Source organism: Opisthocomus hoazin, chromosome 9, assembly GCF_030867145.1.
Source record: "Opisthocomus hoazin isolate bOpiHoa1 chromosome 9, bOpiHoa1.hap1, whole genome shotgun sequence".
Lineage (NCBI taxonomy): Eukaryota > Metazoa > Chordata > Aves > Opisthocomiformes > Opisthocomidae > Opisthocomus > Opisthocomus hoazin.
This window is the reverse complement of record NC_134422.1, coordinates 8,132,531-9,098,750: the sequence shown is the minus strand read 5'-3', so window position 1 is coordinate 9,098,750 and position 966,220 is coordinate 8,132,531. Positions and strand designations below refer to the sequence as shown.

Genomic DNA, 966,220 nt, shown 5'->3' with positions numbered 1-966,220 from the left:
TCTAGGTTTTTGAAAATTGAACAAAGTTCTTGGTTTTGAATACAAATCCTGCCTTACAGTGTTGCCTTTTGCACAAATCACAGAATTCTTGAGCTATTTAATCCTCATTAGTGAAGCATTATTAATCCACAACACTGAAGGGCAGGAGGTATAATTTAGAGAAATCCTTACGGGAAGGATCTCGTAGGAGATAAAAAGGAATTACAGTGTTTCCATAGTCTGGTAACACAAATCATGGCATTCTAATGCAGTTATTTTTTAATGCTGCAAATTTAAAATTCTGTGGAAGAGTTTTGGTTTCCTATGGGTGCTATAGGGTTAGTGAGTAATCTTCGTTTTTAACCTCTGTTATGTCTAAGCTTGGTCTATGGGATTCCCATCTTTTGTGCTGCATTAGGATTTCCAGTACTGTAATGTGTTAGAGAATCACCGAACTGCTCAGCTTATGATCTTTGGATTATTTTCTTTTATGCTCACTAGCAGTTTAACCTGTCAAAAACAATTTTTAAGCAATTTGTAACATAGCAGAGACATAAATGGTCTCAAAAAGCTTATGACTTTTGAAAAAAAGAGCAATGACTTGCTAGACCTCCGATATTTGTAGACATCCAAAATAACTTGTTCCCAAAGGTTAGAATACTTTAAAATAATTTGGAAGGTTAGAATATTTGGAAGTTATCCATCTGGATTTTTGATAACCTCCCTCCTGAGATAAACACTGCCGTCTTGTGCAATGGCCACCTCTTGGCTGTGGAGCAGGTGCAGCCTTCGTCAGACAGAAGGCCTTGCACAGACAGATGTGCCTTCAGCTGCTTGAACTGGTACCAAATGGATCTGTCACTCCTGGTCAGCTCATGGCCCTGTTAGTGCTCTTAACATAAACCCTTAACTTTGCACTAAATGAGCCAGATCCACCATGAAAAATAATGCAGCCATGTCAGTACGGCACTCCAGGGGCAAGGCTTTTTTCCCTCACTTCCTCCCAGCATTTAAAACTAGAGCTGACCCCTCCATACACCCCATAACATGTCTCAGGAGAAAGGGGGAAGAGCTTTACGGCCACCTACTCAGGGAAGACATAAATCCCTCTGTGCCTGGGAGTCATGTCCTACGTTTCTGGTGGGCAGCGTGGAGAGGAGCATTTCTCAGGGACACATCCCAAGTCCCCTGGGAAGGAAATGCCTCCCCTCAGTTTGAGAAGCTGGAGCTGTCATTTCTCACAGCTTGAAAGTAAGAGATGCAATGCCTTGGAAACGGCAGTCTCCATGAGCGATGCTGCAATCAAAGTGGAAATGAAACAATGGTGCTTTACACAGCACATTCACAGAAAGGGTACAAGCGTGATACTATATTCCAAAATGTTTCAGTGTGGGAGGCAAATTATCTCAGTCAATAACAGCAAAGTGAGCAAATAAAAGAGCTTGTATTTTCACTTAACAAAAGGAAATGGCTGTTTTGACCACATTTAGTGCTTCCTCAGCTCCTTCTCACTGGATTCATCCCATAGTGGCGTTAAAGACACAAAGTACTTACATTTAACACTGACATTTATTTTTACTGTAGCACTACATAACTTCTAGAGCAGCAGCTTCCAGTCTGGGGCTTTCTACAACTCCTGCAGTCAGGCTTGACCTCAGTGTTGGTAATATGAGACTTTGCCATTTCAGGACACAAATACCAGGCAGAGCCCAAAACAGGAGAGAAACCTCAGCATGTAGGAGTCTCTTACTGGAAGTCTGTTGAGCGTGGTCTAAAATGGAAGATAGCAATTATTCTCCAGCACTCACTGAGCTTCTTGATTTGCTCACTGGTTATTTCCTTTCCTTTACAAACTTGTGTGTACATATACCTCAGCTAGGAGAGGAGGGTGTTCACGAAACTGCACTATCCTAGTCACTTCAGGGTTTCTGTGTGAGAAAGTGGTCTTAGGCTCTGTCTCTCCAAGCATAGGCTTCGGTACAGATTCTCTACCAAGCATTTCTTTTGAGATGGGTGCCAAAAATTGGAGTGCGGTTTGTTTGAAGTCCTGACTGTAGCTGCAAAGTCCCTGAGTCAATCATTGATTTGGAGACCTATGTGCAAGTCTCACACAGATTTTTCAAATGTGTTTTAAAATTTAGTTTACATGTAGTCAAAACCCAAGACTGACTCTAAAACTTGTAACAACCTACACACAAAACACTTCCCAGGAGACCTTCCTGCCTTAGCACCCTTTTAGGATTTTTACTGATATTTTGCAGTTCCAGGTTTCTCTCTTCATTGACAGTTTTTTTTTTCCTCTAGATCGTATACAAATCTGAGTTAAAACTTTGTATTTTTACAAATTCCAGTTCCTTCTTTTCGGGTAGCATCTGGAGATAATATCTGGAGAGACTATCTTTCTAGGATAGTGTCTTCAGATACTCCTTATCAAATGTTTAGGAGCAAACGAGGCAAAGTCCATCCTGGAAGAATTATTTCCTTCGGCCTAGAGCCAAGTCTTTTATCTATTTGAATGGATGTCCTGTAAAACTAATGACTCTTGAGCAGTCTGTATCGCTAGCTTTTTTCTGCATGCAATGATTCTTCCTGATAGCTCTTAAGTCAAAGCGAAGTTAAGACTGGAAGCTACAATAACAAAGAAAAGTCACCCAACAGTTGGGCAATCAAAGTAACATTCACAAAACATGTGGGATATATCAGCTAATATATATACAAAGATTGGATTTGTCTCACTACCCTTTACATGCTGTCTCTACAGTGTAGATATTACAGCTGTTATTTGCGCTAGGAGCCCTTTTTGTCAACAGAAAGAAATAGGTACTCCTGGGGCTGCAGGCATATTTTACACATCTTCTTTAGGATGGCATCAATCAGGTCTTGGTTCCACCAAGGAAGATCTTCACCGATATCAGGCAATCCTGGGGTGACAGTGTCAGATGTCAGAGCGGGCCTTGTGGCAGCAGGTTGGCATTTACAGCTGTTTAAAGCACGTATTTTCTTAGTAGGAATAGTATGCCAAGGAACAAAGATAGAAACTATTGTCAAGAGGGGAGGGAATGAGGGGGAGAGAATTAGAGATTCAGAGAGTGAAGAGAAAAAAGTGATAACTAAAATATTTTCACATGAATTTTATATAATTCATGCTTCAAAAATTATATAATAGCAGTTGGTTTGCTCCACACGAAGGAGTTCTGTATTTTTCCAAAACAGAAGAGCTCTACTTACCTGGTATGGGAAGTCACAACAATTTATTGATCATATATGTGTACTAATGAGTGGTCCTGTTTGTACATTAACAACCACTTGGACAGAATATGGTACCACATAAACACAGGTGAAAACACCATTGAAAAAGTCGTTTGGGATCCCATTTCCTATTTATTTCCATGTTCAGTTTCAGGATTTGGATCTGTAGGACAGTAACCAGCCACTTCCTATGTCAATATCTAGTAGAAGAATTTCAGAAGTAAAGGAAGTTGCACAGATAAAGCAAGCCTAACTGCATGCCCAAAGCAAATGAGGAACCCTCACACACGCACTGTCCAGGGACATCAGAGATCAGCTTTGCAAGCAACACAGACGTGAACTCCTAGGTAAAGTGTGTGCTTTAAATTTACATCAGCTCACTTTCACATTTGTTTGTTCTATATTTTCTTTGCTTGACTTACATTTACCAGTATAGTACTAAATTGCCAAATAGTCCCATTATACTGTTAATATTTGCTTCTGCATTTCAATGACACATAAATGCAGTGAAGGAAAAATGCAGCCCTCCGCCACGGCCACAGAGTTAATTCATTGCGCAGTGTAAGTGGAGGGTAGGAGGCACACAGAGCTGCTGGGGACTGGTGGGGAGCAGTTCTGCTGTGCCCACAATGTCTTGACATGGGGCAGTGAGCCTTGCTGAGCCTTCACTGCTTGTCACTCCCCAGCCAGGGTCTCCTTCCAGGGCTGCTCTGGATCTCCATGCCATCTCCCCTGTCCTCAGGCTGTGATTCAAGGCTCTCCAGGCTCACTTCCCCAGTCACATGCATGGCAATGCTTTTGCTGTGACTGGTGTGCATGGGACATTGCATCAGACCCAGTGTGCTGCTGCTAGCTCAAGATGGCAGGCTGCCGACCTGGAGCAAGACTGCAGCCTAAATCATTCAAGCGCAGCTTGTCCTCCAAAGCTTTCTCAGATTTCCCTGGCCACTGTGTGACGGGGTGGAGGAACAGCCCAGCATGCAGCCACACAGAACACTTGCCCCAGGCAGCACAAAACACCTGCCCCAAGAAGCCCTGGTGATACGCACCAGCATGAGAACATCCTGGGTCAGTAACTGGAGTCTGGTGGTTCAGCTGGGCAGTGACTGAAGGTTCAATGTGCACAGAGTCTGTGGTGATGGCATATCCTGGAGCCAAAACTCCTGAAATTCAACTCGTGTTTTCCCTGACAACAAGAACTGAAGCCCTGCATTCTGGCCAAATTTCAGCTCTGACAGATTTTACATGTTTTACTTAGAACCCCAGATGTGGCATCCCCTACACCCACAAACTGCTATGTAATGTTAACTGTCCTGCTCCACCCAGAGGTAGCTGTACCATTGCAGCAACAGGTGAAGCACTCTGCCTTTTTTTACAAGCTATTTAAAATTGAATTTGTTGAAGTTCCTTCAAGGGAAGGAACTATATGATGGTAAAAGACAAGTTCCTTCAAGTAAGAAGTTGGACATTTTGAGCCTTGGTATCACGTATGTGTTCTAAATGAGAAAGAACAGGGCGACAGAAGTGCCCTTGCTGTGGTGACATGCTGTTAGGACTCCTTAGAAGCAGGTCAAAAAGCTGTCATTAGCTTGCTTCAGGCTAAACCTCATCAGCTGAGTTTTGAAGAGAGGCAAAATGATTCTGTAATAGCTCAGCTGGGCACATGAGCGCAAGTCCTGATGGTGATGAGATGGCAAGCACAAGAAGGAAGCCAGGAGGTATTTTTTTGCTTCTCCTTGCAGTAGTAAAGCTTAATATTGCTATAAAGAGATTTTTCAGGAGACCAAGAGTGTATCATCAACAGTTTTTAGAAGATTCTCAGTTGCTTTGTTAGCAAAAAAAGAGAAGAGTGTGTACTCTGAACTGCAGTGTTTTGGTACCTGCATGTGACAGCAATTTCCATAGATTATTGACCTTGCAGATTCGTAACAAAAATTATGGAGAATTCAGGCTGTGAGAAGATGCATTTTTATGGACATTCTTTCTATCTTGTAACTTTAAGCAACTAGCTACACTGAGAGAAAGGAATCTGAAGTTTTTTCTAGGGCAATAGCATAACAACATCCAAAAGTATGAACCTCTGTGAAAAGATGGGTTGGAGAAGTACACTGCATGGGAGTGTTTACTTGACAGCTTAAAAATATGGCACAAGGAACTAAGTATGCTCTTAAACAGGAGCTTCGAATTGTATTTTGAAGCCATAAACATCTATTCGGACAAGGCAGTATAGAAGTTATACAGAGAAAAATGAGATTTGATTCAGTGTGCTGGAGATTGTGCCCCAAGGCTCACAGCGGTGATTTCTTGGACCAGATGTGCTTTGGTGCCATGGTGCTTCAGACAAAGGGGAGTCTGAATGGATATTTCAGGAAATGCATTCAATATGGTCGACTCAAGATTATTGAGACCCGGGCTTAGCATGTGCGTTCATTTTGTTTTTAAGTTACAGCTCCTTTGTCAGGCCAGGGATATAAATAAACTCATTTCCTTTGGTGCCTCATTCCAAAAGGATGCAAAAAGGACCATCTCGTTTCAGGAGGAGACCTGCTACTTGTTTTTCCCAGCCTGTCTACTCAGTGTCTCTCCATTTGGGGCCACAGCTGCCGGCCTTTTTCTGGCCTCCTCACAGCTCCTGCAGTGTCAAGGGACAGCGAGAAGTGCATCTCTTTCCTCACTGGAAGAGTGGAAAATTAACGCTTTCACTTCCTTGCCAGGCAAAGTGCACTCCCGCCTAAGCACAGCAGTCCACAGACCTTCCAGTGCATTTGGTTATCTTCAGACAACGCTGCAATTGAGCGGAGGCTTTGAACAGCTTTGGTGTCTTTAGCTTACCAAGGTGATCAGAAAGCAGGTGGTGTATTGTTCATCAATTCCAGATATGACGAAATGTAATAATTATGTTTTGGTGCTGTAAATGTGTTTTAATTATTACAAATTAACATCAGTTAAAACCACCAGAGCAACTAGTGAAGAGCTGTGTAAGTGCATTTCTTGCTCTGTAGTCTGTATGCTGCAGGTCAGGTGAGGAAGTAAGCTGAAATCCAGTGTAACGGTGAGGAGGCTCAGGTGTTGCCCAGATTTTCTGTATCTTGGATAAACCGTTTAGTCTCATTGTCCCCAGTTTCTTCTCATGTTGCTTGACAATTTGTAAAATACACTGGAAGTTGTGAAGTGCTTTCATCTATTTATTTAGACAGAATGATTTGGAGCAGAGATCGCTTTTTACTGTGTATCCTGGAAGCACATTTGAAATCCCCCTCTATATCCTCCAGATAAGCAAACACTCACAACATGATATTCCAAGAACATGGCATTACAGCAGGTAATACTGCACATTGTTAAATAAAAGATGGCAGCTTTCCATATGTCACCTTTCTAGAGGTAATTTAATTAGATTAGAATGCATTATGGATATGCATGTTACACAGCACATCCATTGCCCAGATTGCATAACCCAGTCTTTCATGTTCCCAGAAGAAAAGGAGCCAAGCAGTTAACAGCAGCATGGTTGTTAGACTATGTTGCCCAAAACCAAACTGTAGGGGAAATTAAGAAGAAATAAATTTCACAAATTACTTGTACTTATTTATATTATTAACTATCATCGTAATCTTCCAAAGAAGAAAAATATAATTCAAGAATAACTCACCAGAAGAATGCAAAGGGATCTTAACAGTAAAGAAGAGGCTTGTTAGATTTCAGAAAACAGAAAGAAACTTTGTTATCTGAATGCAGGCTTTAATTATTTAAATTTTTAATGCAAAATAATTTTAAAAGCCCACATGACCCATCTCACGCAAATTGATTTCTTAAAACATTTAAAATCATTTGGACAATTCACTTTTGTCCGTGTTGTTTCTTCCTTTTATTCCCACAGCACTTTCCCCTCTGCCTGTGCAGATCAGAGTAGCTGCCTTCTGCAGAACAGCAATCTCATGTTGTTTACCTTGTGTTTCAAAGAGAATTGAACAAGCCCGGGATTCACTTTCTCTAAACAAATATTGGCAAGACAAAGGTATCACAGCTATTCTAGGGACAAGAGGTTTGCTGAGATGGGGAACGGTAAAGACTGGCAAGAAAAAAAAGTCAATGTGTTTTTATCTGAAAAAAAAGTTAATCCTTTTCACAGCCTCATTTTCTTTGCTTTTGAGATAGCTCTCCTTTTTCATTTAAGTTTTAGAGTTTTTCAGCTAAAGGAAGCAAGAAACCGAGGTATTTTCTTTGTTCCTGTCAAGTAGCTTGAACAGTTTGAGAACAGAAACCAGTCAGAGCAGTGTGATTAGTGTAGCCAATTAGAGTGGATTTGCATATTCTCAACACAGCTATCGAGAAATAATTCTGTGGAGATAACGCAAGTGTGGCAATGACTGTCTGCCAGTCAGAGCACCCTGGCTCCCGAGCTATACGGTGATTGAGAAATAACCACAGAGTGATTCTGCAGATTTGGTACCCTGAGCCAATCCATCTGCTGGCACAACGCAGCTGGGGAAGAAAGTGCTTTTGTAAGGCGGCAGCAACACGATACCTCTGCACACAGGAAAAGGTTAATCTACAATCCATCTACCTAAAATGCAACAGCATCTGTCAAATGAGTTTGTTCTTCCAAGATTCATTCCAGCTACAACTTGCGCTAACTGCCACTTTCGGGAGCCCAACCTCATCAGGAGTTTGGGGGCCTTAGCTGTAATGAGATGGCTGCTGGCCAAGGACTGAGTGCCCTGCAGCCCTCCTGCCCTTCAGCTCAGCCAGTGGTCCATGGGCATGGCAGGGTGCTAGATGGTCCACTACACAAGGTGCAGAAGGTGATCTTTGTGCAATGACCTAAAGGATGGGTGACAAAGCTCTGCCTACTTCTGCCCCAAAACGCCTTTCACCAGGGTGTTATCCAAGCACCAGGCAAGAAAGCAAACAGCCCTTCAGGGAACCTTGTATGCTTTGTGGGATAACAAACTGGGGCGGATGATCACAGCAGTTTTCTTATCCCTGAAAGTGAAAAATCACCCTATATACTACAGTGCAACCATCCGTGCTCCATCTCAGTGTTTCTCTGGCTCCCACTACCTGTCTCTTACCAACAACTGCATTGCTGCAAGCTTTCAGGTGAGGATGACTGTGGCCGAGCAAGTCACACGCAGAGCCAGATGCTACCCTGTGCCCATGTAATCTGCATCTTCAGGATGCTCTGTTTTCTTACCTAGGGGCTGACGAGTGATTGGCTGCAGCGTGCGGCATCCATGTGTGCTGATTTTAGAAAGAAATATGGTGATCTCTATCCTTAATGCTCTCAACTTCTGTTCAGTGCTGGGGGCTGAAGTCATGGTGTGCAATTGCAACAAATAAGGTCAGGAGGGACTCCCTGGAGCGTTGTCCCAGGTACAACTACACAGGCCACATTCACTTTCAAAACTGCTAAGGGAAAGGCAACAACAAAAAAATTAACTTGTGGTACTCACTGCTACAAGATACTGAGGAAAATTTAACAAAATCCCTAAAATTAGACCGTTAGACAAATCATAAGTTTATAAACTGGTATCATATCCACCAGGGTAAAGACTACGAGCTCTCAGCCTCCATGCCACAAAGAGGCAGTAAACACAAATAGTTGGGGAGAAATGTCTCCCTCCAGGAAGATATATTTTTTATAATCATCCATGATAGGGATTTTATACCTATCTCTGGAACACTCACCGCTGATTTATCTAGTCCAGTAACCTATGTAAGATTTTTTTTTAATGGTCTCAGTCTATGAGTATCCACAATTGTCTCTTTCCTTTCTATCCCCTTTGTGGCACCAGCTCTTTATTAGAAAGTTAATAAAGTTTGTGTATGTTCTAAAGATAATATTGAAAACTGCAAAATTGTGTTCTGCATTGCATAATTGGTGTGGAAAAAAGGAGGAGATCTAATCCTATTGGGCCTTCTCTCTCTTCTGCTCTCTCTCTCCCTTTTTCCCTTTTGATGGTAAGCAGCAAATTTTAATTAGCTTCATTTCCACAATTCAGTCATGCATATGTAATCTTTGTTCACACTTTTATAAAGTAAAATTAAGTGAAAGAAATTGGGTAATAATAGAAAGCTTGTCTGAGCAGAACAAATGTGAGTTATCAAACATAAGGAAAGATGACTGGGACTACAGGGCTTGAAGTTGCGCAAGGTTTGAGGTGATTTTTCTGAAACAGGAGTGCATAAATAATGCATAGAAACAGGTGCTGATTATCCTGGTTTGGGCATCTTTTGTTCATTATATACTTGGGCTGCTGAGGTACAGTGATAACCACTGAATGTGAGGAGACTGCTTAATAACAGCTTTCTAATGTTTCTCTTTTATCGTGAGCTGGAAGTGTCACATGAGCGTGTCTAGTTAATAAAAATCACTTTGTGAACCCACTGTTCTTAGATTTGGTATTGGAACGGATCACTGTACTGGGCCTCTCTCTTGATTATAGCTGCAAAAACTGTTCTGGCGTTTTGCATTGTAATTTAAAGGTTTCCTAATCCATATACACACCATCTAATTAAATGTTTCCAGGGGTTACCTTGGGAGCCTTCAGTGCTATGGTTTGAAACTAAAACGAAAGAGTGCATTAAACGCATTCCCCCTAGGGTGAGACACAGGAGGGGGGAAGTACATTTTCATCCCCTGCTACTCTGGATTATTTGAAAGCATGAGCATGGGATTACTAACTTTGTTATTTTTGTTATCTGACCTCAGAAGATGGAAATTCAAATGGAGACAATTGATGTGTCTAAAACTAAAGTTCAGCTCATTTTATAACTTCTGAGAAGACTCTTTACTGTCTGAACAGTTATTTTAAGAAGCTACCAGTTCACCAGCGGCAACTGAAAACCAGAACCTCCTGTTGATGTAAATCAGTTCGTGGCTACACAAGCTGTGTAACAAGCACTGCTGCAGCAGATGCAAGGTCTTCATTCAAGCAAATGTAAAGTAGTGAAGCGTGTTGGCATTAGTGCATATAGAAGTCTGAAGCCCAGTGATGTTAAACTCATGAGCAGACACTTTCTCTTCAGTACTTGTTCACTCAATTCAGCCTGACACCACCAATGGAACACCTTGAGGAGAACCACCTCATTTTGCCCTGGAGAAGGAGCTCCTATTACAGGAAGTGAATGTGAATGTCAGAGATGGGTGGCTTGCCTTTTTTTTTTTTTTTTTTTTCCCCTAAACCTGCTTTGCTGCACTGACTAGGGATAGCCAAGATTTAGGTTAATGGTTAACGCAGCAGCTATTACCACAAAGAAACACTGACTTCCTCCTGCTGGGGCCGGGGGCAAAAGCTGTCTTTGCTTGTAGAGGAAGAGGCAAGCTTTGAAAGGAGAGCAGTTCACACCACAAAGTGCTGAAGAACGGCAGCTTTACTCAGTAGAGGAAAGAGGAGGAAAATCCAAAAGGAGCAAGAGGTGTTTGCCGTAAAGATAGGTAAGAGCTGAAACACTTCCCTGCTTGGCTTATTGACTCAGTGGCTATTGCTAACAAAATCCACGAGTGTGGCTAGTTGAGACGTGATCGTTGTACCTGACTGCTCTGACCTGTGCGTCTCGGTGAGAAGGGCAAAGCGAGAAAGGATCTATTTGCTGTAAATTTAAACATCGGAGAGGGCAGGAAGGCTCTTCCTCCCTCCTCCTCCTTCCCTCAGGGGCGACTCATGGCAGGACAGACATCGCGTTCAGACTGTTCTAATCTCATTGACCACAGCCACATCCCCGAGTTTGAGGTATCTCCTTGGATCAAGATCACTTTGGCCTCAGCGTATGTCTGTATCTTTATTGCGGGCATCTTGGGCAACAGCATCACCATCAAGGCCACCAGGATCCTGCAGAAGAAAGGCTACCTGCAGAAGGAGGTCACGGACCACATGGTAAGCCTGGCCTGCTCGGACCTTCTGGTCATCCTGCTAGGCATGCCCATGGAGTTCTTCAGTGCCATCTGGACCCCCTTTGCCACACCCAATGGCAATGTGGCTTGCAAAGTCTACTACTTCCTCTTTGAAGCCTGCAGTTACGCCACTGTGCTGCATGTAGCCACCCTCAGCTTTGAGAGGTATGTGGCTATCTGCCATCCCTTCAAGTTCAAGGCAGTCTCTGGACCCCGCAAGGTGAAGCTGCTCATCGCCTTTGTCTGGGGGACATCTGTCATAGTGGCTCTGCCCCTGCTCTTTGCCATGGGCACAGAATATCCCCTGGAAACCATCGAGGGCTACCAAGGTATGACTGCCTGCGTCAAGCCTACACCCAGGCACCACCTCCCAGAGCTGAAGCAAAATATGACCATCTGTACCAGCCTCTCCTCCAAGTGGCCTGTCTTTCAGGCCAGTATCTTCAGCGCCTTCGCTGTGTACATTATAGTGCTGGGAGCTGTCACCTTCATGTGCCGCAGCATGATGAAAACCCTGACGATCCACAAGGAAGGAACTGTGGCAGTGAAGGGTGGACTACGACATCAGGAGCTGTACCTAAGAAAAAGTGAGAGCTCGGAGGGGAAGAGCTCCAGGAGACAGATCATTTTATTCCTGGGTAAGAACCCCGTCCTACTCTGCCTCCCCTCCCCTGCCCCCTTTCCACATGGGAAGGAAACCCAGAAACCTCCATTTTATCTCGCCGAGTTCCCTCAAATGGGGGATGTATGGTTTGAAACTGGTGCAAAATGAGGGAGAGGGATATATTTAAGAAACTTGATTTCCCTGTATGTTTTTGACTCACTCTTTTTGTTGTTAGAACTAATGGGAGGGAAGAAGAAGGAAAAATCCATTTACTGTCTGCTGTTTACATTGTTTGATTGTACTGCATGCCCACATGCAGCAATATGGGTAACTGTGTTGCTGCTTGACCTTTGGTGTAGCAATAGGCAATGGTTGCCTAGATATAAAGTAGTTTTACTTGCATGTTTTCCCATTAAATTACAAATACGTTCATATTCAGTAAGGCTCTTGATGGGAAGGAAGACTGTCTTGCAAGATGTGAAGCTTGTCCTGCTCTGAAGGCATGTTCCTGTCAATTCAGGATGCTCCCTGGAGGGTACTCATTTAGCCTTGGCAGTTGTGGCTGTGTTGCATCTGAGCATTAAGAAAGCTGGGCTGGAGAGCTGATTTGGTCTTGCAAATTGCTGTTGCCCTCTTTAAATTTTTTTTCCTGGTTTTACTTGAAGGCCTATAACCTTGGAATTATGTTTGATTCTGATCTCTCTCACCACATTTGTCAGACAAAAACTAATCAAGCTGTCATTTCACCAGCTTGGAATCTTTCCGGGCTGTGATCCATGTAGTCTCCACATTTGTTGATGCTGTTAGAGGCACCCTTAATCATGCCCTGGCTGAATTACTGCTAGTTCTTGTTTTGTTGGGTTGCTTAATATGATACTGGATATAATAAATGAACAATCTAGAACAGTAGACCTAGTATTCTGTGTTGCCTTTTGGTGCTCTGCTTGATATTGTAGAGGGGGAATTGAAACTCAAGGGTCTGTCCACTTCTACAGGTTTAAGTAATTTTTTAAAAAAATTTATTTTGTTTTTAAGCATTCTCTGCTTCCTCATCTAGTCCTGCTTTTGCTGTGGTCTGTGATTGGGACGTGAAGCTGCAGGGTAAGGAAACCAGGGTGCACCCAGCTCCTTCTCTGATTCACCTGTATTAGAGTTGAGAAGATGGTGAAAACCGGTCATACAGGCAAGGCATATGACTCAAATGTTTGGAGAAAGGGTGGAGCTGCACACTGTACCAGCAGAGAGGGTGACAAAGACTTCAAATGGGAGATGTGACGCTCCAGGCGGTACAGAGCTCTTCCTCGTGCTCAGGGTGTACATCTAACAAAGAAATCATCTCCTCGTGCAAGGCTTCTGTTAGTCTGGGACGAGAGGCCCCATATCTGGGTGACCGAAAGGGCTCTCGGTATCCTTACTCCACCAAAAGTACTGACTCCTGGGGCAGAAGCTTAGCAGCTAATGCTAAACACAGCATGTTGCACAAAGCAGAAAAACGAAATAAGGCTCTGCTCTTGAAGTTAAGTGCTACTGTGGGATCCTTTAAAGTCTGTGGATCATTCTCCCCTTGCAAATTCTCATCCACAGCTACGTTAAAGGCCAGTCTAAGATCCAAATCCTGTAGTAAGTTCTAGCTAGGCTGAGAGATGAAGGTAAATTACTGTGGCTTTTCTTCCCCTGCTCGATTGTTGTTCTTGCTTGCTGATGGTCTAGCATGGTATAGGCAGACCTAGTGCTGCTTGCAGAAGTGTTAAAAAGCTGAATTAAAGTGATTGGCTTGTCCTTTATTTTAAGAGAATTTGCCGCAAATATCTGATGCTGTCTCTGTGCTCTCAGCTTTCTGGAGCCAGTAAATACTTCCATGAATTCCCCAAAATTATTTCAGTGGCAAGACTCTTAATACAAGTCTTGCTAATTTACTTGGGTTGGGAAATAAATTAATAAACTGAGGAGGAAGAAACTGTGGCCTGCATCCTTGAGAACAATGCAAAGCAATTTAATTTGGAGATTTCATAAGAGTGATGCTTTAGGGCAGTTTTAACCCAGGAGAAATGAACATGTAAATAGTTTACAAATCGCTGAATTTAAATATAGCGATTTAGAAGTCCTCTTTATTTTTCATTTAACAGATGGCTCAAATTAAAACAAATACTTGCACATTCCCAACATATTTTACTTTTAATGTGAAATGTAAATGACAGTGTATAGCATGATGTCTTTGAACATCTAACAGCAATAAAAACAATTTAACATTTTCTTCTTCTAGTTGCTAAAAGTGGTAAATTCTATAGAACAGAGATTAAATTCATAAATCTCCTGACGATGAGAAAAAGCTAAGTAGAAGGAGACACAAGAAGGAATCGATTTTTTTTAGGGTCACGTTATTGTATGGCACTTGAGAAAATTCATGAAAATGAATTGTAAATGTTGAAAGTGAAAGACTGCTTGCCGTAGGTAGTATTGACGTTTGCAGGATGGGCTCCAGATGGGGTGACACCACTGCTGTGATGGAGGATGAAGGTGACAAGGAGCCAAGCGAGGAGAGCACCACCATACTGGGCAGGCTGATCTCGCGTGGGGAAGAACTTTTGTCCAAGGAAGGTGGCTGCAAGGTTCAAGCCTTTTGGCTTAAAGCCCAGGTGGTCTGGATGGGGATTTGAAGTTCTTGATGTAGAGATGTCAGTTCCTTCTGTTTCTGGCTAACTCCACTCATGGTGGAGAGGAAGGACTCCCCCAATGGCTGCAATAACAACTCTATGCCTGGTGTTGGGGAGGGGGTACGCCCAGGGGCTGATCACCTCAAATTTTGGTGGCTTTTCCCCAGTGGAGGAATACAAATTTGTCCCATTATTTTGGAGAAAATCAACTCTGTTTTTATAAAGCAGGCTGTGCAGTGCTATTCCTTCCAACTTCCTTCCCACTATTGCCGTTGGCTTCAAAAAAAACATGATAGCAGATGTAAGTCTCTACTTAATGCTCCTGCTTCTGACATCAGGCTTTTTGTGCTTTTGGATAGACTGGGGCATACTTCCTGCAATCTCTGTGTGTGTGATTTATTTAATCGCCTTCTGAGCCACGTGGTAAAACCCCACTGCCTCCAGTGGGTCAGCTCATCCTTATGAGCAGCATAAATCAGACTGGTTGACACTGTGTGGGTTACCTATGTTTGTTGTTGTTAAAGCAGCTTTGTTCATGTCAGGACAGCAGATCTTTCTTCTAGTGAAGGGCTACATGGATCTGGATGAGCGTGGCCAGTCATGAATAGCAGGGAAAATATAGCTAAACTTAATTTTTGTGTGGTTCATGGCAGCATTTGTTAATAAAAGTTTCTCCACTCCCAGCAGCAGAAACTGGATAGCTACAGTGATTATGAAAATACTTGGCTGATGGCACTTTGATGAAATGCAAGCTTTTAACAGTATTTAAAACCCCTTAATGGTTGGCCCACCCCCACAGGGACTGATTCAGTGTTTGTGGCAACTCGATCTCGTCTTTCTCCTGTGGCTGTAAAGGGCAAGGCAGTGATCAGAGGGCTACCTAAATGGTCACGAGGTGCTGCTGGGGACCTCTTGCTGCTCCAACACCTGAGCTCAGGCCCCTGCCACTGTAGCAGTGAGCTCTTAGGAAAGGGTGAGTTTGGAGACTTATATGTACTATTATATATATTATAACAGGGTTATAGCAAACAAAGAAGGAGAATGTAATGGAAGGATCCTGTAAAGAGAAATCCAGCTAGTTCAATAATTATAAATGAGAAAAAAAAGAAGTCACTTTTATAGCTGAAACTAGGTAAGTTAAAATCTTTAGGAAATGTTAACAGGTGGCCTGCTCACTGGGAAAGGGGAGAGGTATGGGACCAGTGTCCACACATGCTGCTGGTGAGGTGGGCTTTGGCACCAGCAGCTCCATGCCAGCAGTGCCTGCTCGCGGGCCATGGCTACATCCTTCTTAATCCAGTCAATAATACAAAGCCACATTTATACAAAAGCAGCTGCATAGTTTGTCATCAGACTAGATCTGACTGACCTGAACTTGTACTCTACAATGAAGTGAGTTTTGACTATTCCAGATTAAAAATCTATTGCTTCTAAAGCTTCTATGATATTTCCCTTGGCAGCTTCAGTTTTGTACTTCTGCTAAAAGCCTTAATTATTTTGTATAAAGCAGCCGCAAGCCTACCACAGTAAATACATTGAAATAAAAAAGTCCTTCAGTGTTGCTACGTCCTCTGCTTTTTACTGTATAGATTTCCAATTTTCCCTTTGGAGCAACACTCTTCCGTTTGCACAGCAGAGGGGTCTCCCTGCATGGGGCTCCTAGGCACTGTGGGTGCTTTGCTGTTTGCCAGCCAGCATCTGGGCTTTTTTGTCTCCTGACCATGATGAAACACCCCTCCATCTCTAGCTCTTCCTTCCAGAAAAGAGAAATACCAAAGTAATCTGGCTGCTATGAAAGTGTTGAGGTAGATACATTAAAGCACTGCTGTAGCTGCAGCCGTTGGCAAGAGCCATAGCTGCAGCTGGACCTACCTAACTGGAGACCCTGCTGCTACCAGCCTGGCTCCACCAGCTCCCCCATGCTAACTGGGGCGGATAATTCTCTCTGCTATCTCTTTCCCATCACTACAGAACTGTAGGTTTTCTGCTGTGGGACCTTCTGATGTAAGATAAATTTTACCTACGTGCCTGGACAGCAAATATCCTACAGCTTCTTGAATGAGCAAAGAAGGCAGTTGCTTATCACGATTTATGGCAGTGCCTCCATCTGACAAAGGCAGCATGGTGGTGGGTTTTTTAAGTGTTTTTCTTCGGTCTAACGCGTAAGTATGTCCAACACACCGAGTGTCAACCTGAACACAGTAGCAGTGGTGGTTTTGTGTGATGTGATGTGATGTGATGTGATGTGGTATAGTACAGATAGCTTCAGGTCTGATCTGCTTTATGGAGCAATAGCAGCTAAAGCCTTTACTGAGACTCTGGTAAGTGTCACTGCAGGAAAGAGAGTCTCTGTCTCTAAACTGAAATAAAACGGGCAAAAGGGAAAGGCTGGAAAAGCTAGATAGAAAGAAGTCAGTGACCTGACCAAGGCCACAAATGCTATGGAGAGTCACGAATGCATCTGCTGGAGCTTGTGCTAGTGCCCTATCTGTTGGGCTGCCTGGCCCATCTCCTGCCATTTTTTTTGGTGGTGACTGTTAAAATGATGCCAGGCTATTCTATCACAATACCAAATGCCACTCTACATGCCATGGACACAGCTGTACCTGGCCATAAGCTAAATCTAGATAAAACTTTAAGTCAGAAATTAAAAAGATCTCTTAGAACTTCAGCTGGAGCACCATTTCTTTCCCATATACTAGTGCTGGCAGATTAATGTTTTGCTCAGAATAAAGGTATTGTGTGTAGAAATAGCCTTTCCAAAGATCACTAAGGAAATGTATTTCGTAAGGCACTTGGCAAATGGGTTCTCAGGAGGCAGATTACTTCAAGTAGTTGTGGAAAATATGTGGTTGTCATCTAGAGATGACTCAGGCACAGTATAACTTGACAATGGTAGGACTTCTGTTACAGGAAAATTAGATGCTTCTTCACAGGTTGGAAATGGCTGGGCTTTTTCCTTACTGAAAAAGGTAAAGCTTGGGGATAGAACAAAAGTTGAAAGAATAACCTAACTGATTAGATTCCAGAACACAGGTCCAGCCCATGTTCTTTAAACTCGGCTTCATTGACTCCTCTTGGTTAATTTCTTTAATCATTCCGCTCAGCTGCCCTTCTTCAGAGACTTTGTTGGTGAGGTGCCTGAAGATAAATACGTTGTAGGCTGGGTGGGATTTTCATCTCTGTGTTTTATATGGTGCCTCCATCCATATATTTATCTGAGCAGGGCTTCGAGTTACACAAGACAAGTAGGAGACTGAATGCACTCAAATGGGTACCAGGGGCTGAGCAGGGAATGTGAAACACTTAGACCAACAGACCAGGGTCTGGCCATTCAACTGAACAGGACACCCACCCTCTGTCAATAGTAAGGTTTTTCTTTTAGGTGCTGCTTTCTGAAAGAGAGATAAAAGCAAAGGATTTACCTACTGGTGTTCAGTAAAATTTGCTTTCCTCTTCTCTGCAAAAGTATTAACCTGGTGTCAATGGCAAAACAGATCAATGCTACTGAATGCTGGTAGCACAAAACTGAAGATCAGCTATTCAACAGATGACAATGGAAAGGCTGCATTCAGGGATTATGGCTTCTCGGGGCAATTGTGTACAAACAACCTCCTCTGAAGAGATGTGGGGCTTCTGTTGGTTTTAAAAAAAAATACACAGCCACAGTAAAATAGATTCAAGGCAAACTTCCAAAATCCAGATATTTGTACGTTCAGTTTTCCTCACACTGTAATTTAAAAATGAGCATAAGCAGAAACCAGCATAATTTTCCTGCCTATTGTACAGAAAGCAATTTATCTACTGCTGCTTTTAACTGGACTCATGTAACAGAAGATTGTGCTTTTGGCTTAAGCAGACAGTCTTCCTTTCCTCCTACGCCGAGGGATGGCAAAATGGTACAGAGAGAAAAGAAATGGAAGAATTGGGACTAATTGAGGCCAGCACCCCCAGGGTATTTAAGACTTCTGTAGTTTTAATGGAAAAAATCAATGTGTGATTACACTTTGCATTAGAGTACTTAAAAATTGCTTCAACATGAAAAGTCTGCAGCTTTAAAAACAAACTAACCCTGCAAATACTATAGTCAGAGAACCAAATTCACACTAGTGTAATCTGCATAATTCTCCATAGGTGATATCCTGGCAGATATGGTCTCTGAGGACACGTGGCTACTGTCTTTGCACACGAAAAGCCCACGAGGACAATGAGTGCTTTACTGGTGCTTAGTGAAAATCACGGCCATGCTTCTGTCTTTCAGTGGATGCCTACAAGGAAACTGGTATTTCACCTGGTCTGATAGTGAGCTGTAGGTGCTGGCGCGCTGCTTCAGCCTAGCTCATCCTGTGGCACAGGAAGCACAAGCATCTTTCCACTTCTTTATGCTCTACCATCTGTGTTGTCCAGGGACTACACGGACAGCTGAGATTTCTTCAGTACTTCTGCCCTATACTTGCTGCTGCCCAGAATCTCTAAGCCTCATTAAAGACTGTTACCAGTGTTAGCCTTAAACTTAGTATTATTAATATCTATCTGTCTCTCACAAGCTGTGGATAATAAACCTATTGGCCCTTGGTTCTTCTGGCATCCCCAGGTACATGCTAAGAGCAGGAAGGAGGGAAGTGCAGGCAACATCCCTTGCTGTGGCAGCATGAGCCAAGAAACAGGCAGGAGGCTGCTGCCTTTGGGGAGCTGAGGGCTGGCTGTCACATCTCAGCTTCTGAAAAACACAATCTATATCATGGCAGATCCTCTCTAGGGCATATGTTCTTACAAATAGAAGCCTTGGAAGCTGTCTCTTTCTTCAAAGAATGGATAAGAAAGCAGGAAGATTTATTTGCATCAAAGTGGAGAAATACAGATGTTGCTCCAGGTATGAAACGAGTTGAAGGGGATAGCCCTCAGACAGAATACAACAGCCCTACACTAAGTAACATGCCACCATCCTTTGGTCAAGAGACTGTTGTCTTAAGCATTAATTTTCCAATTGCTCTCTTTTCTTGCTATCTCGTCAGAGCCAGACACCATCTCAAATGCAGGTTGCTCTTGCAAGTCCCCAGTTTCAGTAGATAGGACTCATTTGTGGCAAGTTCACAGATGATTTATTGAAATCTTCACCTGTGAAAATGAAATGCTTTATCTATTCCTCTATTGTTTCATATTCCAATTATACTGCATTTCACAAAATTAAATCTTTTGTTTTCCTAGCTGATGTTAACGCCATTATCTTTAAACAATGATTGCTAGCCTTGAATTTTAATGGAAGAGAGCTTTAATATCTGAGCATTTATTAGTAACATGAAGTTTTCCATTTTATCCTACGTAACTTATTTGTTTCGTAAAGGCAACATCTGTGTTAGAAACTGAAAACTAACCAACTGCCAACCATCAGGTTAAAAATTATTTTTTCCCCTTTTATTGTTGTGAGTTCCTAAACTTATAATTTTGCTGGATAGGTAGTACATTTGAAAAACTAGTAAGAAGGAATTTTAAAATTATGTTTTCCACTGAAGATAAACAGTTAAGAGTTCAGCTTACATTTGGCACAATGTGCATGGTGCTTTTTTAGCCTTTTTTGAGGGCATCGTAAGCATGGTTATGCTGCTAGATGCCAGCCCTATATTTAAGTGAGAAAGCAGTTATCCTTCTAATCTCTGTTCTAGATGCATAAGTAATATCAAGGTCAAAATATTATGGATTAAATGAGTCTGCCAAGAACCTCTTAATCATATAAATAGTGACTTACAAGGAAAGGTGAAACTGAGAAAGAGGTCTGGTATTGTTTTGAGCTAACTTTTCCTTGTTTCCCTTTAAGCTGTTTTTAGGTCTGTGGTTGTTGCTTTTACTTCTCTCTTAAAAGCACTTACTATGTTTAGGTTTTTCAATTTTTAAAAAAAGGTATTTAAGTTGAAAGTGGAGCTTATGGGGTTAGAGTTGGGGATCTCTCTGACAGCAAGTATATGCTTGTTAACATGTAGAGAGAGTTCTGTGAGCACTCAAAAGGCACTTGACATCTACCTGCTAACAGGTGCACATAAGTAGTAATTACCAGGAAACTAAACTTTACCCATGAGCGTAAAGAAACCCAGACACAGAGGTGCATTAGAGCAGATAACATTGCTTAGCTATCTGTCCTTGTCCTCACTCAGCATAAATGGCTTTCTCTTGTCTTTTTTTATTAGGGAGCATCTGCACAGGTGTTCAGGAAGCCACTCTGCTCCAATCTCTAGCTGAACCCTGCAAAAGAGCTCAGATACAGCCCCTTTCAGAGGGGCTGTCACTGTTCATATAGCATTTCTGCAAATCCACCTTGCTTTGCTCCTCCATATAATATCCCAGCTTACTTTTTATTGAATGTAATGATTGTCCTACATAGCTAAAGGAGGAACTGCCTCATGCAGTCTTTTGCTTTAGTGGTTTATCTAACATCGTGCTGCTGAAGGTGATTTTGATTTGAAGAAATATTAGAAGACTGTCCTGATTGTGCCTTCCTAGAAAAATCCCAGGAGTTCAATATATGTGTACCCCTCCTATTAAATTGCAATAACTACAATTATTCTAGTACTTTTTCCATAAAGCATAAAATTTAAATTGTGGAACTTATTGTTGTGGAGGCCAAATGTAAAAGCGGGCTCCAAAAGAGATTAAATGTAACCTTGAAGGATAGTACTGTCAAGAAGAAGATCTAATCTCCACTTTAGAAAGTCCTGATACTGCTGAGTGCCAGAAACTTCATGTGAATAGTACAAGAAAATCCCTCTATGCTTCTTCCTTCTCCTGCTGATGTCTATGTGGGATCATCACAGAGAGAAATTAATGGACAGATGAGTCCTAGATCTGTCCCAGTATGTCTGCTCTTAATCTGAAACTTTCTGTATATGTCAAAATAGGCAAGTGATCAGAGTCTGCCTTCAGCCAGGTACAGGAACATGAGCTTTTTAAGTCAGTAGAACAAATAGTTTGATTGGACAAGAAAAAAATTGATTAAAATGCTCTTCGTCAAATTTTAGGGGTTTTTTTCCTGCACCTCTCTGCCCCCCAAACACAAACTTTTCAAGAAAAAAATGTATGCATTACTGGGCATGACTTTTCTCTGTGTGTGTGTGTCAAAATGTGTCTTGTTTCATCAGCTCCAGTCCTGTGCCTCACGTTGTGTCTCTCCAATAAAGACAGCTTTTGAGCTTCCTGATTTTGAAAGTAAAAGTGAACTTAAATTTGTCCCTTAAAGGCATTAAGAACGAAGGTCCTCACCAACTGATTCTCTTAGTAATGCTTAAGGATATCTATAGAAGAGAGGTTCTTGAAACTGTTATGACTGAACCAACAATCTTTACTTTTAACGTAACTAAAGATTGCAGTACTTCAGTGATAAGGTACACAGAGATTCTTTATTGTGGACACAACTTTAACATGCCAGGTTTTTAACCATTAGATAAGAACTAACGTGGTATAGTGAAGGACAAATAGAAGTCAAAATCAAGCACGCTGGTCCAGTTTGCCCTTGCCCTTCAGACAGTGAAACTGCTAAAAGCCTTCTGACTGTCTGTCATGAGTTTATTCAACAGGTCTTTCTGATCAGTTGAAAGAAATGCAGGTGTACAATGGATGCAATGGGTGGTGTCACAGGTGTTCAAAAGATGGTATTTAAGTGATCATTTTGTCTTGAAAGGTGAAATACCAAAATTCTAGTGGTAGCAATGATGACATGAACTCCTGCCAAAATGTGTAAAAGCATCTACTGGTATCTGCAGATGCACACATACTTTTGAAAATCTTGGACAATGATTCTAGGGGTGTAACTTAGCTACTGAAGTACAATGTGTTAAAACAAATATTTTTTTAAAGTTGAACTTTTGAAAAAATGCAATGTCTAACTACCCAGGTTGAGGTTGGAGAAAAGGGCTACTAAGGTGACTGGAGACTGGGGAGACAAATCTTTCACAGAAGCTAAAATGAGATTGTATTGTTTAATGTAGCAAAATGAAGACTACGGCTGGCTTTGAGCTGTCTGTAGGTACGTTGGGGCAGTAAATACCAAGGAAAGAGGAAGATGTGGTTTGTAACCTGATTTGAAAATCTTGCAAAACTGATTCAGTGACAGCCATATGCAGAGTGACTCTGGGCACAGTCGATCTGATCTCACTGTGCAATAAGCTTAGCAGCCTTGCTGTGCATCTTTAGAAACTGCCCAGGGAGCCCAGCCCGTTGAAGTCAGGCCTTACGGCAAGGAGTCTGCAACTACCTTTGCTTCAGTTGTGGGGCCAAGGACCTTCCCTCCAGCATGCACAAATGTTCCTCTTCAGCTTAGAGACTTGAGTCTGAAAGCTGTAGTCCCCTTCATTAACTCTGAATTTACAGAGCTTTAAATCCATGATGCGTATGGATTCGCTAATTTGGTCTATTAAAAAATAAATCCAAACAGCAATAGAAGGGCAAAACGAGAGAGTTCTGAAACTGCTATCTGCTGGTCTGGTGGGTATGACGGACCATCACCCCTCAGCTGGAGCAGTCTCTGAGCAAAGCCAGAGCAGATTTATCTCTGTATCTGTGGAGAGTTGTGAATGTATGCCTCTTCTCTCCTTCTGTGCTTCTCTTATGCCCTTTCTTAAAAGATTTTCCCCACCTGGTGTACTTGGAGGTAGCCTTGGGAGTTCGTTGTTAGAAGTTAATGTCTGGAGATTGAAACTTTCCGTTGTCTTGATTCCTTCCCTTCTCCTATCCCTGCTTATATATACATCTTATGAATTCTAAAAAGCTCTTTGATAGTAACTTGAAATTCAGATGTCCCCTTTCTATTTCTCTTCTGGTCCAAGCCAACATTTAAATGCATTCTTTTCTATTATAAAGAGCATACTGACAATTTAGGAAACATTGTCCTGCCGTGCAGACTCCCTGATATTACACAATATTGCCATGTTCTCTGCATTGATCTAAATGATGGCGTTGGCACAAGAACTAATAGGTCTATAGGGGCCAGGAATGAGTACAGACAGAAATGAGAAAATTTGTAATCATAAGAAGGACATGTTCAGGGACAGACTTTCAAATGGAGAGCTGGACCAAACTAGTTCAGTTTCTGGGGTAGCAAAAATGATAATTTCTGCAAGTCCATGCTGGGAGTGCAGGTGTGTCTCTGGTCCTAAAGCCCACATCTCCACTGTGTTGGAAAGAAGAGGTTATGTTTATTGTTCCTTGGTGTGGCACTGCATGACTCTGTATCCTTCATTGAGAGGATGTTGAACTTGCAAAGAACGCCCAGCAAGCTTATCCAAGCTCAACATTTTCTTGGCAAATACCTGTTGCCAAAAGGAGACTTTCAGAAAGCTGGCCTAGGACCACACAGCTTGGTGCACATATGGGTCTCTGCCTGCAAATGAAGGATCCATTTCCTATGTGTTTTGGTCTCTGAATCAAGGGCAAGATATCACCTGTGCTGCTCCTCCTCTTGCTGCTGCAGATCCACTTGGCCAGCCTACCTTGCTACCCTCCTTCACAACCTATGCGGCCGTCAGTCTCACTGTGCCTGATGACTAGCATTCAAAAGCTTGCTTCTGAGTCCCTATCTCCAAAAGAGAATTGCTTTAGCCTTATCAAATGGAAGTGAAATTTAAAATGACTTAATGTTTATTTGCTGACAGGCAGGAATGTTGTCTAAATCAACTGTCACAGCTTGAACGCGGTGCTGTAGGCCCAAATCATAACCTCTTGTTGGCCTTTAATGAAACAATGTTAAGTTTGGGGAGTGGAAATATTATTTTTGCCTCCCTGGATGTATGGATAGCATTCTCATTTTGAAGTTTTATACAATGGACTTATATTTGATATTTGCATAATTCAAATAGATGAAATCCTCAAACAGGCACAGAAGACTTGATTTCATTAACTTGGTATGCAGCCATTCCCATCTCTCATGCAAATGGAAAATACCTTTCCTGTAAGTAGACTTTAAAGATTCATTTCTTTCTCTAATCAAGTGGTGAAATCCTACCCACGGGAACCAGAATTGATTTCTTTTCCCTTCAGACTGAATAGCATAGACCTTATTTGGGTTAATTTCTGTTGTGAAATGCAAGGTTAACCCTTCTGTGTGCTGCGAATCAGCTAAATGTGTTCCTGTTTGCTGCTCTAACACACTGAAAATGCACATGGTGCAGTCGTCCTGCAAATGTAGCCGTCAGCTCTGCTAAGCTCAAGGAAGTTCTGCCAATTGTCAACAAAGATCTATTTCCACTGAAACCTTGACCTTGAAAGTTGGTTTTTAAATTTCCTCCTGGGCCTTGAACGCCGTAATTGATTATGGTTGTTTTGGTTTTAGTCTTTAACAATCAAGGTGAAGAATTGCTCCCAAATTTGTTAAGATGTCAGGAGGAAGGCAGCTTCCCTACATCGCGTGGATGGTGTCAGGGAGCTACAATGGACTCTTGCAAGCCTTCCACAAAGCACTGACGTTTCTGGTTGGGAATGAAAATTGGACAGAAGTGCTTCTCTCTCAGAGTTGGCACCCGCACCTTGCCCTCTTGGGGCATGAGACAGCTCCACTGCATTAATGCAATTTAATAGGCATCAGGGGAGAATTAAAAGTATCTGAAGTTGGTCCAAGTAGTCTTAGTGAATAGCTCCTCACACTGTGCAGTCTGAGCCCATGGCTGGGATTCCTGTCCCTAGCAGGGCTTAGGTGAATTTCTCCCTCTCCTTACTACCGAATTGTCCACATATCTTTATATGCTATATTTGTTAAAACTGATAGCCGGACCCCTTGGCCACTATGCTTCTTTGAAACATTTCCCAGTGCTTTCACCGAAAGCAGGATGCTCTGCTACATTCTAATGAAGAGCTGCTTTAAAAACAAAACAAAACAAATAACCAAAAAAAAAGAGGAAAAAGTGTATTTTTCTTGGTAATTTGGGATGCTTAGTTTTCTGGGTTTCTTTGTCTTAGAGCACAAAGTAGTCACTTGGGAGAGTTTTTTTCTCTGCACAGAAAGTGAATTTATGGTGTGCTCTCTGCTTCTCCTGTTCACTAGCCTGCCCTGTAGAAGAAAGCAGTAGGAGGTCACCTGCATTGAATGGCTCAAGAAAAGCCAAGATGTCCTGGGTTTTCCTCTTGTATTAAAGGAAGATTTTACTCTGTAATTGGAACTAATTAGTAAACCCTCCCTTAAGTGTATACACATTGTGGTATTTGACATTTACAATTCCTAGTGCGGGGATGCACACTGGGTAGCAAGCACTGAGCTTACTCTGGTGTTTTGGTCCCTACATCAGATGCCTTTCATAAATGTGTTTAAAAGTTCAGCACTATGGTTCTCGAGAACTTTTGATCAGTCTGGCTTTACTGCTTCATTTAGTTAAACCTTGCACTGCCCCTTCAAACCTCTGAGTTGCCTGCACCGCTGGGACATGCAGGGCCCAATACCTGATAACAGCTCAAACAAATGAAGCAGTAGACTGAGATATAGTTTGTCTCTGCATTCCTGGGGGCTCATGACACCAAAAAATGTGGCTTTTTGACACCAGGGAATGCTGAAACAGTCTGTATCTATATACACCCACAAACATGTGCGTATGCATGCACATGCATACTATGTAGGACTATTGAGTAATTAGGAGTAGCCATTCTCACGAAACCATTTGTTGTATCTCAAGGCATGTTCCTCAAACTTCAGAGTTACAGCAGCCCAGAGCCCTCTGTTGCCAACGTGTTGCATCTTACAAGAAAAGCAGCCCAAAATAATAGGGCCCGAAACAATTGCTTCATCTTTGTGTATCTGGCAATTTTGGAGGTTTCTTTTCAGTTTTGGGGTGGGTTTTCACTTGGTTGGTTGGTTTGGTTTAGTCTTTAAGCAGACTCAGCTCAGGAGGCCCTAGCTCCCATCCCAGGCAGCCACATTTTGGAAAAAGCCTCATTCAGCAATAGCCCCAAGTGCCTAGAGAGTGAGGCAAACGCCATGTTTGTCGGGGTGCACTGGTCATCAATGCACTGAATTCAGGAGGAGGCAGAAGGATTTCAGACTTCTGGTGACAAATATCTTGTTGACTGAACTCTACTGAACTCTACTTTCAAGTCATTTCAGGTCAGGAATAATTGCCATCTTTACATCACCATTTTCAAATTCTTTTTCCGTGCAGCAACACTGAGAAAGTCAGTGTCCCTAACGTTCAAATCATCTTTAATTTTCCTACTATTGTAATATATGAATGTTTCTGATCATTTTTGCTCAGTATGGTTCTGAGGGAAAAATATGGTTCTGAGGCACGAAAAAATCTGTTTCAAGTGAAACGTCATGCTTTTGATCCAAGGACTGATGTTCTATAGGAGGAACAGAAACAAAAAACTCATGATAACCCCTCTGCTTTCCTAAAATAGAAAACCTGTCTAGTTAATGAATATAAATGAATGTACATTCACTTCCTTTTTGTGAGGTTACTAAAGCTGATTAACATTAGGTACCACAATTTATTTAAAGCAGTTGAGTAATTATTGTGCTTCCTATCCCATGAACATGCAACTTATTTATTACTGAAGGTTTGGGTTTTCTTTTAAAGTGTATCCTTGGAATCACATTGGGGACATACCTTTGTCTTTATCAGAGTTTTAAAATAAGTATTTTACAATAAGTAATTCTGGTGTACCAGCAAAGAAGAAAAATTGGGCAATGCTATAGAAATTCAATAAACTTGTGATGCATCGTCTTACAGGAAAGGACCTGAAATCCTTAGGAGTGAAATAATGTATTGACAATTTGGGGTTACACACGTAGAATTCGATATTCAGCATAATTAAATTAGAAATTGATAGCTTCAGCAAAACAAAACAGTTTTTCATATAAAATTTAAAATGAGTGAATCTACTTTGCTTTATTGTGACACTGGGTGGATCAAGGTGTTTTGGCTGAGAGTTATTTTCCTGCAGATCATCATAAAGTGACTCGTATGTGCTGGCCTTTCCTGTTATGTTAGTCTAATGAGGATTTATTCTCTGCTTGCAACTAGAGGCTGCTACAGCTTCTGCCATGTTGTTAGTTATGCCAAGCAGGTTAAGTTATTCTGTCTAGGTCTGTCTTTGCTAAAATTGCGTCTTCCCTTCTCTCCAACCATCCACCCTCGGGACTGAGAAAGACAGAGAGAGAAGTCAGCAGATACAGGCTCAGTCAGAGGTGGCCAGGAGCTGTGCAGCTGTGGAGATTTTGCAGGCTTGTTCCTTGTTGTCCCTTTTGTTAACTTTTATAAGCTCACTGTTCCAACAGAAATCCCTTTAACCTAGTTAAAATTTGTTCTCTAAGTTTGCATAGTTTGAGATATTATCAGAGTCTTCTTTGGGCTGAGAGCATTTTAATTCCTCATGCTTGGCAATCTGTAAGGGCATCTAAAACTGTGTGTGAAGGAAAAGAAACACTGAGATTCTTAAACACAATATTATTATTTTAGATCTAGTAACACCATTTTATATTAACTGTCACTTCAGTATGAAAATTCTATTCCAGGATTAATGACCAAATCATAGGCACCTCTAGCCAAAATAAGTGAAACTGTTGGCATGAGCACTGTAACAGAGCAGGGAGTTTCAGTATTAGGTCTGCCTTCCCACAGGAACACGTGCATGGCTCTCATTAATATTTGCAAGTTCTGTGCATGTACCTGTAGAGAAACATACACCACTTAAAAGCTGGTGGAAAATAAAACAGAATCTGCTCTGGAAGCTTCCCTGCCGAAGCACTTGAACCTCATCTAAGGACTATTATGGGACAGAAAAAGGTTCTGCAGCTGGTGAACTTTATGGCAAAGTTGCATTTAATTCTCAGACCAGTTGTAAAAAGACAAGTTAAAATAAGTCTTCTACATTCTGCAGATGTGTAGACAATTCATGAATAAAATGTAATTCTTACAAGCAACCTATTATGGCTATGATAACAAGTTAAAAAAATTCAAAGCAGCTGGATGCTGCTCATTCAGAATCACCAACTTGTGAAAACAATGATATCCAGAAGCTTGTCCTGACTTAGCAGAAGCAGTACAGATTTATACAAATGTAGATACTTCAGTGACGCTATCTTGTAATTTGTCTGTTACATGGTAGTATTTTTGAGCCCAATCTGAGACCAGAGGCCCATCGTATTATGCACTGTACATACAAGAAGAAAGAATGTCTATGTCAAAACATATACAGTCTACACAGCTAGAACCAGACAGAATGATAAAAAGGAAATTTGACATACACAGTAGATCTTCTCTAGCTTTTATTAACACAGCTGTTGCATATCAAGTGCATATGTTAAATATTTTGAAAATTATTTACTGAAGAAAAGTGGCCCAGCTACTTCTGAGAACTACAGGCTACATGAGAACTGTAGTGTGTTTTAGGTAATTCAGTTTTGCATTTCCTGAAAATGCACATGCAAGAATCTTCATTGTAAACACCATTGGTTTTCTTTGAAGAGTTCACTATTACCAGGAGCTCCAACGTGTTGCATTTTTTAAGGTATTCATCATGGGTTAGTAGATGAAAATGAGCTGCAGTCATCTGTCAAGGAGAGATGGATTTTGAGTAGCAAGAAATGCTGCTAGTAGACTGTCATTGTCAGCCACCTCTGATGCTGGTGTTGGAAGATGAAGAGGATTATTTGCACCAGGCTGTAGCTGCTCAGAGGCAAAATAACTTCTGTGTATTTGCAGATTAGGCTAGGCATAGGCTTTGCTTCTCTGAAGAGAACTCCTTAATATAACTTGCATTGAGGCTCTGAAATGCAGCCTGTTTGTATTTCTCCCTTGACAGTGTTAGAAAACCTCATCTCTCCCTGATCTGCATTTGAACAGTCTTAATTTTTATCTCTTTTAGGTAAGGGACTTCTCTGCTCTGAACACTTCTTCCCTTTCTCTCTCATTTGAGCTTGCAGATGTTGCGAGTTACTTTCTTTTTTTCATCTTGAGCCTGTGCAATAGTCCAACTATTTGTTTTACAGTGTCTCTTGTTTGTCCCTGATGGGCAGACATATTTCCAAATGGACTGATTACATCTCTCTTGAGTGTGCCTGTTTTGTCTGATTGTGTCTTGGAGTAACACAGGGACAGCCCGCAGGCTTGTTTATTCATAGTCCTGCACGCTCAGACACATTGGTGCCTTAGATGTCTGTGCTTTATGCATTTTGGATGTCAGGCTTCCCATGACACGTAGGGTGTAGGCTTATAATTTCTAATAAATCTGCAGTTTCAGGTTGAAAAGAATTATATGGAGTGTAAAAAAATTGAGAGCAATGAAACTGTACAGTTTAATTCCAGCACACATCACTCCACAGGAACAGCCACGTGTCTGAGTGATGTGGGTGTCACTTTAATGCTTGCTGCACAACCAAGTATTTTGGACTTTTGAAAAAAACAGTATCTGATGCTAATAGTCCAGGCTTTCTGAGACCATGATAGCAACATGTGAAGAAATGAAGCTGAAACCTCTCCTTCCTTTCTCCTTCTTCTTTTACATCTCCCACCCATATGCCAGTTCTAGGTCAATCGGCAATGAACAAACGTGAAGGATCTCTAAATGGGATGAATGCATACAGTTTACTACTGGCACTTGATTTGAGACCAAACATGAGTAATTAATCAGTTTTTGGAGACTGATCTTCCTTTTTGCCCTACGTGCAATCCCTTTCTCCTCAGCTGGCTGAACAGCAGTCTGTGAGTATGTACCTGCAGATAATACAAGAAATTACTTTGAAGCCTTCTCTCCCTGAGTATTTTTCCCACCTTTAATTTGGTAGTTTATATGTGGAAAATATGATTATATAGACTATGATTTGACAGAGGGTGTTTTCCCCTTGAATGCCCGTACGACCAAAAGTGATTGCAAAGTGTCCACCACTTTGTGCTTCAAAGACAACTTCCTCTTTGTAGCTTATAAAATCCTATAAGCCAGTAATGTCTCGTGTTCATAAAATCTACGGCTCCCTCTTGCATCCTAGCCATAATAGTTTTTTCATGGCTCTTGCCCTCTTCCTCAAGCAGGCAGGACAGTCGCCTGAAAACAAGCACCAAATCTGTTGACCAGAGGTCTATGTGTAGTCTGATTGAAGAAGAGGTAATATTGTCTGCTCTCTTGTTTTGAAGCCAGGCCTAAAAGGACTTTTTAATTCTCTGGCTGGAGAAAGAGGTGGCAGCATCATAAAGACATATTACTGGTTAACTGTTACAGATGAAGATAATCTGAAACACAAGAACTATTAATAACAGAAAGCACTGGACAGAAGATGATTTTCTATATGGGAAATTGCCCATCCACCACATACTAAAGATTTTATTCCTTTCATAAGTCAGGATTCTGACTTCACCCAAAGCTTTTACGACTTCAAATTTTTATCCTACTGTCCAGCTGCCTGTTCGTTTCTTTTGGAGAACCAGTTAAGGATTTTCTTTTTAAAACACCTTTTCCAGGCCCCAGCATCGTAAACAAAAGTATGTGCATGTACTTTGCTTACAGTCTGGGCAGGGTTAATTATTTAACTTACTTGCAATTAGGGTTTGAGGTGGATTGAGAACTGGGTGAATGGCAGAACTCAGAGGGTTGTCATCAGCGTCACTGAGTCTAGTTGGAGGCCGGTAACTAGTGGTGTCCCCCAGGGGTCAGTACTGGGCCCAGTCTTGTTCAACCTCTTCATCAATGACCTGGATGAAGAGTTAGAGTGCACCTTCAGCAAGTTTGCTGATGACACCAAACTGGGAGGAGTGGTGGATACACCAGAAGGCTGTGCTGCCATTCAGAGAGACCTGGACAGGCTGGAAAGTTGGGCAGAGAGGAATCTGATGAGGTTCAACAAGGGCAAGTGCAGGGTCCTGCACCTGGGGAGGAATAACTCCATGCATCTGTACAGGCTTGGGGCAGACCTGCTGGAGAGCAGCTCTGTGGAGAGCGACCTGGGTGTCCTGGTGGACGACAGGTTGACCATGAGCCAGCAGTGTGCCCTGGCTGCCAAGAAAGCCAAAGGGATCCTGGCGTGCATCAAGAAGAGTGTGGCCAGCAGGTCGAGGGAGGTTCTTCTTCCCGTCTACACTGCCCTAGTGAGGCCTCATCTGGAGTACTGTGTCCAGTTCTGGGCTCCCCAGTTCAAGAAAGATGAAGATGAAGAGAGTCCAGCAGAGGGCTATGAGGATGGTGAGGGGACTGGAGCATCTCCCCTACGAGGAGAGGCTGAGGGAACTGGGCTTGTTTAGCCTGAAGGAGAGAAGGCTGCGAGGGGACCTTATAAATGCCTACAAATATCTGCAGGGTGGGTGTCAGGAGGATGGGGCCAGACTCATTTCAGTGGTGCCCAACGACAGGACAAGGGGCAATGGGCACAAAGTGAAGCAGAGGAAGTTCTGTCTGAACATGAGGAAGAACTTCTTCCCTCTGAGGGTGACGGAGCACTGGCACAGGCTGCCCAGGGGGGTTGTGGAGTCTCCTTCTCTGGAGATATTCAAAACCCACCTGGATGCAGTCCTGTGCAGCCTGCTGTAGGTGACCCTGCTTCGGCAGGGGGTTTGGATTAGATGATCCCCAGAGGTCCCTTCCAACCCCGAACATTGTGTGATTCTAAAACTGAAACTAGTTTTACCCTTCACAGTTATAGAACAAAGAGTAATTGTCTCATTGATCAGTAGTAGCAAACTCTGTCCTTCATTATCCCCTTCTTCCCCCAAATTGAAATTAAATCCTATTTACTTTTGTTCTCCCAGCCTCTACCTTAACTTGTTCTGTCTCAATGGCACCATCACTGCGATTTTTTTAACAAACTCAGGGCCGATGATATCAGATCATCTTGGTTTTGCTATAGAAGGATTGGACAGAATTTGAAATGGTGTAGCTGGAAGAACAACCTTCTGAGTATCTTTTTATGTTCTTTTAAAAAGCAGAAGAAATTATTTCAATGACACACACAAAGATTTGTGTGGTAGAATACGTGGAAAGAGGGTTTTTCTCCATTTGTATTCGTGACAGCTTCTGCATATCCAACTATCAAAACCTATTATGAAGAGCTGCATTGTATTGTAGATAGATTTTTATGCTTGTCATAATACAGATCTATAGGTAAATTTGTCAATGATACATCCACTGTCATATTGCCACCTTTCTTATAGAAAATATTCTTAATGAGAACTACCAAGTTAGATATCCTCACTGTGTAAGTCTGAGTTTATTTAGTTGCTCTGTTTTAAGAATGTTTTAAATTATCAGTGTTTTTTTCAGTGTGGAACAAATTTAGATACACAACATTGAAACCAAAAGTAATTTATTGGACTAGTTACTGTCTACATCCTGTTTTTTAATAAGGTATGCACAGTCCAAAAAGCTACTTTCTGTGATTTCCAGTGCTAGATTTTTCCTTCTTCCCATTTATATGTGACCTCTCCAGCCCATGTTAGCAGCTTATTCTGGAATGCATTTTGACAGGTTGATGAAAAATCAACTCTCCTTGATTCCCATTTTGAAGCTAGGGTTTGTCTGAGCTCCATGGCTGTCTTTAAAACGTAAAAAAGAAATATCCTTTGTGTCCTGTTGTTAGAAAAATCTCACATTGAAAGAAGTACCTTGCTCCATTTCTTTGGTGTTAGTTCTCATCCTGTCCTCCCTCCCGTGTTTCTCCATGCCCTGTGATCAGCTGAAATGGGGCTGAGGGTGGGGTGACCATGCAGTTACAGGGAGGAAGCGTGAGGGAAAGGGAGGGGGAGGAAATGGGGAAAAAAAGGGTCACCCATTTGTTTCAGAACTGAAGCTCAGGGGTTTTTTTTCTTATAAAATTGGAGGTATTTAGAACAACAATTTTTTTGTTTAAGAATCTTTTTTTTTTCTCCAATATTAAAAGTTCCTGGTCTCTTTAGCTCACCATTTAAGAATACAAAGCCCCTAATATATCAAGAAGTTAAAGCCAAATGGCATTGTCATGACGATTTGGTCTGATGTGCAAAATCAACAGCTGAGGTGTCCCCTGTTCCTCCCACCCCATAAACAGCAAACCTTTCTGGGGCAGAGGAGGAGGAAACACTGAGGGTGCAGCCTGGGTTTGGGGCTCTCCAGGTTGTATCACATCGGTGGTGACGCTCCCCAACGCCCACTAATGCACACTAACCCCTCACTGCTTGTGTGCACAAGCCCGGAGGCGTACGCTTGGAGCAGTACCAGAAATTACTGCTGTTATCCTTGAACTCTGACTAATTTCCTTTCCAAACAAAAATTACATGAACCATGGAAAGATAAACTAGGTGATGCCAAGAGGATAAAGCAATCAGAGTTAAAAAATGTCCCCCCCCAGGAAAAGTCCAGGAGAGTGCCAGGAGTGCCCCATTACATGTGCCCTGGAGAGGTGACAGGGCCCAGCCACACCAGGAAAACTCGGTACACGCGAAAGCGACAGCTCAGCCAGCACAAGTTGGTTACCGCATGTTGCCTTGTCTTGTGGGTGGTTGGGAAGCCAACCAAAAATTGCCTCTGTGCGAGGTGTGAGACAAAGGACAACTACTATTCCCCTCACAGGGTGCTTTCCCAGAGTCAGGAGCTGAACGGCGTGACCTTTCTCTGCAGTGATTTGCAAGGCGTGGTTTTCGAATCGACAGGTATTTGTCTGCTAGAAACCAAAGCTTCTGTGTGGGCACTGTACGTTCACACACAAACAGCCAGTGAGGTACCTACAGCAGCTATCTGCCCACTGATAAGCCTGCTGCATGTGAGATTTCTGTTAGATCATCTCTTCTGTGTTCATTCGCCTCCCCCAGCCACTCCCTGTCTTTGCAGGCTCCATCATAGCTTCTGCTTTGGGTTGTGAACACAAGCAAAAATATGCAAATTAGCTGATTTCTGGGACACAATGCATAGTTACCCTGCTGACGGACTTGTGCTCCAAAGAAAAAGGTATAAATCTAATGAGAGGAGCCTTTCTGACTCCATTTTACCAGGCTTCTTATGTGTTTCTTTTCCCAAATTGCCCTGCAGGTTAAACTGCTACTCCACGTTCCCTGTCGTTCAACCCCCAGTACAGTACGTACTATGGTAACAGCGCTCAAGATGAACCCAAATTAGGTCTGTGTCTGTGAGGGAGACAAAATAAAAAGAGCAAACACATTTAATTACTCCCCATTCAGATGTAATTCAGTTGCATTGCACTAAGAAAAATAAATGCTGGTGGGATGTTACGAGACAATTAGTAAGATAATGGAAAATAGTTAATACCCCTCATGTCTGTGAAAGAATGCTCTCCCCTCTGCTTCAGGGTAGTCTTGAAGGTTTTTCTGGATTGTATTTTCAAGTAAGAATATCTTTTCCCTTTGGAAATAAAACAAAACCCTGTCACAGTCAAAAATGGTTATTCACAGTTTGGCAATCATACAGTTCGAAGAAACCACCTTGGTCCTGAGTCAGCCATGGGGTGCAGATCCAGGCACTCTGAGAATGCTCCTCCTTTGGGAACAAGGAGCGATAGGCACACCTTCTCACCTGGCAGTTTTGAGTGTGCCCTGTGTTTCCTATCAGGCACATTCAAATGCATCCTTGGGCCTTTCACAGTAGCCATTCAAAACTTCTCACAAATATCTCAGGCTCTTGAATGTGCCACAAATATCTTCCTTTATTATGTTCAAGATGGAGGACTTTTTCCTCTTTCACTGTGACACCAAAGTTAGAACAGCAAGCTTGCCAATCACTTGTCAGCTCATCTTCCCAGCACCTGCCAGCTGTAAATGCACTTGCCCCTTGGCTACAGGTCTGAGACTCAGGCTCTGATCCCAGCTCCTCTATGGTCCCGCTGAGTGACCTTGTTCAAGCTGTACAGTCTCCCTGTGCCTCGGATACTTCTGCACTGCAGAGAATGATTTCTGACTCCTTTGTAAGTCTGTTTTATTTGCTACAGTAGAGTCCAATTAGCCTGGCTTTTGCCACTGCATGAATTACCAGCACCCATGGGCACAGCAGGGTGAGCTTGAGCACATGTGTGGGCATTAACGCAGACCTCCTCACTTCTCTTGTTTTGAAGTTCTTCCCTTGGGGTGAGGAGTTTGGGGATTTTTCCCTGTGCATTAGTCTCTCAGCTGCGCAACTACCATTAAAAGTCAACCTCCTTGTGCAACTTGATCGAAAAAAATCCTGTTTAGTGTGAGATTAGTTTAGGCTTTTGTACTTGGTTTCCTTGGGACTCTAATGGCAGTCTGAAAAAGAAAATCACCCCTGAGAATGTCTAGCACTTTGAGTTTCACATAAATGTAATCCAATTACCCCAGCCTAGGCCATGCAGAACTATTTGGTCTGAGGTATACATCAATCTAGGAGAAGTACAATATACTGAACTGAAAAGAAGGCAGATTGGGCATATTTCTTAATACTATAACACAATGCAATTGCCAAAGGAAAGGCATATGCTTCTGTCCTGCATTACTCAGTGCCTGAACTGAGTAATTTGGGGGGGGAGAGGGAGTGAAGTCCTTGCAGGGAGGGATTTTAGAGGTATCTTCCCTGGAGGCCAGTTTTGTAAAGGCATACCATCTGGTGCATTCAAAATGCAAAAAGATTTGTTCTTCAGAAGTCTGAGCCAGGGATAAAAGTCTGTCCCTGCCAGGGATGGCTTAGCAGTATCCAGAGAGAGGGATGAGTTTTATCACAAACAGCGAAATTCTCCTTTCCTCCGCCCTTAACCTCCAATTCAAACATCAAATAGACTGATCTTACTGCAGCTGCTAGTTTCTGTAATGAAAGTTTCTGATGTCCTTGCTTACTGTGAACTGAGCAATGAACTGTTTCATTACTATTTCTGCTTGGCTTCCAGGCACCTTCATTTTACACAGAGGTCAGAGAGGGGTTAAACACAAATGCTGACTTTATCCCAGCAAGGCCTGTACTGGGACTCTATCTGCTCTTCCCTCGCATGCCTTGAGCGACAGTCGGACGACTACTGTGGTGCAGAAGCTCATGGCTGCTCTCAGCATCAGCCTCAATAGTGGCATCTCTCAAGCTCGAGCTGTTATGATTGAGTTTCTTTGCAGAATTAAGCATTTTTTGCCCCATGCCTTGCAGGGTAGACTTCAGATTGCCTTTTAGAGGAACAGTTGGACATTTAGCTGTCCTTGGAGAACCGCTGGCTCTGGTGATGGAAGCCTTCAGTGCATCGCTGTCACACCTGAAGCTCTCTGCAGAAGCTGGAGGCCTGCAGGAGGCAGCTGCTGGCTCATGCTTTCTCCAAGCACAAGTTATTTGGGGCTAACAGTGTGCTTAACACTCCCACTGGGTGGACTCAGGCTATGCACAAGCTGACCAACAGAATATGCTGTCTAAGTAGAAGTGTTTACAACAAAAGATGCTGAGTAACCTGAGCTAATTGAAGATGGCCCTGCTCATTGCAGGGGATTACAGAATCACAGAATGTTCCTCTCTTCCTTGAGATATTTATAAGCATTTATTAGGTCCCCTCGCAGCCTTCTCTCCTTCAGGCTAAACAAGCCCAGCTCCCTCAGCCTCTCCTCATAGGAGAGATGCTCCAGCCCCCTCATCATCCTCATAGCCCTCTGCTGGACTCTCTCCAGTAGCTCCTCATCTTTCTGCAACTGGGGAGCCCAGGACTGGACACACTACTCCAGATGAGGCCTCACTAGGGCAGAGTAGAAGGGGAGAAGAACCTCCCTCGACTTGCTGGCCACACTCCTCTTGATGCACCCCAGGATCCCTTTGGCCTTCTTTGCAACAAGGGCACACTGCTGGCTCATGGTCAACCTGTCATCCACCAGCACTCCCAGGTCCCTCTCCACAGAGCTGCTCTGCAGCAGGTCCACCCTGAGCCTGTACTGCTGCATGGGGTTGTTCCTCCCCAGGTGCAGGACCCTGCACTTGCCCTTGTTGAACTTCATCATGTTCCTCTCTGCCCAACTTTCCAGCCTGTCCAGGTCTCTCTGAATGGCAGCACAGCCTTCTGGTGTATCCACCACTCCTCCCAGTTTTGTCATCAGCAGACTTGCTGAGGGTACACTCTAACTCTTCATCCAGGTCATTGATGAAGAAGTTGAACAAGACTGGGCCCAGTATCTTTAGAGGTCTCTACCAACTCAAAGTGTTCTATGATTCTATGGTGTAACCACTGGATAGGAAGACTTTATTGCATTGTGCTTAAATAGTGAATAATGTGATCGCAGCCCCACAGCTCCTGGCATAGCTCAAGGCTGCAGGGTGAGTTTCCCTCTGGAAACTGTGTCTGGTAGTCATAAGACAGGAATCTTGAAATACAGAGAATTTATGCTAATCTCTAGCTATTAGTGCCATGTATATCTGCACCTGCACAAAACCAGCAAGACAAGCACTGTGGGCTGCACCTGCTTTAGCTCAGCAGACCGTAACGCTCCTGGGGCTCCCCAGGTCTCTGGTATGCTGCATGCACAGTGATGTGGTCCCCATGGACTACTGCCCTGTAGTTGGTGTCCTGGAAGCCCTGCTCCTTGCTGTTCATGTCCACAGAGCTTCATTCTTGTTTTTACTTTGTTAACTGTAACTTCTCCTTAGCATGCAGCAAATCAACATGCTAGCAAGATCTGAGTGCTGTCAAACCCCTGTCAGATGTGGCTTTTTGGTTGAAGCAGATATAAAAGAAAAGCTAACCTTAACCAATGCTGTGGTTTGGCTTCAATTGGCAGCAAAGAACCACAGAGTTGCTCTCTCACTCCTTCCCCCTGCCCCAGTGGGACAGGTAGGAGAATCAGAAGGAAAAAAGGCAAAACTCATGGGTTGAGACGAGAACAGTTTAAACAGAATGGCAAAGGGAAAAGAAAATAACAATCAAAAATACTGATAAAAAGAATATGCAACATTCTCACCACCTGATACTCAGCTGCTCCTGAGTAGCAAAAGCCTCTCCTTCAGCTAGCTCCCACTTAAATACTGAGCATGATGTCACATGGTATAGAATATCCCATCTGATGGGCTGTTTGGGTCAGCCCAACCAGCTTTTGTGAGAATTAACCCTATCCCAGCTGAACCCAGGACAAGCAATTACTTTATTTAAACATCTCTTATACTGGCTCTTCTCATACTAGGAGAAAAATCCCATCTGCCAAGTAGAAGAAGCCTGTGCAACCTCACCTTCCCCAGGTACTTCTGCAAGTGAGAAACTCGTAGAAAATAACTTCTGGTCTATTCCTTTTCATTTCTTTTGCTCTTCCTCCGGATTTATGGATAGAATTTGCTGTGTCTTCAAAGCTTGATAGCTTTAATCTCATTCCAGAATTCCTTCAATCTGGGCATCTAACGTATATTATCATGGACCTCAAAGGGTAGTAACTCACTGAAAAGTTATTTGGCATCTTCCTGATGCCCTGTGACTAATGGATGCTTCAGCCTTGAGAAAGTGAGCTGGGTCCTAGTGGTGATGCTTTGCTCTGTGTTCCCTTTATTTGTTCCTCGCTGACCTCTGAAATCCGTTTGATGCAATATTATTGAATTCTAACAAATCCCACATGAAATCTGTTTTTTGTCACTAATTTTGTGATGTTTGCTTGAGTAAGTGCTTACCTGGACAAAACTACACCTTCTAACATTGGCCACAGCTTCTTCTGCCCTGCCCATGTTATTCCTGCCAATTGGAGAAGACACAGCACGAGCAAAAGCTGTTTTCTTATTATGATAACTTACATGATCAGGAAAATTAATGCAAAATAAATGTGCTATGGAGGAGCAGTGATAAAAGAGCCCTTGCACTGTCCTTTGTGTGGCCATGGTAGGGCTGGCTGTCATGAATAAATCAAGTTATTTAAGCTGGGGCATTTTCTTGGTAAGTCATCCTTTCCTACCTTCTCTGTCTGTCTTTTCTCTTGCTTGGAGGATCTTTGTGGACTTGACAGAGATCAAGAGCTGAGGAAAATTTATTCAAATGTAACTCATATTGTAGGGTTAAACACCGCTCTTTGATTTCCCCATGTATATGTTCCCCTTCACAACTACCTCAACTGATAGAGCACCGAGGCAGTGAGGCCAGACGAGTGTAGTCACGATCAAACTCAGGAGAATGTATTAAAGCCCACTGAAAACCTATTAAAGGTCAAGTTAGAAGCAGTGTTATTCTTCACCTGCCTGTTCCTTTTAAGCTCTTTTCTAACCATCCATGTCGTAAATATCTCTGACTTAGAAGAGTGTTTCAGGAGCCAAAGCAAAATAAAAATTGTGGCTTAATTTTAAAGTCTTCCTGGGAAAAAATGTGTTGACTATTACAGCAAAATACCAATGCATCATTAAGGGCTATAAAGATCCTATTAATAAACCACAGTTATTTAGAATGGTTAGCCCTCATTTGCCATGCTGTGCAATGGACGTGTGGTTTCAAACTTTTTTCCCTCCCCTGTCATCTTGAGTACAAAGGACCTTGTGGATTAATGGTGAGATGGTGAAGGGGAGAACTGGCGAGAGAGACTGTTGCTAGAATAAATTACCCTGAACTTCCCACTTTAAAAGTCAGTACTGCTGCTCTTCACCTTCCTTTTGTGGCACCCTTTCCTCCTTAGCACTAAGAAACTCTCCAGAGGCACGTTGAGGGCTCAGCCAGAAGGGTAAGCTGCTTTTTGCTCCTTATGTGCCTGGGCTCCTTTTGTGCAATACGGGGCCTTGAGTCATTTCAGCTGTGAGGGTCAAATTTCCCTTCTGTCTCTGGGGGTATAACACTTCTAGAAGCCACTGAACTGTTGTTGGTGATGAGCAGGAAGTGTTGACGTGAGTAAATGCCACGGCTGTAATGATACAGCTTTCCCTCTGTCTCGTTCCTCCCTGGAAATGCTAGAGACGGGCAGGACATTTCAAGTGTCTGTAATTGAAGGCATTAAGGTTTTACTCGGCTCTGCTTAAATCGGTGGTCTCAAGCATATAGTCCACTGCAATTATATATTGCTGCATGCTTGATTTTATGCTTCTGCTCACATAAACTTCTGCTGGAGCTTTTTCAGGCATAAGTAAATCTGAAATGTACAGATCATTAGAGGAGGTATTGAACCATTTACGTTTAGAATAGGCATAGATTAACAGGGAATGGATCAGTGCGCTTTTATCACATAGCATCAATAGTAAGACTGAAAATTTCTTTCGGATAAAAAAAAAGAAATTGTTTGCAGTTACAAGGAGATGAGGGACAGCTTGAGAGAGCATGGTGTGAGATACACGGCAGCCTGCATCTTTTAAATGGAAGTAAATACTTGTAAGCAGACTTCAGTCCTAGTTTAAGTGAAATTTCAGAAGTAAAAAAAACAGTGAGGGGGTACACAGGGACAAGAGCCTGGCACTGAGCCACGTGTTCTCCCCTCGCCTGCCCCGGTGTTGGAAACTTGCTCTCCATCACTGAGTCCCTACCCGCCAGTGTGGGGTGGGGAAGTGTCACTCTGCCCTCCTTCCCCCATGCTGCAGTGGCAGCAGGGATCGATTCAGAGGGAGAGTCCTATGGCCCGTGTTTATTGAGCAGGTCAGACTAGGAGATCATAGTGGTTCATTCGGCCTTTCTAATCTAATAACCTGCTTTTATCCAGTTACCCTCTGGACTTTAATTTGAGTTGGTATTCGATAAGAGCACAAACAAATGATAGAAACCCTCAATGACAGCATGCCAGAGGAAATGCTACAAAACCAGAATTAATTGAAATTATGTATTCCAAGGGTGAGATATGGACCCTTTCTCTAATAGACTTAGACTTGGATATTATTACTGAAATACTGGCAAATTCACACATCAATGTAAATTGTCTTGCTGCATCTGTCAACAGACACCTAAAGCAGTAATAAAGGCAGAATAGCTCCTCATAAATATCCAATATCCTAATTATCAGAGCTTGACTTAACCAATGGCAGGATAATAAAAAATGAGATTTTTTTGATCTTTTGCCATGAAAGATGCATACTTTATTCTTTGAAGACTGACTGCAGTGTCACAACTTTTGTGGCAAATAGAGCATGAAGCATATTGTCAAAAATATGGTTAGGGAATATGAAGCCACTAAATATTTTATCTTCCTGGCAATGTACTAGGAGAAAAGTATAAACCTTAAATCTATCAGGTTCCTCCTCCCACCTCCCAAACTGTTTTAATAATATAGAAATTCAAGTTCCTGAGAGAAAAGCAACACATCCATTTTCCAGTGTGCTTTGATATAGTGAGTATCATGAATTATGTAGTGTTTGCACTGGGGTTTAGAATGTCATCAGCGTATATCTCTAAGAATTGTTTAGCAGTCGCGTGTTATGAGCGTCCATTTTTTTCCTTTTTACTGATCAATCAAGACGTGCTGGTTGGATGCAAACCTCTTCTGACTGGGTGTCCCAGAGGCGGTGGGAGATGGGGGGACAGGAGGGACCCCAGAGAGGGGCAGGCGGTCACATCTGCTGTCAGAAGGCGTCATCCCTCCTGGCAGGGCGAGGCCCCTGCATGCCGCCCTTCCCACACAGCTGCTGCCAGCCACTTTGCCACTGAAACTCCCTCCTGAAAACCTGGCAGGACGCCCTGCCTGCCTGGTGCGGCACAGCCAGCGCTGGCCCAGCGGGACGGATGCCCCAGCCCCGCCGCACACTGGCCGGTGGGTCAGGCAGCCCTACGGTATGACATTGGCTTGCGATGCTCCTCCTGGGTTTTTCACGTGGTGCTTGCCTATGCCCCAAGTTGAATTTCAGCCACGAAATTAACTCTGCAGCAAGCAACAACCCACGTCCTTCTCTGTCACTTGCATCTCTCAAAGAGTAAGTATGGCTAAATGAGCCTGCCCCCTTCCTCATCACTGTTATGAAAATCAAAGCTCTAAGATGCATTACTCCTGTTGGCTTTGTGGCATGGTGTGAGACTTCACTCTCAAGAGACACTATCTTTGCTTGCCACTATGGCCTTTGACTTTGCATGAGCAAGGAGATGATCTGCTCTGCATCATTCCTCATTAGTAACCCTGTCTTAACTTGTGCTGATGCCTGATTTTGTTTCCAGGTGCTGTTAGGGAAAGGGTAAGAACCGTGACACTGGTGGAAGCCTTTATCCCCTGGATGTCTGCTCAAAGATCCTTCCAGCAAAACAGCTGGATCAATAGAGTTATACTTGAAGGGAGCTGGATGGAGAGGCTCCAGGAGTAACAGGATCCATCCCATTTTTTTCCTCCTGTGGCCATTGCTGTGACTGGGAACACAGGACTTAGTGAATTGGTGAAAATCAAATCTAAAACCATGAATCTATACTGAGCACCTGGATATATCCTCTGGTTCACATTTTAATTTATTAAAACAGAGTACATTTTTACAGTGTAATCAGGATTTATTATTTACATGGCAAGGACACGCAGGGCCCTTGACTGACTGCCGATGTTCATCTGACTCTTGTGAAACAAGATGTGCTGCTGAGGAAGTGTCTGGGTCATAAAATATTTTCCTGCTGCTCCTTACTGTGTAAAGGGAAAAGGGCATTTGTACGTGGAGCTGGGTGATGCGAGGGCTCCAGTTTTACACAGCAAAATAACCCAGCATTCTGCTCTCCAAGAGACTGGGTCTTCTGTTATACTGGTGATTGTGGGGACAAAGGATTTCAGGGTGAGAAGTCAATTCCTGCTTTCTAAGAAGGAATCTTTAGATTTAAATGCTGCCTTTTCTCTCCTTGGATTCCCTGAAAGAGCCACATGGAGGTTTCCCAGACTTGCCCCACACGTGGCTGTGGTCACAGCCTGTATCAGCGGGATGAGGAGGAGAGCTGACCTTCCTTCTGAGGAGGACATGTGGGGCTCACATCCCCCTTGCAGTCTCAGTGGAAACTCTGGTGTTCACTCGAAGTGTCAAAATTCTGTGCATCAAATTATTTCTTGAGGAGACCTGGAAACAGGAATACGTTCTATACAGGTCTTATTGGTAAACTCTGCTCTTCTGGTGTAGGAATTGAAGTGCTTTGTACGATGGTGCTGGCATAAAAATACGGCATTCACTCCACTCCACATAGTTTGAAATAAAAAGGACTTTGAGCACGTAGTAATGTTTTGACAACAGTGCTTTTGTGGAGACTTTATAACAGGTACTGTTGCTTTTTTGATGACAAAAGCTTACAGATGAATGTGTGTAAAGCAGAGGAGTCCAATTTTTCACAACCTGGGGGGAAAAAAGCTCCTCCTCGTAACACATCGCTCATGCTCCAAGTGTGTTCACCTCTCTGTTTTGAAGCATGAGAGTGCGTAACAGCCAGGACAGCGCTGACAGTACATCCTTTAGAAAGGACAGTCTATCATCTTGTCTCTGGCTTTATACTCCCTGTTGAACAAATCTGCCAACATGACACTGGATACTGATGAGCAATTTGTATGGTTATAAAAATATTGGCAGAAGTCCATTGTTTTGCTATTTAATTCTTAATTTACATTTTTAATGTGCTGTGTCCTCATTCCTATTACAGGTTTTACTCTTCTGTGTACATCTATAATAGAATGATTTTTTTTTTTCTAAAAAATAATTATGAATACTAAAGAGCTGTTACAATTGCACTGTATTTGCATTAAGCACTGTGCCTGTCTTTTAAGATATGGTTCCTTAGGAAAGGAGTACATCTGCAAGGGACAGTGGAAAATAGAGTAGGTATATGGTATACAGTAGGTAGCTTTTTAAGTGTTCTGCCAGAGCTACAGATTGCCTGCTGGTAATCAAACTGGCAAGAAAATGTAATAAATGATGGAGCCTGGAGTCCCAACCTCCGAATGGCCTGTCTCAATGTATTTGTTAGTCTTTCTCTCTCCCTCCTCTTCAACCCCCATTTTTTGATTAAGAAGATGGCATGTTTTTTGCCAACCCAAGGAAATAAGGGCTTAGCCACAGTACCTGCACTCTCTGTATCCAGACTGTGTCCAGTAACACTTTTTTACTGGACTATGATTTCCACTAGAACTAAACTGCTGGTAATTGGTTTGGTTTTTACCTCCAGAACAACTCACCCACAGAAAGCATCCTAATATGAGTATATTTTTCTGCTGTATTCACACAACACTTGAGCAGTTAGGGGAGGCAGAGAAATACCACGTCCACTGGCTGAAAGAGGGGCTGAGCCGCGGGAGCGACCTGCAGCCGCCCGCCTCCCGCTCTGCCCTGGGAGTGAGCAGCCCTGCCGCGGGCTCCCTGCTGCCACGAGCAGCAACAGGTACCACCTCCAGCACGGAGAAACCAGCGGCGTAAGCTGCCGTAGAGAGAACTATCTGCGAGCATTTTTTCCCATTAAACAGACCATTATTGCCAGTGATTAATGACTTACGGAACAGCAGTATAGTGAAAACATTGACTGTAGGTTTAAAGTGTAGTTTAAGGACTCTGAACCCAGGGAAATAACAGGAAACAACTTTACATGACACAGGCTTATAAACTTGCTGCTGTGAGAAACTAGGGTAAAACACAGGGAGAGAAAATGGCGGTGTTCCCAAGAGCGGTGTACGCGCGGGACAAGGACACCTCAGTGCTCCCGCGCCAGTGCTGTGGTTCCTGTGTCCTGCAAATGCACTGGGGAAGACTTCTTATTTACAAGGCTTTGCTCCAACAGAAAGCTTTAAAGTTGCCATGAAACCTGGCAACTTTCGGGCCCCTTTCATTAGTGCACGCTTTACCCCCATGGGGACCCTGCATGTGCCTGTGCCGGGAGTGGGCGGCACCCCATGAGGGTGCAGCAGAAGCAATTTTTGCTGTGTAGCCACAGAGGGACCTGCAGGAACACTTGGAGCAATTCACTGAGAGTAGGAATTAGGCTGGAAACAAGTTTTTTACATACATGTGCAGACCCATGTGTTTTTATGAGGACTCATTACGTCATGGTCGAGATAAAAGGGCTACGGGAAATGGGAACCAAGTTGTTCAATGGACGAAATAGGATATTGATTTGATTTGGTGCATATAATGAGCAGTGTTGGACCAACCAACTCCTGGTTGGGAGGTGCTCCTGGGAGAGCTTTCTGCAAGTTTAAAGCAAGTATTTGGTTCAAGGATCCTGGAAAATACAGAAACACTGTTAGTGAGGCTCCTCAGTTGCTGCTGAGGGGCTGGAGACCCACTGGGCACAAGCGGAGGCAGGTTGAGGGTTAGCAGAGGGGGATCATTAGAAGAGAGAAGCCCACAGCCCTGCAGTTCGGCTCAGCTCTCACTGAATCCCGGGGTTACCTGTTCCTTTCACAGAATCACAGAATGTTCGGGGTTGGAAGGGACCTCTGTGGGTCATCTAGTCCAACCCCCCTGCCGAAGCAGAGTATTTGTCTCCCTCTCCTCCCTTTAAAATCTCTTTATATCTCTGTGAGCAGATCACAGGGTCTGTGGGCCTGTGAGAGGGGTGGGAGCTGGGAGCAGATGGCCCCCCAGGTGTGGGGGGAGCAGAGGCGAACGGGCCCTGGGGTGGGTGTCCCCACCTCGCCCATGCCCCAGTGGGAGAAGGATGACACGAAGGGGTGCTCTGCGGCAGGATCGAAAGGGGACACAGGTGCCCAACCAGACCCCACGGCTTTGGTTCTTGTTGCTGTCAACGTGCAACTCCCAGGGCACACTGAGCACTTGCGAGTACTGGAGGCAGAAATGCTCAGTGGAGCTTGGACATCTTGGGAACTGAGACAAATCTGGTCGACGCAGTCCACTCACTCAGCACGCTCCAAAGTTAGATTAAGCCTTGCAGTGTAGGGGAGATGTGCAGGTGAGTGTTTAAAAAGAAATAAAGGCACTCAGGAGAGCTTTATTGTGAGCTTTGTGACTAATTTGCACAGTTGACAAAGCACACCTGCACCCTGTACGTTAACGTATCTCTCACGGAGCTTTCAAGACAGAAAAATGTCTGCAGAAACGTGTTTGACCCCTGGTGTATTCTGTATTTGAACGTAATATTTTATAGTCACAGCAATCTGTGATGAGCCAGCGTACTCTGTAGGCCTTTTTCTCAAACATGCAAAAGTTTGGAAAGAAGTATTATTGTGTCATTTGGGGGCATTTTGCTGCTAAATGTTGTGTATGTGAGAATTGTAAAGCAAAGCTCTTGATGTGTCTCTTGTTCTGAACAAATATTAAAAGCTGAGGTATGATTTAGGAGCCCAGGCAACTGGTTTGTTTTACTGAAAGATATTGATGCCGGGTGTTTGCAAACTGAAATAGTGCTTGCTCTTGCGAGTAGTCTTGCTGGTTGCTTAGTAGGAAGCTCTTAGTGGGGCACTAAACGTTTTCTAGAATGCGGAGCTTGCCAAGCAGCTATTTGAGATGAGGCTGCTGTCTTTAGGTCTGTCTGTAAGATACCTGCCCTGTTTCTAAGCTGATTCATTTACCTAAAAGACACGTAAAAAAATTGATTAATCTACTCTGTTTTGAATTTGTAGGACTTTGTGCATCCTGGACAACTTTGCTTGGATCACTGGAGATCTGTGCTGTGTATCTTGGACCCTAAATGCTTATTGTGTGGTTTTATACTGGTAACTTACCATTTGATGCTTTGTTTTCTTTATCAGTGAGTAGCCACAATAATGCTAAAAATAAATGTAGGTGGTTTTTTATGTCTGGATTTGGATTTCTCTGGCATCTACCAGTCTTTCAAAGGCATTGGTGGGGAAAGAATTGGGGCATCCTCTAACTCACAAGTAAGAGGAGTTTGCTGTCTTGGTGGCACTTTATTTTTTTGTTCTACACATACGAGAGGTTTATGAAAAGAAAAACCATTATCCAAAGAAACTACATAAGGCTCAGTGAAAAGTCTCTTCTCTCTCCTATGTGATTTCATATAGTCATGCTTTCTTCAGAAGCACTGATAGTGTTTCCAAAAACACTTCCTCGGCAGCGCTCAGCAGGGCCCAGAGAGACTCGGTGCTCGCCCGGCGGCCGCCTGGCAGCCATGCAAGGCGGGAGGGGGAGGCACTGGGAAGGGTTTGTACCTGCTGCTTGTGCCTTCTCAAGGAAATATATTGGAAATGCCACCCTCAGCTCCCTGGACAAATGTTCTTTTGCTTCCTCAGAGCTGCATAGGGTGTAATAAACTCTTACTGCAGGGAGTCTACCGAGCGCTTTAGTTTTAATTCAAAAGATGTCTTTAATCTTCCTGTTGCTTTGTGTAAGTTGTAAATTACACAACCCTGCAGAAAATTATATGTAAAGTAGGATTATGATTCTCATTTTTATTATGAAACTGGCTCTGCGTGGTAAAAAACGATTCTCATGATCACTTAATTTTTCATTTACGCTCCAATTTGCATTTCATGTATTAAATTCCTTAAAATCTGGGTGGATTATTGTAATTTGGATATTCCAAATTTATTTATAAACAAACCAGCTAAAGACATGCTGTAGACATCAGCTATAAATGACCATGATATTTGGGGCTGCCATGTACATGCAGCAGCTTCAGTGTGCTGGAGGCTGTTCCGTGCATGTGGCTGTACAGAGCGAGAGCTGCTGGGGCCGGGGCTGCAGGCGGAGACGGGCGCGCAGGTCCGGGCAGCAGGGTGGCATCCCCACGGCAGCCTGTGGGAGCCGGGACTGGGCTCAGGGAAGGTCGGAAATCAGATTTTCAAGCAGTGCTGCGGACTTGTATGGGAAGGCTGTATCGGGAGTGATGAGGGCACAGTAACAGAGGGAGCACCTCAGAAACTTGAAATTGGCTGTAGCACTGGCTGGTGGTGGCAGTGCAGCGGTAGGGCAGTGGCTTGATAACATTTAGACTTTTATTGAGTTCTTACCAAGTTCTGCATTTCTCAGCTTTTACTGCTTTGGGGTTTGCAGTGGCTCTGACGGGAAGGAGGGTGTGATGGGTGAGCTGAGGGGCAGAGGGCTTTCCTGAGGGATGAACTTGAGGTGGGAGTGGGAACGGAGCATCAAAGGGAGGGGAAGGAGAATTAAAAATCCTGTCAGGACTTTGTCTCTGATGCACCAGATCCCTGTGGCGGGTGGTTTGGGTGGCTCAGATGCTGCAGTGGCCAGTAGATACTTTTCTCTGGGAAGTTCAGCCTCTCCCGGCTGTTGCTTTCCAGCTAGCATTGGAGTTATGGCACTAATTGGATCTTTGATTTAAAACGAGAGTAAAAAAAAAACACCTTGGGGCGCAGTGGCCTTCACTTGCCAGCTTTGTGGGACTGCAAACTGGGTGCCATGGTGCTGCAAGGGAAGAGGAAGGGGGAAGAGGCCCAGCGAGGGCACAGGGAGAACTCCCAGCAGCACAGCGGAGGGCGAGGGATGCCCTTCCCTGTGGACGTCCTGGGTGAGACGCAGTGAGTGCCCACATGCTGCGCCCACGGCACTGCCCTGTACCCAGCTTGTGCTGCGGCCGGGCGGCACAGGATCCCCATCATTTCTCCCTTGCGCAGCATGATTTCCCCTACTCCTTGCTGTTCCCTATCCTATGTTGTATCACCCTCCCCAGTGCCCTGCGGCTTACAGCTCCTGCCTCCAAAAAGCACAGAAAGGATGATCGGGTTTAGGCAATGGAAGAAGTGTAGCTGCGAATCATGAGCGATGGTGAAGTCCTTGGTGGTCTCCGAGTCAGAGGGTCCCAAATGGCACCTGCAAAATCTGCCAGAGACCTTTGCTGTGGTGGGGTGGATGAGGCTGGATCTGCCTCAAGTGACGGGAGGAGAGCCGACTCTGTGTCCTGGGAATACCTAGCCCTATGAATGGCAAGGAGGAATGGAGGAACTAGAGAGAAGTAAGGAGGCTCAGCAGGACAGGAGAAGTGGGTGAAAAGAAGAGGACATAACTAAATGCAAGAATAGGAGAAGATTTAGTATAGCACATTAGGCACTAGCTCAAGTAATGTGAAGATCCTCAATGTCTTTCTGAGATTTTAATCCCAAAATAAAATAATATAAAGGAGTATTATTTCACTGCTAGTGTTGAGTGCACCTTAAATGTTTCCTGACTGTTAGGGATTTCTCCCCCTTCCCCCCACCCCCACTGATTTTTTTGTATTTAGCCTTTCCCTTCTTTCCTCTCCCTGTCTTCCTTCCTCACCCCTCCTTCCTTCCTCTCTCTCTCTTTCTAATTTGAGCAAAATTGGTTCAGCTGTTTTTGATTTATGCGAGCATGGGGAAAATATGTTTTTCCCATATCTTCAGAATAAAATATGTGCACACTCATAAGTCTAAGCTGGCTGGAACTAGCGATGTCAAATTAGCTTGTTTATAGCCCTCACTGGGGAGTTCCAAGTTTTGGAGAAAATTGGTTCCATGTTTTTAAGTTCTGAATGCGCTGGAACTTGGCGTTTTCATGTACACACATTAGGTGGGGTTTGTTTGGATTTTTCCTCCTTCCCCTAATGCTTTTAACCTGAATCAGCTTTGAGCATTTCAGGAATCATTGCTAGGAGACTCTTACACTCTGTTCAAGCCGTCTTGCTAAAGCACTTTGGTCACACATGGGTGCAGAAAGTAGCACACTTTCCTTCCTTCTAAATAAACATATATGAGAAGCAAGATGCAGTGGGCAATCTTGAATAATGCAAGCCTAGTGTTTCTAATGCAATGTTAACCATGGGAAATACTTAGTTTTCAGAAAGATTGGATTTGTTTCAAAGACCTCTACCACAGCGCTAACAGCAGCTGCTGAATGATATGCTCTGTAGCACACGGTATCAAACAGGTGTACAGTAATCTGTAAGTGCTTTAAATGATGCATATCACCCCGTTGTGCCTGCATGCTCTCGTGGAAGTCCCTTGGGTGTCAGCCTCGTACCTCTCTCTCGGGTTGACTTTGTCCCTGCGGTCCCAGCCGTGGCCTCAGCAGCCCAGCCAGAGTTCAGACTCTGCTGCTTACTCTGCTTCTAGACTTGGGCTCACTGTTAATACAGATCACGCTTTAGACAAGTATTGGCTGATGTTAACTCTGGGAATAGAGTGCTAAGAGCCGAGGGCTAAAAATAACAAGCAAATTAACCTAACCATCAAGTCCTTACCCAGCCTTTTAGCAGTTCCTGGCCTACTTGCTTAGAAAAAGCTTTGCTGTGTGGAGACCTGGCTTCCTCCCGTGGCCTGGCTGCCAGCGTGCAAATGCTGCTGCCCCCTCCCAGCCAGCCCTGCCGCTCTCCAGCCAGGTGCCTGAGCTTCAGGACCACAGCCTTCTCAATGTCAGCATTTCCTGAGTTGTGTCTGTACACGTTATTTCTTTCCTCTCCTGTTTAAGCTGATCCCTGTCTGCCTTCAAGTGCAAGCAGGTGGTAGTACAAAATTTAACACGAACCCCTACTTGCACAAAATAATTCACGCCTCAGAGCTGTTTTTACTGGAGAAGAGGAAAGAAAAGGAGTTGGAGGCTCTCTCATCCTCAACTCACTACTCTTCTCTAGCCACTGAGCAGAGCTGCTGATGCCTGCCTGTGACCCTTCCCTCCCTGCAGTGACCCAGGACAGGTGAGGACAGTGAGGAGGATCACTGCTGGCACGGGAAAGGAGATGTCAGGCATGAGGCACCTAGCGAAACCCCCTGTAAAAGCAAAGACCAGTCCCAAGAAGGCAGGGGATCAGAATCTGAGGGGCACAGAGGGCTTGCAGTGGATGCTGGGCAGTACAGCATGTCCCCGACCATGCACACTTCGGCGCCTGCTCCTAATCCCTGGGGAAACAACTTTGTGATGCAGTGTCTGACCCAAGCTGCATTTGCATGTGCAGGAAAGTGACCCAATTTTGTGCTGTATTAATGTACTGCATCTCTAATGTAAAATCTGGTAGTTGAACTGTGGCTTGGAAAGGTGGTTCTTTAAGTCCTGGTGGATGTATTTGACTCTTACACATAACAGTGGTTATTGGTAGCCCTTCAGCATAACCTACTTCTGTGTAAATGTATCCAAAATCCCTCTCTATCATGGTTAACATTTATCATTGTTAATAAAATTACTTACTTAATCATCTTAACCTTGATGCTACCCTGGGTAAAAGACCTATGATATATCTGTACAGGAATAACTACACATTTGATACAGTTGAAAAGGTAGCACTAATTTATTTTAGTGTGATTTATGATTAGTACTGCACAGCATGAAGCACTCTGTGCTGCTCTGTACATCCCTTAGGGTCCACAGGGTAAATAATTGCTGTACTCGCCATCCCAGAAGCTGCGTGTGTGGCACTGTGTGTGGCACTGTGTGTTCTTTAGTTTCCAAAAAATATGGGTGTGTTTGAGCAATAAAAAGGCAGCTACGCCTGCAGCAACAGGTGTTTGCTGGATGGCCCCTGCGGTCTGTGTGTGCACAATACCTGCCGTGGGTATTCCCACTGTGGGGAGACGCTGAGCCGAGATCGGTCTGAGAGGGTGTGCAGCAGGGTGGGAGAAGAGACCAAGGGGCTTCTGGAGTGCCAGGTATCGACACCATCAGAACGACAGAAAAGGCTTAATCAGGCTTTTACACCCTGCTTTTCTTTTAGGAGAAGTCACCTCCTCAATCTTTCCCCTTTGGCCAACAGAATGATGGTTCAGGGCCCAGATTTCCCCAGTAAAGATGCCCAGATTTAAAAGCTGCCTTTGTAATTTTGCCGGGCAGTCTGACAGTGAAGCAAGTTCTTATTTTTGGTTCTTAATTATAATTTAAGATGACTTTTTCAGCCATACCTTAATCACGTAGTGCATCTCCAATCTACAGAGAGGACTGGATCATTAGGATAATTAGAAGCCATTAAGAGTATAGGATAATACCACCATAAAGCTGTACAGATGTTCTGTGTTCTTCAGGTCTCTGTCAAAGGAGGAAATTTAACATATGTCAAGTCCTATCCGTGATGTCTGCTTTATTCCTGTAGCGTATAGGAAGCTTGGAGGGTTTTGTCATGCTAGACTCAGACTATTTTTTCCTTCCCTGTTTTCCAGTAAAAAAGTGTTTTCTTCTTAAAATCAGTAAAGATATTTTTCTCTCGCTCCATTACCCCCTCCCAGTATTTGAACTCAGAGGTATAAAACCAGGAGCTCTTTCTGGTTGTTATTTCTCTCTGAATTCCAGCTTGCCTATTTGTCTCTTGCATTTATTCAGCCTGTGATCGTCACTTCTGCATTACATGAACCTGTCTAACCTGTCACGTTTTACTCCAGTAAATGGAAGGGACGGCTCAGGGTCACCATTCCCATCTGTGATAGCTATGGCCCTGGGACTGAACCTCGTACACCCACACGTCCGGGCTGGGACAACTGTCCCCACACTGTGGGCACACTTTGAATGAGACTTACACCTGGGTGACCCCTGATAATTCTGTGGATAAATCCAGGTCTTGATGATTTTATACACCATTTTCTATGAAATTTTTATTGTTATGTTTTTAGAGAAACGTGGTTGCTTTGTCATGTCGCAATACATAATTTTAGACTGTACTGGTTAGATTTTGCCTCCTTCTATCAAACGTATATTTTAAGGTGGTTGTAATTTTAGATGGCATCTCTGAAATAGATTTCCAGATGATTTGAATGGATATCAAAAGGTATTTTAAGTCTTAATGTTAGATTTGGTTCCTATCTTTCACTCACTCTCTCTTGCTTGAAAGATGCTTTCAAAATGCAGAGCTCTGGTCCTATATCTGAATGATTGGCACGAAGATTTAATAATCTCTTTTGTCTTTATGGCAGTTCCATTTGTAGCAATTTAAGCATCAGTCTCCAGTGAGCCTGAGTCAAAAACTTTATTTAATACGAGCTAGCTAAATATAATTTCCCATTTCTTTGATCTCCCCTATTTTAATTTGCTTCTTATCAGGTACCTGTAGGGCTAATAGATACAGCTGATGGTTTGCTGCTTATGGAAAGATCTCGTTTAAGCTGCATGGATTCTTGTTGGTGAGATATTGTGGTATTCTCATTATGGATGTGTTAGTATAGGTTAGAGATGTTGTTGCTAACAAACACCCTGCAGCTGTTGTGGGTAAGGGTTTTGATTCTGCACCTCCTTCTAGAAACTTCAGTAAAATATAGGGAAGGGATCTGAAGAGCAACATCTGAAGTAAGTGCATGTTAGTTAACACAGGGGTTCCTACCTCAGTCACTTTAATGTGGCCATGGATGGGTGCTGAGTAACCAGAGGCGTGCCATGCTGTCCCAGCGATCGGGAAGATGTGGACACAAGCACAGCATCTCCCTTTTGCCCTGCAGCAGCAGTTGGGATCGCTGGGGCAGGATCAGACCTCCCAGGCTCCCATGCCCTCTGCCCGGCCCGAGGTCTTGGTGTGCCGCTCCGCCGCGCAGGCTGGTGCCCCCGATGTTATGCTCTGGGGACATCCACAGTCCCTAGTTTTAGCTGTGAAGTTGCAGAGAGAGCACCCCTGCCTGAAGAGTGTCAAACTCGGGTGTAAGCAAGGCAAGGATGAAAGAAATGCAAAGACAGTGTGGCCATCGGGTGTCCCAGCTGCCTGGGCTCACCTGCGTGTCTCCGCAGCCAGGACCGCCTTTTGCAAGCAAACTGCATCCTGAAGTGCCATCTGTGGAGGCAGCTGGGCAAGAGACGAATATCCAAGCCCCGGATTTTTCTTTTGCTGCATCACTTGTTAGTCGGAGCAGCAAGAAGCAAATAGTGCTTCAAAATCCCTGGAGGAAAGCATCTCGGGAACAAGTGTGAAATGCAGGAAGGGCGAGCCAGGCTCGATTGATGTGTTGTGCTAGTGCCTGCGCCCACTGGAGATTTAACCTGCTGTTTGCCTTTCCCTTGGCCTGAAGATGAGTGTTGAGTATTGGCGAGGGGAGCTCAGTTCCTGTGGCCTCCTCACCTGTGGAGACCACCTGAGCATGTATTTCTAGAAGAAAAAAGGAGCCAGCCTTTCATGTTGTGGATTTTGGTGCTTCTGTTCAGTAGTCTGATAAGGACCTTGGTGCTCGTGAAGTAGAGATCAGGTGTGCGCATGCACGCACAAGTACATTATACTAATTAGAGGCAATTTTAAAACCAAACTCTTCTGCACTATTTAAAACACAATAAACAGCTTTGCTCCCTAAGTGTTAATCATCTCCTGCTGTTCAGTCTCTGAAGCTAAAACCCTCTACTCACTTCAAAACACTCTCTCAGTAACCAAGTGTGACATCGCAAAAAGGATTTTGAGGACTTCAGTCTGGGAAAACGCAGATGTGTTTAGGAGAATAAAATCACCAAGGTCTTTGGAACTACAAAGAAACTCCAGGCAAGAGAAGGAGAAGAAATGAAAAAAACCCCTAGTCAGCACAAGTGGAAGCACTCTAAAATCAGGTTTCTCAAGTCTCCCTGGAAGATGGCGCAGGCACCGTGTGGGTGCCAGCACGGCGGGAGGATGGCAGCAGAGAAGGTGTTTGTCTGTGTGTGCTTCCAGGAGCCCTGACCCTGTGCCGTGTGTGCTTGAGGAGGGGCTCGCGGAGGTGATGGCTGTCGCTTTTCCTCAAAGTCCCAACGTGAGAGCCGGCACACCATGCTCCAGGTAAACTATGTGAAAGCTGTACGCTCCCAACACGTTTCGTCACTGGGAGGCAATGAATGATCTGCCGTACAGCTGCCCGTCCCCATCTCCCTGCAGAGAGGAGTCCTGTGGCTGGGGGTGCGGGGCACTGCCGCGGGCCTTGGACCCACCGTGGGATGAGGCTGGCAGGTGGGCTCCTGCTAGGCAGAGGGAGCCGGCCCCTCCAAGCCTGGCCCCATCACCTCCTGCTTTCTCAGCCACTCTGGAGATCAGATCCTGCCACACCATCGCCACAGTGAGATGTAGTGTGTTAGTAAGCTGAACCTAGAAATACAGAAGGGGTTGAGAAATTGCTACAATCACTGACCCATGCATTTATTATAATTGAGTCCATTAGCCTTAATTTTATAATTTCTAAATTAACTTTGCACATTTACAAATGGCCTTAATTGCTTGATGGAGGGAGTTAGGCTTTAACAAATCTAAATGCATAAAAACTGTATCAGTTACATCAGTATCCGTGGGTTTGTTTGTAATATAATGCTGCCAATTTAGATCAAGCAAATCGTTTAGAAAATGCATTGTTGAAGCATCAAAGTTACTTTAAGTCATTCTAGCTAGTAAGAAAAAACCCCCAAACCTCAACTGGATGTTTCTACATGCACATTCCTCCCTATGCTGAAGCCTTAGTGCATGTTAGCATCTATTTTAAGCACTATTTTAGAGCTTACAAAAGGTGTTAGCATGCAAACATTGAACCTGAAATTACATCTCTTTACTAACAGTAGCCTCTCTGTATCAAAGTCCTCATCCAGAATGTGGGATCATTCTCTGGCATTTTGATGCTGATCTGTGAAGAAAATTCAATTTTTGTGTTATAATCTTCAGTGTGGCTTTCTTTTGGACCTGCTGGAAGGACATTCCACTTTCTAGTCCACAGGGGAGTAGTTCCCTTGCTTCCTACTGGTGAGGGAAGGACATCTAGACAGGAGCTATTTAATCTACAGATGCATATTAGAGGTTTTGGAAACCATGTTCTTAGAGAACAGTGCTGGAGAGCAACCAAATCCCTAATCTTTGTTTATTTGTAGCCAATCTAGTGAATAAAACAAGATTCCTCCAGTCCATTAAGAGATGTGAAGTGACAAGTAGTTTCGGAGGGCTCATGGGCTCTGCCTACTGGAGATAGTGGTAAGGAAGTAGACCATAAAAAAATCAGTTGCCTTTCAACTTGTGGTGTTTGTTTTGTTTTTGTTTTTTATTCACATAAACTCAAAAACCTCCACCCCTCTTACAAACCTTACTTTCCTTTTATGTATGATGCTGAGACTTGAATTCAGTCCAACTGGCACATTACCCCAAATGGCTGTTGCTGGTGTCCATCTCCTGACATGAATCTTTTCAGATTGCTTTCCTCATTATTGAGAAATGCCAAACTCTAACACTGAAATGTCTTTGTTGCCACTGACTGTAAGGTGAATATTTTAATGTTTTCCCTGAGACTTTGATGTTTGGCCTTCTTCACAGGTAGCATTTCCTGCAGGCACTGTGAAGTGTAACCAACTGTATGGGGGATCAGCTCCTAGGGCCACAAAATTGCTGCTGTACTAAACTTCTTAGAGCAAGATGTTAAGGCTGAAGTTTTAGTTTTGAATACTTTTATTCAAAGTAAGAAGAGATGTGAATTAGAAGTTGTAGTTCTCTCATCTTTATCTACAGGAAGTAAATTGTGAGGAGCAGAAAAACAAAGTAATTTATTCAAAAGAAAACAGAATTTTATATATTTGGGGTTATTAATATGCAGCAGTGGCATCTGCGCTTGAGAAGAAAGTGAACAGAGAGGCTTCAGCAGACAGCTCTGGTACAACGTGTGACGTTATGGTATGTTTGATTGTCAGTAGTACTCCACAACTGACATCGAATTGGGACAGGCGAGACCAATTTACACATGTTTTTATTTGAAGATGGCAAATGTTTCTTTGCAGATGTGGATGCTTTGATTGAAGCTTAGAAACCGAAGACTCTTAATAAAGTAGGCAGGAACAAGAGGTGTAGCTAGATTAAATGCTTTTTTCCCTTTCATCTTCCATTTCTAAATATCAGTGCTTTTCTCCTCTTCTGCACTAGGATGAACTCCCTCCACCTTTCCTCCCCTGACTCCCTCAAAAGAAAACCGTCTCTACCAGTGATTTGATGGTAGGGGTGGTGTTGAAGGTAAACAGCAGAGCCAAGTCTATGACCTAGTCTGAACTTCCAGATTATTGGCTATTTTGAGGTTGAGTCTATGTGGTTTTGTCAGAAATTTCCGCTGTGACTGGATGATCTTTTCCTGGGGAAAGTTTTGTTTAAAGCTATACATATATTTCTATAAAAACTTAGCTTTAATATATACTTTTTCCAAGGTTGGGAGTGGAGAAAATAAACCCCAGATAATCCTCTGGAGTTCTGGTTCCACTGGGACCAAGGTTATTTTAAGAAAATATGGGCCTATTTCATGCTCTTTTTATTATTATATTTTAAACAAATTATTTTGTTGCCTACTCTGTTGGTTATGAATCTGAAATACCCCTGAGAAAAGGGGGAAAATTAAAAAAACAACCTCAATGAACCAGTGTATGGGGAACAGATAGTATTTCAGACAGAGGTGGTTTTAAAGATGTCACCCATGAATTGTAGCATTCAGGTGCAGGTGAGCTCTGGTGCCCTTCACATTTATGGTGCTGCATTACTAATAACAGGAGTCGGAGAGGGAGTTGAGAAAATCTTTACAGAAGTAGCTCGCTGTGCTCTCACGGCACCAATTTCCACTGCCTCATCTTTCACCCCCACGGCCTCCGCTAGATGCTATAGTCCTCCTAAGTGCAGAATAGCAAATATTTCCCCGCGTGCAAGGATGTATCCCAAACCCATTAAATCTTTCAGCTCCGATTTTTTGTTGGAGTACCTGGCCCAGAGGTTACAGCATTAATTTTTTCTAAGGCCACTGAAGGCCTCTTCAGTTACAAGTACTGGAAGGAGTCTAAGAGTACATTTAAACTGTGCATGACCCTTTTGTCTTGATCACTGTCTGATTGCATTTGACTTGGGCTTTCCTTTATTTTTGTTAAAAAATTGCGATGTTAAAGGCTACAAAAGTTAAAAGTTTAGAGAAAAGGGAAAGTGACAGGATGCAAAGGGTCTTGTTGAGGATCTGTAAAATCCAGAAAGGCAGCTTCTTCCTTTTTGGTTATTTTTTTGCTTAGAGGTAAATGAGCAATAAGAGTTAAATTAGATGGACTTCTTGAAGTTTTATCATAGTCCTCCATTGAGTAAAAAGCATGTGCAGAGTTACAGGAATCTGGGCTCTCTGAACGAGACCTATGGAGAGCTGTCACATGAAGACGGTGTAGAAATGAATATAGGTGGCAGTCATGACCTAAGTGAAAACTACCTTTTTGATTTGCAAGAGGTTGCAGTACAGATAATAATCTTCAGATTGGAGGCTTTAATGGGATGATTTGTACTGCATCCTTTGATGTTTGATAACAATCAACATGCTTTTATGTTTAATAATATAGAAACAGCAGCCACAAGCTGTGATTGAATCTTGGTGAGGCCTGAGCCATAGGGCTAAGCCCATCCTCCTCCTCCCTGTAGCTGTCCTGCCCTACTGAATCTCGTGGGCCTGATGCCTGGTTCGTGCAGAGGCTTGTTAGCTCAGAACAGCCCATGGGTGTGTAAAGTTGGTTTCCCCATGGCAGTGATGTGAGCTGGAAACCCCACGACTGAATGACGGACTTTTGTAACCCAGCCAGTCCTAGAACCACTGCACTACCATGCAGAGAAGAAACACATTTTTCTTCAGTGAGGCTTGGAAAAAGCTGACACTATGTTTTGTGAGCTGCTCTCTGGAAGTCACCTCCTTAGAGGATTTTAGGGGAAAGGAAAAGCCCCTTCCTGGATCCCCAAGGGACTGAGTCCATGGATAAGACCGTGGTTCATTTCGGACTGGGGAGTCAAAGTAATCCCATGGTGCCCTGCATGCTCCATGCCCATGACGTCGCACAGTGGCCCACCATGCCAAGGCTGGGCACCTGAGCTTGGAGTGCCTTTGTAGCTCCTGTGTGACATCAGCATTGAGTGTTCCAGGCTTGAGAGGCCTTCATAACTTTCACCTATCCTGGGTCTTTTCGGGTAAGAATCTGCCAACCATAATTTTTGAGATTTAAAATTTTGGAGTTGAATAGAGCACTTGGTTCTCACACTGTGAAAACAGAGGGATCCATGACAAGTATGTTCGCTGTAAGCTCATGACTTGTAGAGGGCAAAACTGCAGATGAGCTACCTACAGCTACAGGGGTTTCCTTCAGGCTCCTTAACAATGAGGCAAATGTGACCCAAGAAGCTGGGAGAATGGACACTTTTTGCGGCAGTGAGGCCTCTTCCAGAATATGGTGGGGACTTTGCGGGTATTCAAGAAAGGGACTCCAATGGCAATGATGTCTGGACGAGCACAGGAATGGTGCAGTTTGGTTGTATGAGGGTATCAGAATAGCCTCCTTACTTATCCCAGCATAATGAAAGTGGAGAGGGGATGTGAATAGCTGTCTATAAATACACAGGACAAGTAAACACCAGGGAGAGAAAGGAGCTAGTTCAGCTAGAGGACAGTGCTGGCACAAGAACAAGTTGGTAATAAACTGGCTGTGAATAAATTTCAGATGGAAATTAGAAGCAGCTTTTTAATCAGTAAAAAGGTGAGGTTCTGGAAAAGCCTTTCACTGGGATTTTGGGGGCAACAATGTAACTAGTTTCCAGATGGATCTTAATCAGTTTATTAAAGGGATTGTGTGATGTGGTTGTCTCCAGTATCAAGGGACTGGGCTCCTTGACCTATACATCCCCTTAGCGCTATGTTCCTACATCTTATATTTAGTAATTCTTTCTGAATTGCCGAAGTGCACTGAGGACAGAGAAATGCTGTATTCTTCTGATAATGTTATTTTTCAAAAAGCATATCAAGCTGTAAATGCACAGGGATAAGGATAGTGCCTGGCACCTTTTTATTTAACCTACTTTGAAATGAAACCTGGGGACTAAATGGCTTTAGTCACTCAGAGGACATTGGCCATATCTCTCCATACTCTATAACTAATTTCATTTCTGAAACTTGCGCTTCCAAAAAATATTGGCTGCTTAGAATTGGAAGTGTTAGAGGATATATAATACTCAAGGTTACTGTATGATTAAGGACAGCAAGCTGCCATCGCATACACTAGGTGTTAGCACAGCCTTGTCCACAAAAAGACCAGAAACTAATCATTGCTGCTTGCTACTTCCCATAGTGGTAGACACTTCAAGCAATAGAGAAAGCAATTTCTTACCTAGAAATTGTTTTACCCTTTTTCCTTTGAACATCTAGAACCATCACTCTCGGGTCCCTCCCTTCTGATCGACTGATTGACAGTTGCAATGAAAAAAGCAGTTGGCTGCTAAAAAAAGCCCAAACACCTCTCTCTAGTTTTGTACTTGGGAGTGTGAGTTTTAAAACGAATTCTGTGAGACTAATTGAATGTGATTGGCATCTGCCACCGGTACAGTGAGGAGAGGAAAGACCTCCTTTCCTGACTGGGAGAAGACTGACGCTTTGCAAAAAGCTGTTCTTCTTCCTTCATTCATCAGCTCTCGGAGTTCACAACAATAGCTAAGTAATAGAAAACAAATTCTAGATTCTGAGTCTGCTTTTTGAAATGCTAAAAAGCAAATCAACAGCCTGGTTCTTCCGAGGCTAAGAGGTCTCAGAAATTAAGTAAACTATGATGAATATACCATAATGCTGAAATTCCAGCAATGATTACTGTGTAAACATTATAAACAACCAGTCTGAGGGAATAATTTGTTTTGCATTGTCAGAGTCCTCTAGTTGTGACTGTCAGCAGAATCTAATACTGGTCCCAAAACTCATTTTTATTTTTAACAAGGTGTAATAAGCAGATCAAAGAATGTGAGAGAAGAAATCTAAATACTACCACATATAAGCTCAGAAAATATCCTCTGCACGAAGGATGTGCAATCATAGAATGCAATTTGTTTACATAGGCTTTAAAAGATTTTGTGCACCTTATGGACTGTTGTGTGTAATAAAGATTTTTGCATTTGAGCACTGAATTCTGCTTTGCACCCCAGTGCGGGGGGAAGCACGGTGTGGCGCAGAGCTGCTCGTGTTGGCAGGTGTAAAAGCAGAGGGTCTCATTCATGTGAGTCAGATCTACTTTGTGGCTCCCATCAATAACTGCCTCAAATTTTGACAGAGCTCTGATACTTGAGATTTGTGACGTGAGTGCCAATTGCTCTGCACCAGCTACAGTGCAACAGCTCTGCACATGCTGGAAGGTTGCTGGTTTGGGGCGGTATCTGCAGGAGGTGCTTGCTCAGAGCACTGTGAATCAGCAGTTCCATTACTAGGAAGAAGATGGTCATCTACTATCAAAGTGCCTTGAATCCGTGGGTCTGCTGCAACGACTGGAGATTAGCCCCATATTTCCCAAATGTTCTAGTCCCTTTAACCAAGTTGTTATTTACTGATGCTGGAGTCTGTTTTCCTTCTGACCAAGGGGGAAGTGTTAGGAGGGAAAACCCCAGTTAAATGGTGTTTTGCAGGACTTGACATTCAGAGTGCTTTTACATCTGATGCGCTTATTCTCTGAACTGGATGACCATCTTCTTCCTATTTAGTTTGTTGAGCATGATATGCAAATAAGGAATGAAATACTTATTTTTTTAAATCTTCATTTTTCCAGGGGAAGAAAGGAAATATGGCACAATGTATGCTTAGGATTCAAACTGGAAAGTAATGTCTCAAACCTTAAACAATTTTTTTAGTGTGGTTACAACTCATTTCATTACCTACTAGACCAAATTAATGCATTTTGCGCATTTCTGCTTGGTGATGCTGGTAACACCCTTGGGTTCTGTAGCATCTACTCTGTGTCCTTTGCAGCCTGACCATGCAGCAGCAGTAAACTGAGCTTGTGCAAGAGCTCAGCTGAGGGATTTTGACACTAGAAGTTATTTCTGAAAAACATGATGTTGGACTAATCTACCATGGAGCAATCTCCTGCTGTGATGGATTTTTCCTGTCCACTGGCAGAGGCTTGTTAGGAAAAGGCAGTGAGTGGCTTCTGAAGCGTTGCTTTGAAGGCACTGTGGGAGAGGTGCTGCTGCAGGAGGGGATGGGGAGAGGGGACCACAGGGACCACAGCTCCTATCACGTGAGCTGCTCTGCCCCACATGTGTAAATTCCCAAGTCAGGAGTTCATCCTGGAAAATTGTGAATAATGGTTCAGACTTTATTGGCCTTTTGCTCTTCAGAGTGAGAAGGAGCAGAGAGGAGCTGAGATTTCACCTGGGCACAGGCCGCTGGAAAGGAATGCTCGAGGATGGTCAGCAAATGCTGTGAAGCTCACTGCCCTCGGAGGCACTGTCTTTTGGGTTGCTGTTGCTCCAGTTAAACCCCACTTCCCTGAAGTATATTTATTCTGTTTTCATTTCAGTGGTAAAGAGTAAAGGCAGTATCACAAACATACAGCACTGAAGCTCAGAGCAGCCCTGCTTATGTAACCAGGTGCCACGGTATAGGTACAGCGATTAATTTTGAAAAGGAATGTAAGCAACAAACTACTGCAAAAATTTCTGTAGGGAATTGAAACGTTTCTGGAGTAAGCTGAGTTCAGTTTTGCAGATGTTCACAGTGTGAGGAGACGCCTGGGGCAGAGCATGAATTGCTAATTAAAGCCAAGAAGAGCAGAAGAAAGCCTGATGCTATAGGCAGAGGAGATGTGGACACCAATGCCTCATCTGCTAATGAGGAGTCAATGTTGAGTGGCAGCAGACTGCAAATTATGTCCCAACTTGGCATCTCTTATTTGGTGTAAGGGAGAAGCAGGAGGGAGAGGGGTGAGGTATTCATCTCAGCAGTTTGGGAGGAAGGTCTGTTGAGCACTTTGAATGGATGCAAGCAAAGCAGAGCAACATTTGCTAAGGCTGAAGAAGAAATGAGCACAGTGCATGCTGTGTCCTGAGAGCTTAGGTCAACGAGGATGAAGCCCAGGTTGGGCAGCCCCGCTGGAGACAGGACAGGAGGCTGAGCTGCGGGCCATGGAGATGTGCAGTGAGACCACAGGGTCTGGAGAAGATCAGGAAAAGAGGTGGTGGTGAGAGGGGGTGTTCAATTTTGTCTCTAGACAAAGTGCTCGCAAGCTGACAGCTGGACATCAAGGGTTATGTCAGAGAGACAGGCTGAGCCTCCCGCTGGGACACATCGAGACAGGTCTCTAATGGAGAGGCAGATCTGAGTTGTCAGCATGGAAATGGCAGCTGAACTGGTGCTGGCAGCAGAGGGGGAACCCAGCACTGATCTGTGCAGTCCTACAGGAAGGAGAGTGAGGAATTAATTATTCCAGTGGTTAAATAAAACAGGAAAAAAAATCAACAAGACTGAACTGCTTGGGGGTGTGGAATATTTTCCATTTATCAAAACTCTATGAGATTGAAAATATTAATTTTGCATTTTAAAAGTTTTTTTGTGAAATGTGTGATCTAGATAACCAACAGCCTCACACGTGCTAGAAGGATACAGCATCCAAAAGGAGTGTCCTAACCTGAAAATCCATCCCGCGACCAAAGAGCTCCTTCCCATCAGCAGCAAAACCCGCTAGAAGTGCTGCGGGCAAAAATTCAAAACAGAGCTGCAGAACAAATGTTTTCAACGCACTGATTTATTGAGACCAGCTCGGACGACTGTTTGTCTTCAGCTTACTTGTGCAGGGGTGCCTGCAGCAAGCTTGGTGGGCTGTTTATGCCCTTGCAAAAGCGGAGATCTTATTTTCATACAGCGGGAACTAGAAAAGCAGAGAAGAGAAAAATAGCGTGGTTGGTAAAACCCCCAGCAATCGCTCTACTGCGAGCACTGTAGTCAAACATCAAAGCCTACGGATGTATTAATGGGGAGGCAAAGATCAAGGAGTACTGGCAGAGCAAATAGAATGGCGGCAGATGTACGCAAGCAGGCTGGCTGCTCCTCTCCAAGCTGTAATCTGAAAACGAGAGCAATGCCCCTGCATGGAGAGGAGGTACATTTGTACCATTCAGTAGCAGGACGTGGCTTTTAGCAGTGGCGCGTTGTGCTTGCAGCTCTTCAAAATCCCATCCCTTGTCCTGCCAGTGCACCAAAATTCCCAAATAAACAGGGCAAACGGGTGGCCAGACACCCCAGGCCGAGCAGGGCTGTGGGCAGGTTTCCTTGCTGAGCTGTAGTTTCCCGATGCTGGGGGGAAAGTCTGGCTAATGTGCATCTTCTTGTGCCACTTTGCTTTGGACTTCTTTTTAACTTTTTGAGTAGCCCATAGTAGCTGTGTGTTATTAAAGCCAATTAATGCAGTGGGCTTGCTGATGAGAAGGCAGCATGGTGCTTGGCTTTGGAAGGTGCACGGGTCTGGTGTTAGCCTTGGTGAGTTCACGATCCACGGCCAGCAGGAGGGGTGTGGTGGCAGTGACATAGCCAGGGATGAAATGGGTGCTGCTGCCGCCTCCTTTTTGGCATTAAGGGCTGCCTTTGGCTTCAGTAACTCGGTGCAAAACAAACCGCAGAGGAAGAGACGCCGAGCTGAGTGCAGTCTGTCCCCAAACCTGCTGGGTGGGAAACTCCATCAAAGGTGGAGCAGTGGAGACCAAGAGCAGCCAGAGACTACAAATGAGTTTTAAGGTGAAATCCTATGACTTTGGGAGCATCATTATCTTTTCAAAGCTATTTCTTAGAAGAAGGAATTCACAGAGACCCCGATGTTTGCATGCAAATCAGTCTGTCAGAGGAAATCAACAGGAAATAGAAGACTTGTTCAGCGTTTTCCCCTCTGACCCTATTCTTCCATCCTGGCACGATTGCTTGGAAAGGCTGCAGAGCGCTTAGGTCTCCCTTGCCACAAAACCCTGCATGGCTGCCATATAATCAAACAGAAGTGCAGCAAAAATGTTTCCAAACTACCCTGCGATCACCGGGTTTGCTGGGGAGGGAGCAAAGCAAAACCTGTGCCAAGCGGCCGCTTCAGCAGTGGCAAGAGCTGTGCGTACAGAAAAGGGACGAACCTGTCATTATTAACCTAATGGTTGCATTGCTGGAAGATCGCAGGGTTTTTTCTACATGCCAGCTGCTGGTTTTATTTATACTATCTTAATTTTTTTATACCTCTTGTTATGTTCTCTTTTATGAAGATGCATATGAGGCTCCCAGCAGCATTAGCTCAGGGACTATCTTTCTATATTTCCCATGTGCAGTTGCAGACTGCCATGGAAACAATTCCTGGTCCAACTGGAAGACCTTTTTTTTATAAAAATATCTTTCTCCTGGGTCCTCAGGAATATTTTGATGTGTGGGAGAAATTTTTATAAAAAGTAGCAGCAATTGACTTATGGAATGTAGTTTAATTAAATTGCAGAAACAATATCTGCTACAGGACTAACAAACTATGTTATTAAAGTAATAAAAGTGAAAGAAACAATTTATGGAGGACAAAATAGAGGAAAGCGCGCGCAGAAGGATAGCTAATGAAAGGCAAGTAAGGCTTTGGCAGCCCTCTACAGGGCAGAGTGGAGCTGGGAAAAGTCCAGCTGGAATATGTTTCCTAATTAACTTTAATTCTCCGCTTTTAAATTCAGACCGGATTGCAATATTGTCATTTCTCTGTCATGTGCGTTGCTCTTGCCGAATTCTTCTCCTGAGCAGAAATTGTAACACTGAATGGCGAGCGAGTAAATAAATAAATAAAATCAATTGCCATGAACCATTTCAGTTTTCAAGACTACAGGATATGCTTTTAATGCCCCTCTCGGAGCTCCGCGTTCAACTGCGGGAACTTCATTAACACGCTCATTAGCGCTATCTGATTCACTGCTGCAGCCTCGCACTGGGAGCTGCGAGCGGCAGCTGGGAGAGCGGATCAGCTTGAGCTAATGCATATGTTAATAACACTAATGTTGTAGCATTTGGTGTTGCTGAAAGAGAGAGGCAGTAAAATATCTGCGCTGTCTCCTGCAACACTTAAAAAGAAAAAAAGACCAATGCAACATAAAATAAAGCTATCTGCTAGGAATGTTTATAGTCAGTATTTATAGATTAGTGCAGTATGTTGGAAAATCAAACACTACAATGCACACTTGAAGACCCATTCCATGAATTATTCAGCAAGATCTATTGTAAAGTGCTCCACTGACAAGGAAAGCAAACTAATGTTTCAGCAAGTTGAACTGAATTCGCCACCTCTGACCCGCCAGCCTCGCACCGTCAGTAGACCTCCGCCAGCGTCAGCTCGCTTTTCCATCTGCTCCCTGCGCGTTGCTGGTGGTGGCACGAAGGAGGTGCTGCTGCCGCACCTTGGGGTCACGCCGGGGGTCCTGCGAGGAGTCAGACAAATTTGCGTGGCTCCGTATTTGTAGATTTGAAAAGTATTTGGTCTCGCACCGTGCGTTTGCTGTGCTATGTGAAAAGACCAAAGTAGGCAGAAAAAACAACCAGTTCATGTGTCAGCGGCACTGTAGGCTTTTCAGACTGTGGATGTGCGTCAGCCCGTTTGCTGTGAGTCTCTGCGTCTCCACCATGAAAGGTGAAAGTGAGATCCAAGGTGATGGGTGTTTTTGATTTGCATCTGCTCGGCTTCTCAGCTTGTGTCCTTTTCCTGTGGCCTTAGAAGTTCGACACGTGGGTCAATGACCAATGTCTGGTGTTGGGAGAGTTCCTCTGCTCCTGTTTCCCACTCACTAAAATCACGACAATGTCGCATTAGCAAATTGTGCCTCTGGACAGCGTGGGAGAGCTCTGTCGATAGTAAATGCTGATGCAGGGGACAGGATTAACCGTGATGAATAGTTTAAATAGGTGGGTTGACTTTTTAATAAAAAGATCTTGTACATGCTGCCTTACAAATGTAACTTAATTCTGGTGTGAAAGGTGGTCTCAGTGCCTCTGGACACTCAGCAGAGCTGAGATACAGTGTAATGCGCACCTCTCAACTCATAAATAAGTGAAACATTAATTTTGCATGAACTGCTTAAAGCTGAAATAGGTTTTCACCCCCCTTCCCCGATTGCAGTATTGCCACCTCTTATTCACGTGGGATAAATCTTCACTTCAGGCCTTCAGTGTGTGCTTGAACTTGTGCATTTGTCACACTGTTTACTGTGGTTTTGTTTTCCTGCACATAGTCTCTGTTAAATACTGATACATTTTCAATTATTTTTTAATCTGATAAAGCTTTCAGCTAATTTTATTTGAGCTAATAAGCAATTCACTCTTCCAAACTGAGTTTTCAGATCTTTTATCTGGAATCACGTTCTCTGTTGCAAGTGCTGCTTTCTGCTCACCCGCTGAGGCTTTGCACACCAAGATGATGTACAGCACACTCGAGTGACTCCGTGATTGTAGACTTCAAAAGTGTTTGGTCCAGCACTGGGCGTTTTTTTTCCCCCCTCCATATCTTTATATTCCACATTTCAATGTATCACAGAGCTGTATTGATATTACAGAGATACTGCCTTTGTACCCACAAAGTCTTTTATTGCTGTAAACAAAAGATGCCCTTCAATTTGTGATGTGGTGACAGAATCCCAGATGCCCTGTAGAGCTGCAGTTTGTGAGAAGGACTGGAGTGAGGGGGATGTAGAAAGCCTCAGCTCCTTCTTTCTAATAAATTCATGCCTGGTCTGAGCATCGTTGTGGTTAAAACCTGTCAGGAGAAGGCTTAGCCAGTGGCAACTCTGAGTCAACAGCAAATCCCCCAGTGACCGGGATATGCTTTTATTAGTATAGGACGAACGAGTTGTTTAATGGAAATTATGGGGCCTTTCCTATTTATTTCACAAAGTGCTCTGATCTTCCTCATCAGTCTTATGTGGACAGCTTGCCCCCTGCCCTAACTGCAAGCCCCGTTCATGTGCCGCGCAGGTGGGTTCTCTCTCTTACGAACTGTTGATATTTTCCATTTTCTTTTCTGTGCTCTGTAATTATGAAGTTAAAATAAGGGCCAGGACCTCCCCCTCTGCCCCTGGAGCAGTGAGAATATTTACGGCACGAGGGTGTATGCTGTGTGCGCTGACCTTTGCCGTCGAGGGGACGTGCAGGGGAGGTCAGGGCTGCAAAGCCGCGCGGCCGCTCGCATCCATCGGAGCGTCGCTGCAGCGCCCGCTGCGAGCCGTGCGGCTGCTCCGCCGGGCTGGGGCTGCTTCCCTGGGGTTTTGCCGTGCCCCATCCTACACACACAGCGCTGCTATTAAAGCCAGCAGGATCGTAGCATGTTATGAATTGCCTACTGATTCTGACAGGTATGGGGACCTTGCATGCAAAGTATCATCACGGAGCCAATTTTTACTGTTGAATCAAATCCCTTAGAAACTACTTTCTAATGGAAATGATAATGAAACTTTAATTATAACTGTGCTACTTGGTTCCCTGAGCGTACACATCCCATTAGATGGTTTCTGCTAAGATAGTGACATCTTTCAAGCTCAATTCCAAGCATATTAAAAAAAAAGTATGATATTTTACCTGTGACATGTTACAACTGTTGGTATTTTTTCTGGCTTCATCAAAATCTCATTAGCATTAATCAGAGATGTGACCGGAGAATAATATAGTTCCTTGGGTTATAGACTCGACAGCAATATTTGCATGCATCAGAAACATATTTTTTGATGAAGTTTTATGTTTTTAATTTTTAAAGAAATTTTCTGTACAGCAGAAGGGCTCATACAGATAGTTGTTTGGGCAGTGTGCAATACAGGTTTTATTCAGGTGATTAGGCATATTGTTCCTATGTGACTAGTAAAGGAAAAACATGTGCAGTCTTTCCTTTCCTCACTTATGTTTGTATCATCATCCAGGCAATAATTTTGCAAAATGGGATGTTTAACTTCTTTTTAACAAATGAGCCATTCCAGTAGCTTCAGTTGCAGGATCTGCAGGTAGGACCAGCCATTATCGCAATTCGGAAGCGTGCAGCCGGAACTAGACTGCACTCACCTGTTTATTGATGAGATTATTTGTAGACAAAACCCCAGATCTTTTCTGCATGAGAAGCACTGGGCAGTCTAATGATTTGTGGATTAAATGCTGATTGCTGTGTGTCTCTGGTAAGAAACAATCTAGGATTACTCCAGATGAGCGTGTCGGAATCTGATCTCCCTGGCATGAACAGTTCATGCTCGGCTGGGTTGTCCCCTCATGCCACCCTCTCCTTGGTGACTTCGTGTGTTGAAGGGCTGTGTGTGTGGAGGCAAGAGCTGGCAGAGACATAAAGAGGTCTTGAAAGGGATTCGTCTCTTCGGCCTCAGCACTTGGGGGGGTAACCAACTGACATAACATTGTCAGCAACCGTCAGCAGCTTTTAAGCAAGCAGCTCTGCGTGCTGGTGCTGGGCTGCAGACAGGCAGGTTAGCCCAAGGCACCGTCTTTCAGGAGCTGCGTGACTTTGTCTGTCTGTCTGGGGTGGCGGGTGGCGGAGGCTGGGGTTTAGAACCCAAGTGTTTGTCATTTTCTATGTGGACTTGAAGAAGAAAAAAAAGCGGTACAATCTTTCTGATACTGCTGGCTAACAGGGACGGGAGAGACCTCTGCAGCATTACAACACTGGAAAGTTAGGAGAGATTTTTCACTGTTGATTTTTGAAAAGGGGAAGAAAACAAGCTCCGGTGCAGAAAAGTGTATGAAAGGCCAATGTTCTTCGTTTAAAATAGCCCTAGAAAGCAATTACTCTTCTTATGGCAAGTGCAGGATTCCTGGGTGCTTCTTAAGCCTGTCCTGCAGGTACAAATGTGCCTTTTAAAGTTTAACCTGCTCGGTGAATCCCGCTGGGAACTCTGTTTTCTCTCCTTGGCTTTGTTGCTGTATCTCCAGCTTGTCTGTGTAAGCAATGCCAGATTGCAGTAAAGAAAAGTTGACATTACAAGTTGGAATAAAGCCTTCTTCCCTTTGCGACGCAAGGGGCTTGCTTTTTAGAGATAAGGTTAGCACCTTCAGCTCCAGCAGTAGCCTCGAGTTCATGATTATCACATCCCAAATGCAGAACTCGGGGAACGAGGTTGGTGCCAGTAAAGGGAAAGATCCTGGAGGGATGCACTGCCTTTGACGTGACAGCATATATCAGCTGCGAGCTGAGGGCCTGATCTGTTGTTTAGCGCCTGCAGTAACCTCGGCGTTACTTTGAGTGCTTTCCCTCTGCTTCCATTTCAGCTTTGTATTCCAGCTATTAATTTATGTAAGACGGCGGGATCAGGAGCAGCAAGGGAAGACAATTCAGCCCAAATACCTCACTACGGGGTCAGGCCTTTACTCCTTGCTGCTAAGCAAAGTGACAGAGGAGTTAACGCGTGAGCTGCGGGACAAGGTAGATGCAGTGTTTCCAGGTGTTGATTACTGCGCTGTGTGCACCGAACCCAGCCAGTGAACAGTCCAATCTTCCTGTATTTGAAAAAAAGAAAAGAACAAAAAAAGAGAAAGAAAACCTCCCTACGTGTGCTGCTCAGGAGAGTATTTTAACATCTGGAATAGCCAACCTGTGTAGATCTGGTTCATCATCTTCCTAATAGGCACTTTCCTTAATGAGCTAATTGGTTGCAGCACAGAGTGGCTCTATGAAATGGGTATAGCAGGTTGCTGCGCAGTGGCTGCACAAACAACATGGCTGTAACTGCTTAAATCATCTCACTTCACAGTGGTGCATCTGCTCGGCGTCTCAGAGCCCCTGGTCTGCTCCTTGTCCATCACTGTGCCCCCCTCCCAGCTCTGGGAAGGCTTCTCTCCCCCGAGAGCGTGCGGGGCAGCAGCGTGGCCTCTCTCCTCGCTGCCCCAGGCCCAGAAACAGGCAGCTGTCTCCCCTCCGTGCCCCGCGTTTGCACAGGCAAGATACGAGTCTGTGTACCGGCCTTTCAGCGAGGATAAAAATCTGTCTGCGCCTGGCAGCCCACGCGCAATGGGTTTGATGTCTGCACCATCTCAGGGGTATGGGGGTAGCCATCTCCGTCGTGCCTCTGCGCGCAGGGAGATCGGCGGGCAAAGGCCGGGAGTTCAGGGAGAAGGGGCGGCTGCGGGCGCCGACTGCGGTGCAGGGAAAGGCGGGGAGGTGCAGAGCAGCTTTTCACACGCCACGTTCCTTCTTTCATCGCTTGTGCAGAGCCAGACCAGGAGAGGAATGATGTCTCAGTGATGCCAGGTGGGTCTGGAAGGGAGAGACACAAAATCAGAGCCGGGGGGTCAGAAGCGAAGAGGTGCAAATCCCCCCTCCCTGGGTGCCGGGGAGTCGGGCGCAGCATGAGCCCGGCGCGGCGTGCACCCGGGGCAGCAGCACCCCGCACCCCGTGCCCGCTGGGCCGGGCGGGGAGGGGGAGAAGCGGGAGCACTCCCAGAAGAGCCGGTGACCAGCTCTGGGAGCTTTCAGGCCCCTCGGTCCTCCCCTGCCCCACGCTACGGGGTCAGCCCTTCACCCACGGAGTGGGGACGCGTTGCGGTGGGGATGTCCCTGGGCAATGCAGGACTTGGTACGGAGCCTGTCCTGCGCTCTGCCGCCGCAGAGACTGTCCTCTGGGAACACAGACTGATCCTGAGTGGACGTGCTTGGTTGTTCTATATATATTGGAGGAGTTCTCATTTAGTAATTTTGTCCTTAACGCGGTACTGTTCATCTCTTCTTCGTGATCTCCCGATTTCACATGAACACGCCCTACGGAGCATCAGTTTGCATGGAAATCCTTGCAGTCTGGGGGGAAGCGCTGTTTGTGGCTGCAATTTGACCTTCTACTCCAGAAACTTCCTTCAAACATAAATCTGTACGGTTCCAGTAAAAAAATAATACTGTGACACTTTTTTTTTTGTAATTAGACTCTCAGGCCCAAGCTTTAGAATTGAGTCAGGCCAAGATCTTTAAGGTCGCAGTACCTGACGTTATGAGCCTAAATCCACGTTTACAGATTTACCCCTCCAAACTTGCCCCCCATGGCCCTCCCTGCCCCGCATGCGGGCACCAGCAGCTGAAGAGCCCCGGCACCAGCAGCCTCCCTCCTCTTCAGGGAACAGCCTGGAACACAGAAAATCTCTGCAAAACAAGTGTGCATTTTGTTATACAACCTCTAAATTGCAATTTAGAAAACAAAGTGAAGGCCAGACTCTTTTCTGGCTTCCTAAATCTACTGTGAAAAAAGATACACTTTGTCTTAAAAAAATCCCTAATCTTACCTACAATGTCCCTTTTTTTAATTGCTATGATAGTATGGGAATAGTAGAGAAGAATACTGACCTTTAGGTTAGGGAAGAATCGAGGCAAACGCACCCAGCTTTCCAGAGAGGCTCTACCGAAGCTGCAGGAGCTGATTTCAGGAGTAGTGTGGACAGTGAAACCCAGTGAACTGGAAGGACAACCTGATCACAACGGAAGCAGGACTGAGATTTTGAGTTAAAAGAGAAGTGTGTGTTGGTGCACAAGCAGATACAAATAACCAAAGCCTCTTCACTGGAGGGCTTGCAAAGGAGTATCTTTCTAAGGTACACTTTTATAAGCATTAAACAGTTTTTGGCACCCGTGATAAACACAAGGTCCAAAAAACTGAAGGTAGAAAATTGCTTTTTTCTGGGAAAGAGCACTGTTAATATTGAAATCATTAAAGCAGCCAAACTGTGTGAAGGGCATCTTTATTCCCCTTTGGCACATCATGACTACACTTCGATCAATGCAAGCTACGTCTCCACGGTTTTCTTTGTCTAAACCAGCTTTGATCAACTCAATTGCACAAATTTCTTCAGGCTGCCTCCGTAGTAAGGATGTGTGTGTGCTAGGCTGGTCGCTGGCGACCTGTTCTTCTCCATATGACCCTTATGATGAAGAAATAAGATTTAGAAATGAGATTTTTAGATGAAGAAATAACATTTAGATCTCAGTGGATTCAGCGAAAGGACATGATTGTGAATTGCTGCCTGTCACTGCAGCCGCTGGGGTTTATTCCAGCCAGCGGCACGGGGTACCCTCTCCTTTGCATGGCCACTGGCAAAATGTGGAAACTTCATCCCTTTTCAAGAGGGGAGCCATAAACAAAAGACCGATGGATAAATGGAAATGCCACCTGCAGACGTGGGCTGAGCAGGCTGGGTCCAGCCGGGCTGGGCAGCCCAGGGCAGGAGCGGAGCCTTCAGGGGCTGCCGGCTTGGCCGAAGCAGCGAGTCCAGGTGAGGGAGAGAGGGGTCTGCAGCTGCGGGGAGAAGAGGAGGATTCAAGGGGCAGGAAAACCACCTGCTTTTAAGGGGTGGTTAGAGAGGAGGTTCAGCTGATAAAATGCTTTTGGTTTTCATCTCCGGCTTGTGCTGGTGACACTGCTTTTCTCTCCCTCGTTGCTCTCCCAGCGGGAGCAGGGTGCCTTACGGCCAGGCGGCTGAGCCTTCCCCTCTCACCTGCCCTGGGCAAAGCGGAGAAGAAGCGGGGAAGGACACAGGAGACATACAAAACTCTGGCATGCACAGAGAGTAAATCAGAGCGTTAAACAAAACCTGTGCTCTCAGCTGGCTAATGTTTCAAAGGAAAACATTTCAAAAGCTGAGAGAGATTGTGCAGTTCTCCGGTGATGCAATTACATGGCTGTAAGCTGTAGAAACTCTTTCAATGTGGCACATATTAAACCTTTCAGAGGTAGTGCTTTGATTTTTAATTTTACGCTGTTGGCAGGCAATCAGGGTCTTTAATAGTATGGGGGCCAGAGGGAAAATGTTTCAAAACAGCAAGGATCTTATCATAGTGTGCAATTAATGAATAATTATTAAAAACCAGAAATAGCTGGAAGAGCAGGCAAGAGCTGGCAATGCAATTCTCTGGTTTCAGGCCTATAATGAAATCTCGAGAGAGGGAAGTATGATACGCAGCTTCATGCAATTAATGCTGGGATTTTTCCCCCTAGTTGAAAGATCAGTGATCTTGAAAAAATATACCTGTCACTTGGTTTTGTTTTCAAGTCATTTAATTGTTGTGGTAAAGCATTTAACATCTATGGAGACTTTCTTCAGTAAATTATGGAATTTGGGTGTTCTTTTTTTTTAAACAGTAAAATTTTTATTTTGTGGGGTTTGAATTTTTTTTTTAGATGGCTGAAAAGAAGTCTGCCAGCATAGTTTGAGCGTGTTAAACATGGGAAAGGGCTGCAGCAATGCTTTCCCATTGCTCTGGCTGGTAAATTTGACCGGGAAGACATCAGAGCTGAGAAGGAAAGGCTTCATGTGGACATCCAGGTCTGCTTGATGCTCTGCCACAGGATAGTGCTTTCTCTATGATGCCAGGGAAATTTAACACCTGTGGTGTCTTTCTGTTTCCAATCTATCTAAAAAAACTCACCCCTTTTGCATTCTCTAGTGAAGGCCTGTACAGTTTAGCTGTGTGTTTACCTGTTTCACCCTTTTTCCTGTGTTCAGGCAGGAATTGCCTTTCTGCTTGGTCTGTTCTGTACCCAGCACCATACAGCTGTGATCTCACTGAAATAAAATAAAGCAGCTTGATGTCCTTGCTGCTAGGGAGCCCTAATTGTATGTGTTTGGATGTGAGACACTTGTTCAGCTGGGGACAGGCGCAGTCCTCAGCCTGGTGCAATGTCCTGGTCCCGACAACTCAAATTGTGTGAATTAGGAGCCGAGAACTGGTATCCAAAGGGCCGTGGTGCTCTACCAAGCCAGGGAGTGCTGACATGCATTGTGCTCAGCTCTGGCGTGATGTAAGAACCCTTTAAACCAAAACTACCTTGTGGCCTAACCAAAATAACAAGAAATGTTGTATGCTTCTCCACCAAGAAGGCTTTTGGAAGGAGCAACCATGACCTTCAGGTTCAAGGCTTTATGTTTTCTTTTTTTCTAAAGTGTAACTATGGGTGTGTGTTACCACCGGTCTTGTTTTCCAAATCAAAAGTGAACTTATGGTTTGCATTTTCACTTGGAAATAATAGGACCTTCCCACTTGGAAGTGGGAATGACTGTTTTGCTTTTAAAGCTGCGTAACGAATCTAATAGTTAAAGGTATAACACTTGTGGCTTGTCACTGAAATCCGTTAGTCTGTGGCACAGTGAGAGTGGCTCTGACACGCAGGCTTGAAGACGCATTGGCTTGAGCAGCCTCTTCTTTTGAGTACTGAACCACATTTACTCACTGCTCTTTCATTATTTATGAACCCACCACAGAAAAACGTTATTTACAACTATCAGGCATTTCTACATGCAATATTAACAGAGGTTTTCCATTAGCTTTGAGATAGAACAGCTTAAATTGTGTGTGTGTTTGTGTGAGTGTGCGTTTCTTGGCTGCTAGTATCTTGCATTCACGTCCGTGGTGTTAATCCTGTTGTACTGGCACGCTGTAGGAGTGTAAGGTGTTGCACCCTTCTGTACCAGTATGCTCTAGTGCATGGCTGGTGTTGACAAAAACAACCTGTGAGCTACTTGGAGCGGCACTGAATGGGGAAAAAGCTCGCTTGGTTCCTTGGAAGGCTTTCTGGCCTGAGCACACTTTTGCATATTTATTTAGACACTGATTGCCATGGATCATGGCAGTGCTAAAGAACTTCACGAGCTGGAAAGGGATTTGAGAAACAATTAGATTTCCCAGGCATGTCACACTGAAAACCAGTGGCACACTGTTGGGGAGAATGCCAAACTGGCTGGTGGGGGGGCGAGCAAAACCCAGAGTGGATCAGCACAAACGAGCTGTGCCGCTTTCTTGAAACTGTTTCTAGGAGACAGAAGCCAATCTTCACCACTGGGCCTGGTTTCTCTGTGCCGGTGTTTTGGTTTGCGGCCTCGGGGTTTGTTCTGTTCTTCTTGTCTCCCAGCTCCGATGCCCCTCTTTGCTCCAGGCGCTGGTGATACGGTGTAGAAGTTGGCTGGCTTGTGAGAGAGGCTCCCCAGAGCCCCGTCCTGGCTGGGCACAGGGGCTTCCCAAGGAGACACGCGGTGGGGAGCCTCGCTGCGCTTTGCCAGCCTGTCCTCCGAACGGACAGCTGCGGGCATTAGAAAAAGGACCTGTTCTGGCAGAGATTTTGCTGTCCCTGACCCTATTCGCAGGCAGGGCAGGGGGTGCAGCAGTGTCCCAGCCAGCGGTGCGTGCCCGTGAGTGCGGTGGTACCAGCCGGGAGCCCTGTGTGCCCCTCTCCGCACAGCACACCAGTTCTGGGGACGCTGCCCAGTGTTTGGCTGCTGCTTTGGCCCAGCGGCCCGTCAGCCTGGGGACACGCTTTGAGCCTGGCTTCCAGTTCTCACCAGGCCGTGGGAGTGGAGGCCATCGCCCTTCTCCGGGTATTTGTCTCAGGTCTGAGAGGTACCTGCAGCTCTTGGGCTCACAGGACATTTTCTTTACCGCAGGTTGTGCCTAGTGCTCATGAAAAGCAGGTTGCTAATGTTCATTTGTTCGTGGAGCACCTTCTGAAGGCAGTAGCTTTGTTCTTTCTTCTCCCTTAAAAATATCAAGACAGAGTGTGCAGAAATGGAATTTGTTACAGTGTCGTAACTGGCTTCAGCTCCTGTCATTAATTGATAATCTTGCCGAATCTGCTATAATGCAGTGCCAGCTCAGCAAGCTCCAAGGAACTCTTGGGTAAAGTGCTCTCCATTTTGAGACCATCGTTGGCGGCTTATCACTTGATTTATCCCCTATTTCCAGGTGTGCAACTAAAAGTAAACTGTCGCTGTAAATCACTAATTCAAGCAGAGTGAGCGAACAGCACACAGTTGGCATATTTCAATACCACTTAATTAGAGAAAAAAAAAATTCCCTTGTTCCATACAAATGTACAATGCAAATCCTTTCTCTTAATGCTTCAGAGGGGTAAAATGTCCTTTGGAGTCCCACATATCTAATGCTGCTGCTCATCTTGTTACAACAGGCTTTTTAATTTTGCCCCTGAGACCAGCCTGGGAAGTAGCTTTCTTCAGAGCCCAGCCCAGTATGTGTCTCAATCTGGGGAAGAGTCCCGCCTGCTGCTGGCACATACACCAGCACCAACACCTCTTAACTCAGCCCTGAGCCCCCTGACCTTATTTATTGATTTTTCAATTCAAAAAGCCTTTTGTGCTTGCTGATTGTGTAACTGCCATTTTACCTCCTCCCAGACCTAGATGGTTGAGCTATGTGCTTTTCCTAAAGGTGTTCTCTTCTGACTCTTGCTCAAAATCAGCTTCCAACTGCAAATTGTGCTTTTTGCATGACTAGACCTTCTTCTCTACCAGCCCCTCGTTTCCTTGAAGCCACCCTCATGGAAAACAGAATCATTTGCTGGATCAGTGGGAATAACAATTTCTTGTGGTGTGTTGCTTCAGAAAAAGAAGTGACTCTTGATACAATCACTGCCGCCAACCCTCCTCTCTTACCGTGCCCCCCTCCCCTTCTTCCATTACCCTTTACGCTCCTGCTGCGCTGCTGGGTGACTGCACCTCCAGCATTTTCAGCTTGTCCCTCCCTCTGCTCTTCGTCTCTTCGTCTTGGCAGTATAAATTGCTCCAGCAACCTCATAATTTTGATCTGCAATCGTTTTTCTCCACTAGCTTACGGCAGCGCACAAACCAAGCGCTCGCTTTCTTTTTAGACCGGGCTGACTACTGCTGTACTGATCTCAGAGTAACTTTGGAGCTGAGAGGTTTGTGAGGGGCCAGGTGCACCGAAACAGGGATTAAAAATTAAAGCCAGAAGAGAGAACATCCCTTTTAAGAAAACAGCCAACATTTCCATTTCTGTTTTTTTTCCTTTCAGCGCTTGCCAGTTGCTATTTAAACACAAACTTATCAACCCAATACCCCGTTACAAAATGAAACATCCTGCTTTAGAAAAAGGAGCAAGCAAACAATAACACCATCTTTTGATTTATTGGTATGAATTTTTTTTTTCAGGGGTGATCTCTAACAGGCTTTTCTATTGTGGCTAAAAACATTGCATTGTACATAAGATGTTCTTGTTCGGATCAATTTGCTAAATTTTCATTTAGTTTCAAAGTGGTTCATTTTATTGAGGCTTCATTTTCTTCAGACTAGCAACTCAAGAGGTTTCCTGTAGCTTAGAGAGATTGCTTTTGAATCGGTACGTTACTCAGTCATGAATTGTTTCTTTAGTATATGAGCAGCTGAGTGGGGTTTTTATTATAAATATGAGTTTGAGTGCAGAACAACTACTATTTTGGCCAAATAAAGAATGTGAAATTAAGCACAAGTCTTCATATTACGCTGTGATGCTTTTCTACACTGTGTGCATTGGGGGTTTTTTTTAGTACTTAGCAAAAACCTCCTGTAGGGCATAGTAACGTGATTGACTGCACACAGAATTTAAAAAATAATTCAGTATATTGTGGAAATATGGCTACACTAGTAAGAACTGAAACCGTTTTCTTATTATCAGAAGATACAAGTGAGTATATTTTGGTCTTTCAGATCAGCTACTAATTAAATAGGTCTGCAGCTGCATTCAGCATCTGATTCAACTGCGATGTTCCCAGTGAGTGTAACAAGATTTCTGCAATCACTGAGGTGATGAGGTGGCGTAGGGTAGCAGAGCAAGTGCAATCCCAGTGTTATGCACCAGCCTTTAAAATATGGTTTTCCTCCACGTTGTTTCTTGTTGTTTACCAGTATACACGATTGCTTTTACCTACCTTGAGTTAGTTTCCACCTCTGCAGGATTTTTTTGTCCAATAAAGTTAACTTGGGTAAAGGGAAAGCAGTAGGAGAGAAATGTCTGGTTTTTGAAGACGCTGTCTTTGGATTTAGGGAGATTCTGTAGATGGATGATTCTTGTAGCACAGCAGGTAACGTTATTTGCTCAGTGCGTGGCAGCAAAGTAAAGGACCTTACGTGTTCCAGCTGCCGTACTAAAGAGACTGAGGATCCCGTCAGTGCCCCGAAGCAGATCTCCTGCCGTGTTTTGATGTAACAGGCTTTACTGGTGCAGTCACCAGAAATCATTGTCCCTGACCATAGAGGTGGGACGCAGGGTCTGTAAGGGCAGCCGACTGCCTGCAGCACAGCTGCCCAGGGTTCACTGCAGCACCAAGTCTCTGACATCAAGGAGAGGAGAGTCCCTTTAAAGGTCCCTTCCAACCCAAACTATTCTATGGTTCTATGATTTTTGCACGGGTGTCTTAGGAGAGAGCTGCATGGCTTTTGCTGCATGACTTACTGGTTAAAGAAGTGTATTGCCACATGAGAAGACAATGTAGACTTTTTGTTTTTTATCTCTTAAACTTGACTATTTTAAGAAAAATTAGTTCTGTTAGGTCTTGGAAGTTAGAGTTTCACTCATCAGTAGGTGAAAACCTTACAAAGCTCAGGAAGAAGATATCTAAAAATCTCTCTTCCCAAGATGTCTTAGTCGATAGGTCTGACTAGAAGAACTTATTTCAGTAAGAGACCATTCTGGAAAGAGGATGAGAAATGAAAGTCTAGTGGCTATAGCTATGTTAACGGGGGTAGAGCTGCTATTTAATTAAGTAGCAATGTCAGAAGCAATAGGATTATCTATTTCTGTCATGGTATGGGTCAAACTGAAGACAAGCTGTTGAACTTAAGGTGCTATATAAATGCATAGGAAACTTCCCAAATGCTTATAATTGCCCTCTCGGTTGCTGTGAATACTGATTTTTAGTGATCTTTTTTTCTCTCTTTCATAGTCATATATTTATTATCTTTGAAAGGTTTGTTATAAAAGTCTTCTCTCCATCACTGCGGTCCTGTGTGCCCAAAGCTGGAGCCAGCTGCGTGAGGCTGGAAGAAGAAATGTGTTTTGCAATTTACAGTAGGGTAGATTTAGTCCTTGCTAAAATCCCGTACATCTTCACTGTGTTCCAGAAAACATCATATTTATCACCAGATTCCAGAATTTACAGTAAAAATGGCATAACTGAATCGAATGCATTGCCACATCTTGATTCCTCTTCTTTGTTTATAGGATTTCCTCTAAAAAGCACTGTCTTGCTCCTGTAGTTTCTAGGAGAGAGCAAGCTGTCGGGTAGTTGGAGCTCTGGCTTAATTAGTTTTCTCAGGTCTGCAGTAATATCTTATAGTTCTTAGTGTTTCTTGGAAAGGTGCTACAAAAGATAGAGAGCTCTGCATGCTCCAATTCCACCTGGAATACTCTAGTTAGCTGTGGATTCACCTCAAGGAAATAAAAGAGAGTTAAAAGGCCAGCAAAAATGTACCCTGTACGTCTTGGATAAAGAAAGGACCATGCACTGTTTTTTCTGAAGTTAAAAATCATTATAAGGGGGTTTACTTCAACTAAATTATATATAACAAAATGAGCTGACATCTTTTACTAATACTGAGATACCAGACTGAGACTGCACTTGTGGAGGAGAGGAAGCAATGCTGTCTGAGGTTTGCTGCGTGCTGGCTGGCGGAGACATTTTGGAAGTCCCCAGCAGCTACCTGACAGCGAAGTGCAAATATCACAGCACACACACAGGGCTCCCAAGCCAAACGGTGCCCGTGTGCTCGGTGAACCCGTGTTCAGGTGTTTATTTGAATGCCATTTCGCAGGGCGAGTTCGCCTTTTCACCTGATACGGGGAGACTTTGAGTCTCACGGGCTTTGAATTAGGCTGCTGCCAAGGTTGTGGCGAGGGGGAGGAATACTCTTTATCTTGTACATATTTTCCTTGAAAAGGTTTGAGAAAGGAGGTTTTGACATGTTTGCACTCATTATGATTCTCTGGACAGCTCTGAGATGTAAATAAAAGGAGATTCGGGTGCTAGCAGAGAAGAGGCTTTGCTGAAGTGGAAACACTGCTGCTCGCTGAAGAGCCTGCTTGGAGGGAGGCTGCGAACCAGCAGTGCTCGGCCAGGACGTTCTTAGTGCGATTCCAAGTAGCTTCACCACTACCCAGTGCTTTGATCCAAATTATCAAAGGTTAGGCCTGATGCAAAGAAGAAAACTGCCTTGTTGTGTAATAGTTACTGTATGTTTCCCCCATTAATGTGATGGCCAGGACACGCTTCAAGGAGTCAGCCCGGAATTTGGTCTTCATTCACCTGCGGTGCTGGAATTGCCGCTGTGGCTGTACTGGGGTGGCTGAATCAGAGATTCCCCCTCTCCCCACCCTTTCTAAAAGATAGTCGTCTGCCGCCCCAGAATGCCTCATTTCATCGCTCACAGTGCTGTTTCCAGGCAAGAAAGACTTCCCCGCTCTCCTGCAGATTATGATCTTCCCTAAACCTGAAAACAAATTGGTTCTGAAGATGTGTCAAACTTCAGCTTTCATTTTAACCGCATTTGTTTGTTGTTTTCCCTCCGAAAAGAAGAGGAATCTGTTCAGAGCAGAAAAAGGCGCGCTGTTGTCAGCAAGAGCAGGCTGTCGGCGTGTTCAGGAGAACGTGAGAGTCCTTCAGGCGGCCTTTCATCTGCCCATGCCAGATTTGTAGCGGGTAAAAAGAAGTATTTGTACTGAGCAGGTGCTTTCCTGGGTGATTTTACCTGAGGATTAGCTGCCGGGGTCTTGTGGCTCCCATGCGCTGGTTTGGGGTGGGATCTGTTTGAACCCACAGTTTGCTGCAGTGGCCCCCACTGCCCTCTCACAGCCCCCCGTGCCCTGCTCTGCAGCGTCCACCCGCCTTGCCTTCGGCAGAGACACGCCTGCTGATCGAGCCAGACAGCCTCACCCATGTCAATAAATGTATAAAATATATGATATTATGATAGAAGAGTTGTGCGTGGGGTTTAGCTCCAGAAACAGTTTGGGTGGCCCATGAAACTGTTGTGGGGAGGTTGTAGATAAGGGTGGAGGAAGAAATGGGAGGTTTGATCCGGTGCATCATTCTGACTCTTTGTTGTGGGTTTGCATGGCAGGGTTTTGGTAGCAGGGGGGCTATAGGGGTGGCTTCTGTGAGAGGCTGCCAGAAGCCTCCCCCATGTCTGACAGAGCCAGGGCCAGCTGGCTCTAAGACAGACCCACTGTTGGCCAAGGCCAAGCCCATCAGCGACGGTGGTAGAGCCTCTGTGATATGTTTAAGAAGGGGAAAAAAAACAAACAACAAACTGCAGTGAAATGGCAGTGAAGAGAGAGGAGTGAGACGATGTGAGAGAAACAACTCTGCAGACACCAAGGTCAGTGAAGAAGGAGGGGGAGGAGGTGCTCAAGATGCTAGAGCAGAGACTCTTTCCTTGCAGCTCATGATGAAGACTATGGTGAGGCAGGCAGTCCCCCTGCAGCCCATGGAGGTCCACGGTGGAGCAGATCTCCACCTGCAGCCCATGGAAGGGACCCCATGCCGGAGCAGGTGGATGCCTGAAGGAGGCTTTGACCCTGAGGGGAGCCTGTGCTGGAGCAGGCTCCTGGCAGGACCTGCGGACCCATGGAGAGAGAAGCCCACACCAGAGCAGGATTGCTGGCAGGGCTTGTGACCCTGTGGAGGACCCATGCTGGAGCAGCCTGTTCCTGAAGGACGGCACTCGTGGGAAGGACCCACGCTGGAGCAGTTCATGAAGAGCTGCAGCCCGTGGGAAGGACTCACGTTGGGGCAGGTTGTGGAGAACTGTCTCCCATGAGAGGGACCTCACGCTAGAGCAGGGGCAGAGTGTGAGGAGTCCTCCCCCTGAGGAGGAAGGAGCAGCAGAGACAACGTGTGATGAACTGACCGCAGCCCCCATTCCCCGTCCCCCTGCGCCATGCAGGGGGAGGAGGGAGAGAAACGGGAGTGAGAGGGGTGGGGGAAAGGTGTTTTAAGATCTGGTTTTATTTCTCACTATCCTACTCTGATTTGATTGGTGATGAATTAAACTCCCTTTGCTCCCCAAGTTCAGTCGGTTTTGTCTGTGACAGTAACTGCTGAGTGATCTCTCCCTGTCCTTGTCTCGACCCTCGAGCCCTTCATCCTATTCCCTGTCCAGCTGAGGAGGGGGAGTGACAGAGCGGTTTTGGTGGGCACCTGGCATTTATCCAGGCCAAACCAAAACACTCTTTTTCCTCCCCTCAGGAAAAATGGAGGTACCGGTACCTAACTGGACTGACAGTCACCTTCCTCAGGGACAGAGGGGAGCAATAAATTGGCTTTCGGTCCCAAAACTCAGCCACCGAGCTGTCAGCCACTGGTGACACATCTGCATTGGTGCGTTTCTGCTCTTCCACTCCCTGGATCCTGCTTCCTGTTGCGTGTTTTGTTGTAGAATTTGGGCAAATGCACGTAATTTTTACGGCAATTTGCTTCGGTTTCTCTTCTCACTTAGGCTGCTGAACGTAAACTCCGATTGCATTTGTTTTTCAAAGCAGCTGGCAAGCATAATCTTGCTACCATTTGTGCATCAATAATTCCATTTTCATCTCACTTGCTACAAAACAGCACGTTTTCTTCTTTTGAGGGTTTTTGGTACAGAAATCCAGCTTGGAGATTGATAATACCTCTCTTTAGGAAGAGCTTTGCTGATTCCCCAATGATGATCAGTTCCGTGTAACGTATGGCTCAAGCTCGTCTTTCTGGCGGAGCTCACGAGTATCTTATGTATCCACCGAGCTAATATATTGTCTTTTTGTATTTGTATTCTGCAGTTGATCGTTCAATGATTTCTCCTGCTGAATTGCAGTAGATGAGCTGTTTAATGTTGCAATGGCTGATTTTGTAATGTAAAAACAAAAAACCTCTCAATTTCAAATTGTGTTTGCTAGTTAGAACACAGAATTTAAATGAGATTTATATGGAAGATGTATTTTTCCCATTGTTTTGCCAATGCAGAAAGAAAACAAGTCTTCACTCTTTCTGAAAGAAAATCAAAGCAACCATGGCAAGAATTTGTTTTGCAAGGAAGCATCAATGAAAACTCAGCCTGTTCCCTGCTACACATTTGTGTCCATATTAGTGTTTGTTAAAAATACGTTCTCGATGCAGAAATAACAATTTCCAATAAGCATGTCTTTTCTGGCAGCTGGAATGTTAAAATTTCTTAAAATGAGCAGTTTAAAATGTATTTATTTTACCATGGTGTGTCTTCTGGTGCTGAGTCTACGTATATTTCCACAATATTCTTGATCTTCTTTTCACCAAAGTAGCCCTGATTTAAAATTTCTTTTATGTTTTCACTGGTGAATTGTTGTAGTGGATGGCAATGAATGACTCAGAATTGTGTGCTGGATTTTATAGCTTTTACTGACAAACTGCAGGAGATGGGCACCTGAATGAAACAGTCGGCCCTTCCCTCAGATGCCAAGTTGGCATTTACTGGGAAGTGTAACGATTTCGTGACTGTTTACCCACCTACGTGCAGGAAAGCACCAGAGAGGCCAAGGGGGAGTATGAAATTCTCCTCTTTTAGCTTTGACGTTTCGCGGCAGCCCTGGCTGCGCAGTGCCCAGCTTGCCGTGCCCACAGAGCCGGGGTCCCCCTCGGCGCGGTGACCCCCAAGGCTGACCCGCACACGGGGCTCACCCCGCCGCAGGGCTGCGGCCCCCGCGCGCCATGCTTACGGCGTCGTGGGCTAAACCGTCACTTCTGCGTGAAGTGGTACACGTCTACGACTGAACTGTAGGAGTGCCAAGATGAAGTCTGCGATTGGAAGATTAAAGCTGAGCGGCAAGATAAACCCGTATTTGAAGCACAAATTTTAACATAGTGAACAGAAGTAATAAATGACCATTAAAGGTGGGAACTTGTGTGGGGCTATGAAAGCGTTACCGTCTCCATAACAATTTTTAAGTATTAAAATTAATATGATTTCCTCTGGTAGTGTATGAGCATGTATGGCTTTTAAAAGCATGTCATGGCTTTAATCACTGTTTTGCAAAAAGGCCACTCATGTTCAGTAACGATACTTCTGTCATGGAACTTCCTTGAGTATTTTTAGCTTTTTACTGGTGTTTGCACTGTGAACTGACAGTATTTAAAAACGTTTGAGAAGCAAAACTTGATCCTGCTAAGAACTGAAGACAATTGTCAGATATTTCAAACTGCTAAGAAGTAAAACTGTGAACACTTGTGTCCTGACTAATTCTGTTCTGCATATCTACATTCCCCTGGCAGCTTCTGATGCGTCCGGTATCACTCTGCCCAACGGCCGAGGGCTGTTCAGTGACAGCGCAAAGCAAAAGCAGCTTCTTCCTCCGCAGAGCTGTGTTTGCCGTTGCTGGTGGAGGTGTGTGCGACAGGACGCCCGGGCGCTGCTCTGTTGTAGCGCTGCGGAGTCACGGGAGGTTGTACTGTAGTGCCCTGTAGGTCCCAGCTGGATGGATCAACAGTACACAGCCTTGAAACTTGGGTTCAGCTCCACGTAAGCCTCTCGTAAGCTTCTCCTTGTTGAACGGGGATGTTCGTGTTTCTCAGCCCAATACACTGTTGATCAGCTGTGGAGGACTGAAGCACAACGGAGGGTGCAGCTTCATGACTCTGCCAGAGAGCGCAGGTATTCTGGGCAGGTCCCTGCAGCGTTAGCTTCGGTGAGAGGTCGGGTTGCCGCAGACACAGAATTCTCCTCGCCCTTCGCCACGGAGTAGCTGACGTGACACTGCTGTGCCGCCTCCAGCCTCAAGCAGCTCTGTTGCCGGTCAAGGAGAAGGAGCGCGTGCAGCTGGGTAGGGAGGACCGGAACCGAGTGGGGATTTCAACTGGAGAGAGGGGCTGTGGGCACGCTGATGTTTTGTTGTGTCGTTGATTTGACCCAGTGACACAACACTGGGCCAAAACCTCTGACAAGCCCGTTTGGTCCCAGTGCCCTCACAGCACCCTTACGGGTATCGGGGAGGGGAGACTGTAGTACAGCTCACGTAAAAAGATGCACACTTCAGATCCTGCTAACACCTCCTGGGCCTTAGTGACGATTGGCGTGTGGTCACTTGTGAAATCAAGCATCAAAAGCAGCTGCAGGTGGTTTTCTGATGCTGAGGGGTGGCAAATACTTCTGTGCAATTCTTCTCAATACTCCTGACAACTCCAGTTATCTATGGAAGCTTTTAATAAGGATAAAAATAAATTCCCCATGTTGTCACTGCCCCACGCTTCACCACATTGCTGTTTGGAGGAAAGAATGGCTGTTTGTGAGAAGAACGCCTGCATTGCTTTACCATTTGTGATTTCGCGAGACCATTAATGATGTCTTCAGCTGGAAGAAAGATGGCTGTGTGTGCCACAGAACAGCAACGTATTCGTTAAAACGTTGCAGGTTTGGTTGATTTATTGCACCAAGAGGCAGCTTGGTTCTTCTCGGTGCCCTTCACGTATTGCACTGCTTCGTAGGGCAGCGCTGCCCCGTCACCCAGCTGCGCTCGCACAAGACACAGCTCCTGGGGCTGGGAGAAGCCCAGGAACACGGCACGGACCCAGGTCCCTCTGAAGGCCACAGGAATTGGTGGTCCATTGGTTTTTTGCTGGAAGCGGTTGACAGGACCAGAAGCACACGGCGCTAGTTTTCAGCTGTTTATCTCAGACCATATGTGTAGTCCTTCCAGTGGTATTTATAAAGATAGCCCGTTCGTTACTGGCTTCTGTTCAGTTTAAACCCATTCTGAGAAGGGCTGTGGGGTGGTTGCCAGAGCGTCTCTGTGAGTGCTTGGAGATATGCCTGCTTGCGCCGGTGATGAGAGGGTTGTCTCGCTGCCTCCTTTGTCCTCGTCACCCCTGCAGAAGCAGCGCCGGCAGGAGCAGGGGCTGGATTCCACCCCGGTGTCACCCTGCCCGTGGAAGCCCTGTGTCTGTGGGCTGCACGCGAGGTGGCTCCACAGCAAAGGCAGCGAGTCGCTGGCGGGCAGCGATGAGGAAAGGCCTGTTCTCCGAGGGGCCTGCACGCGTAGCAGCCAGCCCAGGGCCAGCGTCAGATCCCAACGTGAGCCTGCAGATCTTGCTGGGGGTTAGCAAACCTCTGATGGGGAGGTCACCGGGAGACACACGCTGGCCAGATCTTCCCTCCCTGTAGTTACTGCCTGGGTAGGGATGGCTTACTTATCGCCTCCTTTGCTTCCACAGAAGCATTTTTGGAAGGCAAAGCTCTAATTCTGAAAATTGAGGATAAATAAAACAGAGTTGCTGAATAATTTGAGGAGCTTATATAAAATGTATGTAGCAATGCACGCATTGACTTCCTTCAGTGAGTATAGAAATTTATTGTCCCTTGAACTAAATATTGACACAGACAAAGCAGTACCAATATTTATCTCTTAGGTTAATACATTTTTATATTCACCTCAACATACATCAATATGTGCTTATTATTATGATGATGTTTGTCCTTCAGCAGAAGAAACTTGCGTGCAGGTGCGAGGGAAGAGGGAGGTTTGCGTTAGTATTCTTTTCCCATTTTAGACTTCATCAGATGCTTTGTCCTGCACATGGAGCAGGCTGCAGCCCTCATTCGAGCAGAAGCCTCGCTGATGGTTCTGACACTCGATGCACTGAATACAGGATCGAGCGATTGCTTTTTGGGAGACGTGACGGTCGCTGCCACTAGCGGAAGGGGCGGCAGACCCACCACCGCTGTCTGACAGCCCCGTTGTCGGGTGGTGCTCCCTGCAGTGCCTCTGTCGCTCGGAGCGAGCGGCCCAACGGCTCAACGGAGGCGTAGCGCCGAGCGCAGGACGCAGATTGACAAGGCTTTGATTCTGAGAGCCAGCTGTGAGTCGCTGCCCACGAACTGGTGCTGCTACGGCTGCACAGGGGCCGCCTGCAGATGTGTCAGGGACCTTGCGGTAAGCTGACCTCGTGCCTGTGCTGCGTCGGCACGCCAGCTGGAGCTGTGCTCATGGGCAGTCTTTCGTACCGTGGAGAACACAGTGGCCTGGCTGGGCCTCTTGAGTTTGTTCCAAGAAGCGGGGGGGGGGGGGGGGGGTGTGTGTGTTTGTGTGAGAAAAGCGTGGCCACTTCACTGTGTCTGAGGGATGGATTATCCTTTTGATCTGTCCCATCGCCTTTTTATCCTGATTCCAGATCTTAGAGAACAAGAAGGCAGAGGTTTCCTAGCTAGACAATGAGAGCAGGCTGCATGAAAAGCATGCAGGCATTGATGGCGTTGAATGTAAGATGACTTGTTTGGGTTCTAGAAAGCTCTTTTAGCACATGATTTATGCTATAGGGCCCCACTCACGTGGAGATACCAGCTCTAGCAGTTAGACAGAAACATTTGAAGTTCCTCAGCAGCACTGAAGGAGTGCTGCTGCTCCTTTCTGGATCTTGCTTTTAAACCTGCTGACCTTGAACAGCAGGGAGATGAACGGATGGGCGATAACCAGAGCCGGAGCTGTAGTAAAAGGGGTGTTCCTCTCTCCCACCCTCCCACACCCTCTGCTCATCAACAGCTGGTTGCTGTTGGTCAGAGATGGAGGGGGGCTGAGTCAGGTGTTGCTCTGGGTGGTGGCTGAGCACCAGCTGTTCACCAGAAGTTGTTAAAAGCTGGAAGTTTGGACCTGAAACTACCTGGCTGCTGGTAGACCAGAGAAACTTCTCCAAACTCTTACCTGCCAGAAGAAGCACTGGTGGCAGATGCTTGAGGCTGGAGAGCAGAGCAGACGGTCCCCTCCTTGAGGCGCTCCAGCCTCCCTCAGTTTAGCACGGCTGAGGAGGTGCAGCCTGCGTGGCTCCTGCTGCCGGCGGCACTGCCGAGCAGGGCCAGCAGCCGTTCGGTGTCGCGCTGCTGGGTTTCTTTGCTGCGCTTACAAGTCAGACTGGCAGCAATGAAAGGAACAGCTGTTTGCAAACTGACATTTAAATGACAATTGTCAGCAGACAATAAGCATATGGTAGCTGACTCCTCACATGCAGACAAGTGCAGCAGCGGAGGCACGGAGCAGCTGCAGATGCTGGAAGACAGCGCTGCATTGATCTGCGGTTGGGAAGGTCGTCTCAGGGACTGAAGACTGCATTTTGTGCCTTGACTTTTTTCCTAAAAGCTAGAAAGACACTAAACTAATGCCTTATGTCCCTATTTCTAATGGAAAGTAAGAAAATTTTAGTCCTGGTTAAAATAATAAACACAATATGAACACATGCCAAAACCCCACCTCTTGAAAGTAAAATTGTTAATTAGTGCTGGAGTCTTTGCTTTTCTCCTTCTCCCGAATTAGTAGTGACCGATACTGTGACTGTCAAGAGCCTGACTGGCGAGAAGGTGTATTTGCTTGTGCTTTCAAAGCTTTTCGTAGCAGAATCAAATAGGAACCAAGTGCTGTCCTCATGATTCGTATTGCTTTATGAGGGTAAACTTAATAAAGAGGGATGGCCACAGTATTTTCCTCTTTTGGCAGCCAATACCTCTGATGCATGGTTGGAAGACTTTGTGACTAAGGCTCGGGCGTTAATGTCACGTTACACCTTCGAGTATCGTGGGGCCGAGTACGCAAATGTGAAGTGAGTGCTAAAAGGTCTCCCTCCGAACCGACCGCATCGCTGCCCGCACTTGACTCATAACTCAGTAACCATATGCTTGTATTCCACTGACGATTGCCATTTAAATGTCAGTTTACAAGCAGATGTTGAGAACCCGCCTTTGTGCCATTAATTAAATCACAGAGAAGCAGAGCCTGAGGTTTAAGGCTGCTGAGGCTAACGATGATGAGTAGCAGCAGAGCCCGGCAGACCTTGCTGCAGCCGGGCGGCCAGGGTTACATGGCACGGGCGAAGGTGCGTGTACCTGCGGTCACCGCAACGTCCCCGGTTAACGGGCTATGGCAGCCAAACAACGCGTGGTGCTGGCATAACACTGTAGACAATTCCGAGTGTTGTGGGATGGCTGGCAGCGGCCAGGATAGATGGGAACTGGACTACAAAAGGAGGCAGATTTAAGTGCTCAGGTGCAGGAAAAAAAAGAAAAATCTATTCAAGAGAAGAACAAGCAAAATCTGGCAGGGTGGAGAAGGAAGCCCTTCTCTAGTCTACGAGACATTTGCATTTATTTAAAATCCTTCCCAATAAAGTTCATAATGAATTTAATTCAGTCCCCTATGGCCCAGAGGAATGTTCTGAGCAATAAAAAAGCATTGCTAAGGGACAGATGACTGCCAAACTCCTATTCTGTGCCAGTGATGCATATTTATGTTACTGGCACTTAAATGCTAGGTTTATTTTACTACATAAATGATCCTTTGTCACATATTAAGAATTAATTCTGTAAGATCCACTTTTGGGAAGTTATGATAACAATTTCCGAATTTAAATAATTGTTAAATTTCTATAATTTATTTTTAAAGAGCTTTGGAGTGGGGTTCTTTTCAGATTAAAATAGTAGTTGAATATGGCAATTCCTGTTTTGAGTAAACTATTTTGCGGCTGATTTATGGCTTTGGTTTTTAAAAAGGTTTTAGTCGAGGATCGTTTCATGTTGTCTTTTCTTTGGCATACCTACATCAATGTTAAATGAACTGTAAGCTCAAGCACTTACTTAAAGGTTGAGATGTAGTCACTTACACGTCGTCAGCGAGATAACACAAGGTCTCCTGGCTTCTGTTGGCACGGTCTTACGCACTTTTGATGATTAAACTGAGGGACTCAAACATGTATTGGAAATTTCAGGCACCAGTGGTGGAAAGCACTGGACCACAGCATTACTTTGTTTGTAAACATCATGATTCCATGGAAGATAAATCTCTGCTCTCATCTAGTGTGTCACTTCAGCGCAGTCTTCAGGAAAATGGAAACAAAATGAAGCTGCTAATATTTTCACTTTAATAAGAAGGAGTGGAAGGGAAAGTTCGATATGAGATGAAGTGTGAAGGGAGTTTAATTCCTAGCAGGCAGCAAGCTCAAGGGAGAAATGCATCAGTACTGGTGTAAGATGCACTTTGGTTTACATTCGAGCTGACACAATGTTGTTTAAGCTCCTTCTGCACACTGCAGCACAACGCAAACTCTGCAGCCCCGGTGCAAGTTCAAACTGACGGCAGCAGTGGCTCAGTCGGAACATTCCACACGCGAAGGTCTGAGCACAACGCTTTTCTCCTGGTGCACTGCCGTTTGCTTCGTACCTGCACGTCAAGTGTGACAGTTGGAAAAATGAGTAGGAATTTGTCAGCACGTTTATTTACATGGTGCATCTCCTTTGAATCAACAAGCATTTTTTCCAAGTTTAAAAATGAACAAATAATTACTCATCCCTGGGAAACAACCAAGTTTTACCGTCATCTCCTCCCACCCCCCAAAAGCCAAACCTCACCGCACTGCGCGAGGGCACAGGCAGCTCACTTGCCCCTTGCTGTACACACAACCAAATACTCAGCTCCCCAGAACAGAAGTGTCTGAAGAACGTAAGGGGGAATCTTGAGCATTTGGCAGTTTGAACTAAAACAAAAGGTCAATGGCAAAGAATTCAGATAGGAGTGAAAAATCAGACCTCTCTGAGCACTGCATTTGAGCTTTAAAACGGAATGCACGCATTGTTTGCTCAGTTTTTCACAGCAGCATTCATCATTTAGGAAACTATTAATCAGCATGATGAAGTATCCTGTTTCTAACTACAAACAAAAAACGACACTATGGAGCTTACTTTCTCTTCCCCTGAAAGAGATCATCTGCAGACCCAGGTTTGTGGGTTTGCATTTAAGTTGCAGAGGAGAAAAAGCCGCAACGGAGAACCAGCATCCCTTTGCTGCCTTTTCGCACGGCCTGCCACAAGTCACTGCTCAGGGTCCTTCCTTCCTGCTGGTCCGCGCCAGGACCGCTGTCCCTGGATTTGTGATGCTGGCAGCAGAGAAAGCCCTCAGGGCTAGAAAATTTGCAGGACTAATACTGAGTTCAGATCAGCTTACAACAGAGACACAACAGTTCTAAAATATGAGGCAAGGCGGCAGGGGAAGAGCAGGGCAGCCAAGCAAAGGGGCATGGGATCATGTAGGGATGGGAATGAGGATGAAGGGGCTGGGGCTGAGGAGAGCTGTGGCGGTTAAAGAACAGCAAACGGCAAAGGTCACCACATTTATCACCCGCCTACTACGAACAGCCTTCCAGGGCTCTTAGTACAGTGCTTTAAGATATGCTACTTCTCCATCCTACCAAAATTACTGTGATATTGAGTGATTACAGAAGCAAATAATCAAAAAGACAACTTTTATTCGGTATCTCATTCAGTGAGATAACAAATTTGTTAAAGTAATTGTAGCTTTCATTAAGAAATTAACTTTTTTTTAAAAAAAAAGACATTTCATACCTTTCCTTTTCTTGGGGGGGGAGAACTTGGACATACCCCGTCAAGTCCTGGCAGTTTCAAAGTTATGAAAAGTCTTTCTTCTCTTTCCCGCCCTCCTGCCCCGTTACATTTGTGTCTCCCCACCAGTGAAGTATCACTTTCCTACCTTGAAAACTCAGCGTGCACCCTTTCAGAACTGTGTCCCTATGGTTATCTGTTCCATGGGGGCAATCTGACTTACTCCAGCCAGGTGAGGACTAAAACGCTCCCATGCTTTTGCTGAGCAAGGGGGCTGGACGCTGGGGGGGATTAACGATAACACGACAAGAGTCTACTGGAAGGGAAGGCTGCGCACCACCAGGACACTCTCTGCTCTGTTGTGCCTCTGCAGCCTGCGGCTTCTGCTCCCTCCAAGCGTTCATGTAAGGCACGTTTCCTGCAGAGAGAAAACCACAGTGGAAACAGCAAACTGGCGGCTGCACGGTGTGCCAGAGGCAGAGCCTGCTGGGGGGAGCGCCGAGAGGCATTACGCTCTGTACCTGGTGTCTCACGCACGGCGTCAGGACTTGCAGCGCTCGGTGCCCCAGCAGCAGTGGATGCCGGCGAGGACTGGGGTGCCTTTCCCCCGCCCTGCCTCCTGCCCCGGGCACAGCCTGCTCGCCTTCACCCGGGCGCTCCTCCGGGGCTGCCGCTCGGCATCGCCGCTGCGACCCTACTGAACACCGGTCCAGAGGCAGAGTCTTCAGACATCCAACGCTTAGGTCACCCCCTTTTTAATGCCATTAGTGATGCAGCAACATGTATTTATATTTACATATAAATACAAAATGTCAGATACCACGTTTTAAAGCATAATTTATAATCTGAAACTGCTTACACTGTCATGACTAGGCTTGGGTTTTTCTCATTTACATTCATAATTTAATTCCACTGGAATTTGATTTTTAAGAAAGTCCAACATATCTTAATTACCATAAAAAGATTCATACATATTTTACTTAAAAATATCTTCTGTAAGAGGAAAGTTACCAAAAATAACATGAAATATATTATTACACATACAATTTTTTTTTTTTTTTGTGAAGTACAAACAACGATCTGATCTCTTCTGGGTATTGCCTGATCTAATATGGCTATAGGTTCTATTTATTTTGTTTGTTTTTCAAAGTAAAGGGAAAGACATAAGAAGCGCAGGAACACAAACCAAAATAAAAATGCATCCTTTCCAAAGATACAGATACCAAGGAAAGAACACTTTGAGAACGAATAGATGACCATAGATACAAAGAAACACCATCCAAGCGCTGCGCAGTCTTCTGTCAGAGCATGTGCTGCAATGACCTTGTAACAGTTATTAAAAACAAGAAACAAAAAAAAATGCTACTGGCAGAAAAAGCTGTCAAGCAAAACACTGAAAAATTGGTACTATTTCCTAACAAGTAAGTGCAGAACTGGTACTAAGTATTTCATGTTTTTTCCCCCATGTATTCACACTTCTTTCTCGCTCTCTCTGTTCGCAGGACTGATTGTTGCAACTCTGGCGATCTGCTGGATGCCAAACCAGGTGAGAAGGATCATGGCTGCTGCCAAACCAAAGCAGGAGTGGACTGTCCCCTACTTCAGAGCGTACATCACTCTTCTTCCCATTGCCGACACCTTCTTCTACCTCAGCTCGGTGGTGAACCCCCTCCTGTACAACGTCTCTTCTCAGCAGTTCCGCAGCGTGTTCCTGCAGGTCCTCCGCTGCCGCCTGACCATACAGCATGCCAACAAGGAGAAGTTTCTCAGAGCCAACCAGAGCTCCAGAGCAAGGAGCAGCCGGTCCCTACGCCCGCTGCTCTTCATTTCGTCTAGGCGCGGTTCTTCTGCAAGGAGCAGTAAAAAAGTTTTCCTAAGTACTTTCCAGAATGAGACCAAGCCTGACTGCAGTCCACAGAAACCAGGTCTTGAACCGCCGGAGCCCAGCTTGGAAGTGGTGCCACTAGAGACCAGCTCAGAGCCCGGTCCAGACACACAGAACGGCCTTTGTGAACATCAAGTATGACTTCATAAGGCAAAGTTAATAATTAGCAACGAACTTAAAAACATGGAAATTAAAATGACTGAGGAATTGACTACATCTTGAAAGGAATAACACAGATGGGTTTGTTTCCAATTATGCAAAAAGAGCAGGAGTTCTGTATCCTGCTGCTGGGATTTTTAAGTGCACACTGGAAATTCAATCTGCTAACTGAATTCATTAGCTGCCAAAAATATCAGCCCCTCTCTTCCCACAGCCACTGAACTTCCCTCGCTGTTGACAGGGATTTGGAAACAAACAGAAAATAATCGCAGTGTCTTTGAAGAAAGGAGGAGACAGAACAAACTGTGTCAGGGCAAAAAACTTCTTGAAGTTTAGCAAAACAAAACCAAAAGAGCCACTTTCAGGAGCAGAACGGTGGTTATCAGGTCTGCCCTCGGCACCACGCCAGCGTTCCCTCTCTTCTTCGGCCGGGGCCCGTTGCAGAGGGGGGTGTTGCAGCAGCTGATACAGACAGAGTTCACCTTCCCTGGAGAGCAAAAGGACTGGTACCCAGCAGAGGCGATCAGACACGCTGCTGAAGACGCGCAGGATTTGCGGTACATGATCCCTGCGACACAGAGCAAAGGTTACTCAGCTGGGTACGAACACGGTGTTGCTTTACAACAAGATTCACGCGTGAAAACTGTTTCAAAACCCGTTTACATCTGCAAAGCGATGCTGGCGATGACGCCAGGCACCTCAGCTGTGACACGGCTACAGCTCTGCACTGCAGGAGGATCAGCCACTCTGGTTTGGGTTTTTCTTTGATTCCGGCTGGAACCAAAAACATTACAAACTCGGTTTATATAATGTAGAGCAAATGATGCATTTTATAACCAGAATTCTTCATCTTTTGGAAGAAGCTGTTTGAATAGCTATAACTGAAATGCAGTTAGTTTGAAAACGACTTTTGTTTCTGTTGCTGAACGTGTCCGAGTTATTTACGATGTGTAAGTAATTAGGTTTCTATGCTGTTAATTTGTCTTTTGAGCATTTTTTTTCCTTTTCTTGTTCATTTGCCACACAAAGACAAGTAACCAAGAGCAAAAGGAGAACGACTATCAGCAAAACTTTCATCTCCTCTCCTCCCCTTTTTATTTTTTTGAAGAAAAACTAGAAGTACTTCTCCAGGTAATCTCAGTTCTTGCTGTCTTTGAAGCTTAATACCCTCAACAACAAAAATTTCCATTTGTACAGAAATGGTTTTTCTGAGTTGAAAGTCTTCCCTTTTAATGTAGTTTAATTTAATCTAATTTTAATTAAGTTTATAATTTCTCAAATTTTTTTTACCTGAAAAAAGTACATTCTGATGCACATAGCTGTTACTTTAAAACAGTTTATAAAGGCTTTAAAACACATAGCTGCACTTTCCCCCATCACAGTGGAAAATGGTAGTGGCAGTTCTACCTCTCATTACTCTCAAATTTTCCTGCAAGTGATACAGTAGAAATTATGTGTTGGAAAAACATAGACATAACACAAAAATAGATAATGGAGTTTTGCTCATATTGCTTGGCGGTTACAAAAAGAAGTAAATATTTCTATGAATAATAAAATCATTATTCCTTTTGAATATGGGATTCTCCAGTTTGTTTTCTTCTGAAGGGCATGGGAGCAGGAGTCCCTTGGAGAGCGGTGCCTCTGCAACCTGTAGCACAGTCCCAGAATGTTTTTAAATACACAGCGACTGAGACTTTTTTTGGAGGGAGTGAAGCAGGAATATGACCTGCAGGTACTGAGCTTTCAGTCCCTGCAGACACTTGGTCAGTCCCTGGGGACTTGGGAAATCAGCACCACAGCACCTACACAGCCTGGCAGACAGCTCTGCAGCAGCGACTGCCACAGCGTTACTCAGTGCTGTGTGCAGCAGCAAAACACTGTTTGTTTGGGTTCTGCTTAGAAAGAAGGATTTCCTGTCTTCGGAGAATTTCAATTAAAGCAATTCTTTTATACTGTCACAACACTGCTGCCATCCCAACAATGCAGGTGTTTCCCTGTTTCGTGTTCTGCCTCTGCCAATCTGAACTCTGAGATGTGTTTTAAGGCTATCTGTCTAGTTAAACTTATGAAGAGAAGCCCTCAAGTCAGTGTTAAATCTTCCTCCGTCTCCAGTGAGCTTCAATCAATCAACACAGCAGGCAGAGCCTTTCCTCAAGAAGGAAGAGGAGCTACAGGCTGTTCCAGCCGTAACAGCAAAGGCACACAGATCAAGAGGCACAATCTTTATTACGATAGTTTGCAAAAAGCAGGGAGCTCTGTCTCTGTTGACAAACCACTGCTGTCAAGGAGCCTCAGCTGTGCTGCAGCTGATCAGCTTTTACAAAACTGAAATCTCAGCTGATGTCTCCCACAAAGACCTGGTGCTTTGTCCATGTTCCTCCTGCAGTCAGTATTCCAGGAGCCGAGGCAGATGTGACTCTTCCTGTGGCTACAATTAACTCTTTTCCTTCCACTTCCCTCTTGAGAAAGGAATCCTGTATTCCATGGAGCAAAGCACAGTGATTCTTCTCCCGTCTCTAATCCCGCATCCCCTCATCACAGTTTTCTTCCCTGCAGCTACAGCCATCCACCAAACTCAGCCGTTCCTCAGTCTTCCCTAGGAACAGCAGTGAATCTTGACTTCCTCCTCAAAGACCAAGCCTCTCAAGATCTTTTGACATTGGCAGCTTTCCTATTCCTGCTGTTTTACAGATCAGTTCTCTTCCTGCCATTTCCTTTTCACAGGATTCCTGCACAGCCCTGATCACAATTTGAACTAGTAAGTGATTTACTAGTGTATGTCCCTGAAATATCACATATTTTGCAATTTTTCCATGGACTAGGAGACTAGAATTGCTCAGTGCTGTGAACAATTAGCTAATGCCCTCTAAGGCATGGTTTGCACCAGGCAGCTCTAGGAGTCCTGCAGCTTAACTCTATGTGTTTACAACAGCCCTGTTCCTCATGATAAATTCCACAGAATAATCCTGAGCTCCTTCTGAAGTCGAAACACAGTATTCCTGCACAGACCGAAATTTTATAACTCAAAGTTTCAAGCGCAGATGGACCATGTTCATGCCTAAATAGAGAGAATAATCTAACTAGCAGTAAAATCCCATTGTAACGCTTCTCCTGTGGCTTTTCTGTAAATATGTCTTACAAGAGGAAATCCTGCTCCCAAATTATTGTTTATTCCCATTCCCAGCTCCAGTAATCTGAACTGTAACAAGATTCTTTACACAATTGAAGTCAGCACTTTTATCAGGTTTTCAATAGCTACTTGGCTAAAGGCGTGCCCTTCACATCCAAGGTTTTTTTCTTTAAATGCCGACAGATTCTTTTGAGCTCACAAATCAGCTGCTCTCACACACTAACTGTGCCTCATCAGGTGTGAACGAAACTTGATCAGCACAGGAAGGCTGTGCTTTTTCTCTAATTCTGCAGTATCCTTAGAGCAAGATACAATGAGAACAGGCATAGAAGACTGACGGAAAAAAGCGAGAATGTCAGTACTACAGGAGTGACACTTCTACAACACTGCAGCCGTGACCGCATTTTTTTTTACCATGAGTGTGAAAACGCAGTGACATTTTAAAGAGTATGAATTACAGAAAGCTAGGAAAAATACTCCTAAGCCTTCTTCCTATCATACAGTAACTCCAGTTTAATTGTGGTAGGAAATAAATCAGTACAACTGACTTCCGTGGTTTGATGCCAAGGACACTGCTGGCTCCAGCAAAGGGGTTAATGGACCCAGTTACTGCAGCTCACCCCCGAGTTCAGACGGGACACCAGCATCCGCTCTGGGTTACCTCTAGAGATTAATCGCTTTTCTATCTCAAGGATGTCTTTCCTCAGACTCCTCTCTTGCAGTGGTTTATGGTACTGTTGAGCCAGGTCTGAAACTGTTTCTGCGATCTTCCCGAATCATTCGCCACCAGCAGGCTGAACTGCAGACAGTTCTGCACAGTGGTTATCCACCTCGTAAGACTCGTACCACAGACATAACTGCTAATTACCGGATATTCTTGCTTGAGCAATCAGCTTGATACATTCATTAACACATCACCTAGAAATATAATTGCAAAACTATCTGGGAGCTTTTCTTCTACCTCAGATTGCTCTGAGTTGCTAGCTACGCAAGGAGACTACGTGTTTTACACTCTGCTTTTACTGCGATGGGGCCATGCCCAGCTACCTACCCTCAACAGTTTACACTAGTGCTCAATTAGTATATTTACTAATAGACAACTAGTATATTTACTGTCCAGTCTCTTAATGGATGACTACCGAATAATTCATCCTTTTTCACAGATTCAGCAGCCTCCTGACAGCAGTATGTGTAGATACTACAATGTTGTTTAACTAGGAGGTACCTACTACTGACCAACTGATTTTCCTTCATTTTGGCTTCAAGGTTTGTGGGGTTGGCTGAGGAGGTACTTGAAGTACAAGTATTTGTAAGAAGAGAGGGAAGTACACAAGGCTAGAACATCAGTGTCATAACACAGAAGTATTGCACACCTCTCCTTTTTTAAAAAAAAAAAACAAAAACACTTTGGCCTTAAATTGGGCATTGAAAATTTACTTCTAGACTGAGCAACTTGCCCATTGTTACACCTCTTTCTGCCCCACACATGGTTGTACATTCAGAGAGACCTGGACAAGCCTGAGAAGCGGGCCTGTGTGAACCTCATGAGGTTCAACAAGGCCAAGGGCAGGGTCCTGCACCTGGGTCAGGGCAACTCCCCGTATCAGTACAGGCTGGGGGATGAAGGGATGGAGAGCAGCCCTGCAGAGAAGGACTTGGGGATACTGGGGAATGAAAAGCTGGACAGGAACCAACAATGTACACTCGTAGCCCAGCAAACCAACCATATCCTGGGCTGCATCCCCAGCAGCGTGGGCAGCAGGTTGAGGGAGGGGATTCAGCCCCTCTGCCCCGCTCTGGTGAGACCCCACCTGGATTCCTGCATCCAGCTCTGGAGCCCTCAGCACAGGGCAGACATGGACCTGTTGGAGCGGGGCCAGAGGAGGCCACAAAAATCATCCGAGGGCTGGAACCCCTCTGGTGTGAGGAAAGGCTGAGAGAGTTGGGGCTGTTCAGCCTGGAGAAGAGAAGGCTGCGGGGAGACCTTAGAGCAGCCTTCCAGTACCTGAAGGGGCCTATAGGAAAGATGGGGAAAATATTTTCAGCAGGGCTTGTTGCGATAGCACAAGGAGTAATGGCTTTAAACTAAGGGAGGGTAGATTTAGACTGGCTATAAGGAAGAAATTTTTTACAATGAGAGTGTTGAAACACTGGCACAGGTTGCCCAGAGAGGCAGTGGAGGCCCCATCCCCAGAAACATTCAAGGCCAGGTTGAACGGGGCTCTGAGCAACCTGGTCTAGCTGAAGATGTCCTTGCTCATTGCAGGGGGCTTGGACTAGACGACCTCTAAAGGTCCCTTCCAACCCAAAGCATTCTATGATTCTATGATTGTGTCAAGGACCAAACCACTATTTCTGCAGGACTTCTGCCTTATTCCCTGCAATGAAGTGATGGTGTAAATCTCCAGGCTTTGCTATAGTTCCTGCTTGTCATACTGGTTTTCTCACCTAGATCCATTCTATACACATGACCCCCACAACTACCAATCTCAACCCCCCTGCTTAGCTGCAGTCGAGGCCTGCGCATCCACACCCTGGCACTCCGTTTTGGCCACATGCAGATGCATTCAATCTTGATGGCAACAAAAAATTCATGCTACAATTTATTCAAATCCCAAAGTGACAGCTCTTCCACCTACCTTGTCTGCAGAGCCAAGTATATGTTCTCTTGAATAACAGCTTAACTTGTTACTAGGACAACCAAAAAAAGGTGACATCACACACACCTGCTTCTTACACTGTGTGTATGCAGAAGGCACCAGAAGATCCAAGCTTTTTCTCTTACTGCTTTAAAAGGATCTTATTAGGCACCTCCGATTCTTCTGTTATAGCAGGTACAGACAGAAAAGAGCAAGTGCAAGCATGACTCTTCATCTTCAGAGCCAACCATAATCCTAGCCGTGTGTAACTTTACCTTGCACCTGTACTCTCAAGACTGTCCTTCAGCAGAATACATACGGAGTCTCTGAAGCCAAACGAGGCAACTAGGGTACCACCTCCGAGATCGGTGACCTAATTTCCAAAAAAGACAGTCCCCTTCCCACTCTGTGGCCCAACTACTCTGAAACTGCTTTCAGCAATGGCACACCTCAGCAGGAAATTCCAGCCCTCTGTTTCACCCCAGAACAGTCCGTGGCCTCATGGCCACAAAACTCTTAGCCGTAAGTTTGACTCCCACCAAGCAGATGATGCTGCTTCGCCCAGTGCTAACTTTTCCAATCCAAATGCTCTGTCTCATGGGCTATGACTGACACTCCTCATTTTTAAAGAAAACTTTTGCAGCACTGTTCAGTAACATATCTGAGTTCGCAGGCATGCGTGAAGTCAGATTTGTCTTCTGCAACTCATTCCACAAATACTGCTTTAGCAAAATCGTCTGCACGCACTCTGGGCATGCCTGCTGCATCAAATCTTGTGGAGCATTAGAGAGCAGTCTATGCCAGGAACAAGGCGTCCTCAAGCAGTCACAAACCCCCCTTTTCGAGAGTGGACCAAGAGCTGGAGGCGTATACAAGGCCATAGCTTCAAGCATGCAGAAAAGTTTTGTATCGTAAGATAAGTAACTCAAAGTTAGCAGGCAGATCAAGACAAGTTTTGAGGTGCGCCATTATGACTTTGGCAGAATTTCTCCACTCAACTCTTTCAGATGTGGTGCTTAATCTTGCCCATCTCCTTCAATCAAAAACCAGAAAACTAGCTACCAGCGGACAATTCCTGCTGTGGCAGACACAACCTATGAGAAGTCCCAAACAGGTGCCCCAGCTCTAGCCTTAGCATGCTTTCATGATTTGGATGTGATTTGTTTTGGGTGTTCTCTTAACATTGCTGATCATAACGACAAGCCCAAGGACCATGTGTGCAAACTGACACTCCCCCCCTTTTTTAGTATCCTGAGTAATTCCAATTACCCTATTTCACTGAAACTTTCAATTTTCTGGTCCTGGTCAATCTGCAAGTTTTCCTTTTTGTGCTTTGATTTGATGTCTTGTCTGCCTACCCATGCTTGCTTTGCGATTTCCATTATGTATTTAAGTCTTTATTTCTTGCCCTAAACTGTCACTTGCTTACCCTCCACTTGAGTGACATTCAGTACCCAGTAGGAGTTATCAAAGATTTTTTTTGTGATGTCTGCTGAAATCCAAAATGAGAACTTATACTAGTGCAAGAACAACATGTAAACATTTAATGCCTCTTTCTGAGGTACATAAAATACACGTGACCATCTCTGGATTTTTTAATGTTCAAAACTGAGTTCAGACTACACACAAATAGGCTTCTAAATTATGTTTCTTAGTTTCCATATTAGGTTTTATGCCTTTGGTGGTTTTGCTATGGTAGTTGTCTATTCCTGAGCCAGTACCTGTTCATGTACATCATCCAGCGACAGACTGCAAAAGGTCCTATTGTGATTTGCTCTGTTTTCTAGAGAAAGTGATTACAAATATTTTATCTAATAAGGTCATAAATATCTTAGGTGGTGACTGAATGTTGAAAAGCAATCATTCTTCTGACATTGTGCTTCCCCAAACAGTCATGGTCCTAGTCAGATCATGTTTTTATTGGTTTAAGCTATGAATTAAGCTTCCCCAACACAAAGCCTTTCATTTATGATTGTAAACACACTGTTTAAAAAACAGTTTAAGCCAGTGTCAAGTATAACCATATCCAACCATGTCCTCTTGTGTTTCATTTTACACTAACTCTTCCTATCCTCATCTTTGCAACTTTCTCTCTGGAGCTCATGAGTGGTTTAAATAATTTGCACCTTGCCAGAAATTTTATTATGAAATTTACTAATTGCCTTATAAACAGCTAATTAAATACTGTAAGCAACCATGATCAGTGTTTTCTAGATTAAAAAACAGAGGCACTGAAATTAAGTGACCTGAAATCTGCTGCAAAGCTACGTCACACACTTCCTGCTTTTTAATCCTATGTTTTAGGAGTGCAGCTATTTCATCTGGATCCACCCCCTTTGATGCATTCAGTAGACAAGATAAAAGCATATTCATGCTATTAGGCTCTTACAGGGTATACAGTTCTGTAAAAAAAAAACAAAACAACAAAAAAAACCCCACACCACCAAAACAAACCCACAAAACCAAAATACTCGCCCCCAAATCCTACCTAGTTAAATATGCATATTTTCATCATAATTTTCTATGAAAACTTACTCAATATGATCACAACTCCTCCATATATTTGGCACTTCACAGAAGTTGCACTTTTTTGCAGAAACTAATAGGAGGCTTTTGACCACAAAAGACTGGCCTCCTCACTCTCCTTCTGACCCTAACTGACATGCCATCTTCCAGAAATTAAATCATCTCAGAAGAAAACTGGACAATTGTTGACCGACAGAGGACAAGGGTCTGGATTACCATGGTATCGCTTTCTAACGCCTTCTAATTCTGGTACTGGAAAGATGACTCAAACCTGCATTGTCGATAATGTAAATAACAGCACAAAGTAGTCTTTGTCACTGCTGCAGCCACCACAAAGCAGAAGCAAGGCATTAAACTTGCTTAAACTTGCTTAAAAATTCATAGGCTGAGAAAGTTAAGCACAGCTGCTAATGGTGGTATTATTAAATTTTTTTAAAGCCACAGGAGGCTACAAACCAGAAGCTCAGCTTCTACCTGCATATCTAATTCTTTTGTTTTCTACTGTCCTTATTAATTTCTCTGCTCACTAATGTGGACTTACAGTCAGGCACTAAAACATGCACTCTTTCAAACAAAGCTAGCTCACAGCCTTCCATCATCTCTGCTTGCCCGATACAAAGGTATCAAGATCTAAATGACCTTGGATATCAAGACCTAAAAAACACTGGATCTTCTAGCAAGAGAGGTGAACTTGGACTTAATTTTCAGAATCCTGTACGAGCATTTGTCTTGACAATCCTTACCTGCTGAAGTGAACTGGGAAGCCACAGTCCCCAGGCCTTTACAAATGGTACAGTGCTGTACTCTCGTAACAAGTCCCATAACTAATTTTACACGTGAACAGTCTTGTTGCATCTGACTAATCAATGTCCTTACCAATTTCAGGGGAATGGCTCACGAGTTTACACGTGCATGCCAGTACCTTTGAAATCCATTCGGCTTTTACATCTTCAGCTATTTTCATGCTTACAGTTTTACAGCCTGTTCAACTTCAGAGCAGTATTTGCCTGGGTTTTGTATTACTTTTTCCACATTCAAAGACTCATTGGTGATTTGGCAAAATAGGCTATACCAAGTTTTCAAAAAAAATATCCAGACTACAAAGGAAAAATGGAAATGAAACCAGTTTGGATTAATTAAAACACACTTGCCAATGTTTTGATAAGGTCACTGGGAGGTAGGGGACAAGTGATAGGGTCGGGTCACACATAGTTTTTGGAAAACACAGGCTCACTTGTGTGTGAAATGCAATAGGAAACTTTTAAAGGAGGTTTAAGAGCCACCAGGCTGTGGGCACTGTATCCTCACAAAATTCATTTATATACCTTTCATAAGTCTGAGAAATAAAATAACATAAAAAGCTATTGTCCATGCCCTATGAAAAACGAAATTCACTGGACCAGATACCATAACTTTCTTAAAATAACACAGCCCTTCATCACTTCTGCACTTGAATATTTGTCATGATTTTCAAGTCATAAACTGCTTGAACTGTTAACTCCACTGTTGCTTTTCTATAGCTAAAGGCAGTCACAACAGCAATCTGCTGCATGCTGTAACTCCTCCTGAGTTCGGTTCATCCCGTATGGGGCTGGAAGTTGTCTGAGCAGCCCAAAGACTGGAAGGAGTTTGCTAGTAAGAAAATAGCTTTGGCATCTGCAAAAGCGTCTCTGATGGTAATATATCCACAGCTCCAAGTTTCCAGCACACAATACCAATTAACAACATATAGTGTAAGTCTTTTATTCAGCATCAAAAGTGAACTGCATGTTTCCAATATTGGCTACTGTGTCTTCATTTCACTGGGCACCTGGTAGCACAAGATACCATGATACAGGTAACAACTGTCACATGCCAAGTTTTTCTTTTTTCCTTTTTTTTTTTTTTTTTAAATTGTCAGTAAAGATTTATTATATTATATTTTGATTAAAAAAAATCTCAAAACATCTTTTGAGTTACGTTGATATGACAATAACAAAAAAAAGACAAAAGAGACAACGTAGAAGAAAAATGTAAAAAAAACCAAATCCACTGCCAGCTCAATGGATGTTTCTTTCTGTTTCTAAATGGATACTGGGGATGCAGCTATTACCTATAAAACTTTAATGCCTACAGCGATTCTGAAGACATTAAACTTTGTTTGCTGTTTTAATCATTTTGTCAATAAGTGTACACCAGAGTATAATTTCCCCTTGATACCAGTATGCAATTAGTATTAGTACTAATGGATGCTACACATGAAGAAAAAAAAAAAAGAAGTATGTGCTTCTGTAACCCTTAACAGCCATTCACAAAGCAACTCAATCATGGCAGCAACACAGTAAGACAAAAACAAAAAGTAATAATCACAGGTAAAGAATTTAACGTAGGCCGCCTCATCGCACATCTTGGACACTGCTTTCCCCTGCCTGATAAAACAAACGACTGGGAAACCAATATGGAGAACAGTTAAATAAATAAATAAATAAAATCACAGTTCAACAGTGAGATGATGATCTTGTTCATGATGTTCCCATGCGCTACTTTTAAGCACACAATTACAGCAACTGCTTTAATTACAGTGCAGGATTATATACTACGTAAATACATTAAAAGGACCACTGTAAACCAAATAAATAAGACAAGTTTCTTACTGCAGATTAATAGAAACAATGAGGTTGTTTCCCAATTCACTTGCAAAGAAAAATTCATAAACAATCTTAGTTTTATATAGACAGACATTTTAAAATATCAGTCTTGCTACTGTGGATCTTTTTTTTTTTTATCTCCTTGCAAAAGCAGAACTTTGTAAAAGTACATTCACAACCACGTTAGAGCCCAGGGTACATTGTTCAGAACACACATGGGCAGGTTTACTTACAGCGAGTTCTGAGAGATTTACACTGGCTGCCTTTGCGGGCTGATTGTCTCGTCCCTCATGCTTTATTCCTTTCTGATCTATTCACATTGCAGGTTTCATTTTGTCTTAAGCAGGTTTTAGATCAGCCTTAACGCTCAGATAGCTCTTGCTTTCAGTAAAAGGCAAGCTTCATTGTCCGTATGTTTTTCATGAGACACGTATAAAAGCATATATACATTATCTACTCATCTACACATCATCAGGACTTTTCATCTGACCCCAAAATACTGTGGGATTTCTTTGTTCCTACATAGATTCTAAAAACGAAGGAGCACTGACATTTCTAAGTTAAAAGTTCCTAGATGGGAAGGAGAGAGGCAAGTGGGAGAGGGGAATCTGCCACGGGTACAGTTCAACAAAGTGTCTGCAAGGGGAATTATTATAAGTAAGAACTTTGTGTAAATGAAAGGTTTGACAAAGGATCAGTTTTTAGACACCTGCCAATCCAGCTGAAGAATGCACTAGAAATGTATCCCTTCTGTTAATTTCTGTGAGACAAAAATTACTTGGTGTGGTCTTCAGTGCCACTTCCCATGCTCGCCATTCTTCCCTCTAAAGGGCGAAAGGACTGATTTTTTTTTTTTCTTAAGATTAAATTAACAAATTAGTTTGTAAGATTTTGCATCACAGGCAAAATATTGTCCTGTCCTCCTGTGTCTCCCATTGGAATGGAATGTTAACACAACTGCATAAAACTTGTTCTAGCAAAATTTTTAAATACAGCTCGGCTTAAAGTGAGAAAAATATCTTGTCATGTACTTGACAAAGTCTCCCATTCTGTGCACTGACAGACCCACAAAGTGCAACTGAAATACCAGCTGCCATGGCAAAGTGCCTGCTTGCAGGGGAGGCAGAATTGTACTGGCTCCACGTAATCACTTAGTCAGATACCTGCTGACGTACTGCTCAATTCATTTTCAGTTGTGAAATGGGGCAAATTTCTACCTGATATTACGAATGGCTGGGACAACGTGCCTGCCAATCTAATTCAAAGTATCAGTGACTAATACCTGCATTCTTAGGTACTCGCATCAGAGACTGTCACAGCAACAGCTGCTTCTTAAACTCTGGGTTAGGACCATGCCCGTGCTGCTGTTATTTCTCACCTAAAGCTGAAAAGCACTTCCTAAGATTGGTTGTCCAGAAATTGAGATAATGTTCTGAGAGAACACAGTGACATCTGAAGTACTAACCCTAGTTTTACAGCAACTGAAGAGGAATGGTTTAACTACAATCAGCTGTAAGGAACTATTTACAACATAAATGAAAAAAAACCTGCACAGAGTTGGAGATCTCCACTGCGTTGTTCATAGCAAGCTTAATACAGAAAAGAAGCTGAACCACAGAGCTGCCACTGCACAACTCGGTGCGCAGTAACATACACATAAGGGAAAAAGTCACTGGCCACAGGCTGGGCACATCACAAAGTCAGCAACCCCCTGATAGCAGAACTCACACACAGATTAATGCATGCTGCAAAGGAAGGGCGGCTACATCAATAGGTTACTGAGTCAGACCATGAACTTTATCTCATAATATTGCATTTAACTTTTAAATAAGGCTTAGGAGAACTTGTAACATTTTGCTCACTGACACAGCTATATTTTATTAAGGACAAAAATGGGTTAGTCTATAAAAATTGAATTATACTCCTTTGACTGCATCTAGTCAAGAGGAAAAACTCTAATTATGAGATTGTGCTGTCAAATAAATGCAAATTCACATCTTTCATATTCTGGGTTAAAACTTCCAACTCAAGTCTATTATAAATTAAAATCAATATTTGAAACATTTCAGCTTTCAGTGATAAGCAACAACCAAAATAATCAAGTTATGAAATATACTGGTAGAAGCAGAATGAATTATTAAATAAAACTTGGGATTTATATTACACACATTTAAATATCAATTAGGAAAAAAAACAATAAAGGATGAAGAACTGAATCATCTCTGTTTTACAACCAATCCTCTCTAGAATTGACTGAGGATAACAGAGAAACTAAGCTTGCAATGTAAATTTCACTCAATTTGAAATAGTTAGGTTAAACATTTAAATTTATTCACCAGCTGAAATTTACAATCCCTAAGCTTAAAATGAGTAAGAACTGCATTTACAGAAGTAAATTAAATAAAATAGAACAGTGGTGCCTGCTATGCACAGCACGCTAGTTACCTCCTAAAGGGAAAATCCAAGGATCTGCTCAGAGACAAATAAAAAATTCCACAGAAAAAACAAATCCGCCCAGAAGTTTCCTTTAAGAGCTCCTTATTTACTATATTGCAAGCCAATTTCTTCACGGGAGTAAGGACGAGTTATGCATCACTGTATGTCTAAAATCCAGCTTGCATTTTCCGGGTGCCACAGTGGCACTTGCCAGGCCGCAGTCCCGCCTGCTAGCGGGAGCAGGGGCGCGGGACGGCCTCTCCCACCCGGCGGGCGCAGCAGGCGGGCGGCTGTCTCGGGCACACGCGCGCGCCCTCTGATCCACGGGGCTGGCACCGTGATCTGCGAGGGGCTTACTTGGCTGGGAACACTTCTCCAACATTCACCCAAAGGGAAGATTACGCATGTGTGTCTGGAGGGCTGACACAGTCTGAGGCTGTACTGAAACAAAAACATGAAGGAACCAGGGAAGATACTTTAAGAAACCCCCAAACAACAAACAAGCAACACCAAACAGCTGCTGAGAATTACATGAGACTTGACTTTCTTGTCTAGGTCTCTACGCCATGTTGGTAGCCCTTCGCACTGCCACAGCACCCATTCTCGCCTATTACAAGTACTGCAGCAGCTGTGGTCTGCAGAGCGCAAAGCCTTCAAACGTTCATTTGGAGACCCCTGGACTTCGGAAGTACCTTGCAAGCCATGACCATCTCCCATTCCCACCACCTTTTCCAAGTAAGCTTGACATATAATACTGCAATAATATATAGCTTGAAAGAGACTAATCTTCCTTTAAACACATAGCTTTTCTCTCTACATTGGAGAGCTTCTAAATCTTTTACAGAAATACAGTCACTGCGGATGGCACTACGCAGGAAGAAACAAAAGTGCCAGCAGTTCAGCTACTGTTGATTGTTAACAATAATTGTTTTAATTTTTCTGTGATTCCTAATGTAACGATCCGAAACTACCAGGACAAGTGGCACTAGCTGACTGATACGCATTTTGAAAATACTAACAAATAGTTTCCTAACTCAAAGATCCAATGTACTGTTCAGGACGGAGGCTGCAGACGTACCCGCTAGGCAGAGAGGGATTCTGTGGTTACTGGAGGACTCCCCGCGAAAGGACAAGACCACAGCTTGGTTTATACTGACAGCACGACAGCCCTTTCGACCAGCGAAGCCCACGCCCTGAAGCCCTGCCCTCAGCTGCAAGCTGTTCGATCCCAGAGAGCAGCCTGCCCTTACCTCAGGGCTCCGGAGTCCCAACCTGCCCTCTGCTCGTCCGCCTGCCGCCCGGTGCGGAGGGCAGTCACTGCTCGCTCGCCCTTCCCAACGCCTCGCGTCTCAACGGCCGGCTGCAGCCAGGGCACGTCGCTGCGGAACCCCAGCTCCCAGACACGCTGCCTTGCCACCCGCCCAGCAGTCCCTAATAGATCTGTAGCCTTCCACTCGCCCAGATGGCTGCAGGGCAGCGTGGTGGTCTACAGCCCGAGACAGCTCTAAGTCTCAAATGCCTTCCGTGATGCTGAATCAAAAAAAAGCAGCAATTTATAGCACAGCTCACAAAACAATAGAGGCGAGATGCAGAATCACAGCTAGCTTCCTCCTGAACACGTTTATCTCCACATATGCTAACTTAATATTAATGACAGTGCAGGAAAAGCACCCTTAGACTTAGAAATGAGTACGGCAAATATATCCATTTGTGCCCTGCTCTCCTCCCAAACTCCCCCAAATGTTCTTTCTATCCCCCTCTCACTTTTGCTTGACGTTTTCTTTTATGGACGAAAGCAAAGATGCCTACGCTTTCCCTCCCTTCAGATGAACCTTCAGAGTATATGAATTGCTAGAGTAAATAGAAGAAAGGAGGGAATTACTAATTTAATGCTCTTCCATCTCTTGGGGAAAAAGCCCATGTAATTAACTGTAATGAGATTAAACTAACTTGTTGTTATTAATTTCCCAGTGCAGGGAAACTAAATCTGAGACCCATAAGACTGCGTATTAACAGCTTTATCAACATTCGGCTTGCATCCGTCGGTTTTTACACCAGTTTTAAAGGAAAATGATTAACTTTATTGAGTTGCAAAGTCCCTCAGAAGTATGAGGAATTGAATCTAGTGCCTTTCGGCAGGAATGCCAGACTCAGCTGTAGCTGCAGACTGCGAATGGGTGGAGCCACACGCAACAAATGCCACCCGGCACAAATAAACAGAAGCGTCGTTATTGAATCCTTACCGAAACTTTTCTCCATCACTTCTTTCTGACACATGTCTTGAACGTTCACCGTACAATTGACGATGAACTCGGGAGCGGAGCAGTCATTATTCAGCTGGAACTCCTCACACTGGTAGCACTGTATTTGCAAACCCGAACCTGGAAGGGACAGAATTCTGCTCAGAATGATCACGGTGCTGAGATTTAAGAAAAAAACAAACAGCCCAACATGCGCCAGGAATCTCCCTTCTCCTTCCCGCCTGGCGTCTTGCTGTTCCCGCGCCCCGGCAGCTCGCCCACAGCACGGCTCCGGCAGCAGCAGCGCCAGGCAAACGCTGCGGGGCCCCGCCGCCGAGGCTCTGCCCGCCGAGCCCGCTCCTCGCCGCGGGGCACGCTCCCGCCAGCAGGCGGCACCGCACCCGCACCGCACCGCCACGGCGGGACACGCGCCGGCACCCGCGCCGGCACCCGCACCCGGGGACCCGCACCGCCACCGGGGCTGCCCTCCGCCCGGCGGGCGAAAAACTCCCCGCGCTCCGCAGCGAGCAAACCGGCTGGCAGACGCGCTCCGGCTCCTCTCCGCGCCGGCGGCTTTACTTTAGCTACTGATTAATTACAAACGATTTAATTACTGTTTTGCCACGCGCAGTTACAGCTGCGGGGCATCCCTCGCCTCCCTCCTTCATCAGCCCAACGAGGCGCTCCGCCGGGCTCCCCCCGGACCCCGTCCCGCAGCGCGGACCCCCGTCCCGCCTCCCTGGGGCTGCGCGGGGACGGAGCCGGCGGCGCCCGCCGGGGGAGCGGCGCGGAGCCCCCTTACCTGGAGCCAGGCAGAATCCCCAGAAAGTTGCGGCGAGGAGGAAGAGCCGCATCCTCCCGCAGCCGCGGCCGCCGGGCCGGCGTGCGGTGGCCGAGGGGCATCAGCAGGAGGGAGGCAGCGGAGAAGCCGCGCTCCTCTGCCGCTCCCCCGCCGCCCGCAGCAGCGAGGAGCCCCGGGAGGAGGCGGCGGAGCCCGCCCGGCCCCCGCCCCGCGCAGCCCCGCGCCGCGCTCCAGCCTCGCCAGAGTTGGGCGCCGAGACTGGAAGGAACCGCGTGAGGCGGGAGAGCTGGGGGGGGGGGGCGGCTCCCCTCTCCCTCCCCCCGCACCATGTGATGCCGGCGGAGCGGAGCGGGGCGGGGCGGGGATCCCCGCCAGCCGGGCGCGCTGCGGGGACGGGGAAAGTTGCGCGGGTGAGCAGACCCACGGCCCAGCCGGTCCCGCCTCCCCCCGCCCGACGGCGCTGCGGAGCCCACAGGTGGCGGCCGCCTCCCTCACGCCCCGCCGCCCCCGGGAGAGGCCGAGGGGGGCGCGGCCCCGCGCCCCGGCAGGCGCCGTCCTCTCCCCTCGGTCCCCCGAGAGGGGATTCGAGCGGGCGCGGCAGCCGCCGCCTCCTCCGCGGAGCCTCCGCCGGGCGGTCCGGAGCGGCCGCTGCTGCCCTCGCCCCGGGCGGGCTGAGGCGGCGGCGGGGCTGAGCGGGCTGGCGCGGCGCGGAGCCGTTGGCGGGCTGAGGCTGAGGCGGCGGCCGTTGGCGGGGCGGGGCGGGCGGCGCGCTGAGGCGGCGGGAGCCGTTGGCGGGTCGGGGCTGAGAGGGGCGGCGGCAGCGCCCGCCCGGGTGAGGGGACAGGCGGGCGGGTGGCTGCGGCCGGGCCGTCGGTGCGGAGCGCTCCCTCCTGCCCTGCTCTGAGCCGGCCTGAGGGGCGGCTCGTCTGCCCTGTGACCCGCGTAACCCCCGTGTTCCTCTCCGATTGCTTCACCGCCTCGCCTGCAAGGGAAGAGTCCGAATTAAGCTTAAATTAAGCTTCTTCCCGTCTACACTGCCCTAGTGAGGCCTCATCTGGAGTATTCTGTCCAGTTCTGGGCTCCCCAGTTCAAGAAAGATGAGGAGCTACTGGAGATCTCGAGTTCAGCGGAGGGCTACAAGGATGGTGAGGGGACTGGAACATCTCTCCTACAAGGAGAGGCTGAGGGAGCTGGGCTTGTTCAGCCTGAAGAAGAGAAGGCTGCGAGGGGACCTAATAAATGCTTATAAATATCTGCAGGGTGGGTGTCAGGAGGATGGGGCCAAGCTCTTTTCAGTGGTGCCCAGTGACAGGACAAGGGGCAATGGGCACAAACTGAAGCACAGGAAGTTCCATCTGAACATGAGGAAGAACTTCTTCCCTCTGAGGGTGACAGAGCCCTGGAACAGGCTGCCCAGGGAGGTTGTGGATTCTCCTTCTCTGGAGATATTCAAGACCTGCCTGGACAAGGTCCTCTACAGCCTGCTGTAGGTGACCCTGCTTCAGCAGGGGGGTTGGACTAGATGACCCACAGAGGTCCCTTCCAACCCCGAACATTCTGTGATGCTGTGAACCGTGTCGCCAATTCACCGCAGCGGCTGAATCCTACCCACATGTGCCTGGTTACCAGAGCGCAGGAGGCCACGGGCCGTGCCGGCAGGGAAGGTGTTGGCAGAGCCCCGTTGGCGTCAGCTGCAGGGCACTGTCCCCATCGCGTGCAGCTCGCTCGGCTCGGCCGTGCCAACAGCGCCGTCACGCCCTGCCCTCCTGCAAACCCTCTTCAAGCACGCGTATGCAAGAGAAGTTTTATTTACAAAAGGTGTTTCAAGGAAAATTTCTTAACAGCTGAAAAAGACGATGCAAGTTTATGGCGGAAACGACTTAAAATGTAACAAATTGCACAAAATCGTAACACTGCTCATACGATATTTCAAAGATTAACAGGCATGTGCTAAAGAAACTGCAGGGTCTAGAAATATCCCAAATATATCTGGTTTACATATTGCTGTACAAAAAGCAGTTATAAATACTTCACATCTAGAAAAAATACACAGAACCTTTGAAATAGACTTTCCCTTACATACAAACAACCTTTTGTAGAAAAACCAAGACCAGCCAACACAGGCCGATCCCCTGCTCCCAGCCGCGTTTGAACTGGTGCCAGTTAGCACCAACATCCTTAGCCATGACACGAACAGGAGTTGGGCTTCGATTTTTAGAAGCTACTTCAGCGTTTACAGTGTAATTCGGACCCAACGGGGACTGCAGAAGGGGATGCACCACGGTACATTCAGAAATCGATGGGAAGTGAGCGCCAAGGAGGTGTCAGCGGAGAAACGGCGGAGCCACCAGCGGGGCGGTGCGTGTAGTGCTCGCTCCTACAAGGCTCCCGCTCGCGCCAGCCGCGAACTGCTCTGGCCCTGACCCCTCCAGCAGGCACGTGTGTGACGACGCAGTCAGCGCCGGCACCACCAGGCCGTTCACTCTGCTCATCTTCTCGCCACCTCAGAAGTCAGAACCCTTCCGAAGTAACAGGCCGGCTGGGCAGCTGCAGTAGCTGGAATGCACGTTTCCCTCGAACGCCTCTAAGAGTGAACAATAAAATATGTGTCGTAGAAGGGAGTCCGCGGAAGTTTATTACAGACAATTTGGCAGGCTCAGGTTTATGGTAACGCAGTGTCTCTACGTACAGTTTTAAGACTAGAACAATTATAAATCTTTTTAAAAAAATCTACCAACTTTTCTTGTTAATATTAACATCAATTTCTTTAAGTTAGTAATCTGCCATTACAGGAGCATAGCACCAATTTAGTATTTATTGCTGTCATTTATCCCTACAAATATATTTTCCCAAGATATTTACAACTGTACAAATATTCACAAAAGTGCAAAAATTAAGACTTTTTTTTTTCCTGTGTCGCCGTTCGTTGTGTTCGGCGTCGACTCTCACGCACCACGACAACCGCTGTCCTGCCTTCCTTATTGCTGCGTGGCGAAGAGCCGGAGCCCCCCGCCGCCAGGAGAGCGATCCCGAGCCAGAGCGCTCAGCAGCTGCCTCGTCCCCCTCGCTCCCCGCTCGCCTCCGGCCCCGCTGCGTGCCGCGGCCCCAGCCCACTGGGACGTGTCCTTACACGTCGTTCGAGCCTTGGCTGGCGCAGGAGGAGAAGCTGTCGTACAGAGAATCGCTCAGGGATTCTAAATTGTCCACGTCGTGCCCACCTGAGCTATTTAAGGAAGCTGCTTCTCTCCTTCCATTTCCTTCCTTTTGTCCTTCAACCTTGTTCAGACAGTTCTTCTCTTTTTCTAATAACAGTACGTTATTGCTGTTGAATTTATTGAGAGACTCCAGGGAAATTTTAGATAATCTATTCTGGGAATCTTCTTTTGTTTCTTCAGTTTGCTTCCATTTCTGTAATAAGTGAGGGAAATATTAGAAACATATTTCTTACAAAAATAAAGTTATCCTACTGTACACCATTAATTACCGTCCCTCCAAAGTTCACAGGGTTAAAGGAAATAGATTGCTAGATGCTTAAGTATCTGTTAAAATGAAATACAACATTAATGTCCATTTGAGGACAAACCATGATCTAATGATTCTGCTCAGACAAACAGGATTCCATTTACGAAACAGCGAAGTGCCATCCAACAGCAGGTCCTGGGCGCGCGTGTGCTAAGCATCTCCGCACCTTCACAGCAATTTGCATCTTCTCCTTCACGAATACTCTGGGGGGGATGTTTAAACGGCGATTTGTTTAAGCAGAGCTTGGAGTCTGCTAAAAAAGAAAGGGGGCACAGACACGTTCTGAGGAGAAAATAGCGTTTTCCATAAATTACAGATGCCAGCCGATGGATTTCCACAACCCCAAACCCTCTCTAATAGACGAGGAAGCAACAAGACAGGAAATTGTACTGAACCGGGCCAGTCCCCGCAGAGCAGAATCAACCCGGTACTGGCCAGGCCTGCTCGGAGAAGGGTGCAATTCTGCAGGAACACCGGACGACGTATGAGCACGTTATATTAAAAGCACGCCATAGGATTACGCAAGAGTAATTTTATTCCTCTGTTAGCTGCTGGTATTTTCAGAGACCTGACCAAGGAATAGTCAGGGAACTGCGCAGGGAGCAGTTCGATAAAAATGACCTGCCGTTCACACCCAGGGCGTTCCGAAACCTGCGTCACTAACCCCTCCTGCAGGTAATATGGTCACAGAAATGGGAGACAACGTTCCACCTTTCACAGGACTCTCGGAGAGGCAGGATGCAAGCATTCTGAGATACACTGTCAGGGTCCAAGCCACTTCTCATTTTTGGTATCACCATCCGATAGCAAAGACTGAATCAGCAAATTGCTGTCAATCCAAGACATTAATAGGTAGGTTTAGACAGAAAATGAAATGGTATTTTAAGCCCACTGAAAACCCAGCACGGCCAGACGCATGGATGATGTGGGACATCACACACGCAGTTGTAAAGGGTCATTAAAATTTTTTTTTAAAAAGTCAAGTGTTGTGCATGCTGTGCTGCTTATCCTTGGAAATCTTGGGCAAGAGGAAAACATATGGTTACATCATTTGATTGCTTGCTTTTATGGCTAGTTAGATAAAAATCGAAATGCCAGTCCAATGACTGTTTATGCTGCAATCCTGTCATATTTCATAAGCTAACAATGCCTGGATTAGGTTAGTATTTTTATCAAACATTTCAAACGAACTTAGGCAAAGCATCAGGAGATGCTCAGGTCTTTGTAAATGAAAATTTTCTGTTTGGTTCATTAATTAATCTTCAGTTTAAAAGGTTTTCGGAGATGTTATGTTAGATTCTGACTTTAGATGACAGCTAAAACTAAGGTCTTCAATATCTATAATTACAATGTTTTCTGAAACAAAGGAAGATAACCCTTGGTACAGGAACAAACACAATTTTATGACTCCTGAATAGAAATTATCCACAATTTCAGCTTGAAATGCTCTTCCCTTTGCCCTCATTTAAAATATTACACAGTATTATTGAAACAGTTGTTTCACGTCTCTGTAGACCAGATGAGAAAAGTCTCAGACATGGCATCAACAACATTCGTATTAGCACTTTTTGCTCTTCAGAGTACTACACCTAAAATACTTCATTGTATGACAGACTAAACGATTTTTCTTTGCGCATAGTTTTCCCAGTTCATAGCTTTTCCTTAGATAAATTGAATGTGGCTGCTCAGCAGAGACTCAGGGCTCCCAGAAGTCAATCCTGGTGCCAGTAAGGTCTAGGACAAAACTTGCCTTGACTCAGCGGGAGCCGGTCTCAGCTCCTGGGTAGGAGGGGCACAGGCACCTGGAGCATCGGCTGCCCAGAGCAGGCCAGAGGAGGCATCAAAGCAAGAGCAGGGCCTTCGGCTGGCTGAAGGATAGACTTCAACCACAGGACAGACTGGGGGGAATTCACTGGTATGTTCTGCATATATGTGGCATCAATAATTTATTACAGCCTACAAGCACAACCTAGACTACAATCCCACTTTAATCACACCCTAGTTTGCCATTTAATATAAGGCTAACAGTTTATACAACGTATTTGAGAAGCTGCAGGGAACAGAAGTATTCTCTACAAATTTTAAGTAAAATCTTTGAATCGAAATTGAAATGAATCGAAGTGAAGCCTGTCAGTGAAACCACATGGCAAAAGATACGTGGAGTAGTGAATAGGACATCTACGACACATCAAGAATTAAAGGAAAAACTAATTCTGAACGTTGTTGTACCAAAATTTGTTACTAAAATAGCGACAGAATTCAGAAATGTTATGGATATTTTTTTGACACACAATTGTCCCTTTGAGATGTCCTAATGCCCAGTCACATCCTTTTGGAAAAAAAAACCAAACAGTATATATATATATATATATATATATCTTTTCCTTTCTTTAACAAATTACTGCAATAGTTTGCAAGTATGTAAAGGTAATGCTCATGTGCTGTGGAAAGAAATACTTTGAGTTTTTTCATTTGATTTAGATGGCTACAATACACTGTTGCAGGCCACCTATTGCTAATTTTATAATCGGTTAAGAATGTGGGGTCATCTGGATGAGAATTTTGGTAGGGAACTGATATTCTAGAAATGTCAGATATCAGATGTACAGTCTGTACAACATGATCTTATCTCATGATTTTATTAGTACGACTGCACTTAAATCTGTTCAATTTTCTGTTAAATCATATATGGAATAAAAATATATTTGTAGTTAGAAATTTAAAATATGATATTCTAGTCTTGGCACACAGAAGAAGACTCATTCACAGCCTGAGCTCCATACACAAAAATAAAGGAAACTTTAAGCAGAGATATTAATATAAGAATATGCATAATCAACAAATCCTTCTCCCACAGTAACTAAATCATGTACGTTCCTAGAGTTGAAAAGTCACTGACCATTTCTTTAAACTTGGTGTGTCAGGACAAATGTTACCCCAAGTTCTTTAAGAATTTTTTCTGTAGTTACTAGAGACACAATTTGGAAAAAATTACCGAAGAGTATTTATTTAGATTCACCCTTAATTAAGTTTCTTATTTTTTCATGGCAGTCACAACAGCTGCTAGATTAATCAAAAGGCAAAACCAAAGCCACTATTATTAGAATTTGTTTGATAAATCGTGCATGTAGTTAAGCAGTGTCTTCAGTTTTGTTCATGTAGATTTGTTACCGACTTCAGTAGTCACAGATACAACAAAGAACAAGGGTTAGCCCAAAGACGCCAGTATTGTGCATTTTAAAGCAATTAGTTCATTAACACATTCGAGAGACACACTAATATGAATCAGTAGCTTTTCCTGCAGATAAGAACGTTTGGCAGCAGATCAGAAGCGTTTTGTACCCACGAGAACTGGGTGAGATTTGGTAATGGCACAGAGCACCTAACCTCTAGGTCACAGGCTCCGGTCAAGCCTTTCCTACATTAGGAGCGACTTTCTGCATAATGAGCAGGTGCTTTTATCACCACAGGGGAAAAAAGGACTTGGTGGTTTTGTTCCGCGTTGCTAGCAGAGCTAAGATGGGACCAACACTACGCGCTTGCTCTCAGGCAGGATTCTTCTCAGGAGTAACGCTTAAAGCCATTTCAGCCTGAAGGTGTTGACTTTGCTGCTGACTGTTCTGCATCTGTTCTATGAATAAAGAAGGCGCCTGCTGCATTTGGTGTGGTCGCTTGTATGTTTTCCTAAGTGTTAGCTTAAGGGAAAAGACAAAAAGATGTAGTCACAGATTTTGGTCGAAGCAAAAATTAAAAAAAAGGACTGTGAAAATCACAATGCCTCTGTAAAAGCATTCGCCCATCATCCTTAAGCAGATCAATGTACAGCTTGTTTTACTTCTACTAACTATATTTTTGTATAGAAAAATCCGTCTCGTTACAGCCTGAGGGTATGGAGAGCATTCATTGTTCTACCCTTCGTAAGTGGGTAGCTTCCCACCGCAGAGTTCCTTAGCTAGTCCGTACGGGGTGCTCTATACCACCTGAGCGCAGTGACGAGTTGTCAGAAGAGCAGAAACTCTACCTGACATAATACAGACATTCATCACGAGTCACACCGCTTTGAAATAACTCATGAGTCATGAATCAGAATAATGTTTCCTTGTTGGCAGCATCCTAAAGGGAATAACTACAGCCCATTAGTGATATAATAAAATCTGGCATGTCACTTCAAGCACAGCAAATTAGGAAAACAAAACTAGCCTGCAGTTACACTGATACATTATAAATAGGTGTTATTTCTACACGAATACATCACACTAGATTTTTTAAAAAAATTAAAAAATGAGAGGTTACGTGTGGCTGGAATGCATTTTCAGTGCTGTGTGACCGAGCACCAGCCACAGCTGCAGCTGTTCCGCAGGGCACAGAGAGCCTGCGGGCCCAGCGGGAAGGAGCAGGGCGGGACGGGCTGGCTCACAGGCTGGAGGGACCCACCGCTGGCACGCAGCAAGGAAGGCAAAGCCAGCCCGCTTCTCCTGCACGGTAACACGCAGAAGCTCCGACTGCCTGGAGGTCAGGCTATGCTTATAAGGCATGTCAGAGCCCAGAATCAGCAATGAACCATTCTGCAGGATAAATGTATTTTCCAGCTGTCTAAGTTTAGTTAACCAGCACTTTAAAGGGCTCAGAGTCAGTTACACACAAGAATGAAATGAACTTTATTTAATGTCTCTCATGCACTGGGCAATTTAGGTTTTAGATTAACGAAAAAGCAAGAAGGGCATTGCTTCAAGTGAAGTATATCTGCAAAACACTATTGGGTAAAACCAACTAAATTGCTGTGAGAATTAAATATAGATCAACAAAATCAATACTTAATTGTATAACTCAAGGCCTTTCACTTCAGATCTGATCTCTAACAGGAGATACAAAGTATGTTCACTTTTTTTTTGGTTTTGTTATTATTTAAAACTTTATTGTGAGGGAAGACAATTCTCTAGATTTTCACCTTGTTAAAAACTATTGGTTACTTTGTCTGCGTATGTTCAAGGTCAACTTGATCCTAGAATGCCGCTGCTTCTCATTTTAAATTCAGAGTTTTACCAATTTAGACATTCTCTAGTCCTGTAATTGCTTTGTATTTATGACACAATGGGTCTAAGCGGGATACGCAGTCGCAGCATTACACAGGTTGCTCACATATAACCTGTTCAGTAGGACATTTTTAATATGTTCACAGCTTCTTGTAAAATAGCTGTACTGAGATACAGAGCGGTGTTCTGATCAGAGACGTACTGGTGTAATCAGAAGTAACTTCCCACTGAATTCAGTGGCGTTACATGACCAGCTTGCAGTAGAAAGGTGTAACGCGAAAAGGGCTGATGTTGAGCTGCCAGGTAGCAGCTTTCTATCAGCTAGCCAGGACAGAACGCAGTGGCAGGCTCTCTGCGGAAAGCGAACCATCGCCGGAGCTCATTTAACATCAGGTGGACAGGTAATGCTCTGCCGTGAAAATAGCTGTACAGTCACATCCAGGAAACTACAAAGGTGAAAGCTGTAACTGCACGACCCCTGCTGTATTACAGCTGAGCTGAAAAGGTGATATTTGAACTTCTTTCTCTTTAAAGCATAACCTTAAATAATAAGATAAGCCTTGCTCTCCCATGTATATTGTCAGAAGCTTTCATCTATTTTCTGGACTGACAGTAAAATAATTTTTGAAAGCACGAATCACTTTTCTTTTTTCTACTTGAGCAGAAATCCCACGATTATATTGCTGTAGCAGACAATGACATTCTCACAGACACAGCATCAGATTTTCAAGATCAACAGTAAGTGCCAGTTTCTTTTCTTGGGAAAAAATGCATTGATATGAAGCATTTTTACGTTCATTGGTCTGTTCAGCAGTTCATAGGGAAGCCAGATATACAGAGGTACGTACCATCCACTTCTGGCCTTATGGGTAATGACCACAGAGCCAAAGCTTGCCTACTGTATCTGAGAGTGTAACAATCTACAAATGTATTTGAGTATCACAAGGACAGCATTTCTGATGATCCTGAATTGTAACTAAATTACCTTAGAGGAAATAAAGCTGATTGGCATGAACTGTGTATGATTTGTAACTGCAGATCTGGACAAACCAGCTACCGCTTAATGAACAGGCGACCGAGGAACTCAGACTTACATTGTCTATAGCTTGAATTCTTGCGTGGTTTAGGAGATAAAAGATCGTTTAGTGAACTGAGCCTTCTGCTTTCAAAAGCATAATTTTCATAAAATGATGAGATGACTAGGTACATTCAGCATTCTAATGCCAAGAATACCATCCTCATAATTTACAAAGTGTATGATTATTGTGTTCATATGACAAGACTGTTTGACCTGATTAGGTATATACTGACCTGATTAGGTATATACCAACCCTCTTTGAGCTTCTGCATAATTTAATAAACGAGATTTTTCAGGTCCCAGTTTCCAGGTCAGGTAAATCTAGCTTTTTACCTTCTGCTCAGTTATGAAGTGAAAGCCACAAATCTGGTTGTTTTATCGTACTGCCTCAGAACGGCCACTGGATGCCTTGACTACGCGTCAACAAAGTTTATGTAAAACTGAATAAGAAACTCTAATTCTAAGTGGCAATACCTTGGAAAATGGTCACAACGCAGGCGCTCAGTCAAGTGTGTTGAGGGGAGTTATTAAAAAAAAAGCAATCAAACAGCAGTGCTTTCTCCAGAAGGTAACACAGAGCCTCACTCCGTTCATACCGGCGGAATCACCAATTTTGCTTCTCCCAGAGGGAATCTACCCACTAAAAGCAACGCTTGCAGTAATCAGCGCTCATCACAAGGCATTAAGGAAGAAATATCCATGGTGAGAAAGGAAGTTGATACTCAGTTTTTAGAACCCGACAGACTGAAAATGAACAAGACACACACTGGATACACTTTACTTCTCAGAGATCCTTTCAGCTTTACTTGTAGCGGGAGCTGAAAGTGTTCTCACTTTCTAGTGATGGGAAAAAAAAGCACAGTGAAAAAAATCATACTGAAAGATAAGATTTCTGACAAAGTTACTGAACACAACTTAACCACTTGAAGCTAAATACCATTCCTTGACAGAATAATGTTGAGGGTTATGTTGCCAGTGATAACCTACCAAACGGTGCTGGAACTAAGTCCTAAGTAACTTCACCGTTTCAGTCTTCATCAGACTGTATTTCACCACACAGCATTTAAGTATACAGAGGTTTGTCCTATGGAATGGAAGCAGTTGTCCTTACCTTGATGAAAGTATGGCTGATTGTTTCAGTAAAGAAGGGGCTTTTTGAAAAAAGGGCTACAATTTTATCCTAGATTGGAGGTTTGGAGGATTTCTTTTTGTTTTTTGTTTAAATTGAGATACTTACTCAGAATTGAATCAAGAAGCAGAAAGAAGTACTGTTCAAGACAGATTTTTTAAATCTAACACAAAATGTGTTTTTAAAAAGACACATTCGATCCCATATCAGACCACAGCAAAAAATTCCTCTCAAACTCAGTAAATGCAGGATCGTACTCATACAACATATAATCTCACATTTTCAGTAATCAGGGTCATTTTTCCGTATGGCTGAACTATTCTCAGACTACTGTTCCTAAGTATTAGCTGTGTTCTTACCTGTCTTCATCTTCCACCTTTGGCCTTTTTGAACAAGACTATTTATTTTGGTAATTACAAAGACACTTATCCTCTCACTCTCCAGTGATGTCTGAGTTCCTGGCCTGTAATGTCTTGTGTGTCAGTCACCCAGCATACTGATGGAAAACGGAATTGCACTTCAAGACTGTACTGCAAATGGTAATTGGCAGTGGGTAATGATTTTCCACACTAGTAATCCTCTCTTTTGAGTACTGGACTAGATTCACTTCAGGTTAGCCTGTGACTGTCCGAGGTATATCAGCTGAGGCAAAAGGTATACCAGTTAAGGGCAAAAAGACAGAAGCAGTGGACAGAGAAGGAGCAATGCTACGTGGCAGCATCCAGAGCAAATCAGCAGTATGAAGAAACCACGTACAAATAATTCTCCCAGCTATGAAAATGGGCTTGTTGTATGCACTAAGAGGGCTGCACTGGCTGCAGGGGAGTTCAAAGAGGATGAACCTCTGCTGGAAGACCTGCAGAGGAAAGAAAGGGAAAGTCCCTTACAAGTTTCAAAGATAATTCACAGCGGTCATTTAAACAAAGGAGTGAGCTCCACAGCAAAGTTTTCTCATTTTCAGCCTCTGCGGAGGACAGCTGGGAAGAGACAAACAATCTTTCCAGACCCATCAGTCCACCCGTGCGTGACTGCACATTTAGACACCACAGAGGGAGCCTCCGTGTTGGCGTATATGGCGCACACACATCAGACGACACTTCTTTCCAAGCTTTCACCACGCAGAAATACAGAGGCAGTAATTTTCACATTCGGAAGCAAGATTTGAAGATGTCCCTGCTCGTTGCAGGGGTGGTTGGACCAGATGACCTTCAAAGCTCCCTTCCAACCCGGACTACGGTACGATGCTATGATTCTGTGATTTTCTTTGTTCTTAAAAAAAAATAAATCAGAATTAGCATGCTTAAACCCCACCCCAACAAAACAGATTATTTTAGGAGCCTGAAACTGTAACTTTCCTTCACACTCCAGATTTTAATGAACTCTCTACATATCAGAGATTTTTCACCTCTAATGAATCTAACCAAAACCCACTGCCCTTTCTTTCCCGTTCTGCGACACCTGGCCTGTGGAAGGCACTAATGAAGCCCACCCGGTGTGCCCTCCTCTCTAGGGCTGCGGATGCCGCCTTGCCCAAGCGCGGCTTAGGGGATGCAGCTGGGCGATGGTGCCACGCGTTGCACTGGCAAGCGCTCCCAGAGGCGCAGGGGCCTTCCCAGTAACCCTGCTGCAGCCTCAACTACATGCACACGATTTCCTGACCCTGTGCAATGAGACTCCAAAAGTTCCTTTGCAATCTGAGAAGCTGGGACAGGACAGATGCAAATAATGATGCTGGTCACATTACTGCAGTTGCCACCTCTTCAGCTGACACTACGATCTGCACAATTTTCAGTACTGATTCAAGCAAAGCAAAAACTGCAGAATGCAAACCTATGTTGAAGTTCATCTGCCATCAAATCCTACATAACAGTACAGTTATTTACATGCACTTTCTGAATTTATGCAAACAATCCATCTTTGCTGTAGAGCAGAGGATTTTGAGGGACAGAGACATGACACGCACAGAAATCTGAGCAAGTGTTTCAGATATGGGCTGCAGAACCAAATTAAAGTAGAAACAGAAATCCTCTCTTGCAATTTTTAGTTCATTTCAGTACACCAAGCTGCATCAATAAAGAGCCTATAGTATAAGTCAGCTAGAAAATAAATGCTATGAAGGATGTTCCATTTTATGTCGTTTGAATTTGATTAGTGATTAGTCTTGGCGGTTAAACCACATGGGAACAGTAATCAAGGTTTCTCTACTGCGGTTCTGTAACAACTGGAAAACACTGCTGGCTCATGTCCTATACCATGATGGGATATTAACCTAAAATCTAATTAATCTGTGAATGAATTACGGTTCTAGAAACATACTATATTATAATCAATTTTAAGTGAGTTCCTAACAGAAGATAAGATGAAGTAAAAGCTGTAAAATTACCAGAGGTTGATAAATTCTGTTTACTATGACTGATGATTTTTATGAAGGATAATTTTACAATCCATCAAACTTTTGTCAGTTCAAGAATCATGCTGCCAAATGTATGCAGTAAATTAATTTTTAAATTTACATATTTATTAAAAATCTTATTGAAAACAGCAGGACGTAAGGCTTGTTTGAATAATAAAATAACTCGTTATTCTACTGGAAAGAAAACAAAAAAAACCCCAACAAACCTTCTATTAAGATGATTTTATAGTAAGACAGCAATTATAAACAGCTACATGAATTAGCTAACCAAACAACGTATTAAATAGCCAACCAAAAATTAATCAAGAATTAAAAAAACTGTTGGAAGATAATCAAGTGAAAAAAAGTAATTTAAACGCTGAGAAATTCATGGCTGAGTTTCAGCTGTGCTTGAGGACATGTCCGTTAACTCAGGGCCACTGGCAGGAGCTCCCAGATTCCCTGCGGAAGCATGGGGAGCTGCTGCAGGTGCCTGCCTGCCTGGCTTCCCCACGCCAGGTGCCGAAGAGGAGAGGAGCGTTACCAATCTTCTCGTGCACGTGGCCACAGGAACGCGCCCAGCGTGAGGGGCTGCTGGCTCAGGAACTCGTTCTGTGACCCAAGCCTATGTTTATCCTCATGGAACAGAAGTCCACTGCAAGAAGGTGCTACAGCCGTCACCTGGGTGCCTCCCGCTAAAAGCTGAAGAGGAACCATAGAAACATCTGCTGAGCAAGCGAAGAAACTGAGACAGCAAAGGAGCAAAGACCACGGCACGCAGTAGGATGTGGCACAACCCATGAGGAGAGCAAGAACTACTTCCCTGCCATTTATACAAGGAAGGATAAAGGAGTGTGCCAAAAATGGCAGAACCGGGAAGCACGGTCTGAGGCAAGCAAGGCACCTCAGAGACCAGTCAAGCTGAGTTCTCGGCTGCGTCTATTTGCAAGGCCTCATTTCAGTGTTACCCATCAGTTACGCTACAAAGATTTTCTGCTTCATCTTTCAAGTATTACTCCACCGCTGTGACTCCTGTGCTGTCCATACCGCACTGACATGCTCCTGGTACTGAAAGAGCACCAGAGAAAGGTGTCATGTCCTCTTTGTTTCCTCCCCTGATCCCACCTCCGCAACTGCTGCAGTTTTGCGTGACCACTGCCACCGCAAGGGCCACCCATTCACACTCTCCAAACACCCACTGTGTGTTTACAGAACACATAAGCCATCCTGCCTGCACCCATCAGAAACAAGACTTGCACAATGATAACAACTGTGCTTCCTCGCTCGGCAATCTCACTTGTCTCATGAGAGACCGGGGTCAAGGAACAGGCTTTGGTTTATGGATTATGGAGTACCTGGTGCTCAAGCACTGCAGTATGCCTGGTACCCGAGAGAGCCCATGTCATGTGGGGTGCCCACCATGGTTACCAGGAGAAAGCACTGTGCCTGTGCTTGTGGTGACAATACCATGAACAGAAACAGGCTAAGATTACATTTAATAATTTAGCCAGTCGACTAAAATATATCTTGATGGAACAATACAGATTGTAACCATTCTCACGTTTACTAGACAACTCCAGGATGCAGTTCTGGGCTGCGACGCAGTAACTGTGTGGCTTAATCCAAAAGGAAATGAGAGAGACAGGGCTACATGCAGGGAATAGGCAATCCATGTCATAAATGCAGATTGCAGATGATATTCCTTTGCCCAGCTCTAAAGGATGATCAGAAAGAATCACTGTGAATTAACTAGCGTAATGCCAGGCACCAAGCTGACCACTGCTGGAGATGCAGATGGAAGTTTCTACAGCCAGGAGATTTCTGAAGTATTCAGCTTGCCTCTTCACAAAATTAAAGCAGTGATATACATTTTGATTAATACACATATCATTTGACTGTGACCCAAGGGGAATTTTAGTTAATTTATGGGTTTAGATTTGTTTGCTTCATCTTATAGACACGGGTACCTCTGTTTTTGGTCATGAGAACCTCTGTCCTACTTTGTGGTTCAGCCAGGCACACAGATTGTCTCTCACGTGGATCTGGTAGGAGGCATTAGTGGTTGCAAACTCACTGTGAGGGGCACAGCCTAAAACAGAAAGGTGTCAAGCACAAGTGTCCTGGACAGACCTTTGCCTTCCCACCTTGGCCTTCCCTGGACACCAGCAAGGTTCAGGTTAAGCAGCTAACAGGATCTCCAAGGCCAGTCAACATTTGTGCTGAGTCTGTCTGGGCTGTGAAAGTCCCCTCTTTGAATGTGAGGTGTTCTTTGGACAAGGCTTTGGAGGCTTCTTCAGAGAAAGGAAGCACAGTGGAAACATTTATTGGGAACCCCAGTTCTGTGGGGTCTGACCTCCCAGTTTGGCTGCGAGAAAACCTTTGTTGGGAATGATCAAAGAAACAGGCCCCTGTTCCCACAGTGGGCTTCCCGCAGTGACAGGATTATGTAGTATTTTTTGTATTGCTTTGCTACGATTTGTCTATAAATAAAGAAATGTGTACATGAAGTGATAGCCAGCCACAGGAATGGATATGCTGGGCAAATGCTTTAGAAGATTTATTGACCTTAGCAATACAGAAGTGTTACTGCAGTATTAACACTGCAAACTGTTGTGAGATACCGGTAATATAGAACATGTGCTTATGCCTAAAATACAGATTACGGTATTGTTAATATAATAGGCCACTAGGAGGACTAAAATACAACTGGAATTCATGCAGACACACTGTAGAGGTAACATGCAGTCATTTTTTGAATGACCAAAGCTGATACAAACAGGAAGTTTGGATAAAAATACAGAATAAAGCAGCTCCCAGGCCCTACTAGCGAACGAATAATTTGCAAAGTGTTGCTGAAAATGAAAAGGCATTTGATATTTATTGGAATACCAAAAAAATCTTTAAAGTGTTGATTTCTTCTTTAAACTGTGACACTATTTTAGATTATTCACGATTCAAATACTTCTAAGAATGGAATAAAGGTTTCCTCCATGCGCAGATGCTGTTGGGAGCCCTGTATGGACAGCAGGACTGCCGAAGGCAGTATGGTTCTGCTCATGCAAAGCTCTTTGCAGAATCAGGGTGTGAATTCGCTTCTGACATTCTGAAAATTCCTCAGCAGAGGGGTGGTGTGCTTGCGGTTAGCCCTTGTAATGCAAGATCCTATCATGAGTAAGAATGCTTGATGAGAATATTAATGATAATGATTATTTGCTTAGCACTGCTACGGGGCCTTCGCAGCCCTCAAAGCAGCCTGCTAACGGTTCCAGATTAAATTCCAAATGCAGCTGGAAGGTATTATTTATATTCTTTGTTTAAAAATGGGGAATTTAATAGCAAGAGAGCTTTAGCATTTGGTCAGCGAGAATATCACCCTGATCTCCACAGTCCTGCACTCTTAACTGCTAAGCTTTTTGTCACTATTTTAATTTTTTTTTCTTTGCAGGCAAAAACTTCTCCATGGAAAGACAGAGACCTGTGTCGTCGTCACTAGAGAGCATCTGAAATGCTCTTCAGCATACAGGACCTGGCATTCTGTCTAGTGTATGTGGTAGTTAATCAAATGTTTTGCACTGACTTCAGTAGACTTTGGATCAGACTCTTGATGCATTAGAGAGATAAATTATTTAACTTACTGAGTTCCCCTAGAAACAAAATATTGAGCTGCAAACAAAGCTAACAAACACCAAATGGGATACCATCTGCTGCAGTGAACAGAACATGACCAGTTTCCCCCATGCTTGAGATTCTTCCAAAATACAATCTGAAATAGGTTTGCTAAACTCCCAACTGTCTCACAAAATTGGCTTAGCACAGGTTAGCAAATGCTAATGCCACTAGCAACAGCAAGCCAGACTCTGATATATCAATTGGAGCTGTCTATGATTTTATTTCTGTTGGACTGCCCTGTGTAAAAGCTCAGGGAGTTTCTGCTATCCAGAGCCTATGGAGCCTTTGGAGCCTGTGGAGATGTTTCTGTTCCTGCCCTGGGTCCTAGGGCCTACGCACACCGAGTAGTTTTGCCTTCCGGAGGAACAGGATACAGAGGCAAAAGAAGCTCTGTCTCCCACAGGAATGGCAGGAGACACCTGAAATCCCAAGTCTTGGTACCTGGTATCGAAGCTTTTGGATGTGGTGGAGAATGTGTGGGTTCCCAAACACTTTCAGAGGGACAAATGGACTCTGCTGAGCTAAATGCAGTGCATGTGACACTAGCGGGTGCCATCAACATTAGCACCCTTTCCACTTAGAAAGCATACTAAACTACCAAGTAGTTTTTATGTAAAGTGAGGAAAAAACCCAACAGTATTTGCCTTGCAGAACAAGACAAGGAGATAAATGTCTTCATACCTAAACTCCCTACGTAGCCAGACACTTCACCTTCTAGTATCACTGTACAAGTGATGAAACTACCAGGAGCAAACAGAACCTCCACAGACTATTCAGTCTTTAGCAATTAACCAGAAAGGCTACAGCTCTCCACATTATTCAGCTCTTTTAGATGGTGACTGCCGTTCTTTGGCTTGCTCTGCTGCCGCCGTTTTCATCACTGTGCTACCAATGGTGTCATAATACAGATTCCATGTATTTACAATGGATTTTATTTATAGAAATGCTGTGTTATAAATGTTGAACTCTCTGGTACCCTGGCTTGTTACAGTGGTTCTCAGAAACATGAAAAGAAAGGATGATGTTCCAATAATAACAATAATAATAAAAATATTCTGTAAAATGATACAGATGAAAATTTTAGCATTTTCCAGTTGCTCATGCTCTAATGTTATGGAAAATGCAATAAATAAATGGGTTTAAAAATATGAAGACTCTCCTTATGATATGATCATAACTGTAACATTGCAGGGCCAGATTAAAAAATACACAATATTTGGCCTTCCTTTCAACTCAGAGGAAAACGTCTCCTAGTGTTCCATGACATTGCCCACAGAGCCCATGTACAGAAGTAGGATGCTACAGATCAAAATTCTGCCAGATAGAGGAAGAATATCTAAACCAATTTTCGAGCACCTATATAAACACCACGATTTTCACAGGATCAAAATACGTCAATCTGTCAGAGACATCAGCAAAAGCTGCAGATTTCTAGCACCTTTGAAAACTGGGCAGCTGAAGTGTCTAAATATGAATTTAGGCACAGCCATTAGCAAACAATGCTGGAAAAAACTGGCCTATAATTTTACTGGTTAGGGGTCACAAACAAGACTTTAGTTAGGCTATACAGGGCAAAATAATTCTTGCAACAGCGATCAGGAAGAGTGTGCTGGCTGCTTCGCTACTTCTGTTCCCCGGTTTCAGCCGTTGTCTGAAAAGCTCTTACATTTCAAATCTGCTTTGCATCTTACTACCTGTGTTACCAAAAGGTTTGCCAATCTGGTAACTTTTCTGCAGCTACAGTGTCTTGGTGAAGTACAGACACTCCTGTTATAAGAAATATCACAGACTATTACTGCATGATTAACATTTTATTTTTATGATGCTTAGCAATATAATTTATTCATATTTCATTTCTTTATTCCCATCCACTTTTCCTTTTCTCTTCATCCACCCAAGACCATCTGAGGCCTTGTTTTACAGAATGCCTTACAGAGCATTCAGTAACCCACAGGATACATGCATATGTAACAAGATGTCAGAAAAATCACTTTAAAATGTTTGACTGGCAATTATTCAGCTAATTCTTCAAATAATCACTTGGTGTTTTATTTGATCAGAATAACACTAGAGCAGTTAAGTGAAGTTCTTAAGGCTACAGCTTTTTATAGCATGTAAAAGTTTTAGTGACCTCTATTAATGATCAGGCAAAGAATGGAGTCATCCAGAGAAGGCGGCACTAATGGGAGCGGAGCTATCAGGATGTGTCTCCGTCACTGACGGATTGATGGGCGGTTCAGGCTGGGAGGACTCTGACACGTGCTATGAAAAGTTGCATCACCCTTCTTAGCCTTTGTGAAAGATGATTAGACATTTAAATTACAAAGCTATATCTTCCAAACTTCCTAGACTTCCCTGTCTCACTTATTGTTCATAAGTCAGCTAAATCCTGTGTTTGTTTCTCCTAACAAATACAAATATTACTTTCCATTAAAATAATATGGATGCTGCAGAAGGCCTGGAATTTATGTACTGGGGCCTAAAAATACAGTAAGAAATAAAATGTTTCACTTTGGGACTTGCTGTAGAGTGTTTGAGCTTGCAAAAAAAATAATTAACCAATATTTTTCTTAAGGGTTTAGACAATCTGTGTGTCATACTGCACAAAATCCAGTATAACTTCTCATTTAAATAAAAGGTGACTCACTTTTGGGAAAGGAAAACAGCTTGTGGAACAAACTATAAGCACCTGCAAATTATTTCAGTACGATTTTTGCCGATATTTGACACAAAATTTGCCTTCATTACAAAGACTAGGATTAGGATACTATTGTCTGTGTATACATGAAAAAAAAAAGCATCCTCTTAAAAAAAGCAATAATTTGCTACATATTTTCGGTGTACTGCCACAGTTCCTGCTACCATCAGCTGTGCAACTTACTCCTCATGTATTCTGCTCAGAACAGAACTTCCATACTAAAAGATCAGTCATTTCCTACCCTTCCCTGCACGACGTTTGAGTGCTTTATGCAAAACACACCACTGCTATAGATGGGGAAGGCAAGTTTCAACTGGAAAAACAATTCACAAAAATATTACAGCATTATTCATCTCATTTAACTCTGCTAATCAGATGCTCCTCTTGGAGTCAAAATATTTTCCAGCTTCAGAAAATAAACAGCTCACTGAATACGTCTCTGCCCTACTGCTCTTATCTGATTGAGTCAATCCAATGGTTATTGTATCCAATTTATTTTTTAGCTTTTTCTTTTATTACTAATATCATTTCTATCATTACAACAATTACCCTATTTCACAAGCTTACTAATATTTATCATTTGTTGCTCTTAATGTGCCCTGAATTCCATTTTGGCCTACGGTATTATAATATTCTGATTCAACACAGAGAGAAATGAAACCTGAAGTTTTATTTCCAAAGATGGAGGACGGAAGAGTGTCTGGTTACAAATGGCAGAAACATTAGTGCACTCTGGGCCATGCTGCAAATCACAGCAGCTCCATCTGCCAAACCTCTGAAAAACAGCTCTGTACATTTTCCACTCAGGGAAATCACTAGCAAATGATACTTTTATTCATTATGTACTTTTAGGTTCTTATTAGGCTAAAGGATCTACCCACTTATCGCCTAAGAGCCCCAGTGTCTATTAAGTCCTTATGTAATCTTCAGTCAAACAGGCAAATAGACACTACGGTGCCCAGGGTGTTTCTGCAAGGCACGGTGCAGTGTGATGCAAAGATATCAGTGAGCAACTGGGTGGGCTGGCACAAATGTGGTGGGGAGTCTTATCAACACCCCGCTTCTTCCAGCTACTCAGCCCTGCTGAGAAATGGCCTGGAGTAACCAGGCCACAAGGAGCTGTGCCGACACTGTGCCCAAGCAGGCTCACTGTAAATTAGCTCTGCACAGCTCTGCCTTGCTCTGGGCATTCGTACATGAGAGGCTCTGGACCATTCCTCCGGGGACTCCAGCAAATGAGCTGCAGGACTCTGTGACATCTGGGCCAGTGTGTAATGCATGCAGCTCCTCCATGCTGAAAATACAAGGTTCTCTCTGTAATCTGAAATTACTTGCTGAGATGGTGGGATACGGAGTTTCTGCTCCAGTGATCAAGTTTTTCCACTCAAAAAGGGCACAGTTCTTCCCCTCCTTGCAGCACCAAAGGGGTTATATCCAGTGAGCACAAGACTCCAGCTGTGGCCACAAGACAGCTCAGCGTGTTCCTTAAATCAGACCAGCCCACACATCCGCATCTGGCACTCAACAAACCCCACAGGCACGCTTCCCTTGGTGCTCCGAGTTCTTTGGGGATTTAGCGTGACGTGACACTGTGCCATAGGCACTAGAACTGCACCACATGCCAGTGCTGCTTCAAGTCCTTAACTTTCCTCCCGTCGCTGCAGCTTTTCACTTCCTCCGCGTCTTCTCTCAGACTCACATCCAAGCTATTCTCCTGCTAGCCTTGCACACCATGTGTTTCAAATACCACACAGCCTGCTGTACTACGCCAAAGACTTTCTGTCCCTCACCAATATCCAAATACTCTTTTTAAAACACTGCGCTAAAAGATATTTGAGTTAAAATGTCGCCACCTACCCGTCCCCATAAATACACTAACCACACATCAAGCAGAGAGAACTGTTACACCAGCTGGAAGGCTAGTCAGAATGGGATCTGGTGGCTCAGTACTAAAGCTCCTGAGTCCATTAGTGCTAGAAGCAGAACTGTATCAGCAGATAACAGCTTCCAGTTTTTTTAGGGTATGTTTTTCCTAAAAATATCCCTTGCATACCATTAAAGAAGTTATTTTCTCTGGCGGACTCTGCCTTCCAAATGTCGTTTTGCCTTGCTAAAGCCTTTTAAAAACTTAAAAAAGTTATGGAGAACGTTATCATCCTCCTTGCTGAGCCACTCTTCATTGCATTATTTTTTACTAAAGCTCTCAGCAGTGTAAGAAGCCTCAATTGTTTCACCTAGAAGGCACAGGGAGAGAAACGAGTCTCTGTATAACTGCAGCTTTTTATTGTTGCCAAGCTAGTTCCTCAGGCTAACTGTAAGAATGTTCTTCCACACTACACAACATTTCTTTTAAGTGATACACGTCAAATGAGACTTTGGTCCCAGGAGACTGCCTAGCAGCCTTCAAATTGCTTGTTTTGCTGTCTCTTCACTTTACTTTTTGGAGGCAACTTTGATGGTAAGATACTGGAAACAGTAAGACCTGATTAGGAATATAAGGCTTGGTAGCAGATCTCAGAATGTGAACTTGCCCTGTGGAGGCGAAAAAAACATGCAGAGACGTGGGATTTGTTGATGTCTGGAGACATCCTAGCCTATTTCTAATTTCACATTTCCCCATGAGTTGAATCAGACTTGAGCCTAGAAAAAATATTTTCAATTCTGTACTACTCCCATGGGTGGTATGGTAAAATCTGTTACCTTATCAGATCATGCTGCTGTGGTTTTTGTCACTTACATTGTCAAATACTTCTATAAAATTCCCCTGACAATAGGTCTTACATCAACTTGGGTAATTACTCAGTCTTTGCTTTGACGGAACAAGTATTGCATCATTCATCCGAGAATCAAATCCCTTTGATTAAACTGAAAGGCAGTCTCTCAGCCCCAAGCCTGTCGGTGGGTGAACTCTACTGAGACAAGTTTGACAAATGTAAACATGTGTAGCTTACGGACCCCCATACGTACCAGCCGAGGGAGCGTGGGGGGCCGTGGCACCGAGAGCAGCGACCTCAGCGGCGCAGTCCGTGCCCAGCCAGGCCTCGTGCGAGCACTCCGTGACCTCCCTGTGGCAGTGGCAGCATCCAGACAGGACCGTGCCCAGGGCAAACGAGCTCGGGGGCAGCCCTGCTCCCTGCTCCAGCTGGGCCACTCCAGGGTTGCTGTGACCAGGCTGCACCCCGACCCAAGTGGGGCCAAGCTCTTTTCAGTAGTGCCCAGCGACAGGACAAGGGGCAACGGGCACAAACTGAGGCACAGGAAGTTCCGTCTGAACATGAGGAAGAACTTCTTCACTCTGAGGGTGATGGAGCACTGGCACAGGCTGCCCAGGGAGGTTGTGGAGTCTCCTTCTCTGGAGATATTCAAGACCCGCCTGGACAAGGTCCTCTACAGCCTACTGTAGGTGACCCTACTTTGGCAGGGGAGGTGGACTAGATGACCCACAGAGGTCCCTTCCAACCCCTACCATTCTGTGATTCTGTGATTCTGTCTGCCAGGCTTCACACCACTGTGAGACTGCCGGCTTGGTCCTCACCAATCTGAGCACGGTGCTCGGAACGCGCTCCCCTGCTTGAGTGAGGAAGTTTGCTCTGCTTTCAAAACAGAGATTGCTGAGTCCTAGATGGACATACGAGCCTGCTGGGTGGTTTACCTTCCCTTTGCAACACAACACTGCCCTTCGTGAAACTGTGGATGGATCTTCTCTAATACACCCTGTGCTAACATGATGTGAGTTTTGAAGATCTAATACAAAAGCATCAATGCAGTAAACATTATTTTCAGGTTTTGTGACAGGGAGGATGAAAGGGTATCTGATCCTGATGGAACTAGAACGTTTGGTTCTAGGCTGCCATCACCTAATGTTTACATTAATAGACCACCTCCCTAAAATATGCAATGATTTGATATACTAATTCCTTACATGAAAGAAAAGCATTGATCTTAAAACACCAAAGATGGGTGAATGAGTCTGCAGACTTATTTCCCACCTACAACTTGTACAATGGCAGTATCTTCCGTAACATTTTAGGTTCATCAGGGCTAGGAAAGGAAATATAATCGATTTCCTCCTCACCTCATCATCTTCCTCTCTGTTAAGCCTGGCAAGGAAAATAGCACAGAGGAGGTCAGTTCTCTGTGCCTGATACACAGTAAACTGAATTATACAATCAGTACACAGAAATCCATAAGCAACTAATTCCAGGATTTGATTCAGCCCATCTAGATACTTTCTCTTATTGACAAGGGACCCCTTCCATCTTCTGTTATTTTCTAGTATAATAATTTGTAAGAGTTGCTTCAAATTCTGTATCTGCAGTAACAAACGCATTATACAAAACAAGCTAAGACCTCGGTCATCAAGCATTTGCTGTTTTCTTTCTGGTTGTAACACGACATCGGTCTTGCTGTCCCCAATTCACAGACAGTGAGACTGAGATCCTGAGACCAAGCAACTAGCCAAACATCCCCCAGTGGTGCCCCAGCTGCAGGAACTCTTGTTATTACGAAAGTATAAGCAAGGTAATTATTTAGCACTCACTCGAGGGTGCACCAAGATACCGTTTCACTCTCTAAAATACAAATGGTAGCTACAATAGCTCCTTTTTACTAGTCCCCCACAGAGGAAAGCTTGGGGCAATGTTCATCTTGCTAACTTTGGGCTGAAAGTTTGGTACTTAGTATAAGCTAGCTGCGTAGACTCCCTTTCTCTGGTCAAGGTAAGAAAACAAGTAGCTCCACAGGTCAATACCCCCTTCCCACTTTAACTCTTAGAATGCAGCTCTTCCAACTGCTAATTGGACTCAAATCGTTGTGTTAGGCTTTTCCACATGTGGTAAGCAGAATCCCTCCTTAAGCATATCTGATAACGTGAAAAAATCAGTTCTCTGTGAAAGCAGCATGCACACAGTCTCCCTGGAACTACTTCAGACATTTAAATATGGAAAGTCTCTCTTAAGAGAGGCTCCATTTAAGAGCTTAAGAGCTTCTCTCTTTCAGAGAGAATAAGGCACCTTCAGAAAGTGACACAGAGAACCCAAATCAGGCACATAAACTTTGCTGGCATGCCTTCCAAGAGCTACCTAAATAGGTGAGTGGTGCACAGCGCCCAGTGTGCTGCCAGCTCATTCTCCAGCTCAGCACTTACTGATCTCTGTAGGAGACGAGACACAAGCAGAAGCAGCTCATGCCTTTGTTTGTTTTCCCCTTACTCTTGTTCAGTGTAGCCTGCAGAGCTGTCTGGGCTGCTTTAACTCTTGCTGTAACTCAGGAATGCTGGAACATCCTCTAGTATCAGCTTAATGCTCTGGGAGCCTTGAGGATGGCAAGAGGTGTGCGATTACCAAACTTTCTTATTCTTGTTTCCAGTCCTTTTGTGGATAGTCCCCTCTGTTAATACGATGCATTGGCAGGCTTGTGAGCGCGATGAGTCAATCACACAGCATTAACTCCCCATCAGCTTATTCAGCTGTAAAAAACCTTGAGTTTATCTGGGAATGCCGCCACATCAGTCCCATTTGTAAGTGCAGCCAAAACAGCAGCAACTTCTCTAATTTTTCCTTTTCCTCTATCTGCCAGCAAGCTCTAATGTCTACTTGCATTGCAAGACACGGTGATTTGAGCATTTGATCTCCTTCATGAATCATCTGTACAACACATACAAACTCTGCCGTGTTTAGTAAGACCGTAACGTCACATTGCACACACAGGCCTCTGCCGTGACACGAGCCCCCGAGTTAAACTGCTGATGTCGTTAACATTGTAATTGTGACAGGAATGTCAGATTTCTCACATATGTCATCACAACGGAGGGAAAATAAGAGGATTTAGAAACCCGTTCTTTTCTTTAAAGTGCTCACAAGTGCCTTGAAATACAAGCATGAAGTGACTCAAACTGAGAAATTCATAGGGACAAAAGCAAGCAAGAAGGGCTGTATTACAGAAAAAACCTGCGTGATGGTTGGTTAAGGACAGAGAAGAAAACACATTTTTCATGATGCTTTGGGATCATAAGGATGATTAAGTAATAAAATCTTTGACCAACTCAGTTACTACTTCAAAGGAACAAAGAGGACAATAAAAAGTCTTGTGTCAGTTCTCGTTTCATCATAAAATAAGCTAATAAACAATGGGCCTGAGTAAGGGAAATTTATCTTGTTTTCTGAAGCCGTACAAGAAAAAAGAAATCACTGAGTTTTTAAAGTCTAAACAGTAAATTAACTGAAATGTGAAATATTTTTTCCATCATTGCACAAACACAGTGGCAATCCTGAAGTCAGCAAGCTGCTGAGGGCACTGCCAGTGACGGCTGCCCAGGAGGGGAACAGCTGCCTCGTGCAGGCCACGCGGACGTTCCACTGCCGAGGCGTCTCCCATGGGCTGACTGCAGTGGGCTTTGGATCAGGTGCCGCATGTTTTATTAAATCAGAGAAACTCTGTCTAATTAATACTCATTCAATCGATACACATAAAAATATTGTTTCTAGTTTTCAAAATCCTACATGAGAAAAATACACTATGGATGTTAATTTAAGTGAAAGTTTTATGTCTATGAGTCAATGCATTTTCTTGCTTTCTTTGAAATTGTGATTTGTTTTTCTTGTCCAAAATTCTGCAGTGCACAAAAGGATGACATTATTTCAGAGTATGCTTCCCAGGTCACAATAAATGTAACATCAAATTGGTCTTGGTGCCAAGAGAATTTAACCAGGATGCTGCTTAAGACTTGGCAGAGCAGAAACTGGAACAATAAATATTTCTCCTTTCGATGTGTAAAAGCCTTTTTCGGTTCCTCAAACTGTCCGTGCCGTGTCCCTTTATCATAGTAATTGCCCACTGGCTGTTTCCCTTCTGAAGCTCCTTCTGTGCAATACATTTTTGCTGGTAAAACTTGCTGTGTACATGCTCCGGAGGTAATGTTGGTGACTATGTTTGGTGAGAAGGGGACAATTCAAATGACAGTCAGCCTGGGTTATCGGAGCTTCCTGCCAGAATGGCTCATTAGAGCACCCAGTCTGAAGCCACTATCGTACTGGTGCTGTACAGTCCAATTTAATTGGGCTGAGGGACTGATACAGCACACTGCTCTTTCGACAAGCAGCGTAAACTCATTCTGTCCATCATGACACTTGGCTGTTTTGTTTCTTTTAAAGCTTCACACTTACCATTTGGGAATGAAATTCAAAGCACGTAGCATTTCCTTTTTCAAAATGCCAAATATTCTGCATGAAAGCCGCATATTTCCTTCCTCAAAATTCATCTGTTTTTTTTCAGAGTTGTTGGTCACAAGTGCCTCAGTTTCTGGTGTCCCCCTTTTTTCGTAGGTAATGTTCCAGACCACACAGTTCTAATTTAAATAAACTGTGGATCTTCTTGGGTTGGACAAATTACAGCTCAGAAAGATTTTCCGTGCCGCTTCAAACAGGGAGTTCAGGGCAACCTGCTTTTCATGGTTACTGCTTCTCATTTGTCATTCTGAAAAGTTTAATACTAATAGGCAAATCTCTAGTGCTTTATTGAGCTTCCACTGTTCACCAAGAGGCAATGCTGTTTTGAGAGCTATTTCAGATCCTCAAAAAGTAATCTCAAAAGCTCCCCAACATAATGCAAGAAAAATGCTAGTGCTGAGTTATACCTGTTGTCTTCCAGTTCAATGATGGATTTTCACAAGGATCCTAAGGCTGTTTCAATGAGTTTTGTTTAAGTTTTGATGCTGATTGGGCACATTGCAGAGATCTTATATACAAGAAATGCATGAGAAGAATGAATTAAAAGTAAACGCAACTCTGAGCCACTTTTCCATGGTGGAACCAAATCTAATTTCTCTGCTAATAGCAAAAGTCCTTGGCCTTCAGAAGGCAGAACTGATTTTTATAAATTTATATATATACACATACACACATATATAATTCATCTCATCTGAATAATTAAGCTATGAACTTGAGATGTTCAAGATGAGGAATTAAGTGGATGCTCGAATTATTTTCCTTCATTTATCCTTTTTAATACTCTTCTGCTACTTTTATTTTTTCTTTTCTTCTTCCCAACTATGAAGTCAGATTCTTTAAAATTGTTCTTTCTAACGTGACCCAAATATATTCAAATTGGATCACATTTTGGGTACTAGTGCAATTTGGTTGATTGGGAAATGAGGCAGATATATTTCGGGATTTTACTTTTGAAGTTTGTGAGTCAATTTAATATTCAGTTAAGCGGGGCTTTCATGCCAGCAGAGTTGGAATAAACGGAGGCACTGCCAGTTTGTTCCACACATTCCTTCTGCACATTTGGCCCAGATTCCTGCAAGCTGTAAGACTCTAACTTTGGTTGGAGTTAATCACCTCTGAAGTTACAATGCACAGTAATTTTCCGACGCTGAAAACTGGGGTCCGGGAAGAAATAAAAATTCTTTTTCACTTATGAACTACACCAGTAGGCTACAAAAGAGCAGCTCATTCATTATTTTCTGCTTCCACCTTTGTTTATACTGTAACATACTCAAAATGTGCTGAGTGCTACATACTGAAACAAAAGAGCTTGTATTTAAAAAGAAGAAGAGCTGGGGAAAGAGACTGGACATAGAGGCAAAATTATTACAGTGGATCATGGCTGGGTTGGCTCTATTTTCAAACAAATAGAATTGTTAGAGCAAAAGAGAGGAAAAGTGAGAAAGAAGTGTGAGGATGAGAGGCAAAGGCATGAGAAAAGAGGAGGAAAAGAGCGGGTTGCAAAGTTGTCAGGATTGTTGAGACTGCATGATGTCAGGTTCAACGTTTTGAGAGACGGCAAGTGGATTCACATGAAGTAAGCAGAGAAATTTGTTTCAATTTAGCATCAAGATCCAACAATCAGATTAGGACTGATCTCATCAAAATAATGTTTAAATCCCTCAAATCAGGAATTGCAGAGCTAACACCAAGAGTTATTTCAAAAGAGACCAGAAGATAGCCGACTTCCATAGGATAGTTTCATTTGAATTTTCCAGAATGCTACTTCAGATGTTTAAGGCATTTACTACATGTTGTGCTATACATATTACCTAACTATATGTGAAGGAGCAGCCTTAAAAGATAAATTCTGCGTTTTCTTGCAAGCATTAAATTTCAGCTCCTCTCTAATGGTAGAGTGCTAGCACTAGCCTGTCTCTACTTGTCAATTTTGGAAGTCTGGTTCTATGACAGGTGAGCATCAGAATGTAACATTCTGTTCTAAAAATATTTAGATCTTTAGTCTTCTGCAGGTCATGCTGGGATTTTTCAAGTCTGCCTGTTTTTTGTAACCAATCAACACACTGAGAAAAAATCAAGAGGCAAATAAAAGTAATCATGAAGAAAATGAGAAGCAATATAAAAATCTGAATAACTCACACTTGGGCTCTCCTTGCTGTCTTTACTGGAAGCTCCACTGAGCTCCTCAATCAAACTGTAATGTGTTAATTGTTCAGGTCCATCCTCTCCAAAATGGCCATAGAAACTGTGCTGGTATAAATCCAAGATTGACATCGGGTTCCCCAGAAATGACTTTCTCTTATTTTGTTTCTCCTGCTCAGCTGTAAGAGATGTTAAAAATAATATCATGGCACATTTAATTGATAAAATGCATTCTACATACATTATAATGTAATAACTAGCTCCCAGCTCTTCAATCAATGCATATACAGGGGACTGTTGATACTTAATATTCAAGAAGGAGATGGTATGAGACAGCCAGAATTAATTTCCTTTCTTTTTTAGTTATAGACGAGATGGTTAATTTGGGCAAATCATTCTACTGATTTACTTGCCGTAAGTTTTCGTTCTCTCTCAATAGCCTTACAGGCAGATGCCCTAAGTTACTTTAGCATATCTTTCAGTTTGACTATATTTGGTAAGTCTTTCCTTTTCACTACATTTTTAGCTAATGAATACAACCATATAAAAAAAAGACTAATAAAGAAACAGGTCCTACCCATTTATTATAGATCCTACTGTCATACAAGAATATTAGGAATAAAACCCCAGTTTCCAAAGTCCAGGGCTGAAAACTCATTCAGAAGATCAGAACAAAACTGAAGAAATTTTCTGCAGCTTCAGGAAAACGCACCAGAGACAGAGGCTTACTCCATCATTAGCTTCTCTCCTCACACTTCTTGTTACACAAACCTCAACTCTACCTTATAACCTGCGGCATTAGAAGACCCTCTACCTCCAGTGCCTCCACCAGGACCACCTCAGGGTAACACCTTCACGAGATTGGAATCAAAACATTTGCATGGCTGAAACAGAAGAACCTGGAATATTTGGCTTATTCCCTGCTCTTCTACCGACTTCTCCGTAACACTGGGCAATGTACTGGGAGTCTCACCCAAAGTCCAAAAAATCAATGAGGGTCTTATCATTGACTTTTAATGGTCTTTGCACTGGCACTCAGTCTCTCCGTCTTTCTGTTTCTTGCTCATAAACGGAAAATGAAAATGTATCCAACTTTATAATTGTGCAACCAGTGAAAGTTCCTTAATGTTTTGGGGACTCCTCTAACAAATATAATCATCTACACCTATAAAAATATTCTCTACGAATTGGTTTGCCGCAGCCCCTGCCTCAGCTTCACATGGATGTTTTGAGGTTATACCACTTGTGTTCATGAAGAAGCTAAGACCTCTGAACACAGAATGGAATAAAGTATTGTTATTAATATGATGTTAGAACTGCATTTACAGAGCGCAGAACAGAATCCTGACCATAAGGAATGACCATAACAGAAATACTTTTGCAATAATGCTTTATAATCTCCTTTTCTATTTGTCTCAGTCACAATTATAAATTTTAGTTCTGTTGCTAGCCCCAAAGTTAGGCATATACACAAAATTAATGATTTGCTATGTAAAATGGTGACTTCAAGTCATGCTTAGGTATCATTAAACTTGGAATCTGCTGCCATTTAATGGAACTGCTTCCACACGATAAAATCCTTTTATTGCAAATTGTGATCAATACAGAAAAAAAGTCTGTCTACCTCTTTAACAAAACATATCTTTCTAGTACTAGAACATGATTTGTAAACAGCAAAATCTGTAAAAAGAAGTTTTTATGGGCTGAGTTAAATGACTCGCAACATTTCATAGAGATTAAAAATACAAAGCTACAAGAGTAATGTAAACAAACAGTCCTAGCTTCCTACTCTGCTCTCTCTCTGGTGGAATCACAAAAAATGGATTAGCTCTGAAAATGCCAAATGTTTAAGTCCAGCTCCCAGCAGACACTAAAGAGCACAGTATGTCTGTTGACAGTGTCTAGCCGTCCACGGAATCTTTAATGCATTCATCACTGCGGTATCTACTGTAGGTGCTAATCTCTGCTAGGTCAAGCTCACTGCTGTGCAGAGGGTCAGCACAAATCCTTCGAATCACTGAAGTACTGCTTAAGCTCTCAGGGCTTCAGTGGTGCTGAGACCTTGCACTGGCCTTTGCACTCGCCAGGATTTATCTCCTGCAGGGAAGCCATCGGCTGCGCAGGCAAGGATATGAGCCACGCTCTCCTCCCGCTCCCGGAGGGCACACGTCTGCACTGAAAGGTGGCTCGCAGCACGGCAAGCTGGTGGTCAAGACGAGACAGCAATTTCTTGGGTTGTTAAACACACAGAAAAGTGTTATCTCAAGAACTTTACTTCATGTGTTTTTATCTACTGGAATTCAGTAAATTCCGAATTGCCATCAATTCTAGCCAAAAGGTTTGACGCTTGAAAATGGCAGTATACACAGGGAGGACAACGAGAGAGACTTCACTACAGCATCATAACCAACATCAGTTTGATACACAGGTTGGAAAACTGTGGCCTTGATCATTGGGTTATTTCAACCGGCTAATATCATTAAAAAGAAAAAAAGGAATGTAACGGAAGACTTCTTTTTCCTTATATTGCAGGGATCTATGCATAAAAACCTGCAAGTTAAGCCCCTGCTAGCATAAACTGTGGCAGAGAGGAAAAAAAAGATACAAACACAGAATAAAAAGCAAAAAGTAATAAAAAGCTAGCAGAAAACTAGACTGAAGTAAGATCTGGGGTTAGAACATGAAAACTAGACAGAGAGTTTAATGAAGGACACTATCTGCTGCTGAGTCTGAGTGGAGATGAGGGATATACATCTTTATGCACAAATTTTCAATTACCTTGTTTGTTGTTCTTTGTTAACTCTACGAAAGTCTCCTCTGCAGTTCTAAAATAATTTGTTTTGTACTCTGGCTCCGGCTCAGTGTCACTGCTGCTCGCAGAATAAGTACACACTCTCAGAGCTCTGTCCTGTACAAATAAGGGTATTGCAATCATTCATATGATGCATATATATCAAAATAATGCTGAATTGTATTAGGAGTGGAACATTTTATATTCACCATGCGGTATAAAAGGATAGTTCAACTGGAAAAAAGTCTGCATTACCAGTTTAACTAACCACTTCTCCTTCAAGTAAGTAATCATCAGGCTGACACGGAGGAGAAAACACATTCTTGTCTTGCTAAGTCCCCTGAGGTAGTCTGGCAGACACAGCACAGATTTTACGATTTTTTTCACTGTAACATTGTTTTCAAATCTACCAACATTTTCAGATAATTTTATCCACCAAGCTCAATTTCAAAACTTCTAAAGTATGTTTAATACAGTGTATTTATAACATGCAAAATTTAACCAAACAAATGGTTTGCTGCAAGCTATTCTAGAGATAATTCGGATGGACAGTAGGCAATACTCATGCTTTCTATACCAATATATCCTAAATTCTTCCTAAATTCATGTTCCTTGTCCTGACATTTACATTACAGTACTGGAGAGCCCTTAATTCCCAACTGATTCCTATCCCATTTCTCTTCAGGAAGCAACACCAAGGATTTTCTCCTGGGAGTGAAGAGGAATGCTTCCAATCATGGAAGGCCTGCTGCTTCAGGAGCAGCAGCTCAGTGTAATAAAACCCACAAAATGGGTATGGGGAAATTAAGGCTGATACTACTCTGTTAATGGCATCTACAGGTACAAATACCACCTACTATCCTAACCCTAATTGCATATCAGTGGCTCAAAAGAGTTTTTAATTCTGTTTTTCAAAGTGTGATATTAATTTCCCCGTCTTCCCATTCAATTTGCAGTTTTTAACTGATGCAGAAGGACATCCATTTGATAGGAAGCACAAACCTGTGATGAGGGGACCAGAGCTGAGGATACCTGCATGTAGCCAGGTATGCCCAACATTACTCGTAAAACTGGGAGAGTGGAAGTCAGCTGTAGTCCTGAAGCTGCTTGGACACATGCACACGCCAGCTACACCCACACCGACCTGCTGACTCTTAGGCAGACTAATCAGCACTAACACATGTATCATGTTAAGGCGGTTTTGGGAGAGGAGGTGGTCAGTCACAAGTGGCTCAGGGTGAAGATCACACTGATGGGGTTGTTACCTGGAAGCCAATACTACTGCACTACAGAGGATTCACCACCAGTTTGTCAGGGATATAGAAGACAAGTATTTTTATCTCTCTGTTCTAAATATCCAGAGCATGGGACATACAAAAATGTGAGATACCCCAGTTGGTAAATACATGGATAAAGCAGACACGCAAAATAGTTATGCAACAAAATGTTTTTAGCCTCTTGTAACATAAGGCTTATTAGCTAGCAGTTCTGACAATTTCCTTGCTTAACGCCCACTTTCTCAATAAAGTTTTTTTCTCTCTTTGCTAACCTGCTGACCCTGTATTTCTCGTGGCACTTGACAGCCTGGCATTCCTGAAGATGAATAACTTGACAACCATATGCAGTAGCTTTTACACAGGTATGCGTATTTGCCTGTTGTTTCCTTTTGCAGTTTTCATGAAAAAATTGAAGGACAGACAGATCATTGCGGGGATTAACCAAAACCACGTAGAAACATGTAAGAAGAGTATTTTCCTGTTTACAATACTTTCCTAGCACATCTGCCAAACGCTCATACTACACAGCCATACAAAGAAATCTAGCCCTGGGGAAAAAAGAGATCTGAATCTCATGGAAAGCAAACAACCAACATCAAGTATCCCAGAGAGAAAAACAGGGTAAAAGGTCTCCATTTCCTTGTCTATAAAATGCCGGTGAGGTTTTTAATTAAAATATATTTATAAACCATGAAGACAAAGTACTTTGGGTGCTGTATTATTATTAGTAATAAATTGTGAGATTGCAAATGAAGGGCAAGAAAGTACATGTAGCTGTTAGACGGCCAGTTACTCTTCTCAATATACTAAAACCATTTGCCATTGTTGATTCTTTACGCCGCAATACATATCTCATTTAATAGATAATACTTCTTCATTTCTACCTTTGTTTTAGTCGTTTTCTTGGTGGTCCACTCTGGAAGAACTTTTCTATTTTCCACGGTTTCTTCGGTATGCTCTAATGAGGCAGAGGTCACAGAACTTGGTTCTTTGTCACTTTGCTTTGCAAGGTTAATTATTCCTGAATTAAGAGAGACATTATTTAAATTGTAGGTCTCATCAGCATCTTCATGACAATGTTTCAGTTATAATTCAGTAAAAAATGGGGGCAAGTCATGATATTTTCATTATGTCAAATAATATCTTACTACACAAAGGAACAACTTATTAGCTTACCGGAATAATTCTAACAACTACAGAGTCAGAACTTGATCCAAAGCCTTTTTCAGTTACCAAGAGAAGAGGAAGACGTGGACTTACATCCCTCTATTAGTTTTAAAATATATACTCTCTCACATACGAAACAACATTCAATAACTACTTCTAGTCATTGTAGGATCTGCTTTGCCATTTTGTGTTCTCAAAAAGAGATCAGTTTGTTGACGTCAATATAATTAGAAGTACCTTTCTAGCAGAAATTTTCAATCAGTTAGCCTTTTTATTTCCTATATTTGTACTACGCAAAATCAGAACATCAGAGAAGATAGGCGGTGCATATGAAACAAACTGATAATTGTAATTTGGAAGAGAAAGTGAGGGAGAGAATAATCGAATGAAAATATTCCAGTAAAGAACGAGCTGACCCCACCATCTGATGTATACTACTTTTTTTTAACTTCTCTTCACAACAAGTTAATTAAGATACAAACCTTACAAGGTTGGTGCAGTGAATATTAGCATTAAGATCAGAACAATCTTACTGCTACTGACTTCCTATGAAGCAATTCAATGCTTGCAGTTTCTGTTCAATTTGTTATAATGACAGTGTTTAATCATGGACTCGACTCTATGGCACACTGCTGAATTGAGGTCACACATGTGGCTATTCAAGCATGCAGCATATAATCTATAACTAAGATTTCTCTTCTGAATCCTTCTTAGCTGTACCATTAATTAACAGTACATTTCTTTAAAAAATACTAAGTATTAAAGTATCTTTTATTTAGGTTTGATCTGAAACAAGTAGGGGAGTCTGCAACAAAGCACACAACGTGTGTTTGCAGTCTATTATACCATTACAATACTGTAATACTGGGTAATATTGCTAAATCAACTAAGTTCCAAGATGTTTAATTAGAATTCTTCTGTTATGCATCTTGTGAACATATAAAAGAGGCTTCTTTCCTCCTAGGCTCAATATACATCAGCTCATTAGCAGAACACATATTTAATGGCCTCAGACTAAGCTTAATCTCAGTATTTAACCTTACACGCTAATTACATGGAATCTCTCTTATAGATAGAGTGATACAGACTTATGCAAGTTAAACACAACTTTTATAGGAGCAATAAATACCTATGCTGACAAAGTGCTAACAACCGTAACCCCAATAAATATATGACATTGCATTTGGTCAAGATAAAACATTAAACCAATTAATTTTACTGCATTTTGTACCGTATCTATCATGCTATGAAAAACTCCCTGTTATAAATGCTATACCTAATGATATCTAATGTTATTGATATATATATATTAGTAACTCAAAAACCTTCAAAAATGTATAGAAATGGTTAGTGTGCATTTCTAAAAAATTGCACAGAGTTCAATGGAACTGTTTACTAATACAGTTATTTGTTGGTGCTTTGCTGGATTGTTAGTCTTTTTATTCCTTTGTCAGCTTTTGTTTTATAGTTTAAATACACATGTATCTGATAAGCGAAAGTAAAATACTTTATGTTCTTATACAGAAATGTATTTGTATAATGTAGCAATGTAATCAGAGTCTTGTTTGAGGTCAAGGCCATATATTCATTGGGACAGAATTTCTGCATTGAGGCCAAATGAGTCTTTAGTGCAAATCTGGTTTCAAAAGCAAGTCTTTATAAATATATTTTTTCTATGTTACAACATGGCTATGCTTTGTACTTTGCCACAAAGTCTGATCCTGAATATTGCTGAACATCTGCATTCTTATTCAAGTCCAATTCCAAGGCTGGCATATGTTTTTTCTTCAAGTACTGTTTCTCGAGAAAAGGATTTAAGTACTTAACACATTTTTCTTCCTCAGATAAGCATTATGTGTAACAAAATTTCCATATGGCTCAGGTCACAAACTTGTTAACCTTATGCATTCATGAAAAGAATATCTTCTGCTCTGCCTTTAACATTTCTGTTATCAATTGTCATTATTACAGGACTTCTGCTAATCAAAACAGATGTCAGGGCAGAAATAATGTGATTTTCAGTATAATTGACATTTTACCTGAGGAAGCTGGTTTTGGAAGGCGACTTTGAAAAGGTCGTATACCTTTGGCAGTCATGGCTGGATCAGATGTTGAGTGACTAATTATGCTTTCCACAGACTCCTGGCTCTTAGCTGTTGAAGGCACTTCTCGCTCAAGAGTTTTGGCTTTTACTGAAGGAGCTGAAAGAAGAACTTGCTCAGACGGTGCAAGGACTTCTGTTTCCAAGGTTGATTCTTGCTTAGAAACATGTCGCCCTGTAGATCGGCTCCCTGAGTCGGGGAGGGGGAAGGTTCCAATCCCGCTGTCCAGTGTCCTCATCTGGCAGCAAGACTCTAATAAGATACAGGAAAATTGTGTGACGGGGTGGAGCTAACGGCATCGCTGGTATTTAAAGACACTGAAAGGGTCTACGGGAAAAAAAGGCATCTCCAAGGGAAGGTTTCGAGGAAAGAAAAACATTTTTCACTTTGTGAGTATGCCTGTCATTTGTATGCTTTTGACACAATACATCTATCTAACTGCATACAGTGAAACACCATTTTGAGGTGCAATTAAACTAACTAACAGATGCCACAACATGGAAATTGGCCTGCTTCATAGTTGCGATGCGATAATGCGTAAGAAGGGCATGTCCTAGAAAGTGATTACAGATGGAAGTTTTAAATTATTTAGTTTGAAGGCCCACAGAAAATCTGGGGAGTACCACTGTGAGGGATTGAGTAGCATAACATATTTCTTCCTGCATAAACCCACACTCCGCAAAAGCTTGGCCTCTACTTTCTTCATTGTTTCTTTTGCAAGAAGGTGTTAATCAAAATGTACCATTTATTCTGCACATCCCGTTTTGGGTAAGCTTACGCTTTGCACCACAATGCCAGACAGCGACACCTTAAGTACTCGGTTTGGAAGCAGTATGGTCGCACACAGCCCTCCAGCTAATTCACCCTGCTGGAAAGGTGCTCTGCTAACCGTGGAACGGAGAAAGATGCAAGTGGTGATATGTGCATGTTGCTGTTTTAGCAGCTAGGATGTAACAGCACCAGCCTGCCCTGGCATTTTCTATCGATTCCCAGAGACTTGCCTTTTGCTTGTATAATGAACAATGTCGAAGGCACTATGGTGGCAAGGTCCTTCTGAGAGTTATAAACACCACGGAGGGAACGGCAGCGCTAATGGTTGGAAAATGAGCATAATTTAGGTTAAACGTCTGGAAACATCCCTTGACAGTGAGATCTTCAGCCTGTGGCAGACACTCCCAAAGGAAGCAGAGGAATTTCCTTTGCTTTGAACAATTTAAGGCTGCACTGGATAAAAGATATACTGCAGTGAACAACTGCACTCTACCAGAAGATGCAGAATATGACCCAATATATCTTTTCCATCTCTATTTTCTGTGTTCCTGAGTATTGATTTTTTTTTATGATATGCCCATTTGTTATGTAAGTCTGTTGCAGTTAGCAGTTCTCTGTCAAGTCATTTTCATTATTTTTTCCTCTGCAGTGTTTCTAATACTCTCAGAAATTCAGGAATACTTCTATTCTATGGGCTTTGCCCATTTTTTTTTCAAATAAGAACATTAACATGGTCATTTTCTGTTAATATATTAATCTCAATGGGCCTTATTTGATTGAAAGCAAGAAATTACATACAAATAAATTAAATATCTATTTATGTTTCCTGGTGCTTGTCAAAAGAGGAGCAGTCCATACTTGTATGGTCCTTGTTACCTTATCCTTGTCACTCAGGATCAAAGGAAGACTGAAAGCCATATCGAGCACATTAACCTCACAGAGCCCAGCTGAGCTGCAACAGCAAAACGAACTATGCACTATCTTTTAAAAGGGCAACAAGTGACTCTGATTTCTCTCTTGCTTACTGCATCCCCATTAACTCTTTCTATAGATAAAAGCAGATAAGGTGTGGAAGACACAGCTAGCTGGCGACTATGTTTTCCATCCCATTTTCGAGCTAATGTGCCACAATGATTTTAGAAGTTGCTGAAGGTTATCCAGGAAATGTGAAAAAGAAGAGAATTATATTTGGTTCTGCTGCATCAAAGGGAAGCATCCCAGCCACTGAACCCTCTTGCTCTAGTTACCTTTCTCCTGAGATATTTTTTGTTTTATTTTCGGTAGAAGTGGGTGAACTGTTCCTCTCAGGACACAACAGCATGCAGAAAAGTCAGTTAAATTGCTAGGTATCTGCCCTTGCCCATTTGCTTAGTAGATAATCAAGCTTAAACAGTGTGTTACTTCATGGACAGGCAATACTTCAACTACTGACTATCAGTGACAGAGTTAGGAAATAAAGGAAAATACAGAGCAAAGAAAGGACTTCCATTAGTTTCCTCTTGACCAGAAGAAAGACATTTGTGCAACACTGGTTATGCTGGAGTGGCAGAGCTCTTCAGCAGAGACACAGAGCAAGCTGGAAGCACCACAAAGAACATCCTGAAAACACAAATTTGAAGTCTCCCCTCTACTGTCTGCACAGTTAATGTTGAACCTTATTTTGTAACCCACTTCCACAGGGACTTTGAATGATTTTGCAGCATAGTTTCCTTTTTGAGGACTCTGTAAGAAACTAAAGTCAGTCCCTCCTAATTATTACAGAAAAATTAAATAGACTCAAAACATACACCAAACAGCAAAGCTAAGTCCTTTGCTCAAGGCAAACTGGAAGATGAACACTATTTTAGATTCTAAGGTCATGTTTCTTAAACTGACAGAAGGACTTGTCTTGCTCACTGTTACCCTGTGTATGTCTAGGAATGGACCACGAACGCAACGGCTTAAAATCAAGAGAAATGAATACCGAGGGCCATACTTCCAAGAAAATACCATTTCCTGCTATTCCCAAAATAATTGGGAGAGTGATGGAGGAGCAAACCAGAAGTGTCACAGTTAATTAAAAGGAAAAGTAATTTTAATCTCTTATAGTCTTTCTTCATAGAGACTTTATCCATGATAAAGGAAATACACAATGCGGAAAACTTTTTTAAAGCAGCTCACTAATTTTTAATTCTGAACCACCATAAAAAGGTCTGGTTTTCAAAGTGCTCAAAGCTCAGCAGCTCCCATTGTAACACTTATAGACAGATTTTTGAGAAATCCTGTGACTCAACTATGTTGAGCAATCCTCAGAAACCTAGACCTAAATCCACAAGAGTACACCACAAAATTCTTCATGGATGTTAATTTTTCACTAATAGAAGTAACTAATTCACCCCTAAAGCTATATTATACAAAGTATCTCTGAAAAATTTGTATTACTGAATGAATATACATTATTTTGCACTGCTTTTAAACTTTTATGAAGCAACTGCAAAATCAAAACATACGTTATACATCTCAGTGACAGCTTTCAGACTGAACCGTTCATGGCCCATCTGATTTCATCAGTTGCACTGACACTTCAAACGACTGTTATCAGCAAGAGCTGCACAAGACTACATAATGAAAATATGTAAAAGTTAAATCTCTGATGCTGTGACAGTACTACTCAATAGATGAAAAATGATTCTGCAAAACATTAAAGTCTGACAAGAGTTCTATAGGAGCTTAATTGCTTTTGCCTGTGAATTTTTCCTGACATACAAGCCACATTCCTTGCCTGATTCTGTTTTGTTTTGCCTCTTGCCCTGCTAGGGAAGAAAGAAGCTCACACAATGATGTCAGTTTTCACAGTGGACACAGATAGATTCACCATCTGCCATTTCACCAAACAATCAGAATAGAATTAAAAGCCTGAAATATTGAAATTGCCCCTTCCCTCTGTCCCATCATGTGAACTTGAGTCTGGGCAGAAAACAAAGACCCTGCAATTCCTACTGTAGTGGAACATTTCTCAAAACTGAAAACGTAAGTAAGGAAGGATTTAGAGAAATTTCTTGGAAGTCAAGTAGCTCCTGACTGCATGGGAATCTTTTGATGACAGGGTGTTGTAAAAGCTTTGTGGCCAATCTGAGGAGGATCTTTAATGTTGAGAAGCTTCTCAGCTACCAAGCAAAAGGAGCTTATACTGAACAGAAAGTTTGCTGAAAGTTTGCTGAATACCCTACTCCTAAATAATTTTCAGGTTTAGTATTTTCACAGGCAAGATGATCATGCAGTTCATTTCCTACATCAGCTGGACACTATGGTAATTCGTACAGCTGGACAGGCTTTGGCATATTCCAACGTCACTGCTGTTTTGCCAGAGTCTTCTGGTATCAGTAGGCCATCAAGACCTCTTCAACATGGAGTCTGCACCCAAATTAGATGGAATAAAAATTATCTTTGAAAATTGTACACCATTTTGAGGGCATGGACTGGAGGAGAACAGTAAAGGGACATACACTCAGGCTGGTAGGTATCAGGAATTCTAAAAAAAAATCACAGAGGAAAATTCCAATAGCAGCTCCTTCTGTGGGATTTTTACCTCTTTCCCTGAAATGCAAAAATTACAGAATTAGAAGTTAACATAGCCCACTGACAAGATCTGACAACCTAGAATTCATTAAAGTCTTTTAGGGCTTTCTCCTGAGCATAGATCATTGGAAAATCGATCTTAAATACCAGCAATAGATCATTAAACCTAATTATTTTTCAAGTTTTTATTTCTTCTGAAACATTTGCCACAAAGATACCAGAAACACATGACCTCTAACTCAGAAACCACCCTTGGTACAAATCATTGGAGACTGGGAGAGAATACCCAGGGGAGCTGACTGCTGACCTTGCTGTTGCTGTTCCTTCAGCAGCTCTGCTATCGGTCACTCTGAGAGCGAGACGAGCTCTCAGTCTCAGCTGGTACCACACTGTTTTATGTTGTTACATGGCACCCTTCTCTGTTCCTCTTTTCCTACAGCGCATCTTTTTGGGGGAAAAAATAAAACAAAACATAGAACAGCTACTATGAAGGGAATTCCTTCCAGCACAACAGAAGAAACGTGGGTCCAGCCTCCCTCAGGCTAAGTTCTACACCGAAGGCTGCAAAATAGGGTATTACTCAAAACCAGCAACAGAGCAGAATCTGTCCCACTTTTAGATTAGGTACATGTTAGTCATTCTAATGTTGAACTTCTGTAAAGCGATGTTGAGTCCTAGCATATATCCAAGAGATTTCATGAATTTCATACAACGTAAGACATAAGGTGATGACATAGCTTTTGAACACAGCTTCTGATACACGTTTCTTCAATAATGTGAAAAGATACTTTTACTAAGGGGGATATAATGCCACATCTTATTGTAAAAAACCTTTAGCTGAGTAACTGGAGAGTGTTTCAAAATATTCCTCAACTAAAGTAAAGATTCACATTCTACTAAAGTCTTTTTATGCTGTATCTTAAAAAGAGTTTCACAGATGCTTACTCTATCCTTGAATCACATACCAGTCTTCCTCTACATAGCGACTGTTACACTTTTAAGAAGTCTATTCACCCACGATTATTTTGATCATCTAGTTAAAACAATATGTGAGTTTTATTATGATGCTTAAATCGTGCATAAAAATCTGTATGGAAACCACAAGATCCAAAGTTTCACCCACAGAGCTAAAATAATGAAGTGTCAATCAGTAAATCTATTAAGCAGATATATTGTCTTATGTGCATACATAATATCATTGAAAACCGTCAGGCAATCCACTCACTTTAACAGTAAGAGGAGACATTGCCAGATGTGGGCATACAGGGAAGGTCTCACAGGTCCTGAGAGGAAATAATTACACGCCCCAACGTGCTATCAGTACAATTTTGCCTCTCTACCAAGTTGTGCCACGACTGCCAGAAGGCAGCTGCCCCTCAGTGCTGCTTGAGGGGGTCGTGATTTCCAGAAGCTGTTCAATAACCTCAGCCATTCCCCAACAGGTAGAGCCATGATGCTACTAATGAAACATAGCGATGGATACCAGACGAAATTACTGTAAACAGACATTATCTCTACTTCAGATGACTGACACCACCTAACAGTTTCTATTTGGAGGTGACAAAGCTACAGAAATGTGTATGCTACTTAACTTTGATGGCCAATCTATATTAACATTAAAAATAAACAGCAACAAAGAGGACAACTGTTTTTTAGGTCAAAAAGACCACAGGTAGTTCTAGTTGCATCAGGCTTTCTATGTATAATGCTAGTAGCACAGAGACATATTTTCTTTTGCATCCATCTTCATGAAAAATGTGGAATTCTCCCCTGCGCTCACCACTACAGCTGGTTTGAGATCTTCCTCACATAAATTATCAAGTTTCGGCCTACAAAACTGCACATGATTGACACAAATTTCAGCTAAAACCTTTGAGTAACCACCAGAATTTTCCACAGAAAGCAGACATTTGCAGGAAAAAAATAGTCAAAAATAGCTCTGTATCAAGAACAGTTTCACTGGGAAATTTCCAGCAAGCTGTTTTCAGAAGTACAGACTCACTTAAGCCTTGAAAGAAGGTTTTGAGAGCTATGTAACACTGAATGGGCTTTCTTCAAGGAGTATCTTGGACACTAAAAATGAAAGGGCATAATTCCCATCAGTTACAGAACACAAAACTTTTAGCAAATTACCTGTCTTGGCACTATGAAGTTCAAGACTTCCTATTAAGCTGACACAAGGAACCAGAGAACATGTAAATGTTTTTTTCTGACACACAAAGGGAGTATAATTTTTCTAGTATTTTGAAACATGCCAAATTATTAATTAATACTTTTTCAATTTTTTTCAGAATAATATTCCAAATGTAAAGAGGTGTCTGCAAAATTGCTTTATCAGTTAATAAACATCTTTAAGCTACATGTGGCATTGGCAGGAAGAACTTAAACTACAGATGGCAAAACAGATCTCTATTTGCACATCCTTCTCTTCATCTGCAATGCTAAAGCAACCACAAAAAAAGAGAAAGTATTTCTGCCAAATCAATGTCAATTTTAAGTAGATATTCCTTCTGGGTTTATACCATAATTTGATCCAATTAGTCAAAGATGAACGCATTATTGTTTTCTATCTAGATCTGAACTATAACAAGTATGCAAAACTAAAAAACCCTGAAGGCTACCCTAGGTAAAACTAGAAATGACACAAGTTTTCACAGCCCTGATACTCCCATGGGTACTGCACTGGTGAAGTGGCATTCCTCCTAATGTATACCAAGGAAGGGTAAGTAGGAGGACTGCGCAGTGTATTTTCAAATGATGAATCTACAAGTGAACTTCATTCACGGTTGCTTGAATCTGGAATTACAATTTATGCTTATTTATGATAACAATAACAAACACAATAAATGCACGTTACTGACTTATTTCTATTGCTTCTTCCCAGTCAAGATTTTTCTTGCAAAACCCACCAACTTCAATATGTCATTTGTACAATAGTTTGACAGTTGTCTTCACAGTTTTTCATGACCACAATCCCATCTTTGAAATGTATGTTCTGAGTTGAAACAGATAATTGCTGTCTCCAATCCCACCTCAAAATACAATTATATTGGTAAGTCAAAAGATTAGTTTTAATTATTAGTTAGTACTAATAATCTTGTGCTCCAATTTGGCAGTTATCTATAGTGGGGTTTTTTTGTTTTTTGTTTTTTTTTTTTAACAAGTGCTTCCCATCCCCCTCCAGGCATTTAGAATCCTTCCTTGAATGCTTGGAAAGAAGGATGGCAAGCTACTCGGAACAGGGTTGTTACAGAGAACAAAACTTAAAATGAGTTTGAAAAAGAACTTGGGTAATTCTTGGAATTTTCCACTCCACATCTCTCAGTGTCTATTAAATACAAAAGTCTATGTGCAGCTTCCAGTTGGGGAAGTCCCACAACTAATGGTGTCTGGAATGATCTTCCTCTATCATGCTGTTACACTTTCTTTCTAAAAACTCTACTCACTGTTGTCAGGAGATAAAATATTAGAAATAGATACAATTTTAGTCCTACTAGAGAAGAAATATTGAGATTTATAATTCATGTGAAGAACAACTTCAAGCTCTGTGTCAGAAGTAATTAAATGCAGTCCGGCTGCAGCCTGGCTGTCAATGAGGCCAGCTTAGACATACTTTGGAGAGCTATTCCTCTTTTTTTTTGGCTATGTGTCCCTCTTTGGTTTTACCTCTGCATCTGCCAATCACTCTTACAGATTTGAAACTATCTTCAAGAAATCCTCACAGATGAGCAATAGCTGAGAAGAAAGAGAAGTCCTCATATCTGATGCAAGGTGTGAATCCAAGGTAAATAACAGGTCTGCTGCAATGCAGAAATGTGGCTTTTCCCAGGCTTTTTCAGTGAGCATAGCCTCTGTTTCCCTTAGAATCCTGAAATGTAAAGGTTGGGAGCCAACAACTGCACACCGTCTAAGGCACATCTTACTGGGGATTGCTCATTCAAGGCATGGACGGATGCTTCCCTTCATTTGTTGTTCTCTAACCAAAAAGACATACTCCAGCTCTCTGAGATTGTACCTATAAGTAGCAAAGCCCGAGAAAGGAGGGTTTATTATTTAGCCAGGTGCTAGCTAAGGGCTACCTCAGCTATGCCTTCTCCATGCAACCACAGGCCTATCTCCTCCTCTCTTTATGACTCAGTTCTTCATATTGAAACACAGAGCTAATCACATCTCCCCATTACACACTGATATCGTGAGGATAAAGAACCTAGAAGTTCGGCAATCAGTATCTAACCTACCTGCGATCACCTGAATGCACATCATAATGCTTGTGTAGAAATACCCTTACTCTAGCTTTTTTGGAGGCTGTTTAGGAATTAATAGCAAGCTGCAAAATACCTGCAAGAAGCATTAAGGTTGCTATTTTTGCTAATATTATTAGAGGTAGATAGTTTAACTTTAGTTTGGGAACAACTGCATTAGACCGCAGTTACAAAAGAGAAGAGGTCACGCTTAGCATCCCAGATACATGGGCTGCACACAGTGCCCAAGGGAGCATTTGCTGCTAGTATTTGGCGGTTCCACTGAGGGTTTCTCTTCACTGACTGGTGCGTTTGAAGCATTTAAGGATAACGGGATGGAACCATTGATTTACCCGCTCTTCAGCAACTCTCTTATAAATTGGAGCTTGGTTTCACACACATCGAGACACTTTCTTTGATTTTCTATTCCCAACAGATAGGACTAGTGACAGTGCTTTAAGCATAAACACTGTCTCCGGTAAACACAGACCAATTCATAAGTACATAGGAAGCTCTGGGTTTTGCAAATGCACAGGAGAACATAGTACATTTATTTTAGTAACAGCACTGCTTTTTGTTTATTAGTACAAAAAAAAGATTGAAATTAAAGCCACATGAATATTAATTGCAGCTTTAAATAATTTATTTTTAGTCCTGCCCTGCAGATGGCTTTACTTAAGGGTACTACTAATAAACACTTACAAATATACATGCACACCTGAAACAGACTGAATCTTTTTCTTAATTAATGAAGTGAAAAGTCATTAACAGAGTGAGCAGAGAGAGCTTTGAGTAACTTTCAGGTGAACTACAATCTTTCCATTTCAGTACTCAAGTTCAGCTCTTCCAAAACAGCTGAATCACTGTGAAACAAACTGCATGGAAGCAGGAGTTGGTAAGAAACCATCATGATTTAAAGCCAGAAGAATGAACAGAGATTTTTTCAGGAAGTCTTTTTTATGCAAAAAAAAAGTATGCAATGTTACATGGGGTTTCAAAAACACCATTAGAATGACCATTTTGAAACAACATACTGGGCATCTTTGCATGTTAAAGATAGTAGGTAGGGGAATTATTCATTATAAATGTATTTGTTGATTTCTTTGTCTTTTCCTCACAGTGAATTGTCCAAACATTGAGAAATTCTCAAGTTCACCTAGTATTAAAAACAATGCACTGGTTGTACAGGTATTATTTCTCTATTATAATGGGGGTTTTTTGAAGAGGCCGTTTTTCTATGATATGCTGTGATGGCAAATTGCATAATCAAATCTCAACAATTTAGGTCTCTGACTGAAGAAATGAATCAAACTTCCTCAAACTCAACTAAAAATGGCAAAGACAACAAAAAAATTAGGAGTAGGCATCCTATCCTCAGAGTGAGAATTTGGCAAGGCATATGCCGATATAGCTCAAATGTAATTGATAATGCAGGTGAAAACGTATTTTTCGTAAGAATTCTACTAGATGTCATTGTAGAAAAAGAGGACAAAGTCCATATGAGCACAGTTGAAACAAATGTTTAAAATAACATGTACTTATTTAAAATGCTTTTCAGTTTCCTCAGTTGTACTTCAGGTATATGACTTAGAGTTAATAGGAAATGCATGACTGAAGCTCCATACGCACATCTACAGATGCTCCTAGCCAGAAGCAAAAAAACATGTAAAGTAGGAAAGTTTCAAACAGAAGGACTCATACTGTTATAGAGAATACGGGCATGTACTCTCCTGTAGTAAGTATGATAATCAGGCATAGTCCTGATCTGAGTGATAAAAACGAATATAGCTTGGGCCAGAATGTAAAGCAGCGTAAATCAACGTAGCAGCATGAACTTCAGAGTGGAAGAACCTGACCATCCTGTTTAATTGACATTTTAAGCCTGAATGAGACCAGCAGATTCTCAGTATCTTGAATAATAATTAAACTGTATCCTATATATAACATATAAAGAGCCACGCTGCTTCTTGTTCTAGTGATAAAATTTGGTATTTCTGGGTGAATAAATGTAATGGCAAAGAAGGAAGTTAACAGCAAATCACTGTGGCTAATAAGGAAATGTTGATCCAAAATATTAATTCTCTCCACAGAAGGAAGACAAGCTAGACACAAGGCTGCAGCTCTGCTGCAGAATTGGCAACTAGACAAGTGCTATATGTACTATCTTTTAAAGTACAAAGAAAGATTTGTCTTTGCCAGACTGTGAAGAAGGTAAGCTGACATAAATTAGAAGACACTAATGGATGTTAGTTTCTTATTATTCACATCGGTGTGGTTCTCCATCATCTTCAAGGAACATAAGTAACAACTAGAAAAATACACAGAAAGTTTCACTCTGTTATCATAGGCTCCTTCAGACCACGATTTCAAAATTAATCCCTGCAGAAATACCCAAATGCCAAACAAGAGTCAAGAAGGCAGTACAGCAGACACTATTCATCCCACTTCTTGTGGCCCAAACCCACATAATGCTGCTCCTCTCACAGCTCTCTCCACTCTGCAGAGTAGCCTGTGCACCTCACCCATACAAAAAACAAGCGCTAATAAAATTCCACTGAAAAGATGCAGAGCAACTCAGTAGAAAGAGAGGATGTTTAATCAGCTTTATGCACCAGTGTGAACTGTTTCTGATGAGCAAGTCCTGGGATGGTAAATGAGGCATTGCAGAATGCTGCTCCACATCGCCCTGGAAGGCCACTCAACAGCATGATCACACCAAATCTTCAGTAACATGAATATTGCAGCTTAAGAACACAGGACTGCTAAATGTTGTGTAAAGTCTCTCAAAGAAAAGGCGCATTGATCATGCACAGATTTAGAACAACATCCTTGAAGATATTTGAAACTCAGCTGATGAAGTCCCCATACCCCTCCGTGCTTCTAGGGGTATGTTTCTGCACACATGACCATCAGTTGTTCTTGCAATGCCTCCTGGTTATTAAACAAGATTTCCCCTCAGTGATGCCTCATTTTAGCAACTTTGGTTCAGAAAAGTAAGTAAACCATAGACATACGTCATTTCAATGGTGTGGAAGGATCAGCAAATGAAGATTTTGAAGTACAAAAGGGGAAGAACAGTGCTTGGTAATTGCACTAAAATGTAAATGCTTTGGGGATAACAAATCATTTAACATAACATTTTTGAGCATGCAGATTCGAAATAGGAACAAGACTCAGGTTGGAAACGGATTCAGTGATAACCGGTTTTGTTTAAGTGGTTTTGTTTGACGGCTTTTAGAGACAGCAACATCACATGCAGGGACTTCTAGGTATTCCACAGCTTTTCTGGGTGGTGATGGGGAAGATAAAACAAACATTTTTCCTTTGTCTGATCATGTGTAAATGAATGATTCAACTGCTATATCAGTGATAAGATGATTGCTAAATGGTTCCTCTCAACTTCTGTCAATGGCCTGATGAAAGGAATTAACACTGACAGTGATAAGTTGTTTTCTCAGGCATTGAGACTTCATGACAAGAGAGGATTTCTTTTGCGGTCAAAAGACGTTTAATCAGTTGAATATTGTTCTTCATTAAATGCATTAGAGGCAGCCAAGGATTTGCCTGACATTTAAGCAACTTCTGGATTATCCTTTTGCCTCTCCACAGTGATGCAGATCACCTCTCTTCACTGAATGCACAGGCTGTAATGCAGATCAATTTGTTCACCATCTTTCCTGTCACTTATTTGTTGCATTTATCTCAGTAATTCATTACAGACCTCAACTAATCTGTCTCCAGGTTTTGAGGGTTCTTTAATGTAAATGTGTTTGCTCAAATATGTCAGGCTTAATGGACATGTTTTAGGATGATGCATGTCAGACTTAATGTATTTACCACATTAATCAGGCTTGTTTCCTTCACATCTATTTCTATTCCCCGAGAATGAGGAAACATGAATTCAACAGCTGTTTACTTAGTACTCCAGTAAAAATCCCCAAATTTTTAGTAGTTTACATACTGGTGGATAAAACCAAGTCTTTTGTCTGGCAGAGGGAAGTGTCCAGTATTTTTTCTTCTCTTACTGGAAGCTTGGTGCAAGCTTATTAAACAAGCAGATAAACGGCTATTGCCTTCATCAAGCTTTGGAATATGCAACTGGATAACTTATAATTAAGCACTATGAGTATGTACATTGAATGGCACACTCAGAAATTTAATTTGAAACATACTTTTTCAGTCCCAGTGTTCATCATATCTAGATTTCAGAAAGAAACCAAGAGAAAAAAGGCAGATGACGCTGGAGTTTAAGCTGGGCAGAGAGGAACCTGATGAGGTTCAACAAAGGCAAATGCAGGGTCTTGCACCTGGGGAGGAACAACCCCATGCAGCAGTACAGGCTTGGGGTGGACCTGCTGGAGAGCAGCTCTGCGGAGAGGGACCTGGGTGTCCTGGTGGACGACAGGTTGACCATGAGCCAGCAGTGTGCCCTGGCTGCCAAGAAAGCCAATGGGATCCTGGGGTGCATCAAGAAGAGTGTGGCCAGCAGGTCGAGGGAGGTTCTCCTTCCCCTCTACTCTGCCCTAGTGAGGCCTCATCTGGAGTACGCTGTCCAGTTCTGGGCTCCCCAGTTCAAGAAAGATGAAGAGCTACTGGAGAGAGTCCAGCAGAAGGCTACAAGGATGGTGAGGGGACTGGAACATCTCTGCTACGAGGAGAGGCTGAGGGAGCTGGGTTTGTTCAGCCTGAAGAAGAGAAGGCTGAGAGGGGACCTAATATATACTTACAAATATCTGAAGGGTGGGTGTCAGGAGGATGGGGCCAAGCTCTTTATCAGTAGTGCCCAGCGACAGGACAAGGGGCAATGGGCACAAACTGAAGCCCAGGAAGTTCCGTCTGAACATGAGGAAGAGCTTCTTCCCTCTGAGGATGATGGAGCACTGGAACAGGCTGCCCAGGGAGGTTGTGGATTCTCCTTCTCTGGAGATATTCAAGACCTGCCTGGACAAGGTCCTGTGCAGCCTGCTGTAGGTGACCCTGCTTTGGCAGGAGGGTTTGACTAGATGACTCACAGAGGTCCCTTCCAACCCTTACCATTCTGTGATTCTGTGATTCTGGAGCAAGGATCTGTTGATTAGAAGTGGTATCAGTACAGAAACAAAAAGGCAGGCTCTGTATTGTGGTCTAGGTTTGTGGGGAGTCAGATAATAAGAAATACTGGGGCACCACACAAGCAGTAAAGAGCGACCACCAGTTTTAAATGATGCAGGTGAACAAATGTGAGGGGGAAGGTGAGAAAAGAGTATATGGGCAGTAAATGGGTACATTTGTGAGAAAATCATACAGAGGAACCAGAAAGTCAGAGACAAACAAATTTATCTGGGATACTAGAAAGAATGCAGGTCCTCCTTCTCACAGAAAAGTCTGCGTATGAAGTGTGTTTTTCTATTATCATATAGATAGTTCCATAGTATGGATACTGGGTGTCAAATACCACAATATCAGAATATATAGATAAGGCTATCATCTTTAGAATTTGATACATCAATACAAATAATTACAATGCTGACATTTCATTTTAAGTCAAACGCACTTACATCTACAACATGTCATATGTCCTATGTTTGCTATCAGTCTACCTGTAAAATTGCTATCAAGTTGCTAGCCACTTGTCTATAAAACTTGCTGTGAAGGACAGTCCTGCTTTCTACTGAAAATGTAGTTTGATCACTTTTGTTTGCTGCATATAAGGCTTAAAGGGGTGGACTTTAAAACACAATGCAACACATGAAATACCAATGGCACTTGCTTTCTGGAACATCAGGCATCTAAGGGATTCAATCGAATGTTCTCTAAAGAAGACAAATCTCCAAAAAAGTTGCTTAAAAGACAGACCATCCTTTTTCTGACCTGATTGCCTTTAAATTAAACTGCAAAACCCTTCTGCAAAGTTGTTCTTAGAAAGCAGAAAAAACGATGATAAAGCCTGCTATAAGGCAGATGATTATCAAGAACTTTAATGGAATTGAGCGCTGGGCTACAGCAGAGCTACAAAAGAATCCCTTGACCTCAGTGTGTGTTTTTGTTCCAGCACAAAGCAGCAAAGTCTACAATGCACTTTTAATGTTGCTTTGATAGTGTGGAAGCCCAACCCTCTATCTAGCTAGAGACTTTTCAAAACCCTTTTAAACATCTGCAAGCATTTTCTCTGTATTATAGAAATGCCAGTATATACAAGGTTCCCATTTAATGTTGGATGGATCAATTTTGAGCAGCTGACCTGGACTTCTACTGAAAATTTGACAAAAATTAGACCCAACTCTCTCTTCAAAGTTTCAAAAATTCTGACTACATTTATCTTCGTAATCTTTGCCTGGCTCTGAATTTCACCTGAAATACTCCAAACAAACAATAGAGGTCAATGCCACAGTTAGATAATTTCTTTCCAAGAACTGTGAATCTTTCTACTGTGAATCCTAACCCCAGACTGCCTCAGGGAATTAACTCCCCACACAATTTCAGTAGGTAGCATCTTGTGCTTCCAGCGGAGCAGACAGTACCAACGACACCCAGATATATTTTGGATTGCTACTACCAATTCTTGCGTTATCAAGTATTTGCTCTCTAGAGTCCCCACAATGCTCAAGTGAACTGCAGGTCTAGTCAGATTTTTTAAATTTATTTTATTTTTATCAGTGATGATGTTCTGAGGACAAAATCCACCTGCAGTGATGTCCCTGAAGTCAAAGCTCAACAAGCTGTTATTGAAAACTGAATTTGGCCTTTAAGTTAGAATCATAGAAAGTTTTGGGTCAGAAGGGACCCCTAGAGGTCATCTAGTCCAACCCCCCTGCAGCGAGCAGGGACACTGCTAACTAGATCAGGTTGCTCAGAGCCCTGTCCAACCTGGTCTTGAATGTTTCCAGGGATGGGGCCTCCACTACCTCTCTGGGCAACCCGTTCCAGTGTTTCACCACCCTCATTGTAAAGAATTTCTTCCTTATATCCAGCCTAAACCTACCCTGTTTTAGTTTAAAACCATTACCCCTCGTCCTGTCACTGTTGTCTCTACTAAAAAGATTGTCCCCATCTTTCCTATAGGCTCCCTTTAAGTACTGAAATGCTGCAATCAGGTCTCCCCGCAGCCTTCTCTTCTCCAGGCTGAACAAGCCCAACTCTCTCAGCCTGTCCTCATAGGAGAGGTGCTCCAGCCCTCGGATCATATGAAGGATAATACCTGAAAGCAACAACTTTCCAGTTCAAGAAAATAATTCCTTTAGATGAACTGTCCATGCTTCCACATACTCTCTGAACTTCCGTGCTTTAGACCAGAAGTGCTTGTTTCACTCATTTAGGAATTGCTAAGGATAGAATGACCATTGGAAATCCACTATGGCGAACAAAGGTATTTACACATAGAAATATCTGTGACCAAAAAAAAAAAAAAAATAATCCTCTTTCTTTGCATTGAAACCTGAGCATAAATTTAAGAATAGACTTGAAACCTTCTCAGACACCTCTCATCAGCCTATTTAGGCTGGTGAATATATGCTGAGATTGTGTTTTGTGTGAAGTGTGAGTACATCTTTAGCAAAAAGTCTGCTCAATGTTGACTCGCTTCTCTAGCAAATGTGTCACCCATTTTTGGGTGACAAAGAGAAAAGGAAACTGGATGCAGAGAAATGATTACGATCCAGCTTTCAAACACAAGGTTTGGTAAATCACCACAGTGTTGATGTCTGAGAAAATGGCACAATCAGTCTTTCCTCCTTCAGCCTCAGCACAGGGTTATAACAACACTGAAGAATGATATGATTAGTTGTGATTAACTTTCCTCTTCATTACAGATGTATATTCCTAAAAAGAAAACAAGGTCAGGAACCTTTTAATTTGTGTAGGGACCTGTACAGCCAAAATACTTTTGCTCCTTCAAGGTGCCTGTATTTTAGCCGTAACAGATTAATATTATAGTCAGAGAAACTGTCTTTGGTATGACTGTTACTGTATACCATAGTGTTCACATGTGAAGTTGCCTGCAGGAATGAATTCTTCAGTAATTAGCACTTGTTTGCTTGTGCCATGGATTTTTGGCTTTTCCCTTGAAGCTGTTTATCAATGAAAACTCTTAGTATATTATAATTGATACAGTCACACTTTTCCAGGAGTGGCTGCTAATTTGAAACAGTACTTGAAATATGAAACATTAAACTTTCTCACAAATGCTTTTTTCTTCTCAAGATGTCCAATTATTAATGTCTCTATGTAGAAGTGTCATTTGTAACTGCTTTGTAATATTTTGGCCATTGTGACAACAGGGAAATTCAAGACAAACACTGACACTTCTACTCCCTTGGGGGAAACAGAAATCTTATCCTTTGTAAAATGAAGGCTTTTGTATGTTTACATGGGAGCAATACTCTCAGGAGCTTGACACATTGTCTACGCATTCAGTAGAAGAATTTTATTTATAGGAATATCTGGGAGACCCTGCTGTACCTGTCTGAGCTGGGGAGTCTCTCATGACATGAAGGGAGAGTCAATCTTTTGATCATGTCCTTCCTTTTGTTAGGTACTTCAGCACTTCCCACTTCATCACTCTTTCAAAACCCAACTACCTTCTTGCAAAGGGCTTGAGGAAGGAGCTCTGAAGACGACTGGACCTGGAAGTGATACTTGTGGATTCTTAGGCCTCCTGTCTGTGGGAAGCAGGAGCACAGGTAGCATCTGTTCTGTCAGGGCCACATGTGGCATCCTCCCTGACTGTATAGCAAAAGCATCCAGGGTATAACATATTTTTGTCTTAAAATTTTTTTTAGATGTTTAAAATATATATTCAAGTACTATATAGCACAATATAAATGACTGCTTCATATGGAGATGATCGTGTGTTCCTGAGATACAGGTATACTAGAAGGGAAATTTTATATTACTGTGCATTCTTGTATTCTTTCATTTTAGCAAATCCAAAGAGTCAGCAAAATACTTAAATTTGTTTAGATCAACAACTGACAATAAAATAAAAACGTAGCAACTGGCGTTTAACGTGTTTTTTGTTTAACACACCCAGGAGTCTCTCATTATTAGAATGCGATGAACCAGCATTGTCTTACATGATACCAACCTTGAAGACCCTTCAGTTATAGGTATCTTGTTTATTAGCTAGCTGGGCAGAACTGATGTCAGTTTAGGTATCCTACAGTGACAACTACACCAACATGTGTATTTCCTATTGTGTAAAGAACATCTTCCATGTTTAATCACCTACATCATCTATACATTCAGCTCTAGTTTGCTAAGAGTTTAGATAAAACCCCGTAGAATAAACCCATTAAAGTACAGCTACAAAATCACAGTGAACTTTGTTTTCTTAAAACAGTTACTTATGATGGTGAAGAATGCAGTAAGAAATGAATTTACTGCCCACAGAAATTTTCAAGATTTCAGAGATGTCCCTGTTCTGGAAGACCATCCAACACTGTGAAATTGTTCCATGAAAACAAGAGACCAAAAGCCTCTACCAGGACATGAACTGCCCTCTTTGATCAGATGAAGGACCTGGCTCACTATCTTGTGCTTGCAGCTAGGCATAGCATTTACAGAGCAATCCTTCCCATATTATTCCCTTCTGCTTCTGACCACCAGAAGCTTAGGAGTTGGTAACAAAGAAAGCGGAATTTGGCCCTCTCACACCTCAGGTAATTCTCCATACAAACAAGTTCTTTATAACCTCCAAAAGGAGCACAGCAGCAAAAATTCCAGTGTAAGATAAAATATAGCCAGATGACAGTGTTACAGAACACGGCACGATAATGATTTAGGAGTAGTCAGGAAGTGCACTTAGATCCATGCTTCTAATTTCCCAGGCTTGGGCTTGTCCTGCTGAAATAAGTAATGCCTGGTACGTTCTTCATTAGGAATCACTGTGCTAACATTCACAAATTTGCCTAGACCTCTATTATTAGGCTGCCCAGGGAGTTTGTGGAGTCTCCTTCTCTGGAGATACTCAAGACCCGCCTGGACGTGGTCCTCTGCGGCCTGCTGTAGGTGACCCTGCTTCGGTGGGAGGTTTGGACTAGATGACCCACAGAGGTCCCTTCCAACCCCTATCATTCTGTGATTCTGTGATTGTTTTTTCTGTGCCAATACTACCTGTTGCACATAACCTCTCCCATCATCAGAGTTTCCTGACATCAACAACTAGATCCTCAGAGCAAACTCCTTGAATTATACCACATAGTTTGACAAGGCAGAATAGGGATAGCTGGCATCCTGTATTAAGCCTTTAAGAGATGGCACTGTCTGGTGAAAAGAAGATGTTTCTGCAATTGGTATAATTCAGAAGATGTAAAAGTCTTTGTACGAGCTACAGCTGTTTTCCAAGGGCAGCACTGTCTGGCATCTCCGTAGCCCTACATACTGTGGACTTGTATAGACCTGGGCCACAGATCTACGTGTCACTTTATCCATGCCATCAGCCTTGGCAAAGGTGAAGAAAAAGGTCTTTTCTTTGCAAAAAAAAAGACTTTGGTGCACAGGAGGCCTAGATCCACAGTGATGACCTCTCCCAACTGAAAGCCAAGGCAGAACTGGAGTCTGACTTTAGGGAATGCCAACCAACCTGCTCCATAACGACTATGCCCTGACAGAGACTCAGATTTGGTGCCTATGGAGGAGCAAAATATTAAGGGTTACACCCTCAAAAGCCACCTGCATGACATATTACAGGACCCAGTAACAAAGTAATACATCAAAATATATAGCAATTAGGTCCCAGCCACCTCCATCAATTACACTGATGAACACCAAGGAAGCACTGGAGTCTTTTCAGAAAAAAGCTCTGCAAATAGCTGGTTTTTCTTGCTCAGTATCTGGATTAAAAAACTAAACCGAAACACTCCACATCAACTCAAAGCAAAAGTTTTGAGAATTTTGGGGCGGAGGCAAAATAATTATTTCAGTCTGAGGAAAAATAATTCTGAACAATCATAAGTGAGTTACTCTCTTTAGGATAATTTCTAGTAACAGAAAGTAAGTCCTCTATTCACAGAGTGAGAAGCACGTATTTCTCTTTTCAGGGCTAGTACCTACCCACTCACAGAATCCCCTCAGAGTCTCACACTGCGCTGTTCAAAGTTCTTGTTCTTTAGCTGCTGTAACAGAGTGTCCTGGGTTCAGCTGGGATAGGGTTAATTTTCACAACAAGCTGGTTGGGCTGACCCAAACAGCCAATCAGACGGGATATTCTATACCATGTGGTGTCAGGCTCAGTATTTAAGTGGGAGCTGGCTGAAGAAAGGGCTTTTGCTACTCAGGAGCAGCTGAGTATTGGGTGGTGAGAACACTACATGTTGTATATGCTTTTTATTAGTGTTATTGACTGCTGTTTTCTTCTCCCTGTGCCATTCTGTTAAACTGTTCTCATTCCAACCCACGAATTTTTGCCTTTTTCCTTCTGATTCTCCTCCACATCCCACTGGGGAGGGGGAAGGAGTGAGAGAGTAACTGCGTGGTTCTTTTGTTGCAAATTGAGGCAAAACCAAAACATGGAGCCAGGTTATGGCTGGGTTCTTAGACAGGAAATAGTTTAGGGATCTCTTCTGCAAGTAAGACAGCCAGAGTTTATTTGGCTGAATTTAGGACTGAAAAGGATGTGCAAGTTGATAAAGCATGCAAACATTCTCCTACTACCCCAAAGAGAAATGTGTTTTGACACGATATGTCTGTTCAGCCCCACTTGCTGGGTTGACAGTATTAGTGAAATGAAAGGGCTTCTAGCTAGCAGAATCACTTAGCGTCCTGAAAACACTGAATCAGATTTTAACTATTACTGTAGTCTCCACCTGCAAAGGGAACTTGCTAAAGGAGAATCTTTTTCATTCAGAATCAGTTCCTTATATTGGTGACATACTACTCTAATACAGATCCCAAACAGACTTCTGTATTGTCCTTCATTGCCTATTAGATGTTTTAACATGTACTGAGGTTAAAAATTAGTGTATGACAATCAAGAAGCAGGGCGGATGGTGCTACCCTCCTGAAAAGCATAGAGCAAAGGCAATTTTATTTTCAACAACAGCTTTAAGGTCTTCTCAACAGACACCTGGTTTGCTACTCCTTCTGGTTTAGTTTATCATAGTAATTATTCTGCTATTCAGAATTTTATTCTGAATTTTACTAATTCAAGGCCAGATGACAGAGTTACAGTGTATCAGTGTTATTCCCACTGAAAGCATCATGCACAACAACCCTCAAGTTAAACCACCATATGTAAACCGCTAATTTTGGAAGCCGAAATAATCTTTCATAGCCAAATAGCAAAGCCCTTCTGTCAAGCATTGCATTGATCCACAATTGGTAATGGTATGTACTCATCTTCTATATAGTTGGTGAAATCTGGCTATCAGGAACAGAGCTAAATGAATCATAAAGCTGACATTAGGAGGGCAAACAAATAAAGTAATGGGAATTAAACATGTTTTCTTCCAAGAACTGAGACAGCAATAAAATCCAGTGTAAAATATAATTTTGTACCTATCACATGACTCTGACATGTAGTCCTTGTCATGGTGTCCTCCTCTTCTTCTTGCAGGTTTTCTGTGACTACTTTAGCCTGTGCATAGTACAACAAAAGCGAAGAACATCTGTGACTCTGTTTATGTTGCTTCATGATAATGACAGAATATCTTTTCAGAAATAAACCAGAGTAAAGTTACAGGGCAGCTAAGAGTGGAAGTATGTAGTCTGTCTCATTCTATGAAAGATACCTGAGGATAACAACTTTCAACTTCATTCAAAGTCACAATATGCAGCAAAAAATACCCTTGGAAAATGCAACTTGGAAAATGCAAGTCTTTTTCTGCATTGAAAAAAAAAGAATTATGCTCAGTTCTCCTGACCTATTATTTGTTTCTTTCTAGAAATATTATGTTTCAGATTCTGTGCTAAAAAAAAGTGAACTTAATGTGTGATGTGGTATCTCTATAGTTCAGTTTGCAAACAATGAGCTTCAGCATTTTTGTTTCCACCTCTGTTTAAAGGCATTTATAAGCTAAACAGAGAGAAAAACTTCATTTAAGAATGCAGTGCAGACTAAGAGCCTGTATGTGTTACTCAAACCCGCTAGATACTCTGTTTTTCAGAAGGCATATTTTTGTTCTGTTCTTCTGCACTCCTATTTCCCAAATGTATATATAATCTGAGTATTTTACTAGCACACAGTGAAAACTCCCTCCATTACATGCCATCAGCGGCCATAATTCAGATCCAGGGACATAATTTTCTGCCACGTTATATAAATTAAACAGGAATGAAGATACTTTCAGGGTGATGAGAGAAGGAAAGCCAGCACTGCAGAAAAAAATACTTTCAGTATCTCAGAGATCTTAAATTATTTGTTAATCACTCTATTGTTTTAAACTACTCACAACACGTTCACAATAACATTAAATACCTTCTGTAATCTAAACCAGTAGAATTTATCATCATTTGCGTAACCTATTTTTGGTCATAGTATATATTCTGCTTTTTCTGGCTTACACAAGTAAACTTGTGACTAGCCTCAGTAAGACATGAAAGACTTGCACTCTGTATTTATAAAAGTGCATTTATAATCTCTTAATCCCAGAGATTTGATTACATCTTTTTTTCTGAAATGAGGCTCTTCAGGCTATGGAAAATGGAGAGGAGAGTATGTGCTCATTTGGCATCGAATTACGGGTAAAACAATTTCTCACATGTGCAGACTGCATGGCGGTCTGTGGCTTGCTGCTGATGTGACATTTCACAATATTAGGACAGATCTCCGGGTATTCCCCAAACACACAGACTGCAGACAGGCAGTGCTATACTAAACTCCTGGTGTCTTGATTTTGGTGCCGCACTTCCACCTCACAAAGTAAAGCCCATGGCTTTTCTAAATTACACTAGGCTGTAATAAAACCACAAAGATGAAATGAAGCAGTGCAGCACAAAAATGATTGTATCTCACCTTAAGCTCCAGCCAAGGACATGAAAAAGTACTGGAGAATGTAGAATATCCTTGGTGTGGGCTAAAGGATTATGTATTTCTGTTGGCTGGCCTTTAGAGCAAAGTGCTTTTTTGATGAACACTAACGGGAAGCATTTCCCTCTGAAGGTGAATGCACAAGGCCGCCATTGGTGGAACATTGCTTTTTCCATAAATTCAGGGGCAGGCAAGCAATAACATTCTTTGCATGAACAGAAATCAGAAGTAATTGGTGCATATGTTATGGTGTAATAGTGCCTGAAGTCTTTACCTGGCAAATCATAACAGAAGAGATTTAATCATCAAAAATCGAACAGGCTTTAAAGGAAAAACTTGCTAGAAAATTGATGTAAAAAAATGTTACGGCCAGGATTTAAAGAAGCGGTATATAATGATAAGCAGTTTTGAAATACAGCAGCTTCCACACTGAACCTATACAACTGAATGCACTTTGCATTGTTCAAGAAAGAAAAGAAATCTCCTTAGTTTAGAGCTTTTCAAAAGATTGATGCTGTTTTGTCCAAAAGCATTCATTTTGTCTTTTTACAAGCAAAAAAATGCACAACAGGCCATTCTACCGCATGCGACTCTCTTCAGTCACAGCTATCTCCTGCTTCTTTGCAACCTGCTTCAAAGTAAGCAGACACCAAAGAATAACTGGAAATGATAGTAATAAGATGCATGGACTTTGAATTTAAAGACTTTCCATTATTTTTCTTGTAGAAGTTTGGAGGACGAGATGAAATATCACATACTGTGGAATCTGAAGGTATGTCTCCTTCATAAATTAGCATTAAGAACTGTAAGCATGTTTTTAACCTCGTTACTCTAGATGTCCTCAGTCTTTTTGCACTAGATATTTCTTTCAGGAATGAAGTGTCATAAAAAAACACAATATCAAACTCAAAAAGATGAAGCATATAATGTAACTTAATCTTCAAAAACAACACAAAAAATACTTTGCTTCCGAGTGAACAAGGGAGTGGTATAGGACAGGTAATGCCTTTTCCCCATGACTAACACATCCTTGAAAACTAGATTAGTATAATTAGCACACCTCCATTATTTACATTTATTAAGCACAATCTTTGTAGTTGCCTGATAAAGTGCGTTTCTTGAAGATACACTATACAGTCCTGAATGAATATTATTGCTGCATTTAGAAAGACTTCACAAAATGACAGACAAAAAGCACAGCAAATTATTGCGGCATTAGAAAACAGTAAGTTAGAAAGAAATTGTAGAAGCAATGTGTAGAGTTTTTTGTACTTCTGTACAGTGCAGATATACCGTAAGCTGTCAGGACCATATTAAATGGGGCATAGTTAAACTGAGTGGCTCTGATAAGGGGCTCTGCTTTGCTATCAAAGTTCTAGATCAGCTGGATTGAATTTCCTGCATATTGCACATTTCCAGACTTTCATTCTCTCCCTTTCCTTTCAGTGACACTACAAGGACAGCCTTAGATATGCTTATAATTTGTGGTTATATAATGCAGGAGACATCTACATTTTAAAAGAAGAGATGATACCAGAGGAGTCAGGAGGAAAAAGTTGTCAAACACATTCGTTCTGCCTATGTTCCCTGTAAGTTTTAAAAAATAACCTTGCAGATGTTTTTAGGAAAGACATCTGCATTAAAGTAAAAAAACCACATTTGCCTGAAACTGAAACCATGTGTGCGATACTTTATAATCTTAAGCCTCCTAAACACCAGTATGAAGCTAGGAGTTCTTCCAGTTCCCATTATGAAGCTTTTTGAAATTCTTTTTACCCTTGAAACACATCCTAAAATACTTGTATTTCACATTCTCTCAGATGAAATAGTTGCATGTGCTGTACTTCAATAACTCAGTTTTATCATAACAACAAAATTAATATCCTCAACTTCATGCTCAGTGTTATATTTGGCACAAGTTTTCAGACCATTTTGTGAAAATTGTGATTACTGTTAATAATCTTCATAATAATATGGTCAAGACAGCTATCAGAAACGAGAAAAGAATGCTCATTGAGTTAAAGCATCTCCGTTTTCCTGGTGCTTGGACTTTAAAACGTCATGTAAAAGGCCCTTGCTAGGCGAGAAATTGTTCACTAAATTCTAAGGTTAATTATTTGAAGCTTCACAAGGGCGCCCATTCACTCTGACTTCAGGCTACTGTCCTGGACTCTCTCTGCGCACTTCTCAATGCACAAAAGTCAGCCACTCACGTAACCTTTCATGAAGGAGAATCCAGCAGCTACCAGAAAATAAAAAGAATTTTCTTCTAAATTGTAACATTCCTACTCCCTGGGCAAATTAAAGTATCAGGTAGAGTTAGTACCTTATTGAAGCATAAAACTACAGGGCATTAACAGAGATTTTCCACGGTACAGAGAGACATGGGTCAAATGTATGTTTTTGCTTTTGAAAGACTCCCTCTTAATTGACAAATATTCCCAAATGTGGTCAAATACTTTGCCTTTTCGCCATCAGCACTGCACTTTTCAGGCTTAATGATTTCTGTAATGTTCAGAGGAATGTTCAACACTGGCATGCAATTTTTAAGGAAATCGGAAAAAACGAAAATAAAGAAAACGGTCCTATTATTTCACTCCACTACAGTATGATTATAGCATCGTTGTGCATGTATCTCCCCTGGAATCGAATTGCCAGCAGAAGCAGTAGGATCTTCATGACTAGCTGTATAATCTGGTCTGTAGTCAAGCTGCCAACTTTTGTATTAATCCACAATTCTCTAGCTACACAAAATCTTTCTATCATATATAAACAGTTATTATCCTGTTTGCCTGTACTGGTAATAAAGAACACATCCTGAAGTTAAAAAGAAGGTAATAATGTTTCATGTGCTAAAGCACTTACCAGGGTCTGATTCTGCATTTCCGTATCAGCTTTTGTGTTGCTGTTTTTCTTGTGGTTTCCTTGAGAGCTGATAGAGTTGCCATGAAGAGAGGAGCCCTGGGAGCTGCCCTTCGACACACTCCTGTAGGAAACATTATTTGATCCACTTTCTGTCTGCTGAGCTGCTTTCTTATCAACTCTGCAGGTAGAGACGATTCCTCTGATAAATTACATTGCCCTTCTTCAATCACTCTACTTTTCCGTTCCTTTAATGTTTAAAGTAACCTCTCTGTATCTTTCTGTCTCTAGACCTTTGAGTGATAAATGTTTCTAACTAGCCTTGATCAAATCTGTCACTTGCAATTTCAGGTAGTATATCAATTTAGTCTTTCATGTATAATGATTTACATCATATTTGGGACTGCTGTGGGGCAAACATGAACATACAGTATAGCAATTGCTAAGTTCTTCTGTGACCGTAGGTTGCAGTAGCTAGAAACATAATTAATTCTGACTAGCTACCAAATATATGTTTGCTGGTTGCAACACATGAAGATGGAATATATTAAAACATGTACCTAATTATCCTGTCTTCACACACAATCTGCCTAGATTCTTGATTTCTGGAAGCATTTGCGTTTCTGTCAACTTGGATGTGACTTGCCATTCTTTAATTTCAAAGGCCATTGGTTTGGTTAACAAAGTAACATGAACAAAATTATCATCTCATTATTAATGTTTTTTCCTATAGAGATTAAAGTCCTGATAGTGTACTGACTGATCACTGTGACATATTCTCAGTCTAACATACATTGAAATTAGCGTCTGAGCATCTGTAAAGCTACAGTGCACAACACCACATCCCGAGCTGCGTTCCAGCATTTTACCTGCTTAAAAGCTCTTTCATAAAACTGTCTTTTGGTGAGTATGTAGCTGCGGTGGAACCTTTGACTTGTTCACACTCAATCTCACCAGGCGTGCCTTGTGAAGGTTCCATAATTTTGCTCTCCATGACATCCGCTAAAAGGTCACCGTTGTCTGTTTTCCTGTTAATTTCATTTTCTGTTTCACAGTGCTGTTCAGTTTTCTTTTTTTCTCTTCTTCTCTCTAACTTTGCCTGCTTAATTCCAAATCCTGAAACTTTTGCATCTTTTCTTTCTACCTTTGTTTTAGGAACGTCAGTCTTCCTGCTACTCAGTGCTGGAAGCTTACTCTTTCGAAAGCCAAACCAACTAGCTATAGAAGGCCCAGTCCTTTGTTTAGTCTCCGCAGTGGGGGATTTGGTCTTTTGCACATTTTCTTGGATGCATAACATGACTTTCTCCTCTATTGTAGGTTGTAGAGCCGGTGAACTCAAAACACCAGTAACCTTCTCAGAGGCTTCTGCTAACTTTAAAGACATTTGCTGTCTTCGCGACTTTGTTGCTTCCAGTTTATGAGGACACTTTATTCCATCTGAGCTTCGAAATGATGAAATTTGTTTGGAAGCTCCAGTAGCTGGTGCTTCCATCCCCAATTCTGCTGGCAGACCACTTTTTTTACTTAGAGCTTCGTGTTTAAAACTTTCAGTGCTTTTCTCACTGTGGACAGATAGACTGCGTCCATCTTTCTGAGAAAATGGTTTGTTTCCATCACATTTTGAAGTATTATGAAACATATCTACCTTTGCAGATGATCTGAAGGGCAGTTTGCTTGGGCTTCCATGCTGGCTATTGCAACTACTCATATTTCCAAGAGAACCTTGTCTAGAATAAGAATTTTCTGTGGTTTTAGGAGTATACGAAAGAGTCTCTGGTGTCACTGCTGACCCAGGAATAGCCTTGATTTGAAGTCCTTCCGTGGCTGAGTTCTGCCTTGTTAGAGAATTTCCTCTATCAGAAGTGTTTGTAATAATCTGAGTCCGTACTTTTCCGAGACCTTCTGTCATAGGGGCAGATGGCTTGTCCCCTGTATGAATGCTAAAACTCTGACTCCGAGCTTTCGCTCCATTCATGCCCAGAGCTGGCTTCAAGTGTGACTTGTTGCTAGAAGAAACAGACCTCTTAACTAATTTGTTTTCTAATCCATCTACTCTGTCTACCACAGAGTTGCAGTTTTCATGTGAATGAGGTGATGCTGTATCCATACTAAGTCCCACAGTAAAATTATTTTTTACTTTGGTATCAGATGTAAAGTCTTTTAACTCAGCATCCATTGCACCTCTAGTGGTTACACTTATGGATTCATTATGCTTGTACTTACTTGAACTCACGCTACTTTTGGAAGCTGCATTTATACTGTCTTTTTCCTGCTTCCCTGGTACAGTGGAGCTCTTTCGGAGAAGCTGGGGAGATTTGACAAATAATTTCAGTCCTACAGGGAGACGGGTTTTCATTCCTTTCTCATTAGAGTTTTGGGCAGCATGTGCAGTGTCACTACCATGAAACAGTGTTGACAACGGGGAATTGTTTACCTGAGATAGTAAAGGCTCACTTGTGCTTGTTGTATGACATGGAGGAGTTGCATGGAGACCGTTTGGCATCTTCTGTGGTTGATCCACCCCACTGTCACTGGAAGTATCTTTTTTACTGGAACATGCATGTTGTGAAGAAGTTGTTTCCAATGATGGACAACCTAGAGAAAAGGATCTGGCTGTCTGAAAATCTGTGTTGGAAAAATCACAATTCCTGTGGAGACTCAGCTCATTAGGCTTTTTTGGGCAGACTTGCTTTGTGGAAGCTTTGGAAAGCCCTTGGCATGCACTATGGGGTTGCTGGGATATGCATTTATTTTTCGTAATTGCTTCTCCATTTTCTTGAAGGCAAGATAATTCAGTTGTGGCCCCAGAATGACTAGATTGATTATGAAAGCCAGAGTTCACAGTTCCTTTTAACGGTGATGATCTCAGTATATTTTCTGCTGTTTCACTAGGACCAGCTCCTCCTAACTTTACTGCTAGAGGTGGTGAATGAGCATAATTAGGCCGAATCAACAGGGATGTTGACCTGCCTGGAGGGAGGGGTGGGGACGGTGATCGGGCTTCTACGGCTGCTAAATCACAATGAAAGTCTCTGGTTGGAGGTTCTCCATAGTCACTGGGCTCTATGTGGTGCTGAGGCAACAGTGGTGATGCTGGACTCTGACTCTTTGGATACTTTGACCCGTCGCCTCTGCCTGGACGTTTCAAGCTGGGCAGGGGGTGGGCAGGGGGCTTTGGAACCTGGAAGTCGACTTTTGAGTCAAAATTACGAGGTGGACTTTGTGCCTTTTTGAATCTTGAAAGCTTTACAGGTGGCAGAGCAGGTGAGTTTTCAAGGGTTGCAGGGTCCACTGACTGAGCTACAGGTGTCTCCTCACTCTCCTTCACTGCAGTCTTCTGTGGAGAAAATTTACCTCTGCTGGGTATTTTAGTCAAGTTTGGCTTTTGATTGATTCCTGCCTGCACAGTGGAGCTTGAATTGGCGTTGTATGATACATCATACATGGACTTCAGTAGTTTTTGTTGTGGAGTATTTTGCAGTGTCACTCTTCCACAGTGTGAAGATTCACTGCAGGTCATGGGGACAACTGTATTTTTATTTCCTGTATTATGATCAAGAGTCTTTCTCTCGGTTTCATCTTCAGGTCTTTCCAAAGCAGTATAGTTTCTAGCATTGGTTCCTGTCTGCAAATCAGTTATTCCCTGAGGTATAAGTTCAGTGTATTCTGCACTGGACCTAGTTTGAGGCTGGCTGATTGAAATCTCATTTCTTGTTACAGTGACAACTCCAGTTTGATGTGAGCTGAATTCAATAGGCTCACCATCCTCAGCATCAAATATTATGCTAATGCACTCTTCAGAAGAGGTCTTTTTTATAACCTTTTGTTGTTTAATGAAATTACATGTCTTTGGCCTAATGTCTGAGTGAGCAGATATCTGCTTTTCCTCTTTGTCAGTAGATAAAAACTGAGAATTCTCCCTGCCTTTGAGTATGTCAGAGGTCTTTGTGTACTTCTCAGTAAAAGGAGTTGCTACTAAATCTGACGGACTTTTCTCATCACTGCTTTCTATATGCAATTCATCCAACACTTCGTTGTCGTCAGTATCTGAAAGCTGAAAATTAAGGTCCTTCCAGCCTATATTAGCGTGGCTTTGATTTAACTGTAACTTGGGCAGCTTTGCTCTGGTACACAATTTTACTTCTGCCTGAAATCCACTGACAAAACTAGTCAATTTTTCAGGTCTTTCCTTTGAATTAAAATATGAACTTTCTGGCAAATGTTTCCTATTAGGATCCCAGTCAAAGAGACTATCAGAAACGCTGTGAGTTAATTTGTTGCAATAGGTCCTGCAGTCTTTGCTTGGTACCTCCTGCAGCAACAGTAAGGAGGAAGAGTCGTCATCTGCATCATCATGCGAATCTGAATCGTAAGAGAAGGTTTTGCTATGTTCAACGCAAAGACCTCCTATTTCCATTGGCTTACAATGTGTCTGTTCGTTATGGCTGCCACATTTAACTCCAGGGGAATATATTCCTTCATTAGAGTTCATGCAATCTTTGTAACCCCATTTTGATATTACTGCAGGTGTTTCAAGTAATATTTTTTGCTTCTGTAATTTCTTCAGCCCTTCTAAGATATGGTTTTCCTTGATACGAGTTGGAGGTAGATCATCTGCAGGACTTGAGAGGTTGCTTGGGAGCGAAGAACCAATGCTCATTCTTTTATCCCAGCTCACGGACGACTGGTAAAACAAAATAAAACTCGCATATTACTCACAAGTGCTGTTAATAAAAAGTGTTACCATTTAAGTAAAGAGATTTAGGAGTTGCACAGGGCATTACATTTCATCCATTGCTATTAATAGCAATGTTCTTTTTAATAAAGGATTTCAAAATGGTGTGAAGGCTGCAGTGCATTTAAAACCTGTAGGAAGAACAATACACATAGAAGGATTAAGATAAAGAAGAACAATCTGGATTGTGAAAGACAGAATAAATGAGGAAACTATAAGCAAATTGGAATGATAAAGGAATTGTTAAAAAAATTAAAAGGGAGTGAGACGGAGGGAGACATTGAGGAAAACTTAGTGAGTTTAGTGACAACTGTTTTAAATATAAAAGAGAGAAGAAAGAGAAAAAATCTGACATAGGCAGCTTTTCAATTAGTCTTGTTTCAGGTGAACTTAAGCTAATAAATTTAGAGAATTAACTTGATTTACCCTTTTGCTGCAAGTCTTCCCATCATTCCAAGTGTAGGAGGAACCACTGGAATATTCGCTGCAAGCGCTTGAGAGGGAGAGTTCACTGCTACTGCAGCTGCTCCGAGGATATAGGCGGCTAGGACCTGTCATATTTGATTGACTCTGGCATTTCAAGACAGGTATACTGGATTTCACATTCTGCTGGCATTCCTAAAATACGAGAAGAAAAGATACATATTATGGCTGGAAAAAGATCATTTAAGTTCCCTGTGATTAACAAGGACAAAGAAAAAGCACATAAGCTACTTACATCTCCCTGTTATGCCATTAGCATCTAGTGAATTTAATACAGAGAACTAAATTAAAAATCGCTAACATTTTCATTTGTTGGGGGAAAAATCCACAGTCCTCCATGTTTTCTTCTTTATTCTCGAACCACTATTCTGCTCTTCTTTTGCTAAAGATTATTCTTAGTCTATTTGAATTATGCTTCGTACATAAGCAGGTTGCTTCAGTAAGATACGGAAAACAAAGTTGTAAGAATACAAGCACATCTTGACAACTGCATTATAGCCCTACAATGTAACAGATGAGGCTGTGCACCCTGGACAAGGTAAATTAATTTAGTATCCCAACCAGAATGTCCACTGAGAATGGAATCTCTCCATTACAGTCTAATTTTGGTTTCCTATCTAGTTCAAAGCTTTGTCTAAGAAACTCTCTGACGTAGGGCAATCCATCTTTGTGTCGCTCGCAGACAGCTGAAGCCTCTTGCTTATGCAATTTATTGACACTTTATGGCTGCCTTTAGTACTTGTGTAGTTATCACCCCTCTCCAAATGCAATTTCAGCTGACTGTGACTAAGTGCCAGCTTTGAGGAACAGAGTAATGAAGAGCAGATAGCACTTTAGGTAAAATATTAAACCTCCGTAGGAGTTTCTAGGATGCCTTTAATTTGTTTTCAAACTAATACTCTTGTGCCTAACAGTGTTAGAGCTTCTTTAATGTTAAGTGCCTGCACCATTCTGTTCTGCTATTCTCCCGTTTCACTACAGAATCAGACACCTTTTTAATTACCAGGAACACCAGACAGAGTGACATGACTCTGTTTCATAAAACTTTGCTTTGGATTTCATTATGGCGGAATATAATTGTGCAAGCTCAAACAATATTTATTGATTTTTGTCTGTAGATACAGCCCAAATTAATTTTGCTTAGATGAAAATTTTACCTTTATATTCAGGAAGACACAAGAAATCTGAAGTTATGGGATCAACAAAACAATCCTCAAAATTGTATATGCAGTAGACAGAGCTTCTTCATGCAATTTTCTGGAAAAATGCTCAGTTTGTAGGCTCTTCTCATACACTAACATGTTTGTTGGACTTCTGCTCCTTTCTTCCACTCATTCCCCCATGTCCTCCCATTTATTACTATGAGGGTTGAACCTTTTTTCAGTTAAATGGGAGAGAGCAGAATTTCTGCTGCTGAGCAGTTCATCAGTACAGCTGTTCCCTGCTCAACTGATATAATAAGTTTTGTTTTTGACAAACGTAAGTACAGGGCAAATCATTATTCTCTGTCACAGGCAAAACCTATGAATGGGAAAATCATTTAGAGGTAGCAAGAGCACATTTCACCTCTGGGAGTTCTTGGTACATGTTTTCCCAGGAAGTCAAATGGATGCAGGAGTAGCTTTTAAATCCACTGGCTCTGGGACGCATCAGAGGCAGGCCAATGCCTGTGTTTTTGGCTCTGAAACAGACTTTCTTGCTTTGTTGAGACAAATTACTCTTTATTCCTGACATCATGGTTCCCATGGGAGACCTTCTCTCATCAGCTTCCTCAGCTTTGACGGCGTCACTCCCTGTAAGGTTGGCTGTATAGAGGCCAATGGCAGCATCTGTTTGTTCTGGCTATTTCGTTGCCTTTCAGCTGTGGCATTGGGAAAACATGTCATGTCAAATTTCTGCCCTTTATACTGGGCCCTGTCCCAGTCAACAGTATTTAAGGGAAGGATGCCTGTAAAATCCTTTCCTGTAAGAATCTACTGTAGGAGGAAAGAGGAGATCACAGCATACTGACAAGCACTGCCGTCCCTTCCTGCCGTCTTCAGCTAGCCTGAGAGCCTTCCCATCCCCTCACTTGGTTTCCTTTGCACCCAAAGAGAGGAGGAAGGCATTTGGCCCTACGGTTTTAGCAAGTGGAAGAAGGGAGATATCTAAGCAAAGCAAAAGAACAGTATATTACTGTAATCATCTTTATTGTTTAAGAGATGAGAAAATGTGCAAAAAATATCATGCCATTACAGATTCTGAAGCAGGATATCTACCCAATTTCTTGACTGAATTCAAATCACTAAAGAGAGAGTGGAATTTTCTCCTGCAATTTACCTTTATTCTCTAAATTGTCTGAGAAAGTACTTTGAATAATATGTTTATGATGCATTAATTAAATATATTTAACTTGCATACGGCTTTATTAACTGACATGGTGAAATTTTACTTTTCCGTAATCATGACTCTTAATTTATCACCTTTAACAAAATTAGAGTAAAAAGGCCTGAATGTAGTATTACAATTCAAACACATAATTTTTGCTAGAAACCACAGAAAATTGAAAGAATCAGACTACTAAGACACAAAACTGTATTTGAAAAACCTAACCGGAAGGCTTAATTACATATAACGGAAAGGGTCGTTAGCATTTTTGTGAACCTTTGAAACAATGCTTTTTCATTAAAGTATATATTACAAAGGAGATTACATTTTTGTTGACACTACTATGCTTCATGATCAAAGGCACCCACAGGTTCAATGTCCTGTTCTTGTCCTCTTTGCTTCCCTCTATCTTTCTGTGAGTTTTGTTTTTTAAGCTACTTTTCTCTTTGACAATGAAACATGAAAGCCATGCTGGCTAATGTTTTGCCAAATAAGCACACTGGCTAACCCCTTCTGAAAAAAAAACTGCAGAGCACATGAATTTTTAAAAGTTCATACATAATATATCATAAAAGTAGGATGAATAATACGGTGTACGGGCTTTAATAAAAAGCTCCTTGACCATTTCTCAGAGATTCTGAGATGTAATCAATACCCAAAAAGGCATCTTAGGGACACTGCTAAGATTTACACTTTTTTGCGCAAAGTGACACTATCTGCTTACTATATCAACTGAGGACACAATATTGAATTTCAGAGAACAGAAGGAAAGAAGTATTGTTACCTGCCTCAACAGTGTTTCAATTCAGAGATCAGCTTTATGGCTCATCCCTGACATCAGACTTCAGAGGCGAAAAGTAGGATGCCAAACGAGGGGTACAAGGATAGCACAAAAACTCACATGAATCTGAGCATCAGCATTTCGAGATTGCATCAGGCTTCTGTTTCGTTCTACTTCTGAAAGCAAATCCCCAGATGAGAGGTCTAAGATGCGTGAATGGAGTTTCTGGGGGGGAGAAGAGAATGAGCATAGCATAAGCATTTGTCAAATATGCAGCAAATCAGCATTTTTAAAATTCCAAACTCTGCTGTTAAATTTCAAGGGAAGTGAAGACCCCCAAGGTGAAAGAGAATTTGTTCTAATTTGAAATGTGCTGTTTGTGCTGCTTACTTTGTCCATGATGTCCTGTCTGCAGAACCGATCATTCTTCAGCAAAACAAACTCTACTTTTTCTTCTAGTCACTGTTTTGCAACTTATCATTATTTCACATGCCACAATGACAAATGAATACGAGTCCCACTATTATCCACAGAGTCTGACAGCTTTCAGGAAAAAAGCATAAAAATGAACTCCAAAATTAACATTTATAAATCAATCAACACGTTAAATGTTGTTTTATTTACGAGCTGTTACACCTTGAGTGAATGATTGCAAAAGTGACCCTATTTTTAAACAGCATTGATCTGCTGAAGACCTCCCTTGCACACATTTTAACTCAAAGTCATTAATGTCATCTGTTAGGAACAATTAATGTGAATAGAAAATAATTACATCAGGGAACTAGGGACTCAGAGGATTTTGTGCATTAATATTCACATGCTGTTCGATTATATACACAGTTCTTTTTTTCAGTTTTGCTTGGAAGGATGGCTAAGCTTGTGCCTCTTCCTCCATATTCAATTGTATACTAATTACTAAGGCTTTCAGTGTGTATTAAGCCTGATTTGTTTTAACTCTGCTGTTTCAGTAAAACCCATGATTTATGTGAATGCCTTGGCCGATGACTTCAAAAGAAGAAATATCTGCAGTCTGGTCAGTCATTGGACCAACATATCGTGTAACAGGCAGTATGGATCTGACTCACAGTTCACCGAAATCAATGAAAAAGAACTTGAAAAAAAAACCCAAACAAAAGGACTTTGGATCAGGCTTTTTTCATTTTCCCATTAATTCTCTAGGCTCGCAACCTGACAGACCACATCTACCCCCTCCTCTGCACCGCAGCGCTCAGCTTGGAGGCACCAAGGTGCAGACCCTGCCAGGGCGCTTTGCCAGGGGGACCGTGTGAAGGATGCGAACCATGGAGACTTGTGGAGGCTGCATGAGCGGCCCACCATCCTGTCCATCCACAAAGCTTGGTCAAAGGGAATCTGTAACCACACTGCACAGCAGTAGTGATGGCAAGACAGTTCTTTGCAGGGCTCTGAAACATGAGGCACGCAGTATCTTACGCCCAGCTACTCCCCAGCCCGCCCTCCTGGTACCCACTGCAGAAATTCATCTGCTAGGGAACAAAGCAGGTGGCCATTCCTACAGCCTCTGTTAACTGCATGCTGTGCTTTAGGCCTCTATTCCAGACAATCTAGCATTTTTTTTTTTAAACTACTACTTATAAATTTGGGAGCAATTTCTCAAGAGTTACATATACACCCAGGTTTCTTCAGGAGGTACTATATGTCGCAGACAGATTATGGAAAATCTCAGTGATGTTCTGTATAAACATATTTTGTCCAATATATTGCTGAACAGATTTAAATGTTACAAGCATTCAGTATCCAATATACTTTTCATTATAAATATTAAATACATCCTGGCTATGTGTTTTTTAACATCAGTGATGCCTATCGCCTAGTTATTCAGTGCACACCTTTTAAAGTGTTATTGCTAGAACTAATGTCAGGTGCTTGTTCAAGATTTAAGCTCCAGGTAAAATGCCTTCCCAAACTCACAGTTTTACTGACTTAGTACACGTGTTATTCTTGACAATAACTCCAGCTGTATCACTGAACCACCAGAAAAATCCACTGTTTTGAGAAGCAGGAGTCACCAGTGTTCTGAATGAGTGGTGTACTTGCTCTTTGCAGAGGAATTACTTTCTCCAGTGAAACCAGTCTCCTGAGTTTTGCTTCCGTAGGTGCTATAGCCAGATCTGTGCATCAGAGAGGATGACTGGGGACACCTGAGATGGATGAGCATTTATAGTTGAACATTTATTTTCCCAGAAAAAAGTGTCCTAGAAATAGTGCTGCTGAAGTTTTACAGTTGTAAAACTGTCTTCCCATTTTTCCAGCAAGGCATTTTAAATACTTCATTACTGAAATGGGAACATATATGCGTTTCAATAAGGGAAACTAAATATACCCCCATAATGTCATCCAACAGAATTTAGTGCGCTGCTGTTACTGTCTGTATCAGACATTAGAGCAGAGATCAGCCCAATTGGATCTAACACTTTTGAACAGGCAGAAAACAGAAACAATTTTTGGCCAGTGACAAGACATAGCCCAGTGGAGCACGCTGTAAACAGCTCGGAGGTACGGAGGTCCCTCCACACCAGCTCAGTGACCAGAAGGGCTGGGCTGCACACCTGGCACAGTATATTCGAATCATCTTCACCAGCATTAAACTCTACGACTCTATAAAACTATGATAACAAAGACGAATCAGCAGACTAAAATGATTAACAAAGAAGAAAAGTGTGTTCTCAAGACGTATAATGTGATTAAATTCCTGTATCAAACAAAAGATCACCACGTTGGGAATATTCCCACACACACATATGCAAATAAACAGACACACAGCCTGCATAATGACTAGCATTAACAAACAGCCTAACAAAGTTTGAGTTCATTAATTAAATATAGTCACACAGCACTGAAGCAAGTCATCCAATTACAAAAGAAAAATGATAAGAAAATTGTTTTTCGTTCATTTATTTTTTCTTTTTCCTGCTCTATTTTCTAATTAAAAAATGTGAAAAACTCTACTAGTTGTTAAAAAACCTCATTAATGATCCATTCAAAATCAAGTAACAGATTGTGCTAACTATGTATCTTGAATCTCATTTCTTCTCAGATAAGTAAAATGTACTGTGTCCTTTACAGGTATTTTCAGATGATGGTCACATAACCGGACCAAGGAGTGCCTTGAAAACTGTACAATATTAACATCACTGTTGATGCTATCATGATGCAGGGCAACAAAAGGTGGACCACAGCACCGAATGATTTCCACAGAAAAGATCACATCATTTTAAACGAATACTTAAATATAAAACTGAGGAGTTACAACTACAAATACAAGTCACCTGCCCCATTTGTTGGTGCCCTATATAATGATAAGGGAAAACTAGGCAATATTTGTACATGGTGGGGAACGTCTGGGCTCCTCTGAACACAGGGATCCATCAGGAGCACTGGATTGCAGAACAGAAAACCCTTATGGAAGTGAATACAGCGTGGGCTGGGCCAACTGGCTTGGAAATTACCCTGTCCTGAGTACTGCCGGGGAAGGTGCAGACTAAAAAGTTGCTGGCATCTTAGCTAGACTGGACCCATGCCTCTGCAGAAAGTGGGTGTTGAGAGGCACAGAGGCCAGGGCAGAGCAGAAAGGGCCTCTCTGGGGCTGCCTGTAACCAGTAGCAGGAAAGCTCCTCCTTCATCTGTGAGATTGATGCAGAAAAGGCCGTGCCCTTTGTGGCTCAATGTCAAGATTAACTCCCGTAACCCACACAAAAAATAAAAACAAAGCAATTGATAATTTAGGTGGAAACCTATTATATCAAGTGCAGTAGGAAATACAATTATCTGGCAGGCAGATAACCAATCCATCAAACAGCAGCCCGGCTCCCCTTCCCCCAGCAGTATCCTTATTAAGGCTTTCTAGGAAGATGAAAGCAGGCTACTACCTGCTGGCATGAGGCAATATTACAGAGAGACTCCCCTAACTATTGTGCCTCCTGACTGAATCTGTGCAGAATATCTATCAGTTCCCATCTCCTTGCTGAAACGTCTAATGGCCTGCAGCATTGCCAGAACAATTTTCAATGAATTATGCCAAACCGTACACAGCTCTCCAAGACTGGATGAGTTAATTGCTATTAAATCAATTGGCTTTGCTTTTCTCACAGCAGCCAAAGTCCATCATTCACAAGAAAGAAATTCTCTCTCTAGGTTCTAAGGAGACATTTTCATCCTGGTGCTCCGTGCCAAAGCTGTCAATGTTTGTTTGGTACATGTGGCCTCGTCCCACCTCTGCCGTTACCTGGACCATCACAGACCCGAACAGGCGTACTCGGGACTGCTCTCCTGTATAACCCGACCATTGCAATTCCATTGGCAGTGAATACCTCTTCTGCAGCCTTCACACCACTCATTTTCAATAATACTTTGCACAAAAAAGATTCCCCTCAAGTCCACAGGCAGCAACACCACCGCTCTGATTCTATCCCCTGTTGTACTAAATGAGTTAAGTCTTAGTAAAACTCTATCAAAAGCGTGCAAACAAATGTGCAACACAAGAAGAGGGCTGATATGGTGAGCTCTTTATAGTTGTGACAGAGGCTCATGAAAGACACGAGCTCTTTCCAGCTGACTTTGTTTCACAGTCATCTGACCTGCTTCACTCTTCATTCCCTTCTTCATCTTCAGCTGTTATTTCCACCAGAAGTAGAGTGCAGCTATGAATTAATCACATCTAGGATGAGCTTTAGTTTCAAAGGTCTTACAGAAATAGTACTCTACACTACATTTCCATTATACCATAGAAGACAGCAGATGAACGGAAGAAAAAAAATATGAGTATGCAATTTACATGGTATTAGTTTATGCAGAAATATAATCTGTCATGAAACTAAATCTTGATTTTTTCAGTCCTTAGATACATTGCAGAGGGGATGTTCAGCTGGAGATGAGAACATCCTTCATCTATTCCATCAGAAGTTATCTAGATTAAGAATGCGCACTTTCAAAGTATGAACCTCTCATACACTAAATACTCTGGAATACAGGAGAAAGTTAAGTATAAGGAAAAAATAATAAAACCTCTGAAAGCAGAAGCAGATTTTGCCTTTAGACAAATCAGAGTTTGTAAAACATATGCTTTTGACATATGGTAATTCTGCTTTCTAAAGAGAGCAGAACAAGTGGTTGGCAACAGAAAACAGCCAAATAGTGAAAAAAACAAAAGTGAGAGCTGTAAAAAGATGCTTCCATTATATTTATTTTTATTAAAAGATGCTTTATTATATTTAATTCTAATAATCACTAACATAGGAACTGTAATTGCAGTTGTACACTGTGCACATACAGCAATGCCTGATGGTTTATTGCATATAATCGATGTCATGAAAGTAAAATTATCATAATTTTTCAGCTCTTGGAAGTTATATATTTAATAGAAAATTCAGAATTATGTCCTACTTCCCTACTATATTCACTTCCTATAAACAGAACGTCATGGCCATCACTGTTTAACTTTGTAGTAAAAGAAAATTATTCTCTCCATTTTCACAGTTTATAATGGGAACAGCAACTGTCACGCTGAGCACTTCCCAGTAGTTAACCAGCTTGGTTAGGAACTTGCCTTCATCTTTCCAGCTGCTCACTGCATATGAAGAAAGGCAAGTTCCCAGCAGAGCTCTTGTGCACAGTATATGCCGTCCCAGATTCCTTTTTATACCTATACCTATATCCTTCAGGGTAATTTCAAGGACATTTCACTGCGGATATAGCCACGCTAATTTGCTTTGCAGTCATCACTTATCCTAACAGTGTGAAGTTACTTTTGATTGTGATTCTTATAAATATTTTAGACTAACATGAAGTCCGGCATTATGGTCGTTCAGCTGCAGAATACAGTGTGTCTTTTAAGAAGCATTCCTGTCCTTTTTACCACTTTCCAGCACTGCCTTTACATGAAATAAAGTCCTCCATGCACAGTCATATTCTTGTATTTCTACCCAGAAGTAAACAGTTCATAATGTGATTTTTTTGGTGCCATTTCTGGGAATAAAACATGGCCATTATCTTATAAGCTACACAGGAACATCCATACAGGTGTATGTCTCTCTAGATTTTCACAAGTGCATTAAAAAGAGACAAAGCTTTAAAGGGGGGGTGGGGGGGAAGTAGTTCAGCATTTTAAAAGGAAGCAGCACGGTTCAGATCTTAACTTTCCCTGCTCTCCGCATTAGGGTAGCATTCTGCGTCCATGTTCACTTTGACTGGTAGTAACATGACAGCTCAACAACTCTTCTGCATTTACATCTTTTGTATGTAAAATTTGTTACATGTTTACAGGTAAACCACACAGGTTTGACTATATGCAATTATTTTGTGACAAATATTTATAGTCATATTTTCACTTGTACATATAGTAACCATGACCAGTCAGTCTGTACCTGTGCCTTTCCTTAAGCACCAAAAGTCTGCATCAAGCAGCCATGGGAAAAAAAATGGCAATGGATCAGTGAAGCATAGGAGCAAATAGAAGTTCACCACAGCTCTCTTTGGCCCCACTCTTTTGCTGCAGAACATCCCCTAGAGAACATGAAGAAAGCTCTGCAATATGGGTAACAGGAGTCAGTCACAGGAGACATCCAGGAGAACATGCAATATGCAGTCATCTTGCCAAGTGACTCTGTTCTCCTCCTGCTGGGTCATGTTTAACCATGTACAGGATTGGGGCTAAAAGTGGAGTGAGAAACAGCCTTTGACCATTTAACATACTCCTCCTTTACCCAAAACAATGATATGTTCATCACTTCTTAGACCTCTAGAAGCTACTAATACACCTCTGCGCAGGCAAGAACATACAACTTCTGATTGTAAAACCTATTTATCACATTAAGCTACTTTTCCTGTTTCTGTTGCTACACGCACCACTTCTAACAGACCAAGCTGTTAATGAAGACACTTGATATTTGGCAAAAGTGTGTAACACAAAACGTTATACAGCTCAGTCTGGAGCAGGCAAAGTGACTCAGAAGTCTTACACCCCATTGTATTTAGTATGAACATGTATGTTGTCTTTCATATTTAATACTCTGTTCTTTCTTAAGGTCTGTCTGACAGGTTAATAAAACTAGTTTGCCCTATATGTTGCTGCTAGGGTTCTCAACAGCTGTATGGCAGGAGACTTACCACTATAGCTGGTTGGATTTATTTTTGGTGGGAAGAGGGCATTAATACCCAGTAAGTGAACTCTTAGAGTGGTATGAGCAGGCAGCTGGAGACTGTTATTTATTGGTCTTACCTAGAGCTGTGTAAAATACAGGAAACCATCAGAAAAGTGCAGTGTTGCTCAGTGGTAACAGAAGGAAGAGTTATACATAAAACAAATATTAAAGGACTAACTGCGAAACATTTGAGGAAGCTAAATCAGTTCTTAGTGCAAAAAAAAAGGAAGTTTTCAGCTATTCCAGAAATTCCAAGTCAAGTGGATTTGAATTTTCCATAAATCTAACTTTCATGAAAGTTCTAATTTGATATTTTCCACTTGATTTTGTTGTTTTTACCCCTCCCACTAGGCTAACTTCACTAAAAAACCTAGAAGATACTGGTGATACAAAAGATACCAGACTTTAAATTCAAACCTAAGAAGTGGTTTGTCAGTTTTGCTAGCAAGTCCTCTAGGCAAGTTTACTGAGACTTAACTGACAATATCCAAGATAAAGTAGAAGGGTACGATATTACAAACATTTGTATAGAAGATTAGGGTGCCAAAACTACATCCGAAAATCCTGTTAACAAGGCAAATCCAGCACAAAAAGTAAAACAAAGGTTTCACTTGCGTCTGCTTCAGATTTTCCAGACTTGCTCCTCTCCATTATTATCGAGCCATCCAGAGATGGCAAAAACCAGTAAATTAGATTCCAAAGTAACTCTGAAGGTTGGAAACCTACATCCTAGGGTATAAATTGGGGGGTATTAAGCAGATATTTGATGCACAAACATAAATAACATAATCTCCTTGTATTCTTCAGAGAGCTGACAACACTAATGTAAGTCTAAAATTACTCCTGCTCCAAATCCCTTAGTTTTATTAATTTTTCTAAACTCCTTTAAATAAAAGTTACATTGAAAGACAAAAAGTAATCCTCTCTGATCCTAGTTTTCATTTTATAAATCTTATCAGTGTTTTCAAGCTCTGAGACTCCAAAGTGTTAGTTCCCATCTTAATAGCACTATGGTAGGAGTCTGTAAATATTGCAGTAGTAATAAAATGAGCTAATTTAATTTCCTAGGAAAATGTATGTATAAAGTTCCCTGTGGTTTGTAATTACTGTAAAGTCAACAGTTTACATCAATGACCTGGTAATCAGTTAGTCAGAATGTAAATAATTAATGAAATAAATATTTTCAACGAGCTTGCTCATGGAAGACTCCTTAGAGTACGGTAAAACAGCAGTTTTGTGAGAACAGTATTATAAAAGAGTCGAGCCTCTTATTGGTACATATTTGTACTTTGTTTCTTACTAATTTGGTACAAAACAGAAAATTTTTTTGTAAACACCTTTCTACTGATCTAAGACTAATTAATGTTAATTCCACTTTGCTAAATGAGTGCCAACATCACAGAGGTGCTATGAATTATGGGAACATCAAAGAGTGAAAGGCAGAATCCTGCGCACCCTGACACCTCCTCTTGTTACATGGCTCACAAACAAAACCATTTTTTCTTAACATTTCAGCATGGTCAGAATCAGCCTAGGAAACAACTTTATGCTGAACTCCGGTGACAAGGAAGAACTATGCCATCAATCTTTTATGGCGTGCCCTACTCATGCTATCTATACTTCAGCAGTAAAAAGATGGGCTGTTTTTTTCTTATTTCTCTGTATTTAAGAAATGCTTTAACATGAAAACACAGATGAAAAGTACTGATGCTTCAGTCTCCCTTATACAACAGGTCTCGCATTATCAATCACTATCTGATTAAAGGTTACTCACTTATTTCCACACGCTGCTAAATTGCTGACACTATGACAATCGGTGATAGTCCTGGTAGCACAACATAATTTTGGTCTTTGTCTTTGTGATTCCTACAGTGTAAAATTCATTTTCACATTCACTTTCCGACTGTGCCCCAAAATCATCTAAAGGAATTAGGCAGACCTCAGTACGATCTTGTTATTGACATTTATGTTGATCGATGTTGGCTCTTACAGAATTGGAATCTACAGATCAATTCCCTTATTAGATTCGTTCTCAGTGCTGCCATGATCATTTTATCACAGAAGCTGCTGCCATCAAATACTGCTTTATCACTTTATAATGGGATAAGCTGCAGCTTTCCTCTAGCATACAGTTGGAAATGAAAACTGTCTGAGCTCTAAATGTTTCTTTCACAGGTTTTCAGAAATGTCCTTATTAACTGCATATGTCTTTTTTAAAAGCTATTTTAAACTCAGTTTACCTAACCAGTAATAATTTTTGCCTGTAAGAAAATTCCAGTTCTCAGGGTGGTAAAAAAAAAAAAAAAAAGGCTAACACTGGAGACTGCCCTGGATCTATTAATCACCTTCTTCCTGCTGAGTCTATGAGTCAGATGACAGAAAAAAATGAGGCTAAGAATGGAGATACGACAAAAAAACCAAAATGGTCTCAGGAATGGTAAGCAGTATTATGGGAACACGCAAACACACATACAAACGCTCAGAAAGCACACAGAACAAATACATACGCAAGGTTTGTTGGAAGTGTTTTCTCTGGTTTTGAAAATATGCAGGGCTATGGTATTTTTGTAAGAGTGGTATTACAGCTCCTGTTGAGAGAGGAGTTCATCACATTAATTTAAATCTCCGATAAAATAAATTAGCTTTTTTATTGCCAGGTTGAACTACGGGGCTATGATTGTTATGTATTGCTACAATCTAAGTCTTAATGGCATTTTAGCCCTGTGGTGGTCAAACAGAAACCATTTCAAACCTTCTAAAGGCTATTAAAACATGTGCAGATGTCTGGAAAATTAATACTATTATCTAACTCTAACCTTTTGCCTGTAGGAGGAAAAGGAGAGAGAAGGCTCAGGGAAGATGTTTTAGATCAATACATGGCAACAGGGGAGGGCAAGCACTGTTTCACATGGAAGCTCATTGGCTGTGAACAGGTGATTCAACTCAGCAGATTCATCCTTCTTTGGATTTCACTGAAATCATTCATTTACTGAGAAAAATAATTTGAGAGAGATGAGCATCATTTTTACAGTCCTTCCTCACTGCTGTTTCCAAGGTCCAGCAAGCTAGACACTGGAAAGGTGCATTCATTTAAACGACAAGAGCACGAATTTGTCCAGGTTAACGTTGAACAAGCCATACTTTCCTTGCCTCAGTATTATGCATTTAACAGATTTCTCCATCCCGCCACCCGCTTTTTTTTTTTCGTGTAATACTATAGAAATGTCAGATGGACTGAAAAGAGTTTAAAAGTAGAAGGAGGATTTCAAGAAAGGCTTTCATCATTCGTTGAAGGCTTTTACATACATATTTTCTCCAACTCTAATGCATTGTTTTTGGCTGAAAGAATAATTTCAAATAAGGAGAGACTTTTTAATAAGGTTTTCTTGAATAACTGGAAACAAGGTACTTCATTCTATCCTTTTTCCTCAAAGCACTTACTTGAGGCATGGTTTAGAAAGAGTAAGTGGGCAGATTTCCAGCTGGTAAGAATTATTGGCTCTACTTATTGTACTGAAATTAAAGGAACTTCTGCTAGGTCAGAAATCATCCCGTAGACTTCCAAAACTTTTGCTGCTTTTGAGAAATAATGCTTCTAGATGGTCACAGTGTGCATGTGTTGTGGTCTTTCATTCCTGAGAGCCTGAAATCTGACCACAAGATTTCCAAATGGCAACATTTATTCTGATATACAAAAATCACAGGGCTTCTGTGAAGGACAGAGTGCAACTCTGCAGTCCTGATGATCTGAAACAAGCATCTCAAATCCTGGCTTCAGACCTCTGTAGTGCCAGCAACCTACTCCAGAGTGGTGAGAAACTGCAAAAGGATCTCGCAGTCAGCCTGGCCATGCAAGCTGAGAAATCTCTGTAAAGCTGTAACAGAGGGGAGATGGGAGAGCCAGTGCTGGTACCAATGAGGAGGGGGCACCATACTGGACAACACAAGGACACAGACCTTCACTGGCCACCTTCATCTGCACCTCACTCATGCTGCTGTAGCCAGGAGGAAACGGAAAATGAGAAATGTCCATCACTCCTCCTGGGCCAAACGGTGCTCCTGTGAGGGAAGGCACAGTGCCCTCTCAGCGCTCTTCGGCACCTGGAGCAGCCTGGGGAGTGCCAGGCCCTGGCACACGATGCCACAAGAGAGAGTCCCCTCCCGCACCCCGCAGCTTGCCCCCAGGCCCGAGGCAGCGGCCAGCTCTGCTTCCGGCATCGGTGGCCGAGAGCGGCAGAGCCTTTCGGCAGCTCTCTGTGCTCACAAGAAGTGGTGCCAACATTTGATTAGCAATCCGTGCCCTTGTGAATTGATCGTTTTTTCACGGTAGATAAAAGCAGGGCTTAGGAGGTATTATATAAGAATTTCAAAAGGGGTCAGCTCCCAGTTCAGACCAAGTAAGTAGCCAGATTTTCAAAAGAGCTCAGCACAAGGCCTGAACACCTGAAAGTCTGGTCCTGTGTGAAGGACCTAAAGACCTAAATTAAAGGTTATTTCCATTTGTTATTCCCCCATGAACTGGTGAAGACTGGTAACAGAGCCGAGAGTATCCATATTTCTAATAATTGTCAAGATCTCCTAAGGGCCATTTAGTGGAATAAATTTAAGTGAGCCTTTAAAACAGAGTTTTAATCTCTGATTCATGTTCACACTTGCAGTATCTATGACCCATAATAACTGTGCCTAGACTTGTGCCTGTGCCTGTATCTACTGTACAGGAAAAGTACACAAGGCTTGTTTAGAGAAAAAAATGGAACTAAGAGTAAGTAATAGGAAACAAAAAAAACCCTAGATAGAGTATTTCTGCTTTTAAAATATGACTGAATATAAAAATTTAGGATGAAAACACTACAAAATTGAGTAGTTCATTTCTGAAACTGTATACCGGAAAGATGAACTGAAGAGTGGGCGTATATTTGAGATTTTTAAAGCACTGATATTAATTCAAGATGGCATTACTTTGGCAGTCTGGATTCCATACTCGTAATGAGGTAAGATGGAGTTTAATTCATAATGTTGAAGATGCCCTTGCAATGCACCCAGGACACAGACAAATCACTGCTCCTCCCTGTACCCAGACGTCAGATAGTGACTAATGAAACATGGCTTGCTCACATCCAGAGGAAGAAATGAGCCCGAATGCAATCTAAAAATGCCAAAAATACAGAAAGACTCAAGTCTGTCAATATCACATTGTTAAAGATTTAATGACAAAGGTAACTTGTCCTTTTAGCTTGTCCTTATCAAAAGAGATACCCAGATGGTAATTTAAGAGTTAAGGCACTAATGGACTCTTCAGTTTCACTGAGCATCCATGTGCTGATTTTATCTTGAAATACAGTATTTCACATTCTCAGCGAAGTCAACAGAGATTTAGTCAATAGTGTCACGGCCTTTGGACGGGGATTTGAATCTTACCAGTATCCAAACCATCATTAAAGAAGATAGGTCATTTGGGAAACAAAGGAGAGCATTAGTAAAATTCAATACTAAAAGATGGGTTTGGCTCAGTAGGTGTTTTATGATTCATTATGAATAGCATTTTACTCTAATTACCACTCCTTTCTTCTATGTGCAGTATCCATAAGAGTATACAAAACATACATAGTATATCACAGGTAAATGAATTTTTTCATAACAGATGGCAACAGAAAATACCTTTTGAACAATCTTACGTGCTAAAACCCACTTAGCATGTTACTTTGATTCATTTGATGGCACAGGAAGTTCCGTCTGAACATGAGGAAGAACTTCTTCCCTCTGAGGGTGACGGAGCACTGGAACAGGCTGCCCAGGGAGGTTGTGGAGTCTCCTTCTCTGGAGATATTCAAGACCCACCTGGACAAGGTCCTGTGCAGCCTGCTGTAGGTGACCCTGCTTCGGCAGGGGGGTTGGACTAGATGACCCACAGAGGTCCCTTCCAACCCCTACTATTCTGTGATTCTGTGATATGTATAATTTAAAATTACTAGCAAATGACACTGACTTAATATAATCTGAACAGTTTAAATGTTACCAAGTAAAGTACTTACTGGCACACCTATTTTTAAGTAAAAGAGCCACAGTTCCATATTGCTTCATGCAAAGTGCCACTACACTTAAATAACAGAAACAAAAGCACAGTTCTAAAGTAAAATATAAATGAAGTTTTATATGTATTGACGGCAATAACAGATGAAATTAATCCTTTATGTATTGTTATCTGTTTCATAAACACATTTTTGCAGTTATCCTTCATTTCAGTTTCAAAGTCTTAAGAAAACAAAAATCAAACTACATACTTAGCTCTATTAGTGCAGTAAGAAGAAAATGACACATCTGTAATAATAATGGTGTGCTTTAGAATTTCAATAGATTCCTACTTTACCACAACAAGAGAAAGCTCTCTAAATCTTTGAATAATTTAATTTTATGCATTCTTTTGGTATTTCATTTGGGAGTTATGGAGTGTGAAATACACACCATGATGAGAAAACAATTATCTAGCTCACATGTTACTTCTCCATATTGTATTTAGGCAAGGCTTGCAGTGGCTACTATTTTATTCCACTGTGAAATCCAAAATGGGGAGGCTGTAAAAGTTGACCTGATGACATGAACTTATACTTTTATATGTAACACATGGCTTGTCCTTACCACATCATATACTGTGATAACATTAGAACAAATTCATGCCGATTTTTGCTATCAGAATGTCAGTGAGAAAGATTTTTCCATTTAGAAAGGAAACCTGAATGAATGACTCGACTTAAATACACCAAATACATACATAAAAAAATTCATTGCAAACTTCAAAACCAGAAACACATCAGGCAAAAAATGGATCTGTTGGTCACACAAAACATAAACATGAGTGTTATGAGTGTTCATAGAGTTTTCACAAAATTCACAGTCTAGAATAAAGGCTGCCTCTAACCAGTCTCTATATTTACATTTGACCTTTTATGCAGGGATTTACATGATAAGTTGCTAATACATCTTTCTAATACATTCAGCAAACAGAGCAGGCTGAAATTCATCCAACAGGTTAAGCATTGCTATAGGTTAAATATAACTGCATGGAATAAAAAAACCTATCTTTTTAATGCTTATTAGAGGTTTGAAGCACACAGTAAGTTAGAAAGGAATACAGTAATACTATTTTGTATTGTGGAATTCCTTCCCTTTTTCTTACATTTATTCCCATACTGAATGTACACAATAGTAGGAAAAAACATGAAAAACATTCTTGTACTTAATGAGTCTGCCCACATACTTGCTTACAGTTTCAAATGCCATATTTGATTCCTGCCATCATGTGTATCATCACTGATAATAAAAATCTATGCATAAAATACAGAGAAATCTATGGTTCACTTAGTTGCATATTCCTCTTTATCTAAAAAACAGGCAGTAAAATCCTCCTTTTGTTGCTAAGGCCTGTCACATCAGTACAGCCCCACGGTTTTCTTGACACATGCTTACTCTGGAAGACTGTCTTTGCTCTTCAGAACAATGCCTGAACATTTCTTCAAAACTTAAAAATACTGCTCTCCTCAGTCAAAACCATTCATAAACATTTCAAAAAAGATCACTTGTGGCTTTCCTAAAGATTATTTGCTCATTTGAATTACTGGTCTTGGTATCTCTGTAGCCATTTATTATCACTAGGATAATGGAAAAAGCTCATTTTTGTATCTGGTATCTGAAGATACATTTAAAATTGTATCACAAAACGTCATGTTTATGTAGATATGGAAAGCCTTTCAGTGCTTTTCTTTGGGACCTCTCAAGGCTAGTAAAAGTACTTGGACATATGAAATTCTAGCAATTGGGAGTAATTTTCTCTTAACAGCATTATCATTCTCATCAGAACTACATGCTTAGTGAGCTTTAGTTCCTATTTCGTTTTGTTTGAGAGCAAATTGGTACGAATTTAGGTGCTGAAATAAGGGACTACAGTCTGACAAGAAGGGAGATCACCAACACACAAATTACATATGGAGCAGACCTATCAGGTCAGTTGATCTAACTCCCTCATAATAAAATACCGTTCTCCACCGAACATCTTGCTGTGCTTTGTTTGCTTTAGTTTTAAGTGTTGTAAGGGATAATGCCCTCCCTCACTTCTCATACATCATGACATGGTCTGTAACAAAAATTTTTGTGATGTTCCTTTATCAGCCTGAATTAGACTTAGATCCAGCAAAGCATTTTATTTTAAGAATGAAAGATTTATACTTTCCCCAGTCAGAAAAGAGCACGTAAGGATTCCCCCGTGTTACGGACTGGTGTTCTTGAGGGACAAGAAAAGCTGCCTCAGCCATTTCGCCCGAGGGATCTCACAAAGCTTCCCGGAGGTCTACACACCGCGGCTGTGATTTCCATACTTACAAGTGTAAGTCCCTGTAACTAGAGATGGTCTGCAGAGAGCCACTGCTGCGGATGACACCCAGCGATTATCAGTGCTCTCCCAAAAATCTGCTTATCGCAGAGCCTCCTTCCAGAGCTGGCTGGATATCAGATATCCAGCCTAATTCTTTCAGGTATTATGCTGCTGCTGTATTCAAAACTATAAGTCATACGGCTCAGCTTAGGGAGGTTAGACAGAGTTTATTCAGAGGAGGTTACTTCTTTTCCTTCTCTCATCACTGATTTTAGTCACCCACTCATCTAACCAGCAGACTCTCATGAACACTTTATTTCTGTGATGTTTCTTCAATATCTATTTGGAGCTGGAAACAGGAAAGTAAGAAATACGGTTTATAATGCATTATTACACGTTGATGATTTAAGCTGAGATGAAATAAGAGACTAGAAGCTTTGTATTTCTGTCTTCTCAGATGCTACTGGTGAGTAAGGACATGACAGAAATAGAAAGTAGGTACCAGTTTACTGAGATAATCGAAGATCGGAAATAATGACATCAGCATCTTCACATCAAGAAATGTTCCTTTAATCTGTTCTTGAAAGCCTCAAAAATCTTTGAGTGTTCCTCACTAGATGACGATCTTGATTCCTGATACAGAGAGGCATTCTTCTCATTTCTCACTGCTACAAGACTGGATGCTCTTTCCTGGGACAAGCTCTTCAGGACAGTAATTGTGCACCTTCGGTAGCCTTGATTTGGAGAAAGCACTCCAGCAGGACTACGGCCTGAAATCTTTTGAGAACGGTAAATGGTGTAAAAACCACCACCTCGTTTCTTTGTAGGTGCTCTACTGGCAACATAATTCTTGGATAAAGTTTAGTGTGTTAAACTTAAAATATCTCAAACACGATTTAAATTTATGTGATTGTTTATACAGCTCTTGAGATTGTTCTAACTTTTAAGCAGTTTTCCACTACTGTTGAAACAATTGGCAGATTTGAAATTAATTTCTCCTCAAGCCACCAGTCCTGATTCCTGAGTAAGTAAATATCACTACAGACACCTGGTTTATATTTATATGTTTACCGAGAAAAAAAGGACAGAGTTTGTTCTGGAGCTGGAAATTTTCAGAAGATTTGCAGATAAGAGTACCCCAACAACCTGATGGACACAAAGGAACAAATGTGACGTAACAGAATAAGCAGGTCAACTGCAGGAGTTTCAAAACTTCAAATACAATTTGCTGATCTTGGTCTCCAGCCCGCCTGCTCTCTGCAGAGCCCAGAGGCACAAGGCAGGACTAGTAGCTGGCTTCTGTCAGATGGGAATTCTGCTGCTGCTCAGCATATAACAATCCAGTTATTTACACTTTGGACTGCTGACAAACTGTTTTCTAACAGTGTGTGATGATCTTTAGTTCTAATTTCAAGCCCTCAGATGTTTACTTTCTGAAATACTTAAATATTTGGTATATCTGATCACTGTAAAGCAACACAACTACACTTTTAACCTTCTGCATTCAGACCTCATCATGTCTAACGATGTCTGAATCAGAGGTCAGACTCTGAGGCCAGATACTCCATCTCCTTTTGTCAGGTGCTGGGGCAACTAATTGCCCTCTTTTTCGTCCCATATATAATAATGTCATCGGTTCATTTTCCCCCTTCCTGCTAGGTTGTACAACTGTTTCCATCGAAGTATGTACAGCTATACTCTATCTCATACGTCAGGGCATAGCTGTCAGTTTATTAAAAGAGCTAATATCAATGCAGTTATAAGAAAGCAGTTATTATTTAAATTGACTTTCTGAGAATTCAGCAGACTGTGCTGTAGCATTCTAGACAAAATTTCAGACATAAAATTAAAACAATGTGGATGGTCCATGAGTAATAAATGAAACTAATCTGGGCAGAGAAACACAAGGAGAAAATAGATGCTTCAAGAGTCCTCCCTGCTTTGTTCTGGAGTTGATAAAGTAGAATTTTTATGATGGAAATAAAATGGCAATGAAAATATAGTTTAGGATGAGAGATACTGTAAATCTTATGATTAGAAATATTATTTTATACTTTCTGAACTATGAGAATTTTATTACTTATTTAATCAAATAAATCAACTCAATAAATGTTGCCACTTGCCACTTTTTAACACATTTCACTGAAATTTCCCTGCATGCTTTGTAAAAAAACTGTGACAGCAAACTTCTGGGTGAAAAGTGAAAGCCAGTCTTCACCCGCAGGAACAATTCATCTAACAAACATGTTGAATTTATATAAACAGAGATACATAATATAAACAAATAACTGCGATATCTATCAGAAGGCAAACCCTGACCCCTGTTATCCCCAGTAACTTTATACAAGTCATCATTCTTGTAAAAGGAAGGTATGTAATATCAGAATAAGGTTCAATGTCATGAGTTACATTTTCAGGTAGGAGTGGAAAAAAGAGGGCTAACTAGAAGAAAAGATCTGTGAAAAGATCTGTGTCTCAAGACTGAGCAGCCTACACCTGATAAAGTCAAAACAAGTCTGGGAGACAACACAGCCAACAAGTGGAATAACTCTATAATTTGGTGATTTTAGTAGTTTAAAGTTTCTTTGAAGAAAACACTGCATCATTTAGAAAAAAATAAGGCAAAGACAGAAATATAGTGATATTGACATTTACATTTAAAAATATTTCATAGATGCTATACATGGCCATGGGCAAAGCAGAAGCGTTAAATTTCACCTAAGGCTTCTTCTTCCTACTCTTATATCTTTGGATTTATCTTCTCCTTTCAGCAACCTTTTGTATACCACCTACACAAATTTCCCTCTTCACTTCCAACCAGTTTCTCTCTACCCAATTTTAAATCTTAAGTCTATTATTCCCAACTATTTCTCCCACTGCCAGATGAAATACAAGGTGGCTCGCTAAAATGCAGTTCCTGGTTTTCTTTTCCCAAACCTCTCCTGCTATGACAGGCAGAATTTTATCTCTTTTTAGCAGCCGTGTTAACTGAGGAAAATGAAGGCTGCCTGGACAGAAGCTACTCCTCTGTGCTAGTTTTTGTGTAAAACTGTTGTTGCTCTTCAAATGGTGCTGAGACAGAGACACTTTTCCAAGGCTTCTTCATCTTAAGAAGAGAGATTGGCTAAATAAAACAAAATTTTAAAAAATATAGGTGATCAGGCTCCCCTTTATTTATCTACCCTAACACCAACTCTGTAAATCACACTCTTCAGCTAGAAAGAATATCCCCAGAAAAACAGGGTAGCTCTTAAAATCATCTACAATATGAAAGAGGTGACAAAAAAAACCAAAAAAGCTTGAGTTATCTCTTCTTCCTCCTTACATTTTGCATCAGCATTACTTGATCTTCTCATGACAGGAGTGACATAGCCTCTGTGTCATTCTCCCTACAAGCAGTAAGCACACCAAAATTTCCAGTAGCAAAGAAGCTATATGGCAACATGTATAATCACACACCTCAAGAAATCACACATATTTCTTTTAAAATACTATTAGACCCTTCAAGTACCCTTAGACACTTACACTTCTTGTAAATGCGTGAAAGCATAATACTTTTAATAATAGTTTTACAGTGAAGGATTCCTGAAGCAGTTATGAAAACCTTACTGCATGATCTTCTTTTAAACTGGTAGCAATCAGTTTTTCTTTTTTTTTTCCCCAGAAATCTGTGTTGAAATCTAAGATGTCAAGACTGCTTATGGTTAAAAATAAGCTTACTCTTTAATACAAGAGTCTTCTAATGTCAATTACAGAATAACATGATGGTAATATACAATCAAATCACAGAAGTCGATATGCAGAAAAAGTAACCAATACTAGTTATTTTTAATTTATAACCTCTTCTGTAGCATTCTTCAAGATTTTTGATTGTATTGAGTGTGAATAACTCCTAGGATGAGATCAACATGTAAATAAAATCAAACTGTACTGTATCAGACAGTACACAAAAGGTGAAATCAACCCCACATACAGCCCGCCCCCCCCCCCTCAGCAGTATTTGCCCATTTGCTTTGATTAGGGTCATGATTTAACAGGAATGTCCCTACCCACCTATTTAGTACTCTTCTGTAGAGTTTAGCTATTGCTCTAAATCTGGGAGGTATGCGTTTCCAAGAAGACACAATCCAAACTGTGCTTCAATTCTGTGCAGCCACACAACTATTTTTGCTTAATTTCTGTCCTAAGGAAACACCCTTATTCAGATTTTACACCTCAGACTGCAAGATCATAGATTACGCACCACTCATTCAAGTCTGGAGTAAAGTTAGAGGACAAATAAATTTCTGGAAACGCACAAATTTACTGTTTCCTTTTTTGGTAAAAATTACATATGAAGTGCTTAAACAGAAACTTAATTTTCTGATGTACATTGCAACTTGTTCTCTGCTCTTTTTTCCCCAAGGGTGTTCAAATCTGTTGACAGCAAGCGTAGGGACATAAAGGTAAATTTTGCTGTTGTCTTGGAGACCTGGACTTTGCGAATGATCTTAATTCTCTTTTTTCTTCAGCCAATAAAGACAAAGCCAGTGAAAAGCGGGGGGAAAAAAATCTATACACATTAGTTCCTGCCAAACTGTGCAGGAACAATGATGTAAAATAGTTTGAATCCCTCAGGAAAACCTGCTAGATCATTTGGTTCTTTCTTCCACTTGACGCAGGTTCATCTCTTTCAACTTCTTTCACAGCAGTGACACAATGCAGTTTCAAGAAACTCAAGTCAAAGCATTGATCCCACTTTTCAGATGCTATCTAACACTTCTATAACATTCCTGGAATAACCTGGCTTTATTATTTCCACACAAGATATTGGGAAGAAGAGCCGTATCTGCAATAAAAAATGTGCAATCTATGACTTCTGTGCAATCTAACCCAATACTAACAGAGACTAGAGTCAGACTCTTTAGAAACAAAAAAAAAAACAAAAAGAAAGAGGAAAAAAAACAAATGCAGGAAAAAGGATCAGGTGATGCGACTGTCAAAAGCAGAAGGCTCAGCAATAAAGGTTGATGCTGTGGTGGATGTGTCTGAAACTCTGAACGTATGAAGAGTCCTACACAGGAGTCTATGAAGGATGAACAAACAGGAAAGAAAGCAGGGGGAAAGGGAGAAGAAACCAGAAGAGAGAAGGTCCTGACCAGGCAATACCTAAATCAACAGAAAATCAAGAGACAGAACAAGAACCTGAGGATAATGCAAGAACCCAGACCTGTGATGGTGATCTGGCATCTCTCTGCTTGTGCTTTACATTTTCACAGTAAATCAGTATTTGCCCTCACCATGGGGATTCCCTTGCCTTTAAGCACCACCTGGTGAGCAGACCATGTTTCCTCAAGAAACAGCCCAAGCTGATGAGAGTTATAGCAGCCCTCAGCTGGCAAGAAAACAGTGCAAAGGCCAAATTTTACCTTGAGATGCAGATGGACAGCATCAGAAGATTTAAATAAGATACACATTTAATATCACTTACCTAGAAGACATGACCCAAATTTCTCTCAAAAATGAATTAACTTCTCTCTAATTAGAAATAATGCATACTGCTAAAACCAGAATTTTCCCTATTGTTAGAAATGTGCCACGTTTTAATTATTCCTCATTTACTGTTCTGCTAGCTCATGGTCAGATTTGTTGGAACTTCTGCAAAGCAATCCTACCTCTACAAAAGGATGACAAAGCAATGGATTAATTCACAACAATGGACTTTGCCAAATGAAAAGGAACACTGAAACATCTCTTATTATTCCAGGACGGCAAAGGAGTGGGAGATGGGTCAATTGGTTTCTCAGCTATATCCTCCCATAAAATGCTGGAGAAAAAAAAAATCACTCTAAGCCTGTGAAGATGTACTTAAGTCCTTGTAACACATATGGCACAAGTTAAATAAATGGGCTGTCTTCTCACAGGAAATTACACTGTTCACCATCAAGCAGACTGTTAAAGAATCCGAGCTTCTCCCCTGCAGAGGGATAATGAACCCATATCATTCGATTTATCATAGCAAAGAAGCACCTAAAAACGTAAGTTACTCTGCAGGTGTGCTCCTTTCTCCACATTTGCCCATAATATGTAGTCATAGCTCACTGGCGTACACTTTCATTTTCAATGGTATCAGATTATAGATAGCGGATATTCTTCTAAAATATTAAATCTACCCAACTGTCATTTCCTACTTATTGACATAACCTTAAATAGAAGAAAAATATTTTATAATTGTAAGAAATATAAAGCTTACTGCTTTCCTCCTGCAAAGGCCACTTCCTACCTGAAGAAGGAGGTCAGAAGCTGGTTTGACTCTTTGCTGGAAAAGCACACTTAATGTTCGATTCTGTTGTTCCAAATCAAAAACTCTCGTTTTCAGCTTTATACATTCCTCCCTCAGATCCTGCAGCACAAGGGAGAATTAGGACGATTAGAAAGCAGGTAACAGAAGCATTTTAAAAGCTCTAAGTAATGTCAGATACTAAGAAGGAATACAGGTACAACTTTTAAAACAGTACAAATCAGCAAAATGCGCTATTTCATTTCTTCTGATTGATCATGACAGGAAAAATCTTGTAATGAGAAACACTAGTTACCTGACTCGTCCTCTCGGAGTTATCTGTTACTATAAAAAGTGACTTTGCTAGCGATGTGTTTCATTTTGTAGCTGCCATGAAGCAGAAAGCAGTAATTACGATATCAATATTGTAATAAGCATAATCTAAGGAAAAAGCATAAGCCATACCAAACCAGGAAGAAGTTCAAAGTGGTCCTGTGCCTTCAAGGTATTCTTCTGAAGTCTGATCCCCTCCTTGCTTTTTCTGGAATAGCCAAGTCAGCCTTGCTGGCTGGCATATTGTGAGTGGTCTGTATCTTCCCCACTGTAACAAGCCACCGTAAAGCTGGCTAGGCCACAGTAAGGTGTTGGTGCACCAGACACCCGCAGTAGTATGATCCTGCCTGACATTTCCAGCACGAGGTAGCAAAAAGCCTTAAAACAGGGCATTAGCAGCAGAGGTGGAGTACAAAACCTCTGCATCTTAAGGCACAGGACATTTCTGTTGAAACTAAAAGATGCAGGTCTTTCAGCCAAGGCTGAGTCAGGTTCATCACAAACAAGACATTCATGGCTTTCCGATACAGCAAATATCTATCTATCTGTCGTCTGTCTGTCTTTAATGTAAGACCTACTTTTCCTGGCCACTTGAAGGAATACAGGATTCCATCAAAAAGAGGATTCTGGAGAGAGAGTGGAATCTGACCCTCAGCCTTTCAGCATAATTTGTGCAGTTATCGATTTTGAGGTTTGAGAGCTTCGTAAATCAGGAATAGCAGTCTCCTAATAAAGATTACATATAAAAATAATAAGTTGCAGCTACATCTAGCTTTACTTTTTTAAAAAAATTTATGTCTCCAGATACTTTCCAATATTCCTTTACATTTAGGACAGTTGCTGCCCTGTGGTATTGCCTAGCTGATACTACTGTCCACCATATGAAGGTGGAGAAACAGGCCTCTGGATCCCCATATGCTGTCCTGACAATACCATTATTAACATGATGACCTAGCCTTACGAGAAAACAACTCTGAGGAGGAGACTGTAGTCAGATGTAGTTCAAATTCTTGCCTACAGTTGCTCTAGTCTCCATTGTAACCAGCACTGAGGTTGTAAGGGGTGAGCACACAATAAAATAAGCTCATATTGAGACTTTCAGAAAACATCTTGCTATGCATACAGTATGTATCAGATTTTATGATACTGCTGGATGAATGCAGTTATTTTCTCTTGACAGTTTTTTAATATTACTTTTAGGTGGCTGTCAAGTGGCTGTTCAAGTAAAATTGCTAGAGTTTTCCAACATGACCCCCCAAAAATCTTGAGTTTGATGTTTTGTAAAGCCCTAAAGTTTTGATTTCTGTCAGTGAGACCTCTTATCTCTGGTCTTACACAAGGCAATCTATATTAGGAAACTGCAAGCATCAAGACCCATCATTACATGCTTTTCACAAATAATCAGAGAATTTAAAACAGAGCCTTAGCTGTTACAACAGTGTTTAACATCTCAACACTACCAAGTGCACTGCAAGGGAAAAATGATTCACACAAACTGACAATGTAGAAAAAATTTAAATCTTAGCAACGCCTCTGCTCAAAACCTTCCTGTCTTACAGTTTTAAAACCATAAGATTTATGTTTCAAACTACATTTTCTGTAAAAAGTGAAATATGAGATAGTGCATTATCCGCCCAGATGCTGTAAACCATGCCAATGGTAAGGCCACACGTAGTCAAGGGGAGGAATGAGGCACATTAAGGTAGCAGTATTCTGGTAAAATAAAACCTGAGTTTAGAAAGTTGAAGGACTAAAATTACCAATTAATACAACCATCAAATGTCTCAAGCATATAATTCCTCTCCTGTGGGTAAAACAACCAGCTATTAAGCTAGTAATCTCCCAGATATATTAGGTATTCCTATGGTCTCGCTACAGTAATATCCAAGCATCTCTCTATTCTTACTTTTTCTCCTCAGTATGAGACTCGCTTTTCTCCGAAATGGGATTCACTGCCCTCATTAGAGGTTCCAGAAATACGCTGCTCTTCCTCTGGAGAGGTTTCTTCTGTTTTAACAGTTAATTCACTTCTTTTTTATTTCATTGATGAAAATTAAGAAAAACTTTCATACAGAACCCAGAGTAAAAAAGTATTCTCCTGAATACACTCCTGTGGAGGAGGGTAATATGCAAAGAGCAGATACACAGATCAGAAAACAATTTTATTAAGTGGTGTAACTCAAATTTGAAACTGCTGATCCAGGTCTTACATGGGGGGGGGGGGGGGAATCCAGTTTCCAGCACTCTTATCATCTCATGTGATATGAGAAGCCTCTGGGCGGAAGGAGAAAGAATGGATGCTTCCAGTAAGAATCAGAGCATACAGGCTTGTCTCAAATCAGTTTGTTGTTTTTCTGATGTCTTAAATTTCCCAGAGGTAAAATTTTCTATTAGTGAGTGGTAGAAAATCCACATAATTTTGCTACATAGAATTGTGAAAGTTTGCTGTGTGGATAATTCAGCACAAATCTCAGTTTAATGTAGTTTCTCCATAGTCACAGTGAAAAAAACCCTCTCACATTAGAGAAATTCTATATGTATTGTAACAAATTACATACTTGAAAGTGCACATTTAAGACTGTAATTCCATTTCAAGGTTCCAGTGACATTGATAAATCACTCAAGCTTTGCTCACTCAATTTGTGTCACCAGACTCTCTCAGTGGAATCATAGTCTTTCCACATACCGGCGAGTACACAGTGCTTTATTCGTTACATTACAGCATGTATTTAATTTAAACAAAAATTAGTCCTTGAGGGACAATTTCGAATTCACAGCAAAGCCTACGCAGTGTGCGTTACTGTACAAAATCACTCTTCTCCATTTTCTGAAAGCTCTCAGCTTTCCTGCACGTCTCACTATGCCCCAGAGGTGTGTTATCTCACTGTGGCATGACTGGCTCTGTCTTACTGCTCAGCTGCACGATGCTAGATTTATCTGTTTACTAGTTACTATTTGGATTCTGATATCTACCTATTTGGGACTGGTGTGAGGAGTCCAATTTCCTCTTTATTGTATGCTATTGTGTTCCTGTCTTTTCTTACAAAAGGACTTGTATGAATGGTGTCAGGAGCACTGTAACAGTTAATATTCATTAGCATTTAGAAGAGGACCCTCTTTCCTCTTTCTATGGATATTAAATTAGCTGTTATTACTCAGTAATAGGTAAGCAGCTGTTAAATCCCATCAATACTAAGTAAATCACTTACTAAATGTATTCAAATCTGGTTTTATTGTATCCATATGAACTCCTTGGTTCCTATGGGTTTGGGAGGATTCATTACTGAGAAAGTCCGTAGTCATCAAAATGTCTGACGCCTTTGCAAAGGGACTCAGGAAGCCCCTCTCTTCATCTGGGAAATAACCATAATATTCCCAAACTACAGATTAATATATTGAGATTAACCCTCTGGTAAATATTCAATCACATATGGTTTAAATGTGGATGAGGTTTTTGTGTGTATTAATATGAGAATATGCCTCCATTTCCATTTAAACTGTATTGAAATGCAGATTTGGGATTCTTTTTAAAGATAGCTGAAGTTACGCTTCTAGAACAATAGCTCTGCAGACTGCAGTCCTCTGACGATGCACAGACCATGCAGCATACATGTATACAGAGTACAGGAAGAGTAATACAGCACAGATAGCAACAGCACAAGCTACCTCTATGTTGTGGTTTGCCCAAATCATCTCCGAGCTACAATACTTCCAGTTGTTGTACGGCAATATCCCTCTTCTAGAGTAAAAGGCTTTGTTGTGCATCAGAAACCCATGGGATTGAAAATACTTTCAACTCTAACCTGTGGTAACAGTTGCATGGCTGTTTTGTGGCCACAGCTGTCGGGTGAAGAGATTTAGGGAACGCTATTACTTCTGGATTCCTGATGCTAGCTTGGGCCACAGGAATGTGTTATCTGTGTAATGGGCAATGCACCCTCCAGAGTCTTGCATCGCTCACCTACAGGTCACCTGGACATCTCTGTCTTCAGGGCAGGATACTCAAGAGCAGACTTAATGGGGCCAGAACATCTCCCTGAACACCTTTTAATATATCCAGAATGTCGTAAAACTGATTCACAAAAGATCTGTCCAGTAAGGAGCCGAGAAGGGTATCCAGCCTTCTCCCTGATGTGCAGACCGCCAAATGCAACCTTCTGCACCTACTTACCATTCACTTGGGTGCAGAAGGTCATGGGTGCAGACGTTTTTCCAATGTGCTGTCAGGGCACACTCCCCACTTTTAGGTGTTTAGCTGGCAGAGTCCAAGGTCACCTTGTTCACACCTGAGCCGCACAGCAGCCACCTTGCAGCTATGCCTGCACCCAGCCTGCTGCCTCCTTGACCCGGAGCTGCATCCTGACCCGCTGGTGTGGCTTCACTCGGACCTGCCTCCTCCCCATGGACTTGCCCAGCACAGTACAGGGCTGGCCCTGATCACTGCCTCCAGGCCTGACACTGACACTGGTGCTCTGCCTGCCTGCCCTGCTGCCACCCTCGGTCCCTGCTCCACCCCTTCGCAAGGGTGTTCTGCTGTTCTGAAGGATGTCCGTAACCGAGGCTTTGGAGCCCGTCCTCAAAATCTATTCCAGTACTTTGGGCTATTTGCATCTAGAAAGCTTTTGGGCGTGTGGCAGAGGTTTTTGATTATCTTAACTTGGTGTTTCTCACTGCATTTTAAGAACGTTATTTCTTGTCCTGTCATTCAGTGTAGACAAAACACTTTATATTCTTCTTTGCACTATCTGCACTAAAAGATTGTATTTATGTCTTTTTCAGACTCATCTTTTTGAAGCTAAATGATCCAAAGCATTTTAATAATGCCACATTCATCAAGTGGTCTACATCTCACAAAGGATCATTTCATGAATATTGAAGGGTTCATAGCTTATTATTATAGAACTTTATATTTTGTTTGTCTTTTTTTTTCCCTCCTCAACAAAATGACATCATTGAATCCCATTCAGCTCAAAGACCACTTTTTTGTAGCATTGTCCTACCAGTTATTCCCTTCCCTCTCTAGGTTGCTGATTGTTTCTGCTTACATGTATTACCCTGCTTTTCTCTCTGTTTAATTTCATCATAGTTTTCTTCCTGATCACTTCTTCATTTTAGCAAGCTCATTTTTAATCTTACTCCTCCCATAAGGTTCTATCTGAAACAACCATACTTCATATCCAACCGTTCGGCATGTGGACGGAAACTTCAGACATGACCTGATCCAGAACAGACCGTTACAGAAGCTGTACTGAATCTTTTCATTCTGACGGGTTTGCAGTCACTCTACGGGAATTTTGCCTGTGCAATACTTCCCTTGCTTATCCAGGAGAATGAAGCAGGAGGACATCAAAAGGTTTTTAAAGACAAAATACACATTCTCTATCTCTGGTCCCCATCCTACAAGTAGAGTACCCGAATCGCCACTCCATACACGGAGCCTTCTTTATTAGCCAGGGAAGCACAGGCCCACACCAGGAGCCTTTTCTTCCACTGAATGTGAAGTGAGCGTGCCAGCTACTGACATGCACTGTAACTTACCTGGTTTAGGCTCCACAGCAATGGACTGTGGGAGCAACATAACTCGTTATGGATAGGGAATGGAAAAATCACCATCCGGAGTTAGGATCTGCAGATGCTGTTGTCTCAATATAGGTAAACAATAAAATTTGGATATGAGTCCTAAATGATCAAGCCTTAAAGATGTACAGGCTCACAGATTTTTATTCACTTGCATCACAAAAAACTTGACTTTGGGCCTGAACCATGGCAACCTTGGTAATTAAATGTATGAACATCGTTTAAAAAATGTATACTATATAAGAATACGTATCTTTCAAATGAAAAATGAACATTTGCAAGCTTTAAGTTATACCACAATACTCAAACCACAACTTACCTTTTGAGTAAGTAGAGCCTGAACAACCTGATTAGCTACCTGAAATAAAAAAATACAAAAGTATGTTATCATGTGTGTTTATGGATAACAAGATCTTCTTTTGTGGCTTTACACTTCACTTTCCATCCAAAACCACCACCAATTCTAGTATTTTCATTATTTGCTAGTATTTTCACCAGATAATGCTAGTAAGAATACACGAAATGCATGTTAACTACTTCTCTCCTAGTCCTCATTATAAGCAAATGTGTATTGTACCAACTGCACTATGATATGATGGACATTTGGTTAACTTTTGTCATCTCTTCTTTGGACTAGATTAAAACTTCAGTGTCTTATAGACAGCTGGTGTGCATCAGCATGGATTGACTGCATTCACTAGAGCTGATTTCTGCCAACCAAGGATGGAGTCCTGAATGTTTTCATGAAGTTTAATTGTTTCTTGATTCAATATTGACAAAATGGTACATCTATCATGACAAGCAGAAACCATAAAGTGCCACAGAAAATTAAAGTATCTACTGTCATCAAAACGTGGCTGGAAGGCATTCACACCACATAGCATAATTGACTTGAATGAGATTACACACCATTGATTAGTGGAACTATACATTCAACAGGGAATTTTTGAAGTTATTTATTTTATACATCCTTTCTAATTTATACTGACCAGCGGGCATAGGGGCAGAAAGAGGGACTGAGATAAGATTTTCTGTTGATGATGTCTAACTTCTATGTTACATTTCTGATGAAATTTAAAACTATATATGCATATGCTGTCACGCAGTGTGTTTGCCTGTATTTTTGCTCTTGCATTTAGGCAGAGCAACTAGAGATCTCACTCTGTGCAATACGAAACAGTAGTTATGATTTCTGGCTCGGTTTTGGCTTTCACAAATTACAGTAAAACATATGCATCTATCACCAAATCTGCATTGATTCTTCTTACTCATGGCAAATGAAAGAAAAAACCCAAGCCATAGATGTGAACTGAGTTGTGAGGAAAGAGCTGAAGCTAACTCATTTCTGTAAATAATCCAGTTCTGCTGGATTATTTGATTCATACTCTCATAAAATTGTCTAGTATCAATTTTTTTCTCCTAACTGGTCCCTAACTTAAGGCAGCCTGTGGAACAACGGTCACATAAAACAGCTCTAGACATGATTTAACAGAAGATACAGACTAATATTAGAACAGTTATAACACACAGAAGTAAATATGTTACAGTTTTGAAAAACCATGTGCCTTGCCCTATAGGCTTTCAGGATCTACATCCGACAGTGTTCCTTCTGGCGTGCACTTTTAACGTCTGTTTGCTCTACCTGAAAATTGAACAAACCATACTGAATACATTATTTCTTTACTTTCTGACATGGAGTCACTTTACCAAGGAAGAACAAAAAGGTTCTTTGAAGTGTGTACAAGTCACTCACAATGGAATAGCCTACAAAATTACCACTACAGCTTTATATGTCGCACAGAGGAGTGTAAATGGCATAATCTTCCAAATGGGAAAAAACTGAACTTGACGATGCGTATGTGACAAATTTTCCAACTTCGAGCTTGTGAAGTTAGGTATCTAAATGAAAGTACCTGCCAGTGATCCATAGCTCCCATAGATCTCAGTAAGAGAGACATGTAACTAGTTTCTTTACAAAATGAGGTTATTTTATTCTAGTATCTAGCAACTTGGCAAACTGTGTTGTTATTACCATTCAAAGATTTTCAGGTCTGTATTCTTGGTTTTCAGCAAGGAACAGAGGTGGGAAGCCTTCAGTAAAATGTTCTGCAGTTACTAAAATTAATTTAGCAGTCAGTAAGTGGAATCATTTCCAAACTTTTGCATTTCAAATGAGGTTGCCATTCCACTCCTACAGCAGCGCTAGTGTCCAGATGGGATGGAAATAAACTACTAAGCTAGCAGATCTGCTTCATGTTTACTTATAAGTGTCAAGAGACAACACAGATATGAACAACATAAGCCAGCACTACAAGACTGACAGTCACCACTACCAAAACCAGAGGACACCAAGACCACTGAAGGCAGAGGGACTGCCTTCTGAGATGCAGAATATGTGAAATTCCCACCAACATGAGGCAGAACTTCAGCTCGATCCCAGTAAAAAGCAGGCTGTAAAATGACTTGACCTGTGATTCATGCAGTTAATCAAGGTGAAACAAGGAATAGAATGGAGATGGCCAGTTCCTTAGTCGGCTATTATGTAGCAGATGACACCGCTTGCCTTCACACTGCCTGCTTTTCCTTTGAACTTAATAGCCAAGATCTTGAGGTGAGGTTTCCTTTTGTGGATTGCAAGAAAAGAGATAAAAGATCCAGCTTCTCTTTTACCTTATACAATTATGTTTACATTTAGATCTTATAAAGTGGTCTTAACAGAAAAGCTATATAAGAATGAATCAGAGAAAAGAGACCCTAGTGTAACATTTACTAGACCTTTAACAAGTACTGAGATTTTACACAGCTGCCTTTAAAGTATGGTTTCATATGCACTGAGACATTTCAAGTGTACTAAAATGAAAGGTCTTCTGTTTTATTCAAATTTTAAAAATAGAATGCCTTTTAAAGACAATTTCGTATTTTTGATTAGCCAATTGTTAAAACACCAGCAAAAATATCATCTGCCTGAAGTTGCACCATTTCCCGCATGTAAATATGGTGAAGCTTGACAGAAATCTCAGCTGGCACAGTGATGTGAATAAACATGACATTACCACTTACCAACAAACCGACAGCTGAATTCCTGGATAGGAAACTAGGATTGAGCATGTTAACCCCAAACCCCAAAGGTGCAAGAAGATAATCCTGGGTTTTGCATTAAATTTCAGATAGTAAGATACATTTATGGAGTATTTCTGGAATTAAATGATCTCTTTTCTTATTTATCAAGTACTGGAACGTTTCAATGACACCTTCTTCCAAATACTGTGCTAATGTTTTTTACATGTACATTTCAGAGATAAACAATTACTTTAAAAATCCAGTGAATATTTCTTAAAATTCATAAAGGACTCCATTCAGCTTGACCTGTATTCCTTTCAGATTTCATCTCTATGAACATTTGAGTTTCACTGAATTATACCATAAAAATGATCACAGAGCATGCTTTTTTTAAGTCCGAGGTGCAAACATTCATACCATATTAAATACGGGACTTTTCATGAATGAAAAAAACTATGTAAAATAGTTGATAAAAAAAGAAAAATGAAAGAAAATACTGGCAGGCATAGCTTTAAAAACTCAGCTCTTCTATCTTTTCTCACACATAGAAAAATCATGGGGGTTATTTTTACTACCTTCAAACGCAGCTTAATGGCCACCAAGACCTCAGCAGAAAGCACACTATGCATAGCAAGTGTCCTTAGCACACTGCTGTAGAGGCTTGAGGGACCAAGCAGGGACACTATTGGCAGGGTGGTCAGATTAAATGATGCTTGAGTGCCCTGAGCAGAGTTTGCCTGTGCCCAGGGGAGAGAAGCTGTAATTTAAGGATGCTCAATGATCAGTGAGAGATGGCAGCATATCAAATGATGTTCCCAACTTTCATTACCTCAAGGGACTGTCAAGCATCCTAAACATGTAACCAGCCAGAATGGCTACGTATTAGCTTTGGAGGTAAGCACTCCTTGTGAATCAGCCCAGGAGAAGTTCAATACACTCATAACTAATTGGACTTCAGAGGCAAAATTAAAACAATGGTTGTAGCACTCAAATATTTTGGTGGCAGGCTTAACTGTCTCAGGTTTGGGTGTGTGATGACTGCCTCATGTTCTGATGAACATTTCTGTTCCTCCCTTTAAATCCAACAGATCTCCCTGGGACAAAATGGATACATAGCTGTAGAAGATACATCTGCTCCTAAAAACTGCTGAAGACGTCCTGAAGCCCAAACTAGGGAAGGTCTGAAGGGGTTTTCACCTTCAGGCAGTGGGATTGGTGTAAGGTGAGTTACGAACAGAGGAAATATCAGACTTAAAAGTCTTAAAGGAAAGAAATTTTCAAGTGGAAGATTTTTTTTTTATCTTCTTAAAAATATTTATGGAAAGCATTTTATTTTCTTAAGATCTCCAGTAAGAATCCCTGTTTGGAAAGGACTTTGCCACATACAACACATCCTCAGAAGACCCTGGTTGGAAGTGAAGGTTCTCGCAATCATTGATTCGGTTATTCACTAATTACATTTATGTCTTATCTCCTATTCTCTTTATTGTTACTATAGTGAAGTAGGGTGAGAATGTGTGACTTCTTGTGAAGCTCCACCAAGGGAATGTGCTCAGATGGGTGCTAGCCTGGGACTCCTGCCAATTATTAACTATGGTTTTGTTGCCTGAGTCAAAGGCAACAACTTCTTCACCTCAGTGATCAGAAAGGATTAGGTCCAAGTTCGTGTCAGCTAAAACAATGCTGGTTACAGTGCCACTGCCAAAGCACTGTGGGGGCTGAAAGGCACAGGAGAAGAAAAAAGCGATACCAAGCCATGGGGAAGGACAAGAGAGGTCACTGCACACAAAACAGAAGATAAAAAAATGAAGAAGATGAGCAAACAAAAAATAAAGCAGGGAAGCACAAAAACACAGGTGATGAGAAGCATTTTCTCCTGAACAAGTTGCCACAGTGGGAGAAGACTGATACAGCTGTGATAATATGGAAGAACTGGAAACAGCCAATGTAATGTCGAAGATCATAAAGTTTAGAGCATAGTTCAATCTAGTTATTTGCTCGCTAAACTGCAACAGCGTGTAAAACACACAACCCTGGATCAGAAAACCATCATGGTACTGCAAAAACAATAAAAACGTATCTTCTGTCCTTATAATCTGAAGGCAATGTTGTGCTGGAGTGGAAAATAATGCTTCTTTCCTCATTTCCAAAATCAATTATGTAGGCAGATTTTGTCCTAGACAACTGGAAAATAATGTGAAGTTAAGCTCAGTAATTTAAACTAAAGTTAGTAATTACATGGTAATTTCATTCTTATCACCAAGATATCCAAATACCCTTCAAGTGTGCACTGAATGGAGTGACTCAGGCCAGTGCAGACCAAGGCTCTGCCTGCATCCCAGTGCCACAGAAAAGACAGAGCGTAACCTAGCGGGAAAGTGTATCTGCAAGCCTTTTACTCCAGCTCCCTGATAAAATGTGCTATAGTGGCAAAAGCGTGGATTTGCTGATGAAAATCTGCACTAAGCAGGAGGCTTCTTGTACCAGAGCTGTGTCACTCATGCCAGTAATACTTCAGCAAATGCCGATTAAAAATTTAAAAAGCTGGTATGAAGACATGAACTGTCATCTGCTATATACAGTTTGCACACTCATGCACTCTTTTCTCAAAGGTACAGCTGAGATGCTGGCGTAGTTTTTGTTTTGTTTTGTTTGCATGTTGCTTAACTACTTACGTTACTACACATTCTTATTATGGAACAGGTAAATGATTTCTACTAAGTAACTCCTGAAGCTACTAAAAGTCTTCAAAGTATTTTAAGCTCTTGTGTGTGCTGAAGAGTCTTACTTCAGGATAAATGGGAGGAACAAGTAAGCACCGGTATATATATGGAGAAAGCTGCACACAATAGGAGATACTCGACATCTCTGGACCGGTACGCGTTGCTGGAGTGCTCAGACGGTAACTGATGGGTGAATTATATTGTAGCTGTAACTGAAAGGTCTAATCAGAAGCTGAGCTATGTAGCAGAAGTGAGAGAACAGCTAGAAAAAACCCAGCATAACAAGCTGCGCATGTAACCCTAAGAGGGAACTGAGAGACTAGATTCCCTGGTTACAGAATATATTACACAGGAATGCTGGGGGATTTTTGACGGAAGAAGCCACTGCCACCTCTGTTTCACTCCACAGAGGAGTACACAGAACCTAACAGGCAAAGTATTATTTTCTCCTCCTAATGAAATCAAACCAGTTCCAAATACTGGTCACAGGGATATCAACTTTTCACTGAAGAGATGTGGTCAAAACAGGATTTACAGCAGAGGTCATGAAGAACAGTATCTATGACTGCCAGACACATGTTCTTGGAATTAATTAGAATGAGGTAATACTAGAAAATTGCAGAACAATGTCAACCTTTAAAAAAGAGGGAGAGATTCATTTCTATTCATTTAATTATAGTACCAGGTAAGAACAACCTTTTTATCTACATTACCTCATCAAGACATCTTTCATATTGTTCTCTCTGACTTTCATTTTCCAGGGCCAGCGCTGAATTCTCTGCCTACAGTAAAACAGAATAAATAAATATGTAAATTAATCAAAGGGTATCTTGTACTACATGACAATTCATAAAAATTCTCAGGGTGCTTACTTTGTGTACTTCTTCAAGATCCAGAATAAAAAGCACAATTTATTTTGCTGTAAGTTGCTATTTTGAGCAAAAACAGAAATGACAGTCGTTTACAAGATTATTCACACCATGCATTACAATTTAGAACAATATCAAAGCAGGTATTCCAAGTATGCCCACGGCCTCATCTTGTCAGCTGCCACAGAGGTGGCAATGAAACACTATAGAAGATGTTGGTGTATCTTTTCTTCCTCCCTCTTTTCTGTTCAGAGTGAACGTGCTATCTGTGAAAACCACTTGGAAGCAAACAGAGGCAGCTACTGTCGAAAGGAAACAAACAGCAATCTTCCATAAGCTTTTAACTGTGGCAGCTCTTCATAAGCCTGGTTTCTGCAATGGGTACCTTCAGATGCACTGGTCATACTATAGCTAACTGGTGAATTACACCCCATAACTGAACCAGATAAATTTATTAGTCTTTACTTAAAAAACAATTCCTATCATTTCAAGAGTGAGGGAGGTATTTTACTACATCTAAACACATTCTTACAGTCAGAAAATTTTTCCCTCACATGCACCGGCTTAAATATGATAAAGTTTCCTGTATAGTACTGCCTTTCATCTATCTTTAAATTCCATTACAGTCATATTCTTGCATAGTGCAAACTTCAAACTGGCACAATCTGGTACGTAAATTACAGTGAATCAATGTATCTTTCTCTACATTATGACTTTAGGAATTCTTTCAGTACTGGAAAAGGAAAATCTCTAGTGTGCTGTATACAGTTGCATTAGAGCAAATTTCAACTAGTTTTCTCTTAAAGACTAAGAAAATAAAACAATATATAAAAATCTATGAGTTAAAACTGGCTCTAGAAACCTCTCTGCCTCTCATGCGTAACTTCACATCACATAACCATAACACCAAAATCAATGCATTCACATATTTACAACTGTTATACAATTTACATTACTTTCTTTACTTTAACCTTCTGTCAACCTATAAATGTTAAACAAATGCTGTTTCAGAAGAATTGTGGTTATACAAAACAACAATCATAAATATAGTTAACATCTGTAATTTTAGAGAAAAAATTAATGTAATGTACTGTATAGAAAGATCCTATGGAAAGATGCACAGTTCTCTCTTCCTTGCGAAGAAAAGTCAATGATTCATTAAAATGAAAATCCCAAAGTCCAATAAATGGATACATTAACAACAATTTCAAATTCAGCTAAATCCTAAAAATAAGATTAGGAAGAAAAAGTAAACATACATAATTATCCAACATACTGAAAGAGAGTAAAGAATAAAAGGGAGGTAAGAAACAAGGGCATATAGAGTTTACTTATTTACAAGTCTAAATAATTGTATCGAATCCGTGCTTTATCTTGAGGGTACAATCAAAGCCAGCAAAGGTGGTAAAACGCTCTGCATCATATTTTCCCAATGTCACCTACCAACGGATTCAACATATGGCTATAAAAAGTCTATGGGTGATCCTGCAGAGAGCACTGAGAGATGAGGCAGCAAAAAGTACAGATGCAGAAGAAAGCAGCAAAGCAGAAGGAGAAGCCACAAAAGCAAAAGCAGCAGTAAGAAATCAGAAGCTGGAGGGTAAATAGTCCTCCATACCGAAGAGGCTATCATATACAGTTACCAGTTTGCTTTTATAGACACATTCTTTCAGATTGATTGATAAAAATAAAGAGATGACTGATACATAAAAATGTATTTCTATGAGTTAAAGATTTTCAGATGTTTTCTCAATGAGTATCACCATAAAATGCGATCCTAAATAAATTCTTATCATAGAATACTTTGGGTTGGAAGGGACCTTTAAAGGCCATCTAGTCCAACCTCCCTGCAATGAGCAGGGACATCTTCAACTCAATCAGGTTGCCCAGAGCTCCGTCCAACCTCACCTTGAACGCTCCCAGGAATGGGGCATCGACCACCTCTCTGGGCAACCTGTGCCAGGGTTTCAGCACCCTCATTGTAAAAAATATCTTCCTTACATCCAGTCTAAATCTTCCCTCTATTAGTTTAAAGCCATTACCCCCTGTCCTGTCCCAACAGGCCCTGCTAAAAAGCCTGTCCCCATCTTTCTTACAAGCCCCCTTTGAGCACTGAAAGGCTGCAAGAAGGTCTCCCCAGAGCCAAAGCCTTCTCTTCTTACTGTTTTGAAGCAATCATTAATGCATTAGCCTGCACAACCTTTAACTCATGCATGTTGGTATACCTATGGGTTTAATTTTTTGAGTTTTTATTTACCATGTTCACTACAATAAAAATATATTGTATGAAGTTATCCTAAAATAGCTAAGGCCGACTGCTTCCATATAGAGATGCCGAAAAGATTTCCAGCACATAGTTGTACTATACAAAATACCCGGCATGCTCTCCTTATTTCTCTTACTCCATTGTTTTTGAATGCTTTGAGGCTGTAAAATGGAAGCTAAGTCTTCTTGGATCTGTTAGCTGAATCTCTGATTTCAGTGAGCTATTCCTTTACAAACAGGCTACCAAAATTAGGAAATCTGAACTTGACAGTATTATAAATAAATGCTACATTTCCCCTCTTATCAAGCCACAGTGGAAACATCTGTATAATAACCCCCTTTTTCACACCACTGGGTTCAAAAGTGTAGTGAAAGGATGTAATGCAGTCAACATTAGCTTGACTTCTGTGCTTCTTGATTGCTGAGCAGAACATGCCTATTCATTTTGGCATTTTTGTAATGAGGACTGGACTAGAAGGGAACACTTGACTGACTTTTCCTAAGATCCTGTGCCATTTCCCACAACATGGGAAAACCAGCACTTGATATACTAAATCACTTGGTATTGCAACTGAATACTTGGTAATAATCCTCATTCCCCGAAAAGTATTCATTTGGAAAATTTGTAATTGCACTTGTGGTCTCAGAACCATGCCTCCTAATACAAACCTTCATTTATTTAACAGAAACCACTGGGTTTTGATGTTCTTATAAATCTGCTCAATTTTTGCTCAGAGGGATCTGCCTGCCTCCAGTATTGCATATTCTATGCATCTTTTGCCAGTTAAGCAAAGTAGGTCTCCTTGGAGGACACCACTATTACATTTTATTTTCATTTTTATTTTCAGGCCATACTTACACTAGGCTAAGCCGCAATAAGAAGCCTTACAATTCTCACAGCATGAAAGCTATTGAGCACTTGCAAGCACCCAGAGGCAGTGGTAGAGAAGTACTGACCCCTAATGCAGCCACTTCTCCCGCACATAACCTAGCAGGGGACTAGGGAAGAGGACAGCCAGATTACTGAGAACAGTGCGCTCTTTGATACCAACTGATTTCTATAGTGATTTCTAGTTTTAGGTATAGCTGTCCTGTAGGAATTTATGCGTATTTTATGTTACCCGTAGAAATAAACCATCTCTGCCCCTCAGCCTCACGAACACTAAAAGTCAGGCAGCCCAGCAAACTGCTGCAGACAAGCGACACTCGGCGCCTGCCACCAGCGCTTCCAGGCAAGCGTGGGTTCTCTTGGGGGGGTCAGCTCTCAAAGACCAGCATCATTCAGCCAGCCAAAAGTAACTGTGGCATAACTTACCATCAAATGAAACACTACGTGTTGCTTTTGGATCATCACAGATTCAAGGATCCCAAAATGTCCGAACAGAGGTACTTCCTCGTTCTGAACTGGAAGGAAGCATCTTGCACAAGAGTATTTCCAAACATTGGAAAAATAAAAAGATTTCAGTCATGACTTGGATAACGCTAAGCAGCCTTCAACTGCCTTAATTAGAGACAACTTTGTTCTGAATTGTGAGACTGAGTCTATGGAAAATCAATTTGAAAGTGAAAACTTCAGACTGCTCTTTATAAAACAGAGGTTGCTCTGTATTGATACCCTTGCTAAGATACAGCCATTGTGAGAGACTTCGTCAACTCTGATTTTAATCCCTGTCTCAGGGTGGAAAACACAGCCCTAGTCATAATGATGAAGATTATCTTTAGGTCAGCTAAGGGCTTTCTCTCTGCCCTCCACAGATGTTGACGAACACTCTGTATTTTCTCCTGCGGGGCAGCAGTTTGCACTGTTCCGTCCAAGGCCAGTAACAGACAGGCGACACACCTGATGCACTGAGGCCCTGTCCTGCTCCTGCTGAAATCAGTAAGAACCTGCCATTTATTTCCCATGAATGTAGACGCAAGTCAGGTGCAAAGAAATAAATCATATTTGTTTCCACATTACACAATGTTTAATTAAAATTCCTTTGGGTTAAGAGGAAGTTCCTTGGTTCACAATGACTTGCTATTCATTATGCCACAAAAGAAACAAGGAGACAGACGGCAGCCTTAGCCTTTTTCATATGTCTATAAAAGTGTTATATACTGGATCAGGAAAGTCAGGACAATTAATTACAACTCTTCAAAAATTTCTGTAATGGTCATGATAATTAGCTTTAGGATACCCTTAACACCAAACAAAAGAAGCACCTATGCAGGCAGCACAGCCACCTAAATTTTAAACTCTTGTGAAAATGCATCTTCACCTGCAGTCTAAAAAGCATCTCAAATACATCCTTCACGTGGTCACATTTACTTTTTTGTTCATGAACAACAAAAGACACTACAGGAAAAAAATGAATATAAGCCCCTCACCTCCCTGCCCCAAAACAGAGGGAATTGTTGTCTCCCAAGAAGTATTCACTATCAGTAGGCTCTGAGCCAAAACCTGCTCTGCTCCTTCCCAGCTCACACAGTCTTTTTTTCTGGGTTAACATGGTCAAAGCACAAGTTCTCCCACCAGTCTCACTGTGTCAAATCTGAGACATTTTTGGGGGTTCAGTCCTCACCTACACTGACAGAACATGGTACCTTTCAGCTAAATAACAGCCCCAGACTCCAAACAGATGAAATAAATACACACTTGATAAATATACTCTTACACTGATACAGACATTTAGGTTGATTTCATTCTCTCCTCTTCCTTTAAACAATTTTAGAGAGGATTATTATAACAGGTTAAGGATTGTCTACTAACTACACTTTTTTCAACATTTACCTGTGTTTGGTAGAAGTGGTGGACACATTCTCATGTCTGAGAATGTCATGATACGTCCACGTCTCCTCCAGACTTGCCTCTCTAAGCAGCACTTGAGAGGGCAACTTTCACTTCACATCCTGCAAAAGCCATTTCTGTGTGCTTCTTGAAAGAGCAAACTGAAGTGCTTAAATCATGTTTGGAAATAAGATTTGGATTTAAGTCCCTAAAGTGTTTTTCAAGAAGTTTAAACTTTACCTTTTCTTTGCCTTGATTTATTAAGTTAAGAGAACAGGAACAACATTTTGTTATCTAGCTAGCAGGTTCCAATGCATTATGAATTAGGATGTATTTGGTCTACTGAGGTCTTTAAGTGAAGAATTATTTCATGTACATATTAGGAAGTCTTCAACAGAAGATCCTCTACATTTTTATAACCACAATGACATGAATTAAACCACTGAATTTTCTTCTAGAAGGCACGAATAAACGAGAAGCACATACAAAACTTTTTCCTTACTCAACCACTGTAGAGTTGAGACAAAACAAAAGGATGAGGAGAGAAAGAAAGAAGAAAGAGAAGAGTAGTGTTTATTTTGCACTAAAGGAAAGGGAGCTTGTAGAATCATAGAATGGTTTGGGTCGGATGGGACCTTTAAAGCTCATGTAGTCCAACCCCCCTGCCATGGGCAGGAGATGAAGGTCTAAAGGTTGTATGTCAAGTTAGCAGCTCAACACACTTGAAGGTATCATCAATAAAGGTCAAGAAGAACAAAATTATGACAGTGAACTTTAAAATCCCTGACAGAATGCTACAATACCGGTTACCATGTGCACTTCTTTGTTATTCATGCTAAACCATTTGTCCGTTTATAGAAAGCTTTATTGATTTACACAGACACTCATTTGTCATGCCCTGTGCAGTGTATTAATAGCCGTCCAAGCACTTCAAACGTGCTCAGCAATTTTCTTCCTATCTGCAGCCTTTGATTTTGTATAATTTTGTGGTCACAGCTTCATACAGTGCACGTGAGAGGTTAAAACCTAGGTCAAAGCCTGTTGTTGGTAAGGTAAGAAGTAAGGTTGTTGTAATCTTTCCTTAGATCCTTATGGCATTTTTCTAGTAAGCTGCCATTCTAGGAAGAACCATCTCCATACCTGTGGTCGCAGGAAACGCTTTGTATTATTTTGTCCCCATTACACAGAAAATTTGTCCTTTGAAAGACTAACCCAAGAAATTGTCCAAGTTTAACAGTATAGTTATGCTGATTAGAAGTACTGACAATTACATTTCTAGTTTTAAATCAACATAATTATATCAACAAAAGGCTTAAATTAACTCTAGCACTACAAAAGCTTTGCCACTGTCCACTTTCAAGTGTCTTTCATATTGCTCTACACAGCTCTTTGCTAGGAGTAAAATGGGAACTGCACCTCATGACCTGCCTGCCAACATTCGGATGTTTCCATCTCCTGGTTTACGCTTTCCACAACAGAGCAACACTGGAGCAACCACGGAGCATCTCCCTGCTGAACTGCAGCCCACGTGCTACGGCTCTGCTCCCTCGTCTCCCACCCGCAGGACGTAACTGGGACTGGAGGATGCTAGGTACTGATGAAGTAAGCAGTGAATTCAGCGGACCAACACTCAACAAAGTATCACTGAATGCTTTTCCAAATGTCTCCTAGTCTTCATTATTTCTTCTGCCTCATGGAGATGGGAGAAAATCCCCCAAAAGGAAAAATTAGTGATATGATGACAGCCAGGCTTCTCATCCTTGCCTCAAAACACATGGGCCCTTAGCCTTCTCAGTTGCACCATTTTCCGATTTTTTTTTTAGCATGATAAAATGGCCTGTTCTCTTTAACCACACTTAAAACATTTGACACACTTTATCTGAAATACTCAGCCCCTGTTCGATTCACGTTCAGGTAAAACATGGCATGCAAGCAACACATATGTGATGTTAAATAAAATACAGAACCATACAAGTGTTAGTTATAATTCTGTCTATATAAAGGCCACATTAAACCTTACTGGGCAGTACCGGTAGGGATCATTCTTGCAATTCAAAATTTCAAGAATGCATTTTTAAGCTCTTTACTGACACAAAACCATAGTGACATTAGAACAAGCCACCAACAGATCTCAAAAGCAGTCTATCTCACAGGCCGTGCTATGCTATAGCTGTGCTACTAATAAAATGGAGTTTTAGCCTCACAGAGAGCAGTATAACCTTCTTCGTCTAATGTATGTCAGAAATCAGAGGATACTTATCCAACATCAGAAAGTAATCACTTAAGATTACATAAAAATTTGGGTTTAAATGTTCCTAACAAAAAGCAGCCCCAGGTCAGTGCAGCTGTATATGATGTTTTACCAATTATCAATGAGCTGACTCATGTATTTAAACATGAATTTACACCAGAAATTATGTAACAGCTTTAAAAATGGTATCGATTTCATGCTGCCAGAGATCAGAAAACAGAATTTGCTTGCTCATCTGCAGATTTGCAAAAGATCGCAGGGAGAGACTCCCACCCAGGGTCCCGGACAGGGCTCATAACCACAGAGCTCTTTGCCTGTCTGTCGAGTGTTTCCCAGTTCCCACCAGCAGAAACAACGGGTGTTCGACCTAAATGATGAAGCCTCCTTTTTGAAAGAAGGGGATAACTAGAATTTAATCCTTCAAATCTACTTATATTGGATAAACATATGAACTTCAGGAGTTGAACCAAACAGACCAAAACCAAATGAAATAAATTCATATACAACTGATGAGACTGTCTCTAAAAACGACTAAAAGTAAACCTCATATTCCTGGAAACTCCTCTGTGGACTACCTTTACTTTTTTTTTGTTTCAGAAGTAGAGGCTGGAAATTTTTAGCTGGTTCAAGAACGGTAATATTTGTCTTTTTTATTTTGGTTAACTCTAAAGCAGTTAAGAATGACGAGCCTTTAAAACCTTCAACGTTTTCCCCTCTGACACCACAGAAATGCCTGGAGTTGACATTATAGAGAGAAGGCTAGGAACAGATCTAGCAAAACAGACTGCATTATAAGCCCAGGCTTGTGTTCCAGTAAATAAATTACTAGGCTACTAAGAGATGTATCAGTAACAGCTTTGTACCTTTACCTGCATGCAAATTGCAGAAAACAGCAAATTGTACCATTATTTACAGAGAATATAATAGACTTACAATATATCCACAGGTAAAGCACTATCGATACAGGCCTTTGAACAAATAGGTTAAAATTATGAAGGACTGCACTTTTTTCCCCAAAAAATTCCTCCAAATGATCACACATAAAACATTTTTTGAGGATGAGGATTAAAAGAGATCTAAACAAGCAGAGACACGCAGCATAAAGCTATGCCTGTTTCCTGAAGCTGAAGACATACATACTACACATCCTGGTCTACACCATGCACATACACTTGATACAGCAGAGCAGTACGAGCCTGGCAAACCAGAAGACCCAGCAGGACTCCTGTTATTTACCATTCATCCTCGGCAGAACGGGCTGAGCCACGTGCCTCAGTGCGAGGCACCACTCTGCACAGGGACCAAGGCGCTCACCTTCCATCAACAACACGCCTAGGGTGCCAAACCAGAAGCGGCTGCTATTAACGAGGGGTAAAACGACAGACAAGCGAAAGCCCTCTCGCTCACAGTCCGGCCAACCCACGAAGCTACGTGCCGCCAGTCCCATCACACAGCAACGCCGGCTTGGGCAGCCTCAGGAGGAGGAACGCTGAGCCCCATGGCCCTTTCCCCAAAGTGCTGCCACTCTGACAGCGCAGGGCATCTCCCTGGAAGTGCGCACCCGGACACGATGCCACCACACAAATGTAAGACATACGACTGAACGTTTGTGCAAGGAACACTGTGTGAAATTTGTTTATTTTCTCCTTTTCCAGTATTTACACTCAGCGCTCCTTCCCCCTGCAAACTGTGAACCAGAGGCAGCTGCTCCTTCTTCTTCTTTTTTTTTTCCTCTTGTTTTAAGTGATTTGTTCCCTTATGGAACTGTTCTCCCTTAAGAACCTAGAGTATCTGACTCTGACAGACTTACTGTGCTTCCCCATGTAATAGTAACAGGCAGTTATTTCCTCTATCAAAGAACTAAAAATAAAATCCCCGGTCCATGAAAGAAGTATGAGATCCTGGCATTGTAAGTGAAACTAAGATTCTTACAATTAACGCAAGCAGATAAAGGCAAGCAGCGTGGACCTGATTAATCTTATAGGGCATTCTGTGTTTAGTATCAACTTGTATTTAACACATATGTAAATATCTTTGCTTTGAAAACTCGTAAGAATTATGTCACATTTTGTCAGCTGCATTTGTTTTAATTTTTCTAGCAAAAAGGCCAAATTCTTCAGGGAAAGTTCTAATTCTTTGAAATAGTAATTCTTTGAAATTAGTGAAGATTAGTTGAAAACTATTGATTCTCTATACATTCGATGCTAAAGCTTGATAAAAAAACTTCCAGTGCAGCCATTTTCAAAGAAAATATTTGCTTTGATTTGAAAGGAAACATTTTGCAGAAGATTTCGATCAAATTTAAAAGTGACACTGAAACCAGTACAAACACTCCCTGGCTTTGGGCCCTTCTGAAAGGATACATATGGCAACTACTTTTTAAAAAAATCACTTGCTTAGTCACAAAAAAGGTGGGTTTTTTTTGTTTTTTGGTTTTTTTTTAATTCAGATTTTAGATTTCAGGACACTTTTTCAAGCAATAAGAAAGGAACCTTAGAATTTCCTTCAAATGAGCTGACCTTCAAATCTTTGCAATTTTGACCATGAGGTTACTGACACAGTGACAGCTTTCTACTTTCTGTGATTCCGTTCCCCACACCTTCCCGAGTAGTGTACTCGACTTCAAGGATAATCTAATACAGAGTTTGAAAACCATACAGCATTTCAGGTCTATGTATAAAAATTAATCTTTCGGCAACTTTATTCTAACAGAACCCATTTCTTATTTTTCCCCACTTGTCTAGCTGAGATGTTGATAGTAATAACAGGCAATACTGCTGTTGATTCACGGTGTTGGGAAGTGGGGATGGAAAAAGCAGCCCAAGAGACAAACAGTTTGTCTTTACAGGACACATCTGAACATCTAAGTACAGGAATAAACCACAAAGGCCTTAAGCTCATTTTCTTCAGAAGCTGGCATTCAAGAATTTAGCTATTCCTTTTAGCAAATTTAATTTACCTTTTCAAATTCTGGCAGGTCACACTAAAATATTCAAGTCAGGAATAGAATGTAATTTTAGAATCTAATTAATTTAAAAAATTGTGACTTATTTTTGTTTAAAAACTAAGATAAATTAAAAATTACAGTCAATGGAATTAAGTAGAAAACCTTGACATTCAGTACCAGGAAGCCAAGGATTACATATATGTCTATACAGGAAAATTTTTTTGACTTTTAAGAAATTGCATCGAGCTGTCAGGACCAGCTCTTCTCCTTTAAAGTGGTTTTTATATATTTTTTCCAATATCATTGGAATGAACATGAAATATAATTTCATAGGTCAATGCAAAAAATGGCCCTAATCCCATAAGGGGTACTTCTAGGCTGCTCCATGCACCTGAACTGAAGGGCTGTTATTAAATGATAGTAAACAGCTCAAATTTGGAGCTAAATTTGGCACTACCTTCAAGGAACACCCACACCAAACTCCTCCCCACTCACCCACTCCCCTCCCCTGGGAAACTGAGCAATTGAGTGTGCTTGGGCTTGAGGACAGAAAGAGAAGATTCAAAACTTTAAAGCATTCCTGCTTTTGTCCCTGTGCGTCTTGTCATGTTTAATGAACGACACTGTGAATTGTCTCCCATAACCAGTTGTTTTGGCCCTCACTGGAAGATGAGACAATAGATGTTTTGCTCTGTCTTCAGAGAGAGCGGATGCTGGATTTTTATCAAGAAATATTTTTTTCTCAATTATTTATCCTAAGTTTCTTCATTTAGTTCAAACAAAAATAATTATGAAATAAAGTGATTTAAACTGACAGCCTGGTAAACACTGATCCCATACGCTTAAATGTCACATTCACTGGCTGTGTAATGGGAAAGTCATATCAGTTCCCTGTTATCCAATGATTCTTTAAGTGGGAAAATGTAATTTTTTTTTCCTCCAACGAAACGTATGACTTTTATGAAATGGATAAAAATACACAACTGCTTCTGCTTTTTAAAAATCTCCCTTGAGCATATTTTTATTTGAATTCTGAGAAAAAGAATGACTTTTCATTGCTATACTATGCCATATATTTAAAGTATTACATGATGTTATAATTGATAATGTCACTAAATATTTTTAAACATAATAAAATATAAAATACATTATTTTCCTTCTCCTGTGATGAACCATTTTACTCTGTTCCTTTAAAGACATGAAGTTTAAAGGTTTACACTGCAATAAGCTATTAACGTCAACTGTTTCACAATTCATAACATAAATTTATAACAAGTTTCTCCGTTTTTAACTACATGGAAGCATGGGGCTATTTCTGAAGGCAATGTTTCCTGCAATTTCACTTTCTTCATCAGAAGTCACCCATAAGTCAACTGCCCCAGGTATTTCAGAATGAATTTCTTTTGATGGCTTCAGTGATTTCTCTCCCTTCCAGCTCAGGAGTTGCGAGGCAAAGCGAAGCAGAACAGGTGCTGGTGCACTGCACTACGAACAGGATCAAACGCCAGGTAATGTGCAGCAATTGTTCTGTAGCTGACAGCTAACTTCTAATAACTGAATCACAATATTACTGTTCATTTCTTGCTAACTGAAATACAACTCGCAAACTTCACCTTCCTTCTCCTGAACTCTTTGAACATTTTTCCCTTTTGTCTTTACAGGCACAGTAAGTAGCAAACAACCCCCCTCACTCCACACTGCAATGCACAGTGGGTTGAATTCTGCACTGTTTTGATTCGTTTTATTTTTAATCTTTTTAGAGTAGAATAGTGAGTTTGGAAAGTTATTGTATTTTGCACAGAAAAAACAACCCAGACTCCAAATTCTGTCCTTTAAAAAGCTTCAACAGTTTGGAGTTGGGTCTGGTTTTTTCTGCCCTGCAGACTGTGTTCACTTCAGAGAGGATGGATGGAGAGGGATGAGGATCCCTCAGAAACTGTCTGATGTGGCAGTACCTGAATGTTATCCCAACTAATCATAGGGAATGTCTCCTACTCTGCTTGCTGACACCAGGTGCATCCACATCGGCTTTTTGCCTTGGATGAGCAGTGAGTGTCCTTCTCAAGTGATTTTTCCGCTCATTGCACTGACCAGGCTACAATTCACACCCCAATGTGGCCTTGGAGCCAAGACACTGGGTTTCTTTTACATGAAATTGGAAGAGAACTAACTCCAACTGCTGCTGGGCTTAACCAGACCTCAGCCAAAAGAAACCCCCCACAATGTACACAGAGTGGATGCCAGGTCCTTAGCACCAACAGCTTGGCTCTGAGGACCTGCTCCTGTGGCGCTGCACTGCTTGCTAAGGTAGACATGTAACAGGCTATCTTCAGATCCTAAATTAATAGTGATAGACCTAAAGAAGTCAACTGCCAAGACAAGAACATATCCCATAACACCAAAGTAAAAGGTAGGCCTGTTGGGAAGGCTTTTTCCTACATAAAACAGAGATATGCCACAGGCAGTTTTTTACTTGGATAATTTTACAGCTTTGTACTTTATGAAAATAGAAAATATGAAACTACAGAAACATGTACATTAAAACCCACTACCTGGAAATTAAATTCTGTTTTAGTTATATATTATTAAATGTTACAATGCAATACTAAATACTTTCCAACTATTTACTTAACCTTGCTCTTCAGCATATAAAATTTATCTCAGATTTTGTTCTTTGTACTTCAATTTGTTGGTAAACTACATCCCCAGGAGGTCCAAGCAAAGCGTTAGACTACATGCTTTGGGAGAATGCAGCAAACTGTAGAGGTTCTTAAAAAAAAAAGCTTTGGAAGACAGTAACAGTCTCATACAGAACACACATTAAGCCAAAGCTGATGGGATTCAGTGGTGTTCCAGTAAGAAGCTCAGGCATGAAAAGCGCCGCAGCAGCAGCCCAAGAGCCCAGCTCTGATCTACAGAATGAGCCAAATTCGCATCACACATAAATAAGCACAACTGAAGTGCAGCCACAGGAACTGCACCCACCTTCACGCGTCCAAATTTGATAGCCAGATACACTAACGCTCCTATCAAGCATGAGGAAATGTGGCTGTTATCTTATTCCGAGCTGCTCTTCAAGAGCAGTATCAGGGACTAATCGATTGGCTTAAAGGGAAAATGTGGAGAAAAGAACAAAAATAGATCAATGTATGAAATACTATGCAATGTAATACAGACCTACGATTGATCACATTACTGCTTTGCCAGATTGGCCTGCAGTTGGGAAATATTCCTGCCTGGAAGAGGTCACTAACAGGGCAAATCAGTTGCTTAAAAACATGAGCAGTTCTCATCTCTCACCTCGATTCAATTTCTCTGTGAAAAATACAGGTTTTGCCTAACACTAGCAAGTTCTTTTTTACAATGAACTAAGAATACTTGTTTTTACCTGTCTAATTGGGTAAAATTCTGAAAAGTTACCCTGGGGTCACTGTGAAGGCCAAAATATTTAATAAAAAGACTACAAAGACCACCACCACTGGAATGGAAAAAAAAGTATTCTGCCGCACCAAGAGGAAGACACAAGCTGTTTCCTTAGCAGTGAAGTTACGTCAACAGCGCACCAAGCAGTTCCCTAAAGCTGGCTCAGGTTGCTAACGCACTGTTCTACTGAGGCGAATAGGTTTTCAAGAAAAGTTAATTAGTGCAAATGAAAACTATGCCATGCAGCTACACTTCTTCTGCTACCTGAACAATCTTGCATGGCAGGACACTATATAAACAGAATATATTTTTATATAGCTTGTAACATGGTCTCTTTCTCTGTTTCACTCATCCTACCTTAATTTAATCAAATTAATGTATGTATGTATGGAACTGCTATCTCTGCAGGGCACTGGGGAGACACTATAACGTCTGGCAAAATTGGTTTTGTGATGATGCAGATCAGATTTAAGGTTAGAAAGAATGCCCATTGCTTATTTAAGTAAAAGAATATTACAGATGTCATTACTGGTAACAGCAGTTAAAATACAATGACATCAAATGCAATACAGGGCTGAAGGAAATTATCAAAAAAGAGGCAACAGGCTTTTCTCTGGCACATGTCTGAAAGGTCTCAAGAAGCAAACTTGTATGAGTACACATTAACCAGGGGAGGGACAGGAAAATGCATGAAACACAAAGACGAACAAGCGCTGTCACGACATGTGATGGAAGGCCAGCAGATACCACAGGTATTCCTGCGGGAAGGGAAGACCCTCTGCCCTCTAGACGGCATTCCGCGCCGTACAGCCCAGATGCCCCTGCAGAGCCCTGCCAGGCAATCCAATCATTTCTCCACCTGCACAGGAAACGTGGGCTCACACGTCAAAAAGATCAGATGGCAGTTCTTGGTCTCCACGGGAAGGTGACAACCGCACACTGCTGAAGGGCAGCACGGGCTGTCCTAGGGCAGAGCCCCTGGTTTAGCTGTTTGGTGGGGGAAGCAGAGGAAAGGTGCTCAGTCCGAGAAGAAACACAGCGGAGGATCTCCCTGACCCTGCATGGGGAAATGCAACTTGCAAGTAGAAGGGATGGGCAATTTGTGAAAACATATAGCTCACACACTTCAGGGGAAGAAAAAGATTGTCCTCATGAAAAAACAAACCTCTCTTTCTACCTGTTATTTAAAAGTACTGCAGATCTTAACCAGGCACATGCACATTAAAGCATGTACGTATGCATGTATACATGTCCATGCATATAACGTAATACTGTACTCACATATAGCTGTTTTGATGATACACTGAAATTAAATAAATAGTTAGTGAGTAATCAGGTATCTACGGAACCATCAGTGAAAATCAGTCATGTATAATGGACTGAAGCCAGACTATTCCACATTTGATTTATCTACTCTCTTTATATATTTATAACTAATCTTAAAATCTGTGCTTGTCACCATGACAGATTAAGCAGACTTAAAAATAATCGTTTGAGTATTTTCTGCTGTGGACTATTAAAGCGGCTGCATAATAAAGGCAGTGAATATTGAATTTCATGTGTATATTAAGTACATAGATTTCACACGTGTACTTAAACACATGGCCAACACAAGAGCCAAGACCCTTACATGCTAAGAGTTAGCACAGGTCCAGTAATTCTAGCAACATGAGCATAACTGTACCTGCCCAGAATCCCAGCTCTCATCTCCAATTCTGTAGTTCTACCTGACAAACAAAAAGGAAATCACTATCGAATTATGAAAAAGTGCATCACCATGCAGACCTCATTACCATTTCATCCTTTTCCAAGGCCAGTAAAGAGAAATGAAAAGAGAGAAATTATTTTGCTATGTAATAGTTGTAAGGGATTCAGCTCTAACAGCTGAGGTAAACTAATTGGGATTTCCTATGCAGCCAGTGGAGAACGTCCACAGAACACCGGGATTTTCTTAATAATATTAGCTTGACGTGAACTGCAGCTATTTGTTTAGTTTATGAACTACACAACTGTCATCACTGTCAGCCAAACTGCATGCATTAGTATGCAAATTAAAAATGTAAGGCGTGATTCTAAAATCTCTGTCACACAGAATCTTTCCTCTGAAGGAAGTGCCACTGTGAGCAATGAGACGGCTCACGGAAAGTGCTTGTGTAGAAGCCTGGAGCACATACCTGATAGAAACTATTTAAAAAAACTACTGAGTCTTGCTCTCTGAAATGATAGATGTGTTGGGATAAACACAGTCACCTAGATCTATAACATCGTGTTGGAAAATCTCATTTCATTCAGCGTGGAGAGTGAATTTTCAATTGTACCACATGCCTGATTGCTAAAAAAGGTAGGTTACATTATCTGCTGATTATGTGCAAGAAGGCGCTATACCTGGAGAGAAGGGCACTGAAAAGCTATCATTATTTAAATTATAAAAGTCAAACTGAAATCTCAGATTCCTTCACTGCAACCTAGCAAGGACTCTTTGCAGAACACGGTTAACATTTATTTCAGTAGAGAAAATCTGACAGGTTTAATAAAACCAAGACGATTTTCCTTGACTTCTGTGACTTACCTTTTCTTCACTGACCACACCTCTTTCTCAGACCTTCTGGCACCAAATCACTATTCTTGTAGCCATATTCAATACTTTGAACTATTTAAAGAGCGTCTGTTATGTCAGCCAAGCAAGTACCAAAGAGCCATTGTACTGGAATTTGGAATAGCATACAAAGAACTAAATTTGTAATCTGCTTTTACAATAAATACATGCTAGTTACATTTGGTTGTGCTACAATGGGCATTAAATGCTTATCTATGTTCTCCTTCTTTTTTTGTAAAAATTCCAGAGCTCAATGTATTATCATCAGGATCCTACAGTTTACCTACAATTTTCACAACTGCATGCATCACAATTTAGGCAAAAAATCAACACTATAGGCAAACTAAAGGATCTTTTAAACAGTATCCTGACTGAAATATTAATGTAAATTAAAAACTGCACATAAGAAATGTTTCTTCCACCAAGATGTTTGATTCACTGCCCTGGAAAAAGATATTTTCTGTCATTCTAACTTGAGAAGGTACAAACCAGGAACAGCATTACTCACTCCGCCTTTCCAATGTGCCTTGTAGCTCACTTGGATAGACTGATGTGTGTGGTAAGAATCACAGAATCACAGAATAGTAGGGGTTGGAAGGGACCTCTGGGGATCATCTAGTCCAACCCTCCTGCCCAAGCAGGGTCACCTACAGCAGGCTGCACAGGACCTCGTCCAGGCGGGTCTTGAATATCTCCAGAGAAGGAGACTCCACAACCTCCCTGGGCAGCCTGTTCCAGTGCTCCGTCACCCTCAGAGGGAAGAAGTTCTTCCTCATGTTCAGACGGAACTTCCTGTGCCTCAGTTTGTGCCCATTGCCCCTTGCCTGTCACTGGGCACCACTGAAAAGAGCTTGGCCCCATCCTCCTGACCCCCACCCTGCAGATATTTGTAAGCATATATTAGGTCCCCTCTCAGCCTTCTCTTCTTCAGGCTGAACAAGCCCAGTTCCCTCAACCTCTCCTCGTAGGGGAGATGTTCCAGTCCCCTCACCATCCTCATAGCCCTCCAATGGACTCTCTCCAGTAGCTCCTCATCTTTCTTGAACTGGGGAGCCCAGAACTGGGCACAGTACTCTAGATGAGGCCTCACCAGGGCAGTGTAGAGGGGAAGGAGAACCTCCCTCGTCCTGCTGGCCACACTCTTCTTGATGCACCCGAGGATCCCATTGGCTTTCTTGGCATCCAGGGCACACTGCTGGCTCATGGTTAACCTGTCGTCCACCAGGATGCCCAGGTCCCTCTCTGCAGAGCTGCTCTCCAGCAGGTCCACCCCAAGCCTGTACTGGTGCATGAGGTATCTGATGGTAGAAAGCTAGTAACTTTTAGTAAAACTTAAATTGATTGTATGAGTAGGCTAAAGGAGAAACAGGCAGATAGGCAGCAAAAACTCCCATTAGACAAGTAGTTGATGGGGTATTACGTGATGGTTTAGTAGGCATGGTGTTGTTGGGTGGATGGTTGGACTTGATGATCTTAGAGGTCTTTTCCATCCTATGATTCTATGACTCTATGATGTCACATTTACAACAATTAAATGCAATTTTAAAATGGAACAGCATAGGAACACTAGTCGGAGCATATTCTGTTGTGCAGTTCGCTGAATTAGCAAATTTCAACAGATTACTGCTTTGTGGGTATCTCATAGTAGAAAGCAGAGAGTCAGTCTGAAAGTTTTTACCTTTTCAATGTCTGCCAGAAACTCAGAAGCTTTGTATGTTGTGACTCAAAACATTTAACTTCTGAACCACTGCTGTGCTTCATAGGAGATGCAAGTCAACACCCTTTTTTCCCCCTTAAACTTAGATAGAAAATAAAACAATACTATCTGTTATTCAGACTAAAATTCCCAGGAGGCACCACGGTTGATTTTAGAAACTAAGTATTTTAAGCTTTCATTGAACTGAATAGTCACAAAAATGCAGATATGAATGGCCTCCTCCACGCCTCTTCCACCAGTCACAGAGGCAATGACTTCATGTACAGACTTACTGATATCAAGGCACTCTCCCACTTCAGATGGAACTGTTTGATGGAACAGTCAATCAGCGGTCTCTCTCTAAAAACAGCAGCAAGTGGTTAGAGGAATGAAAACCAGCGCAAACTTGAACAGCTCTTCCTACATCTAGTGGGCAGAGCTATTTTCAACAGCCCTGAGTAAATTCATATCTGTATTAGATCATGTTGATTTTTGCACGCCAAAAAAAGAATTTGCTATGAATTTTGTCTGGCTTACAAAGAAAAGTGTAAAAGGAGAGAGAAAAAAAGAAAATCCTTTTAGATCCTCAACATTTTACGTGTCCGCAAGAAGTACATCACCTTCTCTTCAATACTCATCATATACTAACTGAATTTAACTCTGCCCAGAAGAGTTTTCTATTAGTCTTCATCTTCTATAAGAAGATATTATTTTTATCAACATCACAACTAATAAGGTGCATCGACCACCAAAAGCTATTCAGTGTCTGTGCCAGCTACAGAGAATGTAGCTTCATGCACTTGTGGGCAACATGTAGGATGGATGGAAAAGCCACAGTGAAAGCTCTGAACAGCAGGAGGGAATGAGGACACCAAGTTGAGTGGCACGATTGACACGCCTGAGGGATGGAATGCCATCCAGAGGGACCTGGACAAACTCCAGAAGTGGGCCCACATGAACCTCATGAGGTTCAACAAGGCCAAGTGCAAGGTCCTGCACCTGGGTCAGGGCAACACCCGCTATCAATACAGGCTGGAGGATGAAGAGGTGGAGAGCAGCCCTGCAAAGAAGGACTTGGGGGTACTGGGGGATGAAAAGCTGGACAGGAATCAACAACATACACTCGTAGCCCAGCAAGCCAACCATATCCTGGGCTGCATCCAAAGCAGCATGGCCAGCAGGGCGAGGGGGGGATTCTGGCCCTCTGCTCTGCTCTGGTGAGACCCCACCGGGAGTCCTCCATCCAGCTCTGGAGCCCTTAGCACAGGACAGACATGGACCTGTTGGAGCAGGGCCAGAGGAGGCCACAAAAATGATCCGAGGGCTGGAACCCCTCTGCTGTGAGGAAAGGCTCAGAGAGTTGGGGCTGTTCAGCCCGGAGAAGGGAAGGCTGTGGGGAGACCTTCTTGAGGCCTTTCAGTACTTAATGGGTGCCTGTAAGAAAAAAGGGGACAAACTTTTTAGCAGGGCCTGTTGCGACAGGACAAGATGGTAGATTTAGACTGGATATAAGGAAGAAATTTTTTACAGTGAGGGTGGTGAAACACTGGCACAGGTTGCCCAGAGAGGCTGTAGATGCCCCATCCCTGGAAAGATTCAAGGTCAGATTGGATGGGACTCTGAGGAACCTGATCAAGTTGAAGATGTCCCTGCTCATTGCCAGGGGGTTGAACTAGACAGCCTTCAAAGGTCCCTCTCAATCCAATAGCATTCTATGATTCTATGACCTGGCAGGATGGAGGGTACAAACATCTGGGAAGGAGGTGCATCTCAAGACTGCAGCAGGAGTGGGTGAGGACAGATGGCAAAGAGGAAAGCACCCCAGAGCACAAAGGCAAGGAGAAACAGATAGCAGCCATAAGACACGCATCTCAAAGACTAGGACCAACTGAGCCACTGAAGACCTACAGTAGAACAGTTCAAGTATCAACAGATTACAGAATACATTCAGCTTGAGAGTACTTGTTTGGTTTTAATTTAAAATTCACTTGATTATTGGGAAGCTAAAACAGTTTGCCAATACTATCACCAGCAAAGAGCTGGAACAAACTGGGCTGTTTTTGAAGCCACTGATGCAAGTCAATGCTGATTCATTATCAGCCACGGGAGAAGTTTGGAAATCAGACTTTCCCTGCCTCACTGTCTCATCCCTGGCTATAAAGAAAGGAGTTCTTAGGCACAGTTCAGAAAAATAATTATAAAAGTCTCCTACTGAAAAGATTTAGAAGTAAAATAATCCAATAATTGGGATTAAGTAGGTTGGCCTTTGGTGACTGATCAGCATAATGAATCTAGTTATGTGGATGGCCAAGGCATTGGGCTAAGAAGAGGCTTCTGGCTGAATCAGTTTAAATGCATTGGCTAGAACAAGACTGGTTGCTACAAAATATTTAGAACATTGCTAAAAAATATTTCAAAGTGTCATGATTTTTCTATGCATGTAAGTAAAGTGATTCAAATTTCCTATAAACCAAAGTGAAGCAGCTAACTTTCAGGAAACAAAAAGTTTTTTCTCACAGTTATTTTCAGAAACTCAGGCTCTTTGCCCCTGCATACTGTATGTTTCTTTCCATGGAAAATAATATAATTATTAAATTTCTTAACACTTTAGATTGTAGTACATGGAAAATGGCGGGGAGGGGAAGAAGAGAAAATAATGTAAGAGCAAAACAAAAGCCACCAGCACCCCACTCAAAGTTATCTTCTCAATCCACTCAAAGGAAATATGCACCCTTCTCATATTTCTTTTTTATCTTTTTTATAGTTCATTGATATCATGTCTTTCTTCCTCTGCAGGGTAGTAAAAACATAATATGGGAAATACTTGACATACTTCCTCATTTGTTTAATGGTGATGATACAAGGGAAATTACCCCTCTAATATATTTGAACATTTAGCTTATTATCCTGAGTGAGTTTTCTCCCAAAGCTCAATTTGTTAAAACAAAACACATCTTTCTATGATGAACTGCAAAGGGCAAGAGGGCAACATTCTATAATTAAAATTAGAGCAGTTTCATGACTCTTCCCTAGCAGATACTGCTTCTACCGCAGCTTAGTTTACTGAAACTTACATTGAGTCTCACTCACCCGCAAGCAATGAGATTTTCACACATGAATTAGGCTTTTCATTTGATAACTTCAAGGTTACAATTTAATGCTACCCTAGTGGCTTCCTATTTGCTGAAAAATGCAAGGTTGTGAGCAGCCTTCAATCATTGTATTTTGAGGCCAGTGGAACTCGTGCCCATTGCAGAACTTCTGGGAGGGAAGGGGGACACTCAGCAAACCAGGGGAACCACTTCCTTGTTGACAACGTTTATTTTAATTTGAATGTAAACACTGTGTTTTTAGCAAGGAGCTAGTTGTGTGCCATCATACGCTAATGTGGATAAATCATCTCTTCTGAAGAGTGGACACTGCCCCCACATAACCAAAACTCATGAACTCCCCATAACAAGGTGATGGTACACTGCTCATCTAACAGAGGGGAGTGGAATGGGACCGTGTGTGGTCAAATGAGACACGCACAGCCAGCCACGAAACAGAACAGGTGCTAGCAAAAATCATAGAATTATACAATAGAATCATAGAATGGTAAGGGTTGGAAGGGACCTTAAAGATCATCTGGTTCCAAGCCCCCTACCATGAGCCCGGACATCTTCCACTTCCAAAATATGATGTCCTATCTCAAATGCAGGCACTACTCATCCCATAACAGATGGACATCTTGTCGTAAGGCAAACATGGTGCACCATATGATGCAACGTACGTGCCGACTCCTGCCATAGGGGAAGCAGCAAAAAGAGAGGGTTGGAGTGAGTAGGGGCAATTGATTTTTTTTTCCTGCAGACTAGATCTAGGATCTGTAGTTTAGATGTTCTTTATATGTGGTAACTCAGTGTCTAGGAGCTGGATAGACACGTAGACTCGAAACCTTAATTCCGCCTCTTCTGTATCTGTTTTGCTCTTTGTTTCCTGTGTAAAACGTGTTACCCTACCAGACTAAACCAGGGCATTACGGCCCTCTCCCTTGAGTTGTTTCCAGTTCCATGTCTTTGAGTCCAAGTGTAAGAATACATTCAGACAGAAGTAGCCAGAGGACTGCATGTCTCATTCTAGCTCTTCACCTGTCTACAGATGGGGTACCAAGGCTCAAATAGAGCAAACAGACCATACAGGATGCAAGACATCTGCAGCCGAGATGGGAACTGAATCCAGTCTTCTTGAGTCTTCATCCAGTATCTACTCACACTCCTCTTTCTTTTTGAGGAATTGAGAGGACATGCAGCGTGTGAAAGAACAAAATCTGTGTATCTTACAGAACTCCTTTTTATTGGCTAAGCAGAGCATCATCCAAAACAACCTCCAGTAACTACTCTTTGGTCATTTAGTTCGGAGCAAGCCCAGTCAATTTACTTTCTTCATAACCAACCAAAAGCAAATACTCTCTAAGAAAGGTGCCCTACTGCAGCTGCAAAGGAAGTCCAGAAGAGCTGGAGCATTTCATACAGCTAGACATAGTTAATTCATACTGAACTATCCTCACTGCATAATTGTCTGTGCAAATGACAGACTTTAATAAGCCTTCAAAACTGACATAGTATTTATCACTGATTAAATTTTTTAAATCAAAGTAACTACGGCTTTTACAGACATGTTTAGATTAAGACTGACACTAACTCAGTATATCAATTTAATTCACTTGCAATTATGCAGGTGCTCGGGCAGCCTGTATTTCAGTCATTTAAGGCTAAATTGGGGCAGAGAGCCCATAGCTCCATATTGTATAACAAAGCTCTGGGACAGTCTTAAGGCCTTTACAGACACTGTTTTTCAAATACAGAATATTCTCAGAGTTTTCCTCTGTGCACTGTGACTGTGTAAACTGTTTGCTGGAAACAAGAAATAGTATACAATCTTGCAATAAGAGTCCATCTAATATCTAACATACCCACCAGGAGGGCAAATTAAGGTTTTGTGAAAAATTTCCAACTTACATGCATATGACTTTGGAAATAAAACATTATTGTTTTACTGTAATTGCGTATATACCTACATATACCCGGAATTGTTGTACAGGGGTTGATGCATGTCCAGAATAAATTATATTTTTTGTACATTTCTGGCTACCATTTAAAAAAACTTGCAATTCTTCTGGTGACAAAAGCAGACTTAAAACATGAAGGAGCTGATATGTTATTCAGCGTACTTCATTAATATTTCATTTTTTGCAGCACTCCAAATACACAGAGAAGTTATCAGAAAATTTTTTTTGGTGCTTTGTAAGAGTTAGAAGGCATTTGATCATAACTGCTGAAGTAAATTAAGTGGCATTTCAAGAGCAGCCAACTAAAAATGCTGAAGGCACAAAGGAATTTTGATATCCAGGAAATCACAATTAATTTCAACTACATAAAATGGGATACAAGATGGTATGAACCATTTGTTATTTGTCATCTGTTTCATTTGATTAGAAACGTATGGCATTTATCAGTCAGCAGAGCACAAATAGAATTTGCTGTAAATGATACAGGATGTAAAAACATTATAGGTAAAAGGAGCAATGGGAGAATATGTATATATATTTCTTACCTAAGTATATGATAACTTTCACCTGGGCTGACAACAAAGACACTTTATTATACTGATTTGTATTGTTCAGTGAGAAACTCTCTAGGTTAAACACAAGTTAATAAAATCTAAAAGGTATTACAGAAAATTATTTGGCAATACATTTGACAGCACCCAAGTATAGGAAAAAAAAAATGTTAACTACAACTCTACTGATATGGAAGCTATTTAAAGAAATTCTTCTGTGAAAATGAAGCCTCAGCCCTTTTTTAACACTTCAGATTTGATAATTTCCTGGTCCATATCCAACAGTCTAAGATGACTACAGTTTTCCTCACATTGCCAGAAATTCCTGAAGAAAGCCATCACGTACCTCCTATCTACCATGCCAGTACTCCAGAAAGGGCAGAAACAATTTATTTCATGTATGGAACAGGAACTTTTCCCATAGAGATATTCTACATAAAAGAAGCTAAATAATCTATTGTATTGTATTTGTATTGGCTAAACTACTTGTTTATCCCCGTGCTGGTGGAAAGGTTTTCTCTTCTGGTACCTCATTCATTTGAAACTTAGCTCAGACATACACAACATTTTTCGTTTTAATGTGATCAGTCAAGAGAAGGTATTAACCAGAAAAAAACCTGCCGAATCTAAACTCCTGTATAATGAAAATGTTACACCGCTTGCTCAAAGTTTTCCCTAGATGTACACTGTCATATACATTATATACATATACACATATATACATACAAACCTACAGTCCCTCTTTTCAAGAGAAGCTCATTCTAGCAACAGGACAATGAAAATAGGTAAGGAGGAGGATAGAGTAATTTTACAATGCTCTAACACATTGGGTTACATCTTTTCATGAGCTACACCTGAGTAACAAAAAGCAAATACGAAGAGATACGAAAAGATTTCTTAAAAGTTCTGATATTCATGAAATTATATTAATAGGCATTAATGGAGCAGGTCCCACATTTTAACTATAACTTTTACTAGGTTCTGTTTATTGGCAGTCTTCAGATTCTACAGTGCACAGATGGAGGACCAACTTTAGAAAGTACTTTATTAGCCTTGCTGATGTTATTAATTGAGTATGACATAGTAACATTTCATCACGTAAAGTAAGATTAAAGATTCTGACACTCACAGCAACGGAACTAACAAACAGTAATTTTTTATTCGTTTCTATATAGACTAAAATAGAATGATTACTCTGTAAATAGTAAAGGATTAGAACTGCTAATTGCATACAACTTAAAAAAGTATGTCTCTCAACTAATAGACCACAGTGTCTTTGACACTAGAATTTATATTCTTCAAGGGAAAAATTAAGTGCAAGAATATATAACACTAACCAACACAATTAACAACACTTTGCTTTAATTATCTTGAGCCACAATTAATGTTGGCCCTGCAGTTCATCTTTCCACTTTGACAGCTCCTTAGACTATTTATGTAGATTAATTCCTGAAGCATTGGCATTCACTAATATGTGTTTTTGAACAAGCTACTGCACAACACTGACATCAGTGAGGAGACCTATTCACTGACCTTCCAGAACTAGATTCTGTCTGTCCATAACATTACGTTATGTATCTGGGCAATTTGCCACAACTGATAAAGGCTGTGACATTATTGAACAACTTACTATCAACTGAAGGCATAAAGAACTGCAACTGTCACGCAGAGTGATTAAGAAGAAGGCGAAGCAAACACAAATCATGCATATTAGGAACTAAAAGACTGTAAGGAACCTACAGTCATTCTCCATCGACAAAGCAAGACTATAGTAAACTGCACATTTATCAGTTTCATGGGCCTTAAAAATTTAGTACCTTGTGTTTTTTTTCCCAACGCAAAATTAGAGTTAATTAATATTAAATGTGTTTATTTTACAAACAGCCTAAGATTTTAAAGGAAAGAAAAATTGCAGAGACTGCCTATATCTTTCAGATTTCAGATTCTGTATTTAGATCCAAACATGATTATAACTGTTCATGTCACATTTTTAACAAAGCCCTCAAGAACAAAAATCCAGAGTTTTCATTTGATCAGAGCACAACTCAAAAGAAAAGTTACGATGCAAAAGAGCCTTCACACTTAACAAAAAATGTACAGGCCCAGTGATGAAGTCTTTGTTTACTGAGACTCTGCATATGCAAAATGCCACTAAGCTCGTTCTAAGGCATTCATTTATCCATACATAAACACTACATAGATACTTGAACAGAATAGAATGGGGGAAACACTTGAAAAGTTAAAAATATGCTTTTGTACTAGTTCAAAATGATATTAAAATACGCACAGTCTTATTTTTGCATAGACATCGAAACCCATCCTTGTATCAAGGAGCACAAAATAAGTTCATATACATAGCAGTTAGAGTCTAACCTGCATCTTTTCCATGGTTGCCTAAAAAACACTTTAAAAGTTTTCTTCTAGTTAGGAATTACCACAAGGTGCATTATTTTATCCATTTTAATTTTCCAGAAATGCACTCAAAGTGTAGAGTGTGCAGTTCTCCAAGGAAACAGATTTTCCACAATCTAGCAGTAAACAGACCCGAGCTCTCCCAAGCAAGCAGTCCAGCAGTTAGAAGTTCAGCAATAAACCACAATGAAGCAACACTGGTTTTATGACAGTTGTTACACCACATGTATTATTCTTATAATATTAATAATTGAAGCAAAACCAGTAAAAAACATTGAGAGCCGCCTTAAGAAGAAGGACTTGGGGGTGCTGGTTGACGAGAAGTTCAACATGACCCACCAATGTGTGCTCACAGCCCAGAAAGCCAACTGTACCCTGGGCTGCATCCAAAGCAGCGTGGCCAGCAGGGTGAGGGACGGGATTCTGGCCCTCTGCTCTGCTCTGGTGAGACCCCACCTGCAGTCCTGCATCCAGCTCTGGAGCCCTCAGCACAGGACAGACATGGACTTGTTGGAGCGGGGCCAGAGGAGGCCACAAAAATGATCCGAAAACTGGAGCACATCTCCCAGGAGGAAAGGCTGAGAGAGTTGGGGCTGTTCAGCCTGGAGAACAGACCCCTGGAGAGGGATTTTTTACAAGAGCATGTAGGGACAGGACAAGGGGTCACAGATATGAAATGAAACAGGGTGGATTTAGATCAGATGTAAGGAAGAAATTCTTTACTCTGATGGTGGTGATGCCCTGGCTCAGGTTGCCCAGAGAAGCTGTGGCTGCCCCCTCCCTGGCAGGGTTCAAGGCCACGTTGGACGGGGCTTTGAGCAACCTGGTCTGGTGGAAGGTGTCCCTGCCCATGGCAGGGGGGTTGGAACTGGGTGATCTTTAAGTTCCCTTCCAACGCAAACCATTCTATGATTCTAAGAAAAACAGTACTTCTTATTAAATAGTCTCAATTGAATTAAAATAATGTATGAAGTTCTTTTTAAAGATATCTAATGCTCAGCATTAGACAGGGTTCTTTCAATGGTTCTAAGACTAAGCTTCCTGTCCACCCTTGGTAAATGAATCGTAAAAAAAATACCCCGTAACACAACCACAGGTGAACTGCGAAAGATTAGATTTATACTACAGGGTGATTTAGTGACCATACAGGAATGAGGAGGGGGCAGGGTGGTCTTTTATGTGTGAAACCTTTGTACTTCTTACCTCTAGAGCTTTCAAACGCTCCAACAGCAATTTTGTCTTTTCTTTTTCCTCTTCAGTGCTGCTGCTTTCACTTCTTGAATCTTCATCTGCTGGCTTGTGAATTTTTTCCATGCCTTCTTTACATTTCCTACCGTCTTCTGACAGCTTTTCCTGAAATGATTTTTTAAAACGTCATTACTCACAGGTGGAAATGAAGTTAGCTATGCAAATATCTTAAAATCTCCCTTGTATACAACTGAAAAAAAAGACAGAGCAGGTTGCTAGTTACATGATTACAGTACTAAATAAGCGGAGTCATGAAGGGTCTGTGAAACATGCTGCTATGCCAGTTCTGCAAAAGTGTATGCACAACTTAACCACTACATCTACTTAAGATCTTTAAAAAGTTGAACTCATCATATTTTTAATAAAATAACAGGCATTTTCTTTTTTAAAAGTTGCAACGAAAATTGAGCATACCAGGTTTCAATGGAAGCATTTTGCCACTGAGATATAAAGTGGTTTATTGAGGAAAAGCCAACATACGTTTGTGCCTAATGTATATCACCTTTCTTCATCTAGAGCTAATGTTTGAATTACTAAATAATGGGCTGAGAACCAAGCTATCACCTGAACACTGATTTAAGATCCACTCTAATATATAACTGGAGAGAATCAAACTGACAGCCAACTTTCTGGAAGTGCCCCGGTCTATTACTAGTCAGTCAGATTGGGTTATTATTAGCTGCTGCTGCTGAGTGGACTAGGGCTGCTGAGTTTTACAAGAGGTCTATAAAAATCATAGGATTGAACAGTGAATCCTACTAACTCCATTAATTATGTGTCCAAGTTCTGTGTTGAGAGAGAGAATGAGATAGAACAGGCAAAACTTTGAGACCACAAGCAGGCAATGTAAAATATTGCCCAAAACGACAAGGCAGGCACAACGGGAAAGAAGAGAACGACATGGATGTATGGAGTGAATTATCATCTGAGTGCAACACAAAGCGGACAGTCTCTACCTTGTAAACCACTTTAACTATGTAAGCAGATGCAGCACAACAACTAATGAGAAGATTAAGAATGGAAAATGTGAGGTAAATCACTATTAAATAATGGGTGTCAACACAAACCTAGAGAAGTCCTTTAATGAGCACTTAGTTTTCTTTGTGTGCCTTTTTGGTAATTCTTGTATACAAAGGCACACACTTTCACCATCTCTGGGTTAGTCTGTAAGTGAGATGTATTTCCCATAACTACTACAGAACACAAGCTCTGTCTAAGCATAAAAATATGTATTTTCATGAAGAACTGATCCAGCTTAAATAACTGCAAATATAACTCTTCAAGAGTTAACAGCAAGACATTATCTTAATTAAACCCCATAAACACAACTGAATTAAAAATCAGCACTGTGAACCACATTTCTAACAATGTCTTTTTTAAATATTAACTAGCTCAGAAATTGACTATTACTATGTTAAAAATTTAATCAAGAATAAATTTCACAAACTAAGGGCTTAATCACTGAATACTCTTACACAAACCATGAGGCACAGATCTCATCTGGAGCCTCAAAACAGACGTCAAAGAGCCATTCCATCAGGATTCCAGCATTAGCGCTATCCTGATCACAAAGGAACCATAAACATAGTAGTTGGGGCTTTTTTTTTTTTGTGCTTGCTACTCACTGGTGCAGTGATCAAATATCTGTAAAAGAGCCGTTCAACCATTTTCCCTCCAAGTTGCCCTGATGAGTGCATTGACATAAACCACTTTGATGGGGAAAAAAAAACCCAACGGTATCTCTTTGATGTAATTCAAACACAAACAATCATTTTATGAGGGAACATGACATGAATCAGATGTGACTAACAACAGAAGAAAATATCAACATCTGCACAGGGACACCTTCCCTGCTCAAACCAGAGGCAGCAATTTCAAACGATGGGCAGAAGAAAGCCAAAGTTATGAAATCTCTTCACATAAAGGGGAGCAGTGCAACTTCTCTCAGAGTAAATCCTAGTCCCTTAAAGAAGTAACCCATTCATCTTTTAATTACGAATTGATGAACTTTGCACACTAGTGGCATAACCAAGAACACACATCCTGTTTTACTATGATGTGCACTGGAATACCTCAAGATACTTACTATTGTTACTCTGCTCGAGCGTTTAAGTAAGCTCACATATTTTCAAAACTAGTTCATTACTGAATAATTACAAATGAGTTTCAGTGTTTCAGGCATGGGCTAAAAAGGTCCCTGATATGTCACCTACCCTACCTGAAAAAGCCGCAGAATGGAGGAAAACATTACCAACCTCAGAAACGATGCTTCGGCATGCAGTTTGCTGAGGGCACTGTCCTCTCACTTCAACCAGTTCTACCTGGGTGATCTACAGGAAGGGCAGAGTGGAAAATCCACACTCCAGACAGCAAACAAAAATGGTGCTTCTTAAAACACCCTGTGTGCTTAAAGTCAAGCCACGTAAGAGGGAGGATGCCAAAGGCTTTCGAAACAACAGAATCCTCTTAAGAGTGAAAAATCTGCCAATATCAAAGGCAGCTGCCTGGTGGGGGGAGGCAGGCAGGGGCAGAGAGAGATATGCAAGAGGAAATGTGTATCTGTCTCCTGCATGATGATGATTAAATCCTATAGAAAGCTCTGGAGTGAGCATGCTGAAGGCAGCAAACAATGGCGTGGAGGAAGCTTATTCTCTTTTTTCCCCCTAGATTTCTACACTTCTTGTGTTACCTCATACAAAGACCATCTTTTGAATCTAAACGGTCTCTGTTGTATGCCTCACGTACTGCACAATTAAAGGCAGGCTGGGTTTTCAAGCCGAATAGCAAAGTACTCTCCAGGTCAGAAGTCCAGCAAAGGCAGAGTAAGTGCTACCCTGCTGATCAATGCAGTCTCACTTCTGTGAAAAGGCAACAGATGGAAATGGTGCTCTGGAAGTAAGCTGGACAGGCTGAAAAAAAAAAAAGGGGTGAAAAAAGGCAAAAAAAGCAACAACTGAGCTCTTGGTCTCCCCAGACCAACAAGAGTTTAAGACGTGCCTGTACCACGAGAGGATGCAAACACAGCAACCTGATGAGAATTCTACAGTAGATGTTCATCTACATCTCTAATGCTCTGCGTCAACCAAGAGACAATAAAAACATGAAATATTCAAATTTTACTAAAAGGAAGCTACGATTATGCTCCTCACTGTAGACCTGCTCCCACAGAAATTAATGAGACCCTCGCAATCAAATCCCACACTGAGCAAGCTTCTCAAGCTGGCTGACACTGTCATTCCTTTTCTGAAACCAAAAGTATTTTGCAAATCTAAAATGACATCCTGCCCTGCCCATTCTTTCTAAGTGTTCAGTTTGTTCTATCAATCAAACAAATAGCACACTGATGATGAACCCTTTGATCACACACCATAGGCCCTAGAGCCAACAGAAAACAACAGATGAAAACAGGCCCTGCATTCTGGAAATGGCAAGCTTTCTAGAATCAATGAGAAGATATAAATCACTGAAGACATTGATCTATGAAGCTGTACAATGCAGTGACCTGACTGAGACTTATCAGAAAGCTCGTTTTCAGTTGGATGAAGTACAAAGGAGCAGTATAATACTCCGTCTTTCCATTAATCAATAAAAGTAAGAATAATAAATTAAGAGAGCAGGAAATCCACCTGAAATTCCAAATGATAATTTATTGGAATTTCTAGAATATAAAGCAAATCTTCTCCCTTCCACTCACCTTTGAGAATGCTAAACAAAAAAGTACTTTCACTGTTTATAAACAAAAGGAGTAACTATAGTGATAGAAAAGATGACATGGAAGCTTTCAAAATATAAGAGACCAAACTATTTCAGAAATTACCTCTTCCTTCATCCCCAGAAAGGGAAAAGGCTGACCCTCTGGACAGCGGGTTAGTCACTGGGATGAATTTCCTCTAAGACTTGACACAGTTTCAAGGACCAGACAAGTGTCAAAGGGACACTTAGCCAGCCATTTCTTAACCATTATTATTTCAGAAAGTATTGTACTTTTGAAGGTTTATTGGTAGTACCATCAGTTGTCTGTTCTTTGCCCTTTCTTCTTTCTTAAGATGCTTTCTAGGAATTACATTATATGCACACAGAAAAAAAAAATGGAAAAATATGACCTTACTTTAAAATATTTCAATTTGTAACTATGAAATTTCAAACGAAGAGGAGTAAATGTCAGCTAACACAAAACAAAAAGGTAGCTAGCAAAAATCTATTTTAGATTTTCTTTTTTACAGTGAAATCCATGATCAGGCACTAATAGGAATAAGGGCTCTTCTCTCATAGTAATGACAAATACATAATATGAAATGATCATATAGTTCCCCAGGTAACTCCTGTTCCAATTTTTCCTAATTTGAGATTTTACAGTGGAGGAAATATCCACCTAAGGAAGAAGCATTTACGAAAGCAGAAATCATTAACATCGCCAACCCGCGACAGGCTTCCATGGGAGGAGGCCAAACAGAGCCAGCAGCAGCACAGCACCACCACAGCTCTCAGCAACTGGAAGTGTAAAGTCCTGCACCGGGGGAGCAAGAACCCCGTGCACCCATAGAGGCTGACAGTCAACTCCATAGGAAGGGATGTGTTGCAGGGAAGAGAGAAGATGGAGCCAGGCTCTTCTTGGAAGTGGCACGATGAAAAGACAATGGACACAGCTTTGAACATTAATCACATATTAGGAAAACCTAGGAGATCTGGACTCTACAGTACCGATTATAAACAGCAATCTTTGAAAAGGACACGTGACAAAATTCTGCTTGAACCAAACAAGAATTCAAACAAGATCAAGACCTTCGAAATGCTGATTTTCCCAATAAGCGTTCAATGACATGAATTGCTTGTCTGGAAACTGATAGTAGTAATTAGAGATGACATCTTTGCTTACAGAAGCTAAAGATCATTTTCATGTCATAAACACAGGTCCTCCAGAGAAGTGAAGTGTTTCAGATGCAATGCGGTAAAGATCCCTCAGATACAAACAATTTTTATTTCAATTTTGGGTGTCAAACTGTGATGCCTGAGTGGGTTTTTTTTTTCTCAATTTCTTTAAATTCTTCAGCTTCTGAAATTTGTTAGAGACAATGGGTTTATAATGGTTACAAATTCAAATGCTTCTAGGAATCACGCCTGCAATTTTCCAAAACCACCCTTTAATCACACGTTTAACCCAAGAATCAAATATATATAGGATATATAATTAAATAGTGCTTATGATTGCTCATAACCACTTATGTGAGAAAAAAACTCGAAATGATTCACAGTGTAATTATGAACAGGTCATACACAGAGGCAATGGCAACAGGGATCCAAGAATCCAATCAATATGGAACTCAAGCTAAGTGGCTAACTCGGCATCTCAAAACATTTAGCACTTTCCACGGTGTCTCAGGAGCTTCCACAGGACTTTCTAAATGAGGTATTAACTAAAAAGCTACCTTGGATTTCACTGACTGAATGTGGTGATCCAGGTACATGACACTACACTTCTAACACTCTTTCCTGCCATAACAAAGGCAGATTCTTAACCTCCAAACCCAAACAGCCATTTATAAATCCACATAAAGAATTTTTAAGTAATAACAAATTGTGAGTTTCTTTTCTTGCAAGGCCATTCTATAGTCTTGATGTATTCTTAGACAATGTACTTTCAGTGCCATTTCCACCGCAGACCTCCTAGTGTTCAGCACTACTCTTTGCTGCAACTGAGAGATATGAAATGAGAATTTTCAGACTGTTGATGTAGATAAAAACTGTAGATAAGGGTTTCTTTGTACTTTTGTGGAAAAAAACAGCCCCAAGCTATGCACAAGTAGCTCAGTCTGACTGCACAAGCTGAAAAAAGGCAGCAATTGCTCCAAGGACTACCGACTTAAAATTCCAACAAGGTTAAAACTGTTTTCCAGTGGCACCTCGCTCCCCTTTCTCCCCCCACCACAAACTTTTTTCCCTTAGTTAATCATAACTAACATTTGTTTGCTGTGGCTCAGTGCCTCTTAAATATACCCTTTGAAATTTTGCAGTATCTTCTGATATGCTTTATAGCCTATTTCATTTGGCGAAACCTGAGATGTATAAAAGACACTTCTATGTTAAGTCAGATCAATGCGAAGTCAGACTGATGAATCCACAAAGTGTTTCCTGCAAGATGCTTGGCACGAGCAGTCACTGGTATCACTGCATACATGTCAGATAGACACTAAATATGTCTGTTCCACCTGGCACTTTGTTTTCTTACATTTTCTTTATTTGCTAATGGGAATCCCATTAAACACTATGACCCAGGTCTGAAAAAAACCCGTAACTGAGCAAGCAAGTTAGAATGCAAAAAAAACCCCAACTACGTGCAATTACACAGTGCAATCTAAATGATCTCTGAGTATAAGGCTACAAATAGGACTTACGGTTTTACCTTGATGACTTCTGTCTATGTATTCAGCTGTTTTCTCTCGCTTTATTTCTTCCCAGTGGAAGGATAGACTAAAATACTGCTTTGCTTTAGATAGCACATCAGCAAGTGTAACAATAATATATTTTTATTTAGCTAACAGCTTTTGTTCAGAACAAGCTGACCAAAATTGAAGGAAAAGAAAGGAATGCACATATATCACAATATTTTACAGAAATATCCCAAACTGATCACAGTTTAACATTACCGTTGTCAGGAAAAACATATAAAATTCTTCTTTTTCATCTCTGGATTTCACTTACAAAGTGAACAGAGTGAGCAGTAACATTCCCTAGATTAAATACATATGATGGATAAGAGAACAAAGTACTTTCTTTATGTTTCTGATATCAGCCTCCTACCACTCACATATCAATCTAAATGTGCTACGGATTATTCTTCACTCCAAACACTCCTCACTAGTACAAGCTATCACCCCTATTGAACAGTTCTGCAGTAACTTTAATAAATTTCCTGATGATGCTTTTATTGGCTGTTCCACGCATCAGAAACATCTATTTCTCTTGAAAACGTTCAGATCAAAAAGAACTATAAAAGAAGAAAACCTTCGCAATGAAGTCCACTAGTAAATGTACTGATCAGATCAGTCAGAGTAGATGGAGTCTCCCTTCTCCAGGTCCCCAGCTGAATGTCAGTCCTGGGTGTCAAAGTGAACTACGCTAACTAAAGTGACCAAACACTGCTGTTGCCACCATCCTGTCTTTAGTGAATGGATATTCACATTATCAACAGCACCCCCACCTCTGGCACTGCATCTGTCAGAGGCAAAATGAAAGCCTGACCATTCAGCAGTTGACTCTTCCAGGCCAGGTTTCAGGCACGGTGGTGGGAGGGCGGTGTGGCAGTAGCTCATCGTGGTTGCTGTTCTATTGCCTTTTCTAAAGGGAAGACCTCAGCTACAGTCAACCGCAAAGATGTCAGCAGAAAAAAAAAAAAAAAGTTCTAGGAGCTAAGCTATTCCTTCGTACGTGTATATATGACATTATAAGAAGAACACGCAGTGTGATTTCTCATGCAGATATTCTTATAAATTGGTTCATTACAGTAACACACTTAAAGTAATCATCTTTCCTCCCAGAAAACCTATATGCAGCATTTAAACTCCCCTGAAGGAGGCTGTAAGTATTAAAGTAACTACACTTGACTAAAGTGACAGTATTAAAACATCTACCTTTGACTGAAGTACAAATAAGCCAAACTATTCTGAAAATTAAATTCAGTAAATTTTATGTAACAGCAATTAAGGCAATAGAACTACTCTGGATTTAAATTACTTGAATGAAGCCAATTTTCCTTCCCTTTGCAGTCCTTCACTTTTTTTTTTAAATAATGTCTTTTCATTAGTTGGATGAAGGCCAAATTACTCTTTTTAATGAAATGAAAAACTTTGAGTGTAATTTTTTTTTTTTTTTTGCCATGAGAAAGTCTCCTACGTACTTATACTTGTTGATCCAGCTTTCTATAGATGGTTTCTTCAAGGAATACCACAAAGAAGCTCTAAAGGACATACCTGAAGACAAGTGTTAACGAGCATTTTGGAATGACAGCAATGTATTAGCTGACCAGTTCTTAGTATAAGCACAATTGCAGAAGCTGCCATAAGAAGTCACCTGTGGGATTTGGACAAAAAAAATCACAAATCACAGAACGGTAGGGGTTGGAAGGGACCTCTGGGGATCATCTAGTCCAACCCCCCTGCCAAAGCAGGGTCACCCAGAGCAGGCTGCACAGGACCACGTCCAGGGGGGGTTTGAGTATCTCCAGAGAAGGAGAATCCACAACCTAATAAATAAGTATATTATTACATAACCAGGTAACTTTTTGCAAATGCCAAGGAATAGTTGGATTCTCTCACAAGCTTATCAGGAAAACTTCTGAAAGAAGCTCAGAATGCATCTTCACAAAAAAATATAATGCAGGAACAACTGTTCTGGATCAGATCAAAACTTCAACTTCTCAAATATCTTATTATGGTTTATTTTCAATACATTGCACTGCAATAAAAAATACTTTTCTTGATTCGTAGAGCAAATTCTTTCCAGAATAAACATATTGGTATACTGGTAAGTGTGGTCTTCTGTTAAAGTAATTTTCAAAGAGACAATGTTTGTGAATACAGCACAATCTCTTTTTTTTCCCTCAGAAAATGAGCAAAATTTTAATTTTTTTTTCAACTTATTAGAATTTAAAAATTAGCATTTTTTCCTGCTGGTTTGAAAACACAAATGAATTACAGTTCTAAATGCAGAGTAAATGCTATCTTTTATGGAGATGTGGAAATAAGGAGAAAGCAAATGACTTGGCCATATGTAAGACCCAGCCTTGGAATCCCAAGGAATACAAACTGTTTTTTCAACTCTTCTGCCCAAACACTTCTGTCACTAGACAGCTGATTGCAGTAAATAGTCTCTATTTATTATGTCTTATTGATTATCCTTACTCAAAAAATGCAAAGGATTAGACAGATAAAGATGCTTGTCATTTACTTGCCAGACCATCCTGCCCAACCAGAACCTCTTCAATACCAGCCCAGGATGGGCAACGCTGTGTCAGGTCAACACAGCATGTCTGGATCCCAACAAGGAACTGGATAGGCTACAGATAGGTAAGACTCCCTTATTAAAACCTTCATTTGGTCAAGAGCCAGGAGACACAATACAGACCTGGGAGCTCTATAAGCAGTTGCCAGATGGCAGAAGACAACAGCTCCCTAGGGATCTCATTGGTCTGCTGAGAAACAGAGCGGAGCTGGAAGCGGTGCCGGGTCCCACGGCCAGCCTGATGCAGCAGCCCCGCAGGCTTGCTTTCTCACACAGCCCAAGCATGGGCTGCCCTCCGCCTGCGAGCCAGCACAGCCCTGCTGCTGGCAGCCCTCATCTGACCTGCATGAGGAACACAGGCAGATAACGAGCAACAAGTTGGACTTCACATACAAAGATACCGGCATCTCTCCAAGCAGCAGACAGATTATTGTAAAACTGATATTCGCTATGAACTCCAGGAGGTTATTCCAGTCTCTTAGGACAACCAAGCAGACACATGTTAGAGCCATACTCTTTTCTCCCAAATGCATCCCCTGAATTAGAAAAAAGGCAACCAGAAGAACACCTCTAAGGGCAAGATTCAGGCTGGAGACAACCTCCTGTGCATAAATGGGAAGTCCCTGCCTGCATTAGGATGACCTGTGTCAGTCTGGCTGAGAACCACATCATCGTCTTGCTTTCCAAAGAGTGTCTCTGAAATTCTCTTATGCCTGTTTCATATGTATTGGCTTCAGGCAATGTATATAGGCTGATTTTTGTGGATTCACCCAAAAGTAAGAATTAGAAGAAACATATAGCAAAAGATAAAACACTATGTTGTAGAGGAAAACCTAAATGTAGAATTCCCATGAGTTCTAACACATAGTAGTATCATCAAATCAGCCAGTCTTCACCTCTTGTTACTGTAGACATATAGAGGATTCTGGGAAGGGAAGAACAGCTCGTTTTCCAAGAAACAGGTACACAAATGACACATTTCAGTTATGAGACTTCACTGTGTTAAACATAACTCCACTGCTTTGTTACTGTATTATAAACAACCAAAAAGGGAAAACTATTTCCACTTATGTTCCTTGCATCAAAAATGTAATTTCAAACATTGTCTGTGGAGCACCATCACTTTCCTTTGGGGGCAAGAATCCAAACTCAATTTAGTTAAATATGGGAACACATATTCATCAGAATGTTTCCATAGTTGTGGAAATCTATGAGAAGAAAAGCCGTAAGGAATTAGTTACTACCGAGCTAGCCCTGGTTTACTCTGTATGGAAAAACAAATGCTTGTGTCCTTGACAGTCCGGGATTTCCAGCGAAGCTCCCACGAGTGCAGGTGGCTCTTCTTCTGCTTTTCTCTGGGAGACACAAAACTGCTAAGCTTTGCCTAGTAATATTCACCTCAGTAGCTTAGGAGGCCTGTTTGATGAGGTCTCCTGTGTGCACTTCCAGTCCAGAGATATAAGTTTAATTTTAAGGATGCATTTCCTCTTTCTGCAATAGAAGTTAGCGTGAAAAATCTTATGTGGATTTCAGCAAGGGAATTCAGCTAGTGCCTTTTTTTCAATTCATGGCCATGCTCCATCTATAAAACGTTACATATCAATGGCCTGAACATTAAGCTTGTATAATTTTGTGTTACGATAAAATTATATTGCCAATAGATACAGTTTTTCTCCTCAGGAAAGAGCTGTTAACCCCAACGGCTGTGCAAATTAGAAGTGACAGTCACAACAACTGTTGCACATTTGAGTCTCACAAAGCATGCAGACAAAAAATTGGGTTGATCTGGCCAACAATACCACCTGAAATGTGCCCGCATCACATATATAGTCACACCTCTTCGACACCTGCTTCGGAAACTGGCAAAACGCACCAGACTTCCTGACTGAGAGCTAGAAGTCTTGTAGGACTGGAATTATTTTATCTTTGTAGTGAAGTTATCAGTATAGAGTCCTTACAGATAAATCTTCTCTCTTAGCTTTGGATAAGGCAGACACATGTACACGTACTTATATCCAGCCAGGGGGCAGGATATGGAACTGCAGTTTCTTACATTCAAAGCCACTCCTCTCATGGAGCTGCCGTGTGAGTTCATGATTGCACTGGTGGTGATGCCCTGCAAGAGGGACAGATGTCCCCCATGGAGCTGTGTGCCATTCTTCTCATGGTGCACATGAAAGCCTGAGAAATCTCTTCTGAAGTCATTACTTCTCAAAATCTTGTCATCCCTCCAGAGTGAGAAAAAGAACAGAGCTGAACCACAGTCACCCAGCCATCTTTGACTTGGCGAGAAGAGGCCATCAAAATTCTTAGGCTGCAATTGTTCAAACTGCCTGCCACCACTTGGATGGCAGTGTAGTCAGATGGGTGCTGAAATGGAGCTAAAATGAGACAGGACACATACCACTTTCAGAAAGAAATGGAAGGAATCAAGCTGCTCTTCTCCATTGCACCCAGGGCCAAAGACATCTGGAAAAATGCCCTACTATTAAGGCTACCCGTAATCCCCACTGAGTCTTTGAGCCAGACTTCTCTTGGTGTAGACTCAACAGCACTGACCTCAGCATAGGGATCATTCTCCTTGACAAACTCTCCATCCCATGATGCATATCTTTCGCCTCTTGAATGTGTATAGTTGACCCTTGAAGACCTGCCTGTCCAGCACGATGAAAAGCTCTTCTGCTAAAAAGTAGTCTAGATCATATCAGCTGGTGAACAAGAATAGTCAGCAACACTCTGCACTAACACAGAAGTTGAGGAATGACTGGGCCCATGACATTAGATGGGGTGTTCAGGCTGTCTAAAACCCAGGATTTCAGTTCCTGCTGATCAAAAGAACATGCCTGGTCCACACAGGAGCATTTGTTAGGAGTGTAAATCTCAAAGAAGCACAGTGGGGTTCTGAAAAGGTTACAACCCCTGCATTCATGTGTTTTTATTTCCCTAAGTTTTTCATATTAATCTATATGTCAAAATCTCCAAATTCTCAACAGCAAAACATCACTTCCAGATTTTTTAATACAAGACAGGATAGCCCCGCCTGAAGACCATACCTGCTCCACTTTGAAATTGATTTCTTTTCTATTAAAAGTATTTGTATGTTAAGCGAACTCCTTAGGGAAAGTAAGCTCTTACCCAAGTTTACTAGGAAAAATGAAAAGTCTTTTTTTTTTTTTTTAATTTCTTCATTACCTGGCTCTGTACTTACAACTGTTCCTGTTACCACGTAAGAAGCAGTTCATATATATTGATGATACTTTAAATACACCTGAGATTAAATAACGTTGTCACTCACTTTTCACAAACGTTAAAGATGGATAGATAAAGTGAATTTGTCCAAGGAAACAGAGAAATTTGTAGCAAATTAAAGAATCAAAATCTAGTCTCCCAAACACAGTGGTTTAAACAGTAGATCATCCTTCCTCTCCGATAGGACTGCACCATGTCTATCCTCAGCTTTAGTGCACATATTGACAATTCCAGAGTTATAACAAATTGTGAACTTACAACAAACGCTGCTCCTCATCTATTTTGATCACTTTACAGACATAAAGTCAAAAGGAGTTACAAAAAACCTTGAAAGACATTGAGTGATCTGTAATCAGGTAAGAATCTGCCTAGATGTCCAGTATTGTGATCAAACAGGAAAGAGACTCAAGTTTTTGATATCCAAATCACAAGGACAAACTTAAGAGTCATAGAACAGAATCACAGAATCCTTTAGGTTGGAAAAGACCATTAAGATGATCGAGTCCAACCATAAACTTAGGAAGGAAAGTCTGCAAGGTACTTGTTTTAGTGTCTTGTGTTCAAGTACTGCACACAATTATTTCTGGGAATCACTCTCCCTCTTAGATAAAGTACTTGTGTCTTGAATGGGAATAGTATCAATATATGAGGTATTGACCTGGCCTTTCATAGTCTTAGTTTTAGGTGGACAATGCCTCTTGGAAACACCATAAAAGCTCTTACATACTAGAGTCTTTTAGTCAAGCAAACTTTTTAAGCAAGAAATACAATGGTCCACGGCCATTCAAATTACACATATTCTTGTCCACATTTACATAAGCGTTCATTATAAATCTTCCCTCGGTTATTATTATGTAAAATGATAACAGAGGAGAATCATATTTACCATCCTGTTTCTAAATTCATTTTCCCTAAAGAAATCACATCATCCATCTGTAAATCCAGCAAATTACATTCCCATAGGGAAGCCAGCTTTATGGAAAGGGTTAGAATATTTTGCTTCAAATGAGAATCCTGGCAAGACCTAACACAATATCGCAATAATACTGCACGCTCTGGGTTCCATCTTATTATTATTCTTCTAACATGATCACTATGCAACATTTAATGTTCATTAGCAAGAATATTTATTCTGGAGTCAGGCATATTGATATTATAATAAGAATTCAATTTCATACATCCAAGAACAATAATTAGATTTGTGAAAAACAAATATGTAGACAATGGTCAATAGATCAAAAAGCGTTTATTGCACAGAGGTATCTTTTATGACTATTCAGATATTAATTAGAAAAGGCTTCACACACTAAAACTAACTTACCATGGTGTCAGAGAATATGGGATATGTTGATAAGTCACACTGGAGATCGCCTAGGTCATGTCCTAATTTGTTATGAAATATATGGTCGTGCAACTGCAGAAAAATCTGATATCCTATTGCAGTGAGTACTGATCATATTGTTCTGATCATATCACAGTAATCACAAAGAAATGATTCAGATTATGTTCTATAAGGTAAGTGACTGTAAAGGATGGCTTTCAAAACAATGGTAGTGTTTATACATTCAACACATTATGTGTATGTATGTGAAGCTATATATGTATCACTTGGAATTCAGATCATAAAAACCTTTTTTTCATGTGTCAGCTCACATCTATACTTCACTTACAAACAGAAAATGATAATATGTTTATCGTGTTCCCCAAAACCTGAATACATCAGTGTCTTTAAGAAACGTTACCTAGGTTGTATATTCAAGTTCTAATCCCATTTGTGAATTACCCACATACATATATCAAAAAACTGTCTGAATGCATTTGGAAAGATACAAATGAAATGTTTCTATTGCAATACTGATGTCTCTTACTAAACCTGGGCACAGTATTTGTAAAAAAAATCATATTTAGATGGTGTTTGTCCATGATTTCCCCACAGCTGATTTCAATAACATATGAATGATTCATATAATGCTTAAGTTTTTCAGTGTTAAAGTACTTTGGAAATATTACATATCACAGATGCTTTGCCAACTATTTGTTCTGAAGAGCTTTCAGGTATTAGCTCATATTATTCTATTCAGTTGTTGCCCAAGTCCCAATGCATAGTTTTTACTATGTGACTGAATAACAAGCACACATCAAGCGAACCCATTTCTGACCTACATAGCAGGCAGCCATACGAGGGCAGGAATGTGCTGTTTTGCATGTGGATAGAGCCATTCCTTGAAATTCCCAGAAAGCAAACTATTTGTTCAGAAGTTTGTCATAAAAGTGAACAAAAGGGATGTGAGGATGAATAAGTCAAAGAGTCATTCAGAAAAAACACAATATTCATGGAAAGGTTCCCTATTTTTGACCTGTTTTACCAATCACAGACTGGTATATGATGCAATAGCCTATCTATTCGTCCAGGAAAGAGAAAAACATTGCTTTTGAGCCATGAATTAGTAAAAGAAATTCATAAGCAAAGAAAAATGCGTATTTGCAACATGGAAGAAATGAAAATTGCTGAAAAACAAGCTGACTTTGATATCATGAGTGAAAATGTTCCCAAGAACAAGAAGAGAACAGAAAGAGAAGGAAGCTGTTATACAATATGGAGTATGACATTAAAAATAATCCTAGAGTAGCAGGTATGTGGGTGGTTAAATGGCTTCACTCTGTAAGAGAGCCAGGCTCACGTTTGGGGAATCCGTCCTGACTAACAGCTAGCAGATTCAAACAAAACCCCACGTCCAGAAAAAAGGGGAAAAAAGGGTTAGGCAGCAGTTTGCTAAGTGGAGGGGGCTGTTTGCTGGAACAGAAGGGAAACAAAGAATTGTTGTTCTTGTTATTAACTGGGCTGAATTGCCTTGTTCTTTTGTTGGTCAGAAAATAAACCCAAGAGATTTTACAGTAGACACACCACGGTACTCATTCTCCTGGCTGGCAGGAGACAACAAACACCTCTGTTGGCCCCACAGGAAAAAAAAAAAACAAAACAACCAAACAAAACCAAATTCTCTTCTTATTTCAAAAATTAAGAAACCAATAAAACATGGAGGAAAAACCACACAGAAATACACAAGCACTGAAATTGGAATGACTAATTTATCTTCCCTCTAGGACAGCAGCACACAAAATTTCAAATTTAAAAAAGACTCGATAGGTAATTTTTCTGGCTCAAAAGAAAAATAAGGAACACCCAAACCCTCAGTTCAACTGAAACCAAAATATTTTATTGCTTTTCTTGTTGCAAGTGCAAAAATAAAACCCAAACAAGCTAAAACTTATTGTGGTACCACCTCACTGTGGTTTCCAAGGTAAGACAGCATACAGAAAAGCAGATAATAAGCTCATTCCCGCTGTCTGTTATAAACAGACAGACAAGTAATCCACCCGAAGCAGAGACTGACCCCGAGCCCACTTCAGAACACCCACCGTGTGGTGGCAGGAATGAGCGGGAAGTATTGATTTAAATACTGAACCAAAAGGAGCAAAGCGAGTTTCATTTTTGCATCCCAAAAGGGTAGTGAGTAAAATACAGACGCTTTTATCACCAGTTTCTAAAAGCACAATGTTCTATTATAACCTCAACAAAAAGTTTAATTTGTCCTGAAATTAAATTTTACAGACTATCATCTTAACAAGAAAAATTGATTATTTTGTAAGGTTAATCTAAAAGATTATTTTCCCTTCAATCCAAGTTTAAAATGAAAATTTAATTACAGTGATAAATACTATTTAATGTACATTTTTGTTTAGCTATACGGCTGTATTTTTGATCCATCAGTTTTAAGAACAGTCTAGTATAACTAGAATTTTTGAAAAGTGTTTTATCTGAAGGATCACTACCTAGTATAGACTTTAATATAGTATTTCAGCATTTTGCATCTTTTTAAGGAATGCTCTTTCTTAAAAAAGATACAGGATAGGACTGACTTCATTAAATGTTTTTTTTTAAGAATTCATAAGCAGAATATCTGATTAACTGGGATGTACCTCATTCCTGTTTGCAGACAGAAAGGCTTTTCAGCACCTCAGGTTCACTGCTTCCGGAATACAGCAGTACACTAGGAAAATGTAAAACTCTCTTTTCTTATAAACAGCATAAACAGACCTGGTTCCCTCTAAAAAACCTTGAAAAACTTTGCTCTCCTGAATTCTGTCCTGAGACTCTCTCTACCTCAGCTGAGGCTGATAAAATGCACCTGCTACAAGCTGCAGCAAGAAAATACGGAGCTTGATAAGGAAACCTCACACCTAATAAGAATATGAGTGGATAAACATATCCATCACAGTCTGAAAGTCAAGTTGTCAAAAGCATCTATGTTTTCTAGAGATGCTGGACTACATTACTTAAAATATTGAGTGCTTTAATAAAGTCTTCAAAACTAGTTTCTCTGGCCCTGTTAACTGTGAGGAGAAACAACTGCAGAGAACACAAGGACAATAAAAATGAAAAACCTTAAACTGTGGTGAGAGAAAGCCTGCAAAAATGTAAGTGGCACCAACCACCACCTACCAGTACTCATAACTAATAAACAAATAGAGGAAACAATGCCAGACATGTTTACCTCAGTAATGCAATTTTTGTTTTAAAGAACTTGTCTATCACAAGAAAACAGGTAATAAGTCACTAATACCTGATATACCTTCATGATATTGACAGTTCCTTCTCCATTCTGGCCTGGGGATCCTTGGCTCTGTAGCAGATTTCTCACTGTCTCCTCCATTCTAGAGAATGAAAATATGTATAAAAGTCAACTGTATGGAAAAAAAATTAACAGTTACATTCACTGTTTTTGTTCTTTACAAGAGCCTAACGCATCCATGGCTACCATGAAATTAATATTTAAAGACAATCCTGGCCTTATAATGTTCTCATACTCCATGTTATGAATAACACATTAAGGGCACTCTTTTATCTTTTGAATATGCACAGTAATTAGTTGTATTGTTAAAATCCTACTGGAGCTCAGTTACAAAAACTACAAACAAATGTGTGCAAAAGACATCACCTTGTCAACAGTAACCAAACACCATGACAAAATTACTGTCATTTAGGAACAAAATCAGTCAGAAAACAAAAAAACACAACCTGCTGAATTTCTAGCCAATTGTCAGCTTTGTGCAATTTAGACAGACTGTCAAATACATTACTAGTATTTACTCTCGATGTTATAGGTGCAGCAGTGTGTGCCAGTACATTTGTTTATAGAGGCACAGCTGCCGAAGGCATTCACCCTTCTCTGCTGTTTCAAAGGGATGTAAAAATCAAGTGTAGGCTACAATCTGCTACTACCGCCTCCTGAAAACGTAATCAACTTCAGTTCCCGCAGTGAAAGAAAGAAAGTTCGCATTTTCATTTTAGAAGGTGTTAATAGACACCAACAAAAGTTGTCTTTGATCTACACTCATTCATCAAGCATGATAAAACTGATAATAACGCTAACTCTCCTGAATGGAGGCTGGACAGAATAAAGAGTTCTGCTCCTTCGCACAATAAGGCCGCTGGGAATAAGGGAAGCCCCTGATGAAACACTGGTCCCATTCCATGTAGATCAGAAATTAAAACCCAGGGGTGTAGGAGATGTCACCAAGGCTGACCCCAAATAAAGGGTCCGGGTTCTACAGCTGGTTTCAGCTCTGTGAGTATGGGTAAGAAGAGGAAAGGGAGCAAAAGCCAGAGAAGCAGTGATGGACACAACAACAGATGCTGGGTTTCACAACAAAAAATGCTGAATGCCAATTCCAGCCAAAGGTCCTCCCGCTTCTCCCCATTCCCCATCTCCTCACCCAAATTCTCACCCCTGTATAGCTTCTTCAGCTGTGTGGATGCAACAGTTTTTCTCACCTTCCCTTTCATGTTTTCTGCCCTTTTCCTTTTAAGCTGCCTCAATCCCTTGACACAGTCGGACAAACAGCCCAGCTGGAAGAGGGGCTGGAGAAGGGAAAACTGCTGTGGCACAGGTGTGTGGGTGACGCGAAGGCAGGCGAGAGGGAGGAACACCTTAAGCCCTATTGCCAGATACGCTGTATATTAAAAACCGTGACCTTGAAAAAAGAGCCAGTATTCCTAGGCACATCAGACCAGAAACTGCCTGCTGTTGTTTATTTCTACTGTGTTTAGGGAAACGTGACTTCTGTGTACTATTCTTTGCAAATGCAATTGAGCAGAATAATTATTCACAGCATATCAAATTTTTTTATTATTTCTAAGGTAGCAATCCATCGAGACAGCAAATATTAGCTAACTGCTCTGGCCAAAGGCCAATAACATTATCTTTTATATAAGCCTCATAGCCTTTCTGTTCTTTCAGTCTTATCAGAATGAATGGTATTGGCTAATTTAGCAACAGTATCATGTTTTGCAAGGTTTTCTCCTTTCAAGTCAGCCAGCTATGCTACTTTTAGAGAAGCCGACACTGGGTATTCATTCTACTCAGATCAACACTGACATTTTACTTATTCGTATGATGGTTTTTTGTCATTGATGTGCAGACTTCTACATTGCCAGAATGCCCACAGAATAGTTGGACCATCTGTTGACCAAATGTGAATACAAACAAGCCAGCTCTAATCTCTAGTGCAGACAGTGGTGCAGTTTTTCAGTTGCAGATTGGAACCATTTCTGCTCTTAGGCTGACCTTAATCAGATGCCTTTTACACAAAAGAACAAATCATTTTGGTTCATAATACAAATTCCTGTGCAGTCCTCAAGGAAACATTTCATTTCTTAACATGCTCACCATTTCATTCTTAAATTAATGATGTAATAGGATTCTTAATTATTGTGTTTATATATGCATACACAGTTCAACTTTAGCCCTCCATACGGTTCTTACAAATTAATAAACAAACAAAAATGGGAGAAAGAATAGATCCAACCATCACTAAAATCAAGAGGTTTTGAATTTAGGCCTAATGGTATTAATGAAAATACAGTCCAGTTGCATATTAGTATTGTCAGTTAAATTGGCTCAGAAAAATTATGAAGAATTCTTAAATTCAACAGGTCATTTCACCTTCAGTGAAATTCATATGGTCTATTCTGGACAACAGGCCCATCTTGTCGAACAGCCTTAGAGGGACTGGACAGCACACATTTTGATGTGGCAATTAGAAACACCTCCCATCAGTACTCAGATTTCTGTGCAACAGAATAATCTTTGCAACATGATGAAGAGCTCAGTTAAACACAGTTGAGACTTGTTGTTTTGTTGTTCGCAGCTATTATAAAAGTTTGTAAGAGTTGACAGCCATAAAGCTAAACCAGAAGCATGAGAGACACTGTCTGTGTGGTCACGTCACTATCAAACCAGCACTGAGAGCATCTTACAAGCTTTAGGTGCCCACGAAGTATCTGAAAAAGGAAAGAGAAAACTAGTTTCTGTCAAACAAGGCGGTGAAATACGCTTACAGTTAAATTTACTGCAAAGCTCAGATGCCCACTGCTCTTGCAGTTTATAAGCTGCTGCTTCTTCACTAGCATCCCCATTGTCCATTTTTAGGAAGTACTGCTTAACCACACATGGCACAGGATAATAATCGAGACCTGTTTCTTGTAAATTAGAATCTTTGAAGCTTGAATTAATGGCACCTTAACTGAAAAGTGATATTGTTATATTATGATCTATAACACTCTCCAGAGTGACAGTACATGCCAGGAAGATTTAGTACAAATTCTTCTAAAGAATCCAAGAATGGCTGAACCTCTATAAATTTAACTTGAAATCCCATGTTTTGTTCCCTCAACCAGGCTTGCAAAGGACATGTAAATTTTGGAAGTGAAGCAGGAAAAGTAGGAGCTTTATGAAAGACTATTTCTACACATCGACCTATCTTTTTCCCTATTCTGGTAACCACAAAAGGTTGTCTTCTCTTGGTCATGATTTTAATATCCTGGATGGACCCACTCCAACATCAAGCACTTGCCGATTACATTTAGAATAGCTATTCCCCACGCGTGTATTCTGCCTGCTGCCTGGCCTATGCTAAAAAAAATGTTTTGCCAAGGATTCTGTGCATCTTATGTAACTATCAAGCTGTCACAATCTGCAAAAACAGTCTCTAAAGCTCACCACTCCCCAGTCTACATTCTTCAACCACTATTCAAGAACATTTATTTTCCCCTTTCTTCAGTGTTCTATTTACTGTCTATTCATCTGAAGCATTGCAGCTAGTACCATTACATTTTTTGTTACATCTATTATTTGAGTAGAAAATTGAAGTTTTCTTAAAACTGAAATGTTCCTTTCAAATTTTCTTTCTTTTAAAAAAAGCTATTTTCTTTAGGGGAAAAATAAATGCAACCCGTATTTGATAGAATCTTTTTAAGTTTCTTGAAAAATGTCAGTTTAGAGTAGGAAACAGCCCTCCACCAGTCCTAACCTAAGGATAAATTTCTCAAAATATTAAACAGAAGAAGAAATGAGGCACTCTGAGACTAGAATCTGTTCTCGGAATATAAGAGTTTAAGGAACATAAAATATTAATGCTACTGCGGAAAGCACTGTCAAGATTTCATCTGGAATATTATCTGCAGTTACAATCACCAGCATTCAGAAGCAGCTCACTCAGAGAGGCTTTGGCAAAGAGACAGCTCTGAGGTTGTTTAAAGGAATCAAGAGTCTGTGTCACAAGAAGAGACTAAACAACACCTCTTGCTACACTTAGGAGACCAAGGGCTTACACAGGTATAACTTCGATAAAAAAATCAGTGAGAAAAAGTAAAACGGGAAAGAAAACTGCATCAACCTAAAGCCTGTCAAAACCAGACGGGAATATAGCGGTTAGAAATACATTTAGGCTGGAATTAGGATGTTTTTCATCACTGAACATGTGAGACTCTCAACCAGCCTGCCAGCTAGAGTAACGGGATGAGAAACCTAAACAGTTTTAAGCCAGAGTTGAGCAGTTTATGAAACTAATTACACAGCAGGGTCAAAAGCTGAGGAGTTGAATTTATGACCCACAGGTCCTCGCTGCTATTTCTCCTGAAACAAAATCAGTCATTCCTCCATCTAAAAAATGTAATTTGTCCTGTGCTGTTGAGAGAATATCAGGAAATCAATCCAACTGCAATGTGCAGTTCTTTATTTTGGCTCTGTGTCTGTGTGTGTTTCTGGGCCACGAGGCCAGAGGAATCTGGAAAGGAGGAAACACCATTCCCTGCCCAGGGAGCAGCACATGGGGCACAAATGCCCAGGCGTCCAAGATGGCAGAAGCAAGCTTCCTCTGTATTTTTGCTGCAACTCCAATCTCGTCTGGAAGCCAGGACTTGCCTGCAAGGAACCACTGAGTTGCAGGAGCCTTGATTTCGAAGCTTCTTGATGTGGTGTTCCTGACAGCTCTGCTGCCTCCACCTCCTGCCCGTCCCCGCTGCTGCAACTCCCAGCATGGGCCAGAGCACAGTTCCACCCCAGCCAGGCGAGACAGACCCTGCCGGGGCTGACACACCCCTGACAGGCAGTCAAGTGCCTGACTTTCCTCCCAATTTTCTCAGAACCATCACCTTCATAAGTGGGCATCTCCTTTGTGCTGTCCCCCAGCAATGCTGGGACATGGTCAGAACACCTGTCTGCTTTGTGCCTCTCCCAGTACTGTCATTTCAAGTGGACCAAAGTCATAGGCTATTTTGTTGGGATCCTCCCCAAGAACAGATTTTGAGACTATACAAGAATTAATCTTTCCTCATATACACTAACGCAAGGACACAGTGCCTCCTCTCAGCCCTCCAACTCTGCAGAACCTTCCCCATGTATTTCCCATTTCCCAAATAGGTCTTTCAGATCCCTTTTAGTTAGGTTTATTGATTTCCTTCCTTGAGAGAGATGTCTCTCACAGTCTGCCACAGTAATTTCACACATGAAGAGGATTTCCTCTGACCAACCTCTCAGGTGTGTAGGACACACCTTAATGTCCTGTCTCACTGCAGAGGAAGCCTGTTTTCTTCTCCAGTCCTCTGCAGCATATCCCTTAGAGAGGTTTGATCTCCCCAGACCTAAAACCTTTCCTTCACAGAGCAAGCTTTCCTTGAAAAATATCCTTCCCATATATCCCGATCTCTGATTCCCCTTCTAGCACAGAGAATAAATCCTCTCTATAACCCGTGCTCTGTTCAGCCGCACCCCACGCAGCCCTTTTTACGATTCTCCCTCCAAGGGACAGGCAGCACACGGCTGTTCCAGCTCTACAAGGTGCATGCCAGTTTCAACCCCTTCTCCACTGACCTAATTCCTTCAAGATTTCCACAGGCTGGCAGCTACCTTTTGCTAGGTGCTAGCACCTTCCCTTTTCATCACGCTCAAGCTGAGGTGACAGTATTCGGTGGTTGTTTCAAATGCACGTCGCAAGAATTCCTTCAACTTGACACAGTCTCACAGAGACGTGTCCAAAGGTTTCTAAAGAATCTTAATGCAGCCGCTGAGGTTTGTATTTCAGCTCTTCCCATCTCCTCACACCGTGCAGCAGGCACAGGACTGTTTTTAAAGTCTTAAAGAAAAACAACAACAGACCTTTCTCCATCTTTAGCTTAACTTACTTCTGTGTAACCAAAATTCTCAGGTGAGTATTTTCTTACAGCTCCTGTCTGTGAGACAGTGAAGCTCCCTGCCTCTCTTCTGGGCAGTCTCCGGCTCAAGTCTCTTGACTTGCATTTTTAGTCATAGCTTCCCTGGTGATGTGGCCTGGGCTTCAGCTCCTTGAGCTGTCTGACCCCTCCCTACCGCCTTGATCATGGACCAAGGAACAGGTTCCCACGCGGTTTCTCAGCTCTTCAGCTCTTGGTTCAGCTGTGAACTAGTCAGCATTTTTGCCAGCTGGACTTTGGTTGTCTCTTTGGAGACTGGAATCTGCCTGGCAGGTGGGAGACTTCTGTGCCTCTGCCCAAGCCTTGCAGCTCTCTCTTCAAACCCACAGTCCAACAAAACAAAAAGCTTCTGTCTGACTCAGCTCCCAGATAAATTTGCTTGCTTACTCATATGTAGTTTCAAACTTCAGGTTTGGGGTTACCTGCATTTCACTTCCCTCACCACTCTCCAAAGCTCTGCAACAGATAAGGTCACACTTTATCCCTCCAGTGAGTTCCTCAAACTACCAAATGGCTTCAAAGTAAACAAACACACCCAACCTCCCCTCCTGAACAAATAAAAAATCCAGATTTTAGATTAAGCACCAGATATTTTTAAACAGGAAAAATATCAAAGTGGCTTTACAAGACACAACAGAAACAAAAAAAGCTCATCAAACAGCAGTTCGTGTTCACTGCATCCTTGCAGGAGTGTCTTTCCTTCTGTCTTGGTTTCAGTTACATTAGTGGGTCTCTGAACTGCAGACTCCGCTAACTCCCCTCTGGCCCCAAGGATTTCCATTCGCTCTAGCCATGGCTGCCTGCCCTCCTCAGCTCTCCCCCTGATCTGCAGGCTCATCTCCAGACCGTGCGGTGGCCTGCCAGCCACAGTGACAGCCTCGAGACCCTCTGCTCTGCTCCACGAGCCGTGGTGATCCCCAGGACGAAGCGGCCCCTCCTTCCCAGGGCTGTGTCCACGCCTGCTGTTGTCAGCGCACCTACTGCTGAGAGCCCGCAGCACGCTGCTAGGCCATCGCTTCCAACGGGCAGGGAGCCAGGAGACAGACACAAGCTTCTCTGAAGAATTTAGATACTGAAAATGGATTTAAAAAAGCAAAGAGAGAAGTGAAAACAGACACATGATAAACTTAAAAGAGAACTGACAGATGGGAAATGCAGAGGCTTCAAACCCCAAAGGGTTTTCTCCACATTTTCAGTTCTGCTTAGGATACGACACCAGTACATGCCTTATAGCAGTCTGCTGGGCAAAGCCTACAGAATGCACAATATCCATCCTTCATATTTCAGCTGGAAAATAAAGTAATAATAGCCTTTATAACAGCAACAGGGAGACACACATATAAGATACAATTTATGTTTGTTCTTTCTGTTCGCCAGTGCAAGTGCTTATCAATCCAGAAACACCAAGGCAAACTCTCCTCCCGCGGCAGCGTCACGACCCTTTCCCCACCACGGGCTCTGAGCAGCGAGTTCAACCCCGTGGCATTCGCTAGTGGAAAACCCAAACTGCACAGGCCATGCTCTTTTCACATACTCACGTTAAACTCTCCGTCTAAAAACACACTCAAAGCGTACCCAAACATTTGCCTGAAGGGCAAGCTATCTAAAGAGCAGCACATAAAATAAAGTATCTCGTTGCATGATGAGGGCAACTATCGCAAGGCCGTGCTGGAATGAAACAGTTCTCAAACTCTGTTTACACGAGTGGAGGATTCTTCCTTTGAGCAGACAACAATCAGGTGCTCAGTCTGCTAGACCATACCACCACTTCAAAACTGCACAAAATTGAAAGACTGAGCACAAAAATTACTTAGTTGAACCACTGCCCATTGAACCCACTGCAAATATTCAAGGTATCCTTAAAATAGTGGGAGTATGTGCTTGAGCCTCAGGTAAGTAGGGTAGGATTTTGAAAGACCTCAGCATTGGCTCGTCACTGCTCCCACACAAGTCTGAATTCTGTTGTCACGCAATGGCAGACCTGGAATTTCTCTGAAACTGCTCTACCTGCCATCTGAGCCAGGAAAAGCTGGAAATGTTGCTATTGTCTCTTTCAGCCATACAGATTTCAGTTGTCAAACTTCTACCTACAGCAGAAAGTTTTCTGAACTGCAACAGAAACCAGGGGTAATGTTTATATCTGTGTTGACAGACAGACAAACGCCATATATGGACTGTACGGATGTCTTCCATCACCAGCCCTGTGTACGATTTTGTAAGTTGCAGGCATGGAGGATTAAACAGAAATCAGTCCAAGACTAAGCCGCACAGAAAATCTTCTCACAGGGATTTTTCAAATGGAAAGACTGTCCCTCCTACAATTCCCTAGTAACATATTTGGGACCTTAGGACAGGAGATATTTTCATTAACTATAAGTGGATAGAACCAGACATGTACAGAAAGCTAATTCTCATGTCAGCGGAAACATATGCTCATAAACTCAAATTCTATTCATGCTGGAGGCACCAGAAACCGTCACAGCGTTTCAGCATAACTAAAAGCATCAGAAAAATTACAGACAACTATAGAATCAGACTGCAAATAATTCCAATTTCAAATAATGGGTTTTTTACTTTTTTCTTGTTTTCTACATTTTAAACAAATATTTGTTTGCAAATACCCAGAGAGACGGATGGGTATATCTAACAGCTCCTCCAAATACACATATTTAATTTATCATATAAGCACCCTGATACAGACAAACCACTACTGCTTTAAGTTACAGCAATGTAAAGCTCCTCAAAATTAAAAAGTTCTTGTTCCATTCTGAGTTACAGTTTCAAGATGGTACCAAGACCACCCGGACACAGCTAGATGACTTTCTATGTGCTTTCCATGAATAGCAAAGATGCTATGTGGAGGGAGGCAACTTTCGTGGGCTTGAAGTAGGTACAAGAGAAATGCAAAATGAAAATGAGATCTGCCATCAACGAGCATTTTCAGAACCCGTTATGCATTTTCACACTACACAGCCCATCATGAAGCTTTCTGGCTCACACTGCGCAATGCCATGGTAGACACCAACCTCTGCTGTCCAGAGTACAGAAAGCAGCTGGACAAAAGCTAGAAAGAGGGGTCTTCTTAGGCCACTGGATTCCGGACTCCTGTCTGCAGCTCTACATAATATAGAGTTATTTCACTCTCCTCATAGCTCTCCACTTCTTTGCAAATCTTACAGGAGTTTTGAGATGGTTCCACTGTTGTGAGCAATACCCTGTGAAGACAGGTGGATGTGTTTTTCTATATGTAAAGTCAAAACTTCATGGAACCAATAAATAATAGTATTTTCTTTACTATAACATGTTCCACTTTTTTAATTTACACAATGACTGCGAAATCCATTGCAAAGCACTGACATATTCCAACTAGTGAACAACTGCACTAAAAATCAAAGGATGACCCATCACAAAGTTGAGTTTGTTCTAACTGACAGATCACCCTAACTTTAATTATCATAACTCACCATGTGCTAGTAAACACAGTTATTCTATTAGAAAGATCAGCTATGTGAGGCCTTACCCCAGGATATACTAAGTCCATGATCATAAGACGTCTGAGGTCCCCACGTTCTGTGCTGTGAATATAAAGGTTAACATAATATATTGTGTTTTCATCTTACAGGTGAACAAACTGAGGCACTGCAAGGTTAACCAACACGGCCAGTATCAGTGATTGTTCGAACGCAGGATGCCAGCCATTCACCCTGATGGGTCTAAGCAGCAGATGACATGTCCTCTGTATCATTTTGTTGGTATGACTGAACAAATCTTCAGCTCTTTCCACCAGTGATCTGAGCACTGTATCTTAAAATTATTTCATTTACTTCAAATAAATCAGCAGTTTTGCTGTCTCTTTACTGATATGTTAATGTTTCACACATTCCATATGAATAGCTTATGTTAGTGCTCGCACAGCCTTAACCAAGCCATTCGATCCGGAATGAAGCATAGTACCAAAAGCCTTGTTCTGTCTTATTATGATTCCGACATTTCTACTCTTCTGTACTAAAATGAAACCTGGAGGATTTGCAGGAGGATATAGAGAGACATTTCTACTATATCATTCTACAATTGTTTAGCATTAAAAAACTGCAAAACACTTAAAATCTGTAATTCTTCTGATTGAGTGGTTAGTGAGCACGCATACTGTTGCTGTACAGCAGGACATAATTCTTTTTATTAAGTGACTACTAAGCATGCATACCATTAATGTTGTTCAGAAAATTTCATTATATTGAACACCATGCAACATGCCCTGATGCCTTCAGAGGCAAAGATTGTAAAGTTTACTAAAATCTTGCATTCTTTTTCCCTTAAAATGCTATTTCTGAATTTAATGCCTTGAAAAAACTAACTACTAATGGAGCTAATGGGACTCTAAATAAATAAACATGCAAGAAACCACTCCTGGTTTGGTTCAATAACCTAAATTTTACATCAAAAATCAAATTCACAAGACAGCATCAGCCCTTTCCTGACTCTGGACAGCTAACTGCAAAGGCCCAAAGGCTAAACTCCTGCAAATATACACAGAACTCCAGTATGACAGGAAATTTTCCCACTTTGAACTTGGATCCCCCCAAAATGGGTCACCTCAGATGTTCACAAATACAAAAAACAGCAAGAATCAGCAGAACAGCAAGAAACAATGACTCTGGTTTATAAGTACTTTTAAAGACAACAGGTACTCTTAATAAATATAATTTCTTTTAACTTTCTGGACTTCAGCTTTTCAAATTTCCACTCATAAAGACTACAATTAGAAACAAAAAAATGGAGATTTTCCATTCAGCTGTGAATTCCTGAAAGCAAGATCAGCAAAGATGGTTGAAATATGTAGGAATATTCCAAGTGATGCCCGTAGTACAAATAATGATACGATAATATTTTCTTTCCTAAGGGGGATAAAGTGCTGCTGTAGGTGTATCTAGAATTTGTCTTTTCTTTCTTCTCCTCAGCTGAGTTTGCTTTGGATGTTCAGACATTTACAAACAGACAGTATGAGACAGCTCTTGGCTGGTCAGCTACGATCAAGTGTTTTCTCTGTGCCCTTCATGAACAGGTGATCCCCTGATGCCCTCTCTGTGTGACTAGGACCTTCTCACAGGACAAACCCTCCACTTTACCCTCCAAATTAACAACTTACAGAATGAAAAATATATAAATAAAATGACTCCATGTGTTTTTCCCCAAAGTAGATCGGGAATGACTGGCAGGAAGTATCTTCTCTGGAGTCTGAAGGATGCCTCCTTCCGTGCAGGTTTACCACAGCACTGCCCTGGAACAACGCAGTTTTCTATTCTAGTGATGCCCAACTCAAAAGGAGTTTACCCTTCTGGAGGACAGATTCAGTAAACAGCAATACATATCTACTACCAAAGAAACCTAAGATGTAGAAGCAATTACTCTTCCAGTCTGAAATTTCAGGTGGTTAGAAAACAACCACAAAAACAAGTAATGTCAGAGACAGTAAGAATGAAAGCTTACTGGTTGTAGATTTCCAAACCATAGCAGCATAGCAAAATGGCCTAAACAAAGTAATATATGGTTAGAATAATGGTTTCCAAGGGCTTAATTACCTGTATCATTAGGTAGTGGTAGTCTCTCTAAAATTATATTGACAGCTCTTCTACAACCAAGCAGTTGTTAATGAGGCAATAAAAATACATGACAATGCATACAGAAGAGGACTGGAGTAGCGTCATATACAGCATCATCAGCTTTGATGCCAACAAACAAGAAGAGCTGAATTAAACTGTTTGTGAACCGGTCTCAAAGAAATCAAGAAGGACCTAGATGTATTTTGTCCTTAATAACTATTAATGTTCTCCCTTTCTGTATGTGTGCAAGCCTAACAAAAGCAAAAGATAAGAAAAAGAAGGGAAGAAAAAGAATACCAAGGTGCAAATGAGATGCAAAGAAATCAATAACAGCTGCATTTAAAAAAAAAAGAAAAAGGCAGAGACACTTTCATGCTTCTACTTTAAGCGTCATAAAGCACTTCCCATGTCTTTCCAAACACATTACTCTGTCACAGCCATTATCCTCTGTACGAAGTAACAACAGGAAGAAACCACACCAGAAAACATAGGCTCAAAATGCCAAATTCGTCACTACTGAAGTCCAGCTCTTTCAATCGCATTATCCTGGAGACAAACTGAATAAAAGCAGGGGTCAGTTTCTGTACGTAGGATCTGCACTGAAATACACAGAAGAACACTGGCTCTTTGCTGCACCTATGTGCTTCCTCTGCTGCCGGCTCCCGTCTTCCCCTTGCTGAAGTCAGGCAGAAGTTGCCCCTGTATCAAATGCAGTGTTTCAGACCTCGCTCACTCCATAGGTTCAGGAGGTAAGTTGTATGAAGCCAGAAATCCAGTGAGAAGAGTAAAGGACACTTTGGAGGGATGACTGGCTGTCAAAATGGAAAACAAAAGGAACAGAGGGGAGAGTAAAGGGCTCTGAAAAGGCATATCCCATTACTTTAGCCCATAAAGCAGAGCAGCTGGACAAACTAAGAGATGGATTAGGAGAAAAGATAAGAAGGCAATACTTACAGACAGAGAAGCAAAGCAGAGGAAAAAATTTTGAGAAAGCATCTTAAGGAGAGAATGGAGAGGAAGAGAACAACACAAGACACGAGGACCAGAAATAAAAGCAACAGTAGCATATACGATGTAAGAGAACTTTGAGAGAAGAAAAAAGGTCGTGAAAATGTAAGCAAAATGTAAGAAAACAGAAAAAGAATAAAGTGGAACAGCAACGAGAAAGGTACGCATAAAGAGAAGTGAAAGGATATCTAGACATCTCTAAGGTGCAAATGTTTATTGTAACTATTTGTAATGTATTGGTAGTTCTTTTGCAGAAACAGGAGATCTATTAGCAAGGGCTTCCAACAGAAGATCATTTAAGAAGGGTTTAGAGAAGACTTTTTAGTTCAACTACAGCCCTAAATGGAGAATTCCAACATCACTCCCTCCTCCCTGTTCAAGCACTCATTCTTTAATCCTCTATCTTCAGCACAGCACGGGATACGTTCTCAGACTGCTCTGCAAGATTTTAGCCATGCGACTCCCATTGTGTTTAGTGCAAATCCTGTGGACAGAGCTCTGTGTGAGGCTTTCAAAATGTACTTCAAAAATCTCTAAATAATGCACTAGTTGAACACTGCCCTATTTACTTCTCATAGGACATCACTAAAATGAAACAAAGGTTAGGCCATTTATAGAAGTAATATTTATTGGGAAGCTCATCAGTGTTTCCTGTAGGGATATTTTTCCTCTATAAAAACATTTAACATGACTATTTAGGATTTATTTTTTCCATAACATCTAAAACAGAGAACAAAATCAACTCCAGCTACATTTGCTTCAGAAAGGAAGATCCAACAGTTAACACAGCAGCCTAAGATTTGAGAATCCCCTCTTCAAGACTTTGCACTGTCATAAGATACCTTTGAGGCTTTGTTTCAGATTTTCCTCTGAAAATTGATTTAACAATTTCTATTTCATAACAGCTTTATGATGATAATAAATACCAGCGAAGTATTAATCAAAGATTCATCAGACACAGAAAAAATGCTCCAGTATTAACTCCCTCTCTCCCTTCAAGAAGAGGGCTGTCTCCATGATCAGGTCTGAGATAACATGAAAATTTTGAGAAATGTAAATCCTTGCCATCTGTGTTCTATGAAGGAAACACCTTCGTTTCTGTGCTTCCACCTTTCAGAAGCAGCATTCAGAATAAATACGCGAGGATGCAATTTTAATCAGCTTTCTTGCACCCAAACAGTAGATCATATTCCATTATCCTTTGGAATATGAAGCAAATAGGCTCAGCTACATAAAAAGCTCCAGGGATTTCAATTTCAGGGGACAGATCCTCAACCTCTGCAAAGCAGAACAGCATTACTGCAGAGAAAACACAGCTGGTGCATTCACTAGGCAAAAGTTAACATTTATGTTAGGATACCTCGGAGAATTGGGCTCAGCAAACAAAATTCTTCAGTCATGAACTAGTTAAGCACCTTTTTCCTGGACTTCCAGAACAGATACTGGACATCAAGATCTACTACAAAAACTTGGGAAATACCTGAAACACAAGAAGTTCAGCATTTTGCAAGATTCTGAGTTCATGTCAGTGGAATGCTGAAAAATTAGATGACTCTAGAAACTATGTCTACTAGCTTCAAAGTGTACTGGCATGAATTATCGCAAAATTGAATAACTTTGGGCAGAAGTCATGCCATTGCACTTAACAGTTCATTTCACAGAATCAGGGCCTTTGTGACTCAAGTGAACAGACAGCGTGTATTTTAGCTAATCTGGTGGAAACAAAGCCTCGCAAGCCTGCCTTAGTAAGAAATAATTTAGTAGTTCTCCTGAGGGACTTTTTTCCCCTCTAAGCAAGAATCAACACAAAGAAAAAGATCCCTTTGAATCCATAATTAAATATTATAAAAAGTTGAAAGAAAACAATCATTATCTTATAATATACCATTACAATGCAGGAGACTGAACTCTGAAAAACCAATTTAGATATCTATGTCCAGGAGGGGAAAAGGGCAACAACAACAAAAAAAATCCACCACGATACATGAAAGAGAGGCTGGGTTGGACAAGCTGGGAATGCCGGGTAAGTGCTGAACAGCAGCATCTCACAGTACTAAAGCTTTAAAAATTCCATTTGTTCTTCAGAAAGGAAGGACACTTTACCTTCATCATGAGCAAAAACGCTACATAGGGCAGGAAATCCTGTGCATGACAGGGGATTCTACTAATGTGAGAAGAAGCTATGTCAGGTGCTTTTATATCCGTAGCCGGGCAGCGGGAAAGGCAGGACTCTCAGCCAGTTATACAACTGCAATATAACCCCGGGGTACAGGAGACATCCAAGCCTCCTGCTCGCTCAGTTACAAAGTTAAGCTAAGTTTTATGGTGCAATTCTAATAATTCACTCATGTTTTAATGTTGTGTAGCTATAAGGAAAAAAGTTCATGTTTATTACAGATGTGACCCAGTGAGGCCAAGCCAGGCTGTGCCCACCCGCTGCCACCGAGGAGCTGGGCAGAGGCGCCGCCGGCACGCTCGGGCTAGCAGAGACCAGCATGGGCCAACCCTCCCACCATGGGGTCAGACGATGGGCAATAGGAGGCAGAAGGAAGAAGAAAGCAAGAGGCCAAAAGTCACATCCCTCTTAAAAAATCGCATCCGGACCAGACACTGTTCTTGCACACCAGTGCAGCGCTCAGAGTGCAGATCCATCTGCTGGTGACCTTCACAGCAGGCAATGCTATTTGACACAGGTGCAAGGAACGTCGTCTTGCAGAAAATCTAATGCTGGCACTGACTGTAAAATGAAACTAAAACAAAACTGAATTATTTCACATCATCCATGGTCCTTTTTAAAATAACTGCTATAACAGTAATTTGTAAATTATCCGTATTTGCCTCTTTTATTAGTGTCTTCTAAACAGCATTTTTATTTCAAGATTATTATAAAATAAAGATGCTGACAGTCTTTTTATTAGCACTGTGCTAGCACAGTATCTTTATACCTTTCTTAAGCTCATTGCTAATGATTCATTTTCAGTAATTTCAGATTACTGAAAGGAAGTGTAATAGATTTACTTAATCTTCATCATCTTAAACCCTCCTGCACTGTTCATGCCGCTAAGCACATTGTATGTTTCAAGAAATCACTTGGCCAGCAAATGGCATAAACTAAACCCACTAAAAAAATAAACGTATTGTTTGGAAATGTAAAAATTGTAAATCCAACAATATTTGGCATTGCTGAACGAATATGGTAGCTCATTTTGCAATAAAGGCCACATTCTTCTGTAAAACACAGGCTTTTTTGTTTTGATATTTAGACTGATGCACCTCCAAATGGAAAATAGTGTAGTGAGAGGAAGAGAGACAAATCTATACCTGGTGGGGTGATCACTTCCAGGGTTTGACTCCTAACACTGTTTGCTAAAGACAAGTCTTTCAAAATTTGAACGAATACATCTTGGTTTTATAGATTATATCCACACCTCTTTGAGTAAGTGGAAAGCTTCTGGATTTTGAACTTATTTGGGAGCAAATCTTTCAATCACTGATGAAAGAGAGAGAGAGAAGAAAGCTATGGTTAAATTAAAATGTAAGCAATCATCCACTCATTTTATTATTGAGTACTATTTATCAGAGGCTGCTGTTGTTAAGACAGTTGTTTTAAGCACCTGCTAACAAACAATATAAAGACAAAAACAGACTGGAGGAACCCACGTGTTAGCAAGCATTAAGTGCTAAAAAATGGTAAATACACCTAAAAGATTGTATATTATCAGTAGATCTAAAGGAATAACATATCTCTAGTACAAACATGCCTTGTAATAAACAACAGTTTTCAGCTGTGAATATAAAACCCACATATTCCTATATTCTGTAGAACACCTGATGGCATAAAGATATCCAATACTCCTTTACTCTTATAACTTAATTCACTATTATAATTGCATAGTTAAAAAGTCAAACATAATTTTGAGTTGTTCTAAGTGCTGAGAACCAACGATGAGAATCTGCGGTTGAACAGTATCTTACACGAACATCCCACTACAAAAGTTTTTCAAAACTAGCAAGAGGACTCTACATGCTGTCTTTTCTGAGTCTGCTTCAACCAGGCATAGGTTTCACAGCGATAAATTTCCACCTTGGGAACCCATGGACATTTTAGCAAGCCTTATGTTGGGCAACCAAGAAATAAGACATCCAAAATCATTCAGCACTTCTGACACTCTGTGTTTTGTCCTAAAAGCTTTCACATTTTTTGTAAAAATAAAAGGCACAGGAAAAGTTAGGTAACTTGCCTAGAGTCAGTCAGTCACAAGGGTTCATACTTTCTTTCAGATTCCAATGACAGCAATATCTGGCTGGGCTAATAATTTAGTCAAAAACAAAACCCAGCAGCGCAGCTTAGTCCTGTATTACGAAACCACACCAACCATACTTTGCCTCTTACTTTCTTTAATAATGTAAAGGCATTCTTTTACATCTTAGTCCTTTATGTGGATGCAATACAAACTATAGTTTGGTTTAATCTTTGCTCTGTAATCCCAATGTTTAGAGAGTCATGCAAAGGTGAATTATAAAGTATTTTTGTCTAAGAATTGATTTTTTTCTATGACTTTCCCTAGCATAACAGCACATGCAGAACAGAAACAGAAATAACAAAGAAATAAGAGTTAATCATTTGTACTGTCTTAGTACGGCTACAGATACAATCACAGTATGAGAAATGTACATTCAAAATTACAGGGACGTTGATCGACAAACAAGCAGGTTATCTTCTAAAGTTTGGAGAATTTTTTTTTTCCAATTTATTTTGCAAGTAAGTGTGACAATCATAATAAAGTCAGATGCACGCATGACTGGCTGTTTACCAACCTGACTAAAATTTACCTTAGTCAGAGCAACAAGCCAGTCATTACACTGAGGGAGGAAAAACTATGGATAAATATAGATATGGAGCTGCACCAATGGATTTAACTGCTAGAATACTCACAGACCTATTATACTTGTCACACTCAGCGTTTAACATGTATGCCTGAATATTACTCCTGAGCGTTTGTCTTCAGTTGAGAAACCACTCAGATTCCATGAAGGACAGCAATATAAAGCCAGGGCAAGCAGGTAACATCTACCTAAATATCCTGTAAGGGTGCCTGGTCTTTAAGTCAAACAGACAGTGTCATTACTCACATTGAGCTACTCATGGTGTCTAACAGACACGAATTCAGAGCACTTCAAACTTGTGTATATCTCTACATTGCTGCTAGACTACTGCAAACCACAGCCCAAGCATCAGCACGGGATGTGCAATGCCAGCGGTGTAATCACCTTCCCTCTCCATTCCTCAGCAACACCAGGTACCGTCAGCACCAGTGTGATTGGCTTTACATGATTTAGATATAGCTGGTGCCATCCCTACAACACACAACTGGATGAAGACAGCAGTTGGCATCATGAGTTCAGGCTCTTCATCAAACAGATTTTTCAAAGGCAGCGTTATTTACAGCAGGTCAAAACCGTAAGGCAGTCTCATGGATTATGGTTAGTGAAGAAAAAGATGCCCCACTCTGCCCAGTGAGGTATGAGACAGCTTGTTTCAGAGCTTTAAAAAAATAATCAAAAACTCAAGCTCGTGAGGATATAAGGTGATAGATGGTGTAGATGGTGTAGACGGCAGCTGGTAGGAAAAAAAGTTTGAACTGAGGAAAAAAAAGAGCTTACACATCCCTCGCCAACAGGTACTTAAGGAAGAATAAGGAGAAATCCTGACCTCCACTTTGCTTTCATACTAGCAGCCTGCTTGGATTGGATTTTCAAATAAATTCCAGCAGAATGCAAGTTTCCTGACCAGAAACAGTTTAGAGAAGTGATGCAAACTTACTGTGATTAATCACGCTTAAATAGGATTTTGGGGAAACTTCAGAAGTTGAAGAAAAACTGAAACAGCTCCCCTAACATAAATCAGTGTGTGTGAGTCCCTTTTCTAGTAATGCTCAAGAGCAAAGTATCATCTACAGTATGCATGTACGCTGATATAGAACCACCAACTGTAATTGTTTGGGTGGGGAAAAAAAAGTACAACATCCTTTCGAACTCGGCTTTGAAAACTTGTATTCGATCTAGATCTAGTATAATAAATATTTTATGACATAATACTGTATTGTGCTAAAAACATTTTCTTTTTATATATATGGAAAAAAATAAGTCATTTTTCAACAATTAAAAAGATATTTCATTTGCCAGTAGAAATGAACAGGTTACCCTCAGAGTCTAAAGGTACAAAAACAATGGGAATACAGATATAAAATTAGCTTTTTAAAAATTATTATTATCCATGATATATGAATGTGTAGCAATATATAAGTGTGAGAGTACTGTAAATGTGAAAGGCTGAAGAAAAATATTTTTTGAATTGCTGTCTATTCAAGTTACGGAAGTTGAACTTAAACTTTGCTAAAGAACAGCCAGTTCCAACTGTCAACTATTTTTAAAATAGCATGGGAAAAAAAATTATCAATATTTATTTTTTCCACTCATGTTTACCTTGGGATCCAAAACTTTGCTTGAGGTTTTCAAGCCATTTAGACTGCACTGAAAGCACTAAATTACAACACTCATGCTTTATTAAAAATCACACTTATATATGCTAATGAATGGTCACTGCATATAAAATTTATATATTTCTGCCCACACACTGCATAAAATTAAGATAAAATACCACATATATAAATGAATGATAGCTAAAATTTTATGAACTATAAACACAAGGTCAGTAGCGCTTCACTTCTGCAAGATAAATCTGACATTTAGACAGGGCTGTGAATCACAACCAGAAATGCAGTGACCAGGGAATATAAGCTGCCTATTAAACAATAAACAAAAAATACAGCAAATCACTCTCACATGGACTTCTCAAAACGCTGTATCCCCAACAACTAATGCTTCTTTCAGGTACTGGTGAAACTGTACCAGCCTCCAAAGAATGATGAAATAATCTTCCGAGCCAAGGTCTTTTAACACGATTTTCAATACGATGCGTATATAGCCTTTTTATATGATCTAGTCATACAAACAAAGAAGACTTTGCTTTAACCTAGTGATGCTCACTTTTGTCACTTTTCTTTTTTTCAGGAGGTATCTGTGCTCAGCACCATAAGAAGGCATGCCTTCCTGTGGCAGTATGTAACAATGCTGCAATATACTGTATGTATAAATATTGACAGGAAAATACATTCAGAAAATTGCTTATTTAAAGTATTGTTGTATTTTAAATAGAAAGACACGCACATTAGAAGTATATTTTATTACACTAGATACATTTAATTTTTTGTTTGAGTTTTTTTGGTGAGTGTGCCTGAAAGGAGGTTATAGTGAGGTGGGTGTTGGTCTCTTCTCCCAACTAACTAGTGATGAGAGGAAATGGCCTCAAGTTGCGTCATGGGAGGTTTAGCTTGGATATTAGCAAAAATTTGTTGACTGAAAGAGTGGTCAAGGATTGCAAAAGGCTGCCCAGGGAGGTGGTGGAGTTATCGTCCCTGGAGGTGTTCAAAAAACGTGTAGACGTGGCACTTTGGGACATGGTTTAGCAGACATCGCGGTGTTGGTTTGACGGTTGGACTTGATGATCTTACGGGTCTTTTACAACCTTAATGATTCTGTGATTCTATGATTCTATGCATTGAGGTCTTCATATTTCATGACACCACAGGAATGACAGACAGAAACCACTCACGTATGTTTTTTAAATAATTGCTTAATTCAGGCCATCTCCTAGAACACAAGTCTTAGTAGAATTCAAAACAGGTCCTCAACTCTGTTCAGTGAGAAAAACTTCAAAGCTTGAGTTGGACGACTGGATAGCTCAATTCATACAGTCACTACTGGAAAAAAGACAACATTCACCAATTCACAACACCTGCAATGTTAAAAGATCTGCCTTACTCTATACTTGTGAAAGACACAGAGGTGAGGCAAGATACTAAAGGGCTCAAGTTTTGTGGCATTTGAACAGTGTTTGGAAATGCTGGGTCTTTTTTAATTATTCACTTATTTAAAGAACCATTTTTTAACTCTACCTTTGTTATTTTAGAGTTTCATTGTCATTTTGATTGAATGTTATTTACACCATTACATGTGCACATTACCAATCTGGCTCCAGGGCTTCCTTCTTGGTGCCCAGTTTCTAAATCTCTATAGAAGCGCAGTCCCTGTGCTAGATTACTGTATCTAGTGCTGATACTGCTACAGACAGGACAGGCAGATTTAATTTACTCAGATCCTGAGCTACTCTAAATTTTCAGATGAACTTAATGTTTAATTAAAGGAAAAAATAGCAAACACGAAAGAATTCCTGTGAATATAATTTTAAAAATTCTGCTGGACAGTTTTTCTCAAATATTTTGACTGCTTGTATTTCTACAGTTAAGAAAATGGTATCTCAGTGGTTTTACAAGAACTTTCTTCTTGTACTTTCTTTTTGTCTAAGAGTTACTGACTGAGTATATCCACCAGTACAAAAAGCAAACTTGGAGATCTTAATGCAAGATTTTTCTAACTTCTGAACTAGATAATACATGCACACCTTACTTAAGAACACTTAATAAAAATCTATTCATAAACTCCAATAACACATTCTCCAGGAGATGCTCTGACAGCCTACTCTGCATTATCCTAAAGAATGACTTTGATTATCACTTTGGTGAAGAATGTATTATTATGGGTCCAGTCCGACGAAAAGTGGAGTACAAATTTTCAAAGTTTACACATTCACACCAATTTAACCAACAATTCACACCAGTTCAACTGCAATTTACAACATTTTCTTTTTATACACAGAACCTTCTTTTATTGCCGACTTGTTTTGTTCTATGCATTCCATTATGAACAGAATCACTCAGATATTACCCATACGGAGCACAGCAGAAGTGATCACCAACACATAAACACTCCAGGAGGCTGCTACCTTTTCTTCTACGTTCAGCTTTCACTTCTATAAGCAAATATTGATTTACTGAATGTTAAGAAAAAAATTTACTAAAAGTGTTTTAAGAGCTTGAATGTTACAGGAAAAAACTGCCCCACTTTTGGTCCAGCCCCAGTCTGCGGTCACAGGCTGTTATCCAACCTCCCCCAAGCCCACTGCACACAACCGGCCTTAGAAAAGGGTAAATGGCAGCTGGAATCTAGCGGATGTCGCTGAGAAGTATGATAAAAGATGATATAAGCACTCCAGAAACACTTCCAATACCATTAACTCTTCACAACTGGCAATTAACAGAAATGTAACATCTACGAATTGCAAGAAGATTTAAAATTACTGAAACCTTTTGTATCCACCCTCCTTGTGGGGAATATAACCAAATAAATTCAGTTGTAATTACATGGGACTCAGATTCAATTTAATTTTAATTATTTGAAATGTGTACACACTCCAGGAAAACCTCATTAAGTTGGCTCAGACAGTTTGTTTTCAAATGGGACTGGTAAGTCAACATTCACGATTATCCATCACAACAGCCATCCTTTCACCCTAATGGTTCAGATCAATCAGTTATTGCAGTCAATTCAAATCAGTAAGTAATAGTGAATAAAATTGTTCTCCAGTTGTGTAAGGAAGATCTTATCTTCCAAACAAGAGAAAGACACTGCTGGAAATTTTTGTTTTCCTTGCTGCCTCCTAGTTCTTATTTCACATTACGTTGTGGGGATGCTACCCTCATTGTTTTCCTCAAACAAAATGGACTTTTAAAGTTCTTTGGATTCCTACTAGAAGCAGAGTATTGCAATAAAGCAGAAAAAGACATTTTGACCTCAGCTTCAATGGCACTAGGTTGATGTTAGTATACTGCCTATCCGCAACACATTAAACAGCAATGTTTTTCTATTTTGCCCTAAGCAAGAGTACCATCAAATGTTCAGAAAAAAAAAATCCTTCATGCATGGCTGTTAGTTTTTCCTTTTCTCCCTCTCCACGTCTTCCTCTCCCCATCTTAAACATTTTTTTTCTCTCTTTCTGAGTAATTCTTGGAACACAAGACTAAACTCCTGTGGAATAAACAGCAAGCGTTTGTGACACATTACTGTGATTAAGGAAAATTTTTGAGCAATGAAATGGATCTTTCTTTTAGTCTTGGCATCTGAAGAGGCAAAATGTGCTTCTTTTCCCACTACCTGGGATATTTTTGCAACATCAAAATCATTAGCATATTAAATCTTCTGGTTAGATGACAACAAATGTAACAAGACCTCAGGCATGAAGAGGAGCCCATTGTACAAAAGCACTTCTGTGAAGTCAGCCACAGCTAAATCCTGGGGTTCAGCGGTAGGTCAGTGCACAGCTCTTTCCAGTCCAAGTAAACAATTGAAAAAGAAATCAGAAATATCTGAAAACCTTGTTTGAAATCCTTTTATTTAAAACACACTGTTAGTAAACCCAACCGTTTTTTTCATGGAGTCCCCCTCTCAGAAGTATCACCAATCATATGTCCATGTATTATGCTTTTCTGTATTAGTTGTAACAGACACTTCCAAAAAATTATTCATAAATTCACTTCCCCAATTATAATGAAATTTCATTCTAAAAAACAGTAGTTATTTTATTCTCAGACTAAAATTCACATAGCATTAAGATGAAACAATAACCAAACATTTCACTCTTATTAGTTGGTCATTAGCTTCTCCCAATCATCAATGTCCAAATGCTGTATAACCCTCTTCCTAGATCTCATTTTGGCCAGTTCTTGTCTGGAAGCTCTCAGCTAGTTTTTCTCTCCTCAGTTTTCCCTTTTTATTACTAGAGTCATTGGCTGGGAACCATTACAAAAGCTTTTTTTTTGCCATTCCCTGCGCAGTGTCAGGGAGGTCATGTAGTTTCTGCAAGAGCAGCTGCCCTGAACGGAACTGATGCTGATAACAGGTGAAGCAGCTCTAGAGGGTCTGACTGAGTTCAGTGGAACGAAACCAGACTCAGGCTGATGTTTGGGGTGATGTAACTTTACTACCAAGGCAAGTACCTTGCAATAGCAGTAACTTTCATTTAAAAGAAGAGATAAAGAATACAAGTTTATGTCTTTCAACTTACAAGAATCAAAAAAAGTATTTCAGAAATGCAAAACAGTTACAGCAATTTTTCTTCTGCTTATACATATGAAATCAAACACTGCATCTTCCCCAATGACATGGAGAGTTATGACAATCACAGACCATAAGCTCAATAAACATTCACACATCTGCATTGCTCCTACACATGAAAAATATTACGTAATACTTTTAGAAAGCAGCGTACTGTAAAGTAGGAACACAATAGCTTTAATTTTGCTCCATGACTAAGTGTGCCTAGGTAACGTTTTTGTGAAGCACTAACATTACCCCACAGTAACGAACTGTCAGAAAACAAATAGATGTTAACTGAGTACTTGAACTAGATATACTAACACATATAGTTAATAAGGTTCAGTGGTTAAGTAAGAATATTTATCTCTTCACTGCACCTATCATCTCTTGTTACTTTTCATGTCATTACTTAGCTGTAGGTCACTCAAATTCATTTTCCCAGGGTAATATTATAACCTTGCAGGTACTTGAAACAGGCATAATAAAACAAAAAGGTTAATTGTGCACTCTGTCAGGACCATGTGGCATCAGGCCATGCCCATCATTTGCCTGGTAAATCTTCTCTCAGGTTTCTTTACTATATAACCTCTCCCCGGCTGGATGATAATTTTGCATTGTCTAAGCTGTCTAAAGGGTAGGATTCAAAACAAAGTTTCAGGTTCTTTCGCTTATACCCTGGTTTAACTTTCTAAAATCCCTAATTTTGGCAATGCTTAGTACACTTTTACAGCTCTCTCACCTCCTAATTATTTAACATTATTTGCTTTTGTAGTTTAAATGTATTATGAGACTAGTTGCCTTAGGACCTGGCTACAAGTGAATGCATAAACCAACTCAGTGACATATACTCAACAAATTCTATTCCTTGCTATCAGCACTCAAGACACAATGAAGTTTGTGCACAATACAAAGATGGTTGAAACATTAAGCACTGCGGCAAATTTTGATTCTTTTGGACAAATTCAACTCATACAGGAGAAAGACCAGCCATGCCAAGGACAGTATGGGACTTCATCACTAAGATCACTGTGAGTTGGATCCATACGTGAGCGTGTGCATCTGAGACAGTTGAGTCTTGAGGAATCAGAATGGAGAAGAGCAACACTAGATGTGGTGTGTGCACTTGGAGCACAGCTTGCACGCTTGCCAAGGACTGAAACTCTCTCAAAACAGAGTCACAATAACTGTATTTTGTGGGGAGAGAAAGGTGATGCCGACCTTTTATGTCACAGCTCTGGAGTTAGAACACACATTCACAACAGGCCACCATCAGTGTGAAGAATGGCATGAAGGGTCTCTATATTAACGGTTGGGATGCTCACCTAGGAGATGCGGGCAATTTTTATCAAGTGACTGCACAGTTCTATGGATCCATGTAAAATGAACTAATGCCAAAAGAAGCCCAGCTTTAGGTAAAAGGGGAGAATATTTCCATGAGGAGGTTATCCACGTGCCAGTTAGAAGACACTCTCCTGAAAGAGAGGATAAAGCAGCTAGAGTCCCTCAGTCTAAGCAGCGCGTCGATACTTCCTACGTCTTCCAGCTTGGGACAACTGCTGCCTTCATTAAGCGGTCAGAAGCAAGGACCCCCTTCACCATCATTTCTTCTTCCAATCAGTTTAAAGACAAATTCTGAGCAGTTTGCCTGTAGCACTGGTTCACGTGCATGAGCTCTATGCAGGGATACAGTCTTTCCCTCAGCTCTAGCTGGTTTCTCACTCGGCATGAAGGCTTTACAAATCACCCTTCAGAAGCACCTTTCTCTGTGTAATATGAAGGGAACCTGAGCACCTAATTTTGGCTTTTTTATTCCCTCTGCAGGTATGTTTTCACTTCACTTGTAAGTCCTTTACTTTTTCATATTATATTCCAACTATACAACAAACAGACAAAGCCCAGAGAAAGTGGAACTAACTTGTGCCTGTGTTCCTTAAAGACAGGGAATACTTTCTTAACTCCATTTAATATGACACTGTGCATACAGGAGCAGCCAGGCAAGGATATTAATATTATCAGTCTGTTCCAGTAATTAATAGCAACTCCCCTCATAGCTCTGATAAGCTAGGAAACACATTTCTTGTCCTTTCCTGCTTGTGAAATACTAATGGAAGAGAAATATGTACAAGACTCTTGCAGTGACCTTGTACGGGGGCTGCAACTTCGTTAAACTAACCCAGAACCAGTACAGAGCCATTACGAGTCTCCAGCAGTAAATGGTATGGGACACCCACTAAAAATTTAGAGAGCATGCAGCTCAATGAGGCATTTCAGTTCTATCACAACACATTATTGATGCCAATTACAGCATGAAAGATGCTAACGCAAGGTCCTTCGGAGACTAAGCAAAATACCGATTGATTTTGAAGGTAAGGTTCGTCTTACTTACCTGTGTCCCCTCCCAAGCGCAGATTTACCTGTTGAAATTTTGCAGCTGGCTTCTTTCCCTGTCACTTTCAGAGGTACCTAGAGCTGTAGAAATGGAAAGCTAGGTACAAGCTTCTCTCTCCAGAAGAAAGAAGTAATAGACAGGATAAAGACTTAACTCTATGCCCAGAGCCCGGAGAAGGATCACAGGTCAGTAGGAGAGCACCTGAAGGGCAGCACACAGGAACTCCAGCCAGTAAGTCAGCTTCATTGGGTGTCCAACCTAAATGCCTCTGTGTGAACGCACGCAGCATGGGAAATAAACAAGAGGAGCTGGAGATGTGCGCACACCTGCAGGGTTATGATCTTACTGGCATCACAGAGATGTGGTGGGATGGCTCCTATGACTGGAGTGTTGGAATGGAAGGATACAGGCTCTTTAGGAAGGGCAGGCACGGGAGATGAGGAGGGGGTGTCGCCTTCTATGTCAACGACCAGTTGGGAGTGCATGGAGCTCTGCCTGGGAATGGATGAAGAGCCAACTGAGAGCTTACAGTGGGTCAGGATTAAAAGCAGGATAGGGACAAGGGGCAATGGGCACAAACTGAGGCACAGGAAGTTCCGTCTGAACATGAGGAAGAACTTCTTCCCTCTGAGGGTGACGGAGCACTGGAACAGGCTGCCCAGGGAGGTTGTGGAGTCTCCTTCTCTGGCGATATTCAAGACCCGCCTGGACAAGGTCCTGTGCAGCCTGCTGTAGGTGACCCTGCTTCTGCAGGAGGGTTGGACTAGATGACCCACAGAGGTCCCTTCCAACCCCTACTATTCTGTGATTCTGTGATTCTGTGATTCTGTGATTCTGTGATTCTGTGATTCTGTGACTGGTGACACTGTAGTCGAGGTCTGCTCCAGGCCACCCGATCAGGAAGACCAAACAGATGAAGCCCTCTACAGACAGACAGGAGAAGCCTCACATTCACAAGTCCTGAACTTAGGGGGTACTTCAACCACCGCGATATCTGTTGGTGTGACAACACAGCAGGACATAAGCAATCCAGGAGGTTCCTGGCGTGCATTGAAGGTAACTCACTTCTCCAAATGACACAGGAGCCCACGAGGAGAGGTGCTATGCTGCACTTTGTTCTCACCGACAAGGAGGGGCTGGTGGGGAATGTGAAGCTCAAGGGCAGCCTTGGATACAGTGACCATGAAATGGTGGAGTTCAGGATCCTTAGGGCAGCGAGGAGGAAGCAGAGCAAGCTCACTACCCCAGACTTCAGCAAAACAGACTGACCTCTTCAGGGACCTACTTGGTAGAGTACCATGGGACAAAGCCCTGGAGGGAAGAGCAGCCCAAGAAAGCTGGTTAATATTCATGGATCACCTCCTCCAAGCTCAGGAGCGATGCATCCCAACAAAGAGGAAGTCAGGCAGAAACACCAGGAGGCCTGGATGAACAAGGAGCTCCTGGACAAACTCATACACAAAAAGGAAGCCTACAGAGGGTGGAAGCAAGGACAGGTAGCCTGGGCGGAATATAGAGAAATTGTCCAAGCAGCCAGGGATCAGGTTAGGAAGCTAAAGCCCTGATAGAATTACATCTGGCCAGGGACATCACCAGCAACAAGAAAAGCTTCTATAGGTGTGTCAGTGATAAAAGGAAGAGTAGGGAAAACTTAGGCCCTCTCTGTAAGGAAATGGGAGACTTGGTTACCCAGGATATGGAGAAGGCAGAGGTACTCAACGACTTTTTGCCTCAGTCTTCACCAGCAACTGACTGCTCCAGCCACATCACCCAAGTTGCAGACGAGAAAGGTAAGGACTGAGAGAATGAGTAACTGCCCACTGTAAGAGAAGATCGGGTTTGAGACCATCTAAGGAACCTGAAGGTGCACAAGTCCATAGGATCTAATGAGATGCATCCGCGGGTCCTGAAGAAATTGGCAGATGAAGTTGCTAAGCCACTATCCATCATAACTGAGAAGTCGTGGCAGTCGGGTGAAGTTCCCAGTGATTGGAAAAGGGGAAACATAACCCCCATTTTCAAAAAGAGTGAAAAAGGAAGATCCGGGGAACTACAGGCCAGTCACTCTCACCTCTGTGCCCGGCAAGATCATGGAGTAGATCCTATTGGAAACTATGGAAATATAAAACATGGAAAATAAGGAGGTGATTGGTGACAGCCAACACGGCATCATCAAGAGCAAATGGTGCCTGACAAATCTGGTGGCCTGCTATGATGGGGTTACAGTGTTGGTGCATAAGGCAAGAGCAACTGACATCACCTACCCGGAATTGTGCAAAGCATCTGACACTGTCCCACACAACACGCTTGTCTCTAAATTGCAGAGACATGGATTTGATGGATGGACCGCTTGGTGGATAAGGAACTAGCTGGATGGTCGCACCCAAAGAGTTGTGGTCAACAGCTTGATGTCCACGTGAAGACCAGTGATGAGTGGCATTCCTCAAGGGTCGATATTGGGACCAGTGCTGTTTAACATCTTTGTCGGCGACACAGACAGTGGGATCAAGTGCAGCCTTTGAAAGTTTGCTCACAACACCAAGCTGTGTGGTGCGGTCAACACACTCGAGGGAAGGGATGCCACCCAGAGGGACCTGGGCAGTGGGCCCATGCAAACTTCATGAAGTTCAACAAGGCCAAGTGAGGGGTCCTGCACATGGGTGGGGCACTCTTAAGGACAAATACAGGGTGGGCAGAGAACGGATTGAGAGCAGCCCTGAGGAGAAGGACTTGGGGGTCCTGGTTGACGAGAAGCTCAACATGACCCACCAATGTGTGCTTGCAGACCAGAAAGCCAACCGTATCCCGGGCTGCGTCAAAAGAAGCATGGCCAGCAGGGCGAGGGAGGGGATTCTGCCCCTCCGCTCTGCTCTGCTCTGATGAGACCCCACCTGGAGTGCTGCATCCAGCTCTGGAGACATGGACCTGTTGGACTCGGTCCAGAGGAGGGCCACAACAGTGGACAGAAGGCTGGAACACTTGTTCTGTGAGGAAAGACTGACAGAGCTGAGGCTGTTCAGCCTGCAGAAGAGCAGGCTGTGGGGAGACCTTATAGTGGCCTTCCAGTACTTGAAGGGGCCTACAAGGAAGCTGGAGAGGGACTTCTAACAAGGGCACGTAGGGACAGGAAAAGGGGTACTGGCTTTAAACTGAAAGAGGGTAGATTTAGATTAGACAGGAGAAAGAAATTCTTTACTCTGCCAGTGAGGCACTGGCACAGGTTGCCCAGAGAAGCTGTGGCTGCCCCCTCCCTGGCAGGGTTCAAGGCCAGGCTGGACGGGGCTTTGAGCAACCTGGTCTGGTTGGAAGCTTACCTCCATGGCAGGATTGGATTTGGAACTGGGTGATCTTTAAGGTCCCTTCCAACCCAAACCATTCTACGATTCTGTGATTCTATGAACGTTACTATTGGGGATTACGTATTTTTTGAGGTGAGTTTCCCCTTCTCCTTTTACTGTCTACGGAGGAGTGACACACACATCCACGGGTAGCCTGGGGAGGGGCGTGGAACAGACAGGACAGACATTGCCTCAGTTACATTCCTTCAGTGAGTCATGCTTAGACGATGCTGGCTGGAGGGATACTAACGCAGTTTCTTAAACCAGAAAGACACTGTATGTTTAAAGCAAGGTATATCTATGAGAGCAAAAGGCATAAGACTCTCTTTAGACTCCAACAAAGCTTACAGAAAGAAACATACCTGTCAAATGCTAGACCCTAAGATCCTGAGAAGATAATACATGAAATTTTGGGTTATTTTAAGAAAACTGTCATTGGCCAAACAGACACGAGAATCGTATAATAAAGTAACAAGCATGTTCAGTAGTAAAAACAAGATAATAAAGAAGAATAATTTTGTTTTATGCTTCCAGTAGGCTATTACTAAACAATATCATATGAAACTATGAGTTTAAAATGAAAGTTCTACCAGGAGTGTATTTTTAAGCTTGTTTGTTTTTATTTTATTTAGAAATAAATGCATGTAGATACTTATCACCAGCATGCAACTTAACGGAGATGAATTATAAGTCCTTGGAAAAACCTGAGGATTTTAAAAGAAAAAGCCAAATGTACCTTTTAAGAAACACATTAGGATATTACCAAAGAACATGCTGAGTAAAAACACATTTGATTGCCACATGTTCTCTCGGTACTTATTTTGCTTGTGATTTCTGCTGCATGAGAGCCATCACTAGCAAATCAATCAGATTGCTAATGAGAATAAAGTGCCCTCTTCCAATAAAAGCAGAGAGAAATTCTCATTAAAAAGCAAACCAAGACAATAGGGTTTGACTTTCTCACTCTGTGTAACTCCCCTACCCAGTGCCTACCATCTCACGAAACAAGTTTAACGGCACAGGCATCGGGCTGGGGCTATGCTAAGCAAATCCAGGTAACCGGAAGAGATTTTACTTGTCATCAATATCTTGGCAATAATAAGGAACATGATATCAACAAGCTGCTGAAAACCATTTAAATGGCCAATAAGGTCTGAGCAAAATAATTTTAAGTCATTTTAACAGCATTTGTGTTAAAATGGTAACTAGCCATGGGGAAGAACTTGCATCACAGAAGTATGAAGCTCTGCTGAAACTGGTAGGAGGTTTTCCTCAGCAGAATAAAAATGTAGTAAGAAAATCAGAAATTTAGTAAGGATATCAGGCTCACATGCAAAATCACATGAAGTATTTGAGATACGATTTTCTTGTACATGGCAAAGCTTTTGCTTAAGGACTTCTAACGCAGATGACAGTGGGCAGCAAATTAAATGCTAACAATGTATTAACATAACTTACTCCAACATCAGCCACCACATTCATCCTCAGCTGGAAGACATTTACTTTCCTCACTTGCAACTTCCTCTCTTTAGCAATAGCCACAGGGATTGTTACAATCTATATTCACATATATCTTTGAGTACAAAGACAGGATTCTGAAGTATTACAAAAGGCTGGTTTATGTGGATGTTAATGTAAGCCTATGAATTATGTAAGTGCAAAGTGAGCCAAAAAATATATCATAGATTATCTACTTACCTCTATTCACATAATGTCTAACAGTATGGCTTCACAGTAGAAAGGTGACAGCCACAATTCACACATTTTAGGTTTTGACTGCTGTTAAGGAGCTTCACACCTTTTCGCTTCTACATGCCTGTTGGCAGAAGAGGTCTGTACTCCACCATAGGGGGATTTTCAATCTAAATTAATTACATATCAGATCTATAAGAGCAAAACACCAAAAAGCAAGCTCCTATGTGAAATGTGAGATAGCAGTATTTGTTCCTTCTGGTTAAGTATCTTGATCTACTTTTCTCCAGATGGCCACACTGCTAATCGACTTCTTTGTCAACTAATACCTTCCCTATGTGTTTCTTCTGCAACCGCTGAGATAATTTCTCGAAGCTATAAATGAAACAAAATCCATTTTTACCCTCACGCAGTTTTAGTAACAGATGCAGGCATGTATCCGTCTTTGGACAAGTTGATAATCCTCCGGAAAACCTGAATATGTTAGGACTTTGCTCATCTATACCACATTAAGCTTCCACTTCACTGTTTCGAATCACCGCTAGAATATTTAACTGCAGAATTTTGCAAGCAAAGGCTTTTTACTATATTTGTAAGATGTTTGATAAAATCAACAAACTTTATAGCAGTTACATATTTTTTTTTCACTTGCAAGTGGAAGTTGGGAATTGTATGAACAAAAGATATTGTCACGCTTATTCATTTTTTCTCATGCACATTTCAGCAATTACAAGTTATAGGTGTCGTATACCCAGTTATAGACAAAATAAGTTAAATTTTCCTTTGGTTTGTGGGTTTTACCCTTTCAATTAAAATAGTTCTCTAAAAATGTCTCAACTTACTATGCCTTTTACAGACATAGGAGCAGATTTCCTGATTAGCTGGAAAAGATTTTGTATGACTAATAGGATAAATTTGGATTTCCCCTATATAGTCTCTTCATTTTTGGAGACAAACACCACCAATTATGTTTTGACAGAGGCTTATGGTCAATGAAATATCTCCTGAGCACAGTACTGCAGTATGGAATGCTCAGACATCAGACTTTACACCAATTAACTTCCCTGCAAGAGCAAAAGATGTTCAAGATATTTTACGCATATGTGAATTCATCATTGATAGTATTTGGTTTAGCAAATTACTTTAAAATCAGGTTTAAATTATGATTCAGAAGACAGATGAAAACTGAAATCCAAACTTAAACCACCAAAGAACAGAAAATTCATAAATAGTCTTAGAATGGCAATATCAAAAACTGTCCTATTTGTAATTCTTCGAGATGTAAATACAGCTAAATTCTTGTAAGTCCGATGTGAAAGCTTAACACATGAGAGCTCAAACTGAGGAAAACAAGCCTACATAGTGATTCCTGTCAGAAACCATTAACTTCACCTGCCAAAAAGAGCCACTGTTGTAGCTGAAACAATCTCCCAGAACGCAGTTCACCAGTTTGAAAGAAAGGCTGCACACTTATCACAGAATTCCTCTGCTAGGATTTTATGCATTGCTGAGACATATAGAAATGCCTGTGGATGAATTTTGCCATTTTACTGCTGCATTACACTAAGTGGGTGGAACACACCCATGTAAGCAGCACTATCAGAGCTGCTGTAGGACCAAAACTGCCTTTTTTATTAATGTAACTGCAGAAGTTAAACTTAAAGGTATTGATGGGGAAGAATATAATTCCTGGAATTAGAATACTTTATTCTGTACTTGTACATCAAAAACTGCCTAGTGAAAGGAAAGAGAATCCCAGCTGTAAAGAGCCTGTAGTCTAAAAAAGCCTCTCACCATCTCACCTCAATTATTTTTACATAGAATAACACTGTAGATAAAAGACCTAGACTATTTTCGATATCCCTAGACATTACATATGGCCAAGATTTTTAAAAATTTTTGTTATTTTATAGAATCTTCTCAGAAGGGTGCCTATCCTAACTAGACAAAGAAAGGAAATACCCCAAACCTCTACATCAGTCTTGTCCTCCCAGAGTACTGGCAGTAGATGGAAAGGAGGATAAAGAGACTATGTTTTCCCACAAACATACGGAAAACAGACTCCTGATGCCATCACCAGGTAACACACACATCTACTGAAAGATAAATAGGTGTCTTCAGCTGGCTGATCTATGCCAAACAAGCAGTCTACAAAATATTAGACTGACCTAAAAATTAATTACACTCCACAGGAAGAATTTGATTTGTCCAGATTAGTTACTAAAATGCCTGCAGGGGGTAGACAGAATTTTTCCTTAGAAATGTAATAAAGATATGATTCCATGTCATGCTTTGAACACATAAACAATGTTCCCATTATCAAAATTTCCATAGTAAACTTCATTAAAATAATAGCCAGTATAATATTGTGAGGTATCTGAAAGAAGAGTTGCCAAGAGGAAAACCTACTTTTATACGTGACAAAGGTATTTAGTTAACCTGGATAGGTACAACTAATTTCATTACTGTATGCACACATTTTCCAGTGACTTATTAGGAGTCATACGCTATGAAAATACACTAAAACATCAACAGACTTAGCAAGGTTTATCATCTTCCAATGAGAACACTGATACTTGATGGATACAATATTCTACAATAAAAAATGCACACAAGAAGTCTTCCAAGGTGTTTAAGCTACTGCTTTTACAACAACAATATCAATGCACAACTAATTTGATTAGCAAACTGACAAAACACAATCCACCACTTTCAATTCTTACTTGTTTTTGAAATTCAGCCACTCTTGTCTTTTTCCTCAGGCATCCATCCAAAAGACACTAGAGAACCCTTATAAGGAAAATGTTAATGATGATTTCATTATCTGATCTTGACTATGGTTTCAATTCATCATGAAATTTCAGACTTCCCATATATATGGGCTGGAAAATTCAGTTGCTGATATTTTAAAAATAAAAAAGTTACAAACTGACAAATTTTCTGCTGCTCATAAAGACTGCATAGCACTGTATCAAGATCTTTTCACTTTCTAGCAACCCTTCCATACAATTTACAAACCTGTGCACTGTCCTGTTCCTAGACCCCAAGTGTGTTTTTTTGATATCAAAGCCTAAAACGTCAGCAACTTAACAGAAGAGAAACAATCCTCCATTTTTATTCTACACCTTTGATGACTAAACTGAGCAACTTCTGAAAGTGGAAGCAGTCAATTAAAAAAAATATGCCTAGTATTGGGTTAATTAGTGTGGGGTTTTTTTAAGCTGTTTACAACTGCATTCTGTCTTTGACCATATTTCTAACTACTAGCCCTTAAAAGAGAACATGTAATTGAGCAGCAAAAATCTAAAAAATGTAAATGTTAACTGTAAGAGTGAAAACATCTGAAAAATTATAAATAGGATGGACGCTTAACAACAACTGTAAATTTGTCTATAAAGAAGGCCATACTTCTAAAGATCCACAGTCATAGACGCAAATGAGACTAAGCTGGTCTATGAGCAGTCAGTTCTCAGAAGTCATTGTCACAACAGGTTTTTAAATAATAGGAAATTTAAAATTCAAACTAAGAGAGGACGGAGAAGACAGAAGACAACTAAAATTTGGATATTCATTTCTATGTCAACAATATAGCATTATCACAACTTGCAAATGAGATTAAGAAAGCCTTATGAACATTTTTGCTACAATGGAACTAGTCCATCATAAATCTATGAAACTATTATAATAAAAGTATCTAAACCATGAGTAAATGACACTTAAATTTGTGGCTTGCACAAATCACACATTGCTACACACCAGAGTTATATGCTTTCCATGGCATGAAAAATGATGAGATTTCACATAAAACACTGAAAGACAAAACAGTTCTTCAGACCAACATTTAAAGTGCTGTAAAAGAGGTCTTAAGACCTCTTCAAATTGATTGCACACAACTGTGAACTCTAACTATTAGTAAATAATCAGCTTTATGAATTTCACTACATCACTCATCTTAAATTTTCTCGGACTTAACACAATCAATAAGAAAAGTTTCTCCAGAAAGATGTGGTACCTGCAAACAGCCTCTCTTAGCATGAAATTAAAGTCAGGCTCCCGTGAATAGGTTCCCCCGGGGAAACTCCTCTCGCGCAGGTTCTGGGACATTGCCGGTTCCTTTTTCTGACTTGGACAAATGACTTCTCACAAAAGGCTACTCAGGAACTGAGCTGCTTTTTAAAAAAGCATTAACATGGCCCCACACTGTGCAGTTACAGACTCTTCTGCATGAAGTCTTCATTACTCATACATTTCAAATCTGTTGCACAGCACACAGGACATCAAAACTAATCATTCTGTCTGGTCTTCTGTTTCAAAGTCTGCAGAGCTACTGTTTCCACTTGCTACGGGGGAAAATAGGCTTTTTCTTTACCACATGCTTGCTAGTGTCTGACCTACATCATGAAGAAGAATGAATCTTCCACTAATCCACATCCTAATAGCCAGACTTTCTTAAAGCCCGAACAGGAAAGCCAGGCATGTGACAAGAAGCATTATTTCTGCTCCCACCTTTTATTTAATATTCTTGCTCCTCAACTTCTTCTTCATATCCTTTTGTTCTCTTTGCAAAAATGTATCACAGTGAATTAATGACATTTATAATAATCTGCTGTGTTCCTAAATTACAAAGATACGATCTGCCAGTACTCCGCTTATCAGAAAGCCAGGCATCTCTGTTATAGTTTTTAATACAATAAACCTTTTAAATCAGCTTTAACAGAACTCAATCAGAATGTGCTTACAGTAAGTAATATTATGTACTGGACCTGCAACTTGTTTATTGAAACACTGTCATCTATGCCACATTGAATTTTGAAACCCAAAATTATACCGTGGATTTTTTTTTCTTTCCAAAGATTCTCTTCTTAAGCTGATTTGGCAGCCTACAGACTTAAGAGCACCCGGTAACTGGAGCTTTCACCTTCTCAATTAGTGAGAAGACTGGTGCTGACTGAAAATTCTATTACACTGGACAGGCATCTTAGGAAATGTGTATTAGGTATTTTTGAATTTAGGGCTCCCCTCCCACCCTTTAGAAAAAAGAACTATTTGTAGCAAGTCTTGTATCGTCAGTAGCATACTGGCAGTTACACCATGCAGCTTGGAAATTCAGATAGGAAAACAGTTTCCTGACAGGCAACAACACTGTTCTCTGCCACCTACCCCCTTTTTCATGAGTAATTTAAATCTTTTTAGTATTTTTTTTATTAATTCAATGATGCTTAATAGGCTTGATTAACTATTACATCACTGTGCTTTTCAGGCAAGCATTCACTGCCTGATGAAGAACTCAGTCCTATTACGTACCTTACGAAGCTCATCACAAAGTCAAGAATGGGATTTTTAGTTTCAGGTATGACGTTTTGCTGAATAAACACAGATTTACTTTGTAAAACACTATTAATTCTACAGATGAAGAGTCCCATGTATAAAAATTTACATATATGTATGACCAACAAATTTGGGTTTTTTTTCTTCTGCTGTCTCCACAGGACACATGAAGATAGGGACTGAAATCCTCATCCCGGAGATCTGCTGGGTGATTTGGCTCTCACCTCCCACAGCTTCACTACCCAGAACATCTCCTGATGATGCCCCAGGTACTCCTGCTGCATCAGAAACCCATACAAGTGAGGCCCATGGTGAACACTGTAATGAAATCAAGACTTTTCCCTCTCAACCCTTCACTCCACTCCTAAAAAAAGGGTGACAAAATAAAGCCATCTTCCCCCCCACCCCCACACCTCCCCCAAAAAAACCACACAGACATTTATCAGGTGGCAAGTGTAGCCTGTTCATGAGGTTTTATTAAAGGAGAGGAGACTTAGCTGTAAGACCCTTTTCTACCTACATCCCACTGGGGAATTCAATTTCGTTGTTGTAAAGCTCCTGGGGAAGCTCTTCTGTCCCTGTTCTGAACACCCTAAGTCTTAAAGAACCATCATCAAACCTAAATTTTTGTTAGAAATGTTTGGCCTTGTTTGTTTTCGAATATGCTTTTTCAAAATTTTATTTAAAAGTCTTGACAAGAAGCATTTCAGTATTTGCTTCCTCACCAAGCACGTTACATGAATTTACCATTCTTGATTCTGGAAGGGGAGACAAGACACAGAAAGCATCCTCCCTTTTCCCGCTCGGTTCCCTCAGCATTGGCAGCTCTGAATCCTTTTAGAAGGGAGTTAGTTGGCTGGGTCTGAGCAAAGGCATACATGGTCCATGGTATAATAACTGTCTCTGCCCATAGATCCCATTCCATAATATAACTGTGTGATTTTGATTAATCACACCTGATTTGAGTGGACTGTGGTCTTTGCTTCTGATTCATCACGAACACAATACCAAACAACATACTGGGTTACGTATAGACAGGGCTCTTCACAGAGGTCCACAGGGCAGATTTTTTATGACGGTACATGTACTCTTCCTGTGAAAGACATCAGGTCTGATGTCCTGCCACTGAGTATGGGGTTAGAAACAATGCAGTCAGTAGCCACTTGAAACATTTCTATGGCTTCCATCAAATGCAATCTGCCTGTGAAAAACTTGACATTTAGTTAGAGTTCATTTGTGTCTTTTCATTTGCACGCATACCTTTTCCACCAGGTAGCTGTATCAGGTTTGCAGTTACCAAGGTATTCTTCCAGTGTTTAAATTCCCATCCTATTTCTTAATGCTATGTGTAATTTCACAGCAATATTAGTTAGTAAACTGCTCAGAATTTCTCTGCTTCCTTAACTGTAAAACATCATCATGTTCATTCAGCAGCCAACAGAGGAAACAAATTCTAAGAGAGAGATTTTGAATCAATTTCATAATCCTTTTTTAAAGCCAAGTGATTTAGATATGGAAAAACAAAGAGTGAAACATATTCACAGCAGTGTTTCTTCAGGCCAGAAACAGAAAATTCTGAGCTAAGTACAAACTGAATTATTAAGAAAAGACCATATTGTTTATTAGACTTGTACTGGTTTCTGTAACAAAAGACAATACCACTCTTAATAAATCTTCCTTATTTTCATGGACCACAAAGGCAATGACAGTATTACTACCATGACATAATCCTTCTTCCATTTTTAAATTAATGTATTTTTCAAATGTAGATTTTAAATTTCTGAAAGTGTGGTTATTTCTCCTCTAAAGCACTGCTTATCTTTCTAACACAATTTGCTGAATGTTATTTCTGCAAGAGATGCATGCTCTTCACCAAAACCAATCCTGCAGCTCAAATAACCAAGCTAACTTTGAATGAGCTGGCTTAGATCCTGACCAACAGCACTGCATCAAGGAGCTCAGTGCAGGGCAGGCAACAGAATATTCATCTGGGGAACAGGTAGGCTTAGAGAATACACTGATAAACACACTACTTCTGGTGCTGTGCTACTCACTGAATACTAGTTCAGATACTTGCATCTTAGCTACCATCACAATTTGGACTTCTCTCTAAATATTCTGGTGGGAGGAGGAGTGCTATTTTCCTTTTTAATTTATCTCTGCAGCTTTACAGGTTATTAGTTAACTGTAAAACCAACACCTGTCTTGGAAAATCATAAAAGAGCAGGTAAATCAAGTATGCTTTCAAAACACCTAAAATATGCTCTTGTGCCTTCTTGCTAGCTTGAACAATAATATGTACACACAACACATAACAGCAGATGCATTTAGAGGTTTTACTGAAAAGTGTCAATACAAAACATTAAGAAATAAAATACAGAGAATATGATACTCATCTTTTTTATTTAACCCCAATGTAGTTATGAAATTGACAGCAATATCACTTATAGAAAAATTAGCAATGTTTTGGTTTTGTCTATATAGCAAAAAGAAACACAATTAGCACAAGAACTGGCTAGCACTTTTTAAATATTAAACTAATCTCAATACTGCAGACAAGTATCTGTTAGAATTACATAAGAATATATGGAGACTAAACAGGATGCTAAAAATAAAATATATTCTCATCTACTGCATTTATGGGATTACAAAATCACTGGCCCACTTCCATTTAAGCATGACAGAATGAAATCACATCCTCAAAAGAATTAGTTAAACAGTCCTAATCCTTCATCTTCCAAATCCAGCCCTACCTCTCAGCCTTCATATTGTTTAATCTGAAGAGGGAAGACAACTGTCATCTAGTTCTCTGAATTCCATGCTGATTAACCCTTCAAAATGAAAACCTAAGGCACAGACTGAAGATTCAAAGTGATTAAGATTCCACATTCGACTAGGCAGTATTTTTAACTACAAATGTACCTAACCATGTAAGCTTTGCTAATCAACAGCAAATACACAGCAAATATCCGTCTCTCCTGGAGGCAAGAATTAAAATAAGGGCCTTTCAGCAGCTCAGCTGGGTGTTTTCAGAGAAGGAGAATCCAGACAGAGACTGAAGGAAGAACAGGTAAGAAAAGATAGACAGGAAAGGGTTCAGCACAGCAGCAAGAGAAGGCATAGATCAGGAGGAAAGATGTGGGGGCAGTGAGAACACCAAGAGAGTTGGGAACTTACCCTGTGCTTCCACTGCCTGTAAGCTAACGAGAGTGCAGGCGTTTGCTCTCAAACAAGGCACCTACAGATGCCCATAGGCATCTTACTGGGTGCCGGCTGTATTTCCTGGCAATACTCTCCTCCTGTCAATAGCGAGCAACTAAGTTCAATGTGAGGAAAAGCACCTGCTCCAGGACGATGGCACTAAAAAACACAAAATACCTGTGAAATTGCTAAGACCCATCTAAAATATCTGTTCAGACCACCTATCCTCAAGAAAAATTTACTTATATTGCAACAGGCACAGAAAAGGGCCAGGCTAAAAAAGCTGGGCAAGTTTAGTCTGGTAAAGCAAAGGTTCAGTGGGGATAGGATTAGTCAGTATGTATTTACAAAACGAACCTGATGTAAGAGAAAACATGCACAAACTGAGCAGTACTGTGCGAACTACAAATAATAGCAGTTTGGTACAGAACAGGCATGCAATAGCAACAGTTGGACAGAACAACCACTCTACTGTGGGCGTGATCAGATTATTTCAGGATTACGTGCCACGATTGCTTCTGGCAAGGTGGGGGATGAAGTCTCTTGGCCTCATTTTAGACACTAAAATTTATGGGCAATAAATACCTGCCAAAAAAGTAGAGCAAGTCTAGAAGACTGAAAGAGTGAGCTAAATTACCTCATTATAGTATGAATTACAAAATATTCTCCATCACATGCATGTTGTTTTGTATTCATAACTAGATTAATATCCATATTAAAATGCCAGATTATTTTCAATAAAGACTCTGTGTCTTTCAGATTTAAAACATTATTAAATACTCAATAACCTTCACAAATTGGAGGGGAGGGTTCTGAAGAACCTAGGCAAAATACTGAAGCAGTGAGTTTTTCTCAGTGCATAGTATTTCATTTCATTAGAACTTCATCAACGCCAATACTGCTCCAGTAGCATGTGCCAACCTAATGATAAAAGGTTATTTCACATTTTCATATACTCCAGATGGCAATGATTCAGAAAAACTCTCACTCTGTAGTTCAGCAGGATTAGGAAACCCTCTTACAACAACCTCAACTGACATTTCTCATCCTGCCAGCACTACAATGGATCATGACGCATGTGTTTCACATTGCACTTGCCAGTATAATTGTCCTATTACAAACACACTGATTGAGAAAATACGTATAGCACTGCAATAAACACAAAATATGTCACAAAATATGCAACAGAGGGCTCACAATGAAATGCAAGCAAGTCTGGAATGGGATAATATTGCTCATTATTTTGCAGTGCTATAAATTTCAGCAATTCAGTACATAACTACAAGAGCTGAATGAAACCCAGAATGCTTAAAGTATTTTTACAACAATACTCACTGACATATGAAACCAGTGAAACCAGTAACCCGTTATTCTTCCCTGTATACACCAGAATTCTCTTCAACAAATATTTCAGAAACAGATCCAAATGGCCTTCGCGACACTCAAATATTTTCTAAAAAATGTGAGCTTCCCCCATTCTTTCTTTAACAGGTTCTACAATAAATTCGTATCAACATCACATAGTCTCCCACTATTCATTACTGCATAGTCTTAGGCAAACCAAGCTCTTCTCTGTGAAGGGTTGAGACTAAGATATAAGAACTGAAATTGATAGACATTTGCCTTTTAAGGAAGCCGTTGACAGCTGGACTGGATTTTTTTTCTCTCCAATTTAAGAATACAAGCATAGTAGCAGCAGACATTCACAGTACTTGAACAGATTAAGAAATACTTTGTCTTAAACAGAATTCCTGTTCTGAGATACACTTGCATTCAACAAGCCAAGGGGAGGGATCTCCACTGCAGACCACTTTTAACACAGAACCACTTCGATATACCATAACTGTAAATGTAATTTTGAAGTCGGGCAACTCCCTGGCTTTTTAATGTACTGATTACCTTGCTCTGCCTTACCTGCCTTTCAGAAAATAGTACAGGTGGTCAGAATTTTCTGGTTTCTAACTTATTTTTCCAGTAAAAAGGAATATACACAAAGGCTTACTGTTGCTTATCATCCGTACACGATCTACACATGATTAGCATCCTTACGGTTAGTAGATACAGGCTGGAAGGAATCTGCCAACCAAAGACAAATGGAACACGGCAATAAAACCACAATCAACTCAGTGCCTCTAAAAAGGCTTTAGGATGAAGGATGAGAACTACAGCTAAAGACAGAAAAAGGTTACCTTCTGATCAGGTGAGACAGTATATCAACCCATGCCACATTCATTCAATTAACAGACTCTGCAGCTTGCAAACACCGATAAGGGCACTACAACTTAATGATCTAATCTGTATTCCTAGAGAACAAAAACTTTGTTCAAAACACACAGTTTACTTGGATTTCCAGTGCAGGCACAATGTATGGCAAGATGAGCCTTCTCTGCTGTGTACCGGCAGGAAAAACTGGACAATTAAATCCCATAAATATAGAGGAACAAAAAGGAGGATTAAAAACACTTGCAGAAAAAGGTATGTCAAGTTCTAAAATGCAGCACAATCTCCTGTGCCAAAACAAGAGACTACAGAAATCTCTGTTCCCTTGCAGCGCTAAGCCTCGTCGTCACACGTCTCCTCCTAACCACTTTGCTCGTGACAAACGCAACTATTTCTCGGCATGTCACTTCTTCCTTCCTATCCGTAATGCTGGTGAAGACCAAGAAGAGTAAAATCCCTTATCTTCAAGCAAGCAATTGAACTGGGATTCAGTTATCATGAAACAAAATGATGCAAAAGAAAAATCTTCTCCAAAGTGTATTTAAACTAAGAGCGCGTATCAACAGCCTAAAACACTCAATGTTCTCTAGGATGTGACTTGTTCTGAACAGGATTTGTAGTTTCTCTGCATCCTTTTGCAGCATATCCTTAGTTATCTGATTGTCACAAGAAGAGCTCATTGTTTTATGCAACACAATATTCTATTGACACCCTTCAGACAATGTTTTCAGAATAACCCATCCGTAGTTATCATACTGCTCTCTTGGAAGATAACAGATACTTTCTGAAATACATATTTAATTAATGCTATTTAATATACAATTCAACTGAAAGGCAGCAATAATGAATTCATAAAATCTGAGATTATGAGGCAAACACTACACATGGAATTAAAGCCATCTTACACTGAAACAATCATCTGAATCAATCTACAATTTCTTACAGTATCTGCAAAGTAAAGGACACATTATGGCCAAAGATAATCACATTAAGATTTTTGGCAATGCTTTACAATAAAAGCTATCTGCAATAGTAGACAGTAATTGTTACTAAATTGTAACAGAATCCCAATGGAGTTAGGAAATATAACCATATTAGTCATATAAGTTCAGCATGATTAATGACACTGCAAAAAAATCAAGATTTTAAGCAATAAACCCCTTACGGGCAAAGCCCATAATTACTTAGGTCCATTTCCGCCAGAAGCCAGATATAGTCAACTCTCATTGTTGCCTTTTCAGTGTAGTCATCTAGCATCTTTCAGGAGCTGGTGGGGATCTGGCCCAACAATTTTCCTTATTTATTTGAATAGTTTGAATCATGTCAGATGACTTAAAACTGTAGAGTTTGTCCTTCAATGCTTTCTTCAACCTTAAGAATGGAAATGTCCATTCCTTTCCAGGGGACATTCCCTCTGCTAGGTCTAGATTCAAACTCAGTGAGAATCCTAAGCCTTCTCTTCAAACACGAGTGAAGAAAGACCTCACAGCTGCCCTTACTGATACTGATGGACTAAAACCAAGCACCTTTTCTTTTTTAAATCCCAATTTTCCTCTAAGCAAGTTCCATTACCTGTATCAAGAAAATGCACAAGCAACATCCATGCAGCTGAAGCAAACTTCTTGTGCCTTCAGGGCATAAATCCCTGAGGATATACCTGTAGAGTATCTTGCAAAATGCAGTATCAGAGTAAGGGATAAGTAATTAGAACAACTAGGTCTATAAGCCTATACAAGAAAAGTAAATCCCATCCTGTTCTCTTAATGTTCATTATATACTCTGAGAAGCAAAACTCCAGAACAATTTGCACTTAGTATAATAATTTTTCAGCTTTAAATATACTCAGTACAACTTTTAATAATCATATTTGAAATGTGCTCATACAGGAAAGCACACATCCAAAACATTCTGGTAAAATAAAAAGATTTAAAAGTAAATTTTTAAGTTGCCCTATCCAATTTCGAGTGCTGACAAACAAATGAACTGCTGCATGGCCTGTTACATTAGAACAATACTGTGGAATAATTACAAGTTCTAGGATAAAATTAAAATTACCATAATAATTCTCCTGCGAAACAATCCAATCTATGCAGACTACAAATTGCTACTAGGTTGAAAAAATATATTACCACCTCAAGTCAAGCAGATAAATTATTCTATTTCCATTAGTTAGTGTAGGTACTTAAGAGGTTATGCAGAGCAGGATGACAAACTGATTATTACAACAACTTACGTATTGGTCATATTTAAAGACCAGCTCTTTACTTGCACACCAGCATTAGAAAGGCAGCTATGCAAACTTTGAGTTAAGACATGATTCTACAACGGTTTCTCACTGACGAGAGCCAAAGTCCCAATCTATAGGGCCCACCTTTGGATACAACAGGCGATATCAAGTCAGGAACGTCTTTGTGCCTGTTTTCCTCTTCTGTTGCCTGTACTGTTTCCTTCAGAGTACTTTAGAGAAAGCCATTTTCTCCTCCTTACTTTATACACACATGACAAACAGAAAACTTTGCTTTGAAATCTAGACAAGACAAAGGGTTCCCTTATTACTCTACTCAGAGAGGTAACATTCAGGATTTCATGTTCTTACCCCCTGTACCACAAAACTACACATCCATGCTATTATAGACATCAAACTCCTCAAAGGTACCTGAAGCACTCCTTTCATTCTGCCTTTCATGAGAGCAGAAGGCACACCAGTATCTATAAAACGCTGAGCACTTTTCTGGATCTGATTTCGTCTGCTTGCAATTAGAACGGGAGTGTAGGCTTTTAGTCTGTTGTAAAACTGCAAAGGGAAAATTTAGACCCAGTCAACCAATGACCCTTTGAAGATTCCAATCATGCTCATAAAAGAGAAGTACCACTATCAAAATCACTTGGTTTTATGTCAGCTTTTTAATCATAATATTCCCTTATGGTTTAATTTGAGCTGTACCTACCACCATCAATCTGAATATACACCACTGCCCATTCATGATACATTTACAGTTTATAACACAAGTTTTATAGTACAGGAAAGCTATTAATACAAGCCACCTGAAGCATCTAACAGAAAAACCACCACAAAAATCATGATCATAAACTCACGTTTCTCTCTGACCCATTAGTAAAGAGAAACAGTCTATAATCTGAAAATCGTGTATCAGATATGGCTTTTAAGTATAGCTTTACAATCATATGAGAAGTGGAACCACAAGCGTGATGGGATCAGTAAATTAAAATGGGGTAAATCCATGTTATCTCGGTAGTGACTTAAATCTAACCATGGAATCAGAGGATCAGTCTTAACTAACACTATACATCTTGGTTTTAAAAATGTGTGTCTTTTTTGACTCTCCAAGAGAACTGCTCACTTATAAGCAACAAAACTCAAAGCGTGGAGAGCACAGGTATGCCTGGCATGAGCATACGTAAGACCTCCAGCTGTGAAAGGCACATGCAAACGAGGTTTCAAAACATTCCTGCGATTTCCATTTCATATCCTCTCCCTTCTCAGGAAGGGGTAATAAATACAAGGTGCCATTGTACAACACTACAGGGAAGCAGAAGACTTTAAAGAGAGACTGAGGCATTGTGTTGGTGTAGAAAACAACTTTGGTAGACAATCCTGCAGCTCAAACCAGACTGATGTTTTTAAAAACAGTCTTCACATTTACCACAATCATCCAGGACAGACCCTAAGGGAACATCTGTTCTTTGCCAGCTTTCTTTCTGCCCTTTCTCCTTGCCTAGTTTAACTTCTCTAATCATTTTACTGGGGCATAATTTCCATTTACACAGATATGAATTCCTGGATTCAAAAACATAAATTACAAGGCTGTTTCAAAGGTGACTCTCTGTAGTACATTCTACTACAAAGATTCAAGATCTTTATCACCGCACTGTCCTTCTCTCACAGGTATTCCCTCCATTTCCTTTTTAACATTCTTTCGTTATACAGATACTATGAAATGAAGATAACATTTTTAAAAGACAAAGGTACACATACAACTTGAAATAGAGAATTTTTCCATGTTCAGGTTCAGAAGGATGGATCTGGCTTTTACATGAATAAACTAAACTGCTGAAGACTTCTATCCTATTTACAGTTTTGTGATTCCTATCTAGACAGAAGCCTGTCACCTTTAAATACTTGCCTATTATCATCTTTTCTGCCAAACATTGCAAAATTATTCCAATATCTTTGGTTGGAAGAAGTTACTAATGGGTCAGGTAAGGGATTAACTTCCCATCTCAGGAAATGGGAATATCACAATTTTTTTCTATCAGGAAATGCTTTCCCAAAGCAGATCATCTGTAGCTGCTACTAAGGATATAGAATCTTATTCTAGCCATGTTCTAACTTCAAAAGAGATACTACAGAGCACCGTTAACCACAGAGCATTGTTAACCACAGCAGTTCTTCTCTGAGTACATTAAATGTAATAAAAAAACTCTTCCTGGAAGAGTTTCTCAGAAGCCACTATTAGAGCACAGGCAACTGAACTGAGCACTGGGACCACAATTGTTTAGTCTTCTTCATGAAGACCATATCTGAATTTTATTAACAACACATCGGTCTAATCTTCTGTACACAATTTCTTAATTATATATAAGTAAATAGCACTCTTTAGGACTTCACTCCTTCAACTGCCTACACATATAATTGTCAGTGGTTGGTTGACTACAGTTGGTGCCTGTGAGTATGATCAAGAAATCATGACTGAATCTACTTAGATTAATTCTTCAACTGGTTACCTTTCACACTGTATCTTGTGATCTCAGATCATCCTGTCAATCTTTATTAGTATATGTATGCTATTATTTTTCTTCAGGGAAGACTAAGCAGAACAGCTGTTAAGCATTCCTGCTTTCACATCTATTATATGTCCTTCTGTTCTCCTATCTTCCACATTATTTTCTGTTTAAAATTACTTTTCATCCTTTATAATCTTGTAAAAATGCCTTAGTCATACATAAATGTATATATATATGTATATCATACCTCCAAATAAAAAGGTGACCTAAGTATGAAGGAGTTTGGTGTTTCACATAGAGGGGGTAATCATGCATGGGAGCATCTAGGCAAGCTATGAAGTGGTGACAATCTTCTAGTGTAATCAGGGCGGGTTCTTTCCTGAAAATTGGCTCAGAATTAAGAATATAACATTAAAAGAAAGAATATTAAAAAATGTTCTTTTAGACCAGAGCTAATTAATATCAAACGGCTTGACTTAAGGGAAAAAAAAAAAACCAAAGAAAACCAAATGATATCCTGTTGATCTTTGCAGACATTTTTCTCGCAGATCTGCTGATCCTTCTACTGGTCCTTGGAATTAAGGTATCTATCATGTCTAGCAAAGGATTTTTTTATTAAATATGTAAAGGAATGTGTTGGTCTTGAATAGTCTTTTTATCTTCTATAGCATCAAGGAATTGCAGAATAGCACGTGACACATCTGTGACCTTCCTGATTTCCCAAGTTTGAAAGAAATGAAACTATGGCAAGCTCCTCAGGAAAGAAACAGTGAGTACGTCAGCTTTGCATGTTCCAATGCAATTTAAAAAAAAACACCTACAAGAACGGTAAACCAGCAGTAAGTAACAGAAGTCCTCCTGACAACCACAGGTCTTATCTACCTTGAAAGCATCTTACCACACATGATTACACAGCTCTTAGGCAGCAACATTACTCAGTAACAGAACTCAGCTCCTCTATCGGCACTGTCCTTTCATAAATCTAAACATGTTTTAAGATGGAGAACTATCTGCAGCTAGAAATACCTGCAAAAATATGCCTATTATTGTGCAAAATAAAATGCACAGAGCTGTGAACTTTGGCAGGTACAAGATTTCACAGTACATGAACACCAAACATGAACCTCAGCCTCTTAAAAAAGCAGTAGCAAGGGAGTCTGCAATTTCACCAAACTGAGGTTTTCACTGTCCTCTGACATCAAAGGGTCCGTACACTCCATCGCTACATCTGCACAGGAATTCCCACTCTTACTCTTGAGCACAATACTATCTGGTACTGGCTTCCAGAAGCTTCCTTCAACATCGGTGGAGATCTCCCATGCTGGGAATGAAACAGCCCTATAACAAGAGAGATTACGGATACACACCGCAAACTATCTAATACAAATACACTCTGCTTGGTCAGGACCGTGGTATGGGAGTGCAGAGGATATTAAAACCATCTTTCTATTACAAAAATTAATGCATGGAGGGGATTAACTGTTGTGCATGAACCTGTATATGGGCATTGGTAAACTACTGTTAAACTTGGTGAAAATGCTGATCTCTTGTTTTTATGTTTGGCTTTGTCTTGTATGTTTTAAAAGAGAGGGTAAGCCAAAGGACTACACTGCAACCTAGTACTAATCTGGTGCTAATCTATTAAATTATGCAAAGGAAAAAAGCCACTGTATCCTATTAAATCGTAGTGCTAGCTAGAAAAGAGGAAGCAGACTACACTTTCATGCTCTGATAAATCAATAAAAGACAATAGGTGCAACCTTCCAGAAATACAAGTATAACGCATACTGTCAGCATACAAATAAATATAAACCAAACCCAGGATTTTCTGAGCACGCAGATTGCCATGTTTTCGCCTGTGGAAGACAAAAATTACCTGTTTCCCTGGACCCCTTGAAAGAAGTTTTCAGCAACTACGAGCTGCCATGAAACACCACCACATGATTTACTAGTGCATCGAGGCGCTGAAATAGGGCTGCCTCTTAGCGTAGCTTCAGCACCCAAAGAGTCCACAGAAGCTCGAGAACTGCATGTGCCTCTACGTGCATCTTTAACAATGCCTGAAGCAAAGAGTCCATCGCTCTCTAAAGGTGTTATGTAAGCCAATTCATGTCAGGCAATACAGTCTGCCTGCCATAACTTCTGGTCCTTGTGTGACTTCCGTGTTTTGAGTTTACACTGGCTCTTCAGCCCTCTCACCTCACTGCTTCTGTTCTTTCTCAACTTCCGTATGAAAATATTTATTTCAACCTGATGGCTTCTAACATCAGAATGAGAACTGTAGTTAAGAAAACTGAGACAACACATTCTTTGAAGATATTTCTTATGTGTATGTACCTTCAAAACCACCATATTCATACACCAAAGAGTGGAAAAAACAAGGCCTGCTATGAAAAATCATAAAATTCCTTTTTTCTTCTTGTTGGTCAAACAACAGGAAACCAGCAAGTTTAGTCCAAACTAGCCTGTGGATTGAGTGGGATCAAACTCCATATACAACTTGGGGCAATCTCCTATTCAGGCTTAAGGTCACGGGTCTAGTAAAACTCTTCCTCTGTTTTCTGCCAGGTGAAAACTCCTCACAAAAGCTCCTTGATCTTACTTAAAATAGTGTTTGACACTTCTGAGCAAGGATTAGCGATGAAATATGTACCTAAGTGTCGTACATGCACATAAATAAAATTACTAATATACTCACCCCGTCAGTGTTAATCTAAAAGAAACTTCATCCTTTCACTCTGTCAGTTCTAATCAACAGACAAGATCGATACCCTAAGCATTAGGTCGAAGCCCTAGTAAAACAGTATTCACACCACGTCCTGAGGCTCAACAAGTCCAGCCAAGAGCCTAGCAGTCCTCCAGTGAAACCACTCCGTCCAGCACACCGAGAGCGGCAGCTCCGGAAGTGGTGCCTGTGAATCAGACACCAGTCCCACCTTCCTTACACCATATGGGAGAGACCCCCAGCACTCTCAGACCCCAGTGGGAGGGGACCCAGACTGCAGCAGGGAAAAAGCATGCGGAGGAAGGAGCAGCAGAGACGAAGTGTTTTGAGTTGATCACAGCAGCCCTCTCCCCCCCAACCCTGGTGCCCACCATGCTGCTCAGGGGAGGAGGTAGAAGACTCGGGAATGAAAGAATGAAGTTGAGTGTGGCAAGAAGGGAGGGCTGTGAGCAGGTGTTATTAGTTTTGTCTTTGTTTATCACTATCCTACACTATTTTTAATTGGCAATAAACTAAATTAATCCTCCCCAAGTCGAGTCTGCCTTCCCCTTGATGGTAACTGGTGAGTGATCTCTCTGTCCTTATTTCAACCCATGAGGTTTCTTTTCTTATTGTTTTCTCTCCCAGTCCTGTTGAGAAAGGTGAGTGAGAGCCGCCAGCCAAGGTCAACCGACCACAACACGTTTGAAGATTGACATCTTACAGTCAGCAGCAAAGCAGGAAGTAAGTGTACGAGTGAGATACTCACCAGACACAGAGCACCTTCAAGTCAGCAAGTTGTGTTTTATACTTATTCACTAGTTATCTTTGCAACATTTCACACAGTCACATCTAATCAGATCTGGCGGCATCTAAAAACATAGGGCAGAGTGACAAGGCCAGCCTTTGATATAAACTTTATCTTTGTGACAATCCGCCTCCTGCAATAACCCTACATGCAGGCCATGCAGGGAGGACGACAAGAGATTATTGCAGAACTACAGAAAAGAGGAGACCTGTAGACAGCCCCTTCTGTAATCTTCCTCTGAGACAAGAAGTGAATTCCCACATAGTATTTTACTTATCCCTGCTATGACAGAATCAAAGGAATACCATCAATGGCTGCCAGGAGAGCATTTTTATCTCCCCAGAAACTAGGTTAAAATGCTACTGATGGTTTAAATTGGCATTCGGTGGACATTTGACAAACTGACCAACCCCAGGGGCTACTGAGGTGTCCTGCCGGTTTATACTTTCCAGACACGGTCTCTGTTGCGTATGGCTTACCACTCATGGCAGGGAGGCCACTGAAGTGCAAGCAGGTGGTGATCTCTACATCAAGCAGATGTGATAGCGTTAGAAATTACGAGATGATGCTGCAACACCAACACTCTGATGCAATGCAAAAAAATCTCTATCACAGCTGCCAGGAAAACAGTTATCATTTCCACTCCCCCGCTGACAAGCCAGAATGGAGTTAAGGGGAATTAACTACAATTGGAGAAAACCACGTAGGATGTGCTTAAACCAACAACCACACAGTCCTTTTACGTGAAGTGTTATCAGATTTGTAGCAGCCATTTTTCCCCTTGTCAGAAGTGACAGGCTTAATCTTACAGTCAATATTAATGCGAGGGGAACGCTGAAATACAATCTAATGAGAATTGCACTCATCCCATTCACAGGACCCTGGCAGATCAAACAAGGACCATTTCCTACTTTTCCAATAACATCCATCCTTAAAAGCCTGAGGCAGTTCTCCAGTCATAGGCATTGATACCTATAAACAACATCATCTTAACTGAAAGAATTTTTGAAATTTACCCAAAGGGGATTTTAAGATTTGATGCTAGCCTCTTCAATTACTGTTTACAGATACACTTTACAATAGTGTGTTTATTGAACTTGTTTCATTTAGACCAAAATAGTAATCAAAATAACTTCAGCAAAGCTACCTCTTTTACTGCTTTAACATTTAATCCCAGTTTAGAGTCACATGTACTGTATGCACTCAACAGACAACAATTTCTATTGCTTACTGATGTACAGCAGAGAAATGTAATCAATTTATATTGTGTGTATTAGTGTGCTTTTTAGAACGATACTATAAATCACACCTACTGCTTAAGGCAGGGTCGTTGTATTTCTGTTCCTACTGTTGTAGGAAGATGCTGAAAGTAGGAAAAGCACAGCTGAAACCAAGAACAAGGAGGTACAGGAGACACAGTGTATTTTCTTCTCTAACATCCAAGATATAAGATCAAGGAGAAGCTAATGTTAAACTGTGAGCAAGCAAAAAAACCCCAAAAAACAAATAAACAAAAAACAAACCAGAAAGAATTAACCTAATGTCTCCAGGGCTGAATGAACAGGCAGCAGGCATAACACTAACCTAAATGGTGACCCACCATGACAGTTGCCAGCAATCAAAATGGGAGAGTCTGACTGCATGACACTGTCTTGGAAGAAACTGGGTATCTGCAGGGTAAGTCTTCGTGCATTTGAGATACATTCATCTATACGCTGTCATGCCAAAAAGGGCCTTACAGAACTTAACAGAACGGCTGTAGCAAAGCAACAGGTCTCAGTGGTTTTGACAAAGAAAACATCAAGGGCTTCACCTTAAGGTGAGATTATACTAAAGCAATGCAAAAATAACTGCGTCCAACTACAGTGTAAAATCCTGGCTTTAGCATTAAATGGTTTTCCTGCATGATCTTTCCGTAGCTTAAATATATTCACCTCCAACGAAATTAGAAAACAGATCTAAAACTACATGGATACACCAACACACAATTCTGGAAAAGAAATTTGGTTTTAAAAGCTCTTTCTCCTTCTACAGCAACTGTCACATATTTATCAAACTAATCACTGTGTCACTTTAAGGCTCTGGCAGATTTATACAGATGTTAAGAAAGAGAACTTCGATTTATTTCAGACTCCTAGCCTGGAATATTGCTTACTTGGTAAGAACAGAAACGTCAATCAATAAAAAAACCCATTGCCTTCTGAAGTCCTCAATCTCAATCTATATGTTTATATGACAGATTAAAGTTTTCATACAATTTCAGATAGGAACAGCCATCTTTCCTCCCCTGATTATAAAGGTCAGCTTACAGCTTTCCACAAACTATTACATTTCGTTCTTTCAAAGATGCAGAGAAAATATTTTGATATGCAAAGAAACACCCTCCAAATCACAGTTTAACCTACTACTCTGCATGTATATGTGGGAGATCTACGTAAATCCACTCAGTTCAGGACTTGCACTTATTTAAAAACTTTATGCTATAACACATGTTCACACTTTAGTCTATCTGCATCTGAAAGACAGAATGTTTGGCCCAAACTATTACTCTCTAGCCATCGTCACACAATGACAGAATCACTCAGCATCACAGAATGTTCGGGGTTGGAAGGGACCTCTGGGGATCATCTAGTCCAACTCCCGTGCCGAAGCAGGGTCACCTACAGCAGGCTGCACAGGACCTTGTCCAGGCAGGTCTTGAATATCTCCAGAGAAGGAGACTCCACAGCCTCCCTGGGCAGCCTGTTCCAGGGCTCCATCACCCTCAGAGTGAAGTTCTTCCTCATGCTCAGACGGAACTTCCTATGCTTCAGTTTGTGCCCGTTGCCCCTTGTCCTGTCACTGGGCACCACTAAAAAGAGCTTGGCCCCATCCTCCTGACACCCACCCTTCAGATATTTATAAGCATTTATAAGGTCCCCTCTCAGCCTTCTCTTCTTCAGGCTAAACAAGCCCAGCTCCCTCAGCCTCTCCTCACAGGACAGATGCTCCAGCCCCCTCATCATCTTCATAGCCCTCCGCTGGACTCTCTCCAGTAGCTCCTCATCTTCCTTGAACTGGGGAGCCCAGAACTGGACACAGTACTCCAGATGCGGCCTCACTAGGGCAGAGTAGAGGGGGAGGAGAACCTCCCTCGACCTGCTGGCCACACTCCTCAACGCACCCCAGGAGACCATTGGCCTTCTCGGTAACCAGGACACACTGCTGGCTCATGGTCAATTTGTTGTCCACAAAGTACTCCATCTTCTTTCAAAGTACTTCCAATTTGCCTGATTTTAACATCTCCTCCCATCACCACCTGTATCGTCCCATTTAACTGTTCTCAAATTGAGAAAAATGTCTCAAATCCTTCAAACAATACAGGATCTTTAAGCAGGACAACATTATCCAGTTGCCAGTCTCATTATTTGCTCAAGTAGGGTAAGAAAAAATACACTCATTTATGGAGAAAGTCTGTTTGTGTAAGCAAATATCTTCATATTCTACTAAACGTTTAAAAAAATAACCTCTAATATTCATCATAACAAACATAAAGCAAATGAAGTATTTAAGTGATGCAGTCTCTTCCTAGCATCTGGTCTACAGGTCAACACTAAAATAAAATCATAGCCGGATGAAGCCAACAGCAGTTTTCATCATTAGTAACAACAGGGCCAACCAAGGTGCCATTAATGAAAAGTGATATTTAAGTTTGCCTTCAAACAGTAGAGCTAACATGCAGCCAGCCTTAAAAAGAACATAATACTGCTTTAGACAGCGTTCACCTTTATCTAAATCAGTGGTACAAAAGTACAGAGATAAACAACTTTAATCCAGAGAACTTGCATCCCTCTGCTTCTTAGATCAGAGCAAGCTAGGCTGCAAACAGTAATGGAAGAAAAAGAACGGATTAATTTGAAGACAGTGGACTTCAGGGATCCTAACCAATAAAATAGTTATTATTTTCAGTAACACTGTAGAAGTGAGTCAGACTACTGCAGTTTCACAGGAATAATGAAGGGTTATGCTGAAAAGATCTGAATACGCAACAGTTAAAATTTTACCAAGTTACTGGGCGCCTTAGTCTGGACACTGGCTTCCCTTTATCCCTTCTCTTCTTAATCATGGCTCCATCATCTTAAAAGTTTATTTCAAAAGCTTCTAGTTATTGTAACTGTAATACTGTTCTAAAATCAATACCTCAGGAAATTCTTCCATAAACAAAGATTAATATATGATAGAGTAAAATATTCTAACCAAGAATACTCATAAAGTGTATTTTTTTGTGTATATTACTCAGAGAGTCTCATCAGAACAAGTAAAAAATTAAATCAAAGATCACAGAACGAGAACAACAACAACAAACTAAAAAAGAAATATCCTTAGCACTTTCAGTGGAAGAATTTCAGACTTAGGTGAACGCTTCGATAGCTTTTTAAAATCTGAAGAGCATTAATGGAAATTTTCCAAAAACAAAATAACAGATCAGAACAAATATTATTATTGCTATTAACTGCTTTTTAAGTGTTGCCTAGAAACCCAACTTAAGATCAGAGGAGCAGCATGGCAGACACGGAGAAAAAAAAAACCACAAAAAATGCCCAACGCAGAAAACCCTAAAAACCTCAACAAAAATAACCAAGGAAAAAACCCTCTCCACAGCTTGTTTTCACCATAGTAAACTGAACTTGAACTTTTCAACGATTGAAGGGCCTGATGGAATGAGTTAATATTCAGTCTTGATGGAAAATATACGACATAAAATTCCATTGTCTTTTTTGATTTTGTTGTGATTGTTTTGTTTCTATTCATGTGACAAAAACAATTAAAAATTCTATTTAATGTACAAGATTGCATCATGTATCACAAATACAATAAATAAATCCTTACTGTGGTCATATGAATGCTGTATGTTGAATCCCAGTTCTAAGATTGTTCCCTTGTAAGTGGAGCCCTGTTCTAGCACAAAGCTCTGGCCCAGTCAATGCAGGAAGATTATCCAGTTGGTAAAAGGCATCACTTTTTTTTTCCTTTATTGAGATTGATCAAACCCATCCTTGTTGCTTACCAGAAACAAAAAAACAAATATTGACTTATCAATTATACGTACTTTTTGAGAAAACCTGTACTTAGAAAATTGTTTGGTATTCTAACAAACGCAAAATCTCTAGAAATCAAAATTTTCACCATTACACAGAAGGATGGTATAAGCCCTTGCAGTTTTACAGGATGCTAAAAATCATTGAGCCAAAAGCCTGTTATGTTTACAGAATTTCAGAGGGAGAGCAGTTTTTGCCTTAGATTCCATCCATTCAGGCCATCAACAGGTCTGATCAATTTTTGATTTTTGCACCTAAGTTATGTTCTTCCTGCATTCTGAACATAGCTTACTTCTGCAACATACCTGGAAAACTGTTCTTGCAGCCCACGCATCTGAGCTCTGCTACGCTCCGACTCCAGTGTCACTTCCCGTAATCTTTTTTCACTCTCAAGTCTTAAATGTCTTTCTTCCTCCAACTCATGTATCAGCTTGTCACGCTGAAAGAACATAAAAAGTTATTTATTAATTGTACACACATAAAACATACTTTTAGAACAAATTTAAGATTTAATTTTGGAGAAATCATCAAACAATCAAAATAGTTACCCTAACTATCCAGTCCCATCATTTTTTATATGGCAATGTTACGCAGCATGACAAACTAGAGATGGAAAGCCTTTCAGAATACCCCAGTCAGGTCGAGCTACTCTTACTCGGCTCAGACTCACTGAAGTCAGCATATTTAAAACCAAACATCCACCCTATCCTTCAAAGCTCTTTTTCTTCACCTCCACTCAAAATAAATGCAAAAAACAGTATCTGAGATCTGTGATCTGTCTTGCTTGAATGCAGACACAGGAAGCATGAAACAAGTCAAGAGGACAACTTCATGTTTCAGCCTCACGAACAGAGAAGGTCCTGCTTCTGCACCACTGCTTTTCTTGGTTTGGCTGAGAGGAGGATCCCTATCAGCAAGACAGAGTCTATTTGAATCTGTTGACTGAAATACTATCACATATAACATGTTTTTAAAAACTGAGTACCAATCAAACAAATATGAGAGAAATAAAAAAGTCATTAATTTTACTAATAGTTCTCAAAGGCAAATAGCATATGGTTGTTGCTATACAGACCTATACAGAGGACCAAAAAACCCAACCCACAGCATACTGCGCTACCTGGATAAATCTACATACGTCATGGCGTAATTTTTTTTTCAAAAAGAAAGAACATCACGTAAAAGGATACCTAATGATTTCAAAACCCTTTTTTTAAAGTAGTAGCTAAATGCAATTTAGGAAGAGAAGAGAAATGAACTGAAAAGTTATAAGAAATTCTACTGGAATTAAAAAAATTTATATACAAGCCTTTTCCATGTGACCGTTTTACACAGAAATAAAATTAATTTTTTCCTTGTGCATTTAAATGAGATAATGAATCAATAAAAAAACCCCATGCAATTTACTTGGTACTACATTATACTCCATCAGCACAGGGGTTCCAATGTCAGTTGTCTAAGAAAAGGTTAAGTCATTTTAAAGCTACAGTGAGTTCACCACCCATATGCTTTGAAAAATCTCTGTGCCCATGGAGCAGTGTAATTTGTAGCCTGTCAGACAGTCTGACGTAGTTCCGTTGCTGACCTAAATTTTCATGACATACCTGCAAAAATGTATCTAGAAATTATACATACAGTTTCATTAGAAAATAACAAAGGTATCTTAGTGTTAAGCCATTAAATGGGGAAGACAGATTATTTGTACGAGTCTCACAGCTATAAATCTTACTGGATAATAATTTACCATAGCAGTAACCAAGGGACAAAAAATATGAACATTACCAAGTAGAAAAGGGATCTTAAAGACAGTGATAAATAAGTGCATGCCACAAAGGGAGGCGCAAAGGATTAAATTAAATATCTATATGCTTGTGAAAAAATACAGGGAATTACTCAGACAACAGAGGGCTTTTGTCTAGTTGGTCATTTATAATATCTGGAAAATGGAAAACTGCAAAACAAGAAACAAATTACTGGAAAATAAATACATTGTTCTAACTAAATTATCGAATTACTGTCCTTAGTGTTACATAACCATGTTCTGGCGGGTGCTGAGTAATCCTCGCTTTCTGCCAAGCTAAGAAGAGCAGAGAATGCTCAGCACCAGGCTGAAGATACGCAGCAGCTTCAATACAGAGAGTACGGCTCATGAAGGATAACTCAGCCTAATGATACGGGAAGAATATTCAAAGCAGTTAGTATTTCTCCAGCTTCGATCCCATCAACGCCAGCTTTGAAATCGTACTGTTCCAGAGGCCCTTGCTGAATACTGTTAGCATCTTCTCTTACAGAAGCATTTCACTGCTGCTAAAGAGACATCTAGGTCTTCTGGCGAGCAGCAAGGAACATGACAAAGGAACAAATATATAGTTACCACCCAGGGCTTAAGACAAGCTTTCAGAAGACACTGGTATCTACAGAAATTAGGCTTAAAACCAAACATGTAACTCTCCCTACGGTAACTGACAGGCCACCCTGGGGGAAAATCAGGTGCTGCTCTGAACCCCTGAGCACCCGACTTGGCTCAAAGCACCAGGCTGTGCCTGAGCTACCTGATGCAGTAACAGCTTACGACAATGGACTGAAGACCAGAGATTCAGCCGCATCTTCGAACGCTCATTCAGCGTCATTACTGCCACCAAGATCTGATGCTGATACAGCAACTACCTCCGTACGTCTGCTACGCTGACCATGCTCCGGTCCTCAAATAAACCTTCCTTCTACATTAGGTACAAAGCCAGATCTCAACAGATGAGAGAGACAAAACGTGACACTTCAGAAAGCAGACAATTATCCTGTCCTCCATCTCACTGCCAGGATGCTTTGCAGTTGCACACAGCTCCACTGACCGTCCTGCAGAAAGAGTATGCTCTATCTACGTGCGTGGCCCTGCTCATGGTAATGACAAAACCACATTTTCTAGCAGAACACTGAATACTCAGCAGAGATTCACAAATCCAGACTTTCCCCTAGAGGTCAGAGATGTATAAGCCACTTTCAGGTTTCATTTACCTCTTGCTGATAGGTCAGAGGATGCTGTTGCTACCATTTACTCCTTCTGTTTATGTATGGAAATCTGTATTATCATCCTATGCAAAAAGATCAGCACATCCACGTTTTTACCTTCTTTTTTCCTTTAGGAAGAAAGGATCTAGGAATTACTATGAGTACCCATAAAACAACAACAAATTCACCTTACAAGAACAGTAACATTACAGGAATAAAATGTCTAAACATTAGGAAATTCTGGAATGAGTTAAATGTCCAGTTTCAATTCAATTAGGAAATTTTGGAACGAGTTAAATGTCCAGTTTCAATTCAGCCACCTCATAGGCAAGCACTGCGACACGGTATTAGTTATACGGGCGCACAATATTGCTTTACAAAACTTATGCTCCTTTCAGGGTAAGGGATGAACAACAAACAAGTCACAAGGCTACAAGGCCAGAAACAAAAGCACCAACCTACGGCCATGAAATTCTGGGTTCCTTTCCCAGCTACCACAAATTTCCTGTACGAATGGGGAGGAGGCTGCCCACGGGATAGCTGTACAGCAGTAACACCATCAGCCTTTATTTTCGTGCTTCTTCATAAGACTTTATTGGCAACCTCGAGGCACTTCTGCCATTTCTTGCAGGCAGAAAGCAGATCTGCTTTCAGTCAGATCACAGACATTAAATACAGTGAGGGGGGGAAGGAGTAAGAGACCACCCACACTCGGAAAGTTTTCAGTCTCCAGAACACAAAACACTCACGTATACTACACTCCGAAAGTAGCTCCCAGCAGTCGTGATCTTATCTATAAGAAAAGAGAACTACATTTTTATTCAAACCCAGAAAAGCCATAATGAAGCGTCAGAAGAGCGAAGTGAGCTTCATGTACAGAAAGGCCAGTACTAAACAGAGATTTTTTTTTTTTGGTCTCCTGGAAACAGATAACTTATTCCTGAATTCTCCAGAAATTTTGTATTGTAATAATCCCCTTCATAAGCTCCTCTGTGCTAACTCCACTTTATTCCTGTGCAAAATAAAGGTGTGTGAAAGGAAGTGAACTAGCGAGAAACAGTTCAAGGTTTTATAATGAATATAAGGTTACTGAAAAGGGATACAATTAGCATGTCATGTGAAGAAAAGGTTACATAAAAACAGAAAGCATCAGCAAAATGCATCAGTACGTTTTTAACACCAGGAAAATCACTGCCATCTTCCAGTGAAGCCTTATGTGTTCCCACTTGCCAATTCATCTGTAATTGCAACTTCTTCTCTTCATAAGCTCTGCTCAAACTATTTTTCCTTGCTTCCTCTCCTTGCCTTCTGCAGCACAGCTATAACCTTCTCCTCGTAGAAGTATAACCCTTACACTTCACTCTTGCTTCCCTTTTTCAGCCTCTCCAGATAGCCTGACTTTCATCACATCACCCTGTCAAATTCTTGACAACTTCCCAAACATGCACAAATTTTATGCGAACAAACTAGAGTGAAAGACAGGGTCAGCAAACTCCACCAACACTTCCGTGCAGTCCTGGAATATTTTAGCACTTGAACAAATACTGTTTGCAATTACTTTTTCATGAACGTTTCAGCAATCAAGTTTCACTAGCTGCTCATTATGCTCGTGAGCCAGCGTTTGCACTTCAACGAGTTCCTTTTTGTGTAGCTGTAGAAATGCTCGTGTCAAAATGTTTCATTTCTCATCCAGTCAGGGACATGTCCCACACATTAACTCGTCTTCTCAAAGTTAAGGAAGGAATCCAATCTGAGATACTCATGATCAAAACAAAATGCACGATAACTATTTATGGCTAGGCTGAAAATAGCGCATGTATTTGACAAAAAAATCCAAACTGCTCCTCTGCACTCCATGAAGAGACCAGGAAACCCACACTTATTTTCAGAGCTACCGGTTAATGGCCGTGCTCTCAGTCTAAGGACTGACCCAGCGCAGCCACGTCACAAGTGTCTCCTAACGGGTGCTCAGCTTTAATTCACCTGGGATGTGTCGCAAACATCAGCACCTGCTTCTTTCATGTTCTACCAAACTGCAAACGTCTCCTCTCTCGAGTGACCCCTGACGCCGTGACAGCCAGCAGAAAACGCAGAAGTGACACAACCTGAAAGCGGTCGTGGCGGACGGCAGCGCCTGGTGCCGCGGGGCCAGGAGCCGCACCGTGGGCCCTTCACTCCTGGCCTGAGACCGACAGCCGGCCTGCAGAGTGAACACGCAGCACCGTACGGCTCTGCACGGAAGGGCTGCCTTCTCACCTCTGCTGCCCTTCTGGGCTATTTCACCGTCACCTTTCAGTTCAGACATGGACGACACTCAAGCCTGCCAAGTCAGGGACTCGCAGTTTAACTCCTTTACCTGTCATTGCACATAAAATCAGCAGATGTCTCGTTTGAATGACAGGACCGACTCCATGAAAATACCTTCTCAGAGAGGTACTCGGGGACTTCTCTCCACCGGGGTCACGCATTTGACTCACTCCAGCAGATCTCTCATTCCTAAACCCTCTGGTCTCATCCCGCCCTTTTGGCTGGACCTGCCGCTCTCCCCTCCTCAGCGCTGATGATCTTGTGCCCCCCCGTGTTAGAACTGCTTTATTGACAGCTCATTCCTCCTCGCCTCACCACCTAGAAACATCTTCCCATGCCCCTCCATAATGTGCCACCCTAATGATCTGACGTGTTCTTGCTGTCCATGGACCAGGCGCTGTGTCTGGGGCCGGGTGTCGGCAGCGGAGGGCTGCAGGGGCTCCTCTTGTGAGGAGAGGCCAATTGGTTCCAGCCGCTTCCAGCCGGGTCTGCAGGGCACAGCTGAGCCCGTCAGCAACCCCAGCGGCACCTCTGGGAAAATGTATTTAAGAAAGGGCAAAATGCCGCAGAGGCGGTGAGGAGACAGGAAAATACTGTAAGAAACAGCCCGGTGAGTGCCCGGGTCTGGGGAGGAGGCGCGGGTGGAGGCGCGCCCAGCCTGGGGCGGGGGTTCCCTGCAGCCCACGGAGGGACCACGTCAGACGTCCCCTGAAGGGCTGCAGCCTGTGGAGAGCCCAGCCTGGCTGGGGAAGCGCTGAGGAGGCAGGGGGTTTCCCTGCAGCCCATGGAAGGACCATGGCGGACGTGCCCTGCAGGGCTGCAGCCTGGCCAGGGAAGCGCGTGAGGAGGCAGGTCCGGCAGAGAGGGGCTGTCATGGACCGACCTCAACCTGCAGCCCCATCCCCCTGCGCCACTCAGCAGAGGAAGCCGGGGAATCAAACTCTCCAAACTGCCCTTTGGAAAGGGCTTTGGAAATTTGTCTTTGTTTTACGTTATCCAAATCTATTTCAATTGGCAATAAATTCAATTAATCTTCCCCAAGCCAACTCTGTTTTGCCTGCAAGGGTAAATGGCAAGCAATCCCCCTGTCTTTATCCCGACCCACGAGCTTTTTCATCTTATTTTCTCCTCCGGCCCTGCTGAGGAGGGTGAGTGAGAGAGCGGCTGGGTGGGCACCTGGCAGTCAGCCACGGTCAACCCACCACACCAGAGTATTTTATTTTTAACTTCTAAATTTACCTTTCACATAAAAATCATACCACTCCTTTGATCAATGATGTTATCTATATGTTAAACAAAAATGCAGCTGTGCATCAAGATTTAAAACTATACATAATTGCAAGTGAAAAATTAAAAGGATTCAGTATCCACAGGCCATGCACACTACACAGGGTGCTGCGATTCGTAAGGGAGCCAGCGTGACTTCTACATAGGAACTGGTCCCTCCTTTTTCTGTTCAGCTTATGTTGGAGTCTCATGAAAAGCAACTCTTCAGAACAGCTAGGTAAAACTGGACTGATTAATTCAAGAATGTCTTAAAATTGACACGAATACTATCTCTTCTCATCTGTAAGGTTACCTTGTAAGTAGTGAAAAGGGCTACTGTTTAAACAGAAATAAGATTCTTCTGTATTCTTGAATTTGTTCTTTGCTTCCCCAGTGCATCGTAAGAAGGGTTTTACTATGGTACTATTAATTATGCTAACATGGGAGTACTATTTTGTCAAAAAAGGTCTACGTGAGAATACTTAACGCAGGCTTAATGTTGCTCAAAATCAGGCTAATAACCTTTGCATTAATTTTTTAACAACTATTTTAAAGCATTTGCTAAAGAGGGTTACAATTTCTGTGTAATTAATATTGATTTCAAACAGATCACAGAATCACAGAATCACAGAATAGTAGGGGTTGGAAGGGACCTCTGTGGGTCATCTAGTCCAACCCCCCCGCCGAAGCAGGGTCACCTACAGCAGGCTGCACAGGACCTTGTCCAGGCGGGTCTTGAATATCTCCAGAGAAGGAGACTCCACAACCTCCCTGGGCAGCCTGTTCCAGTGCTCCGTCACCCTCAGAGGGAAGAAGTTCCTCCTCATGTTCAGATGGAACTTCCTGTGCTTCAGTTTGTGCCCATTGCCCCTTGTCCTGTCACTGGGCACCACTGAAAAGAGCTTGGCCCCATCCTCCTGACACCCACCCTTCAGATATTTGTAGGCATTTATAAGGTCCCCTCGCAGCCTTCTCTTCTTCAGGCTGAACAAGCCCAGTTCCCTCAACCTCTCCTCGTAGGGGAGATGCTCCAGTCCCCTCACCATCCTTGTAGCCCTCCGCTGGACTCTCTCCAGTAGCTCTTCATCCTTCTTGAACTGGGGAGCCCAGAACTGGACACAGTACTCCAGATGAGGCCTCACCAGGGCAGTGTAGAGGGGAAGGAGAACCTCCCTTGTCCTGCTGGCCACACTCTTCTTGATGCACCCCAGGATCCCATTGGCCTTCTTGGCAGCCAGGGCACACTGCTGGCTCATAGTTAACCTGTCGTCCACCAGGACACCCAGGTCCCTCTCCGCAGAGCTGCTCTCCAGCAGGTCCACCCCAAGCCTGTACTGGTGCATGAGGTTGTTCCTCCCCAGGTGCAGGACCCTGCACTTGCCCTTGTTGAACCTCATCAGGTTCCTCTCTGCCCAGCTCTCCAGCCTATCCAGGTCACGCTGAATGGCAGCACAGCCTTCCGGTGTGTCTACCACACCTCCCAGTTTGGTGTCGTCAGCAAACTTGCTGAGGGTACATTCTAACTCTTCATCCAGGTCGTTGATGAAGAAGTTAAACAAGACTGGGCCCAGTACTGACCCCTGAGGGACACCACTTGTCACCAGCCTCCAACTAGACTCAGCTCCGCTGATGACAACCCTCTGAGTTCTGCCATTCAGCCAGTTCTCTATCCACTTCACCGACCACTCATCCAGCCCACACTTCCTCAGCTTCCCCAGGAGGATATCATGGGAGACTGTGTCGAAAGCCTTGCTGAAGTCAAGGTAGATAACATCCACAGCTCTCCCTTCGTCTACCCAGCCAGTCATGTCATCGTAGAAAGCTATCAGATTGGTCAGGCATGATTTCCCCTTGGTGAATCCATGCTGACTACTCCTGATAACCTTCTTTTCTTCCACTTGCTTCATGATGGCCTCCAGGATAAGCTGCTCCATCACCTTTCCCGGGATGGAGGTGAGGCTGACCGGCCTGTAGTTCCCTGGGTCCTCCTTTTTGCCCTTTTTGAAGATTGGAGTGACATTGGCCTTTCTCCAGTCCTCGGGCACCTCTCCTGTCCTCCAGGACCTCTCAAAGATGATGGAGAGTGGCTCAGCAATGACATCCGCCAGCTCCCTCAGCACTCGTGGGTGCATTCCATCGGGGCCCATGGATTTGTGGACATCCAGATCGCTTAAGCGATCCCTCACACAGTCCTCCTCGACCAAGGGAAAGTCGTCCTCTCTGTAGGCTTCCTCTCTTACCTCCGGGGCCTGGGATTCCTGAGGGCCAGTCTTAGCACTGAAGACTGAAGCAAAGAAGGCATTCATTAGTTCTGCCTTCTCCGCATCCTCCGTCACCAGGACACCCGCCTCATTCAGCAGCGGCCCCACATTGTCCCTAGCCTTCCTTTTGCTGCTGATGTAGTTGAAGAAGCCCTTCTTGTTGTTTTTGACATCCCTTGCCAGCTTCAATTCCAGGTGAGCCTTGGCCTTCCTCGTCGCATCCCTGCATGCTCTCACTACGTTTCTGTACTCTTCCCAAGTGGCCTGTCCCTCTTTCCACATGCCATGCACCTTTCTCTTCTGCCTGATCTCCGCTAGAAGCTCCTTGTTTAACCATGCAGGTCTCCTTCCTCCTTTGCTAAATTTCTTTCTCAGGGGGATGCATTGCTCCTGTGCATGGAAGAAGTGTTGTTTAAAAAGCGACCAGCACTCATGGACCCCCCTGCCTTCGAGAGCCCTGGCCCACGGGATTCCTCCCAGTAGCTCCTTGAAGAGGCCAAAGTCAGCCCTCCTGAGGTCCAGGGTTTTGATCCTGCTTATCGCCCTGCTTCCTCCACGCAGGATCCTGAACTCGACCATTTCATGGTCACTGCAGCCGAGTCTACCTCCAACCTTCACGTCCTCCACCAGTCCCTCCTTGTTTGTTAACACAAGGTCCAGCAGCGCGCCTTTCCTTGTTGGTTCCTCCACCACTTGCATCAGAAAGTTATCATCGATGCTCTGTAGGAACCTCCTGGATTGCACCTGCCTAGCTGTATGGTCTTCCCAGCTGATGTCAGGGTGGTTGAAGTCCCCCATGAGAACCAGAGCCTGTGACTGTGAGGCTGCTTGCAGCTGCCTGTAGAAGGCTTCATCAACCTCCTCCTCCTGGTCGGGTGGCCTGTAGTATACACCCACCGTAATGTCACCCGTGTGAGCCTGTCCCTTAATTCTAACCCACAAGCTTTCAACTCCTTCTTCACTTGCCCCCAGGCCAAGCTCAATGCATTCCAGTTGCTGCCTCACATATAGAGCAACTCCCCCACCTCTCCTTGTTGGTCTGTCAGATACTTTGCAATGAATTTAAATGAGGGGAAGAAAATAATACAAAATTTTCTGTTTACAGTCTGAAGTTCCATTAAGTCATTGCTAACCTAAACAGAGTATTTATGTATTTATTTTTAATGCATTTTCTGATGCTATGCATCTGATACCTTCCCATAAAAGTCATAATTTAATAGGATCATAGCCTGGTCTGTAACACAACATCCTACGAGCCAGAGAGAATCAACTGGCCACAAAAGTAGACAACAACAACATCACAACAGAAGTAGACAACCATGACAACACAATTAAGCAAACATATAGGAACCACTAGAAGCACATTAATTTCTTTCTAGCAAGTCAATGCCCAATACTGTTACGAATAAATATGCATATTCTAAGTACTCAAAACCACTATTTCATCACCCTTGCATGCCACTGTTGACAGACCTGCTGCAGGCATGAGCCACAAACAGCCTGGGATAAGGGATGAGAGAGGGATGGCGAAACAGTTCCATTTTTCAAGAATTAATTATGAAATATTAATTGAAACAGAGACTGGAATTTGCAACTTGGTCTCCCAGTTGGCTACTTCAACAAAGTAACTATTTTTTTCCGATGCAATGAATATTTAATTCCCCCAACATAATGCATGGTGATCAAACGGTGTTTGTTCAAGTGCCACAGAATATACCTGAGCCCCAGCTGCCCACGGCCCAGGCTGCTGGTTAAAGGCAAGTACAAGTGTTCTCTATGGTACAGGTATGTTGTCAGAGCTTCTGTTTGGGTCCTGCAGAAAAAAAACAGGTCAAGGAATCCAAGGTGGTTGGCCCCCATCTGCCTTACATGGAAAGTGGGTGACAACTCTTTGGTGTGGCCACCTCCAGAGGCAGATGGACCTTCTCGTCACCCTCCTGAAAAGCCCAGGCTCCCACGCGAGGCGAGAGCTCTCCTCCAAACGCCCCTCGTGCAACCTGGTCCCAAACCCAGCACCCAGGAGCCTATGGCTGTCTGCAGAAACTTATTTCACTCACAGATGACAGGAACGGAATGTGATTACAAGAACAGAGAGCATTTTATTTCATCATAAATTGTACCACGCACTGTATTTTTGTTCAAATTCAAATGAGTCAAAGTTCAGAGTGTCCTTTGTTTGCTCCCCATCGATTGCTGTTAAACCAAATGTTTCTCATTCTGTAATCAATACTTCTCTGCAAAAATAAACTGAGGCACTGACAAACAACTTTGCAGCACATTGCAGCGTTCCTTGTAGTGGACTTTGACAGCATGAAAAAACACAACCCCCAAGAGTGAAAAAAAGAAGTGCATTGCTTATTGTGCTTATTACAATTTTTACAGGCTGCTTATGGCTGAATCATTTTACTGTAACAAGATGTTATTAAATTAGCCAGCTATTGAAACCAGAGCGTTCCAACAGTAGCAGTTAATACGCCTTTGTCTCTTGTTACTGTTTCCAGCTATACTGGGAATACTGACAAATACCCTCGAACACTCCAAGCTTTCCCAGGGATGAAGGTACAGGTGTTTTTAAAGCACAGCGAAGCATTAAGGTATAAACAGTAATAACTTAAGCACTTGGAGGGTTCATCGAGGGAGAGCTAGCTTTAGTTCCACACCTCTTCAAAATAAGAAAGTCAAAGGTGAAGTTGTGTGGCTGCTTTGTAATCAAAATGAATTACCCTTTCACCTGTTAGAGATTTGTACTACAGAGGCTAAAGAAGATATTCCCTTGATTTATATTAGGCCTCTACTTTTTTCCCCAATTATTTTACGATGTAATCATTTTTCCTAAACTTATTCTCGCTAAAGCTCTGCAACACTAAGATATAAATAGTATTAAAAGCAGTATCCTAATTTTAGGCTGGTAGCTTATTGCTTTTTCATTCCAGTACGAAAAAATGATGGTCCCTTAGAATAGGATTGTGCTCCTAAAATGACAGGCTGCCCAAATAAACCACAAAAATCTAACTGACACTCAATAATGTGTATTAGTATTTTTTCTAAAACTGCCTTGAAAACAGTTAAAGTAAATAATAGGAAGCAAATAATTTATTTTCCACTATGAAATTTCCATATGCTAATACATCTCTCTCTTCGTCCTCGTATCAGCACATGTATCCCGTGACTATCAGATGTAAGCTTCAGGCTTTGCTTGGCTCTAAGATGAATAGCAGATAGGAAACATTTCCTATTATTAGTGATATTGTAGCGACAGTAGTTTACACACTTTATATTCTTGGGTGATAACACTGCTCCAAAGTAATTCAAGTAAATTAGAAACTCTTTCTCGGTGTAGTTACCCCTTCTAAATAAAATAACATGCTAGCTTTCGTTGTGCACTAGCTCAAAATTGCCACCATGTGGCAGGACAGCAACTTAATTTAGCATTATTTATACTGCACTGATATGGTTTTAATTGCATCTGTACGACAGAGTAACTGCTGTGCTGAAGCTCCTTTATCATTGCAAGCCTACAATTAATCTGAATTAGGCAGGCTATTACACGAGCAGTACTGTATATATAGTTGGAGTTATGACAACATTTATTTTACAGAAAAAAAAAATAGTTAAAGAATTCACAAAACCTTTCCACACAGAGCTAGATGGCTAGCACCGCTGTCTGCCCATCGCCTTCACCAGCCGTGGCGCATGGCCAGCCCTCTGAGCGGGACCTCTTACTGCCCAACAGCTATTTCAGGCTGTGCAACAACCAGCCACGCAGAACTGCAGTTGTCTTTAAAAAAATATTAAATACCGAAAAAAACCACTCAGAAACAAATAAACTGAAGTCAACTCTGTGGGCCTCTTTTAGCACCTTTCCTGGAGCCACACCTACAGACACAGCGGTTATACACGCCATGGCAGCAACAGAGGCGCAGGCACGCGTTCTGCAGGTGGAACACCTCCATCCTCGGCAGCCGGCACTCCCTCAGCTTCCTAAAGGTCATCTCTCATTGTATTTTCAATGTTGAATGAAGGTGAGCAATACCTACTTTGATAATCCTGTCTCCCTAATTAAACAATTGTTGTCCATTCAAGTGCACAACTGATAGCCCAATTTCAAAGACTTGTATTGATCTTCAGTTTTTGGCATAATTAATTTTTCCATTTTAGACATTATTTCCTTAGAGGGGGAGGGGTGGAGAGTGAATAGTCTTCATGAACTTGAAAATCCCACATAGTCAGATCATGGACTTTTTTTAAATTATTAATCTTAAAATTATAAAGCTTTTAAAAAATGAACTTGCAAATGTAATTGAGCTTCTAACAGCTTCTACAGGCAGTAATTAAAGAAATCTCATTTCTCTAAATTAAACATAATTAAATGTTTTTCAAGATCAAATAAAAACTTGGAAACAGTATCACGACAGACATAATTCGTCTGAACACCTAGTATTCAGAAGTCTGAGGAAAAAACCCTTGTCAATACCAAAATGAGGAACAGCGGAATTAATAAATAGTATGATGTAAATTTTTTTTTTCCCTGAAACTTCTTAGATTATAATGGCTAATTACAATTCCAAGCACTTTGCTACACGTGGTTTTTTTTGTAAGGTGACTTGCATTATGTTAAGATGTCTAACCAATCATAAAGGTGTCTGGTTTTTTACACCAGGTATATACAATCTTTTCTTATTAGAAACAAAGTTTTATAACCAATGTAACTTGTTTACAATGACCCTTTATTATTTCAGTTGCAAACAAGCAAAAATCCCCAGTCTGCTCCAGTCTTCCCCACTTGTTTGAAGAAAATTTATAATAATGGCATTTGAACCATAAAACAGCACAAAAGAGTGTGTGTAGACAACACCTTGCAAGAGCCAGCCCCCCTCAGGCCAGCAAAGTGTCCATGGTTTGACTGACCTGCAACCTTCTGCCAGCTCTGCAGTCCCTGACCACCCCCGGCAGGGCTGTCCCGGGGAGACGCAGGGAGCGCGGGCGGCAGGGTGGTTTGGCAGGACAAAAGCTCCCAGTAATAGAAATACAACTGAGGTTTCGCAATTTTTTTTTTTTTTCCCTCAGAACAAAACTAAATCTTTGAATAAATAAAAGTCACAGCAAAACATTCAGTAGTAACATGGTTATAGCCTGCATTTAAACATCTAAAGACTTCACAGACTTGAAGAGCTACACCCAAAGAGCTGAACGCTTTCCTGATGACTGACTGCGAGTCTCCTGGTCATTTTCTAGTAGATTTATTTAAATAAATGGGCCAGGGGACTCAACTCCCCACTCATAGCACAAAGATCAGAACCCAGGTGATTTAGAAAAAGATCCAGGCTCAAACGCTTTACCCCACGGGATGTTTCCTGTATTTAGTAACCAGAAATTCCACCTTGGATCAGAAGAGAAGTCTCAAGAATTTTTATTTCTAATAATAGGGTTGATCTGCAGCAAATCAACTATTCCAAAGAAAAAAAAACATTAAAAAAAAATCCTAACTCAGGAACACAAACTCATACTACGTGCCCAGAAGAAGTGCACATTAACACGATGGCATTCCACTTCAGACACCTGCTCTAGGCACACTTTCACCCTTCTTGGTGGTAACACTGCAAATGATTAGGACACGTTTCACTATCTTCCCTGCCTAAACATCTCTCTGCTGTTTAACAGCATGCCTGAGGCTTTGGAACTTACTTTGACTTGCAGTGAGAGCCAGCAGATTGGAGCGAAGTTCTCTCACGTGCATTCCATGTTCTTTGGACTTTTTGTGACCTACAGCAACGCTTTCAAAACAACTGTAAGTTGTACAGGTCCATGAGATGAGCTCTAGGCCATATGATGGTTTCCATATTTCCACTTTTTATAGGTAAGTAATAGATATTTGCCGTCAGTTTGGATGAAATTCCAGCCTAGGCATAGACTTCGAGAGGAAGGAGATTCCTTGAGCTCTTTAAACCAGTGTAGTCCAACAGCTGATACTCTTTCAAAATTTAAGAAAGATTTTCAAAGGGGGCTTTAGAAGGCAAATAGTTTCCAGATCTTGTGTGCATTGTTTGGAGTGCTTGTAAAAGACAATCAGCCAGTGGTCGGCTCAGACTCGGAGATTTACTGAAGTTCTTTTAAAGAGGTAACAATATTTTGACAACCCACTATGTAAACAGTACTGTAAAACAGTATCACTGGCACACTTGCAAATGGTTATGAAGTCTAGACAGAGCAGGGAGAAAGCAGCCATGAGTTTGTACTCATGCTGGACTTTTGATTTCCGAAAGATTGATGTCTATCCATTTAAGGGACTTGCTGCAAGGGAATAGTGCTCCACCAGAAATAAAGCACAGCCTGTAGAAAGGATACAAGACAAGGAACAGGTAAAAAGACAACGAAAGGTGACATGTCACTCAAGCTACACTGCTTACACCTGGTAGTAATGTTAACCGATGGAATTCACATGAAGCAATACAGTATCTGCAGTATTTAATCTTACACTTTCCAAAGTACGCAGCGAAGGGACACAGTCCCAGAGTACCAGTGACAAGGAGGGCCCAGCCACATGGCTTCTTCTGGACCTGGCTGTAATGGCAGAAGAGGTCACTGCCCCATTCTGATCCCTCCTGGTCACCAGCTGGAGACTCACCAGCCTTCCCAGTCAGCAGAGAACTGCTGGAGGCTCAGGATGGGGTACCAGGCAGCCAGTCTAACTGAACCCACCGCCAGACGAGCTTTGCAGTAACGTGGTGGGCTGTGCAACCAAGCAGAGGATGGAGCGCTAGCATCATGCCCACCCACCCTGCTGTGGCGACAGTAACCCCAGGCAGTGACATCCCAAACAACTCTTCCTTATCCGCAATGCGCGTGCGCCTGCACCCAAAGCAAACAGGTTTTCTCCTCTGTAACGGACCAACGTGTTCTTTGAACGATACAAACAGTTTCTTTTCTAAAGGACTGGATGCTCACTGAACAAACGGGCACGTGGCTGAGCGAAGCGTTTCCCACTTGGGTCTGTATTAGTGAGATAGGACTGAGGCAGCAGGACACACATAGAATAAGCATTAGCAAAAAAACACACTTCTAAGAGTTTTATTTGGCTTTAAAGGATCAGCCAGTGGAATTTCGCTTCATTGCTCTAGGGACCTCTGGGATTTACTCACAAGCTAGGAATACCACGTGTTCCTTGCTCTGATGCTGCAGAGAGTTAGGGCTTCTTCACTTCTGGGCTTCTCATGAGCATATCTGTATTTTCTGCTAATAAATAGGGTATCAAGAAGTTAACTGAAATACATGTAAGGCTAAAAAATTAGGAGGATGGGAGAAGTAGAACTTAACTATGCCCGCTGTGAGAACGGTCTGCAGTGCCACCAGCCCCCTGCAGACCTGGGATACGCCAACAGTTGGGTTTTCACACACACACACTTCTGCTGGCCTTCCTCGGCTGACACGCTCAGCACCTCCGGCATCGCTGCTTTGCTGCTAGCTACCTTTCCATACAACAGTCCGTCTTCCCAGGCTCTTTACAGCACTGCTCATGAACATGTCAGATCTTGTTACAATTTTTCTGTCTTTGCTTGTAGAGTCCATTTATGGTCGGTAAGTAACTGCAGAAAAAGACAGCTGATTTACTCCGCTGTTCCTTGCATGTATTCCAGCGTCCCGTCGCTTCAGTCTTCTGACAAATCCACCTGTTTACCACATTCACTCCTTTAGCACTGCAGGCACTGCTACAGCCAACAGGGAAATGCGGTGGGTTTTCTCGTGGGCTGGCACATCTTCACCAGTATTTTTAACAGAGCTGCCACTGCAAAATCTTTATTAGTGCTGCCGACACACAAATGCAGAAGAACCGACTCGACTTTCAGAGGCCAGACTGAGTTTGCAAGCCTGGTACACGGGAGAACTTGAAAAAATAAAATAACAAGCTTGCATGCTGTTTTTAACTTGCTCATTGGTCAAACTGGAGTAACTGAAAGACTGCGTCTCCACCTGACCTCATTTTGTGGTATCACTTTTCCAAAAGAGGTTCACTTCAATGTCTGTTCTTGTTTCCAGAGGTCAAATGCAGCTCAAGTCTCTGTGCCAGCCAGACTCTACTGCTTTAGCCCCCCTTCCTTACCAGAACAGACAGGTTAGATATGCTTCTACAGTAGAAGATCAAAACCAGCTATAAAAACTCTGACGCTTAGTCCTCTGGTCTTCATTTCCATGTTTATCTTTTTACACAGGATGTAACTAGTTTATTGTATCTAACCACAGTTTATTTTAATCTATTAACTGCACGTAGTCATGTACACGTCTTGTTTAAGACAACTAAAAAAATTCACTTTTTTTTTCAACTTAACATCAAGTGTTGACAACTACAAGTGTTAGTTTGATTTTCTTGAGAGAAAAAAGACATTTCCTTCTCTACAGAAAATACCAATTACTAAAATAAAAAAGCGCAGCTCTCCTCTCTTCTGCCTCCTCCACCTTCAGCACTAGTTGAAAAAAAATTTGACAGAAGTAGTTGCAGTTATTAGGGTGAGCAGAAGTTCTGTTCTGGGACAATAAAATACGTAATCACATAATTAACATGCCGGACTTCCCATCTGCATTCTCTACTGTGCAGAGCACTAGAACAGGAGTCAGAGGAGTAGTTTGAAATTTTCAGTACTCTTTGGCCAGCCCACCAAGGTTTCACATCGCTTCCGCACACGGCTCCCTCATCTCTCACAGTGGCAGATGCTCTGCAAAAGCAAGAGAGTGACCCCCACCTCGAACCAGGAGAGCCCAGCAATGCTTCAGAGGCTTTCTGAATCACAGCCATATCGGTCTGTCTGTCCACTGGGCACAAGGAGTACGAGAAATGGGTTAGCAAACTCTTTGTAATTATACAGTTTTTAAGATTTGGCAAGAAAGAAATTTTGCTGTGCATCTGCAGAACAGGAAATTTGCTCTTCACCAGTGCTTCTGTGGACTACTCTAATATATTACTACAACAAACAACTTCCTATCGCTCGCTCAAGACATCAAGTTTGACATCAAATTCAACACAGGAAAAATATGAACAATCTTCATCTAAACGGGGCTGAATGCAAACACCCCAGCTGCACTGACAAGCAGAGCTGGGTTCGCGGAAATCAGGGTGCACAAGTGTTTAGTTCAACTCTTCAGCTGCTGTGGGGTTAGGGGGACGAACGCCATCGAGTACCGCTGGTCCTGCTCCTGCCCCGGCATCTAGACATAAGCCTGGCTACACGGAAATTACAAAGCTAAGAAAAGTTCCTCTGTCCCGTCTCTGTTAGATTAAACACATTTCCAGAAGCTGATACTCCTGTTTCCTGGGGGCTCACAAGGATATTTCTGCTAACCTGTTCATGTTCCTGCCAAACCTCTTTCCTTTGAAATGTGTTAGATTGCATGTGTTCTTCACACCTTGACTTCCACTCACCTCCTCCTACGTATTTCAGTTTGTGAACAGGTTTCCGTTATCGACTGATGGAAGACACAACCACCTCAAACCTGCCTGTAGACTGCCACAGCCGACAACTCTCAAAGTCTAGTTTTAGGATGAAATTTTCTCAGCTTCTTATTCAAAGCATATATTTTCCTATGATATCTCCTATATTACCAGTTTTCCCTTCTGAGGTGGTTTATTATCAGTGACCTAGGGAGACTGTACCTAACGCGAGATTTCTGACAGCCACCTGGGAATCCCGACCCACTCCTCTAGTGACGGCCATGGAAAAAGCTTCCTAAACGGAAAACTCTGCCAGTCACTGCCGCAGGCCACTTGCTAATAGACACTACCAGGAACAGGATGCTCCCAAGAGGTAATAATTTTTCTCCGACACTCAGAAATCATTTCTAAACAAGCAGTGTCACCATGGATGCCGATCACAAATGTGCAGCGTAAAGATGTAATTGCAAAATGACAGTTGTATGGACTGTGCACACTGAGCCAAATCCCCTCTCAGCACTCGTCCCAAGTCACCAGGCTGTGATAATCCGTGGCACACCAGCAGCCCCGGCTCCAAACGGCGCTCGGCTCTATTTAGATGCCCAGTAAGACCCTGCCTCTTCCCCACAGAGTTCACCACCTACGTAGGCAAGCAGACAAACAGCAGCGGAGTCAGAGTAAAGCCTGGTTTGCACATGAGCAATTTAGATCAGAAATTAAATATTTTCCAAGATTATAAAGGAATTAGGTGGCAAAAGTTGTAACAGGCCTTGCAGGACACCAAAGTTAAAGCCTATAACCTTTAATGAGTACAGCGAAGAGGAGTTTTAAGGACCTGGCTGTTTCACACCAGCGTACTGAGCCGAAAGCACTGCTTATCAGCACAGTTTGGAGAATGAGCAAAAGCCAGTTCACCACCAGGTAAGGCCCTGTATCAGGCCTGGTACTTTTATTATCTTCCAGAATAACTAGAGAGTGCGCCATGCCAAGCGGTATGGAACTAACACAATCCAAACACCACAGTCATTCCCACAGTCTAGACAGTCTCCTCTCGCAGGACATGCAAGTCTGATCACCAGTTCCAGACTTGGAAAACGATGCCATGAGATCTTCATTATGAAAGATCCCGTAGAGTATCAAAAGATGCCTTATCACAATGCAACGGACACGGAGCCAAAACAAACAGAAAGTATGTAAAAGCAAATTCCTGACAAAGCAAACTGAATTAAAGTTTATGAGACTGGAGTAGGGAGGGAAAAGAAAGGAAGAATCACAGTTGCTAGCTAGCTCAAGCTATATGAAATCTATGCAAAGTTATGTAAGTTTAGTATAGAAAGACACTATTTCCTTACTACGTTCTAATATTTCTTTTAAATCTTGACCAGAAGTTGCAGAGAGGGGAGTGGTTATGCTGTGCCAAGAGGAAAAAAAACCAAAGCTAAGGGAGCTTAATGGCACAAAAATATTGACAAGTTCAAACCTTGCTGGTACAAGCTGTGACTAGTTTTCACACCTACCTGCAAAGTGTTCAGTGGTTGGAAATGGGCCAACAGTTTTCCTCAGTTTCTGCTGTCTCTCTTTCTTCACCTTCAACAGACTATTTTCTGTATATATACATATATTTATATACATATACATACATTTCTCTCTATATATATACACACATACACATTTTGTCTCTACCCAGAGGGAACTGGACAAGACAGCAGTGCCTTACCATGCCATCTTTGTGCCGTGGAGCGATTACGGATCGGGGCTCCCTTGCACTGGATGCTGGACAAAGACTCGGTCCGGAGTTTCTACTCTAACACGAGGCAATCTAACGCACTGCTTGAGCTGACTCATTCCAAGGAGCAGCACCGACTTCACGGTACAAGCTCCAAGAGGACTGCATTCATTTCAGTAAATGGGCATTTAATGGAAGCAGCACAAATGAGCAATACTCTTGGTAGATAAATTTTGTCCTTCCCTATACAGAAACTTCCTCTCCCTCTCGATAACCTTTGCTGTCCCACTTAGGGAAAAAAGGTCGTTCTTCTGGACCCAGACAAAAAAACCTTTGGTTTGTGCAGGGACTCGTGCCACTTACCACAAAAAATAAAAAACACTAGAGCAATATTTAAATTCACCTTTAGATGACAACAATAATGAAGGAATTAAAGACCAGACTGTCCAGCCGTGAGACTGCTCACCTACGCTGACCGGCCTGACTAGCCGGAGGCGAACCTAGGGAGCCGGTGTCTCTGCACCACCTCGGCCGCTCTGCCTTGCTGTTGCTACACTTCACGAGGGAATCAGTAACGAGCCCACACCACCACGAGGGCGGCTGTAACGCACCCCGCAGAACCCCTGGAAGAGCTGGTCCGAATATGGAAACAGCAGGAAAAGGCTGGAATTGTTGCAATGGATACTGTGACCAGATGTGAATCAATTGGCTCAACCCAGTACGATTTTTTATTTGGTCTCACACATGGGCCTACAAGATTTAAGAACAAAACCTGAAAATACTAGAGAAGAGGTTTATTTTTAAAAAATAGGTATGAACAAAGTCTTAAGAGGATAAATTAATGGATTTTTCTCTGTTCCCAGAACTAACACAGCAAACAGACCTTTTAGATGGAAGTTACAGTGCTTCTAACTATTACAAATTCTACACTAACAGTTTAACTACTGGCCACAACTCCCTCCCCCCCCCCCCAAAAAAAAAAAAATCCAGTGATTTCTTTTACTTGCAATATGCTATTTTTCCCAGCTACTTCAAGAAAAAAGTTGCAATGCCAAGCATATCACAGCAGTTTCAGTACTACTAATCTGTCTAAATTTACCTTCCTCGTTTGCACAGAATTCAAATTACTGGCCCAGTGCACACGTTTACCTTTCCTCTTCAGAGCCTCAGACGCTGTGACTAATTCTGTCCTAGCCCAGACCCCTTTCTTGCATTAGATAAAACCTGACCGTAAATGTTCTGCCTCTTCAGCCTGCGGATCGGTGGCTCTATTCAGGTCATCCTTGCAAAAATATTAATCCAGTGAGCGTGTGGCTTCCTCGAGTCAACTCCTGCCATTGCCTGGAGGAGCTGAGGATTGCAGAGCTTAACCTTTGATATGAAAATGGCTGGGATTCACTGTTATTAGTGCACGGGCACATCACTCCTATTAGGCAGTGAGGGATTGCCTGGAGCAGCATACATCTGTTTCTAGTCACAAAGCGGGATTTGCTTCACGCTGAAGCCAACTGCCACGCCGATCTTACATACACCCCTAGATGCTATGAGACTGCACACGCCCCTTCTGCACTTCAGCATCCCCTGCCTTTGTTATCTAATGCATAAACGGCAATTTCTACTTAAGGGCAATTTCGTTGATATGACATAGTTTCTAGAGATTGCCCCTGGTTTACTTTCAGACCTTCCATAAACGCATTTTTATGTATGTTTTTTCTGTGTGCGGTGATTCTTACATAATTCTACTTGACTCCTTTTTATGTTGACTAAATACTTGCAGAAACTTATTGAAGAGACAGACCACTTTGGTGAGTTCCAGCTGAGGGGCAAAACTTACTTCTGCTCCTTTGGATATAGTAACGGTCTTCCTTACAGCGCCGGTGCCTGCGACAACCTCCCTGGCAAGCAGAGCAAGGAAACACCAAAAGCGAGGACGGAGCATCGCTGCCTTTGCGACGGCAAGGACCAGGACCTCCTGCCAGGCCCTGTGCCACTTAAAACGCTGCGGCTCGCAGCTGCCAGCTCCCCAGCACCCAAAGCCCAGCGAAGGCGGAGAGGGTGGGGAGGTGGGTGCCAGTTCCAATGGCTGCAGCTCCCTCTCCCGGCGCGAAGCCGGAGGCCGGCGGGGCGGCCGCAGCTCCCCAGGCTCACGCCATCTCTGCCGCGCTTTGAACAGCGGTGGGATGACAGCAGATTGATTTTAACGGTTTGTTGGGGAATGTGGAGAATAAACCGGACCGAAATTAATTAACCAGGAAAGAGTAACGCAGCCGCTGAAAGGCAGGCGATTCTGAGCAGAGGCAATCAGGCTCTCAGTACTGCTGTTTCGGGAAGAGGGAGCAACCAGGCTGATTTTTTTCATTGGAAAAGGACAGTTAAAATTGCTGAGACCTTTCGAGTCAGAAAGAATCCTCAGATTCCTCTTAAAATACAAAACCTGATAATATCTACCTATTTGCAAATATGAAGCAAACAACAAAAAGTACTCAGGACACAAGAACTAAAAAATGTTTTGTTTTAAAACGACTGAAGATAAAACTATAACGTTGTGAATGAGGACATTTGGCCTAAGGAAGTATGAACAATTAATGAGGTCCAGGAGCATTAAACTAGGCTTGTAAAGAATTTCAGTAATCATTACTGATGCTAACTGCTACTGAGTGTCTGTGAGGGCCGTATGACGAAGGTTGTAAGAAAAAGGAGCTAGACAGCACGGCTAGCTGTGTATAAATACACAGCTTCACAGAGAAGACAGCACAAGGGTCAGACCGCTTCTTTCCAGTTTAGGATATTTAATATTCAAAGAGACATTTTAAAAAAGTGACTTTGCCCCTCTCTCCCTCTGCTATTTTCTAATTAAAGCACAGATAGATGTTTTCACAGACGTAAGGACCCAGAAGCTGGGAAGGACAATTTAGCCTTTTGTATCTCATCTTTAACACTTCATTTATTACTAAATACCATCTATTTTTGAACCACCGGGTGCTTTTGCTCCAACAGGCTCCCCAGCTGCTGGCAGCAACCGCAGAGATCCATCACGCCGGTGACAGAACGCCCGTCGGTGCTAGCAGCAGTACTTTGCGTTGCCATCTGCAAGGCCCCCGCTCGGGAGCCACCGCAGGCTTCCCCCTCGTCTGTGACACCGAGGTAGGGAGAGCAGATGTGAGGAGCCCGGCCTCCAAACCTGCTGACCACGCGCCTTTTCAGAGGGCTCCCTGCCTGCTGATGGACAGGGCAGCGTCGGCTGCGGCGCCCAGCACAGAGGCAGGACAGTGGCCCGAGACCAAGCACCCTGCCAGTGCTGAGGGCCAAGGGAAGCAAATGCAGCTCCCGGGAGAGGTGCGGGAAAGGCACAGTTTCCTACAAGCATGGGCTGCTGCTGTAAGTGTCCATTTTCAGCTTCCTCCAAAAAAAAGATGGGAGACTTGGCTTTCTATTTTCAACTTCCTTTCACTCAGCTGAACAAAGCATCATCAAGCTGGGTCTGATCTCCCCTTTCTTCTCAACCAAAATCTAGCACCCACTTTAAAAGTCTAAATTTGAGGGAAAGAGCAAACAACTAAAATTACATACAAACCACCCTGGAGTTTGGAAAAGCAGAGAATATGGGCAGACTTTCTATTGATTTTAATACGACTTCAATCAAGACCTTTTCTGCCCTTCAACACATCCGCCTCCATGTGAACGCTCCAGTTCAGCAGCGCATGATGAGCAGAAGAGCAGAGATCTTTTCAAAGCTGATAACTTTAGAAGTTCGGTTTCAATCTGGGAAAAAAACAGGTTTGCACTTCCTCTGGTTTTGTAAGAGGCTCTTACGTGTATCTAAACACACTGCATCTAAGAAAGTTGTAAGAAGCAGAAGTGACTCGGTTCCTACTAATAACGGGGCATCTGACTGACGGTGCGATTTTTTTCTGCCTTTCCTTTTTACTTCTTCCACTCTTTATTTAAAAACTTGCAGTCTCTACCGTTTCATAGCAAAAACTGTTTGTAAAGCAAGAATTGTGCTGATCCCATCAAAACTCATTAATGTAACTTGTTTTTCCATTATTAGCACCATCTGAGCCTGTTGAAAGCCTTAACCAGGGCTTTAATTTTTCCACAGAGAGCTTTAAATTAATTAGTGGTTTACATGCTAACAAAGAATCTGATACATTCATAAATCAATCTAATGCAGAAGGATTACCAGAGGGTGGAAACCTATTCAGTGGGGACCTCACATTCACTTAACATGGTGGGCTTTTAACAAAAGGGTGCAGGTGTGGAATAGACGGGTACCGGGAAGAGCCCATGATAATCACTTTGCATCACTTAAAGACGCAGCAGGACACATGGTAAATCAGAGCCTAGGGCCCACCCTACGTGAATCCCATGTAGATGTAAAAGGCAGCAGCATCCCACATTAACCTTCACAGCCAAATTGCCAGAGTTGTACAGTTTCTTTTGTGTAGGTTACAGGCCACTGAACTAATGGCAAACAGAGCAGAATTAAAGGACTTGGGTGCAGAAGTACAAACTAACAAAACTGTGTAACATATATGTAAGAAAGGTATTGAATAAATTAAAAAGTAACATTTTTCTGAGTAATTATTAAATGAGTCCAAGTTATTATAACATGACATAATTGCATGTACTTTTGGTTCATTCTAGGTTTTTAAATCCAGGTTTTTGCTCACACAACACTAACTCTGCTATGTAACTGTGGCAGCAACTTTCTCATATTTTTCTTAACCTGGCACTGTTCACCGTTAAGAAAATTTTGCAAAAATCAACATTTTTGCTAGTCTTGTTCCGTGTCCGAAAGGTCCAAAGTTATGGACTTAAAGTTTAAAACAAACAAACAAACAAAAAAATCTAAAGCAGTTTCTGTTCTTTATTATGCTTTGAAGTAAACTTGTGACCTATTTTGAAAGCTGCCCATTTTAACAACGGAACCTCTTTCACCACAGACTCCTGCACAGTCCCCATCAAGCGCAGTAAGAACTGCATACATATGAAGTGATCATCTTCTTCTGCTGTACAACAAGGTAAAATGCCCTTGATGAGCCAGCAGAAACACGACTATGAAAATGGCGAACATGCACAGGAAGAAATAAAAAGCCATAAGTGACAGAAGAGCCACCGGGCAATCTCGGCTTGGGGCTGCTGCAGCTTTCAGCAGGTGGATTGGCAGCAGCGGAATGGTGCATTTTGATAATGAATGATCAATAGTTACCGATGGCAGTTCATAAAGAGCAAGTGTCAGCTATTCACAGTCTGAATATATTCAGTTCTCCTAATTCAAGTAATTTAAAAATACACACTCACTCAGTCCTATAGAGGAGGTATCAGATACTCCATACAACCATATGGAAGAAACGTATTACAGGTTACAAACGTATTTTTGGTGATAAACGCTTATCATTAATGAAATATCTTAATTTAAACTTTTATAGTACCTTCTGCTACATATCTACTTCCAATAGTAAATCAGTCATGAAAAATGTAACTCTGGGACATATAAAAACCACATTTCTCCCAGGGAACGCTGTGGGGCAGACACACTGGTGTTGTGTACAGTACACACTGCCGAATCCTCAACCTCAGCTTAAGTCTCCTCAGAAAAAGGTCTCCTCATAAAAACGCACTGCATCGTCACTCACCATGTTATCTGTCCAGATGTGCAAACCCTTTTTTAAGCAAAGATACCACAGTACAAGCAGTTTCTGCTGCACATGCTCTGTATCTATTTACTCATTTTACGGGTGCGTCCGCCTCGCTGCAGCGGTGCCTGTGATGCTGGGTGACCCCGGGCACCGGGAGCCTTTCCCACCCATCGCTTCCAGGGAGCCCATGCAAAAAGGCAACAGCTGGTTGAGGTTACAGCAAGCGCTAACTGGCAACCCCCCTGGCACGGAAGCAAACCCTGAACAGCGTGTTCTCCCCTTAATTTGTGCTGGGAAGGCAAGAGGGGAGAGTCCCCGCAGCTTTCTCACACTGTGAGCTGGCAGGCAGGGACAGGGCAAACCCGCCGTGTCCCTCCTGCACGCACAGGGGCTGGGCACACACCCCCTGCTCGCCCTGAAAATGGGTGTGGGTTGACATAACACAGTCACCCCTTACTTTCATGACCCATCTGTGACTGCAAACCCCAAATAAAATGTAAATTTTTAAAAGGAGCTAGAAATGCTAGCGCAGTGTTAGACGAAGTGCCACCCTGCAAAAGGCGTGCGTGATGTTTTGCACAGCGACCCATGAGGGACCTTATAAATGCTTATAAATATCTGAAGGATGGGTGTCAGGAGGATGGGGCCAAGCTCTTTTCAGTGGTGCCCAGCAACAGGACAAGGGGCAATGGGCGCAAACTGAAGCATGGGAAGTTCCAGCTGAACATGAGGAAGAACTTCTTGCCTCTGAGGGTGATGGAGCCCTGGAACAGGCTGCCCAGGGAGGTTGTGGAGTCTCCTTCTCTGGAGATATTCAAGACCCGCCTGGACAAGGTCCTGTGCAGCCTGCTCTGGGTGACCCTGCTTCAGCAGGGGGTTGGACTAGATGACCCACAGAGGTCCCTTCCAACCCCTACCATTCTGTGATTCTGTGATGAGTTAGTCCACTGAAACCCTCTGTGCCAATCTAAATGGCACAACAAACAGGCAAGAAAACGGGAGTAAGCAAAGGCGATCAGTTAATTAGTGATTAAATCAAGCTGTGGCCTGCCACCGACTGCACTGGCAAGGAGCTGCAGGGGCCGTCGCTCTTCCCCAGGGCCGCAGCTGGTGACAGCAGAGCAGAGCCCCTCGGGCTGGTGCCCGGCGTCCTCGCCACCAGCCCCAGTGGTCTCCGTGCCGTCCCCGGGGGATGCCCATCACACCAAGCAGAGCAGCGCACGTGATTCGGCACCCGGCGGGCACGCTGCTGGCTGCCAGCGCCTCTCCGGAGGAAGCCAAAGGCTCGCTTGCTCAGAAGCCCTCATCGAAATTTCGCTGTGAATCTGTCTAAAGTGTTTGCCCCCAGACTGGTACGTGTTGCAGGCTCCTTGCTGCACGCCCCGAGAATGCAGCCTGCACAAGTTACCTCATCCCCGGCCTCCCCTGTGTTCAAACACTCCATCTCCTGGACCCTCACTGCTCCTGTACCGCTCGCAGCCAAGCAAGTTCATTAATGTTAATTAATGACTGCTGCGTTTCATATTAAAATCACCGGTTCGGAGCTCTGAGACACAAAGAAGTTTCCACACATCAACAGCTTCAAAGCAATTGTCTCTACGGGTGCACTCGTCCTCGGCCGTCGTTGCAGGATAATCACGGAAATTACCCCTCGGGAAGAGCTACCTAGTATTTACCTTGGGGGAAGACAGCACCCCCGGAGAGCTACCGGTCGGTCAGCCCTAATGGGTTACAACACTCGGCCTCTCAACAAATTACACAAAATTACCCTCCGGTTAGCAGGGCTGTGTGAGTAATCCCACGAGCCCATAGCAAAAGGTAGAAGAAACGTCTGACTCCCACGGGATGAAGCTACAAGGTGGGTGTCTATTCCAAAAGCCTTACCAGGTCTAGAAGGTCAATCAGTATTGCTCATTTCGTAAAGTCTTGAATTATTCCACTAAGTCTATTTTACACTCAATATGCTACTTCTGTGCCTCCACGGGAAAGACAGTTTAAAAATAAATACAGGAAACATTTCAAATAGAGTAAACATCTCTTCCCAGATTTTGAAAATTATTTACACTGAAAACTAAAATGCAGTTGCAAAACCAATGCCTGATCTTTGCCATTCCTCCTCAGGCAAAATTCCTCCTGGAAGCAGCATGAGTTTTCTCTCAGTCCCTGACTCTTGGATTACGGTTTAACTCAGTCATGTTTGTTTCTAAGCTCCTCCAGGACTTCTGCCCCAACAGGCCCAACACCACCCCGTGGCCAGCACTCCCAGCTGCTCAAAGCCTTCTGGTGGGCAACCCAGCCCCGCTGCAGACCCACAGGCAGGGGCAGCCTGGGCATGGGAGAGGGCAGCAGCTCCCACGGCCAAGCCAGGCACGTGGCGGGGCTGATCAGCGGTATCTGCCCAAGCAAAGCCCACTCGGCTCCATCCCTCCCCTCTGAGGCATTCGGAGCCCCGGAGCCCCTATCCCAGCAGAGCCCCCCGGGAGGCACCCCCAGCTCTGCCGGAGCCACGTGTGGCCATGCCGAGAGCAACGGATTCATGGCAGGTTTCTCCTACCTGTCATTTGGCTCCCTCCAAATCTCATTTCACTGTGTTAATCACTAACAATGATTCATAAAAGGCAGGCAGTGGAGGCACACGGGATTTAAAGGATCCTGCATCTCACAGCTAATGGAGCATCTCTTCCTGGAAACCCTCTACAGTTTCTCTCCACTAAGTTGAACAAACTCTGGACCAAATTTTCTCACAGCCAACTACGCGACTCCCGCAGTGCTCATTCCTCACAGTCGTGGCTTCACAAGTACGTTCCAGGGGACTGGTTGGGTTCTAAGGCTTTTGAACGGGTCTGCCTTACCCTAAGGAAGCCCAAGACATTTTCTCTGAAGATAGGGACAAACAAACTCCTTAACAGATGGGAAGAATTCCTTAGATATTCAGTAATTAAGCACACTCAGCACATGTCGGTCCTAAAGAAAATTGTTTTGAAGAGATAAGGCACTCTACAAACCAAGATTTGCAGTTAACCAAAAAACTGCCATTTCAACTTTTGCTCACAAACCTAATCTCATAAATTGCTACATGAAAAATGGAGATATAAGGAGCATTACATGATTTATAAAATTATCAGATTGAGGTTTTTTTAAGCTTCTGTGCTTGTATTCTTCCATTTTTCTGCAGCTGGCTAAGATTTAAGAGGCAAGTAAATCAAGGCATTTTGATCTGAAATTGCCTTGCTGTGCTGGCCTTGCTTCCAGTTCCAGTAAGCACCATCAGCAGGGACAAGGAAACAGCTTTTCTCCACCGCAGCTCTTCCAGGGAAGCCAAGATAGAGCCTCGAGGTTCCTCAGATTTATGAATACATCTCTGGCAACCCATCACTATGTCCAAGACAGCCTTAATGCTCCGGTGACCATCTTCAGCAAGACAAAACGCACCTTGGTCCTGCATCAGTGAGACACGAATCGCAAGGCAGCGAGCCGCCGCAGCTTACCATCGCTCCTTCGCTCTTGCTCTGCGCAACTTCTCGCTGCAGCCGAGCCACGGACAGCTTCTCCCTACGGAAAGAAAAGCGTGTGAGTAGCAGCTCGTGTTCCACCGGCGGAGAGCACGCAGGGCTGCCCCGTCGGGGTGGCATTCCTGCGCGGCGCTCGGGCAACCCTCCCGGCAGGCCCTGCCCTCCCCGCCACGCTTCTCCGCAATATTTAGCGGCTCCGTTATTGTTTCATTTTGCAGCAGTTTGACAGAACTGTCAATAAATCAGCTGAACCCAAACATCATTTGCTCCACTCAAAGAGCAAAGTAGCTCATCACGCTGGCGATATGGAAACAGACTGGGTAAATCAGATCGTGTTATTGGTTTTCCTACCGCCTCGCACATCAGCTTTATTCTGCACTATATTAACACCTGTCAGAAGGCTGTTAGATCATCAATAAATGTATGCATAGAAACAAAATTTGAAATTATCTGTTCTGTTCCTAAAGATACTGTGCTGCATTTTGTAACTACTAATTATTAGATTTTTCTTTTTCAATTAGCCATTTTTCATACAAGATCCTTACTCAAATGTTTGGCTTGACTCAAGTAGCAATTAATTTGCTTAATTAAGGATTTGGTGATCAAAACACACTGTCATCTGGAAAGCTGTAAGAAAGGAATGAAAGTAGGGTTTCAGTATAGGTAGAAAGAGATTTTCACAGTGTATGGACTGGGAAAGTGTAGCACGTACCCAGTACGTGCACTGCAAAACCCAGAGAGTGGAAGGTGGTGCAGGAACCGACCACTGCAGGAGGGGTAGGGCAAGAGAACAATTTGCTCTGGAAGCTCAGCAAAGCAGAAAATACTTTACAGAACAAGTGGGACTTCAACAACCTACTGTGATTTTAATAGGATTTAAAAAAAACAAAGACACTTGTTCTAGTAGGCTATTTTTAAAGAATATCTGTTTTTGAAAGAAAATCACCGTGCAGAAACATCAGAGGAATTTATCAGCACGTGAAGAATTTATCTGTACACAACGAGACATAAAATTTGCAGACGAATAAATTATTCACAAAAGATGATCAGCTTTGAAAACTTCCAGCAAAGAGATTTTAAATTCAGACTATACCCATTATCCAGTTTGAAATCTTCCATTTACTTGTGCTTTGCGTGGAAACTTCACAGGATCTAACTGGGAAGCAAGACCTGAGCCATCCCAGTGAAGCACCCTGGCACTTACCCTGGGACATTTAAAATCTCTGACCCAGTGAGCACAAGGTAAATGCCGTCGGGCCAACGGCTCGGGCAGTGTCGGTCAGCCTCCGCCCCAGCCCAGCGATGCTGCTCAGGGCCAGCAGCACCGGCCTCGTGACGCTGGCGAAGGGCTCCAGCCACGCACCCGCCGGCCACGCTGCCCCCGAGGCTTTCCGAGCTGGGGAAAGAAAACCTTCCTGCTGTGCACTGCAGCAAAGGGTACAGAGCCTTGAAAGCGCAGAGACGCGTCTCCCAGCTCTCACGGCGGTGAAGAGCAGGGGCTGCAAACTCCTGTCCCCCAAAAACCTGCAAGGGTGCCCAGCTGGCGCCGAGGGAGGGCCGGCGGCGGATGATCTCATCTCCCCAGGCTCTGTAGCCACTCCTGTCACTGACCGGGCCACTCTCAGCCAGCACAAAAAGCTAAACGCTCTATGATATTTAGTTCCTGATGTTCCAATAAAAGTAGCCTTTAAACCCCTTCCGCGAGCCGATTCTCAGGAAGCGTTTCTGCTGAGGCAGGAATGAAGGCAGGAAGGAAGATCTGCGCGTGCCTTCCCAGCTCCTGCAAGAAAGACAGCACTCGTGTCGCTCGGCCATCGCCCCGCACACGCTTGGGTCGCTAAACCAGTCCTCCCCCTCCATATCGGTACCACAGCCCTGCAGAAGTTGCATTTGTGTTACTCCAGCACGACACCAAGATCCTCTTCTGCGCGTGTGAAAAATCACTGACCGCTGAGAAGCGGCGTGAGTACAGCATCGACAGCCCTAACGCAAGGGTCCCAAAACCAGCTTCCAAAAGACACATCCCGCCCTCCCTCTTCCTTGCTCGGATACTGTCACAGGCAGATTACAAAACTGGTTAATCCTATTTTAAGGATTTCGCTCATCTGCTGGAAATAGCCCGTTGCATTTTTGCACCGCTTCAGTGCCCTAATACGTTTCAGTGGAAAAAGCGAGTATACCCTTTGAGGGGGTTTTGACTTTTTAATTGCAAAACAAGTGCCTAAAGATATTTTATGAGAAAAGATGTGGGGGGAGGGGAAATAAACAAACAAAAAACCTCACAAACCACTCCTCCATACACTTCCTGCCAGTGGTCTGCAGAGATTTATATAGTTACTCCTCCTACATGAGGAATACTCCTACTTTCCGTGTTACCTCCAACACAGAATCAGTTCCACATTTCTGGAATTCTGGAATTTTATCAGAGTAAATTCCATTCGAGCTCCAACTGCAAAGAGGGCTGGCTCCTCCTAAAGAGGCCAGGTCTTTCCTCTCTGGGTGAGAGGGGTTCAGAACGGCTTCCTGCCAATTTTCCTAGCGAAGAAGGGCATAGACTGGCATTCCTGCACTGTGTTTATAATATTCCTGCCACTTTACAATAGCAGAAAACAAAAATGAAACCCATTATCATGTATGAGAAAAAAAAAACCTGCAACAGGGGATACAGAAGACCCATCCATTCCAACGGTGTCTACAAATAAGTCAACTTCGAGCCAAGCAAACTCTGTGCTCCCACTTCAGACAGGGCCCAGAGCATCTTCTCCCTCCCGCCTGCACTCCCCGGGCGAAGGAGCCGTGCACTCGGAGCCAGCCCTCCGCAGATGGTTCCCCGCCTCCGGGCAGGATGCCTCCGGACCACAGTCATCCTGAGACCATTCCAGGGAGCCTCATGTGTGAAGCACTCAGCCCATCGCCCGCAGCGAGCCATTTCCCACCACCTCTGTACAAACGTATGCCAGTCGAACGGGTGAGAAACGTCGTCAAAATCCCGTTACGAGCCAACAGCATTTAACACCAGCTCGCAGGGTTGGAAGTTTTCATGTAAGATACACGACAAGAGAGAACAGGGACCTCCGTGTCCAAGCACAACCAAAAAAACCCGTCGCTTACTACCCACCATCTCCAGCAGTCTTGATTAAGACAGCACTTCCAGCGCCTATATTCAGCCCCCATTTTTTAACATGGTGTTACAATTGGATAGGCATTTTACTACAACTGAGCTGCAAATATAAGCTTTCAGCTGCTTTAGCCTTTCACATGTTTCAAATGCAAAGAACATTTGACATGCAGCTTCAAAGTTAATCTCGTTTTTTCAGTCCTTGCTTTTAAACAGGAAAAATCAGTAGCATTACTTTGTTGCTATACGGTTTTATTTATTTATAATCAAGCATGTTTCATCCCTATACCATGATTAATTAATAAAGTTAATTAGCAACTACAGCCAACCTGCAAGAAAACAAAATCTTCTCTGAGGATTTAAAAAATTAAAACATGTTCATTGAGAGGTTCTCATGTTCGCTTTTGAGCAACTGCCGAATGATAAAAGGTTTACAAAAACGGTCTTTGAAAGCACAGTTTATGCTCTTAAATTTGAATATTTGCATTGTAAGTGGCAAAATTCCCAGCCAAGGATTTTGCAAAGAGATAATTAAAGGAGCCAAACAAGGATTTAATTATATCCTTTCCAGATGGAACCAAGCACACAAGTATTCACTGTGTGGATGGAAGAAAGATACATTTCAAGTCTCAATATTGCTAGTAGGTTTTGCAGTAGCTTGTTCTAAAAAACAACAGTTTGAGGAAAGCCCATTTAGTCCAAGAAAAACATAAATGTGCTAAATAATCCGGCAAATTCTGAACTCTCCTTAAATGAAAATTTCTCCTCCAACCTCTCTTCCCACCAGCTCAACTCATTCAACCACCAGACAAAAACCCCTGTATCATACGACCAGCGACAGCTAACACACACGGCTCAGGGCTTCACTACAGACCTCTGCTACTGGGACGTCTCCCAGACCACGGCGACAAAGGTAGGTCAGTCGACGTATCACAAACCCCCACCTATCACAGAATGTTCAACAAACGCTGACACTATTCCTGATCTGGTAACAGATCTCCTCAGATCAAACACCACAATAAAACCTACACTGGATGGGTGAAAGACTCCCTTTCCCTTAGTTCTCCTTCTTCATATTGCTATTTTACATTGACACGACAAAACAAAACAAACTCTCGCGGTGAACTTCAGCTTCCCAAACTTTGAAAGAAGACTTTCATTTTTACTTTGAAACCTCAGATTCAGAAGCTCTTGGGTTCAGGGTTTTGTTCAACCATCTGACACAGAAAGGTATTACTTAAAACAGGTTCTGGATAAAGTTGTGAAATAAAGATTTCCTTACAATGTGTTGAATTACATTTATTTGCTGACATCTCAGCCATACTGAATCAGGATATATTTTCAGTTGTAAATAATAATTACAATTTTAATCAAGAAAAATAATTTTAAATAGTTTTAATGAAGAACATGATCAAAACTCAAAAAGAACAGAAAATGTCTTAGTAACATCACCTGAAACATAAGTTAGTGCCTCAGTGAACCTGAATCCCCGCGATTCACTGGGAAGACAATGGTGGTATCAAACCCTGGCACTGTCCTTTCCCGGATCCCTCCCACACCAGCAGCCCCATGACCGGCCAGCACCCATTGACAGGTCTTCCATTTTCAGCATCGGCACATGAGGATTATAAACTTTTCGTATTTCCTTCTTCCTAAGCAAATTATTACTTTCCTACAAAGCAAATTAATGAGGATAAAGTTTAACAGGTATGACAGCTCCCAAGTTACTTCTTCAATTGTTTCTCTACTTGCCCTTTTTTTCATGAACAGGAAAGTGTTTTCTTCACGTTTCACCCTTCCTTGAAATTTTCACTCTGAAATGATTTCGTTTAGAAGTGGTCAGTTCTGCACCATAAAATGAAGCCCATCTTTTTCCTTCCACATTAGAACTTTTTTTGCAAAGCCAGAAAACAACCACTTGACCCACTGAAAAACTAAAGCTTTGAAAATACACTTTTACCATCTGTTTTATTTTTGGTGATCGTATCCAGTCAGAGTAGCCAAGCTATACACCAGCGAGTCCTTCTGCAGGCTATTCTGGAGCAAAGAAATTCAAACCACGTTTCCCACTCTAGCTATCATTGTGAGATTCAGAAGGTGAACAAATACTTTGTGCATGCTGGGAAAAAACAGCCATAAAAATGACAGAGACGGACTCAGAATCTGAATTTGCAAGGCACTGGACATTGAACTGCTCCTTATTATCACCTATCCAAGTTATTTCCCTGTAACTTTTTCCTCCCCCCACATCATCACTTGTCGCCATGGCATTGTTTTTCAAACGAACCGGAGAAAACACCGCTACAATCTGTTAAACATGGATTAATCATAGCACAGTGCTAACAACCGACCTAGGGGCAGGGCGCTGGCCTGTGCGGAGAGCCACAAGCCCGGCTCCCTCCAGCTCCTGGCTTTCCAGGGAGGTTTCCCACCCAAACGCCGGCCAGGCTTGACCCTGGTGAGCCTGTCAGATCTGACGAGGGAGGAGCCGCGGGTGGAACGGCCGCGGTGAGCGAACGCGCCCCTCTCAGCTCCTCCGCCCGTGGCAGCGGATGGCGACGCGGCAGCCTGCCCGCCTTCCTCCCGAAGACCAGGCACCGCCGGGGCAGTCGGGGCCTCACAAATGCCAGGGCCGTGCGCATTTTGAAACTGCTCTTCTAGAGTCGCGACGGCTTAACTAGACCTGGCAATAAAAGAGTCATCTTGCAAAGAAATACTCATTGCAAATTTAAAGCCGAGCAAAGTACGAGCTTTATTTAATTATTTTCACAGTAATTGCAAAGACAGGAGTTACAATAAAGGCAGTACTAACGCTGTCAAGCAGGAGCAGAATAGATACCACGAGCCACCAGCAAGGCACAGGCTTCCATTTATTGCTTATTTATTTGTATTCATTTCTGAATGAGAGATAAGCATACAGAAAACATCATTTACATTAAACTTCTCTTCTACAAGACATGATACTCCCAGACAAGCAAAACAGGTAATAACTAATTTAAACTATATTTTCTTTGGGTGACACTAACAGTAGGGAAAAGAAAACGTCCAGGAATTATAACTATAATCTAAAATATGTATCAGCAATCCCCAGGGGCTCCTCACCAATTTCCTGTGGATTTTTATGCATATGAAATCTGAATGAGAAGTTCAAAGAAGATCATCTAGTTACTTTCCAGAAGCATCCAAACAAGATACCAAATACAGAAGAAATACCATGGAAGAAGATCACGGGGTAACTCCGGGCTGAGTCACATCCCTGGCCAGAAAGGAGGAGGCAAAATGTGCTGTAAGCGAGGAACGTAGTGGGGGCAGAGCCTTCGTTATTAAAGCAAAAAGTTTGCCTTTGGCTAGGAAAGTGGGGCAGATCCACAGCAGAGAAACCAGAGAAGGGAAGGTTATCAGGAGTCCTCAGCAGATCACGGCAGGATTATTTTCATGACAAATAGCTCTCTGCTCACCAGCACGGCCGCTGAGGTCGGCCAGGCACTCGAGCACGGTAATTCTCCCGTCCGAAGCATGTGCAAGAGGACAGGAGGCGATGCATTTTCAACAGAAGCATCTTCTCTCACAGTGGCAACCTTTATTACTTCATTGACATTTATTGTTTTCAACACGGAAATTATGGGCGCAAGACTGCACACTTCAATGATTCACTGGTATTTCAGACAACCTTTCAAGTATATCTGTTTTTTAACGTTGGGGTGTCTCCTTCCACTATTACTGCTGACTCCACAACACAGCCCACCCCTCAAATTCCATGTATGTTTGGGCCAGCCGTATCAGACATGGTTAGGGGGTCTAGACCCAAAGTTAAAAGGTTGGGGTTTTTCCTCTTGAGCTGTGAGATGGTTTTTAACCTTGGTAATGTAGAAAAGCCAGAAAATCAAGAGCAAAAGCTTATTAAATAGAGACCTTCGAATAATGTTCATTAATAACTCCTAAATAATCAGAATGACAATAAACAGAGCCACCAGCCCCCCGTCAGTTCCTTGACAAGACATGGAGATGGTACCAACCATCACAATCAGTGCAGTTTCTTGATTAAGAAAAAAAAAAAACAGGAAAAAAAGTGATTCCTTCGCTATGACGCACACATTCGGTTGTGATAAAAGATTAATGTCTACATGACACAATGCCAAATCATCAAGATAATTATGAATTATACCACACAATCATTTTACAAATCTGGAACATCTCACTTACGACCATTACTCACAAGATAATGCATTTGGTTGCAATTTCTTTTCAGATATACCCCTCTGATATCCTTTCAGGCTGAGATTCCAGGTGGAGGAAGAAAACGGGTGGGGAAAAAAAAGCTGAATTTTTTTATGAAACACAGAAAATAGAGGTAAAAAAAACCCCAACGTTTTCTTAATCATTTCTAAAGTCTGCAGACATTAGTGAGTGATACTCACCGAATTTTTTTAAAAATCAGCCCAAACACACAGCAGTAAACTGCAGCAGGCAAGTGAGTTATCCCAGCTATCCACTGTAATGCACCATCAGGTATGAAACATCAAACACCTCAGTGCTAAGAAACATGAAGTAAACAGCACTACAGAATGGAACACTGAAAGACATCTGAAGTACAGGTTTTCACATTATAAATTAAATAGTCCATGCATTATGTAAACTTTGCATTTACTGAAAAGCATAATTAAGGTTTTAGCAGGGCCAAATTCTGTGCAGATTTGCTCCCTGTTTAAACCCACTGATTCAATATATCCCATAAACTACCAAAACACACTACTCCAAATACATGAGCACAGGATCAGTCCCACAAATTTTGTTATTATCAGAAGTGGTACAGAAACCACAAACCTTACTGTCTCTGTTCTGCAATCCACAACATACAATATCTCACAGAAGCAATCTGACAAATTCATACTGTTGTAGTTTGAAATTTCTTGACATAAGTGATTTATCAATTTAAATGTTACATTAACAGTAATATTTGCATTTAATGCTGTATTATTTCTGCCAATAAGTTGCAATCAAAAAAGCATACAGTGGGAATTTGTATGATTAGACAAGCTGCCAAGTTCTCCAAGACTTGTCATCATGGAAAACCTCAGTGTTCAAACAGGAGAAAAAGAAAAAAAGGACTAATAGAAGTCAGTCTGGAATATTAATTCAGCAAAAGAAACCTTAAATTCTAACAAAGGCAGCTGTTGCACACAGATCCCCATCCTTCACTACAAGAACGACTGCTTGCTCTTCTCTTCAGGTGCGATTTTAAAATACCTTGTACAAACGAAAGCATCTGTTTAACGAAAGCCCTAAAATGGTACCGAACTTCTTTATGAGAATTCTTGCACAGTACAAGGCCTACAGTTTGCACTTTTTTGATCAAAACAAAGCACTAGTGTCTATCTTCTTTTTGACAGCACCCTCAGAGCCGCTGTGTTGTTCTTACGACCTTCTACAGCACAGGTCAGCGGGGAAAGCAAATTCAGCCGACCCTCCCAGAGTAGTGTACGGCCCAGTAGCTCCACTTCGTTAAATGGGACGGTAAGACAGCAAGCCAGGCTGCTCAGAACCTCCCAGCTTAGCTTGACAGTGCAGCTGGGTTCACAGCGGGTAATGAGAGAGGCACAGGGTCACCGCTACGCAACGGTTTGGCCCATGGGAGAAAGACAACAGGTTAAGCCACCATCTTCTGTCCCCTCTTACTCCCAACACACACAATTGTCACTCTTCATTTCACAAGCCCACAAGATGCTTTTCTGGTCCTGATCCCCCCGTACAGCTGCTCTCATTGCTGGAAGTACCAGAGCCGATGACCTTTGCTAGTGCAGCAGAGCTGACATGGACCTGGCAACGCGTCAGTCACCGATGCAAGGAAGATGTTGCTGAAGCAGATGCCATTTTCAAAAGAGTCAGGTTTTGATTTCTGTGACTCAGTGAAATTAAAAGTAACAGCAGTGATGTAAATACAGCCATTCTCTACAAAACCCCCAAAAGATTTTTTTTGTTCTCTCTTTTTAATGCATATTCAAGAAAGAAGAGATAGAACAGGGACTAGAAAAAAACCACTATGCGTAAGGGTACTTTTCACCCCTTGCCTTTCTGCAGCATGTCGTTCAGCGCTTCTATTCTACTCTAGATCTCAAACCAGCCTGCTGTTGTAGGTTGTGCACTGCATCGCCGTTAGGGAAAGAGTAGCTCCTTCTCCTCAGTTTAGTTGCGCGTAGCAGCGTCTTTCAGCTTGCAAGTGTGTAAGTTCTTACTGGGTTCTTTGCTGTTCATTTCAAGCTGGGCCAAGTCCTTCTCTCGACTATACAGTCTCAGTTCCTGTGTTTCTGGTTGGGGTTTTCTGTACGGTTTGAAGTACTAGATCCTTACAGCATACAGATTTATACTACTTATATTGCATTGTTCACTTGTGTTAGGTTTTTTTTAAAAAATAAGTATTTGGAATCCAGAAGATATCTCCTGATACATGAAGAATTTTCTGGATTGTAACCCAAACAGAATTAGCTGTGAATCCTGAACCCTTTCAGCCATTTCTAGCAAAAGTAAATTCTTTTTTTCGCTAAGCCTGCACTTAAGACCACCTTGACAAATGAAAAACTAAGGAGGAAACAAGGTTTTCTTTTTGCAAAGGACTTGGAAGTTGAGCTAACAAACCCCCCAATCACTGGTTTTCTCTGGAGATTTGTCACATGGAGATGACGTGCTCTAGAAATTCTTTTGAAAGGATATGCATTTCCCTAAAGGATTTTTTAATGAGAATTTACTGCTCAAGAAAGATTCAGGACTGGCAGCATTTCACTCTTCAGTTAATGATCTTTGTTTATTAACATAAAATGATCACACTTAACAGGAGTGTAACTTTCCCAACCAATGCATCAAAGCATGAAAAAATTCACACTCCTTCAATCTTCTCCCCTGAGGCTGTCTGAGAGGGTGCTAGCTGAAATTTATATGGTTGTCCTCTACGAAAATGAAGTCAGAAACCTTGTTTCACATAAGGCTGGAAATCATGGAAACATTTTTTCAGAACCAGAATTACTCAGACATAAACTAACAGCAAGAAATGGCAGCAGACTGCTGTCACTTCTCAGAGCGTCTATTCCTTCCACGCAAACCTTTTATCAGTATCGGAAGATCTTTGCTTACTCCTAATCGTAACTGATCTTAAATTCCGTGGGTAACATTCATGCAAAGTGCTGATTCCACATCCTGTTAGTAAATCACCACTTCTGGAACTCAATGAATCTGCAAGACAGTGACGATGGCTATAGACAACTGTGTCTATAAACGAGAGATCCCAGAACCCCACCACTACACCTCCTCTTGTATTTCCATAATAAAACAGCAGAAGTGCATTTCTTCAGAAAAAAAGGACCAAATGCACAACTGAAGAAAAATGGGTGTAAGGCACAAGAACCAAATGCACTGTTTGGAACACCAAGACTAACATGATTTGGACACTAAGCTCAACCAAACTCTCAGATCCCACTGCTTTCTTCGTAACTAGCTTTCCTTCTGCTCTGCCAGAGTAATACACCCAGCTCTCGTTTGTGAGAATGTTCAGAAAGATTTTTCTCCCTGTTCTCTACAAAGCTTTTCAGTGTTGCTCTTGCAATGCGAAGAACATACCAGATTCTGCTTCATTACTGGTTGACCTGTTACCTCTGTTTTCCACTCCTTTGTTCACAGATCACCACAACACATTCCTGGGTATTCTTTGTAATCTCTTTTTTTTGGGGGGATGTTACACAGTCTTTTTATCCATCCAGAAAGCCCACAGTATGAGGACTTCTGTTTTTCTTAACAGGCTGCACTTACTATGTCTTTTCTCTCTCTGAGCTACGCTTGTTGCACACTCTGTAACCTTCCAGTTGTCACTCATGCCCTGTTTTAATTGAATTGAATTTAAAATACCTTGGAAAAATCATCATCTTTTTTTTTGTGGACAAGGAACAAAATCAGAGTTATTTTATTCTGTTTCACCCACCGGACTTCTCTCTCTCGACTGTTTTTCTTTACGCAATTGTTCAATACTTCAGTATTCTGGCACAAATTGCTAGCGAATTGGCAATGACCTTCCACTCAAAAAGAAAATACACAAGAGAATCAAAGTTGTGCAGAAAGAATACTTTTCTTTACTGCTTAAATTGGTTTGTTGTTGTCTCCTTAATTTCACTTTGCACCCTCAAGAATAAGAATACTACTCTACTAAGACCCAGAAATACTGCTCAGTCAAGTGGCGGCACTTCTGCTGGGGACTGTCTCCATTTCAAGGCCAGATGCAGCTGGAACTCGGATCAGGCCCCTGGAAGCATTTTGTGCTGCAGCGCATCTTTAATTTCCTCTGCCAACTCACTCGAGAGATGAGAGAACTTCTTCTCACATTATTTTACAGGAAATCAAATAAACTGAACAGCGAGAAGCCATACACACCTTTGGGTACAGCAGAAGAGCAGCAGCACTGATCGCATGGGTATCATCACCTGCGCACCTCCAGGCTCAGCAAATGGCTCGGGGGCTGCGGAGCAGTAATGCGGAGTACGTTCTACTCAGGAAATCACCAGAACAGGTCAAAGTATACATCAAACCAGTCTATCAGATATATATATATATATCTATATATAAATACAGATGTTCTCTATACAAGGGAAAGCATCCACACGTAAGCCATACAGCTCCTGTATTTGTACTTCTAAATTTCCATTCTGTGATACAGCGTACAGAAACCACACACCGGAGGCTGCGGGTGCCCAGCAAGAAAATGTAGCAAAGGGAATGGAGTTATAAAATAAATGAATATATGCAAGACAAATAATTGTTTTTTTTCAAAATACACTTGGAAGCAACAACCAATCCGAGGGAAAAAAAGGCTACTAAAATGACAGAAATATGGTTTGCAGCATACAGTTTAACAACTGATCAATACTGAGCATACACGCTGAAAGACACGCAGCATTTGCCATGTTTATAACATTTCTGTGAAATCAGCTGTTCAGTTTTACAAGTGCATACCCATGATCTCTATTATCAAAAGCATTAGTACATCTATTCAATCATTTGAATTTATACTGTAGTAGGGAAAAAAAAAAAACAATTATGAAAATAACTTCAGATACCCATCCATTTTTTGTAATTCTGAAAGCAGAAAGCATGTTTCATAGTTAAAGGACATTTGAGATAAACTCTGCCAAAGATCATCTTGTGTAAAATTATCCGCTTTTGGTAAACATGCAAAATGGATGATCTGTCCTTGAAGAGCAACAGGTTATTTCATGATGTGCAACAGCTGGTTCTTGGGCCACCTGCAAAGTGCCACCAGCACGAACACATCACTCACGGCACGTGCTCAGCATCAACGCAGACCCCGGAGGGGCCTTCCGACAGGACTCCCAGCAAGTGACACATAAAATAAATGAAATAATTCTTTTCTGAGAGCTCTTCCCTAATGTCTACATAAAATATATTTTGGATGTACTGATAGGTAATAATAGCCACTTGGTTTTCAGATTCAGCAATGTGATCCTGTTTATTGACTGCACAGATTTGGAGAGAGAAGGTCATACAGGCTTTTCCATAAATCTCCATGAACTTCAGTAACCTACTAGTTTTGTGAAGAGAAAAAAAGGAGGAAAGCTAACACAAATTTCCCTGGAAAAAGTTATAAACTGCTGGGCTTCCCTCGGTCCTCCCCCAGGCTAGGGAACACGCTTCAGTATGCCTTAAACAGAATAATGTTCTCTAACTCACATCTCACTATGCCAGAAAGAAAAAAAACCCAGCACGCTGAAAATCACTTTGAAATATCCTTCAGTAACCCAACACCCGAATTCATATTCATGCAGCCTTACAGCAATAAAATCAGTTCCATGCTAATGATATAATTGTTTCTTCCATCACTCTGTCTATAAAAGAAGACCAGATAAAGTCAAAGGCAGTGGCCTCTGGCTGATTATGTATTTTGATAAATTACATGATTAACTGGAACCTCAAACTCAAGATTCGTTGTCTCAGTAGACCTAAAAGAGAAGAACAGGCTTGCTTCTGAAAGGACACGGATCTACGGGGAACCTAGTCCAGGTCGAGATTGCTCCTCAAAGAGCATTACTTGTACTGAACCACCGGCTGGCATGCACACGGGCAAACTTTAATGCAGAAATTATAGCTGTCACTTTAAATAATGGACGCAGCACATGGTAATATATGCAAAATGCTTTCCAACGTGTTCAAGTAGAGATGGAGAAACTAAGTTATCAATGACAGTTTTACCACATAATATACCATTCTAACTCTTAACAGCACTGAAAATGAAATCCAGAGCACATCAGACATATTAGTGCAGCAACAACAGTATTTTTGCATGTATTTATGCAGCCATTTAAATTCGCATACAGTCAAATCACAACCCCAGTGGCTGCCTAGGACTGAAACAGAGAAGACTGAATAGCAACAGGCACACGATCCACCTGTGCTGCTCAAGTTGTTTTACTGAGCTCCATTAAAAAACTCACATGTGGTGACCTGAACTCGGTTCAGGGCAACAGTTTTAAAACCTGTTCTCTGAATATTAAATGTAAAAACATTGTCAGATGGAACTTGGGTACAGTCTGTCCTTTCAGCTAGTACAGCTCAACAAAGTTGGGCCAGAACTACTGTTATTTAAAACTTTTCCAATTATTCGTGATGTGACTGAAAATCCTGTTACGAAAAAGTGTACTGCCACCATGTTACAAGTAAACACAATCTAAAATAAAATAGCTTTCTGTTTAAAACCTGAACCAGGGAAGCAAGCACCTTCAAGAAACCCCAGACAAATTAAACCCTCTTGGGGCATTTCAGATTATTTCCCCAAAGACATCGGCCAGATCTGCTGCGTGAACACAGACAGCTTCTCAAAGCTCAGATAGCATCAACTTCAATGGAAGTTCAACCTTAGCAAACAAAACAATTTAAAAGATATGGGTGAATACGGATTAAGATGTGTTAGCGTTCAGGCATTTCCAAACATATTAAATGGTATTAAGCAATACTTAAAATATTAACTGTCTGAAGTATTAAAATGGAAATAGCTTGAGCAGTTCAAATGTCAACCAGATACTTAGTCAAATCTGCATTTCTCCAGTTTCCACAACAAGTAACATGTTTTGAAACCAATCTGATGTTTGAACAAAGCTCCTTGCCCTTCTTCACAGCAGAAAGATTGCAGTATTGTCTCTGGGCAGTGAACTGTGCTCTGAAATGACTTATTATAGTCATCACCACAGCCTTTGGTAGGACGCAAAACAAAATCACACACAGTGCTCACGCAGCATTACAAGTATTACCTCATTTACAGAATCAGGGAAAAGTCAGTTTCAAATCAAGGTATCGATTATTTCAAAATTTAATTCCCCAGTCACAAGCTATACCAAGAAAATCAATCCAGTAAAGGGCATTTGCCAATTAAGTAAGCGAGCCTTATCTTGATTTTAAGTTACTTTGATATTAGAGATCATAAAATTAGCACCACACTTTAAGTACCTGAGTTAATAGAGTAGGAAGAAAAATAGCCATGCATAAAACTGATGATAAACTTTGTAGATAAATCTCCTGTGTCATTACATGATCATGCCTTTAGTTTACAAGAGATCAAACAGCTGCCAGAAAACACATAGGCAGGCATTTTGAATTTTTGCTGCTTAAACCTAAGGCCCACAAGTACCTTGAATTCAAAGGATCAGCATGAGGCTGCGATAAGCACCCACTTTAACATCCACCACCAACAATTCGAATTTTCTTAGAGAAAGTCAACAGCAGCAATCTCCTTGATATCCAGGGTTCATGAGCAAAATTGTAACAGTGGCTCTTCTTCGCAGTGTTTTACAGCAGTGCAAAAAGAACTGAAGGTACTTTCATATACAGAATATACGTTATTAACACTCTAAGTTGCTATACAGGCGTTCAGAGCTTTTCCAAGCTCAGGGGATCAATCTAACAGACGTTGGCATTCACTTTCCTTTCTGACCGTCCCCAAAGCAGAACAAAACAGCTTCTCCTTTTTCACCCTGCTGCAAGAACAAACATATTTTGATACGCTAAGATACTTCCATGTTGACGTATTTTTCTTAATAAGATATTGTCTTAATTGGTTTCATCTATCACTTGGAGATTATCTAGATGACATGTTAAGGATTGTTTTAGTGAAGCAGAAAAAACCCATATGGTTTCAGAGAGCACATTATTTCTTAGTATAAAACCAGTACCTGCTCGTTACTGCACATCCAATAAAAACAGTTTTCATAGCTGACGCAAAGCTGGTATCATCTAATTTCATGTGGAAATGAAATGCTAGGGTTTTGCTCTGCACAAAATACCCACACATTCCTCCCTTCACTAGACACGGTGGTGGGAACACGTGCCCAAGATGCCAAAGGTCTTGCTTTGCCCTGCTGCTGGCCCTGGCCATGGTGGCAAGGCTTCACACCAGCATCTCTTCTGCTGGCCCCTGCCTGCAAAGCTCTCACTTGGCATCAATGCAACATCCCAGTGTGTTCAGTCATTATACACCTACTTGCTAAATTCAAAATTATTTTATTTGGCATACTTAAGCTTCTTTCGTGATCTCAGATGTAGGAAAAGATAAACTCTCGAGGTACATGAGGTCTATCAACAGGTACTTTCCTCTAGTACTGTCTTATGAAAACATTACGGAACACTTCACCTATTTATACAGAGTACTTCTGTGCGCACCTATAAAAACTATAGCTTTACTTAAAAATTCAAAGCTTTCAATCTCTCAGAAATGCAAGTGAAAGACAGAGAAAACTATTTATTTTCTAGATAGGTACTGAATAATTTCCATTTTCACCCAGGTTACGTTTTACAAGGTTTTCCAAAGCCATATTTTCTTTAAAAACAGGGACATCTTTCAGAACTGCAAAACTTATAATAAAACATCAACCAACTTTGCTTTTACGAGGCAAATGTTTCTAAGTGAATGCACCCAAGTACCTCACAGTGTCAAAGGTATCGACGAAGCAAAGTATTCAAAAGCCCTACAAGGCTGTGCCCACCACACCGAGCAGCAACTCCAGACTTCCGGCAGGCAGCCAGATGGCTGGCTTCAGCCAGCCCAGTTCATCAGCTGCATTACCCAAATAACTAGCCCGGATTTTTAACGACGGAGCAGGCAGTCAGCGCTGGCGATGAGCGGGGTTTCAGAAACCCTTCAGGCTGGGGTCCGCCAGCCCCGGCTGGCCATCGGCGCAGGGCTGGGCCCCGCTCCCCGGGCCCGCGGGAGGACTCAGGTGGCTGCTGGAAGCCCCGGGGGCTGTGCAGGGCCACAGGACGGACATTCCCACAGCCTCGGCCGCCATCCCCCAGCTGCCCTCCCAACAGCTGCCCTGACACCCAGCCGCTCCCAAGAGCCCGTGGTCCTGCAGCTACAGCACCCGTAGCCTCGGGCATGTAAAACCTCCTTTGCCAGTGCCCCCCTGGCAGCCAAAACTCAGACTGGTGGAGTTTACTAGAGAGGGAGGGGAAGAAACTGCTCTCACTGCTCCAAAGAAAAATGCCCCTCTGACCCTTCAGACTTCCAGTTTATTCACCTCTTCAGCAGAGGCCTCCAGCCACTGTCACGCTCTGGCTGGAGCTTTACGTTTTCAGGTTATAAATCCGCTCCTTCCTCAATGGTGAGAGGATTTTCCCAGGCGTTCACTGGCCAACCATCAAATGGCCATGCTGAAGGGCACAGCCATGCTTTCACCTACTTCACAACACCCATCCTCTCCACACCCATGCTGTATCTCCTCCACATCCTCTCTCCCTCCAGCTCTCCAAAGCACGCTGCTTTTTCCCCAGTATTTTTGCATTGCTGAAGCAATTGGTGAAGTTTTCACCAATTCTAATATACGTGTTTCAGTGACAGTTCTCCTAAGCAAACTTGGTGTGACCCTGAAGTCAGTGATTATGGTCAAAGCCTCTGAGTAACGCCTGCGACCTGTCCCTCGACGTCTCAGAAGAGGACAAACGTGGGGAGCTGGCATTAACATCTCTGAAGAGCTCAGAGCACGGAGCCTGTCTGGGAGCTGGATTCATAACTACAGGGAGCAGACTGAGCCCCGTCCATTATTTTACATACAAAAAATGAGAAAAGGTGTCATAAATTTACGCAAATTGCTCAAATATTACGAACTGAGTACTCAAATACTTATTTCTGCCTCAGCGATCTACGGGAAATGTGCAGTTTGAGCTGATAATAGAACCACGTTAATGACTCCCAGAACCAGCCCCAACTTGGAAACGGCGTGTCCTGAAGCCTCACCGCAGAGAGAAATGAAGACATTACCCATGCTAACCTCAAGAAATGATCACATACTCAGGGCTTGTTTTTACACAACATACTGCCCTAGTATTTACTGCCCTTTTTATGCTCTTTTATACAGAAGAGGCACAAAAAAACGCATTTATTTTAAACCAGTGAAAGTTTGAGAGCTTTTCTGACTGGTAGGGACTTCTTTTTCATTTCATTTTTAAAAGGAATTAAAAACCTAGATCACAACATCCAACAAGAAGCAATGGTGAAAGTCAGTGCCAGGCTTGCTTACTCTCTGAAATAAAGTTGAGCAGTTTCAGGACCTCGCCTTTTGAGCATAGATTGCATTCTAGCATATCAGAGGCTGCAGTAATGGGATTTTGCAAATCTGAAATGCATTCATATTGTGTACATAAAGAAATCTCTTGATGTTTTACTTAGTTTAATGCTCTTTTTCATCATATGTACCCACCCATGCCCCTCTGCTTTCAACAGCTAATAACCAATACATCTGATGAAAATTAATTGTCTTGACAGCTTGCATAAAAACTATAAAGGTCCAAAGGAAAAATGCTGTGGCAGCATTTTCTTTCTCTGTAGGACAGTAGCTATGGAAACTATCTTCAGAGGCCAACTGGCCTTCATCCCAGTACAACACAAAAAAAAAAACTCAAAATGTTACTTGCACTGGGTTAGTCAGTGGCACCAGTCTTAATTGTCAGCCTCTACAACACTGCCACATGTTAGCTGGAGTAAAATATTCATTGATTTTGTTGAGAGGAAAGCTGATATGACATTATAGTGCTATTACAGACTTAGATCATACAGAGCCTTACAAACTGTGCTCATATTGATAACTGTTGTGTTAACCTGCTACGAGGAATGTACAAAATGCTTAAAACTAGACAGACATCTGAAATATCAATCTGCAAATTATCCATTTTCTTAACGGAAAATATTTTGTTAATTCTTATGATAGAAATCATTTAGTCTTATCCTCAGGTAAATACTTGCAGCCAAAGAGGAAATCTCTAAGCTTATTTAACTGTCACATGTCACTAACTGAAACTCCTACCCTTTTGAAAGGGTTTTATCCCATATAGCTAGCCTGAACAAAAGCTGTGATTTCTAATACAGTCTGAAATAATCATAATTTTTTATGAATGCTGAGAGATTATGAAGGGTTTTTTCCCCCTCAAAAGGTAAGACACAAATGAGCCAGAGGTTGCCTATCGCAAATGCGTGTGGCAACTTCCACCACCAACCACAGAAGAGTTCCTGTAGAACAGTAATCACGGGTCATTGATGAGGCTCTCAAACTTTTGAAGAAGTATTTCATGCAGAATGGTATTCAAAAAGTAGTGAAAGATTTCAGTCATCAGGAAACCTACCTATAGGGAAGCAAGCTGGAGTATACACACACCGCAAGTATACATCCATTTCCATCTTTGCAGAGGTTGGTGTTTCACCCAACCGTAGCGTTGTGCGACACTGCGGTACTCCGACAGCATTCCCCAGTTTTTCCAGAAAACTACTCCTGCGCACACTGGCAATTCTTATTTAAATGGCTTATGGGGTCTAGCCGGCAGGACAGATTTATCTAGATCAGGTTTATGTTCAATCAAGAGCCAAATTCTCCCCAGCACCACGTAACGCTAGCGGGGTGTGGGTCTACTGGGGGCTATGGAAATGCAACATCTTGAATGATCTGGCTTGAAACATTGGTACTTTGAAGTGCAATACAAAACCCAAACAAGAGCGTATGATTCGCAGGCTAACACACCAAAAGAGGCACTGGGCTGGCTGTTAGCCAATTATCCAGGTAACCCCTGAGCATCCACAAATCAATTACAGTTGCATTCAAAAAAGTCCGTGCCTACTGGAAGAAGAAAACTAAAAAGCAAGACATGTGCCTAATACACAGGATACCTACAAAACTTTAGAATTTAATTTAGCAGACAGATTACAATCACCGTTATTCATGGGTCTCTAGATCTCCATCCCACTGCTTCCACAGAGAAGTTGTGTTCATCTCCTCCTTACCTGAAGAGGATCTGCTTGTAGGAGCTCGGACGCACGCAGGCTGGATTCCCAGCAGCCCTGTGCTGCTGTAGCTCCATTTTGCCTGCTGGAGATACACTTCTCTAAACCAACTACTACACTGTCCAACTCACGTTAAACTGAAGCCAAGCACCCTATTTTCAGGCCATTAAACCAATACGGATTATCCTAAATATCAAGCAGGTCTAGACCACATTCTCTGCTGCCTTTTCTCTCGCTCACAACTAACGACCGAATTACGAGCCCTGCAGGTCCCTCATCAGGGTGGCATAGCCATGCCTTCGGGGCGGACGGGGAGAGGTGCCACAGCTTGACAGGGGCAGCCCCGCAGAAAGCTCACACAGTGTTCTCTGGCCACCCCGGTCTGTCCCTCTCAGAAATATGAATTTAGTTGCACCACATACTAGACAGTCAAAGAAATAAATTAAGACCTCAATGCAGTCTTAATCCAAATCATTTCACTGGCTGACTGCTTGTCTCGCCATATGGCAAAGCAGCTTTCACATTTCCTACCCAGACTGCACTGACGGGATATTTTGTGATATCACTGTAAAAAAACGAAAAAGCAGCAAAGTTTCTGAAGACAGACAGAAGTTCACTACCAATCCAAATGCGAAGAGGGCGCAAACATGCAGCTGTAGAGCTGTGACTGCACCCTGTCATGTAGGAGCTCTGCATCTGAAATATTGAGTGGCGGAACTGGAGGGAAGAGGGTCATGCCATGCTTACATCCCCTCACTGCCATCAATAAATCCATGCCTGACTGGAACTACAGGTTGTATTCTAGATCTAACGACAGTTCTCGTTAATTTACCCACTACCTTTCCATAGATTTATCAGTGTAACACTGCAGCAAAACACAACAGAACTATTTATTACTTGCCTCACACTGAGGTTTGTACTATCCAGCTGCTACTCGCCAAGCCAGGTTATGTTTCAACTAACTCAGATTTGACTCCAAAACATGTGGTCCATGCTGCCATCATAAAAAAAGAGGAGATTAGCAGAACTGAAAGGACAGACAATAGGGCTTATGTGCCAAAAGCCTGGCTTCTTTTCCCGTGTTAATCTCGTAAGAGACACCCATGACTGAAAACCTTGTCTGCTTACCGTCCTTAAGCCTGTCACAGCTACACCACTGCCAAGTGAAGATGTTAAGGAGATTAATCCAGACTCTAATAATATTTATCTAAGTATTGCTATAAATATGTTTCTTAGAAAAGCCTTTACATGACAAGGGACAGATAAACTCACGTATTGATTCATCCCAACCTATCAAACCTTCACCCTAGCACAAACCCCCAAATCAGCCAACAAAATGCACAATAAACACCCAAGCATGTTTTCATTACTCTGCGAAGTAAATCCACCAGGGACCACTGCCATCATTTGCTTTATGTTAAGTGTATACCATCCCAATAAATTACAGCATTTGCCTTTATCAAAAATACTTTTAACTAGCTATGAAAAATTTGGTCCTTTCTTGATGCAAGTATCTCCACCTCAGAACAGAAATCCCAGTAAAATAAAAGATTTCTAACACCTGTTAACACCACACTTTCTCTCCTCCGGTTTCACAACTTGGTTTCCTCCCTCGCTGAAATACATGCTGTTGCAGATCCCAGTATCTTTCTCCACTCCTGCTTTCACACTTTGTAACATCTGTATCGGGATTCTCCAGACTGACAGACTGTTCCACTGCAACATTTATTAATTTAGTTCTGACACCTTCCTAGCACAGCTTTTCCAATTTAATAGAAAATCCCTTTGCAAGTTGAGTATTTTCTACCTCTGATTAATTCCTACAAACCTGCAGTTCTCTTCCTGAGCACAACTTCACCGTTTTCTTCCAAGAGGAAGTAAAGGAAAGTCCAACATGACCATTTTCCTCCTTCTGACATGCCAAGATGGTGTTGATCTCCCAGTCCTTCCTCTCACCTCTTCACGTCACCTGCCTTACTCTTCTGTAGGGTTCTGCTGCCCCTGGTTCCTGTTCCTTGCCAGACAGGTCTGCTACAGTCTTTCCTGGCTTAAAAAAAACCAAGAGAGTCATCCCTGGTCCTCCTTCACTCTCTGGGATCACTGAATATGGTCTAGATGGCCACTCATTCTCGTCCTTTGCCACCCATGTCTTTCCTGGCAAAATACCAGAACCAGTGGTCAGCCCTCTGTGAGGCTGGACGCCAGGAACCAACTCCTAGCTCCTCATCAGGTAACTGTGAAGCCCCACAAATCCTCACTCAGACCAGGAGCTCCTTTATACGGAGTACAGAGCTGGAAACCCTGGGATGTTTTGGGACTTTCCGGTTTCCAGTAGGGAGTCTGGACAGAGGCAGTCCGTGCTTCCAAGTCAGGAGAGCCCAGCGGTCAGCCTAGTAGTCGGATACAGATCTGTAAGGCACACTGCCAGCCATGGAGAGCCTTCGCAGTTCTGAAGTAACTCTTCAGCCATCTGATCTTGTGGGAACACTGGGCGTTGAGAACAAATAGAAGTCTTGATTTCAAAAGAGATCTACTCCTGCTCTCTGACCCATGTTTCCTCATTTTTCCTTGCACTCTGTAGTCCCCTTCTCTGCTAATTTGCTGATGTTTGTTTCACATGCACATTGTGAGGGATTTGGGCTGCATTCTTTCTGACCATATTAGAACCCGCATTTGCACTGCTAATTTAATGTGCCGAGGGCTACTTTTTACATGAAAACTTGTCTTGTGTCAACGTGCAAGGTCTTCAGCACACCATTCATCAGCTTGTAGATTCCCTCCTACAGTTGTGCAGTGGGACAACACCCAGAGTACTCCAGGAGTAACACAGACACAAGGTCCCCAGCAGCTGACCCCCCGACGCATGCCCAGGACCAGCAGCTGGTGCAAGCTCTCAGGCCAGCTGGGAAACAAAGTGGAGGTGTGGTCCTGGACCCACAAAGGATCGCGGAAAATAAAATTCTTTTCTTATTTGTGCCATGTCAGTTGATAATACCGATGCACCTACTTAGTCCTTGGCTAGGCCTCCACTTCAGTGCCAATGCAAATGTAAATAGACTTCTTTTAACAAGAGTTGAGCATTAAAAAAAAAGAAAATTAAACCACAGCAGCACACTACAACACTGTAATTATTCCTTTTCTTTAGGTAACTCTGAAAATGATAACTGGATACTCATACTAACTTACTCATCTACAAGAGACAAGTTATAGCAGTAGTAATAAAGCCAGCGTTACATGGGATAGAGCCCTACAGTAAAACATAACAACAAACTGTTCCTACTTCACGAACTACAAACACCCATCTAGGGCTTAGATACCAGAGGCACTCCCAGCAGTCCCCTGTATTACCACATGTGCTATTTACAGGAAAAAATATTTTTGTATGTGGTAAATTGTTTGAAAGTTGGCATGCCAGATTCCCATTAACACCAACAGGAAGCATTACGGCTCAATCTCGTTGTCGGGAGCCACCAGGAATCACTTCACTGCAGATGTCAAGCAGGCCAAGACGTTCAACGTGTTGAGTATGGCTCAGCTGGTAGCTTCGGGCTTCATCCAAAGTCAATGAAAAGATGCATTTATGGCACTGGGTTTGGCCAACGCTCTCCACTTACTGCATTTCATGCAGTTCTGTTCTTACTAAGGATGTTGCTGCCCTTCAGGATGCAGTCAGTCAGCAGGGCCATCGTTTTACAAACCGCAAGCTGGCTTTTGTACCTGAGACTAGGAACATGCTGGAATGCAGACATACACAGTGGGCATGGAGAAGAGGTACACAGGCAACTAATTCAAAGGAGGAGAAAGAGAAAGAAAGAGCAGCAAAGTTCTGTAAAGGTCAGCTTCTACTGCCACAGAAATTACTGTGCTTACAGCAATGAAACCTGTAATTATTCTAAAAGCCTAAAGCATATAGCTCATGTTCAGAAAAAAAACACCGCTGAGAATAAGGAAGCGGTATACTCAGCTACAAGTAACTTTATCAGCAGCAAATATACAATGGGATTAAAGATTTTAGCTTCCTGGAGTGGCTTAGACCAACAACACGGGCAAAATCTTGGCACAGAGAACTGCAAAGTCTACAGGGTTCAAGTGAACATAATCAGAGAACAGCTGCATTGTCTGTTTAGAACAACACAGGCCACCAGGAGCCAGGAGGCTGTTTAAAGGGCTTATACACAATGCAAGGAAAGTTACTAGAAGATGGAACAAAGATGTACATGGAAGGCAACTGGTAAATGTTTGGCTCAGATACTCAGAACCACGTGGATTTAAGAGAAATCCTAAGAGAGATGGGACAAGAGGAACATTTCTTTCTGTTCTTCCACAGCACACAGCAGTATTGAAAACTTTGCTTCTGTGATGTATCAAACTCTTTTTTTCCATGTCTTGGTTTTTCCTTCCTGATCTTACTTGCATTCTGATTATCCGGAGGAATGATTTATGTTTCAGATGTGAACTGTCAGTGCACACACCACAGCAAAAGAGGTAGAAGTACCAGACTCTCCTTTATGCGCCATTAATTTCTGTAGTTTAAAGATTCTCTCCTTCTAAAAAACAAAACAAATCAACCGCCACACTACCTTCCCGTTTTCATTTCAAGGGATAAGCATAGAAAAAAAAAAAATTCTCGAAGAACTACAGAACTCCAGGGTTTCTGACTTTTAGAAGAATTTTGCATAGATGAGTCTTGCTGGCAGAATGCACAGTCTTTCTCTTAATGTTTAAATAATTTGAAAATTTTTTGAAACAAAAAAGAAATTGCCTGATTTTTTTTTAAATTCTGTCCATATCAGCTTGGGTTTGTATCCATCATCTAACACTATCAGTTCTTCAGTCATTCCTAGAAGTTTCCACTACACAAATTAAATGGGACCTAAATATCAAAGAGTTAGAAACAATAAACAGAAATTTGCTGGAATAATCCCTCCAGACCTTCTTCAGAATGGAAGCATAAATGCAAAACATACCAGGCTTCAGGCTGCTGTTTTTACACAAATATTATTAAAATTGCCTTTTCCTCATCTGATTTCTGAGCAGCAGCAATTCTGCGTTAGCGATCTGACAGTCTCAACGTCACCACAGGGCAGTTTCAGATGGAAAGAAAGAGGCCTCAAACCCCTCCATGGAGACATAAGCCAAAAGCAGAAACACAGTCCTCGCATCTTAAATACCAGTCCCAAGCCAGCCCCATCACACAATGCGATTACATTTTAAGTAAATAACCAAACTACCCGCAGCCACCTACCACGATTCTTGAGCACAGGAGGAAAGCGCAAGTGGTTTGGGTTGCTTGGGGTTTTTTTGTACAGCACCTCTTCGCAAGCTGTAACCCTGTGAACACGCATGCTGAACTGCACACGCAGAGCGGCCCATCTATTTCACTGCTGTAACTCTAAGGTTAAGCAGGTGTCTCACCGGTTGCAAAATCAGGGTCTTAAATAGAAAATTAATCAGTGTAAGAAGTGGATTTATGCACAACACCTGTCTGCTGTTGCTGAGCTTATCTGTGTAGGGATTATCTGACAGAGTCAAGCAGTGGTGTAGCAGTAACACTCTACAACAGTTGTAACTGACCTTCCACAGCACAGCAGTGAAGTTAACCATTAATAATCATTACAGAAAGGGAGGTTCTTTGCTTAAGCAGGAAGGCGACACCAAACACCTACAAAGCACACATTTACACCTCCCTCCAGCAACAAAAACTTGTCAATAAGTGCGTGCTACATGCAATTAACAGCAAAGTGCAGATGAACAAGCTGAAGCGAGAGTAACTTTCCTAGGAAACTCTCTAAAAACACCAAGGTACAAAGAGATCACACTGAAAAAGCCCAAAAGCACAACTCATAATGGGATCTAATAGCTGAGGGATGTAATGTTCCTGTCCGCAAGGTGCAGTGAAAGAGGAAACTGCACGAGAGATCCCGAAACCACCCTGAAGTTTTGATCTCCTTCATTCCTCCACCAGAGCCCGGCACTGAACATCCAATTCACCCTCAACGACCAGCACACCACCACGTTGGGGGGGGGATGCGCCATATGGCTCGCTTTAACCGCGGAAATCGTACGCCGCGACAGGAACGGAACTGCTCCAGGTATACAGTCAATCACCAGGTTCAAGGGCTGGGCGGAACGGGGATCACACCGCACGCCACAGCTGCCCTGGGAGCAAGCAGGGCTTCGGAGAGGGGCGGCACAAAGTCAGGCTCCGGCCCCTGTTCTGCGCCTCTGAAATCGGCTGGGTCACCACAAGTTCTGGGAGTGCTTTAACCCGGACAACTCAACGTCTTATTAGAGTACTTTCAACGCAACTGCAATCTAATAACGGACTTTTTCATACTGTTTCCCTGCATACCACAGCAACTTTCAAGTTTTAAAAGAAACCTGTAAATCTACAGCAGCAGAGACCTGGAAACATTTTCGTTCTCGCCAGTGGCGTTAATCCCAGGGTTCACTGGCGAAAGGAACCAAGTCTTGGCAAATTCAACTCAGGCTACTGGTCACTTTATCCTGAAAGGGAGTACTGTATTTAGTTCATATGATTTGTTTCCTCTGTTGTTTTTCTGAGAAATGGAAAAACATTTTTGGTATCCAAGGCCAAAAAAAGTATTTTTGGTCCATCACTGATCACCAGCACCAAAATTCACTGAAAAAAAAAATCCTTGGCGTTCTGACGACCGCCCAGTTATTCCCCAACCACATGTAAAAATCTAGCCTGCCCACTCCAGCATTTCAGCGCAATTTTTATTGACCTACTAACCTGTAACTCTGGGAAGCCTGGAGCTAAGAATGCAATAATGGCTGGCAAACACAAGTCTCCAAACAGAGTGTAATAACCTTAAGTAAACTACTGCCAAGCACAAGTCCTGCAGATCAAACAGTTCCCACGAAGCCCGCTGCCATTAACCAGCAAAAGGTCCCGTGATGCCTCCACGGCCGTGCACAGAGCGCCGCGCTTCTGTTTGCTTACTCGGTGCTGTGTACAGCCAACCCCAGATGAAAATCGCTCGCCTATTTAACGTGACTTGTTAAAAACTTTGCTGGCTTGCTAATGATAAATGAGGGGTTGATCTGGAGAACTGATTTTAAGGGCTGCAAATATTTACAAGGGATGTTTATAAACCGCTTCAATTTGGGAGTCAATTCTGTATCGTTACAGAATCACAGAATGGTCGGGGTTGGAAGGGACCTCTGTGGGTCATCCAGACCAACCCCCCTGCCGAAGCAGGGTCACCCACAGCAGGCTGCACAGGACCGCGTCCAGGCGGGTCTCGAATATCTCCAGAGAAGGAGACTCCACAGCCTCCCTGGGCAGCCTGTGCCAGTTACGGGGAGGAAAAGAACTGCCAACGCGTAAAGTCAGCGACGATGGGGTATCCGTGCGGCTCTCCTGCCTGCCAGCAGCGCGGCGGGCCCGGCCGCGCCCCGGCTCCCTCACTCCGCTCCCTTCCGGCGACCTGTGCCCCGCGGAGGGGACAACCTCTAAACGAACGGGGAGAAAACCCGGCACCGCAGGCAGAGCTGGCGAGGAGGCTGCTGCCGGGGGGTGCCTCCCCCCGTCAGCCCCGTGAAGCCCGGGAAGGGGAGGAGACGGCGGCGGGGCGGGCAGGTGAGGGAGGGAGGGAGGAGGCGCGGCCGGCTCCTTACCTGCTCGGCGCCGGGGCATGAGCCCCTCCCGCAGCCCGGGCCGGCCGCCCCGCCGCTCGCCTCTCCCCGCTTTGTTCCGCCGCGGCGGCTTCTCCTGCCGCTCCCGCCGCGGGACCGCGCTCCTGAGGCGGCACTTTTCGGCGGGGAGGGGAGGGAGAGGGAAGGGAGCGCGGCCCCGCGGAGGGAGCGCGGCCGTCAGCTCCCAGCCCGTCTGCCGCGATCGCGATCGGTCGCAACTGAATGGCTCCGGCAAATCCGCGCCGGCAGCGGCCAGGCGGGAGGGGGGGGGCCGGGAGGGGGCGGCCATTGTCTGAGGCGGCGGGGACGGGGCTCGGCTTCCCGGGCTGGGGGCGGCAGGGCGGGAGCGGCCCGGGGGACGGGGGGTCCGGGCGTCGGCCGACGCCCGGCCCCCCCGTCCCCCGGGCCGCTCCCGCCCTGCCGCAAGAGCGGTCAGGCATGGGAACACGCTGCCCAGGGAGGTGGCAAAGGCTTAAATCCCCCACGTCCAGGGAAAGGCACAACACTTCTCCATTCTCCAGCCACCTGGGAGCTCAGCGACGTCCCGAGCCAAGCTTGCCCTCTCTGCGAGACCTTTAGTACAAGCTCGCTAGGTTTCCTCCATGATTTTGTCCAGGCTCCAGCACGCACGCTTTTAAAATCTACCATACCCTGTTGCAGGTGCTCTGAGCCTTGCTACCGTGAAAGTCTCCTCCTTTCATTAGTTTTTTCGATGGGCCACCTGTTAGCCTCATCCGATACCCTGTATTTCTGGCACTGAAAGAAGCAGCGGGCGATCTGGCCCTTCTCCACGCCACTCACGTTTTTAGCTGTCGTTCCCCTGCCTAAGTCACTGCTTTTTCAGACTCGCGAGTTCCCGTTTTTCCATGAAGGAAAGGCATCTCCTGCTTCCGATTACCCTGTGCTGCCCTCCTCTGAACTTCTCTGGTGCACCTTTTCCGAAGCAGGGGACCAGAACTGCAACTGCTACTGAAGATGCAGTAAAGTCACCAGCACAATTATGATCCCTTCCTAAGTGTGACACTGCAGATCTTAACATACCGTGCCAGTCGAGTCAGCAAATCTATCAGTCCAGAGATTACTGCGTAGAAAGTTTTTATTTAAAGACCACATCTATCCACAATTCTCCTTTCCCAAATCCCTAGTGAAATCATTAAATCATTAAATTATTTCACTAGATACGCTAAACAGGACTACAGGAATGAAAAAACCTATTGCCAATTCTTAAACTATTTTCAGGCCGAGGCTTACATCCGCTGAAATGAAGAGCAATGGAATTGGTCCCCTAGTGATTTAGAATTAAAAAGAACCAGTGTTTATCTACAATTTAAAGCTACAATTACAGCTTGAAAGTATTTTTTATGCATATGGAGCTGTACTGTTCCTGACAGCCGAGATACCGTTCTTCTGTGTCTCTTTAAGATTAATAGTATCTCAGTTTCATACACAGCAATAAGTACATGTTCCAAATCATTAATTATTTCTGGTCCCTAGGCTTGTGCAATTTTATCTAGCATAGACATTTATAAGACAATACGCTAATCTTCAAACAAAATTCATGACTTTGCTTACCACTGCTGTGGAGTGATACTGAAAACGCAATGCTCATACTTCAAAACATTTTAAGTAGATGATAGCATTAGCTCGATACATTAATGGTAGCCACAGTTTTAAATATAGAAACCTAACAGCTGGCACTGACAAATGCAGTAATTGCTCAGTACAGGAATCTTGCATTTTCTGAGAGACATCAAGCTGCTGTTGAAGGGACAGATGCCTCTTAAACTGACTTCTGATTGCCGAGTGGCACAGTGTACACGCGGAGGTGACGCACCTCTGCCCGCTGAGGCACTCTGCAGCTCTGTCGAGTGGGAGAGACTGAGGGAAGAACAGGGACATTGACAAGTCGGAAGTGACCGATTGGCGCAGTCATCAATGACAGTGTCATTTTCCAGAGCAATCTTTTCATACCTAAAGATCTTAGGTGTGGGGGGGGAACCTCCAGAAATGTACAGTTATTAACTCACTTCTTGTCCTTTTTTAATCATGATTTATTTACGTAGGACTGAACGTGTGTATAGGTGATGTAATACTAGATTTTTCAGACATTCTCCTAAAGGTTACTAGCACCGAACACTAGCGGCGTTCCAAAACTCTATTAAACACGAGTAGCATAGAAATCGCGTGTATTGATGGCGTTTATAGAAACAGTTGCTCTTTCAGCCTGACACAGGACACGGTGCAGTGAGACCTGGGGCAGCACTGCCCTTCTGGGGACTTCAAATATTGGGACGATGGCCTGTGCATCTGGGAAGACTGCCAGAAGGGCTGTTACACGTGGAGCCGTGCGATAGCAGCTGATGGGGACACCCACTGAGCACCCTGTGCTGGCAGAAGAAACCACTTCATGGATCAGCCGCTCGAGGAGAGGTTCCGGAACAAACTGGTCCCTAATAACCGTGTTAGTATTTCCCAGTGAGACTGGTAAGAGGGACTACAGGAAGACTGGCGGTCTGGCTGCTGCCTTGTGCTCACATCTGTTACCGTCAGCTCCTGCTGCTGATGGTTACGTTCAGCCTAAAAAGGATTCTGTAAAAGTTTTCTCTTGATCTCAGTGGAAATTTAGAATTTAGATCTTGCATGGGAGTTCTGCGTATCTGTTGAATCAGCTGAAGAAAGGGTCAAGTGCTGCCATTTGCATATTTCCACATTGCACAACAGAAGTAAAAGGAAATCCTGACGTTCCTGCCACTGGCAGAAGGACCGCATTTGGCCAGTTTTTCAAGCATTTATAACAGCGTTGTTAGAGAAAAGGAGAAGAGGGATTGAGAGTGCTAACAGCTTCAATCCCCTGTTTCTGGAGCGATCTCTCCCAGGGCTCTGCAGGAAGACAGGTACTTCCTTTGCATTTGGTCTCTGTTCCCTAACCGGGAAGAGTGGAAGACCATAAACATACAGGAAGCCTTACAGGAACCACGCCGTACTTACTTGGTTCTCTCAAAAGGGCTTACAGGGCTCTCAGCTTGCCCGGTAGAGGACTAAGAATCTGCTGAATGAAAAACGATACTGGATTTATGACAGCATTATCAGGAACTGAACTGGGAAGAGTTTGAGAGGTGGCATCAAACCAGCGTCCAGCCTCCTCAGGTACTGGGCAGTACAAGCATCTGCCCGTTCTGGCACACGTGGAAGCAGGCAGGCCTATCCCTCTGCCGTCTTTAAAGGTGCGACATAAATTACAGCAAACTAAATACCCTCCAAAAGCTGGTATCTCCTTACTGCTAAGCACTTGCTGGAGATTAATCTAGGTTTTCTACTTTTTGCTTATTTAAGTTTCACTTTCTAGACTCTGCTTGGCTAGTCAGGTGGAAATAAAACTAAGAGGTCTGTATTTTGCAAGCTTTTATTAACTTTTTAAAATCTCAGGAGAATATCTACATAAGCAAGAGTTTGCAAATTCTGAGCTGTGCTGATTTAAGTAGGAAAAAAGTAAGCTCAGGACTTTAATATCTGATGAATGCTGCCTTGTATTTGAAACTTCGTCCCTGGTGGAACCCATTACAATAATGTTTATACAGGTTTATGCTATAAATGCATGATATTTTCTCTACAGTAGAGTATGTTGGAGTTTACTCCCAATTAAAAAAAAAAATGTTCGAATGGGCTACATCCCAGCATATGGGTTGCTCTAGACATTATTATGCCCTTTTATTAACAAATAAAGCAATGGAAGATATAATTTGTTAACATAAAAAGGGCTTCATACAGCAGGCAGAGTTGATAGGAAGTGTGCCCTGGATCTCCTGCAATGTGTGTAAACGGGAAGCCAGCCAAATCCTACAGAACCAAAGGATAAATATCTGAAGGGTGGGTGTCAGGAGGATGGGGCCAAGCTCTTTTCAGTGGTGCCCAGTGACAGGACAAGGGGTAATGGGCACAAACTGAGGCACAGGAAGTTCCGTCTGAACATGAGGAAGAACTTCTTCCCTCTGAGGGTGACGGAGCCCTGGAACAGGCTGCCCAGGGAGGATAAGGCTGGCTACAGATCTAAATTCCACTTCTGCAGAACTACACTCCAGTGCAGCTGGGTCTTCAGCTGCCAAGCGCACACAGGGCCTGGAGAGTGGTGCTGACTGCCACGGCAGAAAGCGGGAAGATGACAGTGATGGATCAGTACGTGCTTACCATAAAATAGCAAGAAGAGGCAATGTCACAGCAATAGTTCAGCTGCACAGGTGTCCTGCTTCCAACTCCAGTGGTATTTATTCTGCAACAGGCCCAGCCAGGTGGCACAGGTATCTACATCCGTGGTTTGCTCTATATTAAAAACCCTCGCACCGGCACAGCAACACCGATATACTTTAAAACAAACTGCCTCAAGACACACGGGTAGAGGCCTTCTTTCCTTCTCCCCTTGCCAATACACGTCCCCTGACAGAGGAGATCCTTTACATGGACTTTTATACTGTGGACTGACAAGGGCCAAGGATGAGACCGCAAGGGGACACTTCCAAAGAGAGGTCTCCCCTTCCACGCCTCGTCACGCTATGAGCCATAGACAGAAGAAAATGCTCTCCCCTCACGGAGCACGGAAGGAGATCATCACTGAGCCTGCTTTAAGCTGTAAAACCTTTTAAAGAGACAAGCAGTGACGTGGGAACTTCATCCCCCAGATCCGAGTGAACAGGCTGACGACACACAGTGCTGTGACGTGAGAAATGCAGCCTTATTATTGATACACTGAACTGGAACACAGTGAAACTCTGGCTTAGACACAGATCTCTTGTATGAGCTCCATTACTTAGTATATGCGTGACTTTATTTTTATCTGTAAAAAAGGAATTATGTTATTTCTTGTTTCATCCTTGGGGCTGAAAACCATTTCTTACTTTGAGTGGAACAATGAGGCCCTGTTCTCACTTGGGGTCTTAAAGTCTTGCTCTAATGTAATTTAGAATAAATGGAAATAGTTGAGCATTACAGAATGAAATGGAAATGCTAAACTTGATTATTAAACTTTCACGAGTGAAACTGATTTACAGGGAAAAGTGCTAACCCGACTTGCGTGACTTCGTATGCATTTTCTCACCGGCCTCTTCTACATCTGCCATCAGCGCTGCCCTGTTTGTGGACTTTATTAGTGACACAGATCAGTGATGTACCATTCCTCTAAAAATAACAAATTCATAAATCCTCCTTTTCTCCTTCCTTAAACCCACCCCCCCATCCAAAACCCTGTCTCGCAGCCTGGGTCTCTGCACTACTCCTTTCTATAATACGTTTTGGCATTCTGTTTTTGTAAGAGCCCAAAATCTCGTTTGTTGCCTTGATGTAAATCCATGGGTTTTCCTCTGCCAAATAGGAGAGAGGCTCTCTGTACAGATATGGTTGTTGAGTCTTCGAGAAGACTTCAGGGCAATGTCGCTGCTGCTCATAGAATTATTCTTTGCTCTGTGAATAATTCCAATAAAATAATTGGAGTTATCTGAGGAGTGAAATACAATTCAACATGAATAAGCGTGGCTGTGCCTAGACATTAGTGGAAGACTAAATTCAACACCAAATGATAATAAGAGGCTACAGAGAAGTTTCCATTTGCAAATGGTTGATTTTTTAAAAAAAGACTAAATAATGTCTGAGCAACAACAACAGATAATTGTGTATTCATTTCTTTTAGATCGTTACGTTGATCTGTTACCTGGTTTCATATCTGAAAACTGGAGTACAGTTTCAGAGGAGCAGGCGCTCTGATGCTTCCCCGCGGGCTGGTCCATTTGGGTCGGCCGCGTTCCCCCACGGAGCGACGCAGCGGCTGTGCCCGGCTCTGCGGTGTGCCCGCTGCCTGCTGCAGAACCTGCCTGCGCCTGGGAGGCCCCGACAGAAAACCTGCCGTACGCGCTTCCCTTCAGATGAAATCAGCTCAAAGTGTATTTTTTTTGTAACCCTAAATAGCCACTAAAGTAATATGTGTATCTGCACACACAAAAGAGTTTATTCTTATAAAAGAATCTAAAACAAACGGAGAACCATGCCAAGATTATACATTTCATTTCCCAGCATACAAATGAGGATCTAATTTACTCTCGGCTGTTCATGCATTTTGCTTTTAACAAACATCCATATGTCAAATAGATCTTCCATATACCTCCCTGCTGGAGTTTTTTCCCTTTCAACTTGGTAGGGAACATTTGTGATCCTTATTTTCCCGAATATATCTGAAGTATATATTTTGCTCAAGGCCTTCTGTTTTTTAATTTAAGAGAAACAAATCAATTCATAGCTCTGGCAGTCTCGCTATTAAGACAAGCATACATCTGTGCAAAAATACCCCAATCTGCAATTAATTGCAGAACGTTATTAACATTTTTAAATTTAACATTGGTTAATTTATTTAATTTTATAAACACGACCATATGAAGTTACTTTTTAAAGAACACTTTTCCATCTTTTGTCTGCAGTTTTAAAGTCTGGGTAGTTCAGCACAAACACGGAGATATTTGCTTGTATCCAAATTATTTTGTATTCAGGTGGTTCCAAATCCTTTATGTAATGACTTCAATAACTGAGGCTTGACACTTCACTCCTGACTCATGCAGCACTGATGGGCAGTGTTAATGGGAGTTTTTTTCAATAAAAGGAAACAGGCTGAGAGTCATATTCTTTAAAATTAGTACTTGTTATGAATGTATAATGCCAAAATCATCCAAGGTCATATTTCTTATATACCACAGCTCATCAATTTGAGCTTAACTTTAAATCAATTTAGAAAACACTCCACAAAAATATGCTCAATCAGCATTAAAATGACTCACTGTTGAAGGAGATTTACTTATTGATCAGGTAAAGAGTTGCACATAAAATGACTGTCAATCAACTTGAATCAGTTGAGGTCAGTTATTTTAGATCACTAATTAATGGATCTGATAAATTTTTAATAGCCGTAAACTTCTATAAGATGCCTATTTTACTTTTTATTTGTTTAAAAGACAGTGATCAGTCTTGAACATCAAGATAAAATATACTCAAAATGCAGTTCTTTACTGCAACTGCAACAAGTGTTCTAGTGGGTATCCAGTCTTTTTCCTCGGTCACAAATTTAATATTTATAGCAGACTTATGTAGTCAATAAAGTTCATTTATAATCTTTAACCTATTCTTTCTTAACTTTTCTGTGATCCTATCAAAAATATGATTTATAAGGCAAACAGTAAAACACTTGCTTTTCTATATACTCATTATTCACATTACTGTCATCCAGTTCAGTCTTGAAAAAGTATCTTTAACAACTGTGGTGTGAGATGGGCATTGTACCGGGGAGTCAAAGGAAGCAAGGGGTTTTCATTCACAGATAATACAATGGCGGTGCTTTTTGTGGCCTGTAACTACATCTGCACTGCTCACTGAACCATCCAAATTTACACTCAGCTAAAGAAAAGCACATTTGGCCAAAAATCAGATACATTTTTAATTGGCATCCTAATGCGCATATTCAAATAGTAATCCTTGGTAGAAATGCGTATCTGAAGCTGTATTGTCAACTGTTAGACAACTTGGTATCTTTATATGTTTTTAATCTACATTTTTGTGTGATCTTTTTCACACATTAAGTCACATATCAGAAGGCCCAGCTTTAGAGAGACATGTATGATGTTAGAATGTTAGCTGGAAACATCTGACTACCTGTGGGACTGAATGACTCTTAATTGCCAAACTCAACTCTGATCTGCCTCAGCCAGCCTCACCTCCAAACACTAAGGAAACTGAAAGGAATACATAAATGTTTGCATGGATTTCACAAATTCACCATACATATCCACAGCTATATCCAGCAGTGTTGTAGAGATGTAGAAAAAACCCAAGAAACCACCACCACTTCAAAAAAACCCAGCAAAACAAAACACTGAAAAAGAGATCAGAGGCAGGTGTTGGTGGCTAACAGCACAAAAAGCTTTTTGCCTGGCTTTATCCACTGGCAAGACGATGTGGCAAGACAGGTGGACAGAAAGTCAAGAAGCAAAGAAGAAGGGAGCCTCATGCTCTTAAAAACCACACCGAATCAAACCAAACCAAGCCAAACCAAACTAATCTCTGCCTGCTGATCGTGGGCTACAACAACAACTTTGCAAGATAATTCATTCCAAACACAGTCTACAACTCACAATAGTATAGACCAGAGGAACCTTTTCATAACAGAAACTTCCAGAAAGGGTTAAAATGGGGTTTCAGCCCCAAGACCTGTCTGCTTTCACCTTAATTCTCCAGGGCCAAATTACTGAGCTCCTGACAAGTAAAAGACACTTGAGCAGAGCATGACCTTATCTAGCTGGGGTAGCATTTGGGTTTTTTCACAGCCTTCATTACTGTAATATCATACATAGTGTTTTTCATTTGTTTGCCATGCAACTTATTCCCCTAAGATTAGTCCTTTTCTAGTCAAGCAGTTTAAAGCTAATCACAGTTGTTATTTTAATCTGTGCTCACCATTAAGAATTCTTGCAGAGCTATTTTGTTTGTTAGCAATTATGGTCTCCCAATGGAAGTTTATGATTACAGCAAAAGCAACCTGTTTAATACTTGGCACCTCTTTAGTATACAAGCAGTAAACCCAGGAGCATAGAAGCACGTTAATGCTGCTGATGAAAGTATAGCAAATCTATTTAACAAACTCTGTTTTTAAAACACAGCGCTGGAGAAATGCCATACTGTCCTCATGCACATTTGTGGTCCTCCTACTCTGTTTTTCATTACTGTAATACGGTAATAAGGTGATGTTGATCCTACGTTAATTTTATGATTGTCGTCATTGCCTGACAAATTTGGTGGCCTTCTACGATGGGGTTACAGTGTTGGATAAGGGAAGAGCAACTGACGTCATCTACGTGGACTTGTGCAAAGCATTTGACACTGTCCCACATGACATCCTTGTCTCTAAACTGGAGAGACATGGATTGAATGGATGAAGCACTCGGTGGATAAGGAACTGGCTGGATGGTCACACTCAAAAGAGTTGTGGTCAACGGCTTGATGTCCAAGTGGAGACCAGTGAGGAGTGGCGTTCCTCACAGGCCAGTACTGGGACTCGCACTGTTTAACAAGGACAGGACATGGACCTGTTCATCCAGGGCCAAAGGAGGCCACAAAAATGATCAGAGGAATGGAACACCTCTGCTGTGAGGAAAGGCTGAGAGAGTTGGGGTTCTTCAGCCTGCAGAAGAGAAGGCTCCAGAAAGAGCTTATCACAGCCTTCCAGTACCTGAAGGGGCCCACAACAAAGCTGGAGAGGGACTTTTTACAAGGGCATGTAGGGATAGGACAAGGGGTAATGGCTTTAAGCCGAAAGAGGGTAGGTTTAGATTAGACAGAAGAACAAAATTCTTTAATCTGAGGGTGATGAGGCCCTGGCACAGGTTGCCCAGAGAAGCCGTGGCTGCCTGCTCCCTGGCAGGGTTCAAGGCCAGGTTGGACGGGGCTTTGAGCAACCTGGTCTGGTGGAAGGTGTCCCTGCCCATGGCAGGGGGGGTTGGAACTGGGTGAACTTTAAGGTTCCTTCCAACCCAAACCATTCTGTGATTCTGTGACTCTGTGTCTGAAATGCAGGATGTCCTCACGCTTTCACCAAGACAGGCTAAAGGTTTGGTCCTGGTTCCTGTAGGACTAATAATAAAATTCCCTTGAAAGCTCTTAAGAACAGGGTCTGTCCCTTGCATATTTAGGCAAGCATCCTATGCTGAAATACGAATTCTTTCTTCTGTTAAGGGAACCAGTAATTGCTGTCACTGATCTACGTGTCAAGACTTAAAAATTATGATCTACTATCAAGGTCAATTAGCAAAGACTGCAGGAGCAAATTTCTGCTTTTCACGTTGATTGTCTATGTGATTGTGCCATAAAAATTATGCATAGCAATACACATTAGCTGAATTAGGTAGAACATTAAATGACTATGTGAGAAACAACACTGCAGGAGGATCCCCCACCCCTGGCTCAATTCTGTCCTATTTAAAGTTATTTCCAGCCAGGGTAGGTCAGACAAACCTAAAATAATCCAGCATTCTGGTTTAAGCTGATACACTGGGATGCACAATCACTATTGTGCATCATCTCCAGTGATAAATGGTGATTTACATCAACAGGGGTCAAATTTGTCTCACATTGGATACATTTCACTGAATTTGAGAAATAGGGAACCACTGATAAGTCAAAAATGCTATAATTTTCATCATTCTTCACGTGAAAATAATTATCATAAAACATTTAGGATAAGAAAAGCCATGTTACAAAAGTCTGCATCTCCAGATACTAGTGAGGTGCCTGAAGTCGTCACTGCAAAGGTTTTAAAGGACAGGACATGTGAAGCTGGGCCAGAGGTCTGCTTTAGCAGAAAGCTATAAAACGTGACCTAACCATAGCCAGTTCTCCTGGGACAGCAATTACAGCAATAAATGTTCCACAGCAGATGCTAATGCCATGTATAAACAGTCGTCCTCTAAAATAAAAGAAATTTTTGCCCCCACATGTCTTTTAGGGTCCCATTGTACGTGTGGAAATGTAAAGGAAATGTAAAATTGATATGCGCACCATGCCATCAGCTTTAGTCTCCTCTGTCTTAGCCTGGCCGCCATAAATCTGCCCCGGCTGTAAGTAACGCTGAAGGAGCTAAATGGTCAGAATTTGTGTCTGTCTTTTTTATGAGCTCGCCTAAGTAAAGTAGGGGTTATCGGTCAATGTCAGGTTCAGCGCCCAGTGACCCACTGGGTTAAAATCATGGCAGTCACAAATCAAGAGCATAATGAAGTCTGAGAAGAGGGCTATGCTGATTTATTAGGACATCTGTCTGGCTACAGACAGCCTAGTACTGCCCCTGCGTAGCGTGAGCCATTAGCATAATCCTCGCCATCAAACGTTTTGGAGATTTAAAAGACAGAAATAAAGTGTTCAAAGAAGACTGGCAAAACCAAAAGGGTTTATCTTGTAGTGCTTATTGTAAGTCTTAGCTTTTTATGCCAATACCCCATAAAAATACTATTAAAAATAAATTAATATTAAAACTAAATTACTGTCTTCATTTTTCCAAAAACACTGGATTTTCAGAATACATCTTAATGTCTGATCGTAATAAAATAAAGTCATTACCCCTGCTACTTTTCAAACACTTTTTCATCTTTTAATTTTTTATTATTCATTTATATTTAACCACAGTAGTTTCATCCACATACAATGTTATCACTTTCTTTCTTACAAAAATAATCTCCTGAATTCTGTAATCTTAAATGTAAACTTCAACTTTTGGTGTCAATTATTCTGGCTACTTTTAAAGGAAAGCTGGAATTATACACAAACTTTCTGAGTTTTGCCTATACAAAAGAGCAAGTCCATATCATAAAAGCTGCATGCTGTAAATGCTGTAATACTACTTTATATCCTCTAGGCCAGGAAGTTTGTGAGATGCGTACCAACTGTCATCTGCAAAGCTACTTTTTTTGTACATGAGAGGCACTGAATTGAAAAATCAGACAGATCATTATTTCTTCCTTGATCCAGCCAACCGTATCCTGGGCTGCATCCCCAGCAGTGTGGCCAGCAGGTCGAGGGAGGGGATTCTGCCCCTTTACACCGCTCTCGTGAGACCCCACCTGGAGTCCTGTGTCCAGCTCTGGAGCCCTCAGCACAGGACAGACATGGACCTGTTGGAGCGGCGCCAGAGGAGGCCACAAAAACGATCAGAGGGCTGGAACACCTCTGCTGTGAGGAAAGGCTGAGAGAGCTGGGGTTGTTCAGCCTGGAGAAGGGAAGGCCGCGGGGAGATCTTGCAGCAGCCTTCCAGTACCTGAAGGGGCCTACCACAAAGCTGGAGAGGGACTTTTTACAAGGGCATGTGGGGACAGGACGAGGGGGAATGGCTTTAAACTGAAAGAGGGTGGATTTAGATGAGATATAAGAAAGAAATTCTTCACTCTGAGGGTGGTGAGGCCCTGGCCCAGGTTGCCCAGAGAAGCTGTGGCTGCCCCCTCCCTGGCAGGGTTCAAGGCCAGGTTGGATGGGGCTTTGAGCAACCTGGTCTGGTGGAAGATGTCCCTGCCCGTGGCAGGGGGGTTGGAACTGGGTGATCTTTAAGGTTCCTTCCAACCCAAACCATTCTGTGGTTCTATGATTCTATGATCAGAACTAATGTGAAATAGGTTTTAATTTATGAAGATTAAATTAGTTTCTGAAGATTACTTTATATTTGACTGTGTATTACTAAAGATTGTCAGTGCTCATATGCCTTCAGAAAAAAAAGTTAAATATTGCATTAAAAAAATTTATGGCTGTGAATGTTGAACGAGTTTCATCACTGGTATTATTCCATTTCCTCTGTATTAAAAGTTATTCCAGACAGGAATTTAGCTGGTAAGTATAAAAATATGAGATAGTGAGTAGTTAATAAATAGACACCTAATACTTAGGACAATACAAAGTAAAAGCAAATACCGCAAAGTGCTGTCACGCAGATCTTTTTAGACCAGCTGTGATAATAACAATTCTATACAAATGGAAAGTCTGGAAGAATTAATTTAAAAATGATCAAGAGATAATTAACTCATTAAGGGTGTGAGAGGCTTCTGAAGATTAGGTCATTTCTTGGCTATCTTTACCATTTCATATCAGAACAGCCCGGAGACAACAGCTAGAGAATAGTACTGCTGAAATACAATAAAGAATCTATAGATTAAGATGGTTTTGCCATCACGTCACTGTTCTGAATGACGCCTGATACATTTTGGAAAGATGCACGCAATGCACAACCTTTTGTCCGAGCTAATGAAGGCATCAACGGCAACACAGCAGGAAAGCCACTGAAGTACGGTACGTAATAAAATCGCTGTTGTAACGAGGAAACTGTGTGTGGAATGAGGTGAGCACCCTTCTGCGAAAGCAGGCAACCTCCCCCTGTGAGCACACGACATTTCCTAGACCAGAAGAAGGCACGGAGGTTTGCAAGGTCCTGCAGCCATCTCACCAGAGGCACGCAGAGTTCAGGGAGCTCTTCCGAAGTGCTCGTGCACTCAGCACATTTGCTGTACGGCAGCGTAGAAACACCCACCAGCTGCACTCTAACAAGTGGAAATCACAGCTTTGCTGAAAGCAGAGTTAAGTCTGGGCAGTCTGCACTGAGCAACATGAACATAGAAGAAATAGAAACTCTGGACTATCAAGAGTATTGCACGATGTTAAAACCATGATTATTTCATTTTCAAAACTCTCAGTTTCTCATGCTGCTATGCTGGGGATTTTGGCTATAGTTTGTGTGCCACTCAGTGAAAACTTTTACACTCAAGAATGTGAGACCATCCCTTACATTCAGTCCAATTAGAAGAACCTGAAGTAGGGTTAGCACCCACTGCTTAGAAAATCGAACATGAGGAAACCCATGCATGCGTGTAACTGCCCTGATTCGCAAAGGCAAGATTCAGCTCGTGTGTGATGCCCTACTTCTTTCACTTAGATAACATTTGCTAGTCCACAAAGAATTAGAAAGTGGAGAAACTGAACACCAAATCATTTATTTGTACTCCAGAATGAAAACTATGGAGTGCAGTATTTTCCAAAACAGCAACATAAATAAATATGTATGTGCATAGTACTTGCCTCCATAAATTCCAGCGTTGTTCTTCCAGCTGAGTCACTAAATGTTCTATGTATTTGTTTGAGTCCATATATTCCTGAATGAAAAATTATCAAAAGGTTAGTTTTTCAGTCTTCAAAGCATTTGTAAAATTTTGCGTAAAAGACAGAGTCAGTTGGTGGAGTCCACTTTCATTTTGCATGCAAGGTTATCCCATGTACAGAGAAGGCACAATGATGTAAAAATCCAGATTGATGCCAAAGTTGGATTTGTACCAAGTGAACAAAGCAGTAGCCCAATACACTTTTCAGAGATTATTTGAGGGGAAGACAAAATGCGGTGAGGATATGCAAGCAGCACAAATAAATTAGAGTACAAATAAATACATATGCGTATTCCAAGCCTAGAATTATCTTCCCTAGATCCAGACTGAAAAATAACTTCTCAACAGTGCAGTCACTGTTTTGGTGCAGATTTTGGTTACTTTAGATATAAATCAGAGTTAACTGAATATTTGACTCAAATAATTATTTCATGGATGGTGTGAAAAATAATATAGCATGTACCCTATTTGAAAATGACACTAACTCAGCTCCTCTATCATTTTCCAGCTCAACTTTTGCAGATGCTATAACTTGCAATATCAGCTATATGAAAGCTACTGTATTTGTGTCTAGACAGAATTTCTGACAAATAGTCATGATCAGATGAACAATTCAGATTTTTGGATTTTTTTCTTATTGAAGCCTATTCTTTAAACTCAGTGCAAAGCGACGATGTTTATTCTTAGCAGAGAAATACACCAGTAACAGAAATCTACCCCTTCATTTCCAGGAGGCAGGCAACTTCAATGTTATTTATACAAAATATTTCAGAATGAACCCACAGAATAACGTGATATAATATATTTCTATGACAGCGGTACCAACACAGCCACATTACTATTATTCTGAGCCTATCAGTAATAGTATAACTCTGTGAAAATATCCCACCAAAGCCAAAACATGTTTCAAACCTCATACTTCAGGAAGTAACAAGTATCGGAGTACTACATAGGAACGAATCCATCTTCGCTTTCTGGAGACAAAAGCTCCGCTTTTATAGCTCCACTGGTTTAGCTTTGGACCCATCAAAAAACCACTTTGTGGGGTTCTTGTTTGTATTACAAGTTGTTTCTTTACTATTATTATTTATTTTGTGTACAAATGTGGATTTTTGTTGCAAAGTAGTTGATTCTTCTGAGCCTTTTATCTTCATGACCAGGAATATCAGATAGCTACCACAGAGACAGTACATCATTATGTCTTCTCAAGGTGAAGGTAAATGTTAGCTGATTTTAATGATTATAGGTTATATATAAATGTAAATTTTTCTTTTTCAGGACTGGAATTGCTCTAAGTAATGCTGTGTTTCTGCCCACAGCAATTGTTTACTTGTTCTGATTGAGCAAGAGAGAGGCTGGTTCTCCAAAGGCTGTCGTGACAGGCAGAAACAGTCCCTGGCACCGATGGGAAGGAAGAGTCGGGCGCTGCTCCCGGGGAGCCGCTGCAAATGCATCTCGGCCGTATCCTGGTCAGACTGCCTTGCTTGAAAACCTCTGGGTGCTGTGAAACTTGCCATTAAACTCTGCGGTTGCCCCAAGCCTAAATTTTAACCTAACTGCTATAGATAGATGTTTTGTAGATGTTACTTTCAGAAAACATGAAATAATGTCAATCTTGAGAAATGCCATGAACTTCATTGGCATTAATGTAGCTTTTATACCAGTGCTGTTTAGCTTAGACGCTGGCTTCAGCATCGGCTCTTGCTCTCCCTGTTACTCGACTGGGTTGAATTTTACTTGTAGTACACCACGTCAATTAAGCCGCAAGCTGCTTCTACGCCAATACAAGTAAAGTCATTCTGTAATGTGCATATATTACAAGTTCAGAAAAATATACTGTACAAATGTAGAATGATGATTAGTTACCATGCCAAGTTCTTTAAAACAAGCTGTCTTTTTTTACTTAATATTTTTTACTACAATGAACCTGGTATAAATTAGTATTAATCTCTTTATATCTTTTTTATGTAATATTAAACAATATTCCTGATTTATTCATCAGTGTACTTTGCCCTACAGGCAAGGACAGGATCAGCAGTTTTATTCTGCATAATTCTACCATGATAATACAAAAACTCATTCTGAAGCAATTTTCTCAAAAATATTGTCTAGAAATAAGGACAATGGGGAGAAAGAAAGCAATGTGTTTATCCTGTATGACTGACGCCTTAATGTTAAGTTTTTCCTGTGGCAAATCAGAAATATTATTCCATTTCTCCTTGAAGACCTGCAGCTCAGGAGTACGTAATCAGTCAGTGAGCCAAAGTGATGTGAAGAAATCAACCATGATTTGACAGAAACATTGTGATTAGAAGTACCTCCTCTCTTCTGTGCTGCTACGGCACGTTGATGTGCCAGCCGTGCCCAAAGCAAGCCATCTGCTTCAGACAAGGTCCCTTGTTCCCAGCCCAGGTTTCTGCTCTTTTCTGTTTACCAGCTATCCCAGTAAGCCAAGTTCTGCAAACCTTGGATCAGAACCCAGTATTATCATTTTATCAATGTGAAGCAAATAGCAAACAGTCATTTGAGATTTAGATCAACTTTGTGATTTAGAATAACTTGGCACATTCAGTAAAAGCATAAAATGTGAGAAGAACCCCAAATTAATCACACTTGTTTATGGTTGGACTCAATGATCTGAAAGGTCTTTTCCAACCTAAATGATTCCATGATTCTGTGTTCACAAAGACTGTATATACAATTCAGTAAAGTACCGACATTTCTCAGTACCCAATAGATCACATCAAGAGGAGCAATACAAATATTTTGTAGCTTCCTTGGAGCTCTGTCATACGAATGCTTGCACCATGTAGGCTTTGAGTAGCACAGCTAACTGTCGAGTCTGAAAAATCACACAGAGCATCATTTTCTAATGCGACCGTACATCTTAAGGAGTTTGCATTATTGGAAGGAGAATCCACATGACCCACACATACGTAAGAAAAATACCTTTTGCTTACGAAAACAGAGACAAGATCCAATAACTGAGTAAGGATAAGAATCCTTTAGGTAGACACGACTGGTACTTACGCTAGATACTAGTAAGACAGATCAATCACAGGGGAGAAGGGCTGTGAAAGCAGAGTGGCCCCAGGGTTTCAGAAGTGGTGTACAGTTCTGCCTGCTCCCTCTTTCCTGCGAACGACTGCCGTGCAGCAAGGCTGGACGCTGGGCACCTGCAGAGCAGGGGGGGCTGAGGCTCTGTACGGCCAAGTGAACGTTTCTGAGATTAGGAAGTGTTTTGAATCTGAAGCTGGACACACCAAGTTAGTGCATTTTTATAAATCTGATGATGTTATATAGCAATTCTGGAATCACCATCCATGCCGTTACTCACAATGGTACCAGACCTTGGTCGCCCCAGCTGCGTCAGCCCCACTTTGAGGTTCACTCAGACCCCCACTCAAAGCGACTCCTCCCAACCTGCAGGATTACCGAGGAGTCCATGACTAAAAAAATTGTGATTTTTAAAAATCCTTTTGAGAATAATGGGTGAAACCTGTCCTCTTTCTTCTCAATTTGCTAGCTTCCAGCCAGGAGGATTTCACTCCTCCATCTGTCCTCCTAAGATGGAATATTACTGCACTATTTTAAGGAAAAAACCCTCTGTAATATGTTTAGATGCAGTAGAAAATCTTTCTAACAGCTGCGTAGATTCTGGCATCCAGGAGGAGTTGGGATGCAAATATCACATACCAGTTCACCTAATTTAGAGTGCACTGGAGAATTGCTTTACCGAAATTGTCACTGTTTTGAGCTGAGGCACAAGCCTACAAATATACCTAGGTATGGTTTCTGACAGAACTAAATATTTAGTTTTGAAATGCTTAGTTGTTTTGCTGCTTTTTTCTTTTTTCCCCTTTGTTATCTGGACGACTGTCATGAAAAAAAGGGGAAAAGAAAGGAAATGAAGTGTCTCCACTGAGGCCCCAGATCCACTGCTCGGTATTTTGGTTGGGTATGTGGGTATTTGTTCTGGCATATCCATGTTGTTGTGCTGGGCAGGGTATCAAAAATCATACAGCAGACAGAACATTTTCCCATCCATTGTTAGAGAGCAAACCCTTAGGGCAACCCTAGGCTTAGAGCACCGGAGTCCCTTGCTGGAAGCTGGAGGTGATAAATTTAAGCTAAAGAAATGGCACGGAGTCTCTTCCCCTCTTAAGGAACTTGCACAGCCGGGTATCAAAGAGAGTTTAATGAGCTTAACGGTATGTGAAAAGGATTAAGGATACAGTCGATGATCCAGCAAATCACTTGATTACGTACTTAATTCAATAGGGCTACTCAAGTGCTAGAAGTCAGGCATTGCTTTGGTGCTGTAGCTGGGCAGCGGTCCCTGGGAGGCGGATGGTGGTGGGACTGGCCCGTCCTGCCACAGCGATACCCCAGCTCTCCCGAACCCACAACCCGCAGCTGGGCGCGTGGGGACACGGCAGCTGGCCTGCCTGCCGCTGCGCTCCCCGGTCTCAGCAAGCTCCCGGCACAGGACCTGGTGTGCAGCTGAGATGCTGGAGTTGTGCAGAAGACAGCGAAATTGGGATAGAGCCTAGGCCAGCACTCCTCCCCCTGCAGACCGGCTTTGGAACAGGGCTGGGAGGTTAAAGTCATACTCAGCCCTGCAGAGCCCAAAGCATCCCTTTCTCCTTCTGGCACGTCCAACTCCGCTCCTGGTTCGGATGGGATGGACACTGAGCAGAGAGCCCAAACGCACCCCTTGACTCTGTCAGTTTGGCTGTTTGAAACCAGACGGGAAAACATCCGCGTGGAGCCGGGCTCTTGTGCTTCGCAGAGGAGGACATTTGTCGCTGGGGACTGGAGGAAAACACCAGATGAACAGCCTGGTAACTGTACAGACAGGCTTCCATGAGTACCAGAGCTGTCCGGCCCTGGAGACAGGGAACTACACAGAGAGCCCATAATCATCTGGTACGATGCGGGAAGTCGTATTTTCACAGGGAAAGGTTGACAGAAATCAAACACCAACAAAGCCGTCTGCAGCCGAACAGCAGACTGCCGCAATTAGGCAATGATGTTAGCAAAGCAAAGAGTGGATGGGATTGACCTGCGAGGGGAGGATCCAGGCTGCTACACGAAGTGCAGAGACACAAGTCATTTTTGGCGGATCTTGGAAGAGTGCCCTGGGGTAAAGCTTTAGAACTAGGGAGAGTGCCTTCAGAGGATATTAGAACTTCTGTAAAATATTTATTTTTGTTATCATCCTGCTGCATAAACCTTTGATAGAAAATAGGCTTTCTTCCAGCAGCCCAAGAGGACATACATATATATATGTATTCTTGTCTGGACTATGTTTTTGGCGTGTCTGAAAGCATTATAATTGAGGATTTGAGTGAGCTGTCTGCTACACATTACGCGGCCGCACACTAAAAATAAATCAGGTATGAAAAAAGATAAAACCTCTTTGCATTAGATATTATTGTCACTCCCCTCAATAGCACACCTGGCTAGACTGCTCACCTTTCGTGCTAAATAGCAATAAAAGCTAAACTGGGCAGCTTAAGAAAAGGTCTTTTAAAACTGCCATTATTTCTGATTAATTCTTTTCCTATGTGATTTCAACATGTTATTTTAATTGTCAGTTTTATTAACAACTGGCATGAGAGTGCACATTTAGAGCCTCTGCAATGGAGCAGAAGGCTGGCAAGAGCCCTTGTGCACATACTGTGGAATTACACCATTATGGTAAAACCAGTAATGATTATTTTAATAAATATGTTGAGCAAATTTCTTAATTGTTCAAAATCACTTCAGCCCCAGTGAACAGCTCATATTACATCTCAGCTGTAGTGATTAAAACTGATTCACTGACTCATCTGAAGCCAGTTGTTTTTGTAAAATATCAGCTGGGTTTTCATCCTGCTGCTGCTTGGCTTCCGCTTCGCACCCTGTCAAATGGCACTATCCACAGGGGACAGCAGAGTTGAATAAAGCCTGAAACAGCACATGCTCGTTAGCTAACGGGCAGATTCTGCACCCTGTGTGCTCTGAATACAGGGGTGCAGAGGTGGTTCGCAGAGGAACGGTATCCAGATTTGCAGCTGGCATAGAGAGCTCCACTGCATCTGAATTTCTGCCAGTTTGTGCCCAAAGAGGTACAAGCTCTGGGGTAACGATGTGTGTACTCTGCTACTCAGTGACACCTGATGTTCATGTTCTTCCCGGCTGTAGTTTTACATTATCTTCAACCAGCTTATAAAACCTTCTGTTTTCCAGTAAGACATTTTCTATAAGCAAATCTCATGGCTCAGGCAGGCATGTGCAGGAGAGATGTACGAACTGGTATTTTGTGAGGGCTCTTCCCCAGCTGAGTAGACCATAGCTGGGAAGTGAAGAACAGATTTGGTGAAAACCACTGCCACCATTCAGATTTCTAGATGCTTGGCTGGTTGGAGTTGCTCACCCTTTAAGGGTTACAGTGGTTTTACATGTCAGTTATACAACCTACATGGGCCTTGACATGAAGGATAAATCATAGCAGGTAGCAGGACAGCAACAATGCTGGAATTAAATTTTGGAGGAGAAAAATCTAAAAAGTTGACCTAATTGAGGTTAATTACATTAAAGTAGATTTGCAGTAAATTAGTGAGTAAATTTCCTTCATCCCCAGCACCATCTTGGTGGGGATGAAGGAAAGAATCCCAGAGCTTCCCAGATGCTACCTCGTGATGCTGAGTGAAACTAAAAAGACAAAAATTCAGCTTTCCACAGGGAAGCCTGATGACAGATTCCAACAGAAAAATAGCAGAGCATTTTTCAGCTGGACTGAATCAGTATGGCTCTGTTGAATTCTGCCTTTTTTGTATACAAGTGAATGCTGTAATCTCATAGAATGCTGCAAAATTCATAGTAATACAATATTGTATCTCCCTTGTAAGACTTTTCCTTCTAAGGAATGCCTGCTGTCTTCTAGCAAGAACACACAGCTTCAGTTCAAAGGCACATAATTTCTCAGTGTCCTGATTCCTCACCAAAACCAGATGACAAAGCAGAGGCCACAGCCGTCGTTGCAGCATCACTTAGAGGCTGCATGTCTATAACCCAAGCCATTAGGATCAAGGCAAAGGTCATGGAGAAGCCCCAGCAGATGCCCATGTTTTCCATGGCCTAGAAAATCTCCGGCAGTGGTAAAAGCAACGTACTGGATCTCATGTCAATTTAATACTTCAGCCCCTCACTTTCAAAGCAGGTAATGGTTTAAGCAACAGCTGGATAAAAGGACAAAATATCCATTTATAAAACAGTGCAACAGCTGTCCTCTTTCAGGGCAATGAAGCAGAGCCCAAGATAAAGTAGGTGAGCACTAGGATAAATTCCAAAGATCACATAGATAGATGAAAATAATATTTTACAGAAAATGGGCCCTTGGACAGACAATTTCAGACTGGGATCCATTAAAAAAATATGTGCTTATTTGACAGACTGGAATATTTTTCAAAATTAGATTGGATATAAAGTAAGATAGAGGGGAGTAAAGTCAGAAACCGAGAAGATGGATAAAATACAAGAGGAAAGGGTAACTAAAACCAGAGAGAAGTAGAGCAGGAGCGAGTAAGTGCAGTGAACACATCTAGAAAATGACAGATGTTTTTTTGTACAAACACATTTTACTCACAAAATCTAGCCTTCCTTGGGCCCAAAAGTCTCTCTGCAAATAATCGGCTACGGAATTTTTGTCATTTCTGCTAAACACTGAGCAAATTACTCTGTTTGGCTGTGTAAGTAAAGGACACTGAACATTTTGTCCACCAGGCAAACTTGCGCTATTTTAACTAATTTTCTTTCCCTGAAAGAAATATAAATCAGTAAAAGCAAATACAAAGCATTAACTGGAATTTACTAGAATTATCTTGAAATAGAAAAGGATGACATCATACCAGGAAAGTCTGAATTTATTAGACATCCTCTAAATCATGGAGCTTTTAAAACCAGTTAACAGCTTCATCAAACAATACATCTGAGGTCCACACTGCTACTGCAGGAAGAAAACCCAGGACCATGCAGAAGCATGTCCTACAGCATCAACATGGATGGGCTGTGGATGCCCTTCACCTGTATTTGGGGTCAAATCAGGAGGTCCTTGTGGTAATCAGTCTGCGAAGAGGCCGAGCGCCCGTGGATACCCACCTACCCTGCACGTAGCTCCCTGCGAGTGAGGTTCGAGCAGGCTGGTTAGGGCCTGATCCTGAGCGGCAGGCAGGGAGCAGGAACAGCAGCCCATGCAGGCAATGGTGCAGATTATGGGCTGCGCTCACCCACCCTCGTCCCAGAGCAAGCAAAAGCACCAAGAACTCTTTGGGCTTCCTAACTACCAAAAAAATCAATAAGGCCATTGCAGGAGCCAAGGATTTCAGCAGGGAATGGGAAAACCCTGCCTTTTTGCCACGAAAAGGAGTGGACGTGGGCAAGCCCTGACCACAACACCCTGACCGGGTCTCCTGGGCAGGTTTCAGGCTGCTCTCCCCGTTACCTCAGCCCATGGGAAGTTCTTGTCCTCAGGCAATATAAAACCTCTCGTTACAGTGAAATACTGAACGAAAAGACAAAGTGAAGTTTAGCATAGTGGTATATGTGACAGTTCCCAGTTGTTCGAAGTTACTGATGACCATGTGTAAGTCAAGGAGGTGTAGGAGTGACAGAGAAGTTTATATCCCAGGAATTCCACAAATGACAAGGTGTTGGTGTTATTTAGGGCAATAGGAATTTGCTATATAGCTAAACCAGACATTCAGAGTCAAGAAAAATGAGTGCAAGAAGATATGCAGATTTTATGAGTTTGCTGGTACACAATGTGCATATTTACATGAAATAATTAGCTGCAGTCTTGTTTATGTCAAATCCAATTTACATTAATAAACTTCACCTAGCAAAGACACTGATGCTGTAAGAAAATGCCCAGAAATGTTAGCAGCCATAAAGATGCCGAGTAAACACTGGAGCATTTAATTAATCAATTTCTGACATTACCAGGTAATTACAATTTGAATCATTTCTTGGATGTTTTTTATGAATATAAATCAACCACAACACACAGAAGAACTGCTGGTTGGAGGCATTTGACTTACATCGACATATGGCACTTGCATGTGACTCACTGACGAAAGAAAACAAGGAGTTATAACAAGGATAGAAACAACATCCATGGGATCTATTGCAGAGTTGGGGAAATCTAATTCTAAGGTTATTACGGACGTTTGGGATTCACAGATAAAGACGCTTCGTTCTCGGTACGTATCAGACTTCTTAACTCATTTGGAATAACCGCTATCATCCATCTTAACAACAAATACCTTGAGACCTGCCATTTTTCTACCATTTTCTTTCACTGCTTCATTATCCCTTGCCCTCACAGTTGTTCTGGCAACTTCTGACAAGGAACAAGGTACACAAACACAAATCCAGCGTATCTTCATATGGTTTTATTTCTAATTAAAAACAAACTAAATAAAAAACCCAGTAGATGCTCATCAGTTCAATTGTTCTCATACTAAAACTCCATAGCAAAAAATACTAACCACAGTGTTAAATGTAAAAATCCAAAGCAACGTTTCAGGGATATCAAGGTGATGATCCCCAAATGCTTCCAAGTATCAGAGGGCAAAACAAGGCATGAAAAAGTTCTGAGGATTTCCAGCTCCACCCCCTGCTCTAAGTACCAGGATAACCTGGGGTTTAGCAAAACCCTGATTAGCGACCCGTTAGGGTTTGTCTGGGTGAAAGACAGAGAAAGTGGAGGTGAGCAGAGAGAAGGCGATGTGTAGCCCCAGAGGCTGAGACCTCCTTTCCGGACAGGTCTCGCTTGCTGTCTCCTGCCACCCCTCCTTCGCCCACCTGCCAGCACGCTGTGCTCCAGCCACAAATGCTTTCAAACAGAGGAGGGAACTTGTTATGGCACATTTTGAAAATTAATCTCTGTGTCGACGGCTCTGCTTGCGGTGCCTTGCACACGCATATCTATAGTCAAGAAAAATTGCCCTTGGCGTTAAAAATGTAGCAATGCTCAGGAAATCTCAGAAGCTGCTTCTAGCACTCTGCCTTGTCCTGGTACGCTGAACTCAGCGGAGCTGCTCTGACTTGCACCTGCCTGTCTCATCTAGATGATAGGCTCACATACACACATGGGGAAATGACAGAATATGCAAATAAAGATGCTCCTAAACATCCCCTGTTCATTGGGTTACTTTTTCACTCTGTGCTTGTATAGAGAAAAAAGAAATTAAATAGAAGCTAACACATAAATATACCTTTGCATTTTTATAGGTTTATTATAAACAAACCAGCAGCCATGCTCGCAGGGAGCACTGTCAGCTCATGCTCCACCTAAAGCACATTTATTGTCAGCTGTCGTTCCCAGGGCTTGCAGCTGGTTCAGCTTAGGGTATTGATTGATTGCAGGACACCAGGGAGCCTAAGGCATGAATCAGCTGCAAACCGTAGCCAAAATTGCACTCTTTCTTCAACCAAAATGCCCACTGCTTTCCATGAGATATTGAAGAAAACAGAAACGTTCATAAATGCAACAGGATTGACCCTGCTTGTAGTTATTTGTGCAAATGAAAAAAAAAAAAATCTCTAAAACTTTCAATGTATTTTCTTGTAGGTAACAATTCCACTGCACATGTGTGAGGAAGCGAACCTTCCCTGACAGTCGCGTCACGCAGGTTTTTTGTCAGGAGCTCTGCTCCTGCCTGCTGCAGCTCTCTGATGGCCACTGACTGCCGCGTCCCAGCGCCGCGCAGGCGAGCGCCCTGGGTGACCTGACTTTCTGGGGTCAGGGGATTAATCGTAAGAAGTTCGGCATTTCCTAAGTGGTGTGTAGGCTGGACGGCATCATGTGATACCAGTCGGAGATGAACTTTATACCAGGGATTTAGTGAAAGTGGATTTAGGGGAAGGAAAAAGTTTCACTTTAGTGGTAAGCTGTAAGCAGAAAGTTCAGTAAAGTCCCAGAAGGGGAATAAGAACTGGAACATTTGTGCCAGCAAACGGCATACAAGCACGCCTTTATGTTGTGTAGGGCTGTTAAACACTTAGGCCAGAGCAGTGCCTGTAGTTCTGTCCGCTAACTCTCGGTGAATTCTGGGTGGAACAGACAGCACAAACGCACTGCGAGCACCGTTGGGCTGCAACCCCAACCGCATCATCCCTACCGATGCTATAAACACTTACAGACGTACGTACCAGCCTGGGACAGCAGCAGCAATTAGAGACGTTACAAGATTAGAGCGTGTGTGGCCTCAGTGGGATGCAAAATGGCGCAACAGAGCGCTGCCTGGGTGCAGTTCCCTGCAGGCATGTTTTCATATGAGCGCAGTGCTCGTATAAAGTGAGCGCATATATATATATGCGAGCATATAAAGCGACCATTTATATATAGAAGTATATATGAGCGCATGCTTCAGGACATGGTTTAGCAGGCATGGTGGTGTTGGGTTGACAGTTGGACTTGATGATCTTAGAGGTCTTTTCCAGCCTTAGTGATTCTATGATTCTATTCCATGCTCCAGCTCTGCGGTTGGCCTCAGCGTCAGGCTCGTTGCAAGCAGCCGTGCAGCAACCTCGGTGTCCTTCGGAAAGCCAGGGAGAGCTGAGTGCCCGCCGAGGAAGGCGAGTGTAAGAGGTTGCTTTGATGCAATGCCGAGAGCTAGAGCCATGCCCCCGGAGTGGCTGCGATACATGGAGAGGGATGCTGGGGGAGGCCTTCATCGACCTGTTGTCAGAAGTGGAGTGGGGAGATGCTGCGCTTGGCTGAATATGGATGTAAATCATTGAGTTTAATGTGGAGGAGTAAGTGAGCCTAATGTAAAGGTTTTCATAAAGTAGAAATCGGTAGTTTTTCCTCCTCGCTCATGTTCCAAACAAAGCAAAGCTCCCCCTTCAATTCTGTGTATAACAATTATATTAATAATCATTATTATCTTGTGCTTTTGTAAGTGGTCTAACGCATTATTAATGTTTTGTCTTCTGAACGCTTGTAACTTCAGTATGCCATGTACAGTAGATGCTAAACAAATATAATGACACTCCTCGATTTGACAAGAATCTATTTCCCTTTCATAAAAATTAAAGTGAACTTTTAATTTCATTCAGCATGTTAGAATTCACAGATACAATGCGGTACCAGAGAAATCAAAGCTGTAATTTAGCTCCTGGTTAACTCTAATAATTTTTCTGCAGCAGAATATTGCTGCACTGAATCGCAGATCCATCTCGAATGTTATGTGCCTAGAGATATTAGTTACAGCTATTGCAAAACATTCTGTTTATTCAAATAAGTCTGAAATAAACACAAACTGTAGCATGAAATGCTTGAAAATACTTGTTTAGATAAATATTCATTGTCGGCTGCTATGCAGAATATATAGTGACAATTCAGATTACATGATAAGCTTTTTGCTTTATACACTATCTTGCCAGTTAGCATTCAGAAATGTAACTTTGAAAATGCCCTTAATTTTATGTGTGAAATAGCAAGTGATATACTTCGCTGTCCATGTTTCTTAAACACGAATCTTTCAATCCACAGGGAACTTCATGTGAATTAACAGCGAGAACATAAGCATAAACCTTTATATTTCTGCTAATCTAATTTTTCTCACTAACTGCGGCTTACTGGAAAAGTTCTTCACAATATTTAACTGAATTACATTTTAAAGATCTTTATCAGCAGCAGCTGGAAAATCTATGGCAACAAGTGATGAGTCATGTTAGTATACCTGCTGCTCTGCTGCCGACTTGGTGATGTTTAGATACTGCGTCTCTCTCTCGGGAAACAGAGACACCACTTCCCGCAGAAGCCTTGGTTCTCACTGGTCTGAGACACAGAGGACAAATTCAAACAAAATACGTATCAATCCTGCACCTAAAAGCATTTTTTCACATGAAGGTGACATCCCGTTCCCCGTGCATGAGGGTGTTACGGGTCAGCTTCAGCCGGAGCGGTGCCGACCCTGATGGAATTAACGCAGGGCATGTCAGTCCACAACGAAGACAGCTAAGAGATACACAATCAGTTTTTCCTCTCTACTCTTAATGGATGAATTTTAGAGTAATTGGACAAAAAGATTTTTAAACACTGGTTTATAAAAAAGTGTCATTTGGGGATACTGATTATTTTACATAAACACTATGATACACACTGACCTCTTGCTGTCATCTAGCATTTGTTAAGCATCTCGCATTTCTGAGTATTCAAAACTAGTGGCAATAATTTATATACAACAGAAGGGTTGAAATGCTGCATCTGAACTGCGTAGGTGCTCCATGCATGAATCACAGACAATTTACTGTATGATCCTCGCAAGGACTGATGATCTAGAATAATTTCCATAAGCCTGAAGATGTTTGTGTGCATACTCTAGATCGGAAATACTGAGCTTATGTCAAATCACAGGAGAAAAAAAATACCAACTTTAAAAGTTACGAGAGATTCCAGTCCAGAAGGTGCTAAAGAATAGGTATGCGTTCCCTTTCAAATCTTGATTATCTGCACTCCCATGCATTTGATACATATTGCCATGGAGAGGGCTGATGAGTCGCGCAGGCTCTGCCCGGTCCCCAGGCTCAGGCAGGCAGCACGAACAGCGGTGGGGGGGCCTCAAGCAGGTGCCCAGCTCCCACGGGACGCCTGCAGAAGTAGCAGGGACTTCTCACACCTCCCTTCTCACATAAGGAGAAGCCTGCCACGTAAGTATGGTTTTAAGGTGTCAGAGGCATCAAGGTGGTCGCAGAACTGAACCGTTGTACCCACCCAGATGTACTCATGTAATCTGTCGTGGCTTCGCTGTGGAAAGTGCTGAGCATCTGCAAGTCTCATTGATACTGCCAAATTAAACTTATTCAGGGGAGGAAAAGCAATTTTCAAACTTTAGACACAGTCCTTAATCATTCATTTAAAAAGCATTTCCATAGCCATCAACTTGACAGTATTTAAATGAAAAGAGTCTGAAAATCTCTTGTTTTCCAACAGGAAATGTTTTCAGGGATTGGCATTTCACACGTATAGAGAAATTTACAGTAATCATATCCTGATGACAAGTCTAGGAGAGGATTTACATCTAACGGGAACGATCTAATTTATCTTTCATACAGTAATACCCAGTGGCTATTGTGAACATTTCATTATCAAGGAAATTAAAGACAACATAAGAAAATTAATGTTTTAAGAGAAAGTCGTATGCTCCATTTAACTCTTCTTTTGACTGTCCACATAATGTAATAATTTGCTTCTTTTCATATGCCTGAGTAATAGAAATAACACTTTTCATAAATCATCTACAGAAGCTTCAAGAACAAAGGCAAGCTAGTCAATACAAAGCTTTCAAATTACTCCTGTATAAATGCTTATCATGTGTACTCCAGCAACCCCCCTCTCCAAGAAAAAGCCCTTACACTGAACAACAACCTTCCTCCTCTTCTGCTCTCCCGCTATTTCTGTCTGGATATCAAACATCCCCACTGCGCAACAGCACCAGCCTCTGGTTGTATGGGGCTCCATGGAAATTTTGTCACAAACTCAAGTGTCCCAAACTCACTCTTTGGACATGGAGATGGTGACACGTTGTGAAAGCACGGCATGCACTCCTAGCAGGGAGATGCCTCAACGCTTCATGGTTGGAGACCTGTAGCAAAGCACTAAAAGGTTTTGCCAGTGGGCAGAGCTGTTTCCCTTGTCTCCTCTCCCTTCCTTCCAAGCACCCTTTATAATTCTGAGTCTTGTAAAACAAAATTGTTTGACCAAAGCGTTTTGGCAGTAGCCATGAAGGAATAGGGCCTTGAAAGAGAATGCATCCTCCATGCAGCTGGGAGGTGGCTGAACCAGCCACCCTGCAGAAGAGGCTCTGGACCAGGCATCCCAATGAGTTCTCCTGCTGTAGTCTCTCCTGGTGAGGATGCTCAGAGTAGGATTTTGGATTATGCCCAGGCCTGCAGTGCTTACTTCAACAAGCGTATCTCAGAGCTTGGTACGGCCTGTGCCTATCAGTCCAGCCACTCTTGCCCGTGTCACTCCAGTTGTTGAAGGGAGAAGCACAAATCACAAAGGAAACAAAACAGCACGGGGTTAGATTGGGCATTTAAACAGCTAAAGATGCAGACAGGCACCTAACGAGATTTTAACAAGAATATGCTCATTCTGCTCCCTTGGAGATTTCTGAAATGCCTCTAGCCTTTTCGTAAATATTCAAATCTGTCTCCCCATTCCTTCCTATGTATCCAACAGCTTTGCTTTTCTCTTTCTGAGAGGGGGAGGGCAAGGAAGCCGAGCATATAAATTCCTTTCCTTTGATACTTGCATTCATACCGTGTAATGTAAAAAAAAACCCTCCTCTGTACATATTTGAAAGACACAATCATTTATGTGGATAGCTGAATTCCTCCTTCTATTGCTTTGCACTCGCGCGTCAGATGCCTGGGGCCAGAAGGACACGCTGAATACGAGTATCTGCCTAGCCACAAAGTAAACAGGGTGCAAGGGATGGATTAAGACCAGGCAAACGAGTCTGCCATTTCAGGCTGCCAAACTTTGCAGGCTCTCCTGCAATGCCAAAAGAGTGAAGAATTTCACAGAGACGGCTGGACTGATCTCCGTGCCGGGGGAAACCAAGCCACTGAACAAGTCCCATTCTCTGAGTCCTTCTGGCAAGACTGTGGCTGAAAGCCGGATGTCCTCTGTCCTTCCAGTCCTGTAGTCTGACTACATCCCTCCCCCTAACCTGGCATCAGAACCGTGCCAAGTATGCACGGGCATTACACATATGCACACACACATGTACGAAAAGTAAGCTAATTCAAAAAGTGTGTATTTCGTTAGGATCCAGTGACTTAATCTTGCAGTCTTGAAAACTGGAGAGGCCCTTTCCAACTGAGAGTGATGCAGTCAGCTTAGTGATGCCTTGGGGACAAGGGAGTTTTTGCTGCTTTGACAGATTGTGCTGCCTGTGCTAATATGTATCCGCTGATAGATCTCAAGCCATATTGAATTGCTTTATCTTTTAAATTTGGATGAAAAAGACCTTTAGATTATTTGTCTCCTAAAATGCTCCTGATTACAGCTTCTTCTTTCAAGTCTAATACTTAGCTATTAATCAAGGCAGAGTTTTCACCTTTCCACAAACCAGTAATTATTCATTTAGCTATGACTAGTGCTACATGGAGAAAACCTTTGTTTTAAAAAAGGCAGCATTCAACCCTTAACACATACAGTACCTCATAAATGTAGCTTGGAGTTGGAATAATGCAGGGATGTACTACTCTCCTGGGAGATCTGAGGAATTCCTCCTCATCTAATTTTAATATATGGCACTAGTATGCTAGAACTTCTTTATCTGAAAATGGTTACACACACCAAAGATATGACATAAATATATATATCCACCAAGAGGAAATTCTTGAACATGACTGCAAGCTCCAGAAGTATTTACTGACTTCTACTCTATGTGGGAACACTAATCAGTTCCACTATGGTGATTTGCATCCCCTCAAAGCTTTGGGAAAGCTTGCGAAGCAGGCTGCTTTCCAGTGGACAGCACTGCAATGCCAGTGATGCAGGAGTACAATATTAAGCTAGATTTCACCATTTCTACCACCAATTTACATTATTATTTTCATCAGCATGCATTAGCTCCCAGAGAGACAGTCAGATGTGGACCCCTTCCATACTGCTGCGCGAAGGCCGCCCCAAGGCCGGGGGCAAAGCTCAGTCTAACCGGGTTTGCAGAAAGGGCTGAGTTCTGAAACGAACGCCAGGTTCAGGGTCAGCACGAACAGTGACAGAGAAAGGGATGCAGTCAGATATAGATATTCAGTGAGAGAGGTAAAATATTTTTGCTATCGATTAAAATGTTAGATCAGCATGTGTCTGCATTTCTAGATGTGAAGAGCAGTGTCAAAGCCCTTTCCGCGCTCATCCTCTCCGCGGAGCAGCCCGCAGAGCTGCTGCCGGTACTCACGCCGCCCGGGGCTCGCACATTCTCCCCGCTCCGTCGAGGTGTGCCACCCAGGGCAAGATCAGCAAGGAAAAAGAACAGTATAGAGTTCACACCATTCTCTGAACTTGGAAAACATCACATAATTATTAAATAATATCATTTGAGGGCTTGCAGCTCATGGACTATAAAATACAACTTAGACTTGTCAATTCATGTTTAAATTTTGTGTACCTAGAGTTTTGCTTGTGCCTGCAAACAGCGTTTCCAAGACACAACTGGTGACATTGCCCACTTCCTCATCTATTTTTCTCCTGTTGCTCCTGTTGTGACTAAAAGCAGCAGGATTATATTTTTCTCAGCGGGAAATGTGTCACCTGCTGTTGAAAGGAAAGCAATTATTGTGTCCTCGCTAAATCTTGGGCCTATTTGTGCAGAGCTTTAGAGCTTAAAAATATAAACATCCCGCTCTGTGCCAGCGTAAGTGGTTCGGCACTTCGGCAGCCCAGCTGGGATCCCCCTGGATGTCACCCTCGGCGCCTGTTAAGCACAGGGAAGGATGCCAAAGCCGAGTGCCTTTCCCGTAACCGCGTCTGATCAATGGAATGTAAAAATGAATGATGTGCTCTTAGTTCCTGAACAGGACACCTCTAAACATTATGTTCTCCCTCTCCCCCCTTATTCCAGGAGCCAGATTATACTTTTCAGCTTTACTCAGACAAGACTTATGTCTGCCCTGCATTTGTGCAGTTGTTTTCACTCCTTTTGTGTGTTTTTATGTGACTGTAAAGCTGTCTGACAAAGGGACAGGTATTTTATTTGCACGCTGTCAGATGCTATTGCTCTGTGCAATCTCCTGTTATCAAACAGAACAAGTCTTATAATCACATGGGAAATAAAGCAACTGGACATTTACATTTGCAGTTGGCCAAAAGCAATAAAAGAACCAAACTCACAAACTGTGTGTATTTATAGATATCTGTATACACACACACATGAAAGGATGTATAGGTGCATGCTAAAAGACGGTAGCTTCCAATACACAAAGGTGGTTTCTCATGAGTCTATTGCTATTTAGATATTACTTTTTTTTCAAAGAAATGAAGGAAATGATATAAATACTGGAAAGGGAAAGCACACAAGTATGACTAGATCTAAGAAAAAAAAAATCTTACATTAATTATGAAAGGAAGCTTCTCACACTGCTGATCAGTGCCCTAGGATCTAGGGAAGCCGATCTAGAATCACTTCTGGTGAAAGGAGCAGCAGCCTTCGTAGCAGGCATCATTTCAGGTAATGAAAGCGTTCTCAATTTTTACTACCATATGATCCCAACCAGTAATAATAATGGTCATGAAGATCTATTTTCCCTAACATAAATCAAATAGTTACTTAATATTTCAATTAGGGATCCTCTACAAACACATTTAGGAGGTACTTTCTATGTAACGGTGGTATTTTGGAAGCAAATACACCCTTACACATACTCTCATTTCTAACAAAGCATGCAACTGCAAGCTGGAAAGCCATTTTTTCATACGAAGCACTACATGTAGTGACCATATTTATAAAGAACTGTCTATTTATTGGCATTTCGAAAGTATCTGTCTTACTTTAACCATGTTGGATGGACCACAAAGGTTTAGCATCTGTTTACTCAGATAATAATTATACTCATACTTTGCCATCTCCTATATCTTAATAAAAATGGGTATCTGAGATTTACTGAACCCACTTCATCTACTCAATTAGTCCTGTCTCTGATAATGGCTAGGCCCAGCTATTTCAGTCGAAAGTATATGAGCTCCAGGAACAAAATGGAATCGTTTTGGTTGAAAGTGACCTCTGAGTTATTTGGTGGTACCCCGCCATGCAAAGCAGGGACAGCTTCAAAGTTAGATCATGTTGAAGAAGGTCATATCCAGTCAAGTTTTGAATGTATCCAAGAGTCCACAGCCTCTCTGGGCAACCTGTTTCAGTGTTTGATCACCCTGATGGTAACACTTTTCTCCTAATATCAAAACAGAATTCCCCTTCAAGCAACTGTTGCCCATTGCTCCTTTCACTGCACACCTCCAAGGAGAGACTACCACCATCTTTCCCATTACCCTTCCTTAAAGTAGATGTAGACAGCAATGAAATCTCCCCTCAGCCTTCTATTCGTGCTTCTGAACAAACCAGCTCTCTCACTCTCTCCGTTTGCTGTTCCAGGCCCATCTTGGTGGGCAGCTCTGGACCAGCTCCAGCATGTCCAGAATGGACCAGTGAGGAACCACTGTGCAAGACAGACTCCTCTGGCTTCCCATCAGCTAGGCAGCTCCTGCTCTGAAACACACAGCTTTCTATTTATTCTTCAAAACACCTATTTTATGTTAAGTAGCTATGGATATACTTAGAGACATACGAATGTCTAAATCCTGAATCCACATAGCTTCTGAAAACTGTGGCAAGTAATGTCTCAGATGAATTATGTATTAAAATCTATAGTGTTTACAATATATTTTCTATCACATTTCTGTAAACCTTGGATAGAGCCAGCTGACATCAAAACACAGAGAAATTTTCGATGAATACAGATTAGGGAAATTCTACCCCCATGCGAGCTAGCACTGAATAGAGATTCAGAGAACAGTATTCATATAATAAATTAAACACCTTTCCCAGTTTGGATAAAGCATGCAGGCTGCTCCTCCAACAGCAACTGAGAACTAGTCACCTATTAATTTTGCTGTTCAAATGCTATTAGCTGTGGATATAAACACTGTTAACTTGCTGATAGTGTTCGGCAGGCTTCAGAAAGGACCCAAAGTGCTACAATCCTTCAATTCTGAACGCTCCAGGAGACACGTATTATCCTACTCCACAGCATAGAGCACACATAGTATGCTGCAACTTAGCATTTAATTTAAATACATAACATTAAAATATGTGAGGAAAACTATATGAAGAACACTAGATTTGTGTTTATAGTTTAAAAAAAATCCCAAATTCTATTATTAGTGTTTTGTATTACCGACAGCCTTTTCTCTGTTTTGTTTTACCACCATGGAGCACCATACACATTCAAGGTATACTTTCCCGAAGACACCAATTCTTGCTGGCTGAGAATTAAGTTGAGGTGAAGAAGGAACATTATATAACAAAATAAATACAATATTGGCCCAGCTTTTTCCTTCCTGCACCACAAAACACTTTTCTAAGAGAAGTCTTTTATCACAAAATGAAATGAAATATTGTGCTTTAATATAGTTTTTTTACTAGGAAAGACAGAGGAAAATTGCCATGCTGAAGAGCAACTTTCCATTCACCTAACTTCAACAATCCTTATCTGTTTTACTATAGGATTTCTGGTCAGAAGCCCAGAAACAGATCAGTAAAAACCAGAGGGCAGACATCACAGATCATGTTTACCTTCACATGATCTGCTAGAAACAAGGGCTTTTAGCATTTGGCCAAATTCAAACACTCTGGCATATGCATAGGTAACTGTTCAGAATTGCAGCCCATGAAATAAAATGGTATTTAACAGCTTGACCTATAAAATCTTTCCTAAGCTGCAACTTTGAAAATAAATACAGCATATGGTCTTTGCTGAGACATACCAAAAGATTCAGTGATAATATAAACACAACAAGGCTGGGTGCTTCCTTTCCAAATCATTTTGTGTATGAGTTGCCAAAACCTAAAGCATATGGATGTATTTTATTTTATTTTATTTTATTTTATTTTATTTTATTTTATTTTATTTTATTTTATTTTATTTCATTTCATTTCATTTCATTTCAGCTTCTCTTTTCTTAAAGCATGCTGGAAAAACTGACTTTTAATCCTAGATTCATTACTACACCCGCTTTGATCAGGGAATCGCAGCCATCTCAGTATGCCCTGTGAAAGTTCATGAGGTTCACTATGGCTCTTGAAATAGCACTTTGTATCCTCTGCTTTCGAACTTCGTATGGCCTTCTAATGTTGAGTCACAAATAGTGTCACAGTCATATCTACAACAGATTTGTACTGGAGACTACGGGAGAGAAATACTGAATTTCTCTTCTTTTCTCAGCTGTGGATAAAAATGGTACCAGACCACTAATCCTTTCTATACGGGCAGATGGCTGTTTGATGTACCTACTCATCTACAAACAAAATTCAGAAATACATTTGGCTTTATCTCCATTCATTATGTATTATTGGTCTCTCTTCAGTTAACATCAAAACTGCAAGTAAGAACACTGCCATTCTTTATGTTAATTGTTCAGTTGATTACACATGAATAATAACACTTGGCATTTATATAGTTCTTTACATCTCTAAATTACTTTATAAATCTTGGTTCATCAAAAAGTCTTAGACTTCTTACCAGAACTTGCCTTCTAGGAATAATGTCTAACCAAAAGGAAAAACAAAAACATCACAGTGTTATTTGTTAAATATTTAGCCGTTTGAGGTACCAAAACTACTGAGTGCATAAAGGTTTTGCATTTCAGGCTCGTGTCATAAATTCTTCTCTTCTGTGTACGTGGAAGCAAGCAGGCTACAAAGGAATGAGAGAAAGAGTAGGGAAGCATTATGCCATTGAAGATTAATTTATTGAAGGATTTTATACTACACCTACTGTCACCTGACTGCCCGGTACAGGTCAAATATCAGAACAAACTTCACCTGCATGGTGGTCCTATCTAAGGCTGGCTTCACCTACTTCTGAAGGTGAGGACTAGCCATGGATAAATTGTGTCTCTGGGGCTTTCCGTACTCCATACTGCTTGCTAAGAACCTGCTGCTGGTGTTTGACAGGTTTTGGTAACAGATTCAAGGTAATGATCTTCCAAATCAATGCTCCCCTGCCTACCCACCAACTTCTAGAGCTTCTTGCACCAGTTTTCTTTGTATACAGCCGCCAAATTATGCACTGTAATGGCCATAAGTAGTGAGACCAGGGACTCAAATGAGTACAGTCATAAAGTTGTAGATGCAACAGAATGTCCTTTTAAGAAGGAAAAACTATTAAATGGAACACTGGTGTAACGTAATACAAGTGTTCCGTGCTGGATGCAGGCGTGCAGCTGGCAGCCTGGGTGTGTGCTGTGCCCGACACAGGCTGTCAGGAACTTTCCCTTTGCATTATTTCAAGTAAATGAAAAAGTTTATGTCACCTCAGTGTATTCTGTAGGAAATTTTAAGCATGGAGTTTATCCAAGATGCTGAAAAAACAACTTTCTATCTAAAGCAACCTATTCTCCTCTAGGCAGAGCAAAATAAATACATGTTGCACATCTAAATGGAAGACACTTTACATATAGATTTGTATGAGAATAGAATTAGCTGAAAAAAATAGGACTATCCTGGAAGTGGTCACTATGTCACAGAGCAGTGCATGGAAATATGTTCATGCAAGAGTGCTAGTCCTTTTTGTAGGAAATTAAACACACCTTCCTGCCAAGAACAGATGCACAGACAGACACATAAAGGGGCCACTGCCTTTTCCAGGCGCTGGCCCACCGCAGTCGCCAGGGCTGCCTTAGCTATATCTTGGTAGGTCTGCATGTTGTGACACAGGTCAGGACCAGCTCTGCTCCTGCCCGCTCGCATTACGTACTGGGTGACTCTGCAGCTACTCTCTACCTCTGCGCCGCATAAGAAAACTGACTATTAAAACTTGTCTTCCATGGGACAGCTCACTTGAATGGTACTTGGTGTTCAAGCATTTGCCAGGCTGAAAATTCAGGAAGTGTGGAAAAGAAATAATTTCTTGATATTAGTTGTACAACCAATGTTTTAACAATCATAAAAACAACTGCAGGCTTCAAAATGTGCTATTTAAGTGAGGCAATTAAAAGCAATTGTCCAGTGTCAATGATGGCTTCTAGGGGTGGAATGAAATAAATAAACCTATTAAAACAAGTGGATGCTTAACCTCAAATCATCACATGATGCTACGTACTATTTAGAACATTTCTGCTAGTTTGTAAATGACAATGTCATTGCAGTATAACTTTTGTCATTAACTGTCCAGAAGTCAAGAAGAGTCCGGCAATGTAAGGCAAAATGCAGCCTCATACCTGGAAGAGTAGTCAGCCCAGGCTGCAGTTACATTATTTTACACAACCTTTCAACCCAGTGAATCTATTTAGAATTTTAATTAAATCCAGATGTCACAATGTCATCATACCACAATGTTCACACAGTGACAAGCACAGGTATAGTATGTTATTAATAAGAGTTTAAAGCGAGCTGCAGGAGCAAATACGAAGACATTCTATGCCTAAACATTGTTTGCTTAGGATCAGCTTGGTAGGAAACCTGTTGGAAACTGCTACAGCAAACAGCCAGCCCCTCAAGAGACAGCAATTTGTCCTTGGGGAACAGCTGTGAGATCATTGCTATTATTCAAACATGGAATACAAACCAATGGCTAGGGTTTCTTTCAACTTAGGCAACAAGTTTGCCAGTGTATCCAACTGCTTTCAGAAATCCTCACAATGTAATAAGCAATCTTGTTATTTTATGATACAGTTGAGTATTCATTTGTGTACCTCAGTAGAAGTATTTGTTCATACAGACTTATAATTTTACAGCACCCCCCAAAACTGCACAGGAAAAAAGCCACGAACTGATTTTTGCGTAAGCAGAGAGTGATATTGAAGTTTTCAGTCTGGGAATGGCAACTTGGAACATTTAAAATGAATCTGATTTTCTGTTTCCTCTATATGTTATGAAAGTCAGGCTCATAAAGGCATCCCCAGTCAGATACTTAAACTTTGGAATTATGGACTGGCCACTTCCTTGAGAGTAAAACTTAATTTCTTTCATGGCAATCATTGTATGAGGAGAAAGGAGGTAGAAGACCACAGCAATTGGAGATGCCTGCAATTTTGGGGCCATTTTTAGTCTGTGCAGGCAGATTCTTGTCCCATGTTGGCAGAAAACTGCAGAAACAGGAACACAACTATGTGAAAGCACTTGTAAGATCAGGACTCATTACAGTTTTCTAAAGGAATACTCGATTTCCTAAAACATTAAGTCTTTCAGTTTTGGATATATTTCCGACCTTCTTGGTTTTAAGCAGGTTTTATTGCTGCAGTAGTGAGAGAGGTAAGTCTTCTTGGGAGGTTCTGAAGCACGTTAGCCAAAAGCTGAGTACTGTGAATATTTCATTTCATCCTGACGGCTCTTAATGTTAGGTTAAATATTAACATGCAATGAAGCCCTATGTTTAAAACAAATAATAATGATTTAATTGACAAGAAAGAATTCAAGTGCCTAATTTCTGTTTTGCTTCACGGAATATTTGGTCATTGACTCCATTAACAGTAAAACGGTTGAAACAGCAAGAACAGTAGCAGTAGTCATGCAATCCATCCAGACCGTAAACACTTCTAAAATCTACTTTACCAAAAGTGTTTTGATTAAATAAAAGTGGTTTCCTTTTTCAAGTAACTACGCAATTCATCCTCATTATAGTTAAAGTGAATGTATTAGATCCTTGACAACACAAGAAAGGATATAAATGAATTAACGGCCTGTTTTAGCCATCTTGACATGATTAGTTTGTAATGTCAAGTGTGCAACGTTATCAATTGCATTATGACTTGCTGGAGAGCCTTGTACATTACAAAAATGACAGATATTTAGACTCCTGTGCATTTTTTAATTTCATTTTAAAACTGGTCTCATGGGCTTTCACTTAATAAAAAACAAGTATGTTACTCTAGTTGTAAGCCATAAATAAGCCTGGGTTTGGGTCAGGGCTAGCAGAGGGATCTTGGACTCCAGCAGCTATGAAGAAATGCCAGCGACATTTGACATTCTGCAATTTTTGTGCATGACTTCATGGGGATGGGCGGGTGGGTTGGTGGGATTGCAAACAGTGGAACAAATCTCACTGGGAGCCCTGGGAGCTTCATAGGAGGTAGTAAAGTGCAGGCATTCAGAAAGCAACACTGAAGGCAGATCATTAAGATCTCAGGAGGAACTTTAAGTTATTCAAGAGAACCCCATTAGAAGTGAGCACACCCTTCAAAAATGACCACTCCTGAAAGGCTTTTAACCTTGGGCTGTCCCCAGACTTCCCAACAGAATAAGCTGACAGCTTTCCATCTTCCTATATTTCCTAAATATAATGTGCCAGGTGATCTTTTCTCATTTCTTTGAACTAAAATGCCTAAGAGATCGTGATTAAGAGAGGGCAGACCTGGAGAAGTCCGGGTCTTCTGTTTTCAGTAGCACTCACTACAGGTCTTTCAGAAGACCAGGCAAGTTTCAGTGTAGGAGTTAGGGAAATCCTGGAGTCCCTTAAACAGACATTCAGTTACACAGAATAGCAGAATGGTAGGGGTCGCAAGGGACCTCTGTGGGTCATCTAGTCCAACCCCTCTGACAAAGCAGGGTCACCTACAACAGGCTGCACAGGACCGCGTCCAGGCGGGTCTTGAATATCACCAGAGAAGGAGACTCCACAACCTCCCTGAGCAGCCTGTTCCAGTGCTCTGTGACCCTCAGAGGGAAGAAGTTTTTCCTCATGTTCAGCTGGACCTTCCTCTGCTTCAGTTTGCACCCGTTGCCCCTTGTCCTGTCGCTGGGCACCACTGAAATGAGTCTGGCCCCATCCTCCTGACACCCGCCCTTCAGATATCTATAAGCAATTATAAGATCCACTCTCAGCCTTCTCTTCTTCAGGCTGAACAACCCCAGCTCCCTCAGCCTTTCCTCGTAGAAGAGATGCTCCAGTCCTTTAATTATCCTCGTATCCCTCCACTGGACTCTCTCCAGTAGCTCCTCATCTTTCTTGAACTGGGGAGCCCAGAACTGGACACAGTACTCCAGATGGGGCCTCACTAGGGCTGAGTATAGGGAGACGAGAACCTCCCTCGACCTACTGGCCACACTCCTCTTGATGCACCCCAGGAGCCCATTGGCCTTCTTGGCAGCCAGGGCACACTGGTGGCTCATGGTCAACTTGTCATCCACCAGCACACCCAGGTCCCTCTCCACAGAGCTGCTCTGCAGCAGGTCCGCCCCAAGCCTGTACTGGTGCATAGGGTTCCTTTCAGGGCTTGTGATAATTAAAAGGTAGCATTAAATCCAGCTGAATTTTACTTTATATCCAAGTACATCAAAAATTTCTGTTCATGATGAGTCACCGAAACATAGTGCGCTGCTCTCTCCTTCCACCAGCACAAGACCGGAGTGAACATGCTACACCTAATACACGTACTAGAGCTGCAGCAACTAGATCTACCTGTGCCGCTGTCATCAAGAGGGGGCAGCTGGGGCTGGCAAAGAGTAGGTGGCTCGTTTCTATAAGCTCTCCTTTCTATACGCGCTGTTGCTGGCAGTGGTGTGGAGTAGGTTTAGACTTTATGCAGGAGGTGTCACCATGCCCGGGCTCTGGGTCTTGAAATCTTGAAGGCTCAAGATTTCAAGAAGCCCAAAAAGGCCTCAAGTTTCAGGGAAGAAATATGACCTTTCATAAACAGGGCGGGGGGAAAGGCAAGGACCAGTGTTTGCCTGAGGATTACCTCAATCCCCTGCTGTCAGTTCCACAAGCAAAGTCCAATATTACACCTCCGCTGCTGCCTTGAACAAGTTTCTACAGTGTAAATGAAATTATTCTTATTATCTGCCCACGACGGTGATAAGTTTGCACTTTACAGGAACAGCTCACTGCTCTCAATTGCCTCATCATTGATTTTCTCTAGGCCATGCCTGTCCTGTCATACCACAGACAGAAAGCCTCCTTCCGCAAGGTTAGTCCAGATGCAATGAATTTCGCTGCAGCTGCAACTCACTTTATCCCAGTGGAAATTTGCAGAGATGGAGCTAACGGAAAATCCCGTTACCTTCCCCTTCCCAGCTCCGCCATTTGCTTTCTGCAATCCACCCCACTGTGTTCCCACCGAGGGCTTGATTTTCCATCAGGACGGTAAAAAACCCATTGCAGGGGACCGAGCAGGGGAGGGTGAGACAGTGTGAGTCCCCCCGCTGACGGGAGCTCAGCCATATCGGAGCTGCACACACCTGCTCAGTGCGAGGCGCTGGGCCTGCGTCGTCCTCGGTCTATGAGATGGGTGCACGGGTGCCAGGAGAAAATTAAGATTGAGAGAATTTGAAGAGCTCACAGGATAAATGTGATTACATTTTTAAAAGCCGCTAGAACTCCAAAGCCTGAACCCTACACATATATATATACACACACATACGAGAAGTATAACATTTCAGTCTGTGCCACTTAGGCTCAGAATTTCTTTCCCACTGATATGCCAAAATTAGAAACACATTTTCAGAGAAGGCCTAAGTCCCAAATAGATACGTGGCATTCAGAAAGGCAGCTCTGTCCCTACAGCCTTCTCATTTTCCTCTGAGCAGCCATCTGTTTGGCCAATTAGATGGCTGACTATTAAAAATCCAATCACAAGGAAAATGGTATGATTCCTATTCAGTGGCTATACACGTTTTCTCCCCTTGCACAGAGCAAAATGCACAGAACACTGACACCAATCCACCTGCCTTATGATATAGATATAGAGCCATCAGTTCCTCTGTCTATCGAGCTCCAGCCGAACTCTGCTTCCCTCTGAGTTGGAGCGCAGTGATAATAAGAGCATGACAAATTGATCTTCTGCTGCGGTGAGTCCTTTGACGCTGCTCTAAGAGCAGTCTGAATTTCTTGGGAACGAGATTAAAGCAAATCTGAAGTTTAAAGATCAGATTGAATAGTTTGCTGCATCTGCAATAAGTGAGTGGCTCCTGACTGGTAAATGTGAGCCATTGTTTTCTTCAGCTGCTTCCACAAAATATCTAAAACAGATTATGAAGATGATAAACTTACATAATTAGTTATGGTTAATCAACGTATGAGAGGCTTGCACCATACTGTGATCAGTAATTACCAGTTATTTCAGATTCACTCTTGCGACTGTTACTTGTCTGTGACTTCTCGATGTGTGGCAAGTCAATTTATCATAGGGTAATAATGATGCCTCAGGAGTGGCTCAGAGTCTATTCATTTCTGGGTTTAAACATTATCTGTTGGCCCTTTTGTGCCTAAGAAAATAAAATTAATATTTTAAAAAATTTTTTGAAGTGAACAATTTTTTTTTCACAAGGCTCCATACACGACTCACATTGGCATTAAAGGGAACCGAGCGTATAGACTTGCGCTTGTTCCACACCAATATAGTGGTTTAAGCAAATGCTTTGTTGGCTATGGACTTCTGTGACTACTTACCATTATTTTCCTTTTTAATTTTTTTTTTTATTTTTAATGCTATGTCAAAGTAAGTACATGGGTAACCTCAGGTAGCTTTGTGTCCCCCATGTTTTCTCACACCTCCTCTGCCTATTTATCTGTTTATCACCCCCTGCTACCAAGCTGTGTACTCCCTGGCGTGGGGGCATTGCCTCTCGGGGGGTGAACGGCCCACACTTTGGAAGCTTCAACAACAGCAGAGCTGAACTGAAGGGTTTGTCTGTGAAGTTCTCCAAGGCCATGCATAGTGACTGGCCGCAGACTCTACTGAACTTTGGGAGACCTCCTTGCAAAAGCACGTGGTTTGGGCCCTTGTCCTCAAGTCTGCTAGAAACTAAAAGCAGAAGAGAGAGGATGTGCTCAGTCTGCAAAGGGGGAGAGAGCTGTCTTCCAGGTCAGACAGCGAGCCCACTGGTGAACTGCGGGTATTCTGACCCTTCCTCCTGGAACGGGGACTAGTTTATGACCATAAACTGTGGGGCTGGAGTTATGGAAATGGGCCAGAACATTTAAATCAGATCTCAGTGCAAAACACTGCTCTCCAGAGCAAATATGGTAAGTGGAGTATGGGAAAAATTAAACAGATTTGGATCTTCTTTATGCCCATACAAATCTGTCCCTATGTACTGATTCCCCCTGTATGTAATTTGCAGACAATATGAACCCTCCTTGTACCTCAAGTTAATACATTTGTTGAAGAGGACAGGAAAATCCTGCATGGTGCTATGAGCAGGTGGAATACTGCAGCAGACCGCAGTACACTGCCCAGTTCCCTCTCTTCCTCCTCTTCAATCTACATAACTTTTGAAAAATACAGAAACAGTTAACGTTTATAAAACAAAGTGTCAAGACGCCCAAGATGAAGTAGCATGAAAATGTATTTGGAAAACGCCTTCTCTTTTGGCAGACCTGCTGAAAGCCTTCTATCATAATTAGAACTACTAAGGAGCTTTATAACAAGTTGCCATATAAGGCAGTCATAATATTTGAAAAATAGAAAAATTCCTCTATGCTTTTTAAGCTCTGACATAAAATGATGGGAAACACAATACATTTAAGCACACTGTGGAACACAATGCAGCACCAACACAAAGCCAAACATAAAAAATACAGATGAATTTTTTGTTAAGGTAATTCTCAAAATGCTGTGTAAGATGAACATAGACATTTCTTTGGAATAAAATGACAAAATTTTGTCTATCTTCAGCTTTGCCAGCTCATTCTAAAGTATTTTAATAATGTACATGAATGATTATGAAGGTTGTCTTAGATGGTTACCCACTGCCCTGAAGAAAATGTTTATGACCTGAATAGATTAATTATATTCTCCTCTTAAATATCATTCCTTCAGGACTAGTTATTGTTGAGTGTAAATGTGCCACTTTATATGCAAATAAAATGGACTGAGAGTGGAATAAGAAGTTTGGCATATATCTACTGACAAATCATCTTATTATGTTTTATATTAGCAGACAGAACATCTTGTGGCATGAAATGTTAATAGAGTTCAACAGGATGCAGTACCTGCTTTCTTGTTTCTACAAAGTCTTAGTCAAACTTCCAATTATTTTCTGTTAGTCACCTTTGCTTCATTTGGAAAGGATCTTCACTGAACCGTAAGAAAAAATGATACATCGAATGCAAGAAAAATAGCTAAAACTCATTAACACCTAATATTAGTAAACCTGTTTAACAGAAAGTGACATAAATTAAAAATAGAGGCTAATGTACTCTTGAAGGTTCTATAAAAGAGGAATGAAAACAATTGATTCACTTTAGTGCAAGTCAATAGAATCAAAACCCAGAGAACCCTAGCATAAACCATGCTTATAGTTAGCATAGCTCATCATTAGACAGCCAAGGCTACTCCATTTTAGCACTATACACTTCAGTCATGCGAATGTTTAGATATTCATGAGAAGAAGGAATCGCAATACACAGACTTTAAATTTTGTCCTTAGTCTTAGTTGTATGTCTGAGTATTGACCACCACCTGGCCACGTGGCAACAGACAATTGGTGATAATTTTCAGATATTTTAAACAAAAAAAGGAAGTTGCTTGCATCTGCATTCACAATTCGCCAGTAGTCCAAGCAACTTTTTATTACTACCTGCCTATAATATTGGTTTAGCTTGGTACACATTTTTATAGAAAAAGATGCTTTGGAGTTTGCCATGCCGTGACATTTGTTTCTGAGGTGCCCAAAGCAACAACCCACTGCCTGCCATCAGGCATAAGGAAAGTGAAGATATTTACCAGCTCTTGGAAGACAAGGCCTTTGGTTTTCAAATAAAGGAAATATCCAGGAGACCTGAAGAGGAACAGATGATGTCTCCAGAAGACTGGAAAGTGTAAGGGCAGAGAAATGTCTTGGTTTGATTCTCACTTGGGAGTTCCACACATAGGATTAAAAATTATTCAAATTAAAAATTATTAATATCTCAGGGACAAGAAAAACATGGATTAAGAATCATGATCAATTCTTGGTTTAACTTTTCTCATCTATGAACAGAACAGAGAGTCTTCAATAAGGCAAGTTAGCAATGCGAATGTGTTATCGGGGTGGCATACTAAAACCACCTCTGCTATCCCTGTGATCTGCTATTTGCGGAAGACAAGCTTGGAATGGAGTTGCATTGTTGCATAAAATATTAAATGTAAGAAGTTATCCATTCCTAGGGCTTAAATTTGTTCTGCATTGAAATAAATCTTTGAATTTAAATAAAGCATACAGCATTATTTGAATGGAAATAGTTGAATGAAATTTTATGGATCAGTTTAGTACATCTTCTCCCATATTTTTAGCTAAAATTTCAATTAAGGTGATTATACCATATTTTATATGGTATTAGTCAAAATCAGCTGAAGTCAATGTCAAAGTACCTGACTGAGTTCAGAAGAGCCAGGTTAGATGGATCAGGCCATGATAATTAAAAGAAAATCACCATCAGAACGATTTAATCATAGAGATGTCTTGACACAGGATTATTGCCCTTGAAGCGTGAACTTAATTATTGAATCTGCTGCTGGGAATCCTCAAATACTATTGAATCTGAAAGTACTTACGGCCTCTGAGATGCCCCCGCTTCTGAGATGGACCCGCTCCAACGATGGGATCATTGGGTTCATCAGCATGGGAATACATAAGCAGAATGTATAAACCATGTGTTGCATCTACACTGCTAATGTGTTCGCTAATGATACAGAGTGATTACATTCACAAGTGGGTTGGCTGTTCATCTAGGATGCCATGCAAAGTACTGTAAGCACAGTAACAAACCAAAAACACTGCAGTATGCATAAAAAATTTTTCTCTTGCTGTCCCATCCTCTCCCTAAATCCACGTGCAGTTTTGAAAACAAAAGCTATGAAACTATGCTTCTTTCACTAGCAATCTGCTCATGTGGAAGGTGGTGCCAATCTTTGAATTCCAAAGAATAGATAGATAGATAGATAGATAGATAGATAGATAGATAGATAGATAGATATAAATAAGGATGATGATAAAACTCCCCATAATATTTTTAAGCTCCTGTTAATCAATCTGTCCAAACAGACTGAAACAAAATTTGAAAACAAAACCCCAACAAAACCCTGCTGCATTTAGATCTTGCCTGCCAAGATACAACTCAGGGATCGCTTTCATAGCTGTAATAATCCCGTGAAAGTGGGGTGAAACTGCTGCTGGCGTTCCTCAAACTGTTGTGGCACTATCAGGAACCTCTACATTATGAGGAGGTATTTGAGCCCATCATCTCCAATTTTCAGATAATGCACTGACTTAATCACCACCCTCCAGAATACAAAGCAGGCAATCTTTCTGTCTTTTGTTCATTTTTTACATTTTAGAACAGTTGCGTTTCAGTCTTCTATACACCATCTACTCCCGTCTCTGTCTCACACTATAAAGCTATTCTTTACAATCCCCGCCATGCTTGGTTTTGTTGCTACATTGAAATCTTGTGCATAATTATGTGAGGTTGCTATGGAGATTATGTGTGATTTGTCATGAGGAAAATCTATTGTGTTTGAGATAATTCTGCACGCTAATGACTGCCAAATCTTTCTTCTCCCCCGCCCCAGGGATTAGGAGACTCTACCTGCCTGGATGTTCACAGCCACAAACCAAACAGATTTTATAAACTGAAAAGTTTGTGTTCTGCACAGAGGATGAGAACTTTCCTTTTTTTAGGCAGATAGATATGAACTGGCACAAGGTGATGGTTTCACCAAATGTTGATGTCCATGTTTTTGAAGAAGGCATCAGAGGTAGTTTTAAAGTATCCATAAAGTTAATTTTTTCCTTCGGTGAAAATCTCTTTCGTCAATGCTCATGACTTCCCATGAAGAAGATGTGGGGCAGTATAAATTCAAACTAGATACAATCTAGTGGACAGAACTTTGAAAATTACGTTGACAACAGGACTTTGAAGCATTAACTTCTCCATCCCTAGCTCTGTATCCTTTTCAGAGCTGAGAAAGCTTACAGGGTGATTGATGACTGCACATCAGTCATAGGCAATTCAGACGATCCAGCTTGGGCTGAACAATAGCTGGAGCCTTACACACAGCTTTCAGCCAAGGTCACGGGTTAGTCCTTCCTCACCCCAGCTACCAACTTCCCTCCTTCCTCAGACTGGGACTGTCTCTGAAAGCATACGTATTTGCATAGCAAGTGGGCAGGAGAACACAGAAACACACCAAACTGTTCCCATCATGGAAGATCCAACTAAAGAAATCACAGGGATTAGGCAGGAAAATCCCTCCCATTTCAGGCAGAGGTAGAGCACAAAGACAGCAGGTGTCCAGGAGTGAAGAAACGTACTCGTAGAAACAGCGATTTCATAAGGAAAGTGCAATACAAAGAGCTGTTTTCAAAAAACCTGTTCATGTGACAACTCCAAAGTAAAAGCTAAAGCCTTGGACAGTCACAGACTCTGCAGTCCAGGTCATCATGATGTGGCTGCCACTAAGGTTGCAGGTGTGAGATCCTTTACTACCCTGGTAGTGCTGGATGGAAGGGAAGGGGCAAAAAACATAGATGCAGAGAAACGATGAGATCTTTTAAAACTTCAAAACATTCATCAACTTCTGCCATTCTTTCATTCCTCATAAGTGACCCTCATCATTTTTACTGCGCTCCTACAGGTGATCCTTGTTATTTCTACTTTTGTGCAATTAGTGATGAATGTTCGCTGGCCTAAGCATTTCTCAAATCACCAGTAACAGAAAAAAACATTAAGATGCAGCTTGTAACAGAAGGACAAACACACCCTGAGGTGTATGTATCTTTATGCAGAGCAGCTGCTGTCTTCCCCACAAAATCTTCTATTAATGCGCTGCTCAGGACTGCTGACTATGAGCACAGGAATACATCTGAAATGGACAGACTCCTTAATTAAAACCTGACTTTTGATAAAAAATATAACTACTACAGCCAAGTCTTTGAAAAAAAAAATCCATATGACACCCTTGCGCCCACTGGTTTAGACTTCAGAAGCAACAGGACTTTGAATGATTCTTTCGTATCTTCCATCCCCTACACTGCACGCTTACGATACAGCTTGGCTGATGTTTGCAACACTTTGATTGCTGCCCTACCATGCTCTGCAGGGGTAATCTCCTTCAAAAGCTGCATAAATTGATTGGTCTGACTTTGGTGACATTAAAAAAAATTGGAGTTTGCTCTGCTGGTTCATGATGTTGCCAGAACCCTTGAAGGAATTTACAACCTCATTATGCACAAAGGGGAATACGTTATTCTATATATCGCTAGTGTTACAATAGTGTTGAATAATAGAGCTTTTTAGTATTTGAAAAGCTCTTCTACAGAACCTTTTGAAGATAGTTGGTAAAACACAGTAAGATAAAGCCCATTACTGACCTTAACAAAGCTGTTCTACTACTCTCTGCATTTTTAAGCATGTTTTTTGTGGTTAGAATTAACACAGACATCGGAAAGAGTTCTTTTAAAATAAGAATAAATGAAAGAAAAGGGAGAAATGATGCTTAAAGACTCAACTGTGTGCCTTCCTTACACAGCTCAGGCGTGCAGGTTTTGAAATGCTGCACACAGGAAAACTGTGCGATTGATTGCATCCCAGATATACACCAAAGATGTTCTCCAAAAGAAAGGGTGAGTAGAGGTGATCCGGAAAGGGCTCTTAATCTATGTGAAAAATTGCCAAATGCCATTACATTTAATGAGTCCCATCAATGCAGTGCTAGAATAGCAGAAATAAATAAATAAATAAATAAATAAAGCCCTATCAAAAAACAAGTATAAACAATTACATGAACTAATAATAAAAATCCTATTAATGCCTGCATAATTTAGAAAAGTTAATGAAGCCAATTTTAAGTTTTAGTAATGTATATTTGGTGCTTTGAAGTCTAATTTTCTACAGAGGTCTTAATGTTCCTTTTCCCTATTTATTGTCCCCGCCCACCCCCCATTTATAGAGTGAGCTCTTCTGGAAAAAAGCATGAAATTTAATGGAAAATCGTATTTTGTGCAGGATTTTGGAACTGTATTGTGAATCTCTCTTTGCTGTAGAATACCCAGTGGCTTAAATAAACAAACCCATGAGAGAAGGAGAGCCATCATTTACATCTGTAATGACTGAGAAAAATGTCCATGCGACCCTTGGAAGCTCTGTAGAAGAATCTATTGTTTCCAGTTTTCAGATCCGATTACTGTCATTTTATTGAAATAAAAAACCCTTGAGGAAAAGCTTCATACTCGGCCAAATGTTAAGGAAATGTTCAAAGGGGAACCATCATGTATACACACATTGTCAGGAGAATATTTCTACACCTTAGCACCTTCATATAGGAAAACAGACCCGTCTTCACCTGCACGGAAGAAATGAGGTTATGAGTTAAAATTCTCCTGCACTTCTTTCTAAGCAGCAGAAGTTATTTGTGTATTTCCAAGAAATCTTGGTCACTTGATGGTTGAAAAAATTAAAAGTTGTGAGCAGAATATCAAAGGCATGAACAAGAGGCATCTACACATCATTAGAAATAATGAAACCCAAGTCGTGGGCAGTTCTACAGTAGAGAAATGAGAAAAATGTGTTCTTTGGCATCAACTTCTATTTGCAGAAAATATTTGTTGTGATTGTCAGGTGCTGGCTGTGGCAAACCCAGTGTTGCCCCAGCTCCAGCAATGACTTCTGTAGTCAGCAACTGTGAATTACTGGGAGTGCATGCACTGATCGTGTCTGGGATAAAATCTTGATCCCTGCACAGATCAATGTCTAAAGCTCCCGTTGGCCTCAACAAGGTCACAATGTTGTACCCTATCCTCGCCTCCCACAAACAGGGTTTCTTTGGCTGAGCAGAGGTCTCCCTACCAAACTCAGTTAGTGAAGTAGTTCCCAGATTACAGTGAAAGGGACAGTCTCACCCTCTGCTTTACCTAGCTAAGCTGAGATCCAGGCTCCTAAGCTGGCTCCACGTCTAGCGAGGACAGAAAGGTGGATAGCTCCAGGCTAAAACAGAAACCTGCAGGTAGGTAATGTTCAGGTAGGTGATGTGGGGACCTTGCAGGACACCTTTTGCTCTGTGGCTCTGTGAAGTGTTCACCCACTGTCTATAAATAATTCTTTAAAACTGGTTGTTTACAGCTGACACCCAAAATATCAGAAACTAGAGGTTTGACTTCAGCTCTGGTAGCAAGTGGACTTTTTAATACGGGTCTGCACTGAGACAGTGTTGAGTCAGTCTGGGAAACATTCCTGCACATCACCTTTAATCAACCTGGTATTTACAGTGTATTTATAACCTCAGTTTTTCATCTTTGAATAGGGGGATTTAGGTTTTTTGGGCCATCCTCTCGGCACGTCTCACCAGGCAGCACATTTACAGGAGGTCACTTCACAGAATCACAGAATCACAGAAACACAGAATCACAGTGTTAGCGGTTGGAAGGGACCTCTGGAGATCATCTAGTCCAACCCCCTTGCCAAAGCAGGGTCACCTACAGCAGGCTGCACAGGACCTTGTCCAGGCGGGTCTTGAATATCTCCAGAGAAGGAGACTCCACAACCTCCGTGGGCAGCCTGTGCCAGTGCTCCGTCACCCTCAGAGGGAAGAAGTTCTTCCTCATGTTCAGCTGGAACTTCCTCTGCTTCAGTTTGCGCCCATTGCCCCTTGTCCTGTCACTGGACACCACTGAAATGAGTCTGACCCCATCCTCCTGACATCCACCCTTCAGATATTTATAAGCATTTATAAGGTCCCCTCTCAGCCTTCTCTTCTTCAGGCTAAACAAGCCCAGCTCCCTCAGCCTCTCCTCGTAGGAGAGATGCTCCAGTCCCCTCCTCATCCTCGTAGCCCTAAACCTGACCAATTAATCTGGGGCAATTTCACATGAGGAAATTCTTGCATAAGGCACAAGATTCTTTTATTTACCTTTTTTATGTAAACTTTGGTCTGAAAAAAAAAATTTTTTGAACTGCCAAAGATTTACAATAGCTACACTGGAAGAGTGCCAGAGATGAATGAAGAGGGCAACATGTTATCCTGTAAGGCATTGGGCTTCGTGATAGGACTCTGCAGAAATAAAATGATATTTTAAAGCTTCTGGTGATGTCTGGTTGAAGTTGCAGTGCAACTGACAGTGATGTTACCAACTGCCATCAATCACAGATCTACACTTTAACAAGGAAAGAATTCACAGATATGTATTCTCTTAAAAACACAGAGCAGCAATATTGTTTGCTGCTCTCTTCTCCTCCACAAGTGGTACACTGAGTTATGCTTTGAAGCACTTCCATTCGGTAAGCATATCAGATCGCTTCTGTTTTGCTGTGCAGCAAGTGGTAATTATTTATCTGTTATAAGAACATGTTTAAGGACTATAAGATATGAGAAACTGCTGATAAGCAACGCAGCTATGGCAAGGGCTGTATACTTACATCCACATTTACACTTCAAGCTAAACTAGTAAGTAAATAAAAGTAAGGTAGAACCTGTTTTATGTGCTCAATACATCGAACACAACAAAGCTCACTCTCACCTAAAAAGCTATGCATCATATGATCAGCCTGATGGAGTTGAAGATGTCCCTGCTCATTGCAAAGGGGTTGGGCTAGATGACCTTTAAAGGTCCCTTCCAACCCAAACTAAGTAAGTAGTACTTAGAGTAAACATTTTAGGTTTAAGTGATTTTCATCAAAGACAGTAAACACTACAGAGAAATATCTAAGAAATACTTCCATGAAACTGGTTTTTAAATGAGGTATTTCAATCTTCTGTCCTGCGTGGCCAATGAAGACAAAGCCTGACCATGAAAGCTGGTGTAAAAGAGTAGCGAGCAGTAAGTGCCTTAAGAAGTTGACTCTGGAGCTGGATACTGCTGAACCCTTTGTACTTCTGGCTGGAGCAAGAAAATTAAAGTCTATCTATCTTCCAGTGTCCAGCATTTCCAATCATCTATGTTTGCCCAGGAGTTCAGCCAGAAGAGAAGAGTTTACACCGAACTTACACCTCTATACTTCTCTCCGTTTGAGCCAGGCTACAGCACTCTAGTATTGCTTCCAGTCTCTAAAAAAACTACTCCCTCTCTCCAACCCCAGTTCCCTAAAAACTGAATATACCTTTCCAAAGAGTCACAACACTATTTACCTTCTTCAACTGCAAACCAGATGCTAGAGCTCCACATATCCTCTACGGTATGAAATTTAATTCGAAAGGATTCAGGCTCACCCCACCTCTCCCCCTTCATTTCAGCAACATTTTTCTCACTCAGTTGCTTGGAAAAGCATAAGCTCATTACACACTGTCCAACACTCATCAGATTATCATGTATTAATTTTCAAACCTAATATTGCATTTCTTCCTTGTGATAAAGTTTCTCAGAACAGAGAGCCAGAAATTACTTTAGAGTGGCAATTTGTAAAGAAGATTAGTCTGGCAAAGTGGATCTGAAGAGTTTGTTTCTAATTATTTCCATAAATGAGCTTTACAGGAAATTCTGATAGGAAGTTCCAATAATCAAGCAATTTATGCCAAAATAAGCTCTAGTATTCTCCACTTTCAGATACTGCATTTATTCCATTAAGATCTATAGACATTTGTGAATAACACTAGAGTCCTAAAGTTACAACGAACATTTATTTTATTATCCAGTTTATAAAGTACACACATTGTATGCTTGAGTTTGGATTCTATGTAATTGTGCCTTACACCAAAAGGAGTTTTATCACATTAGGTGGACTTGTTCTGCATCTGTGATCAATTCGAAGCATTATTTCACAGTGCTTTGAGCACTGTGAAAGAAGGAGAGCTAAAGGCTTTGGCTACCATTTTGCATATGCATTAAAGTTGACCTGGAAAAGAGTGCAGCCTTTAATAACGTCTTGCAACTTTCAGGTTGATCAAGACAGAACTATCATTCTGGGATGCATCATCTTCCCTCAGTATCGGCTTTCCAAACCTTAGAATTACAAGATCAAAGTGACAGTAAAGAAAACCTTGCATGTCACGCAGGCTCAGCCAAGACCCTGAACCACACATGTATCCTACTTTCAAAGTGTAGAGGCACTCACTACCTCCTTTTGCATCTGAATTATGCAAAGCTCTAACACAGCAAACCAAGAACAAACATTTGAACACCACTGAACCCATCACACACTTCACATATGGGCTCCAACATTGCTTTTTGAGATCATCCATTTGCGTTCCTACTTTATACAGCTATATATATACCAAACATAAAGACCTCTGTGAACAGCCGCCCTGCCAGTCTTTGACTGGCCCTTATCCCAAAGCAGAAGAGCTGTAAGACTGACATTCTTGAAGCAAGGTTCATGCTGAAATGCCGGCTGCAATGCAGCACTAAGCACCAGGTGACAGGCAGCGCTGTTATCCTGGAGGTGACAGCCCTGCTGCTTCCCAGATGTCAGGATCTGAGGGCACTGATCTCGTTGAGGACAGCACATTAAATATTTTCTAACTAAACATGAGATTTTTTGCCAAGCAGGACTGTAGTCATATTCTCAGACCAACGTCAGTAGGAGAGGAAATATTTCCACAGTTCAGTCTTCTGGGTTAATTAAGAAAAATTAATAGATTACAACCATTACTTGCTTGCAAGGCTTATTATTTTTGTCTCCAGTGATGCTGCCCATATAGCTTCAAACAAAGCAAGCATGAAAGAACAAAAGCAAGCAGGAAAGAACTGAGACCCGTTAATATCCCCTGTTCACACCCCGCACACGCACATATGCCCACTGACAGGCAGGAACTGGGTATCACAGAAAACCGCCCAACTGCAGCTCTTTCTGGCCTATTTCACACATCTTCCCTAAGCTGCAATCTACATGGTTCCCTCCACCAGCTTACCCAAGAAGCTCAGGGCATCTACAAGGAGAAATAACAAACCATCCACTTTATCTTTTCTTTCTCATTCTACAGGAATCACAGAATCACAGAATAGTAGGGGTTGGAAGGGACCTCTGTGGGTCATCTAGTCCAACCCCCCTGCCAAAGCAGGGTCACCTACAGCAGGCTGCACAGGACCTTGTCCAGGCGGGTCTTGAATACCTCCAGAGAAGGAGACTCCACAACCTCCCTGGGCAGCCTGTTCCAGTGCTCCGTCACCCTCAGAGGGAAGAAGTTCTTCCTCATGTTCAGACGGAACTTCCTGTGCCTCAGTTTGTGCCCATTGCCCCCTGTCCTGTTGCTGGGCACCACTGAAAAGAGCTTGGCCCCATCCTCCTGACACCCACCCTTCAGATATTTGTAAGCATTTATAAGGTCCCCTCGCAGCCTTCTCTTCTTCAGGCTGAACAAGCCCAGTTCCCTCAACCTCTCCTCGTAGGGGAGATGTTCCAGTCCCCTCATCATCCTCGTGGCCCTCCGCTGGACTCTCTCCAGTAGCTCTTCATCTTTCTTGAACTGGGGAGCCCAGAACTGGACACAGTACTCCAGATGAGGCCTCACCAGGGCAGTGTAGAGCGGAAGGAGAACCTCCCTCGTCCTGCTGGCCACAATCTTCTTGATGCACCCCAGGATCCCATTGGTTTTCTTGGCAGCCAGGGCACGCTGCTGGCTCATGGTTAACCTGTCGTCCACCAGGACACCCAGGTCCCTCTCCGCAGAGCTGCTCTCCAGCAGGTCCACCCCAAGCCTGTACTGGTGCATGAGTTTGTTCCTCCCCAGGTGCAGGACCCTGCATTTGGCTTTGTTGAACCTCATCAGGTTCCTCTCTGCCCAGCTTTCCAGCCTATCCAGGTCATGCTGAATGGCAGCACAGCCTTCTGGTGTATCTACCACACCTCCCAGTTTTGTGTCATCAGCAAACTTGCTGAGGGTACATTCTAACTCTTCATCCAGGTCATTGATGAAGAAGTTAAACAAGACTGGGCCCAGTACTGACCCTTGGGGGACACCACTTACCAGCCTCCAACTAGACTCAGCGCCGCTGATGACAACCCTCTCAGTTCTGCCATTCAGCCAGTTCTCTATCCACTTCACCGACCACTCATCCAGCCCACACTTCCTCAGCTTCCCTAGGAGGATATCATGGGAGACTGTGTCGAAAGCCTTGCTGAAGTCAAGGTAGACAACATCCACGGCTCTCCCTTCGTCTACCCAGCCAGTCATGTCATTGTAGAAAGCTATCAGATTGGTCAGGCATGATTTCCCCTTGGTGAATCCATGCTGACTACTCCTGATAACCTTCTTTTCTTCCACTTGCTTCATGATGGCCTCCAGGATAAGCTGCTCCATCACCCTTCCCGGGATGGAGGTGAGGCTGACCGGCCTGTAGTTCCCTGGGTCCTCCTTCTTGCCCTTTTTGAAGATTGGAGTGACATTGGCCTTTCTCCAGTCCTCAGGCACCTCTCCTGTCCTCCAGGACCTCTCAAAGATGATGGAGAGTGGCTCAGCAATGACATCCGCCAGCTCCCTCAGCACTCGTGGGTGCATTCCATCAGGGCCCATGGATTTGTGGACATCCAGATCACTTAAGCGATCCCTCACACAGTCCTCCTCAACCAAGGGAAAGTCGTCCTCTTTGTAGGCTTCTTCTCTTACCGCCGGGGCCTGGGATTCCTGAGGCGCAGTCTTAGCACTGAAGACTGAAGCAAAGAAGGCATTCAGTAGCTCTGCCTTCTCCGCATCCTCCGTCACCAGGACACCCGCCTCATTCAGCAGCGGCCCCACGTTGTCCCTAGCCTTCCTTTTGCTGCTGATGTAGTTGAAGAAGCCCTTGTTGTTTTTGACATCCCTTGCCAGCTTCAATTCCAGGTGAGCCTTGGCCTTCCTCGTCGCATCCCTGCATGCTCTCACCACGTTTCTGTACTCTTCCCAAGTGGCCTGTCCCTCTTTCCACATTCCATGGACCTTTCTCTTCTGCCTGATCTCCGCTAGAAGCTCCTTGTTTAACCATGCAGGTCTCCTGCCTCCTTTGCTAGATTTCTTTCTCAGGGGGATGCATTGCTCCTGTGCATGGAAGAAGTGTTGTTTAAAGAGCGACCAGCACTCATGGACCCCCCTGCCTTCGAGAGCCCACGGGATTCCTCCCAGTAGCTCCTTGAAGAGGGCAAAGTCAGCCCTCCTGAGGTCCAAGATTTTGATCCTGCTTATCGCCCTGCTTCCTGCACGCAGGATCCTGAACTCGACAATTTCATGGTCACTGCAGCCGAGTCCACCTCCGACCTTCACATCCTCCACCAGTCCCTCCTTGTTTGTTAACACGAGGTCCAGCAGCGCGCCTTTCCTTCTTGGTTCCTCCACCACTTGCATCAGAAAGTTATCATCGATGCTCTGTAGGAACCTCCTGGATTGCGCCTGCCTAGCTGTATGGTCTTCCCAGCTGATGTCAGGGTGGTTGAAGTCCCCCATGAGAACCAGGGCCTGTGACTGTGAGGCTGCTTGCAGCTGCCTGTAGAAGGCCTCATCAACCTCCTCCTCCTGGTCAGGTGGCCTGTAGTACACACCCACCGTAATGTCACCCTTATGAGCCTGTCCCTTAATTCTAACCCACAAGCTTTCAACTTGTTCCTCATTTGCCCCCAGGCCAAGCTCAATGCATTCCAGTTGCTCCCTCACCTATAGAGCAACTCCCCCACCTCTCCTTGTTGGTCTGTCTTATAGGAGAAATAGCCTAATTTACTGTGGGATCATTTGTGTACACAGCTGAGCCAGCTGAGTAAGTTATACATGGGATGAAATTACTGATGTAAATCTTCAACTGAAGAAACAAATTTGACCTTTAATTCTGGGAAGAGTTGATATTATCTTTATTTTGCATGGCTTTTGGAAAAATTTGTATTTCCTACAGTCTCGAACTTCCCACAGTTAAAAAAGATTCTCTGCTCATTGGGATGCAGCTGTTTGGAAGATGCTAGTCTTGAAAGGAGAAGTGATCTCAAAGGTAGCAGGGGCCAGTCAATAGACGGGTTTTAAAGATGAGGGGTTGAGACCTCGGGCTGATCTGTCTACTCAACAGAGAGTCAGCACAGGGAACGGACAACCAGGGTGATGGCCATGATGACATAAGTTGCTACGTGGCTGGCACTCCACTTGTAGATTTTTCAGGCTATTTGGCTTCATTCCTATATCTAATGCTCTGTAATAATTAATATTATGAACCATGAATGTGTTCATCATGATGGCCAGGTGTAAGTCCAATAGCTTGGGTTGCAACCTATTGACTGGCTGCAGATGAAGCTTAAGAATTAGCTGCTGGAGAGCACTTCCCACAAGTGCACAAAGCAGCTCCACTCCGTAGAGTGCAATTAAAAGAAGAGGCCGTCATGCTGTTGTAGAAAGCATCAATTATGCATTCATCAGTCCTCCAGCAGAGTCCCTTCACTCCTGCCAAGGCTCCCTCTGTGGCTCTCTGTCTGCTTGGATTGCTGCGCAGGAATGTAAGTCAGCTAACAAACAACGAATTTAAGGGCTAACGAATTTAAGTGCTTTGTTGAATGCTCCTTTTGATATTGGTTCAATCATGGTCAAATTTGCTCACAAACAAAGCTGAAGGGCTAGTAAACACACTGGAGAGAAGAAGAAATTGTAGTGACCTATAACATCAGGAAACATGGAAACTTGCAATTATTTCATGCTTTGGAGTGAATTAGCAGGTAGAAAATTAATGTAAAAGGGTACCTAGGAAATTTTGATAGATTACACAGAAGTCTGGTGATATTGTTTGGATATTTCGCACAAGTGTAACATAACTGTTGTCATTGCCAGGAAATGCTTTGTGGGATTTTAGGACAACACCCCCCACACCCCCAAACTTATGGAAAAAGTTCAACTTCTGCTATTTGTAGATTGATACCTGATTTGTGAAGGGGCAATAGTCCAAGTCTGCCATGTTACTTTATTTTAATGCCATATGGCAACTATCACCACAACTGGTGGGTGCAATACGTAATCCAAGCATCTTTTAAAAAACTGAAAGCGCCTTGCACAGTGCTTCCCAGAGGCAGGCAAGAAGAAGTCGAGGAATCGAAAATCTTCTTTTTCTGTGGTTCAGAGAAAAATTTTGGGTCTTTTTTATCATGGAGTTCTCTTGGAGTTCTCTTGTAATAAATTCAACCTTACACTGCTGAAAGAGTGTTAAATCTTGGTTTTCAGCAGGAATTCAAGAACCGGCTACTGACCGCTTGTTTTATTTATTTAACCTTCGTAGGAATACCTGTCGGGCTGAAGCCATTGCAGCTGTGCGTACAAAGGTACATCATTCATGAGCTTGCTCTATCTGACACTAGTGCAAAGTGCATGGAGTATCATGGGTGTTAGAGATAGTGAGAAAAGGACTGAGCTGATTTTAAAATTATTTCTCTCCATGTCATCATTTGGACAGAGTAATCATTTTCTTTCCCTTTTGCATACTGAAAATAAGTTTTCATATGAGTTTTTAGCAGCTAATCCACATTTTATTACTCTCTTCACTAACTCTGAGGAAATACGTAGCTTATGTTAGTGAAAATTCAGTGTAGATTATGGTAGCTTGAAAGTTATGTGATGAAACCCAAAGCCAGGCTCAGTGCTGGAGATTTTCCACTTCATTTCAAATGAAAGGTGTGCCAAGCTCACAAATATTCCTATGAAGGCAGCCAAGCACATGCAGGATAAAACAGCATCTCAGTTTTGGTTTTCAGAAATAACTAAAATCCAAGCCAAGCAAACTTTTGCTCATGTAAAAATCCAAATAAAAGTTCAACAAAACCTCACAAAAACTCAGTTACACCTCTGATTTGACTACCTGCTTTCCCAGCGCATCTTTTGGGGTACAAAGAACAGCCAAAGTAATGTACCTCCTCTGTCCTGCACTGAAATGAGTCAGACAAAATGCATACACAGCATTTTAAAAAGAATTAAATGCATATTCAGTGTAACTGCAAACTTGGTCACATGCATTCAGATTAAATAAGAAATATGTAAAGTAAGTAAAGCTACTGTGCTCCTCTGGTGATCACGTCTTTTGTGCAGGCCGCAACACACTTCGGGAGATATTCATTGCAGCTTTTGCTGAAGACTGTCACCGCTATGACAATTCACCTGCAGAGCAGCGTAGTCTAATTTATTTACCCTGGAAAATAATCTGCCAAGTCTGACCCAGTAATACAGATTACAGCTGTTTACATATGTTTGAAATACTGCTTAAAAAGGTAAAGTAGTAACTTCGTCTCTCTACAGCATGTAATCAGTAGAGTACATACTGACACTGACACTCGGCATACATACTCCGCTGACACTCATCATCTACAGCATGAGGAGAGAGAATCCATTCATCATTGAGTAGATTATTATTTATAAAACCCACTCTAATTCTGGAACCTTTCATTATCTAGGTTAGAACAGATCAGTGAACTGGTAAACTTGGTTGGGGAACCCAGATGTGCCAGATATACGGTTAAGCCCCTTCTTGACTACAGACAAGCTCAACAGATGTAGGGAAGCTGCTGTCCATGTGTTAGGGCCTTTGGTAGTATTTCAAGGTGCAGACTTTTGAAGCTGGATTGGTACATCCTTAGCTATAATAAAAAAGATATTGTAATGAACTAATATGGAGTCATGGTATGGTTTAAGCCCAGCCAGCAACTAAGCACCACACAGCTGCTTGACTCAGCCCCCCACCCCTGGTGGGATGTGGAGAAGGATTGGAAGAAAACCCAGTAAAACTCATGGGTTGAGACAAAGACAGTTTAATAGGGCAGCAAAGAAAGAGGGGGGGGAAATAATTATACAAAACGAGTGATGCATAGTGCAACTGCTCACCACCCACTTACCAGCCTGTCCCCAGGCAGTGATCTCGCCCCTGGCCAACTCCCCCAGTTTATATACTGAGCATGACGTCATATGGTATGGAATATCCCTCTGGCCACTTCGGGTCAGCTGTCCTGGATGTGCTTCCTCCCAGCTTCAGGCAGTAGAGCATGGGAAGCTGAAAAGTCCTTGACTTAGGATAAGCATTACTTAGCAACAACTGAAAACATCAGTGTATTGTCAACATTATTCTCCTACTAAATCCAAAACACAGCACTATACCAGCTACTAGGAAGAAAATTAACTCTATCCCAGCTGAAACCAGGACATACAGTGATCATGTTCCAAAACAGTCTGTGGTACAAAAGAGTTCCTTCAGCACTGCCTAACTATTTTAACAAATGAAGATTTTTATATTTAATCTGAATCCCAAGGTATGCATTATTCATTGTTACAGTCACATACTACTTGGTATTTAATTCCTTCACTGTGTGACTGAAGCACTGTCAGTGTCAGTGATGCACTGAGGATCTGTGGCCATTCAGCCACACAGCAACACATTGTGCTGGTGAGAAGACTTAAATACATGACTGCAGGTAGCTGGGTATCCAAACCCCCCGGTCTAACCAATCTGAAGCCGCCCGCTGTGCTGAAGCAAAGGGCAGAAACCCAGGCAGGAGACACAGTCTCCAGGAGGCAGACAGGACACTTCTTCATTAGGTAACTTCTAAGTTATCACTTGTCTTACTTCTGTTCTTCAGACAGAAAAACTGCAACTTGTTTTGGGCTAAAAAAATTTTCAGGCACTGCAAAGTACTTGAGCAGTCTAATACAAGCTATGAAGAGAAACATGACAAGCACTAATTGTTTTTCTGTGTGGCATTTCTTTTATTTCTGAGGATATGCTTGCATCATGGCACGCTACCACCGTTTTATTGGCTAGGACTTAGGAGAAGTCCACATCGTATTTGCAAAGAAAGCACACACAGGTCCATACAGTGAGGTCCTTCACCTCAACTAAGGTAAAACCACTCCCTAACCTGCAAAAGGCTGATGACTTCCAAACTGAGGAACAGCACACTGAAAACAGAAATAATTTTTAAGTTGTCATTTTAGCCTGGTCTCCCTTGTGAGCTTGTACCACTTAGAGTTTCCTTTCACGTGCTTTTGAAATGTAAGGGTTCTCTTGGTAGAAAAAAAATACGCACAAAGTTTTCCTAAAGCATGCAGGGATGCAGACTTCCAGGACTGGTCTGTGTGCAGAGCTCCTCACTGGGATGGGCAGGGAAGAAGGATTGGACTTAGGGCTCCCACCACCCTTCTCCCCATGGGAACTCGGGTCCAATGACATATTGCACCTATCTGCCCCCTCTCCATCTCTTTCTTCTTTCAATGCTCTTTATAAATACTGTCATTTCCTGGTAACTCGCTGTGCTATTTGTGTTGTTTTTACTATTTTATTTACATTTAAACTTCCTCTTCTTTATAATTGCCTGGACTTATTTACATTCACATTGAAGAGTAACCCCCCTGGGTGCAGGGCAGCGCACTGGGAAGCTCTGGAGGGCTTCCTGACCGGGGGGAGCACCTCGTTGCCGTTCTATTTTAAACTCGATGTTTGTTAGTGATCTCCAAGATAACATCAGACACTGACTTACATGGATCAAGGAGAAAAATCCAGTTCTCCTTCATTAAAAGTGTTTGCCCTATTCTGCCTGAAGGCAATATACAGTAGACATAAATTTCAGAGCTAATGAACGGTATCTCAAGGAGCTGAGCTTTAGCGGGGAGCATTGCTAGAGTTCTGTCATGAAAGTCATTTCTGTCCTTGCTGAATCCTGGATAAACAGACGTTTTAAACGCTGGAACAGTGTCAAGGGTTTTATAAAGCTGCCACCATTTATTTACTTGTGCAGTAGAGTTTGAAAGAGTCTAAAAGAGTGTACAGTGTATGTCTGTAAATGACTCTGTGGAGTGGGGACCAGGAGATGCGTGACCGTTTTGTGTAATTAAGAGGGAACCAAGGAAACTATTAATAACATGAGACCCGTGTTATTAATACCCCATGTTATTCCTGGTGTTAAACAGGCAGTATCTTCAACTTCACACCTTCGTCTCCACAGATCCATTTGTGGCCTTAGCTTTGCTCGCCGAGATACCTCTGAGCAGATCACACGTCTTCGTGCACAGCACAGAAAGAGTAACTAATACATCTGTCTGCCAGAAGGAATTCTGATTCTGAATTCATCTCATCTCATTCCAAATTGGAAGCACAAAGAGTAACTAAAAACTGATAATCGGAGTGTAAAGAAAGCACAGATTAATGTCAGGCAAGAACAGAAAAGCCCTAGCGATGCTCGCCAGATTTTCTATTCCTGCTCTGTCTTTGTACAGTATATAACTGACTCTGTAAGATGTCTAAAACACAGAGCTTTGGCAAATAAAAGACTTTCCACTTATAATTTTTCCACTTTCCTTTCTCTGTGTAGTTACATATCTTGTTAAAGGAAGATTTATGGAGGCATGTTCCAATAAATGCTGTGCAGTAGTTATAGCTATACATATCCTTAAGATGTCAATCCTTGAAGTTCTGTGCTTCACAGAAATTTTTTAGACAGGAGCCCAACTCCACAGTTCTTACACTAATTGTTCCCTCACTAAAATCCATGAAGCATTTGCCACAGTTAAAACTTACAGGTAAAACCACAAACTATTGATCTCTGAGGCCACTTGAGTCAGACAACAGGCGGAAAGTTTGCTCTGCCACACGGCAGGACCCTAGCTAGACGATGCTCTGCTACAAAGGATGAGCCAGAGTTTTTGCTTCAGATCACCACTGAATTAAAAAAAAAAACCCTCTAAAGCAGAACTAGATTGTACCTATCTATTATGTACTGGCAATGATTAGTAACTATTTTGCCAAACATGTTTGTTTGATTATTATTGTAGGGGGACCAGCTGTCCAGAGACAGCTCTGGACTCTTGATTCTGAGTGTCGGGATGGTGCCTGCCTGCAGCCTCCGAATGGGGGACCTGACATGCAGTGAGCAGGGCAAGGCACCTCTGTACTCAGCATGCTGCCTAATGCACAGCCCTGTTCGAGGCATCTCCGCTCCTTATTCTGTGAAGGCTCCAGAAATGCAGCACCCCACACCTCGTGCCAGGCTCTGGGCTCCGTAGCCATGGAGATCAGACACTGCAACACCCTAGACTTCTATGGGCCCCAGACTTAAATGTCCTCTTGGAGAACCGAGCAGAGTTCACTCAACAGTCACCCCTTCCCTCGCGAAGCTCAGTGTGAGCTGATGTTTGTTGTTGCAGTCTCGGCCCAGAGAGCAACAGGAGCTGAAGGAGGTATTTCACAGAATCACAGAATGGTTTGGGTTGGAAGGGACCTTACAGATCACCCAGTTCCAACCCCCTGCCATGGGCAGGGACACCTTCCATCAGACCAGTTGCTCAAAGCCCTGTCCGACCTGGCCTTGAACCCTGCCAGGGAGGGGGCAGCCACAGCTTCTCTGGGCAACCTGGGCCACAGCCTCACCACCCTCAAAGTGCAGAACTTCTTTCTTTTTCCCTACCTAGGACCCAAGCTTTACTGAGCCTTTCCTAAGGGTCAGGTTTTGAGCCCAGCTGCTCACACTTAGAACTGACGGAGCATCCATACATCACCCCTGGGCTGGTGACAGAAAGGTGACGTTAAGTGCTAAGAGCCAGCTGAAAGGTGTGGCTCTAGCTCAGCTTTTGCTTTATCCTGGCCCAGCAGAAGCACTGGGGAGCACCGCATGGCGCAGCAACTTTCATCACAGGCTGGCGAGTTCAGAGAACTTAGGGGAAAAGCCCAGCTACCTGAGAGATTTTCCTCAGGATTATAAAATTCTAATTAAGACTTTCAATTAAGTTATTAAAAGTATGGGTTAAGCTGAAGTCCTTGGCACCAAACATGACAGAGTATTAAAACATTACACAATGAAGCATAAACAACAATGTGCTTCATTTGTCCATTTACTTTACAGTCAGCTGAAAGAGTATTTAGGTCATTACATTTTAAATGCCATTGCCTTAACTCATCTCTCAACAGCACAATATCCAGATGTCAGCAGATCTGCTACATTTCCTAATGCCTCCCTGGAAAGATAAAGAAGTTCTGATTACTACGGCAAAATATTTCATAGCAAAATTATTCGTAGATATTTTGGTGGCTTCTAAATAGATGTCTTATGTCAAGTCCCAGCTGAACCCTGTGCGATGTCGAGAATTGATGTAAATTGCTACAAGTTAAGGAAGAGGTGGACCAACCCTGGGAGCGCAGCTGTCTGTGTTGGTGACTGATAGTGACGATAGTGATGAGGGGCAAAGAGGTTTGGCTGATGTCAGAAACGTGATTTCAGGATGTCAAATTTGAAAAATGATCCCATGGGAAACACAGTCAAGACCTGGAATAAGAGAGGAAAGATTGTAGAAAAGCACGAGAGATAAAAGATAACAAATGCCAAGTATGAAAGAGAGAGAGGTGCCCAAGCAGAGCCTCTCCAGCATGAGCTGCAAGGGTAGCGCAGCACCGGGAGCTACATCCAGGAACCCAATGGTCTGCATGTACAGCCATTAGCACTAATGCTCTGCAATTTAGACTGCCAGGGGAAAAAAAAAACCCATAAAAACCATAAAAACAATAACGTTCTTGAAAACACGTTTTATAAACGAGAGCCAATTCCAGGAGTTAGATGTATGTCAGGATTGGTGTGGAAAATAATTCAGAAGAGATTTCCCTGTCTATATTACATTCGCCTACTTTTGAGTTTTGCTCCATCGACCACGCCAGCAAGGACTCTTGCTCCTAGCTCAAAAATGTTTCAGCTTGGGGGATTTCTTTGCCCAGATCAGGTCTTTCTACTTGACTTGTTTCCTCAGGACTTCCAAGCTTCTGCAGAAGAGACTTGTATCTCACACTACATCGGTTTACAACACGCACAAGTGAAAACCACTACTACTGGTAAATGGAGTGAGAAAATTAGTATCAGTACCAGCTTCCAAGAATGTGAGTACATACAGTACATGAAGCAAAATTTCAGTTTTGAGAAAAGAGATGTGCAGGTAAAGCTGAGCATACGCAGGGCATGGAGAACCAGTGCCCTTGAGGTCCACGGGCACCTGCTGTGTCATACAGTCCAGCCCACCAGCAGGCCAGCAAAGCCCTTAATTTAATGTCTGCTAGCTACCGCAACATCTTTAAAACCGTGTTCCCAACCATCAGTAGCAGTTACAGGGAATATCCACCTTTTAGCAGCTGCATTCACTGAGTGTCTTTTTCTGTCCTGTTTTTCCTTTAATTCCTTCAATCAGTGAATCTCTATGTGCCTTATTAGGTACTGGCACTGACTAGTAAATATTTTGCCAAACAGATGTTTGTTTGATTAAAATTATGGGGGCACTAGATTGATTTCTGTGCCTGTGATTGTACACTGTAAGTAACTGCTCTGCTTTTGAATACCTATGAATTAAAAATGGATGTGCAGTAATAAGTCAATAAGGCTAGAAAAGTCTGCCTTGACTCACCTGACAACCAGCACGTTCAAATGTGATACGGAGAAGAACAAACCCTTTGAGCCAACCGGACCTTACTGCAGAATATCTGAAGGCTTTAGATGGCCTGTCATCATATGTGCACTCCAAGCTTTTCTCATCCCATATGTCTGGCAGTCTGCAGATGGACCATATGGAACCACAGCAAACTGCAGTAACAGAAGGACCATCACTGCCTAGCATGAATAGGCTGTGAAGGGTCAGACAGGCTTTGCCTCCTATTTATGACAACAGTTTTACCTGTAAGGTGCTACTTGATTGTTTTCCATAAAACAGACAGTAATTCACAAAGCCATTCCTTACTCTGATATAGAACATAAAGAGTCCTTAGTACAAGCTAAGACTTATTTACAAATAAGTAAAATCTTCTATGCTTTTTATTTTTAGAAGTTTCTTTTACTGTACACTGCTGACACACTGCATTTCTGTCCTTGCTTCTAAACACACACAGCTATTTCCAGAGTTTATTTTTCTATTAAATTTGAAGACATTCAACATTATATTCCATATAACACATTCTTAAAAATAACATTTTATGTCATATTTTGGAGCCTGAATAGTGGATTACATAGAAGAAATGGACACAGTAGATGGAGAAGTTTGAGAAGGATTCAAGTCACATTTCAAAACTAAAATCCCAAATTGGATTTTAAAGCCCCAAGCTTAGGGAGAAGTTGCCATGCAATTTTATTTCTGTCCTAGGCAGGGCCAATGATCAGAACACAATCCAAGGAAAATACAGCTTGCAAGCGTCTTTCCTCAAAACTCAGCCTGAGTTGAAACTATATCCTGCACAGAGATATTATGATTAGGAAGAACTACAGAGTGCTGGAATATCAAGAAAGAGCAGCAGCTGGGTCAGTGCTATATTACTGCCACAGAACCAGAGACGTCCCTGTTCGTGTACGGGAAGGTGGCTGGTTCCACACGAGGATAACAGACTGCATTAATGGACAACTCTGTGTTTTTTCCAGCGCAAAATCCCTTTCAATGTTAAAGGGAACTTTACCAGAAATACAAAATGTAACTAAAGAAAACTGTTTTCTGTAGCATTTGCAGGGATAGCCTGATGAACCCCCTTGTGTCTTCCCCAAATATGATTACATTATATTGCCTGCTTATGCTGAGTGGTTATTAATCACTTTTAAAGCCAATTTGTGAACTTGGCTTAGAAATCTGTTCTTACAACATCTTTGCTGTTCTCTTTGGCTTTGTTTAAACTGATAAAAAACACAATGAAAAACATTACCAAAACAGATGTTGTATTCTTTTTCAAACTAGCATGAAATTCAAACTACCTTGCTTCACACAGGAGACGTTACATGCAATTTTATTTTCACTCATTTAATCACAATGCAAAATTTAGTTCCTCTTAAGCTTCTGTTTCCATAGTTAAACAAAGCCAGACACAAAAAGGAGCATCTTTGAATTTTGAAAATCCCCATTCTCCTGCCAAACATTTGGTTTAGCTCAATCACACAGAATAGCGCCGAGGTTTTCACTGCACAAATAGGAGTATGATGTTAAGTGACAACTGACTGAAAATACTATGCTAAGCCTGATCATTCAAAGTTTCATCCATGCTACAATACTTTCTTACAAGTTTCTGAGATGCAGATTGAAAGTATTTCTGGATTTGTTCAAAGTGTTTCGTATGCCTCCATAAGCAAACATTTTCTCCAACTACAGTGAAACAAACATGAAAATCATATCAACCTCATTATATTTATTTTATTCCATAACTTCTGGGCCAGATTCAATAAAAGCTCTATCTGATTTTAGTCTGTGTGACAGAACATTAAAAAGACATGGTATTTATTTAATTTAGCACTCACTACTCTTTGGGCAACAAATGATAACTTCCTGCTGACTCTTGTTTACGATGACTTATTCATGGGAATTGTGCTTTAAATAGCTGAAGTCCATAGGATGTCAAAATCTGGAGTTTGGACTGGAATGCACACAGATCTTATTAATTAACGAGGCCTGGGAAAATAAATGGGATAGAGAAAATACATTTGGGCTCTGGATTCAGCATGAGAACACAGCCCACATTCAGATTCAAAGCCAAATCAGAGCTACCATTCAAGTATGCATGGAATGAGGCCCCTAGCAGTGGTTACTGCAAGATTCCCACTCCAACTGACAGAAATCTCCTGATATTTCCTGCATTTCTAGCCAACTCAGAGCAACTTTCCTGATTCCTTTGTCTCTTTATTCAGCTGGTTTCAGAGCCAGGGATTGACATCCCAGTCCTGCAGATCTGAACCATTCACCTGAGATGACCAGGCTCTCTTTGGGAAGCAGGTTCCCAAGGAGAAGAGGTGCTGTTGCCAGTTGCCTGCATGTCAGTGAGTGCTGTGCATCTCTTGGAGCTAGGCACAAAGCAAGGAGCTTGTCTCCTGATAGGCAGCTCTCTGCTACTTGAGCTCTGCTTTTCATACGAGAGGTAAAACTGAGCACACTCTGTCCACTTGAAGCAAAGAAAAATGAGAAATCCTTGAATCTTGCCCCAGCTACATCTTAAAATGTATTTTGTCCACCTGTGTGTGTACTTCCCCTAGTTAATGCTTATTGCAACCTTTGCAAGAACTGCCAAACGAATGGCTAGACGATGTCTTACACTCACAATATGGCTGGGCTTTATTTGCAAAAGAGATAATTCTTCCTTCAATAAAACCCAAAAGAAAATGTTACTGCTCATTGTACTGACTGTCCTGCTAAGCCTTCATGACTCTTCCCTGGAGAATGGGCTGATAAACTCTAGGGTTTTTAATCAGATTTCCAAAGTATTTGCACAGCTTTGATGCATGGGAACATATGTGGAAGCTCAGTGCATCACTCCCTGCAGACAGTCCTCTATGTCCACACTTCCCCCAGTAATTTACTTTTCTGTGTTTTAGCTTGTGCTCTGGCAAAGAACATGCCTGAGAACATGAATTTCTGCTTCAACCTCTGTCTAGAGATTTTCTTTCCTAGTTTTGCCCATACCCAAAATTTGAGGGATATTTCTTTTCTTTGCTCTTCTGCATGAAGTTTTTGTTTAAAGACAGTTGCTGTCCTTTTGAAAGCCTGAGGGTGGATGAAAGAAGTCTCTCTAAGAATCTCTGGTGCAAAATCCATCGCTGACTTCCTTCTGCATCAGCACTAGGAAAGCAGAACACGAAGTCACCAACACCAGCACAGAGGAGACACAAGCCACGGTCAGACACTTGCTCCAAGAGGGTCACATTCAACCCAAGTGATTGCAACAAACACTTTGAACGCAAAAGTTGTGTGAATTTTTGTACAGTATCTCAGAGTATCTTCCTTAAATCCCATGTGAAATTAAAGATCTCAAGAAAAAGTCCTAAAAGATCTCTGTGAAGTTCTCAAAAATACTGTGACTTGAATTTATCAGTGTCTGCCCTTTCCCACGCCCATATATCTTGCTGCAGCTTTCTGTTTTAGTATTCTTTTATGTTCTTAATCATTCGTTGAATTAGCTTGTTTGAATTGTATCACAAAATTGTTTGTAGAAAAGATGGCATTCCATTATTTGCTGTATATAATAATGTCAGTTCCTTATATTGGATTAGATTCCTAGCTCCATTTTTCCTTTCTGAAAAACTATCTTCAGTTTGGAAGCCTTTCCGTGTGCAGAATTCCCTCCTGGATTAACAAGGCTGATGTCACCGCTGTGCAATTCTGGGTTAAGCCGCAGTAACTCCCCTGATCTCAATAAAGCTGCAACAGCAGAAAACTCCAGTAACGCAACAGTGAGTCACACCCAGGCAGCTCTACACGTGGAAGGCTTCTGGACATGTCCAAAGAGGAATCAATGAATGCTGCCCATTTTTTACCAAATGCTGGCTGCTTTACATTGTGAAACATGGATTCAATATGCCTATGTACACTTCAAAAACTTACACAAAACAAAAAACCAAAGAGCTGATTCTGATGTTAGTGATCTATACACATCAGTGACCTGAAGCTATTTGAGATATCAAAGGTTGTCATGTTATAAGGCAGCAAAATTGATTCAATGTTCCGTATTAGATGAAGTCACAGCATACAAATTCTTAATCAAATAGTGTCACATATGGCTTTCTTCTCAGTTTGGTACCTTGGCTACAGTACCATGGGACGGGCTCCACGTTTTTTATCAAGAACGTGCTTGTGATTTCCGCCTAAGAACTGAACAGGAATTCAGCGTTGCACCCAGTGTTTGCAGAACCAGGCAATGTCTCTCGTGCAGCAGTTTGCATATGTCTGTTAGACTTTCCTCTTTCCATAACCCTCTCCTCTTCCTGTCACAACTCACACTGAGGGACTGCTAGCAAAAAAGAGTGCAGGGAATTTCCCAGCTTTAGAAGCAAACCCATCAAATTTAATGTGCCAGCATCGTTCTATTTAAAGCACTGGTAAATGAGCCAGCAAACTACTGTCCATGAGCATTACATCACATGCTACCACGTTTCTCTGAGGCTATATAAAGCTGTAACACGTTCACTAATGAATTACATGGTATGTTCAGGCCATATGGCACACCGGCACTGCACAGTACAATGCTGTAGATATGGGGGTACGTAATATTCACTACCTGATGTATATCATCACATGTTTATGAAACGTCTCCCAAGGAGGCTACACGTTAAAATAAACAGTGAATATTTTATTGCTCGCTTTCTTGTGTGCTTGTTACAATTTGGTTTATATGTTATTTGTTTACAACATCGTTTGTGTTAGTAACCCAAAACGCCAACATATTTTTATTTTCCTCTATGCCCTAATTTCACTGCTGCTGTGGGAATAGAGAGCTGGCGATTGGCTCCTGTCATTTTGTTTCAAAAGTTCCAGCTGCTGACTAATTACCCTGTTGGAAAAGCAAACACGGCTGTTTCCCATATCTACACTACATTTTCTTATTTCCAAATACGAAACTACAGGAATCTAAGGCAGTTAATATGTCAGGTTTTATTTACATAGCTTTTCAGTTATCATGTGGAGCAGCATCTCTGCCCAACCTTTTGGATTATAAAAGGATTTTGTTGAAAGATAAAATGCTGGGGAATGGGTTAAGTATGTAAATAAATTTAAACAAACACATAAACAAAAAGCAGAACACTCGGACTGTCTCTGTGCATTAAGGTAAATGAAGCCGTAATCTCCTAATACCCCTGACAATGAGGTCTCTCCATTAGCTAATAGCCAGTTTTAAACACAGTCTTCTAATAATTCTACCAGCTAAATAAACATTTTAAAGTGAACACACACATGTGCATAATCGCTGTGATTTACAAGGCAGAAAATGTACAACATTATGTTTCACTGCCTATTTTTCAGTCATTAAATTTTGAACAGCACAAGCCCGCATGCAACTGTGCGACCCGTGATAAAACCACCCCCTTGCAGTTGGAGCAGCTTGGAGTTACCCACCCAGGTTCCTCCCGAGGCTCCGTGCCTACAGGCACTGCCTTTCTGGGAGAGCGGACCTACCTTCAGCAGCTGGAGACACGACGAGGCACGCAGGTCACTGCACTGGGCTGGCTCACTCGGGTTCCTGCGGCCATTCATTCTGGGTGCGAGCACCCTGGATGTGCTCAGTCAGAAAGGCACGAGCATGCTTTTCTCTGCAGCCCCAGCGCTGCTGCTCTTCCGCTTCTTGTCAATATTTAACTAGTTTGTCAAGCTGGATTACATCGCCTGTCCTAAATCCTACTCCTTTAATTCCAACTAAGTGGGTGCGCTTCCAGCGCAGCCTCTTACTCAAATATTGATAGCTTATCAAAGTCATTTGTTTCACCTGAAAGGTTTCTTCCTGAGCATATTATCATATATAAGCGATATGGTTGCCAAACCAAGGCACCAGAGGAACCACCATGGTAAACAAACAGCCATGATTTCTGTGTTCCATAGCAACACGCACAGAAAACAAGGACTTTGCGGGATTTTCAGCGTTTCTTGATGATTATTTGCCACAGAACGAAGACCATATAAAAACATCATTCACAGCAATAGGAGAAATTCCAACAGAGACATATTTTTCAACAGACTAGTATAAAATAACATGTTTTTTCAGACTTTTTTTTAAAGAAGGCTGAAGGAAGTGCTTCGGCAGGGCCGATCCCACCCTCAGAGGTGGCCTGCAGCCACCCTCTCCCCACAGCCACGACCCCACCACGACCAGAGCTATTTCTGCTGACTGCAAACAAGCCATTTCTGTTTGACTTGCTGAAGATGCAACTACACACTACTACAAACAGGCTCGTATGAATTCATTTTTTGTTCCACTTCTGTACATTTATTTGCAGGCTAAGTGTGTCTCTTAGGCATAGGCAATTTGCCAACACTGTCCTCACTGGAACAAAATTTTGCTCTCCAAATTTAAAGGCACTAATAACATCAAGCAGCAAAAACAATGAGGCAAAGCCCATATGGTGCTTCAAGCTACAGTAGTTAACATTAAAAAGTCAATTATTACCAGCCCACTGCAATATTTTGTCTCAGGAGGTAGAATTTTTTAAAGAAATGTTACAATGTCTTAGTCTTTTTTTTTTTTGGGGGGGGGGGAGGAATGCTGACTTTTAACTACAAATTTTGCTTGTTTCAAAAAGAGACAGGATGCAAAAAGGCTACAAGTTTCAGAATAATATACAGAAATATTCCTCACAGCTGTCTTCTTCTCTGTCTGCCCTCTAAGGTTTTTCACAAAAAAAGGGATATTTGGAGACAAAGAGCTTAGTCCGACCAAATCATTGCTTGCAAGGAGCAGTGAAGGTACAAGAAGGTGCAGCCTACCTAGTCGTATTCCTCAGCTAAACCTCTGGAACTTTGTGACTACTGGGCAATTTCCCACGTCTTTGATAACACAGAACGTTTACATCCCTGTAAAGTTATTTAAAGTTATCTAGTTGTTATAAATAACTAAGTCAGGTCTGAAAATGTCTATTTACACATGGATGTACACCTTGCGTTCTCATGCTAAGTTATCAGGTCAAGATCATCATAACTGTGCCTGACCCAAAGGCCGCTGAAGGAACTGGAAGTTTTCCTGCTCGTTCTCTGGGCTTTGGGCTGGGCCAGGCTTCTCCCACACACCTACACTGGAGGCACTCAGGGCTGCTCTGGCTCCGAGAGATCAAACTCTCTGTGACCAGAAACATCACAAGATGGTTCAGGTTTGATGTATAGGGTCTTGTCCAGCATGACGTGATTTCAGGTCACTGAAAACTGGCAGAAGCTCACATCTGCCACTCAGATGTAACCATCAGGTTACCGTTACCAGCCAGTGAAGTCGTCTATGCAATACAAATGGTTATTCTAGCTACAAAGGGACTCTTAACCTATATCCAATCTCTTGAGCAACCTAATTTCCCCTTCCCTGGTGCTTCTCTGAAGCCCACAGCCTGCACTGAAATAGATGCTGAGCCTCAAACAGTCAAAAGCAATTTTGTAGTTCTAAATCCAAACCGTGCACAACTGGCCTCTGAAACTAGTGGAACAAATGCTACTCTCTTGCAGCAAGATATTTTTGGCTTTGATAAATATTAACTGATGTGCAATAGTCATAGCCAAAGCAGCTGACCCACATTTCATAACGAGCGGAGCTCTGCAATGGGGAAGTTTTCTTTGACTCTATCATTAGAAGCACTCAGCTGCTGGGGGCTGAGCGCCGGATCCCGGCACAAAACTCCTTCTCAGATCACTGAGTACACGATCACCGCACGTGGCCTCGACAGGGGGAAATGCATTGCAGCTCACTTGACAGAAGACTTTTATGTGGTTCTGTACATCTTTCCAATTGGTTAAAAGAAGACAAAAAGTGGAGACATTCCAATTATGTCTTATTAAATGTTATTTTTCACTGGGGAAACGCTGTGGATTCACCACTATCAGCACATATAATCAAGGGGAGGAAGCAGATGGCGGGGGGGAGTCACAAGGATATATTGTGTGATAGAGCTCACCTAGCTGCTGGGATTACAAGATAATACATAATTTCACGAGACTGTTTTCAGAGCAATTGAATTGCTATTTTCAAAAAAATATCATTAAATGTAACTTGGGTGAAAATTAATACTTGAAATCTGCAGATCTGAACATGAATCTTTAGTAACTTCCTATTTTTATAAAATTCAAGCAAATGTCAAAAACGGTAGACATCAAGAAGTCTATAGAAAAGACTACGTTCTTGAGCCTATAATGATTTTTATTGCAAAGCTGAAGCACTGATGATGTTTTTGGGGTTGGATTGAGGTTGGGGCATTTTGTGCTTTTTCACAAATAAATAATTTGATCCATAGTTTGCAAACAAAAAGAGGAGTGCAGAAAACCTGAAAAGAGTCAAATTCTGACTAATATTTTAAGTAATATAAAATACCCTAAACCTCAGAAGAAAATACTACAAATTCAGTACAGGAAAATCTTTGTTTACTTAATGCAATTCTGACTGCTTATTTATTATTTATTTATTTAAGTATTGCATGTGTTCCCCAGCCAAGCTGTTCAGGTTGCCAACACGAATAGTTTTCCACATCTGCTGCCAACTGATGTCTCCCCTGACGGTATTTAGAGCTGAAGACCAAAAATTTCACATCGAGCAGAATTAGCTCTTTAATTAATGGGTCTGTGGAGCAGTCCAGCCTAGTATAAAGCAGCTGTTTCAGCGGTCATACGGCTTCTGGCAATTGTCTCCAAAACTTGCCTTTGCCACAGCACCCATGCCAAGGAGTTACCCAGTGCTTTCTTTGTAAGTCCCCATTTTTGCATTCTTAAAAAATACTTTACATTAAATGGAGACCTTGAAGGCTGTATTTATGTTGTTCAACATTCTGGGTTGTTTGGGGAATGAGAGTATATTCTGACCTTTAGATCTCACTGAAGACTTTTCATCCTTTTCTTGAAACCTATTTACGCATGTGAATAGTTTCACGTGTGCATAGAGGCAACTTTTTCCTTGTACACACTGCAATAAATGTAGCTCAGATTCATTTATGCATCTTAGACATATCAGTTGAGGTCTTACCGTCTTACAATGACTGCTGAGCTAATTCTGTCAAACTCCCATTGCCCCCAGTGGAAATTTGTCCAAAATGAAATGAAAAAAACCTGGACCATGCTCTGTGTTTGGGAGAAAAATGAACTGTCTTGGTAGCTGCCACATTTGTGTGCCAGAAATTGTTGTGTGGGATTTTAAAAGGTGCTTACTTTTGGCCTCTGTTCCCAGTGAAATCAGTCAGTGATTAAACTTCCATTGACCTCAGTGGGAACAGATTTAAACTCACATTAAGCATTTTAAAATCCAAGTGTGCAGGTTTTAAGTATTGGACAACATACCTTTCTGAGCACTATTATAAACCTTTTTCTCCCATCATATCTATCAGCAATGTATCTTTTGCAGTAGATGTTGGAAGAGACTGAAAAAGTGCAACTGTATTTCAGAGTCACTTAAATAAGCTGCTTATATGCCACAGGCTGAATAAGAAGAGCCAATTGTTGAGCAGTTCATAATGTTTTTCTTTGTTTTTATAATGTGCTCATTAAACTTTGAACGGTGTACACCACGTGACATCCAACTAACTGCCGTTCTAACACGGCCATGTCTGCCCCAGCACACAACAAACCGAATATGACTTTTTCATGAGAAACAATAAAAAATGTTCATCAATTATTAAAGTTTACTTTTCAGTATGTATGGTTGAAAAAGCGTATAAATGAAAATAAAATATCTCTTCCTACATGTCACTTACGCACACACTAAATACTTTGGTGTTCTCGTAAGCCCAGCCACCCCAACACCTTGTTTAGAGCATTATCTGACGTCTATAGTTCACTGTTTTAAGCATGAAGCAATTCAAGACCCTCAGTGCTGTCCTACACCCAGCCATGGCCTTGGGCTAAGAAACAAATACCTGCTTTTCACAGAATGCAGAAGGCAGTTTAGCATTTCCAGAAATAAAATAATACTTTCTCCATATCCTCTATTTTGACCTTTTCAGAAATAATCAATTAGATAAAAAAATCCCTGAAACATTAATGTTTTTGAATGTCAGTAAAACTGATGGCACACACAGTGTGGAGAAGGTAATTAGTCCTGCAGCCCAGCATTCCTTCGCAGGAGTGGGAACACTCTAGCTGTGCAGCTTTCTGTGACCTGAAGGTCATTCTTCTGTATAAGGACATTTGCTACAAGGAGGTCACTAAGCTTTTTTTAAACCAACAGAGAAAAAAAGGAATCTGCTTTCCTCCTCTGCCAGCTTCCCTGCAGACCATGACCACGTCCCTTCCAAACTTCTGCTGCCTTCTGCCCCATACTAGAACCTGAGCAGTGGACACTTCTTTCATTCTTTGCCCTTCATTGCCTTTCATCAAGAAAGCAACTTTCTCAGGGCGGAAAAGACCCTCCATTGCCCACCGTCTTCCCAGTTTTTCTGCACTCATGGATGCCAAGTGAGAATTATGAAGAAATTGGTTGTCTCCTTTCCCCTCCATTCCCACTCATGTCTCCCTGTTTCCCAAGACTGGTCACAGCAGTGCTCGTAAAAGCTTATTTCCTCAGTGCCTCACCCTATACATCCTATACTTCCCTTGGCTCATCCAAGAGATAGCACCTCAACTAGTACAGTGAGTATTATCTCATCCTGGCGTTCTGTGGTGGATCTGAGGTGAGCGAGTCACCCAAGAGCTTCAAACACCGTTTCCCATGGCACTCACACATTGAAAGGCTGTAAAATCTAACATCCAAATATCAGCCAGCCAAACTTGGCTTAATGTGAGACTGAGAGAGATCACAGCCCAGGGAAGGATGGCTGCAGGCCACAAATGCAAAAAGCTGTGCGATTAACAACTTGTTATACCCATAAAATTTAAATCAAACGTTGGTCAGCTGAAGGTCATTAAGGAAAGAACGTCCCTTGGTTCTCCTTTCCCTGGCTCTGAAAGGCTGATACTCACCAGTGGGAGGTACAGTGGACTGAGAGGAAAACCAAACAGATTTAAGAAGATCTTGCTTCAAAAAAAGAAAAAGGATTTGCTGAATATTATGATGAGCCTAATCTGTACAAGCGAAACAGTAATAAACTATAAATTATCAGGAATAACAAAAAAAATCCTTGTTCATTGGAGAGACTATTGTCAATACGTATCACTTGCCTAGCACCCGGCAAGAGCACACGCAGCACAAACTTAATAAAAAGGCCAAACTTTCTGGAGTGCTCTGGATACTCCGCCAGCTTTTGTAAGCAGAGTTCAAGAAATGTGAAGTGACTTACCATCAGATGGCTGCCTGCTGCCTGCGAATAGCCACGTTCTGCAGGAGCTAGGGGAGATTTGAGTGTTGTTTCTACAAGACTTTAACTCGGAGCTCCTCGAAGCAGCGGAGGATACCAAAGTATCAGGTACCGTCAGCTGTGCAACACATCAGGTCTCCACAGTATGAGATAATTTCTGAATAAACAGGATCTGCTTAATTTGACCACTATCTCCTGTGTGAATAAAACCGTGCTTGCTGGCAATAAAAATGCCATCCTTTTTGTCAATACAATTGCCATCCTTTTTGTCATTTCCACTGCTGGACTGAGTAGAAATCTGCTGGATTTAAGCCTAACAGAGAAAAAGATCTTCAGTCCTTGATGAAAATGCCTATGATCAAAGTATGTCTCCTGTATCTATAGTAAGACAGAAAATTATAACCATTTAACTTGTAAGTTCATTCAAGAATTACAGGCCAGTGAAACAAACTCAGGGAAGTTGAACCTTTTCACCAGAGTTGCACATCACCAGGGTAGCTACAGAAAATAAAATGCTGATATGCACTTCAACAGCTGGAGGAGAAAGTAACTTCTTTGGAAGGTGTTTGAGCTTGTGACTCTTTCAAGCTTTGTCAAGGGATTAATTTTCCTTAGCAGCTACCAAACAATAGGACAGATCAGCAAAACTCCAAAACTGGCCAGCTGAGAGGCGTCTATTGCACCTGGCCCAGGATATGCAGGCAGAATGTGTGAAACAGTCCGCAGAGCAATGAGCCTCTACACTGAAATTACCAAATTCAGTACATTCATGTAAACACTGATTTAAGTATGTTTACAGAGATTTATATTTATGAACATAATTACTATGGCATTATCTTCTTTGGCTTCTTTGTAAAGCTAAAAGGAAAACAAATTCATTCTGGTCTTCATCTGGGAAGTTTTTCTGATGCTGACTTTATTTATTTGTTTATTGTGAAGTAGAAGCCTTAAGGATGTGTAAAGTATCTGTTGTGACACACAGCGCTTTCTTACTAGATCAAATGTAGGTCTCCACAGACAGCAGATAATAGCACGAAAGGGGAAGTACGAGATGAACTCACACCAGAATTAGAGAAAGAAAGGATTTAAAGCTGACGGATTTGAGGGAAAGCATCGATTATGATACACTTCACATTCACCATTAGGCTGCTCTTGGGAGGGAGAGAATCAAGAAGCTGTAAAACAGGGTTTAAAATGGGCTTCCCGGGACTTGAGGAACCAGTAGACCTCCATTAGACAGACTTTTGACAGGTCTCTGAGTTAGGATATCCCATATATAAAAATAAATACAGCTCTAGCTGACAGACTATTGTTTCTACGGCTGTGTAGATCAAGACCAGTCAGAACTCCTCCAAGACTCTGAAATCAAACTATTTTCTAAAACCGCAGGAAGCACGCAGTACAGCTAAGGCATGATTCGTAGCCGGGAGCTGGTCAGGGACAGCTGCCTTCTTCCTTCAAGCCCATGCTCCCAGGGCTGGGCAGGGATGGGCAGGACGCGCGGGCTGCTCGCTGTTTGCTTTCCTGGGGAGGCAGGCGAGTAGCTGGGACCCCCAGTGCTTGGCAAGCAGGAAACTATCCATGCACAAACAAAAAGGTCTGAGCCAACAAGGCAAACACGACAAATCTCAAATGTATGTTTTCATTCTCCTGGTTTGTAAATCAGTTTTACCATTTTTGGCATGTTAATGTTAATTATTGCTTCTCTTCATTCTGACCATGCAGATATAGAGTACAAAACTGATGAATCCACTCAAATCTCCTAAATTTGAACCCTGTTTTCTCAGTTACTTCAGCCTCTACTGCTCTCTTCATTTTGGGGAAGGCTCTACTCTGATTTTTCGCAAATTTCTGGAGAATGTTTGCAGCAGGACAGTTTCCACCATGTGAAGAAATGGGTGTTGGAATATTGCTCTGTAAAGGCAAAGAAACGGGCTGATTTGAAGGTTATTAAAGACTGAGAGCTAAAGAAGCTCTGAGGATGGAATATACTGTTTTACACAAAAAAAAAGTTCCCTGTTCAGGTTCTCTTGTTGCTTTACGAGATTACAAAGGGTTTTACCAATGGGAAACAAAAGCAGAAGGGGCGGGTTGAGCTCAGGGCAGTGCTTTTAAATGATGCTGTATGCTCTTAATCTCTTGTTTCTAAAAGAAAATCCAGCACAAGAGAGATAAATCCATGGCAATGAAAATGCACGCATTATAGCAGTATCAGTAAAGTATATACCTATTTTGGAATGCCCTTAGCAAGCTTAATACAAACTGACTGAATTTAATAAAGGAAAAAAATTGGTTTCTTGTTAATCATTCATGTATGGATCTGCATCCTTTGCTTTCCACGTTTCAGCCTCAGAAACTAAGCAGAAACACTGACTTCTTCTCTGCATATTTTTTAAACAGCAGGTTATTTGCAACACCCAAGTTAAACAGCAGAACACAGCCACATAAGGCAAAGCTGGATAATGCATATTCTTCCCCAGTGGATCCTGACAGCAACTAATAGATAAATAAGAGCAGACGTAGCACCTTAGGTCAGAAGCAAACCGCTGATTCTGGCAGCACCCAGGTCTCCAGCAGGTAGTCCACAGAACTGCATGGAGCCAACACGTACTTTTATTGCAGGTTGCTGAACACCTACTAGGTGGAAGGGGGGTGTGTGAGGGAATGAGAATTGAGTAGAGCATTTCAAGAGCAGTGAGAAGCAGGGATTCAGTTAACTGGCTGCCTCCTGGACTCTGAATCACACAATCTTAGCTTCAGGAGCATCCTCTGAGTTCAGCAAAAATGTTTCAGTGCATTCACAAGTTGTCACGATGGCAATACAGGGTTCAAATAGGGAGATTTGTTTGTAAGTAAATTCTTCTCCCACTACAACAGCTGTGTCAAGGCTTATGCCAACTGGCACTTCAAGCTGTTCTACTGCCAAAATTTGCTGTCTCCAAAGCAAATGGGAACGAGCCAACATCCTGTGGATCTCAACTGTAAGTAGCCATCTAAGACAGAATAGAAGATGAGCTTGCAGAAGAGACTGGCGATCTCCATAGGAACAGTCAACTCAGAGACACAGAAAGAGTGAGAAAGAGAGAAGAAAGTTATATATATTGGATAAACATGGTTCATTTTTGTCTCCTGACTAATATTTAGGACCAGATTCTCCACTGGGATAAATTCAAGCATCTTTAGCCCTATGTTTGCAAAAATCTTGACATCATTGTATAAACCATATTTTTTGAGATGATAAATCTGGGGTCTGTTTTCTTTGCCTCAGAATTTAAGGGCCTCTAGACTATTGCTTTCAAGGCTCTTTCCAACATCAGACAGGCAAGACACCTAGTCACACTTCATCTTCATGCAAACAGAGACTGCATGCAGTTCCCCGAGTCTGGGTTTCAGGGAACAAAAGAAAAACCTGGAACCAAACACCACAAGGCAAGTAACAACACTATGACAGCTAGAGGCTGCAAAAGCTGTCCAGCTCCAGCTCACATCAGTGGAAGTATGTGATTTTGTGCCAGCTGAGGACCCAGCCCTTAGTCTAAATATTGACTCAGTGTTTGGTCTCTTGGACTAAACAAGAAGTTTCATGAGACATTTCCCAACCCAGTTGAGTTTGGAGAGCCTGAAATCCTCCACTTCAGCCTTTATGTGATCAGAGTCAAGAGCTCTGTTTAGGTTTGCTTCTGAATACAGTCAAAAGATTTTTCAGCCGCTTTAAGATTTGGGTTTTATATATGCTTGCTGCAGCACCTACAATCTAATAAGTATTCTCTACAAATGCTAAAAAAAAAAAAGAAAAAATCCCACTCCTGTAGTCATACTTAAAGCTGGACAAAATATTTAAGAATTATTTTTCCCCTCAAAACCCAAGTGATTTATCTGATTCAGGAAAAGGAAATCAATCTTTACTGCTATGCCTGAAGTGAAAATTATCTTCCACCCTACTGGGAGCTTTGTGTTTTATTTGGCCAACTAAGTATGTTCTATAGGAACTTTGGAAAAAAGGCAAATTACAAGCATTTGAACATTTATCAAATTCTTTAAAAAATATGGCAATATTTGCAAGATTTATATTTTTTAAACATTAAAATGGTAAAAGGATTTTTCTGTAACCAAGACGGCATCAGATATCATCTTCTGCATTAGATGTGTAAGATCAATCTTACCCCAGGACCACGACCACACATATATATCTTTGCTTAAGAATTTAATTTCTTCAATCTATTTTCAGCTCTACAGCGACTACAAATCTGAATTTTCTTTGACACTTGTTCTCTCTTGAGCCCGATCCTCCATTCTGAGCATACCAACTGTACTGTAAATCTTGGAAAAAGAATGACTCCTTACCCTGAGTAATCACCTATTTTTCTCTGATACTGAGTTCGTTGGCTCTGAATTTCTATAAACTGCTTTTCTAGATTGGACTCTGCTCTTTTACAGGCTCTGTCAGTGATACGCTGCCACACACACCGAAGTAGATCTCATCAATGTATCATCCTCCGTTCTCATCATGTTTTGGTAACTGCCTTAATCAAGGTAAAAGGTCTTAGTTAATTATTTGCTTCCTTAAGGGGTTATTGGAAGATTACAGAAATAAGACAGGTATGTTATTGTTAGCTATAATACCACTGCCTCACTCAAAGGCTATCAAAATCTCTCTCAGATCAAAGTTCCTTTCTGAGAATTTACACTCTGCTATATACTAACGAGTATAGACTGGGATCACAAGTCCTCAGGGCTCAGAAAAGAAAATCACCTCTTTTTATTTGTAACCGTCTTTACCTTGACTAACTCTGGCCTTAAGTGGTCTTGTGCACCAGATTCCAGCCTCCATTTACAAAGGGGTTACCCCACTAAAGGGACAAAAGCTACATTACCCCCAGCTTTAAGAGCAGCTACGTGCACTGGGAATTTTTTCCAATAGAAAACATAATGCTTTTTGCTATTCACATTTTCAGTTTGCCACATCTGCCCAAGATGGGGTCCTTTCTGCTCACCTAGCAATGACAACAGTGACAGCAAGCACATGTCTGTCCCCCATTCACTGCCTGGCTTCCTGGCGCAGCGTAATGGGCATCGCCGGTGGGGACACACTCGCGTGAGTGCCTTCTGCACCGAGGGAAATTGCCTAGATACAAATGGATGGGGCAAAATGCGCCTCATGAAGAGGAGAAGACAATTTTATCTGTTTTGAAAGGCTATCGAGGAATACAATAACGGGCAATAGATGCTTTGCCTTTGATTGGCTCATAACCCCCCCATGTTACCATTCTGGGGAAATAAAGCTCTACTTTACAGTCTCTGCTCCTGCTCATAGAGATGGGTGGAATTTATCTCTGGTGGCTCTTCACTGAAAACAAGTCATCATTTATATCCCAAGAAATACTACGATAATGAAAACTGCCATACACAGTGCAGATACTTCCCCCAATTTCTTTTTGGAAGCATATTAATTATCAAGATTTTCTGAGAGGTTTGCAGATCAGGACAGAATCTGCTTAAATAATTCATGAATGTGTGATAATACTTATTATTTTTAGAGTTTCGAGAAACAAGTGCATTGCTACCCAAAAGCCCTGTAAACCAGGCAATCCATCACCACAGCAGCACACTTGTTCAGCCTCATGCGTGTGTGAGGCTCCCCAGTCTGCAAATATGAGACATTCTTTCTGTATTTCCTATTAAAAGATACAAAGCAGCAGTAATTGTTTACCATGGATTCAGCTAAAGGTCTTTATTTCATAATATCTGTGTCCTTTTAAGCCACTTGTTTGCATTTGTCTTAGAAGATGTGCTACCTTCTAAGAAAAACACAATGGCACCAGACCCCCCGGAGAAGACCCACATCACAAGAAAAGGCTTAGGAAAAGGGACCAGATGGGCACACCCTCAGAATAAACAGAAAAACCCTGCAGCCTGCGCCTGGTCCCTGCCTTCCCGCAGCTCCTCCTGCCCGTGCTCAGTCGTGGCAGGGGAAGGAGCAGCTTTGCAAGGCCGTCGCCACCTCTCCCTCTCCAGCCGAACCCAGCCGCGGCCACGAGGTGCCCCGCACGTGGGTGCACAGAGACGCAATTCATACGCCATGAACCAGGCTGAAAGAATACAGCCCAGCAGCTCCACGGGGAGTTTGGTGGGAGGCAGCTCGCATGGGCTCATTCGCTTAGGAAAAAAAGAAGAGCAGGACTGCCTCCTGCAACGCAAGTATTTACACAGGCAGATCATAAATCCAGTGGGTTTAGCTGATCAGTCAAGGGGAATGGCTTGGTAAGGCCGGAACAAAAAACACCACTTGGGAAGAGCTTAATTTCATTGTCTGCAGGTTTCTGCGCTGCGTTTAGCCAGCCCTGCCCTCCGCTTGTTTAGGCAGCTTTTCTTGGTAACAAAAGACGTTCGCACTCCGGCATACACAAGAGATACAATTTTCAGATGCGCTGACGTGACGCAGCGGCCTGGCTCTGCGCAGACGGAATGTAATTAGGTTCTGGTCACTGGTCTGTGGGCAAACACCAGCTTCCAGTCCAGTGCTTAATTCATCTTTTGCCAGCACAGTGACATCCAAAATCGACACACTTCACAGTGGTGAAGAGACACATCTGGAGGTTAGACATATTTTATGATTTTTAGAAACCCCTGTGGTACAATATTGGATGCCACAAATACCCAGAATGTGTATCCCAAACCAAGGTGCCGGAAAAAAGTACAATTCTCCTTTCTGTATGATACCAACAAGTGTATAGAGAGTAATTCACCCTATTTTTAGGTTTGTCAGACATTCATCTCTGACTTCCCTCTATCCCTATCTCTGCTGGCACCACTTCCTGAGCTTTGCTAATTAGTACATTGAGCCATACACATGGACGTGTAAATATAGATTAGATATAAAGACCTCGTGTTTCTGAGTTTTAAGAATACCCCTAAAAATAGATGGTAATTGTGTCTAAGACAGAGCACTGTTCTCTATATTTCCTTCCTTGCCTCCATTTTGTGAGTACAGTATAAACAATGATTTTACCATCATAAATAATTCGAGTCATTCCACAAGATATCAGTAATGCCAATTAGGCGTATTTCTTCTCGTCAATGAGAATTTCCTGTTTTCTACTATGCTTTGGGAAAAACACTCCGTCTTGATGCACAAGGAATTGAAAAAACGCCTTTTGCTTCTCGTTCACAGCATTCAGAGTTCACCTTCTACACTGCAAGCCCAGATGCACAGATTTATGCTCCCTGGAGTCTGCACCCTCATTTCAAAGTGCTGTCCTGCAATTCATGAAGGCTGGACGACTTATGGTACTTGTTATGAATGCACCATAATGCCAGTTTATTGGGCCCATAAGAGACACATGTCCTCACATCAGTAGCCCTGAAAAATATGTAATCCATATTAAATATAACCCTGAGCCATTTTCAGTAATATTTGCTCCGTTTTAAAAGGTCATTAGAAGATGAGCAAAGGTTGAGGGAGAACTTTATGCAGTGGATAAGAATAACACAGCACAGATGTAACGTTCCTGGTGGATGATCCACCAGGTTTTACAAACATTAATAAAGCCTCACATTTTCCATATGAGGTAGGTAAACACTGTCACTCCCTTGCTCTCAGATCTCTAAAACAAGACCAGTAAAAGACTTGTGACTCATAAGACATCAGAGGAGCCAAAAGCAAAATCAAAAAAGACTTAGCAGCCAGCCCACATTCTAACAACTTGAACTAATTCAGCCAGTGATGGGATCCTGTGCTCTACTCATGCAGGGTCAGGTCCCTTCTCCCTTGCCAATGACAGCAGATTCCTGGCTGTATTCGACTTCCAGTTTTGCATAACTATAAATAATCTATTACATCTCATTCTTCTAGAGTCCAGTCATCTATAATTTCCAGCATGACTTCTTTCCTCCTCCTCCTCCTCTACTCCACTGCTTTGATGCTTAACCCCTCAGTTCTTTTCTTTGCAGCAGGGTATTATGAGAAACCTCTGTAGAAAGGGAAGCTGTGAAGCAAATCATGAACATGTTCAGCGTAGAGTCCACAGCTGTGAGAAATTCAATGTTAACAAAAACCAGCAGGAAAGTGTTTAAATTTTCCCTTCTGTCCTCAGACCTGAATATCAGCAGGGTGTAAGTGGTTCACAGACGTTGCACCTCTCATCTTCGCCATGGGATGATTTCACTTAAACACCACAGTCATATCTCACAGCTTTGGTCTCCATTCTTACCTATTTTCAGTTCTGAGATATATCCAAGAGAAACTATATCCAATAATAAATCATAAAGCACACTTGTGCTAACTTTCACACACAGCTGTGTACCTGTAAATCCTAAGTGCTGCACCAGGCACACAGAATCAGAGATGCCACAAGACTCAAGATGAATATATAATCAAAAGAAGAAGCAAGTTCATATACTGCTACTCTAAATGTTCTACACTGCTGGGCTTTATATATCATACAAAATAGATAACCAAAATTTCTCTTTCTGTAGTTGGTCAAAGATGTTCAAAAGTTTGTGCTCAAGAGCACTTCTGAAATGAATTCACTAGCAAGTTGCTTAGGACAGAAGTTTCAACTAAGAAGTGCAGGTTTGTAATCAGAATTACTGCAAGGGTAATTGCATACCTAAATATTTAGTCCGAGGTCACATTTGCCTAAGGTATTGAGAAAAACATACTTTATTATCTCTTCAAGCCAACAGCGCTGCAGGAAAGAACTCCACTCTGTTCTCTCTCAAGCACTAACAAAACAATTGCCAGAAAATTTTTAACTGCAGCGTTTGTCCCTGATGCAAACACGTATATATCTGTCAGCTCTGAAATTAGACCCATTGTGCTGGTAGTCAAAAGAATCAAAATGATGGTGGAGAACAGTGATGAAGCAGATATGAATCCTTTACCTGAGTATCAGGGTACAATGTGCTCTAGAAGCACCACTGCCTTATTTTCACAACCAGATGCATTAAAATTAGCAGTATTTGTGTTATTTTTTGAAATATCGTATTAATATCTACATTCCAACATGGAGTTCCCATTTGATTCTACACAAACTCAGTGGGCACTGCTGAGGGCAAAAGAGGGTCAAGTCACCTCTATGTCTGTGCATGGAAGTCCTGCATCATTAATGAGATGAAAAAGGAAGGACTGCATTTGGGCAGGTGATCCAGCAGAATAAGGCTCTTGAGCTGGAACCATGTAGTTAATTCCACTGCATCAATATTTCAAATGCATGAGGTTCAGAGGAAAATACACTTGCCAGAAACAACAACAGTTTGGCTTAAAATCAAAACCTGTAACCTGCAATGTATTAAGTTCCAACGTTCTTGAAATGCTTCCTGGTTTTATGAATACAACCTGCAGTTCAAGTGCTATCATGTAACCAGGATAAGAAGACATTTGAAAAACAAAGGTATAAAATGAAGCATACCAGAAAGACTGTGGCTTCAGAACATAAACAAATACAGAGTCAACCCCTTGCTCATAAAGTACCATTTCAACAATCCGAGTGAATGACCCAGACAAAGAGGTGGCTTGTATGGGGTGGTAAATATGCTGCCATCTTACAAGCTCACAGGGTCCTTTAAGACTGACAGCATTGGAAATCCTGAGCTATACGGTGCCAAACAGCGTTCAATTTATTCAGCTATGACATGTTCTGGGATCTGAAGGGGTGTGTTCAGCCTTTTAGTACAGTGTTGACCAAGTCTAACTTGCTTTCTCAGTTGAATACTCACTTCTTGTACTGGTGTGACAGTTCATTGCAGCTGCCTGCAACTCTCAGCATCTCACTTCTCCGGACAGTGAGGCCAGAAATTAATTTCAACACCCCGAGAAAAAAATAATAGAAAGTAAAAGACCCGGAACGCTGGAGATATCCCATGCTTTGGACCAAAGGGTGGTTTGGACAAAAGTGCTGAGCTCAGGAGATGCCATTGGAAATGATCATTTGAGTAAGCCTGAGAGAAGTGGTTCTCAAATGGGTCTCTCCCTCCCTTCCCCACTTTGCACAGAATACTTAATTAGCCAGAAAGATTTTCTTTTTCTGTAGTGGGAGATTTAGACTCCCCTTCCTGTACCAGTGGACAGTCAATTATTTATACGAAGTGGAAAAGAGTCAACAGAAGGGACTGTGAATGCCCTGTGCAACTTCATGACTTATAGCTCAGAGGCTATGATGCTTTCGAGGCAGAGGAGAGAACTGAACCTTATTAAAGCAGGAAAAAATCATCATCTCCCTGGATAATATAGCTCTTTCTCTGTTTTGCCTGGTTTTTTTTTTTCTGAAATGAGAAGGAAAATTTGACCCAAATTCACAAGTAGTTTCCAGGCAACTGAACTTTGTCAGAACATGTAACGAAGCTCTGAAATGCTATTTGCCATCCTGCTGTAAAGAACTTAATAGACTGAGGTCCTACCGCGAGGTAAACTAAGGACACCCAGCTACATCTGAAAAGCACAAAGGAGAATTTTCTGTCCCTGAGGAAACTCCACATACTTATCACCAGGATGTATTTTCATCTCCAGAGGATCACAGAATCACAGAACGTTCGGGGTTAGAAGGGACCTCTGTGGGTCATCTAGTCCAACCCTCCTGCCCAAGCAGGGTCACCTACAGCAGGCTGCACAGGACCTTGTCCAGGTGGGTCTTGAATATCTCCAGAGAAGGAGACTCCACAACCCCTCTGGGCAGCCTGTGCCAGTGCTCCGTCACCCTCAGAGGGAAGAAGTTCTTCCTCATGTTCAGACAGAACTTCCTCTGCTTCAGTTTGTGCCCATTGCCCCTTGTCCTGTCACTGGGCACCACTAAAAAAAGTCTGGCCCCATCCTCCTGACACCTACCCTGCAGATATTTATAAGCATTTATAAGGTCCCCTCGCAGCCTTCTCTTCTTCAGGCTGAACAAGCCCAGCTCCCTCAGCCTCTCCTCGTAGGAGAGATGCTCCAGTCCCCTCACCATGCTTGTAGCCCTCCGCTGGACTCTCTCCAGTAGCTCTTCATCTTTCTGGAACTGGGGAGCCCAGAACTGGACACAGTACTCCAAATGGGGCCTCACTAGGGCAGTGTAGAGGGGAAGGAGAACCTCCCTCGACCTGCTGGCCACACTCCTCTTGATGCACCCCAGGATCCCTTTGGCTTTCTTGGCAGCCAGGGCACACTGCTGGCTCATGGTCAACTTGCGTCCACCAGGACGCCCAGGTCCCTCTCCGCAGAGCTGCATTCCAGCAGGTCCACCCCAAGCCTGTACAGATGCATGGGGTTGTTCCTCCCCAGGTGCAGGACCCTGCACTTGCCCTTGTTGAACCTCATGAGGTTCCTCTCTGCCCAACTTTCCAGCCTGTTCAGGTCTCGCTGAATGGCAGCACAGCCTTCTGGTGTATCCACCACTCCTCCCAGTTTTGTGTCATCAGCAAACTTGCTGAGGGTACATTCTAACTCTTCATCCAGATCTTGAAAGTGATGGGAATCCTTCCCCTCCACCATCAAGATTCTTGTTTCCATTTCTGCTGTATAAAATTACTATTAATCCCTTATGCTGCCTTAGGATCTAGAGACTCACTTGTTATCCAGAACCCTCACTGGTTTGATGCTGTGTAAGCTGCGGATTTTGGGCAACAGAATAATCAGCGATTTCAGAATAGGAGCCACTCTAAGCACATTTTTCAATACATGAGGCAGTAAAGACGTGTTTTAAAGGCTTTTGAAGGAGGGAAGTGAAGTATCTTTTGGCCATTGACAGAGCATTTTCCTGAAGTGTGAGGAAAACCTGGGAAGTACTACGAATGCCTTTCAATACCTCTCCAAGCAGAGTGGGGAGCTGAGCTTGACACTAAGGGTGGGTCAGAGAGCCACGTCAACCCCTCACAAGTGGCCTCAAGAGGTAAGTTTCCTTAAAATGCACTTAGGGAAAGGCAAGCTAATGAAGGACCACAAAGAGAGAGATGATCTGACTGAGTGAGCAGACAGGAAAATGAGTCTCTCCTTTTGACAGACTTTAAACAGTGTTTTTCATTTCTAACCTGGCTAATAAATTCCTGAAGGAAAACCAGACTGACCTCTGTTGCACTCTCTGACTAGCTTAGAGAAAACGGTGTTCCAGTCAAGTTCACACATTACACTCTCTCGTACTGGCGCTGGCAGAGCTCCAGTGATACCCTGCTGTGCCGGCTCCGCCTTGCGAACCGACGAAGATCCTCAGGACTTGCAGGGAGACTGCTCCTGCTGGAAGTGAGACTCTCAGATGGCTGGAGAGTTAATGCTGAGGTGGTTTTCTGGAGACAAACCGTGCGGTTTTAACATAAGGTTAAATGTCACAGCAGAAAGTAGCAGACCAAAATCTTAAATTTAACGAATTTATTTAGTAAAAGACTTGTATCCATTTCCAATTCTGGATAAAGCCATGTTAATTAGCCCTTGAGTTAAACGATACGCCAAGTACTACCAGCTGTCTTTTCCCTATTTTTCCTCAATATGTGTGCGTGAAGAGAGACACTTCAGAGGATAACTGCACCCCAGCTCTTTAAGTCTTCACCCAACACACCCCCTGTTTGCGCTTGTGCTTCCTGCTTGCATTGAGGAACCGAACAGGGCAGCTCATTGCTGAACTGGGTAGGAGCATAAATAATTGCTACAATTTATTTTGTTTGCCTCATTGTGTTTTTAATTATTGCTAGTAGTCCAGTCCCTAAACTATATTCTTTAGTCTTGGAGAACCATACAGTTTGGAGAGATGCACTGATCAGTACTTATCTACTGTGCAACTGTGCACATCAACAAGATGTTTTCATGACTCAGGTAAGTTATCATACTATTTCAATGATAAATCAAATCAAGGGAAAAAATCTAAAGAAATGTATATGCTGATCAACGTCAGTGAGCAGCTGAACAAAAGAATGGTACCTTTTCCCTCAATTTGGCCAATAAATATCGATTTATTATTCAATAAAACATCCACAGAAAAAAAGGAATGATACACTGGTTTGGATAAAAGCACTTCAGAAAAAAGTATTTCCTCCAACTGTTTTTTACTTTATGGTTTGAATTATCATTTTCCACATTAACACAATTTTACACCCATTTTAATGTTAGTTATTCTACTGACACTGGTAAAGTGCACCACTGTTGAGTTTCATCTAACACTATGACAGTTTTGTAGTTTTATTGCCCCCTACCATTCAGCAGGAGGGCACAGGAGAGGAGATCTTCTTTCTTTATATATATATATATAATGTATATATAGCTATTTATTTCTTCTGCAGTCAGTATTTGCTTTATGGTCTTTCAGATAAAGATGTGGGAAGCAGTTTGTGTCCAGATTTGCAAGGCAAAGCAAAACACAATCTGACTACTGCCGAGTATTACATTCTTCTGTATGTCACAGTGAGTGAACTTAATTATGGTTCATTAACCTCAAATCCAGTTTCTCATTCATGTATCCAACAGTGTGGTATCAAGTCATGTCTCATAACTTCAGTATGATGTTCTTAAATCAACGTGGACTTTTTTTATATCAACATACCCTATAGTCCTTGCATTTTTCATTATAGTTCTAAATGGAATCACAGCGCATTATAATTAATGATTTCAGGAGCTAGTTTTGAAGAGAAATAAACTGGGATTATCAAATCTCTTCCCTGAGGACAGAAACAATTTGATTAAGTGCCTCAAAAAGTTCCTTTTAGATATCTTTTGCAGAAAATGCCCCTGCTGCGTCTGCCCCCTGGTTATTCGTTTCACCTGTAAACAGTTCACTGCCACTGCTGACTGCACTAAACATCATCTTTGTACTTCAATCTGCATTTTATGTGAACTCTGGAGCTATTAGCCACTAATATCAACAGCATTGCACAGTCTAGGAACATTTATTGCTCCCCTGCTTAGTTTAATGTTTCTGCCTTAGTACCATAATATTATTAATAGTCACAAAGTACAATAAAAGAAAATTAAGTGTTTATTTTGTTTAGGCCTTCACCACTTTACCTGCAGCCTTTTTCCATTACATTTGCACATAAATGAGAATACAGTACATTTTTTAGATGCAAATCAGGGTTTAACTCTCCCAATCATATTGTTCTATTTTCAGTCATCTTCCAGGCCACTTTATTTGTTATTGTAAATGCAAGTATATTATGGTAAATTTATACATATATGTATTTTTTATAAGTGCATAGTATACATTTGGTAGCTATTCACCTTGCTAATAGACTTCATTTGTATATTTTTTTCCTTCTTTTAAAACACGTATTTTGTAAAAAGATGTTTTGTAAAAAGATGTCATGCCTCTACTTCCTTAGAGGCATGACACAGTTTGCAGAAAAAGCTCACATCACATGCACGCCAAAATAGCCTGTTTGCTGCTTGTGGTGCTGCTTTATTTTTCCCCTCAGTTTCATAGATATAAAACCAAAATTAAAGTTTTAATGCCTGTTAAAATAGGCATTGATTCAAAGGTATTTCAAACTGATGTGAATGAGATCTGGAGACAGTCGCCTTCAAATTGACCATGAAATTCTGAAGCATCCACTTTCTCAAGAAACACTGGCCTCCACAGACAACGTGCTGATAAACTGTGACCCAAGTCAGAACGGGCCACAAGAAAATAAACTGAATTGCTTCCCATGGATATACACAATTATGTGTAAAAATAGCATTAACCGCATTCTTTCCAGAGACCAGCTCAAGTACGTATTCCTAATAAAGAAACTAGATGGTGGATAAAATTAAAGATTATGTGGTTAACGAGTCTGTAGAGCTGCATCTGCATAAAGCCTCTCTCTGTGAGGCGCAGGCTTTGTGTGGCACTATGGTGGGTGCAGCCGTGGCAGAGGCTGCCGGGTCCCAACACCCAGTCTGAGAGATGCCAGCAGGGGAACGGGATATAAAATAACACTTTCTGGGGCCCACATACTAACAGAGTTAAAATTTAACCAGGCCCATAATCTCTTTAGTAGAGAGAAGCTCATCATTTTCCCTGTCTAGATAATTTAACTACACACGTGTCCCAGCCAGCTCTGCAGAATTTGCACAACCTGGCACAATGGCAGCGTGAATTACCTAAACCACAAGCAATTTTGGTTGTGAAATCGCACATCCAGGGAAGCCTGATGAGCACTGATTTCCCAAATGGTCCTTGGAGTGGCCTCCTGCCAGCCTGGCACGAGTATCCAGTGTTACTGACTCTGCATCTCGGATTCAGCTCTCTGTGGTCAAAGCTTCACACTTCTAAGCAGCTTAATGAAAGACAGTAGGTGGCTTACATTTTTTCTGAACTGTCTTTAATTTGACAGTATTTTTCCAGTATTCAGGGGCTTAGACTATATGCCAGGAGTCCTGGCACCATAGGAAAAGTATTAGGTTTTCTATTCTTTCACTAAGAATCCAGATTAATAGCCCCAAATTCCTGTTCCCAGTGGACTGAAAAGAGATGCTTTGAAATATATGTATTTGTTGGGCCATATTCGTTTGTACACACAACTAATTACAAAGTAATTAGGATTATCTCAATACATCTAAACAGGCAAGCAAGGGAAGACAGAACCATTTATTATAGCGACAAAGGGAATCAGCATTTTCTTCTTATAAAAATCCAAGTTATCTTGTTTTCTCATACGTCAGTGTAATTAATCACTGTATTTAGCATTCACAGATAATAACACCCAGTATCTGCTTTGATGAGATACAAACAAGCATATTATGAATCACTTCACATCCAGACCATCTTAATTGCTGAAATTACTGTCTTCATGTCTGCCGCTTTGGTACCAGCAGTTAACTCAACGAAACGCCTGCTCTGGCAACCAGTTTAGGCACTGAACTAATATGGCATTTGTTATTATTATGAAGCCATATTCTTACTTCATTTGCAACTGCATCAAGCCAGAGAAGTCCATGGGGTAATGCAGGGCACAAACAAGGGCATAATCAGACTTCCTATGGTGGCTGACTGAGAGAGGAAAAACACTGTCAAATTCACCAATTCACTAATTCCATCTGAATAAACCTCTTAAGTGGATGGAACACAAAGTGAAATCTTACTTTTATCTTTACCCGAGTAATAAAATAAAATTTAAAAATTAAAAAAACCTCTTATCAGTTAATTGAGATTGTCTTCAATTATATAAATACGACTGACTAACCTTAAGGGCTTTTCATTAACCAAGGTTCATCAATTCTAATCATCTGACACTCACATACTCTAATGGCCATGCCAATGTAATTAAAGTTGCCAATTCTGCTGACAAAGTTCTTAGGTTACAAGCACAGCTATCAATGTAGGATAAGTGAGCTTGCACCACACTGATTTCACAGATACTGTCCCATCCCATTAATGTCTTAACTGGTGACAGATTTTATTAATGAAATTAATCTTCAAATATGTACTCAGTCATTACTTTCTGCTCAGAACCGGAAGTAGCCACCGGTTTGCAATCCCCTGTGATATTTTATCACAGTTAATAAACACAATAGGAGTCCTGGTAGAATTAATCATCATCTTTCATCAAAATAATTAAGTTTTTAATCTTCTAAGGGTAATTTGTTTGACCCCATCCTACCAAATACTTTCTCAAACATTCTGCTATATGGATTGTGACTGCAGGCAGGAGGAGAGTCAGGGTGCAAGAAATCCAACAGCTGCTTTAGAGTGTCTTCCATATTGCACTAACATCCACATGCAAGGTATAAAGATTTCTCATTGCTACAAGATAACTTTCTGGTTAAATCATATATTTGCTGTCTACAAAATGTGCATCAATTAATTTAAACAGCATATGATACTATTTATTAGAATAATTAAAAAGCATTCTACAAGCTACTGTGCAGCTGCAGACACGCAAGCAACTGCCAGACATTACACATTGGAAAAGTTTCACTGACTTCCCTCGGGCTGACCACAAGAGTCAAATTACCCTGTAGCTCAGATGTGTTTTTCCTCTTCCAGAATCACTACAGGATATTTAGGAGTAAGTTTTCAACAAGTATCCCCTTTCTTCCTTACATTCTGCATTGTTTATCTTTTTTTGTATTTAAATGACCAAGAAGAAAACAATCAGAGGAAATCTTACACCATGTGACAAAAACGCCTTACAGCAATGTGATCCATGACAAAGCACAGTCTGAGTTTCCAGTATCAGAAAAGGCAAGGACAGCCAAACTGGGTCAGACCAAGGGTTCTGAAAGTGGCCAGCAGTAGATGGCAAAGGAAGAATGTAAGAGAATGGCAAGCATACTGTCGTACATTCATGGGGCACTTTCAGACAGTTCTGGTCTCAATTTCTTCTCTAATAATTCCTAAGCTCAATTTTCTTTCTTGATTGCTACTGAATATTGATCTGAGATTTTCATTAAACTATCTATAGCAACTGTAATGCCTCATTCATGAACAGTAGTACTTAGTTCACATCTGAATATACTGAATATATTTAATACTTTCATCTAAACACCAATCCCTACAGATATTATAATTCTTTAAAATTATAATACAGTTGTGGAATATACCTGAGCAATAAATACATCAAATGATCTCTTAGTTGCTTTCAGGCATTCAAAAGCAGAAAGAATCATAGAATCATCGAATCGTTTAGGTTGGAGGAGACCATCAAGATCACCAAGCCCAACCATTGAAAAGCAATGTTCTATAATTTTGAGGGTTTGGGTTTGGTTTCTTGGGTTGTTTCTTTTTTCCACCAAAATCACAGAGTGGGCATTAGAATTATTGACTCAGAGATATGTCCTGATATTCTCACTCAAGCAATGCCTGACTTTTTAACTGTATACCATAAATAACTATGAAATAACCAAAAGAAAAGTAAAAAAAAAAGAATTAAGACATGCTAAATATTGTTGTGCATGAGCCACTGAAAGTCACATGCTGTTGTCTCCCTGCTCTGCTTGCAGATTTTCTTCTGACAGAATTGCAGTATTGTGCCTATATTAAAAGGTAGCATAATACTAATTTACTTACATCTTGTAAGAGCTGCTAAGCAAACTCACACAGAAAATTTGCATCAGTACTTGAGCTAGCCAAGAGTAAACATAAAGCTGAAAGCAGGCAAGGGTTTGGGTTTGGATTTTTTATTTTCACAAATAAATTAGTAACTACATAGGCATCTACCTACACTAGCCTGGGGCCGCATCAGCTTAGGTCTTAGCTTACAATGAAATACTTTGTGTATTCTTCAACCTAGAGCCAATCCTGTTCAGAATATTATGGGTACAACTATGCTGGAGTCAGTAAAGCCTTGAACTTGTAGACTTCAGCACATGGGTTTTTATGTGTGGCAAACAGACCGGCTGATCTCAATGAGAAAAGGCACAATGAATAAGAAGTGAAACATATATAAGAGTTTGTAGGAGGAGAGCCTACAGAAACATCATTCAACTCATAGGTTTTTGGTATTTGCTATAAAAGCACATTCCCACATACATTTCAGGAACATCTGACACTCTGTAAACCACATTGCTCAGAAAGTGTAAAATCTATGCTGACAGCTTAGCACAAGTTCCTGGTACAACTGCATCACTTTATTAGCTATATACAACTGTCCTCATACACCATGTATGGTTTTAAGCCATACTCTCACACAAAGGTATATGAAAGAGCTGTCTTTATGCAGTATGAACAGTGGGAGAAGAGGTGGTAGGGAAGTGCATTGTTGTCTCAGAGAAATCATAGAATCATAGGTTGGAAAAGACCTCTAAGATCATCGAGTCCAACAATCCATGCAACACCACCATGCCTGCTAAACCATATCCTGAAGTGCCACATCTACATCTTTTTTAAACACCTCCAGGGATGGGGACTCAACCACTTCCCTGGGCAGCCTGTTCCAATGCCTGACCACTCTTTCAGTAAAGAAATTTTTCCCAATATCTAAATGACTCAGAAGTTCAGCCAGCTACCTGAAGAAGTATATGGCAAATTCAAGAATGCAAGCCTGCTTTCGAAATACAATCTCACTTTCGTCCACATGGCCACCAAGTCGATGCACATGTCAAACACCGTGAAAAAAACCTAGACAGCCCTATTATTTCCTTGACATTCCATCATTCTCAGTTGGGCTGTCAGAAAATGCGTAGTAGCAACGCTAGACAATGAATTTGTCAGCAGTGGAAAGAAAATCAGAAGAAATTAGAGAGCAATATTGGTTAAAATTAGCTCAATTCTTAATGCCATTTCTTCCCACAACCCATATTTAAGGACAAATTCTGGACACACCATTCAACTGCCATTCAGCTTAACAGGCACGCACCTTCTGAAGTGCCTGGGAACTCTTTTTGAAAGGGGGCTGAACAACAGTGTCAGCTTTTGGCCCAAAGTCAGCTGGAAACAAGCCACAACCCAGACGCCGTTGGCCCTCAGGATACGTTTCCAAAGACCTTGACAAACTTAAAATTAAATTTTAATTATCCCTGTTCAGCTTGATTTATAATAATTGTCAATATCTGTGGTTTGAAATAACACATTTTACAACTTGATCAGTCAGACAAAATATTTTCCTAGTGACTAATGGGAGGAAGAGTCTGCAGCGAGTCCAAGAATTATATTATCAATCTTATTTATTATTTTTTTAAACCATAACACACAAACATTTAGAAGACATTGATCTTAAATTGGGGTGAAAGGCTGAAGAATACAATGTTTTTCTGGTTTTGCAGCAGTCAGATTTAGGAGTCTAATCCTGCAGACACACGACCAGCTGAGGTCCCGGTGTTCACAGAGATAATTAATGGCACTTGAAGCACTCAGAAATTTTGAAGAGTCCATAGAACCATAAAAATTTCATTTGCCTTTGTTTTTTTTTAAAGAATTATGATGTGCCAGGAGTTGCTAATTTATTCGTTTGCACAAAATGCCTTGTGGCGTTCTTCACAGCAAGTAAACCCACAACCATTTTGTACTTAGGATGAGTCCCATTAAAATATTCAGCTCTTTTTGTTCCTATAGAGTTGCACAGGAAAGGTCACTTTTAATACTGGGCTTTGAAGCTTCTCAGCTTCCGGGCAATATTTCTGAAATGAACTGCTATGGCTTAAAGGATACCAGGCAGAACAACAAACAAACTCTCTTTCTCAACCGGTGTCAGTGTTTCTTGCCTTCATGCAATGGCCACTTGCAGAACCACAGGCTCAAGCTGTGATTGTGCCAGGAATTTTCTAAATCAATACTTCCAAGTTGCTCAGAAATCATCTGCTTTCCTGCTTTGAACCTATTTACAAAGAAATTATTGCATATGGTTTTAAACAAGAGGAGTAAAGGGGTAGATCAAAAATATAAGAGCAACTCAATTCATGTGAAATAAGAACTAATAAGCTACAGTGAAAAACAGATCCCAATAATGTCAGCAGAGGAGCGTTCAAAGGCCATAAACCACAGAAATATTGCAGATACTGTCCCTGCCCTGAGTAAATGGCTCACCAGAAAAAAATCCCATCATTTGCAACTACTGTATTGGCAGGTCAGTGTAACAGATGATGCACATATCCTCAGTGATTTTTTTTTTCCCCTGTATAAAATGGATAAAACTAATACATGTTTCCATTTTGATTTTTTTGCAACTTGACTCTGAAATTGCTTCTGCCATGGGTATGTGAATTCCTGGCCAGTGCTTTATTCATTCTTACCAGCAGCCACTTCAGCCGAAAAAGATATTATAAGCTTTTGCAATTTCATTTTCTTTTTAAAGGTAGCCTCCTGTAACAACTTCTTCCTAATATGCTATTTGTTTTTCATAATACGAACTGAATGAAACATTTTGCTTCATGCCTCAAATCTTGCCTCATTTACAACATTAATCCATTTGGGCTATAAACAGAATTATCATTGCCTTTCTTTTAAACAATTAGTGTGGGTAAAACTTGCCAATCCTGAACCTCATATATAATGGGGAAAAAAAAGAACTTTCCAGCTTTTCTGCATTTTACCCCTTAAACATACAATTTCTGAACCAACAGGATTTCTCACACAAGTTCTTTGCTTATTTATAAACACAAGCCCAGAAACTCCAACATATTATCTGAAAGAATGTATATTAAACCTATTGATTGTCTCATACCCTGCCCTAAGGAAAAATTTCTCCTTTAACAATTAGAGCGCAGTATTCTACAATTATTTTTCCTCTCCTCTCACCCAGGCAGGAGAAACAGGAGAAGGTGAAGAAAACCTCGGTGGAAGTTCACTGAAAGCCACAGGAGGGTGAAGTCTAGGGCTCAGCTCAGCTCCAGACTTCTAGCCAAAGTCTGATTCTCCATCTCTGAGAGCAATACAGCTTTAAAGCGATTTTTGACAGCCTCTTCTAAAGTTAGGACATCACTTACTGTCCATGTATCTGTAACGCTGGCAGCTGCGAAGGGCTGCAGAGAGGCGTCAAGTAATTCTGCGCAGAACCTGTCCTCCCAGCTAGCAGGAAGAAATTATGCCCACGATTACTAATTTGGAGCACAGACTCTTCTACAGCCTCACAAACGGGCTGCTAGCCAAATCAACGTTCAGGATGAGGAGCAGGCGAGACTTCAACAGCAATTCAAGGAAACAGAAACAACTGTTGCTCCAGAGGAAGAAGTCTGTAATAGCAAAAGTATCAAAATATTATTGAATATTGAAATTTGGCATTTTGGGGGAAGGGATCGGTGGGGCTTTAGAGACTGTAGGCAGGGGAAGGCGCACTCTGTGTTCCCACCCCTGAATAAATCTTCCCTGTGCTGGAGGTCACGGTATTTGCCTCTTCTTCGGTCACCTGGAGGAAAGGCCTCTTTGTTGCCTCTTCCCGAGCTGACAGATCTCATCCCTGCCCGAGCTCTGCCTCGGTGCAGCGCTGGGGTGTAGGAGGAAAGGGAAAAGCAGAGCCTGTCCGTGGTGGAGCAGGCACACAGCCAGCATCCCCCGGTGTGGGGGGCAAGGGCATCTGCGCAGCTCTGGATTCCCAGGTCTGCAAACCTGGCAATGCAGGTTACACAATACCATGGTAGCATTAACACCTAATAATTCTTCTATCATTTGATATTGCATATTTCTAGACCTGTGATAATACCATGAAACCTGCATATCACCCACTATTACAGGGAAGCTTTGTGACAATTATCTTTTAAAGTAGGAGTTTTCTCTAGAATTGTATCTTTAACTGTATGTTCTCACAGTCCAAGGTTCATTAATTCAACAAGTCAATTTTGTAAAAATGACACTCTAGAAGCTACTATTTGAATAGATATAACATTTCATAAGAAGCAGACTTCACAGAAAAAAGAATAACTAGGAGAGAGCTTGCATTCATTTGATAAAACTATGAAATTGTAGGCTTGACTGAAAAGAAATCTACGAGAGAAAAATCCGTTTGGAAAACAAACTTTGCCATCTTATAACTGTTTACTAACAAGACAGCTATAAAATATAGAGTTTAAATCTTCAACTGCTTAACATCTTCCAAGCAAAGATGGTGTTGCCACAGAGCAATGATCTCAGGATCTGTTATCCATAGTTGAGAACAAACTATAAAAAACTAAGGGCTTCTCCACTACAAGCTGAAAGTCTTTTAACTACAAGTTAAAAGCACCTTTCTGACCAAATCATTATTCCTCTTCCATAGGCAATAATGAGCTTTTGCCAAAATAATTCCCTAGTGAAACAGTAAGAGGTAGATTTACTGCATTTATCTTTCAATTCTGTACCAGAAAACAAAAAATGATAAAACTTTTATCAGATACACAAAAGGCCACTGCACAGCTGCCTTCTTCAGGGACATGGGAAAGATCTTCAACGAAGAACCTGGATCAAAGGTAGGTGTAGCATCCCCTGACGCAATATTCACACAAATTTGCTCTGAAATGAAGAATCTTGCCATAGAAGGGGACAAACAATCTTCACACTGCTCTATTTCTTCAGAAAGATCTAAAAGCAATCAAGCCAAAAAGAGATCATTCTAATAGTGAAGGTGAGCCGTGTCTTGTGGAAGTCCACGCGACGTGTGCTGTGCTGACACCGTATTTATTTACACAGAGCATCAACGCCACAGGAGCTGAGGTTCCAGGGGACAGCTTCACCGTAACAGACTGTATCATTGCTCCATTCATCTCCTTTTCCCCCAGGGAGTACCCCACTATGGGATACTTAACTACAGAGAAGAAACTGGTGAGTCCTGATACACCCCCCTGCAAAGCCTTCAACCCCATGTAAGGGCTTCAGTGGGGTTTTTTGGGGACTGGATTTATCAGTCAAAGAACAAGTCAACATCACGACTCCGGCCCTCATCACTCGGACAACTTCTTGGCACAGAGAAAGGCAGCATGCCATTGCGACAGCGTGTACACACACACATGCATGGACAAGACTTCTTTTGGCCTTGAAGTATCTGGTCCAGATTTCAACTCCCGGGCTGTTGGCTTGTCATCCGGCTGTCAGTTGTACAGCCTCAGATCGTAGCCTACATTTTTCTGCTAACTCAGTGCCTTCTGTTTCCAAGCAATGGATGTTGGACCTTTACGGGAGTTATGAATTATTGGATGCATGTCAGGAAGCTTTTTAAAGGACCTTCAGGAGACAGGTGAGAGGTAATCATAAAGAAAGGAAAAAACCTAGATTGATTTAAGTTTGATTTAAAACCTGTCTCTCTCAATTAGACTTTTTGCTGTTTTCAATAGATTTACATCCTATAAAAACATCAAACACAATTGCAGACATTTTCAGCACAAATATAAATGGATCTAAGTAAAGTTAAATTAGTTTTTAAAGTTCTGTTAAATAAATTGGACAGGTCAAGATAAACATATCAGATTCCACACTCCCTTCAAAAGCCACAGTAAGAAGAACTTTTCATTACTGTTCAATCTGCTTTGCTCCTCTCTTTCCCAAAGCTACATTAATAAGTTCTACAGGTGTTTGGAACAAACAGCACAGCCGGGAGAGAGAAGCCTGCAGGGAAGAGCATCTGTGAGCCCTTGGCATCCCCTCCACCTGTGAGCTGAATCCCACTTGAGAAAACAGGACTAGTTAATGCCAGAAAGGCTTTTCTGAGTCCCAGCAGCTCTTGACCCACTGTTCTAGCCTGCAGGAATATAGAAGGTAGCACGCCCAAACACAGATGGGATGCTGTACACTATATATATTATTGGGACTGTAACTGGCACATGACGATGACAGCTGAAGCTATCCAGTCCCACAGAGACCAAGATTTCCCTTGGTTTCCTTTCCTTTCCCCCATCCTGTATCTTCTCCATCCTTGCAGCTGAAAGTGGGAAGCCCACAGGGATGTGGGGAACGCTGCATCCACACAGATACACCCCCACGGTCTATGGGATGCCACCCCTACAAGAGCACAGAGATTGCAGAACGCAGGAGGATTTTCCAGTCTGTCATTTGTAAGACCTTTTACTACACGCTGTAACACATGGTGCATGAACGATACCAGAAGTGACACTGCTGCGTACTTTCCTCAGTATGTGGAGAATCACACTTACAACACACAGAGGAACAGGTCTGTAGAGTGGCTCCACGCACCACTTCCATTTGATTTTCATTTCACCAGTACTTATTCAGTATTTAAGCATTACCAGTCTAACGCATAAGCTTTATGAGCGATGTTTTTTCTTCAAAAGAGAGAACGTCAAGGATTTGGTGGCAAAACTACTACTTTTGCCAGTAAAATTAAGTCCTCTGCCACTTTCATTGTTACCTTGTATGTATACGAGACCTTTAAAGAAAATATATGCCTCATCTTTTGTGGAGTGATTTCTTCTTTTGTCAACAGTACATGCACCAACTGCTGAGTGGAGGATAATGTAAAAAATTTAACTTCAGCTTTCAGTTTTTCTAACCTCACACAATCACTACAGTCATGTCTCACCTGGTATCAGTTGATTATAAATGGTTTTTGCTTACCTAGAGGGCAAAAAACATAGAAACAGAAGACAGAATATAGCATTTCAAAAGAAATATTATAGCCATTAGTTCCACAAACAAACTGTACCTGACTTAGAACCAAATTCTGCCCTCAAAAAATAATGTGTCATTTTTAACTATGTGTATGTGTGTATGTACAGAAAGTGAAGGAGACAGAAAGAATATGAGAGGACCCTCTAGCCCCTGAATTTTATAAAGAAATGTCTGCCTCAGGTGTCTCAATGCTGTGGAGATCAATTATACTGTTATCTTTGTTTAACAAGACTTAGAGTGTATTGCAAATGGAGTCCATCCACAAAATGAATTAATTATTTTACTGAAAAAGTTAAGGTTTATTTTTGCATTGACTTTTAATTTTACTTCAGAGTGCTTCTAACAGCTCTGGCTGTCGACATTGGTTAAAATTGAACAGACAAGCAGGAGATCTGGATCAATTTTAGCATACTTTATATGTTAAAAAATGTGTAACTTCAAAATAGCTAACAGAAATCTGGCACAATATTCATACATTGCAACTTGATTCGAACATGATTCACAAATCCTTGTGGGTTAAGTATTACTATTTCTGTGATAGGGAAAGACTAGCTAGAAAGTCAGTGTCAGAACAAGCTCCTAGCTTTTGTTTCTGTGCTCACTCCACTCATCTCCTATAGCTCCTCTTTGAAGCGATCTCCCATTTCAGCATATGTTCACACCATTTATGCCAGTTCTCCCAGGAAAAGGTAATTTTTGTGTGATGTGTCAATGGCACATCTTAAGACATCCCACAGTGGATGCAAATACTGCAAATAGAGTTTGGCAAGAAATGTCTCAGCACACTACACTTTAGAATTTTCCTATGTTGAACCAGGAAACAACAGAGACCTTTATCAATAAAAATCTGATACATTTCAGCAAGAAAAATCATAATTTTTAAACCAGTATTTTATACCAGAAAGAAAAAATGAATTATATTCCTTTTGTTCTGCTGGATGCCAAACAAAGTGATAAAGGCACCTATCTTAGACTAATCTCATGGTCTGCACTGGTTGGGACAGTCCTGGAAAACCGTTCCCCAGGACTTCTTTGCAATGCATCTCTGTCTTGGAAAATTCATAGTTAAAAATCAAACTGTGGATTTTCCCCATCTTCCCCCATTGAGTTTTGGCCCTAATGTGAGGAACACGATTCAACAAGTTCACCTGATTCAAATTTCCCACTTTTTTTCCTTTTTTCTTTCGTTCATACCATGTCACCTTGGTCTTTGATAGATCAGTTTGAAAATTCCATTTGGATTCTAAAAGCAAAAGCAAAGCACACGCAATACATGGCAAAGATAAAACAAATAGCTCTAGAAATTGCTGGAGGATCAGCACAGTGCTGACAGAGTAGTGAATCAAAAGACACACATTCTTTAAGGTTTGGTTGTGACAGTCCTACACTGAAGGCATGAGAAAACTCAGATGACTCACACTGTGTTATAACATTTATCATAAATCTATGCTATTAATGCAAGCAGACAAAACAAGTCACAATCTGATGCATTAGCCGAGGGAGAACAGGAACAGACAGACTTTCCACAAACCAGCTTAACATATAATAAATATAAAAATCTTTGTTCTTTGAAACGGCCCAATCATTGGTGAAAAAAAATACACCCACAATTCATACTTTTTTTAGAAATTCTTGGGTTTAAATTAATGTTTTGTGTACAGCACTTTTCTCTGGCCAGAAGGTCAAAGGAATTCTAGAGCTGACACGTTTCTAGTAAAAGTACAGCGGCTCTTTGCTCTGTTCCCAAAGTCAGGGAAAGGAGAGGAGCTCCAGGCAATTGGCCACCGCATTAGATGGTGAAACAGTTCTGCCTTGGCTCTTCCCTTAACTACCCTTGCTTCCCTTCACGCAGCTTCCCCGGCTACTTTTCATACACTGCTTCCAGCTGCTCTTCACGCACTGCTTCAACGGGGGATGATGAAAGCTTGTCCATGTGTCAAATTATTGGTAGTCACTTCTACCCATAAAATAAAAGTGACATACCATAATGATACCCTGTCCTCCAGAGCGCTCTCACAAGATTGCAAAGCACTTCAGAAAAGGTATAAACTATCAGTCTCCAGTTACCAGTGATGAAACTGAGACAAAGCAGTAGCCACAGGAAAAGGACAGCCATTACTGGAAGCAGCCACTAATTACCGGGTTCTCTTTGTCACCACCGTTTTGCCCATCATCTTTGAAAAGTTATGCCAGATCTTGCTTCCCCTGGTTGTTTGCTCACATAGAAGATAAAACTGCTGCAAATGTCTTTTCCCTCTGAGAATCACACTAGTGCTGTTGTGGCTTCACAGCATTACAGAGCTGAGTAACAAGGAGAGGTACTACCAGGGCATGACACTGAAATCCAGTTCCTGATCCTTAACCTTCTAGAACTGAAGAAGTACTGGATTTCATAGGCAGCAGGACCATCATTATCTTCCCGTCTGACCTGCATAATGAAGGCCACAGAATTTCATTCAGTAATTCAGTCAGTGGAGGAAACTAATAAGGGGTGCTTGATTCTGCCTGCTAAAGCAGCTCCTGAGACTACTGAGATAGTAGTGAGGTTAAAAGGAGGGTAAGGTTATCTGTTGGGTGCTCCATTTTAGACAGTAAAAGCTAAGTTAACTTTGTACTGTCCAAATATAAAAATTGGCAGACGTTGTTTATAAGCCTTTATCCTCATTTATCTGCTCATTTATGAACTCTTCCAGGCTGTATCCACAAGACAGAGCCATGACCCTGAAGCTACTGGCCAGCTACACAGCAGACTTGCTTAAACCTAATCACAGTCCAGCCCAACCCTGGAGCCTTCACCAAGGAGATGAGTCAATCCCTTTTCCCATCTCCCATTTAATACACGCTTTTCTCTGGTCTATTTTATATTTGTTTGCACAATCATACGCCATGAGCTCAGAAAGTCCATCAGGAATTCACAGATGGCCACAATCATACAAGCAGCTTTGGCAGGGCTCTGAGGTCTGACTAGAGATGTTAGGCATCTCTAACAGGACTTGGAGCATCTCAGTTTGGTAATGTTGAATCAGGGTTTGCCTTGCACGAAGACAAAGGCCAGCTGCCCTACAAATTATCTGTACATTCTGAATTACTTTAACTCCTGACATTGTTTGGGAATTTGCGACTGATGGAATATGCAAGAATAGTGCCTGAAAGTTGCATTTGAACTTAATGTTTTTGCCGTGTCTAATAGAAAATGCAACTTACAGGGGAGCGTTGATCAAAGACTGAGTTCTGAGGCTAAACCCAACACCCGTCTGTTTTCCAGGGCAGCACACGCTGCCTGTTTGTCGTGAACAAAAAGTAAACTGTGTGTTATTCACAGTTACAGAAAGAGCAAAAGATCAAAACATTGTGGGGATGCACCACATACTGCCTTTTCTTACCGCTGTTTTCCAGTTCTGTATGGCCTACAAACCTCAGTAGGGAAGGGAAAGAAAATGGAGGAAAACAGTATTTGAAAAGAAGTTGGGCAAGGCTTTTGTATCCCAAATACTAGAAAAAAATCATGCTAGAAAAACATTGTATAAAACTTGCTTCGAGGATTACTTTTATCCTTATTTTATAGGGATAAAACAATAGCAAATGAGCAGAATGAAAAACTAGAAAACACTAATAGCATCAAATTTACAGGAGAGAAGACACAGTAAAAAACACAGCAGTATCTCCTCCCTTTAAGCAAGTGCATGGACAGCAGTGCCCCTGCTAAACAGTCCAGAACATGGGCCAACGTATCAAACGAGAAGATTCACCATGAGCTGTGAGTCACCCGCATTTTAAGGTAATAAACAGCAGCCCATTGCAAGAGATGCTTCCCCCAGTATCAGACCTCTCTTGCAGAACTTTCCAAATTCCCACTTGGGGAGTTTCTTCCGAATCCCTTCACTGCGGCCAGGCTGGGGAAATTTGCTGGCTACAGGACCTGCAGCAGAGTCTGTTCCCCAAGCACCCTGGGTGTCCCAAAGCTGCGGTGAGGACATCCGCAAGATGGTACATCCCTCCCACTGGCTCTGACCTTTCCTCTTCTGCCAGGGCAACAAAATCCTCCGACCCCTGTGCCTGTACCTGACCAAGGCATCCCACAACCACCACATTCCGGCAGTAGCCTGTGACGATAGCGGTGTTTCCTTTGACAGCCCTGGTTTTTCACGGGGTTCCTGTGAATACCTAATTTCACCTCTTTTCAGCAAGGCCTGGATGATAACTGGTCATGCCCCACGCCTCCTAATTTGATCAAATGTTACATGCTACCATATCAAATGCAACTCCCGTGTAACTCACAGGCTGCAAAATTGTAACTTACTGATATTTAAAATACTGCAGTTACTTCGTTCTTCACATGTATGGAAATCCTGCAAGTTTACAAAGGCGGCTTTCCTCTCTCTGTACCGTGCAATGTTGGCTGCGCTCTGTGTGTGCCAATTAGGCAGGAATTGTTTTGGGTCAACGGTTTCTTAGCCATTTGTTTGCTGTTTGAAAGGCCCCACACAGACGCTGGGTGTTTTGTTTTCTTTTCCTGATTGCTTTCACACATGAAGTTGTAAGGACATGCCGACTGATCAAATGAAACTATTGCGCACTGAAACTCGCATGGAGCGTGCCAGGTGAAGAGTCCATGTAATTGCTCGCTTTGGTCAGTGCTGCTTGTGGCAATCTGTCATCTCTGTGGCTTCCTCCACTTGCAGAGTAGTTCAAGTGTTCGAAAGCTCCACTCCCATCCCATTTGCGCACCCCAGAACAAAGCTCACCTTCCAGATAAGCCTCCCTTAATTTGTATTTTGTAAACTTTTAAGAAGATAGGCAAAATTTGCAATACAACAAGTCTTCTCTCACAAAACTGTAGTGGAAATACTAGCAAATAAGCATCATTGTCTCTACTGGATGGATTTCAGTCCAGTTTTAACCATTTTGCTCTGCAGAGGCTCTTATTGACAATATGGCAAAAGTCTCCCTTGACCTCAGCAGTTCTGTGTTAATTATTTAATTAGGCACTTTGAATCCAAAGACTAATTTCCATCAACCATTCCATCATTTCAGCTACAACACATTAATATGTTAAATGAATACATCAAATAAATGAAAAAAAGTTTTGAATTTTTAAAATATGCTCATTTACTTCTTTATCATTAGAGAAAAATTATTCTGAAGCATTGTACTTGTTACATACACTTTGTCAAAACATTAGGTTTAAAAGACAAGAGCTTATAGAATCATATTATGAGTGCAATTTCTCTTTCTGCAGTTTCATCTTTTGTGAAGCTGAAGATAAAGCTTTTGTAGCAAGGATAGTCATTATATTTTTGAACAAACAGAATTCATTCAGTGACAGGTTTATTGCTTGTTTATCTCAGAAATATTTGCTACAATGGACATCAGAGAAAATTGCAAGAAACCGAAATATTGAATATGTTTTGAATTGCGTTATATGGAATTCTTCAGCTGGAGTGGTATTTGGTAAAACAATGTTCTCAACTCATCACTTCCAAGAAGGATACTTGGGTTCACTAGAAAAAGCTGGATCTTATTTATTTTCTGTCAATATTTTCAGGTGACTAAAGCAAGGCCTGAATCTTCTTGACATCATAATTTCATTGTATCCCAGGATCTGCACAGAACTGAATAACTCTGCTTGCTTGAACTGCCAATATTATCACTTTAAAAGTTTACAGAGGCAAGGAGTGCATTGTAAATTTGACAATGCTGTAGGATATAGAAGTGTCGCATTTAAAATGTCCCTCAAAATACTTTTTGGAAATGGCAGGATTAGGGACAAACCTCACATTCTTTGACATTATTTACAGTCAAGTTGCTCAGATTATTTATGGAAAAAGCAGCCATAAGACTTCTTATACCCACAACCACCCATTATTGTGATATCTGCTATGGTGAAAGGATAAGACCAGCTTCAGTGGGGGGAATGACTGAGATAAGAAATGCAGGCTACTACATGTGGCAGCATTTTAACCTGCAAACTCCCCAAACAAGATGACTTCACAGTCAATCTACAGTCTCTCCTTAAATATTGTATTCTCCCCATAGCAGGAGAACTGCAGCTTGCATGAGCATTAAATCAAGAGAGAGACAATACAAACTACAAATGAACAGGAGATTTCAAGAGGTCTTGGAGAAGATAATTCTATTTCCCACTAGAAAATAAAATTTCTTAGCTGACCCTGGAATATGAAAAAGCAGAACTCTGAATGGTCTGTCCCTGCACTTTAATTCAGTACAATTCACCTTATAATTTCTCTGTCATTCCTGAAAACTGATTTCAATGGGTGCCTAAGCAGCACTGCTACACAAGCTCTAGAGAAGTATCAGCAAAGCATCCTAATGCAATGCTACACTGTCAAAGGGTTTGGTTCAAATTTAAATATACTTTCCCTCCTCTGGATCATTCCTTACCTCTCCCTCCCATCAAACATGGGTCTCAGTAAATGCACATGGTATGTGAATTCCTAGGTAGATTTAGACTAAGTATAAGAAAGAAATTCTTCACTCTGAGAGTGGTGAGGCCCTGGCACAGGTTGCCCAGAGAAGCTGTGGCTGCCCCCTCCCTGGCAGGGTTCAAGGCGAGGCTGGACGGGGCTTTGAGCAATGTGGTCTGGTGGAAGGTGTCCCTGTCCATGGCAGGGGGTTGGAACTGGGTGATCTGTAAGGCCCCTTCCAATTCAAACCATTCTGTGATTCTGATTTAAAAGTTACAGATGAGCAAATCCTCTCCCCCATCCACTCTGCAGTGTTTTGAAAAGCTGAACTCCTGTGGCAGCAAGTCATCCCCAAGAAAGAGCCACACACTCAGAGGCAGCACAGGGTATCCATCAGCAGCAACATGTTTGAAGGAAGAGCTGAAGGCAATATTTAGATAGAAAAAAAGCTGAGGCTGAGCTGAGGATGCTTAGGTGGGGTGAGTCAAACTCCATTCAAAGTCCCAGAATAACAAATTGTAACAGTATCTGACTTGAAAGGAATTTTTTTTACATTATTTTGTTCTGAAACTTGTAATAACCTGACATTTCTTAAAATATAAAAATTGAAGTACAAAGAGTCCAATTAAGTAATCCTGAGACTATGAAACAAGCCAGGTGCGGCAAGAAAATTCAAATTAACACTCATCTCAAGCTTCAAATCAAGTGTCAGTTTGTTCCTTTTTATTTTAATTTATTGTAGTCAACATTAGCTAAAGCTGGAGACATTTGTTCTCTTGCTAATGATATACACATAACTCCCACTTACATCCCCTTGCTCCTTCCAATTAAGAACTTCTTCTGAACATTTCAGCTTGAAGGCTTATCTGGCACAGATTATTCACTGTATCATATGGATTCAGGATCTTATGTCTGCAAGCTCTGTAAAGCAGCAATTTGCTCTTTGTTTAGCATATTTTGCAGTGTATAGTGCTAAATAAGCCTAGGGAGTGCTATTCACTGAGGCATGTTTGTGCTCAGTGGATTCGGCGTTGCCTTGTGCTTTGTTGCTTCAGTCTGCGCAAAACTCCTCTCCAACGCAACGTATAAAATCCAGGCCGCCTGGAAGTCAGTCTGTTTCTTAAGCAAATTTTCAGACCAAACACACAAAAACTAGTGGGTCTGAGAAGCACTGCAGGTGGAAATGTAGCACGCATTATACTACCTTGCTACTCCCTAAGTATACAAAACGAACACCAGCTCACTGCTTACCTTCTCTGCCCAACTAATTGCCTTCTTACCACACGGTTTTGACACATCTTGTGTGCACGCTGGGAATATTCAACACAGCTGAGCAACAAACCACCAGTTTCTTTACCTGTTACATTCAACACAGCTTGTCCAAGTTAACCATGTCATTGTTGCACTATTGCTTTACTTTTCAGTCTTACTGAAATAAACTTTGGAAAGTATAAAGACAGGGTATTATTCCTCCAAGAACCACAGAACAGGCTCCCACTGCTGACGCAGAACATGTGACATTTTATGAAAGCACCGCGTCTGCTTAGCTCCCGGCTCCAACTTTCAGGCTCTCCGGACAAGCGAAATCGATATGGGGTAGATGCCCCCCCCCCATCTACAGTGTGGGAGTCTGCGGGATCGGAGAGCTGCAGACCTGCCTCTTCTCCCGTTCGGGAGCTGAGAAGGCCTTCCTAGCAAACTGCATGTGAACAGGGCTTTGTTAGGTCAAGCTTATGGTCAGATAAAATAGCACCATCTGATATAGTATGTGTCCTACCAACACAGACAAATATCAGGTAACAACTTAGCAAATACCATTACAATTATCACCATTAATCTCGACACCTTTTACCTTCTCCTGCGTCAAGCTAGCAAGTGGCACCACAGCTCTGGGCCGGCCGGGGCACGGACACAGAGGGATGGCCAAGCCCAGTGGCTGCAACGCATGGCCTTGGAATTCGTTTCCTATAAAGGGTGGCAAAAAATTTGGTCTTTGAAAATCGTATGTCCTATGTGAGAAAGAAATGCTTTCCTCCAAGAAACTACAGGGAATCTTTTCAGTTTTATTTAAATAAAGCTTTCTAATCATTACTGTTGTTAAGGGAATTGGAAATGGGTAATTAGTAATTTTCACTCTTTATACGTTTTCCCTGAGGGAAAGGGAAATTTAATGCAACACGTCTTATATCTTGTGTGACACTCGTCCAACTGACTCATAAATCAGAAACTGAGCAAGCGATGTTTAGATAAGACACCATAAGTTGTTACAAGGACTGTGTAGCCAAGGGGTGACAATATTCATGCTCTCAGTTGACTGATACAGGAGAGGACATGTAATACCTACAGGTTATAAGACATTTGAACACAGATTGAATCCCTAGGATGACTGGAAGGATACTTACACTGAACACTTGGTTTCTGAAGTTTCTATGTAAGCCAACCAATCTGTTCAAAACAACGATAAAGGTTTAAGTGCTTAAGCTATCAACACTTCTTTCTCTGACAGAGATCCATGAAAATCAGAGACAAGATTACGCTGATGAGATTTCCACTGAGGGAACAAAGCAATTTCCCAGAGCTGCAGGGCCAGGCTCCTGACTTCACTCAGACCAGCATCAATCTGTAGAAACTTCACCAGCCTGTCCTTCATGGAACAGCATCAAACCTATCCTTAAACAGCTTTAGCCAAAGGAAATATTTCAGGTCTCTAGTCCGTTGACCTGATTTTAGTCACACCTACTTGACTGTTAAGCTCTTAATTGCAGCTGATTTTAACTTAGTATAAAATGAAATAGCTTGATTATTGTCAGTGCCGATTTATATCACGTAAGAGCTCAGTCCACTGATTTTCTTAAAATTATTCTTGATTTACTCTGAAGCTTATGGGGGTGAAATCAGGCCTTGTTTCTTCTTTACATTGAAGCTTCAAGCTGCAAGCCTAATTTTGAAAAGGAGGTTGACAGAAAAGTTCTTCCGTAATATGTAGATTAGCAAGGCAGAAAGTGTGCCGGTTAGCACTAAACTGCCCTCCCCCCCCTTCTGCCTGTCTTAACCTACCATATCATTCAACCTAGGCTTTCAATAAACAAGAACTGGTTCAGGTCACATATTTTATCTCACAATTGCTTCTGGTGCTCCAAGATCACATTAAATGTGATTTTAAATATATATACTTTATATATGTTTATAAGTTCCCTATCTTGCCTGTAGGGATTGATACTTTCCTAAAATTTTACATATGATTGTATATGAATGAAAACAAGAGCAAGTTCAAAGCCCAAGTAATGTGCTTAGGACTTTGTATTTTAATAAGCATAACAGGCAATGATAAAAAGAGCTACCAGTCTCCCATCCTAAAGGAAGAAAAGGACTGAAATTACTAACTCAAACAGTCAAAACAACGTAAACAAGAGTTAGAAGGTTTCTCCTTATTTATTTGCAACAAAATAGAGAGTTTTTTTCTGCTACTTTCAAATATAGACATCTCTGTTTTGAAATTGGAAACCTGTATCTCCAGACTTCCATGTATTAAGATATCTCCCAAAATATATGCTAAGTTTTAACCTTAATGTGAGAAAAAGGCACTTCATATTGGTTGCAGTATTCAACTTAGTTCTATTTCATACATATCAAACTGGTATCATACTGAACTCTCTCTTGACTGTTTGTTTATCTTTTAATCCTATAAGAACACACATGACAAAATACAGATGAAACCAGATGCCTGTCAAGTCAGCTACCTGCAGTGCTGGGACCTCAGTGAACCTCCAGCACCAGGAAAGGACAAATCCTCTCCTGACTTCACAGGAGACATGTTGTACCCTGCAGCAAGAGATCCAATTATGGTAACCACCACGAGCCAAGGTCGGAAGATTATTGAATACTATTAAAAGTTCATCCACAGTATTTACCGCAGCAACCTCCAGCAATCTTGAATTCCACTGGGGGACAATATATTGGCTTAGTTATTGCTTCTTATTTGAGATAGGCCCTAAGCTAAACATATTAAGAAATGTTTGGATCCAAGGATTTGGGTCAACACAGTTTTAGTCTGCAGTAATTCCTTCATTTCAGAAAGTGTCTTGTTTCCTTCTCTTGGGTATCTGTCGGAGAACACGCAAAGTGCAACGAGCACACTTGACTAAAAGCCCACCAAACAGTACCGTTAACTTCGGCTGATTACAACTACCACCTCGGAACTGCAGACCATAGTGGAAATAAATACCAGAAGCTAGTTTTACAAAAGGATTGGACATATTTATGGTTGTTATTAATACATGCATCTCTGCGAGGTAAGTTGAGGCCTACAGCAGGAGTTTCAAATGCACCTCACTAAGTGCAACAAGCATGTTCAAATCAGCATGTTGACCCAGCACCAACTTAAAGGGCACCCCATCTCCATTCCTCCTGTAGAGCCTGCGTCGACTGAGCTTTCCATGTGAGGGCAGACCTGACAGCATGTCTGCACAGAGCCACAGAACTATACTAACTACATTGCAGTGCAAAAGGGCTAAAACTAGAGTTGATGCTATCAGCAGAAGGCTACAGGCAAAAGCGTTGCAAAGATATTCTAATAATCTTGAAAAGCAAGAATTACAAATTTAGAGATAAAGATTTAAAGAGATACATGCACGTTAGGGTATAAAACTCACAGGCACGGAGGTTAGATCTGATACTGAGAAGAATTTGGCTTACAACTGTGATCAGCATTAGTGCTGTCTACAGCTCTGTATTTGGTTATTTTAATTTTTAAAACTTTTTTTGTTTCCTGGCAGCATTGTATCATCAAAGTATAGGGTATTATGATTGCTTCAAGACTATCTTGAATTCGGGCTCAAAGAGGCAAAACTCTTTTCAACAGAAGCCCACACCTATGAGTGCCACTGGGGACATGGTAGGTAAGAAAGCTGCAGTCTGTGTTGGACTTCCCCTTCCATGGCCTAAAATTGGTCCCAGTCAGCAGTATGGAGTTGTGCAGGACACTGTCCTTAGCCCAAATATCAGCAACACCTATAGTCAATAACGGGCAGACAAGTCAGTCACAGCACCCTTCTCAGAAAGGCCTGATGTTGTTACATATGGGATGGGTCAACATGATACATGTTGTGCCTTAATTCACTCTGCCCTCCAACCGCTCTGAGCTCTAGGAGTGCTGGAACTGATCTGCCCTGCCCATCCGCTGCAGGCTGCCGAGACACAGTGCGCATGGATAAACAGCAAGCATCTTTCTAGTCTTGTCCCATCCCTGCAGGATGTAACGGTTATTCTGAATAGTGCATTTTTCAAGAAAGCACCTATGCCCTCTGCTTTAGGCAAATGGAAGAACATGGACTATATATTTACCATGTGGAAGGAAGAAGAGCATTGCCCATGAGTCCCTACTGAAGAAGAAACTTTTAGCTATGAAGAACAATGTGAAAAATTTTACATGTACTTACTGTAAGCCTGACTTTTTTGAAAGTTTAAAGAGTTGGTACTATTCCTCTATTAATATAATTTTTAAAATTATCTCACAGTCCTGAAATACTTAAAGGATTTATTTTTAAATTAATCTTAATGTATAAATGAATTAACTAATATAATTGCTCATTTCAGAAAGTTAATTCTGTACTCCAAAAAGTAGATGGTGTAATTTTGGTGCCACATAAACTATTCTTTATAGATAATAAAGTAGTTTTAATTGTCAAATCCGCATTAGCAAAGTTTCAGCAGATGAAGAATACTTTGATCTGTGCATAATTACAGATCTTTACCTTGGCACGGTAGGTAAGGCTTGCACCTCTGCAGCTAGCAACTCCCTGTCAAACATGTCTCTGTAAATGTAATTTCTGAAGAGGTGAAGGCTTGTTGGTTAAGACTTTCAAAGGAACCGGCGACTTAAGGTGTTTGAAAGTTTCCAGTGTCCCACTTAATGGGGCTTGTGTTTCAAGATTTCCAACATTTCCGTAAAGTACTCAAAGTTGAATGCCCAGAGCAATACACCTGCAGTCACTAGTCAATTGGAAATCAGAAGAACTAAGCAATTATAAACCAAAAAGCTTAATATAGTTGCTAAACATTAGTCATGAAACTGGTGAATGCAAAAAAAACCTTAATTATTTTGAATCACACAGCCTCCATTGAAGGAGCTTCCCAGGTCACTTAGCGCTGACTTTGAGAAGCAACAGAGTTTCTGCACCAGAGGGAAACTGCAGCACACCACCACCAGCAGCGTCCGACTCTCGCAAGGGCAGTCAGTGAGCGTAGGCTGTGAGACAGCCCTCTTCGACGACATATCTTACGCTCATAAAATTCATTCATGTGCTACACAAACACTGACAGGCACGTAGGGAGGGAAGCATATTTAAAACTTTCTAGGTCCAAACAATGCCACATTTGAAAATAATTCACTGCCTTGTACAGGTACGGCGTGCTGATTTCGGGCATGTTTAACTGTATGTCCTTTAGCACATGCAGGTGAATTTTGCACAAACTTCAGAATACCATGTAGCAGCCAACCTGCGAGTCTGTGAGCCAGCTACTGCAATAACTCAACTTGTGCTGTTATCCAGACATAAATCAAACCCTCTGCATCCTGCTGAGATGGCAAGACCTGAGTTTTTGCTGAATTCCTACATGGATAAAAAAAAAAGCCTTGACAATATAGTTGATGTGGTACTCAAAGGAAAGCCTGAAGTCGCAGATGAAACCGAGATTACAAGGTGGTTGGGAAGTAAATAACAATCTCATCAAACAGAACCACACATGGAAGCAGGTTAGGAGGAACCTGCTGCTTAGCCAGTGACAACCAGCGTGATTCAGTATCACAAGAAGACCCGATTTATACAAGAAGATCCAATTTACAAAGATAAAACATGAAAGAAAAAGTCCTATCCAACCCTCAGTAACAGCAGCAGAAACAGGTTTCATTAAGAGTCAAATCTTGCTCTTTTTGACTAGGACTGCTATTTCTGCCATAAAAACTTTGAAAGAAGTTAGGAAGTAAACAGTACTTCAAAAACTTGTTTCAATACACTACACAGTGAATAATACACTGGAGGCGAAAACAGATTGGTAGGATTTTGGAGAGCCATGTCCCATATGTGTGCATCACCAGAGACTCATAGGAGCCTTCTGAACAGTTACACGTTGGTTTGGGATTCAGTGTGAGAAACCACCACCCTGAAACACGATCGCACTGTGAGTTATCTTTGCCAAAACTCATAAATTCAAGCAAAGGGAAAACATATTGGGTGTCTGGAAACAGTGGAGGTAATTTTTCCCTTCAGACCTGCTAGAGATTTTCACTATAATGAAAAACTCTGAGGTATTTTTATAGAAATAAGTTGGGAAACTGTTTCCCAGCCAAAATTACTTGGATCTGCTTTCTACGCCAGAACAAATACCTACTGAAATCATAAAACCACTCTGGATTTACACTGCTAGCTTCCCATAAAGCCAGCTGTTGATACCCAATTATTTTAAATGCTTCGCGATGATCCCAGCTCACTTCCTATCTGGGTCAAACGAGGCCCTAAAAGCAAAAGCAGAGAGGCAAGCTCCGAAGCGCAAGAACAGAAGTAGGTAGAAATGAACTGCTAGCAGAGCCATTCACAGCAATTAGAGCTCGACAAGCACTTACAGACTCCGTAGAAAAGAAAAATGTCTGGTATCGGAGTACCTACCCTTGACTGTCCCTGCCTCCAGGGATGCCGAGCAAAAGGCATACTTAGGCTCCAGAGTCTTGCGTAGCTCTGTTGACAGCATGAAGCAGAATATTTTCCATGTGAAAGATTTAGCCAGTCCTTTAGCAGCTTGGTTTTAACCAGAAGACACTTATTCCGTAAAGGCAAAACATATAGTGATTTAACCGAAATTTTCAGTCAGACACACTTTATCTAAAGATCAAAATTGTAAACTCGTGGAGGAAAACGGTGTACATCATGTCTTTTAGTGTACACCATCTATTCTAGTTATAGAATTAAATGAGCAACAAGCCAAAAGTATATACATATTTTTAGAGCAGACCCAGGATTTTCCAGATGGGACTAAACCAAATATCCGAATCTCAAAATTTTTCACATAGGCTGGAAATCCTGGTTTGCAGAGAGTTCAAAACTATAGCTTTGATTCAAGGCTATTCCACCTTCACAGTTAGTAAGTGGACAAAATAAGCAAAACTCAAGAACACCAGGGAAAGTTGACCATAGCTATTTGTAAAATAAATCTATCTGGATGTGCCTACACACCTTTTTGCAAAGGCATTTTTTCCCTTTGTACATTTATACACACACAAGTCTGTGAGAGAAACGTAGATTCTTCTAGGGATGCAACAATACTCAAAATAGGACGTTTGAGAGGATGCCATGACTGAACTAGCAGGAGGTGGATTCACTATTCATTCTCGGTCTTGCAGGGCAGGGAATTATACCAACACTATAAATAAACAATGTAGGACATAACTTCTCTCCTCGTCTCCCCAGGACTGTATTCAAGCAGAATCAGGCAACCGTGAGAGACAGACCTGTCCTTCTCAGGGTGAGCGTTATGTTTAATTGCTGAAGGCATGAAGCATTTTAAAAGGTTTGTCAATAAAATCCCTGTTTAGTTCACCCCAATCTCCTCAGATCTCTTGTTACAGGCAGCCTTCTGCTCTTAACATCTGGGCAGGCAAAGCCTCCAATTACAGTGCTGCATTTGGTAGCTTAATAGACCTCGATAAGGGTCCCTGGTATATCCATTTCCCTTGGTAACTGCTTATCTCTGGCCAGTCCGATGGTACGCAGCCCTTATGTCACAGCAAGGCACATAATCATGCGGCATCCCATTAAATCCAAAGCTTCCCATGACCTTTCCTTCTTCTGCGGCTGGACTTACATCTGTCACAGCCACTTTTGTAATTGATGGGGAAGGGGCAGGGGGAAAGGGAGACAGCAGCCCCAGATCAGGGCCAGGAGCAGGCTCGCGCCACTCCAGGTCTCCTCCCGTGTGCGCAGCCTGCTCCTTGCTGGCATCTCTGTGGAAGAGGGCAGGAGCCGGCCGGAGGCTGGGGACCAGATGGCAGGCACCCACCAGCTCCTCCGGAGGCCCTGGGGAACAGAGCCGGGCACGCATGCTGCAAATCGTCAAAAACTCCTCCAAATCACGACGTGAGGCTCCAACCAAAATAAAGATCTACTATCAGTCAAACAGCTCCATGGCAAGATTTCTCCGTGACATGTCCCTAACTGGACGGTATTGAAGAAAACCTGTACAAATCAGCAATCAGCACACGGTTTCCTCTGCACGGAGATGAACCTATGACCATTTGCTTCTAAGCTTTGCTATCTGCCACTGTAAACTAACATACATACTTCTCGTAGTTCAGTCTCTAGAGTTTGTTGACTTGAACATTTGACACCCATTTCTTTTTGTTGGACCTAAACTTTGTACTGGACCATGCTGAGGTTTCCTTCCTGAGCAACTCTCAATATACATGCAGACATTTGCCCTGCTTTTTCCTTCGTTTTCATTTTTAGTTCCCCCTCTGCAGCAAAATCAGTGTCTTTAAAAGCTTTTTAGAAATTGTTTAGGATTTAATATTTTGATGTTGAAAGGGAGTTGCTGAGATTCTGTAGCAACACGGACTCATTTTCCGGCTTTTTTTAAAGGCCACAGAGTATCACTGCCCTCGGTTTTTCCCAGTCCATCTGCCAGCTAATTTGCAGGCACTAGTAAAATCATCTTCTCTGTACTTCTTAGTTTTCTGCCACTTTTGTATCAAGTTCTGTGACAAGGAACAAGGGCAGATCAGCTACCGAAATTCCTCCTCAAGCTTTTATTTTAACCTTGAAGTCTCATGTTTGTCGCTTGAAGTTTATGTGCCAAAGACATGAGAAAGCAAGAGCCAGCAGTTTGTCACAGCACGCTCTCTAGGGACCCGGGTTCTGTTTCAGCTGTCACCCTGTCGCCATACATACCTATTGATGTAACATCTAATGTGCAGCAACAAATGGTAAATAATTCCCCTCTCAGAGCACACTTCTGCCTGTGCTGGTGTCAGTGCTTTTGATCAATAAACCACCGAGGCGTCTTCCAGCAGGAATATTGTTTCAACTGTTGCTCAGGAACAACACGCTCCATGCACTATTTCCTTGTTTTCAATACAATATATGAGCTTTTTACTTTTATTCTCTCTACAAGCAACATCTTCCCTAGCTTGCTATGCAGCTGCTCCTCACTGCTTAGCCACAGCTCCAGTTCTTTAAAAGACTCACTGGTTTCTATTAGCATAAACTCGCTTTAATCAAAGTAATAGGTCACCATCTGTATTACTCCAAGCAAGGATTTCCATTCTTTCTGTGGCACTGGCACCTAATACAGCCATTTCTTCACATTAGGCCCAACATTTACCTCTTTAAACATAATTCCCTGTGTTCACTGAGCCCTTTTGAACTTGCAGCCCCTCTATTTTTCAGTCATGATGTTAAGATTTGCCAGGCTGCTCCAGAGTCCAAGAACAGCATTTACAGTAATTGATTGCTAGCATCCAGCACTTTACACACTTCTCTGTTTTCGAATCTCTCTTCTGCAAATGAAATCCAAACCAGATGTCTCCACCACAGCTACATGGAAGTGCCATCATCCATTTCAAGTGGTGAAACTGGTGACTTTATGCTGTCTTTATCCAAGCTGCTGTAGACTGTACTTCTAGTACCCTAGACGTACTGCTGTGCTTGTAAGTGATGTCCTTAAACCCATGCAGACCACAGTGTTTCCCACATTATTAGCATTACTGATACGCTAATAGCAGTAAAGCCTAAGCACTCCTGTCCTGCCAGTGGTTTCTCCTTACCTCTCCCTGGCTTCTGCTGTGAACTGACCCGTTCAGATGGTTCTTCTCTTGTGTGTTTTCTCATGCCTAACATACCAGACCTGTTGTTCTGATTTACATTTTATTAAAAATGCAAATGCAGACAAGTATGTGCTATTAGCAATAGCTCAATTTCTGCATAGTCCTGGAGTTTAAAGGCACTGACTGGGTGTGCACAACAATCTGTTCTTCTTCTGTTGAGAACGTTTTTACACACACTATCCACACTGGGATTTTCTTTTTCCACAAAATTTCAAGCAGATTTCAGGGCTGTCTATTACACGGACAGCTGACAGCGCTTCACTTGCCCAGTCTGTGAAGTAGATGTCCTTACTGTCACATTTGCAGAACAGTGCAAGCAATATTGATGTTGCCATAAGGAATAGATTTTTCTGATATTCCCCTAGTAATTCAGTTCACTGAGTCCTTCTGTCAATTCTATATTTCAGGGTTTCCCCGATGAATGTGCAAACATTAACCTATTAAGTTAGTAACAGTACACGTATTTCATTGCTGTTTTTTCCTATATTATGTCTTCTACCTCAAAACAACACACTTGTCATCTTTATTAAACTGTTCTCCTTGACATACGCTCCCGCTGTATGCCCTGAATGTTACAGATGTTTTCACTTGCCTCTGCAGCACACTGTGAAAACTGTTTGTTTGAGGCTGGCGTTGTGCATGTCTTCTCCAGTGCTGCACCGTGCATTTGCAGCGCTCGATTACGCTCTCGCTACGTGCTTTTCTTCTGATGCTGTATCCAAGGACGATGGAACAAAATTCTAAATTATAAATTCACACACAAAGAAAAATCCAAGTTTTCAGAGGACTGACAATATCTGCAGATTCATAAGGAATTTTGCGGCAGGTTTAGGCGGAAAAAAAATAATCAGGCTATAAGCATCAGAACATTAGCCAGCATCTGACTAGGCAATATTTTTAATGCCACCTTTCATTTCAAGATTCTGGCTTATATTATGTTACATAGTGATGTTAGACACATTGTGAAAGTCACAGTCAACTAGCAGAAAGTCAGGACTATTCCCTTCACTGAATTTAATTCCTACATATGAAGAGTTCCCCTCCCGCCTTGCTGGCGCAGCGCTCTTCACAGCTTTGCTGTAATGTCGCTTCCTCTGTGGCACCTTCCATCTGACGTTATCAAAGCAAGCTACAGACACATGCTAATAACAGACCATTCTTGGAATACTTATGAGGTAAGAAATTATTACACCCTCCAGTTTATTGATGAGAAAACTGAATTAGAAATTCATTAAACTGAGGTAGAAATTTATTAGAGGTCACAGATTTGGGACTTAACTCGCAAACGCCTGGCCCCTAGCCCATGCGTTACTCACGGGTAATCTCATGAATCGGAGACCTTTGCTGAGAAGTGTGCAACATAGGTGTTTTTGCACACAACGCCAGCATAACCACAGGTAGACTAGATGAAGGTATTACTCCCATGCCCCGGTACAATTCATTATATTACACTGCTACCCTTATTATGACTGAATGGTGTCATTAAAGCTAATCCTACAGAGCCCCACAGGAGCGTGTGACCAGAATGAAAGCAGCAGGGCACAGTTCACGAGCCACCAGAGAAGCACTTTAAACCGGCTTGCTTTCAGAAGTAAAAGCCTCATTTTAAATAAAACAAAAACTCTTACTTTGATAAATGCTGTCTGCTTCAAAAAGATATTCTGTTTTCAAAACTCCCCAGCTAAATGCCACCACAGCTGTAAGGGCCGACCACGTGTGTAGTCAGGCTGGGAACTATCCACACAAATAAAGAGCACAGCTTGAAACGCTGACTTTTTCCTGATCAAAAGGGTCTGGGAGACAAGTGGACAGTTTGGATCAGGCAAAGGATAGGGCTTTTGTTATTTACAAAGAGCAGCCCAGTGAACAGAGGAGCCAATGTGGTCCTGGTGGCAGGGATACGTTCTAACACTCTCCTCATCCCACGCAAGTTACTTAAAAGCTTGGCTTTGGGTCTGTTTAGGGTTTGGTTTTTTCCATTTTTCTTTTTGTTGAAGAACTTCTGCAGGGAAAACCTGAAATACAGTCAATCCTTTCATTCACCTTTTTAATAGCAATCGCTGTCTAAGCTGCCTTCACCCACATACCAAATAATAAATTGCAGATACTACAAAAAAAACCTTGTCATGTCAAAAACATCTTTGTCATACCCGTATTAAGGAAATATGCATTTTAATTTTATTACAGTACAATTTTTATTTTTCTATGTGTTTTCATATTAATTTTCTTCATACGTTTCACTCTGAAGTGAAAAAAAGAATACATAAAAGTCCCTTTCCATCTTTTTTTTAGCTAGCTGCATTCACTAGTTATTTTCAACTATATATGCTGAAATGAATGTTTTAACACGAAAAAATTATTCATGAAAAAATTTAAAATCATGAAATATTCACACTATTTCACTTTGTAAAGCTGTTCTTTTTAACAAAACCTGATGGATTTAAGGATAAGCCATAGAAGGCAGAACATTCTTCAGAAAGTTGTGTTTCTCTTAACAGCCATATATCCCAGCCTAAACAGAAAACATGAAGTTACGTGACAGCTAAGCAATGTATTCCAAATGAATATATTCCATCAACTTTATGAATTTTGCAGTTTATTTTAATTCTAAACAGAAGTACTGCAACAATAACAGCAATGGCTTCAGTCTCGATTTCTAACACAGCAATCCAGTGGGACACGGAGTTCCATCTTGTTCTCCAATTGCTGTCTATCTTATCATCTTATAACCACATACACGTTAAAATATCTTTGCTAACATCATAATAATATGACGGGACAGAGATCTGTTATTTAGAACCAAAAAAGAATCAGAGAGATTCTTCAATCCTCCTATCTCAAACCAGCTTGATTTTCAGAGTTGTGGTGTTTTGATTGTATTTCATTTTTGGAAGGACACTTTTTAAAACCAAAATACAGTAGCATCACTTGTACAACAGATGAAAAAATAAGGTACTATAAAATTATACTGAAACTGTAAAAAGTATATCCTTCTTGGGTGGTACATCTTGGTTTTTAAATATCAGGCAGAAATTCAAAAGGTATTGTTTTTATTAATTGATCTCATAGGATTACCTGTAAGAACTGTTATGAAGTTAATATTTCATAATTGTTTAACCTGAATATAAAGCTATAAAACATCATTGTCACTGCAGGCTTAGCTGCTTTGTCTGCAAATGGAAACGAGCATCTGTGTGTACAAAAAACCTTCTACCTGTTGCCAGCATAGGAAACCTACGGAGCAATAACTGCCATTGGCTATACTAGAGATTTCTGGAATAATATCTATGATATTGTGACTAAAAGCTGATAGAAAACTAATTTCATTGCAGCGAACAGCAAGACTCTCCTTTGACCTGGGCAACAGTTCTATCGATTCCTCTGTTGCATTATCTGGCATTTCTTAACAGCGGTAGGATTCTGAATCTTGTTAAAATACGTGGCTTCAAACTACTAACTTCCAGTAAAGCATTAATTCAAATATTCATGAGGCCCATAATAAATCACTTAAAAAATATGTCCTATGAAGCTCATCCTATGATCATATTTGTGTATTTATGTTTTTTAATTTCAGAAAGGTTTATCTGCCCTCACTGTAAAGCTTATTCCCCCAAGACACCAGGCGGAAAGGGGCAGAGTAGTATATGAAACAACACTGAACTCATCTCCTTCATCAAGGTGATCAAAAAGTTACTGTGCCTGTGGTGTAAGGAAGAGTGTTTTAATGTCTATGAAATTTCTCACTGGCATGTTGTTTGAAGGATGTTTCTGAAATGGATCCTCCTCATCTGAAGCCTGAAACTCGTTGTTTGAAGGGATAGGCCTGAATACAAAACACTCTGATGACATTTATGTTCATATTTTGAAGGCCAAGATCCATACTCTATGGAGTTTGAAGCCAGATCTTTTTCTTCAGAAACAGCTCTTCCTTTTTCTTATTTTTCCATCAGATACCATCATAGCCTATATATTCAGAGTCTAAGAGAATGAGGAAGGAATAGGGAATTTTTTTGTTTAAAACATCACTATGCAATACTTGCAGATTAAATCATGGAAAAAAACATTCCAGAAGATTACAGTCTGATGCAGATGGGAAAAGCAGCACAGCCAGGCAGGCTGAGGAATGTTATCAGAAACGCCTATTTGTATCTCACGGTCCAGAGTACAAAAGTAGAAACACGTTTCCTTTACACACACGGAAATCAGAATTCTTTCTGAGATACGCTAATGCTGGAAGACTCCACCAAACAAGGAGAAGATGTGTTTGAGCAAATCAAGGCCAGATTTTCCAAGCAGAGTGTCCAGCCCTGAATGCCTGAGAGGTTAAACACAAAATCTTTGGGAAGAGCTACGAGAAGAGACATGTAAGGACTTGCACAGCCAGGGGACTGGACTAAAACAGTGCTCAGAATCTGGTAACAGAGTGGATACAAGCATAATGGAGACAGACACAATATGAAGGCAACAACTAAGAGATGGTAGGATAGAATAGGAATTTAGGGAAAATGAGAGGAACAAAAAGTGCCTTCTTTTGCCCGGTTGAATTTCATGGAGTCACAAGGCACGTGGTGTGAGTTACTAACATGCTGCTGAAGGCACTCAAATCTCAAAATACCTCTCCCAATTTGTCATGAAATAATAGCTGGTGGTAAACAATGAACAGTGTTCACATGTTTTCAATTAAATGTATGGATGACACTCTTTAGTTATACATATTCTGCTCCATATAAAGTTTCCATTACTGACCTGTAATCTACAAGTACTAAAAACGGATCTATGCACTGAGAAAGCCTACAGGCAAGCATAACCTCGAAACACCACACATAGCTGAAGACATTGTTTTAAAACTGTGTCAGCATGATGGTACGATGGGTTTATATGTTCAAAAATATTGAAATATGGCAGTATTTCCCTCACACGTTTCCTTCAACACTTTCACACCAATATGGGATAATTGAACACAGATCTTCAGCTGGCACATTGGCATAAATTCATTGACCTCAAGCCAGTGCCTGATGACTTTTTCAGCTGTGTACAATCTCCCACTCTACTTACCTCTTCCTGAAGAGCAGGGAGAAAGCATCACCCTCTCATACAGCCACAGCTTCTGTTTCCTCCCTAATTAAGTCCTTAAGGGCATTTTAATATGCAGGTAGCTTCAATTACTACCCAAAGCACCTTTCATGGTGTTACACACACAATAACCCCTATGACACTGGCAAATGTCTCTCTCTATTTCCCTCTTACTGATAGGAAAGGGTAAGAATTAAGCATAGTGGGCTATCTTAGCTATAAATTCAGTCCAAACTAGCAGTAGGTGGGACTGGAAGCCAGAAATACCTAGTTCCCTGTTCCCATCCACACAGCACTCCACGTTGTCACCTCAGGGATAAGAAAATTTCTGTCTTAGTGCATCAAGCAAAGGCTGAATCTAATCCATCACATCACTGAAAACATTTTGGGAAAAACAGTACCAATTTGCCATACTAAGCAATATCTTTTTGAAAATTCACAACTGCTAGTATTTCCATCAGCTTTCAGCACCCGGTTTCTTTAAGTGTTCTTTTCTCCAGATAAATATTGACAGTTCGTGACCAGTTGTTTGGATCACAGCAGTACATTTTAGCGCAGGATTTAGGCTGGAGCCTGTTTTGGGAGTGTGCATGCCTAGAACTAATACCAGAGGTTGGTCATGGGAATAAACACACTTCTGAGCATATAAAACCTGCCAGATTTAGTTTGGCTCTGAGTGTATTGTGAGTTCATAGTAAACCTACCTTCTCTGTCCACGAGCTAGAAGACAACTGAAATAGTGTTGATAGTACTGGGAGCATGGCGTGGCCTGCTGAGTGCACCCAAGCTGAGAAGGCAGGCTTTGTGGCAGGCTGAACAACCTGAAAATAGCTACCTCTCACCATCAGAACACTGAGCTAGAAGGTCTGAACAGGAGAGCGCTTAGGCAGCTTCCCATCATGCTCCTGAGACCAGTTCAGAGCCTGGGGGAAGACTCGCTACTCTCCACTGCTTTTGTTTCTCTCTCACTATTTTTACTTTTCAAAATAAAGAGAAGTAATTCATGATCATAAGAAACAGTGCCATTTCAAAGTTAAAAGGAAAAGGATGGAGCCCTTCTGAAAAGCGCTGTGTGCATTTCTCCACTGGCCAGCTGACACTACCTGAGAAGTGCAGACCTGCTAGCGAAGGGTCTAAAGGAGAAGAGCAGAGTCCTCGAAGGCTCGCAGAGCGCAGAAACCTGGGAGTGAGGGAGGGACTGCTCTGCTCACCCCTACCAAAGAGCACAGCAGATGAATGCAAGGCATCAATGGATAGATTGAAACCTGCTCAGTCCATATTCACTGCTTTTAGCAAGTCAGTGGGCTTTTCACTTTGGAAAAAAAAACCCACACACACAAGTATAGCATAAGATGAAGAAAATTACATAGTTGTGATGATGTGTAAAATTCAAGGTAGACTAATCATTTTAAAGCTTCCTGAGACAAATGGTCACCACAAACGAGGACAACACATTGCAGCATGGGGATACAGAATTCAGACCAAAGAGATGGGACAGGAGAGTTTCTGTTTTCTAGGAGGCTTCTGTAGCCCTTTTGGTGGAGAAATTCTCAACAGCAAGCCACAGTGCAGGTGAGGCAGGAGTGGCTGGCCAAAGTGGGCTGTGGGCAGGTCACACAGTGGGGTTAGCACAGGCATGGATGAGGCCTTGCTACCCAGGAGAGCAGGCACCAAGGCTCTGGGGTCCCACATTCCCTACCTGTGTGTAAGGAGATGTTACAGAAGATGAGAAATACCTGCTCAAGAAGTCATCAGAGACAAGGGCTTCAAATGACTATTCGTACATTCTGGGAAGGGAGTGCTTGGTTATTCTCTAATGCCCTGTTACCTTGCCACTGTCCTTTCCTCCTGTTAATCAAGTTCTGTTTCATGAAACATTTGACTCTTTATTTATGAGTGAAGAAGTATAGTTCGTTGGGCAAAGTTTAATATTTGCGCATTTTGCATGAGGAGGCAAACCAGTGTTCACTAGTCACCCCTAGATCCTGAATCCAGCCCTTGCGGCCACCAATGCCACATCCATCTGCTCCCAGCACTTCCCAGCATCAGTCCCAGCAATAGAAGTACTCAGAATAAGAGGCAGCTCTATTATAAACACCCAGAAACAAGCTTCTTACTTAGAAGACCATCTCTGTGAATGTCAAAGGGACGGCATGGGTTTCCTTGGGTCGCTCAGCTTTGCTTTTTTCAGTGTTTGTTACATTAGTATGCCCAGTACTTGACACTGGCGTTTATCCTCTTATACAATTGCTCAACATCTATGAGCATTTTCCAGTCGTGTTCATAGTACAGCTATAAGAAATCCTTGTTAATCTCAGTCATCACTTGAAAACATTAACTAAAAATAAATCTACAATCTCAATGAATTCAAATCCTATGTATAGCAAACCCAATTATTTTACAGCATGTGGCATTTACGTTTCTCTTTCAGGCAATATTACCGTAATTTATACGTTCACTATGATGAACAAATTTTTCTTAGTATCCTCAATAGCAAAACAAGCATTTCTGATTAGATGACCTCAGCTACCTACAGCTCTTATACACTAAGTATAAAGCAATACAGAGTGATCCCACGGAGGCTGAGTAGGGTTTTAATTACAAGTTTGGTATATTTGCCTGGATTCCTTTCTTGTGTAAATCAAATGAATTCAGGGACATGCTTCTATATGATGACATGTTTCTATTTAGGACGCTGTAAAATTCCTCCAGCACTTTTGCTCTGGAGAATCTTAAAAATCACAAAAGGCTGTGATATTGTGATGAATTGATAAACACCTTTAAAATGTACATCATTATTAGTATTGCCTCTAACAACTACATTTTTATGACAGAAGATATATGCAGTAAATTCAGTAAATATTCATTCTTACCACAAGACTGCTGTCCAGAGAAAGTCTTTTCCCAAATTCCCTTTTCTGTAGCTGTCTCTTTCTCTCCATAGCTGAGGTTATTTGTTTTCCTTTTGATCAACTAGAAATGTCACGCTGTTTCCATCATCACTGCAAAAAAAAAAAGTTAAATGCACATTTCAATATCCTACTTAACAGTTTCTGTCTTTCATCATTAACTTCGTAATAACCCAGCAGCTAATGACTTGGTGTCTATAGTAGGCTGTGTTCCAGGAACAAATTTTCTGTGCCAAAAAAGCTAAACTATCCAGACAGAAATATTACCAATATGTTTGGGTCACTTCTCAAAGGAAGAAAAAAAAAAATCTGCTACTACTGTCTTTATGATTACACCCCATGTTTTCATAGTCTCTTTTGAACTGGGCTGGGAGCTGGATTCCCAGCGCCAATGAACTACCTGCGGCCACGGAGGGGGAGGCGGGGAGGGAAACAGTTCGTTTCACATTAATTGCACTCCACAGTAAGCCCTGCTTGTTGGCACATCTATGCTGCTACTATGATGTACAAATTTTGGATCTAATCCTGAAGGGTTCTAAAAGCTTTCAACTCCCATTATCCTTAATGAGAGACGAATGCCCTCAGCACTTTCCTTACGTTTTTAAGGTCAAAGATTCTGCTGTCATAATCAGACCATCCCACCGCCTGTACAGAGTGGCTGGGGAACTTCATCCAGTAAAGCGCTCTCAGAGGGAATCTGTCTTCCTAGTTTTGCAGGGTTTGGTTATTCGTGGGCTGACGGTTTCTACTAAAACCAAGCCACAGCTTACACCTAACAACTACCGAGTCTCTCTTTTCCTCAGTGTTCCTGATGATGTACGTGTTTGAAAGTTTTAGCTTGTATTTTAAGGTGATATTTATTGTGTGTGATTCAGAAACATGGGTAAAGCTAACGAATTTACTCAGGATTTACAGATAGTAGTAGAATAATAAGAGAAATCAGAATCTAGCCTAAATTAAGGCAGGCAGATATGTTCATAAATACAGAGTCAAACACAAGAACCTCCTCCTGCATCTCAGAATCACAGAATCACAGAATAGTAGGGGTTGGAAGGGACCTCTGTGGGTCATAGTGACTGCATTTATTGTACCAGAGAGCAACATCCTATATCTCTTAATCTGGGCTAACTCTCATTAAGGGCAAAGAGCTTTCACTACAAGAATTCATCCACAATTTTAGTCAAGATTTGGTGTAAAAGCCTACTTAAAAACAAAATTCTAGGAATGTTGAGATATTCATACAGTGCTACTTCACGCTAAACCTAAAGAAATTCATTGCATTTGACTGAAAAAACAAGACTAAGTAAAGACAAATCTATCTGGCTTTACTTCTTGCGAACAGCACCTTCAGTCACAAGCAGCCAGGTGCTGCATGCAGACCGCTGCGCTCGGCTGTGGGGTAGCGCAGCTGGCGTTCCTACAAGCAGCCTTGCAGGTGCCCTCCAGGTGTACTCACACGCCTGCAGACAGATTTGACTTCGCATGCACTTGTGGACGATCCCATCTGTTGCTGTGGCGATATCCAGCGGATAACACCGCCGCAACCCTTTCCCCATGTTGTCCCCAAATGCTCTGCCATGAGGGCACATAGGAGGCTGAACCTGGGCCAAGCAGAAGCCGCCTGCAAAGAGAGCGGGATGCCCCAGGCTAAGCCTCCGAAGCCAGCTGGACTTCGGAGGGCTCCCAGAGGCACTCAAACTGGGATCATCAGGTACAATGCGGACATCACAACTGGGACTGCTCTTGTAAAACACTTCCCATGGGGAAACTGTAATTGGTCTACTACCAAGCCATGCAGGGGTAAATTCAGCCTTCTGTTAAACAGCACCTGGTGTCTCCTACACTTGTTCCATACTTCTGGTTTACACTTATGCAAGACTAGAATTCAGACCATTTGCTCCAAAATGGATAAAAATTAGCCTTTATACACATTCATCTGAAGAACACGTGCAATGAGAACATGTACACACAATGGTAGGAGAATCTCAGTCATTGCACTGTAATCATTCCTTCCTTGTGGTTTTTGTTCAGGTTTACCTGTAAGCCCTTGCTTCCTTTCTGTAGTACTGAGCCTAAAGCTGCACGTAGTAATTCAGCTAATAAGGAATCTCAGTGGTGTACTACCACAATTACCATTGTTTCCTGATTATCTATCATGTCTCAAAAGAAATACCACAATAGATTTGAACAAACACAGAGGCAATGTATTACACTGTTCTTGTGATTTTGCCAGAAATTAGCAAAAAAAAGAACTTATGTAATCTTTGCATCATTCTTCTGGGCATTCATCATGCCTGGAGAGCATGACTTCCACCGAGGGAGTCTTTGTTGATCAGTAAGCACAGAATCTCTTAAGAGAGTGAGCTAGTGATAGCTACAGTCGGAGCCAACTATCCCAGTAGAAGGTCAAGTCTTTAATATGAATAATTGCCTGAAGTCTCCGTCTTGAGGTGTTTGGTGGAACCACCCCAAATCCTAGTTTAGAAGTAAAGGGAGAAAGGATTATTATTAATTATTCCTATAGCTTATTAATTATTCCTATAGCTTATACACTGCGTTGCCTTGGGCACTTCAAGGAGTGGATTTCCTACAGCCCTACCCAGTGTAGCACGTGGACCTACTCGAGTAATGGTGAAGTAGCCTCACACCTGCAGACTCCGCTCCTTCCATCCTCACACCTCAAATCTCTGGGCATGTTACCACAAGCAGGCTGTCATGGATCTCTCCTGAAGAGTCAACAACCCAAGGCTGAACCCATTTACCGAACCCACTTAAAGTTCTGAATCAAAGGTAATTATCAGACAAGATAATAAAATACATTGCCTGTACCAACCTATGCTGGTGCCTCAAAGTACCCAACTCAGGAGGCCTTAAAGAAAACTGATCATTAGAGGGAAGTATTTAACAAAAACAGAACAAGTTTCCATCTTGGAATGGTCATTCTTGTGCCTCATACTGCTTGTCAGAGAGAAAAAAAGACCCTCCCAGGTAAATCTCTTTTCTTCTGAGACCAACCAAAAGACTAACAATAATTCCAAATGGAGGTAACACATCCCCCGGGAAGCTCAGCAGAGGAGCATGGTCGTCCAGATGGAACAGTCTTGAAATATAAAAGCACTGAGAATCATTTTGCCCAATCATCAGAAACACTATTTTTGTGTTACCAAGAGAACAGACTGCAGAAATTTATCTGCCTTCCCTGCCCAGTTTGCTGGCTGATATCTTTACAGCAGAGACCCCGGTGACCAGCATTCAGACCTTGACAGTCCTATTTAGCTCAGCTGAACTGTGAACTGTTGCAAAGTCACTCCTGATTTATGGTGTCTTCACTGATACTGCACTCACATACGGGCGTTGCCAAATCTTTGGGGGCACATCTTACAGCTCTTTGTGCTGCAGGAAACTTTTCCGCGGTAGGACTCTGCTCTAAGGGACTATCGACTTCATCTGTGCTGAGAACATTGGGGAAGGCACTGAAGCTAGAGGCACTCGGCGATTAAGCCTGTATCCTCAAGAAGTGTATGGGGATCCATCTAAGAGAACGCAGGTCCCAGCTGTTTGCCTACTGTCTTTGCAGTTTTGCACTGAGCTCAGGGAAGAACGTTTTGTATAAACACAGAAAAAACTCCCAGGGGGAGACCTAAGTGGGATCTTGCTTCACTATGATATATCCTCACTGTTCATAAAGCCAGCAAGCCAGAGGCATCAGCTTGATTATATATCCTAAAGTGCATTATTTTTAGTACTCAATACAAGAATGTTCATTACTTCAGGAGATGGCTCTAAAACTATGCCCTGGAGAAACGGTGTGATTAACATAGAAAAGCACTCTCTAAAATCTATGTAAGAAATTTCGTGGATTATAATACCTTCTTCATTTCTAGTAGTAACAAAGGATGATTGATGTATACTGCTTTAGCTGAGGAAAATGTATAACATTATATTCCTTAAATAAGCATCCAAGATATTTTCAGACAGTTTGAAACTGCAGTTACATTTCAACAGAGCTGTGCCAACATGTGCCAGCTGGGAACTAGCACACAGTACATCTCTTCGGTAACTGGAAATGGACTGTATTTATTTTTCGGTCTCTTACAAATTAGTATAAATTTACCGGTTGTGATACATGACAAAACTGACAGCTCTGCAAACTAGCATCCTTATGTTTAAATTCAGAACAGATCTACTACATCCTCCCCACCCTCTGCTTTGCACACCTTAACGCTGCCAGCAGGCAAAACACCCGCCGGGCAGCGAGGTGTTCCCTCTCAGCAGTATGCTTGTCTTTCGGAGGTGTTAACGGGAGGACAGGTTTTGTGATCCGGACATCACACTGTTGGGTAACAGAATGAGGCCAAAGTTATACAATGATCACCTTTAAGCACTTTTTGCTATTCTGAGAGACCTTCTTGCTCAACAGCCATACTTTAAGCCAGAAAGGGAATAACCAGAACTGGTACCATCCCTCCACAGTGAACAGAGAAGGGAATTACTATTACTAGCGTAGGTCAGGAAGCAGCCATGAGGAAGTAAAAATTGTCATCAACGCAAATATTCATTAGAATGAACAGGTGACCTAAAGGTGAAAGATTTTACATCTCACTACCAATCTCTGGAGTGATTCAGTTTCCTGAGAACCTAATTGAGATGAATTGAATCTGTCATCCTCCGGCTGTGTTTCTTCTGCTGACTCTGGTGCTAACACCAATGTGTGTGTATGCTTGCTTTTGTCATGCTATTTGTAGGAAAAGGAATAGAAATAAGTATGGTACACTTGGTCTGGGCCTTCTCAAAAGTGGAAGAAAAAAATATTCCAGAATTATGGCCTTGATGTGTATTCAATAGATCAAAGATTGTCACTATATTTGTCTTCCCAGGCCTAGGCCAGTCAAAAATGCTGGGTTGTACTAAGCTTTCTGAGTATTTACCTTGTTTTTAAAACAGTAGAGTGTTCAAACCACCAAAACTGTAACAGCAGAAAACCCCACCTTCACAAAAGATGAGAACATTCTGCCTAGTGATTAAAAGTGAGCCATGAAAATGGTTTCATTACCACACCCCTATCTCTCCCCGTCACAGTATTTAGCTTGGTCATGACTTTAAGTGATGAAGTGGAAAAATAATTCCAAAAGAGAATTTTGAGCTGATGTTTCAAACTTCAGCACTTGGGAAATTGAAAACTACAGCGACATCTGCATTTCTGCAACCCAAAACTTAGCTAAACGTTTTTTGTTTTGCCCAGAGCGTATTTCATAGCAATGCTGTACGCAGGGCCTGCCTGCCTAATGCCCAATACTCCCAGGTATTTGCTTAGACTGGTCAGCAGTTTGTTAGCACTAATGTATGCGCTGTACATTCACACCCACTGGATTAGGTTGCTATTTAGATAAGCAAGCTGCATTTTTGCAGAGAGGGATGGAGAATGTGCCATGTGCCAGCATTAATGAGTTAATTAAATTAGAAAAATTCCAATGCAGGAACCTAAAATGCTTAGATAAGTAGAATACTATGGGAATTACAAGGCAGCAAACACAGCACTGCTGTACTATTCTGCCTACAAATCTAGATATTCTGACTGGCTTTGGAAAATTGTGTTAAAACAAAGTATGTCATCAGTCAGAAACCATCTAGATAGAAAAAGATTCTTTCCTAGTTTTCTTTTTTTGTTTTCCTGTGGGATAATTAATTCTGACATACCCCAAATTTCTTACAATCTCTAAAACCGTTCCAAAGGATATTGGAACTGTACAGGCAGCACACAGAGCCAGCCGTGCCCTGAAAGTTATTTCATGATCCAAACCACTCCCTAACACACTAGTCCTCTAATTCTGGTTGAAAACTGTCCGGTGGCCATCCACAAAGCCATGATAAAGTAGCCCCAAGGAAGTATGGGGAGGGCCACAGCAAGACAAGGAACCATGTCATCTTTGTTGCGATTTTAATTAAGTATGATGACTCTGACATATGGCAGTCTACAAAGAAACTGAAGGTTGACTAATTTGAGAGCCAGATGCTGTGGATCTCTCCTGCCCTTATCCCATCCCTTGAAAGGGAATCAGTAGACAACGTAGGATGGTCTCATGCAATTTTTGACTGGTGATCACTTGCCAGCAAAGAACAGACTCTCCATATAATGTTCTAGAAACACAGCATTTAAAATGAAGAATCCCAGCTACTCAATTCCTCCCTGTTTCAACCAGTTTTCAGTAGACATTTATGCTTTCTTCATGCAGGATAATCTTCCATTTATTCAGCAAACTAAATAACCACTAAGGCTTTCTATAGCATTGCTTCTAGGATTTAAACAAGTTAAGATTAAGGTCTTAAATCTAGCAACCCTATCAGTGTGCTCGAAATAATACCAGGAATTTCAATAAATCAGAAAATAAAGAATATGGCATTAAAAATGTTATTACTATGACAGCTGTCAAGATGAATTGCATGAGAGCATTTAAAAGATTTATATCTCAGTATATCACCAGGTTAATTAAATGGATGCATGCATTCATTTAAGAGGATAAGGTGGGTTGCAGTGACATAAAATGTGAGGGCACAAGATTACGTTCTTTCAGCATTAACAAGAACAGGTTGAACCGATATCATTTCCGTATTCTGTAATAAGTGTGATTCATCCATTGCCATTTTCAGCTCTCATTTTCCTTCTGGCAGGAAAAAAGACTGTGAACATTTATAGACTAACATAATCAAAGCTTTAACCTTTTCAGTGTTTTCTGTTTGGATTGGCTGTCCATTTTTATCATGGGGTTCCAGGGCCGTACTGCAGGGAGAAGAATCGCCAGTAAATTACACCAAAGAATGTTGGAAAGGTCAAAGCATTACCCTCCCCTGTTTGCTTTTATGGGACATATGAAGCATTCATATCATGCAATAAAATTATTGAGACAAAAATGATGAAAGATAAGCAGACAGGAAGTGTGAACCTGTTGTCAGGATAGCAACTAATCAGCATGGAAGAAAAGGATATATTACAGTGTTATCATCAATAAAAAATAGGTTATGACAATCATGTTTGTGTGTCCTTAGTTTTTGCACTGAAATCAAATCGTTCTGAGTGGTGTAAGACCTGTAGCCAAGAAAAAGATATCCAAGCAAAACCGAGGCTATTCAGGCTGAAGAAAACACTGCACCCAAAGCTCACATTTCTTGTGTGAGTTTATAACCACTCATTGTTCTATATTATTTATTTCTATATATTATTATAAATTATGTGATATAGGTTATTATATGGCAAAGACGGATTCCCTTAATCATTGAGCCTCCTCCAGCAAAGTTTTGCAGTCTAGGCTGCTAATCTGCAAAAGGCATGGTCCGAACACAGCTACAGCATCAGCTGCCTCCAGGGGATTCAACACACATTTGCCTCCCTTGAGAACCACAGCTGAGCTTAGGGCAGCGGCGGGCAGTTCCAGGCACCTGGAGAAGCTGAACTCCAGGACCTAAGGAAATGTCACTTGGGGAACTGCTACTATTCACACACCTAAAGGGTTATGTGGAGATTTTGAGGCTCAAAAACAAATGTCCCATTCACATCCCAATAAAGATGCCTCTGGCATTTTGTGGCTTAAGGCTGGTAAATATGAAATGCTGGATGCAACTTTTGTAATCTAGTACATCATTATTAGAGCTAGTTGTTTCTCACGGTAAAATAGCTGGCTGGCAGCACAGTGCCAGATGGGAATCTCGTTAGGTTTGAAACACCAAACTACAAATCTTCAGAGGAAGCAGCATCTGGTTTAGGAGGCCAATAAAGATAACATAACAAATTCATACATGTTCATCTAATATGCTGCAATGTTCAGAAAAATCAGTGCCATTACATCTGAAGTGGTCTGACAGACAAGTAACTGGAGGGAAGAATTTAAAATAGGCAGTGAAGTTTCCTACGTTTTGCTGTTTCATTTGTGTTTTCTTCTCATTTTTCTTTCATTGGTGTAAATCAAGGCACTACTCAAGAAAGTCCAAGAATTTCAATCCTACATGTAAGACCTGTATGGGAGTCTCTGCTGTCAGCAATGGTGGATTGCCAACTTAATTTCTGAAACCAGAACAAGGAGCTTGTGAAATGTGCCTACAGATCCCTCCTTCTCCGAGACAGATGCACTTCAGTCAGCATCTCTTCTGCCTGCCCATCTGTCCTAATCAGAGTCCAGAGAGACCACTAAAAATCACCAGTTCTTTGTGCACGCTCCACCCCTTCCACCTGCACTGCTGAGAGGGATGACGGCTGCAATGGTCACAGGATAGCTCCGTGATCAGAACACCAGCCCGTCAGACACCAGAGACTCAACGTACTTCGGAGCTTTTTGTCACCATCACCTCTCTCGTTTCTCATTCACTCATTTTACAGTCTGTGCACGATAAAGTATTTTACTACAAACATTTTCTAATAGTACATTTTGGTGAATGAAAGCAGTTTTGTGAGATGAAGCGTCCCAGATGAATGCTACTCAGTTTGGTCCTCCCAGCAGCAGAGATGAAAGGAATGACAGATCACTTATTTACTGATGTATTCCAGCTCATGGATATGAAGAATTATTAAGATTATCTTAACTTAGTGACAGTGTTCAGACATCTGGTTTTACTGCATAGAGCACTGGGTTACACTTCAAAATGTTCAGATGGCTCACAGGAAAACCCTCAATAAAAAATAAGCATTATAAAAATATTTCCTCAGTTACTGGTAACATCTTCAGGACCCAGCTCTGCACATCCTCCTTAGATAACCAAAGTCATTTGCATCAGAGGGAATATTTCAATGTCTAGACTGCAGAATTTGTTTTTAACGAATCTGGGGCTCTGTGGATTGTAACACGGTGTCTCGCATTTCACCTTGCTGTACAGACACTCCCAGTGGGCCAGGGCCTATCCTTACACTACAGACAGTAGCGTTATAATGAAGGTATTAGTTCAATAACAGCCCAGAAAAGAAGCTGAATGAAGCTCGTAATCCCTCTCTGTCATATGGAAACAAAAAAAGGATGATACAGTAAAGTAAAAAAATGTATGTCATTCCTCTATGATCTTGGAAGAGGGTACCTGGGAAAGGGCTCAACTCAGCTGTCTGCACAGTCTGAAAACAGCCTCTCCACCCCACCACAGCTGAAGTCCACCCTGGCAAAGAACAAGAGGAGAAAGACAGCGCCAATCTCTTCCAGTGCCAGCCAAACCAGTAGTGAGACCCTGGTTTGAAAGAATGGACCGTAACAGGGGAACAAAGCAAAAGCATGCAGCCTGATGAGGCTGAGTGGCTCCAGGCGCTTCCCGCACAGGACACCATGTGTATTTTTATCAGAAAAATTCTTCATGTATTACTCGTTTTGCTGTGCAAACACCTTCACTGAGTTTCGCAAATCTGTACAGTTAGGCCAGCTATAACTACAGCTGCAGCTCTTTGGCCTCTGCGGTCGCTTCTGTGCGCTGCTACGGCCAAACACGTCAAAGAGATGCGGTACTGGAGCTGAATTTGGAGATACCAGAACTAACTTAGCTCCTGTAAGGGTGGGCACTGAAATCCTTCAGCTGGCTCCCAAGTTGTTCAGCCTCTGCAGAAGTTAGCAGTCTAGTGTAACTTCAGCCGACCTAACATCGCCCAAGGATCAGACCCAAAGGAATTCAGCTCCAGCTTTCCCAAACACACTTCAGTGACATCTCTCCTTCATGCTCACGCTCACAACAGAAAGGCGACAGGGTACAACTCAGCTCTCCCACCTCCAGTTTTGTTGGGGGATGTATTCCCTACACATCAATGAGCACACACAATGAAAAACTGCACAGCTATTTCCCCAGCCAAATTCAAATTCGCTTTGTTGTTACACAACAGAGCACGTAGGACTGGGGAATATCAAGACCGTAAAATTAAAAGGAACAGATACACATTGATTGAACTCCATCTTCAGTTTATGGCCAAGAAAACTATTATGAAAACATTAAAAACGAGAGGTGTTCTGTCCTCATCCAGATTTCCTTAGCCAGTGACAGAACACTGGACAGTGCCAGCATATCGAACAGCCCTTCATCAATTTTTTCCTCTACAATTCTAGAGCGATCGCATCTCAAACGTTGAATTCAATTCTGGGCCAAAAGGATATAGACAAACTTGATGGAATTCAGACAATAACAGCAAAGACAATTAAAGTATTGACTTGGTGGGAAACCATTAACCAGTCCCACCACAGTAGTTTCAAACAATGACAGAGGGGAGACTAAAATGGGAAGGAATGACCACCTATGCAAGTCTGAGGGGCATACACTAACACTAGAGACAGTGAGGAATTGATTAGGTTATTGACAACAGGCTGAAAAGAAATAAAGAGGGGGAAACAACACTGACTATCTGAAGAAATTACCTAAAGTGAAATCCAATACAGATGGATTCCCAGACAACCAAAGGAACACTTGTCATATGAAAAAATAAGGCAGGATGAAGTACAATAAAATACACTGAAAGTAAGGATGCTGCCAGGAATGAGTTGTCTGAATACCCTGATGGGAAAGAAGAGAGACCGCGCTCCCTTTCTTCTCAGTGCCTCTCTTTATACATTGCAGTGGTTGATCCACATTAGAGACAATTAGAGTGAAAGGCGTTTGCTTCGGGGGGGAAAAAAAAAAACAAATCAACAACAAGAAGAGCCACTCCATCCTTCCACCTATGCAGTCAGCTGCCACCAGTGTTTACTCCAGTTTCTCAGTGTGAAGATTGTCTGTCACACACTGATTTTTAATTTTTCTATTTGCCAGAAACATAATAAAAATGTAAATTTACAAACATTCATGAGTTTCCTACTTAAAACACAGAAGAGTTACGAACTTTTAATGTCATTCTACCAGTCTTTAACTCATCTGCACTCAGTCCTACCGAGGGAAATGGGAGAGAGCATACAGTCTGCAATCACAGATAATAATCCGACACACTGGGATTATGGATACAATACTACCCAGAAAATATTAGAAAGAGAGGAGGCATACTATTAAAATTATTTTTACCTCTCTCTCAAGCATCTGTCCATTCAGAACGCAAAGTAAAAATCATTAAACTACCAAAAGTGGCACAAAAGAACAAAAACCGTACTGACATTTCAGAAGTTTGACATTCACTAAAATCTGAAAGATATTTTTGCTTGCAGTAGCCCCACTTGGGTTGGCACAGGATTATTCATCCACTTATTCTTACAGAACTCATGTTACTGCCTCAAATAGGATTTTTTTTTCCTAGATTATTTCTTGGCAGTAACGCCATGCAGATTTAGATAAAGCTTTTAAGAGTATAGTTTACGCACCTCCAGTCTTGGAATAACCAAAGGTATTCAATATTACTGTTTAGCTTGAATTTCAGCTGAAAAAAAAAAGTATTTTTAGTGGGGAAGGGGAAAGTGTTAATACACTTGCACGTTCTAAATGATCCACTTTGAATTTGAAAGTGCATTTTGAGACTAAATATAACCTTTTAAACTATTTTGTTCCGCATAAGGTTCATTAATCAGAGGGGGGGAAACAGTTTCAAACGTAAGCAAGGAAAAAAGAAAGGGTACGTGGTTCATTTCAGTAAGCCCTCAGTGTTTGCCCGTGTTTTGAGGTGGATTCCTGCTCCTGAGTGGGTGGTTGAGGTTGATTCACTAACTTCTGTAGTCTCTGTTTCTCCGCTCTAATGTGAAGGTAATAATATATAGTACATAGAAGTGCCATTTCCAGAATAATTTCTCTTTGTCAAAGACTTTAATAGTGAAACTTTCTATTAGTGCTGCTGCTCAGTGTCATCATTTTTCTCCACCAGATGCGTACATCACTACACACCCAAACAGGGGAATGCTTCTTTCTCCAAATTCTGCACGATGCAACGGAGGACGCTCATTTCCCATTCAGCTCTTGGCTATTCTGTCAAAATGAATCTGACTGACTGTAGAAATGCAACTAGAACAGAATTAAACCCAACAAAAAGGCAGAGAAGAATCTACCACCAATGAACTGAAAGCAGCTACGTAGGCAACAAGCCAGATATCCCTGACTCCCTCCCCAGATTTAAACCTGGCTTCCCTGCAGGGCAAACCAGGAAGCATTAAAGCAGCATTAAAAAAAAAAAACCCCACAATTAGAACAGGCCCCTTTTTTTCTGTAATAGTTGGGGTTCTTAAGCAGGATGCTGCAGCCTTTAGTGCTGTTCACCTTTGTTTTTCCCCATTGGCTCATAGTGTTGTTACCTGGGGCTACTAGAGAACCTCTGAATGGGACTCCAGCAAGGGGAAGAGGAAAGAAAGGAGAAAGCCAGGTGGGGTCTTCATGGGACTTCTTGCCCAGTGGTGTGTCCTAAACCCACAAAAAGGTGTCATATCCTTCCTGTCTTCTTGGGTGAAGATCCTTTGAGTTATGTCTTAACCTCTGCTTTGCCCCATGCCTGGGTGAGCCACCCCATCTCAGATGAGTATGGCTGGAGCTAAGGGGATCTAGCCTCCTCCTGCTGCTGCTTAAGTTAGATGCCAGGGCGGAGGGCATGTCTCAGATATGCTCCCCAGAGTTATAAACTCTTGAACTATGCACCAAAGGTCAGAATCCCCCTGTAACGCACAGAATCCAAACCTGGGGTTCAGGTAGAGAGGAGTAACTAAAACCAGTAAAGAATAACTTGCTTCCAAAACAGGTAACAGCCAGTGGGTGAAAGAGAGACTTTAGTGCTTTACTAGGGAGACAGAAAGATTAGCTCCCTGCCAAGAGCACGGAAAACATTACCTAGGGTTTGTGGTATACACAGGCCTCTGCGCTGTCATGCTGCCCGTGGCTGTGTACCTTATGAACCATTCCTCTCTCAGGGCTGTGCTGAAAACCATCATCTAGTCGATAAATTTTTATCAATGTCTGTTTAAAGGTTTTTCTCATGACAGGAGATTTTTGTGGTAATCGAGAAGAAAAGCAATTCAGATGATTAAAGATCGGCAAATATAAATGACAGAAATGGTTTCCTATGAACATCATGATGCATTCCCAATCAATAACACCATGACAGAATTGCAGCTTAAGGGAAGGAAGTTATTAGTTTTAGGAAAAGCACATAATTAAATACAAGACAAGTCTACAGATTCTCCAGCAGAGAGACAAGGAGAATGGCCAGCCTGAGACTTTGTAGATTGTGCTACTGTTGTCTCTTCTGTTCATTTGACGCTGTCTTTCATTTACTTGCGCAACCTTAAAATAAAGACGAAGATCTTCATCTCAAACGTTAGGGCTAACAGCCAGGGACATAACAGAGAGCTGTTTATTAAAATGCTAGACCAGGTTTCACATTCATACCTTCCTTCAGTAGCAGCTACTAGCTGATGTTAAAAATCCTTAATGATTTAGCTGAACTTTTAGCAATTTCTAAATGTTTCTCATGTGTAACTGCAAAGAGCACCTACGCCGTTTACCACCAGCATAATATGGTGATTGGCTAGATCTGATTATTGGTAATTGGGATTTTAGCCTTTCACCTCTGGATCAGTGTTTCAAACTCAAGACCAGGTTGGTACTGAATAAAAGTCATTTGCATCAGCTGGCTGTTCAGTGACCTCTATGAAGTATTACAAGTTGGTAGTGGACAGGTGTCTATATAATTAAAACACACTTCGTAAGCACAGTTGGCACCCAGGAATTTTCTTATTACGAATCTATAATCTGCTCCCCCCAGCTCATAAATGGGAAGCATTCAGGAGCACTGAGATGTCATTTAAAAACAAGGAGGATACAGTGTTCTTTCTTAATCCTACAAACAAAGTACTTCTGTTTCTAGAGCAGTTTTGAGTCCCCGGTCAAATGCTTTTGTGCACTGTGAATATTATTATTCAGGCTAATAAAACTCATGAATTATAAGTAAAATATCAACTTTAAAAACTGATTAAAACCTAAAGCTCTGTAGGTTATATTGCAAAATCTAACAGCCAGTGCTATATATGGTGTTCCCTGTAAAAATAACGTATTTTCACATGGTATCAACAAAGCAGAATCCTACAGGATGTCCGATATATCCATGAATCTGCATTAATTGAGTCAATATTCCCAGACATCCAAACAGAACTTGAGTATTTTTGGTAGCCAAAACTACAAAAAGGGTTTGAATAGGAGAAGGTGTGCCCAATCGCAGCTCAAGGTGGTTTCTCTGACTAGGAACCCAGGAAACAGTTTTATGTTTGAGTAGGATTTGGAGGATGGGCAGAGGAAAGAGCACAATATTTTATGGCTTTTGAATAACCAAGCCCATAATTCCAGCCCCAAGACTTTAATCTGTTTCTCCTCTAACCCATTCAGAGGTTTTGTCAGAGGACATGTGAGAAAACGCTCTTCAGTGACTTTGCTTTCTTCTTAGACTAATTCTGAACGAAGCAAGGCAGAGGGCTTCAGGCTGAGGCCCTATGACAGATGCAGCTTCGAAGAACTGTGGGACTTTCAGAGACTATCACGGAAATCTTTGTGCACTTGCCAATGACTCACATCTGTGTCAATGAAAGATGTAAGGAAAATGTTACATGGAATCCAAACAACAGATATGGACATTTAAGTACAAGTAAATCCGCAGTAGTGAAAATACACTTGCAAGATGTTTCACCTCTCTGAAAAGCAACAGTGTTTTGTCTGACCAGGTTCACTATACTAAAAAATTTATAATGACATAGAACAACAGTTGCTAAACTTGGCACAGTTGCGCTACAGGCGAAGGACTATGGATCCACCCGAGAAAAGAGTCCTCATCTCAATGTGGGAACACAACAGCGAAGAGATCAGTTGGCTCAAGAACTGAGTAACCTTAATTTTGTGAGAGGATGAAAAGAAAAAAGAACCACACAAAAAAACCCAGGCAAACCCAAAGTTTTCTAGCGGTCCTACTAGGAAAGTCCTACTGGAAATTTCGTCCTACTAGGAACTTTCTTAAACTGTCTTTCTCAGCCACTCATTTCCTCTGCAAGTGCCAACTGAAACATGGGGACAGTACTACTGCTAAGCAAATCTCAGCATTTACCCCTCCAGGCTCCAATTCATATGTATCAAAATTAGTCTGCTTTTTACATACATTTCAGATGGAATGGTTAAAAGGAAGAGGAAAAACAGGAGTGTGTGGAATCAAAGCAAGTATTCACGTACCCATTTTTAACATGTTTCTGTCATGTTGTCCACATCTACAACCTGCTCAAACTGAACCACGAACCCAAAAAGTTAAAAACTGAAGACAGCCACAGTTAACAAATCGCAGATGCGTGAGACTCATCCAGAAAGACCTCACAAATCAGCAATGAGGGGAAGAGAGAGCAAATCATGCAGAAACTATTTAATCAATGAGTAAAGACAATTATAACATCTGTTAATCTTTTGTGCAGGTTATAATTAGATGCTGCGGAGGAGTAGCCTTTAAGGGGGAGGCAGGGAATCCTTTAACATCTGCTAGAAGGGCAAACACTGTGCAATAAATGACTTTAAATGCAATCAGCAAAATGAGAGCTGTGCAGAGTTCACAAAAGGCCTGTATAAAAGATTGAGGATAACAAAATATTTTGCCAAAGGTCAACTCCGGCGGCACTAGAGCCTGAATAATGACTGCCAGTTTAGAGGCCACATCAAAAACAAACGTGATTGTACCTCTGAAAAACAATTCTTTTCTCATTTGTGTCATTATAGCAAAAGCACATGCTGCTGCTCTATATCACGTCAGCTTAATGACTTATTAGGGCTGTATCTATCAACCTTGAACAGTTTAGAATAAACAGGTAGGTATGATGTATTTTAAAGACCAGAATTCAGTCTAATTAGACTGACACAGAACTGTGTTGTACTGTAAAAGTGATGTGATTTTGATTTTAAACAATTAATCATTCAGTAGTTTCTAAAAAAATCCAATTATTTACTCATTTTGCCCTTGAAAACAACCATATGCTTTAAGCTGTTACTCACCGAACATGTGAGACCAGGAGGGAGTTATTTTATCCAGTTTAACACGGCCCTCTACTGGCAAAATAACCCCCAAAAATCGTACCACTATGAACCATTTTGTCAGATCATTTCAGAGCAGCTGAGAAGTTCCTACACTTCAAGCAAAGTTATACCAAATCTTAGAAGATAGCAGCGCAGATCAGAGCTTTAGGAATTTGCATAAATTAAGCCATGCCTTCATCTCTCTAGAGCTCCTGCACCAAGAGCACTGCCTCCTCTCACCCAGCAGATGCAGCTGTGGACATCACCACAGCACTGAAGAAAAAAGCCAAGTGCTCATATCTAGCAGAGTAAGTCATTTGAGAAGCAAATGTAGTCCTTTTAGTCATGTCAAGTTGTGCTACATTCCTCAAGGAGTGCCACTGATTCCCAGCAGGATGAACGCACACATGTGATTTCAGTCTGCACAATTAGGTAGTACTTAGTAGAGGCGAAGCAAGCACGACGTAGTGCAGCTGGAAAAAGAATACTATTCAAAATACAAATGCTAACTGTCACCAAAAAGCAACTTCACTGCAAAAGAATTCTTGCTTCCTTCTTTTCTCCACCATTTCTGAAAATCCACAGTGGTGATTCAACACAGCTTCAATCAAAGCGAAGCAGACAATGACATTCGCCTCTGTTGTAGCATGCAGTAATTAACTCTTCCTATTTGTATTATGTCTGAGCAACAAAGAAACAAAAGGATACGGTAAACTGTTGAATTTAACAATTTAGATAATGATGAATTATAATAATCAATTAGCGCTGTCAAAGAAAATAATTTGTGACATGCATTTGATTCTGCACAGGTCCATTGTGTGCACACACTATCCAAGGCTACTTTGGCTCTGGAAAACAAACAGCGTTGTCCTGTGGAAGCAGTTTAACAGAAGCATTTTTTCTTGCTGTGTGTCAATACTAATAGACCACTTTTCAACAACATAGTTTTTACCCAGTGCTTTATAATCCAACCTGTTTGTCAGGGTCTGTGCCATTCATAGCCCATGGACAATGTTGTTGCCAGGTTCCAGAAGTCACTGCTGCTGTGCAAGCCATGTTTATGTGATTCACCTGAATGTCAGTCAACGGAATCATAAAAGATTTCAAGTATTTTTCACATAATAGCTATCTAACTTTTCATCCTCAAAACATCGTGACTAATTTCTGTAACCGTCAGGGAATACCTAATGTAATTCAGGTTTCTGCACGCTCCGTGAGCGCTATCATTAGACACTACAGGAGAGAGTTTACAAGTGTTAACAGTTCACGTCCTCTTTACATCGTACGTTTATCCTGTTTAGTAATAGAACTGCATATTAGACGCCATGACTTCCAAAGGTGTTCCGGCAGCCTTGGCATGGATTTTCCTCGAGCATAACTCCAATCCTGGCAGGAACTGAGCACGTGCAGAACCACCCAGGAGCTGCAGAGCACCGCGCCGCATTTGGCCCTGCCTGCGCTGCGCTAAGCTCCTCAGCCAACTGTGCTTCCCTTCGGCACCTTTGTTCCGGGGCTTTTATCCCAGCCTCAGTCCCACTTGTCAGACGATGACAGGCTGGAGTCTGCCCTTATTCCGTTTCTTTTCAGATGTCGAGAAAGCCCAAAGAATTGACATTCTGCTGGCAATTGTCCCCTTTAATGCCATCCCAGAATGTTATCAGATTATATGCGGTATCCTTGGGCAGATTTCTCAGACCCAGGGAAAATTCAACCAAGGGATCCCTCTACTGAAAAGCAAGTTTGCTCTATAGCCTAATTTGCTACATTCGAATATAAGAAAGAAAATGTAAATGTGAGAAGGGAAATGTAAGAGAGGAAAATGAAAATCAAATGTCCCCAGGCTCATCAGGTTTTGAGAGTCTGCTTCTGCTCTTAAGGTAATTAGCTGAAGATTTGCTCTTGTCTGAAGTGGAATTGTACCCTAGCACTTTACATTTACTGGGACAAGATTTCTACTTGTTTAAACCTAAGCCTCTAAACACTTAGACCCAACTCATGCACAAGAACAATAGCAGAGAAATCCATGAGTAAAACGCAGTAAGATTCACATTTGTAAGGTTAAGACTTGCACTTAAAATTAATTTGAGAAAGATACGTGGGACCTTAGCATTTTTTTAATCTTTGTTCTAATTATTTTGAAGATTTTGTAGGCGTTTGCTAACATGATACCTGAATACTTCGCAAGTGTATTTATCAGTTCACAGCAGCAGATCACCGTTACCAGCCACGAGGTGACAGCGGGAAGGAAAGACCAGCCCACAGGAGTCAGTGAGGTAGGGATCAAACCACCTAGCCCTAAACCTGCTCCTTCTCCCCAGGGAAAGGGCCTATTGCAATTCTCTGTTCTTCACTCTTGCATTCAGTGGAAGCTTCCAAGCTATGAAAAGGTCTTTTAAAGAACATCTAAACTTTTTGTTTATGCTACTTCTGAAGGAGGATGAACACTTAAAGAATAAAACTCTATGCTCTTACTTAAGTGCCTGTTTAAGACCCCAAAAGCCTTTGCTGTTTGCATAGCATAAATGCAGAGCTAAATTTAGGGCTTTTTTTTTCCTCCCCAGGAGAATATGCTTCAATTCCAAAGACAGAACAACAGCTCCTAAGTTGCATAATATCTTGACATGCCAAGCCATATTATAACATGAAAAGAAGAGACAGACAGGTTTTGATTTGCTGTAGAAACAGGGTCACTTGCAAGAGGCATCTGCAGTTGAAGCCACCCAAACCTTAATAGCAAGCCCCCAAAATCTGTTGCTGCGTAGGACTGAGAGGCCTTGTACACAAAGACAGTAACAAGAAAAGCAAAACAAAATCCATTGCGCTAATAATTCAGGAGGAATCCTCCAATTCCTATTTGATTTGTACTGACTTACCCTCATATACTTGCCAATCAGATTTCTCTGATTACATTCTTCAGAAACGCGCTTTGTCTCCACAAAGACAGATCATGCAATAGAGGTAAACAGTAATAAAAGAGTTCCTCATACACAGTACTGCGATCAGGTTACTCCCTGGAAAAGCCACTACAACTGAAATTGCAGTAATTTAGAAGGAGCTGCTGGTGAAGGATTGAAATAAGAAGCAGGAGACCTGGGGTTGTTACCAGCTTTTGAAGTAGGTAAAATAAGTTTTAGTACAGCACATCTATGGGCCAGTTTCCCCCTCTGTAAAATGGGACTAATTCCACAACAATCACAGCTAGCTGTCCTGAAAATGAGTTAACTGGTGGTCAGAAACATAGTTCTGTCCCACAAACAGCAGGCAGTATAGAAACTTGTTTTTTCACAGCAGTTACCAGTGTACTAGTGTTTTTGCTCTGATGTTTCAAGATTTGTTGGATTTCTAACATAAACACTCAAAACAAAACAAAAATTACTGTTTCTCACATAATTGACAACTCATTTTATCCATAAGGTGTCAGATTTCAAAGCACTGTATGATTCTTTCTTTTAAACTTCTACACCTCCAGAACTTGAACAGAGGCTAAAAGTAAAAATAGTGAAGTTTGCTTTAAATCAATCCTGCATAAGGAGTAAAACAATTTTTAAGGAAAACTGTACTAAAATCTATAAGGAAATTATATTAAAGACTCAGATTAATTTTGAGTATTCATATAAATACCATGAAATGAAAAAGAGCAGTCTTAAAAGAGACTAGGTCTTGTTCAGCTAATGACAGTACTCATGAGATTTTAAGAATCTTAGAGTTTCCTCACTTCGTTTAAGAGAACCACTTCAGAATAATCTCACACAAACAAAAGCCAGAATCAAGTCTGCATTTGTCCTTTACTCTGTTACTGAACCACACTCAGATGCATGGCTGTAATTACTCCTAACAACTACATACTTGCTGCTCTTTTAATTAAAGCAAAACTACAAACAGCAGTGCTGACACACTCCTAGCAAAAATAAGCTTTACAGAGATGATAAAAACACCAAAACAGCAAAAGTCTTACTTGCAGCAGTTCAGTCAAAGCATGCCAGCCCTGGAGAACTCAGAACCGTAAGAAGTCTTTGCAGTCCAGAAATTCTCGAGTTTATCCAGTGTTTATTTACCAAGCTTTAAAAGTCTGTGGTTAGAAGAACAGAGTTAGCTTTCTACACCATCCCCAGCACTGCTGAAGTCCTCCAGTAACAGCAGACATGAAGTTTGCTGATAGTTGGGCTTGCTGCTGCTATGTAGTTGCTCAGTACTTGTAAATACAAGCTCTGTGGACAAAGTCCCAAATGACATCACAGGCAGCTGCTTATTGTTGAGTCTTTATTAACCAACTGTCAAAAAAGAAAAGCAAAGAGGAAAGAAAAGCACAAACTATCTTCCCTGCAGCACAATTTGCATCTTAGTAGGAGTTGCAGTGCTACACATATAAATACTTCTGTTTACCCAACTGAAGTTTTCTCAGAATGAATAAACAGTGTTTGCAGAGAAAGCAGAAAAGTAAGAACAACTTAAACAGCTTCAACACGGAAAAGGCACAGAGAGAAAAAGAAAAATTAAAAATGCCAGCGGTGCCTTTTTCAGAATTTACCCCTGCATTCTTATAACTCTTTTGTTCATTTAAAAATATGTAACTAGGGGTACAAATCTGCATGGATTTTAAGCACAGAGCAGAGGACTTCAGTAGGTTGAAATGAAAGTTTCACCTCATTCCTAATTTTAAAAGTTACAGAATTACAAACTATGAGCTTTGCAAGATTTAAGACAGCTCAACTTCAGTTACCATGTGTTTTGAAGAAAACACTCTCACTTTCCAAAGGTGAAAAAGCAAGAAACAACATCAAACATAATTATTCACTAGGTGCTAAGGGCATAAATACTGACCTTTCCTTCTCAGAGGTGCAGGTCCAAGACTAAGTAGCACTTTGGAGCTGAAACACAAACTCAGTTCCCAGCAAGGCACAGGGTACTCACTCGAGAGCTAGTTCAGCTACTAATCTGAATCTGTCCTCTGTCATTGAGAGTTCCGGCTGAAAGAGAGGGGCTGGGACTCTGTGCCTTGACTTCTCAGAAGCCAGTGCTTTCAAGTCAGCACTTCAAACGCTGGAAGGGCACCACCAAGGGTTGTGACAGACTGAGCTCTGTTATCTGCACACTCTTCCACGCAAAGAGCTTTGGTATTGGGAAACACCTGGCCACTCGCATCCAAACACCCTGGACTGCATGTTCCATAAACAATAAAACAACCGAAACTTGAGCTCAGTGATGAGCTGAAGCCAAGTAGTTACTACATTTTTAATTGCTATGCATGAGAGCAGCAACCTGAATTCTACCTGTATTTACACCTCTTGGGTCAGATCTTCAGCTGATGTAAATCAAGCTAGACGCAATAACACAGCTGAACAACAGCAGTCAGCACCAGCTGAAGATCTTGCTTTTGCAAGAGTGTCATTAAAAAAGTGTGTGTGGCCTTAAAGACAGAATGCCTGATTCTCTTGGTGCTTGCCCTGAGTGGCAGCAATACCCTGCTGACATAATGCGGCTGAGATCGATGGAACTGCTCGCGTAGGCAATCGCTAACTCGCCGCTTGCTGCCTCTAAAACATAAGTTTGTGCTTTTGAAGGAGATCAGTTATAAATCCCCCTTCATTTATTCCTGTGGCTAATCAGCCTGCAGCCCACAAGAAGCACCACACCGTGTAACTATGACTTATATTTACCGCCCTGACTCAAGCACACAGGGTTGCGTTCCTCTTCCGCTGCAGTCAGCAAGGTTTTATATCTTGCTCATTAAGAGCTTGCTAGTTTGATCCGGCAAGTCTTCAAAATACTTTGAAGATGAAGTGGGCTATGGGAGTAATAAGTGCTAACATATAATATGCAATAACATAAATTTCAAAACATACAGCTTTAGTCCCAGCCTCGTCAGTGCCATAGTGCAGCTGCTCTATTTAACCAAACGTGAGCGAGGCCATGTGCTTGCGTGTACAGCTCCAGAAGGCTTCAGCTCATTCCAGCAGGAACAAACTCATCCATGACATCAGCAGAAGAGGCAGATTTTGTTTAAACCTGATGCTGATTTACAGTGTGCTTTGTCAGACCAAGGATAAGATTCATTTTTTCACCTGCCATTCGAATTATTTCTAAAATTGCAAAACACAGGTCACACTCCAGCTCTCTAGCTAACAAAACTGGCTTGTCCCATGACACTAATGCAGACACAAACACGAGAAGAGTGTATAGATTCATAAAATAAGGAAACCACTGACTTCATTAAAAAAGCCAAATGTTTAATGAAATAAAAAATGACAAGCCTTAAGGAAAACTGCTGCCTGTTTCCAGGAAGAATTTGTATTATTTAGCAAAATTTAGCACTTACTGAATATTCTAGAGGATGTTCATGCATTTCCAGACTAAGCACACCTAGGTGAGCAGGATCAGGACAGCAGAGACACTACTCACATCTCTCTGGTCAGGCAGCACTGCAGAGGCAGTGACTTCCATTGCCTGGAAGTCATCTTTTGGAGACTTCCATCTAGGTAAGCTCTATCTCAATTCTTTTCAGAACTGGTGGATTTTGGAAAAGTAAATGTGCAAAGAAACAGGTATTGAGATTTGTGGGTTTAACCAGCAAGTTATTCCTCCCAAGAGGAGAATTCCCATGCGGGTGGACAAACAGATTCTGCATTCTTCAAATTACAGCCCTTGTTAAGGGAGTGGCCATTAGCTCACCCTGTCAGTGCATTTATCCATCTCATTTCTATTCTAAGTCATCATACAGTATAGCTACTGGCCGTGCAGATATAGCTTATTTTTGGCAGGAATGCTGTGGCTTTTGTTAGAATAAAGTTCATGACAGAATTCACTCCCTGACTAGCTACAGGTTGAGTGAAAAGATAAAGATGTTGAAGTCAGGAGCTGCAGTGGTTGCTCCTGCACTAATATGCAGTAGGCTGAACTAAGCCATGTATCCAAGGAAATAATTCAGCTTCATACTGCCTTGTTTTTGATGGGCAAACAGGTAAGATGAGACATAATTTACTGATCTAAGTACACATGGATACTAGTAAAGCTTGTTAATTAACCTATCGTAGTATAGCCAGCATCTGTTAAAGAGCCCCTGTCTCACACTAACACAAAGATCATACTATCTTCAGGTTCACTGTCCACATTCGATTTTTCTTTATTATTAACATAGAAAGTTCTTCCTCACTGAAGAAGCCAAAACAAAGCTCCCACCTCCTGACAAAATGCAGTAATAGGATAGGATCAAGTCGCTTAAACTGTACTACCTTTTCCTTGAAGCTCTGCAGAAGTCCCTGCAGTCACACCTGCCCAATGTGCATGTTCGCATCTGGCCAGCACAAGGGCAGAAGGTGGCTCGGACCCAGGTACCTGCAGGTCCACTCGCTCATTACCGACCCATAAAGCTGCGTCATGAGGTGATCAGCCTGACAGCCTGGCAAGCTAAAAGGGAGATGGTAATGGTAAGAGGGAAGAATATTTCCCCTGAGGGATGTCTAACTGTGCCACGAGTCCTGTGTGGTTCAGTACAGCTTCAGATGGTGAGCCCGCGGGCCACGTCAAAGCTTTGGTTTACCCTCTGATACTGCTCTGGGGCAAGGACAGACAAGCTGATAGACCGCAGAGTACTTTAGTCTACAAGAACTAAACTGCAGGACATTAAAATCCCAACAGATTGTGATATGATATGATATGATATAATATGATATGATATGAGTTGAGTTGAGTTGAGTTGAGTTGAGTTGAGATGAGATGTATGGCATGATATATCATATAATCCTAAACTTTTATTTTTATCCCACAATAAATACTCAGATCACTGGAGGGCAAATTTAAAAAACAGTAAAATAAATTGCAAGCTGCAGAATTCACCCTCCTTGGAGTTGCACATGGTTGGAAGTCTTGAGCTGGTTCCTAAAATATCACAGAAATTTCTCCTGAATGACACCAGTGTACTGAAGAGCAAAATGCTCTTTAAAAATTACCATTATTCTCACTTTTACCAACACAGCTAAGTATGTCTCACAAAACAAATACCTACAAGCATGTGGGATCGTCACAAGTTAGCACAGTAAACACTTTTCTGAGCCTGGGGTAGCTGGCAGAGAGGATAAACAACTGTACCAAGTAAAAAAATGTGGCGAGAATAAGAGGAAGCGTGTGGGGGCGGTGTATGAATCTCCTCAGATACTCAGTCAAAAAAGGGCCTTCAGCTGAAGCGGTCTGATCAGGCTGGTAAGCTTTTGATCACAAAGATAGTTTGTTTTTTAACCTTACTGGGTGATTTTACAAAGCTTTTTACCTCCCCTGAATGTCAAGAATAGGGTCTTTAGCAAAGGCAGGTTTTACCACTGGAACAAACAAGAGCTCTCTCCTCTGTCACATTTATGAATTTAAGCTTCAGAGAAAGCAGCAAATAACATGTAACAACTATAACTGCCTTCCAATCGGCCATGCCGCTCCATACAGGGTCAGGGGATATTATCAGTCCAGTTTCTCCTTTTCAGTTGTGCTCGATGCCTGGCAGTGCCATGCTGCCCCCTCCAAGAGCTCCGGGACAGCTTTCTGTAGTGACCCGCGTGCTCCCCGGTACCTGTCACTCCAGCAGCTAAAAAGATAGTGTTCTACCTCCTGGAAGAGGACATTATATAGAAACATTAGCGCACATCCTACACTATGGGAAATCCTGTCCTCAACTGTCAGGATGAAGCCTTGACACCCTATTCTGTCACATAAGAAAAGAGATTGGCTAAAATGAAATGTTTTATCTAACCTTTTCAGATGAGCTGAGAACTGAAATGAGCATATACAATTTTGCCATACATAGCAGTGATTTGCAATCAATTTTGAAATCTTTTTCAGTTCCATAATTTTTGCTTCAGTAGAATTCTATGAAAAGCATTCATCAGAGAAAATTGATGGGATGTCTTTAAAGGACATTGGCTTTTACTATAAATTGCCTCATTGTAAAATATGACGTTAAGCAAATCACACAAAGTCTGGTTTGAGTGTTGCCACTTGAAACTGGAAGAGGTAGGCAGAAGCTGGATTTTTGATTTACAGGAGAACTCAAACATTTTAAATGTGATCACTAAATATAAGTACATAGGACTTGCTCTCATTAATTCCATGGGTTAAGCCATTATTCCTTCGTTGCCTATCCTGTTGTTTCCAGAATAAAGCAATTGATTCTGCCACCAGTGACCTTATCCAGAGTTAATTGAAATCAATGGCATTAGTGGATTCTGGAGCAGGCCCAAAACCAATGTGCATTCAAGGGCTTTTGTATATCCTTAATCACACAGGTAAGCCTCCACAAATTTACATTCTAATGGATCAAATCATTAAATCAGTTACGCAGCGTTTAACTTCACATACGGACAGTGGTCCCCCGCTGGTTATTGAAAGTGGTCTCTATTAAGAGAGGAAGGTTATTTCCAGAATCTATTTCTGACAAAAACTTGTATTTCTACAGGTGTCAGTGTTCCAGCCAGGTTGCCACCTAAAGGGAAGGCTGACTAATTTGTGCTCCCCTCCTGCCTTTTCGGACATGTCGCTTTGTGTCAGAAAGCAGAGGTATTGGCTTGTGAAACACACATTCCTCTGACGCAAGCATCTGGCTTCTTGGCAGCCAAGTTGTGACAGGTTCTGCAGCAGCTGTGATGGCTCCATGCTCTTTCAGATGGTTAAATAGTCTTGGTTTTCAGCCTAGCTGTTTGTTTTCTGCTGCACTCCTGGATGAAAGCCCATTTGCCCTTTTAATCAATGAACTGGCCGTTGGATTGGAGTAATCAGTTACATTTTTGTACATGTCAGAGCAGAGATTCTTGCCTGAAGACTGCCAGCTATACAGCCCTGCGCTCTTGACTCGATGCTTAACCTTGTCCTGCTCTGTCCTGACACCTTTACACACCAAAGGAAGGGTCTTTCGCAAGTGAGAGCAAGCACTAGAATAGCTTTCTTCATCCCTCAGTCTCAGAATTTCACAGCTCCTGCCTTGCTACAGGAGATGGTAATCAGATCAAACAGAGCAAATAAGGAATATAATTTATTTATTTCAGATGGCTTTATAAAATGTCCTCCCATGTGCCTGCACCAGATGGAGATAAGAATCTGGCTGGAAGCTTTAGCCTTACGCTGTGCGGCACAGAGGTAACAGCACATCAACTTATTAAGAGAAAAAATTCTTCAGAGAAAACTACATAAATCGGAATCAAATTTTATTTAAATTGCCTTTAAACATATTATGCAAATCCACAGTATAACAAGCAGTTCCAAGTAGTTCACTTCAACAAACGAGCACACGGAACTCCTAACACCGAATGTGATGACATAATATTAAAAAGGAGTTCTCACAGAGATACCGTGACAGTCAAAAGCTGCTATCTACCTCTCGGCCATTTGTAAGCCCGTCTCCACCTTTTCACTCCAAATGACAATCTGTGTCTCTCTGAGACATATATTCTTCCTCCTTTTTCCCTGGAAGTTACAGCTTGTGGAGGGAAAACAAGGAATGAACTGACTCGCCCAGGCTATGTTCTCCCTTGCCAGGCTTTTACTCTGTGTTCTTCTCGTGCTTGCCATATGAAGTTCATTTTGTCAGGTGCAATTACTGTTACTTCTACCTTCGCCAGAACAGGGAAACTGCAAAAACAGGCCAAGTCCTGCTCCTGCCACAGAGAGATCTTGAGGAGGGAACAAACCTTTCCCGCTATGTACCTTCACGTGTTTCATTGCTCCCTTGGTGAGGACCTAGTAATACTCTGCTCAGTCCTAGTTGAGTTCTCTTTGGGTCTTTCAATTCCATCTTCAAAGCTGGACAGGGAGGAACCACTATCAGCATATAACTTCTTAAATAAGAGCTGCAACAACATGCCTCGTTTTAATACCATATAATATAAGTTGATAAAAGCACCCTATTTTAGAGCAACTATTATCAACGAGAGTCTATCTGAAATGCATTGCCATTACTCCGGTCTCTTAACACCCCTAAGATCCTCAGAAAGTTGATCCATGTCATGGGTAAAATGCTCCAGGGGTAAGCTGCTTGCTTACAGCACAAGTGGAGCCACCAACCTGTTAAAGTGTAGGAATTACTGCTCCCGGTACTGTCAGCAGAGCCCTGGACAATACCATGAAGTCTTACCCAAAAGTACCTCAATGCAAGTCCTCAGGCCTGTCTCTCCGCTGTCCTCTTGAAAAATCCTGGGTTGTTGTAGAAAGCAGTAATAAACGGTACATACCCTAGGATTTCAACAATATGCTATGATTACTTTAAATCTGTGAAGTATAACAACTCGTAACAGCTAGCTAGACACTTTCCAGGGAAGGACAACAAGGAGTGTCTTTGCAAAAAAGATGGTGAAACAGCCCAAAATTATTTTTGTGATGAGAGTCTTCCCGCAAGAAGAAAACCCTCCATGCTGTTTGTCTGGATAGAAAAGGGCAGGTATATCAAACGCAGGCTGTTCTGGTTTATCACACTGCCTTCTCTACTACAGTACTGAAGATTTTATTGCATGCTATAAAGAGAGGAAAAACTCATCTTGTAATCATATAAACACAGTGAACAACACAGAATAAGTATCAATTACTTTTGCAAGTTTCAGTGATAGCCTCAGCCCCTGAGGATAATTTCAAACGATATGATAAAGACTTCAGTTAGATTAAAAGCATCAAAAGCAAACTAGCATTCAAAACCAAACAATTCCGTCTCTGCTATGTAAGTTACAATAAATTTTCTGAACTGGCAGATTTCCCTCCTAGCTGTTCAGCTGTTCCTTCCCCACAGGTAAAACAAGTCAATCTGTTTGAGAAGACAATTTGCCACCCAGCTTACTTAATGCCACACATTAAAATAAAATGACTGAATAATTTTGATGTCAAAGAGTTGTTTTAATGGGAATCCATGATTAAAAGAAACAACCGCAATACAGAGATGCAGTCAGATGCTGTTGACTTCCATGTGAATTAGATCTAAATAAAATAACTGTCCAACTTTTAGTCTGACATTTTACATTGAACTTTTCTCAAATCCTTCGACAGGTCCCTGCATATTTGTTATTCACTATTTACTTTAATCCCACAATCCAGATTTTGCTCAGTGACCTTAGTATAAACACAAATGTGGCCAACAGACAACAGCAGATCTGTGATAAATTTTTATTCATCTGGAAGTAAACATGATAAAGTCCTGTAGCATACTAGCCAGTCAGTGTGGGTGCCTTGTCCGTTCCCTTTGTGCCCACATACGCGACTACGCAAAGCGCACGAAGTGCAGAAGACTGGTGCTAGCTGATACACGGCGCAGTGCAATGACTCGCAGAGATGTGTGCAGTAGCTTTGAGTAAGTTCCTTTGGTTCTGGGAAGCAGCTTGGCCACGTTAGCTCCCCAGCACGGAGCAGAAGGCGGGAAATACCCTCAGCGGAGCGTGGTTACAGTCCTGCCCCAGCCCAGTGAGCAGGTTCAGGGCCAGCTCAGTTATCTCCGCATGACACTGCTGTATGACCACCAGCAGTATCAGAAGTGTCCATTTTGCTTTCAGAAAGAGAAAGCAGGGAAATGCTTTATCTTCACAATGTAAGTCACAACCTGAAAAGTTTTTCCTAGTCATGGTGTGATTCATCTGAAAACACCATTCTTAGCTGAAAGAATAAAAGCAGCTCTGAGGTTGAGCACCAACTTTGAAATGGTCTGTGTAACATGAAGCGAGACTCACCCTTGCTTTTTGATCAAATGAAGGGCTGGGGCTCAGGCCAGCTAACCGTCTGATTGTACCTGCTACAGATCAAGCAGCTTTAGCGCATTCTGACCAGCACTGCTAGTACCCGCTCCATGCTCCCTTGATTTCAAATATAATCTTAGCAATTCAGATGAGCAACTCCAACCTGCTTTCAAAGGCTGAGTGCCATACGCTTAGCTTTCATACACTCATGGATACACGTATTAATGAAAGGGATTAGCTGTCAGTAGCGAGAACCACTTGCTCTGTATATTTGGTACGTCCTGAAAATACGAACCCTTTACAGTTTTAACCCAGACATTCTTGCTCTACTTCATGTTCTAGGTTGCTTTGCTGAACTACTTCAGTCAAGTCTTGCATGTTGACCAAGAGGTCAGCCATTGCAGACACCTGGAACAGCTTCTCTGACCTCTCCCCTGCCCTGTTGCTGCTTCCTTATCCGTCCAACATTACCGATACAGCAGTTCTCAGCATGCAGAAGCATACCTTGCTCTGTACAAGTTGGCATTATCAGTTACTATTGATTATATGATGCCACAGGTAAATGGACAATATCTAAGAGTTTTAAATAAGGCCCATTCTGCTCACTGACCACAATATTGACAATTTCCCTTCAGAGCTTTTCCAGACATTCCAGAAGCTTCAACATGAATAATTTCTCCAGTGCTCTAACTTTGGCACATGTCTTTAAACAGATGGAAATTATTGTTATGCAGCCTTAGGACATATCAAGATCTCTTTTTGTTTCTGTAATGAGGCCCAATTAATACCTAGGACTTTCTGCCACTCAAAGGATTTCAAAATATCAGAATTTCAGCCAGAACAGTAATGCTGATGTGTGCTTTCATGATATAATCTAACTATAATTCTCTAAACCAATATCAACAGAGGTAATGACAGTCATTCTTATTCTAGAGGAAACACAGATATTCTGCTATATTCAAAAAATATCTACTATAAAAGACTTCTCTCTCTCTCACTGCAGGGTCAGCATTACACATTAGTGTGGTTTCAAATTAGAGTAATTTTACGGAGCTGCACAGTCTTTGAGCTAGTCTCCATGAAAGCTTTGCTGCACAGTAAGATGGGACAGTACAGTTGTCACTCTGTGCAATCTGACCACGTAAAGGGCATTAGAAATATCTGTACAGAGAATTGATGTGGAATAGCTATTTTGTAGTGATTTACTGCTAATTTTGCAGTAACTTCTCCATGTAGACAAGGCCCTAAAACTAGGTTTCTATTTTTAAGGCTTATTTCAGAAGCTTTTACATAAAATGATACCAATGAAAAACAGTATTTATAAAACATCACAGATTAATAACTTCATTGTAGCTTATTCACCTGGCAGGACCTCCAGGGTTACCACTCCCTCCTGAAAAAGTCAGTTTATAAATGCCTGAAAAGCCTACAGTAATTTCTGAACTTTGACTTGTTCATAAGAAGTTTGCTCTGATTATTTACTATTTTAAGACCAAGCAATTCTGGGCAAATGAAAAGATGACACTTCCTCCTAATCAACTGTCCAGTTCACCCTTTTTTTTCTCCACCTGCAACACTATGAACCCCCTGAATTACATTCCAGCACCTTTGCTTGACCCCATATGAACATTCACTAACTGTGTTTTCCAGCTGCTACCCAACAAACCTGAAAATTCCCACCAAACTCAGAATCTTCACCATCATACTCAGAACAGATTGAGAAATACTGGATTTGTATACCTAGATGCATTACACAACAGAAATTTACAACCAGGACTAAGCTGATCCAATGTTATTAAAATATAGCATAACTGAGCATAAGCAAGCTTGGTACCTTCTTTCCTCTCCTCCTCTCTTCTCCTCAGAAAGATTCAATGACCAGAGAGTTGGCAAGGTGAACAGTAAATGCCTCTGTAACTTAAGGAGGAGTGTGTACATGCAAAGCAGAAATGGTAAATATAATGACAGGAGTTGTTTTAATATTACGTTACAATTTTCAAATATATATTTAATTACGACTGTCAGAAACTGTTCTAAAAATGTTATTGAGTTGCATTTTTTCTAAATGACAGATAACTATAGGAATGCAGCATTCACAGGGAACTGTTTGTACTAAGCACTGTATTTCCTCTCCACCCAGCAGAACTTTAAGAACATCATATGAATTTTGCACATGTATCAAGGAGAGAATAGACACCAAGGGCTGTAAAAACCAGAAGACCACAGACATGCAAGTATATGCAGGTGCTATAAGCAAACTACATTTTCCTCCTGCCAAAAAGGCCTCTCTAATCTGCAAGGTAGTGAGAATGTCCTCATTGCTCCAATATTTTCCCTGCAGCCACAACAATTTTTTAAATACATATGCAGCCATTTGATTTTATCACCTAGAATGATAAACTTAGCAAGTGACAGTGTCCATCAAGTCCCTTGAAGGTTACATACTTTTTATATACATTTTGCAAATGAGTCTACATATTCTGGCTCTCTGTACAGTTATTAAAACACTATCAACAGTTTTCAAGAAAGAGAAGGAAGAATTTGGATTTTAGCTATTCCTGTAGCCCTGACTCAGGCATAATTCTCCATAAACTGAGTGCAGAGTCAAACCTGATGACGAGATAAAATGACTGCAGCTCACTGCTCCCGGTACTTCAGACCTACAGAGCTGGTTTTGTTCAGAAATGTCTGGTGTCAGGAGTTGAAACCACAATTGCTCGTTACTCCACAGGGAATAGCAGTGTTGTCCGGTGCTAGGAACTAGAAAACCAGTTGCCCCAGACAAGGCCAAAGCCAAGGAGAAACAGCGCAGCTCCCGTGACACCCCTCCTGCGGCTGCCCCTGCTACTCAACAGCTCGTGCCGGGCTGGGTAGCGGGTAGCGCCTGGCTTCTCCAGAAAATGCCGAGAAGCCACCTAAAAACAGTTACTGCCACATCTTCCAGCTATGAAGTATTTATTTTCTATGGACATCTATGAAAAATAGTGGCCCTCAAGATGGCATATTCTGGAGATATTTTGGAGGAAAACAACATGGATGTCGGGAGCAAGGCAGCAGTAGAGACGCTTCTCAGAGACAGATGCTTGCCTGGAATCTCTTCCATCTGAGTCCGCGTGAGTGGTCGAACAGTCTAACCGGCCACCTCAGCTGAGTCCTGACTTTACAGTGATCTTTTCTTTCTGCCTGGGAATTACACAACGACCAAGTGTTTGCACCTTACCACAACACTTACCCCTTGCTCTAGAATTTAAGCTTTAATTAATAGTTTCTGTACTTTATGCCTGGAAGGAAGATTTATCAAAACATGAGCAGAACATAAACCTTCAACCTATATAAAGCCTGAGACAACAGCTCGGAAATTCTGTTGTTCTTCTTAGCACAACGCTGAAATAAAAAAACAGCATTTCCTAGAGGCAGCTTCACTGAGAACACCAGCTTTTTAATAAACGTGAAAGTGCAGTTCTTGGGGGATTTTGCCACCCTATCCACAGTGGCCTAACAGATTTTGCCTTCAGCCCTACTGCTTCCTCCTCAACAAGCTCCAACAGAAACCTGTACTCCTATCTAAGATATATTTTAAAACAAAATATTAACAGACTACAATAAATTGAACTGAGCAACAGTATAATGGATTTATTTAGTAGAGCTTTCCTAAAGGCGTGTGTTTACACATCTGCTTAGGTGAAAACTCCCTCCTTTCAAAAAAACCTGAGATGCAACCGAGAGTTTCAGGAAATACCGTGAGACATCAGGGCTGGGGAAGGCCCCTCCACGGGGGGTACAGAGCTTGCTTCGTTAGCGTCTGTGCCGCAGCCATTCAGAAACTGCCTCTTGTCCATATATGTAACAGCGCGATTAAAAGCTGGTTCCAAAGCCCACGGATGTCAATGGGAATCCGTTCCCTTCAGCAGCATTTGGGCACGTGTACGGCGAGCTGCTCCATGTGAAGCCCCACCAAAGGAGGAGCGCTCCACAAGGAGCATTCCTCAACAAGACCCAAAACCACAGGGGCAAGTCACGCCCTGCTTGTGGCTGATCCCTATCGTGCAGTCCTGTCCCAGACGGCAAATCTCCCAGCCTCCAGGGAACGGCAGACAAACGCTTTCCTCACGGCACGCTGCGGAGGGCATACAAAGCCAGTTCTGTTTCAGGACAAAACCACAGGAACAATGAGGCACGGCAGCGGTTTCACAAACCCACAGTCACTCATGTCGCAGTTTCACGTTACGCCAGACCCGGTGCCACGCGGGGAGCTGCCAGGAGCCACGGTCCCTCTCCCCACGCCAGGAATGCCCTCCCGCCTCCTCTCCTCCGCCCTGCCGCGCAGCCGAAGGGCGACTCAGCTCAGCTCCCCGATGGAAACCGTCCCTGCTGCCCACGCACACCAAACCTGTCTGTCCGCAGAGATACACACGCACTCGTGCTGAGCAGAATCGCCCCGCGGCCACGCAACCGCAGGACACTGTGAGCAGAAGGGGAAGAAGAGAATCCCAGGGGAATGGTGGGGCAGAGCTGGCACGCACAGCCACAGCTGTCCGAGATGAAAGTGAAGTTACTTTCAGGTGGGTTTCCAGGAAAACAGCTGCTGTGTGATCTGCAATTGCACATCATTCAGCCCAGTGAGGTGTGCTGTCCTCGCAGAAAATACCCTCAAACTTTTGCATCTTGGTTTTATTCCCTACTGTAATGAAAGAGATAAAGCTATTAAACTTTCCCCATACAAAAAGCAGATTTATCTTCTACACTGAGCCAAGTGTATGGACGTTGCAACCTCACCAATATCCACTGAGGAGGGTTATAGTAGGCAATTCTTTTGCACAAATCGGCTTTAAAGTCTCGGACACCTGTGTACTGTAGAAATCCATCCAGTATTTACAGCTTTCTGTCACTTCCCTAATTACTACACAAGTGCCTTCCCAGGATTATATGGTGCAAGAGAGGAAAACAAGGGGGAACCCAGTGTATCATCCCCTCTCCTACCTTAACTGAATGCCAGAGGTTGCCCCCTATTCCCATTTCTCTTTCTTCATCCCTGCTCAAGTATGAATGATGGCACCCAGCGGACATGATCCTAGGAAGAATGGAACTTCCTTCACTGTAGAAATGTTGCTCTTTTAAAATGCTTCAAGCTGCTAAGTATCCTTAAAACAAACAGGTTTGAGGGACAGGTCCTCTGCCTCCATAGCACTCAGCAACCATACTGGTGCTAGAAAGATGAATTAAGCGCTACCTACACACTTAGCCAGACAAAAAAAGACCAAAAAAGTCAGTGACCCTCACTGCTTTTAGTGTAAATACGTTTTCTAACCTCACATTCCCAATAACACAGGCTGTCTGCATTCGGTGTGTGATAAATACTGAGCCAGTTCAAGATCAACATACACTGCGAAAAGATCAGTCTACAGAATTGAAAGGTTTGGACAAGCGGGAACAACTTCAGATTGTTCTCAGGGCAGTGCTTTGTTGCACCATACAGACCTGAACAGCCCTGGGACCAAGGCTGGTACAAAGATGGGAATTCAGCTGAAACATGAGGAAGCTCCTCTCGTTGCTACTGGCACTTACTTGTGTAGCTGAAACCAAAGAATGTCTCTCACCTGAATTTTGTCATGATGCAAAAATAAATGACCGTGTGAGTCACCATCCCTAAGTTTCTTACTGAACAAAAGTAGACACAAAAATTGTACAAACCACTTTGTGCAACACAATTTCCAGTATGTTGCCAAAGACCTAAATTACTAAAAAACCTGCAGGTCCAGGTGTCACTGCATGGCAGGGAAAAATTTGTGTTTTGAGCTCTACCAGTTCTATTTGCCAAGATATACTACTGTAAGCATTGAGCACCTTGGTGGATTAAAGAGTTAATAGCAACATAAGAAAATGCACAATTACATAAAATACAATCTGTCAATCAGATATTGGAAATGGACTATGAAGACACCAGTATAAGTGCAGGTACTTATACCCAGCAAACAGTTTAAACAGTCGACCGTGATTTATACATGCTGCAGCTGTCACCCACGCTATTTCTGATGTTCAAGAGCCTATGCATACTGTCAGTTGAAGAAATTTCTAGTTATTTGCTATTTTGTAGATCTGTAAATCACATAAATGCTCGTATTATTACCATGTGGTCTGACAGTTTGCATCAACAGACCATCTCGGAAGAACTACAGTGATGAATTATTGATAGTATCTCACATAGCTGGCAAACATTTATTTGAAATGCTGTGATACAGAACCTGCCGCTTTCCAGTCTCGAGATCAACCCTAATGTAAACTATAGCATACAACAGATCAAAAAATATATAGCCTAGCTCTCAATTCATGATCTCATTTTTATCATTCAATGGTTCCCATAAAGATTGTTTATTACTGATGTGAAATGCTGGAACCAAAATATCCTGTAGCTGGAAGCTGGAAGTCTCAGTAACTGAGTCAGTGTGACTCTTTTGGCCTCCTCTCAATATGCTTTATTTCTTCTGTTAAATAAACAAACAGTCCCATTCTGTAAAGACAAAGCAAGCCAGGATTTTCCCTTATTGTTTTGACAGATGTTGTCAGGGACTGATTACAAAAACCTGTATACCTAGTAGATATTTACTGCTGTGATTTTCCATAATGTAACTGAATAAACTAATGTTATAGGAAGCTGTGCTAATGAAAAGCCTCTGACTATGGAAATTAAACTGCAAAATAACTTTTCCAACTGCAGCAAAATCTATTTTTAAAGGCACTAGAGGAAAAAATATGTTATTTTTTACATTGTACTAACAGGGCACAGAAGACTATGATGGAGATGAAAGGACCGATTATCAAAACACCTCAATGTCTGGTTCAGGCACCTCGCAGGAAAAAATCAGATCTTCTTCCATAGGTCTCATTACTCAAAAGCTCTCAACAGGAACAGCCAGACCAACCTTCAGCTGACTCCTACTTAGCTTGGTACACTCAGTCAGCATTTAGTCTGTTAATAATGGGGTTTTGCTCTGTTTTTGCAGGTAGTTGGAAAAAGAATCAAAGCTTGCGGGGTTCAATTATAATGAATTATTTTAAAGGATTTTCAGGGTTTTGTGTTGCAGGAGGGTTGGGGGAGAATGCTGTTTAACTGACCACACCTGTGCATTATTTTAAAAAACAATAAATAAAAGAGGACTGATGCCCCATCACAATTACATGCAGAACTGTGAAACAGAATTCTCTTCTACAGTCAGGTGTGAAAGTGCCCTTTGTAACTGCTAAAAGGAGGACCCTAGACACAGCAACAGCAAGGGGCTTCCCTTTGAAAACTGTTTTTCAGGTCTGTAGACCCCACTGGATCTGACATTACTTGTTAGATAGGAAATTACAAGTGAGTGTCAAGAGGACGATATTCCATTGAAGTGAAGGGAAAATGAGACCTATGGGATAGGGGGCATCACAGCAGGGGTCTTTGGACCCAAGGGTTTACACAGCCAACAGGTGGTTTTGCAGGCCCAGGTGACTAAGAATTCTGGAAACTAAAAACCTACATCTCTGTATGACTGACAAAAGAGATATTTCATTACGTCATTTTGTCTGTGCAGAATGAATCAAGACACAAATCATATGCAAAAGTGTATTTCCCCAGATTCTGCACACCCACAGAAACAGATCTGCATGTATGTACGCATACACATGACACATAGGATTGATGGAATAAATAGAAGTAAAAAGACGTCCACAACAGATTACATATTTACAACTGAATACTTGAGTGGTTGGTTGGAGTAAGATCCTAACATGATATAAGCCTAAAGGTCTAAAAAGTTTCAGTGATGGAAAGTTTTCACTACTCTCTATAATAAAATACTTCAGTGAAAAAAAGAGAGGGTTTTTAATTATCTGTGGAATATATCATGTGATGGCTTTTCTTACATTGTTTGCCTTCAAGTGTGTTAAACAAGACCAAACCTGAGAATTTTGCAATTTTTCAACTTAGAAGTAACTTTAAATGAAAACTACAACTGAAAACAGGCTTAATTCTTCACCAGTGTGAAGGAAAGTTGAAATATATTCATGGAATTCAGTGCAGTTAGCATCCAGGCGGTAAAGTATTTAGGTGGGAACACGGATATCTTAGTCTCTCCAAGGATATGAACCTAAGTGACTTATGCTTTCCAGGATGTCAAGGATAAGATCCAAAGCCCATTTTAAAATCCATAAAATTTTACAATATTTTACATTATCATTGGACTACAGACCTGATTCAACAGAAATCTCACAAAAGTGGAAATTACCTTCTTCATTATCACGTCTCTTTTCTTAAAACCTTAACTTTCTTCATACTAAAAATATATAAAAAGCATTTGTGCAATCAACACAATACCACCAAGCTGAAAGCAATACAGCTGCCTAATTAGGCCAGACTCTGGTCTGTTGCCATACTCTGGGAAGGATTATAAACTGCCTATCATCCCTTTGTGCCATAAGGAAGGGCAATATGTCATCCTTTCCATGCAGAATATTATGTAAGAAATTACAAAGGGGCCTTATTTAGATGACATTCCTTTTTGTTTCATACTCTAATTGCCCAGGAATGGCAAGGTAAAAAGAACATATCCTAGCAGAAATTTTAGGAATAGCACTGAGCAAGATGTGCATACAGCAATGCTTTTACACATGCACTCTGACCTCTCTCGACACTGCAGATCCTTTTCCAATTTCCAAAAGTTTCCAAGAGGAAGCAAAGTGAGTCACCTCTGTCTATCTGATGTCTCGGTGACATTTCACTGAGACGATTGATTGTTCACTGGGATTTGCACATCTAAAACTCTCTCCAGGGAAGCTTGTGAAAAATATCAGTCTAACCTACTTTCAGGACTTGGCAGAGTAATTCTGTTTCGAGCGCCAATGGCCACTGATGTCGATGGGAAGATGCAAGGGAGTGCAAAGGGATTTGGTTCAGCTCAGCCCCGTAGCGCTTGGTAAGGCCTAAAAGCCACTCACAGAAATGAAATGCCCCCATGAAGTTATTTAAAATTGAGATGTGATTTAAAGAAAAAGGCAAATTCTGTGGGGGATGATGTTATTGAACTAACAGAAAAACAAAAACTATGGCAAATACGCCTACAGACGAGAATCAAGCAAAACCTTTACTCAAAAAACCTCCCTTGAAATAACATATTCATCCTCCAATAATTTTGAAATCAGTTATCCTTCCAGCTAAAAAATAGTGTCATTGTGAGAGATACGTGATGATACTCATAATATTTCTAGCTACAGGTTGCATTAGGCATTCAGAGAAACAGTCAGGCTTAATCTAGCTTGCTCTCTGTTACTTGAACTCCAGACCTGAAGCAGCCGTGGCAGAGCACAGGGCTCTCCTGACACATTCACGCCCCCCCCCCCCCCAACTCTTTAATGGTACCGCCACAGACAGCACAAGTTGTGGGTGTTTTCTCCTCATTTTTTCCCTTGTCTCACACCAGAGAGTCCCCAAGACTACATAATATACTATGTTTTAAACCCTTACTTCGTCATGCCTCCTGAACTCAATTTAATCTTCAAGCTTCATTTGATTGCAGGAGGATGATGCTTAGTACCTCTGTGAAAAAAATCAAGACTTTAATCCATCAGCAAGTGATTCATCTTCCAGATTAAATGAGCACCACCAGAAAATAGTGGAACGCAACAGACCCCAAAAAACAAAACGAGCAGGCATCACCTTTAATTGAAATCCCATAATTTGCATTGTTCTGGTCACCTTCAGCTATTATTACTTACTGCATGCAATGAGAGCAATGTAAACCACAACCAGTATCTGAAGGTAAGATGCAAAGGAAACAAAGTAAATCAAAAAGGAAGGAGAATATCAGCCAGACTGACATGCAGAAGCACTTTTCTTGAGCAATACATGACTAGAGTGAGAGATAAGGTGAGCTCTGATGAATTTCCTTGCAATTATGAGTGAAGACAAGTGGGCATTACTCCTTATACCACCATCTTCCCAGTGGGTGATATACAAATGAGGACTAGCCAGGCAAAGTTGAAGTATCCTTGCAAACACCAATTACAGCGGATACACATAAACTGGGTTACATGTTGTTCCCCCTAAGGCTGTCTGTGTAAGTGCTGATTCCAATTCAAAAGATGGCAGCCTGCTAATGTCAGACCCCTCAGCTTTATGCTACCCGGCACAATATATCTCACACTGTAAGCCAAGTTGCGCCTCTCCCTCTCACACACTCCCCAAACCATATGAGAGGAATAGTCCCCTCAAATTCACCTCACGTCCACTTCCATTACGCCTGAACTACCAGGGCTGACCACGGGGCTACAGGAAAATGCCGTTTCCCTCCCGCTCTGGGCGCTCCTCCAGCCAGCGCTGCCCACCAGCTATGCCTGGTATGCAGCTGAGGCATCGCGCAGAAGCCACGCTCATGGGCAACCACAAGTTACAACACCAAAAGATGTGCAAGTCCGTGCATAAAGAGGAAGACTCGCCCAGCTGCTTGTTCTTATGATCGCCCCAGATAAGCGTAAGGCAGCATGCCCTGCTGCTTCTGCTTGGCCAGTAAATTAAGGTGTGGGCTTTGCCTCACAGCAGTCTAGGAGGCCTTTTCAGAAATTTGAATCCTCATTATGTGGGAAGAGAAACTCTTGAGGCACTACAAATATAAAACAAAAAAGTGCTGCTGGCCACAGCTACTGCGATCTAATTGATCCAAGTAAGAAATACTTGTAACTACCCAAGGCTGTCAATAATTCTAGAAAAAGTTCTGCTTAGTTGAATTCATACAGCTGCCATCTCTTCCATTAACATTTCCTGTGCTTTATACACAGAGCTCTACAGATTTATTTCATATCCATGGTATGTTACTCTCATAAATTCGTCATTTGAAATTATTTTAGGCACAATATTTACAAAATTAATACAGTAAGAAAGCTTATTGCAGAGGGATTCCAGTTTTGACTGCTGAAACCACTTGGTCCAATAATTTATGGTAGTAAATAAATGTTATGAAAGTTCATGGAGAAACTATTATCCAAATTACTGAACAACAACAGAAAAGCCTTTATTATGTTCCAGGAATGCATTTCTGGCAGAGAAAATAACATTCGTATATAATGTCTTTTTATAGATTAGTCAGAGGAAAAAATGACTGCATTGATGTACTGCAAACTGTAGGGATTTTTTTCTTTCCTAAGGAATTACAAGTGACATCAGTTTTCTTAATATCTGAGAAGAAGAGAATATACTTTGTTGAAAGAAATCCAGCTTTTTTGTTCTGCTAAGTTTTGTTACTGAGACAAACTTTCCCATTGTTTATTGTTTGCCAAGTTATGGCTCTGGTGTACATAAAGAAAAAGTATTTCAAGCTCTCAAATATTTTTCCTGAATAATTATTTTATTGTTTTCTCTTGAGCAAAGCAGCAAAATGACCCTACTGAGATCTGTGACAGCATTTGCAGGGGCTTGAAGCCTCCACCTCCAGTGCATAAAAAGAAATTGTGAGGTCTCGGCAGACTGTTCTCAGGATAGTTATTCCTGGATTATGTTCGTTCAAGGAATCCACTTCAATGGTCAAAAATCTTGTTCAAAAAACTAAGCAATAAGTACCGGGGGTTATGCAGAGGAAAACAGTTTATGAGATTTTTCCCCAAGGTGGTGCAGAAAATACAAAGTGTAGAGAGAAAAACCAAAGAGCCAAGATGGTGGGATTTTGTGGTAAATCTCTAGCGAAGTCCACTTTTCTCCCCTTCAGCACAGTATAACAAGCAGAGCTTTGGGCCACAATAGTGAAGCTTTCCAATGCATCAAACAAATCTTTGCTCTGAAATAAACCTTAAGATCTATCAGACATACAGGATGAGGTGCCTATCCCCGAACAAGACCCTGTCTAACATTTCTTCCCATGCAGAAATAAGAAGGACGAACCTCCACTCTGCAAGTTAAACTTTTCATATAAATGATTCATTACACCATATGTTTGCTAGCAAGGGAATTGACAGTTGGACTATGCTGTTGACTCAGACTTCAGCAGTTCAAGAATTTTTTTGGCCATTTCAACAGGAAAAGGATAAAAATCGTGTGTGTGGCATTGGTGAGCTACTGCAAATTGCCACATTGCCACCAGTTACTACCATCATCCACGCCTGCATCACAAAACCTTTCTTAATACAAGGAGACTCATATGAAGAATGGACAGTTTTTCCAGTCCTGTACTCTCGCTCACCACTCACTCAGCACGAAGGAAGTTATATTTTGCAGATAAGGAAATCCCGATATTCTTTATATGCAATTCTCTGACAGGCCAAGAAAAATCACATCTGATAACTGCAGTGTACAAAGGAAGAGTTTCTTAGCATACATACTCCATTGTGAAAAAAATAGCTTTCTTTTTAAACCACATCTTCTAAATATATTTATTTGTCTTTGGCATGTGCTTTTAAAAAAAATAAACAAAAACAGAATATATATAGTTGCAAGTTCCTTTCTGGTCTGAATTGGCTCCCCTGACACAAGTGGACTGCAAAAGTTTGTGCCAGTGCAATTTGTCCTCTGTTTTCTTAACTGCACCTGCATATTTCATTCAAGAGTATTTCCCTTTATTTTTTCCACTGATAATACCTTACATTTTGTGTTTGCAAAATTAATTTTGACATGCCATACTTTCCCCCATAATGAGTGACCCCAAAGGTTTTGTTGTGTCGATTATCTGTAGTCCCAGCATGTCTTAGCATCTCCGTTCTGCGAAAGACAGACATAGTGTGGTGCAGTGACTGTCCCAGATGTTTAAAGCAGGAGCTCTCGCACTGGTCTGGGTTCAGAGCTAGGGGGAAAAATTGGGCCAAGCATCTCGACTTACCTCGTTTTGTGCAGCCTACCTTTCAAATTGCTGTTGGTCTTTTGCTTGTGGTAGAATCCTGAACTCACAAAAGCCAGCAGAAGTATTGCTCCCCCCATCCTGGACATCCTTTCTGTCATCATCTAAAATCAAACCCACTAAAATCTTTGAGGAACTTAGTCCCACTGCACAGGGGCCCTTATGACCAAATGCATAACCTAAGTACTCACTGCTGAGTATCAGCAGGATTTCACAGCAGAATGTGTTATGCAGCTGTCTGCCTAGTGAGCGATGTCACACAAAATGACTTTTTATTCTCTTTTCTTTATTAAGAGGAACACTTGACAGAAGACAAACTACGTTGTTGACTCAAACTTCAGCAGGTGTTCCACAAGCCACTGCTCTATGGGAGGCACAGAGAAGCAGCTCCATAAAATCCACATTCATTTCTGGAAGTTCTTTTGCTAAGCAAAGATTATAATAGTTCAAAGAACATAATCTGTGCAACTGTCAAAAGGCAAGACCATGCTCCTCTTTTGAAGAAGTTCTATGACAAGGACTGTCATTGTGATGAACAAAATTAGTTAAGTGATGTTGTGCTTGTTAAAGCACAAACACCTAATTAAGATGATTTGGGTCTGGGTTTCTTCAGGTTTTTTCTACCTTTGCCACTGTCCCCCGTGTGACTTTTGGCCAACCACTTCTCTGCATTTTTGCCCCACTCTGTACCTCTTTCACTTTGAAATAGCCTTTTTTCCTCCTTTGTTCATTCTGACTGTCAAAATCCTGGTGCAGGCAGCAGCAGGAGCAGCAGTGAGGCTGGGGTGAATGAAATGCCCTGGGCAGTAAGACATTAACCAAGCACCTGGAGTATCACCGCAGGATTACTTGTGCTGTCCAGCACCCGCTGCATGAAGCTGGATCCTCTCAGTATTAACAAAGTCCAAATGAAGCTGCACATGGATCCTGATGTCTTAAATCATGCTGAAGAATAACTCACTTTCCAAAGCCACCTCAATCTGTCAGTAAAGCATGTTCTTGGATGACACCAATGGTGACAGCTGCACTGAGGCTCAGCAAGCAAGTTCAATATAGCAATGAATATAAATCCCATCTTAGGATCCATTCCAATGATAAAAAATAAAGTATTTCCTCATGTTTGTGCTGCTGTTTTCTTCCCTCCTCCCTCCTTATTTTTTTTCCTGTGTATGAAGGAAATAGCTTTGTAGGGTAAAGAAATCCCTCCAATTAAACATCCTGGCACATAGATCAGCCTTCTGCCTTGCAGCAAGATCAAGAATTTTACTGTTAAAGAAAATGTGTCTTTGCTCACAGTGCAACCTGTGTGAAATTCTTAGTAATCAATGAAAGAAACACCTTGTTAACAGATCCTCCACGACGGAGGTGAGGTTAGCTCAGAAGAAGAGATGGAAAGCAATCTCAAAGAGCTAATACAAACTTCAGGGTATATAAATTGGGTTCTGGAGAAATTGTAGTGCATGCCTCACGTTGCTAGAAAAGATCTTGTTATAAGTACCCACATCTTGATTCAAACACAGTCTTTGTATTGCACAACAAAGTCATGACATTCCCCAGAGAAGCTTCCATATTCTTCCCTCTATCTCCTTTAAATGAACAAAGAATCCGTTTACAGATATTTAGTTTCAAAATGACTCAGTTTTGGCACTCCATCACAGTCTCCTGGGGGGACCAACAGCAGTACAGGGGACTTGCTTTCTGTTCTCATAAAGCTCTGTTGTTGAGAGCTAGTCAATAAAATAGTCTTTCAGTTTTTACTGTCAATAGTGATACATCATGTTTGCATCAGGCACGTCAAGGCAGGCAATCACAAAGCACTTTACGATACCTTATTTCACAGAACAGCTGTAAATGCACATCCCACTCACACAAAGATCACCCTGCAGCACGGAGTTAGAGCGGGGCATGCGCTGTCTGACCACCGTCTGTTACCCACGCAGGCTGGGTAATCCCTCAGACCTCCCAGTCGAGTGCTTACCCAGCCCAGCTAGTTTAGATGGCAAAAGAAAGCAGGACTACATTATTCTCTACAGGATTTTGTAAACCATGAAATTTTACACTTAAACATTCCTTCTAACATGTATTCCTGTTACAAGAGTTTTCATTTCTGAAAAGCTAAATATATATCGCAACATTGAAAGTACGGTGTTAGCAACAAAAATGGCAAAAGAAAAAAAACCAACCACCTCTGCGTTTTTCCACAGGAGCATCAAGGAGGTATAAAATAATTTTTAGAAATTAACCTGCACTAACAGGTATAGCAATAGTTGTTCCTGGCACGTTGCAATGTCACAGAGTGTTGCCGAGGTTAAAAGTGTCGCTTTGAATGTGAACACAGTTCCAGGAATGCATTTTATCCCCCATACAATCTTTTGCAGTGGGTCAGTTTCTTTTTCAGCTGTGCACAGCCTTTCCAGACTGAAAAAAGAGGAAGACGATAAATACAGGTATTATTTTGATAGTGTCTCTGCATATATCCCCTACGGGCATAGAGGGGATGGAGTGGAAAAAGTAGGAACTACGCAGCTACTGTTATTTTCTCTGGAAGGGTGATTTGGAAAGAATAAAGAATTGGCTTTTCCTTTAGGACTAGCCACAAAACTGAGCCAGTGTGGGTGAGAGGCTGGAAAATAGAAGTAAATTACTTTTCTTCCAACAAATGAAGGAAATAAAGGCAGTTCCTTCCTTGGAGCAATCACATTTATCCAAATCGGTGTCTAGAGACACAGCCTAACCCTACAGAAACAAAGCTCACGGTAATGAGTCTGGCTGCCTGTCCAGGGGGAGTTCTCCTGGGTTGATGTGACAAAGACAACATTCATATGGGCTATCACAGAAGAAGTCATATGAAAATTACCCTGAACTCCTGCCTAGTGGTTCCTACCACAGAAGACAGGAAAGGGACAACTCTTTCACTTTGGACAGGAAAATGACTTTGGTCTTGCAGGCAGGCTGCATGTCTGAAACAATAATTTCATTAGGGCCCAGGATCCATTTTGTGAACCACAGCTACCTGCACTGATCACCAAGGCCTTACAATCTCATTCAAGTGCGACGTTCTCATTTACCAACTCTAGTTACTGCAACAAGATTAAAGTTCTGGACTACTGCCCCGACCTGTCCAACTCTGGGTAACTAAAATACTGTTTTCATTAGAATTGCTTTGTATTGGGCAAAGGATCATCAGCAACTTCACTGTATGCATGAGGATTTTATTGCTTAGGTGAGAGGCTGGGAGTTGCCTGTTCTGCCACCAACAAACTGCATAAGCAACTTTGAGAAGGCTAATCTCCTCAGTTTATCCATAGGCTCTCAGACAGATAGCATGAGATTTGAAATGATCACTTCAAAGACTATAGTAAGAGATAGATTCACCATTGTAGTGAAGTTCTGCAGAGGGAGGGGTGCCAGAGCTCTTACAGCTTCCAGAGTTTGAAGGACACCCTGAACCAGTATTGCCAGTCCCCTAATTTTGGTAATAAAGGGTAGCTCTAAGTTTATGCTTTGTCATCGACTATTGATCATTTGTCATTGACTCGTCAATGCCTATTGATCACCCCCCTTATCCCTACACCATAAAACCGTAACATGAAGAATAAAGAAGTTTACCAAAGAACTGGCTCCTCAAATACGAACAAGTGCTTGCACAGCCCTGCCAGGAAGAGATCTCCTGCAGTACATTCTGATTTGCCCTACTTACCTTCGTCTTTTTCATACTGGAAATCATTCCTACCAAAATCATATTCCTTGTGATATACACATCTGGTACACATTACTCTTTCATTTAGGTTTTCCACTAACCATGTTACAGAGTGTAACCATTGATATTACTTCAGTATTTCTTCTCTTCCTCTACATATTGCACAGCTTCTATGTTTTGTAATAACTATCTGTCCTCCCAATAACTTTTCTACATGTGATCCATAGAAAATACTAACCAAATCAATGACTGACCAAACAAAATTGCAAAATTATTTTCAAAAATCCCACAAAACCAAAAATCCCAGAACTGAATCCCCAATGTTGCACCCAAAGTGCAACAGCTATCCATGGTGTGGCTTTACCACCAGCAAGGGACATGGAATGTTCTTTTATTTTCCGTTTCAAGTACATTACTGGTAAGAGAAGAATAAGGAAAGAATTTATCCCCTCGCTGAGAACCAAAACTGTTTGATGAAGCTGAAGAAAAGTAAGCACTATTCTAGTTTCTTCCAGCAATCTCTCTATAAATACACAGTGGAGTAGCTGCAGTTGCTTTCAGTTCACAGGTCACAAGATTATGACCAAACTATCAGACACAACTTGGGTGTAAGTGACAAATTCTACTTTGTAATCAACGTCAGAGATTTTCATTTTGATCTGGAAAACAAGCACCATCCTTTTGGCTTTTTTTTAAGATATTTTGTTCCAAGTTGTTCGTGCTCTGAACATCACTCTGAACTCCCTCGTAACTCTCAAGTCTCAAAAGATGTCTCTGCTACCATGTTGCACATTGCTGCAGTGATATTTATCTGGCTAGCACTGATCAATAGAAGGCTCAAAACAATACAGTGTTTTGCATGGAACACACCCAAACCAGCCCATGTGGAACCATGCAAGTACCTTTCAAGATTCTTTAGAGAGTATCAGCCCAACAGGTCCCATCAGAACTTTCCATGACCCTGGAATGGTCATTGAAATTTAATGTTTACCATGCTTATTAGAAAAGGTTATCACTATGTTTACCAATTACTCTGAAATTAATGGAATCTGAGTGTCATGAGACTAAGGGTAAAATGAAGAATTCAGTTGCAAAATTCAGAATACAGGCAACATAATTCCGTTTAACAGAAATGAACACAAAAATCAAGCATATAGCTGCTTATTTCTTTTATCATTCTGACCCTGCATAATCCACCAATGGCCTGTTAGATATTCACAGCTGAAGATCTATTTTCTGCAGAAACATTTGTGTTCTTACACTGCATTCATGGAAAAGGATCTAGACTTGAGGATCTCACTTCCCTTTACTCTCAGCTGCTCTTTGAAAAAGCCACAATCACGTTTACAACCTCTTCTCTCCTGCTTCCCCCAAGATTTCCTCATCCTTATCTGACTTGGGAATAGGGTTTGATCCTTCCCAGGCACCAGTTCTGTCACCAGCATGGCCCCAGGTGTGCTTATCAGTTGGTCAGAGAGCAGTGTCAGCTCAAGAGCATTCCAGTGTTTGGCAAATCCCTATAAAGGCCGTTAGACCATTGCCCATTGAGGGACAACATGCTAACATTCAAACATTAAAATCCGGGCCAACGTGAGCAGTACCTTACTGCCTCACATCTGAGGACAGACCAAGCATGCTGGAGTGATAATGAGTTTAGGAAGGAACTGTGAAAGATGCACCAAATGTACTCCAAGCTAAGATACTCATCCCCAGTCTCCCATTGTATACAGCCTCTTTCTGTCCTTGTGCTCCTGTGCTGGGAGCACTGTGGACCTCAGGACGAGCTCCGATGAAGTAGGGAAGCATGGGTCATGCAGCTCCTGTCACAAAAACCAGTGGCAAACATCAAAGTTATCAGGGCTGACACAGGGCAACAGCTCCCTTAGGATAAGACCTTCACTTGCACCTGAACATCATACATGAGTCATTATCCAGGATTTGAATGCAGCACAACATAAACAGAAGGGACCTCTAATCCTCACAGCTACTGGAGAATACCACACACTTAGGAAAAATCCCCTTCTTCCCAGGCAGAAGGAGTTTTGCTACTAACTAGGCTCCAGGTTGGGTGAGACTTTCATCTTTATCCACTATTAGCTTGAAATCTGTCTGTTGCTGTACCACTTCCCTTAATTATGGAGCCAGGTTCTGTCCTCCAGAGTTCTCTAGAGAACCAACAACATTATAAGAGAACGACTAGTAAATCATACCTAAAATTAATAGATGTTTTAATGTAGAAACCAAAGAGCACTTTGCCTTTCAGGAAACCAGCAGAATAGCCATTCTCTAGTCCTATGGGCAGTATAACCATTACAGACTCCATGCGAGTCTTTTAATAATGGAGGGTATATATTCAGATACCCAAAGTTTTCAAAGTTCGACCTGCCAAAGACATGAAGTAGTAGTGGCTTTTACTGTAGCAGGATAATACCACTCAGGGGAAAACTCCAGGAAAGTTCTCATCTGTTTGCCATTATAAATTATGCTGACCCTCCAGTTGGACTTATGTAATTTTCCCTGTGGAGACACACCGAAGTTGTACAACTTTGCAGCAAGTCATTCTGGGGAAAAGCCCAATAGAAACCTGCCCATGTTTTGGCAAAATTTAAGGGCTAATATCCAAGGAAACAATCCAGAAAGCCAACTTTCCAAAGAATATTTAACCATGGGGACATGTAAAAATTTTTAGGTATTCCCAAACTATTTCCTCAACACCTGTGCAGAAGTGCACTGCAGTTTGGAAAGTTTCATACCTAGCTCTGCTTAAGCTCCACCAAGCTCCAGAGACCAGGCAGCGGTGTGCCTACGGGTCAGCGAGCTCCCTGAAGAGACACTTGCTCACTGTTTAACTGTGCAGCAAAGGAGGCTCTGATGTGCAAGCAGCTAAACCCCAGCCAAAGGCTGGTACAATGTGATCAAGAAGGAAATACAGAAGTGCTAATACATCCTATTCACCTGTTTGTTTGTATACTTTCTGAGGATCTCTCTCGCTTTCCTTAAGGTAACTGGTATATTAGATGAATCACTGGACCTAGGAGATACATCCATCATGGCACATGTGCATAAAGAAAAAGTAAATGACATGAAAAATGTTATTATGCAGGAGGACCTAGACTCATCTTTTGATTTATACTGAGTGAATCAAGCCTGTTCAAGACACAGACTTAGTTTGAAACAATTTTTGTTATTGTTAGCCCTGAGTTTCCATGAAAAAAACCCAACTAAGCGCCTGCTTTCTGGTGGGTCTACACTCAGTTATCAGCTTCCTCGTTTACGAGTTTTAGAAAAGGGCAATTTCGTGTTTTGTAATAAAAAATTACTTATAATGCACTGTTCTTCCACAGATCTCAAAAATACCCTAAAATGGCAGTTTATTAGGAGTCAGGTAACATACAAAAGTAACATCTATTGGTATTAGCAAACTGTCACAGTCTTAGCTGTTTGGGTCTATCCCAGTTCCTTAGGATCAGCTAACTATCCTTTGCGCTCTTCTGTACTCCTGCTGCCTTTGGGCTTGTATCAGGTCTTTAATGCTGTTACAGACAAGGTGCTGCTAAAATTTATGTACATTATTTTTTATTATTTTATGTATACTATATATTTCATAAACAGACATGACTATTTCCATAATACTTCTTGCAATTAAATACACATCGACCCTAATTTTCTAACAGTGGCTGGTGATGAGTAGGACTTACCCAGACAAAGTAGTTTCAATCTGTTGAATAGATCTCCCTCTGTGAATAATTGCCAGTCAATAAGGGTATTTGAAAAAGAAAACCATCCCCTCAATTTAGAGACTTTTAGTGTTGATTCTCTTGAATTTCCTTGGTTTTAACTGCATTACAGTTATTTTCATAGTATATGTGTACTCAAGTTTATGTTTCTTGACAAATGCCTTTAAAACTTGATTTTATAATTTACTTGACATTTGTTTTGGCAATAAGCTTATTTCTTATGAGCCTCCCTTTGGCACGTGCTCTGTGCTACTTACACATTGACAATTAACAAGGCACAGTTAACTGAACCCCTACTGCTGCAATATGATCTGTCGCTATGAAATTTGCAGGGGTCTTTACTCACAGTGAACAAAAGTGAAGCCCAAACCAACTGACTGACCATGATATGCTGGAAAAGGAAGCCATCAGGAATTTCAAATGATTTCATAAAAATTTCAGATGAAAAGATATAACAGCAGGTAGAAACTCATACTTGTTAGTTCTGGAAAACATTTTTCCAATTTCATTTATTACTTCTTGATATAATTAAGAAAAATCTGGGGTGACATAGGAAACACTTTTCATTCACCTAATTTCAACTGTTTGTTTAATACCAAATGAGTAAAGACAGTATTCTCAGATAAAATATTACATAGAAAAAAATCACTCTGAACTGTCTATAAAAATCTTTGTTTCCATTTCTCAAATCAGCACAATGATCTACCAAACAGCTTAAGACTAAGAGAAAATTTTACAAAGGCATATTAAAAGCAGAAAAATCTGAAATCTCACTTCTAGGCAGACGCAGGCATGACCGTAGCCTGTCTGGAAAGTACCAACATTCAAATATCACTGTGTGTTACAACGTCTGTACGGGTTTGCGCATCTGTCGGACACGGTATCAGCAGCGACTGCACGCAGCTACTTCCTGGGTAACGACTTTCACCGATTTACACAGTCTGTTTCGTCAGCTAAGCTTTTTCCCCAAACATAGGGTTAAATCAAAAGTGTTAATGGCATCTTTCAGCGCTACTAACTGCAAACCTCTTTTATAATAACATTAAAAGCATTAAACAAAAAATCTGTCCTTACTTACAAGGCAAAGCAGAAAAGGAAGGTCATTCATTACACCCCATTCACTATTTTCTGTTTCATTCTGTAAATATTAGAGTGCTACTGAGAAAAAATATAATGTCTGAGGTTCTCAGATCTTCCTTCAGAGTTTTAATCGCTCCCTTCCCAAGAAGGGGTTTAACAAATACCGCACTGTTCTGTCAATATTTGTATGCAGCACCACATAGGGCAGGCTGCCAAACTTGCATGGTTTAAAGAGCCAAGGGTAGAAAACTGACACCCTAACAAACACACTCCCCGCTTTGTCTCTTTTAAGGTGGTGGTAAAAGTGTCATCTTTGCTCCTGACTGCAGTTTTGGAGAGCTCTTTGTTTGATTGCTCTGCTTCTCCAGAAATGCATTATTTAATAATCACCGTTCACCAAACTTCAGGGATTTGTTTCATGCCCAAACATTTCTTACGCAATTATAAGCCTTTTGCTCTCCACCAGCTGCACTTTAAATGTATTTTAATTGGCTGGAATTTAGAAGGAATCCATTTGGCAGTCATTTACATTTGAAGCACGCCCCTAGCAGCTGAAACAGGCCCCAGAAGCAGCCCGATTACTTCATCAAAAGAAACTGCTTGAATACCGTTGACTCCTACATAACTACAGTGAACTCTATTATATAGGTGTGGGGATGTAATTAATAATTCTCTGCTAAATTTTTGCTTATCCTGGGAGCAGAATGTATTACCAACGGATAAATTTACAGAGTGGTCTCCGGTTTTACAGTGCTCAGCATTAGTTTTCAAACATCATTGTGTTTCCAGAGAGAGGCCTTTCTTGTGCTTTTGCTCTATCTGATCTGAACAGTGTTGTGGCTCTAACACTGGTATTATTGTTTCTATACTTGCAGCACATCAAGAATGTTACCAGCTGGATTTTTGTATATAATATTATGTTAAAAGCTTAAAATGTGCTAGTTATTCAAGGACCAAAGTATAAACTAAGTTTAGTACATTACGTTAGGAATGGCTCATTTTTCCATTCTCTTTATTTTTTGAGTTTCTAATGTGTATTGTAAGCCAACTTTGCAGAGCCTTAATTTAATGTAGTAAATTCACCCCACTCTGCAGTTTGTAATGCAGAGGTTTAAGAGTTGACAGCAGTAGGGAATGCTACCAACAGCTGCTCAGAAATAAAGAATGAAAAGACATTAAGGAGAGAACCACAAGAATTCACACTGTAAAATGCAATATTGAGGATGAATGTAACAACATTAACAAGTCAGATTCAAAAACAGAGAGACATTCCAAGTGATGCTGATTGAACGTGTGGTATCTGAAAAACCCAGAGCTCTGCAGTCCATGAAAGCTCCTGTGAAATTGTAACTGCTTGAGAGTTCACTTATCATCAGTGTACCACGGAGGATGAAGGAGCGAAAGAAAAGGGATTATTCTCTAGCTGAAGTACGAGAACTGTTTTCTACATTTAAAAGGTGAATAGTTCTTGAAGTGAAGTTATGACAATACTTGCCGCCTACAGAGAAAAGCAGCATTTCGAGTGCATTGTATGAAAAAGAGAAGGATTAATGCCACAGAGAGAGACCATTACACTATAGAAGAGCTGCATATTTTAATAATTTGACTCTATCCAGCTCTGGAAATTTCCATAGCTAACTGGCTTATACTCCTAAAAGTGGAAACCCTCAGTGTACTGAGGTCTTACTGGACGTACCACTCAAAAAACCCCAAACAAAACCACACAGAAATGGCCAGAGCAGAAGATAAATTATGAGAAGTGCAACCACTTGTTACCTTTTAACTACCTTATGATACTTCACTGAGAGAGGGACAAGCAGCTGTCCAGACTCTGTCTGCGTTGTTACGGTCACCCAGTGTGTCAGACTCACTTCATGTATTTAATCCTCAAATATATTCATGACCTACAGAAATATTCTTGCCGCCTCCTTTTTGAAGGCACAATGCCTCTGCCCAAGCTGGGACATGAACCCAGCTCCTCAACGCCTTCCTTCCTCTGTTAGGTCATGCGTTTATAATTGTGCCACGTAGAGACTTTTGCAGCTACAACCCAGATCAGAGCTGACTCAGGTTAATAGCTGAAAAGTACAAGGATGCATCTTAGATCTTTGCAAGCCAAAGGAAACAGAAATGGAGGCTTAAATCCAGACTCCTTTCACCCTCGTTCAAGCAGAAATGGAAGATTAGAGAGCCGCTCATCTTTATCTCATCTGTAGCCTAGCAAAACAGATGACAAAAATCCCACCGAGTTCAAAAGGTGATATGGATGGAAGAAGAAGAGAAGAATTGCAGAACTATTTGTGACCTCAGCTATAAATGAAAAGCAAATCCTAGATCATTACAAACAACAAAATACACCATATTTGAATCCTTACTCACGCACCATTGAAAACTTTACACTGATAAAACATCTTCCTGACAGAAGTGCTACAGTGTAAATATCCGGGGAGGTATCAGTATGAACTGCATGGTGGATGAAGCGGAGTTCTAGACAGGAGGGCAAACGGCAGCATGGATGACAGCCTGCTCCTGTCCTCCTGCCGCTGCCAAGTGGCAAGCAGCAAACTCTGGAAAGAGAAAGGTCAGCACTCTATTCATGCTGTCACTCTGGGAATCCCCTGCGTTGTCATGGGCTGCGGGATGACAGCCATGAAGCCTTGATGTGCCATTGATTGTTATAGGACATTGAAGACAATTGGCCATTATTTAGCTTCAATATCTATCTTCACAATTATTTAAATGTGAGACGCTGGCAAATGTTTCCAAAGAAACGGTACCGGTGTGATTTTCAAAAGAGGAGGACTGATTTATTTTCAAGCCTCATGCAAGATTCGAGTCACAGCCACAATAAGCCTCAGAAAAGCTGTACACTAAACTGATTTTCTGGTAACAGTTCCGCAAGAAAACCCTCGCATTGACAAAACTTAAGGATATGAAACATTTACTATTAAGACAGTTAATAGCCCCAAGCCCAGTGAAAAGGAAAAGCATTACTTTGAAATTTCAGAAGCTATTTAAAAAAGAAGGCAGAGAGAGAAATATGGGTGCTATCAAAGGAAAGATAATCAATCCTTCAAAAGCAGAGACATCAAGCAGTAAAGAATACTTCCACCATGCCTAATGGTAATTCTTTGCTGCCTTCCTTCCCTAACTGCTGTTGGCATTCAGCTGGACGAAAGAAAAAAAAAAACCATTACAGTAGTACACACAAGCAAAACCAATCTATCGCAAAGGAGAAACCCTACAGTGAATGAAAAGCTGGGTTTCTCTTATGCAAATGCCATGCACCAATGAACCAGTTTCCAGTCTAACAGAACCATCTCCAGGAGATATATAAGTTATTAGTGTAACAGATACCTGGTTAAAAACGAAGGAGGTGAGGGGGAATGAGAATGCAAGCGTGTAGGATTTATTAAAAGAGCATCCCAGCAGAGTCCTAGTGATACATATGACAAAAGACAAGAAGAACGATGTCTTGGACGAGGACACTTGAAAGAATATGTCGTCTAGTTGGTATGCGGGAAACCAGGAGGTGGAAGTATTAAAATAAGGCTTATTGCAGGCTTTTAAAAACTAGCTGAGAACACTGACCACTCAATTATTTTCCTTTAATCCCAAGACTGCTCATGTGAAACGCTGTGAAGGCAAGTAATTGGATGATCAGACTCTCCCTGGTCCTAACTGAGGTGGGCAGGCAGAAGGAAAGCAGAGGACAAATTGCAGACTTTGTGCTTGCAAAGTGGGGTTACCTCTGTACGGTTTATATCACTTTCTGCTTCCTGAGCTTCCTTCCACACATTTCAAAATTTTCATATCCAGGCAGACAAGTGTAGGAAAAGAGCAGATTTAAGCTCCACTGCCCTGTAATATTTTCCTAAGCATCACCCAAAAGGTGCCATAGCAGATGCACAACTCCACCATGCTATGGTGTATGGGAAAGGACGTATATGTATGAAAATACATTTCCTTCTCTGACCTTCTTTTAAAATCTGGTTCTGCATCCCCTGCTATCTTCCTTGAAGGAACTACATCCAATTCAGCCCTACATATATATAGGGTGTTTATAACCATACATATAAAACCCCCCTGACACTCATGGATGCCAGGTCCTTGGCACAATTATACTCCGCTACACCACTCCTGCTGCAATGTACTGCTTACTCATGTCAACACATCCCCAGTGGAAACAGGGCTTAACAAAAGCAAGATGCTCAGTTATTAATGTGTGTTATGCTTCTGAACAGCAAAGTTGAGATCTTGTAAACAAAAGAATGTATACAAAAGATGTCTGGGGTTTTTTGGATGTTAGTGACTTGATTACAAGACCTTGATACTGTGCAGTAGTGGGATGGGTGAGGAAGACAATCACCTTCCTCGTGCATTAACACCTCACCTTCTTGAGAGCAACAGCAAAGGATTTGGGGATGGTAGAAACCAACCCCCTCCTTCGCAGTAAGCAGCACTCTGAGAAATGCTGCCATGTCGTCAGTCTACTGGGAGTTCAAATGCCATCTGTCAGTACTTCCTCTGAAGGAACACAATCTCTGATATCAGAACTGGAACATGGGGCATGATACGAGCTGAGATGACACCCTTTGACAGATCAATTCCCTGAAGCTAAGATACATGCGTTGTTGGTATATTATCTGCTACACACACTCCTGTGACAAGGTATTTGCAGCACTATTCCATTCTTCTAAGTAGGCCCGAAACAGTGCTAAACATGGAAAAGGTCTTTCAAAAAATTACAATTAGTTTGTGTTCAAGGCCAAGTTCACACCCTCAGCAAATCTCGCTAGGCTCAGTCGTATTACTCAGCACCAACATCAGTTTGGAAGCATATTGTAACATCAGGGTCCATGGACTTCTTACCATCACTTCTCAGTTTTTCACTGCAAAATATTATCACTTTCTTGTTGCCTTATATCACTTGAAAAGTGGAAAGCTATTTTAAGTATGAGTTTGTATTCAGAATTACTGGAATCATGCGCCTTGCAAATCGCTGCTGTCAGAGAAGGTAGTAATCTGCTTATGAAGAGGAGAAGAAGACAAAATGTGGTTGATATGCAAAACTTCAGACCATTCCTTTGCGAGGGCATGGTCTGAGAGTTCAAGTTCTCAAGGCAGAAGACAGGCGTGTGCAGAAGACACCAAAAGCTGTGGGATAATGCAACTGACTACAAACAGGTCTGGACAACATAACTGACTGGAGGGCAAAAGTAAACAGGGGTGGAGCAAAAACAACCCAAGTTATGCATCCTGCATGGATGCACATTCGCCTTCAGGGGAGTCAGTCTGCTGCCCTGGAGAGATGTGTCATCTTCAAGTGAAGAGTATTTACTTTGATGCATTAAGACAAATGTCATTTTCAGTTGCTGAATGCTGGCTTACCCTATAACCAGGCAGATTCACATGTCAAGCTGTGGCAACTGCAAAAAAAATATAAAAGAATATAGAAAAAATACATGTAGAGAAAAAGTACCAATCTGTCACTCCTCCCTCGTAGGTAACACACAACACCCCATTGTAGATCTTTAAAAATATTTAAAACATCTACTGCTATTCCAGGACTTCTTACTGAGGATGAAGTTACTGAAGTCAGGGGAGACACAGAGAAGTTCATGACTGCTCATTCTTACTACCTTCGTCAGCTTAATTTTCTATTAAGTAAACAGTTAGATTGAGGAAGACTAATGGATACTCAGCATAGGAGATTAAGGACCTCTGGAAAAGCTGAATGTTTTGTTTATGCACATTCCTATCAATCTCTTGGTCATAAGCACTCACGGCTTGTAATAAAATGATGCCTGAACGTTCATTTCAAAGACATTATTTTCAATAAATATTAGAAACTACAACATTCTCATTAGCTTAATTAAGACAAGACAACCTGCAAAGATTGGGGTTTTTTTTAATTAAACTATGTATTGGAATAGCACAGAATGGTGATGCACAGTGTTACCAATGAGCCTGGTAAGATACTGATTTCTGTGAAATACAGCTCTGATCCAGGACACCAGCCATAGCAGCAGATCATCAGGACCACCAGCACTGGGGAATTTCTATATGAACACAGAATTCTGTTATTTCAAAAGAAAGTTCCAGATCATACTTTAATCACTCAGGTTTTCACCACTACTTCGCAATTATTATAACAATGTTTATATTGAGAATCTTGTTTCACACATTCTTTTAATAATAGCACTTGGAACTTCATACAGTATTAGAGGGTTCAGCATCTAAAACTTCCCAGAAGGCAGGCAAATAGCAAATGTCATATTCTCATAATGCATTTAGAAACTGTATAGATGGGACGTAATTAAAGTAAGACTTAATTAAAGCTTTTCTTCTCCAGAGACGGACAGGTAAAACATAACTTACTGTATTCTCGAGTACAAAAGAGTCTAAAATTGTCTTCACGATTACACAACTGTAGACTCTCAGTACAGCGAAGGAGAAATACAGTAACAGTTGGGAGTAAGTTTTGCTTCCAGCTGTTCCCATTTCAGTCTGAATTAATTTCTAATCCCTTGAAACAAAGCAGTCAGGATCTATTCTGCTTAGCAGAGAAAACTTGACTTTTGTAGCATATTGCCAAAAGATTGTATAGGCGATCCCTTCTTCTCATGCTAAACTGTACTGCTTTCGGTGGTGCACCACAAAAATCCACCTGGGTGGAACCAGCCACTTCAAAGTGTGTCCTTGGGCAAGTTACTTCACTTTCTGGGTTAACAACTGTCTTTCTTCACGGCAGTATTCACCACTTACTATCTATAGGTATAGAAAGTACATCCAACAAGGGAGCGTCAGCCACCACATTACTGGACGCTATATAAACTTAGCGTTGGTCGCTTTGTGTTAAGAGTGAGATCTCCGAGACGATGGCTGGCCTCAGTGCCTAGTATGATGCATGGAGAGAGACTGAAAAGGAAAAAAATTCAAAACAGCAGCCACGAAGTCACATATTAAACCTCAGTCCCTCTTGTACCTGAAGCACTGATTCAGGGTTGTATTGAAATCTTTCTGCCTACTTCTACTGTAATTTGTGGCTCCATCTGTTAAAGGTATTTGGCAATAACAGTTCTCTGAAAAGCCTTACATATAAAGCTACCAGAGGAAGCAACCTACTATTCTGTGTTTTCCAAAGAGCAGCTAAAGGTGAACTGTATTGAGGAAAGGTGCCACCAGTCAGTATTTTCTATGCGAGCAGCAAGCCAGCAACAGACACCTACCCCAACAGCATGGTTCCTACCGGAGAGACCCTCACAGTTAGCTATGATGAACGGGACGTCTGTGCTTCAGGCTCAAGTCCCTTTTAAAGGCTAAATTTCCAGCTGGGTGCCAACACAGAGCCCTGTGAGGGGTGAACAGAGACACACCCCCCCGCTACAGACCTTCCCCTCCACCTGGGGAGGAACAACCCCATGCATCTGTACAGGCTTGGGGTGGACCTGCTGGAGAGCAGCTCTGTGGAGAGGGACCTGGGTGTCCTGGTGGACGACAGATTGACCATGAGCCAGCAGTGTGCCCTTGCTGCCAAGAAGGCCAATGGGATCCTGGGGTGCATCAAGAAGAGTGTGGTCAGCAGGACGAGGGAGGTTCTCCTTCCCCTCTACACCGCCCTAGTGAGGCCTCATCTGGAGTACTGTGTCCAGTTCTGGGCTCCCCAGTTCCAGAAAGATGAAGAGCTACTGGAGAGAGTCCAGCGGAGGGCTACAAGGATGGTGAGGGGACTGGAGCATCTCTCCTATGAGGAGAGGCTGAGGGAGCTGGGCTTGTTCAGCCTGAAGAAGAGAAGGCTGCGAGGGGACCTAATAAATGCTTATAAATATCTGAAGGGTGGGTGTCAGGAGGATGGGGCCAAGCTCTTTTCAGTGGTGCCCAGTGACAGGACAAGGGGCAATGGGCACAAACTGAGGCACAGGAAGTTCCATCTGAACATGAGGAAGAACTTCTTCCCTCTGAGGGTGACAGAGCACTGGAACAGGCTGCCCAGGGAGGTTGTGGAATCTCCTTCTCTGGAGATATTCAAGACCCACCTGGACAAGGTCCTGTGCAGCCTGCTGTAGGTGACCCTGCTTCGGCAGGGGGGTTGGACTAGATGACCCACAGAGGTCCCTTCCAACCCTTACCATTCTGTGATTCTGTGATTCTGTGAAGGGAAGGGCAGTCTGCCTGCTCTGTGTCCCAGCCCAACCTGGCCAGGTAACGCTGTTGACCAGCAACGGGTTTTGCCAAGGGAATATAACCAAGAAGGTTGGGCTGCAGTAATATTCAGAGCTGATTGTTTTACATCCACTTTAGGGCTGCTGTAGAATTATTCCCTTGGACTAAATAAGGGACCAAAACAATGTGGAGAAGAATCTTTTTGAAAGCTAGCCTGTTTGTGTTAAAGTATGAACCTAAATAGTGAAGTTACAGGTGGCCTTAGACTTGGCTGCAAAGGTCGGAAGGGCTTTTACAGGTATTGCATGAATGTGGGTGATGGGACCTCTGCGCAGAGGACTTCTGCTCTCAGCAGCTGTTGGCATGGTTGTTGGTTTGAGTTCAGGGTGATGCAGAGGCAAAACTGAGCTTGGAAAGGAAGAGCTGGGCCAGGAATCACAGCCACGAGGTGGAAACGAGAGAACTGACATCTGCCAGTCAGCCACAAATTTACTGTCTTTGTCTCAGTTGCTCACTCTGCAGAATGGGGAGAACCTTTTCCTCAAATGACAGTGGTGGCAAGAGGCAAGGAATTTACCTCTGAAATCCTCTGCTGGAAGCAGTTACAGGGGCTCCACATTGTATTATTATTACATAAGAAATATCATTCTTTAAAAAATCTATTCTACTCACTATGCTGTACTAAATTTTCCTGAGCATAGGTGATATTTTAGCAGAACTTTCTTTGTTTATAGAGGCATGGGAATGAGAGTGCGACAAAGAGTTACAGCATGACTAGTAAAAAAGTCCAAAATTTCTAAGGTTGTAAAAATAAAGCAGGATGCAGAGCTCTGTATATTATCTATAAGATCTTCAAGTTGCTTCACTCTTCCTCCAAAAGGCAATGAAGCTTTCTGAACATAGCAGAGAATGATATGGTCAGTCCTCCCACACCAAGTAATTATGTGGTGAAATCTGAACAAACTGAGAGCACTGTAGGATAGTGATATTTACAATTACTCAAATTAGTGGACATGAGCATATATAAACATTTCAACCAGAACGAGAGCATTTTGGTCAATGAACCAGTAAACGACAGAAAGCAAAAGACAGAAGAGTTGACAAAAAAGGATGAGAATAAAACAGCCACAGCCTGGGAAGAAGCAGCAAGTTCGGCATTTCAATTTGCCAGACCTGAAATTCAGGTTTAAGGAATTTTTTTCCTTCTTCACATCACTCCTGCACTTTCTGAAGCCTTTAGGTGCTATAGTATTGGCAGCTGAATTCGCTGTGCTGTTTCTGTTCCCAAGACGACAATACGCATTCACCAGATTAAATGAAACTTGTGCCAGGACAGCTTTTGCCCTGTGTCTTCTTGACTACACAGGCCACATACAACTTTTCACAGATGAGTTTTATCTAATTTCAGAACAATATAATGCATTACTTGAAGCATGTCCTGATGACAAAGCACTTTGGAGCACTGGAACGGGCTGCCCAGAGGGGTTGTGGAGCCTCCTTCTCTGGAGATATTCAAGACCCACCTGGACAAGGTCCTGTGCAGCCTGCTGTAGGTGAGCCTGCTTCTGCAGGTTGGTTGGACTAGATGACCCACAGAGGTCCCTTCCAACCCCTACCATTCTGTGATTCTGTGATATTCACAGTGCAGGACTGAGGAAGGATAGCTGGATGTCTGCAGGAACAAATGTGGGGTTTGTTTATAGTTGGAGTTTCCAGAGTCTCAGCAGTGATGCTCTGAGTCAACGCATCCTCTAGCTACCCAGGTCAGGACCATGTCTGTTGAGGTCACATTAACCCTTCTCCACTTGTAACACCTATTCACACACCCTCTGTTCCTGCAAATGATTGCCTACACCAGCTTTCTACTCCAGAAATCCTATTCAAGGGTCTTGTGTTGATATACACTGACAGTGAATCAGGCCCTGAGTATTTTGACAGTAGAACAGCATTTAACTTTTAAATATACTGCCTAACTGTGGACTTCTTAAATCTAAATAAACTGCATGTCTAAGGCAATTTTCTTCCTTGCATGACAAACCTAGGTTGCTTTTATTCTGATCCCTAAATAGACCTCTCCCATTTGTATTTAGCCAAATATTTTGCTGTAAAACTTTAACAAGGGGAATGGTGATTCACCTGAATTATAGCTATACATCTGCAGTAACTGTTTGCAAGGATGCTTGGATGCTCTACACACCCATGGGGTGGCTTGCAAAATAGTCCACAGGAATGTACATTAGAAAAAACCAGCCATAAACTGCTGATGAAGGTTTGACTGGGATTTAGTCAGTTAAAACAACTGTTTTTGCATTGAGCAATTAGAATCACAATTAAAAGGTGTTCTCTTCACTACGTGGTACATGTGTATGGTTCACATAAAAGACATGGTTAGCCCTTAGGTCAGTAAGTGCATTCTTAACAATTGCAAGCAGAAGGGGCAGATAAAGAGCCCGAGACCAGGTTGGCTTTGTATCAGGCATGAAGATTGATTGAGCCAGAGCAATTGCAATAACAAGCATTTCAATCATGCCCTAGGCCTCGCTAGAAAAGCGCTTTTCAAAGGCAACAATAGAGACACTACTGCTGATACAGGAAAACTACAGTGTGTATCATCTGGATCTCCCAGATGCTAGGCTGTGCACTCATGATGGATTGACTTGTCGATACCACGAGGGCACGTGGGGAGCACTTCATTGTTCTGTTCTTCTGCCGCTATTCTTTGGACTTACTCCCCACAGTAAATGGGCACTGGCCTGCATGGGCCCTCAATGGCATCACATTACGTCTTTCCTGAACCATCATTGCTATGTTCTGGTTACTACTTCAAAAGAAAAAAAATTGTGCAAGTTCTGCTTTTCATTGCACAGAAAGCAGTTGAAAATGAAGACCCAGATGATGAGCCTTAATAACCCTAGCAGATACAACATATTTGATATCCTATTTGTATTCTACTGTCATGTTGCAATTAAAAGGGAAGATTTGCCACCTTCATCTTCCCAATTAAAAATCTCCAGATGGAAATTGACTGGGCATGCCAGAAAGCACTCAAAAGAAAAAAAAGCTATAATGAAATGTAGAGGGAATTTATCTTGATATTATCAGCAAGTCAAGTTGTAGGGGTATAAGGAGTTACGTGCTTCCAGGAAAACATCAATACTGTTTGTCTACAGCAGCAATGCAGTAGCCTGCAGCTGCACAGTGGGAATTCACAGGGATCCAGCAAGCTTTTTCTGTGGAAAAGGTACACATTGAATGGCAAATATAATAGAAGGAGGATACATTAATTCGGTCAATGATCAGAGAAATCCCAGGACTACGAATCACTGTACAAGTGATGCCTCAGCTTTGCAGCACAGGAGCTGGTCTTTGAGAATCTCCAGGTTGTCTGAGTTGTCTCTGTTCCGTGTTGTGGGATGGATTCTATCTGACACAGAGTTGCTGCCACAATTTCTATTTATTCTGACTGTACAAGAAGAAAACACCAGACATTCGTGGAACTCAGTGTCATTTCATAGAGGAAAAAGAGGTAGAAAGGCTGACCAAGCCATGGAATAGTAAAGTCAGTTTGGGACGGGAGAGAGGAGAAAAAGCAATGTTTTCTAGGAAAAGCTCTTGGAGCACTGGAAGACTGCTTAGCAAAAAAAAATGACCTGAGCGGAAACTAGACCTCTCACAGATGAATGAGAGGGAGGACGGGCTCCTCACAGCTGCATGATGTAGGGTTCTGCTCCTTCTGCTCCATCGCCTGCTCACGTCATCTCCCAGTGCAGAAAGCAGTCTTGGGGTCACTGCTGATTTAAAGATAGATCAGCTAATCTGTGGTTTAATACTTATACGCAAAGAGTGTACAATTTGTTAAGTTTCAGGCCAAGTTTAGTCATATTTCCCCAGCACAGCAAATCCACCTACCCCTCTGGCAAGAAAATGAAAGATGTAAGAATCAAGAACAAACATGTACTACTGGAGGACACACATTGCATTTTTAAGCTCAGATGGTTAGAAGCTTTCACTGTGAAGCAGTTAATGATGGGCCAAAACCCCAAAGGTCTTTTATTCTTCTTCACCAGCTGTCAGCTTCAGCTGCAGATAAAACAGAGTCCTGATTTAAGCTTCATAGATAAATCCAGCAAAGCACGCAAAGTTTAGATCATCCCCACAAACACTGGCAAAAAACGTTACATACAAGACCATGGTGCTTCTCAGTGTGTCTTCTTCTTTTCTTCAGTCTTACAAGTAGTAAAAACCTCACCTTAATATTTTTGTGCCTGGGAAATCCAGTTGTCTCCATAAATCTGTGAACTTGGCCCAAGAGTCAAAAGACCTTAAAGCAGTTGGGGCAAATTGAGACAAGAGTAAGTGCTGCAGTGCGTGTCTGATGGATGTAAAGCAGCCCCAAGTGCACAGAGAGGTGCCACTAGGGACCTTCCCAGTAAGTGGACTGGTATTGTTTCCTTCTACTGACTTCATTACCTGCTTGATTTCAAACAATCTGTTGTAATTGAGCTCTGTAAGGAAAATGCTTATATTCAGATTGACAGAGTCTGTGAAATCTGTGGAAACAATGATTTTTACTAAAAAGCAGAAGTAAGAAAAAAAATTCCTGGCTTTCTCAAATCATTAATTTTGCACCAAAACCAAGCTGATAAAATTAATCTACAGATATTTTATGCGTCTCTACATAAGGTCTGATAGCTGATTTACTGATTAGCGCTGACAGAGTATACCTAGAGAAGAAAATCACTTCACAGAAATAAGAACATGTAGCATTTCAGACAATGAAAAGTGTATCAGTCATACATTTCTCTGAAATAAGTGTCATTCATCTTAATATACCTTCCTGTCTTCTTGCTTCATTTGAGTTGGAAAAGAATCTGGTAAAACTTGGTATATTTTTGATATAAATTAAGCAGTGAAAGAATTATTTGATGTGAGTATTACTTAAGCCTGAATATGTAGTCATTTTAAAAAAGTGTGGATTCCTATGAAGACTTTTATTTTCATTTTGCACATACCAGATCTATAAAGGAAATATAACATAGTTTTAGATGTCCAGTGAAACCACAGAGTACTTTTTAAAATCTACGTCTATATGAATGCTAGTGTTCCCTACATTTGAAAAAGAAACACTACAAAAAAAAAAAAAAAAGACAGGATATTAAGTGATTTAAATCACAGTAGAGCCTGTAGAACTGACTCAACAACCAGCTGTGAAAAGAGCCAGATTCTAGATGAAATGGACTGTAACATATTTACAAAAGAAAGCAAGGAACATAACCTTCGACTTTCCCTTAGGCCTCATAAAAGAGATTCAGCTGTGATTTAAGAGACTTGAGGCAGGAAGGTATCACAGAGCACAGCAGACTCATTTGGTAAAAAAAAAAGAAAGAAAAAAAGAAACCTGAGCAAATTTTCTTACTGAAAATATTATAGACAAGATTATTTCCAATTAATTACGTGGTTTTCATCTTCTCTTCTTCTCCCATCCCAAAGAGTGCAAAAATCTATTACTGTATTGATGTGATTCCATGCAAAGTATTCTTAAGGAAGAAAAAAAAATTTAAAATGCAGAAGTACTCTTTGCAGCACAGTGAGACTAAAGCAACAGTAGCTAAACAGGAGGAAGTCCTGCTCTGTCCCTCTGCCAGTGAAATGAAGTTCAGACCTGCACCAAAACCCTAACCTTCCCCACAAGAGAATTTCACAGAATCATAGAACAGTGTGGGTAGGAAGGGACCTTTAAAGGTCATCTAGTCCAACCCTCAGCTGTACTAGTTTCTCAGTACGGTCTGAAAAACTGAGGGTAAACTAGAGGGGAATTCAATATTTATGTATTGATTATTTAACTACTTCATTTGACCACAGTATTCACCACCTTCCTAATGCCTTACATGTACGCAGAAAGCCATTGTCCCAAGGTGTTAGCAGCTGCGGCTTCGCTCCAGAAAGCACTAACATGCCCAGGCTTCAGTCAGGTTTCACTGGAGACGAGCCTTGCAGCCTTTCCTTTATAGCAAAAAAGGCACTGCTTGCCTTCCCATCTCACTACACAGTTTCATTTCAGGTGGACCTTTCATAGCTCTGTCTCAGCTGGTGTTAACCTGATGTCACCCACTCCTTTTCTCCTCCACTTACACAACGTTTGAGCAGACATGCTACCCAAGGAATCCTCCCCTGTGCTTCCAGTTTCAGACACCAACACAAGCCTTCTGGTAAACCTGTGGTATAGTATCAGTCAGATCCATAATTAGAGGAAATATGCCCCATAGGACATTTTCATATTTAGTGAAGAGGAAAAGAGAAACTGAGAAGCAAAAAAAATCAGTCAGGTGCTCTATGAATCATGTGGTGGTTTGAAGTCTGAATTCCTTAATAATAATGTTTTCGCTGACACATGTTGTTTGTATTTGCCTTCAGAACTGTCTGTGTTAATAATGAGTAATTCCACTTGGAAAATATTTACATAAAAGTATTTATTCTTATGTCACAGGCATAGATAGTGTCTTCTTTAAAGGGAAAGAGCAGCCAGGAAATGACTAATACGGCAGCCAATTTTAATTTGCTGCCCTGGGATACCCCACCAGAAAGTGATAAACACACAAGGGCTGCGACTCCAACCTCAGTTACCACCACTTGGAAGCAGCAAGGCTGCGCTGGCCCTCAGGTTTTGGACACAATGCTGCATTCTGCCAGTCAGACACAAACTTCAGAAGTTCCCACCACTGTGATGGTTTTCCAAGCCACTACAGTGTGGCCTTCAACCACAGTTTAGATACACAGATATAACCTTTTAAAGGAAGAATTAATACATCAGGTACAGGACTATTTGTCATATTTCACTAAAACCACACCATTTTCCTGTACCAATCCTAAATTCAGTCTACACAGACATTTTCATTGGGAGATAGAGGGAATGTAACACACTGTAAAGTGGGTGGAAGGGATTAATGCTCTCTTCTGGAAACACAGTTTGTGGAGAACAAAAAGAGTAATTCAGGGCTATGCTGACAGATTTTAGATGTGAGGCAATAAGGATCACCGTGACTCTGAACCCAGAACAACGGAGACAGCAAAGCTCAGGAAAAAGCTGAACTGGACATCAGCCATTAATAATTCAGCCATCTTTCTCCTCCAAGAACAGTTCAGTTTGGAATCCAAAATCAAGTTTTCAGATTAACTTTTACACCCAGTAGGAAAACCATTCAAGAGAGCAGAACAATGAAGGTAAAACAGAAGGATCCTTACAGCATGCTATTCCTACTAATTATTGTCCATAATTATCACTAAACAACTAATATCTAATCAGAGTTTTTAACCAACACTTTGTATTTGCACTAAAGAGTTTGTAAATTATTTAGTAAGGATAAGATTAGAAAGATTACCGATGCTTTTGTTTTTTCAAAGCATCAAAGATGCTTTTGCTTTTATTTTGCATCATTTTAAAGATACTTAGTTGTAGGCAAGAACTATAACAGCTTGTGTTTGCCTTAGGTTTAACAGTTAAAATGTAAATGGTGTACCATGGTTTCAAAGCTGGAATTCAATTGCAATTGAATATATCCTTCTGAAAACAAAGATGTTGCCTCTGTAGAAAATCTTACCAAGGAAAAGTTCTTCACTTTGTGTTTGCTGTAAAAGGGCTGCCCGGTTCAGGCAGAAACAAGCTCTGTTAAGAAGCTGGGAAATTGTAGTTAGATAACATAAAGAGTGGACTGGAAATGAACTTCCCATTGATGAAAACAGGCAGTAAAGACAATGGAAAGTGCTGCTGAGCACTAAGACAAAAAGACTTCCCAAAGTTATCAAAGTAGACTATAGGCGAACCAGCCCATCAGACTGAGATGCAGAATGTGGCTGTGCCTATAATACTCATCAGAAACTTAGAACAGACAAATAAAACTAAAAGGAAAACAAAAAACATTACCCATGTCATGTGTTTTTCTTCACAGCTGTATCCAAAGCTGAACATCCCAGGAATTCCGCAGATGTCTTCCTTAAATTTCTAGCAGAAGACAAACATCTGCTGGGGCTGAAACAGAACCAAGTGGATAAATATCTCAGGTTGAAAATACCCAAAGGACTTAGCACGTCTTCAATATCTTTTTGGACTCTTTGACCCTGGGAGGCGGTGGTGAAACACAGTGTGAAGCAAAGCCATTTAACAGGCCCACAATTAAGGTATGCCCTAGTCTCTGAAAACTCTAGCTTCCAAACTCAGCAGGTTCTCTGTTTGCTTTGCATGACTGAAGGAGAAAACCCAAACATGATACATTACTTTCCCTTTTGAACTTGCACGTTTAAACATTTCCAACAGCCTGTGCAGGAGGTAATCAAGAAACTAATGAGATCACTACATATGGCCTTTGGATGTTGAAGCCATTGTAAGCCCCAAAAAGCCACACTGCCTGCTGTCTATCATTTGTAAATGACATCTGTCCCTGTGGAGGACAACCCACCCCAGCAGCACCTATACGAGGGAGAGCCAGTTGTCTCTGTTGTGGCCGGGGACAAAAGGCTGACGCGGGCACTATTCATGCAGTTCAGTGACAGATTGTGCGACACAGCATGGCTCCTTGCACTGTCTTCTGCTCAAAGTCTCATACTGAATGGAGTGGGTCATAACCAAAGTATTTCCCAAAAAGCTATTATCATTTCTAAATTATGACTGGATAAGCAGTGCAAAAGGCTTGCAAATATTTTGTCAGTGTTCCTACCCACAACATGTCCCAAGTTTTCCAGTTTGCTTTGCAGATACAGAGCCAGCTGGCGGTTGTGCGTAACCTGTACAATGGGCTGTCTAATACCTTGGTTGTCTGTCAGGTTGTGTGTTTGATGACTTATCCGCGGTTACAAATCACGACATTATATTGTGCTGCTTCTATAAATGTTTCTGAGCTTGCTTTTAAAAAATGGCCATGATTTCAAAAAGTGAGCAGTCCGCAGTCCTCTTAGGTGAACAATTGTATGGCTCTGGTTCCCTAAATCTCTGACAGTTTGCTCAAGAGATGGATGAATTTAGCAAAGCTGGAAAGCATTTGTTCCAAATAGGTGACACAAGACAGATGCTTGTCGTATTCCCTTATTTTTTCCCTGAGACACACAAATACAAGATGAAATTTACCTCTACCATGAAATAATATGCAAACTCTTGTTTCTCTGCCTTGAAAAAAAAGCTATTTATTTTTTCCTGGGCAAAATATACAAAGACATGCCTGCATATTGCCACAGGCATCTTTAACGAAGATTTAAAAGACACTTCAAATGAAAACTTTGGCAAACCTCCCCTCCTCCCCAAAAAATCAACTGCCAACAGCAAATATTTCTGCTGGCAAACACTTTTCTGCTCTATAAAATTCTTCCCCATTAGGAACCTCCTTCCCCAAAGGCCTGGTAAAAAGAGTTTGAGAGAGCTCCATGAATATTGTTAGGTGGAGGCTGCGCTTCGCCGTAGGGCCAGAAGGGACCATTAGATCATCTCATCTAACACCTGCATTAAAAAAAAAAACAACAAACAACAAGACAACAAAAAACCCCCAGAATTTCACCCACTCACTTCTGTATACAGTCAGCAATACATGCTTAGTTAGCAAATATCTTCCAGAGAGTCATTGCCTTCATCATCAAGAAATGGAAAGTCCATTCAGCAGTTCCCATAATTTTTTCTCTATGGAAAAACTACATTATACATCTCAAGAAATACTTCCTTGTAAAGAGCTACCCCTGTTCTGGCACTAGTATCTGTGTTGTATTCTCCGATGCCTGTCTCTGAATGCGGGTTCTCTATCTCACAGGGATGTATTTGAATGAGGTGAATGTTATTGTGCAATATTGAATGTACTAGTAATTTAGAAGCCAACTTGTTATCAAGCTTACGGTTTGCCCATCAGTAACTGTACCATGCTGAATGTGTAAGATGGACACATGTTCTGGTGGTAGTGAGCCTAAGAGTGAATTTGGAGGCAGATCTCAACTAATGCTGAACTAGACTGATTCACCCTCATCTGTAAAGTAAAAGGACTCCACTTGTTAGAGCTTCTGGGTATGGTTTCTACGCTAGTCAGTTAATTTACCTGCTTATGCAGAAGTCTTGCATTTTTAGTTACACACAAAAAGTTTTAAAGTAAACACAAAACCAGAGGGGAAACATGTTGGACTACATTTTTGCTTTAAAGTTATAAAACATTTTCAATTTCTAATCAATTCATATCTTACTGTATCCATATGAAAAATCATGGCACTTTTCAAAGAAAATTTATGTTAATATCTTCTGTATTTAACATTATAGCATATTACTGAACTGTTTGCTAGCACTTCACATCTATAATTCATTACACGATTTTTGCCTATTCTCACTTGCTGGAACATTTCCCATTTGGGAGAAAAAATCAAGATTGGAGTTATTTATCCATGACGTAGTTTAGGTCTCTATTTATCATCATATGATTATTTTGGCTTTGTGTTTGTGTAACTGTGTTGGTTTCCTGCAATATAAAGAAGACATTTCCGCCTTTTTGAGAGAAAATGTAATGATGACACAAAGTGACATCCATTGTCCTCGTAAAAAGATAAAAGATAATGAGGTAGAGAATAAAAGAAGAAGCAGAAGTTTGACCAGGAATAAATCCAACAAAAATGGAGGAGTGTGAGCTTTTGAAATGGTAGGCGTTGTGCCTCAGATTTCGAAGTCAGCACAATTAAAGCTTGTGTTTGTGTATACACGTGACACAGCGCTGCATCATTGTCCAGCCAGGGTTACTGGGAAGTATTGTGCTGGACAGTAACTGCTTGCAGGATTGGCCTTCACATGGTCAGATCTGACATCTAGTAAACAGCTTTAATATGCAAAATCTGTTTTGTCTTCTGTCAGTGGTTTTGCCAAGAGATGAACTAAATGATAACATCATCTGAAAAAAATCTTCCCAGATTACATTCTTACCTAACGATGGTCCCACACAGTTTTGTGCTGCTTTCGTACAACTGCTGTAAGTATTTCAAAGCAATCATTGCCAGCACTCTTAAATTTGCATCCTTGCCCATCCAAAGATAATGAAGTGCTTTGCAAATGCTGGCTCTTCATCATTTGGGGAAATATATTCATCCTCAAACACCACCCTTCTGAGACACGTATGGGAAACTGCTTTCTCCAACACTGACGCATGCAAGCTTTCTTAAGCAGAAATATAGAAGTAACTTCCTACCACACAGCCCTCCTCTCTCTGCATAGCATCATTATAAGCTTTCTCCTGTGTCAAAAACTATGCTAACAATCTGCAATAGGCAGATGTTTTTTGTCTGGGAGAAAAAAAAAGGGGAAAAAAAAAGATTTACTGGTTTACTATAATTTATGGAAGAAATTTCTTCATTACACAAGAAACTTCATCTTTCACAGTTAGAAAAAAAAAGCATCATGCTCTGTTTTCAGATGCCTCCACTGGGAGGCATCCCTCAAACACTAGATAACACTGGCAGCCATAAGACTGTAACTCTGGTCTCCTCCAGAAGTGGAACTGGAACTGAAGGTCAGACTTTAGGATTTATAAAGTTGGTTGAGGAAAGCAACTGCAAATAGAAGGCATATGTTTAAAACAAATCTTAGAATTTGTGAAAGGACGGGAGCACCTACTTAAGGCTAAATACATGCTTGAGTATTTTCTTGATTTAGGACCCCAGCTGGGAGGGAAGAGTTTCTCATGGGAGTCAGCTCAGGCTCCCAAATGTCTGTCGATGGGGAAATTAGAAAGCAGATCCCCATTTGCCCCCATTCAGCTTCTGTGCTAAATAACCTGTGATGACTTGAGGTTTACACCAAATCTTGCTCAAAATCATGTGCTAGCTAGGGAAGGAAGTCACTAGTATAAAATCAGGGAATCAATATTATGAACACATCTGTGAAAACCTACAGGAAGACACTGCTTTCTTACAGGACACAAACGGATCATTTCTGTAGCTCCCACCTAAGAACCCTGTATAGGCAGTTCAGTGCTTTACACACAGCATAATAATAATTCTCCTTGAGATGAAACTCATATACATGCACAGCAGTTTAAATCTCATCGAAGCATTTGATAAATTACAGCCTGTGATAAGAAGACAGAATAGATGGTGAACTGTGTTTTGGGTCCTTGGACACTGCAGAAAATCTCCCACAGCCTCTTCCAGGAAGATAAAATAGCAGGTAGGTGGTTAGAGCTAATTCCCTGTAGTACAGTATCAGCCACTTATCCAAATTAATGAATAACTTAATGTTAATTTCAGCCCTGTTGCAAACATACATGCATGGATCATCAATATGAAGCTGTTTCCAGGTTGCAGAACAGTAACTGATTATTTAATATTGTATACAGGCAGAATAATCTCCTCTCCTTAGCTACATAATTTCTTCCTGGAAGTTTGTGGGTTACATGAGGTTATATTTCCTCTGAGATACAGCCACACACAGAAGGATTTTGTTATTTTTAGGGGCACAAACAATGCGCACATTTTAGGATCCCGACATAGGTGGGGAAAGTGGTCTGTTCTGAAGTTTAAGTAATTACAGAAAACACCTATCCATGAAGGGCCGTATTCAGCTGAAGAATTAAGGTCACATTGTCATCATTCTGTCTTGTTACATTCTCTTATACTGTCCTGTTAGAAATACTATACCTCAAGTGAAATGATCAGCGCCCACTGAACGCAGATCAGCTGTGGATTAAAGATGAATTAAAGTCTTAATTTAATTTAAGGCTAATTAAAGACTGTGCATAAAGAAACCTCCAGACCAAGTGCCTCTTGTCTTATTTGAGCATGGCTATTAAAGCCATTTCTACAGCTATACTTGCAAATCTTTATATGTAACATCAACGTTGCAATTCCTCTTCAAGTCTTTTCAAAGTGCCAATCCACTGTCTCGTTTTTACTGCTTTTCTCCATTTCCAGGTTTGTCAGACACAATTTATTCCTTATGAATCAGAAATAGCTAGCTTTTTTTCAGCTGATATTTCTCCAGATGTTTTGTGATCTCACATCTTATTAATGTCGCCAGGATATTGCCTGCCAGTAAGGTTAGGCACATAAACCTGTAATTGTTTGCCCCTTGCCCTGCCAAATGGCTCCCATGCTGACTAACAGGTCTTGTCAGCAAGGTCAGCCAGAGAAGGCACGCGTGCAGCCGCTCACAAGTCACACGCAGTGTATTTTTCATTCATCCACTGGCCAAGGTATTTTCAATGGTATATATCTAAAACATATATCTACTGGCACAAAGCCTGCAAATCCAGTGGTGAAATGGGAATGAAATAGTTATAAATAAAAAGAGAAAAAAGAAAGAGGGGGAGATGTTTCCCACACCTATCATTTGAAATCTCCTCATTGAAAGAAAATCTCTCCTCTGTCTTACAAATACTATTTTGTGTCTGGTGTATTTCAAGTTGCTACTAGTCTTCAGGTTATGCCCTGAAAAGAGCCGAAACACTAGAAAGAGCAAGATGTGACAAGAGAGCTGGCAGGAATCCAGAAGACATAATTTGCACAGCATAGATTTGAGACAGCCTTAATATTGGGGATAAGCTACTGGGGGCTTTGAGGTTGAAATCTTAAACATTCACATTCTTTTTATGCTAAGTTCTAACGAGTATTTCTGCAAGGGTGGTGTCGTTGCTGTCTTTACAATTGGCTTAGCCCAGGTAACGATGAAACAACAATAATGTTAACTACACAACATTTGTTAATCTTTGTGTCCTTTGAACTAAAAGACCTCAAGTACATTTAGAGACAACATGGATGTAGCAGAAAGTTAAGTATGAAAGATCATCTTATAAAAACATTACTGGCACTAGACAGCTACACAAAATCTTTTAATTGCTTCTGCTGCTATTCCAAGTTCAGGTGTGCCTCCATGTCAATAAATAGTTTTCTTTCAAAATCCCACACTTTGCATAGATTCAGAGTACAAAACAGCATGTCTGGGCTTGTGCAGCCGCTCCCCTCCTCTCCTCTTCTGAATGTTTGAAAACTCCAGACACAGATATCTCCCTATTTACACATCAATTAAACATCCTTGTTATTGACCACACAATTTCATCTGTGAGTTCATTTAGTATGCTACAACGAAGATTATTTAGATTATCCTAAAGGATGTCAACAACATTTTTGAAAACTATGTCAAATGGTCATTCAGAACAGATTTCCCTTGAGCTACTGTGCACCGCAGGCCCTCTCAGCTCATTTTGATAGTTTATCTGTACTCTGATTCTCTGTGCAAGATCCAGTTCAACCAGGTCTTCAGGCCTTCTCCTTTCTTTGCTTATTCCTAATGTCCAGCTTTATGTTCTTGCTCACTGAGAGACACTTGCCCCATTCCCCTTTTCTTCCGTTTTGTCCGCCTGGATTTAAACCTCCAGACTATATCTGTATTTTTCGTTGGAAGGAACGCCAGGCTGTCTCTGCTTTCATGTCCTTGTGCTCCTCAGTTTTGCAAACACCACTAACACCGTAAGCATCACCGTGCTCATACTCCAGTTTATGCCTGTATTTTTCTGTCTCAAAACTGAATAAAACTCATTTGTGATGATTCAGTCAAGGTTGATGTCAACAGCCAGCCAAAATTGGTACTTCTTGTTTCATTAACTGTTCAAGTGTTAAGACCTAATTCCCATCAAGTCCAGGAGTATCTCAGCCCTGCCTTTTCTTTTTCCAATCTCCTTCTGGGAAATTAAATTCTTCCATTATTGTGCACCCAGTAGTTTTACTTCTTTTCCTCACACTTTAATAGATTACTATACTGACACGACAACCAACTCCACCATCATCTCTGGTATATTACACAGATACTTTCCTTCAGGAATTCCCTCATTCCTATCCTCTCGTTGTCTCAGACGGGCTGGCTGTTCCTTGTTGACACTCCATCACCTACCACTGGTAGCCTTTTCCCCTCGCATCCTGTTTAGCTCTGTTTTCCTGCACTAGCTGATCTCTCCATCATCCTTCCCCACATTCACTTTCTTCCATTTATTAACCTCCTCACAAAAGGATCCTCTATTTAAATCCTCTTGGGTACCAGCTATCTGCACTTCCAGGCTTATGAGCAGGCTCATCCCCCTCAACAGTCTTTCAAAATCCAATTGGAAATCCCAGGACTTTCTTTGATTGTGTTTCTACTCTGTAGATTTTTCTGTCCATGAGGTTTATTAAGTGCTCTTTCATACCAGCTGCACGATTCCATAAATCCTGTACCCTGTAGGCTTGTTTGCCTATGTCATATTTTCTTATTCAATATCTCCTAAAGCCGCCGTTTCAATCTTCCTTATCCTTAACAGAAAAAGAGGGGGAGATGTGCCCTCTTTACTTAATAGACACTAAAAAGCTTATATGAATTCTCACATGCAAAAATTTGCTGGCTTGTACGACTTGCTGGACTTCCAGTGAAAAAAGTCTGTTGTGATTTCAAAGCCCACTCCTCAGACAGCTCCCAAATAAATATAATCTATGACCACAGGCAGGAAAGAGGTGCCAAGCATGTCAGCAAAAAAGCCTCCTGTGATGTACCCCAGAGAAAGATTCCACAGACAACCAACTGCTACAGGTTGCTGGCACTGTACAACATAAAAAATCTGCTCCACAGCCAGTCTTTGTGAAAACTCTCCTTCCTAATGCTCTGCTCACTGTTTGCCACTATCAGTTGGACTGAAACATCTCCTCTCTTTCTATTCAAATGTTCTCAGGAAGGATCATGATCCAAGGTGAAATCTTGGCATCAGGCAAGCCAAGTGGCCATTAACATCAAAGAAGGCAAGACTTTGCCCAAAGGTTCCAGTGCCCAAAGGAACCAGCACAGTCATCTTGTCAAGTTTCTGCATGCAGAGGTGAATTAACTCTGCAGATTAAGGTGCTCTATCATCTTCAGTGTATGTACACTTTATTTCATCTAATACCAAGTATGAATTTTGTAACTAGCTACTGCATATTAGGCTGCTTCATTTTCATGATTTATGTTGCTAGTCTCTTGGCATCCACTTCAGAATATAAATCAAACAACATATAAAAATCATTGCCAGAAAGAAATAAGATTTATGCACAGCTCACAGTGGTCTTACAGCATCTCTAAATGTAAAAGATGTTCTCTAATCAATTTAAGATACATCATCTTTCTCATCTCAGAGCTTTAAAAATATACGTTATATTGAAAACCTAGTCTCAGTAGTCCTCAAAGGCTGCACTTTAAACCCTCAGTCAGTTTCTGCAGCCAAATAATGCAGAAATACACCTTACAGAAGAACACATTGTATAGTCAAATGCAAATCTGAGACTCCTAGTATTAAGAGTAGAACCACTTTCGTCCTGATTTTTTAGCAAAGAATTATTGCTAATGAAATTAGTGTTCTTGAGACACAAATGAAAGATAACACCTAATGATAACTATTTCCATCATCCCTTATGTGATTCAGAATGGTTTTTTCCATTGCTATTGTTGTCATTACATGGACTCAATTACTTTTAGAGTTACAGTTGTTAGCAAAGTCTGTAGAGACAAACCCAGCCATAGCTATCATAGAGATTATTACCAAAAAGTCAGTGCTGCTGCTCTTTAAAATTTTTCACAGAAGAGCTACATATCATAAAGGTTAAACTTACCTTCACTAGTTTTGAAAGACTGAGAAAGAATGAAAGAGATTTTAAATGTGAAAACATTATTTTTTACATTTCCAAAATATGTCATTACATTTCTAAATTTTTGACAAGCTTTATTTTGTAGTTTTTCTTTTAAAGCTTCTTTAAATTATTATAAAATCAAAGTCCATGTAAAATCTGTAAAAAAATTACAGCTTTTTAAGTAATAGTCTTATGATATCTGTGGAAATATAAAAAAGCACATTTTTCATTCTCAGTAATTAGGATGAAGTCACAGATATACAAGATCAACAGTTTTCGGCAAAATCATCTTTCTTGTAAAAAAAAATCTATCTCACACTAAAGAAATACAGCTTCAAACATTTTTGTCAGTACTGTTAACTAATACATGGATGGAAACTCACTGCCCCCCTCCTCTAGGTATTTCAGTGCTATTAGAAATGTAATTCAAGAAGCATAAAAGCCTAAGGAAAATGATCAAGACAGACCTCCCATTTATCATAATCATTAATTAAAATTAAAATAATTGCATTTATATAGATCTCTAGCTACTGGACGAAAGATACAGATTCTTTGACATAATTTCCACCCAAATCATTAAGAGCCTTCTTCCAGAGTGGGAGAATGGATGATAGCCATCTCCCCTGCATAACACTTTCTCAATTTAGTAGAATGCTACTATATATAATTACAGATCCCTGGGGGATTTTGTCTGCATCGTTTGCAGTTCACAAATCTTTTCCTACAGGAGATCAAATTATCACAGGGATCTATCCTCCTTAGGCTTGACTGGTCTGCCTGGACCCAAACCCAGACAGTAAGCCGCAGTCTCTATGTAGACAGAGAATAGAATAGAATAGAATAGAATAGAATAGAATAGAATAGAATAGAATAGAATAGAATAGAATAGAATAGAATAGAATAGAATAGAATAGAATAGAATAGAATAGAATAGAATAGAATAGAATAGAATAGAATATTAGTTGGAAGGGACCAACGAGGATCATCTAGTCCAACAGCCTGGCCAATTCAGGGCTGACCAAAAGTTAAAGCACGTTGTTAAGGGCATTGTCCAAATGCCTCTTAAACGCTGACAGGCTTGGGGCATTGACCACCTCTCTAGTAAGCCTGTCCCATCACTTGACCACCCTCTCAGTAAAGAAATGCTCCCTACTCTTCAGGCTGAACCTCCCTGGTGCAGCTTTGAACCATTCCCAATGTCCTGTCACTGGATACCAGGGTGGATCACTGAAGGCCTGAAGGGTTGAGGATGGAATAGGACTCTCTCTCCAGCTGATTTCCAGCTCTTGTTCCTAAGCAAATGTCTGGGGGTTTAAAAATAAGGCACTCATATTTTATGACCCTGACCAGGCTTTTAATTTTCACAAGGGAAATAATACAGAAATGATGATAAATTGTTCAATAATTCCTCCAGTAGGAATCCAGAAAGAAAAGACATTGAAGAATTTAAAACTGAAAGTAGGAGATGCAATTTAACAGCACAATGGTTTTGTTTTGGAAGAGTGTGTATGAAATGTTACTGTTGACTGCTTGTTTTGTTTAACTAGGTTACTTTTGCTGAGAAGATTTGTTCAACGTGACCATGACATGTGAAGCCATTCTGCAAACATTGCTGTAGTTTTCTGTAGCACAGTGTGCCGTGCCCGTGAAAGCAGGGAATACAACCTTACGGTGCAAGCAAGGATTACAATCTTGCAGTGCAACTGCAGAAATAAACATTTGCTTATTTAGTATGTCCTTTAATGGCCATGTGAATCTCAGCAGTCTGCTGCAGTACTTGCCAAGAGTCATACTCTGACAACTCATCGTGCAAGGGATGGGAGAAAAGAAAAAGGTGCACCCTCTTCTATTTTCTCATTCAGAGTGCAAGAATTATCCCAGCTCCTGGTGACCCCGTTAGTAAATTACCCAGGTGGTAAAGCTGTCTGTGCGTATGCATACAGCAGCATATGCATAACACCGTAGAGTCACATAGCCCTCATAGCTGAAACTTTATCATCCTTCTCGATTTGAAAATCATACTACTGAACTCTCTCAGCTGAGATCTGGCTGTGCCTCATGACATTTAAGTATAGTGAGGGAAGGACAGTCATAAAACACCATGTGAAAATCTTGGATATACTGACATCCATGTCAAACCTCCCATTTAACTTCCGAAGGGCCAGAATTTGAACTTGAATCTCACTGAGATACTGACACAAAGCCAATGTCATCCCCCCCAAAAATCACAGATAACCAAAAGTAGTTGATTTACAGCATTAAAAATGAATATGATCAATACCCTCCAGATGAAAGCAGAATGAATCATACCAAAATATCCAACACAAACAAGACACAGATGTCAGGAAAGTTTCAGAAAAGTTTAGCAATGATCTTTGCAGCATTCCTTTTCATTCCTGTTACTTTGCAATTGGAAAACACATTTTCCTTCATTCACAGCCAGCTTGAAACACATCCCAACAACAGCTCTTTGCCGTGGTTCTGCATACTGCTGGGAAAAGAGAACTAGGTAAAAGAAATACTGTAAATTGCTTAACTTACTTAGATAATATAGGTAATAATTTCACCCCATGGTATAGGTGCACCCAACAGTGCAAAAGCAAATAAATAAAAAACTACAGAAATCAGAAATGCTATTTGTCCACAGACAAGACTTATTTCAGGATGCGAGGAGTAAGGTAGCTTTAGGAGAAAGACTGCTCACCCTTTCCAGTCACCCAAACATTTAATTCCTTACATTCTCATCCACTTTAATGGAAGGCACAGAACAGATTCAGATGGCACTTTCACAAATTCTCCCTCCTTGAACACTGAATGCTCCCTCAGTGAAATACTATTTTGTTTTAAACCTGGTTTTGCATCTTCATATAAGGGAATGGGTCTGGGGCACTCACATCCCACTGTAGCTGAAGAAAATGTGAGTACCCTTTGTGAGCCTTTTGTCAAAAACTCCCTTTGATCTTTTATATTTTATATTGATGCAAATTTTCCAGGAATACTCTAAATTGTTACTCATGCAATTTAGCACCAGATATACCTCCATTAGCACCAGATATACCTCCATTATTCAAGCCCCAGTGTTCATTACTGAGTGTTATTTACCTCAGAATTAAAGACACTAGAAAGACGTATTACCTGGTGTGAACTTTTCTGCAAGGTACTTCTCTATGTGCATGTAAGCAAGCAGACATTTTTCAGTGTCCCTTCTCTGTATCACTGACACCGCGTAGCCTATTTAGGCTTTTGCAGATGGAGGGCTATGCCTCTGTGCCAAGCTTCACATGCATATTATAAGAGTAACCCCGGCAGTGATGTTAGGATGACAGGTATAACAAAATGTTCCTCACTCCTCAACTCTCACTTTTGTCTTGGGTCAAAGAGATAGCACTCTTTGTAACAACCCATTTCATATTTACATTTTAAAGTGGCAAATCAGTTTTTCTTTATTTAGTCGTTAACATAGTGTATCTTTTGATCATAAATTATTACATGTATAGAAGAGACCAAAATGAAGGTGCTGCTAGAAGTACCTATTAAATGATAGATGTTCTTGTTGGTTTTTCAGGTCCATTGTATGATGTTTTGGTGCACCGCAGCGGTATCATTTCTGACTCAAAAGCTCTGTGCAGGGGATTTAGAAAGATAGGACAGACTGTAAATTGTCTAAAAGAACCCTGAGAAATCAGGGACAACTTCATTGTGAACAAACTTCGATTCATCCACTGAATGTACTACAGTGAGGGACAGCTTATACAGAACTTGGCAGGCTTCACAAAAAGAGAAATAAAAGAAAACTTTTAGCCTGTGATAAGCTTTATGACAGGGCAATAAAATCTTAATTGAGATAGAGTGAACCATACAAAGAAGTTTATATAACACAATACAGGTTTAAATGAATAGACATAGTCAGAAGAAGAGGAAAGAAACCTTTGTTAATGATGGCTCCTCTGATTTAATTTAAAGTATTAATATTTCTAATTCTTGCATTTGCTGATTTTCGTACTTATTCTTGTCATTTATATTATGCATAAGCAGATAAATTCTCGTATTTCCCATCAGTATTGTAGTTATTTTGACAAGCCTTAATTGCACTAATCAGTTTGAATTCCCCTTTTTGTAGGAATAGATAGTATGGCCTCAAAAGTAGAAGCATCTTGCCCTAAAAATTGTTACCTCAAACACAATTCTAAACCTGCTGAAATCCAACAGATGTTTAGTTCATTGCTACGTATGGAGTGTGGGAATAGCTTCTATCATAGCTCTATTTCAATGCACTCTCACTACAGGATTTAGTATGGCAGGATGATTTTTATCAAAATTAAGTCAGCAGTAACTATAGAACTGGAGATATTCCAGCTGAAATCAATAGACTTCAGCACAGCTCAGACGTTCGTGCAGACATACCACCCGAAACTGTCACGTTGCAATTAAAGGATTCATCAAGGAAACAAGAATAAATACCTGATGGCAGAGATTTATTTTATATCCTTTTTTTGCAACATCATGATGAGGCAACTGTGAGGACATGAATGATCTGTCGAACTTTAGTCTCTCCCAAAAAGTGCCACACGATTTGGAATGTATGAAATAATGCCCGCATAAAAGGCTCCATGAGCTAAAGATTTTTAACTCAGACTAGCAGCCTTTCTGAACGTAGCAACAGCCCTAGCTCCAGTCCCAAACCCAGCCCAAGCTTTGCCTTTACCTACTGCAGTAATTCTTTCTAATCCAGATCTAAACCTGTAGTCCAGAAGGACAAGAAACAGCCCTAATATCAGACCAGGTGCCTATCCCCGACCTCCAGCAACGCATGCCACAACTGAAGAGCCCTAGAATTCCTAGTTCCTTTTTAGACCTATCAATAAATTATTTCATCAGACCCTGACAGTTCATATTCTGTCCTTAATGTTAACCTAATGCCAACTGGTAATTCTTGAAGGCACCTGCCCTTTACCTATTCCAACAGCCCTACTTCATCATCCCTTTTGGTCATCAGCCTTGCCCCCTACTCTGAATTCAAATTTATCCTGTGCATATGCTAGACCATATTCTGTACCCTCAGCCCATATTTGTATAAAACACTCCTCTTTAAAAGTGCTAGAAAATTATTTCTGAAATAAAAGGATATTCAGTCAAGGTTCTTAGTGGTGTCTCCGCTTTCTGTTAAGCCATGTAGTAGCTGCATGGAGCACTATTTTGGAATCATGCTGTGACAGTACCTGGCAACTATTACATAAATTTGAAACAAACAGGGCAACCACTATATTCCAAAAACTAACTACCACGCCACCACTGCCTGATCAGTGAAGACAAGGCAAAGATATCTGTCCTCCTGAGACTGGGTACAGACTGAACTGACTGCTGTCATTTTCTGTTTGGTCACCTTGACTACGCTTCCCTTCTGTCAAACAGTCCTTAAAGTTAGGAGCTCACTTTGCAAACATATAATCCTAACCTTTTGTTGGGTATTGCTGAGCCTCTTTCAGCAGACACTGATAAAAACGTTCCCTTACAAGATATAGGATCACATGAATACAGGCTTTCTTTATTCTTTCATTTTAGCTTCAATTTCTCTATTGAAATCTGAGCTTTAAGGATGAGACAAGCCACTTCCCCTTCAATGTGTTTTGCTCTGTATGATTGCTTTGATGTGGACAAATGACAAACCTATGTTTCTGACACATTTTTCAATTTAGTGAGTGACTTTCATACCTGGTTGCCCTGTGGAGTTCACACATGTATGCCAGTGCTTAAATGTTATCCAATTGGAACATCTTCTTTTTGAACACTTCACTGAAAACTCTTCAAAATTTAAAATAATTAACAGTTTCTGCCAGTTATGTTTGCATAAACCATTGCCATTATCCAGGAACAGCAAGAGGATGAAGATGTACCTACCACAGTTGAAAAGAGTCCATTCATCGCCTAAAAAACTTCTACCTTACAAATACCTGGCTTTGACCTCAAAGCAGTCTTATATTTAATTCTGGAGAAAAAGAGGAGAGGAATGGTTGAAAGTCCAGGGACAGATTCTCACCTCGTCATTTGACACGGCTTCACTGATTTCAACAAATTTATTCACTCAGTATCAGCTGGTGAGGTAACTCTCGGTATTTAATTATTAGGGTTATACTTCCACTTTAGCATGGCCAGAGTTTTAAAGAGACAGACACTGTCTGAGAGAAACAGACTGAAAGGAAGGAGAGTGTAAAACTGTTTCCATGGTAACTCTTGAGATAACAGTAACAGCCCACCTAGCCTAGAGGGATAGGTAAGTAAGACTAAAATATGTATGTAAGAGAAATACTTTCAAGGTCCTTTCTGAGTTTAAATACATAAATTTCAATTTAAGTACTGCCTGAAAATCCTAGATATTATAAATCCTACACGTTCAATACGAACAGTAAAAGAACATCTGTTTTACACTGTACAGAACAATTTAGGTGAGCAAACATTTTCTGAGAAAAGCCGAGGATCATTCCATGGGAAAAAAATCAAGACATGACCATGTCTTCCCTAGGTAAGCTGCACAGGCTTTGTGTCATTTAAAAGCCCCACCAAAGCAGCAATGAAACGGACCTCCATACTATCTTGCGTTTTGTTTCAGCGTGCAAGTGGTTGACTTAGAAGGACTAAACAATTATTTCATCATCATTAGTGAGCAAACAGTTTCTGGCTTCCCACACCAACATCCTTTGCACTAGCACCACAAGAAAGCGCTGTGGTTGCAAGAGTTTGAACAGCGAGGAAAGGCCAGCAGCATGGCTGGCAAACCCAGAGCAAGCAAAAAAGCTTGAAAAACATGGAGGAAAGAAAGGCAGTAGTGGAGTCAGACAGCATTAGAAAGGCATTTAAAAAATAGAGAATGTTTGGGGAAAAAAAGCTCAGAATAGATCATGGATAACACCGGGATAATCCCATTCCCAATGGGAATGTGCTCAATGTCTCACTCTCAGAGGCAGGAACTGTGGTAGCGAGGCCGGTCGACACGATTGCCCCAGGATGGCTTAGGAAGCAGACTCTGGACTGCAGAAACTTAGGCCCAGTGTATTTAGACAAACTAACACCGATCACAATTTTCTCAAAAGCTGGTTGAAAATTACCTCATGAGGGGTTTAGCTGTTCTGCAGTGAGGCTGTGGCTACGCCTCCACCACCTCACCTCTGCCTGAAAACGCCTCTCTCCTCAGACAGCAATTAGAAATCCAATTAGAAACCTCAAATCCTGTGCAAATCTTTGCTGCAACTTAAGTGACTCTACTTTTCTTTGAGAGGGAAGAAATGATCATCACTTATCTCCAAGCCCATGTCTTCTAAACCACCTGCTGTTCTCATTACTCTTCTCTCAGTTCTTTCTAATTTCTTCTGGAAGTGTGGTGCCCAGAGCTGAAGGCAGGATTCCAGCTGAGTCTTCACCAGCAGCGAGGTGAGCAGAGTAATTACATCTGACACTCCTCCTACGACATTTTGGAATGATATTTGCCTTTTTACAACTGCATCATGTAGTTGGCACACAGCTGAGTAGCCAAAGCTGTGTGGTACATATGCATTTGATTTCCAAAAATAGAACTTCACTTTATTTCCAGTTTAGCCTCTGTTCTGATGCCATCCTTCAGAGTGTTTCATTCCCCTCCTCTTCTTCGTCTGGAGTCATAATAAATTTTGTAACTGCATGTGTTGCTTCATTATCTAAGTTGTTAAAGGAAAATGCTGACCAGAACTGAGTATACAACAGATCTGGTCTGCCCCAACTCCAAAAGCCCTCTCAGTTCCGTACTAAGCCACTGCTCACCACACAGACGGCTGAACAACTGGCTTTAAAAAATTTTTAAAAAGCTGTTGTGTTCTGGCAATGGCCTTTAGAGCAGGTTACCTAGCTGGCTTATGAGAAATGGCACTTGGGAGTGTCAAAAAAATCTTTACCTAAAAAGCACTTAAAAGCTCTAAGATAAATCAAAGATTCTGATTCCACCCTGTCAGTAGTTCAGTTATTCTACCACAGCTACATTATTTGTCAAGGTAAAAGTCTTGATTGTCTTAGCTCAGAACCCATAAGGAATCGAAATTTGACTGCTGTAGTATTCACTAGATATTCCACATTTTTTCACTGTAAAGGTAATTGCTATGCTCATTTTTCTCCTCTTCTTTGGGATATAATTCATGAAATCTTACAGGTAGCCACTAACAGTTGAGAAATCACTCCAGCAAACTCCTTAGGTACTCTAAATTTAGCCTGAGGTTCATTGAGCCCTTTACCTAGAAAACACAAAACTTATTCCTTCCCTGCATTAGTCTGCATGCCTATCTCCTTGTTAAAATTGATTTCACCAAGGATCTGACCACAATTAACTGTTTGGTGAAGACTGAAAATAAGGCAGCATTGACTCCAGTCCTGTCTGCTTCTGCTATTTCCTCTCTGTTTTGGTTTTTTTCTTATTCCCAATATACTCATAGAACCCACCGGTTATGTTTTACACCCTTTTCAAGCAAGCATTCAGGACTCACCTCACTAAGTAAGGCTAACATGACTGAGACTCAGGTAACTGGGTAGTTCTCATTTTAATCCGTAAAACCCTTTTTGTGACATGTCCCAGACAAGCACTCCCTCATTTTCGTGCTACTGATAAATATCAGCTGTGGCTCAGCTCGATTCAAGTAGATTCCACAGGAAGAGCAGTTCATCAGCTACCAAACATAATTCCCCTCACACAGAACCCACTGCAGAGAGCTCAAAGGAGGCATTTATACTGGGTGTCAAGTCTCACTCTAACCTGCACCTTGTTGTTAAAAAGTCGAAGACCAGACTTAACCATTTTCTTCCTCACACTTCAAAATACACCACGTTCTCTGGAATCAGTGTGATGAGGGATTCCTAGCACAGATGTGTAGGGAGTGTGAAAGTATTTCAACTGCAATTTCAGGGTCAGTCTTTTTTAAGTTCTTGCCTTCTAGGATCATTATGCACTTCCTTCAATTTTTTCTGATACTCAACTACTACCATAGGGCCTCTCACTTGTACCCAGCTCCCTCTTCATAAATTGGCAAGTAACTGCTTAAACAGTTTTCAAAAAATCACAAATTCTCTGCAGAGTACTAAATTATTTATCATTGGCAGGTATCTGGAAATTAGCCTACACATGTCTGTCCAAAAGATAAAGAGACACTACATTTTACTGACTGCTAGAGAAAGGCTGGCAGCACTAAAGAGGGAACCATCAATAGTAATGCAGGGAAAAAAAGGGGAAAAAAAAATTCTCCTCTTTTCTTCCTTCTTTCCTCCCCTTACTCCTCTGATGACTTTAGCATGATTTGCCAGCAGCTCATCTTCTCCAATCTGGCTGCAGAATCACTGCCCTTTTGAACCCAGCCAACAATCTTTTTGGAAGCACTTACAGTGCCAGGCGTGACAAACTCAAAGTAGCAGCACACTAACAGCATTTATCAGGTACTTACAACTCCCTCCGTAAACTTCTATAATCAATATTCTACATTCTGCGTCTGTTCAAATGAAGAACCCGAAACAGTAATGCTATTCCTCATAGAAAATGCTCACACCAGCAGATCCTGCAGATGAGGTTAAAAGGCTGGAAGTTGGGTCTCATTTGAAATATGAATGTACTCAAAGATCGCTCCTCTATTCTTCGTTCTTGAGGAAGATTTTAAAAGTAAAAAAAAAAAAGTACCTACTGCTAGATAAGAATATGTAAATTCATACAGCTTTGATAGATTGTATCATACTAACATACACTTCGAAATTCTTTAGCAATTAAGTATTGTGCAGTCAAGAATACAAGCACTGCAATTTCTTCAGGCAGCCTTATTTTGCCTCAATTTGTGCCTCACTCTCTCCTGACTCTATCATGCTTAACAAGCAGTAATTACTATACTACAGAAAAATTACATTTGATAGCTTTATTCTGGTAACATGAAGTCTGATTTCGCCTTCCAGAACCAGAAACCAACCTCAAAATGAACAAAAAAGTAGATAGGACATAAAATTTTTGCACCAGTAAACAGTAACTGAATGCAAAGTGTTATGAGAAGTCTTATGAGAAAGTCCTGTGAGATGAAATGCGGTGTTATGTTGGGTTACGCTATATCAGTGTGTATATCCACACTACTTCTGAAACATTTCACACAAGCCTGAGTTGGCAGCACAGCGATGTCAGCACGACGCCCTGCCTATGCTCTTTATCCTAACCCAAGCCATCATACCCAAGCTTTATTGCTTCTGGGACCAAACTATCTCAAAAACTACATTGTGCCATGTAGACATACACAGAGCAGTGGCAAAAGTGCAGTCTGAATGGATAAACTGTGCCATTTTTCAATTAAGTGACTTAATGGATGCAGCACTTGAAATCTGTTCCCATGGCAATGTAGAAACAGCAATGGAAATACAGGCAGTTTCCTCTTACACTCGCAATACAAGGAGGAGAACAAAAACCTTTTCTCCATTTGAATGAACAAAAGCAGGAGCATTTTCCAGTGCAAACATGTAAAGCCAAAATCTTTCCCATGTCCTGACCACAGTAAAATTCATGAATAAACAGAAAAGACTTGCCAACAAGGTCAAAAAACTTGGGTTTTGCTTTGTCAGACCAACAGAGGTTAGGGCGGATTCACAGAGAACATCCTGCTCCCATTCCTCCTGAGCTAAAAATCAAAGCACTGTTGGAAGAAGAGTCCCAGATGTTCTTTCAAGACAGTGAATAAAGGGAGAGACAGCCTGTAAGGTAGCCTCAGCTTCCCTGATCAGTCATCATTTTCCATTGTGTTTGCAAACAGACAGCTAGAACAGTAGAGGAAGCAAAGAGATACACCACACAAAAAGTGATCACCCAGAATATCCTCAGTCCTGAGGTCAAACAAAACACAGGCAGCTACACGTGGTCTACATCAAAAAAAAAAATAGCAAATTCCAAGAAAAACAAAATTCAAATCAAATTCTCTAGTTCCTCTGCTACCTTACAAGTCTGCACCCTCCCATCACTCCCAAAGACAAAACACCTCTTCAGCTGCTAACTTCATTAATGGAGAGGGTTTCCTCTGGAAAAAGATATCCCCTTTCACCACATTGTCCTACTGTCTTACATCATCTCAGTCTAGTCTGACTTAATCTCTGGAAAATATGGTTTTTAGGGCAGGCCCCTAAATCAGGTGCTGAGAAAGCAGCAAGAGTGCTTCGTTGTGCTGTGACTGAGGTGAACGCTATGGATCAGCATATCCAGCTGTCCAGATACATATCTCATTGTCTATTGTAGCAACCTATTATTAATATTTGCATTCTGGTTGTACCTAAAAACACCAGTCAGCAGCAAGCACTCCATTCTGCCAGACTTGTACTTACACCTATCTACAACTGTCGCATGCACGCATAGCAGGCACACTAAAGTAGTACAACAGGCTGTCCTGCACACTGAAGAACTCCACTAGAAGGTAAGCCTTTTGCTAACTTTCTAAGCTCAAACACCCGAAAAACTAGGGCAAAGATTAGCTTGCTAATGTATTTGTAGCAGTGGGGTAAGTTCATAGGAAGGTTCTGTAGCTGCTTCCACTGAAACTGCTGTACTCTGGCCACCCTCAGATCCAGAGTCTAATCAGAAACCTGACCAAAGAACACAGACATCTTGTAGCATTTTCCTGAAGGAAATACAGCGATTCAGAAGGAAACAGTTAGCATCCTGACCTGTAATGCTATATAAAACATTGTTATCATGCCATGTGCCATCCATCAGCTATTGCCTACCCTCAGAGACCTATGCCAAGTTCCCCTGTTTCTCTTGTAGAGTCCAGGCAACCAGTTTCTTTTTTTTCTCCTAATGGATTTGTATTGAGAGCTTAATTTAGGCCCTGCTGCAGCCATCATTTCAGATAAAGGGATCTAGAGCTGGCCGCACATCTAGACCAAGGCACAGCCGAAGTCTGGAAAAGGAAAGTGAGAGCAGAGATTACTGAAAGCAGTCCGCCAGCACCAATACCATTCTGATTCCATTGTCTGTCCACCTTCTTGAAAAGTCCTTTGTCTGCCTTCCTTATATCTTCCCGCTGAGCATTAGCTACAAAGCAACAAGATGCAATAATATACATCGTTTCAATGAGCACACAGTAGTGTCACGGTGCCCTGAAATCCAGGACACTGCTTGGGCAGCTGCTTTCCACCTCACACTGCACGACACAAAGCTAAAAAGTGAAGGGCTCCAACAGAGGACATGCAGGTCTCCCGCTACCCTGCCTTTTAATCAAATAATAAACAGGATTAAATGGAACTTAATTTAATTCCATGGGAAACTCACAGTCACTCCATGGGAGAGCATCGCTTGCGAGCAGTCAGCACTGTATGGACGTCTCTTTTTATTACTAAGCACTCCTCCATCCCAGGCGCTGTGTTTGTGTGTCTGTCTCCTTGTCACTCTTGACATGTGGCTCTTCTAATTTCTTTCCTACAAACCCTCAAAAATCCATCATCGAGGTATTCTGAAAGAATTAGTACTGCCTGTCTTTGCACATGTAAGCTGCAACATATTCAAACATTCACAATATGTTCTTGAATTGAACGTGACAAATGCGGCTGGGTATTTTTTGTTAATATTAATGAGACAATTATTTTCCTTATGAAGGACACAGAGGCAGCTTTTCTTTGCTGACTGTACTGCGACAGCCCACACTCCGCAGCCGCAAGGCATAGTCTTTATATCCACCGTGAACCCTGAGTGATGAGAACTTTGGATGTTCGCTTTTGCAGTGGTTTTCTAACTGTATGAGATGAACGTGGCTTGGAGACACATTGTATTTGGTTTCTCACAGAAAGCACTGATGCCTTATGCCACTTCATCCCTGGTGTAACGTTAGCTGAGTCAGTGGAACTTAGTTGGCCCAGATATGATTTATATATATGCTGTACAGACTACTGCAGTAATTTCAGAACAAGAATATCACAGTGACCTTGACATGCCTTCTGTTCTCTGTTGGTTTTAGCAGTTTTAATGAATACATTTTTCCTGAGCAAAGGATCAAGATGTGGTCCCTTAGATTACCCACACAGATGATGGCTTCTAAATTCATTTTAAAATCGCAGCAAATGGATTTAAGAGTTATTATGAACAATTCAGAGAGGGTGCCTGCTGAAAGCCTGATTATGCTCCCAGCCATCATTTTTCAGACTTGGGGAAATCTGTTAAAGTAAATCTCCAATTAGGATGCTTGTGTTCTTTTAAATTAATGTTTCATTTCCATTTTGTTTCCTAGTTCCTCCTGTCATTTTCTGAGGAATACATGTGCTGAAATCATTCCTTTGATGAGGCGCAGACAAGAAGCTTAGTGTGCTTTGATGTGGAAAAGGAAAATGGGCCTTCTTTGTTTCTATGGAACCAGCTTGCAAATCAAGGAATGATCACGATCGCTGTAGTTAATGCAGGGTAAGCCCAAATTTTTTCTCAACCAATAAAGAAGGCTGGAAGAATCAGTTTATTCAAAGAGTTGTAAGCAACCAAGTAAGGACGAGAGCTTCCATAATTACCCAAGCTTCTGTTTTCCTTTTTCTTCAAAGCATCATGAAGCAGTGGACTGGGAAACCAAACTATGTGTGAATGGGGAACTCTGCAGGACAAAGCCATGCCAGCTAGACATCAAAATCCTACAAACCTCTAGCGTATCACTCCATACATGTGCAACTTTTGCATCTCTCAACTAGTAAGCAGCAGGACTGAAGCACAGTGACAAGTCCATCTTTGGCTGGATTTGTTATTCTTACTTCCCTGTACTCCCTAAAGACAGAAGGAAATGACTGAGGACACCCAGAGCACTCATCCCAGCTATCCAGACAGAGAGAGCAGACTCTGACTATACATGCAACGCACTCGCATAAGGCTGTAAATGTACTTTGGTGTGTGAACAGAAGAGGTCCAACTATACAACCACAATTTTCCCCTATAAATACACACCCCTTGATTTCATCTTTTAGAAAAATCAGAGGCAAGGCTGAAAATTGACCAGCAAAGTCAAGAACAAAAGCATTTTTGACATCAGCGTAAGAACGGTCAAGTCTACTCTCTTCTGATGGGAAGAGACCCTGCTATTGCAAACTGGAAATATGAATATTTTGAATAACATGCACATGCTGAAAATTGTGAAACAACTTTGTCTACCTTGCTAATTTCTATGGCTGTCACTAGAGTCAAAGGAGGCAGTTGCTATAAGACTTTGTACTTTCTGACCTCATTGCATCTAGAAACATTAGCACTAACAACACATTGCTGTATCTAGTTTTCATATACAGCATGATGCTTCAAAGTGAAAGTCACATTAAAAATGGATTAGATTAGATGTGCTAAGTGCTTACTGTGAAGTGCAGCATGCCTTCAACTCCCATGGACTTCTGTGAGAAAGGAAAGTACCAAGCACTTTGCAAGAGTTGGTCACTTACGACAGGCATGTCTCCTCTTACTGTTTCAGCACTTTCCCATATGCATTCTCTATCAGTAAAAGGGATAACTTCTCCTGTAGTTATTATGAGCTAGATCACATAAAACACATAAAATGCTTGTTCCTCACATACCTTGTTCAGTAGAAACTACACTGTTAATTTTAGAATCAGAAATACCCAGTTCTGCTAAGTCTTACGGTCCCGTTGCACTGATTCCACGCAGCAGAGAGAAGGCTGCTACTTCACTTTACACTGCTACGGAATTTTTGCTGCTTTTTTGAGCAAGTTTCTTCCAGGTCAGTTCCATGTACAAAGTAGGCTGAGAATTAATAATGTTAATAAAAATGCGCATTAATCAACCAATTCATTTTTAAAAGACACTCTTAGTCAGCAAAAAGTGTCACGATGAATGATATATTGTCACCCTGATCCCACAGGCCACCTGCAGTTCATCATGAAGCTATAAAGTAAACTCTTCAAAGAGAAACTAACAATCTTCAGATCCAAAAATACAGAAAGAATGAAAGGAAAAAAACACACTCCCTCCATTGTGAGTCAGCTCCCCTGCAAAAAGAGAAACCTGGAGTAGATACATTTGGGGAGCTGTCATGTTCCTACTTTCATATTCTTTTCCATTTCTTTGATCTAAAAAATCTCAGCCACTGGGGGCTAAACCAAGCCAGGAGATTTACATGGCTTCTCTGTTCACTCTTGATTACTTACCACATGCTCTACTGCAGGCACTTTTTAACAATTCATTTTAATTTCAACCTGGAAAACACAGACACTATTATGGAACAGACGTTAGGAGGGGAGACTGCCTCTCTTAAACCCCCACTGACCTCCGGATTAAAAACCAAGATCCTGTTTCTGGCTGTGCCACGGATCCACGCAAATGACTTCGGTGTTGGGTTTCTCACTCCTACACAAGTGCATACCACTTTTTTACACTATGTTTCATTGCTGAAAAGAGTCCATATTAGTAATACCGTGCTTTGATCAGCTAAACTCTTCTTCTGAAGACAATTCCTTGTCTGAGAGGATGTGTCATTACCTCTACCCAAAGACAGATACGCTGTCATTGTAACGCCCATAAATCCTCTGCAGCGGGAAGGATACAGAGACCTGCAGAAAGAAAGAGCTTACACCACTAACAGAGGGCTAAAATCTGGGTTCTTTGCCTCGCATTAATTGACACTTACTGGTAAAACACGGGTAGGCAAAGTAGCAACAGAGGGTGGTAGCTGTTGTTGGCAGCCATACAGCAAACTCAACTACACAGACATACCCTGTCCTTGCTTGCCAGGCAACCCATGAAGGAGCACCTTAAATCCCAGAGAACCTAAGGAATGACATGGCGCGACAATCATTATGTGCTGGTAGATGCATAATGCCGAGCCACACAAAGGAAAGCAGGAGGAGGAAGCCTCAGTGTATGTGCCATATGAGCATAAAGCCTGTATTTTACCTATCCGGAATCAGAAAATCCTTCCAATACACTGTCAGACAAACTTCTGAGAGTGACAAACGAGTTCTGATACACATTTTAGCCTGCCATTTTGCTGCCTTCTACGTGCACACAGAGACCTCTAGCTGCAATTCTGCTTAGGACAAGCATTTGCCTGAGAATACCATTTAATATCACTTTAATCGAAAAGTCAGGTTTCATTTTTAGCAACCACCACATGAAGCTGCAAGACTGTATAATTCCATTGCCCTAAACAGAATACCTAGCAAGGTGTTACAAATTTCTGGTGGCAGAAGATTGTCAATCATCTATGCCGTTTTCCACTGCAATTTCTTGGCTGAAGGGTAGCTAAAACGTACATTATTCCCTACAGAAGTAATGAGAGCAGTCTGTCTCGGAGCAATATCATATCTACCTCGAAGCTCTGTGATAAATGGTGTATCATCCGGCCATATTTGATTCTTATGAGACACTCACTGGGAAGCCCTTTAAGAGTTGGTTACATGACCTGTTATGCTTAGACAAAGTGCTGACTCCCTATTGCTTTCCAGTTCCTCAGCTCACAGGCAGTCCCAAAGATGGGATGCACGCAGCTCTGGAAGCACAACAGGAACAGGTCTGTGACCGACTGCACAAGGCAGACTCCAGAACAGCTGTAGGCATGTCTGCCCTCAGAGCCAAACTCCTGTGTGCAGAGCTGCCAGACAAGCCTAAATCTGCAGGAGCCTAACTACATGTGCCAGGTGCCTACTACAACGCCAGATATGCCCAGGCATACAGGTCTCCACATGCTCTGACCACCCTCCTCCTGAGGGCTGCCCTGAGGCCAGACACAACAAATGACAGATGTGGCCACAGCCAGGCATAAGTTGGGCCAAGTCTGTTCTGGGGACAGTTTACTCATCCCCTTGTTGTTCCAGCTTAACTCTGTGTTCATAGTTTAAAGTACCACTACTAAGATTCCCCCTGCTCTTGGAACAGTATTTGTTGTCATTCCTCTCCTTCTCCCTTGACACAAACAGGTATTGTTACTGATTCAGCAAGGAAGTGAAGGCTGCACTTGCCCTTACACTTTCATTTGTAAACTGATTTGTGTGAACCCCGAGAAACGCCTGATCCCGCAGAACTGATATATTCTTCCTTATTTCTCTAGCTAAAACAAACAAACAAAAAAGATTTAAAATCACTTACAGCTTCATAGGATCAGCACATTTAGCAGGAAAACTGCTTATATCAGCTGACTCATTTAACACAGTAATGAGCTCTCGGCCAGGTGATAGGTTATGTGGAACCCTACTGAGTCAATGTGAAGGGGAAAAAGCTCAGCTTATTTGAGTACTCCATCCTCTAAATGTACATAGCAGGATGCCAAGATGGCCCACACGTGCTATACAAAGGAAATTCAAACTAATTCTACAACATCATATTGCCTTTTCGTATACACCTTTCTTTCTCTCACTTATGCTCAAGCTATTAGGATTTTAGCAAATAAAACCTGAGGGGGTGAAAAAAGGCTGAGACACCATTACATCTTGCTTCCAAATACTCTACAACTTCAGTTAAATTCAATGAACTTTCACTGTAAAATATAATTTGGAGAAGATCAATAGAATGATCAGCTGAAGTACTAACTCTCGGTTTGAATGCAAATATTGATGAGCAAAGCTCTTACACAAAAAATACTGAAAAATATGCACAAAAGGCAAATGAGATTGTGCTTGAGCACACTACTGAAGTGGAAGAGATGTGGAAGTTAGACAGGGGAATGGGAGTCTACAGTCCTGTTCCTGTAGCTCACATCAAGATAATCATGTTTCTTTTTTGCCCTAATTTAAGTCAAAATCTCAATATCAAAGCAACTTCCAACACGCTGCCCAGAGAAAACACTCTCCGCAGGAGGGCAGGAGCACCTGGACAAGGGCAGCACATCAGCTGCTCTGCATTTATCCCAGGTGCCTGCTTTCACCTCCGATAACGCAGAGGAGCTCTCTGAACAACTTTCCATTTAGAGATACACAGCTGTGTACCACACTGTAAGGTATTGCTGCATATATGAAGATAACTGGGCAAGCAGGAGAAGAAGAGCAATGCATTGTAAGGCCCAGGAGTTGTGCTGAATTCTTCCCCATCATTCCAGTTAGGGTAAGGGGAATATCTACCTCTCACAAGTCAGCTCTGAGCCAATCCTAAACGAACTAATGCTGTCAGCTGAAGAGCTGCAGCTGGTTTGTGCTCAGCTGATGAGCACAGCTGAGAGCATCAGCACCAGCTCCTGCAGCCACACAGCGCCCAGTTGCCTGTCCAGTAATTCCACACAGAAACCAGCTGGGCTATGCAGATATGCCAACCCATTCCAACTCGTGTGTATTTTACAGTCTTGCCATATATCACTTCACCAAAATGTTTAGAAACACGTTACGGTACAATACAATACCAAAGAGCACTGGTTTGGACATTCATGTCTGGGAAACGCTCTCTTGAAAACAAACAAGCAAACACCACAGTGAAGACGAACTCACTTGGTTCACCTGCACCCCAAAGCCATTCTTCTGGCCCAGGGTTTGTCATACAATACTTCAGACTGCATAAGAGCCCTGTACACATAGGAACAACGTGATCCAATGATCTCCAATAAAGGTTTCCAACTGTGCCAGTGAGCAAGCAGCTAACTCCTCCCTCTGCTCACTGAAAAGAAAGGATTTGACTATATGTGAACACATTTAAAGAAGAAACATCCCATAAAGGACAATGGTACGATGCATTCTCATTTGGAATAAGGTAAATTTGGCTTCTTAAACTCTAGAGCATCATGAGGTGGATTTCCTACTAGCTCTGCCAGTCATTAACAAGAAGTCACTCATCTGACACAACTGTCTGTAAAAGAGACAGATCATTAAAGAGCCAGAGTCACCGAAAAGAAAGCATTTTGAGATCTGCAAATTAAAAGTGCTACGGCACAAAAGTAGATATGCAGGACAGTGGTTATTTATCATCCTTGCCTTCTAATAAGACAGCTTTCAAGACACCTAAGCAATTTATGAAAATGGTTTCAACAGTTTTGATTAATGTCTACAGGGTGGCATTACTGCTTTCCTCGTTAAAAAAATAGTGTATCTACATCTACAAACATATCATTGAGGTGTATGCTGGAACACCTCTTAAAACAAAGCATTTCTTAGTTTCAGTCCAGGTTCCAAAAAATGCTCTCCTCAGATCGGAGAAAGTGTATAGGCACATACAGGCTAATACAGAACCATCTACGTAACTTTTGGATAGCGCGGACTGATATATAAGGATTAAACGCCTGCAAGACAGCACACCTTCATGCATGGTTAACAGAGGGAGGTTTAGAACTCTCATAAATTCTTTAATGTAGAAGTTAAGTATAAAAATCACGTGTAAGCAGAGTGACATGAGGTCTTGGAAGCAGCTGACAGCTGCTAGAAATTCATTGTAAAGCATATGAGTTTTGACCTTCCCTTTACAACCAACCAAGTTATCCGCAAAGGCCAAGTATTTGCCATTCTACTTTTTCCTGCTCTAGGCTACAAATCTTAATGTTATCTCAATATGCATTATGAATTCATGCACTTCATTAGGAATAACTAGGCAGGGCAACATGAAATAGGCACTCTCAAGGCCTTACGGTATTTCTCCCACCGTGAGGAAGAATGCCAGGAAATTTTAGAGAGCTCATTTACAGGGGGCACACACGGGCTCTGAAGTAAGGGTCACTCCAGAAATGCAACTTATTAACAGCTGAGCTTGGACTAGATGACCCACAGAGGTCCCTTCCAACCCCTAACATTCTGTGATTCTGTGATTCTGTGAGCTGCAGACTATCAGAAACACGGATTGCAATTCTTCACGCCGCTGCGCTGTCTTGGCTCCGCGTAGGTTCCGTGTTGCCTTGGAAGCCACTCGCGTTCCCGTCCGAAGGCTCCGGCCCCACAGGACCCCCACGGCCCCCCACGGCCCCCTCCACGGCCCCCTCATGCGAACCCCACGCCCCCCCCCCCCCCCGCCCCACGGCCGCTCCCCCGGCTCCCCCCAGCCCCCCACGGGCGCGGGGCCGCGCGCTTTCCCAGCCCTTTGCTGCCCCCTGGCGGACAGCGGCCGCCACGCCGGTGCCGGGGTTGCCGGGGCCCCCCCCCGGGGCCTGCCTCGCCTTGCCGGGCCGCGCCGGGTGGCTGCGGGCACCGGGGAGGGGCGCACGGCTGGAGCGGGCTGCAGACGGGAAGCCGCGGGGCCTAGCCCAGCTAGGGGAACGGCACCGGCGTCGCTCAGGTGCAAACAGACCGGCGATGAAGCGCTGTCTTACCCGCTGTCCAGATTACTCAAGCGAAGGACGGGCACTATCGGCTGTGTTTCACCCAGCGACCCCTCTGCTCATGCATGCAAATCAGCACACAGGGGATTTTTAGGCCCATTTTTCATTTAGAAGGGAGCTAGAACAGTACAAATTCATCTCAGCCCTTCACGCTTCTCCTGTTCACAACTGGTGATAATTTTCCTTTATTGTTTGTGCTGTCCTTTAAAACCAATCACACTTTGCTTTTCTAGCTTTCCATTCCGCTGTCTTCTGTCACCGCGTCAGCAATGGCGGCCCTTGGCCAAGAAGCGACTCGGGCAGGGCGCGGCGAGCACCCTGCGGCTGGCGGGCAGCCCGGCGTGCCCCTGCGCCCGCCCCGCTGTGTCACCGCCAGGGCAAGGAGGGTCAGCTGCCTTCTCTGTTACCTTCAGGTGTGTAAACCAAACCAAAGAAGTAAAGGATTTTCCTAAACGTTGAAAAAATAAGAAAGAAATGTAATAATCTACTACTGGGGGTTTGGTATTGAAAGGCTTAAAATAACTGAAAGCAACAAAAGATGGCAAATACATTAATAATGCCAGCAAAAGGCTAGAGAACTTCCTACTGGACTAATTTTCTGGTTTCTAACAGAAGATTTTTATTTTGTTAAAATAAAACTGGTCCAAACCACTTTTTTTCCCCCCCCATTACCCCTAACTGTATTGTTTCAGTTAGGGAAAGACGCCGCGGCCCTTCCGACACACTGATCTCCAGGATCGGCCCTTTCAGCCTCCCCCCTCCTCGCTGGGCCAGATTCCTGCAAAACTGCAAATCCCACAGTTTGCCTGAGAAAAACCTCAGGGATGGACGCAGGTGGGAGCCTGGTGGGCAGAGAAACCCACCATCGCGTTCTGGGAAGCCCAGATTAGGCGGGTACGCAGAGAGCGACGCCAGACCACGGCCCCCGGCTCCTGCCACTCGGCCAGCGTACTCCAGCCGTCCCACAGCCTGACAGGCGTCACGGCTGAGACCCTCGTCTAGGGCACCTTCGATGTGATAGGAACCTGCTGAGGAATTTTTTTTGTGGACTGACCCACTAGGACAAAAGGCAGGAGTAGGCTCCTAATGGCAATTCTGCTAAGGCAAAGCACAGATCAGGGCTGAAATGAAACATTTTGCAACATTCAAACCAGAAAAAAACCCTCAAACATCTTACTTTCAAGAAAAAGCCAATGCTGTGCAGGTGCACAGGAGAAAAGGGACAAACAAGGAGTTTCAACTTTTTAAAATTCATTTCCCAGAATAGAAGAATGGGTTAAAATAAGTGGTTCTTTCCCACACATCTCACTGGGGGAAAGGGGATTCAGAAAAAAGTGAATACTCTCTGAAAAGATTTGAAATGGCTTTTTCTGTCAAAAGAGAGGTTTGATGTGTTCCGTCTTCTATTGCTGTGAGTGCACACACAGAGGAAGTGCTCGGATAAAATTGTGTCAAAACAGCAATGCCAGAACAAATGAAGGGCTCTCTGCAGAAGACATAAATAGCAGCTGCAGTGTTAGATAAGTCTCTTATCTAAACCTATTACTTACTGGTGCTTCTACTGTGGAGCAAGTGGTCAATCAACCTGGAAGGTGGCATCGTATTGTTACCCAAGATGGCAATGAATGACCTCAATTAAACGACTCAGCTGAGGTTTCCAGTTAGAGGTGAAAACGGCCATCTTGGTTTGATGTAACCAAGAAACAAAAGGGTAATGAGAGTCCCCTTGTAGCAAAGTCTGTGTTCATTTTTGGCACTTTATCAGAGACACCTTCAAAATTAATCAAACCAAGCTTATGAAGAATCACCAGACTCATATGGCCCAGCCAGCTGGTCATGTTTCACTATGAAGTGTATTGCTTGTTTTAGGGCTGTAGTTACCATTGCTGCCACATAAATTTTGTACCCTTCTTACCGTTGTGAAAATCCTCAATGTTAAAAGAAATGGATACAGAACTGCTGGAAGAGATGTAAAAGACAGCTGTTAAGAGCAAGAAGATTTGTCCAACAGGACGCGAGCGTCCGTGCATTAGCATTCTGTGAGTCTTGTTTGAGACACTCAGAAAAGCCAACTGCAAAGTCTGAAGTCACATGCTGGTTTCCTTGCCGGAGGAGCTGGCATTCACTGTGATTGTTTCAAATGCCACATTTGTCAAATAATAGGTAATTTCTGAAACCTCATCTGAAAGTAATAACTAGAGCTGAGCCAGATCATGCCCAGAGGATCCCAGTAATTCACCGTAAGGAACAGCATGCATCACAATCATTTTAGTTCCTGCAATTCCATGGTTCATCAGAAAATTCTAGTAGAAAGACCTCTGTACTTCACAGATCTTTTTTACTTATTTCACCCACACTGCCCTTTGCTGCATCTCAGCTCTCTGCACACTTGAAGAGTACGATGTGTCCAAGTGGCACCGTGCAGAGCAGAACAGTATCTTCTCCAGAAGTCGGCACACTCAGAGACAGGGGACCAAGGGAATGCTAAAACTGGACTCCCCATTGTAATGCAGCACCTCACCTATAGCCTTTAAGAGGTGCCTGCACCCTCACTGCAGCATGGAGAAACAATCTTTGTCATAGGCCTTAGACAGCTTCACAGATCTTTGACAGGGCTCGCGAAAAGAGGCACCTGGTTCTGTAATATGTGCCCAGGGGCTGACCATAATTCACTTCTGCTTTACGACTTCTTCACAGAAAAGGTCTTAGATGAAAGTCACAGGCCACTGAAGTTATCTTTAAGTTACGCCATGGATGTCAGATGGCCAAAAAATTTCCACTTTTTTGCAACACTTCTATACTGAGAGTACTGCCTCCTGCTGAGTGAACAGGCTTGCCTGTGAGTAAACAGGCTGGTGAGCCTCAGGAAGGAACGGAACCTTGTAGCTACATGTAATAACAGGGTTTGCAGTTAAGGCGGGGAACCTCAGCCTGATTTGGAACAGAAGGTGTATTTTTTTTAACCCAAAACCACCTGCATGGTGTTACCTAGGGAGATTTTGGGTTGGGGTGGAAGGGACCTTAAAGATCACCCAGTTCCACTCCCCCTGCCATGGGCAGGAACACCTTCCACCAGACCAGGTTGCTCAAAGCCCCGTCCAACCTGTCCTTGAACCCTGCCAAGGAGGGGGCAGTCACAGCTTCTCTGGGCAACCTGGGCCAGGGCCTCACCACCCTCAGAGTGAAGAATTTCTTTCTTATATCTAATCTAAAGCTACCCTTTTTCAGTCTAAAGCCATTCTATGATTTTTCTGCTGCAGAATGATTGCACAGAGACCTATCTTAGAACCTATTCCCTAGATAAGAAACCTAAGCCAGATAACTTCTCTCTGGAATATCGGCACTCCTTACACTTCATTTAGCTAATAAAATCCAAGACATGATGAGAAAATGTTTCAGAATAACTGAAGAAACCCAAAAATTATCATGCAGAGGCTAAGTGGTGTCTCACATTATTTTTAACCAGGAGTGACTGGGGTTGATCCTGCTAAGAATTAAACACTCACATCTAAGGAGCATAGTTTTAATTAAGCCTAGCCCAGTACACGAGTGAACAGGAGCCACTGCTCTTATACTCACTTCTTTCAACCTAGATAGCAAATGGCTCCAAGCTTCTCCTAAAACTCCTTAACCTTGCATGGAGTCTCCTGAGAGTGAGGAAGCACATTTCAAAAGCAGCAAAGCATTTTGGGGAGAGAAAGCTCTTTAGGCACTGATGTGGCTTCATAACGTTTATATTGAATTACTACAGTGAGATACAAGGGGGAATTAGATTGACACCTTGTTCAGAAAGGCACCCACAAACCACCTGTTTATTGCTCTCACAGCTGAACTATACAGAGAAAGAAAATCAGTTGGTGAGAGGAACAAGGTACAGCAAGCAGACTATGACTAATGCAACAGACAGCACTTACAGCTGCTCTAGCACTCAGAAGGGCTCCAGCTTTCCAGACAATACAGTGGAAAACTTGTAAGGAAGCACAGAGCACTGGAATGAGAATGTTTGTACTGATGAGATATCTCTACAGCACCTGCCTCCATCCAAAAATTATCCATTTTTAATAGGCACAAGCAATAGTCACCTTGTATGTTTTGTGTTCTCCTCTTCTGTTTTAGTACAAAATACAAATGGTTAAAAGCCACCAGTTTTTCTTCGAACTGGAAGAGAACAGGGTGATTCATAGTTGCAGAAGCAACTGAAAGGTATTTAAAGAAATGACAGACTTTGATCTGAGACCACTTCCTGACTAATACTGCAGACAGAGTAATACACGTTATCACCAAATACATAGGTATGCTGATAAGTATGTGTGATGGAGCTTCCAATCACTACATCTTTTGTGTAATCACGCCAGCATACCCTAGTGCTATTCTAGAGATAAAGTTTAAATGTGGGAAACATAGACTAATGATATATGTTTGGCATAAAGAGAAGCTAGATCAAAGCCAGGTGTCAAAGCTGAAGGCTTTTGATGATTGCAGAGAGAAAATGTAAGGACAGACTGTACAGTGCAGAATTTTGAGTCATGTATGTCCTCCTACTCTGAAGCCAGATAGGCAATAATAAGGCCTTCTGGTGAGAGGAGTTAAAATGGAGGGGCTTGCTGCAAAACAAACTTGACATCAAAAAACCCTCAAATTAGTGTTTCACAAAGCTCTGAGAAGCCCATCAGCACATCTGCAGTACAGAAAACCTAAGGCGCACAGAGGTCATGGCCAAGCCTGGACTAGGATGGGAAGAGCCTGATATACTCTGTGCTCCTTTTCATATTAGAGAGCTGACAGAGCGATGTCATCTAGACTTAGAGGGAGGCTCTAAGTGCAGAATTCAACAGCTGTGGAGAAGTTTGGACATTGCAGGATGTAATTTCATCCCACACAGGTTAAGCAAAAATTTCAGAATTCTGTGCTAAGTGTTTTATTTCATTGAGACAAATATTTTTAGCATTCCCAATATTCCATAGAAAATACCTATATTCAAATAGCTGAATAATTTCATTGTTGCATGTTTCCAATCTTATCAAAAAGAGTAACTTCAAAAAATTTTCAGAGATAAGTTTATAAGCAGAGATACAATATGACTCTTGAAGTCTACATTTTTCAGTGGCAAAACATTACAGTGGGATGAATGTTCAACCAGCTCCAGGTCTCAGCGATTATAAGAACATTACAGAAGAGGAATTCTCCAAGCTGCCACAAATGTTTTAGAAAAGATTTCCTTCACCGCTCATTTGTTGCCTTCCTTGGCAATCCAGCAAACATGTCCATATCGTGCATATGCACACTTTCTCGCATTCATTTATTCTGAAGTAACAACCTGCTTTACCTGTCGCTGCACATCACAACTCATTCTTCCAACACAAAGCAATGCCAGTGCAGCAGGATGCAGAACAGTTCCCTGTGACAGCTGTGTGATTGCAGCTAATATTTTGATTCACAGCACTTCTCAGCCCTTTATTGCCAGAGAGGAAGACAAATGGGAAAACCTGCAGGTATTGTGTTGTCTCTATAGATTGTTGCAGGTAAGAGCTGCAGGAGTCCAGAAAACAGTGCTCCTCCAGTGCAAATCAGTACATTGCTGGCAACTCACACTCTGCGAGGGATGCTCGATCTGAGGAAGTAAGTTCTCTGATTTGAATCAGTACCGGTTACAGAGGTGCTAATCTTCTGGGTGCGCCTTCCCCAGAAGCTATTAAAGGAGATACCTGCAGGATGTTTTCCTTCCACTGAACCAGCATGAGGCACCAGCTAGACCAGTAGCCTAACACAAGAAATTTAGGCTCAACTACCTGTTTAATCACAAGTTCTTGTATGACCTTGTACAATTCCCTCAGTTTCTCAGCACTTTGATTCCTTTATGGGAAAATGTCACTCTTGTGGTAGAAGAGGTGTTTAGGTATCCAGAACATATGCACGTTGGAATAGAAATGGATGAGACGGACATAAGGTGCAAGGAGTGATCTCCCTCTGACATGCATTTCTTCAGAATACCGTCTGTTGTTTCTTTTCCTCTCAGATTTTACAGCAATAAAACCTCCTGCCACACCCAGCACTTCCTAGGATCACATGTAAGTAGGTCACATGGCAGTGAGACAAGCACCCCTTGCCTGGCAGCCCAGCCTTCATCCACACAGAAGAGGCATCCAGCCCTGTCTGCACATACACTTTCCCCAGTGAACAACTGCAGGCTGATAGGGTTTGCAAAGAAATGGTTCCCCTCCACCAGCTTTCACCGCCATGCACTGATGTGTCCTGATACTGCTGTAAGAGGGAAATGCACGGGCCTTCTTAAAGCCAGCCATATCTGCTGCAATGTGTTACCAATAGCCTTGATCAAACTAACTTCAGTTTCTGGTTTGCTATCCAACTCTCCATCCACTCCAAACACTCCAGCTCTGCACATGCTCCAGCACAGACCAGTAAGGCGAAGGTAGGGCAGCCTTCTTGACTGGCTTTTCCTTTGGTCCAATGCCACAGCTACAACCATACTGAAGATATAAGGCTTGACCAGGCCACCACCTATCTGTGTACGCTGGTTTCAACATTTTAGATGAAAAAGATGTCAAAAAGCGCCAGATACTGTGTAGAAAATCAGCTCTGGAGATACGTCACAGCTTCTCTTTTTGTTACCTAATGCACCCAAGATTTGAGTTTGATTCTGGTGCACTGAAATATAGGTACAATGGGTGTTAGATTTTGTTAGTAGCGGTAATTTACTCTTCAAATCCTTTTGAAGTATATGATGGAAAGCAAAGGGGAATCTTTCTCTCCTCAGAAATAAAATTTACAGCAACAATCTTAGAAGGAGGGGTACCCAAGAGAGCTCATTTCCTCCTTTCTCCCACTCACAAGTGGTTCCTAAAATAGATTTTCTTTCCCATAAACTATCTGGAGCTTTAATGAAAGTTGCTTTAACAGAAGGCAGCACGTTCATTCATGCATTACAGGGAGATTGTAAACACAGGACACCTTTGCTACTTGCTCCAAATACTATCGTCCCATTTTGGAAAATGGAAAATAGAAACAGAGAGATCAAATGCTTGTCTGCTTCACCACCCAAAATCAAATGAGTACTTGCCCGCAAAATCTAGGATTTTCTGCTCCTGGACACTAAACAACAGTTAGCTTCCAAATACAATCATATGTAAGAGCTCATATACAAACAAAATATCCCCAGCATTATGGACACATCTCTCTAGAGGACTACAAATAAAGACAGAGCTTCTGTTTTTCAAAATCTTGAGCTAAAGAATCCACCTGGAAAGTCCAGCTTGTCTCTGGTTCTGAATTTGACTGGCCACTTCAAAAAGCAGTGGCTGACAGAAGAATCTCCACCCTGTAAGAAAGTGCCAATTCTAGAGCACATTCAGCTTGTTTCAAATTCCACATATTGTAATAACGAGTGAAACACACATCATAAACTTATATACATATTAAAGTGTTAGAGGTTCGCTTCAACAATGAGCACATTCCATTCTCTTACATGATAAACAGCATTTTTCTTTTCATCTTCTTTAATTAATATCCTTCAGCTAATTTTTAATTTGCCTGTATGTTATGACCAATGGGCAGATGATTCATAAACTGATACAGCATTTCAAAACTCTTTAATCAGTAGTTTGCATTCTTAATTATTTTGAAACTTCCATATTTGTCAAAACCCACAGTGCATTATCTTCATTTGTATTACGCCTGAAGGTTTCAGTGAAGAGTGCATAGTAAGTAAATGAAGTTTTGATGGAGTCTGAGAAGTTGTGAATACGTCCTTCTCCTTTGCTTGCTTTGTATTTCTATGTTTCACAAACATAGCTGTGTAAAGAAACATGGATTTGGCATGATGTCTATGGATGGAACTGTTGTGGATAATCCTAGGTGATTAAAAATGTAACTGAATAGAATCTATATATATGTTACAGATAGCACGTGGTGAGATTTTAGTCTATAAGGGAGGGATTTTATGTGCTCAAATGAAAAACTCCAATACCAAATAGCTTACTCAACAATCATAAACACAAAATACCTTTTTTCAAGCAATAACTTGTTGACCGTCTAGGGTTCTGTACAAAGCAAATGCTGAGGACTGACCTGCCCTATGCATCTCAGCACTGAGCTTGCGGGACTAAGCAAAGAACAAGACAGAAGGAAACAACTTCCCCTTGATTCTAGTCTCATCTCTCAATACTGCACACACAATTTACATGAAACAATCATTAGATAAAACAGCAAATAAGCCTCAGAGCAGAGTCTAGACCCAGGAGCTTCCCATTCCAGCCAAGCACCTTGAACACCAGATGCCACAATGATTTCCATCTCTGTTTCATCTCCTCGTGGCCCCAGGAATACTGCACAGTGACCCACTTTTTAAATGTGGAAAATCAGAATGAGTATGAGAAATCTCCCTCCATTTATAGCCTAATGCTGAGAGACTCTTCAGTGAAAAAGAAATGGGCAATGGCAGCCATTCAAGTCACTGGCAGCTATATTTGGGAGCAGGTTGTGAAATTTAGAGCATCAGCTCTCTTCAGATGCCATAATCTCCCTACACAAGGGGAAAGTTCTCAGATATAAATAGCACTTAGCATTTGCTGTGGGCTGCTTCAAGTGTCTCTGCATTGAGCATACATCTGAGATATCATGCTGCATTATACTTCTATTTTGTTTTGGCCGTTCTCTCTCATTCCCTTTTTCTTTTGTAACACTTCTCACTCCTAAACACACACAGTATGCCCCATGATCACTGCACTGCTTCTACAGCTTTGAAGGACTGTAAGTCAGTCCTTGCGAGCTGTGACACCCGCAGTGCATGATACCCAAGGGGGAGAGGCCTGAGCAAACCTGTATGTTGCCCCTGACCTGAAAATTCAAACTCTAAAATCTAGTTCTAATAAGTGAAGAATTGTCAATGTGTAATTGAAAAGCACTTCCAGGACAATGGTTCTGGTTTCAGGTGCAACCACATTCCTTTAAAGTGGAGCAATCATGAGCTGCTTCAATTCATCTTAATATTTCAATATAGGCAAAAATAGATCTATCATTACATTTTTCTCTCTGAAATGCAAACTTGACATAAATTGACAGCAATACTCTATGACCCAGAGCAAAAAAAGTATGCTATGTGCATTTTTAAAAGGAGCAAGTAAGCAGATAGAACTGGCACGTTGCAAGACTTTTGTACCATTACTATAGAATGAGCAAATCTAGGGCAGAGAGGTAACTGAACACTGTGACAAAATGCCATGAGGTTCTATCAGGCTAGACTGTGGCAGTCTATAGTGTCTTTTTCTTCAGTAAGATACCTGTTTCTTTAGACGAGCTCAATGCATTGGAACTAATCTCTATAGACTTTAACCAAGAATTGCTTTCACTGCCTCAAGGGAGATTAATTATTAAAGTGGAAAAAACTGAGATTAAAAGAATAACTATTAGGTGGGTAAGAAGACGACATTATAACTGTTTATATTATTGGGAAGAAAAGAGGTGTCTTTCCGAAATCGGTCCCAGTCCCGGTTTGGCTTAGTATTTTCATAAAAATATTGGTCCAAGGAGAAGACGGACTAAGAAGCTGCATGGTACTGAAGCTTCAGGTAACACAGAGTAGGAAGGTAATGCCAGTTACTGAGAACTAGTGTTCATACAAAAAGAATTGCACAGCCCTATAGTGTAGGGTCACAGAGATAGAAAGAAATTCATCAATGCAAAGGCCTGCATTTATAAGCAAGCATTTTGTTGCTGGAGCTTGGGCCTTATTACATGAAGGTGACAGTAAAGAAAAAAAGCAAAAGTTGTGTGGTTTATGGTAAGGTAACAACATGGTGCCAAACCAGTTATCTCCAGGATCACCAGGGCTGCTCATGGGTAACAGTCCTCTATTTATTTCTAGAAAAGAGTAAAAATGTACACAAAGTTGCTAAATTTAAGCCCTCAGCCCTATCCCTGTTAAAGTGCAAAAGGGATTATCAATATCAAATTCAAAGTTGGTAAACTAGAGTATCCATTGACAAGGACAGACATGGACTAAAATTTTGATTTGAAAAATAAACTCGTGTTTATACTGGGATGAATTCAAACTTTCGGAATGCCTCAGTTTAAGCCCAGATCTCAAACTCAGGAACATTCAGATCTGATGCTGGTGTCAAGGCTTGTATCTCTGACACCATTTGTTTCATCACATAAAACGAGAAGCAATATAAAGGAGGCCATAAAGGCCATGCTGCTCCATTCCTGCAGTGCGTGAATAGTTTTCTTTGTTGATTAGGCCTAGAGAAGAGCAAGGTTCCTCTCCCACCTGTACCTGAGCAACAGGCAGGATGAGTCAGTGAGCAGGAGGGGGGGGTCTATGCAGCTACAGCACGCAGGCTCTGAACAGCCTGGAAAGCGATGTCCACTCCTTCTCATTGGATGAGAAGGTTGCTTATAACCTAGGTGTGTCTTAATCCACATTCTCCCTGTCCTATGAAAAGCCTTTCTGGAAGAAACATCTGTATATCAGTTAGTAATGTTAGGACACTGCTCTCCCATTTTCCACTCTCGTTTTCCTCATCCTTTTCATAAGGTTTGTTTTGGAGTTTACAAATTAGGAATAGTCTTTGTAATGCTCACCAGAACTAGAGATGAGCAGGTTCCTACTTCCAAGCATCCCAGTATAAACAAAAAGTAACCAGGAGGACTATTATAAATGCTTGGGAATTTTCCTCTGCTGCTTAAATGTATTTACACTACAGAGGTACTACAAGTGATGAAGGTAGAATGTAGAGACTTCGGTAAAGACTATGAAAACCTGAAGCAGCTCTAGCCCAGTTTGCTACATCCATTCTGCAAGGCATCCAGCTAGGACAGTGAGAGGAGGAAGGCGGCACCGAAAGTCCAGGAATGGAGGAACTACAGTGCCTTTGCCAAGTCCTTGGCTTCAGATTACGGACTTTTTACCACTGTGGAGGTGAAGTAGAGCTGACGGATACGAGGTCTGAAGTACACACCTGCATTTAACTAAACTAGTCGCTAGATGTCACTGTAAAATGTGTCGAACTCAAAAGAGGAAAAAATATACCTGACAGTGAACACGGTCAACACTGCTCAGAACCTCCCACAGTGCATTCTTCACAGAGAACCAGGAAATCTCAAAGCTATAGTCGAAACGGCCAAAAATTTGCAAAATCAGACATCCGTTAAAAAGTTTGGGCATTGAATGCCCCAGGTGCTGAATGCAGATCTCAGACTTGCTGGAATTTCAGCATTCTGGATGCCAGGCATAAATGGGAAACAAATGGTGGGTCAAAGGTGGCTCATACGCGTCATACCAAGATGTTTGAGTTTCACTCTACACCTATAAAATGTCTACCTTGGACCTTTTGCCAAGGTTATCTCATTCTAAGCACCAAAAAAACCACTATTGAAACTGGATCTTTTTAAATTATTAAACTGTCTCCTAACAGGAATGCTCAGTACCAGCTACAACATAATCATCTAGGTCATCTGCACGTCATGAGAAGTTATGGCAATTAAACTTCTTTCCTCCCTTAGAGAGAGCATTCTGGACAGCCCTCTTCCAAAAGTGAATTTTTAATCCCATCATGTATACAGTTCTAGTTACTGTTTTTTACTCTGTATTACATTGCTGGAAATTTTAGTTTCTTGATTATCAATGTGATTCCCATGGTACTCCCTGTCTAGCAACAAATTTCTCATGGGCCTGATCCAACTGAGAAAGTAGCAATTTGGTCTTTTTCACTTTAATAAACCAAACAGGAAGCTTCATATGGTTTTGTGGTTGTTTCCCGAATAAAAGAAAGATCAAATCTTGGTTCCTTATTTTATATGAAACATTCTTTGATGGCTTGCTGATGTAAACACGTAACAGATGGAAATTCAGCCTTCAGTAGCTCTGTTCCCCACAGAACATTTAACTGCTGTCTGTGTAACACTGGAGCTCCTTTGGTTGGTTGGTTGGTTGGTTGGTGTTTTTTTTTTAGTTCTAATGAATTTATAATATACTATCAGTTCCTCTGCTTCTCTCTCCACACTTTCACTTCTCCCTTTTCTGTAGAAGCTGTGAATTACAGTTTATTCTTCTTTGCTGTTCTTCCTGTTTTCCCACCTACAGCAGAAGAGGCTCAGTTCTAGCGAAAATGCATTTGTTTCTCCATCCCATCTCAGGCATATCATCTGCTCAATGTAACAGCTGCTAGCTTCTATGCCTGTCTTTCCTTCTTGTTGAGTGCTTATCCAACTACTTGGCTTCTATAAATTCTCTTACAGTCACTGCTGTCTGGGCAGTTCCAGCATCTGGACTCACTAGTACTGGTATTCCTTTCACAGCAGCAAGAATCAGGGTTAAATCCACAACCTTGCTGCAATCAACAGTAAAATTCCCATTGGTCTCAAGAAGATTAGGATTTTTTACAGACTTATACGACTAGAGACGAAAGAAGTAGGGCTTCCATTTCTGGATTCATCTGTCTAAATTATTAAACAAAGTAATCTGCAATAATTTTGTGTTAGTTGAGATTTAGCAGCTCATACATAGTGGATTTGATGAATGAATGATTTTGTGATTCCTGCTCTGTGGCTGTGTTTTTGACAGGTCTCATGATGTTACAAAACCCACACTATTTATTTCCATGATTAGAGATCATCATTCTCCATATAAATTTGAATATATACTGTAAGGATTTCTAATTTAAGTACTTTTATATGATTTTAAATTTTGATGTACATTTTAATTTTCTTTTTCTCTGCTCTTCCCTAAGTCACTTGAAAATACCATTAAAAGTCACTTGAGCTTGCAGCAGCTGTACCAAGAACAGTGGGAAAGGTGGCATTATTTTCCTCAAAAAAAAAGAATTCAATTTCTATTGCAGGACCCTTTTATCTTTGGTGAACTTGAATTCCTACCTATGAACAAAAAACACTAGAAGTCTGCCTGCATGAGGGCTTCAGCACTGATCCTAGAACTTGAAAAAATAAATGACAGCTCACACAGTCTTTTTTAGTTCTTATCTCTACACGCAAAAAAATGTTTTAAAAATAGATTTTAGGTGACTTCACACAAATAATCTGAATTGCAGACCTTTCTACTGAGTTCAGTTGGTTGTGCCTTTGCAATTCATATGCCTTGAGGGATGTAGTCTCCAAAACACAAATAACATCTACAGGAAGTATATTTGTCTCCACTTCATAACTAGGGAGCTCAGATACAAGATTGCTGAAGTGACTAATTTAAGCACCATAGCTGGCTGGTTTAGTTTTGGTGTCAGGACTATTTCTCACCACAGATTCTATAGGAAGTCTAACCCCGACAGCTGAGGAAAACTGTCAGACTAAATCCCTTGTTGCTCTTCTGAACTATGTATCATAACACCCGGTGTAGCCTTGCATATTAAGCAGACAGAATTCCACTTTTCAGTGTTGTACATCCACAGAGGCCTGTGTGCAAACAGCCAGCTTTAAGACAAAGACCCTAACTTGTTACCAGCAAACTCTGTCAGACCTTCAGGGCTAGCGAAACAACCTGTATTTGGGTTTGGGTTACATATTTTCAGCAGAATTACTGACGATTCTTGAGATGATAGGAAAAAAACCCTGGATCCCAGAGTGTGTATGCAGTGCATGTTGTCAAGTAGGAGGGCAGAGAAGCAAAACATAGTTGTCCACAAGAGAAAGCTACAGATTTAAAAACAAAGAGATCCTAAAGCGACCACTTCCATGAGGTCACCGATCAGCATTTAGCCCTCTGATACTAAATTAAATAGATTGTTTAAATATAAGCATTCCAAACTTAAGACACTGAAAAAAAAAAAAAATCACTAAGCATTTAATGAAAAATCCGAAGAGAGAAATATATGTCTAGCTTGGATGATGCAACTGATTCAGTGACAGAAGATTTTAGACTCAGGCAGTACTGTTTTATTTCCTTCCAAAGCAGAAACAGAGCAGGTTGAAAAGGAACAATTCTATTACACACAAAGTTTTAGGATTAATTGGGTTTCTGCAACAAGATTTCAGTCCGCTGGGACCAAATCCAAGAATCTTCAAGGATGGAAATTTGGCATTAATTTTCAGAAATAATACAAAACACATTTCAGATACGAAATAAGCTATCTGCCCCCAGTAGCATTATGTTACCAGCTACTTAGAACTGGGCTCTTAAACTTCCCAATGCAAATCCTGAGCTCTCTGGAAAAACTGCCTGCTTGGATTCTCAGGGTTGCCAAGCCTGCAGCGGTTTAGCTGGCAGGTCTGCCTTAGAGCTACTGATCTTGGAAAATTTAGGTTTCACTGCCAGTGTTCCAGCAAACTTTGTTTTGATTTGGTGGAACGAAAAATCTTTCCATATATTGCTGCAGCAGCTGACGAGACAAACAACAATCCCTAAGTATGTGTTACATGCATTGTTAATGCATATGAAAATGAATACTATGAAATTATTCTGGAAGACATCTGGAAGTCTATTGTGCATATAAAAGTTACAGGAACTGTTCAAATGTTTACTCTTAATGCCTTGGTGACCAAGATCTTACAAGACACATTACTTCTATTTAAATCATCAGATAAAGCGTTCTTTTTGGAATATGAGAGAGAGATGACTATCTTTGAATCCTAGAACAATGTGATATGGTCATGTATATCTTTATTATGTTAAAATATATATATATATAGCCTACCTGGTCTAAAATAGGTTTTTGACCCAGACACAAAAGGATTGATTTCTATACAGTCATAAACAATCTTGGGAAACATTAGAAGCTTGCAGTATTACTCTATGTGGCAGCTGGTTACAAGTAAAAGACCATTTTTTGTTATGGAAAGACTAACACAGATAAACTTTTAAGGAAATATTCCCAAAGGCAATTTAAAGAGATTTTGCTATTTGCAGAAGGCACTGATACTGTTTAATTTGTAAAGTTAATAAAATGATTTCTAAATTATTTAATCAGGTAAGGAGTAAACACAAAGTCAATACTTGTCTGCTTTCTTAGTGGTATGAATCATACACCAGATTAAAAAATTCCAGTCATAAAATCAACAACTATAACAATTTCAGTTTAAATACAAAATAATTACAAAGCCAAAGGTCTTAGTGTCACTGTTTTTTCAAAGAGGGAAGCAGGTGTTGTGCCAGTGCAATGGCTTTTATTAGATTTAAGAATTTTTTTAATATTTTCTTTCTTTTAACACATGCATTTTTACACTCCTAATTCTTTATTACCATAATGTGGCACTAATTTATAGCACTACTGAATGCAGGCACTTTATCTCAGGCTTTTGTGAGTTGCCACAGCACTTCTAGGGCAGGGTGATCTGAGGGCAGAAAGAAACCACTTATCATTCCAATCTGAATATAAATCCTTAGAAAGAGGCAGACAGAAGAGAAAGGAAAAAAAGAGGGGAAGAATAAAAGATAATTTTAATTCCTTCCTTTCTCAGTCTAAAGATCAGGCCTTTCAAATCCCTTATAATATACTTTTAAAAAGACTGAAGTTGCTACAAGTAGCAGAGCATCTCCTGGGTTCAGCCCTGCTCTGATGCTAGTTGATCGACAAAACATCATAAAATCTTTGTACATATAGTATGTCTGTGTGCACACACGGTGAAGGATTAGTACTGACCATGTAAATAAGACTGTATAAGTCTAAAATAGATGGAAAACTATGTATTTTTCATTTGATTAGTGCCTGATGTTGCTGTTCATAATGTGCAGAGCTATTACTGAAACGTACCTGCAATCAAACCCTTTGTTCAAAGGTTTAGAAATACCTAAGGACTATTAAGAACAGAAACCCAAATATTGTGTCAAATAGCCAAGAGACTTGCATTTAAAAAAACAACAAAATAATCATTTTGTCCTGTTGTTAAGCAGAAAACAATTAATATCTCCTCTTTTTCAGCATTTTTCATTTCCCAATCAAGACTGCAAATGGAAGAGAAGAAGCTTTCATTGTGTTTTGGATTCATATTTTTAATTAATTACAATCGTCATTATCTACCTCAATCTATAGCTTCAGGATGTGCATGGCTTCCACAAGAGCTTCTTAGTAACCCCACAGCGAATCACTCAAATTCATGTCTCAGTGTAACAGCCTCCTATTACAATTGCAGTCTACAGCTTTTAGCAAGTACCAGCAGAGGAAAGCAGGACAACACAAAGAACTCTCAGAAACCAAGGGAGAGATGTCTCTAAGTGGTATAGGCTCTTCCTTCCAGAAACCATGCTGGCTGCTGAGTCTCCTAGCCTGGCCACATCGTAATAAAGTAAAAAGCCTGGACAATCAATCATGCAGTCAAATCCTTGATTCCCACTGATTTCATACAGGTTGTGCATAGAGGGGTAGCATCCATTGCCTTTATGCTAGTGGTCCTATGAAGTCAAAGTTCGTTCAAGGCTTACCTCCCAGAGCTTCTTTCTACTTGTGAGGATTGTTGGTCTGGCAGGCCCATGTGATGCAAGAAGAGGAGGAAAATAATACTGTCCCCTCAGGCACATTTGGCAGGATACTGCAGAGAGCATTCCAGCCTTCAGCTCTACTGTGGCCAGATTATGGCTTTGGGAAGGAACACTCTCCTCTTCCCACCTACCTATCTGCAGATATGTCAGTCTCTGAACTCCACCAAATCCACTCCCACTCCCAATCCGGTACCTCCTCAGCCCTCCTAGCAGCAATAGCCAAGTGCACCCTCCTGTTCCTGCCACAGCCTCACCCAGAAAGTCAGGGTTAAACTTGGCAGTCCCCCACCTTCAGCAATGCCGCCAGCCGCCACTGCCCGTCTCTCTGTGGCAGGCGGGGGGGGCCGATTCAGCCATGTGGGCAACCTTCACCTCTTGAACAGCTGCTCCCTGTCTCCTCCAGGGAAGCGGTGGAAAGCTAGATGAAAGTATCCCACAGGCCACGAGCTGAGCCACGCTCACCTAGAAGCATTCCAAAGCCCTTAGCTCTGATCCAAGGGACAGGACTCAGGGAGCTCATATCCCACAGCCCAACAACTGGCTTTGCTGTCGGTACACACTGGGGACAATCTCACCTTGTTCCTTCCTTCCCTGTCCCACTGGCACACACCAGAACAGTGGGTGGTAGTGGCTCGTAGACATAAAAATCTAAGTCATGTATTCTTCCTTCCCAATCTTTTTTTTCTTGCTTCAGTCAGTCCATTCATCAGTCATTGCAGCAAACTGCATATACCGACTCTTTCTGCAACAAAGACTTCTACACACCCCTGACGAACCTGCTACTATGATTGTTGTTAATGTGTTAGTGCTAAAAAAACCCATAATCTTATGCCAATGTTTGTTTTTATAAAAGAACTGTAATATGAAGCTGCCATTCAAACTAGGAATATGGAAAGGACTGGAAGGTAGCTCCTGAGTCATGCAGAGATTGCTTTTCATAGTAGGGGACTGGATTGCACTTACTTCCTTTGATCCATGTCTCCCACAACACATACATGCACATGCACACGTACTCTTACCTCACTCCTCTTACTGTTGAAAACTGTTCTTTAAAGGTATTACACTTGGCTGATTTACAATATAGATTTCAGAGGTCAGAGTGACATACATGAGAGCTATGGATAGATCATGGTTAGTCAGAAGGATCTAGCTATGAATATTGCAGAGGAGATTAGATGATTTCAGAGTCCAGGCATCTTTAGAGAAGATGGCAAGACAAGCTTTCCTTTAAATAAGGACATGACACCACCCATGACAAGCATGACTCCCACAATACTGACCAATCCCTGCTTCCCAGACACAAACACATCTATAGCAAGGGACAACGAAGGAGGGAGTCGGGAGGAAGGGAATAAATTTCCAATGGAAACCTTATAACATTGCAGTAAAGTACATACACTAAAGGAAATTATCAAAAACTGAAAGTAAAATCATATCCCACAATAATTTCTCAAGCAGAGCTCTGGGCCAGAAAGGGGAGAAAAAGGAGGGTATCATATAGTCCTCTTCGGGAGTTCTTGTGCTGGGTAAATTACAAGGTATTATTCAGAGACTACAGTGTTCAGGGGCAACCTGAAACTCCAGGGTATGCAGTCAGATATTACTTACCCCAACTTACTCTGAAGATGTAGCAAAGTACACTGTTTTCCAACTCTGTCCACAGATGTCGTTTGTACTAGGATGTGTGTACTAATTTCAGTTACACAGATGTTCCCCAAGGACTTCTGACAGGTGATTTATCATCAGTGAATGTCATGAATGCATGCCGCTCCTCTCTGAATCAATCCTTGCATCAGAGTTTTGAAAAGCTAACCGATAAATGCATTTTGTATTATCACTTTCTAGTAATTGGTTCTCAAAGCTTGCTTTTTTCAGACTGCTCCTTTGATATTCTGTAATGCCATCGACTGTCTTTGAAGAGTGAATAATAATGGAGAGCTTTAAAGAGACTTGTGAAAGTTATGAAGTCATAAAACTCTATTTGATTCCTCCTTCAGTCTGTTTTCTGAAAGCGTGCTGAATTTCAGTAGTGAAGAGATCTTATGGGCTTTGAATGAAAGATTCTTTTCCCTCCCAAGCCATGGTTTCTACTGCACTATCCTCATTGGTATTTCATTGCCTTCAGGATGACAGGATGTCTATAGGATTTTCTTTCCAAGTCTCTTACCGACAGAGTTTTGTGACATTCAGCCAAAAAAAAAGCATATCTACTCTCTAGGGTTTCCTTTTCAAATGTATGGTGTAAATCAATTCTGTATGGAGCTACAGTCATTGTGATACAGAAGGTATGCCAAAAGACACTTCTGCAAATAGGGGTTGTACTTGTTTTCGATTCCCTCTTCGTTCCTGGCGACTGTGTATAGGAGCTTCCCATAAATTGAGTCCATTTCTCTTCCTCTTTTCCTAAGGTGTGACTACGTTGTGAATAATCAATCCTTCTGCAAAGAAAAGTAGCTTTCTTAATCATGGTGCACAGTTTCAACTTCCACTAGCCCATTAACTCAAAATAAACTACTAAGCATTCTAACTGTCTGCTCAGTGTCTGCACAGTGACATTTACCAGGAGAGAGGCAGACAAGAAATAGTCAGTGACTGGAGATTTTTACAGACCAGAATAGTGACACTGTAATCTTGCCTTTTCCCTCTCTATGCACATCACCCCTTTTCCAATCTCTATGTCCTTTCCTAGACACAGCTAAAATGATCATTAGAATTGTCCTTAGACATGTGTTCATATCCAAAATACAGGTACTAGAATTCACTTGAAAATAAAAAAAGCAATTTAAGCATTCTCCTCTTCCAGGACATTAGCAGAAAAGACATTACCGTTACTAAGCTCATTTCTGAAGTCAACAGATGGTCCTGCTACATTTAGAGCACTTGGAAGTTCTTTGCTCTGTTCTTTGTTTGTTACAGGAAAAGCACTGGAAGTAGTTTCAAAAGACTGTATCCAAAAGGCTTTATGCCAATCCTACTTAAACCAGCATTTCTGATATAGCTGAAAACAACTTTCACAGTTGTGAGTAGGTATAAATGTCACAGGACATTTGTACGTACATGTGAGCTCTGCTTCCAAATTAGAAACAACGAAAGAAAATCTGATGTTATCACCCCAGTCTATTTCATGCAGCTAGTCAGTGACAGCAGCCCACAGATGCTGAGGCCAGAGATGCTTTGGTAAATAGAACAATTTGAAGCACTGTATGAGCCATCAGCATAGCAAAATAAACTTGTTGGAGGCATGAGGTTATGCCTCTTCCTGAAAAAGAAAAGTGAAAAGCACAAAATAACTTCTTACCTGCAAGAGCTGATTAACAACAGTTAGCTATGTATCATAGAAGTGGAAGCAAGACTCTTTAAATGGGAACTTACAGAGGTACTATGGTGCTTGAGTAATTAATACCATGCCCTTGTATCAATTATCTTTGTGTCTTGTTTTAAAGAAAAAAACCCCACACCCTTCCTTGTCATAGTCTTATATTGCTATCAGACACCTGATACACAAATGATTCATATTTCGCATTGCTCCCTGCCCTGGTCACATTCAGTTATATCTAGTAATTGATGATTCATTCACAGTAACTCCTTGCAATTATCATGGCAAAAATTCAGAACAGATAGGCATACATGGTACTAAAACTGAATAACCACGAAGTATTTCACCCACACATTCTCCATTTGCTGCCTCGATTTATGGATAAAAGCACTATTTGAGACAATGGCAACAAAACTTTTGTCCAGGGATTTATTTATATCACTGTATTTCTTGGATTATGGTGCGCATTTTCTAGTGTTATAAGTGTCCCAGAGAAACACTTAAGTGCAGAATCGAAAGAAGCATTCATTTTCCTGCCCAATAATCCCTACATCCTAAACTGTTCAACAGAAAGAGTGCATTAACGCCACACCGTACTGTGAACTGCATTCACCCTCCCCCAGCCTCCTCTGCTACTAACAGAGGACAGAGGGATTGCAGTCTTGCTTACTCAAATGTAAATAAGTAACTCACCTGAACCATTCCCACAGACTGGTGAAAGGGAGGATATAGCTTCTGTGTTTTAGTAGTGTTTATATTTTCAAATTATGATCCAAACTTATTGTTAAAGTCCACTAATAGAAAGAGGTGGTGAGTGAAAGACTGGGTTATTGATGTGCCTTTCCTGTGAAAAACTTCAAGCAAAGCTGAGATAGTGGTCTATATCTTTGTAGTTTTTCCTGTATTAATTAGTATAGGTAGAATGTACACTTGGTGATGCCGTATGCTTCTTATGTAGATAATCTATCCTCCCTTGTCATGTGTCCCAAATTGCAAGTTCCTAGTGCCTAGGCTGAATAATAAGGCATCTGTAACACAGCTGAAAGGAACAAAAACAAGCAACCAAACTGAGAGCATTTACCTCCTTTCATTCTTATTTTTCCCTGTCCTTCTAACATCCAGCAGGCCACAAAATGAATGACAAGGATTAAATTATTTGGCTGCCAGATTATCTCAGTGGATGTTCTTAGCAAAATATCCATGCAAATCATTGAGAGAACAGGATATGAGCAGGTGAATCAGATTCTGCAGGATCACTGTACATCTGACTCTCACTGTATTAGCTGCTCCCTGGTATTAGAAAGACTCAGAAAAAAAAAGATAATCCATCTAAATGGATGCTAAATATTGAACTAAATCAAAGTAAATAGATGTGGTCTTTAATGGTCTAAGAAATCTGACCTAAAAGAAACAGGAATTCTGCAGATGACCTACCTGACAACTGCCATCATGCTTGCACTCACCCATCCTTTGAGGTACATTTTGTTTAGTTCCTGTAAAATAAAGACATGCCTCACCAACAGGACATACGAAATGCTAAGTAGAATTCTAAGTGTAGAAACTAAAATTCCAAAATTACCATTTTGTCTTCAGAAATCTTAAACTATGATTTCAAAATGCCCATTGTTTCTTTCTTGCATACATTTTGTCATTAGATTGAAAGGTGATTGGGAAAGAGGACACCACCCCCACCCCCGTAATTTACCTGTGCCTTGCACAATGAAATATTTATCTCCAAATGGAGATTCCAGGCTTTATTACTACATGAATAATATATGTAACTTGAGTTATAACCTCCCAAAGACCTATTTACAAGTCAATTTGTCTGTTCAGCATTGTCCTTTCTGACTACAGCCACTGATAATATTTTCTTACTTTACAATAAAGTTTGTATTTTAAATAACCTCATCAGTCTATGTATCTGTTAACTGTTCATTCTTCCCTTATCCAAAGTACAGCACTGACTTAAATTAAACTACTTATTTTAAAAAAAAAATTATCTCCCTTGACGCAAGAAAAGTTGCTGTTAGCAACTTAACCTAACAAGCCAGTTACCCCAGTGGATGAGACATCCAAATGTTCAACATAAATAAAGAGCAAAAGAATTTGCTCTGATCATAGGGGATTGCTTGGTAGTCAGCAAATGAAAAAGTGTAGATTCTCATGGCAAGCACCTACAAAGACAATGCCTTCTATATTCCTCAGATACACACTCCACCTTTTATAATCCACTTTAGGACAGTGGACTGTGCTTGCATTCAGAACATCTTAATAGAAAAGAAAAACATTCTACTAAACTACTGTCTTGTTAATTTTTTATAGATGGAGAAAAACTGAGACAACACCATTTGCTTGCCTAGTCTTGCAGAAGTTTTCCCTGATTCCTCTGCGTAACTGAAGAGAAGATAATTTCTAAGGCTATTCAAAGTGATACTGATCATTTCTAAGGATATTCAAAGTGCTGCTTGACTAAGACCTTATCCCAGGCATACTGTCAGTTCCGGAACACCTCTCTCATGCCAAAGATGCCCAGCATCGGCTGCCCTCTAAAACACATTCAGTAAAAATGACTGAACGTAGTAAACAGATCCAATAGAGTAAGTTGAGAGCATTTGTGTAGTCACCTTGGATTTTTAGGTATTTTAGGTAAATCCCTCTCTGTATAAGTGGATGTTGCTTTGGGAGCATTACCAAGCAGTGGTGCTACAGGGAAGAGTCTACGACATAAAAGGAAAAAAAAAAAAAGGTTTCTCAGCCATTCTGCACATATCTTGGGCTTTCTAAGATGGACTGCACCTCCCAAGGAAAAGTCTGAGTAAAATACTACACGGAAAAGCTGCAGTTGCCTTCTTGGTTATGTGGGCTCTCTGTGAGACAGTTTAAATACCTCCCATACAGCGAATACAGTGTGCTTACCTGCTTCCAGCAGCCAGAAGAAACTATCAATACATAGGACAAGACACTGGAATGGACTTTCTAAGTTAACAAATTCAGCCCCTGCTTTTAGCCAGCTATGTCACACCATCCCCTTCACAAGCTGATTAAAGGACATCCCCAAAATTAATTGGGAAAAGAGGGATTTTTAACTTCTGATTTCCTGCCTAGATGTAATTATGACCCAACCTGTTCTTATGCCAAATTTTCCTTTCAGGTAAATCGTTGTTTTTCCTCTCTGGTGTTTTTCAGCCAATACATCTGTATGCAGCAACTGCATCTCCTCCACACCTTTGCTTTGTTAAGCTAAACAAACCATCTTAATCCTTTTTTAGGACAAAAAGACTTCATCCTAGACTGTTTGTCTTTGTTGGTTTTTTCTGGCTTATATTCCAGTATCAGTTTATCCTTCTCAAATAGGAGCACCTGTACACAGTGAGAACGCTATAGAGTATTGTATCTAGATCTTATAGCATGGATCCACGCATCCTCATCTCTACCCACCCAACTCACCAAAGATTTTTTTTTCATGGCTGCATCATACAGTCAGGTCTGTCATATTGTTACTAATATTTGCGTCTTCTCTGCTACTGGCATTTTGAACAGGTAATCTCCCAGCTGATAGCAAGCATTCTTGTGTTTTGTCTACCTAAATTAGGACTTTGCATTTTATATCATTAAATTGAAACCCATTTATACAAGCAAGATAGTTTAGCTCTTCTCATACATTTGCAAGTCCTTTCAGGGAACCCAATCTTTTCCATCTTGGAGGCATCATTTTATCCCTTAGTTCTTCGCAAAAATATGAAATAAAACTGGTTACCACCTCAGCTGAGGAGCTTCATCATTATTCCTGCTCCAGTATTATATTTCACCTTTCAGCATAACCTCCTTTTACTACCTGCTGTGGTCCTTTAGGCCATTTCTCAAGTCTGTTTATAATTGTTACACTAATACCAATTTTAAATTTATGCAACAGGTGAGTTTATGGAAATATAACATGCTCTATCTCAAGCTTCTTCCTGGTCTGCAACTGTGGTGTTCATGTACTTTTCTTATAGTAAGATACTACTGCTTTTCCCAGGAGACATTGCCAGAACCCAGACCACAGAAATGGTGGTTTCCTGCACAGTAAGAAGATTTCTTAAGAAGTTCTTCTGGTAAGTAATACAGTAATAAAGAGCTTCTAATGTTTTGTCCTGGAAGAGTATCCATACAGATATTTCCACTCCGTAGACAGAGTCTAAAATTTTGTAACAATGAGGGATCTCCTTTTTTTCCCCATTCCTACCCCTTCCTTCTTGTGGTGGGTTGACCACTGCCAGCAGCAGCACCACATCACTCAGCCCAGCAGCAGGATGGGGGACAGATTAGGAAGAGCAGAAGTGAGAAAACTCACAGGTCCAGAAAAAGTCAGTTTAATAAGTGAAAGAAAGTGGAAGAAAATATCCAAAACAAGTGATGCAAAGGTCATCACTCACCACTACCCTTAAATACACCAAAGCCCATCCAGTCTCTGAGCAACGGCAACCTCCTCCAAACCCCCCTTCCCATAGTTATTATTGGTGAGCATGACATCTGGTATGGAATACTCCTTTGGTCATTTTGGGTCAGCTGTCCAGGTTGTGTCCCCTCCTAACTTCTTGCCCACCTCCAGCTTACTTGTCGAGGGAGCAGAGTGGGAAAGAGAGAAAGCCTTGCCACTGTGCAAGGACTGCTCAGCAACAGCCAAACACTAGTATGTTATGAACACTGCTTTAGTCACAGATCCAAAACACAGCACCATATGCGCTGCTGTGAAAAAAACTCTGTCCCAGCCAGACCCAGTACACCTCCAAAGCCACAGCCAAAGCTTTCAGGCAAAGAAGAGCAGGAGCCACATGCACTTTCAGTTGACTAAAAAAGTCTTGCTTTTCAAAGAAGTTGTCACACTAATCTACATGTTGTGTGCACTTTCAAGGACAGCGTATCACTGCTGCCAGCATGTGAAAGAAAAACATGAAAGTTGTCAGGGTCTAATTAACTGAAGGATTTTTATAAATCAAAAGTGCATTTTGGACAATTCACAATAGTCAGGTCTGGCCTCAGAAACATAGAAAGCAAAAGAAATTGGGGATGTCAAGTGAAATTTAACCTTCTGCATTTGAAGCAGACATTGCTTCATTTGAAAAAACAAGACTGCTGATCCAGCGGTACTTGCTATATTGATCACAGCTTGGGGGAATCTTTCACAAGACAAAACATACCTTTTCCTGTACGGTCAACAAGGCTACTCAGTTAGAAGGTGCTAATGACAATAATATGATTTTAGAGCACTCCTAGGAGCTCAGGATGTTGTTTCATATCTTAGTTTATGCCAAAGGGCTGGGCAGTAGGGCAACAAAGTCGGGATACCAAATAAACAGCAGTTAAGGGTTTGATCCAAACTGAAGGACTGAAGATATAACTTGCATCAGGGCTATCTTTATGTATAACTGATTCATTAGCAGAACCCTGGAACTAATTTTTTAAATAAAATTACCATAATAAGTAATATATAACATATAATATACATCTCTATACACAGAGGCTAGAAGCTACAGAGGCAGAGGGCTTGCTGCTGTCACCTCTGACCAAGGTATCTATTCATACAGTACAGTTTGAGAGAATGACGCAATCTTCCTGCAGCTTCATTTTTTCCTCATTTTTGTACTCTTCTTTTATATTATTTCCCTGGTTTTTTACTGTTTCTTGAACCATTTATTTCTATAAACTTCTCAGTTCAGGTACTTAACTTGCTCCAATGGAACTGTTGTTTTATGTTTCAAGGGAAAGTATCCAGGTCATTGATGTACAGCAGTTCTTGGAGGAGTATTCACACTCTGTTTCACAAACCCTGTTGGAGGAACACTCACTCACCTTCCTCCCCATCTTCCTCTGCAGGTATCCTTCCTTCAGCATGTCCCACCCAGAAGCACTCCCTTGTTTCTTGTTCTCATCTAGTATAATTTCATATATTTCTTTTGTCTCGCTATCATTCCAAAGGCATAAATATATATAAATGAACCAGGATTTGCATGTCTGTAAGTGTATAAAAGATTTTTACTAACATGCACTTCTAACCGGGATAAGCTTTTGCTATAGAATCTGACTGCAACAAATTCAGGCATGTTCTTAGAGTTACTTTTAGTATAGTTAAAAAATACAGAAACCATTAACAGAATTCATATTTTCAAACATGAATTGCAAAAATTTCATTGATAATTTGGACCACCTCTCATTTTAACTGAGGTTTAAACTGGTTTGTACTTCTTGATTTTTCCTCTGGTTTTATATTTATAAAAATACTTAATAGAATATCTATAACTTTTTATGGTACATAGTTAAACAGAATATTCACTCATTCTTTAATAACTGATACTTTAAGGCTTACAGAGGTCTGAACTGCACATACTGCCATAATACAAGAAAACACTGAAACAATGTATTTGTTGAGATAATGAGGCAGGAAAAACAAACAAAAAAGACATCACTGCTGTATCTGATTTTATTTTTAAAGCAGTCCATTAGATGTCTTCTGGCAAATTACTTACACAGTTATTTAAGCCAATGGACAGCTCAGGGAATTGTTTCCGTGGCTTCTAATAGAATTCCAAATTTCTTTATTTGACTTCTTTTATTGCCATTGCATGCATCAGACATCTGGTAACAAGTTAAAGAAAACCCAACGACAAAAAAGAAGATTTTTGACATTGAGGTCGATGAATAAAAAGCTACACTGAGAGATCAAACCTACCACAGTGAAGAAGGCATATCCGGCAAGGAAAGGAGGACCCATTCTTTTTTCCCAGGGCAATACCATTTTCCTATGTGAATATATACAAAGAGCTCAAATTATTTGTGCAAGTATTTCCGTTAGGGTCAACGGGAGTCCAGTGAGCAGGATGTGTAATAGCATTTCCTTGAGATCAGCAGGGACCAGGAACTCTGTTGTGCTAGATATAGTTTATACACACTGATAGATCCTTTGGGCTTTTACTGATTAAACTAAAAAAACTAAGAGGAAGAGAGAAACAGAGGCACAGTGCAATTAACACCTTGATGTACCTTCAAGTGTATAAATGTCAGTTGCTCACTGCACGAATGTTTGATCTTTTGCTGGACCAGGGCCAAGCTGACTTGACAAAGGTCACACACATAGTTTCTATGGAAGAGTTAAGCATTGAATTCCATTAACCTAAAATCCAAGGTACATCAGTATTCAGTCCCAGACAATTAATCCTGCTACACCAAATCCAGGCAATAACATGATCTGCACATTTACTTCTGTAATGGCAGTTTTACTGTATCTTTGTAAAGTGATAAAAAGATGAAGAATAATAAAAAAGATGTAACAATACATGAAAATATTTTTTTCTTTAATTTACTTGATGGAAAAAACCCAGAAAGAATAAAAGCAATCAGATGAGATTCCTCAATAGTACCTGCTATATATTATTCATGTACCTAAAGCATTTATAATGTGTAAAACTATTCTTTTTAAAACAAATATCGTAAAACTGCCTCATTTACTATAATTTTAAATGTACTTGCCTGTAAGGAATACGGTAATATTCTCTATGACAGAAGAGAGCTATCTTACTTTTTTCTTAATCAAGTCAAATATCTGCTAGAACAAGTTAAAATCAAATCCTCCTCTTAAGCAGTATTTTCAGTACGTAGTCTTTCCAGAACAGGCCGTCGCATGCTGCATTTATGAAGTCTCTGAAGTCATGGTTTCACAACATGACAGGACATAGCATGAACTGTTTGACTGAAGCAACTGCAATGCAAAAGGAAATAACAGGCTGCCACATCAAACAGGAGGTATCTGACAGAAACCTCTTGTGAAAAGTTAGAACTTCTTTGGTCTCCGAAAAGTGAGTCGCAAAATAATGCCCCAAATAAGATTCACTATTCATCACTCCTTGTATTTGCAATGTTTTTCAGACATCTATTTTTGTTGTTTCCTCATTCCTCCTCAAATCATGTAGTTAGCAGAAGCTACCAATCCTTAAGGAATGTGATATCTGATGCAGTACCTGATGCTGGGTTTATTTTGTTCTGTTTTTAACAAAAATGAATCACTTCAAAAGTAAAACCAGCTACAACAGTGATGTCTTTTGTTTAATTTGCTCATTTTTAAATGCTGGAGCTGGATTCAACTGAGCTCTGTAAGAAACAATACACCTAAATAAAGTTATGGAGTCTTTTCGTTTTTGTCAGAGGAGCTAGGCTGTTATACAAAATGTATGTTTTCATCCAGATAGTGCAATACAAGTGATGCAAATCCTACAGAGCCCTTTCAAAACTCTGTTCTAAGAGTTGGCAGGATCTTACAGCACTCAGCATCTCAGAGCGCTGAGCTCTTCAAGTAGTCAAGCCATCTACGCATACATTTATGCAGTTACATTCCAATTACAAAGACCTTTAACAGCTCTTAAATAGAGAAAAACAGCCATGTCCATCAGACACCGCCTACATGACAAACTTCCATACGTATGTATATGCATTTGCCTCAGGAAATGCATTCTTAAGGATCTGCCAATCAATTTTTCTGGATTCTGAGAAATTTTTATCAATTTGCATAACTGCAGCTGATCAGTGAATTACTCCAACCCCAAACAGTTTCCCAGTTTAAGTTTTGCCTCTCTAAAAGAGCTGCCTTATTTTATTTCGCATACCAGTGCTTTCTCATATAACTAAGTAAATAAAAATAAGTAACTGAACTCTGGTGGTTCTGGTAAATTGTTCTATGTAGATAGCTGCCATGTATTGCTTCATTTCCACAACAGTGGCTCACGGCATACTGACAACTGAAAACCGTTCCTTTGGAAATCTCTTTCCACATGCCTTAGTCTTCACTCCCCAATAGCTTAATTTTTTATCTTTTCACTATACACACTGACAGGTCACATGTATCAGAACATAAAGAGCTGTCATCGTAGATCAGACTACTGGTCCATCAAGTCCGGTATTCTGTCTTTATTATATCTCAGAGGAAGGTGCAAATCCTCATAATGCGATAACCAATTATGCAATGGTACCCATAAGGGCAACATTTCTTTTCCACTTTGACAATCAGATTATACCCAGAAGCAGAAGATGCTATTACCCTTTCAATAGTTTCCTATGCTGTACATGACAGACTCCCTTCCCTATGACTGATATTCAACGGGACACTGTCGCAGCTAATAGGGTCAAAATCTAATTTGGTGAAAGAAGAACAAGACTAAAAAGCAAGGTTAGCAGTAAAACTGTTTTTCAAAATGAAGACTGAAACCTAGAAAAAAAGCTGGATTCTGCAGCATTAACTTCGTTAAAGTTTTATATGCAAGCCGTCCGATGATTTCGGATTCACACATGATGAATGAGGAAGACAAAGCAAATTTTGAAATCATGTGTTAAGAGCCATTTGGAACAGTCATGGCGTCCAAGACCGGGATTTACCAGCTCTTCTGTAGTCAATTCTGAGTCCTAGCCTTTAATGGCAACAATCACTCATATAAAGCTACTGCTTTAATTCATGTTTCCTGGTGGTGTTTTGCAGATCAGCTCCGCTGAAAAGAGTAGCAGTGATGTTTTACTGAAATTAATCAAAGCCTATAATCCCATTATCCTGTGATTTTAGCATTTCTGGACCTACTGCTCAACAATCTGCTAAGCTTGGAACAACTCAATTTACATAATTTCCAGTCTACTTTGTGATTATTTTCCGTAATTTATAGCAGATCATGATGTCCCACAGAGATCAGCAAACCATCTGAGCTCTCTCTAGCTCTGACAAAAATCATTGAGATGTCAGATGACTGTGAGTTCATATTTCTTTTCTATTAATGGGTAGTCATATTTCCATTCTTTGGAACGCTTATTTTCATCCAAAATCTGACATCTTCTCCCTTGAAGGGAGTTAACTATTAAACCCTGCTGGGATTTGACCTTAATCAGTGGGAAAAAAGAGCAGCAGAAGTAGAAAATGAGAAAGAATATCCAGGCAACAGTTAGCAAAAAGTAATTTGTATAGAAATTTGTAATGGAAAGAAAAAACAACTATGTTTTCAGGGACAAATTAGCAGCCTATTGAAGGTTACTAGCATTGTATTTTATACTAAAAAAATGTCATTTCTCAAAACATTTGAAAGATCAAAAAATACAGGAGAGGAATTTTTCTGAGTTCTGTAAATGGAAACAACTGGAAGTAATTACCTGAAATGGAAAACCAAGGAATTAAGGAGATAGGAGCAAAGAGAGAGCTGTTAGTTTCCACAATATCTGTTAAATAAGATATGTCAAGCTCAATAAAGTGTAAGAAATTGGAAAGTTCTTAAAGACAGATAAAACAACATTAGCAAATACACTGTATGGGAGAAGGAGATTCAACATTTGTAGCAGGATAGACGTGCCCTGACTGGTCTTTTCTATTTATAACTATTGAAAGTCTGTGCATGTAACAGAACAGGAGAATGAAAAAGTTTCAAACTTTTTTGAATAAGTACATATAAATAAGTACATTTATGATTAATTTCCATGAAAGTAAATGTAAAATAATCATTTTAAATACAATGTGCATTGGGTTATCTGCAGTACGTCTGTATTTATAAAACAAATATGTTGTCTAAAAGGGAAATGCCTACAGGCTTCTAAGTTTACAGAAGTCAATATTCTTTGTCCAGAGGTTGCTTTTAAATTAGTCTCTATTTTAGCAGCTGTTTTCATACAGGACATTTTCATCAGAAAGGCTTGTGTGTGAGATTTTCAGTGATATGAAAATCTAGAAACATTGATACAAAATAGACAACTAAAGGGTGTGTGTATGTTTTCAGAAGGACCTTTACTGGTTTTAAGTACCTTTACAATAAAAGACCAATCTAAAGCCCTGCAGAAAATTGTGAAAGCCCTACCAATGCATCGCAGAGCATCTAACTCTATGAGCTAGAACTGCAATCACTTTACAAGTTCTTTGCGAAGGAAGAGCAGTGTGAACCTTGCTTTATGTCTGCTGCAGTCACCTGCAGTTACACCTGTCTGAGCTGTTAGGATGATCTGGTAATTACTACACTATTGGTACTGTCCTTGCTTTTCAACCCCAGCTACCGCAGGCAAGGGGAAGATTGTATTTATTAAAGTAAACATTTCATCTACCTGATCTAACAGACTGATTTAACTTGACCTGCAGTATTTTTAGGCAATGACTAATGGTAAATTAGCCAGCATATGAAAAATACCTTCTTTCCTGCTAGAATCCTGTATCTCATTGATCTACCTCCCTGTAATACACACAAAAACATGACATTTCTGTGAACGCTGGCTCTCCTGATTAAATATTTGCCTTTGTCACTTGTCAATAACCCTAGCTCCTAATGAGTTTAAGAAAACAAGTCTTCAAACCACTAACTTGTATATTATTTAGCCAGATTTACTCAAACTGCAGACATGTCCTCAATCACCTGCTACTTCCCTAAACTACATAGGTAACCTAAGAACATAATGCGATTACGCACAGTAAATTAATGGTCATCCATTGCCACCCCTAGACAGACACATTTTCCAGCTTGCTAAGATCTAAATGATTCCCTCTAGGGCCTCTACCATGTGCAAATGTGAGGCTGCTAAGAATCAACGGGTTATAACCTGAAACTCTCAGTCACATCTCTCCAACCTGAGCTGATGGAGTTTATATTAAAAGGTTTTGTCCAGTGATCCTTCTCTAGCAACAAATAAGAAAAGATACATAGAAGTCTGATGCTGAAATAGTATGTCAGCTATAAATCTGGTCAATATTCAGTTCCATACATTTGGATGAAGCTACCTGATCTCTCCTTGTATCTCATGCTTGTTAGGCATATATGTCTAAAGAGATACAATTGCCTATGAGAAATATATTCTAGAATGTCTAAGGAAACGAGGGAGGAAAGTAATTTGAAGCCAGGGTCCTACTTAGGAATATATTAAAATTCCAGGCTCTCAGTTGTGCTAGAAAACTCAAAAGCTTGACTGCATCTGCTTAATGTCAACGAACTATGTCTGAATGCTTCCTATCCACAGGGACTTGTATGGGTCAAAGACCCACGGTGGTGACATGAGAATTGGATTTAGAGACTGTCTTCTTGAACTGAGATTGCAAAATTTTTTTACAAGGATGACAAAGGGCAAGGAAAAAAAAAAAACACCACAGGCTTATTTCAGTGTTTGGGCAATCCACAGAACACCTGAATTCCAGAAGCAAAAGTATCTGCCCATTATCTAGCAGACTTTTCATGTAAAAATAGCATTGATTGAACTGGACAAGGTGCTTAAGTTCATTGCATCATATTCCACATTTGGGCCCAATTCCTTTCTGGCTGCAGTTCAAGCTGGTTTTCGTCACATTTACAGTGCCTTGAATAGCCTGGGATCTTAAGTATGTTAGAAAGTGATTTCCTTCAGCTTCACTGTAGAATCTTCCACTGATGACTCGGTTTATTGGCCGTCTACAACACAGAACTTCCTCCAAAGATGGCATATACTGGTAACAGCAGAAATGATGGCAGAAGACAGACATAGAAGAAAACAGAACTTTTGAAATGACTTAATATTAAGTTAGAGGGTAAAGACAAAGAAAACAACAATCTTATAAAACTTGATTTTTTTTTTTCATATGAAGTCTAGTTCTTGGACTAAGTCAGTATTCATTACTTAAATCAAAACTTCCTTGAATTTACATGTGTTGATCAATATTCCCTCCCGAGACCTTTTCTATCAATACTTCTTATTTGATAAGAGAGATATGCAATTCACTCTCTTTTGTGATCCTGAAGAATTTGAATTTTACAGTTGCAGAAAGCAAATATAACTGATTCAGCTTTGACCCTTCAGCTGTGTCTCAGAGAGCAGACCTGGGTGAAATGATAAAGATGTATTGTTATTTTTCACATTTGCAGGTTCAGGTTGTGGGTTTTTCTGCAAAAGGACTACATTTCCGAATCAGGAAAAACTTTCCCATGTTGCAGTTAGACTACTTTCCATTTAAATGGGTTGCCTGACAAAGGAAATGTTTTCCCTTCAGGAAGCCTACACTTTCTGACTTCTCAGTGCAAGACTTGTCTCATAGCACATGTAAATGCTTCTACTATGTCTTTTGCTGCAGTATTGTAGGTTGGCGTATGCATAAGGTCAAATGACTCCGTTCACATCCAGTGGCTGTATTTGCCATTACGTAGCTTATTATTTTAAGAGACTTTGTACAGAATTCTCTACCTTTCTCATAAGAATTTCTCTTCAAATATTTTTTGTCACGTATAACACGTCCCTGTTCAAGAAAAGCATCTCAGAGAAAGCAGTCTATATGGTAAATTTAACATACTTTGCAGTTAGTGTAGTCCATTTCCATAAAGCCCATTGTATTATGTTGCATTGCATTTGCATGACAAGGTTATGGTAGCAGAGGGGCTATAGGGATGGCTTCTGTGAGAGGCTGCCAGAAGCTTCCCCTCTGTCTGACAGAGCCAGGGCCAGTTGACTCCAAGACAGATCAGCTGCTGGCCAAGGCCATGCCCATCAGTGACAGTGGTAGCATCTCTGGGATAACAGATTTAAGAAGGAAAAAAAACCAAACTGCGTACGGGCAACTGCAGTGGGAGAAAGGAGTGAGACGATGTGAGAGAAACAACTCTGCAGACACCAAGGTCAGTGAAGAAGGAGGGGGAGGAGGTGTTCCACGCACCGGAGCAGAGATTCCACTGCAGCTTATAGTGAAGACCATGGTGAGGCAGGCTGTCCCCCTGCAGCCCATGGAGGTCCACGGTGGAGCAGATCTCCACCTGTAGCCCATGGAAGGGACCCCACGTCGGAGCAGGTGGATGCCTGAAGGAAGCTGTGATCCCATGGGGAGCCTGCGCTGGAGCAGGCTCCTGCCAGGACCTGTGGCCCCATGGAGAGAGGAGCCCACGCTGGAGCAGGTTTGCTGGCAGGGCTTATGACCCCGTGGAGGATCCACACTGGAGCAGTCTGTTGCTGAAGAACAGCACCCCGTGGAAGGGAACCATGTCAGAGAAGTTCATGGAGAACTGCAGCCCATGGGAAGGACCCCACGCTGGAGCAGGGGAAGAGTGTGAGGAGTCCTCGCCCTGAGGGGGAAGGAGCTGCAGAGACAACATGTGATGAACTGACTGCAGCCCCCATTCCCCGTCCCCCTGCACCGCTCAGGGGGAGCAGGTAGAAAATACAGGAGTAAGGTTTAGCCCAGGAAGAAGGGAGGGGTGGGGGGAAGGTGTTTTTAAGATTTAATTTTATTTCTCATTATCCTGCTCTGATTTGATTGGTGACAAATTAAACTAATTTCCCCAAGTTCAGTCTGTTTTCTCTGTGACAGTAATTGTTGAGTGATCTCTCCCTGTCCTTATTTTGACCCAGGAGCCTTTCACTGTATTTTTTCTCCCCTGTCCAGTTGAGGAGGCAGACTGATAGAGCAGCTTTGGTGAGCATCTGGCGTCCAGCCAGACTAAACCATGACATATATATTCACAAAAAAAGAAACATTCCTTTGTTACAAGATCTTCAGCCCCATGGAGTAAAAATACATTTAAATAACAAGAGATTTCGGAAAGGAATATAAAAGATGGGAGGCAGTGATAGGATAAAGAAGATGTGATAACTCTTCTAGTAAGTAATGAAGATATTTAATCTGATAAATTTTTGTAAGAGTCACTTTAGGAACTCAGAATCACAGAATCACAGAATCACAGAATAGTAGGGGTTGGAAGGGACCTCTGTGGGTCATCTAGTCCAACCCTCCTGCCGAAGCAGGGTCACCTACAGCAGGCTGCACAGGACCTTGTCCAGGCGGGTCTTGAATATCTCCAGAGAAGGAGACTCCACAACCTCCCTGGGCAGCCTGTTCCAGTGCTCCGTCACCCTCAGAGGGAAGAAGTTCTTCCTCATGTTCAGATGGAACTTCCTCTGCTTCAGTTTGTGCCCATTGCCCCTTGTCCTGTCACTGGGCACCACTGAAAAGAGCTTGGCCCCATCCTCCTGACATCCACCCTTCAGATATTTATAAGCATTTATTAGGTCCCCTCGCAGCCTTCTCTTCTTCAGGCTGAACAAGCCCAGTTCCCTCAGCCTTTCCTCGTAGGGGAGATGCTCCAGTCCCCTCATCATCCTCGTAGCCCTTCGCTGGACTCTCTCCAGTTGCTCTTCATCTTTCTTGAACTGGGGAGCCCAGAACTGGACACAGTACTCTAGATGAGGCCTCACTAGGGCAGTGTAGAGGGGAAGGAGAACCTCCCTCGTCCTGCTGGCCACACTCTTCTTGATGCACCCCAGGATCCCATTGGCTTCCTTGGCAGCCAGGGCACACTGCTGGCTCATGGTTAACCTGTCGTCCACCAGGATGCCCAGGTCCCTCTCCGCAGAGCTGCTCTCCAGCAGGTCCACCCCAAGCCTGTACTGGTGCATGAGGTTGTTCCTCCCCAGGTGCAGGACCCTGCATTTGGCTTTGTTGAACCTCATCAGGTTCCTCTCTGCCCAGCTTTCCAGCCTATCCAGGTCACGCTGAATGGCAGCACAGCCTTCTGGTGTATCTACCACACCTCCCAGTTTGGTGTCATCAGCAAACTTGCTGAGGGTACATTCTAACTCTTCATCCAGGTCGTTGATGAAGAAGTTAAACAAGACTGGGCCCAGTACTGACCCCTGGGGGACACCACTTGTTACCAGCCTCCAACTAGACTCAGCGCCGCTGATGACAACCCTCTCAGTTCTGCCATTCAGCCAGTTCTCTATCCACTTCACCGACCACTCATCCAGCCCACACTTCCTCAGCTTCCCTAGGAGGATATCATGGAATACTGTGTCGAAAGCCTTGCTGAAGTCAAGGTAGACAACATCCACGGCTTTCCCTTTGTCTACCCAGCCAGTCATGCCATCGTAGAAAGCTATCAGATTGGTCAGGCATGATTTCCCCTTGGTGAATCCATGCTGACTACTCCTGATAACCTTCTTCTCTTCCACTTGCTTGATGACGGCCTCCAGGATAAGCTGCTCCATCACCTTTCCCGCGATGGAGGTGAGGCTGACCGGCCTGTAGTTCCCTGGGTCCTCCTTCTTGCCCTTTTTGAAGATTGGAGTGACATTGGTCTTTCTCCAGTCCTCGGGCACCTCTCCTGTCCTCCAGGACCTCTCAAAGATGATGGAGAGTGGCTCAGCAATGACATCCGCCAGCTCCCGCAGCACTCGTGGGTGCATTCCATCGGGGCCCATGGATTTGTGGACATCCAGATCACTTAAGCGATCCCTCACACAGTCCTCCTCGACCAAGGGAAAGTCGTCCTCTTTGTAGGCTTCTTCTCGTACCTCCGGGGCCTGGGATTCCTGAGGCCCAGTCTTAGCACTGAAGACTGAAGCAAAGAAGGCATTCATTAGCTCTGCCTTCTCTGCATCCTCCGTCACCAGGACACCCGCCTCATACTCCATTGTATTTCATCAGTTCTAAATATGTTAAGTGAATATTGACTTTGGGCTAAACTTTGCATAGTCAAGCATCAAACTCAAAACCCCATAAAATTAAAGGTGCTATTCCCCTTTTTGCAATAGGAATCCTATTCATAGACACTCTATTTCCAGAAGTGTCCAGTAACAAGAGGAGAAGACTTAGAGGTTACTGAAATTCCAGATGGATGAGCATTCCTCTGAGACTTTTGCTTGAAAGACTGCCCAAATAGTCTTTGCTGTATAAACTTGGTGGGAACTACAGATTGCAAAATATCAGCAATTCCAGACAACTGCAAGCACCTAAAAGATTCTCATCAAAAAGATTCTCATCAAAGTCAGATTAAAATTTTCCAGATGATGCTTTAAATCACTTTTTGAAGGACATCATTTAGGGTAACCTACAAAATTCAGTTGTTATTTAGCAACTAAAATTCCACTAAAACTTTCATTTACCACCAAACAATGCAAACACGTGCTCAATATTATCCAGACCTTAGCCAACCTGATTTTTTTCTTTATTAATAACACAGAATAACAATATAAATACACGTCAGCCTGGAATGCATTGACCACTGGACTCTCAACCTTTCAGATTTTTGAACGAGACCAAACAGGACCTACTAGATTCGCTTAACCAGCAGAAAGCCTACAGGTAAGCTCTCATATGTGGTAATTCTACAGTCAAGAACCCTGTCTTTATTGCCCATCTCATAGATAACAGACAAGACATACTGTAAATAATTTCTTGGTGCTGAATAATATTCCAGGATTTCAGTCATAGGGTACACTACAGTGAATCAGTACCCTACATAAAATTTCCTTAATTTGAGGGGCTGAAGGGAAAAGCGTTCAAAGTTGATGATCTAAGTCTCACAGTTTGAGTTTATTTCTAATAATAACAGAAGTTTCACCTACCTCCTGTTGAAGCGAGACTGTTTTGTCACAGTCCATAAATTGCTGAAAACAGTTTCCTTTTTGCGAAGTTTTATAATCATTCCTTTTTAGCTTTATAAAGCATTCTCCACTTTACTGACTTCTATAAATCAAACGCCTCCCAGTTTCAAACTTTAATTGCCAAAAGAGTGACAACAGTTCTCCTTTAAGTAGATAGAAAGTAAACTAAATCTGTTTTTAACACCCTGGTTTAACAGTTCCCATAAGCAAAATGTCACCTGGCTACTTGAGAGAGAAAAGATGCCAATTTCAGTGGTTGCCTACATGATGTGTTTTCTTCACACCCTTGTGTGATAATGCATTTAGAATTAACAAAGAGTAAACTTGATTAAGATATATTTCTGAGTCTGTATATCCTTTTGAGTTTCAAATGACAAGTTAATAAAATATTTTAAACAACAACTAAGCATCATTTAAGAACAAGTACAGGTATGTACAACAGTACTATCCAGATTGTGAAGTCTGTCAAACGTTCTAGAGATTTATAGGAAATGCGGTATTTCCTAGATGTGTTGTCACTTAAAGCGGTAAGCCTGATGCTGAAATCACAATTGACATCATAGTTCAAATTGTAAAATCAAATTCAAAAATAAGGATAATTTGGCTCCTGGTATTTCTTTTGGGTATCAAATAACAACAGAAATACAGGTACATTTAACTAAGTTAAAATGAAAAAGAATCAACTTCATGATTTCATTTTGGCATTGCCCTGGAGTCCTTTGTTACACTAGTGATAATGTAGCAGAGATCCAACTAGATACTCTGTATTCCAGTTCCTTCCTCTGTTACACTGGCCACAACCACACTACAGCACTAAAGGTGCACCTTAGTTAAAAATTATGAATTTGACCCTTTAGTACCAAGATTTTCCAGATTTTGCCCATGAGACACAGTTCTGTGAGATGCAGTACAACAGCGGAAAATGACTGGGACTATATTTGGGGTACAGAGGCACGGATCTATATATAGCTATATGTACATATATAGATAAAGTTCATCTGGGAACTGCAGAGTAACATTTCCAGAAACTGCTGTTCTGAAGTCATTCCAGTTTGCTGTTCAAAATATGCCAGGAGCTGCACGGGAACCTGTGAAAGCTGGAAAGAGGAATTGAGTCTCAGGTTGTTAGGCCTTGTTGAATTGGAGCTGTTCTGCACCTTGAAGAGATTTAACTTCACTGTGAAAGAGGCATTATGGCCTGTTCAGGTCATTTCTGTCAAGGTGAGCGAGTCGGACCTTAGAAAAGAAGCACATCCCTGGATGAGTTAGCAAATAAAAGGAAGGAATAAGGACATAGTAACAGCTGCACTGAGTCAGACGAAGGACCATCTGCTCAGTATCTAAAAGAAAGAACTTGAGGACACACTTTGGTGAGCAGTGTATGAAACAGGACAAATACAGAATGATGCCTCCCAGGAAATGTTTTCCCAGCTTCCTAACAGTCAGAGACTTAGAGGCTTCTTTAAAGTTGTTACCTATTTAACAGCCACTGAAGGACCTCTTATCCTTGAACTGTGTAACTCTTTTTCAAATACATTTACATTTTTGGCCTCCAGAAAGTCCTGCAGATTCTACAATTTAACTTAGATTTTGCCTGGTCAAGTATTTAATTTTGTTTGAAATCCACTATTCAAAGTTTTCTTGGGTGCCCCAGGTTTTTTTGCTCTGACAAATACTGAACAATTCTGCCCCAGTCGTCCTTGTATGATCTGTGATTTCATAGTCTTGTTTTATCCAACCTTTACCACCTCTTTCCCAAGTTCTCCTGTTCTCTAATTTCTACTCAGTGTCTCTTCTCATATGATGCAATTCAAAGTGTCTGATCATTCTTATCATCCTTTATTGTTTTACTATATCTTTTTTGAGGTATGGAAAGAGAACGGCCAGATGCAAATCTGAGTGTACCATAGATCTATACAGACATAGGGATGTTTTATTTTGTTCACAAACGCTTTCTTTATTCCATTCTGGTTTTTTGATCACTGTTGAACATTGATCTGATATTTTCAGAGACTCTTCAAAGTAAATTCACAGTCTCATTCCTGATCAGCAATATCAAAAGTCCATTTGGTTATATAGGCAGCCATTTTTCATGTAATTTTGCATTTATCATGCAAAGTAATATCAACACTAAATTATATCTGCTGTTTTATTTTCCTGTCACGTAGTATCACAGTATCCTTCTGCAACATTTTGCAATCAGATTTAGATTTTATTATCTTCAGCAATTTTATATCATCTGCAACTGTCACCTCAATATTCATTCCCTTTCCAGACCATTTACAAATATGCTGAAAAGTAAGGTTGCAAAACAAGGTCCTGAGAGATTGCAAAGATAAACTACCTCCACAGCCAAGGGATCCCGTATCCCTATTTCTATTTTTCTTTTCTATCTTTTTCTACTTGTATCTTTTAAGCATCTTATGGCATATCCCATGACAATCTTCTCTCTCTAATGACAGCAAGTGTTTGGCTCAAGATTTTGTCAAAAAGCTTATGGATATCTGAATGGAGACTACTATCCAAATCAGAGAGATGGTTGCCGACTCCTTCAAACAACAAACCAACCTGTGAGCTTATTGTTTACCTCTACAGAAGAGGATCATGCATAGATATTAACCTATCATACATATGCTATCTATACATACCCTAAGCATATTTCCTGCTGATTCATTGGGGCAGAAGTCAGACTAAGCTATCCATTTCCGATTTCCAGATTTACCACTACTGACCTCTCTGAAATTCTTGCTTCTGATAATTATGAAAATAGGCTGATTAGACAACGTAGCAGAAATTTCCTACCTAAGTGCCTTCAAAACTTTTGGACAAACAGCATCAAGCCCTGGTACCGTTAATTTTACTGATTCCATCTAAAAAGTCTTCTATGGATTCTTCAGTTTGAGACAATAGCTCCATAAATATCATACTGAAGGGGAAACTTACAAAATTACTACCTCAATAGTGAACACCAATACAAAGAACCCATCCAGATTTTCTACTATGTCCTTACTGTCTTTGTTCTTTCTTAGCCTTTCTGCTTTTATGCCTTTATCATTTATCTGCCACACAGTATCTTTGGCAAATCTCCATGAGTGGCCAGTGACTTGTTTCCTCAGGAAAGTCTTCAATTCCCCCAGGTTTAATGAAATCTCTAAAATAAATCATGATGCAATTTCCGTTTGCATTCAAAGGAGAGCACAGAGTATCTCTTGCACCTTGGGCAGTCATTCAAACCAGTGCAAGGTGGATGGAAAATATAACCACTTTCACTAATTACTACAAAGGGAAGAAGACAGTGAAGAATCAGCTCTACCAGATTTATACTGTGCCTATGAAATTTTACAATTACACGTCACTTTGCCCTGAAACACCATTGTGATCTCTGAAAAGAAAACTCATATAATTTCCTGCAAATGGGGAGCTCCTTAGTACACTTATTGAACACATTCAACACCTATTAGAAATGTCTGGTCTTGTACCTAAAAACAAGGGTCTATTTCCTGTTTGATAACTCAGAGAAAAGTTAATGGAAATGTTTGTACAATTTATGTTTACAATATCTGTGGTAATGGGAAGATCTGTTGGAATATAGTTCAATGTTTTCTGGTGATGGAAAATTTTATAGTCCAGTTGTTACATTTATGGACAGGGGACAGAATAAAACCTTCAAAGGCAAGAGTCAAATAATAATTTATAGGTTTGCTCTTTTGTGCTGGGCAGAGTTTATAATACCTTTTAAAAATCTGACTTTTTCGTATGCATAAAAATTTGGTGGGAAGGATACAGTGAAAGCCTAACTGCAAAGTTTTACTCATGTTGAAAAACAGGGGCTTTACCTGAATATGGGGAAAAGATAGGAACATTTTCTATTTCCTACTCTTCTGATATTTAATCAGAGTTAAACCAAGGTTATCCTACAGGAACGTTGAATTGTAAATAAGGAGTAAAAGAGGGTGACTCTTCAAGATTTCACTTTGTGATCAGAATATTATTAGGGTTGAATATGACAGCTCTTCAGAATTATATTGTACTGTAGTTCAAAAAACGTAGACGAGGTCCTGAGAAATCAGAGCAATCAAACAAAAAAGCAAGATACATTCTTGAACAAGAACACATAAGCTTTCTGATCTCCAGCACAGAGGTTGGAATTGGTTATCATCTTGCAGTAAATTCATTTGTATCAATAAAGCTGAGGGAGACATCAAACAGAAAGCTTTAAAAGCGTTATGTTGGAAGCCTCAAGACACAGACATTGTTTGGCAATGGAGAGACAAAGATACTTTTCAGGAAAGTCTTTTTTATCTTATCTCTGGTTCAAATTTCAGTTTTTCCTTCTTCTTTTTCCTCTTCTCCTTTTTCATTTTATTGAAGTTATGTTCAACATTAATAATACAATACTGAGGCTACCACCAAAGAGTCCACTTAGTATCTGCAAAGCTAACAACTAACCCTTTATTCAGAGGACCAGGGTGCGGGGAGGTTATAAAAGAAGATCAGAAACCTGGCACAGAGGGATGGACACCTTTCAGAGACCAGGCAACAGGGCTTTGAAGGAGGTGTAGATCATAATGCAGATGCTCTCTAGTTCCTATCCCAAGTGCCTTACCCCTGCGGTGATCCAAGAAGTATAACATGATGTAACACTGTGTGTATCTCCTGGAGACGAGAGGGGGCTATCAGACTGGAACAAAGGCAGGAATGTTGGATATAGTCCACGTCAGAAGAAAGAGATCTCTATATTAAAAATAATTTCTTTCTCTATATTCTCTCATAATATATAGTTCATAATGACAGACATTGCTATTAGGAAAGGCAAACTAAATTTTATTGTATGTGTGCTGTAATATTGTTACAGTGCTGCAAGCCAAAAGGAAACACAAGATTACACATACCTCCCTAAGGAAAGGTTTATGTAGGTATTGTCTATGAATAATCACGGAATTCGTCTATGTTCTAGACACATTTCTCCATGTTACAGTAATTTATTCTTTGAACAGAGATGGAAAATTCAACAAGTAGACTGCTTTAAAGGTGACATTAATCAATTCTGGAGTTAGCACTGGTGACTTCTGTGCACTTGCATTTTAGGTTATCATCCACTGTTGGTCCATAATGAGAATTCTCCAAAAGTCAGTATAGAGAAGTGCAAAAGATTTGGTCTCACAACCTAAACATTCCTGAAACACTCCTACTGCACTCAATGTCTTCTAAGGATTACTTCTGTCCTTTTACGTTGAGTTTACAGTGAGCAAGCAGAAGTTAGTATAAACGTCTTAACCTGCCTGTGTTCTCTACTAATCTGAAGCTGTGACTGGCACACAAACACACAAGCAAGTTTCTGTTTCCCACTCAGGGCGGGGCTGTACCTGCAACTTTTGGACACAAAAGCAAGCAGGAAAACAGTATCAGTAGGCGATATTTTGAATGTGTCTACTAGAATATAATTGTCTTCCTCATCAATAAGACAGACCTCAGAGTAACCCAAAAGTTCTCCATGAACAACAGGTATAGCCAAGATCCTCAGTCCTAGCCTGAGATAACGTTTAGGTGTTTTCACACATGCAATAGACCTATCAACTTAGCTCCTGTAATCACTGAATGTTGGCTCACACGATGCGTTCCTTTGCATGTAGGGCAGCTACACACGTGGTGACACACGGTGCCAGAAGCACACATGGTGGCACACAGTGTAGTGTGACTACTGCTGGGAAGCATGCTTCCTGGCAGAGCCCTGGACACACAGCACAGCCTTAGGAGGTACCCTAAATTGCAGAGTAGCACTGCCACGCCATTCCTCCCTGTACCCAAGGGTGATGGGATCAGCAGGCACAGTTCTGGAGCTGGAGAGAGCCTGTGGCTCTGAGATGCAAACAGGCAAGAGAAGATGCCAGCATCAGGGCCCTGATTGCATTAACAGGCCCTAATGGTCCTAACCAGCCTCACTGGGCCTCCACCCACACTGTCTTCCCATAGGCACTGAGTGAGCAAGCAGATGGGTGAAGCTTTAACCATCTGAGTTTCATGCTGAATGGGAGACAGGTCTCAGGTAGCTAAAGCTGAAGAATTGGTGGCTTACTCGTTACACACCAAAATGAGGAATAAACATGTGCCAGGCTGCTCTAAGATTCTCATAATACTTCAATGCTGCAGAGGTTTATGTTCTCTCTTCTCTCAGTCTCTTGCTCCCTTTGCTCCAAGAACCCAACCTTTCCTCAGGGAACGCTCCTTGAGCAGGGAGCCCACTCTCCTACGCTGTTGTCACTTCCTTAACCAATGCACATAGTTTGCTACCCTCTGCCGTATTTTTTCACTTAGCTGTGTCAGATGTACATACTGTAAAATACGTAGTATAATTTCCTATTCATGAAAGGAGGACCTGGTTGGTATGCTTCAGTTTGAAAACTGTTACCTACTATGCCCTTCAGTAAGAGCTCTGCTAGGAGACCACTGTTGTTATTTTCTGATACATACTGTTTCTATAACAGAACATATCAAACTCAAAAGTGACTCCAATGTTAAGTCCGCTCCTGCATATGAGCTTCCTAAATTAAAAGCATAATAAATGGGAAAGAATGAAAGCGCTATAGATGCTGTTATTTCACCTGCTTTTGTTTCTCTGTGACAAGAGCCTGTTCCACAAATCGGAGCCGATCTTTTAAAAAGTTACCCAGCTTACACAGAAAGAGGTCCAAGGCTTTTATCGTTCAACGTCTTGTAAAATTTTCAAACCCTTAACCTCTCATTAAACACCAGTGAGCGTTTCCAACCCAGAACACAGCAGAATGCTGGGTGAAAAGTGAAACTGCAAATTGCACATCATTATTGCAGATGCTTGTGGGTACAAACCAGTGTCCTTCAGCATGCATTGGATGCTTCACAGTTCTCTGTCCTGCGTGGAGAAACCCAAAACGAACAGCACTGAACACTAGCAGAGATTTTTGTGAATTGTCACCAAAACCATACCCATTTATTTGATTTTGTTTAGTTTGGGGGTTTTTCTTTGTGTAACCATTTTCTGATGATTCATGGCGTGTGAAGAATATTGTAACAGATACTGATCTAAGTTCTGCAGTTTATTACAAGCTGATAACTATTACTCCTTTAACTTGTATTATGTTGTAGTGGCAACCAGAAACACTTTTTTTTCCGCCTTGATCTTCTCCTCAGCGAAGAAGCCTCCACCCCTACCAGAAAGGACTGGCCACCAGATGTCACCCACCTTCTACCAGCTCCCCCGAAGCCTGCGCTCGCAGGCCTGGGAAGACCCGCCGTTCTCCAGCAGCCGTGCTAAATGCAGCCTGTCTCGCCACCGCAAAATGTAGTCATCTTCTCACTACAAAAACACATGATCTTCCCTCGGTCTAATGGCTCCCGAACGCCGAAGCCCTAGCAGTTCGTGGAGCGTGCTTTGAAGCCAGCCTGCGCAGCGGAGGAATGCCCTGCAACTCCTGGCACAAATGCCGGTGCGTGTCCACGGCTCAGGGAAACGCCACTGCTGTACTGCGCCCACCTAGCGCAGCCACAACCGCAGCGGCTCCACCAGCGAGCAGCTCCGCGCCCGACCTTACTGCGGCGGACGAGCCCGGGGGAGGCAGCGGAGGGCTCTCGGGAGAGCCCGCGCTCAGCCAGCCGTGCCTACCCGGCCCCGCTTTCCCGCCCGCGGGCTGACAGACCGCCCAGCGTCGTGAGGCGGCGGCGCCGGGCTCCCGGCCCGCTCCGCCAGGCCCGAGCGCGGCCCGCCGCCCGCTGACAGGGCCCCGGCGTGAGGGGGAAGCGGGGCGAGGCCGGGGCTGCGGCGGGGGCCGAGGCCGCCCCTCAGGAGCGCGGGGCTGAGGGGGCGCCGAGGCGTCGCCCCGCCGGCGGGCTCGTGGGCGCTTCCCACCGGGGCCGCCCCCGCACACTCACCGCAGCGGCTGCGCACGGGTGGGCCGCGGCCGTGCCCCGCTTGCGGGCGCTTTCTCCTCACACCCGCGCCCCCGCCTCCCGCCCGCTCGGCCGACGGGCAGGCACTTTGCACACGCTCCCTCGCTCTGCCTCCGGCCTGTCACAGCCGCTTCCGGCCGGGCGGGCCGCTGGCGCGCGCGGCCGCCAGCCTTGCCGCCTGCTGCACACGGGCGGGCGCTGCCGCGCCGCGCCCTCTCTCTCCTCTCTCTCTCTCGCGGGGCTGGCAGTTTGCAGACGCTCCCTTGCGCCCGCCCGCCTCCAGGTGGCCCGGCCCCCACGGCGGGCGCGGCGGCCGCCCCTCAGCCCGCGCCGGCCTCCGCCGAGGACCATGGGCGATGCGCTGCTGCCGGCGCGGGAGGCTGCGCACGGCCGGCGCCGGAGGAGGTGAGGCGACGCCGGAGTCGGTGAGGCGACGCCGGAGTCCGGGGCTGGCGGGGGACGGTGCCGCGCCCGGCCCCGCTGCGGGGAGGGGGGGGCGCCGCCGCTGGCCCCCTCAGGCCGCTGCGGCTCCGCGGGCCGTGAGGGAGAGCGGGCTCCTCAGCCCCCCTCGTCGCGGCCGTGCGGGGCGGGGGCCGTGTGTCGTGTGTCCGTCCCCCCCACCGGGCCACTTCGCCCCTCCGGGGCCGGCCTGGTGTGGGCGAGCCGCATGTTGCGCGGGTGCGGAACGGGAGGGAGGGAGCCGTTTCGGTGCGTCGGGGCCCGTCCTTTCCGCGGCCCGGCCGCCCCCGTCACCTTGCGTAACGACCTTCCGCGCCCGGCCCGGCGGGGAGCGCGTCCGCGGGCGGCGGCTGCGGCCCCCCGAGCGGAGCCGGGGCCCGGGCGGTGCCTCCGGAGGAGGGGGCGGCCCCGGCGGCGGCCGTGTGCCGGGGCGGGCTGAGGGACGGAGCCGCGCTGGCCGGGGTTGCCGGAGCGCGGGTGGGAGGGTGAGTCTCGGGCGAAAGTCTGTTGAAATCTCCCCGTTACGATCCGGTTTACGAGCTCTCGGTTCCAGCCGGTGCTGGTTTATGTTTCCTCTTCAGACTTCGTAAAACCTCTAGGAAGAGGATTTGAGAAAAAGGTTCCCGAAAACTGTCATCTCCGCGCCAGCTGTGCTTCGGGCTGCCATGTCGGCGACTTTTTCGCCAGAGGTGCCCTGAGCTGTAGGTGGGAAATAGCGATGCTCTGCGTTCGTCAGGCTCGGTGTTTCTGACACATCAGCAGCGTCTGCTGGTTCGGTTGTAGGGGTTTATCTTTCTGTGAAAAGCGGCGTCTGACCTGCTGTGATCGCATAGGTGTGCGGACCTACGTTAAACACGAATTTTGGGGGCCTGTTTTATTGTCTCCCTTGAGTTTTAGCAACTACTACAGGTAAACTTACTTTTTAATATATTTAGGGGAAAATAAATGTCACTCAGTTTTGAGAAACTAAATGTTGGTAGAGGCTTTCCTCGCTTTCAACGTAGTGAATGTAGGTGCCATCTTTTCCATATGCAGTGTAGTATCAATCTCGTCTTTTGAGTGCATGTTTCCCTTTCTGGCATTGTGGTCAGTAAACTTGGGAGAATGAATTCTTAATTCTTGCATTAGGTCTTGATACATCAGTCTCTCCTGGCAAGTGCAGCAACAATAAAATGCTCTTCAAATGGAGGTTCACTCTTGAGATTCATGTTATTCTAGTACACAGTCTTTTTTTGTCTAAAAAGCTCTGTCACCTTGTCCCCATGAAATAGCATGATAGTTTTTTCAATAGCATGACTCATAATCCTAAATACAGGAATGAATTTTGACTTAGTGCAGTGCAAGTGCTTTATCTCAGCAAACAGCCTTCTGTGTAGAAAAAACAAGCAGGGTGGAGGGAATGTCTGGTTCTGTATCTTTTAATCTTTGTCCTCAGGAGGACAGCGTTTGAAGTTGTTTGCAGGCTGGGGGTATGTCTTTACTCCCAAATCAATGAGGTGATCTCAGTTCTTTCAAAATAGTTTTGCCGTTTTGTAAAAGACTGAAAAGCTTTCAAAAAAGAAGGAACCGGTTAGTTCTTGTTGTTTATTACTGAAACCGTTTTGCCTGGGGACACTGAGTCCAATTTAGTCTGAATGGGTGATTTACCTTTCTCCTTCTTCATCTCTGTGTAATGACTCTGACTCTTCTTCATGAGAAACTCTGCTTACTGCAGCAGCCACTGTTCACATAATTACTGGTGGCTGTACCGAGCCTAACAGGGAAAAAACCTTCACCTCTTTTTCTGGTGGCTTTGTTACATATAAGATAACTTTCACTACTGCGTCCTGCTCTTTACCTGTATGAAATAATGTAGGGAGTAGTTTACTCTTAAAATGGCTCATGGAGCGGTATGTTTAGCAAAAGGAATGCCTGCTCTTCATGATTTAACGTATGCAGAGTAACGTAACTGTTTTCTGTTGCTCTTATGTAGAATATGGTTTTATTTTGTACAAGCAGAATAAGGATTAAATCAGAACATATGCTTCCTCTTTTCCGGGTGATAAATCCATCTTGCTGTCCAGGAGGAAGGCAGCTTATACAGCCTGGACTGAAAAGATCCTGAGAGACAAAGTGGCTGAATACTGAATATAAGAAGATCAGGTTGCTTAAGCTCCCAAAACTGAACTGCCTAAAACTCAGGAGGAAGCCAGCAACACTGGGTGCAAATCATCTAAAATCGTTAATCTGCTTCACGAAATAGAATCTGGCAAAATAATGAAGTGTTATGAATTCCTAAAATGACTTAGAATAAGGACAATTGCTCTCCAATTTAAAGTCATCTCTGTCCAGCCAGATTCCCCTCCTTTCCCTTGATAAGAAACCAAAAGGCTTTATACCATCAACTTCTATACTGGAGATAATGTGTAGAATTTTATTAGCACCACTCATTTCCCTTCAAGTTTTATTTTTTTATTTTTTACTTTGTTTGCAATGTTGTGTTTTTGGCATTATATGCTGCCTGCATCTAATAGGTTCACTCTGCTTTTGCTTCTGTTTAATAAAATAGCTTAGTATGCAGTTTGCTTCCTCATTTTGGCTCTAAAATTTTAATAGAACTTCAGGAGTAGATGGCATTAACTGCCCTTCACTGATATAGTAACTTGATTATTAGCTGTGTGGTAGGTGTTGTGAAGGCTTATGTGAATGCAGTGTTCATGTTATGAGCAGACTGAGATCTAAAGAAGACTGTCTTAGTGTTTCATGAGAGAATCAGAGAATTAGTTCAGTTTTATTGATAGGAAAAGCAGTGGGATTCGGTGGCAAGCATTACTTTACGGTTATTTGCCAACAGATTGTCTGACTTAGTGTATGCTTAGTCTCTTAAATAGATGATGGAAAGAAATGCAATGCGATGAATGTCAGAAAAGCCAGGTTCTGATAGTATTTTTATTCATGTCACGATATTCCTGAAGTGTCCGCAGAACTCTCTTGCTTAGCCCAATTTGGAACCAGAGCAGTACTCCAGCAGCAGCTCTGGGTAATGAACATTGGAAGCATCTGCTGAAGGAAATCAACATGCTGCACTCTGCTAATCAGCCAGGAATCTGAGGAGTGGAAAGTCTTTCAGAAATCAAGCAGTTTTGCTATTAGTACTATTATCTTCAGTTTCAAAAAAATTCTTAACTGATTGGAGTACAATAAGGTCATCCTTTATTCCTCTCTATTTTTGCCGAATTAGTATGTATGCATCTCTGCATTTCATATACCACATATGCACATCTACTTAAACAAAAGAAATCCCAACACCAAAACCTAAAAAATCTTTTGTCTTCCGCACTTCAGAAGAAAAAGTGGAATTTTGTGTTTGCCTCTGTGTGTATGTGTGCACACTCAAAACCCTCTCATTTTCCTCTTTTAACCTCCTGTTATTGGCGTACATGACTGAAGTTGTAAAGGCTTCATTATCTGTTTCACTTTCATTTCTTGAAGAGCCCAGACCTATAATACAATGAAGTATAACATCTGTGAGGAAGAAGTCTCATTCAGATTGTTTTTTGATAGTGGATTGATTTCCATCACTTCTGACCCCATCAAAGTCAGTTTCTTGTTTGTTTGTGTGAGTTCATGGCCACAAAGAGAAGGTGACTTAGAGTTTTATGCAAACCTACGTTAGTTTGGTGAAGGGTTTTGGGTATTGATATAGGCTCTCCTAATTGGGTGGCATCTGAGGAGGAGTCACCGTAACGATGGATAACTGGTAACAGAAGTGCTGATCCAGCCTCCCAGATGTGAAGCAGCAGCTTTTAGTGACAACACAAGCTTTTATCAGGGTGGATAGTCTTATACTTCTGTTCAAGCTGGGATAGTTGAACTGTTGAGATGAATTTGTGAGTTTTTGTTCTTGCCTTCCAACAAGGAGAAGTCTTGTCTGCTTTAATCAGGTGAATCTTTCAAGCCCAAGGTCTATGTATGCACTCAGGCCAGGATGTAGCTCCTTCAAGTGGAACTTCTTCTAAAATTATGGGATTTTCGTATGTCTGTGGCAGCTTGCATACTAGGGAGACACTGTAGTGAAAGAGAAAATTGATTTGGGGGACAGGGATTGCCTCTTAGAGTACACTAAGTAGCAAAGTCCTTCTTGTGAGGAAAGCTTACATCAATGGTGTGATTAGTTTGATTTATTATTTATGGTTTGTGTGAGCCAAGAATCCTGTGATCCTGGCCCTTTGAGTCTCACAAGGTCCTCTTATTCCTGTTAGCTAACTGTATTTCTTCATATATCCCACAGGCATTCCAAACTATTTAACCTTGATTATTAGTCTAACCTACTGACGTTTGTCTTACAGATTTTTATATCCTGATTAAAGCCTGTAATCTTTGAAAGCTATAAACCACCTCTTCTGACCTTGTTGTTCTTTAGATGGAGGGATTTTTGTGGGTTACAAGTAGTGGTCAGCACCTGATTTTTACTTTTATTGGTTATTGCTCATGGGTCATGTAGTTTGTTACATTTCTTTGTATGTAATTTTTTGCCATATAATGTATTCCTTGTAGTTACTTTTCCCTAGAATAGTTTTATAACTAAAGTATTTTCTTCACTCTTGTTAGTGTTAGGTGAAGTCTATTGCTGCTTCGTTTCCATTGCCTGTTAAGGTTGTGTCTGTTTCCTAGGGAAGGGAGGAACAAGTTGTACATGCACCATGACTGGTACAGCAGTTTATATAACCTGCTCTGAGGTCCTAGCAAAGCGTTTTCAGATAGCTACTAATCAAGTAGTAGATTGAATATTAGGAAAAATTTCTTCATGGAAAGGATTGTCAAGTATTGGAGCAGGGAATTTGTTGAGTCACCGTCCCTGGAGGTAGACACAGTGCTTAGGGACGTGGTTTAGTGGTGGACTTGGTAGCGTTAGGTTTATGGTTGGACTCGATAATCTTAAGGGTCTTTTCCAACCTAAGTGATACTATGATGTCCAGTTCTGGGCTCCCCAGTTGAAGAAAGATGAGGAGCTACTGGAGAGAGTCCAGCGGAGGGCTACGAGGATGGTGAGGGGACTGGAGCATCTCTCCTGTGAGGAAAGGCTGAGGGAGCTGGGCTTGCTCAGCCTGAAGAAGAGAAGACTGCGAGGGGACCTTATAAATGCTTATAAATATCTGAAGGGTGGGTGTCAGGAGGATGGGGCCAGACTCTTTTCAGTGGTGCCCAACGACAGGACAAGGGGCAATGGGCACAAACTGAAGCAGAGGAAGTTCCGTCTGAACATGAGGTAGAACCTCTTCCCTCTGAGGGTGATGGAGCCCTGGCACAGGCTGCCCAGGGAGGTTGTGGAGTCTCCTTCTCTGGAGATATTCCAGACCTGCCTGGACAAGGTCCTGTGCAGCCTGCTGTAGGTGACCCTGCTTCGGCAGGGGGTTGGACTAGATGACCCACAGAGGTCCCTTCCAACCCTGAACATTCTATGATTCTGTGTATGAAAGAGTTGTCATAAAAGGTACAAGCTGCAGTGAATTCTCATTCCTGCCTAAGGTTAGATTTTATGGTTCTTGGATGTGTGGTGTCTCAGGTACTGAACCTTTGGACTCTACCACATTATGTGATAGTCCTCATCTGCCGTATGCATGACGACAGTGATTTGACATGTTCTTACAGAAGATCCTTGTAAGTACGAAGGTATCTGCATATATTCACTTAGGCAGTAGTTCTCTTGAATTTAAAATGCTGTGTCTTATCCCTCCCCTCCCCTCTCCTTCCCTTTTTTTTTTTGTCCCCTCCCTCGCTCTCTCTGTGTGTTTGTTCCTTTTCGGCAGAGAGCCAATACAGTTCAATGCAGTTTTTGGAAGTTTCACCTGAACTCTGCAAAGCATGATTTTAGTATGAATGTGATATACCTGGAAGATAATTTCAAGTATTAAGGACCCCACATAACTAAACTTGTATTTTCTCTGCTATTATGACCTTTTTTTGTAAAATGAAGTGTAAAATGCGTTTTGGTTGAAGATGGTCTATCTGAATTGTTTCCTTAGTCACGTGAAACTTGTCTACGTAGGATACACGAGTTTAGAAAAATATGCCTAACTCCTTCATTCAGTGAATTTGAGCATTGATATGGTATTCATAGCAAAAAATCTTTGAACATCTATCTCCTAACAAGCTCTTGAGTAACTTCCATGAGTCTGTCTTGATAGGTGTCCTGTTCAAGTACAGTTTGTGCAACGATTGAATTTTCTGTATTGCAGATTAAGAGCAGTGAAAATACTGGCTTTAAGTTGCTCTTGAGAAAGTTTTATGCTGTACCGTTAGACCTCTGTATCAGACATACCAATTCATTCCTTTTCCTGAAAAGCTTGTTTTTTAAAAACAAAAACAAAGAAACAAAACCACAAGCCCTAGAATAAATGTGAGGGATGTTTCTGACCTGGTAGTTATCCAGGTTTGAAGCTGTTTGTTCATTCTATACTAAGACATTGTAACATGATTGTATTGAATGCTGAATGAAACTGTTTGCATGACCTAACTGTAGAATGAAAGTCCTACACTGTTTCAGCGCACTGTAGTGTGAAGGCTTTTTCTGCCTCAAAGAAATGCTTCTAGTACTAATGCCTCTAAAATATTAGTCCAAGTAACATGAACCACGAAATAGTTCACATCTCCCAATGCTGGTTTGAATTGCCTGTTTCTGTCTAGCTGTAATTAAAGCTTGCTGGTTTTAATAATTAAAATTGCAATAAGGAAAACAGAGAATCTGTCTAGAAGTATTCAGCAAACAGCAACAACCAGATCTTCGTCTTCTGCAGATTCTCAGGATGAGCTTTCTTTCTGTCTTGGTTTTGGTATGAATTCTGTGTTAAAATGGGCCCCCTCTTGCTAAAAAGAATGTACAGTATTATCTTGCTGTGTCTTTGTTTGTTTGTTTGTTTACCTGATCTTGGAATTTCTGAGCCACCTGATGAAGGAGCTTTCTTCATGAGAAAAAGAGAAACTAAGCAGACATGTATTTCATGCCTAGGAACAACATGTAATATTCTTAACGTAGAAACTTTCACACCTATTTGGCAAACTCCTGCGGTAAAGGAGCTTGACAACAGCGTTCTCTGTAGGTACTAATATGTGGCATGTGGATACAAACTTTCCCACCTACTTCTTACACATAGGTACACATGTACCCCCCCCAAAAAAAAAAAAAAATCAAGAGACACCTCGACACCTCCAAAACCCCCAGCATCTCGGCTTTCGAAACACGCTAACAATCCTGACAAAAATGCATTTGGCTAATGGGAGGCATATAGTGGATTCAGAGATGATCTAGGCAGGAAGAGGGTCTGCAAAATGAGTAGCTGTTCCTTGGGTAGCAATAAAATACTTAAAAAACAAGTGGGCAGGCAGTCCGAGTAAGGCACCAATTTGATGCTTGGGTGGTGGAGATTTTAGAGGCGTAATTGCAAGTAGTGAGTAGGAGCAGAAAAATTACTGTTTCTCAATTTCTGTGTGTTGATGAAATTTAAGGTAGGAAATGTTAAAATACATACCTCTATTGCAGGCATTGTGGAAAAAAAGTTCCAGAGAGATGAGGAAAAAAATCTGAAAAAATATTTGGAGGACTGAACAACATGAATTGTTTGAGAGAGGCTTTTGAAAATCTCAAACTGTTTGTCTGGAAGTCAAACTAAATTTAGAAATTGGGCATTAAATTTGAATAGACATATAGCCAAATTAGAGTATTTGATAGTTTTATTTCTCCTTAGATTTAATTAAGAACTGTCACTCCAGTATTTTGGTAGGATTTTGTCGGTGAAATCAGTATTTGTGTTTCCTGATCTGACAGAACAGGAAAAGGATGTGGAACACTGTGTAGGGGGAAAAAAAAAATAACAAAGATTTCTCAGTCTATACCACTGAGACTTCAGCCTGGATTGTACAGGGTATTTGACCAGATTATTAAAGCTTCATTATTCCAATCAGTTCCTTAGCACATTGATTTGTTTTTGTAAGTTCTTGTAAAAATGAACAGTTTCCCTCCCTGTATTACTCTTCATGAAGTGCAGTTTCTCAAGCAGTATTATTGATCCTCCAAGAACATGGTGAAATGCAATATCATTCTGTTTACGCTTAGCATCTATTTGTGTTATGCAGCTACTTTTCTTTTACTAGGCTGGAAAAAAACATGCGGGAGGAGAAGGCTGCAAATACTTCCAGTGGTTTTTCTACTCAAACTAACGGCTATTTTACTATGGATAAAATCAACCAGTTCTGAATACTTCATCTAATTTTAAGAGCCTGTAATCAAGTTAAATGAATGTGTTATGATTATACTTCAAAATCAAATATTAGATTGTTATTTCTAATAGCTATTCTCTTAGATACCAGTTGAGCTTATTTATAAATCAGTTCTAGAAAAAAATATTTTTCTTTGTTTTGATATCATAAGTTCTCTTGAAGGAGAAATATAGACTGTAGACCTTATAGGTGAAATAGTAATCTGTAGTTCTTGTTTGAATACTTGCCCAGATTTTTTCAGTAGCTTAGCAGTCATATGTTCAAGCAATTGGATAATCAGTAAAATAAAAAATTCTTATTTTTTTAATGGTGAGAAATGAAACTTAGTTGCATGAAGGTTTGACAAAGCGATTTGACGTATGTCTGAATCTAGATCTTGGTGGTTTCAGATTTCTGGGGAAGTTTATCAATCTCACTTTATGGCCCCAGTTGTTAATCTTTGTGAAATCTTTGAGTCTCTCAAGTGACTCTCCTTGGGTTCTAGATTGATAGCCTTCCAGGACTATACATGATTCCTTTGAGGAAGAGGTTACAGCAACTTTCACCTAACCTGTACTATCAAAATTCTCATCAAGGTAAGTTAAAGAATATTTGAGGGAGTGAGGAAGAGCTTCAGGCTGGAAGATGATTCAGGTTTTGGCGCCTCTGCTGGAGTCCTTTACAAATTGCTGCTTACTAGCAGCTGAGATGGAGTTCTGTTAAAACAGTACTTGCCTGCTGGAAGTTTAGAAGTTTAGTTCAGTAGCTGATCCATGTTGGCTCCTGAATGTCCTGTGAATAAGCAGTTGTTGCAAGGCTGTTGGTATGTTACCAGCAGTGATTCACTGTGCCGCCGGCCTGTAGTGAAAGGAGTGGATTTTTTTAATGATGTGATGAGAGTTTTAGTGCAGTGGGTAAAGTTCTGTACTGGTGTAAAAGGCATGCTGCAGTTTACTTAAGCTGTTTTTGAGTTGATGCTATTTAAACCTCTGGCTCTACATATTGAAACTAGTACAATGAGACCCAGGCGTACACTTAAACTTTCCTTTGAGGGCTGTACTGGCTGATACAGAGCAAAAGCTTGTGACACGTTTAGCTTCTGTTCAGCTTCTATTAAAGTCCTTGTACCTTGATTCATTTCCTGACATAGTAGTTTCCATATGTACCAGTTGCATAGCTTGTGCACTGTGTAATGTTGCAGAAGAATGCCAGTATTGATCAAGCTATTCAAAACATGCCTAAGAACACTTTCTTTCATACAGAGGTACTGGCATGCATGTGGCCACATCTAGAGCAAAGAAAACAGTGAGGCTTATAAATGGAAAAAAGATACCTTTTAAAAAAGCTGTACTTGAAAAATAGTGTTATAATTTAAATATATGGGGAAAACTCTTCTACATAAATTTTGCATTGCTTAGACCTAAAAAGGGGAGTTAGATGGAGATCTGAAGAATCTAATTTATTGTAATTTGGGGATAAAAGAATGTAAATTAGCAAGGGGCTTTTCTCCCTACTTTTGAAGTACATGTTTTTTACATCCCATATATTTGAACAACTGGTTTTTTTCCCATCCTTTGTCAGTACTCTGTTTTATAAGAAATGTCTTGACCACTATTCAGATTATTGTTTGCACCTCAAATCTTGTTCTACCCTTGAGTATTGTTCCCGTTGGATCTGACAAACTTGAACTCTGTTGCCCAGCTGATAATGTGGTACTTCGGGTTATGGTGTTCAGAATACTCTGTGTAATTCAGTGGTCTTACAGTACTGTTTTATAATTTGTAGTACCTTATGCTAATCAAATGTTCTGTGCTCTGATCAGAGAATTGACACCTGCATTTGCTGGTGCTTTTACGTGGGAATGTCATTAGTCTTCCTGCTCTTCACCAAGACTGCAGTTAGATGAAATGTGTGCCCTCCTACCAATCTCTCCCCATTTCCTCTCAGTGCGTGCAGTGGCAGTGCAGTGAACTGGCTGACAAACTGTCGTGGCTGTAAATAAATGGCTTTCTGATGTTTGGCTGTTCGTGTTTCATTTGAAAGGTTGGAGAGGGATAAAGATGCTGCTTTCAGTAACAGTGCTGGCTTGGAGTGTTTGGACATTGGGCCAATTGTAGAAGATTGTGTTCTTACTTCTTAAAATGTTAGGTTAACAGAGGTCTTATATTGGTTAGTGCTCCATCCAGTAGGTCAAATGGGCCTGGTTTTATCTGGCAAATTAATGTGTTCTTTTTCCAAAAAGAATTAGGCTGTGTAAGTACTAGCAATGTATATTTTTGTGTTTGTTTACCCAAGTTAAAAAAAAAAAAAAATCCTTCTCACTATAAATTCGTGATATACAACTTGGATTTCACACTATTGATTTTGGATGTGTATTATGAAAAAAGTTTTTTTAATGAAGCTGTATTCTTGCCCTTTGACAAATTACAGAGTACTTTTAAATAGCCACCCACCTTATTTTTTAGATAACTAAAATTTGGCATTTTATTTAAAAGGCTGCTGAAGCAGCAGTGTAGTTTTGCAGAAATCAATCTAGAAACCCTAGGACTCAACATGTCCACCTTCGCTGTGCTATGGGGATAAAGCCTATTGCTCAGGATAAAAACATTTGTCCAGGACACAGAAATGCAGGATTAAAACATTTCCGTGTTTATTTTCTACTGACTAGGTCTGTCGTCCCTGCATTTGACAAATGGAGGAAGAAATCTGTCAAATGTTATTAGCATACTTTTTTTTTTTTTTGCTAATGTATTCTCACTTGGCTTGTGTGTGGCTGAGTGCACTGCTGACAGTTGTCCAGTTTGTTGTGGTGTTAAGGTCTTGACTTCCTTATATAAATTTCTTTAGAATATCACAGAGGTACACCAGTGTTTGAGTTGTAAAACTGCTTAAAAATAAAAAAAGTTAAAATGGGGGGAAGTGTTAGAAATTCTCCAGAATACTGTGTAACAGACTTCAGGGTTTTGGTCATACTTTTCTTTCCATCTTGGCTTATGTTTGTCTCCTTCCCGTATTTTGTGTAATTTGAAGCGTGTTTTCTTTGTCGCTGCTACTTAATTATTGCTATTACCACTGCCTCTGCTGTTCCACATCCTAACAGACTGAAGGGCTAATCCTGTTGTGCTCTCTTCGTTTGACCTTCGGAGGATGTGCAGGCAGCATATGTATTTTCTGTTCTGCTCAGCACTGTAAACAACCTTCCAGCAGACTGTGAAGATTTTAGTGAATGTAATCTCATATTCAGCAGATGTGCTAAAGTTCAACTATCTCTCAATTTGAAGTATGCTTATTTTGGGTTTGTTTTTTTTTCTGTTGTTGGTCAAGCTGGATTTCAGTTATGTGAGAGAAGTGTTTTGGGTGTCCTCTGCTGTGCTCGGAAAGTAGCAACATCTCCTTGTTAATCCAGACTTCTGAATGGTTTTTGCCTTTTTTCTCCAGTCATCTCATCTTGAAGGATGAGATTTCACCATGTGACTTGAATTTTTTTCACACACGTTGTGCTTAAGCTTTACCTCATGCATTCCTTCCCATTCCCCAAAGTGTACTTCTGAAATTCTTTTTCATGTTTGTGTAACCCGTTTCTGTATTAAATCATTTAGGAAATGTCCTTATTTACTGAACTCTTTGAGTTCTAGAATTGGACTAAACCAGAACTCCTCATCCCGCCCCACCCACCCAACAAACCTGGATGGATTTTTTTTTTTTTCTATACAATTAAGTCAAAGTTGATGAAGCCTCCAAATGGTGTATGCGCAATTGTGCTGAATCTTTGTTATAATCAGCTAATAATAACACAGGATGAGCTAGAACCTTTCTGTTGGATTGCTCACCACCTAATTATCAAAACAGATGATTTCAAGCAAGGATTGCATGCCTTCAGAAGGCCAGTTGATCTTGCATATTTTTCTTTGTCACATCGGTAACCTTTCACACAGATCCTCTTTCTTGTCTTTGTTCTGATGTAGCTTTTTCAGCTGACCTCAAGCAACTGTCTGTAATGACTGAGACCATTTTTGGTGAAGGCTTGCCTCTGCCTGTGGTGCACAAGCTTTGAATCTACAGAAAATGGAAGTAGCACACTGAAGAGGTGACTGGTCGCCGAGTGTCCTGTAGTTTGTCTGAATCTGCAGGTTTTTTTTCACTGGGGGTTATTGACATCAAAACTGACTTCCATGTTTTTACTGATATATTCAATATGTTATTGCAATGACATATTTGGCTTAATTATTCTAAATGTTTGTATAGGAATCTCTTCTAAGGCTGTTGTTATACCCCTGCTAAAAAGCCAGTCAGGATAAACAAATGAAAAATTATAGAGAAAATGTAAGTTTGCTACTTTAAATTGTCTCAGTGGTCTGTTAGAACATAGGAAAACTAAGCAGAACAAGGCATCAAATAAATCTGAATTTAGACAACTTTTTGAGTACTGTCTTCTGAAATTTCTGATAAATCTGTGCCAGCTATTGTCTTTTTGTAATTAAGCTGCTTCTTTTCTAAGCTGGCTTTTTTGAGTCCCTCTTTGAACTTTCATGGTATACAGATTTTAGGTGTCTGACGTGGAATTGTGAATATCATAGCAGCTAGTTACTTACAGCCGTAAAGCAGTAGTTGGGTTTGCTTTTTATTTTATTAAACTGAATGAAGGAAAAATTCTTCTAATTCTAAAGAATCCTACAGGATGATAGGTGGAGGAAGATGTGGTGGTAGTGGTGGTGAAGTTGTTCTTAAGAATTTGTTAAATTAACTGGTCAGGTACTGCTCTCTTTGATGCATAGCAGACTGGAGTATGAAGAGCAGAAACAATCCAGTTAATGGGAGAGAGGTTAGGAGTTAAATTAAACCTTACCCATGGGAAAAACAGCTTAGTTGCTCAACTGTCTTGAAGATCAGAAATTTTATCAGCTTTGGAAAATAGATGAAAGCTGCTCAAAAGTCGCATGCCAAAATAACCGTGTGCGTTTTTTGGGTTGAAATAGATATTATAAGAGCATAGAGATGATTTCCAAAGCACTCTTCAGACTTAAGCCTCCAGCCATGTGTTGAGTCCAAACTGTAGGATACATCTTTTCTCAGCATTAAAGCAACAGCCTAAGTGTGAGTAAAACCTGGAAGCTAGTGAGTGATACAAAGCTGTAGAAAGAAATACCGTATCCCTCTGAAATAGAGGGAGATGTTGATGAATAAATATACTCTTTCTTTTGTTAGACTATTAGTATGAACAGTTCTTTAAGACCAGACCTAATGAACTTGAGTGCCTGACTGCTGCTGGGTTTTGTTCTCTGCCCCCAATTAGAGATGCCGTTATACTACATGCAAGTGGCTCGAATACAGGGTTATCTATTTTCTGCAGTGGAACACAGGTGTAAGCCAGTGAGTTGAGATACGATGCGGTGGTAGGGTAGTGTATGTTGGATCCTTATGGTGGTAGCTTGCAAAGCAAATGGACTGCTCTGGGTGTTGAAATGCGTAAAGATAATGCCTTTAATGGTTATCTGCAAGTTATCTGTCAAGTCGTGGCTGTTACAAAGGTAAATCGATGTAGCCCAGTGATACAGAGTTTAAAAGAAGGCGGCTGTTTGTACCAACTTAACTTTTAAAGATGCGTTTGCAAGCACATTTCCCCAGTGAGTAGAAAGGAATGAGTATTTTCATAATATTAGAAGATCTGTTTGTCTGTCTCTGCCTGTCTTTTTCTCTTCGTTAGCTATGACTAAATAGTAAAGAAATCCATTCAGCTGTGGTAGTGTCAGTGTAGTGGTTTCTCTTTTCCTCTCTGCTAGTACTACACTACTGTTTCAAGACCATTTAAATTCTGCTCAGAGCTGTAAGAGATCATTTTGGCAGCCTTATATGCATTTACATTAATTGCTGGATTGTAATAATTTTCAAAAGAATTGTCTGAAAGTGGATTTTTTTGGTACATTTTTATATATGACTATTCATGCCTAAGAGTTGTGGGTTTATTTTATGTCTTGTGCCTTTACCTACCTAACATTAACTTGGTTCCAGGAGAATACTTCCTGGTGCAAGCTGGGAGAATGGATGCTGAACCTGCCCTGGAGGTCTGGAAGGAAATCAGCAAGTAGAAATAATTCCATTGGGCTTGCACCTTTAATACCAAGTGTCTTCTCTAAGAGCTTTTAATCTAATAAAACATGAGGTGGAGTGTACGGTATAGTGCAACCAAATGTCATTCTTGCTACTAATGCAAGTTCCTTTTGAGGCAAGCCTGCTATCACTGTATTTGTCCTTAGAATTTTCCTAGCTTTCACTTGTTAGCTCAAAATACACGGTTTTTCACTGTCACCGTTCTGTAGATGGACAATATTGCCTATCGAATTTCATTTCTGATTCGGGAAACCATTTGGGTGTAGGATGCTAAGGAGGTTTGCAGTAGGATGTGTCCTGCTGTACATGTTGGCTAGAATTTGGGATGTAGCTACAGTGGAAAGAAGTTGTCTAAATTATAGCCATAGCAGCTGGTCTTAAGCTCTCAATGGCACCACTTGTCACAACAGGAGATATTTTTTAGAACTTTTTTTTGTTTTATGTTGGGGGAAAGGAGGAAGGAAGCCTTGATGCTTACATTTGTATTGCTTATACTACATTTGTATTGTTGAAGCACTAGAGGACTAACCTCATAACTAAGCTAATGTGTTTGAATGGACCATGGCAGTCTAACTTAACTGCCTTGTAATCTTGTCCCTGTAATTCAAAGAATATTTGACAAACATGTGGATACTTTGTTGTACGTGTGTGGTGTTTTCAAATGACATTGATCTCCGTATAGTGTGTGAAAAAGCTTTTAGGTGGTAGACTGCAGGATTTTCTGCTAGAAGAGACCTGGTTTTTTATCCTCTTCCATCCATACAACTATGAACAAAATCTGAACTGGTTTCTCTTGCAGTGGGAAAGAGATTTGTTAACGTTAAGCTTTATGTGCCCTTTCGGAGAATACTTACTGAAGTGGACCCATTTCTGCTTGTTTTTGGAAAACCATTCCATTTGATGATGATGCTTTAGTTTATACGTTTTCTGAAAAATGACTTGTGTTCGTAGCACTGGAGGAAGAAAAGCTCAATGTGCATGCTTGAGAACGTGCCAAAGAACGTGTGTGGTGGATTCCAGGACTGGTGAAAATTTGAGAGGAGGGTAACAGGTATTAAACATAGTTACATAGTTTCAGATTCTATAATCCTTGTACAGTTCAGCCAAATGCAAAATTACCTCAACAGTTTTGTCTTTTTTTTAACTGATTGGAAAAGATGGAGAGGGACAGAATTACTTTAGCTGAGAAACTTCAGAAAACTGTGGTAGACAGGTGAAAAAAATAATCCTCTGATGTGGTTCAGACTGAAAAACACAAGATTAAATCCATGGCAAGGCAAACATAATCTCATTTTATAGTTACATAAGAGTGTTTAAAGTGGGTCATCAGTGCTGGGGAAAAAACATGCCTTTATTTCCTAGGCTCTTTTTTTTAAACATACCAGATAAGGTTGTTTTTTTCTCCTGCCCTTCCAACACTAGAAGGAACACTTTCCTCTGGGGACAAAGATAGGATAAAGCTAAATATATCACTTGTCTACTTTATTCTCCATCATGTTGCTTCAGTGGTAATCACTCGTTTGAGATTTACCTTCAGAGATTCTGCCTGACATACAGTGACGTGCATAATGAATAAATACAAACATATCGCAATTTAAAATTCATCCTTTATTGCACTTTGGTTTTAGTTTATAAATTGCTATAACAATTAAAGGTATTTTGTAAGCATCAATCTGTGCACTTAGGGGAAATTTCACCTTGATTATTTGTGTGAGGTGTGAAAAAACAGCTTAAGACCCTGCGTGAGAGTTGGGGTTCTTTGTTTTCTAGTTTCAGATGATATACAGGAAGGTTAAGTTTCTGTTCTTTGGAAGTGCCACCCTTTTCAGGGAAGGAAAGGAAAGTGATAGAGTTTGAGGGCTGTGACCTGTGTGGCTTAGTTATGGATTTTTCATTGGTGGTGGTTTTTGGGTTTCTTTTATTTCCTGACACACCTGCTAGAAGAAGCTGGAGAAGGCCGGACTCTGTAAAGAGGAGAGAGGAGAGTAATCTCATGCTTCTGTAAGAGAAGGAGGCCTGAGAGATAACAGCTACAGAGAGATTTTAGGTAGAAAGGGAATGGCTTCTTCAGCAACCCTTTAGAACTGAGAGATACAAAGGGAAGTGCACCTAGGTGTCCTCTAGACATTCAGAAATGGAGACATAACCAAGTTCTTGATGTCTACATCTCTTTTATTCTGTGTTTTGGGTAACTGAGGAAAGGACTGAAATGTTCACTTCCCCATTCATCGTGGGAACTGTGCAATGGTGAGGAAAAAGTACGTACAGCTGTAAATAGTGTTCAAACTGTAGCTCCTCCTTTGATACTCCTGACTCTGTCAGAATTGGCATAAATGGATGCCAGCAATGGGAGTTGTTTCCAAAAAATCCAGCTTGCAGCTTCTGATGATTGAGATAATTTACTTTGACTTTCCATTCAGCAGCTAAATCCTGTTAATCCAGCTTCTAGTTTATCCTGTATTTAAATTTTTTATAGGAGTTGACAGTAAAATTTTTGAGTTCATGCTGAAAACTGCATGTTGGTGAATAAACAGGTAACCATTATAACACATGTTAAATGAGCATCTATTGAAGTTTTATGTGGAGCCTTTGATCAAGTACTTGATAGTAAGTCATGATGTCAGTATGCTGAGCCAGAAGAGGACGATGATGGTAGAAAAGATTCTTGCAATCTTGATGGAAAGGACAGTTTACACTGTCTGAACTATGCTAGTCAAAATAGCCAGACCAGCTTTGTAGTTGGAATAGCAAATTTCTTCTTGCCAAACTTTTTTTGACTGAAATGTCTAGAGAGCACTCAGGTTAATTTCATGGGCAGATGTGAGGAGGCAATGACTTCTGGTTGGAGAAGTCTGCTGGCACAGATGGATCCAGAATAGCTCATGCCTTCCTGGCCTCAGCCTGTCGCACTCAGAAATTTAAGCCATGCATACAGAATCATGTGTTCTGTGTGATTTATGTTTATCAAATTGCAAACCCATTTTCCCCTTCACTCTCTCCACTATTTCAGTTTCACCACAACAACTTCTGTTATCAAAAATGGGTGCTGGTAAGCAAGAGCGCTGTTTTATTTTCTAAATTATTCTTCATGATCGGGAAGAGACTGAAAATTTGCTCATACTACATTGGGAAGCACGGTTGGGAAGTAAGAACAAAAAAGATGAAGCTTTGAATGAGTTATGAGCACTAATGGTTCCTCAATATTAGCTGGAGCATATTGGGGAGAGTGGAGAAAGGGAAGAGAAGGAGTAAAAGCAAACACAAATTTGAGTTTAGGAAGGTCAGGTCCTTCCATAGTCAATATGGAGGAGGCGGCTTTTGGGGCTGTTGCTTTGAGTCACTCCCTAAAAGGGGAAGAAGGGCCAAGCTAACCAGCTCTTTGCTAGCAAAACATACAATTCCTCCTTTTCATTTTCCCTAGCTCTGAGACACACCTGGCCCATCTGTTAGACAGCTTGGTTTGCAAAATAAGCAGAAAGCTAATGTGAGTAAAAGGCTGCTTTTTCACGATCTGAATCGGCTCATCGAGGAGTCCTGATTTGGCATATCTAGCACAAAGGAGGAGGTAAGAGTGAGTGGCTTAGAGAGATAGGATGAGAAGTGTGGAGTGAGCCTCGCCTGTTCCCCAGCTCTGAACTGCTGGCTCTGCTCAGCCCCCTCATGTGGCTGGACCCCCTTGTGTGGGTCTGGAGGCCTCCAGGGGCCCCAGCTGTCTTCACTGACTACGGAGGGACAAAATAACCCGCAACTTCCCCTTGTGTTGTGGTGGCAACAGTGGCTGCTATTGTCATCTTTGAACGTTACTTTTCCTTCCCCTTCTTTCACCTCATGTAATCTTGATTTTGATCTGAAAACAGGAGATACGGTGGTCGTGCTAAATCTTTATACCTTTTTAGGTATAAAGTCAGTAACTAAATGATGGGAGGGTTTCTGTGGCAAAAAAAAAAGCTAGTTTCTCAATTGTTTCAATATTGTCACTGCTATCTGCTCTACTGCTGCAGAATTTTTTTATAAGCAATACCTCAAAAATAAGTACTATCCAGAATTTTTGCTCTAAGGCTATGCTCAAGAAGAGTGCACTTAAAATATACTGCGGAGTGAGAGTGTCCTGCCACACCTGTAGCAGTATCAGGGTTCAGGGCCAAGCCTAGTGAAGCTTCCTTTCACTTGTTATCAGATCTGGGTTCTTTGCATTTTGGCAAGCAGTCAAAAACTGGTTTAGCCCTTTACGAGAATTAGGTATTGTGCTCAGACATCGTAAATCAAAAGACCGTGTCCGGTGTAGGGTGTGAAATTAATCAAAAGAAAAGAAAATTAATGACCTGCTATGGTGCCATCCATCAGGATATCGCTCAGCAGGTTTGAAATTAACTTGCGTTGACTGGATTAAGTTTAATGGCATGACGTAGAACTACAGAAACTGTTTCCGTTATTACTAGGGAGCAAGCGTTTTTAAAGATTCCAGCTTAATGAACTGCTTACACCATACAGTGGCTAGTCCTCTGATCATTTAACAGCATGAGTTTAGATTATGTTCCCGAAGAAGATCAAGTATTACTGTGTCAGTAAAATTTGTTAAAGACAGGCCGTAGAAATGCAGTTTGAATTTCTACGATTACTGTGCACCAGATGGTGGATGTATACTTTTTTCCAACATGAGTACTTCAGCTCAAATATAAGCAGTTGTGATCTTTATTTACAATTCATCAGATTTTAACATAGGTGGTCAAAATTCCTTTCTTATGGCCCATTATGATGCCCTTCAAAGAAATATGTAGACAAAACCTCACTATTGTTTGTTATAGTTACAAAAAAGCCTTTTTTTTCTGTTTTGTTTTTCAGATCTTAATTAGGAGGATAACAAAACTACCCACTAAACATTAACTACCCACTAACTTTATTTTGGAAGAAGTATCTAATATTAGATTATGTACTTAAAGCATCCTAGTTAATTTAAAATACTGGTTCTGAAAGAGCGGGAGTACAAAGGTGCAAAATACATTACAGATTATTAACAGCTCAAGAGAAATGAGGAAGATGAAGGAAATGTATTTCCCAGTTAGATCTAAAGATCTTGATATTCTGCCAACAATTTTCTTCTTCTGTCCCATCCTCTTTCCTTATGTGTGTGCACTTTTTCCTCTGTAGTTGTCCTGATAATTTTTTTTTTAATGGAGCATTTGTCACTGTTGTGGAAACTCCCTTTGAGTTCTTAGTGGATTTTTGCTGAATATGCCTTGAACATCCTCCTCTAAAATGTTCAGAGTCATCTCAGTCCTTTTTGGAACTTCTGATGTTTTTGTGCTTGGCAGAAAACAGTCTTGTATGGATTTTTTTTTTTATATCCCCTTAAATTCTGAGTACACATTTCTGAGAGTTATGGAGGTTGCATATTTGTGATGAGGAGGAAGACTTAGTTATGACTTGTGCGTAGCTTCCTTTGAAGTAGGGCTGGCATGCATCCGTTGGTATATTGGCACATACTGATTAGCTGATCTTTATAAGTTGACTCATTTGACCTCTTACTAAGGAGCATCTGTGCTTTCTAAAAGCAGTACTTTTTTGTTTAAATATTGCCGATCAGAAAGCTGTTAAAGTAATGAAGGTCTAATTAATGCTTCGCAGTTGTGATAACAAAGTTCTGTGGATTTTGTGTCAAAAGATAATTCTGATGTTAGCATTAGTTAAAATGGTTTCGATTCATAACAAATATGATGTAGCTTCTGAGAGATGTTAGGGTTGTTTTAGGCTTATCCCACTCAGTTGCTGTGTCACTGGCAGTACTTCCTCCAAGGATAAACCTGTAAGCAGTGGTTCTAGCATCACAGGGTCCGTGCTCTTCTGGAGCTTACATGAAGAGCTCTGTAAATAGTCCTTTTGAAGAATATTCATTTGGGTTGAGCCGACAAGAGATTTTAGAAGTTTCTTCTTCCTTTCAAGAGAAATACCAGTTTTGGTACCCATTTCAGAATAAGGAGGTGAGCAAGTCATGGAGGCCTAATGCTTTGTAACATTATAAACATTAACAATGCAGGTCAAGCTTTTAACATGAAACAAAGGTTAGATTATTACTGGAAGTCATGCTTCATCTGGAGCTTTGGGCTGCTTTCTTTTCCTGCATTAGAAAATTAAAGTTCTGATATAAGAGTCTAAAGAAACTTATGCTTAAGGCTTAGATTGTAACATGATGCTCTTGCAACATTGCTTGTATTGAAATCAACCCTGGAATACCATGTTCAATTGCCTGCCTGCAATTTGGGTTTTACATTACTGGGTTTATTTGATTGTACTCCTTCCTGTCTCTTGTTGATGGCTTGTATAGTTGTCTAAGCTTTTATGATTAATTTGTAGCCCTGGGGGAGGTGGGGAGAGAAGAGGAAAAGAGACAAGTTTAACTCTTTCTGTGCAACTTCTCTAGTTTTTGAAGACAAGTGGAAGGCCAAGCAGGAGTGCTCTGGTAGCTGTGGCATCAAGGAAGTTTAACTGTCCTGGCAAACTTTTTTGTCAGTCTATCGTGCTAGGAAGAAGTCCTCACCTGTCTATTTTCTATGACAGGCTGTGTAAGTTGAGTCTTCATTGTTCCTTGCATTCAAGCTGAGATTGTGTCGGCTGTTTTTTGCTATTTGCTTTGTCCTCTCATATCTATAATATCCTGTCATGAGGGACCATGAAGCTAATTATGGTGTCTTCACAGCAGTGCTTGTTTTGATTGTTTTTATGCAGCACTACTGGGTTGTGGTATGAAGAGAACTCGGCAGATTTCTCTCCTTTGCCTGTAACAAGAATATGCAAAATTGGTTTGTCAGCATCCAGATTGACTGGGGACTATAGCTGAAATTAGCAGAGATGGTTCACTATGAGCAAGCTTATCCAAGGGAGAAAAAAACTTCTAAGTCAAACGAAAAACCTGCTTTTTCAATGTAATTTGCACATCTAATATTGACCCAAATAGAAGAAGTCTCTTCTGGTTGCACCCCACATTTACAGAGCATTTGTTCATGGTCCAGGTTATGCTGACAGTACTTTAGTTTCTGATGGACTCAGAGCACATGAGGAAAGGGAGCTTGTGTCTGCTAGTGAAGATGAGGCAGTAGCCACTGGTGAAATCATTGGGTAGGGTTGGGGTTTTTTTTGTGGATCTGTGTGAGGAGTGAAGATTTTGTTTGGCTTTTCTCATGACGTTTTCTGTGTTTTCTCAAACTGCAGTCAATAGATGTCCCTTCCCAAAGGATTTACCAGTCTGTAGGCTTGTGATTGTTTTTGTAACTCAGCCAGGGACAGACAGAAACTTGTTATATAACAAGTCAAAAAATGAGAATATTTAATGAGATTTTTTCTGCATGGCAAAAAATTGAAGTTTTGTTTAGCAATCAAATCACTTATTTTGCCCTCTAGTTCATTTTGTGTTTAGGTTTATGCCACTGACTCATATAGCTCATTACAGCTCATAAACGTCACCATAAAATTAGTCAAAATAGGAGTGCCAGTGTCTTGCTGTCATTAGTTATCCCGTTGGTTTGGTTTTGGCGACAAGTTTGTAGATAAAGTGTGAATTTTACAGTCAAAGATGTCATAGAACTTGGATAGCGTGCTGCTTCTCATTAGGGAAAGAGACAGCCTATATCTAAAAGCTGCAGCTGAAACTTTTTTCTGGTTGTAGCTGCTACCTGTGTCTCCTCATCAGCAGTGTCAGTCAATGTGCTGTACCGAGTTTAAAAGCAATAGGCACAGTGGTGATAATTGTCAGTAAGTCAGCGATGCCACTTCTGGGAACACAGTACCAGTAAGATGCTTTCATTGAATCTTTGTGTTCTTTGCCCAAATGGCAGTCAGTCAAGATTTGAAGCGTAACAGCATCAGCTGAAGTGGCCACTTCTTGAGTAGTGCAACTGATGATTTGCAGATGCAAATTACTGTAATACGCTCCAATACTTTACATGTAGGTGAGATCCTGGAGTCTGCATCTTAGAAGACTGTTGGCACTGTGAAAAGGAAGCTAGGCTGTAGTACAGAAAGTGGTTTGTATCACTCATTTGACCAATTGATCACTCAATAATTAACACTTGATATAATAAGATTTTTATCACTTGATAAAATAATAAAAAGTCTCAGTACTTTACAATAGCAGATTGTAATAATAAATAGATTATTTCTGTTGGTAAGTGACATTGGAAGATTTTTGTACAGGGTATATATTTTTGTAAATTCCAGTTAAGTTGAACAGGAGAACTCTTTGAGGCTATAACTTCCAACTGATTTGTTTGAACAGACTTGAAGTCCAAATCTTTTGCTGCATACAGTAGTGTTAACTCCAGTTGCCACAGCCCTACAGGTCAATGATTTTTTTTATGGCTTTACATCAATGGATTTCAAGGGTTTGGGTTTGTTATATGCTGTTTATTACATTTTATATACAGAAAATAAGGCATGGGAACATACAGGGATAGCAGGCCAGCGGCTGAGTCATATAATACATCTCTGAAGTTGCAGTGTGCAGCTCATCTGTGAGACAAGACTATAGGTGTGCAGAATTGAAATAGGAACAACTTCGCTGGTTTTACTGGGATTGATGTGGGTAGGGTATGTCAGTCTGCTAGAAATTTGGCACAGCATTTGGTCAAGAAAGGAATTGTATTGTCAGACTGCCATGTTGGAAGTACTGCCACCTGATCCCGGGTCATCTTAAGGAAACCCTAAAGCAGCCTGGTAGATAGCTTTTGTTTGTTTGCTTGACGGGGTACACTGAAAGATGTATGTTTTAAGTGACTAAAGATAAACTTTTTAATATGCCTTTTTAAGACTGTAACATTAAACTGGAATGTCACTTTTGGTTAGTGTCCGTTCAAAGAAAGATCTCGGTTTTTAATAATGTATGTGGAAACTGTATTAAAGATTTAAAATGTGACAGCTCAAATAAGAAGATTGATGCTGCTCTAGTGTGATCTGATTTGGATTCTGACCTAATTTCTTTTAGTTAGTGATTGGTATAGGACTTTGTGGGGTACGTGAGCTTATGACTTTTGGAGATTACTGTCTGATATTTTTAGGTTACCAGCTAATCCTGTTTAGAAATAGGATTTTCGTCTGAAAACTGACAGGTCCTTAAATTCTTCTGTTTTGGTTTAGAATGACAACTGGGAAGTGTACAGGAAAAGGAAAGGATTGTTTGCTTATTTCAAACTGTCTCATGCTGTGGTTCTCTTCTACATAATGATTTTCTGTGTGCATGGTTTTAAAAAATGCTATTTTTCTTTAATCCTTAAACAAAAGGAAAATCTTCTGTTGAAGTTGTTAATATTGCACATGCTCTAAAAGAAGTGTGGAAAATCATTGCGTATACATCACCCCAAATACGTTTTGCGCCTTTCCTTCTGGGTTCTTCTGTTGCCTTGTAGCTATTTGCAAAGGAACCAGACTACAAATAAACTAACAAATGCAAATTCACAGTTCCATTTACTTACTCAACAACTGTGTTCCATATATAAACACTATCTTCCAGATGTTTTCTCCTTGTTAGCGGTTGCTTTCATGTGCTTGTGACGTATGGCAGAGAGAACCTTGTTCTTCAGTTCCACATTCAGTGTGAGATTGCCATCTGCTTTGTGTGTTAATTTGGAAGGTAAGCATTTTGTCACCTGTTTCTACAGATTGAGTGTAAGATGCTTACCAGTCATACGTACGAGGTCACCTTTGCAAATTTTTGTAAAATGTTGTAAAAAGTGTAAAGAAGCAGAAAAATAAAGGTCATTGTAGCTTCAGTGTTAGTGTTATATGTAGGATTGTAGCTCCTGTAGCTGTTTTGTTTCCTTGTTGTTGTATGCCTCTTGATGGGAAGGGAAGCAGAAGGTGGAGAAACAAGTATTTGCATTGAAAGCATAATGTGTATGAGTAATACTATGTTTTATTGAAAATATTGCTTAAACAGTGTGGTTTTTGTTGCTGGTTTGGGATGCTAATATTAATAGGTTTCGCGTGCTTTAGTGTAAATGCATATATTGGACCGAGCTTGATCTAAATCTCTGTGGGTCCCCCCACCCCAGGATTTACTGGCTCAAAAGAGCCCTTGCAATACATGCTTTGTATACTGAAACCTCTTCTTTTGCCATTACACCAAAAATTCCCATGATGGCTTTGGTGAGGTCTTCATTTCATTGGTAATGGGAGCTGAAGTGAAAGGGAGGGGAGTAGGAGGATGTCACATTCACATGGGCGATGTCATGCCTTACGTGACATCCCTGCATCCTAGCACATGCAGTTACAGTCATGCTCTTGTCTCCTGAAAGCAGAAAAGGCTGCAGTTCTGTGGGCAGTGTTAACAGTGAAAGAGAGCAACTAACTCTCAAGAGTTCTCCCACACAAGTCAAGACAAACTTTGCAGTTCTGCAGATCAGTGTGGTTTTATCCCTTTTTTTCTTTCTTCCCCCCCCCCCCCCCCCCCCCCCCCCCCCCCCCCCCCCGCCTTGCCTTCCACACGAGCTCTTGAGAGTTACTTATGGTGCTTTCAGGGAAGAAAATGACTCAGCTACCGCTCATCAAGCTGTTGGGGTCGGTGGAGCATTATCTATTATTGAGGCTTTTTGAGCCTCCTTCAGACCTTCAGAACTGCCTTAAGGAAGTAGACATGGACAGTTGTTATCTTTTTTTTTTCCTCCTCCTTCCTCTCCAGTTCCTGTATATCACTTGTGGGTTTTATTGGCTGCCACAATATAGAAATAAATAATACAAATATTTGCAGAACTTGATTAATTTTTGAAAGTTTTCTAAATACAAAAAAAACTAAAGCTGTAGAGATTTGACAGACTTATTTAATTACCTGTATGCAGCCAATCTGAATACTGCATAAATCGCACAGAACTTCAGCTTTCTGCTCTTTACTTGCCTGGTTTAGATATGCTGGCAGTATTCACATGGAAAGAGGCTGTGCTGCCTAGATACCCAAGCTGTTTGAATAATTTTTGTTTTTTAATCACACAACTCAGATTGTGCGCCATCAAAAGAAGCCTGTTTGTGGGAATGATTTTGACTTCATTTCTATGTGGGTGCATGGGATTAAGCACATTCATTACACTAAGGGAGAATTCTGTTTGTTTTAAGAGCTGCTAGTCAAGTTTTACTCATCTCCAGCGTATTTTTGAAGAGTGCAGAGCTGTATGGATACCTGGAAACAGACATTTTAAAGCAGAAGTTTGAAGTTTTACTCACCAGTCAACACAGGAAAACTAGAATCCTTCTCTAAGGATGAAGGTACCTGAAAGAACGTACTATTGAAAAAAGTCAATGGGATGATTGCTGTTTAGAAAGGGATCTGAAATAAACAATAGAATACAGTACACCTAAGCTTAAATATGAGAATTCACCAAACTTGTCTTTAATTGCTTAGGATGAAAGTAGATGCTTTTCACACACTTGCTTAATGATACTGTGAGATGTATTGTGGGACTGTCTGGGAAAAAGGATGGGCTTTGTAGTAACCTGCATAAAATTTAATTAAATTTTCAAATTCAAATTTCAAAATACTGTAATTATGGAAAGGTGTTGAGTAATCATAGAATTATTAAGGTTGGAAAAGACCTCTAAGATCATCAAGTCCAACTGTGTAATCAACCAATGTCTATAACTGTCCTTTCATTCATACTTGGGATACAGTTTTTTTCAAAGCCATTTCAATACTTGTGTCATTCACTTGGCTAAATGCAGCCAAGGTTTGTGGCCAACATACATTTCCTTGCATCAGACGCTTGGTAGAATTTGTGTTGATGAAGGGATGCTTCTTGCTTGGGGCGGGGAGGGGGGCAGGAATTTTTGCAAGATTTTAGTGGCTTTTTGTAGTAAATGATTTCAAGAATTGTGGTATTGGCCTCAAAATTCTTTATCTGTTGTATAGGTTGTTAGGAAAGTCAACTGTACGTAAACCAAGTAAGATGCTTGAAATAGATATTTGAAGCATGATACTTACTCATTTATTCTTTGAAGTTTTAGGAAGCCTTTAAAACTCCATCCAATATGCCAGCTTGATACCTTGGACTGTGTCTCCAATGCGTATATTCTCGCTTGCGTTGACAGTGACTGCTGCTGGTGTAACCAACTCTGAGTCTAGTTACGTATAGACTAATATTGATGTTGTTCTTTGGTATTTACAACTGCGTTAAAAAATGTCACTTATAGCAAATCAAGGCTTTTGAGATGGGCAAAGGTAGGCTTATGGTAGTCACCCTACAATTCTTCAAATAAGTGTGAGCAGCATTAAAATACCTATTGTTTTTTAAAATGCTTTTGCCGTTAACAACACGGTTGAAACTGTAAATTCTCCTCAAACCCCGAGTCATTTTATGCTTAGCATTTCATATTGTAGTGTATTTAAGTACCATTTCAATGTGCAGAATGGTGCTTGTTTTTTCATAGATGATGCCATGCTAGCAGGAACATTAACTAAATTGCTTCCACTATGTTTGTGGGTACTTCTAGAATATCCATGTTCGTGTACACCATTTTGGATGGTGTGACTGGTTTGAAGTGCTAAGGTTGGAGTGGTTTTCAAGTCTGTCAAAATGAGCTGCTTTATCTACTTAACTTTTGACTGGAGGGATTATACCTGTTAAGGGACTGGAGCATCTGACATGTGAGGAGAGACTGAAAGAGCTGGGACTGTTCAGCCTGGAGAAAGGAAGCTTTGGGAGAATCTTATTAATGTTTATAAATCTCAGATCGGAGGATGTAAAGAAAACAGAGCCAGACTTTTCTAGATAGTGCCTTATGACAAGACAAGATGCTTAAAGATAATTTTTTAAGATAAATTTTAACAGAAAAGCTATCATAAAAAGCATCAGTCCGCTCTAAGTGTTTTTTGTGTATTCCAGATACATACCAGCATGTCTGAGTCTGTGGGTACTATCACAAACCTTGTGTAGTATTTGTGTGAATTGTTTGGTGGACTTACTTCAAAAATAGTTAAATTAATCCCTCACAAAGGCAAAGAAAAACTTTACAGCAGTGAAGAAAAACATGTGATCTAAATCTAAAATTTGAACACAGATCAAAATCCTTGTTATATTTTAATGTTAAATCTTGAAGTAAATGAAATAAATGTGTGTTGCGTGGGATTTGTGTAATGATTCTTAAGTGGCTCAGTGTATCAGTAGACTAAGGCAATTAAAAAAAGAGGCAGGGAGAGAGAAAGGCCAACTGCCATTTTACAAACTGGATATGAAATCCTACACTGTCAAAAATGATCTTGCTTTTATGTAAATTACCACTTAACAGGTATTTGAAAACAATCACAGTTGTTGGGGTGAGAAACACTCTGTTCATGTTCAGCCAAATGAAGGAGTTCTAAAGAAGTTGAAAAGAGTTAATTTATTTTCTTTCCAATCTTGTTTAAAAAAAAAAAAGAAATGTAAGGATTTGCTCAGTCATTTTGCAAGGCTGTAACAATGGATCACTACCAGGCATTGCAGTAGGACAATGGAGAGATCAGGCATAATGATGAAAACATAAATGTAAAGAGAGGGATGCTGCTTTGGGATCATACTTTTTCTTCTGCTGCTGCAAAGCAGTTCGTTGTTAATGATCTTTTATAAAAGAGACTGAAATGCATTCAGTGGTGGGTGGTTCTTCTCAAGTGTTATCAGCGTAATCACTCAATGTATTGTGTTTTATTTTCCTAAATGAAACTGTCTGCTATTTTCATTACTTAACAAAAAGAGAAACAAAGATGCGTGAGTGGAGAGGATTTTTATAGTAGTCTTTATTTTCTCAGTACTGTAAACAAATGCAGGTTTTTAAGTTGAGTAGCATCGTTATGATGGCTTTCTGAATGATGGAAATTATTGCTTCTTAAATTGTTGAAAGCTGTGATTTTATTTTTTTTTTTTAAATGGTATAATCCTTTCCTTTAGACCAGCTTCTAACTATTTTGTACTGAATCTGTTACTTGGTACCAGGTATACTTCTTTCTTCCTGTCCCTGAACACCCAGCATTGATAATTCCCTATTCAAGATCAAATGAATTACTGGGAAAAGAACAGAGTAATTTTTCATGCTACAGAAATCAGCTGTGTATATACATATTTCTATGTAAGTAATCCAACAACAAGTCTGTGTACCTTCAGAATAAATTTTTGCACTTTTGGGTAGCTTTCTAGTTTTGCTTCAGAACCTTTGATAGAATGCACAGAAGTAGTTGAGGGTAGCTTTCATGTTAATGAGTTATGGGTAGCCAGGCTGCTGATTTCATGAGCCAGAAGGGTAAGACTGGCCTACTGTGGTCACAGTGTGTATTGGTTGGAGCGCAACAGAAAACACCTGTGAGCTCTGACTCCTCACACTAGCCTGTAAGTCTGTGACTGCTGTATTTATCAGGACTGATGGTGGTACTGCTAGGTAATACTTTGAACACACAGACTAGACTTCATACCTAAATGTTGTGGGTAGCACCGTGTCTTCTTGAAGTAATCAGGAGCTCTTGCAACTTCCTCAAAGTGAAAATAGCCTCCATGACCAACCATGCAAGTAGTCAAGCCATCTTTTCACTTCTAATTCTCTGGCATCTCTACAGAAAACTAATCTCAGTCCAGTTCTTCTGGAGGCTCACTGTAACAGGCATCCAACCCTCAGAAGTAGATCTGTCAGAGAACTCACCAGGAGAATCATAGAATCACTTAGGTTGACAGAGACCCTTAAGATCACCAAGTCCAACCATAAACCTAACACTGCCAGGTCCACCACTAAACCATGTCCCTAAGCACTACGTCTACCTCCAGGGAAGGTGACTCAACCACTTCCCTGGGCAGTCTGTTCCAGTGCTTGACAGCCCTTTCGGTGAAGGAAACATTCACCTGCTTCTGCTGTTAACTAAATCTCCTTGCATTTGCAAAGGGTAAAATGTTTTTTTGAAGTTTGTCTTCTAATCTTTTGCTGCTTACCTTTGCTGCAACCTGTGTTTGTCAGATCCCTCGGGGCTGTCGTTGTCACTGTGTGGCATCAGCTGTGCAACGCTAATGAGTTTCGAGAAAGGGCAACAGCAGTCTCTGCCTGGTGCAGCCCGCGCAGGATCTTTATCAGTCTTGTCCTGTTTTCAAGAAGGCCACGTTTCTCAGTAATGTTATCTGTAGAAATAGCAACAAATTCTCCTGCAGGGGCAGCTTACTAGCATTTTGGTGAAGAAGTCCTGGCTGTAATATATATATTTTATTGAATTTATTAAGAGTCTGCAGGACTTGAGGAAGTTACAACAGTGTCAGGTCTTTTGGTTTGAGTGACTGACCCAGACAAACTTTTACTGAACAAACTGGTGACAGATATTTGCAGTGTTCTGAAAGTATTCTATCCCATCTGCCCGTGTGTTAAGTGAGTCTTGTCCTAAAAGGTCAGTCTGTCCTGCCTATGAGCCACATTTTTATTCCATCTGTTAATATGAATGTTCTGAACATGATGCCAAGAAAGAATTTACTAAATATATATGCTTTTTGTGGGAACAGATAGTCCTTGAACTGGTCGAGTTTTCCTGAACACCAAAATTAAATAGCTTTTGACCACCCTCTCAAAAGACAAGTGATGGAAAATGACTTCCTGTGACTTTTCATCACACTTTTCCTCAAATTCTTCTTCATTCATTTGGGATGTCAGTCTGTAGTAGAACTATTTTTGCATTCATTTGTATTCATGTATCTGTATAGAATGTATATTATCAATGTATTTATATTCATAACATACAAAAATATATTACTGTAAAAATATCCTGAATTTAGGTAGAAAACTGATACAATATAAAAAGCAGAGCAGTAAACTGTGATTTCTTATTATGAGGATAGTTAGGAATAGGTAAAGCTTAAAATGTGTGTTCCCTCAGTTTTTCAGCATTTAAGCAAATCACAAGTAGTTGTTGAAAATATAACTTTCAGTAGCAGTTCTCAAATCTCAGGAGAAGTTTTCTTCTTATGAATTCTTGAGTTACAGCTGTGATTTAAATTGATTTTCCAAATGTAGCAAGTATACGTACCAAATCCTAAAGAAATTTTCTTTTTTAAAAATATTTTTTCCCTTTAGCACCTTAAGAAGGATGAGGGGAAAAAAAACCAGAAAAAGCTGGTGCTGAAAAATTCAGACCTCACTCCTACTCTTTTATAAATTGCTGTTAGTATTCCTGTCTCCACATGTGAGCCCAAGGTCTGGGCTTGTGGTTTAAACTATAAACAGAGATGAGATACTTACGTACAAGAATAAATGTGCACAGATGGAGATAATCAGAAGTGACTTAAATGTGTAGGCTCTGTTAGAGGTGTCAAAAGCCCACAACATGGAGCTGACGTTGATGAGGACTACAGGTGCGAAGTACGCTCAGACATACCCATAGAGTCTGTTTTGTAGAAGGTGTTCAGACACCTACGGGAGTACTCGGGAGTGTCTCACTAAGTGCAGTGGGAGCTGTGTATTTGGGCGTGTTCGTAAATCTCTTAGACGCCTCTTTGCCTCTTTATTGAGGTTTCTTTAAAATTCTTGATTTTTGCTGGGCTGTTGACAGTTGACATAATTAACAGGAATTTTTTTTTAGGGCTTGTCTTATAGTTCTCAGTTATTTATAAGAAATCCTTATGCTGTGGGCTAAAGGGTAAAAAAAGCCCCAAAACTTTCAAGGACAATACTTTGCATAAAATGAAGGATTTCTGTTGGATTCTTTAGCCTGTATGATACATTAAAATTCAGGAAAAGGACCTTCTGTGCTTTAAAAGTTCTTAACAATAAATTTTAAAAGTACCCTTTTTAATAAAAACCCCTTCTGTAGTTACACCTCTGAGACATCTATTCTTTGAGACTTGGAAGAAAAAATATTTTAGAATCTGTTAACAAATTCTGAGCATTTTTTTATTGGCAATCATCTGGCATGAGTGACAAAACCGCCTTTATTTTTCTTTGTGTATTACTTCCATTTAAGGCACACTTCTGTAGTAAAGGAAAATGTTGGTGTTGGCAGAGTTTCAGAATTTGTTCTGATGCCGTAATAGTCATAGTGATTAAATGTGGGTAGTAACACAGCTTTTTTTATTCGGTAATAAAAAGTGTAAATGAGTAATTTTTTTGCAATGACATATTCTTGCATGTAATTCCTATATTGGAGAGTAAGCTTCCATTAAGCTAATAAATCAAACTTAATGTTCTTGAAACCATTTTCATCTCTATTCCCAGTCCTTCCTAGCCGCAGTATCAGCCTCTCCTTCCAAATTCTGAATGTGAGGACATTTAAAAATAAAATAAAAATTAAAAAAAAAAAAAAAGGCATGAGTCCTGCAGAGTTTTGACATAGTTTCTGTGAGGTATGGCCATTTTCATCCTGTCATATAACACAATTGTTTTAACAGGCAAACACCGTGCCCCCCTTTGTAATCTCAATTTAGTGTAAAGTGATTTTCCACTTCCGCAAGTGTGGCATTGCTGTGCCGACAGCTCTCAAGTTCTGTATTTTCCTGTACATACTAGTTTGACTGTGTTCCCCTTACCCATCGTTCCTTCCACTCCTGTTCTCCCCACTGAAACATCATTTTCTTACCTTGACTTTCACAGTCTCCCCATCATCTTCAGCCATCAGGGCTCTCTCTTCCTCCCTCTATCTAGGCCAAGTGCTGCCCCCATTAGACTTTCCTGTCGGCTAGAGACTCTGTAAAAACCATCTTTTTGCTTTCTCCCTTGCTCCTCCCTAACACAGGTAGAAATCCTCACTTTAATCTTGGCAAAACTACTTCACTGTTCTTCTCCTTACATCTCTTTTGAAAACTCTGCTTTGCTGTGGTGTCTGTGGGGGAGGAAGGAAAGGAGACTCCCAGACTCGTTAGCGCTACTTCCTACAGTTCGTTTCTTTCTGTTGCCAGTCCGTCCACTTGTTCTTATCATCTGTTTTTGCAAGGCTCGGCTGCTGGGCACAAGACATATCTTTGTCCTTGGTGCTGTTGTACGACAAGCCAAAGTCTCCTAATCTATATGTAAGGTTTACTGTAATGCAAATACTAGTCTGGAGGGGTAGGTCTAGCCCTAAAAACCCTGTGTGTACAATACATTTTCACTTGCCTACTTCAGTGAAATCCAACCACTTGCCGAGGAGATAGCAATTGTGGTGATTTCTTTTTCCTTCTTTTTTTGTCTGTCATTCTACAAGGTATAATGTATTGTACAGTTTGATACATTTAGATACCTAGAATTTAACTTTCCAGACAGAAAAATACTTACAAGAATTGCAACTTGACTTATGAAAAATGTGGTCAGGGTTGTGGGGTTTTTGTGAGTCACAGGAATCATTTTATTTCTGTATCTTTTTTGTGTATATGCATACTTGAACTGAGTGCTGTGTCCTTTCATCTTGTATATTGACTCAAAACCTCTTAAGTATTTAGCCTTTAACAATGCTGGTAGACCAGCTAGTTTCTCCCTCCTCCTGCTTTAATTGGAAGCTTAGGTCAGATGGAGATGAATGGATCATCTGTTTCATTGGAATTTGTAACCAGCCTTATCTTCTTAGAAATTTTATTATTCCTTTAGTTTCTTTTAATTCTGTTTTCGTTTGAAGTGGCGCATAAAGTTAGGCGATCTGTTGAAACCTAGGGGTTGCTGCTTTTCTTGTTTGCTTTAATTTGCTCTTTTTTATGTTAGGTTTGGTTTTGTTTTGTTTTAGCCAGTCCCATTTAATGACTTTTTTTGAAAAATTACACAACAGGTATTTAATTTAATATTCTTTCCAAACCTGATCTTCTGAAACTTTCTTGCCAAATTGAAATTAAAAAAATTCAGTGGAAGAGGGAGAATAGGAAATGTTAGTGAATATATTTTTATTTAAAAGAAGTTGAATTCAGTGGATGACTTTTTTTTTTTCTTGTAGTTATGCAACGCTAAGTTTAAAAATGAATTCTTGTCAAGGTTCCTGAGTAAAAATTGTGGGACGTCTTGGTGCCTTTCTCTTTTTGAAGGGGAAGAAGTGTCTGCTCCTGTTCCGTGAAAACGGGTGTCTTGGAGTTGGCTGTGGCGTGGAGAGTTTTTTTGTTAGTGGTGTCACTGACACTTCTCTAAGGCTTGCTGGTTTGCGTTTTTAATCTCCCTGGTGTTTATTTGCTTTCAGTGTTTGCAATGTGACCTCAGTTTTTCTCACGAAACTTTTTAGGTATTTGTCCTTCACCCACTGCTAATGTTAGATCTTTGTTATTCCTTGTTCCTACTCTGTCCTTCAAACTCCTCCTCCCTTCTCCCTATCCCCTAAAAAGACTGAAATATTGACTAAAGTGGGGAAAAACACTGATCTGCCAGGTTCTTTTCATCATCATGCAGTCTTTAAGGTGTTTTTCTTCTGTGTTTTTGTAGAACACATTTTACAAAAATGTGGTTTTTTTAAAACACATTTTACAAAAAGACCTGTATGTTTTGGTTTTGTTTTTTTTAAATCTCTGTCTACATGTGCAAATTACTTGTCTCATGTTTGTCAAAAATACACTTAATGCTTTTCACCTCACTAAACTACTTATTCTAAAGCGATGAAAATGTTCCCGTTTGATTGTTGAGAGTTGCCTCAGAGATGCTTGGCCTTCAGTGGAGAATGAAATGTTTTTTATGAAGTTTTACAACTAGTACATGATGATACTCAAAAGCTAAATGATGAGAATTACTGTTATTTTTTTTAGAGACTAGTGCTATATCAGATTTTGTCCTTCATTTTGAGAGAAAGTGTAAAAAAATTCAAATAATTCTTGCTATCACCTCAGAAGACTAAAATAACAACTGAAGTGGGGAAAAATACCTATCTATCATAACCATGCAGAGAAAAAAAAAAAAGGTGAGTTTTCATTCTGTTTTAATTTAAAAAGTTGAGGAACTAGGTCATAATGTGATGAACACACAGTGCATTTAGTAGTATAAAATAATTTAAGAGGTGCTATATACAAACTGGTACTTAGAGGACATTGGTAGGAGAAGACTTCAAGGCTTTGGGGACAAATATTTCTACCAATGCAATTCGTAATGTTTGCCTTTAATGCTTTACATGCTTTCCCATCCCTTCTGTGGCACCTTACTGCTGTGGGCAGGGGGGTGGGGAGGGTGGTCCAGCACTGAAGGGTTTCCTCCTTGTGGGCCTGCACAGAAGAGATCACAAGAGAGCATTGGGGATGTGACAGGAAAATGCAGATGATACATGCTGGTCAGTGGTGTCACCGTGTTACTTGAAGGTTTGTGAAATGAAGGAAGGAAGAACACTCTGCCCGACTCCCACCACAAAACCTTCCGGCTGAGGGTGATTTTTCTGCATTTCTTCCCTGGCTGTGGAACCTGAGTGGAGTTGCAAGGCGGGTTTTAAGAACTGTTCTGTTCTTTCAAGATTTAAAATCTAACATGTGTGGTCTTCGTCCTAGTATTGGGAAATAGAAACTAATCAGACTTGCCAGTCCCGATTTTTCCACTGTACTGCAATCTGAGTGAGGCAGTAACAGACATTTTCGATTTTTACATTACCTAGACTGAGAACTAGGTACAGAAATGCTTGTTTGGGTACACATGCAGTCAGTTGCTCTGTCCTTAACTGGGGCAGCTATCACAAGTGAAACTTGCCCTGTGTTAGAGCCTAACAAGCCATACCTTCTTAACTTCAGTGACCTCTGGTTTGCAGTCATGAATCACAACGAGCTACTGCAGTCAGTGCATTGAGTACTGTGCAGGTTGCAAGGCAGCTGAAAGCATTGACTGTCTCTGGTGGAAAAAGCCTTTGTTTAATGACACAGGTGTGTTTGGCTGCTATATTTTCTCTTGGTCAAGCCGATAGAAGCTTTCTCTGTTTTATGGTCCTCTGTCTCCTTCAGTTTATTGGTGAGGATAACAGCATGACAAGATGGGTTTTGTTTCTCGGTGCTTAGCATTGACTCCTTTGCAAGCCAAAGCAGAGCTTCAAAGTTGAGGCTTCACAAGTTGCAGGTCTGACAAACTGGAACCTCATGCTTTCAGCCAAACTCGCAAAACTTCTGGCATCTATAAAACAAGTATTTGGTGGGTTCTTCTTTTGTTGGATTTGAAGTTTGAAGTTTAGATGGCATGTAAGCGAAGGGGAGGAGGGAATGGATGAGATATTTAAATCATACTTGATAAAGAAATCTGAAAAATCTAATATGCACCAAAGTCGTTCTGTTCTCTAGCAGTATGTGCTGCTTGGTTTGTGCTTACATAAAAATGCAGAAAGGATGTTATGCAAGAAAGTGTTTCTTTGCTTGACACTCACTACGCAGCCACCTGTTAAAGCATAGCGATATGGATGATTCCCTGTACGAGGTATGAAAGGCTCGCTGCTTGTGATGAAGTATGTTTACTAACCCTCAGAAAGCAGATTTTGCGGTTAGCAAAGTAGAATTTGAAAGCCTGATAAAGTGAATGCATACAAACTTTGAAAGTAGTACATCGGCTGGAAGATAGTGTCGTACTAGTAACAGAAATGGAGCAGCCAGCTGACTTGTTCTGTAGAAAACGTCACTTACTCTATACTTGGCAGACTGCAGCTGTGGACATCTTCAGATTTAACGGTATCAAAAAACCCCCTCTTGAAACTCTTGTGCAATATTTAGTGTGAGAACACTTGACCAGCAGCCTCAACTCAGTATCAGTAAACGTGATTAATTGTGCATGGTCAGGCCATTGAGGGGAGTTTATCCTCAAAATAAACATGTTGAAACTAATGGAAATTGCTGAAGTCTTTAAAAAGATGGTTAGTTCTGTCTCTTCTGTCATCTGTGGTTAGATATGTGGGTGTACAGTGTTTCTTTGCCGACGTGACTGTGTGTAAAATGTGTTGAAGAGGATGGCTGTTTTGCAACATATGAAAGTATTACTTAGAGTTTTGAAAAATGTAAGTTTAAAGGAACTCTGAATTGTCACTGACCACATGGAAGGAGGTCATGTTCACCAATTTATTGAAGTAATTAATGTCCTGCATGTAAATCTTGAATACATTGTTGTAGTGTCTGTGGTTTAATTTCCTATTATTGTTTCCAGCATCCTCTTACTGCCTGTGCAGCAACCTTACCATAAACCCATAATGTCTTACGCAATGATAATGTTATGTTCTGTCCCTGATAACTACCGAGAGCTGCAGAAGTGATTATACTTGTGAATGTATATGTGCGTAGTGCAACAGAGCTTATTTACACACTAAGGGCCAGGTCTTTATGGTGTAAATCAATGCCAGTGTTTGGAAGATAAATTGCATACAGACCTGACCCTGTAAGACTTTCTCTTTTTTTGTGAACTTGATATATTCGGAAGACTAACAGTAATATGGAGGAATAGTAGTTCTGAAGGAGTTTCGAGTTATTTTTGGACAATTTATTTAAGGTCTTGAAATAGGAAGTTCTAATCACTCTTTGTGGCTTGCTCATAAGTGAAAATCTCTTGCTTATTCCTTGCTTAAGGTGAAAGCTTTATCAGCTTAAGTACATCAGGAAATACCGATAACTCTCTTGACAAGTGTACGGTTTCCTCTATCAGTAGTTAGTCCTATTTGTATATGGAAACTTATTAGTTATGCATTACCAGTTGCACTTGTATTGTCCTTTGTGTCTGTTGGCGTATCACTTATAATGTTGATGTAGTATTATTTAATGTTCTTTGGTCAGTTTCCTTGGTCTTGTGTGACCCAATATATTCAGCCGTTCGGTTTGTTTAGACCTTGTCTATCGGGCTGCTCTTTCTGGTACCTTTTGATCTGCTTGACATCCGTTTTGTTTACTCTCTCTTAGAATTGCGTTGAACGTTTTGTTACCTCATCTCCTCACTGGGGATGTTTGTTTTTCTTCTCCTTGCCTCACCTTTCAGTTTCTTAACCAGTTTAACACTTCATCTTTCTTACAGTGACTTTTTTTTTTTTTTTCCAGCCCTCAGATTTTCATGCTGGCCTCCCCCTTCTAACCAACTATTGTTTTCTCTACAACTTTTTTCTCATATCTGCTGTTCTGCAATTCCATTGATTACTGCATGAATGAAATACTGATGACACTTGCAAATTCTTGTTCAGAATTAAAAGGAAGGCCTGAGCTTTGTTTTCCTATTGATGATATGATTTATCTGTAATCTGTTGCACCTAAAATGTGTGAATACAAAATTTCTGCCTCTTTGATTTTTCTACTCTAATTTACCAATGAAACAAAGCTCTTTCAGTCATCCAGTCTTGTCCCTCATAACTTCCAGTTCCCATTGGAATTTTAGTCAAACTGATGGTGAAATTTCTGCAAGCTTTCTGTAAATTAGTAGCTGGCTCAGAAGGCCCCTGCTAGCACAGTAAGGAAATACGTGGAATCAGAAGAGATGGTGATAAAATAAAATGCAGAAAACTAAATTGCTACTCTTCTTTGAAGTATATGCGTTTTGTTACAGGGGTTAGATGGCTGTAAAATGGATCATACATGGTCTGGACAGCCTTGGCAATGTTACCATGTTGCAGGAATTGAAGAAACCCTTTTCGATACAGTTACAGCTCATTCAAACATAAGCTCATTTGAAGTGCATTCTGTTTTACTAAATCTGCAATTGTGTGCCAGTCTATAATGAAAATACATGTAAAGGAAAGGGTAGGGGGTTTTGTATACCTTTTTGGCCATTAACGTTGCGATTTGTGTTGCGTTACTTGAGGGAATAACTCCAAGTAATTGATTTATGAGTTTATTTCCTTGGCAATTTCTGTGATGAGTGTCTATGGTATGAATGAGTTTTGTAGCTCAGAGTAGTTTAGCAGGTTTTCAAACATAGGTTTGAATGAGACATGCTTTTTTAAGTTAATTGATAGCCCTGCTAATAACACTTTGGTTTATATAGTGGACTACTCTTGGAGATCACCAGCTGAATTCCTCTTTAATGAAAGTATTACAGGAATGCAAGTAGTGACCTTGAACTGTTGGTATTTGGTCCTTAAGACCAAACTAGCTACAATCCACAGCACTGTCCTCCCAGTACTGACACTCACACCCCTGAGCTGAAATGCCTGTGGTGTGAATGTCAGGTCCTCAGAACCTACCGTTTTGTTTTGCAGGTATGCTCCTGTTCTGCTGTGGTACTTGCTAACATAAATAGAGATTTCGAGACCTAAGGTGTGATTTCATGTCTGTTAAAGTCAGACTTCAGGCTTCATTTCCTGGTTTATTTGAGGAGAACTTTCTTGTGTAAATTCTAAGTAGATCCTTTGAGAAGGAAGAAGAAATTCATGACCACTCAAGCATTTGATATTGTAAATAATTAAATTTGCCAAAATGTTAACATTTACATTTACTTTGGAATTGCACTGCAGGAGGAATAAATGTTTGCTTTTAGCACTGAAAATGAAGCTACTTTTGCTACCAAACCTTGAATGAGAGTATTGACAGTAGCCTCAACAAAACATGCTTTGGAAAGGAGGCCTTTCCAGTAATTTGGATAATTTATAAAAATCACTGAGGCATTAAAGAAAGTTCATTACCCAGACCATTACTGCAGTGTGGACTGGTACCAGCAGATGAACTAGCTTTCTGAAGTCATAGTAGATTATAGCTATCTAGAGGACCTGAAAACTTGGGAGTTAAAGAGGCTAAAAACAAACATTGTTGTTAATGGTGGGGTAGAAGCAATCGAGAGCTTACGGGGTTCTGCATCCATCCTTTGATACTATGTTGTGCAGAACATCAGCTCGGAAACATTTGTTGCTTGCTAGGACTTTTTCATATTATTTCCTGATTTGTCGGGGTTTTTTGCGTGTCCTCCCACCTCTCCCTGCCTAGCAGTAGTCTAGAGAGAAACCACAAAGTGATATTACTGATTCACTTTCCTTATGCTGCCTGTGCTGGCTGTTTTCTGCACTTTTTTTTTTTTCCCATTTAGCTTTGTGAGGGCTACAGCTGAAACAGCTATTCCTCAGAGTCTGCCAGTACAAGTTGTTCTACAGCTGTCTAGGGATGGTGAAAGAGGGGAGACTGTTTTCCACCTACTCAATATCGTTCTTAAATTGTGCCCTATGATATGCTAAGTCCAGCTCATACATTTGCAAAGAAAGCTTATACAGTTTATGAGATCTAGCAGATAGCTGGAAAGCTGATGGCCTTCCAGCAGTACAGGGGTTATAATATAGTAGGTGGCAGGTTAGAATGTGGTCGTGCTTGGCCTGGTACTTTGAAAATACTGTCGTGGTTGTGGCCAGGTTGTTTGATATTTGTCGTAGTTTGTGGTAAAGTTTTAAAATTCATAGCAGCATGGTGAGAATCACATGCAGAGAGGTTTTATGTGAATGCTCATATTATTACTATTTGCTTATGGCTGGATGGATCAGAACTCCATAGGTATCGAAATGTTTGTCTAATCCTCCCTCCAGCAGTTGCTCAGTGGCTCCCTTCCACTAAGGTCCTCTGCTTGTGGAAGAAAAGCATTACTTTCAAGCCCTACTATTGCTTTAAAGTTCTATCTTGTGTGCCTGTAGGTTTTTAACTGGGCTTTATTGAACATGTACCGAACTACATGTATGTCCCTTTAAACATTTTGACAGTGGGAATGCTATGTTTGTGATAAGAGGTGATAATAGTTTTAACACCAAAGTGAGCTGTGTAGCTTTGGTGCTGCTGCTGACCCAGTGACCCTGTAGTCACTCATCAGTTAGGATGGGATAGATTGTCTTTCTTAATACTGTGCAAAGCTGATCTCTGTATGACAAATTGTTGCTACTTACAAAGAGAAACAAGAAACATTTAACAGCTTTCATTTCAATGAAAGCACTGTTCTAATCTTTGGTGATATCAGCTGTTGATAAATACCAGTGTTGATCAACAGGATATACACAGGTGATGCAGGAAATAGGTTAAAATATTTTGCTGTCCTACTAGCTTTCAAATTAGATATGAAGCAAATTGAAATTTCATCCATTTTAATAATAAAGAGAATGACTTAAATGCAGAAACTAGAGCAATGGAATAATCAGCAGCACTGTTGCGTCCAAACAGGTGACTGTGTTGAAATTTTAATTCCATTAAATTTTGTGCTTTGGACATGAAGCTTGTATTTTCAGCCATTTGTCTAGCCACAGAAGCTGGAATGTGTTCAAAATGCTTGCCAAGAACAAATCCGTTGGAAGAAATGTTATACTTTGACCCAGGTTCAAGACGTTCTAAAGCAACAAGAAATAAATATTTCTGAAGTCTTATTTAATGTTCAGCTTAGATAGTTGGGAGTTTTTTTTCCTCCCTATGATCTGATATACGCTTGCTTAATAGCATGCACATACTAATTTCCCTTCCAACCCCTACCATTCTGTGATTCTGTGTAATTTCCTATGTATTTCTTTCTTTTTTGCCTCTATTTTAACTTGAGAATTCTGTCTTTTTCTGTTGGCATTTGTCCTTAACAGAAAGTGCAGATGTAGAATCCCGTAGCGACATTTTATGTAAACCCAGTTTAATTAGAATTTCTTTTTGTTTTGATTATCCACCATCCCCAGCAAATGATAAGAAATTCAAGAAAATTTATTTTCTTACACAGATGTACTTGTATTTTTGTCTTCTGTTTTTGAAAAATTTTTTCAGTAAGATGTAGCGAGTATTTTGAGCATGAACATGTTTGGATCTTTCCTTAAAGCTTGTACTTTATTTTCGGCTGTCTGGCTGCAGTCCAGCACAATTGCCAAAGACTACATTTAGTGTGTTCACCGTCAAGTTGACAAGAGATGATAGCTGGGCATCCACATTGATGAGAGCGTTCTTGCTGAATACAAAGAACTTTTTTACTTTCCTCTGTGAGTTGGACAGAGCTGCTGTTGAGAGTTACTTGTTTTTTCTCTTGGACAGACTGCAAGATGTGATGTAACAGGCTGATTTGTGGTTAATAGCAGTGGGTGAGACTGGAGCCTGGAGTGGAGTATCTGCTTGATGCAAGAATGAGCTAATGGATCCAATTTCTGTGTAATAAACTTATTTCTTCTTGGAGTGCTAAGTAATTTGGTTGCTTTGCTTATAAGCTGAAGTTAATTTTATTGTAGAGTAAAAAATAAATAAAGTTTTCTGAATAAGTTCATAGCGATGCTTGTAACTCTTGCTGCCACAATGATGCCATGTCCTAAAGAGATGGGAGAGAATTGCCAGAAACCAAGTTGCACACAGGAGATTGCTGTGTAAGAACCAAAGACGTTTTGCTCATAACTTTGGAGAACTTCCAGGTGATCTAAAAAGTATGAGACCATGTTTCTCAGCAGGTGCAAATTTTATGCCTTTCAGAGGAAAAATACCAAATGTAAAATTGAGAATGACCCAAGAGGATGTCATATGTTAGCCTTTGACTGAGGGTACTTGCGAGGAGGAGAAGGGAAAAAAGTATGTACTTTTATAGTATTTCTAGTGTGAATACTTACCAACTTACTGGCCATGAGTCCTATTTTTAAAATCAGTGAAATAACTTAAAAGTTTTTTTATTCAGTTACAGGGGACTTCTGAAGGCCTGACAGCGTGATGTGCATACTTTTTTCATTGTTTTTTAGGGATGTTGTAGGTGGTGATGGCAGCTCTCAGTCTCTGTAAGTTACTGTCTTGCAAAAAAAAAAAATACAACCCTACTATTTCCTAATCTATTGATCAGCATGCTGACATCCCAAAATGTTCTTTTTCAATGAGTAAATGCTATTTTGGGCATCTTGCAGCAGCAAGACTAAGGTTATTAACATACCCTGTACTTTGCCAGTAAATGGCTGTAAAAATGTAAATTTCTTTTTTATGTTCAAGGTCAGGAATATTTCTGGTTTTCTGAAGTTCAGGGAAGTCCTAGTCCTAAAATTCATTCAGGTTTTTTATCTCTATGCACTTTGTTAAAAGAAGATAAGGTTGGTTTGTGATTATGACCTTGAATGCACTGCCTGGAGTGTTTTTAATCAATAAACAATATTGGAACCATCAGGATTTCAATCCATAAGGATTTTTCCTCATGGCTTTTCCTGTAATCCTTTTTTTCATTTGTCTTCAGTGTAAACCTTCCTCTCTTTTTTACTCTTTCCTCCCTGAAATATCAGGATAAGCAAACAACATGAAAGGAATAACATCTGATCGTTTGGTTTCTGTAGGACTAAACTACAGAAAATGATGGGGTAGGTAGGAAACTGGAAACATTTTGGAGTGCTCTGTGAAACCACAGACCCACATGGGGAAATTACAGTGGGCTTGCCACCCAAACTGTTTCTGAGTGGAGAAATTTATTTTTGAAAGTGAAGGCAAGCTGCTTGCTCAAGATGAAAATTTACTTGTGTTTATGGCATCTTATCAAAGGCTGCTTTTCTCTCCTTCAACTTGCATCCCACCACCTCCTGCTAATTTCTACTACACGCACACACACAAAAGCAAACCTGCCCCCCCAACCAAAAAAAGCCCTGAAAGCCAGAGTATTTATACTCTTATTCTCCCTCGGTCCATCTGTCCTGTTTCTACTGTTGTGACCCAGTGTTGTTCTGCTTTTCTCACTTCATGGGACTGCATCCCAAACTGCCACTTCAGGCACAGAACGCAGTGCCATTTCAGCTGTAGATGGGTGGTGAGAGAGAAGACATAGTGACATCTGTCAGCTAGAAGAAAAGAATGGGTTGGCAGAAACATTGCTCAAAATAAAGTTGAGCAGCAGAACGAAGAGCAAAACTAAGACTCTATAATTCAGCTGAGGAAATGGTTTTATGAATTTATTTCATATACTAAAAAACTTAAATTATAAAATGTGTAGTTAACAAAAGTGTGTGTAAACATATTACCAGGTGAGTCTGATATGGTTGCATGATTTTTCAGCTACCTCTGCTTCCTGAGGTGCTGGGAATGGAGACTGCCTGTGAGGTATGTACGGACTGTGTACGCCTTCAACCAGTTGGAAGCCTTACCTAGACCCTGGACTTGCAGTTGTGGGTTAATATTATCGGCTTTGATAGCATGTGTTAGCTCCTTCTAGGACATGCTGTCATGAATTTTGCCTTTTATAGGACTGATCGCTACTGAATGATAAAAGTTTGTTTTAATCTTAAACAAAAATGTCTTGAGGTGCCTTAAAACTTATGACTTGAACTATTGAAATAATTTGTTTACTGATTAGTTGTTGAAATATGTGGAGTTTGCTCAGCAAGTTTGCTGATGACACAAAACTGGGAGGAGTGGTGGATACACTAGCAGGTTGTGCTGCCATTCAGCGAGACCTGGACAGGCTGGAGAGTTGGGCAGAGAGGAATCTGATGAAATTCAACAAGGGCAAGTGCAGGGTCCTGCACCTGGGGAGGAACAACCCCATGCACCAGTACAGGCTTGGGGTGGACCTGCTGCAGAGCAGCTCTGTGGAGAGGGACCTGGGTGTCCTGGTGGACGACAGGTTGACCATCAGCCAGCAGTGTGCCCTGGTTGCCAAGAAGGCCTATGGGATCCTGGGGTGCATTAAGAGGAGTGTGGCCCGCAGGTCGAGGGAGTTTCTCCTTCCCCTCTACACTGCCCTAGTGAGGCCCCATCTGGAGTACTGTGTCCAGTTCTGGGCTCCCCAGTTCAAGAGAGGTGAAGAGCTACTGGAGAGAGTCCAGCGAAGGGCTACAAGGAAGATGAGGGGACTGGAGCATCTCTCCTACGAGGAGAGGCTGAGGGAGCTGGGCTTGTTCAGCCTGAAGAAGAGAAGGCTGAGAGGGGACCTAATAAATGCATGTTAATATCTCAAGGGTGGGTGTCAGGAGGATAGGGTCAGACTCTTTTCAGTGGTGCCCAGTGACAGCACAAGGGGCAATGGGCACAAACTGAAGCGTAGACAGTTTCATCTGAACATGAGGAAGAACTTCTTCCCTCTGAGGGTGACGGAGCACTGGCACAGGCTGCCCAGAGGTGCTGTGGATTCTCTTTCTCTGGAGATATTCAAGACCCACCTGGACAAGGTCCTGTGCAGCCTGCTGTAGGCGACCCTGCTTCGGCAGGGGTGTTGGACTAGATGATCCCCAGAGGTCCCTTCCACCCCCAAACATTCTGTGATTCTGTAAGTCTTCCAGACTTAGTTATAAACTAACTCTGATTTGATTGTATGTTCCCTCTCTTCAGAGTAACCACCAGGTTGGGGTTTTGGGTTAATGTGTAATACTTAGTTTCTTCTGAAGTCTCGTAAAATGTTACGTTGCTGAATTTATCTCTTGGAAGAAAAAATTAGCAGCTAATGTAAGTTCTCCAAGTGTTGCAAGGCTGTAGTTTTCTTCCTTCATTGCTGTGATCCAGTCGGGCTAGGAGGATACAGCCCTTCTCACCCTCTGCAGGCGTGGAGTCAGCCTTGGACAGTCCTGCTGTCTGCCCTCCACTTTATGCATTTGACGTGGCCAGTGACTAAGCGGCAGCTGAACTTCTTCTGAACTCTCAGTGTAACGACTGAGGGCTCTGAGTTGGGTTAGATGTGTGGATGGTTTTATGTTAGTAGAAGATATTTCCTAAATTTGTTGGTTATTTAATTGCCGTGTCGGTACTGGAGTCAGTATGTACGTGGTACAAAGATACTTGACAAGGTATGAGCACACCTTGTGTTGAAATGGAAGTATGCTTATGAGAAATCGGGCTTCTCTCTTCTTCTCTGATATAGTTTATCCTTTCTTATCTTCTACCAACACAGCATATGACTGTTCTTTGATTTCCCTTGACTGTGTGAAGTAGTAAGCTGTAGCTTACTCTGTTGTTAATGCTGTAATTTGAAAGAAGGAAAGGTAGATTCAGCCTCCAAAAGGACTAAATAAAGCCAGCATCTTGCAAGAAGTAAAAGGGGGAGGAGGTGTCTTCAGCACGGATTGCACTGTTTCAGAACACAGATTGGCCAGCTGGGGTGGGACATCTGCTGAGATACTCGTGCAGGAATGAAGAACCTCACTACCAGGAAATCCATTAATTTGCATTCTATTGGGGTATAGTGCACATCTGTTTAGGCAATGCAGCTGCAGTAGGAGACAGTGCTTAACATCAGCCTGGAATTCTAGTTTATGTATATGGTGAAGCATGTCTGGTTTAAACTGTTGAAACCCAGCAGTCCCAGTTGGACTCATTACTCCTAGAAAGGAGGTTTTGGAGGATTGTCTGTCCCTTTTAAGATGCATTACATCAGCTTCTGCATGAAGCATGACTCCTGGCATCCCTTAGCAGAGAAGTGCTGGGATGCGGCAGGTGTTTTCACTCACCGCTGTGTTTTCTGGACATAGCTCTGGTGTGTTGGCAGCCAACTGGAATGACACTTGAATTATAGTTAGCTCTTAGGTTAACACACCCTTCATAAGGATAGAGGATATTCACATTGTGATGTTTGTCCTCTGTTGGTCTGTAACAAGTTGTTCTACAGAATCAAACAGTTGCAAACAGAAGTGCAGTGTGCCCTCTTCAGAAAAAAATCTGGAAAATACATCAGTATTTGCATTAGGAACCTGATGTATGGATTTTTGAGCACCTCTGAGCTGGTTGTGATACAATAATAAATTATGTGGGGTCGGGCATGGTGGCATGATGTTTCAACTGAATACACATTGTTTGTGTATGGATATATGTAAGAAGAGAATGAGAAATGGCTGTGACTGAAGGTTTAGAAGGCTGATAAAAACAGTTTTAAACCAGCTTTAAACTTTATAACAGAACTTCACTAGGCTGATACTCATTAACGATACACATTGCTAATGGCTAGTTCTTACTCATTCCTAGCCGTTACCACTGCATATTCAAAGCAATTTGTCTGTAACAATCTCATTTTAAATTAATTGTGAGCTCACAGTACCACAGAGCTGGTACTGTGTATTTAGCACCGATAGCTATGGTCCTTGACTGCAAGCTGTTCAAGGCTGTCACAGGTACATTTTCTTGTTGTTTAGCAGTTTTGTTGCTTCTTTTCAGCTATTGCTGCTATTGAAAGAAAAGCTGTTCTTTTTTTTCCCCACAAATCTCAAGGTTGCACTTTATCAGTGACTACTAATTGACCATCACTGCGTTGCTTACAGTTCTGGGGCCTCTGCTTCCAATGTGTACCCTTGTTCTTACCTCATATCTAAGCTGTATGCCGTAACAAGAGGCACCTGGTACCCAGCTCTAGCTAACACAACAAGTTCCCCTAATAATGTCACAGGCAGAAGAGGCCAGAATTTGGGCCTTGCACATTTGGCGTAGGAACGCAGCTGGTGTAAGGCCAGAGGCCTATTCCTAGCAGCGGCACTACTGTCTTTATTGAACCACTTGGTTCAAAAATGCATATATATTGTTTACTAGTCATACTGTATAAGTTTGCTTGTGTTTGAGTTCATAGCAAGCTAATAATTAAGTACTACTCAATCTGCTGGTATTTTTGTGGGTGCAACAGCTTCTGCTTTGGCTGGAGACAGTTAAGGTTTTGTAATTGTGGAGCTAGTGATGAACCATGCATTCAGCTGATGAGCAGTCGAATCCTGACTGTCCTGAGGAGGATAGCGCTGCTCCAGCTGTACCCTGAGGAAGTACCGTTTCTTATATAGGGACGGCTGGACAGACAGCAAGCTTTGCATATGTGCATACTTACAAAGAGTCTTTGCTTCATCTCTTGTAGATGATTAATTCTTCTTTTTAAAAAGCGAAGAGGAATACGAAGATATGTGTCAACAAAATCTGTTCGCATGAAGATTAACTGTATTCTATTTTATGCGTTTAAAAAAAATAAAGGCTTAAAATGCTGAGAACTGTGTGTTTTGCATCCCTGATGTATGGATCAATTTAGCATTGGGATACTTTCCTGATATGATTCTAAATAGTATGAGGGGGTTTTTTGTTGTGATGGCATAGGCATGGTAATGTTATCCTCTGTAACTAGTGAACTGACCAGTTGTTGAGTAGGATTTTATTAAATACAGAACAGAAAAAAAAAAGTGTTTTTAATGAATCTGTTTGAAATACTGAAAGTGCTAAGACTATTGTAAGTCTTATGCCTGTGGAAATGAGTGTAGGGCTAAGCCCTTTTTCAAAGAAATACACTACTCAGTTTTGTTAAGGGTAGAGGTAGTTCAGTTTTAAATTGTGGTATGTTTATCAACCAGGGTGTAAGCGGTCTGTGAAAAAAAAAAAAAAAGGCACCGTACCACCAGTGTGTTGGTTCAGTTGCAGTGAGATTTTGGCTGGTTAGAGTTGCACTTAAGGAAGAACATTAACAAAGCCGTTCTTTATTAAAGGTTTTCTTGCCTTGTATATCTTTTCACTTTCACCCTGTTTTTCACACTTGTGCTTAGTTTTGGTACATTAGCTACTCTCAGTAAATCAGGAGGAATTGTCTTCCTAACAGTTTCACAAATAACTTCACAACTATGACATATCCAGTTTCCAGAGGGGTGCTGGAATTATTTCAAGAGTTGTCTTAGAGTGAGACCACCTCTTTCCAAATCAAAAAAAAAAAAAAGTTTCTTGTTCTTTAGAGGCATGGACAAATATGTGTTTCCGTATCCTCTTTAGCTGTGAGTCCCATTGTGCATTTTGGAGACCAGGCTGGGAAAAGAGCTTGTAGTTAATAGGATCAGCTCCTTTGAGAACATTTATAGTGCAAGGAGGAGAATAAGGGAAATATTCTACCACTTTAAGTTTGGGAATGGCTTACTTGGTATGAGCAGAGAGATAACTAGTCAGCAGGCACTATCAAAGTCCATGAGTGATTACAGTAGACAAATGTGTGTTTATTGCTTCAACTGTTGCTCACTTCAGTTATTAATTTCCTGTCAAAACAGAAATACCACAGAGATGTTTCTGTGCTGCTGTCTTCATGCATTCCACATAACCCCTTGATATCTTCTAGTGTATATTATAGATACATGGTAATCGTTAACCATGAAATAGTTTTGTTGCAGTCCTTGACATCTGTCAAATCTAGGATTAAACATATACCAAAGTCAGTGCGGGTGTGCACCCGGCCATGGAAGCGGTGGGAACCACAGAAAATCTTCTCCTGTGCACTTTGCAAACCTCCTTGGCGACCAGCGGTGCTGTAAAGTTAATTAGTTAAGCACATGTTGTTGGGCATTCATCAAGTTACTAGCCACTGGAATTGCTTAAATGGCAGTAAAAATGGAGGGCTGGTTTGTGGTGTTTGGGGTTTTTAGGTTTATTTTTTGCTTTTAGCACTTCAAATGGTGGGAGCTATTCTTCCATCTGTCAGTTAATTTTAATCCTTTCTTATGGCAAGGATTCAATATTTCCTGTGTACCTTCTTACAGTTTTTGAGTGGATTTAAGGCCTTTTTTCCATTGATAAGCAGAAGAGTCAACAGCTGTATTTAAGTAGATCATTCTCATAGGTTAGATATACATGGTTTTTGTAGTCATCCTTGTTTCTGTTCTCGAACTTTAAAAAGATGACTGTGAAATACTTGCATTTTTTTTATTGCTGTTTTTAATGTTAATTATGTTCTGCAAGTTTTTTTCCTAAACAGCTAGTCATAAAAAAATCGTTAGCACTTGTCTGTTAAAGCATGGTGGTGATAGGTTTACTTTCTTATTCAATGTTTTCCACTTCACAAACAACTGAGAACTGGGGAAGAAATATTGACTGTTATAACCACAGATATGATTGCTGTAGAGGACACTGTCAATTCTCACTTGAAATTAAGTCACTGAGGGAAATGACCTTGACTATTTCAGACTTCTTTTTAAAGTTGTAATGTTGTTTTAAACTGTGGAATTTTCTATATTTTATCATACCAGATATTGCAAGAGAATAGTAAAACATTTGGTTTTTAATGAAATAACAATGCTCTACTTCTTAGTCAGCCCAAGAGTGTCCCAAGGCTGTAGTTAAACTGAAAGAAGTAAAACTTCCCTCTGCCATTTCTTGGAAAATTAACTTAAGTTTATGGAGAGCACCATCAGAGTCCTTAATTTTCTTTATTAAGACCATTCATTTTCTTTACTGAGATATTTTAAGTGTGGAAAAAGTCACCTTGAGGGCTTTATAATCTTTTTCACTGTACTTGCAGTTCATTTTTCTGCACTATTCCTCCTCAAGCAAGATGGCTACAAGTAGTTCTTTTAGCGACGTAAATGCATGGTACAGTTGCTGCCTTGTCTGCTGTTAGTTTACAATGTAATGCACATTCAGTTCTGCAGTGATAATGATCAATAATGCTAAATGCACACTTGGTGGTCCGAAGGTATTTCTGTCCTTCTGCAGAACTGCTGGTTCAACTGAAAGCAGAAGATCTAAAGGGAATTTTAGCAAACAGCGCTGCTAGCAGGCATCTGTGTAATTATCCTATTAAAACAGAGTAACATCTGCATTAGCTGTGCAAGTGCAGAATGGAAGGGAACATTATGTTCTCTAATCCTGTCTGGCAGCATTATGAAGTTAAAAGGATAACATTTTACCAAATCTGTGTTTTAATGTGATAGGTTACTATTAATTACCTTTCTTCTTGTTGGGTTTTATGTGAAGGACCCTGCCTCTAGCCTTCATCACAGAGCTTTTCTTGCCTTTTGGATTGTTTATGCCAGGTTTTATCTTTGATTTTACCATGAAAAGATGGTCCTGCTGTGTCTTGAAGGCCATTATTACATTTTCGCTAGTGTGTGAAAAGCTCCGAGAATATTAATTTTATGTACAAAAGACATGTTGTAGCATTTGGAAGTATGTGTTTTGAATTTAGTTGCAAATAGCAAACTCATTGGAGTATGTTTTATGAATAAGGAGTAAATGTGCATGGCAGAGGCCACACAGGAGCAAGAGAAGATTATTCCAGCCTTCTGACTGCTTGCAGCGTAAGCCAGGAGAGTGTATTGGTTTAAATAATGTAGATTTCTTTTTTCCTCTTTACCCCTGAGGGAGTCTGATTTCCTGATCACCTATCTAGCCATATGCCGTAGCTCTTGCCAGGAGCTCTGAGCAGTGTCACTGCCAGCTGAAATTACTTGTTTTCTGAGAACTGAATTATGTTGAGAATTGTCTTAAACTGCTGTACTGGCAACATCACGAAGTTTTGTGTACACACACAAGAAGTATATGTAAAAGCAGCCTTACCTTGAAATTCAGCTCAGAAACCGCTGCAAGCGTTGAATTTGATCCAGATACCGAGAGGTGTTCTGCACCTGCTCAGGCGCATCGCTCCCTCTTTGTTCTCTTTCCAGTGCTTTTCTCAGCTTCTTTGTGCTCTGGCTAGTACAGTCCAATGTTGATAGATACAAATTAAACATTTACAAAGAAAGGGTATTGTCTGCTCCTGTTTTGTACCAGTTAGAGTGAAGACCTAGTATAGCTAGTAAAAACTTCTAATGTGTTGTGACAGCTGTGCTTCCTTTCTTTCCTCTTGCAACAGGATGGAACTGAAACACGGATATACGTTGACTAAGGAGTTGGAATAAGACTGAGTCCTGCTCTGTTATATTTGTATACCTGGACCATGAATGTGCTGTTTGGCTTCATGCTTTAGGAACCTTTGTAGTGACTGTGTCAAGCGGTTGGGAATCATGGCATTCTCTCCATGGAAGCTGTCCTCTCAGAAGCTCGGCTTTTTTCTGGTGACTTTTGGTTTCATTTGGGGAATGATGCTTCTGCATTTCACTATTCAGCAGCAAACACAACATGAAAGCAGTTCAGTCCTGCGTGAGCAAATTTTGGATCTCAGCAAAAGATACATCAAAGCATTAGCCGAAGAAAATAAAAATGTGGTTGATGGGCCTTATGTTGGGACGGTGACAGCATATGGTAAGTGTGTGCTCTAGATTACCTGTTAATCTCATCAAGGTTTTTACTAAATTGTCTGAACATTTTACTTCACAATGCTGCTCATTTGACTATACTTTGTACTGTGGATTTTCTGGACAGGTGGAGAAAGCAGTCTTCACTTGTAAGTATGAAACGGGACAAATTTTACATTTCCAGTAACGTGGAAATGAACTTGTGTGCTAATTTTTACTCCATCTGTCTAGTAGCTATATCTAGTATGCCTCAGATTATTTGTTAAAACTTCATTTAAAAAAAACTTTTTTGCAGTTTTTGAGAAACTTGAGAGGCTTTTCAGCTTGTGTGTGTCGGTGAGCTAAGAAATTCCTTGTGGAAGAAGAGCTTGCCTTACTGATAAAGTGGGGACCTGATACGTTTATTTCTTCTTTCCCATTTTGCTTCTTTGTTCAGTCAATTTACTTCACTTTTAAGTTCATTTATCTGGCGTAAGCTTAAAAATATCATATTTGCCTCAAGGTAGAGAACCCTTTTTGTGAGTTTCAGTGCTTTGTTCAGCAGGAAGTTTTAATGCTTACTCTCTGCCACTTTGTAGAATGTGAAAGTTAAGTTTGTGTGCAAGTGTGAGACAAAGCATGCAGAAAAGAATGAAGCATATTACTAGGAAATATTATGAAAATAAAAATGTAATCCAGTTTCAGGTTAGGCGTGGCACCTTTTCAATCTGATGAGATCACATCATATACATTACTTGTTCAGCATTTTTTAAACTCATTTTCTTTCCTACTTACCTATGCACTTTCAGGCTATCTGTAAAGTTAATGGCTAATCAGTCATCTAGATTTGTTTCTTTTTATAGCTGCCTTAATATTCAGCTCTGAAGGAATTGGATAGATGTTTTTAGTAGGCTTAGACAAAGCATAAAGACGAGGATGCGACAGATAATAGCTGCACCTTTTTCTTTAGTTTTCTATTAATACTCTTTACTTTTTGGTGCATGTAAGGAAAATATCCTGCTGGGACGTTCTCTCCATGTTTCTGTTACCACTTTTTTCCTCTAAAAAAACGATTTTTGACTTTGTGTGAAGGTGATTGCCTGTAAACCTGAGATTGTCATCCCAAACATAGTTAATAATTATATTGCTTTGTTGATTAACAAGCTGTCATTATTTTATGACTTCTACTGATTTGTGACTGCATGTTGAACTATACTGGTGTTGTAATTGTACAAAGCAACACAAGCTAAATAGAGTGGTACTATCAATATTTAGATTGAAGACCTCCACACCAGTAGAGATTCCTAGACAATTGTGTGCCTAGGCTTAAAACAAAACTGTCTGCTACGTTGCCATCATCAGTGTCCTGTTGTCTTGAAAGGGTGCTTGATGGCAGGTGAATTGAAAAAGAAAAAAAGCAACAAAAAAACCCGAACAATATGTCTCCAGAAACTGAAGGGTAACTGCATTAGTCTGTGCCCTAGCCAGGTCTGAGGGTACAGGATATCCTTAAGCTAAGTTCCCCCTGCAGCTTGTTGCCTGGGGCATTCGTTTCCTGTGCCAAATCCTGCTAAGGAATAAGTTGACTTGCTGCCAGACAGTGATTATGTTCCCGGGAGAAGTTAAACTGTATGTGAAAGTGGGTGAAATAGCTTTACCTTCACAGAAGAGTTACAAAGTTAAGTTTTGTGCAGAAATTTCAAGTTCTGTGGCTAAGAAGAATTTTAAGTTTGATGACGAGTTTGGACAGGTGTTTTCAATTAAGGAGTTTGGAAGGATGCAAAATAATGGTAATATATTTATTTAAAATGCTAGAGGGAAAGGTGATACGGTGAGTGAATAACACCATATTAAATGATTTCTTTATGAAACTGAGTAAGATAATTACTTAAGTAAGTTAGTTTGTCCTGTTTGGCATATCAAATGATTTCTTGATAGTAAATGATCGTGTTAGCTGTTTAGGAATAAACACAATATGACTAATATTAACGATAATGGTTAGAAGTTGGTTCACTGTTCTAAGAAAATTAACGCCCTTGCTATTTAGCCTTTTTATTTCTTTTAAACTTATCCTCTGACTGCTATTAGCAAGCACAGTCATGGTTTCCATGTTCAATAATAAGTGTTCAGTTTGCTTGATTTGGCTGCTTTTACCCACCCAAAAGTTTTTCAGTCGTTCCTTAACTGTGATTACAAGCTTGTTTGCTTTCTCACTTTTTCCTTCTGCCACATATTGACCTGTCAGGCAGGTGGATCAAACACTTTTCCTTTTAAAAGTTGTAGTCCAGTATTACTGTATACACAGTGAATGTTAGATTTTTTTTTTTAAAGCAATAAACAGTTGTTTTAGAAAATTATTCTGAATCTGTGCCTTCTACCTTTTCCGTCTTAAACTAGCCTCCAATTGCTTTTTTGTTCTGGTAAACAGTCTCTCATAGCAGTGTTTTGGTATCAGTAGTAAAAAATTACAAAGTTTAGCCATTTTTCTCCTTATGATCAGTGTATGCATTAGTGTATGCTAGGTATCTTCGTCATTGTTTCCTGATTTTTTTTTTTTCTGCCTATTTCCATAGTTTTTTGTCTTCCTTAATTACCATGGTGTGTTCATGTTAAATCCCTGCTCCACTCTTTCCTCTTTTTCTGCACACTATGCTGTTAAGTAACTTCTGGACCCCTTTTAAGATAGTTCAGATCATTAGTGCTTTAGATTCCATCCTCTGATATTTAAAGGACAAAGGAAAACACACAGTTATAAAGCAAAAGATCTACTTTACAGCTCCATATATTTGGAAATATTTTATTTGGATTAAATTATATTTTATCTTATATTTGGAAAAAAAGAATCATAAGCTTTCTAAAAGTAATAGTGTTTTCTTATTTCTCTCTCATTTGCAGAAGAATTGGACTGGTCATGGAGGGGGGAAAAGGGAGCACAAAATAAGTGTGGCAGAAATACAATTGATGTAGCAGAGGATTTTCATTAGTTGTATGGAGAAAGTTTCTATTACAGATCAGAAAGATACTTGATTCTAAAGTCGTGGAAGGCAGAAAATGTATTATACACATACACATGTAATTATTTTATGTAATTAAATGGGAAAGTAGTGTAAGTTCATCATACCAAATGCTTTAATCCTGAGACAAGGGTAAATGAACAAAGAACAATACTTTCTTTCACCTTCTTTGGCTTGTTGCCACTATAATTATACAGTTTAGTCTGATAGTGGTCTATTTTTCCTCTCTTGCCCACAGTTCTTTTAGCTTACCCAACTGTCTGTGTTACTTCAAGAAGTCTGAACAAAAGAAAAGGGAAACAAAAAACATCAGAGAACTCTTTGTGGGTTGTCATTTGATATGCACACTCCTATAACAGTTTGTTGCTTTCCACACGCGGGAAGTGCTGTGTCAGACCAAAGAGATAGGTAGAGGCCATCACGAGCAGACTGCAGAAAAGAAGCAGGGGATCTATGGTGTTTTGTGTACATGACAGAAAGGCTGAACTGAACAGTTTTTTGCCAGTGCAGAACCTGGTTGTGGTGGAGGAGGTGAAGGAGAAGATTCTGTACTGGCTCAAAGCTGTCTCTTCTTTTGGGAAGGGGCTTTTTATTTCCAGGTGACTGAGCGTCTAACAGACCCATTCCTCTAATAGTGCTTGAATATGGTTTTAGATTTAGATTCATTATTACTTAAGCAACGTCTCATTACTTGAGCTGTTACAAAGCATGCATATTTTGTTCCCATGTGTGTACCCACAAAAGTGCTCACTTCACCTTGAATATAGGATACACATATGAGTTGCAGTGTGCTGTATCAAATACATAGGATGACAAGTTCCATGTCCAGGGAAACTTGTGTCTGAGGCTGAACAAAGTAGGGGACGTTAGTGCATAGACACTGCTAATGACAAAGATTTGGACTGAGAAAGTGTCTGTATATGTTCCAGTCTTATTCTTGTGTCTGTTTTTTGATTGTGTCTAACAGTGTGCATTGCATCATTAAGCAGTTTAACTTTTCATTTTTCTTTTGTAGATTTGAAGAAGACACTTGCTGTCTTGTTGGATAATATCTTGCAGCGCATTGGGAAGCTAGAGTCCAAGGTGGAAAATCTTGTACTGAATGGAACAGGAGCAAACTCTACCAACAATACTACCACTCCTGCTCCCAGCTTAGGAGCAGTCGAAAAGCTTAATGTAGCAGGTGAGTATGGCAATTGTTGAAAGTATTTATGGGCTGTTTAATCTGTATTTTTCTCTTGGCCATAACATGATTTTTCAGTGTTAGATATTTGGAATGTCTTAAGACAACAAAATTTAGAGTCTAGCATGTATCAATGACAATCTTAAGTCTGGTGGTCTTTTACAAGCTCAGAGGAAGACCTTCTTCTATGGTAACTTGAAAACATTGAAGAAAATAAAATTCTCTACCAAAGGGGTATAGTCTACCCTGTTCATTGTAGATGTTTCATACTTTAAATGGTTGCACTTGAGAAGGATCAAACTGGGCAGACGTTTTCTCTGTAAGCCGAATTACTTGGGTTGGTATGAATCTGCTCTGCATTTCTACCATATGCACTTTATTGGTTACAAACTGAAAGAAAATATTTGTTGTATTTTTTCCTGGTTGTGATTTTAAAATGTCATTCCCTACTCTTCTTAATAGCTATTATTTGACACACAGAGATGACCTACCTGATACCTTCAGCTTAAATAAATATATGTTTTTAAATGTATTTTGAAGTCATTAATTTTGTTTTCAGACTGTTTGCTACCCTTGCAACTTCTCAAAGCATTTGAGTCATCCTGTGGTGGTAGAATGCCTTGCTGGCCTCTTCACCTGTGTGTCTTGGTTCCTTTAGTGTTCCCAGCTGTGGATGTGGTTGGTACACTGAATAAATCTGGTTGTTCATACTGTCTGGTCTATTGCCCTGCATTTTGCTTTGGCAACAAGTCTAAACAGATACTGGCTGTCCTGACCCACAGGAACGTCAGAGTCTGCCCTGCTAATGATCTTTGCAGTCCAAAAAGGGAGCAGAGCAGAAGAGTTAGGGCAACTTGGTGAACAGGTTGATAGCTGTTTCCTGTAAAAATAAATATTTCTGTTGCGAGGGTATTATCCTCTTAAATTTGTCAAAACAGGGAGGCAGATGCTGCCTTGGTAGGGTAATGCCACTGAGAGGAAGTCTGGGAGAGCGGATGTACACGTGATTGCCTGATTACAGTATACCAGCAGAGCTGCTTGTCTGTACCAGGATGCTGAAGGCATATTATCCCTTGGTGAGACAGACCTTTGTGTCTCTCTTGCCACGTACTAAAAATATCATTATAGGCATTTACAACAGCCCTTTGCATGTGTGGTTTACTACTGCCTACCTTGTGGTACCTTCCCCCCCGCCCCATCTCTCTTGTCTTGGATAGACTGAAGGCAGATTAGAACCAAGTAACTGAAGAGGTACAGTACCTGCAGACTACTAATAAAGTTAGCCATGTTGCTACCACAAGGCATACAACCCAAAACCTTTATTGGAAGATCTACTTTGGTGGGAAGTGAGCTAGTACAGCATTGTTACAGTTTCTGGGCTATATATAAAATGAAAAAAATCCCCCTGTATTTTTTTTCTGTAACTGGACAAAAGAGAGACTTGATGCTGTTATTTCAGTAGATTTGCAGATAATTGGAAGAAGCATATTCCTGTTGTTGCATATACATTTATAGGCAAAGGGTCATTGTTCTTATCTGGCTAGGAAACATCTCTTATCAGCTCTTAGGGTGAATTGAATTTTGTTTGTTATTCTTGGAGTTTGCTAGATTCACAATTTTAGTACTCATGAGCAATGTTTAAAGAACTTGGTAGCGAGTTTTCAGTTTGCAGTGTTTACATAGCTTTTTGCTTCCCAAGGCTTGCTCTGTGGCAAGGAACACTATTTGTCTTATTAGAGCTTCAGTTTTTTACCTTTGACCCTTGGTACGCTAAGTTTAAAATACCTGAAGCAACTATATTAAACAGCAACAACAGAAAAACCTTTAGGAAACAGTTTCTTAAGGTTTGATTACTGTGATGTTCTGGTGCCTGTTTGGATAATGTTACTGTTCAGATTCTCCAGGGTGGACAGTACCAGTGGGTGGAATAGAACTTGAAGCTAATCCTTGCATGAAAGTGCCTACTACTCATCCATTCGAAGCAATCAGCAGAAATTCATCTGAGCAGAGGCAGCCAAATGAAAATGAAAAACTTGTTTCTACTTCTGTCTTCATAGCACTTTCCTGACAGTAGCAAACTCTGGAAGCCATATGATTCCAGTAAAATCATAATATAAATATCTTCTCCCTAGGAAGAAATTGTTCATAAAATAAGTTAGGTGAGTAAACATTGTGATTACAATACCAGCTACAGTGTTGGTTTTGTCTGTGATATTTCAACAGCATGTTTTTTTATTGTGCTACAACAATTCAGATAATCTGAAAGTTGCTGTAGAAAAGGCATTTTGTTACCCAACAGTCTGACATTTTACTGGAGCTGAAATACATATGTATATAAATACACATGGTACTTCCATTGTTTTCTTTGTAAGAGTCTACACAACTGTAATGGTGTGAAGTGATTGCAGAAAGCGAACATTAGGATTATTGGTCCTCTCTTTTGTGAGCTTGAATGTTTTAATGCTGACTTTAGACAAATTGATGTTAGTGTTAGTAATTTCACTCTGTCTGGACCACCACAGTATTTATGGAGCATCCAAACAACAGCATGTTTAATTTTTTTAGTAAAGTTTTTTAGAGACTTCTTGAGTTTATTTTTTTGCAAATCTTTTTTGCCTCAGAGTCACTGCTTAGAACTCTGAAGTGAAGCATTTTGTAGCCTCATTCACCAGTGCAACAGTGCAGTGTCATTAGCAGATTTTCCTAGAAGACTCCTGCTTCCAGTGGAGCTACTTCATACATTATTATTTTTGTATTGAACTGTCACAGTACACTTCACGCAGGCTTAGGCTGCTTGTAAACCTTGGTAGTAGATAGCGGAGTCACTAATCATTGTGAAATCTGTGCTTTGTCCTCACTGACCTTGCGTAAAATTTACTGTGTTATATACTACCTGAGTAGATACAAGTGATAAAATAAAACATAACAGAATGACAGGAAAGTGATTATGCTGTAAATATTTGTCCTCATTGCTGATTATGACTGGACACAAACTCAAGAGCAAAGCGTAGTATTTTTCTTAGAGTTTAAAACTGACTAGCGTGGCAGGCTAGACTTGTCAATCTGAATGTGCTATGAGCTTTTCTTCATTGTGTATTTTAAGTATTAGTAATGCTGTCTTGGGAAAAAAAATAGTACTCTTTTATCTGAAAACTAGGAAGAACAGAGGTGGTGATGATTAGTCAACATTTCTCCTCCCAAAGCCGTTCTACAAGTAGAATTTTCTTTGATTAGGTACATTGCTGTATTCAGAAAGCAGTGCTAGGAAGAGTATCCATATGCTACAGGTAGAGGATTGTGGTAATGCAAGAATCCTGGTTTAGTTCCAAGGTCAAGTTGCTGAAATCGGTCCAGGTTATCGTTTATGGTTATGGTCCAGTAAAGTTCTTACTTGTAATTAATAAACTTGCAACGTTACTTCTGCTAATGCACCACATTTGAGCTAAAACTGCCTTCAGTTACCACAGTCCCTTGATATTGCAACATGGAATCTGTCATCCTCCTTTCTAATGAAGGAAAAAAAAATCTTCTATGTACTTTTTCATATTTTTAACATTCTTTTGGGGATGTAGATATCCAGATTTTGTAAGTGGTCACTGCAGCTACCTGGGCAAATACATTTGAGTAGTTCTCATTCCCCTAAGGAACAGATCTGCCTTACGCCTAGTGGCCAGCAGTTGCCTGTAACCTGACAGTGTTAATAAAGGAATGCACAGCCTTTGCAGCCTTACAGCTGTAAAAGCAGATGAAAAATTTTCTGTGAACCATATGGATGAGAAAAGACCTAATAAAAGGAGCTACAAAACTCATTATAAAAACAAGTCTAACTGCTGTTTGTAGTCAAGGTGTCATTTGAAGGGCTACCATATGTCTTCTAAAACTTTTATCAGCAGCTTCTGTAGGTTTTCCTGGTGAATAAATGATAGCACCAGTAGCAGAAACATGAAGTAGGACAGTTTTTCGAGGAAAAGAAAAAATGTTAGGGAAGTACCTGGCTATCAAAGATTTTTTTTTATTTTTTTTTTAAAAAACAGTGTTCAGCAAAACAGAATGTGGTCTGACTGTGGGACATGTTAGGCAATGTGAGCCGCAAAGTCTGGGGAGGTCCAGGTAAGTGTTGGACGGGGGTATATTAAAACCTGGAGTATTATGCTAAAGTAGTCTACTATAAATTACTTCATAAAGGGATGAGCAATACGGTCTCTGAAAGAGCAAAGGAAAAGGGGGGCACTGGCATGAGAAATAATCAAACTGTTTAGCAACGTGAAAGAAATGTCGGTCTTTAGAGTTAATAATAGAGCCAGAAGTTGAATAGTCTCTGGACAAACAGTAGCCATTGTGGCTATTTATGCCTTGTAACAGCCTAATAGAAATGTTTGTGCAGTTTTGATCAATTTTTAGCCTGTGTTTTGACCACTGTACCCTGAACAAGCAATTTATGTGATGGCTGTTACTTGGTAGAGAGCCCATGACTTTTTCTTTCAGTGGAGTAGCCTCTTCGTTACCATACTGAAACCCAAGGTATGCTGTTGGTTGAAGATTACATGGCATAAGTAAACCATGTTCTTTGGCCAAGATTCATAATTGTACTTTGGGCAGATGTGTGAACATCTTAAGAATTTGACTCATTTCCAAACAGCCCCTAAATTTTAAACAAAGTTATTCGTCACTTGACAAAGGTCTCTTCATCAGTTATGCTCTTTATTTGGTGAGCCATGGAGAAAAGTGGCCTTCTTGTTTTGGTTTTGTTTTTTTTTTTAAATGTTCCACCTCTGTCTGTCAAGCGTGCTGTAGAGCTGAGGCAGCAGTGGTGAAATCTGCAATGGGAAATATTGCGCTGTGGTGGTGTATAGAATTTTTGGCAGATAAAAGGATCTGAAGAAGATCCATCTGGATTACACTCGTTCATAATAAGAAGGTGATAACAGTTGGTAGGAGGAAATGTTGAGGATTTAGCAAGGACTGTAGCTCAACTGTCTCTGAAGTAGGTGAACTCAAACTTTTATTTGGTTCATTTTTGAGTTCCCATTCAGACACCAGAAAGCGCGTTCTTTCTTTTCAGACTCTCGGACAACTAGTGTTGTTAATTTATGTGTAGACTGTACTGTGTATTCATCTCCTTAGTGTGTTTAGGTTTAATGTTTGTAGTGTGGTACTGCACCTGGTTTCTTCCTCTGAAGTTAGTTTTGCAGAATCTTTCATTGAGGGAAGCCCAAGAGCAAAACAGCTTCTCTCTGGGTTGTGTGAAAGGATAATAGAGCGTGAGCTCTTAGTATCACAAATATCTTTAATCCTAATCACAGAAGAACTGAGCATGGAGCCTCTGCTAGAGGGTGAGCCTGTGTAGATTATGTTAAAAAGCAACGCTGTGGAGCACCTTCGGTGCTTGAGTGGGAGGTTATTTGTTACTTTTTTTTTTTCTTCTTTTGATCTGTGTGTAAAATCATAAGCATGCTTTCCTGTTTCTTCTTCCCTCCGCAAAAACATTGAACAATCTGGTTGTTTTGATACTGACAGTTTTCAGCTGCTTTTTCAGAACCTTCATTTCATTTATGAAAGGATGAATTGTTAATAAAGATGCTTATAATATTTCAACTGTTTGGTTTCAGAAGCAATAAAGTCCTCTTTCTCTCTTTCTCTCTGTCTTCATTTATCCAAGTTTTCTCTGAAAATATTTGGTAGCAATCCTTTCTGCATTTGTGGGTTGTAATATATTTCCATACACACAGGAAAGTATTAATCTAAACCCTAAGTGCCTAGCTAGGCTTGCTTAGCCTGAAGAAGAGAAGGCTAAACAAGAAGGCATTTATAAATGCTTATAAATATCTGAAGGGTGGGTGTCAGGAGGATAGGGTCAGACTCTTAAGTGATGCCCAGCGACAGGACAAGGGGCAATGGGCACAAACTGAAGCGTAGACAGTTTCATCTGAACATGAGGAAGAACTTCTTCCCTCTGAGGGTGACGGAGCACTGGAACAGGCTGCCCAGAGGTCCTGTGGATTCTCCTTCTCTGGAGATATTCAAGACCCACCTGGACACAGTCCTGTGCAGCCTGCTGCAGGTGACCCTGCTTCGGCACGGGTGTTGGACTAGATGATTCCCAGAGGTCCCTTCCACCCCATACCATTCTGGGATTCTGTAAAGTATACAGTGTTCTGAATCTTGTCTGCATGGCTGCTTCTGTTGTAGCTGAATCCTTGGTTCCATGTGACAGGCACAAGATCAGTTTGATTTGGGCAACTTGGCTTTTAACAGTTGTGCTTTTCTGAGATAACTATGAAAGAAATCCTTGATTTCTGTGGGACAGTATTGCGTTAAGCAGACAGGGCAATCTGCTTGCACAAACATGATCAAAGAATCAGACCTTTGTTTTCTTCATGTGATTTTTTTGGTAAGCAGGCGGTGTGGGGTTTGTCTGTTGTGGGTTGGGTTTCGTTTGGGCTTTGTTTTGGGGTTGGTTCCCCCTCCCGGCCCCAAACTGTGAACTCTTTATGTGCTGTTCAAGCAACTATGGGAAAAACCTGGTTTAAGCAAACTAAAGGAAACTGTTTCAATTCCTCAGGCTTTAAAACACTACTAAATAATAGTGGTATTAATTCTGAATATGCATGTTGCAAAACTTTTTTTTTTTAATAAAAATGTTGATTTAAAGCAAGGACCAAGGTGCTCTGAAACCATTGTCATCACCATACTGTGCTTGTTCAGTGAAAAGCTGGATTTTTTGCTGAGGGTAACCATCTTAACGCCTCTGATAGTGTAATTGCACCAAAAACTGTGCCAGGCTGGTTGTTTACAAAATATACTTTTGCCTTGAAAAGTGTCACTTTGGAAGATTTTCATTGTGTGTCTTTGATCCCATAAAAATGAGCAAGTGAAGGTTCACGTCAAATCCTCCCCAGTACCCACCTCGTACATAGCTGGTACTTGCAGAACTCTAAGACGAAGAACAGTGAAGTGTCAGGTTGCTGTATGTAGCACTGCTCAGTGAGGGAGAATATTTTTGGTTTATCTGTTTAAAGTTTCCATAGCTTTCTTGCCTTATGCGTTAACTTGTTCTGCTGCATTGGCTGTTGAGTTCTCTTTTAACAACTTCAGTGTTAACATCTTTAAAGTCACTCATTAGGATGCAGACTTCAGTATTTACTTGTCATCTAAGACATGATGGCTTGGATGCCTGTCAGATATCTGGCACCCATCATGAATATGTAGCAAGGCAGGCTGACAAGTCAGCTTTGGCAATGCTGCAAGCGGGTGGGTTTTTTTTAGCGTTACTATGGTGAGAAGGACCTTTGTTGTGGTATTTCCATGTCCTGCTTCCTAAAGACTTGGGGCTGACACACTGAAGGCTTTTAGGTGGGGAGGAAGACTCAAGTGACTTCATGATCAGTTGATCTGTTTCCATGGGTCGTTCCAATGAACTTTGTTACACGTACAACAGCCTCGTTAGTTTTAACAGTCTGCAACCATAGTTCACCCCACAGTTCTGTACTTGCAGAAAAACACTAGATTAAAAAAGCTAAGAAACTGCATGTTGTTTTGGTTTTCCAAAGCTGTCCTCCTGGCTTAGGAGGACTACAGTAGGCTTTTCTTCAGTTAACATAGTAAGTACCATGTTCTGTATGGTCATGCCTTAAAAAATAGACTGATTGTCCCCACGGAATGTCAGTGTATGCTGGATGTAATTGGATGTGGGCTGCACTGGTTCTAATCGCCAAGATTACAGCTTTCTCAGGGTCATGCTTTGCTTTGCCTTGTGTTTATTGTGCCTTAGCCATTGTATTCTTTTTCCACGCTGTGTATAATACCAACCAGTTTTTCCCATTTTGCTGTCCACTTGCCTCCCACAAAGGCAGTAGGATGGAGCTGGGGAGAATTGTGTGTTTTCGAGCCTCACTGTTGCAGCACAGTGTAATAATTGTGCAGAAGACCACACGTGAATATTTTCCACTGCAGTGCTAAGCTGTATTAGTAATGCTGAAGGGGGCAGTTAGTGGTCCCCTGGGCTGCATTTTGATTAACCACTTGACTACTACTTGGATTCTCCTAACACTGCATTGATTTCAGTAGCGCTAATGGAACACAGCAGCACAGCTGGTGTGAGGACGGACTAGCAGTAGAAAAGTTAATTTTCTTTAAATCGTACCGATGCTTTGCTACTGAAGTTTCTAAAATGTTAGTAGAAAGCATTTTGTGCTCTGCATTTAAAATCTTGAAACCTATAGCTCTTTTTGTTGAACATGTTGCTAGTGCTTTCAGCTCACACTGCAATTTCTCTCTTTGAAGAAATCTTACCAGCTGGAGATGAAAAATGTGAATTAAATTGAGAATGTGTTAATTAGTGGGGGAAGGGAAAGGACACTTTACACAAACTAAACCAGCCTTAACTACATTGTTGTGTCTAACCGTAGATACCAGATTTCAGAACTGAAACAGAAACAAGAGAACAGTTCTGTGAATTAAAGTAAGAACAGTACTTTAGTGATCAAAACCAGAAAGAGAGCAAACAGAGATAAAATAGGTGAACAGACTTCATCGGCTATGATTACTCTGTCCTTTTAATACTCAGGAAGTTCCTGATTTTATGAGATCTGCTGATGGGAAACGCTTTGAGTTGAGCTGTTATCTGAGCTATGTGGTCAAAAGATATTCTAATATGCTTTTTTGCACTACTCTCAAAATCTGGGGTTTAGCCTCAAGGTTCCAAAGTATAAAAACTTTTGTGTCATGTTACATTCTTAAGATATTTCTGTTCTCTGAAGAATGAAGAGTTAGTCTTTAGCAGACTGGATGGGCTGCTGGTGTCAGTTTGTAATTTCAAGTGTTGTGGCTTTTTCATTTGCTTTTTTTATTATTTGTTGTTTTAAAACTTTTATGACAAATAGAATATCTATCAATAAATAATCACTACTCAGTAACTAATGATAACTGTTATTCAGCATACTGTCTTAGTGTATTATTGCTAGGCTTCCTAACTGACTAATGGAGAAAAATTGAAGCAGAATTTTTTAGCCTCTTACAAAGCACATTATTTGAAGGATGGTGCAATATAGGAAAGGCACAAAATATGTATGTAGCACTCACTATTATTTATTTTTACTGTTTTGTTAAAGAGTAACTAGGAAGCAAACAAAAAATCAATTCCCTATCACAGATTGTGCTTATAACCACATAATTCTCTCTTCGATATTGTAGACCTTCAAAAAAACAAACGAAACCTTTGGACATGGAGTTTAATTGCAGGAGACTATGAAGACCAGTATCTGTGAACTGGTGTTTAAAGAGGGCAGCGTCAAAGGCATGGGACTTTAGCCAGTGTAGTTGCTCACAGAGAGCAACAAGGGAGAAGTATCTTTTCCAGTGCAAGGTTAGGTGGCTTAGCTTAAATCTGGCAAGTCATTCATGCTAATGTGCCAGAGTTTGCAATAAAATAACTGAAGATTGTTCACAAGTTCAGCTTCCCCTGCTGTGCACTAACGATCTCTGATGCAGAGCTGTGTATCTTTGAACAGCCACAGACATTTGCAAAGTGAACATACGGCTCCTTTCTAAACATGGGGATGGAGTTTTGGTTAGTAAAATATTGAATATCCCAGGACCTCACAAACAGAGCACTGTATTTAAAGAGGTTTTTTTTTAATTTAGAGTTTCTTGATGTTTTATCTGTATTTTCCGTTTTTCCAGGATGATCTGTAACAACTGTGTGCTGTTAGGTTTATAATATGCTCGCATTCATATTTTGAATTTGTCAATGCATTGACTTTTAATGTAACATCACATGAGATAAATGTTTAATAATTATGTGTTTGCATAACAGCAGTCAAGAGGAAATAAGCTGTGCATGACTTCAAAAACACTTAGGTGTCTGTAGAATAGAAATTAATATGATGGTTCACACAAAGCTTAAGAGAAAAATGTGTGTTATCTACGGTTGCTTTGTACTGACATGGCAGTTGCTGTATTTCTAACTTTTTTGGCTGTAGGTTCTAAGTTTTGGCTGGGGAAGAGAGATCTCAGAACTTGCATTTTAAATTACATAAATCCTAATTAAGGATAAAAATCCTTGTAGTTTCTCAAATGCTATTTTCCAACACAAGTGGCTTTAATGTCTGGCTTAATAATGTATTTTTTTTCCCCTTCAGGAAAGAACTATCCAACATGAATTTGGTAACTGCATAATACTTCTGTCCAGACCTTTTTAACAAGAATCTTCGTAAGATATTAGGGTGTTTTTTCATCATCTCCAAATGACTTGTATTTTAATATTTTCTTTTCATACTTTGGAAGACCCTAATGTGCAGATCAGCATCCCCAGGGTTCCACTTGCTTCATCTCCCCTGTCTTTGTGATCTATTCAAAAGTGTAAATTGCTGGCATCTGGTTGAGGCTGGTCCCAACTGTTGATAGGATACACAAGATTTATTGACTGCTGGATTCTTAAGAAGAGCCAACTCCTAGTTAGCATGGATGAGCGGAGCCTGTGCACGAAAAAGGGAGTGGGCTGATATGGCCGTATGAACCCATGCTGAGCTAGAGACGTGTTGGGGAATACCGTCTAACCCGTGCTGCTTCTGCTGGTCTGGCTGTGCAGCATGCTTTGATGAGCGGCAAGCTGGACTGTTAATTTGTAGCTATGAATTTGAACTTAAAGAGGCTGGTCACAGCTTTCTGAACTTTTGATATTTTACAAGGATGTTTCCTATGTGTAGAACTATAGTTCAGAACAGCTAATTTAGTGAGGATGTGGAAAGGAGCCTTTTTGTTCCCACAGGCTGCTTGCTGTTACCAACAAGCTCCAGCACACCTTCCATGCCGAGTTACCAGTGAGCAGCTAGAGGACCTGACATTTAATTTTTCCCACAGATTCTGATCATTAAGGAAGAAAACAGTTGGGAGGGATGTTTCTCAATCTAGAACTCACACTGACTGTGGCCAAGACAGGGTATGGCTTCAGTACAAGTAGTAGTTGACTGGAACCATCAAAATCATTCACAAGTGAATTCAGACTTTTCCATTTAATTCTCAGGCTTATGTGTGGAAATGAGTATGTTCAGGATTTGCCAATTTCTGCAGACATTGTGTTGCTTTGGACAGCTCTTCTTGATGTAGTTGTGTTCCCAGTCGGATTACGTCAGCTAGCTTCCTCTTTGTAGGCACGAAGGAAAGATTGCTTGTCTAGGGAGTACTCAGGTGGGACAGAGTTGCTTTTCTCCATTGCTTCTCCTGTTCTTTCACATTCATTTCACCTTGTATGCACATATTGCTACATTTTGTTCTGCTCTGGGTCATGCTTTATATAAATTGTTTTGTGGGACAGTTTATATTTAAGCTTTACAGAACTGCCTTCACTATGCTGTTACCTGATTAGTAGCTGTGAATGAAGCAAGTGAAAGTTGGTGTAGGTGTTTGGGATGGATCCATGGTAAGGCTGAGTGGGAAGATGAAGTGGAAAGCTGGTGGGCATGTGAAGCATCTTCAGAGTCTGTAATGGTGGAAAAAAGGTGTTAGGATTTTTGAGGAAGGTGAAGTTTGGGAGTTTACTGTTGCTGACAAGGAGGGGGAAAGATGTCAGGTACTTTTGGAAATACTAGTAGAGGCATTAATACTTCTCCAAGCATTTTAACATGGTTAGAGGCGATAAAGGTGGGTGTTAGTGTTCTGTGTTCCCTATACGTACAGATTATCCTGGGGAGATCTGTATGCTGTTTGTATAGAAATCATCCCAGTGGAAGAGCAAGACTGAGACAGCTCTGGAAAAGCCCTAGTGCAGCTGGCCACAGGGGAGACCAGAAGCCTGAGAAAATGTGTAGCTTATGCTGATGTAAAGGTTTGCCTCTTGCTTTTCAGTTCTTGGAATGGGCAGGAACAGGGAGAGCAGAGAGAGTTGGTTTTCTGCTTGCAAGGGATCTGGATGCAGTACTGCCACAGCTGATCTGAGCTGTTGAAGTGTGTGGCGGGTGCAGTATGTGACTGCTGGAAGAAGGCAGGTTTTTTTCTTACAAGTAAATGTTGCAAACACAGGGATCCTGTGAAATCTCTTGAACAATGAACAGTAGCAAAGATCACTGCCCATCTACAGAAACACACTTGCATGCAGAAAATGTGTTTACACATGACAAAAGCAAACAGATACCTAGACTACAGCTGTGATTAATCAGAAATGAGGCCATTTTCTGTAGCTTGTGGGGTTTTTTCCTCCATCCTTCATTTCTGTGACAGAGCACGAGATATCCATTGAAATATGATTATAAACTTGGCGCACTAGATGTTTATGCTGTAAAATAAAGAATTATAATGTGTTTGTATGCATTACCCTGTACTTACAGGGACTTCAGAAGAAGAGAGGGTTTGCTTGACTAACTCTCTGGACTGGAAGGCAGTCATATGATAGCATAGTCAGCTTCAGATAGAAGACAGAAGTTCATGGATCCTTCATGATGGCGAGCTGTACTTTCAATCAACAGAAAGGGTAGAAGAGCAGCTTTTGGGTACTTTTCTACTTTTGACAAATAAGGAGCTGAAGGAATAACATCAAGTCTGAGCAGGAATGACCATCTTGCAGAGGAGGATTGTTTAGCCCAGAGCAAGCAGGGGAAAGGCTGTATGTCATGCTTTCTTAAGTGGCTTTGCTAGGCTGTGCCAGCGACACCTCCTGCAGCTGCAGCCCCTGGGGCACTGTCATTCCCACCTCTGCTTTGCTTCCTCTCTAGTGCAAGTCAAAAAATTGTTTCTGGTTTCAAGTAATGCTTTTGGGCAAGAACTGTTTTTAACTGACACTGTATTGGTGATGCAGCCAAGAGTCGAGTTGAATGGCAGTACTGGCATGGTAAGGGGTGGATAGTAGCTGAGGAAGGATACCCCTTAAGAAAGCACTATTGCAGCAGAAAATGTATGTGGAAATGCATATTGAATACCATTAATAATACCTTCTCTTTAAGGGCTTAATGGTAGTCTCTTACCTTTCTGAAAATTGCAAATTACAGTTGAATGGTTCTATAGATAGTAGCGTTGGGGGAGGGGGGTGTGCAAAGAAACCTTTGAGCATGGCAAGTATAACTTGTCCAAATGCAACTGAAATTGATAGGAAGGCTTGACAGTTTGAATAGAATTGCCCAGACTTTGAGTTTCCAACCGTAAATTCTGTATGATGCTGGAAGTTGAACCTTCCCTGCAGTTGAACGGCATCTCTTGTATCATAGATTGAAGATGTCTTTTGTATTTTAGGAAGATGTGAATTTGACTTGCATTATGAAAAGCTCTGTAATTATTTTGTATTCAGGCTTATGAGATTTTTTTTTTTAAAAAAAAAAAAAGAAGAAACAGCCCACGGTTTAGACCATAAAGCTCTTCTAATGGTATTATATTGATTACTGAAAGTTGCCATTATTTTAACCATGCTGCTTTTTGGTTTAAGGTAGGTTTGTTACTGTTTGATCTCAAGCACTGATTTCAGTGTGATTCAAGTGAAAAGTCTAATTCCTGAACTGTAGTAAAGCAAAAAGTCCCTTTGTTATCTACCTGTACTGACTGATTTTAGAACACATTTTTAAGTTGTTGATGTCTGTATGCATGCTCTTTGCTTTCTTACTTGGAGCAGAAATCAGAGCTGTAGATGTCTGTGGTCTAGTCTACAAGAATCCTAGAAGGATAAGAGGATGAGGGAGAATATTTTGAAAGTGCTTATTGATTTGAAATTATGAAGTCGACTTAAAAACTGCTTTGCTTCATTGTTACTGTCATTGACAGTACAGCTCAGTTTGTCAAATTACTGCTGTTGCAGAGACTGCCAAATAAGTGTCTTCCTCCTGGCATGATTCTTCTTTCCCCATCCGCTCCATTTTGCCATGATTCACTCACATTTCAAGTTTTACCTTTAAAAGAAACTGTTTGCAAAATAAATGGAAAATACTCAGATAAATCAAGAGATGTTTTTTGTGTATAATACAGCGTTCTAACTTTTAGCCACTGATCTTGTCCCTACTTTATTCTAGTGCTGCAGCCTTTTTTTTCCCTGAGATCTCTCATTAGCATATTCTGGGTGAAGTCGTGCGCTGTATCTGCCATAGCATGAAGTGTTCCTAGGTTGATGGATGGCTGGCTTTAATGATCTTGATTCTTGCCCATGGGAAAAGCCAGAAATGATGCAGGTGTAATTTAGATAACTCTGGGGTGAACTACCTAAATTGAAAACCTTCTCCTCCACTGCCTTTGGCAAGAATCTCTCCACCAAGTTAATCATTTTTCTTGCCTTAAATGCCTGCATTAGAGGGTTCTTGTAAGTTCTTAGAAGAAAGTCCCATCCTAGAGTTGATGCAACGTCCTTTAAAATTGCTCCTTTCCCTTTGTGGGCTAGAAGTGTTGCTCTGTATTATGCTCTTTAATGTGTTGCAAAAATCTAGAATGATAAAACGTTAAAATAGGTGAAAAAGAAAAAAATTCTTGGGAGACCATAGGAAATTTTTCTTTTGAGATGCAATGGAGTGCTACTCACTTGTAAATTTAGATAATATTGCAACATTTATTACTTGTGTCATATATCCAGTGCCAAGTTGTGCGTCATGGGTATTTGATAAACTGATAACAGAACCTGAAAATCTAGTTTTTATGTTTAAAAGCAATATATATCTTAGAAATGTTTGACAATCAGAAACAAATTGTTCCAATTTAGTAGTTTCAATCATACTTTGATTAGGAAGATATAGTGCTTTTATGGTTTTTTCAGTATGGATTAGGTTAATTTCTAAGTCTTCATACACCAGGTTTTGTAATTCAGCATTTTTACTGCAAGTGAGAGTTGAAATCTATGCAACCATTTTCTTCTATAGTCAAAAAAGAGCACACTGAGTTTTAATGCTATAACAAATATTACACAGTAGGACTCTTCAGTCAGTCTGGATTGTGGATTTGTGAAAATAAAAAGGAGGATTCATTAGACTGTCAGAACTGCAAAATGAAATTCAGTTATGGTCTATGTTTCTCTTTAGATCTCATAAATGGAGCCCAAGAACAGTGTGAATTGCCTCCTATGGATGGTTTTCCTCACTGTGAAGGGAAAATAAAGGTAACTGAACAGTTTTTAATCTTGTTGTGTGCATTCTGTTAAAAACTGAACGTATGTTGCAAGAGGTCAGTACTCAGACAATGGTGTAAAACAAGAACAACTGGGTCAAAAAAGAAAAGAGGATATTTAGGTGTGTGTGTCACTACAGCACTGCTCACCTCAAGCCTTTAGTACTACTGCTGCAGAGGGATAAAATGGCATCCTGTTAAGACAGGCATAAAATGCCATATTATACTAAAATGCTATATTAATTAATAAAATGCCTCATTATTTGAATGCTGTCTTGTTATTCAGAAACTTTCTTCTCCTTTTTGAAAAGCCCTGTTTTCTTCCCCATTCTGAGTCATTTGGCGTTCCCCTACCCGAGGACTGGGATTCTTTGTGTACCTCTCTAGTCCTTCCCCTGTTTCAGCAAGACATGGGTTTACAGTTCTTTCCCCTCATTGCCAAGAGCTCTGTCCGGTTCCGCCCTTCCGCTTTTCTGTTAAAAGCATTCTGCCTCTTCTGCTCACAAGCTGGGCACTGCACTAAGGGCGCAAGCAGAACTTTGGGGTTCACAGCTGATTCTATGTAAATCCTATATTTTACTAATAATGTGGTTGGAAAGGCCAAATGTTGAAAGCCATCAGACTTTGGTGGGAAAGTGAACAAAAAAAAAAAACCCCAAAACTTGCAGAGATTGAGGTTTGAGGTTTTTTTTTTCCCCAAGATATATTTCAAATGCAAGGACACTGTTTTAGTAGTTGGGGGCAAAAGTAAAATTGTTGGACACCTAAATACCGTTATCAAGTATTACAATTTATTTCTGACAGCGAAAAGAAATAGCTGCCGAAGTATATGTGAAATAATGTTCCCTTTTTTTCTCTAAGTAAAATTCTTAGACTATAGTACGTAAAAAAACCCAAAACTGTATTAAATCTCTGGTCTGTGTTTTGATCCATTTTGACAAACTGGCTGCATAGTGGCTATGCAATACATTATTTGAATATCAAAATATGAATTTAAATGAATTGCTTCTGCAGAAATGGCATATTCTTGTCAGAATTGGGCAGATTTCAATGTTGGTGGTTGAAATGATCTGTTAATTTCCAGAGCAAGTGTAAGGTGGAGGGGCAATGCAGTCAACGCCAGCCACACCCATGTGTCTGGACCTTGGTTGTATTTTCCTTTTGGTACTTGCCTCTGCTTGCCTGGCTACCAGTCTGTGTAACCTGTGCTCACATCTGGTATGTAGTTACTTCCTCAGTGTAGCTGAATGCAGATATGCATTGTGCTGCAAAATATTTATGAAATTCGTTTTTTGTTATTTGTGATTTTTATCTGATTGGATTTAGTCGCTTGCAGCTTCCCCCTGTTATTCCTGAGTTCAGTGTGAAATAGTATAGACATTACTTAGTACTTAAACCTCACAGAGTGTTTTTGTTCTGTTACAGTGGATGAAAGATATGTGGCGATCGGATCCCTGTTATGCAAGTTACGGTGTAGATGGGTCCACATGCTCCTTCTTTATTTACCTCAGTGAGGTTAGTAATCTTTTAATCTGCAGAAGGGGCACATCCTAGTGCCTCGATATTTTTGGTAATTGTTGGCAAACTTTTCTCAAAAGAAATCATAACTTCAGAAGAATTCTGTGAGGAGGAAAAAGCTATTAAAACAGAATTATTATGAAGAGTGTTGCTAGTATTCATAAATCCCCCAGGTGTTTCTAGCCTGGAGAGTTCTAATGTTTATAACGGAAGTGGTGTAGACAGCAGCTGTCCACACTAGGTATCCTACTTCTGTTGCTTTCTGTGTAGCTCCTGGGTAGCAATAGGGAGGCATTTGGGATGTAAAATTGGGAAAGTGGAACTCGATGGTACATCCTCCTAACAAGCGTGATTCCTGCTTGGGTACTATTCAGGAATTGCAGAGGCTGGTAACAGAAGACAAAAAACAAAAACAAAAAAAAAGTGGAAGTCATGTTTTTGAGTGAAGTTGCAGCTATATTAGCACTTGACCTTTCTTATTAGTAAAATTTTGATAACTTATAGCAACTGATCTTGGAAGTAGAATTGTTACCTAGAGGCTTACTGCTTGTAAGAACTGCCAGAGCCAATGTGGTTGCAGAGTTGCAAACTAGTATTAACTGTGTAGTTTCTGCAGGATTTGCGGGGAGAGGCTGGGTTCTTAAATTATGTATCTGAGATTAAACAGTAAGTATTATGTAAGTAACTCAGCTGTAATGAAAGCAGTTTTAATTTACTCAGTTGGCTGTCATTGAACTTTTTGGGGCATTGCTTTAAGCAGCAGTAATAGTTAAATGTATATCCAGAACACATATCTGAAGAAATAAAAGGCTGGGTTGAATCACAGTTTTGACTCATTCCATTGCTATTACCAAGTGTTGATTTATTTATGGGCTATAACACTGGGAAAGGAAAAGGTACAGGATGACTATATTGTTTATCCTGTTATTTATCAGAGAAGCTAGAGATATGGTTTCATAATCATCTGAAGTTGATCTAAGTTTCTACTAAAAGGTTATGTTTTAGCATCAGCAAAGTTACATTTGCACAGTAGTCTTCTGTTAACCAGCTGGTGCTTCATGTTTTTAATGCAGATGTATCTTAAAAATAAGGATACATGTCAACTGAATGTGAGATTCTGATATTCTTAAATGACATTTATGATTTTGTATTTCTGTTAATTCACAGTATTTTCTGTGGCAATCTGATCATCAATTTTGAAAACTCAGTTGATGCTGTTAGTTTTTTCATAATTGATCTTTCAGCTCATCCTCATGGCAAAGTGCAAGCAGATTTACAGAGGCCAAATGCTTGTTTTTTCAAGGGTCTAGGGATTTGAAATTTTTATTTAAGCAGCAATATTGAATATGGGCAACATCTCATTTCATAATGGAACAACAGTACAATTGGTCTGTGTGTATATTTGGAAACTTCAGACAAAAGTCTTGTATTTTTTTAAAATGTTCTCCCTTCACAGAATGTAAAACTGATATTGGGTGAGCATGTTATTAACCTTCAGTTTAAATTTGGCATGCTTAATCCTATGATTAATTCCATGATTAATGCCCAGCAGCAGAGGTTGAAAGCTTAAATGTTTGTGAATGCAAGCATGAAATGAAATTCTAATAACACTACAATGATGTGGATTTATGAGGTGTGTTGGCTGCTAAGGATAACTTGGAAATGCTGTTGCGAGAGTAATTTGTCAAAACGGACAGCGATGAAGAGTTGACAGTTTATAGTATGGTTGTACAGCTGAATGATAAATGTGTCTGCAGAGCTCTTAAGTCAAACCTGCTGATTTAAAATATTAAAATGCATTAGAGTGCTGGAAGGATATTACTGTTAAGATTTTTCTTTTTTACATTAAGGTTACGGTATAGGAGTAAGATGGTTGTGTGTGCATACTCTGTTTGAGAAGGCAATATATGCATCAGATTGTGCACAACCTAAGTATGAAAAGACAGAATATGCAAATTGTACATATATCTACTTTTGCCCTTAAAATTGTCTCTAGAATCTCGTGTGACAAGCACCTGGGCTTGTTCATACTGTTTTGGGGTCTACTTTTTTCTTCTGAAGCCATTCAGTTAAGGCCTATGTTACACTCATCTAGCACTCTTTGTCATGCAATTTTAAACTTCTAAACAAAGCAGCCCAAAATACTACGTTTTGGCGCGTAATATGGCTCAGAACCACAGAGACACAAAGGAACTTGCCCACAGTTTATGCGAAGGTTTAGAAACAAAGCTTGGAATAAAGCTTTGGGTATCTGTCCTGCGCCCTCGTTACGTTTCTGCCATGTGTATCTGCAAAATAGGAACAGGGCACTCAAAATCTAGGCTGCCCCAAGTCTTCTCTTCTGCAGCACCTGCACAAACACAAGTGCTAGAGTTCTGCCTCCTCTGGTTTGCTTTGAATGGCATTCCTGTAGGAACGAGGGAACAGCTGCCTGAACAGCTCTTCTCCACTTGACGCCTTGTGTCTTGGCTGCTTGAGCAGCATGGGAGGTGAGTGTGGCAGCAGAAGGAAAGCAAGAAGCAATTCAAAACATTCAAGCTCATGTTTTTTATTTAAAGCTGTCCCTTGTACAGACTTGCAGATGAAGCGGCAAGGTTATTTGCACTTCTATCTTGCTGTTTTGCTGCAGGCACCGGATCACTGCTGGTGGGTGATAAGCAACTGTGCAGTCCTCATAATGCTAATTGTGCTGGAGCCTTTGAAAGGCTGGAGGAGACACAAATGACCTGAATAGCAAAACCAGCCTTACCTTCTCTTGAATAACAGAGCAAGACAGGGATTAGAAGTAGCAAAAATTGAAAAGCAAGTTAAGCTAACTGTAAGGTTTCTGGATAGTTGGAACTTGTTTCCTTGTAACTGTGGTACAAGCTTGCCCACTGAGAAGAGTTACTTCCTTTTAAACTTAGAATTTCGTTACGAAAAAGCCAGTTGTTTAACACTGTAATGTTACTGGCACAGTTATAATTTTCACGGATGGCATTGCCTCTGGGGAGAAATGTGAAAAAATGAATTTCTAGACAGTACAAAAATATATTTCACTGCAAAATGTCAGTTTGCCACTGAAGAGTGAAGCTTTTAAAAATATCTTCTGGAAAATTAATTTCCACACAGTTTCCCAGCTTAGAAAGAAAAAAAAAAGTGGAGGGGTCTTATCACTCCTTTTCATCATCTAGATAAGTGATTTCTCAGAGAGTACTGCCTGCCACACAGGAATGGGACTGCTGCTGCACCTGCTGGTCAGCCAGGAGCTGCGATGCAAGTTGCCACTGCCCAGGGGTCATTCCACTGACACTCACCTGCTGGGGCTGGGCAGATCGCGTTAAAATCCCAGGCTCTGGATCTCCAGCTCGCCTTTCAGGTGCAAGTATAATTTTTGGTACCCATTTTGGATATGGATCCAGTGCTTCATAAGGCTAAAACTGTTTCAAAGATCAGTCTTTGGGACTCCTGTAGCTTTTGTGCATGTGCTAGTATACCACTAGAGAGAGTTCCCCCTGATTGTGTAGGGAGGGGGTCAGGAGGGCCAAGGCATGGCTGGAGCTGAGTTTGGCAAGGGATGCAAAAAATAACAAGAAGGGCTTCTGCAGGTATGTCAGCCAGAAAAGGAAGGTTAAAGAAAGCGTACGCCCGCGATGAACAAGAGTGGTGACCTACTATCAACAGATGAGGAGAAGGCTGAGGTCTTCACTGGCAGCCTCTCTCCTCACCGCTCCCAAGTCGGTGGACCACAAGATAGGGACCCAGGGGGGTAAAGCCCCTCCGACTGTAAGGGAAGATCAGGTTCATGACCACCTGAGGAACCTGAACATACAGAAGTCTATGGGACCTGATGAGATGCATCCCAGAGTCCTGAGGGAATTGGCTGATGTAGTTGCCGAGCCACTCTCCATGATATTTAAAAGGTCATGGCAGTCAGGTGAAGTCCCTGGTGACTGGAAGTGGGGAAAAATTGTGCCCATTTTTAAGAAGGGTAGGAAGGAGGACCCTGGGAAGTACTGACCTGTCAGCCTCAGCTCTGTGCCTGGGACGATCCTGCAACAGATCCTCCTAGAAGCTATGCTAAGGCACATGGAGGACAGGGAGGTGATCCAAGACAGCCAGCATGGCTTCACCAAGGGCGCGGGTCCTGCCTGACCAACCCAATGGCTTTCTACAATGGAGTGACTGCATCAGTGGACAAGGGAAGAGCTATGGATGTGATCTGTCTGGATTTCTGTAAAGCCTTCAACACAGTCCCCCACAACATCCTTCTCTCTAAATTGGGGAGATATGGATTTGATGGGTGGACTGTTGGGTGGATAAGGAATTGGTTGGATGGTTGCAGCCAGAGGGTAGTGGTCAATGGCTTGATGTCTAGATGGAGATTGGTGACAGGTGGTGTCCCTGAGGGGTCCATACTGGGACCAGTGCTGTTTAATATTTTCATCAATGACATAATGAGATTGAGTGCACCCTCAGCAAGCTTGCAGATGACACCAAGCTGAGTGGTGCAGACACACCAGAAGGACGGGGTGCCGTCCAAAGGAACCTGGACAAGCTGGAGAGCTGGGCCTGTGTGAACCTCATGAGGTTCAACAAGGGGAAGTGCAAGTCCTGCACTTGGGTCAGGGCAACGCCTGCGATCAGTACAGGCTGGGGGATGAAGGGATGGAGAGCAGCCCTGCCGAGAAGGACTGGGGGATGGAAAGCTGGACAGGAGCTCACCATGTGCGCTTGCTGCACAGAAGGCCAACCGTACCCTGGGCTGCATCCCCAGGGCAGCAAGGCCAGGGAGGGGATTCTGCCCCTCTACTCCACTCTGGTGAGACTGCCCCGGGAATCCTGACTCCACCTCTGGAGCCCAGGAAATATATGGAGCTGTTGGAGCAGATCTGGAGGAGGCCACAAAAATGATCAGGGGAATGGAACCCCTCTGCTATGAGGAAAGGCTGAGAGAGGTGGGGCTGTTCAGCCTGGAGAAGTAAAGGCTCTGGGGAGACCTTATTGTGGCATTTCCGTACTTAAAGATGGCCTGGAGGAAAGAGGGAGACAATCTTTTTAGCAGGGCCTGTTGTGGCAGGACAAGGCGTAATGGTTTTAAACTGAAAGAGAGTAGATTTAGACTGGGTATAAGGAAGAAATTTTTTATAATGAGCCTGGTGAGGCCCTGGCACAGGTTGCTCAGAGAGGTGGTAGATGTCACATCCCTGGAAAAGTTCAAGGCAAGGTTGGACGGGGCTCTGAGCAACCTGATCAAGTTAAAGATGTCCCTGCTCACTGCAGGAGAGTTGGGCCTCTAAAGGTTGCTTCCAACCCAAGGCATTCTATGATTCAGTCCTTCAGACCTGATGGAAGCAGAATGCATGGTTTGGTTGCAGTAGTATTTTTCTTTACACTGTTTCTTTTGCTTTGAAGGATAAAGCAGAAAAATGCAAACTGAAGGTGATTTTGAATGTGGGTTTGTTGCCAGTATGCAAGCTGTAGTGTGTGGCACATTTTAGTGAAAACACCTGGGAATCGTGATTATACAGGTTCCTCCAATCCTTGTGGTTTTGCTAGTTTACTGCAGTTTGCTCATGTCTATGTGGAAGTCCCTTTTCCACAACTTCTGCTGCGTAAACTAATTTCTGACACTGAGGTGAATTAATGATTTGCATTTCTTCAGTGTAATGTAACATCAAACCATCTTCTTTGAATTCTGTGCAATTACTCAGAAAGTTGACAACAAGGGTGTTATTGTCTGAAATGTAAAACAGCGAAAGCTCGAACTTCTTTAGTCATCTACCTGCACTTGGGCAAAGCATTTGACACTGTCCCACATGACATCCTTGTCTCCAAATTGCAGAGAATGGATTTGATGGATTGTTGCACTCAACGAGTTGCAGTCAATGGCTCACTGTCCAAGTGGAGACTAGTGACGAGTGTCATTCCTCAGGAGTCGGTACTGTTTAACATACTTGTCAGCAACATGGGCAGTGGGATTGACTGCACCCTCAGCAAGTTTGTTGATAACACCAAGCTGTGTGGTGCAATTGATATGCTGGAGGTAAAGGATGCCATCCAGAGGGACCTGGACAGGCTTGAGAGGTGGGCCCACATGAACTTCATGAAATTCAACAAGGCCAAGTGCAAGGTCCTGCACATGGGTCAGGGCAATCCCAAGCACAAGTACAGCCTGGGTGGAGAATGCATAGAGAGCAGCCCTGCTGAGAAGGACTTGAGGGTACTGGGGGATGAAAAGCTGGACACGACTTGGCAATGTGTGTCTGCAGCCCAGAAGGGCAACCGTACAAGGCTACATCCCCAGCAGCATGGCCAGCAGGTCAAGGGAGGAGATTCTGCCCCTCTACTCCACTCTGATTAGATTCCCCGGGAGTCCTGCGTCCAGCTCTGGAGCCCTCAGCACAGGACAGACATGGACCTGTTGGAGTGGGGCCAGAGGAGGCCACAAAAATGACTCGAGGGCTGGAACACCTCTGCTATGAGGAAAGGCTGAGAGAGTTGGGGCTGTTCAGCCTGGAGAAGAGAGGGCTGTGGGGAGCCCTTATAGCAGCCTTCCAGTACCTAAAGGGGCCTACAGGAAAGCTGGAAAGGGACTTCTGACAAGGGGTAATGGCTTCAAGCTGAGAGAGTGGATTTGGATTAGACAGAAGAAAGAAATTCTTCACTCTGAGGGTGGTGAGGCCCTGGCCCAGGTGGCCCAGAGAAGCTGTGGCTGCCCCCTCCCTGGCAGGGTTCAAGGCCAGGTTGGACGGGGCTTTGAGCAACCTGGTCTGGTGGAAGGTGTCCCTGCCCATGGCAGGGGGGTTGGAACTGGGTGATCTTTAAGGTTCCTTCCAACCCAAACCATTCTGTGATCTTTCACGTGTCCCTAAGAAATTGAAATGCTAGTGATAGTCACTAATCTGTCCCCAAATCATCTGTTAGCGTATTGGCCTGAATTTGAATGATTTGCGCTCAGTTATCTTTTCTAATTCTGTTACTTTAAAATGGAATTAGTATTCTTCTGTCTGGCTGGAACAGGTGTAGATGCCAATGTAAGAGAGGAATCCTATTTAGTGCACAGCACTGAAGTTAGATAGGAGACTATTTGTTGATTGATGGTTATATATAAAATTTCACATTGCAGTTTCACTGGGACTGTGGGTGCCTACGTTTGGGATTGCCGTTGGAAACAACCAAATCCAAATTTACCTGTATACTCCTACATTTCACTATAGAGGCAGGCAGTCATCTTGCACACCGCAGATTTTGTAGCACCTTCAAAATGACTACCTGTCACTGAGGAAATACTAAACGAAAGATAGGTAATACAGCTTCTAGAGGAGTTGAGAAAGTCACCTTCCCCATGAAAGCAGTTCTTTTGCATCAAATTCTCAAATGGATTTTCTAAATGAATTTTACAAGTTCTTTTCTCTGCCTGCATTCGTACTGCCTAATAAATTTACAGATGCACCTTTTTTAACCAGATATTGCTGCACTGGTTTGATTTTGTGTTTGTTTTTATTTCCCGCTCTGGGAGTGACAGAAGCTACTTAATCACAGCCCTTTACCATGGGTAGAATTACACTGAGCAGTAACACTGTTCACCTGATGTGCAAAGAAAGGTGCTTTGGTTTCCCTGTAGATGGGCTGCATCTGCCCTTCAGAAGAGTCCAAAATGAAGATTATCCTGGGTGTTTAGAGAGAGTACCCTTCAGCTTCTGCTTTATTAAACTCCCATTATGACTCTTTAAAAGCAAATCTGGGATGTGGAGAGCTGCTGGCAGAGTATGCTTCCATTCAGTCTGGAAGAGGGTCAGACTACCCCAGTCCTGCAGGTGTTTGCCAGGTTCTTGTAACTGTGCTTGCAGTCCTTGCTCTGCAATATAGCCAAGCACTGCGGTCTTCACTTCCCTTCAGTTTCAGTGTGTTTCTGAGGAAGAGTTATTGCAACAAGTACCTGCAAAACTTCTATAAAACATACTCTTCTAATTTCTGAAGTTTGGGGTTTTTTTGGTGTTAAGTCGCTTACCAGTAAGCTGTGTAAAGATAAAGTCGCTGTAAGGATGGATTGTCTATGATGAGGGATTAGAGAAATTCTCAAGTTCAGTTTAAGCAGAATCTGGGCATTCAGCCCCCAAAGCAGTTCAGAACGCTTGCTTTTCACTAATATCTGGAATCGTGTGGCACTGAAATTTTTTATTTCTGAAATACAGTGCGACCTAACCTACTACCTACTTCTGCTCTAGGCAGTGCCGTGTCTACTGTGATTCAAAAACAGGCAGGGAACACTTGACTTCTCAGATGGACCTGGTTTCTTCAGCATGATCAAAGACTGCCTAATGCATTTGATTGGCATTGAATGCAACACTAGATACAGGAGGCACAGCTGGTCTTACTCATAAATGTGGCAGTAGAAAGATAAATATAGTGTGTTCTGAATAATAGCTTATGTTTATATCACTCATCCAAAAAATGGTCAGTCTTCAAATCTGCAGTTGCTGCTTCCCAACAGTCATCTTTGACTGCTAATCTGTAGTCTGATTATCACATCCTTCCTCTTAGGTCGTGTGCATGACAGTGGAATAGTTGGTTGCTATGGAGAGAATAAGCTAGAGAAGGAACCATTGCTAACCCAGTGAGAGGAAGGTGGCCCTGGAGAGGGGGAGGAGGAGTCTCGATTCCTTCTTCAGAGGCAACTTCTGTGTTTTCTCTGGAATGATCAAATAATACATGTAAACAAGTTGAAGAGCAGGATCCAAACCAACACTGCTGCCCTCTGTCCCTTTGCTCAGACTTGGAGCTTGTTGTGTGTGGATATTCTGTACCTAAACAAAGCTGAAGTGTTTGTACATTTTTGAGGTGGATTTCACCTAGACCCACTTTAGTGATATCATGATCCTTTCTGTCAACATTGCCAATGACAGACAAGGTGCATATCAAGGGAACAATACCGGAGGCGTACTGCAGCCTTAGCACATGCTGTATCATCTTCCTGTTTATAATCGTATACATACAGATCTATACACATATTTGTATGTATACACACACATTTTTTCCCATTGTACATGTTATTTAATCACAAATGTGCCTGGACCAGAAGAAGTTACACTTTAATGCTGTTGCATTTTCTGCAGACTTCTTTGTTACAAGTTAGGTGGTGGTATAATACAAAATCAACCAAAGCAGGTTTTTCCCCCTGCCCCATCACCCCATACTGTATTAGGGCCTTCCAGAAAAGGTGTTGCAAAATAAAGTTCCTGATTCTTCCCCTGACATTCCCTGCCCGATCTCTGTCTTATCCCTAGTAGTTTCAATGAAAGCTGATAGGCTTGCTTTAGGCGATTTGGGAGCAAGGAGAGAAGAAGTTGTTCCAGGCACCAGGTGTTTTACAGAGGTTGCATCACTGTTGGTGCTTATTTCTGACAGAAGACGAAGGAGACTGAAGGCCTCCGCTCAAGCCAGTCTGAGCAGTTTTAGACATTCTTTTTGTTTCTTTCTTCCACATCTATAGTTGGAACTTAGTACTCACTGAAATAAAACCTGACTGGTACTTCTCTTACATCAGTAAGCCTGAGAAAAATGGTTGAAGTTTTCACTGGTATTTGCTGTGGAAAAGATCATTTTGTGCGTATCCTCCTGCATTTTTCAATAACTAGAGCACCCACCTTTTTATTTGAAGAAGTTCCCGTGGCAGTGGTTAATAGTCTGAATCTGAGAAGAACAGCTGCAGGACTTGTTCAGAAATGATGAGTACAACTAGAGTTACTGTGGTGGGCCATATTTGGGTCATGCAAGACAACCAGGAAAATTACTTAACCGCTGAGGTTTCATATTTAGTTGCAGGCATCCTTGTTGTGTTCTGTGTGAGAAACCCTGAAGTGATTAGCTGAAGTGGCAATACTTGGTTCTCTAAAAAATAAACAAACAAAAAAGTCCACCAACCCACTTTCTAGGTCATCTGAAGTTCTCACGAAACTCTGGGTCCTGCCAAGATCTGCAATTAGAAGTTGTTCCTAGGCTTAAAGGTGAGAAATCACACGTTCTGGATGGGAAATGCTGAAGTGCTCAGACTGAATTGAATGCTAGTGCACTGCGCAAGAGAGGAAGGCCAAATAATGAAAGAGCAAGGGAAAGCAGAAAGTGGTTGTCTTGAAAAAGGCCAGCGGTATGGTTATTTAAGTTATTTTTACCCGTCTTTCAGAAAAGGTGCAACAGAAGTAGTGTGTATTCTGCACGACTGTGTATCGTTACATGGGACTAAAAAGAGAAGGGTACGAAGTTCATTTTGCTACTCATCTGGGTTAGTGCATACTGTTGCTTCTAACTCCAACACAAAAAAAAATGAGTTCTATTTCTTAACAGGATTTTAGAACAATCTTTACCGAGGCTTTGTACCTTCTTAGACCTTAATTTTACGTAGTGCAATTGAAAAACACGATTAACTGAAAGCTTTTTACTTGAAATACATATAAAAATGCAATTGCTGTGTTTTTTGAGGAAAGCAGCAATAAAACTTAGCAGCCTGCTAGATACCTTGTATAAGTAACATCAAATCAGCAGGCTTTTCAATTCTGTAGCAGAAGCCTGTCAATGCTATTGTTGCCTTTTCCAGTAGTTCTACAAAGGCTGTCGCTGAAGTCTGAGATACGTTGTGTAGTTGCGTAGGTTGAAACCCCTCTCCCTTTTACCGAAGTGTATATTGGCTGTTGATCATCTGTAGCTCTCACGAAACAGGGAAGCAAGAACCGGAGATGGAAGGAAATATCTCTGCTACCTCTGAAAACCTTGGCTGCGCTGGAAGTGTGGTGTTTCTTGAGTACTAGGCACCTCTAAATACAGATGTTATGACTTGTGTAGACTTCACTGCTGTAGTTTTTCACTTTTGCTTACTTGGCTCTGTATCTACCTGATAATATCTACTAGGATCTAAAATTGACTTCTAGAGCATGAGTTTCAGTGTTGACTGTTCTGGCTGCTGCCATCACTCTGTATTCTGTTTTTCCTCTCAGTTTCTCTTGGAACCATGACTTATTAATTCCAGTTGATTCTTAAATTATCTGCAAAATTAACTCCTGTTCTGAACAACAGAACTTGTTTTGGCATTTTGGCTGGTTTTGGTATCATAATGTTTCCATCTTAGGGGCATATATACCCCTGATCTTTTTTGCCTAAGAATACCTGAAATTCACTGTTAAAGTAATCCTAGTTTGGCTGATATGTCAGTCAGTATTTTGCCTCTCCATCCCTGGTTTCCTTTGAGTCAATACATTAAATTAACGAGTTTTTTTCTTCTTTCTCCTTCCCATGGTATGTCAGATTTGTTTGCTTCATCTTTGCTTTCTTGGTGCTCTTGTTAATTATTATCCCCATGTCTAACAACATGAACAGAATTCTTTCCTTTTTCTGTAAGAGAATGCCTACGCATTCTTCCCAGTGTATTTATCAGTCCTGAAAACAACAAAACAACTGGCATACTTTCAAGAGTATGCGTTTAAAAATCTTCCTGTGAGTTCTTTTGGTCTTTCCAATGAAACTAGGAATTGACTGAATATCAATAAGGAAAAACAATTGCTGGACTAACTGCATAGACTGATATTACTTTGAAACTAATCCTTAAGTGTTGATTTCTGATTAGAGTTGCTGTAATGTAATTTAATTTAGAGTAGGGGGAATATTTCTAAAAGCACAAAAGAACTGTGTTTGTTTTTCAGTCAGTGAGGCATGCTGCTAACTGTCCCTGGCACCTCTGAGAAATCTTCAGTTCCTTTAGGATGCCTGATGGTGTGATGTGAAACACATGAAGCCAGAAAAGGGGCACATGCAATAGTCCTTGAAATGTCATCTCTTAATACAGATCAGTTTTCATGCTAGGAATAATTCAAAATTATTTATACCGTTAAAAAAAAGAGAGATTAGGACTGTGCAAATCATGTAATAAGGACCTTGCAACTCTTTTCTACCAGTGATTCCACAACTTAGATTAGTAAAAGTTAGGGCTAATTGCTACAGTTTCTAGTGTGTTTCCAGAGTTGGAGACCACTGAAGAATCAGATGTTTTCAAACGAGGTTGATAAATTTGCTGCTTTCAAATGTTGCATTAAATACCTTGAGTAGATTAAGTCATACCATTCAAATTAATGCTTCTATATAATTTTTTGAGGAATCTCAGCTTGATACGTTACTTCTCTTTAATGAGGGTATGATGTCTGTAAATTTATTTTCATGTGATTGGTCTTCATTTGGCAATCATTTGATATGATCTTAAGCTGTTAATCTCTAATGCTCCAGGTTTACTGCAGCATGATTAAGCTAAAATTGTGTTTTGACAGGTCTATGACTGGAGGAACTGTAAGAGCAACTCTGACTTCTAGTTCTCTGGGAGTTGTGAACTTAATTGGTAGCAATGGGGTATCTTAGCTGCCCTATAAAGTTTTGTGTTTCTCCCTTTTCACAGTACAATTATGTTTCTGTTTCCATGGGTTTGCTGCTGGAGCGGGGCCAGAGGGGGCCACAACAATGGTCAGGGGGCTGGAGCACCTCCCCTGTGAAAAAAGGCTGAGAGAGTTGGGGTTGTTCAGCCTGGAGAAGCAAATGCTGTGGGGAGACCTTAGAGCAGCCTTTCAGTACCTGAAGGGGCCTACCACAAAGCTGGAGAGGGACATTTTACAAGGGCATGTAGGGACAGGACAAGAGGTGATGGCTTTAAACTGAAAGAGGGTGGATTTAGATTACACAGCAGAAAGAAATTGTTTGCTCTGAGAGTGGTGAGGCCCTGGCCCAGGTTGCCCAGAGAAGCTGTGGCTGCCCCCTCCCTGGCAGGGTTCAAGGCCACGTTGGACGGGGCTCTGAGCAACCTGGTCTGGTGGAAGGTGTCCCTGCCTGTGGCAGGGGGGGTTTGAACTGGGTGATCTGTAAGGTCCCTTCCAACCCAAACCATTCTGTGATTCTTCCCGAAAGTGAATGGTCTAATTTCTTAACCTACATCAATAATAAAGATTCTACAGAACAAGCAAGATCCCTAGGGAGAGCACAGGAGCTTTCAGTGACTTGCATCCATTTGCTGTTCCTTCCCTAATTACTAGCTATTGTACTTTTTTCTAGTAGACAATAGTAAAAGTATTGCATTTGTACTGATTATGTTTCTCTAAGAATTACAGCTATGAGTACTTGTGGATATTGTTACTTATGTTATCATTATGTTACTTACACCTTTCAACTAGAGTGGTTTTGCTTTTATTCTTCTTTGCTGTAAGGTAGAACTTTGATCCTTGGGTATTATCAGGCTTTACCTTTTTATAAAGATATTCTAGGGTGATGGGAAATGTTCCAAAATATATATTTTTGTAAGGTCTAGAAGCATAAAAACCTTAGTGCTTTTTGAAAACAGTTAGAAACTGCTCAGAGAAACTGTTTTTAGAACATTTAACAGCTGACCCCTGTCTTGAAAGGGTTTTATCTCCTGTATTCTTTATCATGAATGAATATCTAAATCCAACTTTTGGTTGCAAATTTGCAAGGTTAAAATAGTATTGAATTACAAAAAGTCGTCTTAAGCTTTTCTTGCAAAAAGCAGTTCTGCCTTGCAGTGACTTACTGATCACCTGATCCCATATTTAAGCCATAGAAAGGTATCATATAAAGGCAGTGAGAGGCATTGGTAGACAAGCTGAAAGTAGAATAGAATGATTTATTTTCATGTGATTGTGTTACAGGTTGAAAATTGGTGTCCTCGTTTACCTTGGAGAGCAAAAAATCCTAATGAAGAAACTGATCAAAAAACAGTGGTAAGAGCAATGTTAAAACATGAGGAATTATTCAGTAATTGTAATTCATGCAGAACATCCTGGAATCCTGTGCCACATAAATGCTCGTAAGACTAGAATTTACCATTTTTATTTCTCAGCTCCTCAAAACTGAAGGGAAACATCCTTGCCTGTATATATATGTAGCTCATCATGTATTTTCTCCAATCATTGTAATGTGCTGCAGTCTTGGTGATAGATTTCCATTAAAGAAATTTTTGTGTTTAAATGTATGAAATATTGTACACAGATACTAAGACGAATTACAAATCCATAGACTGTTCAGCAGTGTTAAGTGACCATATGTGAAACTGTCCATTTTTATTGTGCCATAAATCTGGACCTTATGTATAAAAATGCCTTGAAGGAAGAGGCTTATATATGTTCCAGTTTTGTAGTAACGTTTTCATTAGTCGTAAATTTTTCCTTTAAAAACCCTACAGCCTGCAGGGTTGTTTCTAAACTGTTATAGCCTAATTATGTAGCACTTAGGTATTTTAAGATAATTGCTGGGCTGTATATGAATATTGCTTACATAATTTAGATATAGGCTGTCTCATTTTCTAAGACCAATTGTTCTTAGATCAGTCTAGCTTTAAAATGAGTATTTCATTTAAAATTTATACTCTAGTAAATGTTTCTTCCTTCATGGTATAATAGGAGACTTCCTTGTATTTGGAAGATTCATGATGTACATGAATCTTTGACATGCTGTTCTGATTTTATATTGTGTTTTGGAGATACTTTAACCTCATTTTGAAGCACATGAACAAAACCAAATCTTATATTGTAGAAATAAATACAATGCGAAACACTGCAAACACACTCCGGAGCTACCAAATGCCACTAATAAAAGTAACAGTAATTTACATGGCTTAGAAATGTCTGTTTAAAGATATCTTAAATATTTGAACTAAAATCTGAACGTGACTTTACTGTTAGGAGTGTATCTTTTTTTTTCCTAATGTTTTTTTTTTTAATGAGGAATGTAAAGTACAGAGTCCAGAAGTGAAAAAACTTCTCAAAATGTGAGGAGTACACTATTTGAAGATTAATGTTGTGGGGTTTATTTTTAATGCTTTAATTGAAGGCTGAAATTCGTATCAACTTTGATAATCTCTACAAAATGATGTCAAGACATGAGGAATTCAGGTGGATGATGTTACGCATCAGACGAATGGCTGATACCTGGATTGAAGCAATTAAATCACTTGCAGAAAAACAAAATTTGGAGAAGAGAAAACGAAAAAAGGTAAAGTAAAACATTTTTCATTCCTGCCGCTTGCAGTCATAGAGGCTTTTTTAAGCTTCTTGAAGTAACTTCAGAGTGGAAATACCAAATATGTCTAAAAGGCTCGTGTTTATACTTGTGCCTCTTTTCAGGAAATATTTCGCCGTTTGAAATTACTCTAGCAATGGGTATTTGCTTTACAAATAGTTTTACATACTTTCCATGAGTCAATCTTTGAGTAAGTTTTCTAACCACTTTAATTTTGGTTAAAATAGAGACTGTGCAGAAGTTTCTAAAAGGAGAATCTGTGAATTTGGTACAAGCTGATGACACTAGAGTGTTTTACATAGTCATAGAAAGCAACAATGGTACATCGTCTTTGTCCAAAATTGAGACTTTGAATGGCATATTTCTTTCGGATTTGAGTAGACGTAAAGTTGACCAGAACTTTGGATTGGATTCAGTTTACTAGACCTCCTCTAATGAGTTCATTTTAAAAACCTTGAGATTCTTGAAGTGAAAAGTTCTGTTTTATTTGATTAATTTTTTTTTTAATTACCTCAACTGGTTAAGATAAAGCTAAAAGTTTTTTCATTTTAATGTGTCAAGTTCAGTTCTGGAAGCTGCAAGAGATCAGAACAAAAGGAGGTTTTGAATGTTGCTTTTTTGTAAAGAGTGAGAGAAAATATGTTTGGTGTTTGGGAGTTTTTATGCCTGGCACTGTATGTACCCACACTCAAATAAGAGACCAGGTATGTAGCACAACCTTCCTTAACTATGCTGTCTTGCATAAGCAAATATATTCTGCTGGAGAAGATAAACGGTTATTCAATCCAAACAAGTTAGTGTGAGCCACAACTTTCTCTGCAGAGTTACAGATTATTTTGTGAATAACACCAGTTTGGGGTGTTTGTTTAATTACTGATCTGGTGACAGATAATAGTGCAAAACAATGCAGTAACATTCTTATAATTACTGTTCTGGAGATCCATTACAAAATTAAATCATTGGGGTTGGGAATATTGGGTTTTTTTGGTTGATTTTTTTGGCCATAATTGGAAAGAAAAAAAATGCTGTGAGGTATAATGTTGCATGTTTAATGTCGATAAATCTAACATATGATTTTCCTTTCCAGATTCTTGTTCATCTGGGGCTTTTGACAAAAGAATCTGGATTCAAGATTGCAGAAAATGCATTTAGCGGTGGCCCACTTGGTGAATTAGTCCAGTGGAGTGATTTAATTACATCTCTCTACTTACTGGGCCATGACATCAGGATTTCAGCTTCACTGGCAGAGCTCAAGGAGTAAGGAGATTACTTTCACTTTTGAAACTGGAATGCAAAAAAAAAGAATTGTAAACTCTTGAAGCTTCTGTTAACACTGTATAATTTCTTACGGCGTAAAATGAAAGTGATAATTCACTAAACAGACGACAAGATTATTTTCATGAGCTAAGTATATGTGCTATGAAAAGGATAATGGGTTTTCATTGTAGCTTCAGGCTCCTGAGACTTCATACATTAATGCTGTAAAATTCAAACTAAGCAGCTTATTCTTTAAACATTCCAGGTGCTTTAACCAGCTGCAATAGGAAATGTCACAGACTAGCCTCGTTCTCTGTCCTCTGCTTCAGTTTCTGCTAGTCTTCACTCAGTATCTGATTTTGAAATAAACGTTTAAATTCTTTAAACACATTACTTTTGGAGTAGTTAGTTGCTTATGTTAGGGTCAAATTGCTACCTCACCTTTGTCTTGCTTTGCAGATTAGTTCAGTTTTGGCTGTAAAACATCTGTTTTAAGCTTGCGCACGTATGCTTTTTCTGTAGCTTTCATTTTTTTTATAACAAACGACACCATAATTTTATAGAGAGCTCTTATGCTATAAAGCTGTCAATAGAAGTCAGAAATTATTTCAAGTCATTTCAAAGCACACTATTTTTAAACATTCCAACCATATTACTCTCTTGTTTAAACTAGATGAGGTTTTTAGTGAAAATTAGCACTTTACTGATGTATAAACAGTTCTTTAATAAATGCTGAGCATCTTTAGCATTTGAATGTTCTTACATGGTTCCTGATTTGGAAAAGATAAGAGTAAGGCTTTTTTGGAAAGGGGAATTATTGGTATAAATTATATTACAGCATCTATTCAAGGTGTTTGGAAAGTCATACTTTTCCATATTCCTTCTTTCTTTGTTTAGGATTATGAAGAAGGTTGTAGGTAACAGATCTGGCTGCCCTACCCAGGGGGATAAAGTTGTGGAACTCATTTACATTGATATTGTGGGACTCACTCAGTTTAAGAAAACCCTGGGTCCGTCATGGGTTCATTACCAGTAAGTATAACCCTTATTTGACCTCTTAACTGCTTTGTTAAAGAGCTTTTGTTGAATAACACATGTCAAAATACTGGGGTGAGTACATCCATGTGGGTTTGAATGTATTTAAAAGTAAAAATGTGGTTCTCTGTTGTCTTTCACTCTAAGGAACAAAGGGGCTATGACCTGTTTGTTGCATACTATCTTTATCTCCCCCAGCAAGTTTGGGATTCTTGGTTTCCAGCGTTTTTAATCTTAATGAATTATTATATCTTGTTGAGTCATAATCCTTGCCTTTCTTTCCCTCCCTTCTTTACACCTCCCCCCTTTTGTTCTGTAAATTATTGGATGAGCTGAGAGTTTATTGGATTTTGTTGTTTAGATGGAACATCAGAGTCATGTTTTGCTTGTCAGTGTTTGTAGCCGTTCTGGATTGATGATTGTGGAGATTTATCTATTCTAATTGTATTGCCCAACAACCGCCATGCAATTTTTACTGTTCCACCCCTTAGGATGTTAGGCAGAGAGTTGTCTTCAGGAGCAGGTATAAAGAATAAATCTGCTGGTAACTGCAGTTGTTGTTGCTTCTGTAATCTGTAAACATCTTCCCAAAGATGGCAGTCACAAGAAATTACTTTGTATAGTCTTCTTAATGTCTGCAGTTTTAGAACCACATTGCTTCTTGTTAATAACCTTAAAGCAGCAAGCCTCCCATGTGTTGCACAAATACATATCAGCGTGACATAAAAGCCAATCTAAATTACTGACTTAGATTTTTCTGTACCTAATCGAATTAAGTGTGTTTCATCATCCATAAAGTTCAGTAAATCCTGCTTGAAGGAAGATACTGAAAGGTGTTCACTGCAGGCAGAAAAATTGTTTTCTGTCTGCCTCAGGATTTTCTAGAGCATTGGATCTTTTCAGCCTAATTTTAAATGAGAGTATTCTGATCAGCGTTGCAGATTAGATTAGTCTTAATCTCTTTTTTGAAGCAGAGGAGTAAACGGATATTCTGGTTTTGAGGAGCCTGCTAATAACGATAATCCCATTTTCCACTGAGCTACGGTTGGTTGTATGTCTGCCAGATGTAATTGTCACAAGGCGATCACATACAGTGTTGTGGTCAGGATTTAAAACTATACTTATAAATTCAAAATGTTTCTTCCCTTTTGCTTTCAATTTACTACTTGGTATATTCTGTAACAAAGATATGGAAATACACCGTGACATTGAGATTATTGGATTAGCTTTTCAATTTTTCGTGTTTATTTCATGAATCATTAAATTTTGAATTGTCAATCTGTTTTTCATTGATTCCTAATTTGTGGTAATGTCTGACTTTTTCTCGTTTAAGAGAGTAGAAATAAACTTAACTCTAAATAAATACCTTAGGCTAATATAGGAGTTTTTGTTAGGCTTTTGAAGAAGAAAAAAAAAATACTTAACGCCTCTCTTCTGCAACGTTGGATTTCATGGGAGGAAGGGGAACTCATCTTGACCATACCCTAGTTGAAAAGTAGATCAGATCTGTTTGTTCTTCTTGAGAGGTTTTTGCCTAAACTTTTACTATTGACTCCAAAAGATAACCCAGCCATTGTTTTATATTGTTAAGCTCTTCTTTAAAGGGTTTTTCTTGCTCTGATTAATTGTGAACTGCCTGTTACTGCTTGTTCTAATATGGTTCTGGGGAATAAATTTCTTCCTTCCCCTCTTTGCCAGCCTCTAGAACATTTTATATACTGATTTTACTTCAATTTACTTTTCTTCAACATAAATTCAGGGTTTTCAATTCAACCTTTGAATTGAGGTTTTGTAGACCTTTCATCAACCTTGTTGCATGTGTTGGGAATCTCTCTAATTGCTTCATACTGTTCCTCAGGTTCAGAGTACAAAATGGGGTCTGCAGTCTAGCAGAGACTACCAGAATTTATTAGAGCAGGAGAATTAATTCATAGCTTCATGCAAGCCATCTCCTGTTTGACAGTCCTCTTGCAATCATTTTTTTTTCTCTCAGCATCCTGAGTTACCTCATAAATTTTGTCATCAAAATATTTTTAAGTTAAAACTGCCAAGTCCAGTGTAAGAGCGTAGTTATTTAGTTTAGTAGTCTTTAATTCATTCCAGTAAAATAAACATTATCATGAATAAAGTTGCCTTATAGCCCTTGTTCTTTACAAACTTCACTTTCTCACTCAGTATTATTTAATGTCAGTAGGAATAATTCTTTGTCTTGAAAGAAGTGTTTTGCTTTATGCCATATAGTTTTCAGCAGATATGCTGGTCAGCTCAGACCAGACTCAAATACAAATAAATTAAAACTTGTTTATTAACTTCAGATTGGAATAGAGTGGTAGAATATACCTGTGTCTTCAGAACAGTCTCTGGAGAAGAGTGCCATATATAATCTTTGTGAGTGAACTTGAACCCTGAGGAATTTTTGACAATTGCAAATCAGGTTTTTAGAACTGCTAGCTCGCAAGAATGACCCTGCTACTCTGAGAGGTGAGCATTTCTGAACAACTGAAATACTGGTTTGTATGTCTGAGATCTGTAGCACCAAGGACTCTTGGTAGTACGTGCTTTATCTGGTATAATTGGCGCTGTGAATAGCATGACTATAGCAAAACAGATCTCATTTCTGAGCGCACCTTGTTTTCAAGTAGAAGAATGCTTGGACATCCTGTATTTTTAACTTCTGAAGTCTGGATATTTGAATGCAGTTTATGTGCAATAAAGCAACATAAAAATTAGTAGCTTAATATAGTTTGAGGAGTGCAGCTCATTGCCTTTCTTAGCACCCGCATCCTCCATAGAGCGCAGAAGAATCTGGTGGTTTTTTTCATTTTTCTACAGTCTCTCTAGCAATGACTCATTCCCATATGCCAAAAATCCAACTGGCTTTATTCTTGAAATAAATTAACATGACAGCTATCCTGAAAAATGAGCAACATTCCTGCTGCTTACATGTTCTCTAGAATACATCTGTTTTAGGAGGGTTATTTTCTGACTAAGTTTTTACATTTTAAAGGCAAGTACTGAGTGGCCTGAAAGTTAATGTGTGCGTCTGCAAGGATTTCTGTAGGCAGACAGACACTGCTCATGATCTGAGCTGGCTGGACAGAAGGTAGAACAGCCTGGAGTCTGCATATCTGTGCTGTCACATTGCTGTGCCTGAGCTCAATGCACCTGTAAAGCTTCCAAACCAGAACTGGTTGGGTTTTGACCAGCTTGCTCCCAGGAAGATGTCTGCAGCCACTGGCATATATGTACCCTTTATTTAACAGTTTATGCTGGCATAGGTGCTAGTTGCTGACAGGGATGGGTGCTGCTGGACAGCATTGCTCGTGTAGCCAAAGATGAAGTATATGTAAGTAGAGTAAAATTACAACCTCAGGGGGGAGAATGATATGAATAAATGTGTAGGAATACTTCCACTAGGACAGCCCAGTTAACATTGTGCTTACGCCCAATATTTAAGCAAAACCAGTCACTTTAAAAATGGTCATAATCCTGGGTGCGTTTTGCCTAAATTTTTTTTACAAGCCCAAAAATTGTTGCTTCTGATATCTCAGAAGACGACTTTAATATGGATGTTTCTGTAAGCAGTTTGCTACCCACCAATCCTCTTTTTAATTAGTTGATGAATAGACTAATCAGTCTAACACCAATTCCAAAGCGTGCTGTAATTCTCTGCAACTTTCTGCTAAAGCTGGGTGACACTTCGGGAAGGATGGGGCAAATGAGTGAAACACTAAAGTTAAAATCACAGTAAATTAACATTTTTATTTAAAATATATCCCTGCTTTGAAAAAAAAAAAAAACAACCTGTTTCACCATTTTCAAAATGAATTATTTCACTGTAGAAATGCTAAAACATTATATGTAAGATCAAAATTTTTTTAAAAAATAGTCAATTGAAAGAGATTTAAACCACTAAGTGAAACAAATGGAGAATATAGTACTTGGTCAGACAACTGAGGCACTCCTACATAGGTTAAAATATCAGTTCAGCATAACTGGCATTATTTACATTAATTTCTAAATTTTCAATCTTTACCAGTTCTTTTCTGCTGCATTTCAGGGATTAGGTTCACCACTCGAGCCTTTGAACTCTCATACCATTTCTGCACACACTTGTACTTTCCACTGTGATCTTTTCCTCTCGTCATTCTGACTTTCTCTGTGCCTGAATCATATAAATATTTTTCCCCCCCTGCTTCCTGACGGAGCTTAGTTTCCATTGCCTCACGTTTCCTGTCCTGCTTCAGAGACCCTGTCTGTATTGGACATGGTTACACATATCCTTATGACCAATTAGTGCTACTTACCTTACATCTGAATACAGGAAAAAGAGAGGAAACAAGGAACTTTGAGGTGATTGCATGTGATGCAGTGCTCCTTACGTGTATAATTTGACAAACTCTACTAATGTTGGAGTTTTTCAGTAGCTTTCACCCATTTTTCATTTCCCTGTACGTAAGTACCTGGCCAAAAGCTGTATTATTCGATAAGAATTTTGTTTTAAGGCCTGCCAAGAAAGAAGAGGGCTTTTATTACGGAGTGATTCATCAGTGCAGAAGTTGTTTTGGTCCTGCTGGAGTATTTTGTATGATGTAGAGATAATTGCCACTGTTGTAAAATATTTTCATTGAGAACGGTTGACATAAAACACTGCACAGAAACTGATCTGTCAGCTTTGTTGTCTGGTGAATCATAATGTGTTGTGTATTTTGACTTTCTTTTTGCTTGAGAGATCTCTGAAGATTTAAAGAGAAGTAAATTTGCTCTATTTGTACTTTCAAGTACAACGGTGGCATTTCATATGAGAATTTGAAAGTTGCTGGGTGTTTTTTTTTTCTATTTCCCAATTTAATGGACACTTCAGAGGAAGGAGTAACATGTAAGAAATATGTGAATGAATGTATTTTTGGGGATTAAATTCTTTCACATTTTAAAGCCAAAATCCTGGTGTTTTACTGAACAAATATATGGGCTTGGAGCATGGGAAATGTTGAAGACTGGGAAATATAGCCATTTTTATTAGTAACTTTTGCAGCTACCTCCGTTCTCTGCCACCCATGAGGTTGTGTCTCTTCCTCAGCACGTACAAGCCCAGTGGTACAACGTGCAGTGATAAGAGTTCATGTCTTTATAGCATAGTGGCACATGATGTAGGAAGATGTCCTGTATAAGTCTTTTCCGGAAATTTTGTTTGTGGAGGGCTGAAGAATGATAGGGTCAGCAGCTCTGGAGCCATATAGTCCAATTCATTTGCAGTGGAGCCAGTGGTCAGTATGATGGCCATACAGTTCCTGTCCGAGCCACATCAAAGGTTTGGCAGGCTGCGTTTTGGAAACGTAACTTCTAGAATCTGTATGCTGGAATATGTGCCCTCTTCTTCATACCGAGACTTTTTCTGCCCTTTCGTGTACTGTGTTCCTTTTTGAAAGAAGCCACTCGTAAATGAAGTTATTCTTCTTCAAGGAATTAATAGAAGTTTAAATAAAGGACTGAGTGAGATTCTCTCATCCCAGACCCTTAGTAATCCAATGCCAAGGTTTCTCTCAGTTGTAGGCTGGTTGTTGCAGACATTTGACTTTTATATTGTTTCTTCAAAAGTCTGTGATGAAATGTTTCATAAACAAATAAATGGTCTGTCTGACTGCAAGCTTTCAGCAAATCAGATTGTCTTCAGTACTTCTCCAGTAGGTCTAATTGACCCAAAAGTCAGAACCTGGAGACTAAATACAGTTGTCTAAAGACAGAGCACTATTCTGCTCTCATCTTCTTGGCACGTGGCTGTTGGCTATTGCATTGATTTTGTACTAATGGGCAAGAACATTAGAAAATAGATGAAGAATCCTCTCCTCTTCTGCCTGAATTATACTTCAGAGCCCCAGGAATGTGGGTGACAACAGTAGCGTTCCCATAAGCTCTGCTTGGATGTTAAAGCATAACTTCATTCTGTAAGAACAAAGAAAACCAAAATAAGCTCCAGGGTTGCTGTTTGAATGTCTGATATGTCCTTGAATTTGGTGATCGTAATGACTTTGTGAATGTTAAATGAACAGAAATGTTTGAAATTAAAATGTACCTTCAGTTTATAAATCATCCACAGTTGCAAACAAAAACAAAATACATCTTAATTTTCATAACTGTGTATATATACACACATCCTTATACATTCGTATATGCATATGTACCTACAGCAATTTTTTTTTCTTCTAGGTGTATGCTAAGAGTTCTGGATTCCTTTGGAACTGAACCAGAGTTTAACCATGCCCATTATGCCCAGTCTAAAGGCCACAAGACACCATGGGGAAAGTGGAACCTTAACCCACAGCAGTTTTATACAATGTTCCGTAAGTACCCTTGTGTTTATAAATAATTTGGAGTTTTAAAAAGGAATGCAGTCATTGAGAAGAATTTTTGTATTATGAAAGACAAATTAATTGTTTAATAACATGCATCTGCTAAATGGGCAGAATCATGTCTGTAGACAATGCAAAAGCTCTATTGTGTTTCCACTGAGCAATCAGAAAATAACAATATCAGCTTATATAAATAATGGTAGGGAACTGTATTCTCAGGGTACCTGTGGAAAATGGTGAATGGCTTTTCTTTCAAGTGTCAGTGAGTTTGGCTTTGTTAGTTTTATCTTCTCAAATCCTGCTATGGAGTGATAGGTTTTTGAGGAACTTGCTAGATTGCATTTTTATAAACTGCAGTCTTGCATTTCGTCATGTTAAACTGAAGTTCGTAACTATGTTGTTGTATTTTTCCTTTTTTCTCTCAACAACTGAGCAGCACAGTTCCTTCACTGTTTCTTTGTATTCGATATTAATAAACTAGCACTCAGCAAAAATAGGTTTTTGTCTCTATTTTTTTGTGGATTTCTCAAAATTTTTGCCTAGCTTGTTTTTTCGTGTTCTGAGCATTCATCTTGAGATGGACCAGTTCACACTTTTTTGCCAGCAGTGTGCAAAGCTATTGAAAAACAAGTAGTAGATTTCAGCATTGTTGTAGATCTTTGAAGCATTGTTAAATATCTTTAAAAAAAAAAAAGAAATGAAACAGAAAAAAAACATAAATTCTGTATAAACTTGGTCAGATTAAATCATTGCAGTGACCTGCCCCAGCCCTAGTCTTTGACTTTATGGCACTAGGTTCTAGAATCAAAAGATCTTTCTCTTTTGCATGCTGTAGTAGTGGTTCAAATTTGTTATCTTGGAGAGGTGCAGAAAGATTCACTGCCGCCAGCTAGCTTGAGGGTAAGTGAGTCTTAGGAAAGAGGAAAGTGCGTGCTGTTGTGTGGTTGCGTGCAGCAACTTCTCAGCCCAAGTCTGTAAAGAAACACGTGGTAGTGACCAGCCTGACCTCCAGAGTTTGGTGGTGGTCCTCGTCCAAGGCTAAGGCCAGGGCATGCACTGTTCTCTCGTCAGGCTTCAGAGTTGATGCTTTCAAACTTTTCTGCTTTTCATGGCAGAATTACACATGCTGCTGTCTGGGTCACATGCTTTTCATTTGAGTTGCCCTGTAAAATTCTGGAGAGAGGCATATTTTGTCTGTCAACATTTGCTGTGCAAGTTTTTCCAGAGAAATATAAGTGAAGGTTGTTCAAAAGATAAAAAGACTGCATTCACAGTTGTTTCAAAGCGAGTTACAAAACGCGTGGTAGGGAAATGTGACTTGGAAGTGGTTGCAGAGTTTGTGTCTGGGCATTAGTAAGCAGAGCTTGTTCCATAGCCACATGATTTGCTAATATTTATTAGTGTATGTCCTAAACATAAAAAAGGAGCCGAACACTCAATCATGCTGTATTTAAGTAGTCCAGCTGCTGGGAAATTTGTGAGTGAGGTCTTGTTCAAGATAGCAGCATGGCTGATGATGCGCTTGAGGAAAATAGTTGTGTGAATACTTGTGGTACAGCTGTGTGTGGGCCCTCCTCAATCCCCCTTCCATGAAATGCAGAAGAAAGTAAATCTTCTCTTTAGGCATGATCTCTGTTGTGGCAGTATAGGCTACTGTTGTAGTCTCTTATTCGAAGCAAGTCACTTCATAATGAATTTTCAGAAGAGTATGACTACGCTGGAATTTCAATAAATAACCATTTCCAGTTTTTACTACTGAAATGACTGCTAGTTTTCCTTTGCAGGAAGAGTGGTAAAGAGACAGCAGGCAAACTCATTCTGAAGCATGAATGATTCCAGTGCTAGAAGTTATTGAAAGATATTACTTCTTTTTGTACTAAGTGCAGAAGAGTCAGTGTTCTTCCATATTTAATATATAAGGTTTATTTTTGTTCTTAGCTCTCTGCTGCAGAGAGAGCACGATCTTTGTAGGGTTCTGATTGGAAGGGCATGTTATGCATCAGTAAAGATTTTAGGACAGATTGGAACACTGGACACGTTCCCAGGATCCCCAGACTCTGTTATGTTTTGAGAACTCTGATTATAAGGGCAGAAAATTATTACTGAGGAGCAAGCAAGGCATATTCAAACCTTTGGCATATTACCAAGTGCTTGACTGTTCTCTGAGCTTTCCAGAGACATGAGGGTTTTTTCCCCTTTTTATGTGTTTTATTTAAATTCTTTTATGCAAAATAACAGCACTGGTACTTTTAAAACTGCATGATCTTGCTTAAAAATCCATCCGAGTGCTTCCTGTCAGTGATGTTTGAGGCACTGAATTCCACCAGTTCTAAGTGCTAACTTTAACAAAGGTTTATTTTTCTTTTGAGTGTATACTGCCTTGCCTCTCCTTTGAATGCAATCTCTCATCCAAAAATATGAAAGGATGGAAAAATGCCCCTTTCAGGCATATTTGCAACGTGCCATTTGCTGTGCTAAATTCTAAAAAGTCCTTGGGTCTAAGTGGGTGCCTAGCTGTTGCTGAGGCATTTTTTGTGAAAAAGAGTAATAGTCATTTGAAAGACTAAATGCAGTGGCAGAGGGAAGCGTATGCTGTGTGTGGTTTCTCTGTTCCACTGCATTATCCAGTTGGCTGATTTTCAGCAATCAAAAAGCAAAACCTCGTAATTGCAATAGAATTTTTTTTATTTATTTATTTTTTTAGAACTCGGACCATAGGTTTAGCATTGCATGCAGCATAAACGCCTGGGGCGTTGTCTTTGGGGTTTTTTTAACTTTTCAAAGTGTCCTTAGTAAGAAGTTGTCAGCTTGTGTGCCAGAATTTAAAAGGCAGACTTACAGAAGTGATCCTAGTGTTTATTGCAGCCTGTTTCTATGTGAACTTCCGAGGGTATGACACTTTTTAGAGAGGCACAAAAATCCCACATGTTGGAGTAATTTTTATGTAGTAGGGATGGATTTGTACCTGAAGCCTTGAATGTTGAAATCCATCCCTGGAATTAAACACCCTGTCTACAAAAAGGAAAAAAGACCCAAACCAACAAAACCCCTTCATTTTAATGAGCCTATAGGCCTGTGAGGAGGAGAACAGTGACTAGTATTGATGGATGTCACTGCTGGAAAAAGGCTGACAGAGGCCAAAAATAATATAGAAAACTAAGAGTAAATTGCATATCCTTTGCATGTACTTTTTTTTGTCTGGGCACTGGATTAATGCAACAATTCACTTACAACAATAGATGTATCTGAATGAATTAGGCAGTGAAATTTGTATTCTGATCTGCATAGTGTGACTTTGTAGGCTAGCAAGTAGCATGGATACATAGTATGCAGTGAGTTGGATGGTTGGTGTTAGCTCTTCCAATTTAGAAGGTAAACCCAAGAAACTTACTACAATTTATTTGTGACATTGAACAACATACGACTTTGTTAACTAGCATAAAAGCAGGGTTTTTCAAATTATTGGTATTACATCTCTGAGATTGTCAAGCTGGATTTCTTCTGGTTCTCTTATCTCTCATAAGAAAATAGAGCTTAGCACACACAAAATCATTTATTATTGGCATTGGTCCAGCTACAGAATTTTTATTGCCAGAAACAAGCCAGAAAATAACTGCTTACTTCAGTAGACATATGCAGCAGGACTAAAATTAATAAGAACTATTCCAGATAATAAAGCAAGCAAGTGTATCTCTCAGTATGAAAGTGAAGGAAGTGGTCTGTTGAATAGTGTGTTCCTTATACCTAGTTTTCTGACAACATTCACACTTTTCTAACATTAACTGATACTTCAAAAGGTTTTGAATATGCTCTGTTTCTTACAGCTCACACTCCGGATAACAGCTTCCTTGGGTTTGTGGTAGAGCAGCATCTGAATTCCAGTGACATTAAACACATTAATGACATCAAAAGGCAGAACCAATCTCTCGTTTATGGCAAAGTAGATAATTTCTGGAAGGTGAGTTTTCAATACTCATATACTTGAGCAAATTTGTTTTGATCTGTATAATAAAGCACAACTCTAGATTTAAAAGTATCTCTTGTCTATAAAGCTATTAAATTATTTTTTCTGAAAATAAACATTTTTAAATAATTGAACATTTTGAAGTCTTTCTGATGAGGAAGCTTGCGTCTAGATTGATGGGGATCCTTTGCTATTTATGCACACCTTTCTGATAGAATAAAAAGTTCTTATAGTCTTGATATCACAATAATTTTGGAAAATGCAGAAGCTGTTAAAAGTAGTGGGAAATTGAAGGTGTCAGAGGCTTTGTGAACTTTAATCAGTGATAAGCAAAGGTGTCTTTCAGTTATGTATTTTGTTATATCTGCAACCAAAAACATGCTGCATTTTTAACTGCAAGTTGTGTTCCCCTAGAAACCCTAGAAGTGTTCCATCTCATTTTATAGCCCTGTAATAATATCAGAGGGTTTTTTCTTGAATATTGCAATTCCTGCATTGTCTCCCATCTGCAGATGAGAGTTGCAGAGTAACAACACTGAGATTTGGTCGTATTTGCACCAAGCTTAAGTATATTCTGTTGTTAAGCTCACAGTGGTCTCTACTTTTTGTCCACTGTCTTTTTCTGGAGCTCCATCATAGAATCACAGAATGCTTTTGATTGGAAAGGACTTTTAAAGGCCATCTGGTCCAACCCCTTGCAATGAGCAGGGACATCTTCAACTCGATCAGACTGCTCAGAGCGCCATCCAACCTGACCTTGAATATTTCCAGGGATGAGGCATCTGTCACCTCTCTGGGCAACCTGTGCCAGGGCCTCAGCACTCCCATTGTAAAAATTTTCTTCCTTATACCCAGTCTAAATCTACCCTCTTTCAGTTTAAAACTGTTACCCCTTGTCCTATCTCAATAGGCCCTGCTAAAATGCCTGTCCCCATCTTTCTTATAAGCCCCCTTTAAGTACGGAAAGGCTGCAATAAGGTCTCCCTGGAGCCTTCTCTTCTCCAGGCTGAACAGCCCCAACTCTCTCAGCCTTTCCTCACAGCAGAGGGCTTCCAGCCCTCAGATCATTGCTGTGGCCTCCTCTGGCCCCGCTCTCACAGTTCCAGGTCTGTCCTGTGCTGAGGGCTCCAGAGCTGGACGCAGGGCTCCTGGGGGGTCTCAGCAGAGCAGAGGGGCAGAATCCCCTCCATCGCCCTGTGCCCACGCTGCTGGGGATGCAGCCCAGGGCATGGTTGGCTTGCTGGGCTGCAGGTGCACATGGTCTGCTTGTGTCCAGCTTTTCATCCCCAGTTACCCCGGAGTCCTTCTCAGCAGGGCTGCTCTCCATTCCTTCATCCCCCAGCCTGTACTGATGCCAGAGGTTGCCCTGACCCAGGTGCAGGACCTTGCTGCTCTTCCAGGCTGCCGCACCTGGGAGTGTCTGTCTCATGCAGTTTTCAAAGAGAAGCACTTACTAGTAGCTAGGTTTTCTCCAAGTTACCCCTAGCTCTGTGTGCCCGTATACTCTGTATGCCTTCCCTCCTGCCTAAAAAGACCTGATTTTAAGCCTCTTGTCAACTGAAAAAGGAACTGATCAGTACATGCTGTGCCATACGTAGGACCAAACAGTATGACAGTGTGAGAACACCTGTCTCACATTTTCTTTCCTTTTCTCTTCATTGGCAGGAGAATATCAGTCTTACACAGTTTTATGAACCACAGAAGCAACATTTAGTCTGATAATTGTGATTATACAGAATAAATTCTTGAAAAATGATACCTACAAGTAAATGGTCCATCTGTGATGCAAAACAAAACAAAAACTGAAGAGAAACAGGGGATTGTTGCCAGTGGTAGCAAGCAGGTAGAGCTGAATGCTTCTTGCCTACTGTGCTGAGAAAAGTGTTTATATTAACTGAGTGTGTTCGACTGTGATCTCTCAAGTTTGTATTTGGTCTTACTGCACTAAGCTGTGTAACCTCTGCCTTAGAAGGAAATTTCACTTTGCGTCATGGTGAATACTGTGACAGTTATTGCATTTGGCTCATGATAGAGAACGACTTAGTATGCCCCTTTCTGCAGAATGCTGGAGCAGAGCTGGGATCCTTCGTTCAAGTCTCTTCTAGCTGAGGCTCTTGTACTTTTAGTTCCTGATCTCATTATCAGTCTCTCAGGAACAGTTGCATGTGATGATAATCCTGACCTGATTTGCAGTCTATATCAGCAGAACAACCTGTGGAATATTAGTTGGATTTATGGAACAAGATAGTTGCTTAGTCACCAGGGTATTTTTTCACTGACATACATATCTTTCTCGGTTTATTCAGTCTGAATGAATTCAGAAATATGTATTAATAGCTTATATGCCCAGAGGGGAGATTTGTGTTTGCCTAGTCTGAGACTCTGTATGACACACAGGATATTCATGGCCTGCTTAAGACAAAAACACGGCTTTTTTGAAAAGAACATCCATTCTTGATTTTTGAATAGCACATAATGGAACCCCCACTACTTTCTCTGGTAAAATCCTTGAGTAATTGTCTTCTCTCTTAAGATTCTGCTTTATGTCTGGTACAGATTTCCAAATGGTAATTTCCAGTCTTAGTAGCAGTTACAGGCTTTGTCCACTGGACTGATGTTGTTTCTGTTCTGTTTCCCTGTAGGAATATATAGGTTGAAGTCAAAGTAACTCATAGTTGTCTCCTGAAAAGCCTGTATATGCTGAACCACTGAGAGCTTGGTGCTTTCTAACCCAGAAGTGTTCTCACGTGTCTGTTTTCTCTGAACCTTTTCAAGATTATTCACATTCCTATGGAAATGTGAACGTTAGCAAAGGGCACACGAGCTATATGAGCACCAAATCAAAAAGAAATACTATATGCGTTGTTAGGCATAGCCCCTTTTCACCATTAGGAGCTTGTGTATAGACGACTTCTCAGCCGAGAGCCTTGTATCATTTTTTAGAATTGTTGCTTTTCAAATCACTGCTCCGTTTCTGTAGGTATTTCTTGTCTTGTTGCTTCCAAGATGTGTGACTCAGTACCTGGCCATATTAAAATGCTTACTGTATTTTTGTAACATCAAGCACTTAAAATTGTAACGTACAGACTGTAACTGCAGTCATGCCCATATGCACTGGTACAAGAAGTGCAATCACTGCAGATAGGCTTTGAATCGGTGACAGTGTGGGATGTCTTATCTGGAGTGATAAAATCCAGTTCTTGTGATCAACAGAAAGCCTGAACTAATCCTGTGTCTGTGTAATTTGCTTATTTCATGTTTCCTTCATTTTCGCTGTTCAGTGTTCTTTTCATCTGCCACCATGGCTTGTACAGAACCAGCCTAATCTATTTATCCTGCTACTCTTCTTAATATTGAACATGGCCAATTAACAAGAAGTGTAATCTCCACAGTATACAGATGTCAGTGCTGGGTCTGATCAGTTGTTACAGAAGCACAGTGTGAAGGGGAGAGCGTTCCAGTCCCCAAATTAAGGTGCTTTTGGGGAACAGCAGTTGCAAATAAATTGTTTAATTTTAAACCAAGCAGGTTGAAATGGAACTGAGGTATGCACAGGACCTTTTTTCCCCTGGGGGTGGAATTGGAATAGCTAACTGCCATCCTGCTTTTGTGTAGCCGTGGACATGGGTCCTTTTCTGCATCTGGCTAGGCCTGTTAAAAAAAAAAAAAAAAAAAAGGAGGAAAAACAAAAAGATGCCAAAGATGCCAAATTACTTGTCATTTCATCTTTGCCCAAAATCACCATGTTCCCCAGCTCTGCTGCATGGCTGGGCAGAGTTGGAAAGGCTAGTTCAGACCACCTGCTTAAGCTGTGTGCGCTAACCAGGTTAATGTAGCTAGAGAATTATGGGTTGCTTACAGACAATCTTCTGTCTTCCCACATCATTCCCTGGGGTTAAACTGTGGCGTGAACATGATGAGTAACAGGGGGAGGAATACAGTGCTGAATTCTGTCAGCTCTGCTGAATACAGAAAAAAATGTGAGCCCATGGCCTGGGAGCAGCGGCGTTCATCCCGTATTGCAGCGGGCAAGTCTGGGTACGTCTTGCTGGAGGTCAGGAAGGGTGTAAGCTGCAGGCACTGTAAGAAACATCTTGTTTACTTCCCTCTGATAACTAAATAGGTCTTAAGTGAGTTGGGGACTGCAAGTAGGAGGCTCTAAAGAATTTAGCTACATTTCTGAAGATTATCCTTAGAGGTAAGCTATCAGGGACAACATCTGCCAAGTTTTGGATGTGTATGTTTATAATCAAAGGTTTGGGTTTTTGTCTGGGATTTCTGGCAGTGATAAGGAGAGACCTGTCTCTGCCTAAGTGAAAAAGAAGGAATGAATAAAATGAGTGAGACCCATAGTGCTCTCTTTTATCATAATTGGCTTTAAGTACAGAACATTTCAAATAAAAGGGAATGTTTGAAGCTTTTCGTGTCATTTTAGCTCCTGTTTTGGTCTAAGTCTTTGCTTTGTTCTTCTTCCTGCAACTTCCTGCCATACTATTCCCATACTTCTACCCTTAATTCTGAAAAGAAAAAAGAGTCTAGATGCATTTTACACTGTTTGCTATTTGTTTTTTGTGGGGTGCTGTGCGAGAAGTCAGGATTTTGTTTGTATCGGAAAATACCCACCAGTGCATAACATACAATCATATGATGATTGCTTTAATGGATTGTATTATAGTGTATTGAAGTGGAGTTGCTGTAAAAATGTTTATATATTTAAAGGCAAAATAATGTGTCAGTTTGTTACTAATGCCGCTTGACAAGATGGGCATTCTTCTTAAATGTATACTGTCTGCACAAGTTTTGAAGAACTGGAGATGGGAAATGGTTACATTTAGCTTTTTCTCAGCGGGAAAGTATATAACCAAGGCTGTTCGTAGTAGCAGCCTTAATAGATCTATGTGGCATGTAATTTCCTCGTTGTATGCCCTCTTGCTTGGAGTGGGAGGACAAAAATGGGGAAAAGTCAAGAGAGGAAAAATTATACTTTTAGGAATGGTTCTGTTAGGTGCAGATCAGTGTCTCGCTGCTGGCAGCATTGCCTTTTGCTTCCTTCTGATTGGTTTTTGTGCTTCCTATTTAGCAACATACTTTGGCTGAACACTGCATTTCGTTTTTTAAGCTAAAAGAAACATAAGGAAAGGGAGAAAATATCCTTCTCAACTTTTGTCTCCCATGTGGTCAGTGCACTCACAAACTTGTCTTGTGGTGTTCTTATTTTGTCTTCCTCCAAATTTGCAACAGCACTGTGGCCTTATCTACTGATTGAAACTTGCCCTAGTTGCTCGCACCAGGCACCAGGAGCACTGTCCTGCTTTATGCCACATAACAAGTTGAAATGAGCCAGACACTTCAGTTCAGCAACATTTCTGAAATTTGCCATTTGCTTCTGAATGAAGTATGGATCAAAAAAGCAAGTAAATCAAAGCAAATGAGCAGCTGTAGGTGCAGTAAACAAGTATACATGTATATACACTTTTGAAGGCTTATTTTTTAACATTTATTATGAAAATTAGGGTTTCATTAATTATGAAGGAAGAAAGAAAAAAATGTTTTCCATGAATATTTACCTTTTGGACAGGTCAGTGATCAGCTGCTCTTTTTTTAGAACTCTGCAGGTACAAGATGAATCAATGAGCTCTTACAATACCAATTAAGGCAATCATCTACTAGTATTTGATTATCACAAAACCAACATAACCTTTTCTTCCTGTGGTCTCACTTCCTATTTTCTTCTGTACCCTTGCACTTTTCTGCTTCAGCACTAACAGTGCACACCATGTCTTATTGTTAGTTCTGGAAATTTCCATTCAAAGGACAGGAGATTCCTGATTAGGCATTAGTGCGCATTACCTGACAGTGAAATTGTCAAATCTTTCAAAAACCTCAGTGTAAAGAAAAAAAAAAAAGAGTAAACTTCATGGATGAAAAACTGCAAGAAATGCTGACTGAAATAGATAAAGACGAGGACAGGGAAGTGAAGAAGTAGGATTTTTGGCAGATCTTGAAGAACCCAGGTCTTTACTGAGATGTTTTATTCATTCGTTCTGCAAAGATTGTATAGCAAATAAATTTTATATATATATATATGCATGTGTGCACGCTGGTGTGTATTTTATGCAGATGTATGTGGCAGGCGCTTAGCAGAGAGGCCAGAAATGGACATTCAGGGAAGAGTAAAAGCATGGCAAGGTTACATAATACTTTCTTTGCATATTTTCTTTCTTTTCAGCTCAGGGAATTTCTGATTGTCTATTGGTAAACTAACTGTCTGTTGACGAACTTCTGAGATCTCAGTAAGAGCTGTCCTCAGAGCACTGATCTGATCAGGAACCTTTGCAAGATTTCTTGTATCCACAACATTCTGTGTCATGGAGCCCCTCAAATCTCTGACCTATTGCACAAGAAGCCATTAACTTTAGGGTTTTTCTAAGCCTGCCTCCTTCCTGCTTTGTTTGGCTTCCTTTGTATCAGGACATTATGAATGGTCAGGCATTATCCACATTCCTTATGCCAACTATGGTTTTGTAAACCTCTCTCATATTCTGCGAAGTTGTTTTTTCCAAGGTGAAGAATTGTTAATGAATTTGTTATAGATTTCTCTATGTAACAGTGGAAACCAATCTGTAGCTTGGATCCTTCTTGCCCTTCTCAGAACTGCGTCCAGTGTTCTTGGCTTCTTTTTGAGGAAAGGGACCAGGACTCCAACGGTGTTTGAGGAGGGAGAGAACTGTGTTTTTATAGAACAGTTCAGTGATGTTCTCCATTTCTCTGTTCCTGTTCAAATACTTCCTATCATTGAATTGGTTGGTGGGTGGACTGACTGCTACTGAACATGGGAATGTTTTCATGGACCATAATAATATTTTATCATAATGCAAAATCTTCACTCTTGAGTGACCCTGGTTAGCTCAGGACCGTTATTCGTATGTGAAGCTCAGACTGGTTTTCAACACACGCATCACTTTATATTGAATGTATGGGTCGTTCTGTTTCCTAGTCACTCAGGTCTCAGATTACCGAAGGGGCTTTTTCAAAAGCTTTACAACTGTAAGTGTTCAGCATTGTGATGTTTTTCTGCAACATTTTGAAGTGAGTTTCATTTGGTTTTGCTACTCTGAATAGTATGTATTGACTGCCCACTTTGTCACTATTCTTTCGCGTGATGACTGTTCATTCATAAGGGTGATTCCCTTCTATCCTCAAGAGATTTAATTCCTTTAAGAGCTTTTAAAGAGTTTCTACATGCTGATTGGCTTTTTCAGAGCACACTACCAATTTGATGAGAGAGGATTTCCTTCTACAGAAACAATTGACTATTGTCATTTTGTTGGGTTTATATGGTCCTATAGTTAACAGTTTAAATTTCAGATAATTTGTTCAGTGTAGAATTCACACTTGCTGGTCATGAATCACCGAATCCTCTCCAGAGCCATTTATAAATTCAGTACTCTGCATGAAGTACGCCGTGGCTAGCAGTTCGAAAGTTTCATATTTGAACTCCAACAGATATCGTCTACTCCTTGTGATTTACCACTGTATCTGTTTAACTCTCTTAATATAATATTGTTGAACATTGAATTCTTCAGCATTTGTGCTCTCTTGTGGTTCCCCGGTAGACAGGGTTTTCATTATTTAAGGATGTCTTGACAAGTCTTTGAGAGTGTGACACTTCTCAAAAAGAGAGATTTTCCAATCTTATATTTGTGTCACAATCTCAGTTGTCATACATTGCATACACACTGGATTTTGGCTTACCTTGGACTTGATATTTTGGCAAATAAGCACACAGATTTTAGGACTTCTAGACATAACAATGTGCATTTAGGGTATACACAAAGCTCTGTCCCAGTACTTACTTTTTGAGTTGCGTTTGTCAAGCTTTATAAAACCATTGTCTTCCGACTTTTTCAGTGTAAGAAAGTGAGACTGGGTGTATGGGCTGTTTTACATACATGTTGCAGTTTGAACCCTCACCCCATAAACCAGTTCAGGACTCTGAATCAAGCTCTTCTATAATGTAGTTGGCCTGTAGTTCTGCATATGTGGTGCTTAGTTTCATTCAGGGCTGAAGCTCTGGTGTTTGTGAGGGTACCCAAATGGTCTAAAATCGCAAAGTACTGTGATAACCTCAGACTGGCAAACTGAAGGTAAAGCAGAGTTGTTAATTGCCACCATCTACCACATCAAGCAAACTAAAAGCAGAGTTGAATACTTAATGCATCGTGTTTCTACCACGTGCTTTTGTACTTAAATTTTTCGCCCACCAAACTTAAAATTTCAACCCTTCAGACTGTGTCGTCTTGTCAACGTTGTCCTAGGGAAAGACTTTATTATAGACAGTTGTCGTCTGATTTTTGTGATGAGAAAGGCCTTATCATGAGGCTTTTAAAAGTAGGTGGAAATAATTGATGAACAGTAATAACAGTTCTGCAGTCAATGATCAACAAAAAGTACTTTGCTGAATGGCATGTTTATTTTATCTGCTGAAAAATTGTTTCAGAAAAGGTTTGTATGACTGTTACTCACCATTACTCTTCCATTTTGATTCTGAGGAGAAATAATTTGCCTTTTTTTTGTTTTCTTACATGGTTTCTTTCATGCTCAAAGTCTAGATTTGCAGTGTGGACAGCAGACATGGGTGAATAGCACAGCCTGATACAAACTCTGCAGACAATGTTGATTTTGCATTACTAGCCAGCAGCCCATGATCTTTTGTCTTTGAATTCGTTTTGGAGAAAGCAAAAATCTGGAGTTCACTGTCAAATGGTTTAAGCTAAAAGAATTATTTATGTCTGCACCCAAGCAGCAAACTCAGAAAGTGGATTAACAGTTGAAGGAATGTTGATATTTTGTTCGCAAATCACATTTCTTGATTTATTTGCTTGTAGCCTTTCTATTTATAAATGCCATATTTACAGTCTCTCATTTTTAATTCAGTGTTTTTGATGCTTAGAATTGAATTATGTGCCCTGATTATTTTTGTGAAGTGGCTTATTACAATATATACTTTTATGATCCAAAATAACATGTCTCTACAAGGAATGTGGAAGTTCAGGAGTAACTAAATGCAAAAGGAGACAAATGTTAGTGAGATTTGTGTAAGGTACAAGGCGCTAACGGTATTTTTATGGTACTTCGTAGATGATTATGGAAGCAGTAGATTTTGATTCAAACTGAATAAGGGATTAAAGGAGCGATTGTTTTTTGGGTTGTGCTTGCCGGGTTTTGGTTGGGCTTTTTTTGGTTTGTTTCCTTCAGAAAGAAAGACTTTTGGAAAAGTGAAGAACAATTGTTTTATGTACAGGGAACAAAGGGAAGATGCAGCTCTCGGTTCCCATTGTTCTTTAAAAATTTCGTTTGATTAAAAGAAAAAGCGTTGCCCTTTAGGGGATGAAAGATTTTTCCCAGCTTGTGTGTGTTGTTTTTTCATGCTTTTACCTTTTTGATTTGAAAACTAATTCATAAATTTTTTACCTATTGGTCCCTTTACTTATGCCTGTCTATCTATAAGGTCTTTGTTGTGAGGAAAAATTATTTCTATAGACTGTAGCGCAGTCTACAGTGGTTACCCTGTCGTGTGGAGGTGTAAACCTGGGGACACCATTTAAAAGTCCGTTATTTTTCTAAATATTATGGATGGAAAAACTGATGCTGTTTGGGATACTAAATGTTTTATCTGTGGTTTTAGACTCTGAATCAGGAGAGAAGTCAATCATATGGTTAAGTAATGTTCCAAATTAAGGTTATGGGTGGTTAATTTAATGTTTTGTGTGCACTTTCAGAGATGCTTAAAACATGCTGATTTTATCACTGCTTTTGCTTTGTCTTCCTAAGTTGTGTTGATTGGTTATATATTAATTTTCAATATAACTTGTATGTCTGCTCAGTTAATTTGAATTTATTGTTAGTGTTTGCTACATGTTTTTGTAACTTTAGGGGTTGAAGTAAAAACCCTCTGCTCACCAAAAATACTACTGTAAATACAGCATGGAAGCCTGTTCTTTTCATCCTATCTTAGTATACTCCTTTATTTTTTTAGTACTGTATTCCCTGTTTTGTAGTCATCAAGTGCTGGCATTTATATACAGGACAGCATGTGGATATAGTAGGAAGATTCACTTTGTTGTTAACGATGATTTAGGGAATACTTTGGGTTAAATTCAATGTCCATTGTATGTATTGGAATGTTTCCAATAGAATTTAAGCAGACTTCACAGATGCATTTTGGAATCCCACTAGGTTTTTATTGGCATCACATATAAACAGGAGACGTGAAAATGTTACGCTTCTTTTGGTCCATTTCACATTCATCTTTGAAAATGAGCTACTAAAGATAATAAGATGGCAGCAAGGCCAGTTCAGATCAAAGATTTATCTAGTCCAGTCTTCTGTCTCCAAAAATAGCCAAAACTTTATGTGTAAGGAAGAATGCGAAATCAGGCATGTTTCACAGACACCAGAGACCAGTGGTTCATGGACAGCTTGGGCCAAAAGTTGTGTCTCTGTTCAATAATGATTTTTCTTCCAGAATGGCTTTTTGAGCCTATATAAAATCGTCAACAGTCCTACAGCCAATAATGCAGTTAGAAAGATTGTAAAACCTAAATAGATTTAATGTCAAATATTTTAGAGCAGCTAAATATTCTGTAACAGGTTTGTAAAATTGTCAATGAAATAGTTAAAAGAAGTAAGTGCAGTTTTAGATAATCCTGGTTTTGTTCTTTCTAGCTGGTTGCTTCTCAGATTTTTCTGGAGTTAGAGAGTGCGTTCGTGTCATCAATCTGTGTGATCTGAGTCAGTGTTAGTGCGTTAGTGTTCTGACCATAGGCACATCATGTCAGTAGTACCTGTGCTGCTTTGCCTGCTCTTCCCACTCAGAACCCTAAAGCCTAACTCATAGGCTCTGTTTCTACTGGAAGCCAGGCAGGCAGGGTTCCAGCGTGTCTCAAGCCACAGACCACTGCTGCATTCTGGAAACAAGACCAGGCTACTCCATTTATATTTCTCCTGCACATCTGCAAAGAAGTAGTTCTACAACGGACTTTCTCTTAACAAAATGTATGAGCTTCTCAGCAGTTTCTAATTATGCTGCTTGACAAATAATGGGGAGAACATCTCTGTCAGAGTGATTCAGATTTGAAGTAGAAGGAAAACTAAAAAATGGAGCAAGCTTTTAGTTTCTTAAATAATTTGTGTTAATTAACAATAAAAGCAACCATCTCAGACAAGAAAGCACATTTGTCTCCATTTGTTGCCTGTTTTATAGAATACTTAGCCCAGGACAGTCTGATTGGTGTGACCTTGGCATAGCTACCAGAACAGGGCGACGTAGCAATGAGGCAGGCAGCCTACTTCATCACAAACGGTATCACCAGTCGAGCAGGCTAAAGCTAGAAGCCAGTTGTTATGTGACATTAAATACCCTATGTATTTGAATGCATACCAACAATTACTTTAGCAAGGAAGTTTTAAGAAGTGATAGTGTTCACTCTCCAAGGTCTGATACCTTATTGCTCCTCCGAGATTAGAGAAGACAGCATTTTCACAAGGCTACTTGCCCTTTGAATGAACTTCTGTAAAATTGTTGGCCAGCTTTCACACAGGGCCGTGGAGGAACAGTGTATAGAATTTACATGACAAAAATAGTGAGTGAAAGTAGAATTCTCAAAAACTCTCTTGCTGCCAAGAAGTACAGAAACCTGTTGCCTGATTTTAAAGCTATTACTAAGACTATATGCAAATATTGAGGGAGAGTCTCTCTGATCTGTGCTGCGTACTGGCTGTAAATACAGTCTACAGCTAATTGCTTTTGGAATGCTAGTAGTCTTTAAAACTCGAAAACCATATGGCATCGAAAATTAAAGTAATTCTTGTTTGCAAACTAGGGTGGTGTGCTGTGTTTATTTTTTTTGTAATGGAACACTAAAGCCATTACTCTTCTCTGGGTCTTTTATGAAATCTCTTTAAAACTTTAGGTAAGTGGAATATTTGTAGGTATCTCATGGGACTCAGGTACTAGATATTTAGATAAAGATGTGTATGCAGTTATTCAGTTGGCAAGAGTGTAAGTTACTAGGGTGAGATTTACCCTTTTCTTCACAAAGATGAGAATAAATAATGAATTCACATCTCTAACAAAAGCAGAGTAATAATTTTATATTTCAAAATGACTTGTTTATTAGTTTTAGGCCAAGTGTCGTTTAGGCATGCTGAGATTACAGCTATCTGATGGTGACCTGTTTTTTGTCCAATTAGAAATTAATAGGACCTTGGCATTGATTTATTTATATCTATACCATGAATAAAAATGCTACGGTTTTCTTCCAGTCTAGTAGGGAACACAACTAATAATGGAATGAAAGATCAACTATTATAGAAATCACGTAAGAATGAGTGAACTTCTCTTTCTGGCTCTCGTTGTACAGGAGATAAAAACCAGCTCTGATTGAACCTCAGTGCTTGAAATGTATAAAGACTGATAATATTTTATTGTTGCTATTACAGGATAAGAAGGCTTATCTGGACACCATCCACACCTATATGGAAGTCCATGGAACTGTTCACGGGACCAGCACTATTTACATTCCCGGCTACGTGAAAAACCATGGTATACTCAGCGGGCGGGATTTGCAGTTTCTGCTGAGGGAAACCAAAGTAAGTTTGTCAAGAGGGAGTAGTAGCAAAAGTAGCTACAGATACAAAGTATCTGAAGTACATGCGTTTCACCTCCTACGAATGAGTTCCTAATTCAAAAGCACTGGAAAAATAAATGACCAAACGTAAAGGAGCTTAAGTTGTCTGCTGTGTACTAAGAATACGCTTTCCATCATGTCCGTGTTCTGTGGTTTGACAGCTGTTATTAGAAAATTGGGACTACAACCTACAGTCACAGACACATTTAACAAGCTTGAGAAACATGGATAAATGCATTTTTCATTTTGTTAAATGTGATGTTCAGCTGAAGGAGATTACCAGCTGAGAACGTGCTCTGTTTTACATCCCTGATGTGAAAGTTAGGTAATACCTACCTGAAAGCTGTACAGTAGGCATGCTTGCTCTGCCCTACCAATGACTTGAACCTAGAGTGACCCTGCTCTCTGGGGGAGAAAAGAAGAAAGGCAAGCACTTCATTCGCAGTCAGTTCCTGCTTGTGCTTCAGCTGTGCAGGGAGAGTGGGCAAAAGAGCACGCTTGTGGTGGTGTGCTTTGCCTGTGGGCCCATAGTCAGCGGAGCTCAAGGTAAGGGACAGTATAGACATTGAAATAAATAAACTTTTGTCCCCATAGTTAGAATGCTTTGTGGGGTTTTCTGTGCCATTCCCATAATCTTTGGGGCACTTTACATCATTCAAACACTCGAGTAGATTGAAAGTTAAACATCCTATTTAAATGTAGTTGGTGAAAGAAGTGGTTTGTGTGCTTAAAATTAGCAAAATGTGTGGAACTGCACCACTTACTGCCCATTGTTGATAGTTTCGTGCAGTGCACTTCTACAGAAGAATCTATTAAAAAAAGAAAAGGAAAAGCAAGCACCTCCCAGTCTTCCCACACGACTGCAGAGATCTCCTTTTTGAAACATTTGCAAAAATGATGGTAATTTGACATCTCTGTGTGACAGCTGTTGGCAAATTATGACTTTTTAAAGGCAACCGCTGTGTGTATGTACTTGATGCATACAGATACATATAATGTTACAGATTAAAAAGTCAACATTTACTTTCATCATAGATAATACTGAGATTACACAGCTTTTTGCCTGTGTGGAGTATGAAGTCACTGTGTTAATCATAGTACTAACGTGGGAAGAATATTGACATCGTAATAACCCCAAGCCCAAACAGTGACTTCTTTCTGGGGGAAAAAAAAAAGTGTTCTGTTCACTGGAATAGTAAAATAAGCTCATGGACTTGGTATAGAATTACTGAAGTCCTTAGAATTTACAAAGTGCTGTTCGTAATAATAGTTAAGTTTGACTAAGTCTTCCTCTATTCCTTTATCAGTCATCTTGCTTGTATGAAATTAAAAAGATGATTTTCCATATTGATAGCTCGTGGTTGTTACTGGTTGTGTTTGCTGTACTCTAAGATGCAATGTAAAGACACATTTGCTTTATGACAAATTCAAGTTGATATATACGTGTTAGGCAGCTCAGCACGGGGCTGTTCTATGGGTTTTGTGACACAGGAAGTAGCCACACTAGTTTCACTCAGATTTTGGCTAGTATTTACAATATCAGATGGAAGGTACTGTCTTGTGATTGTGAAATACTCCTGAGATCAGGAAGCTGCTTATTTTTCACAGATTATATTTTTGTGCAAAGCATGGATCTACACTGTACTGGTTTGAGTCCTGCAAGCATTTTAGGTTTTAATGTTTTTCTGTACTATTGCTGTGAGTTGGTTTTGGGTCTTTTTTTTCTTCCTAACATTGGGGAAAATCCTTTGAGAATTTGCTGCATTTCTGAGTATATGGCACTGAGAAACACATCAGTGTGTTTCAAAACCCTGTATCAGGAAGCCAGTGTTTTCGTTACATTAGTTTGTTGAGACAATCTTTCTTAATATACTTTTTTTTTTAAAGTCTGCACACAATATTTTCACACAGCTTGCCTGAACTTTTGTGAGCAGATTTGAAAATGACAAAAGCTGTTTTCCTTTTAAGGAAATTATTTATTTATGATGCAGCCAGGATAACAAAACTTTGCGCTGATGATAAGCAGTTAAGAGTGCATCTGCTTCTCCTAATACTTATTAATGTCAGGCAAATGGGAGTGCAGTGCATTTTTGATGCTGTAACAAAATGAAATGAAATATGGCTTACTGCATCGTGAATTTTTGGTTATTCCTGTCTAATACTTCCTTGTTCCAATATGTCTAGTTTAACAGAAAAAGTGAAACGGCCGCATCCTGAGATTGAAAGTGGAAATTGAGACTTACCATCTAGTTTGTTTGGACTTTTTCCACTGGAGGTGGATTTTTGAGTTGGTTTTTGTGGGTTTTTTTTTTTGCTAGCTGATGCTTTGCACGTCATAGGTACACTGGCTGTTCTGCCTTAGCAGATGGTTGCCTCTCAGTGCAGATCTACAGACGTGCTTGCTCTGAGTCTTCTTGTTGCTTGTACATTCGCAGTTTGAGATTTTGATATCCTTTAAGAGACAATACTTTAACATAGCGTAGCATAAAATACCACTCACCTGTCTCTACTGGCCATCTGCTGCGTGTGTGGGTCAATTGTGTTTAAACCAAATGGATTATGGATTGAATTGCTAAAAGAAGTGCAGGTTTTGCACAAAAACTGAGCTGACTTGAATGGGAGCTTTGTGCCCTGAGGAGCCTTGTGTATGTGTGCCCATGCACCCAGCGATGTTCAAGGACACTTTTTAATCATAATCACTTTAAGCACTAGGCAACGTGACCAGAGCCCCATAATGAATTTAGTTATGGGGTTTTGTCGCTAGACAGTCAGTGTGCTGAAAGTACATGAATAACTGGAGCTGTAAGTCAGGCACGGTAACATCTGTGGGTACAATGCTCACTTGAACCATCTAGGCCTGCTGGTTGCTGTCTCCAGGCAGCAAACGTTGTCTTTAAGTTTCCAGAAACTTTCAGATTTTTCTTTTTCTAAACATGTTTTCAGACCTAAGGGCAAGGATTGTGTTTCATTGCTTGTGATTTCAGTATTGTGTTAGCAAGTTTTTGTTAGGTCAGCTGACGAATGATGTAGTTTTCAGAAAGTCAGAGTTAAATAATAATGTAATAAATCACACAGTTTAGTGTACTCAGAAGTGTCAGTTTACGTTGCACTGCTTCATTTTGCCCTCAGACAGCAAAATACCGGTAGGTGACGGCTCAGTCACGGTTCTTGATCAGAGCTTTGCATTCCCAAAGTGTACTTGGTCTCTCTGCGCTGGTTGGTGTAGGACACATGCTTTCTCAGGAGCACGCAGCTGCCGTTTCCGTCTGGTGTGCATTATAAAGCAGCGCGTTTCAGGAGAAGTGCGTTTTCCAAGCAGGAGGGGGGCTGTTTGAGATTCATCATGTCTAGTTCAGCTGTATAGTGCATGACAAAAACGAGACATGTCAACAGTTGCTAATGAGAAGATGTAAAGCCATTCATCACGTCAGAGGAAAATAGGATAGGCGAGCTGGCAGCCCTTCTGCCAACTTACGGGGCTTCTTGCCAAGCGGGCAGCTGGGGGAGTTGGACCAGACTCTCTTGGAAGAACCAGTACTGAATTCTTGAGAAATATTTCTCCTTTCGAGAAAGTTTCAGATGCAACTTTTTACTTTGAGTCACTGTGAATTTTTGAGGGAATCCTAATTCTTCTACTAAGTGGAATTTATGGTTTCTGAATGGTGATTAATATAAGTAGGAGTGACGCTCCGTTTAGACAGTTTGGGAAAAGTCCTGTTGCAAGGTTAGATAAGCAGAAGTAGGAAAGCAAACTTTTTTTTTTATATTGCCTTTTATGAAGTTGTATTTTTTTTACTTACACATGCTTCACAACGTCAGCTGAAAAGGTATTTAACTAGTGATTCCATTCAAAAGTTGTTTCAATCACAAAAGGATAGACTTTTCTAGAAAGTATTTTGTATTCATGAGAAAAACAAATGAAGATCGTTAACAACAGCCTTTGCTACACTTCTCTTTCTGTAGTTCAGAAGAGAATATATAAGTTCAGTAAGGAGGCATCAAAAGTGCTGATAAACCTACCAACCCAACAGAATAAATTAGATAAAGTGCAGGAATGTTAGAAAGGGGAGAGGAGAAGATAAACACTCCTGTTTATGGAAATATAGCATTTAGTCCATGGAATGTGAGATTTTTCTTTTAAATATTCAGCTAGTCAGAATTACAGTCAGTCAAGTAAAATATTCACTCCTTATTTTGTGCTTTTGACTATAATTTAGAAAGACTGTTCAGGTACTTATTTTAATAATAGTCTGATCTAGTGCCGTAAATTCCACAACTAAATTGCTAACGTCAACTGAAAGTCAGTGGTTTCCAAAAAATAAAACAAAAACCCACTGTTTTTTCACGGGAGTGGTTGTGAAGCACTTTTCAAGTCAGAGAAGTTTCCGCTTAGCTACTGCACCACGAAAGGACTGCCTACATGATAATCAGGGAAGAGTGGTGTCTTGGCTGGTCTGGTGCTGGGTGACCAACTCAAAAGCCTGAAGTTCCAGACCAGGGTTTCAGTTCACCGCAAAAGCAGAAAACGTTCCTGCGGAGCCTTTCTGACGAAAATCAAAGCATTCCTGCTTAGGGGTTTCAACACCTGCTTTACTCAAGTCAGGCAAGTGAGATTGCAGATATGAATCCCCTTTCTTGATTCATACAGATCTATAGGCACAAGACACACCTGGACAGCAGAACTTGCAAACAAGGAAATGGTTTTAATAAAAAAAGGTACACACCACTGTTACCATGATCATTTTACATCTGTATTTATTTGCTGTTATCTGCTTTAGAGATACTTTTATAGTGTAGACTCCTCCTGGCAATCATCTCGTGATACGGGGTGTTAGCACACAGAGCCTGCTGTGACGTGTGCCCTCTTAAAGCACTGTATGAAAAAGAATGGTTTTGGCTTTCAAAACCATTTGAAAGGTGAGAAAAATGCTCGCATACAGAAAATGAAATGGTTTCAAGCACTAATCAACCAGTAAAGCGTAAAGGAATTATACTCTGCGTAGCAATTCTGCTGCAGCTGACAGAGCAGATCAGGGCTGACACTTCTGAACCGTATGTACCCACGGTTACGTTACCACCACGGTCACATTTGGAGGTTTGCATTAGAGATCTTCTGCTGTAGGGTGAAGGTGCCTCTCCGCGCTGGACTGTGTCACCAGACATAGTGGCCGGTCAGACAGTACCCTGAGAGCGCTGGTCAGCACCTTCCATGGTGGAGGCAACAGTGCACATTTATATCGCAACAGAGTGGAAACAGTCTGTTGGACATCTTTACCGTTTTGTGGGAGGGAACCTTGTCCTCCACACAGCCTCAGCTGTACTGAGGATGGGTGCTTGCTTCACTGGTACCTGAGAATTGTTGCCTGTTGTTTCTACCCTTTTCTTTTTTTCACATTTTTCAATTAGTGACTTGCAGCATTTGTTGCGTACTTTTAGGAAGTCCCTTGGCAAATTGTTTTAGCCTTTCTGGAAATAACAAGCTGCATGTAATTCAAAGGATTAGCAAATTAGAGCATCGTCAGAATGAGTTACAGAAATGACCTGTGTTCTCTAAGGCTTGCTTTTTTAATCCTAATGAGTGTGACTTAATCTTGAGGATATCAAGATATTCTTCAGTGTTGCTCTTTATACCGTACAAAAATACTAGCTCCCTAACCAAGGAAAGTTAATAAAGGGCAATTTTCAGGAGCAGGGCCTAGATTCAGTGTGGACATTTCAGCTGATCTGATGAGGACAGTGTGGTGGAGAGTGATGGAAGATTTGGGAGAGTTGAAAGAAGGAGCTGGGAGGGCTGGGAGCCAGGCTGGAACCGCAGGCCGAGAGGCAGCACACACACACATGCACCGTGCGAGCTGTCAGGCACATCCTGCTTGCTTTCTTCAAAGGTATGGTGCTGCTTAGAGGTAAGGGTGGAAAATGGATGCGAAACAGGTGGTGAGCTATTTATTATTGATTAAGTGTTGACAGTGTGCTCTGTGCTGTCAAAACACAAACCCATGTTTCTTTCCCCATGGACCTTCCTCCTAGATAAACGGACCAGTCAGACACAGAACGGTTCAGCAGCGCACAGCAGCGGTTTATTAAAAAAGTGTAAAACGAAGCAAACAAACCAGCATTCTCTACAGAACAGACAAACACAGGATCATAGGAGAATTGGTATTTCAGATGGCTTTAATTGCTGGGTCTCAGCTGGTTTTCTGCCTGAACTAAAGAGTAGTTCAAATAAATAACATTATGCGTGCAGATTGCATGAAATGGTTTCACGTCTGTAATAATTATTTTCAAGATACTACCTTTTTTAAATTAAGCCTCTTTTGAGATGATATTTAGTGTGTATTTTTTTTGACTGAAAGGTAATAATCTTATGACATACATAAAAGCCAAATTTAGATAATCTAGCTTTAGTGGAGATGGTCTTTCAGATCTTTTTTTTTTTATCAGCCACTGGAGAGTTTCCTGTAAGATTTAAATCTGTGAGATAGCTGAGAAACTTTTTGCAAGTAGGCCACTTTCTAAACCAAAAAACTGCAATAACGATATTCAGCTCGATGCAGGGAAAATTGTATGTCCTCAACTATGCTGAGAAGTGTTAACTTTTTTTTTTTAAATGAGACAGCTCAGAGTTTGTACCGTTGTTGCCATGGGTTGGAGAGGATTGCTGCTGCAGTGCCTGTGCGCGACAGTACTGACCACAGGTTTATGCACCAATGTGAAGATCAGCTCCTAGAAAGGGCCTGCAGCTGTGAATCTTCTGTTACTAGGACCCACTTCTGTGTTGCAGAAAACGTAATGTAGAATAGTGTAATCTGACCTCTTTGAATATGTACGTCCTGAATACGTGATCCTAATAGCTGTGAAGATTGCTCTTTATTTTCTTGCAAAGAGCAGTAGCGTTATATGTATACACACACACGTGCACACACACATATTAAGTCATTCAGCAGTGCTCAGAGATTGCTGTTACAAATCTGATCTTACAATTCTCCCATTATACACATTCAAATAAAGATGAAGAATCCTATATTTAATGCAGGGTTTTTAATTATGTTGCGCCAGGAAAGGGGTCAAGATCCAAATAAAAGCTAGACAACTCTGAAAAAAATACTAAATTTCTTTACATTGGAGAAAAACGTTGCCTTTTCTAGAGCACCTGTAGTCTCGGTTGGTGTAAGAATAGCTTTGCGATGCTTTTTCCTGCTTCACTTTCCCTTGGAGCCGCTGAACGATGTTAATCCCATGCAAGCCCTTGCTGCTTGGATACAGGGTCTTCAGCTGCTGTTTGCTGCCATCTACCGTTTTAATTAGAAGGCTTAATGAGCTGGGCAGGAGCACGTTCACACTGGCAAAGAGCGGGCTAGCTGCTGTGGGGGAGAGGGGGCAAACAGTAGCGTAGCTGTTCAGTGAGGTTGCTGGGCTAAAACCTGTACCGGTGAGGGAGCCACAGCGGTTTCGTTTCAACACCAGTCAAACCAGCAAACGACATTTTTTTTCCAAAAAAAATAATTGAAAGGGTCTGTTCTTGCCTCAGCTCCAGGAAAAACCACCTCAGCTCCTTACAGAAGATTATTGTCAAATAGGTTTTACAGGACATTCCATTACTGCTTGGGTAGGAGGGGGCGAGCTGCTGAATTGCTCACATTTTATTCTTAATGTTCCTTTTTTTTAGGCTGGTACACTTAGAATGCATTATTGTTTATTTCAAGTTAGCTATCAGTTTTTGTAAAGAACAAAAGTTAAGATAATAATTTTTTTCTATTTTTCAGCTGTTTGTTGGTCTTGGATTTCCGTATGAAGGGCCAGCTCCTTTAGAGGCTATTGCTAATGGCTGTGCTTTTCTAAATTTAAGATTTAATCCACCAAAAAGCAGCAAAAACACAGAGTTTTTCAAAGGCAAACCTACACTCCGAGAGGTAAGCTTTATCAGTATTGGTAATTTCTTTACTAAAAATGAGTGTGGATTTCTTTTTAGTGACACAATGTAGGAAAAATTGCATGAATGTTCACAGTTTATTGCAAAAGATGTGCAACTGTCATTTTCTTTAGCCATTGATGGGATTATCAGTCCTTATTTTTATAAGATAATCAACATTTTTAATTAATATACTGTTAAGCTTTACCTCCAGATTTGCCAATATGTTCATTCTGCTGATTCTTGTTGATAGATCATAAACTGAAGCTTCACTTGGAAACCTGATGTTCTGCCCAGAGCAGATCATCTCATCTGATACATGATGTGTCATTTGAAAGCAGTTTTATTTTGTTGAAGAAATAAACATTAATGTGACCTGTGCAGGAAGTACATAGGTGTTTAAATAAATTATAAAGATGCCATTTGTGGGTGGTTGTGTGTGTTTTGGGGAAATGTTTTTTTCTCCAGAAAAGACCTGCTCAAGGCCCTGTTGAGCTAAGGTATTACTGGTCACAGACCCCCATGGTGGTGGCTTAACACTGAAGGCATTTGGAGAACTGACTCCTGAAGACAACAAGAAAACCAAACCTCAAGCTTTCACAACAGCCAGTGTGTTTAGAGTCTAGTAAGAAAAAAATGAGGCAAAGTAAACTAGCCCCTCATCCTGGCACTGGCTTTGGAATATTTTTCTTATTTGGTGTAGGTAAAATTCAGCCTCTACCTCTTGCAAGCATTGAACAGTCCTGTAGGCATTTCTGACATTAGCACTTTTGCCTGTGCCCGTGGCTTGTTCAGAGGTGTGTATACAGGTTTGCTTTGCAGACTCATCTGAAGGGAAGGCTCTCTTGTAACACTTAGATGATGAGAACTTTGCACAGCCATATTTCCCAATTCAAGTGACGCTTGGGCTATATAAATTGCATACTGAGCAGCTCCAGCTAGTTGATAAGCAAAAGATAGTTTCCCATTGTAAACCAGGAACATAAATTCCGTATGATTTTATGATCCAGAACTGTAATTGCCTTGCAGCTTGTTACACATTCAGCTTGTACAGGGCAGGAGTTCAAACTCACCCCTTCTCACAGCATACATTGCTAACAAGGGAGATAGCAATAAGGGAGAAAAAGTCTGTTTAACCTTTCTTCTTGGGCTTGTCACCTTGCAAAGCTTTTCTTCTGTGGTTGCTCGACTGTTTGTCTCGTTTCCAGTTGTTCTGTGTCCACACACTGTAACTGGTCAGACTCAGTAAATAATCTGGACCCACTTGACTCTTTAGTAAGAATTTTAGTGCTTGGAATGCCGTGCTAAATCCCACTGGCATGTGTCAGCGCTAACAGAAATTGTGTGCACCTGACTTGCACAGAAAAATAATCCCTGTTGACTGCTGTAGTGCAAAATAATACAATGAACGTTCATCCCGAATATTGCTGCGCTCACATGCTCTGCTGACCTAGCCTAAGAGTAAACTTTTCTCTAACTGGTTTTCACAGCTGCTCTTAGATCCGGTTGCCAGTAATCCATGTGCTGGTTCCCGGGGATTAAGAAAGTCCTCAAATCTCTCTCTAAGTTTTTTCAAGTGTTAAAGGAGAACAGAAAAAGCTTGTGTAGTTCTGCGAACTGATTACCAGTACACCAATTTGCAGATAAAGTCTGCGTTTAGTACTTTTGGAAAGTAACTATTGCAAGTTTCTCTCTTGCTCTAGGTAGGAGCAGCTTGTTCTGTACTGATAGTTGTACCAGTGTTTCTTCTCCATTCCCCCCTCCCCTCCCAAGAAAGAGAACGTTGTATGTTAAATCTAGTTGAAGCGTGTACTTGATGGTTGTGGTTGCTTTCATCATCTGCTTTTAGGAAGGAAAAAAAAAAATTACCTCAAATAAGAAATTAATTCCAAATCTATTTATAAGAATTTTTATGGATTTTCATTATAGACTGAGGGAATATCTCCTGAATAGCTAAAACATTAAGACTCGGCTAATTGAAGCGTTTCAGTATTAGGAAATAGTCTTAATATTTTTTGAGAGCATAGATGTAGAATAACTGGAGCAACAAAAATACGTTGCTAGTTACTCTTAATACTTACGACACCTGCTAGTGTGAGAAGTTTAGTTGTTCGTCTTCCAGATCAGATCTGGCTTTAATGTTGCCATCTGTCTGTCTGAGATGGTACAGAAAGAGTGGTCTAAGGCATGATTCCTATAGCCTGGTGGAATTTAAAACACTGCTTGATGTTCATGTTTTTAAAGGCACAGTGGAAGGGGTTTTGTTGTTACTGAAAGCAAGAGGAACATAGCTTCTGCCATCTGAAGTCCAGGCATAAGTGCCATGGGAGCTCAGTCTTGGTAACCAAATTTTGAAGGACATATAGTTTTAGTGGCAGTAGAAATGCTTTTGAAAAAAGATTAGAATAAGTTAGTGTTTGTGAAGCAGTGGACTTTTTGGAGGAATTTAAAATGCCGATGGGGTCGCAGCGCGGTGGGCTGCAGGTGGATGTCGGCAGCTACGGAAGCTGTCTGTGTGCAGAAGTGTCCGGAGCTGCCGGCCCAGTGGCTGGGGTCTTCCTGCCAGTCCGGCAGCCCTCACCACCACGCTGCCTTCAGCCGAAGGTGGGAGCCCGCGCAGAGTCCCTGGGAGCTCTGCTCGCGGGGCACAGGCTGGCGCTGCCTGAGCCCCTGTGTAACTGGAAGACTGGCTGCTCTTGTCCACAAGCAAAAGGCAATAGGCAAAAAATTTCTGATGTAGTTTCTTGCATTCGTTGAGTAAGAAAGCGAGTGTGGTGTGTGCCCAGTGCAGGAGGAGGCTCTTTCCAACAGATGCTGTTTCCTACTTTAGATCTTTTGCACAGACTAGATTTTTCATTGTATCATGCATAAAGAGGCAGCTGTATAAAAATTGTCTATGAATCATCTATCCTGTAGGGTCTTTTTTTATTGATTTAAAAAGCAATTGTCTTCTGAGCCCAGTGTGAAATGCTCCCTTCTCTATTGCAGCTTTTGCTTCCGCTCAGTGTGCTCGTTTGCGTGTTCCTCTCGCTGCTGGGCAACCTCTCACAAAAATTACTGTTAGTGCCATCCTGCTAGTTCAGAAAGCAATCTCTGATAGAACTTTCCTTAGTTATCTGCTTGGGTATTTATTGAATTTGTTTGCTCACAAAGTGGTGAGCAAAATACCGGTTAATGCTCTTACTGAGGTCAAATCATACAATCACAGAATGGTTTGGGGTGGAAGGGACCTTAAAGACCACCCAGTTCCAATCTCCTGCCATGAGCAGGGACACCTTCCACCAGACCAGGTTGCTCAAAGCCCTGTCCAACCTGACCTTGAACCCTGCCAGGGAGGGAGCAGCCACAGCTTCTCTGGGCAACCTGGGCCAGGGCCTCACCACCCTCATGGTGAAGAATTTCTTCCTTAAATCTAAACTAAACCTGCCTTCTTTCAGTTCAAAGCCATTACCACTTGTCCTATCCCTACATGCCCTTGTAATAAGTCCCTCTCCAGCTCTCTTGCAGGCCCCTTCAGGTACTGGAAGGCTGCTCTAAGGTCTCCCTGCAGCCTTCTCTTCTCCAGGCTGAACAGCCCCAACTCTCTCAGCCTGTCCTCACAGCAGAGGGGTTCCAGCCCTCTGATCGTTTTTGTGGCCTCCTCTGGCCCTGCTCCAACAGGCCCATGTCTGTCCTGTGCTGAGGGCTCCAGAGCTTGATGCAGGACTCTTGTACCATTGGCACTGAGAGTCAGAATTCATCCTAAGTGATAGAAATGATTCTTTATTCACTACTACTCACAGAAGCTTGGGAATTTTTGAAATTTGAAGGAGAGGCAGGGCGAGGACATTGTCAGAAGGTGAGACAGGGTAAGGATGACATCTCTTGAAGGCAGTCACACAGGTCTAACCGGGACTAGTAGCAATTACGGGTTGTGAAAAGGGAGCGCTGCTCTGTGAATGAGCTGTGGGGAAGCGGGGTCGCGTTGGAAAAGTGATTTCAGTAGGTATGAAGTCTTCTGTGATGTGGGTCATTATGACGATCAAGTCCACAAATGAGACGTACACAGATGTCACTTATGATCTGCATGTTTATCTGATTTTCAGTTTTCCAACTAAATTTACTCTCTAAATTGAAATGGAGAACATCTGAAATACAACTCAGAAGGAATGATGCTGACTGTTAGATTTTAGCTGAATTCTTGCGTTATCCTAGTGCAGGGGGGGTGGACTAGATGACCCACAGAGGTTCCTTCCAAACCCTACCATTCTGTGATTTTATCCGAAAAGTCGGATGAAGAGAGTGAGAGGAAAGGATATCTTGACAAATTCATTGTTACTAATATAATTTCTTCCTTTCAGTTGACGTCTCAGCATCCCTATGCTGAAGTTTACATCGGCAAGCCCCATGTCTGGACTGTAGACATCAATGATCTTTCTGAAGTTGAGAAGGCTGTGAAATCAATTTTGAATCAAAAGGTGAGAAACAGATCCTCAATTTGTCATCAGCACTTGAGGGTGTGTTGTGCACTGCATGTAGAGTGCTGCCTAATACTAATCTAATTACAGCAGAGTGCTGCCCTTTGGTAGGATATTGAGGGGGAGGAAATTGTTGTTACATCTCTGTGGTATCTTGACTATCATGTTTTAGTACTGGTTATGTCAGGTTTTTAGCTGAAAAAAGGGAGTGTCTATGAATTTGTATAGAAATGTGAATTTCATATCTACATTATACGGCAGTCTGTATTTTCTGTGCATTCAGTGAGGAAGTTTCCTTGTTGACTCTTGGGTATTGTGGGCTGTCCAAATACATGCTCAACTCTTCTGACTGATTTTGTAGCCTTGACATAACCACCACTGAAGTGCTCGTGCACTTACAGCCTGGAATTGTAATGAGGGCACTTCAAGGGGAATAAAAAAAATGTTCAGAGTAATTTTCAAAGGTATCACATTCTTTTTTGTCATAGTGTTTTCTTTTTCACTTCAACTCCAGAACTGAAACTTAGTTAAAACAGGAGCTCTGGAATCCCGTAGGGTCTCAGGCGAGCTTTGTATCTGTTACTTTGCAGTATAGCCTAAGTTTCCTTAGGGATAATCCCTGAGAAACTTTTATTGCCTTAACAAAGGAGCAAAAATCAGCTTAAACTGCTGATGGTTTTGTGAACTTGTGATTTGTTAAGGAGTTTATTTGCATTTATTGTTGCCACTTAATCTGTGATGTGGTATTCGGAATGCAAGCTGCTGCCACACAGCGCACCACAGCGTTCGTTTAAACAAAACCCCCTCTAACCTGAACACACTGTGTTTCCACAGATTGACCCGTATTTGCCCTATGAATTTACGTGTGAGGGGATGCTGCAGAGGGTGAATGCATTTATTGAAAGACAGGTATGAACTTTTATTGTGGATGAATCCTTTATGTTGGAAAGGGAGGACCACCTCCGTTTTAAACCTTCTTGATGTTGTTGCCATTCGAGTAGAAACAGTAGCTGTGCAGTCCTTGTCTGGCCAGTGGTTTGCTCAGATGAAGCTCCCTTGGGAGGTCCGCGTGGACTCAGGGATTCACTTCTGTGGACTTGCCCATGTGGGGCTTGGGAGGCTTCTTCCAGATACGGCACCAGGAGGATTTTTCGTGTGTAAAGAGACTGACTGGAAATTCTGCAAAGTGCTGGCTGCCAGAATATTCATTCTGCTTCTCAGGTTGCTGCTGGTCTCTGATTCATCTGGGAGTGATTTACCGTATGTCTGTGCAAAAACAGATACACTTGTCTGAATTTCAGGAGCTATAGGAGCTTTTAAATGATTTCTTATTGATTGATTATTTGATTGATTGATTTACAAGGACCATTCCTTCCTCTGCTGTTATATCAAATGCAGAAAGGCAAAGTAATTTTTCAGTGTATATGTGACTTCTTTAACTGTGTACACACAAAAAAGTCTTTGGATCGTGAAGCATCACGTGAATATAGAGACACTTTTGTGGTAGAATTGCACTTAGGCTAAAGCCTCTGGGTGGATTTTTCAAGTATTTAGTTTCAATCAATAAAGCTTTAAATGGTTTGGAAACCAGTCACTTAAAGGAGTTTTGGTGCCCATACATTACTGCCAGCTGAGAGCAGCAGAAGATACTGAGCTGGAGTAATAAACTGCAGAGATTTATGTGGGATCCTGATATCTAGAAACTCTGTGTTTGCTTGGATTTCTGCCCAAGGCCAGATCTGTTGCAACGGCCAGCGCTGCCTTTTGTTCTGGCTGCTGCAAAGAGAGATAGGAATAACCTCTATCTCTGTTACGCCAATTAACTTCCAGGATTGCTTTCAAAAGAAGCACATGCTCCTGTACTTGTATTTCTGAAAGAGGACAGTGTTACAGACAGCAATAAAGAAGAACGCAGCTTCAGACCAGGAGTGTAGTTAACATAACATCGCCATTTCCAGGTTCCTGCCAATAAACCCTTTATGCTGCTGTATTGATGACACAGCCTGCAAAAGTATCGCTGCGTCTTTGGATTCTGCTGCCTCAGTTAGCAGTAATTGGGAGTTTGGGGCAATACAGGAAGAAATGGACCTCAGCATAAGGGAGAAGAAGAGACAGGATAGCATCTGTGGGGTGAAAGTCTCTCTACCCTCTTGCCCTCCCCCAAAGGCCAAGCCCTGCCTGTGTCTCGGCGAATAGAGAATTGTCATTTTGTCCACTGTTTTGACTAATTGTCAAAAGCCATTATTGTTTCACAGCCCCTGGATGCTCAAGCATCATTATTAGCTGCAGGTGCTTAGCATTGTGCCTGATTAACATGGCAGATGAAGCAAAAACAAAGGCTGAGACCTTAATTTGAAGAGCTTGTGGTGGGAGGCAGGCAGAACAGAGAAAGCAGCACAAGCCTGGAACAGGAACAAAGATGCGTGGGGTTGATCTGGTTCAGAGGCTGTGGGGTGCATTGACCACCAGACTCTGGTCTTCAGGGGATGTTTGGTTGTGGGGAGGGTGAGGCCAGATACCCTCACCCAGAAGTCACTCTATGGGAGAGTGCAACTGCAGGATTTATAGGAGTTGTCTGGAGTGCCCCTTCTGTTGCCGTGGCTCAGGAGCAGGAGGGAGGACAGTGTTCACAAGAAAGGTTTAGTGAATTCCCCAAGTCTCCAGATCCAACAGCCGGGCTGAAGGTCTTTAGGGTCTGAAGAAAGAGAACTACGGAGAGCTGTGGTTTCACGTTTAGCAGTGCCGCCTTCTTCAGCCGTGTTATAACCGGTTTCACGCCAAGCGGCTCCTTCCTCCCCCTGTGCTGCCCCTGCCAGCGGCCCAGTGCAGCTCCTGGGTGCATCTGTGCCATCTGCTGAAGCCGTCCCTTGATGCTGGTTGCTCTTCAGCTGCGCAAAGAGTTGTGTCAGCTCCACAAAGCTTTGGTGGGAACCAAAGGGTGTGGGAGGAGCAGTCAGACAAGTGCAGCTGAAGCAGCTGCAGGATTCCCTGTTGCAAATGTGGGAGCTGTTGGGTGAGGCAGACCAGGCTGATGGAACAGACACGCTGGCTGTGAATGCTGTGGTCAAGCGGAGCTCTTGGTAACCCGGCAGAAAACGTTTTTGGTAGGGCTCTACTGGGCTGGCAAACTGATGTGGCTCAGCAGAGGGTCAGCTGGATGCCAGAGCTTGGCAGAGGGAGTGGAGTGAGGACGTTCACCCAAGAGCAGGAGAAGGCAGAGGGAGGAGGACACCTCCTGTGACAGCAGGGCTAAGCCTGTCTCACCTCAAAACTGTGGTTATAGGTAAAATAGAAACACAGTCTCTGGTGAAACTTAACCTTCTGTTTTACATGATGTCTTTTATTTATTTTCCCCTTATGCATGTAGGCTTGTGGGGCAAGTTAGGCTGGGATGAAGGTACCAAATTCAGGTTGCTTTTGATGGTTGGTAGGAAAACTAGATGGAGACAGCAAATAGAAACACAGCCTTGTGCACTGGTACCTGTGAAGGTGATGTGCTCTGAGACATGCTCCAGGGTGGCATAAGCTGAGGAACGCTTCCCACCAAGCTATGGACTGGAAATGGGAGGCTGTGCCCAGTATTTGGGAAGAGTTTTCAGCTAAGGGATGTTAAAAGCTGAAGCCCCCAGCAAATGTTGGAGCCTCACAAGTGATTCGCTGTCTTTGAAAAACTTTTGTCTTCTGCCTGCACTAGCTCTGAATCCAATCCTATGTTACAGTATTATATAGATTACATTACTATATATTACAATATTATATAGTATATGTTACAGTATTGGATTGGATTTTGAACCTATATGGGTTTTTCCCACATCTAGTATTTTAAATACTGGTTTATGAAAGGAAAGGATAAGCAGGGCACTTAAGTCCAAATAGCAAAATGATCTTTTTGAAACAACCTCATTAAAAAGTACATCCAACTGTCTATTGTTAACCTGGTTTTTTAGAGGCTGCTGAAATTATTCTGCCATAAATATGCTCTAAAATTATTCATTTTTTTCTAATATGGCACGAGGGAATGGCTTAGAGCTGCATCAGGGGAAGTTCAGAATGGATATTGGGAAAAAGTTCTTCACTGAGAGAATGGTCAAGCACTGGAAGAAACTCGCCAGGGAAGTGGTCGTGGCCCTAAGCCCGTCAGTGTTCAAGAAGTGTTTGGACAACTGTCTTAGACATATGGTTTAGCTTTTAGGTTGCCCTGTGTGGAGTCAGGAGGTGGACTCTGTGATCTCCCTGGGTCCCTTCCAACTGAGGATGTTCTGTGATTCATGATTGTATAATATGAAAGTTATGGTTAGACCTGGGAGTACGAAAACTTCCTCCTTCAGCAGAGGAAATCTAAACAGAGAGAAAAAACACCAAACAGATTTCGGGAACCTGTACATGATTTGAGATCTTAGCTTCATTAAAATTTCAAGTAGTTCAGCCTTTCTAAGCTTTAGGTCACAGTGTGGGACCTGTTCGTACAAGTGTTAGTTTTGCCAGGAGAAAGCAAACCAGGATGGACTGGGCCCAAACTTTTTGATCACCTTCAGATGAGAGTTACCAATTCTTAAAATAATGGCTGAGTACCATGGAATGTTGTATAAAACAGCGATTAGAAATTTCTCTTTCCTTTTTCTCATTTTAAATGTCAAGGCAATAAGAACTTGCCTTTGACTAGTTCTCTCTAGCAGGTGTGTTCAGATGTTGCTTCTTCCCTTTTTCCGCTGTGGTGACGCTTGACTTGCATGCATGATTTGTAGCCTTTTTTTTCAGTGTCAGGAGAGCACTGTCACTAGCAGTCCAACCAAGACAAGCAAACAAACTCTTTGAATCCTGGTTGCTTTATAGAAATCTTCAGTCTTTTATGAGTTCGGCTCACTCTGTAGCGCCACGAGTCCGCTGATCCTTTCCAGATGGCTCTGCACGTGGGCCACTGGAGACATTTCTTGCCTACAGGGTAACTGGCCTCTGGAATTCTCCTCCTACCAGAACTCCCTACTGGTATTTGTGCTGTAACAAAAATAGTTCTGCTAGCACTGGGTTGGTGAAACAGGAGTCACCGAGAAAGCCCAAAAGGGGTTGGATATGTGAAAGTAAAGAGACTAGCTAGAGTTGCTTATGATGAATTGAAAAAGGTAAAGGTAGGGAAGAAGCTTCTTTGGGAAGAATGATACCACTGGATTTCAAGTAGCAATCAAAGGTGATAATTCCCTCATGCTAAAAAAATAAAAAAATCTTTTTAAATGTGCTTAAATTACTGATTTTCATACAACTGAAACAATCTGCAAAACCAGTTTTTGGGTGATAATAACCACTTATTTTACTACTGGGGTAAACTGCTGTCAAGGAACTGGATGCATCGTAATAAAATATGATCTGTCACTGCAGGATTTCTGTCACGGGCAGGTGATGTGGCCCCCATTAAGTGCCCTTCAAGTGAAAATTGCTGAACCTGGAAAATCCTGTAAACAAGTTTGCCAGGAAAGCCAGCTCATCTGTGAGCCTTCCTTCTTCCAGCATCTTAACAAGGACAAAGCGCTGCTTAGGTAAGTACATCAAAGCACAAACATGTTACTTGGTCTCTTTTTATTGCACTGGGCTGTGCCACACCTGAAGTTTAGTGTACGAGTCCTGTGAGCAGGGAGGGTGGGGAGAGCAGAGCTGTCCGCGGGGCAGCAGCGAGCTCTGAGGTTAGCTGTCAGTCCTGCGCAGCAGTGGATGGCAGCAGTGACTGCTGCGTTGAGCGCGCCGTTCCGCGTAGCGTGGGGTTTTGCAGTGAGGAGCACAGCACCCAGGCCAAAAATAAATTTACATCTCTTCCTTCCCCCCTGTATCTGCTACGTGCGTGCACCATGCAGTGCCCTTTGATGTTGTGTTGCTTCCACGGAGCAAAGACGCTTCTGCCGCCGGGGTCACAGATGCCAGGGCTGTGACTGCGTTTGGGCGCACCCTGCGCAGCCTGGCAGGTGCACGGTTCTGTGGCTTTTGCCCTGCGCTCTGAGAGCCGGCGAACTTGCGTGACCTAGCGCTAATCCCAGCTGTGCCCAGTCAGCTGGGTCAGAAACGAGATGCGTTTTATTGCAGGAAATAGAACTCTGTACACAGGGTGCGATATCTATCAGTTGTCCTCATGATTTTAAATACAGCACTTAGAAAGTGTTGCTTTGCCTTTTTTGAGCTCCCTCTTCCGTCACCATTAACATTCGTATTGAAACAGCGATATTCGTTGGCAGTTACCAAGTACTGTTTCTGCAAACCTTTTGTCAGGGTTGTGCTAGGTAAAGAATTGTAAACCCTTGTACATCAGAGCTCTTAGTACTGATTTATAAAGCTTGCCAGCTATGCATTAAGGCAATTAATGTCGCTTTCAGGTGCTGTCTCTCTGGGAATACACCTGTGTTCCTTCCACAATGAAAACAAAGCACTGAAAGCTGGGCTCCCACAAGTGGCTGCTAGGGAAACCGCTTCCTAGGTTTTCTATCTCCACTTTTTTGCTAAACTAAATTGTAGAAGGTTTTTATTTTTGTGTTTTGTTTAGGAAGTTGTAATTTCTCCTGGAGTTCAGAAGCAGCGCATGTGAAAACTTTGTCAGGCTTCTTTTCTACCTGTCCAGGCAAAATTATAATTGGGGGGGGGGAAGGAAGGAAATCATTTAGGTGCTGAAAGCTACCAGTGTTTCCAGAATAAGTGAAAAACAACTCCTCTGCTGCAGTTGCTACCCTTGTCCTTAAGGTTTGTGGTCAGAAAATGGCAACACCGTATTTTCTCTTTTCGGTTCCTCGGGGCAGTGGGTCCCGCGCTGACCAACGTCGCTGTGCTACAACAGCCCCGTCCCAGTCCCCGTGGTTTGGCTGACCACCCCTGGGGCTACCCCGGGCTCCACGTCAGTGTTGCTTGCCTGGAGGAGGTCTCTGCTGAAATCAGTGAGAATATCTACTGATTTCAGATGCTTTGGTTTTGCCTTACAATAAATCCGTGGTGTATTTAAACACTACGCTTTGGGGAACAGCTGAAAGCGGTTTTTTTCCTTTTAAAGTTCTTCCATTAATCTTTCAGAAACGGAGTAGAGCTGGAGAGGCTGTACTGCCCTCTGCAGAGAGCATCTGCGCAGGCGAAAGAAGGGAAGAGTCATGTTCTGGGAATCTGCAATTCTAAATGCACTGGATTTAGGGTGTAATATAGCATTTCATTTTATTTTTAGCAAGGAAGGATGAAAACTGTACCAAACCTCCTGTAAACTCCCCTGTGATTTACATCGTGTGCTTTGCTTTTTAGGCATAATATCGAATGTCTCACCATGGAGTCTGCAAACGATATCCTGGTCCCTTCTTTTGATGGAAGAAGGAAGCACTGTGTTTTCCAAGGTGACCTCTTATTGTTCAGCTGTGCCGGATCCCACCCAGCCCACAGAAGAATCTGCCCCTGCAGAGACTATATTAAGGGGCAGGTTGCGCTGTGTAAAGACTGCCTATAGCAGCCGCAGAGCTTCTCTTGAGTTGAGGACAAGACGTGAGTAGTTTTGAGAGGAGCTACTTGCTACTTCCTGCACTTTGGTCCAGGGTTTTTGCTGCAGGCAGAGCTATCGTTGCTGGGCAGAATTATCTACTAAGAGAGGAGGGATTCGTAATACACAGCTAACTGATCTTTTTTCCTATAAGAACATTTGCAGTGTAACTCTTCAGATTCCTTCATCTATTTGCAAAGAGAAATGAGTTTCATGTTCTACGGTGATTTGGAGATGACTGCGCAGAATAGTTTGTAGAAAATTCCCAGACCCATCAAACTTTTTTTGTTGTTGTTTGGGTGAAGTGATTTCTATTTTTTTAATGAGTTAGGCCATCCCCCATCGCGGTTAGCTAAGGGATCTCAACTTCATTCCAGTAGAACATTGACAAAAGTGTGCTTTTAGGTCGCAGGGGAGGGAGGACTAGCGTTTCATTCTAGGTGCACTGTTTTGGGTAGTGCTTTAGCTTGAATGGCTGTAAAGTGGTTTACTTCACAAGATCGCTCTGTACCCTGTTAGTGGGTTATCCGGGCCCAGTTCTTTTCTTCTTTTATTTTTTTTTTAAATCTTTTACAACAAGTTATTGTCCGCATCACAGCTGCTGGTCAGAGCAGTCTAACCAGAGAGTATCACGCGTGAGCAAACAGGCAGTTGCCAGCGTGCGACACATCAACTTGGTGACCGACACCGGACTGGGGCTGTGGCATTCTGCAGCGTGGAAAAGCCACAGGAGCATCCTGCCGTTCTCGGAATGGACTGGTCACAGTCTGCTGGTCCCATTTAGAGAGTCATCCTTGGAATTTGCCCATGCTTCTGTTGTCGTCTGTCTACTAGAAATACTGTGTGAAGCAACAAGTATTCAGCATCATCGGAGCAATATTATCGTTAGAGCCTCAGTTTGCTACAGCTTCCAGTAGTTAAAGTGTTGCTGAATGACATAGAGAGGTTAAACTAAGCTAACTATAATTATTGTATGGTAGAAATGTAAAATGTCTTCATAACTAGATAGGTTTTTAAAGAAAAATTTTTTCTGAAGAACAAGTAAGAGGAGACAACTGCTAAGAAAAGCAATGATCAGTCTCGTGGGTTTTGGAGTGTTTTTGGGGGGGGGTGGGGGGTGGTTTCTTTTTTTCTTTGTGGCAGGCACACCAGTTACAAATTTAGAAAAAAAACTGAAGTTTGTAATTCAAATCAAACTTTTTTTTTTTTTAGAGTAGCACATTGAATTTTCTAAACCACCTTCTTCTCGTAGAGGTAATTTTTGTTACTTTCTGCAGACGGCAGCATGCTTGACAGCACCGTTGGTAGCCAGGAAACGATATGCTGAGATTAGTGAGAAACAAATCTGCGGCGTCTTTTGAACGCCGTCATAGTCGGCAGGTTTGCAGTTTGGACGTACTCTGATCATACTGGAACAAAACTCAAATCAACGTGAAGGTTTTTTTCAGAAAGATTGAGAAACATTACCAGATAATAGTGAAAAGCATAGATATTTTAAATTTTCCTTTCTCAGCTATGGCTGGTTGGTTCAGATTTTTCTCGTAGCCGGCATTCATTATCTGTGTGTGAATATTGATGTATCTCTTGACCTACCAAAGACCAAGCGAGGGAAATGCTATTTAATCTTGGACAAATTCTCCAGACAAGAGAACAGAACAGTACACGTTTAAAGTTTCAATTTAAAAGCGACAAATTAGCTTTTTTGAGTTTTTTGTTTCCTGCCTCGATACTCCTGACGATGTTGCCCTGTAACGCTCCGTGAGGTTGCTTTGGACTACATTACACAGGAACCTAACGCTGAGAGTCCGTCTCCAAAAAGGGCGCGAGGGAGCTGTTGAACAGCAGGGTCACCAGTAACTGGGTTGTGATGATGGTAAAATCTGCTGTATTTTAGAGTAATTTTCCAGAAACAGAACAGCTGGGTTCTATAATGGGAGACAAACTTTATGAAAAGAAAACAAACACAAACTAGTATGAAAACCTTTACTGTTACCATAGCTCAGCATTTGCTTCAGTCAGCGCAAACGTAGTTTGCAATAGTTTTAATACCCTGGCAAAGCTGGGGGAGGAGGATTGGAAACGGCTCTGAGCAGGCGCAACAATTCATTTTGTATTTGTATAAAATATTCCCCGCCTGCTTGTGCATATTTGTGCAACTGGAAGATCCTGCGTATTAAAATATATACACTTATAGCTGGTGCTGAAAGTAAAGGCAACAGCAGAATCTGCCTTTACCTGCTCAGCCTGAGGTTCTTCAGGCAGGAATTTAGTTTGGAATGAGATATCACGGAATTACGTCAGAAACAAAGATTTGTATGTGTGCACTTAAAGAAGGCAAAACACGTAGGTTTTGCAGTAGTGTAATTCTTTGCTGTAAATACCCATTTGCTTGTTTCCTCCCCACTGTATGGTCCACACAGCATACTGCATTTTACTTTGCCTCTAAAGCTCGACAGATGGGAGGGGTTTGGTGTTTGTTATTATATGATTTTCTGGTCTAGTGCTTTGCTCAGTGCTAAGTTTGCCTTTGCCACAGCAGGGACAGACTGTCGTAAGCTCTGTTTTATTCCCACTGTAGCACTGTTTCTTTCTAGCCTGCTGAACCGAATTACTGCGCACTGGCAAAAAGGAAACCGCAAACACCAATGCCGCTTGCATTTCAGCCAGGGGCAGAACATCTAAATTGGCGTCAGAATCGGCTGGGTCTGATGCGATTCCCACTGAGATCTCTAAAGAAAACTCATTAATCTTAAAGAGAAAAGAATCAAGACCTATAATTTGATAGGCGTCTGTTATTAATTTTAAACTCTCTGGTCAGAAGAAATATTACTTCTGTGAAACACAGCTTCAGTCTGCATTTCTGTAAAAGGAGACTGCCGTGTGAGAGCTGTAAGTGCATAACCTTTGTCAGCGCTCCTGGCTGCGGGCGATACAGCCCCCAGCGCACAGCAGCTCTGCGCCTGCCGTGCTGGCGCGGTGAATCCCACCACAGATAAGCACTCCGGCAAATGCGGGTGGGACTGCTGAAAAGTTAGAATTATTTACTAAAACATGTGCTCTGTACCCACATCTCAGGATAGAGGGCAGCCATCTGTCCCAGTTCCGTAACTGTTTTCCTTCCTAATTAAAGAATAGAGGTGTAGTCCAATTATTGCACTTAAACAAGGGTATTGGAGATGGGACTGTGCTGCTGTTTGCAGTCTGGCAGCAAAGCTTGCAGCTTCCTTTACTCAGAAATCAGGTTCTTGCATGACTTGCATTTGAATATATTGATCAGCAGTCGGTGGGAAAAAATGTCAAAAGTGGAATATAAAAACATTTTACAAGCTTTTAAACATATCTCTCATATCAAGACATTCTTTGTTTTAAAATTTTGTATTTTTGTATGTGACCTAGTTTTTTTCAAAAGCCTTGTTCCTATGAGATTAGAAAACTTGAGAGAAGCATTTACATATTTATTAAAATTAACATAAAAGGATTGCCTTTGAAAGGTAAAGTTGGTAAATACACACTGTTTAAAAATGCCAATAAAAACCTCATTTATTTCATATATGCAAGTTGATTTGCACATGTATAAATAGAGTTGCTTCTTGCATTTTTTGCTTAGTTTCTATGTTTCTTTTTGTAATTTATAGTTGCAGCTGTGTGTTTGCTTGTTTATATCGGATTATGTTTCTCCTACAAATATTTAATGTTTATGTGCCTTTTACTTTCTTGGGGGTTTGGTAGAGTGTCTGGGATAGGGACACTGTCTGAACAAGTATAATGGAACACTAATTACAGGCAGAAGTAGTGCTTGATGGCTATACAGCTTAGCGGTATGAGTTTTTGAATGTTTTTAAGTAGTGGGGAAAAGTGTTCTAAAACTAGAAGGTAAGGGTTAGTAAGATAAAAGATACTATAACCTTAGTGATTCTTGCAAAAAAGTTGCTTCTGCGAGCAAAATACCCTTTACTGATTCTCTGTGATTTGGCATGAGAGCTCCTGCCGGGGTGGGATGTGTGGTTAAGGACCAGAGAGCAAACGAAAGCCGTTGCGTTCCCCAAGGAGACGACGCTAAGGGCAAACGTCCAGCGAGGTCGGCGGGGGAACCGGAGAGCCACGGCAGCGCTGGCCAGGGCTGGCGCGCTCGGATGGAGACGTCTGTGCCTGGAGGTGAGCGGGGCAGCGCCTGGTGCTGCCAGGACGATGCAGTCCCTTCATGATACCTGAATTCACAGCTCTCCGCGGGGAGGGAACGCTGGACGTTCAGCTTAGTGGAGCAGTTTTTAATGCTACTGCTTTTCTGCAAGAAGAATATTTTGCAAAATAGCTGCTGGTTGGGATTCAGTTGGAGATTGCAGGACGGGGGGTCTCTGCGTCATCCCCGCTCAGCTCTGCTCCCAGCTGCTTGTGCCGGCTTTTGCACCTCGCTTCTTGACGAGCATTCCGACTGGCGGAAAGTTCCTGTTGATACCAGCCGCAAAGCAGACTGCTGGCTGATGTCTGCTCTCCTCGCTCAGTCGTGTTGTACTGCTGTGCTTTGATATCCTCACCAGTGTCCTCGCTTTGTCCGTGATATGAAAGATGTGCCCTCCCCACTCAAAAAGGAGCGGCCCATCTAAATTACAAAGGTGATTTACGAGTTTGCAGCACTCTCCACGTAAACAAAATCCAGCTTGCTTGCTCAGGTGTGTATTTTGCTCGTAGTGCATTTCAGGACCGGATTTTGCTAGTAAAATAAATTAAGTGGGACGAATCAGGCTGGGTACAATCTCATCCAAGTCTAATTAACTTCACGACTCCCACTGGCTTCAGTGATAGCAGAACTCCTCCATTAATTTTTCTTCAAATTAAAAAAGCACTCTCCCTTTTTAATAAATGTTAAGCACTGTATCTTACAAGATAAAGACCAAACCCTTGCAGTTTATATTGTACACATATCAGCAACCAGTTTTGCTGTTACAGCATATATCATCTCTGGCTGAGTGGATGTTATTGTTGAAATACCAGCTGAAAACTCGGTTAAATAGCTGTTCAGTCTGCAGTTTGGAGTTGAGGGGTGGGGTGTTTGTCGCTTTGTTTTTTTAAAAGCGACTATTAGTTATCAGTTTCCAGTTTCGCAGTGTTTTTTCCAGGGGTGCTAACCTTTTGGCATGGCCGTTCCTTTGTGACATTTGCCCCACAGCTGCTCTGCCTTCAGCTTTTCCCCTGCAGTCTCTCTCCGTTGGTCGTTCTCCTTTGGTCCCATCATTTTAGGGACCGCTGCGAAGCCGAGGAGAGCAATGCACTGACAGATGTGTGCTTTTGTTCGGGCCCGAAAGGCCAGGGACAGACATGGTTTCACTGAGATGCGCTTTAGTAATATTGCTGTAAATGTAACATCAAAACATATTGTTTTATGGGCAGTGACTTAAATCTTGTCTTTGTATTTTTAAGCAGCTCTATAGACTTTTTTTAAGATTAGTTTGTAATTTCCATATATTATATTTAAATGGAATGTGTAAACAGCAAACTCCATGTATCAAGTGTAAGATGTTTACCATAGGAATGTGGTGAAGATACCAGAGACTGAACCCCAGAAGGCCTCAGCTGTGAGGCATCGTTCATGTTCGTTCTTCCAGGGAAAAACAACGAAGTGCAACTGTTGCCAAAGTGTCTTGCTTTTATAGGTGTAATCCTTTGCATATCCATATAGTTATGAGCATAAAGCAGCATGTTTTAATTCAGCAGAGCTCTCTCAACAGCACTAAGCCACCTGTTTGTTCAATGGGTAAATAAGGTCAGGTCCTCAGTTTTGATAAAAGGAGTAAGAACTCCACCTTCCACACGCAGAAACCGCTTTGGGGAAAAATCCGAGATGACCGAGCGAATCGCACTCTTCTCTGCTGGGAAGGGCTCTGTCTGCGTGGGGACAGAATTTGTCACCTTGCGTGGGGGCTGGCAGGTCGGAAGCGCTGTGGGACCCCGCTGTCCTCGCGTCTCTCAGCAAGGAGAGCACGCGGCCGCTGCTCCATACGGGAAGGCACGTCTGCACGGCACTGCGCCGTCGCACGAGGCCAGGGCCGCTCCGCTCGCGCCTGGTCGGTCGCACGGCGGAGGCTCGGTCGTGCCGGAGCCCGCAGCATCCTTGGCTGTAAGGAGGGGTCTGGGTAACGCTGTGGCATTTGCTGGAGCCGCCCAGGCGCTTGGCAAAGCGCGTGCAGTACGGCCTGGCTCGGATTCCAGCAGCTGCAAAGGAGTTCGAAGTATCAAATAGGTACACGGTAAATCAAGCTAAATTGCTGTCTGAGGACAGTGAATTTTCGTCGGGTTATACCCAGCTCCATTCGTTAACAGGGCGGTTGCAGTACAGCGCAGTGAAAACAAGTTTTGAGAAGTCATGAATTGGGTTGGTTTTCACAAAAGAATACAGCAGCGGGGGAGGAACCAGCAGTTTTTTGCCAAAGGAAAAAAAAAGAAGAAATTTTACGAGAAAAGTTACCCTGAAGATTCTGAGAGAGCGAAAAGCAAAACATAAGGGAATATTTACAAAGCTAATTTGGGCTTGGAGCAGTTGAGCCCCCTGAGCTTGCGAGGATGGCGGCTGCGGGGAGCTCCTCGGTTTCTGGTCCGGATCAGCCCCTGGCGGGGTCTCTCCCTCCATGGGTGCCGGGGGTCAAGGTCTGAATAATCCCTGTAGCACTGTAAGTTCAAAAAAAATGAGTGAAGTCTGAAAACATACGATTACTGCTTTTTGCAGAGAATAATTTGGGAGTCAATGAGAGTTTTTATGTGTGTACATGAGAACTTCAGGGTCAGACTGGTTCTGTATGTGTTTGCTTTGAATTCTTTCCTAAAAGGTTGATCCTTTGTCTTATTTAAAAGGTTGTGTTCCACTATATTACGTTCAAGCAGTTTGATTCCAAAAGAACAGAACACGGTGGTTCAGATACTGTCAAGTTACTGGGGTTCAATAGGATGGGATTTTTTTAATTTTACTTTTTTTTTTTTTTAAGAAAAGTAAATGTCTGTACTTTAATGGCATAGAAAAATGCTTTGTTTTCACTGTTGTAGAAAAAAACTAGGGAGAACTTTATTTTTCAATAAACCTTTTTCTTGTGTGATTTGGATTTATGATTGCTTTGTGCTTAAATGGGAAGTCTGTGAGCGGCCGTTTACCCAAAGCTGTGTGTGTGTGGCTTCTCCTCGCAATTCTGCAGCGGGGCGCTTCTGTTGCTGGCCCACCTTCACCATCAGAGCTGAGCATGAACGCTCCAATCTACCTGCATCTCGGCCATAAGAACAGCAGGCAAGTAATCAGCTTTTTATGCTTTGTTTTAAATCCGGGTTGGATAATGGATAAAATCCAGGTTCATTTTAGGAGGGCAGCCTCGCCACAGCAGCAGTTGGGAATTCTTGGTTTCCTAGCAATTCCCAGCACACGAGGAAGACTCTGGGATTGCGCAGCGGTGCACGGATACGCAAGAGTTACTGGCGCAATGGAGGGGGGAGTTCAAAGATGAAAGCTGCCTTGTGGTAGAATAGCTTTAGAGAGTGTTCTCTTTCGGGATCCAAGTTTAAACGCAAAGAGCTTGGATGACCTGTGGCGTACGTGCGTGTGGAACAAGCACAAAACTTAGGGCTGTGCGGAGCCTGCGCTGCTTCAGCCCGCATCGCTCCCAGGCCGGGCTGGGGCCCCGCCAGCTGCCGGCAGCCGATGCTGTGGGACCCCCGGGAAGTCCCAGCCGAAACCCCCCGAGCGCCGGGAATCGTGCCGTAGGGGAGTGGAGCGTGCCGTCGGCGTGCCGGTGGGCGCCGTGTTAAATCACGCCGGAGGTTGCAGAGATGTGTCAGAAAGGACACAAAATACAAATGGCCACGGAGTGAAACCTCTTACACGGAGCCGTCTCTTCATTTCGGTTGCCGGCGCTGTGCCAACAGGCTCGCTCTGCCCGCCTCGATTTTTGTTCGCCCAGCGGGACTGGGGAAGGGCCCGCTGCTGTCAGCTTCTGCAAGGAGTGGGAGAGCTTCCGGTGGAGGGGTCCAAGAGCAATACAACAACTCATGCGGGAGCAGGATGCCGTCGTAAAATGAACAGTAAAAAATCCCAGCCAAAAATGAAACTGAAGAGCAGCTCTTTTCTGTCTGTTCAGAAGCTGTCCATTTGCAGCGTAGTTGCAATGTGCTTTTTAAAACTACAGCAGAGAGGCGGCTGCTCACTTGCTCACACCGCTGCCTTCTGCCAAGCTGGTTGGAATCGGAGTAGCACCAAAGCCAGTAACTGTCAACGTGGGATCCTTTCCCTCTTCCTTGTCCTGGTTAATGGCACACAACACTGGTCAGCAACAGCTGAAATAAAAATGTCAGACGGGAGCAGGGGGGTGGAAGGCCTGCAGGCCTTCACCAGTCGCCCCTTTTCATGGGTGTTTCCTTGGCGTGCTTCAGGTTGAGAGGGCTGAAAATTTCGTTGGCTCTGTGCTGCTGCTATTCAACATGTTGCAATTCCCAAATGTTTCCTAACATCAAAATGAATTAATGGGGGACGCTGCTCACTCAGTGCCTTGTTCTGGCTATTTATGGAAACGTTCTCCTTCCTGTTTCATGCCCCTGATTATTGTTCAGCGTTGACATTATAAGAAGACATCTGTGCACTGGTGAGCAGCTCGAGTCAGATGTGGGCTGCGTCGCAGTCACATAATGGAAAAAAAATGTATGAAAATTGGAACATGGAATAAAAAATACACGCGCCATGCAGCTCTATTGGAAAGATCGGGGAGTTTAAATACGAAATACTTCAACTCTCACACAGAGGGACTGGGTGCAGTCAAACTCCATCTGGTAGCGAGGCCACAGATGGGAACATTTTGCTGGGACTTTGTGCAGCTCTCAGCAGCCTCACCTCACACCAACGCTTCCTCTTCAGTGCGCAGGAGATGGCGCACCCCAGCTCTGTGGGGCCTTAGGATGCCCCACGTTTATGTTGGGACTCACACATTTTATTGTTTCACTGATTATGGAGATTGCATGTAACTAAAAATCCCAGTTGTAAATCTTTGTTGCCAAACAAATTGGATATTTTTTTGCACCGAACAGGCTCCAGATGCTGTCTCACGCTGTGTCCTGCGTTGTCCTGTGGACTCTTGGCTCGGCCGTCTCCCCTCCCGGCAGGCTGGGCTGCAGGACCTTGGAGGAGCCCGTGCTGCCTGAAGAAAACGCAGCAGGGTGTGAGCCTCCCGTGTCTCAGCCAGTGGCAGCTGCTGCTTGCAGTGTCAGTGATGGGCACGGTGGATCTTTGAGGTGAAAGCTGCTAAATCACGGGGGGAGGGGAGGGCTGTTCTCAGCTTTAGTTTCCTCCCCACCTCTATAGGAGGGAGGAGGCGATGGGATGAGCCAAGGCCACACCGCAGGCTTGGGTTCTGCCCCGGTAGGAGGAGGTTGGTATTCCTCATCACTTGACTGTTTCAGAGCAGTTGTTGCCTTCACTCATTGCTCCATGGCGAGGTGATGGGTGACAACCCCGTAAGGCCTGCGTCATGAAGAGGTGAGCTCAGAAGACTACCAGGGTTGGTGGCGACACCGTTAGCTGACGAAATGGGATGTTTCCCAGTTACTGGGCAAACCAACGTAGGAGCGTGGCCCTTCAGAGCAGGCGCGGGGTAAGGCGTAGTCTCAGCCTCCCCGCAGCGGCGTGTTTGTGTCGGTGCCTGCGTCAGCCCTGCCGGGTCTGCACGCCGGGGTTCTCCTCACCTCCCGGCGTGGGCAGGAGGCTGCCAGAGCAGCAGCCGCGCTGACCGCAGTGGGTAACTGGTCACGCGAGACAGGTGAAATTCAAGAACCAGTCCCTGCTGCCTCAGACGCCGATCTTTTGGCTGAAAGGAAAACATCAGCTCCCAAACGTGGGAGGAATGATCCCTGGCTTGTCTGCTGTCTGATTTAATTCTGGTCTGCAATTGCATAACCCCGACCCCCATGCCAGGCCGCAGGAATGTGTTTTTGTGAGCTGCTCCTGGTGGTTACTGGGTAAAGGCAGCCGCGGGCCGGGCGCTGTGCTCTGCCACAGCACCGCTCGCTGGCAGTGCCCCGAGCGCGGACCAGCAGCCGGCTCTTGGGCGTCGTGGTGAGAAATTACGGGTGCTGCGAGCGCAGCGAAACGCTTTCCTACTTGCAGGTGCTGCCTGGGACATCTACACGCGTCCATGCAGCCCAGGGATGATTTCTGGTCAAGTAGCTTCAGCGTTTCCTTAGCCCCGGTGCGGCAGAGGCAGCTTGCTGCGGTCGTGCCTTCTGTTTAATACTCTGTCCTCAGAGACTTCAAAAGAAAATGGGTAGTAAAGACATTTCTGGGGTGTAAATTTGACTGTCTAGGAAAAATGCCTTGTTAGGTTGGGAACAAACATTCCTGCTTTGTGTATTAGTAAGGCTTAATACTTGCCTAGTGACCTAGCAGCTCCATGACCTGGCCCACCAAAAAGAGTGCCAGAAATGTCTACACTTTTTCCCAGGCAGCTGGGATTGCAGAAAAGTGATGAGCAGCTCTCCAGTACCTTCCCAGATGCAGGTATGCCTAGAGCTGAATTTGCCCACGTCTGAGAAGCTTCTTCTCTGGGGTCTTTGCTTCAGGTCCATTTCTGGAATATCACTTCCAGGAAGGAGCTTCTTTCGAGGCTCTGTTTTTCCACCATGGTTGGGTGATGCTTATTTATGGCTTGCCTACCATTGCTAGAAGTGAAACGGGACTAGATCAGCAAGGGATCTTACTCGGGGAATTTCCTGATGACAATCTGGGTTCAGAAAAATCTGGCTTTTAGCTGTCAGTGGAACATTATCATTTTCCATTATTAAAATACACCTCATGCCTACTTGGTGCGTACAGCGCAGGGCTTGGGATTCGAGACTGCAGCTGGTATCTGCGAGAGGTTTTTGATAGCGTTCTTCTCTGCTGAACGGTATGGTCAAATTCAAAGAGTCTGCTCAGATTTGTAGTCACATTCAGGGATTAATTTGCAGTTCTGAGTTTGGCCAGACTTTAGTAAGTGTCAGTCTGCAGTCTGTACTGGCCAGTGCTGTTCCTCGTACGAGCACTGACGCTCCTTCCCCGCGTCCTGTGCGCAACAAAGAGGATTTGGCAGTGCTGACAGCTTCTGGGGCCTGCGATCACCAGGCAAAGTATTATGTTGGCCCCTGCCAAGTTTCAGGTGATTAATCCCCGTGCTTTTGAGCTATTTCAGCTACTGAAAAGTCCACCTTAGCTTAGCTAGAAGCACACTTGTCTCATAGTTAGAAAAATCAACTGGCACAGACACGTAATAAAGGAAACTAATACAGAAACTGCTACCGGTGAGGGTGGCTGGCTAGAGCAGAGTCTCTCAGTAGATTGGATGAGCAGTTCTTTCTTCTTCTATTGTCATGTACCACACAAAGTCTCCCTGATGCTAGCTGGCTTTATTAGCATGTATTTGCTTTCATTTCTGAGTATCATTATTTCCTGGTCTTATTCCTTTCAAGTATCACAAGTATTTCAGTTATTTTCTTGTATTTACCTGCTAATATTAGAAATGCTTTGAAGGACCTGTGGTAACAGAGAAGTTTCTGCCGTTGGTTTAAATTAATCTGATAAGAAAAAGTACGACAAACTAGTTTAACCACATCTCCTTTTCAAAGGCTACGCAGCTGGAGCCTGGACTTAAAACATCCTCTAAGAGCATTCGGGAGTTCCAGAAAGAAGCGTTAAACTCCATTTACTCACTGCTTAGCTTTGCTTCATGTGTGAACACATCTGCGTTCTCCTGTGCTCCTGTTTACACTCGGCATTTTACCAGAACTGTTTAACATTTGAGCCGGGCGTTGGTTTGGGTGTCCTACGTACTTCCAGCGCTCTAGGACGCCTGTGCTGCGATGGTTACATCAGGAGTTAAGGACCGTGGCGCAGCCAGCCACACCACCTCGCTTCCCTGCAGAAGCAGTTGGCGCCAGCGTCTGCTGGAGCCAGGCTGCTGGAGCCATGGTCCTGTGGAGCAGCGCTTTTAGTAGTTCCCAAGTGTCATTCTCACAACCAGCGGTGGGACTGGAGAAGTAATGAAGCCCCTGGAGTGGCGGAAGAGGGTAAACAGTACTAATCAAGCTAACAAAACCACAACACGTCTGATATAGCTGTGTTCAGGCTCTGGGTCTGTGGTTCTGAGGCTGCAGATGCTTGACAAAAGCTAGTTCATCAGTGGGAAAGACCTGTTCCGCAGCGCGCGTCATGGAACTACGAGTTAGAGAAGCAGCACAATGGGAAAATATCCAGACTAAGCAAAAGCATAACAAATTAGGAACTTGTGCAGGAAGAAAGGGTCTTGGGGTGGTATTTGATATTTTAAAATCCACCTGTGATGAGTACAATGATGACTCCTGTACTTCACAGCTTTCTGCAGTCCTTGCTGAATGCATTTATGACGTAGCAGTAAGATGAAAGTAAGCGCAATGCTTGACAAGACAAAGGAGCTCAGTGACATACGATGACTTCTATCATCCTGTGACAGCAAGGCAGCATCAGCACCGACAGCAACAACTTTATAAAGTTTGTGTACAACTATTTATACAGATTGAATTGATCCAAAATATGTGTGAACAAACTATAGCAGCAGAACAAATTTCATTTTGCTGTAGAGAATTTTCTGTTTCAAGAAGAACTGGGTGTCACCTTCGCGATACGGTGCACCTCACGCAGGCACTGTCAGGTCAGTGAGCCCTTTGGATGGTCTCTTCCCCTAAGTGTCATATGGAGGTGGCTCTTACTAAAGATCCTTGAGGGCCTGGCCGAGAACTTGCAAAGTGTCATATGATGGGAAGTGCGGTTTTAGCATCACAAGGCACCACTAAAAAAAATCAGCATCCCTGCTGTACATCAGGCACTGAACAGTCTCGTTGTACGTCTAATTTATGTAGTCTATTGTCCTGTAGCTAGAGTGAGTCATTTCCAGCGACATGGCTACTTACCATGGTCCCATCTGAAACTCTACAGTGGACTGTCTATTTTTTATCCACCTGTGATAAACAGAAGCAACAACACTGGTTCTGTGTTGTGAAAACCAACCTGGAATATATAAAATAAAGAGAAAATGGATATAGCCAGAGAATCCAGTTTAATAGGCCGCTATACAGGAAGACTTTGTTCTATGATACATTCTGGAAATAGTTCTCAAATGTTACTTACGGATACTGTATAAAATAGATACCAGTTTTATTGATCATACATCAAGCTTCTTTGATAATTTAACCTGCTATTAAGTAATATATAAGATGTGTGATGGAAGGTGAGCAACACTTTACAGGACAATCTAAATCTAATAAATAGATCTGTATCTCACCACCAGATTGAGCCACTGCTGTGCCATCGTCAGACTACAGAGCAACCACAAAGTCACACACGCTGGTACATCTGCGTAAAGTACAACAGAAGATGAGAATCCCGTTCCTCAAGCAGCTCCTCTTCCTTGCATGACTTTTTGACTTTGGTCTGTACAGTAAAATACTGTGTGTGCTTGTTTGGTCCATGCAAAGCTATGAACAGTGTCTCATTAAGAAAAAATAGAATTTAAGTTGAAGAGGTATAGTTTCAGTTAATTTAGGGTTAAAATGAAGGATCTCTCTGATCACAGAAAGCTCTGTACCTGCTCTTTCTGTGCGTCTGGTTGGATGGGAAGAAGTAGCTACTTTTAAGTGTTTTAAGCAACACAGTTCTTGGTGTCCAGACTCTACCTAGGATACGCTGTTAGCCGAAGAAGTTAGCAAGGATTGTACCTCCATTACAGCATGTGTTTGGGAAAATACAGGCCAGAGGAAAAAAAAAAATATCTGAAACTGGCACTTCTTTACCCACAGGCTTATCACACCATTAAGAACACTTTCACTCTGGAATATACAACACGGCAGCTGGGTTAAAACTGCAAACTGCAGGGTTTCTATTGTCACAGGAATCAATAGCATACTTGAAAAAAAAAATGCTGCTGTTTGGCTGAATTGCAAGCAGTGTGCACATACGCCAGTTTTACAGAGAGATTTCCCATTAAAACAAACTTCAACAAAAACAGACCACGGGAAACAAACTGCATATTTAGTAAAATACCATTGGCACCACTTGCCAAAATGTACGATGCTGTACGTTTACAGTCCTTACAGAGGAGAGGGTGTGATCTTCACTCAAACATTTCGTAGTGGCGCGTTTGCCTTACGCGGGGTATCATATCGATAAGCAACCTGCAGAGGAAAGCACAGGAGGGTTGATGCAGAAACAGGAAAGCCCAGGAACTGGGCTGTTCTCTTTACTTATTAATATTCATTTATTTCATGAATTAAGAAGAACTCAGATGTAGTAGCAGCCTTATCTTGCTTCCTCCTAATCAGAATTAATTCCACTCCGCAATTAATTCTGCCCAACAGGGAGCGTAAAACAAACTGTGCGGCGAGGGGCTCCCCTTTACGAAGCCTGCACGCAGGGCTGCGCCGAGGAGGTGCAGCGCACCGCAGCAGTCACTTCTGGCTGGAGAAGCCATGGGGGGATTAGTGGGAAAGGGGCTGCTGCAGCAACCTGCTCCACGCCAGGCTGCTGGAAGCAGGGATCGGACAGCAGAGGCGAAGTGCAGTAGTTCCACAAATTGTACAACCCGGTAGCTGCCAAAAGAGTATTTAGTTTTACCCTTCATTATCCTCCACTGTGTCTTGGTGACACAAAGGCTGAGCGCGCTGTCGAGCAGACGGATGGCGTGTACGCAGCATGAGTGTCAGCGGCTGTACAAAATGTTTCTGATGTGTTTGGTGCCTTTAAATAAATACTTTTGTATGGATTTGCCTCTACAGTTTTCCAGAACAGCTAGTTTTACAATGGAAACAGTGATTACAGTGATTTTTCCAAGAATGGTATTCTCCATTAAAATGTTAATTTAATTTTCCAAGTTAAAAAAAGAACCCACACAGCTTCCAGATGACGGCTTACTGCAGCCTGGCCAAGGTCTGCTTCTCAACAGGCGTGATTCCGATTAACTCAGATGCTACATCTCCCCCTTTCTCTTACGGCAGAAAGTGGAATACAACACAAAACTCTCAGATTCCACACCGCCAAGGGAAATCATGGCAGCAATAAGTGCATGGCAGAGCTTCATTTGATTTTATTCTATTTCTGGTGCTGTGAATCAAGAAAGCATCTTAAAATTCAATAGAAACAACATTTGAAACATGACGGGCTAACCTTCAGTTCAGGAGTTGCTGTAGGGTAGGGCTAGGATGGAAATCGCTATCAAGATTATTTTTTAGACTTGGGCACCTCACCTTTAACCTAGACTTTCTTTGGAAAAAAAACAGTGCTTAGAAATATGCCATAAAAGCAGCATGGAGTGATTTTTTTGACCAGGATTTGTGGTTATTTTTCAAATATTTCAAAGCTTGTATTTCCAAATTCAGGTATATAAGAGTCTTCTAAAAATTGTTCCGATTTCTTTTTAAGTGCTGGCTGCTTTCCAACTGATATGAGAGACCCACTTTTTCACCCCTTTCCACACACTGCTTCAGTACTGGCAGCTAGTCTAATAAATTCCAGTGACTGACTTTACTGGAGTTATACAAGCCTTTAAGAGCTATGGCTTATTTCATTAACCAGACAGCTCATCTGCTGTACGTACCGAAATACCCGCCAGCAGCAGATACTCACTTGATTCCATAGGCAAATATTGTAAGTCCAATTAAAACTCCTATACTGCCATCCAGGTACCAGACAGAAGAATTGTGTTTAAAAACTTCTGCGCTAAGGAGGATGGAAAATCCCATTATTCCACCTACGAGAGAGTTGAAACCTAGAAGGGGGGGAAAAAAAATTAGAGGAAGAACCAAATCTTCAAGAATTTTCTTTGGCCATCTCACCCAAGAAGAGGCGACCTGTCGGGAGACAAGGCACTGTCGTGCCAGTGCCGCCGGAGAGGGCACAGGCCCCTGGGAGCCCTTACACTCGTGTGCTCTTGCACTGCATGAAGGAGACGGCGGTGCGATGCGTTCGTGCGTAGTTAGACAGAGGTCTTTGCCTTCATTTCAACAAATCAAACATGGAATAGCTGGTGTCTGACCAGTGGTTAAGAACTCTGCCACTTCCTGGATAATATAAATAAATTTACATTAATTTACCTGTACTGTGTGTCTGTCCCTCTTTTTTCACTCTGTTTAGTTCAAAATCCCAATTCTAGCTGCTGTTTGTTTCATACAACTTTTACCTCTTGATGCTGATTTTCCAAACAGCAATATTCCTTCAAAATGCTGGCCCTGCACCATGTTGCCTCTGACAGCCAAGCGCTTCCCTCTCTCGGAGCTTATTGTCATGAATGAAGCGAACTTTGAGCTGTAAAGTAGCGGCTTAGCGGGCTGGCCACAGCCCGGCATACGACTGCTGCAGCCCAGTTACCTGCCAGAGAACCTCTTCGTTATCCATGTGCCACTGCCACACGTGAAAATATCCCCGCTTAGAACTTCAAAGGCCACTTCAAAGGTACCCAGGGGCACTCACTTTCTCTGAGAAGGAGCAAACTGGAAGCCAGTGTACCCAAGGAGTGCACGAAAAGGAAAACAGTTTTGCACAGTAATGTTTCAAAGCCCTTCTCTTGAAGCTTTTTACCTCATCCCATATATTTATTTACATGTATCTGGCACTACAGCTTAGAGCTGCATACACTGCTGAACGCATTAGGGAAGACGTACAGAAGAATCGTACAACAATTTTCCATTTATGCCTTACACATATTACAGCAGCTTCATATCTATTATTCACAATTGTTGTTATTAGCATTTTAGACTCCTCTTTCTCTTTTAAACCCTTTTTCTTTGTCTTCAAGATTGTCCGTTCAAATTTCTCCCAGAGTTTTGGGAATAATTAATGCATTTTTCCTTTGACTCATGTTTGTTTGGTTATTGCTCTGGGGTTTTTTAAGTCATTGCTTATATTCACTTTTTTCCCCAAAATTCTCTTTTTCTGAATTTTTGTTTCTCAACAACCCAAAAGGTATCACTGTTGTTCTACAACAACAAAAGATGCACTGATAAGGCATTCATTTAGTAGACACATATACTATTTAACCTAGTTAATAAATGAAAAATCAAACTTGAAATATTCTGTATTGTTTGGTGAGTCAACTCTAGTCAGCTGCTTTTTATAGTACTTAGCCAGGTTTTTTTCCAGTTCCCCATGACTGCCAACAACCGCCTCCAGGACACTTACTGCTGAATATCTCCTGTGATCCAGACCTCTCACATCCAGTCCATACCTAAATCACATTAAGTCTTTCAGAACAGATGTAGCTAAAAATTGACCTTTCCTAGGTATCCCTGCAGCTGAAATACTTGCATAAAACATCAATATGTCAATTAAGGTTCACCACACCCCTGTCAGTAGGGCCAAGGAAACCCTGGCATGGAAGAGCACACGTTCCTTAGAGATCTGTGGCAGGACAGGGCATACAAAGGTTTTGGGCTTCCAGCCCTGCAAACAAAAGGGGGCTGGGGTGTTTTTTTTGGACTGTGGCAGTGGATTCTACAATTGGTATCACAGGTCTTGCATGTAAATGCCTGATGGTTGTAAGCCAATATAGACACAATTACTCCGTCAACACTCTAGTCTAGAACCCTGAGCCTGTTTTTATTCCCAGGCAATAAAAGTTACACTGCTAATACGTGTCAATAAAATATATTGTTTGTGTGTATATATAAAGAATATTACATTTAAATTTATTAACTATAAATTTAAACCAGCGTTACTTCCCCTGCTCCAGCTTAAGTTAGAATCCATCAGCATGACATGCAAAAAGCAGGCGCAATACATTTCCTTGCCATTATTGGCTGATGGTTCCAAATGAACTAAAAGCTGCTTACAAAGGAAACGGTTTTCTCTTCCTGACTGTCACTCAGTCAAACCTGGCTCTGCTGGTGTGGCAGGAAACCACGTCATGGCTGCAGGTATGAACCCAGACGCCATGGTCTGTGCAGAAGGCTGGCACAGGAAAAAAACGGGGACTAAATCTGGGAAGGACACAGGTATCTAAAACCCACAGGGAAGTTGGCTGACCTCACCTAACTGTAACACGTCTGTATTTGTCCTTTGAGATATTACAAAATTCAAGATAGGAAATGACTGTTTTTATTATCCAGAAGGCCATGAACTTTTGCTATAAACAAATTGCACAAATAGCATTTTGCTTTATTAGGATTCATACATTTAGGCTTTTAAGAGATATTGTTGTCAAGCCCTATCCCAAAACAAAATTATTCTTTTAAAAAATCTCAAACAGAGGTTGACATATATGAGAAAGAATTTGCTGTTTTGAAAATAAACTATTTTTCAGGAAGAAAAATGTATGTTCTTGTTACTCAAAACAGTTTGTTGGTCCACAGCCAGTGATCGCAGGAGGTAAATTAGCAGGAAACAGAAAACACTAAAAAAAGATATGCAAGGGAGTGCTAAATCTGTCTCAGCTGCTGAATCACACTGTCTCCTCCTGGCTGTTAATAAATCAAGTATGTATGTAAATATGCCTTGTGAAAAAAGATATCTAACCACACATGGTAAGATCAGCCTCCTACATTTCCTAAAGTAGTTCTGAAGGCAGGAAGAGAGAGATAAAAACCAGACCGAGGTGATAGTATACTTAATTCTCTAATTTTTTTTAATCAAAGAATGAGCAATCTCCAGCTCAGAAGCAATATAATTAGCACAAGGATGTAATTACGGGGGAAGAGATTTCTGTGTCATACAGGAGACCAATTCAGAGCTCAGAGCTAGTTATTCAGGAATTTTTCAATGAATATTTTGTCTGACAAAACCACTCTGTTTCAAACACAAGCTAGATTTTTTTGAAGGGGGGGGTTAATCATTCGCCTGCCTAGACAGAGTGCTGCAGCGGTCAACGTGTCCCACTTACACTCTGACAGCGAAGGCAGTCAGACTCACTGGCCTGCAGCTCCCAGGATCCTTTCCAGAATCCTTTTTGCAGGTTGGAGACCTTTTTGTTTCAAAATGGCTAGGGTGGCAGAGTCCACAGTGAAGATTAAGATCACCGAACAGCACGGTCTGTTGGGAGAGAATCGCAAATGCAGGGAGGCAGTAGCTTAGCTGTAACTCCCGCACTGCTGTTTTGATTCCTTTTTTGTTTATTTTCTATTTAAAATATAAATACACATGAAGTATTTATATAAGTGGGATGATATAAAATATAAATACTCATAATATGTGTCATCATGCATCACCAAAAAAATTTTGAGTATGTTTAAATTACTTAAAACAATTGTATGTATCCCTAGAGTAAGCTGGAAAATTGAATTTCCTTAAAGTGAAATCTTTAACGGAGTAAAATAATTTATGTACCACAATCCATGAATCATTAACACCCTACCGTGTATGTTTACAGAGTATTTCAAATTGTCCTGTGCTGGCAGATAAAAACTGGGAGAGATCTGTAGGGCGCTGTGAGATCTCCGCCATCACTGAGGCCTCACTTGTTCGCAGAGCAGACCCCCGTGGCTTTCTGAAGATTCACCAGCTTGAGCCTTGTCAGTAAGAGGCGTACCTGGACCTACTTTTAAAACATGCCTTTAAACATACCTTGAAAACAGCAAGTCAGGCGCTACACGCCCGAGCCGACAGACTAGGGGCAGTGAGGTCTTCCAAGGACAGAGCAGAGGAGATGCCCCTCGTGCCGCACTCCGGCGGGGCCGGAGGAACGTAGGGCAGTAGGTGGGCAAAGGCTTTGTTTTGTGCTCCGCCGGCTCTACCGAGTGGCAGGAAAAGCGCTACGGTGGCAAATTACATCTACAGGGGGTATGCACGAAGGATGGCCGCGGTTCCTGCTCAAGCCAGGCAGGCAGGCGCTCTCTGCAACAGACTTGCTTCAGTTTGACTGTAGGGACAGAATAGTTCACCAGGCGTAGGCAGTGAGGACAGATGTGACTTAACCAAAGCTACATAAATTGGTGTCACGTCCCCCCTCTGTAGTCTAACCTCTGACTAATACACACCTAATTTATTACATGCTCTACCTCTAACTCTCTATTTTTGTGTCACTATCTGCACATTAACTGTTTGACTTCCATCATTTCAGCTGAGGTATCTGTGTAGGAGGCTAGTGGTACCACAGACTGTTCTAGGGTTTGGGGGTTTGTTTTTTTTCACCATTTCCCAGTGGCCTTCTTATTTCAATGCTCTTTCACGGTTGCCCTCGTGCAGGGGTCACTCGTACCCTCTGTGTCTACGACATTCCCTGGAAGAGTCTATGAATGCAGCAGGATCAACTTTACACTCACCATCGGTTATCAGCGCTCTGCTTGTGAGGACCTTTCCCAGCATAAATTTGATTACTGCCAAGACAGTGCAAAGGATTCCACTTAAAACGGAGACACTATACAGAAAATCATCCTGAAAGAAAAGATGTCAGACATTAGTACATCTTCTGGTCATGCCCCATACATTAAATGACAAACAGTACTAGTTATTTGTGCCACTGAAGTATATAACCTGAGAAAAAGCTTCCTGGAGTTACAACTTTCACAACAGCTGGTGCTTCTTTTGCTTGTATTGCTGTCTGTAATTGCTTTTGCAAACACAGTTAATGACAGTTCCAAGCACCAAATGTTGAACTGACCCGAACTCCTCAGAATCAGGAGGTTATATACCTGCCGGGCTGACTGCAGACTGCTGAGTAATCTGGTGTCTAAGGCAATCCGTAGTGACGTCCCCACTTGCAGGATATAAAGCCCTGAGAGTAGAATCCCACTTACCAGACCTTTGTTGATTTATGGTGTGAGAAATAACTGCTTAATATTGTTTCTGATTCTGTGCTTGCTTTGGTTTCCTTCTTCTACGGTAAAGTATTGTCCAAGCTACATCTGTAGGTGTTTTGATACTCATATGAGAAGTCAGGTTTAGGTCTTTCTTAGAAAACAAGTTTTCCATAGACTTTCATTTCACAGCGACAGAAATACCCACATTGCTTAATGTGGATATATAACATGGGCTCCCTAGGCTCCCTCAACAGAACGCTGCGTGTCTATGTAGGGCAGATAAGAGTAACTGATTATTGTTTAACACACATTCTCTAAAATATCGTCTGGAGGCAACTACCTCTTTCTGCTCACTGTTTTGTGTTTGTCTGGGGTGGGAGGGAACACTCCTGCGCACTGAAACCCCGCCATTGCACAAAGGTGCCTAAAGACAGTGCCTGTGCCTGCTCCCCGCTGAGGTACATCAGCCCGCGGGCTATGCGGAAACACCCAAGCCAGCTCTTAGCATGCTTACCTGCCATCTAACCACAGAGCTTTGAAATAGATTAACCTATTGCTCTTAATAGAAGCTTTAATTTAAGCTGTTGCAACATCAGTTCAAATAAAGAAAATAGCAAGATTTTTTTTTTTCATCTGCAGGTTTAAGTGGGCCAGTGCCATTAGGACCCTGTTACCGATTAAACCGCTCTGCCAAAATTCCCCGTTGACAGTAAACATTGTGATGCTGATTCATCATCAGCTCCATCCATTCTCATTATTTTAGCAGCAATCCAAAACCCAAAGAACTCAAAAAATGGTTTTGAAAGCTGCTTAAGAAGATACTGGGAATTAGATTACTGGTATAATGGACTCACATCCCTACATAGATCATTTAATATATTTTTATTCAATTTTTTGTCATATAATTTCCAAACTCTGCTTCATTCACTCCCAGTCATAAGCTCACTCATTCTAGTCCTGGTACAATATTGAATATTAAGACAAAATGCACTGAGGGAAAGAGAGTACATTAGAAGCACTGAGAACACGGAACTCAGGCACTGGGTAAAGGTAGGATAAAAAGCATTTGTAAAATTATTCTAACAAAATGACTGGAAAATACCCAGGTGATTTTTGAGTGCTAGGGAAGGACTAAGGAAGGACTGGGAATATTTGATTACTGTCAGCCTAACACGTAAAGTTGGGAGCTTTCAGAAGATCTGAAATGACAGTCTAGATAATATTTGCAAAAAGCACATGAAATTTGAGATCCTTGTCAAATCCATGCCTCTAAACTTTGTGCACCTTTTTCAGAAATGCATATTCATCATACCCAAAGACTTTACGTTGACAGCCTGAAAAATTCTAATTAGTATTGTGATTTTATGTAATCTCATCTAATACTGTATTAGATATTTTACCTAATATTCAATATACTGCAATGCATGTAAGACTTCAGAATAATCTGAAGCAGAATGATGTGCTGCACCAACCTAGTGATCTCTATGCCACCCTGCCGCGTTAGCAGCCAGAGTGCCATTCCCACTCTGTCGTACAGAACGGGAGCTTCCCACGGATGCACGACTTTGGTTTTTACTTCAGTCCTTCGCAGCGGTAAGCGTGGCAAACAAACCTCCTCGTGATGCTCTCCAGAGCATGAAGGCCCCTCACTCTCTAAATGGTGAGCGAGGAGGGGATGAAAAGAGCAATGCGAAGGGGTGTGCAAACTTGATGTGCGCTCAGCCGTGCCCCGGCCGGTGGCTAGCGCCGGCCTTCCACAGGCAACGTGTGTTGGGCGAGCGCTCAACGGAGCAGTCGCCAGTTCAACACCGTGTTTCTCCTGCGTCGCACTTGCCAATGCTCAATGACTACACAAGATCTCTTATATCATCATCACTCCACAGACTCTCCAGAAACTTTGCTGATGGCTCCCAGGCACCCCCGCTTCTTGTCTTCATCTTTCTCCTCAAAGCGCAAGCTTTGTCACTAGCACGGAACTGAACGTTGCAGACCCAGGGGAGGCGATAGCATAAATGACTTTGCTATCAAAAGTCATTTTACCGTCAGCCCTGGGCTGACAAAATGCAGCTTTCCTACACCTCTGAGGTTCTTGGGGATGGACCTGTATACAGTTCCAAATTCACACAGTTTGGAAAAAACTATGAATCTCAATATAAGAGACTTTAAAAGTTATGGATACAGATGCTCAGAAGTCCAACTATTTAATTCAGAATCTTGAAAATGTTATGCTTTTTTCCCTGTGCTACAGTACAAGCTTTCATCCTGTGGGTGGCACAATATTTTCAGCTGTTTTTTTTTTTTCATTGTCATGGCATGTACTATAGATTTTTGAGGTGAATTCAGGTTTTTTTGTTGCATGTGTCACTAAACTCATGGTATGTGGAAATGCATCTTGTTCCAGCTGTATGGCTGTGGTGAAAATTAGCCTAGCCACAAAATTAGTCTAGAAAACAAGGACGACTTAAATGTGACACAGATTTCGGAATGAACTCAAGGTGAATTAATGAACCGGCTTTTTATACAGGATTCAGGAGCTAGAAATTCTTCATAAGTTTGGGGTGGGGTTTTTTTCCGTTGAATCATAGAAGACAAGCTTGTTTTGTTGCTAATACTAATCTGATAACCACTGATAATGCAGAAGACCTGAAAAATCAAAGCTCCTTCGTTATCACAGTGGACAGAGAGGGAAGAAACTAAAAAACTCTGCTCTTAATGCAAACGCCTCAGCAGCTGCTTGATTCAGACTGTGCCAAACAGATTTTCAGAAGACGATATTCCTTTTTTTTGTCTCTAAACCCCTGAATCTAAATAGTATCTAAAATCAACTTCTGCAGTGGTGTGCAGCATTTCACAGCAGCCACGGGGAGGCGGCAGATACCTCAGTAACTGAGCACAGGCTCCATGAAGACAACATCGAACAGGAAAAAACTCTTCCAAATTCAGTTTCTTCAGTACTTTGCTATGCTTTCTGGGTGTCCAGGCATCCAAGATCTGGAAGAAGAAGAGCGAGGCTACTTTCTGCTAACAAGAAGGTTTTGCAGATGTAAGAGGTCAGCCCAAAGCGCGCGGTGAAGCCCAGTGGCGTGGACAGCGCTTGCGGCACGTTGCCCAAGCAGGTGAAGTGGTAACAGGAGGGAAACAGCTCAGAACGCTGCCTTGATCAGAAGCTGGAACCAGTTCAGGATGGCGGCTGGCTGCACTGGGATGCTATGAGTCAGGACGGCATGGTTGGAGGCACCTGCTAAGAGGGATTCAAGAAATTACCTTAAAATTAGGATGGCTGCTGGGCTGAGCACCTGGGCTGGAGCCAGGGCCTCGCAGAGGCGGCTGGCCGATGGGACACACGACCGACACGTGCACTTCGCTTCAGTGCTACGGGCTCCCAAGAGTTAAACACATCATACTGTGGCTGTGAAACGATTCCTATCAAACTAACTCATCCTTTGGAGAAGCGAAGAAAAGAGAAGCCATAATGGAGATCTAAATGAATAAAATAAGCCTGGCCATCTGGCACCATCTCCCTCCGGATCTTCCACAGTCCTGCCCTCTCTGTACCCCTTGCCCTCCCATCTGACAGTCATTAAGAGCATGAAACACATCTAGCCAGACTCACTGTACGCGTCCTTGGTGTTGTTTTAATTAAAGCAGCAGCAAATTGTGACAGATGATAAAAATTTAAATTCTGATCATTTCCATATGATAAAGGTTTCTCAGGATGGTAAATAAAGCTCTTTTCTATTTCTTTTCATCATATTCCCTCATTACTACTACTCTGTACATGAAACCTTTATTAAAGGACACATATATCTTATTAGATGGCTTCATGTATAAAACAGCACTGTACCTAACGCGAGGTGCCCATCCTGGACTGCCATCTCATTACACAGCACTCTAATAGCTGAGATGTCCCTATTTAAGATTTATTATATGCAAGATTTTATGCTGTGACAGTTTCCCAAAATAAAGCTTTCCTAGGATGCTCTTTTTTCAGCCCTGGGAAAGGAATAACAGAAGTCAGCAGGCAGCTTTCCTGCACTTTATCCAAAGGCATCGTCTCCACCAGCGCAGCTGAGAACGGAGGTCTTCAAAAACGTGACAACAGTTCTGTCCCCGCTTTCAAAGATTTCACCAAAAGCAGCAGTAATCTTATGGCTTAAGGAAAATTTGTTGACGATGGTGTTGTGACTTTGATCTCTTTCTGGATCTATTGTAGAAAGTAAAAAAAAAAAGCCACAGGGGATGCTTCAGTGCTTGGCTTATTAGGTGGAGATATTTTAACCCGATTCCCAGCCTAGCAACTAAAATTCAGTTGATTTATTCCCCAAATCTTTTCCTAGAATGCATCTCACTAATTCTGACCCTAAAACTTTGCCCCGATTTCATACATTATTTCTACCAACTGCCCGCCATCCCCCCCTCCTTTAATTACAGCCCTTTCACTTCTGCTTTTGGGATGTAAAAATGTTCTCATTTTCCCTGAAGCGTACGGTGTTGAGTAAAAATGTATTCATCGGTATAGGAGGAAGGCAGCATGTTCAGTGTTCCTCCCCAGTGGCCACAACACTTGCAATATTATGATAAAAACTAGGTATGATCCACCTCTCTGGCCCTCCTAGCTCATTCTAGTGCAACCTCAAAACAAGCTGCTTCTGCCCCCCAACAGCTGCAGGTTTCTTTCCACTCCTCTGCCCTCTCCTTAGCTTCCTCTGTGAACCGTCCAAAGGCTGAACCACCTCCCCCGTCCGCAGGAGCTGGGAGTTACTGGTACTGCCTTTTCCATGTCACTTTTCCCCTTCCTGGTGAAGCTGCTGTCTCATGGTGTTGCACCTCTTCTCTGCTGAGCCATGCTCACCTTGGCTGAGGAGGTAGGGACGCATTTCTGGAACACTACAGATGCTGTTGGCAGGAGAGATGTCACGGCTAGCTCAAACTGAGCTGAGTTTGTGTTGTTAAATATTCATTTAGCCCATCTCTGCAACTCACCATCTGTCTCACAGGTCCCGGCAAAGACCCTTCTTCAGTCCAGGTGACTGGTCACCACCCTTCCCAGCGCCTGTCAGGTCCTGCTGCCACCCTGCTCTTCATCCCCATGTCCACACGCTTTCCACAGCCTCCTGCTCCGCCAGGTCCCTCAGCAGCTCTTGTGTCACCTGGCCATGCTGGCTGTCAGATCACTAAAAGCCCCTCTATGCAGCATGTTACTTAACCATAAAGGACTGGTTCCCCCCTCCCCCCGAAGGATTCTGTTTATATAGACAGTAACAGACATATTTCTAATACAAACACTAAAAAAAAAAAAAGTCCAAATCTCTATCACACTTTCTCCCAAGTAATAAGTAGTTTATGTAATTAGTCTAGAGGGATCTTCTGGGAAGCCGGAGGGACTCTCTCACCAGCTAACTTCAAACGGGACAAGAGTTTTAATCGCACTTCACTGTCAGAAAACAAACCAACAGCCCAGTGTCTGACTCAAGTAGGAGACAGTCTCTTCACATGGAAATACGAAGATCTATTATTAGTACCAAAAAAAAGTACCTTATGAAAGTTTAAACTTGTACCTTCGGTACTGAAGAGCTGTGACAAAGCCATTACACAGCGCAGAACACTTCTTCAAGAAACAGCTAACAAAGCCAAGGTGTGCTGAACACTGCAACGGGGGCATCGGGGCCGGGAGCCGAGGGGCTACGACCTCTGGAGAACTCTCTCAGATGACCTTAGGGCTCCTGCAAAGGGTCTGCTTGAAACTCTGAGATCACTCATGATTCCCATTTTCCCAGAATGCATCTACGTTGTTTTAGCATCAAACAGCTATAAACTATAATCAGAAATGGTATTTGTCCACCCTCAGTAGTGTCCCTCTAGTAAGACTGCCATTTCTTCAATTGGTAGGGGGGTTGAGACCAGCAACACGTTTCACAGAACCTACCAAGTGGCTAGCAGTTGCCAACTTTTATTTCTTGTCACCGGGTGGTAAAATCTGAAAACAAGGCTTTCCACCAATCACTTGAACAAAGAGTCAAGCATATTTGATACGTTTTTCCTAATCCTGGCTTACTAGCTAGTCCAAATCTCCACAACATTCTCACCTACCTGTAAGAAGCACGGTTAAATTAAGACCAAACACCAAACCATACATAATAGGTAACATTATAAAACAGGATTCTAATGTATACCTAATGTTTATGGTACTTTGCCTTGAAATGGTAAGCAATAAATTTTATCTATATATATGAGAGACTAGCAATGTATAGGGAAGTATGTGTAAGGACATATATTATGTGTATCTAATCACAAATATTATTTACTATATAGCTACTGAGCTATAATTCAGCTGTTGACATTGTTAAATATACTGATGTCTTTATTATATACAATTAAATTACTAAATAAATTAGAACTCATAAAGCTCTACTGTGCCACCCCTAGCTTCCAGTTTCAACTGTAATCAATAGTATATGACAGAATTGCAGGCAGCCTAATTTTTCAAGTGATTTCATTTCTAAAAGCATTGGAGGCGCCATATCGGATGTGCTGCACGTCTTTTGTACACAAACTGATTACATTTTTCCTTCTTTGTTCTGCAGGAAATGTCAGAAATATGGCATGATGCTTGCTTACTCTTGCAAAAAAGTGTCCTTTGCCATACTAATGAGGACAAATGCCAAACTGCATTGACATTACATGTGTTATACTATTACCTAGGGAAATGCAAGCAGTAACTGAATAGTAAATGGATATTGATTTACAACCCCAGGTGAAAATAAAACAGTCATTCTCAGTGTGGCTGGGCTGGGCTTTTTTAGCCTTCTTTAATAAACAAAAATAGGTTTGCAAATTCTTTGTGGCAACAGTCAAAATAAAATAAGCCATTTACACTTATATTAATACTATCCAAGAATATATAGTGGTTGACATGAAAATGGTAAAGGGACAAATGAAAAAGAATTTTTATCAGGGAGATGGCAAGCATGAACACTAGCAATGCAAATGCAAAACAATTCTTGAAACCTATGCTTAATTTGAGTTTTGAACTCCTTTCTCAATATATTAACAACACACCAAAAAAATCACTGAAATTTACAGAAAAATCCAAGCATGATGTCATCAGCATCATGCAATATCATTGTTCCTCCTTATTTGTAATGAAGTGTGTGCATACCAAATCCTCAGGGTCAGTGCTGGCTGTGGATACAGCTCTCTGAAACATCAATAAAGGAATGGTACTTCTTTTTCCTAGTGGGAATTATCTTATTACGGCTAACATAGGTTGGAGAACAAATGCTGTGAATAACAATAGGGAAAATATTCTGAAGCTGATAGCTAGGGGGAAAAAAACACAGTAAATTATTTCTTAATCAACAAGAAGTGATTCTATTTTGGCTTCAACACTCAAAATTGTAGAAAAAAAAAGTCCTTAAATTACATGATCTGAGAAATACTAATTTTAAATTAAGTGGAGAGGTAAATAGGTTTTATATTCCAAACATCAAGTACTGATTAGCTTTGGAAGTCAGATGTATTGAAGAACAGCTAAAATTATCAGAAACCTTAAGTCCAAACACCTCAGAAAGCAGAGCAGCTGGCCTACTTCTTCTCGCACTTCCAGCAAGTGTATTAGGAACAAAGAAAAAAGGGGGGGGGGGGAGGGGGGAGAGGGGAGAGAAAGATCTGATCAGTGAAAAATATTTCCTTAGGGGTCAATGATATGAAACTGAAATAATAACTGCAGCATGTCATGCTGAAGCAGATCCTCAAAGAATGAAGATTCACAGCTGTGTAAGAAATTCACAGCTATATAAAAAACAGAAGAAGAACACAGAAAGAAGCGGAATTTTGTAGCTGTGAGGTTCCCACACATTAATGGCACATCTCTCTCCCGAAAAAAATTTTGCTTTCTTTGGATTTTGTGTTCTTTCCATATTTTTTCAAGTTTACCAGGTGTACAATATCATGTCCACAGCTGCTTCTCATTGCAAATGTATGGATAGTGTTTGGGCTGTACAGCCACTGCATAGCACATGCATAGGAAGTCTAAGACAGTGTCACTCGAAAATTCTGGAAACGGTTTGGGGCCCTGTATGGGCTCTATACAGCACATGTACACCTACCTGTTACAGGAGATCTTACCCAAATATCTAGGCAACCTAGCTCTGTGATCAGAATAGCAAAGAAACAGTAAGGTTTCCTTCAAAACCAGCATGGTCCAAGACAAGTGGGAAATGTCGCCACAGTTCTAAATTCATAAAATAAGAAAGCTTTAATTAAATATATTTTCAGGCAAATGAGAAGAGAGGTCACAGCTTGATAAAGAAAGTGGCTTGCGCGTATATGTTGATGCGTGCAGAAACTGCATCTACATACACCCTCCCACACAAATTTGCCTCCAAAGGAAAATGAAGCATCTCTGCAAATTCAAGGTAAGGTTATATGACAGACAGATCCTTTCTGGAAGGGACGTGAAAGCTTTATTCTGATCATTTACTCCTCTGTCCAAAAATCAGAGACCCATAATACATTTTCTGATGTTCAGTAAAAGCAATGTCCAAAGCCTCAAAAACGTAGAAGGAAAAAATCTGCTACACGTCTCACTGCATATATTTAATATTGGCGGTTTCCAGACTTTTGGAACAAACAGATCCCTTCAGTTGCACTATTTCTCCTACACCTACCTTATCAACCCTGTAATTCATGACTTTATGAATTAATTCATTTAAAAACATAATAAGCAATACAATTCTGTGGATCAGTTGTTGGAAAACACTGCTCTACATTGCAAATATTGAAAACACTAGCACAAGGGGTTGTCTTTTGAACCCTGAGGATTAACATATATCTGAATTACTTGAAAAGAAGATTTTCCCCATGATAGTAAGAAGTGTATAATTAATACAAACACAAAATTATATAGTAAGTGTATAATTAATTCACTGGCCAACTCTCCTGACACAGAATATCATTTTTCAGGGCAGGCTTCTTTTTAATTATAATATAAATACAAAGTACTGTGCACAGGGAAAACCCTGAGTTTACCTATTAGTTACAATTTCCGAACTTGCTGTTAACTGCAGGAGATGGACTCTACAGTTGAAGTTCTGTAAAAATATCAGTTCAGTGCTCAATACTAATTTTCAAAAACGAACATATTGTATAAATCCCTGGTGACCCCTGTACCTTGAATCCTGTGGGCCCTTCAGGCTTGCTCATCTAAAAATGAAGATAAAGCTAAAAAGAAAGGTACGAAGAAAGTCAGTGATGACCAAAGATGGGCCTTTAGCCTGACCCAGTACGGCCATGGTTGCTGTTGCATGTAGAAAACACACACACTACCAGGAGTCAGAATTTCAGAAAAACACTTATCATTAAACTTATCCATATTATAAACCAATTAATCTACTTAGTCTTTCATATCCTGCCTTATAGGCTATTTCAAAGTTAACTACAGGCCTTGGCATATCAAGCAAGGCAAACAAAAGGAGAAATACACCATTTCTATGCTTCCCAAAGTTTTGAAGCATTCAAAAGGATTACAAAAAACATTGCTTGCGCTGAAAGCATGTGTAGTGACATACACTACCTAGTATTTATTTTTACTTAACACACAGAAAGAGGCAAAACAAACAAAAAGAAGAAAAGAAAGGCAGACGCAGTATTAAGAAATGCAGAAAGTCAGGAGCTCTAATTGTCTTCTCTTCTATGCCAGTGCAGATCAGGAGTGTTGTCATTCACACTGTTTCAACAAAATTACATTCGGCGTAGAATAAAAGAGAATTCAAATAGGTGACTGAAAAATGTCTGACTGAGCTAAACCTGAGCTCCTGTCCTGTAAATTAAGCAGCTCCTCTCTGCAGTCTAACAAGAAACTGTGGAAATTTAAGTCTCTTACTGGATGGGGTAGTCAAGTTGGAAATGCCATTAACGTGTAAACCTGTCCTTCTCCTTTTCATTCTCTTAATCCTGGTCAGGACTGCCAGACCTGTGGCTGAAATCACCATATGAGATGACAAAAACACTGAAGACTCCTGTTTATAAATGTCAACGTAAGTGAAATTGAGTGGCTGGTACACCGTCAGGCTGTGCTGCCATCCAGCAAGACCTGGACAGGCTGGAGAGTTTGGCAGAGAGGAACCTGATGAAATTCAACAAGGGCAAGTGCAGGGTCCTGCACCTGGGGAGGAACAACCCCATGAACCAGTAAAGGCCAAGAGCTGACCTGCCGGAGAGCAGCTCTGTGGAGAGGGACCTGGGAGTGCTGGTGGACGACAAGTTGACCACGAGCCAGCAGCATGCCCTTGATACCAAGAAGGCCAATGGTGTCCTGGGGTACATCAAGAGGAGTGTGGCCAGCAGGTCGAGGGAGGTTCTCCTCCCTCTCTACTCTCAGCCCGAGTGAGGCCCCATCTGGAGTACTCTGTCCAGTTCTGGGCTCCTCACTTCAAGAAAGATGAGGAACTACTGGAGAGAGTCCAGCGGAGGGCTACAAGGATGGTGAGGGGACTGGAACATCTCTCCTATGAGGAAAGGCTGAGGGAGTTGGGCTTGTTTAGCCTGAAGAAGAGAAGGCTGAGAGGGGACCTTATAAATGCTTATAAATATCTCAAGGGTGGGTGTCCGGAGGATGGGGCCAGACTCTTTTCAGTGGTGCCCAGCAACAGGACAAGGGGCAACGGGCACAAACTGAAGCACAGGAAGTTCCATCTGAACATGAGGAAGAACTTCTTTACTTTGAGGGTGACGGAGCACTGGAACAGGCTGCCTAATGGGGCTGTGGAGTCTCCTTCTCTGGAGATATTCAAACCCTGCCTGGACACATTTGTGTGCAGCCTGCTGTAGGTGACCCTGCTTTGGCAGGGGGTTGGACTAGATGACCCACAGAGGTCCCTTCTAACCCCGACCATCCTGTGATTCTATGAAAATAAAATCTGCATTCAAAACATTTGAAAAAGCATTTCAAATTATTTTTTAATCATGTGAATTTTATATCCTTTCTTATTGGTAGTATTTTAATGAAAGCAACTGTTCTGAGATCCAGTTCAAGGACAACAGAATCTCTACATTAAAGATCTTGTAAATTCTTTCCAAGGAAATATCTTTCTTGCTACAAGCATATGAAGATCTGACAGATAAGTAACCAACGTCTCTAATGCACAACAAGAAATACAATGAACTTTGTTTTGTATAATTGATCCAGAAGGATTCAGAAGTGACTGACTACGCTTTTCAGATTTTAATCATAGCAGCTTACAATTACCAAGCAGATACTTAATTGCTTGATCTGTTTCATTTCTTAAATTAAACTTGTCCATATCATACTATTTTTTTCAAAACTTACACAAATTAAAATGAACTCATAAAAATTATAACCGCTCCCAGTCTTCAGTTCTGACAAAGTCACTGAAGTTTACCACAAATAAAGATGTAAAAAGAGACTTTATAGTTCTGAGAACGATGCAGTCAGTCATGTCGCTCTGTACTAACATTACATTAATCTTCAATCCCCCCCCAAACAGTAGAGCAATGTATTCCAAACCATTTCTGTCTCTGAGACTGACAATAGTATCTTTGTGTTCAGCATCTGAACACCAAGGGAAACATTTTCCAGCTGGTTTTTAGCTACATTATCTCCCCTAAAATTGAAGTCACACATCTAAAAATCTCACAAGAGGCTTTGAAAAGTACCCACATCTTCAACGACCTTTGCTTCAAAAAAGACTAATAAAGACGTAAACTGTACAAAAAACTCATGTGACTATGACTCACATGTGAAACTTACGTTGCAGCATACATCCTCTTAATCTGGTACAGAGCTCCTCGCCCTAGTTTTATACCAGTTTGGGACTTCAGTGGAGTTACACTACCTTTGGTCTCAATGTTCTGTTCTTGCTCATACCACTAGGATACTTCCCTGGCATCAGAGCAGCACACTGATATGAAATCTCGGTAATACAGGTATCACCATCAGAAAATATTTCACGTCACTATTGTTATACAGAATTGGTTACTTCACTGCTATGCAAAAACTCTTTAGCAGAAAATGCTGTTCTATTATTTTTCCATAGATGTCCATACATTCTAGCTAAAACACACAAGAAGAGAGTACATAAATTAGTTCAATTAGCAATTAGTTTATTGGTGGTCCAAGAAGTAGAAGACAGCACCCTAGATAAAAGAGTAGAGGCAGAAACTTCTCCACCTTACTGATTTAATTAGAGCAGATTTCCACTCTTCCAAGACGCTAATGATATTGCCTGGACAGCTGCAGATTAGCTGGGAACATACTCGATCAGCAAAGACCCAAACAACTGGGGAGAATGGCTGTTTCTGCTGAGACACAGAGCAGCGAGGGGAGCATTATACAAACAGAAAATCAGCATCAGATTCAGGCACAGCTAGAGCAACTGAAAAGGTCTCTGTCCTTTTGCCCCATCTATTTTTAATGTAGCGACTCTTAGGCATAATACCTCACTGGGCATGACTTGCAGCAGTAATGCTGTTCTCTCAGTCTCCCCATTTTTCAGTGTTGGTCTGAGTTTACACAGAGATATTCCGCCTGTCGTGCAACCCTTACTGAATCAGTTTCCTTAAGTGAGATGTACTGAAAGGCTTTGAAAGGAGAATGCTTGCCATGTCATTTAAGAGACACTGAACAGAAGTACCATCTTTTTTCATCCCTTGTTCTAACCTACTTTCAAGACAGAATTGCAAGGTATGAAAATCCTTTACATGTGTGCACGTGACTTTTACCCTGCCACTAGTCAGCCACAGTCCGTGCCCTGCCAGATACATCTTTCAAACTGTTGATAGTACTTGAGTGCCTAAATGAGTGAGAACAGTCAGCCCAGTGTCACAAGAACAAAATTATCTATTTATGCTGATACTGGGTTAAACATGAGCAGTGTCTACCCGAAGTTTTACCTACTTGGCAGAGTTTTAGCACACCAAAGTCTGAATCCAAGACAGTCTGTGACAAAAGGGATCTGTACGCATTATTCTTACAGGACACTGGAAATGTAATGGGATCTTCTCTTCAGGGATACCTTTCTGTAACTCTGATTTCATATTTTTTTCCCTGCTATAAATGGATTTCAAAAACTAAAAATGAGGAAGTACAATGTGTCTGCAAGTCATAAGTAACTTTGATGCTGCAAACAGGAGACATTTCTCTCCATGTAAGAAGCAGAGCCCTTACCTGTAGACAGTACCTGTAATGATGGAAGAGTGAGATATAGATCACACACCTTCTAAACTTTTGTTCCTACTGCTGGAATTATTAGGGCGTTTGCCCACAATTAATTAGATGGAGACATCCAAATTAATCTGATCTACACTACCAGAAATTCACCGAACCGGTGTTTTAATTATCACTGCAGCCTCCTTCTTACTTTACTTCTGCTTCACAGAGTCAAGACTATGTATTTCATTTTCTCACCAAACAGGAGTCGAACTGTAGCTGGATGCACTGTTTGGGTACAGCCAAGTTAAGCGGCTGTCCTTTAGCTGGCCATCACTGTAGGTTCTCCTCTCCTGCTTACCAGGAGGATCTCCTTCAGCCTTATTGGCACAATGGCATCCATGCTCACTCCCTAACCTAGTTCTGTCAAAATGTTTTGGTTGAGTTTAAGAACTGACTATAAAAAGTGTTTAAGCTAACCCAGATCATTTTGACAGAACCAGGCTGGTGAGAAACTACATGTGCTGTTATGCTGGCTGAGCTGAGGAGGCAGTAAATTATGAAGACTTGAAAAGAGGAAAGGTAAAATGCAAATAGAACATGAATCACCTGCAGCCAAACAGTGCACCTGGCTGCAATTCAGTAATGCACTAGTTCATGGGCTTTTGATACACTGCTCATCATTGCCCAAATTTTGTGAAACTACTGAAAATAAGTTTCTGTAGTTGCCCAGCTTCTTGGAAATTTCCGTGAGAGCACAGGACCTAGAAGGTCATCTGCACTGCTAACAGTGGGTAACAAGTTGAAATTCTATTTTGGCTTTTTTTCCAGCTCTGCCTCCATCTCCTGGTTGAAAGTGAGGAGTTTGGGTTTCTGTCTAGTGATGTGTTGAGAATGGCACTTGGCAGGGTGAAGCCCCGGTGAGAAAAAGTCTGCATGCCCTTACAAATAGACCAAACTTCATGAAGGTTGAATACAAAAGTCCAAGTCAGGTTGTATGTACAATAACTGAACTGAATCCTCATTTTGTTTGAGCACATTAGGAAGAATACTCTGGGAGTGGAACCACTGCCAGAGGGTACTCCCACTGAGTAGCTGCTTTGGATGAGTAGGGCTCAGGAAAGTTAATATTCAGTACTGAAAGGAAGCAAGCAGGACAGGACAGAGCAGAGCTGAGAGAAAGGCCGGTGGGGAGAGCTGCTCTACAGGCCAGGTATGGGCTGGCTTTCATAACAAAAAGAAAGCAGAGAGCAGGAGAAATGCCCTTTGTGATGCTCCATGGTGAGCCCATCGAAAAGCCAGCTCTTTCACCCAGCATGCTCCCCTCACCTGTTTCATTCCTGCTACTCTTACATGGTTCTGGAATTGGAGGCAAGAGCTGGAAAACAAAAAAATACAATCCAAAAACATGTTTTCCACATTAAAAATAAAGCACTGAAGCCACTGGAGTAATAAACTGTGGAAACATTTTCCTCATAACATTCTACTGCTTTCATTAAGCCTGGAGAGACTTCCTCTCTGTAAGTGAACTCCTACAGTCCTATATAAAAGCTTCAAGTGATTATGCTGAAAAAAATTGCCCCATAAAGGTAACCATGGAGAAAAAGAGATGGGGTCAAGCCTATAAAAACCCATAAAGAGTAGACTCCATCACGTAAGGAAAAAGTACTGCTTGAAGACTCAGACCAGTATGTGCAGCCAGGCAGGAAATGTACCTGCTACAGCTTCGACGAGGTCAGCGGGGCTTGCTGAAAGGAGACGCTGGCTTTTCTCAGTCTCACTGGCAGTGTAGGGGATAAAGAGAACATTTCATAGAACATGAGTCGCCTTACCACTTCTGGAAGCACCTTCTTCGCCAGATCATGGATGGCTTTGATCACAATACATATAGATGACAGGAGGAATATGACACCCAAGATAACACAAGCTCTGGGGAAAAAAGCAGACAAATAAAAAGAAATGTTAAGAACATATTTGGAGTTGTTAACTTTCTTATTGCTGAGGGATAACACACAACAGAATAGTAATAATAAAACAAAAAAATCTTAAGGAGCTAAAGATATGAGACTTGAATTAAAGAAGAGAATGAAAGTTCCTCTCCATTTCTTAAAACCTGCATTATACGTGAGAAGACAGGGCAGACCAGATGATGTTTCGGTGTGAGAAAGACATTTCTCTTCTGCTCCTGATGATTTATCACAGAGTCCTCTAGAGGTCTGTTTCTCTTTGTTTTGCTAGGATCTCACATTAGAAATAATCAAGGGAACTTCATTTGCTTTACCACACCAGGACAGACGTTTGGTAAATCTGGTCAGTAGCATAACAAAACCTGAAACATCTGTTTCATCCCTATATCTCCAAGAAAAAAAAAATTTAAGTGCAGATACTAAAAAAAAATCAGCAGGTTAGGTGCATCACTTCATAGGCTGTCCAAGAGTGTCTCAGTACCTCAATAAAGATCAGCGTCTCATCAGATTAGGTGCTGTGCAGAATTAGACTCTCTATTCCCGCTCTGCAGAGCTTACAACCCAGTCTTATAAAGAACAAGTCAATGGGTTAATGAAGAGGAGATAAAGTAACAAAGAATAACTAAGTTTTGTGTAGGACACAGGCACAATGAGGCCTACAATGCACATAACACAGAACTTCACTGTAAAAAAGAAAACTTGCTTTTGTTCAAATATACAGACCAATACTAGTCTGAGATGGAGTTCCTGTTGCCGTGAACGACTATGTAATGCTTTGATTTCCTCTACACAAGCAATAACAGCCAGTCTCTTACAGTATTGATAAATCCGTAACACCATTTTATTAATAGCTCTTCATATAAAAATCTATTACTATCGATAGCTCTTCATATGAAATTCTATTATTATAGATAGATATACAGTAAGCGCAAGTTTAATGTTTAAAGAATGAAATAATTAAGAAGTGATATCTATATGTATGGTTTTTTCTTCAAAAGTTGTATTTTCTTTGTTTGCTGTTCATCATTTGGTGCCTATCTGTTAGCTCAGTTTACGGATGCTGTAATTATTCCAGTAGCATGCCATTATTTTCAACAACTCAGACATCAGGCCATCTGGCGGTTGGCAGCACAGGTAACGTTGAGAATGGTAAATGGTAATATGGATGGCAGAAATGTTTATCTACCAAAAAGAACGAGTAAAATTGAAAACTGGAGGGTTTTCCCTTTTCCATTGCATAGTTTCAAGCAGGTTCCTGTTCTGCAATAGACTCTTTTCAGAGATTTTCAGTTTCACTCTGTCTGAATGGATCACCGCACAGAGATCTGCCCAGAGCCTCTTGATCTACTTTTGTCAAATTCAAAACTTTTCAGTACCACCTTTATGTATTAGCACTGCCGTAACCTAAGAAGCTTATGCTGCACAATCCTTCACAACAGATTCTCTGGCAATGATTATTTGATTTTTTTGGATGAGGTACAGATACATATAAAGTTCTGCTCATCTACCTGGGACAAATGCAGGCATTAGCTAAGTTGAACATGGAACCGGTCCACAAAAGCTGGCTGTGACAGGTTGACATAAGATACATACGCTTCATGCAAGAACATGCTGACATTTCATCTGAAAGCAACACTGGATGGCAAGCTCTTCTATTATTCCCAGCAGGCTTAAACCAATATAGCCACAAACCTTTGAGCTGGAAATGACAGAATAAACTTCCTTGTGCCAATATGCATTGTTGAATGCCAAGGGTACGGGAAAGAGAAGACCGCGGAGCATCACTTTCACTTAGCATATCTTCTACTCCCTGCACATATCTTCTGAGAAAGACTGGCAAACATTCCCTAAGGGCCTGACAGGAGCCTTGGTGGCACAAGTCCAGTGTGTCCAGCGAACCAGCACTAGCCTTGACCACTGGCTGGACATGGTGCTCACGTACATTGGAGAGTTTGGGGTTCTCTCCGTAAACTCTCCAACCACCCAAGCTAAACAGCACATATTTTGCATCTTTGCCTATGCCAGCAGGTAAGTAATGACTTCAGCAATGTTGACCTGCTTCTCTTATTCCCCATATCAGTTTTACTGTGTCAAAAGAATTCCCACACACCTACCTAACAAGAAACAGCTAAAAGTAAAGAGATAAAAGGAAGGTGTTAATAACAGTGACAAGGGTATTAATAGCAAATAGAAATGCAGTTTGAGGTTTGAATCAGCATTCAGTCATCATATTTAGCAAGCCTAGCTTCTCCTTTATAACCTGGCTTCTGGAATCCACAGCCACGCAAAATTCATGAGTAATGGCATAGTACTTCAAGTGCAAAAATACATGTTTCTTGTAGTCTTGAGCATATGAATTTATCTGCAAAACCACTAGAACAAAATACTGCATAGTGTCTTCTTTCAATCTCATTTGCCAGAAAAATAATTTCTATCTAGTCTGCAAATCATGCAAAATTCAGCTACAAATGCACAAAACAAGAAACCTCCAAAAATTAATCTGAAATTAACTGTAGTACATAATAAATAAATTGTAATTGGTTATTGTAAGCTTGCTGTATTTTCAAGCCATTAGACAACGAAAACTTTAATACAAGCCTGCTAACTTCCATCTGCTAACAATTACTCAACTGCTTTGTAACTAAATAGTGTTTCCAACTGCACACGAAGGCTGTTACTGCCAAGGTTGTTGGCAAATGCAATTTCATTAATAACATTCAATTAAATTAGATGAGCCAACTTGTTGCCTTTGTTGGCGTGGCGACCTGGTTCAGGAACGGCACGGCGACCAACCCCAGGCCGCTCGGGCCATCAGCTCGCAAACACCAATGTGGTGGACGGCAAATGGCGTTTATTGACGGGTAGCACAGTATTATATAGCTTAGGTTTACAGCGTCACTTCCGTCTGCTTACACCTATGGGCTAAACGCTACTGGTTATCAGGAGAGGAGGGGGGGGGCCTACCTTTCCGTACAGCACGACATCTTCCGACCGCCAGGCCCTAACTATCCACATTTCCCCCCTCCTTATGCTTAACTAAATAGGTTAATATAAAATATAAAAGTGTTAATACTTAACCTTAAGACTTAAACTTAATATCTGGCCAGACTTAACCTTACTTAACCTGAACTACAATTTAAAAAATGTAAATATTAAAATCTTACGATTACAAAGATAAGGTACCTTAGACAAATGCATTTGTAAATTAGCTAAAATATAATCTTAAAAATTCTATTGTTATTCTTATTCTTATTCTATATTGTACAGTAGTGTTAAAAAGTATATGCTATAAACTTGAATAGAAAACATAAGGCACAGTAAACAGGTAGAAGTTAACTTTTAGGGACGATTGAGGGTAACACTGGGTAGGTACATTTTTAAAGCAGTTGTTGGTGTTCTACGAACATGATGTTAACTTTCTCTAGCCGACTCTTGACGAATGACACTATCTTGTTCAGTATACAGGGTCCAAAAATTAGTGTCATTACGATCATCGCGATCGGCCCTATCAAGGTGGATATCAGGGTGGTTAACCATGGCGAATGGTTAAACCACGACTCAAACCATCCTTGTTGGGCTTCTTTGTCTCTTTTTCTTTTTTCTAGACCTTCTCTAAGTTTGGCCATGGTATCTCTGACTACTCCGGTGTGATCAGCATAAAAACAGCACTCTTCCCCTAATGCAGCGCAGAGGCCTCCCTGTCGCAAGAAAAGAATATCCATTCCCCTCCTATTTTGTAACACAACTTCTGATAGTGAGGAACTTCCAGGCTTGGACAGAACGTTTGCTGACTTGTCATCTTCTTTTGTCGTCAAGGTGTATGGGTTATGGGGGTGTCCGATGATCCGGTCCTGTGAACAAAAACTCACAGTTTTCATTAGTTTTACTCTGGCTAGTATGGTGCGAACAGCCACCTGGATCGGGGTTAGATGCTCTTCCTTCGCGACATGCTTAATCATGTCTGCGATACACGACCCCGCTGATAGTGATCGCAGGATTTCTTTGGTTGTCGAATTACACTGCTGATGTAAACATTCTGCTACGACTGGGCCTTTTGCCTCCACAGGCAAGGCTGATGAATCGACCGCTGCTTGGAGACGATCCACAAATGTTGTGAAACTCTCACTCTCACTTTGCTTAATTGTGGACCATGGCGATGGTTTGGCAATGACTTTAGAGGCTATGTGAATAGCTTCTCTGGCCGCACGAGTAGTTGTAATGACTTCATGGGCCCGCAGGCCCTGGGCTTGTGCCTGGGGAGTAATCATTGTGGGATCTGTGCCCATTAACCGCTGCAGGCTGGAGCCATGCAGTGGATGGTCTGCCCCAGTTACTTGGGCCAATTGCCTCGCACAGATGTCCTCCCGTTCTTGTTTAAAAACGATCATCCCTGCCCCGTCAAAGATCAATCTACAAGTTTGTTTTATATCGAACGGGAGCATATCGTCTCCCCCGAAGACACCATCTATGAGGGCGGAGACAATGGCAGAATTAAGGCCTTTATCTGCGATTGCCTTAACAATCGCTTGTATATCCTTAGGGTTTATCGGTGTGTGGACCCTCTGTCCCCCGTCCGTCACCCGGACCGGGAACGCTAGTGCGGCCGATGGGGTCCAGTCGGCGCACGTAATCTTTATTTTCCTCCAGTCCGTGAGAGGGATTTCTCCCCCTCGCGGTTTCTCTTTAATTTGGATGGGGATATTTTGGCTCTTGACTTTATTTATCTTTGTTTTCTTCTCTTCTAAACTTAAATTAGTTACGAGCCACTCATCCCCGCTAGTGTTTGACTCGGAGTCGGAACTCGACTGACTGGTTACTTCCGGTCTCCAGTACGTTTTTGCCGAGCTCTGGCCCCCTCCCCTATGGGCGGGCCGCTCCTCACCCCGGCCGGGCCCGCCCCGCCCTCTGCTCGGCGGGGTGCCCACCTCACAGGCGCATCTTTTGAAATGCACGCGCCGGTTGGCTCTCTGCCCCCCGCTGGCCCCCCTTTCCCCTTCTAGGTCGCTCCTACCGCTCCTCTCCCCCCTGTTCTCCTCCGCCTCCCCTTTGTGTGCGCTTGATAACTTTAGCGCTTCCTCCCTGTTATCACCAAAGGAATTTTCATCCCGCCTTTCCCCTTTGTGCTCGGTGCCATCTTGGGGCGCATAGGGCGGTGGTGTGGCCCAGACTTTATCAGACTCTGTTTCTTTCGCGGCGCCCCTAGCCTCCTCAGCTAACCCGCCCCAGAAGGATTTAGCTTGTTTCTCTCCCTCCGTAAGCGGATCGGGGTCCGGGAGTTGAGGGGACGTGTCACCCTCTTGCTGATTTTTAGGCTCAGCAGAACCGTTATCGTCTGGGGGGTGCGAAGTCTGTGTAGCTGCCCCGATTCCCAATTTTGGGGTAGCTAACAAACAGTTCTTTGCCGCCTTCCAGGTCTCCTGCTCTTGTATAGCTTTCTGCAGGGCCTGCACGACTTTCCCCCACGACTTAAGCTTTTTCCCACAACCCGAGGACATCGTTTCCTCGGCTAACGCTTTAGTGCACTTATCCCACACCTCAGGGTGGAGAATATCCACCGGCTGGTCAATGACCCCAATTTGCAAAAGCCTCGCAACTGCGAGCGTAAAATCTTTGGGCTTACAATCAATCCCCCACTGCTTATGTAATTGCAATACGACCTTCACAAGGGCTTCCATCCTCCTTGTTGGTCCGGGAGCGTCCTCCCCGCCGGGCTGGTCCCGCCGCTCCGGCCGCCGTTCACCCGACTCCAGGCGAGTCTTTCCCGGGTTTCGGCACCACTTGTTGCCTTTGTTGGCGTGGCGACCTGGTTCAGGAACGGCACGGCGACCAACCCCAGGCCGCTCGGGCCATCAGCTCGCAAACACCAATGTGGTGGACGGCAAATGGCGTTTATTGACGGGTAGCACAGTATTATATAGCTTAGGTTTACAGCGTCACTTCCGTCTGCTTACACCTATGGGCTAAACGCTACTGGTTATCAGGAGAGGAGGGGGGGGGGCCTACCTTTCCGTACAGCACGACATCTTCCGACCGCCAGGCCCTAACTATCCACACCAACTGCCATTTCTAAACAAGTTCAAGTCAGCTCAGAATTACCCATAAAAATTAATGGAAGAGGAGTTATACAGAAGTGAGATGTGACTGAAAACCTAGTGAAGATTTTACAGATACCCTGGGCTTGGAATCACCATAGGGTAATAAACGCTCCTCAATCTCCAGGTCCCCCATGATCACTGTCAGCAATTCAGACGCTCTGGTGATCCACCTAATGCCCTCACATTCCAGAACATTGCTATATTCTTGCCAAGACATGAGGGTACTCTCTGTCCAGTGACACCCACGATGAACATATCTCCACGAATCATATGCCACCAGTACCACTTACACCTCTGGAGATCCAGAACCTACTGGAGATCTTGTACTTACTTTACAACCTTTTGCCCGTCAGTTAGTGTGAGAGCTTCCCACTAAATATCTACTACATCATTAGAGATATAATTGATCTATAACACAAAATAATTGATCGCTACAGTTTTGATAGGCAACAGAAAAGATCTAATGAAGAATCCATAAATCTGAAGTCTACCTCAGTTCCATGTAATAAATTGCTTCTAAAAAGAAAGAGAAACAGAGACAATTTAATCAAACCATTTTAAAACATAATGCAAAACCATGATTTGATTTTCAGAAACGATAAGCTCTCTGCAATCTTTCAGCATGCAGTATAATTTAAAGAACAATAGACTAAATCAGAAAGGACAAGGTGAAGGCATCTCTCACATCCAGGCAATAATAAACTTTTTGGTCAACTAAAGCTCAGACTTCCATATGTTTTTTTCTTAGAGCAATGGCACTTGGAATGCAGAAGTAATTTAAACTATATCTTTAAGTTGACAGTAAAAGAAATTTAATATTTTGATTTTAACAGTGAAACCATCAAGTCTTCTTTAGTTTGCTGTAGGTCTTGGTAGCAGATCATGATCTGCCAATGGTACGTCTTGATGTGTTTTTGATGTAGTATTTCTATCTGAAAACCCATGAGATAATATAAAGTATAATTCATTATATTAAGAAATTAACTCACCAATTTTGTCAACTTTTCACTATACCTTTGTCACAGACGAAACATATTGTTAAATCAGTTGCACTGCAGCCTCAGGCACTGAGAATGAAATTATTTGGATTTTGAAAACTGCCAAAGACTTTATATGGCTTTTGAGCTTCAGTTACTGCTAGTTCACTTCTAGTGGAATTCAGAAACATGATTATGTCTAAATCCTAAAAACTAAACTCATGTCTCCAATCTAAAGCTTGGTTCTGGGTGTGCTACATCTTGACAATTTCCGACAGACATTCTTCTGAAAGCAGTACTAGAACCCATATACAACACATTTATATTTATACAAGCCTATAAATACCCACTGTGCTTTGCACCAATCCTGGATATTTGCACTCACACCCATCAAAATAAGATCCTTGTAACTGTATTACATGACTTACAGCTGCCACCTCATCTTTTCCATAACACATTCCCTGTACGGAGCTCTATAAAACACAATTCTTCATTTTGATAACAAATTCTCACTACTCATAAGGAAACCAGAAATGGAAATCTATCACTGTAAGCACCCCATAGTCTTTCCCTTAACCAAAAATTTGTAACTTTGCGTAAGTTAATGGCTTTTAAACAAGTAGCTATGAAACGTACTGAGATTCAGGGGGTTCCATCTCCACAAAATGTCAATTTTCAAGCTGCCATTACTAAGTTAACAATTTTTTCCTCTTTTTATCACAGAATTTTTATCACAAAAAGCTCCAACTATTCATTTGCATCAGCAAGCACAGCAAAATAACCTTCTAATTCATGGGTTTCTCCTTCATTCTGTCTTACATTTGTAATTATTTGTTACGATTCCCTACAGATAGTGATAAGACTAAAATTCTGTAATATTTCCATCATAGAACTAGAGACTAATATCATCCAGATGTCAATGGTGTTTAATCTTCAAGATAATAAATCAATTTTACCTTTAGCGTGGCTGTTGCCACACTGACTACTCTTTAGGTGAGTTGACCCATTCCAAAGGGAGTGCTCTTCCATGAAAGCAGCAGTCAGCCTGCAGATGTAGACTCTCAGCTACTTGTTTTGTAAGATTTTGTAAAAAATAAATAGAATCATAGAATGCTTTGGGTTGGTTGGGTCATCTAGCCCAACCCCCCCCTGCAGTGAGCAGGGACATCTTCAACTAGACCAGGTTGCTCAGAGCGCCGTGCAACCTGGCCTTGAATGTTTCTGGGGATGGGGCCTCCACTGCCTCTCTGGGCAACCTGTGCCAGTGCCTCACCACCCTCATTGTAAAAAAGTTCTGCCTTATACCCAGTTTAAATCTACCCTCCCTTAGTTTAAAACCATTACCCCTTGTCCTATTACAATAATAACGAAGTTACAAATACACCCCCAGTGACATACTCTGCTATGTACTACCGCAAAACAGATCTGGGGTGAGCTCCACAAGGGTAACTGATAACAGAATTTTCCTTATAGCAATTGACTGGTATAAAAGAGCTACTGCAAGAGGCTTCCCTTCTTCATTTTCACCCTGCTGTCTTTCTGGCAAATGGAATACAGTGACACAGTACCAACAAGGGTTCGTAATGAAGCTCTTGCTAATTACTCCTCTCAAGTCAATCTGCTCTCACCTGCAGCAAAGGTGATGCAGCAGAACTAAGGATTCAGAAAAAAATTAGTGATGCATGGAAATATAATCTGCCAAAATGTGTTAACTTTCTCTTAGCAGCTCACAAAGGCAGTTGTTTTTGGGGCAGTGGAGATGGAAAAGGGTCTCACACACTTGGTAGTATGTCTGTTACATTCTGGAACTGATTTTACCACCACACTTCAAGTTCATTAAAATAGTGCCTGAAATGTGATGACACCGTGTGCAATAAAACAAGATTGTCAGTAGCAGTCTACTTACTTCCTAGTTTTGTTAACATACGATACACTAAAATGCAATATTAAAAACCTAACCATCTTGTCAAATACTGCGCTATTCTCTTATCTTTTTTATTCATTGCTGTATCTCAGATTACCTGATCTTTTTTGATTACATGGCTTTATTTGAGTTTTTATTAGTTTTACCAGTGTAAAGAACCTTGCAGAACCATAGAACAGCCCAGGTTGGAAGGGACCTCAAAAAATCCAACCTTTCATAGGAAAGGGAGCCTAGATGAGACTATCTAGCACCCTGCCCAATCGCATCTTGAAAGTCGCTCATAATGGGGACTCTACCACATCCCTGGGGAGGTTATTGCAGTGATTGAACGTTCTCACTGTAAAAAATTCCTTTCTTGTATCAAGATTACTTATCTTATTCATTGAAAACATTGCTTGCCTTATTAATAGAAAACATTTCAATAATCTCAGGAGAGCTGCAAAGATAAATGTGACAGAGAACTGTGAGAAAAGACATCATAAACCACTAGCATTTGTATTAATATTCTTGAGGTAGAGACTACATTCTCACATTTGCAAAGCTGCCATCAAAACAAGCTTCAGTTCCTCATCTAATTCTATGGCAGCTACGATACTACAGATAAAAGATAACACTGCTAATTCCTACATACGATTCGTCACCTTCCGAGAGCCGGTTTACTCTAGTTTATTTTAATTCTGTATTCTCTTGGTTATTAAGAATCTTACATGATCTATTTTTCTAAAAGAAATGAGTTTTCCACCATAGGAATAGTGGAACAGTTTGCCCACAGAGGTTGCGGAGTCTCCATCCTTGGATGTTTTCAAGACCTGACTCGATAAAGTTCTGAGTAACCTATTCTGATCTCACAGCTGACTCTGCTTTGAGTAGAAGCCTGGGCTAGAGACCTCCTGAGGCCCCTTCCAACCTGAATTATCCTCGGATCCTATGAATTTTTATTCATTAAATCTTTATCTCTGCAGGCTCTGTCAAGATCTTTCAGCACTAGTGGCTCCCAATAGCACACAGAAAAGGAAATGTTAAAATCTCTACAGGCTGTTTTCATGGCTGGAGTGAAGAGGTAGTGTTAAAACTATTACTTTGCAAGGAACTGCAACTTAGCATTAAGATGAGCTAGAGGCCAAGAAGAGCAATACGAACTCTAAGCCCAAGAGTAATGTAAGCCTTTTCAGCAAAGCTGAGCAAGTCAGTTTTATGATGGATAACGATGTTAATCTCTGAATAAACCCACTAATGAAACCTCTGGAGCTTAAGTAAGAACAAATTTAAATGATAAAGTAATTAATTTAACAAAAAATAGAAAAGTGCTAATTCCTGTTTCCCTATGATTTGAAAGGATTTTTGTATTAGTGGGTGACAACAAATATCACGTACGGAATCATTCAGGGGAAGTCATATGGCACAACACACAAAGCAAAAACCTCTTGGGCAATGGCCATGTCAGGAGTTCGCAATGTATTTTTGAGCATACAGTATTCATTCACTTTCTAATTCTGTATCTCTATATACATTTTTCTCAACTGTCTTCTGTGTCTAGCCACATGACAGGAACCCTTTCGTACCTCTTTGCTTTGCCAGTAGTCTTGTTTTAGTTCTTTCTTCCCACAACCAAATACAAACTACAGTCTGTGAATGCTCCATCATCAGTAACTTGGACCTTTCAATAATCTGCACCACATTTCTTCTAGAAGAGAGCCAGTCAGCCAGTTTAAACAAAGCTAGGTCTACTTTCATTTAATATTCGTATTATGGCAGCTCTTACAGTCTGATTACAGTAGCCAGGTATAAAATTCCAGTCACAGCCAGCCCAAGATATCTCAAGCTCAGGCAAAATTGAATGCTAATACTCAAAGGGTAAGAATCAGGCCGAAAAAGCTTGATTTTTCGGTCAGCAACAAATGATTTTCTATGTCAAACCAGCGGGTTCTGGCCGATGGGGATGAAGTGGAGCATGATAGAGAAAATGGAAGAGGACTCGGAACTAAGACAGTGGACTTAGTGGAATACAGAAAGGCAAAAAGTCAGAGGACTTTTCATAAAGAAGGGGCTGAAAGTGTTTGTTCTGGTTTGAAGTCATTTGGGGCGCCAAGGGATGGCTTGGGGATGTTACAGATGTAGGCTTCTCTTTGCTTTCTCTTCCCTTAATTTCAACAGCAGCCCATGTCCTTTCAAGACCCACAGCTTTTCTTCTCCTCTCAGCTGCCTTCCCCTCCACAGCAGCCTGTGTTTGCTACCTACACATCCTAATCTTCTGACACACAAGTGAGGAACAGGAGGAACTGAGCAAGGACCATTCCTGCCACCAAGGAAGAGTGTGTAAAGAAGCAGGGTAGAGGCCGAAGCAGCCGTGCTAGGAGTGTCTGCCTGCACAGCAATAGCCACCCTGCACACACCCCAGAGTCAGCAGGGGCAGCTGATGGCGAAATATCTACATCTGGCTACTGTATCTCTATGGCAGACCAGCCTACTGCACCCTGCACCACAAGCACAGCTCTGCTGCCCGTTATTTCAAAAAGAGGCATTAAAATTACAATGCAGCTGTTCACTAATATTTGTTCCTTGCTATCCATCCAGTTGAGATAATTCTAGCTACATTTTTCATTAGGGTGTCATCCAGAACTGTGAAGACTGTAAAATCTGCCTCTTAAAACCATTAAAGGGCTTACTCTAAAACGAACAACTACAAGCCACTCTGGCATGTTACTGTAACAGGCAAAAGATGCAGTATCAGCCTAAGTCTTGAGATTCCTGCTTCTTTGTTATGCTCTGCTGCTAATCTTAAGCTTCTTTGTGTCTCATTAGACAGTTATATTGCTCGTTTATGTTTGTGGTGTAGCTGATCTAATATCAGGTTTAGTTACTGAGGAGGTCTTGAACACCGAACTGTTCGGAATCTTCAGAGTATTTACAAGCTGTATTTACAGCCTGTTGCTGGGTGAAGAGGGAATAGAGTCACTTTAGAAGGAATGAAGTGGGCTCACTGCTCAGCATACATTTTCCATAATCCACCTAAAACTGCCAGAATCCAGATCAGCACCATTAGAGCTACTCCTTTTTCTCACCATAAAAAAAAGAAAAATGAGAAAACCCCACAACAGATTACAAAACAAAGAGAGTTCAAGTAATAGTCCAAAATATCATTGAAAGCCGATTTCTCAATTACATATTAAAAAAAGCATGTTACCACATGGTCTAACCTCTGCTTAAAGAACATGCAGGGGAAATGCTGTTTGTGCCTGAGATTCAGATTAGCCATGCTAGGGATCCATTTCATGCTGAAAATGTTATAGGCCTTCTAAAACTTCTATTATCCTTGGGAGTTCAACTAGTCACTGTGGAACAGGTCATTTAGAATCACGCGGCTGAACTGGGGCAATAGTTCCATAAATAATTTGATTCCTCAGGTATTAAATATCTGTCAATAAAAGCTAACAGACATTTCTACAACTTGGAGATTTTGAAGATGCTTACAACCTTTTTCCTAGCTCCTGGTCGGCACAGACTGTACAACTGCACTTAAAGTACACCTGCCTTATAACTACCCTCCTGGCCTGGGAAGAGCTGGTCACTGCTCCGAGCCTCATAGCAGGTAATTGGAGATTCTGTCATTCCTCTGAGGTTTGAAATTACAGCCTTTTGAGAATTTCTGTAATGCCTCTTTTTATTTTATCAAATTCCAGTACAAAACAACCCCATATATCTGATTTTTTTTTAATATATACGTATATGTGTGTGAATACTAGGCAATACATACAAATACCGCCTAGTCAACTACCAGTGAAGTAAAAGGAAAGGTTTTCGTAAATTAAATAGATTTTGGATCTAGCACCAGTCAAATCATTGCCAAGTCTACAGATGCCACACTTTTAGAAACAGATTTTAGAATGTATAAATATATACATTTGCTATTTCATATTTAATATAAATTCTACGTGTGAGGATTTTGTGTGTGTGCGGGCATAAATGTATGTATACATGCACTTCTGCCTGGATAAGAGCAAAGTTTATGATTGCTTCATTTATGTTTGAACATGGGATAATGGATTTATGAAGAAATGATGTGGTTTAATGTCAGCCTAATGAAGCACCTCTAAAACTTGTACACTGTACCTACATGCAGTATTTTGGCTAAATATTTCAGAAGAAAGAATGGTTTACAAATTTTCAGTGTGATTAAAAAGAAACCGTATTTCTCCTCCTGTAAAGCAGATATCCAAGCACAGCTGAACACATACTTTGCAAACTCTGCACTGTGCTCCACTGGGTAGTAGAGACATTCGTGTGCCACGTGAGGACCAACTCATGGCGACTGAGAACTAAACAAGAGCTGCAGAGGTAGGTTCTGAGCTACTTGCAGTTTGTAGGCTATCTCCATGCATTTGACATTTTTCCAGATCAGTTAGCTATTCCATTCACTCATCACAAAAGAGTTTTTCCTGCAGCCACCAAGGTTTGCCCTGAACTGTGGGTAGGTGTAGATTTTGCCATCTGTGCTTCAAGTCTTTTTCGTATGTATGGCATAGATAAAATTACCCACAGTTTTTTTTCAATGTGACTGATATGTTGGGTCTGAATTGAGAGGATTATTTTCATTCAACACTACCTAAATAGACAGTGCTCATTTAGTCATGTGAAGCAGTACAGCAAAGCCAATTCACACATGAAAATTTAAATACAGTACTAATACTGAAAATTAGCATTTTTTAATTCTGTGACCCAAGAGAGAATACACTCTGCAGCCATAAAATCAGTACGGTCCCTTATTTGAATCTGAGGAAAAGAAAGAAGAGCCAGACCTAACCTAGCAGTATGACAGCCATTTTGTCCCACTAAAGGTGGTTTCTAATTCTTTTAAGTTTTAGGTGCAAGAGTAGGATATGTCACGGTCCCCATATTCCATGCCTAAATGTAATAGACATATATGCAATACAACTTCAGTAAGGCTCCTCATGACCAAACCCTGGGGTAAATATTCTCAAGTGGTGTCATCTGAATATAAGCAACAGAGAAAAAGAGGTTTTGATCACTTTGGAAGGAGAGGCTCACTCTGTCTTAGGGTCCCAACTGTCATCACATTTTCTCAGTAGGAAAGAAGGCTTTCCACCAACGCCCCACATGTACCCAGCAGCCCCACAGACATGCCCACTTCCTTTACCAGCAGACATGGCTCCACAGGAGGTGGCCATGGTGATGGCAATATACAGAATCGGCACAAGGTAGGAATCAAGTAGTAAAGGGCAATTCCAATGATCATCCTCAAAGCCAAAATCACTGGTGGGATGAAAGCCTCTGGAGTACTCTGGATTAGGCCATAAGAGACCGGACAAGAGACTATAGAGCAAAAGCAGATCTTCAATTCAAAGAGGCAATGTAGTGCAAAGCAGTAAGGTATCATTTCATCAAGCCATACAGCACTTTTCCCTAGCAGCTGAAGAAGGATACCACATACATATCTGATTTCCCCTGTCTTCCAAAAATGAATTGCACCAGAAAGTAAAGAGCAGGAGGACAAGGTGTCAAAGGCATATTTGTCCATAAGATACCCATGCTGACAAAGAGAACACCACAACAAAGGGCACTTCCCTCAGGTATGTTCAGTTCCAAGTGGGTGTCTACTTGCTGTACACAGAGTCGTAGAGATGATTTTATTGTTACTGTTTACTTAAGTCTAAATTCCAGAGACAAGGTAACTAAGCAACTGGTAAGGGTTTCTAATCACTTCACTAGGCTTCTCCAAAGGTCACATGTCTAAGAAGATGTAAGGTTATAAAAGAAAAACTGTTTGAAGCTGTATCCTTCTGCTTGATAAACATCTACAGATTCATGGCAGTATTTGAAACACTAATATACCTACTTGCTGCACTGCCCCATTTACCTGAAGATATTATGATCGAAAACTGAACGCAAGGCATTTTCTGTGAAAAGGTAACTGACAGGCAGTATGCACCCAGGAGGCCACCAAGCAACCAAGAAAAGGGATTGGTAAAGTGGCAATTGTCATTGGGTATTCTAAAAAGACTGTTGATAGTTTTAATATGCTTCATGAAAGGTTTTTAAATATCCTAATTCCTACATCATACTGTAACACAGCCGTTTCACCCTAGTGCAAGAAGTCCTAGGAAAGGGTCCGAATATCCTTGTTCCCTTCCTTCCTCTCTTCTTTACACATCCCTATGTAATGGATAAGCCACATGTACAGATATTCACATAGTGGATTCCTAGAGTTCTCTGACAACCGAAAACCCCAGTGAACCATCAGGTTCTGCTTCCATCAGACAGAAAAAAAGGCACAACAATGCTGAGCGTTTATAAACTGAAGAGATATATACACATGTGGGTGTATATATACACACACACACAGAGCTTAGAAATCAGATATACATCTTTAACAGCGAACACAATTAAATATAGGGATAGGTTTCTTATTTGCTCTGTCCCTGAGGAGCAGCCAAATATCTTTCTTAGAGATTGCTTTTAGCTCAAAACAAATTAGAAATTCTTGGATTAAGCTCTTCGAGTTGTGCTCTTCTGGATGTCAAAATAGATGAGAATACCAGTTCATTCTCCCCATAATTTAAGAACCTATTAAGAATCAGTTCCTCAGGGCAGGCATTTTTCACTTCGCCAGTGGGTTCAGCACTAGGATCGTATCAAATCCAGCTGCCACAGCTGAGGTATAATGTATGGAGATGAAAGTTAAGTTACTGACACATAGCAAAGATTTTAGACAATGTCTAACTGCAAAGCTGCAAAGACTGCAAGACCTTCCCAATTCTTGATGCTCTTTTTTTAAACCTAGCATAAGGTGAGAAAAGATATGTAAAATAAATACAGAAATAGAGATAAGTGAAGCACCTACTGTTCCAGGTAAAGTGTTGTCTTACCCACAAAGAAAGAGCACTCCAGAATCATACGCTGCCCCACCGAGGACAGCAATGACTATTTTCTCCTGGCAAAAAGCGTTCTCAGCAGCAGGTGAAGGTGTGACAGATATCTGCACCCTTGTCTGCCGCAAAGTAATTCTTCTTTTAATACTACTGACCATGCTATGGACGACAATTTCACCAATATAAGGAAAAAAAAAAATGTAATGAATGCAGATCTGTCATGTCATGGCAACATAGAGCACCACGAGTTCATTAGAAATTATTTCCCCAAGATGCAGTTTAATTTTCTTATTACAGTAATAAAGGAAAGAATAGCTGGAGTCTGACATATGCAATTATAAAAAAAAGACCAAACAGTGAAAGAATTGTGAGCTTTCTGCTCTTGACTTTATCCAGCATGCTCATTATGAGTGACATTTCCTATTTACTCTGGCACTGGGTTAAGAAAGATGTTGACAGACTGGTTCTTGGGAAGCACAGAATTTAACTTGGTACCATCAACAAAACAATATATAGTAAACACCAGCTGCAGCTGTCAAGAATCACTATGTTAAATATGCTGCACAGAGTTAGTTTTTGCAATACCAAATATACAAGCCCAAACAAAGTCCGTTAGCCAACAAACACCCAGGAGCAATGGATCCTGTGGGCATAAGCAGATGCTCAGTCCTGCACAGGACTGTACACAAATGCAGGATGGTAGCTCTGCAGTGTAACAATAGGGATATTGCTCTACAGCCTAAGAAGTTGCAGTATTCCATTTGACCTGAGCAGACTGCCAAATTTATTAACTTGCCATGAGCAAAGTCTTGTTTTCCTGAGCAGGAGGAATCAAACAAGAGATGCTTCCTTTGTTCATAGTTTCGAGATTTTTCCAACCAACTACACATAAAAGCTCAGTCTTTTACAGCTTTTTCACAAGGCTGTGTGCCCGAAGTTTGTTACTATGCTTTCTTGATCTTCCTTTTTTAGTGGTATTTCTCACTTTCTCCTCCTCACACACAGTTCCAGCACTCCAATCCAAATCCTTCATCCCTGAATTTATCAGATCAAAGAGCTGCCCTTTGGCTGTATAGCTAGTTACTAGTTCAACCTCTCCTGAGACATTTTTCCAGGTCCCTAATGCACCAGCCTTCTATTAAGAAATTTCTTCTACTGCTATTTACTGGCTTTATTTATGCACACAAAAAACCACTCTTACCACATCAATTACAATAAATTTCTTCCTTCAACAGAATTTAGACTTGCTTCAGCAGCCCAGGAAGCTATTATGTTGCTAAAGATTTACTAAAGGGTAGAATATCCAGGAATATTTGTACCGTGGTTATGAAAAGCAGGAAGAGGGATGATTCAGATTTCTTTGAGTGTCTGGAGTGGCTCAGTGACCGTTCAATGTTCAAATCACAGAACAGAAGACTGGATTCAGACCTTTAACCTGGCAACCTGCTCCACTCAACCCTGCTTTGAGCAGGGGTTTAGACTGATGACTTCTGAAGGTGCCTCCCAACCCCAGCCATTCTACAGCACAGCACATAACTCTTACCATGAAGTAATAAGCTGTACCTGGACCAAAGTGCACAGGTAGTGGCTCTGCTATATTTTTATAGTCTCTGGATTATCACCTACATCAGGGTATGTTCTTTCCTCTTAGCAAGAAAAATAGGGAATTGCAAGAATTTTATTTTGGTTGTAAGTTTTCATCTTTTGTTGATATTCAGAATTAATTCCTTGAGTTATTTCAGCACTCTTCTTTCTTGGATTTCTTGATCATTGCTTTGTTGATGATTTATTCAGCACCTCTGAGTTTCCTGCATGTTAACTTGAAACTCAGCAGATCACGCTGACGGAATCAAGCACTCATGAACTATGTACTCTGATTCTCCAGTTATCTGTATCCCAATTTTTGCATTTCCTCAACACCTACAATTCTTTCAATCACTCCTCTAAAATACATGAAAATGTGGTAGCCTCTTATATCTGACTGCCAAAACATAAAGATGGTGAAGTGTGAAACTATCCAAGAAGCACCAGTAACAAACACATCAAATATTCATCCCACTCCTACACACTCTCTCATTAATGAGCCAGCTAGGCAGAATCAAGCAGTGTCTCATATGGCTTACAATCTCACAGTGGTTTATACCTGATCTTGGTGAATAGTAATTATATTTCCAAAGCCACTTGGTATATTTAAAGATAAAGCATAAAAATTTAATCATAATTTCTTTATAATTTAAGACGTACCTTTATCATAACCAGAAATCTTTTTTCACAATGACTTCAGAAAAATTCTCATCAGCAAAAGACTTGAAATGCCCATCAGATTTGCCTTCTGAGGCCATCAATGTCAAAGAATTTTCAAGAAGGGCAAATCGCAAAGGTAAGTTAAAATATATTTTGCAGTTACTCCATGTGAACCACCATGACAATCAACAAAGATGTACATTGTATAACTTCGGTCACATGTACACTCAGAAAGTACCTTCTCATCTTGCCCCAGAAAATGAGAGAAATCAAACAAACTACTGAAAATGAAATCCATTAAACTGAGTTAAACTCAGCAAGACAAATTTCTGTGATAGTTTCAGCACTACAATTCCCCTGAAGTCAAACGCAAATGCATTGGTTCAGCTTAGCAGAACTTGGCACAACAAGCAGTTTTGTACCGTTCATCCGGAGTACCAGCCCATGAAGTGTTGCGTCTCTAACTTACATATGGCTACATTTTAAGTAAGATTTCACAGTTCTTTTACGTCTTAGCATTTTATTCTAAGTATTTCATTCATAGCACATCATGAGTCAGGCCATATTCTTTGGGTCTTTTTCCAGGGTTTTGTTTTCTCTCTATATTTACCTTCTCTCTCAATGACGTCCAACAGTTAGGATTGGATCTAATGTTGCCCTCCCATGGGAGGCTTTCCACTGATTTCCACAGATTTTGGATCAACTGCTTGCTGTCAGGTGTATGAAACAGGAAATTTTATAAATTTGCAATACATAATTAATTGGCAATTCCACTTGGCTTTTGCCAAGGAGCTCAAGTTATTTTCAGATATGTTAGGATACACAGACAAAAGTAATATTTAGATCAATGAAAGACAGACCTATAAATAAAGAACTAAACTGAAGTTACTCTGGCACACCTTACGCTGGTAGACAGTATTGACACTTTTACAGAAGCACAGAGTTTTGCACAGGCTCCTTCACTAAGGCAAAGTACGGCTAGGCACACAGAAAGAGGAAGAACCTACAGCGTGACATAAGCACCTACATGAATTTGCACCGAACTGTCCAGGGGTCTGAGAGCAGACTTCCCCACTGAGGCACTGGTACACAGAAAACAAGGACTGTGAAAGGCCAGGTGTAGTTATAGGCACATATGACACAAAGATTATTTACAAGGTAAGTAAGCAGCCAGAAGGAGTCATGCAACATTTTCCCAGAGTAGAGGAAAAATAATTATATGCAGCCTTCCAAGCAAGAGATTGATTAAACACAACAGGAAATTAGAAATGTGTCTCCCTCAAAAATCTGACACAGTAAGAATTGCCTTAAGAGAAACAACCAGCTCTTTGCTTGTCAGTACTGTGATGATTCTCCTGTCAATTCTAGAAATGGAGGGATAACCAAACTGCCTACCCAGTGATTCATATTCCAAGCATATGGTAACCTGCTTTCACTCAGTACTGATCTCATCATGTAACCTTAGCTGTCTTCAACCAGAGGGCACGACAAGTAATTCCTTGACTTAATTTAGCCTTGTGTAAAGCAGAGGGATGATATGAAAGGAAATTAAAAATGAGCATAAAAAGCAGGAAAGTAGGTTTGCTGCTTTGCTTGTTCACTTCACTGGCTTAGCCATAGGGATATGTTGATTCTTCTTTTGTATTGGGATTTATTTTCTCTATAAAGTACTTTACAAGGTTCACTTGAAAAAGCTCAACAGAAGGAGATCTCAAAAATATGCTAATTGAATGTTGACAGGAGTCTCTGTGGACGCCCACAAAAGCAAGATACTCAGGAAATGTCTGTTAAGATCTCCAAATTTGTGCAGGAAGACTAATTTTAATCACATATTTCTGAATTTATTTTTATGAATCAATGCTGCATCAATCTTCAATGGCCTTTTATTCCAAACTGTTATGTATGGAGCCCTGCCAGAAAGGAACTCACAGTGCTGGCAAGCTGTTGCACGAGCCTGAGTTAATGCACGTAAAAATACTGCTTACTGTTGTCTTCATTTTTAGGAAAGGACTACGAAGGTAAGTAAGTTATAGTCCCCTCTGTGTTACTTTTTGTTTACTTGATCCTACCAGTTATGTAAAAGCTCAGTTACATCAGGCTTCTCTTCTCCTAGAAAGGACTTCATTAGAGGTGCTTCAGAACAAAAACTACCTTGTCGCCCCTGCATCGTAAAATTGCAGTTCATTCCAGGGGATAGCTGAACTATCTCTTCAAACAACCCAGATGGGATACTGCTAGCAACAGCAGCACAGAACAAAACCAAAGCAAGTAAATGTACTGCAATTCTCTGCCTAGATGTACCCAACATTTGAGTAGGAGGTTAAAGTCTTCTTCACGCACTAGCTGTAACAATTCTTGAACCATTCTCCACCTGATCTTCTCAACTACCACCTGCATTGCCAACAGAGATGCTGCAAAATGCACAATGACACAGAATATAATTTCCACTGTGATTAATAACACACTGCAAATTAAAGACTTTTTTCCATGGGATCTATATAGCAAGCATTAAATATGGTTACTTTGCAAGCATATACTTTTTCCACAATGAAGACATGCAAGTATTGATTTACTTACAAAACCAGCAATAGTTCTGTAATAAAAAGGGTGTGTCTATATCTCTCTTTGTGCAGCAGTTACAATAAACTGTGTCACCCTACTACCATATCACTAATACAGGTTCAATCTTATCAGACATTCTGTAATCTCAACTTTCTAATAATATTGCTAGCAGTTAAAGTGAATTACCTTTAAAGAGAAGGGGTTCATATTCCAATCTTGTTAAGGGAAGCACAAATATAATACAAGCATTAACTTTTAAACCATGCTCTAGTAAGAATAACGGAGTAAGATGCAAAATAAAATATTTACAAAACCATTACAGATTACAAATATATTTCATTTGATACAGATGCTGCAAGGGAAAAAAAAAAGTGCAAAGCCCTAACAATTACTATCTTGGCTAAAAAGAAGCCAAAAATCACAATCACATGGACGTTTGCCTAAGGAAAGGCTGCATGTTTGGGACCAAACAGTAATTTGGCAGAAGAAAAGAATACTTGCTGACATGACAAAATGTTTTTTGTAAAAGCTCTGGAATCTGTAGCATCACAGCTTGACAGAAAAAGCTCTTCAGGCCTCTACGAAAGCCGAAAGAAATTAAGTGTACTTACATGTACTCCCTGTGTGCAGAATGCACAGCAGCTGCGTTGCTGTAACGCCACAAAACTATCGCTGATGACAAAACATCCAGGGTAGCATCAAACTGAAAGAGATACAGAGTCAATTGTTTTGTGGGCCATTAAATGTGCCCTGTACTTACAGTAATGCATTTACTATCCTGCTGCACAGGCATAAAGCAGCTTCAAATAAATCATTTTAATGAAAGCAGAATTTAAATTTATTAAATTGATCTTCACATTTTTGCCATGTAGTATTGCATAATAATACACTTCAGAGCTCAGGAAGTCAATCAAGGGATTTAAAACTTTTTATTTGTAATCCATCAGCTGTGGAGAAGTTAAGGGAAAAAAAAAACCCACCACAATCTACCATTGTGGCACCACAGGAGTTAAAATACTAATATGATTCTTATGCAGAGAATCAAAAAAAAAAAAAACTTTTTGAAAATGCCTGTCAAGCATTCATTTTTCCTGCAACGTCACTAATTTTCTGCAATAGAAGAGTTTGTTTCAATCCAAGCAAATGTTAACCTTTTTTCAAAATCCCATTGTACACAGATTTCTTATTATTCTGTATCATCAGCAAAATTGCCATGTTTGCACTTCCAGTTAATGAAGACGTGATATCAGGTAACACCAAAAATCAGGCTTGTCCCACTGTGAGAACTTTCATCCTTAAGTCAAACTTTCCACGGAGTCAATCTAACCTTCAATTTTGAAGGCAAAAGACAAATCATTTGAAATGAGTCATTTTGCTTATTGTTAGGAATTTTTTGCTCTGCCACTAATCAGGAAGGTCATGGCAACTAGTAGAGAGGAAAGCTGTCACCCCAAAGTCAACAGGAGTTTTACAACAGACTTCAGTGGGAAAAGGGTCAAGCAAAATTCAGAAGGGAACTTCAGCATTTCGCTCAAAAATGGAACTGATTAAGCTGAGAGATTTTGTAGAAGAAAACTGTATCTGGTGGATAATATCTACCAATGATTAGATATGAGTATTGACATTAATTCCAACATAAGACTGAATAGCCAGAAACCGAAACACTATAATGAAAGTATCTTTATTATCCTTTCCAAGATATGACTTCAACAATTTTTTTTTTCTAACCCATCATTGACTTTGCACTCTGTATTGACTTGCCATGAACTTACAATATGAAAATATACACTATTTCATGTTCAGAAAAAAATCATGAAAACAAAATGGTGGAGAATAGTTAAATTGCATCTCTACTTACAGCAAATCCAAATGATGATGCGCTGTATCTCATTACGGAGACAGCTAAAGGAAAGAAAATATTCTTTAGAACCACTTTACATCTTTTTTGTATCCTTTCTTCTTCTCCTGTGAGAGACAGCTACAAAACTAGTTTCAACACGAGCTTAGTTTCACCCTTTTCCCACTAGAACAACCTGACTGACACTCTAAGAAGTCTACAAGGGCTCGTGCTGCAGGAAATGGACAGGTCACTTGAGAGATGCTTTTCTTTCTTCCAAAACCGTAATGGGGCAGACCTTAGTATAGCATACAGAAACAGTCAGTTCATGAAACATGCTGCATTTCAGATGCAGTTTTGAGTCAAAATGTGTTGAAACCACAATTTCAAACTCTTGGAGAACTTTACATGTGTCAAAGTGCTCCTTGCTCCAGCTAGGCACAGAAGTCCACCTGAACTGGTTGACAGAAGACTATGCAGGCCCATCCAGACTTCTCGGCTGCCACCTTTTTGGCCAAAAGCCTAAGGGTAGTTCACACAGCACCAAGAAATGCTTCAAATTCCATCAGAGCAGTGATTTCCAATGGAAAAGACAGTAGCAGGAAAAATTCTGACCAGCTCTGATTTTGACTGCATACTGCTTCTAAAAAATAAACAAGACTTTATAAATTGGCTAACATCTAGAAAAAATGACTTTTTTATCATTTTACTCCATGCATCCCAATTGTATCATTTCACAGTTCCCAATTCAAGGAGGTACTGTGCAAGTAAAAATACCTTTCAATAGCCCAGAAGAATACCAGGGAAGAAGCAGGCAGAAGAGCCCATTGGAAGAGGCCACCACTTGGAGATGGGACCTCACCAAACTGCAGCTCTCACAGGCTAACAGCAACGCTACAGCTGTGTCAAGCTCTCGAGCACTGAGCACCTCTAGCCTGCTTGCTGTGTTCTGTAGACTGTGAATGAGAACAGGGCTAACCGCACCTATGCTCCTGAATGAAACGCACTGCACTCTGGTTTTAATAGTAAAAGTGCTCAGAAGAAAGTCTAAAAGGATTAACTTTACTACTCTTCTGTGAACAAATATCAGCCAACTTACTAAGAAAAAAACACATTTTTTTGTAAATATAAAAATACTTGAACTAAAATGACTGTCAATCTTAGGCTGACAAACACAATATCTAATTTTCTGTATTCCAGTATTCATTAGCACAGCTTGGCAGAACAGAGCTGCTATGGTTTGACTGTTCTTTTCTGTAGCAGCAAGCTGCAGTTCCATGACACTTATCTGGATAAACAGAAATTAAAATATTGGAAAAAAATAACCCTTTTCTTATTGATCTAAGACCTAGCTGTGGCCATGAGCATGCCAGGTATCACAAGGATTTGGACTTTATCACTACAGTTGGCCAAAAGACAAAGAAAAGTCATCAAGTTCATTTCTAGATTTCCATTTTCTCAAAGTTGAAGAATATTGAAAAAATTAGTATGGATTTACATTCCTTCTCATTGTTAAATCATGACTTCCCATACTTCATCTCCTAGGCAAAAAAAAAGAGGCTATATTTCTTGGTCAGACTCGCCAGGCAAGAGCTACATTTGACAAGCTGACACTAGCTTGCAGCAATCCAGCTGCAAATTCAAACACTTCACTGCATAACTATACACTGCCTAGGAAATTTTCATTGTATGCCTCTTAGAGTCATACCATTTCAAAAACTGCAGAAGTTTCATAAAAGAAAAAAAAAAAGCATTCACAGGTACACACAAGCTTGCAATGTTCCTATCGTTACTGCTTGTACATGATGCACTTCAAAGCCACACTTCTATTTCTAGCCTGCCTCTGTAGTGGAATTAGCTCCTCAATTTTTACTAAATTGCCAGGTTTTTTCCCCGCTCTTCTCCAGACTTAAATCAAATTAACTCTATGGTTCCCTAAAGACTAAATATATACTTTCTGCAGGTGATGAAGTGCATACAGATAGCCTCACCTTAAGAAAGCTTTAGGGGATTTTTTTGGCATATTTAAAACATAAGGTCTTCAGCAGGACAACTGTCTTTATTTTTATGTATTCCACCACAGTGAATATCCACAGCACTAACACACAATCTGTTTGGGCTCAGCTATCTAAAACAGTAATGAAAAACAGGTTATTAACTAACAGTGTCACAAGTCTGCTTAAACCTTTTTGCTAGCTAGTGAATACGACTGGAGGAAAGACTTTCCAAGGACTGGTACCCTACAATACTAACTTGTAGTGGTAAAAGGCCATAATAAAAGTAGTAATAACTATTTAAGCACTGCAAAGATATATTTTTGTATTATTTATTTACATACTGGTTTTCCAATGGGAAAAACCATCCATTTGTCTGTCTTTCAGAGTTAAATAACAATGCTCAAGCAACTTCTGCCCTGACAAAGCCAAATGCTGGGTCCAACAAGGCCAAATGCTGGGTCCTGCACTTGGGTCACAACAATCCCATGCAACGCTACAGGCCTGGGGAGGAGTGGCTGGAAAAGCTGCCTGGCGGAAAAAGATCTTGGGGTGTTGGTCGACAGCCAGCTGAACATGAGCCAGCAGTGTGCCCAGGTGGCCAAGCAGGCCAAAGGCATCCTGGCTTGGATCAGGAATAGTGTGGCCATAATAGCAGGAGTAGGGAGGGGATCGTGCCCCTGTACTCGGCACTGGTGAGGCCACACCTCGAGTACTGTGTTCAGCTTTGGGCCCCTCACTACAAGAAGGACTTTGAGGTGCTGGAGCATGTCCAGAGAAGGGCAGTGAGGCTGGTGAGGGGCCTCGAGCGCAAGTCTTATGAGGAGCGGTTGAGGGAGCTGGGGCTGTTTAGTCTGCAGGAGGCTGAGGGGGGACCTTATCACTCTCTACAACTACCTGAAAGGAGGTTGTATTGAGGCAGGTGTTGGTCTCTTCTCCCAACTAACTAGCAATAGGACAAGAGGCAATGGCCTCAAGTTGCATCAGGGGAGGTTTAGATTAGATATTAGGAAAAATTTCTTTACTGAGAGAGTGGTCAGGCATTGGGACAGGCTGCTCAGGGAGGTGGTGGAGTCCCCATCCCTGGAGGCGTTCCAAAGACGTGTAGATGTGGCACTTTGGGATATGGTTTAGTAGGCATGGTGGTGTTGGGTGGATGGTTGGACTTGATGATCTTAGAGGTCCTTTCCAACCTATGATTCTATACTATGACTTCAGTACATTAATACTTCTAGCTGACAAGTACAGTCATAAAGCTCACCCGTAAGTCACCCCAGCTGAAATGGGATGTTTGTCCGTGAGTCTAGGCTCAATGGCAGAGAAAGCAACTGAACTATTGGCTTACAGGGTATCAACCAATACAGGTTTCCACAGACCAACCACATCCTCTGAAGACAACGCTTGGCTCCACTGAAGCTGAAAGGACTTTTAGGGAAGTACATCTTAGCATCCAAGAACTTGAGACCCCTTCACAAAGGAATAACCAGGAGCAATGTACAGCACTGCAGGAATAGATCATAGAGCTTTTGCTGAACCCTCACCTTCCTTCTTCTCAATACTCATTTTCTGTTACTCCCAGATGAACCTCTGATGTAAAAAAAAAAAGTCCAGAGATTCTAGTCTCCGTACTGAATCAGTAGAATGGTGGGAAACAAGCAATGAGAAAAGAACAGAGCAGGCAGATTAAAAATCCTGTGGAGCCACTGTATACATTTAGCAGCTACACTGCCATGACAGTGGAAGCCTGCTTTTTAGCCCTTTTATTGGCTAAATTGGACAGCATTTTATTACCTCTACTATAAAGCAGACAATCCTAATGCATTTTCCTGACATTTGTAAACGGAACTTGCAAGCAGTTAGAAACTAAAAATAGAGCCAGCACAGTAAGCCACAAATCTACCGCTGCCTCCACCTGCCCAGCAACATTAATTTGTGAAGTCTGCCAACCTATAGGTTGGATTTTGCTGTAATTCCTTCACCCTCTCCAAATTTATTCCAAATGAAGAAAAATACCCCATTTCCCACACAGTCTGCCCTCAACAAAATAAGGGGTTTATTCATTCCCATGTGCCTCAAAAATCATATGATAACCCTACAAAATTATCCCTTTTTAACTCTTCAGAAATCTAGTTTCTCACCAGTATTTGCCAGGTTTAACCCATCTAAAACTTGTTCTTGGAGAGCCAAGATCCTGCAATGACCCTGGGACTCTCACTTCTTTTCTGTGTTGGCGGAGCACCATGGTATCTTTTTGCACAAACATTAGAAGTGAGAAACAGGAATTAACTCTGCCTCCAGTTCTCCCAGAAAGAAAACTTTGGGATGAGTCTGGCTACAAATGAGAGATGGGACAGAGGAACAGCTCCAGCTGCTCCATCTGTCATAAAGTCTCCTCTTACCTACTCAGGGAGGGGAAAACTATTTTTAGGAAGCTCCTCTTGATGGGACAATCACTCCATCACGTTTGCTTTGAACTGAGTCTTTTTGAAAGACACATCTGGATGTTAGCACATAAAATATCATGGCTTCAAAGCACATGATCTGCACTTAGCAGAAATCAGGTAGGCAATCTGAAATTCACTGAAAGTGTTGGGTTTATTTCTATAGATTACCATGTATACCTTCTAGGTTGTACGGAGTCACAAGCAAGAGGAACTGGAAGCTATGCTGAATCAGAAGTGAAACCGAAATACAGTCTGTTTTCAAAGCCCAGCGTTGGTAAAACATCAAAAACTAATGTTACAATAAATATTTCAGAATAAATCCATTCCAAGCAGAGAAAATCAAATTAGTAATACTTTCTAAAAATCCCTCACAACAACTGAAGGCAAAGAACAAATATGACTCTGATACCGTTAATACTTGTGAAAAATGTTGCTGACCAGGACCAACAGGTACACACACACTTCCCTAAGCCCCTTCTCCCCTCCCCGCAATTCTAGTACAGCAAAATTGAAGGATTTTTATGCACATGCCCAAAATTTCTGCAATCAGCACAGTAGCTGCAAATGGCTGCCAAACATCCAATATCTCAGACACAAGTCTGCCAGACATCTAATCTACATGGGCGGACCCCGTGCTATCCATCAGTGTCATGTTCCTACAGCCATATTTCTAACCCAAACTCATTGGCAAAACTGTACCTACCCTATCTATACAAAATCTCCAGCTTGTTTTCCCAGTTTATAACTACATCAGCAAAGGCTCTTATTTCTGGGCAATACCATTATACCATTCTGTATGTATCTGCCAAATGGAAGTTCTATGTATATTAAACCTGGGCCTTGATCTGGTTAGAATTTATGACTGATTTGTAAAGAATCCCTACGAGGGTTCATTTCTGCACCTGCCTGAAAGGTGTCACAGTGACTCTGTGCAGAATGAACTCCAGCAGAGTACTAGAAGAACTCTGTCTTTGGGGAAGCCTCAGCTGTGGGATGTGACTCAGTGAATGGGACACTAAAGGAGCCAGACATCGCGTCCTCTGCATTGCCACTGCCTGGGGCATGGCTGTTAGGACAAGAAATGTTTCTCAAACATTTTTCCAATTTCTGAACTTATTTTCTGTGCAAATTCTACACACTTTAGAGCAGTGACTGTATCTTCCAGTCTGTCTCTACTACCCCCTGGACTACAGGCAGGGCTGGAACTTCTGGATTCTAAATGTGTAAAAAAAGCAACAAAGCTAAGGAACTTAGGATTTACTACTCCCTTCCCTCAAAAAGAAAGTGCAGTCCCACCAGAACTATTAATCACCTTAACCTTTTCCTTCTACTGTTTAAAGGACTGAGATCCTTGACATAAATGACTATCTACTATTCGAAAACAATTTACTTACTTCTTCCATAACAAAAGAAATCCTCCAAAAATATTTGCAGATTCAGTCTGGTAACAAATTCTGCTATTGGTAGTGCTAAAGCTTTCTAGGAATATCTTTCTTTCCTTGTCTATTAGTTAATATTTTTGTTTGTTTGTTTTCATCTATTGCGATAGTCAAATCTTTAGCAGCTGCAAGTTTCATAAATTCATTTACTTCAGTTGACTACAACAGTGTATATCAGTTGAAGTTTTTCCCCACATATTATAGAAACAATAGAATTTCAGGGCCTTGTGCAAAAGTTTTCCTTTGAGTTTAATCCAAACAATTCTTTCCAGTTTGTTGACATATTAGCCCAAAAAAAAAAAAAAAGTTATTATTATCATCATCTCTGACTTGAAGATTTTCTATCTTAATTTTTCAATGTTTCAATTTCAGAATTTTTAAAAAACCTATTTTTTGTGGTTCTTGCAAAGAATTAAACATCAGTTCTCCCTTAATTCCCTTTGTTTAGGTGTTTTCTGATTATATTTGTCTTGTGGCTGCATCAGTGCCTTATGGTAAAAGATCAGAAGACTGCCATTTCAGGGGTGAAGTGATCACAGTATTGGCTTTCGTACAGGCAGCATGGATGTAGTTTTCCCAGACTGATTATTCATTATACCATAGTGCTCACCAATAACAGCAATGTCAAAGAACAGCAAAGCAGTCCAGTCCTAAAGCTTACTTAGTCACTTCTGTTTAATTTACTTTCATCTTCCCATTTACTACTGAAAGAGTGCCCATGCCTTCACTGGCATGACCCACAAACGAACAGGACAGACTAAGCAACCAAGCAGGACTGCACAATCCTAAACTATGAAACAATCCTACTACAAATAAAACGAGGTAAAACTTACTAAATGACGAAAAAATTATCCACGTGGAGAAAACAGTGAACCAGCTTTCTCCACAATACACAGTAGACTGTCCCGAAGAGCACACCAGTAATATAAAAAACCCAAGCAAACACTGAATTATAGACACACACACAGACCACAGTTCATTCTGTTCCTGGTTTCAGAAAAAAATAATGCCTGGACTCTGTTTTAACAGATGCTGAATTATCTTCTATACACAACAAGCCTTCACTGCCACCCTTCAGTGAGTACAACAGTAAGAAACGGTCAGCCAAATATACCAAAGCAGTCAATGTTGTATGTCACTATTTCCAGCACAGCTAGACATGAACACAAGAAACTATTTGTTTAGGGAAAGCTTTCTGTAAAACCAGAAAGCAGGCAACTCCAAGAAGGCAGAGTTAACAGCAATTTCCAGGATTGCTCAACAGTCCGTGCAGGGGTAATATCACAGTGTGTGCAAGCAGAGCAGAGCAGCACACTGCAGTGCCAGTGCTGGGAGAAAGCAGGACCCCTCCTGTCCAGCATCCCACTGCTTCGCTCACTCCCGTGCTTCCTTTCTCAAGTGCCAACCTTCTGTTTTCAAAGAAGATCATCTCAAAAAAAGAACGCAAATAAATCAGAGGAAAGAAGGAATGGTATTTTTGTTTAGTTTTGGCTTCCCAGGGGGCAGGAACTAAATGAGGGCCCATATGTTGTAGCTCCAGTTGAGCTTTACCCAGATACTAAACGCACACGTTTGCATCTAAGAATAGGAATAATAAAATTTGAAGATCTAGAAGAAACATACTAGTTTTACTTCCAGGCACATGGTGCAAACTCTCTGCAATTGAATACACAGGTGCATAGTTTCATCTGTTCTATTTCAAATGGGGTCACTTGAATCACCAAAAATAACTCAGTGCAATGACATTAAAGCACATGGTCCTTTAATGAAACTATGTATTATTGATGCCCCAACTCCAAATATAACAACTGAAACAGTCTAGAATGTTGCAAATGCCCAAAACTGCACATTTACCAGGGAAGCTTTTGCAGCTTATACCATCAATTCACAGGCTTTGTAATTTCAAGCCTGAAACCAGCTTCCAAAACCATAGGAAGCATTTGGGCCCTGGACAGGGACAAGGAACAAGCGGTACCTTGGCTAAAAAAGCCACAACCCACCAGAAATGTTGAGTGATATCAGACACTCAACAGCCTTTTCTAAAGCCCTGTGGCAGAGATTTGTAACCCACTGTATCCAAATGAGGCTTATTCCAGATTTAATGACCTAGGAGACTCTCCAAAGGCAAAATTTCTCCCATCTACTGTGTTTTACTGACTGGAGGCATAGCTAGCAGAGACTTACTGAGGTCCCACACAGCATAAAGAAATTATTCTTGGGAGTTTGGCTAGTTGCTTTAAAGCAGGTTTTACCTAAGCTAACAGAATAAGCCAAAAGACTGAGGTAGAGGTTTGCAAATGCTTATCTGACCTAAATGCGTTTCTGGAAGCTTCACAGAGATCCATCGAACTCATATTTTATACATATATCCCAAAACCTGTAACAGCTTGGACACTGGCTAAACGATTTTACCAGTCAATGAAAGTTTTGAATTGTTAATGAAAAAAGAGCTGAAATATTGTCATTACTCTCAGGTTCTGGTAAGTTCCTGTCCTGTGGTCACAGCAGAAATACAGAAAGATCCTTTCAAAAAGATAATTAAAGAATGGCATTGTAAGCAAGTTACAGCTCAGATGTATTACAATAGAATTTACACACAAGGATTCAGGCTAACTGTAGCACAACTAAAAATAAATATATGACTTTTGTTGGTGGTGCTATGTATTGGTGTCTATATGAAAAAAATATTGTTAATTGGCTTTTATTTAGAACATAAGCACAGTTAAAAGAATATAACCAGTGAGAACTTCATCCCCCAACCCTGGTTATTTGTCTCCATTACTGTAAAGAAGCCTAGTGGTTTAATTTTAAAGTTGCTTAACTTGAAGTTTGCTAAATTTAGACTAAATAAAATATATCAGAAAACTCCAAATAATAAATATCCAGATTGATCATCTTTTTTTTTTTTTCTTATTTCTACGCTACTATTTTAAACTTGACTAGATTGTGAATTATATTTTCAACAACTGTGGTATATCAGGCAACAAGAGCATTAAAAAAAAAAAGTCATCAATGCTGCTATTAAAAAACAAGCAAGTCCAGTTTGAAAGTACTTCTAAGAAACATAAATAATAGTCCAGCATTGTAAAACCTAATTCTCAGCATGCTACAAAAATTCAAAGCGCAGGCCTTATGGTGCATACAAACAGTATTTAATTGGTTGATATTTCAGGTCCAAAATCCTCACACCAGCAGACAAACATAACACAGCTTTAAATACCTGGGATCATACTACACTATAACCTCTGCTCTATATAAATTGGCTGACTGAAGTGCAACATGGAGGATTTAGATCAAGAGAGGATTTAGTTAGCTTTGCTGTCACCATATTTCTTTCCAGAAGTATTCCAACTATCGTGTACCTTAAATATAGTTTTTAAATCAGAAAAAAAAAAAAAAAAAAAAACTATCTATGCTTTAAGTCCACTCAAGTTGGATTTTTCCTGGTATTCTTTAAATTTAAGAGAAAAGAAACACATTTTAGCCATGGTAAGCATTTAAAACCAGTCCACAAAAGCAATGGCGAAAGTCTCACTTTTCCACATTAACTGTAAGAATCCTTTCTTACTACCTGCTATCCACAATACAAGACAGATGAATTTTCTAGTTATAAACAAACACAGACCTGCCAGATAATAATATTTTCACAGGGGCTGCACATGAACTTCAATACAGCAATTTTTAATCAAAGGTCTTTTTTTTTTTTTTGCATTTCAGTAAAATTTTAAGCAACTCAATGGATGCACAAATGAATTGCAAAATTTGATTTTTGCAAACTTTTCCATATCATAGAAGTTATCCAAATAAATTACAAACTATTTTTTAAGCTTAATGGATTTGAACTTTTTCATTCAGTATGTGTGTGGAGAGAGTTATATTTTTTGAGGTCATGGTAGACATATTACTATATTTAAAATTACCTCAAAAATTAAATCAAACAATTACAGTAGTCTCCCTATTTTACAGATAAGGAAACAGAACTGGCTCAGTGATCTTAGGAGATATCTGAAGATCAGCGATCCAGATTAATATTAGTAGCCAGAACAACTGGACTCTGAAAAGAGAGTGTAATTGTTTCAACAGGCAGCTAGGTCTGGGTGGTTGGCACAGTCTCACACATCATACTGTCTCACTAAGTGACTTCCGACAAAACCATTAAACATTCCCTTTTTTAGAGTGGTTCTTTATAAAACGGGACAAAAGTGCTTCCACACTTCAGGATGTTATACATGGGGAAAATCATTTTACCTTATGGAAGCATCTAGTAACTCTGTGAAGAGTGACAGCCGGCAGTATGAATATCTTATCTACGCAAATAAACTGTTCAGCATTATGATCTGCCTTTTATGATATTTCACATTCTCAGAGCACTGCCTTAACATTTAGACATGCAAATTTAACTCCAGAAAGTGGTAACCCAATTAGAAACGATCTGCGTGATATTTACGGCATTCCCACAGCTTAACAGTTGTAAGCCACACTATTTTCATACCAGAAGTATTTCAACATACTTCTGAAAATCAAAGCAGACTTCCTTTTATACAGAAATAGAGCAGTACTTCGGAAGTGTATCAAGTGCTGAAAAAGCATTCATACTGAAAATAATTCGTATTGCCCTTTAACTTGCATTAGTATAATAGCGACTATAATTATTGAAATTGATGTGACTAGTACACCCCCATCAATGTATTATTACAACCTCATTTTTGTCCTGCTGAAACCTCTAGAACACAACTGCAGTGAGACCTATCAACGCAAAGGTGACTATTTTAAGCATACTTAGTTTTAGATACCTTTGAAAGCTTCTGTATTTGGAACACAGAAAAATGAGTCCACACAAAATTGTCAGTTGGACACCTAATGATGAAGATGACCAAAATAATTATGAGAAAGAGCTATTAAAAACTATATTCAACCTCAGGTAAATGAGAACATATAGACAAGCTGATACTTTTAAAAAAAAAAAAAAAACACATTTCTAGCATAATGATTTATCTGTGTTCTAAATCACACAAATGCAGGAGGAAATCTGTCAGAAGGAATGAAGGCAAAATGAGACATTTGCTTGGCACTTTCCTTGGTATTTTTGTCTGGTTCCTCCCCCAGCTAACAGGTGGTTAAGTCCTGCAATGCTGTTCTTGAGGAGGATAAACAGAATTTGAATAAATTCTCTGTAATCTAAGACTGCTACCCCAGCTGCAGCCCATCCATGATTGACCCTGGTTCATCGGATCCTGGGACAGGGAATGGCCACTCTAACCTGGAAGCCAGAGGGCACAGGTCATGACGCAACGCGGATCTGCCCCACGCAGCGGTGCGGCAGGCTGCTGCTCTGGAACCAACTGTTCTTCTCTACCCACGGGTCGGTGCCTTCCCCGGCACTTCCTACACTAGCCAGGGAGTAATGCCACAACCAAGCCGCACGATGACCAGTGGGAACAACGCAAAAGGGGAGCGTAATAACACAAAAATTGACAGGTTTTCCTTATCATAATACATAAAATTTAAAAAGGAAAAAAAATGAGGCTTATACTCATTTCGCTATGCATGGCTTTCCTGAGCATGCAAGGAATGGAACATGGCATGTGAAGACAAGACCAGAAGAAATTCACACTCATGACATTTAGTTTCATATTAAATGTTTGTTCTCTGAGCATTTTAATGACCTTGGAAATATGAAAACCAGGGAATATTTGAACTGAAAAGCTTTGGTTGTTGAAAAATAATTAGTCATCTTCACAGCCTTTTTCATTATCCCTATCAATTTCAGGGACAAGACACATATCACGGTATCCCTCGTCTTAATTCGATGGCGAGTGAGCTGCTCCAGAACCAAAACAAGCTGTCAAATAGAATTAAGCAGGGTTCCAGAATATAGCACAATATTAGAGATTTTCTTTTTACACAGCGAGATGAAGAATGCAAACCTTCCCAGACACCGCAGTGAATTAGCAGAGAAACTTTAAAACCTGGCTTTACACACCCATTTGAAAAATAGAATTCAAGTTTAAAGTTCCTTTTTGGTATAAAAAGTTTTAGATACCTCAGCTGACTATGGAAGAGGACATCTGATAAGATTTCTCCAGTTTTAGTACGTGGGAGCCTGAAGGCCTGCTCTCAGAGGTGAAGATGTTGGGCACAGAGCATGTCATGCTAAGGACACCTCTTCATACTACTAGACAGGCAATAAGATATTCCATACCCCATTAAATCCTTCCAACTTATCTTCAGTTTTTAAAGTGAAGGGTTCAACTCCTTCCATTTAACATTTTAAACTTGTAAAACTCCCACAGGGGCATTCCCACACTCCAAGAATCTGCAGAATTTCAAAATGCAAAGTTACTTGTGGTCCTTTTACTGGTCTATATGTTCAAGAATTCCTGTCTGTGGCATATTTGACAAAGCACTATTATTCTAATATGGAAGAATTATAGCAGAAGAAAGTAATATTTATCTTGGAATTTAGGGTAAATTGGGAAAACTGTCACAATTTTACACGATAAATTTTACTGATCAATTTTGTTAACAAGCCTAAAAAATGCTTAAACAATTATGGTAGTTCTGAATCACCAGGTATTTTCATAATTTTATTTTATTTCAGCACTGTCCTATCGACATTTATTTACATTTACTGTACTGTCAGATAGTTTGTGGCAGTTCATCACCTAACTTCTTACACTATAAACTCATTTCTATGGTCAGATAACTGGAAAGCAAAAGATGACTCAAAATGCTACCTTGCTGTTTATTCATTCAGACCAAGTGGCAGATTTTATCACCTATTTCAGTACATTGTATTGTTGGTTCTTATCAAGTGATGTTTAACTTACATTCCTATCTCTGTTAGGGAAGATTATTTTATTTGCACAAAGTAGTTAAACACTCCTGGTAACTGCAAGTAAAATGTATTGATAAAGAAGGGAGGAAATTGCAAGCTTATATATTGCTGTTCACTGTGTGTAAGCTAACCAACGAATATACTGACTGCCACCAGAGTCAGTAGGGCTCTGAGGAACAAAAGAGGTTTGCTCACAAAATAAATGATAGAACTAGGATCTAGTATGTATAAAGGCATTTATCTGAGTTCTCTAAGCACGGAGGAAATGACTTTTGCTGATTGCTTCTTCGTGAAGGACATTCTGCAAGCCCAAAAGAGCAGGTAGGAAGCCATACAAGTACAAATCTTTATGACAGGCACTCCCTACAGATCTTATTCTACAAAAGCTATCCAATTTTAGTTTTATTCTATCATTGTCTTCAATTGAAGGTACGTCATTTAATTCTTGTATAATAATTTTACTCTTTTCTATTCCCAAATACACTTTAAAATGTGCAGGACCAGAAGATTCTTTCTTCACTGGACCTTATTTGGCCATGCTTTTTTAACTAAAAAGATATCTAGCATGTTTTGTTAGCACGATTTCGGCCCAACAACTAAAAGACTTGCTTTACTTCTCATATGGCTGTTGGAATCTAAAGAAATCTTAAAGTTTGAACTGGATTATTAATGCTCCTTTAATACAGATCACCAAGCAATGCAAATTCACCCTTCTTACATAAATTTAATTTAACATCCAAGTTTCAAACACAGACAATTCTGCTAAATAAATCAAAAGTCAGGAAAAGGAAAAAAAAAAATCCTCTGTGTTATCTTTTTTATCTTTCTAGGCTGAAATATAGACAAACCTTCCAGGGAGAGAAGCAACTGTCTGATAGTTCTCTGTTGAATTTACCTGTAGGAAGGAATTGCAAGCCCTTCAGACAAATCTCTTCCTCAGACAACATGCTAATCTTAACAGCTAAGGGCCTCAGTCAGGGAGCCTGTCACCAGCCCTACTTCAGTGTTACAACGTGGAGACGCCCTGCTAGCAGGGATGACACAGACACACTGTACACACAAAACAGCACCGCAGTCAGGCTTAGTATTCAAGAGCAAACCTGGTATGTTAAGTTAGCTGTGGGCTCTAAGTCATTAAGTAAAAAATGTGAGTCTTAATAGCAGATTCCCTTTGTTCTGTGGTTTTTAATTAAGCTTTGTCAAATGCAATAATTCTAAATAAACCTTCTTGGAAACATGTAATGCTGATTATCTAACAAAACCATTTTAAAACCATTGCAGTTTTCTTCCAGTTGCACAGTCCTGACAACAGGTAGCAACAGGAAATTGTACTCAGCAATTTACAAGGGCAGGAAGATTGTAACAGCTTCCCTAATGGATGCAGAGTTGTAAAACTAGAAGAAAAAACAGTAAGTGATTTACATACCACACTACTTTGCATCTGTCCAATTTTAGGGTCATTGGCTTGACTTGTCTACTGCTAATTCTGATCAAAGTAACAGAAAATTTCCAATCCTGTCTCTATGAGACGAGCTTAATATTTTGGACAAAAAATCGTCCCATTAACATTGGAAAAAACGTGATGGTAACACAGCAGGATATTACAGCATTGGTGGAAAAGGGAAGAGCAACTGACATCACCTACCTGGACTTCTAGAAAGCACTTGACACTGTCCTGCACAACATCCTTGTCTCTAAATTGGAGACATGGGGTGCACTTGGTGGATAAGGAATTGGCTGGATGGTCGCCCTCAAGAAGTTGTGATTAATGGCCTGACGTCCAAATGGAGACCAGTGATGAGTGGCATTCCTCAGGGGTCAATATTGAGACCAGTGCTGTCTAACGTCTTTGTCGGCGACACAGACAGTGGGATTGAGAGCACCCTCAGCAAGTTTGCTGATGACATCAAGCTGAGAGGTGCGGTCAACACACCTGAGGGAAAGGATGCCATCCAGAGAGACCTGGACAGGATTGAGAGGTGGGCCTGTGCACACCTCATGAAGTTCAAGGCCGAGTACAAGGTCCTGCACATGGGTTGGGGGAATCCCAAGCACAAATACAGGCTGGGCAGAAAATGGGTTGACAGCAGCCCTGAGGAGAAGGACTTGGGGATGCTGGTTGGTGAGAAGATCAACATGATCCAGTAATGTACACTCACAGCCCAGAAGGCCAACCGTCCCCTGGGCTGCATCCCCAGCAGTGTGGCCAGCAGCGTGGCCAGCAGGGTGAAAGAGAGGATTCTGCCCCTCTGCTCTGCTCTGGTGAGACCCCACTGGGAGTCCTACATCCATTTCTGGAGCCCTCAGCACAGGACAGACATAAACGTGTTGGAGTGGGTCCAGAGGAGGCCACATCAATGATCTGAAGGATGAAACACCTGTCCTATGAGGAAAGGCAGAGAGAGTTGGGGCTGTTCAGCCTGGAGAAGAGAAGGATCCAGAAAGACCTTAGAGCAGCCTGCCAGTACCTGAAGGGGCCTACCACAAAGCTGGAGAGGGACTTTTTACAAGGGCCTGTAAGGGTAGGACAGGAGATAATGGCTTTAAACTAAAAGAGGGTAGGTTTAGATTAGATAGAAGGAAGAAATTCTTTACTCTGAGGGTGGTGAGGCCCTGGCACAGGTTGCCCGGAGAAGCTGTGGCTGCCCCCTCCCTGGCAGGGTTCAAGGCCAGGCTGGACGGGGCTTGGAGCAACCTGGTCTGGTGGAAGGGGTCCCTGCCCATGGCAGGGGGGTTGGAACTGGATGATCTTTAAGGTCCCTTCCACCCCAAACCGTTCTCTGATTCATGATACAAAGTTGTACATTGCTATTGACAACACATAATGATGTCACTAAAACTCGAACTACATCAATTGTTTTTTTATTTTCCATGCAGAACTACTCCAAGAAGCAAGTTCTTCAAAAGTGTTAGAGACATATTCTCAGAATAAAATCCTTTATGTCAAGCAGCATACACCACTTCTTTTAACAAACAAAGGGCTTTTGCTGTTGCTTTTGGGTTTTTCTTTTCTGTTATACAGCCTTATTATTAGCATGAAACAACATCAAAACTGAGAAGGTAATTTCTATGTTTCATTATACAGGGAATGTTTAAAGCACAGCTGACATGTATCTGACTTGCAGTCAAAATGATTTTTCAGTGGAAGATCAAAAGCACCAACAATCCATGGAGTCCTCTAAAATGTCCTGACTTATTTTTTCTAAAATGGTAAGTATAGTCTCTGGACATCCAATCTCAAGTTTTCTGCCAGTAGCATTTCTGATAATGGGGTTAACTTTAGAGGGGTTAACATGTCTTGTAGAATCATGACACCAACCGTGTGAAAAATTTTTTTGGCAATAATAGATTTTTTAAAATATTGCTTCAGATTATGGAAAGTGAAAAAAACCCCAAACACATGTATTTTTAATCATTTTCAGATCCTTGTCTGCTCTGCTTTTAGAGATCAGCCAGTACCCAGTCACTCTCCGATTTCATGAGTAAAGTAATGGAAGCATTTTGCTTTCATTTGTAAATCATGTTGAGATTACTTGCTCATAAAAGGAGAAACCTAGAACTACCAATACCAGAATGCTGGATTTGTATTTAAAAGACCCAGGGGTCTGAATTTGTAGTCACCAATCCTGATCCTTGAGTCTGAGATTAACTTACTAGAACTGATAGATATGACGGTGGCTGTGAACTGTAACAATACTGTAGCATTGCATATTGACCAGAGACGTTTTGCTCACTACTCCCACTCTGCCAGAGTTTTTGCTTCCTTTCCTTGGTGATGAAAGGCTTTGAACTTTCTTGGCCACCAATACGGCTTCAGCCCACTTCCCTCGGTGACGCAAACACCACTGCCCCTAGTGATTTCAGCTGCCTGCTGCCTGATGAAGAAAAGGTGTCCCTTTTGCAAAGCCTTCCAAGCCAAAATAGGTATTTCATATTGAATTACAGCTCTAGTTTTGTTAACTTAGTCGCTGCTTTCAATGACCTTTCAGCCCCCCTCACAGATAACACACCCTCTAAAGTTCACAAGTTGTTGTACTGTTCTCCCTGCACTGCTCTTGCTCATTTTTTCTTTCCAGCTGCCCAGTGGTCAGAGCCATACTATAATGTTAAGTATGCTTTGCAGCAAACAGAAAAGAAGTTGCAGCAAGTTCATTGAAGCAGTTCAAGAGAAAATCAAGAGTAAAACCAGCAGTGTAAAACTAACGTCAATGATGTGAAGTTAATGTGTGCAAGCATAGAATTTAGATATCTTTGTAGCAGTGTTACAGAAGACTCTAATAAATATTTTCCCTCTAACTCCAAGCAGGTCAACTCTGAAGTCAGAAGGTACTATTGCAACATTCAAACAAGTAGACCATATTACTAAATTAAATAATATCATATGAGAAGAGTAGCTTACTTTCAGTAGGTAGGAAGAGCAAGCTACTTTTTATTGGCTGTGCAAAGAAAATTACTGTGAGCTCTGGAGTACTATAAATTCACCTCGCAGTACAGTTCATGCTACTTTGATTGCACACATAGGAGGTAAGAGTCCAGAGTCTCAGACTGTGTAAACCTGCATCTGTTCTTCAGATATGCTTATTTATTTATGCTACTTGATTACTTAGCCTTCACATACTTGACTGTGTTTGTAACTGCCTAAATTTACATATTTCCCATTGTGAACCGAGTGTGGTAAAGAAGTTTAAAAATTTCCACAGAATTTACTGAGATTGAGATAACTTGATCAATGATACTGTTGGATAAAGGAATACTTACAACTGAAAACATTATTTTGCAACTATATTTTTGAAATGCTGGAAAGACAATATCCTTTCTTCAAAGGAGAATTTGTAACAGCTTCTCAAATATCTTAATAACGTAACTCAAACCATGAAATCAGTCACAGTACACACATAAAGTCTTGAAAGCGCTTCGGAACAGTTCTGAAATCTCTTCTGCAGCAAGGAGTGTATCTTTGTACACAAAAGGTGATGATCGTCCTGTACATACATAGTACAGACAGTTAGCCCTACTAATGTTTGTAAAATGGATTTGCAATAAGTTAAGGCAAATAAAATCTCTGTGCCAGAAAGCCCTTATGACACAGAAGCCAGTCTATACTATACATCTGTTTATAGGCTCGTATTTACAAACTAAATCATTATTTATTTCTGGTCTCCTTAGCATCTTTTAGAAATATATGACAGAAAAAGAAAAGTCATGGTTCAGGATCAGTCACCACGTAGACTACAACAAGCCCACTTTCTTTGCTGTGGCACATAGTACTCCAGTGCACATTGAGTTATCAACCACAAGACTGTGCAAAAGATCCAAGAGGGATCTTGGGCTACAACTCTCCCAGCCACGTTATCCAAAGGCCTGGCATACGAATTACCTCTTGGAATGACAGCACGTTTCCTGCAAGTGATCTCAGATGTCACAGGGAAAACTTGGAGGGAGAAAAGGATCAAAAGCCCAAATCAAGTTCTGAAGATTCAGTTTTACTTTTCTTCATTTGTTTTCTTCACATGCATGGTCTTCCCAGGGACATATAATCAAAGCATCTGCTCTTTTGTATAAAAGACTTGTTTGGAATTTGCTTTCATCATAAGTCGCATCATAAACAAAATGACATGCTGCTACCTGGACTGCTACACAATAAAACCAATATTGATTCATACTTGAGTTTGCTATAGGGCATAAGTTTCACTTTAAACAGATCAACAAGTTTCAAATCCACTAATCTGAATTATGAGCAAACTTTGCTCACCAGTATGGCTTTTAATATTCTTCTAATTTCCAGACTAGAAGAAATACCTGTGCTCACTTGTACTTTCAAACAATCTTGGCCATTAGCTTAAATACCTCATCCTCCCCATGACTATGGCTTGTACCTATGCTGACCAAGGTTAGCTCCTTGACGGTGGACTGGCCCACTCACTCTGGCCTATATCTCACCTCACAGTGACAGAGTGCCAATCCAAGATTGGGACCTCATAGAGTATTTCTGTGTGGAGATCTGATAACAATTGACTCACATGCATTTTAGAACATTTTCATTAACGTTAATTTAATTTAAAATATTTTCATTAGAAGAGTCTCAACAGATAATGACTTACTGGGGTACGCGTACTGGTAAACTAGGGTCCAAAATATGCCACTTCATTAATAACTTAGTAATTACTTCAGACAAATTATTGCTTTTGTTGGAAATGCGATGTTTACTTAACAGCAAATACAATTAAGGTGTAAAATGTGCTTATCAGGTGTTAGTAAGTAAACATCATGGCAAGAACTTTAAATAAAATTGTGAATTATTTTTGCTGATGCTGTACATTACTCAATGAAAACAATTTTCTCAATTGTTTCTGCTATTATTCTGTCATGGAACAACATGCAACCATGCTTATTGATGAATTCTTAAGTTCTACTGTGAGAGAAATTGTAAAAACAGGTGTTGGCATTTGAGAACTGCAGTATTGAACACAGACCAAATGATTAATTTCACGACATGTTCCACAGAAATCAGTCCTAAAGAGAAAAATTCATTGAGACAGCTAGAGAATATACACATGAAGCAAATCAAAACAATTTTATGAATACTTGGTAAAATTAGATGTTTAAAATTAATTCAAATTGGCTGAACGTGTCAATCCAGGTTCCCTTTATAATTCAAGTTTCACCTACGTAATACACAGAGTCTTTATCATTTATGGAGACAATTAGTTTGTCAGGTTCGGACAGGAGTCTGAACCAGTGCTCAGCAATACACAGATTCTGATCCTTACTCCTTAAGAAAAGGTTAAATATTTACTGTAGCTTTGATTATTTGCAATTTTGGATGTGACATTGGTCACTGTAGAACATCTAGGCCTTTAAAACTGTGTGATGTTCAGAGAAGCTCTCAGAAAAGCCATTCTACTAGTGTTAAATTTTTTTATATTTCTGTCTTGCAGCTGACCTGAAGTGGATGTACAGCATCTGTTTCCTCTCAGCACCACTTTCAATTCATACAGATCCATACCTAAAAATATACTTTCTACTGAAACAATCTCACTGCAAAAACACAGATTGAAACAATGAATCTTAAATACTTAAATACCTTTATATGTTGCAAGATGTTGGTAAGAAAAATTTTTATTCCTGTGTACAATGAGACCAGTTGTTTTGAAAAATAAAATACTACTCCGTCACCTTTTCCAGGCCCTTTGCAAAGCAAACCCACTGACAATGACAAAGGCTAATCACACAGAGTGAGACTCCCTCTTCTATACCACAGTATTTACAAAAAGTTGTTGACTTGCAATGACTCACTATACTTTGTTATGGTTCCTGTAGTCTGAGAAAGATTAACATAGCATTGCCTTTGGATAAACAAGGAGAGAAATGAAAAACTATCAAAAAACGTAAATGTAGTTATATACCTGTTTATTCTAGCTCATTTTAATATAGAATTTGTCATTAAAATCAGGTCTTATCCAGAGCCCAGCAAAATCAAAGGAATTACTTCAACAGATCTTAGTATGCACCAGACCAGATCTATAATTTGTTTAGAAATGTTAGTTTATTCATTTTCCATGTGGTATGTACACCTACATAAGTGGATTTTTAACCTGTTCTAAAAATGCATGAAAACCTACTAAACATGAATCAGTGGCCTAATTCACTCTTGACGGTAGCTCACGACAAAGATCTAGATTTAAAGGTCTTCAAAGAAAATGCCTTTTTTTGAAGCTCATCTACTCTAACAAAATGAAAGCACTTGCCCTCTTTCAATGTTATTTAAGCCCTGTGTCTGAATACCAATGCTTCAGCACTTTTTTCACAACAACTTGAAAACATTTTCAATTCCTTACAAAATTAAGAAGAAATTTTGATCCATTGGCAAAAAAAAAAGGTCAGTTTAAAGCACATCAGTAAGGTACTGGTTCATCCTTAAACTTCAGAAGAAATACTTCAGAATCCACTATAAGTTTATTACAGTAAAGTTAATGAAAATATCCTTTCTTTCTTAAAGAAACACTAGTATAGCTTGAAGAACAATATGTAACTACCTCTTATTTTACAACCAGACAGAAATATTGGCTGAATGAAAATATATGTAGAAATGGAATTTAAAAAAAAACCTGTATAATGTTACTATACAGATCTTTATAATTATTAAGCATGTTATAAGACAAAGCAATGTCTGCATAGCACGTTCTGCAGAGAAGATGAGCTGATTTCCTAAGGAATTTGGTAGATTCATTGTATACCGTTTTATGTTAAAGATGTAGGTCCTCTCTTCATATAGATTTTAGTGTAGTGTTTTCTTGTGACATTATTAGAACATGAAACTTAAGCATGTATTCTTTCTTTTCGTTTGCTTTTTGGAACTTCTGCAACACAAGCACCATCTCCAAACCTGCTCGAGTAATGAAAATCACAGTAAAAACAACTGGCCAAAATCAATTCCTCAGTCCCTGCATGTTACTAAGAATTTGAGAAGCTGCAATGAAGTACAACAAAGCAAAATTCACATCAAATCAAAACTAGTCATTTGTACACATCTTCCAACTAAACATAAGGATCATTTTAGCACAGCAAAGCGAAATATATTTCCATGTGTCTTCCATGTATGTGTAGGCACAAATACACACAGGTTGGGAGGAGGGAAAGTAAATAAAAGTGAGCTGACAGATGTGGCAAGGTATCACATTTGCAGAAGCACAGGATGATGCTAATACCAAGCTAGCCTGTGAGATAAGATGGAAAAAGTGGAGTTGGCCTACAACATCAAAGTGCAAGAAAGAATAGTCACTCTTGTCAACATCCGTCACCAGCGGATCCCTCATCAGGTCCCAGCCTTGTGTCATCAGCAGAAAATGCTTCAAATGGGAGAAAGCAAAGGAAACTGTACACAGGCTTAAATGAAATCTCCAAACTCGGCCACCCAAAGCCAGCTACTCCTTTTCCTGTCTGACACAATATATATTGCCAAAGCAAAACAAGAGCAGCAACTTTCAGCTGGTTAGGCTGCAGGTTCAAAACAATAAACGAGGTGTTGGCTTCAGCTTGGGCAAGCCTAAGACTTCTGCTTCATCCATTTATGACACATCTTCAGCTGTTGCCATGACAACACTGACATCTCCACATGCTGTGAAGTGCTCTTAGTTTAAATATTGTATAAACGAACATAAATCTTTCATATATCTCATGTAGCTATTGTTTGCGGAATGGTGGCAGTATTCCTCTTCTCAGTTTTATTAGAGGAAGAAATATTATACAAAAGACTCATATCATTATTCACTGAACACTGAAAAACTTCAATAGCTCCAACCCAGCATAATGTTAATATTTTTTATGAAAAGCAGAATAGGAAGGCTCTCTGAATTGTGACTGCAGGAAAGGACAGTTTTAAACAAATTTTCTGTCCTGAAAAATTCAGATGTGTTAGAAAACAAGGCCTCCACAATAACTTACTTTCCATGTAGACACTTAAGCTAGCTCAAGTAAAAGAATTTTTTTAAATGTTTCCGTATTCTAAGTGAGCATTTTTCAGAGATATCCAATTAATAGTTTTTCATATTTTAATTTTTAATTCCTTTTGGATATTTTCATAAACACTGAAAATTTTCTTAGGATAGCGACACTCCCATCTGTCTCTAGCTGAGTTTCAAAGCAGTAACATGATGCCACGCCATGCCATCTCAGGGCATTCTGCACTTCAGAATCAGTAAAAACCCTGACAGACAGGGTACGGCTCCTATTATCACACACATGTAAAACTGTAACAGTGATTCCATTATTTTCAATTCTACATTCACAAAAGTATTTGAGATAAACCTAGAAATAAATTAGATGTTCCTAGTTTTCTGTTTGATTAAAGAAATTTCAGAACAAATACACAAAGAGAAAAAAAATAGTCAGCCCTTTAAAAAAAAGGGTACTTTTCCACTGCAAAGGTCTACGAAGCTGTTCACGTAGATACTGTACTGGAAAATTGGCACCCAGTCCATATGCTGTTATCACTTTACATCACTGCTTTTGGTACTGCTTGGTTGTTTTAATAGGGTCATTTTCTAGGGGGTGGACCTGTGTCTCTGCAGACAGAGCTGAGAATTTCCATCCACTTTAGTATAAAATAAGGTTGAGTTTATTTAGGACTGAATGTAGCTCATAGGATTGGGAGCATACATACTGCACAAGACACTGTTAACATTCGAGACAGGGTGTTTTGACTACCCTAATAAATCCACATCTTTCTGTTCCTTTGCCCACAATGGAAATCAGCCTCTTGTTTCAGCTCTCTATCCTGTGCCTTTCTTTCCATACAGAGAAAATGGAGCTTCTACTAACGTCTCATAACATATATGTAGATTTTCTACTACTTCTACACAGATATTACAGAATAAGATGACACCAGGGAGCAGGGTATTTTTGTTTGCAAATACACAGCAATGCTGTAATGACCTATAAGGAAACACATGAGAGAAGATCAGGCTCATCTTTAATCACCCGCTGTATTTTCTTTATACAGGCAGATAGGTAGATAGATGGTTCAGCTTCTCATTTTTTTTTTAGGCTCAATTTTTGTAGCTGCTGTAGCATTTAAATAGAGTTAATCGGTTCCCTCCAGAGCAAAGGCGAGTACTATAAACGGAGCTGCATGGCTCAAGGGATGTTCAGCAAATGTGTTCAATCAACACTTGCTCCTTCTGGAATAAAGAGGATGTGCCTCTGCATCAGATTTAGCCCTTGTCTACTGTTTAAATAATGTGACAGTCTCTGTCTATGCCATAATATGATTTGGATTGAGGGGAAAGGGGCATAGGGTTATTCTAAAACTGTACTGCAACGCCCGATTTTCATCTAATGAGGATTATCTAATTTACATCTCAAAACCTGTACCTACTGCAAACGTGCAAGTGACAAAAGAAGGGGTGTGCAGGGCTGGAGCTGCTGGTGGGAAGGCAGCTTTAAATTTACTCTGCTAGGACTTCTATTCTATATAACCATGTTATTTATTATCACTAGAATAAAGGTTTTATTAAGCAAAGGAATAAAATATTTAATCATAATATTATCCTTTTTTCTGATGAATGTACACAACCCAAAGTTAATTATAATTGAAAATAGCAAGCTTATGCGCACAGCATTTGCTGGCACATGAGATGGTGTGCTGCTATAAAAGGTGATAGGTAAGTTATTTAGTCATAATATGCATGAAAAAAAAGGATCCTTATGAATGTCATGAATAAATAAGTATCAAATAGTAGTCCTGATTCAGTAAAGCCCCACAGAAACTGGCAATTTCAGCCATGTTTAATATCTCATTTAAACTGGCAAGATTAACCAAATTCTCATAAGTAACTCTCTCCCTCCCCCTCTCATTATTTTTGTACATTACAGGTTAATTATGAAAAGATTTGGAGCCTTCCTGACCTATCACTTTACATCCCTGAAATCCATTAAGGAAAGATAACACAGGGCCATTGTTGCACACAGACACATAGGTTCATTTAATCTCCAGAGCCAAGTTGTATGGCTCCAATTTCCCATTAATTAGATAATCTTTCAGAGGATTATTTGCTAATTATCCTCAGTAGGATCTCAGCATATGAAAAAATACACATGAAAAAAAGGCACAGAGAGAGGCTTCTCTATGGAAGCTGACCAGCAATATGGAGTGCAGTGCAGGAACACCTCACAGATGCTTAGGGGTCCTTCAACCATGACATTCCAGTTATAACAACCCAGTTGTGTTAACTGCTCCTGGGCAACAGAATACCCAGGGTCTATTACACTTCAAAATCATCCAACACCAGGCAGGACTTTAAAATAAGATTGCTTTACTAAAAAGTATGTTTAAGCAACTACTTGACAGATTTAGAAACAGGCACAAAAAAATCAGTGTGATATCTAATAGTTGTGTGCCATTTATTAGCTATGGGAATTATCTTCTTTTTTATTGTGCTAGCAGAGCTGAAGACAGACACAGAAGGCATTTTTGCACCTGTAATGACCAAGGACCAATTCTTAGACAAAGCAAGTTTTCCAAGCAGTCTCTTCCCAAACAGAAAGGCTTGCTTATAAACCTACCTGCTAAGAACTCCTTAATTCCTCATTTTTTCCTCTAATGTTTAACTTCGACAGCAAATTCAATCAAGAAATATTTGCAACTTCCTGCACTGTTTGTATCAGTCTTAGCTATGTGATAGTGCTTTCGAAACACGCAGCCCTTTCTGCCAGACCTAAAAGTATTAACATGTGGTTTATTTATAACATATTCATATGATGCAAACATGGTTCATTCTGCTAGAACAGCTTAAGTCCAGGTACATAATATGCATTGTGAGAATCATTTCTCATAATGTCATGTTAGTGACACTAAGAAATGCACCTTGCTATTCACTTACAATCGAAACCATCTGTGAGAAACGAATTCAAATTTGAGGATTCCAATTTATTTGGGCAAGGTTACAACTTCATTGCGATTTCCAGGATTTGGAGGGCATGAGCTTCTATACACTGTTGCTGTCTATATGCTTTTTTCAATAACACATAAATAAAGGTATTAAGGTGACTCAATATACTGGTCAAATGGGCTAAACAAGAAATGTTGAACTGCTGCTTCCATTAGAGCCGAGCATGTGGTAATACACAAGCACTCTCAGACAGTACGTGCTTAAAGAAACCTTCTTTTTTTCAGCCTTGCAATTATAACTACCCATGCTTTACAGACATTCTTTCACAGTCCTTCACTTTCCCTCACAAAGTTAAACTACAGTTGCCTGATACTCCTGTGACCAGCTGACATAAAAACTGTCTAGTTCTGGTGTTTGGGTTACTACATGTCCACCAAATGCTACACAGATTGCATCTATAACCAGTAAATCTCTCCCAAGCTGCTACACAGTTGACAAATTAGACATCTGTAACCAGAAAAGATGAAACAGGGAGAGCTGTCAGACTTATCCTAGCAGTAGCAGACTTTTATTCCTTCACCTCCTCCCAGCTAACCAAACTATGGCACAGAGTTTTTTGGCTGCTGCTGTCCTTGACTGTTCTGCATGGCTGCTGCCACATCCTCCTCCTTTCCACGGCACAGCAATGCCGGTTCTGTTCCAGGATCTCCTACACCCAGAATCTGAGCAGCAATGTGTAGTCACACGACTTGATAAAACTGACATAAGCAAATGATACCTCAGCCAACAATCCAGTAACCAAAAAAAACAATGGATCAATGCTGGCAGTTGCAGACCACAGTCTTGTTTGCTGCTGAGTCAAGCATTTGCAGCACATTTCACAGCAGCAGACACAGCCAAGTGTGTTTAAGTTCCATCAGCACGGAAGCACCCTGCCAGCAACTTCAGAGCCACAAAAATCCTAACAAAGACCTCATCTAAGTTCATTAGCCTCCAAGTTCTCGTCAGATGTGAACTTTGGTCACTGAAGTCAAGAGAGCCTTTCAGAGAAAGTCGCCCACTGTTTATGCAGTTGTAGAACTTGGGTACCTTGAGTATATGTCAGAAATTTCAAAAAAAACAAGTGTTGTGTATGTGTCTGTACATGAAAAAAGCATCTACCTCTTTTGGTGGTTTAAAGCAAAGGTAAAAACCCTTACCTAGAACAGATTCATAAATACCTCTTATGCTACATATCTGGTGTAATGTGCTGATGTCTTGAGCTACTGTAGATTAGAGTATACACAAGAAGATAAATATTACTCTTCTGTAGCACTTGTACATAGCATTCTCCTGCTCAGATAACGAGAACACTTTTCAGTTTGATAGAAAGGAAAGGAAAAAAAAAAAATGTACAAACTGCTCAACTAGAGCTGATGGTTCACCAGTAAACAAGACTTTCTCAGAGCACTTTTGAAACACCTGGATTAAATGTGCACCTCACAGTGCTGCCTATACTTCCTTGAAGGATTGCTTTTGTAAAGAAGTAAGGCATCTAAGTTCTGAAGTTAAAATACTCTAGTTTTATGTTCTTTTAATTATCAAAGAAATAATGACTGTCAAAATGTGTTATATTTCAAAGAATTGTTTTTAAAATGGTCTACTATTTTCAAAGCCACCACTGACAAGTCATATATGTTATTCATCCCGTCAACCCTTGTGATAACATTTAGAAATCTAAGGGATATTTTGTTGTTGTTATAAACTTCAAGGATATAAAGATACTGTAAATAGATTATTCTCACTGTACCCCACTGAAGATTTCTGAGTACAGATACTCATTCTCACGCACCATAGAGTAAGGAATTCAGTCTTCACAAAAGGGAAAGTAATCACTACCACACATATTGAAAACTGGAGAGGGCCTTTTGACAAGGGCATGTAGGGATAGGACAAGGGGTAATGGCTTTAAACTGAAGAGGGTAGACTTAGACTAGCTATAAGAAAGAAATTCTTCACTCTGAGGGTGGTGAGGCCCTGGCACAGGTTGCCCAGAGAAGCTGTGGCTGCCCCCTCCCTGGCAGGGTTCAAGGTCAGGTTGGACGGGGCTTGGAGCAACCTGGTCTGGTGGAAGGTGTCCCTGCCCATGGCAGGGGGGTTGGAACTGGGTGATCTTTAAGATCCCGTCCAACCCAAACCATTCTGTGGTTTTATGATTCTATGACATTTAATGCACGTCTGGTGGTCCAGCTTCAAAAAATGGCAATTGCTTTTTATTCAGTAAATGATTTTGCAGTTATCTAACCACGTTGTCATACATATGATCTTGAAAGCAGGACACTAACACAGTGTTACTTGTCCAGCTCACCTAATAGCCTCCCAAGGAAGGCAAACACATTTTGGTCACAAAAGGAAAAGAGAAGTTATACTACCTAATGTGAAATTGTTACACTGTCTGTGGCATGTAAGTGAACGGTCCATGAGTAAATACGGTGGGTATTCTGCATATGTTACAGATGTGGTCAGCATACTGTTATATTCACAGAATTCCCAGAGCAAACAAAGCAAACAGGGAAAGGGATATTCAAAACAAAGCCATCTGGACAGTACATTTAAGCAAAATAATGTCCCACGTTAATGAACGTGCAACCAAGGGCACAGCCATTCCTCTCTCTTAGTACAGCTAAGGTCAAGGAGGAGAATACATCACTCATCTCTGCATTATTGTTTTAAGAATAATTTTTAATTTAAATTCTCTGGTATATGATTTGCTGCCAAAATTGGCTCTGCTTACGCTTGTTCACTGAAAGTACAAATGCAGTGATGCTTCAGACTCACTTCTGGACAGTGTAAAGGGCTGTATCTAATGTGTACCTTTACATAACTATCACATTTCTACTGGCAGAGTGCAACAAAACTTTGAGTTCCTCAGTTGTACCACACAAAGACTGCTGTCATTAAAACTTAAAGAGCAGAAGCATTTGCAATTTTATTTTCTCTTTCCAGTTGTCTACAATGCACTCTAAAAGACTTTGCATCATATCTGATATGAATATTCAAAAAATTTGTTTGATTTCTATTTTTAAAATAAGTAGAATAAAACAACAGGTACAAAGTTTCATATGTATAATGAGCAGCCCTGGAACAGACTTCTTCATTTTCCCCTGAAAACTTCCTATTACAAATGCAGACCTTGAAACGCAAATACTAATGTCAACAACAATAAATAATTTGTATTATATCCATTTGTGGGCAAAACAGATGCACTTAATGACACCAACCATGCCACTATAGTCTACCAAAATAATATATCTTAGAAAATCATATAAATAATCACCATACAATTGGGGGGGGGGGGGGGGGGTAAAGACTCATCGCTATCCCCCCAATAAATATTGGGTGTTCTAAAGTTTTAGAACCACTGTATTGTTATAGTCAGTCCTTTCCCAAAAGCGAGACTGAAAACTGCAATATACAGTAAGGGGTTATAGTTTAGAATTAAATTCTACACTTACATGACCCCAGTTCTGTTTATCGAAGTAAAAAGAGCAACCATCATGTTCAAACAGGTCAGATTTTATTTTACCTTAAAAAGAAAAAAAGTACTCATTAAAGACCAGAGTAAAATTTCCACGTGAGTACAAAACTCACGCTGCTCTGGTATAGTGTAATACCAATTTTGCTGCTGCAAATACTTCTGCACGCACCAAGCTCCTAGAAACTTAGTTTTTTCAACTCTTATTGAGGAGTCACAGGCAAACCTTTATACAATTAACAACTTGCAGTCTAAAGTTATCCTGGAGATGACTAACACAATTTGGCGGAAAATAAGAACAGATTTCAATCCTGAATCGATTTCAATTCAAGCTCTAGCACATGCACTGAGGCAGTCCCTTTTATGTCAAATGGTATCCAAATTTAAACATGTCAAATAAATAAATGTAAATAAATAATATGTATAATATTACTGCTTATTCTGAAACTCCCATTTCTCCAATCCCTCCCCTCCCTCCCACGCTTCTGATATACTAAGAATATACTCCAGTAAATCTTGGATTTATCAATGAAGTAGCCAAAAAAAACCGCAATAACACCCCAAAAATCAACAACCAAACTTGTTATGAATAAGATTCCATTTCTTTCCCTCACTATACCTAATTTTCATGATCAACATATGAATCTGATGATCTATACTCTTCTTTTGTTGGTTTTGATATGCATTTCCTTTAGGATATACCAGACTGGTTAATTACAGGACTGACAACTGTCAAATAAAGAACTATTCCTAAGATGAGCCCTAAGTATTGTTGAACTCAATTTTACAGTAAGCCAAAGCTGTCTGGGGTGGTTCAAAGTTCAGAATCTCCCACGTCTGATTTTCAGCTGCTGAAATTCTGAATTTGACAAGTGGTAGCCGTTCCATCTTATTCCACAGAATGGGGTGATACACCAACATCAGCTTGCAAACCACCCAAATCTCGGAGTCAAACTGCCTCCTGGTGCTCACAGTATTAACACAGGTTTTACAATTATATGGGCAATCCACTAGCACTTCAAATCTTTAGTTAATTATAACCATGGACAATACAGTTAAACACAATCTATTGAAATACCTAACAAGCACAGGAAGTTAACACAGCAGCCATTCGCTACTCCTCTGCCAAAACCAAGCCTCAAAGGATTCCCAATATCAAAAGTCTGAATAAGAGGTGAGGTTCACTTGGAGCCATTAATCTTCAATGAAGGACCTTCACTGGTCAGGACTTACAGCAGCTGATGACAGCAGTAGATATTGTATTACAAATTGAAGATTAAATCCTGGCTCCAAGTCCATGCCAAATTCCAACAGTACTTCTGAGCAATTCTTAGCCCTTCTGACTCAGTTTTTGAACTGTCAGTTGAGTGGGAGGTGTGAATTGAGGAAATGTTTTCATGAGTTTCCTCATTTAGCCATTTTTCCGTAACATACATTGGCAGAGCTCAGAGGAAAAAAAAAAAAACCCACTTCGCAGACTGTTCACTGTTTTTTGAGTGAATTACTCAGCTTTTCAGCTAAGCCAACATGTACACCTCCCAGGGTTTCCAGAAATGCTGAAGGCTGCAGTTCTTACTCCTCAACGCAAAGAACAAATGCCCAGGAACAATTCTCTTTCTACAATCATATTTTTGCAGGTATCTCATCATATAGATATCCACATGAAACCTATTAAACTTCAAGCTATTACTGAAAGGAAAAAAATTGCTTGGAGACTTTAATGCATAGAAGCAACATGTACACATACATTATACAAATTATCGTCATAACTTCAATACTTATCATAGCTTGAACTTTAGAAAAACTTCAGCAGGCTGGGGTAGGTAGGAATTCCAGAGCAAGAAGGTAAAGATGTCTTTATGACTTAGGCCAGGAGTTCATTGTCTGATTTCTGGGGTCCAATTTCCAGTTGTGCTACTGCCTGATTTTGTGACTTCAGAGACTATGATACAAAATGTAAAATGTAAAGATCCCTGTAGGGCTCAAGCAGTTCAGTAAGTTTTGGCCTGCCTTTATGAATTCATAAGACAGAGAGTAAGAAACATCCATCTGTCTTTGAAACAGTTATTTGAAAGGGGACAAATCTTCAGCATTCCTCACCTGAGAACAAAATGTCAGGTTTCAAATCATCACTAGAGGATCATCTTGGTGAGAAGGCAGATAGAAACAAAGGACATAAAGCTGCTGGTGAAGGCATATAGAAAAGATACACAGGGATACAATTCTGTTCAGCAAAAGCCTTTTAATAGGTGAGGACATAAAGGCATGGAGGAACCCATCACTAAATCTAAACATTCATTTCTGTTCTGATGGTATCTTCAGACAGTACAACCGTTTCTTGGGCTATGTAGAGCAAACAGGTGCTGGGGAAAAAACTCAGACATAGAGTTTTCAACAGTAGGACTCTCCAGGCTTTAACTGCTTCATAGTTTCAGGACCCTGAGTATTTTAAGCACTTACAAAGGTGCTTGCCTGGTCCACCCTGGTAAAATGGCCTTAAGAACAGCTGTCAAGATATAGGTGCAAGTGTAAAAACTACCAGTGAATGAAACACTCAAAAAAAAATGTCTGCAAAGTGTCTGCCCAAAACTGACTATGCTATGACATAAGGGGAAGCATGAAGAAACTTTTGAAAGAAGAAATGTGAACATTTGCAGCAACAGCAGGGGAGCAGTGGCGGAAACCATCAAAACCAGGTCTGGCACTACCAGAAGCCACCCCACCAGCACTACAGCCACCGCCTAGGAGCTGTAGCTGCCTCCTTGTCACACCCCGTGAGGAGCCAGCAATCTAAGCTGTGGGGCAACAGTATGGGGTACAACAGGTAGGGACCCTGCATCCATATGACCTTGCAGGGTGCCCAAGGGTGCGGGTTAATGGGTATATAAAGTAAGAACACCCACATCTCCAACTGGGGGTGTGCACGAGAGGCCCAGCACACGCCCAGAGGAGACATGCTCTCATAACCCTTTCTTTCTGTAATGAGAGGATGGGGGTTACACATATAACGTTTGGGGAACTAGAGTTAGCTATAAAAGAGTATTTAGAAATTAACTGTTGCATATAAATATTTTCTAATACTGTGGTTTATCTATTGCATTGCTGATATTGATCATTAACATACAATTTACTGATTGCCAGTTAATTACATGTCATTAATAGATCAATAAACCACCTTGATCCTTGCTTGATTTAATCTATGTTAACCGAGTAGTCTGTCCCTGCAACCGGCAGTCAAATTGAGTGTCACTGCAGGAAGAAAAAGTCATTATTGCCTAAATAATTATCTGGATGTCCCCAAATAAAAAATTCCTTTGAGGGCCACAATATACATGGAGAGCTCCAGGGCAGACAGCACTTCCAGTCAGAATAGAAGTGCTTTCCAGATACACTATGGCTCTCTACACAGGTAAATCCAGGCTATCGTTGTATTGCTGTATGCCATTATGCATGCAAACTATTGGAAGGCTTCTGTATTTCTGTGCTCTATGAATAGCGTACTTTGCAATAGTTGGGAGGGAGCCCATACTCTAATAAATGACAACTAAACTTTGTTGCAGTCATCGTTGGCAAAAGCGCATTTGAAGTACAATGTACCAACAAGAATCTTTGGGCTGTGCTCAGTTTGAGACAATACTGCTTTATATAGCAACAGCCATTATGTGCAGAATATGCAGAAATGCATTTCAATGGATCTGCAAGCCCACTACAGCTGATTTTATTTAAAAGACAACAACAATGAAATTAGCAGGGAGATACAAAAGTAGGAAAAAATCCAAATACATTTTAAACTTAACCCTTTCCAACGGTAAAATTACTAGTCTTTTCCATGTCCACCATTATGAGAGCAGTTTCAGTTGTGATGGTTTACTAATTGCCAGTTTCCCCACAAAATAAACCAAAAATAACAAACAGAATACATAGCACTGGTTCCTCAAGGGACCCATATATGTGTTGATGCATGACTGCAACATGAATAATTCAGAATCTTCCTATCTGAAAATGGTTTTTACATAACTAAGATCTAAAACCCCTTACATTCATTAAGAAAGATTAACAGCAACAACTGCAAATTCTGGGATTTGTCGTCATTAGACTTAATGGTTAGAACATGACTTTTGTACAGGCAAAGGACCGTGATCTCCTGTCTGTGCTCTGCATCTTCCAAATAAATCATTCAATAGCTTTTCCTTAAAATGCATTTTAATGACATTGATCACTCAGGTGTACCACATTAAAAATGCACCATTTAAAATACTATTAGGGTAAACAGCGAAGTAAAAACCTAAAAGGAAACTTCTAATAAGCAACAGCATGAAGTCTGTCAACCAGACAACAATATGCCATTTTGTGTCCTATCACTGGTGAATCCAAGCAAATTAGGTATATTCTACATGGTTCTCAGGGACTCACCATGATGCAAAAGAAAATCCTTAGCAGGAGGGAGGAAAGACAGTGGATGCTACAACAGCCGTCTTCTCTTCTACTAGGGAAGACATTCCAGTTCTCTGCTTTTTGGAGACATTAGAAGATGATGCACATTAGGAAGTCCTACAGTGACTTTTACTTATGCCAGAGCACTCACAAGCATTGCAAGGATGTTGAAATTGGGATGGGGGTGGGGAGGGAAGCAAAACAGAGAAAATGCTGTAGGCTACCATTTTTGCAGTGTCCTAAGTCCAGTTAACTGTGTTGCATGCATTTCAAATAGACACCAGGTAAGCCCAACAAAATTCTCTGCTATATGCTGTCACTTCAGTGTTAGCAAAGGATGGTGTCCAATTACTGGTTAGCTTTAAACATTTTTTAAAGCAGAAAATGGGGTTTTGCTTCCAAAGAGCAGCCCTTTCCAAGAAAAACAGGCAAAGCACAAAACCGTAAATGAATTATCCCATAACATTTTAGAAGTGATCCTTGTAATATTAAATAAGGTTAAATGAGCCTCACTAAAATGATTCCATTGATGTATTTATGTTTTGTATTTGTGGCTTTTGTATTGCTCTGCAGAGCCCACTAATGAGAACAGGGCAATTCAATGTACATGCATTACCCATTACTATCCCATTATCAAAAATATAAAGCCCAGCTATCAAAAATTGCCTGATGGCTGTGATCCTTAAACTGTACATCAACAATCTAAGGGCTGCCTATGGAATTGCATCAGATTTTTAAGGACTAAAAGGCATTAAAAGAGGAAATACTGAAAAGTACTCAGGTTCCTCAGGCCAGATCAATTGATATCAGACATCTAAGCCCATAGCTGAAGTTTTCCTTCAGAACTACTTCAGAAAAGGCATACACACTGATCAACGATTTACATATGTTTCATTCTTCAAAGCAGAACTTTATTCTGTAAAAGACAAGAACTTTAGATATTGTCACTTACTAATTTCTGGGTTTTGCTGTAGACACGTCTGGAGAACCAGTGTTGTCCTAACAGACCCTTGAGATTAAACTACAGTAAAACTCCTTAAAGATACATAAAATGAGTCCAACACCTCTTTCTGTGCACCTGTAGTGAGACGTGCATGAGCAAATACAGGTCAAAGAGTTGAAATGCCTTTACTCGTAAACCTAAACAAAACCTGTGATCAACTCAACAGATCCACTGAGAAGGTTCCTCCTTTGCAGGTAAGGGGAATGTTTCAACTGCCGTGGCTTATACACCGCCATCCAACTGAGAGAAAGGCCACCGTTTTAGTAAGAGGAGTGAACAGTGAATGTCCAAAGGGACAAAATAAGCAGGAAACCAGAGAATTGCTACAAGGTAGCTGAGCAGCAAGGAAGCACCACTCCCCATGCCATTTGCCGTTTCATTGCTCTCTTCAGTACTTTTGGTCCAGGTCTGCACAAATTAAGCCCACAGGCCAAGTATATCTTGCAGTCACCAATAAGACTGTACAGTATTATGTTATAAATGATATTTCAAGAACACTGAATAATTTATATCAAGTATCACTTGTACTTCCAAATGCTAAGACATCAGAAGGCACTATTCCAGCATAAGGAATAATCACTGCATAAGTTGGAAGGAACTGTTCCCCTTAGGCAAAATATTAGATACCAAAAATATAAGTGAGATTTTGAAGTTCCTCCAAATGTTTTCAACTTGCAAAATTAGAACCAGAAAAATTCATGCTAGGGAGTCACTAATGCAGCAAAGCACACAGTCCAACCATTCCCTTCAAGTACAAGTATTCAATTGGTCTTAAAAGACTACGTATATGAGATGATAAAAAGTCAGTATTAGGAAACAAACATGTGAAAAACTTGGGCTAACTTAAAATTATCCAGTAAAAACACTGGATCTGGGAGACAAAACAGACAGAATTAATTACAAAGGGAAACATTCTCATATTGCCACATGAGAAATAGGGTCTATTCTTGGATATACAGATTTTACACAACATCCAACCAGTATCAAGATTACAAAATATTCTTCATCAAGCAGGGCTTTCAGCCTTTACACATTAAATCCTCTAAGTCCAATATTTCTGCAGGGAAGACAACTTTACTTGGTGTGGAACTCCACAGTAGGCTTTTGATTTAGTTCAAAACACATCTCCTCTCTGATGCAATGAGATGTTTTAAATAATGGAATTTTTAAATGAAATTTTCTAGTGGAGAGTCCTATGCCAGACATTTGAACCATGGATGACAGCAGGACAGTTTTAAGTTTTGCTATGATCGTCTCATGGACCTTTCACGTCACCTTGGAAATTTCTACACAATTGCTTTCAGCGGTCTTTCTTATTCTAGGTCCATGAACACCTTTTTGTTGATACACACAATTTTACCCCCAAAGAAGTCTGTATTTCTACATAAGCTCTTTATTTCCAACATTGCCTTAACTAAACCTTTTCACATGAATGGGTCCTTGCATAATTACCATTTAATTATCAGATGAAACAGATCAGACACCTCAAAGGCACTTCCTTTGACAGTCTTGCTGCTTTAATAGCAATGCGTCCTACCCAGCTGACATGTGACGTGTGAAAGCTGATGGTGTAGAACTCCACAGTGGTAGCACCTTCAGGTTCTGACACAAACACAGCTTTAATCTATTCATTTATACAGCACATAGCTTGCTAAAATAGCTTGGTGTTTTGAGCTGGTATAAATTTAACTCATGGTGTAATTTTTAAAATTACAATTTCCCCCAGAAGATTGCTTCAAAGCAGAGCTGTAAATTTATAAGATTCCTTCTGAACCCTTGCACTAATAAAATAAATATTTCATTGGAAAGAATTTAGCTATTTTTTCCTCTTTTCAAAAATCAATGCACATTTAGGACTACTATTCAGTGAACTCAATTATATTTATTATTGGAAGTACCCATGAGGACTATTACCATCCTCTGCGTTCTTTCTGAAAATTAGAGTGTTGTTACACACGGAAAATCAACACATGCCCAAACCAGAGCGCAGGTCAGATGCTGACTATACATAAATATTTGTTAATAATTCATTAATATACTTCTCAGGTACCCAGCAAGCTTTTCATCTTTGATTCTAATGAAATGCGCTTCAAATAACATTTTGTCTGTCCCAAAGATGTTTGTTGCAAAAAAATGCCTCACAAACAGTTATTAAACAATCTTGGCATTAACGCTGATGGGCTTCCTACTGAAATTCTGAGTGCTTACTGAGCATTGACTCAAACTTCAAAACTTCATAAACTCCAAAACCTGACTTCACAAATTTCAAAAACTTCCTGTTCACACAGGGCACACTGTGACAAACACAATGTTAAACTTCACTGTTTTGAAATCATAGAATCATAGAAAGTTTTAGGTCGGAAGGGACCTCTAGAGGTCATCTAGTCCAACCCCCCTGCAGCGAGCAGGGACACCGCTAACTAGATCAGGTTGCTCAGAGCCCTGTCCAACCTGGTCTTGAATGTTTCCAGGGATGGGGCCTCCACTACCTCTCTGGGCAACCCGTTCCAGTGCTTCACCACCCTCATTGTAAAGAATTTCTTCCTTATATCCAGCCTAAACCTACCCTGTTTTAGTTTAAAACCATTACCCCTCGTCCTGTCACTGCTGTCTCTACTAAAAAGATTGTCCCCATCTTTCCTATAGGCTCCCTTTAAGTACTGAAATGCTGCAATCAGGTCTCCCCGCAGCCTTCTCTTCTCCAGGCTGAACAAGCCCAACTCTCTCAGCCTGTCCTCATAGGAGAGCTGCTCCAGCCCTCGGATCGTTTTTGTAGCCCTCCTTTGGACCTGCTCCAACAGTTCCGTGTCCTTCTTGTGCTGAGGGCTCCAGAGCTGAACGCAGTACTCCAGGTGAGGTCTCACCAGAGCAGAGTAGAGGGGCGGAATCAACTCTCTCGACCTGCTGGCCACGCTTCTCCTGATGCAGCCCAGGACACGGTTGGCCCTCTGGGCTGCCAGCGCACATTGCCGGCTCATGTCCAGCCTTTCGTCTATCAGTACCCTCAAGTCCCTCTCAGCAGGGCTGCTCTCGATCCTTTCATCCCCCAGCCTGTATTGATAGCGGGGATTACCCCGACCCAGGTGTAGGACCTTGCACTTGGTCTTGTTGAACCTCATGAGGTTCACACAGGCCCACCTCTCCAGCTTGTCCAGGTCCCTCTGGATGGCATCCCATCCTTCTGGTGTCCCAACCGTACCACTCAGCTTGGTGTCATCTGCAAACTTGCTGAGGGTACACTCGATGTCGCTGTCCATGTCATTGATGAATATATTGAACAGCACCGGTCCCAGTACGGACCCCTGAGGGACTCCACTCGTCACTGGTCTCCATCTGGACATTGAGCCGTTGACCACTACCCTTTGGCTGCGACCATCCAACCAATTCCTTATCCACCGAATGGTCCACCCATCAAATCCATGGCTCCCCAATTTAGAGAGAAGGATGTTGTGGGGGACCGTGTCAAACGCTTTACAAAAATCCAGATAGATGACATCCATAGGTTTTCCCTTGTCCACCCTTGTTGTTACACCATCATAGAAAGCCACTAGGCTGGTGAGGCAGGGCTTGCCCTTGGTGAAGCCATGCTGGCTGTCTCGAATCACCTCCCTGGCCTCCATGTGCCTTAGCATAGCTTCTAGGAGGATCTGTTCCATGATCTTCCCAGGCACAGAGGTGAGGCTGACAGGTCGGTAGGTCCTATGTTGCCAATCCCCAACATGTAATGGGTTAGACTTTGAAACAAGAAACCTGATGGAGGACCAGTGTCCTGGCCCATGAGTCCTTTGGAATTAATAAACCTAACTATAATTTTGAAAATATTACATCTTCCCTTAAAATGAAAACAGTGTGGAAAAAAGTTGTGCGATTTCTATAACTCATCTTAAAGAGTTTAAGAAAAACACCTTGTAATGCATAACTATCTACTGGGAGAACATTCAAAGAAGTGATCCGAGATGCTAAGAGTCAAAATTAGGCCTCTGAAATGAGTATTCAAACGATTCTTCCTCAGTGTAACCTTCCCAGTGGCACAGAATAGTAAATATGATCCGATTCCCAGGCATTTAGTTGCCAGTGATAATTAATCAACCAAAAACTGCAACGTACTGCAACAAGATTCAGGATCTGAGTCTGTAGTTTTGAGACATGATCAAGACAAGAGCACAGTTAGGTCCAGGGAAACCAGAGAAACTAAGAGGACCTGGCTAAACTGCCTTTGAAACCACATGGCAAGGTTATCAATGTTAATTTTTTCTAAAGCCAGGTAACAGCCTAAAAACAGGTACCTGCCCCCAAAGGCAATAATCACTGTATATATATATTATGATTAGGCTGTTACATAGCCTAAGAATATACATGTATCCTAGAAAGCAGTCTTTTACCTAAGGATAATAAAAATGTTATTAAAAGTATAGCTTTTAGTGATCAGAAAGGTTTAAAATGTGCTGTTTAAGCACTTGAGCAAAGTTTGAGATTAAAAAAAAAGTTTGAGATAAAAAAAGGCACTTAAACCCACTTAAAAACAGGGATAGAGAAAAAAAGGAAGGGGGGTGGAAAAGAAAGGCAATATGCAGTTTTTGAAGTTTTGTAATTTCTAAAATACTATCTTAAATTATTAAGTTTTGTAATTTCTAAAATACTATCTTAAATTATTAAGCATGTAGCTTAATTCTAATGGAATTTTTATTCTAAAGGCTATTTCTTCAGAAGAGAAAGATTTTTCCCTATTTTTCAGAGGATTTATACCCCCAGTAAAATAAATAAATAAAAAAAATAACAAAATAATTATCAGAGAGGACAAATTATCCATTGATTTGTATCCAAACAATCCACCCTGTCCACCAGACCTGACTGAATTTGTGTTCATCTTCCTTCTGAATAAGTAGCACCGCCATAGAAAACTGGAGTTCGGACTGCATCTGTTTTCTCATTCTCCCCACCTGGGCGAGACAAGCAACAGCACGCTACCTGTTTACTCCTCCAGAGGTTGAAGTACAGGCAAGCACCATCCCCATCTGCCTTCAGGCCGTCGATCTCTCACTCCACAAACAAGATTTAGGGTAACATTCTTTTCCAGATTAAGCTTGCTTCTCCTTCTCCAACCTTTCTTATTCAATTTTAAACCTCAATTACAAAACAAATGCTTTCTCAAGTACTTCTGGAAAACCTAATTTCATTTTTTAAGATGGCAAGCTATTCATTTGCTAGGGACTGAAAACCATTCAAACAAATGTCAGCTGCTTTGAAGTCCACTGCTTACAAGGCTGACCTAACTCCAGCTAAAGGCAATTAACCGTATGAACTGCACCAGCAAAACAGACTCATATCATGAAACATCAGAGATACCACATCATTACTTGTAGAGTGAGCACAGAAGAGAGGAGGTTGCTCAATATTCTTAATCTGCTAGGTAAATCATCTATCTTTCCATTAAAAAAACCCTGAGAAAATTTTCTGATTTGAAAAAGGGTTTCATCTGATTGGTGAGAGTGGAAATACCGAAAGAATTTTGTCTCCAGGTTCTGTTGCTTTCACACCATCCCTTAAAGCTAAATTCTACCTTTCTATAATCCGAGCAAATCAGGGAAGAAAGAAAAGACATTGTCAATTAATTTTGGACTTGCAAACTTGACAGTTGTTCAAAGCAGCTACCTCTGCTATTTTTACTAATCTTGAAATTCAACATGAGCTATGCGCAGCATTATGAATCACTATGTTATTTTCTAAACCAGCTCAGATTTAACCATAATTTCACAAAACAGAAAAGCAACATGGTGTTCTGGATCCTTCAGCAATATCTGTGGAAGTCGGCACAGCACTAGAGGCACACCCTACTTAAGAGCTTTTAATTGTGATTTGGGACCATAGCCTGCATGAAATAAAATACAGAGTACAGTGTCCTTGTCATCAAGAAGGTGAACAAAATTTTGAGAACGTTAATAACTGTCAGTGACCAAACTTTGTCGTCTTTCTATCTGTCAAGTAGACAAAAGTTTGTCTCTTTTAAGAAGTAAAACTAAGTATGGAGTAAGAAGGAAATCGGGCTTGCCACACATCTGAATTGCTGTTAGCCACTGAAAACAGCATCCAGCAGTATTTTTAGGCTTAGATTTTCAAACAGCCTATGTAAATGGATCTGGGGAGCATAAAGTGTATGTTCAGCATACTCCTAGAAACTGTAAATAGAACTGTATACTAGTAAATAGTATAACCAAAGCACTGCAATTTCCTTCATGTGCATATTTAAACTCCTATAAAGATATTGTAATTTGAAGTAGCTGTTTTCATATGGGAAAGAGAATAAATAATACTAATATAAAAATGCCTATATTGTGACAGATTTTCTACTACCACAAAACAATATTAAAGTTTTGAAAGTTATTAACAAATACTGAAGACAAACAGACCTCATGTTTTTTTAATCAGAATAATATGATTAGTTCAATTAAAAAAAGTTAACTTCCAGAATGGCATACTTTTTCCAGGATGGAGGTACCTGTGAAAACACCAACCTTTACTTTCACTTTTCAGGAAAAGAAAATTATTTTAAGCGATACGGGAAGCTGTGTACCACACACTAAGGCACACAGCAAAACAGACCACCTGCTTAATTCTCAGCACAGCCCCTCCAGAACAAGTGTCCCCAGAGAAAGCTAACAATTCAAAGATGTCATCTGAACAGCAGCTGCAGTATAGGTTGTGCTAGTCTCTTCTTCCCGCATTTTACGTGGACTGATCCACAGCACCTTACACTATTTTAAGGGCAAGTTGCCTGAATAGCTGTAGTGATGGGGGCAGGAGCAGAAATAAAATGAGCTGTACAGCAATGTAGCCCTCTCCCTTAGCCTGTGATCTGAAGCGCTCTTCTTGCTGGGCAGTGCTAATGGGATTTAGTAAGTCACTTTTTTTTTGAAACAGAAATAAAATGCTATTATTTCCATCTACTACTGGAAAAAGGCAAAAGAGGGTGTAAAAACTTGGCCTACAAAGCAGAGCATGTCAGTGTACAACATAGAATTGAAACGTGATTCTTCTTCCTACAAGTAAGAAAGTCAGTCTTACTCTGTACAAAAATGAAAAAGGCCCTCTTTTTATTATTCTCTATGTGAAAAAAAAAAACCCACATAAAACTGAATAGCTACATTTTCAACTGTGGCTACTGCTTCTTTTCTGGTTCTCAGTGAATGTGATTATACATCAAAGATTATAAGGCTTTCAAAATGGACCTAAAATTGCACTTAAAAATCCCAGAACCTAAAATCAAAGGGTGTTTTTCTCATCATTTTCTCATCAGTCCCCACTGCCTCACAGGCAGTGTTCCACTATATCATTAGAACTTCCATGAAAAAATAATATAAATTTAATTTTTAGACATTCCATAAAATCACAGCCCATTATAAACCACAGGAATTCACTTGCATTTCAGAGTCTGAATTTGTTTTTTCAGTTTTTTAAAACCTTTGCTTCCAGATATTGTAACACAATAGAATTCCTTCTCTACGAATGTACAGTCCTTTGCTCTAACCTTTTGTCCTTCCGGAGAGGAAGAAGCTAAAAAAGCAATGTTTTTCTAAGTAGCCATTAGATTTCTCCTAAAACAAGAAAGGGAACAAACAAGGCAATACAGACATAAGGCACTGTTACATATGTTTGTAGGATATGAAGGGTTAGGTTTTGTTCTTCCACTTTGAACACCACCACTGAATCGCAACACAGCAAGATTATCAAATTATTCACGAACAGAAAACTATATTCAAGTTAGAGATTTCATCATAGCAACCAAAGGCATAAAATATTCCAAAAAGGCCATACAAGCTAAATGGAATGTTTTTAACAAGGAAAAAAAAAAATACTCTTTGCAATTCTTAACACTGTTAGCAAATGCTATTCTGGACCTATTGAAGAAAGAGCAAACTAACCTACAAAAGCTTCCCTGGGGCCAGAGTTGTCATCTCCACCTCAAATTCAACAATGTTATAGCTATGGGTGACATGGAAGCACGAAGTTTTGATCCCATCCCACTGAACCTTGGTAGGGGGATTGAAGATGATCTAAATAGACCATACTAGAATTCTGAATGATCTTGATTTTTTTTTTTAATAGATGAAGCTAAAATGACGAAATTCAACAGAACCATGTACAACCACATTTAAAGCTCCTTCAAGGTCCTAAGCACCTTCTTCTGTCTTTCTGTGATTTCTATAACTATTTTTGCACTGTCATTTTTACCTAAAACTAGTGGAATTCTATACTATACTATACACTATACCAACACTTAGAAAAAGAAATTCTTTCCTGAAAATCTCAAAGCATAAGACCATAATCTTACTAAGGCTTATGAATACAATGTGAATAATCTCAATGAAAACAAAACGAACATTTACATCAGTCATGTAAAGCTCTAATTTTTATTTAATTTCTAATTCTTCATCTAAAAATAGAAGGACTAGACCTGAGTGCAGCCCTCAAAATCTAAGTGCAATGTGGCGACAGAAAAATTAAATGACCTACCAGCACCAGAACTAGAAACTGAATTCAGATTTTCTCTAGCCTATCATTTGCCTATGGTAAAACATTTATCATATATCTTAAAAAAATCTGGCCTTTACAAGGTAGTAAATGAATACACTCTGTCCTGCTAACTCCATTGTAGGGACAGTATCTAGAGACAAAGGGACAGAGGAGATATTTGAAGACAGTTTACTGATAACTTCTTAAACTACTGTAGCAAGATTTACAGAGCTTGATTGTGTCAGTAAAAATCTCATGTCTAAGGCATGAATCAGTGCTCACTGGCAGTAGTTTCATAATGGGAATGTCTTTCTTTGAAGTACACTGATTCTTAGGTTCATTAGTCTGCTGTTTCCAAACAGCTACTGTGCTGAGGGCACAGAACTTAGTTTACTGTGCATGCTTACTGGTTTCTTTCTATTTTGTGGTATCTATGGAACAGTGAATTGGAAAAACATAACCTAGCTCTTTTATATATTTTTATTCTTTGCGTTTCATGCACTTTTTCTGCAAATTCAAATCTTCCCAGCTATTGATGTCACCCTATGTCAAAGAATTTCTATTGATTGCAGTCAAGATAATGAATATCAAGTATCTCCCAAACAGAACACCTTTAAGAATATCTTCTGCTGACCCAGGATGTTGACTTTCCTTATCTTTATTTTTTCAGTATCATAAGACATATACCACAGCACATGAATGTAAAAATCAATTCTGATTAAAGTAATGCAAGTGAAATCAAGGCAGATACATTACTGTGAGTAGAAGAGTTATGCATCATCGTTAATGGGATACATTTTATTGTCTCCCTGCATCTTACCTGAGCTCCTAGTGAAATCATTGTATACAAATACAAAACTTTAAAATGTAGGAAACAGTTTGTAAATGTTTAGGTCTAAAAGATGTTCTTGCACCATGTAGTAACTAATACTTCTTGCAGTTCTAGCTCACTGCAAATGTGAAGCCGAGGCCACCAGGAAAGGAAAATACACCATTTGCATTCCTTCCGAATTGGACCCCAGAGATGGACCCAAACTGAAGATCAAATCTGCTGCTTTTCGAAATAAAACTGCTGTGTAACCACGAAACTGCCTGCAAAGCACAGGTAGCAACATCACTTCTTAAACTACAGTTAACTGTGAAATGTATCACTTGGATGACGGTTCAATAGATTCATTCTAAGCAAAGGTCAGGTCCTCATGTGTCCTGTACTTTTGATGAATAACCTATTTATACTTGCATGAGAAAGTCTAAAAAAAAAAAAAAAAAAAATCCCAAACACCACAGCTGAACACCACGAGCATCAACAAACACAATTCTTTACCTTCAAAAGTGCCTTTTCTCCAAAGATTTCTGGGTGTTTCAAAAACTGACAGTCTGGGACACTCGTCTTCTGAATTAAATCAGTTTTTTAATCATTATCTGCCATAAACAACCTTGCTCACTGTGCCAAGCAGCAAGAGAATTGGCTGTTGTGCACAAGAGTGCAAGCCTGGTTTTATAATCCTTGTTCCTTAGCTGCCCCAACTCTCCTGAGAGCTTACTTCGTCTGAAACTGAAAATGCATTTTTAGAAACACTACATCCACGCAAAGTAATTCCATATTACACAGTACTTAGCAAGACACCACACAGTTTGTGCTCTTGCTTTAAATCACAGTATCTGCATGCTTATGTTTATACAGTCATATTAGATTTTCAACCCAATTTATCAGTCCTGCAGCTTCTTTGCAAACCAATTGTGCAATATGTTTTCCCATGCGCCCTCTACTACGTAGGACAGGATGACTGAATATTACCTCCCTGTTTATAAAGTGGTGTGCTGTCAAGTTTGATGGGTTTTACTCTGGATGATCCTCTTAAGAGTTGGTTTCCACCTGTGTTTAGCATTGATATCACTGGATTCCATCCCTCGTTTCCAACTGGAAGCATGTCTGCTTTCCTGACTTCTGTGAAAGTCATGGAAATCCTCATGTCCACCTACATTGTTAAGACTGCCATTAAAAGGAAGGTTGATTGTGCTCACCTCTATACAATATCACAGTAAAATCAAGAATACAGAAGCAAATATCAAAACAAACTCCCGTCTTTAAAAGCACTCAAGTCATCTACCCACGTGATGATTAGACAAGCCTTTGGCCAGGGACACCGAGCACTGCCAGTGTACATGAGAATAGTGAAGACACTGGGACTGAAAGCAGCTCTGTAAACAAAGTCTGTTTCAAAGACTTGACAACCAGGACTTGTGACACACAAGACAGCAAAACCTTCTCAGGACTGACCTGCAGACCCAACAGATTCCCTGTTAGCATGTAATCTTCTATCCCTAAGAACTCTTATATATGTCTTCCCTTATTCCCATCCACATCCTCGCATACTGACTATACCATATGAGGCTGCAATAGCTGTAAAGATTAGGCAAGACATCAATTCTTTTGTAGCTCTTCCTCAAATCATCCACCTGAAGTTCCTCTCCACGCCAGGCATTGAAATAACAAGTATAACAGTCTCAGAAAAGAATACATCATCACAGAAACACAGACTTTGTCCACTGAACAAGTGATGTGCATTTGATCATGAAAAATAGATGTCATCAGTGACAAGCACTGTCTGTCTTAATTTTTAAGCAAACTTAACACAGTATTTGGGGTGCTTTTTTTGTTTTGCTTAAATCAATATCATATTCAGCAAAACTTTTCTCCTCTACTACAGAGGTTTCCATATTATTTTGACTTGCTTTTTGCAAGAGCAAAATTTAGCAAGGTTTTTTTCCGCTCAGCAGAAAACTGCATTGCAGCAGGAAGCCTATGCAGAAAATGCACACAGCACATAGCAAGAGCAACAAATCGCCAGCTCCACAAAACTCACTATGTCTAACAGTCATTGCAAAACAGCATTTCTTTCACAGTGAACTCTAAGCATACCAGGAGGAGATACGAAGTGAAACTTTACATGCAGAAAGCTGTTTATTATGGTTCTAAAACAACACAGCAAGACTGTATTCTCCATTCTATAACAGGTGGATACAAACTTTCAGCCACCTAAGAAAACCGTCAGGGATACCATTCTGGTTGACACTATCAATGTCCACATTGGTAGACTTCCTTAGCCTTCATAAATGGATTTTTGCTTAGTTTTTCAGCTACAGGATTAGGGGGACATCCTCCAACACCATTGCAGTCTTCAGGGACATAAATGCTGTAGCTGGTCTGACCCATCAGTCTCCCATTTCACTTCCCTGTGTCATGCCCTGAAAAATATTCACAGCTAAGTTACAAATTATCATCAGATTCTTACGCAGTAATAAATTCAGTGAACAATCTGCCTATATATTCTGTGAAAGATGTAACTTACTGAGTTTTAGAAGGCCACACTTGAGCCAGCCAAACCCCAAATGTCTGTTCAACTCCCGGCAAAAAAAAAAAAAAAAAAGTGAAGCAGAAAAAGAATAAAGGAGAAAATATTCAGTAACCTCATGGAATCCAACTGCACTTCTGACGCAGCTTTTAAACCTCACTTTTGAACTGTGAACTGCTGAGATCTATTACAAAAGCCTTCTATTTTCAAAACCTCAGGTTCAGTTTTTCCTCAAAAATGTAAAAGTACATGCAACAAACCTAGCATGGCTCTGCAAAAAATAACATCAGACTTCTGCTGACATGAAAAGTTACACTGAATTTCGGGTCAAACACACAGCTAAAAAAAAACAACCCAGGTTCTTTCTTGAAAGTGAAGGCCTTACTAATGTGTTCCTTACAGCTGTCAGTGTTTAAACCCATCTTTCTTGCTGCTCAAAGATACTTTAAAAAATTTTAAATTGACATCCTCCATAAGGATCACTTCCTTGATCTCAAAAGCCTCATGCACTTAGAATTCAACGCAGGTTATTTCTTAGCGTTGTCCTGTCTTTTTTTATTTCTCAGTGGTACTCATTTGACAGCAGTTTTAAGTCATAAAAGTTTTTTCCAACTTCTATCTAATGAATGGAAAAGGTTACTCAAAGAAACGGAAGAAACACAAGTTTCCCAGCACTGAAAAATAAATGTTAATAGCATTTACCTTGCTCTACCATCTATGAAAGGGAGAAGAAAGAAAAAAGAAATAAAAAAAAAAAAAAGATCCAAGTCCCCAAGTACTTCACTTCATGAACCTCGAGAGGCACTGCACAATGTGAAGGTATTCCACCAACAGCCACCGTCATACACAACTGCACAATCCTGTCCTCTCAGCTGTCTAGCAGGGCCTTCACTATGCTCCCGGTCAGCAGCAAGTGGGCGAACGGCATCACCAAAATATAAACAAGAATAACACAAAGTTCCTCATAACCCACCAACCAAAACACACGACTCGGCTGTAAAATTACTACTGCCCAGGCAAGTAGTAGTCAAATACATCTAAACACATTCAATCACAAGCAGCACAGCACTAAAAATTCTGTAGCTTTGAAATAGTTTTCACAAAATAAACCGCAACGAACCATGGAAATTATCCCACAAACCAGTAGGTCTAGTACTGAAACACAGCAGCCTGCAGCACCTGCCTAGAACTGTAGGTACAAAATTCAGAGCATGTTGTCACTATGGAAGACTTAGGATACACATAAACCTGTCAACTACTATACAGCAAAACACTCCAACTTTTTGGCAGGAAATTCAGTTACTTTTTCGTGTATCAAACCTGATGTGTGCAGATAGAGAAGCAGCTTACGGCAGTAAAATCATTTTCCCGAGGCTACAAAGAAAGCTTGGGCTATGCCCAGGATTAGAATAGCCTCTGGAGCAAATTTCTGGCCCGGTCTCTGTGAGCCTAGCAGGATCTGAGTTAGCGTTAATTCACCCTTTTCCCCTCAGCATTTAAAAATGCTTGTCAAGTTTAAACAGGCTGCCTTAAGCAAATATTATCTCACAAAAATGAGAGACAAAACAAAAGTTACTATCATAAAAAAAAGAAAATGCTAAACGGAGATATAAGCCTGAAAACACCTTATCTAGTATAAATTCATCCTATCATTTGCCAGAAGCTTTACGGCCAGATGCTTATCTGTTTCAAATTGAAATAAACCCACGGAAGTCAACAAATCTACATAGTCCATCTGAAGATCTGTCCCTATAAATTACTTTAAGTGTATTTAGGAGATTTCAAGTCTAAAGAGTCCATAAGCCATTATACATTACTTGCAACATTATCGCTTAAATCCAAGTCTTGTTTTCAGCCACCAGATGCTTCTCAGCAGGGAAATGTACACATGATAACCCAACAAGTATCTCTTAGTGGGAGTGTAACAGGAAAGCTCCCTTTGAGTAGGGTTTGCTCAAGTGCTCACCAGGATTCAAAATAACAAAATTGGATCATTTTGCTGCCCACATCTCAAGATCAGATGTTTGTGGATTTAGGGGGGAAGTGTTTTGGGGTTTTGTGGGTTTTTTGTTTGTTGTTTTTCGGGTTGGTTTGTTTTGGTTTGTTTTTTGGTGGTTTTTTTTGTTTGTTTTTTTTTTTTTTTACACATGCACAAGCAGTAACTACAGGTTTCCCACAGTCAGAACTCATACAGTGAAAGGCACATAACTATGAATTTTACCTCCTTAACTAACAATCTGTACAAATCAATTTGCTGACCTATATTTTCATGGCTAGAAAGAGAATTGTTACACCTTTTCTTGTTGCAGCTAATTACACACAGTAATATCAAGTCATGCTAAATAAAAAGGAGATACAGCTTATTACTAGTTTCCAATGTGCCACAAACATGAGCAAACGAATTCGCTCTTTCTGGTACTATTAGTTCCACACAGTTAGACATTATAGTCTGATATATGTTAGTCACAGCAGCAAGTCAGAGAACAGTGATGTCTGTCAAGTCGGGAGGTAGACAATAATCCTCCAGGCATACATAAAGCCCTCGTTTACTCTCTGAGAAAACAAGCAAGGACTGATGCCTTTCATCTGCCTCTCTGTATCCCTAGCAGCATGCACTTACACACACACAAACTGACCAACATAAACCAATGTTAGTACAGGCTGGCTTAGTTTTTATTGTGCCATTTAGCAGTTTTCTCGTAACTTCTTAGCCATGAAGTTATCTGCCACCACTGCAATCGCTATCAGTTTTGTCACTAGCTTCTATGATGCTTGCCAGGTCTGATGCTGGTTACTTGTCTCTGCCCTATGTTTTCCATGGAACTGTTAGAAATGTTTTTCTAGGACTAACTTAATTCACACTAAATGTGAATTAAACTGTTCCAAATATCACAAATCTGAAGCCACATGTTGCTCTGAAAGAGCATTCTTCTCATGGAAGGATCACAAATCATTCTTTTGATCAAGGTAAAGTAAGTTATGTAGTTTCCACAAAATACTCTTTCTAAGGAACTCCTTTTTAATTTGGACTTCAGCATTTCAGGTATACCTTAACCTGTCTATCAGTTGACTATCAGGCCTGCATGGAGCTACTTTTCTTTTTCCCAGCTACACATCCTAGCTGACACTGCAGACTGCATTTCCATTCTATTAAATCTCCCACTGAATGATAATAAATCTTTCCTCTAAGATGTGAGGTATTTCTTTTCAGAGCCTGGGGAAATGCTGTCATTCTTTGGCCATTGAAATGTTTCATAAAAAAATGTGATCTGAGGACAATGCACTTAAAGGTATATTTTCTTCACTTTGATATACTGAGAAGACACAGTATACTTCACAGTTCCTTGATGCATAATCTTTAATTGCAGAAGCTGAACAGTCTTCCTATCTGATGAGAAAGCTGAGGATCCTGTTCTGCAGTAGATCTTACTCATGTTCTCAGCATCGCACCTAGCATGAAAATGGCTCAGACATTTCTCCAGAAAGCCAAAGTTTGTGGTGCAAGTCTGCAGCAGTTCCTGGAAGGTAGATGCCTCTTGTCTGACTGTTTTTACAGTATTTGTCAGACTATACCCCTTCCTCTGTAGTTTTTCTGTCTCGCAGAAATACCAGCTGGTTATTTCTGGTCACTCTCCTTTGACTAAGCACTGACTAATCCACTGCTTCTAACTTCCTGGGGGTGCTGGTTAATGAGAAGCTCAACATGAGCTGGCAGTGTGCGCCTGCAGCCCAGGAGGCCAACAATATCCTGGGCTACATCCCCAGCAGCGTGGGTAGCAGGGCGAGGGAGGGGATTCTGCCCCTCTTCTCTGCTCTGGTGAGACCCCACCAGGAGTCCTACATCCAGCTCTGGAGCCCTCAGCACAGGACAGACATGGACCTGTTGGAGCAGGGCCAGAGGAGGCCAAAAAAACGATCCAAGGGCTGGAACCCCTCTGCTGTGAGGAAAGGCTGAGAGAGTTGGGGCTGTTCAGCCTGGAGAAGAGAAGGTTCCAGGAAGACCTTAGAGCAGCCTTCCAGTACCTGAAGGGGCCTACCACAAAGCTGGAGAGGGACTTCTGACAAGGGCATGCAGGGACAGGACAAAAGGTGATGGCTTTAAACTGAAAGAGGGTGGATTTAGATTAGACAGCAGAAAGAAATTGTTTGCTCTGAAGGTGGTGAGGCCCTGGCCCAGGTTGCCCAGAGAAGCTGTGGCTGCCCCCCTCCCTGGCAGGGTTCAAGGCCAGGTTGGACGGGGCTTGGAGCAACCTGCTCTAGTGGAAGGTGTCCCTGCCCATGGCAAGGGGTCTGAAACTAGATGATCTTTAAGGCCTCTACCAACCCAAATCATTCCATGATTCTATGAACTCTGAAGCTAAGCTTATCAGTCCCTTTTTCTGCACGTCCAGAGAAAAAAGAACAGCAATGGGTCAGACACAAAAGTCAGAAGAGAGCTCTTTCTGGTTTTTCTGGAGAAGGTTGGTTTGCAAATAAAGGTTAATGTCTATCATAAGTTATCTTTCTTTCCTCAATCTCCAGACTTTCGGTTTCAGTCTTTACCAAAGATTTATGATAATCCTAATTTGAGCAAAATTAATTTGACCAGGTTGGACTACCCTTTTAATACAATGTATCAAAGCTTCGCAATCTTTCAACCTGAAAGACTTGACCAACTGACACTCCAGTTGCTTGAGAGTCCATCAAAATCTATGAATGCAAAATAGAGATCAGAACAACAGTGGACCCTTATCATACAAGTACCATCCCCTCAACGAAAAAGAAAAAACAAAACGCCACCAAACAGCCCAACACAACGGTATTTTTACCTATTTCTATTTTAGACTAATATTTGTGTACTGTTTTCAGTAAGGTACAATAACAGATTTATCAAACCACACACACACATCATTTTAGAATGCACCAGAAACACACACCACTACCACGGAGAAGCACAGCTGTTTAACAGAGCATAGTGGGATTCTAGTACAGGTTAACACCTACAATGATAAATAATCTTGTTTTCAAATGAAATAACAGATTAATTTATCAAACTGCATTTTTCACAAGACTAGTATTAACTTGCCTTTTCTCAAAAAGTGACATAGCATGTAACAAATAGGAATATCTAGGACATAAGTTTTATGCTCTTGCTGGTGGTATTTTCAGAAGCAAAAGTGTCCTTTAGATAATACCAGGTTATTGACTTCAGAAGGGGCAGTGCCATTGATTCAAACATCACCACTCTCTGTTACACTTTCTCTGCTACCACTCTGTATATACCCACAGCCTCTCTGGAGCTCCCATTGCTCACCCAGCACTATCATTGCTTCACCAGAGCTGCAACAGGGAAGCAATCTGTCAGCCATCCAACAGTATGTTCTACTGCAACATGGGAGCTATATTGCGTCGTAAAGAAGCAGATATTATTTATGGGATTATTTTGCTATTATTAAGTCCTCCTACAGTGCAGGCATACCAAAACTAGATAAGTCATCTGCAGATAAAATTCTGTACTGAAAAAGTATTAAAATCTAACAAGCTTTGACTTCCAGTGAAAGGAACTCAAACACTGCTACTGAAAAATCACAGACAATAAGCGCCAAGAAGTAAACACCAAGCAGGATCTACTTCCCCAGTAAAGCAAAGGTTATAAGTGTTATTTAAAAAATTAAATCAGGTACAAGTTTACATTGATGTTGACATTTTCTTGCTCACTAAGTTAAAACACATGAATATTTTAAGATTTGTGTCAGAAGTAAAGAAAACCTAAGGAAAAGAAAGCAGTGTTCTGATTTTCATAACTTTCCCTGCTGCTCGAGAATTTTGCTTTAATTCAGTAGTGCTTTACAACCTCACAAACTTCAAACAATAAAGTGATACTGTACAATGAATATTCAACATCTATTTTCTTTCATTAATCTTGATTTTCAGCTCAAGATACAAAGAATTACAAGTTCGTCTTTGCCAAATAGCAAAGAAGCGTGTTTTTAAATTGGGAGAGCAGAGAAAATATCTCACGATCTATGAAAATCAAATCCTACTAATATATCAGACATTCATAAAGAAATCTGTTAACACATTTGTGCCTTTGCAGAAGAGGTAAGCCTGCAACAGCTGAGGTACTACTTTGTGGAACTGATACTACAGTGACTGATTGAAAATACATTTGACTTCTGAGACTTCAGTGATGTTCCTTCAAAGGGCAGATGTACAACCACTTACCTATGCGATATACCAAATAAAGCAAGAGCAAAAGTTGAGACTCATACCAGAGGATCATTTAAATCCAATTTTATACAGAAAAAGTCAAACAGGTTTTATTGGAGAACAGTTTATACCAATCATATGCAATAAGCCTAACACTCCTTCCTTTTCTAACTGTTTTTGTCTACTTTTAGCCAAGATACATATTTTTCATCTGCTACAGCCTAGGGATGGCTGTAAGGCACATCATTCCCACCCCACCCAGTTATCACCAAGTGACATGCCTAAAACCCTCCCAATCAAGTGTTCTGTTCCTCTTTTCCCGTCTGCAAAATTCACCCTTTACCTACATCTATCTCTAACGGCACAGTGTAATTCTCTCTGGGATATGAGTAGAATCCATGACACCAGCCCAATTGCTTAACACTGTCTAGTTATTCATCTTACTTATTTGTATATTGTATCTTGCTACACAACTGTATTCTTGTAGTTGGAATCTCTGAATTATCAAACACAAAGTTGCCTTTAATGGAATCTTAGCACAGATCTGATGGCAAAACTGAAGACCAAATTTCCAGGGTCTAAACTCTCCTGCTATAAAATAAATATTATATATATTAGAACATTTATATTATACATTTATTATATGGTATAAATTATGTAACATAATATAGACGTTAATTCATTTAAAGGACGCTATTGTCCTAACTGGTCTAGATCTTGCACAGACTTATTTCAGACCTTTGCACAAAGAACACCACAATGTCAGAAAGGAAAAATAAAACAAGTAAGGAAAGAATTGTGATTAAGACTTTTACACTAAATAGCTTAGACAACATACTTGCATGTTCCTCATTCTTCATGAAATGATATTATAGTGCTAGATTTCCCTCAATATCAGCATCCTGTTTTAATTTCAAAATTCTTTGGGATGATCTTCTCTCGTGAGAAAGGAATCAGTACTCAGCACAAGGAATTATTAAATTGCAATTTTCTAATGCAACATATTCAACAGGCTTGTATGTTTTGAAGGTTAGCATTTAAACACAAATGCAGTTGTTTTACTAAACTTCCACCACAGCAACATTTTTTTAAAATTGTTTACTGTTCAAAAACGTAGACCGAGATCATCATATAGCCTGTTCTAGATTTCACAGACTTCTGCCATCACTTTGCCTGCCAGCTAAGGAAAAGATTTCATGACGTGTGAAGCATTGCAGATTTTAGACCTATACTTCTGTTCAACAGCTATCAGTCTTGAACTTGACATCCATATGCTATTTTCTCCTCCCAAGAAAGTAACTTAGAGTTTTGTATGCCTAAAAAAGACAGGCCTTTACCGGCCTCACATTTCATTTTCAATGAATGAAAATTGCATTTTGCTGTTACTGAGTACAGATTGACCTATACAAATGGCTATCTTTTGCCAGTGCTGCACAGGCAAGGGATTTTTTTGTCCTTTAGGTCTTACATATAACATGATTAGGACCAAACTCTGCTTTTCACTGTGGTGATACAACTATAACAAGGACGACAGGGTTACACAGGAGTCACCAATATCAGAACTCTACCTTGGGAGTTTAAGTTCTATATTTCATTAACACTTGTGTGACACTACAGCCCAGAAGCATCTGCCTTTTTCTAACTAATGTAATCAAATGCCCTGAGAAATATGCAAAATGACGGATCTGTATACTGTCACTCAGCAGTTTTATTCTGTATTTAGCCTTCACTTGCTTTTAAGGGTCTGCACAACCCTTGACATGTAACTTTCTGAATAAATGTAATGTGCTCTACTTAAAAAAAAAACAAACCACCAAAACACCCTCTCAAGTCTCTAGGAGTGAGAAATGCAATTCTATATAGCTCCTGGAAGAGAAAACACAGAGACCAAGACTTTTCATGTGGTCAGTGATCCTGGAGAACTGTATTTAGGTACCGAGCCAAGACACTCCGAAACAGGCCGGAGTTCTGAATGCCCATCATTTGTCTGAAATTCAGCGACCTTTAAAGAATGTTGAATTTGATATCCAAACTAAAAAGCCTCAGAACCACGAACCTTCACCTATATTCTTTATTATTATCACTGTCCACTGCTGTGGCTAGGGTATACTAAGTACTGTGCAAACATAAGGGAAAGCCTGCATATATGTAATTTTTCAAGCAAGAATATGAATGGGTCACAGGGAAAATCATATATTCATCCCAAAATTAATACAGTGACTCCCCAACTCAGTTGTTCGAGTAGTATGCCTGAGATAAGGAGTGACAGATTACATCAATACATTCACATCTGAGCATCCAGGGGATGACACCTTCAGCTGCTCAATGTTTGTCCAAGGTAACCCTATTTGCAGTGCAACAGGGTAGCATAATAGGGGAGAAGAATCAGCAGTCGTGTCCTGCAGCTAACCAAAATGAGATTTTATGGCTCAGTTTAGTCATTCCAATGAAGAAAGTGGACCTGGATTCAGACTTTCTAAGGTTTGTTGGCATTTTAATCTGTCTGTTACAGTCTCAGAACTGGTATGAAGCTTTAATCTGAAAGCAAGCTCTACCCTGAAATTTCTAAGTGTATGGACCATGCATTTCAAACAAAATGCCTCTCTAATCCTAGTATGTGGAAGGTCATGTTAATAAATCATTTTTCAGTAATTCACTCTGAAACACAAATGATTTTGTATACAAAATCAGAATGTCAGTGTCTTTGCATTTACTTGTAATATCTTATCCATGGGCCAAGAGCTAACCCTATAAAATACTCCCACTTACAGAATTGTATCTACCAGTCTTCCATCTGAGATACTATACAGATTCATAGAATTCACCTTCTCAAAATAACAGCGCATATTTACTACACCAGACTAAACACTTACCATGATAGGACCTCAAATCATGGACCTATTTTTGCACTCCAGTTTTCAGTTACTTCTATAAAGCTAAACCCTCAAACATGTCTGTGGTGATCTAAAGAATCACATCTCTAAAGCAACCACGAGGACAGATTTCACAACCTGCCTCTATTTCCCCAGCACTTTGCAAATCGCCCAGCATCAACTCCTCCTGCGAGCATTACCATGCAGGTCCTATGCCTGGGCATGCTCTGACCACGCTGTGACAGGCTGGCTGCAAGTCTCATCTGAACGGCTGCCTCATGAAAGCCCTTTACAAAGCTTACGTTTACAAAGGCATACATTCTAAATCTTTACCCAATCTCTGACAACAAAGAGAGCTTTTACTGCAGAATTTAGTCTATACATTGTTTTGATGTATTGATATGACTACTCCATTCACTGTGAAACAATTATAGCTAATCAAGTCAGGAAGATAAATGAACAGGCTACTTTCTGTGAATCACAAGTCTGCACAGGACATGAAATACCACACAGCATGAGAGCTTGTTTTCTGCTTTGACAACATTATCAGAGATTAACTGTTTGAGCAGAAATATAGCAAAAGCTATATTTGTATATTTTTCAAAATTGTGTTTTAGTAACATAATTGTCAAGAAACCAAGAATAATGGGTTTCAAAATACCAAAGTTCCATTCCACCTGTAAGAGTCCCTCAACCTCTGTTACGGTTCTGAAACTAGACTCTGTATGAACCTACCATACTGCAGCTGCAGAAAGAAATTATAGTTGTTATTATGAAATTAAGTAGACTGCAGCCTTATACTACACATATACATGTCGCAAAAAAGATGTTCATACTAAGTCATCATTCTTTTACTATATTATTGTAAAACAGAAACATTTACATTAAAAGTATTATTCCAATATTACTTGGGGTGCTGAGGAAGAATTTCATGTTCATTTTAGTAATTTTTGTCATGCCCGGTCTCAGTTTATGTCTATATATTTCTAAAATGTAAATCCATTCTTGATGAGAATTCCACAAGCGTGCATATTTCAGGTGGCTTTGGTGAAAAGTGAAATTAACTCTATCAGGTATTGCTCAGTATCTGATCATAAAAGTATTGCACAAAACCACAATGTCAGAATATGCTTAACTGATTCTAAGGCAGCCTAACTTTCAGCCACTAAAGACGATACCATAGGGCTCCACTGACATCAAGGATCTTGCAAATCTAAGTCTATAAAATTTTTACTGAAGCCTTGTGCAACTATATGCTGGAGAGCAACACCCTCAACAGCACTCAAAGCCAGTGAGACCACAATGATTACCAGAGAGAGCAGGAGCTATATTTAAAGACAGCAGCTGAAGCTTCCCAATGGTCTTCCACAAGTACAGCATTTCTGTAGTAATATGAAGTATATTAAGTACCTGATAGTAAGAGATCTCTTCTTTCAGCTAAAGCAAAAAGCTGATCTTATGGTCTGTAGAAGTCTTACTTGTTAATATTGGTGAGTGAAAGATGACAATTTCTCTTTGCCTTAAGCAGCCATTCTGCTCCATATCCAGCCTAGCCTAGTTAGCTTTCCAAATCTAGAGATCAAACACATTTTGATGCGTATTTCACCTTCTGCATTCCGGTATTTCAGGCTACAAAACAGCCCATCCCAGAGACAATACATACCATACACCCATCATGAAGCAAATATATGACATGTATACAGGTATACCACACTTTGAATTTATACACCTTTATAATAGACCACACGTAGGATTTTTTTAATAGTAAGTCTAACACAGAGAGTTCAGATCAATGGATCTCAGGTCTCATGTGCCATAGATCATTACCTAATAAGGAAACTACTTTATGTATCCAGATCAATGTAAGATTTATCAATCTCTTTCAAAATTACCAAGTGAAAGAAGATCAGAGTTCAGCTGGGGCATCACCATAATCCCATCAAAAGAAAACATCTCATATCATTCAAGATAAATCATTCCAACTTTATTTAATGCTGGAAAAACATAGCATTGGAAGCAACTAGACTAGTCTTGAAAGGAAGCATGGTGATCAAGCTGCAGCACTCAAGGCAGGGGGCAGGCCATAAAAATGGAAAGGAAGTCTAGTTACAAACACGTGGTTGGAAAAAGAGGCTCCTGAATCACTTCCCCACCCTCCACACAGACCACGTACACAGGTGTCACCCCCCTTAGTATTTTTCTTACCTTCCATGTCCTCCATTACTTCAACTACAGTTATCAAGTAATGTCACTTCCCTGGCCTAGTATCTGTACTCTGTCATGTGCTGCTGCAAAAGCAGCACCATAAGATACCCTTCCAAGAAAAGTATTTTGAAGCCTACAAGAGGATAAAACAGAAATTTACAGGAAGAATTTACAGGGGAATCAGAAAAAATAGTGAGAATACAGTCAGTATAGCTTGACAATTAGCACAGCAGGTCCCCATTTTTCACTGAAATGGAACATCAGGGCTGTATTGCTAACACTTTACCATTACAGACAAGAAGTAAAATGGAAACAGGATGCTTTAAATAGCAGGTGTTTGCAAAGAACTGGCAGTGTCAGACACCCCAAAGTGACAACTAGTCATTTATATCAAACAGGCAGCAAACTCTGGTCACCTGGCAAGTCTCCCAACTCATGGATTGGCTAGAGGAACCTGCTAAAAGGACAGCATAAAGGAAGACAGCAGCTAATGTGAGATGATAAACTTAGCAGAACTGCTGAAATTGCATAGGGGAGCGAACTCATTCTAGAAGAATCACTGTATTTTCCTCAAAGATTAAAAATTTTTAACACTAAGCATACCAAAAGCCCTGGCAATGCTTTCATGGCATGTAAGTTAACTGTCAACTGTCTATTAAGAGACTCCATACAGATTTAATATGTATCTGCATGTGGATTTCTCTTTTATACTTCATAAATATAGCCTCTTCAAACCATGAGGAAAGGTACACTTCAAAAACATATAATTAGCCTACTACTAAGAGCTGATTTCAGTACTTCAATGCCTATCCACTCCAGCTGAGTATGCAGTCACAGTATATCAAGGCAGGGATTACCTTCTCTGCTGTTTTTTTTGGTAGGGTTTCTAAACATGACCAGAGTGCCACAAATAAGGAAAAGAGAAAATAAGAACTTTCAGGTAGCCTAACTATAGTCATGTCTTGCAACTCTGACAAATGAAAATGTAGAATAAAATTAAGCCATTTCTCAATATTCCCTAAAATTATATTGTTAATAGGTAACAAAGTTATTTTGTAACACAGTGGTTTCTTCTATGTTACTTCAGTAGCAAAGACAGACTATTGCATTTTCATGAAGCAGAACAGAATAGAAACTCAGACGCCTGGCTTTCTTGTTAATATTCAAATTCTTTAGAGTGTTAGATTCTGCCTTTAAGAGTTCCTTCTCTTGTCTTTTCTTTTGGAATCAAGTCATTGTACCTGTGTTTCTATATAAATCGCTCCGAGTAATATATGTTGACTTTTCAGAGACCGTTTGGTCAGATTCTAACAATCTCTCCTGGGAGCTGATACCAACTTCAGCAGCAGGTCGTACACTGCAAATTAGAATAATAAAACACATGCTGCTGCAGCTTCAAATTAAAAAAAAAAAAGACAAAGAATGCAAGTCTGTCTTTATCAAGCTGAAGAATGCTGTCTTGAGACACCTTAGATGTCTTGTCTCCAAGGCAGAGCTTTCCTTATGTTTATATAAACACATAAATCCAACCACTTCTGTTTTTTCCTTCTTGTAAACAGAGATTGTGTCACTGCAAGTGTTTTGTTCCAGATTCCACATTTCTTTTTGTCCTTACAGTAAGGCAGTGTTACTTAATTGACCAAAATAGAATGCTGGAATTTTACAAATTTGCATTGAACTGAATATATCTTTATTTACACAAAGTAGCATTTTTTCCTGTTTTGAAATAAAAGAAACATATTTCATTTTTTCCATATAAAAGTGGTTTGCTTTTTTTTTTTTTAAATTCTTTGTATAAAGGTAAACTAGACAAATGTCTTGAAATTTAAAGAAAAACACTGGCTTAAAAAGAAACTGGTATTTCTCCTCCAGATTAGCATTGTGTTAGGGTATCTGTCAGTGTAAAACAGATAAATTATATATTTCTCTCTTACAATTCACTATTATTTAATATAGCATTCCCACTACAAATCCCAGGTGGATTAAGACTTGCCATATTTGACCTCTTTGGTTAAAGGCAATCCACTGCGTAATGATTTTTACACTATCCTGTAAAAAGAACAGTTCCCATATGCATAAATGCTAGCAGGAATCAACATCTCCTGTTTCTTTCTCCAACCTTCAATAACCCTATCCTCTGCAGAAAAAAACAACAGTTTTACTAATTTATAAGCACCATGCAGACACAGGCAGTCTAGAAAGAAACCTTTTTAGGAGTTGTGAAGAAAAAAACATGAGACAGCTTCCACAAAGATTCTGAGAGCCCAAAAGAAAAACAAAGGGGGGAGAAGAAGTGTGAAGATTTAAAATATTCCCAATACTCACTGAAAGCAGCCACTGCAAGAGCCAGTGTGACAATAATGGAGACCCAGGAAACCCACAATGCCTTCTTTCTGTAGCTTTGAGCTTCATGAGGTTTTAGCCTTGTACTGCTTTCTAGCAAACCTGATAAGCAATAAGCAAAGAGGGTATGAACAATACATTGCTCCTTTTATAAACACAGCTGTGTTAGTTCAGACCTAGATCACATACTTTCATTCTATATTACATAAAGAATCAATATGGAATCAAATCCTGCTCACATTATTAAAGTTAAGCGAATGAAGCCACCGGAAACATGTGAGTAAGCAAGGAGAGCACACACAGGTAGTTTTGATTTCACACAGAAAGACCCACACATCAGTCACCCAACAAGAGCACTGCAATTAGAGGGCAGTTTTGGAAATTCACATCACGTTTTCCACCTATACATTTACACAAGAAAGGGCTCGGTCCTAAACTCACTCAGATCAACACTCATTTCAGAACTTCAGGATCCTGAACATGATTAACATAGGAGAAAAACTCGTGCTCACCAGTCTCTGCGAGATAATCTACCCAAGCACAGGAATCATCGAAGTAGAAGCAGGCATACTCTAGAATTAAAGCTATTCACAGCTGAAAAAAACTTCTTGAAGCATAACGTCCCTCGTGTGAGGTAAGAATACATCCCCATCTAAAACTAACTGAAGAACCAGTCCTGTCCTTATTGCAATCAGCACAGAAGTCTGTTGAACACAAGGAAATGGGATTGCTTTCTCTCTTTTTTGATGCATTCAATTTGTGGAAGTCATTTGTCCACTTGTTTTCAATCACAGAGGAGAACTCAGATTAAAAATGAAGACTATAACAACACACTTTGATTTTCATTCTCTCAGTCTGAGCCTTAAGGCACTTTTAAAATACATTCAGAATTTAACACATTTGCCTTCTGTATATCCCATCCAGATTCTTCTGTGCTTAATATACTCATCTAATTTGAAGCACACATTCTTGATCAGGAGCAAGTTCCAGCTCAAATCTGTTTAACTGGAGAGAACGCCTGATGGCTTTTAACTTTCTTAATGAATTACTCCAGAAAATGTGGGTGGTTTCTCTTAGATGATGATCACTTTTCAGAGGGACTTGCCTGCACTGAATGCATTGAACTGGGGCACTGGATTAATAGCACAGCCTCTCAGTAGCTGGTCTAATGTCTTAGACAAAGGGATGAGAACAGGGGCTCTGGCAGACTCAGCGGCAGACTGAAACATAACAGCTGAAGCTGTTACTACCCTCACCTTCACCAGTTTTCTCTCTGACGGCTATTGCCACTTTCAAGGCGGGGACCCCTGATCTGGTTATCAGTGTAGTCCTGCATCCACACTGCGGTTAACCAAGTTTATTAACGTTACCAGATATTAATTCCAGCTGACTGTAATATACTAACTGAAAACTGCAATGGTTTTGGAATCAATTCAGGAGTGAATCAGACATCTCTGCCTCAAGGGCAGCAATGTGTCAGCAAAGGATCAGGCATCCAGGGTTCGTAACAATTTGAGCGGCCAGATTTTATTCTGCCACTTGAAGTCTGTCAAAATTACTGGTTCTAATCCTAGCATAATTGGTGGGATTCACGCTGCCTTGGAAAAATTCTTCATGCTTTTTTCACCTCAGTTACAATAAAGAGAGAGAGTTTCTTTATGGTAGTTCAGAAAGTCACTGTGAGAATTTTATGCTTGTATTGTGTTTGTAGAAAATCTAAAATATCACTTCACTTTTGTGCTACACACTCCCTTCTTTATGAACGGAAAAGAATACACAAACTTTCATGCAGGGGAATTCTTAGGCCCTATATTGAAATTATGTCTGTTTCTTTTTATGTGCATTCTTTGTCTGTTTAGTACATGAAAACTGCCAGATGACAACTCTGAAAGGTTTGAGTCTTTTACTGCGCTGCTATTTCTTGCATAGCCTGCTTTCATTTGTGTGAAGGATCTTTTTTTTTCCCCCCAAGGTTTGCCCTATCCTCTGCCACTATATAAAATGATGCACGGTTTAATTGCTGTCTCATATGAGGTAATTTAACAATATATTTTGAAATATAAGAGAGATTTCTACTAATTTGACCATGGAGAAAACACATCTTCTCACATTTTGTGTGTTTGCCCCTCCTGCTCCCTCCCCAAACGAAGGACTTCAAATTACAGCCCAAATCAGGTTGGAATACAAAGCAAAGTAGGTTGTCTTAGCCAATTTGGATTCTCAATATTTCAAACCTCAAATAAACACAGATCCAAATGACACACATCCTCACCTGTATCTTTCTTTAAAGACACCCTATAATTCATGGCTACAGCTCACTATTACCTGGGAAGTCCAACACACACAGTTGATACTTACAAAACAAATAATATCCTAATTAAATTGAGAAATGAATAATAAGCCCCACAGCTAGTGCAACACTACTGATTACTATTCACATGTCAAGCACGTGTCCAGTATGACAGAGACTGCAATCCTTATAAAACTAAACCACTTCTGCCGTGTGTGTGTGTCTGTGTGTTTGTCTTTCTCTCTCTCAAAATGGCTGGCATATTCTGTCAGAGAGGTGATCCCTTCCTTCCTAAAATAATTCAAATAAATTTTCTGTATTTACCATTTTCATCCCTGAGAAAGACCATATTATTCTTACGAGTGTCCTAGGGGACGGCACACAAAAAAAACCTCATTCACGTGACTACCAAGCCCATAGCATGAAAATTATCTAGAAGCAACAACAGCTCGTTAATTTACACGCAACAACACAATTCACAAGGTAAACCTCCATATTTTTCCACTGACCATAAGAAAACAAGTTTTAAGCATCCACAGGAGGCTGAAAGATAATCTTTCAGTATGACCTGCATTGCTACAAAAATAAAAAGCTAGTATCTACTGACAAAATTCCTCCACCCTGAAATTAACACACTAATTTTATTGCCATTAATTAACACATAGATATCCTTAAGGTAAAGAAAAGATGAAGAGCTAGTTAAATCCACCAGATTTCTACTTTATCTTTCAGTACCTTCCTATATTAACAGATTTTCTTCCCATAAAAAAATCAGGAGAAAAAACCTGCCTAACAGTTGCAGAACACAAGCTTGGCATATTTGTGAAGTGATTCTAGGATATTCTTTACCATATGCTGACTTACCAGAAGTACTTTTCTATTTGGCTAAGGGATCGTTTTAAAATGTCAAGTTAGAATTTGTGGAAGAGATAAGGCTAATAGAAAAATTGTTCACCTAAGATGTTAATTTAAGGACCCCATCCACACAATTATCACTGATTTTGGATCTGACTCTTAATGAGCAAATATTCCAAAATTTAGGGTTAGTTTTTATTTTTAGCAGTCATGGAAGTATCATCTCTATAACTGGATCTGCTATGATTCATTGGAAAGGATCATAAGAAAAAGTACAATCTAAAAGGACAGATTGTAACAATCTCAACAGGGACAACCTGCAAAAAGCATACCAGATTTTCCTCAACAATGGCTCGGAACTGTCCTGGTAGATGAATCGGTGACTGCAGGAAAGGCTAAAAGAAAGCTGCTGCAAGGGCCATAGAAAGAGTATGAAGGCAGAGAAGGAAATAAAGTCAGCATCTTTAGTCTTGTCTCCCTGCTAGCAGGTGATAAGGTTAGGTACAGTCGACTCTCTTTTTGGAATTACCCCTAATAACAGAAGGGCCAGCTTTCATCTTCAGCTCTGTCATACTGGGCACAACCAAAAATTTCTGTAATCAAACTTCCATGTTTGAACCATCATCAAAATTCCTGACTCCCGTTATTTAAAACAGAACTGAAGCCTCAAATCACCCTCAGTCACACTGCCTGTCCTCTGCCATCGGCGGTGACAGCGAGGGTACCCCTGGAAAAAGGGCTGTCCCCAGCCCGACACGACCAAAACCTGTCAGGGAGGATGGTGACTGCTCTTCCCCCTTACCTCTCTACTGCGTGTCTAGGGTTTGTGAGCAGGCACAGGCATTGGGAAAGCAGGGAATGAATGGGAGATACAGGGGTTACGTGTAGGACGTGATGAAGACCAAGAACACAAAATGGACTCCGGGATGCCGAAAGCAAAAAGAGAAAGGAAGAAAAGGCAACAGAGGCACTATATGTGAAATTAAAACATGGAGACAAACTGCGTGGGAGCGGAGCCTGGAGGTGTTTGTGGAGGACAGGGCAATGGGAAAGGTTAAAATGGCAGCTGCCTTCCCGTTACCAGATGTCCGAAGCAGGAGTGTTTCACGTTAAGGAGTACTAGGGTTTAGGAGCGGGCAGCTTCCCACCGCCGGTCAGGTATTTTGGCAAGCAAATAAAAAACCGAGTTAGGTGGCAGGGCGTTATACGGCAGGGGAAGGGTGACGAGGAGCAAGGCAAGCGCCCTGACTCCGCTGCCCAGCCGGGACCCCAAGCCCCGCCGGCAGGTAACCTCCTCGGCGGCCTCCTGCCTTCCCTCCCTCCTTCCCCTCAGCGGCGAGGAAGCCTCCGGCGCCTCCTGCCCCTCCCGGGAGCCGCCGCGGCCCCGCCGCCGCCACCTGCGCCCCTCGGCCCAGGCTCTTCCCCCTCGCCTGGGGCTCCCCCGCCAGGCAGGCAAGTTTTCGGGCGAGGTGGGGAGAGCCGCGGACCGAGTTGATAAAAATCCTTCGAAGCCGTCGCGGGGTGCTGACACCAGAACTAAAAAGGGGAAAAGCTTCGAGGGCGGCGCGGGGGCCAGCGGCGCGCTGAGGGGGAGCGGGGCCTGCAGGCCCTCAGGCCGCGGGAGGCCGGGGTCTGCGGGGAGGCGCCGGAGGGTGAGGGACGAGCCAGGGGGTCCGGAGGAGACGGGCTGGTGGGGGCGTTTGGGAGGGCAGGAGCCGGCTTGGGGCTGCCGGGGCTGAAGGAGCGGGGGCGGGCAGGGCTGCTGCGGCGGCGTGAGGAGGGCGAGGCGTGAGGGTGTAGGAAGCGCTGCGGGAGGCGGGCGTCGGGCGCCCCGGGACGGCTGGGGGGGGCGGTGGGGCACGGAGCGGCGGAGGGCAGCGCGCAGGAAGGCGGGCGCCGGTGAGGGACGGGCGGCTGCTCACCTCTGTCCTCCAGCCCCTCGCTGAACTGCCCGCTCTCCCCGATCCGCAGCTGCTCCTGCTGCTCCCGGGCGGGCACCGGCGGGCTGGCCCCGGGGGGCTGCACGATGGCGGGGTCCGGAGTGGTGTCCAGGGGGGCAGCGGGCGGCTCCATTGCTCCGCGGGGCGGCGGGAAGCGGCTGGCGACTGTGGCAGCGAAGCGGGGAGCGAGCGGAGCATCCAGCCCGGGTGCGAGCCCGGGGAGAGGAGGAGACTCCGGCTCAGAGCATCAGGGAGACGGGGACAGGCGGCGAACAAACTCCTCCGGCTGCTCCCCGCCAGCCGCTCCCCGCGGCCGCCTCATCGCTAACCTCGCCGGCGGCGGAGGGGGGCAGGTGGGAGAGCGGTGCCGCCTCCCCGCGCTGCCCTTCCCCTCCCTCCCCTCCCCGCCCCGGGGAGCACCGCCGGCGGCGGGGCGAGGGCGGGAGCCGGGCGGCGGCTCGCCCGCGGGCGGAGCGGCGTGCGAGGGGGCCGCGGGGCGGGAGAGGTGGCGGGAAGGGCTCTGGCGGGTCGCCCCGCAGGGGCTCCTCGCCCTCGAGAGCCCGCGAGGCGCCTCGGGAAGGCGCGGCGGGACCTGGGGCTTAGGGCGCGTCCTGTCAGCCTCCCCTCGCCATGGCGGGCCCTGCCTTCCTCCCGCTCCCGGCTCTCTCGGGGTGAAGACTCCTCCAGTGACCGTCCAAACCCGCAGCCCCTACGCGGCAGAGCTCCCCAGGGCTGCGGGTGCTGGCCCTGCGGAGCAAGGCCCCGGCCGCCTCGCCTTGCCTCGCCTCCCCTCACACGGGGAAAACTCCACGCTCCCCTTTGCTGGGGGTTCTGCTCCCTCTCCATCCACCACAGCCCCTTTTCCAGGATCAGAGCTGAATCGCCGTACGTACGCACCTCTCGGACCCCCCAGCGCTGACGGTTTGTTACGCTGGCAGTTGGTTTTACCAATATTAGCCTAGAAACTGTCCTAGAGCATCGAGCAGTCTGATGCTGAAGCATGGGATTAGAGCTGGAGACTTGGTGGCCTTCAGGGCGGTTCTTGGTTCGCTCACCTGCCATTCCCAGGGCTGCAGAAGAAGGTAGGGAAAAAACGATAACCAAATGTCACTGATAGGTCTGTGCCAGAGCTGTTTTCTGCTTCTCCACAGTTTCTAATGACTAGATAGAGGTGCAAATGAACGAAAGCATTTTCTGTGCTAGCACAGTCTCCCAGTTGCATGCTCACTAGCATGCTGATAAATTTTGAAACTGCATTGTGTTTTGACTTGAGTCTAGGAAAATATCAGAAGACCATTAGACATTGCAGCTCAGGTCCTCAGCTGATAAGTGTGGATGTAATCCCCATTTAAGTTATATGAAGATCAGGTGGCCTTTCTCTTTTGACAAATTAGCAAATCTGGGAAGTATAGGAAGGCCAGCAGGAAATTAATATTTATGCTAGCATAGGGACATGACTTTGTAAGCTGTCAGAATCTTGCTGATGTCAGCCTTAAAAAAAGTTTAGCAGTAGTTTAGCAATACCTGTTGAGGAATGGTTGGTGTAACATACTACCAAAACGTCTTAATTTTAAACAATGCCTCCTCATGCTGTATGCTAATCTTCACAAATTTTTCAGCTGTATTTTTAAAGTACTAACTATTTGAAAAGACAAATATAAGTAAATATTAAGGTAAATGACATAAAATATTGGTTTAGAAACTGATTGGCATTCTGGCAACCTTGTGGAATGGAGATGGCTGTTGTGGTGTCAGGGATTGGTGTTTGCTTTTTACCTAATCTTGTGATTTCTTTCTGTGTAGTCTACCATACCCACTGTATGAAATGTTTTTGAAGTCTTCATGCCTCTCACCTGAATTTCATCTACACGCTTAGCTATTCTGTCCTGCTTTGTGATCCCAGAGCTCTTGGTCTTCTAGTTGGATCAGCGTTGCTATGAGTCTAAGCAATGCCCAAAGTATTTTCTTTTCCCTCAAGTAATGGATACTAAATTACACAGTGCTTATTTGATGTTAATGTCAAAAGAAGTTCTCGGCTGCATAAGCTAACACAAGTGAGGTTTTTTTGAGGGAAGTGGTGTTTCGGGGTTTTAGGCTGAGTTGGGAGGAGTTGGAAACTAGTAACTCCATAAAACAGGTATGGTTATTTTCTTCGTGGGCTGTTTATCAAGCTCTGGTGACCTTGAACCTGTGAGATATGAGAGATCTATATGTGTATGTATGTGAGCGATGAATGAAAAGTAGAAAAGACTTACCTTTTATTACTTGCCATAAATAATAGATCGTTGTGTCTCTCTATCACTTAAAATGTGTTTGTAAAGTGAGAATCCTTAAATGAGTAGAACCAGTTTTGTAACCTGGTCAGGGAAAGGGACTGGGGCCAAATCACTTTTCAGGACCTGGCGGGGATACAGAAACCTTTGGTGGGTCAGTTTGGGGAGATACTCTCCCGTGCAGAGTGCATCCAGTACAAGCCATGAAGAGTCCCTTGAAATTGCTGTGACGGATATAATGCTCCCTAAAGCAATTATTGCAGGATCCTTCCTCTTCTAGGGAGATAAGCCCATGTCTGATCCATTCCAATAGGAACTTTCTTATTCTTTGCGTAAATGAAAAATTGACTAGTGACTCTCATTGAACACTACCTCCTTTCTGTAAGTCTCTCTAAGCTATTTTGGTATTCTTAAAACTTTCAGAAATTAACCCAAGACGGAAGTGCCTGGAGATTCCTAATTCCATTTCTTTAAAAGGAGGTGAAAGGAGTAGATTTCAAAATGATTTGGAGGAAAACAGCAACTAGGAACACCAAAATACAAGTTTTGAAATTTAATATGTTCCTTTTTCTTTTTTTTTCAGTTGTTCTCAATTGCTGTTCTTGCATAAAACTGTGTCTGGCAGGGACTGCAGCTGTGTCTATTTGTATAAGTGCTATAGTGTTCAGGCTATAGCAACGACTATGAGGCTTGCAAAGAGTATTATAGTTTCTTTTAAATTACTCTCTTCAGTGCTTTCAAACATGGTCTCGTGCGAGAAGGGATACACTCTGCATTTAGCAAATACAAATTCGAAACATTAAGCAGATCTACAACGAAGAGCCTTTCAGATCAGACCATTATTTATGGAAAGACTGCCATATCATAGCAGCTGGAAGCTGCTTTCCAGCATTGCCTCTTACTTCTCATGACACCTCTTTCACCCAAAGTATATTCCATTGGATAAAGATGCAGGGCTAGGGTTTTAAAGACATGGATCCTATTTTCCAGCCCTGTTGGACTTGTGTAGGAAGCCTGTGGGCAAAGTCAATAAAGAGAAAAAGGCCTGACCTTAACAGCTACATATGAACACAGAACATTCGTTATTCCTCTTCAGTCTGTGCAGAGTTGAAATAAATCTGTTTTCATTGTACGCAAGTTTGGATGTTAGCATTATATGTTTGTTTGTCACTCTAAAAATGAGAGCTGCATCTATTCTGGACTTTCTGGTTTTCATTTTCTTTTTAGTGCTACTGACTGGAATGTTTTCAACTGAATTAGCAGAGCACAGCGGTGCATTCAGGGGCTCCTGAGAAGGAAGTTTGCTTGATATCGTTGATGTTAACTAGTCGATGTTCCATATTGACCATTATCTTAAGTGCAGCACTTAAATTAAGAGCACTCTTGCATATTTGGAAAGAGTTGACCAGCTGGCCCGGTGATTATTTTTTAGTATGTTTAAAGGCATAAGAGCAAGATGATGACACTGCCACCATTCACCATTTTGTTTGCAGGGTTGCATTTCATACACACACTAAATACAAAACTGCCTTTTTCTGGCAACAAAATACTGTATTTGTCACTGGCATTGTACTGCAGTATCAGGGAGTGCTAGTGTAAGCCAGGGTGGTTTATCAGTTTGGTCTGTCAGAGGTCTCATGCCTGACATTCAAAAGAAAATGCTCAGTTCTTACTTTCATCAAGATGCCTTTCACAGAACTACAGCAAGAGGTAATGACATCCCCGTTCAGTTTTAGGGGAGACACATCTGAAACAAAACCAAGTCCCAATCCAATTCTAAATGAACGGGCAGACATCCATCCTGTAAAGGTCATCACTACAGATAATCTTCAGTGCTACTCCTCTAGTACCGATGTCTGGGAAGGATTTGTCCTGATATTCCTAAAGGCAATGCCTTCAAGGAAGTGTTTATGCTATTTAAACACTCTGATGGTTTGTACTACAGCTACCATTTTGTGCCTGTTGTGTGGATGAGATGGTAAGATACTTCATTCTTTGTCAGACACGTCTCCTTTGCTGAAATTAATAGATTCAAGAAGTGTCTTTAGTGATGGAAACCTCTAGATTCTGTATTTCACAGCCCGTTTTCCAAGAACCTAATCTTTTAACAGTTCCTTGACCGTCTTGTGCAATGTTGGCTATCATAGTTTTCTTTTACAAACACACACAAATTAGGCTACATTTTGTAGGATGTTTTTTAACTTTTTGTTTGTTTGTTTGCTGGCACGCTTGATGGCAACTAGGCAGAGGCAGATACATATATTGCTGTTGTTTTGTAGATCACGTGTAGTCCCACATTGTATTCAGTGGTCAACAGGATGAGAAATTCTGCACTAGGCTCTTTTAACTTGGTCTAGATACCTCTCACTCTAGTATTAGTTACCTGTTTTTTAATTTAGGATAAAAAAATAATAAGTATGTTAGCACAACAATGCTACATTAATTTTTAAACTGCAGAGCATGCTTAAATTATTATCCAATGTATGGAGGTCATTTACTGTTTTTTCTCTTGCAATGGGCTAAATAGAGCTTAAATTGAAATCATCTCTCTTCTTGGCACTTTTAGACTGAATGTTAACTTGGGTCAAAAATAATCAGAATGTTTTTTCGAAAAAAGAATATGATAATTTGGTATATTTTCCTTCAGGCTATGTAAGAGTGCCTATAACATGATTCACAGAGAATACAGCATGCGGTGACCTTGGTTCATAATTGATGACACCTCACATAAACACCTACTCTTCCTCTGTATTATGTTGTTGCAGGATCATATTTGCAAAAAATGCCCAAGCTAGCAAGAGCCACAAGCATTAATAAATTCCATTGTGGTAACAATGCAAAATATGTCATCTTAAAGCGAGCAGATCTTGAAAAAGATTCTTTACAGTGAGCATTTTCCATTTTGAAATGATTTTAAAAGCTGGTTTTAATTCCAGTTAAAATTGCTATGTAAATATGGGAAACCAAAGGTTTACACACGAAACCTAAACTTGCTGTTTTGTTCAGAGAAACGTTATGCAGCCATGCAAGACTACAGGCTTCTATCCGAAACAATGTTATTTCTTTGTATCACTGCAGATGTTTTGTTTCTAGTTTTTATGTAACCCAGTAAAACTGACTTATTTGACAGTGGCTTTATTTCATTGATAATATTCACAAGTATTGAAGAGGAATGGAAGGGAAAATTAAATTAATTTTAAAGAGGTAGCAACCTGTTACTTAAGTAATAATCTTCGTCTCTTTTTTTTCTTTTCTTTCTGCTTCCCATGCCCTCTTCCCATGCTAAACGGAGATATCATTCTTCTTCCTTTGAGACTCTAACCGTAGCCTGATAGATGACATTGGTATAAGCAGCTGAGATTTCATTGGTGCATCAAAGAAAAGAAAAAAAGAAAGCCAGGAAATTGCTAGGAAGCAAAAGTCAATATAATTCTGTAATAAACTTATCCAATTACTTATAATTACTTGATTGTAATTCCTATCCAAAAGCGTCTTAACAACTAGACACAATATATTTGCATACCTTCATGTTTTCTCCCATATCTTTGCAAAAATTATGCACAATTTTCTGTTAAGTTTGTATGATTAACCACAAGACGAAGTGAACTACAGAAATCACAAAAAAATTATCTTTATTATATGTAGATTGGGTCACTTTTCCTATTGCCAAGCCAATGCCCACTCCCCCTGATGCAACCTGTCTACAAAGGCCTTTTCCCACCGTGTCAGATCTAAGCTTTAAGAAAGCTGTATGCAAAGGTAGACATATGTTTGCTTCCTAGTCAAACTAGACTCATGCATGTATGAAATATTTATAGTTTACAAATTTAACCTTCCGCATTTAAAAAAAAAAGTTAAGAGTCATAATCCCTACCTTGAAGGTATGGATTTAATGAGAAAAGTGACTAGTTGCATTTACTTACAGGATTTGCCTGAGTTAGAGAAGAGATGTAACAGGTTTTATGGGGAATAGTGCCCAACTCGTATCTATTTGCTCTTCAGTATCTTAAACTCCAATTTGTGTTAATATCTTATTCATTGGCAACTAAAATCATGAGCAAAAAAGTAATTTCTTTTTGTAAATTTTGCTGTATTTTTATTTTTTATCAAAAGCCCATATGTAAGTATTTGAGGGAATGACCTTTCTAGTAATCTATAGCAATAAGATTTATATTGCTTCTACTCTACTGGTAAGTACTCCACAGCTCACTTTTGCTGTGAGTTGTTTGACAAACTGTATGATATGATAATATTTTTATGTTGTTGTGAATAGCTAATCCACATTGTTTAGTGAGTTGGAAAAGAATATCTTATCCTTTTCTTATGCCAAGTGAAATGTAACTTGGGTTCTGCACATTCCCGCTTGAGTATTCAGCTAGTATTATTATAGAAATTGTTTGAAAAAAGAGTGATAGCCACAGCCAAAATGAATATTTTGCAGAACATGTTCTTCATAACCAGGAAACTGTACTCATTCCACTGTGTGCCAGTTCTGGGTTTTTTTTTACATCTGCTCAAGCAGATGTTTGACACTTCAAATCATTTAACTCTTCTAGGTTTTGGTGGACATCAAATTCCTGAGTACCTAGTGGAATCTGTTACCCACTTAATGTCTTCTGGTTGGTTGGTTTTGTGTCTGGGTTTTTTTACTGGAGGAAGCAGAATTAGTTTCCTGAGTCCTGGCATGCATTTGAGTTTGAATACTTCATTTTAATGGGAGATGCTGTAGATAAAATCATTAAATTCTTCAGAGACTAATTTTTGGAAGAGGCAAAAATACTGGGTTAGGCAAAGTTAATGTAAACAACATATACAGCAGTTTCAATCAGTTTCTGCATCCTTTATTCTCATGATATATTAATTGTTTCTCATCCCCTTAGGTGAAAATTTCAGTGGGCAATGGAAAAAATAGGAGATAGTGACAACCCTTTTTGTAATTTTAAGAGAGTGAATCACATAATTCACAGCATTCTTCTTGTAAGAAGAAATGGGAGCCATTTTTTGGTGAAATTCAAACCCAGAAGTTTCTACTCTATTGCAGTCAAGCCATTCTCCATGTGCAGCAGTAGCAAAAGCAACAGATCTCTTTGATCGAGCATGATGAAAAACACTCTGAATATTGACATTTATCTATCCATAGTGAATACTGTCTGATCTTTATTTATATAAGATGGATAGGGTAGTTGGCCAATAAGCCTGCTAAAACATTTCTATTACATTTAGCAGTGATACGGAGTTGCACATGGCTATTAGCCTTTGCTAATTTTACAAGGAAGAGGACCATCTTCAGGAAATTCAAGAAGAACTTTTCTGTGTAGAATGAAGAGTGTTAAACACACTTCACCTATGAATGTCTTTTTAAACAATCAGTAAAATTCAGATTTGAAGGCAATTGAAGTTTGGAGTTCGAAATGTCAGTGAAATTATGAACCTTTGCTGCAATAAAATCATCCTGTAACCAAAAAGGAAGAGGGACATGTCAGTCATATAATTTAATCAGATTATGATAAAATTATATTTCTGCCTCTTTCAAATTTTCTCTAAAGCTGTTGGTGGTGCCTAAAAATAACCAAGGGACAGGCAGTCATATAGTAATGTAGACAGCTTCCTCTCCACAGCCAAGACTACACATATTTTCCATATCAGGATGCACAGATGCTTCTATAGCCACTAAAGTTTCACTTAATTTTGACATCATTTTATTAGGAAATTTGTATTTTAAGAGGTTTTATTTTACTGATAAAGATTATATACTTGGATGCGGTTTACTTTATCCATTGACTATCACAGCTGTCACTGGACTATACAAATTATGTATAGTTTTACTTAAAAATTTAGGTAAACTGAAGCAAGATCCATAAAAAGAAGTAATCTGTTTTATTAAACCAATTGGCATAATTCATTTCCAACTAATATGCTCAAAAAGTGTAGCTAGGTGTGCAGTCCTCATGAGTTGAAGGTTTTGGGTGTCCAAAAGTGCCTGCTTTTTTCACCTGTTTGTTTACTTTTAAAAAAAAATCTGTAGATTTTGTCTTCTTTTCATACCAAAGTGTCTTCATATGTCTGGGTTTTGTTATATTTAGGATCTCAGTGTATGATTTGTTAGCAGGAGATGCATCACAAAATGACTTTTCAGGTTGCATCAATTATGAGCCATATTTGGGTCAGATAGGATTTTTTTTTTTTTTATGCCACAAGGAAAATAATTTCCTTCTATAAAGTTTGCAATTCTGTAGCAGTCAGCTAGCAGAAGGACAAAAAGCAAGAGCACTCAACTTTGTTTTTCATTTTAGTTCCCAGAATCACCAGAGTTTCACTTTAATATGTTCTACAGATGTAATTCTTCATTTGAGACTCAATTCATTGCTTACAAAGAAATATTTTATTGCTCTCTTGATAATGCTCTGTACCAGCACTATATCTCACCCCGCTGGTTGGCGAACCACAGATTGGGCTGGCAAGCTGAATTTAGTAGGTGGGGCTGTCGAACGGGCAGTTGACCACGGCAGTATGCTGTAAGTACAGGAGATAGACTTGGCTGTAGGGCAGTACTGGTCAGGAGTGCCTTTGCCTGCGCTCCGTGCTCCAACTTTGGTATGCATCAGCACTGTCTCGGCTCATTTATTTGAGCTTTGCATGGAGACTGAGAATTTGGACACACACAGTCACCTCATGCCCCTAAGATACATTTTTTTCTATTATTCTTCTGTCCAAAATCTGGTTTACTTCTTCAATAGAATTGCTTGGTCTTCTTCCCTTTTCAAAACTGAAGGGGAAAAATAGGCAGCATTGTACGAATGGATAGTGTGAGCCAGTGGTCACAAACCGTGTGTTGAGAGGTTCAGATAGGACATTAGGAAAATATTCTTCACTATGATGTTAGTGCAGCACTAGAATAGGTTACTGAGACAGATCGTGGAATCTTTCCCCTTGGAGGATTTCAAACTTCAGCTAGCAAAAAAGCCACAGGTACCCACAGCAGACCTGGTGTAGTGGTGCTTGTAGTCCTTCTTGGAGAAAAGTTGAACTGAATGATCTCCATGGGGTCCTTCAGGTCCACACGTGTATGATTCAACCAGTATAAACATCAGGAGGTATGTAACTGTTAAGGTTTTACCTAGTAAGTGATAAATTAAGTAATACCAGAACAGGTTGACACAAAACGTGGAGAGGTTTAGAGACAGTGCTAATTCAGGCCTAAGAGCAGGTTAATTCATCAATAAAGGGTAAGTGCTGTGTTTTTATGAGGATAAAATTCTGATGACTTACTCCTTTTGGATTGTTCCTTTCCTGTTGATTTTAGAAGGGCTATTAATGGAGTATTTACTTACATGATACAGCTAGTCTCTCTAGGACCCTTATTCTACTCTAATCTTTTTGACAAGCCTATTTCCTTTACTTCATATAACTTTGATTTTTAGGCTCATTTTTCACTGTTTCCTTTTTTATCTATGGGCATAGAAAAGTGACCTCAGTTATAAAGATGAAGATCATCTACTCTCCGGAATTACAAGTTGTTCTGGCTGATCCTTTTTATCCTTTATCAGTTTGAAGTATGTGTAATTATGTTGATCAAAAAATTCAATTTCTAAATAAAATTAAATTAGGAAAGAAAATCAAGAGCCTTCCAAGGTCTGTTTCACATCCTACAATCATTATAAATACAAGTTCACCGAGATTGTTTTACATATCGTAACTTTGAGGATAAAATATCTTTGGAAGATATTTAAGTTTTGTGGACATCTCTTTTCATGGAGGTTTTAAAAATAAAGTTATAGTTCTTTTGCTTTAAATGTAATTCATCATTAAAGCTGTTAAGTAGTTGCAATGCTAATTAGATTCATATCGCTTGAGATATCAAGACTTGTTGCATGTATACTTGTTGATTTTTCCACTAGATGGCATCATGCATTAACTGCAAGTGAATTTATGCGCTTAACTATAATTGCACATGCTAAAGATTTTAAAAACAAGAAATGATCTATTGTGTTTGCTCTTACTCTATGCAAGAGTGAAAGAACTGTGGCTTAAAAATCACTTGACCTACTTCTACCTCACAGTAACCCAATCCATCCTTAATGCATCAAATATGGATTTGCTCAAAGCAATAAAGGAAGTCAGCCATGGCAACAATATCTGGTCCTGTGTGCAAAGCGCCTTTTAGAATAAAACTCTTCCAGCCTTTTCTGCATTTAACGTTTAAAGAGTGACTTCAGTGCTGCAAATTGCTTCCTCTCTGGCTACATGGCTTCAGCTGAAGTGATGGGAAGTGTCTTATGTAAAGCTGCAATGCTGAAGATGGCTTTTAAATAAAGAGCCCCATATGAGCATTTTTTTTATTTAGTAGCTAATTCAGGATAGATTATCAGAATAATTTATCACTGCAAGTTTAAATATAGATATGTTGTCGTTTCCTCCACCCAAATGAAATGAACTATTAGTGATGCCTTACAAAATAATGTGATGCTCAAGAGTGAGGTTTCTAGAACATAAGATCCTGACCAATGAAGCACCATCTGATGTAGAGCAAAGCTGTAATACTTTTAAAAGAACTCACTAGTGGGATTTTGGCTTTAATCCCAAGGTTTGTGGTGACTAGACAAGGAGAAATCGTCAGTCCCGGCTGCAAAAAGGCAATGGCAAGGATTTGGTATGTGAAAAGGAAGGAAGCAGCACTAGTGGTCTGGGGGGTGAAGAGGGAGGAAATGAAACAGGGGCAGTTAGTGAAGGCAGAGGTGGAGAAAAACAGGAACCATGGAGGGAGAAGAATGCAGTGACAGGAAGGCCAAAATTTTTCATGCCAAGCTTGCTAATTTTTTTATGCGTGCTAGTGTGTGTAATACATGGGTATTAATTTTAAATCTGTATTCTGGGGGGAAAAGAGAAGAGGTGGTCCCTTGTTTTAAACTTGTCTTCTAGATGAACTAGAGATAGTATTCACAAAAGAGGGCTCATCAGATTGCTGATCAGATACGTATTATCTAGGGTACACTTCCCTGCATTCTGTATTCTGAGCTGGCTTTCTTCTTGATTCTTTATGTAGAATGCAAGATGCTTCAGGCTTGAAAGGGGTAATCTAATATAATAACATTTAACTGTAAGAATGGGTCTAGAATACAAGCTGGATGAACGAGTTTGGTCAGCCTGGGTCAATAATGGAAGAGCATCCAAGGCCAAGAAAACACATAAATATCAGCTTAGTATTAAACAGGTCTTTTAAATTCTCATGGTGGTCAAACACGTAATAGAAAAGGAGGTGAACTTGTGCTTAAGGTTGTCTCTGAATCAGACTTTTGTGAACAGGACATGCCAATGCCACTTGTAAAAGCTTATCGAAAACTTTGTCATAAATTCAGGCTGTTAAACTATCTGTATTTTCTACTTAAAACTTTATTTCACTTGTGCTACCCCCTGAGCTTTAATAAACTATAATTTTAATTGTCCTATGCGGTGCATGGCTATAGATAATGCAATATCTGATTCTTTGACATGGAAGTGTTTATGGTTTGTACTTGCCTATGATGGTCAATATAATTCAACTCTTTTGTAATACTGATATAAAAAAATATGTCATGATACCTGCCTTATAGCACAATGCTATTAAGCCTTTTGGAAGCTTAGGTTAGTAGGGTAGGTGTCAGGAAGTTTTGGACAGGCATGCATCTTTTTCCCAACACTAACCTCTCCTTTCTTAATCCCCCAGCTCACATTGCAGAGGCCGGAATGTGCTCACGGGTACATCGCTGTGTGATAGAGACTCTAGCACAAGTCTGGTATGGGACCATTTACTTGTTCCAAGCAATTCAGGCTTGCGCTTGGCTCCTACAGGATCTTGCGTTTACCTGGGGGCTTTGCTCTTCTCCATTTTTTTGCTATGAACAGAGGGAGGCACCACCAACTAGGGAGAGGGTGTGCATACATTTGGAATTGCAGTAGCATCCTGCAATAGTATCTGTACTTTTCATCCGTGAGCAACAGCCAGGCTGTGAAGGAAAGAGAAGGCAGGAGCAAATACATGGCAACTGGCTCAGCAGGGGATCCTGTTTAATTCCTGGCAGCACAGGTCTTGATAAGCTTGTGACTCTACTGGACCCAACTATAGGCATTCAGACATTGATACCTGAACATAATAATTTCTAGTTCCCAAAGGGCAAATATACTTGCAGTGTGCATGGCTTTTATGTTGGGGGGGGGGGGGGGGGAAGGAAACCAAAGCAAAAAACAAAACCAACTAAATAACAAATCAATAAAAGAACTAAATATGAAGTCACCATGGAAACACAGCAGAGGGTCCATCTTGCTGTGGCAGCCCTCCTTTGCTATTTCCTGGCCAGCTCCCTAGCAAGCGGGTGAGTGTCTGAAGGAGGCAGTATGCACAAAGTATAGTAATACGGGTGAGGATGAAACAAATCCTGAGATTTTAAGTAAACTACAGAGAACAATATAAATCCAGACTACTTTAAGAAGTCATTTAACTGTATTTCAGTTATATTGTTAAAGCACCTACAAACTGCAAGTATGGACTAGGATGCAGTTCCACTGAATTAGAGCAACTGGTTTGCTTTTGTCACTTGAGATTGAGCGATGGAATGTAGGTTTTAGTTGGTGGTAATATTAGAATCTAATTATTGTTAATTGTGCTACTGGTTAATTTTTATAGGCTCATGTATTTTGTTACTAGGATCCAAATCTTGAGAGCTTCACAAATGGTATCAAGTCTTATTACTAATTAGCAGATTTTCATATGAAAAAGGTTAGTGACAAGGACTTCATTATCTAGTAAGTGGTGAGCATTTACTGAAAATCACCATACAAACCCTAGTATTAGAAGTATGTATTCTACATTGTGATCCAAATAGTAGTGCTCCAGGCTCCCAGGAGATTTTAATATATCCAGCTGTTTGAGAATATAGAGCAGAGATGAGCAAGCAGGTTAGAAAGTGGATATTTGGAAGCATGTATTTTCTTTCTGTTCCTAAAAATGCTGTATTACTAAAGACAAAGGAATTTTAAGAGACCCATTCACCAAACACTTAATTATATGAATGTGTGAAACATTCATTATGAATCGTGTTGAGTTTGCATGGCAAGGTTTTGGTAGCGAGGCGGCTACATGGGTGGCTTCTGTGAGAAGCTGCCAGAAGCTTCCCTTATGTCCAACAGAGCCATGGCCAGCTGGCACCAAGATGGACCCACTGCAGGCCAAGGCTGAGCCCATCAGCGATGGTGGTAGCGCCTCTGGGATAACGTAGTAAGGGGGCGGGGGGGGGGAGGAATGGCGCAACAGCAACTGCAGTGGGAGAGGGGAGCTCTGCAGACACCAAAGTCTGTGCAGAAGGAGGGGGAGGAGGCACCGGAGCAGAGACTCCCCTGCAGCCCATGGTGAGGCAGGCTGTCCCCCTGCAGCCCATAGATCCACAAGGGAGCAGATATCTGCCTGCAGCCCGTGGAGGACCCCACACCAGAGCAGGTGGATGCCCGAAGGAGGCTGTGACCCTGTGGGGAACCCGCACTGGAGCAGGCTCCTGCCAGGACCTGCGGACCCATGGAGAGAGGAGTCCACGCCAGAGCAGGATTTCTGGCAGGGCTTGTGACCCCGTGGGGGACCCACGCTGGAGCAGTCTGTGAAGAACTGCAGCCCGTGGGAAGGATTCACGTTGGAGAAGTTCATGGAGGACTGTCTCCCATGGGCGGGACCCCATGCTGGAGCAGGGGAAGAGTGTGAGGAGTCCTCCCCCTGAGAAGGAAGGAGCAGCAGAGACAATGTGTGATGAACTGACCACAACCCCCATTCCCTGTCCCCCTCTGCAACTGGTGGGGAGGAGGTAGAGAAAATCAGGAGTAAAGTTAAGCCTGGGAAGAAGGGAGAAGTAGAGAGAAGGTGTTTTTAAGATCTGGTTTTATTTCTCATTAGCCTATTCTGATTTGATTAGTAATTAATTAAACTAATTTCCCCAAGTCGAGTCTGTTTTGCCTGTGATGGTAATCGGTGAGTGATCTCTTCCTGTCCTTGTCTCAACCCAGGAGCCTTTCATTATATTTTCTCTCCCCTATTCAGTTGAGGAGGAGGAGTGACAGAGTGGCTTTGGTGGGCACCTGGCACACTTAGCAGCAGTTCAGCCCAGCAGTGCTTTGACATTGCAGTGTCAGCCACAGAATCAGACAGCACAAGCTTGCGTCACTTGACGCAGGGAAAATCCATTTCAATCAATATGAAATAAGTGCTATATGTGTATATTACATTCACTGTTTGGTGCTCCACTTACTGCACTACAAATTGCAACCTGTAGTATTCACATTGAGCTGCACAAACTTAATTATGATTTATAATGCAGTTCTATTTTAAGGCACCATACTGACATGGTGTCCTGTCCCACTCAGTGGGTAAGGGGAGGTGAGCTTTTTCAATTCTCTGTGCAGTATACAGGAGTCACGACAATGACCCAGGAGGTTTGACTAAAAACAAAGCTTTACTTGGAATTCAGTGAAATTACATAAGATGGCAACTTCATGACTTTATGACAACATTACTTTTAATGCAACAGGGTTACAATGGATATTGACTTCGCAAGGCTTACAACGATCCAATGTCTGATTTTGCAAAACTATAATGTATAGCGGATTGACAAACTTACAGCATTACCCTTCTGTGCCTATAAGTCAAGTCAAAGATAGAGAAAGAGAGGAAAACAGAAGGAGAAACAAGAGAAAAAATATCACCACCCTTGAATCCAGCAGCGACTTCTGCTGGTGGTCGGGGTCCTCCGGTGACGTGCACACGCCAAGAGGCTTGCCCATTCTCCTTTCATATCCTGTGCGTGCTTGTTGTCCCTCCTCAGACAAGGAGTACTGTTGAAATGAGTTGGTGGGCATGGGATGGGGGTCTTGGTGGTCTCACAATTGCCCTCTGCAGAGTTGACCAAACACTGACCTTCAGTCTCATGCAAGCGTTTAACTTCCTTGCTTATGTGGCATCTCGGAGGGAGAGAGGTGGCTTTCACAAGATGGCATCCCGCCTCCACAGGGTTCCGCTTGCCTGCCATGGTCCCTTACCAAGGGAGGAATTTTGCTTGTGAAAATATGAAGTACAATGTCTTGTTTGTAAATTTGCTTGATTCGAGCATCTCTCTCAGTTTCTCAAGACAGATGTTTGCAACAATCACTCACTCCAACCTGGGGCTCTACACATGGACAATCAGACATCATCCAAAACCAGCACTCTAAACTGCCCTTGCATTTAATTACTGAACCCTGGGCAAAATTTACCTGTAATTGCTCATTTAAACTGATCTGTCTTTGCAGTGGCTCACAACTACTTTTTGAACCATCGCTTGATAGATCTCTTCTGAAACAATTGGATTTCCTGGTGACCTCAGTGGGCTTTCTATTGGGCTCAAAATGGTAAATTAAAATGCAGTATTTCTGAAACACCTGCAACATTTTTAGACCGTAAAGAAGTTAACATGAAATATTAGGTTGAGGCGAGTGGCAGTGTCCCGAAGGGGAAAATACATCTTATTTAGGAAGTGGCTTTGATTATGAACTTCACACTCAGAAGTGAACACAGCTGTTTTGGTGTGTCTTCAGTATGGTCCTGGCTGTAGCTGTGACCAAGAAAGTGCAAGTTTCTTGATCTTTTTCAGCAAAGAAAGAGAAAAAAAAAAAAAAATCAAGCAAATTAGTAAAACACACTTAAACACAGCCAGGAAGTCATGCATCTTTTTTTAGTAACTGTAAAGAAGGTTTTTCATCCTGAGAGGATGTTGTTAAATTCCAAATGTTGGAATTAAGAAAAAGCACCTGCCTTTTCCTGAGAGGAAAACTGAGGATGGCAGTTGAGAAAAGAATTCAAGTTGCAATGTTAGTTCTACATACATCAGCAGTTGCATTAGATTAAGTCTTTCATCTGGAATTTGTATGGCACAAATTGTACCTCAAAGCGCACCTTAAAGGCTTCTTAGTGAAAAGAAGTTTGTTTTTTTAAATGAATAACATGATTGTTTAGCTGTGACCATAGTATAAATTTACTGAACTAGTATGGAAAACACATGCTTTAAAACTTAACCTGGTGGAGCTTTTATGCTTGCTAGAGCATATGGAACCAAAATGACTCCTCAGTGGAGTCCTGGAGTCAGTGGTCTGGACACACTCCACATTGCTTTCAGTATAAATCTTCAAACTATTCTTTCTGTGCTGTCTTTATGTGCATATAATTGCTAGCAGAGCTTGTTGCATGTAAATGTAAGCAGGACTGAGGTGAACACTCAGTATAAATGCAGAGATTGGCATTTGCTTAACTTAGTAGTGCTACCAACTCCAGTGGTCCTACTGTATTTTAAAGTTAAGCATCAATTTAAATATTTAATAGTGAACATGAATGATAGCACATGTTTCCATTTAGAATGGAACCCTCCCCAGGAAAGGCAAACTCAAGGTATCTTATTGGGAAAACTAAAAATCTTTCTTAAAAGACATGGTAAAAATGTTAATGAGTAGCCTTCTAAAGGAGAAAATCCAATACAATAGGTAGTAATCTTTCCTGTTCCACTTGTGGAACTCACAGGCTAAAGGAAAACGATCAGAGCTGGTTGACTAAATTCAGTCGTGGTGTAAGCCCACAAAATTCATTGACTTTTCTAGTCAGTGATGGATTTGGCTGTGGGACAGCAGTTATTTGTAAGAGTAAACAGGATATGCAAAAGTTTACTTTCAGCTGAAGCATGGTTTCTAGAGGTGTTCTGTGTTACTAATACACAGTCTTATGTTGCTTGGCATGGTTGGTTTACTAAAGTAATGCAAGTCCTAGCCACTGTCACACTAGGACTTGAAATAAGTGGGCACATCAACCAGGTATGTTGTCGTAATTATGCTTATTTACCTGTTATGTAAATGTCTTCTTGCATATTTCTAAATGATTTCTTAGTCAAGAGCCAGCTGAAATGCGTAATCCAATTGTATATATTCACATATCAAAACCTAAGCATTCATCACTTTAGCTGAAGAGTAAAGAAGTAATCAGATAATTTGGAAAGAAAATAGGTACCAATTTTGCTGTCTGGTTAACACGTACTAGTCAGAATTTTGCAGTTTGGTTATCACTTTTCAATTAAATTGCTAGGGAACTTCTTTTACCTAGTAATACTTTTCTTGTGTTGAACAGTTACTCCTGAAGTTCTCTCTATACAATGAACTGCTAATAGGATGTTCTGTAAAGCTTTACTGAATAACACTTCTGAGCCTGTGGAGCAGCAGTATGGCCTCTTCTGTGTTACAGAAATGTATTCTGACCTAAGCATCGCCTTCTGATTCAACTGTAAATTTGCTTGTGACCACATAACACAGTAATACTGCCAGTGGTATTCATATTAGATTTGCCTGAAGTAATGCTAACCATCACGTAATCGTTAATAGTGCTAGTCTTCATTCAGGGACAACACGAGTGGGAGAGTATGAGTATCGTGACAACCTCCTTGTAGTCGCCCAGCAACAGCTGGGGGTTTTTTCCCAACTGACAGCCTTTTCTGTGAGATGTTTGCATTAAGGTGGTAATCATTAGGCCAAAAGTTTGCTTTGATTGCTGATATGACTTCTGTGGAAGAAATGGAATTAGTGAAAGCTTCAATATTTGGATCTTTCTTAATTCTTGTGATAATCTGAACTGTGCTCTCACTCTGGTCCATAATTATAATCTCTTGTGGATTTCAAAAGAAACAATTTTGAGTCATAAATCCTATCTTGGAATTAATGTGTGTGGAAAAATAAATCCTGAAACTTAAAGACTAGAAAATGTATCTGAACGCCGCAAGTGAAAGCAGGCTCCAGAAATCCTCTGTGGAGGCATCCCTCTGCCAAGCTCCCTCCTCCAGATGAATGAATAAATACAGCTGCAGTACTAAACCCTAAACATTTATATTGTAAACATCTGCACAGTTGGAACGTTCTTTGCTTTAGCACTCACTGCTGTAATCTACAGATATCAATATTCCTGCCTCTCAGAAACTCTGTAAATGCATCATCAGTCTAAAGCCATGGCTAACCACTTGCACATTTACTGGGAACAGGGCTTCATCTTAGTCACTTGCAGAAGCTCTCTTTGGTCACAGGGATTCACAGCTACTCAGAAATGATGGAACATAAAACTTCATGCTTCAGACCCTGAGGATGCAGGAAGAAGCCTGTTTCATTAGCCCAGTCCTAGCAGCACAGAGGAGGCATAAGCACGCTTCTGCACAGTTCTAGAGGCAGGTGTAGGAATTTGGTGAAGCAGCTGAACAAATTCAGATACTAGGTTTTTCTTTTGGTTCTTTGGCTTCCTTTCTGAATCAGTAAAAGCTCTAAGACCATTCTTATCCCCCAAATTCAGATACCCCAAACAGTGGCACAGAGATGCCTCTACCAGGAGAGAAAGGTGGGGATTTGAGTATCTAGCACACAGGAAAAAAAGTTGTTAAGACAACATTTGGCAACAGTTACTATTTTATTTATTTTAGACACCAACCTTCTAAATAATTGCAACAATCTCAGATGTTACCATGGGGTATTAACTTGAAAACTATGACTTTGTAATATAAGTATCTGTAAGCTTTATTCCATCTGTTCTTTCTGGCCCACGTTTATGCTACTGGTATCTGTCTGGTTGCTCCTGCTGCACAAGAGTGACATTTGGCCTGATACATGCTTAAACAGAGTCTTTTTTATTTGCTTGTGTCTACACGTGGAAAAGAAAATTAAAACTCTATTTTACTTGTACTCACATTTTGGAAAATATCTATTTAATTATCATTTTTGATAGAACATTTCTATGCAAGATAAATGCATGGTAATTGTAAATTGCAGAATTGTAATTGTAGTGTGTTAAGAAAATAATTATATTATTTGAAAGATAGCAATATATTTTTATATCAATTTAGAATACTGTTTGAGTTTCAACAATGTAATATTTTCTAGAAACCTGAAAATAAATGAGGATTTATTACAGCTTAACTTACACAGCAGAGAACACCGTAATGGTCAGGAATTTGGCACAGGCCACGCTGTTTGTTTTCACCACTGTGTGATTCATCAGGACTCTTGCTAGGCTAGTAGTCACAAAGCAGTGCAGTGTGCTGCCAAAGGCATCAGCAATCTTGGCCCCCTTTACACTATTAATTTTAGTGGCACAACCGTGGTGGCTGTGGCAGGTCTAATAGAGAGACCACCTGGTGAGCATCACCCTGAGCTTGTACAACCATGAAGCTTCACGACGCAAATGTAATAGCTTAGATCTCGGAAGCGTCAGAGGTGCATCAGTATAGCATTACATCTGAGCTAAAAAGCCCAACTTCTCTGCAAGGCTAAACTGACTCAGACACAGACCAGCATCAGCTCTGACGTCTGGCTAAACACAGGCTCTTTCAGTTGTTCGTTTCTGCAAAGGCTTTTGAATAACAAAATGAAAAATCTACTCTACTTCAGAATTTTGTGATGAATACACCTGCGCTACTGCCATCTTGAGCTGCTTTAATTAGCTCTAGTTTGGAGAAGTGTGTACCTTTTCTATTGCGTGCTGTGACTGTGTCTAAAAGAAAGGCAGGCATTGCAATCCAGCTAGCTATGCAAGCCATCAGGAGTTTAGACAGTCACACTGGAGTGTTCGGTACGTGGCATTTAAGAACGAGGAGTCATAATGCCATCTGCTCTCCGGGATACATCTTCGTTCAGGACTTTACTGGGGTAACTATGGCTGGACATGACCTCCTGGTGCAGCTACGCTAAGTATACTAACGTCTTCCTATCAAAAATAGCATCCACTGTAAAGCACTTGAGAGCGACGTATGGAAAGTGCTACATGGGAACTGCGTAACATTATTCCTCATTAGTAGGGAAACCATAACCGTTGTTATTATTCCCCATAGAAGGGAAACTATGGCACTTCCACTAAAGTCTCTGTTCGCTGGAGTCCCAGAAGAGGATTAAGTTCTGTGATTAGGCTAATTTAATAGGAGAGGCTTAATTATTTGATACCACACAAAGAACAGAATTACCGACTTTTGCATCCTTTCCAAATGTGACGTTTCCAAGCAGGTCTATAATGGCAGTCTCAAAGGACCAGTGCAGTCCCCAGCACAGCCAAAGGACAACCTGTTGCTAAGCAACCAATATAAGTGAGCTGCTCAACATTTATTTCATTTGGAAAGGGATGTATTCTTTAAGTACTTCATCTTAGCTACTGTGCACAAAGAGTTTTCCACTTGTTTTTCCAGAGCTGTGCACATGTGTAAAACAGCCAACTTGCACAAACAAATGTGCAATTTAAAGAGCAGGTGCCAGAGAAGAACACACAAAACTGAAGGTTTGAAAAACCGGCACAAGTATTTCAGCCTTTTCTAACATCAGCATCCTGAATTTGCCTCTTTGTTTCTGTGTTCATCCTACTTGAAAACGGGCTGCTTTGATAGCACGTATGTGGCAGACCTGTCTGGAGAATTTACCAATGTTTGTTGATCCACCTTCTTTTGAAGAATGTTCTGTCATGGTTTTCCCACTGATACGAGGAAATAGTTTCTCCCTCGTAAACAAAGGCCAGAACTGGACCCCGACTTTCCAGCCTGAAGACTCCAAATCTCATATTCTGCAATTGTTTCAGAAAGCAGCTAAACAGCTTTGGAAAAGAGCATTTAGTGCTCTACATCTAACACCACTTTCACTTTAGTGCTTGTCTCTATAGTGAGATAAAACCCTGTAGTTCTGCTAGACTGGTGTCTGTGTATCTGAAATCAGCCCTGGCCTGAATAGTCTCTAGCTAAATTGTCCTGAAGGAGTTGTTCATCATGTTTCCCAGCCTAAAATCACACAAACAGAAATCAGATAATTGACAAAAAAATATGGGAAGTTGGTCAAAATCAAGAATGCAGTTTGATTTCTAATGGACATAATAAATGTATGTTTTATTGCATGTGATCTTAAAGACACCTATGCCATGCATAAGTGTACTGAGGCTCATGGGGCATGCCATCTTAATGTATGGAGGAAGCTACTTTTCTCTGGGAAGAAGTGTGTATGCATTTTAGTTCTCCCTAGCAGATGTGGCAAGTACATTCACTGACTGATCTCTTTTACTTGTTTCTGACCAGCTTTGTGGTCTCATCAAAATGCTCTATGATGTAAATTATTTGTGGATAGCCCAATAATGGCTGCGGTTCAGGCCTTATATGGGCCCACAAGTTGTAAAGTACAGCTTTCTGTTGCCCCAGATGTTGTGCATGTGAAAGTTTCCATCTGGTCACTACCTCCTGCCTGACAGATAGCACAGTGAATGTAAGCTCAGCTCTGTGTGTTAAGGCCATCTGATACATCTGCAGGTTTTCCTGGCTACCATCGGTAACTCCTGCACCTCTGTCTCACACTCCAGAAATTCACAACCAGGTGGAGACAGATAGCAGGGGCCATGCTAAAAGCTGTTGTGTTGCACTAGGACACAGACTCAGCACAGAGACTGAGAGACACAAGTCGCTCACTGTTATCGGGCAGATTGTCCAAAACATTGGTGAAGGTGACCTGTTTTTCAGACTCAAGCACTGAAATAGGTATCGTGTCTGGGTAGCTGAAGCTGCTTTTGTTTGTAGCCACAGATGGGCTTTCTGCTGCTGATCCAGTGGATCATATTGCGTATAGACAGATGTCTTACTGTCCCTTTGATCAAGTGAAATGGATACAAATTTTGCCTTTGACTGGTATGGTTTCCAAATGATGTATTTTGTTAAATGAAATGCAGTGTGGGAGTACTGCACTATTTGCAAGCTAAGCTGTGTCTTGGGAGCAGCAACTAACTACATCTTTTTTTAGAGCTGAGAAAAGTAAAGCACAGTGTTGAAGAAACGCTGCTGATTTCTGCACGGTAGCACACAGCTATGGTGCCTTCAGAGAAGAAACTACGTGTCTTAGACTATTCAGATATACAAATCTCTTCTTTCCCTTCTCCTTTGCTAGTACCTCTGCTTTCTGTGCTTAAATAGGGTGTTGTCTTCCAGCCTTCTCTTTACTGAAGGACTCAACTCTTTGCCTTGTGTCTATGGATTCATAGGATTCATGAGGCAGAGTTCCCAAAGATGAATCAATACTTCTTTCTTATCTCTGCTGTTGTATATGCAGGAACTTTGCTTGCCAACAGGCTAACACTATAGTGCTACATCATAAAACATAGCTGTCACATTTAGGAGCAAGAGAGCAAATTTGCTGCTTAACCTGGCAGCCTGGTCGTGAAGAGATTGGTTTTGATGTTGAGATGGAAATAATTGCTATTTTCAGTCCCACGGTTTGGATATGTTAAAGTGAATTATTGGCTGTCCTGCTTCATTTAGGGAATACTCTCCCAAAGCTGCTGCTTCCTATTTCTATTGAACATTCAGTCTTCAGTCAGCTCGCATTGCAGAGAAGCCCACCATCAAGCAACCAACCAACTCTGTCACAAGGAGCTGACTTGAAGAATAACTGTAAGAAAATTGATTGACCAAATCAAAAGTGGGCTTGCTTAATGAGTGAACAAGCAGGGAAATATGAGGCCATTTTTTTTTTATCAAGTCCAGACAAAATAACAAAGTCAGAAAAAGGATGAAACAAAATGGGCCACTTGTTTTTTCACGTTGCTTGTTTTCAAGTTGCAAGATTCACAACAGCATTTAGTTTTGAAAAAATCAGCATTTTTCACTAGGGACAATTTAATCAAGAATTGGTTAACCAGCTTTCACAAGAAGACACCATGTGAGTAGCATACATTGAAATAAAACTATAGAGGAAATAAATTACAGAGAGAAAAATACATCACAAATAAAAGGCAAGGATGTCTGGAGAAGAGAAGTGTAATGCTAAATTAAGTAAAGGGAAAAACATGACATGTAGTTTCACAGAAAACCTGAGCTAGCTCTAGTTAAGCTTAACTTAGGATGCAGAGGCTGCCCTATTAGCTAGTGCACTCCACCAGCAATAATTACTAAGGTAATCCGAGCCATTCTCCTGCCAGATCTTGAGCCAGCTTGAGAGGCTGTAAGCACCCGTGTGCAGTAGCATGTGTAAATATCCTAAGGGAACCAGTAATCAGAAGGGGGAAACAAAGTGCAGAGCATAGATTTGGCTACAAGTCAATATTTCTATGGGGTTTTCTATGTAACTAAACAAAATGCAAGTGAAGGAAAAGCAAGTAGATGAGGAGGTATGACTGTGTACTAAGGGTATATTATAAGCTCTCTACAAATTATTTCAGAATCTAAGAGGGAGGAAGGAGGAAATTCAAGTCAACGTGTTTAATGCATTTATTCTAATTCAATTTTATTGAATGATTTTCAACTGCAAACAAGCTTGCATTTTAGATTCTGTGTAAAATAAATCCCTTCATAATGCCAATACAGTCATACATTTTCCCTTTGCCCTCAGTCAGCTGTAGTTTATGCATTAATAGGGACCTTCTGCTAGAAGCCTTTGTTCTTTCAGAGAGCCCCTCCTCTGGGATTTAGGCTCCCTGGTTGGCCACTGTACCTAGCTCTCCTGATAAGACAGCAAGTGGATCTGAACAGCAGCCAAAGTTAATAACCTGCTAAACCAGGGACAGGAACGATAGTAGCAATTACCCAGAAAACATTTTCTTTGAAAGAGTATTTCTCCTTTGATACTGCAAAAATGAAAATTGATATTCATAGCCACATTCTACCTAAGGAATGGCCTGACCTAAAACAGGTAATAAGAGTTAGATATTCAGTGCCTTATGTTATCAGTAACCATTTCTACCAATGTAATTTTTGAAAGAACAATGAATGAAGGGTTCTGTTATAAATATATCCAGGTTTTTATCTAATTTGATTTTTTTTTTTTTCGGATATAGGATATTTGTATTGCATTACATTGCAAAGCAAGAGTCCCGATAAGAAAGGGATGGAAAACTGGGCTCTGTTCCCCACTCTTTAGTTAGCCTGAAGCAATTCTTGTATTTTTGCTTGGGTTTTTGTGAGACCTAAAATTGTCAAATGGTGAGGCATAAATTCCACTTTCTTGATAAAGCCAGAACTGTCAGATTACCAAATGGTATTCACTTTTGTTTTAAATAAGAGAAATAATCAAATATTAGACAAGAAAATGTTACCTAATACAAAAGTCATTCACATCTTACACCCACAGGCAGGAAAGTCATTAACTTCAACAGGAGTGGGGCCACTCTTAAGTATGGTTAGTTGATGATGGTCATTTTACTAATATCTGTTACTTTTTCAGTTTCTGGAAAGAAGTAGCATATTGTATCAAAAATACAAAATCTCAGTTGTCAGCACACTGAAGCTATAAGTCAACTTGTCTTAACTTTGAATTTTTGCATGGTAGTAGTATTGTTATTCAATGACATAAATTTACTCTTGTCACTAATAATTTTCACGATCCTGTGAAAAGTATTTGAAAACAGAAGGTTTCATTTAGGTTTTCATGTAATAAATGTAATTCTTTTCTTATTTCAGATTATCAAAAGCCATGTTGTTATCTCATTCTGAATTAGGTTTTAGAGTTAGTGCCTAAATAATTAAAATCACTATTCAATAGAGATGTGTGATCACTTTTTGACTCATAAGAGATATCTCCAATGTTACAAAGGGTACTGAAAAAGATCACATGCAGCTGTATTTATACACAGTTTATACATACATGTATGTCAAATTATTTGCCATTAAAAATTGCGTTCAGATTTCCAGGGTAACTATTTTTTATAACTTCAATATTTCCATTAATGATAAAAATCCGAGCAGAATAGCGAAGACCTGCATTGTTGCTTCTTTCCTTGTTGTAACTCTGTGCTGATTGCAGTTTGAACGCACGTTCCCTGTGTCTGACAGTAGTATGGAACCACTTGATTTCATTGTGGCTGTCTCTGACAACAAAAGAGCACCATTATTTCAGCCATGCTCTTAAGCATCTGACACACTACCTGAAACTTTGTTTTACACTGTACATTTCTTTCACTTAATTATCTTGAGGTTGATGATGGGAAATTCTCAGGTAAGTGTTTCATATGTATTATTAGCTCTGTGTTTCTCTGATTTTAAATGTGACAGTCCAGTATCAGTTCAGTATTAGCCAGAGAGCAGCTGCAAAATAGCGTATCAGAAAAAGTCATGAGAAAACCTGGCACTGAGAACACACATGGGATTATTTCTTCATTAGTAGTGAAAAATAACATCATGATGCATAAAACCTTCTGGAAAGGAATGTTTGTTTCCTTGTTTACCTAGGAATTTTTTTTTAAACATCTGTTTGAACTTCCTATTTGCAATTATAAGAGCTCCTCAGTGAAAAACACATATACATATACACTGGATAATGTAGGTGAGATGACAGGGGTTTTTTAGAACAATTATCTCTGTTTTAAATGCACAGGAGTTTAAATATCCAGACTACAAAGACTTCCACTTGTTTCAGATGTTGTTGTCCTTGTTTGTTCAATATCCCTATAAAAACACCTATAAATTTCCTTTATTCTGATTTTACATGATTTTAGAAGATTTTTTTTGTCTGTATATACTTTAAAAGGGCAGTAAATTCAACTGAGATAAAATCACCCCTAGAATACCTTGATGTTCATGGATGTATATTCCCTACTTCCAGACCCTGTAGGCCAGTGTTGCATTTATTTAAACACTGATAAAAGAGACAAATACCGAATTTTTAAAAAGCAATTTCCACCTTCTAGTTTATGTTTCCTCTGTTCTAAAGATTGAGTGATTCAATGGTTTATTAATGGGCCCAGAACAGAAAACAACTCTCAGAATTCCCTGGAGACCTTTGAAAATTCAGAGCATTAACATAGTTCTCCATATCTCGTGCATGGAAAACCAATGAGGCAATCCTAACATGCACACACACTGCCAAACTTCTCTTTCTTTTTTCCAGCCTTATAAATAATTAACCTTGAACCTATGACTAGAAAATCCTTTTGTCAAGATTCTTGTTTAAGAGCTTAGGAACCCATAATAAGTATAAAAATTCATAGAAATAAATTAAATAAGGACTGTCAATACATCCAACTAATAACTGAGGAGAAGAAAGAAGAAAGTAAGTTCAAAACCAGATTGGTGAGTTTCTCTGTTGCCTGAATGCTCCTCAAGCACCTTGAAGGTACTCATTTTCTGCACAGCTTACAATTGCAATTAGCATGGAGCTAGTGAAAACTTAAAGCTCTCATTAGGTGTCACTGACAAAATTTTCCCTAAATATTTTATATATATAAACACCTATAAATTTATAATTTTAAAGTATACATAGCTACAGAGCTAAACATAGATAAATAAAACATACATAGCCTCAGTGATCAGCATCTTTGTCTGGCTGAAGGCAGGAGGCTTGGCCCTGGACACCTACTTTAGGACAGGTCACAGTGGCATTCCGTAATGATTTGTTATCACAGGAAATTCAGGGCTGTATTCACAGTGTTTACACTTCGGTGAAAGAAATGCCTGCTTTCACTCAGTTTCCTTTTAAATGTTTCATTACAGAAAAAGGGGAATTCTGAGCACTGTTTTCAGTCTATTATGATGTTTCAAGATTTCATTTATTTCTAATCTGATAATTTCTGAAAATAAAAGGAAATCGGCACTTTTTGTAGGTTTGGGGGTTTTTGCATAAACAATTTTGAATGTCTCTGGAAGAATCAATGAGCATCTAAGCTTCTCTGTTTTTAGCTTCTCTTGGCTGTTTAAATATTAATAGACAGGAGACTGACCTTCAGTCCTGCTGCTGAATCATGGAAGCTGAAAAGTGGAATCAATACTCTTTGTGCTAACGATTAACTGATCACGGATTGGAAAATCCAGAGCCCTCAGCACAGGAAAGACATGGACCTGTTGGAGCAGGTCCAGAGGAGTCCACAGCAATGATCCAAGGGCTGGAACCCCTCTGCTGTGAGGAAAGGCTGAGAGAGTTGGGGCTGTTCAGCCTGGAGAAGAGAAGGCTCCAGGGTGACCTTAGAGCAGCCTTCCAGTACCTGAAGGGGCCTACCACAAAGCTGGAGAGGGACTTATTACAAGGGCATGTAGGGACAGGACAAGGGGGAATGGCTTTGAACTGAAAGAGGGCAGATTTAGGTTAGACACAAGGAAGAAATTCTCTGCCCTGAGGGTGGTGAGGCCCTGGCCCAGGTTGCCCAGAGAAGCTGTGGCTGCCCCCTCCCTGGCAGGGTTCAAGGCCAAGTTGGACGGGGCTTTGAGCAATGTGGTCTGGTGGAAGGTGTCCCTGCCCGTGGTAGGGGAGGTTTAAGGTCCCTTCCAACCCAAACCATTCTATGATTTTATTCTGTGATTCCATGATTCTGTGAATCAGCTCACTTTTCATATTGCCAAATGCTTGATTTAATTTTTTCGGTGTTAAAATCATTCCAGTTAGAACCTCAGTATAGTAAGCAGCTTTAAGCACTTTGAAATCATTTGTAGGACTTACTTAAAAATGTTGTTGAACTGGGAGCTGAAAGTTCATACCTACAGACACCGTTAGTCCAATGCAGTTAAACTTCAGCACTTCTGCTAAAGTCAACGGGGCTACTTGTAGGCTCAAAGGTGAGCATATGTGTAGGTGTTTCTCCTGAATGAGGTCCTGCTGGATTGTAAGAACTGAGAGGATTATTATTATTATTATTATTATTATTATTATTATTATTATTATTATTATTATTGCAGAGTGCTAACTAGCACTGTCTTTTTCTTCTTTCTTTCACAGAGATACGGATATGGTGGCTGGGTACAGCTGGATCATCACTGCAAGGTTTGGGCTGTTTGGTGCTCCAAGCTGATATTGTGTTGTCATCAGGAATACAAACTCACAGTAAATCTGTTAAAAAGCAAAGTGGCAAGAAGATTGGCTATGTCTTTGACACAGATTTCTCTAGAGGCCTATCTTCTGTGAAGTACTATCACTCGAAGTCCTAATATAGCTCAGTAGATCTTTTTGCTTGAGAGGTGAAACTCACATTCTCTTGTATGAACCGGTATCCATTTTTCCATTTGTTAAGTGATGGAAAGGTTTAGTACTTTGCATTTTCAGGGCGACAGTGCCTCTCCCTGTCTGTGTCACCTTATAAAAAAAAAACCACCCAATCTTCATTGTTTTGGGTTTTTTTTTGGTGACTTGGCTAATTCATTTATTCTCTGTAGAGATTCAACTTTTATTGTCTTTAGAGAAGCAAGGTTTGCATCTTCCAGGTAACCAAGGTATTTCAATACATAATGCCTGTTAATTTCTGTGGAACTAGACATTCCCTCATCTCCTTGTCACTTTGCAAAATCATACTTCTTTGTGATAGTATATATACACCTATATTAACTGAAAAAAGCTCATAAAATGGACACAACACTGTGTTTATTGCAACCTAATATACACACTTTTGGCATTCTATAACATGCAAGGCTATGCTGTCAAATGCCTAACAATCATTTATGAAAAAGGACCACAGAATATGAAGGTTGGGATCGAGAATAAGGAGCAAACAACCATTCTGCTGAAATTTCAGATCTGAGTCTAAGCAAGCATAGGAGGAAAGAACCTGCTGAACCAAAGTATGGATGGCACAGCTTCTGAGATACATGGCGGGTGCAGGAAGGGCGAATTGCTGGAGACATTTTTAGCAGCTTAGCTGTTTGTTACAGGTCTGATGCTAAAATTTCTGGCTAAAAATAGTTTGTAAAGGAACTTTGTGGCAAGTCAATAACAGCCTTATACACTCTGCAGAGAATTCTGTCTAGCCTACTTCTGTCTGAAAATGTTGCATGAAAAAAGTGCATGGCAAAATAAAATCCTGTTCAGATATGTGGAGCTGGGGAAGTTAACTCTTAATATTAAAAAAAAGTAAAAGCTTCTCATATCATTCCATGAAGAAGCATCAGGGTCAAACTGAAAGAAAATAATTACATGCATTTTTTAAGAAGTGCATTTTGGGATGTGACTGAGTAGTTTAGTGATGGGATAATTTTAAATGTAGCTTGCTGAACCAAATCAGCCTGCTGGACTGAAATCTTTCTTTCTTAATTTCCACATAAATTAATTAAAGCCTTAAATATCATATAATGTTTAGAATAGAATAGAATAGAATAGAATAGAAAATTCTTCAACTGTGCCCTTAGAAAATTGTGTTAACATCGCAAATAAAAATCTCAGGTCTTTCGTGAGATATTCAGCACTGCATCCATTGCTGTGGAACCTGAAAATTTTTTTCCTGATCCGTGTTTCATTCTCACAACTGAAAAAAACTGAGAATTGTTTCCCAGCTGAAGTGTCTGAGTAATTTCTCATTTTAAATATATCAGGTGCAGATTAGTGCAGTGTCTAGAGGCTATAGCAGTATGACTCATTTTTCAGTCACAGTATTGCTAGACCAGATCTTTCCATCCTTACATACATAAGCATGAATCTATTCAGATGATGATGTTTTGCTTTCCTGCATAATCAAGTTTGTTGTTGCCAACAATACAATGCTGTGAGCTTAGCCTTGATCTGTAACGTGTTCACAAAGAATCAGTTAATGCTACTGAAAATCGCAAACCGTTCAGCTAATTCTTCAATGAGGAGAGCACATGGCTTATTGGAAACCTCCCCTGTTAGTGCAAACCCTGTTGCAGCATCCAGAGGACAACTATTGATCTCAGCCTTTAGGTATGAGCACTGCCAAAGTTGCTAGTAAAATTACAATCTGTCTAATACGTTTTTCAGTATTAGGAGAAGAAAATATATATGAGCAGGTCAGCTGCTATGCCTTAGCTATGTCTGAGGAAAGAATTAAGTCTCCTGTGTTCACAGAAATACAGTAATCCAGTAAAGTCCACACAATCTATTCGTATGCAATGCAATGCTCAGTCCTATTCTGTCTTTTTCTCTACTCACACCCCGAATATTTTTCTGTTTATTAGGCAATCTGCAGCAATGCGCTGATCTTTTTCTAATGTATTGGAGTGTATGGCTAGAGGAAACCTTTCTGTCAGTTTGGAAAATCAATTTTACAAGAACCTGAAGTATTTTACCAGAGGATCAGGACTATGTAGTTGTTATTACTGACTGTAATATTTCAAATAATTTTCACAACCTGTGATACAGCTAACATGTAACTTGACAGTTTGCCAAGGCAGCACAGTTAGATTTGCTGAAGAGAGCTTTAAAATATTCATTAGGGCAGTATATTTGTGAATGATATATGCAGTTAATAACAAATTCAAGGTTAAGAGTCTGAATTCTCAGAGGGAGAGAGCAGAAACCCACCTCTGCGAGAAGTAGTCAAATATTATTAGTTATTTCTGTTTTAGCATACTAATAGGGAACATTCTGGTTTAACAGGTTTTTAATTTAGAAAAATAGACCGGATCCTAAATAAACCGATTTTCTGTAAAATTGCGGCCTTTGGAGAGAGAGAAATCCCTTTCCAGAAGAGTCAGAAGACTGCCCTGTGCTTAGCTTCTGTTTACTGTGAATGTAAAGGAATAGCTGCTGTGTTTTCTCATGTGGTTTTCAATTTTCAGCTGCAGATGCAATGTGTTCTGTGTCCAGTACATCTGCTGCATGACTGCCCTTACCCATCCCAAATACACCGGGTCATGTGGACCATCTGACTTTCATCCATTTCCCATTTACCGCTATAGTAGCTTCAAGCAACTAAGAACTACTCAGGCCTTGCAAGTATTGGTGAATTGTATCTCCTCAATTTGTGCAAGTGTAGGCCAACAGAAAGACTGTTTTGTCTGTCTTTACACGTCCGCAGAAGCATGTGGATACCTACAACTGTGACAGACAATTTACTTTGCTTAATGTGATGACACTGTGCCTACTCAACCTCTTTGGACAACTGACAAATCAACCAAAAATTAAGTTTAAAAAGGAAGTTTCCATGTTCGTAGTTAAAGGAACAGTATTAAATTTCATGACCTTGATAGTGTTTTGAACTTCGTAAGTTTGGAAATTGGAGGCATATGGAGAAGGTATTACTCTAATTCAGGTAATGGTTCTGTACCACGTTTAGGTTTTGGTTTTTGGGTGGTTTTTTTTTCCCAAATACAAATTCTTCAATAATTCTTTTTTTGCCAAGGAAAAAATTTAATCTGAAGACAATATCGTAGGTCTCCTTTTGTCTCAGTATCACTGGTGATATGAAACAACTGGACTGAAATTAACAGAGTAGCACAATTATTTCTGTAGTTACTGGAATCATCATGATGCTATTGACTTTAAAAGAACACACACATACCCAAGGGAAAAAAATAGGACAGATTTAATTAGAGCATTGTTTTGAGGTCAAAATTTGGTTTGAGGGTACACTTGGATTAAGGTACCTGCTGTCTTTTCCAAACAAATGTAGAGTGATATACATTGCAAAAGAAAGGGGATTTTTTTTATTATGAAGAATTAAATCTGAACTATAAATTGCTGTTTTATTAATGACTATTTTTTAAATAGTCTTTGGTTAAAAATACCTACAGAATAAAAATAAAAGAACAAAATTCTGTTACTGAATTTCTGTAAGGAAGCACAATATACTCAGGCGACTATGAATTAGTATGTACTACTTTGTCACATTTATAATATATGAAAATGTCATTTCACAGGGACAGGCAAAGATGATGAAGGATGGAAAGGTTTTTAGAGTTATTCAGGAGAACTGCTGGGATCCAGAAGTACGGATTAAGGAGATGGACCTATCAGGTACCTCCATAAAGGAACTGAAATCATTGTCTCTCATTTAGAATAACAGCAACTTCTCTGTTAGTGCATCTGAAAGTGCTCAATAGTAATATAAATATTAAAAGGTTTAGCATACGGATTCATTAGTTTAAATCTGTTGAAAGTCAGTGAAAATTCATATGCTTTATATTCATAGTCAAATGGGACATATTCCTGTAACTTTCCTCATTTTCAGTAGCAATTTATTCCCCACATGGGCTCACTGATTCTGGTGGGATTGTTAATATAGTAAGGAACTAGCTGATATAAGTAAGGATGACTGACTGTGGACTTGAACAGGCAACAAACCTTCCAGGTATAAAAGTGGTTTACATTAAAGAGGAAGTCCTTTCATTTTTGTTCCAAATATTAAAAAGATTGCATTTACTCATAGGATTTTTTGTATGTTTGTTCCCTTTTCTAATGTTTTTTTCTGTTTAGATATTGCAACTTCATTCTGTATTTTTCCTAGAGGACTCTGAGCCTAGAGAACTGGCAGCCTCTCTGAAATATGTTGCCTTGGCTGTAATCATTCCCTGAGTTAGCTCAGGGATTTTGGGGATTACTATGTCATTCAACCACAGTGTGGATCATAAATAGCCTTTGGGCATCTTTCCCTTTCAGATATTTTCCCCAACACTAATGACAAGTTTCTACAAAACAATTCTGCCCCATGTATTTGCTGTAGACAAAGGGAAAAGAGGGGCATTTTTTTCAAATTTCTGCAACAACTCTCCAGAAAAGAAAATGTATCATAAAGCCAACACCACAATATTCCTCCACAAACTGAACAGAGCTCACTTGGTTTAAAAAAAAAAAAACAAACCACACTAAAACTGTGGGTTACAGCACCATCTGGTGACTTGTGCCATAGAAATGTCCCCTTTTATTACAGCACTCCAGAGATACAGGCATCAGTCTATCAAGTGTAAAAAAAAAAACAACTCTTAGTGTTTCTCATTCTTACTCTTCTTCTAATGATAAAGACTGTGGGCTGCATTTACTCTTTTTTGGTAGTTACTTAGTTCAAAGACCCTTTGCTGTAACACAGGCTGAGGTAGATTATACCCCAAAATTGAACCTCCAAACGGGACATAATTTTGGAACAAAGATGCGGTGAGTCTCCCAGCTGAAGAAAATTAGTATCAGTCACTGTAAGGTGTTATTAACTCAGAGAGATAACTTACTGCTTGGTTGCTAAAAGGCTTTGTTTGTTAAATCCCCAAGAAATCTTGCCAATAATAAGAAATGGTAGCCAATGTACCAAAGACAATAAATTAGTTCTCATAATCATATGTCCTCGGTCTATTTGGTATACAAACATGTGTCTTGATCCACTCAATAAAACAAACTATCAAGCTAATTCAATAAAACAAGCTGTAAAAGTAATTAACATCACAGTTCTGTGACACAAATCATCAAAATTTTGTTGGAGAAAATATTTCAATTAATCCTAACTGCCTTTTCTTATTATTTTCTCCTTTGTAAAATCCTCTGAAGAGTATATAGAGGGTTTTTTGTGCTGATACTTCTTCTTCCTAAAGCTAGTGTCTAGGAATGTTCAGCTTGGAAATTTACCTTTAAAGTTTATGTTAAATTTGCTCCCAAGTGTTAAAATGGATTGAAACCAGATAAAATACTTATTGTGGAAAACATGGTGAATGTTCTCAAACGTACTAATCAAGTGTCCAGCAGCATATCGGTGGATAATACATCTTCAGCAGTACTTTGGGATATATGTAATTTTGTAGACCTAATCCTTAACCTCAAACCATTGCTGCTGTACATGATACTAACGAGATCTTGTAAGAGAGATGCCTGAATCAGCTTCCCCTCTTGTCTGCTACTTAAAATACTGAGAAGGAGGATAAACCATTTTGTTAAACATTCTAGTGCTTTGGCAAGGTCATTGTCTTAGAAGAAATTCTCTTAGGGCTTTTTCTGCCACCTTTTGCATTAGGAGTTTTATTATTAAAAATCAAGTTAAATTTTTAAAGCATGACAAAATGTATGCATAAATATTACGATCAGACCTAAAATTAAAAAAAAAAATACAGTTTTGCATGCAATTTATTTAGTGAAGTCCTAATTTTGTTTATTGTTTCTTCTGTTGTCAATCTGCTAGGTTTGTTGTGTTCATTCCTGTAACCAGTCATACACAAACTTATGGTGCAGAGTTGTGTTTGAACAGAAACCAAACAACACAGACTTAATCCTCTTTATTGCTAACATCAAAGTTATTTCTAAAAACAGACAAATTTTCCTATACTTACAACCTCAGTAGTCCAGACACAGGATGAATGAAGCCTAACACATTGTTTAACAACCACTGTTAGCACAACTTTGTTTATCTTTGAGCTAATTTACATATTTATTAAATATATATTATAAACATGACCCCAAAGTAAAATTACGGTACTGTATTCTGTTGATTTAATGTCACATTCTTTGAGTGAATGTAACTCAATGTCAGTAACATTAAATTGCTATTTTAATTAATTGTACACTTGCATACCAAATACGTCTAAAATAAAAATACTTAGTTTCACAAAAAATTCTGGTATGATAGTGTTATTTTTCTTTCTACTTTGCAAAAATGTTCCAATCCTAATAAACTGATACACTACAAGATTTATTACCATGATCCTCAATTAGCAAAAAAAAAGATTCTAGCCATGTCACTGTTAAATCAGTTTTTCTTACCATTAAACCTTCTACCTTCTACCTTGCAAACCAAAGTGCTTTCTTATTTTTAACATTTTATCAAAAAAAAAGGAAACATTAATAACTGCTTTTTCTTATTCAGGAGTCACAGTCCAAGTCCTTTCCACAGTCCCTGTAATGTTCAGCTACTGGGTAAGTTCCTACTAGCATATTTTGTAATTTATATGTTACAGAATTTTTAAAAAATAAATGCATTCTCCTGTAAATTAGGTGATTGAAGTAGTCACTGGACCACTGAAGTAAGTGGAGAATGGTTCTGCTGTGAAAAACAAAAGACAAAAAAATAGTCCAAGTATCAGAAGAGTCCACAGGGTGTCCTGGCAAAGCTCCACTCTGGAGCACACCCAGTAAGAAAGAATGAGACAGCAGCAGAATTTCTGCTGAGGACCTCATGGGTCTAGAAACAGGGAGAGAGAATTTACACAGCATTAATCCATGGTTAACAGGTAGACATACATGTACAGATTCCATGAAATCTAGACATCAATCAGTATTTTTTCATGAAAAAAGGGAGTAAAAGATGTATTTGTGGTCTTGTCCCACCACTTCTTTTAAATGTGGCATGGGACTAATTGATCTAGAATGCTTTGAATCTTAAAATTCATTGGAAAATTTAAATCGGTATGTTCCCCTGCATGGTGATCTTTAATGCATCAAAGAATTAAAAACAGTCTGGGAAGATAAATCATAGAAAAATTATGTTCCAAATACATTCGCAATTTGACTATTTAGCTATGTGTACAAGTCGAGTTGTTACATGTAAACAGATTTGCTACATTAAAAATCATTGTGTTAAGCCCATACATAAGTAGTACCATGGATCTTCAGAATTTCTTGTTGGGTGTCATATGTTTAAAACTTTATACTGGTATTTATGGGACTATTTTCCATTAAATATGTGTTAGGGGGAAAACAGGAAACTAATTGTGTGGATATTGCAGTTCCCTTCTGAATGTTACCTCCTCCTAAATGTTAGAGAGGTTTGCTCAAATTTTCTCTGTAGAATTTTCGTGCTCCAGCATCTCACATTTCTTATTTTTATCTTTTCAGCTCCAATTATAGGAGAGGAAATATTCATTGCTATGTTTAAAAATTACATGCTGAGTTTTTTGCATTGGGATAAACAAAAACAGAGGACTGGTTTACACAAAAGGCCAGATACTTAAATGCATCAGCAACCTGGGCTTTATTACACTCATCCTGAGCAGTAAAGGCAAGAGCAGTTGATAAAATATTCAAGACATGAAGCAGAGCTGCACTCAAAGGTTTTAAAGCGAGGCAGAATTTAGTCCTCCTGGTTTCCAGCAATTCAGAACTGTAAAGTAAATTTTAGGTTCAAAGCCTGCCTCTGAATTGTTTGCAGTGACATTTATCCAATATCTTCCAGAGGTGATAACATTTGAGAACTATATTTTAATGTACTATTCTGCTTAATATCTTACCAGGCCAAACCCCAGGATACTTTAGATCTAGCCCAGATATTAAATAATGACTTAGCTGCTACAGTAAAAAAGTACCCCAAGAGGTTTATCGGCTTGGGTACATTACCTTTGCAAGCTCCAGAACTGGCTGTGAAGGAAATGCGTCGCTGCGTGACAGAACTTGGATTCCCTGGAGTACAAATAGGATCTCATGTCAATGAATGGGACCTGAATGCACCAGAACTGTACGATATTTATGCTGTGAGTAAATGCTTCTTTCCTTATTTGGGGGAATTCTGTGATATGGAATTCTGTCTAAAGTTATCGTGGGACATATTCAGTCATCAACTAAATTTATAGATACATTAAAACAACTGAGCCTTCCAATCTGCTTAGTGATCAGAGAGATTCAGCTTTAATTATTTATGATAATTTATTATAGGATATAATGACAATAATACAGTATAAAACATTCTGAAACATACTTTATAATAATGAATAACAAAATCTTTTTGTGATATGAGTTCTCACTGTAGAGTTGCCTTCTTGGTTTGTGAGGGTAAGTGCAGTATCAAATAAAGCATTTCTGCACTGTTTGCTTTTATGTTCAAGTTACTGTATCCAATCCTGTTGAGATAATTGATCAAACTCCCTGAGATTTTCAGAGATACCTATAGAGCCAAAGCACCATACAGAATTATGTAAATGGGACCAAAAATTTCAAACTGAATGTATCGATTACAAAATTAATTTGTAGATTGCATTTCTTAAATAGCCTGAGGTCCAGATGAGGACGGTCATTTGTCTAAATTATGGGGTTTAATCATTATACGTCTGTATCTGTTTCACAGGTTATTGTAGTTCTCAGCTCAAAATTGGTACATAGAGGTTATTTTTCAGAATGCCCGATTTATTCAAGATTCCTGTTAGTGCAGCATCTGGACTATTTGTTTTTATGGTCATGCACAGTCAGTTGTTAACTTCCACTCTTGGAGATGCACACATCCACAGAATCACAGCACGGCTGAGGTTGGAAGGGACCTCCAGGGGTCATCTGGCCCAACTCCCCTGCTCTAGCAGGCCCACCTAGAGCCAGATGGTCAGGACCACGTCTCCATGGTGGGAGACCCCACAGCCTCTCTGGGCAACCTGTGCCAGCGCTTAGTCACCAGTGTGACCAGCGCAGTCAAAAAAGTGTTTCCTGATGTTCAGAGTGAACCTCCTGTGTTGCAGTTTGTGCACATTGCCTCTCGTCCTGTAACAGGGCACCACAGAAAAGAGCCTGGCTCCATCTTCTTTACACCCTCCATTCAGGTATTTATATACATTGACGAGATCCTCCCTGAACTTTCTCTTCTCGAGCCTAAGCAGTCCCAGCTCTCTCAGTGTTTCCTTATAGGAGAGATGCTCCAGCCCATTCACCATCTTTGGACTCTCTCCAGTAGCTGCATTTCTCTCTTACAGTGGAATCCCTCTCTTGTACTGGGATCTCTCTCTTATACTGTACATTCTTCAGCTTATGTTTAACACATGTAGGAAGTAACCTCTATCACTTTCAGAAACATCCCTGAATAACAAAGATTGTGAAATTAAGCCACATTTGATAATGAACTTTATCAATCTACCAAGCCAGTTACTGAATTGCTATTTTTAATTTACAAATGTAGATGGCAGTTACTCCCTACAATCCAAGAGTTGCAGCTTTATTTATGCATGTATGGGTAAATAAACCCAAATTTTTCAAATGTGTGATAATCTCCTTAGCAACAAGAGGAGGTCCAGAAACACATCTGACAAAATGAAGCTATTAAATCCTGGTTAAGCATATGAATGACTCCGATGACTATATGCTTAAATTTAAGCACATAGTTAATTACTCAGTCAGAATCAGCATCATATATTGTTCTCCTGTTTTCCTTTCTAAAGATGTCAGTAGTTTTAGAAAAATTAATATGCTTGAGTGGAGATGGATTATTCATCAGAATACAGCTAGACTTCTAACTCTTAGAGTGGATTAGGAATAGTTTTAACTTTTTTTTAAGCCAGGCGGAGGGCCAAAGGGAACAAATGTAGTGCAACAGCAATGAAAATTCCTGAAGGCAGCTGGAACAATTCTGCAAAAATAATCCTAAAATGGTTCTATAAAACATAATAAGAGGTCATCCTCACATGTGTAATGAAATCAGAAGAATGCTAGTTTGAACTGAGTTTTATACTGCAGTATGGCTCACAAACACAGCTGGAAAAGCATTTTTGTACCACATTAATCTGAGGAGCACTTGGCTTAGTAAAAAGATATTATAATCAGTGTTTCCAATCCTGAGTGAGGACTTCAGGATATGGCCCAGAGGAATAAATATAACCAGTTCTGCAGGGAATCTTTAAAGCATGGCTAAGATCTAAAATGCATTTTTGTATGATTACTCCAGATTTAGCTTTCTTTTTTTTGCTGCAGGCTGCTGAACAATTAAATTGTTGTCTCTTTGTGCATCCCTGGGACATGCAGATAGATGGAAGGATGTCCAAATACTGGTTTCCCTGGCTAATAGGTGAGTGTATATTTACTTCACTTAATCTACGTTTATGAACTGTCACTGGATTATGCCCAGAAGGTTGTTGCAAAGGTGCTAGTACAGAGAAAAATGACATGATTTTCCTGTCAATCTTTTTTTCTTAAACCAAGTACTACAGTTAAATCTGTTGTGTAAATTCAGCAGTCATTTGTTTTCAAGCTTGTTTAGTTTGTCTAACTTTTAAATACCTAGAATTCAAATAATTCACATTAATCAGACTAGCAACAGAATCTAGTATTCTCTTTTGTCCTAAATACAAAAGAGCAGATGACTCGTGAATTGTCGCTGAAATGAGCTCCTCATAAATAACATAAATGAAGGAGTAGGCAAAACCAAACATTACTTCCTAGAATTTCTTGGATTATTTCCTAGAAATAGGTTGATCAGATCAGAGGGGAAATAAACCTAAATTCACATCAACTATAGCTGAAACAACATGTACTTTGAAAGCTTCCCATACATGTAGGGAACTACCTTGTTTCTGTTTTTTTCCCCATCTGCTAGGTAAACCAGAACAACGTTGAGTAACAAGAGGTAGGTTATGCTGCTCCTTCGAAATGTTCAGCCCTGATTCCACCCTCACTTCTTCTGTTTTGCACTGTTTTGTTTCGCGTGGTTTTGCACTGCCTCCAACAGAGGTGTTGTGAGAAATATACACAATATACACATAATCTATGTTCTGCAATAGACACTGGAAAAATCTAGTGTCATAATCACCAGTGCATTATTTTAAAACAGTGTCAATTAGTCTTAACCAAAACAGGCTCAACAACACAGATTTTAAAAGAGACTAAAATTACTGTATTCACTTAACAAAGTATAATTAAAAGATTTTCCTACTAAGCTTATTAAGGCTTTGCATCTGTTGCGAATGAGTGGTTATGTTGTTTAAATGATCACTCAAAGGTTTTGCAAGAAAAGATTTTACTGAAAATTTAGAAAATGTGATCTTAAAAAGTTCATTGGCAAAGATCACTCTATTACTTATCAAATTGATGGAATACAAAATCGAAGGAGGTTTTGAGTGGAAGATGATTTCTACAGAGTGGAAGAAAAATGTAAGAGGTGAGACCCTCCTGTTGAGCCACCAGGTTCGGACTGGACCCCCTTGCTTTCTGAACTCCTCAGAGAGGAGCCTAGGTGCAGCTGGATCCAGAACCGGCCTTGGACCACATCAGTTTATGTCTAAGGAATCCGTTTAGCAGCAATTCAGGGTGTGCTCACTGTTTAAAGAGAGAGAGAATCACAGGGATTTAGCAGCTATTAATCACTGGTTAACTTTGCATTTACAGAGTGATTAGAAAGAATTTGCTATTCCAATCGCAGTAATAGAATATTATGCTTTGAATTGATTCTGTTACACACATTCACACAAAAATTCCCCTCGAGTTCAGTGAAATACTCACTTCAAATCCAATCATTTCTCAACCAGCGAAGGCTGAGTCTCAAGGAGATCAGCCCAGCTAGTTCGCGAGTTACTCTGGGAGGCGTCCCACCCGGAGGGGGTTACTGGGCGCAGCCCGCTGCAGACCAGAGGAGCTCAACGGGCCTGCCTTGGCACTGCTGTTTATAGGGTCTCAAGATGATTGACTTTAGGCATCACTGATTTTCCATCCTGGTCACAATCCACATGATGCAAACAGCAATTATACAATTCCAGTACCACCCAGAATGTACAGTTCTGACATTTACCAGGTGGGTGCGGCTCCAGGCATCAGGAGATTCAGGTGCGGTCAGGGAGCGCCCGATCAGCCCAGCTCACTGCTCTTGTACAGAGACAAAGTGCCAAGTTGTCCCGATTCAATGCACACCAGCCAGGTATTCCTGCCATGCAAGCAAGAATACAGTGTTGAGTGGTTTTGGGATTGCCAGGTGTGAGGGGGGAGCTGCACCACCACAGCATCCACGTGTATGGTAAAACATTAATGAAAAATCACCTTCTGAGCTGGATCAGTATTGTTTCCCCCAGAGATGAAGGGATTAACTCCATTCCTAATTTCTGAGCTGGAGGTCTGAAGTTAGGTGCCTAAATGGCATGATCTTCTAAATATGTTAGGTGTGCCCAGAAACTGAGGCCTGATAGAGGAACCTAATTGCTGTTACGTTCCTAACACTGGGCATCCGAGTTACCCAGTGGCAAAGAGAGAGGTAGGTTATTTTTAAACTGTAAGAACTGGCACCACGTCATAACTAAACCCAAATGCTGTGTTGGAATACCCCCCAACATATCACTTTCAACACCCAGAAACCCAGAAGCACAGGTGAGAAGAGAACCTGGTGTATTCCAGGCTTGTGTTTGAACTAGGATAACTGGGGAATCAAGCCTGTGCTGTGCAGTTCAGGACATACACACACAACTTGCCTGTCAGCTGACCTAGTGGTATAGGATAAAAACTCGCCTTAGAATTCAGAAGATCTTAGCTTCCAGTCCTGTGTCCTCATTTCAGTTAATTAATATTCAACTCCGTGTTCCTCTAATAATGTGTAACCTTTGGAAGCTGCTCTGTAAACTGTTATTTTTTCAGTAGGCGCAAGGCTAATTCAAGAAAATGAAGATAATATTTAAAAGTCAAATAGGAAAATAAAAAATAAAACTCTCATACAATAAATTTTTTTACGTTCTTAGGCATGCCAGCAGAAACAACCATAGCCATTTGCTCCATGATTATGGGAGGAATTTTTGAAAAATTTCCTAAGCTGAAAGTTTGCTTTGCACATGGAGGTAAGTAATATACCACGGGAAACGCCTGTTCTTTAGTTGAGCGTGGTACAACTGTATTTTCCGGTATGCCAGCTAACAGGGTTACCACTTTAAGCCTTCAGCCAGCTGAGTACTATTACCTAAAAGAGGGTATCTGCCAGACAGGCTGCTCATATGAATACTCTCTAGCCTTTAATGGAAACAAGGAGGAAGGGGAGACAGGAGATGGTTTAAGGAAAGGGACAAGGTGGAAGAAGCAGCAGCAGCAGCAGGAGGAGGAGGAGGAAGAAGAAGAAGAACAACAACAACAACAACAACAACAAGAATTTGGGCGTTACTGTAGTGATGAAATGGGGAAAAACAGAAAAGCTAATGAAAGGGAAAGAATGAAAAATTGCTGTTGCACAGCACTTTCCTTCTAAATAGCTGATAGTAAAACTTATGGATCTCTGTTGATAATGTGGCTTTTTTGTGTCCTGCATAATTTCATCTTCTGTTACTAAAAATTTCTTCTTGCAGGTGGAGCTTTTCCATACACAGTGGGGCGAATCTCCCATGGATTCAACATGCGCCCTGACTTGTGTGCAGTGGATAATAAGGTGGATCCAAGAAAATACCTTGGTTCATTTTACACGGACTCTCTTGTCCATGATCGTGGTGCACTGAGGCTGCTAACAAGTGTAATAGGAGAGGTGAGTTTTCATGCTTCCAGAAGCAGGTGAGTCATTATTTATTTCTCTATGAAACTGCAAATGGAGAAGAGAAGAAAGCAGGCAGAAGACAGCATATTCACTCAAGTAAAATAAGAACCTAATCTATTATAAACTGACGTGCTTCTGCCATGTTGATAATGTTTCATAACTATATGCAGTTATTGAAATGATGATTTGAATCCAGGAAATCATGGACTGTGAACCTTAGTTCAGTGAGGCTATTTCCCTGTGTAAGGTTGTTTAGGATGCGACTGCAAACAAAGACTGCTTCATTTGGAGCCTTGTTTTCAAATGGCTTAATTTTCAAATTCAAGTGTATACTCAAAGAAATCAAACTGTATTTCCACTTCGGAAGTTACAGGCTGAAAAATGTCAATAATAAAGAAAGCTTTTGTGAGGATCCTGGAAAGCATGTTAAACATCATGGGTTTGCAAAAATATTTTAATTGTTAAAGAAATCTTTGTAGTTTAGCAACCTGTTTAAATCGGGTACAGAAAAATCCAAAACCAGTCAAATAATTCCTTCTCATTAGTAAATGCTCAGGAGGGGGTTGAAGATGGCAACACACATGCCAGCTTCTGATGGATCACTACAAATCAACACGAGACCTGTATTTGTGTCCTGATCTCAGGCACTCATGGAATTTCTGTAGCTAGCAGACAGATACCTACCAGACATGAAAAACAGAAACACAAGCTCTGGCATTTAATTTCTTGTCTCAGCAACTGTATTCCTGTCTCCTGTACATCAGTTTCTAGGCTCGCATAGCACTGCCTCACGTACGGGGCTGTTGTTGTCATCAGGGCCTCTTGTATGACCGAAGTTCGCAAACACAGCTAAGCTGAATGTTTTCTTTCTCTCTATGGAAAAGATACTGCTGATTTCCCGTTTTCATCTCTAAGAGTCTGAACAGATTACTGCAATAAATCTGGACTGGAACTGGTACAGAAGTGACTTGCCTAGGCCAGCCAAAAATGATAACGCAGAACTATAGCTTTCTGTATCGTGGTACTCCAAGCCCAGGTCTCAACCCTTTGAAACCCACGAATTTTCAGTCTATGCTGCACAGGAAATGTGTAGCTTTGAGACTGGCCTTCTGCTTGCAGCTCTCCTACAGTACTTGTGCCTTTTAGGAAAGCTTTGCATTTGAAGACATATGAAAAAATCAACAATGTGACAGCACAACCACAGCTTGAAACAATACCATAGAAAGTTTTTGTGAAGTGCATATGTGTGTACACATACAACAACACTACAGCTCTAAGGAGAGGAGAGAGAATACCTCTTTCTTAAATCCACTATGAACCAAAAATAGATTTACGGCAGGAGCCCCATAAAATGTGCAAAGAAACTGCCCTGCAGCCTAGTTCCGTTAGAAACAGGTAAGATAAAACCCAGGTCAGTTTGCTTGCCAAAAGATCTGCTTATAAGCTGTTAGTATGGGAAAGTTCTTATAACATCAGTGGGTATTAACTTGTGTGGCATTTGCTAAGTTCTTTCTGTACATATAGACATGTTATAGCATTTTTTTTTTTTGGCAGTGCTAGTCCTAGTGAGCGCTGATGGAGAGATCTCTGTGTCAGGGATGAAGTTTTCAGCACCAGGCGGGTTACTAATAAAATGCTAGGCCTCCAGCCCAATACTGATTTCTTTCAACTTCTGTTACAACATCTAAATAGTAAATATATATGATTACCAGCCCAGGACTTTTTACTATGCATTACCTTTTGAATCGAGCTGTAGCTTACATTAATCACGTGGCTTTAACTAGTTTTTACAATAAAATTAAAAATTTTACCGGATGTGATGTGCATTTCCATTTTACAAGATGCCCAAGGGCTCACTGAGTAACAGTTCAGTACTTGGTTAAGTTACCTCCTTTTCTGAGAAGTCTCCCCAAATCTAGACCGTGTTTATCCTAAGTATATTCTTGTTTTCCATGCAGTTATAGTACAGAGGGATGAGTTTAGCTCTCGAATTTGAAATTGCCATGTTTAGGTAGTCAGATTCCTTTTCGTATTGCCAAGGAGACAAGATGCTTGCTTCTTTTTTTCCAATTATAAATGTTGGGACACATGTTTCACCATTGTTAGAAAGACCTTGGTAAATTAGAAGATGTGTGAGTCAGTACGGCCAAGACCCACAGATTCTTTTTCAGGTCTGATTCTGTCAAGCTGAACTGTAGATGTCAAGAGCAAAGCAGGAGGGAAAGTACAACAGGATGCTCAATCCATTGCTGACGAACTTAACTTTTTTCCTCTTTTAACTGGTATAGACTGCAAGTCTCAGAGCAGTTCTGCTTTAGAGTAACAAGTTAGCTTCGCATCTCAAGGCTGCTCTAAGCTACGGCTGGTGTGGGAAAGCTGCTGTCTTTGCACCACACTTAAACTGTAGCTTCTCTATCTTCCTTCCTAAGAAGCGACACATAGACTCTGGCCCTTAATCATGATTAGTCTTTGCAACTGAAATTTAGTGGTTTGAGGAGAGAGGTTATGGATTGTAATTCAATAATCTAAAAGTCACTCGGCAATAGCCTCTCTGATGTCTTTGCTTCTTTTGTCATCAGACTTCTGAAACTAAGTTTCTTAATGCAGTAAAATTGACCAGTATACTACATGGGATGTCGGTGTCTGCTTTAATTCTCCTCTGAGTATTTTGAGCTCAAGCAATGTGACATCAGGTGGAACCCCAGTGCTGAAAACTCATGACTCAGATCCCAAAAGCTTAAATGCTTTTAATACTCAAGAGAACTTGGAAAAAAAAAGTACCTTTTCTTTCTCTTTTTCATAGCCTAAGGTATGTTCTTGAAAAAAAACATTCACATCACATTTTGACACTTTATAACCATGGAGATTAAAAAGTTCCTGCTTTTTCCAGTGAAAATTGGTATTCTCACGTAATACCATTCCATGAGTTAAATGCTTAAAAAAAGCCAAATAGCTCAGTGTTTTCACTGCAGTTGTGTGCTGGCAGAGTAACACCTATAAGATGAATAAACGCTGGACTAAAACCAATGTGATTGGGTCTTGAGGATGACACTGTAACTTTATGAGCTGCAGGTTTGAAATAGGACAGGTCTCTAGAGTATAGCCAAGAGCTCTGCAGGAAGGGCATCGGCGTGAGTAAAAATGTGCTTAGGCATGGCTTCAGGTGCTTAGGGAACAGCCATTACCTGGCGTCAGAATGTGATGCGTGGGCTTTGAGTTTATGAATATTAAAATGGCGTGGCAGCTGTGATGAGTCATGTACATTCAACTTCATCCCTTCTTAGTTTTGGGTGCAGGTTAATTGGAGCCTACCCCAGTTAAAGGAAGCAGAAATACACATTTCCAAGGAAAAATTTTGTAAGACTGCAAAATTGCTGCAGTACTTCACTCCCCTCATGATGAGGTAGCAGGAAGTGAATATAAATAAACACAAAATCCCTAATGATGCTGGCTATAAAAAGTGAAGAACTGGGTTGACAGGGGATTAAATGATTCAGTTCATCTCTGCAAAAACTTCCCCATGGTGATACCTCAGGAGCCATCCCCCAAAGGTAAAACATTCTCTGGCCAGAAGTTGGAGCTGAACTGGCTATAGCAATCTGGCCTTTTTGAGGTGTGTCCTGATATTGGGAAAGAAGGTGAGATTCAAGGCAAATACAATTTTTACTAATGTAAGAGGACGAACTTGTGCTTCATGCTGTTTGAGATTCATTTTGATTCAGGTCCCTATTACTGTGAACAAAGTTCTGTAGAGTAGCAGGGTCCGCTGAGGTTAATCGTTAGCCACATGCACCTTCCTAAAAGGAGAGATGCACTAATTAAGGTAGTGAACTATAATCCTTTAGGGAAAACTGACTTTGTTGATATACTTTGGAACAATATAATAATACATCTGTTATGCTAGGAGTATTATTTATCTGCAGAGACTTCACAGGACTTCTCTGAGACTGGTTGTTAATGACAGGTATTGCAATCCCTATTTTATAGATGGGTACAAAACTGAAATTCAAACAGTATAAATGAATTGCCTGATATCACTAGTACCAGAGCAATAACGCTGCTTCTAAATTTTTCTTATTAATTTACAGCTCTTAATTTTACTGCTAATGAACAGAACACACGATTAGATGTGAAACACTTTAGAGGAAAAGAAAAAATAGAATTGAAATAATATATATATATTATGCCAAGGAGGGTGTGGGATTTCTTTCCACTTTGATATATAAACAAGAATGTAAACCTTCCTGGCTTACTTAACCTTGACTAATTAACAGCTGGGCAAACACTGGGTTTCCTTCTCCTTTACTTAGAAATATATTTTCTCATATAAACCTAGTATGTTTATTGGTTCGGGGGTTTTTTATATGGTGTACATTTATTTTTCATATCTGACAAAAATGTCTTGGTATCAGATTGAATATTATAAACAAAATAATGTATTTACCTGCTTAGAAGCACACATATCTAAATATATTTTGTTTAATATACACTCAGAACTTGATTTAGTAGACAGAAAGTATAAATTCTCCCATTCTAACCTTACAGCAAGACATCTATAAAAAATTATAACACCACAATATAGGGCAGAACAATAGAATGTGTATCTTCTGTTTGGGTTTCATAGGTTTTGTATAGGTTCTTTCAGAGACTCTCGAGTGACATCTACTGGAGCTACAAAAATAACAAAAAAAAGCATTTGGCAAAAGAGAAAAACGAATCATTTCATAAAATAACTGAACTTATGTTTTCTTCATCCTATTTCAGTATTGATAACTGAGTTCAAATATTGTTATAACAAGTGCCCCAAAGTCACGAGCTTCATTTCAAATTCATGAGACATTTAAAAAGATACATTTAATGAAAACTGTGGTATTCAAATATTTGTGTCTCCAGGAAATGAAGCTTGAAGGAAAATAGACTTTCGATAAAATCAAGAGAGTTGGCAGTATGCACTCTCCCAGGCAGATAAAATGGGGAAATATCATTCCAGTGGGAAAATGAACCTATAACAATGTGGCCCTATTGAGGATCTGCCTATTTCTTTTCCTCTCTGAAAACAGGAATGATGCATACAGATTTTTATTGGATTTTCTTTTCACTGACCTGCTTTCAGAAACATATCATGTCACTCATATTCTCAGATACGTTTCAAATGCACAGCTAATATCCAATCCCAGTTAAAGACAATGACATTTTAAAAAAATTATAGACTTCCAAAACTATATGAAATTTTTTAAATGAGACTTTGGTTTTGTTATCTGAAGCTGAATGCTAGTTAAATTAAATTATTTTTTTTTATTTCGTGTTTGTAGTAATTCTGCATTGTACCATGCTTTAAGTAGTATCACATTGCAATTGTCACAGATTCAAAGTATCACACAAAAGATAACTTTGATTGCTTTGTATTTTTTATTACATGTTCTTCTCATATATATGTAATTTTAAGCTTGTGTGTGTCTGTCTGTGTGCGTAGCCAAGAATTTCTAATTCAGGAAGGCAAATCTAAGCAACTTTTCTAAGTTTGGTGGAGAATTTCCTGAGATTCTTAAAGAAATATGTCAAAAACTCTCATACTCATTTTGGACTGCACACAACAGTGCAGAGCATGTAATGAGCATGAAAAAGAACCAAAACCCAAGTCAAGAAACAGAAGGAAGAATTCTGTGTATCCTTTACTGGCCATTTAATTATGGCATCAGTTAACCAAGATTCATCAGTGCATCTTAGGCAAGCTACTTGCAGAAGCACTATGAGTAGTGTATGAGTAGAATAGATGCCTTTTTGTTACATATCAAACCAGCACCACAGTACAGAAAGTTAATCTGAGTAGGAAATTACCATTTGTGTTGTATTCACCTGAGCAATACACACTCATTGCCATGGGCCTGGGGTTTGCACTTTGAACTTCCTGTGTATCAGAATAAAAATACACTGAACTTTAGTTAGACACCGCAAAACCACTTAACAAAGAACCTGCACTTTTTTCAAACTTAAATTCACCTAATAAACCCTTGAGTCATTGTTTTCAAGCTTTGTTTTCTTTCTAATGAAAGTTGGAACCCAAAGATTATCTTCATATTCACTTTCGTAATTAATCAGTCCAATATAGACATGTAATTTCCTGTGGCTTATTATAAATTCCAGAAAGCACATGCAACTATATTGTTTAAAGTTACTGCAAAATGTACAACATGTGTTTTTTCATTACCAGGACAAAGTTATTTTGGGGACAGATTATCCCTTTCCACTTGGGGAACTGGAACCTGGAAAATTGATTGATTCAATGGAAGATTTTGACAATAAATTGAAGGTATGCTCTTTATATTTGGAGGGGGTCCTCCTCCTTTATAAGCCTCTGTTTTTAGACCTGAGATAAAACACTGAAAAATCAGTGTAGTACACTGATTTCTGCAAAGGCTCGAAGAGGTCCTTTAGTTTCTTTGCAGCAGTTCATTTTAAAGCACGAGTAAAAGCATTTGAATAAAATACAAGTTAAGCACACACAAACATATATATGTGTTTTGTTTTTACAGGATAAACTTAAGGCTGGAAATGCTCTGGAATTTTTGGGTCTTAGCAGAACACAATTTGAATAATTATGAAGATATTAAAGAGACTAAACTTCAGAAATAATGCTGAATCCTTAGGGACACTTCTATTTGCACGTGCAGTCATACAGATGAGAAATAAATTTGACAAGTACATTACAGTATGCGGTTATTTCCAAAACAAAAGCAAGGTTACTGGGAACGAGTATGCACAAGTATTTCTGTGCATTTCAGGATTTAGCTTGTCTTTAAACAATTCTGAAATCCCTGCTTTCATAAAAAAAGAAAGATTTCATCTTTTGCAGTTGGAGTAAGAATGTCTGAATGGTAAGCAATGTCGTGTTATTAGGACTTGATTCCCAGGAGGAAAGAGCTGAGAAAATTATGACTTGTATCCATTACACTTCAGTCTCTTCAGTCTGTTATGCCTAATAGACAAATTTAGAAGAATATTAAAACAGAATTTAAACAGAATTTTGCTGATGCCAAATAAAAGGCAACATTCGTCTTTATCCACGGACGGAAATTGCAGCATATCACCAAGCAAGGCACTGACACTTTATAAATGTTGTGGTGGGATGAAAAAGGTCTGTGTGGGGACTTGTGCTTTTCAGCTGCCGCCTACAGCACTAGCAATTTACTCATCAGAAACAATTTGAACAATGTGCTTGTAGGTGCAGAAATAATGAATTTGTGTGGGTAATACTTTGTGTGTCACTGCCACTGTCAAAATAAATACTAGTGTTTACCAACAGTATGGTTTAATGTTCTATTCCTTAAAAAATACTTCCTAAAAGTAAGGCTGGATACTTTAAATGCAGAAATGTTAATACTCTACCTAGTCTGAGTCCTGCTACAGGAGAGGAAAGATGGTTTACTTTATAGACCATTGATGGAAGTGGGGTTTCATGATTGTCCGGTGAGCACACAGGCATCGTCCTCCTGAGAGGATTTGATACTAGTCAGAAAAATGCTGGTGAGCACTCCACAGTCTCCATTCTTGTGGGATCACTTGCTGGCTACCTGTGGTGTCACCACTCTACGGTTTAGTCTTAGAAAACTCCAGCAAAAATAGTGTTAGACAGAATTTGGTTTTGTAGCTGTGTCCATAACTGTCCTTACGTCACAGACTGAACCTGAAGGATGTTGAACATCAGCACTGCCTGCTGACACCAGCCTCTGGTGGACTACAAAGGCTTTGTCCTTCCTTACAGTGTCAAAAAATAAAACAAAAAGTGGTTTGTGCAGGTTAATTGTATGTTTTCCTAACTATTGCATTTGGATCTTTACTATATTGCTTGCCCAAGTATACTCCATAAAAGACTACTGGACATCAGAAGCTGAAGTAGACAGCGGCTCACAGGTTTAGGCCCTGGGAATAGCAGGTTTTCATGTAAGAGGAAAAGAGGACCTAGATAAAAAGCTTTAACAATATTTATTGTCCTCAGGTTTGCAAGACTTCTGTCGACCTTTTTTATTTCAATATCTACACGCAAGCACTGAGCCTTTTAAACATACCATTTAAACATACCAAAAGGCAACTTCATCCTCATATAGCATTCTTTTCCTTCAGCATATTTGATTTTCACAGATGTTTAAATGGATTTAAGATGAAAATACACTGTGATTCCTCCAATACATTTTAACTGGATTAATTCTTCAATTTTTTTGTGAATGAAGGCGGGTAAGTTAGTGAGAACGCAGTATTACATCTTTGGGGACCAAGGTCTGGAACCTCTGCAATAGCAAGAACAGTACTTAATTACCTTAACCTGGGACTGAATGGGTGATTGCACCACTCTGCATGGCAATTAATTAATGTGCATACCCTGCATAAATCATATTCATTACGCACTGTCATTATTTAATGATATTCTACTTATTCTCCATGTGTTTAGACTTTTAAGACGGGGATATAGACAATCTTCCCCGCATCTTGCTTTTTTTTTTCATTAACAAAGCTAATGTAAAATTCTAATTACAGTCAGATGATAACATTGTTAATGCTCTTCCACCAGTTCTTGAAGGAATAAAAAATGTAAGTTGAACACTCAAACTCCCTGAGTTTTACACAATGATTTAAACAATGAGGTAAAACATTGAACTTTAAGATTGTTGAACGCACAAAAATATGAAGGCAAAGATCAGCTCCTAATTACAACAGAAGTCATTGTAGTTAAATTTCCTCTGCACATGCAGAATCTTAAAGATGATTTACAATTGGGAAGATCAGGCAAGTAATTCATGTCTGTCTGGGCCGCGTTATACATCTGTGTATTTCATTAGTGTTCTGTTAGGTCTAGTTACAAAATTATAACGGCTTGTATAAAATTTGCACTGAAGCTGTAAAAGAACTAGATGTAACGTAATTTTTGGTGAGCAAAACTGCTGTAGAGTGCTAGGGGGATATGCTAAGCATGAGAAGAACACTCGGAGCTCTCATTTTGACCCACGATGACCAGAACTTTAAATAAAGACAAGTACCTTTTCATACCATTTGAACCCTGAATCCATAATCTCAAGCTACTGCTGAAAATCAGTGACAACACAGAGTGAACTATCTGCAAGCTGCATTATAGTAGGTGTTAAAATAGATTTAAAAGGAGTTACTGAACAGACTGTGCTTGAGATGTAAGGAAATTTCAGAGGGCTCTCTATTTTCCTGAAGTGAAGACAGAAGGCCGCATTTCTTTACCCCACAGCAGTAAGAGAAACAAGTTAGGATGTTTCATTCCAGCACTTTACCACGTAGGCTGTGTCACCACTTGGGCACCTGGAAATGAGTCCGAGGCTTAGTGACAGCCCTGTGAAAGTAACATTTGGTAGCGTATTATTACTAAAGGGTGAAATGGGCAAAAAAAAGTTTAGAAAGTGATTTTAATTCTTAAAGGTAGCTCAAGTGCTGTGTGGGAGAGGTTCGGACAAGTTCACATTCAACAGAGTGTGAGCACATGCATCTTCTCCATGTGTTGGGGAATAACTGACTCACTGGAGCTGTTAATTGCAAAGACACAAGGTATCACCAGGCAGCTTTAATTCTGCCTTTTCGGCACCAAATTCCTGAGAAATACTACCTGAAGTGTTCCTGCACGCCAAAGAGGAACTCTTTCCCTAAATGTTTGCTACTGCCAGCACCGGGAAGAGAATTACAGGCATAGCGTGCCTCTCAGAATCTTGATAAGCAGCTTCAAATATATTGAAGACCTTTCCACTTTCTCTCCACAGCTCCTATTCCCAGTTCTTTAGCCCTTTCCAACACAACAATCAATTAGCATTTCCAAGTATTTTAGCTTTTAAAACAGATGTTCTTTTATTCCGGTGCCCCCATATGACTTATTTCAAACCTGGCAGAACCAGAAAGGCAGCGGAGGGTGGGTGGATTGTGCTTTCTGGGTAGAACACAGCACGTCAGTGGTGCGAGGCCCCCTCACCACTGAGCTCCACAGGCCTGGCTGCAGGTCCTCATCCTGGCTCCACGGGGGACACTTTAGGCTCACTCTTTTGCAAGTAGAGCTTACAAAGCTAAGTAGAGCCTCAAAGTTAACAATGTCACATAACCAATGGTGTTCATGCTGGAAGGTCGAGACTGGCTCAGCTTTTAGGAAGACGAGGGTGATGAAGTTGTAAGAGCCACCAGCCAACTTCAGAACTTGACCACACGGCTCCAAGAGGGGCAACTCTTTCATCTGACAAAGCTCCTCAAGTTAGAGTCATCCTCTCCCATCCCAGCTGCATGTGACAGCTTCTGCCCCCCCATTCCGCTGCTGGGCACGAGGCGATAGGTGGGATCACTCCAAATTGCTGAGATTGAAATGATGTCCGAGTCTTCACCGAAACAGGGAAGCACTGAGAGAGGCAAAGAGGCTGTCTCAACCCGTCAGTCTTCTCAAGTGGACATCAAGTGTTCCAGGCCAGGCTAGACAGGGCTTGGAGCAGACTGGTATGGCGGAAGGTGTCCCTGCCCATGGCAAGGGGGCTGGAACTGGGTGATCCGTAAAGTCACAGAATCACAGCATGGTAGGGGTTGGAAGGGACCTCTGTGGGTCATCTAGTCCAACCCTCCTGCCGAAGCAGGGTCACCTACAGCAGGCTGCACAGGACCACATCCAGGCGGGTCTTGAATATCTCCAGAGAAGGAGACTCCACAACCTCCCTGGGCAGCCTGTGCCAGGGCTCCGTCACCCTCAGAGGGAAGAAGTTCTTCCTCATGTTCAGACAGAACTTCCTATGCTTCAGTTTGTGCCCGTTGCCCCTTGTCCTGTCACTGGGCACCACTGAAGAGTCTGGCCCCGTCCTCCTGACACCCACCCTTCAGATATTTATAAGCATTTATTAGGTCCCCTCTCAGCCTTCTCTTCTTCAGGCTAAACAAGCCCAGCTCCCTCAGCCTTTCCTCGTAGGGGAGATGCTCCAGTCTCCTCACCATCCTCGTAGCCCTCCACTGGACTCTCTCCAGTAGCTCCTCATCTTCCTTGAACCGGAGAGCCCAGAACTGGACAGCGTACTCCAGACGGGGCCTTCCACCCCACCCCATCCCGTGGTTCCACGGCTGCAGCGCGAGCCAGCGCCGCCGAGGTGGCCGGAGCCGCCGCCCAGGCCTCTCCCAGCGCGGGACAGACACCGCCGCGCCGCCACGCGCTGTCTCCCGGGGACACGGCGCGCCTGAACCCTTCCGAACCAGCGGGCCCAAGGGCTCCACACCCACCCCCAGCCCCAGCCTCTCATTTACCGCTACCGAGGCACCGCGCCGCAGCGGGCACCCTGGGTCACGGCCTGGCGAACTCCACTCGACGGAGCAGGCAGCCCCAGCCGCTGAGGAGACCAACCCGAACCCAATCCCGCCACCCCCTCACAGACGGCTGAGGGGGTTTATGCACGTCATGTGACGTCACCGGCCCGCCCCGCCGCAGCCAATCAGCGCCGGTGGCCAGCCAATGAAGAGGAGCGGCGGGCCGTCCCCTCCGGGCATCAGAGCCCCCCCTAGGGGCAGGCGCGGCAGGCGCGGCCCTTCCTCCCCGCGTCACATGGCGGGGGAGCGATGGCCGCCCGCTGCCGCCCCGTGGGCCACGTGACCCTCCCCAACCACCTCCTCCACCCAACCCCGCGCGGCCGCTCTTGCCGCGCGACTCTATGGTTCAGGGCGCATAGTGAGGGGGCCGGCCGCGCGCCGTGCCGCCAGCTCTCGCGAGAGCGGCCATGGAGGGGCCGGGCGCGGCGGGCGGGGCTGCGGAGGGAGGGGGCGGAGGAGGCGTCATGGCGGCGGCGGCCGGGCCCTCGTCGCGGGGCGGCGGCGTCGGCTCCTCGGCGGCGTCGCGCTGGTTCTTCAGCCGGGAGCAGCTGGAGAACACGCCGTCGCGGCGCTGCGGCGTGGAGGCCGACAAGGAGCTCTCGTACCGGCAGCAGGCGGCCAACCTCATCCAGGACATGGGCCAGCGCCTCAACGTGTATCCCAGTGGGGCCGCGGGCGGGCGGTGGGGGGGTCCCCGGTGCCGGCGGGGGCGCGGCCACCCCGCCGTGAGGGAGCCGGGGGGCGCGGGGAGGGGCCCGGCGGAGCCCCCGCTCCCCGCTCTTTGTCGCCGTGAGGCGGGGCGGGGGTCCGGGCGGGCCCCTCCGCCCCGGCTGCTGGCCCGTCGGACGGGCACCCCCTCTCCGGCGCTTCTCCAAACCGATGTGCTTTTGGAGAGCAGGGGGGGCAGAGGCTGACTGAAAACTCCAGCCCCCTGCTGAAACGGCTGGGGTCGGGGGGTGCGGCCCACCGCGGAGGGCTGGTCGGGTGGCTGGGCTGGTGCGGGAGCCGAGGGGAAGCTGACAGCGGCCGGGGCCCCGTCGGTACCGGCCGGGTTCCGAAGCGTCACCTCCGCGGTGCGTCCTCGGCCCAAGACGGGGCGTTGGACGCGGTGACTGACGGAGAAAGCGCATCGCTTTTGGTTGTCGTAAACAGTTTATTTAACGTGTCGTGTTTCCTTAATTTAACCTTCCAGATCTCAGCTTACCATAAATACTGCAATTGTTTACATGCACAGGTTTTATATGCATCATTCCTTCACCAAATTTAATCGAAATGTAAGTATGATTCTGTACGCGGTGATATCGTGCCTGCAGTTTTGGCAGTCTGACTGACAAGTGTTATATTCCTTTGCCAGATTGTAAAGTCTGGTCCCTTTACAGGAATTCTAGCTCCTTATCAGTGCTTTAGAACCAATAATGATACTTCTTTTCAACTTTGAATTATTCTAACTAGTGACAATCAGATTTTACCTTCTGCCAATTAAAAAAAAAATAGGCACCATCATCAAACACGTTTCAGATGCGCGAAGAATGCGTTTTGGTGTTTTGAGTCTGGCTGGTGCTGACGCGCTGTGGTTTGGCAGGCTGGTGTGCAGGAACACACGTTTTTCTTAATGAAGTCAGTGGTAGCGTGTCTGACAATTATAGCGTGGTTATGTGTGTATCCGTGTGGGTTATGTAGCTGTTCTTAAAAAACAGTGTAAATTCATTTAACTAGTCTAGTCTTAAGCAGCTTGATGATAAGTCACGTTAGATGAGAAAAATCTTTAAATCTGATGAGAAAATGCCGCCTCTGTTTCAACAAATGAACTGAGCGTGCTGAATCTGAATATGGAGTGTGTTAGGAGGAACTGAATCATCTTGTACCCTCTGTAGCTGAGTGGTTTTCTAGCAGGTATGGAGCTGCAGATCCCAACTGGAAAATTTTAATGCTTTTTCATGTCCGGTGTAGTTGGAAAAATAGTAATATTCCAGGTATTTTTGTGTTTTGGTTTTTTTGAAGTACTTTGTATCAATATCAACTTTGCAAGAACAATTAATAGTTGTGGTGGTATATCACTAATTGGCAAGGATGAGTTTTCTCAGCTCTTGGGATTTCAGGTTAAACTGAACAGATTGAGACTGACAGATGTTACAGTCTTGACCAGAGCAGAGCTTGGTCCACCAAGGGGTAGAATCTTGCAGACCTTGCGCTGTCTGAAATTTGGGCAAGTACGCAGTGGGTTACAGTGTTAGTGGGTTTGTTTCCCATTGCTGGCTGAGCAGATGGACACCTTATTTGGTGTTTCTTGGGCAAGAAATACGGATTAGTTTGTAGGTACATTTCAGAAGTGTATTTAATTCTTTTTGTGCAAATCTGAGGTAAATTCAATCTTGCAGCAATTTTGTTACCAGAACTGCAGTGGGTTACAGATCCTTTTGTAATAAAACCTTAAGTGTTTAAGTGCAGCCTGAGCTAAGCATGCATAAGCCTGAAACACTTTAACCAAAAGAAATATATAATGTAGGTGGTTGCTTATGTAGTGATAGAGAGTTTTGTATTGAATGGATGTACATATAAATCCAAATGTACTTCCCTAAAACAGTTTTCTAGTTCTACAGCAAGAATAGCACACGTGAGAATCAAGTTTTGTGGTGGAATATGCCCTTTGAAGGTGTTGCTGTGACACACCGAGTGAAGGCAGTGGAACAGTTGTTCCATCCCCTCCATGTAGCTGCCCACGTAGCAGTAACCTGTAGAAGCTAGGTGAAGAGGAGCTGGTGAGGCATCCAAAGTTTTCTGTGGCCGTGGATGGTTTGTGGACTCGTTAAACTAGGCAGCGCTGCTTGGAACAGAGAGGTTCCTCTGTGCAGAGCTGCTGTAGCTGGGGCCTGAGTTGTATACATCGCCCGTGAGATTACTGTTCCTGCTGTCGTCTGGTAGTCTAGGAGAGAGTTAGGTAGCAAGAGGCTTTGGCTGCCGTGTTTGGGTTTTCGCTGCACACTGGAAAATGCTGGTCACTTGGAACTGGAAGCACAGTAGCATTTGGGTATATAGTGCCCTTGTTACAAAAACTATGCCTGAAGTTATATTTATGAATCTTAAAATTCACAAGTAAGCCATGTAAGGGCTGAATGCCATGGAAACTGCAACTGTTACAGTAGGGGGAAGTGTATTGTTAAATTAATTCTCAGGTAATGGTATTCAAATAAAAGTTAAAGGCAGCTGCACTGCAAGTTAGCACTCCGTAATATTGATTCCTGCTGAATTACTTTCTGTAGTTCTTAATAAGCGTATGGCCAGACAGCAGCTCTGGGTGTGTACTGAAGGGAAAATGCATTTTCATATGTATTTTCCTATAGGGCAAAAGGGGTGTTCTCAGGGTGAATGTGAGTCACTTTTAAAATACTCCCAAACCATCTGGCAAGTTCTCTGTAGAGAAAGCAAAAGCCAAGAACTGTAATAAATACTTAATATCAAATCTGCAGAGTACTTGGCAAGCTAAAAAATGTAACAATATTCATCCACTGCAAGAGGAAACTAACTCTTAGAAATTAAATAGTAAGATGCTGGCAGTATTGCAGCTAAGACCTAGCTAAAATTTTCTACAGTATATGGAGTATATCTCTAGTATTTCTTTGTTCTGTGCATGTTGTGGTGTTTATCCATGGCAAGAAGGAATCTGAAGGCTGGGGCTAGAAAATTAGGTGGCCATTAGTCAGAATGCCTTATGATCTCCAGCTGAAAAAATGTAGCTTTTGTTTTCTTGCTTTATTGGTAGGTTAGTGGTTTTAGTCAAGTAATAAACACTTGCATATTTGTCGTCATGTATAATTGCTGGGCTGTACAAATACACATGTATGTCTTGCTTCCAAGTCACGTGCGCTTAATTGTTAATAAGCAGGTCTTCTAGTGGAAGCTCATTTACTGAATAGCTATTGTCTTCAGGTTTGTTTTTTTCTTTAATAGAAGTTACTGCTAAACAGCTTTACAGGCTTTCAAGAGTCAGCTGTGAATAGGGAACAAAATCCACAGTAGTATCTTCAGTCAGTAGAGCCACAAGAGTGGCACACACCAGTTAATGTAGTCTTGGTTCATTTTGAATGTATTACACTTACTGCTCTAATGGCCAAATATCCCTATTTTTGTGAAGTTACTGTGGGCTAGTAAGCCACTTTTGAATTGGATTATCTACAAAATACATACGTTTAGGTGCAAAGAAGAATCTACTGAGGTTTTGATGTTGCAGTCAAAGCCAGTTAAGACCTTGCAAGGTTGCTGTGCCCCAGTCATAGAGTGGAAACTTGATGTACCAATTCTGGTAAAGCAGAATTGGATGCTCTTTCTACTAATTTTCCCTTGCCATGCAAATGACATTTCAGGAACTAATATGAATCTCCTCAGCAGTAGTACAAATTGTTCTTTCTATGTTGCTGTTGACCAGGGCGTGGTAACTTTGGTTTGCTGAGTATAAGGTTAGTCAGTGCTAATATTGGGGTAGGGAGGGAGCTTGCTGGCGTTTTGTAGGAAATAGTAGCCTGACTTTATCGTTTAAAGTATCTTGAAAATCAAAATTCTCCTGTAAATACTGTTTCTGTAGTACTTAGTGTGTTTGATATTATTATATAGAAAATACCTCTTTTAGAGGCTTATTCTTCAGCATACTGTGATTTGAAGAACAGTGAAGGGGGAAAAATCCTTGGTATGCTGGAAATGAGGGGTAAGGCATCCAAATGGTAGCTGTATTTTTAAATATAATCCCTAGAAATGCTATGTGGAATACCAAACAAGCAGTTGAAAATATGTTTGATGATGTCAAGGTTTTTTTTGTGTGACACGCAGTGGAACATAGTAAAGTGCTTAAAGAAGTCTGCAGGAGGATTTTTTTCCCTGAAGCGCAAGGTAGGTGAGTTGTGTTTCCCATCCCTCTGTCTTCACTGCCTGTCTCTTGGCCCCGTCCAAACTGCAGTATCAAACAGTTGACTTTGCAGTTATGCAAAGTTCTTAAAACTTTCATAATAGCCACCAAGCTTCAGCGAGGCTGTTTTGGGCACTTCAGTTCTGTTTTTAATCTTGCAGTTTAACCTATTTGCTGTTTTTATGCAGTGTGAGCTCCTGGTTATAATAAAAAAAAGCCTTGCAACTCTTTGTGTTAGCACCTGAAAAAGCTCTGTTGTAGAGTGGAATCGCTTAACGTCTTAAGCTAATTTGTGTGAAGTCTAAACTGATGCTGACATGAAAAGGGAGAGGGAGTTCTCAGAAAAGCTGCGTGTATGTATGCTGAGATTGTTCCAAATGCCTGGACACTGTTTTTACAATATGTCTTGTGCTTGTTAAGTGAAAAAGGACTTGTACCACCTTTACCAATAAAACTTGCTGCATGATGCTCTGTGACTGTTGCAATAAGGCTCTTGCATTTTGGTTTGTCTGTTTCAGTGGGACTTGGCTTCCGAGATTCTCAGCTATTACAAAAATGGGATGTCATTTCACAAATCACTTGTGTTCTTCTGAAGATATTTCTCAAAGACTTAAAGAAGTTATCTGCCATGCACCCAAAATATTCTTTATTTCATTTGTTTTATATTAAATGAAGATGTTTATATGTAGGAATCTTTGTCAAGTTTGAGTCTTTAATTTTGCTTTTTTGTTCTACTTTGCTTTTTCTGCCATTTTTGAGAATTGAAAATGAATGAAAGCGATTCAGTAACTTTGCCAGTTATATACTTAGCAGGGTGTGTCGTCTTCACTGAAGACTGTATGCATGCGAAGCCTGAAATTTTATTAGGATGTCTATTTTCCTGAATAAATACCAAGGGAGACACAAATACTGACCTACTCTAAACTGGGAATGAGCGCCCTAGTCCTAGACAAGACAAATTCTTTGGCCAGAAGCCACCATTTCTTTTTGAACAAAATGGATAATTGGGGTGTATGTAGATTTCTGATGAACCAGAGTTAAATGCCAGTTAATCAGTTTGACTTAAATCAGCCTCTGGAACTGTGTTTTATGTAAGGTCTTGGAGATCAGGATTTGTGTGGAGACTTCTTGGCCAGAACTGATCTGTTTCAGTAAATTAGAAGATATCCTGAAGTCAGCCTGCTGAAGAAGGTGCTTTTTTTGGAATGAAGTAAAACTTCAGTGCAGTCAGGCATAGAATAATAGTGAGTGAGAATTTGCTGATGAGATAGTTGTGCGGTTATTGGTGACTTGGTTCAAAAAATGTCTCCATGAAATATAAACATTTTCATTCGTGGTAGTTGTCAGCAGTTGTTTTTTCAGAAAGGTAAATTGTGAAAACTCCATGTACATGCAACTACACCCACAAACTGCGTGGAAAGGTACCTTTGTGTTAGCGTGTATTTCAATTAAACTTTTAGACGAAGCTAGAAGAACTGTAAGGTCTGAGCGCAGGTGCTTGGGGATAAGTGTGTGATGCCTGGCGGGGATGGTAAGGCTTAGAGAGAGGGGAAGAACATCAGGCAGCAACAGTTCATTCCTCACAGTGCAGTTGCTTTTGTTCTTTTTCAGCCCAGCAGTAAGGCACTGCTACAGGTTACTGACTGAGTAGCTGTCTGGAGTCTTTCTAACTTAAAAAAAAAAGGGGGGGGGGGGCAATTGTGTGATCCTGGGGAGATGGAAAGGATCTTCTACTTATTTTTCATTGAAGCTTCTTCCCATCATCCATTCTATTTCTGATTCTATACACTTCATGACTTGACTTTTCCTTCCTCAGTGACTTCACTACGTTGAGTCTTAGTTTTCAATCTGTGATGGTCTACCTCATTGTATTCTTTTTCCTAAGTAAAAACTAAAAACAGTTCTAGTCCCTCTGGTGTCCTCATTAATACCTCCCTGTTTCTGTCCAACGTCTTCTTGTCAAACTTCTTTCTTCATAGCTCTGTTGATTCTTAAACATTCCCAATTTCCTTCTCACTCATTCGTGTTCCTCTGGCTTCCTGGCCCTGTCTGCTAATCTGGCTTTTCCCAGAAGCTCAGGATTATATCTGAGAACATAGTCCTTCCCCTTAGGCTTGCCCTGGTGTGGAAGGGGCCAGCCTCAGACCCCTTCCTCGGTTATGCCTACCCTAAATCACTGAAGCACGCTGGGGAGAGCTTAGCACAGGGCTTGTATGGATGAAACCACCGTAGACGAGAGAGGTTTGCCTGGGTGCATGCGTTACTGGGCAGGAGCACAGTTTGTCTCCTCCATAGAATGTCTTCATATGGCATGCCTGTGTTGGGTTATACGTGTGCGTGGTGCTGTACATCTTCTGGCACTTCAGAGCTGTGGATACTCTAGCTTTCTGAACTCCACAAAGTCTTTGCTTCACATTTAGTGTTTAAAAGTTTTATCTGCCAGCTTAAGTGAGACATATTACAAGTAGTATGTCTTTAGCCAAGAATTTCAAATCATTACTTCAAGCAATGTGTGTAGGAACTTCTCAAAAATCATCAGAAGTCTTAAATGATGGTGTTAATATGGCCTTGTTCAGCAACACCTGGCTTCAGGGTTTTATTTCATGCATTTGTAAGGCTCGGGTTACGAGCTTCTTAAAAAGAAAGTAGTTCTTTTGTCTTCTTTGTGGAAGAACTTGCTCCCTGTGACTTATTTTGGGTGGTTTGGGTTTTTTTGGAATACTAGATTTCTTCATGGCACATTTCTGTGCATCAAAGGGTATCACTTTCCCAGGGTGTCGTTTTTCCTCAAGTCTGCCAACTTCCAAGTTTTTCTTAAGATCCAAGTGGACATTTCAAAGGAATTTAAGGAGGCAAAAAGTACTCGCTCGATACATTTGAAAGCTCCTGAAATGTAATGGGTAATCACCTAAATGTTTGATTCTAATTAGTTCGTTGCAGTTATTCATATATTGTGAATTTTTATACCAAATGTTTCTTTTTGGCATAACGAATGGCTGCTTGCTGACCAAAAAAAAAGCAAACCTCACTTCAGGGGAGGAGTATGGCTGCTATTCAGTTCATTCAGTCTGGTTCTACTTGGGCGTTGAATGAGAAATCCAATACCTGCACTGCTTGTACCATGCATTCATTAAATACTCAACAAGCAGCTATTTCAGTCTCTGAATAAATGCTTTATACTGACTATATTTTAACCAATTCAATCTGCTCATGTCTATGTGAAGATTATTACTGTCATTTTAATTCCTGTTTAACATGGGCGACTTTTGCATACAAAGAGGACCCTGATTCTTCCAAGTCGTTTATGGATAGCTGTGTTCTGTATGTGTATGCACCAGTCATTCCAGCTGACAGCTGGGCATCAGAACTTGACTTCACAGCTAACTCGTAGGTGATGCGGAACTGCTGGCACCTGGAGTATTATAAAAGTTTTCATCGTTAAATGTAATTTGTAGTCTTTACTAACTGCTGATGTAACTGCTGTTTTGTGAATCTCTGTGCTTTGTTCTCCAGATGCTGCTGGGTACATAGTGAAGTTTCTAAGAGTAAGCTTTTACTTACACAACCTGTATTTATATAACACGCTGTTTTCCGCAAAGTTCTCAGCAAAGTTTCTTGCTTTTTAGGAGAATCAGATACTAGCAGAACTTGTGATCAATTGTTTTGACTTTGACTGAAAAGATGGTGTAATGGCTCACTACTGTGCAAGAAATAAAATGAACTTTCTCACAAATTGTATTTAACTTGAAACAGCCTGTTCTAGTGTGACTAAATCTTCAGGACTGAGTCTATTCTTTGTATGTTGAACTAGAATTAGTTTGACCTCAGACATCTTACTCACAAATGTAATTTAGCATTTATGCTACTCCTTCGGTGTGCTGCTGAGAGGATTACATCAGTTATAAAACATGACTAGTTATTTTTTGTTGTCTTGCGTGACTTCAGAACTGTTTAAAGGAAAAATCCAACTTTTTAAACCTGCCCTAATTACCAGTTTAGACTCTCCGTTAAACATTGAAGTCCTACTTGTAAAAAGTTTAAAAAAATACATATATGTTTTTCTTCTTCAGATAATATCTCCTACGGCATTGTTTTTGGCTGCAAAAGTGGAAGAACAGCCACGGAAACTTGAACATGTTATTAAAGTAGCACATGCCTGTCTTCATCCTCAAGAGCCACAACTGGATACAAAGAGTGATGTAGGTGGAAGTCACAGTTTTAAAGATAATCAGATGACTCTTCATCTAACAATCTGTTAGATTGTCTTGACTGAATTATTGCTGTCTGCAAACTAGAAAAAAACCTTTTGTTTTTACACCATTTAAGTCTTTTGTATTACTTAGTATAACTTATTAAAAATTCAAGTATTTGTTTTATGAAACTTGAAGAGATTGCTCCTCTTGAACTTGCCTTACTGTTAAGACTTCTACATGTATAGTAGAAGGCTAGACCTTAAATAAGAGGTTTCATGCGTGGTTCTGTGAGTTACACAGTTGGTGCAGAGGGGAGTTCAGGACACTGGCTGGTGAGTCTTTCTCAGCCAGGGGCTCACTGTGCACCGCTGCCTACATTCTGTTCTAAAGGATGCGATACAGTTGTCAGCCGCTGCCTCTGCTGTGCATTGGTCTTCTTTTCATTTGCCAAAGTTTGTACAGCTTCCATTTACTTTATAGTTCACGTTTTCTTTCCTGAGATGAGTCTTCCTGAAACCAAACACACGAGGAAATATGGTGGAAATGCCCCAGAGCTGTTCTGCTAGAAGGTCAGACTGAGCTAGTTATGCCCTGATGGACCTCAGCTGATGTCTAAAACTACTTGAGCACTTTTTCTATGCTTCCAGTTCTTGGAATGACGCATGGAGGTGTGTGTGTGTGTATATATATACACACATATATATGTATACACACACATTTGAGGCTGCAAGCTTCAGCTAGCTTAACATGGGCTAGCTGAGTATCTACAGCTATATTTTAAAGTACTTGTGAAATGGATTATCTGCCTAGAGATATTTGAGTTGATACAGCACTGGCAAGCCCTCATAATTCTTATAGCATCCCCCTCCCTTCTCCCAAAAATGTTTTGCTGGAATAGGTTATATGAGATCCAGACGAAGTAAATCTTGCTGTGAGAGATGGTTCGGCTGGTGTGACTGAATTTGCAGTGATGCTTACACGGGCAGAAGAAAGTATTGCCACAGTGAAGTGTTCCGAGTTGTCAGTGCAAACTGGCTTGGGCAGTAGTCTTAACTTGTGTTGCTAATACCTATTCACATAGGAAGTGTATGATTAAAATTTTGAGACAATAGATAGCTACGTCTTGACCTGTTTGCTTATTTGTTTCAGGCATACCTTCAGCAAGCCCAAGAGCTGGTTATACTTGAAACAATAATGCTTCAAACTTTAGGTATGTCTTTCTACATCTCTCCTGTGCAGCCAGCTTTCCGTGAAGAAGTAATGGGACCCAAGTAACTGGATTTTTGATGTGCTATTGGTACACTGGAATTTTACTGGTTTTGTATACAACTTCTGACCTGTGAATGTAGCATTTGTGTATTGGCAGTTGTGTTCACTTTGGGGGGAAAAAAGGCATATCTATACCTGCGAAATAGGTGTCTGTGACAGTTTGATGGGGTAGAAATGTGTACCCTTTACTCCAGAGTAGTGACCACGTTGATATGCCTTTGTATAAGGTGACGTGTTGTACTAGGTTAGCTACGTATGTGTTCTGAAACAACTGGAAAGAGCTGTATACCAAGTGCTCTTCGACATTTTGCCTTTTAGCAGAAGAACATGATGTAAGTGAGCAGGGTTACTACCTCTGAACATCACAGGTCATGGTGTGACCACTTAATGGATTCAGGTCATTCCAAAATTTGAAATGGAGTGTTCCGATAAGAAACTCTTTTGACTTTAAAGTAACATAAATAGAGACAGTTGCAGCTGGCGGGCCTGAGAACACTGACTTAAATATTCTTAAATACCGCTTTGAATATATATTTTTTTCAAAAAAAAAGCTAAAAGTAGTGACCTAATTCTTAAAATAGGTTAATAAACAATGAAAGGTTTCTTAAGTCACTGATCTAGAAATTGACTTAATTTGTAATTTCATAGCTGCAGCATGTTTAAAGTCCAGAAATCACAAAATACCAATGAATGAAGTGTGCGTGCACACACATGTATTTCAGTGTATCTGTGATATAGCCATTGCTGACTGATTAATGTACTAGAAATTGTTTGGATATGTTCAACTTCAAAAATATGGTAACTTCCCAGGTTATATATGTATATATAGGATTGGAGAGTACTGAAGGAGTGTTTTACTAATTGATCTTGAAGCGGCCATACCACCTACCATTCGAAAGTATGAAAAGGTGCAGAGTAAAAGGTGGTTAAATATTGTTACTTGATCTGCAGTGCAGAAGTTTAGCAAGCATTTTAGGTCTGTGGGGAAACAAAGGGGTTTGATTTTTTTATTTTACAGATGCAAATGTATAACTCTAAAATGTATTCGTAACTCTTCAGGTTTTGAGATTACCATTGAACATCCACACACAGATGTTGTGAAATGTACGCAATTAGTGAGAGGTCAGTGACTTTTAACCGCTTCTGTAAGTCCTTTTTTACCTTTCTAGTAAAATTGAAGGTGATGCTATTTGTCTGATATGATCTTCACCATCTGTTATCCAAAGAGTTTGTCTAAAACTAATTATGAAAAGCTTGATCTTAACCTTTAGAGTTCGATAGAGTCCAGTTCTGTGTCCTTCATAATTTTTTTTTGCTTTCTTACTAGCTTTGATCTTAATAATGTCTGTTCCATGTTTTCTCAAATAACAGAAGCAGTTAGTAGTTGAAAACTGAACAGCCAACTACTTAGTGTTGTTCTGGGTTGATTATTTTCACTCTGAAGTAGTTTCACCAAATGAAGCTTACTCTGTGTGTTGGTTGAAGTCTCATGCTAGCTTTCTGTCTTAGCAAATCTTCTTAGGTAATGAACTGAGGGATTAAGAGAGTGCATAGCAGGTCTGCTGTCACATGCAAATACCTCAAATGTGACTAATTGTTTTTCTGGAGCAGGGTGTACTTCCTTGTTTTGGATGGTAGCACAAAACCCCAAACCTGCTGTTAAACAATCAGATCCTCTAACTTGTATGCAGCTCATTAATGTGACTCTGGCCAGAAACCTGGTTTGTTCTTTAATATTTTTAGTGGAGTTTTGGCACATCTTCTTTCATTCTTAAATTGGTTTGGAGCTTTAATAAAAGAAAAAAAAATCCTCTCATAAGGTGGAAGATGAAAAAAATTAGGAATCAGTTGTAAAAGCACCTAAAATAAGCTTTTCACTTTAATTATGCTCCTTAATTAAAAAGTGTTTGGAAATTATAAGGCCATAGTTGTTAGTATTTAGTCGCTAGCTGGTTTTGCAGTGAAAAATGCAAAGTTAAGTGCGTCAAAATTTTTGGGGTTTTTTTCTCTGTAAAATATAGGAAAGTTAGGTACAACTCTAATCATGTTAACTAGACCTGTTCTGTAGTAACTCTAGAATTGAAGTTGTCCTTTGAGGGACTAGTATTTCTCATTTAAAGTAGCTTACTGGTGTAGGGTCTTCAGAGTTTGAGCCTGAGCAGGACTGGTGCTGTAACTTGTCTGCATACAAAATAGCTTTATTGCTGTTCTTGCTGTAACGTAATGATTCGTTCCTTTCTGTCCCACTTTGGTTGTGACTCGGTGCGTAAGTCTAATTGCACCTCAAGTCTCAATAGTCTGCATCAGCAGCTCTGTAGGGTTTTGCTTTGGATTTTCCTAGCTGTTGGTCAATATAAATGTGAGCACATATTTCACTGTTTTGTGTGAGCCCCTGCACTTCTGCTGGGTGTTTGGGGCTGTGGGGAGGGGTGGCAGGCAGTATTGTAGCTGCATCAGGATTTCCACATTAGCAAGTGAGCCTACAAGAAGAAAGGCATGCTGCTACACAAACTTTATTTCCTTTAGTCGAGGGTAGATGCCACTCTAAGACAGTTCAGCATTTTCCTTTGTGTTTTGTATGCTACTTTTGTGTACTGACAAAATTCATACATTGAAGATACATGCTAATTTTTAAGTTTCAAATTTTAAAGCTAGTATTTAAAGTCAGCGCTGTTTAGGGAAACGCTCAGAATTCTCGGATTATACCAAGTCTTGAAATCTGAAGGCTGCAGTGAGGGCTGAAAATTCATGTACCTCAAGGACTGGTGCAAAGTGAATGTAACATATCTGATGCTTGAAAACTTACTCACTGGAGTAGGTGTGCTCCTCAGTACAGGTGTAAGCAAATGGCATTCTTGTCAGCATATGCCCCTCCTAGGGGTGGTATAGGCTGTGAACACAAGACTCAAGTACTTCATATTAAAAAAAAAAAAAAAAAAAAAAAAAACACCAACAAATTAATGCATAAATTAAAAACATTGATCATGAAATATGTAGTCATGCATGCAAGTCAAGCAAGTAGAGAATAATTGCCGTGGAACACTGGCCTAATGTGTTGAGTGAATAAAGAAGATGGGCTTGTGGGCACAGTGATACATCTTCAGAGATGCGGTGGTATGATTTGAGTTCTCTCAACATTTATTTATTGGACAGTGTGTTGTTTTACTGTGAAGAGGTGCAACACTTAGATAGCAAGTCCTGAAGCTTTCAAAATGTATCTAAGACTTGTCAGTGTTAAACCTTTAGCGCTAAAGGGATTGACTGGGAAGTTAAAGAAATACAAGGTTGCTTCATCCAGTTCTGGTAACCTCTTCTTGGACAAAAAACACTGCTTCAGAAGGCAGAGATACCTTTTTATTAAAGGTGATTAACTTATCCAAGACTGTTGTGATTAAAACCTCCAACTGTATGTTTGGGGAGAGAAAGAAGGGAGGAATATAATGTGGCTGACTATTTAGCTATCAAAAGAGGCAACAAAGTTAGCTGAGGTATGCAAGTGTACCTAAGGTGTTGGCTTAGCATGCGTGCACTGAATCACCATGTGGTGAGAAGATGCCCTTTTGCTGGCTAAACTGAAGTGGCTGAGAGGGTGGCTGATTCTCTATAGCACTTTTTGTTGTGTTGCATCCAGAGTAATGTGCTTTATGCTGTCACTGTAACCTGTATTAAACTGCAAGCTACCCCCTTTAAAAGCAAAATTAAAAAACAAAATAGAGAAACAGGTTCTGTTGATGCTCAAAAAATTGAGCCAAGTCCGTTATCAGGAGACATACCAGAATCAATTGCTGGAAGCTGAAAATAAACTAGTAAGTGGGAACTGGTGCAAATAAACACAATTGCTCCACCGTACAACTAGAGAAAAAGTTGAATTCTTCATCTCTAAGATTGAAAGCCTTTCTGAAGGTATTATTAGACAACACAGATCATTATAGATAAGGAGTGACTGGATGGATACATAATGACGCATGATGTTCAGTCATAAGGTGTCTGATTATTCCTTCTGGCTTTCAGAGATTTGTGGGTTGATGAAATTGTTCCATCTTTACAGTTTGGTCAGTATAGTAGACAAGGAAAATGGTGTGGGCTTAGTCTTTTTTCTGCACCATTCTTCCTCAGTGTCAAGAGACTGAGAAGAGGAGACAGGACCATCATTCCTTAGGATCCCACAGGTCCTCTAAGGAATCTGAAGGCAGTGGATCTGTGAAGGCATGTCAGCAAGCATCAGTGCCCGTTCCAAGGATGCTCCGGTACTGAAGAGAGAAGAAAAGGGGAGGGGGGGATCAAAAAATACACCAACAAAAACTGTTCTGGTGTCAAGCTACCTTACTGGCTTCAATGCTGGTTGAACGATCAGCACTGAAACTGTCCTAGTGCCAAGACCATGACATGGTTGTATTAAGCACTGGTGGAAAATCAATCTGTTCCCAGCCTGCTTCTGGTGGAACTTGAAGGGGAGGAATCCGTATCCTCATCTCCATCTTGGGAAGTCTTCAGTCATTCCTTTTTGTGTGTTGCTACACAACCTTCTTTTGGAACTGAAGATCGGATCCCAAGGATTTCTAGGATTGTTCTCGCTACTCTGCAGGTTATCAGGTATCTTGAACACCCATGATCCTTACTGATCTTTTGTGGAAATTGCACTGTCAGATTCTTCAGACGTACCATAGTATCTGTGTGCGCAGGTGCCGTTGGGTAAATCAGGCTGATAAAGACAAAATCAGCAGAAGAGGAGATGAAAATGAATCTGCTTTTCCAGAAGGTATTCTTATGAGGAGAATTTAAATCTCAGTACACTAAGTGGTGTGGAAAGACAAACACCAGCCACACTCCAGCACTACTGTAGGTGGCCTTCACATTCTGAAGTTTCACCTCGGGCTTTTACAGGGCTGTTCCCGAGGTTTAAATGCTTTCAAGAAAGTAAAGCCACCAGGACTGCTCAGACCTGAATGTCTACGCCATGGCCTCCTCCAGCCCTTTCCCGATACAACAGGCATCCACCAGCATACCATTCGGAGCCTGTGGCTTTTGTCCTTTTGCCCAGGACTTCAGCAAGCTTTCTCTCTTCTGATGTTGACTGGCTTATCTGCAGTCTCCCCTCTCTGGGGAGTGCTTACCCGTGTTCTCGGGGTCCTAGGCATGGCCAGCTACCACCCTCCATTTTCACCATTATCTCAAAACCCAAGATAACCTAGTGTTGAAGAAAAGACTCGGGTATCTTGGAATTACAACCAGGTGCATCGTGTGGCTGTGCCCAATAAAAACCATTTTGGTTTCCAGTAGGGAGTTTCCCGGAGACAGTAGCCTTCTGGAAGGTGTGTCAGACAACAAGTCCCATTTCAAAATCTTGATTACTACTTTAGCAATCCCCTGCCTTATGGTTGCTTCTGCAGCAGCGAGACAGGGTGGGTGTTTTAAATCACTCCTGAATGATAAAGTCTAAAACTGATTGTTAATGGCTGGCATCATAGTCATCAGTCCTGTGACTCGTGGGTTTGGACAGAGAAGCTCCGCTGGCTTGTTTTAGCCTCTGCTTCAAGATTATTTTAATTTGGAGATGCCCTTTCCACTGCTATAAGGGAAATAACTCACCAAAATAATAGGAACCAAATTCTTTAGCTCTAATTTTAGTGATGGATTCTACTAAACCAAAGCTGTCCTAAATGTAAGAGGAGAGTTTGGGACAGGTGTTCTCAGTTGGGCCTTGTGTTACCATCGGCTTTAGTTGTGAGCTGAAATTTCTTGCTGGTTTTGGCAATGATGATTAGTTGTAAGTAAGTGGAAACAGTGTCTTACTGTTTGTAGTATGGGTAAGGTATTTAGCACGTTAATTTTTGATGGAGGCTAAAACGTGTGTTTCAAGATGTGATTCTTTTCTTCCAGGTATGTGTTTTGATTTACTCAACTTTCAAGCTGATGTTAAGTAGAAGTTTTCTGGCATCTGCTGTTCTTCCTTGTTCAAAAGGGACATTTCAGTGAGAGTAGAGATGCTTCTTGGTCCGGTGTCTTAATTCAAATGTGTTGTAACTTTACAGAATATAGAAATCATTGAAGATCCTTTAAACATCACTTTGATGAAAAACGAAGAGCAAGACATCAATTTCAGTCTTACTCAGCCGTTCTGCATTTTCCTTTGTTTTGCTATGATAGTCTCATTTCACTTTTTTGATAATACTGCCTTACATTTTTTTGATGGGAGGGAAGGGAAAAGGTTGAACTCCATGGTTATCTGGCATGCAATTATCATTATAGTTTGCAAACTAAATATTGTAGTATAACACTGTCACATTGTCAGTTCACCTTTTGATTATTATGGATTGGTAGAATTTGTGTGTTCGTCTCAGATGATGGTACTGCCCGGCTGTGTACCATAAAGACAAATCTGATTTATACCCCTCAGCAATCATTAGAAGTCGAGTTAAATCACATATTTAATATGCTTTTTAAATTAAATACGAAAAGCCATTGCGGTCTTTCTCAAACTTTGTGGAAAGAGTATTAAAAGTTGAACGATATTCCCTTTGACATAAAATTCAACACTACGCTTTCTGCAGGTAGCACTGATTTCAAGTGGTAGTCTCAAAGTAAGAATTCAATGAAGGCTGCATTCACTCTTCGGTTAAAACCATTGTGCCCAGCTATTCCATTATATGCATGTTACAGTAAGTTCTCCTGCTTGAGTGAGGAGCGTTGGGGCTTCACTGGTATGGGTTGGTGCTAGGTGGCTGTAATGGCCCAAGTGGTTAGCTTCTCGTTTCTGCCACGTTGCAGTCTTGGGTGGGTTTTTTCCCTGACTGTAACTAAAATGAAGTTGTTTATTTCTTATCGAAGCTCTGCCATAGGTTTAACAAATGTGGAACAAAATGTTACGAGTACGGTGCTCTTAATCAGAGGGAGCAGAAAACTCTTAATTTTTTTACGATCTAGCTCAGGAGCTTTCTGTGTTGTAGGGCTTTGGGAGAGAGTTGTGGCTGGTTTTGGGGAGGTGCTGGGGGGTGGGGTGGGCACTCTCCAGCTGTCCTGCCACGCTCTTCTCCAGGAGCAGAACTTTGCACAGTGCTGCAAACTGGTTTTTGCCCGCTGCCGTGCTACAGCGCAGGGTTATGCTGGGGCTCGTTGGGGAGGGGAGGCAGCAGGTATCCCCAGGAGAGAGTGTGCTCGCGTGCGAGGCCTTCGCGGGGTAGATGGGCAGCGGGAAACCGGCCGGTGGGTTGTACGGGGGGTGGGGGGGGGGGGCAGTGAGTGGAACGGCTGGTCCAGCTACAGTTGCTGAATGTAATGGCCTCTTCTGCAGCCCGGAAAAGATTACTGCACAGGCGAGTTAGCTAAATGCCAGTCAGTTCTGTGGAAATACCAAGTGGTGCTCTTGGAAGGTAAAGCTGCTGTAATTTTGGAATGAACGGGACAAGTTGGTGCAGATCTTTAATCTCTCCGTTTTTCTTTTCTTACAGCAAGCAAGGATTTGGCACAGACATCCTATTTCATGGCTACCAACAGGTTGTTATCCTGAACCTCTTTGTTGCACTGTTGTAGCACACTATAGCTTCCTTTACTGCAGGGCCCCCTACACGTGTCTTGCCCTTGTTGCAGCAGGAGACTGGGCCATCTCCAGTGGTGGTACCTGCCCGCTTGCAGTGCGGTGTATTGTACAAGGGCCTGACGGCACAGAGGGGTTAAATGCACAATGAGAAGTGTAGTGGTGCTTTCTGATGACATTTTCTCGATTGTGAGTGCATAAGTCTAAAATTGGTAGCCTGAATAGCAGCTAAAGATTACAAAGAGCTAAACTTAACCTAGAAATTCGAGCATCTTGGTAAGTACAAAACTATTTTTAGTTTACACTTGTAGTTAATGGCAGTTTTAACTTTAAATATATTGATCCAATCTTAACTTATAAAATTGTAGCAGGCCTAAGATCTTTTCAACTAGCTGATTTTTCTTTTCAGATAGACTACTAGTAGTCCAGTGTTATTCCTTTCAGAAACAGCTCTTTAATCTTAACCTTGAGTTTTAAAACTTAAGTACTTAAATAAATTTAAAGCTGCTGGATGCCAAGTGGGAATTGTGTATACGTAGCCTGTTGTAGAAAGACGGAACTTGAGACCAGACTCTAGTCTTGATTTCTCGATGACTTCAATTTACTTCTTGCAAAACAACTTTGAGCTTTATTTAAGAGGATTATGTTATATGTAGATAGTTTTTAAGCAATGTCTGCTGCTGGTTAGAACTCTTCCAGCTAAGTATTTCTTGATAATTCCTTGATGGGCAAGGTTCTGTATTTGAAACAGCTGTTAAGAGAAGCTGTGATAAAGCAGCGAAACAGAACTGTTATCTTTGTGCTGCTGCCAGCTGGAAGCTGAAGGAGAGTTTGCAAAGATGTCAAATCCAGGCCAAGTGAAAGCTAAGCCCACAAGTATTGCACTTGGCCTCTGTGGAACTGTTGGGTACCTTCTTCTCATTGTCTCCTTCGGGGACTGCATAATCAGCTGTATGCTTTTTACTGTAAAGATTTAATTGACCATATTATACTACTTTTAGTACTTAAGTACAGTAGAATAACTGGTAAATTTATTTACTGTTCATCACACTTGTAATAGAAAAAGCAAATTAAACTTTTCTACCTGATAAATGCCCTGCCCTTTGTTTTCTTAAGGCTGTAAGATACCTTACGAACTGAATCAGAAAAACTGTTCCATGAACTAATGTTAAACTGCTGTTGCTTGACAGATGATCTGGTTCTGTGTGTTAATGGCTGATTTGTTTGGGTTTTCTGTTTTACATGTTTGATTTCCTTTGGTTCCTCATTACGAAATTTGTGCAACAGTCTTCACCTTACCACGTTCTGTCTTCAGTACAAGCCTACAGTGATAGCATGTGTGTGCATTCACTTGGCCTGCAAGTGGTCCAACTGGGAGATTCCAGTGTCAACTGATGGAAAACACTGGTGGGAATATGTAGATCCGTCGGTTACTCTAGAATTACTAGATGGTAAGTAATACTGCCTTTTCATATCTTGAAATTCAAGGGTTTATTAACGTAAAAATGGGAGCACAGTGTAGTAAGAGCTTTAAACCTAAAATGTGAAGTCAGTGAGACTTACACTGCATCCTTGGGCCAGAGAAAGCTATAGGAGAGGGGAGAACTTTGAAAGACAAAACTTACTTTCGAGGCCCTTTTCACTTCATCCTGTGGGCTGGGGTATCCACGTACCTTTTGTAGGCACAGGTTAGAATCTTGCATTTAAGTGCTTTCCAGAACCAGGAAAGAGATGGAGATGTACCAGTGCAAATCCATGCAGTCCTGATCATTTTATGTACGTCGCTGGTCCGGGTTTATGGCTTCACTGTCACGTAGACAACTGTTCTTAAGGCTGTACATAAAATTGCTGCATTTATGAAGGTAGTTCTATGTTAAAGACTTGGTGTAGCTTATAATACCTCAAACTCCTGTAAAATATTTTTTTCTCGTTAAATGGCTTTTTTCCGGAAGAAAGCATATACCTAGGAGGCTGTATACCTAGAAGTTTACTACCTTTTGAAATAGTACTTACCGCAGGGGAATCTGAATTTAGGGCCCACACACGCTACTGCAGCGGAGGTGGTGGCTTCTGGGGCTTTCAGATCCATGCATTGGACTTTGCTGTCAGCTCTAGGGTGAAACATTTGTTTCAGAGCAGTGGCGCAGGCCTCCAGGCTCAGTGTGGCCCACCATAGCCCCCCACAGCCTGCTTTTCTCCTCTGCCGAGCTTTGATTTCTTAATGGCAGTGTTGGGTTTTTTTGACAGTGGAAACTTGAGTACGTGTCATGTGAAGCACAGAATCAGATCGAGCTTGAAATTGCAAGTTCGAATGTCTGTCTTGGTAGGCTTCTTTAACTTGTATCTGTAGTTTCAAATACCACCCTGCCTTCCTTCTCACCTGGCTGGTGGTTTTGCGACTTTGGTAAGCATGCATCGTTTTGATTTTTAAAATCCCATGAGACATGTGGTGTGAGCTCACGGTGAACACCGCTTAATTCTTCACACGTTGATGGAGCTGGGGCGTGGAATAGGCCCGGGCAGACCAAAGTGCTGAGGCAGTTTTGCACTTAGGAGTAGCTTCGTTTGTAACTTGCTTGTTGGAGTTCTGGAGAAGCCAGTTCTTCCAGACCTGCAAGCGATCTACTTTTGCATTCGAATTCTGACTGTACCTAATTATTTTTAGCTTGTGAGTAAAATTACATTTCAGTGGAAAGTATTTCTATTTGCAGCTGACAAGCATAGAGACCTCCATTTCCTTGCGGACATGCCAATGACAAGGAGCTCGTGTTTTTCACACAGCCAACGACTTTGTCTTGAACACAAATTAATCAAAAACTATTGTTGAAAGCAGGGTGCTTCAGGGGGTCTGATGGTTTATGTTTTGTTCAGAGCTGTTGTTGGTCATTCCTGGAGTACGGTGGAATGACTGAAACAGCAACTTAGAAATTTAGACTTTAAAGGAAACTTAACTTCATACAGGAGGTGCCCAAGCTCAATGGCAAGTATGCTATGTTAGGAGCTATTGTTTGTGCAGATCTCTCTAGAAATTCTTGGTGTAACAAGTCCAGATTCTGCAAGACTGAAACTAAAATCTTCAATTCAAACCTGTTTTTCAGAATGCAGGTAGTGGTCAGAAGCCTGTCATAGTCAAATACTGTAGCTTTTTTTTGTTCAACACTTGTCTAACAAAAATTCTTTGTTAAATATAAATTCAACTCGTGCAGCC

General features: G+C 41.2%; 7 protein-coding genes across 23 annotated transcripts in view; 4 read left to right on the top strand and 3 right to left on the bottom strand.

Moving 5' to 3' along the window:
* Nucleotides 1-10,630: 10,630 nt before the first annotated feature.
* Nucleotides 10,631-93,826, top strand: GPR39 (G protein-coupled receptor 39). The gene is made up of 3 exons (XM_009938719.2): nt 10,631-10,666; nt 11,036-11,760; nt 93,303-93,826. The coding sequence occupies exons 2-3, from the start codon at nt 11,103-11,105 to the stop codon at nt 93,824-93,826; spliced, it is 1,182 nt and encodes a 393-aa protein (XP_009937021.2). The 5' UTR covers nt 10,631-10,666; nt 11,036-11,102.
* Nucleotides 91,687-110,479, bottom strand: LYPD1 (LY6/PLAUR domain containing 1). Of its 2 annotated transcripts, XR_012765044.1 has the most exons (4): nt 110,245-110,479; nt 109,446-109,583; nt 92,322-94,412; nt 91,687-92,218 (listed from the first exon to the last, which is right to left on the bottom strand). XR_012765044.1 is itself a non-coding variant. In XM_075430734.1 (3 exons), the coding sequence occupies exons 1-3, from the start codon at nt 110,294-110,296 to the stop codon at nt 94,177-94,179; spliced, it is 426 nt and encodes a 141-aa protein (XP_075286849.1). In that variant the 5' UTR covers nt 110,297-110,479; the 3' UTR covers nt 91,687-94,176. The 2 variants fall into 2 exon arrangements, 1 of the variants encoding a protein (XP_075286849.1); XM_075430734.1 differs by having other exon boundaries at nt 91,687-94,412.
* A 1,564-nt stretch (nt 110,480-112,043) lies between these two features.
* On the bottom strand, nt 112,044-516,174 carry NCKAP5 (NCK associated protein 5). 3 transcript variants are annotated; one of them, XM_075430787.1, is made up of 20 exons: nt 516,074-516,174; nt 496,135-496,263; nt 383,628-383,705; nt 342,887-342,946; nt 314,075-314,208; nt 258,655-258,745; nt 241,739-241,888; nt 214,419-214,487; nt 208,242-208,280; nt 202,016-202,135; nt 180,331-180,435; nt 177,006-177,197; nt 172,714-176,528; nt 171,848-172,025; nt 167,512-167,590; nt 146,408-146,722; nt 144,086-144,222; nt 141,912-142,041; nt 139,131-139,312; nt 112,044-113,652 (listed from the first exon to the last, which is right to left on the bottom strand). In XM_075430787.1, the coding sequence occupies exons 2-20, from the start codon at nt 496,201-496,203 to the stop codon at nt 113,371-113,373; spliced, it is 6,225 nt and encodes a 2,074-aa protein (XP_075286902.1). In that variant the 5' UTR covers nt 496,204-496,263; nt 516,074-516,174; the 3' UTR covers nt 112,044-113,370. The 3 variants fall into 3 exon arrangements, with proteins under 3 accessions (XP_075286902.1, XP_075286900.1, XP_075286901.1); XM_075430785.1 differs by lacking the exons at nt 383,628-383,705; nt 496,135-496,263; nt 516,074-516,174 and having other exon boundaries at nt 146,453-146,722; XM_075430786.1 differs by lacking the exons at nt 383,628-383,705; nt 496,135-496,263; nt 516,074-516,174 and having other exon boundaries at nt 171,848-171,968.
* Nucleotides 516,175-635,760: 119,586 nt separating this feature from the next.
* Nucleotides 635,761-775,751, top strand: MGAT5 (alpha-1,6-mannosylglycoprotein 6-beta-N-acetylglucosaminyltransferase). 3 transcript variants are annotated; one of them, XM_075429957.1, is made up of 17 exons: nt 635,761-635,779; nt 687,321-687,709; nt 691,711-691,878; nt 706,860-706,936; nt 708,370-708,459; nt 722,139-722,210; nt 723,319-723,480; nt 724,595-724,764; nt 725,662-725,796; nt 732,007-732,140; nt 735,974-736,107; nt 748,618-748,767; nt 756,569-756,715; nt 761,055-761,171; nt 762,006-762,080; nt 766,545-766,702; nt 768,432-775,751. In XM_075429957.1, the coding sequence occupies exons 2-17, from the start codon at nt 687,409-687,411 to the stop codon at nt 768,628-768,630; spliced, it is 2,289 nt and encodes a 762-aa protein (XP_075286072.1). In that variant the 5' UTR covers nt 635,761-635,779; nt 687,321-687,408; the 3' UTR covers nt 768,631-775,751. The 3 variants fall into 3 exon arrangements, with proteins under 3 accessions (XP_075286072.1, XP_075286070.1, XP_075286071.1); XM_075429955.1 differs by lacking the exon at nt 635,761-635,779 and adding an exon at nt 636,545-636,644; XM_075429956.1 differs by lacking the exon at nt 635,761-635,779 and adding an exon at nt 636,545-636,664.
* Nucleotides 775,752-781,709: 5,958 nt separating this feature from the next.
* Nucleotides 781,710-892,132, bottom strand: TMEM163 (transmembrane protein 163). The gene is made up of 8 exons (XM_075429738.1): nt 891,672-892,132; nt 886,587-886,706; nt 827,094-827,137; nt 825,847-825,938; nt 804,412-804,508; nt 788,935-789,046; nt 784,310-784,451; nt 781,710-782,862 (listed from the first exon to the last, which is right to left on the bottom strand). Exons 1-8 carry the CDS (start codon nt 891,820-891,822, stop codon nt 782,802-782,804), a joined length of 819 nt encoding a protein of 272 aa, XP_075285853.1. The 5' UTR covers nt 891,823-892,132; the 3' UTR covers nt 781,710-782,801.
* A 198-nt stretch (nt 892,133-892,330) lies between these two features.
* ACMSD (aminocarboxymuconate semialdehyde decarboxylase) lies at nt 892,331-941,084 on the top strand. 2 transcript variants are annotated; one of them, XM_075429737.1, is made up of 10 exons: nt 892,331-892,771; nt 919,682-919,726; nt 923,548-923,644; nt 926,469-926,518; nt 927,832-928,068; nt 930,263-930,356; nt 933,007-933,102; nt 933,601-933,773; nt 939,994-940,092; nt 940,316-941,084. In XM_075429737.1, exons 3-10 carry the CDS (start codon nt 923,560-923,562, stop codon nt 940,376-940,378), a joined length of 897 nt encoding a protein of 298 aa, XP_075285852.1. In that variant the 5' UTR covers nt 892,331-892,771; nt 919,682-919,726; nt 923,548-923,559; the 3' UTR covers nt 940,379-941,084. The 2 variants fall into 2 exon arrangements, with proteins under 2 accessions (XP_075285852.1, XP_009937024.2); XM_009938722.2 differs by lacking the exon at nt 892,331-892,771 and adding an exon at nt 915,512-915,670.
* Nucleotides 941,085-945,556: 4,472 nt separating this feature from the next.
* CCNT2 (cyclin T2) overlaps nt 945,557-966,220 on the top strand; it is a 25,851-nt gene continuing 5,187 nt past the window's right edge. For 2 of the 11 annotated variants that reach the window (XM_075431103.1, XM_075431105.1), the window contains exons 1-8: nt 945,579-945,774; nt 946,312-946,393; nt 954,087-954,215; nt 955,359-955,419; nt 956,538-956,600; nt 959,907-960,071; nt 962,927-962,972; nt 964,300-964,463. In XM_075431103.1, coding sequence (XP_075287218.1) covers nt 945,584-945,774; nt 946,312-946,393; nt 954,087-954,215; nt 955,359-955,419; nt 956,538-956,600; nt 959,907-960,071; nt 962,927-962,972; nt 964,300-964,463 — 901 coding nt within the window. In that variant the 5' untranslated portion in view covers nt 945,579-945,583. Of the gene's footprint in view, nt 945,775-946,311; nt 946,394-954,086; nt 954,216-955,358; nt 955,420-956,537; nt 956,601-959,906; nt 960,072-960,100; nt 962,138-962,926; nt 963,289-964,299; nt 964,464-966,220 lie in introns of those variants that run through there. The other 9 variants (XM_075431106.1, XM_075431104.1, XR_012765092.1 and 6 more) reach the window with 9 other exon arrangements.

Excerpts from the sequence above, each read along its gene's own strand:
- GPR39 (XM_009938719.2), top strand. The coding sequence starts at position 11,103 with ATGGTAAGCCTGGCCTGCTCGGACCTTCTGGTCATCCTGCTAGGCATG. Across the intron at positions 11,761-93,302 it reads ACAGATCATTTTATTCCTGG|GACTGATTGTTGCAACTCTG; the intron begins GTAAGAACCCCG and ends CTCTGTTCGCAG.
- LYPD1 (XM_075430734.1), bottom strand. The coding sequence starts at position 110,296 with ATGCGGCTCTTCCTCCTCGCCGCAACTTTCTGGGGATTCTGCCTGGCT. Across the intron at positions 109,584-110,244 it reads GGGATTCTGCCTGGCTCCAG|GTTCGGGTTTGCAAATACAG; the intron begins GTAAGGGGGCTC and ends TGTCCCTTCCAG. Across the intron at positions 94,413-109,445 it reads AGTGATGGAGAAAAGTTTCG|GGATCATGTACCGCAAATCC; the intron begins GTAAGGATTCAA and ends TCTGTGTCGCAG.
- NCKAP5 (XM_075430787.1), bottom strand. The coding sequence starts at position 496,203 with ATGGAGAGAAAGAGACAGCTACAGAAAAGGGAATTTGGGAAAAGACTT. Across the intron at positions 241,889-258,654 it reads ATATCATGAAGGTATATCAG|GAAAAGCTGTCAGAAGACGG; the intron begins GTATTAGTGACT and ends AAATCATTTCAG. Across the intron at positions 139,313-141,911 it reads AACAAAGAACAACAAACAAG|CTGAGCAGGAGAAACAAAAT; the intron begins GTAATTGAAAAT and ends CATCTCTTACAG.
- MGAT5 (XM_075429957.1), top strand. The coding sequence starts at position 687,409 with ATGTGCTGTTTGGCTTCATGCTTTAGGAACCTTTGTAGTGACTGTGTC. Across the intron at positions 761,172-762,005 it reads AATCAATTTTGAATCAAAAG|ATTGACCCGTATTTGCCCTA; the intron begins GTGAGAAACAGA and ends GTGTTTCCACAG. Across the intron at positions 766,703-768,431 it reads AAGGACAAAGCGCTGCTTAG|GCATAATATCGAATGTCTCA; the intron begins GTAAGTACATCA and ends TTTGCTTTTTAG.
- TMEM163 (XM_075429738.1), bottom strand. The coding sequence starts at position 891,822 with ATGGAGCCGCCCGCTGCCCCCCTGGACACCACTCCGGACCCCGCCATC. Across the intron at positions 886,707-891,671 it reads CGAGGGGCTGGAGGACAGAG|GTTTGCTAGAAAGCAGTACA; the intron begins GTGAGCAGCCGC and ends ATTGCTTATCAG. Across the intron at positions 784,452-788,934 it reads CAGAGCGCTGATAACCGATG|GTTTCAACTCTCTCGTAGGT; the intron begins GTGAGTGTAAAG and ends CCCCCCTTCTAG.
- ACMSD (XM_009938722.2), top strand. The coding sequence starts at position 915,614 with ATGAAAATTGATATTCATAGCCACATTCTACCTAAGGAATGGCCTGAC. Across the intron at positions 919,727-923,547 it reads AGCTGGATCATCACTGCAAG|GGACAGGCAAAGATGATGAA; the intron begins GTTTGGGCTGTT and ends GTCATTTCACAG. Across the intron at positions 930,357-933,006 it reads CTGGTTTCCCTGGCTAATAG|GCATGCCAGCAGAAACAACC; the intron begins GTGAGTGTATAT and ends TTACGTTCTTAG.